General features: G+C 33.8%; 1 protein-coding gene and 1 pseudogene across 2 annotated transcripts; both read right to left on the bottom strand.

The window, feature by feature from the left end:
• Window positions 1-252,856: 252,856 nt before the first annotated feature.
• Window positions 252,857-921,779, bottom strand: UNC13C (unc-13 homolog C). 2 transcript variants are annotated; one of them, XM_031955232.1, is made up of 32 exons: window positions 918,499-921,779; window positions 764,863-764,885; window positions 764,183-764,244; window positions 679,179-679,257; window positions 677,718-677,723; window positions 675,786-675,857; window positions 662,451-662,670; window positions 634,894-635,121; window positions 630,582-630,723; window positions 594,002-594,171; window positions 588,434-588,549; window positions 586,109-586,272; window positions 561,560-561,716; window positions 553,344-553,412; window positions 552,083-552,172; window positions 546,839-546,967; window positions 479,397-479,530; window positions 449,763-449,848; window positions 393,263-393,389; window positions 392,561-392,657; window positions 390,983-391,126; window positions 382,192-382,269; window positions 372,407-372,484; window positions 345,925-346,013; window positions 338,222-338,371; window positions 330,160-330,283; window positions 328,141-328,197; window positions 317,183-317,263; window positions 306,451-306,598; window positions 258,642-258,734; window positions 255,898-256,057; window positions 252,857-253,363 (listed from the first exon to the last, which is right to left on the bottom strand). In XM_031955232.1, the coding sequence occupies exons 1-32, from the start codon at window positions 921,488-921,490 to the stop codon at window positions 253,078-253,080; spliced, it is 6,651 nt and encodes a 2,216-aa protein (XP_031811092.1). In that variant the 5' UTR covers window positions 921,491-921,779; the 3' UTR covers window positions 252,857-253,077. The 2 variants fall into 2 exon arrangements, with proteins under 2 accessions (XP_031811092.1, XP_031811094.1); XM_031955234.1 differs by lacking the exon at window positions 677,718-677,723.
• On the bottom strand, window positions 459,695-461,051 carry LOC111719942 (annotated as a pseudogene).
• Window positions 921,780-1,153,433: the final 231,654 nt, after the last annotated feature.

Raw genomic sequence — 1,153,433 nt, 5'->3', positions numbered from 1 at the left:
TCTTTCTTTCTTTCTTTCTTTCTTTCTTTCTTTCTTTCTTTCTTTCTTTCTTTCTTTCTTTTTCTTTTTTTAGGATTTCCTCAATATTTTAATTGTAGACATCGAAATGGAGTATTAGAAGAGTTGACAGAATTTTCTTCTTTTTTTTTATCGGGTTAAAATTTTTAGGTTTAATTTTTAAAATGCAATTGAGAAGATATTAGCAACTATCTACCCATATGACAGTACATTTTCATCTCTATACAATTTTTTTTATTATAGCTTTTTATTGACAGAACATATGCATGGGCAATTTTTCAACATTGTCCCTTGCCCTTCTGTTCCAACTTTTCCCTTCCCTCCCTCCACCCCCACCCCTGTCAGGCAGTTTCATACATGTTAAACATATTAAATTATATCTTAAATACAATATATGTGTACAGATCCATATAGTTATCTTGTTGCACGAGAAAAATCAGATTCAAAAGGTAAAAATAATCTGGGAAGAAAAACGAAAATGCAAGTAGAACACATTCAATTCCCCGTGTTCTTTCTCTGGGTGTAGCTGCTTCTGTCCATGATTGATCAATTGGAACTGAATTGGATCTTCTCATTGTCGAAGACATCCACTTCCATCAGAATACATCCCACATGCCCTCCAACATTCATCATTATCTTTTCCTGTCATCTTAGCCAATCTGACAGGTGTGTAGTGTATCTCAGAGTTGCCTTATTTTGCATTTCTCTGATCAATAGTGATTTGGAACACCCTTTCATATGAGTAGAAATAGTTTCAATTTCATCATCTGAAAATTGTCTGTTCTTATCCTTTGACCATTTATCAATTGAAGAATGCCTTGATTTCTTATAAATTAGAATCAATTCTCTATATATTTTGGAAATGAGGCCCTTATCAGAACCTTTAACTGTAAAAACGTTTCCCAGTTTATTACTTCCCTTCTAATCTTGTCTGCATTAGTTTTGCTTGTACAAAAGCTTTTTAATTTGATATAATCAAAATTTTCTATTTTGTGATCAATAATGATCTCTAGTTCTTCTTTGGTCACAAATTCCTTCCTCCCCCACAAATCTGAGGTAAACTATCCTCTATGTTCCTCTAATTTATTTATAATCTCATTCTTTATTCCTAAATCATGGACCCATTTTGATCTTATCTTGGTGTACAGTGTTAAGTGTGGGTCTATGCCTAGTTTCTGCCATTCTAATTTCCAGTTTTCCCAGCAGTTTTTGTCAAATAGTGAATTCTTTTCCCAAAAGTTGGTATCTTTGGGTTTGTCAAACACTAGATTGCTACAGTTATTGACTATTTTGTCCTGTGAACCTAAAGTATTCCACTGATCAACTAGTCCATTTCTTAACAAATACCAAATGGTTTTGGTGACTGCTGCTTTATAATATAATTTTAGATCAAGTACAGCTAGGCCACCTTCATTTGATTTGTTTTTCATTAATTCCTTTGAAATTCTTGATCTTTTGTCCTTCCAGATGAATTTTGTTATTTTTTTCTAAGTAATTAAAATAGTTTCTTGGGAGTCTGATTGATATAACACTAAATAAATAGGTTAGTTTAAGCAGTATTGTCATCTTTTTTCAGCCTATCCAAGAGCACTTAATATTTTTCCAATTGTTTAAATATGACTTTATTTGTGTGGAAAATGTTTTGTAGTTTTGCTCATATAGTTCCTGACTTTCCTTTGGCAGATAGATTCCCAAATATTTTATGCTATTGACAGTTATTTTAAATGGAATTTCTCTTTGTTTCTCTTGCTGTTGGATTTTGTTGTTGTGGATGCTGTTGTTGATGTATACAAATGCTGAGGATTTATGTGGATTTATTTTGTATCCTGCAACTTTGCTAAAGTTGTGGATTATTTCTAATAGCTTTTTAGTAGAATTTCTCACAGACCTTTTCTACTGAGCTTCTAAGTTGCCTTTGGCTGGAATATGTTCAACTTCAACATTATTTAAAGGAATTTGAGGCAATTTGGGGGAGAGGTTGGGCAAGTTCCTGCCTTTATTCGGACATCTTGGCTCTACCTCATCTATACAGCTAATAAAAAAATTATCAAGTATAGATCTTAAAACTTTACCCATGTTAAATTTCATCTTGTTAGCCTGGGCTTATTGTGATCTTTTTGGATCCTAATTTTATCATCCAAATATGAGAGATATCCATCCAAACTGTATCTAAATTTGATAACCATGTCGCCTAAGCTTGTATGCAAGGAAATGATAAAAAATATTGACTCTATGATAGACTATGAAAATTCTTTATTCAAGAGATACTAATCTTTAAGTTACTACTTGCTCAATCTAGTCCCTCAAAGAGTTCTAAGTCTGCTTAAATACACCTTTCCACAAATAGCAGTGAACATGCACCAATCTCATAATTTTTACCTTTTATGTTTACACTTCTGTGACACTAGAAAAGTCATTTAACTCCTGGGCTTCAGTTTCCTCATTTGTAAAAAGAGGAATTGGACTAGATGACTTTCTAACATTTTACTTAGGATGATCCATTCATTAATGGCTTCTGGGTTCTACCCAGCTCTAGAATTTTGATTCTATGATCTATTGTCCCCATGAGAATAAGAAACATGGCCAAATATGCAATTTTACATGTACTATGTTCTTGAAACTCCTTTAATTACTAGTTCAGAAATTTTTAAAAAATGAAGTTAGCTCATCATATATTCTTATCTATACTGGTTTACAAGACTAATCTCTTTCTTTTATGAGTATCAAGGCACCTCTCTCCTAGATGAAATTCCTTGAATTTAGAGGCAAACAGAGCTCAGGGATATAAGTATAGTTTAATTTGGGGTCATTACTCTTTTTTTTTTTTTTTCAAATTATGCCATTGTCTTATTGCACAAATGCTGACTCCCATTGTCTCCAGTGAAAGAATGATCTTTGGGTAGTGCTCTTTCTCTTTCTTCTGTTGTCACAAGAGCACAGGCAGGATATATCTGTAGGGCTAAATCCCTCTGGGCACACTCCTGGGAAGACACACAAACTAACAACAAAGTAATACAGCCAGGATTCTCAGACTTTTATAATCTATGACCAATGGCCTATGAGTTGTTCGGGATCAATAATCCTCCAAAAATTTCTATCAATGAATTCATTCAAAGTCCTTGATGCTTTAACAAGGAATCAGCACAAGATTATAACTCTAATATCAGGACATCTCTTGTACTGAAATTTATTGAGGTTGAATGCCTTCTGGAGCAAGGTTACATATACCTTATGAAGCCAGGTTTCATTTATTTGTCTGGAAATATGATACCCTCGATCCCTAAATCCCTGGTATCATGAAGAGTTCAGGTTTCTCTTTTGCTAAGTTCTATTTATTTTCTGTTTCCTCTACTTCAGCATTCTTGACAATTGCCTCTGCCAGTTGTATTTCTCATTATATAGTGTATGTGCTATTCTCATCTACTTTTTTGGTCTGTTTTTTGTTTGTTGATTTTTTAAACTAGCTGCTTCTGCCAGCTTGTGGGTCGGATTTTTTTTCCCTATCTACATGTGCCTGAGGGTATTTTTCCCCTTATTACCAGAATCAACTGCCAGAGACTTTTAGAGTCTTGTACAAAATGAGCACCTCTATTTTTGGAGCTTTTTAAGGAAAGTATATTAGTGGTTCCTCATTTGCCTATTGACAGGTGGCCAGACTGGATAATCTCCTAAGGGTCTTTTAAACTACATGATTTTATGAAATTTTGTTAACTTTTTTTATATCAAAATTTTAGGATGCTTTCAATATTGTAAAGGATGAGAGTCTAGAATTCTTTAATGGCAATTGATATGGACTAACCTTATTCTTTCACAGATATGAAGAACTCCTAAGGAAACTCCTTCCAGTGAATGCAAGTTGGCATTTTTTTTCTAATCCTAGAGAACTGCCTAGAGCACTCAGCACTTAAGTGACTCTCCCAAGATCATATGTTAGAGGTGGGACTTGAACCCAGTTCTTTCTGACTCTGAAGTTGAATCTCTATTACAACATTCTGAATAGTCATAATAAAGAGAGAGGGAAATTAAGGATGAGGCAAGAGGAAAATGGTCACATTACAGTGGTTTTGACATAATATTAAGCAATGTTTCTGTTTCTTTCCCTCATCACACACCCTTTACTTTCTCTTATCAAACATCTCACTAAAAATAAGATTGATCTGGGATAGGTTTTTGATGAAAAAACAACAACAACAACTGGTAATTGGGTATAAATAATAAGTATAATCCTACTTAGCTTTTTGTGTTTCAGGGGATGTTTATAAATTAATTTCTAAATCCAAATAAATTTCTAGTCGGTGAAATGTGTTGAAGATATATTTTTGGCAGGTCACTTTCTGATTCATCTAGCTTACTTCCAGCAGGACTTATATCTTCTTTTCTTATGTTTCCCCATTCTACCTCTCCTTTCCCCTTCTCTCAATGCATCCATCTTTCTTACATCTTCATTTTTTTTTCTTGAAATCATACCAACATAATTGTCCCACCCTCATGACTTCTATCTATGTAGTCGACTTCTAACTGCTCTAATAATGAAAAATTCTTATGATTTACATATATTATCTTCCCATATAGGAATATGAACAGCAACTTTATTGAATCTCTTATGAGTATTCTTTCATGTTTACCTTTTTATGCTTCTCTTGAGCCTTGTATATGAATATTCAAGTTTCTATTCAGCTTTGGACTACTCAGTAGGAATGATCAAAAGTCCACTATTTTATTAAATGTCATTTTTTTTTACCCTTGAAGCACTGTATTAAGTTTTGCTGGGTAGGTTGTTCTTGGTTGTTTTCCTAGCTCCTTTGACTTCTGGAATATCATTTTCAAAGTCATCTACTCCATTAAGATGGAAGCTGCTAGATTTTGTGTGATTCTAACTGGGGCTACATGATATTTGGATGATTTATTTATGTCTGTTTGAAGTATTTTCTCCTTGAAACGGAAGCTTTGTAATCTGGCTATACAATTCCTGGGAATTTCATTCAAAATCCCTTTCAGGAGGTTATTGGTAGATTCTTTCCATTTTTTAAAAATTCTCTGGATCTAAGGTATCAGGGTGGTCTTCCTTGTTAATTTCTTGAAATATGATGTCTAAGCTCCTTTTAAAAGTATGGCTTTTAGGGGAAATTAGGTGGTGCAGTGGAAAAAGCACCAGCCCCAAAGTCAGGAAGACGAGTTCAAATCTGACCTCAGACGCTTAACATTTCTTAGCTGTATGACCCTGGACAAGTCACTTAACCCCAATTGCCTCAGCAAAAACAAAAATAAAGAAAAAAGTATGGCTTTTATGTAGTCCTGTAATTCTTAAATTATTTCTTCTCAATCTATTTTTTCAGATCAATTGTTCTTCTGATGAGCTATTTCATATTTTCTGATATTATAAAATCATTTTTATGTTGCTTTATTGTTTCTTGATGTCTCATGTACCAAGCACTTAATTCTAATTTTTAAGCAATTAATCTCTTCAGTGAATTTTTGCACCTCCATTTTGATTTGACCTATTTAGATTTTAAGGAGTTGTTTTCATCAGTCAATTTTTATGCCTCTTTTTAAAAAAAGCAATTTTGTGTTTTAAAATTTTTTTAAATGTATTTTAATTACATGTAAAAAAACAATTTTAACTTTTAAAAAAAATTCTGAGTTCCAAATTCTATCCTTCCCTTTTCCATCATTGAAAAAGCAAAAAATTTGATAAAGGTTGTGCAAATTCAGCCACAGAAATCTTCTTTTGTTTATCAATCATGTTGTGAAAGAAAACATAGACAAAATAATTCTTAGAAAAATAAAGTGAAAAAGCTATGCTGTGATTTGCATTCAAATTCCCTCAGTTCTTTCTCTGTAGATCAAAAGCATTTTTCATCAATGGTCCTCCAGAATTGTCTTGGATTTTTTAATTTCTTAGAATAGCTAAGACATTTGCAATTTCTTATCATACAATATTGCCATCTCTATGCATACAGTTCTCTTGGCTCTGCTAATTTCATTTTGAATCAGTTCATTTAAGTCTTTCCAGGTTTTCCTGAAATCATCCTGCTCATAATTTCTTATAGCACAATAATATTCCATCACAATCATATACCACAACTTGTTCAACCATTTCCTAGTTAATGATCTTCTCAATTTCTACTTCTTTGCCATCCCAAAAAGAGCTGTTAATAATATTTTTATACATATAAGCCCCTTTCCTTTTCTAATTTTTTGGTCTACATACCTAGTAGCAGTATTGCTGGGTCAAAGAGTATGCATAGTTTTGTAGCCCTTTGGGCATAATTCCAAATAATTCTCTAGAATGATTGAATATTAGTGTTCCCATTTTCCCACAGACTTTCCAACATTTGGCATTTTCATTTTCTGTCATGTTAGCCAATCTTATTCTCTAATCAATAGTGATTTATACCATTTTTTCAAATGAATATTGATAGCTTTGATTTCTTTATCTGAAAACTACCCTGTTCATATCCTTTGGCTATTTATCATTTGGAGAATAACTCATATTCTTATATATTTAATTCAGTTCTCTATATATTTGAGATATAAGGCCTTTATCAGAGAAATTTTTTATAAAAATATTTCCTAAGGTTTTTGCTTTCCTTCTAATCTTGGCTGTATCAGTTTTGTCTGTTCAAAAATCATTTTAATTTAATGTAAAATCCATTTTACAGCACATAATGCTCTTTATGTCTTGTTCAGTAATCAATATTTCACTTTTCCAATAATATTATATCTAAATGAAGTACCCATTTTGGCCTTATCTTGGCATATGGTGTGAGCTGTTGATCTACACCTAGTTTCTGCCAAACCACTTTCCAGTTTTCCCAGAACTTTTTTGTCAAATAGAAAGTTCTTGTTTTAAAAGTTTAGATCTTTCCCCCCATTATTTTGATGTTGTTAAATTGTTTTTTTGATGTCCCATGCAGTCTTTAGCGGCTTTAGCTTCTTATTTTTAAGGAATTATTTTTTTTTCAGTATGTTTTTGTACCTTCTTTTCTACTTGGCCAATTCTACTTTTTAAGTAGTTTTCTTCAGTGAGTTTTTGTAATTATTGTCTATCTTTTTCCCTTTTACCAACTCTACTTTTAGAAGAGTTCTCTTAAGTGAGTTTTTGTGCCTCTCTTAACCATCTGACCTATTCTCTTTTTTAAAAAATTTCTTTCCTTGTGTTTCCTTTAGTAGGCTTTTAACTAATTTTTCTTCTTTTTGAAGAGATGATTAGTAGATTCTTTCAATTTCTGTTTTATCCTCTGATTGTTGGCTAATAGGACAATTTTCCTTAATAGTTTCTTGAAATTTGCTATCTAGGCTTGTTTTTTGATCATGGCTTTAAAGGAGTCCAACATTTCTTAAATTATGTCTCCTGAATCTATTATTATTTTCTTCAGTGAACTTTCATACCTCCTTTTTCAGTTGGCCAATTATGTTTTTAAGGAGTTATTTTTTCCTTCAGTGAATTTTCCCATATGACCAATTCTGCTTTTTAAAATAATTTTCCTCTTCATTAGATTTTTGTATCTTTCTTTTACATTTGGCCTATTCTGTTTTTAAGGTATTTTTACCTCTGTGCATGTCCTTTACCAAGTTATTTGTCCTTTTTTCAGGTTTTTCTTGTATCATTCTTTTTTCTCCTCCTCTTCTTCCTCCTCCTCCTCTTCCTCCTCTTCTTCCTCCTCCTCCTCCTCCTCTTCCTCTTCTTCCTCTTTCTCCTCCTCCTCCTCCTCCTCCTCCTCCTTCTCCTCCTCCTCCTCCATCTTCTTCTTTTCCCAGTATTCCTTTACCTCTCTTATTTGATTTTTAGAATCTTTTGTTAGCTCTTTAAGTTCTTTTGGGATCTGAGACCAATTCACACTTTTACTCAATGTAACAATTTTGATATTGTCTCCTCTTCTGAGTTTGTTTTTCCCTGTCACCATAGTAAACTTCTATGGTCAGTTTCTTTTATTGTTCTTGCTTGCTTCTTTTTCCAACCTGTTTCTTGAAATTTAATTTTATGTCCAAACTGGGCTCTGTTCCTGGAGTTTAGGAGGTACTGTTCCAAGCTTCTTCTTCTTTTTTTTTTTTTTTTTTTTTTTTTGTTGTTGTTCTGTTATTTTTAGAGCTGTAAATGTTCAGTTCTTTGAGTTGGTATGATGTAAGGAGAGGTGTGGTCACTGCTTTTTTTCCTGTGGTCTGTGAACAACAAGCACATTTTTCTGCCTAGAAACCATGACTAATGTCCCTGCTTCCTTGCAAATGGGAGCTCTGGTGTATTAGTGATTTTCTTTTTAAAAAATTTTTTGAAGTTATAACCTAGATCACTATGAGCTGCACCCATTTGCCAGATAACCATCTTCTGTGATCTTCTAAGAAGTTGTCTTATTGTCTTCTTATACTAGGCTGGGAGTTCCAGAAGTTGTTGCCATAAATTCAGTTGCCCCAAGACCTGCTCCTGTCTTGTCCCTTTCATCACCTGTGAGTGACTAATGACTGACTACTTTGCACAGTGGAACAGGATCTTAAATTTCTGACTTATGTGAGTGGTGAGACCTTGATACTGACTTGCACAAGAGTGGAGTGACTTGCTATTGGTTTGCATGGAGACTTGGGACTGCTGACTTCCCAGAAGGAGTATGTGCTGGATTGCACTCCCATCTTTTCCCTTGGAGACAGTCCTTTTTTGCTTACCTTCTAAATTGTCTTGAGCTGTATTATTTTTTCACTCAATCCTTTCTTTTCTTTTCTTTCTTTCTTTCTTTCTTCTTTCTTTTTTGGTTGTACTGCTCCAGAATTTGTTTTAAGGAATTATTTTAAAGTTGTTTGGAGGGTAATTTTATAGAAGTTAGTTGGGTCACTATATTTACCTTACCATCTTAATTATGCCCCATCAATTCTATTTAAAAATTAAAAAAAAATCTCTTACTTAAGCCATCTACACATAGAAAGAGGACAGTGGGAACTGATTGTGGACCACAAGATACTATTTTCACTTTTTTTGTTGTTTGCTTGCATTTTGTTTTCTTTTTTCTTTTTTTTTAAACTGATTTTTCTTGTGCAGCATTATATTTGTGGAAATATGTATAAAAGAATTGCACATGTTTAACATATATTGGATCACTTGCCATCTAGGGGAGAGGGGAGGGAAGAATTAGAACACAAGGTTTTGTAAGGGTGAACACTGAAAATTATCCATTTATATATTTTAAAAATAAAAAGCTTTAATTTAAAAAATAAAAATCTCTTATTTACTTATTTAATATTTTCCCTGGTTACATTAAAAAATACTTTTGAGTTCTAGATTCTCTCCCTTATCCCCACTCCCAACCCCCATTAAGAAACAACATGTGAAGTTATGCAAAAACATTTTCATAAGTCATGTTATAAAAGAAATCATAGATCTCCCATCCCAATAAAAAAAATAAAAAAATCCTAAAGAAAATTTAGGGGGGAGGGAAAAAGAAGAGGAAGGGAGGAATGAAAGAGGAAAAGAGATTGAGATTCATCCAGTATTTAGACGCAATCAGTTTCTTCTCTGAGTATACACAAGATTTTTCATCATATGTTCTTCAGAGTAGTTGTGGATCACTGTACTGCTCAGAATAGCAAAGCCATTTATAGCTGGTCATTCCAGAACATTTCTATTACTTTGTTTCTGGTACATGCTTGAATTTATGGAAGACTTTCCAGGTTTTTTTCCCCAAGAGCATTTTTCTTATCACTTCCCATAGAACAACAATATCCCATGACAATCATAGGCCACAATTTCTTTAGCCATTCCCCAACTGATGGGCATTTCCTCAATTTTTAATTCTTTGCCCTGAGAGCTGTTATAAACATTTTTGTACACATAGATCCTTTTCCTCCCTCTCTTCCTTTTAAACCTCTTTTAGTAATCATGCATAACAGTGCTATTGTTAGATCAAAAGATATGTATGAATTTATAGTTCTTTAGGCATATATCATATCTTTTGATGAATTATCAATTAGGACATACTATTATTTTTTGTAAGTTTGATTTAGTTCCCTCTGTGTTTGAGAAATAAGGCCTTATCAGAGAAACTTGCTTCATAATTCTTTTTTAACTACTATAGTTAACTGTATTTGCCCTCATTTATTCTATTTTCTCTCTCTTTTCACCTGGTCTATCCTCAAAAGTGATTTGCTATTGACCACTCCCTCCCCAATATGCCCTTTATTTTATCACCTTCCCTCCTTCCTGTATCCTATTCCCTTCCTGTTATTCTAAAAGGTGAGGTATATTTCTATAACCATACTGATTGTATGTACTGTTTCTTCTGAGCCAATTCTGATGAGAATGTGGTTTATTGATTCACCCTCTCCTGTCCCTCTTGCCTCCACTATAAAAGCTTTTTCTTCCCTCTTTTTATGATAGATAATCAAATGATTCAACTTTTTCCTTTCCTTTTATCCTAGTACATTTCTCTCTTATCTCTTAATTTCATCATTTTTAAAGATATTATCCCTTTATATAAACTCACACTTGTACCTTCTGTTTATATATAGTCCTTCAAACAACCATAATGAGAAGGTTCTAATAAGTTATAAGTATTCTTCCCCATATAGGAATAATAAAGAAATATATCTACATTCCTTAAGATATCACATTCCTTATTACCTCATTATATTTCCCCAGAGTTCTGTATTTGAAAGTCAGATTTTCCATTCAGTTTTGGTCTTTTCATCATGAATGTTTGAAAATACCCTATTTTATTGAATGTCCACCTTTTTCTCTGAAGGATTATATTCAGTTTTACTGGGCAAGTGATTTTTGGTTGTAATTCTAGCTCCATTACTTTCCAGAATATCATATTCCAAGCCTTCCAGTCCTTTAAAGTAGAAGCTGCTAAATCTTGTGCTATCCTGAATGTGGCTCCACTATACTTGTTTATTTCTGGATGCTTGAAATATTTTTCCTTGATCTGGGAGTTCTGGAATTTGGCTATAATATATATATATATATATTTTGGTTTTGTTTTGGGATCTCTTTCAGGAGGTGATTGGCACCTCCAATAGCAATTTTCAATTGCTATTTTACCTTCTGGTTCTAGAATATTGGGACAGTTTTCTTTGATAATTTCTTGAAAGATGAGGCTCAGATTCTTTTAAAAATCATAACTTTCCAGTAGACCAATAATTTTAAAATTCTCTCTTCTGGATCTATTTTCCAGGTCAGTTGTTTTTCCAATGAGATATTTTACTTTTTTAAATTTTTTTGTTTTGCTTTATTGTATCTTGATTTCTTATTAGCTTCCATTTGCTCAATTATAATTTTTAAGGAATTATTTTCCTCAGTGATCTTGTGTACTTCCTATCTCAATTGCTTTTTAAGGCATTCTTCTCATTAGCTTTTTGTATTTCCTTTTGCACCACTCAATTCTTTTTTTTTAATAGCCTTTTATTTACAGGTTATATGTATGGGTAACATTACAGTATTAACAATTGCCAAGCCTCTTGTTCCAATTTTTCACCTCTTACCCCCCACCCCCTCCCCCAGATGGCAGGATGACCAGTAGATGTTAAATATATTAAAATATAAATTAGATACACAATAAGTATACATGACCAAAACGTTATTTTGCTGTACAAAAAGAATCAGACTCTGAAATATTGTACAATTAGCTTGTGAAGGAAATCAAAAATGCAGGTGTGCATAAATATAGGGATTGGGAATTCAATGTAATGGTTTTTAGTCATCTCCCAGAGTTCTTTTTCTGGGCATAGCTAGTTCAGTTCATTACTGCTCCATTAGAAATGATTTGGTTGATCTCGTTGCTGAGGATGGCCTGATCCATCAGAACTGGTCATCATCTAGTATTGTTGTTGAAGTATATAATGATCTCCTGGTCCTGCTCATTTCACTCAGCATCAGTTCGTGTAAGTCTCTCCAGGCCTTTCTGAAATCATCCTGTTGGTCATTTCTTACAGAACAGTAATATTCCATAATTTTCATATACCACAATTTATTCAGCCATTCTCCAACTGATGGACATCCATTCAGTTTCCAGTTTCTAGCCACTACAAAAAGGGCTGCCACAAACATTCGTGCACATACAGGTCCCTTTCCCTTCTTTATAATCTCTTTGGGATATAATCCCAGTAGTAACACTGCTGGATCAAAGGGTATGCACAGTTTGATAACTTTTTGAGCATAGTTCCAAACTGCTCTCCAGAATGGTTGGATTCGTTCACAACTCCACCAACAATGCATCAATGTCCCAGTTTTCCCGCATCCCCTCCAACAATCATCATTATTTTTTCCTGTCATCTTAGCCAATCTGACAGGTGTGTAGTGGTATCTTAGAGTTGTCTTAATTTGCATTTCTGTGATTAATAATGACTTGGAGCATCTTTTCATATGACTAGAAATAGTTTCAATTTCTTCATCTGAGAATTGTCTGTTTATATCCTTTGACCATTTTTCAATTGGAGAATGGCTTGATTTTTTATAAATTAGAGTTAATTCTCTATATATTTTGGAAATGAGGCCTTTGACTGTAAAAATATTTTCCCAGTTTATTGCTTCCCTTCTAATCTTGTCTGCATTAGTTTTGTTTGTACAAAAACTTTTCAGTTTGGTAAAGTTGAAATTTTCTATTTTTGCACCACTCAATTCTTTTAAAAAATTTTCCTCTATCTCTCTTATTTGATTTTCAAAAATTCTTTTTGAGTTCTTCTATGGCCTGAGCCCAATTATTATTTTTCCTGAAAGCTTTGAATGTATCTTCATCATCTTCTGAGTGTGTGTTTTAATCTTCCTTGTCACTATAATAACTTTCTATGGTCAGAAACTTTTTCTGTTTTCTGATAATTTCCTAGCCTATTATTTGGCTTTTAACGCTTTGTTTAGTAGGACTCTGTCCCAAGCTTCACTGGTTTTGTGCAGCTGTTTTCAGAGATCCATCTAGGGACCTGATCACAAACATTCTTTTATGCATTGGAACTTTTCCCTGTTCCATCATAGCTGTAAGAGCTACTATGGTAAAGCAACAGAGTCCTGCTTTGCTGATGCTAGGGCCAAGGCCCCAACCTGGGCCAAGGCTACGCAGATGCAGTCTGCCCTGGAATTGTACCCTGGACTCCCACCCTTTGTCACAGACCCTCTTCACTGACATTCCAAGTCTGCCCTAGTATCTTAGCCTGAGAGATCCAGAAGCCACCAGTACCTCCATGATACTGTCTTGCTGATATAGGGACAGAGGCAGAGACTGCACTGGTGTGCCTGTATTGGGAGCATGCTAGACTCCCACCCTGCTGTCACAGATCTTTTCTGCTGAGCTTCTAAGTTGCCTTTGGCTGCAATATGTTCTACTCCATGTTTTGGAGTATTCTGATGCTCTAAAATTTGTTTAGAGATATTATTTAAAGGAATTTGGAATAGTTTGGGAGAGAGGTTGGGGGAGTTTCTGCCTTTACTTTGCCATCTTGGCTCCAATTCACTAATTCTATTTTAAGGTGTTACTTTCCCCATTTTTGTGCCTATTTTTACTAAGATTTAATAGTAATTTTCTTTCATTACTGTTATTTTTCTTCCTAATATTCTTTGTATTACACTTCTCTCTTCCTTTACTTCTAGGACTTTTTTAAAGAAAAAAATTTTTATTAAAGCTTTTTATTTTCAAAACATATGCATGGATAATTTTTCAACATTGATCTTTACAAAACCTTGTGTTCCAAATTTCCCCCCTTTTCCTCCCATGCCCTCCCCTAGATAGCAAATAATCCAATATATGTTAAACATGTGCAATTCTTCTATACATATTTCTACAATAATTGTTCTGCATAAGAAGAATCAGATCAAAAAGGAAAAAAATGAGAAAGAAAACAAAATCCCAGAAAACAACAACAAAAAAGGTGAAAATGCTATGTTGTGATCCACACTCAGGTCCCACAGGCCTCTCTCTGGGTACAGATTACTCTTCACTACAAGAACATTGGAACTGGTTGGTCCCCATTCACAAGGCTCTCTTGGAAGAATTCAAAAAGGATATTAAAGAGTTAGAAAAATGAGGAAAGGAAATGAGAACTTTGCAAGAGAGTTGGGAAAAGGAAAAAAAGAAAATATCTGAAGAAAACTCCTTAAAAATAAATTTGATGAATCAGCTCCAATGGAGCAGTAATGAACTGAACCAGCTACACCCCGCGAAAGAACTCTGGGAGATGACTAAGAACCATTACATTGAATTCCCAATCCCTATATTTTTGCCTGCCGGCATTTTGGATTTCCTACCCAGGCTAATTATACAATATTTCAGAGTCCGATTCTTTTTGTACAACAAAATAATGGTTTGGTCATGTATACTTATTTTGTATTTAATTCATACTTTAATATATTTAACATCTACTGGTCATCCTGCCATCTAGGGGAGGAGGTGGGGAGAAGGAAGGGAAAAATTGGAACACAAGGTTTGGCAATTGTCAATGATGTAAAATTATCCATGCATATAACTTGTAAATAAAAAGCTATTAAAAAAAATAAATTTGATGAATTGGAAAAAGCATATAACTCCTTTCAAAAGAGATATGAAAAAGAAACCAATTTGTTGAAAAGCAGAATTTGTGAAATGGAAAAAAATTCAATGAACAAAATACCTCATTTAAAAGTTCAATTGGCTAAATGCAAAAGGACATAAAAGAGCTAACTGAAGAAAATGAAATTTATTATACTCCAAATATTTGTGACTTCTGTCACTCAAAAACCAATTCAGAGGCATCATCTGGTATTGATCTCAAGGACACTAGGGAGGAGCTTAGATAAAGATGTGTCTACTTTCTGCCTTTTTGGCTCCATCCCTCTCTTCCAGAACTTGTTGTTGAGCTTGGATACAATTCACATTTTTTTTTTGAGGTACTTACACATACTTTCACATAGTTGTCTTTTGAGTGTGTGTCTTGATCTTTCCTTCCACTGTAGTAGCTTTTATATGGTCAAGTTCTTTTTCTGTTGTTTGCTCATTTTTCAATTTCTTGACTTTGAACTTTATGTAAAAACTGATATTTACTCAGACACGGGAGATACTGTCCTAAGCTTCAGTTTTTTTTTTTTTTTTGTTTTTGTTTTTGTTTTTTTTGTTTTTTTTTTTTGTGTATGTGTGATACTGTTTTCAGAGCTAGTTCTGGTGGAAGAATAGTCTTCAAGTTTTTCTGCCTTTAAGGTAGAGTGATTTGGAGAGTGGTCACTGCTTTTTTGATCTGTGCTTTAGTCTTTTCCCAGGAAGGACCCAAATTTGCTCCCCTGCAGCTAAAAACACTGGTCTTCTTCTTGGCCCTGGAACTGGAACCAGGTTCTCTGCTCTCCTGAAGCCATAAATATTAATGTTCTTCTTTGCCTTAGAACTGTGACCAGGCCTCTACTCCCTTGTGACTCACTAGATACATTCTTCTTCATCCTTGAGCTGTGACTCAGAACTGCTATAAGGCAATAGAGCTGTCAACTAGTGCCAACTAATCCAGTGCCAGAAAAAAGTCCCTTGGAATCTCTCTCTGACCATTTGTTCAGCTCTCTTGCCATCTCTCAGCTGAGAGCTGAGATAGCTGCTAGATGTTGCTAGATAAGCTGCTGCTGGTATGGCTGCTTCCAAGACACACAATTTATGTTATTGCCACCCTCTGGGCTACACCAAACCCTCTTCTTACGGACCTCTCTTGCTGACGTCTTAGGTTTTTTTAAGACTGAAAAACTGTCTCACTGACTTTTTGTTGGCTCTGAAACTCCAAACTTTTATTTGAGGAGTTATTTTGAAATGGGGTTTGGAGAATATTGTTGGCAGTTGTTCAGCTGGATTGCTGCTCATCTTCTGCCATATTGAATGTACTCCCATTCCCTATCTTTTCAAGTCCATAATATTGCTATTTTCTGGTTCTGAGGATATGGATCATAGGATAAAATGTTTTTGGAGCTTACAGAGTTGAATCTAATACAATGAAGCAATTACAGGATGATATATTATTGTGGTATATGGATCATCATGTATGAGCTGGATCTGTCAGGTACTCATAACAAAACTTCATGATTATTTTAAGAACATTGTATCTGTAGTTTCAACTCATTATTAGTAGGTGTCCCTCTTTTCTTCTTAAGCAGTGATAGAAACTAATCTCTCTGTGTCTCTTTACTTGGTGTGTTAAGTTGGAAATCTAAAGGATCATAGGATCATAAACAAAACTGGAAGAAACATTAGAAATCATCAAGTCCAATTTCCCTATTTTATATATTGTGGTAGAAACTTAAGCTCAGAAAGCTGAAGATCATAATTTGAGTATTAATAATATCAACAGCAACAATAATATTAATGATAACAATAATAATTAGCATTTTCATAGTGCTTTAAGGCTTATAAAGCACTTTATAAATATTATTTCATTTTATCCTCAGAAAAACCATGAAAGGGAGATACTATTATTATATTGATTTTAGAGATGAAGAAATTAGGGTGAACATTAAATTATTTGACCTAGGGCACATAGCTAGTAATTTCCTGAGGCTTGATTTGAATTCAGGTCTTTTTGACTACAGGCAGGTAGTCCATTCACTGTGCCATTTACATGCCTGAGTGGATAGTTTCTAGAAAAGATTTTCTGATTCCATATCTTATGATCACTCTGCTATTCTATGGTACAGAGTCACTGCAAGAAATTTTAGCAGGAGGAATAGATTCACTTGAATAAGACAGAGTGCAGATAGAAAGTCTCTTTCATCTTCGCATATAATTTCTCTGAAATTTATATATATTTCTTTATGATTAGGTCCCGGTAGCAAAGCCTATGTGAGTAGTCTTTCCTAACTTTCCCATTCCTTTCATTTCTTTCCCCATATGCTCAGGGAATATGAGTATATGGTATTCTTATGCATGTCATCAACTTATTTGATGCTGAACATCTCTGCATAGTCTTGAAACCTATTTCACAGGTTAATAGAATTTTAAGATTGGGAAGAGACCTTCAAAATTAATTAGGCCCATCTATTTTACATATTCAATATAAAAGATCAAAAAGATTTTCCTTACTGAAACTTGCTAAATATCTTTTCTACCTCTTCAGTTTCTTCTTTGGTATCTGTGATTTTCCTTATGTTCGTTTAGCTATTTTCTCCCTCTTATTGGCATCCTTCTGGGCTTTTTGAATCATACTATCTGCTATTTTTGCCTGCTTTTGCTGTTGGATTCCTGAAAATGGTCTTGTAATCAATATTTAGTAATGACCTCTAGTTTCTAATAGCTACCCTTTATCTTTTTAAAATGGCATCAATATCCTTTCCTCTTCACTGTGCTGGTAAATTCACCTTTTTCCCATAGTCCTTTGGAAAGGACACTAAAAGATTCACTGGAAAAAATTAAACATTGAGGTTCCAGAGCTCTCCTTATGCAGTGGAGATCTTCCTTATCTTTCTTACCAGGTGATATATTCTTAATTGCTCATTTCTTACTTCTTGGTTTGAGACATTGGTTCTAACTTAGACCATAAGAATATAGATCTAGAAAGGACCTCACTGGTCATCTCATTCAATCCCTTCATTTTATTAATGAAGAAACAGGTTTAGGGAAGTTAAAAAACAAACTTCCCAAGTCAGGAACTATATGAACAAAACTACAAAATGCTTTTCATACAAATAAAGCCAGATCTAAACAATTAGAAAAATATCAAGTGCTCTTGGATAGGTCAAACTAATGTAATAAAGATGATAATACTATCTAAACTAATTTATTTATTTAGTACAACCTCCCAAGAAACTATTTTACTGACCTAGAAAAAAACAACAAAATTCCTCTGGAAGAACAAAAGGTCAAGAATTTCAAGGGAATTAATTTTAAAAAAAGCAAATGCAGGTGGCCTAGCTGTACCTGATCTAAAATTATATTATAAAGCAGCAGTCATCAAAACCAGTTGGTACTGGCTAAGAAATACAGTAGTTGATCAATGGACAAAATAGTCAATGATTATAGTAATCTAGTGTTTGACAAACCCAAAGACCCCAGCTTTTGGGATAAGAAAATTCACTATTTGTGGCCAGAAATTGGAAACTGAGTGGATGCCCATCAATTGGAGAATGGCTGAATAAATTGTGGTATATGAATATTATGGAATATTATTGTTCAGTAAGAAATGACTAGCAGGAAGATTTCAGAAAGGCGTGGAGAGACTTACATGAACTGATACTGAGTGAAATGAGCAGGACCAGGAGATCATTATATACTTCAACAACAATACTATATGATGATCAATTCTGATGGACCTGGCCATCTTCAACAATGAGATGAACCAAATCAGTTCCAATAGAGCAGTAATGAATTAAACCACCTACACCCAGCGAAAGAACTCTGGGAGATGACTAAGAACCATTACATTGAATTCCCAATCCCTATATTTTTGCCCATTTGCATTTTTGATTTCCTTCACAGGCTAATTGTACAATATTTCAGAGTCCAATTCTTTTGTACAGCAAAATAACTGTTTGGTCATGTATACTTATATTGTATTTAATTTATACTTTAACATATTTAACATGTATTGATCAACCTGCCATCTGGGGGAGGGGATGGAGGAAAGGAGGGGAAAAATTGGAATAATGTTTGGCAATTGTCAATGTTGTAAAATTACCTATGCATATAACCCATACCCATGCATATTTGTAAATAAAAAGCTATAATAATAATAATAAAGAAAATTCACTATTTGACAAAAACTGTTGAGAAAATTGGAAACTAGTATGGTAGAAACTAGGCACTGACCACACAACACCATATACCAAGATAAGGTCAAAATGGGTTCATGATCTAGATGTAAAGAATGATATTATAAACAAAATTAGAAGAATATTTACCTCTCAGATTTGTGGAGGAAGAAGGAATTTGTGACCAAAGAAGAACTAGAGATCATTATTGATCACAAAAGAGATAATTTTGATTATATTAAGTTAAAAAGTTTTTGTACAAACAAAACTAATGCAGATAAGATTAGAAGGGAAGCAATAAATTGGGAAAACATTTTTACATTCAAAGGTTCTAATAAAGGCCTCATTTCTAAAATATATAGAGAATTGATTCAATTTTATAAGAAATCAAGTCATTCTCCAATTTATAAATGGTCAAAGGATATGAACAGAAAATTTTCAGATGAAGAAATTGAAATTATTTCTAGTCACATGAAAAGGTGCTCCAAATCACTATTGATCAGAGAAATGCAAATTAAGACAACTCTGAGATACCACCACATGTGAAGTACAGGCTAGCTCTCTGGGAGGGCCTTAGGATCACCTAGAGACGGGATAAATCAAAGTCCTTGGTCTTTAGCGGGAGAAGTGAAGGAGGCAGGCAAGCTGCCATGCGACTTGCCAAAGATGCATCCTGGATTCTGGAGTCTGGAGTCTCTAGCCTCTCTCCTCCTCGTCCTGCTGCCAAGTGACTCTGGCCCTTCTCTCTCTCTGCCCTCCGATCCTTGCCTACGATTACCTCACACCAAACATTCAGCAAGCCCCAATCATGAGGAGGGCCATCATCTAAATTTATACTTATAGAGCCATTATCTCACATAGAATAGGTAATTAGCCTTAAGTGCTCTGTGGTCTCAGATTCAAGTACATCTTTTCAGAATTTCAGCCCTCTACAACCACACACCTGTCAGATTGGCTAAGATGACAGGAAAAGATAATGACGAATGTTGGAGGGGATGTGGGAAAACTGGGACATTGATACACTGTTGCTGGAATTGTGAAAGGATCCAGTCATTCTGGAGAGCAATTTGGAACTATGCTCAAAAAATTATCAAACTGTGCATACCCTTTGATCCAGCAATGTTTCTACTGGGTTTATATCCCAAAGAGACCTTAAAGAAGGGAAAGGGACCTGTATGTGCACGAATGTTTGTGGCAGCCCTCTTTGTAGTGGCCAGAAACTGGAAACTGAGTGGATGCCCATCAATTGGAGAATGGCTGAAGAAGTTATTGTACATGAATGTTGTGGAATATTATTGTTCTGTAAGAAATGACCAACAGGATAATTTCAGAGGCCTGGAGAGACTTATATGAACTGATGCTGAGTGAAATGAGCAGAACCAGGAGATCATTATACCCAGCAACAAAAAGATTATACAATAATCAGTTCTGATGGATGTGGCTCTTTTCAACAATTGATGATGATTCAAACCAGTTCCCATTGTTCAGTGATGAAGAGAGCCATCTACACCCAGAGAGAGAACTATGGGAACTGAGTGTGGACCACAACATAGCATCTTCACACTTTCTGTTGATGTTTGCTTGCATTCTTTCACAGTTTTCTTTTCCTTCTTGATCCGATTTTTCTTGTACAACAAGATAACTGAATAACTATGTATACATATATTGGATTTAACATGTTATCTAGGGGAAAGGGTGGGGGAAGGAGGGGAAAAATTGGAACAGAAGGTTTTGCAAGGGTCAATGTTGAAAAATTACCCATGCATATATTTTGTAAATAAAAAGCTTTAATAAAATTTTAAAAAAAGAAAAAGAAAAATGATTAAAAAATAAAATAAAATTAAAATTAAAAAACCCACAAAACTTTCCCTAAGTCACAGAGATAATAAGAATCTGGAGAGAGATGTTTTATTTCTTGTCTTTACATCTGTCTTATGTTGTTTCTGAAACCATCCCATGAAAAATTCATTCATTTGCTGCTTTTTATTTCATGCCATTTTCATTTATATTATTCTTTATTAGCCAATCAGCCATCCTTTCTTCCTCTCTTTCCTTTCTTCTCTTCCTTTCCTCTCTTCTTTCCCCTTCTTCCTATCTTTCCTTCTTTTCCTCTTCCCTTCTTTTACTTCCTTCTTCCTGCTTTCCCTCTTTTCTTTCCTCCTTCCCTTCTTCCTTCCTTCCCTTATTTCTTTCTTTCCTTCCTTTCCTCCCTATCTCCCTCATTTTTCCTTTATCTCTCCCTCCTTTCCTCCATATCTCTCTCCTTTCTTTCCTTGCTCCCTTCATTTCTTCCTTACCTTCCTCCCTTATTTCCTTTCTTCCTTCCTTCCTCTCTCCTGCCTATATTATTTAAATTGTCTCTATTTTTTATTTATATTTTACTCCTTCATTCACCACATTTATTCTGTTTATGTGAGTCTTTTATTTTTTATTTAATGTTTTGTATTCCTGCTCATTATTAGTTACATCCACAGAGGAAAACAACTATTTTCCTCATTACAGCTTTTGGCTTTGTGCCATTTTTGAGGAAAACTTTCTTTATACCATTTTTTTTCACTTAGCCCATAATTTTCTAGCATTAAAAATGATAAACTGGGCTTCTCACCCAAAGATCTTAGCTGAATATTTTTAATGGGAATTTGCACATTCCCTTTATATCTCTGCCAAATTTTCTGGCTTTTCAGAACTTATGTCAGTTATTACCATGGCAGCATCAGTAAAGGTAGTATTGTTCATTTTGTATGTTACAATTTTCTTTCCTCGCAAATAAATCTGGGCAAGCCTCCTGGCAAACTTTCTCATTTCGGTGTGTATGTACTATACTGTTACCATGCCCATATTTGTTTTAAAAGCATTTTTCATTGAATAAAATCCCCATATCCCTTGATCCAGAGACCCTATTATACACCTAAAGAAGGGGGGAAAACTAGCTTTACCTATGTAGCTGAGACCTTAGATGATGTTGCTCCTTCCAAATTCTTCCCTAGGGGAAAGTAGTTCAGATTTCTGCACAGTCTGCTGGTCAGCTGCTGCTTCTAGTGTTCTTTTCAGCTTGAGTTCTCTTGTGGATTACATGATGCTTCCTTACCCGTTATTTCCTTAGCTATGTGAATCTATTATTACAGCTGGTTTCTCATCCTCTTCTCACCCCAGTTCTCCCCAGTGATCATGTCATGTCTTTCTCAGCAGATAGCAGTTACAGGTGAAGCTCAGGTGCCTTGCAGTAGCCTTGTGGATTGACCAAATAAGCATCATTATTCCAACTTTACCTTTGGGATTCTTCAGTTAATTAGGAGTGGAGCCAAGAAAGCTCTTTTTATTCTGAGTTCATTATTTCTACCAGATTATTACAAGTGATATAAGAGAGAGTAAAAAAAAAGTTCTTCATATATCACAGTTTCTGATTATACTATCATACCATAAAATGATAGAATCATAGTTTTAGGATTGGAAGGAACCATAAGGCATTATTAAATGCATCTCCCTCATGTTACTGCTAAGGAAATTGGGACTTTAAGAGATTGAGTGACTTATTTAAGGTCACACAGTCATGAGACTTGAACCAGGACTGTTCAGACTGCAAATTCTTTGCTTCAGTATAACATGTTGCCTCAACACCCTATTCTATCTGATTATGTTGGATGACTCTAGGTCCTTATTTGAACTGCTTCACAGACTGGGGGAATGAGGGAAGATCATTTGGCTAGTCACAGGAGTATTTCCAGTCACAATCATTCACAAGATCACAAAGATTTTGTGTGATCTTTGACAAGTCACTCTTTCTTCCCCAAACCCTCAGTTTCTTCATCTGTAAAATGAGGGAGTTAGACTAAATGATTCCAAAGATTTCTTATAGCTCTAAATTCTACGATCCTTTATGATTTGAAATTAAAATGATCTTAGCCTGGGCTCTACATAATTCACAGAAGTATACAACAAAGCAGGAAAATAATTCAAGTGTATTTTCTATTGCAATATGATTTTGGGGGTGCTTTCCTTTAACTTACTCCCCAAATGCCAGTACTTTTCCAAAGGACTTCTGGCACAAAACATGAATTGTTAAAGTATCTGCAAGTCATAAAAATGTCCTTGGAGATGACGTTTGACAAAAATCCATCAGCGTGGCAGGGAGATATTATATTTGTGAGGCATTTACCTGTCTGTGCTGGGTGGCCTTTGAGGCTGGAGACAGTGATGAAATGCAAAGTTTATGATTTGTATATTCAAATCACAGTTAGAATGGGAGAAGTTCTAAAATTTTGTCTTGGACAGTCTTCTGTGACATGGTGATTGACATATCTAGTTATAAGTAAGAACTTTTATAATTTTTCATTTTTGTGTTAAATAAGATCTCTGCCTTTTAGCATAGTCATGTTCAAATATCCCTGCCAGTCTTCTATATGGTTAGGTAAGTAAGATTTCCTAGAACAGAATCTGGGGAAATACAACTCATTCTAAACAAGACTGGGAACTCTGTGGCTTTATATAAATCCTTTCCTATGGTGGGTCTAGACATTGGGAAACTTGGGTTCTAGTAGCATTTCTAATGTTCATGAAGCCATATGATCTTGGGAAAATCCCTTAATATTTGGGTAATTGGGAATTTAGTATTTGTCTTAATTACTTGACATTGTTTTTAAGATCAAATGAGAAAATGGAGATAAAAAATATTTTGCAGAGTAAATAGCTCCATACAAGGCATGTTATTAGTTACTAGTATAATGCAAAACTGGCTAATTGGGGGCCTAATCCTCAGAGCTTTTACTCCCTGCTACCAATCCAGAAATGGACATGTGGTGAATCTGCTTCCAGAAATTCAGAGATATATAATAAAAGCGTTCTGTCCTCAGTGCAGAGCACGCATCAATGTTCTATGACCATTTCCTGTTTGTTTATTGCGTTGTGAAGTAAAGTTTTTAAATTGGTGGCTATGTAGAATAATCAATAGATTGTTGGTTTGGAGTCAGACCCAAGTTCAAATCCAACACTTCCTCTGTATATGACTGTGACAGTCACTTAGCTTCTGCTACATCAGTTTTCTCAACTGTAAAATGGAGATAATAAAATACCTACTTCTTAGGCGCCCATAGCAGAATTTGCCCTAAGCTGATACCCTGTGACTTGATTTGATTCACCCTTTTAACAGTGAATTGATACAGCTACTAAGGAAGCACCATGTCCTGAAAGCAGTGTTCATTATCCACTAGATATGTGGCTCAAATGTAAACTTGATGGGAAGAATTGTAAGAAACTTGCACTTCAAGTGTGAATTTATTCTCATCAGGAATAAAGTAGTAGAGGAGAGAGAATTCCCCGAGTTGAGGGGATACTTTAAGCTTGGTTCTTGCTGTATTTTTTTCAGGAAATATCTCTTTGTAAAAAGCTAATTATATTATCTAACAATGATATCAGAGATACCAACTGATCAAAACCATATTGTGGCATTAATTACTTATTAGATAATATTGAAGAGGAAAGTGATAGATTGATATTGAAGAATGTATCATATGGGATTTTGAGCCTGAAGTCCTAGAAATCCACTGTTTCTTACAGATACCTTGAGAACTTTGAGAAGGAGAAGTAGTTAGCCATGCTCTGAGATTCCAATCAACTAGTATGTATGCTGGGAGAAGACCAGAGATATGCCATGCTTATCCCAATTGCCTTTAATATTCTCCCCCTATTAATTGCTTGAATATGTAATAAACTCTCCCTGAAGGAAATTTATTATAATTTGTGGATGCATTATTTTTTTGGAATTCAATTTCTTGGTCTGTAGAAATACTGGATTTATATATTTTACCTAGAATATTTTAATCAAAGTGAGCAAAGTGAGCAAAAAACATGCCCTCCTCTGCTCCAGTATTACACACTTCAATCACTCAAACTATGGCTGCTGGCCAGATGCAGCAGCTGAGGACGATTATCCACCTCACCCAGGGCTAGGAAATTTCTTTATTTAAAGACCCACAAAACAAAGTTTTTGTTTTTACTATAGTCCGACTCTCCAACAGTCTGAGGGACAGTGACCTGGCCCCCTATTTAAAAAGTTTGAGGATCCCTGCATAATAGCCTGAGACTACATGGAGGAGCAGGGTCAAAATAGGGGGAAGGCAGTCAGTCAACATGGTTCAATGATGACTATACAGAATATGTCAAAGCCTTTGATTCTCCTGGGACAGTGGAAGTGGGCAGGACAGGCAATTGTGCATGGTGTAGCAAGAGCAGAGCTGTAGGAATTGTCTGGGCCACAGTTAATGTTTTCTTAGACACCAAAAGAAGATGAGACGTTTGTGATGGTGTCATAAGAATTCATATCATAAGAAGAGTCATGATACTTCAGAATGAGAAGGAACTTTGTAGAACTACTTTAACTTTTTCATTTAATGGATAAGGAAAAGTCATTGTTCACAAGGGAAGCAATATTTCTGGATTTGGAAAATACCTAGCAGTTTTATACCATGAATGTCACATACTATCTTAGAGAAAGGTTCATATTCATGTATCTCTACATGCACATACATGCACACGAACACATATGCAATGTATATTGTATATAATAACTTAGGTCACAAAATATATTAACTCATTGCAAAATAATTCTTATTCAATTTTTGTTCATTTCACTTTGCTTAAAATATACCAAATCCTCTTCAGGTGAATTTCAAAGCATAGTAAAATGTCTTGTATTGGTTGGAACTTGAAGATCACAGAATTACAGAAATTGAGAGTGGGAAAGGACTTCAGTGACCACCATGGAATGGGAATGGAATACTCATACATGTAGTAAGTGTTTATCCAGATTATTCTTGAAAACTTCAAAAGAAGATATTTTTCCATTATAGTGCCATTTAAAATGAAATTTTTGTCAAGAGAAATTGACCTGTACATTTATGTTTTGAGAATTGCTTTCTACTTAAAAAAAATTGTTAACATTTATGTCAGTAGTTGTAGGAATGCACCATAGCACTACTCTTTATAATCTTTTCAAAGTGGTAATGTCAACTTTTAACAGGTGGGATTCATTTTATTCTCTGGTATAGTTAATTTGAAAATGATACATAAACATGAGATAGAAGTCCCCAAACATGTTTTCTTTCTAGTTTAAAGTTAACAAGAAGTCAAATTTTAGGCAATTGAGCCAAATCATTTGCAGTTAGTTACAATTGGTCTGTTTAAGTTAGAAAACACAGTGAAATTAAATTCCTAGGTATATTCATCTTGTGCATAAGGCATTGATACTCTGACATGGATCATTTGGGAACTATATGCTTTGAAAAGAGATTCATCTCTTTGATAGCTCCAGAGGGCAAGATAATAATGCCTCTTTTAGAGATGCAGTCAGACTAAAATCTCCATTCTTATGTTTCTTGGGACAAGAAAACCTAGTTTTCTCAAAGTAATGTGCACCTGCATTAAGTTGCTCATAGCCCTTTGAGTTAGAAAATGAAGCTGATTGAATGTTCATGGTTACATTGCTGTGTTAAGGTGCCGGATTCGTAGGAAGGATTAAAAAAATAATTAAAATGATTTAAGTAAGATTAACTATGTTGTGAACTGTGTTGTGAATTTATACAGCTCTTCTGCCAAGAGACACGTCTGTCTGTCAAGGATTCCACATTATAGGTTGCCTGGGAAACTATTTTTAGGTGTTTGCCTGAAAAAGACATTTAAAACCCAATAAAAAGTTATGCCATTTACCTGATTATTGTTATATGTGTTCAGAGCAGTCTTAGGAAAAAGGGTTATGAAGATATAAACTTCAGTAATTCTGGTCATTCCCTCTCCTGACCATGCCCTCTTTTAAAAGAAAACTTTATAGGAAGTAAAAGCTTCATGTAATACTATTCTAAATATTTTAATTTACTAGTTTTGTGTGTGTGTGTTACTTTGATTCTTTTCTTTCTTCCTTCTCCTCCATCTTATTCGATATTTCTTCCTGATGTGTCATAAACACAGTAGAATGTAAACAGAATTCAAATTATTTTGTTTGTTTCAAAAAATATTTGGGAGGAAGAGAGGAGAAAAGAGTAGATAGAGATACTAATAGTGGAGAGAACAGAGAGTGGACAGTAGAGAAAAAAGATCAAGAGATAAAATTGAAAAGGTTGAGGAGAAATGGAGATGAGGGCAGGGGCAAAAAAGAACAGATCTGAGTTCCTGAAGTGGGAAGAAAACTTTTAAAAAAGAGGGAGAATTATTCTCATTGTGCCCGATTCCACTTTTCCAAAGCACCCTGCATAAAGGCATAAAGGCTGGCTGGGACAAACTTTATCCTCAGGCTGCTATATCCTGCCACTTTTACCATTTCAGAGTTTGGGGCCCTTATTCTGGCCAGGACTTGCATTTCTTTTCTGGGTTCATTTTTTTGGGGCCCTATCCCCTCTACTAACAGGGCTCTCCACCCTTCCTCCCCCTAGCCTTGCTGGGACTCTGGGATTTCAATTTCTATACCACAGCCATTTGTTCTCACTTTTTCTCCAAGTACCACCATGTAGATTTGCCCTCATCCCTCATTCCTCCTAACCTGCTATTGCTTTTAGACTTAGCTCCTTGATAGCAAAGGCTGTCTTTTGTATTTCTTTGTGTCTTCAGGGCTTATCACAGTGCCTGACACATAACAGGGATTAAAAAAATGCTTCTGACTGAATCATGATATCTTTATATCCTTCGAAGTCAGGCCATTATCTTCTAGGGAGCCCTGCTTTTCCTATCCCCTTCTTTAATCTTTTTAAAAAATTTCTTCTATTATTATATTTTTATTGTTATTATATATTTTGAATCTTCAGGATTGCTTACCTCTGATGTTTTTTTAAATTTTTAATAGCTTTTTATTTACAAGTTATATGCATGGGTAATTTTACAGCATTGACAATCGCCAAACCTTTTGTTCCAATTTTTCCCCTCCTTCCCCCCATCCCCTCCCCAGATGGCAGGTTGACCAATACATGTATGAAACAACTGTGGCAAGGCAACAGTATGAAACAACTGTGGCAAGGCACAGTTCTAATGAATTCGCAAGCTTCACTAAAGAGCACAGTCACTGGAACTGAGTAATTATTTATATATGGACTCTGCTGTGGTTAGACTACATCTGGAATATTGTTTTCAGGTATAAATATCACATTTTAGAACATTGATAAACTATGTATTTATGTAGAGAAAGGTAGTCAGATTGGTGAAAGGCTTAAATTCTTTCCATTTGAGATTGAATTGGGAAATGTTTTGTCCAGAGAAGAAAAGACTTAGGAATGTGAGTTGCATATGAGTATTTGAAAGGTTGTCACACAGAAAAAAGGTTAGATTAGTTTTTTGTTTTTTTTTTAACCATAGCAAAGGGTAGGAAGTGAAAGACAAAAGCTAAATATAAAACAAGGAAAAACTTCAAGATATAGTGTTGAACTTGAATGATGTGTTTGTTAGTTTTCCTGAAATTGTTTTTCTTAAAACAATAGCAGTATTATATATTCATATTCTATCTCTCTTTAGAGTGTAAATGTATTGAGAAAAGCAGATATAAAAGTTATTTTTATAAGTTTGTTTTCTCCAGATCACTTTCATTTAACAAAATCTTTTTTTTAATGAAAGCTCCAACAAAAGCAAATTCAGATAGGTGTTAATGAATACCTTTGTGAGATATATTTATAAATATTTATAGCAATTATTTTTGTGGTGGCAAAGAATTGGAAAGTGAAGGGGTGCTGGAATAGTTGAACAAATCTGTTGCAATGCTACTGTGCTGTAAAAAATGATAAGAGGATGCTTTCAGAGAAACCTAGGAAGATTTATAAGAATTGATGCAAAATGAAAAGGTCTAAATCAGAAGAATAATGTACAAAACAGCAACAGAATTATAAAGATAAACAAATAAAGAAAAATATAATAACTCTGAACAATACGTGATCCACCATTGTCCCAAAGACTTGTGATTAAAAAAATACTATGTACTCCAGAATATAGCTTATGTGGAAATGTATTTTGCATGATTTCACATGTATAATCTCAATGTATGGGGGAAGGTATGGAGAGAAGGAAAGAATTTTTCATTGAAAATAAAAATAAAATATAAAAAGGAAAATAATTTCAGGAGAATGGTAGGGATGAAAGTCTGATTGTATGTGACTGAAAAGAGTAGATAGTGAGAAAGTTGAAATGTTGTGTAGATAACTCTTAAAAGAAATTTAGTAATGCAATTAAAGAAAACAGTCAACAAGTATTTATTAAAGGTCTGCTTTAAGCCAGATGTGTTTCTAGGCATATTTTAAAAAAAACTGTAAAACAGTTCCTGCCTTTATGAAACTTATATGTCATTGAAGGAAACAGCATGTAGACACATAAGTAAAAAATGTGCAAAATCAATCTAAAGTGATTTTTAAAAATAATTTGTTTTATTTAACAAAAAACAGAATAAGAAAAATAGAACAGTAATACAAAAAAAAAAATGAAACAAAACAAAAGAGAACATTGTCATGTGTTTCGGGGAGGATTAAAAATATATACAACAACAAATTACCAGATCATTATATTCATGAGTGTCTATATTTTTTTTTTACTTTCTTGTAAATTATTCTTTTGTTCTTTGCTGCTCACTTCTTTTACTTTGTTCTTATTTTTTATTTTTTTTTCCTCCCACAGTCCCCCAAACAAGTTAGTAGTTAAGAAAGGATTTATTTTGTTTACATACATACATATATATGTATGTATGTAAACACCATCACACCAAGAATATGTATGTAAACAAAATAAATCCATATATATATATAGAGAGAGAGAGAGAGAGAGACATACATACACACTCACACACACCTCATGCCCCACCCCCATCTCTCTTATCCCTCCTCACTCATTGCTTTAATACAGCTCCTAAGTTGCCTTTTTTCTTTACCTCCCTCACTCATAGAACCTTCCCTTGTCTTCTTCCCATACCCTTTGTTTCCTGTTCTGCTTATCCCTTGCCCCTTATTTTTAAAATAGATTTTGGAGGGTGTTATACTTATATCATGTATATACATAATATATATGTAATGTTGCCTATTTAACCCATTTCTGATGCTATTAGATTCTCAGAAGTTCAAGCCCTCCTCCCTCCTCTAATACCTCTGTGTCTATTCTTCCTCTGCATCTCATTTGTAGAATTACTGAACTCTGCTCCAATCTTTCTTTTGAGCTACCCTATTGTTGACGACAATCTTAAACATATGGTATTCATTTATCATTTATAAAAAGCAAAAGTTGTCTTGTTGAGTATCTTGTAATTGATCTTTGGTATTGGCTCTTATATGTTAAATTTTCTATTAATTTCCACGTCGGTTGATGAAAGTCCGGAAAATCTGCTATTTCATTGAATGTTCATTTTTCCTCATTCAATATTATAGATAATTTTGCTGGATATATCTATATATACTACTTCTTTTGATTGATGATAGCTATTATTCCAGAATCTGTGCTCTTTTATTGTGGCTGCTGATAAATCCTGTATAATTCTAATTCTAATATTTGAATTGTTTTTTCTTGTTTCTTGCAAGATTTTCTCTTTAATCTTGGGGTTTCAAAAATTGGCAATAGTGTTCTTATATGTTTTTCACAAAGAATCTCGTTGAGATGGTGATTGATGGATTTTTTCTATTTTTATTTTCCCCTCCTGTTCTATCACTCTAGTACAATTTCCTTGGACTATTTCTTGGATTATTGTATCAAAGTTCTTTATTTTTTTTTTTTTTGGTCACAACTTTCAGACAGTCCATTATTCTTATCTTTTCTTGATCTGTTCTCCATATGCTTCACATTCTGTTCTATTTTTTCATTCTTTATAATCTGTTTTGTTATTCTTGGTCTCTCATAGGTTCACTGTCTTCCCCTTGCCCAATTCTAATTTTCAAAGAATTATTTTTATCTTTGAGATTCTGTATCTCCTTTTCTTGTTGGTTAACTTTTGTCATAATCTTCTTAGTTTTTCTTGGATGGTTTTATGTTTTTATTTTTTCCTCAAGTTCTCTCATTTGATTTTTAAACTTTTTTTGAGTTCTATAAATTCTTTCTGGGCAGGGAGCCATTTCATGTTACTCTTTGGGGTAGAAGCTTTTTTTACTTCAGTGTCCTCTTCTGAAGATGAATCTGGGTCTTCCCTGTTTCCATAGTATGTTCTTTCTCTTTGGTAGTTCATTTTTTTTTTTAACAAGAGGTATTTGTGTAAGTATTTGGTTAAGCATCTTTAATCGTGAGGTGGAGAGACAGTACTTCTAGACTCACCTCAGCTCTACCCTCTGATCAGGAATCCCAAACCAAGAGCTCCACTCTCCTGCAAGTGCCCACACCTGGCAGCATCTCTGCCCCAATCCTTTGCACTCATAGGTGTGCTGGTTCCCTCTCACCTAGCACCACATCTGCAGCACGGCTGGGACTGGTGTTCCTAATCGGCCGCAGTTCCCTCAGTCATCCTAACCTCAAACCCTGATTCCATAAACAGTCTAGGAGGTGAAAGTCTCTACCCAGGTTGCCCCAAGGCTCCCCACTTGGTGATTCTGAGGAACTAGCCCTGGGGTGTTTGCCCTTCACTTGGGCTAATGGGTCTTTCTTTGGATCTTCTCGGGTTGTATCAGAGGAAGTCTGTTCTACTCCAAGTCTTCTTGATTTTTCACCAGTCTATGTTTACCCTGAGGTGCAAATTTGTTCTATTTGTGGGGGAAATGTGGAGAGCTTGAAATTTACCAGCCTACTCTGCCATCTTCCCAGAATCCAAAGGGATTTTTTTGGAAAGAGGTACCAGCAGATGGGCTGAGGATCAGGAAAGATGTAAAACATTTGGAAAAAAAGAGAAGTGCTTGTGCAGAGATTTGAGGGGTAGGACAGTAGCAAAGAGAATGGAAGGGTCATAGGAAGGCTTTTCAAATAGTGAAGGTACATGTTTTTCATTGTGAATTGTTCTAAGAGAGAGGGAAACTCTTTTTCACCTTCTAGAAATCCCTGTGGTTGTCTGCTCTGATGCCCTCTACAAGACATATGCACCCAGTAAATATCTGATTATGATAGCTATTATTCAAAAGAATTGAATAGCAGATGCAAAAATGATATGGCTTTAGAACATTTTTCCTGGTCTAAATTATCTTGGGAAACTGTGATGTCAATGACAGAAAATCATAACCTTAGATCACCATGCTGAAGAATTATTATCCTTTGCTTAAAGGTATTCCAGTAGTGTGCAATCTTTCTATGAGACATTTTGAAATACATGAGGCACCAAGAGATTTAATTTAATGTATGGAATGTTTCAGCCTATTGAAAACTAATTTCTTACTCATTTGGGAACAGTCTGAATGATGGTTGGGTCATTAAATAGTTTTCAGTTCAAGATGAATTCTGTCCCTTTATGCAAATAGGGATAATAGAAATGTAACATAAGATGGATGTGAGACAAAAGGAACTTATTTTTGCTTCTAGTTTACAAATGAAGGAACATTACATTGCAATCATAATACAAATGGGTATCTTGAGTCCATTCAGTAGTGGGGTAGAACAAACACAATAGTTTTATAATATATGAAGACAGGAAGTCCTTTCATTTTAGAATTTGAAAGGTTTATGTTATTGGTTTATCATTCAAGTTTAAATGAAACAGATATTTTTAACATAGGATTTTGCCTCTTGTTTATCTTTTTCTATCAACCAACAGAGTTTCAGATTGTTGATACCAGATTGTAGACTAGTTAGGTGATATAGTGTGTAATATGCAGGGCTTCTTAAACTTTTCCCACTTCTGTGACCCCTTTTTGACTGAGAAATTTTTACATGATCCTGCGTTTATAAGTATATAAAGTAGGTATAAACTCAAGCATTTACTGATGATAAATCACAATTTCACAAATCCTACAATTCAGTTATGAGATCTCATATGGGACTGCAAATCCGCTGAGCTTGGAAGTAGAAAGACCTGAGTTGAAATAAAGTCACACACGTTTACTAGCTATATGAGCCTAAACAAGTCACTTAACTTCTATTTTTCTTTGTTTCCTTAATTATGAAAGGGGAATAACCTCACAAGGTTCTTGTGAGGATCAAATTAAACAATTGTGAAATTCTTAGCATGATGCCTGACACATAGTATGTGCTTAGTAAATATTCCTTCACCTCGTTTGTAGATCACTGTTTTTTTCATTATTGCATTTTGGAGTAATTTTGATAATTTTTATTATTAATGACAGTTATAAAGTTGTTAGAGTTGCCTGTCAAAAAGGTAATTTAAAAGTCTTTGTTCACAAATATATGATTTAAAAAATGATAACTTTGGGCTAAGAGTTTTTCAGTAGGAATAGACATCTAAAATGATTTATAGTAATAGCTATTGGATTATATAGATTTGCCTAAAGTCTTTTAAATTTAATCAAAAGGGATTTAAACTGAAAAGAACAGTCAAGAAAGAAAATTACCTATCTATCTCTATATCTATCAACCTGGGAAAATTTTTTTACAATGTAGACAGGAAATCCTCACTTTATTTTTACCTTAGTAACTTGCATACATGTTGCATACTATTGGCCCAATGTACATTACTTGGGAATTAATTTTATTTTTCTATCTCTACTGGTCAGCACAGTACCTTGTTATTATGTGCTTAATAAATGCCTGTTAAATTGAATTGACTGGGTCCTAATTAAGATGCAAGAAATTAAATAAATGAACTATGATGTCTATATAAACATGCACAATGTATGGTCAAAAAGCAGAGTGAATTAGAGATCCTAATACAAAGGCACAAATTTTACTTCATAGACAACATGGAGATTTGATGGAATGAGATTCATGACTAGAACATGAAAGGGTATATTTTATTCAAAAGGAACCAAATAGATACAGGGGGTGATATTAAGACTACATTCCCTGGAGGAAATCTAGGAACCATAGACAATATTGGGATGAAGATAAGTTGAGCAAGAGAGGGACAGATATGATATTGTCTTGTGAGTATACTCTAGAGTCCCAGGGGTCCTCAAACTTTTTAAAATAGGGAGCCAATTCACTGTCCCTCAGACTGTTGGAGGGCCAGACTATAGTAAAAACAAAAACTTTGTTTTGTGGGCCTTTAAATAAAGAAACTTCATAGCTCTGGGTGAGGGTGATAAATGTCCTCAGCTGCCGCATCTGACCTGTGGCCATAGTTTGAGGACCCCTGACTGCTAAGTGATACCAATAAGCTTACTATAGAAAAATGATATAGTTGTAATGGGAGGTCAGTTATCTGGTCATCTGCTAAAAATCTCTAGTTCCAAAAGTGGAGTAGATAGTGGGTTTTTTACTTGGCTTAATGACAATTCATCTTCCTCAAAAAAGTTTGAAGAAGCAAAGGAGGGAAATACTATTCTGGGATTGGTCCTCATCAGTATGGAGGGCATATTTGCTAATGAAAGAAATCTTTGAGGGTGGTGATCACTCAGAATTCAGGGCAAAAAAAAGAGAGGAAAGCCAGGAAAAAATCCTTGATTTTGAGTGAGCATATTTCAAAAATTCAGAGAATGAAAAGGTGAGAAACTGTAGTCTAAAGTTCTAGAGGGAAAAAGCCTCATAGAAGAATGAAAAACTGAATCTTTTAAAAATAGAGTTAGAAGCAATTTTAATAATGAAGAAAAAGGAGAAATTTTAAAGTGCCTGGTGTGAATGTAAAGAGAGGTTAATTTTTCCCAAAAAATGTATAAGTAAAGGAAGCAAAGATAACAGGGGGCCAATATAAAGATATGAAGTGATCCAGTAAAAGTCACTGTCACAGTCATATTCTGATAGAATATCAGTTACTTGATGGTAAGATCTATTTATTTCATTTTTATCTTTGACTTGCTAGCACATGGCTTAATGCCTGGAACCCATTACATTAATGCTTTTTTGACGGTTGAATTCATGGACTGTCTTTCCTCTTCTCTTTTCCTTTTGTCACCTCTCAGGGACTCAGAATTCTGCCAAAGCAACTATTACATCTGTCTTATGTTTACCATTATCACCAGCACTAAGTGCTATCATTGTGGGGACTGGGTCCAGAGACAGGAACCTCGATTACTCTGCCAGGTAGATAAGTTGGGTTCATCTATCTTCGGAGCCACCATAATCTTCAGTCACTTCCACACTCTCAGAGAATCAGGTTCAGTGTCCAGTACTATGAGTGCCCACATTACTGAGATCCTTACAGCACTCTGGCTCAGGGATATGGGCCTGGGGTCATTTATATAAATGCCTAATCTTTTAGGTTACCTGAACACTGAATAGATTCTTCCTTAAATGTGGGCAGGAGTCTGCATAGAAATGTATTCTAACTCACAGGACTCAATCATGTGTACTGATTCACAGTTTATTTCACCAAATGCATATGTTGATAGTTCACAGATCCATCAAGATCATGTTACGGCCCACTAAAATCCCATTTCCTCCCTCCTCCCAGGATTTTTGAATTAGTAATGAATCAGTAAATGAAAAAACTTTATTAAAAATTTACTGTGTGCCAAACATGGTAATAAAAACTGGGGAAACAAAGGTTTAAAGAGTACCTGCTCTCAAGAAGTTTACAATTTAATGGAGAAGATAACTTGTAAATGTAATGATGGGGAAAAGAGTCTGACTATTTAGGGGACAGTTCTCAGCCATCTAATCAACATTTTCAAAGTATTTACTGTTGCAAGACACTATGTTAAGCACAGGGAATACAAGGAAAGACAAAAACAGTCCTTGCTGTCAGACATCTCACATTCTAATATGTAAAACAACATATAGATAATTATATAAATATAGGATATGTAAAGCATAAATTGAAAGTATTCTTAGAGGGAAGCATTAGCAGTGGAGGCATGTATGGGAGAATAGACAGAAAAAGTCTCTTGGAAAAGGTGAAATTTGAACTGAGTTGTGAAGGAAGGTAGGAGGCAGAAACCAGGAGTGAGAGCATGCCAAGCATGAAGGGAAGCTACTAAAAAGGGAAAGGAAAGGCAATATTCTGGGCAAGAAATGGCAGGGAGCCTAGTATTGCTGGATTATACAGAATGAAAAGGGAAATAAAGCATAAGAAGATTGGATGGTAATTAAGTGTCAGGTTGTAAAAACCTTTAGAAGTCAGAGGATTTTGGTTTTAAAAGAGGCAAGTATTATTCCAACTTCTCTACTTTGAGCAGTAAGTTGATAGTATGATAAACGTACATTTAATACTCAAAAGGGTGTATGGGATGCAATGTCATCAGGAAAAAGCCTGGTCTCACTGGCTACCAGGAGACAGCTTGAGAAAGGAAGACATTTAGGGTGAAATCAAACTTGTAAACTATGAAGCAGCTATTGCAGAGAGCAGAGTGGAAGAGGTGGATAGATCTGGAAGGAATGACTAGGGGAGAATAGGAGGCAGAGTTAAGTGAAATGTGAATAAGGGAGTGGGCTTTTGGGGATGGGGATCTGGACAGTCTAAGTTTGTGAAGGGTGTTCTGCCTGATAGTAGCCAGTGTTGAACTTTGGGAAATCTACTTCTGGAAACCTGAGATGACATATTGCAGAAAGACATATAATTCTACTTTCAAGTATACCTAGGTATTCTGTGACTCTTTCCTGTCAGATTACTGCCAGATTACTGAAGAAAAGCACTTTTGGCTTATTTCGAAGCCCAAATTTACAGTGAATGTGAAAGATACAAATGAAGAAACTTGATATTTTTCTTTCTATCCCATTCCTGAGTCTGCTTCATGGCACATAGTAAATACAACGTTTGTTGACTAAGTGACTATGTCTGGTTCATGATGGTATGCTTACTTGGGTTCTGGATAATGGACAATGCTACTGTACTTTCCCAGTTACCAATGGAGTGAAGCGAATTTGTGTGCTTGCTCCCATGCTTTGTAGAATAATATTTTCAGCTATGTTATCAAAAGCCTTCAACAAAGATGAATATGGCATCAAAATTGACTACTTCACTTGTGGAAAATTATTTAACTTGAAAAGGCAACACAAGACAACACACCAAGGAGGGAAAATTGTGCATGATACATACATACATACATATATGTATATATATATATATATATATATATATATATATTGTAATTTTAATTTAGTTAATTGGTTAAATTTAATTTTAAATTTAACCAATTTATATATATTTGCAGATAATTGTTCACTCAATGCAACCACTGAAGCAGAGATGCAACAAAGAATAGATCATTTCTATGCTGCTTATGTTAATTTTAGCCTAACAGTTAACACAAAGATAACACAGGTTCTCTATCAGCCAGCACCATGCTATATACACATGGAACCATCAGATACAATGAATGGAGAAAATGACTGTGGAAAGACACAAACAATGATTACATAAAACAGGAAGGTGTGTATCGATTGTGCTGTGCACTTTTAGAAGGAGAGATTGGGTTAATAAGAGGCAGTATTGTACAAAGGAAAGAGTCCTGGATTTAGAGGTATTGGAGATCCAATCTTGTCTCTTCTATTACTTGTGTAATAAATTAAAGTGAGGGAATTGAACTCAATAGCCTCTAAAATCCTTCCCATCCCTAAAATAGTGAACTTGTAAAGATAACAGATGAATTGTAGTGTTCTCCTATCATTATAACAGTTTGCCTCTCAAAAATGCTTTGGGTGTTATATTTCATATGCATTTACATAATCTGCTGAATATGTCTTAAGACATAAGATAAATGATGTCAAAGAAATATAACCAGTTTTATTGCTTATGTTCCAATTTCCACTCAGTTGGATAATGAAATAGTCATGACAAAATTATATATATATATATATTATCAAATTTTGAATGAATAGGTGCACATGGAGGAGAGAAATGGAAATCTTTTTAGGAGGCCGAATAGTTTCTAGGTTGCTGGCCAAAGCTTGTATGTAATGCCATTAGAATGAGTGGTTAGATAACAGAAGTACTTTACACTTGTACAGCACTCTCTTGGCATTTAAGAATTTTTCCTTCCTCATTATCATTTGCTTCTACAATAACTTGCTGAGGAAGGCAAAGTAGGTATTGTTACCTGTACTTAATAAACCCATGTAGGGAACTTTCTTCAAGTTTATTATGAAATGGCTTTGGCCTAGTGGATTGGATCTGGAATGAGGAAGACCCGAGTTTAAATCTGGCCTCACATACTAGCTATGTGATACTGGGCAAGTCACTTAACCCATTTGCCTCCGTTTCCTCATCTGTAAGATGAGCTGGAGAAGGAAACAACAAACTACTTCAGCATCTTTGCAAAGAAAACCCTAAATGATGTCAAGAACAGTTGGACATGATTGAACTGACTAAACAATGTATATGAAATGTTTTGCAAACTTTGGAACTTTGTGTAAAAGCTATTTATTATCGCCTCCACTTTATAGAGATGCAAAAGACAGCCTCTGCATCACTTGCACTGGGGCATACAGTAAGAGATTGAACTGCAACTAGAGCAACGATCTCCTGGATTTCAGTCTGATGTTCTCTACAATATATCAGTCTGCCTCTAGAGTAGGAGTTCTTAATCTTTTTTTGTGTTAGAGGCCCTTTTGGCATTCTGGGGAAGTCTGTGGACCCCTTCTTAGAATATTGTTTTTAAATGCATAAAATGAAATATACAGAAAATCAATTAAATTGAATTTATATTCTGTAAAGATAAAAGCAAAAATTATTTGAACAAAAATATTATAAAAGAAAGTTATGTTATTTTTAAAAAATTCATGGACTTCAGGTTCAATACTTCTGCAAAGCACAAGTTCATGGAACTTGAGCTAGAAAATACCTCAGAGGCCAGCTTAGTCCAACCCTTTTATTTTACAGGTAAGAATATTGAAATTCAAGAGGGCATATAGGTAAATGCAAAAGGAAGGAGCCCACAACATTATTTAGTTTCTTGCCAGTCAGGATATTCTCCTCCTACTCTCCTTCAAGAATGGCTTCAATATGTTCTCAGTGACATTACTGAACAATAAATCATCTTGATCCTTAACCTTTCTGAAGTAACAATTGAAATGTACCATTTAAATTAGAGTTTGGAAATGGGAAATTGAAATTGTTCCCTTATACCATCTTCTTAATTTTGGAGAATGTTTCTTTCTTTGGTTTTGACTCAGTGCCTAAGCACAGTCATTGTGGAAATAGTTTTGAGAAAGGTTATGTGTGTATATATAATAGTAATAATAATAATTATTATTATTATTTAAAAACTAGGTCTCTCCATATTGCCTAGGGTGGAAGTAGAGTAGCCATTCCTAGGCCCAATCCTGCAACTGCTTGTTATGTGAGCTTTGATCTTCTTAATCTCTGTTTCCCATCTGGGTTTCTTTATCCCTTTCTTAGACAACTCAGTGGCCTCTGATCCCGAGAGGCTCATTGTACTGATGTTGGATTTATGCAGACATCCATTTTCCTTAGCTCACTATTAATTCAGAACTTCTGAGCTGAAGAGATCTACCAGTCTTAGCATTCCCAGTAGCAGAGATTATAGTTGTGTGACACTATACTTAGCTTAGTACAGTTTTCAAAATGAAACTGCAAAGGAGTTATGGGGCTCTCATTCTGCACAGATAACTTAAGAAGCTAAAGGAAAAACTATCCCATGAGATGATATGGATATTCCGGTTGTGCATAAGAGGATGGCTAAGGAAGCCTCACAAATAAGACCTTCATCAAAGAGAAGTATTCACCTGCCCTGTGCTCCCTATAACAAAGTGATATGGCTTTTATTTTTTGAAGTGCATTTTAAATGATTTTTTGTTTTTAATATCACCTATGCTTCATTTTCCTTTCCAGCTTTCATAATTCTCTTCCCGTTCATAACAAAGAATAAAAAAAATAGTTGGGGAAAAAGTTCAGGAAAATAATTCGACAAATAAAAAAATTCCATATATATAGTGTCCTAAATATGTAGTTTCCTATGTTTTCAAAGAAGAGAGAGGTTCTTTCTTATTTTTCTTTTCTTGAGACCAATCATAGTTGTTATACTTTCTCAATATTAGTTTTAAATATTTAGTTGTTTTTCCTATTTACATTGTTTATAGTCATTATTTGATATATTTTCTAGTTTAACTCAGTTTACTTTGCATCAGTTCATATATCTTTCAATACTGTGCATTTATCATATTCATCACTTTTTATAGTACAATAATGTTTATATTTAATCATGGTACTACTGTTTGTTCAAATACTCCAATACAATAAATCCAGTAAATATTTTAAGTGCCTACTATGTGCCAGACCTGATGCAAAACATTGAGGATAAGATTGATAAAAAGCAAAACAATTTCTGCCCTCAAAGTGCCTATAATCTAATGGGGAGCAGAGGATACAACACATAAACAGAGGCAAGAAACCTGGAATGGGAGGTGGATACCAATAGTTGTCTTGTTAAATGGAGCTGAAACCATACAGAACAACAGGTGCAAAATGGATTGAGTCCAGTTTCTGGCTCCTATAAAGAAGGGCTTGGGGACGACTTTGCCATTCTACTCTCCAGTCTTGCAATCAGAGGAAAGGAACAGGAGGCTAAGGGAGGTAATATCAAATCCAAGCTTGAGTGTTTAGTACAGTGATGAGATTAGAGGGGAGAAGCATCTTATTCTTTGGAGTTGTAGAGTGAGTCTGTAATCAATAGGCCTCGATTTTTATTTCCAGTTTTTTGCTATACTGTAAGATAAAAAAAATATTGGTATAAATATTTAGTGAATGTTGAACCTTTTCATTTTTGTCACTGACATTCTTTGGGTATATGTGGTAGCAATTTTAAAATGGAGTTCTTTCAATCTTTAGATCAAGAAAAAATTGCAGTTTAGTTGTGCTTGAGAGTAAGATAATTTACTTTCATGTTTCCTTTCTGGCTCTCCACCCAGAGTGATCTTTTAAATAAAAGGGAGGAGCTCAATGTAACAGTTGAAGAAAAACGGAGATGCTTCTTTCTGAACTTGTGTTTAGAACAGTTTCTAGTAAATATTAAAGAGTTCTTTGGATTGTTCTAAGGAACCTAAAATGGTGTCACTCATGTAGAAGATTTGTAGAGGAACCTGTTTTGGGGAGATAGGAAAGTTGGTGATTTGATGAATATTATGCATTGGTCTATTTGGAAACAGTCTTTTTCTAGGCAGACCTTTTAAATTGTCTAAGCAAAAAAAAATTTAAAAAAAAGAGAAAAAAAGAAAAAAATTTGCCTAAGCACAATCTAGGCCTTTTCCTATATTCATGTCTGAAGATGAAGGACTCTTTCATTTATAGAGGCTAAAGAAATTTTAGCTTCTACCCCTTTTTTTGGGCTCTGTGGTCCTGAGAAATCTGCCTAAAGTTTTGTTTTTTATTTATGTTGGCATAAGTTCTTTTCCATTCTTGAAGAAGGAAATAAAATTTTTGATTTGAGAGTCTAGGAATCCAGGCAAAGTTTTAAAGTCAGGTCAGCAATGAAGCCTTGGGCAAGAAATTGAGGGAATGATAGGCCAGCAGAGCTTTAGACCTGAATTTGTTGAACTTAATCATCCAAGCCCCAGACACCAAGGTGGTTTAGTTGTGATTACGTCTTCAGGTTTGGAAAAAGGGAATGTTTTTTTCTTGCTATATCCTTGAAGTAAATATTTGTAAAAGCTTATTAATCATTAAATGCTTAAATGGAACTGAGTCACTAATTATGAGACCGAAAATGGCAGAACACAATTGGTTGGGGTTTGAGCCAATGTCAGAGGTGAGAGATTTCAGAACCTCCTCAATATATTCCCTGGAATGGTAATGGTTGTGGTAAAATAGAACAGACATGGCCTTTAAAGAATGAGGTCAGAGTGAAGTCATTTTACATACACAAAAATTTTATATCCACTCTTTTAGTAGTAGCCTAGGATTGGAAATCAAGAAACTATCTTTCTGTTGAGGAATGGCTGTTATGAAAAATTATTGTACTGTAAGGAGGACTGAAATACTTTGTTCCAAAAGAAACTGGCAAAATCTCTAGAGACTGATATAGAGAGCAGACCGGAGAGAGCAATGTATATGACAATAGCATTGTAGAAAAAAGAACTTTGAAAGATTTCACAACTCTGGTCAATGGAATAATAAACCACTAGTTCAAAAGATGAAAGATGGAGCATGATATTTGTATTCTTATCATACATTTTTGCATATGACCAATCTGAAAATTTGTTTTGCTGGATTATGTATACTTGGGATGAGAATTTTATGGTTTTCCTTCTTTTTTTCTGCTTTTTTCTTCCCTTCTTCCCTTCCCTTTCCTTTTTTTTTAAAAAAGGGTTTAAATGGAAGGCATAGATGATAAAGACTTGCCAAAATAAATACACCAATTTATTTTCCCCCCAATACTTTATAAATCTGTAGTTATTCATTTCAGTTGTATTTTATTGTAGTTGTAGTTCATTCATTTCAATTGTATTCAACTCTTCATGACTCCATTTGGGGTCAAAGATCAACTGGAGTAGTTTTTCTGGCTCCTTTTACAGATGAGAAAACTGAGGCAAATAGAATAAACTTGCCTAAGGCCACACAACTTGTGTCTGAGGCCAGATTTGGACTTACAAAAATTAGTCTTTTCTCCAGGCCTATCATTCTAGTCATTGTGCTACCTAGCTGCTCCCATTATAAATTTCAAATTGGTATATGCAAATATGAATCATTAATAATTCATACCATGTTTAATTACCCGAAGTTGGGGCTATAATTCATCCTTGCCTTTCCCATTTAGTAATTTAACTAAGACAGGGTTGACATAGAATGATGACATAATCACAAGCTTAGGGCCAAAACTATTGCCTGGGTATCAAGGAAGGGACAAAAACTAACATATGAAGTAAAATGGCACAGAATTATTTTAAACTACTGCTGGCAGAGATATTCATGGGGTTTCAGTCTTGCAAGAGTATTTTTTTTTCTTAGCAATTTTGCAGCTTTCCTGTTTAAAAGGATTTGCCTAAGGCAGGGAACCGGTCCAGTATGTAGATCACTAGCAGCAATAGCGGTTAACAGGGAGAAGGTAGTATTCTGGAAGGAGGAACACCCTATCTGCCTGGGCACAGCTGCTGTTTCTGTTCCACAAGGCCTCTATCTCTCTGCTTGCAGTCTTTCTGCTCTAACATCCATGACAACTGACTCCCCTATTTGTCCTCCTGGAGTAGACAGAGTTTGTGCGGTATTCCTTGGAGTCCTATTGTCAATTGTTTATGCCGTTTTACTTCGGAGGTATGAGATAGTGGATGGAGGAGACTCCTACATACATGACTAGTGTGTGGAAAGTCAGAGGTGCCTTCTTATTCTTGCTTTACTGATACTAGTAAGAGATTTGGGCTCTTTTCCCCAATACAAAATGGTTCCAATCTGTAGTGATTTTTTTGAGTTTTTCTACATCTTTCTCTATTGTCAGCTAAGGTTTTTTGTTGATGTTATTATGCTTGCTTCCTTTTCTAATTTGCTATGGGCAAGAAGATCAGATAACCAAACGTGTCAAAACTATGTCTAAAATAAAGGGAAATATATTTTGAGTCTTTCTTTCCATATGGTTTAAAATATGAGTTTTAATGCATGAATTTTGTGATATTTACTTCAACTATTCAAAGATGTTTCTCTCATTTATTCTAGGACCCTGATTATGTTTAAAGATTGTTGAAGTTTCTGCATAATTCATCTAGAGATAAGTACGTTGACAGAAAAAATATGAAAACCTTATCAAAAATCTGTTATGCTCACTTAAAAAAGTAACACCTCTGCTCCTTGTTTACTTCAAATAAAATTTCAGTATAATTTAAAATGTCCATTCATTCTTGTCATATAGATCATTACCTTATGTTTAAAATCTCTATAAATGACACAGACATTTATACAAAGCAGCATGCAGATAGAGCAAATCAGGAAATGTGTTACATTAATTCTTTTTCACTGGTATAGAGATTCCTCATTAGGATCCCCCCCTCTGTCAGTGTAGAGCAATGTTTTTTTCTGAACTGTATAGTCTTGTATTGTTGTTTGAGGCACTTGAAAGAGAAATGCTTGAAATTTCATCTCTTGAATTTTGTTTTTACGTTAGTTGACTGTCCCATGCCTGGAAAGCTCTCTCTTCTCAGCCTTTTAGAATACACTGGCCTCCTTCAAGAATTAACTCAAATGCCACCTTTCTCAGTCCTACCAGCTGATTATGCCTTTGGGTTCTCTTCCATTTACTCTGCATGTATTATACTATGTGCCCATTTATAATTATATTGTTTCCTCCATTTGAATGTAAACATCCTGAAGGCAGGAACTATTTAAAAAAATTTTCTTTGTATCATGTTCACATTGCACAGTAAGTGATTAACAAATGGTTGATGATTAATTTAGAAATAGGGTTTAAACCTAGGTCTTCTAGACTCCAAGGCCTGGCCTCTCTGCACTGTATCATGTTACTTTATGTATTTGAGAGGTGGTAAACTCACTTTTGTGTTATGCCAATTTCCCTATTTATTGGCTTCTACTAAAAAAAAAAAATCAATTGCACCTTGTATGTCTATTGATTCTAAATAAATTTTTTCCTATGGGTGATGAATGACCTGAATGAAAATAGACAGCAGGTGAACACGATTTTTGCTTGTGACTTTTGGGGCATGTCAACTCAGAAAATTATTTTCTATCTGGGGTCACACATTTTAGTGTCTGTTACTGTTTTTTGTCGATAAGAATCAGATGGCATTAATAGGTGCTCTCTCCTTCCTGCTAATAGCATTTTTCATCCTTGGAGAGGAATAGGCTAGCAATGCACTCCAAATATGTGACAGCAAGGAAGCAGGCTGAGAGTGTATCTCCCCTTGATGTGGTGCTTCTAGGAAGCATTGTGCTACAGTGGGAGCTTTTTAAAAAAATTCCTTATAAGTTCTTGTTAGAAACTGTTGTAAAAATTCAAACTAAGGACAAAGCTTTGGCATGAATTGTCCGTGGGCAAGTAGCCTTCTTGTTCCACAAGATAATTGTCACATCTTGGCTATTCTGCATATAGTAATATAGGAATTATTTGCATGGCACGCTGACTAGAAGCTATATCTTGTGAGCTGGATGCTCAGAAACAGAGTTAGAGTTGGGAGGGACCTGAGACATTATCAAATTAAGTGCTCTCATTTTATCAGTGAGAAATTGGGACCTATGAAGGTTAAGTGATTTCTCCAGGGTTGCACAGTTTGTGACTGACACAGGTCTATTGGATTCCAAATCTGGCACTTTATTGACTGCATCATGAAAATTGTAAAAGCATTAATATGCTACACAGTGGGACATGACCCACCCATATTTTCCCTGGGAAAGTAAATAACAAATCTAATCAAAATTGCATTTTGATTCTTCAAGACCATGATGGAGTAGTGAGAGGAGGTGACAGAAAACCCTTCTTTTATAGAATTGGAAAATGTGGATACTCTGAGTGTTTTGTTCTTATTGATTATGTTGGGAGAACTATCCTAAGCACGATTCTTCTTACTCCTCCAAAACAAGTTAGGCTAGCTTCATTTAATTTTGCTTTGTTTTCTAAAAACAGTTCTGGGAATTTAATTGGCTTAGGAGACCACGATATGATTTCCTGATGTGTTGGCTACAAAATATCCTCCTTCAGTCTTTTGACTACAGACCCTGAGACTGACAAATACTGATACTGGAAATCTATGCTCAGTTGAATTAAAACTATATCACAGATGTACACATATATTGAATTTAACATATACTTTAACATATTTAACATGTATTGGTCTACCTGTCATCTGGGGGAGGGAGTGGGGGGAGGGAGGGGAAAAGTTCGAACAGAGGGTCAATGCTGAAAAATTACCCATGTATGTATTTTGTAAATAAAAAGCTTAAAAAAACTTATCATAGAGATGAATTAAGATTATGTCACAGAGCCAATTGTCTACTATGTTTCAGGCACTGTTATAAGCACTGGGAATACAAAAAAAAAGCAAAAAGACAGTCCATCTCCTCAAGGGTCTTACAAACTAATGGAAGAGACAAACAAATACATGTGAAACAAACTATAAACAGAATAAATAGGACACAATTAACAGCGGTAAGGCGCTAGAATTAAGAAGGGTTAGGGAAAGCTTCCAGTACAAGATGGTCTTTGAGCTCTGACTTAAAGGAAGCCAAGGAGCATGGTAGTCAGAGTTGAGGAGGGAGGGCATCCTAAGCATGGGGACGGCCAGAGAAAATAGCATCTTGTTCCATGGAACAGCCAGGAGCCTAGTATCACTGGACTGAAGAGAATGTCAGGGATACTGTATGAGACTGGTAGGAGGGGGCTAAGTTATGAAGGACCCTAAATGCCAAACAGAGCTAAACTGTAGGCAATAGGAGCCACTGGAGTTAAGGGTGTATTCAGGTTTGTAGTGGATGACGGGATTAACTCCCCCTTTGAGGAAAATAAATTTAGTAACTAAATAGAGGATGGATTGGATTGGGGAGAGAGTCGAGACCCATTGGTGGGCTATTGAAATAATGCAGACAAGGTGATGAGGGTCTGCACTACAGTGGTGGCAGTGTCAAAGAGAAGGGATGTCCTGGAGAGATGTTGCAAAGGTGAATTTGATAGACCTAAGCGACAGACTGGATATGGGGGTGGGACATATCCAAGATGACTCTTAGGTTGTGAGCCTGAGGGACTGAGAGAACAGTGTTGCCCTCCAGAGTAACAGGAAAAGTAGGATAAGGTGAAGGATTTAGGGGAAAAGATAATGAGCTCCATTTTTGGACATCTTGGGTTAAGATGTCTACTGGACACCCAGTTCAAAATATTTGAAAGGGAGTTAGAGATGTGAGATTGGAGGGTAGCAGACAGTTGGGATCAGACTGGATAAATTGGAGAATCATCAGCATAGACAGCAATTAAATTCACTGGAGCAGATGAGATCATCTGATGAAACAGTGTGGAGGGAGAAGAGGGCCAGGACAAAACCCTAAAGAGCACTTACAATTAAAGGGTGAGATCTGGAGTAAGGTCCAGCAAAGGAGACAGAAGGAATGGTCAAATAGGTAGGAGGTGAATAAGGAGAGAGTAATATCCCCATTGTGGTACTTAAAGAAAAGAGTATTAGGGAGGTAAAGTGGGGGGGGAGAAAAACCTGGAACACAAAGTCTTAAAAAGAGATTATTGAAAACTATTTTTACATATATTTGGAAAACAAATACTATTCAACATAAAATAAAAAACAAAAAAAAAAGAAAAGAGTGTCATGGAAGAGAGTGATCAAAAGTGTTAAAGGCTGAAGAGATGTCAAGGTGAATGAAGCCTGAGAAAAGGCCATTGAACTTGATAACTAAAGGATCATCAATAACTTTGGAGAGAACGGTTTTGGTGAAATGATAAAGTCAGAAGCTGGACTGTAACAAGCTAAGAAGAGAATGGGAAAAGGGCAAATGAACGCCTCCATTGCACACAGTCTTTTTGAGGAACTTAGCTTTAAAAAGCTGAAGAGATATAGAATAATAGAGGGAAGGGAAAGATGAAGTGAGGTTTTTTTTTCAGGATAGAGGAGCCATGAGCATGTTTGTAAGCAGTAGGGAACAAACCAGTAGAAAGGGAGAGATAGACAATAATAAAAGAATGGGAATGATAGAGCCTGGAGGAGGACAATCTATTGAGGCTATAGAGTAAATAATATTTAAATTATGCTTATGCCTAAAAATGTTTCTTTCTTCTTTTCTTTTTTGGCAATTGTGGTTAAGTGACTGGCCATTTAAATAAGTGATCACCTACTTAATTAGTATCTGCGGCATGATTTAAACTCAGATTCTCCTGACTCCAGGAGCAGTACTCTTATCTGCTGTACCCCTCAGCTGTTCCCTTGAGAATGTTTCTTCAGTCCACATGTGCCAAAATGTTTATGGCAGCCCTTTTTGTAGTGGCAAGAAACTAGAAACTGAATGGATGCCCATCAATTGGAGAATGGCTAAATAAATTCTGGTATATGAATATTATGGAATATTATTGCTCCTCTCTTCAACAATGAGATGATTGAAACCAGTTCCACTTGTTCAGTGATGAAGAGAGTCATCTACACCCAGAGAGAGAAACATGGGAACAGAGTATGGAACACAACAGCATTCTCACTCTCTGTCATTTGCTTGCATTTTGTTTTCTTTCTCAGTTTTTCTTTTTCTTCTTGATCTGATTTTTGTTGTGCAGCAAGATAACTGTATAAGTGTGTATGTTTGTGTGTATTGGATTTAGCATGCATTTTGATGTATTTAACATGTATTGGACCACCTGCCAGTTAGAGGAGGAGGTGGGGGGAAGGAGGGGAAAATTTGGAACAAAAGGTTGTACAAGGGTCAATATTGTAAAATTACCTATGCATATGTTTTGTAAATACAAAGCTTTAATAAAAAAGGAATATTTTTGCTCTATAAGAAACTATCAGCAGGATAATTTCAGAGAGGCCTAGAGACTTATATGAATTGATATTAAATGAAGTAAATAGAACCAGAAAATCATCATACACAAAAACAGCAAAATTAAATGATGATCAATTCTGATGGACGTAGCTCTTTTCAACAATGAATGATTCACATTTCCAATGGAGCAGTAATGAACTGAACCAGCTACGCCCAGAGAAAGAACTCTGGGAGATGACTAAAAACCATTACATTGAATTCCCAATCCCCATATTTATGCCCACCTGCATTTTGATTTCCTTCACAAGCTAATTGTACAATATTTCAGAGTCTGATTCTTTTATACAGCAAAATAATGTTTTGGTCATGTATACTTATTGTGTATCTAATTTATATTTTAATGTATTTAACATCTACTGGTCATCCTGCCATCTAGGAAGGTGGGGGTAAGAGGTGAAAATTGGAACAAGAGATTTGGCAATTGTTAACGCTGTAAGTTACCCATGCATATAATCTGTAAATAAAAGGCTATTAAATTAAAAAAAAAAAAAACAATGAACGATTCAAGTCAGTTTCAATGGTTTTGTGATGAAAAGAGCACCCACAGAGAGGGCTATGGATCACAACATAGCATTTTCACCTTTTTTGTTGTTGCTTGCTTTTGTTTTCTTTCTCATTTTTCCCTTTTGATCTAATTTTTCTTGTGCAGCATGATAATTGTGGAAATGTGTTTAGAAGAATTGCACGTATTTAACATATATTGGATTACTTGCTGTCTAGGTAGGACATGTGGGGAAAGCAGGGAAAACATTTGAAATGTTGAAGGTGAAATGTTGAAAACTATGCATATGTTTTGAAAATAAAAAGCTTTAATAAAAAAGAATGTTTCCTTAGATTTGTTTCTTTCCTATGTATAGGTGCCTGAGCAGCAGTACTGAAATGGATATTTCTGTGGGACCAAACTTGTACCTGAAATATATTGGGAATTAATTGGGCTTTCGATCAGGGCTGGTTGTATCTCAGTCCCTTCGATTACTATGGGACTTCTTAAAGAAGAAAACTGCTAGTAATAGGATGAGCTCAATTTCTGGCCTAACTCCTGGTTTGGCTTGTTAAAAATACATGAAGCTTGAGGGAATCATTTGTACAAGGCAGATCCGGGATGGAGGTAAAAATGCTTATTCAGCAATCCTACCAAATGCTTCATTTTAATCTTTTAAATCTAAGTTATTGGAGCTAAGGACTAAAAAAAGAGCACAAGCTACTCCCTCTCTCTGACTCCTGCTCTTGTCACTAAAGTCACTCTTTCCCACCTCCTACATTATGGTGTGACTCTAGTACTCTCACCTCCACCTGAGGGAGGCAGAGGTTTCTGTGAGCCTTCCTATGAAGAGTACTGATACTGAGGAGAGTTCTTGGGGTTCATGATAGTGACCACTCCAGCTATCTACTTTGTAAATCTTCTCACATCATAACACAAATGCTGACTCATTTTTGACTGGGGAATATTGACTACGTCCTTTTCTCCTCTCTTACTCTCACCACCCCATTGCAAGCCCTCATCTCCTCATTCCTAGACTATTATCATTACCTGCTAGTTGCTCCTTTGGTGGTAGGAACCTCTCACTCCCTCCATTCTCTACTCAGCCACCAAAGTAATTTTCTTGAAGCACATATATGATTGTTATCTTCTCTACTCAAGAAACTCTAGTAGCTCTCTATCAATCACTTCTACAATCAAACATAAAATCCTCTGTTTAGCATTCAAAGCCCTCATAATATATTCTCCTCATCTTTCCAGTCTTACATTTAATTCTCTCCCCTTCCCCACATACTCATTGATTCAGTTTTGTTGACCTCCTTATTGCTCCTTAAACAAGACATGCTTTCTCCTGACTACAGACATTTTCACTGTTCTCATTCATAGAATATTTTTCTTCCTCAGCTTCCTGATTTCTCCGAGTTTGTTCAAGTCCCAGACAAAATCTCACCATTTACAAGAAACCTTTCCCAATTCCTCTTAATTCTAGTGTCTTGCCTCTGTCTATATCCTATTTATACTATATATAACTTGTTTATACATAATTGTTTGCATCCCCCTTGACTAATTATCATTTTAGAATTACAGGGAACTGCCTTTTGCTTTTCTTTGTATCCCTACTGTTCTTTATTCCTACTATATCTTCGGTATTTAGCACAAAGCTTGGCACATAATATATGTTTAAGAATATATATATATATATATATATATATATTCAGTGACTGAATGTATTAATTTAATTTCTCTTCTCTACCTTTGTAGAGCCCCAAAATAATATTAAGCCATCTCTGGTTCATTGTGAACTCCCAAATTTGGAAATCCCAACAATTTGAAAGAGATTCTCTTCTTTTTTCTCTGTCCCTTCTAACCACTTCTCCCCTCCACCAAGAAACACACACACACTCTTAAGAAAAACTGATTTCTTTTGAGCATGCATGTATTCTCAAAGTAGTTGACTCCCTCTCTCCTTTACTCCCTTCCTCTCTTTCCATGATAAAAAGATTAACATGATTGAATCAGAACAAAGGGAAAGAGATAGTGTTTCACCTTTTTGTTCTCTGTTGTGATACTGGAGCCACCTGCCAGTGGCTGCTGGAGGTCTAACTCAGACCTATAGAATGGTTCTCTTCATGTGAGAGAATGATGATGGATGGATGGGATGATGATGATGATGATGATGATGATGATGATGATGATGATGATGATGATGATGATGATGATGATGATGATGATGATGATGATGATGATACAAGGAAACTGAGAGGTAGTTGCTGTTCTCTAATATCTTTCCTCTTCCTTCTTGCCTCCAATTTATTTCATTTCCAGTCTACAAGTAACACCTGCATCAGCAAAGGCTGCTTTGCAACTTCTTCAGATGTTATGATCCACAGCTGTGGAGGCTTTTGGAGAATTGACCTGCCCCTTCACTTAGGTATGGTCCTTAACAGTTCTCAGTACCAGAAATAGTCACTGCCTTTCTACTTTGGCTGAAGTAGCAATAGTTATAGTTGTTCCCAAGCACTTCGGCCTAGTTTCCTTGCAGAGGATATGAAGGCTGTGGCTTCACTATTAAAAAGATTTTTAGACTCAGGCTGTTTTGGGGACTAGTGACAGTCCTCCATATACACTATTACATCTTTAATAGATTTCTTCATTGCAATAGCACTGTCTCCTTCCAGGACTATAAGCATATCTCTATGCACTCTACCTATTTTGACTTTCTCCCTCCATCCAAGACATCTCATGTTCTCCTTCCCTCTTCATTAGAGAAAGGAGAGGTTGGGTTTTCATTCAATATTCTGGCTCTACAAGGTCAAGGAGATAAAATATTTGTGAATTCAGTTACATAGCTATCAATCTCCCAGAAAGAGTATACCGTAGTTATGTCACTCTTTTGTGAGTTATGTGTTCTTGTGGGTAATTTGTTAAGCATTTCTTAGGAATAAATTTAATAATAAATAACTTTATTGGTCTACATTGACATTGAATACCTTTCTACTTTCCCGATTTAGGGATACCTTAAATCTGAGCAAACTTAAGCTTTAAGTGATTTTTTTCTTAGGGTGGTATCATATTAGCATATAATTCAAGGGGAAATATAAAGATATGTGAATGTAAGTCTGCTGCAGCATATTAATATTAGTTATTTATTTCCAAGAAGTAGATTGAGAGTTATTGCCTGTATGGCTGGAAATGAAGGTGTTAATGGTAAAGTTTCTGTTTGCATTGGTTGAGGGATGGAAATGAGAAGGGAGGGTATGATTACATTGATGAAGTCATAGCTCCATTGAAATCTTAAAATTTAGATTCTGTAGTCAATTCCTATGAATATATATTAGAAATAAAAAGGACTAGCAGCAGAAACCTGAAGAATGCTACTTGGATATATTTTATCTATGTCATGGAACTAATGAACTCTCTTTGTATTAGTGAATTGGATTGATGATTTTCTACTGAAGGTTTGACCTACTTTTTAAAAATTGGCAAGTTGAAGAAGATTCCAGACAGATTTTATAACTATTTAACATAAATTAGCTGTGACAATGTCATTTTGTCATGTTACACACATACATCCATTAGCTGTGGATCCTCAAACATTTTGATTTCTATGATTTTAAAGTGATATTCCTCAATTTTCCAGGGCAGCCTTGTATTTCACTTTGCATTTCTGATGTATTTTCTAGAATCCATGCTTAAAAGAGGTCCTGATGCTTGATGGAAGCTAATTAACCATGGAACAAACTGTCCTTGCTTTTTTCCATGTCCCTATTCTCTTCCTAAAGAATGAAAGAAAAAAAAATCAATGGACACTAAATGAAGGAAGAAGTACTCAAGGAATAGTGTCAGGTTGGTCACAAGCACCACATGTCATGGAAGGTAGTTTAATCTTTTCATGGTTTACAAATTCCAAACCCTTACTCTTAATTGAGCTACATTTATACTATCTATTCTTTTCTCCTAACCATTTTCTCTCTTGCTGCTGCAGAATAATCACTGTTATCCATGTGAACCAAACCCCACACTTTTAGTAGCTTTAAAGCTTTAGTAGCTTTAGTGCTAAAATCTATCAAACACAATGGCAAATAGGGCTTGTATTAGTATTCTCTAGAGCAGTGGTCTACCATTTATGCAAAGATTTTTGTTGAAATTCAGCTAGGATATTTCTACCCATACTGAAATCAAGGAGTTGTTCTTGTAAACTAATTAGAAGGTATCACATTTTTGTATTTTTAACAAGTCGGTTGAAAACTCACTGAAATTTTTCATTTTCTAAAAGGTTACAAGATTATCTTTTCTAATTTTAAAGAATAAGATATAATTTATTTGTATTTAAAGAGATAGCATTTTATAGATGATATAAGTAATTCTTAGTATTAGATGTGTATTTATTTTTAAAATTTATAATGTTTAAGTACAAGACATTATTTTATCATAGCTTACTTTGTTTGTAAGTTAAAGTTGCACTGATGCCTTTTGTTTTTTAGATTATAATTATTTCCCAGTGCACATTCTTTCCTCCATGAATTCTCCCTCCTAACAAAGAAAACTAGGTTAGCAAAACCATATGACAAACCATTTCTGGCAATATGTGTAACACACTTTCCTACTAAGAGGAGGGAAGAGTATTTCCTCATCTGTTCTCTGCAACCAAGACTGATTGCTGTAATTAATTTTAATTCATCCACCTCTTTATGTCTTTTTTATTTGCATTATTTTGCACGATGTATGTTATTTTCCTGTTTTGCTTATCTTGATTGGCATCAGTTCACACAGGTTGTCCCATGTGTCTCTAAATCCCTCATATTCATCATCGTACTGCTCAATTCTATTAAATCCATATACTATAATTGTTCAGTTTTTCCCCAATCACAGTGTACTCTCTTTGATTTCAGAATTCTTGTTACTACAAAACATTTTGCTATAAATATTTTGATATTTCTAGGACTTTTCTTTCTGTCTTTGATCCCTTTGGATCATTTGCTTGGTTGTGATTTCATTAAGTACAAGACTATGAATAGTTTAATGATCTTTTAAAAATTGTTTTCCAAATTTCCAAAATGAATGGACCAGTTCATGGCTCTATCAAGAATATATTAGTTATATTGTCTGCCCCTCCAAAACTAAGTCTTTCAGCTTTGTTATTTTGTTATATATGAGGTAAAACTTTAAAGATGTTTCAGTATTCATTTCTTTAAGAGATTTGCAACTATTTTTAAATAATAAGGCTGTTGATAGTTTGATTTTTTCTGGGAAATTGCTCCTATACTTTAATCATTTGTCTTATTCTCATATATTTCAGTCAATAGTATGTGTATGTGTATATGTGTGTGTGTTTTGTATACATTTATGCCTTTGTCTATGTGTATAAATATATATATATATATATTATATAAAACAAATATGTATATGTCTGTGTGTTGTTTGTTTTTCCTTCATTTTTGAAGATTAATGACATCATGATTTGGGGGTCAGGGTACAGTGAGTTTGACTGTGGCTGTTCAGTCCAATATGAGTTGAGAAAACTTTACCACAGGTCAGACACAGTAGTCAGAACACTTGGATGGAGATATCTCTGGATATGCATTGCTACTTTGTGCTACTGTAATTCTGCTTTGCTTATGGAGAACAAGAATCTCTTTGATGTGGGCATGCTATGCTAGGTGATCCCATGATAACATTTCCCACATCTCATAATCAGCACTAAAGTGCTTCAGAAAGTCTTTGAGAGTGCCCTTGTACTTGCCCTGATCTTCATATGAATGCTTGCTTTCTGCAAGTTCCCTGTAAAATAGTATTAGGTAAGCAAGCCTTTGGCATTTGAGCTGTAGAGTTGCATTCCCTGCAGTAGAGTTTGAATTCTTGGCAGTTCAGCTGGAGAGAGGACCTCAGTGTCTAGTACTTTATCTTGCCAAGCAATCTTCAGAATCTTCTTAAGACATTTTAAGTGGAAGCAGCTCATTTAACTAGCAAGATGCTGATAAACTATCCAGGTTTCACAAGCACATAATAATTGTCAGCACAATGGCTCTGTAGACCTTCATTTTGGTCTAATGCAACCTATTTTTCTCTCCCACACTTTCTTTCAGAACTTTCCAACACTGGCAATATGCACATCAATCTCTTCATCAATGTGGACATCCCTGAAAAGTATACTGCCAAGATAACTGAACTAATCCGAAGTGTTCAAAATTTCTCTATTTACCTTGACCAACGGTTAGTGCAGTGCTTGACTGATGGAGAATCTTTGTTTTGTTAGTGTTAATTTTCAAGTCTAAATTAGCCTGAAACATAGAATTGATCCATACCCTATTGTATCTCAGGTTCAGAGGATTCATTGAATGCACAATTATCTGTTACCAAAAAGTTGTGTACCAGCTCTCCTTCCACTTTGCTCTTGGCTTCTTTAAGTTACATAAATTACCATCTGTGTCCATGTACATGAAGGTAGCTGACCTTCATGCCAATTTTGTCCTTGTTGAAAGCACCTGACGAAGTTGTGGAAAATCTCATGCTAAAAAGCATGGGAGAAAACTCATGGCCCTGTTCACTCCACTGATGACTGGGAACATGTGAGTGCATTGTCCGTCATTCAGATCCTGTGCAAGTATGACATTGTGAAACTGGTATACACACAAAAATATGATATGAGACATTTATTAGAGATATTTGTTGTACCCACTCAACTGGTATTTATTTTAACTGCATTGATTTTGTTTATGGAAAAGCTTTTAAATTTAATGTAATTGAAATGGCCTGCTTTATTTTTTAATGATTTATTTCCCCTTGTTTGGTTAAGAATTCTTCTCCTAAATATAGATCTGAAACATGATTCTCACATTTTCTCTTGTTTTTTTTTATATGCTGTTTTATATTTTGGCCACATCCTTTTGTACCTTTTTTGAACTATAGTGTATCAGATGACAATCCAAAGCTATTTTATATTAAAAAATTACATTATATTGATTATTTGTTTTTATTAAAATGAGAATGTCACAAGTCAAGTCCAAATAGAAGAGGAATGCAGTTAAGGATAAATTGTAACATTCAGAATGTAAATGTTAAGAGTTCAACGAAAGACATTTCGAGGAAGTTTTTCCTTTTGTTTTTCTTTCTTTCTTTAACCAATATACTATCTGGAGTATAGATCCTTAAGATATCTGATTCAGTCTCTTCCTTGAGTAAATTTGTGCCTACTGTAATCACTCATTAAGTCAAAAAGCATTTATTAAGCATTTACTGGGCCCAGGAATAGGAATAGGAATACCAGCAGAAAGACATTCTTTGTCTTCCAGAAAGTTACATTCTAGTAGAGGAGACAATACATAAAAGCAAGCCGAAAAAGGGAAGGGAAAGGAGAAGTTATTTGAGCCAGAGACATTACAGACAAAGTCCAGAGCATCAGGAATGGAGTCCTGGGAAGAATCAAGGTATGGCTGACTTAGGAATATCCCAGAGAAACTGAAAAAAGAGAACTTGATGGTATAGTTTTAAGATACAGAGATCTGGGAAAGTGTCCTTTGCAATATTGTTCCCCATAGAATTTATTTGATTTCACATTTAAATTTTATTTTGTTTAATTTATTTGATTTTTATTTTTTCAATAGTATTTTATTTTCCCAAATACATGTAAAGATAGTTTTCAACATTCATTTTTGTGAATGGTATTTTATTTTTAATTTATTGAATAAAACAAATATTTCCATAAAAGTACAATAAAAAGTTGATTGTACATTAAACTGCAAATTTACTATGCACCAAATATAGAACAAAAATGTCATGTAAATTCCTTTTTTCCTCCTCTCCCCCCACTTCACCCTAAAATGGCAACCATTAGACACAAATGGGCACATACATACATACACGTGTGTGTGTAGGTATGTGTATATGTAAACTAGTTTATATACGCTTGTATTTATCAGTTCTTTCTCTGGATGCAGTTAGAAACTTTCTTCACAAGTCCTTTATAGTTAACTTGAGTATTTATGATAGCCAAAATAATTTATTTGCTCAAAGTCATTCTTAAAACAATATTGTTATTACCATATACAATGTTCTCTTGGTTTTGCTCACTTCTGTATTGATTATTTCATGCACATTTTCCCATGTCTTTCCAAAATCATTGAACTCATCATTTCTTATAGCACAATATTTCATGACAATCAGATACTTCAACTTTTTTGGCCATTCCCCAATTGATGGACATCCCTGCAATTTCCAGTTCTTTGCCACCACAAAGAGAGCTGTTTTATATATACAGGAAGAGAACATATATATTCTTTCCCTTTTTCCTTAATCATTTTTGGAATAGACCAAATAGTGGTATGTTGGATCAAAGGGGATAGATGGTTTGATAACTCTTTGGGTATAATTCCAGATTATTCTCCAAAATGACTGGATCAGTTCACAATTCCACCAGCAATGAATTAGTATCCCAATTTTTCCACATCTTCTCCAACTTTTGTCATTGTCTTCTATCATTTTAGCCTGGTGGTATCAAATGATACTTCAAAATTATTTACATTTGCAATTTCTTCAATCAACAATGATTCTGAATATTTTGAATATTATTATAAATTGTTTTTATTTCTGCATTGGAAGACTGCCCATTCATATTTGTTGGCCACTTATCAATTGGTGAATGACTTTATTCTTATATATATTATAAGTGCTTCATTGTCTATAGAACCTCTTATCAAAATATAGTTACCCTGTTTATCTCTTTTTAAATAGTATCTAGTTTAGCCATAACTTTGAGATATGATTGGTACCATTACATTTTTTGCATCAGTTGAATTATACTAAATTCTATTCTAATCCTCCATTCTTACTCAGTTTATCTCTCATCTTAAAATGTGATTCTTGCAAATGACATATTGTTGGATTCTGATTTTTAATCTGTTATGCTCCATTTTCAATTTTTGAGTGAGTTTATCCTATTCATATCCAAAATTATAATTACTATTTGTGAATTTTTCTCTATCTCATTTTTACTCATTATATTTCTTTTCAACCTCTTTTTCCACCCTATCCCTGTTACCTTATTTTCTCCCCTTACCATCTAATTTCTTATTTTCTCTTCCACCCTGAAAGTTCCTTCCTTATCTATTTACACCATTCTCTTAATCTTAATCAATGCACTTTTCTAAAAGTCTCTTCCTCATCCTCTCTCTCAGTTTTCTTAATACTAAAGTTCATTTTCAGATATATATTGTTTCCTCTTCAGCTTAGATAAAGGTAAGGTTCCAATACTGCCAGCCTTCCTACCACCATCTGTTTTCTCTGTATTAGTTCTTCCTTTCACACTCCATATTTAAGAGATAATTTCTCCTTTTAACCTTTTTGTAATCAATTTTGTTTTTTATAATCACCTCATCACATACAACATAGCCTCGATCTTTCTTTCAAACTTGTGACTTTCAAACTTGGACTTGTGAAATCCTGATTGTTTCCCCACAGTACTTAAATTATTTTTTTTCTTGTTGCTTGTAATGTTTTCTTTTTAACCTGAAAATTTTGAAACTTGTCTATGACACTATTGTAAGTTTTTTGTCCCTATGATCTCTTTTATGTGGTGATTAGTGGATTCTTTCTATTTCTACTTTACCTTCTTGTTCTAGAACTTCAGGGCAGTTTACCTTAATAATTTCTTGAAATATTATATCTAGATGCCTTTTTTTTTTTGGTTTATAACTTTCAGCTAGTACAACAATTATTATATTGTCTCTCCTTGATTTATTCTCCAGATTAATTGTTTTTCATGAGACTTTTCAGATTCTCTTCTACTTTTTCTAGTTCTATTATATATTGGTATCTTATAATTTCAATCAATTCTACTTGTCCAGTTCCAGTTTTCAAAGAGTTATTTTCTTCTTTAAGATTTTATTTCTCTTTTTTCTAATTGGTTAACTTTTCATAATTTTATTGGATTACATTTTTCCTTAACTTTTCCTCATTTTCTCCTATTTAATCTTTGAGTTTCTATTAAAATTCTAAGTTTTTTTTTAGTCTTGTGACCAATTAATTCTTTAGTGTAGAAATAGCTTTTTTTCTTTTTTAACCTTATTTCTTATGAACCTAGATCTTCTTTTATATTAAAGTAGTTATCAATGGTCAGATTCTTTTTCCTTTTCTTACTCATTTTTATTTTTAATTTGTCTTATTTTATTTTTTTAACACATATTGTTGTTATTATCAACTTTTTAATCCTGATATTGCCTCAAGTTCTTCTTACTAATGTTTTCTGGATTCTGACCTGGAGTTGAACTTCAGGGATTTATCTCTTCCTCTCCTAAGCCCCAGCCACACTGTCCCAAAAATGTTTTTGCTCTTTGGAATACCATACTCACCAGCTTGTGCTAGCTCCTCCTTGCCTACTGCCACAGCTAGGGATCACATCTGGTCATTACCACTAGGTCTGGCTTTTGAAAGCAGCAGAGTATCTTTCAGTTTTTTCTTACTCAGCTTTACTGTTTTTTAGATGAAAGTTTGTGAGGTGGAATTCCTTGAGGCCATGAAAGATGTGAAAATTGAGATGAAATTTCTTGAGGTCTAGTCTGCTTCCTTCAGAGTCAACTATTTATTGATCTAGTGGAATAGTCCTGGAGGTGTTTATATCTCATTTGGACCAAACTTTAGCCTCTGGAGTTTTTTTGAGGTCTTCTCAAGATTTCATAAGAGGCCAACTGTTTTACCCCTTTATTTTTGCTGCTCTATCTTTATTTCTTGATGATTTCTGTTTGTTAAGGAAATTTGGAGAGCATGGAAATTTCTGACCCACTCTTCCTAGAATGCACACTCTCCTTGCAATATTAAAGGACAAGATAAGATTTCTTGTTAGAATAGGTGTTTGTATACTATATATAAATATATATATACATAATATGTCATAAGAAAAATTGAATTTTGTCTGTTTTTGAAAAGAAAAGTTTTTATTTGAATCTGAAATGTGAAGGCTGTGGGTGTTTAGTAGATAATAACAAGAGAAAATCACCAAGAAACTAGTCTTTGTTTTAGGGAATAGTAAAATTTTATCATCACAACATGATTTCCATCATAGGAACAGGAGCAATACAATTGTGGCTTAAGAATCAGTGACTGTGCTACTGTGCATGTTTTATAAGTCAATTCCCATTTTTAAAATCTAGATGAAGAAACACAGGAAAAACTGAGTTAGCTAATAGAATCAAAAGCAAAAAATAGGCTACTCAGATAGTGAAAGGCAGGAGGAGATTGGAAAGGTTAATACTCTCACATAGTAATTGTTATAATTTCTATCCTCACCCCATTCCTCACCTGTGAATTATTCTTTTTGCCTCTATAAAGGAGGATTAAAAGCATGTCACAAGATGATTGTTTGAAGGAACTGGCAATGTTTGTTTGTCTTGCAGAAAAGACTTATGGGTAGGGATTTATGAGAAGAGTCATCTTTCAGTCCTTGAAGATCTGTAATGTTGAAGAGGGATTTAATTGATCTTAATTTGTCACAGAAAGAATTCTTTATTAAAGGATAATAATTATAATGAAGTAGACCTTAGTTCAAAGAATTTTCTAGCAATTATGGTTCAATATTAAGTAGTGAGTCTCTCACCATCAGAAGTATGCAAAGAAAAGCTGGATAACTACTATTAAAAATAGTAGTTATTTTAGAATTGTAGTAGAATTAGAAGGGATTTTAAAGATCATCTAGTCCAACTCTCTCATTTTATAGATGAGGAAATTGAGACCCAGAGACAGAGAAGTTATTTGCCCAAAGTCACATAAGTGACAGAAATGGGGACAAAACTCAAGTCTTCTGATTCCAGATTCAATATTCTTTCCATGATACCACCAGACTTCCTTTGTGGAGGTAGATGATTTGTGTATGAGAAAGGAGATTGTAATAAATAAACTATAGCATCTATTTCCAACTATGATTCCATATTATTAATAATTTATGAAAGTTAATATTTTATCCTTGTTTCTCTTTTGGCCTTGAAAATTTCCTTCTGCCTGATATCCTCTTCAGAATTTTAGTTCACGTATGCTACTTATCCCTATCCTCCTTTTGCTCTTTTTTCCTTCTAGATACTATCAAGTATCTGATGACAATGTCACTTTTTTTCCTGCCTCTTTTGATCTTCATTCAAATATTTACCAATAAGCATATTCCACTTCCTAGTGGAATAGCTGAGATCAGGGATTATTTTGATCTTGTTTTTGTATCCTTAGCACCTATTATAGTATCTTGGAATATTAAAAAAAAAACATTGAACTGAATTTTTTGTTAATAATCATAATACTATAATACCTATAGCTAATATTTATATAGCTTAAAGTTTACAAAATATATTTGGTCATGCATGTAGATGTGTATTATATATGTAATATGTTTGGCCAAATAGATGGGCATATATGATATATTTTGTAAACTTTAAGGTGTTATATAAATATTAGCTATATTTACATGTGGTATTATTAGCTATATATTATATTTAGCTATTATAAATCAATACCATGCCTATATGCACACACATGTATTTATGTCTGTAAATGCTCATATTTGCATGTTTGTATGTGTATGCATTTCTTACAACAATACTGTTAGGTAGATACTGCCAGAAAAGAAAACTCAGATTAAAAGGTTAAGTGATTTACCCATAGAACTAGTAAGCTTCAGAGGTTGGACTCGAATCTAAGTGACATATGATTCTAAGAATGTTCCATAGTTTCCCTACTATACTATTATGGGTTAACACCTCCCCCCCAGTACAAGTAATAAGGATAGTATATAGAGCTATAATTTCATTGACACTGGAAACTTCTTGGTGAGAATTAAATTTTTTTGAGAATTGCCTCCCCTTCTCCATTCCAGTTTTTGTTATGTGCTCATTAAAATTTACTGCAATAAAAATTAGAACATATTAGCATTATTATGAAAATAGTTTTAACTTCTTTAGCCTCCAGATTTCTCCTACCACACTTTTTGAGAGCAGTTGTCTTGCCTTAATGCCTCTACCCATGGTATCAAAGAAATATAGTATGTACTTAGCTTTCAGATTCATGGGGCTAACAGAAGGCAAACTCCTTTCAGATTCTTGAATTAGCTCCGATTTTATCCTCAGAGAATTACACTGACCATTCGATAAGTCCCAAAGGAGACTTGAAATGTTAGTAACCTATAAATCTGACCCTGATAGCAAAAAAAGAATATGAGACTGCACCAGATTTCAAATGTGTTACCCTAACTACCTTTCTATTCCACCTTTTCCATTCTTATCATCAGCCCCCTAGCAGAGATGAATGGGAAATTGGTGTTGGGGGGAGGCAGGAGAGGCTCTTGGGGAAGAGGATTTTATGGAGAAAGAACTGGGGAGAAATTTGCATGAGTTAATAAAAGGTTCATATAGCAGTTAACTAGGTAGGCAGTAGAAATAAATTATGTTTTTATTTTATTGTACAAGTTTACCTAGGGCTGACCCTGTAAACCTGTCAGAGTAGGCATTTGCTGATAGCAGTATTGGAGAATATCAGGGCTAAATTGTCCATCGTCAGCCTTTTAAAAAAAACATCTGTAGCCTGAAATGGTACTCTCATCAGAAATGAAAAGTCTTATTTTCCTCTCTCCAATTTGTTCTGCAGCCTTGCAAATCTGTACAGGGCTTCCCTTTCAGGTAGGAACTGGACATTACAGGCAGACTGGACAACAGAATCAGATTCAAGAAAATACTGTTAAGGGAACTGTGAGTAATCCAGTTTGGCTAAAATATGTATAAGGAAGTAGTGAGAACATCTTGAAAACTAAAGAGTCTGAACTATTTGTAATAGATACACCATGATGTAATCTTCTGATGGATGAACTCTATTGTGACTTTTAATGGACTTCATACCCACCATCTCATTTAATTCTCACAATTGTGTGAAGAGATTACTACAAGCACTGGCAATTTTACAGGTTGAGAAAAGTTAAATAACTTGTATTTTGTGACCTTGGGATGAGAGAGGAACATAAGGGTTCATGCTTCTCCTCAGTCTTGGGTTCTTTCCATTACATCTCTGCTGTTTCTCAATTATTGTGTACCATGTTCATGGAAAAACAGTCAAATATATATGTATATCATTGTACTAGATGCTGCAAAGTATACAAATTTCAAGATAGTCTGTTTGTCTGTCTATCTATCTGGTTGAATCAAACCCTTCTGAAACAATGAGAGTTATCCAAAGATATGCTTTAATATATATTTAATATAGTATATAATAATAATAAAATGTAAAATACATATTTAACATAATGTAACATTTAAGGATTTAAATGAGAATTAGTTCTAGCAAGGAAATATGAAGAGAAATTCAAAAAATGAATTTAGAGAAGTAACAAAACAAGATGAAATGATACTTTGGAATGGACATCCTAGAGTAATGCAAGTTCCTTCAAGGTAGGAGTTGTTCTTGTTGGTTTTTTTCCCTTATCTTTATATCTTCGGAGTCTATCACAAAGACCTTCACCTAATAGGTACACCAAAAATATTTGCTGAGTTGAAATTCAAACTACATTATGCTTTAAAAAATGAGGTTAAGAAAAAATGAAAAAAATCCCAGCCATTATGAAGTATATAATTTGTCATATAATGGCAGTGGAAAGATTAAAGAACAGGGTTAACATCATTGAATTTAAGACCACAGACAATCCAGTAAGAGTAGAAAGCACAAAATAACTTCAGAGAAATTTGAAAACCATGAAATTGTAAGTGATAAATTAGAATACAATATCAGAATCACTGAGATTCTGTAAGCTGTAGAGAAAAAAAATAGAATTTGATTATTCTACTCAAAGAAACTACTTAAGAAAAATATTCTGGATTTGTCTAAAACAACTCACATACAAATACAAATATTCCCTAAAATAAGGATGATGAGGTATGTTGGCTTTAAATTTCAAAAGTTTAATTGCAAGGAAAAGATCTTTGAAGGTGCTAGAAAAAATATAGATGTATGTTACCAAAGCACTTCTTAGGATCACTGTGATTTTTCTTTTTATCACAACCAGTGATAAAGTTTACTTTAGCTGCTCAAGCTCCATTTCATAATAAAGTCATCATTTTTAGTACTAAAAATTTTTGTATTTATTTTTTATCAGGCAATTATAGTGAGAAAAAGGATGCAAAAAGTTAGTAGATTAACTATGTATTTTGACTCCTGAATGTTCACTGGTTAGTATGCGTCTTCTTCAAAAAGCAGTGACTGAAAAAAAAAATCAAAGCTTGAGATTATATAAAATGTAGCAGCAAAAACTAGAATTTGAGAGATATACTTTCCTTGTTTCATAGATTTTGGCACTTCACAGAATTTTGCAGCTCAATTCTGTTCTTATCTGTAAATCCCTTATTATAAAATTTTGTTTGAGCACCTTGTTTAGCTTGCCTATATTTCAGTTTCTTTTTATCACATAGTTTGTCCTGGATGGAGACAAGAATTTCCTTTCCCTATCACTTAGAGTTAACTGTGTGTTTTCATCATTTTTAGCTGAATGTTGATAAATGCTAACAAAACTATAGATCCTTTGGGATCAGCAAGAAGCTGATAGTTTTTCTTCTAGATCCATACTCTGTTCTAACTAATGTAGAAGTTATAGTAAAACATTTTAAAATAGTTAATATATGTCAAAGAATATTCTGTTATTCATTCATTTATTTGTTTATTTTGTATGTAGTCCCTTGAATTATTTGGGATATTTTAGTGACATAATCTGCATTTGCATTCTCTTCCTAAATTCATGACTATGACTAGCTGAGTCTCAAGTGGTGGGAAACTGCTGATCTAACTTTCCTCTAAGCAAATGTTCTGATTTTTTTTTTTTTTTTTTTTTTTTTTTAGGCAACTGGGGTTAAGTGACTTGCCCAGGGTCCCACAGCCAGGAAGTGTTGTGTCTCAGAACAAATTTGAACTCAGGTCCTCCTGACTTCAGGGCTGGTGCTCTATTCATTACACCAGCTAGTTGCCCCCAAATATTCTGTTTTATAAAGCCCCGACTATGGGGCATAGTGGAAAAAGTGCTGACTTTGAAAATTAGGACTGGATTCAAATTCTCTCTTAGTAATTCATCTGACTTAGTAAATCGCTCTTTGTCTTGGCTTCCTCATTTAGAATGAGGAGGTTGGACTAGGTAAACTTTGATATCCTTTTGGCTCTAAATCTAAATGCAGGGGTGGCAAGGTTGCACAGTAAATAGAGCATCGACTCTGGAATTAGGAGAATCTGAGTTCAAATGTGGTCTCAGACATTTGACATTTATTTGCTGTGTAACCCTGGGCAAGTCACTTAATCCTATTGCCACCAACCTTCCTCCTACCCCTCAAAAAAAGAAATAAATCTAAATGGCAAAGCCATGTTGCTTATATTTGGGAACACATATTTTCTCCATTTTAGTTCATAATGGATGAACTAGTATATTTTAAAGTTAGCCCAGGTATCCCTTGATAGTTGGAAAAAGTTGGCTCACCATCTATAGGAATTGTTCCATTCTTTAATTAAAACTGAAGCAAAGATAATAAATTCAGTTATTCCATTCAATTAGTCTCAGCTTTTGCTCTAATATAAGAGAAAGAGCATCATGGCTATTACCACAAATTTAAAAGTTCAAGGACAAAAATCACCTATTCACTATGAAATTCACATCAGTTTGCTAATTTAGGATCTTTAAAAATTCATAGTGTACCAGCATGTGGAAGAATTAGGTATCTTTTTTAAAAGGAGCTAGCCAAGTTATGACCCCATAATAATGTTATCCCATCTCTATTTCAAATATGAAGTTTCCATTTGGGAGGCTGTCTAAAAATAAATGATAGTTATCTTATTAACTTTAATTCCTATTTTAGGAACCTATGAGTTAATTGGTGTGGGAATTTCCTCCACCAATTCAGATTGTGAACCTTCCTCATTTCAGTAAGTGGCCATTCATGAGAAGGGCTGGAATTGAAAAAAATCCACGTAGTAACTAATCTTTTGGGGACCAGCCTCTCAGAACCTCAGAATTTCAAAGTTCTAGGGCACTTCAGTAGTCAGCTAGTTCAGTCTTTACCCCAAATCACAAAATAAGTAGCAGCAGCAACATCAGGCTGGGCTATCTCAAGATCCAGGCTTTTCACAGTGCTCTGCTACCTTGTGGTATCAGTTGCACTAGCACTACTCACCTGATGTTCTTGCTCCAACCCTTCCCCAGTCATCTTTGAGAAATTTCCCACTCCTATTTACAGGACAAGCAGGAAAGAATAAGTACGGTTCTGCCCTTGTAAGAATTCCTTTTGAAAATTGTGACCTTTATTTTCCATCCACCATCTATTATTATTCCTATTGTTAACAATTTCCCATCACCTGTTCTCCTTCTCCCTATATTAATTAATCCCTGGCCACATAAAACTCCCCAACCTGCACCTTTTATTTTCAGATCCTCCTCAATCCTATTCTACCCATGTTCCACTTCTACCTTGCTTATGTCTTCCAGTGTGCCCTCTGCAATTACTATTCTATAATGAACAGATTCTCCTTTACTCTCCAATCCCCTGTACTTTTTTCACACTTCTTTCTTCTGCTAGCCCTCACTGGGGCCTGACTCTCCTCTGACAACACTATAACTCTGGCCTTCTTTTTCTGTCATTAGTGATACTTTTACTTATACCATTTCTTCTTTAAGAGATGGTTGAATTATTCTTTCCCCTCCAATGCCATTTCTAGTATCCTCCTTTTCTTTACTGTTTAGGTTCCTTTGAAATTCATAGTATCAAAAATTTCTACTCAATCCATGCTATGGTACTGTTGTGCGCCAGTCTTAGATCATCCTTCCTTCCTTCTCGAGGAATTTAGAACCTACCTCCCAATTTTCACCTCTTTCTTTACTCCTGACTTTAATGTCTACATTGATTCTTTTTCAACCTTCCTACCTTCCTAATTCTTGATTCTTATAAATCTCATGGTCTTTTCTTTCATTCTACTTTAGCTATATGTTGTAATGGTAAAACATTAAATAGAGTTATAGAAGGAATTTTATAATACATCAAGTCCAACCCCCCCCCCCTATTTTACAGATGAGGAAACAGTGGCCAAAAGGTCAAGTATTTTGCACAAGGTCACACAGTTGCAAAATGTCTCAAGTAAGATTTCAGATCAGGTCTTCCTGACTCTAGTCTACCACTATATACCCCCAAGGATTCCACTTCTCTAACTAAACAAAACAACTGCCCCCCCCAAAAAACCCAAACCTATCATTTCATCATTTCTCTATCTATGACCTATCGCTCAATTGCTCATTTATTCTACTTCTCTAAATCCCATTCTTTTCTCTCCACCTTTATTCCCTCCATATATTTAATCAATTACCAAAACTGCCCATTTCTACTGCTACAGAATATCTTGTACCCAATTTCTTTTCTTTACTCACATATCTACTGTTTTAATTCAGGCTGTTATTTTGCCTTGACTAGATTATTTTGGCAGCTTCCAAAATGGTCTCCTTGCTCCAAATATTGACTTATTTAAGTCTATCTTCCACACAGCTACTGAAGTGCTTTCCATTAAATATAAATATGACCATATTGTTCCTTTTTTCAAAAAACTCTAGTGACTTCCTACTGCTTGCAGAATAAAAGTTAACTCAACTTTTAGAGATCTTCACAATCTAGGCCCAATCTATTTTCCCCTTCTTCATTGGATATTATTGCTCCTCCTGTACTCTGCAATCTATTCAAACTAGCCTCTCTTCCTAAACCGCAATGCTCATTTTCTCTCTCCTGGCTTTTGTATTGACTATCCCCTATAACTGAATGGGCAGTTCATTCAGTTAGAACTGCCTTCTCACCTTCCCTTCATAGAACATCTCTTATGTCAAACTACAACTCAAGTAGCATCTTATTTCTATATAAAATCTTTTAAAATTTCAACAATTGCAAGTTGTTCCTTCTTCCCAAATTATTTTTTATTTGTTTCCCCTATATACCTTCATTTTTATTTTCTTTATATTTGTTTTATATCTACTTATCTATGCCCTTGTTATTTTTCCTGTAGTTTATGAAGTTTATGAATTCCTTACAAGCAGAGATTATTTCCTTTAATGTATTTGTATCCCCAGTGTCTGACTCATACTAGGTGCTTAATAAATGTTTGTGACTATAATATTATAAATTCTTAAATATTGATTCAAATTTTACTTAAAAGACTCTAGCATTATATCACAAGTTACTCTTTCCACTTTTGAACAGTTCTGTTATGGTTGGGAAGTATTTGTTGATATTGTCTAAAATTGTCTCTACTTACTTTCTTCTGGGATAATCAGAATAAATAATAATAATTAATATTAATAATAATAAATAACCTTCATATAGTGCCTACTATGTGCCTGGTACTGTGTTAAGTACTTTACGAAGATCATCTCACTTGATCCTCACAACAACCCTAGAGGCAGGTGCTATTATTACCCTTATTTGACAGACGAAGATATTGATATTCAATGACTTGTCCATGATTACACAGCTAGGAAGTATCTGAGACCAGATTTAAATTCAGCTCTTCTTGATTTCAGGACAGGAACTCTATTTATTGTACCACTGACATTGTCCAGTGATAGTTTTTCAGATACTTGAAGAGAATTATCATGTCCATCTTAAGCTATCCCTTTCCAGACTAAGCATTCCCAGTTTCTTTAATAAATCCTCATAGGGCAAGAACTAAAGACTTTTTATCAGTATGGATACTTTCTCTGAACATTCTCTAGCTTACCATTGTCCTCCCTAATATTTGCTGCCCAGAGTTGGGAACTCAAGAGACAGACAGGATTTTTAACTGGCCCCACAATCATAACCTTTTCAACTTGGAAGGACTTGCTAGCTCTTGAGCTCTTTGAGCATAGTCTTTGAAAACACACGGTCTATTTCACGCCAAAAAAGTCATGTGATGAGGATTTTAGTGGATGTACAAACATCATTTTTAAAATTTCTGACTCATCTAATATTTGGTAACGGCTTTGAAGATAAATGGCACAGAGATTAGACAAATACCACAAGAGCTCAGTGAAGAGGATGTAGCCTTGTCTCTGTGTGTCAGTGTGTGAGCATCAAACAAAAGAATTTGCATAGAGATGGAAATTAAAATAGGAACTAGAGTCAAACCCAGATGCTCACCTGATATACAATATCTGGTTAGAAGGGCGAAGACAGACTAGTGACGGTTGCCCCGTCAGGGCTTCCTGATTCATCCTGGGAAAGGCAGCCAAATCCTCTAAGGAGCACAGTTAGAGGGGAAAGAACAACCCTGCCAAGATGTAAGAAAGAAAACCAGTCACCCATAGTAATAACACATCAATTTTTCTTTTCAATTTAACTTTCCTTCTTTTGTTCTTTCTCCCCTGCAACAAACAAATTCCCCAGATTGATTCTGCCTCCCTGGCTCGGACATTGACATTATTTTCATCTTATAAATTGTTTTTCCATTTCTTTTTTTTTTTCAAGTAGCTTTGACCCACCACTCAACAAAATGGTGTGGTTCGCTCAAAGTTCATTCATAAACAATTAATTCTTAATGCCATACGAGAAGATTTAATTATTTGAGTATATTAGTGTAACAACAACAAGAGGGTATGCTGTAGAGAAAAGATCAAAGGGAGTCAAAGAACCTCAACATTTTGGATACCATCTAGTCTAGAAGTTTTCTACTATGGTCCCTGAACTTGGTTTAAAAAAATAGCTTGAGTAATTGTCTCCTTTGCAATTCTATATATTTTTATGTTTTTAAAAACTTTTATTCTGGGAAATGAAGGCTACATCAGAATGCCAAAGGGGTCCATGAAATAAAAAATCAACTCATTAGTCTTCTTATAGCCAAAGAAACTAAAGTTCACAGAACTTAAGGGAATTACTCAAGTTCGTGTAGATAATTCATTGGCAAAGATATAACTAAAACCCAGATCTCTTAACTCACAGTCCAGTACTCTCTCCACAACATATTCCTTTGGCAATATAAATAACATATAAAATACTGGTTCTGTGACATAATCTCTCTACTAGTAAAATTTGAAGAGTAGGAAATTTTACCAACCATGCTTAACCATAAAGAGATGAAAATATGTATTTCTTTCGCTTCTTTGAAGAATAGTACATATCATATAAAGCCAGTTGGAATGTTGACTAGTTTTACTAAACTAGTTTTTTTTCTTTGTTACAGAGGGTTAATCTTTGAATAAGAGGGAAGGATATATTTGAAAATGAAGGTAATATAAGTTAGCAGTAATAAATATAAAATGTAAAAAGAAACAACGCTCCAACCCCCTCCCAACAAAAAACCCTCAAAAATTGAAAACCCAACCATGATACCAAATTATCATATCATATATTCCCAGCCAATTCATATATTGATTAATGTTGCTGAACTGTTTTGTTACAGAGGTTTAATCTTTGGAAAGGAGAAAAAAGATATATTTGAAAATGAGGATGATATAAATTAGCAATTATATAAAATGCAAATTCTCACCCCCCCAAAAAAATAAAACCACCAACAACAAAACAAGATCTTGAGGCAGGTCTTCAGTACATTGGAAGAGTTATGTGAAGATGTGTAAGAGTTACTCAGGATGTAAAGGCATAGACAAATGATAATTTAGAGGGAATATCCATTAGATTACTAAAAGACAGAAAAATCACTTTCTTAAATTTTTCTTCTTTCTGGCTCTTTTCTTTGGCTTGAAAAGATCCTTTGTTCCTTGTGGAAAGTTTTCTCCTCCTCTCCTTGTTCTCTATCTTCTACTTTTCCTTTTCTCCTCTTCCCATTATAATCTTTATTTTGTCATACTTGTCATTCTTGATTATATTCTTTTCATTGCCCTTTAGGCTATTTATAACATTGATAATTTTTAAACTTAGCAGATTAATTTAAAAAATTAGCAGAATTAGAGAATTAGCAATGAAATATTGATATTCAAATGATGGTAAGCTGTTTGGCATCATTGAAAGTTTTTGGAAATGTAATCTAGTTCCATGTCCTTTTAGACTCATTTTGGGTCCAGTTCTTTGTCTAAAAGAAAAAAAGATAGATTTGATATAAATGATATGTGTATTCATATACATACACACATCTGCATACACATATAGAGATGTGATTCTATCTATCTATCATCTATCTGTGTATATGTATGTCTATTAACTCAGAGTTTTCTAACCATCTTTATGCCATAATCTGACATGTGTGAATTATTATCCACTTCATTTTTCTGATATGGATGGTTAGTTTTGTGTTGTTCTGGGAATTCAGCTTGGAACTGAATGAACTTGAGGCTTTTCTGACTTTTTCACTGTATCTCTTGAGTTACCTGTTTTCTCAGATGCCTACCTCCCCTTTCACCCATTTCTGTTTTTCAGCTTCCTTTTGTGTATTATTTTCCCCCTATTAGAATGTATGCTCTTTGAAAAAAAGAATATCTTTCTTTCAACATATTTGTATCCCTAGTATGTACACAATGCCTTCCACATAGTGGGTGCTAATTAAATATTTGTTGGTTGATTTCAAGAATACTATTTAGAATTCAAATAAGATGGTCTCCAAAATGTGAGGCATGCAACCCAAAGAGTACACATGATAATTCATTGGAGGTTCAGGAAAAATTAGAATTTCTATTTATTTTTATTTTGTAACTAAAAATATTAAGCTTTGCTAATAGAAAATATACAAATTGACACTAGTATCCTTGCTGAGTTTACATATCAGATGGTGATTGTTTTATAGTATAGCAGATATTTTGAGGGAGGAATAGGAGTAGTTGACAGTAGCATCCTCACTTGTTTGTTCATAGTATTTCCTTATTTTCAAATACTGAAATGCACTGAACTCCCTCCCACCTTCACCTACTCAGAAAGAAAAGAAAGAAAATTCATGTGTAAATCCCTCTGGTTCTGAATTTTTTTCTTTGGGAGTTCATTTATGGTTTGTTCAATATTTTCTCCCTGATATTGGGTTATTTAAATTCTTTATTTCATATTCTGTTAATCTGGATATTTTCTATGTTTGTAAATTCATTTAAATTGCTGGTTTTATTTTTGTAGTGATATAATTTATTTTTCTTCATTTTTTATAATTCTAATTTAATCATTTTGTTAATTTAATAAATTTTCCTCTCTTTAATCAAGTCATCTAAAGATACATTTTAAATAAGCTTCTACTATAATTATTGTTGTTATTCTACTTTAATTTTGTTCATCTTTCCTTTGATTTTTAGTATATTTTTGTTGGTGTTTAACTAGCATTGTTAATTTTCTTGAGCTATACCCCCAAGTTACCAATTTATTTTTTCTTTTTTTAAATAAACATGTTTAACATTCATAAATTTCTTCTTTTTTATATTAATAGCTTTTTTATTTTTCAAAATACATACAAAGATAGTTTTCAATATTCATCCTTGCAGAACTTTGTGTTCCAAATTTTTCTTCCTCTGTCCTCCCCTCTCCCCTACCCTAAACAGCAAATAATCCAATATAGGTTGAACACAGGCACTTCTTCTAATCATATGTCCACATTTATCATGCTGCACAAGAAAAATCAGATCAAAGGGGGGAAAATGAGAAAGAAAAAACAAACAAGCAAATAACAACAAAAACAAAGGTGAAAATGCTATTTTGTGATCCATGTTGAATCCCCATGTTCCTCTCTCTGGATCCAGATGGCTCTCTCTAGTATTGGCAACCTCGCTATTGGAATTGGCTTGAATCACTACATTATTGAAAGAGCCACATCCATCCAGTAGAGCATCACATAATTTTCTTGTTGCAGTGTACAATGTTCTCTTGGTTTTAATCATTCCCCTTAGCATCAGTTCATGTAAATATTTCTAGGCCTTTCTGAAATCAACCTGCTGATCATTTCTCATAGAATAATAATATTCCATTACATTCATATACCATACTTTATTCAACCATTCCTCAACTGATAGGCATCTACTCAATTTCCAGTTCCTTGCCACTACAGAAATGGCTGCTACAAACATTTTTGCACATGTGGTTCCATTTTCCTTTTGTTTAATGATCTTTTTGGGATACAGACCCAGTAGAGACTCTGCTAAATCAAAGGGTATGCACAGTTTAGTTGCCCTTTGGACACAGTTCCAAATTACTCTCCAAATGATTGGATTAGTTCACAACTCCACCAGTACATTAGTATCCCAATTACAAATTTCTTCTTATGGAATGATTTGACAATATCTCAAAATATGTGATACAGTACCTTCTTTACTTTAATAAAATTATATGTTGTTTCTACTTGTTCTTTGATTCACCAGTTCTACAGGATTAAATTATTTAGTCACAAATTGTTTTTTAAAAAATATTTTAAAGTAGCTATGTATTTAAAATAACTTTTGTTGCTTTTTGGTCATTAAAAAATCTTTTGAACATTTCTGCTTTTCTGCATTCCCCCCACCATTCCCATTCCTTCCTCTAGCCCTGCTGAGTTGAAAGTATTTCTATATCAAACTCTCTGTATCTTCCTTCTTTTTACCAGTTTAGATAAAAGTGTAATTTGAGTGATACTTGTTTCCCCCACTGAGTCCATGTTCATATAGACATCAACTTTAAGTGCATGTTCCAGTTTTGTAAAGACACCATAAAGAGCTGAGAAATGTGTGTACTCTTTTCATTCCTGTTCAATGATCACTAGAGAGCTAAACTATCTAATTTAAAAAATTCTATTTGTTTTTAACTTTTTTTGGTTATATTTGTTTATAGTTGAAAAAGATGCATTGGATTTTGAAGTTCTATTGTTTTAAATATATTTTCTATTTCCTCTTGTAACTCATTTAGCTTTATATTTTATGTACTTAAATTACATTTGATGTATATTTATATATGTACATATATTTATTGAATATCATTATTTATGATATTTATGATATCTTTCAGCAAAATGTCGTTGTCCTGTTATCTAATTAAGTCTGTTTCCTGTTGTTTTATTTGAAATCATAGTGGCAACCCTTTGCCACTGAGCTAAAAGCTCATATGAGGCTTAAGTAATTTTCCACCAATCCATGATTTTAATTTTATGTAAATCTATATTTTTCAAATTTGTTTCTTATAAATAACATGTTGCTGAATTTTTTTTCTAATACATTCTTCTATTATCTTCTGTTTTATGGCTAAGGATACTATATTTATTTTTGATAACTGATTATATACTTCCCTCCATCCTCTCACTTATATTTCCCCCCTGTATTCCTTGCTTCCTTTGTATTTTAAGTTTTTAACTTTTCTTTTTTTCTTTTTAAACTTTTCTTCATGATACCCTGTGCATCCTTAGAGTTTGTTAATCCTTTCCTGACTTTTGACTTTTGACTAATCCTTTCCTGAAACTATCTTTCTTCTTTTCCCCTCTTTTCCTCTATTCCTATTCCTTATTGTATCTCTGCTGAGTTGAAAGTATTTCTATACCAAACTCTCTGTATCTTCCTTCTTTTTACCAGTTTAGATGAAAGTGAACTTTGAGTGATTCTTACTTCCTCCACTGCATCCATATTCATATAGACATAATGAAAGTTCCCCAGTCCTTCACCAATTTTCCCTTTCTTTTTTTAAACAATAAAACCATACATAGAATCATAGTCATATTTGACTACCTCTATGATCCCTGATGACATTGTATCATGAAGGAGTCCTTTATCCTGCCTTCTCTCAAATTAGAATATAAAGCGTATAATATCCTATCTGATTGTTCACTTGTATTTTGTTATTTGTTCTTCTCTCAGTTCCTGTTTTTGTATTTCAAAGTTTTTATTCAGCTCCAGTCTTTCTATAATAATATTTGGAAGTCCTTTATGTAATTGAAGAGCCACCTCCCCAACCCCATTTTATATGTTTATATTCAGTTTTGCTGGATGAGTTATTTTTTATTGTAGGATTGTAGGTCTTTATCTTTTGCCCTTTGGAATATTATATCCATGTCCCCCACTCCACTTAGCAGTGATAGCTGGGGAATCTTGTATGATTCTGATTATGAGCTTGTAGTATTTGGATTCTTTCTTTCTGTATTTTTCCTTTGAGCTGGAAGTGCTGGATTTTAGCAATGACAATTGTGAGCTTTTATTTTTGGGGTTTCCCCTAGAAGGTGAAAAGTGAGTTTTTCCTTCTATTTTCATTTTGCTTTCTAGTTCTAATATGTCTCAGTACTATTTCTTGAAATATATGTTTCTTGAAAAAAGTTTATAAATGTATTTTTTTGGTTATGGATTTCAGGTGGTCCAGTGATTCTTAAGTTATTTCTTCTTAATCTCTTTTCTAGGTTGGTCATTTTTGATTCAAGACACTTTATATTTTTTTCTGTTTTCCTTTAAACATATTGCTTTTGCCCCTCCCATTTTAACATTCCTTTTGTTTCCCTGAGTCATATACTTTTATTTAGTTGATTTTTATTTTTAGGGAGTTTATTATTAGGGTAAAATTTTGTACCTTTTTGTGGTCATTTTTTTCCCCAAGTTTCTCCACTATTCTAATTTCTTTTCATTTTTTTCTTCTGTTCCTCTCATTTTATTTATAAGATCATTTCTGACTCTTTTAAAAACTCTTGCATTATTTCATCTAGGAATTCTCATTGATTTTGTAGTCATTTTTTACTCTGGGATTTTGGCTGTATTTCTAAGTTATTCTTCATCACTGGCTTTGTATCTTAGGATTCCTGAAATCATAAAATCATAAAAGTTCTATAGAGCCTTCCCTTCTTCCTTCTCTCTTCCTTTCCCTCTTCCTCTCCCCCTCTTCTTCATTTTCTGCCTTTGTCCCTTTTTCTGTACCTATTATTTGGTTTATTCATTTTTGGTGCTAAGAGCTCTGTAATTTGGGAAAAAGAGAACATTTTACATTTATCTCACAATTGGATTTGTTTGCCCTTTCTCCTTGGATCACACTGTTAGTTAAGACCTTTTTCTTTTGCAGTCTACTGCAATTCCTTCCCCTTCACTACTTTTTTCCTCTGAGGGGTGCTACTACTAAAGAATTTTCCCTTCATATTGAAGCCCTTCATACATAAGTCAAAGTATCTGAATGTAGATCTTCCATTAAGCAAGAGAGGTGAGTTTTGTTGTAAATAGGCTATTGTATCAATTTGTGGGAGTGCTGAGCTGCACTGTTTCCTTCTACTCTACTGCCTTAGTCACTTTAATTTGACGTATTATAGTTTACTTAGCTACAGTTAACTGAACTTACATCTTATATTATCTGGTTTTAACTGAATCACTTTCTCATAACTGACAAGCAGTTTAGAAAGATTCCTGGAAAAATTGTGGGTTGAAGATAATAATGTAAGCACCAGTGAGCTATAAGGAAATGGTAAAGCTGATAATCCTCCTACTTCTAGAACAAACTCTGTCAGTTATCTTATGAGGTAAAAACTATGATGATCAAATTAAATCTGATGAATTGGCAAAAATAAAACTGCAAATTAATAAGAAGACAATTTACAATATCAAGTCCATCCATTATCTTTAATGAACCTAGTCATAAATATACATCATCGTGTAACTTGAGATATTAATTTATGATAATATGAAGCCATCAGAAAATCTTACCTAAGATTTTGTTACTAAACATGATGTGTGTCATTTATAAAAATTACCATGTATTAATACTTAAAACATTTGGAAATTTTTAAATGTATTAAACAATCTTCCCTATAAAAATTGAGTGGTTTTCAGATCTTTTGCTACAAATATAAACACTAAGGTCTGTAATAATCAGGGAAAAATTCATGGAATTTTTGGCTTAGAAAGATTATCTGAATAGAAGGGGGAAAGGGCATTTCAAGCAAGAGTAATAATATAAAAGATATTTGATTAGGAATTGCTATGCATTTTTGAGTTATTAAGAATATTATCTCAACTAGTATGCTATTGAATACAATATGTGAGGTGTTATGATATTTGAGATGTAAATCTAAAAAAATTCCTCAGTGAGCTTACATTCTAATATTAAAAAGGTATCTCATGTAGAGATTTGGCCTGGGAATAGTGATTTGGCCTGGGAAGTTACAAGGTTAGTAAGTAGAATCATAGGGCAATTGATTAACATGTCCTCTCTAGGAATCAAAATATTTATTAGTTTACTGTTATCAAATTTAGAGATATAGAGTAGTATGTAATGAAGATGTCTGGAGAGCAGCATGATGGGTATGGATCAATCGATACATGGGGAACTCTCATCTTTCAGAAGATTTTTCCCAGGATGGGAAAAGAATTGATTTATTGTCAGTATGGAGCAAACATAATGGTGGTGTGATGGCCAGAGAATATCATGGGAATTGGAGGAGTAAGCAATGAACCTGAGACAATATGCAGTACAACAAGGCTAGATGGTATTTGGTGCTCAAGGTCCCTAATCTGTTACACTGATGGAGATATTTTTGATGTTGTAAAGTCTTGGTACTTTAGCCTTGCCTCTGACACTCCTTAATCCATTTTAGCTACTTCTGGAAGGAAGGGACAGAATTTTCTTGGGATATTGAAACTGGAATTCATTTCTATACTCTCACATAAGTACCACAGTCAACACTAGGATTTTATTGCTTTTTTATTATTTATTTTAATTTTCAAGGAATAAATTTCTCCATCCTGTAAAATGAGAAGTCTTCTGTCTAGAGAAGATACATACTTACTAAGGTTTCTCACCTCTGCCTAGGGGAAATTGAGATTTTCTTGCAAATTAAGACTTCAGGTATCATAGTTGTAGAGAGGGAATACATATGGAAACCAAAGTGAGCAGAATATCTTTTAAATATGAAGCCTCAAATATAATATTTTTTAGAATATTACTCTGTTAAATATTTAAAATGTCTACAATATACTAGGCTCTTCATCAAATATTTCTGCATAGCATTTGGATTAAAAGTGGCATTTGCAATAGCATATTTTCAAAATCAATTAGGAACAAACACGATTAGGTGAGTTCTTGGATTGTTCAAATCTTTAGCTCCAGGCCATTGTACAGACTAGAAGGGAGCCTATGATAGGAATAGGTTCAGAAGAACTCAACAAGAGAGACAAGAACTAATTTGCTATGTAAACAAAGGCTTGTAGAGGAGAAAGATCTTCAGGTAGCTGGAAGAAGTAAAATGTCAATGATAAAAATGAGTGAAGATTGTTTAAAGAAATCTTTACAAAGTTCTTTTTTCCCTCAAAGTTTTACAAATGAATTTAGCCTACTTCTTAGTTCCAGTTTATATGCTCCGTGTGTGAAATGGGACTCAGTATTAGGATTAAATCAATAAAAATTAATTAATCACATATTATTAAAGAAAAGTCTTATATATAGGGTGTCCCAAATGTCTTAGTATATGTTTAAATTTTCATGGCTTATGTTAAGCTATTAAAACTAAAAACTGAATTAAGACTTTAGGAATGTCCTATATATAAGTGTATATATCAACATATAAAACCATATATAACTAAATATCCATAATAGCATTCTTTATGGTAGGAAAAAAACTGGTAACCAAATGAATGCTTATTTATTGAAGAATGAAATTATAATAGTTTGGTGTAATGGAATAGTAGTGTGTTCTAAGAAATGACATATGGGAGAAATTAAGATAAATGTATAGAATTTTATAATAAATGATACAGAACAAAGAAAGCAGAACTAAGAGAAAAATATACTTAGTGGCACAACAATGTAAATGAATACAACACCAAAAAGTTCATTGAACTTAGATTAATTACAAAAAACAATTTTGGTCCTACAAAATAAAGTAATATACATTTCTCTTTAGAAAGATGGAGAACTATGGGTATGAAATTTAACATTCACTGTCATTTTGGGATGCTTTGTTGATTTTGCTGAACTAACTTTGTTATAAGGCATTGTTGATTGTTGGGAAATATATTGGCAAATGTCTGTGATGTTTAGAACAAAATCCAAAATGGAATTTTTTAAAAAATAAAGAGGTTGAGTGAAGTAATCTTTAACGTCCTTTAAGCTATAAAATTCTGTAATTAGCTCAGTCTTTTCCCAGTTTGCTTTGCAAATGCATAGAAACCATTTATACATCATTGCCTTTTTTTTGGGGGGGGGTAAAGTTTGATTGCCTGTTAATAGCATGTTGATATCTTTAAATGAATGGAATTGCTCATGTGGCATAATTTTTGCTCTTGGAAATATGCACAGTTGCTGATTTCAGAGGACATCTGTTGTCAAACTAAGGACTTGTCTAGTTTATAAAATATAGATGGTGAAATATGTCTGTTGGATATAGACATGGAATATGTTTTGTGTGACCTCAAAAAAAGCAAAATAAAACAACCCAGTTAAGGTGTCAAGAGTATACAGGGAAAACTTTTTTATAGTTTTGGCTGGGCCTTTAAATCTGGAATGTTGTCAGAATAAAACTTTTAGAATGGATGCAAACAGTAAATATGAGATCAATTCACGATAGATTATGCAAAATATGTACACAGACATTAAAATAATGGGGAAATTAATTATATGTGCATAGTTTATAAATTGAAGCTTGAATTAACCTATATTAATGGTAGTCTGGTCCTGAAAAATCCTTGTAAAAGATTTCAATTAAAGCAGTTTTTATTATAATAGTAGTAGCTATGAAAGATTGTTTATGCAGCTAAGATCTTGCAATATAATTATTTAACTGATATGAAGAGTATCATCTTTTTTGCAATGCATCTCTTTGTTAGCTGGCATCAAGAATCCTTGACTTAAAGGTGTCCAATAATGATAGCAAAGAGGAAAATCTGCATATTTCTTTAGAGTAATAACAGTCCTCAGAGAACTAGACTATCAGCAGCATCCATCATCTATGCATTTTTTATGGACTCATTTGGGAAATGTCATGGTGTATCAGAGCTGAATAAATCAGAAATTCCTAGATTAAATCCAATCTTTAAATGTCATTGGAAGATGAAGGAATCATATTGAACCAATTCTCCATTAAAGATGAAAACAAAAGCATTGAAAACAGGCAGACAAAAGCACTTGGAAATAATTAAGTGAAAGAACTAGTGAATTTCTATAAGACACAGACTTGTACATGATGAGATCAACAGAAAAAAATGACACTTTCATGTAGTGATAGTAGACCTATGAGTTATTCTCAATCTATTAGATGCATCTGTAAAGTTAGATTCAGTCATTCATTCTTTGAACAAATATTCATTTTTAAAGGCCAAACAGTACCATGGCAGATGCAAGAACATAAGGCATGGTTCCTATTTTACATGAATTTGAATCCTTCTCTAGACTTTATTAAGAATCCTACAGAAGAAAGAGAAAAGAGAAAGACAATCATATTCTCATTAATTACCCATCAATTTTTCCTCTGGCTCCTCAAGCCAGAATGAAAGAAGACCAATAGAAGAAGAAATATATGCAGAGGAAAAGGAAATTGGGACACATTTCTTACTCGTTAAATTTGTGAAATAAAATAATCAATTTGACCTCAATTTATCTTTCTAATTCTCTCTCTTACTTTTCTTATAAATACAAGCCCTCCTCTTTTATTTTCTTTAAAAAACCATTACTCTCATTTCCCAATCTGCATCCCTTCCCCCTTTTAAAAACTTAGGTCCAACCCATGTTTTCAGCCTAATTTCCACACTCTACTGTCCCTCCAAGGTGGGCTTCTCTCTGTCCCTATTGCATGACACCCTATCTTCCATCTCTGTGCTTTTATACTGACTGTCCTTCATCCTTGCAATGTATTCTGTCCTGATTGCTGCTTCACTGAATCCTTTCTGATCTTTTTTAATTGTTACTCCTCCCTCCCACTTTTTTATTTAACTACTCTTTTCAACTACTTTTATTTAACTATTATGTATTCATTTGTAATTTACTCTTTCTTTACTTTGTACACACTTATATATGTATATGTTGCCTCCTTTGATAGAATGTAATCCCCTTGAGAGTAGGAATTGTTTTATTTTTGTCTTTGTTTATCTCCTGCAGTTAGTACAGTGTCTGACTCATTTCAAAGTACTGTTTTTGAAAAATGTTTGTTGATTTATGGGATAGTTTGGAACATTCTACTTTTCATTATCAGCTCTGCTTGGTTTCAATTCCAGGATAAACTGATCACTTCATCAATCACAATGTAGCTACCTCAGTCCTGGGATATTCTATACTTTCCCATCTTCCCCATTCTCCTCTCCCCTCTGAATAGAGGTATAGAGGATAGTGTCAAACTTTACCCAAAGCTTTCCTTTATAAAGGATAGAAATAGGATTGCTGATCATTCAATTTTCTACCAGAAATTCTGCTTGATTTTAACTCCATCGAATGAATTGGTTTTCTCATGGTAGTTTCTCTCCCTTTCAGCTTTCTTTTGTATGTTGTTTTCCCCAATTAGGTTGTAATCTGTGAGGACTAGAACTGTTTTTCTTGTTTGTATCCTTAGCATGATAAGGGCTTATATTTGTCCTTTGTTCTTGAAGAGGACCAAAATAACATTTTGTTAGTGTCAAGGTGCAGGGTGTCCAACAATGGTTGATCAGATTAGCTAGGAATGCACTACCATAAATCAGGCACAAATAGCTTATGCGAACATTTGGGATGCATGCTCCAAATCTGCGCATTTCCCAAGCATGTACCAACTTAGTCTGCTTTAATTTTGGCTTGTAACTTTTTCAGGTTGATTGACATACAGTACTGGTGAACTTCTCTGGGCAATCCAATTTTGACATACAGTTTTGAATAGTGTGGATAAGTTCATGTACCTTGGTAGCATGCTTTCTAGACATGTATATTTTGACAATGAGGATGACATATGCATTATAAAAACTAGCTCAGTGTTTGGGAGCTTCTGGAGGAAAGTCAGAGAAAAGTGGTATGAGACTGCTTATCACACTGAAGGTCTACAGGCCATTGTTGCTGACCTTATTGCTGCATGTCTATGAAATCTGGACAGTATACCAGTACGATGCCAGGAAGCTGAATCACTTCAATTTGAGTGGTCTTAGGAAGATTCTGAATATCACCTGACAGGATAAGGTACTAGACAATAAGATTCTTCCTCAAACTAAACTGTCAAATTATGCTGTAGGGAGCACAATTCCAATGTGCTCACCACACTGTTCAAATGCCAACATGTACTTAGTTAAAAGATTTTTTTTACAACAAACTATGGAAGGCAAGTGCTCACATGGTGGTCAAAAGATGTGATACAAGAATGCTATTCAGGTCTCTCTGAAAGACTTTGGAACTGATTTCATGACCTGGGAGACCCTGCCAAAGAATTGTCTAACGTTGTGTACCCACATCAAAGAATCATTATGCCCTATGAGAAAAGCAGAGTTAAAGTAGCTTGAAAGACATGCTCCCAAACATTGAGCTAGTTCTTACAACGCATATGTCAACCTCATTGTCAATGTCTATGTCCCTGGAAAATATACTACCAAGGTACACAAACTTATCCACAGTATTCAAAACTATGCCAAAATTTGGTTGCCTAGAAAAGTTCATCAACACAGTATGTCAATCCAGGCTGAAAACCAAAACTAAAGTAGACTGAGTTGGCACATGATTTTTTGGCTCAAAGATGCAGCCTCTGAAATTCAAAAAAAAAAGTATAGATCTTTTCTCTGCCACTTATGTCCATTTTGGCCTAATAATTAACACTAAGAAAACATAGGTACTTCACCAGCGAGCACTGCACTATCTGTATGTAGAGCCATCAGTTACAGCAAAAGGAGAAAGATAGGGTGGTGTCAAGTTAAATGCTGGACAAATAAATCTGAACTGGGAGAGCCACTGAAGATATCTGAATGGGATCTGGCAGTAACATGAAAATAGATTTGAGATTAGATGTGTTCAGAAACTATCAAAATACTCTAGGAAGCTGGCAATGAAATTCTATAAATGATTATGTGAGAGGGAATAGAAAGTTGAGAGTAGATGCTTAACATTTTTGCCAAAATGGAGTTGTCAAGAGTTGCTTATTGCTTCCACATGACAGGTGTGGGAGAACTTATATATAACACCATGCTTCTGAACATGAGAGATTGGGTGAAGGGTTATGTTTCTAATCAAGATAATGCATATGGAAATTGAAGGGAAAGATATTAGTTTTGGAAATGTTGTTTTTGAAGTCTTTGTGAGACATGTATAAATAAATATGTACTATAGAAAGTAGAGAAGTTAGGGTTGAAAATATCAATTTGAATTGAAACTATTTCTAGTCATATGAAAAGATGCTCCAAATCACAATTGATCAGAGAAATGCAAATTAAGACAACTCTGAGATACCACCACATACCTCTCAGATTAGCTAAGATGACTGGAAAAGATAATAATGAATGTTGAAGGAGATGTGGGAAAACTGGGATACTTATACATTGTTGGCAGAACAGATCCAGCCATTTTGGAGAGCAATTTGGAACTATGCTCAAAAAGTTATCAAACTATGCATACCCTTTGATCCAGGAGTGTTTCTACTGGGCTTATATCCCAAAAAGATCTTAAAGGAGGAAAAGGGACCCACATGTGCAAAAATGTTTGTGGCAGCTCTTTTTGTAGTGGCTAGAAACTGAAATGACCATCAGTTGGAAAATGGCTGAATAAGTTATGGTATTTGAATGTATTGGAATATTATTTTTCTATAGATACAACCAGCAGGATGATTTCAGAGAGGCCTGGAAAGACTTAAAGAAACTTATGCTAAGCAAAATGAGCAGAACCAGAAGATCATTATACACAGCAACAAGAAGATTATATGATGATCAATTCTGATGGACAGGGCTCTCTTCAGCAATGAGATGGTTCAAACCAGTTCCAATTGTTCAGTGATGAATAGAGCCATCTACACCCAGAGAGCGAACCGTGGGAACTGAATGTTATTCACAACATAGCATTTTCACTCTTTTTTTGTTGTTGCTTCTTCTTCTTCTTTTCTTTCTTCTTCATTCTTCTTCCTTCTTTTTTCTTCTTTCTTCTTTTTTACTTGTTTGATTTGATTTTTCTTGTGCAGCATATATTGAATTTAACATACATTTCTACCATGTTTAACATATGTTGGACTATTTGGCATCTAGAGTAGAGTATGAAAGAAAGGAGGGAAAATTGAAACACAAGGTTTTGCAAGAGCTAATGTTAAAGAATTGTATATGCGTATATATTGAAAAATAAAAATGTTTACCAAAAAATATCAATTTGAAATATATCTGCATGAGATGGGAATGACTGAATTTTCCAGCTGAGAATGTGGCAAGAGGTTGGAAGATTATCTTTGACTTTATTCTTAACAAAGAGCTGTGTCTTATGCTGATAATCCTCAAGACTAGGCCCTTTTTTAGAAAACTTTGATTTTTTTCCTGCCACCAAAAATATATATATATAGAATATATAGAATAAAAGGGATATCAATTCTCTAAGTGAAAGGTTCTTCCCTAAGCAGTAAGGATATGTGGAGATCAGCTCCATGCTATCTACACAACCACAGAGAATAAAGCTTATGTACCAAAAGCTATGTTCAAAGGAATTAAGAAATTGCTTGCATTTGATTGATATAAATCTTTCTGAGACTCTCTCATCATATTTCTAGAAGAAAAAAAATGGCACAATGGAAAAGAATTGGTTTTGGAGTAAAATATTTTGGGTTCAAATCCTGATTCTGCTACTCATTATCTATGTGACACAACTGAATAACAATAGAGGTGTATTAAAATAAAATTGACTGCCTTGGGAATTAGTGGTCCTTTGTCAAATATATCATAGAAGGAATTCTTGTTCAGATATGAGCTGACCTAGATGTTCTCTTAGGTCTTTTCCAACTCGTAAATTCTGTGAATTTGTGTACCATTGCAAAATAGTTAAGGGGTAAAGTGAAGTAGAGGGTCTCTCAGTTACATTAGAAATTTGGTTGGTTTAGGCAGTTAAATAAAGCAGCACAGAACTTTGGAAAGTGTACTGGATTTGAAATCAGAAAATCTGTCTTTTAACCTAATTTTGTCTTTACATAATGTGTGATGGGCAAGTTATCTAAACTCAATATTTCTCAGTTTCTTCATTTGTAAAGTGAGAAGGCTGATTTAGATATCTTTAAAAGATTTCTTTGAATGCTAAATTCTGTGAGTCTATATTCTTAGGTAAATTGTTATTTCCTCTCTTCCTTTTTTTGCTATCCCTAAGGTATGCTATTCAGTCTGAAGAGTCACTAAGTGACTCTTAGAGGCAATCAAAGGGTCAAGAGGATGGTTCTCTAGCAGGAGCTAAAATACAGTTAGAGGCTTATGAATATACTACTTGCATATAACAATCTCCAGGGATGTAGCTGGTTCACCCTCAAGATAAAGCTCTAGTCCATTTTTTCACATACTCCCTAAAGCAATAGGTCAATTTTCTTTGATTTTTTTTTTGAGTCCACACTGGCCTTGTTTTTTTTTATTTTAACCTGATGTTCCTGTTTAAAAATAATAAGGATGTACAATGATTTGCCCTGAATCTACATCCCTAAAGGAAGACTATGCTAATGAATACCATAAATATGCATCAAATGTTCAGGGAGGGAATGCAAAATTGTGCTTATTCCTTTAGACTGGAGATTTGTGCTTAAAATATCCAGATGTACATCTTATTTGGCTCAATGTGAATATATCTGAGAGTGAGATACAATGTGAAAAAGAAGTGACTTGAAGACTCAGGGCTGATCAGTCCAAATTGACTCAGAAAATGTCTTATCATAAGGCTTTAAAAGGATTCCTGCTATAAAACTAGCTCCATCCTAGCTCCAATATCTGGAGGTCTCATAAAATTAAACACATATTAGTTTTGCTAAATCAACCAACTACATCAGATTCTGTTTCCCTATACAACTAGGTTGTCTTTCCATACAGATTGTGGAGCATTTGCAATTGTTTTGGACAGAGACAATGGAGAATTTCAAGAAGTACTTGAAATATATATTGTGTGGTTTGGAAAAAATGGTAAGTAGATGCATGCAGATGCCCAAGTTGTTTGACTGGAAAGATAAGATGCAAGAAAGCCCAGGCTAAAAGTGAGCTGTTGGTTCAGAAAGTCAGGTAAATAGACAACCAGCTCAACATTGGGCTTCTTGATTTCAAGGATACTTTATAAATTTGGCCTTCCATAAGACCTTCTCATTACAAATTAAATTTATGAGGATTGCTTTGGAATAACAACCCTTCTGAGAAAGGGGGAGGGGAGGGGAGAAGAGAGGAGAGCCCTTTGTACTTTTGTACTGATAATCCTTCATGCCTTAAATGAACTTAGCTCTGTTTCATGAAATCCTTCCTTTTCTTTAAAATTCATTCCAGTGTAATGACCATTCTAATGCTGTTTCTCTATCCCATGTTAGTACCCTCTCTCCCTGACGACCCTGTGTTTTGCTGTATATTTATTTATTCTGTGTGTGTGTGTGTGTGTGTGTGTGTGTGTGTATTCTCTCTCCTGTTAGAATAGTAATTCTGAGAATAAGAACCATATCATTTTTATCTCTTTATCTCTAGTACCTACCATAAAACTTAGCATATCGTAGATGTTTAAAGGTGCTTGTTGATCAATATATTGATTGATTGATTATACTCTTGTTTAATACTGGGATAACAAGAAGACCATATGGATTGGTAGACACTAGTGCAACATTTTTTGGCTGATTACTTAGAAAAACACAAAGACCATATTCTTGGTTTTCTTTATAATATAATTTATTGATTTTAGAAATGTTTAGAAATATTTCCCACAGGCTTTTTTTTGCATTTTTTTTGTAATTAAAAAGTTTGAAAATTTTATTTTTCCCATTTTGTTTGTTTAAAAGTTCACGTTTTGGGGCAGCTAGGTGGTGCAGTGGATAGAGCACCAGTCCTGAAGTCAGAAGGACTTGAGTTCAAATTTGATCTCAGGGACTTAACATTAAGGTTATAGCTGTAGAGTTGAAAGGGACCCCAGAGACCACTGAATCCTATCACCTTATTTTTCAAATGAGCATACTAAGGAACAGTCTGTTAAAGATTTGGCACAGGTCTAAAGATAGTAATCATCAGCAACAGTGTTAATGAATGGAAGACAAAGCTACTCACTCAGTAATTTGATAAACTACTAACTTGTGAATGCTCTGTTTTAAATGAGTCATTGCTCTTGGTATGTCTCATAAGTAAAACAGTGAGTCATGTCCTAGGCTAACAATCTCTCTTAGTTCTACACAGACCAAGATTTATCAGGGTTCTGATTTATGTGATTGACATTGAGAATTATTTCTGTATTCTAGGTATCCTATGCTTTGATCAAGTTTGCAAGAAGTGCTCATGTCTAAGTCTTTTTTAGCATTTTCTGTATGAAGGGTGCAATATTTGAAAAATATTTTTATTGATACTTTCATTTCCTCCCTTCTCTTATTTTGTAAATCATTTGTTGAAACAAAGAAAGGAAAGAGGGAAAAAGTTCACCAAAAATATCCAAAGCATTAATTATATTTGATATTATACACAGTAAAGTATTCTATATCTACCACTGTGTTGAAGAGAGGGAGATAAGTTCCTTCAGCAGCAAGTGTGGTCATTGTGTTATGCACATTTCAGTTTCATTTTCTTGTATCCTTATAGTCATGGTATATATTGTTTTTCTGTTTCCACTACTCTTTTTAATCAGTTCATATGTCTTTTCTTGTTTAATTGTTTTTCAATGACTCTTTGTGAACTCATTTGGAGTTTTCTTGACAGATATACTAGAATAGTTTGCTATATTCTTCTCCTAACATTTTTACAAATGAAGAAACTGAGGCAATTACAGTTAAGTGACTTATCCAGAGTCCCACAGCTATTAAGTGTCTGAGGTCAGACTTGAACTCAGGAAGATGAGTCTTTTTGATGACAGATCCAGCAGTTTATGCATTATGGCACCCCCTAAGCTTCTCTAAATTCTTCATATTTGTCATTTCTTGCAGCATAGAAGTATTCCACTACTGCATTTATTTCTCCATTCTCCAATTGGTGGATACCTCCTTTGTTTCCTGCTCTTTGCTGTCAGAATAGGTGTTCTTCGGTATATTTTTGCTTTCTGTCCACTCATCTCATTTTTGGAGTATGACTATGTGGGAATCTCTCTGTCAAAGGATATAGATATCTCAGTTACTTTTATAGTTAAACTTACTTTCCAAAATGACTGAACTAATTCACAGTTCTACTAAAAATGTATCTGTTTGCCTGTTTTTCTATAGCTCTGTAATGTTTCACTTAAGTACACATGTCTTTTATGGATAAAAATTTATTGTGTGTTCAGTTCCTTGGGATCAGTTCCTTTGGGATCCTTTTTTTTAAACTTTATTATCACCAGAATTCATCTTGATTCCTTGCATCAAGAGGTGCTAAATAAATGCTATTTGGATGGAGTATGAGACATATAAGCTGGCTCCTATCACTAGAGAATTTAGCAAAGACAATGATCACTTTTTTTTAAATACAAAAGAGAAAAATCAGACCAGGGTTTGTGATGATAATGTCAATTCCTGGTTCTGTAAGGAAGAAATAAAGTGCTCAAGCCAAGATAATTTACCTTTTTCCTTTATTTGTTGGCATATCACCTATTTTTTTTTTTTTTGCTCTTTGGCAGACTTTTGTAAATGCAAGCATTATTTATTGATGAAGAAAAGACGATGCCATTAGAAACAAGAAGATAACATTTAAAAAGGCAATAAATAATGCAATCTAATGAACATATAATTTAGAATGATGAACATTGTTCTAGTGGTAAAAAAAAACAACACTGTTGATAAAATGGCTAGAAATAGGAATATGCTGACTAGATAATATCCCTCACTTGGCCGAGATGCTCTCACTTCCTAAATATCTTTAGGGCAAAGTGATCTTTTAAACAAAACAAAATTCACCTAATGAAAGTATTATTCTTATGGAAGGGATAGAAATGGGAAAATTGCACATTTGATCATTTTCCAGAAGTTTGGGTTATCCCATCTAATACTGTTTTGCATTAAAGTCATTAATAAATTATCACCAAATTCCCACAGAAATTATACAAGTACTATAATGTTGTTCAGCTTTTTGCACATTTATATAAGCTTTATGGTGTAGTTCTTCCCAATGTTTATATTTGGGGAGGGAAGAAGGTTCATTAATTCACATCAAGTGGGAAATATCTGTACACAATGGTTTCTACCTACTAAGCAGAGGTAGAAGAGAAAGAAATAATGATCAACATTTTCTTGTGCTAGCTAACGTGTATCACATAGTTTGACAAATGATTCAATGTTCCTCTATAGTTATATATTATATACCTGTAAAGCGTCCATATATGCTTATCAGGTTCCTACGTGCTATACATACATGCATGCAAATATATTCCCACATGTCATGCACACACATGGTTAACATGTTCCAGGTAGAGATTTATATGTATGTCATGTTTGCACATGTACATATACATATATACACATATACATGGGGCAGTGAATGGAGAGTTGGCCTTAGAGTCTGGAAGACTTAGGTATAAGTTTCATATTAATTGTGTAAACTTGGGCAAATCAAAAATGTCTTCAAAATGTCATTGGCAAGTCTCCAACACTCTTAAGTTGCTGAGAAGGTGTTGATCAACTTTGGAAGAGGGACTCTTCTTTCCTAGAATTCTGTGTATCAGTGAAATCACAGGTTTAGGTCCTAAACATATATGTATACTTAAATATGAATATATTACAAGTAACCTTTGTATGAATGACTCCCAGATTTATTAACTTGGCCAACACTAGCATATAAAACTATTTGCTTTTTTTATTTTTTTTTGCCCTGCAGTAAGAAAAATTCAACATGTCCAAAAATCAGACTTCATGTCTATTCCACAAATGTATGTCTCCTTAAGACTTCCCTATTTTCTTAATATTACAAACACCTCAAATCATCCAGACTTGAAATCTCAGGTTCATAGTTAATTTTTTTTTCTTTCTTCCTCTTCCATCCAATCTATTCTGACTTTTCAGTTTTCTCCCTTTCTATTTCCAATCCCCCAATTTAGTTCTGCTTTTTGCCTGAACTATTGCAGTAATCTCCTAATTTGTTATTATTCTCTCCCTTTCTAACCTTTTTTATAGATATTTTATTTTATATACAGTTGCCATATTAGTCTTCCTGAAGTATAACTATTCTCATATCATCCTCTTGCAAAAAACTTCCAATTAGTTCCTTCAATGCTTCCTGACTGATATATAAATTCATTTGCCTGACATTCAAAGGTCTCAAAGTTTTGACTCTAGACTACCTTCATAGAATCATTTCTAACTTTTCCTTTTTATATGTAATGGAAATCTGGCAAATGTTCAGATGTCTTGAGTTAGCTAAGATGGTATCACCCATGTGGAGAATGCCTAGGAGCAGATTCTGGGAGAATCATGAGGACAGACACTTGTGTATGTAGATATTTTCTGTTGACTTCTCATGTGGTTGGGAATAGCTTTTTTTCCCCCCATTGACTCAATTGTTGGAATTGTTGATGTTTTCAAAACATCCTAAAATCACACCTATTTACTTTGTTACATTAACATGGAGGGAATAATGTGACTCCCTTTTTCACTGCTCTCCTTAAAGAGGAATTGACTTAAATTGTGAATCTCGTCCCCTGTCCACCATACTGAAGTGATGTGTGTGTGTGGGATTATTATGCCACTGAAATAGACCAGGGGGTATATATGAATTCTCTCTTTTTTTCCTTCCTTCCTTCCTTCCTTCCTTCCTTCCTTCCTTCCTTCCTTCCTTCCTTCCTTCCTTCCTCTCTCTCTCTTTCTTTTTTCTTTTCTTTTTTCTTTCTTTCTTTCTTTCTTTCTTTCTTTCTTTCTTTCTTTCTTTCTTTCTTTCTTTCTTTCTTTCTTTCTTTCTTTCTTCTTTCCTTCTGTCTGTCTTTCTGTCTTTCTTTTCTCTTTCCCTCTCTTTCTTTCTTTCCTTATCATATATCTATATCTATCTATCTATCTATATATATATATGTATATGCATGCACACATATCTATATATATTCTTTTAAAGAGGCCAATCAATGTTAAATTATATAATAGAACTGAGATGATAGTCATTAGGGCCCAAAATAGAAAGGAAATAGCTGCCAGAAGAGATTAGAGATACCCCAAGTCTCTCAGAATTCCTTGCAATCCTGAGGGATGCCAAAGTAAGCACGGCTCTGAGACTATGGGGCAGAGCTTACATGTTGTATACAAGTTATGACCACAGGATCATGAAACTAGGAACCTTAGGGATCATTGAGCCCTGATTTCATGGATGAGAACATGAGACAGAGAGATCAAGTGACTAGCCTGGGGTTACATAACAAATAAGTTTGGAAGCAGGATCTGAATTTACGTTTACCTGATTCTGGGTCTACTATGCCATTCTGTCTCTTACTCTTGCCAAATTGACTACTCCATTTGTTCTCTAAATGTATCTTGTTTTCCTCTATTCCTTTGCTCATATGGTGCCATGAGCACCCTTTGTCCCTATCCCATTCTTACTTCTTTTTAAAGATTTGGATTAAACACTGAGCTCATTCTATGATTCATACAACTATAAGGAAGTTTTCTTCTTTCTAAAGTCCCAAATAGCATTTTATACCCTTGTTCTCAGTGAAATTTTATATTCTTCCTTTAGGGTGGGAATTGCTTCACTTTTCCCCTAGTATGAGGTCCTTAACAAAGGTTGGCTGGTTAGTAATAATCTTCCATATTAAGCTCTGTGTGGGCATGAACTATGTCTTCATTTTTAAAAATTCTCCATATTACCCAGCTTTGAGTACCATGGCTTTGGACCCAGAGCATCGAGGTTTAAATTTGACCTCTGCCACTCACTACTTGTGTGACTTAAGGTACTTCATCACTTGGGGGCTCAGTCTTCTTTTATAAAAAATAGTAGAATAGAACTACAAGATTACTAAAGTCTCTCCTATCTCTAAATCTGTGATCTTATGACTGACAGATAATCTCTACTAGACTATAAACTCTGCAGGGTAAGTTCTCCAAAGAGTAAAAGATTTGTAGCAGGTGACTCAAGTATAAACCCTACTTGTCATTTACTGTGTGACTTTGGGCTAATTATGGATCTCTCTGGTTCTCATTTTCCTCATATGTACAGTAGGGAATTGATTGGACTATGTAGCTTCTCAGATTCCTTTCAACTCTGGAAATTATTCTGAATCTATATCTCATAGACTTCTAAGTTATGTCTAATGGATGAATTAATGAACTATGATTTTAGTAAATATGAGTTGAAATTTAGAATCCATTTAAAAAAACTATTAAATATGATACCATAATAAACCCCAAATCAGTTACTGGAAAATATCTTCTCTAGACATTTTTAGAGTTCTCTGACAAAAATGTATTTTGCTCAGAAATCGTGTGAGTTTTTCAACTCCTGGTTCACATGTTAAACAAAGGTTCTATGGGCTTGCAACTTTATGAAAAATAAAAGGTGTTAACCAAATTTACATTTTGTTTCAGATTTTTATATTTTCAATATGATAATGCTAGATAATTCTAGAATATAAGGATGAAAAAGAGCTCATTCACTATTTAGACTTTCAAATTCCTGTACTGTTTCTTTAATCTATGAATTTTTGAAATGCCATACTGGACCAGCACAATATTTTAAGTGGCCCAGTATCCATCTCTGAATATAATGCTAAAGTTTAATTATCTGGGAAGACATGCTTGCTCTTTTGTAATATCAATCAGAGTAAATTAGGACTGTGCCCTCAAAAGTCTCTAGCTTTCTTTAATTATGTTATATATTCTTATTATTTATTAATTTGTGTGAACTCTTCTTGTACCTTCATAAATTTCAGACTCTACCACCTCTCATAGTAATGATTTCCATACATTTATTACCTGCTGTATGACTCAGTGCAATTTAATAAGTATCTATTATGTAAGGGCTTACCTTTTATGTAACTTAAAACTTTTTTTTCAAGCTTCAAGTGAGAGAGAGTCTGTTTTTACTGTATTCATATCCTTTGTGATTTTGTAAAATTGGATAATTTTCCCTTTCTTCCTTTTACATTTTAGCCTCAAACATTCCCAATAGTTTTAGTTTATTTTTGTGAAATAAAAGAAAAATAAGTGAAAATAAAAAAGTGAAAACACTTTATTTTTGACCCTTTTTGTCTTGTGTAGTAGAAAAAGTGTTGCTCTTATATTTAGGAGAATTAGGTTTCAATCTTGGCTCATAATCTTACTAATTATAACCTTTCTTTAATCTCAATTTCCTGGGCATAATATTAATGACTAATACTACTTACCTCAAAGGACTCTATGAAAAAAGAGTTTCCTAAACTTCAGGACTAATACAGTTTTATTTGAATTTCAGTGATTAGAAATATGCACAATATTCCAGACATAGACACTAAATATGTATATATGTGTGTGTTTTATATAAGGCAGCTAGGAGACATAAATAGATAAGAGTACTGGACCTGGAGACAGGAGGACCTGAGTTCAATTCAGTCTCAGATACATATTAGTTGTGTGAACCCTGGCAAGTCATTTGACCCTGATTGTCTCAAACAGCAATAGCAAAAAGCAAAACAAAGTGCTTTGAAAGCTTTAAAGCACAAAATAGTTGTTAGTTTATCTTCAGCAGTGAGAACTATTACCCTGTTGCTACAATAATCCAGGAAGGAAATGATGAAATCCCATACCAGAGTATTGTAGTGTGACAGGAGAGAAGGGAGCTTGTATGAAAGATGTTACAAAGGTAAAATCAAGAGGCTTTGGCAACAGATTAGATATGAATGGGTGAGAGAGTGTTTGTTCTGGACCTGATTATCAGAAAAAATATCAATAAATCTCAGGGCCTTGATATCATCTATTCAAAAGTTTGGAAGTAATGCAAGGATAAAATTTTAGAACCATTTACCCAAATGTTTAAACCTTTATTGTGCTAATTCTTCCTTGGGATTGCTTCCCCAATTGCTACTCATCTTGGTGAAAAATAAACACACAAAAAAATCAACAACTTTTATTAAGTACCTATTATATACCAGAGACTGGGCTAAATGCTGAAGATAAGCTAACAGTTATATTGTGCTTTAAAGTACTTTACAAGTATTTAATTTCATAGCTTGTGTCTGAGGCTGAATTTGAACTGGATTGGGGAGTACTACTGAGCTCTTTTTTATATATCACAGGAGAGATCAGTCAAGTACTTCTCTCCACTGCTACAGTTGTAAAAGTAATTGCTCAAGTCACTGATCGTTTTCTGAGTATTTTCCATATCTCTCCTGTGATGTATAAAATTTCCAAAGACACAGTTTTTGGGTAAATCATCATTTTATTAATTATGCTAGCAGATAATAAAAAGGGTCAGTGGTCTCCAATGCCAAAGACCCTTCATGGAACCCATTCCAACTCTTGAAAGACTGGGTGTTCTGAGGGTGGCAATCAACTCAGATTGGTTAATAATTAATAGAAGAATGAATAATATAATGAGAGATGGGTTTATTCTAATGAGGGGGTAGGGAATGTGACTTGGATACTCAATCTTGGACAAAGAGACTTATTTCTTATGCTGGCCCTACCAAGAGCAATAAAGGCAAAAAGGGACCTACCTTTCCTCAGACCTGGGTGAATGGAATACAGTGGGTTGGAATTCACCTTAGATTAAATTCTTTTTAAGATTCTCTAGTTGAACAGGGTACTGATTACATGATTTCATCTCATCATCTGCCCTGCCCTTCAGACAACTAAGCTTTGACATACTCTCCAAATGAGGAAGGGAAAAATCTGGGCTCTTCTCAATATCAACAATTGATTATAACTTCTAATGTTTGTTATTGTGGGTGGCTATGAGAGAAGTTTAACTCTTCATTCTATTAGAAAGCTCATGACTATTGAGATCTCTCACTGTGCTTCATATTAATCCTCTAAAGTGCCATTAATCAATTCTCAGATGAAGAAATTGAAATTATTTCTAGTCATATGAAAAGATGCTCCAAGTCATTATTAATCAGAGAAATGCAAATTAAGACAACTCTAAGATACCACTACACACCTGTCAGATTGGCTAAGATGACAGGAAAAAATAATGATGATTGTTGGAGGGGATGCGGGAAAACTGGGACATTGATGCATTGTTGGTGGAGTTGTGAACGAATCCAACCATTTTGGAGAGTAGTTTGGAATTATGCTCAAAAAGTTATCAAACTGTGCATACCCTTTGATCCAGCAGTGTTACTACTGGGATTATATCCCAAAGAGATTATAAAGAAGGGAAAGGGACCTGTATGTGCACGAATGTTTGTGGCAGCCCTTTTTGTAGTGGCTAGAAACTGGAAACTGAATGGATGTCCATCAGTTGGAGAATGGCTGAATAAATTGTGGTATATGAATATTATGGAATATTACTGTTCTGTAAGAAATGACCAACAGGATGATTTCAGAAAGGCCTGGAGAGACTTACACGAACTGATGCTGAGTGAAATGAGCAGGACCAGGAGATCATTATATACTTCAACAACAATACTATATGATGACCAGTTCTGATGGACCAGGCCATCCTCAGCAACGAGATCAACCAAATCATTTCTAATGGAGCAGTAATGAACTGAACTAGCTATGCCCAGAAAAAGAACTCTGGGAGATGACTAAAAACCATTACATTGAATTCCCAATCCCTATATTTATGCACACCTGCATTTTTGATTTCCTTCACAAGCCAATTGTACAATATTTCAGAGTCTGATTCTTTTTATACAGCAAAATAATGTTTTGGTCATGTATACTTATTGTGTATCTAATTTATATTTTAATGCATTTAACATCTACTGGTCATCCTGCCATCTAGGGGAGGGGGTGGGGGGTAAGAGGTGAAAAATTGGAACAAGAGATTTGGCAATTGTTAACGCTGTAAAGTTACCCATGCATATAACCTGTAAATAAAAGGCTATTAAATTTAAAAAAAGTGCCATTAATATATCAGTTATCAGTGATTCCACAAGGGTAGACTCTCTCTTTTTCAATAAAGGTTATAGTCTTCTTTAGCTGGTATTCCTTTTGAATTAAGAGAAAATGAATGGAAAAATAATCCTTTATTCATTCAAGTGTAATTCTGTAGTCATCAGGTTAGACTTGTGCATGATGAGGAAGATTGTAAAATGGCCTATAAATCTGCCCTTGGAAATGTAATCATTAAATGATTAGTTCTCATACCCCCAATTAAGTAGCAAAGCTCTCTAATAATGAGCTAAGGAGTTGGAAATCCTCACCCCAACATAGGAAAATTCCTTCTCTCCAATGTGGCTCTTAGATCTCCCTTATACCATCATTCTATGAACAAAGGGACATACATACAAAGGGCAATATTACCCATAGGTGTTTAGGGGAAAATATAATTAATTTAATCAAATTCAGTCCTTAATAGAATTTTTTAAAAAGGAACACAATTAGGAACAGGTACCAGTTATGTCCTGATGAAGTAAATGGAGTGGAGGAGGAGTAATAAGAATATTTCAATTTTTCTGAGTACTTTGGCTGTCAGAGTGAAGATTGGTATTAGGAACATATATTTAAAGCTAAGAGAGAGGATAAGTATAATACATTTTTATAAAAGAAGAATACTCTCTTAAAGAGATTAAGTGATTTCCCTGGAGTCACAGGGTCTGAGGCATAATCTGAATTCAGAGTTTCCAGAATACAAGCTCAGCCCTTTATCTACTATTCCATGTTGCCTTATAGAAAAAAGAAACTTTTAGAGGAACTATCTACTTCTAGAAGTAAATCATGTAGTACCTTGTAAATGGTGAGTTCCTATTAGAAATGACACTGGAAACATAGATGTAACTTAGCAATGGCTATAGAATAGCCAAGTTTAGCTGTCCTGAGAATGGGAGTTTTCATATACAATCTTATTGGGCACTTTGAGTTATCACATTTTTACATTCTATCTTCTTCTAAAATTATTTTTATGGGTTTCATTTCTTTTACTAGATTGTCAGCTCTATGAGGGTAGGGTCTTTGACTAATTCTTGGTAGTCTTATCTCATCAAACCCCCAGTTGCTGGCATTGTACTTTTTAATAATAATTATTGCTATAAAATATCTTTAAGTTCAATTAAATTTATTATCATTACTTTAAAAATGATAATTTTTATAGTTTAAGAAGTCATCATAAGATTCCAAAAAAACATCAGAGTAGAGTGATTCACTTTGGATGTGCTGCTTTTCATTTAACCTTTCTTATAAGCATCACAACCTTGATTTTCAATTTCACTAAATTTGAGAATAATTAAATCAAATAAAATGACAGTACCTACTAATTCTCTGGCCCTCAATCTGCTGCTATGGTCTTTAGTTTTAAAATGTTCATTTGGCAAGGTTTCATTAACTCATCATAGCTGAAAAAGTCAGTGATGTCTCCGTTTTGATCTCACTGAGGTCCTTAACTCAGTGTGCTCTTAGATATTAGTTATTCACTTTTCTATTTCCTAGTTTCCTCTGGAATATATCATATGCTTGTCTTAGATGGGGGACAGTGCTTTAAAGTTTACAAAGTATTTTACATATATTATCTCATTTACATCTCATCTACAAAAAGTCTGAGAATAGTATAATACAGAGTTAGGTAGACCTGGAGCTAGGAAAACCTGAATGTGAATTCAGCCTCAGACAAGTTATTATCTGAGTGATCCTTAAAATATCACTTAATTTTAGTAGTTTGCCTCAATTTTCTTATCTCTAAAATAAGAATAATAACAACATTAAGGTTATTGTGAAGATAAAATGAAACAATGTTTATAAAGCTCTGGAAGTGCTTTACATACTTTTTCTCACTGGACCCCACTGGGGGATAGTTCCTTCATTTTATAGATGACTTGCCCAGAGTCACAGTGCTAGTGGGTGTGAAAAATATGTCTTATTCCAAATCTAGTACTTTTCCCACCTACACTAGGATATCTTTCATTGTGATGAGGATACGAGGAGAAAAGAGATATGAAAACACTTTTAAATTGCTTTAAATGTGAGTTGGAGTTATTACCGGATAGCTACTTACTGTTTTTGAACATTAGATTCTGAATTTTAATTTAAAATGTCTAGCAATCTAAACAAAATGTAAGTTTCTCTGTATATGTATTTAAGGAAATCTGGTCTCTTTAAATAAGACTCTAAGGTATCATTCAGTTCATGATGACCATTGCAATTTAGGAAATATGTTCCTATGGGGAAAAAACCCTGGACAAAAATCCTAAAATTTACTTCAAAGAGCATTTTTTTTGTCTCTGTCTCTATGCAGCCTTTAGACATAGAATTCTCCTGTACAATTCCCACACTAGCATTTACTTAAATGAACCATCAGCTTCTGTTTTAAAAGCATAAATATATCAAATGCCAACACAAATTGAATCCTATTTTGTTGGAAAGGACTCTATAGGGGTCTTTGGAATGTCTTTGGTAGAAATGATTAGGAGTTTTTTGTAACTGCAAGCTATGCTAAAGGCAAGATGGCACCCAGTGGGGGAGCTTAAAATGCACATATGTGAGACATCCAAATATGTAAATAGAACACTGCCTTAATTTACTAAATATGTAGTGTGGAATTGTACTAAATAATATGTGCAAATTGAGGATCATCAATTTTTCAGAATCTGTTCTTTTTGGTAGGATCAGCAGGTGCCCTTTATTGTATTTCCATATGTGGCTGGTTTGAAGGAAAAACAGCTGCCTACCACTTGGCACCCCAGTTAATCATTTCTGCTACAAGAAGCAGCCATTTGGCAAAGATTGTAAAACCTTCGGTGGAAACATTATAAGTCAGGCCCTTCATCACTTCATCAGTTTCTCTGAATAATTTCTATACCAACTAGTTCATGTGATATAATATTATATATAGATAGATAGATAGATAGATAGATAGATAGATAGATACTATTTAATATATTCTTTTTTTAAAAAAAACCCTCTGGGGTTATTTATTCTCTAGAATAAATCTTTAAAAAATAAAAAAAGACCCAAAACAAAACCAAAAAATCAACCTCTGCATGACATTGGCATGAAGCTCTGGAACAAAGAATTGGTACACAATCACTGAAAAACTTAAAACTTAAAGCTTGGAAGCCTACATAGTGCTTTGGGTGAAAAAATATTTGATTTATAAAATGTCTGCATGATCCAAACTGGAAATCACAAATGTGGGTAATTTTTAGTGAAAAACATGGTTTCCAGAACTTTTTTGCTTTTGCTGAATATAAAATTTTTACACTACTAGTCAAGTAACAATAAACATTTTAATTGAGAAGCAGCATGGCATAGTGGAGAGGGCCCTGCAGTTGGAGTAAAAAAGGCCTGGATTCAAATTCTCCCAAAGGTTTTTTTTACTAACTTTGGGGTCCTGATCAAGTCTTTAAATTGTCTGTGTCTACTTTTAATTGACAAAATGATAGGGTTGAACTCTATGGCCTCTCCAATCCCGCCAAACTATAAAATTATGACTCTTTGAACTTAAGCACTTGCTGCTGCCAACTCACCACAGAAATGGAAACTCTCTATTTAACTACTAGAAATTAAATATATACTATGTTTAATCACTGTGCTAAAAAGAGGGAATACAAAAAAAATGACAAATAGCACAATTCCTACTTGTAAGAAAATTATGATTGATAGAAGGGAAAAAACCCTATATCAATATGACTGAAAAGTAGAGCTTGTTTGTCCTTTGTTCTCTAAGATGACCATGATCAGGGAGGTGAGGCTCTGAGGCAAGTGCATTGGACTGAAATGAGACGGGTCCGTATAAAGTCATCAGCTTCACTTTCTCCTCCGGAGCCATCTGCATCCAGTGGCTAGAGGTAAATCAGGACATCTGGAGATGACCCTGGATGCAGTGGGAAACCTTGGTCTTTTTAAGCTAATTTCTTTAATAGGTTTAAGTCTAAATGAGGCAATGTCCATTGAGGGAAAGGAAAGATTCAGACATATTGAAGCTATTATATGTCACAATAGCGCAAAGAGTTCCTAGTCTGGAATCGGGGAGACATGGGTTCAAATAGGGCCCTAGACACTAACTGTGTGACCCTAGACATGTTACTTAACCTCATTTGCTTAACTTTCCTCATCTGTAAAACGGGAATAATAAGAGCACCTACCTTCAAGGGTTGTTGTGGAGCTCAAATGAGATAATACATATCAAGTGCTTAGTACAGGGACTAGCATAGTAAGTGACAAATATTAGCTATTAATATATTGCTTTAAGAAAGATCAAGAAGGGAGTGATCATTTTGAATGGGGGGGGGAAGGATGGAGGAGGATAAGAGGAGACTTCATGGAGGAGGTGGCATCTGAGCTAGTTTTTGGAGAAAGAGATTTCTATAAGTCAAACGTACATTTTAGATATGAGAGATGACAATAGGGAACAATCAGAACTTTAAAAAAATAATAATAGCTTTTTATTTTTCAAAATAAATGCAAAGATAATTTTCAACATTCATCCTTGCAAAACCTTGTGCTTCAAATTTTTCTCCTTCCCTTCCCATTTTACCCCTCCCCTAAACAGCAATGGCTTAAACATGTGCAATTCTTCTATATATATTTCCACATTTATCATACTGCAGGAAAATCAGATCAAAAAGGAAAAAAAAACAAGCTAGCAAACAAGAACAGCAATAAAGGTGAAAATATTATGTTGTAATTCACATTCAGTCCGCATAATTCTCTTGATGCAAAAGGCTCTCTACATCTCAAGACTATTGGAACTACTGTTGAAAAGAGCCAAATCCATCAGAGTTGATCATCACATAATCTTGTTGTTGCCCTGTACAGTGATCTGGTTCTGCTCACTTCACTTAACATCAGTTCATGTAAGTCTCTCCAGATCATTTCTTACAGAACAATAATATTCCATGACATTCATATACAATAACTTATTCAGCCATTCTCCAATTAATGGGCTTACATTCAGCTTCCAGTTTCTGGCCACTACAAAAAGGGCTGCCACAAAAAAGTCCTTTTCCCTTTTTTAATGATCTTATTGGGTACAGACCCAGCAGAGACACTGCTGGATCAAAGGGTATACACACTGTGATACTCTTTGTGCCATTGAAGCGTTTTGAGGAGGACAGTAATATGGTCAGTCAGACCAGTGATTGGTAATCAGGTAGATTATTTTTATAGTTATACAAAGACTAGATTAATAGGGGGAAGAGACTGGAGACAAGAAGGCCTCTTAAGCTCTTAAGGCAGTCCAGATCTGAGGTGGTAAAGGACTGAACTGGACAGTGGCCTTGTGAATAGAGAAGGAATGACTATGGGGAGGGCAGGAATGTTGTGGAGGGATTATAGAATCTATATAATTTGGCAATACATTGGTTATTTGGCAAAGAGAGAAAGATATCAGTGATTCTTGAGATTTCAAACCTTGGAAACATCATTTGCTAAACTTTTCAATTAAAGAATTTAAAATATATTATGAAAATCAATAGTTCTCACTCCCCATCCCCCCCCATTTGCAAAGGATGAGTCAAGCAAGTAGTCATTTGTTAAATATCTACTATGTGCAAAGTAGGTCCTCTACTAGGCTACCAAGTGGAGCTAGAGAGCCAGGAAGACCTTAGCCTTCAACACTTTAGCTGTATGATTCTGGGCAAGTCACTTAATACTATTTACCTTAGTTCCTCATCTGTAAAATCGACTGGAGAAAGAAATGGCAAACTATTCCTGTATTTTTGCAAAGAAAATCCCAAAATGGGGTCATGAAAAGTCAAACATGATTGTAAAATAACAACAAAACCCTAATGTTGTTGTGGGGATCAAATAATATAAGAATATTAAGTATCTTTCAAATCTTAAAGTGCTTGTTATAATTGCTAGCTATTCTTTCAGGGAAGATAGCATAGATATTTCTAAATACAAAATAATACATATTTTGGAGGGCTGGCACTAGTGGTTGGGGGGGGGGGAATCATTTAATTCTATAAACATTTATAAAGTACCTGCTATATGCACAGTATTGTTTGAGAGATGTAGATGAATAAAAAACATTCTAAACTTAGATAATGAAAAACATACATTAGCAGGATTGATATGTCCCCCCCAGATGGTTCTCCTTCCTAGGAGAGGCATTTAATTTGTAAATGTTTAATCACAATTTAAGGTGTTAATTGGCATAGAAATAATTGCTTAATGAAAGATTATTTTTATGGCTTTGGAGACATTAAAAACAGAAATTAGGGAAAAGAAAAGAAAATTAATTGTGATGACTTGATAGATATGTGATCAAAACTTCATTCAGCATTTAAAAGTTCTTTTGCTTTTCTTGTTCAGATACCACTTGAGTCTTTTTAAAATTTTTTTTTTACCTTTTACTATTTGACTCTTGATACTTCTGAGATGGTGTAGACTATGTATCTTCAACAGAAGAGGGAGAATAGTTTTTTGGACTTTCCAGCACTGATCCTTTCTAAACCCATAACATGTAGCAACTTAAATCCGTATGACTATTTCATCTCATCTTTTTTTTCTCTTTTGAGAAATAAAGCCAGAATTTACATTCCTAAGAAAGAAGACATGATATAGGACAGGGCACCTTAATCTGCCCCCCCCATTTATTAAACAGCTGTTATATTCCCAACATTTATGAAAATAAAGGCAACATGTTGCAGTGCAGATCTGTCTTGGAATCAGAGAAATTGGATGCAAATCTCTCTTCTGACATGTTGTAGCTATGTGACCTTTTTGCTGAAGCAATGTGTTATGAACATAAATTGCAGAACACAACTCTCAATTTTGGTAGTGGGAACTTACTGCGAGTTTCTTACATCTGTGATATATCAGGTCAGTTTACCCAGCATCAGGTATCACACACATACACACACACACAAAAAAAAAAAACCACCCAGAATTATTAGAATTCAAAGAGAGGTACAAAACATTCACAAAGAGTTTGTTCTACTCCTCTGGGAGCTTACCTTGTTTTTCAGAAGAGAAAATACCCATTCAGAAAACTTAGAGAACTGATAGCAATCACAGCAGGATTTAGGGGATAGGAGAGACTTGCATCAATAAAAGGGTGGAAGGGAATATAGCTTAATCTGCTATCCCTGCTTCTCCAACATGAAATTAACCAAAATTCTGTTCTCTTCAACCTTGGAACATGGCACTTTAGGGATTATCTTTGGCTGCCTCTGCTCAGATCTGCCCACTCATTCTGACTGCTAAAGCAGGAGAGTCTAAAATCCTCTGAGCAGGAAGGAGGAAAGATGTAGTCCTATAACTAATTACTAAGTAGGTTAAAAAAAAAAACCCTGCATAAAAAGGACAGATGCACATAACAAATGGAGTTAGAAAATAGTAAGGAAAAGCCTTTGATGGAATTGATGCGGCCCTGAAGGGTTTGCAGTTATATCCTAGAAAGCAAATCCCTATTTTTCATAATTGAGAGAGCCTTGGAACTTATGGGTAAGGTTGCAGAATTGTATCTTTGGGAGAGACTAGGCCAGACCATTCTATATGAGACAGTAATAGGAGTCCTCCTTGCTAACATCGTTTCAGTTCAATACATAATTGCTGAATCTAACATGTGTAAAGCTACTGTGTTGGCACCTGGGGAGGAGACAAAAAAAAGATGAATTAATATATGATTCCTCCCCTGAAAGACCTTATAATACAGTGAGGGACATAAGATATATATATAATTATTATATTTGGACAGAATGTGATAAGTATTATAAAAAAGGTTCTTAGGGTTAGCTTTTACTTTCACATTTTATCTACAATCTGATTGTATCCAGTACATATCTTTTAATTTTTAAAAAAATTATGAATGTAATAAACACCAACACTGAACTGAGGATTTCTATATAACAGTTGAAACTGTATATATGGAACTACAAATCTCTGTTATATACAGTACACTTTTCTTTTTAAATATAATACATTCGTCACATAACTTCTAAAATTGTCCTCCTTGTCTGTGATTCCTTCTGGCTTTTTTTTTCTGTGTGTTAAAAAAAATTGCTGCAATGACCCTTTTTCTTTCTTTCTTTATTTTTTCCTTGGCAACCTTTACTTTACCACCCTTCTGTCTTCTAACTTTCTATCCTGAATTAAAAAAAAATCTTGATTACAAACATACATAGTCAAGCAAAACGAATTTCCACATCGACTTTATTTAAAAATGCATGTCCGTTCTACAACTTGAGTTCCTTTCTACCAGGGAATAAGAAACATGCTTCATCATTTGTCCTTTGGAATTATTGCTAATTATTGTATTGATCGCTTCAAAGTTATCTTATGGTGTTGTTTTTGTTGTATAGATTGTTGTTTTGAAGTGCTTACTGAACTGCAACATTTATCTTCCCACATTTCTTTGAAATCATTTTATCATTTCTTATAACACAATAACATTACATTTCATTTACATTCCATAGCTGGTTCAACCATGCCCCAGTTTAAGAATACTTATTTAGTTTTCAGTTCTTTGCTTAAACAAAAAGATCTGCTATAAATATTTTTGTACATATCACCATCTGTCATTCCATTGCATCTCAAATTTGTAATTATTATTCTTCCATTATCATTTCTGTTCCATGATTTACAGCCATGCAATATCACCAAGAAGACACTGGCATTAATTAGATGGCTTTTATAGCACTGGGTAGATTGGACTCATTAAAAACACCATGCAGTTTCCCAAATTCTATCTAGTCTGATATCTTCCTCTTACTAAATTCCAGGATCAGTTTGTTATATATCTCTACAAGCAAAGCAGCTTACCAAGACACACATATTGGTGTATTGATTTGTATCTGATGGGAAATCTCTTAGCATCAAGAAAAACAGGTTGGACAAAGTCAGTGCTGAACTGGTATAGTCTTCATACCGCCCCCCCGCCCCCCGACCCTGATTCTGTGTGCACTGGGCACGGTATACTTGAGTTCAGAATAGAAGAGTCAGGTAAAACTCTTGGTGGTTCAGTGGATAAAGCTGTGATAGGGAAACTTTATGCATCTCGTGCCTGCAACTGGATGACATCTAATGGGAGGACATCAAAAGCATCTGGGTGAAAGAGTTCCTTATGAAGGCAGTTTGACCCTTGATCCTGAATCATGAGGTAACATATAGTTTCAGCCTGAGGGCTGTGTACCTTCACCCCTTGGACTCATTTTCCCTTTCCTAAAACAGTGGTGTCCAACACTGTCTCAAGGCAATTTGGCAGAGAGGATAAGAGTTTGTGGCTGGAAATTAAGGGCACCAGGTGGTGTTCATCTACTCTCGGATCACAGGCTGGGGCAAGGGAGGTATCGACTGCTGATTCCTGTGGACAGAAAACTTCACAGTCATAGATTCTCTAGCAATTGTGCTTTCAGACTTTCTTCTTTCCTTTTCAAAGAAATTCAAAATCCTAATTCCCATACCATATACTTTTTCTCCTTAGTCAAGCATTTACTAAGAGGTAAGTGCTTTGTAGTTCACAGGCAACCCTGTACTTTTTTGCATTTTAACATGATTCCTTTACATTTCATACTTAGGGAAGGGTATGTTGGTACTATCTCATAATATAATGGTTTGTGAGATCTAATTATTAAATTTTCATTTCGAGCATCTGAACTTTAGACATCATTAAATGCTATTCATCATGGTGTGATTTATTATGTTGATTTGCAGAATTAAGAAAATGATGGAAAAATGTTGCTAAGTCAGATTAAACTTTAAAGGTGTGTCAAATATATATATATATATATTCCCCCCCCCAGGAGGCTTGCTAATAAACATTTACCAGAACACCTTTGACAATCAGGATCCAAAAAGATCTTGAAAACTAGAGGAATAGGATTTAAATTATAGATTATCATGGTTTACAAAGATTTAGCTGAAGCCACTCAAAGAACTATGAAGAGATGCTCAGTGAGTTAGGGTAAGGTGTAATACTTACAAATTATGTATGAGAAGGTATAGGATGGAAATAGACATAGGTGGGTTAGAAAAAGTGAAGGATAGCTGATTCATGAACCCAAGCTCTGATGATATCACATAATGCTAAGAAACACAGAAGAACCTAAGCATGTAGGATGGAGCTTAAACAAGAGTAACATAGGAATATGAAAATATATAGATGCTTGGTGATCTGTGGAAAGGGGCAGTACCCAAAACATATATATCATAGTTCTAGCTAGGTATGTAAGAATGCTTTAAATTATGATTCTAAATTATTAAGATATAAATTAAATATCTAACATAATTTTTTCTGAAGCATATGTCATGGTGCAGTGGATAGAGTGGTAGCCTCAGAATCAAGGACACCTGAATTCAAATCCTGCCTTAGATATGAATTGGCTGTGTGTCATTTAATTTGCCCAGCTCTGGGCAAATCATCATCTTAGGTATTTTTTGCTTTAGTTTTTTCAGTATATAAAGTGGGATAAAAGTAGCACCTACTTTGCAATGTTGTAGGGATTAAATGAAAACATATTAAAGTGTTTTACCAAATTTTGAAATATGGTATAAATGTCAGCTTTTAGGTATTGTATAAAACAAGACATATCTATATATGATATAGTTATGCATGGCAGCCTGGTATAGACAAATATTTATTCAGTATTACTGGAAAAATATTGAGATTAGCTGGAAAAGGTGTGAATTCTCAGTTGCTGATCCCTAGAGAAATGTGAGGGTTTCAAACTGGGGTGGGGGGGAGAGGCAAATTGTAGACATATTTGCTAATTTTTCTCTTCACTTTTCATTTAAAAACAGTTTCAGAGATTGGCAGAGGGATTGAGGAGTTGTAGGAGCATCCAGTATTTCTTCCAAGCACAGTTTAGGAATTACTTCCCACTTGAGAACTTTCCTAATCTCTTGATATTGATCTCCTGCCCACACTAATACCCATCCTTTTTTGGGGATGCTCTCTGTTTCTTGAAATTATTTTATATTATTTTTCTCTATATTTTGCATTTATGTATCAGTGTGTACGCATCCATACAGAAGAAAGCTTCTTGAAAGCAGGGACTATTTGCACTTCTCTGTCCTCAGGACCTAGTATAGTGTGCTTTATACATAGCAAGCTTTAAATCAATGTTTGTTGAATCAAATTAGGAGGAGATGAAAAAGCAGGTCTAACATTCACGACAACACCTTAGGGACATATAGTTCTTGGTTAATCCATTCCAATCACCTCTTGTGCTATTTAAGACTGTTGCCAAATTAAACCTCATTGATTACCCCCTTGAATTTAGATTTGCTTAGCATTTATTCATAGTTTGTATCACAGGGTTGGGAATCCGTTTCCTATTGAGGGCCACTAAATCACAAGGAAAATTTAATCAATAATGGACTAGGTAAAAGAAGCATTTTTTTTCCCCTATTTGTAAAAACATACATATTCAATTCATCTGATTTTAAAATTAACAATAAGAAACAATTCCAGTTCAATAAGTATAGTGAATATTTTCTAAATGATTTAGTTCTATATTATAGTCTATTAAAATGCTAGAGAAAGAGAAAGAATGAGAGAAATGGAGGGGTGAAGAGAGATAAAGAGGAAGAAATAAAACTTTTAATTTATGTGTTTAAATTGATGTGCTGCATTTAATTTAAATTTAATCTGTATGCTGTATTTCCCTGCTATACAGAACTAATACTACAATTAATAAAAATAGCTAACATTTATATGGTGCTTACTAGGTACATTTTACAATTATTATCTTGTTTGATCCCTATAACAACCTTAGGAGATATTATCCCCATTTTACTGATGAGTAAACTGAGGTAAACAGAGATTAAGTGCCTTATTCAGAGTTACACAGCTAATAAATATCAGGGGCCATATTTGAATTCACTTCTTCCTGATGCAGAGCTCTATCCACAGAATCATCTAGCTTCCCTTTATGCTACATAAGAGCAGTAAAGGGGCCAGAATAGTCCTCTGTATTTAAAAGATAATTGATCAAATGTGTATTGAATTTAATTGGAGTGAAAGGGAAGTGAAGTTGCCCTAAGTGGCACTGTGATAGGGATAGGGGTAGAATAGGGTAAGGAACTTGCTTGCCCTTGAGATAGGAATAGGTTTATGATGTTTGCTGGCATTTGAGATAGGAAGACCTAGGTTTATGATACATATTAGTAGTGTAATCCTGAACAAGAAGTTTTCTCCATGTTCTAGGCAACTCTTCAAGACTCTAAGTTACAGAAAAATTTCAGACACTGATAGAGTTTCCTAAACAAACAAGCATAGACCAAATCCCTATCATTTGCCCTCTAGAATATTGATCAGCACAGAATTTATTGGAAAAAAAAAGTTTTAGTGGTAGATTTTGATTCAAAAAAAAGCCCCAAATATGATTTACTGCTTTTGTTAGCAGTGGGTTCTCCATCACTAAAGGTCTTAAGATCACATGTCTAAAATGCCATGGAAAGAATATATATATATATATATATATATATATATATATATATATATATAATACCTACTGTGTGCAGAACACCATTCTGTGGGAATATACAATCTTTAGTTTAGACATAGTCCCTCAAAGAACTTACTGTTTAGTTAGGGAATGACAAATAGTGAAAAATAAAAAATCTAGTATTAAATAAATGCATTGCAGAATAAAATGCTATATCAAATCCAATGAAGTGGGTAAGGGAAGACTATATTGAATAAGTGGTAGTTGAGATGGAATTTAAAGGTTTTTGAGCTTTAAAGGATGAGAAAGGATTAGGCAAATAAGGAGGTGATGGATTGGGGTCTGGGGGGAGAGGCTATTCCAGGAAGAGACAATATCATGAGCAAAGGCAGAGAAACAGAATAATGCAGAACATATTTAGGAAATGAGAGTTGTATAGTTTGAATGAAGAGGAATATGTGATAAAGTTATAAAGATAGGGAGGTGATAACTAGTGTAGAGGACCTTATTCCCAAGCAATGGAGTTTAAACTTTACAAAATAATCCATAGGGAGCCACAGAATATTTTTGAGCAGAAAAATGACATCCTTTCTGAGAGTTTATGAGGAGAAAGAATGGAGATATGATGATTTGAAAGGTTATTCCAATGGTCCAGGTGGATAGTAAAGAAGGCCATGATCCTTAAGACTTCTCCCAAACATTTTTCATAGCTGCTTAACAGTTCTAATCCTTTATTCCTTAGTGTTCTCTTCTTAATGGTATATATAGAACAGCCTGTCTCGGTTGAAATTATTTTCTGAGTTTCAGCCTCACTGACCTGAGCATTAGCATCCCCAGGGCTAGTGAAATAACAGTGGTAACCTAGAGACAAGAGAAAAAACCAGAAGCAGTTTGAGATTTCCCACCCTCTTTATATTCCTTTATTTTAAAATATGTTCTCTAGTTGTTTCATATATATGTGTGTGTATATATATAATATATTTAATAAATTTAAATGGATAATTATGATTATATAAAATTTAAGATTTTTCCCCCATGAGATTTTAAAGAAGGAAATGTTTTCTAGGCTTTTTAGCATTCCCTACAGTGTGAGGTCCTATTCTGGGCAAAGACCAAGCACTTGTGATTGGATGACTGAACAAGGAGTCCTTATTTACCAAACACTGGAGTTTGGTTGTCTTGGGCATGAAGATGAAGGGGGATTTATTTGACTGAAATAGTCTTTTATAACAAGTAAGTTTCTGGGTTCTGATTCCATCACTTTCCTTTACTCATTCATCTTTCATTTGCTCTGAAATTGATATTCCTCAGTTTCCTGTGATCAGAGTTGAACAAATGCTGTGATGGAAGTTTCTTCCTTTTTTCCCCCAAAAATATTTAAATAATTGATTTATTAAATTTTCAGCACTGTGCAGACTTATAAGATTGAATTTATTTTTCTATATTTTATTTATATTTCTATGTGTACATGTTGTATCCTAGAAAGCAAACTTCTTGGGGTAACTAGATGGCACAAATGATAGAGCATTCGCTCTGGAGTCAGGAGGACCTGAGTTCAAATCCTGTTTCAGACACTTAATCCCATATATATTTTTTGGTGCACATCAAACCCTTAATAAATGCTTAATTTATTGATGGACTCCAGTTAAAAGTCCATATAATTTTATCTGTTATCCTTGCTATATGAACTGACTAGTATCTTTGCCATTAAGAAAAAGATCCTCCCATCAATTCTTATGGAAGTGGCTATCTTCAACAATGAGAAGATCTAAATCAGTTCCAATCGATCTGTAATGAACAGAACCAGCTATACCCAGTGAAAGAACACTGGGAAATGAGTGTGGACCACAACATAGCATTTCCACCCTTTCTGTTATTGTTTGCTTGCATTTTTGTTTTTCTTCTCAGGTTATTTTTACCTTTTTTCTAAATCTCATTTTTCTTGTGCCTCAAGATAACTGCAGAAATATGCATATATATGTATAGTATTTAATATATACTTTAACATTATTTAACATGTATGGGACTACCTGCCATCTAGGAGAAGGGCGTAAAGGGAAGGAGGGGAAAAATTGGAACAGAAATTTTTGCAAGGGTCAATGATGAAAAATTACCCATGCATATGTTTTGTATATAAAAAGCTATAATAATAAAAAAAGAAAAAGGTCTTTCCTAAACCAACCCCTTAATTTTTCCTTAAATTATATGGAAAGATTCTTTCCTTGTGATCTGAGTAACTCATATTTCCAACAAGAATGAGACAAGGTGACTCCTTATGGGCTACAGAATAATACAAAGAATTCACAGACTCTGAGTTTCTAGTTAGAACAATACACTAAACTATGAAATAGTTGTTCACTGGAATGACTTTCTAGGTTAAGCAGTATTATAAAAGGCACTTATTGAACATAGTAGCTCAGGAATAGAATGACCCATTTTGTTTCATATTCCTGCAGAAGGATTTGGGGAGTGGAAAAATAAATAAAGCACCTAGAATTATAGGGATTAAATATCTGCCATCAGATTTTCCACTTAATTACCCACTCTGAGTCCTTTGTTTTGGCAAGCTGGTATTATGAGATTCAGAGGTGCTGAATGTTTGTTTTCCATTCTAGGGGGGACATGATAATGGATAAAAAGTTAATTGCTAACAAATGATAGATTTTTATTTTCCATTTTAGTCATCACAAGAGATTTCTTAATTTGATCATACTTGTATTTTTATAATTTATCTCTCCTAAGATAAATCATTTTTTTTTCAATAATACACATTAGCATGTGGGTATTTGAAGAGAATCAAGGATTGGGGACCCCAAAATTTTCTTCCAAACTTATTTAGCCATTATTTTGATAAGCAACTAAAGAGTTTTTTTCCTTCTAATTCTCCAGAAATTTTCTGGTCTTAAAGATTCTTGAAGAGGATAGGGAAGTGACCAACTCCTTTGAACATCTATGGCAATGACAACTGGACTGTGACTGGACTTTAAGCTGCAAATGAACAGAGCAGGCCAGAAACAGAACCAAAGAGAAGTTTAATTTAGAAAGGAATGGGCTTACAAGCAAAGACACATAGGATGAGGCACTAGTGGTGGGGGAATCATGTTAGTGTGGGGAGATCTCACTATTTACACCAATGACTGTTGCCTTGGCAATGAGCATCAACGAGGCAAGCTTGATTCATAACAAGACTTCATGACCAGAAACAATTCTGGGATTTTGCTGTGGCTGAGATCATCCAAAAAAAGCAAGAGGAAAAGATTGTTGTCATATATGTCAAGCTCAGGACACAGTTTGTTTTCTGGACTCTGGCTCAGGATAACAGCATGTTTCCTAATATCTTGACAGCATATAGGACTTAGCACTTTTCAATTACTGCTTTATGTTATAATCATTTTTATGTGTCCATAAATTTGTGGCCAACTAGGTTGTAAATTTCTTAAGGACAGCAATTGTTAATTGCTTTCTCTAGTATCTTCATAGTTCTCAGGGTGAGGCACGAGGGCAGATGGGGCAGGTCTGGTTTAGATGCTCCCATCTAGTGGTTTTAGGAAGCAAGGGAGAAAATAATCAATAAGTCAATTCAATTCAAGAAACATTTATTAAACCTTTATATGTAAGACATCGTACCAGTTCTACAAATTCAAAGACAAAAGGAAAATTTGTCCAGGGCTTTGAAGAACTTATGTTCCATTTGGTGATAACAATGTGTGTGTTTAAGCAATCTATCTATTTATTTATATCTGTATATTTATCTAGCTATCTATATGTGTATATATATATATATACATGCAAAGCAACTTCATGAAAGCAAGAGAGTCATAACAACTGGGTGATGAGGAGGACCCCAAATTGCAGGTGGCATCCGGACTGTACTTTGAAGGATGTTAGGGATTCTAAGCCAGAAAGGAATATATTCCAGATATAGGCGACAACTTTGCTAAGACATGAAGGAGCTGCAATATTATAAAAGGGAACATGCATATATCACATTCTAATAATCTAAAAAGGGTGACAGCATTAGGAATGTGGAGGAAAAGGCAAACAGGAACAACTTGCAGCATAAGATTATTAAATAAAATGGCTCATTTAAGTTTTCCCCAACACCTCCTTTACGTCCCTTGATTCCAATTTGTCCTTCAAATTAATGTTCTATGTTGACATCAAGGTTTTGATCATGTTATTCCAATCCTGTTTTTAAAACCTCCTGTGGGTTCTCATTAACTATAGAATAAAGGCAATCAATCAATCAAAAAAACATTTAATTGGTGTCTGCTAATGGCCAGGCAACTGGGGTAATGAAAGACATACAAATATGAAGAATGAAACATTCCCTACACGCACTGAACTTACATTTCATTGAGGAGGATGCTTACATATATGGGTTTATAGAGAAGAAAAATATAAAGTGAATAAATACACACAAATACAAATCCAAGGCAGCTTGAGAGATAGACACCCAAAGTTATAGGAATCAGGAAAGACTTCATGTGGAAGTTTGTACTTGAGCTGCATCTTGAAAGAAGATAAGGACAATATGAGACAGAGGTGGGAAAGAAAAGTGTTCTGAGGACAGGGGATGATCATTGCAAAGTAAGAGAAATAGGCAATGGGGGGGTAATATCAGATCACAGAGTGCTGAAGGACTAATGCCCAATGAGTGCAAAGAGAGGTTGGAGCAAAGTTTTTAAGAAATGTAAAAGCTAAACTGAGAAATTTATATTTGATCCTAGAAACAATTGTTTCTCCTGATTCCCCAGAACCTCTTATTCTATATCAATTGCCTTTTTTCCTGGACGTCTTTGCTCTGCAGCCTCCTCCTCTCACTGAGTAATTTCTTCCTGCACTTTCCATTTGAGGAAAGAACCAGGGCAGCCACAGATCACTTCTTTTCTGGCTCTGCTTCAGACTCTGGGCTTTTTCCTTTTTTCTTTTCTTTCCTTCCTTCCTTTCCCTTCCTTCCTTTTCCTTCCTTCATTCCTTCTTTCCTTCCTTCCTTCCTTCCTTCTTTTCTTCTTTCCTTCTTTCTTATCATTTTATTACTCCCTACCACATGTTACCTTTAGCTTGCTTTTATGTGATGTCTTCTCCCATTAAAATATAAACTTCTCGAGGAGAGGAACAAAAATTTAATGGTGGAGCAAATCTGTGATTCCTTTGATATAGGGAACTTCTAATAAGGAAATTCCTCCCACCAAGGCAGAGCAGCAACTTACAGTTTAATAATTTGGAACTAAGTGATTAATTTCGGACACACAAGTATAGTCTCAGAGATGCATCTTAAACCCAGGTGTCCCTGATTGGCTCTGTCTTCTGCTTTGGGCTGCCTGCCATGTTCAGCACATGATCAAGAAATGAAAGGGAGGAAGAAAGATTCTTTCCTTCTCCATAAACGCACGTTTTGATCTCTATCTGGCCAGGGGACCCAGATATCTCTGGAGGAGAAAGTGAGGCAGGTGACCTTACACAACCTTCCCTCACTTAAATCCAATTCACACGTCATAGCATCCTCTTCCTGAAGAGCCCTGAGGTCCTTTTCCAGAATGGATAACAAACAACAACACTCAGGTGTATTTTAGGTAGATTAGCTAAAGAGAGGTGTTTGAAAGGAAATTGCAGCAATATGTTTCTCAAGATTTTTTTCTGCTCTGTCTTCTAGCCTCTGCTTCCTCTCCATTCTGCTCAGTTAATACCAATAAACATAAACAAGTATGGAATTAGAATGCCATTCATTTGCTATAAATCTATATCTGGGTTCTGATAGTATATCAATCAATCAATCAATATTTGTTAAGCACCTATTCCAGGCACTGTGCTGAGCTCTGGGATATGAAAAAGGGGTAAAATATAGTCTCTGCCCTTAAGGAGCTTATAAGATTAAAAGAATATAAATTATAGCTACACTAAACCTACATCTTAAAGAAGATTTAAAGAAAGCCCTTCTCTGGGCTATTTGATGACAGTAGCACAATCTCATTTGAATCCTTAGTGACTTTAGAATAAGTTGCTAGCCAGTGACAGGAAACTACATCTATATTATGGTTTTATTATATATTACCCTCTTAAGCAAAAAGGATTTTTTTAAAATGAGCACTCATTAATTTATTTACTAAGAATCCTTCATAGGGTTGTTGTGAAACTAAATAATAATAGCTAACCTTTGTATAGTGTTCACTACATATAGGGCCCTGTGCTGAGCACTTTTTTAAAAATAAAGCCTTTTATTTTCAAAACATGTGCATAGATAATTGTCAACATGTGTTCCAAATTGTATTCCAATTTTTTTTCCCTCCCTTCCTCCCACCTCCTCTCCTAGAGACAAGTAATTCAATATATGTTGAACATATACAATTTTTTACAATTTCCACATTTATCATATGGCACAAGAAAAATCAGATTAAAAAGGGAAAAAATGAGACATAAAACAAAATGCAAGCAAACAACAAAAAAGTGAAAATGTTATGTTGTGATCCACACTCAGTCCCCACAGTCCTCTCTCTGAGTCCAAATAGTTCTCTTTATCACAAGACCATGGGAACTGGTGTGAATTAACTTGCTATGGAAAAGAGTCATGTCCATCAGAACTGATCTTCGTGCTATAAAGAGCTGCTATAAACATTTTTGCACATGTGGGTCCTTTTCCCTTTTTTATGATCTCTTTAAGATAGATACCCAGTAGAAACACTGTTGTCAAAAGGTATGCACAATTTGGTAACCCTTTGGTCATAGTTCCATATTACTCTCTAGAATGATTGGATCAGTTCACAACTCCACTACAATGTATTAACATTCCAGTTTTTCCACACCCCTTCCAACATTCGTCATTATCTTTCCCTGTCATTTTAGCCAATCTGACAGGTGTGTAGTGGTATCTCAGAGTTGTCTTAATTTGCATTTCTCTGACCAACAGTGATTTAGAACATTTTTTCATATGAATAGAAATGGTTTTAGTTTCTTCATCCGAAAATTGTTCTGGCTTGTGTTCTTATAAATTTGAGTCAATTCTCTTATGTTTTAGAAATGAGGCCTTTATCAGAACACATGCATGTAAAATTTTTCCCAGTTTATTGCTTTCCTTTTAAATCTTGTCTACATTGGTTTTATTTGCACAGAAACTTTTAAACTTAATATAATCAAAATTTTCCGCATTCTATATTGTATTCAAGTTCATCTTTGAACACAAATTTCTTCCTTTTCCATAGATCTGAGAGGTAGACTATCCTTTGTTCTTCTTTAGTATCCCTCTTTATATCTAAATTATAAATCTACTTTGACCTTTTCTTGGTATAGGGTGACAAGTGTGGGTCAGTGCCTAGTTTCTGCCATACTAATTTCCAATTTTCCCAGCAATTCTATCAATTTTTTGTATTCTTATCCCAGAAGCTGAGGTCTTTGGGTTTATCAAATATTAGAGTACTATAGTCATTTTTTATTTTGTCCTATAAACCTAACCTATTTCATTGATTGATTAATTTTTAGCCAGTACCAAAGGATTTTAATGACCACTATTTTATAATATAGTTTTAGATCAGATACAGCTAGGCCATTTTCATTTACATTTTTTTCATTAATTCCTTTAACATCCTTGACCTTTTCTTTTTCCAGGTGAACTTAGTTATCATTTTTTTCTAGTTCTGTAAAATAATTTTTGGGAGTGTGATTGATATGACACTGAATAAGTAGATTAATTTAAGTAGAATTGTCATTTTTATTATATTAGCTTTGCTTACCCATGAACACTTTGATATTTTTCCATTTAATTACATCTGACTTCATTTGTGTGGAAAGTATTTTATAACTGTATTCACATAGTCCCTGACTTTGCCTTGGCAAGTAGATTCCCAAATATTTATATTATCTATAGTTATTTTAAATTTCTCTTTGTATCTTTTGCTGCTGGATTTTGTTAGTAACATATAGAAATGTTGATGATTTATGTGAATTTATTTTGTATCCTGCAACTTTGCTAAAGTTGTACATTATTTCTAATAGTTTTTTAATTGATTCTCTAGGATTCTCTAAGTGTACCATCATATCATCAGCAAAGAGTGATAATTTAGTTACCTCATTACTTATTCTAATTCCTTTAATTTCTTTTTCTTCTCTTATTTCCAAAGCTAACATTTCTAATGCAATATTGAATAGTAATGTAATAGTGGACAACCTTGTTTCATCTCTGATCTTATTGGGAATGGTTCTAGTTAGTCCCCATTACATATGATACTTAGATGGTTTTAAGTAATTGCTACTGATCATTTTAAGGAAAACTCCATCTATTCCTATATTCTTTAGTGTTTTTTTAAATAGGAATGGGTGTTGGATTTTTGTCAAATACTATTTCTACATCTATTGAGATAATCATATGATCTCTGTCAGTTTGGTTATTGATATAGTTAATTATGCTAATAGTTTTCCTAATATTGAACCAGCCTTGCATTCCTGGTTTAAATCCTATTTGGTCATGGTGTATTATCCCGGTGATAAAGGAGGAATATTTTAATGAGAAACATAGTGCTGAATTCTGGTACACACACAAATCATTTTAGTTGCCCCTCATCCACCAACCTACAAAGTTTCTTTAAATTTAAAATGGAGTATAACATTTCTGAAAGAAATTTTAAACCTATCCCAATTGTGACTTTTAAGAAGGTATTTCTGAAACAGCCTCACAAAAGATCCCAGATTGGATATGGGAGCAATAATAGATGCTATCCAATCCAAACTTCTCATTTTTTAGGTGAGGAATTGAGGCTCAGAGGTGAGTTCATACAGGTAATAAGTATGAGGTGATATTTGAACTTGGGCTCTCTGACTTCAGTCGGTGTTCTTTCCATTGTACTACACTGTCTCAGCCAAGAACAATTTTCCAGATATAGATACATTTTTCTTTCATAATGATTGAATGAAAAATAAAACCCTTGTCCTTTGGTTTTCCCCCCAGATATAAATGGTTCTCCTTACTGTGTAAGATACTTTACTATTTCATTAGTGAGGATATACTTCATCACCACAGAGTGAGTTTTCATTCTTTAGATATCTTTTCTGGGCCTCTGATGCTTCCCCCCCCCCCCATTACTAACACAAAGCACCTAGTGAACAATCATTTGGTTTAGAGGCTCTGCATCTTAGTTCAGACTGGAAATAATTGAGACTGGTCATCAAATAATACCCATGGAGTCAGTGGATCAAAAATGGGAAAATAACCTCAAGAGCGGTTGTTAATTAATTGTTAGTTAAAAATAACCATATTTCTCATGGACACTAATTTCTACTTAGGTCATCAAGATTGGCAAAGGCCTTTTGCTGATTGCTTCCTGGGGGAATTTCTTGAACTATGATTGTCATGTGATTTATAATCCCTCAGAACTGAAGCCTTGAGGAGAATTCCTATAAATCATAGTCTTTTAGGAATTCCTTTTCCTGCTAGTCTTGTGTATGAGTCATTTGTCTTCTCTTGTAGTTTTTGTTACAGGTTCTTGTGCTAGTTTTGTTTGTGATTTGTCTTTCTTCTCAAACAGGAACATGACATTAGGGAGATAATACCATGACATGCAAGTGAATTGGATTTAAGTGAGAGAGGGCTGGGCAAGGTCACCTGCCTTACTTTCTCCTCTAGAGCCATCTGGGTCTGGTGGCCAGATACAGGTCAAGATAACTGGAAATAGCCCCGAATACAGTGGGAGACCTTGGCCTTTTTAAGGTCTCAATTTTTCTGAGGCAACACTCTTTCAGTGATTAAGGATAGGTAAGAAATGAAGCAAATAATGGCCTCTCTTACCGAGTCCAAAAAAACTAGTCAGAGATGGAAAGATCCTCAAGGTTTTGTCCAAAACAGAATCAAGTGCTATTTACATTTACTCTGAGGCAATGGGATTCATAGACTAGATTTCTTAAGAGCATTTCTTAAACCCAAATCACTCCAGCTCTCATTGATTGGCCAAGGTCTTAGACCAAGTCCCACTTGGCATGTAGGTAGCTAGGAAAGGTAGAACTGCTTTGGTCAATAGTCCACAGGCTTGTGCACATCTGTGGGTAAGGGGAAGAACCAGAATGATTGGAGCCAGCTATGATTCCCTAAAGTGAGAGACAGTAATGAGAAAGTGTAAGTTCTGATAGTGGGGGTATTTCTGATACCAAAAGTCTTCTCTATTTCTATTCTTGAGATATATATATATATATATATATATATATATATATATATATATATTCAAATAGAAAAACAGGGTGAAAGAGGGAGGAAGAAAAGAGAGACAGGACAGAGAGAGAACAAGAGAGAGAGACAGAGAGAGACACACACACACAGAGACAGAGAAGAGAGACGGACAGAGACAAAGAGAAGAGACAGAGAGAAAGAGAGAGACAGAGAGAGAGAGATACAAGAGAGACAGAAACAGAGACAGAGAGAGACAGACAGAGAGACAGAGACAGAGACTGACAGAGACAGAGAGAGAAAAAGACAGAGAGACAGAGACAGAGACAGATACAGAGAGTGACAGAGAGAGAGAGACAGAGAGAGAGACTCACAAAGAGAGAGAGAGACACACACACACACAGAGAAAGAGAGGAGAGACAGAGACAGAGACAGAGAGACACAGAGAGAGAGACAGAGAGAAACACACAGAGAAGAGAAAGAGAAGAGAAGGAGCAGAGACAGAGAAAAGACAGAAAAAGAGAAGAAGAAGAGAGAAGCAAGAAACAGAGACAAAAGGGACAGAGAGAAACTGACAGAGACAGAGAGAAAAAGAAGAGAGACAGAACAGAACAATAAGAAGGACAGAGAAGACAGAAGACTCACAAAGAGAAAAAACACACAAAGAAAGAGAGAGAAAGACAGAGAAAAGAAACAGAGACAGAGACAGAACACAGAGAGAGATGCAAATAAGGTGATAAAGGATATTAAAGATATATTTGGATGATGTCATCACTTTTCCTGGGTTTGATCCTGCATCTAGGGAAAGAGGGGCAGACTTGCACTTTTGTGTTCTTTCTTCCTTATAATTTATAATCCTCTATTCCTAGCACCCAGGATTCAGACTAATGCAATTAGTGTTCTTTTACATACTTTATGGATAAAATCAATGATGGTGGGCTAACCATTATTTTCACAGGGAAGATGTGGTCAGTGTCCATACACATGACTGATAAGCAAACTTTTGAAATAATATCCATAAGTTGAAAACCCTATTGAAGGTTATGAAACTGCTATGTTATTTAAATTTATTATTAGTATTTACAAGTAATTGCTCCAGGATGAATATAAAAACTCCTAAGCAATTATAATCACTATGAATAATTATTGTAATGCTACATGGGTCCCAAGTGTCCTGAAAGAATTATTGTACTCAATAACAAACTATGAGAGTAATGAATGTCTTAAAGAATAGAACCTGTAGAATGTTGGGTCAAGATTAATCACTAGAATATAGGGATAAGGACTGAACCTATAATTTCTTTGATGTGGGGTATTCCTGGATGATAAACATCCTGTAGTAATATGGGTAGACACCTTTGTAGCCTATAATCTTAGGTTAAATGTCTTACTCTGAGCCACCTAGCCAATATGTATCGGAGTCGGCTTTTAAGTCAGCTCTCTATGTATGCTATGCTGTTTCTCTAGATAGTAATTATATAAAATTACCATATTTTAAAATTGTAAATGTTAGGCTATTAAATGTTTGATTTGGGAGAAAGCATTCTGGAGTTGCTCTGGTTGATGCTAAGGGGAGAGACTCTAGCAGCTACAATGTGGTTGCACCATTGCCATACTGACACATCAATATACAGGCAGAAGAAAGAGAAAAGAGAGATCTGCAGGAACTAATTGTAAATATCAAGCTATCCACCTTGCCTTAGAGAGGCTAAGCCACTATAAGTGTTAGTATATGCCTTACAAAGATTTTCTACTAGCCAGATTGAAGAAAAAGTCTAGTTCATGTTCATATAAATATAGTTGAATCATACGATAGCTATAGGGAAAAAAAAAAAGTAAAAACTCAAACTATAACCTAGTTCTGCCTGAAAGCATTTAACAAGATAAAATGCTTTCTACTCTGATCTTTAATGCTCTTAATTTTTTTTTTTCAGAAAAACTCATATTTATTTAGAGCTTTATTTTCTAGAAATAAATCATCTTTAGTGTTTGGAAGTACTTGGTCTCCTAAAAATCATTGAAGAAAAATCTGCTTTGAATTTTAACATGCTGTAAAGTGGTTCTTACAGTTTATAGAAGCTTTCCAGTGTATTTAAAATCCATCAAACACAACAATATTGTGGCATGTTAACCTGTAATTAGAGTAACTCCTCCTCATTGTAGCAGTGTGCTATACTTGAATTAGTCAAAGCATTTATGGAACATAGAGAATCTTGGAAATGATTCACTCTATATATGATTCCAAGTGACAACTCATACTATCCTGTTTTCATAGAGAAGTAAATTTGCAAATTTTTACTGAGTTTTTTCCCTAGATGGATCAATAAAAGAATGATAAGTCTGAGAAGAGAAAGGAACTGCTAACATCTTATTACATTGTGTTAGATGATATTTTCTCAATAACTTCCATAGATTAATGATAATGGATCACATTTAATAATTTTCCCTCATAATTACCCTTTGAATTAGATATTGCAAAGATTATTATCCCTATTTTATAGTCTAGGAAATAAGCTCAGGAGTTCAGAGGGACATCCACCGATTTCATTCACTCCTTTCCCTTGATTCTGAATCTATAGGGTTTGGATATTTTGTTGTTGTTGTTCTTAAGCTGTTTCCTCCTCTTTGTGACTCTATTTGGGATTTTCTTGGAAAAGATATTATAGCAGTTTGTCATTTCCTTCTCCAACTTATTTTAAGGATGAGCAAACTGAGGAAAAGCAGGGTTAAATGACTTGGCTAGGGTCACATTTGAATTCTTGAAGGTGGATCTCCCGGGCCAGTGTTACATCTGTTGTCCCACCTAGCTGCCCTTCTGATGTAGTGGGAGTCAGCAATTTTCTTCTGATGAAATGCAGGATACCAGGACTCGCCGTAGGTCCTGACACTGCCTTGGGAGCTCCTCTTAACTCTCTTGCCTCTGCCCCTTCTGTCCCCAATGTACCCTCACATACAAATACAATCCAAGGACCTCAGAACCTTGCCATCCTCCTTGCCACTGAATGGTTAAGCCTCTTGAATCTCTCCCTCTGCTCAGAAAGCTGACTGTTCCTTTAAGTATTGTTTCTCCCATCTAGATTCTCCTGTGAGAAAGGTATTATTTTGCCTTTCTATTTGTATCCCCTGCAGTATAACATAGCATAGCTCAGTTTTTATCAGTCAGGCCCTCCCCTTTGGGGTTTTCTTGGGAAAAGTTAATGGAATGGTTTGCCATTTCTTTCTTTCTTTTTTTTTTTTTTCTCATTTGATCTTTTTTTTTTTTTTTTTAATTTAATAGCCTTTTATTTACAGGATATATATATGGTAACTTTACAGCATTAACAATTGCCAAACCTCTTGTTCCAATTTTCACCTCTTACCCCCCACCCTCTCCCTAGATGGCAGGATGACCAGTAGATGTTAAATATATTAAAATATAAATTAGATACACAATAAGTATACATGACTAAACGTTATTTTGCTGTACAAAAGATCAGACTCTGAAATATTGTACAATTAGCTTGTGAAGGAAATCAAAAAAATGCAGGTGTGCATAAATATAGGGATTGGGAATTCAATGTAATGGTTTTTAGTCATCTCCTAGAGTTCTTTTTCTGGGCATAGCTGGTTCATTCATTACTTCCATTAAAATGATTTGGTTGATCTCAAGTTGCTGAGGATGGCCTGGTCCATCAGAACTGGTCATCATAGAGTATTGTTGTTGAAGTATATAATGATCTCCTGGTCCTGCTCTTCATTTCCTCAGCATCAGTTCGTAAGTCTCTCAGGCCTTTCTGAAATCATCCTGTTGGTCATTTCTTACAGAACAGTAATATTCCATAATATTCATATACCACAATTTATTCAGCCATTGTCCAACTGATGGACATCCATTCAGTTTCAGTTTTTAGTCACTACAAAAGGGTCTACTAACATTCTGTGCATACAGGTCCCTTTCCCTTCTTTATAATCTCTTTGGGATATAATCCTAGTAGTAACACTGCTGGATCGAGGGTATGCACAGTTTGATAATTTCTTGAGCATAGTTTCAAATTACTCTCAAATGGTTGGATTCGTGTCCAACTCACCAACAATGCATCAATGTCCCAGTTTTCGCATCCCTCAACAATCATCATTATTTTTCTGTCATCTTTAGCATCTGACGGGTGTGTAGTAGTATCTTAGAGTTGTCTTAATTTGATTTCTCTGATTAATAATGACTTGGAGCATCTTTTCATATGACTAGAAATAGTTTCAGTTTCTTCATCTGAGAATTGTCTGTTGTTCATATCCTTTGGACCATTTTTTCAATTGGAGAATGGCTCGATTTTTTTATAAATTAGAGTTAATTCTATATATTTTGGAAATGAGGGCCTTTATAGAACCTTTGACTGTAAAAATATTTTCCAGTTTATTGCTTCTCTAATCTTGTTCTGCATTAGTTTTGTTTGACAAAAAACTTTTCAGTTTGGTATAATCGAAATTTTCTATTTTGTGATGTAATGATTCTAGTTCTGCTTTGTCATAAAGACCTTCCCTTCCACAGGTCTGAGAGGTAAATATCTTGTGTTCCTCTAATTTTATTATCATTTCATTCTTTATGCCTTAGTTGAACCATTTTTTTTATCTTTGGTGTATGTTGAAGTAGGATTCAATGCTAGTTTCTGCATATTAGTTTATTTTTCCAGCAATTTTTATCAAATAGTAAGTTCTTATTCTAAAGTGGATTTTGGTTTATAAAGACTAGTGTTATTTGTTGACTGTTTTATCCTTGAACTAATTTTCATGATCAATAATTCGTTTTGCAATACAAATAGTTTTGGTAATGCTGTCTATAATATAATTTAGATCTGGTACAGCTAAGCACCTTCATTTGATTTTTTTTTTTCATTAATTTGAAATTCTTGACCTTTGTTTTCCATATGAAGTGTTGTTATTTTTCTAGGTCATTAAAATAGTTTTTGGGGAGTCTATTGGTATAGCGCTAAATAATGATTAGTTTAGGTAATATTGTCATCTTTATTATATTTGCTTGCCCTATCAAGAGCATTTAATTTTTCAATTGTTAGATCAGACTTAATTTGTGTGGAAAAGTGGTCTGTAATTTTGCTCATAAAGTTTCTGTATTTTCCTTGCAGATAGATTCTAAATATTTTATATTATCAGTAGTTACTTTAAATGGAATTTCTTTTCTAACTCTGACTGTTGGATTTTGTTAGTGATATATAAATGTTGATGACTTATGTGGGTTTATTTTATAAACAGCAACTTTAGTAAAGTTGTGGATTATTTCTGATAACTTTTGAGAATCTTGGGGTTTCTAATATATATCTATGTCATCGGCAAAGAGTGATAATTTGTTTCATTGTTGTATTCTTATTCTTTAATTCTTTCTCAGCTCTTATTGTATAGCTAGTGTTTCTAATCAATTTAAATAGTAACGGTGATATGGCAACTTTGTTTACCTCAGATCTTATTGGGAATGGTTGCAGTTTGTCTATATATATGATGCTTACTGATGGTTTTAAATAGATACTGCTGATTATTTTAAGGAAAGTCCATTTATTCTATACTCTCAAGTGTTTTTAATAGGAATGGATGTTGATTTTATCAAATGCTTTTCTCGCATCTATTGAGATGATCATGGTTTTGTTAATTTGGTTATAAATGGCAATTATATTGATAGTTTTCCTAATATTAGACAGCCTACATTCCTGGTATAAATCCTACTTGATCATAGTGTATTATTTTGGAGATGATTTTCTAGTAGTCTTTTGCTAATATCTTATTTAAGATTTTAGTATCAATATTCATTAGGAGATTGGTCTATAATTTTCTTCTCTGTTTTCAGCCTACCTGGTTTTAGGTATCAGTACCATGTCTGTGTATAGAGGAATTTGGTAGGACTCTTCATTCCCTATTTTATCAAATAATTTATATAGCATTGGGACAATTGTTCTTTAAATGTTTGGTAAAATTCACATGTAAATCCATCTGGTCCTGGGTTTTTTTCTTAGGAGTTGTTTAATTGCCTGTTCTATTTCTTTTCTGAAATGGGACTATTCAAATTTACTTCCTCCTCTGATTAGTCTGAAGTCTATATTTTGAGGTAGTCATCCATTTCCACTTGGTTATCAAATTTATTGGGCATAAAGTTGAGCAAAATAACTCCTTATTATTTCTCTAATTTCCTCTTCATTGGTGGAAAGTTCTCCCTTTTCATTTTTAAGACTACTAATTTCATTTTCCTCCCTCCTTTTTCTAATCAGATTTACCAAAGGCTTATCTATTTTATTGCCATTTCTTTCTATAGACCATTTTACAGATGAGCAAACTGGGGGTAATAGGGTCTAGTAACTTGACCAGAGGCATACAGCTAGTCTAGGAGGCCAGATTTGAACTTAGGAAGATAAACCTTCCTGACTCCAAGCTAGATATTCTATCTGCTCTACCACCAGTCACCTGCTTGGTTCACGATAAGTGCTTAATAAACTTTATTCATTCATTCAGAGGCATATTAGTTACCTAACATGACTCAGTAAGCATCTGATCCAAGACTCAGACACAGGCCTTCTGACTCCAAACTTTCCAGTGCAGCTTGCTAATTCTAGTGACTATCTGAGAGAATTTTTTTTTTTAATACCCCAGAAGTAACATGCCAGAATGAGCTGGTATAATTAAAATGAGGTTTACCAATTCTACTTCTTATGTTATGAATTATTGATATTTGAATTGCATTAGGGCAACTGTGTTAATTTCTCTCATATTTAAAGCTTGCCCTTGGGATAGAGCCAAGAGGTGGGTGGTGAGACTCTATTTGTCAGAGGTAATCCAATTTATAAAAAAGGTAATGCATTTAAGTGAATGTAATGTTTTGTTTATTTTTCTCTTCCAAGGCAGTTGTTATAATCATTAGGACCCGAGTGCTGTTTATTTTCTATTTTTTCTGTATAGTTTATAGATCTATTTGTCTTATTCCCAATCCCCGCTCTTGGCCTCTGTGGGGAGTGTCAAATGTTTTCCAACTATAGCCTCTGCAATGCAGACAAGTCTATTTGGAAGCCTTTCTATGTAAAGATATTTCTTTTCTATTTTAAAAAAAAAATCACTATTCTTTCTGAAGAACATTATGAACATATATGATGAACATTCTGAAGAAATTATTCTTTCTGGGGTCTGGAATATGAATTTAAGATGCTCTCTTGGTGATGCTTCCAGATAATACTCTCTTGGTATTCATCCTATAGCAATCTCCTTTTTTGGAATGCCATCCTGAGCTATCTTTGTCCATATTAACACATCCCTAGTCAGTGGAACTTCATAGACAGAAATAGCTATTTACTAAATTTCCCACTCCCAGAGAAATATATTCCTTTCTTTGTCTTTGTTTGCCCTTAAGGAAGTTCCCTCCTTCTCTTTCCTATTATTATTCTCATTCAATACCCCCTCTACCAGGCACTTATCCAGTAAATCTATTCTTCCTGTCCTTCTTATCCCAATCCTAATCCCACCCAGCACAAAATTTCTTGTAACTGTTCTGTATATTTTATCCACTAGGCTTCTTTTATTTTACGAGGTGACTAATGCCTAAACTAGATCATACACTAATAAAGGTTACCAGGAAAAATTTCTTTTAATCCAAAGTTCTTTGTCTCAAAATTGTGAGTAACCTTTGATTTAGCAAATACCACTACTGGCTCTGTATCCCAAAGATCAAAACAGAAAAGAACCCACACATGCAAAAATATTTGCAGAAGCTTTTTTGTGGTGTCAAGGAATTGGAAATTAAGGGATTGCCCACCAGTTGGGGACTGGCTGAATAATTTGTGGTGTATGAATGTAATGCAATACTATTGTTCTATAAGAAATAATGAGGAGATGTTTGTGGGCAGCCCTCTTTGTAGTGGCCAGAAAATGGAAACTGAGGGGATGCCCATCAGTTGGAGAATAGCTGAATAAATTGTGGTATATGAATATTATGGAATATTATTGTTCAGTAAGAAATGACCAACAGGATGATTTCAGAAAGGCCTGGAGAGACTTACATGAACTGATGCTGAGTGAAATGAGCAGAACCAGAAGATCATTATATCATTATATACTTCAACAACAATACTATATGATGATCAATTCTAATGGATGTGACTCTCTTCAACAATGAGATGAACCAAATCAGTTCCATTTGTTCAATAATGAATAGAACCAGCTACACTCAGTGAAAGAACTCTGGGAAATGACTATGAACCACTACATAGAATTCCCAATCCTTTTATTTTTGTCCACCTGCCTTTTTGATTTCCTTCACAGGTTAATTGTACACTATTTCAAAGTCTGATTCTTCTTGTGCAGCAAAATAACTGTTGGAACATGTATACATATATTGTATTTAACATATACTTTAACATATTTAACATGTATTAGTCTACCTGCCATTTGAGGGTGGGGGAAAGGAGGGAAAAAATTGGAACAAAAGGTTTTGCAATTGTCAATGCTAAAAAATTACCCATGCATAATCTTGTAAATAAAAAGCTATAATAATAATTAAAAAAAAGAAATAATGAGCAGGCTGATTTCAGAAGAGTTTGGAAAGACTTACATGAACTGATGCTTAGTGAATTGAACAGAATCAGGAGATCATTATACATACTAACAGTAAAATTGTGTGATGATCAACTGATAGACTTAGCTCTTCTCAGCAATACAGAGATCCCAGACTATTCCAATAATCTGGAATAGAAAATGCCATCTACATTTAGTTAAAGAACTAAGGAGACAAAATCTGGATCAAAGCATACTATTTTTTAAAAAGTCTTGTGGTTTTCTGTGAGTTTTTCCTTTTATTCTGATTTTTCTTTCATAACATGACTAATATATGTATTACCAATATCAGCTTGCTTGCTGTCTTGGGGATGGGGGAGGAAAGAAGGGTGGGAGAAAAAAATTTGTAACTCAAAATCTTATAAAAATGAATGTTGAAAACTATCTTTACATGTAATTGGACAAAAAAAATACTATAAAAAAGAAAATAAACTAAAATTCTAAATCTGTAACATCCCTTTTGTAAATGTAGTCCAAGGATTCTTAACATGGGGGTTGTGGACTTAAAAATATAGGGAATTCAAAAAATCTTTATACTGGGAGAAATGATTATTAATAACCAATATCTTGGGGATATTCAGAACTCTCCATTTCTTCCAAACTCTTGATTTTAAGTTGTTTTTGTTTGAAGAATTATTGATAATGATATTGAATAGATCTCATCCAAACTTATAAGACATGTAATCTAAGATGAGGAAACCTATAGTGTTCTAGTTTAGCTTGGGTGGAGACAGATCCTTTTGTCTAGATAGCCCAAGGCCGAGAGTGGTCTGAGCATAGAGATAGTTTCTCTGTCCAAGTGACTTAAAGTCATTCTCAGTCCTTCATTTAACAATTATTCTTTGAAGTGTGTAATAAATTGTAAGTCTGCCCCAGGATTGTCTAATTGGTTTTTGAGAGTGCCAAATGACCATCCTTTTTATTAATAATGCTCTGGCCTTATTAATAAAAGGACTAAATTATCCACAAATTATGTCTCTTGAAACTTTTTAATTATCACAGTGCAGTTTTAAGATTTAATAACTGAGTGAAGTGAGCAAGACCAGGAGAACACTGTTCACAGTAATAGCAAGATTATGTGATGATCGACTATGATAGACTTGGCTCTTCTCAGCAATGCAGTAATCCAAGACAATTCCAGTAGATTTGGGATGGAAAATTCCATCCATTTCCAGAGAGAGAACTATGGAGAATGAATGCAGATTGAAACACACCATTTACACCTTAAAATTTTTTTTTCTCATGGTTTTTTTCCTTTTGTTCTGATTTTTTTTTTCACAACATGACTAATATGGAAATTGTATAACTTATATCAGATTGCTTGCAATTTTCGGGATGGGGAGGGTAAGGGATGGAGGAAAAAAAATTTGGAACTCAAAATTTTACAATAATAAATGTTAAAAACTATCTTTGCATATAATTGAAAAAATAAAATACTATTGAGAAGGGGAAAGAAGATTTAATAGCTAAAAACTGCATTGAGATTTTGGGGATACCCTGATTTTTTGATGTGTATTTCTTCATATTTAGCTTCTTTTGTCACCCTTTATGCTTTAATTTATGCATTCAGAAACATTTTAAGGAGTAGGTTTATAAACTTCACCAGTCTGCCAAAGGGGTTTAAGGTTAAGAACCTTGATTTTAGTCCCACTTAACAAATTTTTTTTTTACTAAGTGCTTACTATCTACAGATCTTTGCATATAGCATTTGGGGCTACAAACAACAACAAAAACCCACCCATTCTTGATCTCAGAGTTCTTGTTCACTCTCTAAATTTTTTTTTTTTTTCTACTCTACCATACTTGTCAGATTCTACAGTTTGGGTGAACTCCTGTTCTATTTGTAGGGCCAAATTTGTTCTTTTCTTCACTTCTCATATAGCCTAGCTTTATGTCAAGAAAATCTATGCTGGAATCCTATGTACAATTTTTGGAAGAGGAATACTTTTGATTTCTGGCTGGAACTGGATCATGCCTACTTTAAATTATCCCAACATTGTTCTAGAATAGCACCAGTATCTCCCTTATGCCACAGGGACAAGTTGTTAAAATTGCATTTCTAGTTCTCTGAAACCATTTGTTAATTATAAATGTAGAAAAAGCAGAGAGAGTAGTTCGTGACTTGTTGCTAGAGGGAAGGTCAGTGAATATCATTAGCCTTTTCAGTTGATTATAACCAGCCCAGATTTTGTGATTGAATAAAGAAGTTAAAAGCAGCTTAATTACCATAGTTTCATTAGCTCCTTTTCTTTTTCTTTCTTGCTTTTTTTAAATTATAGCTTTTTATTGACAAAACATATGCATGGGTAATTTTTCAACATTGACCCTTGCAAAAACTTCTGTTCCAACTTTTCCCTTCCCTTCCTCCATTCCTTCCCCTAGATGGCAGGCAGTCCCATACATGTTAAATATTTTAAAGTATATAATAAATACAATATATATATATATATATATATATATATATATATATATATATATATATTTCTACAATTATCTTGCTGCACAAGAAAAATTGGATTTAGAAAGAAGGTAAAAATAACCTGAGAAGAAAAACAAAAATGCAAGTAAACAATAACAGAAAGAGTGCAAATGCTGTGTTGTGGTCCACACTCATTTCCCAGTGTTCTTTCACCATTAGCTCCTTTTCTTTCCAACAAAATAAATCTCTAGACATTCTCTCGCAGCCAGTAGGATATGGTAAACGCTGAAAAGTAAGATGGATTTCTGACCATAAGTCAAATAAGAATTGAATTAAGTGAGTCAGAAGAGAGAATAATTAAACAATGTATAAAAGCTGTAGCATAGGCATCTGCTATGAATGTGCCTTCAGACACAGCCTGGCTCAAGAAAGGTGGTGAAATGTCTATTTTGGAAGAGTTGTTGAAAAAGATATGGCTTTCTCCTTCAGCAGAGAGGCTCACTAACCACAGCATCTGTAGTGGAGGGATAACAAGAATGTTAAGTGGGCCTGAAAATCATTGGTAATCTTGATGTAATGTGATTTTGGGGTCCCCTGTCCTTGAGACTTCTGTTCTAAATAGTCCTTGAGAAACAGAGCACACTCAATCTATCTGAAGACCACCCTTAATTCATCTGGAGATTATCTCCTAGCCTTACTGTCTGGTCATAGGATTAACATATCTATGATGGAAAGCTGTATAAGTGTGTCTCCTTGCTTCAGCCTCTTTGCTGAATTCCCTTATAATTCGGTCGGTCTGCTTGGTAATGGTATCGCATTACTTTTAATAAAACTTTGCCCCTTGACTAGGAGATGGGTTCAAGCCTTCAAAATTTTTTGAGATTCCTTGTGACATCGGTCTGGGACTTCTGGAGTCCTCCCCTTCTCAATCTCAATATTCTGAAGATTGGTTAGCATAGAAAAATAATGTAGGATTAGCAGAGAGGGAGATGTCAGCACAGAACAACATGAGGACTAGAAAACAGTAGTACTATTGCAGTGTTAGGGGAGTAAATGTATTCTGCAAATTTCTTTTGTATTTGCCCAACCATACAGGTGGTTTGGCTGTTCATTAAATCTGGCTATATTGTGAGCCTTATATACATTTAGCCTTCCAAGTGAGTGTATATTTGTGAGAGAGGAAGCTGACAGTTTATGAGGAGATTAATTTATTGCTATTTCTATATTTTTGTTTTGAACTGACTGGTTACTAAAAGTAAACATATTAGTGAGACTTGTGAGCTATACTTTAGAGAATTTCCTCACCCACAAAAATCCTAAGGTAGTTTTTTTCTTATTTTTATAATTCCTGCTGAATATGGGTGGATATCTGATCATAGATATTAGGTATAACCAAAAGAAATCTAAAGCCTTATAGGTTAAATTGGCTTTTAGACAATTTGGAGCAAAGAGGTTAAACTTACCATCTATTATCTCCTTTTCCAGTAAAAGTCCTCTCCCTTTACTTTAGAACCCTTGCTTATCAGGATAAGTATGTCAGAAAGTTCATATTTTCCTCAGATCGGGTTCCTACCATCCCAGGATAAATTTCCCAGCCTGCAGTTTTCCAATTTGATCAGAGCAAGCAGACCTAATTGTAATAAAATTCAATGTTGCACTCAACATTCATTTATCGCAGGCCTATTAAAGTTTTATTTTAATAATGATAAATATAAAATCTTACACTTGGGTTAAAAAACCAATTTTAGTAGTATAATATGGAGGAAATGTGACTAAAAAGCAGTTTCTTTGAAAAAGATCTCAGAATTTTTAGTGGTTACAAATAAACTTTATGTAATTCAAAGTATACTGTGTGAACCAAGAAGATTAATATAATCTTATAGTGCGTTGAATAATAATAATGACCACAACTCAGAATGGTCATCATCTTTCTATGATGTGTCTTGATCAGACCACATCTGGAGATCTTGCTGCTACATATTAACAAAGAAGTTGACAAACTGGAGAATATATAGCTTCAGGCAACATTGATAATGAAAGGCCTCATTTTCATTCATAAAAGCATCATTTGAAAGATTTGAGGATGTTTAACCTGGAGAAGGGAATACTGAGAGCATAAGGGAGAAGGGGAATCATGGAACCTCTCTTCAAGTATTTGAAAGACTCTTATATGGGACTAGACTTGTTCTCCTTAGCCCTGGGTCCAGAATTAGGAGCAGTTGACGTAAGTGGCAAAGTGATAGATTTAGGTTTGGTAGAAGGAAAAATTAATAAGAGTAATCCCAAATTGAAATGGGCAACTCAATAGCGAAAGGAATCCTCCTCACTGGAAACCTTCTAGGAATAACTGGATGACTGCTTGCCAGAAATAAGAGTGAAAATGCTATGTTGGGATCCACACTCAGTTCTGAATAGGCCTGAGTCATCTCATTGTTGAAGATGGCCACTTCCATCAGAACTGATCATCATATAGTATTGTTGTCGAAGGATATAATGATCTCCTGGTTTTGCTCATTTCACTCAGCATCAGTTCATGTCACTCTCTCCAGATCTTTCTGAAATCATCCTGCTGGTCATTTCTTACAGAGCAATAATATTCTATAATATCCATATACCACAATTTACTCGGCCATTTTCCAACTGATGAGCATCCTACTCAGTTTTCAGTTTCTTGCACTGGCCATTCTTTTGTCTGGTCATAGGCTACCATGCTCTTTTCTTGGGGATACTTTGTCATAGATTGCTCCCTTTATACTGTTTGAAATAGGGATGTGCTGTCTGCCATGTAGGATAACTGTGGTTAGGCCAGAAATGAGGAGGAGTATAGGGTTCAGCTGTGAAGGTATAAAAGCTCACTGTCAGATTGTAGGAGCATGATTTAGAGCTACTATAGTAGCTATGTTTTTCATCAAAAATCTCCAAGCCTATCCCCAACCATAAACCTTGAAGCAAGATATACATGCTATTATTAGCTATATAAAGAGTTACTCATGGCCTGCTTTATAAAGTAGTCCCTCCATTGCCATAATTCACTTTTGTTTTAGGGAGATGATTGAAGCCCTTCTTCTTAATTAATTAACAGTATTTCTCCAAAATTAATCCAACCTACTTTCTTCTTCAATTCTGGGTTTAACTCACTATCCATTTAAAGAGTCTGTCCATATTGATGGGCCGGTTTTATAAGGGTATTTGCACCCCTCCACACACACAAACTTAGGCTGTATAGTTTGGTTAGTGGAAAGAACATTGGAATTGAAATCATGAGACTACTTCTAGGCTTGGTTCCCTCATGGTTTTGTTTTGAAAGCACTTTGAAGAAAGTTTGAGCCACAGAATTGAATCTTAAGGAACAGTGTGTTAGATCAAGGGGTGTGTGACAATTCCCACATTACCCCAAATTCTAAAGCCCAAGGGAGCTTTGGAGTTAGAGGATCTAGGATCTAATTGCTTCAGTTACTTACTTAATATATCACCTTAAGTACACCATTTAAATCTCGCTTGGCCTCTGTTTTTTATCTGAAAAATTAGGGATTTTGGCCGGATAATATGTAATATTCCTTCCAACTCAAAATCTGTGATTCTGTGACCCTAGCCTCAGAAATGTCAATTCTACAATATTGCTCTGCAAAAGTAATGATCTCAAAAATAGCCTTTGAAAACATCTCTGCAAAGGTGAGGTATTTCATTCGCTATTTTAAAATTTCATTGCTCTTGTTTATTGGTTGGATGTGGTACTTTAAAAATGTTTCCCTTTAAGTGACCCACATATGTAAAAATGTGGCAGCCCTTTTTGTAGTGGCAAGAGATTGGAAATTGAGTGACTGTCCATCAGTTAGAGAATGGTTGAATAAGTCGTGGTATATGAATGTTATGGAATATTATTGTTCTATAAGAAACAATCGGCAGGAGGATTTTAGAGAGGCCTGGAGAGATCTACATGAACTGATGCTGAGTGAAATGAGCAGAACCAGGAGATCATTATACATGGCAATACGAGATTATATGTCAATCAATTCTGATGGACCTCACTCTTTCCAACAATGGGATGATTCAGATCAGTTCCAATAATCTTGTGATAGAGAGAGCCGTCTATACCCAGAGAGAGGACTATGGCAACTGAGTGTAGACCACAACATAGCATTTTCATTCTTTCCGTTGTTTACTTGCATTTTGTTTTCTTTCTCATTTTTTCCCCTTCTTGATCTGATTTTTCTTGTGCAGCAAGATAACTGTATAAATATGTATCCATATATTGTATTTAATATATATTTTAATAGATTTAACATGATTGGATTAACTGCCATCTAGGGAAGGAGGGGAGGGAAAAGAGGGGAAAATTTGGAACACAAGGTTTTTGCAAGGGTCAGTGTTGAAAGTTTGCCCATGCATATATTTTGTAAATAAAAAGCTTTAATAAAAAAAAAAAAAAAGCAAAAAAAGAACCCATTTCCTTTAAAGAAAAAAAAAAAATTGGAACACAAGGTTTTGCAAGGTGAATGTTGAAAATTATCTATGCATCTCTTTTGAAAATAAACTGTTAATAAAAAATATATATTTTAAGATGCTAAGAAAAGTAATGTGTTAATTTCTTAAGCATGATGGTTAAAAAATAATAAGAAAAGTTCATTTGCTGACTGACCATTCAAAAAGTACCAGCTCAATGACTCAATATATAACACATGTTAATTTAGGTGAACAAAACAGAACTGTCTTGAAAATCTTTAAAATAAATACAATCAAAGAAAGAAGAATAAAAAATAAAGTTTCTCTTCACAAAACTACCCTTAGGGAATAAAGACATGGAATGATCAGACTAATTAAAATGTACCTAATGTTAAAAAAAAAGTAGCAGTGGTGGGCAGAACAATTTTAGCAAAGTTAAATAACAATGGGAATGAAAATGGTGAATATAAATCAGTTTTTAAAAAGGAGAGAATCTTCAAAGTAGTTTATCTCTTCATCCCAAATGATTGCATGTTAGACCAATTTGTTAGTAGTAGAAAGAAAGTAGGGTCTGGGAAGGGAAGAAGAGAGAAATAGAAAGAAAAAGGCTGAGGAGAGATGGATAGAAAGGAGTAATGTGTAAAAAAAAAGATTTTGGAGCCTTACTCTATTCTAATAAGTATGAATCAATTTGATAGAATCATATCAAAGTTCTATATGGAAGGCCCCATAGCTGTGAGATGTAGAGTCTAAGTTCATTTGCTTAACTATAAAAAGTTAACTAAAGGCCCTCCACCCTTGTTTTTCCTTTTCACACTGACCAAGCCAAGTGTGACATAGATCACAACTACATGGAAAGTCCCCCTAAATAATTTTGTACCTCCAGATGAATCCCTTGTCCAGTAGGAACATTGACCATTTTATGATCTCACCGACTGTGAAAAATTGTATCATTTCCTCTTGCCTGAATTAAGGAGAAGTCTGTTCTTCTTGGGTGGAGATATTTCTTACTTCGCCCAATTTGTGACCCTTTTGGTATATTATTTTGCTTATTTTAATGCTTATTCATCATATGTCAATCAATGGAATTATTCTGCATTTGGTATAGCTATAAAAATTGGATCCTGGAAGGAGGCATCTTATATTGTGAGGAAGAGCTGAGGTCCACTTCATTAGAGGGGACCATCGACCCTTTAATAAGGTACTATTGGCTTAGAGCTGTGTCTCAATCTCTTTTATTCTAGGTGGGATAGTAAGAAGTGAAAGGGGAAAAAAGTAATCAAGCAACCACAATCCCATAGTTTCTATAAATGAGATCTTTTAGTGCCTTGTTTTTCGGTCATTTTTCAGTTATATAAAATTCTGTTTGGGATTCTCCTAGCAAAGATACTGGAATGGTTTGCCATAAATGGGAAACCTGAGGCAAACACAGTTAAGTGTCTTCCCCAGGGTCATACAATCAGTAAATGTCTGAGGTGGGATTTCAACTCTCATTGTTCCTGATCCAGGCTCAGCACTGGAATCACTGTACCACCCAGTGCTTTGTCTCTAGTTTCTCTGAAGTGGAGTCCATACTCCTTAGATCTACTGAAAATAAATCTTCCTTCTGGTGCCATTTTCATTCTGTTATCCTTTTCAAAGTGTGTAGATGTCCAAATAAGCTTCAAATACCTGGTTCTCAAGCTTCTTTATCAATTGAATGCTCATTTATATTTGACCAATTTCACTTATTATTTCTCAGCATGGACTTTTGGCACCAGCTAGGCTGATCTTACCATTCTAACATTCCCAATTTGCTCATGCCATCCTCTGTGCCCTTTCCATTCTCTCTGACTGCCTATCCCATTCATCTTTATGAGGGATGCTGTAAGCCTTCCTGTCTCAAAATCTGTTACTTAAAAAACCCTCCCCTAGGAAGTCTACCTTCTTTACTTTCATTTTGTATTTCTTCATTCTGCTTACATCACAGAAATCTGTAGATCTCTACGCTGTTCTGAAAATATCCTTAATTTGTTTCCAGAATATGCGTTGTCCCTCCAGTTAGATTGCAAGTACATTAAGGGTTCTGTGCCATCTGCTTCTTTATGATGATAAAAAATCAGTGAGGCAATGGGGTATAGAAGAAATCCAAGTTCAAAAACCACTAAGTCAAATTAAGATCTCTCAGTAAACCAGGTAACTCTCTCCTAATGCAAGTTGAAGAAAAGGTAAAATTCTTCTCTAGAAATCCCACATTGATGAAATCGTAAAAAAAAAAAAAAAAAAAAAAAAAAAAAAAAATTGGCTTATCCTTTAACCCTAGATGTCCCATGGGGTTCTGTCTTGGGCCCTCTGTTCTTCTCCATCTAGCTACTTCATTTAATAATCTCATCAGCTCCCATGAATTTAATTACCCTTTTTATATAGCTAATCCTCAGATCCTACTCATCCTGCCCCAAACTCTGTTGCCTTTCAATTTTGCATCTTCAACTACTTTCAGACATTTCAAACTGAATGTCTAGAAATCTTAAACATCTTAAAAATGTGTCCAAAATGGAATTCCTTGTCTTTCCTCTAAGTCTTCCCCTGGTCCAAACCTGACCTATTACTGTACAGGGCAATCCCATGCTACCAGTCCTGCTGGCTCCCAACCTAGGACTTATGCCTCATTATGTTGGTGGTCTGTTGCCTCAAGTCTCTTTCATTCCAAGCCATCTTCCATTTATTTACTAAAGCGATTTTCCTAAAGGGCTTGCCCAACCATGTCATCTCCTTACTCAAACTCTGCTGGCTTCCTATTGGCCCCAGGAATAAGTATAAAATCCTCTGCTTGACATTAAAAGTCATTTATAACCTAATCTCCTAACTTTCCAGTCTTCTTCCATCTTACTCCCTCAACATAATAGCCAGCACAGCATCAGGGAGGATTCAAAATATATGACAATAAATTTCCAGTTCAAGAAAGAATATATAATAGTAGAAGAAATTATAATCATGAGTGTCTGTCTTTTCTTCCTTGTAGGATTATTCTTTTGTTCTCTGTTGCACATTTTTTTAAAACTTTATTCTTTTCCTCCCATTTCATTTCTCCCACTTCTCCCAAGCAGGCTATAAGTAAGCACAGATATATTTATACATACATATACATGTTTGCTCAACCTCCCCACATACACATACACACATATACAGACCCACATATCTATATACACATAAATAGAACAACATGCATGCATATCTACATATATTCAGACATATCTACATATATTCAGACATATATGACATATATATACACACATGCACACACATTTATCTGTATGTGAACATGTATCGAAAATAATATTAATATGGTTGACATATAGTGCATATTTCTCTCTTGATCAAATCTTTGTTTGACTTTGATCAATGATTACTAACCATACTTTTTTTCCCCTAATAAATTCTACTCCTGATCCTTGTAGTGACCCTTTCTTTTAATATAAAAACTCTGTAGTAAGATTTCCACTTTCCAGTGAAAGTTCCATTTTCCAGCTTCTCACAAATACTAATTGAGAATCTTACTTCTCTTTAAGCAAACTGTGATGCTTTATTTATACTAGAAATCTCCTTTTAGTGTAAATTGATAGCAAGACCATTCAGAAATTGCTAATACTGTAGTATGGGGAATATTGTGCACATGTATTTAATATAGGAATGGAAGGAAAAGCTCCTAAGAGAATAAATGTCTTAAACAGAGCTTGCTGTTTTGTGAGAGAATGCATAATATGAAGAAGATGTTCCAAGGACAAATAAAGTTTTCCAATGTGATGGAAAACTTGATTTTGTTTGTACTTTTCAATTGGGTTGGCTATGCTGCAGAAATGGAATTTTAGGAGTTATATCTGCCAAAATTTCTTTTTTTCCCCTGAGGTAATTGGGATTAGTTAAATGACTTGCCCAAGGTCACACAGCTAGAAGTATCTGAGGCCAGATTTGATCTCGTGTCCTCCTGACTTCAGGGTTGATGTTCTATCCACTGCACCACCTAGCTATACCTTACCTTCCAAGATTTCAAGAAATTCAATTGTGTAGCCTTAAATTTCTATAGTTTTAAATCATTATTGTTGATTGAGAAAATGTAGGATTGCATTTTCACTCCTAGAAATACTCTGACCATCTGGGTGAAAAAGTCTTTGCTCATACTGACCTCCCTTTAAGGAATGTCCTTTCTCATTTCTGATTATCCAGATCCTGTCAGTCCTCCAGGGTCACATGTTTAACAAAGCCTTTCCCTCCTTCTTCAGTTAGTTTGTATTACTTTTTCTTGACTTCCCATGACATAGTTGCTTTCAACAGTTGCCTATGTTATGCATTGTCTATTATACCAATTAATATTTATTAAACACCCACAATTTGACCTTGGTCTCTTTGCCTCAAATCTCTCCTTCCTCTAATTCATCTTGTACTCATTGACCAAAAATGATTTTCTTAATGTTCATGGTACCCATTATTCAAATCCAAAAGCTCCATAATACTTCCAGGATCAAGCAGAAAGTACTTTGACATTTAAAATCTTTTAAAAGTTGACTCTTACTTTTCTAGTTTCTGAAATATATAACTCCCTTTCAAGCATTCTATGAAACAGCTCCATACTGACCTACTGGCTGTTGCATCTCCCAATTGCATTTTTTTTCACTGGCTTTTTGAGGGTGGGGACTATGGTTTTGTCTTTCTTTGTCTCCTTAGTGCTTAGCACTATGCTTTGCACATAGTAGACATTTAATTAGTTGACTGACTGACCTTGAACATACCACGTAAAGACTTTGTACTTGAGGCAATCTAGGAAAATAAATATTCTTCATGAAAAAGTTAAACAAAAACTTTTTTTCTGATCCACAGATTTTGTAAAGCAATGTAATGAGAGAAACTGTATTAATATTCAGAAAGATTTATAATGCAGTTCATTTTTGCTTCCAATCTTGTTTAAGATGAAAGTAATTTTAATAACAGTATAAAATTCTGGGATGCTAAAAAATTAATATTTTCACAATCTAACATTATTAAACTAGATTAACCTTAAGTCTAGTGGGGAGATCATGTTGAGTTATTGGGCTAAACATTGGTAGAGGTGAGGGAATTATTTGTCATCCTCAACTTTTGTTCATGGACTTTGTCTTCTCACTGACTGAGGGGCTTTCTTTTCAGATTTTGAGTTTCAGAAATATTGAAAATGATTTTGAAAAATTAAAAGTTTTTACAAGATTTATTTTTCAGCAAACTCATAAGATATAAGCAGAGGTAGAAAAATGAAGAAAAATGAAGAGGAAAAAAAGTAGCTAAGGTTGAGTGGAATATTTCAAAAGTAATGAAAGCAGAGTGAATGTTGTTGTGTACCTACATGATGAAAAATCAGCAGCTGTCATCAGTCAAAAAAAAGTAATTAAAAAATTTTTTTTGGTGGTGGGGGTAGAATAAGTAGAAAGGAGAAGTACAATTAAATCAACCAAATCAATTATGTGGCATCTGAGACAGTGAACCAGAAGGTCAGTGTCCCTAGTGACTGGGTGATTATGGAGAAAATGGCTTCACCTCTTTTGGCTTCTACCCCCTCTTCTGAAAAAATGAGAGTGTTCAACTAGATGATCTCCATACCATTATGTTCAATGAATTAATAATTGGCCAATTTTCAGTCAATGTTTTGATATTATGTGTCTAGTCTTACTCTTTCATTTAGTAGTCTTAAATTTACTTATTTATTCTTTCATCCATAGACTACAGGGTAGGTAGCAAAAGTTTGATTCAAAAAGACCTTCATTGGCATAGGTGAGAATGATGGTATAAGTAGACACAATGAGTGAAAGATCCCATCCTTGAAGGCCAATCAAAACTCTGACCTGAAATTGCTCTGCTACTTTGGGAAGTCATTTTATTTCTTTGGGCCTCAGATACCATATCCACAAAATGGGGATAACACAGTGATCCTTTTCAGTTCTAACTGAGACATTTGGAGGTTAAGTAGGAGCTATGATAATATTTATTTATTTATTTATTTTTTGGAAAAATGTCACTTAAGAAAAGAGATTTTGAAGTTCCCCCTGTAGGACCAGCAGATACACAATTTCCTCCTTTACATGCTTTGTTGCCTAAAGGATTTTTTCTCCTGATGTGCCCTGAAAAGCTGGAAGGAAAATATCGGTTTGATTAATGTATTTAGAATGTTTTCTCCTCTTAGATAGCTACCTGTGGTGAGTAAGTGTAGGGAAAGTCGAGAGAGTTCTCTGAAGATTCCCTTCCAGAATACATGCAAATCAGTTATTCATGTATTGCAAAAGGAAGCTTATTACAGCTGTATTTTTAAAAATTTATTCTAGATCCACTGGAAATCAACAGATAAAGTAGCTGATTCAGAAATTGGACTGCCTCTGCTAACACCTGGGAGGTAGTAGGAAAATCTTTTCTGATAAGGTGTTCCTTTACACACCTCCTAGGATGAAGGGGGTGACAATTCCCTTACTGGAATGTGCTGACGTGATGCTGTTTTGCAAAGCCTTGCTTCTTATAGAATGTAGAACTCTAGCAACATCTCCAGTATTCCTATTAGGCTCATAATTTTGCAATGGAAATGATGACTTTATTGTTTCAAAGGACTGAAAGAGGCATCTCTCCAAGAAGCACTGGGCTAGAAAATGAAAACAACAAACATGCGAGTGACCTGCATCCAATTGGCAGGATTGTATGTTGGATTTGTAAAATGCTTGACTTTATCCCCATAGTGTTTCAATCCAGTTAAATTCCACACAATTCAATAAATATTTACAAAGTACTTTGTATAAGCTAGGTACTATGGTAGATGCTGAGGATATAGACTTAAAAAGGGAAAGGGACAGGGAGGTAGGAGTGCAAAAGAGTGTGCATTCTACTGGGCAGGATATAGCACATATACATTTAAGTAAATACAGAATAGAGACATGACCTGTAGCCCTAAATTATCTCAAATTTTGCATTGTAATTATGAAATAATAATTGACATTAATGTGGTACTTTAAAGTTTTTTTTTTAAATTTACAAAGCAAAATATAATACAATATAATGGGATCAATCTCTCCACTCAAATAGCACTCACCAGGGTCCAAAATCCTTTCATTTCCACATCCAATTTATTTTCTTTATACTGTATATGTATATGCCAAAAAACAATGCCAAAATAACATTCCTAAATCATATGTCTGACTATGCTTCCCTTATTAAAAAAAAAATCAGTTCCTCTATTCCTTCTTGGAAAAAAAAATATAACACGTAGCTTGACGATAGCCTGGCTTCCCACCATCTTTTCCAACGTCATTTCTTATGTGACCACATTGACTGGACAATGAATTATTCTTTGAATTTGACACTCATCTCTCAATTTCCATGCATTTTAAAAACTTATATAAATTCTGAGTGAATTGCATTTCCTCCTCCTCTTTGCCATTTACAATTCTAGTTTTGTTTTAAGGCTCAGCTTAATTATTCCCTCTGATCTAACCCAAATCCATGACATTTATATAGTAGTTTAAAGTTTACAAATAATACACATACACACACACACACACACACACACACACACTATTTATTTATTTTTTTGCAACAAACCTGTGAAGTAAGTAGGATAGTTCCATCTATAATCTGTTCCATTGAATTACCACTTATGTGATTATGGGTCGATCACTTAAGTTAACAAACCTCAGTTTTCTTACTATAAAATTGATGTTATATATAATAATATTTAAATTATTAGGTTATTGTGAGACTCCACTGAGAGAAAAATTTGTCATGTTGTATATGAAAAATCAGACCCAAAGGGAAAAACACCAAACAAACAAAGAAATAAACAAAAAGGTTAAAATATTATACTTCGATTCACATTCAGTATCCATAATTCTCTCTCTGGATGTGGATGGCATTTTCCATTCCAAGCCTATTGGAAATACCCTGAATTATTGCATTGTTGAGAAGATCCAAATCTGTCACTGTTGCCATTATCTTATTACTGTGTACAATGTTCTCTTGGTTTTGCTCTCTTCACTCAGAATCATTTCATGTAAGTCTTTCCAGGCTTTTCTGAAATATATACATGAAACCTCATCTGATGAGGAATGCCAGCCCTAGTAGTGCTGCTGAGACACAGTTCTGGGCAAGCAGGAACTAATACATTCCAAGTGAGTGCAGAAGCTGTTGGAAGTTACAGGAGAGTAGAGTGGTTGGTTTGGGGTTTCAGGTCAGAGGGGAGAACTGAAGTGAAGTCAGAGGCATCCTCCTCCTCCCCATTCCAGGACTAGAGGTGATTTCACTAATATGTTCTTATTTTTAAAAAAAATTAAGCAAACAATGGAGAAAGAACCTAATCATAGAAAGTTACCATGGGAATTGGGAAGACTCAGATTTATCTTGAGAGAAGGATACTGAAGTAAAAAAAGTCTCCCCTATGCCAAAGAATCATATTGGTGGTTACCTTTCTCAAAGAATTTATAGAAGAGCACAAAAAAAAAAAAAAAAAAAAAAAAAAAAAAAAAAAAAAAAAAAACCCTTTACAAATCAGAGGAGAGAGAATAAGGAAAAACTAAGACTAAATAAGAATGATCCAAGAAAAACAAGACGATTATGAAAAGAAAGTCAACCAAATAGAAAAGAAGATCCAGAATCTTAAAGCAAATAATGAGTCTTTGAAAATTAGAATTGAGTAAGGAGAAATCAGTGAAGTTTTGAGAGATCAAGAAATAAAAATAACAACAATAAACTATAAAGAATGAAAAATTAGAAGAGAATGTTAGACATCTCATAAGAAAAGCAACAAATCAGGAAAACAGATCAAAAAAAGAGAAAACATAAGAATAATTGGACTACCTGACCAGAAAAGGAACTTTGCACAATAATATGAGAAATAAAGACAATTGTCCTGAAGTGATGAACAAGAGAAAAAAGCAGAAACAGAAAAAAAATCCACCAATCACTATCTCAAAAAAATCCTACAAGGAATACAAATATAAACATCGTTGTTAAATTTCAAAATCGCCAGATCAAAGAGAAAATTTTATAAGCTACAACAATAATAACGATTCAGATAAGCTGGAGCTACAATTATACTTGCATAGGACTTGTCAGGATTTCACAGAAATTAAGGCCTATACACAAACACAGTGACTATGATCAGGAGTAGAATTTATTAAGAAAAAAAAAATGTAGTTCTGATAAAGGATTCATTTCCAAAATATATAGAGAATAAACTCTAATTTATAAGAAATCAAGCCATTCTCCAATTGATAAATGGTCAAAGGACATGAACAAACAATTTTCAGATGATGACATTGAAACTATTTCCACTCATATGAGAGAGTGTTACAAATCACTATTGATCAGAGAAATACAAATTAAGACAACTCTGAGATACCACTACACATGTCAGATTGGCTAAGATGACAGGAAAAAATAATGATGAATGTTGGAGGGGATGCAGGAAAACTGGGACACTGATGCATTGTTGGTGGAGTGGTGAATGGTACCATTCTGGAGAGCAATCTGGAATTATGCCCCAAAATTTATCAAACTGTGCATACCCTTTGGTCCAGCAGTGCTACTACTGGGCTTATACCCCAAAGAGATACTAAAGAAGGGAAAGGGACCTGTATGTGCCAAAATGTTTGTGGCAGCCCTGTTTGTAGTAGCCAGAAACTGGGAAATGAATGGATGCCCATCAATTGGAGAATGGTTGGGTAAATTGTGGTGTATGAATGTTATGGAATATTATTGTTCTGTAAGAAATGACCAGCAGGATGATTTCAGAGAGGCTTGGAGAAACTTACATGAACTGATGCTAAGTGAAATGAGCAGGACCAGGAGATCATTATATACCTCAACAACAATACTGTATGAGGATGTATTCTGATGGAAGTGGATTTCTTTGACAAAGAGAAGATCTAACTCAGTTTCAATTGATCAATGATGGACAGAAGCAGCTACACCCAGAGAAGGAACACTGGGAAATGAGTGTGAACTGTTTGCATTTTTGTTTTTATTCCCAGGTTATTTTTACCTTCTGAATCCAATTCTCCCTGTACAACAAGAGAACTGTTCAGTTCTGCGCATATATATTTTATCTAGGATACACTGTGACATATTTAACATGTATAAGAGCTGCCTGGCATCTAGGGGAAGGGGTGCAGGGAGGGAAGGGAAAAGTTGGAACAGAAGTGAGTGCAAGGGATAATGTAAAAAACTACCCTGGCATGGGTTCTGTCAATAAAAAGTTATAATAAAAAAAAATAAAAAAGAAAAGAATGTAGGGATAGTAATCACTGACCTCAGACAAATCAGACTTTAAAAAAAGATTCAATCAAGACATTTGGGGCCAGGATCACACAGGATCCTAAAATCTCTTTACTGGGTAAAATACTGGGCTGAATCTATGACACAGTATTACAAGAAATAATTAGAGACAATTGCCCTGATAACAAATCATAATTTTGTAACCCTCCACATTGAGTTATTTGACTTCACATGAGGTCACAACCCACTGTTAAGAACATTTCTTTTAATAGGTTAATTTTTAAGGAGTCACCAATACAGTATGATGGCCAAAAAAGCAAATGTGATCTTGAACTTCATGAAGGGAGTCATTTCTTCCAGAAATAAGGATGCTGGAGAGTCTCTACTTTGCCCAAATCAGGCTACATTTAGAGTATTGTGTTTGATTTTAGGTACGGCCTTTTAGGAATGTTACTGGTAAAATGAAGAAAGTCTAGAGGAGGACAAATAACATATTGAAGGAGGTGTAACATATTCTCACAGATGAGAAAACATAATAGCTGTTTTTAAGTGATTATACTAATAGCAATTCTAATTGATATAGTGTCTTAATACTTTAAGGGGGCCTTTTATGTATCCCTTTCATATCATAAGGTTAGGGATGTGGGACTCCCATGATCTGCAAAATCTGTGTAAAAGTGTTTGGCCTTTCCTTTGTACCTCAGGAAAAGTCTAAATTTCTTTTTCTTTTTCTTTTATGATATGATACCTTATTGTAAAATTTGGATTGATATTGTAAAATACTATTCATAATTTTTATGCATTTCTGAGTTTCTAAACATTTTCGGTGTTGCTTTTGTATGTTGTTTTCAGCTTTGGCAAAACTTTCCCCAAATTCTCATTTAATTTCTTATACCTAACCTTAATATATCCCTGAAAGCCACAATGAAGAATGAATTCATGTGGAAGAGATAACTATTTTATTTGACTTCACAAGAGATCATTTTAGGTTGGGTAATCTGTCATGGCTGGTGGGTGAGTAGAAATTCACTTAATCTAATATATTTAACTGGCCTTAGACCACCCTTTATATCCCATGGAGCCATTTACTCTGCTAAAGTGCAATGCATCCTTCCTACTTTTGTACAATCTCTTCACCCTCTACTTTGTACTCTACTCTGGAAGCAATAATCAGATCAATACTACCATTGCTATTTGAAGGATGTGGAACAGCTGAGTTCAAATTTAGTCTTATACACTTACTAAATGTATAATCCTGGGCAAGTCACTTAAATTCTGTTTGCCTTAGTTTCCTCAACTATAAAATGGTGATAATAATGTTCTTTATCATTAACATACTACAATTAACAATCAATGTTATTAACATAATAATAGTTATAATATCATTGCTTCCCAGTATTGTTGTGGGGATAAAATGACATAATATTTGTAAAAAATTCTTAGTCCGGTGCTTAGTAGTTTTTTTATAAATACTTATGCCCTTCCTTTCCCTTTCTTCTCCAATGATTCTATTACCATTCCTATACCATATAATGTTCTTCCATAGCCACAATATTCCTGTATCTATTTTTCTCTCCCTGTTAGAGTGTAAGTTCGTTCAGGACAGAAATTATTTCATATTTATATTTATATCCTTACTACCTGATACTGTGCTTAACAAGGTAATTGCTTAAATTTTCTTTTTTTCCCCTCATTTTACTCAAGAGGAATTTGAGGGTCAGAAGGGTTAAGTAACATTCTTAGGGTAATTCAGCTGGCAATTGTCAGAGATAGGATTTCAATCCAATTTTTCCTGACTTCATGTCTGCTACCTCACAAGGACTGTCATGGGGGAAATGGTATTTCATTGTTCTGTTTGGCCCCGATGAGCAGAACCAGAACAAATGGTAGATATCTTAAGGAAGCCATTTTAGGATTGGTGTCAGGGAAAAAGTTGCTGAGAGCAGAGATATCCAAAAACAGAAAGAACTAAGTGAATGTGGTAGGTTTTTTTGGATTCTTCAAGCAAGCCTGGTTGGGTATTTGTCAAACATATCACAGAGCTTCTTTTCATGTGGGTTACACAAGATGGCTGCTGTGATTCTCTGCTGGCTTTCGTATTTTGTGATTCTACATGCTGCATCTCTGTTCACTTCTTATACTCATTCTGATTAAACTGAGATATTACTTCTTTTCTTGGTACCTCAGCACATATCTGGAGGCTTCTAAACAGCCCAAGCCCTTCCTCAACCAAGTGCTTGGGCCTTTCCAGAATCTTTGCAACGGATTTATCCCATATTTGCATCTGCTGACTAAACTTTTTGGATGTTAAACTAAGTGAACCATGTAACCTGCAATTAATTTTTATTATGTTCCTTTCTCTTTTCTACAAAGCTCATCATTCTTTCAAGACTTAACTATATGACTGAAATTTATTTTAAAGGAATAGATTTTAAACTCATAAGCCATAATTAACAAGATTATTATTATTAATAAAAATCAAGCAATATGAATAATCTTTATTATTAATTAATATCAATAAATCATAATTATTGTTATTATTATTATATAGGGTGATTGTGGTATATTTTTGTTTTGTTTTATTTTTTATAGTCTAAAATATATTAACAAAACAACCATTTGCTATACACTTTTGTTGTTCAGTCGTTTCATTGTTTTCTGCCTTCTTGTAACCCTGTTTGGGGTTTTCTTAGCAAGGTGCTTAGTCTAGCACTTGCCACATAGTAAGCACCATATAAATGCTTGTAATTGTTGTTCAGTTGTTTTTCAGTCATATCTGACTTTTCCTGACCCTTTAGGGTTTTTTTGGAACAGATACTGTAGTGGTTTGCCATTTTCTTTTCCCACTCATTTTGCAGATGAGAAATGTGATAAATAGGGTTAAATGACTTGCCCAGATTCATATACCTAGTAAGTATCTGAGGCTGCTTTTGAAGTCAGGAAGATTTCCTGATTCCCTGTCCAGTACATTTAACTTCTCCTGTACCATAGACAGATAAGCATAATAAAGAATGTTGGCTATGTGTAAGAAGGTCATTTAGCCACTAATCCCTTCCTATTCTTAAACCTGAGAGAATCCTGCATGAATTAAATAAAATTTAATAAAATAGATTGTTATCTATGAAAAAGGGCTTTGATCTCTGTCCATTCACAAGAATCAGAAAAATGTGATCTTAACCTGGAGGCACTCTGGCTTTTGTTAAATGAGCATAATGGTCCATTAGATGAGGTTCTAGAGCTGGACAATATATCCTAGAGAATTCAAGACCAAAATGCATAGTTGGCTCAGAGAAAACCATATGTAGTTGAAAATGATATAAACTTTGGGTAGAAGGAACACACAAGAGGAGAACGATTTGAAATAATCTGACATTTTGGAAATGCAGATTTTACAGATCCAAATGGATCACAGATGGGATCTTATGGCCTAAAACTCTACAGGTAAATCAACCCAGGAAGAATGGGTTCTTCTCAAGAATGAAGTTCTCAAGATAGAATATAGAAAATTCTAATGAGAAGAAAATGTTAAGCCACTAAGAGATTAGCATGGACATTCAGGGATTTATTAAGCAATTAAGATTTCAAAAAATTTTATTTCTAACTTTTGTTATTCTATCACTATCATTTCTAGTTATATTTCTGTCCATTCCTTCCCTGCCTCTGGAGTCATCCCTGGAAACAAAAAATCGCTAAAGACCAAAAGCAATTCAGCAAAAAGAACCAATATAATAACCAAGTTTGACAGTATATGTAGTATTCTATATCCAGAGTGCATAACACATACATACTACATATAGGAATATATATAATTTGTTTATAATATTATATATATGATGTGTGTGAGACAGAGAAAAAAAAAGAATAAGAACAAGAGAAGAAGAAGAAAGAAGAAGAGAAAGGAGGGAAAGGAACAGGAGGATGAGGAGGAGAAAGAAGGAAAAAGAAGAATCTCATGAAAGAATGGGTAGAAGGAACTGGAGATATTTAGGCTGAAGATGAGAGAATAAGATTACTGTCTTCAAGTATTTGAAAGGCTTCTATATGGAAGAGGAATTAAATTTATCTTTGTCTAGTCAGGAACCTTTTGCCTCATCAATATCCTGGATGAAAGACCTAAGCCAATCACTTAATCTCTGAGTATTCTAGGAAATGCTCTAAATACTGTAAGAGAAGGTAATGATAAAAAAGAATTTTATCATCAGAAAATACATCCATTAATGAAATCATGAGTTCACTATCTGTCCCTATCCTACGATACTGTGATATGATATGACATGATGTGAGAGAGATATTTTGGTTTGATATAAATTAAAACCAAAGAAAACCAAACCATAAACAGAAAAAATTACAATTCTAATTCTCCCTCAGGAAGTAGTGAATAAAATCCTGGACTTGGGATCATGGAAAACTGTCTAATCTTAGACACTTAGTAGCTGTGTGCTCCTGGTTAAGTCATTAACTGCTTCAGTTTCCTCATCTGTAAAATGAGTATAATAAATAGTTTGCAACTTGTAATACTTCTTGAAATACTGAATTCCTTCAAGTCCTTATTAAAATTTCACATTCTACAGAAATTTTTCCCAAGTTCCCTTACCTCTAATACCGTCCCTCTGTTGATTATTTCTGATTTATCCTGCATATACCCATTTGTTCATAGTTATTTCCTTTTCGTCTTCTTAGATTATGAGCTCTTTGAAATCAGAAACTGCCTTTTTTTTTTCCTTTTTAACTTAAATACAAAATAGGAAAAGACCAAAAAAAAAAATTGTCATGTGTACAGCAGAATATAAGAAAGGATTCCAGATATAAAGCAATAAAGGTATATTTTTAAAAAGCTTATATAATAAATACTACATATTAGGCTTAGAGTTGTCTATCTTTTGTTTGCATCCTTGCAGATTTTCTTTTGCTCTCTGATTTCCACCTTTTATTTTATTTTTTCTCTCCTCTTCCCTCCTACCTCCTTCAAAGGCTGCAATTAAGTATATATATGTGTATATGTGTGATTATAGATATCTATGTATCTCCTGGTATATGGATGTAATGTATTTGTAGTGTATATATATATATGTGTGTGTGTGTGCAATACACATACACATATACAACATACCTCTATTTACATACGTACATATTAAATACATGTATATAGATACCAAAAATCATACACGTCTCTACATATAAACATTCATGTGCCTTTATATAAGGCCATACTATGCTTGTTTGTTCTGTTTCTCTAAAGATGGATAGCATCATCCTTCTTAGGTCCAACACTTTCATATTTTTCTAACTCTAATAACTCATCATTTCCTATTCCACAGCAATGTTGCAACCTTATATTGTCTAGTTATTTTATTTTAAATAGTCTAAAGAACTGTCTTTTACTTTGCTTTTTATTTACAGTGTTTAGTACATAGTTGGTGGCTAAAAAATGTTTCTTAACTGACCAATTGAAACTGATGAAAGCACAAAATGGTATATATGGATGAAACATTGAAGATCATCCAATCCTGTGTATTAGTTTTACACACGAAACCTAGAGTTTTGTTTATATTCAGAAAGCTAGCTAGCAAAGTAAAACTTAAATAACCTGACTTACTTAACATTTAGTAATTTAGAGGCTCGACATTTAACACTTAGAAAATAACACCGTTGGACATTACTTTAGTGACTAGGAATACAAAAAGAAATATGAAACAGTCCTACCCTTAGCTATGTTTGGTCTGGGGACATAATATGCATACATCTAGGTATTTGTAAGGTAAGTATTTAGAAAATAAATTAACTAAAGGTAATTTAATAAAATAAATTTTAATAAGATAAAATAAAGGCAATTTTATAGTTTAAAAAAGTAGTTAGAAATAGGGAGAAGCCAATAAAAGTGTCATATAGAAAATAGTATTTGAGCTGAGCTTTGACGGAATTCAGGGATTCTGAGAGCCTCCTTTGAAGTTGTGGTGGATCACTCTGAGGCTCAAAATTACTAAGTTTTTCACAATTGATTATCTTTATAATATTCCTTTTACCATCTAGATTGTTCTCCTGGTTCTGCTCACTTTTTGTATCAGTTGATAAAAAGATTCATATGAAATTCCCAGGGTTTTCTGAAATTTCATTATTTCTTACTATATGAAAGTATTCCATCATGTTCATATACTGTAACTGGTTCATCCACTTTCCAGTGGACAGGCATCCCCTTATTTTCCTATTCTTTGCCAATACACACACACATACACAGAACCTGCTGTAAATATCTTTGTACTTAGATTTTTTATGTCTAAAGCATGTACCAGTTTGAGTTTATTTTAATATTAAATTGATCTTAAAATAATAGATTACACCTAACTCACTTGGATGTATGGATATACTAGATATAAATCAATTCCTTTCTGACTATAGTTTGTGAACCCCTGAACATTATAGTGACTGATGACTTAGGGAGCAAGATATGTCTTGCCTCTTCATATCCAGTGTTTCCTTCCTTCTAGGAGAACGAGGACCTTGCACCTTTCTAACAAGGAAAGATGAGCTGAGTGGGTGTTTTTTTGATCTCTGTGTGTGTGTACGTGTGTGTGTGTGTGTGTGTGTGTGTTTGTAGAGCTCTCTGCTGTTGCTATTTTGCACAACAGAAGGGAGGTTTTAAGCTATCATGGATTTGAACTATGCCATAAATTATTCTTAGTAAGGAACATATGCTTCAGGGCTTCTGCAAATTCTATCATTTATTATTTTGAGTAAATCCAGGCAGCTTTTCAATGAGAGGAAGGCGAAACTAATATTCTGTGTGAATGGCCAAATGATAGAATGTAAGTAATCCAAATGAGGATATATAGTATCTTAACTAAAGGTACAGTTAATATATGCTAGAATAAGCAGAGTTGAGCATTTACATGCTGATAATTTCTGACTCAAATTAAAACAATGTGGATTCATTTTCTAATTTGTGCTGATTAGTGGGTTGCAGTGACTTGTTAAAAAAAAATGTCCACTATAGTCACATAAATTAAACTCAATCAATGGAAGCTTGTTGAAAATTAAAAATGTGTAGTTGGTATCAATTATGTTGGCATGGGGCTATAAGGTTTAATCAGAAAGACTCTAAAATCTCATTTGTAGAGTGCCTTTGGATTTATATCGTTTCCTTTACAACAAACATATGAGATAAATATTTTCCATAGCATAATGGATATGTGAACTCAATAAAATGGTTGCTCTCTCTTGTTGTTTAACCAAACATATTATGATTTATCCACACCTTTACATGTTGCAGGGGAAGCTAGCTAGGTGGTGCAACTGATAGAGCACTAGGGCTGAAGTCAGGAAGAGCTGAGTTCAAATCATCCTTACTGGCTGTGTGGCTCTGGGCAAATCAATGAACTCTGTCTCAGTTTATTCCTCTGTAAAATGAGCCAGAGAAGGAAATAACAAACTAATCTACTATCTTTGTCAAGAAAACCCCAAATGGGGGTCATGAAGATTGAACAAGCTGAAATGACTGAATAATACCATTCTTTTCTAAGTCTTCCTTTAATCCTCCTCAAATGATCCACCTAACATACTGGGGACATTGATCTGATCATTTGTCATGACATGAGTATATCAATGGAGTTTATAGATGGCCTATTGATTAATTCCATGCTTCTTGTTTGTGATCAGTCCATTTTCTTTTCTGTTCATAGATTTCTCTGTCTTGCCTCTGACATACAGGATCTACGTGATCTTGGACAAGTCACTTACCTCTTAGTACTTTAGGCCAAAAGTATCAGACCCTGCCTATGGCAGAACTAGATAAAATATAATTGAACAAAATAAATAAAGAACCCAATAAAATATAGAAAGCATTAGCATTTAGATAACATTTAAAACAAAATCAATATCCCTTGAAGCTTCTTATGTATGAATTAGTGACCTCATTTCTATTTGAGTTTGACACTATTTCTCTAGACAACCATTTAAGATTATAACTTGCTGAGAAGGGTACAATTTTCATTGAGACTGGGAATTTCTTTTTCTGGGAGGTCTCTATCCCCATAGCAATAAAGGCACAGGTTTATCCTCTGTCCTCTTCATATACCTTCTTGTTGAAAACATCTTACAGCCTATTTGTATCCACTATATACCTCTCTGTGGTCTTCAGCAATGAATAAGATCACCAGTTTAGAGTATAAAGTGAAAAGAATAAAGACAAAAGTAGGATCTTGGGGGACATCCATGCACAGAAAATTCATGATGAACCAGCAAAAAAAAAAAAGACTGAAAGGAAGAATAAGAAACATGATAACAAAAGAAGAGACAGTATTAAAAAGCAGGTGAAGGAGACTGAATCTTCCTCCAGCCTGATAGTGCTCAGGAAATTAAGCATTTATCAGCATTTAGCCAGAACTGTAAAGAATCAAGTTTCCCCAGATGACATTAGTGGGAAAAGCAAGGTCAAATGCATTAGGGCCAACATCATGGACCTGGATATTTCTTACCTGGTTGTGATGAGGTTATTATCCCTTTTCTGAGTATATACTGATGAAGTCCACATTGATTTACTTTTGTACTCCCAATACCTAATTGAAATGACTGGGCTGATAGCTGCTTCTAGACAATAGGTGGAAAGATGCCCAATTCTGAAAATATATTGGGAGAGTATCAGAATTAGATAAAGCATGGGTTATCCTTTTTTTAACAATAGCCTTCATGTGCATTTTAAATAAATTAAAAAGTGTATCTGAGCAACCTGCATGTGTTAGGTGGGTGTTTATTTTGACAAAGCTATTCCTTATCCAGGAGACATTGCTGAGACTTCTTGTGTGTTTGTCCTGTACCTGCCTCTTCCAGTGAATCCTAGACATGAATAAAGAAAAAAATTATCAGGGAGAGTAAAAGCAAGGGAATTCCTGTCTACTTCTTGGTTGGGTTCAGGCTAAGAAGTAACTGGCTGCTTCATCTTCTCCCCATGTCAGAAAGGGTGGTGATGGAGAAATGAGTTACATGGACAGCTCCAGGCAAGGTGCTTGTTAATTTCCTTCTGTCGCTCTGATGATTCTCTCCTAAAGAGAAAAGATATTCCTCCTTTTTACCCATTGATGACAGTAAGTTCAGAGGACCCTCAGTAAACTGAATGACAAAATACCCTCAAATATACATATATATATATATATATATATAATTTATACTATTAAATAGTTTTATATGAGTTATTTTGGCTCTCAATCCTTGAAAGCTTAGAAATTCCCCTGGTTCCTGAATTTGGAAGGCTGATTCCTAGTATACACTAATGTTAATAACAATGGACTGAGAGTCAAAAGATTTGACATCCAATTCTGACCCTACTATTTTCTAGCCATGTGACTTTGGCAAGTTTTAAGTTTCTTTGATTATCGCTTTCTTCATTATTTGTATGCTAGGGATAATTATACTTGTACTATCCTACCTTGTACTACTTGTATCCTATACTTGTACTACTCTACCACATAGGAGAGGTATCATATTTTCCTTTCATTTTTATCTTCCACAGAATAAATGGCAATTGAAAGAGTAAATGAATAAATAACATATATAAATACTTTTCTGACTATAAACTAAAATGCAATTATTATTAAAATATTACAGTGCAAAGCTTCTAATTAAGGCTAATTGTTTAAATATATAATTTATTAGCAATCAGTTCGGACACCTGCCATGTTCAAGGAACAGTGATAAATGTGGAAAAATACATAGTTTAGATGGAGAAATATATAGTGTAGATAAGATCTGGTGTCCTTATGGCGCTGGTAATCTAGTAGAGGACATGAACAAACACACATAATAGGCCCATCATTCCTGCCTTCCTGTCCTCCTTGAAGCTTGGTCACAGTCAACATTCCTGGTTCTAAGCAATTGGGAGGAAGCTTGGGAGGATCTGCTTCTGTATATATAAGCAATTATATAGGAATTACAAAGGAAAAATTTAAAGTACTTTTTAAATTGTCACAGTGTTGAAACTTTGCATATGGAACACAAATGCTTTGTGTTGTTTCTGAATGTGAGCAGTGGAATAGAAGCTCTTCAAAAAAGGGTGTGTGTGTGTGTGTGTGTGTGTGTGTGTGTGTGTTAGCAAAAAACTAGGCAAAAATAGATATCCATTTATCAGGGAATGGCTAAACACATTTTTTTCCCCTGGATTATTAATTGCTATGGCTTCAGCTTCTCTTTATTTTTATTTTTTAAATATAATACTATTTTTTTTCCCAAATACATGGTAAGAAAATTTTTAGCATCAATTTTTACAAGATTTTAAATTCCAAAGTTTTCTCTCTCCCTTCCTACCTCTCCTCTCCCTTTCCAAAGAAGGTAGGCAATTTGATCTAGTTATTACATATTGAATACATTGTTGTTCACTGATGTGTTGTATATGGGAACTTTTTTCTTTTTTTTTGGTTATAGTAAGTTTATTTATTTGTTTTATTAAAGCTTTTTATTTTTCAAAACATATGTGTGGACAATTCTTCAACATTAGTCCTTGCAAAACCGTGTGTTCCAACTTTCTCCTCCTTTCCCCATGCCCTCCCCTAGATGAGGAGTAGTCATATATTAAACATGGTAGAAATATATGTGAAATCCAATATATAAATACATATTTATACAATTATTGTGTTGCACAAGAAAAAAAGAGAAGCAAAATAAAATGCAAGCAAACCACAAGAAAAAGAGTGAAAATGCTATATTGTGTTCCACCCTCAGTTCCCACAGGCCTCTTTCTGGGTGTAAAGGCTCTCTTCATCACTGAACAATTGGAATTGGTTTGAATGGTCTCATTGTTGAAAAGAGCCACGGTTCATCAGAACTGATCATCACATAATCTTGCTGTTGCCATGTATAATGATCTCCTGGTTCTGCTCATTTCACTTGGCATCAGTTCCTGTAAGTCTCTCCAGGGCTTTCTGAAATTATCCTGTTGGTCATTTCTTACAGAACAATAATATTCCATAACATTCATATACCACAATTTATTCAGCCATTCTCCAATTGATGGACATCCATTCATTTTCCAGTTTCTGGCCACTACAAAAAGGGCTGCTACAAACATTTTTGCACATGTGGGTCCCTTTCCCGGCAGGCTAAATCCATTCAGTTTATCAGACTAGTCCCAAAAGGAATTATCAAGGGAAGGGGATTATACCATTGACTAGTGGTCAACCCTAAAAGGGATTTAGCACCCTAAAAGAGATAGTTACCAATAAGAAGGAGAAAAAACACCACCAGACAATGGTGGGGGAGAAGGAGAAGAAAGATACCATGAGACAGAATACTATGACGATCTAAAAAATGGATTTTAGCAAAGATGGAGTAAATTATGGGCAGATATATTGAAGAAATTTAACCTAGGGTGGAGGGAAGGTTGACATCATAATTTGGCTTTCTGATTAGAGTAAGGTGGGGTTTCCCTAGATGTCCACCTGGGGGTGGAATTGTAATGGAAACTCCACTTTAACAAAAGGCCTACTTAAGAACAAAAGGCTTACTTAAGGCTGAGAGGAGTCTATCAGAGGTCTTCCCAGCTTGCCTCTGGAAGTATTATAAATCTTTTCAATGATTTAGGCTTTCTTTGCAAAGGTCACCTAACCACCTAGGGTCTCATCAATTCTAATTGTATAATAATCCTTTTTTTCTTTCTTTTCTCTTATTTGTAGTATTCCATTTTTTTGTCATCCTCACAAGGTTTATCTTTTTTTTTTTCTTTTCCCCGTATCAGATCCCAATTGCCTCATTGAAACCTTATTTATGTTTACCTTATTTATGTTTCCTTTAGGAATTCTTCATTCTTTATAACATTTTAGGTCATGAAGAGGAATTCACTCTTCAGGTCTCTTTACTTTCTCCAGGAGAGAGAATACTTGGAAATCAGATAACAATGAGGTTATAACAGAAATACCAGCTCATTTGATATATTTCCTTCCTCTGAACAACTCCGCAACCACAGCCATACTTACTTCCCCTCAGTCTGGTTCCAATCTCATCTATTTTACCAGTTTGTCCCTTCCACTCAAATACCCTTATCAATCTACTTAATGTTATAATTGCTTTACTTATATTTTCTTACTTACTTTGCATCGTCTTGACAACAAACTTTAATCTTCTTGAATTTATCGCTTCAGAATATGCTCCCTAATTTTCCTTACTCTTCCATCCTCTAAATTGCTCTTGATTCTGATTCTTTTTCATCCCAGGAGAATTTGAAACAGTGTCTGAGCCTGGATATTGCTCTTCAAATTTTCCTCATTTTTTTCCTTGAAATTTTCCTCCCTAAATTCAGCCCATGAAACCTTTAGCCAGATAGATTTTTTTCCCCCAGTTCATCCATACAATTTTCTTCTCCTTTGATACCAATTCTTCTCTCTTTTCCTGTTCCTTTCCTCCCAACTTTATTCCACAAAAGCTGAGAATCAGAAGACTTACTGATTCCTGGGTTTGGTTATTACTACCTGTGTAGCCTTGGACAAATCACATAAATGCTTTGGACCTCGGTTTCTTCTGTAAAATAGGGGATTCCACACAAGATAACCTCTGAGACTACCTAAAATTCTACACCTAGCATCCTAGCTGAATTTTCTACAATGATTCCATTATTTCTTAAATAATCTTTCTCTTTAATTCTTACAATTTCTATTCTCAGTTATCATAATTTGCCTAGGAATCAGAAACTAAGTGCAAGAATTACACATTTTGGGGAGTTTGTCAGATTTCACATTTGGACACCAGTGCCTGGAATATTTTAAGTGCTTAATACATTCAAGATGTATACAGTGTTAATGGAAGGAAATCTTGAAGCATTAGCTTGAAGGGGCAGGGGCAAAATAAAGAAAGGCACAAAGACTTTATATTTTGTCATAAATATAACTAAAGCACAAACTGAGAACTACCAGAATTATTTTATGCAATGCAAAAAATTGGGATAAAATAAAATCCTACTTATAAAGCTTATTTCATGTTATTCTCCCTCCTGTATTCTATAGTCTAGCCAAATTGGTTTGTATGCTACTCTTTATATACAACTGTCTAGCAAGATTTTGTACTTGTGGCATAGAAGAATGTCCCCCATACCTGGGATGCTCTAGGTGGATTCCTTCACTTTGGAGAATTGCTTGCTTTCTTCAGAGCTTAGCTCAATGCTATATTTGGCTAAGTCACATAACTCTTAGTTTGCTTCAGTTTCCTCATCTATAAAATGATCTTGAGAAAGAAATGGCCAAATATTTCAATATCCTTGCCAAGAAAACTTCAAGTGGTCATGAAAAGTCAAACATGACTCATCAAGCAAATAATAACTATCTCCTAGATAAGGGCTTTATAAGTCCTCTCAGTTTTTAGTTTTTCCATCCTTTTCTACCTCACCCAAAATTACTTTATTTATATTTTATATTAATCATCTGTATGGATGATGAGCCTTATTATCCCAACAGCTCCCTAAGATTTTTGAAGGCAGAAATTATTTTGTTTTTGTGTCCTGAGACACTTAGTATCTTGCATACATTAGAATGAACCCACATTTGTTGAATTGAATTCATGACTAGTTAATTTGGATTGGGTAATGATTATGGTACCATCATAAAACATTTTTGCAGGAACAGAATAATGAATGAAGATTATAGGGAGAGATATAGAACTTAGGGTATTAAAAAACAGAAGAACAAAGAGAGACAGTTGATTTCTCTTTTTTGTTTTAAAGAGCATCTCTAGGTCCCCCAGAAGCCAGACTATTTCTTGAGTCACACTACCATGTTTAAGAAACATTTATAAAGAACAAGGCACTGTGAAAGCTCTTAGGAATGTAAAGAATCAGACCTGAAATCCAAACAGCTTACCTTCCCTGGGGGATTTTGGAGTCATTCCAATTTCATTTTTTAGAATTTAGTTGTGAGGGGGGCGGAGCCAAGATGGCGGAGAAGACACACGCGACTTTCTAAGCTCTTCTCTTACCCTCTTTATCAATATTATATCGAGCCTCAAAAATAGTCTTGACTGCTACAATTCGTAAAAATAAGAAGTAGAACAACTCACCGGCCGAAGAAAATCTGCAGTCTTGGCAAAAAAGGTTGGTTCCGGAGCCAGGGGGGATCAGGCGCAGACGGGAGAGAAATTAGGTTCCGAGGAGAGTCTCAAACCGAGGGTGAAAGCACAGATCTCAGCACAAGCGCGCAGCCCCAACCCGCAGTAAGGGCTTTTCCTTGGGGCAGTTGTGATCCTGCACAGCAGGAGGACACAGCCCGGGTTAGCCTCCAATCTGCACAGTGGGGAGCTCGGCTTGGGGCCATAGAGCTTTTCCAGGGCCGATTTGCATTGGGCAGAGACACTGGGGCAGAGTTCAGGGCGGTTTGCGGTCTGCGGTCTGTTGTCTGCGGTCAGCTGCTAATATTCACAGTCCCACAAGAGGCTCCGGCCTGGGGCAGTGACACTTTCACCCCTTAGTCTCTAGCCGAGGGCAATCGCTAACCCACTCAGCCCTACTAAGCCGTTTGATAGCTCGGCCACTGCTGAATCCACTTCCTTTTGGGGGAAGGGAAAACTCTCACCCAGAGCACTCCCATACCTCGGAGCCGGAAATCAGTATACATCTTTCCCTGCTCTGCAGAGGAAGCTGGTAACCCCCTTGCCTAGGAGACCTACCCTAAAGGCTTTAAAACATGAATAAAAAGATGAAAAGAACGATCGACAGCTTCTATGCAGAAAAAGAGCAGGTCAGCAAACCTGAAGAGACCTCAAACAGCAAAAATGCATCAGACTGTCCTCTTTTACATAATGCTCTCATAGAAGAGACCATTAAAAGTCTCAAAAGAGAGTTAGAAGATAAATGGGGAAAGGAAAGAGAAGCCTTACAAGAGAGCAACAACTTCCTGAAATACGAACTGGAAAGTTAAAAATTCCCAGGAAGTGCAAATTGGTGAATTGGAAAAATAAAAAATCACAGGAAAGTAAGAATTGTGAATTGGAAAAATAAAGAATTCACTAGAAAGTAGGATCCGTGAATTGAAAAGACAAAGAACACGTAAGAAAGTAGGATCGGTGAATTGGAAAAGAAAATAATTCACCAAAAAAAAAATTAGTGAAATGGAAAAAATTCCACAGACCAAAACAATACATTCAAAAACTCAATTGGACATATACAGAAAGAAGTAAAAAAAGCTAATGAAGAAAATAATTCTTTAAAAATTAGAACTGAACAAATTGAAACTAATGATGCATTGAGACAGCAAGAATCAGTCAAGCAAAACCAAAAAAATGACAAACTGGAAAAAACCATGAATTATCTACTTGCTAAAATGACAGACATGGAAAATAGATCTAGGAGAGATAATCTGAGGATTATTGGACTTTCCGAAAACTATGATGAAAAAAGAGCTCTAGATACTATTTTACAAGAAATCATCAAAGAGAACTGCCAGATGTAATAGAATCAGAAGGTAAAATAGGCATTGAAAGAATTCATCGAACACCTTCTGAAAGAAACCCTAAAATAAAAACCCAAGGAATATTGTGGCAAAATTTCAGAACTATCAGATTAAGGAAAAATTTACAAGCAGCCAAAAAAAACATTTAAATACCGAGGTGCACAATAAGGATCACCCAAGATCTGGCTGCCTCTACATTAAAGGAAAGAAGGGCCTGGAATATGATATTCCGAAAGGCACAAGAACTTGGGATGCAGCCAAGAATAAACTACCCAGCTAAGCTGAGCATTTTCTTCCAGGGAAGAAGATGGACATTTAATGAAACAAATGGAATTCATTTGTTTCAGAAGAAAAACCAGAACTAAACAAAAAATTTGATCTCCAAGAATAGAACTCAAGAGATGCAGAAAAGGTAAAAATAACTCTTGAGAATTGTATTTCTGTTGTGGATATACAAAAAATACATGTAAAATTTGATAGTACTGATATAACATAAAAAGGAAGTAGATATGGAAAAGGGATGATGGCAGAATAAGGTGGAAGGAGGGATAAAAAGAGGGAAACCACATCCCACAAAGAGGCTAAGAAACTTATCATATCTGAGGGAATTTAGAGAGGGGAGGAACATTGTGTGAATCTTACTCTCATCAGAGTTGGCTCAAAGGAAAAATAATTGACATTTGTTTTAGAGAAAATTCTCTCTCGCCTCCATTAAAAACGGGGAGAGGAAAAGGGAAAGAAAAGAGTAATAAGGGAAGGAAGGGGGAAAGACTCCAAAGGGGAGGAGGGATTATAAAGAGGATAAGTATCGTGATACAAGAGAGGGTACATAAGTTTAAAAGGGGAAAGAGGGTTGGGGAGGCAAGAATAAGTAAAGCACAATCTGGGTTATTAGGATGGCAGGAAATACAGATTTAGTAATTCTAACCGTAAATGTGAATGGGATGAACTCCCCATAAAGAGGAGGCAGATAGCAGACTGGATCAAAAGTCAGAACCCTACAATATGTTGTTTACAAGAAACACATTTAAAGCAGGGGATACATATAGAGTAAAGGTAAAAGGCTGGAGCAAAATCTATTATGCTTCAGGTGAAGTCAAAAAGCAGGGTAGCCATCCTTATCTCAGATCAAGCAAAAGTAAAAATTGATCTAATTAAAAGAGATAAGGAAGGAAACTACATCCTGCTAAAGGGTAGCATAAACAACGAAGCAATATCAATATTAAACATATATGCACCAAGTGGTATGGCACTCAGCTTCCTAAAGGAGAAGTTAAGAGAGTTGCAAGAAGAAATAGACAACAAAACTGTAATAGTAGGAGATCTCAACCTTGCACTCTCAGAATTAGACAAATCAAACCACAAAACAAATAAGAAAGAAATTAAAGAAGTAAACAGAATATTAGAAAAATTAGGTATGTTGGATCTTTGGAGAAAATTGAATGGAGATAGAAGGGAATATACTTTCTTCTCAGCAGTTCATGGAACCTATTCAAAAACTGACCATATATTAGGACATAAAGACCTCAAAATTAAATGCAAGAAAGCAGAAATAGTAAATGCTTTCTTTCAGATCATGATGCAATAAAACTACATTCAACAAAAAATTAGGGAAATAGACCAAAAAGTAATTGAAACTAAACAATCTCATCTTAAAGAATGATTGGGTGAAGCAGCAAATTATAGATACAATTAATAATTTCACTCAAGATAATGACAATGATGAGACATCATACCAAAATTTGTGGATGCAGCCAAAGCGCGTAATAAGAGGGAATTTTATATCCTTAGAGGCTTACTTGAATAAAAACAGAGAAAGAAAAGATTAATGAATTGGGCTTGCAACTAAAAAAAACTAAAAGACCAAATTAAAAACCCCCAATCAAATACTAAATTGGAAATTCTAAAATTAAAAGGAGAAATTAAAATATTGAAAGTAAAAAAATCTATTGAACTAATTAATAAAACTAAGAGTTGGTTCTATGAAAAAGCCAATAAAATAGATAAGCCTTTTGGTAAATCTGATTAGAAAAAGGAGGGAGGAAAATGAAATTAGTAGTCTTAAAATGAAAAGGAGAACTTTCCACCAAGGAAGAGGAAATTAGAGAAATAATAAGGAGTTATTTTGCTCAACTTTATGCCAATAAATTTGATAACCTAAGTGAAATGGATGACTACCTCCAAAAATATAGACTTCCAGACTAACAGAGAGGAAATAAATTGCTTGAATAGTCCCATTTCAGAAAAAGAAATAGAACAGGCAATTAAACAACTCCCTAAGAAAAAATCCCAGGACCAGATGGATTTACATGTGAATTTTACCAAACATTTAAAGAAACAATTGGCCCCAATGCTATATAAATTATTTGATAAAATAGGAAATGAAGGAGTCCTACCAAATTCCTTCTATGACACAGACATGGTACTGATACCTAAACCAGGTAGGCTGAAAACAGAGAAAGAAAATTATAGACCAATCTCCCTAATGAATATTGATGCTAAAATCTTAAACTAAGATATTAGCAAAGACTACAGAAAATCATCTCCAAGATAATACACTATGATCAAGTAGGATTTATACCAGGAATGCAGGGCTGGTTCAATATTAGAAAACTATCAATATAATTGGCCATGTTAATAGCCAATTAACAAAAACCATATGATCATCTCAATAGATGCAGAAAAAGCATTTGATAAAATCCAACATCCATTCCTATTAAAAACACTTGAGAGTATAGGAATAAATGGACTTTCCTTAAAATAATCAGCAGCATCTATTTAAATCCATCAGTAAGCATCATATGTAATGGAGACAAACGCAACGCATTCCAATAAGATCTGAGTGAAACAAGGCTGCCTCAACTATCACCGTTACTATTTAATATGTATTAGAAACACTAGCTATAGCAATAAAGAGCTGAGAAAGAGATTAAAGGAATAAGAATAGGCAATGAGGAAGCCAAATTATCACTCTTTGCCGATGACATGATGGTATACTTAGAGAACCCCAGAGATTCTGCTAAAAGTTATTAGAAATAATCCACAACTTTAGCAAAGTTGCTGGTTATAAAATAAACCCACATAAGTCATCAGCATTCTTATATATCACTAACAAAATCCAACAGTCAGAGTTACAAAGAGAAATTCCATTTAAAGTAACTACAATAATATAAAATATTTAGGAATCTATCTGCCAAGGAAAATCAGAAACTTTATGAGCAAAATTACAGACCACTTTTCACACAAATTAAGTCTGATCTAACCAATTGAAAATATTAAATGCTCTTGGATAGGGCGAGCAAATATAATAAAGATGACAATATACCTAAACTAATCTATTTATTTAGCGCTATACCAATCAGACTCCCAAAAACTATTTTAATGACCTAGAAAAATAACAACAAAGTTCATATGGAAAACAAAAGGTCAAGAATTTCAAGGGATAATGAAAAAAAATCAAATGATGGTGGCTTTAGCTGTACCAGATCTAAAATTAATTATAGAGCAGCAGTTACCAAAACTATTTGGTATTGGCTAAGGAATAGATTAGTTGGATCAGTGGAATAGAGTAGGTTCAAGGGATAAAACAGTCAACAAATATAGCAACCTAGTCTTTGACAAACCCAAAGATCCCAGCTTTGGGATAAGAACTTACTGTTTGATACAAAAATTGGGAAAATTGGAAACTAATATGGCAGAAACTAGGCATTGATCCATACTAACGCCATACACCAAGATAAGGTCAAATTGGTTCATGACCTAGGCATAAAGAATGAAATCATTAATAAATTAGAGGAACATAGGATAGTTTACATCTCAGACCTGTGGAAGGGGAAGGTCTTATGACCAAAGCAGAACTAGAGATCATTACTGATCACAAAATAGAAAATTTTGATTATACCAAACTGAAAAGTTTTGTACAAACAAAACTAATGCAGACAAGATTAGAAGGGAAGCAATAAACTGGGAAAATATTTTACAGTCAAAGGTTCTGATAAAGGCCTCATTTCCAAATATATAGAGAATTAACTCTAATTTATAAAAATCGCCATTCTCCAATTGAAAATGGTCAAAGGATATGAACAGACAATTCTCAGATGAAGAAATTGAAACTATTTCTAGTCATATGAAAAGATGCTCCAAGTCATTATTAATCAGAGAAATGCAAATTAAGACAACCTAAGATACTCACCTACACACCTGTCAGATTGGCTAAGATGACAGAAAAATAATGATGATTGTTGGAGGGGATGTGGGAAAACTGGGACATTGATTCATTGTTGGTGGAGTTGTGAACGAATCCAACCATTTTGGAGAGTAGTTTGGAACTATGCTCAAAAGTTATCAAACTGTAGCATACCCTTTGATCCAGCAGTGTTACTACTGGGATTATATCCCAAAGAGATTATAAAGAAGGAAAGGGACCTGTATGTGCACAAATGTTTGTGGCAGCCCTTTGTAGTGGCTGAAACTGGAAACTGAATGGATGTCCATCAGTTGGAGAATGGCTGAATAAATTGTGGTATATGAAAATTATGGAATATTACTGTTCTGTAAGAAATGACCAACAGGATGATTTCCAGAAAGGCCTGAGAGACTTACACGAACTGATGCTGAGTGAAATGAGCAGGACCAGGAGATCATTATATACTTCAACACAATACTAGATGATGACCAGTTCTGATGGATCAGGCCATCCTCAGCAACAAGATCAACCAAATCATTTCTAATGGAGCAGTAATGAACTGAACCAGCTATACCCAGAAAAGAACTCTGGGAGATGACTAAAACCATTACATTGAATTCCAGTCCCTATATTTATGCACACCTGCATTTTGATTTCCTTCACAAGCTAATTGTAACAACAATTCAGAGTCTGATTCTTTTGTACAGCAAAATAATGTTTTGGTCATGTATACTTATTATGTATCTAAGTTATATTTTAATATATTTAACATCTACTGGTCATCCTGCCATTTAGGGAGGGGTGGGGGGTAAGAGGTGAAAAATTGAACAAGAGGTTTGGCAATTGTTAATGCTGTAAAGTTACCCATGTATATATCCTGTAATACAGCACATAAATTAAAAAAAAAAAAAAAGAAATAAAATTCATTTGGTTAATTTAAGCCCAAAAAAAAAAAAAGAATTTAGTTGTAATTATTGTAGTGCTTTTCTCTTCTTTCTGGAAATTTCTTCTCCATTTTATTTTGTTTAGTCTGCCATATTTCTTCTTCATATTAAGAATTCTTTTTTGTTATTTTGATTATTCATTCTTCCTCCTCTTTCTCCTGTGCCATTTCTCACATGTAACAGTCTCCAAACTCCAAGCCTTTTTCACTGACTGTCCCCCATTCCTGGATTGTGTTCCTTCTTTATCTCTTTCTCCGACTTCCTTCAAGCCTCAACTCCAATCTTCTCTAAGGTTCCCCACTCTCCCTATTACTAGAGCCTTCCCTCTGAGGTTGTCTCCAATTTACCATGGCCAGATCTACTTGTTTTTATCTTGTCTCCTCCATAAGGACAAGGACCCTGTTCTTGCCTTTCTTTGTATTCCTAAAGCTTAGCATAGTATCTTAAACACATTTGTTGTTATTGTTGTTCAGTCTTAACTCTTTAGACCCCATTTGAGATTCTTTTGGTAAAGCTACTGGAGTGTTTTACTATTTCCTTCTCAAGCTCTTTTTCAGATGAGGAAACTGAGGCAAACAGAATTAAATGACTCACCCAGGGTCATACAGCTAGTAATTGAATTCACAAAGATGAGTCTTCCTGAATCCAGGCCCAACATTATTATATTTTATCCACTGTGCCACTTTATAACTACTCTTATGAGTGGTGAATTCAGTTGACCTACTCTAATGGAAGAAGGAAGTCCCTTCTCATTCATGGCTAAATTCCTTATAATCTTTCAGTGTATTAAGTAGAAGAAGGATTTTTCTAGCTTTTAGTTTCTTTTAAGGGAAGGTAATTAGCTGTTAATTGATAATATTAATGAATTTTCTAGCCTGTGAGATATTTTGGACTAGGAAGAAGCAGTGTTGATTGGGATTTTCAAGATGTCTAAGTGAAAAACTTGGGACTGCTGACTAGGAAGGTATGTGATGCCATACAATAGAGTAGATCTCACAGATATGATGATGTAGCTTAAAATTATTTGGAGGAATTTATTTTTTCCAGAGAAATTATATATCAGGGGGAAAAGTGAGAAAACTCAGAGTCTAAGGCAACTTCAAGACATCTACAGTCTGGTTATCTAGGAAGCAAGAATATAGATCATAGCACACAGTTGTTGTAATTGTGTTTTTTTTTTTTTCTTGTATAGAGCCCAGTTTCTTAAATTGTGTTTTGCAACCCATAGGGATCTTAGAAATAAATATAGAGATGATAAAATTATGATAGAGTTTGATTTATATACTTATATATTCAGGGTCATGTAAAAATTCCTTGGGCAAAAAGGGTCAAAAGTGGAAAAAGTTTAAGAAGTCCTGCTATAGATCACCTTATCAATTGGTTTCAAATTGTCAAAGTCAGATCAGGAATAAGGAGCTGGAAGAAGGATAGGAAATTGAACTCAACTAAGAAAAAAGCAAATTGATCTGTGGTTAAAGCGGAACATACCACAGATTAGTACGGATATTAGCTTGGCAAGTTTGCCTCTAAGTAGCAATGCTTTAGGGTTCTTGGAAGGGAAAATAGAATTCTTACAAGTTTGGGAGAATGAGGCATGTTATTCATGATTTCCTTTTGTTTGATAGTATGATCTGAGGCTAGGGAATAATTAGAATAAAACTAGGTTTATATAATGATTTCCTTCTGTTACATAGTATAATCTGAAGCCAAAGAATAATTAGAGTAAACCTAGGTTTATCTAAGGCTTTAATTAAGTTTATATAGTACTTCTTAATAGGGTACCTGGGATTGCTGTGTAAATGCATAGTCTCATTTGTCCCTGCACTTATTCTCTTGTCAACTCACCACCCAGTGTTCTAATTCTTGACTTTACAGATGTTGTTCTTTCTTTCCTATCCTTAGATATCACTCAAACTTCAACCTTCTGATCCCCTCTCTGTCATACCTACCATAATTTGCTTTGCCTTGTCTGAATTAAAGCACTATTGTTTGGGCAATTATCCTGCTGGGCATATCATTCATTCTTAGTTGATCCAGGATTTATTTTCAGAGTATTTCATTTTGGGATCCATTGCTACTTCATTCTCATCATCCTTTTTTGTGACTAGCTCTCCATTTGTATCCTTCTCACAAGTGTTTAGTATGATCCATTTATTAGTTTTGGAAATAAAAGTCCCTAGTTGTCTTCTCTTTCTTGTCTCTTTCTATATTAAAAATAGCAGATATTAAAATAACACATTCTAAATACTAATCTATGTATCTAAATCTTCATTCCCTTAAATAGTGTCCTTTTTTTCTATCTTGAGCTTGACTAGTCTTTCACTCAGGTTTTTTGTTATTGTTGTTTGTTTGTTTGTTTTTGTTTTGTTTGTTTGTTTTTGTTTTTCTTGCCCAGATTGATACGGTCACCAGAATAAGAGAGTCCATCTAATACTTAGTAAGAAAGTAAGTTATAATGGTTAGAATGCTGGAAAGATGAGGTGTGGAAGGGTAGAAATTTGTGATCTTGGAGGCATTATCTATAAAATGAGATTGGATATGAAATGGATATATTTTAAAGAAGCCCATGTTCTTTCCAGGTATCATATTTGAAGGACACTTCTCTTTTATTCCATACTTTTTTCTTTGGGTAATTCATTTATCAGTAATCAAGCATACCCTGGCAAATGCATTCTAGAATATATACCTAAAGCATCTTTTAGAGAAGAAAAACAATATGTGCATCAGTCATGTTGAAAGGGTAAGCTGAAGCTTTTAGCCAGTGAATGACAGTGTCTTGATAATGCTGAAAGGCATGGAAATTCATCATTTTATCATGTTAATGGGGCATTTAGGGCAAACCTTGCCAAGGAAACTAATTTGCCATTGCTCTTGGTGGTCAGATTGTGTGTGTTACCTCTGATGCTAATGTACTGTACACTAGTGTAGCAAAGTCACCAAAAGTCATGGAATCTGGATTACAATCTTTGCTGGTTCCATTGCAGTATCAGTTCTGAAAAGTTATAGATTCCTTGACTTATCTGCACCCATCCTTAGTCTACATGACTGTCTTCATAGTGGAGGAACCACTTTTCAGGAAGGTAACACATTTATTTCTCATCCTGAAGTTTCTTTTTCTATACCCAAGAACTTGGTAGTTTCCAAAAATTAGAGTCAAATTATATGAACCTTTAACACAGTGTCAGAAATAGGGCTGTAATTTATAGCAAAATTTTGAAAGACCTCCAAATTAGGAATCTCATTACTTCTACAGAGACCATTACTGCCTCCAGGCTAAACTGTCAAATGGAAATGGATAGAGGGAAACTACTGTACAGCTACTTCATCTATTCAATGGGATTGGGTGTGATATTTGCAAATAGTTTCCTGCCATGGTGTGATCCTATTAGGGCCCACATGAACCTCATTCTAAGTTATATATCCCATATTTGCCTGGGAGATATCCAGAGGTGCTACAAATAGTCATGTACTCTGGGAATGAAGGAACTTAATTTACAATTGGGAGTGTGGTACAGAAAGCTCTGGTCTGATCATAGGCAGGGAAACCCATAGAGAGGAGGTTCTTATGTTGAAGCCATAAGATCAGGTCTACCTAGACTATATATAGTTATGGATATGGAAATCCTTTTACATCCTCAATGAACACTAATTTGTACCCTTTACTATTAATAAACTACATAACAATCTACTAATTTACTATAAAATAAAGTTTCTTATGGCCCAGAAAATTCTCCCCATGTGACTATCATTTGCCTGAAACCAAATTGTATATACATGGGTTTATGAAACAGCATCAGAAGTAGTCAGTCCCCCTTAACATTGGTTGATAGGAAAATTATGGATTAAGGGAATTTCTGGATTTTAAATTATAGTTGTATAGGAAGAATATGGTTTTGAGTGCTAGATGTGGAAAGAAATGGATGAAATATATGTCTCAGTAGTAGTCAGGAATTTTCAGGATGAGTACTTGAAAGATTTTGGCTTCCTTCTCAAGGAAAGGGGTTAGGGAAAGGACCTTTAAAAGGGATAAAACTAAAAACTGAGTTTGGGGAGGATGGACACAGCAAAGGTTATAAACTGACTTCAGGGGCTCTACTTACATTTGGTTTGAGGAAAGGATCTATATTCCTGTTAATATTATATCTTCTTTGGGACTGGGGTATATTGTTAGAATATTCCAACTTTTGGTCAGTTTACAGTATGGTGTTCATGAAAGTGTGGAATTGACTAATTGGGCAAGTCCTTGAGAAATTGCAGTGATTTGACTAATTTTCCTTCTGATCTCCTTCAGAGTGGCCATAGGTGGCTCTGGCTGCTGTATCGTGGGAGAAAAGTCATGAACTTTTGTGGCAAAGCTTTATTTACTAGTTTTTAGTGTGTAATTCAATAGTCTGATTCTGTGCACCCCCAAAGTCAGATGAATAGCCTGTAGAGGGGGACCTGAATTCAAATTCATGGACAAATCAGAATGTGAGAACCATATAAATGGTAGCAAAATTATGTGTGTGGTTGATATGTGTATATATATATATATATATATATTTTCAGCAGACAAGTTCATATTTCTAGCATCAGAGGAAAACCTTGGAAGATGACCTGTGAAACAGCAGACTATAATATAAGCTTCTGGCATTACTGCTTCTATCTGATCAGATACTTAAAGGCATCTAATTAAGATATTCCATTTTATACTGCTTGCCTCCGGGAATCATATAGATCTCTAGGAAGTTACTGATAAGGGAGTTCACCAGACCAAATTCTACCTGGCTGGGAAGGTGCAGTGTATAATTCTGCTCTCCCAGGGGCAGACAGAGGTTACTATTACAAATGGAAATTGAGAAAGACCCTATATTCATCTCATGTTTACATACAAATTCTACAGATTTCTTGCTTCCCAGGACATCAAAGAGGGAATTTGAGTGGTGATGATGTATGCTGAATTTTCAGCCTGAGAGCCATATTTCTAGTCCTTCATGATTGAGCTCAATTATGCATTTCTAGAAGCAATAGAATAGCAAATAATTCTTGACATGCCAAGGAAAATGTCACTTTTTGAGGGAGGTTACTGTCATTTACAACTTACATATTTATGTTTTAAGATTAAAATCATAAGTAAAAGGCATCACAGTTCTATGGAAAGAATGTTAAAGTTTTGTGAATCTTGACCATAGATTGAGGATCAGGAGTCTAAGCTCTAGAGCAATATTGTCACAAGAAATCTTGGAAAATTAACTCCTCTGGGATTTATTTTATTCATGTTTAAAATGATGTGGTAAGACTGGTTGATCTCTAAGACCTTTTTCAGTTCTTAAATTCTGTGATTCTTTGATTCTATCTTCTAATAGTATATACAATATAGTAGATAACTTGGGATCAATAAGTCCCAAATGAATTCAAGCTTCTGAGCCTTTTTAAATTACAAGAGTCTGTACAGGTAAGTTCATACTATTTGGGTTCAGTGTAATATACCATAAGTATGGGCCCCCATCAACAACTTAAAAAAAAAAAAAACAATAAAAGAAAAGAACTTATTAAAAAAAAAAAAAGTTGCCTTAATATTATTAGATCACAAGGAAAAGTGCTTTGAGATTATTTGTACTACTTAGCTTTCTGCTTTAGCTTGTTACTGACAGTGGAGCTAGTAAGCTATTCAGATCACATACTGCTTATAGGCCAAATGGTGCAACAGTGAAGACTAATGAAGACAAATGGCACTAGATACGGCAGGATTTAATTTTCACTGAGCAGCCCTAGTGATGACAGCTGAAATGTGTGCATACCTAAAACTTATGTCTGACAGCAACTGATGAAATCCATGAAATGAGATTAGAATCAATGGACAAGAATGTGTTTATATCTGTGGGGATCTCCTGAAAGCAGGTGGCAGGCTTGATGCTAAGATCCATCAAGTTTTTGGTATAAATGTTTGACTAGGGCGAGAAATATACAAATGATTTTAACTTCATGCTGGAATTCTGAATTATAGAGAAGGATTTTGATTCTCCGTTTTTTTTTTTTTTAAACTGTCATTTGTGTCCAGATAAGAAAATTACCTAGTATTGCTTACATTCACTAATACTGAGAAAAAAAAAGTGGGGGGGGAGCATTGGTAAGAAAATTAGTTTAAAAAAAGGCAACAAATACCTAGAAACTTCTAAATTATAATTAAACCAATCTTTTTGTAGGATGTGGTAAGAGTAGGGAATCTGAATCTATGGTTTTACCCACATGGGGAGGTAAAGGGAGTAGCATTCCTGGTATGATAGACAATCTTGTAGCTTATACTCTTAGAGATTTTTCTAGGGCCACTGAGAGAGTTAGTGACTTTACCTGTCACAGGTAATGTATATCAGACCAGAACTTGAACCCATGTCCTTCCTTACTTGACATTTCCTCCCCTCTTTACCTATCTCACCCTGTCTCTCAGACTAATCTTGTGAGTCATTAATTAGATTGCTTTTCACTGTTAAATTGTGAAGGGTTCTTGAGGAAAAGCACTTTGTAAACTGGAAAGCATTCTGGTGTTTCAAAAAGCTTTAATTATTGTTAAATATGAAAATATTCATTTGTTAATTTATAAATGATTGATATTTATTAAGTAGTTTAATAACTATTAAAGCTTTAAAGCTAGTTTAAGATTTTTGGGGATTGCCTGTATACATTCCATTCAATCTAACAAGAGTTTATTCAGCATTTACTATAAATAAAATACTGTGCTAGGCATTAGCAAAGACAAATTTAAAATAGCTCGTGCTCTCAAGGAGTTTATATTCTATAGGACATAGTTCTCTTCATATAATAATAATAATTATTATTATTTTTCTAAGTGTAGCAGGTGGTAGCTTCGAATTTTGACAGAGCTCTCCATTGATCTTAAAGTCCTCACCTTTCTATAAGCTTATTCATTTTTTCCCTCTAGTGAATGACTTTTTCTCCCTTCTTTCTCCTCCTCCTTTCAAGAGACATGGATTTCCTTTCAAAAACAGTGCTACCTCCCCGCAATGCTGGGTATCTGCCTCAATACTAGTTAGCCTAGTTGCTTTGCTAGCCTTGCCTGATAATTCAGAAATCCTGATAAAAGTGTTCTTTTGTCCTGGGAAGTTGTTGAAAATGAAACAATAATTTTCTTTCTTTGCTCTGAGCCCTTGGACAGACATAACATTACGGTAAAATACCATAGCTTTAAATATATATTCATTTCATTTCCTTCCCTAGAGGTCCCAAATCACCCCTTTCTGCTGCACTGAAATCAAAGTTTAGATCCAGTTTAGCAATTAGGGTGCTTAGCAGCTTTATCACAATTATTAGCTTAAGAAACAAAACAAATATTTTTTACTAAGTATCTTTCTGGGTTCACAATCCAGTTTTCTTCTCTTTTACTCCACCAATATAGAGTCCTAGGGGTTGGGATGTCTGCTCTCTGATGCTACTGGTTTAGACCCCATGCCCAAGATGTTCCCTCTAATCCACTAGTGACTAGCCCCCCTTTCCATTTAATTAGTAAATATTATTTAGCTTTTGCAAAAGGCTGTTACTTCAAAGATCCGAAAAGAACAGAATTATAAGTGTCCCTCCCCAAATGTGTTGGGGGGATACTGTCCCTATACTGCCTAGATCTCTGGAGAATGGGGATTCAAACTAAAGGCAATTTCTATCCAGCAGTGGCCCCTCCAAATGCACAGATAAGTTTTCCTCTCATTGGGTTCCTAGTTATAGGCATAAAAGGTGGGCTAGCTCCAAAACTTGGGATGGACTTAACTCCAAGGACCCCTGGATTTGGGGTGTCTTGTTCTCTTCACCATTGGAACTGAAGGCTGTAGCCTCAAGATTAATCTCTGTATAAAATGAAAGAACAAAGTAAGGGAAATAACCGAAGCTGTTTTTAGGAGCCACATGTTGGTCACAGGTAAGACGACAGCCGAAAATGTCTCTTTCTCCTTAAAGAATTATATTTGCCAGTTACCATCCAGCAGGAAATTAGCTGAAAAGAAGTCAATTCAAAAGATGGCATTTACCCTTCTCTTTGTTAATGCATCCCCAGCCAAACATAAAGTCTATTCCTTACTATGTGACTAACACTCCCAAAACGGTTAAAAATATCCAGCTGTTCTTCAGGGTCTCTTTAAGTCCTTTTCATTGTATGTCATCATGACTTCCAAAAGTGGGTACTTCCCTCTTTCAGGTGGGGAATTGTATCAGTAATTCTCTGCTCATTCTCATAAAGACAAGGCTTGGTGACTGGTCCCCCATTAGATATAGAAAGAGAAGCATTGTTTTTATTTGTTTTTTTTTTTTTTTCAAGAATCATATTAAACTCTGCAGGGAAACACTACAATATTATGGAAAGAATGGAGCAAAGGAAAATGATTCATCATACTTTTGATTTTGTCAGCTGGTAGGTTTTAGCTGAATAAAATTCCACCTCATACTCTTTATGGCACAGGAGTCTGGGGCTGATGAACTCATGGCTACAGCTAGCTCTTCTCTTGCTTCTTTATAAACTTTCCTCTCTCTACCTCCCTTCTCGTGTCTAATGACTCTTATGGCTTTCTTCTTATTCCCACTAATTTTACCATGAAGCCAAAGGGTGAGTAAAAAGCAGAGTTGTCTGGATGTACAAAGGGTAGATATTGGGAAGTCTTTGCTTGAAATTAACAGGCATTCACTAGTATATTCAGCAATACCTTGGGTGTGACCAAGACAGAGCTACCAAGAAAAGTTTAGATCCTCCAAATCTGGATTCAGATGGACAAATTCAATCATTTCCACAAAATCATTCAATTTTAGAGCTGGAGATGAGAACAGAGCATAGTGTAGTCTCTTTAGAAAAATTAATCTTGCCTCTGCCAATGATTTTCAGTGAGACTAAGAAATTATTTAAAGTGTTTTAAGTCTCATTTTCTTTATCAAATTTGAAGAATAAAACTTGCCCTTTTTAACCTAATGGTGGTGCTACAAAGATGAAAATAACATTACTTATGAATAATACTATTTTTTTGGGAAGAAACATGGTAAGGGTGGATGGAAGATAGTAACATGGCAGAACAGGGAGACACTGGGAGTATGCTATGGCTTCAAATCATTTAGAGTTTGAGAGAGGAAACAAATCTTTGAGAGCAATAGTAGAAGAAGCAAAACAATGGGGATTTTCTTTTTGGAGAAAAGACATGGGGGAACATAGGAAGGTAGTAGCTGTTGATGATGGTGATGATAATAACTAGCCTTTATTTAGTCATTTAAGGTTTGCAAATTGCTGTAAGTTTTATTATTTGATAATCAGGATAACCCTATGACCTAGGTATAATTAACCCTGCTTATAGATCAGGAAACTGAAACTGAGACAGGCTAATTTGGGTCCACATGGGGAATTTTAAAAAGTGATTTGAGAAGAAAAAATGAACAATTAGAGTAGAATATAGAAAGGGAGGGAGAAATCAAGGATAGGAAGGAGGAAAAAGAAAGATAAGGTAGACATGGTTTTGTCTACTTTGCAATCTCTCAAGGATACAGAAGAATAATAATAGCAACAATAACATTAGCTATCATTTATATTGTGTTTTAAGGTTTACCAAGCACTTTACATATATTTTCCCATTTAATTCTCACAATACTCTTGTGAAGGTAAATACAATCATTATCTTTTTTTTTTTAATGGATAAGGAACATGAATGAGACTGAGAGATTGTGATTTGTATAGGGTTACATAGCTCATAAAATTCTTAGACAGGATTTAAATTTAGTCTTTTTCACCCCAATATTTCATCTGTTGAATCACCTAGATACTTAGAAAGGCAAAAAATTTGAAATAAGATAAAAATTGGAAAAAAAAAAAAAACAAAATCAAACACATCCCTGGAGCTTTTCTCAAAGGGAAAAAGAAGGCAGGAAGAACATTTCAAAGAAGGATTTTATCTTTTAAATGTGCTTTAGGAAGAATGAAAATTACTATCTAATAAAGTATTTTACGATGGGGATCTCATGTATTCATTAAATCAGGATGAATCCAGGGGATATATATGAAGAAATTCAAATCACAGAAAGGAAGAGTTAATGTAAACTCAGCAGAGAAACTGGATTTATTTCAGAGGCTGTTACCAGAAAAAAAAATTAAAAAGACCAGAACTGCTCTAAGCACTTCATGGTGATTTAGCTAAGCAACACATGGGGACATCAAAGCTTCTGTGATTTGTTAAAGACATATTGGAAAGCATTAGTAGATTCAGTAAAAAGCACTAGATGGGTTTGGAGCTTGTACTTTAGAATGTGTCTGTGTGGTAGAAATTGAGCTAGTGAAGAATGGGATTAACCACTTGACACATCCCTTTCACTTAGGGATGGAGGAGTTTTTTTAGCTGGCATAGGAGACACCAAAGATGTGACTCACTTGTGTAAGAGTAGAATGTTCAAGTAAAGAGCTCTAGCTGAAGGAAACAAAGACACAGTCAAAAAAATAAACTGCAAATAGTAAAAATGAAACAAAACCAACCAACCAACAAACAACAACAACAACAACAAAACAGGAAGAGGTGGGAGGAAGTGGTGGTGGATAGAGTTCCGAGGCTTGTAGAGCTAACTTCAAATTTAGCCTCAGGCACTTACTAGCTGTGTGACCCTGGGCAAGTCATTTAGCTTCTGCCTCAGTTTACTCATCTGTAAATTGTATGTGTGTATAAAAAAGAAGGATTGGGTGAGGGTGAGGGAGAGAGAGAGAAACTATATAACACTATCTTCATTTGAAAATCTGTGCTAGAAGAGAGGAAAACCCCATGGTCTGACATGTAATCTATATTTAGGGAAAATAGATTTCAGTGGAAACAGGTGAGGATAGTAAGAATTTGATGGCCTAAAATTCTTGAAGACAGTTCATTAGAAATGAGGGTTAGAGCATCAGCTTATACTGAATACCTTAGCAAGTTTCAAGTAGCAAATTACTTAAATATTAAAGGTCCTATCATTTTTAAAAAGTAAAAAATTTAAATAGTCACAGCTGTGATAGAGGAAAATTCTTAACCAGACAATGACTAGAGGTGAGTGTAAATGATAAAAAAAAAAGATAATTTTTATTAGTTAAACTTGACCTAAATAAATAAGATTAATGCTTTGAGAACATGGAGTAAAATAAGTCTAATTGAATGGAAAGTTCTTAGCTATGAAATCCTAAAGCTACAAAGAAATATTTCTCATGAGAATATAAAAATGAAAATTGTCTAAAGAGACTGATATGGATTCACACATATAGATTCACACTCATAAAACGATTTAGATTAATTTTTTTAAATTAAATTTTACTTTTGAAATTGGAAAAAAAATCTTCCTTTTCTTCTTCCTACTCTTCCCCCAAACTACTGAGAATGAAAGAAAAATAAAAATCCTCTAAGGAAGTGAATTTTGTCAGGAAACCATTCCAGCAAAACATATTTTTATGTTGGCCATATCCAAAAGAAAAAAAAAAAGCTTATATATATATATATATATATATATATATATATAGTAAACCATATAGTTATATGTGGTAAACCATAGAGGTATAGAGATGCATATATTCAGACCCATATACAGACACATGCACATCTATATATAAATTCTATATTCTGAGTCTTTCACCTTTTTATCAGGAGATAGGTTTCATCATTAGTCTTCTTGAATCCTGTTGGGTCATTACATTGATCACAGTTTGTAAGTCATTCAAAGTTGTTTTTATTTTAGTTCTGTCCACTCCATTCTGTATCACCTTATGCAAATTTCCCCAAGCTTCTCAGAAGCTGTCCTTTTCATAATTTATTATAGCATAGCATGTCTGGGGTGCTCAGAGAGGGCTAGAACTTTTGGGATGAAGGCTTGATAAGGCCTTTTTGGGGTTGCTCATCCACCTTTGATGTCCATCTGACTCCAAATTCTGACCTGTGACCCCGAGAAATTGTAGCACGTCCAGCAACCAAACCTTAGGCTGAGGGCAACTGCCAGTGAATTGGAGGGTGTCTACTCCAAGTGTGTGGACCTTTCCCCCCGGCAGAATTGGCACACAAAAATAATTTGTTCCAGTGGCCAGGAAGGAAGGTGCTGAAGTAGACCCTGTGCAATGCTTAAAGGCTGATCATTAAAGCTCCAAGATCACCCATTGCCCCATAGTCCATTGTCAGTTGCCTCAACTTTGGTTTTGCAACTGAACTTCCATGACAAGAGAGTAAGGCTAACAAATTTGGAGGACTCTATGTCACTTAAATCTAAATCATACACAAGATTTCACCCTGTGATGTTACTGGTCCTCTTCAGAAATGTATTCTATGAGCATACAGCACATTCATTTAGTGATCAGTCATTCCTCAGCTGATGGGTGTCCCTTCCATCTCAAAAAGAGTTATTTTTATGCATAATTAGTTTAGGATTAATCCTTACTTTAACTTTTCTTTTAATCCTCCATTATTCTTCTCCCATTTCCTTCTTTTTCCAATGAGGTTCAAGAATCAGCCATTCTTCCATCCCCTCACTCTTTTTTGTATAGATTTCTATTTGCACAGTCCAAATATGTGTAAAGATTCTCTATAACTTTCCTTTCCCTTCTGCTCTTTTTTCTTGTCTTGTTCCAGTTTCCTTTTTCATTCACCAAACTATAATAGAACCCTTCCTAGATATTTTGCTTAATTAGAATACTGCCATGACCCTTGTTGATAATAAGGTTTACAGGGATCACATGTATTAACAGGGATAACATGTATATATGCTGTAAGTTTTACTGATAGTAAGTGGTTTGTCTTTGATTAGTCTCTAGTCAGTTTTCATTTTAACCTTATTGTGTTTCTCTTAAGTCTAGTTTGGACTGCATGGTCCATACAATTCTGGTCTTTATCATCAGGAATGCTCAGATGTCCTCTGAAGGAGTCCTATCAAGTTCCTTTAATAACACAAATATGAAATATTTGTGTTATTAAACCAGGAATAGTCAAAACAGAGAAAGAAAATTATAGACCAATTCTTCTAATAAATATTAATACAAAACTTTTAAAATAAAATATTAGCAAAGATATCACAGTGATTTATCACCAGGATAATACACTATGACCAGGTGGGATTTGTACAAGAAAATCAGGACTGGTTCAATATTAGGAAAACTATCAGCATAATTGACCATATTAATAACTATGTATATGTACTTGGAACTGGTAGTTAAAACATCTACATGACTGAACTTTTCTCTTTTTATCAGACTATTTCATTGATTACTACCCTGTAAGTTATATTATATGTATGTATGTATGTATTTTTTATTTAAAATTTTATTTTAAAAATTTTATTACAGCTTTTTATTTACAAAACATATGCATGGGTAATTTTCCAACATTGATCCTTGCAAAACTTTCTGTTCCAAATTTTTTCCTCCTTCCCCCTCCCCCCTCCTTTATATGGCAGGTAGTCCAATACATGTTAAATATGTGAAAATATATGTTAAATCTAATATATGTATACATATTTATATAATTATCTTGCTGCACAAGAAAAATTGGATCAAGGAGAAAAAAAACCTGAGAAAAAACAAAATGCAAGAAAACATCAACAGAAAGAGTAAGAATGCTATGTTGTGGTCCATGCTCAGTTTCCACAGTCCTCTCTCTGGGTGTAGATGGTTCTCTTCATCACTGAATAACTGGAACTGGTTTGAGTCAGCTCACTGTTGAAGAGAGCCATGTCCATCAGAACTGATCATCGTATAGTCTTGTTGTTACTGTGTTTAATGATCTCCTGGTTCTGCTCATTTCATTTAGCATCAGTTCATGTCAGTCTCTCCAGGTCTCTCTGAAATCATCCTGTTGATCATTTCTTACAGAACAATAATATTCCATAAGTTATGTTATGTTTAAAAGCTTTGTAGGAACACATGTAAGAAGAGATATCAGGCTCTTTTCTGAGTTTGGACCACATATGCACACACAAAAAAACATGACACCTGATCTTAGCACTGAGCTTTGTTTTTCCATTAATTCATCTGCATGGGAGAACAGAAAAAAACTTAAAAGTTTAAACATCTGAAAACTCTCAATCTCAAAGCTCTTTGTTAGTAATTGGACAAATAACAATTATCATGCATTATAGCTTAAATTTCAGATATTGAAAACGGGGAGGTATTTGCATGCTCACCATAATAGGAATAGGAATTCAAAGAAGAACAAAATCAGGTAGCACTCTTTGTTCTAAAGTGTTTGGCATTTCAAGCTAAGTGTCTCTTTGCAGCTAGTTTGGATGCCTCAGCAGTCAAAATTCTTATGGAATAGACATATTCTTGTTAGTTCTCAGACAAGTATGTCTGCTTTTAACAAAAAAGCAAAAGCTAAAGCCTTTAGTTTTTAAATTAAAACAACATGGCAGGACATACTTTTCCCTAAGCAAAAAAATAGTAAAAGATTTTAGTTGAGAAGATGGAGACAGTGGAAACTCTTGCTATCCAGCATCTGGCAGAAACTCTGTGTCCAGCATGCAGCTGCTCAGGTAGTCCCTAGTAAAGACCACAAGGCCAGCAGGAAGCTTTGTGATGACTTCAGTAGAAGAAAAGAATTCTAAAGAACAAGAGACACCAAGATGGCAGAATAACTCGAATTCTCTCAATTTCCATTAAATACCACAAGAAACCAAGTCTCTGAACAGTGTCTATCAGAATGAAATTATTCTCCACCTCAGGATAGATTGGAAAAGCTTCAAGAAAGGTTAGTCTCACTGGGGTGAGAAGGTGTTCAGATCAGCTCAGATAGATTGTGGTGAGAGGTTCTTAATCATAAGCAAATCAGCAACTAAGATCCTCAGCCCTGGCTCAGCAGAGAAGCACAGCAGGGGGGCAACTTCCAGTCCCAGCTCAGAAAACAAACTCTTGGAAACCAATCAGTTTTCTAAACAGAGCACACAAAACTACCCTCTGCAAACACAAGGGACCCCTGTGTTCAAAGCTCAGAATGACCCCCTTTACTTCAGGAACAGAGCTTGACCTTAAAAGTAATAAAAAGAAGAAATATCCAAAGGAAAGAAAATGAGCAAGAAACAGAAAAGAACCTTGACCATATTGAGCTCCTATAGTGACAGGGCAGACCAAAACACCAACTCAGATGAGGACAGAATGTCCACAGAGGAAATCTCAAAAAGTGATATAAATTGGTCTTAAGCCCAAAGCAGTTTCTTAGAAGTGCTCATAAAAGACTTCAAAAGTCAAATAAGAGAGGTAGAAAAAAATGAGAAATAAAATGAGAGGTAATCATGAGAGAGTCAACAGCTTGGAAAATGAAAGAAAAAAAAATTATCTGAAGAAAACAACTCCTTAAAGAATAGAATTAACCAAATGGAAAAAAGTTATGCAAAAGCTAACTGAAGAAAATCACACATTAAAAACTAGAACAGGACAAATGGAAGCTAATGACTTTGTGAGACAGCAAGAATCAGTCAAACAAACTAAAAAGAATGAAAAAATGGAAGAAAATGTGAAATACCTCTTTGGAAAACAAACAGGCTACCTGGAAAGTAGTTCCAGAAAAAAAAAAAAAAGCCTGAATAGCATTTTACAAGAGATAATTATGGAAAATTGCCCCAATATTCTAGAAACAGAAGGGGAAATACTGATTGAAAGAATCCATTGATCACCTTTGGAAAGCGATCTCACAAGAAAAACTCCCAGGAACATTGTTGCAAAACTCCAAAACTGCAATCTTAAGGAAAGACTACTATAAGCTGCCAGACAAAAACAATTCAAATGTCAAGAAGCAACAGTCAGGATTACCCAGGATCTGGCAGCTTCTACAAAAAATGATCAGAGGTCTTGGAATACCATATTCTGGAAGGCAAAGGAACTGGGGTTATAATCAAGAATTAACCACCCAGAAAGATTCAGTACTATCTTTCAGGGGAGGTGATGAAGCTTTAATGAAGTAAGAGACTTTCAATCATTTCTATTGTAAAAACCAGATCTAAATAGAAAATTTAACCTACAAATACAGGACTCAAGAGAAGCATAGGAAGGTAACACAGGAAAAAAAAATTTATATATATATGTATATATATATATATATTATGCAAAGTTAAACTGTTTATATTCCTACATGGGAAAATGATATCTGTAACTTTTGAGAACTGCATCTGTTACTGAGACAGACAGAGGAAGGCATCACATAGACTGAGAGTGCGATGTGAATGGACTCTGATGTGATGATATCAAAGAAAAATACATTAAGGGATGGAAAGAGGTCTGTACTGGAAAAAAAGAGGAAAGGAAAGGGAAGATATAATGGAAAAATTAGTTCACACTGGGAGGCTCAAAAGACCTATTACAATCAAGGGAAAGAAGGGAGAGGGATGAGCATTGTCTAAAGCTTGATTCTCATCAGTTTTTGGCTCTAAGAGGGAATAACTTAATCATTCAGTTGGGTATAGAAATTTATCTAACCCTATAAAGAAGTAGGAGGAGAAAGAAGAAAGAAAAGAGAGGGACAGGATAGAAGCAAGGGCAGAAACACTAGATGAGAAAAGGTAAGAGAAGAGGGGAAGAGGTGATAGAAGATAAGATAATGGGTGGGTTAAAATTACTAAGAGAAAGGGGAGAGGTGATAGGAGATAAAGTAGTGGGTGAAGGGTAAAAATATTAGTAAGAGAAGGGGGAGGGGTGATAAAAGATAAGGATATAAGGAGTGGGCAATAAAAAACAAGACTGAAGACAGGGTGGAAAGAGAATAAAAGTAAATACAGGGGAGAAAATAGGATAGAGGGAAACACAGAACTGGTAATCATATCTGTGAATGTGAATGGGATGAATGCTCCCATATATCAGTAACAAATAGGCAAATAACATGCATTAAAAAAAGACAATTAAAACAAAAATTAATGCAAAAATGCATTAAAAACAGAATCCTACAATATGTGATTTAAAAGAAACACATTTGACAAAAAGCAACACAGAACAGAATTTATTATGCTTTAGTAGAAGTAAAAAAAAAAGCAAGGATAGCAATTCTGATCTCAGATAAAGCAAAAGTAAAAAATAGATCTTATTAATAGAGATAAGGAAGTACATCCTGATAAAGGGTATCTGAAGTAATGAAGTAGTAATGATACTAAATGCGTAAACACCAAGTGGTAGAGCAGACAAATTCCTAGAGAAGATTTTAAGTCAGTTACAGGAAGAAATAGACCACAAAACTATTCTAGTGGGGAACCTCAACCTTTCCCTCTCAGAATAAGACAAATCTAAGCACAAAATAAACAATAAAGAAACTATAGAGGTTAATAGGATCCTAGAAAACTTAGATATGATAAACCTCTGGAGAAAATTGGATAGGGATAGAAAGGAATACACCTTTTTCTCAGCAGTATATGACACACAAAAAAATGACCATATATTAAGCCATAAAAACCTTATAATGAAATGCAGAAAGGCAGAAATAGTGAATGCTTCCTTTTCAGACAACAATACAATAAAATTATATTCAATAAAGAGCCAGGAAAAGATAGGCTAAAAACCAATTAGAAATTAAATAATTTAATTCAAAAGAATGATTAGGTCAAACAACAAATCAAAGAAACAATCCATAATTCATTCAAGAGAATGACAATAATGAGACAACATACCAAAATCTATGGGATGCAGCCAAAGTAGTTCTTAGAAGAAGTTTTATATCTTTAAATAGCTACACAAGTAAAATACAGAAAGAAGAAATAAATGAATTAGACATGCAACTAAAACAAGCTAGAAAAAGAACAAATTGCCCCCCCAATTAAATACCAAATTAGAAATTCTGAAACTCAAAGGAGAGATTAACAAAATAGAAACTAAGAAAACTATTGAACTAATAAATAAAACTAAGAGTTGGCTTTATGAAAAAACCAGCAAAATAGATAAACCTTTGATTAATTTGATCAGAAAAAGGAAAGAAAAAAAAAACCAAATCACCAGAATCAAAAATGCAAAGGGTGAATGTACCATGAATGAAAAAGAAATTAAAGCAATAATTAGGAGCTATTTTGACCAACTCTAAGGCATCAAGTCTGACAATCTAATTGAAATGGATGAATATTTACAAAAAAATGTAAATTGTCCAGATTAACAGAAAAGGAAATAAGATACTTAAATTAGTCCCATTTCAGAAAAAGGAATTGAACAAGTTATTAATGAACTCCCAAAGAAGAAAATTTCCAGAGCCAGATGGATTCACAAGTGAATTCTATCAAACAGTTAAAGAAAAATTAATTACAGTACTATGTAAACTATTTGGAAAAATAGATAAAGAAGGAATACTGCCAAATTCCTTCTATGACACAAATATGGCACTGATACCTAAATCAGAAAGAGCCAAAACAGAGAAAAAAATTATAGATCCATCTCCTAAATGAATATTGATGCACACATTTTAAATAAAATATTAGAAAAGAAGTTACAGCAACTTATCAGCAGGATAACATACTATGGCCAACTGGGATTTATATCAGGAATGCTGGGGAGCTGGTTCAATATTAGGAAAACTATTACCATAATTGACCATATGAAAAACAAAACCAACAGAAATCATATGATAATCTCAATAAATGCAGAAAAAGCTTTTAACAAAATATAGCACCCATTTCTATTAAAAACACTAGAAAGTGTAGGAATAAAGGGAACTTTCCTTAAAATAATAAGCAGTATCTATCTAAAACTTCCAGCAAGCATTATTTGTAATGGAGAGAGGCTACACGCTTTCCCAGTAAAATTAGGGGTGAAACAAGTTGCTCACAAGTTCTACACTGGAGATTTATTTTAAGTGCCTTTCATTTCAAATGCAGCCTAAGCATACTTATTTTTAATATACTTCCATTGGAAAGTTTATGAAGTGTGAGCTAATTTGCTAAGTTTTGAACTTTTCAAGGAATATATATAGGCTCTGCTTCAATGACTTGATCATAAAAGTAGTTAAACTAAAACCAAATTTCAGTTTAGTGTAAAATAGTTAGGTATATAGTTTTCTATGACATTTCTCTATTGGGGATTCCATTTCAAACAACAAATAAACACAAAGGCACAGAATTAATCTGCAATGTGTATTTACAAACTCTGAAGTACCTCAGTAAGAACAGAGGAATTAAAAGGTAATTGAAATCTGTGAGACAGGAAACAATACTTAGAGTAGCAGTTCTACTTGTTTGTGTGTGTGTGTGTGTGTGTGTGTGTGTGTGTGTGCTTGTAGTGATGTGTTATATATATATCCTTTAGGAAAATCTGGAGGATATATTAGAATGAAGAAAAACTTGGGCTACCTTGAGGCAAGGAGACCAATTCAAACACAGCAACACTTCAGTAATTTCAGGCATTATGTGACAAAAAAGCTCAACTAGAGGGGTAGCTGTCTTAGTAGAGGAAAAAGGATTGATTTGAGAAGTGTTAAGAAGGTAGAAATTGGGGGAGCTAGGTGGTGCAGAAAACAAAGCATCAGCCCTGAAGTCAGGAGGACCTAAGTTCAAATCTGATCTCAGACACTTAAGACTTCCTGGCTGTGTGAGCCTAGGCAAGTCACTTAACCCCAATTGCCTTAGGGAAAAAAGGAAAGTAGAAATTACAATATTTAGCAACCAAATGTATATATGGAAAGAGTGAGAGTGAGTTAGCTGACTGGTAAGAACATCCATATTTTTGTGAGGTAGATAGTTTTATTATTCCCATTTTATAGATGAAGACTGAGATTTAGAAAGATAGTGATTTGTCCAAGATCCAACTGCTAAAAAGGCATTCAAGTCAGAATTTTAATCCAATTTATTTTCCATTGTTCTTCAGTTCTATCTGCCCCTTTGTGGCCTCAATTGGGCTTTTCTTAGCAAAGATACTGGGGTGGCTCGCCATTTTCTTTTCCAATTCATTTCATTCATTCTGAGGCAAACAAGGTGAAACGACTTGCATATGGTCACATAGCTAGTAAAGGACTGAGGCCAAATTTTTACTCAGGGAGCTGAATCTAACTCTAGGCCTGGCATCCTATCTATCGTATCACCTAGCTGCCCCATTTTATTATTACTATTAATTTTCTTTTTTCCTTCTCCTTCCATGTGTATAGATATTTCTCTCTCTTGCTCTTTCTCTCTCCTTTCCTCCCTCCTTCCCATCATACATACATATATATATATATATATGTATATATAGATAGATATTTCATCATCATTAGAGCATCAATGCTTACACATTCAATGTACATAAAATCATATGTGAATGTAATTATTTATCAAATAGATATTTTTATATGCATATGTGTATGTATAGTCATATTTATAATTTTGATTATCTTATTGCTTGAAGCCTTCTTTTTTAATCCTCCATTCCAAAGACCATGTGTTTTGCTGAATGTCTCATGGATGGACCCTGACTGTAATACACCTCAGCCATTTCTTCCTTGTCACTTTGAAAATACCCTCCCAGCTTCATCCCTTACCATTTTTTAGTTCTGAAACTATAATCTAATCTTTTCTCTAATTCCTACAGGGAAAGGATATGCCAGTCTACTCTACTCTAGTTGTCATTCACTATCCTTGGGATTTTCCATACCAGAACCTTTCTGGCTGTGTGTGTATGTGTATATACATATATACACATGATTATATATATATGAATATATGTATATTTATATATGGATAAATGAATATGTATATACTCCTAGCACACACCCACTCACTCACTCTCTCTCTCTCTCTCTCTCTCTCTCTATATATATATATATATATATATATATGTAAGTATATGTAAGTACATATGTATGTATGTATTATTGAGCTAGGAGGCAAAATGGGTAGAACAAATACTATGACTTGGAGTTAATCAAGAAAACTTGAATTCAAATTCTGACTTACTTTGACATTTATTAGTTCTGTGACTCTAGGCAAGTTAATTAACCTTTCTGGACCTCAATTTCCCGAATTGTAAAATGGAAATAATAATAGCACTTATCTCACAGAGTTGTTATGACGATAACATAGGTAAAGTGCTTACAGACCTAAAAATGGTTTATATATAAATGCTAGTTATTTATAATAATAAATAATGTTTATATAGAATTTTATCAATTACGAAATTCTACATACCCTTACTTTAGCCATCAGTGAAACTAACCTTTCTTTTGTTCAGCGGGATGTCTAATAATGCCGCATTAACTTCTTTGAGCAATTTGAAGGATTAGGAAACCTGCTGAGTCAGGCTGTCCTTCTACATTTTGAAGCAGACAGAAGAACCAGAGAATTTAGGACCTGGTGGAATTTATGGCTTATTAGGTTCCATAGTTCAATGAACAAGTGGTCAGAGTTAGAATACTTTAATGCTTTCTCTCTTCTAGTAGCCAGAACCTTAATTAGCTCTTTTGCACTGTGAGCATGTGGTGTGAAACTTGAATCAATTTTTAAAGAGAAATTTAGTTGAAAAGAAAGTAGAGATATTTGGCACAATTGTGGTTGCTGCTGGGTAAACTTTGGAGCAGTATGTAGTACAGAGTGGAGAAAGGCAAATTGGACTTGGAGCTAATAGAGAGAAGGAACATGTTCATGGCACAATTGCCAAATGCCTGGCCAGTGATCCAAGAGTAATGTTAGTTTTGGACTAAAGGGAAATGGAATGAAAACATTTATTAGAAGTAGGGGATAGATGAAATGAAGATTCCTTTGCTCCTCACATCTCCTGTTCTCGTCAGCCTATATAGCTACTATATAGCTGAGCCAGGCTTTAGAATAAAGGCTTAACTGTTTAAGATAAATATGTATATATAGATGCATATATATAGATGTGTATTCTATATATCTGTAATCTCTTTTGATCCTCTTATCAATCCTGTGAAGTAGGTGCCATTATTATCCTCATTTTGCATTTGGGGACACTGAAGCTCAGAAAGGTTAAGTCACTTGACTATTACAAACACTAGTGAGCATAAGCATAAATAGATTTTTCCTTAAAATCATAAGTAATATTTATCTAAAACCACTAAAGCATTATTTATAATAGAGTTAAGCTATAAAGCTACCCAGTAAAATTAGGAGTGAAGCAAGGATGGCCATAAATATCATTATTATTTAATATTTTGCCAGAAATGCTAGCTATCATAATGAAACAAGAAAAAGAAGTTGAAGTAATTAGAATAGATAATGAGGAAACAAATATTACTCTTTTCAGATGACATGATATACTTGGGAAACCCTAGTGAATCAACTAATAAATTAATTGAAATAATTAACAGCAAAGTTGCATGATATAAAATAAAGCCACATAAATCATTAGCATTTCTATATATTACCAAGAGTGCAGCACTAAGAGACAGAAAGAAAAATTCCATTTGAAATAATTATAAAATATTTGGGAGTTTATTTGCCAAGGCAAACTCAGGAACTATATGACCACAATCATAAAACACTTTTTACACTAATAAAGTCGGACTCAAAAGATTGAAAAAATATTGATTGCTAAATTGGTGGGCCAAACCAATATAATAAAAAATGACAGTACTTACCTGCTAATTTACTTATTTAGTGCTAGATCACTCAAATTATTAAAAACTAATTTTATACTGTTAGAAAAAATAACAAGATTCATCTGGAAGAATTAAAGATGAAGACTATCAAGGGAATTAATGAAAAAAAATGTGAAGGAAGGTAGTGTAGCAGCTATATATCTAAAAGTCATATATTATAAAGTCATAATCATTAATATAACCATGTACTAGTTAAGAGATATAGTGGTTGGTCATTGAAATAGATTGAATACGCAATACAAAAAAGGTAATGACCATATAAGATAGTTCCAACTTTTGGGACTTTTTTTTTTTTGACAAATTTGACAAAAATTTCTGGGAAAACTGGAAAGCAGTTCTGCAGAAACCAAGTGTAGACCAACATCTTACATTTTATACCAAGAAAACAGAACTGGCATATGATTTCGATATAAAGCAAATTAGAAGATCATGTAATTTTTCATCTGTCAGATTTATGGATAAGTAAAGAATTTTCATTCAAACAAGAAGTTTGGATAATTTTGTTTACATTAAACTGAAAAAGTTTTGTACAGACAAATTCAATAGAGCCAAGATCAAAAAGAAGGCAGAAACCTGGGGAAAATTTATAGCATTTCTCTGATAAATCCCTCATTCTCAAATACATAAAGAATGGAGTCAAATTTATTAGAATACAAGTCATTCCTCAAATGATAAGTCGTATAAAGATAAGAATAGGTAGTTTTTATATAAATAAATCAATGCTATCTATAAGTCATATGAAAAGTAGCTTCTAGAAAAATGCAAATTAAAACAATTCTGGGCACTATCTTACACCTCTCATATTGACTAATATGGTAGGGAAAATGGCAAATGTTCAAAAGGATGGAGGAAATAGGGACACTAATGTATTGTTGATGGAGTTGAGAATTAATCCAACCATTTTATAAAACAATTTTGAAATATGCCCAGAGGGCTACAAAACTGTGCATACACTTTGATCCAGCAATACCACTACTACCTCTACTAGAGATTTACAAAAAGGAAAAAAATGTCCATCTATTTGTACAAAAATATTTATAGCAGCTCTTTTTGTGAGGGCAAAGTTGGAAATTAAGGAGATGCCCATCAATTGAAGAATGGCTGAACAAGCTGTATTATATGCATGTAATGGAATACTATTGTGGTATAAGAAATGATAAGCAGGAATCTTTGAGAAAGATATGGAAAGTCTTATATGAACTGATGCTGGGTGTAGTGAGGAGAACCATGAGAACATTGTACACAACAATAATAATATAGTATAATGAATCACTGTGAATGATTTAGCTATTCTCAGTAATTCAAAGATTTGAGATAATTTCAAGGAACTTAAAATAAAAAAGTGATATCTACAAAGAATGAATTGATTAAATCTGAATGGCAGATCAAAGCACACTATTATTTATTTTATTTTATTTTTTTGTTTTACAACATGACTAATATGGAAATATGTTTGCATGATTATACATGTATTACCTATATCACATTGCTTATTGTTTTAGAGTATAGAGGGTGAAGAGAGGGATGAAAATAATCTGGAACTCACATTTTTAAAAAATTAACATTTAAAATTATTTTTATATGTAATTGGAAAAATATTAATAAAAAATCAAAGTATTATCTTGTAGTAATTTCTAAGTGTTTTTTTTCCCTCAGGTAAAGGTTACAAGCCAGAAAAAGAAGCTTTCTTTGTAAATGAATCTGAATAAGGGAGGATGCTGGGAAGATGAATTTCAGAAAATTTCACATTATCAAGATTTCCTCCATATAAAAAACAAATTGTACCTGAGAGCAAATGTAGAGCTATGGAGAAAAATAACACTTGGGGCAGAATAAGGGTCCTCCAAGGATCTGAGAAGATTCAAAGAAAGACACCAGGACACAGGATTAATCAGGTATAAAATGTAAGCACTTTCAGGCTAGCTCCATTGAAACAGCAAGGGAGGGCTAGGTTCAGAGGCAGCCTCAGCCCCAACCATAGGAACTTTCACCTCCCAGACTTGAGGCAGTCTTGGTCTGAGTCTCAGAAGATTGAGGGAACTAATCCTGCCCATCAGGAGCACCAGGCCCAAGAACAAGTACCTGTCAGGTGAGTGCAGAAGTACAGGAGCATGAGAGCTACTGGCTATGGGCATTATATAAGGGTAGAATTATTGGTTTGGGTTCCAGGCCAGAGGGGAGAACTGAAGTGAAGGCAGAGACACCATTTTCCCCTTCCCATCCCCAGTCCCAGGACTAGAAGTGATGATACTAATAAATTTTTTTTTAAAAAAAATGAACTGGCAAAAGAGAAAGAACCCAAGTATAGAAAATAACTAATGGAATAGGGAAAAGGGGTTCACCCTCAGAGGAAAATAGTGAGGCAAAAAGGGCCTCTGCTATTCCAAAGAGTAATGTTAAAGGGTAACATGCCCCAAAAGAATTTATAGAAGAACTCAAAAAAGACTTTAAAATAAAATGCAAGAGGTTGAGGAAAAACAACAATAGCAAAAAATATGAACACTCCAAGAAAAACAAAAAGATTATGAACAGAAAGTCAGCCAACTGGAAAAGGAGATCCAGAACCTTTAAGAAGAAAATGACTCTTTGAAAATTAAATTGGGTTAGGGGATTCCAATGAAGTTATGAGGTATTAACAAAAATAAAAGAAAATATAAGGAATGAAAAACTGGAAGAGAATGTAAGACATCTTGTAATAAAAACAAGAGATCTGGAGATCAAGAAGAGAAAACATAAGAATAATTTGACTATCTGAAATCTAAGATCATAAAAAGGACCTAAACATAATAATGCAATAAATAATCAAAGAAAATTGTCCTTAAGTAATAGAATAAAAGGAAAGTAGAATTAGAAAAAATCTACCATCCGAAAAAGATATCACAAGGAAAACATACTGGAACATCACCACTGAATTTCAAAACTCCCAGATCAAAGAAAAATATTACAAGCAACAACCACAAAAATTATTCAAATATTTTATAGCTACAGTTAGACTTGCACAGGATTTATAAGTAGCTACAAAAAAGTCTGCAGGTCCTGCAATACTACATATCTACAATCAAAATACTATGGTTGTGGCCCAAATATTATATCCTGCAAAATTAAATATAATATTGAATGAAAAAAGGACATTTAGTGTACTGTCAGATTTTCAGGATTTTATCTAAATCAAATCTGAACTGTATAGAAAATGTAACATAAAAGAGGCAACATTAAAGACTAATTTCAAAGGACTCAACAAAGATAAAATGTTTGTTCTATATGTGGAAATGTAAACCATCTCTCTGAGACTGACATTAGCAATTCAAAGTTCAAAAGAAAGACTGTGGTAGAGCTGCATATGTGATCCTAGAAAGTAAAATTATCTAGAAAAAAATAAAAATAGTAATTATTCTATGTACAAATGAAGTGCAAGAGCAAGCACTAGCACAGAGAAATTAGATGGGGAGGAGGGCTGATAATTTTGAAAACCTGCTCACATTGGGAATAGGTTAAAGAGGAAACAATACATACATACATACATACATACACACAGACACCAAGAGGGTTATAGCACCCTCCAAAATCTATAAAGAAATAAGGGGGGGGGGGGGAGAAGTAGGATAAAGTGGAATACAAAAGGGTGTTTAGATTAATGGGAATGGGATAAGATGTATAGATTAACAGGAATGGGATAAAGAGGGAAGCAAAGGATGAGGGAATAATATAAGGGAGGGATCCATTATGGGGAGATTAAATAATAATCAGGCAATTTAATAGTAGAAGTAAAACAGAAGAGTTAGCAGGGATAGGAAATAAAAGATAAGCACAAACACAATAACAGTGATCAGAAGTAGAATTTGGGGTAGTAATAATTTCAGACAAAATCAAACAAAAAAGATTCACTTAGAGAAATCTACATTCTATGTGAGAAATACTAATATTGTTTTAGATATATGTGTATGTATGTATATATGAATATACATATGTATATGTATGTATCTGATGTGTAATATACACTATTATATCTTTTCTTAATGATAGCCTGCTTAGGGGATGTAGGGGGAAGGAAAGGGGGGAAAAGGATAAAGTAAAAAATGCACAGCAAAGAACAAAAGAAAACCTACCAGGAAGTTGGTCAGTTATGAAAACAATGTCTTCTTTTTTATTACATATGCTTTCTTTTAAAAATAATAATAGCTTTTTATTTTTCAAATTTTTCTATTATATTCATATACCATAACTTATTCAGCCATTCCCCAGCTGAGGAACATCCACTCAATTTCCAGTCCCTTGCCACTACAAAAAGGGCTGCTACAAACATTTTTGCTCATATGGGTCCTTTTCCCTCTTTTATGATCTCTTTGGGATCAGTAGAGACAATGCTGGATGAAAAGTTATGTGCAGTTTTTTTTTATAATAGCTTTCTCTTTTCCTATTTTTTTAAATAATAGCTTTTTATTTTTAAAGTACATGCAAAGATAGTTTTCAGCATTTACTCTTGCAAAACCTTGTTCCAAATTTTTCTCCTTCCCTTCCCTTTAATCTCCCCCAGACAGCAAGTAATCCAATATATGTTAAACATATACCTATTTCCACATTTATCATCCTGCACAAGAAAAATCATATCAAAAAGGAAAAAAGAGAAAGAAAACAAAAAGAAACAGATTTTATTTTCAAAATATATGCAGATAGTTTTCAACATTCATTCTTGCAAAACCTTGTGTTCCAAAATTCTTCTCCTTCCCTTCATTTCACCTCCTCCCCTGACAGCAAGTAATCCAAACTATGTTAAGCATATGCAAATCTTCTATACAGATTTCCACAATTATTGTGCTGCACAAGAAAAATCAGATCAAAAAGGAAAAAAAATTAGAAAGAAAATAAAAAGCAAGCAAACAATGGAAAAGGTAAAAATATTACATTGTGATCCATATTTAGTCCCCACAGTCCTCTTTCTGGATGTAGATGGTTCTCTCCATCACAAATCTATTGGAATTGCTCTGAATCACCTCATTGTTGAAAAGTCATGTCCATCAGAATCTATCATCATGTAATTTTATTGTTCTTGTGTACAATGATCTCCTGGTTCTGCTCACTTCACTTAGCAATAGTTCATCTAAGTCTCTCCAGGATTCTCTGAAATCATCCTGTTGATCATTTCTTATAGAACAATAGTACACCATAACACACACAGTTGTATAGCTCCTTGGGAATAGTTCCAAATTGCTCTCCACAGTGGTTTGATCATTTTACAACTCCACCCACATGCATCTAAGTTTTAAATAAATACATACATACATTTAAAAAAAAGAATCCGAGTTCATCATGATTTGATAGCTTTTGACATGACTGGACAATAGCAGACAATGCTAGACATTGTTCTTAAACTGGGACAAAATCCTTTTCCTGAAATACATCTTTCTTGTTCAGTGGCTAAAACTTTTATCACTCTAAAGTAAATAGTAAATGGAAGCCATTCAGGACATGTGTTTCATTTGCATATGGGAGATTCGCATAGGATGGCTTCCATTTTATTAGAAAATATATAGTTTCTATCTGGAGAGTTAACATTAGAAAGCAGGGTAGCAGGTTGGCAGCAAGAAGCTCCTATGAGGACAAATTAAGAAGGATAATGGCAGAATGGTCATATATAGTTCCTTACTAAGCAAAATTAAGAAGTCAAAAATTGAGGCTGTCACACCTGAAATTCACAAAGATGAAATTACAGAATTAGTTACCTGTTGTATGTAGGTATTGAATTCTCAGGATAGTCACAAAGATAATGACTGGATCTATCCCCTGAGAGATGAAGCAGGGGAAGAAAAGGTTAATTTCTCCATCAAGCTATTAGAAACATCATTGTATATTCAGAAAATGATTTCATTGCAAGTTTCTGAAATATGTCTTTAGAGATATTCAGTGACTATACCTCAGTGGTCACACTAACTAAAGAAATAACCAGAAAATTCTAATAAATAGGCTGAAGATTTGAAGGAGAAAAAAAAAAAGACGTCACCAGATTTTATTTTTACTGACTGTCTGACAGCTCCTAGGAAACAGAGGTTGTATGTATTAAATGAAAATAAATGATTCCTGTTATCTTCATTGGTTTTGAGCCTCCAAATAACCAGAACTGAAAACATGGCAGAAAGGCACATTGGAAAACTTAAGATTAAGAATCATTTTTGTAATGACCTGAAACTACATCTGGGGTAATTTTACTTGTGTGTGGTTTAGAGTGGCACAGAGTGTCCTATTATAGGTTCTGTCATGGCAGAAAGGTACTATCTGGAAATGGTTGAGAGAGATAAAATATGGGTGTATGAGCTGCTGCTGCTGTTGCTGTGTGTGTTTCCCCAAAACAAACTGGTAATTTCACCTGGGTATAGGGCTTGTGATGCAATTTGGCACTTACCCTAAATCCTATTTTTAAGTATAGAGATTAAATGAGGCTAACTAGCGTCATACAGTCAACAGATGTGAGGCAGAACGTGGAACTATTTCATGTTGTCTCCTATCCACTGAGTCAGACTCTACTTCTCATAAACCAAATATATGTCATTTCAGAGGAGAAGAGAATCAACTAGTAACCAGGGTGATCAAGACTTAGGCAGAGCCCTAGGTGAAGGGAGAATGTATTTGGGGACATCTATGCAAAGGTACAGATGACAACTGGCATGTTTTTAATAGTTGATCAATTGGGGACATTTGATCTAAATAAAAATGACCCTGGGATCACCAGAATGAGTGCTGGGTAGCTGGAAGCCACTTTGAAGGTGACTTTTCACATCCTCCTTCATTTGGATTGTATAGGAAGCCAAGGAAAAGTTTAAATGCCTAGAGACGTGATAAATGATGGTTTCCTGATAGCCTGAAAAAGACGCTTGGATAGAGATTCAGCTTCTGATGCCATGGTAGCCTGCCATTCTCAGAAAATCAATCCAGAGAGACCCGATAATAAGCACCAGTGTCACGCTAAGGAGCTTCTTAAAGTAAATGTCACTTGGGATTTTATCTCAGACCTTTTTGTGAATCATTCAGGCCTAACATGACCCTCAAAAAGAAGTCAAGAGGAACAAATAAATGAAGTCAGAAAAGGGGGCAAGTGGAGAACCTTTGTCTTCTTTTTCTCTCTTAATAGAAATTAAGGAACCGTGGAACTGCCATATTTAGTGATGGAAAGAACATTGGCTTAATTGATCACTGGTGATTTCCATCACAAGGACAAGAGCTTGTTAGCATATTGACTCTAATTCTTATTCTATACAAAATGTGCAGTTACAGAAATGAAGTACTTTTTTAATCAGTGGAGTGAAGGCTGCAAACCCTTTGCAAGAAGTACCCCTTAAAGGAGGAACAAGGCCACAAAAATAAGTTCAATCTAATACATAAACATAAAATAAAGATTTTCTAGCTCCAGAATAAATAACATGTTAATGAGTTGGTATAAGACTAAAGGTATCACCTAATCTAAAGAGTAATTAATTATCATCATCATCATCTTGCAATCCAAATGGTAATCAAACTTGTTAGAGCATTTTCAATTCAATTCAATAAACATTTATCAAGCACTGATTGTCACTGTGCTATCAAATTAGCACTGTGCTAAGCACTGGGTATGTAAATAGGGAAAAAGAAAGGAGCCAGATCTTGAGTGAGAAGATCCTCTCTTAGTCTCAAGCTTTTGCTTTTTTGGTGACAGTGTTATCATTATAGAACTCCTAATGTGTCTAACAAAAAAATCAGAATTGGTTAGAGTGCCTCTGCAGTGGAGGTGGGGGTGGGGAGGTCACTGATCAGCCGACAATAGGGACTCACAGTATAGCCTTCTTCATCTTAGCTTTGTAGGATCTCAATTTTAAAAACTCATTTCAAGCACTTCCTTCTATTGATCCTTCCAAGTGCTACTACATTCCTTTCCCAAACTTTTTAAAGTTTATTTTGCAGTTTTTTCTTCATATACCTATATACAGAATATTTTTTTTCACATTACAAAATGACAGATATCTATTACTTTCTATGTAAACTGCTCTTTTATTTATAGGTAGGAATTCAACGTTAGGCAGAATTATATCTTATTTAGAATTAATAAAAAAGTGTCTTTCCTTCTGGGGCTGTTTTGTTTTATAACCTTTAAATGCACTTACTCCCCAGCTTCACACATAAACCCACTCTCAATTTGTAGTAAACCAGGCAGATGTGTCTTGCCAGATTTAATTTTGTTCTGTCTTTTCCCTCTTTTGCTCTTTTCCTGGCAAGAACATGACCTAGCAGTGATCTTTTCCGAAGTCATCATAGTCAAGAAAACCATCTCCCTGGTCAAATGTAAACTCTTTGAAGTCAGGGACTATTTTCACTTTCTTCTTTGTATCCCTGGTGCTTAGCTATTATCATTTATTCTTTTTTCATTTAAAAATACTATTTAAATTCAAGTATATGGGGTGTTCATCAGCTCAAATTAAAATCAGAGACATTGCTTTTAAACCTTCAACTTGACAAAATCCATAGAAAGCTTGCTACCTTTCAAATCCAAGCATTTTCAGTCAGTCAATAAACATTTATCGTATTTGTCTACTCTGTGCCAGGTCTTGTTGTAAGTGCTTCTGATGTAAAAAGAAGCAAAAATATGCTTTTTGCCCTCAAGGAAATGCTTATATTACTTCCACTCTTCATATCTACCTTCTGACTTCCTTAGCTTCCTAAAAGTCCTACCTTCTGCAAGAAGCCATTTCCAGTCTTCGTTAACCTTGGTGTCTTTCCACTCTCAAATTATTTCATACACATTTTCTTTGGACATAGTTGTTTGCATGTTACCTCTCCTATTAGACTGAACTCCTTAGGGTTCGGGACTATTCTTTTGCTTGTTGACTTCTTGCATTTCTTTGCATGCCTTATTCTTACTTGTAATAAGCAATTGGTATTGATAGATTGACAAGGATAGCTTCATGTCAAAGGTATATTTCATAGTTTCAATTTGCCTAGATAATTTCAGAGAAATATTGGATTAGTAGGATAAAAGTCATAATTCTAGAAGGGGATAGGGAGGGTTCTGGCAAGATAACAGAGTGGGTCAGAAAATTCCATATATTCCTCACAAATAAAATAAAATTGCCCCGAAGGCAAAAGATAGATCTGTGAAAATAAATAAGAGTTGGGGCATAATGGTGGTCCTCCAAATACAACCTAAGAAGATCCAAAGAAAGACTCCCGAAGGAGGGGTCTGAAACAGCAAATTAGAGAGCTTTGGGGGTAGGGGGATTGGGAGGAAGCCTCAGATCCAACCACTGGAGCTTTCACCTCCTAGACCACATGGGGAGTCAGCCCGAGGGGTCTGAGTCTCAGAAGACTGAGAGAACCTCTGATGATTATGTGGGCCAAGCCTAGCTGTGCTGCTGAGATGTGGCCCTGGGCCAGAAGGAACCAGCAGCTCTGTGAGACCAGAAGCAGTGGGGCAGGGTCTTTGTGGGCTGCTGGGGTTTACAGGAGGGTGGAGTTCTTGGTTCCAGGTCAGATGGGAGAGCTGAAATGAATCCAGACGTACCCTCTGCCTCCCCTTTCCCCTCACCTCCAATTCAGGACTAGAGGTGAATATACTAAAAAAAAAAAAACAAAAAAAAAACCTCATAAATTAAAAAAAAAAAAAAAGAATAGGCAAAGGAGAAAGAACCCAACCATAGAAAATTACTATGGGAATAGGGAAGACCCAGTTTCATCTTCAGAGGAGGGTCCTGAAGTTTAAAAAAAGCCTATCCTACCCAAAGAGTAATGTTAAATAGTTACTTGTCCAAAAAAGAATTTATAGAAGAACTCAAAAAAGCCTTTAAAATCAAATAAGAGAGACTGAGGGAAACCTAAAAATAAATAAGAACAATCCAAGAAAAACAAGATTATGAAAAGAAAGTCAATCATATAGAAAAGGAGATCCCTAATCTTAAAACAGAAACTGTCTTTGAAAATTAGAATTGAATGAGGAGAAGCCAGTGACGTTATAAGAGACCACAAAATAATTAAACAAAATATAACGAATGAAAAAATAGAATAAAATGTGAAACACCTTACAAAAAACAGCTCCAACAGATCTGGAGAAAAGACCAAGATGAGAAAACATAAGAATATTTGGACTATTTCATATCTGTGACTGAAAAAAGAATCTTGACACAATAATATAAGAAATGATTAAATAGAATTGTCCTGAATTGATAGAATAAGGGAGGAAAGTCAGAATAGAAAAATTCTCCACCAACCTTATCTTATAAAGATCTTATAAGGAAATCATACAGGAATATCATTGCTAGATTTTTAAACTCTCAGATCTAAGAAAAAATTTTCTAAACAACAACAATTCAGATATGCTGAAACTATAGACATATATATGTATCATATATGTAACATATATATGTATCAGTGGCTATAATAAAAGATCACAGGTTCTGTAATACTGTATATTTGACAATCAAAAGAACTAGGGTTGTGGACAAAAATATGTCCAAAAAAATTAAGTAGAATATTGAATGGGAAAAAGTGAACATATGAATATCAGATATTCTGAATTTTTTCTAAATTCAACCCAAACTTAATAGAAAATGAATATATAAAAATCAACATCAAACACTAATTTCAAAAGCCTCAAGAAGGACAAACTATTTATGTTTTATAAAGGAAATGTAAACTATCTCTCTGAGACTGATATTAGTAACTGGATAGTCCAAAAGAAAGATTGGGGTAAAGCTAAGTATAGTATGACCCTACAAAAGCAAAACTGTCTAGGAAAAGGTAAAAATAATAATGATGCTATATGAATGAGATGCAAGAGCAAGAACTGGCACAGAAGAATTAGATGGGAGAAGAGGGCTGGTAGTTCTGGAATTCTCACTTCAGGGATGGGTTAAAAAGAGAAAAAACATATTTACCATGAAGAGTATAGCACCCTTCAAAATCTATAAAGAGGAGAAAGAAATAGGATAAGATGGGGCATAGAAAGTTGTGTAGCTTAATGGGAGTGGGATAAAATGCATAGATTAATGGAAAAGGGACACAGGCAGGGTAAGAGTAAGGGAAGAAGATAAAGGAGGGATCATTGGTGGGTGGGGTGAGGAAGGTTAAGTAATAGCAAGATGGTCATGTTATACTGATTAGAACATGGGCCTTGAAATTAGGAGAGCTATGCTAAATTCTTTCTGAAACATTAATTATGAGATCATGGACAAATCAATTAATCTCTCAGCGTCTCAAGTACTTCACCTGTAAAATTTGAATGATAATATGTCTGCTTATTATATCATGGAGATGTTATAGGAAGTTTTAGCATACCATATAAGTGCTAGTTATATAGGAGTTATATAGTAATATATAGAAAACAATAACAACGTGAGGGGAAAGAAGATGTGGAGAGTGATACTTTTCCTAAGGGACAATTGAGTTTCTTTTGGTACTTTTATTTCATTTTCCTGCTCCATAGCTTTATGCCATATCTATCATAGTATTTTATGAAATTGCTCAGAGAAACCCTCAGAGTTCAGCTATGAAAATATATGAGAACATGATATCCCTAAGATCTTTATTTTTTTAAGACAATTTTATTTCTCTTCTAAGGCATTCTCTTCTTAAATGATTTTTATGGAATTTAGGCCCCTCAGAAAAGAATTAGAAAGAAAATTCAGTCTTTCAAAGGCGTCTGTGAAGTGTTACTCTTTATTTTGTAGTTTTTAGGTGAACAAGTAAGATGATGCTTATAGTATAATGAGAATTGTGTAAACTATAACATTTATCTAATATAATACATTTCTAACCTCTTGTTTCTTAATAGACTATTTTGAAGCCTGTTAGAATATTTTAAGATATAACTGAAAATATCTATGATCTGAAATTTTGTTTCCTCATACTGGATCCAGCCCCAAATCAAGTATAAGGTAATATAGCCAATTTGTATACACACACACATATATACACATACATATTCTTTATTAAAGTCATGACAGAATGACAAGGACTTAGGTAAGGCTTTAAAGATTGTTTGGAATAAATCTTTCACTTGACATATGAGGAAAAATAAGGTCTAGAATGTTTAAGTGACTTTTATTCTTTATTTTTTAAAATAAGATTTTGTTGTCTTTTTTTTTTAACATCACCATAACTTTCTTTCCTCCTTCTGCTCACCCTCCCAGAGAGCCATTTCATTTAACAAATCATATTTTTAAAAGGCAAAGAAAAAGAAAAAAGAAGAAAAAAAATCATTGAAAAAATCTCATGAAAGAGTGACTTGGGCATGATCTTTCATATTTTTCATTTTAATCCTGAGTGATCTCTATAATTTTGCTGCATTTATTTTTGATTTGTCTGTGTGTTTGTTCTTTCCATTTATATGGTTGTTGTCATTGAGTAATTTTTTTTTTTGGCTCTGCTTACTTCACACTGTTCAATAATATATATAGATCTTTCCATACTTATCTGTGTTCATCACATACATGATTCCTTATAGCAGAATAATATTGTTACATATATTTGTATGTAATAACTGTTACATATATACCAACCGAAATTTTTATAATCATTTTCCAATCAATATGCATCTACATTTTCTCAACTTTTTGTTGTTACAAAAAGATTACTATAAATACATTGATGTATGTGGGCATACTTTTCTTATTACTGGCTTCCTTCAAGTATAAACCCAGTAATGGAATCACTGAGTCAAATAGTATGTCTATTTTAGTAATTTTATTTGCATAATTTCAAATTTTTTTAAAAGAATGGTTGTACCTATTTACCTATCCATAAACAATGCATTAATGTGCCTTTCATCGTATAAGTCCTTCAATATTGACTTTTTTTTTCATTGTTAGTTTTCAGAGTGTGTGTGTCACAGACACACACACATCCTTTTATGATGTATTTTGTTTTATTTTATTTTTTACTGAGGCAATTGGGGTTAAGTGACTAGCCCAGGGTCATACAACTAGGAAATGTTAAGTGTTTGAGATCAGATTTGAACTCAGATCCTCCTGACTTCAGGGTGATGCTCTATCCACTGCCCCCACTTAGCTGTCCCATGTATTTTATTTTTACAACCATAATTTTTCCTAGTATCCCTTCCCTTCTCCTTCTTAGAGAACCATGTCATATGATGGATTTTTAAGACAAAAAAAAAAAGAGGGAAAAAATAAGAACAATTGATTAATATAACAATAAAGTCTGAAAATGTGTACAATACACTCTTAAGGACCTTTTATCTTTACAGAGGGGTGGGAATATCTCATATCTCATTTAAGCCATGTCTGTTCTGTACGATTTTGCAATCTTGACTTTTTGATTTTTTTGTGGTTGTTCTTTTCATTTACATTGTTTTAGTAATTGTGTATACATATACATATTCATGTGTACATACATATGCACATACATTTGTCTAGGTTAACTTATCACCATGTCAGTTTATGTAGGTCTTTTCCTGCTTTGAATTTATCACAATCATCATTTCTTACAGTACAGTAATATTCCATTAGACATAAATACTATAGTTTTGGGTTTTTTTTGCCACTCCACAGTCAGTAGGCTTCTACTTTGTTTCTAATTCTTTGCTATCACAAAGTGCTGCTCTAAGTATTTTTATTTATATGGAGACTTCATTTTTATCATTTTATCTTGGGGTATAAGCACAATAACAGAGCACAGGCATTTTAATCCCTTTATTTGCCTAATTCCAAACTTTTTCCAAAATGGTACTGATCCATAGCTCCACTAAGAATAAACTAGTGGACATATTTTCCACAACTTCACCAACATGTATTATTCCTATAGAAGTAAAACCTCAGAGTTATTTTGATTCACATTTCTCTTATTATTAGCTATTTGCAATATTCTTTCAAGTGATTGCTAATAGTTTTAAATTCTTGTTTTCGTAACTGTTTGTTTAAGTCACTTGGCCATTCAGATGATAGATTCTTTCTCATGGCAACTAACATTACAAATAAAATAATTTTAAACTTTGGGACCCACCTTTGAATGTAAATATGAGCTAAGGGAATAATTTGGAAGGTGCTACTACATATACATCAAGGACATCTTCAAGGGCATGAGTAGGGAGAAAAGAAGTATTTGAAAATAATATTTAACAGCAGACCAAATCTTTACCTTCTGAAACTGAAATATGAAGAAAAACAAGGTGCTATGGTAATTACTTGTTGGTTGTCAAAAAAACATTGATTTGTTAGAGGAAAACATTTCATCAAAATTATTCAAGATTCCTTGAAATATATAAAGAGATAGATAATCTTTTGATCATCTTTATCAAATGAGTCATAAAACTGAGATGTATATGCCACTCTCATGAGGGAGTTTGAGTTTAGAGTCCAAGCTGAAGCAAGGGATTTCCTGCAGATGAATAGGTTCCTCAGATGCTCCTATTGTTAATGACAATGTTTTAATTACATTAATTCCTGCAACACTGCAGAACTTCTTGGATGTGAGCAACAACTACTAAAAAGAGCATACATAAAGCATCTACATAGGAAGAATCAAGTAAATGAAAATTGCTTATTGTCCAGAATGGAGACATGCAGTTTGCTGGGAAACTTATAGAGCTAATCTATTATATATCTGTTTATTTCATTTATTCAGCACTTGAACAGACACTTAAATGAACAACAGATTGGACTCAGAATTAAACAGAAAGAGGAGAGTGAATAGAATCTCCTATGGAAAATTATAGTTTTCCTTTAATGACCCTAAACTTCTCCTTTAAACAAAGGACTATCCTTTTGAAAATATTTTTCAAGTTTTGTTTCATTACCAGAAGTGATAAAATACCAGTTTTCAAAAAAAATAAGTATTACTCACAAGGCAGTGGTATGCTTGAGTAATCTGTTACATTAATAATTAGGAACGATTCAAAGAAATCACAAAAAAATGTATAACTGAAAAAGAATATGGGCTGGTTGTAGGGTGAGAGCAAATAATACTGTTGAATTGCTCTACCAATATTCTTCTAATATCAGGAGAAAACTAGGAATGTTTCCAAAACTTTGGGTGGGTTTCTGGTGGTTGACCTGTAGGAAGATGGATAAAATTTACAGGACACAGCAAATCATGGGTGGGTTATCTGTATTAGTGGAGGGACTACAGGTTTATTTGAGTAATCACATTGGTATTCTCTCAAAAGGGTCGATTATACCCTCTTCACACCTTAACCTGTGAGATTCTTGGCCATGTTTTCGTTTTTCAGTTTTTTGCTTTTTGTTTTTCAATCATTTTTTCAGTCATGTTCAGTTCTTCATGACCCCATTTGAGATATTTGCCATATCTTGGCAAAGATACTAGAATGGGGTTTACCATGTTTTTCTCCAGGTCATTTTATAGGTGAGGAACTTTTACTCTTTGGTAGGCATCAGATCTATGTACCTCTAGGATGTACATTTGTTTGCGCTTTCTCTCTCTCTCTCTCTCTCTCTCTCTCTCTGTACACACACACACACACACACACACACACACACACACACACACACACTATTCTTTGCCTGCTGGTGATCTTTTAGATGTTTGATCTATGAGGGAAATTCAGAAGAGTTTATATTTGTGGATCAATCTTCATTTAAATTCTGTCAGTTTCTGAATAGAGAATCATCAGGATGAACTAACTGCAAGCAGAAAATAAATATGAGGCCAATCCTTTTCTTTCTTTCTTTTTTAATTAAAGCTTTTTATTTTCAAAACATAAGCATAGACAATTTTCAACTTTCATCCTTGCAAAACCTTGAGTTCCAAATTTTTTCCTTCCTTCCTCCCACCCCACTCCTAGACAGAAAGGCCAGTCCTTTTTTCATAGAGGAACAATTTCTTCTTCCAAAGTACAGTTCCATGCTGAGATGATGGAATTCACTCATTAGCTGAGTTATTAAATTTCAACAAATAATTAAGAGTCTACTTGCAAAATTAAACTAGGGTTGGTTTGGGAAAATGAATGTTAGATTAAAAAGATATCCTTTGGTGCAATGCATGGAGAGTTAAAACTTTAAAGGGCCATCATGGCCCAGGAACCTAAAACTTAACCATGTAAAAGCTCCTTCCTCTCCATCCTGATATGTGCCAGCGTCCACCCAGGGATGCATCCTTCTCAGCCCCACTTAACTGTCTCTTTTGTTTTGTTTCCTAGGTTTTGTTGCTAATCTCTGATCTACTGTTCCATTCCCTTCAGAGAAAACTATGTTTAGTGGGCAGCTTTCCTGAAGCACATCTGTTGTGAATAGTGTGGTGGCCTTTGAATCAGGGAGACTTCAATTCAAGTCTTCCCTCAGATAGCTACAAGCTGTATGACTCTGGGAAAGCTACTTAATCTCTCTTCAACCTCAGTTTCCTTATCAATCAAATGGGGATAATAATAGTACTTTCTCCCCAGAGTTGTTTTGAGGAGTTACCCTGGGAATTTCTGATATAGTATGGGTATGTGTTAGAGTTATATCTCCATGGCTAAAATAAAATAGAATATTCTCATTTGGAGAGAGATTGATTTTTTTTTCAAAAAAAGTTTATTTTTGCCTATGGTTGAGTTAGTATAGGGGGAGAAATAGATCTTTGCTATTTATTTATTTTAATTTTTTTCTTAAAGCTTTTTATTTACAAAGCATATGCATGGGTAATTTTACCCACATTAGCCCTTGCATAACCTTTTGTTGCAAATTTTCCCCTTCTTCCCCACACCCCTTCCCTACCTGGCAGGTAGTCCAATACATGTTAAATATCTTGAAATACATGTTAGATTCAATATGTATAATACATATTTATACAGTTATTTTGCTGTGTAAGAAAAATCAGATCAGGAAGGAAGAAAAAGAAAAACTGAGAACAAACCAAAATACCAGCAAATAACAGAGAGAGTGAGAATGCTATGTTGTGTTCCACACTCAGTTCCCATGTTTCTCTCTCTGGCTGCAGATGGCTCTCCTCGTCACTGAACAGGTGGAACTGGTTTGAATCATCTCATTGTTGAAGAGAACCACTTCCATCAGAACTGATCATCGTATAGTCTTGTTGTTGCCATGTATAATGATTTCCTGGTTCTGCTCATTTCACTTAGCATCAGTTCATGTAGGTCTTGGAGAGAGACTGATTAATTATTGACCAATCATTCTTGGCTATTAGGGTTACTGTCATTCCCACAATGACTTGCATTTAGGCAGAAATACTTGTGGTTGAATTTGCGTTCAATAGGAGCAATAACCTTCATACCCTTTGGGACAGAAGCCCTTGTATGTGCCATCCTAACCTTACAGTGTTATGCAAAAGCTAGTAATATTATCTACTTTTCTGGGTGCTGTGTTAATCACATGAGGCAAATGTATTTATTTGTACTTTGTGATAAAGATGGTTGAATAGAACAGGATTATTTCTATAACCAGGCTTTTTAGTTGTAGAAATAATCTCATAGGAAAAACATTCAAAGAAGAGTTCAATGTGAGATGAAGCTGACTCAGCCAGAATGTGAGATACAAACTTGATTTGAAATCTCTTTAGAGTGCAGAAGCTGAAAAGTCCTCCTTTGTCTTTACTGGGGAAGTATGTTGGTCCAGGACGTTAGCTGTGCATTTTAATTTGCAGTTTACTGGGTCACCAGACAGTTCTTTCACTTCTCATTAAAGCTAAATTACCATTGACTGGGGCTTTTTGCTTTGTACCCTGGGAATTTCTGATATAGTATTGTTATTCAAGTTGCTGTGAATAAAATCATACAACTGGAAAATGATTAGAATAATAAGTCCCCCAAATAGAAATAAAAACAGCAGAACTAGCCCTGATTAGATCAGTGACACAGCAGACTGAGAATTCCACTGCATGCAGGTATAGACTGTGATGTCAAAAAGGGCGAGAGGAACTTTTGAATACCTGCTTTATGAAAGTCAAAAGTATTAATAATGCTTTATGATAGATGATAGACAGACAATAGACAAAGTCTTTATTAAATATGTACTATAACCCAGGCTAGGAATACAAAGACATGTAAAAAGAAAGACAGTAAGTCTTTCAAGAAGTTGATACTCTATGGAAAAATGTGACCTATGAAAAAGAATTGAAAAGCAGATATAAAAAAAGTTGAAAATGTATGGGAATATCAGAGTGGAGCTGAAAGAAAAGTGAACTAAAGTTGACTCAGGTGGAGCAATTGGGGCAGAAGTGTATACAAGAACAAAAGAACAAAAGCTTAGTGCTTCCAAATTTCCAGTTGTAATGTTTCATAAGTTTCTTCATCCATGATAAATTGATTGACTTGTGGTTATGTAGTAGTTATGTTTCTATAGCTAAAATAAGATAGAATATTCTCACGGGAGAGAGACTGATTAACTAGTTCAATAACTCATTCCAGGTCATTAGGATGACTTTTTTGATTGTTGCTCTGCTGACATTCCCACAATGACTTGCATTTGGGCAGAAATACTGGTGGATGACTTAGAATTCAACAAGATCAATGTTCTTTACCTTTTGGAATAGAAGCCCTTGTATCTATCATCTTAACTCATAATACCTGACTTATTACTCATGACTAATGGCTTTCTTTGGAGACAGCTATTATTTTCGTGTTTGTGCTCCCCTGCCTTTCCCTGTAGGTTGTAATGTTCCTGATCCAGTGAATAACAAAAACAAATTTATGTTTTTATTCAATATTTTAACTAGATTCTGTCAGTAATAAGTAGAATGGATAGGAAGCAAGTGAAACCAGAGGCAGTTAGATCACTGAGAAGTCATTCAGTCAATAAATATTAAGTGGCTTACCACATGCCAGAAACCATGCTAGGAACTAGGAATACAGAGAAAATAAAAAAATGTACTATAACCCAGGCTAGGAATACAAAGACATGCAAAAAGAAAGACAGTAAGTCTTTCATTCTCAAAGGAGCTCACAATCTAATAGGGAAAGACAACATATAAAAGTAAGCTGAAATAAGGTGGGGAAGGAAGTTCACTGACAAAGGGAAAATCATGATGGTCTAGAATTATGCTAAGTGAAAAATGATAAAATGGCTGGTTTGAGCACCAATATTAAATAGAGTATCTGGGAGAAGTTCCCCCCAGCTACCTTCCATTTTCTCTAGTCAGAGGGAGGAGGGTTCCTAAAGTTAGGGAGTGCTGAAAATGTATGAGTTTCAGAACTGATAGGATCTTGCATGAGGACTAGATTTATGAGGGCATGATTAAGTCAAGAAAGTTTAAAGAAAACTTTAGTTTTCTAAGTCAAGAAAAGTTTAATTTGGTAGAAAAAAATGAAGTCTATGAAATCTGAAATCTATGTAGTCACCTGGGCAATGAATTGTGGAGAGTTTGATCTTAATAGGAGATAGAAAGGAAATGGTGACACTATGAAGAATAGACATATATTATTGTTGTATTGGATGTAAGGGATGAATAAAAGGTCAAGAAAACAATAAGCATTCTACCACACCAGGTAGATTCTATCAAAAGCCCCAGGCTGGCAAGCATAAATGGTTTGAGGTCTGTGTCTTTGGGAGAAGGACCCACATGGATGAGATCATAAATCTACTGGTAAATTGGGTTATTATCAAATGCTTCACCTTACAATATTTCCCAGAAGTACAGAATGTCAGATCCCTGCTGTCACAGCAATTGTATTGATAAACTAATCCAAAATTAGGATAATTCAGTTCCATTTAATAATCCATCAAGGACCTACTGTGTACAAGGTATTGTGCCAGATGATGGGGACAGAAAGAGAAAACTTTGACAAATTTCTGATCTTAGGGAACTTATGTTATATTGGGAAATATAATGCATAAAATAAGTAAATGTAAAAATTATGCAAAATGAGGCAAACAAATTTGAAAAGATGGAGAAAACAAACAACCAGGGCCATTGGGAAACACCTTGTTCTTTGTCCTTCTTTCTGGAAAAAAACCATGATATCAGGGAAGCGATATCCTGATATGCAAGTGAGTTGTAATTAAGTGAGGGAGAGCCATGCAAGATCACCTGCTTCACTTTCCCCTACAGAGTCATCTGGGTCCAGTGGCTAGATATAGATCAGGAACACTGGAGATGGCCTTGGATGCAGGGCCTTGAACTTTAAGCTAAGATCTTTAACAGTTTTCAGTTTGACTGAGGCTGCACCCATTGAGTTATCAAGGCTAGATAATAGTTGAGGCAAACTTTTTTGCCTGGTCAAAAAAAAGTCTAAATAAATAAATGAATAAATCTGGGATGGGAAGCAGTACTTGAACTGTGCCTTGGAGAAAACTAGGGATTCTTTTTGAGGAAAGGAAGGAGTGAATCAGAACTTAGAGGAGGTGTGGGAAATAGTAGGACAATTTAGGAGAGAATGAAAAGGAGTAACATGAAATAAGACTGCTAAAGTAGGTGGGAGCAAGATTAGACTAGTCATGAGAGTCTTATGATTTTGTATTCTATTCTAGAGGCATTAGGAAATCCCTAAAGACTTTTGAATAGGAGAGTGACTGGAGCCCTTCTAATTTATACAATATTCTTGTATTAAGCTCAGGGTTTATATTTTGTATTTTTCCTTCATGCTGATGTGGGTTTCCAGATTATATAAACATGTTAAGTCAATTGTCACTTTTTGTTCTTTTTAACTCAGAGATATTCAAAAATCCTTCTTGACTAGAGTGTTTCTACAACAAAATGCATTTCAAAAATCCATTTTGTTGTGGAAGCACTACTTTTAAATTATTTTTGAAATGACTGAATCACAATACTGAAGCTTGCTTAGGTATAATCTGACAGTATCAAGAACTTCTGGAGAGGAAAATATGTTTTAGCTCTTATAAATTTCTAACAGCAACTTCTGTTTGATTCTCCTGTGTGCCTTACAAAGAGCCAGAGAGTGTGTCCTACCCCAAAGAACCAGCATGCAAGCCTAACTCCATAGAAGATGACTCAATGCAGCAGAAAATGAATTCCCCTGATATGTCTGTGAAATAGAAATAGAAAACCCTTTAATGAGGAAATATTTGCTATGACTTAGGCCCATAACTTAGCAGTAGGTGACCAGGGATTTGATAAGGGATGCTAATATGAGAGAGTGGGGAGAGATGGGGATCAGTGATCTTCTTTCTAATGGTATCCACTGTCTTTTTGGTTTACTCTGGAGTCCTCTAAGACTAAATGCATAATTACTACTCTCAAAGACTTGTTGCTATTATGCCCTTCTCCTAAGCTCTTCTCTCCCTCTTCCTGTCCCTCTTTATTTCACTCCTTTTTCTTCTTCTCTCTCAAATATGTTCATTAAGAGTATCATGAGAACCCATGGTAGTGGCAAACATTTTTGTAAATTTACTTCTCTTTGCTTAATAGCAAACTTGATATTAATAATCAGATTGTCTTTAAAGCTATCTCTGCTGTTGTGTTATATCTATTAAGGAATCTTGCATGATCTTAAAATATTCATGGAAGGTGTGATAGTCGGATTGCCCCTTCTGCAACAAATGTACTGGATTTTATATGATGAACTACAGGATTTTTTCTTCCCATGAATTTGGAAAAGTCATAAATATATTGAGTTCATTTACAATGATAGAACATATTGCCAAAGGAGTGGAGAAAAGATTTAAATAGTGTGCTTAACCTGTTAAATTAAGTTTGCATTAAGGAAAGAGTTTGATCTGTTTCAAAGGAGGAAGAAGTTATTTAATATCCATTAAATATTTCGTGGAGCTCTCAGTGATGTACAAAGACTAATATAGAGGCAGCCACAGAATTGTTTAATAGAAAATAGAGGCAATGCTGTTTTCAAAAGCAAAAGGTTTCCCTGATCAGCTTAGAGTACTAACAAATTAGCCAGTGCAAAGAAGGCAGTGCCTTAATGAAGAGGACATCTGCATTAGCTCTTAGGATTCTCTTCCTTTCAAGATGACATATTAAGTTGTCTTTTCTCTGACAGGCAATAAAGGCATGTGAATTCCAACAGGAATAACCACAAAAATGCACTTCTATCTGCAAATGGAAATATAGCAAACTCCTTTTCTGACATTTATGTTTTGGAAACTGAACTATAAAAAACCAAGAGTCTATCATTTCATGAATTTTTATTTTCTATTACTTTAAATTTCCTAATAGGAGAAGGAAGCAATTTATGTAGTGAAGAAAACTTTAATTTGGTTTGATTCCTTAGTTTAAAAGTAGCTAGGTGGTTCAGTAGTCAGAGTATTAGACTTAGAGTCAGAAAAACATGAATTCAAAGACTATCTTAGACAATTACAAACTGTGTGAATATGAGTGAGGCAGGCAGCCTCTATCTGCCTTAGTTTCCCCATCTTATTCAGGTGGTGCAGAAAAGGGAACTCTAATTCTAGAATCAGGAAGACCTGAGTTCAGATGTCAAGTCAGATTTTTTAGACCCTTACAAGTTGTGAACTCAGGGCAAATCACTTAACCTCTCTCTGCCTCAGGCCTATATCTCAGGACCTATGTCTCAGGGTTGTTATGAGGATCAGATGAGATTAAACCTGTAAAGTCCTTTGCAAATATTAGAGCGATATATAAATGAGAGATATTAATATTATAATAGATTTTTTATCTCATCAATAAGGTCAATCTCTTCAATGTGCAGATTACAAGTAATCCACACTTTTTAATTCTATATCATTCTTACTCATGTCTTCCTTGTTTGTCCTTTGTTCTAAAAGTCCACCATGACATCAGGGAGGTGATACCATGATATACACGTGAATTTAATTCATTCATTCATTTATTAAAGCTTTTTATTTACAAAACATATGCTTGGGTAAATTTTCAACATTGGCTCTTTCAAAACCTTTTATTTCAACTTTTCCCCTTCTTATCCTCTCCCCTAGATGGCAGGTAGTCCAATACAAGTTAAATATGTTAAAGTATATGTTAAATCCAACATATGTATACATAATTATATAGTTATCTTGCTGCAAAAGAAAAATCAGATCTAGAAAGAAAAAAAAAAACCTGAGAAGGAAAACAAAATGCAAGCAAACATCAACAGAAAGAATGAGAATGCTATATTGTGTTCCACATAGTCCCTTCTCTGAGTGTAGATGACTCTCTTCATCACTGAACAATTGGAACTGGTCTGAATCATCTCATTGTTGAAGAGAACCACGTCCATCAGAACTGATCATTGTATAGTCTTCTTGTTGCCATGTATAACGATCTCCTGGTCCTGCTCATTTAGCTCACTTAGCATCAGTTCATATGTCTCTCCAGGCCTTTCTGAAATCCTCTTGCTGGTCATTTCTTATAAAACAATAATATTCCATAGCATCCATATACCATAATTTATTCAGCCATTCTCCAACTGACGAGCATCCACTCAGTTTCCAGTTTCTGGCCACTACAAAAAGGGCTGCCATGAACATTCGTGCACATACAGGTCCCTTTCCCTCCTTTAAGATCTCTTTGGGGTATAAGCCCAGTAGTAACATTGCTGGATCAAAGAGTGTGCATAGTTTGATAATTCTTTGAGCATAGTTCCAAATTTCTCTCTAGAATGGTTCTGTTCACAGTTCTACCAACAATGTATCAGTGTCCCAGTTTTCCCAAATACCCTCCAACATTTGTCATTATCTTTTCTTGTCATCTAAGCCAATCTGACAGGTGTGTAGTGGTATCTCAGAGTTGTCTTAATTTGCATTTCTCTGATTAATCATGATTTGGAGCACCTTTTCTTGTGACTAGAAATAGTTTCAATTTCTTCATCTGAAAATTGTTTATTCATATCCTTTGACCACTTAGCAATTGGAGAATGGCTTGAATTTTTATAAATTTGAGTTAAAGTGAATTGAATTTAAATGATTGAGGGCTGTGCAAGGTCACCTGCCTCACTTTCTCTTCCAGAGCCATCTGGGTCCACTGGCCAGATATAGATCAGGATGATTAGAGATGGTCCTAGATGAAAAAATCCTCAATAGAGAGTCAATATGATGTTCTAGAAGCCTTCCTTTAGGCTTTAACATTACATGGGAAGAAGCATAGGTAGGTAACTGTCAGTCCATTACCTTTCACTTTTGTTTCATGTTTGGCATGCCAGACCTAGCACTTCATAATTTGGTCCACTTTGCTGCCTTTGTCTAATCCAGACCTTAAAAGAACCTTTACTGTAATTTATAAGTGGACATCTATTCTGAGCCTGAAGATTCTCTAAGAATAAGTACTACCAGTTAAGAGCTCCATCCCATTCTCTTATACCCTCTAAGCCACTTCTTATATGTAATTTGTCTTAGGTACTATCCCTCATCTTATTTATGCTCACCCTATTTCTCTCCTTAGTCCTTTAGATGAACTGCAATTTTGTCCCTTTAGAGATTATAATATTGTTAGAATATTGGTCTTTTAAAAAGTGATCATTTCTTTTAGGAAAAAGTTTGTTGTCAATGAAAGTGCTACTTCATTTCTCAAAGGCAATTCAACCTGCTTTTTTCTTCTGACTGAGTTTGGGTCCAATTAATTTTCTTTTTGCTAAGCTAAATACAGTGATTCTCCATGACAGTGTAAACACTTCAATGAGCATATTTCTCTTTGTTTAATAGCTAGCTTGATATTAATAATCAAATAATTTTAAAGTTATCTCTGCTATGCTATAATAGCTTGATATTTTATTTCTGTTGTTGTTTTATAATAGTTAAGCAATCTTGCATGATATTGCATAATATGCATGGAATGTATTTGATTGGAAGACATTTTCAAGGCTGGATTTTGCTCCTAATCTTATAGATGTCTATGTTTGGAATCAACTACTTTATATACCAGTCAATTATGCAAGCTATTTGAGGGTAGGTTTTTTTTTTTTTTTGCCTTTCTTCCCATTCCCAGAGCTTAGCACAATTCCTGGCAAATCATACATGCTTAACAAAAGTTTATAATAAGATGATTTTCTTATAGCTTTTTAAATACCAACTGCCTTTTTTTTTTATCATTGCCCACTCTTTGGTTCTAAGGTGAAACCTCAGTTATTCTAATTTGCATCTCTTTTAATTATTAGTCATTGGAACAGTCTTTCAAATTAGTTTGTAATTTATTTAAATATAATTTATTTAAGTATTGCACATATCTGTGACTATTTAAATATTTAGAAATGTCTACTCATTCTTTAGATTTTAATTAATTTCCCATGTAAAATGGGTATCAGATTTTTATAGAAATACTGGATTTAAAGGTTACTTCAGACAAAATTTGGGGAATTTTACGATGTTTAAATTGTCTATTTTATACTTTAGGATTATTTATTCTTTGTGTGTGTGTGTGTGTGTGTGTGTGTGTGTGTGTATGTACATTCTTCTTTCAGCCTTCATTGTGAAAAATATTTCTTTTCATTTCTTTTATTAAATAAAAAAATTATCATTTAGGTTGAATCAATTTAGAACTTATATAGGCATGATATAATAAGTTATAAATTTGATCTCTTCTAGTTGCTTTTCTCATCTTTATTAAAATGCCATTTTCACTTTTTTTTTTTTTTTTAAATTGGGGTTAAGTGATTTGCCCAGGTTCACTCAATTAGGACGCTTTAAGTGTTTGAGATCAGACTTGAAGTCAGGTCCTCCTGACTTCAGGGCTGGTGCTCTATCCACAGTGCCACCTAGCTGTCCCCATTTTCACATCTTAATAAACTCTTTGGAGACTATAGTAATAGACTTTAAATGTGGTGACTTCATTTTTATTAATGAAGGAAGTACCTTGTAAAATAAAAATGATGATAGGTTTTTTTTATTGCCCTCTTTCCAATTTAAACTTAAATATTCTTGGGATATTTGGCTTAATTGGATCTGATTACAAGATTTTTTTTCAAACATTTTTTAAGTGCCTACAATGTTCCAGGTGCTATTAAAGAGATCAAGTATTTGATGGCTAAGATAATTTTGAAACTCTTCATGGTAACAATTAAATTATAACAACAGCTCATTTAAATGGTGAATATATTTTACTTACATGCAATAGCATTGAGTTTTTTTTTTTTCCTTATAATAGTACTGATTTCAGTCTTTACTATAAAAACCCACTGTCCATGAAGAGTAGATTCAAAAATAACTCGTCTCTATATATAGTCATTTTTTTCCTGTTTAGGTATATTTATTCATATTTTGTGATTGTGAATTCTGCAGGACTTTAGACTTTTAATGTAACAAAAGATAATAAACTTTAGAGTGCCAACAGAAAATATTATTTCCCCCCTACAGGACTTTCCTTTAAGTACTTTATTTTTCTTTGAAGATATCAATGTTGAGGCAACTGCCTCTTTGTTCATTGATATCTCTTTGTTCCCAACAGAGAATATTAAAAAAAAAACTTTTTATAAATCATTTTGCTGGCTAATCTGGACTTGGAAACAACAAATTCATAAAATTGTCAAATTGGAACTTAATAGTTATCTAATTCAGGATTTAGCAAACCTTCTAAGGAAAAAAAAACCCCAAAAACTCAAACAACTCTTTTAATATAACTTTTGAAGAGATATAAACCACACACACCTATGTATGTATGTATGTATGTATGTATAGATATCTCACTTGATGATAAAGACTTCATATCAAGCCCATTTGTACAATCCAGGGTTCATTTATACATTTTCATTATTTTAATGAATCTATACATAGTAACATAATATAATAGAAATATCAAATACTTATTGCTGAGTGAAAATTTTGCACTGTCATGCTTACAAAGCCTAGGATCTGTTTGAGATATCTAATTCACTTTTATAGTCTTCACTCATTAACAAATTAATACTTCAGATTAGCTAATGGCCATTTAGGGGAGAGGGCACCTAGGTGGCACAATGGATAGAGTGCTAGACTCTTATTTGTGAATTCAAATCTGGACCATACACTACTAATTATGTGACCTTGGACAAATCAATGAACCCTATTTGTTTCAGTTGCCTCACTTGTAACAAGAGCAGGAGAAGAAAATGGCAGAGCACTCCATTATCTCTGCCAAGAAAACCCAAAATGGCATCATAGAGAATTGGATACAGCTTAATAACAACAATAACAGTTTTGGGGAGAGCATGAGCCTTATAGGTGTAAGTCATGGGATAATAGCGATGAATAGAGAATGGAAAGAAAATACAGGTCATCAGAAAGATATGGATTAGAGATCTGCCCAATGACAACATTAAGGACAAATGATCCTGTTCTTTGAGAGGAACAAATAATAGGGGAGGAATGGGAAGATAAGAGTTCTTCTCTCTTTCAATGCTTCATATGAAAAGTGAAATATCCATTTTTTTTAAAAGTCAGGGGTGTTGACATATTGATGAGATGAGTCAGCATTTAGATACAGATTCACTTGATTCTTTTGGCTAAAATAAATATTCTTAATGCACTTTTTAGGACACTTGAGCTATTGATCACCAAAATTGAATCTAATTTACATCTTTGTTTCAGAGATGAAAAAAGAATAAGCTTATAGAGTTTAAGTTATGTAACCAATAATTAGAAGAACTAATATTAGAGCCCATGTCTTTTACTTCTAATCCAGTTGTCTATGATTATGCCTTTTAAAAAAGTTCCTCTCCAATATGGATCTATGCCCCCAAAACTATCAAACTGTGCATATCCTTTGATCTAGCAGTGTTTCTACCAGGCTTATATCTCAAAGAGATTATGAAAAATGGAAAAGGACCCACATGTGCAAAAATGTTTGTAAGCAGCCCTTTTTGTAGTGTCAAAGAATGATAACTGAATGGATATTCATCAATTGGAAAATGGCTGAATAAGTTTGGTATATAAATGTGTTGGAATATTATTGTTCTATTAAAAATGATCAGCAGGATGATTTCAGAAAAGTCTGGAGACACTTATATGAACTGATGCTATAGAACTAAGAGAACATTATATATAGCAACAGCAAGATTATACAATGATCAATTCTGATGGATGTAACTCTTTTCAACAATGAGTTGATTCGAATAAGTTTCAATGGACTTGTGAGGGAGAGAACTGTGTCCAGAGAGAGGACTGTGGGAACTGAATGTGGATTACAACATAATATTTTGACTTTTGTTGTTGTTTTTGTTTGCATTTTGTTTTCTTTCTCATTTTTTCCCTTTTTGATCTGACTTTTTCTTGCACAGAATGATAACTGTGGAAATATGTAATTGCGCATTTCTAACACATATTAGGTTACTTGTCTAGTGAAGGGGGGAAGGAAGGGAGAAAAAAATTTGGAACACAAGATTTTGCAGGGTGGAATGTTGAAAACTACCTATGCATATGTTATGAAAATAAAAGGTTTTATTAAGAAATTGCTCTCAAGGAATGTGAACAGAATAATCTGGCTGGCAATAAATAAGATTAGTGAGGAAGGCATCAAATTCTACATAGGTGTTCATTTCTTTAAAATTTTCTCTTTAATCATCTACTCTATTATTTGATCATATGTTTGTGTTTGTTATTAATTTTTTATTTTTAAAAGTCCAAAAAAATGAAATTTTAATATTTATCTTAAACTTTAATTAACAAGACTTTCTAAGTCACATCATGGGTCAAAGGTCATTTACAGTACCTCATTGCAATATATCCAGTTGAATAAAGGTTCCCTTCTGCCAAATGGTGCCTAAATGTGCTGAAAGTTGAATTTGTGATATATAAAATATCGGCACACTGCTATATGTATAGTATTGTTTAAAAAAATGGGGCATATGTCTTTTCATACTTTTGCAAAGGACCTTGGTCATTATATAATTTGAATCAGTTAATATCTGGAAATACTTATTCCTATGGTATTTTGTGACTGTTGAGGCTTTTGCCTTTATGTATTTGACTAAAAATCATATGTTTTGCAAACATATGACAAAATTAAGTTTTACCAAAATGCAATTTATATTTTCATTTCTAACATTTTCATTCGTTTTTCTTTCTTATTCTTCCTTTTTTTCTTTGAATTCCTGGTATTTCTTCCTTTCTTCCTTCTTGTCCATAAACATTTGTTAAGTACTAGGATGATCACTTTGATATTTGAGTAGAGATAGACAGGAGTGGGGAAAGACTTGACATGAGACCAACCAAGAGCCTTCTGCAATAATCCAGGCATGTTATGATGAGGATGTATGCTAGAGTGAAGGTAGAGTCAGAAGAGAGAATTATGTGGAAGGTGTTGTGATGGAAATCACAGCTCAACTTGGCAACCAATTGGATATGGGAGATGAGAGAGAATGAGAAATTGTGAACCTGAGTTACTGGAAGGATTGCGGCCCTTTGACTGTAATAGGGAAGTTTGTAAAAGGTGAAAGTGAAGAAGTCTGTTTTGGACCTATTGAATTAAAAATAAGTCTATGATATCCATTTTATGTTGCCTTCTGGAGAGGTGGAGATTTAAGGGTGGAGATTAAGAGAAATTAGAGAAAGATGAATAGATCTGACAAGTAACTTACATAGAGACCATTGTTGAATCCACAAGAGTTGATGAGCTCACCAAGAGAAAAAATGTAGAGAATGAAGAGAAAAGATGTCCTGGGACAGAGCCTTGGGAGATATTCACTCTTATTGGATATGATCTCTATTTTTAAAAAATACATCAAAGGAAATTGAAAAAAGAGTGCAAATGGGTAGGAGGAGAACTGGGAGATAGCCATCACAAAAATCTAGAGAGAAATGAGTATCAAGGATAGTGTCAAAGGCTGCAAAGAAATCAAGAAAGATGATTGAGAAAAGACCATTGGATTTGGCAATGAAGAAGAGGTCACGGGAAAATTTGGAGAGAGCAATTTCTGATGATGAAATATGGAGCCACGTTGAAGAGAGTTAAAAGAAAAGAGGGGGAAGAAAGAAAAAAGGAAACACCAATTATACAATCTATCTTCCTTAGACTTTAAGTATAACAGGCACTCATTTTTGACCAGCTCCATTTCCAAATCCTTCCCTCACTCCCCTTTAGGCTGCCTGGTATATGTCTCCTTTAAGCACATGAACCCTTTAAGTTTGAGTTCATTGTTTCAATTCACTACCCCTTGGAATCTTTAATGAAAGGAAAGTGTGTATCCCTAGTTTGTTGATGGGGAGAGGAGAATCAACAGTAATAAATAATAAACTATCCCTCTTTAATAAACATCAGTTTCTAAGCACTACTTAATTCTGACTAGATAATTGATAATCAATAGAGAATATACTGAATAGAGACTCATGCATGACAGTAAAAGGCACCTGCAGTCATTCAGGGTCACCTCTTAAGCCCTGAAGGGAAAATTAAAAAATCCCCACTCCACAGTCTTGGTCCATCAATGCAAGTGGGAGTTAGGGAAGTAGCCCCAGAGAAGGTATTTCAATACATAATATTTCATTTGGTTATACTAAGAGGCTACATCAGCAATGTACTGTATTACATTACAATACAGTAATTATTGTATGATTATATACAGTAATCACTAATTACTGTAATTACATTATAGTAAACATGTAATTTGTCCTAATGGCAAAATTGACACATGACATTGTTAACGATTTATCAATCACCAAGATCATCCATATCTAGCCAGATCAATATGCTGGTATACTGTTTTCTGGTCACTATAATGTCATGCCATGCTCTACCTTCTGTTTCTGCCTTGGATAGAAGCTGGACCTCAGCTTTTTTCTCTGGGGTGTTTGACTCCTGATAGATGAATATTTTCCAGTATAACCTGACCCAGATCCCAGCACACTTCTCTCCTGTCATCCTTATGACATTCTGACACATACATACATATATACTTTTCTCTCTTTCGCATTACCTTCATCCCTTCTTTTAAGTATGGTAATCCTATTGACACAGTCTTTTGTAGAAATTAAGTGTCAGTCAATTGCCTTTTGACTCCACTTAAAATGCCTGTCACTTCCCAGACCAACTTACCCCTTCATAGTCATTAATTCCCTATTAGAATGTCTCTTATGGACAAAGTTATTCTCTTATTTTTGGATCCCTAGTCTTTAGCACAGTACCAGTACATAATACATATCTAAATGTGTTTCAGTCATCCAATTACCCCATGAATAAGTTATAGGGATGACACCAGAAACTGATTCATAGCATCTGATATTCTTTCCACATCACCAAACGGACTCTATTCTGAACTAATTCCCATGCCAAATGATGCATTCATAGAGAAAATTTCAGTCTTCTTCACATATTCATTATTAACTCATTTAAAAGAACTTATTAAACACAAATTATTTAACAATAAGCATTCTTTTGTCTTAAAATATTCCTTCTGAGATTATAGCTTCTCTACATCAGGGAGGAAGATATTTTGTAGGACTTTAATATACACCTTCTCATGGAAATGGGAAGAATTGTGGACTATGCTAGAAAAAATTTGGAATTATTACTGAGGTCACTTTACTGTGCATACCCTTAAGGTCACTAAACTGTGCATACCCATCAACATACCAATACCACTAATGAGTTTATTAAAAACATAAGAAAAAGAACCAATATATACAAAAATATTTATAGTAACTTTTTATTAGAATAAAACTAAAGTAGGTATCCACTGACTGAGGAACAGCTGAACAAAATATGATATCTGAATGTAAGGGAGTATTGCATGACTGTTGGTTGAATGATGTCATTTGTTTCAGAGGACCAAAATGACATTATTATGGTGGGATCAAAGTATACTGTGTCTAACTGTGACTGTGTCTAATTGTGACTGTGTCCATAAGAGATGACAAAATGAATGGTTTCAGAGAACCTAAGAAAAATTTATATGAATTGATGCAGAATGTTATAAGCAGAAGTAGGATTTATATAACATGATTTCAGAGATAAATAAATGCCTTTTGAAAGACTTTAGAACTTTGGTTAATACAGTGACCAACTGTATTTCCAGAGGATGATGGCAAACTCCTGACAGAGGCATGATGGACTCAAGTTATGGGGGAATATATATATATATATATATATATATATATATATATATATATATAATTTTTTTCCAGACTTGATGATTTGGGAATCTATTTTGCTTGGTTATATATATTTGCTTTTTTAAAAAAAATAGATTTTAATTTTTAAAATAAATGCAAATTAGTTTTCAACATTCACCCTTGCAAAACTTTGTGTTCCAGATTTTTTTCCCTCCCTTTCCCCCATGCTTCTTTCCTAGACAGTAAATAGTCCAATATATGTTAAACATGTACAATTCTTCTAGATAGATTTCCACATTTATCATGATGCATAAAAAAATCAGATCATAAATGAAAAAAAATAAACAAACAACAAAAAGGTGAAAATACTATGTTGTGATCAACATTCAGTTCCACAGTCCTTTTTTCGAATGCAGATGGCTCGCTCCATCAAAAGCCTATTGGAATTGACCTGATTTACCTCATTGTTGAAAAGAGCCAAATCCATCAGAATTGATCATCACATAATCTTGTTGTGTACAATGTTCTCTTGATTCTGCTCACTTCACTTAGCATCAGTTCATGTAAGTCTCTTCAGTTTTTCTGAAATTATCCTGCTGGTCATTTTTTATAGAATAATAATATTCCATAACATTCATATACCACAATTTATTCAGCCATTCCCCAACTGATAGGCATCCACTCAGATCCAGTTCCTTGACACTACAAAAAGGGCTGCCACAAACAGTTTTGCATATGTGGGTCCTTTGCCCTTTTTTATAATCTCTTTGGGATACAGACACTATTGGACAAAGAGTATGCACAGTTTGATAGTCCTCAGTTCCAGATTGCTTTCCAGAATTGTTGGATCAATTCACAACTTCACCTACAATGCATTAGTGTCCCAATTTTTTCACATTCCCTCCAACATTAATCATTATCTTTTTCAGTGATCTTAGTCAGTCTGAGAGATGTGTAGTGGTACTTCAGAGTTGTCTTAATTTGCATTTCTCTAATCACTAGTGACTTAGAGCATTTTTTCATATTTCTAGAAATGGTTTTAATTTCTTTATCTGAAAATTGTCTCTTCATATCCTTTCATCATTTATCAATTGGAGATTTGTATTCTTGTAAATTTAAGTCAAAAGATTTTAGAAGTGAGTCTTTTATTAGAACCATTTGATGTTCTTTTTTTTTTTTTTTTTTTTTTTTTAATTTTTTTTATTTAATAGCCTTTTATTTACAGGATATATACATAGGTAACTTTACAGCATTAACAATTGCCAAACCTCTTGTTCAATTTTCACCTCTTACCCCCCACCCTCCCTAAATGTCAGGATGACCAGTAGATGTTAAAATATATTAAAATATAACTTAGATACCCAATAAGTATACATGACCAAAACGTTATTTTGCTTGTACAAAAGAATCAGACTCTGAATTATTGGACAATTACTTGTGAAAAATCAAAAATGCAGGATGATGCATAACTATAGGGATTGGAATTCAATGTAATGGTTTTAGTCATCTCCCAGAGTTCTTTTTCTGGGTATAGCTAGTTCAGTTCATTACTGCTCCATTAAAAATGATTTGGTTGATCTCGTTGCTGAGGATGGCCTGATCCATCAGAACTGGTCATCATTTGGTATTGTTGTAGAAGTATATAATGATCTCTTGGTCCTGCTCATTTCACTCAGCATCAGTTCATTGTAAGTCTCTCAGGCCTTTCTGAAATCATCCTGTTGGTCATTTCTTACAGAACAGTAATATTCCATAATTTTCATATACCACAATTTATTCAGCCATTCTCCAACTGATGGACATCCATTCAGTTTCAGTTTCTAGCCACTACAAAAGGGCTGCCACAAACATTCGTGCACATACAGGTCCCTTTCCCTTCTTTATAATCTCTTTGGGATATAATCCCAGTAGTAACACTGCTGGATCAAAGGGTATGCACAGTTTGATAACTTTTTGAGCACAGATCCAAACTACTCTCCAAAATGGTTGGATTCGTTCACAACTCCACCAACAATGAATCAATGTCCCAGTTTTCCCACATCCTCCAACAATCATCATTATTTTTTCCTGTCATCTTAGCCAATCTGACAGGTGTGTAGTAGGTATCTTAGAGTTGTCTTAATTTGCATTTCTCTGATTAATAATGACTTGGAGCATCTTTTCATATGACTAGAAATAGTTTCAATTTCTTCATCTGAGAATTGTCTGTTCATATCCTTTGACCATTTTTCAATTGGAGAATAAGCATTGATTTTTATAAATTAGAGTTAATTCTCTATATATTTTTGGAAATGGGGCCTTTATCAGAACCTTTGACTGTAAAATATTTTCCCAGTTTATTGCTTCCCTTCTAATCTTGTCTGCATTAGTTTTGTTTGTACAAAACTTTTCAGTTTGTATAATCGAAATTTTCTATTTGTGATCAGTAATGATCTCTAGTTCTGCTTGGTCATAAAGACCTTCCCTTCCACAGGTCTAGAGGTAAACTATCCTATGTTCCTCTAATTTATTAATAATTTCATTCTTTATGCCTAGGTCATGAACCCATTTTGACCTTATCTTGGTTGTCAGGTGTTAAGTATGGATCAATGCCTAGTTTCTGCCATATTAGTTTCCAATTTTCCCAGCAATTTTTATCAAACAGTAAGTTCTTATCCCAAAGCTGGGATCTTTGGGTTTATCAAAAGACTAGGTTGCTATATTTGTTGACTGTTTTATCCCATGCAGACCTAATCTATTCCACTGATCAACTAATCTATTCCTTAGCCAATACAAATAGTTTTTGTAACTGCATGCTCTATAATATAATTTTAGATCTGGTACAGCTAAGCCACCATCATTTGATTTTTTTCATTAATTCCCTTGAAATTCTTGACCTTTTGTTTTCCATATGAACTTTGTTGTTATTTTTCTAGGTCATTAAAAATAGTTTTTAGGAGTCTGATTGGTATAGCGACTAAATAAATAGATTAGTTTAGGTAATATTGTCATCTTTATTATATTTGCTCGCCCTATCCAAGAGCATTTAATACTTTTCAATTGGTTAGATCAGACTTAATTTGTGTGAAAAGTGGTCTGTAATTTTGCTCATAAAGTTTCTAATTTCCCTTGGCAGATAGATTCCTAAATATTTTATATTTATCAGTAGTTACTTTAAATGGAATTTCTCTTTGTAACTCTGACTGTTGGATTTTATTAGTGATATATAGAATGCTGATGACTTATGTGGGTTTATTTTATAACCAGCAACTTTGCTAAAGTTGTGGATTATTTCTAATAACTTTTAGCAGAATCTCTGGGGTTCTCTAAGTATACCATCATGTCATCGGCAAAAGTGATAATTTGGCTTCCTCATTACCTATTCTTATTCCTTTAATCTCTTTCTCAGCTCTTATTGCTATAGCTAGCGTTTCTAATACAATATTAAATAGTAACGGTGATAGTGGGCAACCTTGTTTCCTCAGATCTTATGGGAATGGTTGCAGTTTGTCTCCATTACATATGATACTTACTGATGGTTTTAAATAGATGCTGCTGATTATTTTAAGGAAAAGTCCATTTATTCCTATACTCTCAAGTGTTTTTAATAGGAATGGATGTTGGATTTTATCAAATGCTTTTTCTGCATCTATTGAGATGATCATATGGTTTTTTGAATTTGGTTATTAACATAGCCATTTATATTGATAGTTTTCCTAATATTGAACCAGCCCTGCATTCCTGGTATAAATCCTACTTGATCATAGTGTATTATCTTGGAGATGATTTTCTGTAGTCTTTTTGCTAATATCTTATTTAAGATTTTAGCATCAATATTCATTAGGGAGATTGGTCTATAATTTTCTTTCTCTGTTTTCAGCCTACCTGGTTTAGGGTATCAGTACCATGTCTGTCATAGAAGGAATTTGGTGGATCCTTCATTCCCTATTTTATCAAATAATTTATATAGCATTGAGGGCCAATCGTTCTTTAAATGTTTGGTAAAATTCACATGTAAATCCATCTGGTCCTGAGGTTTTTCTTAGGGAGTTGTTTAATTGCTCTGTTCTATTTCTTTTTCTGAAATGGGACTATTCAAGCAATTTACTTCTTCCTCTGTTAGTCTAGGAAGTCTGTATTTTTGGAGGTAGTCATCCATTTTCACTTAGGTTATCAAATTTATTGGCATAAAGTTGAGCAAAATAATTCACTTATTATTTCTCTAATTTCCTCTTCATTGGTGGAAAGTTCTCCTTTTCATTTTAAGACTACTAATTTCATTTTCCTCCTCCTTTTTCTAAATCAGATTTACCAAAGGCTTATCTATTTTATTGGCTTTTTCATAGAGACCAACTCTTAGTTTTATTAATTAGTTCAATAGTTTTTTTACTTTCAATATTTTAATTTCTCCTTTTAATTTTAAATTTCAATTTAGTATTTGATTGGGGTTTTAATTTGGTCTTTTTAGTTTTTAGTTGCAAGCCCAATTCATTATCTTTTCTTTCTCTGTTTTATTCAAGTAAGCCTCTAAGGATATATAATTCCCTCTTATTACCCTTTGGCTGCATCCCACAAATTTTGGTATGATGTCTCATCATTGTCATTATCTTAGAGTGAAATTATTAATTGTATCTATAATTTGCTACTTCACCTAATCATTTTTAAGATGAGATTGTTTAGTTTCCAATTACTTTTTGGTCTATTTCCCCTAACTTTTTGTTGAATGTGTTTTATTGCATCATGATCTGAAAAGAAAGCATTTACTATTTCTGCTTTCTTGCATTTAATTTTGAGGTCTTTATGTCCTAATATATGGTCAATTTTTGAACAGGTTCCATGAACTGCTGAGAAGAAAGTATATTCCCTTCTAACTCCATTCAATTTTCTCCAAAGATCCAATATACCTAAATTTTCTAATATTCTATTTACTTCTTTAATTTCTTTCTTATTTGTTTTCTGGTTTGATTTGTCTAATTCTGAGAGTGCAAGGTTGAGATCTCCTACTATTACAGTTTTGTTGTCTATTTCTTCTTGCAACTCTCTTAACTTCTCCTTTAGGAAGTTGAGTGCCATACCACTTGGTGCATATATGTTTAATATTGATATTGCTTCATTGTTTATGCTACCCTTTAGCAGGATGTAGTTTCCTTCCTTATCTCTTTTAATTAGATCAATTTTTACTTTTGCTTGATCTGAGATAAGGATGGCTACCCCTGCTTTTTTTGACTTCACCTGAAGCATAATAGATTTTGCTCCAGCCTTTTACTTTTACTCTATAGCCATCCCCTGCTTTAGATGTGTTTCTTGTAAACAACATATTGTAGGTTCTGACTTTGATCCAGTCTGCTATCTGCCTCCTCTTTATGGGGGAGTTCATCCCATTTACATTTACGGTTAGAATTACTAAATCTGTATTTCCTGCCATCCTAATAACCCCAGATTGTGCTTTACTTATTCTTCCCTCCCCCAACCCTCTTTCCCCCTTTTAAACTTATGTACCCCTCTTGTATCACGATACTTATCCTCTTTATAATCCCTCCCTCCCCCTTTGGTCTTTCCCCTTCCTTCCTTATTACTCTTTTTCTTTTTCCTTTTCCTCTCCCCGTTTTTAATGAGGGCGAGGAGAGAATTTTCTCTAAAACAAATGTCAATTATTTTTTCTTTGAGCCAACTCTGATGAGAGTAAGATTCACACAATGTTCCTCCCCCTCTCTAAATTCCCTCAGATATGATAAGTTTCCTTAGCCTCTTTGTGGGATGTGGTTTCCCTCTTTTATCCTCCTTCCCACCTTATTCTGCCATCATCCCTTTTCATATCTACTTCCCTTTTTATGTTATATCAGTACAATCAAATTATATATGTATTCTTTTGTATATCCACAACAGAAATACAATTCTCAAGAGTTATTTTTACCTTTTCTGCATCTCTTGAGTTCTATTCTTGGAGATCAAATTTTTGTTTAGTTCTGGTTTTCTTCAGAAACAAATGGAATTCATTTGTTTCATTAAATGTCCATCTTCTTCCCTGGAAGAAAATGTCCAGCTTAGCTGGGTAGTTTATTCTTGGCTGCATCCCAAGTTCTTGTGCCTTTCAGATATCATATTCAGGCCCTTCTTTCCTTTAATGTAGAGGCAGCCGGATCTTGGGTGATCCTTATTGTGGCACCTCCGGTATTTAAATGGTTTTTTTGGCTGCTTGTAAAATTTTTTCCTTAATCTTATAGTTCTGAAATTTTGCCACAATATTCCTTGGGGTTTTTATTTTAGGGGTTTCTTTCAGAAGGTGTTCGATGAATTCTTTCAATGCCTATTTTACCTTCTGATTCTATTACATCTGGGCAGTTCTCTTTGATGATTTCTTGTAAAATAGTATCTAGGCTCTTTTTTTCATCATAGTTTTCAGAAAGTCCAATAATCCTCAGATTATCTCTCCTAGATCTATTTTTCCAAGTCTGTTGTTTTTGTGAGTAGATAATTCGTGGTTTTCAGTTTGTCATTTTTTGTTTTGCTTGACTGTTCTTGCTGTCTCAATGAATCATTAGTTTCAATTTGTTCAGTTCTAATTTTTAAAGAATTATTTTCTTCAATAGCTTTTTTACTTCTTTCTGTATATGTCCAATTGAGTTTTTGAATGTATTGTTTTGGTCTGTGGAATTTTTTCCATTTCACTAATTTTTTTTTTAGTGATTATTTTCTTTTCAATTCACAGATCCTACTTTCTTGCGTGTTCTTTGTCTTTTCCAATTCACGGATCCTACTTTCTTGTGGTTCTTTGTCTTTTCAATTCACAAATCCTACTTTCTAAGTGAATTCTTTATTTTTCAATTCACATTCTTACTTTCCTGAGATTTTTTACTTTTTCCAATTCGTATTTCAGGGAAGTTGTTGCTCTCTTGTAAAGCTTCTCTTTCCTTTCCCCATTTATCTTCTAACTCTCTTTTGAGACTTTTAATGGTCTCTTCTATGAGAGCATTATGTAAAGGAGGATAGTCTGATGCATTTTTGCTGTTTGAGGGCTCTTCAGGTTTGCTGACCTGCTCTTTTTCTGCATAGAAGCTGTCGATTGTTCTTTTCATCTTTTTATTCATGTTTGAAAGCACTTTAGGGTGGGTCTCCTAGGCAAGGGGTTACAGCTTCCTCTGCAGAGCAGGGAGATGTAAACTGATTTCCGGCTCTGAGGGTATGGGGTGCTCTGGGTGAGAGTTTTCCCTTCCCCAACGAGGAAGTGGATTCAGCACTGGCCGAGCTATTAAACTGCTTAGTAGGGCTGGTGGATTATCGATTGCCCTCGGCTAGATCTAAGTGGTGAAAGTGTCACCGCTGGCAGGAGCCTCTTTTGGGACTGTGAGTATTAGCAGCTGACGCGGAATGCAGACCGCCACAAACTCTGCCTAGAGTCTCTGCCTGATGCAAATCGGCCCTGGAAAGCTCTATGGCCCCAAGCCGAGCTCCCCACTGCGCAGATTGGAGGCTAACCGGGCTGCGTCCTCCTGCTGTGCAGGATCACAACTGCCCAAGGAGAAGCCCTGTACTGCGGGTTGGGGCTGCGCGCTTGTGCTGAGATCTGTGCCTTCACCCTTGGTTTGAGACTCTCCTCGGAACCCTAATTTCTCTCCCGGTCTGCCCGATCTCCCCTGGCTGGAACCAACCTTTTTGGCGGACTCAGATTTTTCTTGACGGTGAGGTTGTTCTACTTCTTATCTTTACAGATTGTGCAGTCAAGACTATTTTGAGGCTCGATATAATATTGATAAAGAGGGTAAGAGAAGAGCTTAGAAAGTCGCGTGTGACTTCTCCGCCATCTTGGCTCCGCCCCCCCATTTGATGTTCTTTACAATTTTTTGCTTTCCTTCTAAATCTTGGCTGCATTGGTTTTCTTTGTTCAAAATCTTTTTAATTTAATATAATCAAAATTGTCCATTTTACATTTCATAATGTTCACTAGTCCCTCTTTGGCCATAAATTCCTTCCTTTTCCACAGATCTGAGAGGTAGAATATCCCTTGTTCTCATAATTTGCTTATAGTATCATTCTTTATATCTAAATCATGAACTCATTTCAACCCCGTCTTAGTATAGTGTTAGATGTTGATCAATGCCCAGTTTCTGCCATACTATTTCCAATTTCTCCAGCAAATTTTGTCATATAGTGAGTTCTTATCCCCAAATATGGGGTCTTTGGGTTTGTCAAACAATAGATTATTATAGTCATTGACTATTTTGCCCTGTGAACTTAACCTAATTCACTGATCAATTACTTTATTTCTTAGCCAGTACCAGATGGTTTTGATGACTGATGCTTTATAGTATAAGTTTAGGTCTTTTACAGGCCACCTTCATTTGCATTTTTTCACTAATTCCCTTGAAATTCTTCACCATTTGTTCTTTTAGATGCATTTTGTTATTAGTTTTTCTAGGTCTGTAAAGTAATTTCTTGGCAGGCTACGTCTATTTGTTACAAAGCACTTGTTTTTTTCTTATTTTTTCAATATGGAAGGAGGGTGGAAAAAGGAATACCTGACAGAGAGAGGGGGATAATAATAATAATATTTACCTAACAGGGTCATTGTGAGGTTAAGTTGAGATAATATTTGTAAGATGCTTAGCACAGTGCCTGGCACATAGCTGGTTCTATAAAAATGCTAAGTACCATCACCATTACCCTTGAAAATTAATTCTTTCAAAACATAAAATAAAATAATGAGGGTTTTGTAATATGTAAAGCTTTTTAAAATATAAAACCAGGGTAGCTAGGTGGTACCATGTGGAGAGCACCAGCCCTGAGATCATGAGAACCTGAGTTCAAATCTGGCTTCAAATACTTATTAGTTAAGAAAATCACTTAATTCCAACTTCTTGGATTTAGTCAAAAGACATAGATTCAAATCCTGTCTTTGCCATATATTACCTGTCTAACTTTGGGCAAGTCATTTGGACTTCTTATTTTTCATCTATAAATAAGGGGGTTAGATGAAGTAACACATAAGATCACTGTTCAAAATTTTGTGATCTTCAATGGGAAAGACGTTTTTCATGCTGCTGCCGTTGCTGCCACCATCACCACCACTATCTTCTTGTTGAGAGACAAAATGGCGTAAAAGATGGAGTGATGAACTTGAAGCCAGGGAGACCTGGGTTCAGATACCACCTCTGCCACTTACCAACCCCTATTAAGTCACTTAATCTCTTTTAGCCTCAGTTTTTCATCTGAAAAATGGAGTGGAAATTGTACTTAGTGGCTTCTAACATCCCTTTTACTTCTCATTCTATGATCCATAGACTAGCATTCTTTACTTCATGAATATTCTGGTTCTGTCCCAAACAGCCCACTAAGGTAATAGAGTTTTCAGTGTCTGAGCTGTGGCTAGAGCAGAACCTCTAATATGTCAGGGACTAAGAGCAGTAAAGGGGGCTCATATTCATAGCCTATTATAAATCTAATGATGGTCTCTTCGTGAATTCCTCCTAATGCTAGCAGGATACACACAAACCCATGAAAAGGAAAGTACATGGGGATCCCAAAACAGTACAATCTTACAACTTTGTCACTATATGTGATTTCCCAATACTAATCTCACATTCTCTCATACATCACTTATAAGCAGATGAGGGCTCATCTCAAAAGTACCAATAAGGACTACATTACCTCTCCTTGAATGAACATCCTGGTACCCACAGCCCAGAATTGCAGTATCAGAGCATATCTGAAATGCCTACTTCATTCTTACCACGATAGTTCTGCTGCACAGTCTTCCCTGTTGTGCTAATATTACTTTGGCATGAATAATTGTTTCTTTATACCAAGTGGTATAGATTTTCATCATTAGTTTTCCTGATTTCTTTTCCCATGCTAGGAACTTAGCTTGTCAAAGACACTAAATGTGACCTTAAACTTCTATTCTCATTCTTTTATTCCCTGTCTACATCAAGAACTTCACAGCTTCTTTACACTTAAGTTCCACAGCCAGACAGCTGATCTCGCCCAAAGCTTTCCCACTATCATCTGAAGTCTTCCCTTCTGGTTTTCTGTCAGCTTTTTGGTTCTCTGCTTCGGTGTGTCATGTCAGTACCCCCAAAGATACAATCATCTGTCAGGCTAATCCAGGATTGTGAGTGTCTGGATGTATGATCAATCTGAATCAAGGATTTAGGTGAACATACCAAAAGCCATATTATAAAACAAGGATAACAATACCTCCTACATTAATTCATATCTTTTTAGATATTATCTGAATTTGCTATTTGAAAAATAGTTTTCTTTATTGTAGTGTTTCTATAGTTCTTTGGTTACAGCAAGTAAGCTCACTGAGGAAAGGGACAATTTTTTTTCTTGTTGGTATCCTCAGTACCTGCAACAATGCTTTGAATTACTTGAATTTCATGAAAACTGGTTATAACTCAGTTTGTGAATCTTTTGGGTCCTATAATATTCTTTCTGCATAAGCAGGAAATATATTGTTACCCAAACACATGTTTAACTTTATTCACCAAGACATATCCAACCCTTCAAAGGAAATTGCTAGAAAATTATTTTTGGGTATAGATGACAGACATCTATCTTGTTTGGATCAGTCAGCTTTACGTCAGGCAGAATGTTTATAGCTTCTGGGTAAAAACTGGTTGGAAAGTCTAAATGAAACTATTTACTGATCTGGTTAGGAAAACTCAATTTGATTGACAAAGTAATACATCACTATGGAGTCAAGAGATAATTTTTCTTATGTCAGAGGCATCTTTCTTGTCAACTGGTTGACAGCAAGTGTATTTCTGCTTCAACAATAGAAAGTCAATCCAGAAGCAAGACATATTTTTTAAAAAAATCACCCAACATTTACTAGAGTTTATGAGATTGCTTTATGCCATTTTTAACAATGTTGAAAAAATCGTGGTCATATTTCTTCAGACTTGTCCTTTTGCAGGAATTATTGAAACACCTATGCTCACTAAGCTCATGGGCATGGTTAAAAACATTCTTCATTCAGGTGCCAATCTATGGATATCTGGCTTATCTGGTATCTTCTAGGAATAAGTCATTATGTTTCAATAGATTTTTCAGTTACTTACAGACTCTTCATGAGAGGAGCCTTTTAATTTTAGCCATTTAAAAATAATAATCTGTGAAAATTTTATTTCTTTTATTTTAAAATGTTTTATAGATAACTTTTATTTTTAAAATCTGATAGATCTGGAAGTTTTTATTTCCTTTTCTGTTTCAAGTCTTCTAGACTGCATATTTCCTTGTTGCAAAGAAAAACAAATAAGCAAAGACAATTGACACGGTGGCTTTGGTTAACAATAGAAAAAACAATCTTCTCTTATAATTCCCCAACTATATATCAGAATGAAAAAGGCATGTTTCATAATCTGTTCTCTAAGATTATTAATGCTTTGGAGTGCTATTTTTGTTTTGTTTCCATTTGGCCAATTCTAGTATTTCCTATTATTTTCCTTAACATTTATGCAACTCTTTTAAACAAGATATTAATTCTCTTTCCATGATTTTCCTGCATAGCTCTTATTTCTTTCTTTGATTTATTTTCTATTTGATTTTTTTAAAGACAGCTTTTAAAAGCCTGTTAGGAATTCTTGTTGGGCTTGTGTCCCATCTGCATTTTTTCCATTGAGGCTTCACTTGTAAATGTTTTCAAGTAATTCTTTTTCTCTCTTTGTGCCTTGAGTTTCTTGTAACATTGTAGTTTTTGGTGGTTAGGTTTTTGTCTTTTATTTGCTCATTTTCCCAGATAATTACTTGACTTTGGATTTTATGTTGTGTAGCACTCTGTTCACCCCAGAGGAATATCTGGCTTGAGCTTCTGCATTTTATATCTTTCTGCTGCTTTCACAGCTCAGTCTAGGGACCTGTAAGTTTTTAGTGTTTCCAAAGTGGTGTGATTTGGAGAGAGGTCTATTTAGTGACTTCTTTTTTGACGGTCTACAAATTCTTGTCTTGGATCTGCTGATTTGTATGTGGATGAGTTTCCATAGACTGTTTCTGGACTCAGTAGAAGTTAGCCTGCAGGAAGATTCTGCAGGTTCAGAGCAACTGAACTATATTGTCTCATCTTGGTTTTAATCACCTGCCCGGGTGATGCACTGAGTCCTCCCTCTGCTTTTGAACTCAAAGCCACATGGCTGTTTCTGGAACTTGTTCCTTACTTATTTCTTGCACAGGCAGAATTCATGCTCCCCCATGACCACAACCACTTCCTTCTGCCCTTGCATTGTGATCTGGAACCGGATAATGAACTGCCAAAAGGCAACCATTCCTGTGCTTTGGGAGGGGGAAATGTCTTACTATGACTTTTCATTGGCTTTCATGGTGAGAATTCATTTTGACATGTTTTCTGGGTTGCTGTGGAGGAGTAATGGTGGGAGAATGAGGCAAAAAGGCTGGATTTCCCTCCATTTTTACTTGGCCCATTAATGCATTTTGATTACTCAAAGTTTACCTTGTTTTTAGTGATTTTTTTAATTCACATTTTTATAGCTACTTTATATGTTGTTTCATCCATTTATATAAACTTCCCATGTGTCTGAATTCCTGATGATTTTCCATTATATTCATATGCCACAGTTTGTTCATCCATCAACAAAAAAACTTTCAGTTGCTTCTGTCATCAGGTCATCATCAGAAAGGAATTGCCTTTCATAATGGCATTCTTACTCGATCACTAGAACATAAGCTCTTGAGGACAGGAGCCATTTTTCATTTTCTTTTTGTGTCCCCAAGGCCAAGCAGAGACTTAAATATAACCAGAGGCAGAACTAGGGTAGGATAACTAAGGCCCAAGATTTAGAGTTCCAATTTTAGAGGACAATGAGAACACTTGAAATCCTTTAGCAGAATAGAAATGTCAGAGTTTAGCTTTGTGTTAGCAAGCATAATTAGTTAACAGAATAATTTACAAGGTTATTGGCTGTGGCGAGCTCCTTTCTTTGATCCTGCATCCTGAATTATCTTCAATCTCATCCTCTTGTCCTAAAGTTTGTTTCCCCAACCAGTGGGGAAATCCCCATTCTTTTCCTCCAACTGAGAGTTTAGTTTCTAGTTTGTTATATGTGTTTTAAGTGCAATAGTTTATAGTTAATAAATATGGTTGAATTGAATTAGATTTATGATGATGATAACATAATAAGAATAATACTTTTCTGGAATCATTAAAGAAAAATGATGACAGTTGGGATTTAATTTGAGAGGACATAAAGTCTTAGAAGGGTACTGGGACTGGGAGGAAAAACTATGAAAATGGGAAATCAAGGAGGGCCTTCCCTTTGAGGGGAGGCTTCTGAGCCCAATAGGGCTAATTCCTTTACTAAGATTTGGCTTTATGCAACACAATAATGAAGTTACTCAATGCTAAATATTTAAGAGTATTTGATATTCTGTGTCCCTGAACCATCCGAGGAGAAGATACAAAAAGCAGCAAGGCCACATATCCAAACACACATAAAACTCCATGTAGCCACCATCATAGTATATTTGGTCATAGAAAAAGGCTTAAACTCTTACTTGTGATGATCAATTCTGATGGACGGGGTCATGGACGGGGTCATCTTCAGCAATGAGATAAACTAAACCAATTCCAATGGAGCAGGAATGAACTGAACCAGCTACACCGAGCGAAAGAACTCTGGGAGATGACTATGAACCATTACATAGAATTCCCAATCCCTATATTTTTGTCCGCCTGGAATTTTTATTTCCTTCACAGGCTAATTGTACACTATTTAAGAATCTGATTCTTTTTGTACAGCAAAATAACTGTTTGGACATGTATACTTATTTTGTATTTAATTTATACTTTAACATATTTAACATGTATTGGTCAACCTGCCATCTGGGGGAGGGGGTGGGGACAAGGAGGGGAAAAATTGGAACAAAAGATTTGGCAATTGTCAATGTTATAAAATTACCCATGCATATAGCTTCTAAATAAAAATCTATAATAAAAAATTAAAAATAAAATAATTGTAAACAATTTTAAAAAATTGACTCATGATAAACGGAAAAAAAAAAGAAAAATTACCCCATGCATATGTTATGTCAATAAAAAGCTATAATAATAAAAAAAAAAAAAACCCTCTTACTTGTGTTTCTGTACTACTGCAGTGGTAGATTCAGAAGGATTTTTTGTTCCCTTTTATGTTCTGTGGCTGGCAGATGAAGGTACCTATGGCTACCCTCCTGGTAAAAAGAGGGAGATGTAGTAGAAATAGATTAAGTTCAGGGAATCAGCAAGAAACCATAGTCTACGACTGTGAACCCACACCTGGAAAGATAACAAGACTATTCAGGGAGCTACAAATACTTCAGAGTAAAAATAACAGGTCCCTGGAGGAAGGTTCAGGTACAGAAGCTCTTTAGTTAGGGCTATTTTCAGACAAAACCTGGTAAAAAGGCCTAAATAGGGATTGAAGTTCACTCTCTGCAGTAAATTAATGGCATTCTTTTCATCTGAAGGACTCTCACCCTTCCTCCGAATGTTTTTTCTCTCCCTTCTTTTTCCTCCTTCTATCATCTCCCTCCCACTCACTCCTGTTGATCAAACTTCAACAAGACTGGGCTAGGAATACTTTAAGACGCCTATTTCTAGCCTTGGGTTAGGTCAGTACATGCTTTATACTAGTTTAATCAAATAACTGTGGACCTTATTTAGTCATTTCAATTCTATCTGACTCTTTTGTGATCATTTTTGGGGTTTTCTTTGCAAAGATACAACAGTATTTTGCTACTTTTTTGTCTAACTTGTTTTTACAGTTGAAGGGAACAGGATTAAGTCACCTACCCAAGATCACACAGCTAATATATGTCTGAAGCTACATTTGAACTCAGAAAATAAGTCTTTCTGATTCTAAGCCTAACATCTTACCTACTGAGCCATCTAGCTACCCAATTGTGAACTTTATTCATTAGCTTCTGGATCCTTAAACTCCCTTTCCCCTTGTCTTCCTCCTATCCTAATTAAATACAAATTCAATCAAGGAATGGGAGGTTATCACATTATCCATATAGATTTTCCCAGTTTAGTTGGCCATGATCTGATTTTTTATTTTATTTTACTTTTTCTGGTTAATACATATATATATATATATATATATATATATATATATATATGTATATATATATATTTAAAAATACAAATGTGTTATGAATTATGTTGGGAGAGAAAAATTAGAACAAAAGGGCAAAACCATAAGAGAAAAAAAAAACAACTGAAAAAGTTTTTAAAAAAGTGAAACTATATATTGATTTATATTCAATCTCCATATTTTGCTCTCTGAAAGAAGATAGTGTTTTCCATCCAAAGTTTATTGGAATTGACTTGGATTATAGAACTGCTGAAAAGAACCAAGGATTTCAATTTACATCCTTACTGTTACTGTGTACGGCGTACCTGGTTCTTCTTGCTTCACTTAGCATAGGCCTTTCTAAAATCAACTTGTTTATCATGTTTTATAGAACAATAATATTCCATTACTTTTATATACCATTACTTATTCAGCCATTCCCCAATTGATGGGCATCTACTCATTTTCCAATTCTTTGCCCCCACAAAAAGAATCACTACAAACATTTTTACATATGTGGATCCTTTTCCCTCTATGATTTCCTTAGGATAAATACCTTTGGGATAAAGACTTATTCAGTGCCAGCCCAGAGAGCCTCACACAGAACCCCTAACTCAGAGCCCCATTGAGAATTAACTTGGGCCTAGAGACACACTCTTGCAACAAACAACCCTGGTGCAAGGTAATGTCCCTTTCAGCAGGCTATTTTCATACACCCTGGCCCCTCATCTGCTGAGTATTCCTTTGACCTTATTATATACCTAATTCTTGGAAGTAAATGCAGCATCCTCATTCACTATCGTGACCATCTGTCAGCCATCTTGGCTGCCCTCCAAAAAATCCCTTGAAAGCTCTTCTATACCTCAATTATTTTGCTAGACCTCGGCTGGACCTTCTCCTCTGAGTCTAGCCTGCTTCTTTTTGACATTAATAAATATATGTGACTATTAGAGAACCATTTGGAAGTCAGATCAGAAGGAAAGTAGGAGAGCCAGGAAAATGGACCTTATGATAAAGGTAGAACTTCACTTATTTTTAGCTTTGTTCATACGTTCAACTGCCCCTGTAATGCTGTATCACCTAGCATCTGGATGTCTTGAAATCTGGGACTTGGGGTGATATGTCTTTCTTTTGAGAACTGGAAGATCTGGTTCATTTTATCTATTGCTCCTGGTTACTTTACAGACTTGCGTTTCCAACCCAAAGGAGCCTTTCTTCTACCTCCCTCCCTACTACAAGCATCTTTGAATCCAAGGCCTAAAGACTATAATAAATAAAATCCCTTGTAAGAACCTAGTTATGATACCTGTGTCAGGTGGTATACTTCTATGAGTTTGGACTAAACAAAAAAGGGCTTCCTTGGATTTTATAATCAAATGTTCTAAATTCAGTCTGCCCCCCCCCCACCCTGCAAATTCTAGATTTTAATAGGACTTTATGAGGAAGATGAATTAATTCTTTATATCCCTGAAAAGACTTCAGTTAATAGATTTGTATAAGGATGCTTTTTTTAAAAAAAAGTTTGGCATAAGGTTACAATAATGTACCAAGTTTATATGTTATTTCTTTCTTAGTGACCAGTCCCTCCATTAGTTGCTTCTGGAGCCTCCTTTGGTAGCAGTCCCCAAATCCATCTTTGTATGGTCCTCCAAGCCTTGCCACAAAGCACATGAATCTACATGCAAATTACCCATTCCCCTGTGCATTCTAGCCTTTCTGGGAAGATATACTAATAAGGTTGGGTAGCTGGGTGGACTAGTGGAGAGAGCACCAGAACTGGAATCAGGAGGACCTGAGTTCAAAAATAGCCTTAGATCCTTCCTAACTGTGTGATCCTAGACAAGTCCCTTAAGCCAGTTTGCATCTCTCCTCATCTGAAAAAGGTACTGGAGAAGGAAATGGCAAACCACTCTAGTAGTTTTACCAAGAAAACCCCAAATGGGATCATGAAGAGTCAGATACGACTGACAACCACTGCCACAAATACAAATAGGTAACGACCTTACATTAAAACGAAAATGAACACTGAAATGAAAAACATTTTAAAGTATTTATGAAATGCCAAATATTGTGCTAAGCATTGGGCATTAAAAAAAATGGATTGGGTTTAATTTTTTCCACAATTCTGCAGCTCTTCAATCTGGATTTATTTTTTTAAAAAAAATCTCCCCATAAAAGTGTTTTAAATTTTGAAAACTGAAGTATATTGTCTGACTATTGCCCCAAAGTTTTTAGTTCTAGTAATGATTGAAAGGGCATGTTTGTACAAACCCATTTGCAGATTGTGAAGTTCGGGGCTCCTATATATTGCAAGAAGGAGGAGTAATGCTTTGTATACTTTTGACAAATAAGTGAATTTTCCAATCTTCAAAACAACTACCCAAAGCAAGCTAGTTCCTGAGAAAGGGAACCTTAAACTATTTAGTTAATGGACTACATTTAGTTACTGGCCAGTAATCATATACTACGAGAAAAACCTGTGATCTCACAGATATGGGTATTCTCTTTAAAAACCCAATTCGCAATTTATGACCCTGGTCATCTTGTGTGAATATAGTCTACATTCTCCTATAAATTCTCCATAGGGGTCATACTGTACTCTGTGGTGGGGATGGGGGGAGGGTTGGGAAATGGGGGGGCAGGATTAGGTTGGGCAGATTTTTTTGAAGTTATGAGGCTCTCTTTGTTGTCACCATTTTCTTTTCAATCATTCATTTTTCTGTTGACATCTTTTTTTTAATCACTTCTCTCGCCAAATTCTTCATTGACAATGTACAGTACAGGATAACATATGAATATATACTTCCTATATTTCCATTGCCCTTTAGCAATTCTCAACTTCAATTCTTCATAAACTGATATTATATGACACATAATTATAAAGAATCAATGGGAGAATATCAGTGTTTAAAAGATACATCTTGCTTTCAGGGGAATATATAAGGTTATTAAATAGCTGCATAATTTCCAAAAGCAATTCATTCTTTTCTTCTTCTTTTATTATTTATTTTTTTGTTCAGTTCTGGGTCAATGCCTCTGTCCATGCACAATGTCTAATCAAGAAATATTTACTGAGAGACTGTCCCCATGGGTTATTTTTCCTGACAGTATAGTTAGGCTGAACTCTTTTAAATAATTATGAACTTCATTTTGTAAACTCTTCAGCATTTCAGAGCCTAATGCAGTACTATGCAAACAGGAATATCTGCAGAAATTCCATAATTTTTAGTGAATTCCTCTCATTTGGACTTTTTGCTAGGCATTTACCATAATAGATAAAAAACTTCTATAGAGACCACACATATCTTTACATTTCTGTTGATATTAATCAACTCCAAAGTCACTGAATAAAGTTATTTCTTTTTTTTTTAATACCTTTTGAGGAATCTTGTATAATCACAAAGTATTCGTAAAAGACACCTTGTTGGAGAAAAGCCTTTATGATATCATTTGCTCAATTGAATAAAATTATTTTTTTAAATTATCAAACAACAATAAATAGACTGGGGGCTTGCATTTTCTATACCTTTCGGGAAATTGTGTATTAGTTAAGATACTGTCTACTGTGGAATATCATTTGTGCATGCCTGCTTGTTCCCTTTGCAACTTTCTTCAAGGATGTCCCCAATACATTATGATATGATTATTCTCATAAGGATTTTGTAGTGATAGGTCTATAAGTCTGTATTTATATTTTGTGTGTGTGTATTACAGGGCAGGTCTGTGACTATTGGAGAATACGGATGGTGGTGATTGCTTGTGGATATCTGTTTTTTCCAGGACCATTAGCTGAATTATTGATCATCAGATTGGCTTAGAAGGAAGCAATGGAATTCCTTTTCATAAGAATAGTACGTAAAAGGAAAGCTAGAGATACTGAAATAATTTCCTTTTTCTCTACTGATTTTGATATGGAGTGGATGTGGGATGGAGTTGAGTGCTCCTATTTGTAATAATAGCAAATAAAAGGAAAGCCAGAGATAGTGAAATAATTTCCCTTTGTTCCTGTGATTTTGATATGGATTGATTATAGATAAATAGGTATAGAACAACAAGAACTTCTCTACCAAGATCTTTTTCTTTCTATGATAGCAGCAACAATTGTCACAGAAGATGGTTCAGCTGAGGCTATTCACATTGCTCAGGTGTAATGCCATATACTTTTCTTTCATTTGTCTTTCATTTTTATTTGAACTAAATATATTTTAATTTTTAAAAAATTCTATTGGTCAATGTTTTTTTCCTGTTACCAAGTCATACTATTTTCCCAAGCATTTTTGTGTCTTTTCTTTTAGAAGCATTCCATTAATGCTTTCAAAATTATATCATTATATATCATAGACCTCTTTTATATCTCCACTATATCTTTTTGTTGCTTTATGATGTGGTATTGTTCATATTTTCTCATTATATTTCACTGTAATATTTTAAAAACAAATTTTGTATCATAAACTAGTATTTTCTTTGGATGACATCTGTGTGAGGAGAGCATATATTAACTGGCTGAAGCTATTTCTAATTGCTTTTATTCTCATTTTCTGAATGTTTTACATGAACTAAACTTCCTTAATAAGTCTTTCCTTTCATATACTTCCTGTTTTTCAGCATTAAGAATATTAAATTGGGTCAGGTAGGTATTATCTCAAATATACAACTTGATCTATTTTTTTAAAAAAAATTCTCATTTAGTATTAATTTACTTTAATAAGTTAATACTCTAACACATGCACAGATAACTAATTGAGAAATAATTCATCCATTGATAACCTGTCATGTTTTGCTATTCAAAAATGTATCTTATTTATTCCAGCAAGATCTAGTATTGGAGTAGTTGGGGTGGAGTTTTCTTTTAGCCATATTTAACAAATCTTTTCAATAGGCAAAATATTTCTATTTTTTTCTCCCCAAATAAGTTATTACTTGTTATTTCAATGTTGTATAAGCATTTTGGTAATGAAGTTAGTTTTATTCTGTCCTAGGGGAAAAATATAATCACATCCCTCCTTGGTTCCATTTCTGATTCTCCCAACTTTGTCCACTGTGTCTTTTCATTTCAGAAATTCACTCAACTTCTGGCCTTCAAGATCAGTTCCTCCCAGAACCTTGATTTTAAGTAACTCAGGCCAGAATCTTTGTTTCTCTCTATCCTCAACTAACTCTTCAGATTTTTTTCCACCATGTTAGTATCTTCTTCTGCCTCTATTTGCCCCCCCCCCCCCCTTTCAGCCTCTGTCTATGTTTTGTCTGCCATCATTAGACTGCTAGCTCCTTAAGGGACCAGAATTGTCTTTTTTTTTTTTTTTTTTTTTTTTTTTCTGCTTGTATTTGTATTCCCAGTGCTTAATAAAATGTCTGGCACAAGTTTTTTTTTTTTTTTTTTTTTTTTTAATTGAGTTGATCCTGAAAACTTTCCCTTGCTGGCAGCAATGGAATATTGAATAAGGCTGAAGTCTGAGAACCCCAAGATCAATTTTAGCTCTAAATTTATGATCCTATGGTTCATTTTTTAGGTGTATTGTAAGGATTCGTGTTCATGTTTAGGTTCAATCAAATGGTCCCTTGAAAGAAAAACATTTTGAATACTTTAGGTGCAGGGATTTTGTTCCATAAAGTTTGATGCCCTAAAGCAAATATTATTGCTTGCTGGCAGAGGCAAATATGCTTGTCCATTTCATTCCTGTTTAGTGGTTTTAAATTATAAATGTTTATAATGAAGTCTTACTCAGCAGAGTAAAGTAACAAACCAGCATCAGGCCCTTTGCTTTAAAAAAATAAGAAAGCCAGTGGAAAAAAGACAAACTGAAAGGTGGTTTGGGCTGACCAAATTTATGCGTAATTTCAGTTGTTTAAGTGGTAGAAAGAATCATTCTACTTACACTGATTTATACAACCCAGTGTTGCATTAAGTACTTAAAAAAATTCAGTTTGTTCTGTCTGGGAGAGTGGGAGGACCTAATACCATCTCAGCCTGGGCAGCATGACATACACTGGAAAGTTGCCTTTCCTACTTTGTCTCCACGCCCTTTCTCCATGTGCATGCTGTGCCCAGACATGACAGCATCATCCCGCTTTGCGGTGCTGGAGTTTACCCTCAGCTGGATATGGACTGTGCAGTGCTAAAAGTGGCAAGTGGATTGTGACAGCACAGGAGAAAGCTGGAACCCGGGCATGTGAGTGCTCACTTCCTGGGGCATATTTGCTGGTTCCATGACAGTCTGAAGGGAGGGACAGGCAGAGGAAACCAGGGTGCTTCATATACATCTTTACTTACAAATTTTATGCCTGAAATAAAACACTACTAAAACAAAACAAAACTTTTTTCCTCCTAGAAATTCAGGGAGCAAATTAAGGATTCTCTATTCTCCAAAGCTTACAAAATCTTCAAGTCTTAGAGACTAACAGACTTAATGGAGAATGGCTGTAAACAGTCCATAGTACATTGTTGTGGAGACTTGTTTGCAAGAACAATAAACCATCACAGAGATGTTTGACTGGCAAAAAACAAGGGATAATTGATGGAAAGTTCATGTACTCCAGGGGCAGCCACACAATGTCAAGAGAGAGAGAAAAGACCTTTCTCTTTCTGTCACAAAGAACATTGATAGGAAAATAAACAACCAACAGACTAGAGACTTAAACTTTAAACCTTTTTCTGTTATTATTATTTTTTTTTTTTGGCAGTCTGATAAAGCTTGTAGAACCTCTCTTAGAAAAAATGTTTTTAAATGAATAAAATAAAATACATAGGATTATAGCAGAAAACAAATTCTCTGATTTTTCGTCTATGTATATGAAGATACATATATGTATACATACAAACACAATTATAATTACCACTGAAAATAATTATATTGAAGTAGTTATTAGTATATATAAATAATTATATTGAAATAATTGTTAGCATATATAAATAATTCTATTGAAATACTTACCAGGACATACATATCTGTATATATGCATATATAATAAAACAGTTATATTGACAATTATCAGAATTTGTAAAATTATTAGTATATATTGATAATTATTAGCATTTTTTCCATTGTAATTCTATGTATTTTATATATATATATGCATATAAAAACATTATTCTAAGAAAAGATCCACAGACTATATATACACATACACACATGCAAATTCATGGACTCCTAACTAGGGACTTTTGAGCTAGAACAACCTTTGTAAACTATGAACTGTTCATCTTTCACTTGTGACCATATTCTTCTTTTCTCTCATTCCACAGTATTTGTTTCTTTATGTACTCACTTAACTTAATCTCAAAGCTGAATAAGACTTCAGAGGCTATCTAGTCCACCCTGGAATTAACAGGGAAGGGCCCATTATGTTCTGAATCAACCTATGCAATCTCAGTAATTGCAAGGTTGTTTAGTTTCTGTAAGAACTTTCCCCCTTCATCTCAAGCCTTAGTTGTTCTCTGCAAATTCCTATTATTTCCCCTAGTTCTATCCCCTGGGACCCAGAACAAATGGACTAATGCCTTTTCCTTGTATCAGCCTTTCAAATATTCAAGGACAGTCATTATGTAATCACAGACAAATTGGGACTCTGATCCAGGGAATCTACACACAAGGGGGTAAAACTAATATGAAAATGATGGTTGTTTTTATAATGTCTTTGTTATTGATTTTTGGGTTTCTTGCTTTTGCTTCTAAGCCTTCTCCTGTGTACGGGGGTCTAAGTCTTGTGGTTAGTGGGGGTCTGGGTTGTGCTATTGTTGTGAGTTTAAATAGTACATTTTTGGGGTTAATTGTGTTTTTGATCTACTTGGGGGGGATATTAGTAGTGTTGCCTTGCCATGGGGTTTTCTGGTGGCCCCCAGTGCAGCTGTCTTTCTCCCTCGGTCTGAGTTCATTCCCAGCTCCCCTGGGAATAATGTATACCCTGAGTGAATTTATACCAAGTGTAGTGACAGCTAATTCTGACTGCGCTATCATATGTCTAGGTTGTCTCTAAGTTAAACATCTTCAGTTTCTTCAACAGGAGCCATTAATAGGGTACAAGACACAGATGGGTGCTTAATAAATGCTTATTCTCTTTCCCCATCTTCTCTTTACCATCCTGGTCTTTAGACATCATCCAGATTTTGAATACTCCACCTAAAATAAGATTGTTAGTTGCACAGGCAGGAGAAGGATTGTGGTGACAGAAAACCTGTGGCCTTCTCTCCACAGGGGATTGGGGGTGAGGGGATTCTGGGAAACAAGAAAAGCAACAGCAGTTTGAAACTTGAAATAACTATAGGGAAGGTGAATCTTGGATTTGCCGATAGAAAAAAGGTAAAAGCCAAGCATTTCATCCATACCATACAAACCCCAAAGAATTTAAAATCGGTGTTTTAATGATATAATAGTGATAGTAACTGTTTGACTTGAAGGTTTTCTGTGAGCAGACTGAGGCAATGAAAGAGCACCTTTTCTACTTTGTGCAGAGAAGCCCAAGTTGTTATCACCTCAGAGATAAAGAAAAATCTTATATAGCACTGTTGTTATTCATCATTTTAGTGCTGAGATAAAGCAATGGCTCTATCACAGCCAAAGAATCTTTGTAGAATGGAGACAGATAAGGAAGCAAACTTTTCATTGAAATAAGAGCCATAACTGGGGCTTTTCCACAGAGCTCTCACTCTTACTAATTTTTGCGGGCCCCTTTCTCCTTTCTACTTCCATGGCAGTAATACTTTTCAACATCTTGCAGTATATTTCCTCTTCTTCACATAGTACATTGTAGATGAACTCCATCCCTCTTTATCTTCCTCTTATCTCAGGCCCAAAAGTTCCTAAGGCAAGTTGAAAGGCAAACATTTTCTCCCTAAGGAGATTGTAGAGTATAGTGGAAAGTTAATGCAGGACTTGAAGTCCAGAAAAAGTTCAGTGGGAATCATGTTTTTGGCATTTGCCAATTGTGTGACTGGCCAAGTCACTTAATGTCTCTGGTCTTTTGTAAAATGATGTTGCAGGAATACCTTAAAGGGTCATTTTGAAGATCATATTAAAGAATGTACCTACAGTGCTTTCCAAACATTAAAATGCTCTAAAATACTAGTTAGGAGCAGCTAAGTGGTGCAGTGGATAGACCACTAGGCTTCAAATCGGGAACTTTCATTTTTTATGAGTTCAAATCCATCTTCAGACACTTACTAGTTGAATGGCTCTGGGCAAGTCTCTTACCCTGTTTGTCTCAGTTTCCTCATTTATACAATAAGCTGGAAAAGGAAATGGCACAGTGACTTGCCAAAATTACACGGTTAGTATGGGGCAGAATTGGGATTTAAACCCAAGGTTTTCTAATTCTAAATCCTATGTTATTTTTAATTTTTAATTATTTAATTAATATGCCATTAATATTCATTTTAAAAATAATTCATATACAAGTTCCTTTGCATAGTTTACTATAGTTAATTTTAAGAATAATTTTATTTATAAAAATTTGATTTATACATAACTGCTAAGAACATAGCTATTGAAAAAATATGATGCACTGATAGGAAATAATCTCATATTTCAATTGTGGATCAAGTAGACTTATTTCTTGCCTTTGTGAATTTCTAAAATTTGTTATATTAAGTAGGACATATTTTCTGGTAGAATCTACATGGTAACTGTGAAGTCAGGTGCTTGTCAAGGTATAAACATCAGGTAAAGAAATATTATTCAAAATATTATATCATAATAGCAAAGATACAACTATACAATTATTTCTCCTGATAAAAATTGGAAAAAAAAGTTAAAATGCTTTTTTAAGTCCTAGAAAATGGCTACAAGTCCCCATATTTAGTGTACAGAAAAGTCCCAAGAAACTACATAACATAGCACTTAAAAATCATTTTGACTTGACACATCTGATACAAAATGATATAGCAGCTACAATAAATATCAAATATTTAATCAACATTGACTCGATACACATCTGTAGAATGTAGAAATAGTTGGCTGGAAAATGATGAAATTAAGGGGTAAGAGAGAAATGGACTGGGAGAAAGGGAAAGGTGAAAATGAAATGGTGCAAATTATCTGCCATTAAAAAAAACAAAACAAGAAAAAGCTTTTGTGGTGGAGGGAAAGAGGGGAAGAAGAGGATGAGTGAGTAAATCTTACTCTCATCAGAATTGACTCAAATAGGAAACAACATATATACTTAATAGGGGTATTGAAATCTATCTTACCCTGAAGGAAAAAAAGAGGATAATGGGATATAGGAAGGGGGAAGGATCATAAAAGAGAGGGCATATTGGGCAATGGAGTGGTCAGTAGCAAAATACTTTGGGGAGGGATAGGAAAAAGAAAAAAGGAAAAAAGAAAAAGAATAAATGGTGGGGAAATACAATTAGCAATAGTAATTGTAAAAAAAAATTTTTAAAGCAAGTTTCTCTGATGGAATATTATTGTTCTCTGGAAAATGATGCTCTTAGGAAAAAAAAAAAAAAACTTGGAAGTCCTCCATGAACAAAGTGAAATATACTATATAAGAAGAAGTAATAGTAATGTTCTGGAATAACCAGCTATAAATAACTTTGCATTCTCAGTAGTACAATCATCCAAATCATCCATTGTAGTGGTCTGAAATCCATACCTACTCTGAAGGACTTATGATGAAAAATCCCATCCATATTCAGAGAAGGAACTGATCAAGTCTGAATATAGATCAAAGCATTCCCTGTTTCTCTCTCTCTCTCTCTCTCTCTCTCTCTCTCTCTCTCTCTGTTTCTGTCTCTCTATGTCTCTTTCTCTCTCTTTCTCTGTCTCTCCCTCTTCCTCTCTCTCTTTACTTTTAACTTAATTTTTCTTAAGGGTCTTAATTTTCATTAGAATGAGAGATATATATTTTCTTTCACAACTTGACTTTTATGGCAATGTTTTGCATAACTTCACATGTAATTTCTTAATTGTGTGTAGAGATAAAGAAGAAAACCTAGAACTCAAAATCTTCAAAAGAAATATTAAAAAATTGTTTTGAATGTAAATGGGGAAAATGTTAAATAAAATTTTTAAAAAAAAAAGAAATAATTGATTGGGGAGGGAGGATAATGATTTGGACCCATTTAAAAAAAAAAAAAAATTATTCCAGAAAATTTGGACTGATGCCTTCATTTTCTCTTGATAAATTTCTTTGTAACCAACAGCTTTTTAAATCATTCCATTGATCTTTGCGCTTAGTTCATCATAGTAGGAGGTCAATAAATTATATTCCTGTTGCTGTTGATGATGATTCATGTTCTTTTTCCTCCTGAAACCCATTTTTTTTTTTAAAGGTAAAGGCTAACATTGAGTTGTGACAAAACATCTGTAGGCCTTAGGCAAGGTCTGAAAATTATGCTTTCTATACTCAATCTGCCTGAGGCTTTTTACCTTCATTTAAACATGTATTAATGGACTAAGGACAAAATACATATATATATATATGTATATGTATATATATATATATATATATATATATATATATATATGCTACAGAGAGCAGGTTTTACTGACATTAAAATTGTACATTTATATAAAAAAAGAAATATTCATCTTCCTTGTTGCATTCTTCTCTTTGTTCTTGTGTTTGTATACCTTGCCTATCCTTCCTCTCATTTCTATACTAACCCCAAATATTTCCATTTCCATTTTCTAACTCCCACATTGTCTTACTCCAATATATACCAATATATATATATATATATATATATATGTATATATATATATATATACACATATATAACAGCATATAAGCTATTCGTAATCTATATGCTGAATGGTAGTTTAAAAGAATGGAAAAAAAATTCTGTTTAAAGTCCCTAATTGTTACAACTAGCTGGGCTAATGTAAATACTCTTGTTTCTACAGCTTTAAGGAGATTATAATCAGTAAGATTACATTCTTACTTTACTTATCACCCTCTAAGAAGTGATTTCTTCTTCTTGTACTTATACTTCATGCCTCCTTAGGAAATAAAAGTAAAAAAAAAATTTCTTTAGCATAGCTTTAATTAGGGCATGTGAATGGGTCTGTGCTCTATGCTCCAAAATTTAGAAGTTACTGAAAACACTTATGATTTTTTAATAGAGCAAAAACAATTTGAGCTTAGTATTTAAGCTTTATTTGTTTCTTTCTCTTTCTTCCTTTTTCCTTCCTTTTATTGAGGAGGGAATTATAACTTAATTAATATAGTTCATTCTTATAAAGAAATTTCTTTTATAAAGGCAGATTGGCAACTGTGTCTCAATTTATTATATTAGAAGTCTGTCTAAGCTTACTGAGAGTTTAAGTGATTTTAGGATCATATTGTATATCTCAGAATCATTTCAATCACCTATCTCTTCATGACTCACTCATTGACTGTGTATTCACTATGGCCTCTTTAGTTAGAAAGAAGCACTCCTTACTATCAGTTGCATTCCAGTTGAATTTCCTTTCTAACTCTGTCTTTGTGTACCCCCAGTCTTCCCAATAGTTGAGTGTCCTTGCTGTATCTTGTTATCTCCATTTATGAGTTTTACCATTTCTCTAAAAAGAATTTATCTTAAAAATTTGAATTGAAGCTATATTTTGTGAAGATTGTCCTGACTGCCAAAGTGTTAGGCTCTTGCCTTGGACCTACTAGAAATGTCTTTGCAAAGTACATATATTTCTTGATAACATAATATGGAATGTAGTCAGGAGCAGAAAGATAAGAACACTTCTCAGTGGCTCTCCCAGTACTTATTTCTTTTTTAACATACTATCAGAGAGTATATTATCACACTTCATTGAGAAGCTTGGAGAAAAATCAACCAGCTCATCAGCACTATTTAAAAAAACAAGCTTAAAAACATTTTTCACTAGGAAATTGTGAAGATACGCATCTGACAATATTCTGCCTTTGTGCAGAACCTATCAATAAAATGGTTGTTGCTCAAAAAAAATAGGGAAATAATTATGTAAGGAAAGATGTAAATACCTATATTCTTTTTCCATTTAGATATTTCTTATCTTTACCTTCATCACTCAGATTTTTCCCCTTCTTAGCTCTGAGGACTGTGCTAACTATCCACTAATATCTCACACAAAAGAACTATTTTCCTCTTTAGAGAAAGATGGGCAATGCAATTTCTTTTCATGTGGAGATTTTTGTGTATTGAAAACTCAATATGAGTTAACAATGGGGAAGCCATCCCTCCAAGTTATATTATATTTAGCTGAATTAAAAAAAAAAAAAGTCTTGTGTCTTAAAAAGAACAAGGTAACTGTTTCATGGCATTTTGACCTGGTAGGAGTATTGTGTTCTTGAATGACCATCCACTAGAATGAGTCCAGAAAGGTCACCAGGATTCTGAGAACCTTAAGACTACAGTATATGGAGTTCAGTTAAAATAGCTGGGTATATTTAGCCTAGACAAGAAAAGACTAAATAGAAGTTGTGACAGATGCCTGTCTCTTCAAAAAATGCTTAAGTAAGACTTGCTTTACTTGGTTTTGAGGGCAAAACTAAGATCAATGGGTAGGACTTGTAGCTCCATGTAAAGAAAAAAAACTAACAGAAGTATCGAAAAAGTAATTTGAATTATCAAGGAAAGTCTGACAGATCGCTTTAGGGAATGTAGTGGAAGGAATTCTTAATAAGATATGTTTTAGACTAAGTGGATTTGAAAGGTTCTAGGACTCTGATAATCCTGATATGAAATTGAAGGTGGAAAAATTAGTTAAATTTATTTATTATCCATTTAATTATTAATCTCTTTTTCTTCCCAGTTCTTCTATCAATGAACTAATGAACTGACTCAGCTTGTTTTTGTATTTTGGAAACTCAGTCTGAAAAAAAATGTATTTAGGTTAATACTATTGTTATTTATATTGTATATCTTCTATATCAAGATTGTATTGTTTTATAGGTTATTATTGTTGTTCAGCTGAACAGTTGGGTTTGACCCTTCATAATCCTGTGGGCCATACTGTCCAAATGGGTTTCTCAGTACATATATTGGAGTGGTTTCCCATTTCCTTCTCTAGTGGATTAAGGATCACATAGCTAATAAGTGGTTAAGGCCACATTTGAACTCAATCCTAGTATTGAACTGTTGTTGTTGAAGCTGTCTAATGTAACATGATTTCTATATAATCCCCCCCCCCCCCAATGGATAAGTCCAATGAATTTGGTTGAACCTAAGGTCCATAATGGATTTCCACTTACATTATGTATTTGGATGACACACCATTGAGAAAAAATTTTTATGAATTCAAAAGTTACCTTGTTATGGTTAGTTGAATTATTTCATATATTCAAGATCATAGTGAAAGACGTTGCAGTAATTAGAATGAAAGAATCTTTGTGATAGACTGAGATGTGGAAATTATCTGGTACGGCCTGAGAGATATGTGGCTTGGCTCCAAAGACCATCAAAATATTCTTGCGCTTGAGGAACACTAAGGTTTTAGGATTAATGGTGTACCTTCAAAATTACTATCTGTATTTTTTGGTAGTCTGACACAGTTTATATTATCACAGTTAGTCATTATTATGGATTGTATCCCAAAAACCTATAATGAATGGATCTAGTTAAATTGAATGCAACAGGGCAAAAAATTAGCCATTAGGGAGCCAGCACCAACCTGGTAAAGTGGAAAGAATACTGGGTTTGAATTCCGTCAATTACCAGTTATGTAAAATTGAACAAGTCATTTAAGCCCTTTTAACTTCAGTCTTTTCAGCTATGCAATAGGAATAATGATTCTTGTATTATTATATTTATATTATTATATATAATACATTTTAAGTTAAAATGTAATATAATAATATATTGCATTAAATAATCCTGATGGGGTTGTTGTTAGGATCAAATGAAATGAGAACTGGCATTAGTGTAGCACTTTATGTTGCAAACATGTTAGTAATAGGTCATATTACACATTTCCTTCTCCTCTACCTTTTAGAATCCCTGATTTCCTTCAAAGTCCAAATGAGGGACCATTTTCTACAAGAAGCCTTTTCTGATTCTCCCCCCACCCCCAGTTTTTAGTCTTGTCTCTCTCCTTAAATTATTTTGCATTTTTCCATCTGTATAAACATTATGTCTCCCAGCAGAGTACCAACTTCTGGAGGACAGAGACTTTGATTCTCCATCTCTGTTTCTCATAGATTTTAGAGATATAAAGTGTTGCTTCCTCATTTTACATAAGACTTGATGAATAAGATTCTATCGAGTTCTAGCTATATGATAAATAATGATAAAGTAACAGAGTCCGTCAATCAATAAGCATTTATTAAGTGTCTACTGTGAACGAGGCACTGCAGATACAAAGAAAGGCAAAAGACATCTCTGCTCCTAAGGAGTTCACAGTCTAATAGGGAAGACAGCATGCAAACAACTGTATACACACATGCAATATACAAGAAAAATGGGAGATAAACAGTGGAGGGAAGGTCCTAGCTCCAAGGGGCAAGGGAAAGGCATCTTGCAGAAGAAAGGACTTAGCTGATCTTTGAAGGAAGAGAGGAGCCAGAGGTGAGGAAGGAGGTAATTCCAGGAATTCAGGAAATACATTGTCTGACAAACAGGATGGAGGCTGGGGATACCCTACAAGGTACCGCAAACTACAAGGAATAAAGTAAAAGAAAACTGGAAAGGAAAGGAAGGTGGGGCCACATTCTGAAAGGCTTTCAACACTAAACAGGATTCTATATTTGACCTGAGGTGATAGGGAACCATTGGAGAGTGTTAAATAGAGGTTGGACCTGACCATTAATTTGACAAATGAGTGAAGAATGAATCAGAGTGGGGAGAGACTGTATAGAACTTAATGATTTGAATAAGGGAGCAAAAGCAGTCAGGATTTGCATCTAGGCCCTCAGACTCCAGGCCCAGCATCCTTCCTCTCTGCCCCGTTGCCTCTAACACCAAACTGCAGTGACTTGTACTTAGAGGCACTTGACAAATGTTTGTTGAATTTTTACAATGTTTTAAGGTTGACCATGCCTGTCCATACAATGCTATGAAATAATAATTAAAATAGCTAGCATTTCTACAGTGCTTTAAGGTTTATAAAGTACTTTGCAAATGCCATTTCATTTGATCCTCACAATAACCTTGGGAGGTGGGTAGCCCTATGCTGTAGATGAAGAGGCAGCTAGTTGGCACAGTAGATAGAACACTGGGCTTGGGGTCAGGAAGACACATCTTCATGAGCTCAAATCTGGCCTCAGACACTTCCTAGCTGTATGGACCTGGGCAAGTCACTTAACCCTGTTTGCCTCACTTCCTCATGTATAAAATGAGTTGGAGAAGGAAATGATAAACCATTCTAATATCATTGCCAGGAAAAACTCCAAATTGGCTCACAGAACGTTATACAAGTCCTGAAAAACAACAACATATAGATGAAAAAGCCTTAGTTTGAAAGCAATGAATACAATTCAGGGTCATATAAGTAATAAGTGTCTAAGACAAGATTATGATAATAAGTGTCTAAGACAAGATTGTAACTGTGGTTTTTCCTCAACTGTAACATGGAGATAAGAGCAGCTCCTATTTTGCTGGGTTATTCTGAGAAGCAAATGAAATAATATTTATAAAGCACTTAGCACACTGCTCCATGCATAGGAGGCACTATATAATTTCATATTCCTTTCCTTTTCATCTTCCTCTTCCTGACTTTATTCTACATACTCTAGGCTTTGAGAGATGAGAAACAGGTTCAGAAAAGATGAAATGACTTGTCTATAGTTACAGTTATAGTCTCTAATGTTAGAGACAGAATTCAAACTTGAGTCCCTACCTGCTGTCAATTTACTTTTCTGTCTACTATCCCTTCCTTGCTTTTTCCTACTAATGACAATAACAAGAGATGGAATAATGATCATATAAGACCATGATTTCAAAGTGACAGAAAAGTCTTGAATTCTTCATCTTAATTTTGGTATCACAAATAACAATTAAGTTTTCTATAGTGCCTGGAGAGCAGGCTGTGGGATCAGTGAGACTTGACTGTGTGACTCAAGCCAAGTCAATAACCCTGCAATGCTCCTGTATAAACCTTTAAAAATCTAAGCTACAGAATTGATACAAGTCTGCCCTTGAACACTCCCCCTCCAAAAAAGAAAAAGAAAACAGAATTAAGCCTGATTTACTTTCCTTTCATGGCACATAAATATGTTTATATTTATGGATGTATTTCTAAGAAGTGTGCATCAAAGCTTTAGAAAATGAAGTATGTTTTAAACAACTCACATTTCTGTAACCTTTTTATTATTTACAAAACATTTTCCTGTGAGGTAGTCAGTACAAGTCTTACCTCTTAGAGATAAAGAATTGAGGCTCAGAGAGTCGAGGCATCTTAACTAATGTCTTCAAACAGCTAATAAAGACCAGAATTAGTTGTCTAACTCCAAATCTATAATCTATCCACAATATCATATTTCCTCTTAAATGTACCAAAGGATCTTGCCATAGGAAATCACAGAGCAAGTCCTTAACTATGATGAATTTATCCCATAATTTATTTAGCAATTTTCTCATTTTTGTATATCAGATTTCCTTAGTGGGGACATTCAATGAAGTGTAGATGCAAATATTCTGAGTGATGCAGCTGTTTAAAAATGATGTTGCTTATTGTTGTTAGTAATTTCTGTAACTACAATTCTGTAGAAAAATGTCCTCAAGTCATAACTTTTTTTTGAACTTCACAAATGTATTTCATTGGTACTTAGAGTCCAAAGAACCTGAGTTTTTCATTTCTAAACAAGGAAATGATATTTTACCAGTGAAAGAGGGAGGCAGAAAGTCCTATAAAAGACTATAAGTTTTCCACAAGTATTTATTAATGCAGGTACTAAAATATTGTTATGCCATGCATTGTAAGCAATCACTGATCTGGCAATTGCTTGACAAGATGCAACATTGAAGATGCTTTAAGAAAACAATCTAAGGCTTGTCAAGCCAATTTTATGCATAAAGACATTGTTTTCCAAAGAGGATACTGTGCCACAGAGGAACTCTTTCCCATTATTTTCTAAGTTATAATATCTTAATTATATAGAGCAACAGAAAAATTGTGAAAACTATCATTCCTATCACATTTGATCTAATTAATCAACAAAACCAGTCTGAGACAGATTTGGAGGACTAATAGTATTGAATCTATTATGTAGATATCCTACAACAAGTGATTCGTTCATTCACTGCATTTGGAAAATATCATTGTATTCCTGAGGGTAGACATTCGACTGGGAAAGTGGGACCATAGGAATATAGAAAATGAAAATGTTAAGATGTTTATATTAAAAAAATCAACTTGGTAAGACATTATGGATTAAATATCCTTCAGTCAAAAAATGATCAGATTGGCTTTTGAATAGAAAACATTTTCCAAGCACTTCTATTTTCTCTCTCTTTCAAGTTCAATATTATCCCTGGTACTTTGTAGGTATATAAGTAACATAAATTACAAAACTTAAAGCAGCTTTGTTAGACTTTATTTTACATTTTTTGACTAAATATAGGAAGACATTTTTTTTTTGCTTCAATGCAATACATAGTCATGTTGCATTCAGTACAAACTGCTTAATATTTTTTAAAGAAAAAAATAAAGGACTTAACTGATTATACAGCTAAGTATGTAAAGTGATTTTTTAACTGTCAGAAGGAAAACACTAACAGTATCATTACACATAATAGATGACTTTTAGAAACAAATTTGCTTTCCTACTTCTAAATCATTTATCTTAACTATGTCACTTTTTGAAAAAAAGAAAGAATTTTGGTAAAAGCATTATGCCACAAAACAAATACATTAACTTACCTTCTTGTACAAATGTGACATGACCTTGGCAGTTTTGAAGAACAAATGTGTTTTTTCAATATATCAAACTTTTTTTAAACAAACTAGTGAACATTGCTTTGTATAAGATCGTTTTAATAGCATTTCTTCACAGTGATAGTTCAGAAAGGTTGGAAAGTAGTAAGCATAAAATATTTCCCACCATTTCTATTTTCATTTGTATGCAAAAATCATCACATTACATCAGTAATTATAAAATTACAAACACTTTCTAGAAGTAACTGCATTTCTAGCTATGGTAGAAAAAGTTATTGGTCAGACATCTAAAATGATGGTGAAGTAACATAAAAAGAATATGACTGTGGAATACTTTCTAATGCGGAGATAAGCTTTTAACTTGCTAAAAGACATGTAACAGCAATGAACAAATTTAAAGTACAAATAATTTATGAATGAGTTGAGGAGATGGAAGTTTGGTCATGAAATGAAATCGACATTTGAAAAGATACTCTTAATAATGCATCTTTAATCTTCATTTTGGCACTTCATGGAACTAACTTTCCAAACCCCAATAGGCATCAAAAGTCATACAGATCTTGCACACACCAGAGTACTGATAAACACTGAAACATAGTTGATTATGCATTCCCATTGATTTGCACACACATGCACTAGTCAAACAACAATAGCTTATCTAGGTTCTTGAAGATGCTACCTTGCAATATTGGTTTCAGGCAATCTCTTCTGTGGATCTTGTATCAGATTTCAGTCTCACAAATTCTTTAGCCACATCATCATTGGTCCTTTGAGAAAGTATTCTAAGGATTGTCAAGCCAGTGTCATCCATAAAGATGTTTTTCAATAGCGGATACCATGCCCCAGAGCTCCCTTTCTCCACTATATTCTGGAGTTGAATCACTGTCATTCCTATAACTCGATCTTCCCGGGCAAAGCAATAATCTTTAACAGAAAGGTGAAGCTCGTAGGCCCCCGGGCGATTTTCATTACTCAGGATGCTGTGGGAATTAAAAATAGGAATTTTGATTAAGAATTTGATCAAGAATTTATTTATTCTTTACAACCCTCTGATCTCCTAACCACTCCTGAAATCTTGAAGATTTTATACATTGTTCAGATACATTCTTTGTACTTGAGTAATTGGAGAGCATTGGATTCAAAATTCTTATATTTTCATCCCTTAAAAATCTCTGAGCTTTTTTAATGTAGCTGTCTACTTACCTGGCTATCTATCAATCCATGCTATGAATGCTATTGATTTTCTAGACAAAATATAGCTTATAATAGATACCTGGAGACATTCAAGTAAACATTTTGTATTGCTTTCTTATTAATTTGCTCATTCTACATATAACTTTTTTAAAGATTAAAATCTTAAACATTTTTCAATGTGTTTATTTTGGTTAGTTCTAACTGTGGTTAGTGGGATTATGTGTGGCTTTAGTAGAAAGGACACTGAATTTGTTCTCAAAAGATCTGGGTTCAAATATTGACTTAGCTACTTACTATCTGTGTGACATTAGACCAATTTCCTAACTATTCTAGTGTGGTTTTGCCACCTACAACTTGAGAGGATTTGACTAATCTATTATTAAGGACCCTTCCTGCTCAAAATCCTTTATGTTCAATGTCACTCTATACTATTTTTTATTTTATCAAGATGGCTTCCTAAAATATGATATACTGTGTGACCCAAATGATGGGATTTTATTTAATGGTCTCTAAATCAGACTCTAAATCTCTGATATTCTGGTTTCTATCACATGCCTTGTTCATGAACCCACCATTTTTTGTTTTGTTCTATTATTTTAGTCACATTTGACTCTTTATGATTCTATGTGAGGTTTTCTAGGCAAAGATACCAATTTGCCATTTTTTTCTCCAGTTTATTTTATAAAGCAGAAAATTGAGGCAAACAGGGTTAAGTATTGTGCAGGTCACATAGACAGTAAGCATCTAAAATTGGATTTGAACCCATCTTCTTGATTCCAGGGCTGGAACTCTATCAGCTGTGCTACCTAGTTGCAAAAATCTACAATACTGTTCCCTTAGGCAATATACAAACTCCTCACTTTAGCATTTAAAAGCTTTGATAAAAATCCTCTTGCCATTCTCCCACTTCTTCTTGGGTGCTCTTCATTTTTGTCAACCCCAACATGTCTGTCTCTTTAGGTTTGGAGCAGGTTCTCTGCAATGATGCAAAGATCAGAACTGGCTGTATGGTGGTCAATGCCTGGAGACACACGGGATTGCTGCCCAACTCTGCTACCATATACCACAGTTCCTCATCTCCTCCCTTTCCCCTTTCCCCCTTGTCCAAGCCTTATTTAAAGAATCATATCTCTTTTGGTTTTCTCAGGGGGGATATCAAGGACTACTTTTAAGCATCTAAATTGAATACAAATTCTCTTCACCACAAGAGAGCTCATGCCAATTTTTTTCTATGGCAACAGTTAGACCTGCCAACTATGTAGCTGATGATGTCTTCTCCTAATAACTTGAGACAACTTGGCAGTGCAGAATAGAACACAATGAATAAGGCTGACTAGTGATATTCTAGGAACATTCCTTCCCCCATCCTTCTTTTGATTCAACTCAGATATTCTGGCCTCTTAATGAATACACTATATATGCCTCAGCAGTAAAAATTTCCACTTTGCTTTTCACTCCTGATTTTTTCTGACCAAACATTTTGCAGAGTCTAACTTTTCTTCCTGGAGGAAACTTTAACTAAAGTGAGGGTGCATTTTTTGAGATAGTCTAAAGTAACAGTAAAGGAAATAGTTACTTGACAAGAGACATAAAGCAAAATGGAGATTGAGAATTGTTAGAACCTTGAATCATCCTGTTCTATTGGGATAAAGAGGAAGGAAATCAAAGGCTATGTCATCTCCAAAAGAATTTTTCTTGATATGATAGTTTCACTTTATAGGAGCTTCTACATATATGCGTGCACACACACATACACACTTTAACTGGATTAAGATCTTCTTTTTCTGGGAAGTATGTCAGTCTGTGGGTTTACTGTCCTTGAGAAACCCATTGAAATGATATGCAATAGGAGAAAAAAGTTCAGAAGATGTGTTTATGTACCAGCTCCATCATGAGGTTAGGTAAAATCACTTAAACTCTATGAAACTAATTTTCTTAATTTATAAAATGGGGAGAAGGCTATTTGCATTATTTATCTCACAGAGAAGTCTCTGAAAAGTCAAATGAGATAATGATATATGTATAAATGTGTGTGTAACACTTTCTAATTGCAAAGTCTTCCATATGTATTATCAGCACAAAATCATTATTATGTGACTATATAAATTAAACCATAATAGCCATAATAATTGTTATTATGATATCCACTGTCATCTAAAAAGGAATAAGGACTTGAGAATATGAAACAAAGAACAGGTAAATTATGGGTTCTCAGCTTTGTTTTATTAACTAGTATCATTTCTATCTCTAATTGTTTGGCAGACTGAGTTGAACAATGATTGATAGACAATTAAATAAATGAGATTGAACTAATACTCACAACTGGAAAGTTTCGTTGTACTTGGGTGACCAGGTGTTGCTTTTGGTCTTGGTACCTTGTTTCCTTTTCTTGTCACCAAGGTTGGGTCCCAGTATAAAAACCTCCACAAAGGGGCGAAACATTGCTGTGGTTTGCCAGTGTAAGTCATTAATGGCGATGACTAAAACAGAAAAGAGGAGTAGTAAGCATTCATATGAAAATATGCAGAAAAGATATAATTTCCCCATGTCATTAACAAGCAATTCAATTCTAAGTGGTTGGTTCACTCATGCAGGTAAGGAAATATATCAGAAGGAAAACTGGATATCTTCCAGGAGGGTAATATTGCTATGGAGGATCCAACTTCAGTGTAACTATAAGAGACTTTGGCTGTAGTTAAAATGTTAAGAAGGATAATTTCTGAAGTTTTTTGACTCCTTATTGTGATATATAAATTAAGTTAGAATCAGTATTTATTTTTAATTAAAGTCAACAAATCTTTTCTTTAAAAAGGGGAAGATTTTTAGTTGGGAATATTAATATCTTGGTTGATTTCAATTAGAGTCAATAAAAATTTATAATCTATCCAGCGGTCCTCAAACTTTTTAAATAGGGGGCCAATTCACTGTCCCTCAGACTGTTGAGGGCCAGACTATAGTAAAAACAAAAACTTTGTTTTGTGGGCCTTTAAATAAAGAAACTTCATAGCCCTGGGTGAGGGAGATAATTGTCCTCAGCTGTTGCATCTGGCCCAGAGGATGTAGTTTGAGGACCCCTTTTGCTTGGATGCAGTACAAAGACAAAAACAAAGTAGTTTTTGTCCACAAGGAGCTTATAATCTATAAGTTAGCTGATACCTATATTTATAATATAAATGTGTAAATCAATACTGGAGGCAGCTAGGTGGTACAGTGGATAGAGTAATGGGCCTGGGAGTCAGAAGACTTATTTTCCTGAGCTCCTATCCAGCCTCAGATGCGTGCTGGCTCTGTGACCTTGTGCAAGTTATTCAACCCTATTCGCCTCAGTATCTTTAAATATAAATGGAGAATGAAATGGCAAATCACTTCAGCATCTTTGCCAAGAAAACTACAAATGGGTTTACAAAGAGTCAGATATGATTGAAAAATAAGTGAAAGAAAGAGGTCACTATTGAAAGGCAGACAGGATAAAGGGCTTGTAATGGGCTGAGGCTTGAGTTGATGCACTGAAGTCCCAAGCCTGTGAGGCTAAATAGTAATTGGACTATACTCTATTAATATACATGCTTGGATAAAGAATGGCCCCCGGCCACTCTCTGTGCAAGTCCTGATGTGTTGTATAGGAAATGACGATTTTGGTGGGTGGAGGCAGAGAGACAGGAAGAGAGGCTGGGAGAGATTGGGCCTGGGTTCTATGCTCATAGCTGCTGGTTGTGTGGCTGCTTATCTAGCTAGCTTCTTGACTCAGCTGCACACATTGCTATTGCCCATTCTCTTCCACCTCCAATCTTTCTTCACTGAGAATAAAGACTGACAATTTTCCCCTAACCTGAATTCTTGACTCCGGCTGATTTTAAAATACGCGGTCTTCACAAGGGCTGGCCTCAAAGAAGGCATAGCTTTAAGCCACACCTAATCCACAGAGGCAATATTTAGCTTCTTAGTACCTCAGCAAGACTATAGACCTACACTGATAGTATAAGTTTCCTCTTTAGGAGTTCCCTAAATCAATAAAATCCAAAGTTCCTCCACATTCCCCTTTTCTCATCAAGTAAAAAAAAAAAAAAAAAAAAAAACAGAAACAATACTATTACAAAACAAATCGCTGTCCCATTAAGTAATATGATGTTGTCCTTTAATGTTCATCTATCAAATAATTTTGGAGCCCAAATGAACATGAGTGAATATTCAGATCACATTCTCTCAGTGACAAAATCAATAAGTAATTCAGTAATTTTTTTTAAAAAAACCAAATGTTGGGAATCATAGAGATGAATTTAACAAATACTAGACTATACCAGTAGGCAAGACTATACTGACACCAATACTTTTTCAATTTTAGTTTTTAAATTATAGACTTAGAAACTTTCAATGAAATATTTAAATGAACAAAATGAAGGAATAATAAACCACAAACACAAAATCATTTATACTTTATTATATTAAGTTTAAAAAATTAAATTATTACATATCCCTTCTGACAATTTTTTCGTCTGTGCATAAATGAAAAAATTATTGCTCTCATCATTCTTAAAAATTCACAACATCTAGCATAGTAGTAGGATCTAAGGGATAGTCCATAAATATTTGATGACTGAAATCAACTCATAGACTCAATCTGAGGGAAAAAAGAGTGAAAAACATTTCCCTCATCTTAGAAGAAAAAAGAAGTTGGGAAACTATAGAGGCAAAATATTGCATATGCTGGTATGTTATATTGATGAGTTGATTAATAACTATTGGTTAATAGCTATTTTGGAGAGAATGTGGAAAACACTGTGTGGAGGAGGAAAAATCAGAAAAGTGTTGTGATGTAAAAACAAAAGTCATCAGAAAATCTCAAAAAAGGATAAAACATTGAGATTTTTTGTAAGTACTGAATTTTCCAAATTCTACTCAAAGGTTTAACTATCAAACAAACTGCTCAAAGGTATCTAAAAAGTTTCAAAGGCATCATGTTTTGAATATATATTCAAAGAAAAAAATTCCACTTTTTATTTATCAGTTGCTAACTAATGGTCTAATAAGAACCAGCAATTTGGGTTGTTCAAACTTCAGATTTACCTTTTACAATCACTTTATGCTCCCCAGTTCCTGGAATGGTGGAGATGTCCACATGAACTGATATCTGTCCTACTGAATCATTCCGGGAACGATCTGAAAATAATATAAAAATAAAATAATAATATGATTCAATCTGTATTCAGATGACACCACTTTGTCATGGGACATTTGGAATTATCTTGGATCACTGCATTGCTGAGAATAGTCAAGTCATTCACAGTTCTTCATCATTCTATATTGCTATTACTGTATACAATATTCTTCTGGTTCTGCTCACTACACTTTGCATCAGTTTCTATCAAATCTTCCCAGTTTTTTCCTGAAATTATCCTTTTTGCTATTTTTTGCAGCACAATAAGATTCCATCACAAGTAGTCCAACTACTTCAAATTCACTGTTCAAGGTCAGGCAAATAATTAGTAGCAGACCCAGGACTATAATCCAGATGTCTTGATTCCTGGTTTGGGACTAATATTACTGTTCTTGAAACTTAACTTGAAAAGTACATTATAGAGAATTTGACTATTTTAATATTATTGGGCACAGACAAAGTTTTTTCTCAACTTTTGTTTAGGTGGAAATCATCTGCTTTCATAAGGCCTAACAGGAGCTTTTCCTCATACTTTTCACATCTAAGATTCCAACTATTCTAGTTTCAAAACCTTTTTTCATATTAACCTGTAATAAAAGGTCTTTAATCTGCCTTTCTTCAGGCTTTGGGTCAGTATTACCACTATCCTTTGTCAAAATTAATTAAAACTTCTTCATAAAGAAACTTCCTCTACATTTTCTACTTAGTTGTATGGATGCTTAGAATATCCCCTTCTCCCCTCCCCCACCTTACTAAACTCATTTCTAAGGTCTAAACATATTTGGAAATATTTCCTCTAAAAATTTATCCTGGTGACTTAGAGTAATGGTTAACTTTTGATAATTTCCTGATATGGAAGTACTTCCTCATTTTCTCTTCCACAGTGCATTCAAAAATGGGATATCTGTACAATGGAATGTTTTCATCATATTTTCTGGTCAAATAAAGGTTAATCAGAAGATGTTTTTGATTGGAACCTTTGTTGCTTTTCTGGCCATCATTTAAATGAAGGGAATCTATTTATTTTGTATTTGAATATAAGGGAGTTTAAAAATGCAAGCTACAAATTAGGAAGATATCAGTATGTGCTTGGCTCCCTTACTTAAAGAGAAATGTTATTTATGTTATTTTTTTAAACAATTGAAAACTAAGGAAACAGATCTAGCATCTTGTTAACAAACATGATTTTCCTTATTTCTCCTCCCTCTCCTTTTTTTTGTTCAAATGGTTTTTCTCCATTTTTCATCTCGAGTATACTCAGGATGTATGTCTTCATAAGGATCTATAGGGTCAGACAGGAATAATCCATAATTATGTTTTCAACATTGGCTGAATACTTGACAGCAAACCCCTAGAGTAGAAGCATTTACTAGACTGCAAAATACATGTTTCTTTCTCCTACCATGCCAAGATGTGGAAATTCACTGCTCAGCTGAGTCAGAAGTAGCCCTTGAGAATAAGTTGCTCTTTATGTAAAGCTGAACAGTTCTCCCACAGAAAATAAGGGTTTTCTACAAAAGGGACAACATTTTTAATTTTATTCTTAATGCTATTCTTCTTGAGATTGGCCCTTAGAAGTACATATTCCATATGGTATCCAAATTCCATACTAGTTGCTCCATTACTGATATATTTGTTTGAAAGACATGGATGGCAGGAGGAATATTTAAATTTATTCCATCATGTAGATTGGGCTAGGTTTCCTGAAGTCCTATACTTCAAAGCTTATGTTAGTTTTTTTTCCTAAAAAAGATATAGAAACTATCCTTAAGATTTAATTGACCAAGCTGTCATGGCTTCCCAGTCCCTCCAGGACATAAAAGGGTCCCATAGAGAGCCGTGACCTTCAGAATTGGTAGATGTCCCTCGCTCTGAGGGTCCTTTATCCTGCTGACTATATATGCTTATGTATTTAGATAAAGAAGGTTGTAGCTACCTAAATTAATGTTGTATTTCTTGCTGAGTATCTCTTTCATTCTGTGACCAAAATTCCCTTGTTAGAAATTTCATCCTAATATCAAATCTCTACCACCAGAGCAAGTCAGATTAGTCTACCATAGCAGTTATAAAGCATTCAGTATCATGAATTAAAATTCAGACAAGAGGATTCAAATAATAAACATCTAAATAAGAAAAACTAAATTATTAAAACCACTTTTATAGTCATGGTGCCTACCTGCTTCTTTACAAAATCTCTTATCTGGTCCTATTCCTTTAGGCAATGCTTCTTGATTTAGGATAATGTGGGGTAGGGAGTGATGAAAATGTTAGACAGTGTTTATCAAAATTATAAAAAAAATCTTTTAAAAAAGTCTATATTCTCAGTGATCTGAGTTTTATGGTTGCAGAGCAGGTATTCCTAAAAAGGGGAGTTAAAGTGTCTATAAAATCTTATGAGGGTTTTTTCTTATTGGTTTATGACATCCTGGCCTTTACATCTATGGCATTTGTTCCTTGTAATGACAATGAATTTTCTATCATGGAATAAAAATCAAAATGGATTATACTATTTACCAACTGAAACAAAAATGCAAGAAGAACTAATCTGTCAATGAAAGTAAAAGGGTGAATAAAGGAATGAGAAAAATCTTTACTTTCTTCTGAGGATTAAACAAAACAAAATAAAAAATCTGAGATGGAATTATAAAAGAGAAAAAAAAAAACTGTGTTTTGTTCTTTCTTTTTAAGAGAATAAATGTTTTAAACCTGGGCTTATGTCAGTAGATACAGTATTTGGCTCCTATTCATTCTGTCCTGCCATTTAACATATCAAAACTATATAGTGCTATCTTACCAAATGGCAGCAAAGGGCTTGTATAGATGAGTTCTTTGTCTAGAATTTTAAAAATCCTTATTAGAAATTGTTTTATCTAGATAGAATGGGAATTCTTTCTTTTGGGTACAATAATACAAACACATCTTATAGAGACTGAAGGGATGGGAGACTAGTCTCCTTTATAGAAGATTTTTCTTGCCCCTTGTTAATAAGATTTTGTAATATCTTCATTTCCACAGGAATGGCTCCTTCTGGTCATCTTGCAGTGCCATACTCTCATCTAGACCACAGACTTTATGCATTAGATTATTAGTTCTTTGAGGCCAGGGATTTTTTTTTTGTATAATCAGCCTGACACTGAGGGTGCTTAATATTTATTGAGTAAATACCCCAGGAAACTTATTCCATTTAGTTTTGTGCCTGCGGTTGGCTTATCCTGTATTGTTCCAGTAAAGCCAATTGTACATAAAGTACTGAGTACCTGGCTCTACATCAGATCACTCTTTTAACTCCTATCTAGTTGTCTGGCTAATTATCTTCTTGTCATGGATGCCCATCAATTGGAGAATGGCTGAATAAATTGTGGTATATGAATATTATGGAATATTATTGTTCGGTAAGACATGACCAACAGGATGATTTCAGAAAGGCCTGGAGAGACTGACACAAACTGATGCTGAGTGAAACGAGCAGGGCCAGGAGATCATTATATACTTCAACAACGATACTATATGATGACCAGTTCTGATGGACCTGGCCATCCTCAGCAATGAGATCAACCAAATCATTTCCAATGGAGCAGTAATGAACTGAACCAGCTACGCCCAGAGAAAGAACTCTGGGTGATGACTAAAAACCATTACATTGAACTCCCAATCCCTATATTTATGCCCACCTGCATTTTTTATTTCCTTCACAAGCTAATTGTACAATATTTCAGAGTCTGATTCTTTTTGTACAGCAAAATAATGGTTTGGTCATGTATACTTATTGTGTATCTAATTTATATTTTAATATATTTAACATCTACTGGTCATCCTGCCATCTGGGGGAGGGGGTGGGGGGTAAGAGGTGAAAAATTGGAACAAGAGGTTTGGCAATTGTTAATGCTGTAAAGTTACCCATGCATATAACCTGTAAATAAAAGGCTATTAAATTAAAAAAAATACTATATGATGATCAATTCTGATGGACCTGGCCATCCTCAGCAATGAGATGAACCAAATCAGTTCTGGTGGAGCAGTAATGAAGTGAACCAGTTACTACCAGTGAAAGAACTCTGGGAGATGACTAAGAACCATTACATTGAATTCCCAATCCTCATATTTTTGCCCACCTGCATTTTTAATTTCCTTCACAGGCCAATTGTATAATATTTCAGAGTCCAATTCTTTTTGTACAGCAAAATAATGGTTTGGTCATGTATACTTATTGTGTATCTAATTTATATTTTAATATATTTAACATCTACTGGTCATCCTGCCATCTGGGGGAGGGGCTGGGGGGAAAGAGGGGGAAATTTGGAACAAGAGGCTTGGCAATTGTCAATGCTGTAAAGTTACCCATACATATAGACTGTAAATAAAAGGCTATTAAAAATTATTTTAAAAAATAATTATCTTCTTGTCGTGAGTTTTGCTACTTTTGCTTCATCTCCTTCTTCAGCCTTTTTCAATCCCTTTTTCTGGGAACTATGAGCTAGCTAATCCACACAAACTTTAACTAGATCTACTCAAAAATCAAGATAGCTTAGTGCTTGGGCAGGAGAGCCAAAACCGGGTAGATGAAGTTCACCAGGGCACGATCTCTAGAGTTTTGTCATGTAAAGTGGCCACAAACAGGACTAGATATCTATAACTCCATCTGGTACCTCTGTGCCAATCAAAACAGCCCTTCCTGGTCACCACACACACACAACCATGGGTATGCTTGTCTGTACACATCCTTTTCTGTTATACATGTCCTTGATGACTTTTCTACTCTTCTCTAAGGACAAGTCTTCATTGCTAACATGCTGTAGTTTTCTTCTGCTTACCATTTGACTTTGTACTGTCCTCTGGCAAAGAAAATTATATCTCAGTTTATACTTGATAAATATTTCCAAAGCCTCATGAAGTGCCCTGGGGAATACTGAATCATCGTTCATACTTTTCTTCTATAATATATTATTTTAACACTTTGATATAGTAAATACTAAAATTAGTAATTCTGGAAGAGCGCTGGACTTAACAGTTATCTCAAGGATTGATAGTGATGCCTGTGATAAAGGGGCTTCTGTTTCTTAAATGGGCCCTGATTAATTTCTTCCCAGGAATAAGGATGAGGAAGTTAGGCATAAAGAAGTTACCCTAGAGATGCTACTTTTATGCAGTTTTGCTATATAGCCCCAGGCTACTTTCTTTCTGCTTTTAAACAAAACAAAACAAAAAAAGCATTAATTCTTTCTCCCTTTCATCCCTTTCATGAAAAAAAAAATCCTTTTTGTAACAAATATGCAAACCTAAGCAAAAAAAAAAAGTCCAATATTAGCCATATTAAAAAAAAAAAAGTATGTTTTTTTTTTTTTTAAATTTTGAGTACATTACCTTGAATCCTTTTGCTATCTCAAGAGATAGGGTAACATGCATAATTCATTATTAGTCCTTGGGAATCATAACTGGTCATTGTGTTCATAAGTCTTTCAAAATTGTTTGTCTTTACAATATTGTTGTTATAAGTAAAGTATTTTTCTGTTTTTTCCCCTTCATTATGCATCCAGAGTACTTTTTACCTTCTTTTCTCAGAATGTAAACCATACTTGGCTCTACAAAGAACTCAACAAGATCCTCCAAATTAATTTAATATATACTTTGATATATAAAGACTTCAAAGGAAAGATGGGAGAACATGAGAATAGTGAGACATATATTGGAAAACATCAAATATAAGGAATGGTCATCAAAAACTTGTAGATGAAATAGAAGCCTTACACCTCTGTGTTATGAATATTCTGTGAAAAGAATTGGAAAGTATTAGATGTGGTGATCAACAAGTAAAATAACTGCAAGAAAAGAAATTGATGATATTTTAATAGATTTCATATAGAAACAAGGGAGGTAGCCATGTGATACAACTGATAGACTACTAGGCCTAGAATCAGGAAGGCTCCTCTTTCTGAGTTTACTTAAAAACAATTTAAATAGTATTTTCTTTTTCCAAATACATGTAAAAATAGCATTCAACATTTACCTTTGAAAAATGTTGTTTCAAATTTTTATCCCTCTTTTCTCCCCTCCCTCTTCTCTAGAAAGCAAGCATTGTGATATAAGTTAAACATGTGTAATTCTTCAAAACATATTTCAATATTCATCATGGTATGCAAGAAAAAAATCAGATAAAAAGGAGAAAAATAAGAGAAAGGAAAAAAAATGCCAAGCAAACAACAACAAAAAGATGAAAATGCTATGCTTTGATCTACATTCAGTCTCCATAGTTTTCTCTCTGGATGTGGATGGCTCTTTCCATCCCAAGCCTATTGGAATTGCCTTACTCTTTCTGAATTTAAATCTGGCCTCCAACACTAACTGTCTGTGTGATCCTGGGCAAATCTCTTAATCCTGTTTGCCTCAGTTTTCTCATCTGTGAAATGAACTAGAAAAGGAAATGGCAAAGCACTCCAGTATCTTTGCCAAGAAAACCTCAACTGGGGTCATAGTCAGAAACAACTGAGAAGTATCTGAACAACAACATAAACCAATGTCACATTCTTGGAAGTGGTTGTAGAGGAGTAAAGATAACAAAGAAAAGAACAAAGTTTACATAGAAGGGATATATGCTAGAAGCAACATAATACTAAGGGTATTGAGACATTGACCATTGATACAATCAAAAACAAATAGGTGCAGAATGTTCAATGGACTAGATTAGGAATTGCATTTCTAGGACAGTCAATAGACTTGAGCATTAGTATATATATTTGAGAACCAACAGTATAAACAATGTCAAAATCATTACCTTTTTCTGCTATTCCAGGATTGTTCATTAACCAAGAAACAGCACATTTGAGTTTATAAGAATTAGCAGATTGTAGAAAAGAATTAGTTAAAAAACCCAAACTCTACTTGTTTATGTGGCAAATTCTTTCCATATAGTTACAAACATCAGTTTAGTGACATATATCAATTATAAGCAGGACACATGTCCACCCTACAGAGCACAGATCATGACTAAATTGCTGAATACACTGAAAGAGGAAGTAATTGGACAATGTGTAAAAGTTGACAAGGAAATTGGTACCCTGAATGATGGATAGAACCATCATGTCCACAGTGATCCAATAATAGGTGCTTGCATGACAAGAGAAGATGTAAAAATTTCTTCCAAGAGAAACAATCAACACATGAGGAAGAGCAAACACAGCAGAATATTTTTATGTAATAGCTATAAAAAATCTTATGAACTAAAACCCTTCCCCAAATGTCTAATGTACAGCTTTGTTGTTGACAATGAGAGAAATGTTTCTAAGAGAAGCCCAAATTTTTTTTAAAGTTAATAACATATGGTTATAGTGCTCACTTAATGCCAAAGATGCCAAAAATAAAGACAAATAAAAAAACTACTTCTCTAACAACCACTTTGAAACAGATACTCTGAAGGAAGAAGGAATTAATGAATTACATCTTTCAAAAGACAAGTGAGAGTTATCCTGAGTGTAGGAAATAGGAAGGCTTTTGCAAATAATTTTCTATAATCACTTCCTCACAGTCAGACATTTGACCATGAAGATAACATAAGATTCTAAAGTATTTATTATGTGTGGAGACAAGGCACCCCCTAAAAGATCCTCCTGCAAAATATTTCCTGTTTGCACATGAAAAGCAGTGAAGTATAGTAGATAAAATGATCTCAAAGCCAGATAGACCTGGATTCAACTTTATCTATGACATATATTGGTTGTAGGACCCAGAGAATCTCTTAGCCTGAAGAGTGCATATTTCCAGTGCTCTAGGCAATTCTCTGAGAACAATTGTTGTTCAATTGCTTTTCAGTTGTGTCTGACTTAGTCAATTTGGAGTTTTCTTGGCAAAGATACTGGAATGGCTTGCCATTTCTTCTTCAATTCATTTTACATCTAAGGAACCTAGGCAAATAGGGTTAAATAACTTTACAGGGGTCATATAACTAGTAAGTGTCAAGCCAGATTTGAAATTAGGAAGATGAATCTTTCTGACTCCATGTCTGGTACTCTTATTTATTGCATCTATATAAAGTACAGTAGTAGAGGGAATTTCCTCACCCAGGAGTTCCTTATACCACTGAAATCACAATTCCTGTTCATAGCCCTAAAATCACACAAGATTCTATGAAAAGTATCAAAGAAATATCTTGGTTCAAAGATAATCTAAAATCATGGATAAAACAGGAAGATATGAGCTTCATATTGTGGGAGATTGCCTTAAATAACTTGCATTTAGAGGAGAGATTCTCTCTAGATGAAGTTCTCCAGAATCTCCTAGTCACAGATAACAACATGCTGACTGTATTGAACCCTGTGACATTAGTACATTAGTCATTTATCTTGGGCAGATATTTCAGTTGGCTAGTGAGGCCAACTGTATTGGAGAAATTATTTACTGCCATCAAAGCACATCTTTTCAATCTCAAAATTCTTCTGTTGATGATATATGGATTTGAATTATGGAACACCAGAATCTCAAAAGAATCATAGTGGAAAGATACATGGCATATATTGTAATGGATGACCTAATGCATGAGGAATAGAACAAAAGACCATTGAGGGTAATGTAAAAGGTGAACTGATCATGTAGTGAGAGTGAAGCAGTTGGGCAGACTGAGTGCTGCATTAGTATTCATGAAATATTAAAAGATCCAGAGGAAGACTTCCAGCACTAAAAATGCATTGTAGATGAGATTTTTCTTGAAATTCTTGATTTAAAATTTTTCAAAGTGAAAAGGCCTGGATGGGCCATAATATGTACTAGTGGAAGGAGATTCCATATCAGTGAAATCAGGATCCTACCTAATTACTGCAACAATTACAGTAATAATTTATAACATTTGTATATTCACAGAACTACTGTGTCTGTTTCTCTCTATATATATTGTTCGGTTCGATTTTAACAACAGTCTTATGAAACAGGTAATATTTGAGTCATTGCCATGTTACAAATAAGGAAGCAGGCAAAAGTGGTTAAATAATTGTACAAGGCCATAGAATGAATCTGAGACAGACCTGGAACTAGAATACAAATCTTCCAAGATGAAAGTCAAGATGCTGTCCATTTATCATAATATTATTAGCTCCTTTTGTAGTTATATCAATTATTCTTTGCTCTTTTTCATTTAAGAACTTTAAACTTTGAGAAATTATTGGGGATAAAAAAAAGCTAAATAGTCCAAAATTTAAAAATCTTCTATTCCAAGTCTAAAATAACTTGAAATAATGAGGGTCACTCCTTGACTTAATACATGAAATTGCTCAAATTGAACTGATTTAAACAATTTATATTTTAAATAACGAATTTATAATCAAAAGATAAGCAAAACTATTATTTTAATTTGATAAAATAATTTGTTATTTTCAGTATTGAGAAGTTTTCTTCCTAATGCAGTTGCTTACTTCAATGAATTGGTAAAAAAAAAAAAAAAAAAAAAAAAAGTAACTAGAAGTTTTAAAAATTGGAAGTCAAGGCAGCAACATAAGTATGAATTTCTCAGAAGATGTTTTTTCTGAAAGCTTCAGGAAAGTAATGTTTAAAAGGTCACTTTGGAAAATTTTATACTTATTTTTAATAGCTATTTGAGATTAGAAATTCATGTTATTGAACATTTTTATCAAAAAATTGGATCAAGATATAGAAGGTATACTTAGCTAATTTAAAGATGGTATCAGGAAGGGAGAGATAGCTAATAGTTTCATGGGCTAGAATTTTGGGCTGAATCTAATAAAAGAGTGTTTAATGAAGATAGTTTACCTGCCCTTCATGGAAAAAAAGGCATACACATACACACACACACACACACACACACACACACAAAACCCAGAAGTAGCAGGTATATATTGCATGTTTAGATTTAAGGGGAAAGAACCCTTTCCAATAAATAAAAATATGCTCAAATACCATAGGCTTCCTTAGGAGGTATGAAATATGTGGCTGGTATGTTCTCTATCCCTAAAAAGGCTTCCCAGAGAGGATGGCTTGTCAATTGTTAGTAATTTTGTAAAGGGAGTTCTAGGTTTGGTATCCATTGGATTAGACACACTTTAAGGTAGGTTTCTTACTGCTGAGATTTTGTGATTTTGATATTGAATTCATTTCTTTGTACCTCCATGTGCCTTTTTTATGATTTATAAAATAGGAATAATACTAGTCTTGCCTATTTCACAAAGCATTAGTACAACAGATGGTACACCAGATGGTACAATGTATGAGGGAGGACTTTGAAAAGAATTATAAAAATTTTGTGGCTATAAAATGTTAAGATTTGTATTTTATTAAAAATATGGCATTGCCCACAATCTTCATCACCACTGTGCATGCATGTATAAGTGAAAATTCATCTTTCAGTGACCATATACATTCTTCAATCAATTAATAAAATACCCCAATTTTCAATTTTATTAAAAGAAAAATTAATTTGGAAGAAGTAAAATTTAATTTAGAAAACTATAGCTACTTATCACCACTTTAAAAATGTTTACTATATAACTGCTTTAAATGAAAATTAAATATCTATATTTGATTAATGAGGAATATGTTTTAAGGTTTTATCCATCAATCAAGTACTTACTAAGGCACCCAGAAGAAAAAAATGATTAAATTAAATATTTGGTTTTAAATAGAATATACATAGAGGTATATATTTAGGACTCAAAATACCATATGTGTTTTTACTTTTAAAAAATAATTCAGGACCCATCAATAATACATCAATTGGGGGGAGGGTATAAAACATGAGCTATTGACTCTGAAAACTGGTAGCTGATGTACATGTGGGATAATGAAAAAAAAATATGAATCCTATGGGAGGTTACTATTTGATCTTAAGACATGTATTGATCCAGAGACATAACTAAATTTTTTTGCACCTAAAAAAAGCTCTATAAATCATGCCTCAGGCAATCAATATTAAATTCTCTCTCATTTGTGGGCAGAGTGGGAAGAAGAAGATGATTACTATCCTATGATGGAGAAATTGAGACAGTCTAGGATACTTAAGGGGATTGATCTGAAGAAAAATAGTATGCCATCTGATAGCTTTCAATTTCAGTTGATTATTTTGATAATTAGGCACTGAGGTCAGATCTTTCTTTATACTGCTAATGAGAGTATAATGGTAACTCTCTGGAATAAAAATAAGGTGCATTTGGATAGTGGCTGAAGGAGAGCTTGAACCCAATGCCCCATAAGCCTTCAAAGTATAATGTCAATATGTTAGAGCTGAGAGAGACTTTAAAGATGTTCTTTTCCAATTATTTCATTTTACTTGGGAAGAAAATGAAATCTCAGGAAAGACAAGGGACTTATCTAAAGTCATAGAGGAAACTTGAATCAACTCTTGCCAAAATGGGCTGAGCTAAGATGGAGATATATAGAACTTAAATCTTAGAGAATCATAGACTATTAGTCTATAGAAAAAATTCCACATTAATTACTTTGTCCAACATTGTCATTTTAGAGAGGAAGAAATAGGGGGCAAGAATTAGAAGCGCCAGATGTCTTGGTTCCTGGTTCATCTGTTTTTCAGTTAGTCAATTGAAATTTTTAAATTTGATTTTTTGAGAGATATTCTCAGAAATTTTCTCAGAATTGTCAACAAGTTCCTCCCTAATACTGACCCTGAGTTTCTTGACAAAATGAACAGCTGAGTAGAGAAATGGCTCTTTGGTCTTTTTTGAATATTTGTATCCCCATTTTTGTATATTTCAAGGAATGGGGCCTGGAAGGAACCAGAGTCTTGGACTTGCTCCATACTGCAACTGAGTATAGCCATTAGACACTTCAAAAGCCAGAGTCCTTATTTACCCTTTCCCAGACTTGGGTTAAGTTAAACCTTAGCCTAATAGACAAAGCCATTGCTAAAATTTTTAAATGATCAAAATATATTCCCCATATCTTTCCAACTTGTTACTAGGTTCTATTTTTCCCCTAACTTTCTTCTTGGAGGAATCAAATACTTATATGACATTTATATTCCTTACCTATTTTAGGTTTGATTAGATTGATAATCTCTTTTGAGTAACTCCATTGAAATTAAGTGGTGTGTTTTTTTTCACTATCACTAGATACGAATTCCATGAAAGTGTGTGTGTGTGTGTGTGTGTGTGTGTGTTTGGTGGTAGGTCCAACGATCCTATTTATCCCCCTGAATCTCCTAGATCTTGTCATATCTATGACTAAGAAGAGCTCAGATTGTGTTAAACAAACTATTGTTTAAGTAAGTTTTAATGAAACAATAACTTGTGGCAAGACTATCACCATATATATCAGGGATATGGAAACTTCTTTTAACCAGGGACCACTGATTGACAGAAAAATAAATCTAAGGCCATATACAAGTAAAAGGAAATTTATAACCAATTTGTTTTTGCTTGTTTCTTTAAGGAAAAAAATTAAAAAGTTAAATTCACTTAATTTTAAAATTTAAATATTAGGAATATCAATCTTAATAAAATGAATATATTTAGTAATGCAAAATTTATTTTAATGCACATAAAATTCATCACTTGCATCTAATAGTTAGGAAGAAGGAGAAGGAAGGGAAGAATAAGAGCTAGTGAGGAAATAAATGAAGGAAGTAGAAAAAATAAAGGGAGAAGGAAGAAAGAAACTTGCATCAGTCACTTCCCTTTCTAGGCTTCAATTTTCTTATCTGTAAATGATGGAATGATCTTTAAGGTTCATCCTAGGTCTACATCCTCTGAGCCAGAGAAAAGTAAAGTTATCAGGCTGTATTAAATGATAGGACAGTAGATAGAATATGGGTCCTGAAGTTAGGAAGGCTGCTTTTGATGAGTTCAAATCAAATAGACACTTACCAGCTGTATGACCCTGAACAATATACTTAATTTTGCTTTAGTTCCTCAACTATAAAATGAACTGGAGAAGGAAATGACCAATTACTCTTGTGTCTTTGTTGAGAAAACCCCAAATGGAGTCATTAAGTGTTGAAAAAGACTGAAAAACAACAACAATCAAATACTGACCATTTTCCTATAATTCTAGGTACTATCCATAGACCAAATGGACCCTTTCCAACTTATCTATAAGCCAAATAGTTAATATTTTTTTGCCAATCCTCTGAGCTTCTCCATCTGCCCTGACTTCAGGCATGATGATCATTGTTACTGCCATAATTTCTTATTCTATGACAAAACCACTTTTTAGTCTGGCAATTATCTGTCAATTTACCATTCCTTCATTTGGTTCTGCCTCAAAGTGCCAAGTTAAAGTAAATCAATAAGCTGAGAGGATTACAACTTGTTCCTTCCCAAAGGAACTATTTGATGATCATCTCTTTGAATTTGTTGATTTTGAAAGCAGAAAAGAGAAACAAGAGAAGTTGTAAGTACTTGGCAATATTTCCCCAAAAGAATGGAAAACACGTGCAGCAGAAAGAGAGCTGAACTTGCAGTTAGAAGACAAAAAGCAAAGTGATAACATGCATCTGATGCTTTTTTCTCGTTTGATGTTAGGCAAGTTACTTAACCTCAAGGAGCCTCAGTGTCCTCATTTACAAAATGAGGGGTTTATACTAGCTCCTTTCTAAGGTCCCTTCTAGCTTTGGAAGGATGACATTATCATATAATGAATATTGGGTTCTTAATACATTTAGTAGTGCAAAATTTTAATGCACATAAAATTCATCAGTTGAATTTAATAATCAGTTAGGAAAAGGGAGAAGAAAAGGAAGAATGAGAGCTAGTAAGGAAATAAATGAAGGAAGTAGGAAGAATAAAGGGAGAAGGAAGAAAGGAGGAAAGAGAATAAAGAGGAGTCAATTCCTACTTGGGTCAAATAAGCTCTGTCATTCCTGTTCTGCTAACTAGACTAATAACTCTAATGAGGATAATAGACTTGAGAACTATGCTAACCCACATTTCTGTGGGTAAAAGTCACATAGACAAGGAAAATCAGTGAGCTGAGAAACAAGGTGGATGATTAGATTTAACTAGGTAACTGGATTTCTACTTACAAAAATATTGTTGTTATTGGTGGTGATTCTTTGTTTTCAAAGAGACCAACAATCATAATGGAAATGATATTCACATCCAGAGAAAGAACTATGGTGTCTGAATGCGGATTAAAGCATACTATGTTCACTTTTTTGTAGTTTTTTTCCTTTCTTGTGGTTTTTCCATTTTGTTCTGATTTTTCTTTCATGACATGACTAATGAGAAAATATGTTTCATATAATTGCACATGTATAACCTTTATCAGATTGATTGCTTTCTTGGGTAATGGGAGGAAATGAGGGAGGGAAAATGGAAATCAAAATCTTATAAAAGTAAATGTTGATAACTAATAAATAAATTTAAAAATAAAATAAAGAAGACTAATGACATCAAGGGTGATGCATTGACTTGCTCATGAATTGGATTTAAGTGAGGCAGTGTTGCACAAAGTCATAAATCTCATTCTCTCTTTCAGAGTTCATAAAGTCCAGTGACAAGACAAAAGTCAAGATACACTGGATAATCTTAATATCTTTGATATTGACCAAATTCTAAGCACTCTACAGTGTCTGCTTTAGCAACCTTCACTGCCACTGGAACAAATTGTTCTTATCTGCCTATTTTGCTGGAGAAAAGTTTTCTTTTGTTTGGGGTAGATATCATTCTAACTCACTGACAGGTTTGAAGTCTGTGGAACTATTGGTATTTTGGGGAATCAACAATGTGCTTTATTGTCAAGTAGTAGAACCAGAGCAGATAGATTCACTATATCACTAGCAAAGGGGGAACTCACCAGAAATAAATCAATCTTGACTCAGAAGACTGTAGATAAACTAACAGCCCCATCAGTCAGGAATCTGCAACATTAGTTGGCCAATGATTAGCTAAATAAATAAAATAAGAAACCACATCAACAGAAAACTACCCCAAAAGAGGGCAAAGGACTATGGATCTTACTTTGAGAAAGTATGAAGGGCAAGGATGTCTGTAAAGACTTACTAAAAGTGTAGAATATTTGTGTTTTTGCCATTACCAAATAACATTTACATATGTGCAAAATGCTAATTGGCTGCTTTTCTAAAAAAGGGCAAAGACTTGAAAGAATGCTCCCCTATTCTGCAAAGCATCAGGAGAATGAAACATTCTTCAATAGAATGGAAGAACTTAGGAAAAAAAAAGTGAAGATGCTGAAGTCAGTCAACAAACATTTATTAAGCACTTATGTGCATGGTGATAAGTAGCAGTGTACAAAGGAATGAAAACTAATAAGCAAAAAAAGCTCCAAAATAAAAAATCAGTCCTTGCTTTTAAGGAGTTCAGAGTCATAGAAAAGACAGCATAAAAATAATTAGATACATACAAGATTTAGACAGGATAAATTAAAGATTGTCAACTGAAGAATCTTAAATCAGGAGGCTGGAGGATACAAAAGATTAATAGAGAAAGATGGGGAAAAGGATGTCTAAACTGTTGGAGCTACTGGGAGTAAGACATATGAATATTAGTGCTCATTTGATGAAAGGGGATATGGAATATATCAGGAGAAAGCTAATATTTAAGAATGATATCATTCTTCTAGAATGATTAAGAATCATAATACAGATCTAGAAGGATTGTCAAATAAGAAGATATCCAGCAATGTTCAAGGAAAAACAATTACAGAAGTGGTAAGATTATGGTCATGATAAAGCTATATGTTGATCCAACAAAACAATAGAGAACTTTGCTGTCTTCATGGGGCGTGTATCCAGGATGTGATAACTGCTGCCCCCATATTGTGTTAACCTTTGGGAACAAAGTTGGTGTGGTTTTTCATTACTTTTAGCTGGTAATAAGGGATTCAGAACAGGAAACTCTCAGGAAAAGAATAATTGACTAATCAAGTATGGCATGTAGTGCCATAGATAGAATGTTGGGCTGGAAATGAGGAAGACTCATCTTTGAGAATTCAAATTTGTTCTCAGACATTTACTGATCCTGGGCAAGTCATTTAACCCTGTTTTCTTTAATTCCCTCATCTGTAAAATAAACTGGCAAACTATTCCAATATCTTTGCCAAGAAAAATCCAAATTAGGTCATAAAGAGTTGAAAACTATTAAAACAATAACTGAAAAACAAATCTAAACATCTAACTTAAAATATAAACATGATGAACTCTTGAATATAAAAGCATGGAATATACCATATTGAGATCAGTAATGATTTATTAACCAAGAGTTTTTTTTTTAAACTGAGCAAGAAGGCTTTAAATTAAGGAGGGAGAAAAAAAGGGAAAAATTATTTACATAAATCTACAAAGAATATCATATATAACTGCAGAGAGAAAAAGAGAACTAGTAAAATCCATAGCAGACAACTTGTAAGAAGAGAAAAGGCAATGAAAAAATTATGGTATTAGATATTTACATACAAATGCATAACTATGTCTAACAAATAGGGTGAAGTATGTATCCTAAATGTTACAAGGAGGAAATTTTGACCTCATTGACCTTGAGATTTAGTTGGATGGGCTTCACAAAACAAATATGACTTTGGATTTATAAAGAACATAAAATATAAAAAGGAGTGCTAGAGCTACATTAAGATATTTAAAATATATAAAATTCAGAAACACAATAAAAGAAATAATTGAAAGAAGAGCAAAGGTGATATTATCATGAGAATATAGAACAAATCACTTGGATAAAAATAGGAAACATTATAAACCTCGAATGGATACATAGGATATAAGATGGGAGATTGTATATCTGGAAATCTGTTAGAACTTCATCTCTTCTAAAAGTAGATCTGCTTTATGGGAGTGGGTGATTTTTATTATTGATAATTTCAATTTTTAAAAGTTTGAGAAAATTACAAGAAGGAATGCTATTCTAGACTCAAATTTCCAAAGACCCACATAGAGGATGGATACTAGGGAAAATAACTGAAATTCCTAGGAGGTAGTTGCTATTAGTATCTCCATTTTTATAGCTATGAAAACTGAGGCAAACAGAAAGTTAAGTGGCTTCCCTGGTTCACACAGCTAGTAACTATCTGAGGCTGGATTTGTAGGCTACCTAACTGCTGCTACAATTCTGCAAAAATAATCACGAATGCTAAATTCTAAATGAACTAAAGGTACTATTTTTAAAAACCACTAATGACAACAAAAAAGAAAGAGAGTTATGAGAGGTGGGGAAAAAGAAGATTACAAAAGGGATAAGAGATATGGTTAGGGAAGACACAACAATAATATTTCGAAGAGAATGATCTTTGATCTGAGAAAAATAGAAAAAATGCTTAATAAGCATATAAAACAAGATAAATGGGGAATACAAAAAGAATATTTTATTTTTAATGAGTTCAGATATCAGATCCTGTCTAACTGTATTATAGGGTGCTGAAAGAACTTGATGGGCACTATCTGAGAAAACAGGTTGGTTAGGAAAAATACCACACACCTGGAAAAAAACCTAGCCTATTTTGAAAAAAAAAAAGGGAAGAATATGGTGCCTAAAATTATAGGCTACTGAGTTTGACTTCCATTTCTAGGCAAATTCTGTAAAACCATTATTAAAGGGATATTTTGTGAACATTTTCAGCAGTGATCATTGAAAGGCAGCATGACTTTATCAAGAAAAGGTCACTGCTAAATTAACCTCATTTCCTCTTTTGATGAAATAACTAGATTGATGGATCAGGGGAATGCTATTGCTGCAATATACTTATATTTGTCAGGCATTTAATAATATGAGCTACATATTAGTTGGATATAATTGGTTGAATGAATGTACTTAAAGAGTAGACACTATTGGATCACTCAGCTGGTGTGATTTCTTTAGTTGAATACTTTAAGGATCTACATTTTTTTTAAATCAATAAATTGGATGAAGTGGAGAAAGCATGCTTCTCAAATATTCAGGTGATATAAATTTTAGAGAGATAGTGAATATGTTGTTTGGTAATTATGACTCTAAAATATCCTGATTGTGTGGAACCATGGAACAGTTCCCAGAAGATGAGATCTGATGGGCTAAATCTAAACTTCAATACATAGGTTCATAAAATTAACTTCATAAATATAGATGAGGGAATGCATAGCTAGAAAATAGATCATAGAATAATATCTAGGGGTTTAATAGACTGAAAACTCCATATTAGTTATTGTTGTTAATTAGTCAATTAATATGGGCATCTGAGAAATTAATGACATCCTAGGCTGTACTGAGTAGTACAGTATTCAGAACAAGGGAGGAGATAGTTCTGTTGTACTGTGACCTGGGCAAACAACTGAAGCATTACATTCAGCCCCTAGAGCCACACTTTAGGAAGTCTAGCATATGCTAGATGATGACCCAAATGAAGAGAATATTTGAAACCATAGCACCTGAAAAATGAGAATGTTTGGCTTAGAAAAGAGTGTGAAAGTAGACAGAAATTGATGGCTGTATTCAAGTGAAGACTTATTTTGAAGAGGAACCTGAAGCCCAAATTCTTTTCCAAAGGTCAGAACAAAGTGAGAAATAAATTTGAATTTCAAACTCAAATCTGATTCAAAATCCAATGTCCTTTCTACTATACCATCCTGCCCTTTAAAAAAAATTTAATTTAGAGTTAAAGATTTGGGTGCTAATTTTAGTCCTGCCATTTTACTTGTGGGCAAGGCTTTTATGTCCCAAGGAGTACATTCTTAACCTGTAAAATGAATGAGTTGAGTTAAAGTCTATTAAATATATTGCAACAGAAAATGTGATTATTATATTGAGTAAGATCTGCATCATATTCCAGTGTCACATTTTATACAGCACATTCTCTTATTCTGCTTTTCTGATATCCAGATGCACTTCTATGATTTAATTTAACAAATAAATTTTACCTATCAAAATATAGAAGACAAAAGACCTTCATTTTTTCTAATCAACTTAAATCCAGTGAATTTGTATGGAGCTTAAGTGGCAATTCCTTCTACAGATAGCATTGGGATCCATACCTAATAATTGTGTCTCTACATGCTAAATTACAGACTGAAGACTGTGTTTTGAGGAGAACTTCACTCTTTGAAATCATCCAATGCTTGGTAAATTTCCTTATAATGCACTCAGTCATTCAGAAGAAAATTACTAACCCTTAAAGGGCTTACTCATATCTCTGTCCAAGGTCCTGAATAGTAGCTTACTGAGAAACAGTATATGTGTATGATCACATACACTCTGGCCAATCTTTGATTATTCTCTCTGTACTGCAGATGACTGCAAGGGGACCAGGAGGAACAATAGAATGCATTTATTTCTCCTTCACATTTTCCCCACTGATTATTTCTTGGTTGAAACAATAATTGAGTCCCTAACCAATGGAAAGCTTCTACCTAATTTTGGGTCTGCACTAATGGTACACAAAGGAAAAAAAGGATGAGAAAATGTCCATAATGTTTGGAGCACCATTTTTACATCTAGAAGCCATCTATCACTAGCAACAAAAAGAAATGAATTTATCCTGAGCGTGACAAAGTATTTTTTAAAAATCTTGTACAGATGTAAAGATTTACTATTAAAAGGGGTTAGAGGCAGCTAGGTAGTGCAGTGAATAGAGCGCCAGCACCAAGAGGACCTTAGTTCAAATCTGACCTCAGACACTTAACACTTCCTGGATGTGTGACCCTGTGTAAGTCACTTAACCCCAATTGCCTCAGCAGAAAAAAAAAAGAGGCAGGGTTAGCCTCATTTCACATTACTCACATCTATATACCCTACAACCTCATCAAATTGAGAGGCAGCATAGCATGGTGGCTAAAGAGTTGACTTCAAGTTCTGACTCTGACACGTTCTGGGTATCTAATCTTGGGCAAATCAGGAAACTTTTTTTTAGGGTTCTAGGAAACACTGTAAGACTATAAAGTTATAGTGAAAGTACTGAATACATTGGTCGAAGGAGGTTTTTGTTGTTGTTCTTTGTTGTTTTTGTTTGTTTTTACCTAGGAGTTCCCTGTATTAATCAAATTATATGTCTAGCCTTTATGTTTCCTATAGTACAGTCAAACTGGGCTTCTCACTTCTGCTCATGTAGCAGTCTCTATTTTCTTGTCTTTACTTTTCATTGGCTGTACCTTACCCATACTTAAAATGCTTTTCCTTCTCATTTCTTTTAAAATTCTTAGTTTCTTTGAAGGTTCCATTTAAATGCTACATGAAGCATCCAAAAAAACCCTGCTAAAGTCTCCTCAAAATTATTTTTATATATTTAATTTTATATACAGGTTGTCCCTCAAATTCTAGTTCTTGAATAGCTTAAAACTGTACTAGAGGGGCCGCTAGGTGATGCAGTAGACAGACCACCAGCCCTGAAGTCAGGAGGACTGAATTCAAATTTGATTTCAGACACTTAACACTTCCTAGCTGTGTGACCCTGGGCAAGTCACTTAGCCCTAATTGCCTCAGGGGAAAAAACAATCCTAGAACCATAGACCTTAAATCATTTGATTGTGACAAAAAAAATGGCCAATCAAATTAACATGGAAAAAAGACTAAGGAAAACATATTTGGAACTAAGGAAAATATATTTCATTGGAACTTTAACCTAGGAGGGATCATAGGATCATTTTGAGTTGGAAGGGACTTTAACAGATCATCAAATCTAACATGATTTTACAAAGAAGGATACTGGAGGCCAGAGTAGGACCCCAGGACTTCTCTATATAGGAATCAATTGTAAGATAAAAATGGAACCCATAAAAGTGCATTTTTCATTACCATGTATCAAGCTGATATTCCTTTTGACATTCCCTCAGGGATGTCTATATCTCTTTCCTTTGTGAAACTCTTATAGTAGCTTATTCTCATTATTTCTACTTCCTCCACCCACTCCTTCTTTAGTCCTAAAAATTTTCTAAATATATCTGCAGATTTCACAATTCACTCATTTGCTGGTTTTTGAAATGCATCTATTATACAAAGGTATTCTTCTTTCCTTTAATATGTAATAATCTGGCTTTTTTCTAGATGATTTTTCTATTTTCTAACACTATCTTTTTCAGGTATAAAATTGTTTTTTCTATGCCCTTCACACTTTTCATTTTTGTAGGACATATTGGCTCTATTTCATCTGTACATTTTGGAATATGATTTCCTTAGGAAATGCTCCATCAAATTACTTTGCTGTATCTTCCCACTCCCACTTAAAAAAGATGTCAAGGTAGTTAGTAAATCAACAACAAATTATCTGAGGTGGAAAATTAAATGAAACCAAATAGTATGACACTATATGATACCTACACAAATCAGAGTTAGAATGGGTCAAGTGTGTTCTATAGTCCACTCTAATTACACATTTTATACTAAAGCCAATGTTATAGGCAAATAGATAGGCTTTTTAAGGGAAACCTGGCTTCTGATTCATAAATAGAAGCACAAAATAATAAATAACTGAAAACTGTCCCAAAGGTTTATAGACTTTGCTAAACATTAAGTTTTCCATTGGCTTTAGAGAAAATAGTACAACTTTTGACTACACCCCATAAGAGGAAATGAATAAAATGAGGGAACTTCAGAGGTTATAAAGTTTTGAACTTGAATTCTGTCAACTTTTCTGTCTTGAATAAGTGGTTCTTTTTTTTTTTTTTTTTTTTTTCATTTAAGCTCATTTAAAGTACAGCAGGTATGATGTGTGCCCTCTTGAAGTATGGCAAGCATCGGCTTTCACGTGGAAAATCAGTTTTATTGACTAAACCTTTGATTCTTGTGCTTTTGAATCAATGCTATTTTGTCCTTCCCTCCCACCCCTGCTCCCAAATAACTGGTATATTGAATCCCATGCAAGAGTGTAAAATAATTTGCATACATAATACAATGAACTGCATTCAACTGATCAATTAATTACCTTAAAACAGTTATGGCTATTGTCATTTTAGAACAATTAGTATGCAGATATAGAGTATTTTAGAATATGCAAAGAATTATCACATTTATTATATTATCTGAAAAATTCTAATGGATGAAATGTGTCAGTATCACTAAGACAGCTTATCCCTTTTGATGTAGCAAACCCAGTCTTCAAAAGGGAAAGGTTAACTCTAACTATTAGAGTAGTGATTATCTCATTTGAATCACCACAACCATATTTGCTCTTTTTGGTAGCTATATAGTGAAAGTAATATGTATGCTATGTAGTATGTAGTAAAGCCTGTTTCTGATCTTGAGTGATTATATCTGGGTATAAGAGGGCCAGGAATATAACTCAATAGGCACCAGGGACAATGAATGATCTTTTCCTCTGCATTTGGCACTCACTATGTTTTCTTCTTCATCTACAGGAGAAAATAGACTTCCATTTTAAAAATTGGATCACCTTAAACTTCTAGGATTATTTGCCAATTTTTAGTTGAGTAACTATTATCTAGTTTAATGTTTGCTCTTCTGAGAATGAAAAAGGAAAATTTATGGAGTAATTATTGTAGTTAATGAGAGGTCTCTGAACTAACCAAAATCTTAATGCTAAAGAGCCAAAGATAGCTGAAAGGAGGCTACAAAGTTCTGTTCAGCATACTACCCATAGATTTATTTTCTAAAAAATTCCCTCTATTCCTATCACATGACTTCTTAAAAACCCTCATTGCCTATCACCCATAGAATGAAGTCTAAACCTGATATTGAGAGTCCTTCATAGTATCACCCCAACTTTATTTTCTACCCTCACCTTTCCCTATTGTCACCAATCAGAAAGGATTACTTATTGTTCCCCAAGTACATACCATTCAAATTCCTTCTTCTCTAATTTTAGTAGCAATAGTTCTACTACATGAAAAAAACTTTCTTTATGTATCCCAAGAACTTTTTAGTACTTGTTTTCTATTCCACTCATTTCTTTCACTTTGTATGTTGTCCTTTCTCTCCTGTTAGATTGCAAGCTTCTTGGGGCAGGGATGATGACTTATGTTTGAATTCTTTAGCAAATAGTGCTTTCTGTATAATAGTGTCTGGATAAAGATCTTTGAATTGATTAAAAAATTGACTCATTGGAGCCAAATCCCCATGTGATTTTCATTACTTTAAGCAGCCAATTATTCGGCTACTAGCTACCAAGGGTTTTTGAGTGCTCCCTTGGTTGGATTCTGTAAAGGTAATTCTATTAATGATAGAACTGTGACTTCAGAGGTGGAAAGGATCTTAGAGACCTCTACAATAATCCCTTTGTTTTCCATATGTAATACTGAGGCCTATAAAAGTAAAGCAATTGGAAATGTACCATAAAAGGAGTAAATATCAGCACCAGTATTTGAATTTGTCTGATACCAACAAATTCAGTGTTCTTTAGATGTACCAGTTACCACAAAGAGAGATGTCTAGCCAATGCCTATTTAGTACAAAAAGGAAAGTGAAACTGACTTCATATTTTTTGACATTCAACAAAAACTGCATGTAACATATACGACACTGAGTTCAACAAATTGCTCCAGCCTTTCTATTATTCATGGTACATGAGCCTTTTGTTAGATCCTCAACTTCCTTTTTTTTTTTTTTTTTAACCCTAATTGTGATCCTCTGGTACTAACTTAAACCTCTTATTTGGATCCTGCATTCTATTTTCAGTCCCTGTGATATCCATAAACTATTAAGGATATCTTTTGTCTTATCCTTGACTCTGCATGACTAACTCTGTATGATTAACATTTCTTGTCTAACTTGGAGCAGGGTTTTCTTTCTGTTTAAGAAACTTTAATCTAAACCATGAATACATAGATCCAGTTCCAATCAAATGGCTGGCCCTGTCTTTTACTGCTGGTTTGGATGAGGAAGAGGGTAGTATGTCCATTGGAGACTATCAGGAACAGATATGTACAAATACTGGTTCAACATACTCATGACCCCAAATCATCTCTGTTCATGCCCCTTTCTAAAGTTACATGCTGAAAGCTAACCTTAGGAATAAAACTGCTTGGGATTGTTTTTCTTCCTATCATTACCCAGACATAGAAAACTGTATTTGGAAGATTTACATAGCTTGATCTTCAATGTCTAGCAGCTATGAGTTCTAATAATTTGGCTTGATCCCAAATGAATTACCATTTAAGAAAAAAGCATAACTTGTAATCTTAAAGGGTAAACTATTAGGCCAGCTGTCAAAAGGCTCTTCTTATAGACTAATTTTGGGAAGCATCCAAAGATACTAAGGCAGTGTTATCTAGGTTTCGATCTATTCAATCTATTTTGTATTGACCTCACCAGAATTCTAATCTGTTGTTAATGAACAAAGAAGTGATTATAACTAAAGTAAGTCTAGCAAAACATCAGATTTTCTTTTCTTGACTCAGTCATTGGAAAAAACAAAACCATTTATATATTTCTCCAAGGCGCTCAGTTTATTAAAATTAAAAACAACCTTATAACTGGCTTTAATCTCAGATTGAAAATTTTATCAGTTCTAAACAAATCAACCAACCTTTGATCTGTCAGATATGTACCCTACCTAAAAAAGACTACAAAGTCCAAGGAAAAAGTGTGCTTTTCAATACACTAAAGCTTACTTAGTTTCAGTAAAAGAAACTGAACTTGTATCTAAAAATTAATTGTGACAATTAAGGGTAGCAATTTTTCACAGTAAAAACATCTTTCCATGACTGATACTTCTTTTTACCTGGATCTTATCTATAACATCCTCTTTACTTGTGTATATCTGAAGCCACTCAGGCGTTCTCATCCAATGCAATCTTTGTCTTCCCATAAATCATCCATAATTTTTTATTGTTCAGTCATGTCTGATTCTTTGTGACCCCACTGAGGTATTCTTTGTAAAAATTCTGGAGTGATTTGTCATTTCCTTCTCCAGCTTATTTTAAGATGAGGAAAACAAGGCAAACATGGTGATTTTCCCAAGATCACATAATTAGTAAAGGTCTCAAATTAGATTTGAACTCAAGATCTAGCAGTCTAAATACTGAGTTACCCAACTATCCCAAAATCATTCATAATGAATCAAAACAATATTCTGGAGATCTACTAGTTTTTTAAAAATATTTTGTGGATATAAGCATACTGTTCAAACCTCCCATCTTTCCACATACCTCTCTTACAATTTAAACATCTAGACTTTGTTTCTAGTCAAATAGATTCCAGATGATCTTTTTTAATACCTCAACTTATCATTGTTTGTAATGTGCTGCATGTACCTTGTGATTGACTTATTATCTATAATATTTATTTCTCTGAGCTCATAATGCCTTTGTCATTACACAAAATGCTTTAGTTTATGCTTCCAAGAAGGCTGTGTATAAGCTCCATAGTATAAAGACTTCACCTAGGACAAATTAGGATTGGAGAGATTTTCTTACAATATACCCAGTTTTTTTAAATTAAGGCATAGAAGGGGGTGAAGCCAAGATAGTGGAAAAGACACATGTTTTTTTCCGATCTCTTCCCACAATCTTCAGACTAAATCTAGCCTCTGAATTAGACTGGCAGAACCCACAAATATTGGGAATGTAACAAATTACCAGCAGAATATAATTTCAAAGATCTCCAGAAAAGATCTGTTTCAATCAGGCATAGAGGGAGGTGGGCCAAGAGCAAGCAGGCTGAGCACAGACACTCAGTGCAGGCAGCACACAGTTCTGAGTGGTGTGGAGAATCTATGAGGAGGAATCTATAGCAGTGTTGGCTACTCTGTCTTGGCTAAAAGCCAGTAGATCAGCAGAGAAGTTATAAAACATTCAATACAAACACAAAAGGAAAATAGTGAACCCCAAGACATCAGAATTTCATGGGACCTGGGCACTCCCACCCAGCACTGAAGTCAGTCAGCACTGACCCAGCACAGCTGCTGCCACTTTTAGAGGAAGCTTGGACAATCTTCCTTACCCTAAAAGCAGATCTTAACTTTTTTTAAAAAATGAGTAAAAAAGCAAAAAGAAGTTTGACCATGATAGTTTTTATGGTGCAAGAGATGAACAAATTTCAAATCCTGAGGAGACTAAAAGCAGATTGTCTCCAAATGAAGCTCCAAAGGGTGATATAAATTGCTTCCCATCACACAAGGTTTTCCTAGAAGAAATTTAAAAGGATCTTAAAAGAGAACTGGAAGAAAAATGGGGAAAGGAAATGAGCACTTTGCAAAAGGGTTTGGAAAAGGAAATGCAGAAATTATCTGAAGAAAATTCATTACAAAATAGACTTAGTGAAATGGAAAAAGCAAATAACTCCTTAAAAATATATTTGATAAAATGGAAAAAGAAAACACCTTCTTGAAAAACAGAATTTGTGAAATGGAAAAAAAAATCCATATAACAAAATAACATATAAAAATTCAATTGGTAAAGGCCTCATTTCCAAAATATATAAAGAATTAACTCTAATTTATAAAAAATCAAGCCATTCTCCAATTGAAAAATGGTCAAAGGATGTGAACAAACAATTCTCAGATGAAGAAATTGAAACTATTTCTAGTCATATGAAAAGATGCTCCAAGTCATTATTAATCAGAGAAATGCAAATTAAGACAACTCTAAGATACCACTACACACCTGTCAGATTGGCTAAGATGACAGGAAAAAATAATGATGATTGTTGGAGGGGATGTGGGAAAACTGGGACATTGATGCATTGTTGGTGGAGTTGTGAACGAATCCAACCATTCTGGAGAGTAGTTTGGAAGTATGCTCAAAAAGTTATCAAACTGTGCATACCCTTTGATCCAGTAGTGTTACTACTGGGCTTATATCCCAAAGAGATCATAAAGAAGGGAAAGGGACCTGTATGTGCACGAATGTTTGTGGCAGCCCTCTTTGTAGTGGCTAGAAACTGGAAACTGAGTGGATGCCCATTAGTTGGAGAATGGCTGAATAAATTGTGGTATATGAATATTATGGAATATTATTGTTCTGTGAGAAATGACCAACAGGATGATTTCAGAAAGGCCTGGAGAGACTTACACGAACTGATGCTGAGTGAAACAAGCAGGACCAGGACTTCAACAACAACAATACTTCAACAACAATACTATATGATGACCAGTTCTGATGGACCTGCCCATCCTCAGCAATGAGATCAACCAAATCATTTCCAATGGAGCAGTAATGAACTGAACCAGCTACACCCAGAGAAAGAACTCTGGGAGATGACTAAAAACCATTACATTGAATTCCCAATCCCTATATTTATACCCACCTGCATTTTTGATATCCTTCACAAGCTAATTGTACAATATTTCAGAGTCTGATTCTTGTACAGCAAAATAATGGTTTGGTCATGTATACTTATTGTGTATCTAATTTATATTTTAATATATTTAACATCTACTGGTCATTCTGCCATCTGGGGGAGGGGGTGGGGGGTAAGAGGTGAAAAATTGGAACAAGAGGTTTGGCAATTGTTAATGCTGTAAAGTTACCCATACATATAACCTGTAAATAAAAGGCTATAAAATAAAAAATAAAAAAAAAAGAACTTTACACACACACACACAAAAATTCAATTGGGCAAATACAAAAAGAACTAAAAAAAAGCAAATGAAGAAAGTAATTCACTAAAAATCAGAACTGAACTAATGGAAATGAATGACTCAATGAGACATCAAGAATCAGTCAAGCAAAACCAAAAATATTAAAAAAAAATAGAAGATTTTGTACAATACCTATTTGGAAAAACAACTGACCTGGAAAATAGATATAGGAGAGACAATTTAAGGATTATTGGACTTCCTGAAAACCATGATGAAAAGAGCCTAGATATTATTTTTCAGGAAATTATCAAAGAGAACTGCCCTGATGTCCTAGAATCAGAAGATAAAAATAGCCATTGAAGGAATTCACTGAACACCTCCTGAAAGAGACCCCAAAATTAAAAATCTAAACAATAGTGTGGTAAATTTCAGAACTTATTGGACTAAAGAAAAAATATTGTGAGCAGCCAGAAAGAAATAATTGAGATACCAAGGAGCCACAATAAGGATTACCCAGGACCTAGCAAAGGGTCCAGAATCTGATATTCTGAAAAGCAAAGGAACTTGTGAATGCAACCAGGAATAAATTACCCTATTACATTGAACATTTTCTTTCAGGGAAGAAGATAGACATTCAACAAAACAGGTGAATTCCATTTATTTCTGATGAAAAGACCTGAACTGAACAAAAAATCTGACCTCTAAATATAGAACTCAAGAGAAGCATAAAAAGGTAAAAAGAACATCATTCTATTGAGAACTGTACCTCTATTATGGATATACCTAGAGAGTGCATGTATAATTTGATTTTACTGTTATAATATAAAAAAGAAATTAGATGTGAAAAGGGAATTGCACCAGAAAAAAGGGAAAGTGGAGGTAAAATGAAGGAAATAATATCTCAGGAAGAGGCAAAGAAAAATCTATTATAATTGAAGGAAAGAAGGTGTTGGAATCTTTACAAAGTGTTAAGACATTGGAGTTAATTTAATCTTAGAAAGAATTATTGTGGGCCAGAACTTGAAACAAGATACTAAGTGGAACTGATTGAACAATGCTTGTGTTCACACCTTTAGAGAGCTCAAGTATCTAAGTACTCAATGGAGTTCACCCGAGAGTTCAGGGCTAGTATGAGAGCTGAATTCACACCTCCCTTAGGACCAGAGAGCACTCTGGGAGATAACCCAGAATCCCTCTCCCTCCAGAAGGCGGAGTTAACCTTTGGGAGATCATATAAATGAAGGAAGCTCTTGGAGCTAGGAGGAATTTCTCTGGAACATCAACAGGGCTCTGAGACAGAACACTCTGAAAGAAAAGACTACTCGCCTCAGACTGGAGTTTGAGAAGCCACGAGTCGGAGCTGGCTGGAGGCTGAAGAAAGCAGAGGCAGAAGCCAAGGACAAAGCTACAAGATTCTCTTGGAGCCAGGCAAAGAGATAGGCATCAACTAACCGGGTTATTTTGGAAGGAGAAATAAACGTTTGCATTTTACCAGCTAGCTGCGATTTTGGATTAATTATTGATTGTAACTGAGACTAAGGCTGCCCTCTCCAGGAAGACCCCAACAAGAAGGGAAGGAGATGAACATTGTGTGAATCTTATTCTCATCAGATTTGGCTCAAAGAGAGAATATTAGACATATTTGGTTTCACAGAGAAACTTTTCTCACTTTATAGGAAGGTGGGAGGGGAAAGAGGAAAAGAGAAGGGGTAGGCTAATAGAAAGGAAAACAGAAATAGTGGGGGGGGGAAGTATGAAAAAAGGGGGAGGGGGTCTAAAGGGGAGGTCTCTTTGAGGCAAGTGGTGTTCATATGTAAAATACTGGGGAGGAGGAAAAGAAGAAAAGGAAAGGGAAAAGTATAATTTGGGGCAAATAAGATGGCGGGAAATACAGAATTAGTAGTTTTAACTGTAAATGTGAATGGGGTGTACTCTCCCATAAAGCAGAAGTGGATGGCAGACTGGATTAAAAGTAAAAAACCTACAATATATTGGTTACAAGAAACACATTTAAAGCAGAGTGATATAGAGTAAAAGTAAAAGGCTGGAACACAATCTATTATGCTTCAAGTGAAGTTAAAAAAAAAAAAAAAAAAAAAAAAAAAAAAAAAAAAGCATTTGTAGCTATCCTGATTTCAGATAAAGCAAAAGCAAAAATAGATCTAATTAAAAGAGATAAGAAAGAAAACTATATCTTGCTAACAAGTACCATAGATAATGAAGCAATATTAGTATTAAACATATGTGTGCCAAGTGGTATAGCATCTAAATTCCTAAAGGGGAAGTTAAGAGAACTGTAAAAAGAAGTAACAAAACTATAATAGTGGGAGAGCTCAACCTTGCTCTCTCAGAACTAGATAAATCAAACCACAAATTAAATAAGAAAGAAGTTAAGGAGGTAAATAGATTACTAGAAAAGTTAAATATGATAGATCTTTGGAAAAAATTGAATGGAGACAGAAAGAAGTATACTTCCCAGCAGTTCATGGAACCTATACAAAAAATTGACCATATATTAGAACATAAAAACCTTGAAATCAAATGCAAAAAGGCAAAAATAGTAAATGCATTTTTTTCAGACCACAATGCAATAAAAATTACAATCAATAAAAGGCCAGGGGAAAATAGGCTAAAAAGTCACTGGAAACTAAATAATCTCATCCTAAAGAATGAATGGGTGAAACAGCAAATCACAGACAGAATTAATAATTTCATCCAAGAGAATGACAATAATGACACAACATATCAAAATTTGTGGGACGCAGTCAAAGCAGTAATAAGGGGAAATTTTATATCTGTAGATGTTACTTGCTTAAACTAGAGAAAGAAAAGATCAATGAATTTTAACTTGCAACTAAAAAAGCTAGAAAAAGAACAAATTAAAATCCCTCTAATCAAATACCAAACTTGAAATTCTACAAATAAAAGGAGAGATTAATAAAATTGAAAGTTAAAAAAAAAAAAAACCTAGTAAATTAAATAAAACTGAGTTGGTTTTACGAAAAAATCAACAAAATAGGTAAACCTTTAATTAATTTGATTACAAAAAGGAAAGAGGAAAATCAAATTGTTAGCCTCAAAAATAAAAAGGGAGAACTTTCCACCAATTAAGAGGAAATTAGAACCATAATTAGGAGTTATTTTGCCCAAATTTATCCCAATAAATTTGATAACATAAGTGAAATGGAAGAATATCTATAAAAATATAGATTGCCCAAGTTAACATAAGAGGAAATAACTTACTTAAATAGTCCCATTCTAGGAAAAAAAAATAGAACAAGCCATTAATCAATTCCCTAAGAAAAAAATCTCCAGGACTAGATGGATTTATATGCAAATTCTACAAAAAAATTTAAAGAACAATTAACTCCAATATGATGTAATCTATTTTAAAAATATAGGGAAAGAAAGACTCATACAAAATTCCTTTTATGACAGAGACGTGGTATTGATATCTAAACCAGGTAGGATAAAAACTAGAGAAAGAAAATTATAGATCAATTTACCTAAAGAATATAGATGCAAAAATCTTAAATAAAACATTAGCAAAGAGATTACAGAAAGTCATCCCCAGCCTAATACCCCATGACCAAATAGGATTTATACCAGGGATATAGGGCTGTTTCAATATTAGGAAACTATTAGCATAATTGACTATATCAGTTACCAAACTAACAAAAAAATCATGATTATCTCAATAGATGTAGAAAAAGCACTTGATAAAATCCAATATTTGTTGCTATTAAAAAGACTAGAGAGTATAGGAATACATGGGATTTTCCTTAAAATAATGAGTAGCACCTATTCAAAACCATCAGCAAGCATCATATCTAATGGGGATAAACTAGAACTATTCCCAATAAGATCAGGGATGAAACAAGTTTGCCCACTATCACCATTACTATTCAATATTGTATTAGAAATGCTAGCTTTGTCAGTAAGAGAAGAAAAAAAGAGATTAAAGGAATTAGAGTAGATAATGAGGAAACCAAATTATAACTCTCTGCAGATGATATGATGGTATATTTAGAGAACCCTAGAGAATCAACAAAAAAAATTATTAGAAATAGTCCACAACTTTAGCAAAGTTGCAGGATATAAAATAAATTCACATGAATCATCAGCATTTTTATACCTCACTAATAAAGTCCAATAGCAAGAGATACAAAGAGAAATTTCATTTAAAATAACTGTTGATAGTATGAAATATTTGGGAATATATCTGCCAAAGGAAAGTCAGGAACTTTTCGAGCAAAACTACAAAATACTTTCCACACAAATAAAATCAGATCAAAACAATTGGAAAAATATCATTCAAAGGTTCTAATAAAGGCCTCATTTCTAAAATATATAGAGAATTCACTCAAATTTATAAGAATTCAAGTCATTCTCCAATTGATAAATGGTCAAAGGATATGAACAGTCAATTTTCAGATGAAATTGAAAGTATTTCTAGTCATATTAAAAGATGCTTTAAATCACTATTGATCAGAGACATGCAAATTGAGATACCACTGCATACTTCTCAGACTGACTAAGATGACAGGACAAGATAATAAGAAATGTTGGAGGGGATGTGGGAAAACTTTAACACTAATACATTGTTGGTGGAACTGTGAACAGATCCAACCATTCTAGAGAGCAATTTGGAACTCTGCTTAAAAAGTTATCAAAGTGTGCATACCCTTTGATCCAGCAGTGCTTCTACTGGCTTTATATCCCAAAGAGATCTTAAAGGAGGGAAAGGGACCTACATGTGCAAAAATGTTTGTGGCAGCCCTCTTTGTAGTGGCAAGAAACTGGAAACTGAGTGGATGCCCATCAATTGGAGAATGGCTGAATATATTATGGCATCTAAATGCTATGGAATACTATTTTTCTGTAAGAAATGACAAGCAGGATGATTTCAGAAAGTCCTGGAGAAATTTACATGAACTGATGCTAAGTGAAATGAGCAGAACCAGGAGATCATTATTCACATCAATAACAAGACTATACAATGATCAATTCTGATGGACGTGGCTCTCTTCAACAATGAGATGATTCAAACCAGTTCCAACTGTTCAGTCATGAAAAGAGCTATCTATACTCAGAGAGAGAAAAGCATGGGAACTGAGTGTGATTCACAACATAGCATTCTTATTCTTTTTGTTGTTTGCTTGCATTTTATTTTGCTTCTCTCTTTTGTTACTGGTTTGATTTGATTTTTCTTGTGAGGCATGATAATTGTATGAATATGTATGCATATATTGGATTTCACATATATTTCTAACATCTTTAACATATATGGATTACTTGCCATCTAGGGGAGGGAATGGGAGAATGGAGGGGGAAAATTGGAACACAACGTTTTGTAAGGGCTAATATTGAAGAATTGTCCATTCATATGTTTTGAAAAATAAAAAGCTTTAATAAAGAAAAAAATTAAGGGATAAGAGTCATGACACTTCTACAAGGAATAACAAGTTGTATCTGTATTCAGATACAACTCAGGGAATTACGAATAAAGGACATATGAAGAAAGATACTATTTGCATTTGGAGAATGATACACATATAAGTGTGTGTGTGTGTGTGTGTGTGTGTACATACATTTGTATGTGTGGGATAAGGCATTGTGATAGCTTACATATTCAGATACAGCCAGGGAATTAAGAATAAAAACAAATACACAAGTTAGAAATAAAGGACAAATGAAAAGAGATGCTATGTGCATTCAGAAAACAACACACACACACACACGTGTGTGTGTGTGTGTGTGTGTGTGTATGTATATCTAATAGTAGCCATCTCTAGGGGAGAGAGGGAAAAAAGAAGTAAAAAAAACCAAATTTACATAAGAGCTTTGCTTTAGATTTGGGTGGAATAACAAGTTGCATATAGTAAATTTTCAGTTTCATGTGCAATCATCTTTCAATGTACTGTGTTATGGAATTGCTTGTTTTGTTCTGTGAATTGAAAATAAAATTTTAAAAATGAAAATAAAAGAATAAGTAAAGATCTTTTTTCAAACAAATTACTGTCTAACTTTCTGAAGTTCATTTTATTTTTTATCTCAAATCTAAGCCTGAACATAAGGAGGCAGCAGAGTGTTGTGGAAAGAGCAGAGTTTTCCTGCCTGCAGACCCTAATTCTTCCATTTGCTACCTGTGTGACCTTGGACTAATCACTTATCCTCTCTGAGGCTTTTTTACCCTAAGTTTCTTTGTGAAATGAAGAGAATAGACCGGGTTTTCTAAGGTACCTTTCAGCTCTACAGCTGATTCTATGATTGGTTTTACTTTACATTTAGCTCCATGCTGACTGTTTGACCCTGGAAGTTGCATAACATCCAAAGACTCTATGTAGCTCCCCGAGACTATATATTGCAAAAAAGACAATAATTTGAATTGGGAAAAGTTTCATCATTATATAGGAATTCATTTTATCAATAAAATCAAAGATATAATCATATCCCTTCAATTTTTCCTAATTTTATTTAGCCCAATGTAATCTGTCTTTTTGGATCCTGATTCTGATCCATTATGTTAAATCTCTTTGGTTTTATGACCTCTGAAAGTTTGATGAACATGAAATTTATGCTATTATTGTCACAGATAAAGTTCTTCAAAAGCATAGGGTTAAATATAGGTCTTGAAGCGTTTCCTTGGAGATCTATTTTCAAGGAGAAAGCAAACTGCAAATGACAGCTGACATTCAATCCAATCTTAATCTACCTAACTTTACTCTCATCCAGCTGAAGTCTCCATTTTTCTTTCTGTAATAACAGCCTGAAACATTTTGCCAAATGCTTTCCCCCCCAGATCTGGGTCAACTATATTCATATCATGTTCCTGATTTACCAATCTAGTTAACCTGTCAAAAAAGGAAATGTAGTTCTTCTGCTATGGCCTACTCTTGAAGAAATCGTGTTAATCCTTTTAGATCATCATATTCTTTTCTAGATGTTCACTAATGATATCTATGATAGTATATTTGAGAATTTTCCCAAGAATTAAAGGTAAGTTTATGGAACTATATGCATGTTTTCCACATTTATCTTTCCAATCAATCCAGTGTCACCAATCCTGTTCATCATGATTTTTTCATAATGACTTAACAATCAAATTTGTTATTCATTTGGAGGTGGAAAATTGAACACTTTAAGGTTACCTTAGTGCTCTGTTATTATCTTTCTACTTATCTTACATATCAACTCCTTATTGTTATTGTTCAGTTGCTTTCCAGTCATGTCTAAGTGTGACCATATTTGGGGTTTTCCTGACAAATATATTGGAATGGTTTGCCTTTCCTTCTCCAACTCATTTTTTTTTCTTTTTATAAAATAAGGAAACTGAAGTAAATAGGGTTAAATGACTTGCCTGACTAGTAAGTGTCTAAGGCCAGATTTTAATTCATGAGGATAAATCTTCTTGATTCTAAAGCTAGTACTCTATTCACTGACTACCTCAATGTCTTATTAATCTTCCCCCTCCTCAAATCCTATCTTTTCCAATCCAGTTATTTTAAGCTTATAATATTTGAGACTTGGAATAGAGAAATAGTTTCTTAATTAAGTTACAAGTTCTTCTACTCTAGGATTTTATGAGACATTATATGCCATACAGTGTGTTCAGTAATAATGAACACTTTTAAAATTTATAGAGTCGGGATTAGGCTTCTCTAAGTCCTTTGGGAATCAATTACAAAGCCAGGAGTAATTCTACTTACCTAGGGTTTCTTCCTGAAAATTCAGTCTCTAAGGAGTACTCCATCATGGTACTGAGTATAGAAAAATCCTTAGTCTATGAAGCAGTGATTTGTAGGTTTAGATCTGGAAGAGACCTTTGCAATCCTCTAGATCAAAGCTGTTGATCATGATCCCATATAGGGTCTTGTAACTGAATGTGGGAGGTCACAAATTTATGATTTATTATCAGTAAATGATTGGTGTACATACTTGTTTTATATACCTATTATAACTGGGGCTGTGCAAAAATTCCTTTGGTGAAAAGGCGTCATGAGTAGAAAAGGTTTAAGAAGCTCTGCTCTAAACCACCCCCTTCATTTTATAGATAAGTAAACAAAGTCTCAGGAAATTTTAGTAACTTCTGCAAGGTCACATAGGCAATAAGGATCATAAACTAGATTGAAGTCCAGGTCTTCCTATACTACAGCAAATGTCTCTATGCATTCTACTCCACTTAATGTTTTCCCATGGGCAGGTTGGGAAAAAGTACTTATTTCAGCTATAGGCGAAACATGATATGGAATATTGTTCTGTAAGAAATGACCAGCAGGATGAATACAGAGAGGCTTGGAGAGACTTAAATGAACTGATGCTGAGCGAAATGGGCAGAACCAGGAGATCATTATACATTTCAACAACAATACTGTATGAGGATATATTCTGATGGAAGTGGTATCTTTGACAATGAGAAGATTCAATTCAGTTCCAATTGATCAATGATGGACAGAATCAGCTATACCCAGAGAAAGAACACTAGGAATTGAATGGGGACTACTTGCATTTTTATTTTTCTTCCCAAGTTATTTTTACCTTCTGAATCCAATTTTTCTTGTGCAACAAGAAAACTGTACCAATCTGCACACATATATTGTATCTAAGATATACTTTAACATGTTTAACATGTATGAGACTGCCTGCTATCTAGGGGATGGGGTAGAAGGAAGGAAGCGAAAAGTTTGAACAGAAGTGAGTGCAAGGGACAATGTTGAAAAATTACCCGTGCATATGTTCTGTCAATAAAAAGCTACAATAAAAAAATAGAAGAAACATGAACAGAAAGGTGAATCAATAGTTAAGTTCTGCCCTCGCCTAAGTATCTTAAAGTATTATATTTTTTCATTGATGTATATTTTTAAGTAGATGACACTCTCCAAAAACAAGTTGAATAGTGTTAAGAGCACTTAATTTTCCCCACAGATGGTGCTAGACATTCAATCTTATGCTGGACATCATTTCATAAACTTAGAGGTAGAAGAAACCACAGAACTTTGAATCCAACTCCCTCATTTTATACATGAAAAAACTGAAAAATCTGAGGCCTCCAGAGATAAAGTGACCTTTCCAGAATCTTAGATGGAGTTTGAATCCCAGTATTCCTGACTTTTAGTTCAACATGCTAGCTACAATTCCACAGTGCTATTTGTCTCTTATAGGCAGCTAAGGAAATAGACGCTATTCAGAGACATGAAAAGCTATAACACTCTTTTGTTCAATGTTGGATTGTTCATCTTGAAAGTATCTGAACTCAGTAAATGGAAAATTTCCTGATGCCTGCCCTCCTTATTTCAGGATAAAAACATGTGCCCAGACAAATAGAGGCAATGCCCAGGAACCAAGGCAAAGTAAATAAGTAAGGCATTTCATCATGGCAAAGAATCCTTGATACCCATTCATCTGGAAATGTTTTGCTGAGCTAACAAGAGCACAATGACATATTTTCTGTGACTTGTGGCTTTTAAGTCTACCATAATGGGAGCAATAAAACCTATATCCAATTTACTGTCTTGGGTTGGGAGAAAGCTAGAATTTTGAACTAAAAAAAAAAAAAAAAAATCCCTGATGTTAAAAATTGTTTTTACACGTAATTGGGGAAAAAAATAAAATATTATTAAAATTAATCCTACCTTGATGAAAGGTTTGTTTACAAATCATTTTTGCTAATAGTCTAACTCATATCCCTTCTCTCAACCTGTTTCCTCATCTCTAAAATAAGGATGTGGGATAATAATCTTTAAGGTTTTCTCAGTTTGAAACCTAAACTTATGTACTTTTCCAGGTAATTTCTTCAATGCCTATTTCTTCTATATAGAATGTTGAAATTTTTTTTCTGTAAAAATTTTTCCTTGACATCATTAATTTTATATATATATGTGTGTGTGTGTGTGTGTGTATATATATATATATATATATATATATATATATATATATATATATATATAAATGAGCAAAGTCATTCTTTGACTTGAAAACAAATATACTACAGTAATATTCTTTGGCAATAACTAGTCATAAAAATGACCAGAGTATCTCATTTAGATAGTTAGGACATTTGAAATAAGTAACAACTTCAAACTGTTCCTAATAAAAAAGGAAAAGAAGAAATATAATAGGAGAAACACTTTAGCTCAACTTAATTCATGAAGTCATTAACTGTAAAAGCTGGTTTATGATTCTGTTGTAACTGAACATATCATTGATATATAATAGCCTCCTTTATGCCTATACCTATACAATTTAGGCTTCCTGCACCATAATCAAAGTTCTGTTAAGGAAACTGAATTAAGATGATTAATCATGCTGCACCTAAGTCCAAATTGTTTTATCCATTTCTTTACAAAAAAATCCATATTTACTAAGTTAATACTGTCAACAGTTTTTTTTATTTATAAACAAATTTTTTTTTTATTTCCCATGTAAAAAAAAGACAGACTTTTTTTTTTGTTTGGAGATGGCCAATGTAGGAATTTATTTTGCTTAATTATGCATATTTGTTTCTTTTCTTTTTAAAAATGTTTTATTTGAAAAAACAGAGTAAGAAAAAAGAAAAACAGAAAAGGAATACAAAACAAAATAAATGAAAACAAACAAACAAAAATATTATCATGTGCCCATCAGGACATCAGGGAGGATTATATATGATAAGAAATTACTAGATCAAGAAAGTATATATATTAGAAGAAATTATTTTCATGAATGTCCATATTTTCTTTATTTCCTTGTTAACTGTTCTTTAGTTCTTTGTGCAAACCTCATTTATTGTATTCCTTTTTCCTCCTTACCCAACCCTACCCCCAAGCAAACTGCAGTTAAGAAAAGATATATTTGTGTGTATGTAGTGTGTGTGTGTGTGTGTGTGTGTGTGTGTAAAAATTGATCTTTGATATTGGCTTTTTATATGTTAAATTTTCTGTTAAGTTTGGGTTTGGTTAACAGAAAATCTTTCATTGATGGTCTACTTTTTATTATTTAAATTTATAGATAATTTTTCTTGATATGATATTTTTGACCACAGGCCTAGTTCTTTTGATTGTCAGTAGATACGATTCCTGGACCTGTGGTTTATTGTAGTTGCTGATGGATCTTGTATAATTCTAATTGTAGCTCTAGCACTTAATTATTTTTCTTGTTTCTTGCAAAATTTTCTCTTTGATCTGGAGGTTCCAAAATTTGGCAATAATATTCCTGTGTGTTTTTCACAAAGGATCTCTTTGAGGTAGTGATAACTGTATTTTTTTCTATTTCTACTTTCCTCTAATGTTCTATCACTACAGGGCAATTTTCTTGGATTATTTCTTGCATTATTATGTCAAGATTCTCTTTCTGGTCACAATTTTCTGGTAGTGAATTTAAAAGAATTAATGAGAAAAGGAAGTTCTCACATATATAACATGTTTCTTATATATATAACATATTACACATGTCTATAAGAAATCTGTTATATATGTGAGAACTTCCTTTTCTAGTTAATTCTTTTTTAAAAGTCATCTTCTTGTTTTTCTTGGATGGTTTTCATTTTTATTTTTTCCCCAGTGTCTCTCATTTGATATTTAAATTCTTTTTTGAATTCTTCTATAAATTCTCTTCTTGGTGGGGAGCCATTTCATGTTACTCTTTGGTGTAAAAGTTTATTTTTTTGATTAAAGTGTCCTCTTATGAAGATGAATCCCAGTCTTCCCTATTCACGTGTTTCCATGATGGGGTCCTTTCTTCTTTGCAGGTTCATTTTTTTGTAAATGAGAGGTATTAGTGTAAGTATTTCAAATTGTGGGATGGAGGATGATGCCTCAAGCTTTCCTTGAGCTCTCGTCTGACCAGGAACCTCAAATCAAGAACTTCACTCTCCTGCAAGCACCCACAGCTAGCAGTATTGCTGCCCTATGAAAGCAATGGTGGTTGTGTGTATATGTGTATGTGTAATATATATGTAATATATATATGTATGTAACGTGATATAAGATATATGTATATATGTACATGTATAATATGTTATATATATATATATATATATAAGAAATATGTTATATATGTGAGAATAAAAATATAATATATTTTATAGGTTTTCAAAACAAGGAGCTAACATTTTGTAAGAAAGGCTATACTCTGGGAGTATAGCATTAAATACTGTGATTTTTTAAAAATGTTATTATTCTGGATTCTTGGATTGGATATTTATTTGTGTGCTGAAGTCAACCAGTTAACCCTTGTATATTATTCACTGTTCTCACATGACTATGAAAAGTATACCAACCTCCCATTTCTTTCCTACCCTTCAAAGGATGCTCTTCTCATTAATCCCTCAGTGGAGAACCCTTAGAGATTATATGGTTCATTCTGGTTTTAGGGTGGAATACCCAAAATTCTTAACTTAAGGATTTTGAGGGAGAAAGAAACCACCTACAATAATGGTCAAGTCACTTCATTTGGCTTCAGGAGAAATTGGGTTCAAATCCTGTGTTGGATAACTTGCTAAGTGGTGATCAGGGATATCATTTAACTTAAATATCTATCTCTTTTGCAGTTTCCTTATCCATAAAATGGAGAATGGATTGCCTCTCAAGTCTTTTCCAGTTCTAAATCTAATATATGAAAATCAGTTTAATTGAATTTCTACAATAGCTTTTTATTTTTCCTTTTTCATATATAAGCATTCTGTGATATTTTCTGCATCCTCCTTTAGGGAGGGTGAGAAGTTATCTCCAGTATTTTTTTTTTCCCCAGTTAACATGGTGTTTAACAATCATGTCCATGATCAACCAAGTTAAACTAATTAACTCTTAAGGAAGGGCAATGGAATTTAAGAAAAATGTTACCTTGACTTTCAAAGGATTGTTTTTCTAGTCTTTCATACTGCCCTTAAATACCTGGAACCAATTAAATGACCAACTGATCTTCTTAGTGCCTTTACTATGGTAGTATGCTCATATAAATACCCCTCATAAACAGTTGGAATATATCAAGACAACAATCAATTTACCCCAAGGTCACAGTATACAGAAGTCAGTCCTACTGTAATTACCCAACTCAGCAATATGAGAGTTTAGTGTTTATTAACCTGCCACGGCAGCAAATAATTTGCCATCAGAGTGGCCTGGATCTACTAAATCCTGAAATGTTAAGTTTTTTCACCAAGACACTGCAGGATTTGCTTAATTGGCCTCTGATTTCTCACTATTGAAGTTGCTTGTCTCTGGACTGAGGTTCCTGGTGGAAAAAACTGCAGAGCTTTATCTTCTTTCCTTAAGTAAGATAACAGGCAGTGTCTTCCATGTTCTTTTAAAAGCTCATTATTACATACGATGGGGAAATACCTGTGTGTATATTCATATATATGAAATAATAATATTAGAAAATTTCACAAATTAATAAGGATCTCATAAACGCTGAGCCCTATAGAAAAGCCCTGAGATCCCTTCACATATCCTCCCCTTTTTTATTTTCAGATTTTGTTTCTGCATCATGTCCACTGTAGCCTTCTTGCCTACTTTTGTCTACCAGGTCCTGTTTTGAAAATATTTTCTCTTGCCTTGTAGCAGGAAGAAGACTCCAAACATCACTACCTCTTCTTTTTACAAACTTTGCCTCACTTAGGTAGCATTATACTCAGAACACTGGAAAGCACTGATGAGTCAGCAAACAGAGAGTGAAACCCTTTTAGCTCTCGGTCAGAAAATAAGTGTAAATCCAAATCCAACCCACGTAAAATAAATTTACATCTTTTTGCAGAAGTGTCAGTCTGTATCCTCAACACTTCACAGTTCTGCCCAAATTAGGTTAAAATATTTCACAAAATAAATAAACATGCAACAGAACAGAGATGTCTGTACTGAATGGGACTGATTGGATGAAGTGTTTCTCAGGATTGTCACATGATCGCTGTTCCCAGAACTTTGGGACCTTGGGAGGTCATTTGCTCTCTGGAGCAAATTGAACTTTGAACCTGTGATACAGGCAGTTGTAGGAAGTGACATGACATTGTGGGAGGCAGCCACCATTAGCGATCATTGGGCAAGGATGATTACATCCTTTTGGTATCCAAAGAGAAAGTGCCAGTGTTTTGCTTTTAAACCCTGGACAAACCAGAAGCAGGTCAAGTACCAGGAGCACATGGCAGGAGCTGGGATGCCTCCCAGGGGTGTCTGGGCCTCTCCCTGCAGGGATTAAATACATGTTTTCTCTTCATACCTGATGATGTTTCTGATTAGTTAATTGGATTGGGAAGGAGGTCTTGCACCTGACCCTTCCCACACAGTACATTTGAAACTTAGCCAATGTAGAGCCTACAAGGAACCTTATGTATGCTTTAGTGGCTCTCATTTCTTTCTTTTAAAAAAATTTTTATTATAGCCTTTTATTTTCAAGATATATGTTTGGGTAATTTTTCAGCATTGACCCTTGCAAAACCTTCTGTTCCAACTTTTCCCCTCCTTCCCCCCATCCCCTCCCCCAGATGGCAGGTAGACCAATACATGTTAAATGTGTTAAAGTATATGTTAAATACAATATATGTATACATGTGCAAACAGTTATTTTGTTGCACATAAAAAAATCGGACTTAGAAATAAAGTAAAAATAACCTGAGAAGGAAATCAAAAATGCAAGTGGACAAAAACAGAGGGATTGGAAATGCTATGTAGAGGTTCACACTCATTTCCCATAGTTCTTTCGCTGGATGTAGCTGGTTCTATTCATTATTGAACAAATGAAAACGATTTGGTTCATCTCATTGTTGAAGAGGTATCTCTCATTTCCATGTGAAGGACACCATTGTCTTAAACAATGCCCAAGAGTAACAGTCTCAATATTAAGAATCCAGCTTATTGATGAGTCACGGTCTATTTCAACATAAAGATATTACTCCTTCAAACAATTTATATTTTCTGTTTCATTAAAAAAAAAAAATTCTTCAAGCAATTTTGGGCATTTTCCCATTTTTGAAAAGACTCTAAGTGGATAAAAACTCATTTGAATTCTGACTCATAAATTTCTAGTGAATTTTCATCCTTGGTAGTTCATGGTCCTGTTTGTCATCAGAAAGAAAAAACAAAGCAAAACCCAATTTCGTCTAGTGGGATAGAAAAGATGTAAAAGACACACAAATAAAGAGATGGAGAGAAAACAAATGAGAAATAAGAAGGACAGAACAGAAGATACAATTACAAACATTAACAATATATGATAATATGAAAGTCACTATGGATATACACTTATCTAGGAAATAATGGGACAGTGTGGCTTAATGGTGAGAGAGGAGGGTAGGGGAAGAGGAAGAAAAGAGAGATAGGGAGAAAGGAGGGCAAGGGGGAGGGAAAGAAAGAGAGGGGAAGAAAAGGAGGAGAGTTCTTATGATACATAGAATGCATGCTCCTCATTTAATCTGTCTGCACTCTCAGGTGCCAAGGTAATATTTTAAAAGTGTATGTCTTGTCACGTCCTTGCTCATGAAGCCCCAATGGTTACCTATATAAAATCCTCTTTTTGCCATTTAAAAGTCTTTAGTACCTGTACCCTTTCTAAATTTCCACTCTATACTTTCCTCATCTCCATGTCTCTATGATCCAGGTACATTGGCCCATTTGAAATTCCTCAAAAGTGATACTCCATCTGTTACCTCCAGGATTTTACATTGCCTGGCCTTGACACTTTCTCTATCCTATTCATCCTTACAATATTCTTCTTCCTACTTAGGTCTTTGATGTCATTCAAGACTATGATAAAAGTCCATCCTCTGCAGAAGGTCTTTCCCAGTCTTTTCAGTTTTACTGCCTCATTTTCTCAGATTACCTTCTAATGTATCCTATGTAGATCTATAGATCCATACTTATGATACCTCCCCAATTTGAATGTAATCTCCTTAAGGGCAAGGTCTGGCTTGCTTTGCTTGCATTTGTATCTCAGTATTTCCTTTGACCAAATTTAATGGATTTTCAAACTGTAAGAGAAAATGGGCTGAAGCAAAACTGAAAAACAATGGTGGGTGTGGAGGAGAGAGAAAGTAGCAGAAAAATAGAGAATAAACAGAAAGGAAATAAGGTGGTAGTAGAAGCGAACAAATCCCTCCATTTCCAAAGAGTTAAATATAACAATATCATTCACTTCTATATCACTTGGAGATTTACAAATTCCCTGCTAACAATAACTGTGTGACTTAATGGGGAATATTATCCCTATTTTATGCATGAGGAAAATGAAACTCAAAGAAATTAAATGATCTGTAGGAAGCCCAAAAACTCAGACAGAAAGCCCCTTGAACATTATTCCATTCCATAAGATAATATCTGAACAAAGTCAAAATAAATTGCAAGCAGTAATGTCTCCACAGAATATTGGCTGGAAATTAAACGAAAAATTAATGAGCAATAATGTCTGTATTTTGACTTCATGTTGACTTAAAAAAAATCATGGATTTTTCAAACAAGAAATGGAATCAGATTATAACCAAGTTGCAATTTCCTTCATTATTTCTGGTTCAATTTTAAAATATTATGTAAGAAATGTCATGGGGGGGCAGGGAGATAGGTTTGGGAAGCTAATAAGTGTGGGAGGTGAGGGAAGAATACAAAAAATTCACTCAGAATTTAGGTGTTTCTACTGTTTCTAGTAAGCATGGAGACACAAAACTTGTATTTTAGTCAACAATTTATGGTATGAAATGCATTAATTATGAATGAAATGAACTGTGAAGGCTATTTCACAAGTGTTCTAAAAAATGAGTGAAGGTTTGTAATGCCAAAGGTCACTTTTAATGGGGACCAGTTCCTCCATTTGTCCTATTTCGTATTCTGCCTTAAGGTTATGACCGGCCCCTCTTAATGGTTGAGATAAAGGTGTTATAGACATTCCTTAATGTCATTAGAATATAAGTAACCTCCATCTATGAGGCTATCCCCACCTAGGTCTCTGCATTATGTCATTGTTAATGTCATTTCATAAAAAGCTTGCTGTCCCAATACTAGGGGCTAGACTCATACTCTCAACTAGCCCTGGGATCCATTGGTCCCAGTATTTCTCTCCATTTAATAAACTATTGAATTGGTCTCTAATCTTTGTCTTGCTCAGTTTCTTTTGACATTACAGGTTGGCTCTACCCTAGGGCCAGGTTTCTTTCTCCAGAGATCATGTGGTTTACAAGGAGTGGGACCATAAAAGCCTTTTTTTGTGAGACTAAATTGGGGCCACCTCAGCATTGAAACTCCCATTTAAGGTAATTTAGTAATCGTAAAGATGTGATTGGATTAAAATTTTTTCTTCATTTATGACTTAGAATGTGAGGTCATTTGTCCTAACTAATCAGGGCAAAGATCCAGCCTATAGAGAGTGTTCGCCCAGCCCCCTATATAATTCTTGTTTGTTAACAGTGCTCCACCTCTCCTTGCCTAACTGGTTGTGGGGAGGGAGACTCCCTTTCTCAGGAGATCATAATAAAATTCTTTTCTGCTTTTATCTTGAGATATTTCCTTGATTTATTTGTGCTGGACATCTTATCCCAAACAATTGTTTTCCCACTAGTGAACTGTCTTAGATTCTGATAGTATAATTACCCAAAACAGTCAACCTAAAGATTAAAAGATTTAGGTAGATCAAACTCCCTAGATTTATCTAGACATTTTAAGTTGGGATTTTTTTTGCACATTTTCATACAAATTGCCAATTTATCAACTTTATAAATATGGGTATGACTTAAAATTTTAATCTCAAGTATCTAAATAGAAAAATACACCTTTCAATCTTTATATAGTATGAGAATTTTGTTTACATCAGAATTGTCAATAGTTCATTTAACTATAGCCATCTCTATAGCAAGCCTGTGTATTTTTGTGTGTGTGTATGTGTGTGTGTGTGCTCGCCACAATGCATTCCTAGAAACTGTTTCAGAAAGCAGAACACTAAGATACAGATGCTTCTTTGTTTCTTTCCCCTCCACAATTTAGCACTCCAAAATTGGTAAGGCAAAATGCTGATTTTATATAGGAGCAATAGGGAATGAAAGATTTAGTAGGTGAAAGTGACAACTCAGCAGAACAATTTCTAGAAGTGCTTTTTTAGTGATTTTCAGCATTGTCAGATGAGTAGATTGTAAAATCTTCATAGTGAGTCAACATTATATGTATTTAAATTTAATCCTATGCTTGCTGGTTTTCACTGCCACTACTTTAGTTACAATTTTAACATTTGCTTTAACCCTGCTTCCGCCTCAGGCATCCCAGCATTGTTTTAAAAAAATTAGAAAGTCTGTCTTCACTGGAAGTAATTAGAAGCCATTGGGATTAAAGAGAACTATCAAAGAAGATTAGATTTGGAAAAATTTAAATAAAAAATGAGCCTGATAGAGATCTCCAGAGTACCTAACCCATGAATGAAAATGGTTTCCCTGAAAAATACCATGATGAATAGACCCAATGTAATCCCTGGAATTCTGATTAGACAGGAGGGAATCTATTTTGCATTTCAACATGAAACAAAAGTACAAAATCTAAAAAGTGCACCTCAAGTATTTTTTTAAGTGTCAAAAATGAAACATGACAAAAATTGTTTGTAGAAATATCTCAAAAATCTCAAAGATGGGAATGTGGAAACAAGGAAGACCGAGAGAGGAGGAAGGGGCAGGGGAGAGGGAGAGGGAGAGAGGGAGAGAGAGAGAGAGAGAGAGAGAGAGAGAGAGAGAGAGAGAGAGAGGCAGACAGAGACAGACAGAGAGACAGAGAAAGAGAGAGACACAAAGACAGAACTAGAGCTAGAGATGGGGGGAGGAGATAGAGAAGGAGCATGATTGATTGCTTAATGGAAGATGAAACCTTTTAATGAACTTTCTAAAAATTTTATGGTTTTTTTAATTATGTGGATCTCTGTATGGAGGTTTCATAAATAAATTCTTTAAATGGAAAGAACATTGAATGTGGAATCACAAGACCTGAATTTGAATCCTAGTGTGACCTTGTCAGTTAACATCTAAGTTTCTTATATTTTTCATCTCTAATGTGAGAGATTTGAAATATATAATCTCTAAGAGGACATCCAGATCTAAACCTAGGATTCTGTGAACCTCTCATGGAAATAAATATGTGTACTGCTACCTTGCTGAGAAGTTATGTGACTGGCTGTCTCTAAGATAATTTATGATTGAACACCAGATATTAGGCTTTTGTTGAACAAGCCATTCCCCCCCCCCCCCTTTTTTTTTATCGGTCCTCTTTCTCTTGGTCTTTAAGACCACAGCAAGGAGACCAGATCTGTGTTGGGGACAATGCAAGCGGAAGATTTCTTCCCCCATCCAAAGCAGTTGCTTTGGGTTGCAGTAAAAGCACTTGGTGAGTTGCCCTGGGGTACCTGTATCCTTCCTGGTGACTTTTGTCTGTGTTCTCTTCTGAACAAAAGTCAGAAACTATAATTTCTGAGAAGGTACATTATCCCAGAAACTGGGCATTGATGATATTCCTACAGAAACACATCATAGAGATAAAAATATATTTAGTCCTAGAGAGTTACAGAGTTACAGAAAGGAGACCACAATTTGGGAACATTTTTTAGTTCATATCATGAAGAATTGAAGCATTATAGGAGAAGAGATGGAGGAGAAATGGATTTGTTAACCCTCTTTGCTGTTGCTATTCACAGGCCTCACTGAACTTTTTGCATTTTATGTATTTTCTGTGAGAATGAAAAAAAAAAAACAAAAAACTTCCTAAACTAGTACAGATACTTCAGCTTAGTTCCTGTGTAGCATTTGAGGTATACAATACCTTTTTACTTCCATTTGGGCAAACAGAGCTATAACACGAGCATAGTTAAAGGGTTTTTCCAAAAAAACCTGAAGTAGGAAAAATGAAACAAATGAACATGGTGTCCAAACAATGGAATTGGATCTAGTTTACATGAACCCAGAGACTCCAAGAGATCCTAGGTTCCATATATTAAAAACTATCCATGATTATTGGTTCCCCCTCCTGCCTCTAAGACAGAAGGATCAAAATAAGTAAAGCCTTAGAGTTTCTGAGAGTTCTTATTCTATACTGAAGAAATTTTTATTGGAAATAACACTCCAAGACTCATAGTTATATAATATTTAGCAAGGGAATTTTGGAATACTTTAAAGAAGTTTAAATTATGTTCAAAATGGTTTAGTGTTTCATACATCTTATTGCATTATAATTATCTCAAAAATATTGAGGCAAGAAAAAGAATCTATCTTTTCACAATCAGAACATCTTATTCTCTATGTAGAAAACAAAAAAGTTACTATAATAAAATATACATTAATTAGTATGATTTGCAACAGCAATTTCAAACAATGTAAAATAACAATAATTTACCATGCCTCCAAGTTGTATTTATTTCTAGCCTCTATAGATTACTTACTCTGAGAGGTCTGAGTGTCGATGAATTTCTTTATCAGGGAATCGGTCGTTTGGGTATAAAGACTCAGAGCATATCTAAGAGACTGAAGATCAGGGCTCTTCTCCAAAAAGTTCTTTTTCAGACCATTTCCTCCAGCGTGAAAGTATTGCTATTAACAAAAAAGAAGAAAGAAAATAAGCACAGACATATCCATAAAAAAATTATTATTTGAAAGAAAGATATTCATTCTTCTAATGTGAAATTAAATTAGACTAATAAAATACAGGTTACTAAATAGGATCATAGATGCACAGCTAGAAGGGACCCTTAGAGACCATCTATTCTGATTCTTCTATCCATAAGGAAACTGATGAAGCCCTTTGTAGTCTTGCAACTTGTTCATAGTTACATGGCTAGGAGTTTGTCAAATACATGTCTTTCACATTCATACATGGTGCCTTTTCCACTATAAAACTTACTGGTGATATTATAAAGCAAAGCTTCTTATACTTTGGGTTGTAACCCCATATGGGATTGCATAACTGAATGTGGGGGTCATGAAAAAATGACAACAGTAAAAGATATCAAATATTCCACTAAGATTTAATTCTTTATGTAAGAATAAATAAGCACATCTATCTCATTATCGTGCAATTTTTTTCTTCTTTAATAAGTGGTAAAATTATACATGTACCAAAGAATTGTTTTAAAAATAAATTGTTTTATGATTTATTATTAGTAAATGTTTTATTTGCATATTTATATACCCAGGTTTGTGTTAACATTTCTTAGCGGAAAAGCGGTCACCAGTGGAAAAAAGTTTAAGAAGTCCTGTTTCAGGCCTGTGATAGAATTCAGTTCAATTAACATAGATTAAGTGTAAATTATATACAAAACACTATGCTATGAACTGGTATTACAAAAGGAAAAATAAAATCATCTCTGCTATCATGGTTCTAATATTTTACTGATCAAAGATTATTTGATAGAAGAAACCTCACTTATTGATTCATTTAACTAATATTAATTGAGTGCCTACCCTATACAACTTAAAATCATTGCCACATAATTGAAACCTCTTAAAGCTTGAGAGGATCCTGGATTCCATACTATTTTATGATTCAGAGTTGAAATCTAATGTCTCTTTCTTCTCATCCTCACCTTTTAATATACAAATGATACAAGATGATCTAGGTGATCAGAGTATTTAAACAATAAGTCATTAAAATAAAATTAATCTGCTAACCACTTTCTGGTTTTGGAAAACTGCTCTAGACACTTCACAAAATTTGACTAAGAAAAGCTCAGGAAAAAAAAAAGCTTTATTTGTTTATTTCATTTAAGGCAAAATCTAATTAACAGCTTTTTCTCACTGCCTTCTTTGTGTTGGCATACATTTTAAAAAAGGTTTTTATTTTCAAAATGTTTGCATAGATAATGTTCAATATTCATCTTTGAAAAATCTTTTGTTCCAGTTTTTTTCTCCTTCCTTTCTCCCTTCCCCCTCCCTATATTAATCTATGTTAAATATGCTTAATTCTTCTATACATATTTCCACATTTATCATGCTGAACAAGAAAAACCAGAAAAGGAAAGAAAATGAGAAAGAAAACAAAAAGCAAACAAATAATAAAAAAGTGAAAATATTATGTGGTGATCCGCATTCAGTACACAGTCTTTTCAGCATTCAGAAGACTATTTCCATCCCATGTCTATTGGAATTGATATGAATCACCTAATTGTTGAAAAGATTGGCATACATATTTTGAAGAGGAATGGGTCTGTGGGACATAGGTTACACCCTCTGTAGACTGAGCTCATTACCTCTGAACTTGCCCTGGTTCTTCATGACTTAAGCCATTTCCTTACTCATTGAATCAACAATTCTCTATGTTCCCTGAATCTCTCTTTCTGTACTTTTTTGCATTCTCTAATGATTTAGTGCACTTACTTTTTCCAAGCTTGTTCATTCAGATCCTTCTTCATTTTTTTTTTTCTCAGCTAGTGGTTACTAGCTCTCTATTCATACTCCTGCATTCATTCCTAAGCTACTCTCTCGAACTTCATTGAATCAAACACTCACTCTAAAGACACTTTCTGAAACCTTTAAATAAGCCTCGTAAATTGAGGGCATCTGGGTGTATGCTTCAGCCTCAGGAATACAGTTGTTTCTCCTTTCCTTTTTTTCTATAGCATCCTCAATGTGAGATAATCATAAAGAAGATAACTCTTCCTTTACTTAGGACTGAGCAATTTCTAAAAAAAAGGTATATAAAATCCAGTTCCATGACTCTAGGTCATCAGTTGGAGTTCTCATAATTGACAATAGTGACCACAGGTGTTCTCTTCACCATTATCTCTAAAGAAAGGAAAATTATATCATAGACCAACAAGAAAATGTGTAAGTGCCTGGTAGCAGAGTTTTAGTGTCCTGTTATATCTGGCACAGGTTCACCCAAGAGGAAATGGAAGAACTTAAATGGCATTTTCAGGGATGCCATTGTTGCTCTCTCTGCCTAGCCCTTTGATGTATGATTTGTTTTAAGGTGATAATGGTATGAAAGTCTCCCCAGGGATATATACAACACATTGCAATACAAACAGACTCAGACAGTAAAATCTAACCTCCCTGATGCTGTACTTTATTGTTGTTCAGTCCCCATTTGAGGTCTTCTTGGAAAAAATACTGAAGTGGCTCCCCATTTCCTTCTCCAGCTCATTTTAAAGATGAGCAAATGAGGCAAACGAGATTAAGTGACTTTCCCCAGAATCATGCAGCTAGTAAGTATCTGAAACTGGATTTGAATTCACAAGTTGAATATTCCTGACTCCAGACACAGCACTCTATACATTTCGCTACCTAGATGCCAGAGGTAAATAGATGCCTCTTGGTAAAGTAGCCAAAAACAAAGGAAGATTTAAGAGATACTGTCTCTTAAAAACCATTACATTGAATTCCCAATCCCTATATTTATGCACACCTGCATTTTTGATTTCCTTCACAAGCCAATTGTACAATATTTCAGAGTCTGATTCTTTTTGTACAGCAAAATAACGTTTTGGTCATGTAAAAAAAAAAAAAGAGAGATACTGTCTCTCACTGACTAAGTAATTTCTGTACATAATTATTAATTTTTATATGTTGATGCTAATGATTAATTTTGTCCGAAAAAGAGAAATAAAGAAGGAGCTTTCCTCAACTTCTTTATGGAGAGAAGAGTACACTAAGCAAGAAATATTCCATATGATGCCAATAAGTGAGCATTTATTAAACTCTTATTATCTGTTGGATATTTTGTTAAATTCTGGGATTAGAAAGAAAAAGTGAAAGTTGTCTCCACCTTTGAGGAATTTACATTATAATCCAATTAAGGCCAGACATTTTTGTAGTGTTGATTAGCTTTTCTGAACTGTTTTTCTGCCTTTGTTTTCATTCTTTCTTATAAGGAATGCTCTCAAGGACAGAAAAGGTAGGAATATGTTAGGACATATAGGTAAACCAAAAGACATCAATAAAAATAATTTTAAAATATACATTGGCATTAATTTGGAAGACAGTATTTCTAAATAAATGCAGAGAAGCAAAAAATTTCTTTGTCGTCACACAGAAGAGTGAGCTTAGACTAGATCAATGGGAAAAAATTTGGAATGAACCTATTCTCTCCCTTTTTAAGGGGGAGTGGGCTGTCAGAAGGGCTCACAAGGGTGGACTGTATCCCCCTTCCTATGTTTAATGTCGTCAAATAGGTCATAATCCAGAGGAGGAACTCAGGGCACTCCAGAAGGAAGCATTCAATGCTAAAAGCTGCAATGCATCCACTTGGCAGTCAGGCTTCAGTCAATTCTTCTGGGGAGAAAATCTACATTCATTTAAACATGAGCCTTTCCCAGGCATAGAAGCATATACAGAACTAGGGAAAGAAGCTGCTGTAGGAGGGGAAGTTATAGTTCTCATTCAAAGGATACAAGTCAACTTTAAAATAAACAAATAAAAACAAAAATTCTGCTCTCACACTTGGAATTTCTTAGAAGAAATTCAGAGTACTTTTACTCTGGGTAAATCAGAATGATTTTCAGTCAATCAAATATTTCTCTAATGTCTACCATGAGTACAAAATTGTGCTAGGCCCTAGAGATTAGTGATAATTTTTTTCCCTTAAGGAGTCTAGTTAGAAATATGGAACTGATAGGAGATAATTAGAAAATAATGAAGACTTCACTATGAAGCAGGTGATGCAGGCAATAGAAACTCAGAGAAAGCAAGAGATAAGTGAAGACTGGGATAGGTCATGGGATGGGATTTATGGAGAATGGAAATCTTGAACTGTGTCCTGAATGCAAATGTCATCTTGTCCTTTAATTATATAACATAGATAACGGATGGGAAACTAGCTTGTGTAATGTACAGAGTACAGGGCCTGGAGTTATAAAGACTCATCTTCTTGAATTTCAAACCTAGCTTCACATATTTACTAGCTGTGTGGTTTTGGGCAGGTTATTTAACCCTGTTTGTCCCAGTTCCCTCCTCTGTGAAATGAACTGGAGAAGGAAATGGCAAACAACTTCAGCATCTTTGCAAAGAAAACCTCAAATAGGGTCATAAAAAATTGGGTACAATTACATATATAGAGAGAGAGCTTTACAGCAAGGTTAGTAAGTCACACTTTGGTAGGAACCTGGAATTGGTGGTGTTAATCATCATGAATATTATTATTAAATTTTCATTCATTTATTAATATCTTTCTCTAATTCTTAAGATTCTACTTTAAAACAACATATAGAAAATGGAGGGCAGAAAAGTCCCTAAGTGATAGAAGAATGCTACTAACCATAATAAACAAAATAATGATAATAATAGGCTAAAAATTAAGCAGGACATTGGTTTGTATTAGAATAAGACATAAGGCTTTCTCTTGAGTGTGAAATAGTACAATGCTTGTACTGTATTTAATCAGTGCTTGCTGATTCACCAGTAAACTGGTTTGGTCCTTTTCAGCAATCAAAACATTTGACTACTTTTCTTTAACACAATATTTTGAAGGCCCCCTTTTGACATCTTAATGAATAGGAGACTTGTAAGAACAGGAATGACTTCACTGTCTTAAGATAGAAACGAGAATGCAGTAGATGTTCAGAGGAAGAACAAATTGTAAGACATATGAACCAAATAAAATATGTTATAGTTACATAGACAAAAACCTAACACAATTCTAAAATATAGAAGCTCCATCTAAAATAAAGAGAGCCTCCTACTCCCCCAATTCTCTTATCTAGTCCAGACAGAAAATTCAAGCCATTGTCTTATCTCATTGATAGACTGTCAATAAGAAAGACAATTTTAATGACTGTGTTACAAAGTTGGGCAATAGTTATCTATAGATTTTCTCCCTGTAGTATGAAACAAAGAGCCCCATTGAATTATTTAGATGCTTTCTTTAACTGTGTGCATATTAAGAGAGAAGAAATCATCAAATGACATATGCCATTTTTGTCTAATTCAGATAGTCATCTGAGCTTCTTAGTTTGGCAACTCTTTTAGCGTTTTGATAAAAAAAAAAAAATCACCTTAAATAACTATACCAAGTCATTTAACCCTCAAGCCTCAGTTTCTTTATCTGTAAAATGAAGGTAATAATACCTATCTTACAGCTTGCTTGGCAGGTTTTAGTGTTATAATATATACAAAGTATTTTGCAAACTTAAAGTATTATAGAAATGTTCTTGGGCTATCTTCTCTACAACTTTAACAATAATTTTTCTGTATGGGAGAAAATTTTTATTGGGACATTGTCTGCCTCACCAAGGCAAAAAATAAAAACAAAAACAGGCAAGTTTGATTTCTCTCCCCATTCCCACAGTTTGACCTTTTAATAGTTTCCCCACTCTCTCCTTTCCCTTTGTAATGTGATGTAATGTAATGATCATTGTAATGTGATCATATCAATTGTCATGTCCTAGATAGGTTATGTCAATTTACTTTCCTGTGATTCCATTCAGTAGCCCAATAAATTTCTAGATCAAAGTGTTCCTTCCTGGGTACCATTCTCTCTTTAATGTTATTTGCATTTTGTAGAATGTAAGGGCAGGGACTGTCTTCATCTTTGTATTTGTATACAGAGTATTTGGCAAGTATTCAGTGCTCAATAAATGTTTTTTAATCATTATTTTTATTAATAGTAACATACTTGCTATAAATTTTCATATCACTGACAATTTAATTTCATGTAGCATACTTAGCATACTAAACTGAAAATGTTTTTTCACAAATTCTTTTTACTGAATTCTATACTTTTCTTAGTAAAGAGAACTCTTAACAATCTGCCAATGCAGATTGGTAAATGTTTTTGTGTTTGAGAGGCTCCGGGAGAATGAGAAACTAAATAACTGGTCCAATATCATAAACTAACATAAGTGGGATATTATTCTAGAAAGTGATTCCAAAGTCAGTCTGCCAAATCATACTACTTCTTCATGCTAAAGAGATGATCTGGTTTGGCTGGATCTTTTGCTAAGCTTTCAGCAAATTGTTTGTAATAAAATAATATTTCATAATCTTTTATAATCCATGTTAATATTTTAATAAAAGTTGATATTCTAAGCTAGTACTATCTTAGATTTTTACATTTTTCCACTTTTCTTTGAGATAAAATATTTGTTGATCAAAGGTAGTTTCTAAACTCTTCTAGTGCATTTATTCAAACAATTATTTTTAATCTGTTCAATTTTCTTAGGAAATGGTAATATTTATGTCCATGTCTAGTAGTGATTCTGGTGTCAAGGGAGTTGGGTTCATATTCCATTACTGCCACTCTTTGTATGACTCTTAGCAAATCATTCAACTTCCTTGGGTCTAAGTGATGTTATCTAGAATTAATTATCCTCTGAGGTCTCTTAGGATCTAGTTCTATAATTCTGTGAAATAATATTGCCCAACACTTCCTTTTTCTTTCACAGTATCATTCAGAACTCTTACATTTGTTTTTGCAGGAATAAATACTGCTGTGTTTGAAGGTAATTCATTTCTTGTTTATATACTTCCAAAAAAAACCAAATCTAAAAAAGGTTGGTCTAAAGTAATCTTTTAACCTTGTGTTTCTTTGTATTTGACCTTCTTTCCTCCCCAAATGAGGTAGCACATGCCTGTAATTCCTATTTACTGGGTGATGTTAAAGCTGGTAGATTGAACTATGAAGTTGTGATCTGCATGGCCTAAAGTCAATAATTAGGTGCCCTAAGTCCAGCACTTTTTTTGGGGGGGGAAGCTCTTGGAGCAAATATCCTCCATTGTCTAGTGGGTGGCCTAGGTCATAAATTAGAGAAGGTCAAAGCTTTCTTACTCTTTTGTGGTGGGGTCTGGCCTATGAGTTGTTGCTGTGCTTATAGCCACTGCAAGATAGGGAGGTCTAATCTCAAAAAATAAAAAAATAAAAATAAAATGCTTCCTCTATTCCAAAATAAGACTTTTAATTACTTATAAGGATAAAATTGTAATAGGGAATTTACATATTTTATCACATATTGCAACTGCTGCCCCATCACAAAGCTGTCACCTATAACTATGTTTTACAATGTATAACATGAAAGAGCAAAAATCAAACTTTTCAGTGTGCAAAGTACAAAACTGAAGCTACAAGCTGGCATCTTTGTGAACAAGTCTAATTGTTATGCAAGCTGATTCCTATTTTAATGCATATCATATGAATATCTCTTTCTACTAAATGAAAAAATTTCTATTAGCTGGCAAGTAGCCTGTAGGAACAGTGCTTTGCTGATCTGGTCATAAATCCTGCACAATAGATGCCTTCAGCAGTAGCAATAGACAAACTGGTGCACTGCAAAAATAGAGGGGAAAAAGGGAAAAAAAAAATCTTATTTTCAAATCGAAATCTTTCCCCAAAGTATACTTGTATATAGGTATGCATATATAAACAAGTACATCTCTATACTTACAAATTTTTGTGTTTATATATCTGTACATATGTATTGTATAAAAGAGGCAGCCTTAGAGTCAGGAACACTTGGATTCCAGTATTGCTTTGAACACTTACTGGCTCTGTGACCCTGGGCAAATCACAACTTTTTAAGCTTTTTATTTTCAAAACAAATACGCGGATAATTTTTCAACATTGACCCTTGCGTAGCCTTGTGTTACAGACATTCCCCTATTTCCACCCATTCCCTGAAATCACAACTTTTTAGGACTTTACACAACTCTCTAAGCCAGTGTTTCTTATCCTGGGATCTGTGAACTTAAAAAAATATATATCCCTAACTATATTTCAATTAATTGGATATTTTGTAACCATATTTAAAATTTTTTATTTTATGCATTTAAAACATGAGGAGTTCAGAGGCATAGACTTAACAATCTTACAAAGAGATTCCCCCCGCTTTAAAAAAAAAATCCCAGCTCTAAATTGCAGAAAAGGAGCTTATCTCCACTAATAGAGGATATTTCTTTCTAGAATTCTCTATAATAATGAAATGATAGATTTGGACTGCCTTCTGACCACATGACGCACATGTAAGCCTTTTTGTTTACTTTTAATAAAAATTTTAAATATTAAATTAATTTAATTAAATTATTTCCTCAGTTTTATTCTCAGAGAAAATAAAAGGTAAAATCAGATGAAAACAAGGTGATACCTGAGATTTAGTTTAAGACAAAAAACTTCCTTCACCAACTCCTATTTTGATACTTTATCCTGGCATGATAACCCAGGATTCTTGAAGAGTATAGCAATGAAATGTAAGCTCTTCTGGGTTCAATTATGATAAAAAGGGTCCCAAGTGTAACAACAGAATTTATTTACTACCTGCAGACCAATATAGTTAAGAATGCAGAAACATATCAATAGTTGGCCAGCAATGGTCAGTTGGTCATTGGTTGACAAAGTTTTTGGCTAGGGCGATGTATAAAATACAATTTTTAAAAACTTTCAGTCTAATAGGGTCCCCTTCTATTTCCACAGAGGCAGCCATGGAATGGAGGAAAAGGAAGGGCAGAAGCTGCCCAGAAAATTCTTCAAACACCTATAAGCCTTTTCTTGCCATAATTTTTAGCAGATCAAATGTGAAACATTTGTTTAACCAACAATGATTGGCAGATTATTTGAAGGAATATTTCCAGCATACTGTGTTAGCCTCTGTGGAGACTTATCAAGAAATCAGAGAAAGGAATTGTAAAGGATGAAAAAAAAGATGGATGGGTTGCAATTTGCATTAGAGAGTAAGCACCAATATAGATGAGATAACAGGTACACTGATATTTTGAAGTTAGAAAGAACAATTTCCAGGAAAACCATCTACTCATCCTAATGCCCCTAGTGGTGTATAGTAAAAGCACTATCAGTCTCCAGTCCCCCAGGCTCCCATCTTAAGTGTCATCCTTGACTCCTCCCACTCTCTCTTCCCCTTTCTATTCAATCTATTGCCAAGGTGTGTTGATTTTGCCTCCCTAAGCTCTCTCTCACATATGCCCCCTTCTCCCCTTAGACATTGCTGTCACTTTTTTGCTGGCCCTCATCACTTTACACCTAGACACTAGCACTGTCCTCCCTGTCTTAAGTCTTTCCCCACTTTAGTCTGTCCTCCACTCCACTGTCAAAGTGATTTTGTCACCTTCTGATTCAATAAAATCATTGACTCATCACTAACACCAAATACAAATTTTTCTGTTTGGAAGTCAAAGTCTTTTGTAACCTTCTTTCCCTTTCCAGTTTTCTCATACCTTTCAATCCCCTCCCCTATATATTCTGAGCTCCAGTAACACTGGCTTCCTTTTTATTCTTCATATAATATTCTAACTCCTGACTCTGTGTATTCTTTGGCTGTCGTCAGTCTCTAGAATTCTCTCCCTCTTCATACAGAGGTATTCTCTTTTCTGTGGCTACCTTCAAGACCCAGTTAAGATCTTGTCTTCTACTGAAAGCCTTCCCTCTGTTGATTAGCTCCCAATTTGTCCTGTATTCAGGGTGATTTATGCAATTGTCTTCCTTACTAGACTGTGAGTTCTTCAAGAACAGAGACTTTCTTTTGCTATTCTTTTTGTCACCAGTACTTAACACAGTTCCTGTCACACAGCTGTTATTGTTCACTTGTGTGTCCAACTCTTTGTGACTTCATTTGGAGTTTTCTTTGTTTGCCATTTCCTTTTCCCAGCTCGTTTTACAGATAAGGGAACTGAAGCCAATAGCTTAAGTGACTTGTCCAGGGTCACTTAGCTAATAAGTATCTGAGGCTAGATTTGAATTCAAGAAAATAATCGTCTGATTTTAGGTCTGCCCCTTTATCCTTTGTGCTATGTAACCATAGGTGCTGAATAAATGGTTAATTGATTTATCAACGTATGTTTAACTGAATCTCTTTACTAGATACAAAGAGAAAGAATATTTATGATACCAGTGCTTCAGTGCTTTAATTACATTTGGTATATTTTCTTATACTGATGGAGTGGATTGATAGTTTTGGAAACATTTCTAGCATCCCAGGATAAAAACAAAAAGTAAACCAAAATACTCAATTAGTCAGAATCTTTATTACTTGGAATATTTTGGTGTTGTACATGTTTTTATTCTCAATATGTAGACATGCAGTGACATGAAGATTGAAGTGTTAAGGGTGATGGGAGGTATGTGATGAGAAGTAGGGGGAGAATATTGTATTTTAATGAAATAATGCTATATAAATTCAATTAGCTTCTTAGAATGTAGCTATAGTCACAATATGTATGTAGGAAAATACAAAACTGTACCTTGATTGTGGCCAAGACTACTTCCATAACAGCACACTGTCTTAGGGTCAGACCCTTGGCTTCTTCTCGAATCATGTGATCCTGAAAAACAGATTAACATTTTGCAATGAAATAAGCAGTTTTATTCATTTGGAGAATATTTTCCCTTCTCTTCATGCATATAGTCAAACCCTAATTCAGAATTTCACTGACTCTCATCTAACTGGCTAATAACCTTTTAACCCCTCTTCCTCCTCAAGTCTCTCACATCCCAGACCAGTTATCTGCCAAGATAATTTTTAAACTTGGATCTGACCACATTGCCCACTTCCTCAGTGAGCTTGAATGATTTCCCTTTTTCTTCCAGAATCTTTGTTTAGTATTTAAGGCTTTTCATAATTTGACTCTTTTCTACCTTTCTAAATTCTACTTTTTTTTCCTCTTCAATACATTGCTAACCAGCTACACCAGTCTGTTTTCAGTTCCTACCACTTGCCATTCCATTTATCATCCCCATATCTTGTCAATAATTATTTCCCATGTGTAAATGTCCTGCTTTTTGATTTCCACTTCTTGGTTTCTCTGTCCTCCTTAACAATTCAGGTCAAAGCCTATCTTCTTCAGAAGGCCTTTCCTGGTAGTCTTAGCTTCTTGAGTCTTTCCCCTGTCAAATTATTTCTATCTAATCTGTATATATCTTGTAACTTATTTACAACTTTAATCATGTAATTAAAAATTAGCTTCTTGATAGTAGGGACTATCATACATGTTTGCATTTACACCTACAGAATTTACTACCATGCAGGGCATTACTACATATTTAGTAAATATTTGATGACTAATTTAACAACTTTATTTCAAAAAATGAATCTTGAAAGTTATGCATTTTATCCTCCTGGACTGTTAATTTCCTTATCTATAAAATGGGTATAATAACACCAACACTTTTTTTTTTCCAGAGGCAATTGGGATTAAGTGACTTGACCAGGGTAACACAGCTAGGAAGTGTTAAGTGTCTGAGACCAGTTTTTTGAACTCAGATCCTCCTGACTTCAGGGCTGGTACTCTAATCACTGCACCACCTAGCTGTCCCAACACCAGCATTTTTTACCTAGCTTATTGTAAGGATCAAGTATTTTAGGAACTGCAAACATAAATCACGGAAATTTATTTTTATCTTCATAAGAACTCAAGTGAAGATGATCCAAAAACTACTATAACCTAAAGTATTAAACCTTGTTGCCTGAGGTTCAGGGAGTAATTTGCCCATGCTTAAATAGTCATTAAGTATAATATATAAGATTTGAACATGTCTTCCTGTGTATAAGTGAAACTACTTGATTAATTAATTGCACACTAAAAAAAGATTATTATTATTATACTTCATTCATATGGGCAAATATTGATTGCAGAAAATATTCTATCATATATTATTTGCATAGATAATTATTATTTTTGAGTAGAAAAATAATTTCAAGATACAGATTTAGTCATACAAAACATTTCTTCTAAATATTTAGTTTTATTGTTACTTGTCATTTAATTTTAGTACAGAAATAAAAGGCTGAAATATTTTCTTAAAAGTTTGTCTAGCTAAATTGTCAGTGAAATTGAGTTGTAATATCATAGGATTTAGACCTAGAAGGTACCTAATGGACATCTAGTCTAAACTCTTCTTTTTATAGATGAGTTAGTGAAAACTCAAAGATATTAAAGTTCTCATTTTACAAACAAGGAAACAAACACAGGAACATTAAAGTCTTTTGGAAAGGAGTTAAGGAGCGGTTGCTTTTTGCCATCTGTCATAACTAATAATTTTGGCATATAAACAAAATTCCTCTTTATACTGTTTTCTGAATCCTTTAACATAATTAACTTTAATATAAATTCCTAAAGGGTTAGTCATGTGCTGGATCTACAATATGGAGATTAAAAAAAAAAGAAAAAAAAAAGAAAAGAGGAAATCTATATCTTTATTTCATCAGATCTCATAATAAGGAGAAACATTGTATTTAAAGCTTACTACTTTGTGTCTTATGAATAAGATACTAATGTTTCAGAATGACCATTTAATATCCATATTGTAAAAATATTTTAAATATATTTTGTTGACTCTGGTCTCAAATTTAAAGAAAAAGGATTGTTTTAAACAACCCTCCTAAAAGGGTAAGCAAATTATATGTCTATATCTATGTATCTATCTATCTATATAATATACAAGAATAATAATGAAAAATGCTTTAGTACTTTTATACTAAAATTCATAAGTAAATTAATTCCCCTGTGTCAAGATACAGTGGATAGAGAGTCAGTTTTGGAGTCAGGAAGACTTAACATACTAAGTAAACAACTCTCTATGACTCTAAATGATGGAGATTTCATTCATCTGCTTTGGTACAATTCTCTATATCAATTAGAGAAATCATAGATTCGGTCCTTATCTCTATCCCCTAATTCAAGTAGTTTTTTGAGTTGATCCCCCATTCTTCATCAAACTTAACTGAGTTTGGACTGTATTAGTTATGCATTTCCCATAAATTCTTATCAATAATTTATTTTAGTGTTGTTGACCAACACTTGTTTTAAAAAAATATTGAGTTTGTACATAGCAGAGTCAATAAGAAGCCTCTGAAGAAGAAGCTTAGAAGTGAATTATTGGTCTAATAAAAAACTGGCCCAAGAGGCTCATGTAGATTGTTACTGCTGCCCTTCATACCTCCAGGCTCCTGTAACTAAATTCATCTGCAAAAGAGATAAAGCAATATTTCTTAAGAAATCTGCTTAGGGGATATTATACAAAAAGACTATGTTAGTGTGAACAAAAAACAGCACTGAAAGTCAAAAATTTTTAGGTTAAATGCAACAACTGATCTTGGTTCTAGAGGACAGATAATGAAGTGTACTTTCATTTTCTCCAAGGAGAGAACATAGACTCCAGATGTGGAATGTGGCATAGGTTCTGATGATGACTTATGGGGATGACTTTCAGTTGGGGGAAGATCCTAGGAAATAATTCTATTGCAAAAAAAAAAAAAAAAAAAAAAAAAAAGCTTTTAAAAAGTGTTTTTTTTTTTTTTGAAAGATAGAAATTTTGCTTCATTAGCATGTATTTTAGTGCTGTAGTATTTATGGGATTAGATTAAAAATTCTTCCTCAATATTATGTCATCTCTTCTGAAGAATGATCATTTTTCCTTATTATTCTATGATAAATATATCAGACTCTTTAATATGTATTAAATGTAAAATTTTGCTTGCCTTTTTAGGAAAATTGATCAAAATGTGTGCCTTCATCTTTAGCTTGGCATTATTGAATTAAGAAAGCATATTGAAAATATTTTACTGTATGTATTTTAAATGGTTATTTTGAAACATGAATTACTATCTTATTATCTGTGAGATAAAGTGATACAATTTAAAAGCAAAAAAAAAATCACTCAGTTTTCTTCTAAGAGTTAGTTTTATTGACATCAAAGTATTTTAATTAAAGAATGAATCAGATAGAGCTTAATGCAAATTTTTAGATTTGTTTTTGGCTACAAAATTTGACATCATTGACTATCTCCCATTTCAGTTTCCTCTGTTGTACTGAATAAACATTTGTTAAATGTTTTCTAAGTGTTAGGCACTGTGTATCCTAATAAACCTTGGGAATATAAATTTAAATAAAGGAAAGTTCCTGTCCTCGAGGAATTTATATTCCAATAGAAGAAAACAATATACATAGTGGAGAAAGGTGGTAGTCCCCATTTACTGTACTCTACCATATTAATGCATAATTTACTGTAGACACATAGTCAGATTAAATCTGCACTAGTGCAGTTTAGAATTCCCAAACTCAAGAGGTATGCCAGCCTCAGTCTCCTTGCATTCTGAGATTACCAACACATACAATCAATCAAGTCTAGCTCTTTGGGTTTGCTTTTCCTTACAAATCTCACTGCTAACTATTCCATTGCAGCTTGTCATTATATCTCAATTAGATTATTATAATGTTCTCTTAACTCGTCTCTTTTTCTAGAGCTTTACCCCACCTACAATCCATCCTTCAGATGGCTGCCAGAATAACTTTCTTAATGTATAAATTTGATTATGTCACCCTCCTGATAAAATGCCCTTGTTCCCAAATGATGAGCAAATACCATATAAATTTGCTGTCAATGTCCTCAGGATTCTGGCTCCATTTGATTTTTTCAACCTTATTGAATGTTACTCTCCTTTTGGATAATCCACTGTTATCCAATTTTTTTTTTAGGACTTTCTGTCTTTATCCCTTGATGTACACTATTTGTTATTCCCAGTGCTTAGCAAAATAACTAATATATAGTAATACTTAATAATTCTGTATTGGCTGACTGATAATTTTCTTTTTTAGGAATAGTCTTTCCCACATCAGTTCTTGCTTCCTTTTTGAAGGCTTTCTTGAATGTCCTATCTATAAGATGTCTCTTTTCTCAAGTTCCCTCCCTCGCTTGATTTGGACTTCTTATGCATTTATATTTTAGTATATATATATATATATATATATATATATATACACATACATATATATATATATGTGATGTGTGCATACATATATTTGTTTCATCCTACATATTAGATTTATTCGTTCAGCCCATCAAGAAGTATTTACTAAGTCCTTATTATATTCCAGGCGCCACTGTGCATTGTGTTAAGTATATAAAGAATGAATAACTGACCACCAACAATAGCTATTTTTCAAGAGTTTGCTCCCTTTGTTGAGGGAGACACACACACACACACACACACACATATATATATATGTGTGTGTGTGTGTGTATGCATATATATATACATAATTATATGCAAAATAAATATTTACAGAATATAAATACAAGGGACTTAGTTGAGTCATTATTAAGGGGATTAGCAAACATTGAAGAAAAAGGGTGCATAAAGTGGCAGCATAATGAAATGAAAGAGAGGGATTTTATAAGGTAGAAGAAGATTGTCAGCTTTGTGAAAGATGTTCTATGTCTTATTTAATTCTTGTGTCTTCAGTGACTAGCATAGTACTTTTTATGTGATGTGAACTTCACAAATGCTTGTGAAATTGAGTAGCTCTAAAGGTGAGAGAATAGTTTTACAATTTAGAATGAATGACCTATGTTACATATTTTGTAGCATTTTCTTCCCCAAAGAAATGGAAGCAGGGAGCAAGTTATAGCTAGATGCACTGGTAATTGGAAATCGTGCAATGAAACAAATTCATCATTTGGTAATATTCATAAAAACACTATTATTGCCAATCATAGAACTATAGCTCTTACAAACACCTATTTGACATAAAATTTGACTAATAATATGTTAAAGACATAAAAATGAAACAAACAAAACAAACAAAAAAAAAGAATTTAACTAAGTTCCATAAAGAAAATAAAAAAAAAATAACAAAACCCAGCCATTAGATTTCCTGTGACTAGTACCTCTTACCCAACCTTGGAGAATTGCAAGAGTTTAGTTTGCAAATTAATCAAGGACAGGGACTCTGCCCTCTTTATGTCCATAATTCCTCAAAACCTTATGTAATGATTAGCCCTTGGGTCTTGCAACTGAATTATTCTCTAGATCCTTTTTTATATCTCAGAGAAGTTTCTCCTGCCAAAGAACACAGACATGATGAAACCTTTTCAGAAGCTAGTAAGAGTCCTTTAAATCCATAGAGACTGTCCAGCTGAAGTCAGATTGAACAGGTAAGACTGCTGTATTTAAAAAAAGTAGCAGAAAGCCTTCTTTTGTTAAACTACTTCTCTGGATAAAGAGGGATAAAGAGTAATGAATAAGATCCCTCAGGGATCTTAGGACTGGTCATATCTGCTATCTTCATAAACAACACAAAATGGACACATTGAAATATTTTTTTATGAATGATGCTAAACTCTTCAAGGCAGTAAAGAGATATATTAGTAGAGACAAATTGCTGTACAGGTCAAATCAACAAGAATTTATTAAGTGCCTGCTATGTGCCAGACCTTGCTAAATAATAGACTACAAATAGATTTTTAAAAATCCTTCTTCCAAGAAATACAACATTTAATGTTGGAGACAATATTATGTAAGAAGTTAAGAGGATAAACAAGAGGGCAAATGAATTTTATCCAAGGTACCAAGTACAAGTGTATTCAGGAAAAGCTAGATTGATCAGTCCTTCTCTCCCCATTTCCCTCTTCTTCATCCTCTCTCTTCCCTTCTCTTCCTCTCCATCCCTTCCTTCCTGCCTGCCTCCATTACCCTTCCTCTTTTCTTCTCTTTCCCTCTGTCCTTCCCTCTCTCTCCTTCTACCTGTCTCTGTCACCATCTCTTGAGTCTGCCCCTGTCTTTGTTTCTCTGTCTCTTGTCTCTCCTTCTCTCTGTCTGTCTCTGTTACCATCTCTGAGTCTGTCTCTAACTCTATCTCTCTCTGACTTTCTCTCTGTGTATGTATATGTGTATATGTAGAATGAAAAGCCCTATTGTTGATGAACCAGAAAAGGGCCTTGGGAATCACAACAGTTCACTTCCTGAAGACATTAGTCAAATGTGTAGCTGCCATTAAAAATACCATTAAAAAAAGTTAAAAATAAGATTGGGCACTCTTGTAATTGTGTGTACCAGGTTAATACTAAAGATGGTGGGTTATAAGTCAGAAGATATACTCTCATTAGTGGAGACTAATCAGGAGTCCCCTATGTTATACTAGCAAGATACATTTTTCTCAAGATACATTTTTCTCAAATATGAATTAAAATTAGATTTGAAAATTGAGTATATGCAGTTTTTACAAAAAGGTTGTGTGTGTGTGTGTGTGTGTGTGTAAGATGAAGCAGTGTTGTACAGCTTGTTATAGTGAAAAGAGAAAGTTCATATATTCATGGGAGTTAAATCTGGAAGAAACGTTGGAGATAATCTAGTCCAACTCCTTCATTTTAGAGATGAGGAAACAAGATCCATAGTTGTTAAATATATTGCCCAAGTTCACAAGATGGTAACAAGATTTGAAACTCAGGTTTTCTCAGAACTTTCTCAGAACACAACATTAGTTTCTACTTCCAGTTTTGTTGTTTACTATTTGTGTGAAGGTAGTTAACTAACCCCTTTTAACTCTAGGTTTTTTATCTGAAAATGAAGTAGTTGGGTTTGAGGACTGATAGCTCCTTCTAGGTCTAACATTTTCTAACTTTACAGTGTTGGTTCTCCCAAGTGGTGAATGTCAAACCAAGGAATTGAAAGGGAAGATGTTCTGAAATTGAAGATCAGGAATCCCAGGGAAGCAAAGGAGAAATATATAAAAGGAAATGGAGGTATTTTGTAAATACTAGCTTAGTAGTGGAAGTTATGGAAATATTCCCTAGTTTTTTTTTTTTTTTTTAAGAATGCTAAACAATTTAAAATGTTTAATTATCTTCTAACTAATTATTGATTCCAAAGTGATAAGATGTCTAACACCTCACTGGTGATCTATTTCATGTCCTGAAACAGTAATGATCTTGTGGAGACATAAGTTCCTTGTCCTCTTATGTACTAACACAGTGGAGGAAAAGTGACCTACTTCAAGAATCAGTAATTAATTCATCATTTCTCTAATAGAGATCATTTTGTCCCCTCTCTCCCCCCTACAGAAAAGAGTTCTAATGATACTTTAAAAAAAATATGGTTTATTATTTCTCAATTACTCTCCTCCCTCTTTTTAAATAAAGAAGTAGTTGAGGAAAATGAATTAACTCACTGGGCAAGTCTGATAATGTATGCCTTATTCTTCTACTCTAATCCTTCACTTTTTATCTAATAGAAAGAAATATGCTTCATCATTTTCTGATATATTAAAATATTCCTTGACATTCTTGTGGTTATTATGTTAATTATTCTTCTCCTTATTCTCTTCCTATTCTATCACCATGTATCTATTCTATATTTATTTATTTATTTTATTAAAGCTTTTTAGTTTTCAAAATATATGCATGGAAAATTCTTCCAGTTAGCTCTTGCAAAACCCTGTGTTCCAATTTCCCTTCCCCTTCTCCCACACTCTCCCCTAGATGAAAAGTAGTCCAATAATGTTAAACATGGTAGAAATATATGATAAATCCAATATATGCATACATATTTATACAATTATTATGCTACATAAGAAAAATCAAATCAAACCAGTAAAAAAAAAAAAAGGCAAAATTAAATGCAAGCAAGCAATAACAAAAGAGTAAAAATGCTATGTTGTAAACTACACTCAGTTCCCACAGTCCTCTCTCTGAATGTAGATGGCTCTCTTCATCAATAAACAATTGGAACTGGTCTGAATCTTCTCATTGTTGAAGAGAGGCATGTCCATCAGAATTGGTCATTGTGTAATCTTGTTGCTGTGTATAATGATCTTCTGGTTCTGCTCATTTCACTCAGTTCATGTAAGTCTCTCTAGGCCTCCCTGAAATCACCCTGCTGGTCATATCTTACAGAACAGTAATATTTCATAACATTCATATATCATAAGTTATTCAACCATTTTCCAACTGATGGACAGCCAATAAGTTTCCAGTTTCTTGCCGCTACAAAAAGGGCTGCCACAAACACTTTTGCACATGTGGGTCCCTTTCCCTTCTTTAATATCTCTTTGGGATATAAACCCAGAAGAAACACTGCTGGATCAAAGTTTGATAACTTTTTGAACATAGTTTCAAATTGTTCTTCAGAAAGGTTGGATCCATTCACAGTTCTACCAACAATGTATCAGTGTCCCACTTTTCCCACATCCCTTCCAACATTCATTATTATCTTTTCCTGTCATTCCTGTCATTGTGGCCAATCTGAGAGGTGTGTAGTAGTATCTCAGGGCTATCTTAATTTGCATTTCTCTGATAAATAGTGATTTAGAGCACCTTTTCATATACCTAGAATCTATATTTATTTTAAAAATATTTTCATATGCTCATATTTTATCCCACATTTAATTTTTGTCTTTATATATACAGCAACTAGCATGACACCTGAAACATAACCCTCCCACTACATATTTATTGATATTGAATACTTTACTTGATATCAGTTTACATAACTTTTTTTTTTTTAGATTTCACTACCAGGCCTATAATCTTTCCCTTTATCTTGTTTTGCAGCACACAGTATTTAGGGGCTTTAGTATTCCCAGGGACAATCACATTGGCAACATGACTTTGTAATATATCATTTTTCTCAGTTCCCAAAACCTCTTTGACTCCTCACCAGCCACACACTGACATAGTGTGGTTATATGGTAATTCTCAGTATGTCTTATAGTTATCGACTATCTAGACTCTGAAACATCATACTCCATCCACAAATTCTCCTAGTCTCTTCCTCATATTCAAGCTATTATTTTCCTTCATTGTGACCTTCATCCCTATTTTTCTAGTCCATATCTTCCATTCTGGTTTCATTTGCCTCCTTATAATGTCTTGGCATGTCTGCCAATTTAATGTTTCTCTAACTGTAGTAAAATCTCCAGAATAATTCATGTTATTGCCTTTGCCACTCCTAATCTTGGGATCTTCATTCTGGATCACAAAAGATATCTCATTTTGCCACTTCTAACCCAAAGCTGCTTAGAGAGGATTAGCTAAAAAAAATCATGAAATCCAACTGTTTTCAACAATTAATTGATGATGAATGACTTCAATTTTGCCTTTGCTGCTGTTTAACAATCCCAATCTATTTATTTTCTTTATCCTACACTGTGCATATTCTGTTTTTTCTCTTTTAGTTACCATATCTCTAAACCCTCTACATATCTATAGCAGAAGATTTAGCTACCTATTTTCCTGAGAAAAGAGAGGTACCTGCTATGAATTTCCACAGTTCTGTCCATTCTTCGAACTGTTTCAATACCCAATACCACCTTCTTTTCTTTTTTCTGGGTTATCTCATAGGGGGACATAGTTTTACCACTCATCAAGACAAATCCACTACTTCCCACTCTTGCTTCACGTTCTTTCCCCTCTAAGCAATGCTGAATACCACTTCCAGAATTATCTTTAAGACAAAAACAACATACTAATGTCTTTTGCCACATACAGCATGACATTTCTAAAGGTCGAAGAGTCTCCCCTCACTCTATTCCTTCAGATGAACTTAAAAGAAAGCAATCTGGCAAGAATACAAGATACCACGACTCATCTACTAATGTATACGTCATTTAGCTTTAATGATCTTTGACTTTGTCATCAGTAAAGTGTGTTTCATTTTCTTTTCTCCAGGAACATTTATTTTTCTCAGAGTATAGCTTCCTTTTAGTATTCTTTTAGTTTATATTTTTTAAGTCATTGTATATAGCACTTCACATTCTGTTTTTTTTAATTCTTCATTAGTTCATACAAATAAGAAATTATGTTTTTTAATGAATATCTCTTCTGCTCAAGGACTTCAGTGATTGCCTATAGACTATAGAGAGAAGTTCAAAATCTGCTATTAAAAGTCTTCTGAGGGGCAGCTAGGTGGAGCAGTAGACAGACCACCAGCCCTGAAGTCAGGAAGACCTGAGTTCAAATGTGGTCTTAGACACTTAACACTTCTTAGCTGTGTGATCCTGGGCAAGTCACTCAACCCCAATTGCCTCAGGGGGAAAAAAAGTCCTCTGAAATCTAGTATCACCTGAAATTCCTACCTTTATCACAGATCATTCTCCATTTATGCACTGTGACTTCTAAAATGTCTCTGTGCTTGAAATGTCTTCCTACACTGTCTTAGTATTTTGTGTTATTAATCTCAAACACAATTTTGTTATACATTGTTACATAATTATCATATAACATAGTATGCTATATTTTTCTTAAAAAGCCTTCCCAGACATTAATATCTTTGAGAATAAGGTTTAGGTCTTACCTAAATTTGTATCCCCATCTTCCTCATACTCTAGCATCTAGTACAAGGTTCTGCACATATAGGTACTTAATGGTTTTTTTTCTAAGTCCTGGTTATTTTAGAGGTAGTTAGATTTTCATTTAATGTTCTTACCTTTAATTTAGATAGCTGTCCAAGATCCTTAGCTGCACTGAAAATCATTTGGGGTCCCTGAAAAGAGAAGGAGAAAAGTTATGAAACTGCTCTTTTTAACACAGTAAAAATGTGGTCAGTGATAAGAGAACAATTATGCTCTGTCTGAATTGTTAAAAGTGCTAAAACTTTACAAGGTTATATCAAAATTAGTTATTAAGATAATTATTACAGAATGTTAAAATGGGAAAACTTCTGACTGACCAAGAATTGAGTTTGAATCCAGATTCTGGATTCAATGGATTCAGTTCTCATGGAGCTATGTGAAAAAAATACATGCCAATTACTGTTGGAGAAGAGATTTACTTGGATTTTTTAAAAAAGAGGAAATAAAGGTAGGAATATGTAGGTAAATGATGAACAAAAAAAATGTATGTGGTTGTTCTAAGTATAATATACATGAACATTTTCTTCATCACTTTCTTAAGTGACCAAGAGTCAGCAAATTGTGGGCAAGCTAATTTCCATAGCCTATTTTCATATTGAACTAAGAATAATTTTAATATTTTTAAAGAAAATCTTATCTCATAAAAGGCATAATTACCTCATGAAATAGGAAACTGAAGTGTTTTCACATTTATTTGTGGCTTAGAAAATAATATTTTTCAAATAATGTGAGATGCTTATCCTGAGAATTAACTAAGACCTTAGTTCAAATGCTGCTTGTTAAATGTATTAGTCATATGATCACGGGCAAACTCTTTTATCCTCTACAAATTTCAAGTTACTTTTCTATAAAATGAAAGTAATAACATTTGCAATAAGAACCTCACAGGGTTGTTGTGAGTTTTAAACTTAAGAATTTCTATATAACATTTTTGCAAATATTAAAACACTATGTAAGTGTTTTTCTTTTATTATTACACGTATTTCAAGTGCTAGGCACTGTGTTGGACCTTTATTAGCACCAAGCTACCAGTTGCCAAGTATGCAAACTATATTATACTAAAAGAATCTGATAATATTGGAATTTCCTGTTTTGCTTTTTCACATCAAGAAAGTTTGGGTTCGTGGGATTTATGATTTGTATTTGTGGTTACTTGCTCAGCCCAATCCCTATGACCAGTGTTTATAGTCAGGAGTAACTCTAGTCTCATACCTGTCCCTTGTGCATCTTTGTTGGCAATAGGTAACTCCTCCACACCTGCTTTTTGATATACTTTAAAATGAAAATATTACATTTCTCAAACTCATCATATAGGCCTGCACTATTAACCCAAGTGAAGACATTTCAGGACAATTTAATCATTCAGAAAAAGCCAAAGGCATAAGAAGAATAGAGTATACAAATCTCTTTTTCTGTCTCTGTCTCTGTCTCTGTCTCTCTCTCTCTGTGTCTCCCTTCCTCCTTCCCTCCTCCTCTCCAACCTTCCCTCCACTTTCTTTTTCTCTTTTTCCCTTGAATTTCTATTCTTTGAAGGGAAAGGTCTAGTGGGATATGTTTTTTATAACCAAATTTGTGTCCCTGTGCATGCTTAATGAATAATAGCCAATATCTTCATAATGCTCTAAGGTTTGCAAATCACTTTATATATGTTATTTATTTGAGCCTCATAAGTACTCTATGAAATGGATAGAACAGATATGATTATTACCTTCATTTCATAGATATCTGAGTCAGAAGCAAAATAAATTCTCTAAGTTCATATGGAAAACAATATGGGTCAAGACTTTGTAAAAAAAAATAATTTGATAGCATCACTCAGTTTATAGGGGGATCTAGTAACAGTGAATCTTTGGACAATATTCATATTAAAGAGATGTATATGCACATAGTTTCTCTCCAATTGGATATTAATTAAATCAGATCCCCAAGGAAAAGTGCCATTATTATTATCAGTGTTAGGAAAAAAATTCCCTGGATCAGTGTTTTCAGGAGGCTGGTTCATGAAGGTTTCTTCAAATTCCAAATTGTTCAATTAACCAAAACACTTAAAAGTTATGTTTGAAATATATATATTCCAGAGCTGAATTCCTTACTGTTTGATCTGTCAAAGGAGGAAGAACAATCTGCTTTTCTATTTTGTTGAGGACAAGCTTCCATAGTTCTTTCAAAACCCGCTTCAGCACTGTCTTTTCACAGATTTTCGCAGAGAGACTTAAACTGAAATAAAACCAAGACATTCATTTTGAAATTTCAAGTTAAGTACTTACATGTCTCTTTAAAATCAGGACGCATTTAGCCATCTGATTTCTCATGACTCATCAATGTCTTCATGATGTATGTGGGACTATAAATTTAAGGTTGGAAGAGATCTCAAAGTGTATCTAGTTCATTTCTTTTGATCTTTCAGATAAAAGACTGAGATTGGGGAATGACATGTCCAGAGTTGGACAGATAGTGACAGAGGAAGGAATGAAACCCAGATCCTCTGATCCTAGATTCAATGATCTTTCCACTTTTCTGCTTTCAAGCTCATACAGGTAATAATAATGTGGTAGGATGAAGCCTTGAACCTGGGTCCTCAGATTACAATTTCCACCCCATTTCCATTACACAGTACTTTTATGTAATGAAAAACATGTCTAACTAATCACATTGTGTGGGATTTTATATAATAAATATAAATTTAGTTTAGTTTAATATAATTTATTATATTTTAGTTTAATATAATTTTATTTTTTATAGTTTAGTTTAATATAAATTCATTTAGTATAATTTAGTTTAGTATAATATAAATTCATTATACATTTTTTCACCATTAATTACTTCAGTAATGGATAATCAGACTTCAAAAACCAAAGGAGAATCCTGTAATTTTCAAGTAGAAAGGGTTCCTAGTAGCCAGCTACTATAATTCATACCTGATAAGAATGTGCATTTTAACATCTGATAAGTGGTCATCTTGACTTTTGAAAGATATTTTCCCAGAGTGGAAACCTATCATCTCCCAAGGTACCCCATTTACTTCGCTCTTACTAGAATTTTGTTTCTTTGAAGTCAAGCATAAATTGACTTCTTCCCATCTTTTAACTATTGTTCTTGTTTGTGTCCACTGGGATAAGTTTAATCCATTTCCCACTTGAAAGATATCCCTTCAAATATTTGAACACAGATCTCCTGTCCATCTCAAACCTTTTCTACCTCAGGCTTAACCTGTATAGGTCTTTCAACTGATCTTCATACACCATAGACATAATATCAGTTATCATGATGGATATATATAAAGAGTGCACAAAACATTCATTTAAAACAAAATGTTTTTGATTATATTCTTTTCTAGTTGATCAAAAATTAATGCCTGAGATATATATGTAATGGTAGATTGGAACTGAGTGATAAAAAGAAGGATCTAGGATCTCTCAGCCCCATCTAGCTTATACTATTGAATAGTATGCATATGACTAAGCAATAACAGATGAAAGTTTCCATGACAAATAATTCCCAACATCATTCTCAATTGACAAGAATTAAATGACACATATCCATGACACAGTGGAAAACACTAAGTAATTTCTATTTTCATCACTAGCTGTCATTAAACCAGTACTGTTACTTAGGAATTTTTGCTCCTTGGAGATAAATTACAAGTGACTATCTCCAATGTATGGGAAAGCTATGTGTGGTCTCACTAGAGAAAGACAATAGATTATAATTCTTGATAGTTTAGATTAATTCACTATAACCTCTATTTATGAGGAGATCCACCTAAATATCAGTAAGAATATATTAAGCAGTTATAAGGGACCATGGTCCACGTCTAGCAGTAACAAAAAGAACAATAACAATTTACATCTATATAAAGCCATTCTTTTACAATGTCACGCTCTTCTACCTCACTGACATATGGAGGTGACTCTGAGTTTGTCGAGGCTGTGCCAGGGGACTGTAAACTTCAGCAGTATCTACTGAAAAAGCTTCAAATAAAATATTGGCAACAGACCATGCATACATTCTGAGAATCAGCTTAGCTAACCATGGCGAGCTCATTGCAACTGCTGATAAATTCTTTGGCCATGGTAGACCATGAAGAAATAACAAGAAGAATTAGAGAATGGTGCTCAATTCTGTTTACTCCCCTTTATGAAATGAACAATTTTTGTTGAGAGGAAAGAGATAGTTCTATCAAATACTACTGCTGAAAATTCAGCAGCCAGAGTTCAGAGGCAATTGGCCCAAAAGTATAAGAGAAGGGCCAAAGATCACTGGATCTTTGGGTCACTAGATACAATTTTCAAAGGAAGAATTACAAACTATAAAAAACCACATGAAAACATCAAGAAATATTAAAATAAATGCAAGTAAAAAAGTGCAAAGAGAGACAAATGACTCACAATAGACAAGTAGGGGACTACCTTCTAGGACAGAATAATGAATGCATTGTTAGATACAGCTATTATCTTGAATGATTTGGAATTTTTTTCCTGACTTCTTTTTGTTAAGAGATGGTTCTTTTTTTTGAGAAGAACTAAAATGACTGTGAAGTTTGTGATGTCTAATGACTATGATAAAGATCAATAATGCATTTTCCAAAAACAAAACAATTTTTAAATCCCTGATGAAACAATTAACATATATTTGATGCTGACTAGCCTACTCAGTGGATGGAGAAGTCTGGAGTAGAAGACCTGGGTTCAAATCTGGCCTTAGACAATTACCAACTGTGTGTCCCTGGGAAAGTCATATAACTCCATTTGCTTCAGTTTCTTTGTCTATAAAAAGAGAAGGAATTGACAAACCACTCCATTATCTTTGCCAAGAAAATCCTTTGAACATTAGTGATGTGCTAAGGCCCGTGGATCACAAATAATTCAAATTAAATCAATCTAATACCTTGATACTCAATGATTTCATTTTAAAGGGGAGTATAATGAGAAATATAGTAGAAAATAAAACTCAGGAATTCGAATTGAGAGAAACGAAAGATTAGAAACAACAGAGAAATCTTATGCTTATAGAATGTGAATGCTTTAAGAAAAAAATATTAAGATGCTAGATAGGGTGAGTGCAAAATAATAGAATTAAAACAAAATTGATTATTTTTTACACTCAGGAAAAACTTCATTATTTATGTGGAAAAATCCCTAATTCAGTTTCCTGTGTATAGAAAATGTATGGACAAAGTTAAGATTAAAAAGTAAGATGAACTGAGAATAAAAATGAGTGGAAAAAAGATATGATATGCAACATACCATAACAGTCTGTTAACCTCTCTAATAAGTGGGAAACAGGTAAAAGAACATGCATTATCACAAATTATAATCATTTCCTAAAGAAAATTAAATGATATAAAAACATGTGTCAGAATGAGACTAACAAAAATGGAAAGATTTTTTTCAGCCAGAAAATACTGAATCTCTTTGTCAAGCAAAGTATATGCTTAACACTTTTTTTTTTTTACAATAAAAATAACTTTATTTGTAAACTCTTATAGAGATAGATGTTGGAAGATTATAGGCATTATTATTTGAGAAAACAATGAGAATCAGTGAAAAATAAATTTAAGAAAAGCTTAAGAGCGATAACCAAAGAAGCATTTAGGAAGCTTTTGAAAATAAAGCTGAAAGATAGTAAACACATGAAAAAATGGAAAAGATCTGTGATAATTTTTTTAAGGCTTACTTGTAATGGGCTGAAGCTCGAGTTGATGCACTGAGGTCCCAAGCACATGAGGCTAAATAGTAATTGGGCCATACTCTATTAATATATATGCTTGGAGAAAGAATGGCCCCTGCCCACTCTTTGTGCAAGTCCTGATGTGTTATATAGAAAATGACAATTTTGGTGGGTGGAGGCAGAGGGGCATGAAGAGAGGTGGGAAGAAACTGCTGGCTGGCTTCTTGACACAACTGCACACATTGCTATTGCAATCCCCCCTTCACCTCCGATCCCCCTTCACCTCCAATCCTTCTTTACCTCTACTGAGAATAAAAATTGAAGATTTTCCCTTAACCTGAATTCTTGACTCTGGTTGATTTTAAAATACGTGGTCATCACACTTATTCTCCAAAATAAGACATACTTGAATGGACATCCCACCAACTCATCTTTCTGCCTCTCTCTCAAGTCAATTGAATAATAAACTTAAAGATGATTCTTTAATTAAAAAATCAAATAGAATTCTTGTGATGTACATGTATACATATGTGTGTTCACATGTATTTTCATGCACATATATGCATCCCATGTTATGTGCATGCATGTTTATACATGTATAAATATAGCTGTACATATATGTAGGCATGTATAAACATACCTATTCACATGCATATGTGTGAAATGCTTTTCACTAGATATTGCTATAATTCTTAATTTTTCTTATTTTTAATCCAGGATATAGACAATAAGAAACCACCTGTTCTTTTTATTTACTTAATTAATGCTGGAATTAATGTTCTCCTAGCAACTTATCATTAGCCTCTCACTTTGGTACTGATTATTAGTGAATTATTTCTGGTTCCCAGCAATGGTCATAGAACCTTTTGGTTTCTTCTAAAAATAACTTTTTTCGTTTCCTTTTGCCCTTGAGAAATTTTTTTAGGAGCATGGGATATGGGCAGCTACTGTTGAGGAAAATTACTTTTCTGTCTTCTTTTTCATTCTGTTTCTAAGATTTTCCTGGTTACTACTCAGTCTTTATACTCTTGTATCTGAATGACCAGAAAATCACTTCTTACCTTGTCTGGGGAATATAAAATCAGACATCTTTTTCTTTCTCCTCAGAGTGGTGATTTCATTACCATCTTTCTCTTTTAAAAAATTCTGCTTCTACCCATGAATTTTTAATAAATCATGTTAGATTAAACATGGTTATTTACAAGGTTACTAAACTGAAAATTTGGGAAATAACATTAGATTTATGGCCAAATATTTTATAAAGTATTGGTACATTGTATTTATACTTATAAAGTATTATTATATTATTAAATTAAAATATTTTTAGACAGTTATTTTGTAAACTATTTCCTGCTAGGTGGGGAGAAATGATGAAGAGAAATAGACTAGTGGAAAGAATGGTCAGGTTGATTCAGAACCAGTTGAATGGCTGGACCCAAAGAGTAGTCTTTAATGGTTTGATGTTACCTTTAAAGAAATATCCAGGGATTTTTGCTTGGCCATGTGCTATTCTATGCTTTAATCAATGATTTTGTTAAAGCAAAGATGACATGACAATTTCCAGATGTCACAAAGCTCAGCATTCTGGTTAATGCTTTGGCTGATAGAGTTAGTATTCAAAAAGCTCTTGATAGGCTAAATAATTGTTCTAAATTAAGATAAAATTTCAAATCATTTATGAAACAAAAAGTATTTATTAAGTACCTTTTATATGTGTGGCATGTGAATGAAACAGTTTTTGCCCTTTAAATTCTATTGCAACTGCAAACTCAAGGTGAACAAATAGGATGATGGGACAGCTAGAAAAGTTTAATGTTAATTTAAGCTGTAGTAGCAAAGTTTGTGGTGGTAGTGGTAATAACAACAAAAATAACTAGCATTTAGATAGCACTTTGAGGTTTATAGAGCACTTCACTGTTTGCTTGTTTTTTTTAATTTGATTTTCATAACCCTTATAACCCAGGGAGATCAGTACTATTATTATCCCCATTTTACAGAGGAGAAAAATGAGACAAACAGAGATCAAATGACTTCCTCAGAGTCACATCATTAAAGTCTGAGGTAGGACTTGAACTCAGTTCTTTCGGTCTCCAGCTTTAGTGTTTTATCCTCCATAAGTCCTAGTGGCCTCTAAAAGCACTCAGAAATGAGGTGATGATAATGTCACTGTACTCTGCCCCCCTAATCATATCTGGGACAATATGTTTGCAAGGGGACCCACTTTAGGAAAGTCCTTGATAGACTATGCAATGGAGCAAGAATGAAAATAGGAGTCATGCAGGACTTTAAATTCAGATCATATGATGATCTGTTGAAGGAAATGGAGAGGTTTAGCCTGGTTAAAAGAAGACTGGAGGGCATGATAATTATCCCAAGGATCTGAAGAACTGGTATAGGAAAGCAGTGTTCGATTGGTTCTATTTGACTCCAGAGAGCAGAAATAGGAGTAGATGGAATCTATAAATTCAGTTAAGAGGACCAAGGGAATCTATTTTTTTAAGAGATATCTCAGGGCAGACCAATGTGCCTCAAGACCTGCTGACTTCATCCACATTGTTCTGGGCCAAGCTTAGCTCAGATCAGTTCAGTAATTCCAGCTAAGGAGTGGAAAGCAATGAAACACTTGTGTATGCACTTATTGATTCAAATGTGTGTCGCTTCCCTCCTCGTTGTTCCCTAAGGTTCAGAAAGACATCCCACAGAACAGCAGGAATTCTGCTAACCCTCCACAGCATCCCTTTTCACAGCTTGAGCATTTTTATACCTCAGGCAACAAACAAGGAATACCAATGCAGTGGTTCAAACTCCAATCTCCTGGCCTTTGCTCTCTTAAAAGGAAAGCAGTCAATATAAAACAGAAACAGTGCTGATGACAGAGAGTCTTGAAGTAATGGATACATAACCATATGATTTGTCATATATAACAATAAAAAGAGTTTTTTTTAAGTATGGATTGGTCTCCAGCAGTTATCAAACTATTGTTTTCTTCATACTATTAAAATTATTAAGGATGTATCCAAAGAATTATTTATATGGGTTATATTTATAGATATTTGCTATATTAGAAATAAGAACTAATTTGGAATTTGCAGACCTTCTAAAAGAAAACCTAGGGTTCTCTGGGCTATACTTAAAAAATCACTGACTGAAAGGCCTGGAGAGACTTACACGAACTGATGCTGAGTGAAATGAGCAGGACCAGGAGATCATTATATACTTCAACAACAATACTAGATGATGACCAGTTCTGATGGATCAGGCCATCCTCAGCAACAAGATCAACCAAATCATTTCTAATGGAGCAGTAATGAACTGAACCAGCTATACCCAGAAAAAGAACTCTGGGAGATGACTAAAAACCATTACATTGAATTCCCAATCCCTATATTTATGCACACCTGCATTTTTGATTTCCTTCACAAGCTAATTGTACAATAATTCAGAGTCTGATTCTTTTTGTACAGCAAAATAATGTTTTGGTCATGTATACTTATTATGTATCTAAGTTATATTTTAATATATTTAACATCTACTGGTCATCCTGCCATTTAGGGGAGGGGGTGGGGGGGTAAGAGGTGAAAAATTGGAACAAGAGGTTTGGCAATTGTTAATGCTGTAAAGTTACCCATGTATATATCCTGTAAATAAAAGGCTATTAAATTAAAAAAAAAAAATAAAATAAAATAAAAAATCACTGACTGATTCTCCAAGATGGAGATGGCCAGGGATATCTGTTTCAACTCTGACTTATGTGATTGTGCATATAATTAAGTTTACTAATTAATAGTCAAGTCTAGCAGTGCCTTTAAAATTTTATCACATAGAAAAACATTATTTAAAAAAGCTGTTCTATTGGTATTTTCTAGTCCCATAATACATTCTCCTACTACCTCCATCCATTTTCAAAGAACATCTTCCATGCCTAAAATAAATTTCTCTCCACATCTCTGTCTTTTAAATCCCTGTACAACTTACAACAAACTCAGATGGTACCTCCTCAGTGAAGCTTTCTCTGGCTCATGTTTGTTAGAGCATTTTTGCCTAGAACTCTTTGTTCTTATCACATTCTATCTTGTAATTTAATTACGTGAGTATGAGTCTTAAATATCCTATTAGATTCCTTGAAAGCAGGCACTTTCCAATTAAATCTTCGTATCATCATTTCTCAATATAGTGTTGAAACCATAGGATGCATTTAATAAATCCCTGTTAAATTGTTGTTAAAATCAAACTAAATCCATAGCAACTAAACTCAGAATAACAAATTGGACAGAACAATGAAAAGAAAATTAACTTCATTCAATTCAATTCAAATACTTATTAAGCACTGAGTAAATGAAGGATATTGCATCTGGCATAAAGGTAGATAAAAAAGATTAAATTTGACACCTCTTTGCCTCAAGGACTTGACAGCCTGGTTTCATGATAAACAAAATCAAAATTAATTGATTCCCAGAGTAGTAGTTAAATACCTGAAGTACTTACGTTTTGTCCAAGAAGTCCATAAGAGGTCGTAGAACAATTTCTGCGTCCATAGCTGCATTGTTCTTGTTGGAGGTGGTATTTCCATTTCCTTTCATTTGATTCAATTCTAAACTCATTTGCTTCACGCATTCTTCAATTATGAGCTGGAAACTAAACATATATACAACATAACCCCCTACCCCGAAAAGGAATTTTGGAGAACAGTTTGACCATGTTCAACCTTCTATGTTGCAACTTAAATAGCTTTTTGGGGATTGAAGTTGGGGAAGGGGTCAGGTCAAGTTTCATAGTAAGGTGCTCCATAAACATGGAAATAGCAATTAATACTAAGTTTGTGAGTATACTCATGACTCCTGTGGGTTTCATTCCGACACAAATCTCTAATTGTTCATGTTCTCTTCCTGCTGAAATTACTTGTATTCTATCTCTTTGCATGTTTTATTCACCTAGAATTTAAGTTCCTTGAAAGGTGACATCATTTACTGTTCTTTTCCTTTTTATACCTAAGATACAACGCTTTGCACAAAATAGATGTTTAAATAAATGATTGATGGATGAATTAAAAGAATTGTTAAAATTCTTATTATGTGCAAAACACTGTGTTAAGCTCTAGGGATATTTTGGTATATATATTCTAAATTATTTGACAGAGCCAAGGACTTTAGTAGCAGATTTTTTCCCCCTTGAATCTAGAATCTGTGGTTATAGGTACATTGTTGAATGGCATTTGTATCACTGACTTTGGACAATGATTCTATAAATATTAATTGATCATTTGGCCTACCACCTCCTCTGCCTGATTCAGTTGTAAGACTTTCCTTTGCTTAAATTTTGTATAGTTAGCCTCTTTTTCTTTTTCAGGAATTGAAAAGCGTGATGAAGAGCTCATTTCAATCTAATGAAATAACACCAATGCAAGGATTCCATTTCTTTTTTTCATTCCCCAAATCCTTGAATACATTTTAGAGATGATTGTGAAATTACATATATTAGAAGAAGAAAGAAAGCTAAGAGTGGTGATGAGAAAAGAAAAAAAAATGCAAAATTTTCATACCAATAAAAGGATCCTGAGAAAAGAGGGAAATTCATACAATCAAAATAGGGAAGAAAGATAATATCCTTCCATTTCAGGCTCAGACTCTTTTTCCCACTACTCATTCTGGTTAATTATAATAACAAAAAGTAAATAATACTAATAGTTTCATTAGATTGCTATATTCAAGCAAGGTAATTATCACTCTAATGATTCTCTCAAATTATCATTATCATTAATATTTCAAAGCAATGAAATAATAGAAAGATAAATATGCCTTTTTCATTTTAGACTTTAAGCAGATCACAGGATTGAAATGGAGAGGAACTCAGAGATTATCATATACTTCTAAATCCCCTTTATTGTTCATACCTAAACAATGAATATCTTTAATGGTCTCTGAAGAAATAAATCTAAATAAAGGGTAACATTATATATATATATATATATATATATATACATATACATATATATGTATATATATATATATATATAGTCACATATATTTAATCAGTTGATTTACTGTTCAGTCTTTAAGGATAGCCCATAATGCCCCACCTTTTTATGGGTCATTATGAAAAGTATGAGGAAAGAGGGACATATTTTTGCTACCATAGAAGAGAAATACTCTTCTAACATTCCCTTTCCCTTGAAGAGTGATATTTTCACTTAGGAAAGTGAAAAGCCATTCTGCTGATGGAATCCCCTCAGGAACGACTGCTATAAGCTTTATCTTGGAATTAATAATACATTCCCCTATAATAGCCAAGATTCTAGGTATCATGAACAAAAATAATGAAAGCACAACTGAAAACATTCTACTATGGAATTAAATGATGGTGAATTCACACTTGTTATCTACCGTGTAGGTCTGCTTTCAAGGACTATTTCCCCCCCCCCATTTCTTCCTTCCAATCATTTTACAATTAAAGGAAATATTATTTTTTGCTCATTTGAAATAAGCAAATTCTACCAAGTAGTCATGGACTTTATGAGTTCCCAAGGACCCCAAAAATCTTACAAGAGTTCCTAAGTAAGGAAATGTATTTAATGGCTTTATTTATTCAGAATCATATCAGGTCAGCTTAATATGCCAAATATACATTTAGCAGAAACATAAAAGAAACACCCTTAGTAATGTAGATTGTTGCTTATCTAGCTTCCTAATATTTGGGTCTGAACTCTGAAGTGCATCCTGTGTCTGTCAATAAAGAATCTGGCCTTTTAATTGCCTGTCTTAAATATATCCTGAATTTCCTATAAAGATATAGCAATGTAGCAAATGACATAATTATTGAAACAAACTTTCGAACACAAAGCAAAATTGATCTTCCAGAAAATATATTTAATGTATTCAATGGATATAGCCAAATTGTCTAATTTGGATCCCCAACTAATAAAGTCTTTGGGGCTTTCATGATTCAAGTCACATAAATCTTGTCTATCTTGTTTGGTGTAGATAGAACCACAGTGATAGAAGCAAAACCATATGTCCAGTAGTAAAGTTTGCATGTCAACTTTGGTTAAAAATGGGTAGCAGATGGCTTGATTTTTTTTTTTTTTTCAGCATTATAAACCTAGATTCAGCATTACTCTAGTTAATCCCAAACAAATCACTAAAAATAAGAGGCATATTGGATCTGTCTTATAAAATCATCTTCCATTATCACATAATATTCATGTTGAAAGATTATAATTTTCATATTAAAAACCTTTTTTTTTTTGTCCAGATCTTTTTCAAAGTCCATTTAATATTTGAGGTTCTACAGCTTGAATTTTTTAAAATTAGAAAGCCAAACTCAGGGGGCCAGTCTGGGTATGTTTCCACAATCTGCAAAGAGACTTTGTCCCTTTATGTGTTTGGATAGATGATATAAATGAGTAGCAATTTATGTCCAGAAATAAATGGGAAGAAGGGAATACTTCTTAGATTGGATTTCTTTTAGGAATTATAAAACAGTTTTGATTGATTACAATATTCACTGACAAAGTGTTCTTTTTATTTGGGGGTTAAGTGGGGTTAAGCAATTGGGGTTAAGTGACTTGCCCAGGGTCACATAGCCAGGAAGTGTTAAGTATCTGAGATCAGATTTGAACTCGGGTCCTCCTGACTTCAAGGCTTGTGCTCTATCCACTGCACCATCTAGCTGCCCATGATCATCATTTGTTAGAGCACGTTGGTATTATTTTTTCTTTTTTCTCTTTAAAAAGGTCTCATTTATTTTTCCCTTCCCCCATCTTTATTTTTTATTTTAAAAAAGAGTAAGAAAAATAGAAAAGAAATACAAAACAAAATAAAGCAAAGCAAAAGAAAATATTGTCATGTACCCAGCAGAACACCAGAGAGGATTCCAAATATTTAACAGCAAATTACCAGATGAAGAAAGTATACATATATATATATATATATATATATATATGTAAAAGAAATTATATTCACTAATGACCACTTTTTTTCTTTACGGAAGGAATTGTAAATAGTTCTTTGGTCCTCTGCTGCTCATCTTATATACTTTATTCTTTTTTCTCCCTTTCATCCCCCCCTCTCCCAAGTCAGCTACCTTTAAGAAAAGATATATTTATGTAAAGATATATAGATACATACACATACTTACACTTATACCTACTCCACATATATACACATCTTTCCTATCCCTGCTGACTCTTTAAGTTCTCTTCCATAACTTGCCTTGCAATTATTCAACCTCCCCCCCAACTCAATGATCCCTCCTTTGTCTTCTTCCCTCACCCTTTTCTTCCCCTTATACCCTTATTTCTTTATAGATTTTTGGAAGATGCTATATCTTTCATGCTATATATGTAGTGTTATCTTTTTTGAATAATCATACCATCACATTTAATTCACAGTTCTTCTTTCTGACTATGAACACTCCATTTAACTGCCCTAATAATGAAAAAGGTTTTAGGAATTAAAAATATTATTTCCCTATATAGAATATAAATAGTTTAACCTTATCAAATCTCTTATGATTTTTCTTTCCTGTTTAACTTTTTAATGCTTCTTTTACATGTTGTATTTGAGGGTCAATTTTTTTTTAATTTAGTTCTGATATTTTGAACAAAAATGCTTGAAAATATCTTATTAATTCATCGTCTACTTCTATTTTTCCCCTTTCCCCTCTGAAGGCTTACTCAGTTTGCTGGATAGGTGATTTTTGGTTGTAATACTAATTCTTTTGCCCTCCAGAATATTGTATTCCAAAATCTCTGATCATCTAAAAATAGAACCTATTAAATCTTGCCTTATCCTGACTATTGCTTGATGATATTTGAGTTGTTTCTTTTTTTACTACTAGCAGTATTTCCTCCTTGATCTGGAATTTAATTATAATATTCCTGGAGTTTTCATTTTGGAATCTCTTTTTAGAGGTGATTGGTGGATTCTTTCAAGTTCTCTTTTATTCTCTGGTTCTAGAAAAATAGGTCAGTTTCCTTGATAGTTCTATGAAAGATACTTTCTAGGCTTTTCTCTTTTTTTGATCATGGCCTTCAGATAATCTAGTAATTTTTAAATTACCTGCCTTGGATCTATTTTTCAGGTGAGTTGTTTTTCCAGTGAGATATTTCACACCTTTTTCTATTTTCTTATTCTTTTAATTTTGTTTGATTATTTCTGAATTTCTCATAAAGTAATTAGCATTTGCCTAACTCTAACTTTTAAGGAAATAGATTCTTTCAGTGAGATTTTGTATCTCCTCTTCCATTTGGCCAATTCAACTTTTTAAGGATCTCTTCTCTTCAATAAATTTTGTATAACTTTTTTTCAATTATGCTTTTCAAGACATTCTTCTCTTCACTGGATTTTTATGCTTCTTTTCACATTTGGCCTAGTCTGTTTTTTAAAATGTTATTTTCTTCAATATTTTTTGTGCCTTCTTTTACCAAACTGTTGATACTTTTTTCATGATTTTCTAGCATCAGTCTCATTTTTCTTTCCAATATTTCCTCTATCTCTCTTATTTGATTTTAAAAATCATTTTTGGCTCTTTCATGGCCTGACATCAATTCATATTTGTCTTTGTAGCCTTGGATGCAGGAATTTTGATTTTCTTGTCTTTTAAGTGTATGTTTTGATCTTCCTTGTCACCATGGTAACTTTCTTTGTGCAGATTTTTTTTTCTGTTTTGTGCTCATTTTCTAGTTTATTTATTTATTTCTTTTTTTTTAAACTATAATAAATTGGGTCTCTGCTTCTGAAATGGAGGATGCATTTTTTTCAAGCTTCAGATTTATTTAAATACAGCTGTTTAAAGAAGTAATTCTGGGGACCTGTAAGCTTTTGGTTCTTCCAAAGTGGTATGATCTAGTAAGAAGTGTGGTTACTACTGTTCTGTATAGTTTGGGAGCAACCATAAGAACTCTTTTCAATGCTGAATTGAGGCCATGGTCCCTGGGTATAAGTTCTGCTGAAGACTGGTAAATAACAGTATGAGTGAAGATATGATGAAAAGACAGAGCCTGAGAAAGATTATTAATTTTTCCATTTTTTTCTATTTTGCTTCATACTTCTGTCTAGCAGCCAAAAAGCTTTTTGAAAAAAAAATTGTTAACCCATCTGACACACATATAATCACATCAAGTCAGATAAAGTATTATTGCGAACCGGTTTTATTTAAGATACTGTGTGTGGAGGCAAAAAGAAATTTAAGATACTTCTGACAGCCAAAAACTTAAAAGTTTGACAGGGAACTATACAGTTTGTTTAGATACAAGCAAAGGTTAAAGTTAATTATGGGAATATAAGAAGCAAGTTTTCTAATAAGTCAATTAATCTTTCCAAAGGGGCAGTTTTTTTTGTCTTTATCTTAGAGTGCCCTAGTCAGAGAAGGCTATCTTTGTTAACTTTCTGAAAGGCGAGTTTCTTTTGGAAATTATACTAGCTCTCAAATTCAGTCATAAGAATATGAAGTTCTGGGTGGAGTCTAATGGAGTTCAATTTGCATAACATATGTATTTATGACAAATATATACTATCCTGTGTCTTCTCTCCCCCACACTATTCCTTAGCATTTGCATCTCCTCCCAGGAGAATTATCATCTCTGTTCATCTAATTCTCAAATCTATAAAGCAGCCCGAATTCTCTTTCCTTTTGCTTCATCATATGTTGGATGTTTCTCTATCCAAGTGTTGTAGGACTACTTTTTTCTCAACATGCTCAAAACTGAATTTTACCCCCACCATCATTTCAAATTTCCTATTTCTTTTTTTGTGGGGGGGCAAGTGGGATTTGGAATCACAGTTTATTGGTTCCATTCTCTAATTTTGTTAGTTACTATCTGTATGACCCTTAGCAAGTTAAAGTACATTCTTTAAATCTTATTTTCTTCATCTTTAAAATGGGGGAAAAAAGGGACAAAGGAGGGTGTGAACTCTGCTCCCCATTTACCTTGACTTTTGTATAGGAATAAGGACAGGAACTGGATTCCTGATTTCATTAATATATACAGGGAACTCTTGGCTGGGATTACCTCTACCATCACTGGGCAACACTTCAATAACCTTTAGTCTGAACCTTGCTTAGAGCAGTGAAAACTTAAGTGATTTAGCTTGGGTCATAAAGCCAGTACATCTCAAGCAGTATATGAATCTAGCTTTACCTGCTTATAGAGTCAGTTCATAATTCCCTATATCACAATACCTTCTTATTGGTAGATATCTTGGTTTATATTTACAAGAGTACAGATTGTCTTGGGGCAGCTAGGTGGAACAGTGGATAGAGCACCAGCCTTGAAGTCAGGAGGACCTGAGTTCAAATCTGACCTCTTAACACTTCCTAGCTATGTGACCCTGGGCAAGTCATTTAACCATAATTGCCTCAGGGGGAAAAAAAAGTACATTTTGTCTATTTTTGCCCAATAGGATTTAAAATCCCCAAAAGGAGTCACTGTAATCTCTATACCTAACCCAGTGCCTGGCATATAAAAGGTATAATAGATCTCTTGAAATTCATTCATGGAACATGTTAAAAACACTTGCTCAAGGGTAAAATGCAAACATCTCAGCTTGGCATTTATGATCAGGGACAATCTGGATAGAACTTAGCTTTCTAGTTTTATTTCATATTATTCCTTTTCATATACTCTATCTTCCAGTATTAGCTATTTTCTAAACTTGATATATCAAGTCCTGACAATGTATTCTTTCCTTTGGTCCAATAACTTCTTGTATCTTGTTTTATTTAAATGTTACATATTATTCTGTCTCCTTCCAAACTAGAATGCAAGCCTACTGAAGACTGTGACCATAATTTTTCTTTTTCATTTTGTGTCCCTGCAATCTAGCATCTCAGAGCAAGATTTTGTGAAGGTCTTCCACACAGTAGGTACTTAATAAATCCCAGCTGAATGTTAAACCCTTGCCTGTTATGTGCTCAAATGCTAATTTCTAGTAATTTTGCTTTCTGTTTCTTAATTGTTAATCCAGAGTCGAGTATACATATAGCATTAATCTATGTAACCAGCATTAGTTATAATAAAAAGAATGCTAGATTTGGCATCAGAAAATATGGATTAATAAAATCCTGTCTCTTGCTTATTTCTAATGATGCCATAGATTAGGACCTTTGTTTCTCTGGGAATTAGTTTCCTCAACTGCTTCAAACCCATCACTATGAAAGTCACTATTGTAGTTTAGTGTTGTGTTCGTTACCTTTCACCGTAGGTTATGCTGAGCTCATCCAGGACCCCGTTGAGTTTTACCTGAAGTTCTTTGAGAACACTACTAGCTTCAGGATCTAGCTGCAAAGAGACCAGAAATAATGTTAATTGGGGCTTCAGGTTAACATGGTCACATGTGTTTTGCAAGCATTGTGATTATTATAAAATAACCTACATATAATATGACTCACACAGTTATTTTTGGAAAACAAATAAGGAAACACCACCCAGATAAGGAAAGAGTAAAACAAACCATAAGGGTCCTTATATATGAAAGAATGATTTTAAATCCATAACATGCAGAAAAACACAACAGACTTCTCAAGCTAAAGAGCAAAGCCTTTGCATGGTACTGCAATGAGATTCAAGACATGTAAGATAATATCTTGTAGATTATAGTAGGCTTATAAGCTAGAGAACTGAGAAAATGAAATACTAGATAAATGTGTGCTGATTCATAATATAATAGGATCCTCAACAATGAGAGTAATCAGGACTTCTAGGCACTAATGGGGATAAGCACCATTTTAAAAGGCTGATTCCATTTACAATTCAAATTCTCTGACTTTTAAAAAATTGCCTTTATTAATTGAAGATTAGTATGTCTCCTTTTTGAAGGTGTTTTCATATTTTTTCCATAAATGGAATCAAAAGTAAACAAACAAAAGGAACCAAGTTCTCCAATGTTTCTATAAATTGTGACACGATTGCCCTACACTGGGTTCCACTTTCTGAATGCCACTGGGCCACTCACAAGTGTATTCTTACCTACACCAAGTTCAGCAACTTGACCTCCCTTGGAAAAAAAAGCTCCTGGAGCTGATTCTGGCAGCACTTGTTTCTGCATAGAAAAGGAGCTCATAGCAGAGATCAGATTCTCTTTCAATAAGATAAGGAGAATTCTGCACAACATAGCAATGTTTTCTCTAATCACAATCTTTTTGGAGAGAAAAAAAAATCTATCTTGAAATGAAATGCATTTTTCCCCTTTCTCTTCAACTTTCAACATTCTGATCAAATAGGTGATATGATGTTACCATAAAATGACTTCATGAAAAGATTGTAATTTTTTAACCTTAATACATCTAGGAAAGCAGTAACATTACATGGATAGATGATAGATGCCCTGGAGATTGACTTCAATTGTTTAATTCTAAGGGTTAATAATTTGTTAATTGAGTAATAGGCAATCCAATCAAGCAATTTTGGGGGGTGGTACAATATAATGCTTATAAAAATAAATAGAAGCTATCTTAGAAAAATGAAATTTGGTTTTTGAATGATTTTTTCTTTATGGAAAATGAGTATTTTGAAAATACTTAAAACTTCATTTCATTCCTTTTGTTCCTGCCTATATTGTTAAAAATTCAAAACAACCAGTAATATATTTGTTAAAGTTGAATAATTTTAAAAAATGCTACTTTGAATTTGAGTTGGCATGTTTATATAAGGATAGAAGGATTTGTATACTTGGATAATTATTACATTAAAAGTAACTGTTTCTTTTTTTGGATAAATATTTAAATTTCTAGAACCTTGCAATTAGCACTTTATAATCTTGAAATCCTTAAGGTGTCCATAGGTTTTCACCCTTTGTTATCTTATTTGATCTTCAAAAATCCCAGTGAAAGAAGCAGGAAAGATATCAATAGCCCCATTTTACAAGAAATTGAAATCATTTGCTGAAGGTCACAAAACTAACTAGTGATGGATTCAGCTTTTGAACCTAAAATCATTTGATTCCTATATCAGTTTACTTTCTATTTCACAAAAGACACAAAGGAGGGGAAAGGAAGATGTAAGATTATAGAATTTTTGTCCTATCAGCTTTATATTAGTCTTAATGAACATCTTTCTTCATCCATTCTTCTCATGAAGAAAACTGAAAACTAAAATGAGAAAAATACTTTCCAAAGGTCAAAAACATACATTTTTCATAACATACTTTTTCCTCTTTGATAAAACTGGACTAAACTAAACTAAAGTTTGGATAAAACTTTTAATGTGGAGATATTTATTGCACTTGAATTAGACATTAGGAAAAGCTTTAGAAAAGATCATTAAAAATCAAAATGTACTGAAACATCAAGGGAATTCTTTTTAATCCTTTTCATTATGGTCTAAACTTTAAACTATTTTCTTAATGCTTTAATAGGATGTTTAGAAAAAAATACCTTCAGAGAACTTCTTAAATGTACTGAATGAGTCAAAATAAACTTTACCAAATACTTTGTAAATCTAGTGGTATGAAATTTTCACCTATGTGTTATTCATTTTTGGTATTTATTTGATATTCATAAAAGGACAATAAGTAATGTTTAGTTACAGTTGCATATGTGTGATTACAAACATATCTTAAGAACAGGCAAAATTATTTTAAGCACAGTTTAAGTAACCAAAATTAATTCTAACTTGCAAAAATGGGAGCACTTTAAAAATCATGACCATTTAATTATAATATAATAGTTGTGGATGATCATTTGTTATCTTTGTTAATGACATTAGATTTCAGAATGTTAGAGTTAAAAATCACCTACCTTAACCATTTCATTTTATAGGTGAGGAAGAGGAAAGTTAAAGTCCAAATGATTTACCCAGAGTCACCCAACTAATGTCTATCAGAATTAGAATTGGAATATAGCTCTCTTTACTTCCAATGATTTTCATTATAACCAATTTCTGTTTAAGTCCACATGTATTAAATGCCTTCTTGACTACTGCCATTTGAACTTTGCTTTCCACCTTCCTCTCCTTCTGTCCACTATACCCTTAACTTCTGACCAAAGAAATATAAATGTAGATGCATGAAACCTTGCAAGATACTTGAGCCATATGGGCTAATTTGCTTTCTTAAGGACCAAGTCTTAAACACAAATCACTCTGGCTCTCAATAGTAAGTTCTAGCTCAAGCCCCACCTGATCATTGTGTGGGACCTTATAGCACTGAATGGAAGTAAACAGTAAGTGGTTCTATTTTTGGTCAGAAACCCTGAGGCTCTTCTCCCAGACTGATTTTTTTTTGACTGGGGAGAAGCCATTCTTTGCTTTATTTTTTTTACCTCTCTATCATTAATCACCGAATGAGTGGTTGTCTCAATTAAACAGAGATTTGTTTAAAAGTTTAGCTTAAAAAGACCAACATTTCACATCCACGGAACGTCTTCAGTTGTCCTGATCTAGTTCTTGTCACAGGGCCCAGAGGGCTCTGGAGGAGAGTCAGGTTGGTGACTACGGTCAAGCCTTCCTCACTAATTCACCTGCAAATCATGGCATCACCTTCCTGATACCATGGTCCTCTTGGAGAACAAATGAGATGTGATAACACTTAAACCATAGCCAGTACTAAGAACAATGGTAATAAGAACAATAATAACATCAACAATAATAACAATAATAATGTTAAAAGCTGGTATTTATAAAATGATTTAAGGTAAGCAAAGTACTTTGTCTATGTTATCCCATGAGGCATGTGCTATTATTATTATTCTGATTTTACAGAGGAAGAAACTGATATTTGGAGAGGTCAAGTGACTTACCCATAATCACTGGGCAACAGGATTTGAAGTCAGACCTGCCTTTCTCCAAATCCAGTCTGTACACTTGCTCCACTTAGCTACCTCTAATCACAAATGTTGCAATACAATTTTGAGCTTTTTCAAAAAAGGCAGAAAATTTCACTGTATAGATTATTGTTAATAATAGCACATTTCAAGTATTATCTATTTAAATGTTTATAAAGCCAACTGATAGCAAATGCATTCTTGTACAAAATATTTAAAATATACCTTTAGCTGGTAAAATTTTAAGCAGTCTGGCATATCACAATCTACCTTGTGCTGAAGTTATTTGTGTAAAAGTCTATTTGTCACTCCTGGATTAGCAATCCCATGAAGGCAGACACTGCATCTTAGATTTCTTTGTATCTGTATTTCCTTTTCTCTTTGCACATAGTAGGCATATGGTAAGTATATATTAAGTAACTGGTATTAAAACATGACTACATCCTTTCTCTTTATTTAGACTGATTATAAAGTAAATTTTTTTTTTTAAACCATTAAGTTTGACCTCTTTAAATCTATTTGGTTTGGAAGATTAAGTTTAGTTTATGCATTTGACACTCTGGGGGAATAAAGGCGAAAAAAAGAAAAATGGGGGGAAGAGAGAAGAGAGTGACTTAAAAAGAATAATTTCAGTAATAAAATAAATAGAAATGCTGAGTCAACTCTGGTCTTCATAATACTTAAATCAGATTGCAACTGCATTCTGGACAACGTGTGGGAGTTTTAAGACCCAAGGGCAGCAAATTGAGTGTGATCCAATTGCTTAGATTAAACCATTGAGCAGGGCTAGGTAAGTTTTCTCACCACTAAAATTAAATCCACTAGTTGTGGCCAGATGTGCCACGTTAGTCTGAGGTAATCAGCACCATTCTGCACCATTTCTGTTCTTTTCCTAAAAGGGATTTGAGATGAATTCTTAAATAAAGCCTCTCACAAAGGCAGAGATATTTTGAACTGTTTACTGACAAAGAGCTTTTGTACTGGAGACATCTATTACTCAAATTTTTTCTGAGCAAAGTGTTTTTTTGAGAGGAAAGTTATAATCTAAATGGAAGTTTTCCTGAGCTATCACTATAATATGCTTCAGGTTTCTTTTTTTCTTTCAGTATTAATGAGAGGCTGCTATAAGAAATCATAGCAAGGAGTATTACTGTAGCTTGGCAAGGCACCAAATGTTAGAATGATCTTTGGATTCATACTGAACACTTTTTGCCTTTGCATTAAGAAAAGGCTTGTAAAGGACATAGGATTCCACGATCAAGATCTTGTCATGGCCAATCTCCTTCCTCTGGAACCTTAGGTAGTCTCTTTCATTTGAAAGCTGACTTCCTTCACCTAGTTGCCCTATTTTCACCTCTTAAATCTGGAAATCTTCCTCTTGTGTTATCTACTTACGATCCTACCTGCTAGATGAAGTTCCAGGCAACACTGTGTAGTCTTAGAACAGTGTGACTACTCTGTCTCCCAAACCAAGAGTCTCAAGTCATAGATTAAGAACTGGAAAGTCATGTAATTCAGCTCTCTCCTTTTGCAGACAAAGAAAATGATTTGGAGAGATTAAATGACTTATCCAGAGTCATGCAGGTCGTAAATGGTATGTAACTTTTCATTCAATAAACCTTTAATTGCCTACTATGAGCAAGGTATTATATTAAGGAGAAATACAAAGATAAATAAGGTATGTCCTTACTGTTAAAGAGCTTAAAATATAGCTTTTTAGCTATATTTTAAAAATATAGACAAGTACACAAATAAATATATTAACATTAGAATATAATACAAGTACGCAAGGAGGATAAGATGCTTTAAAGTCAGATGGGGGGAACCCATTATTTTCAACTATAGGAATCAGAGAAGTCTTCATGGAGGAAACAGCGTTGGAACTGGACCTTCTAGGGTAGATTGGATGCCAATTAGCATAGACTGGTGGGGCAGGGAGGAGGCGGGCATTCCAGGCAGAGGAGAACAGCATGAGCAAAGGTGCAGAGGTGAGAAAGCATGTGGAGTGTTAAGGGGACAGCTAGCAGTCTAATTTGGTAGTAGTGCAGAGTACATGAGGGGGAGTTGTGCTTGATAAAGTTAAAAAGCTGTCTAAACATACAGATCTTTGAATATCAGGTAAGGAAGGAACAATAAAGAACCTTTCTCTTTATCTCTACTTACCAGAAAATTTTTGAATATTGGAACAAGATAACTGAGGTCCAGAAAGAATAATCTAATGATATGTTGGTGGGGAATGTTTTAGGAGGCTAATGAAGTTGCCTAGGTCAGAGGTGAAGAATATCTGCGCTAGAGTGATGACAGTAAGAAAGGGACAGATATGAGAGGATATGAGGAGTCATAATAAACAAGGCTTGACAGTCAAGTGAATGTGTGTGATAAAGAAGATGAAACCTATGAAGAAAAAAGGATCAAAGATGACTCAGGTTAGATTAAGTCAAATATAACAGAGAAAAAGTAGTTAGATTGACAAGAAAATGGGGAAATAAGATGAAAAACTCAATAAAAACAAGACTAATGAATTCAGATTTAAATATGTTGAAGATGCTCATGAAACTCCTAGGTGGAGAAGTCCAGAAAGGAACTGAAATATGATCCTGAAGCCTGGGGCAGTGGCAGAAAGATTAAAATCACAGAAATGACTGAAATTACCAGGGGAGATGATATAGGGAAAGAAAAAGTCAAGGAAAGAACCTTGGTAGAATGCCATATTAAAACATGAAGCAGAGACAGTAAAAAAGATAAAAGGAGACTGATTAGAGAGGTAGAATTAAAAGCAGGAGTCTGATGTCACCAACATCAAAGAAAAACAGTATTAAGGAAGATGTGCAGGGGAAAAAATGGTATAAATGGTCTAATCAATGCATTTGATTATATTTGATTATAAATGTCAAGCTTTCAAATATTTGAAGCCAGAAATCATCTCTGTTCCAACATTCCCCACCCCATACCTCTTAAGACGAGCTCTTCTCCTTTATAGCCTGAACATCCCAAGTTCAAATGACATTCATCTGAGGCCCTTCATACTGGTTACATTCCGTAGACATTTTCCATCTTATTAATGTCCTAAGATATAGGACATAAAACTGAATAGATGAGATGTGGCAATAAAGTGGGGCTATCATATACATCATACTGTTAGTCTAGAACACTTAACATTTTGGGATATCCTGTTGCACTACCGTTTGTATTGCGTTTGCAGGCCAATAAAACCCCGGGTTTTTTTTTTTTTTTTTCAAAATTTCCATTTAGTAATACATAGTTTATTTTATGCCTCTGAAGTTGATTTTTTTTCAATCTAGAGAAGTATTTTGCCTCTATTCCCATTAAGATATATATTCTTATTAGATGCAACTCAATATTTTAGTCTGTCGGGATTTTTTTTTTTTTTTTTGAGGAAACAGGGTGCCGATTCAGTCATTCAATGGGTTAATTAGCTCTCCCAGATTTTTGTCTCTTACAAATGGATATGACATTGCTGTCTTTATTGAAATAACTGAAAACTATAATAAACAGCATTGGGCCTTCACTAAGACCTTCAAATATAGGTGAGAAGAGATAATGATTTGTCAAATATGCTGTAGAGGAAATTTATTTTCATATACAAATTGGACTACATAGTCACGGATGCTATGAAATCATTCTGTCCTTTCAGAATTTTATTCTTGAGAAATTTCTTTCATTCCTAATCCTTTGAGATCTGCTCTCCCAAATCATAAAATGAATGCTAGATTATGTCTCTTCTCTATCACAAATTCATAGGATAACAGAATCAGAGGTTTTGTGCTACAAAAGATCTTAGAGACCATTGGATTCAACTCTTCCCTTTTTTCACAGATCAGGATACTGAAGGAACAGAGCATACAGTGAAAAGTGTCTGAGGCAGGATTTGAACCTATAACTTCCTAATTTTGAGATTCTGTTTACCAAACTATACTCCCAAAGTTTCCCATCATTTCTACTTCAGCAACTGATTCCTCTTAGTTGCTGTGATCTAGAATAGATGCTCACCATATGGCTACTTCTCTTTTTGAAGGATTAAACCATTGTAAAGTTAAGTCAAGAAAATCTTAAATGCTCTGTTTTTGGAGGAGAGTGATATAGGAGTCGTTTTTTTTTTTTTTTCCATTCTCTTTTTTTGCAATTCAAAGCCTTTTTGATTATATATGCATTTTTATTAGAACTCAATCCCTCTACCCCCAACTCTTGCTAAGGGTTCATCATTCCTATATCCAATTCTATGAGCAGTCATTAAGTATTCTTTAGATTCTAGACACTCTGCTGCGTAGCAAGGATTCAAAGATGAGGAAAATAGTTCTTACCTTGAAGTAGCTTTCAGTTTATTAGGGAAATATATCATATGCATGATAAGTGTATGCATGATAATTTGAGGATGGAGAGAACATTGATAATTGTGGATATAAGAAATGAAGTCGTGCTCAAAGCACAGAAGACAGAAGAGATGAAGGGAGAGCAAAAAAGACAGGCAGGTGATGCTACAGAAAGGAGGGAGAAAATAAGCATTTTTCACCCTGAGGCAATTGGGGTTAAGTGACTTGTCTAGGCTCACATAGCCAGGAAGTATTAAGTGTCTGAGGCCACATTTGAACTCAGGTCCTCCTGACTTCAGGGCTGGTCCTTTATCCACTGCACCACCCAGCTGCCCCCAAATAAAATAAGCATTTATTATTCCTTCTATATTCCAATCCCCATGTTAAGTCTTTTACAAATATTATTTCATTAGATCCTCACAAGAACTCTGGGAAATTATGTTGCCATTATCATTCTCATTTTATATTTGAGAAAATTGAGACAAACTAAGATTGTGACCCAGCTGATATTTCCAAGACCAGATTTAAAATCAGATCTTATTTTTACCCACTGTAGGGCTATATTCTCTGCTCTCTAACTACATACCTCATAGAATACTGGATTCAGAACAATCTGAATTCAAACCCTGCCTTCCTTATGTGTCCAATGACAAATCACTTAGTTCTGTTATCTTATCTGTAAAATGGTAAGATTTTTAGAGGTATTGAGTTTCAGTGTTCACTTAACTCATAGGGTTGTTATAAGAGCAAATTAACTAACCCTTTGCAAACCTTAACACTCTATGCAAATGGTAGCTGTTATTATACTATTATGTAATAATAGTATATTATTATTCTACTAGAATAATAGGCAAGAAGAGCAATGTACAAATTTTGGGAAACAGATGGCTCTCTAATTTAACTGGAACAGATTGAAGAGAAATAATGTGAGATAAGGATGAAAAATAATGTAAAACCAGCTAGCACAGGGCCTCGATTAAATTCCAATTGGAAGAGTATTTTTTTTTTAATTTTAGATATAGCCCCAATTTATAAATGACCAAAAGATATGATCTATACCCAAAGGACTACAAATTTATGCATATCTTTTGACCTAAAAACACCACTACAAGGCATGAATACTAAGTTATTGAAAAATAAAGGAAAATGTCCTATATATACAAAAATATTCATGAAAAAAAAATGGAAATTGAGGAGATACTCATCAATTGGGGAATGGCTCAATAAACTGTGGTATGTGTTTGTGAAGGAATATTAGTATTTTATGGGAAATAATGACCAGGATGCTCTAAGGGAAAAAAAAAAAAAAAACATCTGGAAAGTCCTTAATAAACTAAAGGAAAATACAATGTACTATATAAAAAGTAATAGTAATTACCAATTCTGGCATAACTGCAAATGACTTTGCTATTCTCAGTAGTACAATCAGCTATGACTATTCTGAAAGACGTATGATAAAAACAATCTTATACATACCCAGAAAAGGAACTGATTGTGTCTGAATAAAGACTGAAGCATTCTCTCTTTTTGTCTCTCTATCTTTTTTTAAACTTAATTTTCTTGAGGGTTTTTAGTTTCATTAGGGCAGGAGATCTATTCTTTCTTTTACAACTTGATTTTTATGGAAGTCTTTTGTTTAACTTTACATGTGGTTTCTTAATTGAGGAGGGGAAAGGAGAGAATGTAGGAGTCAAAAATTTTAAAAACAAATGTAAAATGTTTTTTGATTTGAATGCAACTGGGGAAAATCTTAAAAAGTAAATCAAATAAAAAATAGATTCTAGATGTAATAAAGAGTCACTGAAGGCTTTTGAGGATAAGAATACCACCTCACTCTTTTCCCCCATGGTTAGCCCTTACTCTGCCTTGAAATTGTATTGTATTTTCTTACATATATTCATAACTGGTGTGCATCAAAGAGAGTGTTGGGTGCATTTAGAAAGAACTGAGTTCAGTTCTGGCTTCAGATACTTAGTAGTATGATGACATTGCATAAGTCACTTAATCTCTCTTTGCCTCAGTTTCCTCAAGTGTAAAGTAGGAATAATAATAGCACCTACCTCCCAGGGTTGTTGTGAGGATTAAATGAAATAATATTTGTAAAGTGTTTAGCACAGTCCCTGGCACATAGTAGGAGCCAAATAAATGTTTGATCTTTTCTTTTTCCCATATCTCCTTTCCCCTTAAAACCCTTCAGAAGAAAATCTATTTCAGAAAAAGGACTGTTTCACTATTTTCTTCATTTTTAAAGATTTCTCCTCTATACTTAAATGCACTCAACCTTGGTCTTTGTATTATTTTCTATCCCCATGGTGTTTTAAATCTAAGTATTTGATATGATACGATTCCATATCAATGTAGTCTATCTTAGAATATAAAGTAAAATAAATTAGAAAAATTGCAAAGCTGGAAGGTGCATTAGAGATGCTCTCTATGTGGAAGAATCCTGTTGAGATGTTATTCTAATTGCCTTAAGGAAAAACACCTAAGAATTTAATATAGCCACATAATCATCATTTTAGATAGCAGTCTATAGCATTTCTTTTCTTCCTTTGAGATTTTCATGAACTGCTGTCCTAGAGGCATCCATCATTTAAATTCATGTTCCTGACTCTGTGGTCTCAGAAATCTAAAAACAACAATATTTGCAGTTTCCACCCTGATTAAGGACAATCCATAGGAAAAAAAAAATTTAAGAAAGTTGTCATTTTCAGCTCTAAAGTTACTCATTGACTTCAAGATAAGGAATTCTGTCTAGGAAAGCAAAGAAAAGAAAGATTGACATATCTCTTTCAACAGACTTAGGCGAATACTTAAAGCTAGGAAAATTTGGACATTTGAAATCGACTTTTTAATGGAAACTAAATGAGGCAAACCTTTTAATCTTGTCAGCAACTTTTTTGTATAACTTTTATACTTTAAATTTTATTATTTTACATTATTAATATTACCATTTTTATTATTTTGACTTTTACTCCATACAAAAAGCATTCCTCAGTTTTTTCAGAATTAAAAAAACCCAAAAAAACAAAAACCTGTTTCTTTTATAACAGCATTAGGGCTTAAACTCACAGAATCTTAGAGCTAGTGGGAATCATAAAAATCATTTTGTGGAGTACCACAGTTAGGACTAACACCTGGTTCTTTTGATTCTCAATTCAATCAGTGAATTTTGTCAAGTGTTTAATGTGTGCAAGGCATTGTGATATTAGAAAAACAAAGACAAAAAAGAAAACACTTGCTCTAGAGGAACATACAGCATAGAACCTTTTCCATTGGATTGCCCTGTTTCTTTACATTAATAATCAGTGAAGAAAAGTTTAATCCTGTCATATTAAAAATAATATTTCTCAATCTTGATGTTTTAAATCAATGCATAATTGTAAGGCACTTTTTAATAAAGGTCACTTTTTCATGCTGAATTGTGGAAAGCATAATATGATGGTTCTTTTTTTTATTAAGAATAAAATTTAATTCTGATTACTTTACTGATTGAGGAAACTAAAAAAGTACACAAAATATATGTATATTTAAATATTTTCTATAGATAGAAAAATGTTTTCTGCAATGCAAAAAGTTAATATTTCTATAAATGCTACTAATGCAAAATTTTGTTCCTGTTTTATGTCTTCTGTGAGCTCATTGATAACTGTCTGCACATTCTTATTGCTACTGGTTTATTTACATCAACTTATTTAAAAAAAATAGACTGAAGCTTTATGTTCTTGCAGTGGCAATCTCACACAGGAATTGAGAATGTGCTCCTTAAAAATAAGAAAAAACTGTATCCTCTTATAAAATATTAATCTGAAAGATTTTCTTTTTATGAAGCCAATCAGTCTAGATAGGGATAGTGCCAAGTACAAAAATGAACTAGAGTTCAAAAAAGGAAATAGTGAAAAAATATTACAGGGTTATGCCTTGGTAAAAATGTCTCAAGACTTGCTGAATGAACAAATGTAGAAATATCTATTAAAAAAAAAAACCTCAATACAAACTATCCCTAGAAATCTTTGAGGAAATAAGATCCAACTGTATTTTGAATGACTTAGAGGAGTTTAATGAGTAGGTTTCACAAAGTCTTTTTACAGTCAACAAATTTTATATCTATATATGTATATGTATATATGTATATGTGTATATATATCACTTTTTTATTTGTATTAGTATTAGAATTTGGAATATGAATACAAAAGTGAAATAATTACTCATCTCAAGAAGTCTGCATTCAATTAAGGTCTACTTTAGCCTAGACAGTACAATTCAGTAGGTCAATCAGTAAACATTTATTGAGCAGCTATTATGTGCTATGCACTGTGATAATTACTAGGGTAGAAAGAGAGGCAAAAGACAATCCCTGGCTTTGAGAAGTTCATAGTCTAAGTACCAGTAAAGAGACCGATAAACCTTTAAACTTGTATAAATTTCAAGCATCGTCATGATGATTTTTGCGGTAGCATGATACGCCAAGTACCAAAGCTGTAAAGGCAGTAAAAACTAAGAGGAGGAACTAGAAGATATGATGTTTAAAAGGAAATCAGTTTAGTTTATTAAGAAGATTGAAATATTAAGAAACTTCTACTTCTGGGATTTAGAAACCTATGAAATCTTAAGCTTCACCAGTTCTAATGGCTAGAAAAAAAAAAAAACAACCAAAAAACAACATAACCATAGTATGTATGTGTGTGTATGTATATGTGCATGCAGGAATGTGATTGTGAGACAGAAAGACACTTCACTTTTCCTTTCTTGTAGAATTTCATTATAACCTTACATTCTAGGAATATTTTAGGGAATATAGTGTTGTATTTACCATACCTGTAGCTCTTCTGTAATCCATAAAATGTACTACATATGGATTAATTCCCCAGATAAAAATTGGTATTATCTATGTCTTTGGACAAGACTGATGCTTTTTTTCCTCTTCAAGTTGTGAGTCAAGTTCTGGGGCTTTTTCAGAATCTAACTATATCATCCTAAACTTGGAAATGAGATTATTCTGTTTCCTTTTATTTAAGAAAAAACATGGTTTTAATTCACCAGTACTACTATAACTTTATGGAAACAATAGGTCTATTTTTAGCCTAGTAAATGAAGGGTCTCCTCCTTTATCCCCTTGCCAGGATCTTGATGAAAGAATCTTGAGTAAGGTTTTGCTGTTCTTTGTTTAGTTGCTTTGTTTTTTTAAAGTGATATGAAAATGGGATAGGCAGGGGAAACAGAGATAGATTTCTTTCCATGTTGATGACTAAACCATACATAAAAAGATTGCAATTCTTAAAACTTCATAAATGTTAACTATTATTGCAGCACAACTCCCAAACAGTTGGAAAATTCATAACAAAGTATTTTTTATATAGGATAGCTTACCACCTCACCAAGAAAGGATAATTATGGATTAGCTGTGTGCAGGAAATAAGATATTAGTTTCTCAATTATTTTATGGTTTGAGAAGGTATAATCAGAGTGACCAGAATGGGAAATAAGTAATAGTGAAAAGAAACATCCTTCAGAGCTAGGAGAAACTTTAAAGATTATCTAAAAGAGAAGAAAAGCATTTATTAAGTAACTATTGTATGTCAGGTACCATTTTACAAGTATTATGTCATTTGATCCTCACAACTCTGGGAGAGTAGGTCTTTTATTACTCTGATCTAATAGTTGGGAAAACTCAGATACAGAGATTAATTGACTTGCCCAGGATCACATAACTAGTAAGTATCTGAAGCCACATTTGAACTCAGGTCTTCCTCACTCCAGTCACAGTATTTTATCCATGGAGTCATTTAGCAACTTTTAATTCCCTCATTTTTAATGTAGAAAGAGGTATCAAGAGTCTTGTTTACGGTCAGATAGATTGTAATTGACATAAGGTTAGAACTCAGGGTCTTTGACCCTACCATTCTCTTGTTGTAGATCTCAGTAGGGATGAATTATGTACAAATGGGACTGCTTTCCTTTCCTATCTCTGGAAGGTTTCTTTGATGTATGTACTTTCCTCATTAGGGACAGAATTAAACTAATTAAATTAAATTTAATTTTTAAATTACTTTTATTAATTATTATTATTTATTAATTATATTACATTTTAAATTAATAATTAAAGCTTGTTTTTGTCAGGAAATGAAATTAAAGAGCATCACCTGCCTGGTTCAACCCTTCCATTGTATGGGGATTATCTGATAGAACCAAAAACAGACCAAAAACTCTTGACATTTTCATTATTCTCCTTTAGTGAAATTACTGGCTAGGTTTAACTCAAGATGTTTAAACTGGCTAGTTTTTAATTACATCTATTCAAATATCTTAATGAATTCCCTCCCTCATTTCTATCCCCTCTAGATCCTATTTAATAAATGATTGTACTGTTGTCCATGACTCATTTCTGTTTTTCTTGGCAAAATACTGGAGGAATTTACCAGTTCCTTCTCCAGCTCTCTTTACAGATGAAGAAACTCAAGCAAACTCATGTATTTGAACTCTGGAAAATGAGTCTTTTTGACTTTAGGCCAGGCACTTGATCTATTGTACTACCTAGTTGCCCTAATAAATGGTTATAAAATAGAATAATTCTGAGTTTCTCCTAGGAACTTTTGGGATGACGTTTAGTGGGCAGGCACAGATATCCACAGAGAAGAGACATCAGGGCCGTTGGGGCTTAGGTGTGCCACCATAACAAGAGAGGACAGGAAGAGGCAGGCTGGGAAGAATAGGAGTTCTGGAATCAGCCATTCTTTATGATTGTCCTATGGTGCCAAAACAGCTGAAAAAGCAATCAGTCAAATAATGATATTATAGAGATAAGCATAAATCTGTTTAAAAAACAATTCAGTAAATGATGCTTAGTATTTAGAAAATGGGTTAAGAGAATCATAGGATCATAGAAATGAAGTTAGAAAAGCCCTCGTGAACCTCTTTGTCCAATCCCTTCATTTTACAGATGAGGGAAACCATGAAGCAGCTGTCCATTTAAGGTATCTGGCATCATAAGATATTTTTAGCTTGCTGTTCTTTGAGTCATCTTAAGCTGAGAGTGCTGACCATAGGACATTCTATAAGCTTTGAAGGGTCAGGTCAAGGCCAGGACCACTGGGCATTCTGAGCTCTACTTTCAACTGTAGATGAAAGGATATTATTACTCAGAAAAAAAGCAACCAGTCTTCTCCCACAGAGGAAAACAGTTTCAATAAATTATTTTTAGAGTTAAAATAGGAAAAACTGATAGATGGAACTGATCGTTATTTTATTATGAGTCAACAACACATTCTACACTAATTCAACTTTTATGAGCACATAATATTTATGTTAAGAAAAATGAAATGAGTAAGTAATATTAAATACTGAAAATTGAATTGAAAAACTTCCTGTCAGATTCCTGTCACTGTTAAAATGACTCTATACATTTAGCAATATGCAAAATAGAAATAATAAAAGCCAGAATTATTTTTAACATAACCTTGAGATTTGAAATGTATTTGTAAATCATCCTCCCTCTCCTCAATTTTGGACCAAGAACATTTTAAGGATCAGTGAACTTTTTGTTCAAAATGTGTGCTGTTTTAGTTTTAAACTTGTAGCTTAAGGTCTGTACATTGTGAAATGTATAATAACTTGAAGCATGCAAACTTGAAGTCATCCTTAAAAATGTCATTGATGTAGACTTTTATAAGATGGTTAAGTTGACACAAAAGCTAGTTCTTGAAAGGAGGTATAATTTAGTCAATGGAGAGGTAGACTTGGAGTTAGGAAGACTTTTGGGTTAATATCCTGCCACAGATGCTTACTAGCTATATGAACATGAACAAGCCACTTAATTTCTCTACACCTCAGATCCCTCATCTGTAAAACAAAGATAATAATAGAGTGTTGTTAGAATTAATAGATAAAATGTATATAAAGGATTTTGCATACATTAAAATGCTTCATTAATGTGAGCTATTATTAATTACATTTATGACATTTAATATTGTATAATATTCACATGCTGTTTATAAAATATAATTTAATGTTTTATTATTTACATTTTTAACATAAAAGAGACTTGGTTAAAAAAGAAACAATATTTGTAAAAATTTTGAGGTTTTATGAATTTTCAGAGGGTACAAATTAAATCAGAGTCTAAAGAACAAAGAAAACAAATCTGTTATAAGCATTTATTTGTTTTTACTAGTCTTGTGATTTCTTTGGGAATTCCTAAGAGGAAATCCTCTACCAATGCAAATGAACACCTGCTTGGCACCTTCTAATCTTAAAAGAGTTGCCTGGAGAACTGACAGGCTAAGTGGCAGAGTGTGTATGATGTTATAAGGTCATTCATTTGTAAATATGCCACATGCAGATATAAAAGGAAAAAAAAGTGAATGACTACCACTGAAGATTCATATGGGCAAAAATCGCTACAATCTCTTCTGAATGGCTTTCCCTAAGCCTTCCCCTTCCCTATTATAGTAGGGTATAATATGATCCTTCCAGTCTCTCATTCTCTCAACCAGTCACCCTTTCCTCCTCACTAGTCCACTCTGTTGCTGATCTCTATTGACTTATATGTTCTGTCCTTGTCACTAACTTTACACCTGAGCTATTGCAAAAGCCTGTTGATGAGGGTCGACCTGTCTCAGTTCTCTCCATGCTCCAATCCATCCTCCAGTCACCAAAGTAATTTTCTAAAACACAAGTTTAGTCACTTCCTCTAATGCTCTACTCACGGCTCCCTGTCACCTCTGTGATCAACTATGAAATCTTCTGTTTGATATTCAAAGCCCTTCATGACATGGCCCCCTCCTATCTTTTCAGTCTTCTTCCGTCTTACTCTTTACCACACTCTTTGATCCAGTGGCACTAGCCTCCTTGCTCTTCATTTCTCATCCAGACATTTTCTCTTTCTCACTTCCTCCATGACTTGAATGCTTTCTCTTCTTAGATTTGTCCACTGGCTTCTCCAATTTCCTTTAAATCTCAACTAAAATCCCATTTTCTATAGGAAGCTTTTCCCAATCCTCTTAATTCTAGTGCCTTTCCTCTGTTACTTATTTTCTATTTACATAACTTGTTTGTATACATTCATTGGCTTATCTCTCTTATTAGATCGTGAACTCATTGAGGGCAAAGGCTGTGTTCCATATGATAGTATTCTCATAATATACATATGTACTCATACAACCTAGAAAGTGGGTCTGGTAAAGAAAATATACAACTGAAAAACAACTGACAATAGCAACACACCATCCTGTGCAAGTCACTTAACTTCTCTGGTTCCTGCAGTTCTCCTCTGAGATTGACTCAATTCTATGATTCTATGATCACCAGGCTGAGAGCTCTGTGAATTCATATGAAAGGGTCTCAGGTGATTTTTTGTTTTAATAAAAATCATTTTTAGCATTTAGCATTATGTTAACTTTATATATACATATGACTATTTTCTAGGATTATAGATAACTGGGTGTCCATAATTTAGAGGGTGATAATTCAAATACATTATTGTGAGAGATAATAAACATATATTTGAATAAAGAAATAGAAGTTTGATATCTTTATCATTTCTGCATACCCGACCCATTTATAATTCTCATAAATCAAAAACTAAAATATTTATTCAGGAACTTTGTGAATAATATATCACAACTTTCTGAATATGAATTTAATTTTGGAGATTTTTTTCTTTTATAACAAAGATTAATTTATAATTCATGTAGACAGAATCCAATTCCTTCCCCACCCCCACCCCGAGTAATGGCAATATAGTTGATGAATTAAGAGAAACAAAATTAGTTGATTTTTGTTTGTTTGCCACTATTGTCACTGTTGTTGTTCAGTCATTTCAATTGGGTCTGACTCTTTGGACCCCATTTAGGTTTTTTGGAAAAACACTGGAATGGTTTGTCATTTCCTTCTCCAAATCATTTTATAGGTGAGGAAATTGAGGCAAATAGGATGAAGTGATTTGTCCAGGGTTACCTAAATAGCAAGCGTTTTTGGGACCAGTTTTCAATTCAGGAAGCTAAGTTTTTCTGACTCCAAGCCTGACACTTTGTCTACTGTACCACCTAATTGCCACAAAAACCCAATAAAGCTCCAAAATTTCTCCCCACAAATAACTATTATAACAATCAAAAGCCCCCTAAAAAACAAATAACAATTACGATGATAGAGTCTGAGGCTTGAGATTATAATGTATCTGTTCATTCATAGGGAGTTATATGATATGTGATTCACTCAGTGATAAATGAAAGACAAGTAAATAATAATATACTGAAGTTCTTTGCATATACTGTTGGATTCTAAAGGGGCAAGTGAAACTTTATAGGGCCTGAGGTGCAAATAATTGAACTTCCTATTTGTCAGCCATTGACTTTAATGTGTGTGTGTTCAAAGAAGACTTTCACTGGCCAACACTTCAACTAATTAAGTTTAGAAGGACTGTAGAATAATTTGCAATGTCACTGATTTGTAACTCCTTGATCCACCTTAGAATCACTGACTAATCCAGTAGGAATGGTGAATTATAATTATTACTTGCTATTCCAAGAGTAGAATCGACCCAAGAAGGTATTGTCAGGGTGATGGGTTAGTTATATCTCTGAACTTTTCATTATGCTTTATTTCATCATATTGCCACTCCAAAGACTTTAGTTAATGTGGGAAGGAAGTTTTCTAAAATCTTATTTGTTCTTTTTCTTTTGCAGTAATTAACACATCCATAGATGGGCACTTTCAGTTTAATGTATTATAACACAATTCCATTACATCTTCCATAAGAAAGGAAAAATAGAGTTGGAAACTAAATATTTCTGATAGAGCATTACCTATCATACAGCTTTATTCTAGACACAGTCATACATGAAATTTGGTTTGGGGAGGATTTAATCTCTCTATCCCCCAACTCCGAGCCCAGTTGATATAATTAGAGAAAGTGGTAATGAGGATTTAATAGGTTAAAATGAAGTACCACAATGTGTCTAACCCCTGTTATCTTTTTATGAAGTATACAGCAGAAAAGAGAGTTGACTGTGAAATCGAGAGAGATTTACCTATGGAAGATTCAAATTACTAAGAGGAATAGTCTGAGAGCCTTGATGAGTTATTCACCATGAAAGATAAGGCTCTGTGGAAGACACCAAGAGAAGAGAAAGGTCACTAGGGAACTAAGGATTAGAGGCACAAGTTACTTTGACTATATGTGTTTCTACATGTGTGTCTCATTCCCAGTTTGTATCCCCTTCACCCCCAGATACTTCTGTATATTGAGGAAGAGTCAGCTTCAGGTTAATGAAGGAAAGAAAGGGGAAAAGGGATGTAAATATTTTATAATGTCAATTCTGCAAATACTTTTGTTTTAGATCAATGGTGTCTACTGGATAACCACTAAGAATACAGGGGTTTATGAGTTACAGTTTGAGAATTAAGGACCATATAATACTCTTGAAGCTGGGATTCTTGAACCTCTTTCCCTCAGGGATATAGATGGCAAACCTATGCATATTGAGTTGAGAAAATGAAATAGAATGGCTATTACATATATAATTATGAGGTTTAAATATTTCTTACAGCTTTGAAATACAGTTATCAGAACATAAAACATTAAATAAGCATCACTAGATGATGGTCAAATTTGTCAAAACCAGTTGTAAAATCATGAGAATAATAATTTAATAATAATTTATACAAACTATTGCCTTTCTTTTTTTGTGTATATGGGAAACTACAGTATTATTATTCTATTTTCTTCAAATCTAAGGAAGACTGAAAAAATTTGAAAAGTAAAACAATGACTTATGCATATACTAAATTCTACTGAAGGAAATTGTGGGGAATTAAATTGGAAGAAGATGGATTTAGTTAAAAAGAATTGACTATATTAATAGAGTGGCAACAAGAAAATAAAGAAAAAGAATTCTATTTTGTGCTATTTTATATTTTAGCTAGCAAGAAATAGAGTGAATATTCACTATATTCACTATTCATTTTTTTAAATGTAGAACCATGTTTTTTCAATAAAAAAATCAAAACAACCAAAACCAAACCAATAACAAACTGATCTTGAAGTTAGCCCCACTTTCTTATTTGTATCTTCAGCACCTAGAACAGTGCCTGGCAGATAAAAGGCACTTAAGACTTGTTGATTGATTGAAGTTTTTTCTAATAATATGTGTGGTGGATTTCTGGATAAATTCCAGACCGGCTAGCATTAAAATGTGAAGGGCATTAATTTGACTCGAGACTACTTTTCCAGGCATATTATGTACTGTCCCCCTTTAGGCACTCTGTGTTCCAACTCGTTGTCCTACTTGCTGCTCCCATTACTTCAGGCACTTCTTGGGTCTCATCCTTTGCTTATGTCTAAAATATATTCCCTTCTCATTTCTGCTTTTTGAGAGTCTCTGCTTCTTTGAAAATTCACAGCTGCAAACCTTTTCTGATGTGCAAAACATTTGATTTGGATGATCCCTCCATCATTCTTCCTCCACGAATTTCACTGTATCATCTATATTAATGTTCTGTCTCTACCAAGAGAGCATAAGCTCCTTAAGGTTAGGGGTTGGTTGCTTTTCACTTTGTCTTCAATTTTTGTGTCCCTATAACCTAGTACAATTCTTTAAATGTTTAATGTGCAAAGGGGAATAGAATTGTTTGTATAATGAAAGTTACGTGACTTGTCTAAGATCATGCTATAAGTGTCAGAGATTTCTGACTTGAACTTGAAACTTTTTACACCAAGTGCATCTCTACACTGATCATGTTATCACTGTCTCTTACCAGCTGTATAGTTGGTATTCAACTCAAAAATTGTTGGGTGGCATTAGATATGTGTGGATACTGTTGTAGAGTTCTGTTTGGGGCTGCAGACAGAACACAGATATACAAGTGTGGCCAATGAATACACCTTCCCATAGATTCCCATTAAACAGAGCTCACTTACTGTCTGAGAATGATTTGTTATGAAGGGATTCAGAAAGGATTCTTTCCCTCTGTGTCATAGGTAGCCCAATGATTTGTGCATTTTAGAGTCATAAGGAAAGAATCAGAGAAGTTATGGTCATCATCACTACCATCATTGATTATCATTAATATCATTGACATTTGTGAAGCATTTTTTAAAAGTTTACAAAACACTATCACTCAAGCCTCACAATAATCTTATGTGGGTAGTGCTACAGTAAAGAAATAGCCCCATTTTACAGATGAAAAAACAGGCTCTGTGAGTTGACTGAGGCAGGATTTAAACTCAGATATTACCTGATTCATTGTCCACTCCACCAGTTACTTGGAAATTATTTCAATTCTTAAGGCTCACATAAATGTGAAAACTACCTTTAATGTATTTTTGGATAGAGGCTTTTTTTTTAAATTAAAACACTTCTTAGCTAATCTTTGACATAAGCTTTTCTTCTGGGATAAGGGGAGATTATATGAAACTTTAGATGAATTGAGAAGTGTTATGTGATGGCTTCATCTCATTTGGACTCTGATCCAATTTTCCTTTCAGCAAATAAATAATTTGCATACTCAACTCCTAATTGGGAAAAAAAAGAGGAAGTATTCTCATATGGTCCTCTTCCTATTTTAGCAAAAAAATAATTCAAGGAATAAAATCTTCCTGCTCTGCTTCTAAGATAGAATTTGAATATTCCCTTTACATAGGATAAATTGTGAAATGGAATTTCTAAAGCATTTAGCTGTTTTTTTTTTCTCCTTTCTCTCCTACTGCTCTCTAATCCACCCTATTTATTATTGTCAAGATTCTAACCAGAAACATAACTTAAGTATGAACCTCCCCAGATCTAACACTCATAGCAGGCCTTGACTGCCCATGAAATAAAAACTAATGTAGCATATGAAGACTTATACAATCTGACTCTACACAAACCATTTTTTCTAACTTTTATTTGTCACCATTTTTCTCCATGAACTCTCTGCTCTTTCCAAAATAATAATTCCCATCTATCCTCTCCCCTTCTCCAAAACAACATCAAAAACAAACCTACAAATATACCCTCACAATCTGTACATTCTAGTTAAACTCATATTCTCTTCATTTGCATACTATTTCTACTCTTCCATTCCCAGACATCTAAACATTAATATTATGGTCAGGTTCCATTTATAAAACCCTTGGTAGTTTATTTAACACTTAGCAATTTTTCTCTTATTTAAGGTCTTAAAGTATTTATTGTAACTTGGTACATATTATCCATTGTAAAATATCATTATTTCTTTTAATGAAAACTTTCCATGTTCTGAAATTTTCATTTATTTGGAGACCAAGACTGTGCTTTACATATCATTGCAATATGAGAGCCAGTGATGGACATTCCATATTGATTGCTATTGCTATTGCTATTGATGATGGGTCAGGGATGATGTTTGGGGTCAGGGAACAATGGAAATAGTAGGTTAAGATGTTTTCTTGCTCCATCTTCTCTTATCTCCAGGCCTCCTTTCCCTCCCACAATTTTCTAAACAAACATAAGGAACTTCTGTAAGAATTTAGACAAAACACTATCTTCGTTTATTTTGTTTGTTTATGTTAAAGTTTTTTTTTTATTTTCAAAACATATGAATGGATAGTTTTTCAGCATTGACCCTTGCAAAACCTTGTGTTTCAATTTTCCCTCCTTTCCCCCATCTACTTCCCTGGATGGCAAGTAATCCAATATACAAAACATATATTTAAAAAGATGACCCATAAAAATGAGATTGCCAGATATTTTAGCCCTGAAGAAATTATTTCAGAATTTTTTAAATTAAAGAAAAACATTAAATAAGTGAAAACTTCCTTATTCAAATAATGAAGATAGAGTATGTCTACTGACTATAGAAAGAACCATTCCTAAGCTATTACAAATTGGGTTTAATTGTGAGAAAGAACTGTAGGAATCAGAAGGTTTAACTATAAGGAGAAAGAGGGAGAAGCACTTATACTATCAGGTGGTGCTAAGTAACCACATTAGCTGATAAAAATATCCCTTTATACCCTCTTACATCCTCCTGCCCCTCCAGGATATTTACTATTCTTTTGCGTTATCTTCCTTATTTTTCTAAACAGTTATGAACCCTTTGAAGCTCATTTCTTAAATATTTCAACTATATAAATATAAGACTGTTGGGAAATAAGCGTGAACAGAAAATGAAGACACACAGTGCAACATGGCTTGGCTTTGTAATTCTTCAGGATGACCCTGCCAATCTGTCTTTATAATCTAAAGGAGTTAAAAATGTGAAAACATGCAAAACATAAATGGCTTTCTACAGAGGTAGTTTGCCTTTTTTCCTAGTGCATGATATATATTCTCATCTGCTGGGGTTGGAGAGGGAAGGGAAGCAGCAAGAGAGTTAAAAGGTTAAAAACATTTTTGAGTGGAGAAGAGACAGGAAAGTTAGGTTAAAATTGACAACTAAAAACATTTTCAGAGTTCAAAATTTTATTTATCTTTTGTTCCAATTAAATTCCATGGGGGAAATATGTGAGCAAAAATACACACAGATTTGAGTAAATCCATTTATTTTTCTTGTTTTCCTCTGCTCTTCTTAAAAGCTTCATTCCCTGATATGACCTCCTATCTTTCTCCTGTATCTCATGTAAGAAAGAAATGGAGGGGAAAAAGAAACACAATAGGAATAGAAAGAAAGAATAGGAAGAGAAAGAGCTAAAGAAAAATGGAAGACCTATATAAATGTGTGAAGGTAAGGGGAGAGGTGAGAAAGATTGAAGATAATTAAAATTATGCCTCTAATAAAGAAGCAGAGCACATACCCAATACATTAAATTTCTTTTAGAAGATTTTTTTAGGTAGAGGGTTCTTAAATTGTGTATCATCAGAGATGAGAAAGGTACAAAGAGAGGATGAAATACAAACATTGTTTATTTCATCATTTCTGTGATAAGAAATTGATTGTTTTACTTCAGCAGATATTGAAGCCTAAATTTTTAACAATTTGGAACAGATGTGACTAAAGAATATATTGAAGTGAATGCATCATTTTGGGTTAGTGAGTAGTCTACACTCCACTGCTTTCTATACTACAAAGGCTGGCCTATTAGAACGAATCTGGCCTTGGAATCAGATGACTCAACCTTGAGCTTTGGTTTTGATACTTATTGACTGTGTGACTTCATCCAAGTCACTTAACTTCTCATTTCCTCAGTGTCTTGATCTATAAATGAGGAAGATAATACCAGCGTTAATTAGCTCACATGGGTATCATGAGGAAGGTGTTTTATATATCTTAAATTTCATGTTAATGTTTATTAATTACCTCACAAAATAATTATTAGGGTAAAATGAAATAGAATGTGCAAAGAGTTTTAGAAACTCTGAATTTAAATTCAAAGAACCATTAGAAGGACAAAATAATAGACCTGAAAGAGGTCTGAGAGATCATCTAGTTCAATGTTAAATTTTCCAGAAGAGGCAATTAAAGATTAAAGATCAAATGATTTGTTCAATGAGATCATGGGCCAATAGAGTCAATGATTTTTGGAGAGAAAGTAAACTCTCTGAGGGCAGAGAGGAACTACTTTTTTTTTTTTCTTTTTATCCCTAGTGACAAGTATAGTGCCTAGTCCATAGTAAATACTTAAGAATAATTTTTAATTGACTAAAGCAATGAGTGCTAGAGTCCGGAAGAGTACTCAGGTATCCTGATACTGGAGCAGCTAGGTGGCACAACAGAGAGAGCACTGGGTTTGGAATCAGATTCACCTACCTGAGTTTAAATTGACCCTCAGATACTTACTAGCTCTGTGACCTTGGGCTAGCCACTTAATACTGCCTCAATTTCTCATTTGTAAACTGGGCTGGAGAAGGAAATGGAAAACGCATTCCAGTATCTTTGTCAAGAAAAATCCCAAATATGTTCATGAAGAATTCAACATGACTGAAATGACTGAACGACAATAAAATCCTGATGCTGTTATAGCATTTATTACTCTCTAACCCATGGCTTTTGATAAGTATAGTTTTAAAATTAAGGATTTCTCCTTGTCCCACATTTTATGGCTCTATGGAATATTTTTTATGCTGGAACTAAACTCTGAGGTTAACAAATAAGCAATAGCTTTGAGGAGGAAAGATGGCATTTAAAATATAGTTTAAGCCTAAAAATTCATGAAGGAGAGGATAGGATTTCCCACAAGAAATCAGAAATTTCTCCAAGACATTCCAAAATAATGAAGATATTTAAACTCTGCATGTAAAACAGATCACTACAATGAAAAGGGAAATCTTAAAGTTATGATCTTCAAGTGCTTGTGAATATCTAATTCATCAGGAGAATTCAAAGATGAGATTTATGTTCTCAAAGCTTGCAAAATGTTAACCCTTTTGGGAATGGAGCCTTATTTTATCCAAATTGAACAGACACCGCAGGAGAAATGTAGTTCATCAAAAGTCCATTTGTAAAGTTTTGCCCTACGACATGTAGGAATCAATGGCTTCTCATCTATGTGATCCTAATTATCAAATGCAGGTTTAAAACGAACCCAATGTCTAACATTTAGCCAGAGATTTCATGGAGGTAGGGGAAAAGGTGTTGAGATGAGAATAAACATAAGTGCCACTTGTGATCAAACAATATCCCATAAGAAGAGATGAGATCTCAGAAGAGTTTTATAGCCTCTTTAATTTATAAAAGATTAGCTGCCTATATTAGAGTTCAAATTCAGTTTTCATATATTTCATGTACTTGCTATTGCAAAAAATGATTTAATTTTGCTTTTGAGTGATGGTCACATAGCTGAAGCCCCTTCCTGGCAGTCAATGTAGTGGGAATAGAGTCATTTCTCCCATAGTTCTTTTTCTGTGCACAAACTCTTCCAACCCCCAGATGAACATTAGCCTTCCCATTTTTAAGCTGGAGAGGGTGATGCTGGTGAAAGGAAAGGGAAGGTATGCAGCTAGTTTTAAATGGTCTGCCTGAGCTACATGAGCATAAAACAAGAAGTAGGAAATGCAATGGTTTTTCATTTTTAGAAAAAAATGGTCAAGATGCTTACTATCACAAACCTCATAAGAGAATCTTTCTCCTTCTTTCTTCTGCTCACGGCATTGCAAGTCAAAAGTATTAGACAAAGACATGACAAATTACAGACAAAGCACAAGACACATTTTGGACAGAGTTTCAGACATAAACAAATCACATTGGACCATTAAAAACACACACACACACAACCACCACAAATTAGAATCCAATAACAACATTAATATAAGCTGGCACTACAGAGTACAACATTAAACATCTATAATAGGAAAAACTTTACAGATCATTAGCATGTTAGTATGTGTATGTGTGTATATATTCATATATACACTAGAAAGCTATATTTTTCCACAAGACCCTTGCTCCTGCTCCTGCACCTGGAACTACTTAAATTGATTTTCTATATAACTTTTATGAGTAATACTGAATTAATTTGTTTTAAAAAAAGCCTTCATTGTTGCTAGCATTTCATTTTCTTATAATTTTTTTCTGCTAAATTAACCGAACACTTATTTGATTATTATTATACTTTCCTTTGTAAAGACTTATATTGCTAATGATCTCTAAATAGAAAACAGCAGGGGTGGGGGTGGGGTGTATTACTGACCTCTTTCCCTCCCATGGATTCAAACATTTTTTCCAGCTGGACTCGTAATTGTTGAATGTTATTCATCAAAATACAGGGCTACAAAGAAGAAGAAAAAAGGAAGCAAGAAACCATTTATAAATTACATTACATTAGTATATTTAGTAATGACAGGCAAGTTACCTATCATTCAGTATCCAGCGAATTCAGCAAAATGAAAAATTACTTTCTAAAGAATCATATCATTCATCAATGTCTTTTCCCATAAATCTTTAGATAAAGTTTGTAGGAGAAACAACATAATACATAGATATGTTAGGACAATGAAAAACATTATGCTTGGATCCTTACATCTAGAGAAACTTGCTACTAAGATTTCTTGTATTTATTATATTAGAATATTCTTTACCTAAATATTAACTAACCAATAATATTCTGTTTATAGGAAACCAGCTAAAATAGAAATAAATGTAAGTAAAATCAACAATTACTTATTAATATATATGAGATTCTGCTTAGCACTGGAAGCTCCTGCCTCAAGAAGCTCACAGTCTAATGGAGGAAACAACATGCAAACAAATGATCTAGAGAAAATAAATTGCAGATAATTTCAGAGGGAGAGCACTAAGACTAAGAATTTAGATATTTTTTCACCCTAGAAGGTGAAATAGTCCTTTGGGACTATTTTTAGGACTTATGGACATGTATAATTCTGTATGTTGATTCATGTTATGAAAAATTGTTTACTTCAAAGCTTACAAGAATTATTGAATTTCTGGCACATGAACTAATGAATAATGGCTTCATTTTGGACTATTTCTAGGACTTATGGACATGTATAAATTCTCATGTTGATTCATGTTATTTGTGACATTACTACTAGCCTGTGTTATATTGCTATGTGCTCATGTAATTATGTGTAATGCCTCCCATATTGATGGATTTATGTGTACCTTATCACCTTGTTTCATACCTGTTTCAAGTGAGCCCCTTCAGAAACCCGCTAATCTGATTTGATTTTCTATTTCCTTTGGTGTTTTCATCTCAACTTTAACTGAGACTTGAAGGATGTTAAGGAAACCAGAAATGAGGAGGGAAGAGTATTCCAGGTCTGTGGGATAGCCAGTGAAAATGTAAAATATTGGTTCTAATACATCACTTATACCATCATCTGAATTTTTGAAACTTTTCATAAGAATTCACTGGCTACTGGATGGGCGTACATATTTAGGACTCTTTCATATACTGCTTCCCACCTATATCCTACTTTATTTCCCACTGCTCCTCTGTACTCATTCCCCATTTTAGTTAGACTAGTCTGTTTACTATCCCTCCAACTCACCATATGCAGTACTGCTTCTGTGCCACTGTTTTTTCCACCTAGAATAATCTTCCACCTATTTCCTTTTTTCTGAATTCTACCCATCCTTCAAGACTCTTGCTTTATGAAATATTCTTTCTTATTAGTGAGGCCCATACTATTTTCTTGTATTTTTTGTCCTTTGAATTTGATACTTCTCATATGCTACTTTATATTATGAACTGTCTTTTCTATGGTTATTTATGAACTCCCCAAACATGTTTTCAGTTTTGTTTATTTTAAAATAGGAACTATTTCTGATACTACTTTGTACTTATCAGAGAGCCTAATACAGTGCTTTGAAATTAGGAGGTTCATAAGAAATATAGATTAATTAATTAAAAATAGATTAATTTAAAAAATAATTAAAAATAGTAACATAAAATACATATACATGTGTAGGTGAGTAGATTGATAGTTATTTAGATAAAGAATTTATTAAGCATTATTATGTGCCAAGCCCTGTCCCTGGAGACACAAAGATAATTAAGAAATATAGTTCTTGCCCTTCAGGAGCTTATATTCTGATGAGTTGAGACAGCACATAAAGGGAAGTTGGAAAGAGGAGAGAGTTGGGTACACTGATAGCCAGAAAATGCTATTAGGTTAGGGGGCCTGGGAATGAGATAAAGCCCTTACCACCCCATTATAGCCAAAGTTGATTCCAGAGGCAAAGTCCAATTTACCAGCAGAGAAGAAATAGAGATGATCTGAGTGGAGATGGACTGTCATGGAGATGGCCAGGAAAACAAGCATTCGTGTTTGTCTGCATGCACACAAATATACACAAACACACATATACACAGAGGATCCTTTTTGGATCCTGAGATTTATCTTCTTTTTAGCTCAGAAAGAGACTGGATTTAATAGAGGTTTTTCAGGGTCACATAGCCAGAACCTCCACCAGAAGCAGGTTTTCTTGCTGTGATACTGAAAATAAGATCAGTCCAATCAACTGTTTTTTGTTTTTTTTTCCCTACACTTCTGAAAAGTATTGTTGCTCAACTGAAGCAAATAGGTGAGTGGATATTTTAAAATTATATATGAAAGATGGCCATATCTATCTAAATGAAGATAAATGCAAATCTGACATCTTTTTTTTACAATGCATTGCCTGGCCAGTAGTGGAGATGTAATACTTGTAATCCTATCTACCAGAAAGCCTGAGTCTGAGTTTTGAACTAAGTTGATTGTTTGTATTAAGTTTGACATTAATGTGGTGAATATTTGGTAAAGGGTAGAATGATCAGAGAAAGACATGACTTGGGAGTAGTCCCTATACTTTTAGCCTGAATGAGATGGAGAAGCCCAGGATTTAAAATCAAATATAAGATAAAATAGAATATTTAAAAAGAAAAATGTACTGCCTGACTTGGAAGCATTTGCATTTCATTTTTATTTAATTAAAGTAATAGTTCAGTCTAAGAGGAACTGAACTTAAATCCAACTTAACCTCAATCATGAAACAGCTTTTACTCCAATCCCTTTTATAAAATCAAATGAGAAAAATAGGAAAAGGAATATTAATCTAATTTAGAGGCCTCATATCAATGAATGGATTAAGCTAGAGAAATATCTAGAAAATTACTAATAAAGAAAATGATCTATCTTTGGAGCCTAGTTGTAATCCCATTTTGCTTTTTTTTTTTTAAATCCTTCTCTTTAATGATATCATAATGTGAATCATATCTAAATGATGAAATTTAGATTTTGGAATGTTTCTAGAATTTAGGAATAACCATGGGTTGGGCAAGAGGGAAAGGGCAATGGGAATATTGGGCCATATTTGGACTATCTTTACACTGCTACGGTTTTTTAATAGCTTTCTCCAAGAATCCCTGGATTCCTTCAAGCCTCCGTTTAAATCTTTCGTTTTTGCAAGAAGCCTTTCTTTGCTCCTTTTGTTATTATTTATTCCCTCTGAGATAAACTTCAGTGTATCCTGTCCATATCTTATATTTACATAATTGTTTGTATGTTGTCTCCCCCATTAGAAAGTGAGCTGTCCAAGGACAGGGACTGTTCTGACATTAGTACAATGTCTGATACAAAGTAGGTGCTTAATAAATACTTGTTGACCTGACTTGAAGCACATTAATAAAGATTAATCATTATGGATGCTTATTCCATTTGAATTGATTGACATTCTGCTGCTCAACTTTAGGATAGGGAATTTATCTTTAGATAAACATTGAATTTCCTGTAAGGTTGACTGACAACTGAATTGAACCTAAAAATAACATATTAAAGTTGAACCATCTTATTTTTATTAAAGAAGTTGGGGTACCCTATAGTCTTTATTAAAAATTGAAAATATTTTATGTAAATAATATTTTATTTTTTTAAATTACATGTAAAGATAGTTTTCAATATTTACTCTGTATAAGATTTTTTCTTTCTTCCCTCCTTCCCCTCTTCCTTCTCAAGATGGTAAGCAATTTGATAAAGGTTATACATGTGCAAACATGTTGAACATATTTCCATCTTTATTATATTATAAAAGAAGAAAAAGAACAAAAAGAAAAATCCATGGGGGGACCCCAAAAAAAATTTCAATAAAAAAGAAAGTGTTTTGATCTGCATTCAGAGTATCAGTTCTTTCTCTGGATGTGGTAGCTTATATTTTTGATCATTTTAGATCCGACTGAAATCTGTCACTTAGTTAATCAACAAGAATTTATTATGTGTCTACTCTCTGCCAGGTCAATTTACTTTTATCATCACACTGCTATTCCAAAGAGGATAATCAGTAATATTGAAATCAAAGAAGTAAACCTAAAGAAGGGAAATCCCTTTAGTTTGCTTACGTCAAACAGCTAGCTTACACAGCATCACAGAGCAAGAGGAAGTTTTGTGTTGGAGTTTTTGGCATATGTACTAGTCTAACCTTAATGTGTCTATATAGAGATGCCAGATACACTATTGCAATTAGATCTGAGTACATTAGAGGAGGAAAGGAAGATGGGCAGAAGGGGGAAATGGAAAGGGATGAAAGGTCATAACATCAGTTTGACCAATTAAGAATACTAGAAGTCAAATCATTCAACTTTCTCATGAATATGTGAAGATAATGACACTGAGACTCTACTAACTATGTATGTGGGATGAAATCTAAACAAAATTAGATTTCTTTTGCAGCTTATGAAATTAGTACTATTACACATAGCCTCAATTTCTATTTTGGTTTGGAATCTTTCAACTCTCTGATAAAATTAGAATAAGTATGTTCTGAGAGTTTATTTTGAAATTCAAATAAATTAGTAATTCTTTCCACTTGGTCTTTATATTTTTGGAATAAATGCATGTACATGCAAATTAAGGATGATATTTGCATAACACATATGTCACAGTGTTCTTTCTGAACATACAAAAGGTATTTAATTAGTCTTTATTGAATAAATGATATAAAAGGATAATAATATTTTCAAAATTGCTATAAGAAAAATGCTCTGTGACTTCAAAGTTCTATTTTTGTTAGTTACTACTATTATTATTTTTTTCTTCCTTCTTTCCTCCCTAAAATGGTAGGCAATTTAATAAAGGTTGTACGTGTGGAAAGATGTTGAACATATTTCCACTTTCATCATGTTATAAAAGAAGAAACAGAACAAAAGGAAAAATCCATGAGAGGAAAAAAAACCAAAAAAACTCAACAAGGAAGAAAGTGAAAATATATACTTTGATCTATATGCATTTATATAAAACTCATTGAATAAAATAATTTTGAAACCAGAGTATTCTGGTATCCTAATGTGGTATGTAGGTGACCCTGGGGTCTATGCCAATGAGTTGGGTAAGTGTGTGACTTTCTAGATCCTATGTAGTTAGAAAGGCTTTAAGCATGGGCCCATTGCTGATTTATACACATCTTTTGTCCATAAATCAATTCTGATAGGCTCTTTTCTAGGTTGGCTATACAGTAACAATTAGCCATTGCAAGGCTGATATTAATGTATGCAAAACCCTAAGATCTTTATTAATATACCCATGTTATATGATTTCAGATCCTTAAAATAGCAGAATAATAAAAATTATTAGTAATATTAAAATGTCTACTTTTAATTAAATAACATTGTATCACATACTAAAGGAGCCATTATAAATAAAGACTGCTATTGACTGTTGAAATTTCTAAAATTCCATGGATTCAATCAATCAATATACATTTATTAAGCACTTACTATGTGCCAGGCACTGTGTTAAGTGCTAAGCATACACAAAAAAAGGCAAAAAGCAGAATCTACTCAGGGAGACAAATGCCAACAAATATAATCAAAGCAAGTTATATAAAGGGTAAATTGGAACTAATTAACAGAGGGAAAGGATTAGAATTAGTAGGGGGAAAGTGATAACTGATACTTAGAAGAGTGGGAAAGTTTGGACCCAGAGACGAGATTTTGTGAAAATGAGGGAAAATGATAAAGAGGAAAGCAATGAATGATTCTATGAGCACTAAATTGTGCAATTCAGTATTAGGTATAAAATTGGGATTTTAGTAGGTACCAAAAGGAAGCCAGAAAGGTCAGTTGAAGGAGAAGGAGAGAATTCTAAGGTTTCTGAAATACAGAATGAATGAACTGAGGGATGGAGTATCTTATTTGTGGAATAGCCAGGCAGCCAAGGTCACTGGATTAAAAAGTATTTGGTATTGGGAGGTAACATATAGGAAAACTGGAAAGGTAGGATGATGCTGGGTTATGAAGATCTTTATTGCCATATACATTTTAGGGAAATGAATGGCTGGATGGATAAAAAAGAGCATTCTAAATCACCTGCTATGAACAACAGCACCAAGACCTAGTAATAAAAACAGCAAGTCCTTGAAATTAAAGAGGTCTCACTGTCATTGGAGAAGTCAATATGTTTAGGGAGGAAATCATCTCTAAGGTAAAGGGAAAGACTGTGAAATCCTAATGCTTCATTGGTATAGTAGCTGTCAAGGTCCCAAAGCCTGATGGTATATGACAGTGGCCAAATGGAGAGTGTAATGGCAGAATCTATGGTAGTGTCATTTGGACCTTAGGATACTGTAGCTGGGCAGATCCCAAGTCCTGGTATTCCATTTGTTACAGATGATTCCCTACCCATGTCAGGGGTCTAACTCACAATAGGTAGGAAGTTTAGAAAGAGTATCTGGTCTGATTTCTTTTAAAAAGAAAGTGATTCTTTTTGAAATTCCAAGAACCATTAAGATGGAGACATTTTTGTGAAGTATAATACTGAATTTTTAATTAAAAAAAAAAAGACTAGCATTTCTTCTTCTTTCCTGGAATTAAAAACTAATTCATGTAACAAGATACCTTTCCTTCTTCTATGCTTATGGGAAAATTTCTATTTCTATTGGTTCATTTTTAAGTGATTACTTTGGAACGTGTCCAAGTGCCAAGACTTCTGTCTATGTCTTTTGGTTTTGTAAGGATGATCTCATTTCAAATTCTGCTAGTTAGTTTATATAAGAAATGATAGGACCTTTCATTAATTCTTGAGGTTGTTTTGAATCTTACAGACATTTTCTCGGTCATAGTAAAAGGTTTCGTTCTACTAAAATTGTTCAGGGATAAAATCCTTTTCATTCTTTAAATACCATCAGTCTCATTCATAAAGACAGGATTGAATCATGTTTACTTGGACAATGAGATTTTGTGGTATTGAGAACTTTGAGCTATGTTTAATGTAAAAAGGAGAATATAGTTTTCTTTTGTTTTTGCTTTATGTCTCAAATATAAACTCCCTAGTTCTCAATCAACTCTCCATTGTACATGCAATTTATATCAGAATCACTTATGTCAAAGGGCTATATATAGTTTTTAATATACTTTTTCTATTTCCTCATTACCATAAAAAATCTTGATATGACTGTCATGAAATAGCTATATTTTTGTAAATTTTAAATAATATTTTTCATCATTTTAAATTGTTGTTGCTATTGTATATCATCAAAGGTCTCCCAATAGTCATTCCCCATACCAAATCTGCAGAGATTTGATGCTTACAGAGACCACTACCTCTGAAAGAGTGTTATGCTACTATGGATAATATCCTTTCTCAAAAGGGAAATCAGAGCTCTTGTAGGTGGAGGAAAGTGCTAACATACTTAGAAGAGTGGGAAGGGTTGGACAGAAAGATGAGATTTTGTGATAAATGAGGGGAAATGATAAAAAGGAAACCAATAAATGATGATGAACTGTAAAATCAGTGGCATATAGGAAATGATGGCAAGAAAATTCTTATTGAAAGGCAACATTTTTATCCTTTCTATCTCCCACAAGAATTGGCATTTCTAAAAATGAGACACACAACAGGAAAATCAGTCAAGGGAAAGATATACAACTAATAATGAACCAACTTTAGAGGAAAGAACTCAAACTAGCTTCAATTCCTTGAGGAATACAGAAACTAAAGAAGGAATAAATAAGTATGAGAGCAATGAATATAAGAATAAAATCTGCACTAGAAAGAAGAAAAAAGAAATAATAAAAGGATAGGAAAAAGAAATCCTTTTTTAAAAAGGTTCAGAAAAAAACCCAAAAAAAAAGTTGAAAGGAGAGAGAAGGGAGGATTTACTTGACTACTTTGAGGAAAAAAAGAAGGGAAGAATTAGATTGCTAGATAAAAGGAAGAAAAAATAACAAAAAATTAATCAAAACTGTCAAGCTAGGGAATAAGGTGACAAATGGGAAGAGGAAGTAACTTGAGGATGGGAAGAGAGCTGCTTTAAAGCAGATTTAACAAAAATAGCTGAAGAAACAAGTTATTATCTTTACAGAAACAGAGGGAAAACTTCACATTAAAAAAGAAACAAAAGGAAGAAAATTTAAACTTAATTCATAATTTTAAATATGTGTGTTTTAAATAATAACAGGTGACTTTGTTGTTTCTAAACAACAGCTATGATTTCACTGGGAACCTGATAAGGAAACTGCAATAACCAATGCAGATTGGGATCAGCTTTGCAATTCATGTTCTTAAAAGGTATCTTAGGGTCACTTAGAGATTGAGTGACTTGACCAGAATCACAGAGTCAGTAAAAATCCGTCAGGACTTGAATCCAATTCCTTCTGAAAGAAAGACTGATTTCTTCACTATTTTATATTTTCTCTCACCTTGAAATGTGGGAGAAACTGAACAAGATAGAGATTAGAGAGTCTTTAAGAGTTTATTAAATGGAGAGACATACTGGGATCAAATGCATCCATGGTTTGGTCCCAGGACTAAATAGGACTATCATCTCCAAGAATCCAGCAAACAATTGGAGTTCTCAATGACATATGTACAGGTGACTCAGATTCAGGGGCGGAGTCAGGGTGCAGGACTCTGACAGGGTGGGGTGAGCCTCTGGAGAGGGGATGACATAATGAGGGGAGGCTCCCCAGACATGGGGAGAGGCATCTTGATAAGACGGTATAGCCTGGGATGGGGAGAGGCATTCTGATATTCTAAAACATAAGATTTTTTATCCTTGTCAAATATCCTGATAAAGAGGGAGGGGAGGTTTTGCAGGACTGAGCTTTGAGCTGATTTTTATAAACTGAAGCAGAGAAACTGAGTCAGGACTGGGTCAGAATAATTATGGAAACTGAGTCAGGACAATAAAAGAGAACTGTGGCATAACAACCTGACACCTATGAAATATTTTATAGTTTGTAAAGAACTATGTATAAGCTTAAAATTGTAGTAAGATTTTTGAGAATATAGGTGAAAATGGGATTATCTACTAAATAATAAAAGTTGCTTATATTTCTTAATATATAATATATGCTACAGAATATGTATTAATATGTGATTCCATTTGTTTTTCTTAACAACCTTCTGAGATGAAGATATTAAAGTACTATTTCTCTTCTTACAGATGATGAAATAAACAAAAAAAAAAAAAAAAAAAAAAAAAAGAAAGAAATCAATTGGCTTATCCAGTATTATAGAGCCAATAAATGTTCAAGTTTGGATTTGCATCTAGGTGACTTCAGACCTCAAGTCTAATCTTCTTCCCAGTTCACCAATATGAATAACTGGAAACTAGTCTCAATCATCTTGTTTGATGACTGTAAAGAGGGCTGAAATTATCACTGTGTAATTCTGAACAAATCCCTTAAACTATCTGGATCTTTATTTTTACACTGTAAAATAGGCATAATAATTTCAGTCATATTTATCTCACAGGATTGATGAGAGAGTAAATGAAAGACTATATGTAAAGAACTTGGCAAATCTGAAAATGCTCTACAAATGTCAGCTGTTGTTGTTGTTATTAACACATTTCCCCCCTACATTCTTGGTTTTTATACTTCCAAGTGATATTTAGAGAAACAAATGATATTACTTTGAAAAGAGTAGGAAGATATGGAGAAAAGTAGAAAAATCCTAGTATATGCATTTTTGTTTGTTGAATTATTATTTTAAAAGAATAGCTGAAATGCTTTTGAAACATGTTGACATTTTTACTCACCACATTTTCTTTATCACAATATGAACTGAAATCATTGGAGACAATTGCAGCATACTGGAGTAGAACTTTACTGATAGTCTGAAAAAAAGAAGAAAGAATTTGTTTTATCTATATAACCGAATATCCAGCTTTATATATACATGTAGTCCAAAGAATTGCTATCTCAATGATATTTTCACCAAATCTTCTGGTTGGAGGGGACATTGAATTATTTTATCTATCCCACTGCTTAAGTAAGGGTTGTCATTGAAAAGAAAATGAAAGATGAGAACATACTTTGTTTTTTTTAAAGGGACCCCAGAGAAAGAGGTTTTGCAATCTTCCACAGTGCCCTGTTATTTCAAAGTAAAACAATTTCCTCTGTGAGAAAATCATTATGTCTAACCTAAATCCCTCCTGCCACAAGTATCTTAAGGATGCTTAATTTTATTGGTTCTCCGAGGAGATAGTGAACATCTGGCCATCATCCTTTATGCAAAGAACTCTTAATACTTGAGCCTTCTTTTGTTCAGACAGAGCATCAATTCTTTTTAGCCTTTCCAAATATCTTAGCAAATCTCTCAATTCTTTCCCATGATTCCATATATCAGATACTAACTGGGGCTAATGAATTTTAATTTGTGTTAAATCCTAAAGGTATGTATTTCCTGGAATTGTGTAAGAACCAATTTTGTTTAGCACTATGCTTATAGTTCCTGAAATTTTTCTGCCAAGAATTTCACTTCAATAATTTTGTAATAAGTTTTTTTCAATTTTTATACTAATGTTACCTTTCCTAAGATTTCAAATATTTTCTATATCATCAACATCCTAATTCTTAGATCTTTATTCCTTTACTCCTCACAAATAAGCAAAAGCCTTTGTTAGAAAAAGATAGAGATAGAAAGAGAAAGAGAGATAGAGTTATGATAGGCATTTATTTTCATCCACATTTGCTTCCTTGACTCAAAATCTACCATAGTAACAATACAAGGAATTGACAAAAATGGTAAAATGTAAACTGAAAGGAAAGGGCTAAGTTTATTATCTACTCACAAAGATAAATGTGACTATTAACATGGATTATAGATTTTTAAAGCCATACTGAGAACTCAGAATTGGTTATAAAAATGCAGGTAGAAAATATGCTTTGTGGAGAAATACAGAGTTTATAATAACATGCTAATTCAAGTAGAAACTTGATTTTGTAAAACATAAAATCTTATCAAGAATCAGTCTAATAAATCCAGGAAAACAGATGGCTAGGCTAATTATATCAAAAATCTCACAAATGCTATTGTTCAAACATCACTTTAAGCATAATGCTGAAAATTATTATAGGATTTACTTATGAAGTTAGTTCCCAAATCATTCTTTCATAATGAGAATAGAGGTTGTAGAAGTAATTTCATTATAATTCTCTCCACTGGGGGGGGAGGGGGGGGGGAAAGACAAACTACCCTGATTTTAAGAGCCTCTTGTAACTCAGTCATTAGCACTGAGTGAAGGTTAAAATTGATTAACACAAAAATCTTCAATGATAGAAAGCCTGTGGAAATGCAGAGTAAATGCCATCTTGATTACTCCACCTCACCTTTCTGAGATTATTTTTATTACTCCCCTTCACATATATTATCTTTTAGCCAAACTATTGATCCCCAGAACTCAGAATTCCTTCTTTTGCTTCTATTGATTCTTTGTGGGCTATTATCATTTTGGCAACAAACACATTACTCACCTCCATCTCTTAAAATCTCATCTATTTCTCTCAAAGCCCAATTTATATGCTACCTGTTATCATAATTATTTTATTTTCAGTTTCTCTCTCTCTCTCTCTCTCTCTCTCTCTCTCTCTCTCTCTCTCTCTCCTTTCCCATTTCCCCTCTCTTTTTTTCCCTCTCCTGTTTCTGTCTGTTTCCCTGTCTTTGTTTCTCTCATATCTTTCTACCCCCTCTTGAATTATCATGAATTTATTTAAATGTTTATTTGTTTCATCTCATCTCTTAGTGGAATGCAATTTTTTTGAAACCAGGAACCAATTTAAAATTTTGCCTTTGTTTCCTCTTTGTTTCACATACATCTTGTACATATCAAGCACTGAATAAATTCTTGTTAGATTGAATTATTAGAGAGGGAGTGAAAGCATTAGCATCCTTTCCCTAAGCCTCACTTTAGTTTTATCTCCAGATCTCTGCCTTCTGGTGATATCACAAATTAGACATCCCAATCCCTGAATAGTTTTTTTCCCAAAAGACCTGGAAAAGACCATTCTTTAACTTGTAAGTTATACCACTGATCTCCTTTCAAAATGCCTTCATTCACTTCAGTCTGCTCCTCACTCTACACTGTGTCTGCAATTCCACTGAGGCAGCTAAGGTGTAATAGTAAGTAATATTCTATATCCAATTACTATTGACTGTTAGCATGGGTAAATGGATTTACTTTTGTTGTTGTTGTTGTTTGTTAGTTGGTTTGTTTTTGCTGAGGCAATTGGGATCAAATGACTTGTCCAGAGTCACATAGCTAGGAAGTGGTAAGTATCTGAGGCCATATTCTTCATCCTCAGCCACAGTGACAGAAACAGAAGGCATGAACCAGGTCTGGCCTTGATATTTGCTATCTGTCCACTATGGGACATTGCCTCTATTATGATTTCTATTTTATACTGGAGAATTGAGGCAAATAGAGATTAAACAGGACTTGCTCAAAGTCACACAGCTACTAAGTATGGAAGGTCAGATTTGAACTCAGGTCTTCCTGATACCAGGCCCAGGACTCCATTCACTATGTCACCTACCTGCCTATGACATTAATAATTTTTTCTCAATAATATTTTATTTTTCCAAATACATGTAAAAAGAGCTTCCAACATTCATTTCTATAAGATTTTGTGTTGCAGATTTTTTCTTCTCCCTTACTACTCCCCTCTCCAGACACAAGCAACCAGATATAGATTACACATGTATTAATTCCATATTTGTCATGTTGTGTGAGAAAAATTAGACTAAAAAGAAAAAAAAACAAGAAAAAAAGCAAACAAACAAACAAAAGAGGTGAAAATACTATGCTTCAAATCACATTCAATCTTCCTAGTTTTATCTCTGGATGTGGTATTTTCTATCTCAAGTCTATTTGATTTGTCCTAGATCACCACTGAGAAAAGCTAAGTTTATCATAGTTGTCTATAACATTATTTATTAAGAGATGGAGAACATATATTATCTATCTTCCAACCATTGTGAAAACCTATGATTAAATTCTAGCTTTGCTGCTAATTACCTATCTTTATTACCATTAATCCCAGATATTAAATTCTTGTCCGGGACTAGATTCTTTATCTGCTAAGAGATTGGGAAAAGGAAAAGGCTTGAAAGGTTTGAAGAGGGATAAAAAAAGCTTTGGAAAAATCATAGTGATGAGTGAAAGAATGAGTCAACTCTGTTGTTCAGTTGTTTTGGTCACATCTGATTCTCTATGACCCCATTTGGGTTTTTCTTGGCAAAAATATTGGAGTGGCTTGTTATTTCCTTCTCCAGTGGATACATTTTTTTTGGGCAAAAAGGGTAAGTGACTTGCTCAGGAAGTGTGGGCTCACCAATGTGGGCTCATGTCTTCTAGATACCAGAACCAGTGTTCTATCTACTGAGGCTACCAGATGCCTTTGGTTCAATAAGGGAAGTATAATAAAATGATCATTTTCTACAGTTTTGAACAAGTTGAGAGAATGTAACATCATTTTATGATGAACCCGGCTAGCATGATTTTGTGATTTTTTTTTCCAGCTTTGTTCAGTAGCTCTTATGAGAGCAAAAGCAGGAGATAGGGAAAACAGAACCTTGAGGTTTGGCAATGAAATACTGTTAATAGCATAAAAGGGCAAAGGTCTTGAGAAGACAATGTGGAATTGAACTACATTCAAAGAAAGGAGAATGTAATCAGTAGGGGTGAGATGTATTAAAGAGAACTGAAGGGTCAAGAAATTAGAGGCTACAGTGAGGATGAAATACAGGAGTTGAGGTTTTAAGGGACAGGAATAGGTAGAATGACAAGAGATTTTTATCTTTTCAAGTAAAGGGGATTTCAAAGTTTATGAACATGGAAGTGGTGCATTTATAAATAATGGCAATATCAAGGGTAGGACTAACTGTGTTTAGCTGGGGTGGGGTAGAAGAGTAGATCATGTGAAATGAGTAAATTGAGAAAGTGGGAGCCTAGGAGAAGTATTAAATAATCTGATGAGTTCCCCTATTATGAGGGCAGGAGTTGAAGAGAGAAAGATTGTGAAACAGGCACTGAACTCAGTAAGGAAAAATGGGAAGTGTCCTGGAGTTTGGAATGCAGCCCTTACTGTAATTTTGATTGAGCTGTTGTGATGAACTGAATGAATCTCAAAAAAGAAGTTACTGAGTGAAGGTGGTGGAGGTAAATGTCAGTAGGGAGCATGTAATAGTGCAATATTCTCACCTTATCCAGTGATTTGGGATTAAGCTGGAGAAGAGTCGAAAGTACAAGTAGTGGTGGAAAGAATGGATAATAAGGCTGTTTCATCCCCAAAGAGCCAAATTTCATGAAAAGTAGAAGGCAGGAAAGGAAATGATTAACAGAAAAACAAATGTGCTACCTATGGAACAGGCATTCCAGAGAGCACAGGGGAAGAGCAAAATAGGCTCAGAGAGGGATTTTAGGATAATTGTTTTGAAGGAAGTTCAAAGTTTGAAGTTTGAAGCAAGCAGGCAATAGGGAACAAATAAAGTATAAAGAGAATGGGATTTTGAAACAAAGATCTAGGTTTAAATACTGATTCTGCATAAACCTTCTGGTGTACCCATAGGTAAATTATATCATCTTTCTGGACTTCAGCTTCCTCATGTAAAGATGAAGGGGCTAGGTGAGATGATACCAAATCTCTTCCATCTTTACTTGATCAACAAACATTTATAAAGTGCTTATTGTGTGCCACACAGTATAAGCACTAGAGACCTGAGGAAAATTCAATACATGATCTCTGTTCTTAAGCAGTTCACAATGTAACAGGACACCCACCAAATAATTACATACAATACATACATGATATACACAGTATGATGAAAAAATCAGAATAACACAAGTAACAGAGGGGGCTGGAAGAGTCTCCTGCAGAAGGTAGAATTTTAATTGATTCTTGAAGGTGGAGGTAGGCAAAGAGGAATAGAGAGAACAATCCAGCAATGGGGGAAAAAAACCATGAAAAGGCACAGACAGAATTTGAGTCAAGAGATAGAGTGCTAGGTAAGGAATAGCAAGAATGTCAGTGTGGCTGGAATGTAGAACATTTAAAAGGGAATAAATACTTGTACTAATATTACTTCTCCTTTTGGACTGAGATGTGGTATGCCCATTTTCTTGGTGTAGTTATTAAGCATATCCATATCCATATATATCCAGTATATATGGAAATGATCCCAAATAAAGGAATAGAAACTTTGTTTTGAGCAATATTATTTTTTGGAGACCTGAACAATAACACTAAGTAGAAAAACTTCATGCGCTACATAACCCATTACCATTTTCCTACATTGTAGTGGGGTTTAGGAACCATTATAATTATTTTTAAAATATGATCCCTACACACATATCTGACCATGCTATTCCTCTTTTCAGAAATCTTCTGTGGGTCCCAAGCTGTTTCTCACCTAAATTTTACATCCATAACTTTGCAGAGGAATAAACACAATAGGTACTTAAAAACATTTACTGAGCTGAATTTAGCACACAATATACATTATATAAAATGTACTATGTAATAATATTATATAACAAATCTAACATGTTCATCTATTGGAAGTATAAATCTATTCCAAGTGAAATACAAGAATATGGGACTAGCATGGGACATCTTTTGTTATATATCCCGTATGTACTTATTTGGAAGCAAGCTCTTAATAAAAGGTAAGATCTTATAGGGGACAGGCCATCTTACTTTTGTACCAGAATTTCCAGGGCTGGGCAAGTTCCTGGCAATAAATGTTGATGATTCAACTGACTTTCTGAACTTCAAATGTTAGAATGGGAAAGGCCCTAAAGAAGAAATCTTAGAAATTCTCTTATTTGGGACCTTGAGAAGCCAGATGACTTGCCCAAGGTGACCTAAGGGCTTAACAACAGAACCAGGCAAGAGTGCTGGTCCCCAAGTTCCAAGTAAGTGGTCTTCTTTCCCCTAAATCAGACAGATTCATATGTAACTGCTCCATTTCTTTCTCTTCCTGGCAGACAGTCTAAAACTAGCTCAGAAGGAGCCTTACTTTCAGGTTTTTTTTTTTTTTTTTTTGAATGGTTCTTTCCCCTAATGTTTAACTTGCAGAGAGAGAGTAGCAAAACATCTGTGTGTTACAAATCAGGAAACATCTGCTGCCTAGAAAATCCTATGATTTGGGGTTACTGCAGAAGAACAGAAAAGCATGCTTCTCATTTTATCTGCACAAATATGGAGGGACAAAGGGCTGCTTCTCAGATTAAAAAGTAGACTTGAGATGAAAACTCCCTGAAGATCTGGTGAGATTTCCAGCCATTGGTTATCTCAATGAACTACATTATGTCCCTGGAGTCAGGAAAAAGTCAATGAAACTTGGATTTCTAATACAGTCCATTCACTGTTAGTCCCCTACTATGTTTAATGACTCCTAAATAATAAAATACTTTTATGGTTAATAAAACCCTTTATTTCTGTGTCACTTAATTTCATAGCAGACCTATAAGTTAAGTAATATTGATAAGTAATAATAATAATCCCTGTTTAGAGATGAGAAGCCTGAGACTTGGAGAGATTTGACCAAGAACACATGGATGAACCAGAATGGGAACACCGCATCCAATGCTTTTTCCTTTATATGATACAATCACAAATTCAAGTTCCTCGATATATTTGTCAAGGTCTTCCATCATTTATACCCACTTTAGCTCTTCAAGGATAATATAATTGAAATATATAGAAAGATATAATAGAAATATCACTGGACAAGGAGGTAGGAAGGAATGTTCTGAATGATCTTGGACAATTTATTTCTCTGTATAAGCCTCAGTTTCCTCATCTGTCAAATGGGGATGATAATAATATCTGTTGTATTTATATCCTTGTTACAAAGATCAGAGAAGATAATGCCAGAATTTCTTTGTAATTCTTATTTATGTGTATACATAATATATATTGTATGGTATATATATAATACCATATGGTATATATGGTATTATACCATATATACCATATGACATATATTTTATATATATATATATATATATATATATATATATATATACACATGTGGATGTGGTTTTCTAAGTCAATATGCAGCCTCCAAGGATCCTTATGTACAGTTCAATGTTCCCTGTTTCTTTTTCAGTTTGACCCAACAACTTTGAAGGACCAAGTACATTTTTGCATTAATTGACATATCTGTTCCTTCTAGGATTAAAGTTCTATGCAAATATCAGGTACTATTGCTGTTTTTCTACACACTCAGCTCAAATGAGGTCAGTTCCATACATATCATAATCATTTCAATTTTTAATATATGTATTCATTCTGTTTCTGTCTTGAAATGCTTTTTCTCTTTTCTTTACCTGTCAAAGTAGATTGAATCCTTAAAGCTTAAGTCCCATCTGGGCAATGAAGGCTTTTCAAACTTTTATAGATGGCATGATCTTCTCTCTATTCTGTGCTTATATTCTTAACTAATTTAAACAGAATTATATCTGAATTTCCCCCTTCCATTTTTTTTGCATTTATTTTACTCCTCAATGAGTTATAAACTCTTTCAGGAGATTACAAATGTGTGTGTGTGCCCGCATTTACTTCCAACCATGAAGAGCAAAATGTGAGCTGGCTAGAAACTGTAAAGATCTAATCTCCTTGACTTTACAAATGAGAAAATTATAGGATGAACTCACTGGTTTTCTGTCTTACAGAAAATGTATGGAGGAATAAAAGGAATAGTGAATAGACTGGGGAGTTAAGACATTTGTGTTCAAATCATGATTCTATTACTAGTCATCTGTATGGGCTTATGAAAGACAAGTTTTATGATTTTAACAAAGCTAAGTCATTCTTTGCATAGTAGTACACTGTGATATTCTTTTTTTTTTTTTTTTTAATAACTTTTTATTGACAGAACCCATGCCAGGGTAATTTTTTTCAACATTATCCCTTGCACTCACTTCTGTTCTGATTTTTCCCCTCCCTCCTCCACCCCCTCCCCCAGATGGCAAGCAGTCCTATACATGTTAGTATCTTGGATACAATATATGTGTACAGAATCAAACAGTTCTCTTGTTGCTCAGGGAGAATTGGATTTAGAAGGTATAAATAACCCAGGAAGAAGAACAAAGATGCAAGCAGTTTACATTCATTTCCTAGTGTTCTTTCTTTGGGTGTAGCTGCTTCTGTCCATCCTTGATCAATTGAAACTAAGTTAGATCTTCTTTGTCGAAGAAATCCACTTCCATCAGAATACACATGATATTCTTAATAAACATGTGTTTCTTTTATATGGGAAGTTGCATCTCTGAAAAATATTGCTATTCACTATAATTTCTTTGTGAATGTGAACTTGAATAATTTGAAAATAATAAGTATATAACACAGAAATATGCTTCTGTGAAGCTGAGGGACAAAACAAAAAACCCTGAAGTTGTTGATACTATGTCACGTGAAAAAAAATTGAAATTTGACTATTGCCTCAGATACAACAGCACAACAGAATTATTTAGGAAATAGTCAAGAAAATGAGGAAATTTCAGACTCGGAAATAAAAAAAGAGATTGACCATTTTTAATCTACCTTTGCAAATCTTCTCATTAAATGGGATAATGCTTCAGGATTAGGGCACTCCAATTTCTTGATAATCTCGAAGCTTTGATTAAGCTGTGCAAAGACATCTACTACGGAGCAAGAGAAGAGGGCATGGTCTGAGGTCTGCTGGAACTGAAAAAGGAGAAAGCAGAAACCATTCCAATGAGCTGGCACATTTGAGACAGTGGATTCATTATTCATTAACTGCTGAATCTCATATCATCCAACTCTACCCCACAGTAATAAAATGCTTGCTTCAAAACAGTCAGTCCCTTACATTTGAATTTGCTTTGGATCCAATAAAACAGGAAAATTTTATACTATTTGAAATCTCTTTTTTTGCTGAATTGAGATCTTGGTTATATAACATTTCATTACTTCCTGGACAGAAGTTATGAAGAATAGTGTTAGAATATTTTAGAATATTCTTCAATGGTCACATAAAAGTCAGAGGTAGCTCATGCTCATGATATTTTCTCCAAATGTATTGGAAAGGTTACTTGTCCATATTTTGGGACCTCAGCCAAATTCTAAAAGATTTCAAGATTACCATAGGATTCTGGGATAAGTCGTTGGGAACCCAATGTTGTCTTGAGCTTCAGTGTTCAAGTTAATGATGATGGAAACTATGGTACCTTCTCCAATTTGTAGCCTAAGAGAATTGCCTGAGGCACTGAATGATTAAGGGACTTCCCCAAGATCACAAGCCAAGCCAGTATGTTTTAGAGGCAGAGCCTAAACAAAAGTTTTTCTGACTCTGAATAACTCTGTATTCACTATATTCCATTGCCTTTGTTATTTAATTTTAAAGTAATAGGAGTTGTTCAAACTCATCTATAATCACTTAATTTTAATTCTCCATTATTGCTAGAGGAATTTTCCTCCATGGGGCATCTCTGTAATAATTAAATAATAGTTCTGAAGGGGGAGGGAAATTGTGTTTCCTTTACTGAAACTGTGTTCCCTTTAAAATTATCACTCTGAAACTGTGTTCCCTTTTGATCTGTGATCCCTTTGGAGTCTCCCCCCAGATTAGTTATCTTTTAGGGATGCCAGACCCTTTGATTCAATTAGAAGTCATGGTCAAAAAGCACCTCTTTGAAGTGTTATTATTTCCAATTGGAGATTTGGGCCAGATACCGAGAAGCATCCAGGCCTGAGAACCTTGGCTTCCTTTTCAACCTGAAACCTGAGACTGAAAGATTTTTTTAAGGGCAGTTTCTGAACTCACTCTTTGCAGAAGGTCCAGAGCAGTTGCTAGGACCCTGCCTACTGAGAAGACATTTTCTTCTCAGTGTCAGCCTCCATTTCCCTAATAGAACTTTGCCACTAAAGAAGTTGGTCTCTTAGCACAGCTGGCTTCCTACCCAACAATAAACTTTCATTTTTGCCAATTAATATTTCAGGTTCATGAATTCTTTCATGAAAAGCCTCTGTGCTGACCAAAAGAGGATTTTAACAAATCTCTGACTGCTATTAATCTCATCACCACTAACCTCATTAGGTCTATTTAAAAAATTTTTTTCTTGACAATAACTATTTTGAAGACAGGAAATTAAAACTTACTCCATCTTTTTTGTCTCTTCCTAGAGCACCATGAAGGAATTCCATTGATACATCTTCATTTTCATCAAGCCACTGGATGACAAAAGGCTCAAACCATCTAAAAAAAAAAATCCCAAACCTTATCAACATTGTGGTTAATTTGCACAAAATTAAGTTTTAAGGTTTTCTTAAGGCTGCTTTTTAAAGTATGTTTTTTTTTTTAAATGAGCACACTCAAAATGAATCATATTGAAATAAGTATATATTTATCAAATAGCACTCTACCTCTTCTCTGCATTGGAAAGTTTTAATGGATTTTTAAAATATGCTATTTTTTCAATTACTGTGAAAAAGTTTGATTGTTTAAGTACTTTCTTATATGGCAAGTACAACCTGATAATATAAAGGATTTCATATATGCTCTCTCCAACTACAGAATAATATAAATTCTAGCTCTATAGGAATTTAATTCATATTGTTAACAATGCATTCAGTTCTTCCCATAAATCCGATCATCACATTTAAATTGAACACATTTAAATGAAAAAGACAAAGCAGAAACAACTATGAAAGACAATCAAATAATTGCTCATATCTGAATATCTAAAATCTCTCCAATCACAAGAAGACTATAAGAATGGAAAGTTAATGCTGGAGAACTCAAGTGAACTTAAAGTTTTGTGTACTGAGAATAAAATTTAGGAGTGAAAAATCACTACTTACAAAGAGTATTCAGGAACAGCATCCTTGAAGGCAGAGAGCTCTCGCACATATTCATTATAAAACCATTTTACTTTGAAATGCAAATTCATATAATCGGTACTCTTGCATAACCGTTGCTTTTCATGTTCTATAACAGATAAAATCAAACATTTAATAAAGTTTGGGTTGCAAATAATACTTCTATGTCACAATCTCTGTCTATCATTGCCTCCTTATCCAGAATTTGAAAAGAAACAAATTCATATACTTGATGTAAGGACAAGGTAAATTGTTAAAGTCAGAATCAAAGCATTTGCAAAATGCTGAAATGATCTGAAGGTAAAGCACAACTAACACTGATGTGCCATAACTCAACTACTCTAGTCTCTCAAAATATTGGCCATGAAAGGTGATAAGAATAAAAAAGAGCAATAACATCCTAAGCCTTTTATATGATCCCTGTCTTCCAGGTTTTTTTATTCCTTTTAGACTAGTACAAAGCACATTAGACAAGAGTTAAGTGTATAATAATGAATAAAACATGAACCAACTTAGAAACCATAATCACTGATAGAAATTTGAGATGTGAATAAGTATTTTCCATTTATCGAGTAAGTCATTAATACCTAAACAGTATGATAGTTTAAGAGAAATCTATCTAACTCTTAAGCCATACTATTTTTTTCTTTCATACTTGGATTAAGCCAAAAAATATTCTACAGCTATAGAATTTTCAAAATTATCTTTAATTCTAATTTCTACTATCTGAAATACTTTTTTTTAGATATCCCAAAATAATTCAGCTTAAAAAAGTGTACTCTAAAGTAATAATAATAATAAAAGATGTTGGAGAAATAGATAAAATAGGATGGGCTATCTCATGAACCTTTCATTACAAAAGGTATACTTCCCATGACCATAATGCTATACTGCTTTAGAAAGCACAAGCATAATTATCACTAAGAAATTCTGGGGTTCTCTTTTGAGAATTGTATATTTAGGAAATAGAAATGCTAAAATGTTTTCTTGAGCAAATGCAAAAAAAACAAACAAACCCCAAAACCTCAAACAATAGCCCCAAACCAATAACGATTCCAAAAACAAAACAAAACAAATCACAATCTACTTTTTTGTCATGTAGACATGTAAGAAGAATCTGAACTCATTGAGTTCAAGGAATGGCTAATTTTTTACTTTGTTTCCCCTAGCATCCTTTCTGACAAATAGTAGCTCCTTAAATACTTTCTGAATTGAATGGAATGTCTCCTTTGCAACTGCCTAAAAGCTTCTCTGCTTCCTTCAAGTCTCAGTTCAAATGCCAAAGACTGCTTATGGCGCAAAAGAAAGATTGTTGGGTGTACAGTCAGGAAGATCCAAATTTAAATCTAGCCCCAGCACTTGCCAATGAATAATAGTAATACAAACTAAAAATACTAATAAATAATAGTAATAATAGTAGCCCCTGACAGAATTGTTGTGAGGACCAAATGAAAAATATTTGTTAAAAAAAAAAAAAGTATTTAGCATAGTGCCTGGCACATAGTAGGAGGAATATAAATGTTTATTTCTCCCTCCTTTTGCTTTCTGGGTGCTACTCATTGCTAATACTTTCCCTTTTGAGATCACATCCTATTAAGTATGAAGAGTTTGCATGTACATGCTTGTTAGTATGCAATTCTCCTTATTATAAGGTGAGTCCTTTGAAGTTTGGATATTTTTCTATCTTTGTATTTCTGGTACCTATCCCAGTTCCTTTCACACAGTAAGTGCTTAATAAATGTTTATTGACTGACATAACTGAATGCTAGCCTTCTACTTCCCAGCTAAATTTTATGAGAATGAACTAAATTTCAGTGTTAAATAAGATCTATATATTATCAATTTAAATCTTTGTTTGAATGCTAAAATAAAGATTAATCCAAATCAATTTATAAAATCAAGTAATACAGAAGAGCAGAAGTATAAGATAGTAGAATTTGCCACCAAGGTCCATCCTAAAGCAAAAAGCAAAATGGTAGAATTATAGGTTGTTGATTTCTTTAGTATGTAGTTTACATTTTCAAAATTACATATAAAATAATTTTAACATTCATTTGTTTAAATTTTGAATTCTGAATTCTAAGTATGCCATAACATCCATGAAGAGTAAAATTTTGTTTCCTCATTAACTATTCTAATCCCATCAATTTCTTTTTCTTCTTTTATTGTTATAACTAGCATTTCTAGTACAAGATTAAATAATGATATCTTTGCTTCACCCCTGATCTTATTGGGAAGACTTCTAGCTTATATCCATTACAAATTGTTGATTTTTTAAAAATATTTTTTTCAATGTTTGCAGAAACCCTTTTCGTAGTGGCTAGAAACTGGAAATTGAATGGATGCCCATCAGTTGGAGAATGGATTGTGGTACATGAATGTTATGGAATATTATTTTTCTGTAAGAAATGACCAGCAGGATGATTTCAGAGAGGCTTGGAGAGACTTACACGAACTGATGCTAAGTGAAATGAGCAGGACCAGGAGATCATTATATACTTTAACAACAATACTATATAAGGATCAATTCTGATAGAAGTGGCTATCTTCAACAATGAGAGGATACAAATCAATTTCAATTGATCAGTAATGAACACAACCAGCTACATCTAGCAAAAGAACACTGGAAAATAAGTGTGGACCACAACATAGCATTTACACTCTTTCTGTTATTGTTTACTTGCATTTTTATTTTTCTTCTCAGGTTATTTTTACCTTCTTTTTAAATCAGATTTTTCTTGTGCAGCAAGATAACTGTATAAATATGTATACATATACTTTAACATATTTAACATGTATGGGACTACCTGCCATCTGGGGGGGTGGGGGATGGAGGGAAGGAGCAAAAAAGTTGGAACAGAAGTTTTTTGAAGGGTCAGTGTTGAAAAATTACCTATGCATATGTTTTGTCAATAAAAATCTATAATAAAAAAATTTTTTTCATTGAGGTCCTTCCTTCTGACCCCCTTCTCCTCTTAGGGCCACTTTAGCATACCCCAATAACGCACCTCAATTCCTAGTGTTAGCAACTTAATGTATCACACTTTTCTTTTCTTTTTTTTTTTTTTTTTTGTTTAATAACCTTTTATTTACAGGATATATACATGGGTAACTTTACAGCATTAACAATTGCCAAACCTCTTGTTCCAATTTTTCACCTCTTACCCCCCCACCCCCTCCCCTAGATGGCAGGATGACCAGTAGATGTTAAATATATTAAAATATAAATTAGATACACAATAAGTATACATGACCAAAACGTTATTTTGCTGTACAAAAAGAATCAGACTCTGAAATATTGTACAATTAGCTTGTGAAGGAAATCAAAAATGCAGGTGTGCATAAATATAGGGATTGGGAATTCAATGTAATGGTTTTAGTCATCTCCCAGAGTTCTTTTTCTGGGCATAGCTAGTTCAGTTCATTACTGCTCCATTAGAAATGATTTGGTTGTATCATACTTTTCAAGAACAGTTTATATCTTTGTCTTAGAAACATTTAAAAAACTAATGGAGGAACCTGAGGCATTATTTTGGGGGAGCTATTCTAGGAATCCTTTTAATCTTGCCCCTGATTATTCTAGTTTCTCTTATGAGAAACCTGGTGTAAGATAAACATAAACTCTATTTTGAAATAAGGCATGACAATTCCTAGCCCAGAACTCTGGCTTTTTTTCTAATTCCTATTTCTTGTTTCTGTTTGTTCTTAGTCATTGGTCCTTGAGAATGAAGTTACAAGAAAAAGAACAATAGTATAGTTCTTTATTCTACATTAGGGGAATTATGGAGACAGTGTCCCCATGATTTGGAAAATCCACATAAAATTTTTTGGCCTTTTCTTCCAGAGAAGAAGTCTGAATTATAATGATATTAAAAGATTTAAAAATGTCAATATATAAAACTAGACATATATTTTGTGTATTTCTCAGTTTCTAACCTTTTCCTGTGGCATCTGCTAATCTATGTATGTTGTCTGTGACTTCTTCAAAACTCTTTTCAAATTTCCATTTAATTTCTTATACTGACCCACAATATATCAAAACCATAAGGGACAAAATCACAATGTGGAAGGGATAACTATAGATCATAAAATATTAAGGTAGGGATTATTAAGCTTTTTGTGTTATTGACCTCTTTGGTAATATGATGAAGCATATGGAATCCATAATAATAGTAATGTTATAATTAAAAATGATAATAGTATTATATGATGCTTTAAGATTTGCAAAGTACTTTACAATTATTATTTCATCTTATCATCATAACAACCCTGGAAAGGTAAGTGCTATGATTATATTTATTTTACAGAAAAAGAAATTGTGACAGATAGAGGTTAAGAAACTTATCGGGGATCTTACATCTAATGTTTGTATTATATTTAAACAAAGATCTTTCTAAGTCCAACTGCAGTGTTATATCTGCTTAGATACTTAGTTCCCTTCTCATATTAATATTCTTAAATTAACAAAATACAACAAATACCAAGGATTACAAAAGCAATGAATTTTACTGAAATAGTTATTAAAGAACAACTTCACAAAGCCAGATTAAATGGTTAAGAACCCTCATTTTAGAAAGAGAAATAAAAAGGCTCTTGATGTTGTTGTCTAATTTTTTTTGAAGGATAAAAAGAAATGAGGCAGGGTGGAACAATTCCTTTTTTTTTTAAACTCATCTGGAAAACATTTCTTTCTCTAGACTAATCTAGACCAATTAGAGCACTCCTAAAAAGAAACCTCTTTTTGAAAAATAAGCAATCAGCTCTGCAAAGATTCTAGTAGTGCTTTTGTTAAATCAGATTACATTGAACAAACCCTGGATTTAACATAGAAAAACAATTCTACTGGGCTCTCCTTTCATGAATAGCCTCCTGGGAACCATTAAGAATTTGACTTTCCTTTTAGCTCTTATGCTTCGCAGAAACTACCAATTTCCATAAATTGTTATTAATAACAATTTCAGACACCACAGACTCCAATGGCAGCCCAAGAGACCAATTGTATCCACTTTCGCTTTTTGCTAATTCAACAAAGGATATTTGCAATGTTATCAGAGATTTCCAAAACTCCATAAACCATTATATTTACATTTTCTATTAACCTCAGTTAAACTTGTGGGGAAGTATCATTTGATCACTTTTTAAAAATTTATTGAAAATTTTGTCTTTCTGATATTCATAGGGAAAATACAAAATCTATCAATAAGCAAGTATGAGATTCAATGTTTAAGGTAGCCCAGTACCTTAAACTTTGGAGAAACAAAATTAAAAGTCCCTGTCCTCAAGGAACTTAGTTTCTGTCAAAGAAAACATGCTTATTTTAATAAGAGATCCCATTGCAGGATGCCTCTATTTTAGGATATCTGGGCACAATCAGGTCAATCCCTCTTACTCAATTATATTTAAAATACATATGAAATAAATGCAAGGTTATAGGAAGGTAGAGAGAGATGCCAATAGCTGAAGGGGGAATAGGAAAGGTTCTGTGTATCAAGTGTGAAAATACAAGTGTTATTTGTGCTGAGTCTGGAGGAAATTTAGGAATTCTAGGTGATGGACATGAATAGGGAGTGAATTACAGGAATGTAGAGGAGGCAACCAGCACAGAGACTCAGAGACTAACTAGAACAGACTTAAAGCAGTGATAAGAAGTGTGAAGAAAAGATACCCCTTAAAAGATACTACCTCGGTAGTTAGTCAATGTGAAAATTGGCTCACATGAAAATAAATGATAAAAATGGGAATTAAAATTCTCTGTCCTCTGGAAGCTTAGAAAAAAGGAATAATATGAGTATATCCTAAATAACAAGTCTGGAGACATGATCATCCTAGAATTATTATATGATTTCTTCCTAAAATAGTATTTGAAGTGACATAATAAAGGACAATGGGAAGATTTTTATTTATTTTTGGTAGCTTCAGCCTATCTTTCATGGTAAATCTCAAATTTCTTTTTAACTGATTTTCTTTGCACATAAAGATGGGTCACAGATATTCCTCTGAGAAATGAAAAAAGGAGTTGGTGGATAGATCTTATAAATAGGTAGGCTTAAAGACTACAAGAAACATTAGTTCATAGGACATTGCATTATCATGTATACAAAAATATTATCATGGAAATCATGAAAGTTTATGCATCAACATCAATCAGATGCTTAGGATGAAATGGAAGAGAAATGCTCTGAAGGCTTGATGAGATTTGACAAACATCTCTGTATATACTTTGACACTTGGTAACTCCTTACAGAGATGGAAAAAATAATGAAGGGAAAAATACATGAGGAAAACTGGTTCAAGAAAAAGAAATGAGAGCAGATAAATATTTTTAGATTACACAGAAAATGTCTACATAACAAACAGTTTCTTTAAAAAAAAAGCAAGAATTGGTTGATACTAGATATGGAATCATTAAATAATATCACAAAGAATGAAATTAGTTGCATTTTAGAAGATGAAAAAAGACTTTACTAATGACATAGGAATTATCCCTGAATTGTAATATCATAGATATAAACATAAAAGATGCCTTAGAGGCGATTTATTTATTCCCAAACCTTTATTTTAAAAATAAAGTACAAGCCACAAGACTGAAGAGTCAAGACTGATAGTCAGACTATAATGATAGTTATGATCAAAATGTATAATAAATAATTAAAGGAATGACACTGAGTAAAAAATATGACATAGCAAGATATTTGATTTTGAGTTACTTTAATATTATTAAAATAAAAATAATAACTAGAGACCATTATTGATAACAAAATAGAAAATTTTGATTACCTCAAATTAAAAAGCTTCTGTACAAACAAAACTAATGTAAACAAGATTAGAAGGGAAGCAATAAACTGGGAAAACATCTTCACAGTTAAAGGTTCTGATAAAGGCCTCATTTCCAAAATATATAGAGAACTGACTCTAATTTATTAGAAACCAAGCCATTCTCCAATTGATAAATGGTCAAAGGATATGAACAGACAATTTTCAGATGATGAAATTGAAATTATTACCACTCATATGAAAGAGTGTTCCAAATCATTATTAATCAGAGAAATGCAAATTAAGACAATTCTGAGATACCACTACACACCTGCCAGATTGGCTAAGATGACAGGAAAAAATAATGATGATTGTTGGAGGGGATGCGGGAAAACTGGGACACTGATACATTGTTGGTGGAGTTGTGAACGAATCCAAGCATTCTGGAGAGCAATCTGGAATTATGCCCAAAAAGTTATCAAACTGTGCATACCCTTTGATCCAGCAGTGTTTCTCCTGGGCTTATACCCCAAGGAGATACTAAAGAAGGGAAAGGGACCAGTATATGCCAAAATGTTTGTGGCAGCCTTGTTTGCAGTGGCTAGAAGCTGGAAAATGAATGGATGCCCATCATTTGGAGAATGGTTGGGTAAATTGTGGTATATGAATGTTATGGAATATTATTGTTCTGTAAGAAATGACCAACAGGATGAATACAGAGAGGTTTAGAGAGAATTACATGAACTGATGCTAAGTGAAATGAGCAGAACCAAGAGATCATTATATACGTCAACAATGATACTGTATGAAGATGTAATCTGATGGAAGTGGATTTCTTCGACAAAGAGACCTAATTCAGTTTCAATTGATCAATGATGGACAGAAGCAGCTACACCCAAAGAAAAAACACTGGGAAATGAATGTAAACTGTTTGCATTTTTGTTTTTCTTCCCGGGTTATTTTTACCTTCTGAATCCAATTTTCCCTGTGCAACAAGAAAACTGTTTGGATCTGCACACATACATTGTATCTAGGATATACTAGGACATATTCAACATATATAGGACTGCTTGCCATCTAGGGGAGGGGGTGGAGGATGGGAGGGAAAAATCAGAACAGAAGTGAGTGCAAGGTATAATGTTGTAAAAAAAATTACTCTGGCAATTCTGTCAATAAAAAGTTACTATAATAATAAAAAAATAAAAATAATAAATACAAAATGGAAGGGACATTGATGCTATAATGATTTTTATCCAGAAGTTATTAGAAATTATAATAATATAAATGAATACAATTAACATTAATTTTCACAAGGAGACAAAATAGCCCAGAAAGTACCTTGCCTAACATCTTTAGTTTCTGTATGGTGTGACAAGATGTGCAACACCACTTCCTCCAAAGACTTGAAGATAAATAGCACACAAAAAGCAAAGAAGGAAGGGAAGGGAATAAGAATTTGTAGAGTACCTATTATATGACAGGCACTATCTAAATCATTTATAAATAGTTAACTAACTTGATCCTCACAACAACTCTTTAAGAAAAGTGTTGTTATTTTTCTAACTTTACAGTTTTGGAAACTGAGGAAGAGGTTGAGTGATATGCTTAGGATCACATTGTAAGTAAATACTTGAGATTAGACTTGAATTCAGGTCTTCCTGACTCTAGATCCATCACTCTATCCACTTTGTTGCCTAGTTGCCCATAATGAAAAATCACATGGTGGATGATCATAAGCCTACAACACAGAGTGAACAAGGAATTCTGAAGAAGATCAGGAGTAAAATTTTCCATTAAGGAATTGAATGAAAGAAAGTAAAGAGGGACTAATCATGTGGAAAGATCAAGTGATAATAAATGCATAGGCAGAGCATCCCATTAGTATCTTTGGGCTGTTGGGAAAACACATTCCTTAGGACCTAAGGAACTCTCTTTCATCTATTTTTTTGGGACCACTACTTTGATAGCATATGGATCTTTTTACTTCTTTCATGATTTTCAAGTTGTATTTTTTTATTGTTGATGTTTTCAGATAAGTGATACCTGATAAATAAGGTATTAATTGTACTAACATCCACATACTTTCGCCCACGTATCTCTTATTACTCCCGAAGAATGGTACCACATATTGCACAGTAAATTCTAAAACAAGTTTAATAAAATAAGTTCGTTAGCTCTCTTCATTGATATTTTAAATAAATCTTTACTACTTTACAATAAAATGAACAAAATTCAAAAATCAGATTCCAAAACACTACTAATTGCCTTTATTTCTATTCATTATTTTTCACTCAGTGATAGACTAAGTTGACAAAATTGAATCTATCTTATCCAAAGTGAATGATTCCTCTGAATTTACTTAGCCATCAATCCTCCTTCTTATTTAATTATGACAACTAAGTTCCTTTTATCTCATTAACTTAAAAAAAAAAACCTTTAATTAGTTCCCCAAACTGCAGTATAATAATTTTGTGCAAAATTTAATCTCCTGAATTTCAATGAGCAGTATGAATATTTTACCACTAGAATAAAAATGCTTCATTAAAATTATGAAAGGAAGAAAGCCTAATGCTGCAGAAGAATGAGAATATTTTACTGTAGGTGGGTGTTTTTTCTAGTATTCATTTGGAAATGCATATTCCTCCTCTAAAATTTAAGTTCACTCACATTAAACAGATTTCTTTAATATAAAACAGAAATTTAAAAATTGTAGATTGTATGAATATTGAGAAGAGTAATGTCAACTGCTCCTTTCCAGCATAAAAAGACAAGTTTGCTTCCACTTCTTCAGCCTCAATGTCCTATTTTCAGAATACAAAATCATTTTATTGCAATATATTTTTATTCATGTAGTACTTATTTTCCAGTAGTTGATAAACACAAAACTTAGCTTTGGTACTATATTAAGTATTCCACTATGGGTTCATAATAATTTGCTCCATCGTGGGATGGATATGAAATGTTCTAATTGTGCTGAATATTTGTAACACTCATCCTTATACGTGGGAAATAAGATTATTAGGAAGAACTATGTTGGATATTACTCAGTAGTGGTCAGTAAGTGTTCGTATGTATGTGAATACCCTACTAAGTTAAAATACTTCCTGCCAACTGGGTACTCCATTGGTGTATTTAATGAGATACTGGGCTATAAAGCTGAAGATCATAGATTTGGTTTTTACTCAGGAAAAGTCCATCCTTTACTAGTCCAATATTCAACTTATTTGGAAAGATTAAATGTTGAGAGGAAAGAATAATATGAATAAACAGTGCATTGAATTTAAAAGAATGAATTTGAGTCAGACAAGATGGATTCAGACTTCAGATCTGCTATTCACTATATGTCCTTATACAAATTAGTTTCATTCTCTGAACCTTGGTCTCCCACCTCTATAAAATGAGGAGGTTGGACTAGAAAATGTTAAAGGTTTCTTCTAGGTCTAAAATTTCTATGGTTCTAACTAGCATTTAAAAAGAAACACAAGAAAGTAAGCTACTAAAAGTCAGAGACTACTTAATTTTTGTCTTCTTAATCTCATTATCTAATATAAAGCCTTATATATAATTGGTGTTTTAAAAAGTTAGTGGAATCAAATTTGTTCAATAAGATAAATTCATACATATGTATCTGTGTATCTATCTATCTATCTATATATATATCACAACACAAACAGTTTAATATTTAGGACACATACATATAGATGCACAAATAAATACTATGTTTACACACAGTATTTATAAATTTCTTGGATTTTGCCTTGTAGGCAGCTTCTTGTTTATGAAGAAGATGGAGAATTGTTGTCTATTTTCTATTTAGAAAAATCTTCATGAAAGTGGGATTGTTAAAACAGATGTTTTAAAGAGAAGGATGGCTTTTGGAAATCTAGAAGGGGAAAAACATTATTAACTTAAAGAATAGACCTAACTCTACTGGGCTTATACCCCAAAGAGATACTAAAAAAGGGAAAGGGACCTGTATGTGCCAAAATGTTTGTGGCAGCCCTGTTTGTAGTGGCCAGAAGCTGGAAAATGAATGGATGCCCATCAATTGGAGAATGGTTGAGTAAATTGTGGTATATGAATGTTATGGAATATTATTGTTCTGTAAGAAATGACCAACAGGATGAATACAGAGAGGATTGGCGAGACTTGCATGAACTGATGCTGAGAGAAATGAGCAGAACCAGGAAATCATTATATACCTCAACAGCGATACTGTATGAGGATGTATTCTGATGGAAGTGGATTTCTTCAACAAAGACAAGATCCAACTGAGTTTCAATTGATCAAGGATGGACAGAAGCAGCTACACCCAAAGAAGGAACACTAGGAAATGAATGTAAACTGCTTGCATTTTTGTTCTTCTTCCCAGGTTATTTATACCTTCTAAATCCAATTCTCCTTGAGCAACAAGAAAACTGTTCAGTTCTGCACACATATATTATATCCAAGATCCACTGCAATCTATTTAACATGTATAGGACTGCTTGCCATCTTTGGGGAGAGGGCGGAGGGAGGGAGGGGAAAAACCGGAACAGAAGTGAGTGCAAGGGATAATGTTATAAAAAACTACCTTGGCATAGGTTCTGTCAATAAAAAGTTATTTAAAAAAAAAAAAGAATAGACCTAAGTGGAATTATGTTTAGAAGAATTGCAACTAAAAAAAAGAACAAACCTAAGAAGGGATAAAGTTAGGACTCAATAAAAATAAAAAAGTAATGGGAATAGATACATGATTGGAAAAAGGGTACAGTATTTTTTGTTCTTGCTTAGTGAGGTCTTTTGTTGATTCAAAGGGATTTTATTTATGTTGCCTGTCAGGAGTGATTATAATACCTGCAATAATCTCCCTATGGAGTATATAGGAATCAACCATATTCAATAAAGAGCTTGATTTTAGGCTGGCTCTATTTTACTCTATTTGGTGATCCTGTTTATTCTGAGCATTGAATTTGGAGAAAGAAAACAAGAATTACAAATTTAGAGCCAGAAAAGACCAAAAGAAATCACTTAGTTCAACCCACACAAAAAGGAACCCCTGTTATAATATACCTACAAGCACATATCTCGATTCCTTTTGAAGATCTCCAAGGAGGAGTGTGGGATCCTACCATCTTTTGAGGCAGTTCACTCCACTTTTGGAGAGCACTAATTGTTAGGAAGCTTTACTTGAATATAATCCCAGTGCCCCCCTCACCCTTTAATTTTTTTAAAAAAATTTCCAGTTATTACTCCTGTTATTGTCTTTTAGAACTGACACCTCTAATTCTTTCTCTACAAAACATCCCTTTTATTACTTGTACATAGTTATCATGTACCTCACCCTAAAATTTTCTTTTCTCTAATTTAAAAGGTCCATTTCTTTAAACAGATATTAATAGAATACCATCAAGGCCATTTATCACTTAGAACAGAGTCTAGCTGATCCATGCTCTCCTTAAACTGTGCAGGCCAGAAATAAAAATAAGAATTCAAATGAGCTTCTATAGAAGGATAACATGGTAGGACTGTTATCTCCCTATTACTTGAACTGAACCACTCTAAGTTATTGTTTTAATAGTTTGCTTTCAGCATGAAGAACCCTCAGATCCAAAACACTTGACAAAGTAAATATAAAATGCCTTAAATAAAGCCAAATATTGATGATTTTTTCAGATTATCCATCACCTTGGATCATTATTACTTTCTACTAGTGACAGATGAGTGAGAAATCACTAAGTATGTAATAAACTATGACTCAAATCTAGTTGCATCTGAAATAGAGATACTCCATGCTTTGGTGACTAATCCTAGAATGTGTCTGGACTTTATGGCTAGCAGAAATGTTTGTACAATGAAGTAATGTACCTACTTTCCAAAGTTTCAAAGCACTCTGTAAAAGCCAATTATTATTTCATTTCCAAACAAAACTGCATGGAAAACAAACAATGAGGAGGAAAGCACAATCAACTGTATTTTAAAAACTCAACGCTAAATAACTAAGCAATTGGTAATTATTATTACTATTTCTGGATTTTTTTCCTTTAGTAAAGCTGAAAAAAGATGCTCTTATTTAAAAAACACAGAGCTTGTTGGTCATTTTTTTGTTCTTGAAGAGCACTATGACATCAGGGAAGTGATGTCATTACATGCAAGTTATTAGATTTAAGTGAAGGAGGGCTGTGCAAAGTCACCTGCTTCACTTTCCCTTCCAGAGACATCTGGGTTCAGTGGCTAGATACAGATCAAGACACAAAGCAAAATAAAACATACAACCAAATAGGGATTTTAGACTGAAATACTGATTTTCTTTTTACCCATTTTTGTCATTTGAATGATAAACTTTCTCATTTTTCATTCCTTTATTCAATAAGTATTATCATTCCTTGAGGGCAGAGAATGTTTCTTTTTTGACTTTGATTGAGTTCCCAGAACTCAGCATGATGTCTTGCACACACAACAGACATTTGATATATGCTTGTTGAATTAAATTGAATTCCTTATAATTTTCATCAACAATAACAATGTAAAAACAATTAAGTGCACATTATATATAGTATAAGATATGATTCCTTCTATACAAGACCCTGGAATCAAGTTAGAGAGACAAGATATATACATAAAAAGTAAACAGTTATAGTCTGCAACATATGATAAATGGTAAATCAGAGCTGTGGATAATAAGTAACTATTATTTATATCATAGAAATTCAGAGGTGAGATTGTAATGTTTTCCCTAAAATATAATCATTCTCTGGGAGCAGGTTTCTTGGGGGGCTTCTGGAGGCAGCCTTAGTTTCAGTTCAGATCAATAATCACCTCAAATGGAGCCAGGAGTTAAAAATCCAAATCCTTTATTGTCTCCTTCAAAATAGCCCAGGTAGTTTTCTTATAAGCCTATCTCTCTCCTTGGTTCCTGCCGCTAGTCTTTTGCCTCTGCCAACTTCAGCCTCTCTTCCCTCCAAATCTAAAGCTTCCAGTCCACACAAAGGTGGAATATGGAATTAATCTATTTTGCCTCCGAGAGTGGGCTCCTCCTCTCATGGGCTCCTCCTCTAGTGGACTTGTCCTTCTGACTTACGAATCTCCTGGACTTGTGAATCTCACACTGAATCCTGGCTCTGAATCTCCAGGAGTGCCTATCAATTCTAGTGACTTAACACCTTGTTTTAAGTTCTGGCTCATATAATGATAGCTGTGAGCACCAAGAAAACACAAACAAGGTGGGGCTTTAAGCAAGATGCTCTATAAGCACCTAGAAAGCCTGGATTTCCATCTTGACTAGATCTGGGAGATATGGGCTATTCTTTATAGTATATTCATGTTTGGGAGAAGGTTAAAGAGTACAGTGTGGAGAAGAGTAGCTTTGGGTAAGCAGAGAAATAAGAGATCCTTTGTAGTTAGGGAGAATAAAATGCTTGCTGGGGGGTACTAAATGTTAGGATGTAGATCTATAAGTTAGAAAGTGGGGAGTACTAAAAATAACAATATACTTCATAATTATGCTTTGGGCTTGTTAGGTGTGTCTCACAACTTTGGGCAGAACAAGTGGATAATAAATGTTAAATTCATTCTAATATAGATTACCACTGTTATATATGAAATCTGAGTATATAGAGCAAATAGCTCTGTACACCTTGTTCTTTTGATTAATATTCAAATAATTAAATTACACATACTATTAATACTTTCTAGCATTTTAAAGTTGAAAGTTTACTTCTTAACAAAAATTTTGCAAGATAGAAAAGCAGTTTTCTAAAAATATCTATTAAGTATGAAGAATGCATCTTAAGACCAAGAATATCAGCAAAGGAAATGCCTCTGATTATATAAACTTCAAGCAAAAGAAAGATAATTCCTGCTTCCAAGGAACATACATTCCAATGTTTTATGGGGGAATGTAACTTAAAAGAGTGAAGGTGGAGGGAAAGAACACAATCAATTACAGACAGTAAAAGATATCTGGAAAATCAGTTGTGTGGCCCAGAGAAGAACAAAGGAGTGAACACAAATATTCTGGGGAACCTTCCTTAAAATGGAACATCAATTGAAGATGGATGTGATCCTAACTTTCTGAACTTCTTTTTTCACCATACTCCAGCAGCCCTGAAAGCTATTTTTACCAATGCAGTCAATCACTTATCTATTTTCCTCCCTTCCTCACTCCTTCCCCCCTTTCCTTTCTTTCCTTCCTCCCTCTCCTTCCTTCCCTCCCTCCCTCCTTTTCCTTTGTGAGGCAATGTGGGTAAATTATTTGCCTAGGGACACACAGCTACTAAGTGTTAAGTATCTAAAGTTGGATTTTAACTCAGGTCCTCCTGTCTACAGGTCAGGGCTCTATTCACTGTACATCTAGCTGCCCTTATCTTTCTTTTCTTGGAAGATCCCTCCACTTTATAGCCCCTTCTTCCAAGAAATTGTGTCCTATTGGAACTTTCATTTTAAGGAAGGATCCCCAAGCCAGTCAGTCACTTTAATTCTTTCATTCCTGTGACTCACTAGTGATAATCCAGATTTCTTTTGACACAATGTGTCCTTTCTCCACAATGCTGTTTTCATCTTTCTTTTATATGTTGTCTTCTCCCGTAGAACATTATAAGTTCCATGAGAACAGAGATTGTCTTTCTTTTGCTTCTTTTTGTATCCCTAGATTTAGTCCAATTCCTAACATATAGTCAACATTTAAGAAATACTTGTAGACCATAACAAAAGAATGACTCAAGAAAAATAAAGAGGCTAGAAGAATTACAACCAAGAAGAGAAAAAGCAAAATTTGACTAAAATTAAACACAAAACTGAATTTTGATGCCCCGTTCTTAGTAATGAAATGTTTCCTCTGGTTTCATTTCTCTAATAATTTTTATAAAGTGTGGATTATATGCTGCAGTGGATTTGCAATTAGCTAGACAAAACTTTCCCTGGAGTTTAATAGTACTTCATCTAGATTCTTTTGTATTATCAAAACTTCTTGCAACATGTAACTTCAATAAGATGATAGAGTACCTAGAAAGTCTAACTCCAGTTCTCATACAATGAAAGAATCCTTCTGAAATCTGATCTCAACTTTCTGTATCTGAAAACAAGAATTAAATAAACCAATTCTTTCACACGGTTGGTATCTCTCAGCCTTTGCCAATTGTTTGGAAAGATAATTTCTAATAGAAGAGTACACAATCTTGACTTTATTGCAAGGGATATATGGTTAACTAATTAATTCATAATGGTGTCATAGTTTCCAAAGGCCTATAATTAATTGTTAAAATTTTAAATTAAAATTTAAAAATTGTTCAAAATTAAAAAAAAATAAAGAGGAGAGTCCCTGTGAAAATTTAGCTTTCAACAAGTTAAAAAGGGGGTTTTATTACTCTGCTGTGAAAAAATGATAAATGTGAATATGGAGAAACATTAAACAATTTAGTTGAACTAATACAAAGCAAAATAAATAGAATAAGGAAAACAATCTACACAATGACCATAAATAAGGTAAGTAAAAACAACCACAAAACCATTGCTAATAAATGTTGTGAAACTGTAAGAACAAACCTGACTCCAAAAAGAAGAAATATACCAAGATGTCTTCCCCCATGACTCTTTTGCAGAGGTGTGTGGGTATAAACCTGGTGTCTTATGTCAACATTTTTTTTGATGTATTGATAAGCTTTTATTAATTTTTTTGTTTTTCTTTGACCTTCTTTTGAATAAAAAATTATTCTCTGTGTGTGAAAACTGATAGAAAAAGTTTAGACAATAGAAAACAAAAGATTAATAAGACTCTTAAAAAATGTTTTAGAGTTCTCAGATATTAATGAATGCACATCAACAAAACAAAATGCCAATTGTTATTCACAAGATACAGAATCCTGTGTTTATATAAATCAAATAACAAAATATTTATTAAAATTTAAACAACATTTTATAAATAAAGAGATTTAAGGCCTTAAAAGAAAAAAAGAAAAATATTTTCTTTAAAATTAAAATTTTTTAGAAAATAAAAGGCAGAGAAATGTGAAAGGATATATACAAAGAAATCTTTACATTTAAGGTGAGATTATTAAAAATCAGAACCTGGGATAGGTTTTGATATAATGTTTATGTGGATTAATTATTTATCAAGTCATGCTCTATAGTTAGTGGAAAATCCATTACTACAGGTGTCTCCAGAGATTTATCCCTTTAAATTGTAGTTTTGTTTTTATTTTTATTTTGTTCTTTTGCTTCTCTTAACCAAGCTTCTTTACTTCTCTTGGAGAGCTCACTATTCTTAGCAACTCTGACACTCATTTTGATGACACTTCTAAAATCCTAGTCTCCATTTCTTCACTTTTTCAAATCCACTTGCCTCAGTCTATTTCTTATCTTATTATCCAGCTTGGATTCTTGCCATAGGCCAATCCAGTAAAACAATCAATAGTGTATAGAATCTGCTTGAACTACCACTTGATTCTAATTTGCAGATTGATCCCTGGCTCTGGGTAACCCCCAACTGTCCTTGTTCATCCTTGCTGTTCCCAGGCTAAAGATGCTGAAGAATTAAATACTACTGATTATATGCAGTGTAAATACAAGTTTTCTAACTTCAACTGAGCACACTTGCTTAATACTTCTCTGAACCATTTTTTGTTGCTTCTCAAATTCCCAAGAGACAACACCCAGCCTTTACCAGGCTTCTTTAGCCACATATCCAATTTCCTCGTCCTCTTTCTGAAAATATAATCATGCATCCTTTTTTTTTTTTTTTTTAACTATTGTTGCTGTTGCTGACCTTAAGGAATTGTTGTTTAATGAACTTTCTTTATCAATGCAGATTAGCAACTGTTTTCTAATTTACATTCTTGGAAAATCGATTGGGGATTTATAGTTCCATGAGCAATCATCTTTTTTCCTACTCTCCTGTGTTATAAAATGCTTATTTTATTTCTTAAATTAAAAACAAAAATAAATTTTAAAAATGATTAATAGAATTCTATTAATTACTTTGAAGTTCAAAAGGGAAGAATTCTGACAAGTGGAGAGAGCACCTGGAAGGCACATCAGTATTCACAGTGACTTGAATAATCTTAAAATCCCTCCCAATGGCCTGAGAGCACCAGCAGAAAAAAAAAACTACAATTGGTTTTAACCAGGGTCAGAGATTTAGAAGAGACTTTGCTTAGTGGATACTTAATATTTATTGAGTGAATTGATTATTGTATGATGGAACCATTATTCTAAATTTGAACTATGATCATGTTACACTTTTTCTCTTCATCACTACCCAAATCCAATTATTACCTGAGTTCTACAATTCTGCCTCTAAAACCCATCATCTTCTTTTCATCCCATCTGCCACTGTTCTAGATTATTACTTCTTGCTGAATTACTGAAATTAGTCAACTATTCTTCTTACCTCCAGGCTTCCTGTTTTTTTTTATCATATGAACCATTGCTAAAAAAAAAAAAAAAAGAAGCTTTGTGACCACTACCTAATATAACATAATCTTCATATATCTAATGCCACCTAAAAACATTTATTGGCTTTGTATTGGCTACCCAAGCAAATATAAACACATTACCTTAGTATTAAAATACCCTCAACTTCTATTTTGTTTCTTAACTTTCACTAATCTCTATATTAAAATAGATATTATGTTATTCCACTGGTCAACAAACTTTAGTGGCTCACCATTAGTTCTAGGAAAGAATAAAAAAAAGTCTTCTATATAAAGCCTTCCTAAACTTGATCTATCTTACTTTTGCAACCTTACTATACTACTATATGGTCCAGCCAAATCAGACTTCTTGTTTTTCTCTAGTGACACATTATTCAATTTCTTGTCTTAATGCTTTTGTACAGATTATCCCCTATTCCTAGAATATACTACCCTTCTCATCTCCATCTCCCCCCATTTATTCAAAAAAACTCAGTTAACAGTTTATCTTCCTTTCTTGTCCTCTCTGATGCTAGGTCCTCCTCCTTCTCATAAACAAACAAATAACTATAGTGTGTTTCTTTTGTATGTGTTTAAATGTGTACATGCTGTTTTTCCTGATAGAATGAATTTTTCTCCAGGATAAGAATTGTTTTGTTTTGTTTTTTCCTTTGTATTTCCAGTGCTTAATCTAGTGCCTAACACAGTAAACATTAATTGATGGAGTCATATTTTCTAACAAAAACGGATTATTTGCTGTTTCTCATCATATCCTGAACTTTCTTAGATGCTGTCCATCTTTGATCATGTAATTCTCTTTTTGGAATATCCTAACTACAATTCCTCTCCATTTTCATCTAACAAAATTCAACAAATCTTAGATCGTGCATGAAATCTTTCTTATGATTCTAAATAGATGTGAACCTTCATCTTTTGAACTTTAACAGCACTGTGTTTGTATCTCTCCCATGATACTTTATCATATTATGTCTTTTAGTAGTGATATTTTTGTACAATTCAAAGTAATTAAAATGTTTATCATTACAGTTACTGGAACAGAGTGATTTAAGATTTGCAAAGAATTTTAAATCTATCTATCTTATTTGATCCTCAAAGAAAAGCATGTGAAGCAATTGCTATAGTTATTAATATCACAATTTCAGATAAGGACATTAAGGTCAAGAGACATAATGACATCCATGCTTCCAAAGTAAATATCTGGAGTAGGATGATACAGTAAAAGATTTAGACCTGGAAAGGATATTCGAGGTCAATTTAATCCAATGCACTTACTGTACAGATGAGGAAACTGAGGCTCATAAAGTTTAAGTGGTTTGCACAAGATAATATATTTGGAAAGTTATAAAATAAGATTATAACTTACATCTTCAAAAATAGAGTATATATAAACAATGGCTTTTCCCTACTCAGATGTCACTAACAAATGAGATCTTTTTCATTTTTCCTCACATGAGTTTAAGATATAGTCAAACTGCCTCATTTGGATCTGGTGTCTTGGATAAGGTATAATTTCTTTATTTGGGATGAATCAAATAATCTTAACTGAATCTAAATAGAGCATGTATATATGCTTGTGTGTGTGTGTGTGTGTGTGTGTGTGTGTATAAACTTGGATGGAAGAATATCACATTTTTATTTTTACCAACCTCTAACTGAAATCTAATTTTTTCTTTTTTGGCTGAGGCATTTGGGGTTAAGTGACTTGCCCAGGGCCACACAGCTAGGAAGTGTTAAGTGTCTGAGACCAGATTTGAACTCAGATCCTACTGAATTCAGGGCTGGTGCTGAAATCTAACATGTTTATTTCATTTGTGAATGTAAACAAAACCCTTTCAAGGGATCCATAGGCTTTATCAGACTTCAAAGTGTGTTAGTGACAAAAATGCTTAAACTCTTTTGGTAGGGAAATAAGATGGCCAAATATCAGGGAGTAGTACCACTGAATTCTCTTCTATAACTCCCCCTAGATCTATAGAACACATCAAATCTAGTTCTGATTGAAAAATCTAAGATTAAAAAAAAAATCTAAGATGAAACTATAATGAATCATTTTCTGTAGCATTTCTGTATCAGCATAAGAAGACAGACATAATTTGTATTCGCTGCGGACAAGAGCCCTCCAGTTCAGGTACTGAACTGAGACTATGTATAAGAGAAGGAAGATGTTTTAGAATCATACAGAAGGGCCTGATTTTATGCAAGAAGCAGAGCAGATGCCAAATGGCAGCTCTTTTGCTCATCCCCAAGTTCTGGGTAACAGAATGGACTGAAAAACAAACCTTACCTAGGAGTGACAGGTTGAGAAGTGGTAATGAATCCCAAGCTACTTACAAACCAAAGATTAATCTAAGAAAATAGTTAATAATTGTGGCTCCATCACCTCTTTGGAACACAGCTTCAGTTTTAGTCTTCATTTCAGCCTGAAATAGCAAGGATCCAATTCCAAACCCAAGAGACACTTGTACTGCTTTGACTCTGAATTTAAAAGCTTTTAAGCTAGCTGGTAATGGCTGAGTCTGGCAGCAGTCTACTAGAATTCTAACCAGGTAGAAGTACATATCTTGCTCAGACCCAAATTCAGGTCAGTAACTTGCCGAGCTGATCATTTGGTCCCTTATTTTATCTTGAATCAGAACATTTAAGGGAAATGAAATATTGCAAGTCTGCAGGCCAAGATACCCCTGAAATACTTGAATAATATAACACACAATATCATAAGAAAGAAGGAATAGAACCCAAGAGAACACAAGTTTACATAGACATTTCCTCAGAAAAGTGTAAAGTTTGGCTATGATACAAAGTCTGAAGACTATTAGACTGGAAAAATGAGCAAAGAAGTCAAAAGAACATCATGTTAAAGAACTGGTATAGTGATAGGGACAATCAAGACAAAAATACAGAAGAAATGACTTCAAAACACCGACAAGGGAAAGTCACAAATAAAAACACTGCTTAGATACAAGTAAAACAAGAACTTATTTGAAAACATAAAAGAAGTTTTAAAAATTACAATACAATATATTTTAATCGATGAAATGAAAGTGCAAAAGCAAAAAATGGAGGTAGAACAAGAAATTAAAGCTGGGAAGAAAGTGCAGTAAAATCTGGAAGCTGCTTGAGCTCTCCCAGTTTCCCTCAAAAAGCACATGAAACTGTTCCTGGGAACAGAAGCTAACAGAATGAAACCACTATCCAGCTCAAGACAGAATGAAAAATCTTCAAGAAAGGTCAGTCTCACTGGGGTGAAAAGGTTGTTCAGCCAAGCTCAGATAGACTCTGGGAAAGCAGATGATGAGTCTTAACCATGGCAAATCAGCAACTAAACCCTCAATCCCGGCTCAGTACAAGAGCAAATTAGTGGGCAGCTTCCAGACTCAGCTCAGAAGGCAAACTCTGGGAAACCAGGCTGTTTCCTAAATATGGCAGGCAAAGCTACTCCCTCAAACACAAGAGGACTTTGTGCTCAACGCCAAGGTTCATAGTTGCACAGGAATCTTGGGAAAATATCAACTTTATTCCAAGAGCAGAGTTCCACCTTAAAAGTAAAAAAAGAGGAGATACTAAAAAAAAAAAAAAAAAAAAAAAAAAAAAAAAAAAAAAAAAAAAAAAAAAAAAAAAAAAAAAAGTAAATGAGAAAAAACAGAAAAGGAAAGAAAATGAGCAAGAAACACAAAAGAACCATGACCATAGAAAGCTACTATAATGACAGGGCAGACCAAAACACAAACACAGATGGGGACAGAATGTTCACAAAAGAAATCTCAAAGAGTGAGATAAATTGGTCTCAAGCCCAAACCAGCTTCTTGTAAATGCTCACAAAAGACTTCAAAAGGCAAATAAGAGATGTAGGGGAAAAAATGAGAAAAGAAATGAAAGGTATGCAGGAGAGAGTCAACAGTTTGGAAAAGGAAGAAAAAATTGTCTGAAGAAAACAATTACTTAAATAATAGAAAACATCAAATGAAAAAAGAGATACAAAAGCTAACTGAAAAAAGTTACACATTAAAAAGTTACACATGGCAAATGGAAGTGATAACTTTGTGAATCAGCAAGAATCAGTCGAACTAAAAAAAATGAAAAAATGGAAGAAAATGTGAAATACATCATTGGCAATATAGCCAACCTAGAAAATAGATGCAGAAGAAACAATATAAAAATAATTGCCCTTTCTGAAGGCCATGACCAAAAAAAAAGAGTCTGGACAGCATTCTACAGAGATCATTAAGGAAAACTTCCCCAGTATTCTAGAAACAGAGAGGGCAATACATCATTGAAAGAATTAATCGATAATCTCTGGAAAGAGATAACACAAGGAAAACCCCAAGGAACACTGTTGCAAAAAAACTATAATCTCAAGATAAAAATACTGCAAGTTGCCATACATACTTCAAATATCAAGGAGCAATAGTCAGGGTTACTCAGGATCTGGCAGCTTCTATAATAAAGGATCAGAAGGCCTGGAATAGCATATTTGGAAAGGCAAATGATCTGGGGTTACAACAAAGAATTAACTACCCTGCAAGATTCAGCATCATCTTTCAGGGGAAAAGATGGAACTTTAATGAAGTAAGAGTTTTTCAATTATTTCTATTTAAAAAACCAGAATTAAACAGAAAATTTAATCTACAAACACAGGACTCTAGAGAACCATAGAAGAATAAATGGGAAAAGTATATATTTAAAGGTTTAAATGTTTACATCCTTACATGGGGAAAACAATATCTGTAAATCTTGAGAACTTTATCTGACACCAGGGCAGACAAAAGGGGATATCACATGGACAGAGGGTGTGGCTGTGAATGGATTCTGATGTGATGACTTTAAAGAAAAAGACATAAGGAAAGGGAAGTTATAATGGGACAATTAGTTCACACAAAGAAACTCAAAAGACCTATTACAAATCTAGAGAAAAAGGGAGGGGGATGAGCATTGTCTGAAAGGAAGTCAACAATTTTGGCTCTGAGGGAATTACTTAATCATTCAGTTGGGTATAGAAATTTATTTAATCCTATAAAGAAGTAGAAGGAGAAAGAAGAAAAGAAAAGGGAGGAACAGGATAGAAGTAAGGGAAGAATCCCTAAGAAAAAAGACAAGAGAAGGGTTGATAAAAGATAAGGCAGTAGGTGAAGTGGGTTAAAAAAACACTACTAAAAGGGAGGGGGAGGGGTGATAGGAGATAAGGTAGTGGGTGGGGTGAGTTAAAAAACACATGACTAAGGACATGTTTCTGGAAAAACAGAACATAAGTATATACAGGGGAGAAAATAGGATGGAGAGGACAGAACTGGTAATCATAAGTGTTAATGTGAATGGGATGAATTTTCCCATAAAATGGAAGCAAATAGCAGAGTGGATTAAAAAACAGAATCCTACCATATGTTGTTTACAAGAAACATATTTGGCATAGAGAGACATACAGAGTAATGACAAAAGTGTGGAACAAAATTTATTATGCTTCAGCTGAAGTAAAAAAAAAAAAAAAAAAAACGGGTAGCAATTCTGATCTCAGATAAAGCAAAAGTAAAAAGAAAATCTTATTAAAAGAGATAAGGAGGGAAAGTACATCTCAATAATGGGTATAATAAATAATGAAGTGATAGAGCAAGGAAATTACTAGAGAAGATTTTAAGCCATTTAATGAGAAGAAATAGCAAAACTGTTCTCCTGGGGGACCTCAACCTTCCCATCTCAGAATACAACAAATCTAACCACAAAATAAACAAGAAAGAAAATAGGGAGATTAATAGCACCCTAGCAAACCTAGACATGATAGACCCCTGGAGAAAATTTAATACAGACAGAAAGGAATACATCTTTTTCTCAGCAGTACATGACACCTAAAGAAAATCTGACCATATATTAGGGCATAAAAACCTCACAATCAAATACAAAAAGGCAGAAATAGTAAACACTTTCTTTTCAGACCACAATGAAATAAAAATTATATTCAATAAAGAGCCAGGGAAAGGTAAAAACCAATTGGAAATTAAATAATCTAATTCTAAAGAATGAGTGGATCAAACAAATCGTAGAAACAATCCACAATTTCATCCAAGAAATTGACAATAATGAGATAACATACCAAAACCTAAGGAATGAAGCCATAGCAGTTCTTAGGAGAAATATTGTATCTCTGAATAGAGACATAAATAAAATAGAGAAAGAGGAGATTAGTGAATTAGGCATGCAACTAAAAAAGCTAGAAAAAGAACAAATTAAAATCCCCCAATAAAAAACCAAATTAGAAATTTTGAAACTCAAAGGATAGTAATAAAATAGAGATGAAGAAAACTATTGAATTAATAACAAAATTAAGAGTTGGTTTATAAAAAAACTAACAAAATGAAAAAACGTGGGTTAATTTGATCAGAAAAAGGAAAGAAAAAAACAAATCACCAGCATCAAAAATGAAAGGGGTGAACTCATTACGAATGAAAAAGAAATTAAAACATTAATTAGGAGCTATTTTGCCCAACTCTATGGGAGCAAGTTTGACAATCTAACTGAAATGAATGAATATTTTCAAAAATATAAATTTCCCAGCTTAATCAAAGAGGAAATAAGATACTTAAATAGTTCCATTTTAGAAAAAGAAATTGAACAAGTCATTAATGAACTCCTTAAGAAAAAATCTCCAGGGCCAGATAGATTCATAAGTGAATTCTACCAAACATTTAAAGACCAATTAATCTCAATACTGTATAAACTATTTGCAAAAATTGGGAAATCCCTAGGCTATAAAACAAAACAATACAAGCCCTGTTTATTGAGGTTTTGTTGATGAGTGGTCAATTCCTTTCCCTTTTTTTCCAAGTGGACAGCTAGAACACAAAAATTTTTTGTTTCTTTCTTGTACAATTTAATTCTTCACACTGGTGAAGTGGTTTGTCCCTTCCCTGAAATCCTTGACTTCACTGAGACTGGTATTGAGTTATCAGGTTCACCTAGCCATTCCTTCAAAAAGTCAGACTGCAAATCTGCCGACACTGGGGGAAAAAATTCATGGTAAATATAAAATCCTCTTTTTGTTCTACACACTAAAACTCTATTGCTTTGGAAACACTTTTACTAAGAAGAGTCAACAAATTAATTTTTGTTTTCATATATCTCTTCCAGTCATCCACTGAGGAGCTTTAAATGAGTAATTAAGTGGCCAAAGAATGAGTAGCAATATCCATGAAGACAAAGAGAAGTTCCAAATTCCAAGCTTTTTACTCACAATCTTTTTAGCCTTAATTTTGAAACTCTATAACATTGTAGCATCATGAAGTAAAGGATAGTGGTCTGGTTTTAAAGTCATAAAAGTCCTCAGATCAATTCATTCCTCTAAAAAATATTAATTTTGTGACCATGAATAAAGGTCTTAACCTATCATTCTTTAAAACTAGAAGTTACAGAGCAATTGTTAATCCTTATAAATACAGAAGCTTTTGACACCAGGAATTGGCAACAAATAAATAACCAATCTGAGAAAGGGGAGGAAGAAAGCAAAGTTAAAGCAACAAAATTCAACCAACCAAACAAGCAAAAAGCAAAAGTTTGTCTTCAAAGACTGACCCTATTGAGCCCATCCTTTATCTCTGGAGAGCTACTTCACATTTCCTAAAATCTTCCAGTAACTCAGTTCTATATTTAAAAAAAATATAAAAAAATAAAATAAAATAAAATAAAAGCACTGAGGAGCCACGCGAATACTAGAAATAGAAACTGAATTTCTAGAATAATCAAGTTGTCTGCAGACACATTCAAACAAGGAAAGGACTATAATGTGAGCAATTCAATCAATTACATAGCTATGCAAGCCCAGACACACATTTTGTGATGAAACTGCCAAATGCTATGAGAATTACAAGTTTCATAAATTTGGGAGCATCTGTTGTGTGAGTTTCTGTGCAGCTTTTGTAATAGATACAACAACAATATTTAGATGCTACTGAATATTTATGTTAAGCTTGCCAGCTGGAATATGTTTCGTGACTAAAATATCATGGACATAATCAAATGGCTAAAGATGCATATTTTGCATCTTCTATGTCTGGACATCTGGATACCTGCCAACCTAAGAATAGTGGAAACTAAATGTTATTGTCCAGTGTAAGCCAAGTTTTCAAGAGAAAAGTATTTTTATAATTGTAAAAACATTCTGGCTGTCCAATATTAACATTATAAAGAATGTAAAAACTTGGTGAGCTCCTGTAAAACATATAGGACATTGCTGTATACTGAACAACTCAATATATCTACATTAGGGAATGAGCAATCAGAGGGGAACAGTGTTATACCTTCTGTAAACACTAAGCCTTAAAGATACCTGAGATGGACTTTATTTCTTTTATTAATGAAAAAAAAAACTGTTTTAGGAATTCAATGCTTTCATTATTTGTTTAAACAATGGCAGCAATGATATAATTTTGTGCCTTGAAATTAGAAAGTCTGATCTTCAACTTATATTACTAATATATTATACCAGTATGAGTATAGCCAATTATTTAACTTAGCAGTGCTTCCAATCAAGCTCTTTAAGATTAAATTGAAATGAAGTTTGATCAACATCAGTGGAGGGAGTTTTAAACCCTAGGAATTATACATACTTAGAAACTCATCAGTTTAGACCCTCTACCTCATTCTTAACTCTCCAAAAGGAGAGCAATTTTTATATAAATATGTTTTTTTAAAGTTTTTTTGGCTTTAATCATTTTATTAATTTTGAGTAATATGTGCTTATTTAAAAAATCAATTTTATGTTAACTTCAATCACAAACCTTTGTGCCAAAAAGTCTTTTCTAAGGATTTTATAGAATCTTATATTGAGTAGTCCATGGTATTAAAAATGTCATAGGAAGTTAATTTTCTGAGGAATAAATTAAGAGAATATAAAGCTAACAATAATTAAAAAAAATTAAAGTGGCAACTGATTTGCTTTAAATTGCAAATATAATAATTGTTCTCATTTTAAGCAGATTTGTTTCATAGTATTTAAATCTCACAGAATTGAACCTGTAGGACATATGTGCATTTAGTAGAAAGCTCTTGAAATCTTTTTTTTTCAAATACAAATAATACTGAGCAGTAAAATGGAAAAGAATTGTGTTGGAGAATGCAACAGGAATCCAGGACTTCAGAAGTTCCAAATGTCTTGCAGAAGTTTCTTTTAAAGAGGTTTTACTACATGATTTGCAATTGCTGAAATTTCCCAGGAAAATACATATGGGTTAACTTGGATTATTATCTAGACAAAATCTGTTAAAACCCACATACCAACTGTTCACAGTGCTCTATTAGCAATTACATTCCATTTGGTTGCCAAATTCCAGATCCTCTCAGTAGAATGAATGAATGAATGAATGAAGGCTTTCCATTGCCCAGCAGGGAAGTTTGTTATTCATCAGGATGATTCTATTTGTTGAAAACTACTGAGATAGTATTTACTTCAGTTCTCAATCTCAAGGGTCATTCTACCATGTAAATGGAAAGAAAATGTGATTTAATTCCCATGCAAACAGCTTTATTAAATAAACACTGACTTAAGGAAGAGAACAAAATTTAAACTAAGGGATAGGAAATCTATTTTGACATTCTACTTAACTTACTTGTACTGTAATTTCTACTAATATCACTTGACAGCGATTTACTTCACAGAATTTTGATAAATTAAATGCATTAATAAGAAAAACCAATTAGTAAATTAATTGTGCTTAAATCCAGATATGAAAAGAAAAATACTTAATGTAAAATATCACATATGATTGCTTTCTTCAAGGAGAGAGAGAGGAGGAATGGAGGAAAATAAATTAGAGTGCAAAATTTAAAAAAAATGAATATTAATAATTTTACAAGTAATTGAGAAAAATAAATTAATATTGAAAAGATCATCTTTGATTAAGACATTACAAAAATAGGCAGGCTTTTATTTATTATATTCTATCATTTTTTAGTCAAAAACCTGTCTATAGACAAAGTGGCAAAGTCCAGTAGAGAACTAATCTTATTGCCAGGATGATATCAAGTCCCAACCCTAACACAAATTGGTTTTCTGACAAACTCTGTGACATCATCACAATTTTTTCGAACTCTCAAGAAACTCTCTCAGATGATAAATTGCCAAGAAGGTACAAAATCATGATTCCTCTTATTGCTAATACCTTTCATCTCAGATTATCTCTAATTTATTTTTTTATTCAGATGTACCTTACTCTTTGTGACCCCATTTGGGGTTTTCTTGGCAGATATATTGGAGTCATTTGCCATTTCCTTCTCCAACTCATTTTTAAGATGAGCAATAGAGGAAAATAGGATTAAATGATTTGCCCAGGGTCATTCAGCTAGTGTCTGAGACTCTAAGCCTGACATTCAATCCACTGTACCACCCAACTACCCTCTTTTATATATACTGTATCCTATACATAGTGGTGTGCATGTTATCCCCTCCATTGCACACTGAGCAACTTGAGGACAGAGATAGAGGAGAAAAGTGAGATTGCTTTTCTTTGGATCCTCTTCATTTATCCTAGTTAGTAGATGTTTATCAAATGTCTACTAAACACCTAACAATGAATGGAAGTTCTTCCCTGGAAGTTCCCTTCATCAATGAAATCTCAGATCTGGTAAAACAATACTAACAACAACCACTATAATAATAATAATAGCAGTAACAACAACAGTGATAACAGTGACAATTGAAAAGTGTACAGAATGGAAAATTCATTGTTTACTCACTATAAAAAGTTTTTCATTCTTGAGAGGAAAATGACTTAGTAGCTCCTTTCTAGTAATTTTCCACATGTCAGTTATACAAAATACCTTAAAAGATGTATTAGAGATTATTTTGTCCAAAAAAGCAGTTGATTAATATCATGAGGAAATATGTGGAAAAAAAGGTAACTCTAAGTTATAAACTATGAGAGATTAAAAGGTAGCTTATCAAAAGTAGCCAATCAATATCAGCTAACAGGTGATGCTTCATACTTACAATTTTCATATTTTCCAGTGACAGAAGATACTCTTTTTCATTTCTCCACCAGACTCCTCCCCAAGATCAAGCCTGATTATTATGATTACATAGTGTAAAGTTTTATTTCTTGTATTCTTTTTATTTGCATTGTAATTGTATATTTGGTTTCCTTAATTCTGCTTACTTCACTTTGTATCATTTCATAGAGATCCTCCTGTGAATCTCTTAACTTCATTTTCATTTTACACTATAATGCAATAATATTCCATTTTATTCAGATAACTTTTCTTGGTCATTACTCATTCAAGAAACATCAACTTTGCAGTTTTTTGCTAAAACAAAACAAAAAATGTTGCTCTGCAATAAGGTAATTTTAATGCATTGTTATTAGTTGCCATATCCTTCTTCTTCATATAACTAATTAAATAGCTATTGTGTATTTTTATTTGACCCATAAAAAAAGCATTGTGTCTGCTATTTGATTCATAATAATTTGAAAACATCAGTATAAAAATATGGATAGAAAGTATTTAAGCTATGTTGTATAATATAGTGGCATTCAAAGAATACTGGATTTGGAGAGTGGAATGCTCAGTGTTCTGATTTGCTAGTGCTATTGAATTGTAACCTTTTTTTTGTGTGTGTATATATGTGCACATACAGTTTTTTAAAAATCTGAGATATATATATGAATTTGTTATATATAAAACATAAAAATACACATATTTAACATAACATATCTATTTACATATATGCATAAATATGTGTACACATATATATTTATATATAATATACACACAAATAGGAATAATATTCTTTCAGTAGGCACCTTATAGTATTGTTAAGAGAAAAGAATTAGAGATTTATAAACCTGAAGACCTGTAACTGAAGACTTTGTAAACCTGAAAATCTGTAAACCTGGAACTACAATGTTTGCTAAATGATACATTATTATCTAAGGTATCAGAGAATTTAGCACTTTCATTTTGTAAAACATCAAAATATTCTGCAAAAGATAAATACTTGAAACTTTAAACTCATATTTGAAAAGTTGACTGAATCAAGAAAGGTATCACTGAATAAAAACTACTTAGAAAATCTAAAAGTTATGTTAACTCTTGAAAAATTTCTAGTAGTCTAGGTAATAAACTCATAAAATTTCTAGATGAAAAGAACTTTAAACCTAATACTTTTCATTTGACAAATGAGAAACTGAAGCCCCCAAAGAAATTACAGAGGAAATCAACAGAATGAGACTTTGATCTCAAGGCTTGAGACTTTTACAGTCTTTGTATTAGAACATTTTGATATTCAAGTACCCTGCTTAATATGCAGAAGGAGAAATACAGTAACAATTAGTATTCTAGACTGCTATAGGAAGTCAATTTAGATTTAATTAGAAGCTCATACAAACATTTCATTTTAGTAATATTTTGGTTTTCTCATTCTTGGAACATTCTGTCAAAGCTGTTAATAAGTAACACTTGCCTAAAGTGGAATTTTACTACCATATCCTCCCGTCCCCTTTCCCTCTCCCTCTTTCTCCCCCTCTCTCTCCCTCTCCCTCGCTTATATTATTCTGTAGATGGAATGCCCCAAAAGTGAAATTCTTAAGAAAAAGAAATGTAAAAAGAGCTAGATTATTAACTCAAAAACTTCAAGTGAATTAAACCATTATAAATCTGTATACACAATGACCCTTAACATTTTGTAGTCTTTTGCAAATTCCTACTCTTATTAATACTGATAATACCACCTCATCCCCACCCTGGTGTAATGGTGTGGAAGAGAGGATAGCAATATTTGAAAAATGGAAACTGCTCAAGTTATTGTATATAATTGGATAGGAAACTTGTCTAGTTATTCTATCAACATATATATTATGCACATGAGTTAGAGATAGATAATAATGCCCAGAATTCCCAGAGAAGTCTCAAAAATGAGAATAGTACACATTTAGGAAATAGCAGTGTTTTTGATGCTGTCAAGTTAGATTCTGTTGAAAAAATATTATTTATTCCTTTTAATATTGGTATTGTCCCAGTAATACTACATAGCTACAATAATATAACAGTAAAACATCTCAGAAGAATTAAGTTGCAAATGTGTCACGGAGCAATGGTAAGAAGGATCTAAGATATAAGCAACCAGTGACATATTATGAAAAATAGCTTGCCTATACTAAAGGGAACTAAATAAAAGAATTAGTTCATTCAAAATGGGAATGAGAAAAAAATAGATGAACTGCTTAAATGAGTGTTTATACCCAAAATATTCAAAATATCACAGGAAAACTTCAAGGACATTGTATAGCTTTTCTCTAATGGATTTCTACAAAGACCTGAATGAGAATCTTGGAAGAGAATGAATGGGCTGCATCAAAGGAAAGAGTATACACAATTCCGGAATTATAGATAATTCAAAGATTCAAGATACCATTCACTACATTTTCTTTTTGGCAAATTATAGTCTAATATATTTGTTAGTTAATCAAATGGACCTTTCAAATGAAGGAAGAATCCTTTCCACATTGGGCCTAGCCTTAATAACTTATTATGAAATTGTAAATTAGGCTCAAATTTAAAGACTATCTGAGGATAAAATTCTGATTCTTATGAGACATAGCTTTAAAAATCAGATGAATTTTGAGACTGTCTCATTTTAATATCAAAGTTTTGCTTAATTAAAAGTCTATCCTTTTTCTTTTTCTTTTTTTCTTTTTAATTTATTTAATAGCCTTTTATTTACAGGTTATATACATGGATAACTTTATAGCGTTAACAATTGCCAAACCTCTTGTTCCAATTTTTCACCTCTTACCTCCCACCCCCTCCCCTAGATGGCAGGATGACCAGTAGATGTTAAATACATTAAAATGTAAATTAGATACACAATAAGTATACATGACCAAAACATTATTTTGCTGTATAAAAAGAATCAGACTCTGAAATATTGTACAATTAGCTTGTGAAGGAAATAAAAAATGCATGTGGGCATAAATATAGGGATTGGGAATTCAATGTAATGGTTTTTAGTTATCTCCCAAAGTTCTTTCTCTGGGCATAGTTGGTTCAGTTCATTACTGCTCCATTGGAAATGATTTGGTTGATCTCGTTGCTGAGGATGGCCAGGTCCATCAGAACTGGTCATCATATAGTATTGTTGTTGAAGTATATAATGATCTCCTGGTCCTGCTCATTTCACTCAGCATCAGTTCGTGTAAGTCTCTCCAGGCCTTTCTGAAATCATCCTGTTGGTCATTTCTTACAGAACAGTAATATTCCATAATATTCATATACCACAATTTATTCAGCCATTCTCCAATTGATGGACATCCATTCAGTTTCCAGTTTCTAGCCACTACAAAAAGGGCTGCCACAAACATTCGTGCACATACAGGTCCCTTTCCCTTCTTTATGATCTCTTTGGGATATAAGCCCAGTATAAGCTGGATCAAAGGGTATGCACAGTTTGATAACTTTTTGAGCATAGTTCCAAACTACTCTCCAAAATGTTTGGATTCGTTCACAACTCCACCAACAATGCATCAGTATCCCAGTTTTCCCACATCCCCTCCAACAACCTTTTTTTTTTCTTCATCTTGAATCACAGGTGTGTAGTGGTATCTTAGAGTTGTTTTAATTTGCATTTCTCTGATTAATAATGACTTGGAGCATCTTTTCATATAAGTCTATCCTTTTTCTATCACTACCTTAGTTTTTACTAAAATGAAGCTTTGGGGGACTGGAGAAGGTAGATCTTAGACTTGTGATTTCATTAGTATGGGAAATTGTTATTGTGGAAACCTCTTCTATCAAAGCAGGTTAGTAAGCACTACAAAATGTATATAAAGTCTTACAGAACTACCTGCAAGATGAAGAAGTTAAGTGATTTAGAATACAAACACCTTTAGGAAAGAATTGTTTTTCTGTTTGTATTTGTATTCCTGGCACTTAGCATAGTGATTAGTATATATTTGATAAATATTTGAAGGTCAACTAGGTTGATACAACCTAGTTAAAGGCAAGACTTGAATTCTAGTCTTTTTGAATTCAGTGTCTACTCAAACTAAACCTGATTTTCCCAGCTTTAGTGATTTCCTTTCATTCACTCTCTGATATGATCAAACTTTCCTTATAGTTCATCATTCATAATATTCCATTTGCTACTTTCATAACTTTTGTTGGGTGGCACTTCATACTAGAATGCACTCCCTACTGACGTCTCTTAAAATCCAAGCTTTCAACAAAATTAGACTCAAACATCTTCTACATGAAGTTTTGTCATATCCTCCCAGCTACAACTACAATACCTTCAACAAATTATGTGTTTCTATTCATATATAATTAGAGACAATTGGGAGGCTCAGTGAACAGAGTACTATAGTTAGGAATACCTCAGTTCAAATGTGACCTAAGATACTTAGGCAATCCGACACTTAAATTTTGTTTGCCTACTGGAGACAAAAATGGAGAACCACTTCTTCCCAAAGCCAATCTATGCCAAGAGAACCCCATGGACAGTGTTGGCAAGCTGTGGTACACACCGTCATAAAGAACTGGACATTACTGAACAACAAACTATGTATGCTTTCTCTCTTGATGGAATGTAAGCTTCTTGCGTTCAGTAAACACTTTTTAAAAGCAGTAAACCTTAGGAAATAGGAAATATCTTAATGATTCAAGTGATCTTAATTATTACTGTTAATAAAAGCTAAAGTAATCATTTTGAAAAAAACAAACTATGTACATTTCAGTATCACCATCTTTCTGCTATAGTGATAAGCACATTACAACATTGAATGTCAACTAAATAATTTAATAAGTTCTTAGCACTTTTAAGTTTTGCAAAGTGTTTTATATGAATTAGAGGCAGTTGGTAGCTCAGTGAATAGTGTCCTGGACAGCCTCCCAAAAAAGACAGACTCAGTCTCAGATATTTCCTTGCTGTGTAACCAAGTCATGTGACCCCTGATTGACTAACAAAATGGGCCCAGTGTAGCTGAAAATCACAAATTACTCCAGTGTCTTTGCCTAAAAAATCCCCAGTAGGGATATGAACAGTTGGACACAACTGAAAACAAAACAAAACAAAACAAACAAACAAACAAACAAACAAAACCCAATCAGCAACACCACATATATTATCCCATTAGCCTCACAGGAACCCTGCGAGAGAGTTGATATTATTATCTTCATTTAAACGTTAAGAAAACAGAGCCTGAGAGAGTGATTGGTTTGCTTAGAGTCATATCTAGTATGTAATATAGTATAAATATACTATTAACACAATAAATTTCTAAGGCTATAGATTTAAATGCAGGTCTGCCTAAGTCCAAGATCAACATTCCACCTATATTTCCTATACTACTATATCCTAGTTATTTACACATACACACACACACACACACACAATCTTAGGAGGTACTACTATACTTCCCAGCTTCTTTTAGATCACACATCCATTTATTATTATTATTTTTAAATAATATGTTTATTTTTCCCCAATTTTAAGTAAAAACAAATTTTAACATTTAAAAATTTCAGTTCCAAATTTTTTCCCTTCTTTCCCTCCCTCCTCTCTGAGATGGTAAGGGATATGTTATACATGTGTAATCATGCAAAATATATTTTCTTATTAGTGCTAGTAGTTTATTTTTTTTAGATTTTTAAAGATTTTTTATTTTTAAAGATTGAAATATTTTTGAATTAGAAATAGTCCTGAGGAAGAGTAAGGTAAGAGTAAGCACAGAGACTGAAAAGCACAGGTTTGTGCTGTGTGTAGCCTGCTTCAAAGAGACAGAAGAGTCACATGGGCAATAAAACTACCTTTGCAGAGACAAGACCTGTAATGAGGTTTTGTAGCACTGGAGGCCACCTCAGCTACATTAAAGGAACTGTTATATTTATACTTCTCTTCAGGTCAACCAGTGACAGTTTCATAACAATGTCAGCTACTTTGCTTGAGAGTGTGAGTTTGGGTCATCAAAAATAAGTGGGTGACACGGTAATTGTATATTTTCTTTGATGTGGTTATTTCTCCCTGAGAATGTTACACTACTAAAGTCTCCATATTTTAATTATCCTTCACTGAGCTAGATAATAAGGTGAGTTAGCTGGATTGTCAAAAGTTAAGATAAATAATAGCAGAACAAATATTCCCAAAGGCCTATTTTCTTTTCTGCTTCTTAGAAGCCAAATATTTTCATCAGCATGTTTCTAAATGAATTAAACACACAATTTATACTCTGTGTACTCTATAAGTAGGACTGAGGAGTTTTAACCTAATTAGGGTAAAAAAAGAAAAGCCAAAAATTATGGAAAGATAATTCTTACAACTATAAAGTATTTTTTAAAATTTCTCCTATTCAGGGCATTTGGATTAACAGAAAAGCTTTCATTTTAAAAAGTTTAGATGAGGTGAAGGAAAAAAATACCTCAAATTTTAGTTGGACATACAAAGTGAGAAGCAGAGCAGGCCTCTATTATTACTTTACCTACACATTTATTTGGTTATTAAAGCCCCAGGATTTTAGTAAAAGTAGGCTGAGTTCATGATCAACACTTTCCTTTTTCCTCTCCATAGGATATAGAATCCTATACAATAATCTTTTTTCCTTTCCTTGCTACAAGTTGACTCCAAAGGTTCTGAATCATCCAAGATATGCACAAATAAGAACTATTTTTATTATATGGAGAGATAAATTACTGTAGTCTTAATGCCACAAAATTTTAGAGGTTGATGGAGGTGGGAGAGAGAGAAAATAATGACTTTTAATTGAAAAAAAATTAAAAACAATCATCTAATCTTACACTACATTTTATAAATGAATAAATTGTGTGGGAGTAGTAGCTGAAAGGGAGAAAGCAGTGAAGCATATTTATCCCATAATCACATAGATTTGTTAGCCCAGGTATGGCAGAAGGGCCAGTGCTGGCTAACTAAATCTTATCTTCCTCCTGCTTTCTATATCTTCAACTTCCACTGTTGCTGAGTCAAAGAAATGACAGGAGGGGGGTGGGGTGCTTAAGGGAAAAGGTTTAACAAAAATAAATAAAGAGGTGAAGTACTCTCTTTACAGAAGAAGAAAAACAAATCTAATGAAAAGCACTACAGACAAATGGGGAGAAATATAAACTTAATTCTCAGAACAATAAATATGAATGAATTAATTAAACCAACAAAATGAAAAAGAGTAACACACTGGATAAAGAAACAAAGCCCCATAACTGGTTGCTTACAAACAAGAACAGCTAAAATATAGTCATATCCAGAATAAAAATGAGAGATAGGAACAAAATTTACTATGAATTGAATAACTAAAAAACAAAGAAGAAGCTGTAATAAAGTTATTAGACAAAGTAAAATTGACAATTTTACAATATAAAAAGAATTTTAAAAAAAAGTAAACAATGTCATATTGAAAGGGACCATAGAGAACAAACCAATATAGATACTAAATATACATTCTCAATACTTTTGCACTTAAATTCATAAAGTAAAAAATTGAATTAAAAAGATAAAAAATAGCAATAGTATCAGGAAATATAAACAAAGATAAGCAAAAGGAAAAATATATTATCAAACAAATTGCAGAAAAAGTAAACTAGTGATTATTGATGAAAAATATTAAACCACTTATTAAGAAACTTTGCATGTCAGCAGAGGCTAAAAAGGCATCAGAAAGATTATATGCTAAAATCAGATTAGATTTATACCAAGAATGCATGACTAATCTATTATCAGTTATACTATTGATAAAATCAAGAAAAAACATATCATTATGTCTCAATGGATGCAGAAAAAGCTTGACAAAATATAACACTTCTATTTTTAAAAAAAAGGTAATATAAGAATAAATGGACATTTTCCTACAATGATAAATAATGTGTACATAAAACCAAGAGCTATCATTACATGGAATGGAGACTAAAATCCTTTCCCCTAAAATCAGAAGTAACACATGGATGTCTATATTAACCATGACTGTTTTACATAATAATAGAAATGCTGGCTTACAGTAATAAGACAAGAAAAAGACATTGATGTAATAAGAATAGCTTTTTAGCTATTCATAAGAAGAAAAGAATTATCTCTATTTTTGCAGGTAATATGATAGTACACATAACTCTAAGTAAAGTTACTTCAAACAATAACTTCAGCAAACTTATAGGATATAAAATAAACCCACGCAAATGATCAGTTTTTCTATGTATTATGAATTTAATCTGGTAGGAAAAAGTAGAAAAAAATTAAAATACTACAGAATATGCAAAATACTTCTTAATCTACCTACCAAGATACATATAAGAACTATATATATACAGCTCAAAATAGAGGAGAACTATTTATGTAAGAGCAACAGTAAAATTTGAAAGCGGTAAGAACTATTATCAATAAAATGACAAAACAGATTACAGAAGTCTGATATTGAAACATATTATCCAACTGCAGACAAAAATAATAGCTTTAGAGGGCAGAATAAGCCATATTTGTTATTTTTTTTGTGTGCAGACTATGTGATAATTTGTTTTTGCTTTACTACGTAGATTTTTTATAAGAACTTTTATTTGATTTTTTTTTCTTTTTTCAATGAAGTGTGAATGAGAATAAAAATCTAAGACATTTTTGGGACTACACAGATATGGAATGCTAAATTCACTTGATAAATAATAACAACTTGATAAAACGACAAAATTCATTTGGAAAAACAAAAGGTTTTTACAACTCAAAATATATTATAAGGCAGCAATCATAAAGAAAAGTTATAAAGATAGCTAGGAGGCACATTCAGGAAAATGTGAGTCCACATACTTGAATGAGGAAAAATGTATCCAATTTCTCAGTAATGGATTTAATATCCAAACTACATAGATTACTAAATATATATGCATATATTTGTGCACATGAATATATATTTATGTTTGTATATTTATAATGTTTATGGAAATAGACATACATTAAAATGACTTTAGGTATATATTATGTTTATATAGGTTTTATATATATATATATATATATATATATATATATATATATATATATGTCATTCTCTATTTTCCAAATAAAGAATCATAGGAAATGAACAGAGAAGAAATGCAAACTGTTAACAACTTTGGCAAGAAGAAATGCTTCAAATCATTCACAAGAAGAGCAGATAATCAAAACAACATCAAAACTCCCCAAGTGACAAAGATGAACAAAGCTGGGAGCACTCAATCTTGGGAGCAGTTGTAGAAAGTCAGGCACATTAAGTGTATTATTGGTGGAGCTTTGAGTCAGTAATACCATTTTGAAAAACAATTTGGAGTTCTGCAAAGTTACTAAAATGTTCATATCCTTAACTCAGAGTTTTCATTACTAGACATATACCCCAGGGGTCACTGATAAAATGTGTGTGTATGCACATGTGCATGTATGTATATCTACATTTATATATGTAAATATATGTATATATATCCATCAAGAATACACTAAACATACCATAATATAGCAGCATCTTTTTGATAGCAAATAATTGGAAATAAAATAAATATTCATAGATTCAGAAATGGCCAAACAAGTTGCAATACATGAACTTAATGGAATATTACTGCACTATTAGAAATATAATGAATACAGCAAAAAGTATGGAACAAAGCAAATGATCTTCTATAGAGCAAAATAAGCAAAGTCAAAAAAACAACATTGCCAACACAATGCAAATGAAACAATTAAAACTAAATGCTGCATAATTACAAAGAACACACATGGCTCCAAGAAAATCTCTATGAGAATACATTCTCACCATTTCCTTTTGCAGAAATTGGAAGTCATGGGTATGGTATATAGCACATGTGTTTTTATAAATTTTATATATATTGATCAACTTTGTTGACTTTTTAAATCTGAATGGGAATCAGAATTCCAAGAGACAGAAGTGAAATCAATTACAAAGTTAGAGACTGAGAAAAAGATTGTTATGTAAGACCAGCAAATAACTGAAGCATAGAATACATGAGCTGGAGTATATGAATTAAGTCTAACAATAGATTGGAATCAAATTGCCAAAAACTTTAAAAACCAAAAGGAAACCTATATTTTAGAAGAAGTAGGGAGACACTGTAATTTCTCAAATAGAGGAATATCAATTGTGTTTTAGGAATATTAATTTGACAATTTTGTGGAAGATAAATTTAAGAGCACAGAACATATCTATATACATATAGATAGATAGATAGATAGATAGATGGATGTCATTCTCTATTTTCCAAATAAAGGATCATAGGAAATGAACAGAGAAGAAATGCAAACTGTTAATAACTCTGGCAAGAAGAAATGCTCCAAATCATTCACAAGCATTGCTTTTGTAACAATTAAGGCATGGTGAAGAGGACAGAGCTTGAATGAGTAGAGAAAAGGGGAAAGATAACAGATTTTGTGAATGTAGTATCAATAAATCTTGTTAACACTGTGTATGGATCAGAAAGGAGAATGAATAATGAAAAGTGAAGAATTACCCCAAATTGACAAACCTAGATGGATGATGGATTCCAAAGATGGTGATGTTCTTAGCATTCTAGTTAGGAAGAAAGATGGGTTAAAAGGAAACAGAATAAGTTTCATTTTGGAGATGCTGAATTGAATACAGAAAGGTTAAAGATCTTTTCCCTGCTTCAATCATAGTTTGTTAGTGAGGAAACAAAGGAGTCCAGATTTTTGACTACCTCTCTTATATTACTCTACATAAATCAAAGAACCATAATCAACTGATTCTAATCAATTGGTTAATGTCCAAGGCTTATTTAATTGATTATAAGACTATAACCATTAACAAAAGTGAAAAGTCATTACTTTCCCTCATTTTCCCAATTATTTACTGCTCCATCAAAAGTTAGTTTTTATGGTTCAGTTTTTATTTAGTTGTGTTTATCCTTGCATGCCTATTAGATTATAAACTCTTTGTGGGTATAAACGATTTTAAAAATTATTATAAACTCATTAAAGCATTCCAGATCTTGGCAGAGGCAATGGCTTCACATATCATGCATCTTATTGTCTAAATTGCTTTTTACTTCTATGCTACAAATGTCTGTTGTAGAGACTTTTGCCTATCTTCATATAGCACTTTAAAATGTGCAAACATGTTTTCTATGACATTAATGATGAATTAATTATGAAGGAAATAAAGATCCTGTCACCTCTAAGATATATTCATGATATAAATTTAAGAGGAAAACTTGCCTCGATCATTTAATAATCATGGTAAATCATGGATGAACAGTGCAGGCTTATTTTTAGAGGTATACAGACATTTTGTGGACATTGGAACATATTTGGAATACATTTTCAGAAGGAAAATGCATCTTTCAATAGGACACTTACAGAAATGACTTTGTGTGCAATAATCAAGTGTTGGGTGAATTTTTCATCAAGATCCACTCATGTGTGAATGTATGGCAAAGAGAATTATTTTCAGAATAAGCAAAAGTTTCCTAGAAATGGTTTTGTCAAAATCCCCAGTTACATCAGCCTATTAACATTTAACAAGCAGCACGTCAGAAAAGAGATATTTTTCTGTTGATGTCAAATGTTTTTGAATCTGGATGGAATCCGGATGGATTTTTTTCTATATTAACAAATCATTTTATTCAAGACTAACAAACACAGAACAAAATGCCAGATCACTAAAGATAAGTAAATGTCAAGATGTAGAAAATATATTAGATAGTTTTAAAATTCTAAAATTCTTCATTTCTTTCATAAATTCTGGCTTCCATGGGAGACTCATTTTGCCAATTCATCTTGACAGATAGTGTAAAATTTAAAAAAATTGTTAAATTCGATCTTCTTTACAGAGAAAGACATACTTTTTTCAAGGAGATCTCAGATCTATGATGGACACAAAATTCTATTCAGACTTTCTCAATCTTGCTCTAGTATGATGAAATTTATTCCAAAGAGGGAAAACATGGCAGTACATTGTACCAACTTTTACTGCTTAGGCAAAAACTCCAGTTCTCATGCAATGTATACATTGTGTGTATATATATATAGATATATCTATCTATCTATCTATAGATAGATAGATATAGTTGTTACTAGTAATATAGCTGCCAATTGGACTGTCACATTTTAGGAAAATTATCTGTCTTCTGGAGGAGACCAATTAAGATGAAGAAAATTTTGACATCATTCAAATAAGGATTAGTTGGGGAAAAAACTGAATACATTAAAGAAGAGAAAATCTAAGGCATATGACATAATTGTCCAATATTTTGAAAGAATGTCATGAGGAACAGATTATACTGATAACTCTTAAGATCGCAGATCAATGAGTGGGAGGTATGGGAGATAGGGGAGAAGTCAATTGAGTTACTCTCTCCTTTCCTAGTGCTGTATTTATTAAATCAAAGAAGCTGTAGAAAGCTTTGCTAGGTGAATTGAAACAAAAAATCTTGACCATAAAATTCAGTCAAACAAAATTTTGCTCTTCTCCCTGTAATTTATATTCTTTCTCCTGATGATAAGTCTAACTGAATTGTTGTCCATACATGAGCAGTGACTTTTACTTGACTAATTCTGCTTTGCTAACAGAAAATATATCTTAAGATAAATGCAAATCACATCATCCCTGAGATTTCATCTTATATCCTGCCAATCGGGTTTTTAAAATAATGGAAAATAGTGACAATCATAATTGGAGGGGTTGTAGAATGATAAACACATTAATACCATGTTGGTGGAACTGTGAAATAATACAATCATTTTGGAGAGAAATTTGGAATTATATAAAATGATTAAAATGCCCATATTCTCTGAATTAGAGACTCTATTTCTGGGTTTATACCTCAATGAAGCCAATGATAAAAAAAATCTCCATATTCACCAAATATTTATAGGAGTGCTTTTAGTATTAGCTAAGAATTGGAAATAAAGTAAGTATTCATGAACTGAGGAATGGCTAAACAAATTGTGGTACCTGAATGTAATGGAATATTACTATGTTATGAGAGAAGATTAATCCAGAGCAAAGTAAGCAGAGTCAAAAAATGATAACTACAATAATGTAAATGCAACAAAATTACAAAGATACAAGACTGAAATGAAGAAATGAGACGTTACCCACCCAACTCACTCTTTTCATATATGTGAGAGGTCCACAGGCGTTAAACATTGTAAAAAATTTCTAATTTTTAAAATACATTGATTATTTGTACTGATTCTTTACCTCTCTAAAAATATCTTGGGAGATAGCTCTTTGGCAGGGGTTCAAGGAAAGGATGTTTCTAGGTAACATAAGATACTAATAAGAAATTTTACAAAGAGAAAAAAATAATGTATATTAAAACAAATTAATTACATAAATCTTTTAAGCAATTTCTTCTACATAATACACATGAAAAATTATGCCTATTTGATCATTAGAATAGTTACAGGAAATTTAAATTGAATACATACAGCATATTATGAGGGTAAATTCTGGCTTTTCTTCAAACATTTCTAAGCAACTGAAAAAGCCATTATCCAATAATCCATCATATTAAAAATCACCTTAGAATTAAATGAAGACAGTCTTCAAAATGCCTAAATTCTCAGACTAAGGGTTTCTACTTCTATGCAAGCAAGTTAATAATTTTTTTTTAAAAAGTCTTCATATAGATTAAGATATTCATAGAACTTTTACAATGACAAAGATATGTAAAGGAAAAAGATAATCAGAATAGCTAATCAAGTTGTGTAAAATGAATATAATAGAATTCATAAACACAGCTTTTGTTGCACTGAAGTAGGAATTGAATTAATATTGTCTCAATGTTTAAGGCAATGTTAAAAAAAAATGTCTCAATCTTATCCAGGAAGTTTCAGGAAAAGGCCCAATTATATCTATCTTGTGCTCCAATACATGTTCTTTCAAAGCTGGCATTTAGATTACGAGACAGGAAACCTAATATCTCATGTTAGCTTTTAAAAATTGAAATGTGAAATGACAAATATCATGAGTGTGGAGAAGCATATTACAATTTACATGAGTTGATGAGAATTAAGTAAGCAGATTCAAGAAAACAATATACAATGACTGCAAGAAGGTGAATGAACAAGAATAGCAGATACAGAACAAATTAAAATGAATGTCATGAAATTTAAAAAACCAGGATTAGCCCCATATAGGAGTTATGAGAATACATTTTCAGAGTTGTTTGAAGAGATGAGGTGGGGAATGGAACATCTGATATATTGTCAGAATTTTTAGTACATATTAGTTGGTTATGTTATTATTTTATCTTTTAAAAAAATACATATTATATCATATATGGGATGGCTTGCTGGGAGGAAAAATTGGGAGATATGTAAAAAGAAATTTGAGAAATATAAAAATAAAGATATCCATAAAATTATCTTTTTTTAAAAGGTTCTAATCTAAAAAATCTAGTAATTAATTTTAATGAACACAATATCAAAAAGAATGTCATATAAATTTTGCCAATAAATTAAGCATGGCACTATATTGACAAAATCAGCAACGTAATTTTTATAATCCAAATGCAAAGTAAGTCGTTTAATAGCACATTTTTTGTCTTGAATAACATTAGGCTTACATAACAACCAGAATCTTAAAAACAGCATTAATTTCTTCATATTAGGCTCTACTTAGAATAATAAATAAGAATTCAAAGCACAATGTGAAAATCTGAAGAACATAATTTCCAATAACAGGGATTTGGCTACAAGGTGAAAAAAATGAATAGCAACTTGATAAATCTGTGTACAGGTATTTTAGTTTCTAAAACTGCAGGTCTAATTTATTATAAAATGGAGAAAAATAATCAATTTCACTTCAAAGGGGACCCATAATTTTAAGACCATTTTAAATATAGGCATTTCTTATTATTTTATGTGTTTGAAAAGAGCCATACAATTTCTTAGTGAAGTCAATAATTTATTACTTTTCATTGCCTTCTACCTTTTCTACTCCTGGCTTATGTTGTAAGGTTTAGAACTCCAAGGGACCTTAGTATCAATAAAATCCACTTTATAGATTAGACAGGGAACTCAGACTCTGAGAAATTCAATAATTAACCCAGAGTCACAAAATTATCAGAAATGGGATTTGAACTCATGTTTCTGTCTCCAAGCAGAAAGCTCTATGCACTACACCAAAGATGTCAAATACTTCTGTGCAAGCTGCATTCAGTTTACCCACAACCAGATTAAAATGTAATTGGAAATCATTCGACAAAACAAACAAACAACAACAACAAAAAAAAAACAATGGAACACAGATAATAACTATATATGGTTTTCTGAGTCATCGTGCACAGAGATCTTTATGGTTTCATGGACCTTGTTTTTATTTGAGTTTGATATCACTTCTCTACCTTATTGCTGGTTAGTCCAATTTAATTTTTTAACTTTTTATGCCCATGGACATTATTATTATTTTTTTAAACTTTTATCTTATTTATTTCCCTTTCTTTGGGACTTGGCTTTTATAGATTATGCTTATTCATCCTGATGTCATTTCCCCCTTGTATTTGTTTTACCTTCTTTATTTCCTATTGTTTTATATGTCCAAAAAGACACAATATATACATATGATATATGTTAATACATATTATGTATATAACATAACAATATATTATATATAATATATATACATATAATAAAGCATATATATAATGTATGCTTTTCTATATGTTTCCTCTAAAAAAAGAGATAATTTCCATAAAAATTATCCAGTCATGTAACTTCTAAGAGTTCAAAATTATAATGTAAGATACTTCTTTGTGTATCTGGTGCTACATTAGAAAGGATAGGGAAAGTCACAAAGCCAAACAAACTGACTCATTGGGTCCTGGATGAGGCTAGAATTTCAGAAAGCTCTACTGACACTTCTAAATCACCATTAAGGTTTCATTTGACTGTTTCTTCATTTATAAAGATTTCTAGATCTGTAGGGTCATTACAAGAAAGTAAAGTGCTGGAACTCATCTGCTTGGCAGTCAGATCAGAATGATTAGCACTTGCAAATCTCTGCTTATCAGAATTTTTTTGATGTACATCAAAGACAGAAGTATAGATTTAGAGCTGGAAATAACCTTAAAAGGTTACATGTGCGATGTCCAAGCTATAGCTGGAAAGGTCAAGATTGTGATGCTTCTTATGCATAAACACAGCTTTTGTTGCACTGAAGTAGGAATTGAATTAATATTGTCTCAATGTTTAAGGCAATGTTAAAAAAAAATGTCTCAATCTTATCCAGGAAGTTTCAGGAAAAGGCCCAATTATATCTATCTTGTGCTCCAATACATGTTCTTTCAAAGCTGGCATTTAGATTACGAGACAGGAAACCTAATATCTCATGTTAGCTTTTAAAAATTGAACATCTAACTTCAACAACAATACTATATGATGACCAGTTCTGATGGACCTGGCCATCCTCAGCAATGAGATCAACCAAATCATTTCCAATGGAGCAGTAATGAACTGAACCAGCTACACTCAGAGAAAGAACTCTGGGAGATGACTAAAAACCATTACATTGAATTCCCAATCCCTATATTTATGCCCACCTGCATTTTTGATTTCCTTCACAAGCTAATTGTACAATATTTCAGAGTCTGATTCTTTTTGTACAGCAAAATAACGTTTTGGTCATGTATACTTATTGTGTATCTAATTTATATTTTAATGTATTTAACATCTACTGGTCATCCTGCCATCTAGGGGAGAGGGTGGGGGGTAAGAGGTGAAAAATTGTAACAAGAGGTTTGGCAATTGTTAACGCTGTAAAGTTACCCATGCATATAACCTGTAAATAAAAGGCTATTAAATAAAAAAAACATTGAACATCTATATTATATGTAATATTTTACATAATTAGAAAAAAAACTGTCAAAAAATCCTATACGTATCCCTCAAATGTTTCACATATTATAAGGGTAGAAACATTGATCAAGTAATAAGTAGATTTAATTTCTAGTCCCAATTTAGTCCATAACTATTATGGGGCTGGGCAATTCGGTTTAGTTTAATAATGATAGCTAACATTTATATAAAGCTTATTCTGTGCCAGCTAAATACTTTGTGAATATGATCTCATTGGATCCTCATAAGAATGCTGAGAAGTAGATATTATTATCCCCATTTTACAGATGAGGAAACCGAAGCAAACAAAAGGATTTGTTGAGGATGCATGAGCGAGGAAGTCTCCAAAGCCAAATTTAAATTTAGAACTTCCTGACTTCGGGCCTAGTACTGCACCCACTGTGCCACCAGCTGTCTCTAGTTAGTAAAATTTGAGTAATGGAAGATATCTTCTGAGTTCTAGTTTTATTAATCTAAGAATCACAGAATAAGACAATTACCAAATTTAAGATTTGGAAGGTATCTTGATGGCCATCTTCCCAGACTTCGCAAACTGGTCCAAGAACTAAATCTGGCAAATCTAGAAAATTCTGATTTTTCATGGGAGTGTTTTTTACATTTTAAAATTAAATAGAGATAAATTTACAAAGGTACCCAAAACATCCTTAGATCACCAGCCACACAGATTATGAGGAAAGGTTGGCAGGCTGTGGTTTGATCGCCACTGATACACTCCAACTTAAAGCACATTATTCTATTATTATGTAATAGAATCAGTATAATACTTTTATGTTTTACTCAGTATTAAGGAATATATAAATTACAAGAGGCAGAGTGGAATAAGAAATATTCTTTCATTCAAATTCTACATTCAAACTTTCTCTCGGGCATTTAGTTGGGTAGCCATAAGCAAGTCACTCAATCTCTGGTATCCCCTTAAATTACAGAGAGATAGATAGGTGGTATAGTAAATAGAGAGCTGGGTCTGGAGTTTAAATCCAGTCTCAGATCCTTGCCAGCTATGTGACCCTGGGCAAGTCACTTAACTACTTTCTGATTCAGTTTTCTTATCTGTGAAATGGGGATAGTAATAACACTTACCTCTCAGACTCATTATGAGGATCACATGAAATAATATTGGTAAAATGTTCAGAAAAATGTCTGATACACATTGGAGACTTAATGTTTATTTTCTTCCTTCCTTAAGACTATAAAGTCATTCCCCAATTGATAAATGGTGAAACGTTATGAATAGACAATCTTCAAATGAAGAAATTAAAACCATTTCTAGTCATATGAAAAAAAATGCTCTAAATCACTATTGATCAGAGAAATGCAAATTAAGTAACTCTGAGGTAACACTAAACAGCTCTCAGATTGGCTAAGATGACAGGAAATGTGTCAGGGGGTGTGAGAAAATTGGGACACTAATACATTATTGGTGGAATTGTGAATTCATCCAACTATTCTGGAGAGCAATTTGGACTAATGCCCAAAACACTATCAAATTGTACATTCCCTTTGAGCCAGCAGCGTCATTACTGGACCTGTATTCCAAAGAAATCATAAAAAAGGGAAAAGGATTCACATGTGCAAAAATGTTTGTAGTACATCTTTTTGTAGGGCAAAGAATTGGAAACTGAGTAGATGCCTATTAGTTGGAGAATGGCTGAATAAGTTATGGTATATGATGAAATATTATTATATATAATATATATAATGAAATATTATTGTTCTATAAGGAACTATCAGGATGATTTCAGAAAGGCCTGAGAGATTTGCATTAAATGATGCTAAGTGAAGTGAGTAAAATACAATAACAACAAGATTATGTGATCAATTCTTATGGATATAGCTCTTTTCAACAGTGAGATGATTCAGGCCTATTTTAATAGACTAGTGATGGAGAGAGCCATTTACCCCCAGAGAGAGGACTGTGAGGACTGAATGTGGATTACAACATAGTACTTTCACCCTTTTTGTTGTTTGCTTGATTTTTGTTTTCTTTTTGATTTGATTTTTCTTGTACAACATAATAATTGTGGAAATATGTATAGAAGAATTGCACATGTTTAACATATATTGGATTTCTTGCTGTATAGGGAGGAGGGTTGGGGAAAGGAAGAGAGAAAAAAAGGTTTTGCAAGGGTGAATACTGAAAAACTATATTTGCATATATTTAAAAAATAAAAACTCTAAAGAATATATAAAATTATAATATATAAACAATATAAATATAATAAATAATGTATATATAAAGAATTATATAACATATAATATATAAAGAAATGAATTATAATATGAAAACAGTAATTTGTGTTGTTGGAGGAAGGTCACACTGATAAAATGTCTTTAACATACTGGCACATCTGAAAGTAAATTGATTTTCTGACAATCATTCTAAGTGAAAAAGAACATTTTTCTTGAGGATTATAAAAGTGGTATTCTTTTTTTAAAAAGCACGTAAACATAAAGATTTGATTTATTCACTGAACATTGTTAGGTGATGTCCCGACTCAGAATCAGGATCTGAATTTGAATTCTATCTCAGATACTTATAGCTATGTAATCATTATATAAATATAGCTGTAATTGTTTTTTATTATTATAACTAAAATTTAAAGGGCTTTAGATTTATAAAGTGCTTTAAATATATTATTTCATTTGCTTCCTTCCAATTCTAGATCTATGATCCTACTATTCTTAACTTTAGTATTATGGGGTAATTGCTGTAGTTATTATTTTTCCCATTTTAAACAAGTAAATTAAACTGAGGTTCAGTTACTTCTCTATAGTCACATTTAAGATGAGATTCAAAAATGGATTTTTCTGATTCCAGATCCTATGGGTCTACCTACTAGACCACTAGTGAGCCACAGGACTATTTATGGATGGAAATTGGTTACCGTGACATAAAGTTTCAAATGATCAAATACACAAATGCATGAAAAGTTTTATGACTTTTCTTAAAATACTGTGTTCATAAAATTGTAGCCTTTGACAGTTTCCTGACCACAGCTTTACTACTCCTTGGCAAGTCTTCTCTAGATCAAATGTCAGCAATCATTAATAGATGAGACAATTTATCCGAAGCTTTTTTCCTTCTTTCTCTTGCATTCCTTTAACCACCCAAAACAAATTTTACGCTTAAGCAATAAGAACATTTTCTTTGATTCCATCCAAACAAATTAATCTCCCCAGTGGCCAAACTGATTACTGTTGATCATGATAAGAAGATGGAAGATAAATGTTAAATGTGGAACCAATTAGAGTCTTACATTTTCTGAAAATAAGTTAGCACATACAGGTGGAGTGAAATGCTAATAATTATCTCATTTCTTGTCAGTTATATATATATATATCTCTATATATATATTTCCTGTAATGACTGTTGAATTTATATCTCAGAGTAATAGATTATATTTTAATGCCCTAGGCCTGTGTATTTTGAGTTACTGCTTTCTACTGTTAGCTTGACTTTATTATTATTCAATGTGTTGACTTAGATCCTTTAATAACAAGACTGACTATACAGGGAAAATTATATAATCACAACTGAGGGCTTTATAGGTCAGCAATCTCAAACACTACTACAATATAGTCAATTAATTTTAACAATATACTTTGGGGCATTCAGGGAAACTAAAGTACAAAACCATTGTTATATAGAAGGACATAGAATCTGCCAAAACTAAGTAATGTTGGTAGACATCATTTATTTTTAAGCATTTTTTATTTTTTTTTTTAGAACTAAATTTTACTATTAACTGATAATAATTTTTTCCTATCAGTTTATCTATCCACCTTGAGAAAAAAAGAAGGGAAAAAACTCCTATGTAACAAAGTTGTATAGTCTGTCAAAACAAATAGCATTGATTATGTCCAAAACTCTATGGCTCATTCTATTTCTTGAGCCCATCACATTGTTTTGCTAAGAGAAGCTTCATCACTTCTCTGGAATTGTGGATGGTCACTGCATTGGTTAGAATTGTTAAAAATTTCAAAGCTATTTGTCTTAATTAAGTTGTTTATTATTATTATGTAAATTATTTTCCTAATTCTGGACTTTTCATTCTGCATCAATTCATATAAGTCTTCCCAGCATTCTCTGCAACTATATTTCACCATTTCCTATAGGGCCTTAAATTCCATTAAGTTTGTATAACATTATTTATTCTGCTCGTCCTCTATAATTACCCATTACTCTATTCAATTATAATAGCCAGAATTACCTTCTCCTTTACACCCTCATATTTATGAGGGGACAAGAAATTTCAGAAAAAATAATTGGAGTAGAGGCACTAAAGACTTGGGGGATGTATTTAAAATTTTGATCATTATTTATTGTTTTTTGGGGAAGATGAGAATTACTAATGAATCAAAAAGACAAATGAACTAACTACATGGTGATGTGATTTTGGTCATTGATACAAAGAGAAATGTAAGTAATGAAACAAGAACTCTTGACATTGACTAGAAAACTGAAGAAGCTACACAGAGACAGTATAAGGCACATGTGCCTCCAGACAATAGATTCCTAATCTTGTCCTTGCTATCAACAACCAACACCCTTTGATCCCTTTTGGCTACATGTTTCTTTTCTTTTCTTTTTTTTCTTTTATTATTTTATTTTTTAAAAGCTATGTGTTTCTTTTTTTCTTTTTTCTTTTATTATTTTATTTTTAGAGGCTACATGCTTCTTTTTTTCTTTTATTTTTTAAAGGCTACGAGGCTAAGTGTTTCTTGACCTCAGATTGCTCTCACTTTATTTCTAAACTTTACCTGGATGATATTATACCTGGCACTATGATGAAATGGAGGGAAGGAATATTAAATGAGGATACTAATTGAGGCCCCAAAGGAGACTAGATCAGAGGATTTCAATAGTACATCTGTGGGTATAGGTGAGCTAATTTTTTCCCTTATACATCACAGATTTTTAGTGGCTAGATTATCTCCATCTATATTAAACCTAGAAGGATGCTGACAGAGAGAAGCTGTATCAGGCTTAAGAAAGAAAAGTAAAGTATTCATTTAATAAATTCAAATCAATATATTGTGGAGAGTGGTTTGAAATTCATGGAACAATGACCAATTCTGGGGAAAAAAATCTTTAGAAAAATGAATAATGTTGTGGCAGGGTGCCAGCGGAACCTGAGGCTAGTAGGTCCCTTGATTCCAGAAATTCTGAGGCATTATAGGACTAAAGTTAATCAGATGTCCACACTAAGTTAGCATCAATATGGTTGGGTAAAGATGGAATGCTTAAGAAGACAATGAGGTTAGGTTGAAAAATAAAGATCGGGTTAAAGCTTTCATGTAGATCAGTATTGGGATCAGGAATGAGAACAGCCATTGAACTTTCAGTTTGAGGGAGATAGGGATATCTAGTATATAAAAATATTAATAAGAAGAGAAAATGATATAAGTGGGATATAGATTTGTAATACAATAGTAACTTAAGTTTCCAAAGTGGTTTAAAGGACTCATAACCTTATAAAGCTAAGCACTATAGAATGAAAGATTGAATAGATTTTTAAGAGATTCTGTAGCATAAGCTCCTAATTATACAAATGAACAAATTGAAGACAGAGAAATAATATGACTTATTCAAGTTTACACAGGTAGGAAACAGTTATCAGGCAGTCAATAATTATGTATTAAGCTCTATTTCTGGTCACGGTGTGAAAAGCTGGGGATGTAAAGATAGACAAAAACAAGTTTCCTATTACTCCTGTTTTTCTTTTCTTTTATTAAGTTGGAACATTTTGAATTTATTTTAAATTCTATAAACCTGACACTAATGTATCCCATGAAGCACTGTTTTATTACTGTTATTAATTTGTTTGATGTTGCTGTTTTTGATTTGCATTATATTATGCTGAATGTGATATATTCTGTACAAACAAGATATAAAGCTGAAAGATTTGGACATATTTCATCAATAGTTTAATAGGCACAAACCAGTAACAAACTGATCTCTGGTTAACATTGATTTAGGGAGTAATGTAGCTAGTCAGCTATATAATATCCCTAGAGAGTGTTGGATACTCTGTAATAATGTAAACACAAGAACTTTTTGTTTATAATAGAACCGTTGCTGCTACAATTGCTTCTTGCTATTTGCTTGGGATCTTATAGTGATTTTGGTTTCAAATTATTTATCAATTGCATGAGAGGTAGACTAATATTATAAGATCAAATTCATGTTAGAAATCTCTATTTGCTTGCCATCTGGGGGAGAGGGTGGAGGGAGGGAAGGGAAAAATCGGAACAGAAGTGAGTGCAAGGGATAATGTTGTAAAAAATTACCCTGGCATGGGTTCTGTCAATAAAAAGTTATTAAAAAAAAGAAATCTCTATTGATGTTCTGGGCATACTATTGTTTTAACTACTTATCAATGGGAGGAAGGGGTAGAGAACTGATGGAAGATAGCTTTTTGGAGTTCTTAAATAAGATATAATGAAGCCATCCCTTTGTTGGAAAGGACAAGTCATTTTGTATGAATTGGCTACTTAAATTACAACTTTTTTCATGATCTAGGGTCCAGGAAATTAAACAAGAAAGGTCTTTAATCTTAGTCCCTATAAAATGAGAGGTTCTATCAGTTGACTTCAAGGATTCCTTCTAGCTCTTCTAGCTTCTTAGATCCAGCAAAATCATCACAAGATTATCCTCTTTCCCTTCCCCCAGACAAAGTTCTGGCTGTTAAAAAAGAATTGCAACAATTATATATTACTTTTTATTTGAACTTGGATTTCATTGTTATATGAGAATCCCAGGTGAGGAACTGCTTTCTACTAATTTTGGTTTGTTTTGGTATCTTGTCTCAATACATTTTTTAGAAACTTTCTTAGGATTCTGAAATGTCATGTTACTTTGCCAAGATAAAAAATTCAGCATATGTTAGTGGTGAGACTTGAACTCAAGTTTTTGTAGCTAGAACTACTTTCTACTTACTACAGGATGTTGTTACTCTTTTATTTATATAACCATTTAATTTTTATTTGTGGAGATAAAGTACAGCTTGGACTAGAGCATATGGCATGAAAAAAGATATTAATATATCTTGAACAATTTTCTCTTTTCTTCCTTCCTCTTCCCTTTCTTTTCTCTTACCCTGTACATTGTTGTTTAGGTAACTTACTTCTCTTCTAAACACAAGAACAGGGAATGATTCCTAGGGAGAAACCCAAGTCAAAGACCCATACACACATCTGTTATTGCTTCATTTGCTTTGCAATGTTCTGACCAGTCAGGGGTCCGGTTCTATTAGCAAATGTTTGACCAAATAAAAAGTCAAAAGATCTTAAAGTGAAGACTCATAAACAGATAACAGATTCCAATTTGTATCCTCAACAAATGAATCTCAGGAAAAACCAAAGTAGAGAATGAGAAGTGAGAATCAGGGAGTATTAAAAACAAAAACAAAATCCAAACTAAAGCGAATAAATTAAGAATTGTTGCCACCGGTCATGGACATGGTATTATACACATTAGAATTCAACTATCCAGGGGTATCTAGTTGGATAGAGTGTTGCCTCTGAAGTCAGGAGCACCTGAGTTCAAATACAGTCTCAGACACTTAATACTTCATAGCTGTGTGACCCTGGGTAAGTCACTTAACTAGTTCTATATTTATTATTGGAACTAAAACATTTGGATTGAGAAACCAGATATCTCAATGAAGGTTAAGAACAAATTTTAAATCAAGAAGTGGAAAATGTAAAAGTAGATGCCATGATCAGAGAAAAATTTTAGAACTCAAGTTCTCTGAAATGGCCTAGTTTTAATTAACAAAGAGGTATTTGTTGTGTTTTCTTGGTACTAAAATAGAGATAGAGAGCTGAGAAATTGAGAAGTCCAGAGAGCTTTGAAAACAAGGTTTTGCAAAGGTTATTCATATGAATATTGAAGTTAACAAAAATGATATCATGTATTTCAAAGGAAAACTGTAAGTTAGATGTTCATATTTTTGAGAAAGAAGGGTTTCCTTGAAGTGGATGATAAAGACCTAGAAAAGATGGTATATATAATTTGAACTTTTGTTGAACTTTTTGAGGAAGAGGGATAGGTGAAAGAAGGTAAGATATTTAAGGCCTGGAAGAGATTGTGTATATCAAGGAAGATCTCAGTCCTTCCCTAATAACCCTGTATATTTAGCAACATGAGAGTATGATCAACTACTATCAGAGATAAAAGATAGGAAATTCAATGTCCTTGGGGAAAAGCTTTAAAGTCTTTTAATGTGAAAGAGGAAACTGTGTACCAATAAAAGACTGGGGACAAAAGGAAATTAATTTAAATAGAACCTGGATTCCAAAAGGCACAGCAGAAGCGGTAGAATTAGGCAGGATAGGACTGAGTTGTTTAGGTATGAGGAAGCAAGGGTAAGAGGTCCTCAACTTGACTAGTCTTTCTGCAGATCCTTGGAACTAGGGATTTATTTGCAAGTGAATAATATCATATTCAATTTTGTTATAGCATGGTCTATGACAACTACTATTACCACAACCACCAAAACATTCAAGCACAAAGGAGTAGCAAAAGTTTCTTTGCAAAACAAACCCAGATCTATTGGAGATGAGCCTTATTGTTTCATGTGAAAGGTCCAGACATGCATTATTTAGTGCCAAAAATCCTTGTCTGCCCATTAATGTTGCTATTTTAAATTGAGGTTGTGTATGTATGTATATGTGTATGGATATATGGATGTGTTTGAATATAATTAATTTCACAGGGGAAGTCAAAGAATAAGAAGAGAGATTCAAGAATGATGGGGGAATTGAAATAAGTCACAGAAATTACAGATGATATGAAGTATATTAATTATTGTTAATACATTTTTATGTTTATCCTTTAAAAGTAAAGGGAAACATTAAATGGTTTGAGGAGGTGAGTGACATGAATGTGTCTGTGCATTATTGTTAGGATCATTGTCTACTAGTCATTAAAATTTGATATTTTGAAGATTAGAAGCCTGTTATAAAGTCTTATCAATTAAAGCATCTTATAAATCTAGTTATATATTGCATAGGTTTATACATATATAATTATTTAATATATAATTACATTTTTATATATGTACGTTATCATTTTTAATTGTTAGTATACCTCTGTAAGGGCTATCTCAATTGACTTGCTATTTTTTTTTATTAACACTGTAGTTAGCACTTTTGTCCTCAATACTTCTTATTTAGACTAATGTAATAATTTCTTATTTAATGCCCCTGTGTTCAATTTCGCTCCCTTTTCCCCCTTAATACACGGACATATTCATGTCACTTGCCTGTTCAAATAGAGCCAACAACTGAAGGCCTTGATTTAGATGAGATGACTAGGGAGAGTGAATAGAAAGATGAAGAAGAGAAGAGGAATAGAAGAAAACAGGAATGGAGGAGCAGAAAGGAGAAAAAGAAAGAAGAGGGTCAAAGGTAAAACCTTTAAGCACTCTTAAATTTAGAGATGAAAGAAGAACGAAAACACAGTGAAATTTTGTGTTATCTGTTGTGTCTTAACAGTGAATTAGTTTGATGTGTGTATGTTTGTGTATGGGGGGATCAGGGCACTATGTGAAATGTTACATACATATCAAAAAAATTTTCAATGCATACATTGACTTTGCTGATCCTCCTAACATGTTCTTTTTTCCATTAAAATGTTACAAAAATGGTCTGGCATGGATGGAAATAGAATGAATAAGAGGACCTAGACAATGTCAAAATCATAAATGAAATCTCTTTTAAGTAAATATACTAGACTTGCTGCATGCTGAATCATTTTGTCCTATTGAGGCACCTTCCTATCTAAAGCTTTATAGCTTTCCATGGGCAGGTACTTAATCTGCCTTGTTTTAAATACCTTTTCTAGATCCATTACGATAGATTCCTAGCTCTATGGTCAGAGTCATAGGTAGCAATTTCTCTCTTGAGTAAATGCCAGGGAATGTGGGGACATAAAGAAAAGGGCTCAACTGGAGTAGAGCAGCCAAGGACAAGAAACAAAAACTGAGAAATCATTAGATTTTTAAATTTTTGAATGCTGGAGATTGATTAAGTGGTCAGTGTTGTCAGTGTGGGAGTATGGCAGGCTGGGGAAGAAGCACCCTCCCTACTGTACCCAGACTAAGGAAACGCCCCTGTCATTCTGCCCTTGTCAGGTTTTTCCCCAAATCATCCTCTTTCCTGGTAGCCACCAACCAAATAATATAGTAGGAGCTGAAAAAAACACGTGTCAAAAATGAATGGTTTGGCAGGACTAGGACACAATTCTCCTGAAGAGACACTCATCTAAATCCTGCAGCAGGAATGGTCTGAGTAAAAACACGAGAGTTTCCTCAGTGATCCTAAATCTCTGAGGTTGCATTCTCCTCCAACATACATCCTTTAACACAAATTCCTTCCTAACTTCATTAGAAGCTGGAATAAAATGGAAATACCAACAATGTATATTTTTGCATATTTCAACTCTTGCTATTTCATACCAAAGGTAATACCAATAAATAGATCTGACTTTCATTACCTTCCAGGGCATACTTAATATCCTGCGCAAAGAGGGTCCACATGATCTCAGCACTGACTTTTCCCATGTTTAGTTCTTGAGGGAACCTGTAACCAAAAACAGTTTTCTAGATTAACAGATGAGAAATATCATTAAAGGTAAAATACCAACAATGTACCTATAATTTTTTTTATAACAACATCAATGATCATTTCAGGGGTACTTCACAGAATATACAAATTGTAAACTAATGCTAAGGCCACTAGTCATGGTATCTGAGAAATTGGTTTTCAATTTTTTTCTCTGATTTTTATTTCCTGTATTATTTCAAACAAGTCACTTAACTTTCTTAGGCCTCATCTGTTAAATGAGAGGTTTGGATGAGATGGTCCTTGACATTCAATTCAGATCTAGATCGATGATACTTAATAACCTCCACTTTCTATAACCTTAGGGAATTAATAATAAAATATAGTAAATAAAATAATAAATTATTTTAAAATAATTTATTTAAACCTTAAATACAAAATAGAAAAATGCCATGTGCATAGCAGAGCATAAAATAAGAATTCAAAATATAAAACAATAAATTTTCATTTCAGTAAAACCTATTTAATAAATACGACACATTGTGTTCAGAACTATCTTTTCTTTGTTTCCTTGTAGGCTTTTTTTTGTTCTCTATTGTATACTTTTTACTTTATTTTTTTTTCTTCTCCCACCCCTCTGGAACACTACAATTAAGAACAGATATATGTATACACATACAGACACACACAAATATATGCACATACATATATACATATGCATAAATATATATGTAATTATATACATATCTATGTATATATATCCATATACAATTATCCAAGACTGTATTAGGCTTGTTTGTCCACTGTTCTCTGAAGGTTTAGGATAATATTTGCTTTCATAACTCCAAGTCTTTCCATATTTTTCTAAATCCACCAACTCTAAAATAATAAAATATTCAAGGTAACTTATCCTGACAACCTTATTAATCACCTAAGCTCTTGAGCTCTCCAGATTGTACATATTCCTTGTCACTGCTTCCTTCTTTCCCTTGTCCTAGCGCCATGAATGTAACTGAATCAACAATACTCAGGGAAAAAAGGAGAAATAAACTCATGAATTTATACTTCACTGAATGTATAAAATTTTTACTTTAAATTACTATATTTTAAAGTAAAAATTTTATACATATAAGAAGGGAATACTATGAGAGTCCACTCATCTATTAATTCTTTTTTACAACACAAATTGGAATTGGCACGTTAAAAGATCTTTACTCTTCTTGGCTCCCCCACTCCCCAATTAGGAATAGTAAATGAATTCCTAACTTCCAATCTTCATATTTCACCCTTTTTATGAACTTGAATTTTTATTATATATCTTCTCCATGCAACAATCTGTTTTCCATGTCTCTACCTTTGTATGGAACAGATCTCCCTTTTAGCTTTATCTCTTACAATCCCTTCAAGCTAGTAGCCAAAAATTACCATACATCTATGTATGTGTGTATGTATGTATAAATCTATGTATAAAATAAATATTGAAGTTCAAGGCATTTAAGACAGATATATGCATATGTAAACAAACTCACTGATTACATATAATTCCTTGTTATAAAAGTTGATTCTCTGGGAGGGGAAAAGAGAGATGAAAACAGGAAATTTTAAATAATATTAAAAAAAAGCAATGAAACATTTCAAAAAGTAATATTCAAAAATACTTTGACAAAAAAGATTCCTATATATGCAATTTGCTATTTTTTAAAAATTCAGAAATAGATTTTGCTTTCCTTATCCTCAATATTCTTCCCACATTATGAATATAGCCTGTGATGAAAATGGGAATGGATCCCATGCCTCTTGACCTTCCCTTCCAATATTCTGTCTGCTAGGCCGCATTTCCTCTCTATGCATTTTTTTATAAGGCAGTGAATCAAAAAATGTTCCTAAGCATTAAGCATGTCTCCACAGCAAATCTGTTATTGCACAGGTCTATTGGTATTTCTTTAAAAGATTTACAATTTGGATGATTGGTTTTTTAAATTATATTCAATATTCATTTTTATACTGGATGAATTCTGAATCTTAATAATAACTATTTGTAGAATATTCACTCTTACACATAAAACAGTATTTTAAAATCAATGTGTTATTCTGAGCTCTTAGATTAAATTTTATCTCTATATAATGCATTAGAAAGAATGAGTTCTATTCCTTGTTATACTTACTTTATTAAGATTCTGACCTTTAGGCTATAATAGAGAGGACTCATAACTTCAATTTCTGATAGTTGTATAAGCTTTCTATAATATTGTTTCTTTCTTTTTCTTCCATCTTTTTTTTGTAACATATGGACTATTAAGGAAAAACTCAAGGATTACATTTTCTAGAGTAATTTAGTCAAAAATATTTTTGAGCTTTAAATATAATGAAAGAACTCATAAAGGTTTGGTAAAAAAGAATTCCAAAATAAAGTTTGAGCTGTCAAATCTTATCTACTTACTAGCTGCCTGGATCAATGATGCAAGTACGAGTAAGGGAATGTGACCTTGTATATCACAGTTACTGTAAACAGCAAAACAATTCCATTTCATCAGAAAACTCATTTGTGATCCTGGACATTTTCTTAGCACTAAGCCTCCTTTGTTCTGTCTTTATATAATATTTGTATAGCCCAGGGTATGGTGCAGTAGAACATCTACTATTTTCCTGTGATGGGTCTTGTAAGTAAGTTCCTCAAAATAAATCCTATTTCTTATCATACTGGCATGGACCCTTTTTTTTCCATCAATATTTTCATATCTTCTCATTATAGTTTAAGTATCCCTTTAGATACTGTTCCGTGACAATAGGATCAAATGGGATAATATAGATAAAGTACTTTGCAAACCTTAAAGTATGATATAAAGCTTGCTATTATAAGAATCATTATTAAGTTGCTAGAAGCAGACCAAAACTAACATAACGGGGCTTATTTTTTACTGTAAAATTGGTAGACATAATAATGCATATCACAGAGAATACTATTACTAGGAACAAATTTTGCTACATGTATTGACATCATATCAATTTTTTGGGAAATGCCATGCTAGAACAGTTCATTTGTAAGTATCTTTAATCAATTGTTTATTGGTAACAGCTATATATATATATATATATATATATATATATAGTATATATATATATATATATAATATATATCATATATGTATATAACAATATTATTATAATTATGTATATTATAATATAATAAAATTTCATATTTATATTGCTCTTTATGGCTGGCAAAAGGCTTTACATATGTTATCTCATGTAGTCTCCACAACAACCATACAAGATAAATATCATTATTATTCCCATTTTATAGATAAGAAAATTGAGATTGAAGACATTTGAGTGACTGGCCCAGGGCCACAGAGTTTTAAATCTATGACCTTACCATTGGCTGATTTGAATACCTAGGGATACCCACATGGAAAACAACTCCTGTTTCTTCATCTTCTGACTATTGTAAACTCTATAGCAGTTGTAACAGAGAAGAATTTTCCAATCAGTGGAAGAGAATGAATGACAATGTAATCAGTACTGGAAAAGGTATCTAGGGAGATTGTGTATAAAAATCTTAGCTTCCCAAAATGAGACAGTATTTTAGCCCACCCTCCCTTTTTTAATCACCTCTATACCTAATAAAATACTGAAGAGAGAATATATGCTCAATAACTTGAAAGCTAACTTAGCAATGTAGAAAGTGTCTTACTTTGGGAATCAAAGTATATTATATGATTATATGACCATGCAACAATCATTTAACTTCACTGAGTCTCAGCTTCCTTACCTGTGAAATGGGCATAGTAATGTTTGTATTCTCTCACTTACTAGGTCACTGTGAGGTAACAAATCTTTCTATAAATGCAAGCTATTTTAGCTACATATTTAATATATGATTTAAACACAAAAGTAAAAACACAATTTCATTCACAGTTTACATTCTTTTGAGTACATGTAAAAGAAAAGGTTGATTTATAAATTTTCCTGCCCTATTTATTTTGATAAAAGATTTCTTTTAGCCAAATGGTTGAAACAACATTGATATTTGTGAATATTTTTTTCATTCAGAATTAAGGAAAAATAAAAGCAGCACCAATGAAATTTATTTGTTTATTTATTTATTTTTTTGCTGATGGCTCTTGAAAGGAAGCAAAGAAGTATTTATTAAGCAAAAAATATGCACCAGGCACTGTATTTTACACTTTTAAAATGTCATCTCAGTTGATCATCAACTCTGTGAGATTGTCCTGTTATTATCCCATTCTTATACTTGAGGAAACTGAGGTAGTCTTAAGTGATTTGTCCAAGGTCACACAGCTAATAAGTATCTGAGGCCAGATTTGAATTTTGGTGTTTCTGACTCTATATACTGAGTCTCTTACCAATTAGATTTTTTTTTAGTTTGTTTTCTTTTTACCTGGTCTGTGGATAATATGATTCATGGAACATTTTACTCCTACCTCTTTTCCTTAAAGTACAATCAGAGAAAAAATTATTTTTACATATCGCTTTAAGTGAATAATAAAAAATCAGTTCATTATAAAAGTACAATATTTTTAATTATTTGAATGGATATCTGGGAGGGGGGGCAAATCTTCCCCTAAATAAATACCTTCCTCGGATTTTGTCTCTTATACTGATTCACAGCATTCAAATGAAAGAATAAAAAGTCCCAGATCCCTAGGGCAAAACTGTCTTGGTCTAAAACATTTGAAATAGACATCATGATGTTTTGGAGTGATGGCCATTGTTTTTATTAAAAGAGATACCTGTCAAACTTGGATTAATTATTGGTTAACTATTAGGTTTACCAATAATTAATCCAAGTTTGGCAAATATATTTTGTTTAATTGTATCCATTTTTTTTTTTGGGTTGCTTGCTAACGTTGAACCTCATTTAAGCATAAAATTCTCTAGGTTTCAAGTTGGTACTGTATGACCAAATCTGGATTCAGGAGACAGAGTTATATTTTTATTTTCCCTTCCCAGAATAGCACTTCTGGGCTTTCCTTATCCTGATAAAGCAACACAGTTTATCTGCACATTTGCTGGATGATTACTTGAGATCCAGAGATATATTAAATCAATGATATAAATCAATCAGAATTGGTGATAACCTTTCCCAAATTGAAATATTTCCTATGCATTTCCTCCACTTTAGGCTCTTGGCAATTACTTTCTAATTGTAATTGAAAATTTAAAGGGCCTGGAAAAACTATTAAATATGATTACTGTCAATTCTACTACTTTAAAACTTCAGACAAAGCCCAAACTGGTTTCCTTTTGTGCTCTCTATGATAAATTGGTTTGGGATTTGTAACATAAGTTAATTATACTATATTGCAGAAACCATATTTAATATATTTAGAAAAACAAACTGATTTCAAGCACCTTTAAGTCCTACAAAATTATGACCTTACCATTAGCTGACTTGAATATCTAGAGATACCCATGTGGAAAACAGCTCTTGTCTTTACATCTTTTTGCCTGTAAGCCCTGGGTCTGGTGTCATCTTGAGTGAATATCTGGGAATGACATACAGTGATAACAAGGTGACCTAACTTTTTAACAGGTATTCTAAGACTGATTAGTTTTTTAAAAAACTTACTCATTAAAAATTCATTTCTGTATTCTAAGAATTCATTCCTAGATTGCTTCTCAGAAGTCCTGTTTTTTGGATTTCTAATTTTCTGAACTACTATCAGGGAAAATTCCTTTGTCCTATAACTTATTTCTATGTTTTCATAACTATTAAATTCAGTTCTAATTTCTCATAAGAATACTCTATTTTGATTTATCTTCTATTATTTTCATATTCATTGGAATCTTAATTTTATGATAAATAATTTCTCATGTGTTACTAGCAATTTCTTCAATTCCTCTCTCTTCCTCCCAGGAGCAATTAAAATCTGGTTATTTCTATACAAAAGAAGCATCTCTTTCTCTTACACCTATCTTCCTAGACTCGGGGTAAGGTGCAATAGCCAACATATTTCTTGTTCTTTCCCATTTACATACCATTGTTCAGCTATTATCAATAAATAACTACTTATTTTATTTAGGTCACTGGACAATATAACTTTTTTTTCTATTTTTGGCATAACCATCTATCGCCTTTCATGACATTTTCCTTCCTTCTTCAATGATGCTCAGTAATTTAACATGCATGCTGATGATGTTTCTGAAATTTTGTCCTCACTGGAAATTGAGTGGATGCCCATTAGTTGAGGAATGGCTGAATAAAATATGGTATATGAATGTAATAGAATATCATTTTTCTAAAAGAAATGATGAACAGGCTGATTTCAAAAAAAGCCTGGAAAGACTTACATGAACTGATGCTGAATGAAGTAACAGAATTAAGAGAATATTGTAAACAGTAGCAACAAGATCATGTGATGATCAACTATGATGGACTTGGCTCTTATCCCCACTATGGGATTATTCCCACAATGGGAAAATAAAATACTATTTTATTTAATAATACTAGATTTAAATTCATTATGCTACATGGAGATCTAAGGGGTAATTCTGTTGAGTGATGGCTGAAATGGAGTGGAAATTGAGGTAGTGTTTAAAAAAAGATTTAGAGCCTATGAGAATATGATTTCTTTTTTTAAATTTTCAATACTATTTCCAAATACATGTAAAATATAGTTTTCAACATTTATTTTTGTAAAACTTTGTGTTCCAAATAATTCCTTCCTTATCTGCCCCCTTTTCAAGATAGCAATCAATCTGATATAGCTTAAATATGTACAATTCTTTTAAATGTATTTCCATTTTTATCATGTTATGTAATGAGAAATCTGACCAAAAAGGAAAAAGCTATGAGAAAGGAAAAAAAAAAAAAAAAACAAATAAATAAACCAAAATAAAAGTGAAAACACTATTTTGATCCACATTCAGTTTCCATGTTCTCTCTCTGCGTGTGGATGGCATTTTTCATTATGTATTGGAATTACCTTGAAATACTGTGACAAAGCTCCCTGCCCCACTGTGACCTCAAGCTCTGGTGTGCTAGTGCTTTTCCTCACACTGGGAATGCACCCAAGGCTGTAACCCAGATCTTAATATAGGCAAAATAACAAAGTCTTATATTAATGCTAGCAAAAAGACCATGGTAAACTCTTCCTGACAAATTTTCTGACTTTCTTATTGTTTGTGGGCTCTAAGTTCTGAAAGCAGCTGTTAACACTGCTGGGCTATTACCTGGAATAGCCTAAACTGAACTGTGCTGCATTCTTACACAGGTGTGACAGATCTTTCCTGTTGAACTTCTAAGTTGTCTTTGGTTGGAAAATTATTTTACCCCATGCTTTTTTGGGTTCTGTTCCTCCAGGAATTTTTTTGACATTATTTCAAGTTATCCAGAGGTGTTCAGAGGGAAATTTCAAGGCAGTCACTGTTATATTTCTGCCATCTTGGTTCCTCTTCCCGAGCATTCATTAAAATTATTTTTGAGTTCCAAATTTTCTCCTTCCATTATAAATTCCATTCTTATTCACTCCCCTATTATATTCAATATGATATCTAAGAAACAAATATTCTAATAATATTTTTTTAAAAAACTGACCCTCTAAGAAAAATGTGCATGTGGAATATTTTTTACATTTAATCTGCATTACTAACATTTTCTTCATCACTTTCTTAAGTTTACATGATTAACAAAACAATAAATCAGTCTTGATTATTAACCTTTGCTGATTTCTGAGGTGTAAATGCTTACACTGAAAATTTAACAATTGTTCTAACCAGTTCCATCTCATCTCTGTTTCAAACTTTCTTTTTCTCCTCATTCTCCCTAATGCATTTCTGTCTATCCCCTTTAAGCATATGATCTTGTCTCCTATTTTTTAATCGAGAAAGTTTTTTATTGTACAAAATCATTTTATCTTTCCATTTAAACATTATCACACAATCCTATTCTTAATTACAAATGTTCATCAAAAACAAAGCAAAAATAAAAATTTATAACCTTAATTACTCAAATGGTTTTTCATTGAAAGGGAAAAAAGAAGAAATGCTTTTCTTATAGATTTTTCATAAATGTCATATTTTTTCTTTGAAAAGGAGTAAAAGAAAGGCAAAATACCTAAAACAAAGTCATAAAAAGGAACTTTACAGTAAAGAAAACAAAGACCAGCCAGTTTCATTATAGTATCTCCCAGAGACAGAGCTTCTTCCCTCTTTCCTTGGATCCCTCATTCCTCCTACTGTCCCGTCTGGGAACAAAAATGGCATTTTCAGAAACAGAGTTAAATATAGTATTGCTAGTGAAACAAACATCTAGACCAGAATTGGATACTTCATCCTCCCTGTGTCCCTGCTCTTTTTCCACAAGTTTTATTTCTCAATCCTAGGCTGTAAGTGATAAATAGGAAAGAGGAACAAACATCCAGATTCTGGGGAAACATAAACCAAACTACACTTATATTATTGTTATTGAATCTTCCCTCCCACCCCCACATGCTATGAATATCATCCTTAAGTTTTATGTGACTTCATAAGACAGCCTAAATAAAAGGTGAGGTAGGTGTAGAATTTCAGAGATAATACCCTCTCCATGTTTCTGTGCACCATTTTAGTCCTATGAGAATATCTTCCCCAAAGAGAATCAAGTCTCTCAATGGCAGAATGGATTTACTTTTCTATTCTGTCAGGAGCCATCTCAGCCAATCTTCTCTTTCCCCAAACAGGGAACTTTGTAGTCCCACAGGCACCAAACATGATGTTGGCTGGAGTACAATTACTCTTTCCTTTACTAAGAACTTATTCCATGATTGGTAAATGTTGATTATCCAGGGCAGGGGAAACTATGTCTGGGTCAAAGTATGCAAAAAGTTATCTATTGTCTCTTCAAGGAAGTGGTAGAAAAGAAGAAGAAAAGTTGGTAGCATATATACCACAGGACTGTCTATATGGGCACAGATGGAGGGGCTTAAAGGGGATATTAAGAGGACTGCACAAGGAGTCAGAAAAGAATGTAATATAATAGAAACAGAAAGGAGTCATTCTTATACAGCTCTATCTCTAGTATGCTCACTGCTCTCTCCACACACTCCCTCCAGTGCTGGAAAACAAATCCAAAAACTAAATCAAGTTAGTGATGGCTAAATCCCATTTATATTATAAAAACCGATGCCAGTTTCAGCTTGGGCACTAGCAGATGGTGATGGGTTAGTGATATGGGGTTAGTCCACCCTTCACTCAAACCTGCAATCTTTCCAGTTCATAAAGCCATATAGGGAATAATTAGTTTCCTAGGAGTTTTCTTTTCAGAGTGTTGGTGACTCAGACATGCACATGTTTCCCAACTGGTTGCTCATGTCACCTCATTGTCCTTTTCCCTGAAGGATGTGCTGACATGGGAAGTCTAAGTTGCCTCTCAATGGAACAGTTTCATTCCCAGGCAATTCAGGGCAGGATCAAAGGGGAAGAGGAGCCAATTCCAAGAGCTTAAAAAACTCAGACTTCATGACTAGGACACCACGGAAGCTGCTTCTTACAGCCCCAATGAAAAAGGGGAAGGGAACAATGTGAACTCCAACCTCCTTTGCTAGGAGAAACTCAGGCTCTGACAAACTCAGGAATAAGAAAAAATCAGACAGATTCTGGCAGCATTGCTTCTGGGAGTCCCAGGGGTGGAGAACAGGGTTTGTTTGAAACCAGTCACCATTTCTATCCAGTCAGGGAGCACCCAGGAGGACTGCTCATCAGTTTTCCACAATCTAACATCACCTTTCCCAATACATGCCCTGAGTTAGCCTAAGCTCTCAGAGAAAGCCTGACACTACAGCAGCACTTAAAGCAAATTATTTCAAAGTCTGCAAATAAAAGGAAACATAGAGCCAACGTGAATTGGTCTAGAGTTAAGTCTTAGGACCATGAATCCATGTGAAGAACAAGGATTAGCAGGCCTTCAGCCGTGGTAGCCATGAAGCTCCCCTGGATCATACTCACAGTCAGTATCATTTTTGTTGCATTCTGAACTTCACCCAGAAAGAAGGAGATTTTCCCCATTACCTGGAAGTAACTGCTGCAGTCTTCATATAAGCTCCAGGCTCCAAATGCTAAGATCACCAGCACCCAATCCTTCGACAGTTGCTGATTTCCTGAGATAGTGTTTCTGTAAATTTGCCACTGGCCACAATCACCTGGGTCAGTTCAGTGATCATGTTCAGTTGACATGTCTACACAGAATTTTTCAGGGAGGATTCCCTGAAGCATGCCATTGGAACCCAGAACAAAGTCTTTAGCTGCTTTGGGATTTCACACACAGGCAAAAGTGATATCACAGGTGGAGATCATTTCAGCAGAGATTCTTCTCAGCCAGGTCCCCTCTTTTTCTGCTTTCCAGTTCCATACATTAACTGTATGATTTGTGTTAATAAGTTGGATACAATACCATTTCCCATGAGGTGAAAGCCCCCAAATCCTACCTTTTTGTTTGTGGGAATATTCCTGCCACTTGCTGCTATGGAAAGGAGATTATATATATATATATATCCAGTTTTCTCTTCATATACTTTTATTTATTTTTTTATTATTGCCAGATAATAGATAGTTTATCCATTTGGCTGGGCAGAAAGTGATAGAAATGTGGGTCCTCATCTTTTCTAGGCTTGCTTATACTTAGTTGCCCTTTAAACTTAGTCATTGTTTCTGTCCCCATTTCTTTCACCGTACAGGATTCTGGAATTGTGAGGTCCTCTCATCCTTTGGGTGAAGATGTTTTCTGGGATTCTGCACCTGGATCCTTTTATAGATGCGATTTGAAGACTATTTCCACTGAGGCTGAAGATATTCTCTTCTTTCCTTCTCCCTTCCTTATCTTCAGATAGACCAAGTTTGTGTTTTTCATCTCCTGAATTCTGCTTATTTCTTTCTTTCTTTTTTGATTTTTCTCTTTCTTTCTTAATTAAAATTATGCTGGTTTTCCCTTACAGCAGAATAATGAGATGACTGATTGCTTGCTTTTGGCGTTTTGGCTTCTTTGCAGAAACTTTTACCCTTGTTAATCTTAATCATTTCCTCTTTATGGGGCTATATACCTTAAATGCTCAACCTTGATTCAACCATAATCTTCTGTTCCAAAAAACTTCATAAAGAAGCATTTCTTTCTATGAGATTTCTTCAAATATTTGGCTGGATTTGCAATCTTTCCTGGTCATGGAGGATACCCAGTCATAGATCAAATATGTGAGTCAGATTCATGGTACCATCTTACCAACTTAACTACCCACAGTGCACCTTCTATAGTTTTTCAAAAGACTGATGCTGCCTGATTTAGGCTCCTTTAAATTACTTCCTTTGAAACATTTATGTCTTAATCCATTCCCTCCTTATTGTCTCCTGTCTTAGAGGAAGAAGTAGCTGTTCTGGTGAGCATTTTCTCATAATTTCCTTCATAAATTTTCCATAATTTCTTATGTGCCCTTGCATATCCTGCTGTCTCCCATATTTTCAAAACCATATTTTGTTCATTTTTTTCTTACATTTTCAAACTATTTCTACAATATAATACTTCATGAATATGTTCCCTCTAAAAATTTCAAAGCTCATCACTTTAGTTTAGTCCCATATCATTGTTCTGGCAATCACAACAACTTTCCAACAATTCTCCCCTCTTTCCAACCAATCTTCACAATTGTCAGAACAATCTTCTTAATGCTTATCCCTGATTATTTAGCACAAAGACCGACACACAAAAGGTGCTTAATAAGTCTTTATTGACTTACCAACTGTTTGCCATTCTATTACTTCCATGATTCTTCTTAAAATACAGAGCAAAATCCAAACTTCTGCATACCTTTCAAGCACAATTTTCTATGTCAAACTTTTCATGATCCCTTTAACTGCTCCTTCCCTCCCTCTTAAATTATTTTGCATTAAACAACTTTGCATTTATTTATATTTTGTTTCATTTGCATGTGCATGCTAATACAAGTAAAAGAAAACAAATATAATATTGTCGTTAGCAGTCATTTCCATCATGTCTGACTCTTTGTGACCCTTTTTGGGGTTTCTTGTTAAAGGTACTGAAGTGGTTTGCCCTTTCCTTCTCTGGTTCATTTTACGTATGAAGAAATTGAGAAAAACAGAGATAATTGTCTTACCCAATGTCACAGAGCTACTAAGTATCTGAATCTAGATTTGAAATCAAGTTTTTCTGACTCCAGGAGTTGTGGCTTATTCACTACACTGCCTATCACATATATCCACAAATATACATTCCTTCACATACATATGTGTGTATGTATGTATGTTTATGCTCATGCATGTGATTGGTGTATATATACATGAATGTGTGTGAATAAATATATAATTGTGTATATATAAGCATATATACATTCATAGTTCTTTACGTTTTAAAGATTTTAAAATTTCTCTCTGGGGCCAAAACTTTTTTTTTTTCAACTTCAGTAGCTCAATCTCTTTCAAGGCTGGGAAAGACTATAACACTCTGTGTCCTTAACTTGTCTCTATATGTCTTTTCCGCTTGCATAACAGCCCTTTCACAGATAGGTTTATAGGTAGGCATAATGTGATTTCAAGATTTACAGGAAAGCTTTTACTATACATGTTTTTTTTTTTTTCCTACTAGATTACAAGCTTCTTGAATACAATTTATCTTGTCCTATTGGCCTTTGCCATGTGTTGAAGTACATACATTATAGAGTATAATGGAAAAAAAAAACTCATTCTGAGCTCAGATCTTTGGGTTCATATTCTATTTCTGATGTATATATGAGGATTACATCATTACAGTGGTGTTCATCTTGGGAAAGTTATTTAATCTAACTGAATCTGTTTCCTCAACTGATAAAAAAGGAAAGAGAGAGAGAGAAGGTTGGACTCCATAGCATCTGAAAGTAGGAAAATTTTTTTTCCCTGGCTATAGAGCTATGATCTCCCTACTGACCAGAATAACAATCTACATACACTAAGTAAATAATGGATGAATGAGCAAATTGAATTGAATTCTATGTTCAGAACTCACTAGAGCAGATAATCAAGAAAAATTTACTTGATTTTTTTTTTTACCCAAGAATCTATGGTATATCTTTGGAAGTCAGAACAAAATAAAATATTCGACAAATAAAATATATTATTTCTTTAGAAACATTTGATAATTCACATTTTTTACCAATTTAGTTCTGCCTTTGACATAATATACCTGTGTTATCTTAAGCAAATCACTTGACCTCTTGGTGCTCTAGACCATAGCTTCTTAAACTTTTCCATTTGTGACCCCATTTCTCCAAAGAAATATTTATGTGAACCTGGGTATACAAACCCAACATTTAGTGATAATTAATCATAATTTTGGTACCTCCACATTCAGTTAGAAGATTCCCATATAGGGCTGAGATACACAGCTCATGAAGCTGGGCTCTAGACAATGCTTAGCCTATAAGTTACACAAGACTGTGCCAGACCTGCTTTGGTAAAGCAGAACCTTCCCATGAAAAGGAAATCAGAAGCCCATTCCCTATGCTTTGCCATTAACTTAGGTCCTTCCCCAAATTAGTATGAATTAGTGAGTCTTAATTGTATAGAACTAAATTCAGTCATATAAAGAAGTAATTCTCTCTCACCAAATGATGGCTCCTCTCCTATCCATTGCTTAAAGAAGGCTTAATGAAATAACTGATTTATTCTAGCATTATGAGCATATTTGTACTTATTAACATATAGCAATTAAGAAAACACATTAATGTGTTACACATTAAATCCCTTGAGTAACAACCTAAGAATTCAATTTATTATTACACATATCTCTTGGTGAAATAAAGAAAACAATCTTACCCTGCTGAATGTGATAATACTGATTCATGAGTCACAATAGAGAAAATTAAACTTCATTAAATGTAAAATATTATTTTTGTATGCAAAGTTTGCCTTTGAAGAAAATAATGTTCATTATTATAATTCCACAAGCAGTGGTTGTACATTACTGTGTGTCAGTTACACAATTAGAGCTGCATTTTTATTGCTAAAATTCAAGAGAGATTACTAGCTCTTTCACACTTTAAGAATTTCAGCTTCTGTTAATTCATTCTGATCTTAAAGCTTGACATACATTATTATAATTACCTATAATTTTCTCAAAGGAAGGAAAGCGGGCAAAAAGTAACTGTTAGCAAAACTTTCTAGCAAATTATAGAAAGACTAGGACTAAGTTTTAAAACAATGATAAAAAGAAAAATAAAAAAGATTTAATGTAACTGAATTTTTTTTAACATTATGAGTAGTATTAATAATAAGATTCCATATACATGTCAATGTATACATCTCATTTTATCTTCACAACAATGAGAGTTATTTTATTTCACACTTGCTACTCTGATTTCAGCTCATATCGCATTCCCAGGACAAATTCCTCATTTTTAATCTCACCTCCATGCTATTAACTCAAGTCTTGATGGACACCAACTCCCTCAGCCTCCTCAGGTCTCAGTTTTACTCCACTTTGTATCTGCTGCTCGATCTGGTTTTAATACACAGAACACAGATGCTCCCTTGCTCTCCCCCCCATCCCCCACTTTAAGCATTTATGTCTTTTTTTGTATATAAAATTTAAGTTCCTAGAGTGAAAGATTGTCTTTCCTTTTATCAAATGTATCTCTGGCACTTAGTGTAGAGCTTGGCACATAGTAAGTGCTTAATAAATATTTAGTAAATTGAATTTTTAGGTAGTATTATTACACCTATTTTACAGTTGAAAAAACTAAGGCACACAATGTTAAATAACTTGTCAAGGTTCATATCATAGCTTCCTTTTTTTTTTTTTTTTGGTCCAGTTCTTCAGCCACTATGCTACTTACATGTCTATCCGTGAACTCATCTAATTAAACAGCACATGTTGAATACTTTTCTTTAAAAATTACACCTCAATTTTAGATTTTGAGTTTATATAAAGGAGTCAGAATCAACACACAAATAATTTTCTTTTTTTCCTGCCTTTATATCCAAAAATCATTGGCCTATGGTCAACTTTAACATTTAATAAAATGGAGATAGTAAGATCAAGATGAAGCTGGAGTAATATAATAGTCATTGTCCATGTGAAAATAATCAAAAAAGATTCGTAACATTAGAAAAGAAACTTACTTCAATATCAAGCCTATGACTGAGAAATAAGCTCAGGGTATTTTCTATGTTACACATAAGTGACTTTTCCAGTGTTATAAAAATAATAAATGGAAGAGGCCAATTTGAATGCAGATCTCTTGACTCAGAACTTAGTACTCTATCTAACTTAGTAGGCTAAATTAAGAAACAGGAAGCAGGATGGAGGTCTTAAAATAAATTAATATGTGCTCTAATTTTCTCTTTCATACCTTTTAGATTTCAACAATCTTCAAGGGAATTTTGCAAATTTTAGTCACTGTTAATATTAGTTCATTAATATAAACAGGGGTCCTCAAACTTTTTAAATAGGGGACCAGTTCACTGTCCCTCAGACTGTTGGAGGGCCGGACTATAGTAAAAGTATAACTACTTTGTTATAGTAAAAACAAAAACTTTGTTTTATGGGCCTTTAAATAAAGAAACTTCATAGCTCTGGGTAAGGGGGATAATCGTCCTCAGCTGCCACATCTGGCCCGCGGGCCGTAGATTGAGGACCCCTGGTAGGAAATGGGGGCAGCTTGTTGGATTAGTGGGAATGAAGAGGTAAATGTAGAAAGATATGATATAAACTAATGATTTCAAGAAATTGTTTCCAAAACTCATGTAGGTCATTCAGATATGAGTCAAAGTCCCAAAGAGCATTGTTTCATTCCAGTATTTAAAACAATGAAAGTTGTTGTTATTGAGGAACCATTAAAACCTAAGGGTCACATTTTCCACACCCCTACAGACTAATATGCTATACCAATATTAAGTATAAAAATGCACATTTTAGATAGAGCATGATAGAGATAGTCAACATCAAAAAAGAAATAACCGTGATTATAAACAACTGGCTTGGTCTAATTTAGCATTAAAATGTCAAAAATAAAATAGAGTTGGAAAGGACTATAGATGTCATCTAGTCCCTCTTTTCTCCCTCAATTTATAGAAAGCCCTCTAATAGGATAAGTGATTTGCCTTAGTTTCAAATGTAGTAAGATAGCATAACTGAAATTTGAATCCTGGTGCCATGTTTCCTTCTAGCCTTTATTTTAATATTTTCATTATATACAAGCTCTACATAAATTCAAAGAATTGTTCTAAACCTCATTGGGAGTGTGTGTATATGTATGTATGTATATACATTTATTATCATCCACATTTTCCCATTTTTATAGATGAGGGAAACTAAGGTTTTGTTAATGAGAGTCAGAGGAAGGTCTTCAATGCAGGTTTTCTACATATGAGGCCCAGTACTATTTTTCATAAGGAGCTTTCAGACCCATTAAAAACAACAATTTGCAAGATATAAAATAAACTCCCAGAAATCATTACCATTTCTATATACTACCAATAAAGCCCAGCAGGAACAGATAGAAAGAAAAATTTCATTTAAGATAATTGTAGATAATATAAAATGCTTGGGAGCTTACCTGCCAAGACAAACCCAAGGACAATGTGAACACAATTATAAAACATTGTTCACACAAATAAAGATAAATCTAAACAATAAATATTAAAGAGAATTAAGAAATATTAATTGCTTGTGGCTGAGGATGAGCCATTATAACAAAATAACAATTCTACCTAAGAAATTTACTAATTCAGTAATCAAAATTACCAAATCAAATTATCAAATAATTATTTTATAGAACCAGAAAAATAATAACAAAATTCATTTGAAAAAAAAGGTCAAAGTACAGGACTGCTTGCCATCTAGGGGAGGGGTGGAGGGAGGGAGGGGAAAAATCAGAACAGAAGTGAGTGCAAGGGATAATGTTGTAAAAAAATTACCCAGGCATGGGTTCTGTCAATAAAAAGTTATTATAATAAATAAAAATAAATAAATTTAAAAAAAGGTCAAGGATATTAAAGGAATCCAGGGGAAAAACATGAAAGAAGGAGGGTGGTCTAGCAGTTTCAGGTTTCAAACTATTGATTAAAGTAATGATCATTAAAACAATCTAGGATTGGCTGAGAAACAGAGTGGTGAATCAGAGGAATATATTAACTATACAATATATAGTACTAAATCTAATGCTTGATAAACCTAAAAATCTGAGTTTTTGGCAGATTTGGCAGAAACTTGACAAACACCTCATACCATATGCCAAGATAAAGTGAAAATAGAACAATGATTTAGACATAAAAGGTAAAATCATGAGCAAATGAGAGAATCATAGAAGAGCACACCTATCATATCTATAGATAAAATAAGATTTTGTGACCAAATGAGATTGAAAGTATCAGGGAAAATAAAATGGAAAATCTAGCCAAATTTATAAAAATAAGACCCATTCTGTAATTGATAAATAGTCAAAGGAACTGAACAGGCAGTTTTCAGAAGAATATATCAAAGCTATCAATATTGATAAAATGCTCCAATTTTTATTGGTTAGAGAAATGCAAATTAAAACAACCCTATATTACGACAGATACCCATAAATTGGCTAACAGGACAGAAAAGGAAAATGACAAATGTTGGAAGGGACATGGAAAAACTGGGACACTAATGCTTGGTGGAATTGTGAACTGGCCTAATCTTTCTGAAGAACAATTTGGAACTACCCCCTAAGAACAATAAAACTTTGACACAGCAATATCACTACTAGACCTATTTACATAAAAATATTTATAGCAGGAGCAGCTAGATGGTGAAGTGGATAGAACACCAGCCCTGAAGTCAGGAGAACCTGAGTTCAAATCTGGCCTCAGACACTTAACATTTCCTAGCAGTGTGACCCTGGGCAAGTCACTTAATCCCAATTGCCTCAGTATATATATATATATATATATATATATATATATATATATATACACACACACACACACACACACACATATACATGTATGTATACATACATACATATAGATGTATATATATATATATGTTTGTATGTATATATCAGTTCTTTTTGTGGAGATAAAGAATTGGAAATTTAGGGGATATCTATCAATTAGGGAATGACTGAACAAGTTGTGGTATACAAGTATATGATGGAATACTATTGTGATATAAGAAATGACAAGATTAATGATTTCAGAAAAGCTGATGCAGAGTGAAATGAGTAGAATTAGAACACTGTACATAGCAACTGCTCTGATAAAGACAATAATTCAAGATAGTTCCAAAGGGCCAATGACAAAAATGCTATCTATTTCCTAAGGGAACTGATGAACTATGAATGCACATTGAACATACTTTTTTTTTTACTTCCTTTATTTTTCTTGCATGTGTTTATGTGCGTGTATGTATGTGTTTCTTCTGTAACATGATTAAAGTAGGAAAATGTTTTACCTGACTTCACACATAAAATCAATATCATATTGCTTGCCTTTTCAAGGTGTAAGAGAGAGGAAAGAGAATATAGGACTCAAAATTTTAAAAAATTAATGTTAATTTTTCCCTAAGTAATTGGGAAATATTTAATGAAAGGAAATACATTGATATAGAGCAACAACAATTCAGTTACAGGCAGAGAAAAAGAGGAATTCTATGAATTTATGTCTGAATTTGTGATCTAAGAAAGATTGTCATAGTCATGCTGTGGAACTTCTTGCCACAAAAATGCCTCTGAATAAGAATATAAGGACTTATTTCAATAATTCTCTCAGGTGTGCAAAAACTGTATCGGTTGACAATATGCCATTCACAAATATTGGATTGAAAAGCCTCATCAAATTTAAGGCACATTTGGAAGGAACATTAGGTAACAGAAAAAAAGAATAGACTTGGAGTGAGAGAATACAAGCAGGTGGTACTTCTATCACTCACTACCATCATGATGACTATTATTATTATTACTAGAAGCTGCCATTTAAATAGCAATCAATATAAAGTTTGCAATGTACTTTACAAATATTATTCCATTTGATCATCATAACAACCCTGGGAGGTGGATAATAGTAATAATGTTAATAATAACAATAATGATAAATTTATAGAGTGCTTTACAGATATATCATTTAATCCTCACAACAACTCTGGGAGGGAAGTATTATCATAATATTTATTTTGATTTTTATTGTTAACATTATAACAGCAGCTAGTATTTATGGAACACTTTAAGGTAGTGAAGTCCTTTGCAAATATTATTGCACTTGTTCCTTGCAACTATCTTGGGGATTGACATTTATTATTAACCCTCATTTTACAGATAAAGAAACTGAGAAGACAGAAGTTAAATGATTTATTCAGAGTCATACAGCTAGTAAACATCTGAGTCAGAATTTGCTTTTTGTTTTTCCTGATTTCAAGTCCAGTTCTTTATCTCCTGAATGACCTAGCTGTTCCTAAAAAAAATCACTAGCTTCATGATCGCTGCTGAATCCCTTCTTCTATATGAAGCTCGGTTTCTTCACAAAAGAAATGAGCACAATTACATACAAATCACTAACATTTAATATGGTTATGAATTTTAAATAGGACAGTGAATGCAAAATGCTTTATGGTAGAAAACCAGTAAATTAATAGATATTTATTAAGTACCTAATATGTCCCAGGCAATTGGGGTTAAGTGACCTGCCCAATGTCACCCAGTTAGGAAGTGTTAAGTGTCTGAGTCCATATTTGAATTCGGGTCCTCCTAACTTCAGGTGCTCTACCCACTGCACCACTTAGCTGCCTCTCTCAATACTTTTCAATCAACAATTGTGTGATTATATAGATTTAACTAATTTTTAAAAAATAAAGTTAGATTCTAAATGGAAGAACTTAAAAATGGTTGTGCAGAGCAATGGAGCATTTAAAAGCATTTGCTATAGCTTTCTTGAATTGTAAATTAATTTGCTTTTGAATGTTATAATTGTCAGAATTAGTATAGAATCCTAGAATTTGGAGCTTCATCATTTTCCAGGTAGAAAGGCAAAATCCCATGTTTAAATTATTTTTCCCAATCCTGTCCAGTGTTCTTTCCATCATATTTCCCGTAAACTAGAATTAGTCCATTTTTCCCCTTCAATCAAGAAATAGTTTCAAAAATTTGAAAGCAACAGAAGAAATTTGAAAATGTCAGAAGTTTTCAGAAAATGGGTAAATACATGAATCATTACACTTGGATGGATACCTGATGTTATCTCATCTATCACTGCAAGCTGAAACCCTCATCCCAAGGTTCTTAATCATCTATACCTTTTCATAAAAATCTTCATAGATAATCTTCCCAAAGGAAAGTTTTAATATCTTGATATTTTAGGACACCAGAGACACTATTCATATTGATGTTCATTTTTTTTACAGGACTAGCAAAGGTGCTAGGGTGAATGTATAACAAGACACATCCTTGATTATTGTTTTTTATAGCATTTCTCAAGTATAAAACAATTTCCTAGGTCCTTCTTTCCAGAGTTTTTTTTTTTTTTTACTTAATTATAATAATTTTCACATCTTGGCCAAGTAATTCTTATTTTATTTAGATTGTACTATCTCTCCACTGCCCAAATAACAAAGCTTTTCTGTACTTGCACATTTTCCAGGAGCAGTATAATCTAATTTAAGGTTCTTAATGATTTAATTAACAAATGTAAACATTAACATGCAATTAAAGTATGTAAAATATTTCAAATGCCTCAGATCCTGATGAAATCATGGTTCTTTCTCAATATCACCCTTTCCCCCACCCAATTTCAAAGTAATTTTTGAAGTTTTCTTCTTCGAGTTCAGATCAATTGGGTTGCTGGTTAAAAGTTCTCCCTATTGTCCTTTTACTTCTGGCTTCCATGCTGCTTTGCTTTCAAAGATGGCAGCTGTCTATATAATGTTATTGTTATGTGTTAAGGTATTTAAAACAGCTTGTTTTTCCTTAACTAGGTTAAAAAAATCCTTTCAATGAAAAAAAAATACAAAGAAAGGTGGCCTTACCTGTATCAGACCTAAAAATATATTATAAAGTAATGGTTATCAAAACCATTTGATACTGGCTAAGAAACAGAATAGTGGATCGGTGTAATCTAGTGTTTGATAAACTCAAAGACTCCAGTTTCTGGGATAAAATTCACTATTTGATAAAAATTTCTGGCAAAGAGTATGGCAGAAAATAGACATTGATCAACATCTAACAATTTTATGACAAGAGAAGGTTGAAATTGGTTCATAATTTAGACATAAAGAGTGCTATTGTAAGCAATTAAGAGGGAGAAGGGATGGTCTACCTCTCATATCTATGGAGAAGGAAGGAATTTAAGGCCAAAAAGAATGAGAGAACATTAGGAAATGCAAAACAGAAAAAATTGATAATATTAAATTAAAAAGGTTTTACACAAACAAAACCAACACAGCCAAGATTAGAAGGGAAGCATAAAGTTGATAAAAATTTTGCAGCCAGTATTAAGGCCTCATTTCTAAAATACAGAGAAAATTAACTTAAAATTATAAGAATACAAGCCATTCCCCAATTGATGGTTAAAGGACAGGAATAGACAATTTTCAGATGAAGAAATTAAAGCTCTTTCTAGTCATATAAAAAGTGCTCTAATTCACTATTGGTTAGAGAAATGAAAATTAAGACAATTTTGAGGTAATACTTTACATCTCTCAGATTGGCTAAGAAATTGGAAAAGATAATGATTAACATTGGAAGGGATGTGGGAAAACCAGGACACTAATATATTGTTGGTGGATTTGTGAAATGATCCAACCATTGTGGAGAACAATTTGGAACTACATCCACATCTAAAACCAACAGCAAGCATTATTTGTAATGGAAAGAAACTGGACACATTCCCAATAAGATCAGGGGTGAAACAAGGATGCCCATTAGCACCACTATTTTTCAATATTGTATTAGAAATGTTGGCTTTAGCAATAAGAAAAGAAAAAGAAAGAAAAGAAATTGGAATAGACAATGAGAAAATAAAACTATCACTTTTTGCAGATGATATGATGATATACTTAAAGAATCCTAGAAAATCATTAAAAAATCTTCTGTAAACAATTCACAGCTTTAGCAAAATTGCAGGATATAAAATAAACTCATACAAATCATTGGGATTTCTATATATTACTGACAAAGTCAGCCCATCAGTAAGAAATAGAAAGAGAAATTCCATTTAAAATTACTATAGACAAAATACTTGGGCGTCTACCCAAGACAAACCCAAGAACTATACATAATTAGAAAATGCTTTTCACTCAAATAATATCAGATCTAAATACAATTGCTCAAAGATAAGTTGAGCTAATATAATAAAAACGACAATTCTGCCTAAATTGGTCTACTTGTTCAGTATCATATCAAATTTCCAAAAGTTATTTTTTAGAACTAGAAAAAATAATAACAAAATTCATCTGGAAGAACAAAAGGTCAAGGATATCAAGGGAAGTAATGAAAAAAAAAATACAAAGAACGGTTGCTTAGCAGTACCAAACCTTAAGCTATATTTTAAAATAGCAGTCATCAAAACCATTTGATACAGGTTAAGAAATAGAGTGGTGAACCAATAGAATATATTAGATATATAGGACACAATAATCAAGCTTATAGTAAACTAGTATTTGATAATCTCTCCCCCCCCCCCCCAAACTCCAGCTTCTGAAATAAGAACTATTTCATAAAATTTCTGGGAAAACTGGAAAACAATATGTCAAAAAAAACCAGCATAGATTTATATCTCACACTCCCTACCAAAATAAGGTCAAAATGATACATGATTTGGGCACAAGGGGCATACCATAAAAAAACTAGGAGAACAAGAGATAATTTACCTATAAGATTTTTGGAGAAGGGAGGAATTTATGACCAAAGAAGAAATAGAGAATATTATGAAAGGCAAAATGGACTTTGATTACATTAAATTAAAAAGGTTTTGCACAAAAAAAAACAACGCAAATAAGATTAAAAAGGAAGTATAAAGCTGACAAAAAAAAATCTTTACAGCTAGTGTTTCTGTTAAAGATCTCATTTCTAAAATATATAAAGAACTGTGTCAAATTTATAAGAATACAAGTCATTCCCCAATTGATAAATGGTCAAAGGTTATAAATAGACAATTTTCAGATGAAGAAATTAAAGCCATCAATAGTTATATGGAAAAATGCTCTAAATCACTATTGATTAAAGAAATGCAGATTAAAAGAACTTTGAAGTACCACCTCATACCTCCCAGATTGGTTAAGGTGACAGGTAAAGTTGATGATGAATGTTGGAGGGAATATGGGAAAAATGGAACATTAATTCATTTTTTGGTGGAAATGATCCAGCTATTCTGAAGGACAATTTGGACTTATGTTCAAAGGGCTATTAAACTGTCCAGACCTAGCAGTGCCATTACTGGGTTTGTATCCTAAGGAAATCATAGAGAAGGGAAAAGGACCCACATGAGCAAACATGTTTGTAGCAGTTTTTTTTGTAGTAGCAATAAATTAGAAAAAAGTAGATTCCCATCAATCAGGGAATGGCTGAACAAGTTGTAGTATATGAAGGAAATGGAATATTATTATTCTATAAAAATGATGAATAAGATGACCTTAAAAAGGCCTGGAAAGATTTACATGAACTGATGCTGAGTGAAACAAGCAGAACCAGGAATACACTGTAAACAAAAACAGCAAGAATGTACAATGATCAGTTATGAAAGACTTAGTTCTCCTCAGTGGTTCAATGATCCAAAGCAAACCCAATAGGCTTTGGACAGAAAATGCCATCTGCATCCAGAAAAAGAACTAAGGAGACTCAATGCAAATCAACACATTATGTTCATTTCTTTTTTCTGTTTTTTTCCTCTCTCCTATAGTTTTCTTCTTTTGCTCTGATTTTTCTCTCCCAACATGATTCATAAAGCAATGTATGTTAAAAATAAACAAATTTACTAGAAAATAAAATTTTAAAAATCTATATCCAGAGGCTATAAAACAGTACATATTCTTTAATGCAGCAGTATCTCTAGTAGACCTATATTCTAAAGATGGGAAAGCACCCACATGTGCAAAAAAAAATGTGCTGTTTGTAGCAGCCCTTTGTTGCAATAGCAAGGAGCTGGAAATTGAGTGGATGCCCCTTAGTTGGGGAATGGCTGAATTATTTATGGCATATGAATGTTATGGTATATTATTATTCTTTAAGAAATGATTGGGGGGGGGAGCTAGATGGTGCAATGATTAGAGAAGCAATTTTGAAGTCAGGAGGACCTTAGTTCAGATTCTCAATAGAATATAGGTTCTTTGTGGGCAGAAAAAATTTGTATTTTGGTCTTCATATCCCCAATACCTAGGATCTCATTTTTTATTGCTGTTAAATCCTTAGACAACTATGTCTGACTCTTCGTGGCCTCATTTGGGGTTTCCTAGGCAAAGATACTGGAATGATTTAATATTTACTTTTTCAGCTTATTTCATAGATAAGGAAACTAAAACAAACAGACTTGAGTGAATTGTAGTGACTGAGGGGAGATTTGAATTCATGAAGATGAAGCTTTTTGACTCAGCAAGTGCTCAGTAAAGGAATGTTGTATTGGACTGAATTAATGTGTTTGGCGAAAATCTTATTCATAAATAATATAAGTTCTACCTAAACCAGATTAAATAATCACAAACGCCATATGGTACTTGATTCATAAAAGTTTGAATTCAAGAGGTTTTGGAGACTCAATTGCACATCACCAAGATGTTGCCCAGCAATATAATGTTATTTAAACATTAAAGTAATTCTGAAAAGGGATAAAGGAATGATGTTCCATGTTGGTGGAGAAAACAAGGAAGTCACACATTTTAAAGAATATTTTGTTCAGATTTTAAGCAACAACTGACCTGTCCTGGAGCCCAATGACCTGTTATTTTGGTTGGGTATAAAATGTAAGTAATTGCTTATACCAAGCAACAGTGAGAGAGGCAAGAGGCTTTTTGTTTGTTTGATCAAACTTTGATTTCACAATATCAGAGATCTCTCAGGAGAGAAGATTCATCTACTAATAAGGATCAGAAATTTTTCTGTAACTTAATAGTCTTAAAAATGTTTTTTGTTAAGTGATGTGCCCAGTCAATATGGACTAGACATCTCAGAGTTAGAATAAAGTTCTACATCTATTATCTCTCTCTGCTCATTCTGCTCACTTCTCTCTCCCTCCCCATCTCTCCTTTCCAACTTTTTCCATCTCTCATTCCCAGTTTCAATCTCAATCTCTCTCTCTCTCTCTCTCTCTCTCTCTCTCTCTCTCTCTCTCTCCCACACACACTTTTTTTCACGAAACAAATAAGTTATAAATAATGTATTTTAAAACAATTTTGAGGTTCCATCTCACACTATGAGACTAGCAAATGAATAATGTTGGAGAGATTCCATTATCATGGAAAAATAGATACATAGAGTAAAAATGATTGATAAAAGTTAGTAAGAGTCAAAGAACCATAGATTTCTCCCTAAAAAGAGATACAAAGGGACTTTCCAAAGGTAACTAGCAACTGAAAGAACTGGTCTTGTAATTCTAAATCCAATCTTTTTTCTGCTTCATTATACATGTTTTATATGGATTGCATAAAAGGGACTAGGATGTTTAATTTGGATAAAGGAGGACTAAGTGGAGGACATAAAGGGTAATAAAAGAACAAAGATTAAATTTGTCCTTCCAATTTATAAAAACAATCTCTCCCCTACAGGACTTTTTTTTCTTTTCAAGGATCGTGGGAGAGAGTCACAATATGTATATATACATTTAAGTAAATATTATGTTATTTTAGGGGAAAGAAAAAGAGAATGTGTCAGAGAGAGACAGACAGAGACAGAGAGAGAGAGAGAGAGAGAGAGAGTGAGAGAGAGAGGGAGGTCTATTTAAGGCAAAGACTTTGTGTAGGACATTATTCTTAAGCTAAGCCATGGAGGAAAATCTTTGCAAAGGCACAGAGATAGATAAATGGAATATCATGTATGAAGGAAGACAAAGAAGGCTGCTTTGACTAGAATAGAAGATATGAGGTGAAGTAACATGAAATGTTTGAAATACAGGCTGGATACATACTGTTAAGGGCTCTAAATGCCAAATAGAAATGATTGTTTATCCTAGAAGTAGTAGAGAGTCACAGGAACTTCTTGAGCCAAAAGATGACAGAGTTAGATTTGTGTTTAAGGGATAATCAAATCATAGCTATGTTGAGGATTGAATGAAGAGGTAAAAAACCAATTAGAAGATTGCTGGAGGAGAGATGAGAAGGTACTAACAGGAGGTAAGGTCATATGTGTGAATGAAAGGATGCAAAGGGTATGTCTGGAAGAGAGGATTTAGTAGGAAACAACCTCTGACCAGGAAATTTATCATCCCTAAATTTTAAGCCATGGTGCAGAAGAATCTTCTTTGCTTCAATTCTGTCAAATTTTCCCTTTTGAATCTTTTGCCTTCAAAGGAGAACAATTTGGAAAACTCAGCCTATGGTCCTAGAATCTTACTTCTTTTAATATTTTTTTCAAGGAAACTTGGTTCCATGACACTAAATATCATTAAGAGGTCAAGGAAGATGAAAGCAGAAAAAGATTATTGGAGTTACTAAGAAGGAAATGGAAGTAAGGAAGGGAATAAGCATTTATATGGTACCTAATATGTGCTAGGCACTATGCTAAGTGTTTTAAAAATATCATCTCACTACAACTCCAACGTGGGTGCTATTATTATTATTATTATTATCATTATCCCCATTTTACAAGTTAGATGACTGAGACCATGAAAAGTTAAGTAATTTTACGACAGTCATGGAGCTACTAAATGTCTTAGATCACATCTGAACTCAGGCTTTCCTGATTCTAAGCCCAGTATCTACTGAGTCACTTAGTGGAGAGGAAAGTGACAGTTTCCTTACATTATCAATAAATGTTTATTAACTGAAAGGTCAAAACAAACTGCTTTGGATTCTAAGATACAATTTTTCATTTGTCTTCTCTACTTGCTGGGCAATAAAATGTGTCCCTTCATATGGCAGGAGGGAAATATTTCTTAATTATCACCCCTGTTGCAGTGATAGAATTGTATTTAACTTGTTATCTATTTTTATTACTAATAGCACTATTTCAAAATATGTTGATACCAAATGGTTTTAAAGGCTCTAGCTGCCTGCTGTCTTGGAGGGAATAATTCACATATATGGTCATGAAATTACAGTAGTAACTGGGCTAGAGCAAATGACTCTCTCTTTTGTCCTTATTTCCTCAATCCCTAGCACCCAGAGAGGTAGTTTATGGGGCTATAGAATTGTTTCTGTTTTTACTGTTAGCAATCACATTAGTCCAGACACTAGAAATCTCTTAATTTCAAAGACTACGGAGATTAATAACAAAAGAAAAATTAGTGCTATAAATTTCTATGAAATCTTATAAAACAAACAACCAAAAGAAACTAGATGATGGTTGTCTCTGGAGAGGCTAACAGAGCCAGATAACACCTGTCTTCAGGAAGATTTCTTTCTTCTTTTTAAATAGCATTTTATTTTTCCAAATACATGCAAAAATGGTTTTCAACTCACATTTGCAAAAACTTGCTTTGTATTATTTTCCCTCTCTCTATCCATTCCCCTTTTCCTAGACAGTAAACAATTCAATATAGGTTAAACATGTGCAATTTAGGGTTGGGCTATGTATCAGCATAAACTAAAGTCCAGACTTTCAGTAAAGACATAAAGCCCCAGGATTGGACCAAAGGAAGAATTATTCAATTATTTTTAGGATTCATTTCACTGGACTATAGGTATCAAAAAGCCATGACATTTCTTTCAATATCTTTTTTTTTCCCACTTCATGTCTCATTTAGTAGCAGAGATTAAAGCAAACTGAAATGTAAATATGACAATCTTCCCATCCCAGTTTCAGTAACCACACTCGTTGTACATTACTGCCCCTAATAAGCAAAATCTTGAGCACAACTCCAAAGTGAGCTTGCTGATTTAAAGATTCAATTAACACTTAAAACACAACATGGTTCATAAGCATGTACTGTTAACTGAGAAACTGGCTATTTCTGGGTATTAAGGTGAATAAAAAAGGGTTGGGATGAAAGTTAATATCCTACCATTTTACAATAAAACATTTTACTAGTTCTACATAGTGGAAAAAATTAAATGACTCATCTTTCTGATTTCAAATCTGGCTTCAGATACTTATTAGCTGTGTAACCTCAGGCAAATCACTTAACCCTGTTTAACTCAATTTCCTCATCTGTTAAATGACCTGGAGAAGAAATGGCAAAACCACTCCAGTATCTTTGCCAAAAAAAACCCCAAATGATGCCACAAAGAGTTGGACACAATTAAAATGGCTGAATAACCACAGTTTTATTTGATTTCTAAAACTCAATAAGTATAAAGGTATAATCAATTATTTTGGGAAATAATCCCCTATACCTAAATTCTAATAGAAATGAAAAATCATTATCTTAATTAAAAATAACTCTTAATTTAACACTTGTGTTATATGCAAAAACACTATGCTATATTTTAGAGGCCTTTTTTCCTCTGCCTTTTCTCCTTCAACATCTTCCTCTTTCTTTTCTTTTTTGGATTGGCTAATGATTTCATTGATATAAGGAACTCCCTATGAAGAAAGTCTCTCTGTCAATGGAAAGCAATAATTACTCTTCAATTTACAGCATGAGAAAGTGCCTGGGAACATTGAGAGCCTAAGTAACTTGTCCAAAGTAAAAAAAAAAAATCCAGAAATGTCTGATAGTTCTTGAAAGCAGTTCTCAATTTTATACCAAATCCTTTAAGCAGTTCCTTCCCTAAACCTCAGTTTCCATATTCATAAAACAAGGATAATTACACTTGTACTGCTTATTTTACAAAATGATTTTGACTTAAAGTGATATAGAAATCTCACATCTCCATTTAATCATTATTCACCACGTGCAAAGTATAGTACCATGGAAGATACAAAGATGGATAACACATTATCTTTATTCTCAGTGAGTGCATAATTCGGTAAAAATCTTACAATAATAATTCAGGACCATTTTGTCTATATTTACATGACAAATTGATGGTTTTTGCATGGAGGTGTGGTTTTTAGTGAAGGAATATGTAATTGAAAATGTTTTTAAGAATTAATATTTTCAACTCTTTTAAGGTGAGATTTTCAGACACAAACATCCTTAATTATTGTCAAGTTCCTTCTCTATTTTATTTTTAATATTCTTTCTAGTTCTGCACAGATAGAAAATGGCAAGGACATGCAGAAAGAATGAAAAACAGATTATTAAAAAGAGATAGTCAGAAAAGCTTTGCTTGACTATCCAGCCCAGTTCAATGAACATGTTTTAACTATGCCAAGTACTCACTAGATCCAGAGTCAAACATCTTAAGTTAGTTGATTTTGTTTTAATGCTAATTCAAGTAGTGAAAACATATAGAAAGACTTTAAATTTCATTTGTCAATAATTTTAAAATGTTCAAACTGTAACATCTGCTTGTGGTAATATTTATGAACGCTTATTTTCTTTGGTAGATGCACTTTGATGGAACTAACTCCATCAATTTCCAAAGCAGACTACTTACTGATTCAGGACAGGTGTGTATGCAGTTTTATCTTCATCAATAATTGTGACCATCAAAGTGATGAGCTGGGGCCAAAAATCCAAATTCTTGACGGTTGGACCCTGATCTTCCCGAGGAATGTCTTGTTTCTTACTCTGTTTAAAGGATCACACAACATATAAAAAAGTCAAGTTGAATCATTTTAGTTCCAATTTAATGCACAATGGGAGGGGAAGTGAAAAAATTATTTGTGATTATTTAAATAAATGAAGCTAAATAAAAATGTCCTTTTTAAGTTGAATAACAATTTGCAGATTGATAGTGACGTGGACCTATTAGAAAAAAAATCTTGTTGATCTGAAAGTGACCCAGTAGAGATACTAGTCCCAGGATATAGAAATTTAGAAAATACAAACATCTAATAGTCCTACTCCTTTAGCATAGTAACTAATGTCCATCTCTAATTCAATTTGTCTTAAGTACTTCTTTTCTTGCTTTCACATCACAAATTATAGTTTAAGGGTTCATATGTTGTTACTTATGATAAATGTCAAAATTGCTATTTACAGCTTTGCACTGATAAGTGTAATTTATTATTTGATGACCTTTATTAGGAGAGACTATTTCTTTCAGAATGTCTTTAGTCAATGTCTTTATGAGAACTTCAATTGGGGAACCACAGAATAAGAAGACTGAATTTCACTGCCTCTTATTTTCCAAGACCTTAAAATATTAAGGTGTAAGAGTTTATGGATGTTCAAGTAATTAACTCTTTGGTTAAATCTGTGCAATTTAGAAAACCACATGTACAGGCACGATTTTCTCTGAATGACCAAGAACTCATCATATGAGATGCCTTCTTCCTGAATCCCTTCCTCTGATCTCCATAAGACCTTTATAGACATGACTCTGAATCTTTTACTCTATCAGAACTTCTCGAACTAATTCTCCATTAGAGGTCTAAGAGTGTGCTGGGATGATACTGATTCTAAATATTCATACTCAGCATAAAGTAGTCCTTCAAAACATGCACCACTACTCACAAACGATTCTTATTTGATATTTTATACTTCTTTCAAACACATAGAAGCAAAACAATGGATTTTTCATTCAGTAAATATTCTTCACGTAATACCATTAGGGCATTTATTGATCTTTTAAAAATTAGGTCAATCAGACAAGGAAGACTTTCTGCTAAAAATGTATGAGGATTTAAACTATTTAATCAGAGAATTCTAGTTAACTGTCAAATTAATGACAGACTGGTGGTCTCGGGTGGTCGCATAACTGTGGCTATATACTTAAAGCACTACTCTCAAGTCACACCAGTTGATCTTTATTAAAGTCTACCTATGAGACATGAAAATTGTATCTAGGTATCCTAACTTATTTTTTGAGCTATTCTTCCTTGAAATTGAATCACTAATATTTTAAACAGGTCTTCATTAAATTTGATCACAATTAATTAATTGCATTTTCTATTACCTTCAATTAACATCTTCTCTTTCCTGAGAGCTCAGGAAAGTAAAGAACCCTGGGAATTTTAACAAGGCATAGATAAAATTAGTTCTGATGGTTTCAGGAGACAATAATAGAGTACTCTCATTAATCACATCCCATGTATGCAGTTTTACAAAAAAAAAAAGGCACTGGTTGTAAATATCGTGGTTAAATGAAAGGAAATTACAATAGATAGTATGACTAATATCACAGCCAAACTATAATCCAGAAAATAGAAGGCTTTAAAGAAGAGAGTGTCAAAAATATATAAATATATGTCAATGCAAAAGTCTGAGAGTTGTTACAGATTACATAACCATTAGTCTTACATGATCAATGACATGAATATTGATCAATGACATGATATTTTTGGTGCCCTGTGGTACTTAGGGTTCTGAATGTTTTTTAATCAGCATTAACTGAAAGGTATGTTTATTAGTTAGAATTGTTTACACATCTAGAGCAATGATTCTGATGAATCATGTTTCTAATCAGAAACTTTCCTGAACATATATAATAACATCATGTATAAGATTAGAGATGGTGGTGGAATTCATTTAAGTTTATAGGAAACTCTGGGCTCTGGAGAGGGACAATTTCCCATAGAGTGTTTATTCCGAGAGTAAAAAAAATCCTTGGAGTTTTTAATCTTGTGGGAATAGGGGGTATTCACTATTGACTGTATAAGAAGTGTTTTCATTTCACTGCCTTAAAAATGATATATCGATGTATTCTTCAAAAGTGTTGCTCAAGGCTTTTCTGATGCCCCATCAAAGCATGGAAATGATGTTGGGTTCTGTAAGGCTATACAATTGGAGTAATAGCTTTGCCAGATCCTACAAAACAGGGAGTGTTTCTTTTTAAAGACCAGTCTCAATAATTTTGGAGAAATTTATCAAAAGAAGCTTGATCAATGGATAATTAAATGTTTTGGCCATAAAAACTTATGAAACTATCTACTAAAGTGGTCAGAGTCTGATTTGTATTAGTGGAGGGATTGCCCAGACAGATCTGGAACTGACATCTTTCTGGTAGAATGATGAATGCCCAATTAGGACATTTTCTCAGCCATTTCTTAGTATATTTGATTGTTACATCTTACAGGGCTCACTTTTGCAGCATGCTATCTGGGATATCCCAAATATGGGAACTATGGGAAAGACAAACTCCAGTCCCCATCATAGTAAATCTGGACCTGGCCTTGTCCTATTTGTCCCCTACCCTGCTTTGCCACTATGCCCTCTGGAATTCTACTCTATTTTTAACAAAATCTTTTTTCAATTAAGATCTTTTGTCTTTTTCCTTGCCACTCCCCCACACATTCATTATATTTTCTAGTTAGTTCTCATTGTAACCTGGGTTTCTCGTGAAAATATAAATCCCTTGACATCAACTGCACCAGGCTGTCTTATCTTCTGATATCCTAGAACACAGTACCAGGAAGAGAAGTTTATGTACTCCTTGTTCCCTATCTCTACTTTCACATATTTCCAATGCCACCAGTACTCAGAGAGTAATCAGACATGTAATTGCTACCTTTTATCAATATCTGAGTCATTCTTTTTCTTCCTCAATAAGCTTTTATGGTCATCTTCTTCATCCCTATCCCAATTTCCCTTGAACACTTTGTTCTTCTAGTTCCTAGTTCCTCCTCAACTTCCATGAATGCTATCTCCAATCTACCTCAATCACACAAGAGTGAGCATACCTAGACACTTCCATCAACCAGGAAATGATGGAAACCAGGAGGATGTCAGTTGCAAGATGGTCAAAAAGATAGTAACTTGGCAAAGCTCATAAGGCAGTTTCTAAAGAATTTGGTCAATAAGGAAGGAAATTATTGGAAAACATTTTGTATGGAAAGTATAAAAGAACCTGAATTCACCACCAAACTTTGCTAATTACTTCTCATGTGAACCTTGGCAAGACCCTAAAACTTTGTGAATCCTTGTTTTCTCATGTAAGAAATTAATATATTAGATGAATTGCCTTCACAGATTGTTTCCAATTCTAAATCTATGCTCCTTGGTCCTATGAACTAAGGATTCTGTATGGTTAGAACAGAGTAGGGCTTAGCATACAATAGCACAAAGGAAATAACACTGACATTGAAATGTAAATATAAGAATCCATTAAGTAAATGGTTACACAGTAAGAGATAAAAGGGGGTATTAATGAAAGATTTTTTTTTTTTTTTTTTTTTTTTTGCTGTACAAAAAGAATCAGACTCTGAAATATTGTACAATTAGCTTGTGAACGAAATCAAAAATGCAGGTGGGCAAAAATATAGGGATTGGGAATTCATTGTAATGTTTTTTTTGTCATCTCCCAGAGTTCTTTCTCTGGGTGTAGCTGGTTCAGTTCATTACTGCTCAATTGGAAATGATTTGGTTGATCTCATTGCTGAGGATGGCCAGGTCCATCAGAACTGGTCATCATCTAGTATTGTTGTTGAAGTATATAATGATCTCTTGGCCCTGCTCATTTTACTCAGCATCAGTTTGTGTAAGTCTCTCCAGGCCTTTCTGAAATCATCCTGTTGGTCATTTCTAACAGAACAATAATATTCCATAATATTCATATAACACAATTTATTCAGCCATTCTCCAACTGATGGGTATCCACTCAATTTCCAGTTTGTAGCCACTACAAAGAGGGCTGCCACAAACATTCGTGGACATACAGGTCCCTTTCCCTTCTTTATGATCTCTTTGGGATATAAGCCCAGTAGTAACACTGCTGGATCAAAGGGTATGCAGTTTGATAACTTTTTGAGCATAGTTTCAAATTGCTCTCCAGAATGGTTGGATGTATTCACAGTTCCACCAACAATGTCTTAGTGTCCCTGTTTTCCCACATCCCCTCCAACATTCCGCTTTACCTTTCCCTGTCATTCTAGCCAATCTGACAGGTGTGTAGTGGTATCTCAGAGTTGTCTTAATTTGTATTTCTCTAATTAATAATGACTTGGAGCATCTTTTCATATGGTTAGAAATAGTTTCAATTTCTTCATCTGAGAATTGTCTGTGGCTTGATTTTTTATAAATTAGAGTCAATTCTCTATATATTTTGGAATAAATTAGAGTCAATTCTCTATATATTTTGGAAATGAGGCCTTTATCAGAACCTTTGACTGTAAAAATGTTTTCCCAGTTTATTGCTTCCCTTCTAAACTTGTCTGCATTAGTTTTGTTTGTACAAAAACTTTTCAGTTTGATATAGTCGAAATTTTCTATTTTGTGATCAGTAATGATCTCTAGTTCTTCTTGGGTCATAAATTCCTTCCCCTTCCACAGGTCTGAGAGGTAAACTATCTTATGTTCCTCTAATTTATTTATAATCTCATTCTTTATGCCTAGGTCATGAACCCATTTTGACCTTATCTTGGTGTACGGTGTTAAGTGTGGATCAATGCCTAGTTTCTGCCATATTAGTTTCCAATTTTCCCAGAAATTTTTGTCAAACATTAAGTTCTTATCCCAAAAGCTGGGGTCTTTGGGTTTGTCAAACACTAGGTTGCTATAGTTGTTGACTGTTTTGTGCCTTGAACCTAACCTATTCTACTGATCAACTAATCTGTTCTTTAGCCAATACCAAATGGTTTTGGTAACTGCTGCTCTATAATATAATTTTAGATCTGGTACAGCTAAGCCACCTTCATTTGATTTTTTTTTTTCATTAATTCCCTTGAAATTCTTGACCTTTTGTTTTTCCATATGAATTTTGTTGTTATTTCTAGGTTAATGAAAGATTTTTTTAAAAAATACACAGAACAAAAGACTATCAGAAGAGGATTCAGACAAGTAATTCAGTGTTAGTTGTGTTCAGTTTATTACAGATTTAAATGAAACTGCAGTACAAAAGAGGTGTCAAACTTGTGGCCTGTAGCAACATTACCAAGTGTGACCTGAACTAGATTAAAATGGGAAACATTTAACAAGATAAACAAAAATACAATAGAACACAATAATGATATGACATTTCTACCAATATATGATCAGGAGGGATCCTTCCATATTCTTGTGGTGACACCATTTCTTTTAATTAACAGATTCAGTTTCTTATAAAACCCTTTAAGTTCTTTGACATGAAAATGTTCATGTTTTTTGATGTCTGTTGATGAATATTTTTAAGTTCACATTAAGATGAACAAATCATATACAAAGTTATCTAATTAATAATATCAAGACCTCTCTGATTAAATCAGGTACAATGGCTCCTTACTTTGGGTTAACCAAATTCATAATTATTTACATGTTGCTATTGACAGTAAGGATTGCCTACTTGGTATGGTATTTTATAGTTATATAGTGTTTTTATATGTCTCCTTGTTTTCACTAAAATCTCAATGGTAAAATAAATACCTAATATTTCTGAGATAAGAAGAACTAATGCCTCCCATCAAATTTGTAGATAGTAATAGTAAGGAGACTCAAAATGCATAGAAATGTGAGAAGGTGATAAAATGTCCACTTATCCAGCCCTTAGCATTGCCTAGGACATTACAGATACTTAGTAACTGCGCATTTATTTCACTTCTTACTTTATGCAGCAATATGTTCTATTCTTCTTGCCTACTATCATGCATCTGGTCCTTTTTTCCCCCACCTGTAATACTTCCTTCTGACCAGAGCCACCGTATATTCCCCAATTCCCAGGTGAGTTCATTCACTTAGCTTTGGAACTTGACACTGGCACTGAGTTATGATGATTGGTGAGTGTAAATTTATCTAAACTATTCTTTCTAGCCAAGTCCAGACCATACTTCAGATCCCCTCTAATAACAACTATCTATCTACTTTGAACATCTTTCCATGTTTCTAATTTTTTTTGTGATTTTTGAAGTAGCAATCAAATTAATACAACTATTGTTTTTGGAAAGTTTATGGGAAGTGATTGCTTTGTGATTCCACTCATCATTCTTATCACTGTCCAGACCAAAACTACCTTCCCTGGTCATAGCTTTTCCTCTATGTGCTATCTCCTCCACATTAGAACATAATCTTCTTAATGTCAGGTACTGCCTCACTTTCATATTTGTGCCTAGCATAAAGCCTGGCACATAATTGGTGTTTAACATATTATTTAGTATTTGTCCACTCATTCATTCTCCCCTTTTATTCGGGAATCAAGGTCAAAAGTGAAATGCTTTGGTGGTGTTCAGAAATATGCTTTTCTCCTCTCTCTCCCTCATAATATTAATTCCTGTTGGGATCTAAAGCTTGGGGTTTAATTATCCAGAATCAGGAGGTGTTTTCTCTTTCCTCTACCCAAGTATATTGTGTGAGAAATGTATTTTTCCCTGAATGTTCTTTTTCCAAGATAACTTATTGGGGCAATTTATATCTAATTTTCCTTCTTGACATTAATGAACTCTGACCATTAATTTGCCTTTTTGTTATGTTGGATAACTAATCTTTGTTGGTGTTGTTACTTTTAGTTTTACTGATGTACTGAACATACATTTACAAATCACTCCTACTTCATTAGAGGTCTCTTGTAAAAAAGCAAAACAGTTAATTATAATTAATAGTACAATGACTTCATCTAAAAGCATATGTATCATTTTACACTTATTTTTTCTTCAATTAACAGAAATCTATTTCCCTCCTTCCCATCCCTCAGCCCTGACTGCTTGTGTTATTATTATTTTTTTCATTCATGCACTTATCTATAACTGTCACTATATTCCATAACATGTTGTGTTATTATTGCCTGATCACCCTTCACCCTCATTCCCATTTCCCTCAGGTCAACAATACATTTGCACCTATTTCTTGTCACCACACCTTAAATTGATAGTAAGTACAGAGAGATCACATTTTAGATTATAACCTAAGTGTTTCTTCTATGTAATTAATACCAAAGCGAACTGTGCTATTTACAGCCACAAATTCAAACTTACTGGTTTTTAAAAATGTAAGGGAAAATGTTATAGATTTAAATCATGTTGTGCATCTGTTGCCCTTGCTCTCACTGATCTGAGAACCGTGAGAGGTATCTATGAACGGTTTCAATGTAGCTATTCCAGATGCAAGGATTTCCTTGGTAATTTGTATGGTTTCATTAACACCTTATTGTCTCAAGTGTTAACCCTATAGAGAAATCCAAAGAGCAGTTATAAATGCCCACAGAGAGGAGACTTGTTAAGATGACAGCAGCTGCCATCAGCTTTGGGCAACCATCATATTCTGACCATTGGATTGCAGCAGAAAACAAAAGTGAATGAAGAAGGAAACAATATGGACTTCAGCTTTCCTCAGTTCTCCAACTGTCTTAATGAGCCAATGCTATAATTTGGTTAGGAGAAAAGAGTTTCAACAAAAAATAACGGAAAATTTTGTTGGGATATAAAGACCTTCTTGATGATATTCCTGGGTAGAAAAAGTATCACTGTAACAGAGTCCATGCAAGGTTTGAGGCATAGAGTCTTGATTATGAATTTTATTTCTGATAATAATTATCAAAATTTTGAATCTCTATTTCACTCCCCATGAACACTGTTGTGAAGCTCTTTTCCAATCAGACCATCTACATCACTTTCACCTAAAGTTTTCTCAGAAAATGAGAAAGAAAAATAAAGTAACCCATCCAGACATTCCTCTTTTCCTTAAATCACCTTAACATCAATTCTATTTCCCCCTCCCCTACTTTTTTATTTTTCTCTTTATTTACCTACTTAAGCTTGTACATTCAATTATATCACTTTTCATCTCCTCAAATTATCTCTCTCCTTTACTTAATTTTCAACCTCTCTCATTCATTGACTTCTTCCCTGTTGCCTACAAACATAGCCAGATCTCCTCCCATCCTAAAACAAATAAACAAAATAAAACTGTTGGGCTCTATCATCCTCTCATGTTATTATAATACATCTTTCTTTCCTGTTACAGCAAGTTTTCAAGAAAAACAAAACCCAACTCTATCTCATGCTTGCTTCACAACTCCTTGAAACATGGTTTCTTTCCCCACCACTCAAAAAAAAGTGCTCTCTCCAAAGTCACCAGTGATCTTTCTATGGCTAAATATAATAACCTTTTCCTAGTGTTCATCCTTATGTTTTTGGCAGCATTTAATGCTGTTGATCACTCTCTCCAGGATAATCTCCTCTCCCAGAGTATTCTGCCATGGTTTTATTTCTATGAGAGTAATCCTCAGTTATCTTTACAGGATCAACTTATCTCTATGTCTGATTTAGTCAGAGGTTCTGTCCTAGAAACTTCTCTCTTCTTGCACATTCTCTTTGTGATCTTGTCAACTCTTATATTTACACATAATCTTTGACAGATTGATCCTAAATCCTAAATCAATCAACTCTATCTATCTATCCATCCATCCACCCTGTATTACCAATTTCTGCTGCATATTTTCACTAGAATGTCCAATAATTTAATATGTCAAAAATTCAATTCTATCCCCCCAGCCTCCAAGAGTCTTTCTTTCTCTTAACATCCATATTTCTGTCCAGCAAAGCTCCATTTATCTAGTCACTGAGGCAGACAATCTACTAATCATTCTCATCTCTTTATTCTTTCACTCTAACTGGATGATAAGGATTGTCCGTTTCACTTCCCCAATATTTTTTGCAGATATTTTCTTTTTACCACTCATACTACAGTCCTACCAGCTAAGGCCTTTATGACCTTTCACTTGTAATTGGAAGAGTCTTCTAATTCATGTCTCTCTTATGCAGTCTTTTGCCTCTAATACATCTTCCACATGGTTATCAAATTTATATTCCTAAAATCCATGTCCGATCATTTGATTTACTTTGCTCAAAAGACTTCAAGAGTTTTCTGTCTGTATCTAGAAAAAAAAAAAAAAACTGCCAACTTCTCCATTTGGTGATTAAGGTTCTTTACAATCTGGCTCCAATATATCTTTCTAGGCTGAATGCACATTACTGCCCCTTAGCATCCTATCTTCTAACTAAATTGACCTCTTGATATCTTACAAACAACATTCCATCTCTGGTCTTTATGCCTTTTCACAGCTTTTCACTGTTTGTGCTTATTAGAACTCCTACACATTGCCAAGTATGAGTTGAGTTCAAATACTAGCTCCTTCAAGATGTTTTTCCTGATTTCTCCATTTTCTAATGTAGTCTCTTCACCCCCATTCTAATTATTTTGTGTGTGTGTGTATGTATATATATATATATATATATATATATATATATATGTATGTAAACATACATATATATATTTATGTATTCTTCATTGATCTGTGGACATGTTGATTCGCCCTTTTCCCAAAATTTCAGGAAAATGTAAGGTCATTGAGAGCAATCTATTGACAAATATTTATTAAGTCCCTGTGTGCCATGCACCAAAGCTTTAGGGATACAAAGAATGAAATGGTTACTATCCTTAAAATGTTTACATTCTGATGAAGGAGAAAATAAATACATATATAAATATATACTTAACAAATATGAGTAGAACAAATCCAAATAAATGTAATATATTTAAATAAAAGGGAGTTACAGAGGCAGGGAAATAGCAGATGTAGAGATCAAGAAAGGCTTCAAGAACAAGGTAACATCTAAGCTGAATCTTGAAAGAAAAAAAAAGTTCTGTAAGGTTGAGGTGAGGAGGGATTTCATTTCATAGATGGGAAATAGCTATTGCAAATGATATTAATCAATCAATATTCTATTAAGTGTCTCCTTTGTGCCAGGCACTGTGCTAAACTCGGGAGATACAGAGACAAAAAACAATACTTGATCTCAAGGAGTTTACAATCTAATATAATAATCTTATGTTCTTATGGGAAACATGGAAAGAAGGAAGCCAGTGCTTAAGGGCATTAAGAACAAGTTCAAAAGACCAGATTCAGAATAGTCACTAATGTGTCAAAGCTATCTTGGAAGCATGTAGTAGAATGCTCAAGAGATTTGTCTGCCCATGATTCTGAATATTTCACCATTTTTTCCAATCATTCAGATTGAACCATAGCTGGCATATATGTTGAGGAGAAAACAGCACAAAGATTGGAAGGACAGAGAACACGCTGGTGGGCAGAATCAGAATTTAAAAAGATAGAAAAGAACAAAAGAACAAATTAGTAAGAGCATATAGTCAAGGACAAAGAAGGTCATAGGAAGGTACTTGGGAAGCCCTCGAACAAACTTTGTTCCATTTCTTTCCTAATTTTAAGTTTAGTTGCTTAACTTTTCTCAGTAGCCTTATAAATAAAAGGGTAGTAATAATAGTACCTATCTCCTGAGGATCAAATGATAGTATATATGTAAAGTATTTTGCAAACCTGAAAGCACTACATGCTATCCATTACCATGGTTAATAATAAAGAAATTAAAGCTAAATGACTGAAAACTAAGGGAAAAAATTCCACATTTCACAATTAAGGAGCAAACCTGTGACGTGAACTCAGATTTCTGGGTTTTAAGAATAATGTTGAAACTATAGCATTTTACCGATCTCTTTGATTATCTAAGAAGGTTTCTACAGAAACTCTTATTTAATAAGAAAAACAAATAAGTTTCTCTGCAGAAGCTGTTCCTATAACAAAGCATTGACTTGCCATTATTTCATGTAAATACTGCCTGCTCATTAAGCAAGACAATTGTTTTTCCCCCCTTCTGGGTGCCAACAGCATATATTTACTGGCTATATTAATCTCCACTCAAAATTCAAGAAGGGCCTATATTTCAGCCTTATACCTAACTTCTTGAAATTAACATGTTTTTCCTGAAGTTTAACTATAAAAGTGAGTATTCTGATTTGTTATAATTTAAAAAAAACCACAAACCTTATAAGGTAGTAATGTAAGAACCTTCTTGACACTGTCATTAGATTAAATAGACTAGGTCTAGTAATGGATTTTATGCTAATTAATAGATACCAGAATGTTACGGAATTCCTAAGTGCATAAATACACTGTTTTCTGCCAAGTGAAAAGAAAGAATTGTGAGAACATTGTTCTTAAATCAAAATAATGCCTAAAAACTTTTTTTAAAGGTTATTTGGTTAGAAACAGAGGAAATTTTCTTATAGTATAATATGATGAATTAACAGTTAAGGAGAAAATCTCAGTATGCTGAACAATTTTGGGTTTTTCAGACAAGGATTATATAAACCTTGTTAAATGCTCAATTTGCTTACAGGATTTCCCCTCCCCTCCATTTACTGGCCCATCCTCATTTGCATGAACTTAAAAGTACACAAAAATGAAAATATGCTTATTTGCATGTAGATCTCATCCCAATTCAGAAAATCATTTACAGTCATTCAAACTATTAAAACCAAGACTTTTAGGACAAATGAAGCAAAATAAGTACAATGTTGCCCAAGTTATATGCACTTCTCATGCCTCTGTATACTATTTGAATCACTAAACCAATATTCTAAAAGTAGCATCTGATGAAATGTTCATTGTTTTATTGATTCTGGTGATCACGAGTCAGAAGCAAATGTAACACTTTCTTTGTTAATTAATTTATTTTTGAAAATGTATATTTCAAAATGTGTTGATACAAGTTTATTTGAAGTGATAATGTTTCTATGGATTGAGAAAGTATAATTATCTACCTACAAATGTAAATATATCAGCTTTAAAGATTGATATGTACCAACTTACCCTGTATCATAGGCATACACACACACACACACACACACATACACACACACACACACACATTTACCAGTTCATACATTAGAGACTATCTAGTCCAACTCTCTTATTTTACTGATGAAAAAACTGAGCTCGCACATACCAAAATGACTTGCTTAAGAAAACATGGGAAACGCGTAAACTGTTCTTGATTTTAACACTGCTCCTCTGACTCCAAATCCCAGGTCCTTTCCACAGTAGTATCCTAGACCAATAAACAGTGATTCTACTCTATGCTTTGCATATGTGAACACATAAAAATGAAAAAGAAAATTGCTTTGCAATGAAGCACTGTGTTAAATTCAGTTTGATACATTTTTAGAGGCTTTGAGAGACTGAAGTGTACCTATAGGCATGAAGAAATGAATGAAGCAATCAATTAATTAAACAAAAGGCTTTTGTTAATGCTTTCTGCATTAACAAAGCAATCTGCTAGGTGCTGGGGATATGCAAATAATGTTGTCCACCCCTCTCTCCCCAAAACACAGAGAGCTTGCATTCTAAGAGGAAAAGTTAATATATTGAAGGAGAAGCATGAACAGGAAGTGGTTGTTCTGTTTGTTTGTTTGTTTGTTTGTTTTAGTTTAATTCTTTTTCCTCTAAGGATTAAGAGTATTCTGATAACCATGACACAAAGAATGATTAAATGAACTGTGACTATTCCACTTAGAGAATAAAAGAACAAGAGGAGGCTTTATAATTATCTTCAGCTGTGTGAAGGTTTATTCTATAAAAAAGAGGGAATAAACTGTTGTTTTAGAAAGCAAACTAGAATAAGCAAGTTTGAAGGACTCTACTTTCATTTAAACATAGGAAAAGACTTTAAAGATTGGAGCTAAGGGTAGGTCCTCAATGATTAATGAGAAGTCAGATACCATTAGTAGATATATTGAAACAGTCTTCTTGATATCAATCACAGATGAAGTAGAACAGATTTGATAAAAAATGGGGGTTTACAAATGATGATCTCTAAGTGTTAAAGCCTTATAATAATTAATATTATTATTAATAAACCAGAGCCAACCCCTTCTTCCTTGCAATTAGGATTGGGAAAATTAAGGTTAGAAGAGAACCCAGGAAAACCTTGAAGCTCTGACTCCCCTTTACATATCATTGTGTCATAATTGCTCAGGTGCCTTATCTCTATCCTAGCTAGAATGATTCCCCCTCCTTTTGAATATTGCCCCACACCTCCCTCTCTGCTGTCCTAGACCTTCTTATCTTGACCCCTATCCTGTCAGGTTTAAGTTATGATCTTTTCCTGGAATTATGGCTTGTCCATCCTCCTAGTGACCTTGCCCCCCTTATCAGCTTTTATTCCCCTTAAAGATGACAACAGCTGTAAAATATTAGGATAAAATTGTATACTCAGGTTATGTATTCCGTTTGCAAACCTTCTATAAGCTCTGGGCCTCTGTTTATCTGCACTAAGTGCTTTGGACTGTAGTCCCATTCAGTCAGCTAGTATATTAACAATCTCCACATTGAAAATTAAAATCAATCTCTATTCGCCTCAGTTTCTCTGGTCCTTTTATCATTCAATGCCTGTACCTAAGTTTGTTGAAAAGTGCTAAGAAAAGATGAAGTCATTGCTTCCTATGTCAAAGGAATTTAGTATGCAAAGGAGATAGGACATCTTTCATAATAAGCAATTATCATTGCAAAAGGATCAAAGTTAGTGAGACAAGCTATGAATATAGCCTTGTTTTAAAAAGCAAAGCTCTCCTAGCTAAGTCATACTTAGGAATACCACTACGCTGATTTTCCCTGCCCTCCCTCATTTTCCATCTCTAATGGTCTCTGTCTAATTTTTCTGTGCCCCTGATCCACTTTCAGTTCTGTGGCTTCTAGCATCCTATCCTTTTTTTTTTTTTTTTTTTTTTTACCTTGTCTATCCCAGGGCACATTAAATAAATATCTGATTAAGATAAATAATTTTTAAATTGAATTTTTTGTTCTTTCTTTGATATACAAATTCTTTCCTTTCTCTACCTCCACTACATCTCCTCTTTAACTCTAGTACTTTACTTGTCTCTATTATAGGGACTCATTAGTCATGAGAAATAACTAACATGTTTTTATTTTTAAAACTTATTATGATCTCTTTAAATGTATTCATTCATTGAGTCCTTACGCTATGCAAGGCAGTGGAATCAAATACAAAAATAGCTCCAACTCTCAAGGAATTTAGATTCTACTGGGGATAAAACAAAACATAAGTTTAAGTATTTTTCAGTATTTTCTTTATGATGAAGCATGGGATTTTCATTCTTCTTCATATAACTTAACTAATTAAAATAGTAATCTTGGTAGTTAAGACAAAAAAGTAGTATAGAAAATTATATTTACATCTGGGGACCAAAATACAAATACAGAACAGGCTAACATTTAAGTCCCTTCCCTCACCCCAAAGTAAAAACCAAAGCCCCCAAGAATCCAGATACCACAAACATCAAGGATCACAAGGGACCACTTTGGTGGTGTGCACGTAGTGTAACACAGAACAAATGAAACTATATGCACGAAGGATCAGAAAAGCTGAGATGCTTGATGTTGTTTTTCAACATTAGCACAGCAAGCAGTTTATACCTTTTCTCTCTCCCTATTCCCCTCTTCCCCCAGGTATCTTTTCCTTACTCAAACACCCAAGAGAGGCAGAATGGGATAGATGAGGGATCCAACATACAATAGAGTGAATCCTCTCTATCCAAAAGTCATTGATAAAAGAACTTTCCACAACTGACATCATAAAAAAGTATCAGTGGTAAAAACTCCAAATATACAATCACAAAAAGACTAAAGATGGCAAAAACCGAGTGACCTATTGTCACCATGGTGTTATCTTTAAAAGACTGTGCCTGACAAACAAGGGAGATAAGAAAGGAGCTGTGGAGGAGAAACAGTATGTGTCAATAAGTGAATTTTAAAACATAACTCTTCTAAGAAATTTAAGATGAATTGTTTCTAATAGCAAAGTAGATTGTTAAGTTCTCCATGATTTATAGTTAAAAACTTGCTTAGGGCACTGAAGGTTTAAATGATTTTCAGGATATATATATGTGTGTGTGTATCACACACATAAACACACATGTTTATATATGTATATATGCATGTGTATGTATGTATATATGTATGTGTATATAATGCAAGTTAACTTGGAAGTGAGGGAAGTATTGATAATTCTATGAACAACTTCACTTAGGAAATACAACTTGAACTGAGCCACTGAGCCTTGAAGGAAGCTAGGGATTCCAAGAGAGGATAACAAAAAGAGAGAATATGTAACAGACAGAACAACGGAAGAAGATAAAATGGAATGACATCCCTGAATCCACAAATATTCCAATTTAGCTAGAATATAATGTACACTAGCATGGATGGGCATTGATAAGAAGTCAATCTGGAAAATAAGTTGAATTCAGATTGTGAAAATCAAAACAGAGTTTTTAATGTCCTGTTCACAAGACTGTTCCAATTGGAGTTTCACGAGCAAAGAATTTGGTCAGAATTAGGCTTTACAAGAATGGGAAATTGAGGAAATGTCCATCTATTGGAGAATGGCTGAACAAATAGTGGCATGTGATTATGATGTTATGCTATTGTGCTATAAGAAATGATAAGTAGAATGCTCTCAGAAAAACCTGGAAAGATTTCCATGAGCCAATGAAAAATGGAATGTCCAGTGTACAAATAACAGCAACATCATGAGATGATTAGCTATGAATGACTCAGTTATTCTCAGCAGTACAATGATCCAAGACAACTCTGCAAAACTTATGATTAAAAAAAAAATGTTATCCAAGCCCAGAGAAAGAACTGATAGTGTCTGAATGCAGAATGAAGAACACATTTTTTTACTTTCTTTATTTTTATTGAGTTTTTTGGTCTATTTTCTTTCACATGACCATTACGAAAATGTTTTGTCTGACTACACATGGATAAACTATATTGAATTATTTGCCTTCTTGTGGGTGGAGGGATGAAGAGAGAGGAAGGGAGAGTATCTTTAAAAATGAATGCTAAAATTGTTTTTACATGTAACTGGGGGGAAAATACAAAACATATTTTAAAAATAAATTTTTTACATATTATCGCTGTGGATAAATTAGAGAGAATTGGGATAGGGAGACTGATTGTGAAACTTTTGCAATAGTTCAACATTGGAGAAATTCTCCAATTGTAGAATCACAGGTACTCTAATGGATTATTGGTGGAGGTGTAAATTTATTTAACCATTCTAGAATACATTTTGGAATAAAGTGAAAAAGTGACTAAAATATCCATATCCTTTGACCCAGAGCGAGCTTCTATTTCTACTCTAAGAAATACCACATAAATACCATATTATATACAGTAGAAACTTTTTGTAGTACTTAGAAGGGTGTATGAAAGTCTTGTATTTGATTGACTTAAATAGTGATGACAATGTATGAAAGTCTTGTATTTGATTTAAGTAGTGATGACAGCTAAACATTAGTGATACCTAATCATGCCAAAATATCTAGATTCCTTTAAATGCTTTAAATCATGTATCATTTTAAAATACAATCATTAGTGACTGGTAAATGCTTATATAGTTTGTTTAGTTGGTGTAATAGCTATATTACAAATTGAAATGCATAATTAGTAACATAACTAGTAATAATCTATACCTGTTTCAAGTTTACAAAGCATTTTATATGCATTCTCTCATTTAAGACTCATAACAAATTAATAAGGTAGATACTATCTGCTTTTTATAGATTAGGAAACTGGGTCTCATGGAACTTAAGTAACTTGCACACCATACAGCTAGAAAATATCAGAAGCAAGTTTTGGAGAAAAGTTTTACAGATTCCAAGGTCAGTATTTCATAGATTATACCAAATTGCCTCCCCAGTAATTAGACAGAAAAGTATATCATTTTCTTTCATTTTGGTTAACTATACCAATAAGAAATCTAAATGTTCCAGCTAAGAAAAAAATCGAGATACCATTTTGCTACTGTGCTTTATCTAATAATATGTAGGAATAAAATATTTCCCCAGTGCTATTCTTATAAACTTAAACATCACAAGATATCAAGAATTCTCCTTGAATCCTCCTCTGTGAGAACCCCCCCTTCCCAAGAAACCAAGATAAACAGCTTCATTCTGTAATTTAGGTGGGGCTAGTTGTAAAAAAAAAATGAGCAAAAATCCAGTACAGAATTATAACATAAAGAAATAGAGGCTGAGAGGATGAAATCTTGCCTCCCTGTCATCACAAGTGAATATCAATTCTATTAGACTATTTCTCAAATTCAAATAGCCCTCCATCTATCTATCTCAAATAGCACAAACACAAATGTGTGTAATTGTACACAATAGTTCCTACTTCCTAGAATCCACTCTGTCCAGGGTTCTGCTTCTTACAATTCTGTTTCCTTCAAAACTCCCAAGTGCCACCATCTACATGAAACTTGGCCTGATTTTTTTTTTCTTATGACTGATGACAGCTCTCCGTCCCCAATTACCTTGCATTTCTTTGTATATACATATTTATATTTACATACAATTGTCTTCTTTAAAAGCATGAAAACTTATAAAGGGCAGGCAAGCATTATTCCTTTTTTCTTTTCTTTTGTTTTTTTGCTTTGTAATCTCAATGGCCCTGGAATATAATCAATACTAAATAAATAGCCTAGCCACTCAGCTACTTTTCACAGTGGTTAGAGGATTGGATCTGGAGGCAGATTGTGATTTCAAATTCAACTTTACCAGATGTGTGACCTTGGGTTGAATTACTTGATCTGTGTCTGCCTCAGTTTCTTCAACTTTAAAATGAAAATAATAATAGCTGTACTTCTCAAAATTCTCAAAATAAGATATTATCTGTAAAGTATTTTGCAAAGGTTAAGACTATAAAAATGTTAGTTATTATCATTAGATATGATTTTGATTAATTGATCTCATCTTTAAAATAGGGATGATAAGCCTATTATTTACTTCTTAGAATTTTTGTGTGAAAATCACTTTATAAACATTTAACTTCTATGTAAGTGTGAGCTACTGTTATAACAAATTAAAATATATTGTACATTTGCATTATTCATGGTCTATCACTGTGGGATTGATTTACTAACCTATTGAATGAATGCATAATTTGTATTTCACTTAGAAATTCTGAAATTTCCTCCAAAGTTCTAGCTTAGACATAATAATGGGAAAAGAAAGAGAACAGATAGTATTCATACTTGTACTTCAGTACAAATGATCTAAAAACCTTCATGGTCTCAAATATTCTTTACTATTAAATCACCTGAATGATTCCTTATAAGTAAAGAGACTGACTCATCTGCAAGTCATTTCTCTCTTTGTATCTCTTCCCTACATCAAAAAACAAAGAAATGACTAGAGAACAGTAAACAAGAGGAAAGTAGTGAAGCAAGGCACAGAAATAATCCACAGTCATTTTTCAGTCACGTATGACACTTTGTGACCCCATTTTGGGTTTTCTTGGCAAAGATCCTGGAATGATTTGCCCTTTCCTTCTCAAGCTCATTTTCATAGTCCTGGTAGGGGGAGAACACTGAGTATTGGATTAGAAAAAAGGATTCGTAGGGTAATTATGCACTGCATTTACATGGCATGCAGATAATATTCTCTGATTTAATAAATCTGGAGGTTTTAAGAACTGGGAATTAATGTTTAAAAGACTTCTCCCTATATAGCTTACTTCTGCCAAGCAGGTAGTAATTCATCTTATTCTAAAAGATCTTCAGAGCAAGAAATTCAATACTGTCAGAAATATTCAAGTAAATAAATAGCAAAGACCAAAAACTAGACAGTTCCACTGTTCCTTATGATCTTTGAAGAAAAGATAACTATATACAGCATTAGTATTCTAAACTGGGGATCAACCTCTGCTTTGCAGATGCTTGTATTTCCAATTCTCCCTGTCCTTATTTATTATTCCTGGTTCTACTATTCCTTCCTGGAAATATGTAGATTCATTATCTTTCCATCTAAACCTTCACCTCCCTTCTTCTTAATTTCCCCTTACCTCCCAGCTCCTTGGGCTTGAACCCAGCTCCTCACTTTCTTACCTGCCTCCAGATCCAATTTGTTGCCAAGCATTGTCACTTTTAGGCTTCCTGACATCTTTGAATGAGCTCCTTTTCTACTCTGACATTGCCAACACCCTAATTCAGTCCCTCGTCCCCGTCCCCTCAAGCCTGGAATATTGCAATAATCTGCTGTTGGTTTTCCTCCTTCACATTTTTCCCCATTCCAATCTATCCTTAACTCAATGCCAAAGGTATCTTCCTATAGCAGCATGTCATCCCTCACTCTTTCCACACAAAACTTGCCTCTGCTCTCATACACACACACACACACACACACACACACACACACACACACACCCCTTTGTGATCCTCCTTGTTGTTTCTTGAACAACAGGGACACTGATAGATTGTTGGTGGAATTGTGAATACATCCAGCCATTCTGGAGAGTGATTTGGAACTATGCTCAAAAAGTTATCACACTGTGCATACCCTTTGATCCAGCAGTGTTACTACTGGGCTTATACCCCAAAGAGATCATAAAGAAGGGAAAGGGACCTGTATGTGCAAGAAGCCCTCTTTGTAGTGGCTAGAAAATGGAAATTTAGTGGATGCCCATCAATTGGAGAATGGCTGAATAAATTATGGTATATGAATATTATGGAATATTATTGTTCTGTAAGAAACAACCAACAGGATGAATACAGAGAGGCTTGGAAAGACTTACATGAACTGATGCTGAGTGAAATGAGCAGGACCCTGAGATCATTATATACTTCAACAACAATACTGTATAATGATCAGTACTGATGGACATGGCTCTTTCCAGCAATGAGATGAACCAAATCAGTTCCAATAGAGCAGTAATGCACTAAACCAGCTACACCCAGAGAAAGAACTCTGGGAGATGACTATGAACCATTACATAGAATTCCCAATCCTTCTATTTTTGTCCACCTGCATTTTTAATTTCCTTCACAGGCTAATTGTACACTATTTCAAAGTCTAATTCTTTTTGTACAGCAAAATAACGGTTTGGTCATGTATATTAATATTGATTTTAATTTATACTTTAACATATTTAACATGTATTGGTCAACCTGCCATCTGGGGGAGAGGGTGGGGGGAAGGAGGGGAAAAATTGGAACAAAAGGTTTGGCAATTGTCAATGCTGTAAAATTACCCATGCATATAACTTGTAAATAAAAAGCTATAATTTAAAAAAAAAAAAGAAAGCATTTCCCCAACTCCCTTAATTCTAATATTGAATCTGGCTATGGTGATTACAAAGAGTTACTTGCAGGGTATCTGTTCTCTTAGACTCTGAGATTCTTGGAAGCAGGGCATATTTTCTGCCTTTCTTTGTATCCCAGTACTTAGAACATTCCCTGGCCCATGCTTGTTTGTTCAGCTGTAATTCATTATTATCTCACTCTTTATGACTTCATTGGGGTATTCTTAGCAATGATACTAGAGTGTTTTGCCATTTTCTTCTGCAGCTCATTTTACAGATGAGGAAACTGAGGTAAACAGGGTTAAATGCTTTGTCCAGGTCACCCAGATACCTAAGTGCCTGAGGCCAGATTTGAACTCAGAATATTCAGACTGTCTTCCTGACTCCAGGCCCAGCTCTCCATCCACTGAATGACCTACCTGCTCAGTTTCCCTAGATTGGGCTGAATCCAGATGCAGAAATGATTCCAACAAGGAAAAAAAAATAGATTGTGAAATTGTTTTGTTTTAGTTTTTTGCAGATTTCTAAGACTGTTATAGTTGCTGGCAGGCCTCATTCCAGGAAGTTTGCAGAGTTCCCGATTCTCTTCTATTCAGGGAGCTTTCTTTCTTTCTTTCTTTTTTTTTTTTTTAGTATTGCAATTATATATTTTCTTTATTAAAACTTTTTATTTATACAACATATGCATGGATAATTTTTCAACACTGACCTTTGCAAAACCTTGTGTTTCAAATTTCCTCCCTTACCCTACCCCCTCCCATATATGATAGGTAATCCAATACATGTTAAATATGTTAAAATATATGTTAAATCCAATTTATGTATATATATTTATACAGTTACCTTGCTGCACAAGAAAAATTGAATCAAGAAGGGGAAAAAACTATGAAAGAAAATAAAATGCAATCAAACAACAACAGAAAGAATTAAAATGTTATGTTATGGTCCACACTCAGTTCCCACAGTCCTCTGTCTGGGTATAGATGGCTCCCTTCATCATAATTTTATAGGAACTGATCTGAATCATCATCTCATTGTTGGAAAGAGCCACATCCATCAGAATTGATCATCGTATAATTTTGTTGTTGCTGTGTATAATGATCTCCTGGCTCTGCTCATTTCACTCAGCATCAGTTCATGCAAGTCTCCCAGGCCTCTGAAATCATCCATTTCTTATAGAACAATAACATTCATATACTATAATTTATTCAACCATTCTCCAACTGATGGGCATCCACTCAGGTTCCAGTTTCTTGCCACTACAAAAATAGCTGCCACAAACACTTTTGCACATGTGGGGTCCTTTCTCTTCTTTAATATCTCTTTGGGATAGAAGTCCAGTAGAAACACTGCTGTATCAAAGGGTATGCACAATTTGATATCTTTTTGAGCATAGTTCCAGATTGCTCTCCAGAATGGCTGGATGTATTCACAATTCTACCAACAATGCATCAGTGTCCCAGTTTTCCCACATCCCCTTCAACATTCATCATTATCTTTTCCTGTCATCTTAGCCAATCTGAGAGACATGTAGTAGTATCTGCCTCAGTTTCCTCATCTGCAAAATGAAGGTAATAATATCACCTCCCTCCCATGATTATTGTGAGGATAAAATAATGCCAACTTTAAAGTGCTATATGAATGCTGTTCATTATTTTTTTATTATTATTATTAGCTTTGAGGCCAGCTCTTTATTATTACACCATAGCATCACTCAAAGATCAGATGATAACAATGAAATAAAGTACATACTACTATTAAATAAAAAGCCCTTTTTTATATGAAACAATACATATTAAGACTATGTAAAAAAAGTGAACAAAAATCCAGTGTAGTATTATAGCATAAAGAACTAGAGGCTGTAGTGATATCTCAGAGTTGTCTTAAGTTGTCTTAATTTGCATTTAGAGTACCTTTTCCTATGACTAGAAATGATTTTAACTTCTTCATCTGAAATTTGTTCATAAACTGACCATTTATCAATCAGAAATGGCTTGAATTCTTATAAATTGGAATAAATTTCCTATATATTTTAAAATGAGGTCTTTATCAGAACCCTTAAATGTAAAAATGTTTTCCCAATTTATTGCTTTTAGGGAGGCAAAATTTCCCAAAATGATGATCAAGGGAACTTTCATTCCTAGATCATTCTGAAATTGACAAAGGACTTTCCTCTCTAGCCTATGATGTACACAAAACTCTCTGTTTCTTTGTGATACCCAAAAGGATTTGAAATATGAGGCAATTAGATGGGAGCTCCTTCCTTTCCTTCTCAACATGGAAAACCCCTTTACATCACACCTTCAACCATTTTCTCTTCTTTTGCTACAGTCTTGGGAGATGATGTGACTCTTTTCCCTGTAACAGCAAGCACCTTACTTGTCCTGGTGAACTCATGCTTTCTCATCTCCCTTCGGGGATCATTCTTTTTCTTTCCTTCATCTTTTTTGTTGTTGTTTAGGACTTTCATTTCTGCTGAACTAAATGGGACTCCATTTGGTGTTTTCTTGGCAGGGATTCTGGAATATTTTACCATTTCCTTCTCCAGCTCATTTTACAAATGAGAAAATTGAGGCACAGGATTAAGTGGTTTGTCCAGGATCACAAAGCTAGTAAGTGTCTGAGATCAGCTTTAAACTCAGAAGGATGAGTCTCCTGATTTCAAACCCAGTACTGTATTTGCTGTGCCACCAATCTTCCCATCCTTCAAGTTAGTCCCTCTTTAACCATTGTTTATCTTCTTATAAGTTTATACAATTCTCTTTTGCCATGAAAAACCTTCATTTGATTCTGTCAAATGAAGGCAGCACACTCTGGGAGAAAGACTACTTGATCTTAAGTTAGAAGATGCAAGTTCAAATGTTGCTTCTTCTATGTATTGCCAATGATCCTGTTGAGCTACAATCTCTAATGTCTTTTACTTTTTATAACAGAAGTAAAATGGGTTATACACAAAAATTGCCTACATGTCCTTAGCTTTTACTCAGAATATAATGCTCTCACAATCTGACTTCTGATCCTAACAAGAGACTCCATCTTTCTCTCCAAAGTTGTCAAGTATAACCCTATACCCAAACCCACTAGTAGAAGATTCTCTCCTTAATGAGGGAGACTGATACTTTCTGCTTGCATCAGGAGCAGTGCAGAGCTTGGCCATATTGAGAAAGGTCCAGTCTCTTCAGTTTCCTTACAGTTCAAGAGTAAAAAATATTCTTCTAGCTTTCCTCAGGTCACCAAGTCTTTTCTCACTTTGGGTACTTTTGACTTCTGGCTTTGAGAAAAAAAATGGAATTTACAAATTCCCTCTCAGGTTGCTGAAGGAAAAATTTTAGGAAGAAGCTGACATGAGAAGAGCTGATAGTCTCCATCATGTCTGTATCTCCAGCTTGCAAGCTCTGCTAGAGATTTCAGGGGAACTTCTACTTGGATGAGATACAGGATCTTCTCTCTTGGGTGAGCTGAGTTACCTTGTTCCCACTGTGAGAATGCTTTTACTCTGTATAGTCTGGTATATATTCTTCTATATATGCCTTTTTCTAATTTTTATTTGCATACTGATTTGAATAAATGAGTTTTCTTTGATAACTATTCTGAGAGCATTGTGAAATAGTATTTGGAGGGAAAGGGATTTAGAGTTTAGGGTTCCTTCTTCTTTCCAGCTCTCCAGTGTTGAAATAATGACAAAAAAGTTAATTTAAAACTGAAATCCACATCTCCAAAACTAAATATTATTTAAGGGATCATATGCCCTCTTTGAGTGAGTAAAGCAGTGGCTTCTGACCCATGCCCTCCGGCTTCCTTTTCTGGCATGGATTTAAAATTTCTCTGGAGAAGAGAGAAGAGGCTAGAAATATGTCTATTCTGCCTCCCTCTGAGGAATATAAAAACACTCCCATGTCACAATGTGGATGAAGCTCTCAAAATATATGGCTTCACTACACACTTCTCTTAACTGCTCAAAGTAATGCCTTTGTCTTAGTCCTCATTCCACTTTGATCTTGCTGCTATGATGGATACTGCTAACAAGCCCATTTCTCTTTATTGTCTAAGAATATTGTTTTTAGTACCAGTCTAAGAATTCAATGAGATGGCACCATGGATAGAAAATGGCCTGAATCCAGGAGAGTTTACTCACTGGATAAATCATTTAATCTCTGTCTGCCTCAGTTTCCTCAATGGTAAAATGGAAATAATAATAGCAATTTACTTCAGGGTTATTATAAGAATCAAATGAGGTATTTTTAAGCCCTTAGCACAATGCTTGGAACATCATAGATACTTAATAAATATTTGTGTACTTCTTGTCTGAGTCTTTGCTTTGCTTCAACACTATCTTCTGCTCAGTAAATATAGATATATCCTAAGGTACTACATTGGGTTCTATTTCTCTCTGTGGTGATCTTCATGGGCTCTTTTTGTTGTTGTTGTTGTTTTTTTTTTTTCAGTGATATCCAACTACTTACAGCCCTACTTGGAGCTTTCTTAGCAAAGATACTAGAACAGTTTTGCTATTACCTTTTCCAGCTCACTTTATTGATAAGGAAACTAAGGCTTATGACTTTCCCAGGGTCACAGAGCAAGTTAAGTGTCTGTGGCTAAAATTAAAATTAGGAGGATGAGTCTTCCTGACTCCAGGCCCAGTACTCTATCTTCATCAGGTGACAAGGGCTCAATGAATATTTCTATGAAGATATGTGTTTATTTCTATGTATATACACCCAGATCTAATCTCTCTCTTGAACTCACACCCCACATTGTCAACTGCTGTCTGCTAGACATAGACATCTTGATGTTTCATTGAATTCTCATTTTTTTAAAGTAGATCTCATTATACTTTTCCCCAACTCAGGCTTCCTCCCTTCTTTCCTGTCTCTAGATAAGGAACAAGGGATTGAAGAGATAAATGTGATTATTATCACCTAGTTTTACAACCTTGGAATCATCTAATTATTTCTTATTCCCTCACCACCCTTTTCTTCTAACTTTATACCTGTCCATGTCCATTCACTTCTCAAGGTTTGTCAATTCTACCTCCACAACATCTTTCACTTATCTTTTCTTCTCATACAACCACTATCCTAGTTTAGGCCTGCATCACTGTTCACCTATTCTACTACAAGAGATTCATACTTGGCCTCCAAGCATTCAGCATCTCCCTTCAAGAATTCTTCTTCTAAGTGATATTCCTAAAATACGGATCCAAATATCTCATCCCTGCTTCAGCAACTCCTTCTTGCCTCTGGGATAAAATATGAAATGCTCTGGCATTTTTAACCCTTCTCAGTAGCTTTTCAGTCTTATTTCATATCGCTCCACTTCACACATCACATATTCTGGTTAATGGAGATTACCAGAGATTCTCCACACTTGACATTCCTTCTACAGTCTCAGTTTCTTGCGTGAGGGTCTCTGTTCTACCTGAAATTCATTCTCTCCTCTCACTTCCACCTGTATAATGCACAGCTTCCTTCAAGATTCAGCTCAAGTAGTCAGTCGCCTCTTTCATGAAGCTCTTCCTGTTCCCTATAGAATTCCCCCCCCCCCCACCCCGGAAACTATTTTGTATTAAACTTTCTATATACTTTGTTTTTATTTCTATGTTTACTTATTGTAGTCCCCTTGAAAAAAAAGCTCCTTATTAACTGGGATTAATATTTTTTCTTTGATTCTCTAGTACTTATAAAAAACAGTGCCTTGTACACAATATGATGATGATGATGATGGTGATGATGAATAGTCATTATTTATATAGCACTGAAAGATGATTTAAATTTGTTATTTCTTTTAATCTTTACAACAGGTTTTTAGGGTTGGTGCTGCTAGAGCAAGGTTTCAGTAAGTATAAAGAATGAATTCTTTGAGGTGTCATATGTTCTCAAATCCATACCATTAAAAGTTTTAATTATAGAAAACAATAATTTGCTCTAGTACATCAGAATTGTGCTGTGTGAATTTGAAAAATACTGGTTCTTCAGTGGCAGCCAAATGGCTCAGGGAATAGCATGGTAGGACTGGTATATGGACAATACTTTCTAACTGTGTGATCCTGTACAAGTCACTAACCTCGTTTTTCTTAATCCCCTGGAGAAGAAAATATGGCAAAGCAAACCAGCATCTTTGCCAAGAAAACACCATTGACAGCATTAACATTTTATGGTCCATGGAGTCACAAAGAGGTAGACATGACTGAATAACTAAACAACAAGCATTTCAGTAGATTCATTATTCACATTATTTGGGATATAGTTATCCTAAATCTTTATTTTTAGAGCTGAGGAACTTGATCTGATATTAACTCACTTGTCCAGGGCATATAGCTATTGAATTCAGGACTTTCTGTCTTCAAGTCTAGTATTCTAACGCCCTGTGCCAGTTAGTTAGCAATTAATAATAATTAATAAATTATTTATAAATAGATATTTATAAGTAATAAAAATGTATTCTTCTTTTGAAAATATCTAATTGAATTGGGAGTTTTTTTTTTTTTTTTTTTTTTTTTTTTTTTTTTTTTTTTTTGGAAACAGGGCCAAAATTCTAATCTATGTAGACCTTAAGAAGACTTTTGATTAGGTCTTTTTTGTGTTTTAATGTAAGTAAGGGAATTGGACATCACTGCCATAATGTATTACATATCTAATGAAATAATATTGTTCATTTTTTGTTATTCAGTTTTGTCTGCCTCATCATGATACCATGGATAATGGCACATAAGGTCTCTTCTTAACTGTCTCTTGAAGTCTGCCCAAACTCATGTTCATTTGACGCCATTTATCCATCTTATCCTTAGGTGTCCCCTTTTCCTTTTGCTTTTAATCTTTCCCAGAATTAGAGTCTTTTCTAATAAGTCCCACCTCCTCATTATGTGGCCAAAGTATTTGAGCTTCAGCTTCAAAATAGCCTGAATTAATTTTAAGTATTAACTGATTTGATCTCTTTGCTATCCCAGAAATTTTCAAATATTTTCTCAAGCACCAAAATTGGAAAGCTTGATGATGAAGAGTTGTTTTTCCTAGATTCCAACTCTCACAGCTAAATATTGCTATTAAAAAAAAACCATAGCTTTGGCTGTACAGATCTTTGTCAGCAATGTGATGTCTCTGCTTTTTTAGCATGCTGTCTGGATTTGCCATGGCTTTCTTTCCAAGGAGATTTTTTTTTAATTTCATGGCTGCAGTGATCTTTGAGCCCCAAGAATATAAAATCTGTCTTTTCTATTTCTTTATTAAACTCTATTTTTCAGGAAGTGATGGGACCAATTGCCAATATCTTATTTTTATTGTGGTTAAGTATAAAACCAGTCTTCATGCTTTCCTTTTTCATCCTCATTTAGAGATTTCTTAATTTTTTTTTTACTTTTTTCCAACAGAGTGGTATCATCTGTATATATGACTATTGACATTTCTCTGGGCAACCTGAATCCCAGGTTTTGATTCATCTAGCCTGATAGTTTGTCTGATGTACAAATAGGATGACACTATAAAGCCTTGTCATCCTCCTTTTCCAATTTTAAAGTAGTAAGTTCCTCATTTGGTTCTAATTGTTGCTTCTTGATCAGAATTTAGTTTTTTCAGTAGTCAAGCATGGTGCTCAGCTACTACCTTCTCTTTGAGAATATGCCCCATTTTGTTGTGATCCATACAGGAAAAAAAAAGTAACATACCTTTATTCAAAATTTTGTTTGAATGGAAATTGAGAGTTGAATAAGTAAACTTTGTAGATAGGTAAGAGGTAGCCATTTTGTCCACAAAAAGAAAAATGAAGAAAAATACCTTCTGTCAAGTGTTTTAAATGAAATAGCTATGATAGGTAGGCACACTGTTTCAGTGAGGGTCGTGTTAATTTCCAAGATGATATATTATAAAAACATCAGGAAAAAAGCCTTCTGTTCATGTAGAAACATTTTTTCCTTCAGTAAATAGTGCTTTCTTCAATTTCAACCAATTCAGAGACATTCATTTAACCTAAATTTTCAAATAAATTGAGAGGTGCTATTTATGAGAGCAGAATGTAAAATGACATTGTATATGGACGGATATATTAAAAATTAGTTAACTAGAGAGCTTTACATATCAGCACAAAGCAGTGTGTGTGTGTGTGTGTGTGTGTGTGTGTGTATGTGTGTGTGTGTGTATGTGTGTGTGTATGTATGTGTGTGTGTATGTATGTGTGTGTGTGTGTGTGTGGTGTTGTGAATAGGATTAAGGAGAAATGGGAAGTACCTACCTGATAAATTATTTTCAAAACAGGCAGACTTTCCAATTTAAGGAACTTGTTTAGGATTGTAAAAATGTGAATCTCAGGCAAAATAGATGGTAGGATCAAATTTACACTGGAAAACCACAAGAGAAATCTGAGTGGGCTAAGCATAACTCTGACCTTTCCACTTCTCTCTTCATTCATCTTGTCATGTTATAGAATAAAATCCCTTCTACAATCCAGAGAATGACTAGCCAAAGTGATATTATACAAATGAATGATCAACAATTACTTCTAAATCATTTTATTTTATTTTATTTTATGGAGTCTTTTTATTTTAATCTTTAAATAATAAACTTATTTATTTAATATTTCCTCCCATTACATTCAATTCTTTTTACATTTGTTTTTAAGATTTTTGAGATTTAGGTTCTCTCCTTTATCTCCAACTACAATTAAGAAACCGCATATGAAGTTATGTAAAACATTTCCATAAAAATTAAGTTGTGAAAAAAACCTAATGAAAATAAAAAAAAAACCCTCAAGAAAAATTAAGTTAAAAAGAAAGAAAGATATGTTTAGAAAGAGAAATAGAGAATGCTTCAACCAGTATTGAGACATAATCAGTTCTTTCTCTGGGTATGGATAGAATTTTTCATCCTAAGTCTTTCAAAGTATTGCTGGTTGATTATACTACTAAGAGTAGCAAAGTCAATCACAGCTGGTCATCCTGGAACATTGCTATGACTTTGTATGTTCCACTTTGTTCACTTTGAGGACGTTCCAGGTTTTATTTCCCTGAAAGCATCCTGCTCATCATTTCTCAGAGAACAATAATATTTCAACACAAACATATACCACAGCTTATTGAGTCATTCCCCAACTGATAAGTATCCCTTCAATTTCTAATATAAGAAGAGAGCTGCTATGAATATTTTTGTGCATAAAAGTCATTTTTCTTTTATTATTCCAATAAAATAGTTCTTGTTATTGTTCCAAATCTCTTTTGCATTCGTGTCTAGTATTGGTATTATTAGGTCAGAAGAAATAAATGAATTTGCAATCCTTTGGAAATAGATCATATCTTTTGATCATTTATCAATTGGGGCATGGCTCTCTTTTCTTTTTTATAAATTCGACTCAGTTCCCTCTATGATTGAAAAATGAGGCCTTCTCAGAAAAAATTGCTCTAAAAATTTTTTACAATTACTATCGCTAATTGTATTCCCCCCATTTATTCTGTCTCCTTTCACTTTATCTCTTCTTAAAAGTGTTTTACTATTAACCACTCCCTCCCCCAAAATGCCATATCTTTTATCACCCTCACCCCCTTCCCATATCCCATTTCCCTCCTATTTTGCTGTCAATAGGATAGATTTCTAAACTCCTATTGAATATGTATGTTATTTACTATTTGAGCCAATTCTGATCAGAATAAAGTTCACTCATTCACCCTCTTATTCCCCTCTTACCCTCCACTGTAAAAGCTTTTTCTTGCCTCTTTTTTATGGCAGATAATTTGCACAATTCCCCTTTCCCCTTTCCCTTTCTTCCAGTATATTCCTTTCTCACCCCTAACTTTCATAATTTTTTTAAAAGATATTTTCCCTTCATATTCAATTCACATTTGTGCCCTCTGTCTATATATATTCCTAACTGCCACAATAATAAGAATGAATTACAAATATCATTCTCCCAAGTCGGGATGTAAATAGATAAACCTTATTAAGTTCCTTATGATATCACTTTCCTGATTACCTACTTATGCTTCCCCGGAGTCCCGGATTTCAAAATCAGATTTTCCATTTAATTCTTCTCTTTTCATCACAAATGTTTAAAAATCTTCTGTTTCACTACCTTTTACATTGAGGTCAATTATACTCAGTTTTGTTGGGTAACTAACTCTTCTTTATAATCCTAGCTCCATTGCACTCAGGAATATCATTCTAAATCCTCTAGTCCTTTGAGACAGAAACTGCTAAATCTTGTGTTATCCTAACTCTGTCTCTACTATTCTTGAATTGTTATTATCTGGATGCTTGCAATATTTTCTCCTTCATCTGGGAGTTCTGGAAGTTGGCTATAATATTATTGGGAATTTTTATTTTAGGATCTCTTTCAGGAGGATTCTTTCCATTTCTATTTTACCCTCTGGTTCTAGAATATCAAAACAGGTTTCCTTGATAATTTCTTGAAAGATGATGTCCAAAGTCTTTTTTTGATCATGACTTTCAGGAAAATCAATACATTTTAAATTATTTCTCCTGGACTTATTTTTCAAGGCCAGTTGTTTTTCCAATGAGATACTTCACTCTTCCCCCTCTCCCCCCATTTAATTCTTTTTTCTTTTTGGTTTTGCTTTATTGTATCTTGATTTCTCATAAAATCATTAGCTTCCATTTGCTCGATTCTATTTTTTTAAGGAATTACTTTCCTCAATGAGCTCTTGTACCTTCTTTGCCAATTGGTTAATTTTGTTTTTTAAAGCATTCTTCTCCTCGTTAGTTTTCTATATTTCCTTTTGTACCTTTATCAATTCTTTTCCTAATTTTTCCTCTATCTTACTTGATTTTCAAGGTCACTTTTGAGTTTTTCCATGGCCCAAATCCAATTGTTATTTTTCTTAGAGGCTTTGGATTAGGAGCTTTGACTTTAGTTATCTTCTGAGTATGTTTTCATTTTCCTTCTCACCATAATAATTTTCAATGGTCAAACAGTTTTTTTGTTTTCTGCTCATTTTCGTAGGCTATTACTCAGCTTTTAACTCTTTGTTAAAGTAGGGCTCTGTTTCCAGGGTGCAAGGTACAGGGCACAGGGTCCCATGCTTCAGAGGTTTTGTACAGTTGTTTTCAGATATCCTTCCAATGCTTGACCACAAGCAGTCTTTTCTTCCCTGAGCTATTAGGTGTGTCTCAGCCCCACTGTGGCTGACTGGGGCTGTGCTGGTACTGTACACCAGACTCTCATCCCCTTGCCACAGACCTTCTGAGTTCTCCCTAGAGTTCCCAGGCTGAGAGGTCCAGAAGCCTCCAGCACTGCCTCTGATTCAGAGGTTCCATCAAAATGATGCTGTGGTCCGGGCCAGGGCTGAATCAGACAGGGGCCAGGCTGTGCTGGGATTGTGCACTGGGCTCTGCCAATTGATCTACAGACCTTTTCTCATGACTTTTCAGGTCCTCTTTAGTGTCTCTGGTCTGAGAGATTTGGAAGCCACCAGTATTGCAACTGATTCAGAAGTTTGCCCAGAGCTGGGGCTGGGGCTGTGTCCGGTGTTTCAGATCTTTTTCTAATGAGCTTTTAACTGGAAAATGTTTTACTTCATCTTTTGGGGTCATCTGATGCTCTAAAATTTAATAGTCATTATTTGAAAGAATTTGGAACAAGTTCCTGCCTTTACTCCACCATCTTGGTTCCACCTTTTCTGTATCATTTTAAAACCAACAAATGCATTTAAAGAATAAGTAGGACCTCTGTAATGATAACAGGCATGTTGGATCTTAAATCCTTTCAGCATTAATATTTCAGGCTGCTAGAAGCATGAGGAATGACCTTATTCTCATTTTTATGCTGTACTTTAAGTGGTTCACTGAGTATTGCTGACCTTACTATTTATATGAAAATATGGAACCAATTTTCTCCCACTATTAGCTTATTCAAAATTTAAATTGCTTTACTGAGTGTGGAAAATTATTTAGTTTTTTTTTAAATAAACTAGACTTAGAGCCATATAAACTAAAATCTTATTCTCTTCAAACTAGCCATTGTCTGATAGAATGATGCCCAGAAACTTATCAGTTAGAAACAACTGATTTCAATTTAATTTGAAGGTGAAGATGATACCACTAAAAGATGATAGGAAGAAAATCAAAATATAAATATGGTTTTAGGAATGATGAGCTAGAGCTAGCATCAGTGCTAATGCACTGATCTCTGAATATTGTGTTTGCAGGGACCTGTGGCCAAGAGATATTAAATGTTGGCTCAATTTGCATTCATTTTTCATGTTTGTGTTTGACCAGTGTTTGATGGTCACAGAAATGATGAAATTTAAGTTTGATTGTGTAATTTATTTATCACCCCACCTATTTTAACATGAAGAACACTTAATTTTTTAAAGGCCAATTCAAATGTTTTGCTTGAATAGTGATATTTTTCTTATCCAACTTGTATTGACTAGAAATGCAACTAGAAGTCATTTTTTAAAATTATGGGTTGACAAGAAAATGGCTCCTATCTGAAAATTTAAAACCTAAAACCTACTGTTGTTCCAATAGAGTTGAATAGGCCATCTACCACATGTATTATAGGAAGGCAGAAAGAGCACTAGATTTAATGTAAAAATGATTAGAAATCTTCTCTCTTCTATATTCTCTATGTGACTTTGGAGAAGTCACTTAAAGCCCACTCTCTGGGCTTCAGTTTTTCCTCATCTGTAAGATGTCACAGGATTGGGCTAAAAGATTTATAAACTCCCTTCCAATTTGAAATCTATAATCTTGTGATCATTTATACCATGCATTTTATAAGAAGATAAAATATACTATTCTTTGTTCCACTGAAACTTATCTTTCACAAGAACTTTCCAATTTTAATTGATAGAATCACTGTCCTTTAAATGTATCCTATTTCAAAACCTAGAGGCATCTCTAATTCCCTAATCTCATCACCCTGTTCCCCTATTTTGAATTCCTTTTCATTACTTTCATCTTTTAAAATTGAAAAAAATGGCAGCTAGATGGAATAGTGGATAGTGCGAGGCCTGGAATCCAGAAGATTCCTCTTCCTGAGTTCAAATCTGGTATCAGACACTTAATAGCTGTTGAACCTCTCCAAATCATTTAACTGTTTGCCTCAGTTTCCTCATCTGTAAAATATGTTGGAGAAGGAAGTGAATGGCAAAATACTCTAGTACTTTTGCCAAGAAAACTCAAAATAGAGTCACAAAGAGTCAGACAACTGAAATAATTGAAGAATAACATCTCTCCTTTTCATTTGCCTTTGAATTGCTATTGAAGCAATATTCCTAATGGACAGATGTGATGCTGACATTCCCCTGATTAACAATATTTAGGAATTCCCCACTGTCTGTGTGACAATATACAACTTCAGAAGCTTGGCAAAGATTCTCTACCATCTGCTTCTACCAGTATTCCTGGCTTTATTTTTCACTCCCCATTGTATTCTCCATGTTATAGCCAAAGGGATTAATTCTTTGAAGATCTCATTCTATCCTCTCCCACCTCTATTTGTCCATGCTACCTTCTAAATGAAGGGACTGTGTGGATTTTCACAAGTATATCATACCATCTACTATTATCCTTAAATTTAGACACATATTAGTTTCTTCCTGAAAATTCACCTTTCCTATACGAAAATTACTGGTGTTCACAACTATGGAAAGCATATATTTATATCAGGAAGAGCTTCATCACTGCAATTTCCCAAATATTGATGTAACAGTGGGATTCAGCACCCAAAGGTTGTGACTTTTCTAGTCTGCTACATAGGCAGAGGTTGCTTGTCTCTGTCTGCTCTATCATCCACTTCCTATGAATCCAACATGACATTTGGATTAGAATTCCTATTTCGAAATAACTCTAACTTTGAAATTGTTTCTAAAGAATCACACTTCTGTCTAGGGCTTCCTTCATTATTTTAATGGCTTTATACACCCCTCTTTCCCTACATTCATTGCTCATTATTTCACTTCTATACTCTACTGATACACATTCCATCTTCTCCTTGTTCTACTTCACTTACTAAATAACTGTTACACACTCTATAAACATACCCAGGGGCCATATCTCAATACCGCTTCAAACTACTCTCTTTTATTAACATCAGGAGACCTTTTCTAATCCAGGGGATTGCAGAAAACTGTGCAAAACATTATTTTTCCCCACAGAGCTGTCTGGCATCCCCAGAGTTCTCAATCTTAATACCATCCCTAAATAAAGCATCCTTCTATCTCTATACCTTTATAATGCTTCTCTTTCAAAAAAAATCAGCCTAGGTGCCATCTTCTGTATTCTTCAATGCTCTTCTCTTCAGCTAGACTTGATCTCTTCTTCCCAATATTTCATGATTCTGACTTCACTTAAGTATTTACCACTTTCAAATTTGTAGTAGGGTTACTTTTACCCATGTTTTATTCCCCTAATCACAAGTTCCTCAAGGGAAGAAACTATGCAAAGTATTTATTTATTTTTGTACTACAATAAAGAGTTCATTGAATGTTGATTAGATATAATTGATTTTTTTTCAGTTTGCTGAACACGTAACTGTTTTTTTCAAATTTAACTGTTTGACTTATTTATGAACATATTATCAAGTTCAGAAAAATACCAAACTAGAATTATTTATAGTTTACTTTTGGTGCTTTAAATCTTACCTTTCTATGCTTTTCTTAGGCATCTGTTGAATCTTATTGATTTTTCTTAAGATACTTAATCTCTAAAATTGTTTTTACATGTAATTTGGAAAAAATAAAATGTTAAATTGAAAAAAAAATATGCTTAGTATCTTTATTTCCTCACCAGCATCTTAATTACCAAATTCAAAATAAAATGAAAAAGACTGACTGGTTATTGTGTTACCTCTTGACTGGCTTTTTCCATTTAAAGGGACACAATTTTAATGCACTATATGTAATCCCTCTTTGGCGGTTTTCTGTTATCCTCTTGAGGGAAGCAGTTGGATATAAGACTCTAGAATGTCCCTAGACATCACTTTAGGCAGGGGGCTCTGTGAAACCTTATTGTGAATTGGGTCATTTAAGAAATTACTGCATTTCCAGTGAAGTGGATGTTCTGGTAGCTACTGATAAGTTCTACTGTGCCAGACTTTGAGAGCAATCCTGGCAACAGGAAGTTTACATTATAAGAACCAACTTAGCTAAGTATATAAGGGATCATTATCAGTACACTATTCATTAGGGGATGAATTCTTTGGCCTGAACAGTACATAAAATAAGGAAAATCAAGAGGGCAAAACAGCAAACAAAATACACTAAATTTTAAGACTATTTACAAGCACCACTTGCTATTTTAAACAAGGGGCAGATAAATGGCCCAGTGAATTCATCACTGAACTTGGAATCAGGAAAACTCAGTTTACTAGTTTGTAACCCTGGGCAAGTCACTTAATTTTGTTTGCCTTAGTCCCTAACCTGTAAAATGATCTGGAGAAGGATGTGGCAAATAATTCCAGTAGCTTTGCCAAGAAAACCTCCAAAACTGAGTCAGAAAAAGTAGGATGTGGCTGAAATGATTGAACAATGATAGTAACACTAAACATGAGATAGTTTGTTCAATGGCTGGGTAAAAGCAGCTTAAAGAACTGCATTGTACCAATTCTGACATTCTGAGTATAAATTAAACCAGAAAGATATGAGTTTGTAACTATATAGAAGCTATAAGGTAGCCCATAGGTTCTTTTTGGAGAAGTAAGTAAAGTTGGTTTGTTGTGTAATGTGCCCAAAGGCAATGGAAATTATCTTACATTGCAGTGCTTACAGTAATTTTTTAGAAATACATTTAAAATATTTATTATTTATGTACCTACATCTATTGTAGAGGATACAGAGGTAAACAAATTCCACAAAGAACTTAGTAAGAGAATTAAAATTATATTGATATATACTTTGATATCTATTAACCTTAAAGCAATGATAGTAATATGCTGGGACTTTGAGAAATATTTTGATCAGCATGGAATAACAATATGGTATGAAAGAAATTAAAGATTTAAGTATTATAATATTAATAATGTTATATATATATATATAAACATGATAATAATAAATGAATAAATAAGGCCCGGTTTCAGATATAGTGGAACTCATTATTGGTCATGAGGACCTCCAGATGTTCATGTTCATGTATGGAATGATGGTTCCATTATACTCGAGATTTGCAACTATGCAAAAAGTTTGTCATGCATAACACATTCATGCACACACATGCATATGTATTTATGTGTGTATATGTAAATATACATATACATGTGTCTGTGTGAAAAACCAAGTATAGAATAATACTTAATGTCCTGATTATGATATAGAGTAGAATGGGAAACATAAGGCTTGTCTATCAAGATATATATTAAATAGACAATGAATTGGGTTCATGATTACAAGTTGAAAATGAGTTGGATTGCCACTGGGAAACTGACATGCTTTTTTAGTGATACCAATCTTCGAACAAATAATGAATTATCTTTTTATTTATTTATTTAATATTTTCTCTGTTACATTCAAAACAGAAAAAAAAATATTTGTTTCTAAAAGTTTTGAGTTCTAGGCTCACTCCCTTATTTCCACCCACAATTAAGAAACCACTTGTGAAGTTATGCAAAGCATTTCTATAAAAGTTAAATTGTAAAAAATAAATAAAACCTTAAACCTCCCACCCTAATGAAAATAAAATCTCTCAAGAAAAATAAATTTTAAAAAGAGAGAGAAAAAGATAATGCTTCAGTCTGTATTCATACATAATCACTTCTTTCTTTGGTATAGATAGGATTTTTTTATCATAAGTCCCAGAGTAATCATAGTTGAATGTACTATTAAAAATAGGAAAGTCAAAGAGACCTAATTCAGTTTCAGTTGATCAATGATGGACAGAAGCAACTACACCCAAAGAAAGAACACTGGGAAATGAATGTAAACTGTTTGCATTTTGGTTTTTCTTCTTGGGTTATTTTTACCTTCTGTATCCAATTCTCCCTGTGTAACAAGAAAACTGTTTGCTTCTGCACACATATATTGTACCTAGGATATACTGCGACATATTCAACATATATAGGACTGCTTGCCATCTAGGGGAGAGGGTGGAGGGAGGGAGGGGAAAAATCGGAACAGAAGTGAGTGCAAGGGATAATGTTGTAAAAAAATTACCCTGGCATGGGTTCTGTCAATAAAAAGTTATTATAATAAAAAACAAACAAACAAACAAACAAAAAACCAGAGTCATCTTAATTTGAAATGTCCCAAAAGCAGCTAGAGATCTGGGACTTGAGTAGAGCTCACCTGAGTCATCTACTTATATTACAATTTTACCAAATAAAGGTAGTTTTAAACTGGGGAAAAAATAGGAAAGTCATTCACAGCTAGTCATCCCAGAAAATGCTATTACTTTATATGCAGTATATTTCACTTTGTTCTTCATCTTCTGAGAACATTCTGCTCATCATTTCCCAGAGAACAATAAATAATATTCCATCACAAACACATACCACAGTTTATCAAGCCATTCCCAAATTGATAAGCATTCCCTCAATTTCATTTTTTGTCCTGAGAAGAGAGCTGCTCTGAATATTTTTATTCACATAAATAATTTTCTTTCTGAGTGTGTTTTGATTTTCTTTGTCACCATAATAGCTTTTAATGATCAGAAACTTTTGTTGTTGTCTGCTCGTTTCCCTAGTCTATTACTCTGTTTTTAACTCTTTAATAAAGTAGGGCTCTGTTTCCAGGGTGCAGGGGCCAATGTCTCAAATTCCAGGGGTTTTTTATTTAAAGGAATTTGGAGCAGTTTGGGGGAGAAAGTCTGTAACATATAACAAATATGGACAAGTAAGCCAACCTAGCTGAAACAGAAGTCACCCTGCTGGGAGTTGCATGAGTTAGGTAAGTCAAATTATCACATGACTACCATTTCTCAATTCTGATGGAGTCCATTAGTACTCTGAATCTAAGAGCTTTGGCAATAACGGTATCCTGCAAACTACCAGATTTGTTTTTAAGTTTGTTCCTACTTTAATCTCTAAAGTAAATACTCTCTTGTAAAAAAGGAAGTGATATTGTAGCTAAATTTAACTGGGATATTAGTCAATGTGTCTTTAAAACTGGGTGATCCCATAGGTATGGATTCTAGAAAATGGCCTACTCCCACTTCCCCAACTCTCTAAGGCAGTGAGTTCAAACTCACATAGAAATGGATCCCTGTGGGCTGCAAATTGACTTAGAATATCAGAAATTAACATTATCTATAGTTTGTTATAATTGTATTCATTTTGTCAAACATTTCTCAATTACATTGTAATCTGATTAGGATACACTTGAAAGTTGTTCAGGTCTCCTAGGGGCCATAAACCAAAAGTTTGACATCTCTACTGTAAAGAAACTGGAGAATGCCGGAGAAAGAGGGAATGCAATAGATATTATCCTCAGACAGGAGGCTAGAGCATACATATATTACATTACATACATATATACATTACAAACAAATCTACTTTTAACAAAGAAAAAATGACCTGCCAATTTTATCTGGTGAGAACTGCAAACAAAAAATACAACTTCAGCCAATTTCTAGTGAACCTGTCAATGTTTTGTAAAGTAAAAGGATCTAGCAGAAAGTGAAATAAGTATCATTCCAGTATTCATTCAAAACTGGAGGTACTCCATCTTGGGATGTGAATAGTTAATTAAGCCACTTCATTGTGTTGCCTATTTACTAGAAATTTGGAGGACAAATTAACTTTGAGGAGATCGTTTGTAATTCAGTAATAAAAGAGCAAGTAGATTGAATATTGTAGTAAATTTATCTGTTGAGAATATATTTGAGCCATATGGAACAAAAATAAAATAAATGGCCAGCCAATATCAGATACATAATTTCATTATCATGAACAACTCCAAAGTTAAAAAAATAATCAGTAGTGTAAAATATAATTTAAAAATAAGAGAATGCCAAGATTATGTAAAAAGAGGTGGTGGTAAGGCCTGACTATTGAAATTTCACCAATTTCCTGTTTCTAAAAATAAGATAGACAAACCTTTATCATAATAACAGCTTGTTGCAAAACATTTATTTCTATCTAGCTGCAGTATCCATAGAATTTTACTAATTCCATTCTACTTCCACTCCATCAGACACAAATTATTTTCCCATTTATATATTTTCAAGAATACATAGATAATACCTCCCTTCCCACTTATATATTCTCAAAGATACATAGCTAATACTCAATTTTTATTATGTCATTTTAAATTGAATAACATATTATCTAATATTCAAGACTACTCAAAAAAATGCTTGTATAAGCAGAAAGGAAATAACAGCACATGCATTTCAGAGTTTCTGTCTAGAAGCTTATAAGCTATGTCCAGAAGCAACATTGTAACATAGTAAGAGTACCAGTCTGTTTGCCTCAGTTTCATTATCTGTAAAATGGGGATACTAATTACATCTAACCTTATCAGGGTTTTTTCCTGAGAATCAAATGAGACAATATTTATAAAATGCTTAGCACAGTGCCTTGCACATAGTAAGAGTTATATAAGTGTTAAAGCAAACAAACAAACAAAAATCAAAACAAAACAAAACCTTTGGAGTTATAAATGTCCTTGATTCAAATTCTAGCTCTGGCTTTTACTGATTATATGAGAATGCATAAGTCACAACCTCTCATTACTTTATTCGTTTTTAAAAGTGTGGAGGGGGGGAAGAAAATATTGACAGTACATCCTCAGAAGGTCATCTCAAAGATCAAATAAGGTAGTATAAGATGACCCCAAATTATCCCAAAATTCTTATTGTAATTTTAAGTTTCAATAGCTTAATGTTTTAGTTTAAGCTTTCATTAAATTTAAATTGCACTAAAACGTTTGGAACACCCTCTTTCTATAAAGCACTCTATGAATGCTAGTTATTTATTATCCTTTGCTTCTCCTAGTTCTTCTTTTACCAATCTGACAAGTTTCTCAGACTACTTTTCTGAATTAATATGCATAGAGTCCCTCATAATCATGAGTATACTCCATGGTTTTATTTAGCTTTTTTTTTTTTTTTTTTTGCCTCAGCCTTTCTCTTGGTGACCAGATAATTTCATGATTTTAACTATTATTTCTATTACACTGATGTACCAATCTATATTATAATAGTAATGATAATAATAATAATAACATCAATAACAGCATTTGTATAACCCTTTAAGGTTTTCAAAATACTTTACAAATAACTCATTAACAACTTAGAGAGGTAGATGCTTTTACTATCTTTGTTCTACAGATGAGGAAATGGAGGCAAACAGATTAAATGGCCTATCCAGAGCCACACAGTTAGGAAGTATTTGAGGATGTATTGTGAACTCTATGAACTATGTAACTTCCCTGCTTCTCATTTTTTATTCCTCATATATCCAACCCCAATCTCTTCCTAATATCCATTTCTACATCACCAATAGCATAATGGAGATTTCAAATTGAATACCCTGTCTGTCTGTGTGTCTCTCATATTCAATGTGTCTAAAGTAGCACTCTTTTATCTTTCTCCAAAACCTATCCCTCTTCTAGGCATCTATGTTATGAATGAGGAAATCCTATCCTATTAATCTCCCAGGTTTGCAAACTTATAGCTTATCTCAATTTTTTACTCTCTTCACCCCACATATCTAATCAGTTAGCAGGTTTTAGTTTCTAACTCTACATCTCTCACATTTGTCTCCTTTCTATTTACATGACAATAAATATCGTTCAGACACATTACCTTTTACCAGGATTAGTACTTTACTCTCCTGCTCGATTGATATCCATTTTAAGTCATTCTTCTCTATAAGTTATCCTCGATGATACTGCAAAAAAAATTTTTTTCCTCTAGCAGAGGTCTTAAATATCACTCCTCTGCTTAACAAACTTCACCAATTCATTAAGATATAAATAAAATTCTTCTACCATGCCTCTCGTGTTTGCTTTTTGAAGTCTTTCACTGTCTAGTTCCAAGCTGCCTTTCCAGTTAGGTTCTTATTCCCCTTCATATACTATGCTGTTTTTAAAGCCAAACTGACTAGCTTGCTGTTCCTTATTCAATATCTGATCTCCCATCTCTGTACACTTGCATAGGTTTTTGCCTATGCTTGTAAAGTGTTCCTGGTTCATCGCCATCTCTTAGAATCTCTAGATTCCTTTAAATTCTCAAGTTAGTTCTTCTGCATTAGGCTTCTCCAGTGTTTACCATGTAACTAGGAGTCATATTGGAATTCAGCTATTAACCCAAATATATTTTGTAAGTGTACATGTCTGTATAAGCACATATATGTTACCTGTGCCATTAGAACATAAGCCCATTGAGAAATTGTTCTTTTTCTTTACTACTTTTGTATTTCCATTACTCAGCGTGGTACCTGACACTTAATGCTTATTGATTAATTAGCTTTTATAATATATTAGTAGCTCACATTTATTTTGCATTTTCAGTTTTTATACAGTACTTAATCTATATTATCTCCCAAACTGATTTCATAGAATTAATTCTCATAATGATGTAGGTGGTTATAAACAACCCTCAAATGTTATGGTTATGAGTCAGGAAAAAATACTAAATCATGATTGATTAGAGAAATGCAAATTAAAACAACTAAGATACTACTCCACACCTCTCAGATTGGCTAAGAAGACAGGAAAAGATAATGATAAATGCTGGGGATATGGGAAAACTGGGACCCTAACACATTGTTGGTGGAGTTTTGAAATGATCCAACCATTCTATAGAAAATTTTGAACTATGTCCAAAGGACTATCAAACTGTGCATACGCTTTAATCCAGCAGTCTTACTGCTGGGTCTGTATCCCAAAGAAATCAAAAAAGAGCAAAAAGGACCCACATGTGCCAAAATGTTTGTAGCAGCTTTTTTGTGGTAGCAAGAAACTGAAAATTGAATGCATGTCCATCAATCAGGGAATGGCTGAATAAATTATGATATATGAATATAATGGAGCATTATTGTTTTATAAGAAATGATGAGCATGATGATTTCAAAAAAGCCTGGACAGATCTACACGAACTGATGCTGAAAGAAGTGAACAGAACCAAGAGAACATTGTACACAGCAACAACAAGATTACATGATCCACTGCAATGGACTTGGCTCTTTTCAACAATTCCATGATTCGTGGCCATTCCATTAGACTTGGGATGGAAAAATGCCATCTACATGCATAGAGAGAACTATGAAAACTGAATGTGGATCAGAGCATACTATTTTCACCTTTGTTGTTTGTTTGTTTTTTCTTGTGTTTTTTCTCCTTTTGGTCCGATTTTTCTTGCACAACATGAAAAATATAGAAATATGTTTAAAAGGATTCTACATATGTGACCTATATCAGATTCCTTGCTGTATTTGGGGAGAGACAAAAAGGAGAAAAAAATTGGAAAACAAAGCCTCACAAAAATGAATTTTGACAATTGTCATGTATTTAGAAAAATAAAATACTATTAAGAAAATAAGTGTTACGTCTGTGCCTCTGTTGTTACATGAGAAAATCCAAAGAGATTTAGTGAATGGAAAGCATAAGTAGAACAAAGAAAAAACCATGTGAGCATAATTCAGGCTTCATCATCTTTACTTTTTTTCCTGACAGGTGAAACTATTAATCTTCCCAGACATCAAGCAGAATATGATGATGCTTTAAGGAGGTAGTCAGCTAATCATCTGTTGTCCATTTTTGGATATGGAAGTCGCTAAATTTAAGCAACCTCTTTAATGTAAAAAGTAACAGTCTCTTTGTTGTGAAAGGTACAACACATCATCAATAATGTTGCTCTGGGCGAAGAGATCTCCAGCTCATATTGGCAAGGATACCAGATTCACAGTGAACTATTCTTGTCCTGCTAATCTCTCACGCAAAGTAACCTCCACCATCTGCTTTCTCTGCTCACAGGCAGCTAAGCATTACAAAGATATTCATAAAAACAAACAATTGTAGTGGATTGAGACCCACACTCCTTGTACTCAGCTAATCCCACAATGATGCTCAATTTTACTGTTCTCTAATTCCCATCCCAGCTCTGTTTTTGACTCATAGGATTCTTTTTCTAAGCTTGAGGTGCATTCTCTTAGCACCTGGGATCTTCTTATCCTGGATCATCTTTTCACTTTTCCAGTCCCTTTTTCTTTTCAGTGATTTCTTCCCAAAGTACCCAGATTGGCTCAGATTCTGAGAAAGTTTCACTACCACTGACCATCTTCCTTCCTGCTTTTTAAATTTTGTTTTGCTTATCTTTCCTTCCTCCATTAGAATGTAGGCACTTTGAAGGCAGGTGCTATATCATTGTTTAGCATAGTGTCCGGAATACAAAAGTGTTTTAATAAATATTTATTGCCTTTTCTTTCTTTATGGAATTCCTGTGACATTTCTCTTTACATCTGCTCTAAACCTCTCTTCAGACCTCCAAGTCTTAGATCTACTTTCATCACTCTTAGCTCTTATTTAATACACTTTATTGAGGAAGATGACATATTTCACAAGTCCCTTCAATTCCTCTCTTTTTAACTCAAAACTTTGCATTATTTGTCACCCATAAGTAAATACATATTTATTAACTATCTTCTATATGTCAGGTTCTTTATTAGATTCTAGGGATATAACTACAATCAACAAAACAGTTTCAACACTCAAGGAATTTAGATTTGCCATCCTCTTCCTTTCCTCCTAGCTCAGATACGTCTCTGTTACTCCCTCCCTCCCTCCCTCCTTCCATGTCTCTCTCCCTCTCTGTCTCTGTGTGTGTATGTGTGTGTGTGTGTGTGTGTGTGTGTGTGTGTGTGTGTATAGAGTATGTAAAAAAACTCAAATCTTTTGTTTTAAGTTTGATGAGGGGAATCCCAAAACTCTTTCTCTTTCTCTCTCTCTGACTTTGGGAATGAGCCATCAGGTAAAGCATTTAAAGCTCCTTGAAGGAGAAAATCTCCTTGAACCCTGCCACTGTAAAGACCCCCACCAGAGGACAAGCAGCTTCATTCTGTTTAATGGATGGGGCTAGCTGAGTCTGGAGTTGGAGATACCAATCCCATTGTATTGGAGAAACACCCATTCAATTTTAAGATTGTCTCAATTCTAGCTCAAGCTAAAATCCATCTTGTAGATAGAACCAACTTGGAACTCCACCCACTAGCCCAGCTCCCATGGAGCAGGCCTTGGCTTATAGCCAAAGGCTTTTATTATAAAAGAGCCAATCTTAAATTCTCTCCTTGCAGAGGTCCTAACATGCCATGCTATGCCAAGAAAATCTCTGCCCACTGGATGATATTCTCTTCCGGTACTACCCTCTCTTTATCCTCACCTATTTCTCTAACGAGACTTTATGCCTCTCTGTCAGGATTTTTCTGCCAATAATAAACTTCTTTTTTTAGTCTAACTTTTTGGGTTAGTAAATTCCTTTAAGAAGAATCTCTGCACTACCAGAAGGGAGTCCCCAAAACTCCCTACCCTTGTGCCAAATCCCAAGGGGGTACAATGGAGCCAAATCTATCTATTTGGTTCCCTGAACCGTAAATTTGCCACTAGACCTTATCATTTAACTCCTTGACCACCAGGAACCCTAATCTCATTTTGGTTCCCTAAATCTAATCTCATCATCTAGTTTCCAGAACCCCAAAACCTAAATCTCATCAAGTTGATAAGTCTATATTTAATTCTCAGAATTTGTTTCTTTGCATTAATATGTGTTAAGTTTATGAGGAAGAGGAGAAGGAATAGACATTTAATAAGCATTCACTGTGTGCCATTCATTGAGTTAAGTGCTTCACAAATATTCTCTCACAGGAAATATGTCCCTTACCCATTTCAGGAATAAGGGAAACACAATACATTTAGGGAATACAACATGGATCTGAGAAATTTGATTTAAGAAATTTTGTTTACACAATAACTTTTGCATTTAATTCCCTTCTTCCTCTTTACTTGCCACAATTTTTGTTTAGGCCCTCATTACCCTTGCCTAGACTTCTGCATATTTTCCCCTCTAACCTGAATCTTCTTATACTTCAAATTCTTCCTATACATTAAGTTAGATGAATCATTTTTAACACACACTTCAGATAATTACATTCATGTGTTCAAAAGTATGCAGTGACTCCTCTTCATTTATAGAATAAAATTTAAAAGTCTTAATCTGGTATAAAAATCCTCCATGAGCAGGTTCAAAGTTACCTTTTAAATTTTTAACTTCTTAATTGAAAAAAAATATTTTTCCCAGATGGTTCTTCAGAAGGAAAAAAAGAAAGGAAGATAGAGGGGAAATAAAGAAGCAAGAAAGAGAGGAAGGAAGGAAAAGAGGGAGGAAGGAAAGAGAGGAAGGAAAGGGAGGAAGGAAGAATGAAAGGAAGGAAGGAAGGAACGGACGGAAGGAGGAAGGAAGGAAGGAAGGAAGGGAGTAAGGAAAGAATAAAGGAAAGGAAATAAGAAAGGAAGCAAGAGAGGGAGGAAGGAAAGAAAGGAAGGAAAGGGAAGAAGGAAGAAAAGAAGGAGAAAGGGAGAGAAAGAAGGATGGAGGGAGGAAAAGAAGAGGGGAGAAAGGAGAAAGGGAAGGAAGAATAATGGGAGAGAGAAAGGAAGAAACTAATCATTTTTAACACTTATGTACCAGGTACTTTGCTAAGCATCTTTTTACACATATTATCTCATTTGATCATCACAACAACACTGTAAATTAGGTTCTATTACTCCAATTTTACAGTTAAAGGAAACTGAAGCAAACAGGGGTTAAGGGATTTGACCAATGTTCCAGGTTCCCTCCTGCCCAATTCAAGAGTTAAATTGGGGAGATATTGGCGCAATTTGTTTTTTTTTTTTTTTCATGGGATAGATATGGTAGAGATCTGAAGCACCAAAAATGCAGACAGAGTAGCTACATTTGAACTTCAATTTAATCTCTGAATGCAAGGCACTTTATTTCCTCTAAAGTTTTATTAAATAGTATTCTATTGAAAAACTGAAAGTAGCCTGAGCTAGTAAAGAAAATTTTGAAATAATTTATTTTATATTACCTTATGATCAAAGGAAGATGAGAGAAAATATGTTAAATTATGACTCATGGTGTCTAACACTGCAATACTGAGTAAACATCAGACCCAAACCCAAGTATATGTCCTGCTGCAAGAAATTGTGGGAGGAGAGACATAGAAGAGATATTATATAACAAGATCAAGAAAAGGAAAATTTCCATATGGACTTGATGAGACTTGTGTTGCTCTCTGAAAATGATTCTTATTTTGTCTTATGGTAAAAACAGAAACAAAAAATAGATAAGTTACAGTGTATATATTTTCTAATATATATCAATTATTTGTCAATCTCTACAATGACCCAAAAGAAAGTACTGAGCATCCTATCCTCTTTCACCTATTGTTGCACCAGACAGAACACCTGCCCTAACCTTGAATATAACCTGCTTTTTATAACTTCAGAGTCTTTATTATTTTAGAGTCTACATTGTCCAGTATTACTAAGATTCACCACTTTCTCTTTCACTTGACTATCTCTATCTGTTGAAATCTGAACTATGTCCATTTTATGGCTGCATCTCCATAAAGTCTTGCCAATCTGTGTGGCAAGAAGTTGTATATCCTTCCTGTAGATGCTTGTGGCCCTTTGCTTCTGTCTTATACAGTAACATTCCAATTCAAATCATGTATACCTATCTTATCTCTCTTACTGGTCATTAATCTTCAGAGAAAAGACTAATTGCTGTCAATTAGTTTTGTACATTTCTTAATGGCTAGAGTTGTTTCTTGGGTATTGTAAATGTTCTATATATGTTTATTCAACAAATTCTAGTTGAAAACTAAAGCCATCAGAATAATGGTCCTTTTTCAACCTGTAAGAATGACTTTTGGAAAGCTCTTACAATAGAACATATTTAGACTTTCCCAATGATATTGTCCTCAAAATTCACATTACTTTCTATTGCCTCTTCTCAACCAAAAAAGTCAAGTTGTCATTTATAATAGTTGTTGATTTCTGAGTTATACATATTCACACTGAAAATGTAATAGGTATCAGAGATGTTACAAACTGACTCCAGCACATCTCTTAAAAAAGTTAAATCCAATAGTCCTACTCATGTGATAAAGAATGGTAGATAGATTAGATAGCTGGTCTTGGAATAGCAAAAATAATCATTTATAATAATGTTTAGGTGTTTTTTTTTTTTTTTGTTTTTCAGGCATTTTTCAACATTTCTAACTTTTTATTAACTCCTGTGGGGTTTTCTTGGCAAAGACATTGAAGTGGTTTATCATCTACTTCTCTAGCTCATTTTACAGATGAAGAAACATGGCTAAGTGACTTACCCAGAGTCATACAGCTAGTAAATGCCTGAAGACAGATTTGAACTCAGGTCTTCTGACTCCAGGTTTCGTGCTTTATTTATTGTGCCACATGGCTGTCTTGATTTCTTACTATTTAAATTGTACTTATAGCTTTGTGTCCTGGAGAACACTGAATGGGCATTAAAATATATATGGTAATATTATCTACAAGAGTAAACACCACTATACAACTCAGTGTATGACTCTTCCAATTTGTGATTCATGCAGCTTGTGATTAGTACCTATGGAATGGTCCAGCTATCTAATTATACTGTGTCATGACAAAGGCTAAATGAATGAATTTTGATGAATTTTCTTTTATAGGAATGCTTGGGTAGGGGTAAAGTTTGGTAATGCTTATTATGAAGTTTATAACAATTATACATTATGTTAGAATGGAAATAGCAACATAACATGACACAGTGAATAGAGGGCCACTTTCAAAATCAAGTAAATGTCAAGAAGACCTGGCTTCAAATTCTATCTCTGAAAGATACTAGTAGGCAAGTCACTTAATGTCTCAGTTCCACAACTTTAACACAGTATGTTACTAAAGAGTAATTTATCTGCATCAGTTAAGAGAGTCTGAGCCAAGAATACTCTACACCAAAGAAATTAGAATTTTGGTTCAGAGAGGAAAAAAGAAAGGAAATAATTCCTTAAATTTATTTGGAAATATAATAGGAATTGTTCATTAACTCTTACATTGAAATGTTGTATGTTTAAAATTTTAAATTCTACCTCCCCCAAAATATATGAAATTTGTTGTATTATAGAAGAAAACACCATTTGAACCAAACATTTGATTTGATGGACATATTTATTCTCAAGTTATTATATTTTATAAAAAAAAAGATTACATTTCTCCTTTTGTTAAAAACATGATAAAATCAATTTCAATTCTGTAGACTTTACAAAGAGAAAATGGTGTGTGGGAGTGGGGATGAAAGTAAGGGAAGGCAATTTTCAAAGTACTCCATGCTACAAGATAATATTAATAACATGGTACTTGTTATGATTATTTTATAGAGGTCAGTTATCTACAACATCAGCATCAGTGGACTCTGGAGACTTCAAAAAGGCACATAAGAAGACAGCATTAATTTTATTTTTGTTAAAAGACCATATTGAGATTTATTTGGTTTAAATCAGTGATAAATTCATTTTGACATAAGTAAAAAATACCCACTGTGCTCATTTGTTATATCTTCCAACACTGCTATATCTTCAGTATTCTGAACTTTTGTGGGATAAATAAATGTATGAGCATAAAGTCAAAGTATGTCTCATTATTCATTTATGGACATAAAAAATACTAGGACAGATCTAGTTGTTATACAATCCTTACATTTTCTGAGACTCAGGACACTTTCTGACAGTATATGGGTTAAAACTTATCTTATTATAGAGAGTTTTTACACCAAGGAAATCAGATCCTTGACTTATTGATGCAACATTAACTTTTTTTTGCTGGTTTTTGTTTTTGTTTTTGTTTGGCAAGGCCATCTGGATTAGGTTACTTGCCAAGGGTCAAGTGTCAAGTATATGAAGCTAATTTTAACTCAGTTTCTCCCGACTGCAAGATTAGGGTTCTATCTATTGCTCCACTTAGTTGCCTCTGAATCTTTACCTCACAAGAACAAAAGCAGGTGAATGACCATTCTTGGTCAAATTTATTCTATCATAGTCTTTCCAGGAAGCTTGTTACAAGGAAAGATAAAATTATCTTTCTTAGCATAAACCGCAAGTTAGTGATGCAACCTCAAACAACTATGCAAGTTTTCCTTAATAATGCATTATGAATTAAACTCTCATCCCTAAAGTCATTCAAATCTTTCAAAAATATATTTTCAACTAATACTTGAGAAAATACTTTCTAAACATTTATTAAACTCTTTGACAAGGTAGCGTTTCCTTTTATCTATCTTCAATTTACCCTTCTCAAGTATAAAGGATATTTTGCAGTTATAATCATTTGAGATGAGTTGATTGGATTTATGCCTAGCAATTCATGCTGTAAAGAATATTGAAATGTGTTTGATTTTTTTAAAAGAAACACTGTATTTAAATTTAACTGCAGGGGGGAAATTAGCATCTGGGGCCTCTAAAACAAACAAACAAACAAACATGCAACTAAATTGCATTAACCTTCAGCTGAAAAGAGCAACCTTGAATGATAGAATTAGGAACAACTGGAGAAAAGGCAGCGCAATTGCATGCTTCACCCTCAAAAAATTGTTGCAAGCTCCAAGGGCTTAAAGTGAATGCTAATGCAAATGAGATGATAGCATTTGGAAGATGGAAGAATTGTTTGGCTGGAGAGACGGCCAACTGTGAGAAAATGAGATTACTGAGCGAACAGCCAACTAGTACCAATTATTTACTTAACTCCTTGCCCAGAACAATTAAGTATAGATTGCAAGAATCTATAAGATAAGCAGAATAACCAATGAAAATTCCCTGGGCAGTCCCTAAATGGGAAAAAGATATAAGCCAGTATCTGAAAAGTTCGGTTGAGGAATAAAAATGTTCATGTGTGCTTAAATGTATTATTATTTAATTTTAGCACTTGTTCTGTGGAGGAACAGAGACTTTTAGACATTTTTAAATCAAGAAAGGATCAAAACAAATTAATATAATGGAAATATTACATTTTTGATAAGTGGAAAGCAAACTTAACTGTGTTATTTAAATATTCACCCACATATTTTTCTCTTAAAAATTAAACATATACTCATAATGAAACACTTAGGTTTTGATGTGTTAATAATTTTTTTTATGAATATGCCACCACTACAATAATAATTTTGACATGTTTTCTTGCAACTTTTCAGTGCTTTTATTTTATTTTTCAAATCCTGTCACTTCTTTGTGTCTGACTTTTCTTTCCATTAACCCAGTTCTTTTTTCCTCTTAAAAAACATGTGAAGTGATCTTTCCCTCCTGTGAACTCTTCTAGAATTTTAATTATTTACACATTTTTCTTAGTAATATGGTAAGTATTGCTTTATAATTTACTTGCAACTATTTCCTTGAATATTTTGTGTAAATTTTCATAAAATCATGCAGATTATTAAATCTCTGAATTCTAAGAAAACAATTTTTAGCTTTTTGGGTATTCCTCTGAGTTCCCAGAACAATGTCTTGTACATAATATCAAGATCTTTTATTGATGCATGCTGTCCAGATAGATGATTCAGTTAGATGGGCTACACATTAAGTTAGTCCATTGCTTAAACAGGTACTGAAGATAGATGATGAAGTAAATAGGAGGAGAAGATTAGGCTGGATCTAAGAAACTGCACAATATTCTTACTGGTTCCAAGCTCCTCTCCGGAATGAAAGCCCATCTTTTAAAAGCTAATCTTTTTTTTTTTTTAGTTTCAAGAGGCACTCTACCACAATGGATAGATAGCCAGGAATACTGCTGTTCAAATCCTCTTTGACACATTCAGTCTATGGAAACATGAGCAAGTCATCAATTAACTTTTTGCTTCAGGCAACTCTAAAGACCTTAAGTTGCTGAACAATTGCTGATTTGAATTGATAGAAAGATGTTTTTTTTCTCAGTGAAGTTTCCCTATATCAGTAAAATCACAAGTTCAGTCCCTATCCTTATCCTTATTTCCCTTTAATTAATAAGACATTAATGTCTTATGTCTGAATCATGGAACTATGATGTCAGACAAACGAAGTCAGTTAGTAAATAACCATCTATTGAAGTTTTACTATGTTGCAGAAACTGTTACAAATTCTAGAGATGCAAAGAAAGGTAAAAAGACAGTCCCTGCTTTTAGATAGTTAATAATCTATCAGGGGATCCAATAATTATGAAATATTTGAATTGGAAAATTAATTAGTTGTACAGAAAATGGATGGTAATATCAGAAAGAAAGTACCGACAATGATTGAGAAAAGTGGAAAGCAAAATTAGAGGTGACATGGTCGGTTTAAATTGACTGAAGAATAGTATTAAGGATAACATGCACATATGTGAAGTGTACTCTAATAAAAAGACACACCTGACCAAAGAAGGACGTTGTCTATCTTTGTATAAAATGGGAATATCATGCTACTTTCAAAATAGTGAAAGAACCCAAGGAAAGTTTCCCTTATATTTGGAAATTCTCTATGAGGAATATATAGAAATGAAAAAGATTGAGAAATCACAGATGTCTGTGATATACAACAGTAGGTGGGGATACTTGCATTGATTAGTTTGGGGTTCCTTCAAAGTAAGTAGCAAAACCTTTGTAATCTGAAGTCAATAACCTCAACTTCCTTGACCATTTTAACTAACCTAGTCTGGATACTGTCTTGATGGATGGTTTTTAAGTGTTGCCATTGTTAGAGCCACATATATTAAAAACAAACAAACAAACAAACAACCCAAAACAATGCTTTGTTCAAGGATAAGATTCTTAGGTTTTGTTTCCATTTTTTTTTCCTGATAATGCTTAATATTTTATTATCCTTTTCATCCTTCTTGACCTCTTTGTAACATTTGCCATTACTAAGTTTTCCTTATTCCTAGATATTCTCCTCTGGAAGTATTAGTAGCCTGTCTGGCTGCTCCTCAATATCCTCTGGATATTCCTCTAGGTCACATCCACTAACTGTGGACATCCTCCTAGATTTTGTTTTGGACCTTTTCATTCTCTTTTTATTCTCTGGCACTTGTGATCCCATTATCTTCCATATGTTTAATGATCATTTCTGTATCTATCATTCTTTCTTTCTATCTATCTATCTATTATTATTCCCAACCCCAATTCCAGTAATTCTTTATCTCCAACTGCTTTTTGGACATTTACAGCTGGATGCATTTAAAACCAACTTGTTCAAAATAGAGCTCATGCTCATTTCCTCTAAATCAACCCATCCTCCAAACTACTTTATTTCTGTCAAGAGCAGCATCATACTTCCATTCACTTATGTTAGCCTGGATTATGGTAACTGACCCTTAAACTGGAGTCCTGGTTTCTTTTTCTTTTCAAATCTATTATCCACATAATTATCAAGAGAGATTTCTTAAAGCACAAATCTAATTATATCACTCTTCTTCCTGGGCAGATAAACGATTCATTTAGAGAGCTGGACTTGTAATCAATAAGACCTAATTTCAATCCTGCCTTAAATACTTATTAGCTGTATGATCTTGAGCAAGTTACTTCACTGCCATCTGCATCAGTTTCCTCAACTGTTAAAACAGTAATAATAATAGCACCTACTCTCACTTCCCGAGTATCGTGAGGTTAAAATAAGATAATATTTGTAAAGAATTTTGCACAATGTCTGGTACATGACAGGAGGCATTAATAAATGTTCTCTTCCACTAATGAAATCATATTATTCCTAGAATAACATTATTTTTTTTTCTATTTACAACTCTTCATAATCTTGATCTTTCCTAACTTCATCTTTTTACACATTAGTGCCCTCGACATTCTCTATAATTCAACTGAACTGGCCTTAACATCCTCCCACACAACTCTTTAAGGCATGGCTTAACATTATATTTTCTCCATGCTGTAATGTTTTTCTTTCTCATTTTTGCTTTTTAGAATCCCTGATTTCCTTCATGACTCATGACTTTGAAGTTATTTGAAGTCAATGAAGTTTATGAAGGAGATCTTTCCTACTCTCCCAAACTGACAGTGCTTTCTAAGTTAAGGCTCTACTTGTTCAGTGTGTACATTTACGTACATGCATCCTTCATTAGGACCAAGCTCCTTAAGAACAAAGATTGCTCTTTTTTTCTATTTTACATCATATTTTTCAAAATTACATATTAAAACAATTTTCATACTTAAAAAGTTTTCAGTTCTAAATTCTATCCCTTTCTCCCAATCCTCTCTCTTTCCTGTGATGATAAGCAACCTGATATAGATTATACATGTTCAATCATGTAAAAAACAATTCCTTATTAGTCAAAGAGAGGAGAGAGAGAAGGAGAAACAGACAGAGACAGAAAGACAGACAGAACAGTATGCTTGTTTTAGGCTGTATTCAGACAATACCTGTTCTTTCTCTGGGAGTATATAATATCATCATGAGTCCTTTAGGGTTGTCTTGGATCACTGTATTGCTAAGAATAGTTAAATCCTTCACAATTCTTTACAATCTTGGTGTTACTCTGTACAACATTCTCCCGGTTCTACCCACTTTACTTGTATCAGATCATGTAAGTCTTTCCAGGTTTTTTGAAATCATCCTCCTGGTAATTTTTTATGGTACAATAATATTCTATCACAAACCTATGCCATAACTGTTCATCCATTCCTTATTTAATGTGAATGCTCTTAATTTCACATTCTTAATCACCACAAAAAGCTGCTATAAATATTTTTGTACAAATAAGTCCCCCCACACACACACACACACAACTTTTTAAAATCTCTTTGGGCTATAGTATTGCTGAAGCAAATGGTATTGGCAGTTTTTTTTTTTTTCCTTTTTCTTTATATCACCAGAAATAACACATTGCCCAATGCACAATAAGTACTTAACAGTTATGTATTGACTGATTGGCACTGAGTTAGTCCATTGGACTGATATCTCTGAGATATAGTCTACAGTGATTTTTATTGTTCTTTTCTGAGTCAGAACTTAAGTGGCTCATTACTATAGAAAGACTGGTTTTTAACATATGAAGACTTGCCTTGTTTTTCTCTGTGATATTGGGATAAATCTTTCAGTTTCTCTGGGTCTCACTTTTTGTCATCTGTAAAATGGATTTGGATTGGATGATAATGATGATGAATGTCCTTCCAGCTCCAAATCTGATTCAGTGATGGCTTAAAGTCTATGAGCCTATTATTTCATCTGCATAGGAAATTTTTTCAATCATTGCTACCACAATACTTCCACAACTTATTACTTAGTTTCAAGAGTTGCCTTAGCCCAAGGGTGCATCATCCTATGGCTTGCCTGGAGATAAGTCTATTGGAAAGCAGCCATCCAAGCCTATATTTGAATTCTTTCCATATAAGTAGGAGCTGTCAATGTTTATTCTTGAAGGCATAACTTTCAAAAACTCTAGTCACTTCCATGCTGCATTGAAACATGAGAGTAACAGTTTCAATTGATCAATGATGGACAGAAGCAGCTACACCCAAAGAAAGAACACTGGGAAATGAATGTAAACTGTTTGCCTTTTCATTTTTCTTCCCAGGTTATTTTTACCTTCTAAATCCAATTCTCCCTGTGTAACAAGAGAACTGTTTGGTTCTGCACACATATATTGTATCTAGGATATACTGTGACATATTCAACATATACAGGACTGCTTGCCATCTAGGCAAGGGGGTGGAGGGAGAAAGGGGAAAAATCGGAACAGAAGTGAGTGCAAGGGATAATGTTGTAAAAAAAAAAATTACCCTGGCATGGGTTCTGTCAATAAAAAGTTATTATAATTATAAAAAAAAGAATAAAAATGAAAGTTTGAGGAAAAAAAAAAACATTTCTCCAATTCCACTTTGGCTCCTCTTGACTCATCACAGTTTGATATCCACTCTTCCCTAGTTAGAGTACTCATTGCCTGCATGAGCACTTTTCGTGAATGTAGGGGCTCAAGAGTATACTCTACTCTCTCTCCAAAGGTCTCAATCCCTCAAGATCCCCCAGTGAGAATCTAAGTGTTATTATTCAAATTATGCAAAGCTGTATCTCTTAGCCTGTAGGAAAAATAACAGAAGTGTTACACTACAAGGTAGGAAAGGATTTATAATCTGTGGGATACATATTTTACTTGTATCAGTTATTTCCTGTCTTCTAGGGAAAAAAGCCAGTATCAAAGAGCATAAGTTAATGTTCTTTGCTAAGTATTTTTCTTAGTGTCAACAGCATATGGCACGAATTCATTGTTGTGCTGTATTTGCTAAATGTTTTCATTTATAAAAATGTTCCTTGTACAATAAATGAACTAAGGTACAAATTAAAAATATAAATATTTAATTAAAACACATAAAAACAAGATACTAGGAATTTAAATGCACATTTAAAATACCAGTCATTCTTTTACTATATTCTTTTTTTCCCCTTCAATTTTAAGACTGTCTCTTTTCTAGTAGGAATTCCCATTTTTGTTTTATAGCACTTTTTTTATAACACTTTTTATACTATTGATAGTTTTCAACATAAAATTCAAACTCGCCTATTCTTCTAATCTCTCTTACATACCACTTTCAAATTAATTGCCCTAAAATATAGATCTGTACATATCACACCATTATTTAGAAACATTCACTAGTTCCTTATTATCTGAACTTAGCCTAAACTCCTTAGCTTTGCACTGATATGCTATGATAATGCTATGACTATGACGTATATTTTCAATCTTCTCTTTTTATTCTCCTGTGCATGTAGTCTATACTAAAGACAAATTTGATACATTACCTTTTGAAGGATACTTTTCCCCTCCTCATGTCTACTCATTCTGCTAAGCTAGATAATGTGCTTTTATTTTTCTATCTATGCCCATGAAAATCTTACCTATTTCACAAGACATAAAACAAATAGCATTTTTTCCCATGACAAAATGATTCCTCTATCTTCACTATACCTAAAAATGTTGTTTTACTTTTTAGCATACTTAGGAGCAGGCTAATGAATAAAGAGATGGCTTCTAATCCAGGAGAACTGGGATTCAAGACCTACCTCTGACTCATACTGGCCATATGATTCTAAAAAAATCACAACTTCTCAAGGCTAAAACTCTAAGTTTTAAGTTACAGACTACATATTTATTTGCAGGGATAAGAGGAGTCTCCTCATAACAGAGTTCTCTGTAGCACTGAGATCATAGGTCTAACTCCACTTTAATGAGATCTTCAATATCTTTCACACTTAGTAATCCATTTTTCATTAATTATTTCTTTGATGCCATAATATGTTATAACAACAGTCCTAGGTTATCCAAAATTATGACAAGAGAGTACATATATTAACAGTCTAAAAGGCTGAAAAGATTTTGATTATTGTCTGGGAAAGACAATCATTTGAGAATACGTATAGCTGTTTATAGAAACTATTAAAATAATTGCACACATTGCAGGTAATATTAAAAGGGAACCATTTAACTAATGGGGGAAAAAACCTTTGCCACAAGTTTCTCTGATAAAAATCTCATTTTAAACTATATAAGAAAATTATTTAAATATACAAGATTAAGACCCATCTAGTAATTGAAAAATGGACAAAGGGGAAAAATTCAAATTATCTATAGCCATATTAAAAAAGTTCCCTATCATTAAAAAATAAAAATAAATTAATACAACTGAGGTTTTCTCACATTCATCATCTTGGCAAAGTTGACAACAAGGGGCTATTGATAAATGTTTGTGGACCTAGAGTTAAAAAGAAAGATTGATATACTTTTGATAGAACTGTGAATTGGCATGCCCCATCTAAAAAACACTTTGGAATTGTAAATAAAGAATTCCTAAACTGTCCATACTCTTTGATTTATCAATACCATTACCAAGCCTATACTTAAAGTGATTAAAGAAAGGTAAAAGGTGTCATATATACAACAATATTTGTAGGAACTCTTTTTGTAGTAACAAAAAATGGGAATAAGATGGGAAATGATATGGAAAATGACTGAACCAATTATGGATTATAATTATATATTATTGTGGCATAAGAAACTCAGAAAAACCTTGGAAGACTTGAAGTGAAAAGATTTGTAATGTAACAATATTGTAAAAACAAATAATTTTGAAAGACTCAAGAACTCAGATCAAGTTGATTCCAGAGGACAGATAAAGAATGCTACCCCTTCTGACAGAGAGATGATGGACTAAATAAGTAGAAGAAATCCAGGTTTTGGACATAGTCAATATGGGCATTTGTTTTGCTTGACAGCATATTTGTTGCATATTTTTTTCTTCACCCCCTCCCCCTCTCAGTGGAGTAGAAGTAAAAAGGAGAAAAACAAATGCCTGATAATTGAAAAAAGTCAATTAAATATGAAAATCATTATAATTAAGTTTGAAAAGCTTCATCATCAGAAATTTTAATTTCAGGAAACTACTTTTCTTTTAATTAATTGTATCATATGTCATTAGACTGTTGATTTAAGGCTGGAAGGGACATAGGAGGTCATCTAATATACTTTTAGCTTACAGATGAGGAAACTGAGGCTCAGAGAGTAAGGAATTATCCCAAGGAATTAATTAAGATCTTTAAAGAGATGAAAAGGTTAAGTTTTTGTGAGTGGATGACATAGCCTCACTCTTGAAATCACAGATCTTCTGATTCATTAAAGTAAATTTGGAATAACAACTGAGATGACTGGGATGGTGAATTAATATAGGAAGCATAAAAAAAATTTCCATGCTCAAAATAGCTAATATTTATTTATTGTTTTAAGGTTTACAAAATGCTTTAAATATTGTCTCATTTTTATCCTCAAATAGCCCTGTGAAGTAGATGTTATTATTTTCATTTTTATAAATAAAGAAATTAAGGAAGGTAGAAACTATTTAGCCTTGACTAAGAGACATATATATAGTTCAGGGCTTCTTAAACTTTTTCCAATTGAGACCCCTTTTTATTTGAGTAAATTTTACATGATCCAGGATGTATAAAATTGTTGTGCAAATCAAATAGTTGCTGATAATAAAATCATAATTCATGACTCCCACATTCAGTTAAGAGACCACATATGGAGTCATGAACCACAGTTTAAGAAACTGGGATGTAGTTGATAAATACCTGAGGCAGGATTTGAACTTCCTTATTCTAAGTTCCATATTTTATCCACTGAGCCTCCAGCTACCTGCAATGAAGGCCTTGTTGAGACTATTCATGAATTTCTAGTCTACCTAGCATGATTTTGTCCAACTCTGTGAAAAGAGAAGCTTGACTAGTGTAGGAATGAGGCACTTGAGGAAACTGAGGGATTAAAGGTCACAATGTGGACAAAGAGCCCAGTTTTATAAGGGAAAGCTTTTCAATGAAAACTTTATATATTTTTAATGAAAACTTTATAAATGTAATTGTCCTTTTGTTGTGAGATTTTGGCATATGACAAAATTCTTTTACTTATACATTAATTTATTGTATTTAATATACCTTACAAATTAGCATGAGCATTATTGCATTTAATAACTTTTAAAACTTCAAAACAAAATAGTAGAAAAAAATATGAATATACAAGAATCAGTCTGTTTTTTGAGTATCATGCTGCAAAGCTTTTTCTTGTTGTTGTTATTTGTTGTTGTTGTCTGCTTGTTAATTTTATTGCTGGGCTACCTGATATCATAACTGCAAAGCATCAAAGAAGCATACAGAGAAATGTGTGTCACAAAACTGATTTCATGTCAATGTACTCCCTTTTATTATCATACTAATGTTGCACATAAATAAAATTTAAATGATACTTTTACTTTAAAAATCTTAATATGAAAAATGAAACATGACATATAGAAAATGTATTTTTGTTTTTAAAGTATATATCTGCAGTGAATAGAGTACTGGCCCTGGAGTCAGGAGGATCTGAATTCAAATATGACCTAAAACTTTGTACTAGCTATATGACCCTGGGCAAGACACTTAACTACAATTGCTTTGCAAAAAAAGCAAATATTTGTATAGATACTATTATCCCATTAGATTGGCTTGAAGGCAAGGACTACTTATCTTTGTAGCTCTCAGTATCATGTATCATTCTTTTCCTGTAACAGATGGTTAGAAAATAATATATAAGGGATTGTTCAATTGCCAGAGCTATGGGGACTCCTATCAAATCATTTTTATAGCTAATTCTATTGTTTGTTTTTATTATTAATTTACTATTTCCTGGCAATGACAACCTACTATTTAATATTAGTGAAAAAGCAATAAGTAGCTTTTGTTGCTTCTATAGAAATGCTAGCCCTGAGGTTCAAATTCAACCTGAGATCACTGGTGTCATTAATGTCATAATTTTAGCTATGACTATTTTCTGAATCAACAGATTATATATCTAGAACTTAAGATAACATTTACATTCACCTTAGCCACTTTCCTAAAGTATCATAGCTCCAGAGATAGAAAAGACCCCAAAGGATACTTAGTTAAAACCATTTATATTTTTATATGAGGAAACTGAGACCCAACAAGGTAAAATGACTTGCCCATCATCATACAGACAGCAAACATCAGAAGCAGGATTTAAATCTGGGTGCTCTAAGTCCAGAAGCAATGTTTTTTCCACTGTACCACATTGCCTCCCTAGACATGTTGATTACATTTGAATTTGTGAATACTGTGGATTGTGTAGCTTGACAAAATATGAGAATGATTTAACTAAGGTTTCACAAAGAGAAAGTGTCAAATGAGAGTCTTCTTTTATTCTTCCATCCATGCTTGGCTGATTTATTACCTAAAGAACTTACTTGAAACATCATTCTTGCTTTAAGAATTCCTCAATGCCTCAAGTCTTTTCAACCATGATGGAAATGTAACCAATGCAAGATTTGTTCAGGGACATCTAAGCCTTTGGTGGGGGGTGGGAGGAATGAAGTGTTACACACATCTTAATTAAAAATAGTTAAAATGCCAAAAGGGAAAAAATAAAATGAATCCATTCTTTTTAGCCTGTCATCTTTTGTGAACAAAAGAAATCACTGAGGACTTGGAAGAGCATGAAACTAGAACGAAAAAAGAAGGCTCTTCCCTGGGAAAAGCATGATGTACAAAATTAAAATTAAATTAAATAACTTAAATGGATTTTCAGAAATCAGAATAATTTCACCATTATTTGTTTTGTCTTCTTTAGAATGAAAAGTGCAATGGTTATCAAAATCTTTTTTATATGTTATCTCATTTGGTCCTTTGAATTGCTTAATTAGTAAATAATAGGTCAGGTCTTCTCATACTTACTACAAATCTCCATAAAGGCCCCTGGTCCAAGACAACAGTATGGGGTAACCATTTCATTGGCTCAGGCAAGAAATAATTACAATTTTGCCTTTATTCCTTCCATCAACTAATGCCAGAGACTGACAATAGAATTTAGTAATAAAGATTGTTCCAAAACAATTCAACAACTTTGAGATTCTAACTTCATAAAACAGACTGAATAGTTGGTTCCAAATTGATGTCAATCACAATGTATTTCATCCCTGAAGGTTGCATTTGATTTCTTTAAAATATGTTTATGGGTTTATAGTTTTTGAAACAGAACTTCAATAGCTTTTCTAAGGGGGCTAAATTTTCAAAATACTTTTCTTAGCTTCTATATTCTTTATTCTGGAAAAGGAAATAACAAACATCTTTCCCAAGAAAATCCCAAATAGGGTCACAAAGAATCAAATGTAACAAATATTCTTTACTTTTTCAATATGTGCTCTTGATATATATGAATTTTTATATATACATGTGTATAAATCTGTATTATGTATATACATATGAATAAGGCTGTGTATGTAGAGATATATATACATGTATGTAAATATATACATGTGAGTGCGTATATATGTATACACAGATTTATTATTTCACCTGGATGGATATTTTTTGAGGATCCACAAATGCAAATAGCTCTTACGTATACATTATCTATATCTGTATCTCAGAAGAACATGGTCCATCTTAGAGATTCAATAGACAATATCACTTGACCCATACTTAAAGATCTTGATTAGAGTTTGTAATACACGGGCAGGATATTGCTGTGCTATGATGAAGCAAGAATCAGAATAGAACTTTATTGGAGAATACGGATATTTATAGATTGGTGGAGTTTTTTTGTGTGCTTTTTAAAATAAACTGTGGTTGCATTCATACAAAGAACACTTCTTTATTAGTGCTCTGCTATTTATAGTCTGAAACAAAATTTCACAGCAGTGAGAAACTATTTACTGTAGTCAGTGGCAAGTATTAGACACAGCCCTTGAATCCAGACCTTTTAGACTCTGAAGCTATCAACCACAGCAGGCCGCAAAGTATCATGTTGATGTCAAATATGTATATTTATATGAGGAGGTATATAGTTCTAGACATAGATCCTTATATAGATGGTCCCATTTTCTGATAACACTATGCTGACTGAATCAAGCTTTGAACGTTACCAAAAACTCTTAGAAAACAGGTTTCATAATGTCAAAATATCATAATGTATCTAAGTTTACAAAATCCTATGAGCATATTTCTAACAAGCTATTTTGACAATGTGACTCCAACCTATCTTTCCAGATTAACAAATAATCAATAAATATTGATTACAGCAGTTGCTTAGTGGTCTTTGGAATATTTAATAGTTTTAATAAATCTATAACATAGGTAGAACTATTTATGTTTTGAAGAATAGGTTTCTGGAGCTAACAATTCAAAGAAGAAAGGAAATTTTAAATACCATTTAAGTGAAATCTCAGTTTACAAATGAGGAAATATATTTGGAAGTCTTATTGTTGTTTTATTATTGTCAGTCATTTCAGACTTTTCTGACTATTCATGATGTCTTCATAACATCTTCTTGGCAAAGATATTGAAGATGTTTGTCATTTCCTTTCCCATCTCTTTTTACAGATAGGGAAATGGATGCAAAGAGGATTAAGTGGCTTGCTCAGTATTACAGAGCTAGTAAGTACCTGAAGCCATATTTGAACTCATGAAAATGATATAATGCGCCACCCATTTGCCCTGATTTGGAGATTAATGACTTGAAGTCATATTGATGAGTAGCAGAGTTGGCATTTGAAAGTTGCATTGTTGAGTCAAATCTGCTAAGATATAATTTAATAGTGATAGATATATAACCACTCTATTCACAGTGCTATCTGGTCTTCAACGTGCATTCAAAAGATCAACTTTAAAGGAAGAGACTGGAGGAACAGAGTCAGGCAGTAGTTTATTTCTAAGATCATAGGAATTCTCCTGCTTGCAATCTCAAAATGAGAATGTAGTATATTATGGCAGCAAGAAAGTTGATTCAATATTAGATTGTGATTGTTATATAAATAAATATAAATATTAATAATTACATTGTTGCTGCTATTTTATTATTATTTTTTACTTTTTATTTATTTTTAGAGTTAGATCATAAAATCTATTCATGATAAACCAGTATATAAGGCATCCTCTTTAAAATGTCCCTTCTTCCCTATCCTTTTATCCTTGAGGCATAAGTATATGTACTCTATATTTGTTTGGGTATACAGTTTATTGTTATAGTTCAGTTGTGTGACTCTTTGTGACATCATTTGGGTTTTTTTTGGCATACTGAAATGGTTTGCCATTTTCTTCTCCAGCTCATTTTACATATGAGGAAACTGAGGCAAACAGAGTAAAGTGACTTGTCAGTCACTTGCCAGATCTGAACTCAGGAAGATGAGTCTTCCTGATTTCAGGTACCTAGCTACTCCACAAGTACCATACACATACTTATTACCTTGCAGGTAATATTTACTAACTTGAATATTTTCTTTTTTCCATCTTTTGTAAATCATAACAAAGAATGTTTGCTTTATCTAACTTTTAACCATTATACTGTGTAAAGATTTCAGTCTTAGAAAATAAAGAGAGAAATATGTGTCTTCTGATTTCATAGTTTTAGTCCTGTTGCTAGGAAACTTATTTCCCACTGTATTCACCTGTCAGTCATGCTACCTTACAAAAGCATACTATGTATTTAGGGAACAAATTTTCAAAACAGCCAATTAAATAAATTCTAAAGTGTTTTGATTTAATTTGTGGGTGGGTTTTTATGTGTTAAAAAATTCCAAGTTGGTGAAAAATTAGGCTCAGTTATATGAGTTTCAACTTTTAAAGGGTATAACTGTGTATAAAAGTGTTTGTAGATAGGTAAGGTGTATCTATCTGCCTAAAATAGAACTCTTTAGTCTAAGAATGAGTATAGAGCTTAAAATTTATAAATGTATTTAATAAAAAATTATTTTTAAGGGCAAAAAAGGTTTTTCCCATCTGTATTAAGGTTCTCTTCAGAAGGACATTATTATATTTATATAATATGAAATGACAATCAAAATTGTTTTGAAGACTCAGTCACATGATTTTCTATCTCCAAAGTATCAAACAACTAGTTTGACTTGACAAAGCTGTTAATATGGTCCTGAATGGGTATTCTTTAAGCACTCTGTCACCAAAAAACAAAACAAAAAATAATACACTATCACCACAACCAAACAACAATAAAATTCATCTTTCTTATTTAGCCAATTTCTCTAGTATTAGTAGATAGCACCAAAAAGACATATTGGATAAGATTAAGGTAGGTGGTAGTGTTTTTATGTTGTTTCTACCTATTGTCTTGATATGTTTCCTACTGAAAAAAATAAAGAAAAACAGAAAGGAAAAAGTTGTTTGTGTTTTCTTAAGCCACATGTATGACAGTCAATGAGTCAGAGACAATTAACATTTACATTTGTGAGCTGTGTGTAGAATCTCTTCTGTACACACATCCTAGGAATCAAACAAATTATTCCCCAAAACACTGGAAGATCCTATTTTCTTTTAGTTATTTCAGAAAGGCAGGAAGATAAGCTGTTAGAGCCCCCAGAAGACTACTTCTTTCTTTGTCTTCACACTTTACAATCTGAAGCCACTCAGGTTATGGGCAAGTAAAAGTTTCACATCTTTGAAACTAATTCTGAAACATTATTGCTTCAATTACCCACTTCTTCTATAATTTCAACAGGTGAGCTAGGGAAGCAGGGACCAAAATAAATCAGAAGTCTTCATCAGTCCTGAATAAAACATATATATGTATATATATATATATGTATGTATACACATGTTTATATGTGAGTGTGTATGTGTGCACTCTACCTCAGCTACCTAAAAGTATAATCTTACCTCAGATCTGATCCCATCCATGACTTTGAATTCTAAAATTCTCCTCTCTAATCATAAGATCACAGAACATCAATTTGGGGTTACAAAGGACTTTGGAGGTAATTTAATTCACTCATTTCCTTATTTTACAGATGAGGATACTGAGTTCTACAGATATTAAGTTACGCAATCTTCCATTCTTCCTTTATCCTACTGTTATTCTTCTCTTGAATCCATACTTTATCCTCTCCACAAACTCGGTATTTCTTTCCTTTATTGTTTCCCAAAACTTAGCAGTTTTGTTCTGATATCTTTCAGCCTTGGATTCTTTCCCTATTTGATCTATTACTGTTCATACATTATCAACTCTCAACTTTGGATGCACATAATATCTAGCTTCTTCTCAACTGAAGATATACAAATTCCTGATATTTAATAATGCCATTATTCTCACAGACTAATATTTTTATTCTTCCTTGGTTTTAAAAATACATATAATGTTTAAATTTTCTTTTTTCTTTTGAATTTAATAATCTTTTTAAAACATAATCTTTTTAATCTTTTTAAATATTTTTAAAATATAAAGAACAAAGACTAAAAAAGCTAAAAACTTCTGTTATACAATTTTAAGATGTAAACTATACATACATGCAGTATATGTGTGTACATATATATATATTTTATAACTAATTTTAAAAAGTAGAGTACTAACTAGTTGGGTCATGCTTCACTACAACAGCTATTTCTAAACTTGTTTTTTTTTCCTCCTTAAGTCCCCTTCTCGTCCTTTCTTTTATCATCAGAGGATCACATTTCCCTACCTTACTAACAAAGGTAATCAGTCACAAACCTTCTTTCATCCTCATTACGTGATAAATCACGTAATGAATGGATTTCTGAACATCTATCACCATCCATTCTATCCTACTTTGTTTTTTGTCTCCAGAGAAAAGACACAGCTTGAGGAAAAATGTATACACTGTAATATTCATTAATACAGGGAATGTCTACACCCATTCCATGGATTTAATGAAGTTTTAGTATACAGTCTGCTATAATGTTATCTTACCTTGACAACTAGTTCCTCCCTATTATTAGTTTCCATCTATTCATGAGCTTTATCCCAAAAAACAAATAAATTACCTGAATGACAGTCAGTCAGAATCTTTTAGTTAGTTAGGCATGGACAAAAGAAAGAAAGGCTACACAATAGCAGGGATAACTCAAAAACATAAGTTTTGCAAGATATGAGCAATTTGTCTATGAGTGACTGGCTCAATAAGCAACCAATAGTGACTCTCTCTTGTGTGAAATATGGAATACAGCTAGAAGTGTGCTCCTTGCTAACCCTTACCCAGGGACATTCAGCTAACCATATATAGATCTGTCATACAATGGTCTAAAGTTATGACCTGTCTTTGTTTCCCATATCTCTGGGAAAGTTAGTTCAGAGGGTAACTATATAGAGCTGGGATGCTTATTTTACTCCATTTACCCTTGGGATTCCATACTTATGTCTGGTAATCCTTTGTCAGAGTCTTTAGTGTGAACCCCTATGTATCCCTCTGAGCAAATACCTTAGGCATAAACATAAGGAAGATATGTTTTGACCAAGTGTTCTTGACAGAACAGAGAATAAAATGGATGCAGGTGAGATGTGAACCTAAGTGTTTCATTAGTGAATTATTAGAGGACTGATCCACACTGGTCATATTTCAAAGGTTAGTGTTTGCTGATGAGAATTGGCCTTTGATTAAACTTATGGACTTTGCTTGAGAATGTGACCTTGAAGCTTCCTGTCAAAAATCTAAAAACATTTAGGAGGCACCTACTAAAAGGTAGGTTCTGGTAATAAAATTACAAAACAAAACAAAATCTGTACTCTCCAAGATCTTAGATTGTTGAAGTCCAAATCATAGAAAAAGAACATACTCTTAAGATTATCTCTTGTCAAAGAACATTATTTTTAATATCACCATTATCTCACTGGAGAAAAAAAAAATGGAAATAATACACCATAGTTTGGAAATTCAGGTATATGTACCCTGATTCAGATGGAGACATAACTTTTCAAAAGTGCCTAAGAAATAGGTGATTATTGTATCTAACAATTCTGGAATTCTTACTGGTTGGCTTGAAGCAACTCTATTAAATTTAGAAAATTTCCAATGAAACAAACTGAAAAAAGATCCCTTGATAACAGGAACTATTTGTTATCCAATAATTGATCAATTAGCAAACAATTTATTGATGTAATTCTAAATTCTCCCTTATTCTCTACTATTGTATATTTCTGAATGAACCTCTGAAAAAGGAGAATAATGGAATATAGTTATCTCCAGTAACCTTATAGACTTGTGGGACTTGCAGTGATCAAATGAATTTGAATTATCTATAGAAATAGATAAATTGTTGTAATTATATGTAATACTACTAATGAAAATACATTTTGGTTCTAAATTGTAGGAACTTTTTAAATTAAAAGTGTATTTTCACTTTGTCTCTAACCCTGATGACCTTTCACTTTGAAAATGCTTTCACTCTTTTGGTCTCATCTTGACTGATTAGTTCCACTTTAGATTCTCCATTTGAAGACTTATTCATGCTACTTATGCTCATTTCTCACTTAGCTCAGCCTGCAACTCTTTCATTGTTTTTTACTTTTTCTGTCTTCCCATCTCCTGTCCTCTTTTTTATTCTCTGATCTTGGCCCATATTAACACTTTGTTTTTATCTAATATAATCTTCACCACCAAGTATACAGAAAAACAAACTCTGATTAACACTAATCCTTAATTTACTTTCTCTTGTTTTAATCTAAGAAGTAGTTTGATTAACCTTCCAAAGAGGGGAGATTTCATTTCCCTCTAATATTTTTCCTTCCATATGAATAAAATGATCTAATTCTATGATCTTGGATTGATATAAAATTATGATTATGTTTTACTTTCCTTTTAAATCCAAGGAAGCAGACAAATCACAAATAACATAAGTTTGCTTCTTACCGGATCTATAAGCTGTGTGTAGAGTTCATGGCAGTTGTCAAAAATATACTTATATGTGGAGTCTAAACAAGCTCTGACACAGTCCTTTACAACAGTGCTGGCCCTTGGTGGACTTTGGAGTTCTAAAACCTGAAAAAGAGAAGATTTTCATTAATTGAAAATATAGCAATATGAAGAATAATAACCAATAACCATCCATCATTTATTAATACTCAAAAAAGTGTACCTATATTGTCATGGGTATAATCTTAGCTGCCTGGGACCCATTCCTTGAGTGACTTGCCCATATTAACACCTAACTACTATGTTCCAGAAGTGGCTTTTAAACCTAAGTCTTTATGATTCTGAGACTAGCTCTCTAGCTATCTTAACATGTTGCCTTTATATTTAGATATACATATATATTAGCAAAATATGCAATCTGCACTTATTTATAATGTATATCACATATTTACAATAATAAAATTCTTTTTTAAAAAATTTATCTAAATAACTTTTAGATACTTAGATGGATCAATGGTCTTCCTGATGTGATATCCTTTCCAGAGATGCAGATCATGAGCCATCCATACCTACCTATCATCTTGTCCCTGTCTCCCAGAAAACCCTGCATAGAGAATCCATTCAATACACTGGTAATCTTTTCTATGTCTACATTTCCCTGGTACCAATTTCTGTTTTTCCATAGGTCATTTATGGCTTTCAGTATGTGATCATCTCATCTTTTTTTTTTTTTTTTCCTTTCTGGTTTTCTCTCTCTCTGATGACATTTTTTACAATGACTATTTCTCCAGCACTTCATCTTGCCAAATATATGCAATTCCATTACCTTTGGATAATGATGTTTGGTTATAAAAGAAATGATTATTAATAAACAATGACTGGGATGATTCAGAGTTCTCCCTTTATTCTAATATCATTATTTTAAAAAATAAAAAGTTCATTTTCTTAAAGAATATTATTGATAATGAAATTCAGTTAACTTATCTGATACAACTCAACCCTAAGAGGAATCTGTACTTTAAGGTAAATTTAATTCAAACAAGCTTTTGTCAAGTTAGATCAAGACTAGTCTTATTATAGATATAGTTTTTCTGTCCAAGAGTGATACACAATCCCTCTTAGCTCCTCATTTTAATGTAGCTCCTCTCTTATTGGCTTAAAATTCCTCTTCCAAAAAAATGTAAGCTCTGACTCCAATACCATCATTGTCTCTGGTCTTAAAAGATAGCCAGATGACCATCATTTTATTAATAAGATGAGTGTCTTATTAATAAAATGATTAAATTATCCAGAAACTATCTCTCTATATAAGACACAAAATATGGCATTCTCTAAAGAAATGGAATTAATAAAAAAGGCAGTGGGGAGGGGTATGTGGGATTATGTGTATCTACATGTATTTATTTTTGTGTACATGTATACATATACATATATTATTTAATATGATCATAATGCTTAACTAACATTTATTAATCAATCTTGAATTTGAGAAGTTTGAATAAAAAAGGAATCTCAAGTAATTTTTAAATATGAAGTTTTCTTTGGGAATTTATTGCAGGGTAGTTTTTTTTAACCTATGATAGTAACATTATAATAAATATATCTAATGGTTTCCTCAAATCATCTCTGTTAAAATGACTATTAGGGACGTCTATTTCCTAAATGCTTTCCATCTTTTAGATCCTAAAGCTGTTTAAGTTAGTTATCAATTGTAGTTTTGACATTTATAATCTAGAAGAGTTTTTTTTAAACCTCATTTATTTATTCATTTTAAAAATTAATTTATTTTTAATATACATTATTTTATGAATCATGTTCAGAGAAAAAAATCAGAACAAAAGGGAAAAAACATGGGAGAGAAAAAATATATGTGATGACTTACAATCTATTTCCACAGTTCTTTTTCTATACGCAGATGACATTTTTCTAACCAAAGCCGATTGGGATGGCCTTGGATCACTGAAGTACTAAGAAGAACCAAATCTTTCATAGTTGATCACTGCACATTCTTGTTCTTATTGTGGATAATATATTCCTGGCTCTGCCTGTTTCACTCAGCATCAGTTCATGTAAATTTTTCGAGGACCTTTTAAAATTAATTTGTTCATCATTTTTACAGAACAATAATATTCCATTACCTTCACATACTACAAATTATTCAGCCATTGCACAATTAATGGGCATCTACTCATTTTCTAATTCCTTGCCACCTCAAAAAGAGTTGCTACAAACATGTTAACACATGTGGGTCATTTTTCCTCATTTATGATTTCCTTGGGATACAGGCCCAGTAATGGACTGCTAGTTCAAAACATATGCACAGTTTTATAGCCCTTTGAGCATAGTTCCAAATTACTCTCCAGAATGGCTGGATCATTTTATAACTCCACCAACAATGTATTAGTGTTTCAGTTTTCCCACATCCCTTGAAACATTTATCAGTGTTTTTCTGTCATTGGTATGTTGTCTCATTATTGTCATTCTCTTGGATGAAGTTATTATTTCTGTGATTTGTCATTTTACCCACTCACTATTTAGAATTAGACTAAAAACCAATTGGAAATTAATTAAATCTATCCTTCCATGGCCATATAATGAATACAATTTTTTCCTTGAGATTGTAGTTCTGGAGTTTTGCAACAATGTTTCTGGGAGTTTTCCTTGTGGGATCTTTTTCTGAAGATGATTGATGGATTCTTTCAATGACTATTTCCCCCTCTATGTCTAGAATATCATGGCAGTGTTCTTTGATGATCTCTTGAAGAATGCTATCCAAGCTCTTTTTTTTTTGGTCATGGCTTTCAAGTAGACCGACGATTTTTAAATCGTCTTTCCTGAATCTTTTTTCCAGGTCAGCTGCTTTTCTAATGAGTTATTTTCAATTTTCTGCCATTTTTTAATTATTTGACTGATTCTTAATATCTCATAGAGTCATTAGCTTCCATTTGCCCCAGTCTATTTTTTAATTTGTGATTTTCTTCAGTTATCTTTTGTATCTCTTTTTCTATTTGAGTAATTCTACTTTTGAAGGTGTTGTTTTCTTCAGTGGGTTGTTTTTTTTTTTTTTTTTTTTTTTTTTCACTTGGCCAAATATATTTTTAAAGAATTGCCTTTTTTCCAAGCTATTGATTCCTCTTGCATACCTCTCATTTCTTTTCTTATTTTTTATTCTACCTTTCTTATTTGCCTTTTAAAGTCTTTCATGAGCATTTCCAAGAATCCTCTTGGAAATGAGGGTTGAGACCAATTCATATCACTCTTTGAGATTTTCTCTGTGGCCATTTTGTCCTCTTCTGAGTTAGTGTTTTGGTTTGTTCTCTGACTATAGTAGTTTTTATGGGTCAAGATTCTTTTCTGTTTCTTGCTCATTTTCTTTCCTTTTCTTTTGGTATTTCCTCTTTTTTTAATTTTTAATGTCAAGTTCTGCTCCTGAGGTAAAGCACTGTTCCAAGCTTCCTGTGCATCTCTGAGCCTTGGCTTTGAGCACAGGGGTCCCTTGTGTTTGAAAGGAGTAGCTTGGCCTGTTCTTTCTAGGAAACAGCCTGTTTTCCCAGAATTTGACTTCTGAGCTAGGACTGAAGGCTGCCCCACTGATCTGATCCTCTACTGAGCCAGAACCAAATGTCTCAGTTGCTGATTTGTTGTGATTTAGACCCTCTCATTGGCTTTCCCAGATTCTGTCTGAGCTGGGCTGAACACTCTTTTCATCCCAGTGAGACTGACATTTCTTGAAGTGTTTCCAATCTGTCTTGGACTGGAGAATGGTTTCATTCCATCAGACTTTGTCTAGAGGCTTGGTTTTTGAGGGAAACTGAGAGAGGTGGAGCAGCTTCCTAGCTTCTCCACCATCTTGGCTCTACTCCCATAACTTCACCTAAAAGAGTTTTTACTCAACTTTTAAGAACCTTGTAATATTTTTGTTCCTTGGTAATTTATCATTTTTTCTAGTAAACATAAGATCTTAATAAACAGAAAGAGAAAAAACTTTTACAGTATCTTCCAGAGTAAGCAGTAGAATTTGTATGATATTGATCAAAAGCCAACATTTTAAAAAATATATTCTTGAAAATCTGTGATCATTTTAAAAAATTCTTTTTAGCCTGGAAAGATTTACATAAACTGTGATTAACTGAAGTGAGTAGAACCAAGAGAACATTGTACACAGCACAATTATGTGATGATCAATTGTGATACACTTGGATCTTTTCAAGAATGACGTGATTCAAGGCAATTCCAATAGACTTATGATGGAAAGTGCCATTCTCATCCAAAGAGATAACTGTGGAGTCTGAATGCAGATCATAAACTAGTATTTTTACTTTTTTTTCTTTTTGTTTGTTGGATTGTTTTTTGTTTCTTATTTTTTCCCTTTTGATCTTATTTTTCTTGCACAGCATGATTAATGTGGAAATATGTTTAGAAGAACTGCACATGTTTAAATTATATTGGATTACTTGCTAAAGAAGGGGGGAAGTGGGGAGGGAGGGAGAAAAATTTGGAACACAAGGCTTTGCAAGGGTAGATGTTGAAAACTATCTTAACTTTGCATGCATTTTGAAAAAAAATGATATTATTTAAAAAAAGATTCTTTAGTGGTATTGCATGACTTGTGCCATCACCAAAATCATCACCATGTCAAGTAATTACTGGCAAGGTAGAGTAAGATAAGGAGGCAAGACCCAAAAAGGGAAACATCAGAGCACATCAATAACAAAAGTACTGTCAGATAGAAAGCAAATCTTCTGGGTAAGGAGATTGCATTATTTCATTTGTATACATTGAAGCCAGACTTTGCAGTGGTTAGTGTGACAAATGCTGAGGAACATGGTCTAAATATTGAAGAACATGGTTGAAATTGAAGGAGTTTCGTTCTATCTCTGGGTGATGAGTTAATGATGCCCTTTGAGTCCAACAAATTTAAGGAAAGAATTGCAATTCAACTTTAAATTCTTGGTCAGAAGATTCACATCTGCTTAGATTTTTCAAAAAGCTTTGTTCAAGATGGACTTAATTTAAAACTAAGTCAGGCTGAATATATCAGAAGGCTATAAGGGATCAGGGCATTTACTTCCTCAAATCAAATTTTATTAGAAAATTCATCAAGTTAAGGCAGAAGCTGGCACCTAATCACTGAGGCCAAATTGTGTGGGATCAGAAATAGACAGTAAAACATGACTTTTCCTGAAAGAATAAATGTGTTTTATTTCTCACCAAGACAATGACAGAAATAAAATGAGATACCTTCATTCGAAAAAAGGTGATGCTTGTTAGTAGGTCAACAGTTGATTTCAGATCTTGAAGTCTCTCTGAATTGCTAGCAGGAAAGTTGTCCTAGTTAATTAGAGAAAAGGAGAAACATATAGGTAAAGTTATCAGCATCAAACCCTAAGGAAAGAGAAACTGTTTCTTTTTTAAAAGGAAGTATAAATTTGGAATAATTTTTTTTTAAAAAAGACATTGAACTATTAAGATTAAAAAGTTTATTGATGAAATATTTTGGTTTTTATGTGCCACTTAAATTTAAGGAGAAAAGCACTTCAAAAGGATTTATTGTTATCATGGTCCTCTCAATAAAGAGAAATGGAAATGGAATCAAAAGACTTTGAGTTCAAGTTTTGATTTTGCCACTTTCTGTCTGTGTGACCTTAGAAAAGTCACATAATTTCCCTGGGTCACATTTTTCTTATCTGTAAAATGAAAGAATTAGATAAGATGAGCTTTATAATTTCTTCTAGCTCTAAATCTTTGTTTCTATGATTTAAAAAGTGGGGTTATTCCCTTTACAAATGTAAATTGTAATTCTCCAAAATTCTTAGTGATCATGAGTCAACTATGGCCAATGATGTTGGAAAAAAAATTCCATCCTCCTGCATCCACTCTATACTCAGAGGTTTTATATTTCACTATAAATCATATCAAATATCACAAAGAAACAACCAAAGCATGAAACAACATAAATCAGAAATAATAGGTTATACTTATAATAATTCAGAGAAGGAGGTTATTAATAATCTTTACTTATAATTTTCTCAACCCTCATAGATTTTAAAAAAAATAAAAACATTGAGAAATGCCAAACGTGCTGAGTAAATCTTTTGGGAAATATTTTTTTCAATGTGCAATATATTTTACATTTAGGGGTCTACTTCCAGGAGTAAGACAAGGGATTCATTTAGAATTATTTCTTTTGAGGCACAATGTCCAGAATGGCACTGTAGGTTTTACAAGCCTTAGAGCACTGGGCTTGGAGTTAGAAATAATCAGCCTCAGACACTATTAGTTGTGTGATACTGGGCAAGTCATTTGAATTCTATTTATGAGAAAGAGAGAGAGAGAGAGAGAGAGAGAGAGAGAGAGAGAGAGAGAGGGGAAAAAAACACAAATTTCTCAAATTAAAATGAGGGTTAAGATTCTATTCAACAAATGATTGCTCTGTAATATGATAAACAGCCATTTCAACCAATTTTATATTTTCCTCTTAGGAAGATATTTATGAACATACCCTGTACTTTGACAAATCAATCCTCAAAGAGTTGTGCAATTGATCCAGTAGTTTAATGAACTTTTCTCTCTGTATAAAACAAAAAGAAAAAAAAAAAAAAAGAAGAACACACATTCATTGGAAGTTGAATGGATAATTTTTTTTTTAAATTGCATCACAGGTAAAAGTACCATTTAAAATGCCCAACATAAAGCATGGATTTCCTGCCTTCCTCTTGGGATCTGTTTGCAAGGCATGTTGTTTTCAATTTATAGTCATACAAGCATTGCTAGGAGATGATAGGAAGTGTATCAGAAATTGCAAAATGTGTTTTGTTGATCTTCGTTTCTGCCTGCTGCCATACTTCACCATTCCCCTAATGCTGTACAAATGCTCCTGGCCCCATCCAGGAGTTTTCAGATTAGCATTAGTAAGCACCAACAGTCTCCTTTCTTCTCCTCCTCTTCTGTTCTTTATCTCGATAACCAGCTCATAGTGAGGTAAACAAGTATAATCTCCATGGGAAGGGGAAAACATGAAAATATTTTTTAAAAAAACACAAAGGGTTTGAGCCATGTGAAAAATGAGAATTTCATTTCTAATTAAAATACAGAGGTTTGTCCTAATACTCTTATGAATTCACATTTCTTTCTTTCAAACACACAGAAGCATATTTGAATGTTACTTAAACTCTAACCTCAGAATCCCCAAAGGGGAAAAAGACAGATTTTTCTAACTCTCTGCCTTTTCCGCTAATCGGACTTATTTTCCAGTATGAGCTTTCTCATTGGAGAGAAAGCTATTCCCTAACTATAAACTGAGCACTCTAAGACCACCAAGAGTTATTTCACAAATTAAATCTCTTTGGTTCACACGCTACCACCCTCCTGAGCACCTTGCTTATTATGAGAGACTGACTCAGGCTCCACGGATCATTTGAGTCTGATTATGTATTATTTGTTTCAAGTATTTATTAACTCCCTATTATGGCTTGTGCCAGGAACTAAGGATGAAAAGATGCAAAACAGAAATTCTTGCCATCAAAAAACTTGAATTCTATCAAGAAAGACAGTACAATGTATACAAGGCAATGTGCTAATAGTAGATATGTTGGTTAGTTGTTGTCCTTCATTCTGGAAGAGGAGCAAAATGACATCACTACATGGGGATCAAAGTCCAGGGTGTTTGACTGTGGCTGATCAGAACAAGATGAGTTTTGGAAGGCTCTACCACAGATTGGGCACAAATAGTTCATATGAACACTTAGAGTGGAGATGTCTCTATATTTGCCAAAATTTCTTTTGAACTACTGAAATTCTGCATTACTCACAGAGCAGAGTACCTTCTTTTATGTGAGCTTGTCATGCTGGGCAGTCCTGTGTCAGTAAATAAGACTTGTTCTGACAGAGTTTATATCCCATAAATCAAAATACACTTACCCACAGTGACTACTGATAACCCCAGCTAACAACCAATTCAGAGTAAATAAAGGGCTTTCTGGATGGAGTATGATGAATGACATTATGCTTTATAATAGGCTCTTCATCAGTTGACTGAATTTGTGTTCAATGAAGTTGCCCTAGTAGAAGTCTAAGAAAGCTACATGGATTATTCTGTCTATCCAGTATTGAGCAAAAGGTTATTCTAGAGTGATTATCAAAGTGGGAAATTGTTCCATCACTATAGAATCCATTGGTTCTTATACAGAAGGACACCAGTTTGAGAATTCACCACAACTTTACTGTCACCAATGGTTGATAATCACTGAGAGAATGTCAAGATTGTGTCAAAATAAACAAATCAAAAACCTTACCATAAGTCTCTTTTGAACCTCTTTCCCCCCTTTTAAAAATGTTCTAGGTTGCTTTTGGAATCTGTCAAAATATCTAGTTAGGACTTTAAGCAAGTCATTTCATCTTTTTTGGCTTCTGGATCTTCAGTTATTAAATGAAAAGGACCATGACAGATGGACTTTAAGGTCTCTTCAATCTATGATCCCGTGATAGCAAAGTGATTCAGTGCTCTATTTGTCCAGCTCTTCAGAATATTATATATTAGCACAATTGTACTTTTAATAAACATATCACTAGAAAGAAACCAAAACTTTTTTTTTAATGTACTAAAATTTAAACAGCAACTTCTGTTTCTGTCATTTACCATGTCAAAAATATGCTTTGTTGTAACTATAGTAATGGCAAACCTCTTGGGTTAATTCCATTCCAAAATCTCAAACAATTCTCTAAAACAGTAACATTTGCCTATATGAGTGTTCACATTTTAATCTCCAAGGATTTTATTTTATATGTTTGTCATCATTCTTCCTCTTCCAAAATCCTACTGTGGCTGTATCTATATTGAGTAGGATCCTACATCTATACACTTAACTGTGTATATAGTAAATAAGAAATTTCCTCCATGTAAAAGAATAGTACTAGCAGCATATAACAACCATATCCTAAGCTGAAATATAAATATTAAATAAAAACAAAGAAAAATATATAAAGCTACCAAAAAGCAAACAAATAATTCAAGTTCACAGGACCTCAGAAATATTCCACTTTTAACAAGACTAGATTAAATAATCTCTAAGATCCCCTCCTAGCTGTACTGTTTTTAAGATTCCACAAACATAAAATAGAAGTTATAAATATTTTGAAAAACATTGTTACTTGTCAGTCTTCTTGTATTTTTTGTAATTACTACATATATATATATAGTTTAATCCAATCTGCATTCATATTGAAAAGGTACTATTTCCTTTTTGACTTTGTATACCCAGTGCCTAATAGATTGCCTAGGGCATATTAGTAGGTATTTAGTAAATGCCTGTTAAATAAATGTATGAATAAGTAGAAGAATGTCATCAGCAAAATAGATTTATGAAATGGATAATAATTATCCTCTACTCTTCAATTAAGTGTCCTTATCCCCGGGTGGCTGTTGCATGACCTCAAAAGTTGTATGACTGACCCAATAAGAGAATACCAACATGGATCAAATCCTACTCTGTCTCTTCAATAATTAATCGTGAGGAATTCAATAATTAATTGCATCTAATACAACCATACCATTTCCATCCATTATCTCTTAACAGATTCTCCCTTTCCTTCAATGCTGTGAAAATGTCCAGCCTCCTCTTTTCTTTCTAGTCAGTCCTTCAGAGCAATTATAAACTAACTTCTACATGGCACTTACCATCATAACATCTCTTCATCTACTACTGAAAAAACCCTCTCTATTTCCTGCATAACCACCTTTCTTTTTCCCACCTTCACTTTACCACCTGACTGTACCCCTTGAGTGTATATTCTGTCTTCTAGGGCAGTCACAGGTAAGCAAGTTTTCAGACTCCACCTATCACACTTTTTTTTCTTTTCTAGTAAATTTATTTATTTTTAATACATATTGCTTTAGGTTTCTCCCCTCCCAAATCCATCTTCCACTTGGATGCCAAATTTATATTCTCAAAACAGAGATCTAAGTCACACCCAAACTTAAAAATCATCAGAGTTCCCCATTGCCTTTAAGATAAAATACTAAATTTTCAACCTGACATTCTATGACTTTTGCAATCTTGCTTCCATCTACCTTTTATTTCATATAATCCTCATTCTAGTTATATCGACTAGCTAATTGTTTTCCTGTGTGACCTTCCATCATCTGCTTTTATTCCTTTGCACAAGAAGCCTATCACTCCTCTTCTAAAAACATTCCCTCCTTAACCCAACTTTTAGAAATTCCTTATGTCTATCAAGGAACAGATCGGGTACCAGCTACTCCCAAGGCCTTTCCCCTCTCCCTCAGTCATTCATGCTCCTGAAATTACTTCATTGTCTTTTTACTGTGAGCCAAAGGGAACATCACAATGTGACTGATAAAATGCTGGGGTTTGAATCTGGAAGCTTGCCTCCCCCTCTTGGTAGCTGTGGGGCTGAGAAGCAGCCACATAAACACTTTGTGTTTCAGGCATCTCCTTAGGACTATGTGGAGAAAGTCTCCCATGCTCAGGAAACCATATGGGGTCTAGCTATTTCCTAGCAAATGGAGCCAAAAGCCCTTTCAGATTTGTGCCAGTGAGAGAACGTGTATGGGGACATTCTTCTTGCTTAGTTAAGCCAATGACTGGGGACTCGGGTGATGAGGTGGTCTGGTCTCAAATTATCCAGACAGCTTCAAAAATCACACGACAAAGGACTGAGACAGACTGGAAAGCCCCTCCCCTTTTTACTTATATTTCCCCAGTAGGAGGAATGTAGTGCTATTATTACTCCCATTTTACAGATAAAGAAACTATAACATACAGAGGTAAGTGACTTGCCCAGGAATCACCATCACGTTAAGGCTGAATTTGAATTTATGTTTTCAAATATCCAAGTCTAGTACTCTATCTATGCTATCTAGGTGCTTCAAACTCCAAACAAATTCTCTCTTGCCTTAGATTACTTGAAGAAAGTTTCCTCCTATTTTAAAATAAAATTTCTATGCTTCTCCCTCTTTTCATTTAGTGGTAAGGATCTACACGCAGTGGTCCTCAAACTTTTGTTTTCAATATGTTTATCCTATTAAAAATGATTGAGGATCTGTCCAAAGAGTTTTTGTTTATGTGATTTATAGTTATAAATATTGATCACATTAAAAATAAAAACTAATTATGAATTTGTAGACTCTTCCCAGGATGCTCTGGACCAGACTTTGAGAACCACTGATTACTACACATAATCAGATATGCCCAATATGTACATTAATTTTGCTAAACCTTTTGAAAAATGCTGTGAGAAGAGATGGCATCTATGTAGAAGAGTTTAAAGGAATAAATTTAGAAATGAATATGATGTAAAAAGGCATCCATAAAATTAGATAACATTTCAAAAATAAAATCCATTTTCTTCAGCAAAAGGAAAGCAAAATAGTTAGTCAGGATTTAAAATTTTTAAATGAATGGAGCTCAAAGCATTGAGGTAGTTCTGTCTCCTGCTCTGTTTGCTATTTCCTATTACAGAGAATTTTTTTTTTTTTTTTTTTTTTTTTTTTTTTTTGGTAATTACATTGCAGATGAAGCACTGGGCTCTGTTGAAATCCATTCTGCATTCTCTTTCAGGTAAGCATGAATGAAGGGACTTCCTTATAAGTAGGTTTCACGGTTGATGATACCATTAACAGACTTTCTCCCAAAAGGGAGAAAAGCCAAGTGTTCCACAAGGTTAAGCTTTTCCTTATAGCTTAGCCAGGAACAATATTAGAGACAGAATGAGCATAAAACATAGCCTGCTTTGTGTGACAGGTAAAATCCCTTGATGATACTATTCCAAAAGTGAGGTTTGTATAACAAAGCTCAGCTGGGTTCCAATGCATGACCATCAATAACTATTCTGTTGATATGGCTACAGCCAATTCTCTAGTCCTTGGCCAAGCAAGAATCAATCCATATAACTAAACTCCTGGCCCATGGCTATTTATGTGGTATGACCCATATTTCGGAAGAACATTAACCTGAGCTTAAAGAAGAATGAAAATGCTTTACTTACATTTTAAAGAATTTTAGTTTTAAAAAATTTTCATTCCTATTATTTTATTTGATCTGTATGATAAAAATATAGGTTCCCATTTGGCAGACAGGGTAACTGAGGCACAGAGGAATTAATTGATTCACTTAAGTCATATAGTTCATTAGTAAAAACAAACAGACCTAAATCCCAGCTCTATGTTCTCTTCCCTTGATTTATAGGATTTCTGTCCTACTGTGAAAGACCATTTAAACTTTTCTCCCCTTTATACTTTGTGCCCTTCTCTCTTTCCAGACATCTTCACCAGAAAAATGGAAACAAAACACCTTTCCCAAAACCATATAAACTACCTGATTGCATATATCAAAACATACATTAAGAAGAGAAAAAGCCCTCAGGCTACTTCATATCCCTACTTCTTTTGGCCTCCTTGATTCAGATTTTACTTTCTCATTCACTATATTTCATATTTATAGACTGAAAATAGGATTTTTAACCAGGTATAGGATAGACCTCCTTCAACCACACAGTTCTTAACACAATGTGGCCATAAAGCATACATTTAAACAATTTACTATTTATTAAAAGTATATGCTAGTGTCTCTCCAAAAAGGTCATTTCTAACAACCATTTAAACTAGCTGTATAGCCATACTTTTCTTATCTATTGCACTGGAGATTGACCTTTTCTTTATTAAATTGTATGATAATAAAGCAAAGTTTCAAAGCTACACTGTGTTTTCACTTGATAATGAATTATCCCATCATTCATTTAAAAAATACAACAAAACAAAACATACAAGGACACAATTTGCATAATTAAGTACACTAATAATTCAACACATAAAGGTTATTTTAATTGGATATTGGATGTTCAAAAATAGAAAACAGTTCCTTATGAATTTGGTATTGGTATAGGCTTGGCAAAAAAAAAAGGGGGGAATTTAATTAATTATACAGATAATTTAAGCTACATGCACATTTTTTTTCACTAACCAAATAAACCTATTTGAGTGGGAATGATACAGATAACTCCAATTCTATCTTCACTTCACTTTCCAGGCTTTAATAAAGTCTTGAATTATCTATATTCCTAAAGTGAGATATTATAAATCAAAATTCAATATCCTTACCAAGTTCAGTAAACATTCATGAATTCAGTCCTGGTTGACTATTTAATAACTGGAATTATAATTGACCTTTTAGACATTTGGAAATAGAAGGAAAATGTTACTTAAGTTTTTCTTTGTGCATTCCTCCCCTTAAACTCCATTTCATGCCCTACCAAAACTGTTATTTTCAACTTTTGTTGAGGACTTTATTCATGGCCATGAAGGAACTGGCATACTTTCTAGTGTGGTCTAGAAGAGAGACTGTGATTAAATTGGAGTTAAATTGACCTGGACTCAAATATTGCCTCTGATGCACGCTAACAAGTCCTTTAATTCTCAGGCCAAGAAGCTGCAGTTCTGTGGACCAGTGTACAGAGATTTTTCTGTTTGATGAAGTCAAAGATCCAGACATTGCTAATAATGATGATGATGATGATGATGATGGATAATGACTCAAATTCTCTTTTCAAACTGAAAAGTGCTCTTGTAGTTCAGTTCTTTTATATTCATGTCTGACTCTTCATAACCCCATGTGGCGTTTTCTTGGCAAAGATACTGGAATGGTTTTCCATTTCCTTCTCCAGCTCATTTTTTGGATGAGGAAACTGAGGCAAACATGCTTATGTGACTTGTTTAGGGCCACACAGCCAAGAAGTGTCTGAGGTTAAGATTTGAACTCAAGATGAGTCTTCCTGACTCCAACTCCCTCACTCCATCTGCTGTGACACTTAGCTGCCTCCAAATTCTGTTTAATTCTCTTTAAATTAATCTGGTAAATTAAGGAAAAAAGCTTTTGACTCTGTGTTAATAAGGAAAGACTCAACTAGGTGCAAAATTGGGAGGAGGGAAGTCTAGGTTATCCAAATATACTAATAACTGCCATAAGGGCCATAATTATGGTAATATGGTAGTAAGGATTAGTAAGCAACTACATATTTCACTTATAAAATTAGAACACAAAGAAAATACCTTTTCTACTACTGAATCAAAGAACATTCTGCAGATTTAGATTTAATCAAATTTGGATTCTTCTCTGATTGATCAATAATTGTCCCTATAAGTGCATCTTACTAAAAATATTCAAATAAGTATTAAAGCTTTAGCACTATATGCTAAATAGAAACAGGGATGAGGATTCTATAAAAATATTCTGAAAACAACCTAAATCCAAGGCCCTGGGAACAGGACCAGGATTAGACTTCCCTAAAAACTTGCAAAGATGAATTAGTTTTCCCTAAAAGGCAACAAAGCTATCCCTATATCTGACTGGATCCGGTGACCTAAGGGCATAAAAATTCCCACTCACATAGAGTTAGGACTCTTATAACTTGAGGGATATCTTAAGACCCCATAAATCACCAAACCCTCCTTTTCTGATCAGATGCATTTCTATATGGAGGTGGAGGGAAACCACCATAAGCTAAGGCTTTGTTGCATACCCTTGGTGTTTTAGGGTGGAGTAAATCTCCTTTTGATAACTGTTCAATGACTCACAACTTACCACTGATAAGTACTGTAGTCAAACTTATCTGTAACAGCCCTACAGACTAAAGAATATAAACAACTATGGGAAAATCAACACAAAAAAACCAGTCATTGTAACATACTAAAAACATACTTACACCAAAGTTGGTAGCAGCAAACCGATCTGAGGCAGATACCTGCACATTAGTTGAGACTGTTGGATGGGCATAAAAAGCATTTATGTTTGCCAGGAGGGTACTCATCACTGCTGGGACACCAGGACACATGTACTTGGAAGACAGACATGAAAAGTGCCTGTAATACAAAGGAATTAAAAGTTCTTAATACATGTCATGTTCATTTAACAAAGGTGAAACAGTGGAAAATATTTTTTTTTCAAATATATAGCATGCACATACAAAAAGAAAATATAGAACTACTACTTTAAAGAATTTGTTTATCAAATTTGACCTTTTCAAGTTCTCTTGTCTCAAGTGCAAGATAACTAATTAGGGCCTTGCTCTGATTCTTTGAATCAATTTGGTGGAGAGGATAGAATTAACTATTCAAAAGCCAACTTTGTTGACCTTAAGAAACTGTCAAAAAGATTGAGGTCTTTTCTTTAACTTCAAATCCCAGAATGCCATCCTTTCAATAGTCTCTTCCCATATACTTATACTGATGTTTTAAATATTTATCATAGTCAAACTTTAGGGATATGGACTAAACCTCTGATTTCTTTTGATATAAGGAATGCCCAACTGAGCAAATTCTATTTACCAATACAGGCCAGTACCCCTTTGATAATTTATAGTCTTAGAGAATTGCCAAGAGCACTGAAAAATTAAGTAAGTAACTTGTATAGGATTATATAGCCTATATGTATGAAAACCAAGATGTGAACCATCCTGAGTAAAATGACCACTCCTCACAAAGTCTTTTTGTGCTCTTCATTTGGTAAATATACAGGTGAGTCTGAGTTCTCAAAGGCTATGTTTAATAAATAGATTCAGTGTCTTTTTTTTATTCCTACTGAAGATCAGGTATACATAGGGAGATGATTATTAAATAACTTAGTATACAGGTAATTTCATGTTTACTATCCTTCTTTGTATTCTATTCCTCTAATACTCCCTTGAAAAAAACTTCTATTCTATTAGAAATGCGTGATTCCTGAGGAATTTACAGCCTTTGGTCTTCATTTCTTGAACCCAATACATATTTTCCAACACATTTTCCAAGAAATTCCCTTGTGCCCACTTTAATACTAGTCATCAGTTGTCAAGTGCAGATTGACATAATTTGGAGGTTTTCATCAAGGTCTCAATAGATGTGATTTTCTTGTCCTTTGCAACTAACATTGGCACATAAAATGTCATTATTTTTATCTATCTATTTACATATAGATAGATAGATATCTCTCTACATATGTGTATATATATATATATATACATATGTGTACATATACTATGTATGTGTATATGTATGTGTGTATACACACACACACACACACACACACACACACACACACATTTGCTATGCAGATCATGACCTAGGCAAGCCAAAATCCAATGAAATGATTCTTTTTGTTACCATTAGATCCTGGGAAAACATTATGCTAACAAGTTTATTCACCTACATGAACTTCAAATCATTTTCCCATTTTGCAGCAATTTCTTTTTTTATTTGTTTCATTTATGGTAAAATATTAAAATGAATCTGAGTCAGCAGAGTCAAATTGTTTGTCAGCACATTGCATCTGGGGCCTGTCTTGACTTATGTCTAGCCAGTAAATTCAGATGACTCTGGAGATGGGAATTAATTTGATAACTTTGCACAGCCCTGCCTCACTTAAATCCAATTTATTTGCAAGTTTAGACATCATACTCCTGATATCATTGGTCTTCTTCAAGAATGGAGAAACAACAAAAAACAAATAAAATCCAAATCAACACATAATCCCTGGTCTCAGGGAGCTTCAGTCTAATGAAACAAATAACACAAAAACAGGTTTGCTAAAACAAAATATACACAAGATAAATTGGGGATAATCTCATTAACAGTGAACTAAGATTAAAGAAGATTGAGAAAAGGCTCCTTATAGAAAGTGGGATTTTAGAAGGGGATTTGAAGAAAATCAGGAAAGAGAAGTCAGAGGTGAGTAGGAAGAAATTTTTAGGGATGAAAGAGAGCCAATCAAAATATCCAGAATTGGTAAGTGGACTGTTATGTGTGAGGAGCCAAAGACCAGTATAATTGGAATTCATTGGAAGAGTTATATTAATATTTGTTGACAGTTTAGAAACTATGACATTCTTAGTACTCTCTTTCCACTTATTTACCAATCTGCTTTTGTTAATACAGAACAGAAAACATAAAACTTGTGTCATTTTCTTTCTGTATCCATTTTAATGTACCTCCCTTCATATGATATGGTGCTGCAGTAGTATGATGATAGGAAAGGGAAGTACAAAATTAGAAGATTGAGGAAAGTATGATTAATGGCACATGGTTACTAATTTGGGATTACACATTTTAGGAATAGCTGCAAGTACCATTATAGTGCATAAGGAAATTGTTCTTAGAGGCAAGAAGGTAGTACAAGGGATGGTGCAGTAGATCTTAATCAAGAATATAAGAGTTCAAATCCTGTCTCAAACATTTAAAAGGTGTATGACCCAGGGCAAATCAACCAACATCTTTTTGTCTCAGTTTCCTTATCTCTAAAAGAGCAATGAAAAAGAATAAGCATTTATGAAATATTTTATATATGTTTCAGGCATAAATATACCAAATTCCAGCTCATTTGATCCTCATAACCACCTTAGAAATCATTATTCTTTTATGAGCCCCATTTTACATTGGGGAAAAAAACTGTGGGGGAAGAGGGAGGGGAGATAGCACATTCTTCCCAGGGTTTTTGTAAAGATCATATGAAGTAATATCTGTAAAGCACTTTGCAAACAATAAAATATTAGACAAATACACTTATTACTGTTATTTTTATTATTTCTGTCTCTATTTTCTTTATGATAGGTATACTTATCTATCCATAAATCTTTCCATCAGTGCCAATTTCTCTACAAATACAATAACACAATTCCCAGGTCCAAGTTCTAACTATTAGATGCTTGTCCAGCATAATAGGTAAGCATATTATTTGAGTGGGGGGAACATCGATTTCATATATGAAATTGATAAGCGTTTGTTGATTTGGAAAGTGGACTTTATGTGTGCATTTAATAAGGATAATTTAAAGATGAATGACCAATTTTCAACCTGCCCTAGCAGAGGAATTTTCTAAATGGGGCTTTCCTATGTGGATGAAATCATGGGTCCAACAGTTTTCCTGATTGGAGGAGGGAAAATGTATTCGGATTACATTTTTTTTCCTACTATATCAAATCACTAGATCATCAAATATCATTATTTTGAACAATATCTCTCTTGGGCCATCTCTCAATTTGCATTTTCATTAACTGTTGTATTCCATAAGGTGGCTGCTATTGTTAGGTTCTAGGGTAATTATGGGTTGTTGCTCCTACTACTGTAGCTCTAAAGCCCTCAAGCAGTTAACTTTCATTAACAATCAGTAAATATATTCAATTAGCTTTTGACAATGGTATTTACCAAGATGGCAGAAATAAAAACAATTCCTCTCAATAACCTGGGGGCACACTCTCTAACAAATACATAAATACATAGCTTAACTTTAGAATAAATATTGGTAAAAGCACAACGGTAGGAATCATTTTCCTGCTACTGGAATTTCTTTTCTTCTTTGCAGACTCCTCACATAGCACTGTTTTCATATATTGATTCAGAGGCTGAGAGATTCTCTCAATCAATCTTCATCTACTCAGCCCCATTCTTCATCTTCCTTTTGTGACCTGTCTCTATCCATTATATTTAAACCCTTTGAGGGCAGATACTAGCTTTCTTTTTCTTTTTTTGTATTTAGGTGCCCAGTACAGTACCTACCCAAAATAGGCTTGTAATAAGTATTATTGAATTGAATCAAAATATATTTTTGCATGTGCTATTAACTGCCTTTACTCCTTTAACTGGCTTAAAGGCCAACTGATTAAGTATATATACATTTGTAGTGAATTTGTGGAGAATTATTTAACACTTCCCCAATACCTTGTGATAATATTCATAGCTCTGTGGCTCTATTGCTTCAGTTTGAAAGAAAAGGTGGAATTCCTTTCTTAATATATTCTCTTCTGAAATATTTTTATAAAAACTTCCTTTTGTAATTTTCATCAAGGATTTTATTGAAACATTTATAGACCAATCATATCAAGTTTTATTTTTATTTTGGCTCTCAAAAGTTAATCATATGAACTAGCAGTTGCTATATAGAGGTCTTTCTGGCTTTTTTGTCATTAAAGGCAACATCTATCATATTTTAAATTCTTTTGGAATCTTCACTTTTTCAAAGTATCTTGACACTTGACATTTATATTAAACTGGCTTAGCGTGATAATTAAAACTGGGTAATATCAGTGATACTTTTCATGATTTACTTTTAATGATCACAGTCACTATCTTGGAGTTTTCTATTTGTATATTAAAAACAGTCATGTCTGTCAGGATTTGTGCTGATGAATGTGGGTTTATCTATGAAATATTATCCAAAATATTCCATAAACTAGGGATTGTTTCTTTCACATTTTTAACCTGGAAATATATTATGTCTTCCCCCACCCCTTTTATAAATTTGTTTCCGACTTAAATAGCTCAGTTTTTTAAGGGTTGGTGCTAATGAAATCAATATATTTGGTACAAAAATTGTTCTCATGATTCCCTGAAACTACTCAGTAAGACTATTTTGTAAATAGAAAACAGATAGATGATCAAATGACTGAATAAATGAGAAAATAAGCAAATCACCATAGTAGAAAATTCAACATATAAATATCTTAATTAATCCATAATCTCTGCTATACATAATACATAATTCTTTTTTTCTAAACATATTTTCACCTTTATCATGCTGCACAAGACAAATAGGATCAAAAGGGAAAAATGAGAAAGAAAAAACAAGCAAGCAAACAATAACAACAAAAGGGTGAAAATGATGGGGGTGAATTCTGAAACTGTATCCCCTTTAATCTGTAAAACAAGGGAGATTCAGAGTCTCAAGTCCTCCTCTGGGAAAGCATATCTTCCCAGACAAGTTAAGTGGCTTCATTCAATTATAGATCTTGGTCAAATCATCTTCCATTAATCTTTTGGGGGTGGCCTAGATCCCCTTCAGGAAATTCCCAAGACTCTGGGGGAAAAGCCTTCAAAATGATTTTATTCAGTTGGAGATCTGAGCCTGATATTCCTATTGAGTGGTTTCAAACTCCAAGACAAGTACTCCCTTTTCAACTGGAAATCTAGGCCTGGGGGCACTGACAACATTGAAGGAATCCCATTCAATGGAAACCCTACCCCCAGACTGCCGATAAAAGACAACTGGCAACCCCAAATCTTTGCAGAAGTCCAAAGCAGAATTATGCTTTGCCAAGGGACCTCTCTTCTTGGCACAGCTGCTTGCCAGGACTCCTGCCCGCTGTGAAGAGACCCTCTTCTCAATGATAACCTTTGTTATTTCTCTGCCAGGACCTTGCCACTAAGTCTGTCTTCCTAGCAAAACTGGCTTCTCAGTGCCAATAAAAATCCCTTCTGTCATTCAGACTTTTCAGGTTCTCGAATTCTTTCACATTGGACCTATACACCCAATCAGTGAGGATTCCCCACCTCAATTCTCACACTTCTCCCCTATCACTAGACCCACATCAAAAACACTGTTTAGTTATCCATACTCAGTCCCCATAGTGCTTGTTCTGGATGCAGATGGCTGCATCCATCACAAGTCTATAATGTATTTTTCTTAAGCATATCCCTTACACTGACATTAAGTTTGAGAGCAGTTCCTCTATGGCATCTATGGCAATCAAGTGTTGCACCTCAATTGGTCGAGTCAACAGAAGAATCTCAGGAGAGAAGGTGTTCCCCAAAGAGGAAGATTCCTACACAAGAAGCTTGCTTGTTTTTTTGTTTGTTTGTTTCTTTTCTAAGCATTTTGTTCACAACCAGGATTTGATTAGATGAACATGAGACTTCTGAATAAATAGGGAAGATTACCTGTGTACTTTTAGTTTTATGCTTAAAATTTCTTTCAGAACCTCAAATAGCATCATTTTCAGGCATCAAAAATCCAAAGAGTTCATTCTAATACTACTTGCAAAGAAATTGATTCTATTTGAGCTATAACAAAAGACTCCAACATTGAAAACATATTGATAATAGTAAAAAGGTAAATATGAAAGGAAAGATAGAAATTTCCAGAACATACTCTGATTCTACTATTTGCTTGGTGAAATTCATTATAGTGATCCTTCCACATCAAATTTCCATATGTTGTGAATTCTTGAGCTGACAATAAAATTTGTATATTTACTCAAAGTCCTAAAAGATGTCCCTATAGCTTCTGAAGATTATTGTCTCATCTAAATTCAATTACTCAAATTTAATTTTTGAACTTCAGGAACAGTAAACTTAGAAAAGTACTATCCCACAAATTCATTCTGTCCATAATGTTTCAATATAATAGTAGGCATAATAACAATAATAGTAATAATATCTTTTATATAACAATTTAAGGTTTATAAGGCACTCTACCTTTATTCTCTGATTTGATCCTCAGAGTAACTCGTTTTACAGATAAGGAAACTGAGTCTTAGATCAGTTAAATGACTTTGCCCAGGGTTACAAAGTTGAGTTAATGTCCAAGACCACAATTTTAATGCAGGTATTCCTGATTCTAAGTGAAACCTTTTATCTACTAAGACAATCCACTGCCTTTATAGATCAAAAGACCTATCGATAATTAGTGGTCTATATCTAAAATCTGAATGATGGACATTAGGTGGGAAGCATAACTTGGGCTTGGGCTTGCAAAAGGGAACTGAGAAAATTTCAGCAGAGGAGAAAGGGAAGAGATAAGGGGAAAATTAATTTGGGGGCCAGGATTTGTATCAGACCAAATTCCACCATGAAAACAAAAATGGAGAGGTTTCCCTCATCCAGATTAGCATGAAACTTCCATTATATTTGGCTCCTGCTGCTACTTAAAGAGTTTTTCTCAATCATTCTGGGGAACTTTGGGTACATTTTGATAATAATACTATTAAAACCATGAGGGTTTTGCTGCCTTCTATGCAGGATTCTGAGATGGTGCTTGTTTGCAACTCAGTGAAAGGGAGACACAGGGACGCTAGTTTCCTCTTCTCCTGAGATTTTTGGCATAATGTGACTCTAGTCTGGGAAATTCGTAGAATTGTATTCCTTGTTATTTACCTTATATTATTTATATATTGGAAGGGGGGTTAGGTGATACAATGGATAGAGAGCTGGGCTGGAGTAAGGATGGCCTGAGTTCAAATTCAAACTCAAACACTTGCTAGCTATGTGATCCTGGGCAAATTATCTAACCCTGTTTGTTGCAGTTTCCTCATCTATAAAATGAACTAGGGAAAGAAATGGCAAACTGCTCCAGTATTTTTGCCAAGAAAATCTCAAGTGGTGTCATGAAAAATCAAACAGAACTGAAAAAATGACTGAACACAGAAAATATTGAGGCTATATATGCATGTATATATCTATGTTTATGTGTGTTTTTATGTAGGGATATGTGTACAGATAAATGACCTATATATGCATATAGTATATATATATGTAAAAGATAAAGATATATATATCTATATATCTATATAGTATCGCTTTTCATCATTATAATGTCATATAACAAAGTAAATGTCTTGATCATAAGAAACAAATTCAGAGAGATTGATGGGATAGAGTCTTCATGAGTATCATTTTGAGCAGATTGTACCAGAACTAGAGTCTAAAAATATGGAAGTAACAAGAGTACTACAAAAATGCGTTAAATTGTTTATTTAGAAAATAAATAATGATTTGAGATTTTATACATACACACACACACACACACACACACACACACACTATACATTGTGGTATAATGGTAAGAAAACTGGCTTTAGAGTTTGAAGATCTGAATTCAGATCCCACTTATGAGGCAAGTGGGTTCTACAAAGGATAGAGTGTTAGGCTTGGAACCAGAAAAAACTGAGTTGTTATCCTGCCTCAGATAGCAGTATTTATCTAGTCACAGGCAAGTGACAATTTCTTTCAGGACCAGTTTTCTCATCGCTAAAAATGGGGACAATAATAGTAATTTCTTCCAGGGTTGTTTTATCAAAAGAGACACTATGTGTAAAGAATTTTGTGAACCTTAAAGTACTAGATAAAGATGATAATGATGAGGATTGTTATTGCTGTAAAAGTCACTTAATCTTCCTAAGTATCAGTTTCCTCATTCATAAAATGGGGGTGGGAGGTTGTATCAGATGTCCTTTGATAGTTCTTTCAATTATATATATATATATATATATATACCCCCAAATCTTTTGAGATTGAAAGGAGTGCCAAAGGAAATATATTGGGGTTCAATCCATTGACTGATTTTTGAATAAATATGCTCTATTATTTAATTTTACGATGAAAAGATTCTAGAAAATAATGTTTTGTTTTGTTTTGTTTTTGTATCCTACATCAATTCTTAAGGATTCAGTACAAAGCTTAAATTTCTCCTTTGACTTATATTTGGTAGAGTGAGAATCTATAAGTTGATTCAGGAAAACTTATGAATTGAACATAGAATAAAATGAATTATTGGCTATAAAATAATTATTTGTCATTAAGTTTAATATGTAACATAGAATTTCCCCTTATCACAAATAAAATATGAAAGCATGGAAAGCATAGCAAGAAAAAAATATAAATGCATTTCAATCTTTTTCTTTTCTTTTGTTTTTTAAAATGGTAATTTTAATGCCATAAGCAATATCTTACCATGAAATGTATGGTTTATTAACTACTATGCCTTTAGCTTATGGCTTTTTCATATTTTCATATTAAAACCAAAGTATCATAAGCAGATGATTATTTACTGCTAACACATCCAGAATACTTACTTAGCTGCTTTTAGTGTGATAGTTTATCATGCCATCCAATTATTCTGTGAACATTTAGTAGGCATACACAGTAGTTAATGTGGTAATGTACTTTATGGTTTTTGAGTGCTAATGGTAACTTACATAGAATCAAGTTTTTCATGATTAGCATTTGAATTTCTAGAGAATTAGATTAGATTTTTGACAAATTCTTTTGGGAAAACTGAATGAAATATTTCATTTTTCATTTAAAATTCAACTAATATTATTTCTATGTTATATTTTACCTTAAGAACAAAAGAGAAGTCCTAAATAAGGCATGAAACAAACAATGTTAGCAGCCATTACCAGGATTAATCTAAATGAAAAGTCTAAGTAATTTAACCAAAATACTGACTTTCAAGTCAGCAAAGAAGGAATTTTGTCTAGAGTAGGGGAATGAAACTTTACTTCAAAGCTCCAAAATTTAAAGGGTTCTGATCTCATTTTCTTCAGTAAGTAAAAATAACTGAACTTTATACATATTGATAAAAAAATAATTCATTAGAATGTAAAATTAGGAGATGGTACATTTCTTCACTTTTCCTTTGACCCCTCTGGTAACACACTTGTTAAACTTTTTCCAGAACTTGTGACTCTCCCAGCATCTCATAGTCTCTTTATTTGTCCCTGAAGGCAGTGTCCAAGGTCCCTCTTCGCCATCAATACTAAGTTCTGCCGTCTTTCATGAGGTTTTCCCCTTAGACTGATTTCCCTAGATTCCAGAAATTTTTATTTAGGGCTCTCATAATTCATAACAAAGAACATTTTGTGATGAATCAGTTGTATACCGTTCCCAAAGTCTTAGTATCATTTTAAGGTTCATTCAGTAGCTTAAAATGGCACTAACACTTTTGAATATAACCTAATGGCTGAAGGGGAATGCTAAAAACAATATGTAAATAACAAGTGTCATTGCTTCCTCAAAGTTCTTTCATTTTTAGAAGCCTGGAAAAAGTTAAAACAGTGCCCAGGTACAGACTAATGGCCCCACTCTAGAACTTGCCAGATAAAATGGTGAGTTCACTTTTCTTGACATCCCAACATGTAAATTAAGGAACTGATCTGGGAATTAGAGGTGGCAACTGCAGAGGTAAGAGAATGTCAGATGACTGAAGAGACAGAGTTTATCAAGATGATTTTCCAACAGCCAGGTTTTCACTAGTAAGAATAGGAGGATTAGATGGAAGAAAATTTGAGCTTACTGTCAGGAAAAATAACAACAATTCTACATATTTTCATATTAGAGTTTTAACCTGAGTTTTATAATGAAACAAGTATAGAAGTTCTAAATTGTGAGGTCAAGCTTGAGGAAAATTTGGAATCTCTTAACTCAGATTCACCAAAGATAATTTAGCTTGGGGGAAGATAAGGGTAAGACCTATGCTGTGTACCAAGACAAGGCATTATATCCTATGATTGAAGAGTAAGTGATGAAGTGAAGTAATTGATTCCTTAGAATCCCAGGAAATTTAAAAATCTCTGTCCTTTCCCTTACAAGACATGACTAAAAAGCAATGCACTACATTATTAAAAACGCTTTGGCTTCAGTTTTACAATAAAATTAGTCTTGTGTCAAAACAAACAAACAAACTACCAGTTTCATCAAGGTTATAACAAAGATGATTTTAAAATTGTTATTAATGAAAGGGTTTAGGTGGCATATTTGCTGCTGAGTAAAACAGTGACAATTGCTACTTTAAAAAAATTAATGTCATTAAGAAATACAAATATTAAAGCTGATGATAGTCATTCTAGTAATAATAAAGAGGAAATTCTTCCTGAAGAGATGAGAAAGGGACTGCTGGAATAAAAAGCAACTTAAGATCACCTAGTGAATACTGATGTGGGACCACAGGGAATGCCAGTGAGATATTCATTCCATAAGGTTCAAGGGAGGAGATGAATAACAGTGGTTGGGAATTCCCTGCTGACATTCCTGCATTAGAGATTTGCCCATTTGACTCTATAAGGATCTGCTGCCTTCTTTGGGTTTGTGCCCAGGATATGCCAACAATTGTCCTGAGACCATTACCTACTTCTGGTAATTCATGTGGAGTCAAATGATATTGCCAGAAGGGATATGTCCATCAATAAGCAACTTTTAAGACAGCTAAAAGGTGCCAGGAACTGTGCTGAGTACTAGGAATACAAAGAAAGGTAAAAAAAAAAAAAAATAGTCTCTTTTCTTGAGGAACTCAGAAAATAATTGCTGAGAATTATTTAGTTCTGGGGCAAAAAAAAAGTAAAAATGAAAGGATTTAAGGGCACAGAACCTTTCGTCATTTCTATTGATCAAAAGCAAGGTTGTTTTTTTATGAGAAAGAGAAAGCTGGGAAATAATTTGTAAAAATGATAGTATCTTAAAAATAGAATTTAGATTTCTTACTCAGTGATAAAATGCAAGAATGATGGATTCTTGACCAAGGATAGTGTCCCTAACAAAGAAAGGTAAACACATTTGCTATGAGTCTTGAAAAGGCAATCGAAAGGCATTTAAACTGAAAAAAGAAGGGGGATTGAGAAAACTGCTTTTGTAAATCCATCAAGCTAAAGAAAATAGAGATTGTAAGAAAAAGAATAACAGCACAGAAGACCAGAAATTCTAAGGTGATAAATCAAAGAAAGGAACTAGCAATGGATCAAAATATCCTATGTTTATATGCAATGTAAGGCATGCATGTAAGACATATTGGTAATGAGCCAGCAGAAAGAGAAGCCCTACTGCAAGGAGATAAATTTGATTTCATCTATGTTACTAAAGCTTGACAGATTCTTAAGGCTTGGAATATTGTTCTGGAATATCTACGTTTTATTTAAAAGGGACAGGATAGCAAAAAGAGGAATCAGAGTAAGACTACATCAAGGAGATATATATTCAAATGAGAAAATCAAATTAATGAGACAGGGAAAGGATTTGAATGAAAATCAACTGAGGCAGAAGGAAAAAGGTACTATTGTTAACAGAGCTTACTCTAGGTAAGAGACTTGATGGAGATTTCAATTGTCATAATGTCTTATGGGATTTCTCTGCCAATCATACTATCTAGAAAAGGAATTATAATAGAGTGAGCATGGGTTCCTCAAGAATAGTTTGTGCTAGTTTGTTAGTTCAGTTTCTTTTTGCAAAGATTTCCTAGACTTACAGATCAAGGAAACACCACAGGTTTAATTTACAAAGTATTAGGTAAAATCCCAAATGCTATTCTTGAGGAAAAGTTGCAAAGATATATTCTAGACATATCTTTGGAATTGGTTGAATGACATTTCCCAAAGACCTGTGATTGACTCTATGTCATTTAACATTTTTATCATGACTTGGACAAATCATAGATGAAACACTTATCAAATTTGTAGGTATCACAAAACTAGAAGGGAGTGAGTCTCAGGATCACGAATCTAAGATGTGATTGACATGATCAGACAGTTTTTTGTCTAAAATTAATTTGATAGTCAGATACTTATGATCTGTGTGATCCTGGGCAGATCATTTAACCAATACCATTTGTCTGTTTTCTCAATTGTAAAATGTGCTAGAGAAGGAATGGGAAACAATTCCAGTATCTTTGCCAAGAAAATATCAAATAAGGGCATGAAGGGTTGGAAATGACTGAAACAACCTAATAATAAAAGAATCTAGAGCTAAAAGTACAATAAAGGTTCGATTTGAGTCAATGCTGTAATATGGCAGACAGATCTAATATCTATACACGTGGAGCATTGGAATCAGTATTGAAAAACATATTCCAGGAACTATATTGATAAAATGGATAATGTGATTAAGAATGTGAAAAATTTTAAAAGCTGAAGGAAGTTGTGATGTTTGACTTGAAAAGAAAATTTTAAGAGGTATAAATGAGCTATATACAAATATAAGAGGGGATGCCATGTGGAAAGGAATATTTTTGAGGGGGCCAAGAGGATAGAACTACCAATACTGTGTAGAGGTCTTAGAGAGGGAAACTTGAGCTTGATGGAATGAAACATTTTTCTTTTTTTTCTTTCTTTTGTTTGCCGAAGCAATTGGGGTAAATTGACTTGCCCAGAGTCACAAATCTAGGAAGTGTTAAGTATCTGAAGCTGAACTTGAGCTCAGGTCCTCCTAACTTCAGGGTTGGTGCTGTCCCCATTGTGCCATCCAGCTCCCCAAGAAAGAAAAATATCTAACAATAAGAGATATAAAAACTCAAAGGGCATATCTTTGGATGAACTTGGTTCTTCCTTATTTGGATTATTAAAACAAAAGCTGCGTTATCACCTAGATAGTACCACTAGGTAGGTTGCAGGGGGTATTCTAGTTCAGGCACACATTATAATATAAAACCTCAAATATCTCTCCTAGTTCTAGGATTTTCTGTGAATCTTGGAAAGCAGTCCAAAAATACTGACTTTTGCAAATTTTTTGCAAATCAGAAAGCACACATAACTTCTTATTTCCTAGTGATTAATAGCTAGTAGAATTGAAAACCCCAGTAGTGAAGAATTTCAAACCTTATCCATTGCTTATCTTACATGTGAGACAAATAAAAACCAGAAAGATGAAATAATTTGCCCATGATCAAACAACTACTTTGTACCAGAACTGGAAATGGTGCCCAACTCAATCGTTTTTTTTCCCTTAGATTATACTCTCTCTCTCTCTCCAATTATAATTGAGTTTACAAGATTTCCCACATGAGGCTGTCACCAATTGTATAATGAGTCAGAGATTGGCTTTTGCTTCAGAAGGTAATGAGAAGTAAATATTTGGGAAAATGAGCATAATAAGACAGAAGCATTGAATAGAAATCAATGAGTCTCAGGTCTGTCTTAGAAGAAACTCTAGAGGAAAGCTTGTGTAGATGAAAGGAAAAATTATCTGCAATGATTAGCAATAGAAACACTTTGAATATTTATACCATTTTTTACGAAGAGCATAGAACATTCCATTTGTAATATTGCATCCATCCTAGACACTTGAGAGATTCTGTAGAATTCCCAGACCCTTTCTCTTTGTTCAGCAAACTTTGTGACTACTTACTGAACCAAGCAAGGCCAGTTTGCAAAATGATGGGAAGGTTTAACTTCTTGTTTGAGACAAAGGGAGGTATCATGGAAAATATCAGGATGAATAGGCAATATGAGCCACAGAGGCAATGAAGGAGATTTATACTTCCCCCATTAGTCTTTTTTGTGATATGCCATAATGAATGTCTTTTGCACAATCAGCTAGGAAGTATTACCTTTGACAGATGAACCTGCCTTACATTTTCCAAAAAAAAAAAATTAGTTTGATTCAGTTTACTCATCCTCAAGAATGTAATATAATTGTTAAAAGTGAAGTTAAGTAAAGTGAACAGATAGTTTTGTTTTTCACTATTTTTGCTCATTTTTTTTTTTTTAGAGATAAGGTCATACCCTAAAAGAGACATAATTAAGAATTTTCAAACTCAGAGAAGGTGTCAAGAACCATATCTAGGACAAGAGATTTTTAAAAATTGCTGAAGGTGGGTCAGGGCAGGGGAGGAGCTCATCATCTGGTACATTTCTATGTTAAAAATGCATTTTTGCCAACTTGGTGGTAAACTATCATGGGTCTCTGCCGCTACAGTGTTGTTATTACTTTCTCAATTCACCAGGTTAGGCCAAAGTTCTGGTCAGCCTGTCCCTATTTGTAGCTAATAGTTATAATTGTGTAGCTAATACACAAAAAACATACACACACACACACACACACACACACACACACAATCAAGTTTTAGGAAGAAACTTCAGCTTTTCTTTATCTTAACTAAGAATACTTTAACACCAAATAAGGAATTACCTGGAATTGACTCTTGATGATTTTAAACAATTTTGTCTAGTCCTCTGTCTCTGATAAAGGCAACAGAAAATACCATTGGTGTATAGTTGCATGTGACAAACTTTTTTTTTTTACAAGGACACATTTTATTTCAGATCTTCTGGTTTGCCCTTTTCATATCACAGAAAGCTTTAGGGGTCCCCAAAACTCTATAATACCTGAACTAACAACATAAAGCAACATAATAACATATTTACAATAAATGACACTTCTCTTAGCAAAAAAGGATAGTCTTCTTATGCTTTCCTAAGTTAGAAAATAGCTTTTTCAGATTAATGATTATAATTGCTGTGTGGGAATTAATCTTACTAGATTTTACTTTCTAGTCTTTGATCCATCACTTATCTAAATAGAGAAATCACACACTCTTTTCTCTGTTGTTATGACTGTTTCAGAATTAAGAAGATATTTTTCACACAATGAATAAAACTAAAAAAAAATTAGGACCTCCAAAATAATGTCTTGTGGAAAAAGGTCAGTCCATTTACTGTAAACCTGAGGAATCCTAGGGAACTGGGAAATATGATTTAAGTGTTCAGATTATTTACTAGCAAAATAGATTGTTTTTATTTTTCATTGTGACAAACACAGAGAAAGGAAATCTAATAATTTACCTTCAGAATTTTTCTTCTAATAAATATTATCCTATTTTTTTCTTTCTGGCCTCAATTCCTTAAAAATCATGAAAATATGATAGTTATATGTTTGTAATGGGACACAATTGAGGCTTTAATAAAGGTTTTAATAATAATAAAGATCATGGCTACTACATAATGGTAACAAAAAAGTTAGAAGAATAATCAAAGAAAAGATATTTTGTTCCCCACATCATATTTCAAAGACTTATGAGGGTTAACCTTGGAGTTATATTCTGCAAATAAACAGTTTTTTGACAAAGTCCAAGTAATCTATTTCTATCCATGTTCTCCTGGGGGTGACCTTTGTATTGATGCATAGTCACATAGCCACAGGCTTGGCATCTACCTTAAATATGAATTAATTTTATAAATATCAGTAACCTACGTCGGATATATTTTATCTGGGTCTAATTTTTTTTAAGACTTGGCATTCTCTATCTTATCTAGCCTGGAAGTACATCCATTCATAGGCCCATTCCCATTGTTGATTGTCATGGAAGATGTGACTTGCTTTATTTCTGACCTGGGTTTCTTTACTTTCTAGCCCTATCTTTGCCAAAAAGAAAGCTTCAAAATGGCATGAGAAAATTTATTCAATTAACTTTTCAATCATTTTTGAATTTATAAAAATCCATAGCATTGTGAAAACTGTAGTAGATTTATAATTAGAAAACCTAGATTTAAATCCACATTCTTACCTATGTGACTTTAGGCAAATCACTAATCCCCTTGAGTTCTCAGTTTTCTCATTTATTATATGAGGGTGTTTGGAACTGACATCTCCTAAAATGTTTCACTTTCCAAATCTATGATTCTATAATTCATTCATGTATACTGATTAACACTTATTCCAATGATACACTGGGAATTATGCTTATACTGCATCTTCAAAACTGCTTTGTGTTAATATATTATCAAAGGCATCTCAATAATATACATTTCAACATCTAATAAAAAATATCTAAAACAGGGGTGTCAAATACATGAACTATGCAGCATATGGGGTAAATAATGTCATTGGTATTAAATTAAAAAAATAATTAGAAAATATTAAACAAAAGTCGATATGGAATTAATCGGGATCCGTATTTATAGTTTAAAGGCCTTCTCCATTCATTTCTATTTGAGTCTGATACTTTTGCTCTAAAATATTAAGTGAAATGCAATAAACATTTATTAACCCTCTACTATGTCCAAATTCCTGTGATAGGTATTAAAGACAAAGTAAAAAAAAACAAAATCAAAAACAATTCCTATCTTTAAGGAGCTTATATTCTAGAAGAAGGATCAGAAAAAGACTTATGTAGTGGCAACTGTGATGTACTGTAGGGTATTACGGATTCTAAGAGATTGAGATGATAATGGACTACAAACTGTGGAAGAGAGTCTAGACAAGGGAATAGAGACAAGATATAGAATGTCATTCCCAGGAAATAATTCCAAAGTCATTTTATTAGAACAAAGATCATATGAAGAGCATTTTTTTCAATATATCAAAAACTCTATAACTATCAACAAGCAGAAGACTGAATTCTAAAATTCTAACGATCTTGCCAATATACTCTAAAGTTTTAAAGAAGAGTTTCATATTGTGTACTGAAAATCACAATGGACTAAGCTGAAGAATTAGAAAATTAACAAAAGACAAACAAACAAACAAAAACCCTCATATTACCTGGTAAATAAACCTCCTGGCCCCCATGTAATAAACAAAAAATGTATCTATATGAGTGATTCCAGATTTCCTATTTATATTAGGACAATGAGGTGTGAAGAATAAGAATAACTAACTTTTTATATCTTAATTTTTAAATTGGCAAATAGAATCCATTTCAGATCCACAGAAGAGGGGAAAAAATCCTTATTTAAGTCATTTGATTTATTATGGTCCATTAATATGGCCAGATTTTTTAGCTGGGGAGAGAAAGAGTATGGACCTCTGATTTTATTAGTAAAGATAACTTCTCAGTAAGGAAATTTTCTCCAAAAATACAAAAATATTCTAAAGCTTATCATCTATCTTTTCTCACCATTTATCCAGGGTGTTCTAAGAAATCTTGATGTAGTTTTAAATTTAAAATTTCATGGACATTTTTTGGGGAATATTATATCACTTTATGATATACAAATAATGTTGTAATTTATTTTATGTGCTCCAAATCTTGAGCAATAGGTGCTATTTTAAATCTTCATTTCACAGTTGAGGAAACTGAAACAAATCAGATATTACACAGGGTGTTTCAAGGATTAAACAGCTAGTAAGCTGTCTGAGGCTTGATTTGAACTCATATCTTTGTGACTCCATATTGAGAAATCTAACCACTAGACCACCGAAAGCAATGAGGAGGGAAGAAACTTGTCCAGAATCATAAAACTAGAAGTGGAACTTGAATGCAGGACTTCTTCCCATTTCAACCACTAAAGAGGTTTCAGAAAAGCATACTAAATGGCCATTTTAACAACAAATTTTTAAATTAAACTTGGATTGGGTTTTATTTAGCTGACTCATGACACTTCTATGCACTCAATTTACAAATGTATGCTGACATATTGCTCTTACTATATATAATTTCTCTATCTGTCTGTCTCTTATACTTTCTCACTCAGGAGCAGTAGCTTGCCATAGGGGAACACTTTTAGTCAGAAAGATTCAGTTTCAAACCCTGCCTTTGACATATATGACCCTGGATTAGTCAGAGCCTTCTCAATGCCCCAAGCAATGCGTGGGTAAGGGCCTTTGAACATCCTCAGATCCTATGAGGGGCCTTTGGACTATATCCAGATTGCTTACAAGGGGAAAGAAAGTGGGATTAACCTCTTTGATTGGATGGCTTACTTAATTGCTAGCTTTGTCTTTAAAATTGCTGAAAGATTCTACCTTCTGGGCTCTAAGAAATAAGACTGAAGGTGTATATTTCTATTCTGTGTTGTTTTTCCTCAATTTCAACTGTTAGCAGGAATAGTCCTCAACAGAACCCTAGAATTGGAAATGTGAGCCATGAAAACCTTGGAGACAGTATTCTAGGAAGGGTGATGCAGTCAGTCAGACTGAAAGGGAAGCCTAGAGATGCCAGGATATCCAAGACTTGAGTCTGAGAGAGATTTTGGACTTGGAACTTGGACAAGACTCTATAGAAATTGAGCTAATAATTTATGGGAGATGGGAGAAGGATTATGTCTCTCACAGATAGTGGAGTAAGTTTACATATTTATGATTATATCTTTCGTTGTTTTGTGATGTTCCGCTTAGAATACTGATAATTTAAAACATGGCTTTAGGGCTCGAGGGAGAAACTTCATTAAAAGCAGTGTACAATTTTCTAAATGCAATCTAGCCTGTTCTCTTCTCTTCCTTTTTTGGGTCAAGTGAATTTTCCTTCTGCAGTGTATGTCCAGGATACATCTTCTGATGGGATTGAATGTCCCAGTATGGACCATATGTATCCTTCATAAATTTAGTTTTCCTATGTGGGTTGTTAGGACTCTAAAATATCTTATGCTTGATACAGTTATTACAATGTGACATGAAAACAGAAACATCTAGTTTCATTCCTAGATATTCATCCCTAGATATTCTGGAAACATTTTGGACTCTGTATTTTATGTCCTCCATAACAGGGGCAAGCACTTTTGACAAATGCACATCTCTATGACAACAAGAAGCAGCAGCAGCACAATGGGATCTAGTATTCTCTACAATTATAGTCAACTGTATAACTATTGGTTAGTACTTGACCTTCATTCTTAAAGAGGACCAAAATGATATCATTATGTAGAAGTCAAGGAATAGTGTGTCTGACCAATATAAGTTTGAAAGACTCTGCCACAGGTTAGACACAAATGATCCATATGAACTTTTGGAGTAGAGAGTTTCTAACTTTGCACATCTTATTCTCTCCCTCTGCCCCCATCCCAGCTACCGTAATTCTGCTTTGCTCATAGAGCCCAGAGCTTTCTTTGATCAGGCACAGCATGCTGGAGATTCTGTCCAAGTCTCACAATCTATTCTTCAGAGACTTTGAAAGCATCATTGTATTACTTATTCTGACCTCCACGTGAGTGTTTGCCTTGTATCAGTTTTCTGTAAAATTGTCTTTTAGGTAAACATACGTTTGGCATTCAAACAACATGGCCAGCCTATTGGAGTTGTGCTTTCTCTACTAGAATTTGAATGCCTGGTAGTCCAACTTGAGAAAGTGTCTCAGTGTCCAATATCTATCTTACCAGGTGATTTTCAGAATCCTTCTACTACAAGTCAAATGGATGCATTCTACCATCACGGTGATGGTTTCAGAGGGCAGGACAAAATCTCTGTAGATCTTCAGTTTGATAGGCAGCCTCTTTTTTTTTTTTTAACCACACTTTCTTTCAGAGCCTCCCACTGAGCTAGCATATACATACTCATGCTTACGGCATACATGCATGCATCATCAATGCACACATCAAGCTTACCATTTATGTACACATCTTTGGAAAACACTGTCACAGCAAATGAACTTAACCTAAGCATTCAAAGGCTCTCCTTTTGCTGTAACCACGGGCTCCACATATGGATGGTGTGATGTTGGCTAGTGGAGAACCTCTGTTTTCCTGGTATTAATTTTCAGGTCATAAGCAGTAGAGATACTTTGTTGCATCCTAGTCTCAGAAGCTACATAGAGTGCACAATCCTCAGCAAAGATCTTTTGCTATATTCAGTGAGAATTAAAATACATTGATTTAATTTGGAGAGTCTTGTCAAGTTATTTGTAGAAATTTAATTATTAAATTTTTAAATTATTAAATATTAAAACAGATTTTAGAGCACAAACTAATTACCTATACAGCAATCTTTTTGCTTATGCTTAATAAGAGCACTACACTGAAATATGATCACATATCACATGAAACGAGATTTCTTGTTGTTTCTAAAACCACAGGAAAAGCAAAATGTCAACTAGTCCATATGTCTCTCCAAGGAGAAACTACAAGCCATTTACCTAAATATTTTTATTTTCTCTTTTCATCTATAGCAAAAATTTCAAGAGTACTAATTTACTTCCTCAAGTGGCATTTCTACCTATCTGTTACTAGACAAAAAAAATCACCTTGATAGTACCAGATCTGTTATCTATAAACAATGGATAAAGTATGTGAATCTAAGCATCCTATTCTAACATCACTAAAGAATTAGGAGTAATCTGGACATAATGTAGATTATTCTGTATCTTTCTTTGTTTAATGGGTTACCAAGGTTAAAGAATACATCACTAATTCCTAGACTAATAGTGAGAAAACTCTTTTGTATTCATTTAGCTGGAATAGTTCTTAGAAAGATATATTCTGTCAAGATCTAGAATAATGCTCAAAACCTTTCCAATATGGTAGCACCTGCTGTGGACTCAGCCATTAAGAACCCATAGTTACCTCCACACAGGAATAAAGCATGAGGGTATGGCTTTCATATTACATTCATTGTTCATTATTGTTCAAATATGATTCAAAAATTTAAAAAGGTATACCTTCTATTTTTAACCTGATAATCTATTGGCCAAATCTATCACTCTTAATCACGGTGAAGATAAAGTGATGAACTATAAGTAGCCTTCTGCTCATATTAGCATCTTTCTTCTCACGGTTATGAAAATATAGAAATAAAGAAACAGTTTAAGAAGAGAAGTGTCAGCAAGTTAGCATTAACTCCTGTATAGTCTGTAGCTGCGAATTTTCTGGTTAACAGATATTACCTTGGCATTTTTGCATATGAACTTGCCTCTCCCCTAGGTTGCTATCTCTATGAGGGTAAGAACTATGCATTTTTTCAAAATTCTGCCTGTCTGAGAACACCCAGCTCTGTACTTTTTACCCTACGGACATCAGTTAAGTGTTCCCCGCTGCTTGTAGGCAGAAATAGAAAGACAGGAGAGAATGTGATAAAAATACTGTACAAAACTGAAAGCTATGTCTCCTCCTTTCAACTTAACTTTTTGTTTTATTCTCTGTAAACAGGGCTGTTTTTAAGCTTCTTTGTGACTAGTAAGAATAGAAATAAAAACAATACTGCCAAGGTGATTTTAAAAAAACTGTTTAGCCAAAGTTATCCCTGAGATCCTTTTCTGAATCTGTTTTGTTTTGTTTTGTTTTTAGCTATATCAGTGGGAAGATGTTTACTTTACTCTAAACCATTAGTTATTCTTTTACTTTAATTGCATCCAAGTTCTACCATTTGTTTTATGCAGAGCTACAATAATTGACATAGTGAAAGGCAGAATTCAAGAGCTCAGTACATTACCATTAGCATATCTCATGAACTAGAAAAATATACCCAGAATTTAACAATAACAGGAAACACCTAACCATATACCAAGTTATTCTAAATTAAAAGTGATAGGTAAAGCGCTGAGGACAGTATGAAAGCCGATATTTCAGTCATGGAAGGGAAATGTACAGCAAAAATCTAGGGGTAAGAACAAATTGAATAATAGATGGTAGCAAAAATCTGAGAAAAACATGAATGTTCTTTGATTGCAAAATGGTTGAATATATTGAGATGATATAACAAAATTTGAGAAATGGAAGAGATTTCACCATTTTATTTAAACCACAAACAAAAGGAATCTCCACTATAAAAAAATTCTAATGAATGATTATCCATCTTCAGTTTGAAGATGATGTAACAAGTGAAACCAGCTACCTCAAGAGACTTCTTTTGGGGTAAATTTCATTTATTTGGGAAATTTTCAACTTCCTAAATTTTAAGCTCCTTGTTAATTTCTACCCATGGTTCTGGGTTTGATCCTTTGTAGGAAAAGACAACTAGCCTTTGAAAGTCTTTCAAATACTAAAGTTATAGATTAAAGACTTGATAATGGAGAAGTTAGGTCACACAAACATTAAACCACTGAGCACTCCTCTTTGAGTCTGTTCATAAATGACTAATTCTGAATCCATCTAACTAGATAGCAATTTAATCCACATTTCTCTATCTTCTCCAAAAGAAATAAATTTATCAAAAGCTTTGCTAAAAAACCAGGTTGACTATATTCATAAGGTTGTCTTCACATATGTGAGTTTATCAATTCTTTTTAAAAAAAGAAATTAGGTTAGTTGGCATAATCTTCTTTATGAGTGTATTCCAGCACTTTGTAATCACTTTTCTATCTATTCACAAAATATTTCTTTAATGATTCATTCTAAACTTTTCCCAGGAATCAAAGTCCAGTTCAATTACTTATAGTTTGCTGAATTACTGTGCTTTACTTTTTTGAAAATCATAACAATATTTGACTTCTCCAATCTTGTGGTACCTCTTTTATTTTTGCATGATTTTTCAAATGCCACTGATAATAGTTCAAAAATCACAGCCAGACAGAAGCCAAAGATATAGGCTTTCTAATCCAGGGATCTTGAATTCATCAAGGTATTTAGACTTTTTCTTACTATTTTCTTTCATATCTTTGATATTAACTCCCGATTAGTCCATTTGTTTAGTCACTGTTCCAGTGTAAAGATCACTGTTTTACAGTATATATCTCAGTATATTTTTTCATTGTCCTTTGATTCCCTCACCAATCTCAGTTTTTTGAGTATTAGCATTCCCAGCATTATTTTTGTAGGACTATACTAAACTATTGAGGCAGCTGGATTGTTGGATAGAGCACTGGGGCTGGAGTCAGGAAACAAGAGTTCAAATCTAGCCTTAGACACTCACTAGCTGTGTGTCCCTGGGCAAATCATTTAAGCTCTGTTTTTACTACTTCCCTGGAGTGACCTGATTCTAAAATTTCTCATCCATTTTCTCTTTATAATAAGGTGGCCTATAATATAATTAAATGTCAACATTATTCCTGTTTCTCCCTCTTTTGACTTTTACCCAAATTTTCACCTATCATGTTTCTTCTGTTTCCTAGATTTTCTCATATGAATATATCTTCTTAATTTACAGTGTTAACTCATACCACCATTTAACCCAACAGCTTTATTTGGAATAATGTATATCCAAATATGGATACAAAAATTATAAAATATTCAATGTATAAAGTACATAAGTATGAGATTAATTATTATTAATATCATGGAACTTTATTACATAACAAAAGAGATTTAAGAAACACAGGAAGGCTTGATGAAGAGATATAGAATGAAGAAAACAGAAACAGGAAAATAATCAACATAATGCCTACATTATTTAAAGGAAAATAAGCCTAAAAGAGAGATGAACTCACGTGAAATGTAATGACTAATCCCAATTCAAAGGAATAGATATAGGAAATGTCCCCCTTCTGTTTATAAAACAGGGAATGTGTGAAGGTTTATAGCTTTGGGACATCGTAAGTGCTACTAGTATCAGTCATTACCAAGTGTACTGATTTTTACTATTTTATCCTTTTTTTTCTTAAAAAAATCTTATGGCAAAAAGCATAGGTAAATTTTATCATTATTAATATTAGTTATTATTATTATTATTATTTTGCTGAGGCAATTGGGATTAAGTAACTTGGCTAGGGTCACACAGCTAAGAAATGTTAAGGGTTTGAGGTCAGATTTGAACTCAGGCTCTCCTGACTGTAGGACTGGTACTCTATCCACTGCACCATCTAGCTACCCTCTAAAATTTAAAATTTGTTTTTTTTTTAATGGCAGCTATATGAATTCTGGGAATCTTCAAGGTTTTGATGCCAATGACTTAAAGCTGGACTAACTGTGCAGCCCTATGGAACCTCCCAGCATTCAGATAGAGGAATCAGTCATCAGAGGAATATTACATTTTGAAATTAAAACATACTTTCAGATTAAAACAGTGTTTTACAAAGATTTCTGCAATTTCAAAACCTTAAAAATAAGCTGAAGTAACAATAACTAAGCCATCAAATATAAACTACCAGTGATAATTTAAAGATATTCTATTATAGCTTCAAAAAAGGCAAAAAGGTCTCCATTCTGTAACAATGGGAACCACAAGGAAGGGTGGAAGAAATGAAGAATGAGAACTAGCTAGATGAGACTACCAGACTCTGTATCTCTATTTTTTTTTTTTTCAAATTGTGGTTGGTATGACATTATCAACTCAGATCAGAATTTCATTAGAAAAGGGGCAAAAGAGATGCAAAACTTTTCTCTCTTTCTTTTAGATTCTGACAGTTTAAAAAAAAAAGACCCCAAAGAACATGCTATACTCACGTCATTGCTTGATAAATAGACTCAATTCCATAACGCATTGCAAATTCATCTACGATTTCTTGGGACGCATCATCAAAGAAAACCTTCCAAGCTTCATCTCCTTTGACTTCTGGGATTTTCACTCCACCATTAAATTTAACTTCAGTCAAGTAATGGAACAGGTTCTAAAGATAAGAGGGTTTTGAATTGTTCAGGGATTCCTCAATGGAGGACAGAGCTGTTTAAATATAACTCACAGTGAAATCCACTCATATTATCTTTGCTTCTAAAAATTTCTTACAAAGTGCCTGGCTTCTAAGTCTCCTGGGGAAATAGCAGCAAGAATATAGCACATTCTTTATCCACCCATTCCTTTCCCTCAGAACCATTCCTGCTTTCAATTCTAACCCTCTACATGGACCTACTTAAATGGTTATTAAAAAACAATTTTGATTTCTTCCCTGGAAGAAAAACATCTCCAGAAGCATAAGAAAGCTACTACAGGTAAAATTGGCTATTTCTGAGAAATACTAACAAAGTATACACTTCTGCATTGTTAAGTATAAGCTGATTCACTGGTCTGGCTTTTTTTGGGCTCCTGGTCAATTCCTGAGCCTAGGGAATAATTTGGCCTTTATGACTATACTGATGCAGAATATAGTTATGTAAATACTACACAGTGGGGGCAAAATAGTTCAGGCAAGATTAAAATTATATATCCTAGACTTTTACTAATCACTTAGTCAAGGACTCCACTATATTCCAGAACACTCAAGGATTGTAATGTAAACTCAGTCTCAGTCAGAGACCACGATCTAATATTACATCCTCTTCTGGTTCTGGGACCAGCATGAAGGAATAGGAAATAAAATCTATATAAGTAGTTCCAGTTAGTCTGCATCTTCTCTTCCTATATTTTGGTTCCAGAATTTACTTTTTTCTTATGCAAGTAAAAGACCTTTGGGAGAATTTAAAAAATGATTCATTCTGGAACAGAAGGCACCATGGTTTAGATATGCTCCAATATATTAAAAACTGGTTTATTCCATCTATAGTTTTGCCCCTACTGCAAAATGAAGAGAAGTTCCAGTATATATAAATGGACCTCCTTTGAGATACTAAGAGAGCTGGTAAATGTCTCTCAAATGTGGTAGTAATGCCCCAATTGAGAAAAAAAAAAAGCTTGGAGTAAATGTAAAATCACAGTGCCTGGTACACAGAAAATGATTAATCAATGTTTAGTAATGGGCTTAAACTTTATATTTGTGAATCATTTCAGACTTTCAGAGAGAATGAAAAAAAGCACATTAAAGGCAGCTTTTCCAACAATTAAGGTTCCAGGTGAAAGGCACGAAGCGACTATTAAGTTGTGAAATCAAACCCTAAAAATTTATGAATATTTTATTATTCTTGTTCTATACAGGTCTCACAATAGACTTCTGAAATGGATCCAAACTATAAATTTTGTGCTTCAAGGTCTTTCATCAACTGGCTCCTCTTGCATCTAACATCAGTTATACCACGTATTTTTTTTCTTCAAAATACTATTAAAGATTCATCAATTCCATGAAGGCTTCCAAATATGTAAATATGTTTTATTATTTTTCACTTTAATAATTAGTTTCATGAGAAATTGCATGATGAATAGAGGACCATTTGTCAAGAATACTTGGTTCTATCTCTGTTACTGACCTGTGTCCCTATGAGTAAATTGCTAGTGTTTTAGGTGTTCCTAGTGTCCTAGGCAAGTCTTCAATATCATAAATGACAGAAGAGTTGCTGATCTGTATTGGTAGAAGGAATTTCCATATTAGCAGTACTATACAATAAATGAATTTAAGTCTTTCTTACAATCCTTTTCTTTCCATAAAAAATTAAAAATATTGATCCATTAAAAGTTGTCTCTTGTATTAGTTAAATTTCCCTTACACTGCAAGAGTCATTCATTCATACATCTAGTATTTATTGAGAACCTTATTGTTGGCAATCACCATAGTAGGCACAAATGATAGAGAGAAAAAAGACCAACACTCTTGCCATCAATGGGGCTATATTATGTTGGTAAAAACAATTCATATGTAAGTAAATAAAAAAGTAATTTGAAAAATTTAGGAATACTTAGGCCTTGGTTGGCCACCAAAAGACTCCAGGAGAAGGTGGTACTTATAAGCTTTATTAGGATAAAGCAAATTCTTTATATGTAGTGCCCAACAGCATTACCTACCACCATATTCTATACAACAGTGTGGATGCTTAATAAATACAGTTGTCGGAAGGTTCACATATGATATTTAATTGAGTTAGGTTTATCAAAACTTGATTATTATAATTATTTGATTTACTTACCTCATGCAAACATGTGTACTGTATATGATATGGTGCAACCTTCTCCTCCCCTTTTATTTCAACATTGATTTTCAACCTAATGGCACCAGATACAGCTGATTTATCTGTCCGTTTCTCTGATGAAAGGAAAAGAAATTGGTTAGTCATTTTCAACAGTACCATAATTCTATGTCACAAGAGCTCATAAGCTCAAAGCAAGCAGCAGATATTAAAAGTGAATATTTCTAACTCCATCAGACATGTTCATTGACTAATCATTAATCATATAAGTCAAATTTTAAGATGAAATTCCTGTTTCTATGTATTGTAGTAGGATGATGTCTAAGGTCCCTTTCAATCTCTAAAGGCTTCTAAAAATTATATATTTTGTTGTTACATCACTTCACTTTCATTTTCAAATATATACTTTCCCTTTCTCTAGCCAGAGAGCCATATCTTATAACAAAAAATTAAAAAGAGAAAAGAAGAAAAAAGGCTCAAAAATCCTAATCAACATATCATAGTACCTATAGAACTTCATACTCATAATCTCCCAGCAAACAAAAGACTCTTACTCAGTTCAGGTCAATCTCTAAATTCCCTACTTATCATGCAGAGTAAGATGGGCCAACAGGTAATGGATTTATTTTGTATTCACAGTATTCTCCACACTGGGATGTGGAGAAGTTCTCATATGGGTTCTTTACTGGTGAAATCATACATGCTTTAACCAATGAAGTAATGCTATCATTAATACATCTTAACCTAAGTTGCTTCTTTTTTTAAGCAATATAGGCACTTCCACAGACATATGTATATTTATCATGTTTAGGATTCCTGACAAATGTGATAACTTGGATAGTAAGGAAGTCATCCATACTATTGGGGCCAATGAAAGTAAAATTATTGATGTTTATGGACAAAATAGAAGTTTCATTTTGCTCTAAATCTTCAACACATGAAATGAATAACTGGGACTTCTCTCTCTTCTCGGCCTCTCTGTCTCTGTCTTTCTTTGTCTCTATCTGTCTCTCTCCTTGGCCACTGTTTCCAGGTGATTGGAAGATAGGACTCATTTAAACATAAACGTTTAGAATTTAAGTTAAAAAGACAGAGGGGAGATCAATAAAAAAAGAGAATGAATGATAGACATAATTAATAATCATCCCCCAATAACTGAACTTTTACAGCATCTTTGTCAGGTTTCAGAATTTTATTCAAATATACAGACTAGATTTGCAAAGAAGACAACTAGGTTAAAATTGTGGAATTCTGCAATACTCAATTCAATCAAATAATTGGTTAATTACAATCACAAATTTAAAAATGAAAGGAAGCTATTAGTCATCCACATTAAACCCAGAGAGGTTAAAATAATTTGCTAGATGTCATGTAACTAGTAGTTTGGTAGAAGAGCCTGAAATAGGGATTCTCAGATTATAGATTCAGCATGCCTTCTTCTATATCATAATATCTCCAAAAAGCCTTGGTTTTTAAATAAAAATTAATTGAAGTTGCCACATATTGTGTGCTCACTGGCTCTCTCTCTCTCTCTCTCTCTCTCTTTCTCTCTCTCTCTCTCTCTCTCTCTCTCTCTCTCACACACACACACACACACACACACACACAATGGCAAAGAGTCAATGGTGGATTGACTTCATTGACTTTCTCCATCTTGGCCTAGACCTATTTCCTCCCATATATCCCAATTAGAGGAAATTATGAATTCCCTGAAGTAATTGTGCACATTAGAATTCATAGTATTTGAAGTTATAATTATGTAAAAATGTGGTAACTGATTCCAGCAATAAAACCATGCAGTGAAAATTTAAATAACACGATCAGTTTAGGTGGAGTTGTTATTGGTACTAACTGGGAAGACTAGTTTTCAAAAAGAATAGTTTTTTAATACATTAAAATATTTCTTTGTCATGAGAAGTAATGAAGAGAGAACTGGCCTACAAGTCAAATCCTATCTTCTTAAATACTAATTGAGTAACCCTAAGCAATTTACTTAACCTCTACATGTCCTAGATAATTCTCTAAGACTATAAGTAACCAAGAAGACTCTGAAATCTACACTTGGAGGGAGTCCCCAACCATCTATCTTGAGATTCTGCTTAATTCTTACTACCTATTTTTATTACTCTGAACTTTAAAAAACGAAATTACATTTCACTGACACTTCCCTTTAGGTGTGTCAATAGCTTGAAAGATCTCAATTGCTAAAAAGAAAGCCTTTTGTTTTATTTTACTCTTTCTCCAGCCTGGATCTGAAGTGTCTTCTGGGAATTTTGAAGCAAAAAACAAATCAAACGATTTGAGATATATTAGTCACTAGATTCTCCTCTCAGAGCCTCAGAGCTGTTTTCACAGTTCTTTGATTTCAATCATCATTATTCCAGTCTTCTTTCTATCCATCTCATCTTCCATCTTTTATAGAAGTAAATTCTATCTTTAAAGGACTGTTTTAAAATTTTCTGTTTGTTTTTGTTTGTTAGTGTGTTTTTAGGACTTCTATTAAGTATATTGGCATGGGTGCTGAATTAAAAGGAAAAAAGAATACAGATTAAGGATAAAGTATTTGTGTGAATGCAGTGTTCCAAGGGATTTTATCTATTGTAATAAGAATAAATAATAGCAGTCACATTTTTGATGATAACTAGCATTTATAGCACTTTAAGGTTTTCAAAGCACTTTACAAATATTGTTATACATAACCCTGTTAAGTACTAGGAGTAAATTGAGGTAGGGGATTAGAGAGCCACACAGCTAGTAAATGTCATAGTATGGATTGGAACTCAGGTCTTCCAGTATTCAGCACTCTATTCACTGTGCCATTTAGTCAGATATTCTTCTTTTTAAAGAGGTCACTCTTAAAAACAAAAAACAAACAAAAAAAAGGTGAAAGTGTGTTAGTGGGGAAATAAAAGTATTCTCTTTAGTGAAACTTTGTATTTTCCAGTTACAGAAAAGAACTCTAACTATGAGAATCTGGTGTTAAAAGCATTCAAAAAATTCTACATATCGTAGCTTGTTCTATATATGGGTAATTTATCAAAATAACAATTGAGGAAGTTCCCATTTTAAATCACTGCCAAATTAGAATGCAGTTAATTACAAACAGTTCTGTTACATAGTGAAATATTTTAACAGTTTAACCTCAATGATTCAGATTTCAGTAATTTCAGATAATTGGACATTGCTTGAGCTGAAATTTATTCTTGTTTGGCAAACTGGCCTTCAAAGTACAGAGAAAATGAGTAGTATTAATAAAAAAAAGATTAGGGGATAAAAAGCATTCTATTACTGGAAAAAGGACAGGGAAAACAGCAACAACAACAATAACTTGTCAAATATCACAGGCACATTGAAAATATTTACACACAAAAAAATATTTTTAAATAGTTTTTAAAAAGTATTCTTTAAACTAGGTATACTGAAGACTTTTCCTAGGTAATTTAACTCAAACCTAATCTGAGCTTGAAAACTTATAAAATCACCTTCTTTCTTGTGTAGACTCATTCATTACAATGTTTTCCCTTTAAATTTGTCAAATATGAAATTATTGTCAATATAAAATTTTTCAAGGAGAAAAAAGCATTCTTTCATTTGTTGCAACTGTATTTATAGACTAATAAGTATACCTTAGGAGATTTTTATTTCTTATTGGATAATGATTCACTGAGGACTGAGAGTGATATAAGTAAAATAAACCAATGCTTTGGCTAAATAAAAGTTTCTGAGATCATTTCTTTATATATATATATATTCTGAGATCATTTCTTTAAAAGGAACTCTGGTGAATGAGATGTCTTAAAATTGTTCTGTGGCACAATAAACTTTTTTGCATAGAAATCACCTCTTAATTTTGTCAGTGGTCAAAGGCAAAGTTATCTACAACTACCTCCCAAGTACATAATTTAGATTTTTGTTTTTTTTTAATTTCTGCTTACCAGGTAACCATGTTTTATTTTAGGGATGAGGGTAGGGTAGACCTGTATTGCTAGTATAAAAAGAGGTCTCTCTAAGGAACACCCTCTACCAATGTAAATAGGAATAGAGAGCCTGACATCATGAATAGGAAACTGATCTAAAATTTAGGAAGACTTATATAAATCCTGCCTCTAAACATATTGGCTTAGTGGTTCTAGGCAAGTCACTTGACCTGTCAGTCAGGTCTCTAAGATTATAAACTACAGAGAAACTAAAAATGCTATTAATAATAAATAATAACATCAACTAACACCATCATCAGAAGTAACATTTGTGTAGGGATTTAAGGTTTCAAAATTCTAGAGTTAATCTCATTTTATCTTTATGATAATTTTGGGAAGTATATGTTGTTATCCCTATTTCACAAATGAGAAAACTTGCCTATAGTCACAGCTAATAAGTTTAATCTTGAATTCAGGTCTTTCTGACTCCAGCTCAATCACTCTATCGATTTGGACCACTTAAATTTTTGTGAGGTATTTAACATAAATTATCTCATTCAAGTCTAACAACAACCCTAACAAGTAAATACTATAGTTATTTTTGTCTTCATTTAACTGATAAGGACACATGGATGTTAACTGACTTGCCCATGACCACAAAGCTCTTAAAAGTCAGTGGCAAGATTTATGCCCAATCACTCTGGATTCAAATACAGCATGCTACCTTACATAAGTCCTTCCCTCTCAAATGTCTTCATGACTAGTTAAGATTAGAACTTGAAATATAATTAAACCTTTTCATGATACCCAAAATATGGTTACCATCAAACATAAAAAATGTATTTCTTGATATGTATGTAAAAATAAGAATACAAAATATATTTTTAAAAATTGTTGCTAAGTCCCATTTAGGAAACCACAATCAAATAAGTTATAAACTACAAAAATATATTTGTTGGATATTTGTTTTTCTTGAAATTGGCATACATCTTTGCCAATGCATTTTACTTTTTGAAGGTATTTTTTAAATGATATAATTATTTAAAATTTGCCGAGATACAATTTGTCATAGTGAATAGATCTAGCAGATGAGTTTCTGACATATACTATCATCTTCTATAGGAAGGCCTTCCTGAAATAGTTACTAAATTTTGAATGTACTTATTCCCTTACTAGAATGTTTTATCCCCTACTAAAATCTTACCCTCTTGAGGACAGGTATTATTTTGCCTTTCTTTGTATTGTTGTTTAGCATGGTTTTTGTCACTTAGAAAGTACTTATGTGTGTTTGTTTATTGATACTTAGGAGTATGATGAAAGGCAAATCATTTAACCTCTCATGGCTTCAGAAAGGTATCTAATTCTATAAACTATATATAACATAAATGGAATAGGAAGTTCCTTACATTAATTAAATCACAGATCCTAGAACAATAGGAATTTTTTATTACATATATGTAAGTCTCCACTTCCTCTGAACGTGCATGGTGAGGAAGTAACCATCTTTATTTTTCAGTTAAATTACATTGCTTCATCCCCAAATTTAGACTACAGCTCAAAATCTAAGAGCAATTGACATAGTTGTACACCTATGGAAATTCTGGTCCACGACTCAAATTAGGATTCCCTATGTAATTATAAAGATACTTACCTAGGTTGTACCAGACATCCATTTCTCCACTCAGTGTTCGCACTTCAACAATTGTTTGTCCCAAGAAATCATCTGATTCTTTTTTGAAATGCTGCTTGACTCTGGATTTAATATCATCATCTTCATCCCATACTCTGACTTTGATTCGGTCGGTAGAGTTATGGCATTCACTGAAAATAAATATATGTTAGCAATAAATCTTTATAGTCTTAAAAGGAGTCTGGGAGCAAAATTTATTTTACATTCATATGATTCTTGAGAAAATAGTGAATAACATAATCTATGTCTATGATGTTTTGGATGTTAGGGAATATAAAGATATACAGCCAATCATGACCATACATTCTAGGCTTTAAATACTTAAAGCTGCAGAAGACTTTTGGGACACCTTGTATTGGTAGTATTATTGTCATATAGCCAAACGGAGCTTTTGATTTAGTGTTGCATTTTCTAACTAAACCCATAATATATTCCCTTAGATTGTGGAACCCTACGTAATCAAATAGAATTAAGAAACCTCCCCATAATTAGCAAGGTGGCAAAGTGGATAAATTGCTGTACATGGTTTTAGGAAGATGTGTTTTTGGATCCTGCCTCAGACATTCACTGGTTGTAGAACCCTGGGCAAGTCAATTAAATCTCTTCTTCCTCACTATTCTTATCTGTCAGATGGCTATAATAGTAGCATCTACCTCATAGAGACACTGTGAGGATAAAATGAGAAAATGTATAAATTATATATATGTGTGTGTGTGTAGTGTGTCTATATACACAAATATACACATGAACATACAAACACGTGTATGTATATAAGAGAGAAAGAGAGAAAGAAAGAGAGGGAGGGAGGGAGAAAGGAAGAGAGAAAAATGTAAAAAAATACATTGTGTACTAAGGAGACTGAATGTAAATCCAACACATGCAATGTTCATTTCTCTCCCATGTTTTTTCCCCTTTTTGATCTGATTTTTCTCTCCCAACATAATTCATAAATCAATGTATGTTAAAAACTGTAGAGAGCCAGAACTCTGGGGAACTATACTTGAAAGTATACTTGAAACGAGGTGTTAGCTCAGAGGAATTGATGAGACAATGGTTGTCTAGCTTACATATATAGTTAGTACTTAGCATGGTGATGGAAGGGTTCTCTAAGTTCGCACAATGGGATAATGATGTAATTGTAATAGAGTATATAAGGACCAACAAGGACTGGAAGAGGGACATTCTATCTCCCACCATCATGGTAGCTCTCCTGCCTCCTGCATTCCTCCACTAAGACTAAGGTCCATCTGAAGGTTGCCTAAAAAGCTAGCCCAGCCCTAGGCAAAGGAGCAGACTGTGAAGGAGATAATAAAGACTTTGTACTTTATTTCTGACTATTCTTGTGGTGATTATTCTGCTGAAACCAAGGCCCATTCAGAGGGCCTCCAGAAAGTTAACCAGAACATTACAAAAAATAAAAACTAAAAAAGAAAAAATTAAAATCAAAAAATACTTTGCAAACCCTAAAGTGCTATATGGTTAATTATTATGATTATCATTATTGATATATTTTAGCTTATGACTTTTTTTAATTCATAGAGATACGTTATATAATCAGCCATCCAAGGCCACACCTGATTCCTGCCTCTTTAGGACCTAGAAATGACTGTATGTTTGAAAATTTCTCTAGAAGATCCTAAAAAGTTTAAGTGAGCCATGGCACCAGATTATATTTCAGTCAGCCAAAAAACATTTATGAAGCATTTGCTATGTCCTAGGAATTGTACCATGTGCCATGGATAAAATGGAAGACAAAAACAGTTCACAACCTCAAGGAACTAACATGAAATAGAGAATCCATCTTGTAAATAACTAAGTACATACAAATATATCTGTCTGTCTATCTATCAATATATCTATCTAGTTGCAGTAGAGAAGAATGAGAGAGAGAAAGATAGAGAAGGTATAGAAAGGTGGTATAATATCTGTCATCTTAGTACCAGACTACATTTGAAGAGTCTCATTACCAGGAAGTTGGGCACCAAGAAATGAATTTTGACCATGGCTGTAACAACATGGAATAGAAGAAAAATACTAAATTTTCAGTCAGTGAGCCCAAAGTCAAATGCAGGTTTTCTTTATTACTGAGATGGAGCAGGAGTGATCCTCTGTGGAGATGTACACATACATATGTAATATCTATTATGTATAACATATAAAGAAACATGCATACATGTGTATCTATCTATGTTTATATATATATACACACTCATATATATGACCCTCTACATGATACAGCCAGAAGGGAGGTTTCCTAGCTCAGTGGGGGATGTGTTAGTCCAACAGAAAAAATTCCCTTGATCATTTCTTTGAATGCCATTATTTTACATCCGAATCTCAATTTCCTCATCCATAAAATGAGGACATTTTATTAAATAAGCAGTTAGGGGGCACACTGGATTCAGCACTAGACTAAGTTCAAATCTGGTCTCAGACACTTACTATCTGTGTGATCCTGATAAATTCCTCATCTGTAAAGTGAGTTGGAGAAGGTAACGGCAAACTATTCCACTCTCTCCACCAAAAAAAAAAAAAAAAAAAAACCTCAAATGGGGTCATGGAGAGTTGGACACATGTAAGTGCAATGCTTAACCACTAGCTCTCTAGAGAAAAAAATTATATATGCTAAAATTTAATCTGTTTTACTGATTTTTTTTCATTGCTTTCAATCAAAAAAATCAATAAATGAATCTTTGATTTGTAGTTTTTATTTTCTAGATATAAATGTTCACCTTGATAATTTAGGAATCAGCTCAAAAGCCAGTTTAAGCTGGCTCCAGCATATTCCTGCCTCTATCATTCCTCCCAGTTCTAAAAATCTAAGAATCTATTAATTTTTAGAGGTTATCTACCAAAGTATAGGGGTTTGCAATGGCTGTCTTCAGAGAGAATAGATGAACCTATGAAATTGCAGACCACTAAAATAATAAAGTAATGATAAGTTCACTGTTCACCCTGAATAAAACTAGCCTCATAGTTATAATTCTACCACTGTTATAAAACATCTGGAAAACACAGAAGAAAATAAAATTGAAAGTTGAAAAAAAAAGTTTTTCTAAGGTGAATTTTTCAAAGTATTCTTTCCAAAACAACATATTACAAAATGGATGGAATAAGTTCAGACATCAGAATTTTTCAGATGCCACCATCTCTTATCAACAGACATTGCCTTTATTTCTGTCCAGGTGAAAAGAAACCTTTTGGTCTGGTTCACAGAACACAATTAGCAGAAAGGAAGTTTTATCAGCTGGTTCCCAAGGCAGCAACCTTACAGTCCTTTAGTAACGAAGCAAGAATATTTATTGGAGAGTTAACAGTGTGCTATATAAGAATCCAAAGGATAAAAATTAAAGAAAAAAAATGCACAATAATCAGAAGTAGGATAAACAACTGCAAAAACTGTGGTCTATTACAGTGGAAGTTGTCTTTGTTGATTACATAAAATTCTCCATTTTTTTGTGACAATGGAAAAAACAAATTTGTTGAATAAATGCTATTCACTCCCTTAATTTTATGCATAAATTTAGGATTTTAAACAATTTATTCTCACTGGCCAAGGTGCGTCTTGTCCTGCTACCAGAAGACTGAGGCTGGTGGGAACTCTAAAATGCAGTGGGCTAAGTAGACTATGGCAATTGGATGTACCCAATAAGTACAACATCAATAAGGTGATCCATAAAATCAAGAGACTACCAGGTTTTCTAAGGAGTGATGAACTAATGCAGTCTGGGTAAATACACGTGAATAATCCTTTCTCTTTTAGCCTGAATGAGACAAGAAATGAGAGACAGACAGACAGACAAAGAGAGACAGACAGACAGACAGAGAGACAAAGGGGGAGGGAGGGAAGGAGAGAGAAGCAGAGGAAGAGAGAGGGAGAGGCAGAAAAAGAGAAGGGATAAGAGGGGAGAGGGGGGAGAGAAGGAAGAAGGGAGAAAGAAAGTGAGATGAGAGAGGGAAAGGAGGAGAAAGGGAGGGACAAAAAGAGAGATAGGGAAGGAGGGAGTATAGTACACACACTTTAATAAGAGTATGTGTAAGTGTATATTTATCTGTGTGTAACACACACATATACACACACAAACTATTGTTTTTTGTTTTTATAATCAATGAGATCAGCTCTATAGTTGATTCTATTCAAACATACATACACATTAACCAAACTACCAAATTGATTTTCCAAGATTTGGGGATTTTCTGTTATATAACATGACCTTATTTTCTCTTCAATTCCAGTACAAGTGCATACAGTTTAACCCAGCTTAAGATGAATGACTCTACATAAAGAATGTTCTGAGATTTTATCAAAGTTACTGCCCCCTCACATTGAAGTACTGGAGCTGTAACAAATCATATTATGAAGCTTGAACAAAGCTGACGGAAAGGCTTAGAAACTAGAAACTTCTCCTGTAATCTTGGGGTACATTTTGTAAGTCTTTACCACCTACTTGTTCCTCAACTCCTTGCAATATGGCTTCTGTCCTCAACATTCTATTGAAAAAGCTATTGGAGGAAAGCTTCTGACATGACAATATTTTCATTTTCAATTATCTAGCCCCTTTACCAAACCCACAATAGTAAAAAAATCACCTAGTATCATAGAACAATGTCAATTAAAAGATAAGAAAGAAATCACAAGGAAATGTAGTCTCTGGTCACAATTCTTCTGAATCAACTTCCAGGTCCTGCCTCCCTTGGGCTCCATTTTACAGCCTTTTTCATGTATTTAAAATAGAGAAAATGTTAGCCAAATGCCCATTAACACTCTGAAAATCAGTGACTCTAGTTAACTTGAAGTTTGAGACCAGCAGTGATTAATGGTGGGTAGATTTGGGGAATCATAAGGAAGGGAAAATGTACACTCTCTCTCTTACATACATACCTGCATACACACATGTATACATGACATATATATATATGTATAGATGTGTATACCCACATGTGAATATACACTCACCTAAACATATTTATATATGAGTGCATGTACAAGATAAAAGTATGTATATTTGTATATATATTTATGTTATCATACTACAGGAACTTCCAGCCTAAATCATAGAGGACTACCAGAAGGAAAGAAAATTTTAGAATATGATTGTGATCACTGACACTTCTCATTTATTTTCCCAAACACAAACTTTGGTTTGGTACTTGGTCAATTAAAGAAATATGGACTATAATTTTTGTAGGTATTCACTTTGGAATGACTAAAATTTTGAAACCAGATCTGAAAAAAACACTTTGAAATGGAGAGATGTGGTTTCCCCCTTTTGTTCTGATTTTTTTTCCCACAAAATAACTAATATGGAAATATATTTTAAATGATTGTGCATGTATAACCTTTATCAGATTGTTTGCTATATTGGGGAAGGGGAGGGAAAAGAGGAAGGGAGAAAAAATGTGGAACCCAAAATCTTACAAAAATTGATGTTGAAAACTACCTTTTGCAAGTGGAAATGCAATGGGAAAAATAAAACACTACTTAATTTAAAAAACAATTGGAGAGACACGGCATTGCTATTTTCTATGTATTTGTAATTAAGAGCAATTAGTTTCCCATTTTCTGTTTTGAAGACATGTGGTATTGACATATTTCAAGACACTGGGTGGTTAGGACTGAACAGTGACTCTTTGGGTAAGTGGGAAAGGAAGGCTCTAGTAGTGATCTGAAGCATTGATATAAACCCATAGACAACATCATCTCTGTTTCTGTAGCCAAAGCAACAAGGCCCTTCCTTCATTTGCCTTAAACTTCATTCTTCCCTCTTGAGATTTTTTTCTCCTAATTAGCAGCTTCACTTCCAATTCTCCTGTATTATGACATTAGACTAAGGTGAGTCTTGATATATGTTTCACTTGTATAAAATGTTATAAGGATGATACACCTCAAACTGATTTCATCTTACAGAAGAAAGCTCTTTGGGTTGGAGATAGAACTTATGAAATTGTTAATTCTGAATCATCTTCCTTCCCTCATTTCTCTATGGCCCTGGTAGCATACAGTTATACACAATATGGACATACACAATGGATGAGAAAAGAAAAAAAGACAGGTAGGGAACTTATTCAGAAGTCACCAAGGTACAGTAAAGAGAATGATCCCCAAATTTTGGTGTTACTGTATATGAACCTGATGTGTGACTCTGAATTACTTGGACAAGTCTATTATTTTTGTAATCTCCAAGAAAATTTCTGGGAGGTTAGATGTCTACAGGAAACATGATATATGACCTAACAAAACACCATCAAAAACCAGGGTGAAACTGCCAAGCAGGCTGTGCATTAAAAGCATGATGCAGAACAAACTGAATCTGTCAAGAAAGCAGAACTGGAATTTTCCTCATATGGAAATAGGATCTCCTGAAGAAGGATGGCTGGTATTTGCCAAGAGCTACATTGGTTTAGAGAAGAAATCTATACTATTAAAAGACAAAATGTGCTGAGAGCTTGACCTGTTCAGGACTCTTAAGGAGATAAACAGGTCTTTGGAGAATAAGATGGGGGAGAGATATCTCTTCATTGTCTAAGAGCTCTGTTCTGAACAGTATTTTATTTTCTTTAACCTGTTAATAAAATGCTTCTGTGATAATAAAGACTTGTGTATTTACAAGGAGACATCATTAATTTGTGGTGCTATCGAATAACTTCCCAAAAACTTCTAGTGGAATCTATAAGACAGTTTAAAAAATGCCCACTATTTGTGCCCAGGCTCTTAATTTCTCATCAGATCCTACATTCTCAATATGACATTTGTTCTCAGTTGTTGATTAGATTCTTCATAACCTTATTTTATGTTGTCTTTGACAATGATACTAGAGTCATTTGCCATTTCCTTCTCCAGCTCAGTTTAAAGATGAGAAAACTGAGGAAACAGAGTTAAGTGACTTGTCCAGCGTTACATAGGTTACTGAGGCTAGATTCAAACTCACAAAGATAAGTCTTTCTGACTCCAGGATCAGTACACTATTTATGACAGCACACTATGAGCACATTTTCCTAGCTGTCATATACTTACTCTCTGTGTTTCTGTGTATGTGTGTGTAACTTGCTATTAATTTTAAAAATTAATTAATTTATTTTAATACATATTGTTTTGTGAATCATGTTGGGAGAGAAAAATCAGAACAAAAGGGAAAAAACATAAGAGAAGGAAAAAAATAGAAAAAAAAAAAAGAAGTTATAACACAGCATGCATTGATTTACATTCAATCTCCATAGTTCTTTTTCTGGATGCTGATGGCATTTTCTGCCCAAAGTCTATTAGGATTGCTTTGTATCACTGAACTACTGAGAAAAACCAAGTCTTTCATAGTTGATCATCACATATTCTTGCTGTTATTGTGTACAATACATTCCTGATTCTGCTTGTTTCACTCAGCATCAGTCCATGTAAATCTTTCCAGGCCTAAAATCAGCTTGTTCAACATTTTTATAGAGCAATATTTTATTACCTTCTAATGCCATATCTGATTCATTCATTCACATCCTTATTCTTAAAAGGTTAGATTTATATTAATATAACCCCAAGAAGCAGAAGTTTTACATATACAACGGGCTTCTTCATTTTGGATGAAATTACAGGCTAGTAGTCTGTCAATCAGTCATCAAGCATTTATTCAGTGCTTGCTCACCATGAACTGGACCCTGCAACAAGCCCTGGAAATGGAAATCAGCTAGTACCTAATATGTTTGAATAGGAAAATATTCTTGTTAGGAAGACAAAAGCATTATGCTGTAATCTCCAAGAAAATTTCTGGGAGGTTAGATGTCTACAGGAAACATGATATATGACCTAACAAAACACCATCAAAAACTAGGGCGAAACTGCCAAGCAGTGGTCAGTTATCAGGCTGTGCATTAAAAGCATGATACAGAAAAATGATTTTTAAATTACAAATGAGTTGCTAATCTTCACTAATAGAGGGAATTTCCCCACTGGGAGTACTCTATACCATTAACTCACAATCTAAATGTATCTCTCCCATAAAGCCTTTAATATTTAGTTCACTAAATAAGTAATTAAACTATAAGTTAATTAAATAATATGTCTGATTAAAGAGATTATATCGACAGGTGAATATGAGAAGGATTTGTATAGCTATAGTCAGAATTTGTCTGCTGTTAATGTGTGTGTTCATTTTATTAAAGTAGTCTAAAAGAAACTACTAAGAATTAGGTCATGTGAGATAGATTTGATAGTTATAGTCAGAATTTGTCTGCCCTTAATGTGTATGTTCATTTTATTAAAGTAGTCTAAAAGAAACTACTAAGAATTAGGTCATATCATCTTTGTTCCTCTAATGCTGAAAAAAATCATGTCCTTTGTTACATATCTCCTCTGGAGCATTCTCTATAATATCTAACAATCTGATACAATTTTGTCTTCAACAAATAGCATTTTTTCTATAATAAAATCTTTTGTCATGTAAAACTATAAGATCATTTTTTGAAGCAGGTAGGATTAGATTTATTCCTTTCTTTTATTCTTCCAAAAGCAATTATATTGTCTCTTAAGTAATTCAACTATTGATACTGATGTATGCACATACATCTATCCCTCAGTAAATGGAAAAGATGAGACACTACCTGGAAAATATCAGCATGAATTCAACAGTTTGGCCCATTTCCCTACACAAAATCAGATTAAGGGGGCAATGAACTGGGAAACTGCTGGAAGCTACTGATTATCAATGGTTTTAACAGAATTCTCTTTTGGGCTCTAACTAGCTTCTCTATTTATCCAAATCCTTTCTTTAACTTCAGAGAAGCAACATATTATAATGGAGATAGTAGTGAATTTCACTTCCAGAAGATCTGTGTTCATAGTCTGCATCAGATGCTTAATTATGTCACTAAAATTCTCTCCAACTCAGCTCCCCTAGCAGTAAACCAACATTAAACCAAATCTACTGCATTGGTTGTCATGAGTTTCAAATGAGATAATGTATGTAAAACACTTAAAAATATCAATGAGCCATAAAAATGTCACTCTTGGGCACATAATGGACCAAACTTATCATTTTAGATAGTAGGGTATATTTGACTTTTATTTTACTATTTCCTTTACCCCCAAAATCCTGAGATAAAAGACAAACATTATTTAACTGAATGGGACTTTGAATCCAGTTCTTTTGTAGCCAGTTCTCTACCATGCCACGCTGCCTCTCGCGATGAAGCAATCATGGTAATTTTGTAATGAGAAAGTAGCATGGCAAAGCAGATTGATGACTTGGTCTTAGAGACAAGAAACCCCAGTTTAATTCTTAACTTTGATTCGTGCATACTGTTTGTAGGACCATGATGATTCATTTAAGCTCTCAGTGTCACTAACAATGCTTTATAAAGGACTAAGTTATAAATGAACTATTTATCTCATTTGAGAGAATTTCTACAGAGGAATTCCCTACATAAAAGGCCTGGATGAAAAAAAAATATAGGAAACAGTAAAAATATGAAAAATAGCAAAGTATATATACTAGAGTGAAATTTGAGATTTCATACCAGAAACTGTGTCCTTGGAAGCTCTAGCTAAGAAAAAGGGTATTACATATCTGATGGTCCTTTTAAATTCAGCAACTTAAAGGAAAATTCCTAATGTCTAACACAAGGTTAGTATTATGATAGGTAAACAGATCTACTATTTCATACATGAGTGCTCCCTACAATGATGTAGATTGCAACCAATTAATTCCTGTCTACCTGAGGTCATCCATGTCTTTTGCATAAACCATGGACAACCAAAGTGTTAAATAAATAGACAGATCAAAAGACAGATAAATAAAAAATAGCAAAACAATAGATTTTTCTAGCAGCCAGGTGTTACAATGGACAGAGTGCTATTCTTGGAACCAGGAAAACTTGTGTTCAAATTCTGCCACAAACATTTACTAGCCATGTGACCCTGGGCAAGTCATTTAACTTTGTGCAATCTTAATTTCTTCATCTATAAAATGAGAACAAGCATAGTACCTATGTCACAGAGTTATTGGGAAGGTCACATGAGATAATATGTACAAAGTGCTTTACGAACAACAAATTCTAAATGATACCTATATTATTAGTAATGGCATAATCATATAAATTTTAACAACTATTTTGTTTTTTAAGAGTCCTAGAAAGGTTTACGACTGTATTTTCTTGGTAAACCTTATAAATTTCTTATTAAGCGTCAGTTTGTATTTATGGATCTATTAAAAAGATAATTTATATGCCTTATCACTTCTCTAAATGCCAATTTCTGCACAGCACCTGTCATTCTGGTTGGTTCACCTATTGTAACTCAGATTCAAGTAAGAAAATGTTGAATTCAAATTGAGTTTTCTTTCTTTATGTTTAAATGAAACCCTTTTAGCCAATGAAACAAAACATACAAAACTCTTTATGTTGCCTTTCTTGGGTAGATTTTTAAATCCCATCAAATTGTATCAATGCAGAATCAAAAAGGAAAAATCTTATATGGACTTCAAAATTGTAATGACTCTTATTAGGTAGTTACTTTTCTGGATAAAGTGCTCTTCCTCACAATTCTGGTGTGTACATCCTCAATCATGTATCCTGTCTCTTTCTAAAACAAATATCTAGGATGAGGCTCACAAATCATATCTGAGGCAAAGGGAAGAGAGACTTTGGAAAGCTGTCTAGGAACTCAATACTCAAATCCCCAAGGCAACTGAAAGAGAGGCTACTTCTTAATTATTACAACTAATTATTCTTGATAACTATTACACAATTGTTTCTACTTTCTAAAGAAGTACAAATGCTGCTAAACCTGCTAAACCAAGAACAAACTGTCAGTATACACTAGCAATAATTCAACTTTTCACTTAAGACCTTGATCTTAGGGATTTGATCTACTACATTATTCTAAGTATATAATGGTTTTTCCAGGATCTGGAAAAAGCTCGATTATTAGAAGAACAGTATAAAATGGCACAGATACTCTGTAGAAATCATAAGAACCCCCATTTATGTTGCAGTACAGAGCCAAGATAAATCAAATTAATGTTGTTCTCCAATCCTCCAAGAACTCTTATCCATAAGTCTATAATGCCCACTCCTCTCCCCACCTCCCCACAACTTCTTACTTTTGTAGTTTCCCTAAGGTGTACTAAAACTTACTTTACAAAAATACTGTGAAGCAATTTTATTGCAAATATTATCCCATTTTACATATGGGAAAACTTAATCTTATACAACTAGATTTGATCATGATTCAAACAAAGGCTTCCAGATTCCAAGTACAGAATCTCTGGCTTCAATTCTCTCTTCTGTAAAATGAGGAAGTTGGTCTAGATGAATTCTGAGTTCTAACTAAGATCACCTACCTCACAGCGTTGTTGTAAGAATAAAATGAGATAATATACTGACACACAGTATTTTGCAAACTTTAACATGCTACACAAATGCTAGGTAGGTCATCTTTACAGTCCTTTCTTCTTTCTAACATTCCACATTGCTTTTCTCCTCTATATACCATCTCATCTTCCTAATCTCCACAAGGGCTTTTCCTTCATCCCCTTCTTTTACATTATTTTACTTCAACTTGACATAATCTTTCTCTTCCCTCCTCCTTTCATATTCTATGTTTTGATCTCACATCAATGTTCAAAACTCCTACTACAATGACAAACCCCAAACTAAATACAAATTTCCCACACCCTTCACCATTATCCCTTAAGCTATAGCCTAACTTTCCCCTAGATGTAAATTTCCATTGTCCTACAGAGTAATCTTGACCTACTTCCCTCTACTTCATAACACAAATTTCATACCCAACTACTCTAAACCCAATTCTCATGGTTTGATCCTCTTCCTTACTCGCAAAGAACTTTAATCTCTGCCCATAGACTTTCTCTGAATTCTTCCTATATCCAAACCCAAATATTCCAAACTCCTTCTTATCCTTTAATTACTACACTCCCCTCTTCTCTTCCTCATCTATCCTCATCCTTTTAAAACTACTTCTCTCCTCATTCTAGCATTCTATATCTTCCTTCTGCCCTAAATCACATACCTTGAATTCAAAACTCATTTCCTTTCCCCAAGCTCTAACATTTACTCCTCTACTCCCATTTTTACTTTTAATTTTATCCATTTTCTATCTTCTCCTCTATTTTTCCTCACACTCCACCCCTTCCCTAGTGACTAGTTTCCCAACATCCACAATCCTATATGTGCTGTTTCTCCTTATCTCTGCCTGCTGGTTTCCTTCACGTTGCAATTAAATCTCACCTTCCATAAGAGAACTTTCCTGATTCCTCTTTATTTTGCTTCCCTCATTCTTCATTATTTCAAAAATTATTCCCCTTTATATAGCTTTTTTAAAAAGACTTGGTTGTTTGCATGTAGTCTCTTCTATCAGACTTTGAGATCCTTGAGAATAAGGGCTATCATTTGCCTTTTTCTGTTTCCCAGTATTTACATAATAACTAGCACATGATAGGCACTTAATACATTGATATAATTAATAATACACTTAATACATTGACTGACTGATTATGCAAATCCTATTCATCATACCCAGAATCCCCATCCCTCAATTTTTAAATCCCTTTTTTGTTCCTTAATACCTACAGATTTCTCCTTTGTCTTGATACCTGTATTTCCAATCCCAATATCCCAGCCCTCTCAGTTCAGTCCTTTATTTCCCAAATCCCTAAATACATATCCCTGCAAATCAAAAGGTAACAGCAACCCAATAGAAATGCCGTTGAAACCTTAAAAATAAGATCACAGACTGACTTTTAGAGTGACTTAGCTTGTTTTTTCATTGACTTTCATTGATTTCATTTTTCATTGATTTTCATTCTCATCATGGAAACTGGCTAAGAAGATGGAAATGAGTCACCTTTAAAAGAGTATCTGAATATTTAACTTATTCATGGCACAAATCATTTTTATTATTTTTATAAAAAAAGAGGCAGCTAGATGGCATAGTGGATAGAATACCAGCCCTAAATACAGGAAGATCTGAGTTCAAAGCCGACCTAAGATACTTTAACACTTCGTAGTTGTGTGACACTAGATAAGTCACTTAACCCCGATTGCCTTAATAAAAGCAAACAAACAAACAAAAAAAAAAAAGAAAAACATTTTTAGAACACAACCTCCTTTACACTATGTCTTCCTGTTACTGCCACACAATCTAAAACAAGTCTAATTCAAAAATCTCAGAGACAGAATGAACACAGGCTCTCATAAATTTAAGGACATCATACTCCTTTCTTCTACCTTATAGCTAAGGTAATCTATTTATTTCTTTTCATTATCATAACTAAAACCAGACTAAGAAAACAATGACTCATTTTATTTGATCTTAACAACTCCCAATCTTTAATTTTTTTGTGTGTTATGTCCTGTCATCTAGGCATGGAATTCTCAACAAACTCCCTCTTTTAAAATAGATTAGACCTACCCTGTGCTTTGTGGTCTTAAATATTTGCCCATCGTCAAGCAGGCACTATGTCTTGGGAGAAAATCTTCCTTGGATCTTGATTCAGTAGAATCAGTGGAAATTTACCACACTGCCTCTCCAGACATGGGGATGTCTGTTAGCTTTATTAAACACACACACACACACACACACACACACACACACATACACAAAGAGTTCCTAGTTGCAATAGATGTCCTTTGATCTTAGCTAAGGGAAGGAAGTTATTCGTAGAGGAAATTATCACTATAGCCTCATTGAAAGGAAACATCCGGAGTCAAGACAGCATCAGAATTTTATATAGCAATTCAATTCTCATATTACAGCTTAATTCCTCGAACTCTGACCTACCAAATGGAAGTACTGTGAGAGAGTCAACTTTTACATTTCCTGTTATTGATTAATTATGAAGTAAGTAGTCTATTTCCATTAGAATATTGGCATACAACTCATTATTGAGTCAAAAATGCTGAACTTATTTGTTTTAAATTTGATTCCAAAACACAGGAAGATGTTAGGTTAGAGTCCTGGATACAAATTCAGTTGCATTCAATGACACCCTGTATATACAGGATAGCTGGGGATTCAAACAGCCCCAACAATTTACTTTTAATTAGGTTTTCTTTGTGGAACTGGGCTGAACTACTTAGAAATAACCCTGTATTAGAAAGAGAGAAGACACGATGAATAAATGAATAGAAATAGGCATTGAATTCCATGATTAGGATCATTTTCTGACAAAGACCACTAGCATTAAAATTACTGCCTAAATGATATCTCAAAGCTTTACTGTAGCTTGTACCAGTCTGGTATAGATGCACAGGATGGAACATTTTGAAGGGCCACATAATCTATTCTTTACCCCTATATTCTTTCTTCTCTACCTGCTCCCCAAACCGTATCCCATTAGACTATAAAGAAATAGTATGTCTTAATGTAAAAACAAAACAAACAAATTTAGAAAAAAAAACACACACAGGATGGGTAGCCACTTCAAATTCTACCTCTAAAGCTGATTACCTGTGTGACTTTGGGCAAATAATCATTCTAATTCCCAACTTTCAGTTTCATTATCTGGAAAATAAAGAGTTTGGACAATACAGGCTCTGAGATATTATCTAGCTCCAGATTTACAATATAATTTCCTAGTGTCATAGACTATTCCATTAGTAATTAAATTCTCTCTCTCTCTCTCTCTCTCTCTCTCTCTCTCTCTCTCTCTCTCTGTCTCTCTCTCTATCCCTATCCCTCCCTCCTTCCCTCCCCGCTCCCCCCCCTCACACACACACACACACACACACACACACACAAAACCCTCTTTAATAATCACAATCGAATTTTCTTTGCCTGACATTCAGGTGCCTCCATTAGTTAGGTTCAGCCTATCTTTTATTTTTTCTTTTTTTAAAAATAAATTTGTATTGATTATTTCTTTTATTTCCTATCACCTTTCATCCTACTCCCTGCCCATCTTTAATCTACTGTTGGTGCTCTCCTTTCCTGTTGTTTGCCCATAACAAACTAAGTCAATCTAAACCAGTCTCATTTCCTAAGTAGACCTGTCTGGCAATGGTTGAACCTCTCTTCATGATTTTGCTTTTTTATTCTTTCTACTTCATCATATTCCTTCTTTCTCTTGAGCCTTGCATGGTTCTCAATTTGTTCCACTCACAAGGCAATTCACAGTGAATTATTTGAATATGTATCCTATTTTCTCTACTAAAAATGAGATCTTTGAAAATATGGACTATGATATATAGATGTAGAGATACATGCACACATGTATATATACATATATATTGATAAATGTACATACATAAATTTGTCCATATATGCATATGAATACATATAATATTTTATATATTATTATATTATATTATATAACTATATATAATTATAACTAATGGTTGAATAGTCATTTTGGCAAGACTTAGACTAAATTGAGAATCTAACTTTCTATTTCTTCAGAGATTAAGAACAAGAAATGGAGGCTGGATTTATTTTTAGCAAGAATTTTAAAAATTTCCAGAGAGAGGAATGGAGAAGAGAGAAGGAAAAAAAAACAGAGAAAGTTATAGAATCAGAAAGACATAACAAAGACAGTTGGAGAGGAAGCAATATGGACTTCAATGGCTGAGCCAAAATAATTGATGGCACAGAGTAATGGGCCAAAAGAGATTAGCCTGAGTAGTAATCAAGGAGGGCCATCAGAGGCATCTTGGGATGGTCAGGTTGGATTGCTCCTATTATGTTTACTCTTCAAGAACTAATGGGAATTTCAATGAAAGGTCTATTCTCTTTTCCCAAAAATCCTTCCTAGTGGCTCTCCATTAATAGGCACAGTTAGGTATTCTACTAACTTCTTTATTTGGATACTTCTGCTAACCTAAATTTTGCCTCTACTATAAAGAGGCCAAAGATTAGCTAAAGATAAAAATATTTTCAAATTAAAGCAGAAAAATCAAACCTCTGCCTAAATGTTAGGGATGTTCTTGTCTCGGGGCACTGAGTAATTGTGAATATACTCCTCTAAATTTGTTGTTTAATATAAACTCCATAATGCTGCAGAAGAGGGAATCACATGAACCTCAGTGGACATTATATTGTTCCTAGGCCAAAAAAAAAAAAAAAGAAAGAAAAAGAGAAAAGAAAAGAAAATCAAGAAAAAAAGAAATATCCAAATTAATCGTAGGAGGGTATGGAAAACTATATCTTTAGTGGCAGAGAGGCTAGCCACTTCATCCATTTGATTCATACTAGCATAGTGTTTATTCCGAGTGAGATGTCAATGAACAACTATTAAACTCATAATTTTCTAATATTAAAAATTTGAGAGCCTGAGTTTTCATAAAGTAGGACTAGAGTTTTCATTTTTCTGCTTAAAAAAAAAAAGAAATCTCTGTGATGAAATAATTTCAGCTTTCTTAGAAATTTTGCAGATATAAAACCATTTTTTTCTGTATTTAATTAAATCGTTACACCTGTATATGTTAATGTTAAAGAAAGGTTAGGAGAGAGAAAAGGGCAAACAGAATGCTTAGAAGAATTGATGCAGCAGAATAATTGAAAGAAGTCTAAAATGAATAACTGAATAGAGATAATGGGGCAGGAAGAGAAAATGAACAATTATAAAAAAAATTGGAAACAGATAAACTGTTTAATAATGAGCCAAAACTTAAAAACTGAAAGGTGAATTGTGGGCTTATTCTTAAGACAGCACAGTATAGGAGAAATTGGATATTAATGAGTGAAGAGAATCAAGTAATGAAAGAAAGAGTGTGGGGGAGGAAGGGCACTGAAATTTTAGCCAAGTTCTGAGTAAGTTGGCAAACCTGAGAAATAATGAATGGAAATAGGAGTACAGGAAGTCAGCCTGGGCCAAAGAGCAATGCAGTACAATTCCACAGTTATAAAAAATCTACCCTAGGCAGATACTGTGGTGCGATAGAACAGGTTAGATAAGAAATGGTCCTTGTTTTCATGCAAATTAGTCTGGTAGAGACTCCCTAAACACAACATCATAAGAGAGGCAGAGGACTGGTCCTAAGGTTGTGGCCTAGGTCTTTGTAAGATAACAGTTGTAGGGGGGATGAAAGTCAACAGAAACTGAGGTTTTGTCGTGATATGCATTAATGGGTGACAAAGAAAAAGCCTGTCTCCAAAGTATAAAGGTATCCCATGGAGTGTACTATAAACAGAATTCAGGTGAAAAATAAGAGGGCTATAAAAATAGTTTCTACAAAGGAACAGTTGGTTTTCTTTCTCTCTCTCTCTGTCTCTGTCTCTTTCTCTCTGTCTCTCTCTCTCTCCCTGTCTCTCTCTCTGTCTCTCTCTGTGTGTGTCTCTCTCTCTGACCTCCCTCCCTCCCTCTCTCTCCCTCCCCCGCCCCCCCTCTCTCTCTGTCCCTCTGTCTCTCTCTCTCTCTCTGTGTCTTTCCTTCTCCCTCTCCTTTTCAATTTTGCTTCCTCTCTTCTTCTCTCTCTCTTGTTTCCCTCTTCCCAAATGTAGCAATTGGCTAATAGAGAGAAAATAAAATCCGTATATGCATATGAAAATATATTGCCTAACCCACTGACCTTTTGATTTTTAAAAATTACCTCCCAAAGTTGTTTAAATTGCTATGTATAAAATACTTTGAAAATACTATTAAAGTACTTTGTAAATGCTAGCTATTATTATCTTAATCTAAAATATGCAAATTTTTAAAAATTTCTGATAATCATATAATTGATTTCTTTTGTAGTACCATACATCTTATTTTATGTATTTAAAAGCATTTTTATGACAAGGGGTTCATAGGTTTGAACAATCTGTCAAAGGGGCTCATGACAAAATAAAAAACTAAGAACTCTTCTATCATCCCAATGGATCTCTCTTTCATCTGAGAGATTGTACTCATCTTGTGATTTAAAAATATATTTTTGAGAATTTCTATGTGTAGTAATTCTGGAGAAGGAAATGGCAAATCACTCCATTATCTTCAAGATAACTTCAAAGTGGATCATGAAGAATCAGACATGATTGAAAAATGACTGAACCAAAAAAAAAACATAATAATTAGAAAAAAAGTTAATTTGAAGCATTAAAATTTTTATTTTTGACAGTCTCACAGTGTTGAATGTCCCTGTCATGAAGAAATCATCAAAAGCTACTAATTCTCTCCTATACAGCCTACAAGTCAAAGTCTTCTTAGTTAGAGGGAGAAGGTCATAAGAAGATATTCAAAGTACTTTTTCATTTTTTTTTTTAGCATTCCTGCAATAGCTTGTAAATTTTAAAATATAAGCTTGTTTATTTTGCCATAACCCAATGATTATTTTTGTGTTTAAAATGACTTTGCTTTTTTATAACACAATTTAGGCTGATTATTAAAATGGGAAATTGAATGAAAAAATGCTAATATCTAATTTGGAGTAATATGGAATTAACCACTATTCCAGATAAACTCAATTTATGCATTTATAAGGCAATTTATATCTAAAAAATAAAGTAGATGGAAAAACAAACAGAGAAACAAAGAAACAAAAAAAACATGAGATACTATCTCAGCCCAAGGATTCTAGAGATTCTTCCAAAGTCAGAGGGAGGGACTCTTCCCACAAATTTCTTTAACATCATACTTGGCAAAAAAGCTACAATACCTGTTACATATTGGGAAGATGGACACATCTCATACCACTCCTGGTCAAAGGGAGAAGCACTGGTATTGAACAAGGCATAAGACATGGCCCGTAGCTCAAAGTGTTTTACCTCAGTTCTGAAATGTACCATTTCCCTGGATAATCTTTATGAAACAGCTCAGGAACTTTTGAATGAACAAGGTTCCCCTAAACTGAACCAACAATTCCTGACTTGTTTCCCAATCAGCACTGTTAGAGACCATCTCTGACTTGTCCGTATAAGCAATTAATCTCTGCTGACCTAACTACCTGTGCTTTTGGAGTTTTTACTCCATTGGTAATGTCAGGAAACTGAATCACTTCTATATGAATTGTCTTGGGAAGATTCTGAAGATCACCTGGAAGCATAAGACACCAGACACCGAGGTCATTTGCAGAACTAACCTGCCAAGCATTCACACTCTACGGCAGAGAGCACAACTCCGCTGGGCTGGCCACATTATTCGAATGCCAAATGTGTGCTTGCCAAAAAATGATTTTATGGAGAACTCCCATAGGGCAAGCGCTCAGAAGGTGGTCAGAAAAAGCGATACAAGGACATTCTCAAGGTCCCTCCTAAGAACTTTAGAACTGATTCATGATGTGAGAGACCCTGGCACAGGACCACCTAGCATGCAGACCCTCATCAGAGAAGGTCCTGTGCTCTAGGAGCAGAGCAGGAGTGAATTAACCTAAAAGAAATATGAGATGTGCAGTTAGAGAATCTACCCTACATGATCATAGGGATTATTTGTGTCTGACTTATGGCAGAGCATCCCAAGCTCATATTGATCTGATCAGCCACGGTTGGCCAAACTGTAACTCAATTCTAATAGTGATGCCATTTTGGTCCTCTTCAAGAAGGAACAACAACAACCAACCAATTCATTGAGCCCTTCCCTGGACCCCTAGACAGGAAACTGATCTTTGGTCCCTTTTTCCTTCTTATCTGATTTCCTGTATCATCCTCAGGACTGAATCTCCTGGTATAATTTGGCCAGTCCCCATGACCCATCCAGTTCGCTGGCCAGTATTCAATTCCACACACTTCTGCATAAATACTTCCAGTGCTGCAGACTTAACTACCTCCTGTGGTACTTCATTCAGTTTAACTAATTAAAAAAATAATTTATTATTTGAAACTAACTCTGCCATCCTATAACTTTCACTCTTTAGTCCAAATTCTCCTTTTTGGAAACATACAAAACAAATCTAGAGGCAGTTATATGGCTCAGTGGATAGCACACCAGCTCTGAATTCAGGAGGACCTGAGTTTGAATCTAGCCTCAGGCACTTTTCTATGTGTGTCTAAGCAAGTCACTTAACCCTGATTGGGGCAAAAAAAAAAAAAAAAAAAAAAAAAAGTCTAATTCCTCTTTCACACATAATGTCTTCAGTTTTTTGAAGATAACAATTATATCCTTTTTTCTTTTATTTTCTTTTTGCAGGGTCATCATCTCTAGTCTTTTCAAATGTTCCTTATAAAATATTGATTAGAGATCCCTTGCCATCTTCTCCTCTGGTTGTATTCCATTTTGTCAATATCCATTCTAAAATATGGATATGACATCCCTCACATGCTACAATGCCCTCATTCTAGTATGACTTGTCATGGAAGGATGATTATTTTAAAAGGCTTGCTGCATTTTTCTGTTTTTTCTCCTTTGAGTATAAGTTTTTTGCATCCTTCGTCTATCATATGCTAAAACTATATTACCTTTTGGTTTTGGAAGCCATATCATACTTGCAGTTCATTAAAACCCCCAAACTATATCACAGGAACTGCTCACTAGTCAAGTGTCCTTGTTCCTGTATTCATGTTAGTGACCTTTCAAACCAAGTGCAGGATTTTGCCTTTTATCCAATTAAAATCTATCTTGTTAGATTAGACCTGTATTTATAGCCTGTGGGAATTTTTTCTATCCCAATCCTGACATTCACTGCATTTCCCATTCTCTTTCAGCTTTGGCCCCATTTAATAAATATTAAATTTATGCCTTTTTCTAAATTTTTAAAAAATCTATTGAACAGAATAGGGCTAGGAAAAGAGCCTTGGGCCATCTTCATAGTTTTATTGAGTTTTATTGAATTTCACATAATAATATTAATAAAACTAAGAAGAACAGAAATAATAATAAATTGGGACAATATATATGTTTGTGCATATATAGATGTACACACAAACATATATATACACATGTAAAGATATATCTATTTACATATATATATTCACAGTTTTACACACACACACATACACACACACAATTTATAGAGAAACTGGACCTGCTATGAATCATTTATGATATCATGTCATCTCACAAATGGACTGGTCCATTCCTTCCTAACTGACCTCAATCTTCTTTTCAAATATTCTTTGAAGCCAGTCATTTAGGAAGGTGTGAACTTATCTTACCATATTATCTTCCAGTCAAAATGTCTCTATCACTCCAGGTTCATAGAGTTAGAAGTGGAAGAGGCCTTAGCAAACATATATTCCAGGAATTCTCAAAAGGTGATTCAAGAACCCAGGGAGGTCTCAAATTCTAGCAGATTCTTGGATTGTCCTTCACAATCTGTCTAAAGTACGGTCATACCCATTATTCTAGATAAGTATAAAGATAAAAATTATTTTGAAAATAATACTAAGACATTTCAATTATAATACAATAAGTTATCAATAGACATAAATTGTATAAAGCAAAGCTCCTTGGAATATCCCCAACAATTTTTAAGAGTGTACAGAGGTGCTAAAACCAGAAATCTGCTAATCTATTGATCAAATACATCACCTTAATTTTACATATTTTTGGTCTTGTATATACATATTCGACAAGTTAAGCATCTATGGATAAAAATGTAAAGAGTAATTACAATTACTTTGTAATTTTGCTGACATGTTTTCTGACCTGATTAGTTTGACTGCATTATTTGAAAATATCAGTTTTGCCATTTTAAAATCCTTTTGAGGTATGATAAGGTTATGCATTATGGCAGGTAAGTGGCAAAGTGGATAGTGCACTGGGACTGAAGTCAGGAAGTCCGGAGTTCTCATTTGATCTCAATTTCCTCATCCATAAAATGAGCTGGAAAAGAAATGGCAAACCACTGCCAAGAAAACTCCAAATGTGGTCACAGAGTCGGACATAATAATCACAAAGAATATGCATTGCTCTTGCATAGACTTTCTCCAGTACTGTTTTTATGGAGTGTTGTAATTTTTTGCTTTTTTCTCAGTGAGTAACAAGAGAAAGTCAGTAAGTGAAGCCCAGAGATAAGTCCCTGGCCCAGTGTCTCAAAGAAATTAAGTGGCAGAGTGGGGATTTAAACCTAGCCATCTTACTCTAAATCAAATTCCTTACCATTGTTAACAAACTGCTTCTAAAAACTAACTAATGCTTTTATTATCCAAAGGCTATCAAATGTTTTTTATGAAATCCACTGAATTTCCTTTTTTAAAATTTTCTGATACAATTGAGATTAAGTGACTTGCCCAGGGTCACAAGCCAGGAAGTATTAAGTGTCTGAGGAAAATTTGAACTCAGGTCCTTCTGATTTCAGGGCTGGTGCTCTATCTACTGTGCTACCTAGCTGCCCTCCTACTGAATTTTCTTAAGTGTTATTCTAGGAACTCTGAAGGAAAAGAAAATGTGGTCATTTTTACATGATTTGTTTTTAACAAACCCTGCTGGTTTCTAGTCTTTACCACTTTCCCTAATAAATCCACTATCTGAAAAAATCTAATCTACTTTTTTATGGGGATCAATAAGTATAATATATATTAGCCTGGAATTTATGGCATCTGCATTTGGAATTTTTATTAGCTTTAGCTTATTCTAAAACTTATTCTTTCTGATATGTGTGATACCATTCTTGCTCATCCCTGCAGTCTTTGGTATGCTACTTGCTTAAGCATCTCTGATTCCATTTTTTGTATGTATCATTTTAAAATGGATTAGAAAATTCTCTGTGAAATAACATTTTATATTATTTTCCTGATGTTTTTTCTTTTCTTTATCTGGTTCATTTGGAATTATGACATCAGAACTTTATTTCTGTCCCTCTTGACCATCTGTCCTCTTTGAACATTAAGCCAGGTGATAACAATATCTTTCATCATATTTTATTAAAAGCTACTTTAAAAAAGTATAAGATACATAGCCGATTATGTCTAGTACTCGCCTTCTTGACTACAATGAATTCTAAGAGGACAGGATCATTTCCTCTCTAAGCTCCAATCTTTCACTTCCATTAACTGGTCCCTCCAGATTAAGAATTTTTCACTTCAGTTTTCTGAGAAAAGGTAATAATTTTTCATTAAGAATTAGTCAGACTTTGCTTTTTTTTGTTTTTTAAACTTCTTTTGCAAATAATATTTCATTATAAAATCATAATTAAAGTTATGAGATTCAAAGTGTATGCTATCAAGCCTATATTCAGGTTAAGTTGTCTATACAACACAGATTTAGACCTGGAAGGAAAAGCCCAACTCACTTATTTTGAAGATGAGGAAACTGAGACCTAGAGAAGTACGCCAACTTGTCCCAACTTGCAAGGCAGTGCACATGGCTTGCCAGAAAGCATTCCAAATATTTATGCTTTAAACATCACAGCATATTTTGAATGAAACACCTTCTCCCTCCTCAGACTGGAACCTGGAACTTCAGCTCCTCCTGACTTAGAACCTGTGTTCCTAACTCACCATGTCTTTAGGCACTCACATTCCCATCACACTGCCCTCTGATCACCTTCCAACCACTGTCAATTTTATCCTCTCCCATTTCCAGCCCAACATTAACTCATTCCTACTAGCATTCTAACAAAGGGACAAAAAGCAACTGCACTTCTTAAAATATTGCACCAGGAATGAAGCAAGGATGTATAAAAGTAACCTTTGGGACTTCTTAGAAGAGAGTGTCATGAAGAGAGCTATAGGAACTGAGGAAGTAGTGGTCGGGCTTTTCAAGAGCAAAACAAGAATAATTTAATTGTTAAGAAGTACATGTGACTAATATGGAAATATGTTTTGCATGACTGCACACATAAAACTCATCAAATTGCTTGTCTTCTCAAGGTGGGAAGAGATAAAAGAAAAGAATTTGAAACTCAATTTTTTTAATGTTTACGTTTTTACATGTAATTGGGAAAAATAAAATATTGAATGAATAAAAGAAAATGAAAAATTTTTAGAAGTACAATAAACATCATGGATTGGTGGGATATAAAATTAACTGTTGGCAGCACAATTTTAGGGGCAGTTAGGTGGTATAGTAATAGTGTGCCAGGCCTAGTCAAAAATATTCCTTTTTCTAAGTTCGAATCAGGCTTCAGACACCTACTAGCTGTGTGACGCTGGGCAAATTTCTTAACTCTGTTTGCCTCGGTTACCTCATCTGTAAAATGAGTTGGAGAAGGAAATGGCAAACTATTCTAATATCTTTGCCAAGAAAACCCCAAATGGAGTCATGAAGTGTTGGACATGACTGAAAACAACTGAACAATAACCAAAATTACTTTGAGGTAAAGAATATATTTATGAGGTATAAATGGAAAATTTATTCAATATAACAAACATCCTTAATATAACTTTTAGAGTGATATTCCTAAGATTTGGATCTAAAAATTTCACCTTCCCTTTTAAAAAAAATCTTCAATAGCTTCCAATTGATTATAGGAGAGAAGAAGTGAGGGGATGGGATGGGAGAGATTGAGAAGCAGAGAGAGAGAGACAGAGACAGAGAGAAAGACAGACAGACAGACAGAGACAGAGAAACAGAAAATCTGTAAAGCCTTAGATAATTTCTTGGGGAATTGGGAAGATCATTTACTTTTTCATAGTCAGAGACATGGATTGACAGGTCTTTCTGTCATCAATGTTGGCCCTCTTAGGATTCAGGGATAAATTAGATTCATTATCAGCATCAGCCAGTCAATATGCCATGTTTTTACTCTCTTCAGATGGGAATTTACAATCTTCCATAGTGATTCCCTACTCTCCCCCTCTCCCCAAGGCAATTAGGGTTAAGTGACATGCCAGAGTCATACAGCTAGTACTATCTGAGGTCAGATTTGAATTCAGGATGGGTTCTCTATGCGTTATGCCATCCAGCCGCCCACTACTTCCTAATTTTTAGGTCTTATTTCATATTATTCCCATTAACATGATCTCTGTTGCAATCAAACATGCACCTCTTCTCCATAGACAATATTTTATCTTCTATTACTTTTGCTCGTGTTCCCACAGTGTTTAATACTGTTGTTATTTTTATTGTAATAATTTAGTTTGTCTTTTCATTTTTCTATGTAAGCTGCACAAAGCCAGGAATAGCTTCTTTTCTAAATCACATGATCATATTCTACACATAGCACTATCCTTTCCCTAGCAGACTACTTGATAAATGGCTGTTAAATAGGCAAATGAATGAATCACCAGATAGTTTTATTGAATAGAGACTGCATTAATGAAGGCCTAATAAAGAATGTTCATCCTCTGATTTCAGAAAGGCCTGGAGAGACTTACACGAACTGATGCTAAGTGAAATGAGCAGGACCAGGAGATCATTATATACTTCAACAACAATACTAGATGATGACCAGTCCTGATGGATCAGGCCATCCTCAGCAACGAGATCAACCAAATCATTTCTAATGGAGCAGTAATGAACTGAACTAGCTATACCCAGAAAAAGAACTCTGGGAGATGACTAAAAACCACTACATTGAATTCCCAGTCCCTATATTTATGCACACCTGCATCTTTGATTTCCTTCACAAGCTAATTGTACAATAATTCAGAGTCTGATTCTTTTTGTACAGCAAAATAATGTTGTGGTCATGTATACTTATTGTGTATCTAAGTTATATTTTAATATATTTAACATCTACTGGTCATCCTGCCATTTAGGGAGGGTGGGGGTAGGAAGAGGTGAAAAATTGAACAAGAGGTTTGGCAATTGTTAATGCTGTAAAGTTACCCATGTATATATATCCTGTAAATTAAAGGCTATTAAATAAAAAAAAAAAAAAAAAAAAAAAAAAAAAGAATGTTCATCCTCAATTTTTGTGAGGGTTCTATAACCATAACTATAATTTGGTATAGGTCTACATGGTGAGATGTGAGCCTAGAACCTAGATCTCCTATTTTGCCATTATACTATATTGCTTCTTAGATGATCAACTTTTAATCCCCATTTATTTCTCAGGGAAGAAATGACCAATGAATTGGCTGATATTCCGTAAGGTATATTTTGGGTGCATGTGTAACTCATTAATCTTATTTACTACATTCAAGGGCAATCCTTGAAATCCTTGCTTCACATGGTAAATTATTTCAATAATCATTTTCAAGCTTTCCAGACTACTCAAGTGTGATTAATACAATCTGTTGTCACTGCTGACATACATGGTGCAATTCTGTATGACAAATGACTTGATGATACTAATGGGATCATTATGAGTTGGCTCAGATGACTAAAAATATTTCACTTTGTACATGGTATTTATATATTTCATGACAAAGGAAAAGGGAGGAGGGAATAAGCATTTATTAAATATCTGCTATGTGCTAAGTATGGTGCTAAATCTTTAAAATTTTTCTTTCTTTGATATCCCCAGTGATCTAGGAAGATAGATGCTGTTATTAACCTCATTTTACAATTGAGAAAACTAAGGGAGATATAGATTAAGTGACTTTCCCAGACTCATACAGATAACAATCTGTATGTTAAGTGACTGGATATGGATTTGAACTCAGATCTTATTGACTTTGTGCCCAGAGCTCCATTCGCTCTACCACAAAGTTCCATGCTCCCTATTATAGGGTTTAGGGATAGATTAGATTGTACATATTATAAGTATAGGGAGCTTCTAAGGTGAGAAAAATTCCATAGGTCAGGATCTTTTCTGCAATTTATATCCTTAGAGATTATCTGGAATACTGAGAGTAGAAGTGGCTTGTCAAGTCCACACACCTTATCCTAGTTTGAGTCAATCAATCTCTCTCTGTATTATATTTGGCCTTCTCTAAATCTAGGATTTAACTAGTTTAAATCATTGATTTTCTATTCACTGTCATTTTAATCTTAGTCTTAAATTCATTGTGAAGTATTTTGATAAGCACTCTGCAATGGAGTTTAACATATGCTGAATTCATTTTTTGCCCCATAGATTGGATTGAGATAAAAACCATAAGCAGGGGTCCTCAAACTTTTTAAATAGGGGGCCAGGTCACTGTCCCTCAGACTGTTGGAGGGCCAGACTATAGTAAAAACAAAAACTTTGTTTTGTGGGCCTTTAAATAAAGAAACTTCATAGCCCTGGGTGAGGGGGATAATCATCCTCAGCTGCCACATCTGGCCCACAGGCCGTAATTTGAGGACCCCTGCCATAAGAAGTTGATCCTTGGCAGCATACTCATGCGGATGGAGAATATTTCACCTTTACATATAAGGCCACAGGCCCAACGCATTTACACTGTACTCACAGAAGGTCAAAGCTATTATAGAGATAAAACTGGTACATGCTTCAAATGGATAACAAGCATTTATCACTAGAGTTTCAGTGAATTTGCAAAACCTCTCTCCATGCCCAAAATGAACCCTCTCTTCTTAGCTCTCAGAATCTCAGATTATAGCTCGAAATGCTAACTAGCTTCTCTCTGAAGCCTTCCCTGATTCCTACCTACCCAGTCCTGAGCTGTTATTGTGCATACTCTTCTTTTTTCTAAATCACCTTGAATTTACTTCTCTCATAATATGCTCTATGACAATGTAAACTTACAATCTAAGCCTTTTAACTCCTGAACTTGAGCACCAAGATGAGTCTCCCTGGAACACATAAGCAAACAATGAATTCCCTTTCCTCTTAAAAAAAAAAAAGCAATTTATATCCAGATTATCCAATTTCAATACTAGCTAAATTTGAAAAAAAGTTATAATTAGTCATGACATGATGTACTTTTCAATTCTGTATGGGGATCAAGGATAAAACAAAAAAAAATGCTTTATGTTTAGATGAAACATGATATTGTTCAAAACACCTTTGCATGATATTTTATTATTTCTTCACAGGATATTTTTAGAAAAGACAAAGAAACATTATTCATATTTACAATTATTCTCTAATTTAGCATAAAACATAGCCCTTTAAATTCATACAATACTATCTCTGGTCTTATTGAACAAAACAAATTCAAATAATTTTTCTTGTTTTCTCTCCCTAGCTCCTTTTCTAAGCACTATGAGATAAGCAGGGCAAATGTTGTTTTTACAGATAAGGAAATTGAGACCCCCAAGATATTAAGGGACTTGATTAAGAAAACAAAAATAATAGCATTGGAGGAGAATAGAAATCAAGGTTCAATTTCTATGCTAGAGTCCATCCCACAAGGCTATATAGGACTCTATATTTGCAAGGACCGAGGGAGGAAAACAGAGAATAGACTACAGTAACAATAGAGATTGTATATTGAAATTATAGATGGTCCTTGGAATTCTGAATAGCCAACATGGCTCCATCAAGCTCCATTGCCCAACTCTCTCATTTTCTGGCTGTGATAACTGAACTGATTAAAATTTCCCATCCTATCAAGACTACAAAATTATCATTATCCATTTCAAAGAACAACACAGATGCTGATCTTTTCTGTCTAAATAAACAAATGCATAATTCCTTGTATCTTTAGCAGCAAATTAAGGAACATCTCATAAGCATTTGAAACACTTGGAAGGGATTCTCCAGAATGATGGCAAATCTGATGAATATATAACAGATTATTTATATATTCTTACATTGTAACTAAATTTGATTGGAAATGAATTATGTACCATAGAATCGGAGTTGGCCTCCATGATTTAGTAATTATATATAGAGAGAACCCAGGACATGAGATAATATATGAAGAAATCACATCACTTTTCTTTACTCATGCCATTAAATATTTTACCTAATCTATGAAAAGGGTATTGGTATGTCATCTACAGTAGGTGAGATTTTAACTCAAACTTTAAATGTAGAATCCAAAAACTATTTAAATGACCCTTCTATCTGATTAGTTTTATGATTCACATTGATATGCATACAAATAAAGCTTTTTCAAAGGCAAAAGTTACAAAGGCAGAAGAAGGTCACAGTCTTTTCAAAGACCATGTTTCACATTATCACAAACATTCTTATTTACTTTTATTCTGGTCCAGTCATAACAGTATTTCAATAGTAATTCACTTATGCAGTCCCTCTGTATCATGTGAAATTTCAGACATGATAAAATATTATTGCTGTATTTAATTCAAAATTTTCTATGGATGATAGTAGATAAGAGGTGAGGAGAGGTCAATTTTGTCTTGCTTATGGCAACCTGGAAGCCCAAGAACACACCTAATAACCTAGGACAGGACTTCAAGATTAGTGGTTGTTTTAGGACTTACTTGAACACCAAGATAAGTCTCCCTGGAACACATAAGCAAACAATGAATTCCCTTTTTTCTTTAAGAAAAAGCAATTTATACCCAGATTATCTGATTTCAGTACTAACTAAATATGAAAAACAAAACATAATTAGTCATGACACGTTGTACTTTTCAATTCTGTACTGTGATCAAAGATAAAAAAAGCAATGCTTTTGCATTGTTGCCAGAAATAAATATGTTTGAAATACATGAAATATATATATATATATATATATATATATATATAAATAACTCAACATGATTTAATTTTCTCTGGTTAAAGAAGAATCGGCTTAGAATGAGAGGGAAACATAATATTCTATATCATTTTATAAGCATAATGAACATTTGCAGTTAAAAGATCAGTTCTGAAACTAATTTAAATTTTTGTGATCATGACAAAGTCCTAGAATTCACAAAAAGATATAACAAAAATTAAATGAGTTAGCAGACATTAATGGAATCTCTTGGAATTATTCTAGGCAGACAAAGATGCAAACATGCAAAGGATATGTGACTTTAATTTAGAGCTGAAATCCTGACATTAAGAACTCACTGTGTCAACTTCAGATTGACTCTGACTTAACAATAAATCCTAAACAGTTAAATGCACAGGGTGACTAGATGAGTTTTTGCCCACAGTGATAAGAGTTAGGGGTGTGATCTTGAAATCAGGTTTTCTGGATTTAACTTCACTATTCTCCATGTATTCTCTCCAACCATATCATATTGCTAGAGGAATCAGTGAAATAAGTCTCTCTCAAACTATTCTTATATCTCAGAGACATTGATCACAGTAAAAATATAAAATGAAAATAAAACTTAAAAAATAAATGTATGATTTTAATAACTCTCTAGATGATTTGCATAAGGAAAACCAACTAAAACATTAATATTTTAAACAAGAGATTTTTTTCTGGCATCTCTATTTTATCTTCTGGATTCTACATGGCTGACAGGGTACCATTGATTTAAAGTGGAATTCCTGCTGCTTCAGGAAACACACACATATATAAAGGAAGCATAAATATAAAGAATGCCACTGAAATGTGCAAAAAATGGGTATAATATCAATATAACTTGGAATGCTTTATTAAAAATAAAACTAAATAGAGTGTTATCCATATGGACTAAGATGTGCAAATATAATTTATTCATATTTTAAATTTTTATTTCAGTGAAATACATCTGGAATATGGAGGTGGGATTAAGGATTGAAACCAAGATTTTGCACTAAGTAGAAACTCTTTTATTTACTAACTCTGATGCTTTGGCAACTTATTTATTTTTATTTCCTATTTAATTCAAAGGAGTGATATAATAGTCTTTCAAATCAACAGAGAATTAATCTAGTAAATTCCAATATTGCTTCACCTGTGCCTTTTCCATACCTAGCTTAGTTCAGAGCTATGTTCTATAGCCTAGAGGAAGCATATGAAATAAGAGGGAGCTTGGCAGGAAAACTGGAGAAAGAAACCATTCTCCCAGATATCAGGCATCAGAAAAAAATACCCTCATTCTGTCTAATTGTAGCTCTTATATAGCCTAATTCCACTTGGTGAAGCTGGATTCAGTCTTAACTGTAGGAGTTAGAATAAACAGGCTGGAAGATCATTCATATTAGATTTCCACAGAATACCATATATGCTAAATTTTATCTCAATAAGACAAAAATAAGACAAATGTTCATTATGCCTCTATATATGCAAACGGAGTCTATTTTAGACTATACTACTTCTATCTAGGTTCATATTTCCAAAAGGAAGCTTCGAGGCATTAGAGAATGAAGTGCCATTTTTCCCCTGGGTGTTTAGTACTTATCATCATATGGAATACAGGCAAAGTTCTGCGAGTCACAAAGAACTGTTAATACAGCCAAGAGTCGACAATATTTACTTGATATTTAAGTTAAAGAAAAAAAAAGCCACCAGGAGACAATACCTACTCTAAAACTACTCACAACCCAATAGAAGTTAACAAGAGAAACAAACAAAATATCAGAAATGTATAGAAAAAACATTATGGCCAAATACACAATAGAGAATCATGAAAGAAAAATATGTTTAGGGAATGGAGCCAAGATGATGGAGTAAAGACAGGAACTCTTTCAACCTCTCCCCCAAACTGCTCCAAATTCTTTTAAATAATAACTCTAAACAAATTTTAAAGCATCAGAACATCCAAACAGATAGAATAGAACATTTTCCAGCCAAAAAACAACTTAGAAAATCAGTAGAAAAGGTTTATGACAACAGAGTGTGGGAGTCCAGTGTACAGTTCTGGGGCAGTATAGTCCCTGGCTCAGCCCTGCATCTAGAGTCGGCAAAGCAGGACCTCTGAATCAGAGACAATACTGGTGACTTCAAGACCTCTTAGTACAGAGTCACCAAAAAGGATCTGGAAGGTCCGCATAAAAAGTCTTAGAGTGGGGCAATTCCAGGGGAGAAAGGAATGCTTGTGGTCAGGTCTCCAGAAGGATCATTGAATACAGCTTCACAAAATCCCTGAAGCAATGGCATGTGCACCCTCCACATTGGAAACTGAGCCCTACTTTAACAAAAACTAAAAAGTCAAGTAATAAAATAGAAAAATGAGCAGTCAACAAAAAAGGTTCTGACCTTAGAAAGTTACCGTGGTGACAAGAAAGATCAAAATGCATATACAGAAGATAACAAAGACAAAGATCCTATATCCAAAGCCTCCAAGATAAATAAGAATTGCTCTCAGCTATGGGAGAACTCAAAAAGAATTATGAAAATTAAGTAAAAGAGATAAGGAAAAAATCGGAAAAGAATTGAGAGAATGTAAAAGGAAATGCAAACAGCTAATGAGAAGAAGAATGTATTAAAAAACAAAATTGGCCAAATGGGAAAGTAGATATAAGAGCTCATAGAAGAAAATATATTCTTAAAAAAAAAAAAAAAACAGAATTCAGCAAATAGAAACTAATGACTTTATGAGAAATCAAGATACAATAAAGCAAAGCCAAAAAAAAAAAAAAAAAAAGAAGAAGAAGAAAGAAAGAAAAAAGAAAAAAAACATAGAAAAATATGAAATGTCTCACTGGAAAAACAACTGGCCTGGAAAATAGATCCAGGAGAGATAATTTTAAAATTATTGTTCTACTTTAAAGTCATGAACAAATAAAAGAGCCTGGACATCATCTTTCAAGAAATTATCAAGGAAAACTGCCTTGATATTCTAGAACCAGAGGTTAAAACAGAAATTGAAAGAATTTATCAATCCCTCTTGAAGAGACCCCAAAATGAAAGCTTCCGGGAATGTTATAGCCAAATTCTGGAACTCCCAAATCAAAGAAAAAATATTGCAAGGATACAGAAAGAAATAATTCAAGTATAGTGGAACCACAGTCAGGATTGAACCACAAGATTTAGCAGCTTCTACATTAAAGAACCAGAGAGTTTGGGAATATGATATTCCAAAGAGCAGTGGAGCTAAGATTGCAATCAAGAATCACCTACCCAGCAAAACAGTATAATCATTCAGGAGAAAAATGTAGATATTCAAGGAAATAGAGGATTTTCAAGCATTTCTGATGAAAAGACCAAATGGAAATTTTGATTTTCAAATACAGGACTCGGGAGAAGCATAAAAAGGTAATCAAGAAAGTGATAGCACAAAGACTTAATTAGGTTTATCTGGTTTACATTCCTTCTTGGGAAGATGATACTTGTAACTCATTAGAACTTTCTCATTATTATGGCAGTTTGAAGGAGTATATATAGACAGAGGGCACAAGTGTTGAGTTGAATGTAAAGAGATAATAACTTAAAATGATGAAATGAAAAGGTGAGGGAAGAATGTACTGGGAGAAAGAGAAAGGGACAAGTGGAATGGTATAAATTTTCTGCCATAAAAGAGGCAAGAAAAAGCTTTTTCAGTGAAGGGGAAATGGGGAAGAAGAAGGGGAATGAATGAACCTTACTCTTGTCAGAATTGGCTCACAGAGGAAATAACATATATATATACTTAATATGGATATAGAAATCTATTTTATCCTGCTGAATAATAGGAGGGGAATACAATGGTTGAAAGGGAAGAATCATAAAAGAGAGGGCATTTTAAGGGAGGGAGTGGGCAATAGCAAAAGTCTTTGCAGGACAGAGAGGGTAAAAGGAGAAAGAATAGAATAAATGGAGGGAAATACTGTTAGTAATAGTAATTATAAAAAGGATTTTGAAGCAAGTTTCTCTGATGAGGTGTTATTTTTCAAACATAGAGGGAATTGAGTCAAATTTATATTTAAAAAATAAGAGCTATGCCTCAAATGGTAAATGATCAAAAGATATAATCTATGTCAAAGGGTTATAAATTCATGCATATCTTTTGACCTAACAATAACAGTGCTAGGCATGAATAACAAAAGAGATTTTTTTTTAAAGAAAAAGAATCTATATATACAATAATATTTGTAGCAGATTTCTTAGAGCAAAACATTGGAAACTGAGAGGTGCCCATCAATTGAGGAATGGCTGAATAAAGTTTGGTATGTGATTGTCATGGAATATAATGACAAGCAGGATGCTCTCAGAATAAAACCTGAAAAGTTGTTCATGAACTCAAGCAAAATGAAATGTGCTATATACAAAGTAATAGCAATGTTTTGGGATGAGCAGCTATAAATGACTTTGCTACTCTCAGCAGTATAATGATCTACGACCATTCTGAAAGACTTATGATAAAAATATTCTTTCCATACCCAAAGAAGAAACTGATTTTATCTGAACACTTTTTGTCTTTCTCTTTGTCTCTGTCTCTCTGTCTCTGTCTGTCTGTCTCTGTGTCTTTCTGTCTCTCTCTTTTAACTTTATTTTTGAGAGATTTTTTATTAGGAGGGAAGATCTATATTTTTTTTTTCGCAACATGACTTTTATGAAGATATTTGGCATAACTTCATGTGGTTTCCTAATGGGGTTTGGGGGTGGGGATAAGACAGCATATCTAGAACTCAAAGTTTTAAAAATAAATATAAAAAAATGTTTTAAATGTACCTGGAAAATATTAAATAAATAGATGCCCAAGGAAAGGAAACAGAAAAATACATGAAGCATCTATGAAAGCAAAAGTATAGTTGAAATAACTATAATGGTAGCTAACAATAACTTAAGCTTAATGAATAGTTAAGAGTAATTTATGGGGATGAATAGTTGGGGTAGAACACATTGGCACAAGAAGGAAAAAGTTAGATATATGCAGGAGATAGAAAACAGGTCATTTTAGCTTATATGAAGGTTATGAGCTATATGCAATGAGGCTAGAAAAGGGAGTAACAATTTTTGGAGAGTCTTAAATTTATGATGAAAATTTCCCTTTTTTTGCTCTCCCTAATATGTTACTGATATTTATTTTATATTCTGTTGAATGAAGCAACAGAGTAAAAAACTCTTGAGAAAAATTATTATTGTCTATAGGAACATTACAGTATGAGTTAAATTTAAGAAAGAATTCCCTTAAAAAAGGCTGCTATAAATTTAATAGGTTATAGAGCAGCTAAACAGTCTCTTCTCAGAGTGTGGTGCAGACGTGATTCAGGCTAATGTAAAGTATATGCTCCCTAAGGTACTTTTTATTCTTAAGACTCTTTAGGCACAAATACTTCTCCATCCACTACTTTTAGGTAAAGGGCATATAATAACATACTTCTAAAATGGGAGAGAGAGAAGGAAAGCAAGAAAAAGTTAGTGAAGGAGAGTGAGGGGGAGAAAGAAAAATAAAGAATAAAAAGACAGAGGGAAGGGAACAGAAGAGGAAGGAAAACAGTGAATTCCTCTTATGATTTAAACTGAATCACAAATTTTCACTTTTACCAGATAAATCCAATTTATTTGATTTTCTCACCTTTCTGTACTTCTCTGTCAGTAGAGCCCAAGATTGTTTCCCATAAACATATTCTACTGCTATTTTTTAAGCTGTCTCTAATTCTGTGGTTTTTAAGAACGGATAATGGTTCAAAGATGAGTGCAAAGATTGTAGCTTTTAAAAAGCAATATCAGTTGCTGTCGGACATATTGCAGAGGATATTGGGGGAAGGAAGCCAAGAATTTCAAGGAACATTAGAGCCCAAAATGAAATAGGATCAGTCATATCAAAACACAAAGTGAAAACATCAAAAACTGACAAACTATTGCAAAAAAAAAAAAAAGCCCAATTAAACTTAATAAAGCAAGTAAAATCATTCAGAGCACTCCAGGAATTGGGTCATATATTTCTTGAAGTGTGAAAAACTGTGACTCAGAGGTTAAAAAAAAAAAAAAAAACTAATCATTTCTATGAAGAAGAAAAAAAAGTTTGTCATGGGGTAAAGCAATATAAGGACTGGAGTACTAAAAAATTGATATAAATCACTTTTTAAATTCAAACCATTGTCAAAATTAGAAGTCTTTAATATCTGCAAATTTTATCAAATTATTAAACATTCACTCTTAGAAACATTTGGGAGATTTTTTTTTTTTAATTTCCTTTAGTTGTAGAAGTCTTGGATGATGAACCCTGATGAATATACTGATGTAGCTCCCATTTCTGGATCAGAATGACTCTGGCATCTTCCTGGAAGGAAGAAGGGGAGGTACTTGCACTAGGTGATACCAGAACTTTCTGAGTCTCAGATAACTATTAGATACTGTAGCATAACAGTGCAACATGCCACAAAAAGGTAAGGGATCTTAGCTAAGGGCTGAAGAAAAACATTTTATCCTAGAAGCTCTGAGAGGCTATATTGGAAAGGGCTGAAACTCTTAAAGAGTGTGCTTGAATCAGACAACTGAGCACTTAAAGCTAATTACCTATTGGACAATGATTCTATTGGCATATGTTTGGAAAAATGGCCCTTCTCACTGTTCCGAGTTGGCTTGATGTTTGGTGTATACAGATAATTGTAGTTAAGGATTAAGGGGTGGGGTGAGAGAGGCCAGAGAACTTCACTTTGCAGCAGGAGGAGGAGAAGAGAGGTTGGTGGCAAGCTTGTGGCAGTTTGTTTAACTCCTTTACTTCTCCTCCTAAAGACCAAGAACTTTTGCTTATCCTGACTCCGGCTGATTCTGAGGCCTCTAGGGAGTTAGTCCGAACTTTACACTATACTGAAGACTAGATTTAGAAATATGGACAGTTCACAAATATGCAAAACAACCAATGTAATAAATTTGTGGTTTCATGATGGAGAATTCAATATTTGTCAATATTTTGTGAATCTAATGCCATGATTGTGAGAAAAGGAGGAAATAATATATTTTAGTAAGTTGTTTTTTAAGGCTGATTACATATCAGTTTGTTCAACTATTTTATTTTACTCTAGTTGACTTACATATTTTGAAGGGTTATCCAAATTTTGCTTATCATGACTAACAATTTTATACCAGGAGAATAACAAAATCAGTTCTTATTACTAATTTATAGAGTACTTTCTAAAGAAAAAAATGAAATTTGTTGGTCTCATGTATTTGCCTTATTTATTCCCTCAAAAATCACTTTGTTGCATACTGTATACTCACAAATAAAATTTTTCATCCCAGACTGGATTTAAGTTTCCAAAAATAGTTTTAGTTCTTCTCTTGTTCTTTCCAACTTGAACTGTAACATATGGATCACTTGATCCTGTTTTGTCCTTAGCCTGTAAGCCTTGGGCAGAAACCACTGAAATAAAACCAAAATGAATGATTTTTACTGTTAAGAAATTCATGTAAATATGACAACCCACATTTTCCCAAAGGTTGGCAGAAGAGAGAAGTGTAAATACAGGGAGGCTGGTAAAGTAAGTATTTAATTAGACTTAGTTACCCCATTGTACTCATTTGTTTTATTTCTGCGTAATGCTGCTTACCCTGGAACACAGTATTGTTACCTCAGTCCAAAGGATGTCCCACTGGTTCTTCAAACTCAACAAGTTCCATAAACACATTTCTCTTTTTGGTTTTACTATTTTTTAATCAATGTCCCCATTATTTACTTAGTCTCCTGTGTTGGAAAAACAATGTTTTTGACTGTTCTCTATCCCTTACTTCTCATATCCAAATCCTCCCTTTCTCACTTTCACCATCATAGTACAAGCTTTTATGACCTCCTGAATATGCTATTATCACAAACTCCTAATTGGTCTTTTACGCTTTCTTTCCATTCCAGTTTTTCCTTTCCACACTTCTCAAAATGATCTTGTTCAAGTATAGATCTAATCATATCACTCCTCAACTATTCACTGATACCCAGTCTCCATAACCCAAATTCAAACTCCTTTGCCAGTCCTACAAAACCTAATGTCATCAGTAGTATCCATATTTATCTCATATTCCCTTGCATGTATTATATGGTAGAGTTATGTGATGTCATGTGTGTCTCCTACACACATCTTATGCTTTTCTTCTTCCAAAATTAGCTCATGCTATTCTCTATGTCCACAGTCAAGTACTGGAAAGAACATTGGATTTAAGATAGAATTAGATTGAAATCCTATTTCTGCTACTTATCATTTCAATGACTTAATGCAAATCACTTTAAGATCTAAGGCCTCATTTTCTTCCCCTATAGAATGAAAGAATTATACTAGGTCATCTCTAAAGTCCCATTCAAATTTAAATTCTATGACTTCTAAGCTCTCTCTCCTCCTCTTTAACTATTAAATTACTATCTACCTTTAAAGATTAATTCAAATTGCTTTTCTTCCATGAAACTTTCAATGATATCACATTTTCCCCTGCTCCCAATTTATATCAGTAATGATATTTTGATACTTGGATCTTACATTTAGTTTTCATCTATCTCCCAAACTTTTCAGATAATATCTTGAATTCTAAGTTATCTATGCAAGTCGCGTTCACTTAATAATAAGCTATAAAATTTAATATTTATATCTCCAGTGCCTGATCTGTACATAGTTTTTTTTTTAATATTTCAAAATGGAGTTTAATTAATGTACATAATATAATCTTTGGAAAACAAATGGTAATGAATGAAATATTATTTAGGATTATGTCACTATTTTTGGTCATTGCATCTGAAGATGTATTCAAGCTGTGCCATATTTACAAAATGATGGATTTAACCCAGGATAGAGGCCATGAAGTCCTGACCCTTTTTTTCTTCCACCTTTTCCTTTTCTTTTCTTTTACTAATGTAAAAAAGAGGGTCTGAAATTTAAAATATAGATAGATATAGATATTCTTTTTCTTTTTCAAAAATATTACCAATGCTGTCATTTCTCAGTGACCACTCTACAACACCGCCCAAAAATTGTCTTAAGTACAGTTAAACAAAACAATGTTTTCAATCATGTTTAGTCATGTCCAATTCTTCATGAGCCCATCTGAGATACTGGGGTGGTTTGCTATTTCCTTTTAGAGTTCATTTTACACATGAGGAAAGTGAGCCAATTAGGATTGTAATTTGTTCAGGATCACATAGCTAGTAAGTGTCTGAGGGCAGATTTGAACTCAGGAAGATGAATTTTCCTGACTCCAGGCCCCCTCCCCAAAATCAAGACATTATTTATATCTGAAATTGTATGCTTCATTCTAGATCTAGAAAATGCCAGCTTTCTGTTAAGAGGGAGGGAATACACTTCACTAATCAGTATTCTAAGGTACTCTAGTAAGGACACTGATTAAAATTCCAGAAAAATTAAAGGCCTGAATCTTTCCTTTGTACCACACAGGCTGTTCTCATTTTTTGCCCCAGAAGATAATTTTAAAATGAGTAGTAGATATTAGCAAGTTATAATACATAACAAATGTTGAATTGTTTTTCAGTTGTGCCTAATTCTATGTGTCCCCATTTGGGGTTATTTTGGCAAAGATAGCAGTTTGTCATTTCCTTCTGCAGCTCATTTTATAAATAAGAAAACTGAGGCAAACAGGGTTAAGTGGCTTGCCCAAAGTCACACATCTAATGCCTAAGACTAGAGTTAAACTTAAAAAGAAAATGATGCTTCCTGATTCAAAACCCTGTGCTGCTCCTTCACAATAAATAAATAAATAAATGTAAAGAACTAGCACAAAAGATATCAAAAATAGATGACCAGTATACATGCTTCATTTGCAAACTTCTATCAGGAAAACTCAAAAAAGTGCTTCCCCATCACACTGAGTGGATTCCTTGAACAAATCTTTGGGACAACATGGACAAGAGTGGTTACAAAATGATCAGGAATGAACCATTCTCTTATTGCAAGGAAAATGACTGATGAGATCATAGATCCATTTAAATGTTTATTGATAATATAGTGAATTAAAGTGTATTTGTTGGTGGATAATGCACTCAGTTAAAGAATCTCTGTTCAACCTCCCACTCTATATTTACCTATGTGACATTCAGCAAGTAATTTGATTTCTCTAGGCCAATTTTGTTATATGTAAAATAAGGGAGCCGAATGTCACTAAGATCTTTCTAGTCCTAACTTTTATAATTCTCCTATACTTATGAATTAAATGATTCTACTGTCTGATCAAAATGACCAGGTAAGAACAAAATCTTCAAATTATTTTTCACTATGTAAAGTCAACACAAGAACCTTGAGTCGAGTTTTCAAAATTCAAAAGTAGTTGTTCTTAGTGACATAGGAAAGTGGAGAAGATTCTAAATATTAGACTCAAGAAAAAAATAGACTATCTTGAACTTCAATGCTTAGGTGCTAAATGCAGGTGATTTTTTTTTATAAAGAAACCCACTGAAAACATCAGTTATTATCGCAATTTAGCAATGGCACACAACAAAAGTGGCATTTTGGTGCCCCAAATTGACATTTAAACATTTGAGTTTAATCCTTTAGAGACACTAGTAGTCCATAATTTCATACCTTAGAACACCAATAAATATATTAATATGACAAAGTTGGGCCTTTCTACCCTGAAAGAAGGTTAGGGATATTAATGGAAATTTGCAAACTCCCAAAGTCAGTCTAATCTCTCCTCTTCCTGTTTAAAAAAAAAAAAAAAAAGGAAATAGCCTCAAGTATGAAACAAAAAATTATCTTTAGGCTAAAAGGAATGACTTTCTTTTCTTTACATGTGGTTTGTGTTATAATTTGATGACAAATAGAAAACTTCTGTTTGATGTAGTGTGATAGCAATGCATATTTTAGATTTAATTTTAAAACTTTTGCATTTCTGAATCACAAAATGTTAGAAGTCATTATTCCCTATAAAACCCTCCCTCTCCTACCTTTCCTATTATGATAGAGAACAACACCAATCCTTTAAGTACTTCAGTCACATTCCTCAATATCTCTTACCCCACATATCCCATCTGTTGCCAAGACCTGTCAATTTTACCTTTGAAGCAGCTCTCCAGTATGCTTCCTTCTCTCCTCCACATTGCTTGCCCCTCTAGTGCACTGAAGAACTTGTAAATGTCCTTTCTCTAACACAGTACCCTGAAGTAATCACAATACTCCAGGTATTCTCTGACTAAGAGATAGCATGGTGGCAAAATTTCTCCCTTGTCTGGATTTTATTATTATTGTCATTTTTATTGTTATTAACTATTTGCTGTACTTTTTCCTACCAAAATTTATTTGTTTTTTGCTGTAATTCCCAATGTTTTGGATAAAAATCTTATTATGAAATAACCATAATGATAAAAACTAATATTTATATAACTTTATACAGCTTTCAAAGTATATTATATACATATATATATATAAAATCTTATTTGAATCACACAAGCTAAGAAATGTTTTATTATCTGTTTTACAGATGAGAAAAATTGAGTCTGACAGAAGTTGTCACACATCTATTGAGTTTTTGAAACGTGATTTAACTCCAGCCTTCCCAAATTGAAATTCAAAATGAGATCTATTTTATTTGATCTTCTCACCTGTAATGGTTATTTTTGCTGACCATTTAGATGTCCCATCCAATACACTTTGTTTGGCAGCCTTTGTATATTGTACAAAGTCTTCTTTGGAAACTTGGAACATTTCCTGAATTACTTCAAACACTTCTGGTCTATTTCTCTCTCTTATCTTCATCCGTTCTTTCATGGCTGTAATTATTGTTTGAGTCTTATCTTCAGCACCATGCTTAGAACTCTTCTCTGCAGCTCCTAAGATAAACCATTAAGCATTATCAGTATACTTATTTTTTTTTAATTGTTGCACATCTATTTTGCATCTGTTGCTTTGCCTGGCTTCAACTCCATCAAATATAATACCTTTGAATAAGGTACCTCCAGGAGTCCCATAGCCATACTTTCTGGTTCTTTGTGTATATTATATTATATTATATCTGGTTCTATAAATTGCTTGAGGGGAGGGTCTCTCTCTGTGTCTCTGCCTCTCTGTCTCTGTCTCGTCTGTCTGTCTGTCTCTCTCTCTCTTTCTTTTCTCTGTCTCTTTATTAATTTTATCCCTTTTAGTAGAGGGCCTGGCACATAGAAAACACTCAACAAATTTTTGGGGGGTTGGATTGATGGTTGAAATAAACATAGATGGATAAATAATATCATCCTATTATGAAAAGGCATAAAGAATATTATTACAATGTCAATGATAGCATTTGAAAGATGTTATAAGCTCCTCAATGTTTATTTCATAACATTTTCTTTACTTCCATTGGTCATCTGTCTTTGATATATTAGAGGGAAGAAAGGGGATAAGAATCTATATAGTATCTATTATGTATATATCTCCTTTGTTCCTCACAACAACCTGTGAGACTGGTAAAGTTATTATTCCCATTTTGCAATTGAGGCAACCAGAAGCTAAATAACTTACCCAGGTCACATAAGCTAGTAAGTCTCTGGCACTGAACTGGAATTTATTCAGCATTATCCACTGCATAACCTACCTGCCTTGAAGCCATATGTATTTTTCTACCACCACAATGCCTGCATCTAGTCACATAATGACTACATAAAATTATGATGCTGCTATAGCCAACACAATCAAAGACAATAAAGATGCAGTCATTCATCTGCACATCTCCATTTCTCCTACTAGCAGGAAATCATGAAGAGAAAAAAAGAACAAGTTCACTCAGTTATAACTATTTCCCAATTACGTCTTTATGTTTGCTGGACATACTAACTACACACTAACAATGAGGATAGCATTAAAAAGTCAAATACAGATTTATTTTTTGATCTCTTAAAATAATTCAATTTTATCTCCTAAAATAATACAATTTAAAATTTTCATTTTTGATAGATACAGTATTTATCTCCTATAGTTTGTAAATTAAAAAAAAATAAAATTACTAAATGATTAGAACTGTTCAAAAATGATGAATATTGTAATTATATGAAGAAATGATTACCTGTTATTTATCTTGACCTAAACACTTAACCTTTTGATATTTTACACTGATATTTAAAAAGCAAAAGAAAGTTTAAAATTGAAGCATCCTGTTGAAACTAATTTGAAAGAGCAAGCTAAATGCCCACATTTTTGATGTGCACAACAGATGCACAATCACAACTTGTGCATACTAAAATATTAAGCATATTTGTAGCAAGTTAACAATATAATGCATACATTTATATGGTATAATCATCTTAAACTGGTTTTAAATTGCTGTAATTACATAGTTAATGATCTTTAGGAAAGTGGTAAAGTGAAAGATTCTGGTCAAATCTAGTTCTATTTCCAAAACAATGAGAAATTCACTAAATGTAGTAAAAGAACAAACATTTTAAGGTAAAAGAACCTCATCAGATTGAAACAACAACAATAACAAGCTATGTTGTTTGTATGTATGTATGTACCATTAAAATAACTTGACTAAGGAATGAGGATAGAAGAAGAGAAAATAATTTAAAATTTAACTAATTCCTAGAAGAATATAATGCAAAAAAATTACAACAATTTTCTCAGTATTTTGGACTCAAGAAGCATAAAAGAAAAATATCCAAAATTACTGGAATCAGAAATCTACATATATGGTCTAAAATCTGTTAATCCAAACCAGAGGGAAAAACCACATACAATACACCTCATAATCAAACTTCCAAAGTTCAGTAAAGCAAGCATAACAATCTATTTCAGAAAAATAAAAGAATGTAGAAGCATAGTTAAAAGAAATAGACAAAGAAGTTAAATCATATTTAATGAACAAATACTATATTTATCTACATATAGTTCATGTTGGTATAGATATATTCATGTATAAATATGTATATACACATGCTAGATATATGTACACATAAATGTGTATATACACACACATATAGATAGAAATAGACACACATACATTAAATGGCAAAAAGTACTTAAAGTTAAAACTAATTAAATTACAGGAAACTCAAGACAGTAAGACAATATTTGTGGAAGATATTAATGGGTTTTTCAGATTTAGACAAATATTATAAAAGATAATTGGGAAAGAAGCTAAGGATCTGAATAAAATATTCAAAAATAGATATTAAATCTATTTGATGGTTACCAAATAAGAAATTAATATTATGCTGTTTTTTTAGTATGGTACAACACAAAATGGCCTAAAATATTAGAACATGAAGAATTCATAAATGAAAAGTGGTATTCATTTAAATATATCTTTTACAAACAATAAATGAATTAAAAACTATCATAATGGAAATGAGAACAAATGACTCAGACAATAATAATGAAAAGATCAAAAGATAATCTAAAGAAATAAATAATTGTAATAAAAAGTGAAAATGAGACACCATGCTAATTTGGGGAGGTGGTGATAAAGAAGTGTTTAGGGAAATTCTGTGTCTCCCAAGTTCTATTAAAGAAAAAAGAAAAGGGGACAGCGTGATTGTGCAATAGACAGATACATATATCTTGGAATTATGAAGACTCATCTTCCTAAATTCAAATCTAGTCTCATATACTTACTAGCTATGTGACCCTGGGCAAATCACTTAATCCTGCTGGCCTCAGTTTCCTAATCTGTAAAAATGAACCGGATAAAGAAATGGCAAACTACTCTAGGATCTAACACCAAATGGGATTATGGAGAGTCTACATAACTGAAGTGACTCACCACCACCATTACCACCATCATAGTTTGCAAGAATTTTCAAGCAATGGATACTATGATGGAAGTTGGGAGTTAAGGAGAATATATACTCAAAGACCTAAACGTGATACTTTCAAAGATTGTAAACAAAAAAAAAAAGTTCTACAATTCACTTTGAAGGACTTTACAAACATAAATCAAGTGACATGAAGCTAGTGGATGAAACTAGGACTCAGTCAGACTGATGACAAGTAGAATCACTTGCATTATCTGTTTCCTATCCTGAAATGTAAGTCCCTCCCTGTTTCCCTATTGACTGAGTCCTACATAGATTATAAACTATCCAGAGTACCTAATCTCCCTAGATGAGTGTGAATCTCATCCTAGATCACATCATTCCATTTTCCTTTGGTGGTCACCTTATTTGGATTTGTTCAGTCCTTTCCCTGACTCTTTATTGGCTGAATACTTCCAAAGATTACAGTTTATGTGCAGAGTCTAATTGCTCTATGCAAGTCTTCACCCCTAATTACATCATTACTTGCTCTCATTTGAGTATAAATCCTTAATTACATCTTCTCTTCAACTTTTTAAGTCTCTACCTTTGATTACATTTCCCCCTCCATTAGTTTTTGTTTTCCTTGTTCCCCAATAGCTTCTATTTCTTAGATTTCAATTTCATTTTTCTGATTTGTTTCATAACTTTGTAGAAACTAAACCCTCATCAATTTTTATAATTTAAACAACAAAACTTAAGCTTTAAATGTTTTCAGACTTTCTGCTTATGATTTTTTTTAAATTTTTGGATGATTAAAGTTTATTTCAGTTACCCAAAATCATCAAACACAACCTTAATTTTTGTCTTCATTTTTTTTGAGGAAAAGTGTGCTGATGATGCAGCTGAGATGCCAAGATATGTGCAATCTCTGAAGGTGTTCTCCCTCCCCACCAAATGGGGACCTGAACCACAGAACTCTAATGAGACAATTAGGTTTTCTCCCATTCCCGTAGGAGCCTTTTCTTCCAGAAATTTTACTCTTCTCACACTAGAAGAGCATTCCATTCCTACAAATCCTTTTTTTGATTGATGTGATCCTTTCAGAATTTCTCTTCTAAGAAAAGTTCCCACACCAGTCATGTTTACTCATTCATTTCTCTGTTACCTGCTCTTGACCCTTCTGACTTACTTTTACCATATAACAACAATCTTCTCACTTAGAAGTTTACCCCTCTTCTTTTGTTTTCTCAACCTGGAGAATCACTTCATGTCTGTGACCACTTGCTCTCGTCAACTCCTCTCAGAATTTGCTTTTTAAGGAAAGTGCCTAAATTAGCTATGTCTACTACTTAAATTCTCTTTAGGCTCCACTCCTAACACTTGGCTTTTTTCTCTACTGTGCTCAGATGTAAGTAAACTTCTCCATCCCCACCTACTTTTTAGTTTCTTTGTATATGTTATCTTCTTTTTAAAAATATAAACTTTTTCAGAGAAGGGACTGTCTTTGTTTTTGGTTATATTTTCCGAATTTGACATGGTGTCTGGCATGTAGTAAGCACTTAAACATTTAAGAATTAATCAGCATTGCAAATGAAAGTTGCCTAGCTGTACCAGACCTGACACTATATTTTAGAACAGAACAGCAATTATCAAAACCATTTAGTACTGGCTAAGAAATAGAGTAGTCCATTAGTGAAATAGGTTAGGTTCAGAAGACATGATAACCAGTAACTATAGTGTGCTAGTGTTTGATAAACCCAAATATTCCAGCTTCTGGGATTAAAAACTCAGTATTTGACAAAAATTTCTGGGAAAATTAGAAAACAATAAAGCAGAAACTAGGCATTGACCAAAACTTAACACCCTATGTTGAAATGAGTTCATGATTTAGACGTAAAAAGTGATACTATAAACAAGTTAGGAGGACAAGGAATACTCTCTCGGATTTGGAGAAGAAAAGAATTTATGGTTAAAGAAGAACTAGAGAACATTACAAAATACAAAATGTAAAATTTTGACTATATTAAATTTAAAAGCTTTTGTACAGACAAAACCAATGAAGCCAAAATTATAAGGAAAGCAAAAAATCTGGGGAAAAAATTTTATATCCAAGGGTTCTGATAAAGGCCTCATCTCTAAAATGTAAAGAGAACTGAATCAAATTTATAAGAATACAATCCATTCTTCATTTGATAAATGGTTAAGGGATTTGATAATGGTGAACTGATAATTTTCAGATGAAGAAATTAAAACCATCTATAGTTATGTGAAAAAAAAATCATTACTGATCAAAGAAATACAAACGGTGTGATCAAAGAAATACAAACGGTGTCACTACATCCCTCTCAGGATGTTAGAGGGAATGTGGGAAAACTGGGATATTAACACATTGTTGGTGGAGTTGTGAACTGATTTAATCAGTAATTTGGAGCTATGCCCAAAGAGCTATCAAACTGTGTATACCCTTTGATCCTGCAGTATCTACACTGAGACTGTATCCCAAAGAAATCATAAAAAAAGGAAAAGGACCCACATGTGCAAAAATGTTTGTAGCAGCCTTTTATGTAGTGGCAAGGAACTGGAAACTGAGTGGATGCCCATCAGATGGAAAATGGCTGGCTGAATAAGTTATGGAATATGAATGTTATGGAATATTACTGTTCTATAAATGATCCGCAGGATTATTTCAGAAAGGAGAGAGAACAGGAGAGTCTTGTATGAACTAATGTTAAATGAAGTGAGAAGAACCAAGAGAACATTGTACAGAGCCACAGCAAGATTATATGATAATCAACTCTGATGGATATGATTCTTTTCAACAATGGTGATTCAGGCCAATTTCTATACACTTGTGATGAAGAAATCCATCTGCATACAGAAAGAGGACTATGAGAGCTGATTGAGGATTACAACATAGTATTTTCATCTTTTTGTTGTTATTTGCTTGCTTTTCTTTCTTTTTTCTTTGATCTAATATTTCTTGTGCAACATAAGTGTGGAAATGTCTATAGAAGAATTACACATGTTTAGCATAGATTACTTGCTATCTAAGAAAGGGGTTGTTTTGCAAGGGTTAATATTGAAAACAATCTTTGCATGTATTTTGAAAATAAAAAGCTGTTGTTTTAAAAAAAAAGAATTAATCAGTAAGCATCTTATAGTTTTCAGGTATTATGATACTCTGTGGGGCTACAAATGCAAAATGAAAGCCTACATTGTATCCAGCAAATCAGCATTTACCACTTGTATACATATAAGAATATACAAATAAGTGATAAAGAAAAAGGGCATCTCTTCAGCAGAGACTGGAGTAAAGAAATATGAATGGAAAATGTTCTCAAGAGATTTTGTAATGTAAAGTGGAGGGGATGCTCAGAAAACTGCATTTGTTTTTTCCAGTAAATTTGCCAATCAAGACATCATCTTCCTGTTGTCATTGATTCTCTTTGAGAACAAGAGGCTAAGTTTCAATTGAAAGGTTGATAAGGGGATGGTGATGGAGCCTTGAGGACAATAGCAAAGATTTAGACTATGTAAAGAGTAGGCTGAAAATAGTTTTGGATAAGAAAGGGGATTTCCTTCCTCCAGTGAAGTCATAGTTGGAATATGACAGCATAAATTTGTACTAGCAATGACTTAACAAAAAAAAATTATTTCCACAGAGAAGGCAAGGAATTTGAGAATGAAGGACAGTGCAATATTAAGCTAGTTAATCACAGGATAAAAACTGGGAAGGCAAGTCAGTGAAATCACAGCTCAGATGATGGCCTGGAAGAATAATAAAAAATGGAGAAACTGGAGGTCATAGGAGAAGTGAAGCATATGGAGAGATAAAATGAAAGGAGATTGGGTTCAGGTAAGACAATTTTCACAGTTCATCATGGAATTGGAATATTTGTGGGTGACAGCTCAAAGGATGATCTTTTGTTATATACATTCTTATGTATAACTGATACAAACTGAAAGAATGGATTGAAGAGAATGAAGACTTTTGAGGCTTTTATTATTGGACTTGGATAAAAAGAAGGCTGTGGGATTTTACTGAAGACCTGTTATTAGGAAAGAAAAAGCAACAATGCAGAAAATCAATGCATACAAATTGATTCTGTGAATTATAAATATACATGAAAGTTTAAGAAATCACAATTTTAAATATACACAATTAAGATCTTATCCAGTAGAAATACACAGCTTACCGATTTCATTACTGCATTAGGATTCCAGTTCCTGAAGATAATTATATCCTAAAAATGCCATAAGTAGAATATGAGGGGAGGTATTTTATGAAGTTCAGTAGAAAGCCGGAAGGAATCAATCATTTATTTTCTTTGTTTTAGTCATGAAAGGGAATCATGAAAGACCACTGATAAATCACAGTTAGACTACAATTGTGTATCTAAATATATTAAGATGTTTATATAGAGGGGAGAAAGTTAAATGAATAATCATTTCTAGTAAAGAGTTTTGTGAAATTTTAAACATTTTCCTTAAATAAGGGTAAATCTTTGAGCTATAAGGAACATGTATAAGAGCTCCATTTTACATTATGTTAGGCTAAGACTTTCCATTAAACCATCCTAGTTATTTAATTAATTAATGGATTCAAAGACTTGGACCATTGACATAGCTTCTTGGTCACCTAAATATAAAAAAGCCAGAAAAACCAATGAAGAAGAAATTAAAGCAATAATTGGGAGCTATTTTGCCCAACTGTATGCCAATAAATCTCATAATCTAAGTGAAAGGGATGAATACTTACAAAAATATAGATTGCCCAAATTAATAGATGAGGAAAGAAATAAATTACTTAAATAATCCCATTTTAGAAAAAGAAATTTAACAAACCATTAATGAACTTCCTAAGAAAAAAATCTTCAGGGCCAAATGGATTTACAAAAAAATTCTACCAAATGTTTAAAGAATAATTAATTACAGTACCATATAAGCTATTTGAAAAAATAGGGAAGGAGTCCTACCAAATTCTTTTTTGTGAAAGAGACATGGTGCTGATACCTAAGTCAGCAAAGGCCAAAACAGAGAAAGAAAATTATAGACCCATTTCTCTAATGGATATTTATACATAGAAAGGACCTCACATACATAATGGTCAAAAATAGAATTTGAATCCAAGGTTTCTTGACTTCTAGGCCAGTTCCCTATTCATTACCCTATGCTGTTTTTCTAAAACAATACTATTTGAAATTATTATAAATCTGGCTCTTAGCTTCAGAGTTGTACCTTTCAAGAATAAGAGGTCATATACATGACTAGAAAGCAGAACTTGGCCCATATGCAGCAAATATTAAAAATGAGAGCACAAGAGCCTGAAATCAGACTGATATTTAGAATGATTAAGAAGAGATGTATTTTAAAAAAACACTTTTAGAAAAGCATTTACAGGAAGGGGAAGGAGGACAGTGCAGCAGGAGGAAAGTGTAGACATGCTCTAATTGAAAAATAATTTTAAAGCCTTTATCCTTACAATTATTCCAACTCTCCTAAAACTTTTAAAAATATCTCCTGGAACATAGTAGGTACTGAATAAATCTACATTAAGTTAATAATTGAAAATGTGAAAATTTAAACATCTAAAGGAACTGCAGGGGAACCTTGTTTTGGAGACTTATTTACATTTCAGTTTGCCAGATGATAGAAAGCAACAATGCCCTACATATATGGTGAATCTCAGATCATCATATCATTCACATGATATTTTTTTTCCTATTTAGGGCACAATGTTTTCAAGCCTCTTTTTGCTTTTTTTTTTTTTTTTTCATTTCTTGTGAAAGGCTGTAGGTGGGTGAATACTTGGTGTTTTCTCCCCTTTCCTTTAATTGCCTCACATACAAATGATCTCATCTACTCCGCCTTTAACTTGTCTTCAAATTCTTCCAAGGAACAGAACTGCAACTCCCTCACTCCCAAAGTCATGCTCTCCTTCCACCTCCTCCTCTCAAAATCAAAGCCAAAAAGCCCCCACATGTTTTCTTGAAAACAATAGAAGGCTCCAGTTTTATCACAAGGGTGACTATATATTTAAAATAGGCATAAAATAGACATTATGATCCTGAGTGATATATGGCACTATTTGATCCTGTTAAATGCAAAAGAAAATACTTGGCTAGTTAGTGACCCTTTAAGAAACCAGACCAAACAAATTTAATATTAACAAACATCTCACTTCAGAGAAAAAAAAAACAGAACAAAAAACATCTTTCCTTTCCAATCACCAACTATATTGCTGTTAAACCATTTTATTACTGTATCATAACATGTCAATAACTTTAAGCTATTTGGAAAATAATTTAAACATAAAGAAGTACAAAATTTCAAAGGTATTTTCAATATGGTTAGCCAAAGTAATAAATCTATCTCAAGAACTTATCACATTTCTGAAAATCATGAGTTTTTAATCTGGAGTCCATGAACTTTTAAAAGCATTTTGATATAATTGGTTTCTTTGATAATTCTATGTATGTGATACATTCAAAACCATTTTTCTGATAAGGATTCCCCAACAAAAAAGTCAAAAATATTGGTTGCTCTAATGTTCTAATGTTTTTAGATTTCCCTGATGTGGACATTACTCTTGCTAATGAGTTACAATTCACCTGTGCTGGTCCATCTTGGGTTATTTTTGCCTATGCCTCCTATTTAAATTTTTCCATACCACTTAATATTTTGGGGACTTCCCCTGCTTTCTCACAAAAATAAAAGTATACTGATGGATTTCACACATTATTCATCAATTATTCTTACTCATGAAGTCAAGAAGACACAGGTATTAATCCTGCCTAATGGGATCCTGAGAAAATCACTTAATCTCTTTCAGTATGTTTCCTCATCTGTAAAATGAGAATAATAGCATCTGACTCACAGTTAATATCAAATGAGGAAATGTATATAAATTTTACTTTGCAAAACAAATGCTAAATAAATGCTAATTGTCACCAAGATCATCATTATCATCCTCAACTGCACCATTGTCATCAACAGCATCATCATTTTCATCATTATCATCGCTGGTGTTATCTTCAAACCTGAGATTTCTGATATAATAATCTAGATATTTGGTAATCACTTTGTAATTTTTGCATTCCTAAAATTGGAAAATATTGTAGGAACATAGAAACATAGACTTGGAGCTGAAAGTGACCTTAGCAGAATCTATCTAGTTTAACTGAATCATTTTTCAGATTAGAAAACTGAGGCTCAACTAAGATGGGTGACTTCTCTCAAGTCATATAGTTGTTAAGTAGCAGAGCTTGGAATGATGGCTATTTTTAAAAAGAGAACACTTTCCAATAAAGCAAAGTTATGAAAAATTATGGGAACTATGGAAAGAAATTATGAATATATTCCTGTAGATTAAAGTAAGGCATCCTGTTTATTAGGTTGTTTTCCACCCAATAAAAGCAAGTAAATAGAGGGAATTAGAATATAGTATTCATGTGGAATCCAGGTTAAGTAGGTCTCACAAGGTTCACAAATTGGGAGGTAACTTTTGAACAGTTGTTATGGGAACCATGGGTACTGAGTAACCAGAGGGAAATGAAGATTAAAAAAAGGAAAGTAGGAGGGCACTAAAAATAACTACATAATAAAATAATAATAATAATAATAATATAGTAATATCTGAAAGAGATTATGTTATTTACTTAAGCTCACACAGTAAATGTCCTAGACGTGATTCACACTCATGTCTTTCCAACCCAAATTCCAGCATCATATTTACTTAATCCATAACTGAACAGGAATCTTGAAAAGAGGCCCTAAGAAAAGGTCATCTAGCTTTCATTTAAGGACTTTTAGTGATATAGAACCCATTGCTCTCCATAGCTCAATAGTTTAGGCAGTTTACTCCATGTGGCCCTATCAACATTCTTTACCGTACTAGATGAATAATTCTCTAAAAAATACTCCTGAATTCAAGGCCTGCCTCTATTGAATAGCTATAAAATGAGGGAAATAATAGCCTACTTCACAGGATTGCTGTGAAACTCAAATAAGGTAGTACCTGAAAAGTATTTTCTAAATCTTGTGTTATCTATTATTTGTTATTATTATTATTACTACTACTATCATTATTAGCAAAACCATAACTGTGTAAAATCATATAATTTCTGGGTCTAACTTTACTTATCTGTAAATTACAGTAATATGTACTTGGTCTACTTACTTAACAGGGTTACTGACAGATCCAATGAGAATATATATGTGAAAGAGCTTTAGAAATTGTAAATCTTGTGCCAAATATAGGTATTTTTAAAACATGATTTCTCTGAAAACCAATAGACAAACAATATTCAATTTAAGGTACACTCTTCACCATTTCCTTAGATAAATTGGCCATCATTATCACAATTTTTTGTCCATTTTTAAAAACATTGAAAGTGGCAATATTTTATTCTGGCAAATGCTATGCACACTGAGTTGAACTGAAATTGTTTCTGAAAGGTTAATAAAGCAAACAATGGAAGCAAAACTCTGAACTAGTAATTCATTGAAACAATAACTATAAAAGAGAATATTAATAATAAAGTAAGGTGACATGTCTTACAGGAATTTCTTTTGCAAGCATGACAATATGACAGTGCCTTTATCTCACAGAGATAATAGAGACTCTTTAACATTACCACAGCATATCAATCAGATAATGACTGCAATGAATGAAAAGTTTTTATTAAGGACTTATGCTATGTGCTACACATTTTTCTGAGCTCTGGGAAGAGGGGAAGTCACTGCTTCTCTTTTGAGGGACAGAATGTTAAATTTAGTTCTCATAAGAAAATGGTCATGATGAAATTTCCTATATATATGAAAGAAGACTTGAATCTGCTTCAATACAATATCTAGCCTTGTTATGTAGGGCAATGAGACTTTAAGTGAAATAACCAAGATCAGATTGCTAATCTGTGCTCAATGATTCAGGCAGCCTCTGCAACCAGCATTTTAATGGTAGATAACGTAAAATGGTGTGTGTGTGTGTGTGTGTGTGTGTGTGTGTGTGTCTGTGCATCATTACTGTTATTAGTCCTCCCTTATGAAAGAGGAACATGACATCAGGAAGGTGATGCCATACAAGTGAATTGGATTTAAATGAGGGATGTGCAAAGTCAGCAGCCTCACTTTCTTTTCTAGAGCTAGTGGAGCATGGGTGTACAGAAGTACTAAACCCCAAAATATATTGGGCTTTGGGGCCATGGTCGCAAGGTGTCTCAAAACAATTTGTTGGCTTAGACCACCTCCAAATAAGAGACAAAGATTTTATTATGCTGCTGATAGCAGGCTAATTTTTAAAAGGAAGTTTTAGCAATTACCAAGAAGAAAGACACCAAAAGATAGGCAAAGTTCCTAGAGAACTTGCTACCATAAGGCAGGCAATTCCTATGAATCCACAATGCCATAAGACAGACTAAATTTCTAAAGAAGGTTAGCAAAGAAGTGAGGTATCAGTAGGTTCTTTTATAGGAGAAAGATAACCTCAATAGTTCATCTTCTAATTGAATATAATAACTATGGGGTCATGATAATTTTGTCAATGCAAGGAATTTGATAAAGATTTCAACCAAAGCCCATTGTGACAAAGGCCCACTTAAAGACAACAAAACTTTCAACTTTCAACTTTCAACTTTCAACTGTTTACGGTATAATCAAAAAAAGACCCTGGATGCATTGGGATACCTTGTCCTTTTTAAGGTAAGGTCTTTAACAGATCTCAATTTGACAGAGGCAGTGCTCAGTCACTGATTCAGACTACTTAAGCAATAAAACAGAAAGGACTCTTTTTGTCTAGTCCAAAAAAGTCCATTTGGGAGGGGAAGACCCTCAGGATTTCTGGCTAAAACAGAAACAAGTGCTATTTAAATTTATTCTAAACCAATTAGGGTCAAAACAATGACCAAATTGAGCTTTGCCTGGGTCAATCAATAGAAGCCCTAGTGATTTGGTTTTAAGGAATGATCTTAACCCATAAACCCTAAGACATGTGAAGTTTCAGCAATCAAAATTAATTTTCTAAAATGTGGGCAAAGCACCCACAAATAAGGTTATGATAACCTATGTGGACAGGGGGAGAGAAAGGAAGAAAAGAAGAAAAAAGAAAATTTGAATTCTGTTGCTCAACTAGCCATTTGCTGGATCCCCAGTGGGACAGCTCCTATTCCTATTCAGAGAGGTTGTTTGTCCTTCCTTCTCAAAAAGGATAATGACATTAGGGAGATGACTCATGATATACAAGTGAACTTGATTTAAGTGAGGGAGGACTGTTCAAAGCCTTGGTCATATGGGTTCATTGGCAGGATATGACTCAACATGGCTCTGGATACAGTAAGAGACTTTGGTCTTTTTAAACTAAGGTCTTTCTCAGGTATCAATTTCACTGAGGTAATGCCAATCAGTGATTAAGACTAGGAAAGAAATGAGGTAGAGAAATGATGTCACTTATGTAGAGATATGATTAATATGATTATACTGTATATATACATGTAGAATTGCAGCTCAGGGAAGGGAGTTAGAATCTCAAAAGTACAAAAACAGTACAACTGAAGAGCAGTCAGCTGCAAGAGCTTTTCAATTCTACAAAAGAAATGTTGGTTTGATTACAATTTTCACTGGAAACAGCCAGAAGGGGGATGTCAGAGTATGAAATTGTTGGGTGAAAAAGAGGGTTCCTGGTGCAAGGAAGTGAACTGAGCAGCTTTAAGTCTTGTCCATCAGGAGGAATGATCAACCAAGGACATCCACCAAATGAAATTGACATCCCTTTAAGCTGGAGTCCATTCTCTTGTTCCAGAAAAGCAATTTTATTTGTTATAAAACAATAAAGAATTCTTGAATGCATACTAAGTGCTGAGCCCTGGAGCAGATATAAGGTTATAGATAAATACAGATCTTATACTCAAGAAATTAACACTCAAGCAGAGGGAAAATAAAACTATCAGAAAATTATAAAACAACATTATGTTATAAATGTGCTAAGGAACAGCAAAATAATGTTATGGGAAGTTAAATGGGATAGATAATGAATGGGGTGGGGGAGGCAGGAGGATAGGATGCAAGAAGATTTTACCGATAACATGGTATATTTTTGCATTTCACACTTTGAGCCAGTTCACCCAATTTGCCCTACCTGAGATGGAGAGGCAAAACCAGGATGGATTCACTAGGATCTTTGCCCAAGAATGTTTCCTATAGAAGGTTGGGATTTGAGTTGGTACTTAGAGGAATTCATGAAGGTCTGTAGTCACAGTAGAGGAGAAAAAACATTTTAGGCAAGGGGAAAAGTCAGAGAAAGTACTCAGAGCCAAGAGACAGAGTGTATTGTTCAAGGAAAAGTCAAGAGAACAGAATCACTGGAGTAAGGCATGAAAAAAGTGGAAAGATAGGAGGGAGCTAGAATATGAAGAATTTAAATGCAAAACAGAGAATCAGATGCCACATTTCCAACGGGAACAGAATTGCAATTTAAAGTTTTGCTGAAATGCCTTATTATTTTCATCTCCTGTCAAACAGACTATTCTTTCCAACTTACTCAAAACTCACCTTCTCTGTAATAGGTAAAACTTGGTTATTCAGAATGAGACATAGGAAACACTGCATGGACAATCAGCAGACCTGAGTTGGAATCTAAACTTTGGTGCTTACTTATGCAATCCAAGTCACTTCATTTGCCTAGCTTATAGTTTTCTCACCTACAACGGGAAACTTCAAGAAATGAAGTAACTCAATTAAGGCAATATAGGTAGTAAGCATGGGGGGGGGGTGTCTAGGCATTAATCCCCTTTTTCTCCCATACCATGTTGACTAATTAGACATTAATCCTCTTAAAAGAGGTGAGTTTAAGTAAAGCTTGGAAGGAGGAGAATGAGGCTACAGAACAAAAAAAGAGGGTAATACATTTCAGCAGAATGGCAAATAGGAATTTTCTGGTCTCCTAGACAAATTCTTCTAAAGTGAGGAGTTGGACTAGATGATCTGTGAAATATCTTTCAGCCTTTGATCTATGATCATCTACTTCCAGTTCCTCCAATTATCTTTCCCCATCCACCATTCTTCTTCTCTTCTATTTTCCCAACACTTCAGTGTGCATCCTTACGAATATAGATAGATATATGTGGCTTCATAAATTTCTTTTGAGTTTATCTCTATCTCTTTCTATGACGTTCTTATGTTCTTGTAAAACTACACATTAGAGGCCAAGGTTCCTTTTCTTGCTCATTCTAAACTGTTTGTACATTGCTTCACTGTAAAAATCTTCATTGTAAAAATTGATAGCCAATAAGTGCTTGATTGATGGATTTAAAGTGATGCTGATGCAACATATGGATAACTGGGGAAATAAAATTAAATTGAATCTAATTTCTGATTTATGAAAAAATAGCACATAAAAGCAGATTTCACTAATTCAATTAATTTCTAGATGATTATAAGATTTAAGTGCATGAAATAATAATATATGCTAAAGATTATGTCACATTATCTAACACAGTCCAGTTCATAAGAACATTATATATTATGAGATATAAGATTATATTTTATAAGATATATATATATATATAATAAAATATATGGTAAGTACATTGATCTTTGAGTATTTGGAATGTACAATCAAGGAGACTTTGGAATCTTCTTGAGCAAAATTTAAGAAAAATGTAGACCACTCAGACAACACAAAGATGCCAGTATGTCATAGAGAAGTGAGCACAGGCACTGACATTAGAAAACCTGAGTTCAAATTCTTTGTAGGACAATTATTACTTACATGACCTAGGCAAATCATTTAACTTTTTCAAGCCTCAGTTTCCCCATCTGTAAAGTGAAAATTTTATCTAGATAAAAAAAATTATCTAGTTGGACTAGATAATATCTGTGGGAGTTTCTAGTTATGGATATAAGATCCAGTAATTGATATATTCTTTCCTCATATAATTTTTCCTTCCTTATTTGAGGAAGAAAATCAAGAGAAAATTCTCTCTGTTCCATCAAATACACAATTTTCTCTCTTGAAATAATTAGCTATTCTTGAAATCTTTAAGAACATGTCTATAGCTGAAGATATAATAATTTAAAGAATACAGTAATGATTTCCCCATTTTTTGTTTTTTTTAACTATTCTACCATGGAATAAGTTTCTTATATTAATAACATAGATTTTAATATGTAGGGATAGGAACTAGATGTGATTTTATTTGTAGTCCTGAAGATTTTATCTATATATATATATATATATATATATATATATACACACACACATACATATATATACTCTACTGATACATATATCAATCTACGACTCACTAGATGAATTCAGGTAGTTTCTTGAGGCAACTAAGTACATACATTGCTAGGTCTAGAGTCAGAAAGACATGAATTTGAATTTGATCTCAGACACTTGATTGTTTCTGCTTCTGGGCAAGTCACTAAATCTCTGTTACATTTCCCTTAGGGATTGTAATAGCACCTGTCTCATTGGATTCCTGAAAGAAACAAATGAAGTAATATTTGCTAAGCACATAGCACAGCAATATAGCACACAGTATGCACTATATAAATATTCATGGCCTCTCTCCACTGCTCTCACTTCATCCTGTGGTTCAGAGACATAAAATAACTTGTCTAGTGACCACAGATAATAAGTGTCAAAGGCAGAATTTGAAAAGAGATCTTAATAACTCTGACTTTACTATTCATTCTTCTCATGGTCATCCCCACTCTATCTCATTAATGCTGACAAATATATAATATGCTATCATATAAATCATTTCCCATATTGGTTACCCACCCCCACACACACACAACACCCCCACCACCACTACTAGATTTCAATTGGAACCAGAGGAAGTTTATACCAATATCATTTGTATTGGCTTACAGATTTATATTTTTTGATTTAATTTATCAATATAGATATCAAAGAAAGATTATTTGTCTTCTCCAAAAGGTCCTTGTTATAATGCATATATTATCTAGGAAATGAAGGATGGACTCTGAGGACTTCAATACTCTTCTCCAATTAACATAACACATGGCTACAGTAAGCTCATTTTATTAGCTAAGTGAAACCTTCAGAGGCAGACAAAGAAGGGAGCTAATATAACAGTGAAAAAAGACTGGAAGAGAATAGGGAAGAGAATATCACCTAAGGAAAAGACAGTCAAACTTGCTAGCCCACTAGAAGTTTTCGTAGTGGGAGGTAGTAGGAGTTATGTAATGGAGGGTTTATAGATAAAAGTTCTAGGCTTAAGCTCTACTTCTCTAGTTGTCTATGAGGGAAATGATTCATTATCCAGAATAGGGAATTCTACCCACACTAGCACAAGAGCCAACAAAGCAGTAGAGATTTTATACCTACATATATACATATATATATATATAAAAATAATACATACATACACACATACACATATGTAAAATTGTATAGGTGTATACATATAATTTTTATTTATTTCTGAAAGCTATATTTTAAAATCAGAGAAAACTAGTGCTCTAGAGGAGGATGATCTAGGTAAGCAAAAGTTCTTGAAATTAGATCATAAAAGAATGGATAAAAGAATTAGGGGTATTCAACATAGAGAAAGAATAAGAAGAAATATAAGTACCATCAAAAATATGAAAAATTTCCAAGTAAAAGAGATGATAGACTTGTTATATGTTGTTTTATAGGTGAAAACTAGGACTAGTAAGTTAAAAAAAGAGAAAAGAAAATTTTGACTTAATATAAGAGCTATTAATTAAACCTGTCTAATTGTAGAACTATTTCATGAGCTGTCAGGTTCCTTGCTCCTGAAAATGTTAAAACATTAGCCAGATGATTATCTCGGCAAGTAAGTATCAGAGGAGGGATACATTGAAAAAACTAGATTAGGTACTTTTTCCAACTTTCATTTACTCATCCTCACTCTAGCTCATTAATGGTGATATATTCACAGTATCTCTTCATAGAAGTTTTTTATATTTATTCCTTGAATGAAACAAGGTATGAGAATTCCTGAAAAGATATATGTCAGGAGAATCAAATTTCAATTACTTTTATCCTGAACTGGTGCATCACAATGGGTAAATTATAATTTGTTAGTGAATAGAGATGAAAATCTTCTAGATTAATGAAGGTAGACCAGTTTATAGATGTTCAACTAATTTATCCTTACATTCATTTTAGATTGAGTATAAAAACAAAAACAAAAATGAAAAATGGGGAAAAGAAGATTTGGGCAGATATAATATTATTTTCCTAGGACAAAGGCTAGGGAACAAAATACCTTACAACATCCCTTTCAAAAATCCCCCAAATCCTCTGCCATTCTTTATTCTCACAGTAATTTGGTTACAATTCTACAGAAAAGTGTATATAAAATGAAATTATGCATATGTAAATTAAAGAGAAATAAAATATCATTTAGTATAACCTTCTGGAAAACCATCCTTATCCAATAAGACCTTCCACTTATTTCTTTTTTCTATTTTTTCTGAGAACTGGCTCATATCTTTCATGGCTTCCTTCAGCTGAGGAAAGGAAAGACAGATGTTTAAGAGAAATTGCTGTTATTTTTGTTCAGTCATTTCAGTAATGTTTAACTCTTCATCCTTTTTCAGGTTTTCTTGGCAAAGATAATGAAATAGTTTGTTATTTCCTCCTCCAACTTAATTTACAGATGAAGAAATGAGGTAAACAGGATTAGGTGACTTGCCACATAGCTAGTAAGTGTCTGCGTCTGAATTTGAACTCAGGTGGTCCTCACTTCAGGCCCAGTACTCTGTCTACTTCTACTTCCTAGTTGCTCGAACAACAACATTATTTCTGAAAACAGTAACCTGCAAAAACATTTTTATCCAGTAGCATTCTGGAAAGGAAGAAGGCTCCATCCCACTTATTTCTTTTCTCCTACTTTAGAACCTCCATACCATCCTATATCTCTTGTATGGCTTTTTCCAACTAGGGAAAACAAGTGTTAGAGAAGACTTTTATATTTTGAGAAGATAAGAGGTTCTATGACAGAAGCATTCAGGCATTTCTGAAAGGGAAGTTACTTTATTTCTACTTTCTCATGCTTCTACAAACATTTAATAATCATAGTATTCTTTACTATTACATAAGGAATGAAAAGGATACAAAATCAGATTTTTCAAAAAATATTTAAAGCATCTTTTCAAAAACAAGGACAAAAATTATTTCTTCCTACTTTCTAATTTTTTCCTTTTATTAATATCGCATTTAGAAATAGAAAATGTGTTTAATTGAGATAAAGATTCTTATTCAGAACAAAACATTCTCTAGGAAAGAACTTCTCCTGGTTCTTAGGCAGACCCAGGTTACAGAGGTGAATCTTACATTATGGAATGAGATCTATAATTCTCACCAAGCTCTTCCTAAGTCCTTATCCATCTCTGAAACAGTTAAATATATACACTAATACTGCTTAACTGACAGATTATAGGGATGAGAGCCACACTGTCATTTTCATTCATCTTCCCTTTTCAATCCTACTATTTTCTCTGAACGGCAATTACCAAACACAAAAGAAGGCTTTGAATTGAAATTGAGAACTCAGACCACTTCCAGCTGAGATACGCTGCCTCCCTGTTGCCTGTAAACAGGTGTAGGGAGGATGCCAGATGATGTCTGAAGTGCCCTCTAGTTCTTATTGTCTCTATTTTATTCTCCTCTACAGAGAGAACACTGTGAGAATGTTATCTTAAGTAGTGACACCAGGTTATGCCCTAGAATGTGATTTATTTATTTGTTCATTTATCTTACTCTCCACTTCCCTTGAAGCTTTTTGAATATAGGAGCCATATCTTACATATTTGAACCCTCTTAACAACCAGGACTATTAGCCTTGAATATAGTAGGTGTTTAATACAACTTACCTGGATGAATTCATTCATGTATGCATATATCTATCCTAAAGTCAGGCTCCAAAAACAGGATGAAATATAAAGACCACTTTACTGATTCTATAATTCTGACCTCCAGTTCAAGAAAATGTCTTCTTGAATACTGGTTTCTTTTATTCAAATATTCTTTTCTATTTTTCTCAAACATTCTAGAGGCAGCTAGGGGCACAGTGGATAGAGTGCTGGGTCTAGAGTCAGCGAAACCCAAGTTCAAATCTGGCCCCAGACACTTACTGGCTGTGTAATCCCAGGCAAGTCATTTAATCTCTCTTTGCCTCAGTCCCCTCATCATGCAAAATGAAGATAATAATAGCACCTGTCTCTCAGGGTTGTTGTGTTACAAATGAGATCATGATTGTATAGTACTTAGCACTCACTATTCCTGGCACAGAGTATATAAATATTAGCTAGTATTATTTTCTTTTTCATTTGTATTGTATTGTATTCATTTGTATTGTATAATGAAGATGGCCATTTGGCATAGGTGCATAAAGTGGCAATATAGTATAGGGGAAGAAGATAACTACATTAAAAGTTTGAGCCCTAGCTCTACCAAGTGACATCAGCAAAATCATCTCACCGCTAAGAGCCTCAAGTTTGTCATCTGGAAAATGGGAATATTCTGCCTCATGTGTTTGTTGTTTGGAAAGTGTGTCTTTGAATCCCAGCATGCTATTTATACGACAGATTTTATTTCAGTACCAGTTGTTGGGATGGACGTGCGATTTCATAAGTGTAAAGATGTCCTAGAATGGAATTTCTAGTGATGCAAATTGACCACTCACCTGCAACAAAGACTTAGAGTTGTCTGGGGTTCTGGGGGAAGGGGATTCAATCACTTGCCCACTTTTGCATAGATGTGATGTGTCAAAGGAAAGATTTGAAATTAAGTCTAAGACTTGGTTCTTCTCAGTGGTCCAGTGATCCAAAGCAATCCCAATAGACTTTGGACAGAAAATGCCATCTGCATCCAGAAAAAGAACTAAGAAGACTGAATGTAAATCAATTCATGCTGTGTTCACCTTTTCTATTTTTTTATCTCTCCCATGTTTTTCCCTTTTGCTCTGATTTTTCTCTCCCAGTATGATTTATAAAGTATTGTATTAAAAATAAATAAATTTACAATTCTAGGGAAAAAGAGAAAATAAGTTTTTCTAACTCAATTGCAGGTCTTCTATTGTCATGACAGGTCTTCTATATCAAGGGGCTTCTCATTATTCAAATTCTTTTTGCTGTAGTAGTTGTTGTTTTGGCTATTATTGTTGTTGCTATTTTTAATAGTTTTATAACTTTTAAACAATATTTTATATAGTTTTTAGCTTAATAGTTAATAGATTAGTAGCAATATTATTGGATTTAGATGAGGAGATATATGTATATGTATTAGAGGATATATTAGGTGAAAGTTATGATTATACCATGTGCATTTGTACTTGTGAAACTCTTCTTCCTGCAGGGGCCCACGCTCTATATTTTTCCTTGTTAGTCTGAACTCTACCTTTACTTAAAGGTTCAACTTAAGCCTGCTTTGTGTCCTTTGGGAAGCCTACCATGATCCCAGGAAATGATTGCTCCCTCCTCTAAATTCCAATAGCATTTATTGTATCTATCATTTATTTTGAAATCATGAAATTATCTCCTCTGCTGTTTTTATATTTTAAAAAGTGTCGACACCCCATATGCTCGAATAAATAGCATGACCCTTGATAGGGACTCAATAAATGACAGAATCTCTGAAAAGGAAGTCATCTGTTGTCATGTGAAGCCATCTCCTTCCATGAAGAACTCTAGAGCTACAAGCTATTCAGCTGAAGGGACTTTAGAGGACAGGAGAAGCCATATATGATAGGATATAAAAATGCATAAGTACTCATATGCAAAATCCATATGGCAAAAAGGACAATTTTTTGGCTAACAAAATACCAATATTTGTCTCATAATAATTAATTACAACCTTAACCTTGGCTCTAATGTACCATCTTTTTAGACACAACTGTGATTCCTGGTTTTTGAGCCCATTTCTATTAGAGATACAATATTCTACTTCTGGTCTTTTTAACTCTATAACTTGCTAATTTCATTCATAAGAGAATTTATTTAGCATTGAAAAAAACCTTAGATATCATCTACTTGCTCATTACAGGTGAAGATACAGTACAGAGGAGAATTTGGACCCAGATCCTTTTCATTGGGCTTAAATTCTCATCTCAACTTATACAAGTGGTACAATGGATAAAGTGTTGGCCCTCAAATTAGGAAGACTCACATCTTAAACTCAACACATTTTAAACTCAACTGAACTCATTAACTTTTCCTCCAAACCATATCTTCTTCCTAACTTTCCTATTACTGTTTAGAATACACCATTTTACCAGTCACCCAGACTAGATACCTATGTATCACTCTTTATTCCTCACTCTCATACCCATGGTCATTCTGTTGCCAAGGACTTTTGAGTTTACTTTTATAATATTTCTTAAATGCTCTTTCTTCTCTCTTCTGATACTGCCTCACCTTCAAGTTTCCTTCAAGTCTTAGCTAGAACTTTCCCTCAGAAAGACTTCCTCCATCTCCCTTAATCCTCATGCCCTTCCTCTGCTGATTATTTCTAATTTAGCTTGTTTATAACTTATTTGAATAAATTTGATTGCATGTTTTCTCCAAGTTAGATTTTAAATTCCTTGAGGGAAAAGGTCATCTCTTACCTTTCTTTTTATTCTCAGTACTTAGTCCAACACATATCAAATGTTTGATAAATGTTTAACTCATTAAAATTAAGGAGATATTTTTTGAAGTTTGCATTCTGCTATAGAAATGGTTTATGGAAACCTGCCTTTTCCCTTAACTATTTTATCTTAGAAAACCTATTTACATGAGCAGAACTTTCTAGTAAAGATTTTTATGTAGGTGAGAAGTAGACATATGAATTCACAATTTCTGGTATATTTTTCATTGTATTAGAGGTAAGGCTTTTGATAATATCATCTGTGATATTGTTTATTTGTTTCCTTCTTTGAAATAAGTTGAAAATTGACTCATAAGTTCTTTTAAAAATGTTTATCTCCAGAACATATTTTTTAATATGGATTCAATTAGATCTAACTACTTTTACAGACTATACTTGATCATTAACTCCATATTGTCAGACAGAAAATTAGGTTCTAAGGTGATAGGATCTATATATGGGGGTTCCATTGTCACTAGAAAGATTAAATTTCTGTAGCTGTTGTGGCTGATCTGTTTTGCTTCTTATCTATTCATTACTCTTTCAGTTTCAGTTATATGCATCCTTGGGAAGAAATGGCTGAATTGAGTTTCATAAGAAAATTTCTTCAGTTGAGTTTTTCTTATTAAATGCTTTTTTTTTTACTTTTCATTGAGATGAAACTATTTATAGAATACATATGGAAAATTAAGAAAAAATACACACGTATACATATATGTATGTGTGATTTGCAATTTCCTTATCCTGATTATTTTAAAGATGTAGAAACTGAGACAAACAGGGTTAAGGAACTTGCCCTGTGTAACACAGCTATTATTTGAGGCAAGATTTGAAATCAGATCTTGACTTCAGACCCAGTACTTTTTTTCACTGCACTACCTAGAAGCTCACTACATATATATATATATATATATATATACACACACACACACACACATATGCTTATACCCATGTATACATGCAAATAAAATCATTCATTTCCCTCATGCATATCTTTGATCTCTCTGTGTCCTCTCACACATTTATAAGATCTTTACACACATATATGTGTACACATACACACACACACACACATATATATACATAAATGTAATAAAGATATTATTTTATTCTTTTTCATTCTTGTCATTTCCTATAAGTGGTACAGAGGATTTATTATATCTACTTAATGGATGAGAAAACTCAAGCTGGTGAGGGCAGTGGCTTACCAAGGAATGAGCTACAACAGAACAGTGGCAAAGCTAGAACTGAGACTTTCAGCACAGTCTTCATATAGCATGCTTTCTCTTTTATTCTTGAGTTTCATATATATAATTTAAACAGAAAATATCACCATCCTCAAATTTTTTAAATTGATTCCTCTTTTCTTTTAAAGAATCAAAGAATTTATTAAACCGATATAAAGTATTGCCCATTTACAAACAGTAAATATTGGGATGACATGCAGAGGTTTTTGCAGTGCGTTATCTATTCTATATGAAAGAACAAAAGGCGAGTGAGCTAATTTTTATGTGCAATCTTGACAATCTTTCTCTAGTCTTTTATTATAGGCTGCAAATATATTTCTTCCTCTTTCATTGACTTCACCTCACTCTACCATTCTAACTGAAATTGTTCTTAGAACTACTATCTATAATTAATCATTTTTATAAAATAGATCAGATTTTAATGCATCTTTGTTCCTTCAAATACATTGGTTGAATAACATTGATTATAAAGAGACTTTGTTTCCTCTTTAAGTTGGCACTCCAAATGGCAGATTTTTTGAAAGAATAGCACTACTCCTTTAGCCGAAAATATATTCATATGTATTCATTATCATTAACATATCTTCTGAGTGGTCATGCAGAGAGAATTCTGATCAGATAATAAGGTTGTGGAATGTATATGGCTGAGATTATGACAGGCTCTGACTATATCTCTTAGTTCATCTTCCCTTGGACATTTTCCTATATTTTCCACAAAGGAATATGCTTAATTCACCCAATCCCTGTATCGGACATTCCATATAATCAGAAATGGAACAGGTGCTGAGCAAATGGATCAAAGAAAGATGATTAGTGAGTATTTAAACAGAGAGTCTTGGTAATAGTTTTGTTAGTGTTTTAAATTAATAAAATCTTTTTGCTTTGCCTACGGGCAATTGAGCACCTCATCAGAAAATTAAAACAATAACAACTACAACCACAACCCAAACACCTTTCATAATGCAGTATTGTGGTGATTCTGCAGCTGGACAAAGGTTAACTAAGGGAAAGTGCTGCATGAATGCTCTAAATAATCTGTTAGAAAAGGCCACAGCAGGTATTCATGCAGTACCAGAAGAGCTGGCTCTGGCAGGATGTAGCTTAGCTGCCAGGTGAGATTCTGTGGAAAAATGATTCTTTGTCCTCAACCTGGGAAACTCAGGCAATAATTTATGCAGCTACAATTCCACAGGAATAACTTGGCTACTAATAATGGATTATAGATGCCCCCGACCTATCTACTTCCTCACAGGACTATTGGGTTAAGAGGACCTCAAGGAGGATAATATAATTTTGGAGGAGAAAAAGTATAAAATAAAAGTGCAAAATATTCAGATATCTCCCTCAGTACCAGTTTCAGTGACAGCACATGGCTGAACAATTGCTTTTGGGGTCATTCTGTTTTAAGATGCCTACTTCAATGAACTGAAACCCAAATCCTTTATAACTCCTCTTCATGTTATGGCTGCCCTTTTCTGCTATGAAATCCAGATCATAAGACAGAATGATCACTATGGTTTAGGTGCTCAGGAGAGATGGAAAATGATCCCTCGAATTAGCTTTTTAGGACAAAATCAGTTGGTGATGGAATGATTCTGGAATACAAGAGAAAGAGAACCAGGTACAGAGCCCCTTGAAGGCTGAGTCACCAAGTAGAGAGAGAAAGGTTCCTGCTATAGAGGCATCTTAAAGAAGAGAAAGTGGTACAAGTCCAGGCTTAGGCCCAGGTAATAAATTTGATTGTGAGCCCAGCTTTTGGGATACACTATTTGACAAAAACTGCTGGGAAAATTGGAAACTTAGTATAGCAGAAACTAGGCACTGATCCACACTTAACACCATATATCAAGATAAGGTCAAAATGGATTCATAATCTAGACATAAAGAATAATATTATAAGCAAATTAGAAGCACATAGGACAGTTTACCTCTCAGATCTATGGAAGAGAAAGTAATTTGTGACCAAAGAAGAACTAGAGAATATTACTGATCATAAAATAGATAATTTTGATTACATTAGGTTAAAAAATTTTTGTACAAACAAAACTAATGCAGGCAAGATTAGAAGGGAAGCAATAAACTAGGAAAACATTTTTACATTCAAAGATTCTGATAAAGGCCTCATTTCTAAAATATGTAGAGAACTGGCTCAAATTTATAAGAATTCAAGCCATTCTCCAACTGATAAATGGTCAAAGGATATGAACAATTTCCAGAAGAAGAAATTTAAACTATTTCTAGTCATATAAAAAGGTGCTTCGAATCAATATTAATCAGAGAAATACAAATTAAGACAATGCTGAGATACCACTACGTACCTCCCAGATTGGCTAAAATGACAGAAAAAGATAATGATGAATGTTGGAGGGGATGTGAGAAAACTGGGACACTGATACATTGTTGGCGGAACTGTGAATGGATCCAACCATTCTGGAGAGTAATTTGGAACCATGATCAAAAAATTATCAAACTGTGCATACTCTTTGACCCAGCAGTGTTTCTACTGGGCTTATATCTCAGAGAGATTTTAAAGAAAGGAAAAAGACCCACATGTGCAAAAATGTTTATGGCAGCCCTCTTTGTAGTGGCTAGAAACTGGAAACTGAGTGGATGCCCATCAATTGGAGGATGGCTGAATAAATTATGGTATCTGAATGTTATGGAATGTTATTGTTCTGTAAGAAATGACCATCAGGATGATTTCAGAAAGGCTTGGAGAGACTTACATGAACTAATGATGAGTGAAATGAGCAGGACCAAGAGATCATTATATACGACAACAACAAGATTATGCAATGATCAATTCTGAAGGATGTGGCTCTCTCCAGCAATGAAATGATTCAAACTAGTTCTGATTGTTCAGTGATGAAGAGAGTCATCTATACCCAGAGAGAGGATTGTGGGAGCTGAATATGATTGACAACATAGCATTTTCACTCTTTCTATTGTTGTTTGCTTATATTTTGTTTTCTTTCTCAGTTTTTTTTCCTTTTTGATCCGATTTTTCTTGTGAAGCAAGATGTAAAAATGTATACATATATTGGATTTAACATGTTTTAACATATTTAATGTGTTTTGAACTACCTGCCATCTAAGGGAGGGGATGGGGAAAGAGGGGAAAGTTTGGAACAGAAGGTTTTTGCAATGGTTAATGTTGAAAAATGGATGTTTTGTAAATAAAAATCTTTAATAAAATTTTTAAAAATAAAATAGATTGTGCCTACTGAAGAAACACAAGGGTATTAAAATCATTATTCTTACTGTTCCTTCATTCTTAAAGGGGACCACAACATCAGGAAAGTGATGCTAAGACAAGCAAATGAATTGGAGTTAAATAAGGGAGTGCTATGTGAGGTCACCTGTTTGGAATAGACACTGTAATCTCAATCTAATTATTTGGCTCTTCCATGGGAATTACAACATAAAACCAATTGATCACCTAATGAACAGTGCCAAATTTCCACTCAATCACTATTTAACTGGCCAATCTAAATAAGTCATAAGAATTGTCAGGATTTTACCTAAAAAGCATACAGGCAACATATTGTTTGAACACATAGGAGACTTGACTGAATACTCACTCTGCAAACAGTCAGCATTTAGAAGATCCTGACACTTTTCATGACATTTGACACCACACTCCATACACTTCATGCCTTGTCTCGCTATTCCCCAAAGAAGACCTTCACATTCATAGCAGTAGGTTGGGGTGGTAGCTGTCCAAACCTCAAAATTGTGAGGGGTGGTGGATGACATCGGATAGATCAATGCTTGTAGAGTCTTTTTGAAGACATGCATTTTCTGTTAAGTGGGAGGAAAACAAACAAACAAAAAAGATTAGTCTTTTGGGGAAATTTTGCAAAATGATGTTGCCCAGAGTCCTCAAATAAAGCATTGCAGCAAACCAATTACTTCAGAACTGTTGCTCTGAAAGAGCTCATACTTATACATGAGTCTCACACATAGTGATGGCAAGAAGATGAATGCATACTCCCTTATTCTAGGTATATTTGCCAGGGGCCCAACTCAGCTATCATTTGAAAATGCATTTTTATAATTATTTCTATACATGGCCAAAACTGTGAAATGGGATAAATTTGTCTTTGAGGCCAAACCTTCCACTTTTCATATCAATATTTCACTCTCTCTAGGTATTCCAAGGACCTTCATTATACTATCTGGAAAAGTCCCATTATAAAACCTACCCAGAACTATATTCATGATTATGAATGTATCTGTCTTCTCACCTATCAAAATTTATCAATGGATTTTTAGAAAGTGCTCTCAACAAGTCTTTTAGAAAAACTCTGATATACTCAGTCACAAAAGTAAATAACTGCTAAGGCTTATTCGATCATTCCAACCATCATTATCAGCATTCTACTGAGAATATTCTTTAATAATTTAAAGGAACTGATGTGTGATGGTAGAATTTTATTATCAGAAAAATGATAATGAGAAAGAAAAGTATTTTTGAAGAGGATGCCCTGGTGCTTCTCAAATCCTACTGTGCAGATGACATGCTGGAATCAAACTCAAATCTGTCCTAAGTCACCTTTGAGGGAAATTTTACATAATCATCTAAAACTTATTATGGAATCATAATTAGGGAATATATACATCTAACAGTTGCTTTACTGATGCAGAAAGCTAATAGGGAAAGTAATATTCCAGTGGCCTAAGAATGATATTTATTTTTTCAGAACTTTTTTTTCTATACTTTTCCATTACTTTCAGATCTCTCTTCCCATCCAGTGAGCCATCTTTTATTACAAAGAAAAATGGAGAAGGGAAAAATCAGTACAGTAAAATTAATCAACAATGTCAACAAAGTTGAATGATATAGACAATGTTGTACATACATAGTCCTCCACCTCTACAAAGATTCTCCTATGTCTTCTTCAGAAACAAGCTTGATCATTAGAGTTACACAGTACTCTGTTTTGGGATTTTTTGTTGCTGTTATTGTTTATTTTCTTTTATAATTTTTGTGGTTGCCCATCTATTCCTGGTTCTGCTCACTATACTCTCGGTATCAATTCAAGTAAATCTTTTCAAGCATCATCATGTCCTCCCTATTTATTATTTCATATTGAATTGAAATAATAGGCTATTTGCATATTATAATCAGACTATTTCCACCTTAATGGGCACCAACATTTTTCAGTTCATTTTTATAATTAAAAGGTGCTATGAATTAATTTGTTGTATTAGCACCTTCCCCTCCTACACCCCCTATTTTTATTCCTTTGGCAGTACATAGGTATGAAATTTCTAAAATAACCAAGTTTAAATGATTATACCAACTTAATTTCTCTAAGATAATGGTAGTTAGAAATGTTTTTATGTTCATTGTACCAACGCAGATTATGTTCTTTTTTGATGCAGTAAGGTAATCTTTTTATCATACAAACTTCAGCTTTGTACACAGAGTTGTAATTTTCTTATCCTAGTCTTCCATATACTACTCCAATAAAATGCAAATGCCTTGAGAATGGGAATTAGACCTTTATCTTTATATCCCTATAACAATAGCAAATATTTAATAAATGCTTAAAGAATTAAATTGCACCCTTAAATATAACATTTCAAAGGAGTAATAATCTCATTGATGTGGTCATTCCCTCTAATAGATGGAATAGATGTTTGGGGAATTATACTCTTCAATCCATTTTTTCACACAGTTTCTAAAGTGAGATTCCTTAAATATGGCCTAACTATGTCATGCCTCCTGTGTGAAAAATGCTAGGATTCCCTATTGTCTCTAAGATAAAATACTGATTCTGAATTTTAAGTATTTAAAAGCCTTTAAAATCTGGCATTTGCTTCTCTTTCAGGATTCTTACATATTCCTAACATTTCATCCTATTCAAAATCTTTTCTATGTCTTACTACAAATTTTCAAAAACGAAATGATAAAAATTAAATTCTATTTTTCCTACCAAACTGTAAATTTCCTAAGAATTCATGTTTGTTTTCCTAATCTTTCTCTGAATCTCTAGCTCAGCACCACTTACTGCCTATGGTTATTTCTAATTGGTTGTCCCACAAGCATCTCAAAATCAACATGTCAAAAACAGATCTTGTCATCTTTCCCCATAAGTTAATCACTTTTCCCACATTTTTCTATTTGAGGGCAACATTATTCTTCCACTTAGAGGCTCAGAGTTACTTGACTTTTCCTCATGCTCTTACCCTAGTTCAGACCCCAAATCAGCTTTGGACAAATAGGTGGAGCAGCAGATAAAGTACCATGTTTTGAATCAGGAAGAATTATCTTCCTGAGTTCAAATCTGGCTTCAGATACTTATTAGTAATGTGGCTCTGGGCAAACTTCAGTTTCCTTATGTGGGGGGGGAGGGGGGACGTAGTTGGCACAGTGAATAGAACAGTGGATTTTGTCAGGAAGACCTGAGTTCAAATATAGCCTCAGAACTTTACTAACTGGTGGCAAATCACTTAACCCTGTTTGCCTCAGTTTCCTCATCTGTAAAATGAGCTAAAGAAGGAAATAGAAAATCCCTCCACTATCCTTTCCACGGAACCCCCAAAAGGGATTGCAAAGAATTGGACAAAAGTGAAACACAACTGAGAAGTCAACTTTAGATGGTGTTGCCTATCATTTGGTCTCCTTATCTAAAAATCTCTCCTCCCTTCAATCTGTTATTCACACTTTTGCTACTGTGGGACTCCTAAAGTACTGCCTAGCCATGTCATGCTTTGTGTAAGAAATGCTAGTGATTCCTTATTATCTGCAAAACAAAATATAAACTTTCCTATTAAGCATCTAAAGCCATTCACAATCTGGCTTTGCCTTCCCTTTCAAGCTTCTTCCAACTAGTCCTCTTCATGCACTCTATGGTCTGGACAACTGGTCTACTTACTTTTTTTTTCTTTCTTTCTTTCTTTTTTAACATGCAACATTCCATCTTCTGTATCTTTACCTTTATTTATGCTATCCTCTCTATCTGAAATGTGTTGCCTCCTTGCCTTTTCCCCTTAGAATATTTTAACTTTCTTCAATAGTACCTCCCAAGTAAGATTTTTTTTGATCCTTCTAGCAACCAGAGCTTCCCTAATGAAATTATTTTGCATTTACATCATTAGGCACATTTCCTCCCTATAGAATGTAAGCATTTTGAAGGAAGACAATATTTTACATTTGTCTTTGTATAACTAGCATCTAACACAGTGCCCAGATCAATGTTATTTTTAATAGATGCTTGTGGATTGGTTTCTCAGTTTCTAATAAAGTTCTATTTATAATGTAGACACAATATTTTTAATGCATATATCATGCCCAGCTACTCAATTGATTGAGATGATCTTGAAAGGGAAAATCTCAGCTATAAAAATTGTCATCAATCTTTCCATTTAGACATTATGCCATAGGCCTTCATTCAGATAGTCTCCAACAAAATTTCTATTATGTTGATACCTTTTTGGAATTTAGTTATTGTGCTCTAAAAAGGAAAAATGGAATCAAGTTCTGGCCTGAACAGTCTAGAAGAAAATCATTGCGAAAACTTGTAAAGCAAACAAACAAACAAGCCACCATAGTTATCTTAATGTATATTACTATAGCAGCCCAGAGACTACAGAGCAGAGCCAGTTGCAAAACCCAGGGAAGGAAAAGATACACACAGAATCTCATTAGTCCAATTATCTAAAGAAAAACACTAAATAAAGAGATGTTTTTGGTTAGCCAAAGAGTCTTGCATCTTCTTTATAAGATTAAGTAATCCATATTCTTTTGCATGCTTTAGAGATGAATTTTTAAAAGGTAATAGGTATTTAGTTTTACATGAAAGCAACTAATTTTGGATAGACTGCTCATTTAATAACAACAGCAAATGTTATATCATTACAGATGCTGGAGCAAAAGAATAAAAGATAATTATAAAAAAAGACTAAGGTATTACTGTTGACTTGTATTTTCTTTTGCTTAAGCACATTCTGTCTAAGAAAGTCAAGTTAACTTTTAAAAGGAACATAGAAAATCTACTAGGTAATACACTGAAAATAACTGAAAACAACTCAATCTAACTAGTTCCTTAGAAGAAAAGAAAAAGTGGGAGAAGAATCCCTATTGCCCAGGCTATGATAAATATCTGACAGGTGATTTCAGATTTGTCATGTGTATTGATGTATGATGTATACATGCATATAAATGAAATGCATATATACATGTGTGTGCATATACATAATTATATGTATAAACCTGTCTCTCTGTGTATACACACATATATGTTACATATAATAACCACATATATATCTGCATGGAAAAGTTATGGAGGCATATGGGCATTTATCTTTTCTAGAAAAATGGAATGGGATAGTGGATAAGCTGCTAAATTTGGAATTATTACCAAACTTACCTGACCATAAGAAAATAACATCTTTGTAATAATACTTGTCATATCTACACAGATATATGTAAGTATGTGTATATATATATATATATATGTAGACAACATACATCACAGACATATGTGCATATATTTATTAAACACTGTATTTCAAACATATGATAAACTAGGTATAGAATTGAATAGGAGTAGAAATCAAGTTGGATTACATTTGGGAAGTTTTACAATGCTTTTATCAATACCGACACAAGGCAATGTCAATGAGACCATTGTCATTCGAATGAGTTTATATTAACAATCTCTACCAGATTATCAAAGAGATGAAGAATGAAAATGAGCAAAACTATGGCATGGACTAAAAAGGGTGTCTCTAAAGTTTAGTGCCAAGTTAAGCTTAAATAGATTAATAGAATAAGTTGGTTTAATAAATTGAAATGTCACTGAACTTTTAATGCACTCTGAGTATTGGATAGATGCTCCAAAAAGAAAATAAATTTTACACAGGCTTGAACAGGAGGAAGATACCAAGTTGTATTTCCCTTGGGAAATGAGCTACAGTTCCAAAATCCTGACCTACTTCCTATGGTTAAAAGTCCATTAAAAAAAATTCCAATGGTGCTATATGTCTATGAATCATAGGATTCAAATTAGAGGAAACTCAAATGCTGTCATAAAGACAAATGTGTGTAAATTGGAGGCAGCATAATACTACTGGTGATTTACAAATGACAAATGTCAAATAAAATATCCTTTATCACTTATCTCCCCAGAAAAAGATAACCAGTGATATAATAATTAAAAAAAAACAGATGGATATTTCAAATGGCTTATTGGTTTTCAATTCTTAAAAAGTTCATAATACATTCTACAGTGTGTTTTGTAGTTCATTTATATAGGTGGATAGATGATGCAGTAGATAGAGCACTTACTCTGGATTCAGGAAGACTGGAGTTCAAATTCATCCTCAGACATTTACTCTAACTGTATAGTGCTAGAAAAGTCACTTAGAAAAAGTCTGCCTTAGTTTGCTCCACTGTAAAATGACTGTAATAAAAGCAACTTTCTCCAAGTATAATTATTGGGATCAAATGATAAAATATTTGTAAAGTGCCAAGGCTTAATTTTTTTTTCTTCCCTCTGCCAAAGAATTTATGGGGAAAAAACAAAACAAACAAACAAAACCATGAAAAAAAATTATAAAATGGGATGAGAAAATGTGAATCAGTTGGTATAACAAAAACTGGCATTTATGTAATATTATCAATCAAGCAAAGTACTTTAAACTTTGCTTCTTTTGTGCTTCAAAAGATCTCTCTGAGATTAATGCTATAAACACTATTATCCTCATTGTACAGATGAGGAACTTGAGGCATAAAAGGTTGATTCACAATTAGCCAGAGTATGAGATCACATTTGAACTCTGCGCTTCCTAACTAAACCCTTTACTCTCTCTGCTATACCATACTACCTTTCTAGCAAGGGGTCTCTTAGAGATCCTTTTATATGAGATCCACACAAAGTATACAAGTATCAATAAGCACTTTGTAATCATGAACAGTTTTATGCAAATTAAACACCCGCCTAATTTACTAGAATTGTCTCCCAATGGCTTGGCTATTTTGCCATTATTTAGAATATTTAAATGAATGTCCTGTGAAACTCTAAAGAGAATCTCAAAAAAAGTTTTGAGAAATGACAGTGTTATTGAAATAAATTTATAACCTAAGATGATGACTATAAAGGAAATGATGTTTTATACTGATATTTTTTGGTTATATTCATTTTAAATGTAAACAACTAATTTAGATTCATATGGTAATTGTTGAAATAGAAGCTCAAAAACCTAAGAGTAATGACAGGCTATTGGTTTCTAAAGACAGAAATGGTCCACGAGGATTTATAGGCACAAGTTGTAAGGAATGGCAGAATGTTTTAAACATTTTTATACCAACTCACCAATGGACCAGCCTTTTTATTGGGAAAGTGAACATTATCTCAAATGATGCAGATCTTAATTCAGCAATCCTTGCTTTTCTAATATGATTCTCAACTATGAATTTTTAAAAATTTTCCACAAGGGATCTACTAATGACCTAGGAGTCTTTTTCTATGTTGTCTTCATATGGAATAGAAAGGACTATAATTGTGTACCAATTGTTCTCAGCTCTTGATAAGCAAGTTTCCATCTTTTCATCTAGTTATATGTTTCAATTATTATTTCAATTTAACACAACACTTTATTAAAAAAGGTACTGTTTATATAGCACTGAGCACTGGAGAAAGACCAAATCTGGTCTCTGACAGATGATTGTTACCTGTGTGATTCCAAGCAAATCCCTAAACTTCTACATTGTTCTATCAACTTTCTAAGATTCTCCTGAGTTATAAATAAGCTGTATCTGTATAAATAGTTCATGTATCACATATAGAGTTTCCTGTTATTTAGAAAACGATTACATAATTTATCTATTTTTTTTTCTGCTTAACAATCAAATCAAATTTATTTTACAACCAGCCCCTTTACATGAAATGTGCCCTTCCTCCTAAAATATAACTAAAATCAGTTCTATCTATGTCACAGATATTCTCTTAAACAATAATTGGATCAAGGTAAGTAATATCCTTATTTTTGCTTCCACTCTAGAAACAAATATATATTGTGGTATTTAACAATGAGAAAACCTCCTCCAAATGCTTCATTCCAGAACCAATAATTAACAAAAATATTAACCAGTACTCAGAAATTGCAGAAAAAAAGAAAAAAAATTGACCATAAATATAGCATTAAAATAAGTCTAAGAATTAAATAGTAATAGGTGCCTTTTAAAAGTGCTTTAACATTTGCCAAATCTTTTAGTTATTTGGTCCTCATAAAAGTATGAATTAGGTTCTACAGTGCTGAATCTAGAGTCAGAAAGACCTGAAATTTAAGTCTACCCTCAGATCCTGGATAAGTCACTTTACCCATTTGCTCATTTCCTCATCAATAAAATGGAGATAATAATACAATCTTTCTTTTAGGATTGTTATTAAGATTAAATGAGATATTTGTATGTGCTTAGCTTGACACACAGTAAGCATTATATAAATGTTAGCTATTTTTCTTATTATTAACTAACAGTAGTTCAATTTTATGTTGTAATGGAGTTGGACAGTGAGGTGGTACAGTAGATAGAGCACTGAGCTTGAAATCAGGAAAACTCATCATCATGTGTTCAAATTCAATCCTGGGAAAGGCATTTAACCTTCTTTGCTTCAGTTTCCTCATATGTAAAATGAACTGGAGAAGGAAATGGCAAACTAACCCAGTTCTTTTCCCAAATGGTGTCACAAAGTTGGACAGGACTGAAAGGACTGAACCACAAAAACAATAGTGGCAGCAGCAGCAGCAGCTGCAGCAGTAGTAGTAGTAGTAGTAGTAGTAGTAATAGTAGTAGCATTTTATGGATGAAGAATATGAGGTTCAGAGTGGTTAAATGACTTATGCCAGAATTGCAAAGTTTTCATGTGTCCAAACTGGAATTTAAGCCTAAATCATCCTAACTCCAAGTACAGGAATTTATGTACTTTATATATCACCCTATCTATACAATAAAGAGCACAAATCAGTAAGGATTTTTTTTACCAAGGGTAATGATGTGCTCTTTTATATCATATCGGAATTAAAATTCAATATTCCAAATGTTAAGCGTTGTAATTGATATTGTTACAGTCTTTGGAATTAAATCCCCTTCCCTACAACTTAGTTAGTAGTGACTTAACGAACAGAGCCTCCCTTATGAGTTATGCCTATAGTGGTGTATTGTAGAATATTGGGCTTGTAGTTAGGGGACCTAAATTCATATTCTTGCTCTAATACTTACTAGCTATGTATTAGGACATATAAACCATTCAAATTCTCTTAGCAGGTTTCTTCACTGAGAAAAGAGCAATAAAATTAGATTATAGTAAGGAGAGAACATTATAAATTTATCATCATTATTATTAATTTTTTACTATACACAAATTTACTTGACTATTTCTTTTCCTAAGTTCCCAGTAATGAGTTTCTAAGACTTTGAGTTAAACCAGCTAGTCCATTCTAGAACTTTGGTTTAATAATTTAGTTGTTGTTGTTGTTGTTGTTTTTTTTTTCCCCCAGAGCCTGGTTTTATTACTGCAGGGCTGGTTGGAGAATGGGGGAAAATCAGGCAGGGAGAGGGAAAGAAATACTCTTAAATGATTTCATGACCTACAGTTCAGGTCAGAACCATAAATGCTCTTGGCCAAAGGCTGTACAAGACTTATAGAGTAAAGTCTATGTTCAATGTGACCTTTAAATTAAGCTATAAAGATCAAAATAGGCTAAAAAAAAAGAGTGAATTTCAAAGTGTCAAAATAGGTAATATTTCAGGGTTGGTTTCATGAAAGAAACCATTAAGTCAACACATCACTGTTGATTTAAGGGCAATGTCTAAAATACTTTTAGCTATAATTTCTGAAGTAGCTATCACAAAAGTTATATCCCTGTCCGTGTTAGATTAAAAACTAATACATTCCTAGCACCATTCTAGAGTGTCTATAAGCCAATATTGCTCAAAAATAATGTGGGGGTACAAGATTTAGAAATCAGAATGAAAAGTAAGATAGATGATCCTCTAATTCAAAATCTTACAAATACAACAACATAGGACTAGAAGTATCTGGTGATCTTCATTGTTCAATCAACTAATCAACAATAATTTATTAATTAGCTATTATAGACCAGGCACTGATATCTACTTTCAGTCATGATCAGAAACATGATTTGGAAATGGATTTCCTAAAAGTCTGACATGCCCCCAAATACTTCACTGTGGTGGAATTTTCCCCCTTCAAATTAAAACTTTCAAGGAATATGTCCATATTCAATGCTTAGAAATTGTTCTCTGTTATATTTTGGAGTTTATGCCATTGGAGCAAATTGCATTGATTTTAAATGATATAAATTCAGTTGTGGGGGGCAGCTAAGTGACGCAGTGGATAGAGCACCAGCCCTGAAGTCAGAAGGACCTGAGTTCAAATTTGACCTCAGACACTTAACCCTTTCTAGCTGTGTGACCCTGGGCAAGTTGCTTAACCCCAATTACCTCCACAAATAAAATAAAATAAAATAAAATAAATTGTTTATTTCCAGTGCCTGGGAATATATATATATATATATATATATATACACACAGTTATCCCTTTCACATCACCAGGGTTAGGAGCAAGGTGCTCCCATAATCTGGAAAATCAGTATAAAATTTTTGTCTTAGAGAAGTCTGAATTATTATTGCATTAAAAGTCAAAGTATGTTTATGCATTTCTGAATTTCTAAACTTTTTCTGTGTCATCTGCTGACCTCGGTATATTGTGAAATTGTGAGGGGGAAAGTCATGATGTGAAAGAAATAACTGTGCATGTACACACACACACACATACACATGTATAGAACATAAACCAAAAAAGGCTTCCAGAGATCTATACCTAAATTCAAGTGTAGAGGGTATAGATCGACTCAGAAGGGTAGGAAGTGATCCTCTTTCCTTTTCTCCAAGGACACAGTATAGGAAATAAAATCTATTTAACCAGATGCATGATTGTGAAGCAATAGATGGATTGATGAGAGATAGATAGATAGATAGATAGATGATGGATGGATGATATAGGATGATATAGTCTTTCATACTAGCTAAGCAAAAATAAAACCATCCTTCTATATATTATCTTATCATTAAAATTTAGCCCAGAATACCTTTGGAGAATAAAATCCATTTACTTCTCCCAAATTTAAATTAACTTTTTTCACTTATAAAAGGGAGGAATTGGTGGAAGAAAGCACTTGTTCTTATTTTATTCATTCCTGGCACAATTTTAATGAAGAAGATGACTCTAAAATATGACCTGTCATTTTGGATCAATCACTGAAATGTTCAACTTCCTTCAAAGGCATAATTTGTTTTTGCTATACGTTGCTTTTATGAAAACAGAAAATCAAACATTTGCTATTTTTCTACCTAGTCAGCCCTTTATCTTTAAAATAAAAGCAATTACTTTCAGCTAGCTCCTTTCATCCTGAGGATGCCACCAAAGAGTTCCAACATTGGAGAAGTGATTTTTTTTCTTATTTTACATTTATTGTAGATTTTCATGTAACAACTGAATGTGGCAGCTTGTCAAGTTTGACACTGAAATAAGACTGTTCTACAGAAGTCACATTTCACTTATATTGCCTGAAATGAAGATCAGATTTGATAATGTAGAGTGCTTCTTTATATTCTTTAAAGTGCTATATAAATGATTACCTCTAATAATAATTATCCTGTGTACTAAGATGTTATTAAATAATAATATAACTTTAAAAATTATCATTATTATTAGTAAGCAAATAAAGGATTAAATTTGTTGTTAGAAAGACCTGATTTCTGTCTCCTATAGCCTCACAACTCAGAAAACTTTCTTAAACCATTTTATAGAAAAGGTTCTTATCTTCCATAATAGTGGGATTCTTTAATCTAGGATTCCCTGCACAAGTGAAATGAGAAATCTAGATCCACATTTCTGAAACTCTTCCTTCCCCAATGGTTATAACTACTAAAAGGGATAAAAGTATCTATCTCTGTGTCCAATAAGAGAAATAGACAGGAAGACAGACCAGAAAAATGGAGAAAAAGACAATGAAACATACAAAGAGACAGATACAGATACAAAGAAGGAGAGTTGGGAAAGCTGCAGGCCTTGAGGTTGCATAGGATGCAATACAGGTTATTTGAAAAGTAAGTTTTCAATTTTACACAGCAATAACAAGATTATACAATGATCAGTTCTGATGGACGTAGCTCTTTTCAGCAGCAAGGTGATTCAAGCCAAGTCTAATGGTCTTATTATGGAGAGAGCCCAGAGAGAGGATTCTGGAGATTAAGCTTGGATCACTACATTGTATTTTCACCTTTTCTATTGTTGTTTGCTTGCATTTTGTTTTCTTTCTCAATTTTTTGTCTGATTTTTTCTTGTGCAGCATGATAATTGTGGAAATATGTGTAGAAGGGTTGCACATAATGTTTTTTTTCTCTTTTGTTAATTTTGTTTATTTTCCTTTTTAATGAAGTTTTTATTTTAAAAAAAACATATGCAAGTATGATTTTTCAACATTGATCCTTGAAAACTTTTGTGTTCCAATTTTCTCCCTTCCCCCCAACTCCCTCCCCTAGATGGCAAGTAATCCAATATATGTTAAACATGGTAAAACATATATATTAAATCCAACATAGGCATATATATTTATACAATTAACTTGCTGAACAAGAAAAATCTGATCAAAAAGGGAAAAAAAAGAGAAATAAAATAAAATTCAAGCAAATCACAACAAAAAGAGTGAGAATGCTATGTTGTGATCCACCCTCAGTTCTCACAGTCCTCTCTCTGGGTGTACATGGCTCTCTTTCACAAGATCACTGGAATTGTCCTGAATCACCTCACTGCTGAAAAGTCATGTTCATCAGAATTGATCATCGCATAATCTTGCTGTTACTGTGTACAATGATCTCCTGGTTCTGTTCACTTCACTTAGCATCAGTTCATGTAAGTCTCTCTCCAGGCCTCTCTGAAATCATCCTGCTGATCATTTCTTATAGAACAATAATATTCCATAACATTCATATACCATAACTTATTCAGCCATTCTCCAACTGCTGGCCATCCACTGAGTTTCCAATTCCTTGCCACTACACAAAGTGCTGCTACAAACATTTTTGCACATGTGGGTCCCTTTCTCTCCTTTATTATCTCTCTAGGATACAGGTCAAATGAAACCCTGCTGGATCAAAGGGTATGCTCAGTTTGATAGCCCATTGGGCAGAGATCCAAATTACTCTCCAGAATGATTGGATCCATTCACCTGTTTAATATATATTGGATCACTTGCCATCTAGGTAAGGGGGTGGGCAGAAGGAAGGGGAAAAAACTGGAACACAAGGTTTTGGAAGGGTGAATGTTGAAAATTATCTATGCATATGTTTTGGAAATAAAAAGCTTTAATATAAAAAAGAAAAGCAAATGTTCATCTGTGACTGTGAAAAGAGAGAGAGAAGTGCTCAGATTGAGTGTTGCAGCTAGCTTGTAATTATCCAAAACGATATCTTGATCTGAAAAGATGCAGACTGTTACCAGTTACACTCCATGCTGAGGACTTTATGTGGGAAGGGCTTATCATAACTGGTCAGAAATTATCTTTATAGCCTATAGTTCATGCAGGGACAGTACCTGAAAATTACTACACTAGAAAGTTGAAGGAATAATAAGACACGGGGACAGATTTTCTCTTTATTCTCTTAGCAATTTATCTGTATCTTTTGCATATTGTATGTTGCATATAATTTATCTCACAGAAGAATGCCCCAGTACAGTGTCATTTGATTTTCATCTCAGTTACACCTCAGTGAACATCATCAAAACTTAAGGAGATAAACTTTCAGTAGGATTGTCATATTTCTTCCCCATTACTAAGTCCTTGGATAACAGTTCATTTTTCCATTAGATAACACTTACCAATTCTTCATTGTTCAGAGATGTCCTAATAACCATGGCCAGGGAGATTCCAGATTTTCGGGCAGCTAATGTCTAAGACAAAAATCAGAAAACAATTACTAATACATAGTTAGAAGTACAAATTACAATATGAACAATAAAATGTTAACAGCTCCTGATTTTAATAGGAAGACACTAACAAGTAACATCTTCATTCTTATTTATTTATTTTTATATGGTCTTTACATGACCTTTACTTATACTTTAGGAATTTAGAATGATAGGATATTCAAGATAAATGGGAGAATCTATTTGTTCAATTGTTTCATTCATTTCTGACTCTTCATGACCCCCTTTGGAGTTTATTGGAAAAGATATAAAAATGATTTCTCATTTCCTTCTCCAGCTCATTTCATAGATGAAATAACTAAGCCAAACAGGGTTGTGACTTGCTATCTCTCTAGGATACAGGTCCAGTGAAACCCTTCTGGATCAAAGGGTATGATCAGTTTGATAGCCCCTTGGGCAGAGATCTAAATTGCTCTCCAGAATGACTAGATACATTCATCTGTTTAACATATATTGGATCACTTGCCATCAAGGCAAGGGGGTAGGCAGAAGGAAGGGGAAAAAAATTAAATGTCTGAGATCAGATTTGAACTTGGAAGAAGAGTCTTCCTGATTCCAAGCCCATTTTATCCACTGTGCCACTTCATTGTTCCAATTTAGACCATTCCCTAAAAGTCTCCAGATAATAGCACTGAGGTTCATTGTATTAAAGAAGAACTACTCAAAAGACCTGAATTCTAGGTCTCTTACTATCAGTGTGACCTGGAACAAAAACCACTTTTACGAGGCTGATTTTTTTCCCTGTAAAACAGAGATGAAAGTCCCTGTCTTGCTTAACACCAAGGATTGAAGATCAAATGACATAATAAAATTGAAATTAATTGGAAGAATACGTTGTTCTATGTAATGACATAGTATATGGCACAGAATATGTAAGTCAGATGCTATTAACTGGTTTGTCCAAGTTGATACCAAAGTATTTTCTTAGAGTCCCTTAAGTAAGCATAATCAATTCATTAGGTAAAACTTGCTTATTATTTGAACTTGTTGCAAACTAAGTTGATGCTAATAGATGATAGATCTGGAGCACTGATTTGGGACTTAATTTTTTTAAAAAGTCTTAACCTCACTAGAATTTTTTTAAGATGCAACCTGAAAAATGCTTTGCCATTTTCTCAAAAATAGCTTAGATTAATAAGGGAGAAGTCAAGGTAGGTTGTCACAATACCAGGATTGTGTGTTTCCTTTTTAATTTGCCATTATGAGGATATAGCTCAATTGATCTGGTCAAGATTTGGGCTATATGAGATATGAAAAGTTTTTCTAATAACTAAGAAAGTGACAATTACACAAGACATTTAAAGCAGTCTTCAATTAGACACAGGAACTTCAGGAGAATCACAAGTCAAATATAACTCTACTGCAAATACAATATCCATTTGGAGTTCCATGGTTTGTATTTCATTTTCTAAAGGAGAACTTTTCCCTGAGTTAAAACATAGCAAGCTTATCTTCAAAGTTTTTTCAATAGCCTGATTTACTAGCCCTAGAGATTATGAATCTTCCCAACATTTTAGGGATTGTTTTATTTGTCCTTTGTTACAAAACTATATTGTTGATCAGTCATTCTTCAGCTGTATCTGACTTTTTTTTTGACCCCATTTGGATTTTTCCTTGGCAAAAGGACTGTAGCAATTTGTCATTTCCTTCTCCTTTTCAAAAATTATAGTCTATCCATTTTTATGTTGTTTGTGAATGAGGCGTTATATTCTTCATTTAGCTATGTTTTATATTACAATTCAGTTTCACCTGCTCATAAATTGAATACAACATATCCTCAGAAACTCAACAAATATTAACTGAATGAATTAAAAAAGTACTTACCATGGCCTGAAAAATTCCAGCAGTGAGAAGAAACAGATTATAAGTAATTAGCTATTTAAAAGTAGGAAGAGGTATAATGATGTTAAATAAACACAAAACATTCTTAAAATTTTACATTGGATTAGGAATGTGAGATAATCATTTTGATGTACACACAACCATCTCTTTTATAATATAAACATTTCAAATCATTTTTTACCTTATAACTATGGTGATAACATTTGAATAGATTATCATTAACAAACAAAAATCATTGATAATAATGGCAATTTTTTTTTGCATGAACAGAAATAAATGGTATATTTTAAGTAATACTTAGGAAATATTAAAGAATACTAATTGAAAATATTTTTCAGGCATGAAAATAATTTCCAAAAAAATTATAACTTATTAAATTAAATTTTATTTCATTTTAGATTTCAAATATTCTGGAAAGAAGAAACTATATAGATAATCTTAAATAGTGTATTTCTAATGAAATCTGAAACACATTATATTCTAGTTTTTAAGGTGATTTACTTCTTTAGTTATATGCTCTTAATATTTAATCACTTTCTAAAGATGGTATGGGAAGTTCAATAAAGACTAGAAAGAACATGGGGTAAGGGGAAGGAAAGAGAGAAGAAGGGAGAGAAAAGGAAAAGAAAGATATAAGAAGGAAGGTATATATTCAAAAGCTAAGTTAGTAAATGATTCATTTTACTATACTTTCCTTGCATATGTTCTTAGTTTTAACTGGCATTTTTTAGATTCCTATCCTGTTTACTTTTACCACTACTCAGATCTCATTCTTGGCTGTAGGGGATTGCTAATCACTGTGAAGCTCTGTAATGTGCATGGCCTAATGAGCATTTTAATGACTAAAGTATCACAGGAATTTTCACTGGCAATTAATATTCTTCAGTGAAAGACGATTTGTTGTTAATTTTGTCTAGACCAGATCTCACCAAAAGAGTAAGAATTCTCATGTGCCCTACTTGAATTGATTTCTTTACCTCAATTACTACTACCTAGTTCCATAGTAATATATGAATGCTGAGTGTATTGAAAACTTGAACAAGTCTTTAAATCTTACATAATAAACTTATGGAAATCTTTCCCACTTAAATTAAACAATTCAATTTTAAAAGAACTAAATACAGCTTTTCACTTTAGTTCATATGACACTCTGCTGGTTGCTTTCTTAACTGTAGGGTGATTTTGCCTCAATTCATAATTTAAAGTTGCATCAATAGCAGGCATAAAGTTGCATTATTACCACATTTAAAAATGTAAAATGCAATACTTTCACTGAGAAGGAAGAAAACACAAATGTTATATTTTGACTTGGATGAATCCAACATTTTAAAGATATTTTAATCCATGCAACAGTTGTAAGCTAAAAAGTTAATCTAAAAGGCAATTTAAAAATGAAATAAGAAACAATTCAAGCTATCAGATAATTATCCAGAAGTTACTTACCACATCTCTAACAATGGGCAAGGTTTTTTTCCTCCGGAGATCAGGCATGCTGTCAATACCATAGAGTCCCCTCCCAACTCTGAAAAAAAAAATATTTTAACTGATGAAACAACGCTCCATTAGAATGACCATTTTAGTATTTGTGATAAAAAATGTCCCACAGTAAAAATATTTTTAAAAAAAACCTGAAGGTATTCTCATAAAATCTATTGGGCAAATTTCTAGGATATTTCTAGGATACCACTGCAGATATTAGAATAAAAATCCTCTCCTCTTCCTTTCCAACTTCCTCAAATTACTCAAATGATCTCTGAAGTAATCCAACACACTGGGATTATATCATCGGATTGAATTGGATTGAATTACTCTTTATGGGACAAAAATCATACTTGGCAGAATACACATTGTTGGTTTTGAAATATTAAGGAAGCCAAAGTGAATAATGCTTTTCATCTAGTCCTAAAATGAGAGAAGTATAGGAAGATAATGAATAGTTTAGAAATCACTTCTCTACCCCCTGCTATTCTACCAATGCTAAAACTTTAAAAATTTTATTTTAATAAGACACATTTGTTCTTTATTTTAAAAAAAAAGATGAAATGCATATGGCATAATGATGGACCCCAAAGTTATTATGATCAAGGCTTAAATCTATTTTTGTCACATCAAAATTATGACCATAGGAATTTTGCTTCACCCCTCTTGAATCCCAATAACTCTCCAAGAAGTTAAGTCATAGAATCGTTACTATATATTTGCATCAGTGGGCAGAGTTTCTATATCCAGGACTTTTCCATATCCATGAAATCACAGGTCTGAATAAAATAAGATGGATATAATTTGCCTGAGTTTTTTTTCCTTTATACTAATTTATAAGCAGCACACAAAGAAGGTAGTTAAATTCCATGAAGTCTGCTCAATATAGGCACTATGTGAGGGCAGGCACTATAAAACTTGAACTGTTTAGTTTCTATACATAATAACAATAAAATGACATGTAATTTTCCAGTTTGTTATAAGGTAAATGATTAAAAGAAAGAAGAGTGCTTAGAATATAGTGTATGTGTGTATAAGTATATCTTTCTGTCTGTATATATGTTATATATTTATACATATATCTATACTTATATATACAAATGTATATACAGATACACATGTGTGTGTGTATAAACATATATATTTGTTGACTTTGCCCAAGCAACAACAGAGAACTTATTCACTTCCAGTAAAGAGATTATTTCAAAGCCAATCAATTGAGAAATTAGAGGCAGGGGTGGGTAATGAAATTTAAAATCAAAAAAAGGAGTTAATAATGAGGTAGAAATAAGATAAGAAAAAATAAGTGAGAAGGTGGATGGAGAAAATCAGAGGTAGAAGAGAGACAAGAGTAAAGGACAAAACAAGGTTGGAATTCTAATTGCCCTTTTAGCAAAAAAAAAAAAAAAAAAAAAGTCTATGATTTATTATTTTAAAAAAAGATTACAAGAGATCTCTGAAGCATCAGCCAAGGTCCATTCTTTCTCCTCAATCAAACTAGATAAACATTTACTTATACTCTAATAAATTTATATATAATAAATATATATATATTTCCTAAATATGAAAAGATAATAAATATAATATAATAAATATCTAAAAGATATTTGCCTCCTGCAATGAGGCCATTACTACCATTGTAACTATATCTGGTGACCAGTCAGACTCCAGAATGCCCTTCACCTACTATAAGCAAGAAGTGAGAAGAATATGATCAGGTTACAACATATAGAATTTAGTATGAGAAGAGAAGTTAGGAAAACTTATGGAAGATGGAGGTTTTGAAGAGAAACAAGGCTGAGCCAAAGAATTCTTCTCCATAAAGGGGTTTATTTGTTTCACAATGCCTGAGTAGTTTATATCAGAAACAAAAAGACTTGACATAGGTAAGGTTCTAGACTGACTATGTCTAAGAGCAGAATTAACCAGTATAACCAGAAATACAGATAAGCTCTCCCGTTTGAAGAACTTAAAAATAATTCCTCACATAAAATTTTGTAGCAGCAAAGGCAGAAAAAGAAGAAAAGGAAGGAAGGAAGGAAGGAAGGAAGGAAGGAAGGAAGGAAGGAAGGAAAGAAGGAAGGAAGGAAGGAGGGAGGGAAGGAAGGAAGGAGGGAAGGAAGGAAGGAAGGAAGGAAGGAAGGAAGGAAGGAAGGAAGGAAGGAAGGAAGGAAGGAAGGAAGGAAAAGACATGATGTTGAGACATTTTGTTTTTAACTTAAGATGACTTAGGAGATAGGTGAATCTGGGTGGATGCCAGCCCAGAGTACATGTGGGTTTTAACAGTGAAAGCAGCAGCTTTAGCACCTCTCAGCTCAGCGAAGAAAAAAAAAAAGAGATAGAAAACTGATTCTGAATCTGAATCCAGAATCTGAAAACTGAACTGAATCCAGAAAGAGATTACATGAGATCCTTAGCTAGTACTGGATACAGCTAGTGCTAATTGCAATTCTACTGCCCATACATAGTTCCAGAGCAGAAAGGAATGCTTGTGGTCCATCACCCATAAGTAATGGACCTGGCCACAATTCCAGAGCCAAGAAGAGTGCTAGGTAAGTGAAGGAGCAAGGGATTGGTGACAACTCCTAGGCCTGAGAAAATTCTGGTACTTGTATGTGCAGTAGACTAGGGACTTTTTCTGGCTAAAAACCAAAGGGCAGAGCAGGAAAACAGGAACCACACTTATTGTTGGATCACATCACCTTGAAAGCATTGAAAACTTGCAGACTTCCAGAACTAGTTTTGAAAATAATAGTATGAAAAAGCCTGAATTTGGGGACAGTACTTCCCACCCCTATGTAAGCAGAATCAAACTTTAACATAAAGTTCAAAGTCAAGAAATCAGCTGGAAAAAACAAGCAAACAATACCAAAAAAACCCCACAACTTGACCATATAAAAAGCTACCATAATTGCAGGGAAGACCAAGACACAATCTCAAAGAAGACAATTATTTAAAAATACCTACAACAAAAGCCTCAAAGAGATCAACTAAATCATTTCCAATAGAGCAGTAATGAACTGAACCAGCTATGCCCAGAAAAAGAACTCTGGGAGATGACTAAAAACCATTACATTGAATTCCCAATCCCTATATTTATGCACACCTGCATTTTTGATTTCCTTCACAAGCTAATTGTACAATATTTCAGAGTCTGATTCTTTTTGTACAGCAAAATAACGTTTTGGTCATGTATACTTATTGTGTATCTAATTTATATTTTAATATATTTAACATCTACTGATCATCCTGCCATCTAGGGGAGGGGGTGGGGGGGTAAGAGGTGAAAAATTGGAACAAGAGGTTTGGCAATTGTTAATGCTGTAAAGTTACCCATGCATATATCCTGTAAATAAAAGGCTATTAAAAATAAAATAAAATAAGCCTCAAAAAAAAATGCTAATTCAACCCAAGCCCAACAAAAACTTCTAGAAGAGATGCATGGTAGAGGGAATATTGTGAAAAGAAATGAAAATGATGCAAAAAATGAAAAGAAAATTAACAGCTCGGGGAATGTGGGACCTAACTGTACTAAAGAAAATCATACTTTTAAAAATATAAGTGAGCTAAGAAAAAGAGCCCTAATGGTAAAAGAAGTACAAGAATTTATTGATGAAATGAATTTCATCAAAAGTAGAATTAGCCAAATGGAAACAAGGTACATTCCTTAAAATGTAGAATTGGGCAAGTTAAAATTAATGCGTCTAGACATAAAAGACAATAAAAAACAAAAAATAAAAGAAATGTAAAATAACCTTATCAGAAAAACAACTGGCCCAAAAAACAGAGTAAGGGTAGGTAATTTAATAATCATTGAATACCTGAAATACAAAATCAATAAAGTAATCTTGACATTGTATTACTAGGAATTATAAAGAAATTATAAAGGAAAGCTTCTCCAATATCTTAGCTGCAAAGGATGAAATAAAATTTGAAACAATCTATCAATTATCTCCTTAGATTCTAAAATAAAAACTTCCAAGAATATTATAGTCAAATTCTAGAGTTCTTATGTCAGGGAGAAAATACTGCAAGTAGTCAGAAAGAAATAATTGAAATATCATAGAGACACAAACAGAATTGCACAAAATTTAGAGGATTCCATGTTAAAGGAGCAGAAGGCTTAGAATTTGATATTCCAAAAGGCATAAGAGTTAGGTATAACCAAGGTCAGCATACCCAGTAAAACTGATTATAATCCTTCATGAAGAAACTGATACAATAAAATAGAGGACTTTTAACCATTCTTGAGGTAAAGACCAAAGTTTAACAAACAAAAAAAATATATTTAAAATCATCTTCAAAGAACCATAAAGAGATAAACATTAAAGAGTATTCATAAGGGATTCAGTACAGCTAAACTATTTACACTACCATATAAGAAGACAATACATGTACTCCCCAAGAACTTTATTATTATTATGGCAATGAGAAGACTAAATAGATATTAATTATGAATGTAAGTGGATCATGTTGGGATGATCCACAAAAAAAAATGAGGGGGTGAGAAAGAGGGTTGAATTGTGGAAAAAGGGAAGGTAGAAGTAGAGTGGGGAGATTTTCTCACTTAAATTAGGTATGCAAAAAAAGTTTTGTTTTTTTTTATATTGGAGTAGGAAATAGGAGTGGTAGACAATGTTTGAATCTCACTGTCATCTGTATTGATTCAAAGAAGTAAGAATAAATATACACACTTGGATTATAGAAATCTATTTTACCCATTAGGGAACTAGGAGAGAATCAGGATAAAGGATGTGTGTGTGAGAGAGAGATGATAATAGGAAAATTGGATTAAGAAAGGCAGTAGTCAAAAGCAAAACAGACTTTTGGGAAATAAAATAAAAAGAGAAAACACAAGAAACAGGAGAAAATACGGTAATGGGAAATACATCATTAGTAATCATAACTGTGAACACAAATGGGATAAACTCACACATAAAAAGAAAGTAGATAACAAAATGACTAAGAAACCAGAATCCAACATTACATTGTTTTCAAGAGACACACCTGAAACACATTCACACATCCATATCCACACCCAAATGCACACACACAGAGATTTAAAAGAAAGGGCTGGAATAGAATCTATTATGCTTCTGCTAAAATAAAAATCACGATCTCAGACAAAGCAAAAGCAAAACTAGATCTAATTAAAAGATCTAGGTAAACTACATTTCTCTTTTTTTTTTTATCTTTTTAAAACATATGCATAGATAGTTTTCAACATTCACCCTTGCAAAACCTTGTGTTTTTCTTCCTCCTTTCCCCCATCCCTTACCTAAATGGCAAGTAATCCAATAAATGTATGAAATATGAAATTCTTCAATATATATTTCCACAATTATCATGCAAAAAGAAAAATCATATGAAAAAGAAAAAAATGAGAAAGAACATAAAATGGAAGCAAACCACAACAAAAAAAGTTAAAATACTATGTTGTGATCCACACTCAGTTCCCACAGTCCTCTCTCTAGGTAGAGATGATTCTGTCCATCATAAGATCATTGGAACTGGCCTGAATCACTTCACTGTTGAGAAGAACCATGTCCATCAGAATTGATCATGACATAACATTGTTGTTTTCTTGGTTCTATTCATTTCACTTGTCATCAGTTCATGTTAAGTCTTTCTGAAATCATCATGCCGAATTGTTTCTTATGGAACAATAATATTCCATAGCATTCATATATCATAATTTATTCAGCCATTCTCCAATTGATGGGCATTCACTCAGTTCCTTGCCACTACAAAAAAAGGCTGTTACAAACATTTTTGCACATGTGGGTCCTTTTCCCTTTTTTATGATATTTTTGGATACAGGCCCAATAGAGACACTGATGAATCAAAGGATATGCATGCAAACTACATTTTTCTAAAAGGTACCATAGACCATGAAATAATATTTTTAAAAATTACAGGAAGTCTGATAAAAGCTTATGTATTTCTGAAATATGTAAGAAAAGGAGCCAAACTTACAAAAATAAAGCACTCTTCAATTGTTAAATGGTCAAAGAATAAGAACAAAATTTTTTTCAGAAAAAGAATTCAAGCTATAGTCACATTTTTAAAATTCTGTAAATCATGACTGATTAGAGAAATACAAATTAAAACTATTTTGATGTACCCCTTCATGCTTATTAAAAGTAACAAATATTGGGGGTGATAAGGTAAAATAGGTACATTAATAAATTTTCAGTGAAGTTATGAATGGGTCCAACTAATCCTGAAAATTATTTGGAACTCTGTCCAAAGGCTATAAAACTGTGCTTTTCCTTCTACCAAGTAACATAATTATTAGGGCTGTACCCTAAAGAGATAAAAGAAAAATGAAAAGGACTTATATGTATAAAATATTTATAACATCTCTTTTTGTGATGGCAATGAATTGGAATGTAAGGAGATGATCATCACTTGGGGAATGGCTGAACAAGTTTTGGTATGATTTTGTAATGAAATACTATTGTGCTATAAGAAATGATGAATTCGTTGGTTTCAGAAAAAAAAAAACATAGAAAAACCTATATGGACTCATGCAAAGTGAAGTAAGATTAATTGGGAGCTTTTTTCCCCTTTTAAACAGTATTTACTCCCCCCCCCCCCATTACATGTCAAAATAATTTTTACATTCATTTTATAAGATTATGAATTCCAGATTCTTCTCCCTCATTCCACTCTCCTCTTCCTAAAATGGAAGACAGTTTATACAGCTTATACATGTGCTTTTATCTAAAACATATTTCCATATTAGTCACAGTTATGAAAAAAGAAACAGATCAAAAGCAAAATATACACACATATACACACAATAAAGTAACTGAAACAACTATGCTTTGATTTGTATTCAGAGTTCATCAATTCTTTATGTGGATGTGAATAACAATTTATTTTGTGAATCCTTTGTAATTTTTTGTATCATTGTGTTGCTGAGAAGAGCTGAGTCATTCATCATTGATCATCACATAATGTTACTGATACTATGTACAATGTATTTTTTGTTACTGTTCATTTCACTTGGCATCAGTTTGTATAAATCCTTCCAGGTTTTTCTGAAATCTTCCCGTTCATCATTTTATATTGCCCAATAGTATTCTACTACATTTATATACTTTATCTTATTGTTGGGTATCACCTCAATTTCCAATATTTTGTTGTCATAAAAAATGGCTATGAATATTTTTGCACATACAGGTTCTTTCTCCCTTTTTCTGATCCCTTTGGGATACAGATCAGTAATGGTATCCCTAGATCAAAGGGCATGTACAATTCAGTTGTCCTTTGGTCAAAATTCCAAATTGCTATCCAAAATGGTTGGATCAATACACAATTCTCCCAAGATTGCATTAATGTCCTATGTTTTCCTATATCTTCCCCAATGTTTATCATTTTCTCTTTTTTGTCATATTAGCTAATATGAGAGGAGTGGGGTAGTATCTCAGAGTTACTTTAATTTGCATTTTTCTAACCAAAAGGGAGTTAGAGCACTTCTTCATATGCCTATAGATAGCTTTAATTTCCTCTTCTGAAAACTTCCTGTTCCTGTCCTTTGTCTATTTATCAACTGGGGAATGGCTTATATCCTTATCAATTCAGCTCCATCCTCTAAATATTTGCGAAACAAAATCTTTATCAGAAACACGTGCTGTAAAGATTGTTTCTCTGGTTTCTTTCAAATCAAGGTTGCTTTGGTTTTGTTTGTGCAAAACCTTTTTAAATTTAATATAATCAAAATGATCTATTTTACATTTTGTAATATTATCTCTTATTTGATCACATACCTGTATCTCTTAATTTTTCCATTAAGAATTTGGATGCTACACCATTGGTATGCATATATTTAATATTGTTATTACTTCAATATCTATGATAACTTTTCAGCAAGATGAAGTTTCCTTCCTTATTTATTTTAATTAGGCCTATTTTTACTTTTAGTTTGACTAAGATAAGGATTGCTACCCCTGTTTTTTTTTTTAACTTTTTTTAACTTCAACTGAATCATAATAGATTTTACTCTAGTCCCTTACCTTTATTCTGTGTGTCTCTCTTTGTTTCAAGTATATTTCTTGTCAACAATATATTATAGGATTCTGATTTTTGCTCTACCCCACTATATGCTTCCGTTTTGTGGAAGAGTTCATTCCATTCACTTTTACAACGATGATTCCTAACTGTCAGTTTCCTCCATTGTATTTTTCCTCCCATATCTCCTCTCTTTCCTTTCACTCTATCTCTCCTCAACAGTATTTTGCTTTTGTCTACTGCCTCACCTATTCTTTCTCTCTTCTGTCACTCCCTCTGGTGTTTACTTAATCTTATCCCCCTTCTACTTCCCTGTTGGGTAAGATAGATTTCTATTTTCAACTTGCTATGTATATTGTTATGCCTCAGTGTCCCTAAGTTTTTCTGCTTTAATTTCCCTAAATTGTTCTGCTTCAATTTTCCTGAATTGTTCTGCCTCAGTCTCCCTGATGGCAACTCCCCCTTCCTGGCTATTAGGAATGAGATAATTAGGCCTAGGAGCCCTGACCACTAGCATTCCAAAGAGTCATTAAATGCAGATGGCTTATCTCAAGCTATGTGGGCATATCTCCTATCTCAGACACCCTGGCTCCTAGTCCTTCCAACTTGGCAGAATTTATGATCTTTCCTTACCTCCAACCTGTCAGAATTGAACTGAAGTTCCTGATCACCAGTGCTCTATCCCTACCTTGCCTTTGTTTCCCTAATTGCTGAAGCCCTATAAGAATCCCTGGAATCCCTCACTTGCTGCTGGATACATTGAGATAAGAGTCTAATCCAGACAGCTGGGGTCAACATGGATCCTGTTTTGCTCCCCATCTAATCTCTCCCTCTCACAAAATATGAAAACCTCTAATCTCTATCTTGCCTCAGTTTCTTTGCATTACAATACCCATTCCTGTTTGAGCCAATATTGATGAGAGTAAGGTTCAAGTGATGTTCATCCCCCATCCTCTTATGTTTCCCTCCACTATTATAGGGTTTTTGTACCTCTTCATGTGAATTTTTTTCTCTTCTTGTGAAATCATTTACCCCATTCTACTTTTTCCTTTCTCCTAGTGTACTTCTGTTTCTCATCCCCTAATTATTTTTAATTCATTCCCTCAAATTTATCTTATACATGTATACTTGTAGAGGGCCACAGACAGTGGGGGAACTCTGGGTAAGATATAAGACCCTTCAGCCCAGAGGGAACCTGCTGATAATGTCTGGTTTGGCTCCCCATATTCCCTAAAGGCTCTCAGTCTTCCTGAGAAGTCGGGGGCTGTGACAACCTGTGTTGTAGTTGAAGCAGAGTGATACCAAGTGGCAGAGACATCTACATACAATAGCAACTTGTTTATGTGGTCCTGCATGTGAAATATATAGTTAGTACATGCCCAGTGTTGCTTTGGTTATATAAAGGTATTAGAATATATAAGGGTGAGAGAAGTTGAAATAAAGGGACTCCATGTTTGACCATCCACGTGAATTTTGCCTCCTCACTCCTCCACTAAGACCAAGGACTTGGGCTGGTCCAGAGATCCTCCAGAGAACTAGTCTGGACATTATATTTTGGCACCCCAGCATGAGGGCTCTAGAAAGCACACAACATTTGGCACCTAAATGTGGGGCCCTAGGTCATGCCCTACACATAGCAGCTCGACTGTGTGATTGGCCGAGTTTGGCAGAGGAGTCCCTGTGACCTGGGAATAGAGTATATATAAAAATAAGCAAGCAGGAAGATTCAGTAAGGGCTAAACTAGTCACTTTCACTTTTTCAGACAAAATAAGGCAAATTCTAACAAAATAGCATCTCTCCCAAGGGAAGTATGAAGCATGCTTAGTGAGATTAGTAGAGAAGCAAGGTTTGTTGGTAACTCAGAAGCAGATCTCTGAGTTCTCAGATGCTAGTCTCCTTGGCTCTCTAAGGAAGAGACTTTGGAGCCAGAGATGTGAAAGCTAGTGGGAGAACATATAGTACATGGGAAGGAGGTAAGGAAGTCTTTTTTTAGTATTTTGTTTATTTATATTGTTTATTACTGTTCTAGGAGGTTTGAGAGGCATGGAAAGTTGGGCTGGAAGAGAGATAAGGACTGTCCTGGGAGGTTTGAGGGGCATGAAGCTTCTCTATTTCTCAGCCCACCTTCACTTCCCCTTAAACCCAGGCATGTGCCCTTAGGGTATCTTCCACCTCCTGATTCTCCTCCCTCAACTCCACCTTCATGAGTGCTGAGGAGAAGGGGCAGGAAGGGTGGTGACACCATCAGGCCTTCCAGCACAGTTTTGTCCTCCTTTGTCTTGAGGCAAGGCAAAAGAAAAGAGACTTTTACTGCAATTAGGATTACTTTTGAGCACTTTGGTTTTTTAGGCAGGGTTGCTGTTGTAAGGGCCAGCCATTACACTTATGCTCATCCAATGGAAAATTGAAACATCAGTGTGGATGGAAAAGTGGCCCTTAACCAGTGAAAAAAATCAGGCTTTATTAGATATGATACAGGATCAACTTGGCCAAGGAAACCTACAACCTTTTCTAAGTCCTTGGCATTCCCTTGCATTTGCTATTTAAAAAAAAAAAAAAGAAAGAAATCTGGAAAACAGAGAATGTTGGCTGATTTAAGAAAAGTAAATGAACAGATGGAAGCAATGGGAGCTCTTCAGTCTGGACTTCCATGTCCTACTCAATTGCCTAGGGAATGACCTCTTTGGATTATAGACATTAAGGATTGTTTCTACTCTATCCCTCTGGATAAGGAGGATAAGAAAAGGCTTGCCTTTTCAGTGCCCAGTGTTGACTTAGCTGAGCCTTATAAAAGATTTGAATGGCTAGTTCTGCCACAGAGAATGAAAAATAGCCCTACTACGTGTCAAATGTATATGGCTGCTGCTCTTACTCCAGTAAGAAAGGCATTTCAAAAAATGATGTTGTTACATTACATGGATGATATCTTGGGATGTGCACCTGAGGAGCAAATGTTAGAAGCATGTCTAAGAAAAGACCATAGAAACACTAAGGAACTACCAATTATATATAGGCCCAGAAAAAATTCAAAGGAATGCTCCTTTTCAATATTTAGGATATGAAGTATATCCTAAAGTACTTAGGATACAAAAACTTTCTGTAAGAATAGAGAAGTTGAACACCTTAAATGACTTTGAGAAATAAATACAAGATATCCAATGAATATGTCCAGGGTTAGGCTTAACTATTTATTAATTAAAACCATTGTATGACATTTTAAAGGGAGACACTGCTTTAGACTCACCCTGCTGGCTTACAAAAGAAGCCCAAGAGGCTCTGAGAGAGGTTGAACTGACTTTATCCAATGTGGTTGAAAGAGTCACTCAAAAACCCTTGGAAATATTAGTTTTTGCTACAAAAGAGGCACCCACATCAGTCCTTCATCAAGGAGACAGTGTGATTGAGAGGGTCACCTTCCAAGCACAGTCAGATCAAAGCCTTACTCTTTACCCAGTGCTTGTGGCTACAATCGTATTAAAAGCTAATAAGCAAGTAATACATTTAACTGTGATAAAACCTGACAAGATATACACCTTTTTATACCAATGCACAAATTAATTTATGCTATGAAACCAGCCCAGAGTGGCAAATTTTATTGGCCACAGCTCCAAATTTTACACACAGCCCAGAGTGACAAATTTTATTGCCTACAGCTCCAAATTTTACACACAGGTCCACTTTAAAGATAACCTGGCTAATTATATAATTGGCTATGGATTTTTGAAGAAAAGGTTTCTAAGGTTCCTCTTAAAGGACCAACCATCTTTACAGATGCATCCAAATATAATATTTATGCTGCATATTCTGCAGATTTAGCTATAAAAAGAGTGGTCAGAACTCCTTTCAGTCCACTCAACACAATGAGTTAGCTCTTACTTATTACTCAGGAGATGTAAATATAATATCTGATTCAGTTTATTCAGTAGATGCAGTACAAAGAATTGCTACGACCCAAATAAAATTTGTAGCCTCTAACATACATTGGTTTTTTAAGGAACGTCAGGAACAAGTAAGAAAACATCCAGTTAAGTAATATATCTTGCATATCTACTCTCATACAGCACTTCTAGGAACTATTTTTTATGGAAATTCAAAGACCGATCACTTTCTCACCATGTTAGCCAATACTCCTTTATTTTAAGCAGCCCAAGAATCTCATTCTAAATATCAGGCTGCTCAAGCTTTATGTCTGCAATTTGGGATAACAAAAGAGGAAGTTAGGAGAATAGTAAAAGCTGGTACAGCTTGCCTTCCTTTCCAAGCTCCTAAACTGCTTTCAGGGAAGAACCCTCATGGTTTGAGACCCAATGAAATCTGGCAAATGGATGTGAACCATTATAAATCTTTTGGTCGCCTGTCTTTTATCCACATTGTGATAGACACCTTTTCAGGATTCACTTTTGCTATACCAGCAGCAAAAGAGACATCCTGAGTGGTCACTGAGTTCCTTATTCAAGCATTTGCAATTATGGGTGTGTCACAAGCAATAAAAACAGCCAATGGTCGTGCATATACACTTTTGTGCACAGTATAAGATTTTACACACCATTGGCATACCTTTTAATCCTCAAGGACAGGCAATAGTAGAGAGGAGAAACAGAGACATTAAGATGCTCCTCCAAAAATAAAAGAAAGGGGGAGCCACAGGTAATCCTAGAGAACTTCTAAATCTAGCCCTTTATACTATTAACTTCTTGATTTTTGACGAAGATGCACTGGCTCTGGCAGACAGGTTTTATAACCCACCCGAAGGTGCAGTGTCCAGTGCAAGCAGCTCCGCTATCTTTAGATAATCGCCAGGTGATGTGGAAAGACCCAGAAAGTGGTGATTGGAAGGGACCAGATAGGTTAACCTCTTGGGGGAGAGGGTTTGCTTGTATCTCTACAGATGGAGAAGGAATCAGATGGATGCCAATGAGCCGTATTCACCTTGTCCATCAGAGAGAGACAGAAAAAAAGAAGACCCTAAAAATGAAGGAGAAAACCCAAGAAACATCCAGTGGTTCCATCTCTAACTGCATCTGCCACTGAAAGAGCATGGGAATTAGCCCTATGTATATGGCGAATGACTCATGAACATCAAAAATAATTGTTAATGAGACTAATGCAAGACTTCTAAACCTACAGGAATCATTGGATTCCCTGAGACATGAAGTGATGGACAATAGATTGGCTTTGTACTATCTCTTGGCTGCTGAAGGAAGTGTTTTGGGGTTGTGAATTGATAGTTATTTTCTACACCTTCCTTCTGGGACTCATGGAAGTCTTTTATAGTATCTTGTTTATTCATATTGTTTATTATATTACTACTTGCTTGTGTGATATTACTACTTGCCTGTGTGATATTACTACTTGCCTGTGTGATACCTCCAATGTTGATGAATTTAACTATTGATATATACCTGCTTCAATTAAAACAAAAGAAAAAGAGAGATGTAGAGAGCTCCAGATAGTGGGGAAACTCTGGGTAAGGTATAAGACCCTTCAGCCCAAAGAGAAACTGCTAATAATGCTCTTGGTCTTCCTGACAAGTCAGGGGGCTGTGACAACCTGTGTTGTAGTTGAAACAGAATGATACCAAGAGGCAGAGACACCTACACACAATAGCAAGTTGTTTATGTGGTCCTACATATGTAGTATATAGCTAGTGCATGTGCAGTGCTACTTTGATTATATATGAGTATTAGAGTATATAAGGGTGAAGGAATTTGGAATAAATGGACTCCATGTCTGACCATCCACATGAGTCTTGCTTCCTCACTCCTGCACTAAGCCCAAGGACTTGGGCTGGTCCTGAGATCTTCCAGAGAGCGTCTTGATGATATATTTTGGTACCCCAACTTGGGGGCTCTAGAAAGCACATAACATATACTATCTCTATGTAAATTTCTTCTAGCTGTACTATAAGTAGTACAATTTTTAAGAAGTACAAAAATCTTTCCATGTAGGGTTGAATACCTTATGTTTTCTTTTCTCTTTTTTAATCTTTTTCGGCTTCTCTTGGATCTTGATATTGGAGATCAAATTATTTGGGCAAGATCTTCTTTTGAAAACTTGAAATATTTCTATTTTGTCAAATGATCAATTTTTGCCTTAATGTATAATGTTTAATTTTGGGGAGTGATTCTTGCTTAAAGTTCTAATTCTTTTGCCTTCCAGTATACCATGTTCCATGACTTCTAATCCTTTAATGTTGTAGCTGTGCACTGTGTAATTCTGATTGTCCTCCCTAATTTTTGAATTATTTCTTTTTGGCTTCTTGTGATTTCTTTTCTCTTGATCTGACAGTTTTGAAATTTGGCTATCATGTTCCTTTAGATTTTTCTTTTTCTTTTCTTTTCTTTTTTTTTTTTTTTTTTTGAAGTGATCATCTTTCAATGCATATTTTGCCTCTGGTTCAAGTATATCAGGGCAGTTCCCCATGATGAGTTCTTTAAAGATACAAGATCCTCTTTTTAATTATGGCTTTTGGATAGTCTGATGATTCTGACATTGTCTCTATTTACAAAATCTAATTATAAGATCAGCTGTTTTTTCAATGAGGTATTTTACATTTTTCTGTTTTTTACTTGCTTGAATTTTTTGATTCTTGACATGTCATAGTCATTAGCCTTCACTTGCAGAATTCTAACTTTTAACGTACTGTTTTTCTAAGTTAGTTTTTCTACTTTCTTTTCCATTTGGTCAAAATTACTTTTTACATAGTTATTTTCTTTAGGAGATTTTTGTTTCTTTTCCAGATCAATTCTACTTTTTTTTTAAAGTGGATATTTTTTTCTCTAAAATGTTGAGTCTCCCCTCCCCCCCCAATTCTCTTGCAGCACTCTCATTTCTTTCCCTGAGTTTTATTCTACCTCTCTTATATGCTCCTTTTTGAGTTCTTCCATAAGTTCTTTCTGAGCTTGAGATCATTTCCCATTTTTCTTTGGTTTTTGCCCATAGGTGTTTTAACATTGTTGTCTTATCATCCTTTTCTGATTTTTTTGTCTTGATCTTCCCTGGCATTATATTAATTTTCCTGATGTTCTGAGTCCTTTTTTAGCTCTTTTTTGCTCATCTGGCAGCTTACTAGGAGTTGAGGGTTCTAGTCTTCATGTCTGGTGTGTGTTGAGGCCAATAAGAGTGGAATATTTCTGCATTTCTGTGGCACTTCACTGAAACACATGGGGATCTGGTCAGTGGTGACTGTCTATATGCCTTGGGCTATGCTGAATTATGTGGGGGGTGTTTTCCTGTTTCCCCACACTTGGGCTCAGGATCTTTTGCTAGTTTGCTGAGATGGAGCTTGCTGTTGGCTTGCTGGAATGCTTCCAATCCTAAACTGTGTTTCTCTTTCACAGAGAGACAAATCTTTTTTGCACATCTTTCCAAGTTTCTTGGGATAAACGACTGTTTCATACTTTTTGATCGTTCTGTTGTTTCAGAATTTGTTTGGGGAATACTATTTTACGGTGTATTTTTTAAAATTAAAGCTTTTTATTTTCAAAATATATGTGTGGATAATTTTGACATTCACTCCTACAATATCCTCTGCTCTAAATTTTCCCTTCCCTTCACACGCCCTTTCCCCACAGTTGGCAAGTGATCCAATATATGTTGAACATGTGCAATTTCTCTATACATATTTCCACAAATATCAAGCTACTCCAGAAAAATCAGATCAGAAAGGAAAAAAAATGAGAAAGAAAACAAAATGCAAGCAAATAACAACAAAAGGTGTGAAAATACTATGTTATGGTCCAAATACAGTTCCCTCTGTCCTCTCTTCGGGTACAGATGACTAGTTTTATCACAAGACCATTGGAAGTAGTCTGAAGCACTTCACTGTTGACAAGAGCTATGTCCATCAGATCATAATCTTGCTCTTGCCATATATAATGATCTCCTAGTTCTGCTCATTTCACTAAGCATCAATTCATATAAGTCTCTTCAGGCCTCTCTGAAATCAACTTGCTGATCATTTCTTATAAAACAATAATAGCATTCTCCAACTGATGGGCATCCATTCAGTTTCCAGTTTTTTGCCACTACTAAAAGGGCTGCCAAAAACATTTTTATACACATGGGTCCCTTTCTTTCCTTTATGATCTCTTTAGTATATATGCCCAATAAAAACACAGCAGGATCAAAGGGTATGCAGTTTGATAGCCCTTTAGGCATAGTTCTAAATTGCTCTCCAGAATGGTTGAATCAGTTCACAAGTCCACCAACAATGTATTAGTGTTCAGTTTTCCCACATTGCCTCCAACATTTGTCATTATTATTTTCTGTCATTTTAGACAATCTGAGAGGTGTGTAGTGGTACCTTAGAGTTGTCTTAATTTGCATTTCTCTGATCAATAGTAATTTAGGACACGTTCATATGCTTAGAAATGGTTTTAATTTCTTCATCTGAAAGTTGCCTGTTTATATCTTTTGACCATTTCTCAAATGGAGAATGGATTGAATTCTCATAATTTGAGTAAATTCTCTACATATTTTAGAAATGAGGAATTTATCTGAATCCTTAAATGTAAATTTTTCTCCAGTTTATTGCTTCCCTTCTAATTTTGTCTGCATTGGTTTTGTTTATACAAAACTGTTTTAACTGAATATAATCAAAATTATCCACTTTGCATTCAATAAGGTACTCCAGTTCTTCGCTGGCCACAAATTCCTTTCTTTTCCAAAGATCTGAGAGGTAAATTATCCTTTGTTCTTCACCTGTATCATTGAATGTCCATCTTCTTCCCTGAAAGATAATTCTCAATTTAACTGGATAGTTGATTCTTGGCTGCAATCCAAGTTCCTTTGTCTTTCAGAATATCAGATTCCAGGCCCTTTAATAGTTAAATGTGGGAACTATAGGTCCTGGGTAATCCTAATTGTGGCCTTTCGATATATGAAGTGTTTTTTTTTTTTTTTCCTTGATCCAATCATTCTGAAATTTAGCTAAAACATTCCTTGGTATTTTCATTTTGGGGTCTCTTTCAGGAGATGATTGGTGAATTCTTTCAATTTCTATCTTATCATCTGGTTCTGGAATATCAAGGCAGTTTTCCTTGATGATTTCCTGAAAGATGATGTTTAGTCTCTTTTTTTCATCATAGTTTTCAGGAAGTTCAAAAATCCTTAGACTGTCACTTCTAGAGCTATTTTCCAGGTCAACTGTTTTTCCAATAAAATATTTTACATTTTCTATTTTTTCATATTTTTTGGTTTTGTTTGACTAAGTCTTGATGTCTCATTGAGTCATTCATTTCCATTTGTTCAGTTCTAATTTTTAGTGAAAATTGTTTTCTTCAGTTACCTTTTTGAGCTCCTTTTCTTTTGACCAATTGGATTTTAAGTGAGTTATTTTGTTCAATGTTTTTTTTTTTCCCATTTCACTAATTCTGCTTTTCAAGGAGTTGTTTTCTTTTTCTATTTTGTTATATCTATTTTATAAGGAGTTGTTTGCTTTTTTCATTTCATTAAGTCTATTTTTATGAGTTTTTTTCAGATAATTTTTGTGTTTCCTTTTTCAAAATCTCTTGGAAAATTCTCATTTCCTTTCCCCATTTTTCTTCTAACTCTCTTTTAAGAACTTTTTGAATTCTTTCAAGAGAGACTTTTGTAAGGGACCAATTCATATCATTCTTTGGGGATTCATCTGGAGATGATTTGCTTTTAGTATCCTCAGGGTCTGAAATCTGTTCTTTTCTTTCTCTATAAAAAACGATCTCTGGTTAGAGTTCTTTTTGTTATTTTGCTCATTTAAAAAAAAAAAAAAAAAAAAAAAGGTTGAGTCTGCTTTACAGCAAAAAAGAGATTATCCAAGCTTCCTCTACAGATGACACTGGCTTCTTTGGGTTGGTGCTAACTTCTGGTGATGGGGGTGAGGAGGGGGATGGCCAGATCACACATTATTCTGGGATTCAGGGGCTATTTGCTTTTTGTATCTGTGTTGCCTGTCTTACTGCTAATCTGCTGATCCACTGGCTTGCAAGCAGGACAGAGTAGCCAATACTGCTGTATATTTCTCTCATTATATTCCCTGATGTACAGGATGCCACATGACCCAGGGTCTACACTGGGCCTGCACTCAGCCCTTCCTCTATACCCCATTGAAACAGACTTTTTCTGAAATTCTTCCAAAGTATCTTCTGCTGGAAATTTATTACATTCCAAATATTTGTGGGTTCTGTCACTTAAAAACCACTTCAGAGGCTTGATTTGGTGTTGACCTGAGGGACATCTGAAGAGCTCAGATAAAGATGTGTCTCCTCTTTGCAATCTTGACTCCTCCCCCTGTTTTATGTTTTTTTTTTAAGAGGTGAATATGGGAGTTAGTGATTTATGCTTCCATTATCTTGACTATAAGCTCTAAAAGATTATTGTGCACAGTAGCAACAATGGTGTAATGATGATCAATTGTGAAAGATTTGGGAACTTTGATCAATATAATGATCCAAGACAATTCTGAAGGACTCATAATGGAAAGATGCGATTCACTTCCCAAAAGAAAAGTGGAAAAACTCCAAGTGTAAACTGAAGTATAATTTTCTTGTTTTGTTTTTGTTTTTGCTTATTTATGATATGGTTAAGATGGAAATGTGTTTTTCATGCTTTTGCACATATAATTGGTATCATTTTGTTTATCTCAGTGGATAAAGAAGGAGTGGGAGAAAGGAAGGAAGATAATCTGGAACTCCAAATTTTAAAAGAAAAAACTGTTAACAATTAATAATTTTTTTTTCAAAAATATCTAGTCTGACCAGTAATCTTGGTCAGATTTAATAAATCAAACCAAACTTTGACCTCTGATTACCTTAAGCTAAAATGATCCTTAATTTAAGTATTGAAAATAATGCCCAAATGTGCCTAGAAACACAACATTCATTATTTGTGCTATATGATAAAGAATTTATAAGATTTGCTAAAGTGATAACTTCTAATACATCCAAGAGATTAATGTTTTAAAAATTCATAGTTAAAAATATTGAAAAGGGAATCATTATCCAGTAGAAAAAAGTAGATAGTAGTTTGTCTAAAAAAAAAAAAAAAACTTACATTCATTTTTATGCCAGACACTAAAAATAAACTCATTGGTTGGTGCTATAAATATTCAATAAAGCCATTTATTATGGAAAAAAGTAATACTATATTCAGTTCAATCATAAAAGTAGAAAATATATCCATTGAACAAGTGGAAGAAATTACTGGAAATAGAATATATTTGTTGGAGTATATGGGGGAATTTTGCATGCCAAAATCCATTGATTCAGAAAGAAAAGGGGAAAAAGGATTGGAGAAATTTTTTACAATAAATTTATAAATAACTCATATTCTTAGGATCATGGATTTCAGAGCTAGAAGAAACTATCTATAAAGATAATTAAAAGAAAGGATTTTTAAGGAACAAGTAATTTTCAGAGGAAAAAATACAAGTTGTTAGCAACCATTAAAAATGTTATTCATAGAAAAACTTGTACACAACACAAGCAAAAATATAAATTCTAAATGGGAAAAAACTAAATAAAATTGGGCTTTAGCAAGAAAACATTCTATTACAATTGACGGCCACTATGTCCTGATACAAGTTTCTTGGAGAGAGAACTAGAAATATGCATGAATAAGTTTCAAAATTGATCCTTCCTTTTAATGCAACAATCTTACTTCTGCAACTGTATAGTAAATTTATTATTAAATAAGAAAAAATGTCCTTCTTTCATAAAAATATTATGTACATACAATGTCTTAGTTGAGCCAATAATTTCTTGCTTTTCATTATTTCCATGCCCAGTGTTGTATTTACTACATCAAGCTACCTTGTTTTTCTCTAAGTTGACATGTGAAGATGCAAAGAACATCTGCTTAATAAATGTTTATTCACTTTAACATCTATGTTAATGACCATTTTGAAATTATGTCTTCATGGGCCCTAACTCTCTTTTTTTAAAATTTCACCTCAATTTCTGCTCCATTTCAGTCATCCATCACCAGGATTACTCCTTAGACCTTTCCATAGCATAATAATTTTTTTTTAATTTTTAAAAAATACTACTTTATTTTTTCCCAGTTACTGTCAAGAAAGCTTTAAGCATTCATTTTATATTGTTAATTTTATTTCCCCCAATTATATATAAAAAATAAGTCTAACATACATTTTAATGAGTTCCAAGTTCTCTCCATTCCTTTCCCTCTCTGAAAAGACTAGCAATTTGATATTGGTTATTTATGTGTAGTCATGCTAAATATTTTTTCTTCTTAATCATGTTGTGAAAGAAAACAGACCAAAAAAACGTTCACGAAAAATGAAGAAAATTTAAAAAGTATGCTTCAATCGTATTCACTTCTTTGTCTGGAGATGGATAGCATTTTTTATCATAAGTCCTTCAGAGTTTTCTTGGAAAAAGGTATTATTGGAAATAGCTAAATCATTCATACTAATATTGTTATATTATTGTTGTTATCATATTGTTATTACTTTGTTATATTATTATGATATTGTTGTTACTTTGTACACAGTATATTTCACTTTGCATCAGTTCATGGAAATCTTTCCAGTTTTTATTTTTTAGAGCATCCTGCTCACCATTTCTTCTTCATCGGTAGTATTCTATTTCATTCTGCTTCATCAATAGTATTCCATCATAATTACATACTACAATGTGTTTCTCCATTCCCTAATTGAAGAGCATCTCCTCAATTTCCAATTCTTTGTCACCAAAAAAAGAGGTGCTATAAATATTTTTGTATATCTATGTCCTTTTTCTTTTTGTTTTGTACCTCTTTGGGACTACAGACTTAGTAATGGAATTGCTAGGTCAAAGGGTATGCATAATTTTGTAGTCCTCTAGACATAGTTCCAAATTGCTCTACAGAATGGTAGGATCAGTTCACAAGTCCACCAATAATACATTAATGCCTCATTTCCCCATACCCCATGTTTCCCCTTTCTGTCCTATTAGTCGATTAATAAGTATGAGGTAGTACCTCAGAATTGTTTTAATTTGTATTTCTTTAATCAATAGTGAGAACATTTTTTTTTCTTTTGGCTACAAATAATTTTGATTACCTCATCTGAAACCTGTTCATATCTTTTGATCATTTATTAACTGGGCTACGCCTCTTTTATATATTTGACTCAGTTACCAGAGAAACTTGCTTCAAATTTTTTTCAGCTACTATTGTTAATTATATTTCCTTTCATTTTATCCCCCATTTATTTTATTTTCTCTTTTTTTATGCTATCCCTCCTCAAAAGTGTTTTCTTCTGACCTTCCTCCTCAAATCAGCCTTCCTTTCTATCATCCCCTCCTCATATCCCCTTCCCATCTTACTTTCTTATAATACAAGAAAGATTTCTATACACAATTGAGTGTATATATTATTTTCTCTTGGAGTCAATTCTGATAAGAATAAGGTTTGCTCACTCCCCTCTCTTCTTCTCAGGTGTAAAAGTCTTTTCTTACCTCTTTATATGAGATAATTTACCCAATTTGACCTCTCCCTTTCACCCAGTACATTCCTCTCTTCCTACTTAATTTTATTATTTTAGATATCATCTCTTCATATTAAACTCACACATGTGCTCTCTGTGTATATATATATATATATATATATATATATATATATATGTATCCTTCTCACAGTCCTATTAATGCGAAAATTATATAGTTAAAAGTGTCACCTTTACAAGTAGAAAGGTAAATAGTTTAACTTTATTAAGTGTTATAATTTGCCTTTCCTGTTTTTTTTATACTTCTCTTAATTTGGTTTTCAAATACAAAACTTATCTATTCAGCTCTGGTCTTTTCATCAAGAATGCTTGATGACATTATTTAAAGGTGTTTGGGGAAGGGCTCTGCTGAGGTGTTGCTCCACCCACCCTTGTCATTTCTTATAGTAAAGCAGTATAAATGTTTTTTGACCAATTATTTAGTGTTCCAGCTAAACTGGACTACATTCTGTTCCTCAGACTTCTATCTTATCACTTTCCTGTCTTTACATGTGCTGGCCTCCCTCTAATCAGAACCTTAATTCTAAACCTCACCATGTCTTTAACCTCACCCTAACCCAATCAATGACAGAATGATCTTATGGCATCTCTTGAATGTGCTCCCTTTTCAATCACTCAGGGTTTGTTAAACAATTGCCACATTCCAGGAACAGTGCTAAGTATTAGGAATTAGAAAATGCAATATTCTTTTCCCTCAAAGAGTTTTCATTATAAAAGTAATTAAAACAACATGAAAATAAATAGGAAAACACTATATACTGAATAGATGTAGGGCAACCTTAAAAGAGAAAAAGAAATAGCTTCCCTCCATGCATGACTACCACCTTTGTTCAGGCCCTTATCAACTTTCTCCTGAACTGTTACAAAAGTCCCCTAAGGGGACTTCCTGCCTCAAATCTTCCCCCATAATAATCTATCATCCAGAGAGCAGTCAAAGTGATATTCATAAAGTCCAGGTCATAAATCTAATCAAAGAGTTTGGTGCTTCTCTGTTCTTTCTAGAATCCAATATTAACTCTTCTGCTTGACATTCAAAGACCTTTAGACTCTGGCTTTAGCTCAACTTTCAAGGCTTATTATGGCTTAATCTTTTCTTCATTTTAAAATCCTGGCACACCGATTTATTTGTTCTTCCTTATAGATAATATCCCATCACATTTCATGCCTTTGCATGTCTGGAAATAAGACAGACATGTCTGTCCTTTCCCCTTCTTTCTTTCCCCTTTCTCTCCTTTCCCCTTCATCTTAAGGAATTCCTAGCTTCTTTTAAAGCTCATCTCAAGAGTCATCTTCTACATGATGCTGTTCCTTACCACCCACCAGTAAAATGCTAATCCACATCTGAAATTGTATAATGCATATGCAGCATAACATAGCTATTAAGTGTCTGAGGTTGATTTTTAACTGAGGGCTCTCTGCCTCCAAGCCCAGAATCCCATCTACTGCACCACTTTTCAGCAAAAGATAAAGAAAGGAAAAATTCCAGCTTCAAGAGATCTGGGTCCAAATCCTATTTATATTTATTACCAATATGACTTTGATCAAATTATTTAATCACTATGTGCCTCAGTTTCTTCATCTGTAAAATAAAGACAATGATCAACATGGACCTTGAGGTATATTCTAGCCCTAGCTCTAAAATCCTAGAAATACAACTATAATATATATTACATGATAAGTGCATTAGATAATTCAGAAAAGGAGTAGAACGTAAGCCTCCTAAGTATATGGAATACACACACACACATACATTTTGGTTTTTTCATCTCTAGGATAAGAATCTGTTTTGGTCATATAGTTGGCCCTAAATAAAAGTTTGTTGAGTTGAAATAAATTGAATTAAATAAAATTGAAAGTGGTGCCTGAGGGGGGAAAATTTATTGCCACAAAAAAGGACTTCTAGGAGAAGTTAAATTTGAGATGGGCTTTACTATATGATTAGGAATTCAACAAGTAAAAAGGGAGAGGGTAAGTATTTGATATATAAGGGAAAATGTTATAAGGATGTTGAAAAGTCTTACTATTTATACTGCAGCTAATACTAAATTATTGCCAAGAAGTATATGATTTCTGGGAATTGCCTTGAAGTTTTTATATACTAAGGATTTTGTGTCCTTTCAAAATGATTTAAACAAATAGTTGGGAAATTATTTTGGTTCTTGCTGCCTCGTGAATAAATCATTCACAAAGATGAATATGAAAGGTTTTCCTTTTTGGTTGTTTCCAAGAAAAAATATAAGGCCTGCCATTTCTTATAATCTGTCACTGTTATAGTGTTTAGCTGTTTAGCAAGTCTGACCATACTAGTAATGCTTACAGAAGAGATGCCCTAAGCCACCTGGGTATTTAATTGTAGGTATGTGACTATCATCTTTAGGGTAAGTTGGTAGGATCACACACACAGTAAACAATAAACCATTATTTTATTATACTTGAATAACTCATTTAAGAAGCGGCAACCAGTCTCTTTCTATTCCAATCCAACTCTTACCACATTGACAAAGGAATATACTTTTTACTAAAGAGGTTCTGAGTCTAATTCTATAATTTCCTAAAACACCAAGTTATTCTTATTACACTCTTAATCAGAAGTTTTCAGTAGTTTTCTATTACTTAAAGAATAAAATTTGAATTCCTTTACTTGGAATTCAAGGTCTTCCACCATGTGGATCCTATGTCCCTTTCTAAACTCTTAACTCAACAATCCAGATGCTATAGTTTAATTGATATTTACCAGGCTGTTAGACTGCATTTGCCTAAGCCATTTATTCTGTCTTTTTCTCCTGAATCATCTTTGTCCTTTGATATCTTATATATGCATGCAAATTCATCCAAAAATGATAGTGCAGGCATGGGAATCTGTTTTCCTGATCACCTCAGCTGGAAGAGAGCTCATCTATATCTGAAGATTTACTAGCTATAATACTAATACAATACTAATTTATGCTATCTAGGTGATGTAGGAGATAAGAGTTAAAGCCTAGTTTCTAGATGGAATGAGTTCAAATTTGGCCCTAGATAACTTATTAGCTTTGTGACCCTCAGCAAGTCATTGAATCTCTGCCTACTTCAATTCCTCAACTGTAAAATACAGATAATAATGGTCTTTAGTTCAAAGAGTTATTGTGACTATCAAATAAAATATTTGTAAAGTGCTTAGCCTACTGCCTGACATGTAGTAGATACTATATCAATGCTAGTTCTTATATTAACTGTAGACATTTCTCAACATACAAGGGTTATCTCTTTATTAGATTATAAATCATGGACAGAAGGTATCATAACTTATTTACCTATATTTTTCCAATGGAACTTTATATATAATTGGTACTCATATGTTTTACTCCACCACCCTCCCCCCCCAAAAAAAAAACCCTCTACATTGAGAGCAGGAGGAAATTGGGGGTATTGTTTTGATACTAAACTGTTCATCAAAATAAAATTATGAAAACTACATGTTAGGAAACTTTCTGACTTTTTCTAGAACAAAGTTGGTGCCTTGGCCTTGGCTTGGTGTAATCAATCAATCATAAAATTTGAATGCTAGAATATATCTGAAAATTCATCTAGTTCTTACACAGACATTTTGACTCTCAGTGCTTATGCTCCTTGTCTGTGATGGCCAAGTGAGGCGTAGATGTAGATAGCATTTGTGGGAAAGTTTCAGAACTTGAATTTCATACTAGGTATCTCATTCAACCTGATTCTGCAGATAATTCCCCCATCTATATATATCCAGCCCTTATCTCTCTCCTGAACTTCAGTTCCTCATTACCACAATTAGTTGTTTGGAACGGGAAGGCACAGAATTTCTTCTCAAATTCTACTAGGATCATTTCATCTTCTTAACCTTCTCAACAGCATCCTTCCCTCATCCCACCCAAACTCCTAGCTGGATGCTCCTCATGGGAAGGAAATCAGTTTATCAACTCAACTCTAATACTCATGACACTCCTGCCTTCCAGTGGTTCTTGGCCCAGGAACACCTAGCTACCCTCAATGGGACAGACTTGATCACTCATACCCCAATGATGAACAATCATCATCTTTCTGAAAAGATGGCAGCAATTTGCCCTTTTACTATTCCTAAAGGACCAAGAGACTTTCCTCTATTCCCTACAAGTGCTTGTACTCATTGCCATCTACCATGAAGATACATCTTGATGATCTATCCACCATACTGCTGGAAATTTAAGAACATTAGGCCTTTCTTTCACCTTATAACTCAACCTTCCTATAAGTGTTCTCTCTATTAGAGCCCCATGAGAGCAGAAATAGTTTTGTTTATTTATTTTGTCAGTACTTAGTAGAGTGCACTTGATTTATAAGCATTTCAATGTCAACATGGCCACCCCTAATCTTAAACTGACACTTCCCCTCATAAATGCCCTATTTCTATCTAGGGCATCATTATCATCATTTTTGCCCTATCTAGGGCAAACAGACACATTGTTTCACAAACTGAGTCATCTTCAACTTATCAATCTCTCTTATTCTACATAATCAATTAATTATCAAGGCATATTAAATCTGCCTATATTATCATCCCTCATGCCCACCTCTGCTTCTCACTGTTAATACAGTAGACATCCTAGTTCACTGTTCTCATTAACTATTGCCTGGGTTCTACTGCAATAGTCTCCTAATTGGTCTCCAAAACTCAGTTCTTTTCCTTCTCCCATACTCTGTATATTGCTCAAATTATTTTCTTAAAGCCCAAATATGATCATACCATTATCCTGTTCAATAAGCTCCAGTAATTCCTAATTGAATTTAAAATAAAATAAAATAAGTTTTTTTGACATTTAAAGTTTTTCACAATTTGACTTCAACATCATTTCCCTTTTCATACTCTATGGTTCGGTCATAATGATTTACTTGTTATTCCCATACATGACATTTTATCTCCTAACATTATGTCTTTGTACAAACTTTCTAATGTATCTTATGCTCACTTCCTTCTTATCTTTGTGTCTTGGACTGAGTTTAATTGATCAGTTCTGATTAACACTAACAGGTCACAGGAAAATCAGAACCTAAGTTACAGTGTTCTTATCTATAAAATGGAGATAATAAACATTATCAATAACATGACTTAAAAACATTTATACTATATATTTTATTGAGTTTTGGGGATAAGAGTTGTAAACTTCAGGCTTGAAACTTTCAAGCCATATAAATATCAGTTGAAATGGACATTAAAAGCCAGGAAAGGATTTTAGCAGAAAAGGAAAGAAAGTAGAGAGATGATTACTCCTGGAGTAGACAACAGCATAAAAAAAGGCATAATGACATAAGATAACAGTATATGTTTAAGGGAATGAAAATCATTCAATTTGAGCTCTAGCACAGATGCATAGAGGGGAAGAATCAGATTGTGAAAGGATTTTTAAGAGACATGAGTTTAAATTATACTGCTAAACAATAGGGAGCCACTGAATGGTTCAACTACATCTATACATATGTCAGGATGATTGAAGAAGGGAATAGAGTAGAGGAAAGGAAAGGCCTGTTTTAGGACAGTAATTAGTAAATAAAGTAAGGATAGCCAGAATTAAAATAGCATAGTACTATTCTTTCCAATGATTTCTGATGACTTTATAATTCCTAGTAAAACTTCAATTAAAATGGGTTATGAAATTTTGAACACATAACAGTCTCAGTGAAGAAAGTCATTAAAAATCATCTTTCTGCTATTCTGAGTATTTACCCTGCCAACATTAATTAATATGTCAATATTTTAAATTTTTCTTCAAACACCTATCAAGTATTGTTAACATTTCAACCTGGATTCAGACATTTTGTAGATTTTTATGTTTTCTATGAGGCTGTTATAATAGCTAAAGGTTAAAGAGAAAAAAAGACATTAAAAATTTACTCCTTCAATTGAGGCGGGGAAAGAATTCCAATTAGCATTTCAGTGGCTATGCTTTTCTGACAAAGAAAATAAAATTGACTAATCCTGTTCAGGTACTGATTTTATTCCAAGTGTGATTAAGGGAAAGAAAAAAAAAAGACTTCTTTAAAACTTTTCTCAAGAGTATTAGTTTCAACTCAAATTAACAAACATTAAAGACAAAAGGCAAGCTGTGTTCTAGGCACTGAAGATCATAGTAAAACTGAAAGAAAAAAAAAAAGAGCTTCAAAGAGTCTATAGGCAGATGTAAAGGAAAACTCATACATCTTAAATAAAATAATACAACTTCCAAATGAATTTACTATACTTTTGATTAAAGAAAAAAAATCTACCTTCTAATTAATTAATACACATGAATTCTTTCCCTATCAAGTAGAGTGGCAAACAAATTTTTGGTCTTTTCCTCATAAGATACATCCTGAGAAATAACATTGCTTAGTAGATAAACCATTGATCATTCAAGTCAGGAAACTGGAGTTCAAAGTCTCCCTCTTGACATTTCTGTGATGATCATGGGCAAGTCATCAAAACTTTCTAGATATTAAGAAATTAGGGGTATAAGGTACTTTGCATTTGTCCTAGGAGAACAATGGTAAATAAGAAACAAAAGCTTTATATTAAAAAAAAAAAAAAAAAAAAAAAAAGACGCTAAAGTCATCTCTTTAAAAATGTATAACTCAGATTCTAACATCAGAAATTCCTTGAGATTATATACTATGTCTTATCTTGTTAATACGACAAAAAAAGCCTTTGAGTCTACTTCTATGAGATAAACAATTTTAGTTTGATTGTTAACATTTTAAAATTGGAAGTTAAATGAAAAATAAAAACTTAGATGAGGCTTAGATGAGGCAGGATTCTTTTTTGCATCATGAACCCCATTAGAAATTTGGTAGCAAAGGCTATGAATGCCTCATAATATTTTTAAATGCATAGAATACATAGGATTATAAGGGAAGAGAACTATAATGGCATATAGTTACTGATTTTTTTTTAACGTCCAAGCATCACAAATTAAGAAATCCTGACATAGATTAAATTAGAGACTTTATAATCTTAATCACAGATATTACTCAAATTTCTTAGATATATATTAAGATACTTTCCTGGTCTGAAACTCCCCCTCAAATTATATGCAATATAATAAAAAGGTAACTCTAATAGTTTAACCCTAAAGACAACTGGGAGTGTTTTTGTTTTCTTCTTCAACATATCTCAAATACCAGGAAATTCTCTAAGACTTTAAACTGCAAATGAGTTGCCAATCTATATGCATTCTTCACTGTTAGTTCCATAAAACTGTGAAATAACAGAATGAATCTAAAAAGAAAAGAGAGAGAGAGAGAGAGAGAGAGAGACAGACAGACAGACAGACAGACACCTTGGCTAGGTACGAATTACAGTAAGCTGCAAATGTCTACATTATTTTTGTTTGGCATTAAAGCTCATTTCCATATTATTTCCCTCTGGACATGGAATTCAGTTTCCATTTGAAGTAGTCTCAAATCACAAACTCATTCAGCTAATGGAAGGTTAACTTTTAAAAATGTTTTACTTAGATATTATTTGGACAAACAGAATCCAATATTCAACTGCAGGCAAAACATATTTCTGAAAGCTGAATGCTTAAATTTATTTTAATTAAATATATAAATTAATTATATAGAAGCTGACAGCGCATTTAATGTCCCTGTACCTTTAGTTTCCCTTCTTCCTTTCAAACCACCAATATCAAGCTGCTTAAGGATGACATGTTTACCTGGTTCCCAGCATTTGCTTGCTAGAATGCATTTTCTCCTCCCCTCCATTTCTCAGGCTACTTAGATTTTCAAGACTCAGTTCAGATGTCACCATATCCATTAAGCCTTCCTTTATCCTCCCATTTAATTATCTATCTTTCCTCAAATGAGAAGCACTGGGTAATGCTGAATTTGGATTCCAGAAGATTTGAGCTTAAATATGCCTCTAAGACTTATAATATCTGTGAGATCTCTGGAAAGTCATTTCATTTATTTTCAACAATTTTCTCATCTGTAAAATGGGGGAAATAATTGCATCTAACTCACTGTAGTATTGTAAAGATCAAATGAAACTTGGTAAATGTTTTGCACTATATAAATGCTAAATATCATTTTGAAAAAACACTATCCATCACCACAAATATAGAATGCAAACTCCTTGAAAGCAGGGATGTTTCATTCTTATTTTCTTCATCACTCCCTTTACAGTGATTTGCATAAGGTAGACACTTAATGCCCTTCAGTATTTTGGGGCAGCTATTTAACTTAGTAGATAACACATTGAGCCTGGAGTCAGGAAAACCTGAATTCAAATGCAGTTCAGACACTTACTATTTGTATGACCCTAGACAAGTCACTTCACTCTGTTTGCCTCACTTATCTCCTCTGTAAAATGATCTACAGAAGGAAATGAAAAACCATTCCAGGATCTTTGCTAGAAAACCCCACAAAGGTGATGAGGAGTCAGACATGACTAAAAAATGAAATATGCACAAGACACAATGCAAATGTGGAATTGAATTGAAACTATTTTTGAACTCTATAACTTGAGGATACAAATTTTCTAAAGTTCTCATAACCTGGCATATAAAGTGATATTTCCTTTCATTTATCATAAAACTATTTTTTTTCAAACTTTGAGAATTATATGTTACATGAACAACTATAGTTGTTCAATAAATCAACATTGACTTTATACCATACATGACATAAGATTCAATCATATTCTCTTTTTGCTTATATCCATTTTATAAAGTCCTCAAATAGAAGCACTGTTATCTCTTTGATTTGGAAATAGATGCAAGAAGTTTGATTATGTAAATCAAGCACTAAGCCCTATTGCCAAATTGGGTGCACTCCTCAATTTTTATTTAAAAAACACACTCCTTCATTTAAAAAAAATGAATAAAAATAATTAAATGAATAAACAAAACACAGTTCTGAATTTAGTGACCCAAACAACAGGTTGGAAAGCCAGGATTATATTGCTTTTGTTCAGTTCTAGATTCCAGCTCTTGTTCACACTTCAATCCTGATGCATCATATGTAATGAGTACTTAGGTTAAATCAGTATGGAAATTATGCTCATTTCATTGCAGTTGGTAGGCCATGGATTGACACTCCTTACTCTTCCTCTTGATTTCTCTCTTGCTGCTTACTGTTTGCTGCCCAAATATCTTTGTTTGTTCACAGGTGACAATTGGGGTTAAGTGACTTTCCCAGCCAGGAAGTGTTACTGGTCTGAAGCCATATTTGAACTCAGGTCCTCCTGACTCAAAAGGCCAGAGCTGCCCTTACTGCCCAAATATCTTAGATAGTGAGCCAAAATGAAGGATCTATAAATCATAGTTATAGAAACTTGAGTAATATATCTGTATGAAGGCGCTTCTCCATAAATGAAGAAGAAAGCAGGGAGGATGGACGTAGAAGAGGGAGGTTTCTATTTCAATAGCAATCATTCTTATTTTTCAGTTAGCCACCATTGTTTCATCTCAATTCAGCAAAACAAATTATTAAGTGACTACCATAAGCCAGACACCAGACATAGAAAGATCAAAATAATTCCTTCTCAAAAAGAGTTAACATTTTACTGGGTGGAAAAATATGTGCAAAATAAATGCTATACACACACATAGTATAATCTAGTTATCTACAAGTTTTATATATAATATATACATATATAAAACACAGTCATATACTTATATAATTTTATTTAATGTTTATAAAATTTATATATATATATGCACACATGTGAATAAATACATACATATATACATATCCTTTTTTCCCCAAGATCAACAACTTGAATTATCTCAGTTAGATCAACAACTGGGATTATTCAAGAAATGCATCCTAGATTTTTGTTAGTATAAAACAGGTCAAATTAATTTATGAGCAGAACTCAGTTCTTTCCCTCTGAACTAGCAAAATTTCCAGTTAGCTGATAGTGGCTGAGCCCAGTAGAAGTTTATTGTTGCTGACACCGAAACTAAGGTCAATAATTTGCAGAACTCAGACCAGGAAGGAAACAATGAGGCTCTGATCCAACTCATTACACTTCTGAATCATTGAATGTTTGCAGGGCTGAAGTCTAAGCTGTCCCCGAATGCAGAAGAATACAACACTCAGTACCCTAAGAAAGTATCAACAGGACCATATCCCAAACTTTCACTCTAGAATTGCTCAGATATCTAATTATCAAATTTAAGAAGCACTAATATCAAGTCTTAAGTCAGGAAGTGGGCTGAAAGAATGAGAAGAGAAACAAACATGATAATATGTGCATAAATTCAATTTGAATTCTGGGAAGAAATGAGACAAAAAGTTTAAGACGGTTTTTTTTTTAATACATTAATGAAATGAGATCACTAGAAAAAATGAGATATGGAAAAATTTACATGGAGAAATTTTTCTTTTTTTAATTTTAATTTTTTTTTTTTTTTTTTTTGCTTAATGAACCATGTTGGGAGAGAAAAATTGGACAAAAGGGAAAAACCATGGGAGAGATAAATTAACAGAAAAAAGAAGTGAACATAGCATGTGTTGATTTATATTTAATCTCCTTAGTTCTTTTTCTGAATGCAGAAGGCATTTGCTGTCCAAAGTCTATTGGGATTGCTTTAGATCACTGAACCATTAAGAAGCACCAAATCTTTAATACTTGATCATTGTACATTCTTGCTGTTATTATGTACAATGTAGTCCTGGTTCTGCTTGTTTTGGTCAACATCAGTTCATGTAATTCTTTCCAGACCTTTCTAAAATTAGCTTGTTCATCATTTTTTATAGAACAATATTATTCCATTATGTTCATATACCATGACTTGTTCTGCCATTCCCCAACTGATGGGCATCTATTCATTTTTCAAATCTTTGTTACCACAAAAAGCTGCTACAAACATTTTTGCACATGTTGGTCTTTTTCCTTCCTTTATGATTTCCTTGGGATACAGACCCAGTAATGGCATTGCTTGGTCAAAGGGTATGTACAGTTTTATAGTCCTTTGGGCATAGTTCCAGATTGCTTTCCAGAATGATTGTACATAGAGAATTAATAATTTCACATAAAAGATGTAAAACTATACCCAAATAAAATTAGCATAGACCAAATGAAAGCTAACAACTCTATGAGAAAGCAAGAAATATTTAAATAAAGTCAAAAGTAGAAGAAAATCTCAAGTATCTAATAGGAAAAGTAGTTGACTTGGAAAACAGATCAAGGAGAAAGAAAGTTAAAAATCATTAGATTATCTGAAAGTCACCACTAAAAACAAGAGCCTACACATTTTATTTTAAGAGTTCCTTTCTGTTAGAACCAGGGGCAAAATAGAAAGAATCAACTGGTTATTTCTTCAAAGAAATCCTTAAATGAAAACTCCTTTTAATATTACAGCCAAAATCCAGAACTTCCAGGTCAATGAAAAAATATTTTTCAAAGGTGCTCTACAATATTCCAGACAACAAAGAAAGTAGGCTTATAGGCAAAAATAATGTTTGCAAAAAACTAAATATAATTCTGTAAGGAAAATATAAGCCCATAATGAAATGGGAATTTCAAACCATGGTGATCAAAAGAGCAGAACTGTATAAAATCTTTAAAGTTCAAATATAGGAATTAAGAGAAACATAAAAAGATAAATACAAATAAACAATCAGAAGGGATTAAACCAGATCTTAAACTGCTTATATTCAAATGTGAGGGGATGATGCACATTCCCTCTGTACTCTTCTACCATTAAAGTTCATAAAGTCTAATTAGACAAAGTCTGGAAATGGTTCTGTTAGGGCTAGATCTTAAGAGAAATATGAAAAGAGTAGAAAAGAAAGGAAGATTGGGAGAAGTATTTCATGTAATAGGGTAAGAAGGAAGAAGAAGCTGACACTTGAACCTCATCTCCTCTGACTAGTAAAATACAGGGAAAATATACTCACAGAGTTGGGTGCAATCCAATCTAAGAAACATGTATTAAGTACCTATGTCATGGCAGAAACTGTGCTAAGCCCTGGAAATACCATTAAAAAAAAGGTATCTGCCCACAACAAGGTTACAATCTAAAAGTAGAAAAAAAAAAAAAATACACAGACAAGAGACATTAAACAGAGGTGGGGAAAAAGGACAGGACATAAGGTAGTACCCAGCGTGGAGGCATCTTGTTTTATATGGGGGATGAAACCTAGCAAAACAGTAGAAGTAAATTGAAGTGAGCCTCTAAAGTCTGACTTCAGCCCCCAAGGGCTTCTGAAGGAATTGGAGATTTCACCCGCCAGCACTCCTTTTTCCAGAGAAGAGGAGCCTGAAATGGTGTTCATAGAAGCTTGGTAAAGAGATTAAAGGTAAAGAGCTTAACCTGGGAACTATCTTGTTTGATTGAGTTAAAACTAAAGAGAGGAGCAGAATCAGAGCAAGGTGAGTCCAAACATATTTCACTTAATAGAGAAATAGAAGGTAAGAGGAAGAAAGGAAAAAGAAGATTAGAGGGAGAGGAGATTCAGTTGTAAGCAAAATAAACTGTAAGGATGTACAAAAATATTTATAGCTTTTATTTTGAGGTGGTAAAAAACAGGATTCTGAAGGTATAGCCATCAATTCAGAAGCTGCTGAACAAATTATATGATAGAAGACTACTGTTATTGTAAGAAATATGAAAGAAATGTTTTCAAGAAACCTGGAATGACTTACATGAAGTAGAGTAAAGTGAATAGAACTAGGTAAACAAATCATTCAAGGATAACAATAATGACAAAGAACTTTGAAAGACTTAGGAAGTCTGTTCAGCAGAATGAGCAACCATGACTCCAGAGGATTACGATCAGCAAACATAGAGAACTGAAGAACTCAGAACAGAATGTATGCAATGTTATATAAATATAATTTATATACTTTTATATGTGCATATAACATTTATATATTTATAAAACTTATATGAATATCATATAAATTTTATATACATACAGAAAATATACTTTTAGATATAGCCAATGTCAAAATTTGTTTTATAACTGTGAGATCTAATACAACTATCTTTATTCCCAAACTTTTTTCTTTTGAAGAGGGAAGGAAGAAGAGAGTATAATTTGGTTGAGTGGTCTCACTGAAGTAGGATTCTCCTTCCCATGAAAACTTCTTCCTCCAATGCCTATCAACCACTTGTCCATAACTTAATAATGTTGGACAGGTACCTGAGTAGTGAGATATTTTATGACTTATTTATGCTCACAAAGTTACTATTAATCAGAAACAGGACCTGATTCCATTCCAAGTCTCTCTCACTCTATCCATTATGTCAAGCTAATTCTCTTATGCTTAAATTTGCATAATACTTAGAGTAGATTTTAAATCCCAAAGCACAAACAATGCAGGGAAAGCAAACCACAAAATGATATTTTTTAAATATTTATTTTAAATAGGAGGAGAATATATTGTTAAGTTTGGGCTTAGTGAATCCAAGGTGCTAGCAGATCTCCTTTCTTTTCCCTGGGCTTGGGGCTTGATGGAGGATATTCAAAAGAAACTATGGGAAGACTGCAGGTCATTCATTATTAAGCAGTTTAGTACATTGCTTCTCTTTCTGTTTTTACTGTGTGAGCACTTTGCATCCTAGAATAAATCAGGAGTTAAGCAGGAAATTCAATGTTATTTTTGCCTAGTGAGAATGACTTGCATTTTCAGGTACAGTTAGTAAAATTGAAGCAAAGCTTAAGGAAGACACACACACAACTAATTATAGGTATTTAAACAGAGACAAATCCTTCCAAGTTTAGCTTAATGTGTAATCAACTCTGTCAGTACACTGTCTGACTCTTATACTACCAACACTTTTAAAACACAGCATGGTGGGATTTTTTTGTGTTTTTTTCCCCCTGTTAAGGAGAACTAATTAAAGTGCCATTATAGTCACAAGACTGAGTAAACATATGACATGAATTCCATGGAATTTTCTTTTTATCATTTTCACAGGAGTTCCCTAATTCCAGCTCAGGATCTGAAATGTTATTTCTGATTCTCACCCAGATCTATCAGAGATGTGACAGCTGAGTTAAAAAGATAAAAGTTTGGATCCTACTTGCAAAAACTATTGGACAGATGATCAATGCAATTCAAAGAAGCTCTCAGGGTCACAGGCAACTCTCTAACACTAAATGAGCTGCTTATTTGCAGAGATAGATGGAGTTTGTAGACAGGGCATTCATTCATTAGACCAATGGAAGGAAATGAAGTAACTCTCCATTTTCTATGAGCAGCTCTGGTTTCTACTAGAGGTTACATCAGCCTCTCCCTAGATAAGCTTATGATGTAAAATCTCAACCCCATGGTGAGTAACTAAGTTTTTAATACTCAGCACCTTCCAGACTCTCTCAGTTACCTCCTCCCATTGACTACGGGGCTGGATAATAGACCAATATGCTCATTTATACAAGATTTAGAAATTTATCAGAAACTCTCCATTTTCCAGCAGCAGCTCTTAAGTTGCTTTCCACTTCACAGAACATGCATCACACTCAATAATTTCTCATGCCTTTCCCCCAGTTTCTGCCTACCTTTCCAATTTCTTTTGTTTGCCAACTTTCTCCCATTAGATTGTAAATTCTCTGAGAGCAGGATCTGTCTTTCCCAACTCCTTATTTGTACTTAATATAGTGGCCTTCACTTAGTCAATACTTAACAAATGTTTATTAAATTGAAATCTCAGATCTGGAACAATCTTAACAAAAATCATAATCTTCCCTGGGACAAGTCTATTTCCAGAACTAAAGAAAATAATCTATTCTACTGATCTAAAATATTATTCCTCTATTTTCTGTAAGTTCACAGGTCTCACAGTCTAACCAAATTTAATGAATTTCCAATATTGTGCCAGTAATAATATCTAAGTCACTCACATAATCAGAAAGTGAACACCAAAGGGGAATGCATTCTATTATTCCCTCTCCTGGGTTCAATTACCACCTGTAAAATACATTCTATCTACAAAATGCGGAAAACTACCAGTTCAAGATAAGTATGTTCTTTGTAGTAAGTATGAGCCCCTAGTAATTCTCTTAATTTTAAACCATTTGTGATCAACTGCAGTGTCAACAAATTTTGAAAGAGGGAAAACAGCAATATAAATGTGTGGTTTGTTCAGTTGAGTTGTACAAAAAGTAACACCCAACATGAATCCAGTAAAAGATGCTTTTTGAGATTGCACAGGCTTTTAAACTTTGCAAAGAAAACTAAGGTATGAAGCAATAGACATTGCTCACTTTTAGGCAAAGACTTGTTTAATTCTACTAAGTTCATATTAGAAGTAATTTCAGCAACCTTTCAAAACAGGGTTAATACTGAAGTTGATTTTGAATGATTTTAGAGAGTTCTTTGAATTTACACAAGTCATCTGGTCAATTGCAAATTCCATGCCTATCTGTAAAGAGGTAGATTTCTGGATATTGATACCAACAAAAAATAAGGTATAGCAAGAAGGAATAGAGACTGACTAATTTCACTGGTTTGGAGAACTAACATATAAGAGAACTCCTATCAATAAAGATTGAAGCCTTCTTTACAACATACAATTTTAGGAAATTGTCTAGAGCACTGGGCCAATGACTAAATCCAAATCTCCCTGGCTTCAAAATTGACCAACTGCTACCCACCACAATGCATTTCTCCCACAAACAAAAATGACAGAAAAACTTACCTATTCTTTTTGTATTTTATTTTTAGGACCATGTTTATATAGCATTCTTTATGTAATATAAGAAAATAGATATTTCTTTATCAACTCAAATATAATTGGATGAATAATGAACTGTTAGATTTCTTTTATATTCTCCTCACTCCAAAATTCCCCATCTTGAGGAGTTATGACCCAACATTGGTGACCATCACAGGGTACATTTTTCATTTGGAATATCACAACTTCTTTATTTTCTTCGAATGCCTCTGGGCACAATTCATTCTAGGCCCTGGTCATTTTTCATCCAAAAAGAATTTTAACTTCCCTTTTGGAGATCCTTGCCACCGGCACCACATTTTTCAAATTAAGTTTTTTATAGTCCTAAAGCTAGAAGTTGTTTGTGTTCAAAATTTACTATATAGAACTTAGGGCAGTGTCATAATGAACTGGCTAACAAACTCCATCTGATATTGAACTTGTCTAATTCCTTCATTTTTACAGAAGAGGAAACTGAGTCTAAAAGAGGTTAAATGACATATTCAAAGTCAGAAAAGTAATAAGATTTTAGCATTAAAAGCCTCATGGGAATGTTACTGACTAAGTGAAATGAAAATACTTTGGTTCTAAGATAAAAACTAAAATAAAAGTGGCAGGAGAATAGTGGGCCTTAGTTGATTATGGAATAAAAGTAGCAGTTTAAGATAAATAAAAAGTTCCTCCTTCCTTTTCTTCCCCATCAAGGAAAGAACCTCATCTAGGTATATTCCACCAGGGTTACCTTGGCTTTAAAAAAAAAAATCTGATCTTTTTCTCTCCTTAACCAAAGAAAAGGGTTTAAAACTAAATACATTCACAGGACAGGATAACTTCAGTGTCTCTTATAAAGGAAAAATCATGGGTCAAAGTCAGGTCAAAGGAAATGGAGAATCTGGATTCAAAACAGTCTTCTGTGCCAAAGAAAAGATCCTTCACTAGATTTGTCATGTTAAGTGTGAGGGAGAGTTAATATAAGCAAAAAAAAAAAAAAAAAAAAAAAAAAAGAATAAAAAATTACAAAATACAAGACTTTTGTGTTGTTAGGATGATCAAGATACTAAGTTGGATGAAGAAAATAAATGAAAACAACAATCAACAGCTTAACAAAAGTGTTACAAAATTTTGCCTTAGTAGCAAACTCCTTAAAAATCAGAATGAATAAAATAGAAATCAATCACTCTAAGATATAGCAGTTCTTAAAACAAAATTTAAAAAATGAGAAAATAGGAAAAAAATGACATCTCATATATTAACAACAAACAAAAAACTGACTGGCAAAACAGATTAAGGAGAGTTAATTTAAGAATAATAGGGTTATTTGAAACATATGAGCAACAAAAAGAACCTGGAAACTTTCAAGAAATAATCAGATATTTCCTACCTAGAACAAGGGGACAATGTGAAAATAAAGAATTCACCAATCGAATCATGAATGAAAATAAATAGGAATGCTCCCTCGCTATCAGTTACAGAAATGCAAATTAAAATAACTGAAATCCCATTTCAAACCCATTAGACTGCCAAAGATGACCAAAAATGACCACACATACACATACATGCCTATGTAGCATATAGACATACATACACATATGTCATTCATATCTATGTATATAGCAAGGGGCCATAGGAAAGCAGAAATAAGGATTCATTCTTGGTGGTTTTGTGAATAGGTACAAACATTCTATAAAGTAGTCTGGAATTATATAATAAAAGTAACTGAACTGTATATGCCATTTGATCCAGCTAAACTACTGTCAGGTCTATGCCCAAAAGAGATCAAAGGAAGAGATAAAAGGCCCTTTGTATACAAAATTGTTGATAGTAGTTCTTTTATCATTGCCCCCCCCAAAAAAAAATAATGAAAAGAAAAGGAGTGCTCATTAATTGAGGATTGGAAGGGAAAGTTGTGATATATGATGTGATAGAATATAATCATACCTCAAGAAATTAGGAAGAAACTTTCAGAAGACCTAATAAAAGAAAGAAAACAGAAAAAAGAAAGAAAAGGTTTTTAACCTTTTTGTCTGTCATGGACCCTGTTGGCAATTTGGTGAAAGCTCTGAACTACTTTTAAAATAGTGTTTTTAAGTGCAGAAAATATGATACATAGTATTATAAAGGAAATAATTATATTGGAATCTTTTTTTATTTAAAAAAAAAATCACTCCTGGATGAGAATTTGCCAAACTTCAGAAAAGTAACAAGAACCTTAAAGAAAGCATGCATGAAATATAAGTAAAAAATTAAAGCAAAGTTAAAAGACAACAAATTGGAAAAATATTCATACACAAACACAAAGAACTGATATAGAAGTTTATAATCATAACAAGGAATTTATGTGATAATTTTATTATTTAAAAGTAATAGCAAGTTTACATAATAGATTTGCAGTTTCATGAACAATTATATCTTTTATTATACTATTTCATGGAAATGCTTGTTTTATTCCATAAATTAAAAATAAAATGAATAAATGTGAAAAAATCACCAACATAGGAAGTAGTAAACAAGTAGTTGAATTATTGATATCCAATTTGCAAACTATAATAAAAGTTTTCATCCAGGGGAATCTCCAGTGGTCTTGATCTGTATCTAGCCACTGGATCCAAATGGCTCTAAAGGGGAAATTGAGGCAAGTGACCTTGCACAGCCTGAGTCACTTAAATTCAATTCACTCAAATGTCATGGCATCCCCTCCTTGATGTCATGGTCCTCTTCAAGAATGAAGGACAAAAAACAAACACCTTGTATATCACATCCAGACCTGCAATAAACTGCTACTGTGTAATAACCGTTTGTTATTGGCCAGACACCTACATGGCAGCTGACTGTTTTAGAAGCTCTATAACAGAAATATCTCGTCCTTCTCAATATCACAAGCAGCAAATTTGGTAACCTTCTGAGGAAAGCTTTCTGTTATCATGAGAATCCAATCAGACTTCCACTAAAAGGATTGTACTTTTGGTACCTGATGGCCCAAGGACTGTCCATAAGAATAAGCCATCCATATATGCACTAATGAGAAAAAATAAAATTCAATGATGTTTTTCTTCATTTCCTCAGCTATGCTTGTACATATAGCCCAGATATCATTCTGTTATCTTTAAGCAGAACTATCACATTTGTTCAGATATTGAGTAAATAGCAATTAAATATGGTAAGGAAATTATAGACTGCCTATTCCAAATTTTTTTTCAGATACAGAAAATGAAATCCAGAGAAAGAAAACTTTTTGGTCTAGGTAAACAGGTAGCAGAATGAGGATTCAAACCCAGATCCAGAGACTAAACTCTATGTTCTTTTCATATACCATTGCCTCCAAATGCTAGGCAATAAAGATACACTAGTTTTCAAGAATGAAAATTAGTGATAGTCTTCCATAAAGCCATACATTCATTAGGTTATAGTCTTCTAAATTTATAATATATTATCAATGTATCTCACCAACCCTCAAAGTCCATTTATTTATAAGTGCTAATATATATTTCTCTTAATTAAAAAAAAATACTGACATCCTTGAAAAGCATTATAAAATAAAATGTAAATATCACATTTTAAAATATAATTTTAGAAAATACCAGAATATTAGGACCAGGGTACAAAGTACAGATTGCTTAAATACACAGATGACTGGGAGAGACAGCACAGAGATAGCCCACCCAAAAATCCAATCCACAAGGATATATTAATGTAAAGGCGCTTTTTGACACAGAGACAAAGAATGAAATAATCTCTATTTACAACTAGTTTACATTCTAAGATTTATTACTTTTATATAAAGTACCTTATTCTGTATCTTTCCTGTAAATTCATTCCCTTCCTCTTTATTTTTAAGTCTATTCATCATCATTATTCATCTTCAGTAATCATACTAAGAAAGGCACATTTTACTCTATAGGGACTTCAGGACCCTGTGAGACATAATTCCTTCAATTACTTTTATTTAGGATAAGAATTACTGCCCAGAGATAACACCTTGGTTATTATTTTGTTTTGGTAGGATCTTGTATTTTCCCCACTTTGCCTATGACCATGATCTGGAAGTTACAGACTTAATGGGAGCCCATAATCTTCCAGACTTCTGACATTCATGACATGTTTATGGTGAAGTAATTTCCAAAGGAAGGTGAAAGGGAAGAAGGGAATGTAAAAGAAATAGAGAGGGAGGGACAGAGGGGGAAAAAAAAGAGAGGGATAGATAGGGAGAGGGGGAAACGGCATTGGTGGGGGGCAGAGGAAAGGGAAGGGAGATCCCTTTGCCTGTAGTTTTGTTTTATCATTTCCCAGATTACAATGGAGTAACTACGTGGAGAGTTAACTCCTTCGACTTGCTCTATGTGGTCTCTATTTTACTGTCATCATAAGGTTCTCATTCTTTTATTACTTCTATTTACAAGCCTTAAAACTATCTTTAGTGTATTATTGGTGAGTCTAGACAGGCCCATATACTGTTAGTGCCTTGCTTTCTGTGGTCTTGCCTCTGCCACACTCTGGCTCACACCTGTACATACTTTACTACCAGATCCCAAAAGTTGTTGTTATTCCAATAATCTATGAATTCAATTCTTTAGAATCAATAATCATTAAAAATTCCTTTAGAATCAAGATTCTTGATTTCTTCTCCATTAACCACTATCCCTTTCCTTATCAAATAAAACCACTTAATATGCTTATCTCCTTCAGGAATGGTGTTCAGTTAAAGCTACTTTATCATGGAAGGATTAAGCTCAAGATAATTCAAATAGCATTTTTAAAATCACACAAAAAACCTGTTCCATTATTCAATGGAACTTGTTTTCACTTAAATGAGTATTTAAGCTGATTTATAAGGGGGAATTATGAAGCTCCTGCAAAAATTGGAGAAACAAATATTTTAGTGACTGAATATGGTGAAGAGAGTTAGACTTTAATAAAATGTAAAAGACCTAAAAGGGAAATGAATGTGCTGAAAGATGCCTTTTTTGAGTTATTCAGTGCCAGATGCTTATGGAAGTTTTACTCAATATTTTGTACTTGTCTTGGAATAAGAAAAGCGTTTCTGACCTGTATAAAGCCAAATATCCTATGGCTGCCCAACAAACATTTTTTATTAGATATAAAAATTAGTATATTCTAGTTAACATAAGCAGATTTAAATGGATTAATCCTTTAAGAAGTCAAGTCTTTGTTTTGCTTTGGTTTAGGCAGAACTCCTGGTAGGAACTCAATTTGTTATGAATTAAGTGTAATTAGAAGGGGATAATAAAAAATGAGGTTGATGATGGTAGTGTTGTTTAATGGGTTTAAAAATTAAGGAAGGTAAATCTGCATATGAACTGATAGGAAGCCAGCACACATTCTGAGCATGACAAAGATGCTTTTGATGAAAGGTTATTCATTAGTTCTTTGCTAGACATTATAATGAAGAAAAAGAAGTGGCAATAGATAGAACTAGAGGTTGTTTAGTAACACAAAAATGAGAAGTGCTTTGTGCCAAGCAAATGATATGGAAATAATCAAGAAGGTCAAAAAGAGTTAGCACTGACTAGGCAGAGAGTAGGCCCTCAATAAACACAAGTGAAATTGAATTATTAAGCCAAACTGAACTAAGAAAATAGAATCAAAAGGATTTAGTAGAGTAGATGAAGCAAAGACAAAAGAATTTAATTAAAATTTAAATTTAAAATAAAATAAAAAGAATTTAAAAGCATTAGGTTTAGTTACTTCCAATGACAATAAAAGAAGTGGATCTGACAGAGACATAATAAAAGGAAATCTATTTTAGAGAATTTGAGATAGAGAGAGAGAAGAGAAGGGTTATCTTTTAAGTGATGGAAATTTAATAAACAGGGATACTGTACTATTTTTTTTAATGTCAATGATATACCTGATATCTAAATCTTGTGACAGGGCTTATCCTGTCAAAATGACAAGGTGCAATTTCTAAAGAGAATCAGATTATTCATACACTACAAAACAAGCAAAGACAAAGAAAAATCACAAACACAAAAAATGAAGAAAAAAATTAAAAACCAAGCTAAATAAAGAGTAAAGAAAATTTTTTTTTTAAATACTGTGGAAGGAAAACAAAGAAGGTTCCCATTAATTAGGGAATGGTAAAACAAACTGTAGGAGGTATTTAGGTGGGTCAGTGGATAGTGGACTGGACATGGAGTCAGAAAGACACAAATTCAAATTTAACCTCAGATAGTAGGCATGTCATCCTGAGCAAGTCACTTATTGTCAGTTTACTTTAATCCACTAGAGAAGGAAATAACAAGAAATTCTAGTAGCATTATGAAGAAAACCTCATGGATGTTATGGACTGAGCAGCTGAACAAAAAGTAAACTATAGTATATGAACGTGATAGAATATTTCTAGACCAAAAGACATGATGTATGTGGAGGATTCAGAGAAGAATAGAAAGACTTGTATAAATCCATGAGGAGTGAAGTACAACAGAAATAGTAAAATAATATACATAATAAGAGCAGTATAAATGGAAAGAACAAAAATAGAAAACTGAATGATATTAAGTGAGCAAATCTAGGGGCATGTGGAGAGGGAGGGAGAGAGAAAGAAAGAGAGAGAGAGAGAAGGGGGAGGAGAGGAAGAAAGGGGGGGAGAGAGAGAGAGAGAGAGAGAAGGGGGGGAAGGGAAGGAGGGAGGGAGGAAGAGAAAGAGGAAGACACAGAGAAACACAGAAAGACAAAAACAAAGGAGAGATAGAGGCACAAAGACAGATGGAGACAGACAGACACACACAGAGAGAAATAGAGACACAGAGTCATGAATGTTTCTCTTTTCCTACTTTGCAGAGTTGAGGGATTATGTACTTAGAAGGTTACAAACAATATGATACATTGTTTAATCTTATGGAGCTGCCTTTTCTTGCTTGCTTGCTTTTCTTTTTTTTTTTCTGTTATGAAAAATAACTTGTAGAATCATGGAGAGAAATATTTGGAAATGAAGATAATATATAAAAAAGATGTCAATAAAAAAATTCTTTATAATACCACAGAAGAATTGAAACTGAAAGCAAGAAAAACAAATTGGAAAAGAAATAACCACAAATAACCACATTTACAGTTGGATAAAGGTCATATTTTAAAAATTGAGTGAGAAACGATACTAATAAGAAAAATCATGGCACCAAGTAAAAGTAGAGGTTATAAAAAGTTTAATAAAAGGAGAAACTAAACTTAGGACACAAAGATATCCAGAAAATAATTGAAGGAAACAAAAGTAATTGACTTCTAAGAAATATTTCACTATAATATAAAACAAATTTATTGACAATTCTAATAAACTTAAAAGACAAGCTCAGGGGGAAAAAAACTATTTAAAGAATTTGAAAACAAAGATTCCAGTGATAAATTTGAACGAGAGGTCAAGATGTGTTCACTTCTTATTATTATTGCTGTTGTTTTATCATTTTTCACTTATATCCAATGCTTCATGATCCCATGTGTATTGTTCTTGGAAAAAGTTACTGGAGTGGTTTTCTATTTCTTTTTTCAATGGGTTAGGCAAACCTAGATTTAATAAATTTCACAAGGTCACACACCTAAGTGAATATCTGCAGCCACATTTGAACTTGTGTTCCTAATTCTAAGTCCAGGATTCTGGCCACCTAAATGCCCCCATATTTATTCCTGAGTTAATGATATTCTTACAATGTGAAAAATCACAAGAATCTGAATGGTATATTCTAAGAAATTATTAGAGAAAATGTCACTAATTAACAAAAAACAAATGAAAATGGAATAATTCTGCAGGATATGAAATGAGGACCATAGTTTCAGATCCCTTCAAAATGTTATAAATTTCAACATTATAATAAGAAAAAACTGAAAACTGTTAAATATAGTGTTTCAGGAATGTGAATCATTGTAATTCCTCAAGAAAGACAAGGACATGAAAATATGAATATTACATAATTAAAAAGCATAGCCATAAAAGCAGAATAATATACCCAACAAAATTTAGTTTGTTGCATGAGAGATATTTAAACATTTGCTGATACTCAGTGTTCAATAAACCACAGACCATAAATTATTAGAGGAATAATCTCTATTTTGACAAAAACTGTTGGAAAATTGAAAAGTAGCCTGTCAGGAATTAACTTTAAACCAATCCCTTACATCATATATACCACGTATACCACAATGAGCTTAAAATGTGTAAGCCACAGAAATAAAAAAAAATCATAACATAAAAAAATGATAAAGGACACCAATCATGTATCTTTATAGTTATAGTTAAGCAAAGAGTTCTTAACCAAATATCCTGTATAAGCAATTACAAACAATAACACTGGTAATTATAATTACTTAAAGTTGAAAAGCTTTCATATGAACAAAGTTGATGTAACAAAGACTATAAAGAGTTATTGATTAGGGGAAAAATTCATTTGATATTTTTGCAAAGGATTGGATAATCAAAATATGTAGATAATTTAGATAGAGTTTAAAAAATCTTAGAGTAGTTTTGAGTTGTAATTGCTTTAATGCTTTTAATTTCAATTGTTTTAAACTCCAGTAAGACTTTTGTTATATTTTCTATTATAACCTAAAACTACTCCTTATTAGATAAGAGGCTAAAAGATATGAAGTAAGATTTCTCAAAATAAGAAAATAAATTATTAACAAGTTAATAAAAGATTACTTTGCACAAAAGGAAAGAAACTTCAATAATCAGAAAAATGAATATGAAAAAAGCAACGATTAAGTAAGTGATTGTGTACAAATGAGTGACAGATTTACAAAGAGAAAGGAGAGAGAGTTTCCAGATGCAAAGAGTTTACATTTTATAGGAGGGAAGGAGAACATGTATAAAAGCTTTGAGTTGCAAGTCAGGTATAAAGGTTCCATAACTTTCTACATATCATTTCTACTGATACAGCCATGTCATTTTAGACAGTAACATTTAATGGTCCCAAGAACTTGAGTGGGAAGAACTTTCTTCAGTGGATCTTTTGCAGAAATTATTGCCACAGTGCATCTTCAAAATGCCTGCTTCTTAGATGACGGTTTCAAGAGATTGGTTAGAAAGAAGGCCAAGGGGTCCTGCTCTCAGACCTCTTGAGCTTACCCAATATAATGTAAACTAAAACAATGCTAAGGTTTCACCTCATACTGAGCAAATGAGTAAAGATAACAAAAAATAGCAATAGTCAATATTAAATGGCTATCAAAAGAGAGGCACACTAATGAACTCTCAGTGGAGCCAATGTGGAACCATTTGGAAAGTAGATTTATAATTATGCTTTTTTTTAAAAGTGATTAAAATGTTCAAACACATTGATTCAATGATCCTACTGCTAGGAATGTGCCTCCAACAAGATCAAAAGATAAACTATTCATAACACCATTTTTGTAGTGGTAAATAATAGGAAATAATAATTGGGAAATGAAAAAAGGCAAACTGGAACATAAAAATAAAATAAATATAAAATACATTTAAATATAAATTAAAAAAAAGAACATAGGACGACATGGATTAATACACAAAGGAATATGCAGAACCTGTAAAGTGAGATATAATCGCTTGAATAAATGGAAACAACAACAGCAAAACCTTAATGTTTGGCACTGGAGAAGATATGACAAAATTTGTCTCTCTTCCCTCCCTTCAGAGGTGGGATGATAGAGTTGTGAAATACTGCACAAATATATTATCAGATTCCACTAATATTTTGGTTAGTCATGCTGAGTTTCTCTAGTTTCCTTTCTTCTTTCTCTATTCTCTCCTGCTCTTCTCTCATCTCTTTCTCTTCTCTTTCTTAACGGGGAATGGTTTTTCCTCTTAGAAATATGACCAAAATATCATATTTTAATACCTTTAATCCAGCAATAGAACTTTTGGCCTATATTTCAAAGTAATCAGAGAAACATGGAATAAGATCTATATGTACAAAAATATTGATAATAGCTGTTTTTGTAATAGCAAAAGACTGGAAACTGAGAAAAATACTTCTCAATTGGGGAATGACAATAAATTATGACATACAAATCTGATGCAGTACTATTCTATTATAAGAAATTATGAAAGCGATGAGTCAGTGAAACCTAGGAAGATTTGTTTGACTGTAATGAGAACACAGAGAACAATTTATATAATAATAAAACTGTAAAAATAACCAACTCCAATCAATTCAGTGCTCAACCATGATTACAAAGAACAAAAAATTAAGCATGCTATCTAGCCCTCAACAAAAAGGTGATAGACTTAGGAGGCAGACTGATACATATATTTTTCAGACATATCCAACTTAGGGATTTGTTTTACTCTATTCTGCAAAAAGAATAGATATACCTGGTTAAAAGTGTTTTTTTATTTTGTTTTCCCCCCTCTAATAATAAGGGGAGAGAGACAAAATCAAATTTAGCTAATAGAAAAGGAAAAAAATCACTAGAAAAAAACAAAACAAGGAATGTCTCACTGAGTAGAATGAGAAAATGATGTATTCAGAAATCAAGCTGATATTTAAAAAACAACAAAAAAATTCCAAAAATTTAAAAAGAAAAGTCGAGAAATCTACATATTTTGTCTTTAAACAAGTCATTTATTTACTGAATGTGAAGGGTGAAGTAGAAGCAAAAGCAAAAGTTGAGGATAATTCTGAAATAAGGAATCATTATTTAAATAGAAATGTTTATAATGAATAGGTGATAGTGGAAAGGGAAGAATCTGACAATTTCAGTAAGAAATAAAAATGATAGCTATTATTCCTCTTCTAGTGTACAGGAAGACATAAGTAAAGACATCTAAAATAATAGAAGAGTGATAACTTTTTAACAATGTTAACACTACATGTAAATGTATGAAACTATTTACTAAAAGAGAATAGTTGTTAAGAGTAACTTTAAATGTAGAATTCATTATTTAAAAAAAAATAGAAAATATATTCGATTCCAAAATGGATTCAAAATGAAAGAATGGTCTGAAATTTACCGTGAAGCTGCCAAATTATTAAAGTAAAAGTGGTCCTTATAGCTTCCTATAACATAAAATTTAGACCAGAAAGGATTCAAAGAGAGAGAAAGTTATGAGAAATAGCCTAAGGAAAGACATGGAGAAAGGAGATGGAGTATTTATGTAAGGCATAGCTAAAAAAAAAACAAAAACTAATTTGGTTGAATCATGAAGGACACAATGTATAGTAATTAAAATGGGAAAGTAAAGAGTTATGAATGCTCAGTGTGGAGAAATTCTTTGAAAAAAATACACTATGCTATGTTACTGTAAGAGTCTGAAGAAACATCAGGAATAAAGGTATTATTGTATTGATTTTATGGATAAACAAGTGTGGACTCCTGGGCAATATTAGGGAAGCAGTCTACTCTTTTAGTAGCCTACAAAATTAGAGTCCAAAAGAACTTATCAGTTCTGTCTAGTGGACACCTTTGACAGTCAGGTGAAGGCTATGAAACCCTTTTCAGAATAATATTTTTAATGCACAGAATTATACAGGAACAATTGCACTGAAATATAGTGATCAAAACAGCCGTCTTACAGATCCCGGCTTAGAATCCCTGGATTAAAATTTGGACATAGCTGGTATGTAGTATAGAAACTGGCAGTTTAGCAATTATATTGCTATTGAGCCTGACTCTGTAAGGACTGAAGAAGCAACTTCCCTTCTTCCTTTTGTTTTAGAACATAAGGTAGTCATGACCTCCCTGACTTCTCAAGGAGGTGAGAACCCTCAAAAAGGAGGTGATCATGTCATCCCTGATGTCTCAGGAAGGGAGATGAAAACACCAAAGGAAAATGAGAAATCAAATCAGATTAGTAGGTTTCTGAAGGGTCTCATTTGAAACAGGTATACATAATATCAACATGGGAGGTAATACACATAATTACATAAATTACACAAGCACATACTAACACAGGCTGTTGTTACTATGATGTGATAAATAACATGAATCAACATGAGAAATTATACATGTCCATAAGTCCTAGAAATACTCCAAAAGGAATCTATTGTCCATTACTTCATGTGTTGATGGAATCCAATGATTCCTTCAGATTTTGAAGTCCTGCAACAGTCTTATCATATCTCAGGGAATCAAATGATTCCTACTGGTTTGGAAGTTCTGCAACAGTCTTATCAATAATTTTTCATTTTAGGGAATCCAATGATTCCTGCTGGTTTTGAAATTCTGTAACAGTTTTATCAACAATTTTTTATCTCAGGGAATCCAATGATTCCTGTGGGTTTTGAAGTTCTGTAACAGTCTTAGCAACAATTTTTCATTTAAGGAAATCCAATGATTCTTGTGAGTTTTGAAGTTCTCTTTCAGTGTCAGATGTTTCTAAGGTCTTCTCCTTTGTTTTGAGGTTTTTCTCTTTTTCTGTCTCTCCGATGGACAAGATGAATATGGCTCATTGGCACACATCTGATTCCCTCTCCATCTGTGGAGATACAAGCAAACTCTCTCCTCCAAGCAGTTAACTTATCTGGTCTCTTCCATTCAGCACTTTCTAGATCTCTCCACATCACCTGTTGATTACATTGGAGCTGCTTGCACTGGACACTGCCCTTCTGTTGGGTTAAAAAGCCTGTATTCTTCCCAATTGTAATCCCTTTCTGCTATCTGATTGCTTTTTGGCTGATTGATCATGTAATCCCTTTCTGCCATCTGATTGATCATGTAATCCCTTTCTGTCATCTGATTGATTTTTGGCTGATTGGTCTTGTAATCCTTTTTTTCTGTCAGATTGCTTCTCTGCCGATTGATCATATCAGAGTCCTGAACTTCTAAAGACTCTGGGTGTAACCTCAGCTGCCATCATTCCCCACTTGTTTTTTTGTTTCAGACTCTGGATCTGGGCTCCACCTCTCATTTCCCTGAGTCAATCTATAGTCTGAGGCCCAATGGAAGCCTTGGTTGCATTGTGGACATAGGGTTTTAGGTCTTTTCTCACCCTGTCTTCTCACTCTATCTCTATATCTACACTGGGCTTTCAGATGCCTTAGTTTTCCACATTGAAAGCATTGACAAGTTTCTCTGGAAGTCTCTTGCCACCCTGCCTTCCCATGTTCATCATAGTTTGGGTAAAATAAGCATTTGTGCCCACTGTGGCACAGCAACTTATGATCTCCGCTAAAGGAGCATCTTTGTGTAGTCCCAGAATAATTCTTCTACAAACCTCATTAGCATTTTCCTTAACCAGTTGTATTATCATAATTCTTGTAGCTGAATATTCTCCAATGATTCTTGTGACAGTTGTCGTCAGATGTCACACAAAGTCAGCAAAAGATTTATTGGGACCTTGCTCTATTTTCATGAAGCCTTCTCCTCCATCTTTTCCTGGAAGGGTGTCCCATGCTTTAAAAGCAACAACATTAATTTGCTTATATGCTATCAAAGGGTAATTAATCTGTGCTAAAGTATCTGCATACTGACCTTTACCTTCTAGTTGGTCAAAGGTGATTTGTATGTTAACTCCAAATTGCTTATTATGTTGGGCTTGTATCCTGCATAGTTCACTATACTCCAAAAGCCACAACAGGTTTTGTCCAAGTTTTAAACATGCCCTTGCTATGAATTTCCAATCACTAGGAGTTAAAATTTCATAAGTCAAATTCTGTAATACCATCTTAACATAAGACAATGTAGCCCCATAAAGAGTGCAACCCTTTTTCAAATCCTTAATGTTTTCCAGATCAAAAGGAGTGTATCTTCTCCTTTGTTGACCTGAAGAGTCAAGCTCTTCAATAACAGGGTATATATTTATTTTAAAATCAGACCTATCCTATCCTTTTTTAGCTTTAACCAGTGCCTTTTGTAATCTTGTCATAGGCTACTTCATAGGTGGTGCTGATTGTGTCACTCCCTCTCCCCCTCCTCCTTCTCCCTCCACCCATGAAGGGTTAATTGAAGGGTGAGGGTCAGGAGATAGGGAATGCCCTAATGGCTCCTGCTGTGAAACACAACACTCCTTAATTTCATCAGAATTGTACTTAAGCTCCATTCTTATCTGATTCTTCATCCTTTTCACCTAGTTTGTCTGTATTCTCCCTCTCCTGCTCTTTCTTCCTTTTTCCTTATTCTATAACTTACATAATTTCTTAAAGCCAGTTGTATTGTTATATGTATAAAATGTTTCTTTAGAAATTGAGTCAAGTCATTGTAATGTTCACATAGTTGCTCTCCTACTAATTTCCACTCCTCTGGATCAAATTCTTTTTCCTTAGAGAACCAAGGAGATGTGTATTTTAATATTTCAAAGAATTCAATGATCTGCATCCAAGTTACAATCAAACCTTGGTTTTTTATAAGTTTAACCAAGCTTTTGACACATTTTCCTTGATTTGGAAAAGGCTGTTTTCTAAATATCTGTCCCATTTCAGCTGAAGCACTAGTTTATCCCTTTATAAAGTTTCCTTGTCTTTTTTGTACTCGCCCTAATTTCTGGGTCACAGAGACTTTTTTCACTGAACTCAGGATTGTGTTAGCCCCACATTCAGATGCCAAAATGTAATTTTCTCTGGTCGGCTTTCTGGTGGTCTCAGGAAGTCTTGGGAGCAGCTTTTGTTTCAGTTTAGTAATCACCATGAGAACAGCCAGGTGTTAAAAGTCCAAATCCTTTATGATCTCTTTCAAAGTCTTGTCTCCTTTCCTGGGGCCTGGTTACCTTTCTTAGAGGCCTTCCGAAGTCTTGGATTCAGTGGAGAAAATGTAGGAGGAGAGCCTGCCACCAGTGGCCTGACTGAAGAGCAAATAATTGTCCTTGGTTCTGAGAGATTAAGCTCGCGCCTGAATTCTCTGGCCTCTGAATCTCTGAATGTGAGGGCTTTCTGGGTCCCAGTTTATATGCTCTACACTGATTATAAACCAATCATTATATCACTAGGAAACCATTATTTGTTATAAGATTAACACAATCATACTGAACTTAGAGAACTAATTAAATATCATACTAAATTAGATAACCATTATTTCATCAATTTCACTTAGTACCTTATTTCAAGTTCAGAGTTCTGGCCCATAACAGCAACTGTGGTTACAAACATGTCCACAGGTCATCAGTTCCTTCCTATGTAGATGTTAGAATGATGAGAATTTTCAATTTACAAAAGATTCCAGTGTTGACAGAACTTGACACTATTATGAAACAAAAAGACTTAAGTTGGCAAAAATCAATTAACACATATTTGTTAAGTACTTATTATATTACAGAAACTGTGCTAGGTTCTAGGGACACAATCTTAAATGAATAAGCCCATGAAGCTTATACTTTGTGACAGGCAACATTGTATAGTTTTTGTTTTGTTTTTGTTTTGTTTTTTACAAAAGTATATATGGGATATGTATTTACAAAATAAATACAGGATACTTTTTTTTTAAAGGAAGGTCTCATTGAGGTGGAGCTATGCTTTGGGGAAAAACACTAATGATTCTAAAGGCAAAAATAAGAGAGGGCATGTTTTAAATACAGGGGACCCTTGGTGCATTGGACAAAGACAAATAATAGAATGCTATGTGTGCACAATGAAGAGGTAATTTTGACTGGGCTGTGAAATGTTTGAAAAATGGTAATGATTAACAAATCTAGAAAGATAAGTTGAAAATAGGGCCTGAAGGACTTTAAATGGAAAATAAAGAAGTTTGTAGTTGATCCTAGAGGGAATAGATATCCATCAGAATTTATTGAGCATGGTTCAGTCAAACAAACAGATTGCAAGAAAAACTAATGAATCCAGAATATGCAAATGGGAGAACAGACATGAAATTATCTTAACAATAATATTATATTAAAAACCATGCACATTACATATAACAGAGAAACACTGAAAGCATTCATATAAAAGTACATGTAAATAGGAAGGGAAAAGGTAAGAATTTATATAGCACACTACAAGCTAAGCACTTTACAAATACCATCTTATTTAATCTTCATAACAACCCTGTGGTATAGATACTATTATCACCCCCACTGTCAGAAAAGGAAACTGAGGCAAACAGACTGACTTTCTAGACTGCCATAACTGGTAAATGTCTGAGATGAAAGTTGAACTCATCTTTCTTACTCCAAAGCCATCTCTCTAAGACAATACCATCTAGCTGCACAAACTTATCCACTCCTTTCATTCCTATTTCATGTTTTATAAATTTCAGCATTTGAAATAAAACATGAAAAAAAGAAAAACATATAAACACAAACAATGATTTAGTTAAAACATCTTTATTATCAGGTAGAATGGTCATATATTTAGAAAACAAAAACAAAAAAATGAAGTAATAATATCCTTAGGAAAATAGCAAGATATGAAATCCATGAAAATAATTATCTGCATTTCTTTAAGCCACCATTAAGATCAAGGAAAATACCATTTATAGTAATGAAAAATATACTGTACATTTGGATATTAACTTATTGAGACCCACAAGAAAACAACTTCAAAATGAATTTGTCAGAAATCAAGGAATGATTAATTGAATTGAAGCAAATCTCTGGTTCAAAGTTAAGAAAAATAGTAAAACATATTAATACCCCCAAACCAATTTATGGATTAAATGCAACATTTATCAAAACACTAATGCATTTTAGAAAGTTTGATAAAGTCATAACAAAATTCATATGGAAATAGGTGAGAGTTTTTCTTTTAAATCTACCAAAAAACCTAGCAATAGGAAATCTGTCCTGTTTTCAAGAAATAAAGTAAAAATGAGAAAAAAAAAAACCTTTTTAATGTTGTGTGTGTGTGTGTGTGTGTGTGTGTACACACACATATATACATATTAGCTTGAATAGATGTCATATAAGTTAGGTCTAATGAAAGTTTCTACTTTCAATATTTCCACTTGAGAGAAGAGTCTCATTCAATCTAAGGACAAAGTTAGAGAGACAGGAGAAAGATGGATGAAAAGAGAATATTGAGATATCCAGTATAGGTAGAATTTTAACTAAATAATGGATTAGTAGTATAAGCAGCCTTGAAAGTTAAGCTGAAGACAAACTCCCAAATATCTGAAGCAATAAAGCAAAGTTTATTCAGTAAGCATTAGTGTAAGTTCCAGGTTAGCTCCCTGGAGACCTCAGGATCAGCCAGAGTCAGGATAAGCAAAAGTCCTTGGTCTTTAGGAAGAAAAATGAAGGAGATGGATAAAACTGCCACAAGCTCTCCACCAACCTCCCTTCTCCTGGACCTGCAAAGTGTGTCTGCCTTGTCTCACTTCACCCTCTAATCCCTCCTAAAATTATCTGTGTACAACAAAAGATGGAGCCAGCATGGAATAGTGAGAAGGGCCATTTTTCCAAACATATGCAAATAGAGTTATTGTCCAATAGGTAATTAACCTTAAGTGCTCCATTGACTGATTCAAGTACACCTTTTAAGAGTTTCAGTCCTTTATACATTTGGGAATAAGCAAAGTTTTTTGTTTTTGTTTTTGGTACAGGAATGTCATCATAAGACCAATAAATGAAGAAGATGATTTATAAAGTAATGTAAAGATGATGAAAGGATAGGCTAGAGTCAACAAGACCAATTAATATATTTCTATAATACTCTAAACAAGAGATATGTATGACTAAGGGAGGTTGCAAAGGAAGTTAACATAAAATAGCCAATATCAGAAACACTTACTAGGTATGGGAATCTGGTTAAGTAATTTTACTCAGTTTATTTCAGTTTCTTTATCTGTAAAATGAGCTGGAGAAATGACTATCCCTCCAGTATTTTTGTCAAGAAAACTCCAAATGAGGTCACTAATATCTGGACATGACTAAAGTGACTAAACAAGCCAAAGAGAGATACAAAGAAAATTGAATCAAACAGGATTGCAATTAATTGAATCAATCTCTCTCTCTTTCTCTCTCTCTCTCACTCATTCACACACACACACACACACACACACACACATATATATATATATACAAACACATATACACACATATACCCACATACATACACATATGTATACAATATATCTATGTATATATGTATCTTTGTATTTGTGTGTCCATATATGTATGTATGTATGTATTTGTCTATCTGTACATAAGTATGTATGAAGTGCAAGTACTCTTTGTACCAAGTATAGTATTAGGTGGCAGGAGTAAGAATTTCACTACTTTGAAATAGTTTATACTCTAATGGATGAATAAGGAATAAAATGATATAATTGGTCTTCTTTGAGAATGAAGAAGAACAACAACAATAACCAGCTTCTATTACATGGGAACAAAGAAGATCATGGAAAGAATGAATAGTCCAGTTTCACTGAAGTAAAAGCTATGCATAGGAGAAACATGAGAAATGACATATAAACACTGAAGAAAGAGTAAAATTTTGGAGGGAAATAAAAGTTCAGTTTTGGACATGTTATCTGGTAGGACATCCAAGTATCTATATAAAATTGGAGCTCACTTGATTGATTAAAGAAGCAAAATGCTTTTATAAAAATACTATGTACTCAAAATGACTTCAGGTTTACATTTTGTATTAAATCTTTTTTTTTTATGTATTCATGTGGACTGCTATAGCCAATATTGATTTACCATGATAAATATTCTGTTTAGCTATAATATTTTTCTAATTATCTTGTTCCTATTTGCCTGATCTACATAAGTGTCTCAATTATTCCTGTCACTTTGTCTCTGTTTATAACAGAGTAACAGATATCCTAACTTATAAACTCTTAAAATTTTTCTGATATCTGCTGCTTAGGTGGTTGACCACTTAGGATAGTCATTCCCTATCAAGATTTTTTCAAACTACTAATACAATGTTTCTTTAATTACAATACCATATGACTTTTGAAGAAACAAAATTCAAAAGAAGATATGAAAGTGCAGATTGAACATTCGTTATCATCAAACACAATTTTCCATTTTGCCTCCAGAGAATACTCATTTCCTAAGGAAAGAGTATAGAAAACTTCCCTTAGATCTCACACTTGATCTGGACTCCTCATTTTAGCATATTATTTTTCCACCCTTATTTCCCATTATTCTTCCAATGTACCCCGTTTTACTCTTGCAATCTCTGACTACTCCCTCTTTTTAATTTTCCTCTCTTCATTCTATTTCTTCTTCCTCTCCACCATCTTGTTTTATTGATATCTTTTTCATCCTTTAAGACATAGCTTAAATAATACCTCCCTTCTCCTTATGAAGCCTCATCTGATATTCTCAACCTTATAAGCATCATGTCTCAGTCCTATGAATCTTCTTTCCATCACGACAGTTTTTTACATATTTATGTTATTCATCATATTCTACTTAATTATCTGTATTTTTATCTTATCTTTCCTTCTTTAGACATTACAAAATATTTGCGACTTTTCCCACACCATACCAGTCTTTATGAGTTGACATCATCTAAGTTGAAGTATAGTAGTTGATGTAATACATAACTCTGGTCTGGTCCTCAGACTCAGACAAAACATACAATCTATTACTTTACTTTATGAATCTGTCTGCTTAAATATATATGACAATGTTGTCCTTGATTGACAAATAATTATTTGCTATTTTTATAATGTGTGTGTGTGTGTGTGTGTGTGTGTGTGTGTGTAGGATATCAATATTACTCTCCTTTCCCCCAGATCCAGCCTGAAAAGGCATGAGTGAAAGTCATATGATTAAGTTGAGGAAACTTTCATTAACAAGATCACATCTCCTCAATTGTAAGTTTATTTGTTCTTTAGAAATGGGTGACTCTACCTGTCCTCAGCTACATCTCCAGAGTTAATAACTATTACATATATCACAGAACTTAGAGAGCAAAAGATTCAATTTTGTCTCTAAGCCTCAAGGGCAACTGATCAGCAGACCATAAATATCCTAACAACTTGAAGGTATTTTTGTTTGTTTGTTTGTTTAAAACACATGATCCTATTAGCTCAGTAGCCTATGAGGAGGCTAAAAGGAAAATAGAAATAGGATTTCTGCTCTGCTTTTGGATCTGACTCCATGCTAGACTATTTACAGTATGTCACTCTTCTATGTGACCAGATCTTCTCTTCATCTCACTATTTCTCAGATTAATGGCTGGACCAAGTCATATTAATTTTCTTTTATTCCTCCATTTCATTCAGTTCTCCATATTGTAATCATTCTCTTCACTTTTTGTCCCCTTCAGACATCATGTTTAGGATTTGGAATCCAATAGAGCAGTAGAAAGACAGCAAATTTGTAATAGACTCTTGTCCTATTGGCAGAGAATGTTTATATACATATATTTAGGGAGCTATTGACAAAATTTACAATTTGAAGTGATATAAATAATTTGATTGATTTACATGAAAATTTCCTTGAAAAACCATGTGCTCATTAAATAGCTTTTGTTTTGAGTAAACATATATATTTATTGAATGAGATTCAACCCACTATGGCAGTGCTTAGGATTTCTAGAGTGACTGATATGGGAAGAAATCTCTGCCTGGCTCAATTTTCACAGGGCTCAATGCCTTTCCAACTTGACTATATTTCATCACTTAACTACATGGTCTGAAATTAGCTCACTTTTGTACCCTAATTAACTCATTTGTAAAGAAGGAATAGTAATATTTATACAATATACCTCCAAGAATCATTGCCAGGAAGATGCCAGGCAGAAACTTTAAGGAGATAAGGAGATAATAGAGCTATAACTATTGGTAGGAATTTCCAGAGCCTGGGTGCAAATAGTGTAACCTTTGAGAATCTAGTGCCATTCTACTCAATGTCAAGTTATCAGAGTTAATAGATTGCAGAGTTTCTAAAGGCTAGAGGCACTGAATTATTCATCTCTGTATCTCCCTCAAAATTGAGCACAATGCTTTCTTGTATATAGTAGGTGCTCATTAAAGTCTAAACTGAGTTTCAAGAATGAGTAACAGTGATATGGAAAATAAACCTGTCACAAGTAAAAGACAAACCACTAGTCTGAAATAGCCAAAAGAAAACCTCTGTCATTTCTGAGTTGCAACAGCTAAGGGTTTGGAGTAATGTAAATGCTACCATTGGAGGTAATTGTGGGGTGATGGAAGATTTTTCCAGTTATAATCATTTCTAAGACAACAAATAGTCTACTCTTTGGCATTTGATTTGACTATAATTTCATGCAGACATTTTCCTACTGCCATTTTACTGGACAGAACATTATAGCTCCTTCTAAAATATATACATATTAACTGTTGCCAGAGGGTTGAAATTAACATAATGAAAGAGTAAGTGAGCTACTGTTGCTTGCCTGTCACCCAAGCAAAAGCAACCTCTGGAAACAGGGAAAATATAACTTTTTCTTTTTCTAAAGTGAATTATGTTTTATATTATTTTACTTCTGGTAATAAGCTAAAAAACTTTTCCTAACAAATATGACATGGAAATTCTGTTTCATATTTTCTTAACAAAAACAAATTAACATCTGCTTTCATAGAAACATTACTGCCCATTTGCAGTTCATTAAGTCAGTAATCAGCACAAGGCTAATTATTTATTACATTTCCCCACACAGTGAACAAATTTTGGTTTTGCTCTCTTTGAAATATAGTCAGTTTGGGTCTTCTTGGCACAGTTGGTATTTACTCCTATATCATGGTGAATTTTTAAAAACAGTTTTTTTATTTATATATTTATTTATTTATAAACCTACTAAAAGGTTTCCTATTATTAATACTACTGTACAGCCAGTCTTTTAGAAGACAGATCGGAATATCCATCTTTGTGCAATGCTTTGAGGGGAATAACTGGATAGATCACTTGTCTCAAAACATGAAGAGGCAGCAAGGTATATTGAAAAAAAAAAACAAAACCCTGCATTTTGCATCAGAACAATGGATTCTTACCTATGCTATGATACTTTTTTAAGACCTTGGGCAAATGACATCCTCTTTGGCCCAAAGCCCTGAGAATAAGGAGCAAAAAGATTTCTGGATTTCATGAATCACTAATCATAAATCAGATGTTAAGGACTATTTTTTTTTTACCTAAATATGTTATAAGAAATATGGATTTTAAGAAATGGACTTTTTGATATCTTCTGCCTATTAGGCCCATATTATATGAATCAATGTTGTTGAGTCATTTTCCAGCTGTGTTTGAAATTTTGTGCCCTTACTGAGGATATTCTTGGCAAAGATAATGGAATAGTTTGCCATTTTCTTCTACAGCTCATTTTGCAGATGAGGAACTGAAGCACACAAGGTTAAATGACTTGCTCATGGTTGCACAACTTGTAAGTATCTGAGGTCAAAAATAAACTCAGGCAGATTAGTCTTCTTGACTCCAGGCTCAGTATTCTATCCACTGGTTCAACTAGCTACTTATGAATTAATCAATAGCATTCATTAAATTCCTATCATCTTGAGATCACAGTGTTATATCTTGTATTTTTTAAGGACTGTAGATGGTAAATTCCTTAGTGTCAAGTAGATAACTATTTGATGGGGGAAATTAAATGGTTACAAAAGAAAATACATATAATCATATCTAGAGGGCTGGAACTCTGAAAAGGTATACTTGAATCAAGGACAGCATGGTGCTTATAGTTAAACACTTCCTCAGTGTGAGATAATGGTTCTTTATGTGGTGATGTAATGATTCTCCTAACAGGTGGTGTATGCTCAGTGTGCTGTAGTGATGTAACTGTACTGAGGTATTTAAGGGAGTCTCAGACACAGAAGACTCTCTCAGCCACAGCTCTCAGCCACTGCCACGGAGAAAACTTCAGGCTCCAGACTCCAGATTCTAAACTTTATCTTTGACCAGCCAGGAAGCTCTCCTGCTTCCTTCACTTCTCCACCTATAAAGATCAAGGACTCGGGCTGATCTCAAAGTCTTCCAGAGAGCTAGCCCAGACATACAATCATAGATGACAAAAGTATAAACAATTAAGAAATCATGGACAGAACTCATATGTATCCATAGATTGGTCTATACTGGTCCCCACAGAAAGCATGGTGCTTAATCTCCATTTTGAAAGTGTGCATCTTAAAGGTAATGTCAAAAAAACATATGTTTGATGCCTGAAGAGCCACAAACACAGTTAAAAGTTTTAAAAACCATATTCATTTATTCAACAATTATTATTCTCCTACTATGAGCCAGGGAATTAAAAAAAACCCAAGAAACAATATTTGCCCTCAAGAAGCTTACATTATAATGGAGGTCAATAATACATACACACAAATAAGAACAACAATCATACAAAAGAAGTTCAAAAGAATCTCTGAAATGTTGACATTAGTAGCAATTGGGTACTACCATGAGAAGTTAAAGTGATACCCATAAAAGAAATAGTGAAAACCCACTTAAAACATTTTAGGGAAAATATAAATTTATTTTTGGATATTATAAATTTAGAGTACTATTGATACCTCCAGGTAGAAAAATAACAAATTGTAATAATAGCTAATCTTTATATATCTTCTATGTTTAAGACACTATAGTAAGTATTATATAAATTATCTCATTTAATCCTAACAACAAAATCCTGGGAGATAGGTGCTATTATTATTCATGTTTTACACATGAAGAAACTGAATCAGAGATTGAGAATTGTCAGGGATTACATATCTAGTAAAAGTCCAAGACTGGATCTGATACCCTTTGGAAATTGGGTACCTAGAGCTTGGGACAGAGACCAGGGCTAAAGAGAGATTTGGATATGGAAACTGTGCTTGAAACATGGAAAGGAAGATGAAAAGGAAGGAGTAGTGGAGAAAAAAAGGAGTGAAGGTTCACACTGCTATTAAGTATCTGAGGCTGGTTTTAAACTCAGGTCTTTTTGCCCCCAGCCTCAACACTTCATTCTCTGTATCAGGACTTTTTAAACTTTTTCCACTTGTGACCCTTTTCACCCAAGAAATATTATGTTAACCCAAGTATACAGGTATATAAAACAGATATACAAATCAAATAGTTACTAAAAAATCTTAATATCATGACCCCCACATTCAATTACCAGACCCCACATGGGGTTTAAGAAATTGGGCTCTATGCCACCTAGCTGCTTAATAGAACACTGAATTTACTATCAGGATATTATTGGTGACCTTTTTGAAAAAGATTTTAGTAGGGAAAGAAGAGAAGCCAAAACGCAAATGAAGAATAAATAGTAAGGATAGGAAAGAAGCTGATATAGAAAATTTTCCCCAGGAAATATGGTTATGAAGAGGAGAGATTTAGGATGTTGCCTAGATAGGCTAGAAGTACACTGGAAAGAATTGTTTTTGGAGAATTAGGATAATCCAAATATGCTTATAGGAAGACAGAAGAAGCCTGTTTGTTCATATGTGGGATGCTACTGATTAAGACAGAAGGATTGGAGATATCTGAGGGAAGACTAATAAATACAAGGAGAAGGGTCCTAGAGTTGATGAAAATGATAGAAAGATTAGCTAGATGGAAGAAATAGGGATACTCTACCCTATGAGAGAAGATGAAAGGGGAAAAAACACAGGAAATGTATGTGGGAGGGAATGGGAAGGCATTTTCCTTCTTCATAAGCACCTAGCTTCATAATATTTAATACTGCCTCCACAGCTTTTTAGATGATAGAGGACTTACACATAGGTCAATGGCAAGACCTTGATTAAACTTGCCCAGTCAGGTACAATATTCAAAATAATATACTCCCAAAGTTAGTCAAGAGAGTAGGAAATGCAACCCAAGAAATTGGTCCACAAGATCTACTAGAAAATGAACAATGACTATCAGTAAATTGTGTTCACAGACTGACATGAGTACACTAACTTTTAATATTATGTTATTTATAACAGGATCAGCTGGATGGTACATTAGATAGAATACCAGGCCTGGAGTCAGGAAGACTCATTTTCTTGGGTTCAAATATACCAATTAGGCACTTACTATCCATGTGACCCTCGTAAAATATTTAACTCTTTTGTCTCAGCTTTCTCATCTTTAAAATGAGCTGAAGATGAAAATGGCAAATCACTCTAGTATCTTTGCCAAGAAAACCTGAATGATTGACAGGATACATATACGTACACTGAATATGTGTAATTATATGGATTCATTAAATATCCTTAAAAGTAAAAATTTTGATATCAAAGGCAATTTTTATTAGTGATCTCTAAGCTAGTAATATTTTATGACCCAATGATAGAACTAACAAACTGACATTCATAAAAATCAGCTTGTGGTATTACTGAATCAGGATGAGATGAAATCAGAAGAAATTTATGTCTTGGCAAAAGGTACTGAACCTCTATGGGCCTGAAGTTATACTATCTATATGAGAAGAAATTTTGAATATCTAATGTAGTAAACATTAGCTATTAAAGTCAAATTGTTGCAGGAACTAGCACTACCAGCCTTCATTCCCTATCTATAGTTAAATTGAAGTCTTTGTCATTTTCCTTAAAGAGATTTAATAATTTTCTCATGCTTACACAAGTGTCAGAGGCAAAATATGAACCCAGTTCTTTTTTACCCCATTAGATATGCTATCCACTGTGTCACACAGCATTATTTTTTTGTAAATAATAGAAATTATTCTGGAAATATGAAAAATTAACATCATCCACAGGGCTTCTTTGACCTAACTCCCAAGTTATGTGGCCAATCTGTACTGAGTCCACACATAATGAAATGATAACATGAGCAATTTGCCTTTAGAAAAATGGTACCCATGTAGCATAAAATTAAGGGAGAGATTTGTTTTTAATAATTCTGAAATATAAGACTATCATAGAAAAAATGTTTTGAGCATTAATATATGTGATTGATGAGTATAAACTCATGATTTAGAGCATAGTTATTCTGTTTCTGGAGAAATAATTTTTCAACTGTCAAACAATTTCTAGGATATGTTTTATTAGTTCAGTTTACTTTCAGAAAATGCTTTAAACAATAGACTATGGTAAATGGACTAATACATCATAATAGAGAAACACTGACAATGTCAGCATAAGAAACTGCCATTTGCTCTTTTCTTATTAGTGCCTGTTCCCCAAGAAAGAAAACAAATCCAAAGCTAAAATAAATTGGACTAAATGTTGTGTATGAAGGGAATACATAGTGTGTGTGTCCTGATGGCTTCAGAAAAGGAAGTTCAGATATCATCAATGATCATCCTAAGCAAAACATTTTAAAAGTTTTTTTAAGATAACAAATAGCCTTTTTAGGCATACTTCTATAGAATATTATTAATATATTTATGTAGGGAATTTCTTATATCCCATCACTTCTAAAATTAATTTGGTCACTTATTTATTGAAGTTCCTAAAATTCACTAGCTCTCAGTTGGTAAACATCTTTGCATTGATTTTATTTTAACTGCATCTAGTGATTTTCTGAACTTCAATACTAATTTAATATGCATCTCAATTCAATTCAATAAAATTTCCATTTTCTTCTTATATGGAAAATTCAGGTATATACATATAACTATATGAAATGCATGAAAATAGCAGCTAACCTTGGGCAGAATTGATGGGGGGTGATTAGGGGAGGACTAGCAGAGATGAATGAATAGACTTGTAATTTCTTTATATAGAAGAGTCCCAGGGTAGAATCTTAAAACAAACAAAAAAAAAATGCAGATCCATATTTCCCTGGTAACTTAGAATCTTAGAGAACCACCCAGAGCAATAAAAGATTAGATGAGTTAGCTATGGATAAATAGTCAGCATTAACCTAGGTTCAAATTAACCCAGATTTTTCTATCCCTACGACTCTATTTAAACCATGCTACACCATTCGTATAGTCACCAAGCACAAAAAAGGCATAAACATGTTTTTCAGGATAAATGATTATGGACTCAAATACTGTAAATAAAACCGGAAAAGACCCTAGAGATTAGGGAACAATCAGGTCCAACTCTCATCTGAAGATGAGATCTAAGGTCATACAGTTATTTAGCAGCACAGCTGAAACGAGACTCAGAATTTTAGTACTGAAGCATGTCCTTCTCTAGGATAGCTATGTGTCACAGTAGATAGAGCACTAGGTCTGGAGTCAGTAAGAACTGAGTTCAAATCTGGCTTCAGACACTTAATAGCTGTTTGGCCCTGAGACAATTCACTTAATCTTATTTGTCTCAGTTTCTTTCTCTGTAAAATGAATTAGAGCCAGAAATGGCAAACCACTTTGATATCTTTGCCAAAAAAAAAAAAAAACAAACCCCAACTAGGGTCACAAAGAGTTGGATGTGACTAAACAACAAATAGCATTTCCATTTTAAAGATAAGAAAACTGAATCCCAGAGAATTAAAATTAGTTGCAAGATGATGTCACCATGCTAATTAATGGTACTGCAACCTACTTGAACAATCAGAACCACTTAAGCTTATTCAACAACTGGATTTTTCCCTTGTAAGAGGAGCCCAATATGCAGACTGCAGAGACATGGACATTGATTCATGGACATGAAAAATACTTAGAATCCTGGGGGATTTAGAGGCATCAATGGAACATAAAAAATGGGGCTGTTTCTTCTCCATAGACTGCTGACAATGGTCTCATTTTGGGACCTGAAAATTATTATGTTATATAATATTATAAGCATATAATATTATATATTATAGAATACTGGTATACAAAATTCTTTCCACTAAATAGTAAATTGTTCACATAATTTAAGCTTAAAATGAAGCAAACAATGGAATTTTCTTAATATAGAAATATTGACTAACTTACTCTGGAACCCTAATGTAATGTTTTGGTTAAAACACACACACACACACACACACACACACACACACACATCCATCTAACTGGATTGTATGAGGTGGTGATATTTTTACTTTGTCAAATTGTGGATAAGGAAAGCCAGATGTATTTTTAAAAATCAAAATAACATTATTTCCTTATGACAAGATAGAGAAGTATATTTGATCAAAAGATGAAACCACATCATAAGTATTATAGCATATGGGAAAATGTGAAAAAATATTGAATTTGTATCCAAGAGATGTAGGTTCAAAGTTTAGGGGTCCCATGAGTATGGTCAAGTCTTTCACTTTCCTACTATCAATTTCTCCATTTGTTAAATAGAAATAATAGTAGTTGTACAATCTTCAATATTTAGTCTTATAGTAATGGAAAGTGATATGAATGGTTCTATGGAAAGAAAAGTGGATTTAATATAAGAAAAGTCCAATTCAAATACTAGCTATTCAGCAAGGAATTCAATTTTTCTGAGTTTCAGTTTCCTCTTTTGTAAAAAGAGGAGAGCAGACCAGAGATATTCTCAAATGTCTTTTCTAGATCTGAACCTGGGATTTCAAGATCCATTACAGAAATATGGAATTATTAATGTACATACTTAAAGAGCCAATTAGAATTCAAAAATCTATGAATTACAGTAGGGAATCATTTTTCTTGGAATAAAATTAGACCATAAATGTACTGTATTAATTCAGTTAGAGCATGGAGAAGCAGTAACTACTCTTTTCTTCGATTGTTGCTGTCTCTTAAAACTGTCAGTGTCCTATAACCATTTGCAGCAGCCTTCAAATCTAATTGAATAGAACTTCAATATAAATAGTTTATGAAATGGATTACCCCAAAAACATAACTACATACTGTAAAGACTGTTATATTGTTAATCTACAAAGTAAGGCTCTCCATAGCCCCCAACACAAATAATTTAATACTACTGTATTCTTACCATCATTCTTTCTCCACCTTCTCCCAGTTACTGTGTTTAAAAGTTATTAGTCTGATTTGCTTTGGCATATGCAAAGTAAGTCAGCGAAAACCTTTTCCATTATGTTCTGCAACTGAAATCAAGCATTGAACATTTAACTAGCACCTACTATGTGCATGGGATTGGTGCTAGGAATACAAAGACAAAAATTAATCATGTTCTCTCAAGAAACAAATTTTATCAAGAGGAAGAAGTTTGAGCATCATGCATTTTGAGCTTGAATTATTTCAGAAGTTCTTATCCAGAACATATAAATTCAATCACTTAATAAACTGAAGAATTTATTATAGATATAACAAACTCAAAAAAAAATCCTAAATGTGTGTGCATGTGAGAATATGTGGGTGTGATTATGTATAAATCATGAAAAATCATCCCTAGGTAAAGATCATTTTTCATATTCTGTATCTGTGTCTGTCTATGACTGATGAGGCCAGCTTGGGACTGAGAGATCTTGCCATCATGGAAATTCATTTTTACACCTAGAAGATAAATTCTGATTCAATTTCCTATTTTTTTGGTTACCTATACTTTATTTTAGCAATATATGCATTCAAATAATTTATTGTGGATATCTTATTTTACTATATGCCTCCTGAGCAAATGGTGGTAAAACAATATCTCATGTCATCATTTTAAAAGCATTTTTAAAATTGCTCTATAAAATGTCCCTAATTTGGGAGGAGAAAAAAGAGGCAAAAGAATTAGAAGTTTGCTGCTTTCCAGTCATTTTTCTATACTTAGTTCTTAGTTCTCTATACTTAGTATAGTTTCTATACTTAGAAAAATATTCATTTGAGGAGTAGGGAAAGAGCTTCAGAATGGACATCTTGACTACATGGTATGTCTATAATTTAGTCATTTGATACTGCTTCAATATTTTATGATATGCAGTCGAATTTGTGTGTATACGTGTGCCTGCATGTGTTTCTTTCACCAACTACAATCATTCTATGACTTAAAATGCAATCCCTTCTATACCATAACGAGGTGCAAGGGAAGATCTAAATAAGGACATTTTTTATAATAATTTCTCTATAAAAACGTTTGCTTTGTCAGAGCACAGAGGTGAATGTCTTCTCAAATGTTATGTCAGGGGCAGCTAAGTAGCGCAGTGGATAGAGCAACAGCCCTGAAGTCAGGAGGAGCTGAATTCAAATGTGACCTCAGACACTTAACACTTCCCAGCTGTGTGATCCTGGGCAAGTCACTTAACCCCACTTGCCTCAGGGAAAAAAAATGTTAATCTAATAGCATTCAGTATCTGGTAGGTTTTATTCAGCTGGAAGAGCTTCAGATAGATGTCCTCTGATAGAGTCTCTCTTTTTGATAAAGGACAATTAGAACTCAGTATAATCACTCAAAGAAGTTCCACAAGGTTTTATGTGCACATATATGGATATGTATGCCCATATTTGTGTGTATATGTTCATTGTAATATCTGTGTACTATACATATATGTGTGTATATACATATGTATATTTTAGTTCTAGGAACCCAAGAAACAAAAATACAAAACAGTATTCTAGGCCCATCCTGTTTCCTTCTTCATCCACCATGGTGACGGCTCAATAGTGAAAAATAAGATAGAGGGGACCAAAAAATCATCAAGAGTTTAGATTATCTGCCAATGTGGATTCAACTGTTGGCACATTTAGTGGTTGATATCCAGAAGCACTGATCCAGGGCCACATTGATGATCCCATTAAAAAGAATGCTAGAAATATAATAGCCTTATCAATAAAAGTCTCTGATGCAATAAAAGTCGAAAGAGAAGAGGAAAAGAATGTTTATTAAGCTCCTACTCAGTGCCAAGGCCTGTGCTAACTGCTTTACAAATATTCCATTTAGTCCTCAGAAAAACCCTGAGAGGTAACCCCTAGGCATTATCTATCCCCAGTAAGACAGAAGTTGGATGACTTTCTGTATGTCACACAACTAGGAAATATCTGAGACTAGATTTGAATTCATATTCCTGACTCCAAGCCTATAGTTATTGCATCAAAAGACATAAAGAAGTTGCAACTAAAAGATGTGGCAGCTTGTATGAGATATAACTCAAAAAGCCAGGAAAGATGGTTTCAGTTGAGTTTCCAAAAAGAATAGATTTTAGGTTATGCAGTGGATAGAACACCAATCCTGGAGTCAGGAAATCTAAGTTTAAATCTTGTCTCAGACATTAGATGTATGACCCTATGCAAATCATTCAAGCCTGATTGCTGCTAAAAAACAAACAAACAAACAAACCAAAAAAAAAAAAAAAGAAACCCAAAACCCAAAAAATTTTAAAAAGGATATTGCCATGGGTTATTAATTGTCTTATCTTGCAATGCTCACAATTACCACGTAGAAGCAAGAGGTACAGTAAATGGGATGTATTTACTTGGGATGTAAAGTGGGGAAAAAACAAACAAACAAACAAACATCTATTCTCAAGGAGTTCACAGCATAATGAAAGAGAAAACATACCTATCCTGGAGATGTAAGGATATTAGAAAACCATTAAAGATAGTAAGAACAAGGATAATGAGTGCTACCATCTCACACAAAAGCAAAATGAAATACAGGATAAAGGGAAATCATTATGCACTATGCAAAATAAAATTTCAGGAATCACCTAATTCCAAAAAATTTAAATGATCATCAAAAATAATGGTTACTGAGAAGCCAAAAACTAACTCTGTTCTTTATTTTTTAAGGGAAAAAACTGAGAATATTCAAAGAACATATTGGTTATCATAGTAAAAAAACTATCAAGTGGGAGCTGCCTGACTTTTGACATCATTTACATTTTTATGGTCACACAATGGAATGAAAGATATTAAAAAAAAACATAAAATTCTGATGTGTTTGCCATCTCTTGATTTTTCTAAAATAATCTGACTTGGAAGAACAAAATGCATAGTTGAAGGCACCCTCCTTACAAGGAGTCCTTCATGATATGTTTAAATCATAATTTACACAGTGATAGATAATGAAGGAAGATATAAAACAAAAAGATATATGTTCACTTCAGGTGCTTGTCAATACTACATACATATATGCATCTATATAAGTGTATATATTATACAAGTATCTTGTACAAATTATAGGATAACCTATCAATTGCACATTACTCTAAGCACAATATTTGCTGATATCATTATAATCTATTGCATCAAGTCACAAAACACCACCAAACAGTGAAATCAACAAAAGTACCGTGGAGATTGATCTAATACTAGAAAAATAGATTGCATGAAAAATACAGAATACATAGACAAAAACTTTGAGTAGGAGCTCCTTCAAGTACCTTTGATGGATGTTGTAAATGTATAATGAACTGAGTCCTGAATAGCATAGTAAGAAATTAGGCTAGATAATGCCTGAAAAAATATTCAGTACTTTCAATGATTCCAAATTATTTGATGAAGCAAAAGTTCATTTGTTTAATACGAATGTTTTCCTCTCCTAATAATGATTTTGAATCATTAATTACCAAAATCTTGAAAGAACCAAAATTGTAAGTTATTCAAAGGTCCAGGGAAAGATTCATTGAAAGCGGTTTATCAATAGCTTCCATGTGAACCATGGTATAAAAAGGTACAATTGAAAGCATATATGAGGGGGATAAATTGATGGATTATTTAGTAAGAATAATAAGAAGAGAAAGATAGCATGTAGTACTATATTTGTACTCCAAGATATTAAAATAATGAAGGATCTCTGCTGTGGCTGGGAGTATTCCCTATAGAGAATTTGTGTAATGTATTCTACTGCATAATAATTGCCCAGGATAAGAAGGTAGAGGAGGTTTTCAATTAACATTGGTAAAATTATGCACTGTTAAAAACCAAGGAAATTTTGACATTTTAAAGGAAGGTAATAATTATTGTCAGTCAAAAGACAACATTGATAATAAAACTTCTATGCTCCCTCTTGTTTTTTTTTTAAAAAGTTTATAACACCTTAACATATTTCTTGTATTTTGATAGTTCCTCTCTTTTTTCCAAATAGCAATGTAGAAATTATACCTTTATGATAAATTATGACTTTAATTTTAAATCTAATATGAAAGCAAAAATTAAAACCATATCACACATGTGCATTTAAGGAAATATTAAATTTCTATATCAATGTCAGTCTTTCATGAAGGAATTATAGGTTCAGAAAATATTATACAATATTCTTTGAGGTCCTATCATGGATCCGAATTGTTAGATTTATTGTTTATGCCTTAGGAACTTTTTGATAAAGTGTTTTTGTCTTTCAGTTATTGTGTTAATCCTTTTTCTGTACATGGAATATTCAGGAATAGTGTAGTAAACAGTCCCACAAGTTTCTAAGTTAGAAAGTCTAAACTAGTATTGTAGAAAATATTAAAAAAAAAAAAAAAAAAAAAGGATACTAAGTCAGGTTTGAGAAATTCCCAGTCTGAAGCCTGTAAGATTCTACGTATTACAAATAAGATTAATACTCTATAGGTAAATTCCCAGAAGTAATATGATTAGAAAACACATTTTCATTCATTCACAAAACAGTGAATAACTTCTCCAAGTAAAGAATTTTGGCAGGCCCATGTGAAAGGTAGAACAATGAGTGAAATATGGCCTTCAGGGAACTTATAGTCTAAACGGAGAGAGATGACATTAGTAGAAGTAACTAGAAGTATTATGGGAATTCTGAGAAACAAATGATTATTTCTGGCTATAATATGGGGATGGTAGTCGGAGAAAATTGCATAAAGAAAAAGATAATTGAACTATACCTGGAGGAATAGATAGGATTAAAGTAATTAGACATAGTAGAAAAGGATTGCCCAAATATCATTGCTAAGATTAATTTCCCTGTACCTTAAATTGACCTGTAATTTCATTAATGTGGATACTCCTGACAATGGTGCAGATCAGAGACCACATATGCATATCCTCATACATATCCTTCCATAAATTCTCCACATATGGTTCACTAGATGTACTGGGAGGCTTCCAGTAGGGCTTACAGCATTTTGTCAGTAATTTTCACTCTAAGGGACCTCTCATTTTTTTTTTCTAGTCATAAATAGTTCTTCAATAGGTTTTGTCATTGATAACATGTTATCGTATAATTGCACTTAGCATATAATATTCCCTTGCCTCCTTGGATGATTTAACTTTTAGACCTTTAATGAATGTGGTATTTCATGACTCACTTATATGATATTGGAAAAAGAATGCTGACAATAATATAGGGTTTAGTTTAAGGAAAAGTTAGGGATTGTTGAATATAGTGAGCAGTTTCCAAAATGCAACAGGTATCCTATTTCTCCTGTTCAATTCTTGGGTTAAATTCTTTGGTCATCTGCACTACCTAAGATGTCTTTGAACTGTTCAACCCACTGTGTACTATAGTCTAGATGATAAATATTCCTTATACATATGCTTTTCATCTGTGAACTGTTAGGTCAAATTCAAGTGTTTGTGAATCTCATTTAAAGAGGCTATATCATGTTCTGGAACCATTGAAATCACTACAAACTCACATCTACAAAATAGGACCATCTAGTGGTTCTCTCCATTTACAAGAAATCCCCTTCAATTTAGATTTTAGTCTAAAACAAATCCATCGTGAGAATAGCAAATATATTTAAGCAGCAAAAATTTCCTTATTTTATATCTAGCAATAGAATCCAATTATTGAATAAATATATCTCTATTTCACATTGAGAACATCATATGATTTTAACATTTGTATGGGACATTGTATGCTAAAGAGCAAATTATAAAGCTGCATTTTGCTCTGCTGAATCAAATTCTTTTTTAAAAAATATTCAAACTTTTTGGATTTCCTATTTTCTAAATTTTCCAGTCTGCTATATTGCTCTTAAGATGAGTCTGCTGTAGAAAGTCACTTGTGAAAGTTTGTCTATTCTTTTGTCAAAATTTTTATAGGAGTTCTGAATATGTTTTTAAATTATGTCATGAAGATTTTGTCAAGATGAGAAAGTAGGCATATCAATCTAGAAATACTAATGTTCTCTGATTGTCTTTTCTCAGTAGCAATGACTGGTTTTGTCCAGTTGTTTAGAATAGAATCATCCATCAACTCTCTCAGAAAAATGCTTTTGCTTCTGGAATTTACATTCACTGTTCATATTTGATCTAGTCCAGATGCTCTTTTTATTTTTAAATACCATTTGCTCTTCACAACAGGGACTATGATAGTAGAGTCTAAGTGCAGATGGCTTTTTTGTCACTGATGAAGAAAATAGTTATGGAAATGTTGACAAATATTTTCCCTTTTTCATATGTTTTCCTCCATCTAATATTATCTTTAAATTCTCTATGAAAATTCTGACTTAAGTCTCTTAGCAAATTTTTTGCAAAGTTGTTTTCCTTCTACAAATTTTTGCTGTTTTATGAATCAATGTTGTTTATAATCTTCCACATGCCCCCTCCATAAGATTTTACAAATGGAATTTTATTCTAAATTAGAGCGCTCTTGGCTGACATCTTTTTTTGAAAGGAGATCTAGTGTTTGTTGAAGTTATTTTTAAGCCTTGTTGGCCTTTTCATTGTAACAGCAGCTTTACATCAGTTGACATGCTATAGGCAATAGTGATTGTACTACTTTGTTGTTTTGTCATTTCTTACTTATCATAAAAATCTTGTTCAAATAAATATGGCTGGAGTAATTTTAATTTCAGGCCATATCTTATAGTATTTATCTTTTCTTTCAATTTGATCAATTTTTTTTACCTTTAACCAATCAAGTATTTTGAGTGCACAAAGCTGATCTAGAAAGAATTGCCACATAATAGCCTATTTTGTCTACTCAGATATAGTCATTCATTCTTTGGAATATTCTTTGGTGCTTATCTATTTCTGTGGCACTATTTTTAGACAATGTATAGATGTGTGTCTAAGTAGTCAAAACATATCTAACATATCTAAGACTTTTGTTTGTTGATTTTAAGCCATATTTCCCCAGTATATGTTGAGGGGGACTTATTAAATTCTTTGTAGAATTTCTCTGCCTCTTCATTTTCCATAACTAATGTTGGTACATATACTTCAATTATTTTACATGTTGATTGTCTTACAATGATTAGGGGTATGGCAATTTATTATAAGACCTCATAAATTGCAGTTCCCATGGTCCATTTCATACTGTCTGCACCATGGTTTCTATAACTTTTCTAGATGATAGATTTACTTTTTAGAATTTCAAACAATAAACATTATCTTTGAATGCAACTTAATTGGCTTTGCTTGTTAGAACATACATATATAGATATACATGTTTATATATAGTCATTAATAATTAATACCTTTCTTCCCTGATTAGATTAATAGTATGTTGAAAGTTTATTCTTTCTTTCTAGGTGCAAGAGGAAATATCATAAGCACTCCATAAAGTCTTTGACTCTTACCTGGAAGCCCATTATCACACAGCTATTTTCCTAGTACTGGCCAAGCAGTTCAAAAGAAGAACTTCTTAAGAAGATTTAAGCCTGTATCCTATAGATTTCTTAAGAATAAGATTATCTTCATTGTGAAAAAGCTCAAATTCTATACATAGGACCAATACTCTATAGATTCAGCACTATATTAGGTAACCCTTCCCACACATACCCTATTTGAACAATGATTACTTCAAAAGTAACTGTCCAAATGAACTAAATGACTTCATAGCAGCAGAATGTCAGAGATTAACTCTTTCACACACTCCTAATTATGTAACCTTGAGTAAATAGGAAAACATTTTACCTTCATTTTCTTTAATCCTTTCAACCAATTATTCTGCCCAAATATCCCAAAACATTGATTTGGAAGCAGAAAAAATAGAAGGCGCTTGCTCTCTACCAATCCTCATTCTGAAATCCCTAAAAAGAAGAGAGCATTTATAATACAAATCAAAGAGAGAACTATTCATCTAAAATAAGATGAAAAACTTATTGGAAATGCCTCACCCTTTCTAATCTGAATTTATGTTTTTATATCCCATAATATTGGGACAGACTGAAACATAAATGCTTTAATAAATTTCCTTTGTATGTAAAAGATTTGTATGTAGGTTTTCTTTTTGTTTACTTTCTCCAGTACAATTTGTTGGATTACCACATAATCAGTTATTATGCTGCCAAATATAGGAACTAACATAGAGAGTGAATAGTACCACTTCAAGGTGAGATAACCAAATGTTCCATGAAGTGATGCTTCTTATTGCCTTTGAGCCACTCAGTGGAACTTAGTCCTTTATTTGCCTCTTCAAGAGGAAATTATCAGCCATCCTTCCATTTAGCAATAACTTTCTTGTACCTTATTGTTTCAGTTAAAGGGAGGAAAATGACAAAATTGATAATGCAGTTATTTTAGTAGCCTGATAATTCAATGCTTTTTGGGACAAAGATTTCACATTTAAAAAAACCAAACAGTAATTAAATTTATAGATCACCTGAAAATCATGTGATTCTTTGTTCCTTCTGAGACTATTTTTTCTACTACTCTAGCATCATTTCTGCAGTTGTGGATCAAGCCTGTATGGTGTTTTGGTGTTGCAGTGAATTTGACTGTTTGACATGTCCAAAGAATTAATCACAAAGTAGGAAGTTTTTTGGTCCTAAGCTTCTATCAACTAACTGCTTTTGTATGTCTTCAAAGACCAATACATACCTCAAGTGAGCCTCCCTCAAAATGCATGGAAATAAGTACTACAGATATGACTAACCCTGTTTTACAGATTCAGAAAATGAGAAACAATGAAGTTAATTGAGTGCCCACATGCCACTATAAGTAATATCAGAGGTGGATCTGAATCCATGTCTTTCTGACTTCAAATAACTCTATTTGGATAGTTCTATTAACTATTTGCTTTTAGGAAAGCAGATAAAGTCTGTGGTTGAACCTATGCTTAATACCTTTCCAAAACTTTCCAAAAGTAGAAGCTGCCTAAATTTATGGCATTGCCCTTGAAAAAGTAAGGATGAGCACTACACCGTGGAAATAGGACTTTCATGAAGGCTAGCTTCTATCATTCTTAGGAAATGATGATAAACACAATTAAAATTTTGGGTATGTGATCAGCAAAATAAGACCATTACAAAAAAGCCACAGATCAAAAAAATAAAATATTTCAAGAAATGGCAAAAGGAAATATAAGACTAAAATCTAAAAGTAGTAGCAACCAATGTCTCTAAAAGTCTACTGAATTGTTGGAATAAAATGTCTTCTCCAAATAAATGAATTTCTGTTCAGTGTCATCTAAAGAAAATGGAAAATACTTTATAGGTACAGGAGTTACATTTTCCCCATAAAACTACCCATAAGTCTCAAAACAGTGAGTTTATAGTCTAGTGGTTAATATTGCTGCAGTCAGGCATTCTGGTGGGAACCAGTGAGTAAATGCTATAATCAAAGCTAGTGAGTACATCCCACTCACAAAAGGGAATGCACAAAAGGGAAATGGTAACATTTCAATCAAAATGAAGTCTTCTACATTTCCCTAAGGTGGGTCAAACTCCATGACTATAGAATTACTTTTATATCTAGAAGAATTAATTCTTAAAGATTAGTTTTCCCTTATTCATTCACAAAAACTGGATGTCCAGACCTCTCCCCAATGGATAGTTTAAAATAAAACCTTAAAGTCTTGTTACCTTAAAATCAATATTCATAATCAGATATTAGGGTTCATTAATATTGCAGAAATCCCAATTGTTCAACAGACTTCCCAGTGTTAAACAGTACTATATAATTCATGGCTCTTTGCCTTGTGTTTTAGACCTAATTATACTCATGGTCGCACTAACATTACTGCCAGAGATTGGTTGATTTGGAGAAGCAAAGTAAATTAGAAGCAAGGCTAAAGCCAACTTAAACTTCAATAAGGAGACAACTTGATCATGGCCACATTTACATAACAACAAGCTACTTTGCCGTAATATCATTAATGAATAATCTGTGAATTCAATCTCCGAATTTATAATGTCAGGGAAACCAACTGTAATGTTAGTCATGTTGATCTTATTACTTCAAACATTAGGAGCACGGACCTAGAGGCCCTAATAACACCATTTCATTTAATGTCATATTTTAATGTTAATTGTGTAACAATTTGTGGTCTTTAAAGACTAATACATATCTCAGGTGAGCCTCCCCCAAGATGCATGAAATAAGTACTACAAATATGATTAGCCTTGTTTTACAGATTCAGAAAATGAGAAACAGTGAAGTTAATTGAATGCCCACGTGCCACCATAAGTAGTGTCAGAGGTGCATCTGAATCCATGTCTTTCTGACTCCAAATTTAATACTCTATCTATGTCATGGTGCTTCATGTTTTCCTAGGACTAATTAGTTGTATTAGTCAGAATGTACTTCTATTTTATGTTTTACATAAATTTTAGTATCTTTTTGATCCTTTTGATATAATCAACTATAATGTCTTTGCTACATTTTAACTTTATTCTTGATACTTTATAGACCCTTATGTGCTTAAGAAGATAGCTTATAAAGATGACAGGAAATTTTAAATGTTACATTCAAGAAGAAAGATTATAACTCCTTTCCCCATCAAATACACACTTAGCTTTATGCCATATGATCATTGTATTGTCACACAGCAAGAGAGAACTTGCATAATTTTCTTTAACCCTTTCTTCTTCATAACCAAAAACATATAATGCTACTAAATATGAAAGCAATTACATTACTTTCCCACTGGAACTTAAGCCAAGTGCAGTTTATTATAAACACAATATAAATGCTTATTAACTGATTTATGAAAAGATTTGCTGGAAAATGCAAATCCAGTATCAGCAAATTTTCAAGGATAATCTAATTTTATGAAGAAGACTAAGGAGGACAGAAAGAAAGAAAGAAATATGATAGTTACTTCAAGGTAGAAATTTCAGATAATTCAGTTCCCTCTTATTTAATTAAAACAAAGCATACTTTAATGACTTTGTATGGACAGTCCCTAGAATCTATTATAAAGAAAAAAATAACATTCAAATACAGTTGTAGATTAAAGAAACAAATTAAATTTAATGAAGCTGAAGTTCAAGTAAAAGAGCTAACCCAGAAAGCAGTAAACTTGTGTTCAAGACATATGGCTAACATCATATAATATTGGGAAAGTAATTTCCTTTCTCTAGGATTCAATATACCCTGTTCAACAAGATATAGTTGAACTCCACTTAGTTGTATAAAATAAGCTGTGTCTTCTAGATTAATTATGAATTATATCATATGAATATTCTTTTAAAGCTTTTCTTGGCAAAAAAGGCACCATGAACAATTGCCTAGAAAATGCTTTGCTGCAGTTTTATGAAATCAGCATTTCAAAAACCACCTTAAGATTAAAGAATGACCTAAAAGATTTCTGACTACTAAAAAATCATATACATATGCATACACATACAAGCCCACAAGATTAAATGAGATATTTGTAAAATGCTTAGCACTATACCTGAAATAGTAATACAAACTTGTTCATTTCCTTCCCCTCATATGTAAAAGGAGGAGTTTGCTTTATTTTGTTGAATCATTTCATTCATTTCTGGCTCTTTGTCATTCCAGGTAGTATTTTCTTGGCAAAGATACTGGAGCAGTTTGCCATTTCCTTCTCCAGTTCATTTTTCAAATGAAGAAACTCAGATAAACAGGATAAAGTGATTTTCCCAGGGTCACACAGCTAGGAAACATCTTAGGTTCAATTCGAACTCAGGTTTTCCTGACTCCTCACCTGCACTCTATACATTCGGCCACCAACCTGCCCAACATATTATCTTTATATGTTTCCTTTTAGCTCTACCTATGAATATATAAAAAATATTTTCATTGGATTATATTAATGAGGTTTATTTAATTTTAGACTTTCCCTTATGCTTAATTTCATTGGTAATTAATCAGATAACATCTTTGTAAATACTTTCAAAGCATATTAGAACACAATATGGTTCTAGAACATATAGAATACATATCTATATGTGTTCTATACATATAGAACACAAAACAATCAAATAGAAAAATTAAGATATCAAAGAAGCAAACAGGCAGCTAGATAACTCTAGTAGACTGTCTCAGGTTCCCTGGAGTCAGGAAGATTGATCTTCAAAAGTTCAAATCTAGCCTCAGTTTCTCATGTATAAAAGGAGCTGCACAAACAAATGGCAAACCACTTATGTAACTTCCCCTGCAAAAAACAAAATGGGGTCACAAAGAGTCAAACACAATTGAAAAATAATTAACAACAAAAAAGCAAACACTCAAATGTGCCTATAATTTCTGCAACCCATAATACCTGTTTACCTTATAGTTATTGTCTATGTCTTTCCATGAGTAAAACACAGGAAATACACCCATAAAATAAGAAACTGAATAGAAAATAAACAATTATACTTTATATTCTTTCCACAAACACCAGAAAGTATTTGGGGAAAATTCTTAATGAAATAAATAGCTAGGAAATCTCCAATACAGCTCATCTCAAATGAAAAATGATGTCAATAGAAGAGAAAAAATGCTTGATGATAAAATAATAAAAAAATAATATTGTACTTATTAATAAAATAATAATAATAAATCAAAAGGACTTTTGTCTGGGTGGAAAAAAATAATATATATTCCACAAAGAGGGAAAATATATAAAACACAAAAGAGGATGAAGGTTAGATTTTAAGAAGATAGAAATCATAACAATATTTTTGCTTGTTTAATATTTTATTTTTTCCAATTACATGGAAAAATAATTTAAGATTTATTTTTTAAATATTTCATTTCCAAGTTCTTCCTTTCCCTCTCTTCTCTCTACTTGAGAAAGCAAGCAATTGATATGGGTTATATATGTGCAGTCATGCAAAACATATTTCCCTATTTGTCATATTGTGGAAAAAAATACCCCCACAAAAACAAAACAAAACAAAAAATGAGAGAAAAGTTAACCTTCAATCTGCATTAAAACTCCATCAGTTCATTCAGGTCAAATCCAATAGACCTGTGATAGAGCCATCTGCATTCAAAAAGATGACTATAGGGACTGAATGTGATCATAATAAAGCATTTTAAATTTTTTTGTTGTTGTTTCCTTTTTTTCTCTCATTTTTTCCTTTTTGATTTTTTTTGTGCATCATGATAAGTGTAGAAATATGTTTAAAAGAAATGTACATATTTAACTCATACTAGTTTGCTTGCTGTATAGGGTAGGGGAGTGGGGAGAAGGGAGGCAGAAAAATTTGGAACACGAAGTTTTGCAAGGGTTAATGCTGAAAATTATCTTTAAATGTATTTTGAAAATAAAAAAGCTATTATTTTAAAAAGATTCCATCAGTTCTTCTCTGGAAATGGATAGTATTTTACTTATACACAGTAAGTCTTTTGGAATTGTCCTGGATAATTGTATTGGTACGAATAGCTAAATCATTCACAGTAGATCATCATATAATACTGCTTTTTCTGTGCATCATCTTCTAGTTTTACTCATTTCACAGTATCCATGTAAGTCTTTCAGGTTTTTCTGAGAACATCCTGCTCATCATTTTTAATGTACAATACTATTCCATCACAATTATATACCAGAACTTGTTCAGCCATTTCCCCCAGTTGATGAGTGTCCCCTCAATTTCTAATTCTTTGCCACCAGTAAAAAGTGTTTGTACATATATTTATGTATAATACCACTGTCACCACCATTGCTGTCCTTGTCACTGCCATCATCATTGTCATCTTCTCCTCCTTTTTATCTCTTTCGGTACTGACTTAGTAATGGTATTGCTGAATTTAAGAATATGCATGATTTTATAGCCCTCTGGACAGAGTCCCAAATTGTGTTCCACAATGTCTGAATTAGTTCACAACTCCACTAACTTCCTTATTTTCCTACTATCAAACCTCTATCATATCTCACTTATGTGTGGTAATTTACTCTATCCTGTATTTCCCTTTTTCCTTTTCCTAGTGCTTTCTCAATCCTTAATTTAAAAAATCAAATAGGAAAGGTAAAGGAAAAATTAGGAAATTAAATGATAGTGATGAAAGGAAATCATGAAAAATTTGTCAATAGTTTAGTTCCATCATATTCAACTCATATCTATATCCATACTTTCTATCTCTGTATAATCCTTTTAACTGCCCTAAACATGATAAAGTTTTTTAGGAGTTACAAGTGTCATTTTCCCATGTAGGAATATAAACAGCATAATATTATTACATCTTATTATTTCTTTCTTGTTTATCTTTTTATGCTTCTCTTGAATTTTGTAAGGCATGCTGGAAAGCATTTAACTTATTAAATGGCCCTACTTGGTCAGTGAGAGAGACTTGCAAAGACATTACATCTAATTTGCTATTTCAACAAGCCAAATGCTCTCAAGCATGTGAGAGAAGTGGAGCATACTTTCATCCTTAAAAACCACATCCCTAGGATAACCTCTAACTAGAACCAAGGTCTTCCACAACCATCTCACCACTCCTACCTCAAAGTCTATGCTAAGTCATTCTAAAAATTCAGGGATAGTGAATGAATTTTCCAACTAGAACTTACCAATATTTTTCATAAATAATATGATTTCCCAAACTAAAAAAAAAATAGGCAAATTTTGTCCAAACCAGAACTTAACAAAATGACAATAGAACTCTATTCTGGACTTGAACTTACAATCAAATACCTTTTTGCCTATTGTGACATAATAACTTTAAAGTTAATTAAGACTTCCAGATCTTTTCACTTAAACTACTGCCTAGATATACCTCTCCAATATAATAATCTTATAATTATAATTGTGTTTATGTGTGTGTGTGTGTGTTTTAACAACAGTGTAGGACTTTTATATTTGTCCCTTTGATATTTCACATTATGAGATCTGGCTCATTATTTCGGCTTACTGAGATCATATTAGATCCTAACTTTGAAACTCAACTAAATATCTATTCTTCCTGGATTTCTCAAATTAAAAAAAAAGACAAATATCTTCACAAGTAAATGACAAAATGTTGAAGATGTTCAATATCAGTGGGAATGAGTGTGAATCATAACATAAAATTCTCACTCTTTTTATTATTGTTTGTTTGCATATCATTTTCTTATTCATTTTCTTTCCTTTTTGATCTGATCTTTCTTGTGCAGCAAGATAATTATACAAATATGTTTACATATATTGGATTTAACATATATTTTAATATTAATAACATATATTGGATTATTTGCCATTTAAGGGAGAAGGTGGGAAGAAGGAGGGGGAAATTTGGAACACAAGACTATGAAAGGATCAATATTGAAAAATTATCCATGCATATGTTTTGAAAATAAAAAGATTTAATAATAAAAAAAATAAAATGTTAAACAGAACATAATAAAAAACTGAGTTCAGAGACATTTCACTGACAACAAACCAACTTTGGTCTATTAATTAACATTACGTGAATCCTGTCTAAATTAGTTCTGAAATACCTTAATTATTATAGTACCTGGTTAGTATAGTACCATTTTATCAATAAGGATATCAGTAAAAGCTGTCAAAAGCCTTTTTTGAAATCACAGCATACTTTGCCTATGGCATAGTCCTCCATCAAATAACCCTGTCACAAATGAGGTTAGCGACTTGTTCTTGTAAAACTAATGGAGGTCTTAGGGTTTGTGGCTTCCTTTTATGGTATTCACTAGAATTTTTCCAAAAACACATGCCAAGTTTACATGCTTATACTTTAGAGCATCTTTCCCTCTTTCTCACTGTTAAGTTCTTCCTAGAACCTTCATTTTATGGAAACATCAAGGCTGGAATTTCTTCATTCTCCTCCCGGGCCTGTTGCTGACTTTGTATGAACTTAAAAACCATTCCTCAGAACCAGATACCTTAGGACTCCATTTTTTTTTAATACTGTCTGTCACACACATCAACTCCTAAGATCCTTGAGGGCAGGAATTTTTTTTTCTTTTTACTTATATTTGTATCCCAGAGCTTAGCTCGATGCCCAGCACATTGTAAATATTAAACAAATGCTGGCTTCATTCCTCCTATCTTTCCCTTTGAAAACCAAAGCATTTTTTCCTCGTTTCCAGTTGGGTAGTACTTTGGGGTTTTTTTCCTAATTTTTCAGAACCAGGGACAGCAGTTCAACACTTATTGACCAGTTCTTTTACTACTATTGGATATAATTCCTTTGGGATAATTTAGGAATCTTTTGTCATATCTTTATATCTCTTGAGTTTCAACTTCTCATTTTATTCAATTCATTCTATAATTAAATTCTAGTATAGTCAAAGGCTACTGTTTTGAGAGCAGAACTAAAAATAGGGAAATCTTCCACCAACAACCTTAATATAGCTCAGAGAAGATAAGCACAGTCTCCCCAGTGGGGAACTGACCACAAATGCCTAGGACAAGAAAAAAATTTCTAAATACATATAAACACAAGAGTTCCTTTTTAATATAACAGCTGACAGTGAAAGTTCTCCCCCTCACCCCACATATATACATACACAACACCAAATTCAACACATCCAGAATTTCATAGATAAGGATATTCACCTCTAACAACAAAGATCACAACCAATCCATGCTTTATCATATTTTGCTCATGTTCATGTTTTCCCTTTTCTTCCACAGAATGTTATTTAATATACTAAGTACATTCTTGTAGGTTTCTTGATATTAAATAGGTGCCAATGGATTATGTGAACTGTTGTCCCTTGCTTTTGCAACATAACTGACTTTTTCTCTTTGGGAGATGTACAACTCTATTTCTTGAGAGACTAGGATTCTTTGCTTCTCTGCCATATAATATCATTAGAAAAATATCAGCAACAAAAATATGGATCTTTGTTTCTGAAGTGCCAAAATTCAAGTAAAACAAAATCCACTAAGCACAGCCAAAATTCAATTTCCTGAGGAGCAAACTAATTCAGTCACAAGGTCTACAACTAGAAAGAATATTAGATATCATTTAGTCCAATCTGCTCAGTTTATAGAGAGAAGTAGCTAAGGAAAAGTAGATTTAGGTGGTAACACTGAATTTCATGTTTCACAAATTTTGATGCCTAAGAGAAACCAAATTTCAATTTTTAACACTAATTTTTTTCTGGCAATATTATATATATAAGTCATAAAATCCCAGTATCTGAAAAATAATAGTTGTATGTCACCAAAAGAGCAATGGCGAGATGTGCAGTGGGTGTAAATTGGTTGTAGCATACCACCAAAGAAGCACATAATGCTTGATATAACCAAAGAGACATAAAACTAGAAAAGTATAGAGTACAAGCCTCATACATTTAATAGGTGTTTGACCATGGAGAAATTATGTAAATTCAGTCTGCCTCAGTTTCCTCTACTGTAAGTTGGAGATAATAATAGATCCTACCCACTAGGGTTAGTTTGAGGGTCAAATTAGATCATATTTGTCAAGTTCTTAGCAGGTAATTAAATGCTCATTCCTTTTCTCCTTATCTCCCTCCCATGTAATGAGAGTAAACAGGGCAAGTTTGTATTTTACATATGTCACAAGAGAGGAAACTGAAGAAGTCATTTGACACCCCTGCTTCTCCGTGTACTATAGTAGTTAGCAGCACAACTGAGATTTTAGCTAAACTCCTAGTTCACTACTCTTTCAAGCACATTACCCAGCCCAGGGCAATATATGTATGACACATCCGTTTTTATTAGAATCACTTTGGGAAATGGTGCCTGACTTTTTGTTAATCCGTTGATGAATAAAACAAGAAAAGAGATCTTTTCAACTTGATCTTAAGAGAGTTTATTTCATATTCTGAAGTCTAGAACTAGTATATAACCTCAGGGTTTAGCTGAAATGGCCGTTGGATCAAAGAACTTTCTGAAATCATCATTTTTTTTTTTTTTTGGAGTTGGAAGCACAATCCTAATCAAAGATTGCCAATTCTTTCCACTTTAGAGCAGAAGTAGCATGGTGTACAAATGCAGCACTTCCAAAAGGGCCACCTTCCCCCACAGCCATCTGGTCATGCTTGACATTATTTTTTCAACATTTTAATTACTATCCATAGGTCAAGAAGAGATGGCTCAGTAAGATCTCCACATCAATAAATAATTGAACAAGATCCCTAGTTCTTTAACAGTTGAACATAAAATATATTTTGTAAATAGCAGGAAGCTTGAAATAATCAATGCTATTTAGAATCTTGCATGCAAATATTGAACTTTGGAATAAACCAAGTCTCCCCTTCTCATTCTGTGTTTTCCTGAATGACAATGATTATGGAATAAAGGATCTGTGAAGGCAAAGATGGGACAACTCCATCTACCAAAGTGGATTTATATCTCTAATATAGCTAGCAATTATACCTCATATATATGTATATATATATATGTGTGATTAAAAAATTTTGACTTATACACTGAATGAATCAAAAAGCATTTGTCAGGCCCTTTTAAATATTGGACATTGTAAAACTTAATAGATAAGAATTAAAAAGTTGTCTGAGGCTCAGAAACGTTAATGACAGGTGATTATAGAACTAGGAGCAGAGATAGGACACGGAAGAAAATATATCCAACACAACACCCCATCAGTCTCTCAATATTTGTGGGGAGTCAAGTCAAATGTCTGATTTCATTCCTGTAGGAAATTCCTTATGATCACGACTTCCACTGACAAAAAACTGGCAAATGATCTAGAATTTCTAGTTTGAGAGAATTTCCCAGGAGTACAGAGTTCAGTGCCTTTGTCCATGGTCACAAAGCTAGTACAAACCAAAAACAAGATTTGAACTCAAGTCTTTATGATTCTGTAGCTTGCTCCCCTTCTATAGATCACATATATCATACTTTTCCTTTAGACATAAGCTTCTTAAACTATATTTGGAACCCCATCTGAAGTCTTGTAACTAAATGTGAGGGTTGTGAAATTATGATTTTTTAAATCACTAAATGTTTGATTTGTATACTTTTTATATATACTATATATATATATATATATATATATATATATATATATACTTTATATATACTTTTTATATATACTTACATACCTGGGTCTCATAAAAATTTATCTGGCAAAAAGGGGTAGCAAGTGGAAAAAATTTATGAAATTCTGTTATATATAGCATGTATCTAAGAAGATAAAAGATAATTTTACTAATCATTCTGTCATACTACTTCACTATCTGCATTTTAGTTTACTTCTCAAGAAAATCAAAAATCTTCCAACTTTGCATACAAAACTCATTGTCTTAGTAATTCTACAAGGAATAGACAAAGAATTAGAGACATAAGAAAGGATAAGAAAGGCAGTGAAATTACACTTACCCAAATGCTTGGAGCGCACTGAATTGGGAAGCATCCAGACCACTTCCACTTACTATTCGAGCCTTAAATGAAGAATAAGAAAAGCATATTTAGCATTTTATAAGTACAATATCTATGTATTGGGGACACAGGTCAACTGCACTATACATGTAACACCTAGGATGACAAATGCTAGGCAGGGTCAGCTGCAAGTCAAAACTACTGCAGTTTTTGTGTGATTGAATGGCTTTTTGTTTACATACATACATACATATATATATATATATATATATTATATTATATTATATTTGTTTTGGAGTTTGGGGACAAATAGCTGTTAAGATTTTAAAAAGCAGCTTGTCTTCCCCAGTACTAGTTCTGTCACAAATTTTCAACTATGTAGTGAAGATTGTTGTTCAGGAAGGGCATGATTAGTCAGACATAAAAACAGATTTTGTATTTGACTGTAGCAGACCCCTACGTAGGCAGATATGAAATAAAGGCAGCACAGCTGTGAGAGGCTAACATCTTAATAAATGCAACATATTGGAGAGACACTCAAAGGACAACCAAATGATGGAAAGCTGAGAAACATGCAGATACCACAACTAAAACAAAGGAACCAAAAACAGGTCAAATATATCACAAACAAACATGGACAATAGACAAGATTCCCTTAGGGAAAAAAAATGATTTGAAACCTTTTCATCCACAGAACTGCTATCTGAAAGAGAATCAGGAAAAGAAGGGATAAATGTTAGATGAAAGAATTTCCAAGAAAAAAATCTAAATATATCCATATATAAATGAACAAATTATTATAATGTTACAATATTTAAAAATAATAAAGTAAAAATTACTATACAATATCCCAGGGAACATGAATGTATCATGCTTCTAGTATAAGTATGACAGATAGTTTAAGAATCTGAAAGGATGCCAAATGTTTGCAAAGCTTTTGCCACATTGGGGAATTAAAATCATCTATCCATTTTTGGGATCTCTAGAAGTGTCATAAAATTCATACCAGACTTTAAAATTAGGGACTAAAGATTTAAATCCAGAAAAAATTATCAAATGTAAACTAGCTCAACCCTTTACCAAGGGATGTTAGTTCCAGTCTCAGCCCTATCACTAAGTGTTTGATTTTTGGGAAACTGAGGTCCAGAGGAAGAAATGGCTTGACCAATATTAGACCAGTATTTACACTGAGGTTTTCTTATTCTAAGAAGCAATATTATCAATTCTCCATAGTTAATTTAACCATCATCACAAGTTATATTTTCAAGATATGGGTATCTCCTACAAGCTGAATTTTTAGATCATGTTTGATTCTACCATGATCAAAACCACAGTCTACTCATCTATTTTCGCCACCAGCATCTGTACTATTGTTTTTAAAATTGATTATATTTATTCATGCTAATAATAAAATTAGAACTTTTACCTTTACCTGTTTTTTGGTTTCTTTGTTTTAGTTGTGATATGTGCATGTTTCTCAGTTATCAAGTGAAAAGGGTAAGATGGGAAGAGAAGAATAATTCTAGTTAGTTCTTTCTGTTTTTAGCTTGACCCTTGTGGTAAAATAAATAAGTAAATGTCTCAATCCATTATCTTTACTCATTAAACATATGCTATAACAACCATACTTTGGTCTGTTTTTGATTATTTTACATGACAAAGTCATTATATTAATATCAGTTTCATGAGACAGTACAGGTATATGAAGATTCAGCAGACAATATATTTAGGTATTAATTGTAACTAGATTTAGGATACTACAGTTCAATGAAAAAAGTGTTCTTCTAAGAATTCAAGTTCTAGTCCTACCTCGTCTTTTGGCAGTCATTTAATTTTGGAGATAATCATTTTTGGAGATAGTCATTTAATCTTTGTGAGTCTTGCTTTCCTTATCAGTAAAATGAAAAAATTACATTAAAGTAGATGATTTATATAAAGTTCCTTCATGTTTGAATTTTTATGACAATAAATTTATTATAAAAAATAAATAAATCTTCCTCATTACCTTATGTTTTTGTGAATTATGGTTTGCTATGAAACAAAGTTTAGTTTAGTACCGTGTTCTGGTAGCTCCTATTTGAATTAAGTAGTGTATAGTTACATAACACTGAAACTTCAGTCTATCTCATTGGGTTATTTTCTCTCCCCCATTCTTCTGGGCTTCTGATACCTCTGTAAGTAAATTTTCTTGGATGGGCCCCAGACATATATAGACCACATAGTGGGGTTTTTTTTTGACATAAATAATTAGCATCAGAACTAAGATCCAGTGCACAAATTTTATGAGCGTGATAGAATGCTCCAAAAAGTTTTGTGTTTAGAAATAGATATATATTTTATTCCTTCATGCAAGAAAATAGCTGATAAATGATTTACTGTGTGAATAGTCTATACTCTTCCATCACCTTGCAAATATATTGGGAGATAGCATGGGGAAATAGTCATTAAATGTTCATTATAGAGGACCATTTTTACTGATCAATTAGCATCTCACAAAATAATGAAAAAGACAATGCTATTTAATATCTACAATCCTGAGCCTCAGAGTCATCTACAAAAGACTAGGTGACCAGATCATGATAAGAATTAACATGTATTTGGGCTTTACTATCTAAAAAGAACTTTCCTAATAGAAGAATGATTATCCCTATTTTACAGATAAGAAAAGAAAAGTTCATAGGTGAAACAACTTGCCCATTGCCATTGTTCAATCATTTCATTCTTGTATGACCCTTTGAAACTCCATTTGGGGTTTTCTTGGCAAAAATACTGGAATGGTTTGTCATTTCCTTCTCCAGCTCATTTCACAGAAAAGGAGGAAGCTGAGATAAGCAAGGCTAAATGATTTGCTCAGGATTACACAGTGAGAAATTGAACTAAAGAACCTCGAACTAAGGACGTTGAGTCTTCCTTGCTCCAGGAATAACTTTCTATAACTATTGTATCATCTAGCTGCCCTGACTTGATCATTTTTACATGGCAAATAAATAAGTACCAGGTCCTAGACTATAGATTAGAACCCCCATCTCTTGACTTGAGTTCCAGTGTTTTTCTTTTTCTTTTTAAAATTTATTATATGCATTTTTGAGATAAGTGGTATTTTTTCCATTAAAACACATTTTCTTCCTAGAGGATTTTTGAAGTTTCTTTTGCCTCTAATGTGGCATGTTTTTTATGTTTCATATTCATTATATTTTCATTATACATAGCAATTTTATTCTCTAATTATTTCCACACAAAACAAATATGATTTCATATCTATATTGCCTATGTATTTTAAGAATGCTTACCTCTTTTCCTGGGGGGGGGGGGGGAAGAACATCACAACCCTTTTTTTACTCCAGTAGGTTATTTCTATTTCATTAATCATGTTTGTGTATGATACTGGCAAGAGGCAGTATTTCACAGTCATAGCTCCATCTGGCTTTCCTAATGGCACCTCAAATTCAATACACCCAAAACCAAAAATAAAATCACCTTTCCTCTTTACCTGTTTTTCTCTTCATTTCAAAGACTGTCAGTTCTCTGGTATTTTCTCCATTTCCTATGTATTCTTGTATGTAACCTTGTATGTATTCTTTCACTTCTCTTCTCCCTTAATTCTTCTATCAAAACAGAAAGTCCTGTGGATTCTACTTACCTAAAATCTGTTACATCCATCTCCTCCTCTATTTCTACTGCTACTATGTTCATTATCATCTACTTGATTATTCAATACCTTTTTTAAAAAATTGTATTAACCTCCATTCTCTCTCTTTGCTCTAAAACATTCTTTATGTTCCCTTCATACTAAAATTCACTACTTCTAATATTCTGGTCATGTCACTCCTCTGTTCAAAAATCTTCAGTAATTTCCTACTCTTTATCAAGTAAATTTCATACACTTTCTCTGGGATTTAAGGTCCTCTATAACTAGATTCCATGCTATCTTTCCAGCCTCATTTAATTTTATGCACATGATGTCTTCTCTTTTCTTCCTCTCCCCATAATTTTGTTCACGTTGTTTCTTCCTTTTACTAATGGAATTCCCATCCTTTTTTAAATTAAATTTTTATTTTTTTTTAATTTATGGAATAAGAAAGCATTTTCATAACATAGCAGAATTTTAGAAAGATGATAGCATATGAAACTGTAAATCATTACATACACTTTGTTATTCCTTTTAAATATATAAAAAAATCATGTAAATTTCTATTCTTTAAATTTCATTTTAAACACATCTCTGCCATGAAGCTTCCCCTGCTGCAAATTGTGCATAATAATTTTCCATTCAGACTTTACTTAGTAGTTTTGTAACTCTCCAGAGAATCCATTACATGTTATGAAATATTTTATCTGTGTGTATTAATGCACTCTCAAATTTTAAACTTCATGTGGGAAATATTTAATAAACCTACAAGTTTCTAAGGAATAAATTCTAGATTGCTCTTTCAATCAAGGATACTCCTAAATCTTATATAATCAAAGGCTTTTGAAGTTGATGGGATGACTTCACCATTATGAACTTGGGAAAATATTACTGTTTTGTATTAATCACTTGCAAGTACTTTGTGTTGTTTAACATAATTTATATCAAAAATTTCATTTCACTTGTTGTCAAAGAACATTCTTAGGAGCTAGAGGAAGTTCAGAGAAGAATGTTTAATATAATTTAAAAGGATGAAGGAGCTCCTGGGGGAACAAATTATTTTTTAAAAAATAGTGTGACTCAGTAATCAGAAAAGATGAAGGTTCTGTGGAGATATAGTTGAAGCCTAAGGTATTGAGAAGTATATATAATTAGAATGGTCCTAGACCCATTTAATAAATTCTGACATGGTTAAACTATAAGTCGCACCTTAAAGCTTAAAGATGGACAATTCAGTGTGATAAGAAATATATGAAACTACAAGTCAGTAAGTATTGGTTTTATGATGAAAAAGCAACATCTACATTACTTTGGTACACCATGATAGTAATAAACAAGAAATGTAAGAGATAGTAAATATTGAAGTCATAACTATATTAATGCTAGTTTGAATAAATTCTTAGATTACAGTTTCATGATATATTAAGAAGTCACATTTGGCATTATTTCTATGACATTATAGAGAGTGTCAGCCTTATCTAGGAGTGTTTAACTTGAAGAAGAGAAGATTTGGTAGCTATCTTTGAATAGCAGGAGGATTACCAGTGGAATTACATTTGTTTTGCTTGTCCCCAAAGAGAAAAATTAGTGTCATTGAGTAGAAGATAAAAAGATTTAAATTTAGATTTGACATCATAAAAGACGGAGGCAGGCCTATAGAACATCAGGCCTGCAATTAGAAAGGCCTGAGTTCAAATCCAATTTCATACATTTACTAAGTCTATGACACTGGGCAAATCATTTAACGAGGTTTACTTCAGTTTCTTCATCTGTAAAAGGAACTAGAGAAGGAAATGGCAAATCATTTCAGTATCTGCCAAGAAAAAATCTTCATTGCCATAGCAATGAAGAGTTGGACACAACTGAAATGACTGAGTATGAGAAAAGACTTTCTAGCAATAAAAGCACTACAGGATTGAATGGATTGTCTTCAGAAGAAAGGAATCTCTCACTCCATTGGTCTTCCAGCAAAGGTTCTAAGAAAGGTTAGATATTGTTAGAGGAAATTCTTTTTCAGTTTTGGGTCAGATTAAATGCTGCTGAAGTCCCTTTCAGTTTTGAAATCCTGTGATTTTTAGAAGTATATATCCCCTGGAAACATTGTCATGCAAATCTTTCTCATTTCATAAATGAGAAACTCAGAGAGATTGCCCAAGATCTTATCTCTCTAAGAAAAAACAAAGCTTAGATGCAAAACTTCTTACTCTTAACTCCTTGGAAGATATCTGTTCCTAGGTTTTTATGTCACTAAGGAGAGTAGAAGTTGACTTATAGTGCTGTAGGAACACTGTGACCATTGCTAGCCCCCGCCATCATTTTTCAAAGGACAGAAGTAGCTTCAGATACAGAAGACAGTCATTAGTCTACAGAATCTGCTGTGGCTGAAAATACAGACTCATTAAGGACCACTCATTAAATGCTCATTGTGACCTGATGCTGAGGCAATAGCAACATAACAGCAGACATGAGAAATGTCTTGTCATTTCCACTAATAGTTTGCCTTTCTAACAGGGATGGATTCTAATAGAACAAAATAGATGTAAAATTGCGGCCCTATGTGAGCATGAACTAGCATGAGCATGTTGCCCCCTTGCTTTAACAACCCTAACTCTATCTCTCTCCCTCTTCTTATATGATGATCTTTGCAAGCCTAGAGGAGGGTAGACTCTCATGCTCTGTCAAGTACTGCATTGTCTTTATCACTGAAATTCCCTGGATACACCCTGCCTTGGCATGCATCAAAATGCCATTTAAATATCCCAGTACAACCACTATTATTCCGTTCCTGAATCCTTAGTCCAAGCAGTATAATATAACTACTGAGTTTGGAGACTATGGTCCACAATGTGCCTCATCTACTTAGTTAAGTGGATTTTTCCACAAAGAATCCACAAAGAAATTTCAAGTACTTGACAGTTTGTCTAGAGCTATAGTCATAGTTCTCCTTACACCAGCACAAAGAAATTCCTGATTAGGAATTTTGCTTAGACTCTTTCTCACCCTAGTACTTTTCATTATATTTCAGAATTTTCTATTACCTAAAATACCTCAGTTATCACATAAACTGTCCTCTATATTTCTGTATTTTTATTGTCATTTAAACTCTCTGTCCCTCAGTTTCTTTACATGCAAGATAAAAGGTCTGGATTCAATTGCCTCTACTGTCCTTTTCAGGTATAAATCTATCATTCTATGGACAAGCCAGCACTACCTTGACAGAAATTATTACCATTATTCATAATAACAATTAGCATTTATATAGTGTACTGATATTTATAATAGAGAAAAAAACAGACAGAAAGGCGATTTCATGTTATCTTGACATCTTTTATCTATATTCTTATAGCTGCCTGAATACTGATCTAAGACAATAAAATTTTGGTGGTCATGGACCATTTTGGCAGTCTGGTGGTGATTATGATTTATAATCAATGCTTTTAGGTGCATAAAATAAAAAGTACAACAATTATAATAATTTCAAGATAAATTTAGCTACAGGTAAGGAATGCTTATAGTCAAAGGTATTTTTAGAAAATCTTGATAACTGTATTTCATTGGCATCTTTCCTGGTACTGAGAAGCACAATGGATAGAATACTACACCTGGAATCAGGAAGATGCATAATTCTGAGTTCAAATCTGGCCTCAGATACTTCATACTTGTATAATCTTGGGCAAATCACTTGACCCTATTTGCTTCAGTTCCTCATCTGGAGTACATAGTAATAAAGGAAGATAAAATAAATAGGAGAAGAAAATGGCAAATCACTTTAATATATTTGCCAAGAAAACCACAAAAGGATTCACAAAGAGAAAGATATAGCTGAAAATGATTGAATGAAGAGCTCCTACTTAAAGCTCATCCTTAAGTAAGTCTTAATTTAGTGTTTCAAGACTCCATATTCTCATTTTTTCCAACTTTTGTAATAAAAAAGGAAGGAGTATAGAGGGACTGTTTTGAGCTAAGGTTCTGTGCTGTTTTGTACTCTGCAGAAATTGAAGCAAATCAATATGATAAGTAAGTTATATAGTGATGTTTCTTTAAACCATGAATGTGAACCCATTTAATATTTATAACTCCTGCAAAAAGCACTAATAGCTAGGTTTACTTCCCAGAGTTATAGAGTAATGTAGTCTCTGAAGTTAAAGAATAATGTGCTATAAGAACCTACATATACTAAATACTCAACTGAGTTGATACCAACCCAGTAGCTATATTCAGAGGTTAATTCAACACTTTGATCAGCTTTTTTCTAGGGAACCACTTAAAAAGAGGGGACAATCATACTATACTCAAGAGCAGACAAGGAAAAAAATCTCAAATCATGTTTAAATTCAATTCTCAGCTCTGTTTAAGTAAGCCTTGAGGAAAAAAAGAAATAATGATTGTTCACTTAAAATGTTCATTTAAACATTTGGCTACAACAAAGCATTCATTGTTTGGATATTAAGATAATGATAAGTTTCCTAATGAGTAGAAGCCTCAAATGATCATTTCAAAATTAACTCTATAATCTGTTGTTTGCTATGTCTTGAACTGTTAAAGATACCCATAAAATGATGGGTAGAGTTCCAGTAGAATCATTCTTGCTGTATCAGAAAAGCTGTCAAGATTGTTATCTATTGTCATCACAGACTTGCCTGTAGCAGCAATCTGATACCCTGCTCTACCAGAAAGGTGTCAAATACAAGCACAGCTTCCAAGATGCCTGGTGTGAGTAGGGAACATGGACAGACCTGTCTGCTCTGGTGCCTTCTTTCCTCCAGATCAAGGAGCTACCAGGGAAAACAAAAAAGACATGCCTCTAATAAAGGAAAATTCCTAAGAAACAGAGATAATGGCATTTGTGCCTCATTTTATTATTTATATGATCTTAGGAAAGCTATCTAAACTCCCTAGGCCTCATTTTAGTTATCTTTGAAGTAACACTGTTGGACTAAATGATTTTTTTGAATTATCCACTCATGAGACTTACCGAAGTCTGATTATCAATCTGTATACAACTACATCTGGCTAAAGGTAAAAGCTTGGAGGCAGCCTGATAATATACCAGCAATACTTACAACTGTGGGGAGCAGAACTAAAAAAGACCTTTTGATTCTTCAATCAAAAGGAGTTATTAAATGCTGGTTATTATAAGATTCTTTTAAAAAAGAAAAATACCCCTACTCACAAAAAATTTACTTTCTACTGGGTACACATGTACCCAGTGTATACATGTGCACAAATAGGGGTCTAGAGAGTGTTTCACAATCCCCAGATCTCCACGTAGTTTTAAACTTAAGCTATTAAAGCTTGAAACTCATGAAGATTTTTAGAATAATCTGTTTAGAAAAGTGGAATAACAATAAAAGAGAACAATAAACTAGACTAACTCTTGAAGGAAAATCTGATTAAGCTAAATCTTGAAAGAAACCAGGGATTCCAGGAGGTAAGAAGAACAGCATTTCAAGCAGAGAAACACTCAAAATAAAGACAAAAATATGGAATATGAGGTATCGGGCAAAAGAAAAAGCAAGTAGAAGGAGGAAAAAACAAGAATATTGGAAAGTTAGAGACCAGGTATAGGAAGACTTTAAATTCAAAACAGAAGAGTTTCTGTTTGATCATACAGGTAATGTTGTTGTACAATCATTTTAGTTATGTCCAACTTTCTGTGACACCATTTTGAATTTCCTTGGTAAAGATACTCGAGTGATTTGCTGTTTCCTTCTCCAGCTCATTTTTGTATGAGGAAACTGATGTAAACAAGGTTAAGTGATTTGCTCTGAATAACACTGCTAGTATCTGAGACCAGATTTGAACTTGTTTTCCTAACTGGAGGCCTGCTACTCGACCCTCTGAAACACATAGCTGTCCTTTTCAGGGGTCCGCAAACTTTTTAAATAGGGGGCCAGTTCACTGTCCCTCAGACTGTTGGAGGACCGGACTATAGTAAAAACAAAAACTTTGTTTTGTGGGCCTTTAAATAAAGAAACTTCATAGCCCTGGGTGAGGAGGATAAACGTCCTCAGCTGCCAGATCTGGCCGCGAGCCGTAGTTTGAGGACCCCTGGATAAGAGAGAGCTACCTTTGCATTTGACAAATTCAGAACTAGCTACTTCATTTTACAGAAAGGTAAACTGAAATCCAAAGTGTATATAGAGTCAAGATCATAAAAACAGTAAAATCAGAATTCAAATCTGGGTTCTCCAAGTCTTTTCACACTGCTTAAATATTAATTTGATGAACTATTAAAATTGGATGCTGGTAATAGCAGTATAATCAAGTTCCCCTCTTGCTGGCCTGACTGTTTCCTATAACTACATTGTTAGTATAATTATGATTCATATTTATAAAACCCTGTAAGGTGCAGAGCATTTCTATCCCAGTAATCATGTGAAGTGGGTAGTACAAATATTGTTAGTTGCACTTTATAGGAGAAGAAATTGAGTTTCTGAGAGATTAAGTTGTCCAGGCTCACCCAGTTACAAAATGTGATCTGACACAATTCACATACAGGAATCATGACTCCAAGTCCAACACTATTTATCATGGCATTTCTTATTGGTTTTAGCTCTCAGATCTTTCACGGAATTCTTCTAGATACCAGAACTAATTTTACTTTCTGACATTAGATATCAAATCCAGAGAACATATTGACACTGTTCAGCAATTAGAAGTATAAGGATAAGGGCCACACCTATGATTTCTTTGGTATTAGAATCTCCTAGATGAGGAAATTCCTTCTATTAGAGGCAACTTAAAGTGGTAAAGGTACAGAAATGTTAAGTGACTTTACAAGGGTCACACAGCCAGTGTCAGAGAGAAAATTTGAACACATGTCTTCTTGGCTTCAAGACTTCTCTACTGATAATGCTATTCTTCTCACAATAGAATTATATCTCTAGTTCTTCTATGGCCTCTGGTAGTGGACACTTGATTTATTTTTATTTTAAAAACCTTTAAGTTTGGAATGGTCTAGTAATTTTCTATTTTTAAGGTAGTTGTCTTCAGTATGATCCTCCCAAGAAAGAAATGCAATCATTCTTCTCTCCCTAGTTAGAAAGTTTTTCTTTATCTCAAATCATCCACTCTAAATGCAGATATCAGCAAGTCAGAGTAAGGGCAATAAATTATTTTAACATGTGATTCCATTAGGCAATAAGAAGATTCTGCCATATAATTGCATCTCAATCTAGGTTCATTTTCTTCACATGTCCAAAAATAGCATGGACTAATGAAAATACTCAAATCTATTTGAAACAATTCCCACAACAGAAGAAGAATAAGCAGCAGCTAACCAAGATCTCAAAATATCTTCTATAGATATTTTAGGTTTAAAATACTCCTTTTTTAGATGAAAGAATACCAAAACAATAGGCCTATCTGATCTGCCTTTGAATGAATTTTAGTCTCAAGAAGTTTATATTCTGCTTAGGTAACAGGTTTTCCCTTTCACAAAACATTATGACATTTTAATTTTTTCCTATATTATTAGTTCTCCCTCCCTTATAGTCCTACTGTTTTTAATATTCTATCATTACATGGAAGTGACTTTAGGTTCTCAGAATTCAAGTTTTAATAAATCCTAGCAAGTCAATTAAGTCGAAAAGACCTCAGATACAGAATTGATGATAGTGACTGAGAACTAGTCTACCTTTTTAAGGAATAATCAATAAAAAGTTAGTGAAAACATAATTTTCCCCTGGAAAAAAAACACATCAAATTAAAATTATCATTTGAGATAAAGATTTCTTAGTTTAGAGAAATTTTTACTCACTGACAGAAGATACAAAGATACCCATGAAATGACTGATCCTTGTCATACAGAAATATACAAAAGTACATGGCAAAGATGGGGCTCATCACTACAAGGATGACCCTTAGGACACAGATCTTTTCAGACTGTTCATAAAAATTATCTAATAAGATATAAAAGAATTACCTGGAAACTAATAGAGATAGTACCATCACCAATGGAATCATAGTACTATATCTTTAATTTACCTCCTCTAAGAGGTGGAGCCAAGATGACATGATAAAGGCAGAAACTGGCCCAACCTCTCCCCCAAACAACTCCAAATTCCTTTAAATAATGACTTTAAACAAATTTTAGAGCATCAGAATACCCCCAAAGGGAGAGTGGAACATTTTCCAGTGGATAACAACTTAAAAGCTCAGCAAAAAGTAGGTGACATCAGGGTGAGAGCCCAGCAGGCAGTCCCAGTGCAGGCTGCACTAGTGAAGCCTCAGCCCCAGTCCTAGTCCAGCGGGCCGCAGGCCAACAAAGCATGGCTGGATTTAGGATGTCTGAATCAATGGCAGCCCTGGTGGCTTCCAGACCTCTCAGTCCAAAGACATTTAGAGAACTTAGAAAGTCAACAGAAAAGGCCTGGGGCAACAGGCAGCTCCAAAACAGCCCAGGACCTAGCACCAACAAAGCTGGAGTCTGTCACTATAGCTACAGTGGGGTGGGAACACTCCTAACAGCTCCAGGGCAGAAAAGAGGGCTTGTGGTCAGGTCCCTAGGAGGATCTCTGAAACAGCTGCACAAAATCTCTGAAGCTGGGGACAGGGCACGCTCCACCCTGGAAGCAGAGCCATACTTGAAAGAGATAAAAACCAAGTAATAAGCAAGGAAAATGAACAGACAACAACAACAACAAAGTTTCTGACAAAAGAAAGTTACTGTGGTGACAAGGAAGATCAAAACACATACTCAGAGGAGAATGACAAAATCAAAGCTGCTATATCCAAAGCCTCAAGAAAAATAAGAATTGGTCCCAGTCTATGGAAGAGCTCAAAAGGGATTTTGAATATCAAGTAAGAAAAATACAGGAAAAATTAGGAAAAGAATTGAGAGTGGTACAAAAAAAATACAAAAAGCTAATCAAAAGAAGACCTTAAAAATCAAAATTGGCCAAGTGGGGAAGGAAATACAAAAGCTCACTCAGGAAAATAATTCCTTAAAGTTAGAATTGAGCAAGTGGAGGCTAATGACTTTATGAGAAATCAAGATGCAATATTAAGCAAATCTAAAAAAATATTTAAAAATTTAAAAATGTGAAGTATCTCATTGGTAAAACAACTTACCTTCAAAATAGATCCAGGAGAGATAATTTAAAAATTATTGGTCGGTCTGGACGTCATGATCAAAAAAGAACTTGGACATCATCTTTCAAGCAATTATCAAGGAAAATTGTTTTGATATTCCAAAACCAGAGGATAAAATAGAAATGGAAATAATTCACCAACCATCTACTGAAAAGGACCCCAAAATAAAAAAACTCTCAGGAATAGTTTAGCCAAATTTCAGAACTCTCAGAACAAGGAGAAAATATTGCAAGCATGCAGAAAGAAACAATTTAAATATAGTGGAACCATAGTCAGGATAACACAAGATTTAACAGCTTCTATGGTAAAGGACTGGAGGGTTTAGAATGTGATATTCTGGAAAGCAATGGATTTGGGTTTGCAACTACGAATTACCTACCCAGCAAAACTGCGTATGATCCTTCAGGTGAAACGGTGGTCATTCAATGAAATAGAAGATTTTCAAACATTTGTGATGAAAAGACCAGAGCTGAATGAAAAATCTAATTTTGAAATACTGAACTTTAGAGAAGCATAAGGAGACAATTAGGAAAGTGATATCATAAGGAACTTAATAAGGTTTAATATTCTTCCTTGGGAGAATTATGCTTGTAACTCATTTGAACTTTCTCAATATTATGGCATTTAGAAGGAGTATATATAGATAGAGGGCACACAGGCATGAGTCGAATATGAAGAGATAATATCTTTTTTAAAAAATGATGAAATTAAGGTGTGAGAGAGGAATGTACTGGAAGGAAGGTAAAGGGAAAGTGTAATGGTGTAAATTATCTGCCATAAAAAAGAGGCAAGAAAAAGCTTTTATACTGGAGAAAGGAAGAGCACAAGAATGTGAGAAAGTGAACTTTACTCTCATCAGAATTGGTTCAAAGAGGAAATAATATATATACTCAACAGGGATGTAGAACTCTATCTTACTTTGAAGGAAAATAGGAGAGGAATGATTTGTAGGGAGGGCAATAAATAAAAGTCATATTGGGGGAGAGAGTGACCAGTAGCAAAACACTTTTGAGGACAGATAGGGTGAAGGGAAAGAGAAAATAGAATAGATGGGGAGAAATAGTTATCAATAGTAATTATAAAAATAACTTTGAAGCAAGTTTCTCTGATAAGACCTTATTTCTCAAATATAAAGGAAACTGAGTCAAATTTATAAATGATAAGAGATAAGGGCTATGCCCCAGTTGATAAATGATCAAAAAGATATGATCTATGTCCAATGGAATATAAATTTATGCATATTTTTGATCTAACAATACCACTGCTATCCATAATCCCAAAAGAGATTTTTTAAAACAGAAAAAGGGCTTATATATACAAAATGTTTATGGCAGCTCTCTTAAGGCAAAAAGAAATTGAAGGGATGCCTGTCAATTGGGGAATGACTGAATAAATTGTGGTATGTGATTATGATGAATGTCACTGTTCTATGAGAAATGATGAACAGGATGCTCTCAGAAAAAACTTGGAAAATGCTTCATTAATTCAAGCAAAGTGAAATGTATTGTATACAAAGCAATGTTCTGGTGTGATCAGCTGTAAATGACTTTGCTATCTATTCTCAGCTGTATAATCATCCACAACTACTCTAAAGGACTTTTGATGAAAAATCCTATCCATATCTAGAGAAGGAACTGATTGTGTCTGAATACAGATTTAAATATTCTTTCTCTCTGCCTCTGTCTCTCTTTTTGTTTTTTATTTTATTTTTTTAAATATTTTTAGGGGGAATCTATGTTTTTTTTACAACATGACTTTTATGAAAATGTCTACATAACTTCACATGTGGTTTCTTGATGGGGGCAAGGGGTGGGGATGAAGTAAAGAATCTGGAATTCAAAAGTTTTACAAACAAATGTAAAAAAATGTTTTGAATACAACTGTAGAAAAATTAAACAAACAAGAAAATAAATAAATACATTTACCTTCCCTCATTATATATTTCAACTTTAATCTGTTCCAAAATCAACAAGTTTCTCTACAGGTTCTTTAAGGAATTTTTCTTTTCATTTTGTTTTGTCTGATCTTTGTCTACTGGTAATTATTTTTTTTACCTAATTCTGGGACCAAAAAAACAAAAACAAAAACAAAAATCTTAACAGTTCACCTTCCCTATTTCAGACAGAAATTGACATACCATGCTAAAATAATGGGAATGCATCCAATTTTTTAAAAAATTAGAAAATTAGATTCTACCACTTTTCATTGTTTTTCAATGTACTGATCCTCTTTTTACCTTCTGATTTTCTATTGATAAATTTTATGAATTATAAAACATCATCTGAAACCACCCCTGATCTTCCCTGTGAAAAATACAGCCAGCTGGGACTCAAGATCATTTCTCCATGTTTATGACATACATCACCAATCTGGACCTCTCTGAAAATATTTGACACTTAACTATCCCCCTCCTAGGGGGTCCTCCTGGGTAGTCACTTCTTTCTACGTTTTAATGATTTTCCCATATTAACTATTCCTTCTCAGTCTTTTTTGTTGAATCATCCACATATTCCACCACCCCCCAATTGTAGGTGTACATAGGCATAAAATGAATGAATGTGGATGCTGTATCTTGTGGTTGCTTTAAAAATCATGTTCTTCAAGCTATTTGAAAGTTGGACAAAATACCAACCTAGTTCAGCATTTAGCGTTGCAATAATAGACCAACCTAGGAATGGAAGAACCCCAAACCTGCCTTTGAAAGGAAATTACACAATGAGAAGCTAGTCTTATGAACTTTAAAAGGTCAGAAGATTTTAAATTTTCATTTGCATTTGCAACAGTAGCCCTGAATAGCTGTGGCCACATGTATTGGGACCTAGAGACAAACTAAGGAAAGGCAGTTTTAAAGGCATCATTCCTCAAAGACCTGCAGAAAACAACACACTCCAAAGAGGAACATTGTTAGGACTCCACAAAGGGAGAAAAAAATAAACTAATGCTTTTTGGAAGTTCTTAACTATTCACCATAAAGGATCATTAAGTTTGAAGCCTTTTTCCCCTAGATTCCTCTATACTTGTGGGAACAAATACTAGATTTGAGGGAGAATCAGATTTATACCAAGTGTTCTTATTTTGTTTCATAAACATCTCTAATTAAAAGCTATTTAAGCCTGGCTGGTTGATAACTAATGCAGACCATGGCAGATGAAACTTCATAAACTCTAGCAATGAAATCACAGCCCCTCAAGTTAACTCTGAGAATCCTGAAAAGAACAATCACTCATCCTTTGAGTGATCCAGTCAGGCTAAGAGAAGTTGAGAATTTAGCTCAGAAGCACTGCTACAACTCTATTTATTTATATCTACATGTTGTTTCTCTGGATAAAATGTAAACTCCTGAAGGAAGAAGTTTGTTTATTTGTTGTCTATGTATCCCCAGGACCTTGCTATGTTCTTAACATATAATAAGCTCTTTGGAATTGATTGTTGATTGATTGAAGAATGCATTAAACCACTGAATCAAATATTTTTAGTAGGTGGCACAGTGGATAAAGTGTTGGGCCTAGAGTCAGAAAGTCCTAAATTTAAATGCTTCTCAGATGCTTATTACCTGTTTGACTGGCAAAGTCATTTAAATCTGTTTTTTCTCAGTTTCCTCATCTGTAAAATAGTGATAATAACAGTGCCCAGGAATGTTTTGAAGATCAAATAAGATAATCTTTACAAAGCACATAGCACAATACCTAGGACATAGTTAAGTGCTACATAAATGCTAGCTATAATCTTCATCATCCTCTAGTTTTATGTAAGGACAAACTGAATCATAGGACTGATAATAACTTACTTGACAAAAGTAAAAAAGACAGTGTACTTGGGTGTACTGACTCCTAATTAATTGTCCCATGATAATTCTCCAAAAAAAAAAAAAAGCATGGGAAACATATTTACTCAATTGGGATTATTTGTTCACATGAAGTAGAAATTTATGGACTTTTCTGCTACCTTTTTTAGAACTGGGAGAGAGGCCTAACTATTTTTCAGTTGATAACTGGAACATTAATAACTCATATATAAAAAGCATTTGAAGGTTTACAAAGGACTTTGTTTCACAATTTCTGAGGCATTAATATTTCAAAAATGAGGAAGCTGGGTCTGAGAAAAGTAAAAAAGATTTTTCCATGATCAAACAATTAGCCTGTGTCAGGGATGGGATTTGAATTAGTGCTTCTTTTCTCCAGATCTATTTTTCTTTCACTAAACTCTTTTCTCCATAAATTACTATCAACAGTTTTTATGATTCTAAGCACAGCTTCAGGAGCACAAGCAAGTGCCTAAGACAGTAAGTAACCACTTGCCTAGAAGATATAGAATGAAGGAGAAACATTTGCATCTACAAAAATAAATAAAATGAACTGAAATATGTAATTTGATGTTACAATAATACTAGAGTAGAGGAAACAAACACCCCAGTAAATTAATTACAATTTTTGAAACATAAATGAGGGCTGCAAATAGACCTTTTAAAAAAATAAAAGAAATGATAGAACTAAATGTAGAACCTCAAACAATCCAGATATTCCTAATTTGTTGCTTTATATGCCCCTTACACACACACACACACACACACACACACACACATTCAATTGTATGCTGTCACAGAAACTGTCCAGTACATCAACGGTAATTAAATAAACAGAAAACAGACCAGCAAGCTTGTTCAGAGGATCTGCTGTAATTAAATTAGGAGGGACCTTAGGGCCCCTGAGTGATTTTCTGACAGCAGATGAAAAGCTATTGTCAAAGGAGTTGATCTCCTTTTTTCTTGACGCTTCTTTCCTTTTTTTCTATGCTTGAAGTTTATTTTCTTGGCAATGCAAAGATTTTTTTTTTACATTTTGGAAATTAATTATTCTTTCCAAGAAGACTCAAGTGACTCTACCTGTGATGTTGATTCAAAAATCTCCATCAAACATATCTTACCATTCTAGTATTTTTTGTGGGGCCTGGCAAATTTCTATTCTTTAAGAGATTTATTTGTCTTGACTATAACACATTTGTATTAGTTCAATATAGAAGTACTATTTCCTTTGTTTTTTCCTCACTTTTATTTATTTATTTTTAAAGATTTGTTTTTAATATACATTGCTTTATGAATCATGTTGGCAGACAAAAATCAGAACAAAAGTGAAAAACCAAGGGAGAAGGAAAAAAATAGAAAAAAGAAGTGAACATAGCATGTGTTGATTTACATTTAATTTCCACAGTTCTTTTTCTGGATGCAGATGGCATTTTCTATCCATAGGAAATTAAGATTGCCTTGGATCATTGAACCACTAAGAAGAACCAAATCTTTCATTGTTGATCATCACACATTCTTGCTCTTATTGTGTACAATATAGTCCTGATTCTGCTGTTTTTATTCAGCAACAATTCGTGTAAATCTTTTCAGGCCTTTCTAACATCAGCTTGTTCACCATTTTTTGTAGAACAATAATATTCCATTACCTTCATATGCCACAACTTATTTAGCTATTCCCCAATTGATGGTCATCTACTCATTTTCTAATCCTTTACTATGACAAAAAGAGCACCTATAAACATTTTTCCACATTTGGGTCCTTTTCCTTCCTCTATGATTTCCTTGGGATACAGACCCAGTAGTGACACTGCTGGGCCAATAGGTATACACAATTTTATTCCTTTTGGGCATAGTTCCAAATTGCTTTTCAGAATGATTGAATCATTTCACATATCCACCAATAATACATTAGTGTCCTAGTTTTCCCACATTCCCTCCAACAATTTATCATTATTTTTCCTTTCATCTTGGCCAATCTGAGAAGTGTGAGATGGTAACTCAGAGTTGTTCTAATTTGCATTTCTCTAATCAATAGTGATTTAGAGAATTTTTTTCATATACCCATAGATGGCTTTGATTTTCTCATATGAAAATTGTTCATATCCTTTGACCCTTTATCATTGAGGAGGGAATTATATTCTTATAAATTTAATATAGTTCTTTATATATTTTACAAATTAGACTTTTATCAGAAACACTGGTTATAAAATTTTTTTTCACAGCTTTGCATTTCTCTTTTAATCCTGTTTCTATTAGTTTTATTTGTGCACATTTTTTAAATTTATATATTCAATAATGTCCATTTTGCCTTTCATAATGTTCTCTGGGCCTTTTTTGGTCATAAATTCCTCCCTTCTCCAAAGATCTGATAGGTAAATTATCCCTTGCTCTCCTAATTTGCTTATGATATTTCTTTTTATACGGAAATCATGTACCCATTTTGACTTCATTTTGATATGGAGTGTGAGATATAGATCTATGCCAAGTTTCTTATATATTATTTCCAGTTTTCCCAGTAATTTTTGTCAAATATTGAGTTCTTATTCCAGAAGCTGGAGTTTGAGGCTCTATCAAGTATTAGATTGCTATAGGCCTTGCTTATTGTGTTGTATATATTTAATCTATTCCACTGATCAACTAGTCTATTTCTTAGACTTTTCTTTATTTCTAAATGGTTTTAATGACTGCTGCTTTATAATATAGTTTTAGGTATGGTATTGATAAGCCACCATTTTTGTATTTTTTTCATTAATTCCCTTGATATTGTTGAACTATTGTTTTTCCAAATGAATTCTGTCATATTTTCTAGTTCTATAAAATAATTTTTTGGCAGTTCAATTGCTATGGCACTGAGCAATTAGACCAATTTAGGCCAAATTTTCATTTTTGTTATATTAGGTCAGCCTACCCATGAACAATTGATATTTTTCCAGTTTTTTAGATCTGACTTTATTTGTGTGAGAAGTGTTTTTTGAAATTGTGTTCATATAATTCCTGGGTTGGTCTTGGCAGATAGACACCACAATATTTTCTTGTGTCTACAGTAATTTTAAATTGAATTTCTCTTTTTATATCTTGTTGATAGGCCAGTACTATATAGAAATACTGATGATTTCTATAGGTTTTTTTTTTTTTTTGGATAATTTCCTAGGATTCTTTAAGCATATTTTCACATCATCTGCAAAGTGATAGTTTTATTTCCTCATTGCCTAATTCCCTTAGAATTTCTTTCCTTTCATTCTTTTTCTTTTCTTATTGCTAAAGCCAACATTTTAGCACAATGTTGAATAGTGGTGATAATGGACATCCTTGTTTCACACCTGATCTTATGGGAACATGTCAAGCCTTTCTCCATAATGCTTCTATTCATTTTATGTAGATATTGCTTATTATTTTAAGTTAAGTTCCTTTTATCTTTATGCTCTCTAGTGTTTTTAATAGGAATGGGTGCTGTATTTTGTCAAAAGCTTTTTCTGTGTCATTATCATATATTTCTGTTGATTTTGTTATTGATATAGTTGATTATGATAATAGTTTTACTGATATTGAATGACCCTGCATACCTGGTACAAATCCTACTTGGCCATAGGGTACTATCCTGTTGATAAATTGCTGTAATCTCTTTGCAAATATTTTATTTAAAATTTCTGCATCAATATTCATTAGGGAGATTGGTCTGTGATTTTCTTGCTCTTTTTTGTTCTTCCAGATGTACGTATCAGTACCATATTTGTGTCATAGAAGAATGTGGCAGGACACCTTCTTTACCTATTTTTCCAAATACTTTACATAGTTTCTAGCAACATTACTATTCAATATTGTATTAAAATGTTAGCTTTAGCAATATGAGAAGAAAAAGAAATGAAAGGAATTAGAGTAGGTAATGATCAAATTATCACTCTTTGCAGATGATATGATGGTATACTTAAAGAATCCCAGAAAATCAACTAAAAAACTGCAAGTAAGAATTCACAACTTTAGCAAAGTTGCAGGATACAAAATAAATCCACATAAATCATCAGCATTTCTACATGTTACCAACAAATTCCTGGACCAAAAAATGCAAAGAGAAATTCTATTTAAAATATAGATAATAAATGTAGATAATACAAAATATTTGGGAGTCTAATTGCTAAGGCAAAGTCAAGACTATAAGAACATAATTACAAATCACTTTTCATATAAATAAAGTCAGATGTTATCAACTGGAAGAATATCAAGTGCTCAAGGGTAGGCCATGCTAATATAATAAAAATGACAATTCTACCTAAGTTAATCTACTTAATCAATGCCATAACAATCAAAATGCCAAGAAATTATTTTACAGAGCTAGCAAAAATAATAAAGTTCTACTAGAAAAACAAAAGGTCAAGAATTTCAAGGAAATTCATGAAACAAAATGCAAGTGAAGGTGGTTCAGCTGTACCAGACCTAAAACTATATTATAAAACAGCAGTCATCAAAACCATTTGCTACTTGTTAAGAATCAGAGTAGCTGATCAGTGAAATAGGTTAGGTTCACTAGAAGCAATAGTAATTTAGTGATTGATAAACCCAAAGACCTTACCTTCTGGGATAAGAACTCACTATCTGAAAAAAAATGCTGGGAAATTGGGAAAGTAGTATGGCAGAAACTGGGCATTGCCCTACACTTAACACTTTATACCAAGATAAAGTCAAAATGAGTTCATGATTTAAACATAAAGAGTATTAGTATAAGCAAATTAGAAAAAAACAAAGTTTAGTCTATGTCACAGATCTGTGGGAATGGAAGGAATTTGTGGCCAATGAAGAACTAGAGTACATTATGAAATGCACAATAGATAATTTTTATTATATGAAGTTAAAAAGTTTTTGCACAAACAAAACCAATGCAGACAAGATAAGAAATGAAGTAGAAAACTGGGTAAGAAATTTATATCCAAGGTTTCTGATAAAGGTTTCATTTTTTAAAAAATAGAGACTTGACTCAAATTTATAAGAATACAAGCCATTTTCCATTTGATAAATGATCAAAGGATATGGATAGGCAATTTTCAGATGAAGAAATTAAAACCATTTCTGGTCATAAGAAAAAATGCTCTAACTCACTACTGATCAGAGAAATGCAAATTAAGACAACTCTGAGATATCACTACATACTTCCCAGATTGGCTATGATTGACAGGAAACGATAATAATTAATGTTGGAAGGGATGTGGAAAAACTGGGACATTAATACATGTTAGTAGAATTGTGAACTGATCCAACCATTCTGGAAAGCATTATGGAACTACAGCCAAAGAGCTATCAAACTGTTTATATCCTTTGATCTAGAAGTTTTTCTACTGGGCATATATCTTAAAGAGAACCTAACAAAGAGAAAAGGACCCACATGTGCATGTGCAAAAATGTTTGTAGCAAACCTTTTTGTAGTGGCAAGAAACCGGAAACTGAGTGGATGTCCATAAGATGGAGAATGGCTGAATAAGTTATGGTATATTAATGTTATGGAAACTTATTTTTTTCTATAAGAAGTGATCAGGGTTGGATTTCAGAAAGTCCTGAGGAGACATACATGAACTGATGCTGAGTGGAATAGAGCCAATAGAACTTAGTGCATAGTGACAACAGGAATTTGTGATCATCAATGGGGTGATTGAGGCTAGTTCCAGTGGACTTATGACAGAGAGAGCCATCTGCATCCAGAAAGAGGACTGTGGGGATTAAGTGTGCATCACAACATAGTATTTTCACCTTAAAATAAAGTAAAATTTCCCCTAATAACTGTTTTGGCTATGTCCCATAGGTTTTGGTATTATTTAATTTCCAATTGGTTTTTAGCCTATCTTTTCCTGGCCCTTTATTTTTTATTGCATCATGGTCTGAAAAGAAATCATTTACTATTTCTGCTTTTCTGCATTTGATAATGAAGTTTTAATGCCCTAATACATGGTCAGTTTTTGGTAAGTGCCATGTACTACCAAGAAAAAAGGTGTATTCCTTTCTATCTCTATTCAGTTTTCTAGAATTGTATTAACCTCTCCAGTTTCTTTTTTGTTTATTTTGTGTTAGATTTGTCTGATTCTGAGAGAAGAAAGTTGAAGTCTCCCATTAATACAGTTTTGTAACATAATTTATATTTCCTCATAACTGGCTTAATATATTTATGAATTTATGTGCTCAACCACTTGGTGCATATACATTTAGTGTCCTTGCTACTTTATTTTTTTTATGTTACCTTTTATCACAATGTACTTTCCTTCCTTATCCCTCTTAATTAGATCTATTTTTGATTTTTTCTTTATCTGAGACCAGAATTTCTACTCCTGCTTTTTTTTTTTAAATTTAGGTGAGGCATAATAAATTATTTTCCAGCCTTTTGCCTTTACTCTGTATGTGTCCCTCTGTGTGAAATGTTTCTTGAAAACATCATATGGTAGGATTCTTTTTTTAATCCACTGCTATTCCCTTCTGTTTTATGAAGAATCCATCCTATTCATATTCACAGTTATGATTATCAGTTCTGTATTTCTCTCCATCTTATTTGTTCCCCTGTATATATTTTTATTTGGTCTTTCCATCCTCTTTTCCTTAATAGTGTTTTTTTTAAAACCATCCCACCCACTACCTTATTTTCTATCATCCACTCCTCCATGCTTTTCTTACCTTTTTTTCCTAGTGTTTCTGCCCTTCTTTCCCTCCATTTTCTTTCCTCTTTCTTCTCCTATTTCTTTATAGGATTAGATAAATTTATATACCCAACTGAATGATTAAGTTATTCCCTCTTTGAACCAAAACTGATGAAATCAAGCTTCAGACAAGACTCATCCCTCTCCCTTCTTTCTCTCAATTATAATAGATCTTTTGGGTCTCTTCATGTGACTTAATTGTCCCATCATACCTCCCCTTTCTCTTTCTACCAGCGTAGTCCTTTTTCCACTCCTTAAAGTCTTTTTCTTTGATATCATCACATAGGAGTTCATTTACAATCATATAATCTGTCCAAGTGATGACCCCCTCTGTCTGTCACAGTAAAGACACAATTCTCAAGACTTATAGATAACATTTTCCCATCTGAGGATGTAAACAGTTTAATCTTTAAATAATATTATATTTGTCCCCAATTTACCTTTCTATGCTCGTCTTGAGTCTTTTTTCAATAGAAATGATTGAAAGTCCCTTATTTCATTGAAGATCCATCTTCTCTCCTGAAAGATGATGCTGAGTTTTGCTGGATAGTTAATTCGTGGTTGTAACCCCAGAATATGGGGTTTTTTCCTTCCAGAATATGATATTCCAGATCTTTGTATTCTTTATTGTAGAAGCTGCCAGATCCTGGGCAATCCTGACTGTTGCCCCTTAATATTTGAATTGTTTTTGTCTAGCAGCTTGCGATATTTTTTTCTTGAGATTATAGTTCTGGAGTTTTGAAACAATGTTCTTTGGGCTTTTCTTTGTGGGATCTCTTTCCAAAGGGGTTCAACAGATATTATAAATGTGTATTTCCCACTCTGTTTCTAGAGTATTGGGGCAATTTTCATTAATGATGTTTTAAAGAATGCTATCCAGGCTCTTTTTTCAGTCATGGCCAATTCAAGTAGGCCAATAATTTTTAAATTGTCTCTTCTTGATCTATTTTCCAGGTCAGCTATTATTCCAAAGAGGTATTTCACATTTTGTTCCTTTTCTTCATTCTTTTTAGTTTGTTTGATTCTTCTTGTCTCACAGAGTCATTCGCTCCAATTTGCCCTGTTCTAGTTTTTAATGTGTGATTTCTTCAGGTAACATTTGCATCTCTTTTTCCATTTGGTTAATTCTACTTTTTAAGAAGTTATTTTCTTCAAACAAATTTTTTCCTTCCTTTTCCAAGCTACCTCTCTCAGGCATACCTCTCATTTTTTCTCATTTTATTCTACCTCTTTTGTTTTCCTTTTAAAGTCTTTTATGAGCACTTCCAAGAAGGTTCTTTTGGCTTGTGACCAATTCATATCACCCTTTGAGATTTCCTCTTTGAGATCTGGACATTTTGTCTTCATTAGAGTTGGCATTTTGATTTTCCCTGCCACCATAATGGCTTTCTATGGTCAAGGTTATTTTCTGTTTCTTATTCACTTTCTTTCCTTTTCTTTTGGTATTTCCTCTTTTTTACTTTTATGGTTGTGCTTTGCCGCTGAGGTAAAAAGGACACTGTCCTAAGCTTCCTGTGCAGCTCTGAGCCTTGGCTTTGAGCACAGGGACCCATGGGTTTACCCAGGGTAGCTTTATGTGCTCTTTTCAGGAAACAGCTTGGTTTTTCAGAATTTTACTTCTGAGCTGGGACTGGGGACTGCCCTGCTGGTTTGCTCTGCTACTGAGCCAGGACCTAGATCTAAATTGCTAATCTGTTGTGATTAAAACCCTCACAATGGCTTTCTCAGTCCTTGACTGAGCTGGGCTGAATATCTCTTCTACCCCAATGAGACTGACTTTTCTTGACATTTTTCCAATCTATCTTGAGCTGTAGAGTGATTTTATCCCATCAAACTCTGTTCAGAGGCTTAGTTTTATGTCATTTTGGGGGGAAACTGGAAGAGCTGGAACAGTTTTTTGTCTTCACTTTGCCATCTTTTACTATTTCTTTTGGATATGATGGAGATTCTATTTTTTTAGAATCATTAGAATAACAGACCTGGAAGGGACTTTAGAAAGTTCTCTTTTTCCATTCCCCTGTTTTATAGAAGCTCAAGAGGCGACTATATAGCAAAGCAAATGGAGCACTGAGCCTGGAGTCAGAAAATCACTTAACCTTATTTCACTTTCATCCACTGGAGAAGGAAATAGTAAATAACTCAAGTATCTTTGCCAAGAATAACCTGTGGACAATATTGGTTTTCTAAGATTTATAGTGTCTCAAAGAGTCAAACAAAACTGAATGACTAAGGAAGAATAAACTAAGGCTCAGAGAGGTTTACTTCTCAAACTGTCCTCCCCTTTTATAGCCTCTCCCTCTTTTTTGTCCTTTTCCCTTTTATTTTCATTCTCTCATCTATTAGCCTCCCCCTTTCCTTTTGCCTTTTCCCTCCTACTTCCCTATAGGGTGACTCAAGTTTCTCTATCAGACTAAATATATCTGATATTCTCTCTTTGAGCCAAATTTGATGAGATTTAAGTTCATACAATGTTCACCCCCCCCCCCACCTTCTTTCCCTCAACTCTATTAGGACTTTTTTGTATCCATATGATATAATTTACCCCATTTAACCTCACCTTTCTCCTTCTTGTAGTACAATCCCTTTTCTACCCCTAGTTTCTTTTCTATATCATCACAGTAAAGTCAAATTATATCTACACTCTCTATACCGCTAACAAAGATATAATTCTCAAAAGTTAAACATATCATCTTCCCATATATAGATGCAAACATTTTAAGCTTTAAAAACATAGTTTTGTTTTCCCTTCCCTTTTTATACTTCTGTTGAGTTCTGTATTTGAAAATCAATTTTTCTGTTCAGCTCGGGTCTTTTCATCAAAAATAAATGAAAATTCCTTATTCCATTGAATGTCCATCTTTTCCCCTGAAAGATAATGCTTAGTTTTGCTGGATAATTGATTCTTGGCTCCAGTCCAAGTGACTTTGCCCTCCAGAATATATTCCAGGCCCTTCAATCCTTTAAACTGGAAGCTGCTAGATCATGGGTAATTTTGATTATGCTCTTTGATATGCAAATTCTTTCTTTCTGGCTACTTGTAGTATTTTCTCCTTGATCTGATAATTCTGTAATTTAGCTACAATGTTCCTTGGAGTTTCCATTTTGAAGCCTTTTAGGAGGTGATTGTTGAATTCTTTAAATGGCTATTTTACTTTATACTTTTAGGATATCAGGGCAGTTTTCCTGAATGATATCCTGGAAGATGTAGCTAGGTTTTTCTGTTTTCATCATGTTTTCTGGAAGTTCAATAATTCTTAGATTGTCTCTCCTGATCTGTTTTCCATGTCAGTTGTTTTTCCAATGAGGTATTTCACATTTTCTTCTATTTTTTCATTTTTTGGTTTTGTTTCACTGATTCTTCATTTCTCATTGAGTCATTCATTTCCATTTGTCCAATTCTAATTTTTAGTGAATTATTTTCTTCAATTAGCTTTTTTGTCTTCTTTTGCATTTAGTCAATTGAACTTTTAACCGAATTGTTTTGTTCAATGGATGTTTTCCATTTCAAAAATTGTTTTTCAAGGAGATGTTTCCTTTTTTCATTTCACCAACTATTTTTAAAAAGTGATTTTCTCCAATTTCTATGTTTCCTTTTCCAGAGCTCTCATTTTCTTTCTCTGTTTTTTTCTCTCTTTTAAGATACTTTTTGAATTCTTCCAAGAGGGCCTTTTGAGATGGAGAACAACTTATATCAATCTTTGAGGCTTCATCTGGAACCATTTTACCTTTATTGTCCTCAGTATTTTGGGTCTGTTCTTCTCTCTCTCCATAAAAGTTATCTATAGTCAGAGTTCTTTTTGATTTTTTGCTCATTTTCAAAGGTTGAGTCTGCCCTCATGGCAAAAACCCTAAGAGACAACAATAGCTTTATGCTGCTCTGGGACCAGTGCGTCTAGTTTCCTTACTCTGCTAAGTAGACATGGCCAAGTTCTGCTTGTTGTTCTGGGGTTCAGGGGCTCACTATTTGAGGTACTGTTGGAAGTCTCACTGCTAGTCTGCTGGTCCACTATCTTCTGAACTACTATGGAGTAGCAAATACTATTGTAATTTGGCTAAGAGCCTCCCAGTAGATTCTCCTTGACAGTGGATGCTGTTCTGTCCTATGTCTTCCTACACTACATTGCATCTCCCCTGGGCTGCAACACCCCTTGTTCAATTGAGATAGACTTTCCTGAAGTTTTTTCAAAATATTTTCCGCTGGAAACTTGTTACTCACCAAATATTTGTGGGTTGTCACTCTAAAACCCAATCAGAGGCTTGATCTGGTGTTGATCTGAGGGAAGCCAGGAAGGGATCAGACAAAAACGTATCTTCTCTCTGCCTTCTTGGCTTCACCACCAAGAGGTTTGTATAAAACCAAATTAGGAATCCAAGTCCCCTGACTCCCAGTCAAATGATATTTACACTATATCACGTCTTTTTATAGTGGCAAGGAATTGGAAACTGAGTGGATGTTCTTCAGTTGGAGAATGGCTGAATAAGTTTTGGCATATGAATGTTATGGAATATTATTTTTATAAGCAACGATCAGCATGATGATTTCAGAAAAGCCTAGAGAGACTTACATGAACTGATACTAAGTGAAGTTAGTAGAACCAAGAGAACACTGCACACAGCAACAACAATATTATGTGATGATCAACTCTAATGGATGTGGCTCTTTTTCACAATGATATGATTCAGGCCAATTTCAATAAAATGTGATCGAGAGAGCTATCTGCATCCAAAAAAAGGACTGTGGGGACTGAATGTGGATCACAACATAGTATTCTCTACTTTTTTGTTTTTGTTTGCTTGCTTTGCTTTTCTTTCTCATTTTTCCCTTTTTGATTTGATTTTTCTTGTGCAGCATGATAAATGTGGAAAGAGGTAAAGAAAAATTGAACATCTATAAGAAATGACCAGCAGGATGAATACAGAGAGGCTTGGAGAGACTTACATGAACTGATACTAAGTGAAATGAGCAGAACCAGGAGATCATTATATATTTCAACAACGATACTGTATGAGGATGTACTCTGATGGAAGTGGATATTTTCAACATAGAGAAGATTTAACTCAGCTCCAATTGATCAATGATGGACAGAAGCGGCTACACCCAGAGAAGGAACACTGGGAAATGAGTATAAACTGTTGACATTTTTGTTTTTCTTCCCAAGTTATTTTTACCTTCTGAATCCAATTCTCCCTGTGCAACAAGAGAACTGTTTGGTTCTGCACACATATATTGTATCTAAGGTATACTATAACATATTTAACATGTATAAGACTGCTTGTAATCTAGGGGAGGGGGTGGAAGGAAGGAAGGGAAAAGTCGAAACAGAAGTGAGTGCAAGGGATAATGTAAAAAAAAATTACCTAGGCATATGTTCTGTCAATAAAAAGTTATAATAAAAAATTTTTAATAAAAATAAATAAATGAAATTTTAAAAAAGAAAAAACAAGAAGAATTGAACATGTTTAACATATATTCGATCACCTACTGTCTAGGGAAGGGGATGAGGAGAAGAGAGGGAGAAATATTTGGAACACAAGATTTTGCAAAGGTAAATGTTGAAAACTATATTTGCGTATATTTGGAGAAAAAAGCTATAATTTAAAAAAAGAAACATTTGTGATCATCTCCAACATAGGATTATAGATTTAGATCTAGAATGGATTTTAACCCAGTCATCCTGACTTCAATTCTTACACTTGATCCACTAAGTGCTGCCTTCATTGATAGATGTAGTTTACTCTCTTCATTTTACTATGATCTAGAATGGTCAAATGTTCACTATCCAAATTTTCTGCATCAATGTCACCCAATTAAATTAAGATCACATGATTTGATAATGTTCATATAGTTAGTAAGTTGCAGTCAGAATTCAAATCTAGACCTTTTGACTTCAAATCCAAGGCTCCTTTTTAATTGTACCATACCTGGTACCACACCATTCCTTTTTCCCCAATGAGAGTGCTTATTTAAATGGTCTCTATAATAAACATTTTCATTTTTCAGTGATATATTTTTCCTTGAATCTTTCATCCTTAAGTCAACCACTGACTTGGTAGGCATTAAGCAATTTGCCAATGTAATTCAGGAGGCCTAAGTTAGAACACATTTATACAATTATTTCTCTAATAACAATGAAACCACCAAAGCAAACCAAATGATACAACATTTCCTATCCAATAGTCTTCTTTATATAAAATACAAAGAAAAAAGAAACTAGAAGGCATGTTTGGCAATGGACCTGCATTAATCCAGAAAAGTTTAGCTCTTTCATTCTTCTGTCTTTATGCTTCAGTTTCTCCCTTGGATAATCTTTTTCTCTTATTAATTCATCAGCTAGTTGTTAAACATTTCACTACTATGTTCAATTGTGCCTAGTGTTTTTTATGCAGACATATAACAAAGAATCCTTACCCTAAATAAGTCTGTCATCTCACTGACACAATGGAAATGATATACATTAAATAATATGATAGTAGTGAAAGCAGCACTATGATTTAGTGCCAAAATGAGTGGTACTGGTATTGAATCATACATTGCTTTCACTACTATTAAATTATTTCATGGGTGAAATTTCTCAGACTAAACTGCCTCATATTCCAACCCTTCTGCAGAGAGCACCACTTCATTGGATTTGAATGCCAAATGTACACTTGCCAAAAAGACTTTTATGGAGAACTCACACTGGATAAGCAATATCACTCAATGCATTCTGAGCTCCTATTGGTCTCATCAGCCACAGTCAGATACACTGTAACTTGACTCTAATATAGTAATGTCATTTTCGTACTTTCTGAGAACAAAAGGACAATAATTACAATGATTCAGTGCCAAAATGAGTGATATTGCTAATATGAGCCATAAATATTCAGAAAAGGAAGAGAATAATGAAAGCTAAAAGGGGCAAGGAAATATTCTATATTAGATAATCTAAAAAAATATGACTCTTAGCACCTTCTTCCCTACTTTCCACCACTCTAGAGAAGAAAAAGAAAGAGAAAAATAGATGATGATGTGAGAATAATGGCAATGATGATAACAACAATAATAATGTGAATCAGCATAGTACAGTGGCTTAATGAGCTGCCTTCAAGTCAAAATGGCCTGGGTTCAAATCTTGTCCCTCACAAATACTTGCCCCTCACATATACTCCAGGCAGGAGTAATTTAACTTCTCAGTGCTTCCAGGCAACTTTCTAACTTACGGAACCAATGCCAATCTGTAGAGTGATTTTCCTATAATAATGAGGGCCAATCAAAAAGACACAAATTATGGTTAATCTAGGCCTACTAATGAACTCATTGAAGGCAGGTGTACCTTCTATCATATCCATATTTATCTTGAGGTTCAGTTTACTGCTTTTGACTGAAGAAGCATGGACTCGAAATAGCAATGGTATGGTCGATAGAAACTTGGTTTAGTTTCTTCATGCACAGAAACATGATAGGAAGAGCTCAAGGAACAGATAGGCTAATGTCTGAAATATAAATTATGTGAAGGGCAGCAAAGTAAAGTAAAAAAGGAAACATAATTTGAAGCCAAATTGGGGGATAAGGTGTAGTCCTTGAAAGCCAGGCTAAAGAATATTTTGGACTCTGAGTCTTATCCAGGATATCCCTAGAATGCGATCAAAGATCCATCATTAAAAGAATAAGAAGATGAGTAACATCCTGCCATTAGTCTGATAACAAACTTTGGGTTTTTCTTTAACACACCAATACCTTCCTCTATTCCCTAATGTTAGATACCATTAGGAAAGTTTCCTCTACATTACATTCCCATATAATCTCCTGAATTTGTCATTCAACTTTCAAAAGGCAGGTTCTATTCTTTGTGTCAGTGACTATGCATAAAACTCTGCCTATCCTTTCTCATTTGAGGTTTGATATAGTGAATAATCCAAGATGAACAGAAATGGTTAGATTCTGGGTGACGGATTTAATTATTCCTCCCCAAACCTACCCCTCTTCCAAACCTTTCTATGACTTGGAAAAAACTGCTGTTATTCCAGTCACCCAGGGTCTACAAGCATTCTGTTAGCATTGCCTGCAATTGTAGAGAATTCTCGGAATTTTATTTTGGGGACCATAATGTAGCATAAATATTATGTAATTAGAAAAATTATTTTATGCATATTTCATAGAATCCTAGATCCTCAGAATTGGAAAGTCCTTAAGTAGTTGATGACTTCAACCTTTACAAGAAACATTGTATCTTTTGTAATATCCACTAGTATTCATCTTGTCTTTGATCCATACCCTCCAGCAATGGAAAATTCACTACATTCTGAATCAGCCTATTTTTTCTGTTTTTGGATTACAAGAATTGTTATATAATTCTTCATATTGATTTAATGTCTGCCTACTTTTAGCTTCTACTGATTAGTCTAATTTCTGCCATCTACAAAACACTGGTAGGAAAAATCCCTTCAATATTTTAAGACTATGGTAATATTTCTGTTATTGTCTCTTCTATGGTCTAAGCACCAAGTTCTATCAATGTCTTCACATATTATTTTTAATTATCTCACTCTCCTAATCTTTCTTTACCAATATTCCTTCTAAAATTGTGGCATATAGAACTGCACATTGTAATTCAGATATAATCATATTAGTACCCAATGTAGCAGGACAATTGCCTCCTTCACCTTGGATGCCATATTTGAGTGATACAGTTTATGATTACGTTATTTTTTTTTAACTTTCATTTCATGCCACCAACTGATATAAAGCTTATCATTTTTATAACTTATTTCTATTTCCTCCCCTGTGCTTTGGCAGTTGTTTCCTTCAAGGTAAATGCTAATCTTTAAAATTTGGGGGATAGAATTTATTTTGCTATATTTGATCCTTCATTCCGTCCTGTCAAGCTCTTTTCTAGATCTTGACTTAGTTACCCAACATATTAACTATTCATTCAAGCTCACTGCCATTTGGTGATTTTTAAAGTTTTGTTCTTCTTTCAGATAACTTAAAAAATAGGGAAATGGGAAAGCCCTACCACACACCAAAACTGCCATCTTTTCAGATTGAGATTTATTCAGTGGAAAGAATGCTAAATTTGAAGTTCTGTTCCTATTGACATTACTTATAGCTATGTGACTTTGAATAAGTTAAATAATCTCTCTAGACCTCAGTTTTCTTATCTATGAAATGGTGGAAAGGGAACTAAACTTTTAAGTTTCCTTCTTTCTTTATATCTATAATCCTATGTTTCCAGTCACTTTGAATTTAAGCATCCAACCAGCTAAGATTCTTCCTAATTCCCACTATAACTAGTGAAAATGAAAGTTAGATAGTGATATACCTTGCTGAAATCCAGGTTTATAATTTCTATAGTATTTCCTTGATTGTTAAATTTATGGTGGGTTTTTTTTGATATGCAAAACTTAACTTCTAATGGGGAAAATTCATATATGACAGTTATACTTCACATGATGGCAAGTTATGGGTATTCAGACAATTCTACAAACAATGACTAATTGATACACCCCAGATCAGAGTAAGGTATATTCTATTACCTTTGTGGCTCCAGACTCCAAGTTTTGCTTTTTAAAAATGAAGGGAGTATCTTTTACCCAGGTTGTGATCGAGTATTTTCTTCATAGAACCAATGTATCCCATTGAATAGGGTCAGGAGATTTGGTTCTAGAGATAAGCTCCATCATTGTGTGGGCACTAAACATTTCTCCATGTCTTCTACCACTGCATCTTTAATTTCTGCAGGGTTATTAGCTAGTGCCATGCTACCATTTTCAAAAAGAGAAAGTACTCAAGGCCATTTGAGTGCCAGAAATCACTGAGGTTTGAACAAATTTGATCGAAGTTTGGAAGATATACATTGACAGAACTTAGCAATCCTTGACCACAAGAACTATACTGTCACTGATATTACTATATCTTTCTTATTTATTATACAGGTTTCTTATTACAGGTTTTAGCAACATTTTTCTGCATATAGTGGTCTCCAAAAGGCAAATTTAATTATGTCTTTTAATGAAGACATTAATGTATTTAAGTATAACTCTGAGAAATGAATATCATGACCTATTATAATAGAAAATTATGTCTATCTGTGCTATGGAGTTCTTGCATCATTATGAAGATCTAAGCTATAAATAGATGAAAGAAGCATAAGTAATAAAAAAATGGTAATTTTGACTAATGAATTAAAAGCCAGTCTGAATTTATAGACTATTTAAAAAATAAATGTCATTCTATTATTTTGAACCCACACAATATTTAACAGTTACCTAGTATTTTATATAAATAGACATACATGATTCATAAATCATTAAGCCTAAGACCTACAGATCCTTTAATAGATTAGAAAACTGATTCTCAGAGGTATAGTAACTTCCTCAAATTCATAAACTTACACTCCAGAGAAGATGAGAACTCATTTCTTTTGACTCCCAATCCAGCTTTGTTTCCAAGACACTTTACTGTTTACTCAATCCAAACGTAATGGGATTATTCAATTAAACACTAAAGCTAGTACAAAATTAATTTCCATTATTAAAAGCATTGAATTTAGTAGGTTAAAGCCATTCAGTACAAAAGGAGATATATTTTCTCTTTTTTTATAAAAATCTAGAGAAAGCAATGTCTGCGCTATATGACAAGTTGCTTTAAACGCTTGTTGTTGCTTGGAATAGGTTTTCCCCTTCAGACTATATAAAACCAATCCATTCTTCAGTATCTAAATAAGTTCTTACTTCCTCTTTGACACTTCCCTTGATTTCTGCAGCCTTAAATAACTTTCATGTTATTCTGAACTTAAAGCCTGCATTTATAATTTGTATGAAAACATTTTTTTTCTTTTCCATGCTTATATTTTAAATAAGAATGACACTTTATTAAAGCAATAAAAGCTAATAAAGTAGTACCAATCATACTGTATAACCTTCATGTTACTCTGAACTTAAAGCCTTAAGTTTGTATCAAACCATTTTGTAAAATTTTCTGTGCTTATATTTTAAATAAAAATATGACACTTTATTAAAGCAATAAAAGCTAATAAATACTAATCATAGTGTATAATTATAAAATCAAAGATTGGCTAAATAGTAGTCTCTTCAAGGCTGTTACAGTAACAACTCATTTCCATCTAAGTTTGTAAGAGTTTCATAATATACTTTCTTTATAATAACTTTGTAACATAATTAGTAAAATTATTTTCTTCACTATATAATTAGGAAAGTGGGAATTAGAAAGATTAAGTGATTCATACAACTTGTGTCAGGGCCAGAATTAGAATCCAGAATCTACCTCCTTTTCCTTATTCTTTCAGTACAGCACTTCTAGATACTATGAGATTAAATCAAATCCATTCCCTCTTTCAAGAGGAAAGCAGATAAACGGATGAATAAATGGGATTTTTCCCTTACTGCTGTAAAAAAGAAAATATCAGAAGAAGAGGGCCAGTCACCATTTCTTTGCTACCTTATAGAGCTGGGGACCATGAAATACATCCCAAGAGTAATTTCTTCTAGTCTGGCAAAAGCATTTGTTTTCATAAAGACTTGTAGGGGAAGGAGAATGAAGGAAAAAAGGCCCTGAGATTCTAAGCCAAACCCAAATTTTAGGACAATGATGTCCCAGAAGATAAAGATTGCTGGTTGTTGCTGTGGGTATAAGAACTGGAGAACAGGATTTGAGTGCTCCACTTTGCACATTATGGGTTTGAGTGTACACACACACACACACACACACACATACACACACACACATATACACACACACACATCTACTTATGAGTAGAGTTTTATTTTAGTGGGAGAGGAGTAATAAAATGAAAGCAGTGATTGGGTACCCCACTATATAGCATTCAGATGTAGAATAATACCATGAGACAGCTAGATGATGCAATGGTAACAGCAATGGTCTTGGAATTAGGAAGAATCTTATTTGTGAGTTTCAATCTACTTTCAGACACTTAAATAACTGTGTGACCAGGGGCAAATGTCTTAATCCCTCTGCCTCAGTTTGCTCAACTGAGGAAATGGCAAACCACTTTAATATTTATGCCAAAAAAAAAAACAAACAAATATGGAATCACAGTGAGTCAGGCATGACTGAAATGAACAATGAACATATAATATTTTATATGTGCAGGTATGTGTGTAGGTGCATATTACATGTATAACATATATGTGCTTCCTCTTTGGATATGGAAATTCCCAGATTTCATCATTTTAGGCAAATCCAAGCATAGATACTTTTTCCACTAATGCAAATCAGCAATATATCTTATTATCTGAGGATGTTGCTTTCAAGTACTGAAATATTAAGTGAAAATGACTTGCAAAAGTTCACAGAATCTAGATTCAGAGGCCCTTGGTTCAAGTCAGTGTCTTATAATTATCAGCTATGTGGCCTTGATCAGGTCAGTTAACTTCTCTGGGTCTCAATTTGTTGAACTGAAAAAGGAAGCGTTGGACAAATTGGTCTTTGTGATTTTTTTCCAGCCCTAACTCTGAGAATCTTTTTAAGTTGAATGTGTGTCAGAGACTACTTGAACCACAGGTCTTGTTGACTCCAAGACCTTCTATCTGTTATGCTATACCACCTCCTGACTGTGAACATGTACAAATTTTCTACACTTGGCACATTAAAAATAGCAGAATCATATTTCTTTTGACCTTGATTTTTCCATTTTACTTTCATGTAATATCCATTCTTCTTCCCTTCTACATTAATTCCTTCATATGCTACATTTACTTTCATGTAAATGTGTGTGCTTACTCAAGACCTCTGTTTACCTACTCACATCTCATGAATAAAACACAAAATAAGAAATAGCCATATTCAGTATATATACTTTTTTTTAAAGATTCAAAAGCCAGACCCTAGGATTTGCAGATGAGATTGGGAAATCTTCAGTACCTCTTTAGAGACTAATATTTCATTTTTTTATTCTATTTCTTCTCTGAAAGAGATTTTTCCAATAAAAAAACATGGGCTTAGTATAAAACTAGGATCTGATGAGCTGGAGGTCAATATTTCCTAAACTCCATCTATCACTTAGGCAAAAAGCAAAACCTTGCTAGGCAGAACCATTTTCATAACTCAATCCCCATATATTTCTTGCTATTTGATTCCCTGACTTCTATATATCTTCCTTTCTTTCTCAACATAACCTTTCAGAATAATAATAGACCTTTTCATGATACCATAGTAGTAAGTAGCAGAAATGAGTTTGAACTCCATTCCTGTTAATTCAAATCCAGCAATCCATCCATCAACACTACCTATAGTATCCTAGAAATCCAAAAGAAGAGTGAAACATTTGTCCCAGACTTCAAATTTCTTATAATCCATTTGGGGAGAAAAAATGGAATTGAATTGATTTAAGGTGAAATGAGGGTAGTCTTGAGGGGCTGCAGGGTATGAATGGTATTGTAAAGGAAGAACACAAAATAAGGCTGAATAAATGTGACTTCTTTTCAGAAAAGTGGAAAAACTGTCCTGATCCAGGGATGCTAGAGATAATTTGGTTAGGACTAAGGCAGGGATGCTTAATATAGGGTTAAAAAAAAAAAAGACTGTTAAAAGTGAATGGAGAAAATTATATCTTCACTTTCACTAAGCTCTCTTTTAAATTTTCTTTAATTATGAATGGGACCCAAGACATTATTCTGAGAAAGATTCCCTAGGCTTTACCAGATTGCCAAAGGAAGTTCATGATACATTAAAAAAAATGTAAAGAACCTCTCATCCAGGATGGCCAAATAATGGAGGGCAAAGCACAGGATTTTTGATTCAATGGTAGGCAATATGAAGCCAATATATGATTGTAAGCAGATAGCAATATTTCTCTCCTCCAGTGCTTACAAGTTATACTATTCATTCATCACAGGTTTTAGAGTCCCTTACTAGGAAGAAAGGTGGCCAGAGGCCAGAGGATCATGGGAATTCTCCTGGAGTGCTAAATGACTAGTCATTCCATAGGTGATAGATAATGGGCTCCTATTTTGATCAAATAAACTCTTTGCCAAGTTAAGGTCACCAAAATACCACAATCATTTTTTTTGAAACCAACCGATTGTCAAGCTGTTCACAAGCTTCTCCCAAAAGAATCATTTGAGTCCATGAAACCCACAAGGCAAAATTGGAAATCTTAGAGGCTACAAAAAAAGAAGAAACAGAAATGATGATCTTGGCTTCCTGTCTGAGACCTATAGGGCAATTATAGCCACAAATAGTAAACTTCAACTCTTACAATCTCCTTGCTGACCTACTTTAAGAGTGAACTGCAGAATGGAAGTTTCCCTATAGGAATTCTTTGGCATTTGATGAATGTAGAGATCAGCATTAAGAGATCATAGTTTGCAAATTACCCAAAAAGAAAATAGCCAGCACTGAATTTCCTGGGTCAAAATGTTTTTTTTTCTAATAGTGTTTTGAAATGTGCTTGTGGAAAAGGTTTTATAGTATACATCATATCCCTGCTGAGATATGAATTGAAAAGCTGTAATTCAACATAGCTTATTATTTGTTCAGCCTAACAGTGTACATCTTTTTTCTTTTTATTCCATTGTAAACAAAGCAAGCAAATTTAAAATTAACACCATGGCACTTCTGTTCCTTAATTCAGAAAATAAAATGGAAAAGAGGAAGGCATGAACAGAACGAAGGACTTGGGTAATGCAGACAAAGTACACAACAACCTAGAGAAAGAGAAGCAAAAACCAAGACAATGACTCTATTTCCTCATCAACTTATATAGTAAGCAAATTCTGCAGTGAACTCTACTATGCTTCTAAAATAACTTATTAATAATAATCATATTGCTTCTTACCATCCTTGGGTACCTATTTATATTTTTGTAAATTTGTGTAAATATAAATAAAGAAGATAAAACAATATTTTCTTTGAGTTACATGAATTCAAGTATGATGAAGGAATATAAAGCAGGAACATCAGGTTGGAATTTTAGTGATGCATGTGTATAGTACTTATGCACATAGCTACAATATATAAAGATCAAAATCCCTGTACTTCAAGTCCTCAACACATACATATATGCATATACTCACATGTATGTGCACAACACGATATTATAGACATTCCAAGTAAAAAAAGATCCAAAATCACTTAAAAGTTCAACCTAATTATTCATGTGAGGTATTTAAATATTTTATTTTATTATTTTTATTAAAGCTTTTTATTTTATATATGCAGAGCATATGCATGAGTAATTTTTGTAACATTGACCCTTGTATAATCTTTTGTTTCAAATTTTTCTCTCCTTCCCCCCACTTCCTCCTCTAGCAGGCAGGTAGTCCAATACATGTTAAATATGTTTAAAACATGTTAGATCCAATATATGTATACATATTTATATAGTTATCTTGTTGCACAAGAAAAATCAGATCAAGAATGAAGAAAAAGAAAAACTGATAAAGAAAGCAAAATGTAAGCAAATAACAGAGTTAATGAGAATGCTATATTGTGTTCTACACTCTGTTCCCATGGTTCTTTCTCTGGGTGTATATGGCTCTCTTCATCATTGCAAAAGTGAAACTTGTTTGAATCATCTCAATGTTGAAGAGAGCCATATCCATTAGAATTGATTGTCTTGTTGCTGTGTATAATGATCTCCTGGTTCTGCTCATTTCATTTAGCATCATAAAGACTTCATGTAAGTCTCTCTAAGCCTCTCTGACATCATCTTGCTGGTCATTTCTTATAGAACAATAGTATTCCATAACATTCATATACCATAATTAATTCAGCCATTCTCCAATTGATGGGCATCCACTAAGTTTCCAGTTTCTTACATTACAAAGAGGGATGCCACAAACATCTTTGCACATATGGGTCCCTTTCCCTCCTTTAAGATCTCTTTGGGATATAATCCCAGTAGAAACACTGCTGGATCAAAGAGTATACACAGTTTAATAACATTTTGAGTTCCAAACTGCTTTCCAGAATGCCTAGATCCGATCATAGTTTCACTAACAATGTATCAGTGACCCAGTTTTCCCACATCCTCTTCAACATTCATCATTATCTTTTCCTGTCATTTTAGTCAATCTGACAGTTGTATAGTGGTAACTCAGAGTTATCTTAACTTTAATTTCTCTGATCAGTAGTGATTTGGAGTACCTCTTCATGTGGCTACAAATAGTTTCAATTTCTTCATCTGAAAATTTTCTGTTCATATCTTTTAAGCATTTACCAATTGGAGAACTTGAACTATTATAAATCTGAGTCACTTCTCTATACATTTTAGAAATGAGACCTTTATCAAAACCTTTCCATGTAAAAATGTTTTCCCACTTTATTGCTTCCCTTCTAATCTTGTCTGCATTGATTTTGTTTGCACAAAACTTTTTAACAATATAATCAAAATTATCTATTTTATGATCAATAATTATCTCTAGTTCTTCTTTGGTCACAAATTCCTTTCTCCTCCACAAATCTGAGAGGTAAAGTATCCTATGTTCTTCTAATTTGTTTATAATATCATTCTTTATGTCTAAATCATGAACCCATTTTGACCTTATCTTGTTATACAGTGTTAGGTGTAGGTCTATACCTACTTTCTGCCATACTAGTTTCCAATTTTCTCAGAAGTTTTTGTCAAATAGTGAATTCTTATCCCAAAAGATGGGGCCTTTGGGTTTGTCAAATATTAGATTGTTATAGTCATTGACTGTTTTGTTCTATGAGCCTAACCTATTCCACTGATCAACTAGTCTATTTCTCAACCAATACCAAATGCTTTTGATAACCGCTGCTTTATAATATAGTTTTAGATATGGTACAGCTAGGCCACTTCATTTGCTTTTCTATTCATTAATTCCTTTGAAATTCTTGACCTTTTATTCTTCCAGAAGAATTTTGTTACTTTTTCTAAGTCAGTAAAGTAGTTTCTTGGGAGCTTGATTGGTATAGCACTAAATAAAAAGATTAGTTTAGGGAGTAGTGTCATTTTTATCATATTTGCATGACCTATCCATGAGCACTTGGTATTTTTCCAGTTGCTTAGATCTGACTTTATTTGTGTAGAAAGTGTTTTATAGTTTTGCTTATGTGTTTCTTGACTTTCCATTGCAAATAACTGTTGATAATATAAAATATTTGGGAATCTATTTTAAAATGGAATTTCTCTTTGTATCTCTTGCTGTTGGATTTTGTTAATGATATATAAGAATGCTGATGATTTATGTGGATTTATTTTCTATCCTGCAACTTTGCTAAAGTTGTGGATTATTTCTAATAGCTTTTTAGTTGATTCTCTGGGGTTCTCTAAGTATACCATCATATTATCTGCAAAGAGTGATAATTTGGTTTCCTCATTACCTAGTCTAAATCCTTTAATCTCTTTTTCTTCTCTTATTGCCTAGGCTAGCATTTCTAATACAATATTGAATAGCAATGGTGATAGCCAAGGGCAACCTTATGTCACCCTGGATCTTATTGGGAATAGTTCCATTTTATTCCCATTACATATGATGCTTGCTGATGGTTTGAAATAGATGCTACTGACTATTTTTAAGGGAAAGTCCATTTATTCCTATACTCTTTATGTTAATTTTTTTTTTTATTTTTATTTAATAGTCTTTTATTTACAGGATATATACATGGGCAACTTCACAGCACTAACAATTGCCAAACCTCTTGTTCCAATTTTTCACCTCTTGCCCCCCCCACCCCCTCCCCTAGATGGCAGGATGACCAGTAGATGTTAAATATATTAAAATATAAATTAGATACACAATAAGTATACATGACCAAAACGTTATTTTGCTGTACAAAAAGAATCAGACTCTGAAATATTGTACAATTAGCTTGTGAAGGAAATCAAAAATGCAGGTGTGCATAAATATAGGGATTGGGAATTCAATGTAATGGGTTTTAGTCATCTCCCAAAGTTCTTTTTCTGGGCATAGCTAGTTCAGTTCATTACTGTTCCATTAGAAATGATTTGGTTGATCTTGTTGCTGAGGATGGCCTGGTCCATCAGAACTGGTCATCATATTGTACTGTTGTTGAAGTATATAATGATCTCCTGGTCCTGCTCATTTCACTCAGCATCAGTTCGTGTAAGTCTCTCCAGGCCTTTCTGAAATTATCCTGACCTGTTGGTCATTTCTTACAGAACAGTAATATTCCATAATATTCATATACCACAATTTATTCAGCCATTCTCCAACTGATGGACATCCATTCAGTTTCCAGTTTTTAGCCACTACAAAAAGGGCTGCCACAAACATTCGTGCACATACAGGTCCCTTTCCCTTCTTTACAATCTCTTTGGGATATAATCCCAGTAGTAACACTGCTGGATCAAAGGGTATGCACAGTTTGATAACTTTTTGATATGCTAATATTTTAATTAAATTTTTTGCATCAATATTCATTAGGGAGATTGGTCTATAATTTTCTTTCTCTGTTTTTGCCCTACCTGGTTGAGGTATCAGTGTCATGTCTGTGTCATAAAAGGAATTCGGTAGGAGTCCTTCATTCCCTATTTTTTCAACAGTTTATATAGTATTGGAGTTAATTGTTCTTTAAATGTTTGGGAGAATTCACATGTAAATCCATCTGGGCTTGAGGATTCTTTTCTTAGAAAGTTTATTAATAGCTTGTTCTATTTCTTTTTCTAAAATAGGACTATTTAAGTAATTTGTTTCCTCTTCTGTTAATCTGGGCAATCTATATTTTTATAGGTATTCCTCCATTTTACGGTTGTCAAATTTATTGGCGTAAAGTTGGGCAAAGCAACTCCTGATAATTGCTCTAGTTTTCTTTTCTGATGGATAGTTCTCCTTTTTTTTGAGACTAACAATTTGATTTTCCTCTTTCCTTTTTTTCTAATCAAATTATCTAATTTTTGTTGGGCTTTTTGTTGTTTGTTTGTTTTTCATAAAACCAACCCTTAGTTTTTTTTCAATAGGTTTTTTTATTTTTCAATTTTATTGACCTCTCCTTTTATTTATAGAATTTCAAGTTTTGTATTTAATTGGGGGGAGGGGGTTAATTTGTTTTTTTTTTAGCTTTTTTAGTTCCAAGATCAATTTGTTGATCTTCTCTTTGCCAATTTTATGCAAGTAAGCATCTAAAGATATAAAATTTCCCCTTATTACCACTGTGTCTGCATCCCACAAATTTTGGTATGTTGTCTCATTATTGTCATTCTCTTGGCTGAAATTATTCATTGTGTATATGATTTGTTGTTTCACCCATTCATTCTTTAGGATGAAATTATTTAGTTTGCAATTTCTTTTTGGTCTATTTTCCCCTGGTCCTTTATTGAATGTAATTTCTATTGTATCATGATCTGAAAAAATGCATTTACTATTTCTGCCTTTCTGCATTTGATTTTGAAGTCTCTATGTCCTGATATATGGTCACTTTTTGTATAGGTTCCATGAACTACCAGAAGAAAGTGTACTCCTGTAATGGGCTGAGGTTTGAGCTGATTGGTCATATTGGGGTATTGGCCGTCTAGGCACTCTCTGGGTGCACCATTGGCTGCCATCATGCCCCAAGTGTTTTTTGCCTGGGGCCCTGGGGCTGGGCCCCTCATCCATTCCCTGAACCTGTCTACATTCTGAGGCCCAATGGAAGCCTCTGTTGCATTTTGGACATGGGATACTGGGTCTTGTTCTCCCACCCTGCTTTCTCACTCTGCCTCTATACCAACATTAAGCTTTCAGATGCCCTACTTTACCACACTGAAAGCATTGCCGTGTCTCTCTAGAAGTCCCTTAAATATTCAGAGCATCTTTCTTTCCCATTCCACCTAGAATTGATGAAACTCATTAAAGGTTATTTTGTTCTCAGTAAAGGACTCTTAATTGGTGGTTCAATAGAATATACAATTTAGCCAGCATCAGGGAGGTAGAGGGTGTGAATGGGTGTGTGTGTGTCTGTCCTGGGGAAACTTAAGATTCAAGGGGTATTAGTAGGGAGGCTGGTTAAATAATGTCCAGCCAAGGCAGTAGTTGTTTATACACACAGAGAACCAGGAGGAATGAGGAGTAACACATAAATCATAACAGCAACAATATTCATGAACAATTTAAGACACATTTGACCCTGGAGGAAGACAATGACTTTAGATATATATTGTTACTATCTAAATTAAATGTGAATTATGAATGGACCTTCACCTAACCCAAGTTTCCTCCAGTGGACTGATGCCAACATATTTACAAGGAAGCCATGACCATTTCTTCACTTGAATAAGGACACAGGGGCAAAACGTCACCCTCCACTAAAAAACTAAAACTCGTAGTCCATAATCTACCTCCATACCAATTTCTAGTGCCTTATGATATTATCCCTTAAATCCTGTTCTAAAATGGGATGTGGGGTGGGGAAACCAAAGACACCCAAAACCTAAGAAAATCCCAAAGAACAAAAACAAGGAAAATTTTGCCTTTCTGTACTGAGAAACAATTGACATTATTTTCCCACCTCAAGGGAGGGAAAAATAGAAGCTATAAAGTGAAATGAGTTCCATCTGGTGAAAGGGGGAGTTTTTCAGAGAAATTTAGAAAACCCATCTTTCTCCAGAGGTAGAACCCTCCAACCGCATTCAACTTCACTGCCTATGATGTCAATAATATTGCAGTTTCAAGTAACATTATATGTTTAACGGAAAAAAAAAAGGAAAAAGGAAAAAATACCCAAAGGAAAACAGTGGCTTCTGCAGGCATCCACAACACTGCCTGTCTTCTTTCCAAGTCTATATCGTTTTCATGGAGTACAGAAATCGCTATAGGTCATGTGAGAAACCTCCACTACCATTTCACATGCCCTTCCACTCCATCTCTCCTTATTTCTTCCATCCTTGCTGCATAAAGTCCTCCAAAATACTTTTTACTTCTCCCCAGTCTTTTGTTTAAATTTATACCCCTCTCCCAAAATGCACGCCACACAAGAGGCACCCACAGCAGTCCTTCATCAAGGACACAGTGTGATAGAGTGGGTGAACCTCCCAGCACAACCAGATCAAAGCCTTACACCCTACCCAGTGCTTGTGGCTAGAATTTTATTAAAGAGCCACTAAGCGAGCATACAATTATCTGGGACAAGACCTGATAAGATATACACCTTTTATACCAATACACAAATTAATGTGTGTTGTGGGAGACCATCAGAGTGGCAAATTTTATTAGCCATGGCTCCAAATTTTACATGGGTCTCCATTAAAGATAACTAGACTATTACATAATTGGAGATGGACTCTTGAAGAAAAAGTTTTCTAAAGTTCCTCTTCAAGGACCAACAATCTTCACGGATGCATCCAAACATAATATTTGTGCTGTGTACTCTCATGATCTAACTATAAAGAGAGTAGTCAGAACTCCTTTTCAGATCCACTCAGCAGAATGAGTTATGCTGTGATCATTCTAGCTCTTACTTATATCCAGGAGACATAAATATAATATCTGATTCAGCCTATTCAGTAGGTGTGGTACAAAAGAATTGCCACAGCCAAATAAAATTTGCAGCCTCTAATATATATCAGCTCTTTAAGAAACTTCAAGAACAAGTGAAGAAAACATCCAGGTAAGATCTATATATTACATGTCCATTCTCATAGTGGACTTCAGGTCCCATATTTGATAGCAATTCAAAGGCAGATAGCCTTCTAACTATGTTAGTCAATACCCCTTTGTTCCAAGAAGCTCAGACATCTCATTCTAAATATCATCAGAGCTGCTCGAGCTTTACGTTTACAATTTGGAATAACAAAGAGGAAGCTAGGAGCATAGTAAAATCCTGTACGGCTTGCCTTCCTTTCCACGCTCCTACACTGCCTCAGGGAAGAACCCTCGTGGTTTGAGACCCAACGAAATCTAGCAAATGGATGTGACCATTATAAATCTTTGGTCGTCTGTCTTTCATCCATATTGTGGTAGACACCTTTTCAGGATTCACTTTTGCAATGCAGCAGCAAAGAGACAGCCGTAGGTCATGAATTCCTCTATACAACATTTGCCATTATAGGGTGTGCCTGTAACAATAAAAACAGACAATGGTCCTGCTTATACTTCGAAACATTTTGCACACTTTTGTGCACAGTATAAGATTTTACACACCACAGGCATACCTTTTAATCCTCAAGGACAGAGCAATAGTGGAGGGAGAAACAGAGATATTAAGACACTCCAAAAACAAAAGAAAGGGAGCCACAGGTAACCCTAGAGAACTTCTAAATCTAGCTCTTTATATTATTAACTTCTTGATTTTGACAAAGATGCACTGGCTCCGGCTGACAGGTTTTATAACCCACCGGAAGGTCAGTGTCCAGTGCAGCTTAGCTCCACTATCTTTAGAAAATCGTCAGGTGATGTGGAGAGACCAGAAAGTGGTGAATGGAAAGGACCAGATAGGCTAACTGCTTTGGGAGAGGGTTTGCTTGTATCTCTACAGGTGGAGAAGGAATCAGATGGGTGCCAACGAGCCGTATTCCCTTGTCCATCGCAGAGAGACGGACCCGGCAGACCTTTAAGAAACAAAGGAGAAGACCAAGAAATATCGGGTGGTGCTGTTGCTGATTGTGCTCACCATTGAAAGAGCGTGGCAGTTATGGCGTTTGACTCATGGACATCAAAGATTGTCGGACTTCAAAACCCTCAGGAATCATTGGATTCTCTGAGCCATAGGACTCGAAAACCCTCAGGAATCATTGGATTCTCTGAGCCATAGGACTCGAAAACTCTCAGGAATCATTGGATTCTCTGAGAAATGATAAGACTGTTACAACACTTCAAAATCTGCTGGAATCATTGGATTCCCTAACACATAAAAAGACTTTTCAGGACTTCAAAAACTCAGGGGATCATTGGATTCCTGACATGTGAAACAATGGACAATAGATTGGTTTGGACTATCTCTTGGCTGCTGAAGAAGGTGTATGTGTGACTGTTGTTTACATACCCACCTTCTAGGACTTCTGGTGATCTTTTCCAACACCATGTTGATTTATATTGTTTGCTATTCGCTACTTGTGTGTACAATTCATGTTTGTTACACCACATCAGGCCTGCACTGACTGGGGAGGGTCATCCGTAATAACCCTCTGCGTTATTGCTATGTGCTTGTGTAATACCTCCCATGCTGATGGGTTTGTGCATAATAAGACCCTTCAGCCCAGAAACCCCTAGCAACCCCATTTCCCTTTGGTGCTTTTCATCTCCCTTCCTGAGATGTCAGGTAGGGCGTGATCATCTCCTTTTAGTGCTTTCACCGCCTTTTCTGAGAAGTCAGGAGGCTGTGATCACCTCCTTTTCGGTGCTTTCACCTCCTTCCCTGAGAGAGTTAGGGAGGCTGTGATCACCTCCCTTGGGGGCTCTGACCTCCCTGAGGAGTCAGGGATGGCATGACCACCGGTGTTCTAAAATAAAAGAAGGGAAATGTAATGGGCTGAGGTTTGAGCTGATGCACTGAGGTCCCAAGTACATGAGGCTAGATAGTAATTGGGCTATACTCTATTAATATACATGATTGGATAAAGAATGGTCCTGCCCACTCTCTGTGCAAGTCCTGATGTGTTGTATAGGAAATGACGATTTTGGTGGGTGGAGGCAGAGAGAGAGGGAGGAAGACAAGTGGGGAGAGATTGGGCTGGGTTCGAGACTCCAAGCTGCTGGTTGTGTGACTGCTGGTCGAGCTAGCTTCTTGACTCAGCTGCACACATTGCTATCACCAATTCTCTTCCACCTCCGATCCTTCTTCACTGAGAATAAAGACTGACGATTTTCCCCTAACCTGAATTCCTGACTCCTGTTGATTTAAAAATACACGATCTTCACATACTCCTTTCTGTCTCCATTCAATTTTCTCCAAAGATCTATCATATGCAGCTTTTCTAGTATTCTCTTTACCTCTTTAACTTCCTTCTTATTTATTTTGTGGTTTGATTTATCTAGTTCTGAGAGAGCAAGGTTGAAATCTCTCACTATTATAGTTTTGTTGTCTACTTCCTCCTGCAACTCTCTTAACTTCTCTCTTAGGATTTAGATGCTACACCATGTTGGAAAATACAGGAGAGCTGCTGAAATACATGGGAGCCACTTGACAGTGGATCCAATCCAGAATGGATCTCCTCTTGTGAGAGGATGATACAAGGAGATAAAGAGGCAGTTGGTGTTCTCAAACCTCTCTGACTGAAAGCCCATTGTGTTGTCTGACCTCTCTTCTCTTCCCTCTGCCTCAAATTTATCTCATTCCCAGTCCACAACACCTGTGTCAGCAAAGGCATCCCTGCAGCTCCTTCAGATGCTATGATCCATAGCTGTGGGGGTTCTTGGAGAATTGACCTGTCCCTTAACACTACCACTTGGTGGATATATGTTTAATATTGATATTACTCCATCATCTATTGTATTCTTTAACAAGATATAGTTTCCTTCCTTATCTCTTTTAATTAGATCAATTTTTGCTTTTGCTTGATCTGAGATCAGGATGGCTACCCCTGCTTTTTTTTTTTTTTTTTTTTTTTTTTTTTTTTACTTCACCTGAAGCATAATAGATAATAATAGATTCCGCTCTAGCCTTTTACCTTTACTCTGTATGTACCACTCTGCTTTAAATGTGTTTCTTGTAAACAACATACTGTAGGATTCTGGCTTTTAATCCAGTCTGCTATCTGCTTACATTTTATGGGAGAGTTCACCCCATTCACATTTACAGTTAAAACTACTAATTCTGTATTTCCTGCCATCTTATAAACCCAAATAAAATTTTTATCTTTCCTTTTCTCCTTTCCCTTCTCCCCAGTATTTTACTTATGAGCACTACTTGCCTCAAGCAGTCCTCCCCCTTTAGATACCCTCCCTCTTGCTTATACCTTTTCCCTACTATTTCTCTTTCCCCTTCTATTTAGCTTATCTCTTCCTTTTTGCCCTTTTCCCTCCCACTTTTCTATAAGATAAGAGATGTTTCTCGGTGAAACCAAATATATCTAATATCTTTTTGGGGGTCAAATCTGATGACAATAAGATATTCATCACTCTCTCTTCTTTCTCTCAATTATAATAGGTTTTCTTTGCCTCTTCCTGAGATGTAATTTCTTTCATTTTACCTCCACTTTCCCTTTTTTTCTGCTACAATCCCCTTTCCACCTCTAGTTTCTTTTTTAATATTGTAATAGTAAAATCAGATTATATATGTACTCTCAATGTATACCCATAACAGAAATATAGTTCTCAAGAATTTTTTTTCTTTTTGCCTTTTTTATGCTTCTCTTGAGTTCTATATTTGGTTGTCAATTTTTTTGTTTAGCTCTGGTCTTTTCATCAAAAATATATGGAATTCACCAGTTTCATTGAATGTCCATCTTCTTCCCTGAAAGAAAATTCTCAGTTTAGCAGGGTAATTTATTTTTGGCTGCATTCCAAGTTCCTTTTGCCTTTCAGATATTAGATTCCCGGACCTTTGATCCTTTAAAGTGGAAGCTGCTAGATCCTTAGTAATCCTTATTGTGGCTCCTTGGTATTTGAATTGTTTCTTTCTGACTGCCTGTGATATTTTTTCCTTGGTCCGATAATTCTGAAATTTAGTCATGATATTCCTTGGTGTTTTAATTTTGGGGTCTCTTTCAGGAGACATTCGCTGAATTCTTTCAATGGTCATTTTACCTTCTGATTCAGAGATATCTGGGTGGTTCTCTTGATGATTTCCTGAAAATTAGTGTTTAGATTCTTTTTTTCATCATGTATTTCAGGGAATCTAATAATCCTTAGATTGTCTCTCCTAGATTTATTTTCCAGGTTGGTTGTTTTCCCAATTAGGTATTTTACATTTATTTTATTTTATTTTATTTTTTCTTTCTTTCTTTCTTTCTTTCTTTCTTTTTTTTTTTTTTGGTTTTGTTTGACTGATTCTTGTTGTCTCATTGAGTCATACATTTCCATTTGTTCAGTTATGAATTTTAGTGAATTATTTTCTTCATTTAATTTTTTTTAACTTCTTTTTGTATTTGTCCAATTGAATTTTTAAATGAGTTGTTTTGTTCTGTGGAATTTTTTCCCACTTCACAAATTCTGTCTTTTAAGGAGTTATTTTCTTTTTCTGCTTCACAAATTGTGTTTTTCTGGGAGTTGCTTTCTTTTTCCATTTTATCAAATCTATCTTTCAAATCCTCTTGCAAATTTTCCATTTCCTTTCCCCATTTTTCTTCTAGGTCTCTTTTAAGACCCATTTTGATGGGACCAGGTTATATCACCTTTTGGGTCTTCTTCTGGAGATAATCTGCCTTTAATCTCTTCAGGGATTGAAATCTGTTCTTCTCTTTCCCCATAGAAGCTGTCTATCATCAGAGTTAGATGATTTTTTTTAAGTCAAGATCTGCCTTTAGGGTGGGAGAGATTTTCCAAGCAACTGCATGGCCAGATTCCGTGAGATTCTGGCTTTGGAATTCACTATTTATGTTTTGTGTTTCTGTTGTATCTTTTATAACTTCTCTGCTGATCTACTGGCTTGCAACCAGGGCAGAGTATCCAACACTGCTGTAGATTCTTGTAGATTCTTTAGGGGTAGAAATGAAGGGGATGGAAGCAGGATCACCACAACCTCCTTCTTCCTTGTCCATTGCCAAAATGAGCCTGGCTCATCTTTTTCCACCCCCTAGTCCCTCTGTATACACCAATTATCAAGCCAGCACAGAATAGTGGGAAAGGCCATTCCCCAAGCACATGCCCAAAGAGCATTGTCCAATCAGTAGTTAGCCTCAAGTGCTTGAACTGACCTCAGTGCAATGACTCAAGAGTTTCAGCCCTCTACACTGCTGTTTCTGAGCTGAGGCAGTTTGCCCCTTTTAAGAAAATCAAGCATTTCACTTCCTTCCTCTCCCCTCAATTATGGGAGCTTATTATACTGGCGATGGTCTTAAAGATGACACCTCATTGACTTTAACCTCTTTATGTAGCTCAGAACTTCCAAACTGAAGTGATCCATCAGTCTCAGTTTATTGTGAATTTGTGAGTAAACCACAATAACGATTTTGTGACTCAATTCTGGTTTAGCTCAGTTCTTATTGTATTCAATTATGGATCTCAGCCCAATTTCTGTTTTGTGAAAAAAATTTATTCAATGGGAATTGTGAAAAAATTTATTACATTGGAAGCCCCAGGAAGATGTGTCATCTATACCCTTACCTAGGACCTAGGTTATGCTGACCACAAACCCAATCCAGTTTGAAAAGTGATACAAAGAGCTTTCTCATAATTATGCATCTTTAGAAACTCTTATATTTTATCTGAAAACTGGTCCTGTACTGCTTACTCAGTTGCTGTTTAGATTTCCTTTCATAGAATATAAATATTTGGGAAGAACAAGACACCTCTTGTTCCAATTTCAGGGAATTACACCTGCTCACCCCCTCCATCCCAACTCTCAAAACTCACTCATCTCCCTCCCAACTTAGCCTCTAATCGTTCTTCAAATGAGAAATAAGATTACCTAATCTTTTATCCTGATTGATGACCTGTTCATTGCTTGTCTGTAATGCATAAAAGTCTGTTCCCTTGTGTATTCAAGGTCCAGAGCCAAACTGAGGAGGCTAGATCCTGAATTCTCATAAAATTGACATACATTGTTCAATACAGTGATATACCCAAAAGCTCAAGCTTGTTTCCTCAGTTATTTCAGATTTCACCCATCACCATACGTTAGATCTACCAGCTTAAAGAGCAGAAAGATATTTCTATATTGTTATAAAATCTTAGATTTAAAAACTGACATCCTGAGCTCAACTCTATCTTCTTATTTTACAGATGAAGAAACTGAGCCCAGAGAATTAAAACTTACACAAGTTACTATGTGTCAGAGATCAGAAGCAAGTCCATGCCTCTTCTTGTCTCTGAAACATTTTTCTTCAGATATCTAAGAGTTGAAAATATAGATGCTAAGGTGTTACTTTCATTGGGATAATAATTTTGAATTACTATAGGTAGATGGAATTTACACAGTTCTTGAATAAATCCAGGGATTTTGTTTTAATTGTTTCATCATTTCTTCTCACTATCTAAAATTGAAAGACATCCTTGTAACCTTGGGGGCAATGACTGATTAAACTCAAAGCATAAGAGATGGACTGGGAAATATTATTTTTTTCCATTTTAAGATTATCTAGCTAATGGAGATACCCCCTATAATTTGTTATCAAGGTCCTGGTACACCTACTGAGAACACTTTAAAAAGGTAATCCTGAGCCCACTGGAGAGAAAAGTGTTAAAGGAATCTATTGTCCCCATCATCAAGATGGCTCTACAAATCATGTCTAGAGGAATTTTTCCCTAATCATTAAAATTCAGTGAGTTCCCAGACTGCAAGTACATCTAATAGTAAAAGTGCTCTCCACTTCCAGCTCTCTTCCTTAACTTACAATTTAACTTAGACCCTTGGTCCTGAATTTGAATAAATTTGTCCAGGATGTTCCTCAAAGTCTAACAAGTATCAGTAAAAGCTCAAGAAAATAAGACCACAATGATCTTGCAGTGTTATCTCTATTCCCTTCCCTAATTTTATACATTTTACATAGATAGAAATTGGAATTCCATAAAGATGAAAAGAAGAACCCAGGCACCCGACTGATGTCTCCAAAGCTTACATTCCCTATAAAGGTCAGCTTCTCAAAAGATTTCTCCCATTTTAATGTCACAGTACAAGCTGTTTCACCCACATGTGATATGTCAGTCCATCACAAAGTAATTATTAAGCACCTATAATGTACCAAGAGCTATGCTGAGTCCTGGTGTTACAAAGAAGGGCAAAGGATAAATCCCAGGAATAGACTATCTCAATGCCAACTTCTAAGAATCCTTAGCTTCCATCAAAATTTATCTCTTACATCATTTCCTTCAGGAAATCAATTCTACTCTTCCCACCTTTGAGGGTCTCCTTGAACCTCATCAAAATACCAAGTATTTATCTTATATTCACTTGGTTTGTGTATGTATATAAAAATTTACACACATACACCTATATGCATAACCAAAAAACACAGTATCACCCAGTCAACCAACATTTATTAAGTATCCACTATGTGCTAGACAATTAAGCAAAGCAATGAGTACACAAAAGTCAAAAACCAGCCCTCAGGGAACTTACAGTCTCCAATGCAAACAACATTGTAGAAACAAAATGTATACATAATAAATTGGAGATGATCAGCAGAAAGAAGACGCATTAAGGAGATTTGGGAAAGGCTACATGTGCAAAGCAAATGTTGTATGGATTTGAAGGAAACTAAAACAACACGAGGATGGTGAGAATTTTGTACATGGAGGAGCAAGTAAAAATGAAGTATCTAGAAATGAGGAGGTCCTGTTCAAGAGGGTCATTATCACTGGGCTACAGAATTTAGGACAATAAGGTATAAATGTATTAGAAAAGTAAAAGGGAACAGTTTAATAAGAGGATTATATGCAAAACAGGATTTAACAGTTGCTCTCGAAAGTGATAGAGAACAGTTTGCTGGCTAGAGCAAAACAGAATGAAGAATGAAAAAAGATCATAAAATCTAGCAAGTCAGAGATAATTGGTAATCTTAGAGAAAAACATTGATCTTTCCCTCAGGAAGATCAATTGGACAGTCCAGAATGACTGGAACAGGAAAAGACTTGGGACAAAGAGACCAGCCACATTAGTCTGGACATGGGGCACCAAGGGCCTGTCCTAGGGTGGTGTCTGTCTTAGAGAAGAGTAGAGGGCTATATGAGAGATGTGACAGGTAGAATCAAGGGAATTTGGTGACAAGTTGGATAGATAGATACCAGAGAAAAATACTGAGAATAACACCCCAGATGCAAAGCAGGACAACTAGTAGGATGGCAATTTCCTTAAAAGCAACAGGAAATATTTAGAGCACAAAAACAGTTTTGTCATTTTTTAAACTCTGGGCCAAGGATAGTGCCTAGAGGCTTAATGACTGGCCACATTTAAAATGTTAGAGCCTAGCTGAAGAGTGCTAGCTCCAAAATCTATATAAAAAGTCTGTACACTTCAATAATTTCAGTTATTCCAAAGTACCCACTAATGCTATGACTCAGAAATCTCTCTCCAACTTGTGAAATGAAGCTGGTGGCAACTTTAAGAGGTTAAAGATCAAGATAGCAGAAATAATGCTACATTAGAAGTTTCTGGTTTTAGGATTGATTTTAGCTCTGTGATGACCTCAAGGAAGCCACTTATTGTCTTTGGAACTCAGTTTTCTTATTCATAAAATTAGAGAGTTTGATTCGACCTGGGAGAACTAGCTAAAGCTTTAAATCTATGACTGATCCAATCATGCATTTTTTTTTAAACAACTGCATAACTAACAGGTGTTCTTGGAGAAACATTCACTGGTATAATGCAATGTACACATAGTGAATGAGTGGGAATTTAATTTTAGTTTTCTGAAGACCTTATGCAGACCTTGAAGAATACTGTATGGAAAATTGATTTTGTTCCATTTGTTCAATAATGAAGAGAATCAGCTACACCCTGAGAAAGAACCATGGGAAATGAATATGAACCACAACATAGCATTTCCACTCCCTCTGTTTTTGTCCACTTGCATTTTTGATTTCCTTCTCAGGTTATTTTTAACCTTATTTCTAAGTCTGATTTTTCTTATGCAGTGAAATAATTGTATGGATATGTATATATAGATATTGCATTTAATATATACTTTAACATATTTAACATGTCTATCTGCCATTTAGGGGAAGGGGTGAGGGGAAGGAGGGGAAAAGTTGGAACAGAAGGTTTTGCAAGGGTCAATGCTGAAAAATTGCCTATGCATATATCTTGTAAATAAAAAGTTATAATAAAAAAGGAAAATTGATTTTAAAAAATCATGATTAAAAAATTCATGAGCAAGAATTGCTTATCAATTCAACTAAAATTTCTCTCTTTAGAATTTTCAATTATATATAACTTGCCAGATTCTATGGCCTTTTAGGCTTCTTTCTATTTTATTTTTCTACAATTCTGGGATCTCTCTTGCAGCACCTCCCCTCCCCAGTTCTCTCAGGCATAATGAGTGTACTATTGCTTTCTCTTTATTCTCCAATTTATATGGATGCTCCTCCCTTTCTTTACTAGATCACCATCCTCCTCTGTCACACTTAGTATAGAAATCCCCAAAGTCTCTGCCCTAAGTCCTCCTCCTTTTTCTCTCACTATCTCTTTAGATGATCTCATTATTTTCTATAGATACACGTGTGGCTTCTATGTAGATGACTGTCAAAATTATATTTCTAACAATAATGTTTCCTGAAATCAGCTCCCCCATTACCAATGGGATACTAGATATCTTTACCTGAATGTATCTTCATTTAGTGGCTAGAACTTAAGGCCAGTACACAATAATTCATTTCCTTCCTCCATGCTTCAATCCCCATAGTTCTTATACCTTTAAAATCCCTGGGATCTTTTTCTTGTGCTTTGCTTTTGGGGAGAAGATTTGTAAATAGCTTGATTTTTTCCAATTACCTGTAAAGATAGCTTCCAATATTAATTTTAATTATATTTTCATTTTTTGTTCTTTCACTCCCTTCCATTCACCCTCCCCAAGATAATAAGCAATCTGATATAGATTATACATGTGCAATCACATAAACACATTTCTATATTAGTTCTGCTATGAAAGGAAAAAAAACAGAAAAAAATGAAAAGTCACAAATAACAACAACAAAAAGCGAAAAAAACATGCTTTGATCTACATTTAGGCTCCATAGTTCTTTCTCTGATTGTGGATAGCATTCTCCAGCATGAGTCTTTTGGAATTGTCTTGGATCACTGTATTCTTGAGAAGAGCTAAGTCAATCACAGTTGATTATTGCACAATGTTGCTATTACTACCCACAATGTTCTCTAAGTTCTGCACACTTCACTAAGCAACAATTCATGTAAGTCTTTCCAGATTTTCCTGAAATCTGCCTGCTAATCATTTCTTATAGCACAATAGTATTGCATTATCTTTATAAACCACAATTTGTTCAGCTATTGCCCCAATTGATGGGCATTCCCTCAATTTTCAATTCTTTGACATCACAAAAATAGCTTCTATAAATATAAATACAAATAGGTCCTTTTCCATTTTCTATGATCTCATTGGGATACCAACCCAGTAGTGATCTTACTGAATCAAAGAGAATGTGCAGTTTTTATTCCAATTTTGCAACTGAGGAAAATGAGGCAAACAGAAACAAAATGACTTGTCTAGAGTCACACAGCATCAAAGTAACTGAGGTATCAAAGATAATGAGATATTTTCTGACTGTTTTGTGTTTTTCAGACTCAACACAACTAGAAAAAAGAAGTATATCAAAAAAACATTGAATAAGAACTGAACTATATGGAATCAAGAAAGCCCAAGGTTTAGATTGTTTCTCCAAGACATTCATTATTCTTTGCCCTAACACAGTACAATCCAGAGGTTTTAAAAAGTATCCATTCTTATTGATCAAACCTCTTTTTAGCATAGAGTGAGCAATATGTGTGGAAAAAGTTTCAATTATTTTGAAATTTATTTGATATAATTAGTAATAATATTCAAATAATATATTCAAATTAAATTCAAACATTTGAATATTTGAATATTCGCTGAATATTTGAATATCAATATTCAAATAATTGAATAATAATTTCAAATAATTAGTAATAATTTATAATTAATAATTTTCAAAATTTCAATTTACAAGGGCTTCAAAAAAACTATGGGAGAATAAATATGTCAACCAACTATTTCGTCTCTATCATATCAAACAGTTGTTTTCAACATTATTAATTTTATTATTAATTTTACTTATATTATTTAATTTTAATACAAAAAAATCTCACAAAATAGTTGTTATCTCTAAGTTTCTTATATATAAAAGCAAAACTTGTGTTTGTCATATAAACCCTTGGACATCCATGCTCATTTATAAAATGATGGTCTCTAGTGTCCTTTTTAATTCTAAATATATGATCCTATGACATAGCCTTGGGGAAAAAACAGTGAAACATTCATTTGCTTTATTTAAAAAAACAGAAATAAAATATTTTTCTTTCATATTTTTATTAGTGTGTAAGCAAAGCTTTAGAGAAGAATAACAGTGCATAAAGACAAGAAGAGGAAGGATTGAAACAGAGACTAATTCAGAGAAGTATAGGGGAAGTCAGAAAAGGGCACTAAGATTCTGGATACTAATCAGGAGGGAGGAGTAGACAGCTGGCTAAAAGGGCAATTTAAATTGAGATGGCAAAGGACTCCTTTCTGTTTATGCCTTTCCATTCTGGATAGGAAAGGGAAATTATTGCCACATCATTAACTGAAACTTGATTTGCCTTTGTAGACACTATTTTCAGAAAACCTTTCTGATAGCTGCAACTAATCTTGCCCTCATACAACCCCAAATGCAGCACCCCCCACCTTGCCCCTCAAATGCCCAAGAGGAAAGGTCATTTATATGCAGCCCCCCACTGCTACTTTCAGATCCTTTATTTGCCACTGTAAATTTTTCTATGTTCATTCCATATGTCCAGTTTTCAAATCCTTTGTGCTATCCTGTGAAAACAATAAAGTCACACTCCCACTTTCTTGCTGTATCTTTTTTCTAGGTCAATTGTTTTTCCACCGAAATTTTTCACGTTCTTTGATTTTTTCATTCTTTTGATTTTGTCTCAATGTTTCCTGATGTATCAAATTCACTAGCTTCTCCTTGCCCAATTCTATAAAGAATTATTTTTTTCAATGAGCTTTTGTATCACCTCTTACATTTCGCTAAAAGAGTTCGTCTCTTCAATGAATTTTTATAATCTATTTTTCCATTTGGCCAATTTTGCTTTTCAAAATACTATTCTCTTTATTGGATTTTTGTGCCTTTTTAAAACCATTTAACCTATTTTGTTTTTGAAGGTGTTATTTTTGTCAGTATTTTTGGTGCCTCATTAATAAAGCTGTTGACTCTTTTGTCATGATTTTCTTCAACCATTCTCATTTCTCTTCCCAATTTTTCCTCTACTTCATTTACTTGATTTTTAAAATCCTTTTTTGACCTTTTCCATGGTCTTACACCAATTAATATTTTTCTTGGAGGCTTTGGATAAAAGAATTATGAGTTTGTTGTCTTCTGAGTGTGTGTTTTGATGTTCTTTGTCACCATAGTAATTTTCTATGGCCAAAATTTCTTTTTATTATTTGCTCATTTTACAGACTATTTCTTGACTTTTAAGTCTATGATAAAATGGGGCTATGCTTCCCAAGTGGAGGAGGTACTGTCCCAAACTTCAGAGTTTTTGTGCATCAGAATTAAATCTGAAAACCTGTTAAATGTTAATTCTTCTAGGTAGTGTGAGCTAGAGAGAGCTGTTTTATTTTTCTGTGCTATGTGCTGGTTTGTGAGGCACAAGCACTCTATTTCAAACCTAGACCTTTGACCAGGGTGCATGGCAAGCTTTGATGAGCTAGTATTGCTCCTGCTCACACTGGGACTAAAATTGAGGATTGCAATTCACATCCTAGTACAGGAAGGGCAACAGAGTCCTGCCCCTGCTGCCAACAAAGGGACCCCTCTGAATCTCCTTCATTGTCATTGTCTGATCCCCTTACCATTACCATCTGTGGGCAGTCACCAATCATTTTTGCTGGGGAAGGGTGGATGCTGGTGCAGATGGTGCTGCACTGCATTCCTCTCCCATTCTGGTTCAACAGACATTTTTTGCCAATCTTCTCAGTTGAATTAGGCAGGAAAATTGTTTCACTCCATCTTTTTGTGGGGTCTGCCTCTCTAGAATTTATGTTTATGTTTACAGTCATTATTTAAGGTATCTGGAGGCTTTGAGGAGAGAATTCAGGTAAATCCCTATCATTATTTTGACACCTTGGCTCTGCCTTTTCCCTTCTTATCCCACTACTTTGTTCAAGTATTTAAGCATCTAGTTCACAGTATTCCAATTCAGCTCCTACCAACATCCTTGCTGCTTTCAACATTCATAATGAAGATGCATATAAATCACCAGTTCTCCTTTCCATCAAATTTTTCAATTAACACAATACTCATTTCAATTCTATTTCAACAATACATGAGGAGGAAGATAGGGAAAGGAGGGCAGAGGAAGAAGATATTATATGTGAAAATATTCCAATCTCTCAGCAACCAAGCATACAAAGAGAAATTCCATTTAAAATAAATGTAGGCAAAATAAAATATTTGGCTGTCTACCTGCCAAGATAGACTCAGGAACTATATAAAAACAATTACAAAACACTTCTCACACAAATAACATCAGATCTAAACAATTGGAAAAATGTCAACTGTTCATGGTGGGCCAAGGTAATATAATAAAAATGTCAATGATACCTAAACTGCTCTACTTGTTCAGTCCCATAGCAATTAAACTGCCAAAAATATTTTATAGAACTAGAAAAATGATAACAAAATTCATCTGGAAGAATAAAAGGTCGAGAATTCCAAGGAATTAATGAAAAAATACAAAGAATCATGGTTTACCAAGACTAGACCTAAAATTATATTATAAAGCAGCACTCATTAAAACCATTTAGGACTGGCTAAGAAAAAGAATAGTGAATCACTGGAATAAGTTAGATACACACAATACAATAATCAATGCCTAAAGTAATCTAATATTTGATAAACCTCCAAATTCCAACTTCTTGAATAAGAACTCATTATTTGACAAAAAATGCTGGGAAAACTGGAAAATAATGTCAAAAACTTGGCATAGATCTACATATCACACTCCCTACCAAAAAAAGGTCAAAATGGGTACATTTAGGCATAAATGGTGATACCACAAACAAATTAGGAGAATAAGGAAGAATTTACTTATCATATGGACTTTATGATGAAGGACTTTATGATGAAAAAGGTGCATATAAATTATGCATTATAAAATAACATTAAGAAAAGCAAAATGGACAAATTTAATTACATTAAATTAAAAAGGTTCTGCACAAAGAAAACCAATATAAAAAAGATTAAAAGAGAAGTACAAAACTGAGGGAAAATTTTTATAGCCAATATTTCTGATAAAGGTCTCATTTCTAAAATATATAAAGAACTGTGTCAAATTTATAAGATATTTCAAGTCATTCCCCAATTGATAAATGGCCAAAGAATATGAACAGACAATTTTCAGATGACAAAATTAAAACCATCTATGGCCATGTGAAAAAATGCTCTAAATCACTCTTGATTAGGGACATGAACATTAAAACAATTCTGAGGTAACACCTCACACTTCTCAGATTGGCTAGGATGACAGAAAAGGATAATGATAAATGTTGGAGAAGATGTGAGAAAACTGGAATACTAATGGATTGTTAGCACAGTTGTGAACTGATCCAACCAAAAGCAATTTGGAACTATGCCCAAAGGGCTATCAAATTGTGCATATCTTTTGATCCAACAATGTTTCTACTGGGCCTGTATCCTAAGGAAATCATAAAGGAAGGAAAAGGACCCACATGTGCAAAAATGTTTGTAGCAGCCCTTTCTGTGGTAGCAAAGAATTGAAAACTGAGTAGTTGCCCATCAATTGTGGAATGTCTAAATAAGCTGTGGTATATGAAAGGTAATGTTCTACATTGTTCTACCAAAAAATGATGAAAAAGCTAATTTTAATAAGACCTGAAAAGATTTACACAAAATGATGCTGAGTGAAACAAGCAGAACCAGGAATACAGTGTACACAATAAAAGCAAGAATGTGTAATGATCAACTATGGTTCAATTTGGTTCGTCTCAGTGGTTCAGCAACCCAAGGCAATCTCAATATCCTTTGGATAGAAAATGCCATCTGCATGCAGAAAAAGAACTATGGAGATTGACTGTAAATCAATACATGCTATGTTCACTTCTTTTTTTTGTTTGTTTGTTTTTTCCTCCCATGGTTTTTCACTTTTATTCTGATTTTTCTCTCCCAACATAATTCATAAATTAATGCATATTAAAAATAAATGAATAAATAAACAAATACTCCAATCCTAAGATTATTTCCTGTTTCCTTCTCTGATAACAATTACCAATCTGTCCACCATTTCTTCCTGTCTTTTCTCTTCATTCTATTATTTACCTTCATCTCAGCCTTCAGTCTCCATTCTTCAATCCCTTTCTTTTGTTCTACTCTCAAAACTAATTTGCCTTCACTTTATCTTTACAGTATTGACTCTATAATTAGCTATGTTGACAAGAAATTCTCCTTTGCCCTTGAATCCTTTATCCTTTGTCCTTTCCCTATTTTTTTCCTCTTAAGCCTTTCCTCTGCAGCCCTTTCCCATATGTCTCCTTTGCCTATCCCTGACAACAGCTATTCTAAATCTTCCTCCTCTCTTGAAATTTACAACTCGAAATCCATACTCCTTTCTGATAACATATATATGACTTTACTTCCTATTTGACTGAAAAGTTCAAAATCAATGTCTTCAAATTCTCACTCTTTTTGTTGAACTTCAAAGAATGAATGAGCTCACTGTCCATTTTGAAACGATCCTCCCACTTATGCTATTTGATCCTCTTTCCATCTTTCTGCTCTGGGAATTCCCCCCCTTCTTTGCAGTCTCTCTACACTTGCTTCTTTCTCACTGTCTAAAAACACAGTCATATACTCTACCCTAAAATCACTCACATATCTCAATGTATTGTGGATCTCATTGATTTAGGAGTTTACTACAGTGATGCAAATTGAAACCTATCTCTGATAACTCTCCTGTGTGATTATGATATATGTTTTTCCCCCAATGTACTATAAGCCTTACTCCTACAATGTTAGGGTCTAATTTTATTGGTTCCCTTGTCTGTGACTGTGAAAATTTTTTCTTGTTACAACTTTTCTTAGTTTTCTTCTCACTTTCATCAATAAATATCCTTGGGATAATTTCATATAGTGGGATCTCTTGCCAAGGTTTCATTAGTTAGCTTTACACCCTCTAATGTCTTTCTCTATTATATGAAATAATATTGTTCATAATCATCATTATTCAAGAAATTTTACAAATGAGATTACATTCTAAACCATTGTTGCCTTTGGCTATCTCTTGCCTCTTGGCAAATAAGTGAAAACATTCCTCTGTTCTTTTGTGGCAAGTGATTTACATTAGCTAAATTTTGGGATAAAAATAATATAATTGGTGTTAATGTCATTTTTGAGGTCCATTTCTCAGCTTATTACATACTTAAACAATTCAAGATTGAACTGTTTCAATTCTACATCCTATCTTTTTCTCATTATTATTGTCTCCTGACTTTTTAATAATTCTCATCCTTATCCTCACATGTCAGTGGTCCGATTCTCCATATACAGCTAGTTCAGACATACCTAATATATTAAAAGAATATTTTCCTGTTTACTATTTTGGAGCTAATGTCATAGATTATCAAAGGAAGCATTGCCACAGTTCCCCCATAGCACCTCCAAACAAATCTTAAAAAACTCACTAAACTGAGCTATGGTTAGAAATCTAAGAAAAATCACAGTGAGACTTCTTTCAAGACCAGATTAATATAAGGGGATAGAGCAAGGTCTTTGGACACTAGGAACAGGGTATAAGCTAGGAACATTCTTGCAGCATCTTTCAGAAAATCATAGAAAGTCATGATCTTGTCCTAAAATAAGAAGATATTTTAAATCCATTTCAAAGTGGTCTATATTTATGAAGGATATAGAAATAAATGCCAAATGGCAGCTTTGTTGTTTACTACACATGTCTGAGTCACCATTCATGGGCAATTTAAAGACCTGTACCCAGGGGACCCTATGGTGTGGGTTCAGCAAAGAGAAAGTTCAGAAACAACAGCAGCTTTGTAGTATGGAGCCCAAATCTCAGTAACTACCCTCAGCCTTGTCTCAAGTTGATTGAATAACCAAGGAAGGACTACTAGCCTAAAGAGAAAACTATAATTCTATTGCTCTAAATGAGTAAAACTTTCCAGCTGGCTGATAGTTACTGCAACCAGTAGCAGTCTACTTGAATTCTAAACAGGTTAAGCCAACAGGCATGTTGTTCATAACAAAAAACAATGTAAGGAATTTTGCAGAGCTCAGATTAGAACAAGTGATCAGACTTTGACAAGATCACACAAATTTGAGAGCACCAAAAACTTTCAGCTGCCCAGTCCAATTTGTTTCTTACATTATAGAATAATGACATTTAACAACCCAAGAAAACAACAGAATGACAAACATTTTAAAGATTTCCCTCTAAAAAGTGTGCAGACCCTAGACCTAAAAAAGTACAAAGGCATGAAAAAGACTGTCAGAACAAGAAAAGAAGTAAAAAAAATTTAAAAAAAGAAGAAGAAAGAAGAAGAAAGAAGAAAGAAGAAAGAAGAAAGAAGAAGAAAGAAGAAGGAAGAAGGAAGAAGAAGAAGAAACAGAACCATACCATAGAAACTATGATGCAGCAAGGACACTCAAGACAAAAACCCAGAAAGTGAATCCAAAATATCTACAAAGAAAGATTCAAGGAAAAATATAATTTGGGCAGAAATTCAACCAGACTTGCTGAAAAAAAAAAAAAAAAGATGAAGTGAAAAAATTTTAAGAGTTAAAAATATTTTTTTAAAAATAAATGACATGCAAGCCATAGGGGGAAAAAGTGGAAAGGAAACAAGAGCTATGGAAGCAAGAATTGGAACTAGAATTATGAAGTTGGCCTACATTTACCCAATCAAAATTAGAATGGAAAAAAAAATGGAAACTGACGACTCCACAAGACAGTTATATTAAAATATCCAAAAGGCTGAAAAAATGGGGGGGGGGGGAATGTAATGCATAATGCATCTCACAGCAAAAACAAATAACCTGTAAAACAGTTATAATTTAATAATGGGATGACCTTATACAGCCATGGTATAAAAAATGAGCTTCAACATTATATTTCAAGAAATACCAAAAGAACTATAAACAATTGTAATAAAACAACTGTAAATAAAAGAGGACAAAGTGAAAATAGAAAGAATCTACACCTGAAAGAAACTTACAAATGCAAACTCCCTGAAACACTTTAACTGAAATTTTCAACATGCAGGTCATGAAAAATAAATTAAGTGACCAAAAAGAAAGAATTCAAATATGGAAACACCATAATAAAGATCTCACATAGTTAGCAGCCACAACTATTAAAAAATATATACAGATTAGAATATGACTTTTCAGAAAACAAAAAAATAGACCTACCACCCAGCAAAACTTGACTAATAAAATGGATTATAATGCTAGAAGATTAAAAAAAGACTTTTTATTGAAACAGAGGTCTTGCAAACACCAAATCTGAAGAGAAACTTTGAAGTACAAACAGGAGTCAAAAAAAATTTAAGCAAATAATCACAAAAAACTAAACATGGATAAAACAGTTTACATTCTAAAATGGAAAGGTGATATATATGTCTTTCTGAATCACATGATACCTATAATTAGGTATCCTAGAGAAGATCTAATTAAATAGAGGGCCTGGAAGTTATTTCATGCTAATAGTTGGTGTATTTTTATGATCATGAAAGAAGAATCAAAAAGAAAATCAAGAGGAATACACTGAGGAGAAAGATTGAGGGAGGGTGGGAAAAATTATCTTACATAATTAGGGTATGTAAGATTTTATATTAATAAGAAGAAAAGATGATGGAGCACATAACATTTGAACAAATTCTTAACTAGTCAAAGGAAGTAAAAATATATACAAAGTTATGGTAGAATACATGAAAGAATATGTACATAGCTACAATAGAACACTTATTCAACAGAAAAAAAATAATGGGGAAAAGAGAGGGAGGAGATAAGAGGGAATTTGATTAAAGGAGGGATTAGTCCTAAGCAAAGCAAATAAGGATATACAAAAAATGGCTTTTTTTGTGATGGGAAAAAAAAATTGGAAACTGAAGGTATACTTATCAATTGGTGAATGGCTGAAAATTTATAATTTATCAATGTGATATCATATATTGTGCTATAAAATATAGAGATTAGAATCATATCAGAGAAACCTGGAAAGATAAGTATGAATTGCCAGAGTGACAATTCACAGACTGAAGTGAGTAGAAAACATACAATAATCTACACAATACCAACAATAGTGCAAAGACAAGCAATTTTAAAGCAGTAATGTAACCAAAATTTCACAAGATTTATGATGAAAATATGGTACCCATGTTTCAGAAAGTTGTTAGGCTCAGAGTTCAGATTGAGGCATATTTGTTTTTTGACATGGACAACATGGGAATTTTACTTGACTATGCATATCTGCTACAGAGGTTTTTTTTCTATTTTTCTCAGCTGATGAGTGAAGATACAAAGGAGGGAGAAAACACATATTTTGGTTGATGAAAATAAGTATAATTGAAAAATACAAAATTTATTTTAACTGGAGCCTTCTATTTCAAGCACCTACAAATTATTTTCTCTAAAAGGTGTTCATTACATAAAGGTATAAAGATTCTTTGTGCCTAAAAAAATTTAGCCTTTTTCAATCAATTTTCCTCAGCTTAGTTTTCTCATATTTTTCTAATTTCCAAATTGCCAAGATTCATAGCTTTTTAATCAGTTGTCTTTCATCCTTACTATATGAATCTGACATAGATAACCTTATCTTCCTTACCTAAGACTTTTATCTTCTGGTTTGTCTCTATCCACTTTACTACCTCTTTACCTTCTCTTTTGTCAGTGATAGCCAAATTTATGTGCATATCTCATGGGCCTCTTCTCTTTCTGTATCTTACTGTCTCTCTTCTGTCTGTCTGTCTCTGGGGTGTGTGTGTGTGTGTGTGTGTGTATTCTCTTTTTTTGTAACCTCATTCACTTTCATGATTTCAATACTTGTCATTATTTTAATGACCCCTAAAGCTATATATCAGGTCCCAATCTCAGGCCTGAGTTTCAGTCTTGCATTCTCAATGACTTGATTAACATCTCCCTGTAGAAGTGTTGTGGTCACTACAAATTCAACACATCCAAAATTAACCTCATTATCATTTTCCTTTCTCTCAAGGTTCAGTTTCTGGGATGTTAACCCCCATTCCTTCTTCCTACAGTCATTCAAATTCTAAATTTCAGAATGCAATTTTGCTTCACCCATTCTCATACCCACTGTCCAAGCAATAATTTATCCTGTTTGGTCACTTGTGTCCTAAAACTTCTCACATTTGTACCATCTCCTTCCCTCACATTTTCTTCCACTCTTGACTATCACTCTCATACAGACTATTTTAATATGGCCTCAACTGGTCTTCCTGTTTCTAGTTTCTCCTTTCACAAATATGACTTTCATATAGATGCCAAGAGAGATTTATGACCAAGATAGACTTCTTACAGTCAAAAAAATTTAGAAATACTTGATTGTATGTTGGATGAAATACAAACTCTGTAGATATAAAGTTCTCTATAATCTTATTCTCTGTTGCCTTTCCAGTTTTAATGAATATCATTTGTCCCTGCTCCTACCCATACTCTATACTTGATCATTTTTTAATTTGTACTTTTCATTCTCCTTTCTACATGAAACCATGAAAAGCGTCACTTGTAATTCAAATTTGCTCTCTCTCTCCTCATTTGTGACAACTGAGATTCTTTTCTTCAAGATCTAACTCAAGTTTTTCCTGTTCTATGAAAACTTCTCTCTCTCCAAACTTTACACTAAAATGACCTCTCCTTCCTTAAATTCTCCTTAATTTTTTGAGTGATTCTCACTTTTGCCTATATCACATTAATTATTCCTTTGATCTTACTTATTTCTGTACTTTCTCTTAATTGACTAGAAATTTCTCCCCAAGGGAAAGGACTTTTTTCATGTTTTTTTTTTTTTTTTTCTGTTTAATAAGCAAATCTTAGGTACAATATTTATTGAATGCAATTGAATCATTTGTGCTATAAACAATGTCAACTTTTCTTTGTAAAATTCATTGTGACCTCATTTGTGCCACAAGTCACAGTCAATAAATGAATATATTCAAAAATCAGTTTTCAATAAAGAAATTTCAGAATCCATTCAAAAATTTTTTTCAGGTAATTTCCCTGGGCAGTAAAATTCCAAAAGTTACAGAACAAAAATCTATTGAATAATCTATTTCATGTTTTGTTCATTTGGTATTATTTACTCAGGTCTTATTTTTAATCCTTTAACCAACTTAGTCTGATAATTTATAAAGCCTATTAATATGGCTATGACAATACTTGTTTGAGAAATTCACACATTGAAAATTAAATGCCTAATATATCAAATTGCACAACACATTTGGAACTGAGCAGCAAACATATAAACATTTGTTTTCTCTGTCCAATTAATGTTTATCATTCTAGCATTTAACATAGATGAAATGTATGACCAGATCATTCCTTCAACATATTTTAATAAAATATTGATTTAGTTCTATAGAAGTATTTTTGAAGTTTTGGAAAATTATTAAGAAAATGAATATGAATACAGCCATAAAAGGAAAAGCTGCCCAGTTATGAAAATACTGAAACTTGATAGGCAAATGTGAGAACAATAAGAAAAACCACAAAAACACAGGCTGGATAGAAAAAGATTAAGTTCTGTGCAGAGAAAATATTGGGGGAAGATGAAATGAGAGTGATTCAAGAAAATTACAAAAAGAAAATTAGCAGCTGGATAAAAGAGGCCTAAAAATTCCTGAAGAAAATAACACCTTAAAAACCAGAATTGGACTAATGCTAAAAAAAAGCACTGTAGAGAATTCACAGTAGAGAAGAACTCCTTAAAAAGCAAAAGTTAGCCAAATGGAAAAGGAAATACAAAATCTCAAAAAAGAGAAAATAATTATTTTAAAATTAATATTGGACAGATGGATACTAAAATAACAAAAGAAAGTCAAAAAATGAAAAATAGAAGAAAACTTGAAATATGTCTTTGGAAAAATAATTGACATAGAAAATATATTTAGGATGGATAGTTTAATTACTAGCGGACTACATGAAAGCCATGGTCACAGAAATAGCCTAGACATATTTCAAGAAATTATCAAGGAAAAGTAACTTGTTGCTTAGATCCAGAGAAAAAAATAGAAATTGAAAGAATCCACTGATCACTTCCTGAAAGAGATCCCAAAATGAAAACTCCCAAAAAGAACGTTCTGGAATTGCTAGATGAAAGAGAAAATATTCCTAGCAGTCTGAAGGAAATAATTCAAATAATTAGGATCACACAAGATTTGATGGTTTCCATACTAAAGAAGGAGAGAGCTTGGAATATGATACTCCAAAAGGCAAAGGAGTTAGTAATACAACCAAAAATCTTCTATCTAGCAAAACTAAAAGGAATCCTTCAAGGCAAAATGAATATTTAATGAAATAGAAGACTTTCAAATATTCCTGATAAAAAGACTGGAGCTGAAAGGAAAATTTATATTCCAAACAGAAGAATCAAAGGAAGCATAAAAAAGTAAACATGAGTGATCATAAGAGATATAATAAAGTTAAATTGCTTATATGAGAAGATGATACATATAACTCATGAGAATTTTATCATTATTAGGGCAGTTAAAAGAAGTTTATGTAAAGAGAGGACATGAGTTTGAATTGATTATATTGGAATGATCTCTAATAAATAAAAAAAATGAAGGTCTAAGAAAGAGAGAGGAATGTTTTAGAAGAGGAGAAGAGAGAAAATGGGGAAACTTTTCTCACATAGAAGAGGTGCACAAGAAAAAGCTGTTATAATGAAGGGGAAAATGGGTGTGAGGTGATGGGAAATTCTTGAATCTCACTCTTATCAGAATTGGTTAAACTTGAGAAGAATGAGTACTTAAAAAAAAAAAAAACAGGATAGGAGGGGGACAAGAGGAAGGATAGGGAGGTGATAACATGGAAGAAGAAGGGAAGATTAAACAAGTCATTGTTTGGAAGTAAAAATGGAAAACTGGGGGGAAGGAGAAAGAGGAGAGGCAAAGAGAGACAGACAGAGAGAGAGAGACAGAGTGACAGAAAAATACAGAGCGAAAGAGATGGAAAGAGAGAAAGAACGGAATGGAGGGAAATACACAATGATCATAACTGAATGTGAATGAGATGAGCTTACTTATAAAAGAGAGGCAGATGTCAGAATGAATTAGAAACAAGAATCCAACAAAATGTTGTTGACAAGAGATGCATTTGAAATAAAAAGATACATACAGATAAAAGGAATGGAACAGAATTTAATATGCTTCAATTGAAGTAAAAAAGGCAGAGGTGGCAATCGTGATTTCAGACAAAGCAAAAGGCAGAAATAGATATAATTAAAAGAGTTAATTAGGGAAACTACTCTAAAAATTAACAGAGATTAAAGTAATATAAAAATGTTATAATACATTTTTCTAACAAAAGGCTCATTTCTCAAATATATAGTGAGTATAAAATTGAATTGAATTGTAAAAAAAAAAAAAAAAAAAAAACTGTGACTCTGGGAGAGTCACCTTATCCTATCTACCTTAGTTTCTCATATATAAAAGGAGTTGGAGAAGGAAATGGCAAATCATTTAAGCATCTTTGACAAGAAAATCCCCAATAAGGTTATGAGGAGTTGGACACACACACACACACACACACACACACACACGATTGAATAATAATTGTTGGAATTCTTGAAAACAAGACATGGTACTAGAATTCTATCTAGTTAAAAAGCCTAAATGTATCCATTTCAGATGACATTCTTTCTGGGAAGGCAAAACAGATGTCCCAAACTCAAAGCAGGATAGGTATAGTGGAGATAAAACATCCATGAAGAGGTAAAATTGCCTATTAAATCATATTAAGGAAAGTAAAATTCCCTTTGGAGCAAACTAATCACTTTTAATAAGGTGTCATGGCCCTGGAAACTTAACAGCCTTTCTGACATTACAGAGCATCTTTCTATCCATGAGTTTCATTCAACACTGAACTCAATCAGCTATCTTATTCTAACCAAGTCCAATTAAAAAAAAAAAAACATATTTCTTTCCATTGAAATTTACCATGTATAAGAATAATAAGTGAGGACTGCAATTTGAGAAAAACATAGAAACTTTGAGCATGAGACCAAAAGCAACTAAAATAAAGATGTCTTTGCAAGGTAAAACATAATTTTCATCTTTGACAATCAATTTAGGGAGAAGTCATGAAACTCCCTAAGAATCCTATACTATGGGGTAGCAAGATGGCATAATGGATAGAGCAGCAGCCCTGAAAATAGGAGGACCTGAATTCAAATCCAGCTTCAAAAACTTAACGTGTCCTAGCTGTGTGACCATGGATAAGTAACTCGACCCCATAGCCTCAAAAAAAAAAAAAAAAAAGAACCCTACACTAAGAATAGTCATGAATAGTCATTCTTTTCAAATGCATCTGATGGCCAAACCCAGAATATTCTACCATTCTGAATACTCGGGAAAGCATAGAACAGTGACCACAAAGATCTGCAGTGCACCTACAAAGTACCTAATAAAGTCAGACTTTGTTTAGCTTTGATCCAATTCTGATGGGATCTTCTTTCAAAGTTTCTCTTCACTGTCACCGGTTTGTCCTTAATCTTTAGGCTTAAATCTTTAAGTCACCCCCTATTGAAGGTGGACCATTCACAAGGACCATTTCACAAGATTTCTTTGAATATTAACTCAGGTGGTGCATAGGACCTCCAAAACAATATGTCTAAAATTCAAAAAATGTCCTTGATATATGGAATCTAGCTGGCAAATGATTCCTGCATCTATCAAGAGCAAAGCAAATTTTCCAATGTGGCTCTACAGAGATGCACTGTGACCCATGAGTAATCAACACTGAACTTGCAGATGTAAAAATAGTGTTCCTCATCACAACTAGACTGTGATAGCCCTTTGGGATCAGAGAACAAAATCTTACTTTGAATGACTGCTCATTCTCCTACATTTTTGTTTGTTTGTTTTGGAGGATTCTGTAGGGGTTCTGTTGTTGGTTTTTTTTTTTGTGAAAAATCATATAGCATTGTTTTACTCTGATGTCTTTGTACTTCTCTCTCTTGACACTAGAGATGAATCGAGCTTAATTTTAATGTGTAAAGAGTACCAAATAGTTGTTTACTTCCAGGAGAACTGTCTAGCTATGTCTTTAAGTTGGAAATTAACTGAACTATATAGAGCAATAACAAAGACCTTTACTAAAAATAAATTTTGATTTGAAAAAAAGAAATTAATAGATCAAGATTATGAATATTTTCTACCCTGGTACATTAGCCATTACCTGCCCAGTAGGCACTTTAACAAATACTTATTGAATTGTATTGCTCAGTTGTAGACATTACTGGGAAAACAATCACTAAGCATCTATTAAATATCTAATATGGATCAGACAATACTAAATGCTGTAGATATAAAGATAAAAATGAAATAATCTCTCTAAAAAGACTGAATTCTATTAGAAGAGACAAAATAAAGTTATATAAATATATTCAAAGCATATTCAGTAATTAAGTGAATTGATTATCCCATCAATTTGAAAGAATCATCTAAGGGCAAAAATTGTAATACATGCCTACTTATTAATTTCAAAAGACTCTTGTCTATAACCTTCCATAAGTTTGTCATCAGTGTTATGGAGGCCTTTTCACTTTAGGAGAAGTGACCATTAGAACAAAATTTCTTAAACTATAGATTATGTAACTGAATGTGGGGATTACAACATTATAATTTATAGCTATAAATGTTTCATTCGTATACCTATTTCATATACCTCTATACCAAGGGTCACATACAAATTTCTCAGGCAAAAAGGAATTACAAGTGGAAAAAGTTTAAGTTCTGCATTAGAACATGCTGTCTACCCACCTGTTAATCATCCATCTTTCAGTAACCATTCATCTCATTCTTTCTATTACAGTTTCTTAATGTATCTTTTCCTCTGTGTGTGTATACATATATATGTGTGTGTATGCATATGTATATAGGGGTACATATGTATTATTCCATTCTATGCATAAAAATGTATGCATATGTTTATGTACAAATACATGTGAACATACATCTGGACCAGTCCTGTGATTTCATTGGTTTGAGAAATTTTCAGTGAAGAGAGCCTTCAATTAATGCAGGTAAACACCTCTTCTATACCTTATTTGATCAATCAACTTTTATTAAATACTACTATGGACCAGGCACTGTGATGTCTTAAAAAATTACCTAAGACATTGTGATTTAAAGACAAAAATGAAAGAGTCTCTCTAAGAAAAACGAATTCTATTAGAAGAGATAGCATATAGTTTTTCAAATCTATAACATAAATTATAATTATTTTCCTAGGTCTTTTATGCTGCATCCCACCCTGAATGCAGAAAATCTTGATTTAAAAAAAGAGTCAGATATGGAATCTCCAGTTCACTGACTTCAGAGCCAATGATATTTGAAGAACAAGATGTATATTCTTAAAATGAATAGATCAACATGGAGAACACAAATATAACTCAGTAATGATCTATTAAATTCTTATATGAACAAAGATGTTGAGTTTCACAATAAAGGAAGACGCTTCAGGATCTGGGATTTTGTGAAGAGGCTATATAAGAGACTTAATGTACTCCAACTGTACCACGCATTTTTCATTTGAGGTGAAGATGCTCACAGCCTACATGTGCACATCCAGTTTCTAACTGTAAACCCAATCTCTTACATATGTACAACTACTTCAACATATTTATAATTAATTTTGGAAAACACGATCTTTTAGAAACAAACTCACATGAGTCATAATTAACATCACTGAGTTGAGCTTCTGAAAACTTTGAATTTTTTGGAACTATCATTTGGAAACTTTCATTTTTCCCAAAAGGAACACTTTAAGTGTTATCAAAATATATCTTATCCAGCCTCTTCCTACTAGGTATATGGTAACTATGATAGTTGGGTCCCTTATCATACCTCTAGCCTGGAATTACTGCAGTAATTTCCATTTGATTTCTCTGCTCCATGTCTCTCCTCTCTCTTTTCTATACTCCATCCAGCTAATAAAGTGATATTCCTAGTGCAGAGGTCTTGCCATGTCACATCTCCCTAACCAACCACTATACTCAATAAAATCCTCAGTTTGGAAACAAAAATCCTTCACAATTTTGCCCCAAATCATCTTTCCAGATCCATTCTCTACTTGCACTAGAATTCAGCTAAACTAGTCTTTGTACCCACTGCCCTCCATCTCCTGACTCTAGAGCTTTTCTGTCTCACATGCTGTCTTAGGTGTTTGAATTGCATTTCATCCTCATATTTCTATCTTTTAGGATCTCTTGCATCCATTTCTATATGAAACTCTTTTTCATTCTCCTCAACTTTCTGTACCAAATTACAATGAATTTAGTTTGTATGTACTTCATATATAATTAGGGATGTGCATATTAACTCTCTCATTAGAATGCAATCCCTTTGAAAACTATTTTACTTTTTTCTTTGTATCCCTAAAGCTTAGCACATATTAGTCATATCATGTATGTTTGGTAATTGATCAAATTTTCAGATGTCAAAAATGAGGAGAGAAAGCAAAAATACTTGTTAACAAAAAGGAAGATTCAAAATGATCCCAACTGACTAGAATGGGGAACTGGAACTAGTAAGATCAAATTTAATGGAATAAATGTGGAATTTTACCTATAGGTGTTAGCATATTATAAAGGAAACCTAATTGGTAGACTAGGGTGTGGAAAAACATAGGCTAAGGGGATTCAATTTGTCATAGAATCATAACTCTTTAAATAGAAGGAAAATTGGAGGTTATCTTATCCAGACTCCTCATTTTATAAAGTCTCAGAGAGATGAAATAATTTGTCACACAGATAGTGACAAAGCCAAAAATCTGAAGTTGTTTCTATTGGCTCCAAATTTATCATACTCCAGCCATCTTCCCCACAGCCTTACAAAGGCTGTTCCTCCCTGAAGAAATTTCCACCTTAGGGCCCTGCTGCCTTGATTGATTGGATTGCCCCTCCCAAATAGCAAAGGCAAGAATCCCATGGATACCAAAATCTTATTCTACACTCCCGTCTAATCATATTCCTATTGTTACCTAGGTCACAGCTCTTGACATCCAGCTCTTAACTCTTAGTCATCTTCAAGCTGAATCTGACATTGCACACCTCAACTAAGTGACCTATAGAACATGACCATCAATTTTCTCTGCATTTTCTTAAAAGGTAAGAAGATTATTTGAGAGCCTTAGTCAGCAAATTTGAATGCCCAAAGGACAATGCTCATCTTCTGCATTGTCTAGGGCAGTTTCCTTCTTGCATTCTGTTAGGACAAAAGGGTACATCCTCAGAATAATATTTCCAGCTTAGAACCCTAAAAGTCTTAAAGCAAAAATCCCTCTTTTCAAGATAGAATCATCATGCCTTCTTGAGACCTTATGGTATCATATTATGGCCATAATGTGGCCCTTTATATTAGCATCATCTAATCATCTTGAGGCTTCATTAATTTCTCAAGTAAGTCCCTTCAGGGCCTAATAATATAAATAGTTAAGAAGAAATATACTATTTGCTCAAGTAGCAATGATTACAAGAATTGGTATGTTTGCAAAAATGCTTCTAAGATCTCAAACTGCAGTTTCAGGGTCTTATATCTCTTATTCCCTCCTTAACGAAAAAATGGACTCAGTGATTTCTAAAGTTCCTTTCAGCTATAAGATTCTAATTTCACCATTCAGTAGTTTGAACCATGGGAAGAAATTATCATGGTTGAGACGAAAAATGAGATATTTTTATAGCTTGAACACTTCTATCCATTTATAAGTTTCTTGAGATCAAAGACAATACTTTTCATTACTTGGTGCCTGGGGCCTGATATATATATATATATATATATATATATATATATATATATATGTGATGTTATGATTATAATGCTTGCTCTGATTTTACCACTTAGTTCTATATGCAACAGGAAGCCTAAAAACTGATATTTAAGAAACTATGCCCCCAAACAAAATTATGCATATCCTTTAATCTAGCAGTGTCACTACTGGGTCTGGATCCCAAATAGAGCATAAAAGAGGGGAAAAATCCACATGTGCAAAAATGTTTGAAAGTAGTTCTTTTTATAAGGTAAGGAATGGAAAATTGAGTGGATGCCATCTATTGGGGAATGGCTGAAAGACTTACATGAACTGATGCTAAGTGAAGTTAGTGGAACCAGATGAACATTATACACAATAACAGTAAGATTATGTAATGATCAACCTATGATAGACTTATCTCTTCACAGCAACACACTGATCCAAGACAATTGCAGTATACTTGGGATTGAAAATGCCATCCACACCCAGAGAGAGACTTATGGAGACTGAATATGGATCAAAGCATACTATTTTCACTTTTTTTGGTATGTTGCTTTTTTTCTCATGGTTCTTCACTTTTGTTCTGACTTTTCTTTCACAAATATGGAAATATGTTTAAAATGACTGTACGTGTATATAAAGCACATCAGATTTTTTGTGTTTTGGGGGGATATGAAAGGAGGGGAAATTTTGGAATTCAAAAGCTTACAAAATGAATGTTGAAAACTATCTTCACATGTAATTGGAAAAATAAAATGCTACTGAAATTTTTTTTAATGGGCAGAAAAAGATGGAAGGAAGAAAACTCTTAAGTTGTGTAATCTATGACAAAGTTGACAAAAAAGGAAAATTATATATGCTGATGGGGCTGTGAGAAAAGAGATAACTAATGCAATGTTGATGAAACTGTGGAAGGCAATTTAGAATTATGCCCCCAAAGTTTTTAAACTGTGAATATATTATTTGATCTAGCAATATCCCTACTACGTCTGTATCCCAAATTTAAGCTATAATTTGTTTCCTTGAAAGGAAAAATGAAATAAAGGCACTGAGTGTAAGTTAAAGACATCTTATAAAAATATACAAGATTCTTACAAATGATTGGATGTAAAAGAAAGACATTTCTGCTCAGTAGAGCTATGACTCAATAGAGAGTGGATCATGGTTGGGAAAGGAATGTGGTGTAATCCAGAATGTTCAAACAAGCTAGATAATCATCTCTTAGGGTCTTTTGTAGAAGGGATATTTGATTTAAATGAAATGTTGAACTAGAAGTTTCTAACGTAACTCTCAATTCAGAGTCTAAGATTTAATGAAAAATTAAATTGATGGCTTGTTTCAAAACAACCCACAATCATAGAAAATATCCTGAAATGTAAATTATTATCCCAACGGAATATAAGGGCCTTAAGGACAGTGCTATGAGATAAGAATTCAGCCTACTGTTCTGTTTCCATTTCAAGCACTGCATTTCTTGCCAAAAGAGAAGAGGTAAGCGAAACTTTTTTGATACAGATATGATTAAATTAGGATGATTAGAAATAGAAATAATGCTATTATTTATTCAAAAGCACTGAAAGAAAAGTAATAATATGTACATATTAGGGCTTAATGGTAACAAAAAGAATAAATGTATCTTGTGAATATATATTGTTCTGTTATCACTTTAAAAAGTAAACTTGGATTCTCTTGTCTTGGTGAGGGGATTATTATAGCACTCTAATCACTCCAAAGGCTCTTTAATTTTCCATTTATTTAGCGTTATAATAGAAAAAAGATCACCTCAGAGCCTATGGCACCTCAGAATTTTTTTAAAAAATGTTTAGTTCTCATGTTCATATAATTTTACTTATAAGCTATTTGGTCTCTCACATTACATGACAATTCTTAAGGAATCTAAAAGATCATTAACTTTTCTAAAACTATTATTGACTGTGCCAAGCTTGTCACATCCTCCTTTTTTCCTATGTAATAAAGTTTTTAAAATGTATCTTTTCATATGAAATGGAAAAGGGGTAATAACTTGGATAGAAATGATCCAGCAATTCTTAAAAGTTATTTGCCAATAAATTCAGACATTTAAAAGATAAATTTATAAGTGACCTTTGAAGCCTTGGAAAATTACAGTTGAGGCAGACAGAGGTTAAATGACCTACCCAAGGTCACAGAGGTTGGAAGAGTGTGAAGCTGTCTTTAACACTAGACTTAGCATTCTAGTTACTGTACCACCTGGTTGCTCAGTGGCATAGCTATATATACTAAACTAGAACTGAATTTTAGAAGAGAGGCAACAGAAATTTATTAAGTACTTATTATGGGTCATTCACTCTGAGGATACTAATCAAGCAAATAACCAAGAAAAATAAAACAAATTTTTAAAAAAATTCCTTACCATCAAAGTCATTATGTCCAAAGAGTAAGACAAAAATACCAAAGAGAGTTCAAAATAGTGGAGATAGAAAGTACTTATTTAATGAAAAAATGTAGTCTGTAAAGTCAGAAGCACAATCCAGAGGGGAATGAAAATTGATGTCCTAGTCCTCACCAAAATAGATGCACTGGAAAGACCCCACCAGTGGGAGAAGGAGCCCTTTACCATTTATAAAGTGAAACATAAAGTCTGTTCCTTTTCATAGCATTTGCCCATTTGAAAAGATTAATGCATTTTTCTTGATTCTATCTCTACGTGTTTTCGTGTTCACCCCCTTCAAAGATGTCATCATTCCCTTCCATATTCACTAAAACTATTAATGGAAGAATCACTCACTATCTTGGACCCTTGAATCATCTTTAATTCTCATATTCAATCAATTCTTAAGAGTTGCCAATGAGGGGGCAAGATGGTGAAAAGTAAACATGTCTTTATCTCATCTCCTGGTGTCCCTCAGATCAACACCAGAACAAGCCTCTGAACTGCTTTGAAGTAAGAGAACCCACAAATATTTGGAGTGTAAAAAACTTCTAGCAAAAGATACTTAGAAAGAACTTCAGAAAATATCTCTTTCAATTGGGTAAGGGGGAGGCTACCAACATAAAATGCAGGCACAAAACAGGGAGCCAGGGCATCGAGTTATCCACGCACTGGGGAATCTAGTGGGAGACTTCTAGGTTACTCTGTCCTGATTACAACCCAGTGGATCAGAAGATTTGCTGTGAAATATCCAAAGCAAATACAAAAGAAAATAGTGATCTTCTAAACCCCACAAAAACACGGGACCTGGCCATGGCTACCCAGCATTGCAAGTCAGTCAAAAGTACTGGTCCCAGGACAATCTAAAGTGGCTACCACCCCTTTACCCTAAGAACAGACCTCAACCTTTTAAAAAATGAGCAAAAAAATCAAAAAGAACTCTGACCATAGATAACTATGGAGAAAGAGAAGAACAGACCTCAAAACCTGAGGATCCTAAAGGAAAATCATCTCCAGATGAAACCCCGAGTGATGATATGATCTTAATTTCACAAGCTCTCTACAGAGAATTCAAAAATGATCTTAAAATAGAATTAGAAGAAAAATGGAGAAGGAAGTGAAAACTTTGCAAGAGAGTTTAGAAAAGGAAAAACATATTTTTCTGAAGAAAACTCCTTAAAATAGATTTAATGAAATGAAAAAGGCATATAACTCCTTACGAAGTGAATATGAAAAAGAAACCAATTTGTTGAAAAACAAAATTTGTGAAATGTAAAAAAATTGCAATGAAAAAAGCACCTCATTTATAAGTTCAATTGGCCAAATATAAAAGGACATAAAAAAGCTAACTGAAGAAAATAATTCACTAAAAATTAGAATTGAACAAATGGAATTGAATGACTCAAGAAATTCAAGAATCAATCAAACAAAACCCAAAAAAATTGAAAAAAGAAAATAGAAGAAAATGTAAAAATAACTCACTGGAAAAACAACTGACCTAGAAAATAGATCTAGGACAGACAATCTAAGAATTATTGAACTTTTTGAAAACGGTAATGAAAAGAAGAGCCTAGATATCATCTTTCAGGAAATCATCAAGGAAAACTGCACTGAGATCCTAGAACCAGAGATTAAAATACCCATTGAAATAATTCAATGATCACCTCCTGAAAGAGACCTCAAAAAAGAAAACTGCAAGGAACATTGTAGCTAAATTTCATAATTATCATATCAATAATAAAATATTGCAGGCAGCCAGAAGAAACAATTCAAATATCAAGGAGCCACAATCAGGATTACCTAGGCCCTAGCAGCTTTCACTTCAAAGAATCAAAAGGCATGGATCTGATAATCTGAAAGGCAAACGAACTTGGATTGCAGCCAAGAATCAATTACCCAGAAAAAATTGAGCATTATGTTTCAGAGAAAAAGATGGACATTCAATGAAACAGGTGAATTTCATTGATTTCTGGTGAAAATACCAGAGCTGAGTAGAAAATGTGATCTTCAAACACATAACTCAAGAAAAGCATAAAAAGGTAAAAACAAAAGAAATAGCTTTCTTTTAGAAGTTAAAAAGCTTATATCCCTATGTGGGAAGATGATATGTTTAACAATAGAGATCTGTATCTCTGTTATGGGTATACTTAGAGGATGCAGGTATAATTTGATTTTATTGTGATGACATTAAAAAGAAACTAGAAGAAGAAAGGTGATTCCACTGGAAGAAGAGGAAAATGGAGTTAAAATGAGGTAAATTGCATCTCATGAAGAGGCAAAAATAAAAAAGATCTATTATAATTGAGGGAAAGAAGGCAAGGAGATAAGAATTGTGTGAATCTTACTCTTATCAGACCTGGCTCAAAGAAATAATATCAGACACATTTAGCTTCACAGTGAAGCTTGCTTGTCTCATCACCCTATAGGGAAGTAGGAGGAGAAAGTGGAAAGGAAACTGGGAGGCTAATGGAAGAGAGAACAGAAGTAGAAGGGAAAACATATAAGAAAGGGGGAGGGGCTGGAAAAGGAGAAGGCTTTTTGAGGGAGGGGTCAAAATCCTGGGGAGGAGGGAAATAGGGAAAAGAAAAGGAAAACTATAACTAGGGGAAAACAAGATGGCAAAAATACAAAGTTAGTAATTTAAATTGTGAATGAGATGAACCCTTCCATCAAATGGAAGCAGCACACTGGAATAAAAACCAGAATCCTACAATCTATTATGCTTCAGCTGAAGTATTTAAAAAAAAAAAAAAAAAAAAAAAAAAAAAAAAAAAGCAGGGGTAGCATTCCTGATTTCAGATCAAGCAAAAGCAAAAATATATCCAATTAAAAGAGATAAGGAATCAAACCACATCCTACAAAAAATTAACATAGATAATGAAATAATATCAATACTAAACATATATGGACCAAGTGGTACAGCATTCAAATTCCCAGAGTAGTTAAGAGAGTTGTAAGAAGAATTAGACAGCAAAACTATACTAGTGGGAGATCTCAACCTTGCTCTCTCAGAAATAAATAAATCAAACCATAAATAAATAAGAAAGATGTTTAGGATATAAATAGAATTCTAGACAAGTTAGGTATGATAATCCTTAGGGAAAAACTGGAGACAGAAAGGAATATACTTTTTTTCTTGCCAGTACATGGAACCTATACAAAAATTAGCATTATATTAGGGCATAAAAGCTCAAAATCAAATGCAGAAAGGCAGAAGTAGTAAATGCATTTTTAGATCATGATACAGTAAAAGTTATATGAAATAAAATGCCAGGGGGAAATAGACAAAAATTAATTGGAAATCAAATAATCCAATACTAAAGAATAAGTGGGTAAAACAACAAATTATAGAAACAATCGATAATTTCATCCAATAGAATGACAATAATGAGACAACATACCAAAATTTGTGGGATGCAGCCAAAGCAGTTATTACAGGAAATTTTATAAGTGGAATTTTATAATTGGAAATTACTCTTGGAGAACTTAGGCACTGATCCACACCTGACACTGTATATCAAGATAAGATTGAAATGGGTTCATGACTTAGACATAAAGAGTGATATTATAAGCAAATCAGAAGAACAAAGCATCGTTTACCTTTAGATCTATGTAGAAGGAAGGAATTTGTGGCCAAAGAAGAGCTGGAGTACATTATTGAACGCAAATTAGTTCATTTTTATTATATTAAGTTTTAAAAAAAAGTCTTTGTACAAACGAAACCAATACAGACAAGATTAGAAGCAAAACAATAAACTGGGAAAAAAATTTTACACTCAAGGGTTCTGATAAAGGCTGCATTTCTAAAATATATAGAGAATTAACACATAATTATAAAAATTAAATTCATTCTCCAATTGATAAATGGTCAAAAGATATGAACAATTTTCAGATGAAGAAATTGAAAACATTTCTAATCATATGAAAGAAAAGGTGATCTAAATCACTATTGATCAGAGAAATGCAAATTAAGACAATTCTGAGATACCACTACCCACCTCTCAGATTGGCTAAGATGACAGGAAAAGATAAGAATGAATGTTGGAGGGGATGTGGAAAAACTGGACACTAATATATTGCTGGTGGAATTGTGCATGAATCCAACCATTCTGGAGAGCAGTTTGGAACTATACCCAAAGAGTTATAAAATTGTGCATACCCCCTTGATCCAGCAGTGTTTCTACTGGGCTTATGTTCTAAAGATCTCTTAAAGGAGGGAAAGGGACCCACATGTACAAAAATTTTTGTGGCAGCCCCTTTTTGTAATGGCAAGAAACTAGAAACTGAGTGGATGCCCATCAATTGGAGAAGGGCTGAATAAATTATGGTATATGAATATCATGGAATATGAATATTCTATAAGAAATGATCAGCAGGATGATTTTGGAGAGACTTGGAGAGACATGAACTGATAGTAAGTGAAGTGAGCAAAACAAGGAGATCAGTGTACATACCAACAACAAGATTATAAGATGATCAATTCTGATGGACATGGCTCCTTTCAATAATGAGATAATTGAGGTCATTTCCAATGATCTTGCAATGAAGAGAGCCATCTATACCCAGAGAGAGGATTGTGGGAACTGAGTGTGGATCACAACATTTTTACTCTTTTTGTTGTTCTTTGCTTGTATTTTGTTTTCCTTCTCATTTTTTTCCTTTTTGGTCTGATTTTTCTTGTGCTGCATGAAAATTCTATAAATATGTAGACATATATTGGATTTAACATATATTGGAATACTTACCATCCCTGGGATGGGATGGAGGTAAGGAGAGGTGAATTTGCAAGACAAATTTTTGCAAAGGTTAATGTTGAACAATTATCCATGCATATGTTTTGAAAATAAAAAGCTTTAATTTATAAAACAGTTGCCAACAAAATCTGTCTTATTTTATGTATTTCCTCTCTATGGCCCTGTCATCATTTCAGCCCACGTCACATGAGAACCATCTCAATAGATTCCACTACTTCAACAATCATCTCCTTCATTTGAACATGATATTCATATACTAAAAACTCATTTGTAGGTCTTGATTGCCTATCGTGCAAAGATCAAGTTCATTTGTCTGATGTTCAAAGCTCCCTAAAATCTGGCACATATTTATCCATTCACTTTTCCTCATTCTATTTTCCCACATATCCTTTAGCTACACAACAATATCACTATCACCTAAGCCTCTAGAATTGAAAAGAACTTAACAGAAGCTATAGCACCCATTAGTACCAGAACAATTTTCCTCTTTCCAACTGATTATCAAGCTTCCTTGACAACTTAAGCCAGAGTTTCCCACTTGTCAGGCAGACCAGTGTACTTTTCTATAATCAAATTGCCTAAATCAGTTTCTCCACAGCTTTCCTCTGCACTTCTTGTTCAAACCTCCAGTCTTGTGGTACAAATCTTAATCCATCTTTTACATGGCAATCATTTAAAGTCTTTTTTTTCTTTTTTATTAATTATTATTTTATTTATTTTTGCATGGATAATTTTTCAACACTGACCTTTGTATAGCCTTGTGTTCCAAATTTTCCCTTCCTTCCGCCACCCTCCCCAAATAGCAAACAATCCAATATATGTTATACATGTTAAAATATATTATACATGTTAAAATATATGTTAAATCCAATATACGTAAACATATTTATACTTATCTTGCTGCATAAGAAAAAACAGATCAAAATGAAAGAAATGAGTAAGAAAACAAAATGCAAGCAAACAACAACAAAATGAGTAAGAATGTTATATTCTGATCCACACTCAATTCCCACTGTCCTCTCCATTCAACTGATGGGCATCCATTCAGTTTACTGTTTCTTGCCACAACAAAAAGGATTGTCACAAAAATTTTTGCACATGTGGGCCCCTTCCCCTCCTTTAAGATCTCTTTGGGATAGAGGCCCAGTGGAAACACTGCTGGATCAAGGGATATGTACAGTTTGATAATTTTTTGAGCATAGTTCCAAATCACTCTCCAGAATGACTGGATTCTATTCCATAGAAACATCAAATAGGAACAGGCTAGCTGGATGTGACTGGAGCCTAAACAGGAACTACTCCTGGACTATTTGTCAAATGGGGGTTTGAGTCAGGGAAGACTGAGTGAATCTGGGCTGATAGGGAATGCCAGGCCTAATTATGCTCCTGAGACACAGCCCTGGGCCAGAAAGAACCAGCACCAATGAGTGCAGAAGCAGTGGGGCAGGAGCAATGCTGGCTGTGGGCACTTGCTGGAGGGCGGAACTTTTGGTTTGGGGTTGCTGGCCAGAGTAGAAACCTGAAGGTGGTTACACTAATACTCTTATTTAAAAAAAAAATGAACTGACAAGGAAGAAAAGACCATAGAAAAGAAAGATATTATGAGAACAGGGAAAATGGGAATTCATCTTCAGAGGAGGACAATTAAAAAAAAAAAAAAAAAAAAAAAAAAAAACTTCTGCCCCAAAACAACATGAAATAGCTCCCTGCCCAGAGAGAAACTATAGAACTCAAAAAAAATTTTTTTCAAAAAAAATAAATAAATAAATAAAAATCATCCAAGAAAAACAAGAAGATTGTGAAAAAAGTTAACCGATTAGAAAAGGAGGTACACAAAGCCTCAAAGATGAAAATAACTCTTTGAAAGGGAAAGGGATCTATATGTGTACGAATGTTTGTGGCAGCCCTCTTTATAGTGGCCAGAAACTGGAAACTGAGTGGATGCCCATCAATTGGAGAATGGCTGAATAAATTGTGGTATATGAATATTATGGAATATTATTGTTCCATAAGAAATGACCAACAGGATGATTTCAGAAAGGACTGGAGAGACTTACACGAACTGATGCTGAGTGAAACAAGCAGGGCCAGGAGATCCTTATATACTTCAACAACAATACCATATGATGACCAATTCTGATGGACTTGGCCATCTTCAGCAATGAGATGAACCAAATCAGTTCCAGTGGAGCAGTAATGAACTGAACCAGCTACACCCAGCAAAAGAACTCTGGGAGATGACTAAGAACCATTGAATTGAATTCTCAATCCCTATATTTTTGCCTGCATGCATTTTGGATTTCCTTCACAGGCTAATTGTACAATATTTCAGAGTCCGATTCTTTTTGTACAGCAAAATAACAGTTTGGTCATGTATATTTATTGTGTATCTAATTTATATTCTAATATATTTAACATCTACTGGTCATCCTGCCATCTATCTAGGGGAGGGGGTCGGGCGAAGGAGGGGAAAAATTGGAACAAAAGGTTTGGCAATTATCAATGTTGTAAAATTACCCATACATATAACTTGTAAATAAAAAGGTATGAAATTAAAAAAAAATAATTCTTTGAAAATTAAAATGGGGCAAGGGAAAACCAGTGAAATTATGAGAGACCAAGAAATAACAAAACAGATTATAAAGAATGAGAAACTAGAATATGAAACATCTTATAAGAAAAATGACAGCTCTAGAGAACAAATCAAGAAGAGAAAACAGGAATAATTGGACTATCAATAAGTTGTGAACAAAAATAGAACCTTGATACAATGATGCAAGAAATAATTCAAGAAAACTGTCCTGGAGTGATAGAACATGAAGGGAAAGTAGAAATAGAAAAAATCTACCAAACACCACCACCTCAAAGAGATTCTTTTTTGGAAAACACAGAGGAATATTATTGACAAATTTTGAAACCCAGATCAAAGATAAAATTTTGCAAGAAACAAGATTTTAAAAATCTCAAATACATTGGAGCTACATTTAGAATTGTACAAAACGTAGCAGCTACAATAAAAGACCATAGGTCCTGGAATCATATCTACCAACAATCAAAAGAACTAAGTCCAAAGTCAAAAATATCATATCCAGCAAAAATATCTATAATTTTGAATGAGAAAAAATGGACATTCAATGAACTTATAGATTTTCAGGACTTTCTATAAATCAAACCCAAACTTAAAAGAAAATTTAACATGTAAAAGTTAATATCAAAGATCAATTTGCAGGAACTCAACATGAACAAACTGTTTAAATGTGGACAAATTGTTTTATTTTTCTTTTACATGGGAAATGTATACTATATGTTTAAGATTCACATCAACAATAGGGTAGCTCAAAAGAAAAATTGGTAAAAATAATAATCATGTTATACAAATGAGGTGCAGAGGAAGAATAGACACAGAGGCATTGGAGGAGGGAGAACACCTCATACTTCTGAAAACCTACTCACATCAGGAATGGATTCAACTTTTGTACCATGAAGGATATAGTAACCTCCAAAATCTAAAAAGAAATAAGGGGAAAAGAAGGACTGGTGAGGAAACAAAGGGTAAAGGAAGAAGATAAGGGAGTGATCCTTAGGTGGAAGGAGGTTAATTAATATCAAGGCAAGTTATGGAGTAGAATTTAATTAAAGAGTCAGCAGGGATAGAAAAGATGTGTTTTATGTGTGGGTGTGGGTGAGTGGGTGTATAGATGTATATATCTATGTATGTATACATAAATATATCTTTACTTAACTATAGCTTGCTTTAGGGTAGTGGGGAGGATAAACAAGGGAAAAAAATAAAGTAAATAAGGTACGCAGCAGAGAACCAAAGAAATTTACAAGGAAGTAAACAAAAATGGACATTCATGAATATAATTTCTTCTACTAATACACACACACACACACACACACAACACACATATACACACACATATATACTTTCTTGATCTGATTATTTGTTGCTATATATTTTGAATATTCCCTGATGGTCTCCCAGGCAAATGACAACGTTCTCTTTTGTTTTGCTTTATTTTGTTTTGTATTTCTTTTCTGTTTTTCTTTTCTTCTTACTCTTTCAAATAATTGAAATGGAAAATAGAAAAATGGAAATAGAAAAATGGAAAAAAATAGAAATGGTAATGGAAAATAAAAAAATACATTGAAAAAACCAACTTCTTAAAAAACAAATTTGGAAAAATGAAAAAATATACACTGAAGAAAACAACTTGTTAAAAATCAATTTGGCAAAATGGAAAAAGAAAATAATTTCTTAAAAAATAGAATTGGCAGGATACTGAATGTAAATCAACACATACTATGTTCAGGTTTTTTTTCTTTTTCTTTTTTTTAATCTAGTGGTTCTTCTTTTTTGTTCTGATTTTTCTCTCCAACATGATTCATAAAGAAATGTGTATTAAAAATTAATGTACATGTATAATAAAGAAAAAATTTAAAGAGAATAAAAATAGAATTGGCAAAATTTTAAAAAATACACTAAACAAAACTTCTTTAAAAGTACAATCAGTCAAATGGAAAAAGGAGGTTAAAAAGCTAACTAAAGAAAATAAATAATTCACTAAAAATTAGAATTGGACAAATGGAAGTGAATGACTCAAGAATCAACAATTAGTCAAACAAAACCAAAAAATTAAATAAAAAAACAGAAAAAATGTAAAGTAACTTAGGGAAGGGGCGAAACTGACCTGGAAAATAGATTTAGGAAAGACAACCTAAGGATTTTTGGTCTACCTGGAAAACATAATGGGGGGGAAAAAAGAGCCTTGGAAAGCATCTTTCAAGAAATTATCAAAGAAAACTTCTGTGATGTCCTAGAACTAGAGAATAAAATACTCATTGAACAAATCCACCAATCATCTCTTGAAAAAATGCCCAAAATGAAAACTCATAATTGCCAAGAAATTACTTTATAGATCTAGAAAAATAATAACAAAATTCATGTGGAAGAAAAAAAGGTGAAGAATTTCAAGAGAATTAATGGGAAAATAATGCAAAGGAAAGTGGTTTAGCTGTACCAGACTTATTATAAAGCAGTGGTCATCAAAACCATTTAGTACTGGCTAAGAAATAGAATAATGGATCAATGAAATAGGTTAATTTCACAAGACACAATAGTCGATGATTATACTAATCTAGTATGATAAGCCTAAAGACTCCAGCTTTTGGGATAAGAACTCACTATTTGACCAAAAAAAAAAAATTGCTCAAAAACTGGAAAATAGTATGACAAAAAATAAACATTGACCAATATCTAACACCCTATACATAAAGGGTGATAGTATAAGCAAATTAAAGAGCAACAGATAGTCTACCTCTCAGATCTGTGGAGAAAGGAGAACCAGAGAATATTATGAAGTGCAAAATATATAATTTTGATTACATGAAATTAAAAAGGCAGTCAAGATTAGAAGGAAAGCAGAAAGCTAGGGAACAATTTTTGCAGCCAGTATTTCTGATAAAGACCTCATTTGTCAAATACATGGAGAACTGACTCAGATTTATGAGAATACAAGCCATTCTTCAATGGATAAATGGTTAAAAGAATATGAAGACAATTTTCAAACAAATAAATTAAAGCCATTTCTAGTCATATGAAATAATGCTCTGAATAACTATTATTAGAGATGCAAATTAAGACAATTATAAGGTACCACTTCACACCTCTCAAATCGACTAAGATAAGAGGAAAAGATAATGATAAATGTAGGAGGGGGCGTGGGAAAACTGGGACACTGATGCATTGCTGGTGGAGGTGTGAATGGATCCAACCATTCTGGAGAGCAATTTGAAACTATGCCCAAAGGTCTAACAAAGTGTGCATATGCTTTGATTCAGCAGTATCTCTACTGGGTCTGCATCCCAAAGAGGTCCTAAAAGAGGGAGAAGTATCCATATGTACAAAAATGTTTGTAACAGCCCTTTTTGTAGTGGCAAGGAACTGGAAATTGAATGAATTCCCTTCAGTTAGGGAATGGCTGAATAAGTTATAATATATGAATGTAATGGAATATTATTATTTGGTAAGAAATAATAAGCAAAATGATTTCAGAAAGACTTAACATAAATTGATAATGAATAAAGTGAGCAGAAGCAAGCAAACATTGCATACAGTAACAGCAAGATGATATGATGATCAACTTGATGGATTTTGCTTTTTTCAACAATGAGGTGATTCAAGGTAATTACAATAGACTTGTGATTGAAAGTGCCATCCACTTACAGAGAGTGACCTATGGAGACTCAATATGGATCAAGGCAGGGTATTTTCACCATTTTTATTATTGTTATTTGCTTGTTGGTTTTTCTCCCTTTCTTGCATTTTTCCCCCTTTTGATCAGATGTTTTTGTGCAGCATGGCAAATATGGAAATATGTTTGGGAGAATTGCACGTGTTGGCCCATATTAGATTACTTGCTATTTTGGGGAAGGAAGAGGGTGGAGAAGAGGGAGAAAATTTTGGAATGCAGGGTTTTGAAGGGATGGATGTTGAAAGCTATATTTTCATGTATTTGGAAAAATAAAATACTATTAAAAAAAGAAAGACAGCAAATACTATGGTACCCTCCATTTCTACTAACCATTGAATGAAAGAGATATTTTGTATATAGAAGTTCATGTGAAAATGACTTGAAGATTTTAATAGAAGGCAGACTCAATGAATCAACAGTGTGACTTGGCAGCAGGGTCCTATGATCTTCTCAATCAGACTTATAATTTAATAGGTATAGGTGATTAACAGGAAGGAAACTTCCTTAACTCATGCAAATTACCATCATTTCTTTCATTTTTAGTCTCAAAGAGTTACTTGGGACCCTAGAAATATAAAATGTCTTGCCAAGGGTTGCAAAGCAAGAATGTCTTAGAGGTGAGACCTTAACCTGGGGCTTCCTGACTCTAAGGCCAGCATCACTTTGGAATATGCCTGTCTAAAATGATCTTGAATTTCATTAACAAACTACAGTGTTCAGAACCAAGGAAGTTATTGTCCTACCACTCCCTGCTCTGGTCAAAATCTGGAGTAGTGTGTTTAGTTCTGCATATCACATTTTAAATACATTGGTAAACTGGAGCGCAATCAGAGGACAGAAATCAGGGTAATGAGGGAAATAGGAATCATACCAAAAAGGAATAATAAGTTGTTGAAATTGTGGCTATTAATCTAATTTATTAACCAATGGCCTATCTATCGTACTAGTTTCTTCCTAAAACCAGCTCCTAAATTTATTGGCTCAATATTGTTTATTCAATTTTCAATTTTATTAATATCACCTTGATTTTCAAGATTTCCAGGTACGTTCTGGTGAGCCAGGCTCTTTTTTTTCTCTAAGTAGCTTAGACTACTCAATACTTTAAACATGAAACTGCACTTTTAGCATGCAAAATTTAACATTATCCTCCTCTCTAACAGTATTTTAAATACATAGTTTCTAGATGCTAATTTTACTTCTTCATCAAGACTTGAATTCTTGTTTTAATCCACTAAACATAAGTGGTTACAGTTTTATTGGTTCTGTAATATCTAATTAAATACAATAACAATAATCATATGCCAAATAAATAAGAAATTTGACTAAATGAGTCTATGTGGTTTACCTTTACTTTGCTATTTTGTCACATCAACATCCTGCTGTTGTTGTTATTGTCTGAATAGTTCAGCTCCACCAGGTTTGTGTGCATAGCATTGATGTTCTTTAGAAATAGAATCTGAATTGACAGGGATCTCTGAAATCACATAATTTTGAGATGGAACCTCAACATCCTTGAAGGTAGTCATTGAATTTCTCCTCTGGAAGACTTCTTAGGATAGGAAGCTCATTTACTTCCAAAAATAACATATTCTTTAACAAAGCATATCTAACTTTTTAAGGATATTCAATTACTTTTTTAAAAAAACTGGTCTTTGTTTTCATTGGTATTAGGAGATGTTTATGAAGAATTGCCTTTACCAATACACACTGTCCACCACCCCTGTTTTTTTTCAACTCCTGGTCTTAGAAACTTGCCTGGGGGATTGAGAATTTGTCATTCAGTCAATAAACATGTATTAAAGGCATGCTACTTGCTAGGCACTATGTTAAGCACTAGAGATACAAAGAAAGAGAACCATTGTCCTTGCCGTTCTAATGGGACATGTAAATAGCCAAGTACATAAATCATATAGAGAGAGAACCTCAGAGGTTGTGGGAGGAGATATGGTATCTAGTAGAAATATATTTTGAAGGAAGCCAAGATAGCTGAAAAACATAGGTGAGAAGGAAAAAAAAAGTGTAATTAAAAAAAAAAAAAAAAAAAAAAAACAGGATTCAACAGTCTAGTATTCCTGAACAGTACTTCTAACAGTTAGTGTTATATAACAAGGTCAAACAGGTACAAATAGTGGTGTGGGAATAAGAGTTTCTCTCTAGTTACACTGCTAACAATTTTACTCATCTCTTCGGGAGCTACAAAACTTTCTGTTGTCTGGTAACTGTTTGCCAGAATGTGAACATTTTAAAAATAATTTATTCTCCTGTTTTTGACTTAAAGATAAATACTGCCTAAATAGCTATTTAAAAGGAAATACAGATTAATGCAATGAACTGCTGACTTTGATCTGCACACTTTATAACTCATTAGTAATTTGAAGTAATCCCTGTGAAGGCTTTCTGGCATGACAGTGAATATTTAAGAGGCAGCTTATATGAATAAATCAAAGTAAAATGTCCCAGAACTTCTAAGAACTCTTATGCTAGAGTTCCTCCTGTTGAGTCAACATTGAAAATTCACATGGCCAAATTAGGGAATTTCTTTACCTTGATAAATTTCATTTTAAGCTATTCCAGTGTTATCTAAATTTTGTGTCTCCCTCAGCCTTAATTTATGTTTATAGATTTGAATCATTCCTCAAAATTGAAGAAGAAAATAGGGGGACTTTGTCGGGGGGAGCAGTTTGGGATTACTGAAGCATTATGCCATTTCTTCTGTAAATGAGTCAGTATAGTCTCCATTTATTGAATTTTGGACTCGGATCTTTGCCCATCCCCACTTCCTATCCAAGAGATCTGAAACAATGAACTAATTAAATGGGTTTTTCCATTTCACTGACTGTTGTCATAATGTGTACAAAATGAATTCTTTATTTGCTTTTCTATATGGACTACTGGTCCAATTTCTTTAAGGAGAGAGATGGTTCTCCCAATGATATACAAAAATATTTGGAGGTAATAATTGGAAGAGAGCATAGAACTGTTCTGATCAGCTCTAAAGGGAAGAATCAGAATCATGAAAAATTAGTGCAAGAATAAGGAAAGGCAAACATAAGGAAAGACTTTCTAAAAAAACAAATTTTACAAAAGTAGAACAGCCTGGCTAAACATTTTTAATAACAAAGATTTCATTGGTATATGGATTAAACTAGATGGCCACTGAAGGTCCAATCCAAATCTCAAATTCTTTGATTCTGAGCCTACTGTGACAGCACATTGTATTTCCTAAATAGTTTTGAACAGAAGGTCTGTTGGAGAAGCTTTTAAGATTTCTACTAAGGCCTATTCAAGTACATAATGAACTAGATAATTTTTGAGATACTTTTCCACTCTGAGATGCTGTGATTTTGGAATTATTACACCTTTGTCTAATTCCATGTAATCTGTAGGAAAGCCTATCAAGGATTGTTTAATAAGTTCAATACTCAATAGGCATAACTACTGTGACGCTTAGTAAAATGTTTTCTTATAGCTCAATGTACTGAATATCCACATTTCCCATGAGAAATAAGGATAATGTTGCTTTTCTTGTTAAGTATTCCTAGGTTCTTTAAATTCCATTTTCTTCTTTCTACTACAAAATAGATCATCCTTTATGTGTCACCTCAGTATAAAAGCAGACAAGTATCATTCTTTGAAATAAAAAGAGAAAGAAGAGCAAAGAGAGACCATGAGTACTATCCAAAAATCAAAAACCATGGAAGTTTTTCTAAAAAACAAACTTTTCAATCTACTTTGGCCATATGTCCAATTTTCCTTTTTACATGCCCTGTTTAGTCCATTTAAGTGAAAAATGGGTGTGAAACATAGCAACTTCAATAATGGAGACACTTTCCAGGCATGTCTAATTGCAGGTTCATTTTGTCCTGAAGTTGCCTTTGTCTCAAATTTTACCTACAGATAAATGAGGGAGAAAAACCCTTAGAGTCAGAAATAAATGCCAATTTTCTGGGAGGAGATCCAGAAGGCTGTTTTTTGTTTGTTTATTTTTAATCATGAGCAGACCTGAGACAATCTACCCATGAAAACCTGATTTAAAACAAAAAAAAATTAAAATGCTCAGAAGATTCTTTCCCCCTGTATCATCTTTATGGAAGTGGGAAAGCAGTAAAAACACAGTGCAAGGCAGCACCAGTCAACCAGCCAATTGTCTGTAAATTTCCTTTCATGATAGAAAAAGATTGTGAAACAGATAATACAATTCAAGTTGATTCTCAAATACTAACACTGACAATTATTGATGTTAATTGACTTTTCGGGTTTGCTGGAATGAATAATTATTGCTGTTTTGGCCAGAAACTCTGTGGGTCTTCCCCTCTTAGATTGATTCCTTTTTATGACTAGGGAGAAAAAAAGGCCATTCTTTGCCTCATTTATTTCTTACCTATCCTTAATCATTGAATGGGCAGTTGCTTCAGTCAAACTGAGACCTATTAAAGATCTTAGCTTAAAAAAAGATCAAGGTCTCCCAATGAATTCAGTATGTTTTTCAGTTGTCCTGATCTATATCATGGTACAGATAGTCCTGGAGAAAAAAGTCAGGCTGATCATCTTGCAGAACCCTCCCTCACTCAAAGTCAATTCACTTGCATGACATAGCATAACCTCTCTGATGTCATAGTCATCTTTGAAAAGGAAGAACAAAAACAACAATATTGTATACAGTATTGCACCTGAAGTCAATAAGACTCATCTTCCTGAGTTCAAAACTGGCCTCAGGTACTTACTAGCTATGTGACCCTGGACAAGTCACTGAACCCTGTTTGACTCAACATCCTCATCTGTAAAATGATTTGGAAAAGGAAATGGCAAACCACTTCAGAATCTCTGCAAAGAAAACCTCAAATGGGGTTGTGAAGAGTCAGAAATTACTTCTTAAACAACATTATGAGTTAATTAGAAGATATTATCTATCAGATTTATGGACAGTAGATTTATGAATAAATGAAACAGAGATTATTATTAAAATGCAAACTGCTCCACTATCTTTGCAAGAAAACCTCAAATCAGGTCGCAAGGAGTTGGCCATGACCAAACAGTTGAAAGGTGAGATCACAGGAAAACCATAAAAACAAAAAAAGAATAATCAAAATATATTTTAAAAATTTAAAACACTTGTGTTGTTGTAAAAAAAATTCTAAATAAAAGTATTAACTAGGAGACAGTAACAATGTATCACACAAATACCCCAATGTAATCAGGTGGGATTTATACCACCTAGACAGGGCTGGTTCAATATAAAAAAAACTATTAACAGATTTGATTATATTCATAACAAAAAAAAAGAAAAATCATATGATTGCATTAATAGATGCAGACAAAGTTTTTGACTTAATAAAACTCATTCCTATTTAAAAATAACGCTTGAAAGCATAGGTATAAATGGATATTTCCTTTAGATGATAAGAAGGCTCTACAGCAAGCATCTTTAACCGAAATAAGCTTAAAACCTTCCCAAAAAGATTAGGAGTAAAACAAGGATGCTAATTATCACCAATAGTATTCAATATTGTATTAGAAATGCAAGTAATAGCAATAAAAGAAGAAAGAGAACATTAGGGAATATGAATAAAACTATCTGTTTTTGCAGATGATAAAGTGCCATACTTGGAGAATCCTAGAGAATCAACTAAAAATTTAATGGAAGCAATTAATAACTAAAAATTTAATGGAAGCAATTAATAATTTTAGAAAATACCAGGATATAAAACAAATCCAAGTAAATAATCAGCATTTTTATATATTACCAACAAAATTTTAGAAGAAGAGGTAGTAAAAGATATTTCATTTAAAATAAACATCAACAATATAAAATTCCCAGGAGTATCCTTGCCAAGACAAATCCAAGAACTATATGAAATAGTACTGTGAACCTAAAATATAAACTGGAGCCTCTAAATTTTATATAAGGACTCCTACAAATTATGTATTGACTTAGAAAATCAGATATAATCATTATCTATGTTCCACTGTACTTTTATTAATTTTGGTAAATATTTCCAATTACATTTAAATCTGGCTCACACTAGGAAATATTTTGAACTATAACACTAACCCTACTTTAAAGATGCAAAGTATTATGTGATTTCATTTCAGCCTTACAATAATTTTGCTATAAATATTATTATTTCCCTTTTGTAAATGAGGAAATTGTGGCTCACAAAAGCAGTTTTAAAAGTTCCTTTAAATAAGAGATTGATTCTGTTGTCAATTTTGCCTCTGTGTGAACAATCTCATCTTCCTGAAGGTAAAGCAATTATCTAGAAGTTAATGCTGCTTCCAAGAATATTCAATCAAGATTGAAAAAAGTATTCTGTCATCAAACTGGATGAATCAGGAAGGCAGTGGAAAAATTATTGACTAAGAACATTCATATCAGCAAAAAACATGAATGTAAACAGCTATCAAAGGAAGTAGGTTCAGTACCTTTTCATCTGCAAAACAAGGTACAAATCAGTCAAAATGCAAAGCAAAGCCCAATTCTCCCTTCTGCTAGGACAGACTTGATCTTTTGTACAGAACTTTAGATATAATAATGTCCGCACAATGCCTTTCCTGTAAGAAAAATACTACTCAGCTTTCTGGGTCATGAATTAGAGAAGAAACTTTCCTTACTTCTTCATTAAGATACAGTATTATACAGTAGAACAAAAAAAAAGTCATTAAAGCCATCAAACCTATGTTAAATTAACTTGGCTTTGCTACATGCTAACTTATTTTAGTTATGCTTACTATTTGCTGGGCAATAAAATGGTGGTGATAGAGTAGAATACATGACATTTGAAGTCCCTCAAGCTCCAAATTTCTATGAGCTCTCAAATATGAATTAGGGTACACAAGTGTAGATAGGAATAGCAAATAATATAAGTCAGAGAATTGTCATTGGGGAAGCACAAAGGACAACAATGAGTCCTAACCATCCATGGTCAATGAAGGACAGAAATAGCCATGGCCAAAAGCATTTAGGATTTCAATGATTCTAAAAGCATACAAAATATCCACCTTTTACCCAAAAGTCAATAGTTTTGGTTACTCTCATGTGTAATGAAATGGACTGTCCTGTTTTGCCACAGCAATGTTTTTTTAAGACTATCTGAATAGTGAAAATTCAACCATTCTCAAATGTTACTTAAAATACTGAGAATTTAAGCTCAACTATGAAAGCTTTGGAAAGCCTGAGTTTACATTTATTTGAGAAATTATTGTTGGGGGAACCATCAGTCTTTAAAAGGGGAAACAAAAATTGCCTCAGGAATAAATCAATTCATATTCTATTCTCACAAGCAAGCAGCTGACTAACATAAACCTGAAACTAAGCACCATTTCTTTGATAATTCAGTTCAATTCAATAATCATTCATTCAGCAATTACTACCTACAAAGCACTGTGCTAGATGATAAGGACCTAGATAACCAAAAACAATGGCTGCCTTCAAGAGCCTTACATTCTACTAAGAGAATGAATAAATGTTGTAATGATTTGAAAACTAGAGCACTTACAACTGAGAGATTAGGGAAAGTTTCATAGTTAAATGGGGTGAAAATCCTCCAAATCCATTTGGGGTCCTTATGGAAGAAAATCCCAAACCACTATTAAAAGAGAAATAAAATATAATACAATATGCAAAGATATAGTAAAGCAAATGTTCTCATCCACTATTGTGACCACTATTTGTTGTCCATGGATCAAAGATATCTGAAGCCTTGTTTAAATGGTTACTTCAACCTTGCTGTTATCTTAAATGGACTTTTTAACAATTGTTGAAGTTGTTGATCACTTCCCCTTTTCTCTTACCATTAAATAAGGAATCTTTTCCCCATTATGACACCATATCCTGCCAGATATATGGCAAATATTTCCACAGAAACCCTCTTTTTTTCTTTTGAATGATTACATCTTTCTCTATTCCCCAACTTGTGCAAAATACCTTATTTATCTTTCTTAAGTAGTGTATCAGGAGGTGGAGAGAAGGGAAGGAAGGAGAGGGTTGGTGGGGAAAGGAAGGAAAAGAGGAGGAAAGGAAATAAGTATTTATTAACTGCCTACTTAGAGTTAGACACTGAACTAAGAAATTTAACACTGTTATCTCATTTGATTTTCTCAACAACTCCAACTGTTAGATGCTATTATTACTGCATTTTGCAGCCGAGAAAACAGGTAGACAGAGGCTGACTAAAAATTTATAAAACCGAAATCTGTATCCTAAAAAGCTCTATCAGCAAGCATTCTTCCATTATATATTAAGAGAGTTATTAGCTTTGGCATATGAGCCACAGTCATCTGATCCTCACAGGCAAGTACAATGCTAACAGGTCTCATTCCTCTCAGACAAGAGAATTCTCCAAGATGAAATCTAATATAAGTTAAAAAGAAAAAAGAAAAAGAAAAGGAAAAGGAAAAAAAGAAAAAATACCTAACTCTACTTAATGAGTCAAGTCACTGGGGCAGAGAAACTATTGAAAAAAAAATGTGGATTCATTCCTAAGATATTGTCAGCAATCTTAGAAAAACTGTGGCCAAGGAAAGAGGGGCGACAACAATTGAAATAGACAAATGTCACAGTTTCCAGAAAAGTGAAGTGAGTAGAGTCTGAAAAATATCGACTAATAAGCTAAACTTAGATTACTGGCAAATTTCTAAAATATCTCATTTATTTTTAGCTCTAAGATCAGTTTTTATCCAGCTACATATTGACCCTATGACATCAGGTAATTTACTTAACCTGTTGGTATTCTAGACAATTCTTTAAGACCAATTTGTGGGAAAAGTTTCGATTTGTATTAGTAAAGAGAGATTTTTCATTTAGGAGTAAAATTAATTGATCTCTCTTCAGAAATAGTTAATGAACATCACAGAAAGGAAAAAGATTACAAAGGAGCATGACTCCATCAAGAACAAGACATTACAGACCAATTTATTTTTGTTTTGGAAATGAGAGATTATTATTATTCAACTGGTAGATCAAAAAAGTATTAAAAGCAGGATTTACCTAAATTTAAGCAAGACAGGTTATAAAATATTATATTACTCTCCTGGGCTTGCCCAGGGCAGATATGGGCAGATATGGGCTACATCAACAGTAGAGTTAGATGGATTTAGTTCTTAATGAATTTCCAGTTAGATGTTCCTAGGGGTTTATCCTTTACCTTAAACTACTCAAGATTTTTATAAGTAAAAGAATAGAAAATAAGCATTTCCAATTTTCTTATAACCCATACATATTACCAAGGAACACATGAATTACCAAGTCAGGACCAAAAGACAAAAGAATGTGCCTCCTTAAGAGATGAGAACTTCGGTTTTATTAAAGCTCTTTAGTGAGAGCCAGATAACTATTTATAGAGAGGATCTTTATTCAAGTATTATTTAGACAAGATTTTCTCTAAAGTTTCTGTGACTCATTGAAACAATATTATCATTGTTTAATCTAGGCCTCTAGAATTAAGACTAGACAGGCATAATGATTCTCTAGTAGTATTAGTGCTTCAGAACTCTAATAATAAGCCAAATATAGATTTGACTAACACTCAATAGAAAAGAATTATATCAGTGCTGTATTAATGTCACAAGCTACTTTCTCCAAGTTTATCAGATAGTCACTTTCCTATCTCATTGAATAAGGGGAAGTGGAAAGTTAATGAAAAATGCACTTATGCTTTTTTCCATCGGCTTTTATTGTAAGGTTAATAAGAGTTGGAATAAAAACAAGGTCAAAACCATAACTTGCAGAGAGTGGAAAGATGAACCCCAGGCGGCTGAAATTTAGAAGATGCCAAAATCCTAGACCATGCTTTCTACTATCTTGCAGCTTCATCCCAATGAGTTCTTCTCCACCCAGTCCGATCATCAACAGAGTAGTGAATGCAGCTTCCCATTTCCTCTAAAAGCAAATATCTCAATAGTTTCCACCATTGTGATATAGCCTAGAACATTTGAAGTATCCTGAACCATGTTCTGTAATTATGGGAGGTGTTAGTCATTTCAATTTCCCCTTTCATCATCCCCTCCCTTAGCTAGGCAGGAAACTTTCTGGTTATTCATTTAAATCCCAAACCAAAGCAAAGCTATAAACTACAATTTGGGTCAAGTTACCAAATTGGGATCCCAAACGTAGAGATCCAAATCTAGGTTTAAGTAGCTACAATAAAAAAAAGATGAGAATATGAACATAGCAGACAAGCTGTTAAAGAATAGTCAGGACCTTCAGAGATGAGACACAGTAGAATAGGATAACAAAAATATGCTTCAGGCTCAAAGATAGAGTTGGAGGAGATCTTCCAATCAGAAGTTTAGTACCTGAGAAATTTAAATACTTGGCAACCACTAAACCATGGCTGAGACATTAACCTTTGTATTTTTAGCCTACCTGCTTTTCCATAGAATCCTGGCAGTCTCCACTTGTGATTCAGTTTGTAGATTAATGCTTGGAGGAAGACACTACAAATTTCACAAGGGACACAGATAATATTAGAAGAAAATTCCACTATGACTATGAATTTGGAAAGAGTCTAAGAAAATGGTAGTTTATTCTCATAATCTAAATATTATCCAGCTGTAATAATTCTACACATTCTGTGTATGCCTATATACTCTTGCCAATTGCTTATGCCTACATCTAATTTTGAAGTGAAAACAAAACTTGTTTTTTCCTATTCATAATAATTTCCCCCGACATCTCAGCAAATACTAACCTAGAACATCAGAAGCCTTTCTTCACTTACCCAGTCATCACATCAGCTCAGGCCTTCATAATTTCTTGCTTAAGTACAGCAAAAGCCTCTTAATTGGACTCTCAATTTCTAGTCTTTCCTCCTTCAAATCATTCTTCCCAAAGCTTCCAAAATAATATTTCTAAGCACAAATCTGACTGCACGATCCTCCTGCTCAAGAAACTTCATTGGTTCTCTATTACCTCTAGGATAAAATATAAATTCTTCAATTTCTTACTTAGAAAACCTCATACCTCAGTCCCAAAATACATTACAAACTTGCCTAAGTACTGTTTTTTTTACACAAGTCACTGTATTCCCTTGAGTCCATGCTTTTTCCACTGGTTACCCCACCAGAATTGAATTCCTTCCTCTCCTCCATCTCTTAAATCCCTATCTTCTTTCAAAATTCATCTTAATAGGCAATGAGGAAACCAAATTATCACTCTTTGCCGACGATATGATGGTATACTTAGAGAACCCCAGAGATTCTACTAAAAAGTTATTAGAAATAATCCACAACTTTAGCAAAGTTGCTGGTTATAAAATAAACCCGCATAAGTCATCAGCATTCTTATATATATCACTAACAAAATCTAACAGTCAGAGTTACAAAGAGAAATTCCATTTAAAGTAACTACTGATAATATAAAATATTTAGGAATCTATCTGCCAAGGGAAAATCAGAAACTTTATGAGCAAAATTACAGACCACTTTTCACACAAATTAAGTCTGATCTAACCAATTGGAAAAATATTAAATGCTCTTGGATAGGGCGAGCAAATATAATAAAGATGACAATATTACCTAAACTAATCTATTTATTTAGCGCTATACCAATCAGACTCCCAAAAAACTATTTTAATGACCTAGAAAAAATAACAACAAAGTTCATATGGAAAAACAAAAGGTCAAGAATTTCAAGGGAATTAATGAAAAAAAAATCAAATGATGGTGGCTTAGCTGTACCAGATCTAAAATTATATTATAGAGCAGCAGTTACCAAAACTATTTGGTATTGGCTAAGGAATAGATTAGTTGATCAGTGGAATAGGTTAGGTTCAAGGGACAAAACAGTCAACAACTATAGCAACCTAGTCTTTGATGAACCCAAAGATAAGGGATAAGAACTTACTGTTTGATAAAAATTGCTGGGAAAATTGGAAACTAATATGGCAGAAACTAGGCATTGATCCATACTTAACGCCGTACACCAAGATAAGGTCAAAATGGGTTCATGACCTAGGCATAAAGAATGAAATTATTAATAAATTAGAGGAACATAGGATAGTTTACCTCTCAGACCTGTGGAAGGGGAAGGTCTTTATGACCAAAGCAGAACTAGAGATCATTACTGATCACAAAATAGAAAATTTCGATTATACCAAACTGAAAAGTTTTTGTACAAACAAAACTAATGCAGACAAGATTAGAAGGGACACAATAAACTGGGAAAATATTTTTACAGTCAAAGGTTCTGATAAAGGCCTCATTTCCAAAATATATAGAGAATTAACTCTAATTTATAAAAAATCAAGCCATTCTCCAATTGAAAAATGGTCAAAGGATATGAACAGACAATTCTCAGATGAAGAAATTGAAGCTATTTCTAGTCATATGAAAAGATGCTCCAAGTCATTATTAATCAGAGAAATGAAAATTAAGATACCACTACACACCTGTCAGATTGGCTAAGATGACAGGAAAAAATAATGATGATTGTTGAAAGGGATGTGGGAAAACTGAGACATCGATGCATTGTTGGTGGAGTTGTGAATGAAACCAACCATTCTGGAGAGTAGTTTGTTTGGAACTATGCTCAAAAAGTTATCAAACTGTGCATACCCTTTGATCCAGCAGTGTTACTACTGGGCTTATATCCCAAAGAGATCATAAAGAAGGGAAAGGGACCTGTATGTGCACGAATGTTTGTGGCAGCCCTTTTTGTAGTGGCTAGAAACTGGAAACTGAATGGATGTCCATCAGTTGGAGAATGGCTGAATAAATTGTGGTATATGAATATTATGGAATATTACTGTTCTGTAAGAAATGACCAACAGGATGATTTCAGAAAGGCCTGGAGAGACTTACACGAACTGATGCTGAGTGAAATGAGCAGGACCAGGAGATCATTATATACTTCAACAACAATACTATATGATGACCAGTTCTGATGGACCTGGCCATCCTCAGCAACGAGATCACAAATCATTTCCAATGGAGCAGTAATGAACTGAACCAGCTACGCCCAGAGAAAGAACTCTGGGAGATGACTAAAAACCATTACATTGAATTCCCAATCCCTATATTTATGCCCACCTGCATTTTTGATTTCCTTCACAAGCTAATTGTACAATATTTCAGAGTCTGATTCTTTTTGTACAGCAAAATAACGGTTTGGTCATGTATACTTATTGTGTATCTAATTTATATTTTAATATATTTAACATCTACTGGTCATCCTGCCATCTGGGGGAGGGGGGAGGGGGTAAGAGGTGAAAAATTGGAACAAGAGGTTTGGCAATTGTTAATGCTGTAAAGTTACCCATACATATAACCTGTAAATAACAGGCTATTAAATAAAAAACAAAAACAAAAGCAAAAACAAAAACAAAATTCATCTTAAGCACCATGAAACTTTTACTGATCTTCCTAAAAGGTTAGTGTCTCTCCCTCAATTATGTGGTATTTAATTTGTATATATGTATATTTTTATCTCCCCAAAAAGAATCTAAATGCCTTGAGGGCAAATATTTTTGATTACATATATATAGAAATATATCCCCTACTGTAATATCTAGCAATAATATGTAATTAATGAACACATGAATAAAAATGTTGAAGAAAAGAACCATGTATTTGTTTTTCTTTTTATTCGAAGCTAATAGGACACTGCTTGGCAAATACTATGCATTTCATAAATGTTTCTTTACTGACCAATTGTCCAGAATCTCTAGCTTCCTTTTAACCTTTCCTAAGACCCCTACTTGTTAAAAGCCTCTTTCTTCTCTTTGGAATTTTCATATGTGTATTTTTATGTTTATGTTTTGTATCTCCCAACTAGATTATAAATTTCTTAAGGGCATATATACAGTTTTTTTTTTTCCCATTTTGTCTCTGTATCTTCAGCTCCTAGCATAATTCCTTGAAAACACAAGGCATACAGACTCTGGACAAGTCACTTCACCCCAAATGCCACACACGAACACACACACACACACACACACACACACACACAAAGACAGTTAATGAATATTTTTATTAGACTGAATTAATAAGATCCTTTGAAGAAGCATGAACTGTATTTAATAACAACCTGTTCACAGATGTGAAATCAAAGATGTATTGTTCTATTCATGAATCTAACTATTTATATTAAGCTTTATATCTGCAATCATAATAGATTTGTAAGGGAGAGCAAAGACTTATGAAAATGTGTAAGGGAAAGAAAGACAAGAAAAAATGACAAGAGAAAAAGGAATTAAGAAATTAGATCCCAGATTTTTGGCAACAAATGTTGCAAAAATATAACCAAATAATATGAAAAAAATGGGATATCTAAAAGGGGGAAAAAGATGGACAGGAATTATAAGAGTAAATACAATATTTAGAAGAATTTCATCTAATTCTTCCATGTAAACTTTTGTTACTGGCTAGCAACTTCTTTTGGGAAATCTAGTACACTGCAATGTTTTACTGCTTTCACCTGCATATTGAATGAAAGAGTGTAGACTCAATAAAGATTTGTTCTTCCCTGATAGTAACAACATTTAGCTGTGTAGCAGCATCTGTGAATGGCATAAACAGTATGACTTCAAGAAATGCAAAAATGCACCCAAACTGTTTACTTTTGAAGACAGATCTCTCTGATCAATTACAAAGCTTTTCTTAATGGAGAAAGATATGTGTAGCCTTCTTTAAAGTCGCCTAGCTTTAAGCAATCAATTTGCATACTATTTTCTGTTTTCTAATGTGTTTCCTGTCTATTTTATTCACTCAACTGTTTCCTTATCTGTTAAATGAGTGGATTGGATTCCATGGTCTCCAAGTCTGCTTCCTATCCTACTATCTTATTCTGACTTTATTCCTTGATCTTTATGATTGCTTAATAAGGTGAGTAGGACATTTATTATCCTTTCTTCACAATTGCAGAATCTGAGTTTAAGTGACTTGCATATTGATAATTGATTATAACATAAATATAGCAAGCCCGATAGTAAATTAAAAGAATAAGTCCTTCCTGGGTTTGAAATTTGAAGTCCTAACCTTTGGAGACTCATCTAACTGATGAATACCCCAGACAATATGTCAGACTTATTTGTGATGTGACCCAGAGAGATATCAATTCATGACTTTCTCTGTATGTGTCAAATGGGAATAATAATACCTACAGATCTTATCTCATAAGATTATCAAAATACTCAAATGAAAAATAATGTATGTAAAATGTTTTGAAAACCTGTACTAGTCATGTAGAGCTCAACTATTATTTTTAATGTTATTTACTAAAGGCACATTGACATTGGTAGAAGTTCTCATACTGAAAGTTCCTCATGCTGTTGGAATCACAGATTCTTTATATATCAAAACTATCGAATAATTATTATTAAAAGTAATACACCTTTGATAAAACTTCTAGATGTAACACTAACCTGAATCCTGGATTCTATAAAGTATCTTCTGTTAGCTGTGCAGAAGACACAAATTTTCATTTATTTTATTCTGAACTTAAGAAATAAAATAAGGATTTCCATTATATGATAGAATAAGGAAAAAGATGATTGTACATGAAACTGTAAATCTATCATGTATGATTTGCTATTTATTTTAAATATATAATAATTAACATTTTCCCCCCAATTGTTGGGGGAAATTCCCCCAATTTGACAGTTGTCACTAGTCTCTTTAATTCTATTTCTTTATGGCATAGATTTAATCTTTATAGGTTTTGTTTAATAGAGTAAATTGATACAAACATATTCTAGAAAGGCATACCTGAGTCATTAACTTTTCTAGAAAATGGAAGAATTTTCCAGTCTTAATAATAGGTAATGTAAGACAATTAGTTGAGTAACCAATTTCCAGCAGCTCCCCAAATTTACAGTAACTCCGTTGGAAGGAAATATTGAATATTTCCATTTGCATTTTGTCTAGACATAGTTACAGAATTAAATTCCCCAAGTTAGATCAGCTTAAAGTGGCAAATAAATCTCTGTCATATCCACAACAATAGTACTTACTTTTTAATTTTGTAGCAGCACATGTCAAGAACAAGAACATAGGCATAAGAAGTAGGATTTCAAGGAATTTATTTCCTCAATCACTAAAGAATGATTAAAAAGTTGGATGAACATAACTATATTGTATGTATCAGATGACAAAAAGAAATGTGGAAATTGCTATGTATAAGAACTAATATAAACTGATTAAGAGTTAAATTCCAATGAGAAACCTTTCCATTTAAAATACTATTCAAATTATCTTCACATTTTAGCAAAACAACTAATTAAAAAGTTGAATGTTTAAATATTTTCCATCATATTGGCTAAAAGAAAATTATTTAGACTGAATTCCCCAAGTGGTTTTATTTAATTTGATCAAACAAACTTATCTTTGTATCAAATAGAGTATAGATTTGCAATATACATTGCATTAAATTGAGCTGTGCAATATTATAATATATTGATCTGTACAAAATGGCTTATTCAGGTCAAAGCTTATGCAGTTGATCCACCAATCTACTGATGTGGTTATTGCCAGATCTTATGCAAGAGACAAACTATATATGCTTTTTTATTTTGGTCAATTCTTGTCCATATGCTCCCATAATCACTTAATAAGCTAGTAAAATGATACCTTCCTATTTTTAAAATATTTTATGGGTGGTAGTGGAACATGTAACAATCCATCTTTTTTTTTTATTAATTCATTTATTTCACAAGAGTTTGTTAAATGCCTACTGTGTTCAAGGTACTGTGTTAGATACTGGGGGTAAAGAGAAAAAAAAAGTGAAAGAATCCCTATTCTTGGATATGTTGATGTCTCTTAGATGGAAACATGGACAGAGACAAACATATATAAAGCCATTTGTGAAGGAGAAGCTAAACTGGAAGGAAGGCAGGTATTATAAAAAGTGACGTTGAGGAGGAAGGCATGCTGTGCAATAAATTTCTCTAGTATATGTTTAATCTATAAAATTTAAAGTTAATTGCTTCAAATTAATGAGTATAGTTGAAAAAATAATTCAAGGATATGAATAGACATTTTAGTGGAATAAATGAAAAAATACTTCAAACCACTAATAACTAGGAAAATACATATTAAAACATCTTAACCACATCCACTTGACAAAGTTCACTGAAATAGGACTAATATTTCCCAGCATTTTCTTGACATAGCTTCTCCCCACCTTTACCAACCCACAGCCACATAGATTAGGACCATGCCCTTCCTCTTACTCACCCTTAACAGGAATTTTAGCTTCCCGTTAAGGAGACAAAGATGTTCCCCCAGGAATTAAATGGTTCCATTTTCTTTGATATGGTCACCTAAAAACATAAAAAGTGCCATCCTGTTATATCTTATATGTGTCTTCCTTTCTCAAATAGATTATGAGTTTCTTGACAGGAACTCATTGCCTTTCATTGTATCTTCAGAGCTTAGTACAAGGCCTGGTACATTGTAGGCACATTGTTTACTGACTGATCACATGCAGTGAAGGTTTCTTTGACTTGTATTTTTGAAGCCCACACAAGACAACAAATCCTTCACAGTATCCTGTCATTATACTGGATACATTTCCACATGATTGGGGTGTATGTCTTGATATCCAAGAAAAATCAGCAAAAGAAAAATGTGTAAGGAGAAAAAAAAGAAAAGGGCCCAATAGAGAGGTTCAAGGAATACTCTGATCAGAGTATTACTATTATCAGAAGATGATAATACAATGAAGCAGATTGAAAAGTAATCAAAAGGGAAGGAATAAAACTGAGAAAATGAAAATAATGTTACAAAAGTCCAGAGAAGAAAGAAAATATGAGAGGAAAGGTTAGATAAGATGATTAAGTTACCAAGAGATGAGAGAAAATGAGAACTGAGAAAAGGAAGATATATTCGGTAAGTGTAGAATTCTAAAAGAATTACTCAATGGGATCAATTCCCTCTCAACAATGTGGCTGAAACAACAAGCACCCAGAGAAAGACAGAAGGCAGAATGTACTGGGCAGATTAGACCACCATAACCATTTTGATACCAATCTCAATTCACATCCCAACAGAAACATCTTGAGACACTGAACCCAAGGAATAGCAATGCCTTCATCATAGTGCCTTAAACCATCATCCTGGGAAACAAACTTGTGGAGATACAGCCTTGCAACTGCTCTTGCAAGTACAATAGCTGCAGCTACTGAAGACCCAGAAAATAAAGTCTTTGAAAGACTAGAAAAGAAAAAAAAAGACCGTGGCATTTCAAATAAATGGTTCAACATCAAAAACTGATATGATATTATCAGAAAAAAAATCAGTTGCTAGTGGAGTAGAGCCAAAATGATAGAGAAAAGCCAACTCTCCCCCCCCCAAACTCCTCAGTTTAATACCATAAATAATATAACATCATAAATTTAAGTAATACCATTAAATGGTTCCTGGAACAGCAGAACAAACAAGCAAACAAACAAACAAACAAACAAAAAACAAGGTGAGATAATTTTCAGGCCAAGACAACTTAGAACTTCAACAGACCAGCACAGACCCAGACCCAGCAAACCAGGAGTCCTGGGATCTACTGAATTATTATCATGAATAGTAGCAGCTACTTCCAGACCTCTCCACCCATAGACAGTAAAGAAGTCAAATAGCCAATAAGAAAGAATTTACCGGGGCTATTTGCTAGCACTGAGGTAGGACTCTGTTGCTTTGTCCATATTCAGATACAGGTCCCAGGTTTAGTTGGCTCACCAGGGTGAGGAAGAACAGTGACACACAAGAGCTTGGAACCTCAGTGGAGCAAAAGCCATTGTCATAGTTTAGGGCAGAAAAGAGTGCTGGTGGTCACAAACAGAGCAGAACACACACCAGGAACATGGTAAACACACCTCTCCTTAGATCATACCACCTTGGAAAAACTTAAACCTTACAGGTTCCTAGAAATATCTCTAAAAACATCTTCACAAAAACCTCTGAAGTTCAGGACACTGAGCCCTCCACCCTGGTTAATAAAGAGTTAAAAGTCAAGAAAGAGACTAGGAAAATGAACAATTAAAAAATGTGACCATAAAAAATTACTATGGTAACAAGAAATATCAAAACATATACACATATAGAAAGATAATAAAGTTAAAGCTCGTACATCCAAAGTCTCCAAATATAAATTGCTCTAAGGCCATGGAAGAACTCAAAAAGGATTTTGAAAATCGGGTAAGAAAGGTAGAGAAAAAATTGGAAAGAGAAACTAGATACAAGAAATCTTTTTTAAAAGGCAACAACTTGGTAAAGTAGATACAAAAAATACTAAAGAAAAATAATATCTTAAAATATATACTAGGATAACTGGTGAAAGAAGTACAAAAAGCCAATAAGGAAAAGAATGCAGAAATGACCAACATGGAAAAAAAGGCACAAAAATTCACTGAAGAACAACCCCACAAAGTAGTTAATCAAAAGAAAAAGAAGGTACAAAAGCTCACTGAAGAAAATAATTCCTTAAAAATTAGAATTGAGCAAATGGAAGCCAGTGACTATAAGAGAAATGAAGAAAGCTGTACTAAAACTAAAACTGTATTATAAGGTAGTGGTTATCAAAACAATTTGATACTGGACAAGAAATAGAGTGGTGGATCAGAGAAATAGTTTAGGTACTCAAGATATAATAATCAATGACTATAGGGATCTAGTGTTTGATAACTGGAGCACAAAGATTCCAGCTTCTTGGATAAGAACTCACAATTTGACAAAATTGCTAGAAAAATTGGAAAACAGTATGGAAGAAAATAGGCACTTAACAACATCTAATATTCTATACCAAGATAATGACTTCATGATTTAGACATAAAGGATGATAATATAAGCAAATTAGAAGAGCAAGGGATAGTTTATTTATCAGATCTTTGGAGAAGGGGAGAACTTATGATCAAACAGGAACAAAAGAACATTATGAAATGCAAAATGGATAATTTTGATTACACTAAATTAAAAATTTTTTGCACAAACAAAACCAATGGAAACAAGATTAGAAGGGAAGCAGAAATCTGGCTGGGAAACACAGCCAGTGTTTCTGATAAAGGCCTCATTTCTCAAATATATAGGGAAGTGAGTCAAATTCATAAGAATACAAGTCATTTCTCAGTTGATAAATGGTCAGAGTTATGAAAAATTTTCAGAGATCAAGATTAAAGCCATTTATGGTCATGTGAAAAAATGCTCTAAATCACTATTGATTAGAGAAATTCACATTAAAACAACTCTGAAGTAAGAACTCATTATTTGACAAAATTGCCAGGAAAATTGGAAATTAGTATGGCAGAAACTAGGCATTGACCCACCCTTAACACTATATATATATATAGCAAAATACGGTTCAAAATGGGACATAAAAATGATATTATAAGCAAATTATATGAAAGGATAGTCTACCTCTCATATCTGTGGAGAAGGAAGGAATTTTTGGCCAAAGAAATACTAGAATACATTATGGAATGCAAAATGGATAATTTTGATTAGAATAAGTTTAAAAAGTTTTTGTACAAACAAAACCAGAAATTAGAAGGGGAACAATAAATAGGGGAAAATTGTACATCCAATGGTTCTGATAAAGATTTCATTTCTAAAATATATAGAGAATTGACTCCAATTTATAAGGATTCAAGCCATTTTCCAACTGATAGTCAAAGGATATGAACAAACAATTTTCAGATTAAAAAATTAAAACCATTTCTAGTCATATTAAAAAATGCTCTAAATCACTATTGATCAGAAAAATGCAAATTAAGAAACCTCTGAAGTATCACTACACACCTCTCAGATTGTTTAAGATTACAAGAAAAGATAAAGATAAATGTTTGAGGAGATGTAGGAAAACTGGGACACTAATGCATTATTGGTGAAGTTGTGAATTGATCCAACCGTTTGTGCTATCGAACTGTACATATCCTTTGATCCAACAGTGTCTCCACTGGGTCTGTATCCCCAAGAGATCATAAAAAAGAGAAAGGAACTCATATGTATGAAAATATTTATAGCAACCCTTCTTGTGGTGGCAAAGAATTGGAAAATGAGTATATGCCCCAAAATTGGGGAATGACTAAATAAATTATGGTACATGAAAAGAATAGAATATTATTGTTGTATAAGAAAGAATAAGCAGGCTAATTTCAGAAAAGCCTGGAAAGATTTACATAAACTGATGCTTAATGAAATAAGCACAACAAGGAGAACATTATACTTAGTAACAGCAAGATTATGTGATGATTAACCATGATTTTAGCTCTTCATAAAAATACATTGATCTAAGATAATTCCAGTAGCTTTGGGATATATGGGGACAGAATGTAGATGTAACATACTATTTTCACATCTTTTTTACTTGCTTTATCTTTTTTGTGTTTTTTTCCCTTTTGTTCTGATTTTTCTTTTACAACATAACTAACACAGAATTATGTTTAAAACAATCGTATGTATATAACCTATATCAGACTGCTTGCAGTCTTGGGGAGAAAGAAGGGAAGGGAGAAAAAATATTGAAAATCAAAATTTTATAAAAATGAATGCTGAAAACTTTTTACATGTAATTGGAAAAATAAAATCATATTTTAAAACAAAAACTCAAGAAGCAATAAAAACAAAACCAAAATAAGGAAAAATAGAAGACAATGGGAAATATCTCATTTGAAAAACTGATCTGGAAAATATATTAAGGAGAGATAATTTTAAAATTATTGAGCTACCTAAAAGCCATTATCAAAAAAGATTGTGAATGTCATTTTCTTTTTTTTAAATAATTATAACTTTTTATTGACACAACCCCTTCCAGGGTAATTTTTTACAACATTATTCCTTACACTCACTTCTGCTCTGATTTTTACCCTCCCTCCCTCCACCCCCTCCTTCAGATGGCAATCAGTCCTATACATGTTAAATGTCACAGTATTTGGGGAGAAGAGGGGGAGGAGGAGAGGGAGAGAACTGTATGTAAAATATATGTAGATCCAGAACTAAATAATGGGGAGGAAGACAGAAAAGAATAGACTGCATTTTGAAAATATTACTTTCTCTTGATTTTTTTTTTCCTTTCTGGCCCATTAGCCAATCTAATATGTATTAGGTAGTATTTCATAACTGTTTTAATCTGCATTTCTCCAAACAGTGAGTTAGAATATTTTTTTCATATGACTATAAATAATTCGATTACTGTATGTGAAAATTTTCATTTCTTTTGATCATTTATCATTTGGGAAATGGCTCTTATTTTTTTTTTCAATTTGACTTAGTTTTTATCTACTTGAGAAATAAGGCTTTCATCAGAGAAACTTGCTTCAAAATTCTTTTAAAATAACTATTTTTAAACTATGTCCCCCTTAGTTTATTCTATTCTCTCTCTCTTTTCACCCTGTCCCTCCTCAAAAGCATTTTGCTTCTGACCAACTCCCCAAAATGCTTTTCCTTTAATCACCCTTCCCCCTTCTCATATCTTTTTCACTCCTACTTTCCTGCAGAGTGAGATAGATTCTAAACCCATATTATTGAGTGTGTATGCTATTTCATCTTTGAATTAATTTTGATGAGAATAAGATTCATTTAGTTCCTCTCATCCCCTTTATCCCTTCAACTGTAAAAGCTTTTTCTTGCCTTGTTTATGGAAGATAATTTATGCCATTCCATTTTTCCCTTTCCCTTTCCCTCAGTACATTCCTCTCTCACTTTCAAAGAAAAATTTTAGAGAATGAATGATCTTAAAAACAATATAGAGATATGTAATGGGCATGAAGAAGATCCAGGATATTACTAGTGATGACTTGTATCCAAGTATCTTTGAAGGGATAGCAACTAGATCAAGTCTATAAAACCAAAAATAGCCATAGTCTGGTTATGTTAACTACATGGACATAGACACCCATAAGACTGACCTAATTAGTTGTGCAACTGCTCATTTATCTTTCAGAAAACAAGCATCAATTATAGAATAGCTCATCCAGTTTAGTGATAGGGTTAAGATGAAAAACAAAATTTCTTAATCAAAACCTTATTCTCATTCTCTTTTATGCAACAAAAACACAACCAAAACAGGAAAAAACTGTATTTGGAAATGTTGGTATAGGGTAAGGATAGAGGAAGGAATAAAGTAAATGATTGATAAAGAAAATGGCTTAATAGATTCAATCAAGACTGAAACCAAGTTGGTAATATTGCAATAATGATAATATCATTAATACTGTTTTCCCAGAAATATAAACTGCTCACTAATCATGCTTCCCCATCTTGTACTTGTTAAAGTTAATTTTTTGAACCCTCACATAAAACTTCACTTTTTTTTCTATCAAGCTTCATCTTATTAGATTCAACCGGATTGTCATATTTTTTACATCCTGACTTTGCTATTCAATAGTTTAGCTATCCTTCCCACCTTTGTATCATATGAAATTTGATAAACTATATCATGTATGCATTCCTCAAAATAATTGATAAAATTGTTAAACAAATCTTGAATAAGAGCAGAAGTGTAGGATAAACCATTTGCCATTCTTACGAATCTCAACCATTATTGATGAATATTAAACATAACAATATCAGACCCAATAATAATATTTTAAGTTAAAATTTATATAGGATTTAATGTTTGCAAAAATTTTTAAATGTGCTTTCCCATTTGATATTGACAACAATCCGAGAGTTATGTATTACTATTATGCTCATTTACAAGTGAGGAAATTAAAGCTGAGAAGTGTTAAATAATTCACTCAAGTTAATATAGCTAGTAGGTATCTTAATCTGGATTTTAATTCAGATCTTCTTGATTCCAAGTCCAACTCTCTATCCATTATATCAACTAGTTTCTTGTATGATTCTTTCAGTTCAATGTATGATCCAACCAATTCACAAATCTTCTGTCATCTAGATAAATTGTGCCAAATGCCTTTCTATAATCTAGGCAATGTATGTCTGCAGCATTCCCCTGGTCTATCTAACCAATATAGTAGCCCTGTCAAACAAGGAAAGAAAAAAAGGAAATAAAATTAGTCTGACATGACATGTTCTTCCTAAAATAATGAATCAAATGTTTGCATCGATTTATTTCTTTTTTCCCCTTTCTACCTGTCCATACTAGTACTAGAAAAAATGTATCAGAAAATATACAGTTTGGGAAGTAGGCTCTTTTACATGCAAAACAGGATGACTTATTACATGATTCTGATCCTCTGAGAAAATTTACACAGCCTTACAATATTATAAGCTTAAATAAATTCCCTATCAGTAGAGCTCTCTAAGCAAAAGGTAGGTGATCTCTAGTTTAGATATTGTTAGAAGGGATTCCCATCTACCTATTCATTCACCCCTATGACTATGGTATTCTATAATATTTAGCAGTTAATATTCATGTTGAATTTTACAAACAGATATTTTGGTAAAGTTTGCATCTGAATGTCCATGTTTGTTTAATCAGTTTTAGCCTCTGGAACACAGGTCAAAGGAAATAGAGTTTGACAGTGAGGGGAACAGCAAAAATATCAAAGTACTTGACCAAAAAATTAAAAGAAATGAAAATGGTAGATTTCATGGATTTTGTCAAAATTGAAGTGTAACACTCGGCATGATGAATATTATTTTCTTCAATTTCAAAATATTTTTGAGTTGTCATACAGTCCATATCACCTTTGATTTCCTAGCATATTATGCTCACTTCAGTTTTGCCTGTCATTTCCTTCAGGGCAGTATCTGTCACTATCTGCATCTCCTATTCTATTCCATCTTCATATAACTATACCACCAATGAAACTGGACTTCTATACTTGATTTTTTCTGACAAAAATTTCAGCCTCCTATCTTTGTACTTCTTTTCATACTGTTCTTGCCCTACACCTATGGAGTGTCCTTCTCCTAAGATCTACCCCTCTATTTCCTATCCAGCTTTCAAAATTCATCTCTGGTTCTATCTTCATCTTAAAGAATTCTCTGAATCCTTTTATCATGAAAATGATTTCTCCCATCTCTGAACTTACATGCTGTGTGTACTTTTCATAATATACTTCCACATTCTATTTTGTATTATAATTACTTGAGAGCTCACCTATTAGTAGTAATATTTAGAACTACAGAGACCATGATTTATTCTTGCACAAATGCTTTGTTATTCTCAACACAATATCTGATACATAGCAGATTCTCAAAAAAAAAAAAAAAAATGTGCTAAATTTAATTGACCCTTCCTCTACTAATTTCTTTTTTGTAACAAAGTAAGTAAATGAATTCTCTAATTCAAAAATTTCTGTCACAGTATTCACAACCCAGTTTCTGACCAAAAGTTTAAGTCAATTATGCTATTCAAAGTAATCAAGTAAAGGCACTTGATTAATATTAGTTGCAACTCTATTTTTGGTTTCTTTCTCATTGGATTTCCTACTCAAATCCACTAGCTTTTTTTCCCAAAAAGAATAAATAAATAAACAAATGAATGAATGAATAAATGAATAGCTTAATGGCTCAATTAATTAATTAATTAATTAACTAAATAGATAGATAGCTAAATAGATGCATAAATATGTATCTTCCTTGGTTGATTCTCTGCCCTTATTAAATTCAACTCCCCAAAACTGGGACACTGATACATTGTTTGTGGAATTGTGAACAAATCCAACCATTCTGGAGAGCAATTTGGAGTTATGCTCAAAAAGTTATCAAACTATGCATACCCTTTGATCTGGCAGTGTTATTACCAGGATTATATTCCAAAGAGATCTTAAAGAATGGAAAGGGACCCATATGTGAAAAAATGTTTGTGGCGGCCCTCTTTGTAGTGGCTAGAAACTGGAAACTGAGTGGATGCCCATCAATTGGAGAATGGCTGAATAAATTATGGTATATGAATGTTATGGAATATTATTGTTCAGTAAGAAATGACCAACAGGATATTTCAGAAAGGCCTGGAGAGACTTACATGAACTGACGCTAAGGGAAATGAGTAGAACCAGGAAATCATTATACACGGCAACAAGACTAAACGATGATCAATTCTGATGGATGTGGTTCTTTTCAATGAGGTGATCCAAATTAGTTCCAATTGTTCAGTGATGAAGAGAATCAGCTACACCCATAGAGAGAACTATGGGAAATGAGTGTGGACCACAACATAGCATTTCCACTCTGTTATTGTCAGCTTGCATTTTTGTTTTCCTTCTTATGTTATTTTTACCTTCTTTCTAAATCTGATTTTTCTTGTGCAGCAAGATAACTGTATAAATATGTATATATATATATATATGTTTAAATATATGTATACATATATATATATATATATATATAGAGAGAGAGAGAGAGAGAGAGAGAGAGAGAGAGAGAGAGAGTATTTAACATATACTTTAACCTATTTAACATGTATTGGACTACCTGCCATCTCGGGGGGGGGGGGGGGAAGAGAAGGAGGGGAAAAGTTGGAACAGAAGGTTTTACAAGGGTCAATTGAAAAATTACCAATGCATATATTTTGTAAATAAGAAGTTATAATAAAAAAAATTAAATTCCCCAACCTTCAATCAGGAGAGGCAGGCCCTAGCTTCCAATTCTGCTTAGAAAAGAAAAAGATCATGTATCATGAAATCCTCATTTCCTTATTAGACATACCTCAAAATCTCTTTAGTTTTATCCATTCTCTCCACTTTATTCTCATGTCTAGCAAAGAGATACCTTTTTATTACCTCTGTGACAAGGTCACCTTCTTCTACTATATAACTGTAGGATTCCATAACCTCCCTTCTATTGTTGCTACTTCTTCCATTTCAATCTCATTTACTGGCTCTTTGTCTATTATTTGCAAACAAGTTTTTATCTATACTTCAAAATCCTCTACTTAATCTTGTTATTCCCTATAGTTGTATGATCCATTTTCTCTCCTGCCTTTCAAAGTCCTAGAAAAAATAATTTGTACTAACTGCCTTCATTTCTTCAGCATCCACTCTCAACTTCTTGAAACAGGATAAATGAGGTCACTGCTCTACTGAAACTGCTGTATTCAAGTTATTAACCAACTATAAAATTCAATGAATATTTCTCATATTCTTGACCTCTCTTCAGCTTTTTACATGTTGAGCACTCCCTTCTCCTGAATACTCTCGTTTGGCTCTACCCTTGACATTGGTTTTCCACTTACTGATCCAATCTATCTTTCTTATTCTCCTTTACTAAGTAATCATCTATGTCCTGTCACCTTACCAGTATCCTAGGCACTCTTCTCTCACTATAGTCCTACCTTTGATGATCTCATTTGTTTCCATGGTTTACTTAGAAACTCAGCTCAGGTAACATCCTTCTACGTGAAGCCTTCCCTGACCTTCTTGTGAATCCACAAGGAAATCACATTGTATTTATTTAGCATCTACTTTGTATATACACACACAAATGTACATGATAAAAAATTACTGAGGAAAAAGTACTACCTCATTTTTAACATTGTATTCTCAGTGCTAGTACAGCGCTTGACATAAAATAGACTTTTGATAAATGCTTCTTTATTAATCATTTTAGGTATTAGATCTATATAGATAACACCCAAATTTTTTGACATCCACAATTTTTTCCCTGATCCTTTTTCCATATCATTAACTAAAAGTCATCTTTTGGAAAAATAAAAAAAAATTACTTATGATAAGAGTATCACTATTCTTCCAGTTAGCGAGACTGAGAACTTCAGAGCCATCCTTAATTATTCCCTATCCCTAGGTCCATAAAGTTAGTTCTCAAATATTATCATTTCTAACCTCATAGCATCTTTTGAATCCATTTCCTTCTCTCCACTCATATAGTCACTATCTTAGGTCAAATCCTCATCACATCTTATCAAGAAAACCTCTTAGGTGATATTCTTGCTTCCAGTCTGTCTTCCTCTCCTCCCTCTTGCACATAGCAAATTATTTTTTCCAAGGCACAAATCTGACTGTTAATGTCTTGTTCAAAAAGCTTCAAGGTTTATTTACTGACTGTAACATAAAACTTGACTCCCACTTACCTTTTCATGATTATTTCAAATCTTTTTTCTTCTCACACAGTAGGTTCCATCCAGACCTGATGACTAGCTGTTTCTAAACCCAAACCCCATTCTCCAATTCTATTACCTCTATGTCAGTAGACAATATTGCACATTGTCTTGTCTAAAGTCAAGTCTACATGGCATAGGGAAATTAGTACTGAGACATTTAATCCATCCCGTTACCAGAGACTGCCTTAATCATGGCAGATATCAGAAGTGCCATTACCTAGTCCCTGCCAAGTAGCACAGCTGTACAGATGAGTTGTGACCAATTAAATCAGTCTCAATCCTGCCAAACTTGACAGTAGTTCTTGAGACCTGAGCAACTTTAGGGAAGTAGCTTCCACTTAGTTCATAAAAAGCATGAAGAATAACTTCATTGTTCAGTTATTCAGCTCAGATGCCTTGGAGACTATGACCAACGTCTCCTTCCTGTATCTAAAATGAACAAATCTCCCATCTATCCTTGCAGCTGACATGGCATGAAACACAGTGCGTTCAGCAGGGAGCTGCACTGAAATGTGTTTAAATGAATGAATCTGCAAAGTACTTGGCATGGCAAAAAGTGGAGTGATGGTATGCCTAAATGATCACACAGTATGAAGTGTATTATATGCTCTTTCACAAAGGATTAAATCTGTATCTACTGAAGTACTAAACATGAAAATTGGCAGGTGCTGTGCTTACAATATCTTCTATATAAACATAATATGATACCTTTTGTGTACATTAGTTTATTTCATCCTCACAATAAGCCAAGCCAATCCAACCAGCATTTATTAATTATTATGACACATGCATTCAGTTGTGACTGACTCTTCATGACCCAATTTGGGGTTTTCTTGGCAAAGCTACTTGAGTGATTTACCATTTCCTTTTCCAGCTCATTTTACAGATAAGGAAAAACAGTTAAATGACTTGCCCGAGGTCACACAGTGTTTGAGGACAAATTTGAATTCAGGTCTTCCTGACTCTATGCCCATGACTGCAACCACTGTACCACCTAACTTCCCAGTCTCACTTTACAGATGAGAAAATTGAGAACCACAGAGATTAAGTCACATAATAGATAGGGTATTGAATATGAACTCAGAGGACTGGGGTTTAAATCACATTTAAAATCTCACTTGCTTATTAGCAATCTGACCAATGCTAATTCCCTTATGGGGACCTCAGTTTCCCTAAGGAGGAAATTGGGAGGTCAGATTGGAAAGCCTCAAAGATCCCTTACAGTTCTAAATTCATGGTGTCAAAGGACATGATGAAGGCCACAGATATAGTAAGTGACCAGAATCAGGATTGGAACTTTTATTTTCTAATGCATTGCAGAGTAGTTTCAATCCTGATACAATAATAGAGCTACCATCCAAAGAAGGTTTTGAATATTGTATACATAATTCTCATTCTCCAAAATACTTTCCCTACAGATGAAAGTCTCACATTTGCACTTCTTTTTTAAGAATCCCAGAATTTCAGAGTCTGAAGGAATCTCAGGGGTCAAGAAGTCAAACCCATTATAGAACAAAAATCTCTCTACATCATTCTTAAAACATTGTCCCTTGTTCTTTGCTTGAAAACCTTCAGTTACAAGGCAGCTGTTACCTCTGAAAGCATCTTATTCCATTCTGGAGTACAGCTAATTGTTGGGGAGGAGAACTTTTCCATTTTGTTTATACATTTGTTCCTAGTTTTATTCTCTAGGGTCAAGCAGAACCAAAATAATGTCTCTTCTATGGGAAAGCCCTTCAAACAGAACTCATATAGCATAACCTGGAGATCCCATAGCATTCTGATTGCATCCTCTGGATATTTTTATAGATTTTTTATTCCCTGCTTAAAATGTGGATCCTAGAATAGAACATGTACTCTGATAGTGGCCTGACCAAGACAAATTATCATAGTATCTTTGCCTAGGCCAGCACACTCTGTCTCTTTCAACATAGTCTAAGTTTGTATTAGTTTTCTTGGCCAAATCACACTACAGTTTTATAGTGAGTTTATGGTTTACTAAATTCCTAATAATTTTTTCAGTTTAATTATAATCTGACTATTCCTACTCCATCATCTACTTATAATTTTTTTAAAGGCTTAAAACTTTATTTTGTTGATCCAAGTATAAAGTTTCTAGGGTTTGAGCTAATGTTCAAACCTCTCAAGACCTTTTTGAATATGGATGCAGGTATATTAGCTATCTCTCCCAGCTAGTTTTAGGTCATTTTTCAAATTTGAGGCATTTCAAGTACATCTTTTTCCAAGTTTTTGATAAAAATATAAAATAGTATCATTGACACCTGGGTCACTCCCCTGGAAATCTCCTTCCAAGATAAAATCAAAACATTAATAACTTCTCTTTGGCTCAGGACATTCAACCAACTCTGAATCCATTTCACTGTGCTATCATCCAGCCAATACCATTCCATCTTTCCCACAAGAATACTATGATCTTGCCTTTTCTTGACTCTTCTCTGATGGTCTCTTTTTAAAACATATAGCTACTATTTTTGATCTGTAAGAAGAATAGCTTAAATCCCCTACTTTCCTCTGCTTCACATAAGTTGAAGGAAGGCCTACTTCAGCATGTTACTGCAGTTCAAAGTTGGCACTTCCCACAGGTCAATTCAAGAGCACTAATTCCTTTCTCTCTCTTAGGTAGTTCAGAAAGGCCAGACAGTCAGATTGTCAAAGTGAGAAGTATAAATATGAAGAATTCACTATGGAGAGATTTTTAAAATTAAGTTTAAACTCCTGTAAGTTTTCTGTTTTTCTTTGGCAAATTTTAATTTGTTTTGAAAAAAAATACAATCAGCTTCTGCTGCAAGTTATCTCAGACAGAAACACAGGAGATTTTTTTTGTCTGAGTTATCATTCTCAGTCTGTTAGAAATTTCAAACTGGTTATCCAATAGGAAATTCAAAAATGAACACACACAAAACAGAGCACATTATTTTTCTTGTCAAACTGATAGTTCCCTGTTTCTTCCCATCCTTTCAGGCTCCAAGATTGCCAACCTGGGAGTAAACCTCAACTACTCATTCCCTTTCACCCCAAATATCCAATTCATTGCCAAGCCCATGACATCACTTGTATCTAACTCCTTTCCTACACTCTCAGTTAATACCAGCCCAAGCACTCATTATTCAGACCTAGACTATTTTAATAAATTCTCTTTTCTCCTGTCCATTCTCCATGGAGCTCTCTGAATGACCAATTGATCTTCCTAAAGCACATGGCTAAATATATCATTCTTCTATACTCAAACTCCGTTTACTCCATATAAATCTAGGTCAAATACAAACTTTTTAAAAGCCATTTAAAATCTTTCACAACCTGACATCAATTTACTTTTCCATTCTTTTTCATTCTAACATTATTTCCTTTTACCTGTTCTACAGTACAGGTAATTTGATTGTCTTTCTTGTCCTTCATATGTTCTTTCTCTATGCCCATATAGGTAAAATGACTCCTACTTTGCTGTAAAATTTTGAATTTCATTTTTGACTTTTGAAGGTCCTAGTTTAAATCAAAGTTTAACCAAAGTGCCATGTTCTTCATAAGACTTTACTAAATCATCCTCCCCAACTCTATGTCCCCCAGAGATAGATTTGTTTTAGATAGATAGACATAGATACAGACATAAATATAGAGATTTCATATCTGATCATATATATGGACATTTTCTTCCACAGAACTTAAGTGCTTGGTGGACCAAAGATGGTAGAGAGTACACACATTTCTATATCAGCTCCTTCTAGTATCCCTTAGATCAACACCAGATTAAGCCTCTAAACTAGTTTTGGAGTAACAGAACCCACAAATATATGGAGTACAATGAATTTCCAGAAGAATATACTTTGGAAGAACTTTAGAAAAGATCTGTGTCAATAGGACATGGGGAGAGGCTGCCAAGACCAGACTGGAGCACAGGAAGACTGAGTCAGGGAGCCAGGGCATCGCAGCATCTGTGTGCCAGGGAATCTAGGCTATTCTGTCCTGGTTAAAAAACAATGGTTCAATAGATTTTCAGTGATATACACAAAGCAAATAAAAAAGACAAATAGTGAGTCTTTGAACCTCAGAAAAAAACCTGGCTACACCTACCCAACATCAAATATCAATCAGCATCACATGCACAAGGGCAAACTAATGTGGCTGTTGCCCTTTTGTCTTAAGAGCAGATCTCAACCTTTAAAAAAGTGAGCAAAAAAAGCAAAAGGAACTCTGACCATAGATAGCTTTTATGGAGAAAAAGAACAGACCTCAAACCCTGAGGATTCTAAAGACAAATCATATCCAGATAAAGTCCCAAAGGGTGATATGAATTGGTCCTCATTTCACAAGGCTCTCTTAGAATAATTCAAAAAGAATTTTAAAAGAGAGAAGAAAAATGAGGAAAGGAAATGAGCTCTTTGCATGAGGGTTTGGAAAAGGAAAAAGAAATTATCTGAAGAAAACACCTTAAAAATAGATTTGATGAAATAGAAAAATCATATAACTCCTTATACGATGAACATGAAAAAGAAAAATTCCTTGAAAAACAGAATCTGTGAAATGGAAAAATGCAACAAACAAATCACCTCATTTAAAAACTCAATTGGCCAAATGCAAAAGGAAATTTTAAAAAGCTGACTGAAGGAAATAATATACTAAAAATTAGAATTGAGCAAATGGAAGTGAATGGCTCAATGAGACTTCAAGAATCAATCAAACAAAACCAAAAAAGTGAAAAAAAAACAAAAGAAAATGTAAAATACCTCACTGGAAAAAGAACTGACTTGGAAACTAGGTCTACATAGAGAGCTACAGACAGTGGGGGGACTCACAATGAGATATAGGGCTCTTCAGTCCAGAGGGAACCTGCTGACCATGTCTTGTTCAGCTCTCATCTCCCCTTGGGGCATTTTACCCTTTCTGAGAAGTCAGGGGGGGCTTGACAACCTGTGTTCTACTTGAAACAGAGATACTTGCAGTAAAAGAGGCACTTACATATTAATAGCACAGTGCTTATAATTAACACATACTCAGTGTGCTGTAGTAATGTAATTGTACTAAGGTATGTAGGGCTGAGAGAACTTGTAATAAAGGGACTCCATGTTTGACCATCCATGTGGGTCCCTGACTCATCACTCCTCCACTAAGACCAAGTACTATCACTATCACCATGATGATTCATTATTGCATTAGAAATGTTAGCTTTTGCAATAAGAAAAGAAAAAGAGATTAAATAAATTAAAGTAATGAGGAAAACAAATCATCACTCTTTGCAGATGATATGATGGTATACTTAGAGAACCCAAGAGAATCAACTAAAAAAATCAACTAGAAACAACTCACAACTTTAGCAAAGTTGCAGGATACAAAATACATCCACAGAAATCATCAGTATTTCTACCAACAAAGTCTAGCAGCAAGTAATACAAAGAGAAATTCCATTCAAAATAACTGTCAATAGTATAAAATAATTGAGAATCTATCTGCCAAGGGAAATTCAGGAACTATATGAATACAACATACAAATAAAGTCAGATCTAATCATTTGGAAAAATATCAAGTGCTCATGGGTAGGCTGAATGAATATAAGAAAAACTACAATGCTACCTAAATTAATCTACTTATTTTAGTGCCATACCAATCAAACTCCCAAGAAATTATTTTATAGATTAGAAAATAATAAAACAAAGATCATCTGGAAGAACAAAAGAATTTCAAGGGAATTCATAAAAAAAATTGCCAATGAAGGTGGCCTAGCTATGCCAGACCTAAAACTATATTATAAAGCAGCAGTCATAAAAACCATTTGAGACTGGCTAATAAATAGAATAGTTGATCAGTGAAATAGGTTAGCTTCACAGAACAAAATAGTCAATAACTTTAGCAATCTAGTTTTTGACAAACCCAAAGACTAACTCTTGGGATAAGAACTCACTATTTGACAAAAACTGCTGGGAAAGTTGGAAAACAGTATTACAGAAACTAGCCATTGCCCCATCTAACATCATATGCCAAGATGAGGTCAAAATGGGTTCATGATTTATATATAAAGAATGATATTATAAGCAAATTTGAAGAACATAGGATAGTTTACCAGGAGATCATTGTACACAGCAATATCATATGATGATTGATTCTGATGGACGTGACTCCTTTCAACAAAGAGATGACTGATGCCAGTTCCAATGACCTTGTGATGAAGAGAGCCATCTACTCCCAGAGAGAGGACTGTGGGAACTGAGTGTGGATCACAACATAGCATTTTCACTCTTTTTGTTGTTATTTGCTTACATTTTGTTTTCTTTCTCATTTTTTTTCCTTTTTGATCTATCTTGTGTAGCAAGGTAATTGTATTTAGATTTTTATATATATATTGGATTTAACATATATTTTAACATGTTTAACATATATTAGATCATTTGCCATCTAAGGGAAGGGATAGGGGAAAGGAGGGAAAATTTTTAGAATACAAGGTTTTGTAATGATCAATGTTGAAAAATTATCCATGCATGTTTTGAAAATAAAAAAGCTTTCCAGCCATTCTGGAGAGTATTTTGGAACTATACTTAAAAAGTTATCAAACTGTGCATACCCTTTGATCCAGCAGTGTTTCTACTGGGCTTATATCCCATAGTGATCTTAAAGAAGGGAAAGGAACCCACATGTGCAAAAATGATTGTGGCAGCTCTTTTCATAGTGGCTAGAAACTGGAAATTAAATGGATGACCATCAATTAGAGAATGGCTGAGTAAATTATGGTATAAGAATGTTATGGAATATTATTGTCCTGTAAGAAATGACCAACAGGATGAATATAGAGAGGTTTGGAGAGATTTACATGAACTGATGCTGAGTGAAATGAGCAGAATCATTATACACTTCAATAACAATACTATATGAGCATCAATTCTGATGGAAGTGGCTACTTTTGGTAATGAAAGGATCCAATTCGATTCCAATTGATTAGTGATGAACAGAATCAGCCACACCCAGTGAAAGAACACTGGGAAATGAGTGTGGACCACAATATAGCATTTACACTTTTTCTGTTGTTGTTTGCTTGCATTTTTGTTTTTCTTCCCAAGTTATTTTTACCTTTCTAAATCCAATTTTTCTTGTGCAACAAGAGAACTACATAAATATCTACACATATATTGTATTTAAGATATACTTTAATATGTTTAACATGTATGAGGACTGCCTGCCATCTAAGGGAGAGGGTTGGGGAGGTAAGGCGGGGAAAATTGGAACAGAAGTGTTTGCAAGGGTCAATGTTGAAAAATTACCCATGCATAGGTTCTATCAATACAAAGCTATAATAATAATTTTAAAAAGAAAAGAAACAGCTTTAATTTTTAAAAAAAAATGAAGAATTCACTCCCTTCCCTGGGCTAGTTTACTTCATTTCAACCTATACCCTACTCTGGGGAGATCTCTGGGATTTCTGGGAGATGAAGAGTATAGCCACATGCTACTACAACTAACCCTCAGAATACTAAGAATAGCTAAGCATGGTAGAAGTACCTTTCTACTACTTACTTCTCTAGATCTTCCACTGCCACCCCATTTACATTGACCAGTTACTATTGCTACTTAACCATGCAACATTTAGTACATGAGAAGGAAGGAAGGAAGGAAGGAAGGAATGAAGGAAGGAAGGAAGGAAGGAAGGAAGGAAGGAAGGAAGGAAGGAAGGAAAAGGAAGAGAGGGAGGGAGGAAGAGAGGGAGGGAGGAAGAGAAGGAGGGAAGGAGGGAAGGAGGGAGGGAGGGAGGAAGGGAGAATTTAAAATTCAATTTAATTTAAAGTTGAGAGAGAAAAGGGAGAATTTAAAAGAGGCAATTGGGGTTAAGTGACTTGCCCAGGATCACACAGCCAGGAAATGTTAAGTGTTTAAGACCAGATTTGAACTCAGGTCTTCCTTACCTATCCACTGTGCTATCTAGCTGCCCCTATAAATCTCTACAAATAGTATTTTGGAATGCTTCAATTCTGATCCTCTTAGAATTCTCTCTTCTCAAGCACTTTTTATCTAAGGAGCTCCTTTCTCCCCGCCTTTATTTTAAAGAATAATTAATGTTTTTTAAAACTTCTTTTTCTTTATACTTTACACAAAATATCATTTTCCCACCTTTATAACCTATCAAATATCTCCATGAGGAAGATACAATATTATATTTATATTTACTGGAGATATATCTATATTCAAGAGGGTCAGATCTCTGAGGCTAAGCAAGTGGTTCTAAACTACCTTCCAAATATTTCCATCAACCAACAAGCATTTATTAATTTCTTTCTTTGAGTCAGGTACTGGTGCTAGGCACTGTGAATACATATGCAAAGAATTAAACAATTCTTACTTCCCATGAGGGGAACTAAGTAATGCAGTAGATAGATTACTGAGCCTGAGTCATAAAAACCTGAATTCATATCTGGTCTCACAATTACTAGCTGTGTGACCCTGGACAAGTCACTTCTTTCTGTTTGTCTCAGTTTCCTCATCTGTATAATGAGCTGGAGAAAGAAATGGCAAACCATTCCATTATCTTTGCCAAAACACAAACAAACAAAAACCCCAAAATGATCACAACAAGTCAGATGCAACTGAACAACAACTTGCTATAAATTTATATTCCCATGGTAAAGAAAGGGCATATATCAAATACAAATACACAGTGAATAAAAAAATTAAGTAATTAAATATAGGATGATTAGCCTCTGATCTAGAGATACTACTCCTAGTTACACCAAAGACACTGATAAGAAAATCTCCATATACACCAAAATATATGGTACTGTGGTTTGTGGTATTAAAGAACTGGAAACAAAGTTGATGTCCATTGATCGGGGAATGATAAAACAATTGTGATACCTGAATATAATGAAATAATATTATCATATAAGAAATTGTGAACATAATAAATACAGAGAAGCCTTGAAAATTTTAAATGAACTGATACAATGTGAACTAAGTAAAGTCAATCAAAAAACAGTCAGTAAATATTTATTGGGGACCTTAAAGGAAAAGGTATGAGGTCACCAACAGTCTTAAGGAGCAGAGGTATAGCTCCTAGGCTCGCACAGTGACAACAATTCTCTAGAGTTTTACAATAATTTCAACCTTCTCTGGTTCAGGTTACATACATACACACACATACACACACACACACACACACACACACACACATACACACGAGACATAAAGAAAATGAGATGTACTTTAAGATTCTTCACTAGTAAGGATACCATACTTCAGTTCAGTTTCTTCTTAATTTCTTTTCCATCTAAAAACATGCTGCATTATTTGTGGGAGTTTACTGAGTCTGTTTTAGAACCAAGAAAGGAAAGGGGATTTTGCAAAAGCTGAAATTAGCTTATTTTGGGAACTTTTCCAATTTTGTTTGTTTCGTATTATATTCTCATCACTTTCCATCTAAAATTGCAGCAATTGTTAAACTGCCAATATTCCCCATCATCTCCAACATTTTACAATCTCTATGAGACAGATATATCACAAGCCTTCATTTGTAAATGAGTTTAAGAATCATCATAAGTACCAAAAATGAATCAATCTTTCATAATCAATTCAAAACTGATTCAGGCTACAAAGGATTTTTGATGGTCATATCATCCAACTCCCTCATTTTACCTATTGAATTCAGGTTCAAAACGCAGGTTTGTCTCCTGTCATGCTTCCTCTAAGATGCTTAAAGTAATAAAGAGGTATTGCAATATAATGGAAAAAGCCACCCAAAGAAAATTAAAAACAAATAAACAAAAGACTTCACTGCTCTGCACCTGAATTTCTTCATCTGCAATCAGAGAAGGGTGAATTTGAGGATTTTAAAATCCCATTTTGGCTTATGGATTGAATTTTTAATAAATTCTACTTGAAAAGGTTTAAAATATAGTAATCCATACTTGATAGCATGTTGTTAAAATGTTGTTATTCAGACCAGAAATTGGAAACTATATGAGGCATGTAAGCAAGCAATTATTTAATCTAAAACTTATTTGTGGGAAAGTCAATCTGTTATTTGGACAAATACAAAAGATATTTGCTGATTATGAGATAGTAGGCAAGATATGTAATCCCTCAATTTTCTAAATAAATTCTCTAAGAATACAAGCTGCAGAGAATTTGGCAAACCACATGGGTAGGAATCTTTTAATCTTGAAGTTCCTAATGCCAATGAAATCAAAGAGTCAACTTTGACTTCATCTTTAATCTAGATATGTTCATCATTTTTACCGGGACATTCCAGTCAAAGAAATCAGAAGAGCAGTTTTGTTGGCAGAAGCAAATTGCAAACTACAGAAATGAAGAGTCATGCCCAGTTGATGGAATAGAAGGCAGTCTGGTACAACAGAAGACACAAAGGATCTGGGATAAAATCGTGCCTCCTATCCATGTGTGAGTTCAGACAAATCATTAAAGATCTGGAAGCCTTAAATTCCACAATTATAAAATAAGAAAGTTGTAAAGGTTGATTTCTGAGGTCCTTCATAGCTCTAGTTCTATGATTCCATTATTTTCCTTGCCTATCCATTCACTGCTTTTAAATTTTCTCATGATACGCAAAGCATTGGAAATTTTAAATCCTAAATTATTTCTGACTATGCTGTCAACTTACTGGAGGAACAGTGGCACCACTAATTATTGTCTGAGGGACAAAGAAGAATATTAATTTAGATTCAGAAAGAAATACAAAACAGCCGCAATCTTCCAATATTTAATATTAAAATTATTTGGGGGTTTTTCAGATGTCAATCTCAATACAAATGCATAGAAACAGATTGGATGCTTTGCATCTCATTTCTCTAAGTTAAGTGATGATTTAAAACTAATTAATCTTTTTACTAATTGTCTTTAAAATTTCACTTAAGGGAACAACTATTTTTCTGGCAGGCTCCATTTATTGTACTAAATTGTGTGTTTCTGCCAATGGCTATGAGAATCAATGATTTAAAAATGAAATCAAGTCAATGTGTCTTGGAGTTCTGCTGTTGCACAGGTAAAGGTACAGTCATAGCAAAAGCTCTACAGATTGCATTTATCACATGGTAGGACAGGCTAAATAAACATCTCCCTAAGAGTCTATTTGCATTTCAAGTCATGTAGTCATTTCAGAACCAGTTTTAAAGAAAATGTTCTTTGGAAAGTTGGCTTGTAGGGCTGTCCAAGTTATCACTCATGTTTATTCAGCTCTACAATCAGAGAGAATCTCTTCTTATCAAACCCACTTGATTCATCTTGACATAAAAAAGATTGTCTTTTAAATGCCTTTCCTATAATCTGGTTTTCTTCATATATCATTTACCCTAGAAGTGAAAAATGGCAAATGGTACAAAATTACCAATATATTCAAATCAAGATTCTAAATTATTGAATTCATGACTCAAAAAATTGTTTAGCATAATGTCATTATTTGACAGTGCACCTTGGGTTCAATTTTTTTCTTCTTCTAGGTCAAGCTCCAAATTGCCCCTCAGATCTCAAAGCAAAAACTTCAATCTTCTATCCTTTTTAATGATACACATATATATTTTATGAGCAACAAGCTATGAAGATTGATACATGAGCAGAGTTGTGCTCAAGTAAGAATTACAATGACAAAATTTATTTTATGCATATTTTACACAATTATATAATAAGCACTTCATGCAGTTATAGTGGGTATTACTTTATAAACAGACAAATCTACTGTAATAGTTTTTCTCTTCATATTTTACTAGTTATCCAAAAATGTGTAAATAGAATCCAATACATGCTAGTTCCTTCTATATCATGTATAATTTAGCTTTCATTGTAGATATAACATGTTCACACACTGTACACAATCCTGGAAACAACTCCACAGGAGTTAGAACTTCCTTAACTACACTAACATCTAGCCTCAAGTGCATGCATATATTCACACAGGTTCTAGTGTTCCCTTGTGCCTTTCCCAATCTACTTAATTGATGGATTATTAAGAAAGTCTAAAGGATCCAAAATCTCGACTATCAGTCCTCCAATATCACTGATTCAGTTTCATTATTAATGAATAATAAGAATTAATCATTCAGGGTAACAAGAATTGACCCTCTATACTTACCTAGTACTTCCTTCATAATGTTTTCATGATAATCTTTCTAATAAACAAGTCTAATCATTTCAATCAAAAGCCCTCAATAATGCCCCTTGGCCTATAAGATAAAGTATAAATTCTCTAAATTTATATTTAAAGCCCACCACAATCTGAATGAAACCTTATTTTCCAGTCTTATTGTCAGAGATATAAGTTGATAATACAGAGACTGTCTACCATTGAGATCATATGCAAATATTCTTTAACAGTTTCCTGTTTTCTTGTCTACTTTCTTGGTGAATAAAAGGCTTTTATTTGTTGCTGAACTAGAACTGAGTTGAATATAATGCAAAGGAACAAATTCCATTCTATATCCTGGTGGAAATGGAGAGATGAGATGCTGTATTCCTCCAGGATGGGGAAAGAAGCTTTGGATCCTTCCTTTCACTCTTCCCAAAGTGCTATGTATATTATGAATACATGTCAATCCTGTTCCTTTGCTTCTTTGCTCTTTCTGAAGTTAGGCAGATAACTATTGAAGGTAAAACATATTAGGCTGCATGTGCATTTCAAAATGTTGGAAAAGTCATCAAACACTACAGAGTTTTTCTACACCTGAACCTTGTAAGAATGCAGCCCCCAAGAACAAGCTGTAAGAAACATTCAGGCATATAAACAAAAGTCATCTAGAAGAACAAAAAGTCAAGCCTATCAAGGAAATCACTGAAAAATGCCCCCAAAAGTGGTCTAGCCATATGAAATTCTGAAAAAATAAAATGGTGATTATCACAACAATCTAGTACCAACTAAGAAATACTGCTGTATCAGTAGAATAGATTAGATACAGATTACATTATAGTAAATAACCATAGTAATCTAGTATATGACAAACGCAGAGATCCAAGCTTTTGGAACAAAAATTCATTATTTGAGAAAATTTGCTGAGAAAACTAGAAAACAGCATAATTAAAACTATATTTAGCCTAACGTCTCTTAGTCTATATCAAGATAAGGTCAAAATGGGTAAATGATTTACACAGAGCATATTACAAAATATAAGGTAGAAAATTTTGATTATATAAATTTTTTTTTCAATTACACAAACAAAACTAATGCAACCAAAACTATAAGGAAAGCAGAAAACTAGGGGGATGGGAGGGGGAAATTTTGCAACAAGTATTTATGATAAGATCCTTATTTTCAAATATATAGAGAACTGAGTCATTTATAACATTATAAGTCATTCCTCAATTGGTAAATGATCAAAGGATATAAATATTTAGATTTCAGAAAAATATGAAGTTATCTATAATCATATGAAAAAAATTCTCTAAATCACTACTGATCAGAGAAATTCAAATTAAAACAACTCTGAGGAACTACCTTACACCAAACAGTAGCTAATATGACAAAAAGAAAAAAGTTAGTTGTTGGAGGGGATACAAGAAAATTGGGACACTAATGTATTATTGGTGGACTTATAAACTGATCCAATCAGTCTAGAGAGGAATTTGGAACTATGCTCACAGAGTTATAAAACTGTGAGTAGTACCCTTTGATCTAGCAATATCATTGTTAGGTCTATAGTCCAAAGACATTCAAAAGGGAGAAAGGCATTCAAAAGGAGGCAGGACCAAAAGAGGAAGATCAATTTGTGCAAAAATATTTATAGCAGCAATTTTTGTGGTGGCTAAGATTTGAAAATTGAGGAGATAACCATCAATTGGGGAATGGCTAAACAAACTATAGTATATGGTTGCAATGAAATATTATTGTGCTATAAGAAATAACAAGTAAAATGACTTCATAAAAACTTGGAAATTCTAACATTAAACAATGCATAGTGAAGTAGTGAAGTGAACTGAACCAGAATAATGTTGTACACAATAAGAGCAATATTGTCTGTTAAAGAATTGTCAACAATTTAGCTATTCTCAGTAATATGATTCAAGACATCCCAAAGGACTAATGATGATACAAACTCCACTACCATTCAAGCTACTCCTAAATTTTGAGTGAAAGTTTTAGTCAGCTAAGCTCCCCCCAACAGTCCAGCAGGTTTTCCTTTACTCCAATTTCAGGAGGCTTATAATAAGTTAACTTGCAATTCCCTCAAACTCCAAAAGGAATGGCCAGAAATTCTGTTCTTATCATGCTGCTATTTGTATATATAGTCATATGAAACACAATTAAAAGGTATTTTTCTACTGCACAGTGAAAGTGATAGATCACTTGCATGGACTCTGAAATGGAGACAGGAACCCTTTATTACCTATCATAATGCTCTTTTTAAAGCAGGTGCCCTAAACACCTGTGGTTTTACCAGGAGATAGAATGTATTCCACAGGCTCCTAGGACTAGGACTGTGCTGTAATTGAAGTGTAGGAGCTAAAAGATTCAAGAAAACCTGAATTTAAATCCTTACTCAAATATTTTATGTGAGTAAGTTACTTAATCTCTACCTACCTCAAATTTACTCACCTATAAAATGGGGACAATACTTCCCAGAGTTGTGAAGATAAAATGAGATGATTTTTGTAAAGCATGTTACAAACCTTAAAGCACTACGAAAATACTAGTTATTATTAACTAGAGGCAGGAGTATTACCATAAAGGAGGGTTTTTTTTGAGATAGCAATAATATTTATTTTTAGATGGTTTGATAGGAGAAGAAAGAAATGGAGATATAAAAGGATTTGGGAAGAAAGAGAAAAGGAACAGAGGTTGTAGAAAAAGAAAAGAAGTGGCTGAGGAGGTGGGAAGTATGAAGGAACAGAGAAGGTAGAGCCCAAATAAGTGGGACCATGTCTAATCAAATTGAGATGTCACTGGAAGAAGTAATACTTGGGCTCTAAAACTCACTCTTGCTTTTAGAATCTACAGTCAATAAAAACCCTAGCTTATCTTTTAATTCCAATGGAAATGGGGAATGTTTAGATGGCCAGTCTCTTATCAATCCCTTCATTCCCATTTCATGCATTCTCCAAAAAAAAAAAAAAAAAAAGGAAAAGGAAAATATGCACATACAAAACTGGACTCAATCTCTCAGTCCACAAAATGTAGGCAGGGCGGTAAAGTGGAATGTCCATTGGATTTAGGATGAGAAAACGTGCATTTGTACTCTAGGTCTGCTCCCTATACAAGCCTGGGCAAGTCTTTTAACTCAATTTCATCTTAACAAGAGGAAGAGGGAAGAGGGAATACATTGTCTCTAAGATAATTTTCAATTCTAAAAGCTATAATCCCTATGATTTTCCTCTCTGCCTTACTGAGTCCTTGTAAGGTTTAAATTAAATGAGATGATATATATGCAAATACTTTATAAGCCATATATTATTATAGAAATATAAGATATTGTTAGTTAAAGAAGTCAGCAGGATAGAAAACACAGTATTTGGTTCTTTCTAATTTCTCTTGAAGGTAAGGGAAGATCAATGAAATAAAAAGTCCAGGGAATATCACACAACACTGACTGCCTTATTGGTCATTTCACTGGCATTAAGGGTTCTCTGAGACCTTGCAGTCAATTCCAAGTATGTAGGTGTTATCTGTGTGATCTTGGGCTAATCAATTAACTTCTTTGGACCTCTGTTACCACCTCTGTAAAACAAGCAGTTTAGATTAGATAGCATTCCTGCCTGAAATCTAGGTCTCCTCTTAAAATAAAAAAGTTTATAGTACAGGCAATTTTCACTCTATATCTCTGCATTTTTGCTGCATGGTTTATGAGAGACTCTCGAATAAAACTTCCTATTAAGACATTGGGGTGGTAATCTTGAAACCATCATGTCAGTATCTCTCTAAGGAAGACTGTAAGCTTTTAGAGCATATTTATGGAAAAATGCTGACAATAATATTTTTGAAAGTTGGTAATAGCTATGTCCCCCAAATAGTATTTTGTCTACCATTAGCTTGTTTTTTCTCCCTTACAACTTCGCCCCAAATAATATGTTTCCCTGATCTCTAACATCCAAATCAGCTAACTCTAGGTAGACCATCCAGAATCAAAGTAAGACTCTCAGAAACTTTTGAGCACATCTGTGCACTGGAACAGCCACTTCCTATTGAATGGACCTGTTTCTCTGTGTTTCACAACATAATTTTGCCCTTATATAATATCAGAGCCCATGTCAGTACACAACCAAGTTGTATATTGGGTTCCCTTTTCTTTCTCCCCCATTGTGTGCAACAAAGCTTTGCCTTTCACTGATTCCCATTGTTTTACGTTATTTTCAGCACCCAAACTCAATAAAGGATTGTTTTTCCCAACATTTCTGCCTAACTTACAGGCATTTCCTTAGACATTAACCAAGAAATTAACCTAAAGACAGCCACACCTACACTGAGGGAGCGAACCCAATTGTTGAAAGCTGGGGTCAATAGGGAAACTCCGCCTCCTCCCAGGAGACTTTCCCTTATACCAGAGGACTACCTTTCTTCATTTCGATCTCTATTCACTCATGAAAATGTTTGTTACATTATTCTAGCACAGAAAGATTTTACAGCAATTGTTTTCATTAAAAGGTATTATCCATGGAGATAGGACTTTGCCTTTCACAAGGCAAAGAATGTTATTTCCAGAACTCATTTCATTTAAAAGCAGAGAATACCCTATAGTCATATTTTGATTTGGGGATATATTTAGCTCTCACTTAAACCATGTAATGGAAAGGATATTAAAGAAGGAAGGTGTTTGGTACAATAAAAACACTGACTCAGGATTCAAATTCTATTTTTGATTACTGGTACACACATGACCTTCTTTGGTCTCAGATTGCTCATCTTAAAATTACTCTAGATGACCTCTTACTTTCAGTTGAGTATCTCTTGTTCAACAATTATTGGTCAAGGACCATCTATCCATTCCTTTCCCCAAGGTTCTCTGGACTTACTAGATGTCCTCACTGTTTTGGATAACTCCTAATGATGAAACCTAAGGACCATTTGACCTTTCCATCTTGCCTGAAAAAAAAATACCATTCCTATAAGAATTGCCTCCCTTCTAATGTACACTCCTTGAGGGGGAAAAAAGTCTTAATTTTCTGTTTATATCCCCACACCTTGGGATAGAACTTGGCAAATATTTTTGTTATTGTTCAGTGTTTTTTAGTCCCATTCAACTCTGTAACCACCTTTGGGGTTTTCTTGGCAAAAATACTAGAGTGATTAACCATTTCCTTCTCCAGTGTATTTTATAGATGAGGAAATTAAGGCAAACAACATTAAGTAAGTTGCCCAGGGTCACACAGTTGGTAATTGTTTGAGACCAGAGACTCATCTTCCTGATTCTAGATCCAGTGCTCTAACTACTGTGCCACCTAGCTCCATTGACAAATACTATGAGTTGAATAAATGCTTTTCTTTGCCATTCCATTCTGACATTCCTTTCAGTTCTTCATGTATCATTCTAACAAAAATTGTAACCTGTCACTGTAAAATATGAGAATCACATTATCCTTATTCCTATTGTTCAAAGCAGCAAATGTTGTCTTCTACTGATACCAAAGTGGGCTATAATATTGCTTATCGTATTTACACTAAATAAATTATGTTGCTTTACAACAAATTATTTAGGGTTTGATCAGAAAAACCCCTTAGCAATGACTCCTCTAGAAGGAGAAAATACTACACTTTGAAAAGAGTGTAAAACTGGGAAAGAATGCTCTAGGTTTGTGGAATGAATGTTTCTTTGCTACTGTTCCTGCTATTAACATTTTAGTAACTGCTTTTGTTTTAAGCTCTTGGTGTTAACTAACTGAAACATGAAGGTAAGTCCACTGATGGTAACTCAAGAGTGAGTATCCATAGATTGCCTTGAATGTAGGATAACTATTCCCCTGTAATAAAACCTATGAGTGTGGGGATAGGGAAATATTGTAGTACCAGAGAATTTACAATAATTAGCTAAGTCTGGTCTAAAGGATAAGAAATAAACCCAGAATTTGGAAGAGTTGAAATCCTAACTCTTATAAAATATGTGACCTTGAATAAGATATTGAATTTTTTTGTTCCCCAGTTTATCTATCTATGAAATGGAAATACCAATATGTCTCATACTCTTCAATGACTTATTTTTTTAAATAAAAACAATTTATTGTGTAATCATTTAAAAAATTGATAGATAAAATGTTATCCCAATTGTTTGCCATTGATCAAGTGCAATAAAATCTTATAACCACTTTATCACAGTAATTTTCGTTCTACCTTGTTTTACCTGAATTAAGACATTTTTGGACAAAGATTATTTGGAATAGATGCTTTTTGTCTAAATAGCCCAATGCACTTAAGGGTTACTGGTAATCCTTAATTGGTATGTATAAAACATTAATTAGCAACAACCAGAGGCACCTAAATTCTGATGCTAAGCAAAGGCTTTTAGTTTGAGCCATTAACAGATCTTCAACTAGATCTTTTCTAGTAGTAGACCTTTGTTTAAAAAAGCACCATAAACCTAGTAGGCCACCCCCCCAAAAAAAAAAAAAACACTTGTCAAACTGTTCAACCTAGGGACATACCACTGTCTTTTCCTCAGCTGGACAAAAGTATCTGCACTAGCAGAGACTTCTCACTTCTTGAATGACTTCTTAAGAAAGAAAGAAAGAGGACTAAATTATCTTTCAGCTGTGAAATCAGTTACTATACGTGCTATATTACAATGAAATTCTTTTTTTACAAACCCTACCAACAAATATCCCAAATATTTACATATCCAAATGATTATTTTTCTTTCAATAAAGCCTAATTAGCTAATCCAATAATCACATGCTAATTCATATTCCTATAAGGATCCTTTTTGGGGAATCCAACAGAATCTGTTCTTTTGAATATCAACAAAAATAGGAAATCAGCCTTGAAGATGAATTACATTTTTTTCAAAATAGTCAAAATTGATTTAGAATAAAAACAAGGCACATAAGATAGATTATTAAGTTATATATAAGTAGTTTCTGATAAGACTTCCAAATAAATATTTCCCCATACTTATTAACAAGGAATCATTTAAAAGATATCTCACATTATATTACATATACTTGTCATATAGATTCTATAGCCATAATATAACAACTTATTCCTATCTCCCCTGAGAGTTAGACTTCTTTGCTTAGCATGTGATCTTCCTGAAGTAAACCTGACCACATCACTTTTCTACTTGGAAAACTCCAGTGGTTCCTTCTTGCCTCTGGAACATACAAAATAGTCACCACCTTTAATCTAACTCAAGTCTACATTGTCTCCTTCTTCACAAGCTTCATGCTACAGCTATATTCACCTATTTGTCACTCTTCAAATTCAATCTTTAACCTTCTATGCCCTGTATTTAGAACACACTTATTTCTCACTTCTACCTCTTAATCAAATCAATCACCAAGTTCAGCATCAACCATGAACCAAACAATATAAGACTCATGCATTTATTTTTTTTTCTAGGCTCTGCTCATGTATTACTTCCATCGTGAAGTCTTTTCTATCCTCATAGTTGTTAGTGCTTTCTCTTTGCTTGTTCAATTACATATATACATATATGTATATATATATATATATATATATATCTTTATATTTTGTATTTGTACATTTTTCCATTACTCCAAGGAAAATGCATGCTCCTTGAAAAGGAACTACTTATTTTGTATTAATATCCTTAACACCTAGGATTGTATTCCCCCTAGGTAGAGCTTAAATGCTTGTTGGATTGGATATATGTTCCATAAGGGAGAAAAAGACATTTAAAATGTTTTATATAAATTTTGTCTTCAACATTCTACAAGATTAAAACTGTCTTCACCAGAGGATGTCACTAATAACAAATGGGACAGACTGGGCACCTATATATTATGTTTCATCACAATTTAACACAGGAATGTTGACATGATCACTCTTGTGCACCCATACTAATTATGTTGCTTAACGAGAACTTTCTGATACACATGTGAAGAAAACTATTCTAACAACTTTTACAAAAGTGGTTAAATTAAGATGAAAAAAATTATTTTTCTTAAAAATGAATAACTACAATGAGTAAGAGGCATCAAAAGACTTAAATGAACTGATGCAGTGAATTAAATAGATTTAGACAAAATGACTACAATAGTGGAAATGGAAAACATAGCTACAATTTTTTTTCAAAAGGAAATTTGCAGACTCAAAAAGAACAAGCATAACCCCCAGAAAAGGACATGAGAAGATACTTAGATTCTATTTCAGTTAAACCAGAAAAGAATGGGGAGAGGGGTAGGAGTGGTGGTTTATATGAATTTTATTAAAATGCTTGCAGGGCTGGTTCTGTGCAGATTCTGGTTCAGTGTAAGAAAAGTCTACTTATGATTAGGCTGGTGTGAAGTGGAATGGCTACTTAGATAAGTCGTAAGTTCTTTGTAATTAGAGATCTCCCCCAACCCTAAGACATGGTTACCATTAGACACGTATGTATGTGTGTGTGTGTGTGTGTGTGTGTGTGTGCATGAATGTAAAATCAGTCCACACATACTTCTATTTATTAATTTTTTCTCTAGATGCAAATAATGCCTTTCTTCATATGTCCTTTGTAATTAATTTGGGAATTCATAATAGTCAAAATGACTATCACTCAAAGTCACTCTTAAAACAATATTGCTGTTTCTATACACAATGTTCTGCTCAGCTAAGGAGATAGACTATTCTATAAGCAGTAAAAAGGGAAAGGTATTTGAACAGAGAAGTAATATAAAAATAATATGCTTTAGGAACATTCTAATCTTCTTCAAACGTGCTCATTTTCTTTTACTAAGATGCCTGTTTCTTTACTGAGACAATTCTTCAACATCTCTTATAGTTAGTCATTTAAATGAATGGACTAAATCTCTGACCTTTTCATCAGTCCAGTGCGTAATGGAATGATAATTCCTTTGTAATTACAGAAATTTTCATTATTACATCAAGTGCCTTGCTCTCAAATTTGTTTAACTATGCACAAAATTTGATAGCAATTTTTTGGTCTTCAATAATGTTCACTCATTTTCATGCTCACAGGAAAAATATGATCTGATATTGACCCTAATTTCTAAAAATGACTGTCTAGCTGACCTTGAAGTATCTGCTACCATAAATTGAAATGTCACAACACATTCTTGGTTTGATTATTAGCACCTTCACCACCACCATCCTTGCTCTCTTATGTTAAAATGTCACACAATATATTAATTCATATTTGCTTTATATATGGCTTAAAATTCTTCAGAAGAAAAAAATGTGAATTAAGAATACCATATTTGACCTGAATTTCCTAAAATCATTTTGTCTTCTTGTTATTAGCATTACAGATATTTATATATGTATTTCTATACATAGTGCACACCCCCACATATATATGCATATATACATATGCATACATTGTGTGCTTACATACACATACATACAAGTACATGTATAAACATATTTATGAAAATTCAAACATAATTCAATTGCTTTAAATCCATATATATGAAAGTACAAACTTTAAAGAGACATAATTATTCTAATACTTTATAGTTTGAAATAATTCAAGATAATTTAGTCCACATAAGTAAAATGAGGAACTAGTCACTTCATTGTGGCTTGCCTAAACTTACTCAATTAGTGACAGAGCTGAGACTAGAACATTTAATGAATTCTAGAGTTAGTATATTCAATTATACAGTAGGGATTTTTTTTTCATTTGCAAGAAAAGATTTACCATAGGATTGCCATCGTGAGCACCTGGGACTTTTAACATATATTTTTTCACATAAAAAAGAGTATAAACATCCCATTATAGGAACATATAATTTTACTTCTAAAGATGAATTTCTGTCTTTTGTTTTATAATTCTCTCAAGTTTTTAAATAATATAATCTCTTTTCCCTGGAGAAAAGAATAGTCTGCTTCTATTTGCTCTTACGTTTAAAAAAAGATTGTTTTTAGAATGACTTTTACCTTTAGAATACCAAAAATATTAGTCTTAAACAATTGTCTTTTATTAAATGTAATGTTTGTCATTTCTTTATACCTTCAAGTCCATAAGTCTAAAATTTCCAAGGCTACTATTTCTTCCTAAATATTATCCCTAAATTTTGAATAAAATGCTACCATTGATGAAGCCAGTGTTATACAGACTATTCTCCTTCTCTAAACAAATAAATTTCTTTCACTTATAGTTACTTAAGTCAAAGACAATGTAATATGGTTTTCTACCAAGTAATGACTTTTCCCATTAAACAGAATTCATTTAAAATTTAAAAGTACATATGATCACTCTTATTTCTAAGATATCACTCTCAATTACAATTTAAGAGATATTATTGACCTGGACTTAATAATCTTCAATTATTATTAAACACTTAATGTAATACCAATTCTTTCTATAGCCATAAGTAAAATCCATCTTCTATAACCATCCTGAACATTTCTATGTGACTGTTATTCCCTATAAGAATCCTTCTAATCAAGTAGAAGAATAACTATTTATGATAAAGAATGAGAACTTCCCACATCTTCTGATACTTTTGTCCTTACTTGTTGATGTTCGAAGTCTATATATGATTAGGCTATGATTTCAATTACAATTACAGAGTTTGATCCTTAATAGCTACAGGTTATATTTTATTTCTTACTACATTTTTTCAGCTATTCTTTAGCTAGCTAAAAGTAATTCCTCATATAATATTTACCTTCTCTTCAAAAGTATAACTTCTTTTTCAACACTGTTTAGCAGAAAAACTGAAGAACAAAGTTAAATATATCTTTTTAAAACTTGAGCTTATATTGTCAGATTAATTTACATGAAAGTGGTTATTTTGTCAGCAATCTCAAACAAGTTACTACTCATTTTAAGAGCTCATACCCATTTTTTTAAAGAATGCAATACTTTCTGGACTCAGAGGTCTTTTTTTGCTAAAAATGAGAGTTTAGAGCTGTTTCAGTTGCGTCCTTGTTAACCCAAAATATATAGTAATTTTCCTATGGCAATTTTGACATAAATCTGTATAATTTCTCTAAGAATAGAGTTTAGGCTACTTTAGGATCAAAGAATATTAAAAGTTGAAAGCAAACTTAAGCGTCTAATCCAACTTCCACTTACAACTAAACCAAAATATTCTGGAATCTGAAGCTGTTAAGTTTAAGAGATCCCCATTATTACACATGATAATTTTAAATTAAATATGATAATTTAAAAGGATATTTTAAATGAATAGTGAAAATAAATCATAAAATTTTGTATTTCATATGGATAAGGACATGGTGTAGATTGTAATTAAAAGTCATATAAAACAAATTTTTGCAATGATCCTATTTGCATAGATAACACCTATAAATGAGAATACTTCATGGATTTCAAATAGCCCACATAAAATCTCTTCATGTATAACCAAACCAAAACAATTGTACACTCCAGTATTTTCCAAATAGAATTAATACAGCTCATTCTTTTTTTGCATTGTTTATAATGCATGACATTTAAAATATTTTTGTCATTTTTAAAACATTTCAATAGTATTTTATTTTTCCAATTACATATATAGATAGAGTTCAACATTTATTTTTGTAAGATTTTGAGTTTCAATTATTTTTTCACCCCCTTTCTCTTACCTCCCTCCCCTACCATGACAAGTTAAAAATCATTTTAAATATATATTAGTCATATTATGAAAGAAAAATCAGAGCAAAAGGAAAAAAAAAACATGAAAAGAAAAAAGTCAACAACAACAACAAAGGAGAAACTAGAAAGCTTCTACCCACATGAAGTTTCTATAGTTCTTTCTCTGAATGTGGATGAAATTTTCTATTTCCAAGTTTATTGGAAATGTCTTAGAACACTGTATTGCTGAGAAGAGGAAAACAGCGATCACTGGCATTAATAGCTAATCTTAAGAAAGATTGGGGCAGAGTTAAGGTAAAAATTGTAATCATGTTATTCAAATGAGGTGCGGAAGAAGATCAACATAGAGGCATTAGAGGGAGCAGGAGGACTCATAGTTCTGAAAAATCTAATCATGTAGGAAATGGGTTCAATAGGCAACACTACATATATACCATGAAGAGTATAGCACCCTCCAAAATCTATAAAGAAATAAGGGTGAGGAGGAAGATGGACAGATGGGGAAGTAAAAGTTTAGGGAAGAAAAAGGAAGAATCCAGGAGTGGGAGAAGGTTAAATAATAGCAAGGAAAGTTAAGGAGCAGAATTAAAGCAAAGAGTTAACAGGGATAGGAAAGATATGAGAGTATGTGAGATGGGTGGGGAGGAACAGGGTGTGTGTGTGTGTGTGTGTGTGTGTGTGTGTGTGTGTGTATCCACATAGGTATATATAATATATCTTTTCTTAACTATAACCTGGTTAGAGGCAATGGGGAGGATGAAAAGGGAACAAAAGAATAAAGTAAAAAAGTACTCAGCAGAGAACAAAAAAAAACAATTTACAAGGAAGTAAAGATGGATACTCATGAATCTAATTTCTTCTACTAATCTATACATTTTTCTTGAACTGGTAATTTGTTATGTATTTTGAATCCTCCTTGAGGTTCTGCTGGGCACATGATAAGGTTCTCTTTTTTTTTATTTTGTATGCCTTGTCTGTTTTTCTTTTTTTTATTATTATTCTGCATTTAATAAAAATTTTTTTTAATTTAAAAATTGCCTTGCTGTTGGATAATTTGTTACCCTGAGCCTCCTAAAGAGCTACAATCCTTTTTTACACTTCTAAAAAATCCACTGAATTTTATTGTGGACTTAATATAGTCCCTAGTGGCTAAAGTATGTTTTTACATTTTGTAGTTAATTATGTAAAATTTGAAATTTAGGGAGTTTTATTTTTATTTCTTGGCCCCAAATTGTATTTTATATTGTGTGTGCAAAAATCTGGCACTGCCCCCACATTACTGGAGTCCCATCCACAGCATACCAAAAATAACGATAGCTAGCATTTAGTATTTTAAGCTTTGCAAAGTGTTTCAATATGTTGTGTTACTTGACCCTCACAACAATCATGTAAGGTGGGTGCTATTATTATACCAAATTTCTATGTAAGGAAACTAAAGCTGAAAAAAGTTAAGTAGTTTTCCCAGGATCATATAGCTGATAAGTAATTAGTATTCCTCAATTCGAATTCAGTGTTAACATTTAATGTTACCTAGCTAACTAAAGAAGGCCATAAAGCCTTTTGTTTGAATACTTCTGGTGGCAAAGAACCCAGAACCAAAGGCCACCAGTTCTGTTGTTAAGTCTCAATTCTTAGAAAATTCTTCCTTATAGTTAAACAAAATCTACTTCCCTCTATCTTCTAACCAATTCTAGTTGCCCTTTCTGGCATAAAATAGTACTTCACTCACTATTTCTAATGAAACCCCTCAAATAATTAAAAATTATAATCATTATTTCTAGTCTTATCTTTTAGAAGTAGTTATAGTAGGATGGATTCAGAATTTGAGGATTCTGAATTTAAAGTCTGCTTCTTTTAAGTATTTAGTGAATTTGGTTAAATGATGGAACCATTATGGGTCTCAATATATACTTTGGAACATTAGGGGTTTTTGGAAAATTTAAGCATATGATGATCTTTAGGATCCATCCCAGCTGTAATTCCTATCATTCAAAATGCCATCATTTCCTTCAATTATTCTTTATGTTATAAGTTGTCAGATTCAATACCCTATTTTGGTTTCTTAGTCTCTAAAAAATGACAGCATTGGACTAAATCATTCCTAAAATAAATGCAAACTTGAATAGTCTAAGATTCTCATTTGCCAAAGATAAAAGATGAAGACTTGAAAGACATGAGTTATCTTTAAAATTCCAGGTGATAAAAAGCTGTGTATTATGTATATAGCTTCAATTCAGTAAGTCACCAAAAAGAAGCACTTATTGAGTGTTTATTGTTTGTCCAGCTCTCTGGTAAAAGCTGTGGGAAATACAAAAGTGTCAAAAGCACAATAACTATACTCAAGAGTATATAATCCATACATATAACTTGTAAATAAAAGGCTATTTTTTTAAAAGAGTATATAGCACTCTTTGTAAGACAAAACTTAATCCACATTAAAGAAATCAGAGCATTTAAATGCAATCTTGTGTGATGCTGACCTTAAGTCCTATAGTAATTTAAGAAAAAGTGGCAAAACAGTGGCACTAGATTGGGAAAGATAACAAAAGATAAATGTTAAGTATTGGAGGGGTTGAGGGAAGTTAGACATATACAAATACTACATGTGAAAATCCGGATTGAACCTTTGATAAAGTAATTTCACTTCTGAGCATACAGGACTCCTTATGGAGATGAAAGTTGGAAAGGCCCCATGTATATAGGAAAAATATTTATAGGAAAAATATTTTAGTAGTAAAAACTGGGAAGGAAATTCAGTACCCAAACACAATAAGAAAATCTCATAAAAATGTTTTATCCAAAAATTAATTACTGATAAATGTGAATAAGGAAACTCCTATAGGTCACATGTATTCAAATCCACACAAGGATTCATTATTTTCACAAATCAGGGTCTAATTCTAATTAAAAATGGGATCAACCTACCTTGTACCCACGATTGATAAAATCATGTCATCTTTTAAAGGAAATATCTAGTCAATTTTTTAAATGAAGTACATTGTTGTTTATAAAATGTTTTTCATGTAATCTCATTTCATTCTCACTATCCTGTAAGGTAAGTGATACCATTATCCTCATTATACAGATGAGAAATTGAGATTCAAAGAAATCTTGAACTGAAGTCTTCTTTAATCCCAAATCCACTGATCTGCCCAATACGTCACCTACATATGGTCTTATTAATAATGGTGATGATAGCTAACATTTGTATAGCACTTTATTGGTTTTTAAAACACTTTACAAATGTTATTTGATTTTTGTTTTCAAAACATTTCTTGGAGGTAGATGCTATTATTATCCTCATTTTACAGATGAGAAAATTGAAGAAGAGGTTATTTGCTCAAGATCACACATCTAGTAAATGCGTGAGGCAAGATTTTAATTCAGATTCTCCCAGCTACAAGTTTAGCTTATCAATTAGCTTTATCAATTGTGCCACACAAGGTAGAGTACCTTGCTAGTCAAAGAACTATGAATTATTTTATAGACCAAGAAACAAGAGTGGTAAAATGCATCTGGAGAAAGAAAAGGTCCAGAGTCTCAAAGGAAGTCTTTTTTTAAAAGTAAATAAAGGGTTTTAGTATTAACAAATAGATGGTCAGTGAAATAGACCAGACAAGTTCAATCCAGAGTCAATAACTTTGTTGTGTCTTCAAATAATACAAAAACACCAACTACCAATGTAAGAATTCCCTATTCAGCAAAATTTTCCAGTAAATTAAGTAGACTGTCTGGCAGAAATTCAGTTTAGATGAACATCTTATGCCATATTCAACAATAAATTTCAAAATGATATGACCTAAATAGAAAAGATTTTATCGTAATAAAATTAGAAGAGAGTGAAAGAAGATAACTTTGCATATTTATGTATGGGGGGAGGGAAGTTCTTAAATAACAGATTATATGATAGAATATAAAATGTAGAATTTCATGTAGAAAATATAAAAGGTTTTGCATGAACAAAATCAATGTGATTGAAATTAAAACAGTTAACTTGGGCAGAAGGGGAAGCTTTGTACTTCTGTTTGGTGTTCATCAACCTCCACTTACCTATTTCAAGACATTCTTCAAACCTCCTTTTCATGTATCATTTAACCAAATCACATGGTATCTGCTTGTGGTCTAAGAAACATAGAACAATGCTTTTTTTCCCCTCATGAATATGTAAAGATTCGGATTGATAACTGGGAAATTTAGGGGGGAAAAGAGAATATTGGAAACTTCTCTAGAAATTAAAGATAGATAAAACTGTACCTGATAGAATTCCAGGACTATAATCCAGCATAAATCCAAGTATAGAACTGGGGAAGATACCTCTTTACTTAAAGACTATATAAAAAGGGGATGGCCAGGAAGACAGACTTCAGATTCTGAGTTTAACCAGGGAGACAGAATTTAGATTCTATGAGATAAAGAAAAACCTAATCTTATATGGGAGCAAATCACGCTTGGAAAACAATATCCAAACAAGCAATTTTTACATAGCACTTTGTTTATTTACTCTGAGTGTAGCTGAACTTTTATCAGTTTTGTCTACTTGTATGTAGTACATAACTTGAACAATTTTCATACTAATAATAAAGAATATTTTGCGTGCACAAGAAAATTTACCTCTTTAGTTTAAACACTTATCTATAATACTACAGCCACAGTTCCCCACAAAAAAAGTTTCAAAGACTTTTGAACATCATAATAGAAGTGATACCTGGAGTGGAGCCAAGATGATGGAGTAAAGTCAGGAAACTGTTCCAGCTCTCCCAGTTTCCCTTGAAAACCACATGAAACCAAGCCTCTGAACAGAGTTTGACAGGATGAAACTACTATTCAGCTCTAGATAGATTGGAAAAACTTCAAAAAGGTCAGTCTCACTGGGATTAAAAGGGTGTTATGCCCAGCTAAAACAGACTCTGGGAATGCCTATGAGAGCATCTTAATCACAGCAAAAGAGCAATAAGTCACTCAGTCCTGGATCAGTAGAGGAACAAACCAGTAGGGCAGCTTCCAGTCACAGCTCAGAAGAGCTGTGGGAAACCGGGCTCTTACCTGAAAAGAGCAGGCAAAAGCTACATTCTGCAAACATAAAGGGTCCCAGCACTCAAAATCAAGGCTCAGAGCTTCACAAGAAACTTGGGACAGCTCCCCCTTTACCCCAGGGGAATACCTTAATCAATCAATTGGATATAGAAATTGATCTAAACCTAAAAAAGAAATAGGAGGAGAAAGAGGAAGGGACAGGATAGAAGGGAGGGCAGAGATCCTAGGGAGAAAGGTAAGAGAAGAAGGGAAGAGTGATAGAAGATAAGGTAGTAGGTGGAGTGGGTTAAAAAATGCTACAAAGAGAAGGGAAAGGAATGATGAGACATAATGCAGTGGAGCAGGGTGGACAGAAAAAAAAATTACTCAGGACAAAGTGGAAAGAGAACAAAAGTACATACAGGAGAGAAAAATAGGATGGAGGAAAATACAGAGCTGATAATTATAACTGTGAATGTGAATGGGATGAACTCTCCCATAAAACTGAAGCAAATAGCAGAGTGGATTAAAAACAGAATCCTAAAATATGTTATTTACAAGAAAAACATTTGGCACAGAGAGACACATATAAAATAATGGTAAAAGGCTGAAATACAATTTATTATGTTTCAGTTGAATTTTAAAAAGTAAGAATAGCAAGTCAGATCTCAGATAAAGCAAAAGTATCACCTCATACCTTTCAAATTGGCTAAAGTGAAAGGAAAAGATAATTATAAATATTGGAGAGGTATGGGAAAACTGGGCACTAATTCGTTGTTGGTAGAGTTTGAAATGATCCAACCATTCTGGAGAGCAATCTAGAATTATGTCCAAAGGGCTATACATACCCTTTAACCCAGCAGGACCATTCCCAAGGAAATCATAAAGGAGGGAAAAGGACCCAGATGTGTAAAAATGTTTGCAGCAGTTCTTTTTGTGGTAGCAAAGAACTGGAAAATGAGTAGATGATCATCACTTGGGAAACAACTCAACAAGTTGTGGTATATGAAGGTAAAGGGATATTATTGTTCTATAAAAATGATGAACAAGCTGATTTTAGAAAGGCCTGGAAAGATTTACATGAACTGACTAAGAGAAACAAGCAGAATATGTTACACATTACACACAATTACAGCAGGAATGTGTGATGATCAACTATGAAAGGCTTGGTTCTTCTCTAGTGGTTAATTAATCTAAAGTAATCTCAATAGACTTTGTACAGAAAATGCCATCTGCATCCAGAAAAAAAGAACTTAGGAGACTGAATATAAATCAACATATGCTATGTTCACTTCTTTTTTCTTTGTTTTTAATCTCTCCTATGGTTTTTCCCTTTGGCTCTCTCTCCCAACATTATGAACAAAGCAATGTGTATTTAAAAAAAAAAAAAAAGAAAGAAAGAAAAAAGTGACAGCCAAGGAAGGTCGACAGTTTGTCACATTTCTATGATATAAACATTCTGTCTAGCCACTGTGCAACCAATATCTTACAACAAATATCATCTGGAGCATTTTTGAAACTCCCGGGCAAGCTACTATTCCTTGGTGAAGAAGGGAGGAATCTGGAAGGAAAGGATTTTCTTCTTGGATATCAGAAATATGCAAAAAAAATCATATAAATTAAAGAAGAAATTGGGAAACTCTATACCTGAGAGGACAGCAAGGGATATAATCCAGCTTGGATGAAATATAGGATAAGGATAGTGAAAAGAGAACTCCTTTATTTCTTCACACCCAACTATTTATTTCATGACAAAACAGACCTGGGGTGAAGCTGATCTTCAAGATCATTATAATCAACTTCTTTGGGCATTCATTTCCTCATCTATAAAATGAGCTTTAGATAATTTGTCTAAAGTCACACAAGTGATTTACCACAAAGCTTATGTAAGAATCCAGATATTACCCTCCTAAACTCAAAAGAAGAAATGTAAACTTTTTAAATGTAGTTCTCTTGGGACTATTAAGCAATAGACCCAAGAATTCACTGCATCAAGTAGACATCTCTATGGTATAATTCCTAGACTCCTTGATTACTCAAAAGCTCAGTTAGGATTTTATCTGTACAAAAAAAAGCTATCTATGCTTTCCCCTCTAATATTACTTTCTATATACTCTGAATATATTGTTGTACATATATTTATTTGGGAATGTTAGCCTCTCCTCTTCCCATTAGAATGTGAGGACAGGGACTATTTTTGTTGTTGATTTTTCCTTGTATTCCCAGTAATAAGGACAGTGCCTTGACAGATGACATGAGTTTAATAAATTTTCTTCATTAATTAGCACTCTCATTCAGCAATGGAATTGCTTTATAAAAAATTATATTTTTATAATACGTTCATGTTATTTCCTGTACAAGAGAATGTAAACTACTAGATCTGGGAAATGGATCAACTTAAAACTAGTGATGATAATGTAATTATAATGCAATGCAAACTAGTCATTCTAACAGAAACTTAAAATCTTTAAAGAAAATGCCTAGCTTAATTGGGTGGGGGTGGGGGGAGACTAAATTATTAGCAATAGAAATTCTGACTTATAGAGATTACCATTTCAGAGGCTATATGAACAGGGACTAGAAATAGAGCTCTGAGTAAAAGATGGGATACATTCTTCTGCTAAAATGCATGTGAAAAAAAATTAAACTCTAACTTGAGGCATATCAAAATCAGACTTCAAATTCATCATCCTTCAAGCAACTGTACTACTCCATTTATCAGCATTTAAGAGGTCCCTGGCTAGACCAAGGTTTAAATCTGGAAAAATTAAGAACAATTTTTTACTTCAAAACCTTGAGGTGTCTAGAAAACTTGAAGTTTTTCGATCATTTACAATTCCTTTTGACATTAGTTTAGTGGCAATAAACAGTGACAGGCAGTGTTCTGAATTTTTAATAATTTGTTTCATATCAAAACAGGAACAAAATGTCATTGGTGTAAAACTAGTGAAAATTTGGTGGCCAAAAGCAATGAAGAGGAAGGAAGAGTAACTTATTTGTTATATGACATCAATTAAAAATCCATTGTCATGATTTCAGAAAATCCTGTACAATTTTGAAAAGAGTATGGTGTATTAATCATCATAAAACAATTATAGTTCCAAGTACCCTGCGAAACAAACCAGTCACTGACTGTGGTACAAAGGTAAGAGCAGACTTTTAGGCAAAGTTGGTAGTCTGATTTAGATAATGATCCTGGATTGTCCCTTCCATTGTTCTACTAATTAATTAAATTCCCATCATGGGAATAAGACAATAAAGGTCTTTGTAAAAATGCAATATTTCCTCTGAAAAGTAAATTAAGGCATTGTCAGTCACCAATACTTTAGCATCAACTAATTTATCTTCTTTCACAGAGAAGAAAACAATATTGATTAAGCACCTACTGTGTGCTAAATACTATTAAAATATTATCTCATTTAATACTCATAACAACTGGGAGGTAGATACTATTATTATGCTCATTTAAAGTTGGAAAAACTGAGGCAAATAGGGGATATAAATGACTTGACTGGAATTATACAGGAAATTTCTGAGGTCATATTTGAACTCAGATCTTCCTCACTACAGACTTAGTACTATCTTCATTCTACCACTCAGTGCCTCACAAATAGGAGAACCCTAGGATAATTTAGTATTGAACAAGTTTTGTTGGGTAGACTGGATAACCATGAGCAGTATGAAATCCCTAGGCATTTGAGGCTACAAAGAGGGTAGGGTAGAGCAACATAGAGTGGAAACGAAAGGGAATGTTGGTAGGAAGAAATTCCAAAATAAACAATTAGCTCAGAATTTTGCCTGAGTCTGATAAGAGTATCCACACATTGGATATGCTCCATGCAAATTGTTGAAGTAGGTAACCTCCACTGTACTTTCTTAACTGTAATATTCTATGGAATAGCTATAAATTATGAGGAAAAGGGTAATCTAATTTACAACCTTGAACCTTGAGGGAAATCAGGCTCCCTTCATGCACAGAAGAGCAATCCTGGCTTTATCTCATATCCCTTAAGGAGCCAATCAGGTCCTAATATGGGGTAAACAACTAGAGAACAAAGAAACAGACAAGTTACGTTTCTAGGATCTTTTTCAGTTATCGAATCTTTGATAAATAAATTATTTAGAATGATAACACTATGTAGCACTCAAATAGCCTATCACATAGTTTAAGATCCACTTTTACCTTAGTTTAACAAAAATAGTTGAAAACAAAGAAGTACCTCATTTCTAATATTCTACAATTCCACAAAAATCTATCAGGAAACACTTAATCATATGGTTTCACAGTAAGATTCTCAGGGTTCAATTTGGCCTGGGAATGAATAAAATACATCATAACTGTCTAACTGTTGCCAGAGTAAGAAAATCTGTTGACCTCAAGCCCATGCCTAGGGAGCAGATGTCCATGCCACAAAATCCATCATGGCACTTGGCAATTTGTTGGGCTTTCTCAGTGGAGAGAAAGAGTAGGGATCAGATCTGGAGACTGACTCACTATCATTCCTTAGCCAGTTTTTCTCACAAAGAGTCAAGACTGTGTTGCCAATATGTTGGCTAAAATGGGGCATGTTCTTTTGAAAATTAGGCTATTTCAGTCTCTTAAGCTATCAATCTGATACTCTTTATCAATATGAGAATAGCTTACAGATATGTAATAATTTCCTTTAGAATAAGTGATTAATCTGCAGGATTTAGACTCCAAATATTAAAGGTAGTCCAATTCTTTATGTCCAGAGTGTACAAAGGAGTTACTCAGCCTAAGAATTGGTTTTTCCTTCTTAAAATTATGAAAAGATTAAGGTTCTTTACAGCTGATTATGTTTATGTTTTTCATAAATTTTTTCTAGAGGGATACAGAAGAAAGGATCCAATAGGCATATGGAAGCACACAAAATATAGTTTCTTTAAAAATGTAATTCTAAATAATTTGTTATTAATAAGATTAGGTATGATCATTTTATTTTTGTCTATTTTGATATTGTTTTTTATAAATGGCTGCTGAAATTTTTTCTCACTTAAAAATAACTTTTTTGAGAGAAAAGAGACAGTTTCTTCTTGAAACACATTTTGCCACAATGAATGTCTTTTAAAAGTCAAGAATATAAAATTCATGGCTCTAGCCCTTTCTATCATCTTGCTTTATATTTTGTGCAATGCCAACTAACTTTCAATCATGGCACCAAGATAAGATGCTTCTCTATTTGTCTTAGCATCAAGGACTAAGCATCTAGAAAACGTAAAAACTGAAAAAATATATTCAATTGTTGTACAAGGTAATATAAGAACTAATAACTGAAAATTAAGCACAAGAACAGACACTTAAGAAAATAAGATAAACATCTGGGCTAACATAAAATAGATTTCAGAAACCATACATTTCCATAATAAGTCCCAAAGAAGAAAGCCAAAACATAACAAAAGCTTCTAAAATGTTGTAGAAATGGATTTGGAAAACATTGCTTATTTTAAGTATAAAAAATGTCTGCTAGCTTGAGCTCTGAAAAACTATTCATCTGAGAAGAAGGACATGAAGCACAATTCATTTTGAAGGTATGGAGCTGCCTGGAGCACATCATTGGACAGAGATAAGTGTTTAACCTAAAGATGTCTTATTTAAGGTTTTGTAAGTAAGGTAAGAATCAAGGGATTCACCATTCAGGAGAGATAACTACACACCTAGCTTTATGGATTCTAGGAAGACTTTAGGAAATAGTAGTCCCATGGGAATCCATAGCAACTGCTGGAAAAGGAATCTGTATCATACAAAGTCATGATAGCAATTAATAGAGACTTTAGGATCACAGGACCATAACTTTAATAAAAATTAACTTTAATGTAGGAATTTAAAGTTTGTGAAGCACTCTACAAATATTATTTGAGCTACAACAATCCTGGGAGAGTGGTGCTATTATTATGCCATTTTTACAGATGAAGAACATGAGGAAGATACTTTAATGTGTAATGACTTGCCTAAGATCAGTTAACAGGTATTTGAGACAATTGAACTCAGATCTTCCTTTCTCTAGGTCTCTATTCATTATGTCATCTAAACACCAGTTGAGAGGTAAATGGGACCCAAGAAGCCATGTAATTAAATCCCCTAGTTTTACATAAGGAGAAACTATATCCAAAAAGTGAAACTGATTTGTTCACTCTAAACAACCAGACTAAGAAAATTATGGTGGAGTACCTGTTTCCATGACTTTAAAATAAGTATATTTAAGGAGGTAAAGGAAAAAAGTGAGAGATTCTGAAAGCCTTATGCCCAAGGGTTGAAATCTCTGAAGATCAAATAAAGAAGGGTTTTGCTCATTTAAGTAGACAAGAAGCAAGAATGGCACTTCTTTGGGTCAATGGTAAGTCATTATAAGTTTCTTACAGGCAGGAATCCCAGGAGAAATGGTATCTTATGGGAAATGGAGGTGGGGAGAGAAACTACAAGAAGACTGTCTCTAATTAACCTAAGACTTCGATACACAATGATGCAAGATGGGAAAGCCAACTCTAAGAAGAATGAGGCTCAATAATAATCAATTTGGCAAATTGAATACACAAATCCATAGACTAAGAATTTAAAATCTAATCTAGGATTCAACCTTTGACTGATTCTCCTGCCTCTGGAGATATGATGTGCAAGACAGCAAAGGAAAAGAAATGGAGAATAACACAGTTACTTGTTATTGTCTTAAATATTGTTTTAAAGCATACTTAGGAAGGTTGGGAATGCCAAAATCAAATACGAGGAATGCATAAGGAACACAAGCCAATAAAGTAAGGGGCTACTTATAAAATAAAGAAGGTAGTCAGAGAATTAGATATAGGATACCCTCTCAGAATCTTAGGTGGAGTAAGAGCTAGAGTAAATGGGACATCCTCTGCCAAACCAATAAAAGTCCAATCGTCTTTGTTTTGTTTTGTTTCATTTTTTAAACAAGATTTCTCTCTTGCTTTAGCAGGATTTAGCTGAAGAGAGAAAAAAGAGTTTATAACTAAGGACTCATGTTGATTCATGCTGGTGGAGGGGTTTGAGGGAAAAATCTTGGGAAATTTCCAGATAATTGTTAACCAAACTTGCAATCTGTGGGGAAAGCACTTTGGGCTCTGTTACTATTAATCTTACCATTTTAGATACACATGACACAATAATCAATGACTATAGTAATCTAGTATTTGATAAGTCTCCAAACTCCAGTTTCTGGGATAAGAATTCACTATTTCACAAAAATTTCTGGGAAAACTGGAAAGTGATATTAGAAATTCAGCATATACCTATGTCTCATACCCCATATCAAAATAAGGTCAAAATCGATATATGATTTTGGCTTAAAGGATAATATACCATGAACAAATTAGGAGAAAAAGGAATAATTTATCTATCAGATCTTTGGAGAAGGGAAGAATTTATGGCCAAAAAAGAACTAGAGAACATTATGAAATGCAAAATGGTCAACTTTGATTACATTAAATTGAAAAGGTTTTTCATGAATAAAATCAACACAAACAAAATTAAAAGAGAAGTACAAAACTAGGAAATTTTTTTACAGCAAGTGTTTCTTATAAAGGCCTAATTTCTAAAATATATAAAGAACTATGTCAAATTTATAAGAATATAAGACATTCTCCAATTAACAAATGGTCAAAAGATATGAATAGACAATTTTGAGATGATGAAATTAAAGCTATCTATAGTCAAAAGAAAAAATGTTCCAAATCACTATTTATTAGAGAAATACAAATTAAAACAATTCTGAGGTACCACCTCACACCTCTCAGATTGGCTAAAATAATGAAAAGTGTTGGAGAGGGTATGGGAAAACCGGGACACTAATGCATCACTACTGGGTCTGTATCCCAAAGAAATCATAAAGGAGGGAAAAGGACCCACATGTCCAAAAAAAAAAGTTTATGGCAGCTCTTTTTTGTGGGGCAAAGAATTGAAAATGAATAGATGCCCAATCAATAGGGGAATGGCTGAATAAGTTATGGTATATGAAAGTAATGTAATACTATTATTCTATTTAAAAAATGATAAACAAGCTGATTTTAGAATGTCCCAAAAAGATTTACATGAACTATTAGTGAGCAAAACAAGCAGGACCAGGATACATAGTAACAGCAAGATTGTGTTATAATCAACTATGAAAGACTTAGTTCCTCTCAATGTTTCACTGATTCAAGACAATCCCTATAAAATGTGAATAAAAAGCTCCATTTGCATCCAGAACTATGAAGATTGAATGTAAATCAACACATGCTATATTCACTTTTTTCCTGTTTTTTCCTCCTGTTGCATCTTCTGATTTTTCTCTCCCAACATAATTCAGAAAGAAATATCTATTAAAAATCCATATACATTTTAAAAAATAAAACAAGCATCTTTGCTTAAAAAAGCAATTGTTAATCTTACTATGACAGAGTAACACAATTTTCCTGATATGGATTTTTGAGCTTCCCTGGCATTTATATTTAGAGATGTTACTAGGGTCGTTACAGATGCAGAGAGCTAGCCATTGTAATTTCTGCCTTGATTATTTCTTCCTGATATTTTGAATTTTTCTCAGTAAAGTTTATCTGGATATATCTATATGTATCTATCTATATAGATATATATATACCTATGTACCTATTAGGTGTGTGTACTTATTAGCTTTAAGGAGCAAAGTAAAAAAAAGTAAATAGCTTCTCTAGTTCCTTCCAGATAAAATTAGGTTAAAAGTTCAGAGCAAATTTGGGTATAGTAAGAAACTAATCTTTCTGGATAAAAGAGTTGGCAATTGGATAAAAGAGTAAGTTTAGGAGATGATGTGCAATACCACAGATCTTAGCAGAAAATAAGGGTAAGGAGAGGAATAACAAATGGACTATTACTGGGAATTGCCAGGGGAGAAAATACTTCCTGCAGCACCTTCTCTGCAAGTCCTACAGATAGCTACAATGCAGAAAAAGGTTAAATGACATGACCATAATCACAAAGCCAGTTTGTATCAGGGATGGGACTTGTACCTGGATCTTCTTAGCGTCAAGAACCAATTTGCTAGCCACTGCACCATATTGCCTTTACACAGCTTAAATTACTTCTTTTCTGTTGTCAGATTTATCAACTTTAGCCACTCTAGTTTATATATATATATATATCATCCAGAGCAACCTGACACCTTTCAACCACATTAGAGACTGAATGGAATCAGTCGTGAAACAAACACATCAAAGTGCTCAGTGATCTGCCTGAACCTACCAGAAAAAAATGAAAACCTGTGGTTCCAGTAAAAAAAAAAAAGACTTTTTTGACAGCTATAATAACATAATAATTATATCAATTACCTTCCAATCACTTGCCAATATAATTTTAAATACATACAGTTAAATATCTTCATTGATTATTAGAGATGATAATAATGACTAATAAATGCTCCTTAGTTAATAGCAGAAAGAGTAACATTGCTTCATTTAAAAAAACCATCATAGGTAGTAGCCTCACCAAAAAAAAAAAAAATGCTGGGAAACTTGTCACTAAGGTAAATCATTGAGATAAATAGTAGGAGACTATAAAGATCAAGATGAATTGAGGTTAAATTATATGAAAGGTCAAAATTCAAAAAGTTACATCATTAAAAATATTTTTGTGTTAGTATGATTTGACAGTTCCCAGCAAAAAAAAAAAAAGGAAACAAAATCAAATTGCCTCCTTAAACCATCTACTTAAAGACATCCTTACAGAAGCCAAGGCCATGAACTATTCCAGAAGTCTGAACACTCCTTTAGGCTTAACATAGTATCTGGATTATAGCAGGTACTACAGAAGTGCTTACTCCTTTCCCTTCCCTTCCTTCACCAATGTGGCACCTAACTATATGTACTACTCTTGCAATGTGCTGAGAATTTCCTGCTCTTTGGGAAATTTTTCTCCTACATTCCAAGTCTAACTTGCCTTCAAGTAGACTATTGATTAGGCATCCATCAGTCCCTCCCTTTTTTCTAGCTTGAGTACAATGCAGTTGAGGAATATACTTTCAGAGATTGGTTATGGAGCAAGGGAATGATATCTAAAATTTTATTCCTTCTTTATGCCTGGGGACATAAACAACATTTTCCCACAATACAAAGAAGGAAGCTGCAAACTGATTTTAACTTGGCAAGCTATATTTAAATTGTTATGTTTTTGACTTTTTAAGCTTAATTTTTTAGACTTCAATTTTAGTCTCCCTCATCATCCCCCCTTTAGAGAGGATAGGATAAGTAAAATGTAATCCCACCTAAATGAAGCAGATCTATACAACAAAGGTAAATTATTCCTCCCCAAAGGAAGCAATATAATTATGACAAAACACCATTTTGCATTATAGGAATACTGGATTAATAATGTAGCATTTAAATTTGAGTACCTCCAGCTAGAATCTTTTCCTCCAGCTCTGCCATCTGCTTCCTGTATGCCCTTAAGGCAGCTTCTTTAAAGGAGGGACGAATCCTCTTGGGTTTTGGTGTTTCTGGAGGTTTTTCCGGAACATTCTGGTTTTCATCTTCCCTTACTTCCATTTCAATTATTGTTTCATTTAAAGGTTCCAATCCCTCTTCATTCATCAGGTCATCCACCTGCCCATCATACCCTTCATCCTGTGGTGTTTCATAAGGTGTTTCATATGAAGGATGTTCGTACTCCTGGACATTATCATCCATTTCAGGAATGCTAGTTCTATTTTCTAGTTTAGCAAGAACTTGCTCCATCACTTCTACATAATCTGTTTCATGTTCAGCTCCAGGTTCACTATAGTCTTCCTCATCCTCTGCTTTGTAATAATATGGTTCAGTGTAGACATCCGAATCAAGGGTGGTACTTGACTCATTTGCAGTAGACTGAGATAAAGTTCTAAATCGCCCCATTAAGGAAGACCCACTGTCCTCATATCCACTTAGGCTTTGAGTGCTTTTGTTCCACACAACCTCCAAAGCCGATTTAGCTCGCTGAAGGGTGGACCCAAACTTTGGAAAGCTGAATGTCTTATCAGAAAGGTCTATGCTCAATCTGCTATGCCACGATTTGGGGGCAGCATCCTCTGACGCATCACTCGGTAACTCACTCTGACTCCGATACAGCATTGGCAGTTGATTTTGATTTTGATAAGGTTCATTAGAATTGGCTTCCTGATAAGTATCATATGGGCCAACCCACTGACCTTGTATTTCATTATCCAATCCTGGGCATGGGGAAGAATTGTCATCTAAGGTAAAATCATAGCTCTCGGAGTCATCTGGAAGGTCACTGTGGCACTTTCCTAGGTCATCCAGATCTTTGTTGTCACCATCCAGCTGAGGGTCTGACAGGCTGTTGGTGTCATAATCAAAGCCTTCCTGTGTTGATGAATCAAGACCCAAATCTGCTCCTTGTTCAGACTGATTCCATTCTTTCCATGGTGAGAGATCATCACGTAAAGAAAGCTGGGAATCACTATAATTGCTTCTGTCTCCCGATATACACACTACTCCATTACTGACACCACTGTCCACTGTTTCGGTGTTTTCTATTTCACTGGGACCTTGATCATTTTGAATACTTCTGTTAAAATTCTGGTCCTGGGAGCTGCTATACCAGTTGGATGTGCCATCCTGTCTTCTTTGCCAAAGTTCTCTATCTGAAGAAGATAAGAGAGAACTTCCATTTGTTCTGGTAAAAAATGGAGTCTCTGAAAAATCCTCTGAATAAGATTGACAAAGTTTGGAAAAATCAGATTCAGAACGGCTCAGTTTGGGTGTGAGAAAGTCACTTTGGGAATGCCAGAGGGGACCCATGTCAGCATAATAGACTTTGGATTCCTTCTCCAAGTTTTCAGATTTGGGAAACTGAGCAGCTTGTTCATCATAGTCTGATTTATTTGAAAATTTGCTGCTGCTGGCAGTTTTATTCCTACTTTTAGCATTATGAGATTTTGCATTTGACTTTGGGCCACTTGCTTTGGTTTGAAAGTCTGACTTGGAAAGCACAGCATAGCTGTTTTTATTAAGATCAGCATCCAGATCTTTATCACTATCATCTGGTGACTGCCAACTGCTCCTTTTGATTTTAGGCTCAAGAGTAGAGAGCTTCATGTCCATACTCTCATAGGTTTGGGAGGTTGGCATTCCTCTGTCTTTTCTTTCTCTGATGTCATGAGTTAGAATATCTGTTGATACTCCAATGCCTGTTCCTTTAAGTTTATAAGATTTTTTCAAAATGAAATCCCTCTGTTGAGGTGTTTCAAAGTACACAAGGATGGGGCGAGGCTTCGCATTTGGACAATCCCTCTGTTGCCCTATTCTCTGAGCAAATTCAATTTTTATAGTATTGGGTGCATCTAAAAAACCCATTTTATCTATGAGAATCCGGTATACGACATTTTCCACATATTCAAATCTTTCTTCAGGGACATTTAAAAATCTCAAACTTGCTTTGCTCCCAGTATGACTTATTTGCTTAATATAATCATGGATGTCTCTGGTTTCCCTTCGAGACTGGACAAAGCCAGTACGTAGTTGTTCTATCTCACTTTGGACAACCTCCACGCTGCTAGAGATCTCATCAATAGAGTGTTTGAGAGCATTGACGTGGCCTCTTAATTCGGAAAGTTCTGTTTCAATCTGGCTTATTCCCTGAAGTTCCTTGAATATCATTTCCATAACATCATGGGTTTGGCTAATGCAGCCTGATGAACTGAACCCAGGTTCGAGAGTGTTTGTTTTCTGGGGACGGGAAGTTCTATCTAACGATTTGCTTCGGAGTCCCCAGGTTTTTTTCATTGCGCTCAACTCTGAATCAGAGGAAACGAATTCTTGGCTCTTTTTCCATTTCCTCAGTTTGCGTAAAGCTCCTAGTTTCAGGTTATGCAACGTGCGCTCCCCGTCGGAGCTTCCCTCCGAGGGAGCCAGGCTACTCAAGCTCTTTCTATTGCGTCTTACAGGCATTGTGTGTGAGGAGTGCTCCTTGATTTCCGTGCTGTCCTTGATCTCACTTAATGATTCAGAGTAGGAGCTCTCAATAGATGATAGCTCTTGAACCAGATCTTCATTACTAGTGTTTGTCACAAGAATACTCTTTTGCAGTCCGTTAGCAATCGCGACACGATAACTGAATGTGGGAGAGAGGGAATAATCCCTGTTGACTTCGTCTTCTTCTCTGGACAAGTTGCGAGCAGATGAACACTTAGCAATTTTTTTAACAGTGCTTTTCAAAGTGCTAGAAAATTTAGGGGGTTTGGTCTGGCTAGACAGAGGACCGTCTTGCTCTTTTTTGCTAGGACAATTTTGTTTCTTTTTTGTAGTGTTTCCCAGTTTCTTTGTAAACATTCCTTTACAAAGCTTATGGAGATAGGGTAAGATCAGGCTCTTAAAAAAGTCAGACACCATGGAGGGTAATCCACATGTCCCTTCCTATTTGAAAAAACGGAATGATATGCCCAGATAAAATGTTGAAACTCCAGCCTAAGCATTACTGTATTTTATCAATCACTTGAAGATAGTTGAGATGTTGAATGCTACAGCTTTCTTGTCCTTGGATGAAGAAGGCCAAAGCTCCATTCACGGAAGATAAGCAATTGCGATGGGAAAGCCACATCATTCTTTCTCTTCTTTTCGTGGCTTGATGTAGTGTCTAAAAGGGAAGGAATTTTATTAAAGTGAATATTAAAATCAAAATTTATTCATCCTACTCTCAATATTTAGGACCCCCAGAATCAAAATTAAGCTTAAATCATATTAAGGTTTTTCTTAATCTGTAGTTTGACAGCTCTTTCTATTCCTATATGAATTTGCTCATATTTTGTATTTATACATTTATATTCCTATTGTTTACTCCCTAGTAGTATAAGCTCATCGAGGACATTTCTAGCCTTTACATTCCCATTACCTTACACAATGTCTGGCACATGATAGGCACTGAAAAAATACTGAGTACTATGCCAAATGTCACTGCTAATAAATATCAACAGAATACTAATAAATAGAAATAACTGGATCCAAGTGATGTGCAAATTACTACATATAATCTAATATAATCTTGTCATTTTATCTTTGCTATTCTTTGTAACTGGACTTACTAACATTGACTGTCTCAGATTTTCTTTCCCTACCAACATTTTTACATCTGAGTCAACATACTTATTAAACATCTTACATCATGTATAGTTGTTATTTCACTAAGTATCAAATTTATATTACGGTCCTGGTCTCAAGGAGCTTATATTCTATTAAACACAGGTAATACAGAATTGTAAGATCATTCTTCTATTATTTTTAATCATTGGCTGTTCCAGGTTCTGGTGATCTCTTTTCTTAAATAACTTGAATAATAATAATAGGTTTGCATTAACTAAATACATCATTAAAAGGCAGTATAATGTTGTAGAGAAGTTACTAAAGTTGAAGTCTAGAAAATCTGAGTTCAAATACCATAGTAGATACTTATTGGAAGTGCAAACTCAGGCAAGTAAATTAACTTGTCTAAGCCTTTCTCCTCAATTGTAAAATGAAGCAATAAAATCAAATGACCCTTTCCAGTTTTAACTAAGAATCCTATTTTTAAATGATCAAGTTGGTTTTAGATTTCTTTTTTCCTTATATATTAAATCAAGTGGATTTGAGGAAAAGCTGCAGACCTCAGAACTTGGATAGTTTATCAGAGCTTAATCTGACCTCAGCAGTTTTCCCTTGCTTGGGAAAAATTCAAAATTTTCATGAAAAAAAATGATAATGTTTGGAAGAGGAACATATAGAATCCAAGAGGAAGAGGATGCAGATTCAGAATAGTTTGCTTAGGATAGGAGACAGGTAATCAAAATAGTGTGGGATAATGATTAAGAAGAGGAAATAAGGTTTATGCACCCAGTGAGGTCAAGGTTTGGAAGACAGGAATTATCAGAACAAGATAGAAAAGCAATATGTTGCATTGGCTGAGGGGTGGGGAGGGAACGCTCAGAAGTCATGACAAAAAACACTGTTCTCTCCCATTCACACTTAATCCCACTCCACCTATACATTTTAACTTGACCTATTAGCTGATGTACTTAAAGGCAAAGAAGTTATGAAGCAGAACTCCCCTGACTTGACCCTTTAGCCATTGGTCAAAATTAAGGAATTAAACAGAGATAAACACAATTGATAAGAATCCCTGACTAGCTGACAGATGCTTTTTATTTAATAGAAAGAGTATCTAAAAGCAAGGGAATATAAAGAAATACAAACAATAGGAAAAGGTCATCAAAGAGAAAGTGGTTGTTACTGTTCAATCATGTCCAATTTAATTCATTAATTAAATGAATGTGATATTTCTAAAAAGGCAACAATAAAAAAAAATCACAAAATACTTAAATAATCATGCACTTAGATTAAAATCTTTCTCTGATACTTACTAAGTGTATGACCTTGGGCAAGACATAATATCTCCAAGCTTCAGTTTCCTCAATTTTAAACAATGGGCAATTTAGATAACTAGCACAATAATATTTATTCTAACCTACAAGGTGGGCTGAAATAACTTTTTGTGTATGGGGGGTGTGTGGGTGTGGGCGGGTGTAAAGCAATCTATAAATGGAATGCCAAGGTGAATGTGCCCATCCATACAAAGTGTGGGAACCGAACTGTTATGGAATTTCAAATGTCCAATCTAGTCTAACATGAAAATTTAAACCTTCATTTTCACACCTTAATCCTGAATGATTTGAAAATGCAAAGATATTTTAGGTGCCATGGCCATCTAGGACTAAGTATATATGTCAGTCCTTGAACTATGTAATCTCATTATGTTGATACAGAAACAAAAATCAAAAGTCATTAAGCCAAACACTTCCTTTTGTGGATGAAGATCCTAAAGTTCATAGACTTTGTGACTAGCCTACAATCACACAACATAAAGTTGAAATATAAATCTAGATCAGAACAATATCTTAAGCAAAAATCTCATCCAAATTTTTTCATTCTACAAATGAGGGAACTAAGGCCCAGAGAAACTACATAGCCTGCTCAACATCATAAAAGTAAAGGCTGAAGCTCAAGACTCAAGCTTAGCTCCTACAATCCCAAATTTACTGCTCCTTTCACTCCTCCAATCTGACTAAAGTTAAACTAGGTCCATGATTGTTATCCCTGAACCCTGTTTTGGAAAATAGAAGAAGAAACTCCCAAACTCTGTTATTATTGGAGTATGTGCTTGATTTGATAAATTAATCCCTCATTTTCCTTTTCTAATCCCTCATTTTCTTAAATAATATATTTTAGCACAAATTTTGATTGGAAGACATTAAGAATACATAAGAAAAATACATATTTAAGTGTTCTGAAAACTGTAAAGTGTCATATAAATTTGAATTATTGCATCTATGGCTGTGGGGTAGGAAGCCTGTCTATAGACTGAACATCCTTGGAAATGTGCCAATCTAGTTTAATTGGAACTAAGATTTCTGAAAGCACAAACTGAAAGCTAAGTCCCTTACTAATAACAATAATAGCTCTCCCATGTAAATCATTTTAATATTTGCAAGGTACATTACAAATATTATCTCATTGGAGCCTCATAACAATTCTGAGAAGTAAGTGATATTATTATCCTCACTTTACAAATAATGAAACTGAGGCAGAGTCTAAGTGACTTGCTCTAAAACACAGCTATTGTCCATCTGAGGCTGATTTTGAATTCAGATCTCCTAACCTCAAACTCAGCTTTCTAACCACTGACGCTGTCTGGATAGCTGGACAGAAAATCATAAAGTTTTAGTCAATCACCTTTCTGTTGAACATATCATCAGACACAGATCCCCCTCATTTCAAGCAATTTGAGGACAAGGAAACTGAAGTTAGTTTGATTGCTAAGGACAACACTAAAGATGTTAAAAGCTCTATTTTTAGTAAAAGGTAGATTTTTAAAAGGGCGAAAAATTGTAATAATGGAGGGTGGAAAAAATGCAAAATGACTTTAAAAACCTACTTTACTTTCATTTTCCTACCAAGGGAAAGGATTTTTGGTTTCAAGATAGTAAAATAAATAAATAAATGGCTGAAACCCTATACAGGTAAAGATATGATAAAAAGAGGATTCAGTTATCTTCAATGAATATAAGCTCCTTGAGGGCACAGATATTCATTTGTAATTATATTTTCAACATTTAGCATAGCACCTGGCACAAAGTAGGTCTCTAAAACCTTGTGAATTTGAATGAGTTCGAGTCACAAGGCCCCAACAAGCTTCATCCCAGAGTGCTGAAAGATCTGGCAATGATGGTCCTGAAATAGGGATCACTGAAAAAATAATCAATGATCAAAGATCATTGAAAAAAATCTTTGAAAGAGATACGTGTTTTTTTTTTCCCTTTTGTTTTGATCGTTCTTGCATAACATGAAAAATATGGAAATATATTTAAAAGGATTGCATGTTTAACCTATATCAGATTACTTGCTGTCTTGGGGAGGGAGGAAATAAAGAAAGGAGTTAGGGAGAAAAAATTGGAACACAAAGTCTTACAAAAATGAATGCTAAAAATTATCTTTGCATATATTTGGAAAAATAAAATACTATTGGGAAAAATGTATGAGGGTTTAATCATAAAAAAAAAAGAAAGAATGAGGTGTATTGTAGATCTGGAGAAGGACAAATGGTTTCCCAACTTTAAGAAATAGGAAAAAGTATGGAATCTTCCATGTTTCCCAATTATAGTTCCCTGGTAAAATTCTAGATTCTATCATTAAATGCTTGCAAAAGACTCAGAAAGTTCACTAAGAGCCAGCATGAATAGGACAAAATTATCCCATACTAGCTTTAAACTTACTACTTTTTCAACAACATGAAGAAAATTAAAGATCAGGGAAATGTATCATGTTGGCACACTGAGCCCATTATTGCTGGTGATTGAGATATGCAGGACATAAATTTTTTTTGTCTTAAGAAAGGCCAACTGACTTCATTGAAACATTTAACAAAATCTTTCATTATAGGTTTTTGGAAAAGACAGAGAGAGTGCAGTACAGTTAGGTAGAGTTGGAATTGGTTAAAAGATGTAGAATCAACTAATAGTAAGGTGATGTTCTTTTCAAGATATATATATATATATATATATATATATATATATATATATATATAATTATAATTATAAATATATCCCACTACTAACTTTTCTTCTGTCCATAGATTTCCTTCAGTTAAATAAAATTAACCAAAAAAAAAAATATAATGAAACCTTATAGCCTTGGAACTTGGCATTGCTGCTAATTACAACTAGAATGACTATTGACAGAGGTAAAAAGCCCAGTGCTCCTATATCTCCATTTACTCACTTTACTAGTACTTTGAGAGACTTGGCTCAATGGCAAAAATTCCATGATAGAGGGAAGCTGTCAAAAATAAGCAACTATAAAGAGTCTTATTGGTGATGCATTGGAAAGAATCCTAGATCTGGAATTAGAAGTAGTGACCTTGATAAGATCATGTGGTTAGTCAATCAATAAGTACTTTGAACACCTACTATGTACTAGGTACCATGCCAAGTGATAAAGGAAAAAAGGCAAAAGAGAGTCTACCTCAAGGAGTACATGGTCTAATAGAGGAGACAACATGAAAACAACTATATATAAACAAGATCATTTTATCATATATTTATATATACACATATATGTTTGTGTGTATGTGTATATATATATATATATATACATCTACTATGTATAAATATCTAGGCATAAGATACAGAAATATCTATAGCCTTTCTGTGTGTATATATATATATATATATATATATATATGTATTACCTATCTAGTCCATATATCCATATCCATATCCAAACACATATGTATATTATATATATGAATATACATATACATTCATATACACATACACATATATTGTTTCTACCTGTGTGCATATTTGTCTATTCTCTATATCTTAGTTTGTCTCTACATATTACCACAAGGTTAAACTTGATGATGGACTAAGATCCTCCCAATCCTACATTTATAATTCTATTAAAGAGACAATACATAGGGCACTAAGCTCAGAATCAAAAATACTTTAATTCAACTCTGGCCTCAAAAACTAGCAAGGGTGATTTTAGTCAAATCATTTCAGCCTCAGTTTCTGCATTTGTAAAATGCAGATAATGTAAAATGAAGATAATAATAGCACTTGCCTCCAATGATGATTGTGAGGATCATCTGAAATACTGTTTATAAAACACAGTAAAATGTCTGGTCCATAATAGGGACTGTGTCAATGCTAGTTATTATTATTATTATTATTAGAGTGAATGCAGAGTTGACTTTGGAGCCAAAACACCAGAGTTCTGGATTTAAGTCCCACACTGACACAAAATGGCTTTATGATCCTAAAGTTCCTAGTACTAGTGAGTACTTTCTTATTCTTATACCAGATTCTTCTATCAATAAAATCATAGCTCCAGTTTCTGTCTTATAAATATGTATGTATGTATGTATAAAAGTAGGGGCAATTATATATAATGTATTATTTTATATTGTATATATGTTATAAAGTAAATAAATATGAATATCAAATTCTATGCCCTCCATCTGCTCGATATCCTTCCAAAATATATATAAAATGTATATCCTGCAGTTTGATCTTTACCAAAAAGTATTAACCCAATCAACTTAGTACCCTCCCCTTTAAAAAATCAGGTAACAAAAAAAAAGTACAGAAGTATAATAGAACATAAACTACTCAAAGGCAGAAACTATGTTTTACCTTTTATCTTCAGTTTGGCAAAACGATTGACATGTAGTCACTTAATATATTCCATATGAATTCTATCCTTATCTTACTGTATCTTATTCATTCTCTTAGTCTTCCTAAAACTATGCAGCAAATTGATATCTTTGGGTCAGCAGGCAATAAGGTTTAAGACAAACACAAGACTTAAATTACCAGAATAACTTCCATTTAGTCACCTATACATTTGGAGCTACCAGCTTAGTGAATTCAACATTGCTGCTACATGAGGCAAAAGTATTCTTTTTTAAAAGAAACATTAGCCGATTTTGAATATAGAAGAATCATTTAATGCTGTATGTTGCCAACATTGTTAGTGAGCATCCTATTAAAATAAAAGAGCTAATGAACCTTCAAATTATAATTTACTCCTGCTTTATAATTAGGATTTGGTTTAATGAATTTAACAAATTATTATTTACATTGCTTAGCATACATAAAGTTACTGTCAAGACTGATGAGGGAAGAGGTAGAAGGGTTGGCTGGAAACTTCAGGTGAAAAAAGATACCACATGAGCCAGTTGGGTAGACAGTGTTTTTCTCTTGGTGAATTTCCCTTCCAGTCCTAGTGTCTTTTGTTCTTTGCCCCTTAGCCAGTTTTCTCCTATTAACTTGACTTTGCTCTTCTGTGTTCCTGACTTTGGGCAATCTGATTCTCATCTCCTGTTCCCTACCTTTCTTCCAGTCTGTGGTATCTGCCTCACTTCAAAGCAGTGTGGCAATCTAACTCTAATCCTGACTGCTGTGCTGCTTAATCCTGTGGTTGGATGTTCTTTCCCTTCGATTATCAACTATAAATAGCTCCACCAAAGGGATTTATCAGAAAAGCCTCCTCATCACATTACACTGATATTTATAAAAATCTGATGATTATGAGAATGTGCTTTGAAAGAAACTAAGAACTATTCAACATATAAAGCATTGCAGTTATCTAAATATTTGGAAGATATTTTATTTTAAAACACAAAAAGCACTAAATTTGGAGACAGAGGACCTGGATTTTAAATTTATATGTGAGAAATATTTCTGGGCAACTATCACTCTATTCTCTCCCTGCTCTTTTTTTTAAATTCCCATTCTAGAAAAATATCAGTCTGAAATTTGCCACCTAGCTTTTGACTAGGTGAGGACTCCTGATTGACACTCTCTTGGTTTTCTTCTTCATATAGTAAGAGTTTGTTACCACTAGTTTGCCTGTTTATCTTTTTATTGTTGACTACCAACTAACATGTTTGTTGACTGAACCTTCCATCAAAACATTAAACTCAGAAAAAAAACACTGCCATAAGAAACTTCAAAGTGCTCTTTATGTGCATGAATCCTCTCTACAGCATCTCTGAAAAGTGGTCATTTAGCTTCCAGTTGAAGGTCAGCAGTAACAATGAACTCACTACTCCCAAAAGTAGTCCATTCCATCTTGGGGTTGCTTTAATTGTTAGGAAATAATCTCTTACCACAAACCTATATCTGTCTTCGAATTTCCAACCGTTCTACTATATTTTTTCTCTCTGGAATCAAACAAAACCAGTCTAACCCCCCCACACACACACACACATACACACACCACACACACACACACACACACACACACACACTAGCCCTTCAAGAACTTGATGATAATAATTATATTTCACCTCTGCTTTCCTTTCTCTGGGTCACATATACCTAAGTTCCTCAACTGATCCTTATATGACATAGTTTTATGTCCCCTTTGACATTATGGTTACAATTTTCTGGGCCCTCATAGTTTGTTGAACTGCTTCTTAGCATGTGGTGCCCAAAACTAAAAATAATACTTTTGATGTATCCTGACAAGAGTTTTAAAACAAGAGTTACTAAGAGAACTTAGTAAGAATAAAAGTTCCTTACTCTTGAATACTGGGAAATGAATGTGGACTACTTGCATTTTTGTTTTTCTTCCCAGGTTATTTTTACCTTCTGAATCTGATTTTTCTTGTGCAACAAGAAAACTGTACAGATCTGCACACATATATTATATCTAAGATATACTTTAACATATTTAACATGTATAAGACTGCCTGCCATCTAGGGGAGAAGGTGAAGGGAGGGAAGGGAAAAGCTAGAACAGAAGTGAGTGCACAGGACAATGTTGAAAAATTACCCATTAATATGTTCTGTCAATTAAAAGCTATAATAAAAAAAAAAAAAAGTTCCTCACTCTGAACATTTCAATTAATGCAAATTTGTTTTAGAGTTGTTTTGGTTAGGGTTTTTTATCTTTTTGGACAACCATATCACCATCCTTTCTGATTGTATCCTCTCATATCTTAGGCATAATACTGGTGCTTGTGTAAAATCAGAATATTCCTTATTATTTCTATGTTCTTCCATCATTCTTTGCCTTTGCAGTTCACTCTGTTAAAACTCATCACCCTTTGTCTACTGGCATGTCCCCTTTCTCAAGAAGTTCAGAGCCTGGCTCATAATACCCTTCTCTACCATATTTATGCTAGGAAAGTTCAACATATATAATGATATTCTCTCAAATATTCAAATCTTCAGTTCCTCAGCCTATTCAATTCCTACGACCTAATTCTCCACTTCATCACAACTACACACAGGGAGTATCAGAACTTTGACATGTTATCACTCAATCATTTCACTGTCATGATCAAGAACTCTGAAACTTCTTGTCTTTGTCTGTCTGTCTCTCTCTTCTACCTATATACATCTTCATCTCCCTTATGCCCATCCAATATCTTTTCCCTCCATATATTCCTAGGCCATCATCTCTTTTGTAAATTTGCTTTCCTTTCTTCTCAATTCTTTGTCAAATCATTTCTTCACTTTCCTCATTTTTGACAAACTTTCTGCCCATTCTATGGTGGTTCACAGCCTGTCAAATCTATGTTACTTCCATCTCTTGCATTCCTAAAGAAGCTAGAGAAAGTGACAATTTGGTCCATGATGCCTTAATGCTGCAAAGCAATTTTATCCCACTCTGCATAGAAGCTGTTACTAGGATTCTCTTCTCTTTGCAAACTTTTCCCAACCCTAAAATCTGAGGAGTTAATTTCATACTTTACTGTATAAGGAGGCAATTCATTATAATCTGATTTTCTACTCTTCTCTGTGTTTTACAAGCCCTTGACATCAGTAACAAGTCTTTCATCCTATATTCTCTGTTGCTGAGATACTCATTTTCCTTTGCAAAGCCAACCCTTGATCCTATCCCTCTTTCTTTCCCCCCAGTAAAATGCCATCATGATAACCCCCCTTTCCCATTTATATTTAATTTCTATTTTTGGCATTTTTCCTTGCTGTTTGCAAATATAACAGTCTCCTCCATTCTTAAGAATGCTCTCTAGCTCTTAACCATCTCTTCAAGTTGTGATCCTCTCCCTGTTTTCATAGTTAAAATCCTAGAAAATTCATCCAGGATATATACATTAAATACCCATGTACTAAATAGTATGCTAGATCCTGAGGATGATAAAAGGTTTAAAACTTAGCCTTATAGAGGGCAGCATAGTATAATACCTGGAATTATAAGACATGTATATGAGCCCTGGTTCAATCATATAAGAACTATGTGATGAGGGAAAAGTTAACTCCTTTGGCAAGTGAGCACAGTAGGAATGGCACTAGATATTTAATCAAGAGCTTTCACTCACATCAACACTACCAGGGGGAAGCCCTAGCAAGTTGCTTAGCTTCTTTCAGTTTCCATTTTTTTATCTATAGCCTAGAAATTTTATTGCCTGCACTACTTAGCTCATAAAATAGTTGTGAAAAAAGTATTGCATGAGTCTTAAACTGCTCTGTCAAAGTTATCTATTATTGTTATCTCCAAATATTTCAACTTATGAGCTTTATGTTATTGAGATTTTTGATTCTATTCATAAAAGAATCTAAAAACCACTAATTATTCTTTTCTGTTACATAATAATGTTGAATCCAAAGGAATAGGGACTATAAAACTCTACCATTGTTACTTAGTATAGATGTTCCTACAGGTTGATGTCACTCCAATCTTATATCTTTGGGTCCAGTTATTCAACCACTTATGGATTAATTGAACCATGCTTTCACCTAGCCCATGTCTTCACCTTTTGTTCAAAAAACTGTCAAATGATTTATTGAAATCTAAGTACACTGTGGACATAAACATGGTATCTAACACATAAAATAAATGCTTAATAAATATTTGTTGAAATTGCCCTGATGTGGCAGTTTACTACCTCCCTACTAACTGAATTTATCTAAGGCTGGATTCTTTTCCCACTCCCCAACAACTCCTTTTTTCATACTCCATCAAAGTTTAAAAATGAGGTTTTTTTACATAAAGGATGGATAGTACAAGTATTATTCTCCCCATTTTCAACAGAAGAAACTGCCCAGAGTTTGTGACTTGCCAGAGGCCACAAAGATAATCAATGTCAAAACCTGGAAAGAACCACAATTTTTATCCTGAAACCAAGAATTCTTTTTCATGTTCTTTGAGGGTAAGAAGTCTCCATTTTTAGGTACACAATTGGAACTGAAAAAGAAGATAAACTCTGATCTTATAAAAATACTCCTCCCCAAAAAAGGAATTCCTTGTATGATGTTAAGCTCTTTATGTGATAAAAGTCAGACTTAGAAGAGAGTTTAGAGGTCATCTACCATAATCTTCTCATTTACAGAAGAGGAGACTGAGACTCAAAGAGGTTAAATGATTTGCCTCAGTCACACAGGTAGTAATTATCAGAGCCAGTTTCTCTGACTCAAAAATCTGACATTCTTTTCACCTACATACAAAGGATCCAATAGCCAAAAGAACAGTTGAATATACTAACCATAAAAAGGTGATTACATATAGAGCTTAGCATACAAAGGGAAAACACTGAAATACTTATTTTTGGGAGGAATTTCCTAAATAATTATTTTGAGGGATGAAAGCATATGAAATTAGACAATAGATTAACACAAGTGAGCATTGGCTATACTGCTTTCTTCACTAAATTATTTGGAGCTTCAGAATAGTATTGGGGTCTTTCAATTTTATTATTTTTTTCTAAAATGAATTCATTTATATATGAGGCATTCATGTGCTATATAACTCAACCTATCCATTTGTTAGTTATCATTCAATTACATGTTTTCAATAAAATCAGAGTTAACACATTCTAAGCATGGTCTAGCTGTAATTTATAGAGGCATATGATTTACATGTTTAAAGAAGTACATGCAATGATAAAGAATAACAAATACTGAACTTAATCCTTTATGTCAAAAGCATTTTTGCTTCAGCTTAGGTAGTCTAAGATAATGATAATTTTTTATGAATTTTCATTTTAAAATGACCAGTGATGACATTTAAAGTAATTTGGAAAACAATCCTAATTTTACTTAAAATATTCATGTATACACACAGAGACACACAATTTGAGATTCAGTCTCTTGAATCATCTATCATTGACTTCTGTCCAAGATTTAGATTTAAATTATTACCCATTATGAGAAAAATATTATACTAAATCCAATGTTTTCATTCTAAAATTGAGTGGAGTAGTGAGATAATTAGGTGAGTGCATGAATTCTGATTCTTTGTCATCCTTTTAAATATCCATTAAACCTTAGGAGTTTCACCTACATTTACTAAAGAATAAGGACACGGCCAAAATTACATAGCAATCATTGGCAATATTACTAGATTCCAGAGCCCCTCATTTTCTGCCAACACAATAATGTATTATATTCTTGAGAATGCTTTATACAATATAAACTATGAAAGAATTATGAAGAGGATATTGTTGGTGGACTATCAGTATTGCTGAGCTATGATGCTTTCTAAGTGTATTAAGCAGCAAAAGCTCTTTTCATGCAGCCATGAGTTAGGCAGAAAACAAATCATTTTCAGAAGGAAATAGGTGACTAATTGCATCCTGATCCTTTATTGGTCTTTACTCCATTACAGAGTTCTTTATGAATATTAGATTTAATTCCTTAGGCATTCATTGCATCCAAATGTTTCTGATTCACAAACTAGTGTTATTGGAAAAGTATGCTTTTATATTCCTAAAATTTTTCATAATTTTTAAAATATAAAATTTTAAATGAATTTACTCACATCTATGTATCTACCATGCTTATGTACATACTATTAATTTTCATTTAAAATAAATCTAAATAACTCAGTTTTTTTTACAATGTAAAGGAAATGAAAAAATACAAAGTAATTTTCCAGATGATTAAAAGGTGGTGTTAAAGTTTAAGATTCCCTTCCCTTGTCCAATTTCAGTTTCAAGAGTTAAATAATTTTGATTTACTGAAAGAAAAGTTCAGGGAACCATGTTGCTGAAAATTTCACTTCAGCTCCAATTTCATGCCTATGGTTTATATGAAATTCCCATGTTAAAAATCAGTTCTTTTTCACATAAGACAGGCTAAGAGAGAAAAGATACATATAACATCAAGCTTATAGCTTCCTTCATCTAGGTATTTTCTAATTTACGTTCAAGTACTCCCTAATAAAATGTCTTTATACTATTAAATATAAATGTAAAATAAATTATTAAATAAACTATATATTCCAACTGTTTGGACATGTATATTTATATTGTATTTAATTTATATTTTAACATATTTAACATGTATTGGTCAACCTGCCATCTGGGGGAGGGGATGGGGGGAAGAAAGGGAAAAATTGGAACAAAAGGTTTGGCAATTGTAAATGCTGAAAAATTACCCATGCATATAACTTATAAATAAAAAGCTACAATAAAAAATAAACTATATATTCCAACAGATAAATGCTGTATGTATCAAGACATAATAAGCAAATCATACATTATTTTTCCTGTTTAATAATTATGGTCAACTCACAATTTTTTGTTCTCCCTCAGTTAACTTGCAAACAATTCTTTTCCCAGCATTTAAAGAAGAGACTTCTCCTTTCCTACTTTTCCCATATTATTTCCCAGAATTATTATTAATCCTGACCCTAGATGAGTTGTTGAATCGTTCTTTATAGTGTACACATGAGGACTATAATGAACTTTTTCTAAAACATGAGAGCAAGTATAACTGCTTTTTGGATTATCAAACAATCTGAAGCAAATATTATAGTTGTGGATTCAAGGATTAAATGGAAACTTTATATTTGGACATGTTAAATTTGAAGCTGCCAGTGAGACATTCAAGTGGAGACATTCAGAAGGCAGTTGGAAAGAAAAGTCTTATTGTTCTGGTGATGGGTTGCATATGGAAATACATACCTGGAGTCATCTTCACAGAGGTAACTGAACCCATAGACTTGTGTCAGAAAGACACAGAGAAAGAAAGGCAGATAGGTAGTGAGATGGAGAATTAGACATAAAGAGGGAGAGCCTTGAGAAATACTTATATGTAAGAGATTGAAAGATGAGGAATCAGCAAAATAGAGTAAGAATAGACAAAATGCATCAAAATGCATTTTCATAGAAACTAAAGAACAAGAGCATATCTAGTGTCTAGAAAGACACTTCTAGAACTAAATACCAGAGACATCAAGAAGAATCAGGGAATAAGAGAGGTCATTGGATTTAACAATAAGAAGTAATTAGTTACCTTGAGAGCATTTCAGTAAAATGCTGAACATGGAAGTTAGGTTGCAAAGAAAGCAAATATAAACAATTCTTTCTGGGATTTTTGGTTAATATAGAGGAGAGAAAAGATTGAGTGTAATTTGAAAAACTATCAGGATCAAGTTAAGGTTGGTTTATGAAAAGGAAAACGAGAGCATTTGTTTAAGCTCGAAAAGGAGCATACAGAAAGAAGGAGTTGGTCTTTTACAAGATCAAAGAAAAGACTGAAGGAATAAAAACATGGAGAAGAAAAGAGAGAATGGGATACATAGAAAGTATTGTCACTTCAGCAAAGGGATATGTCACCACATCTTCAGAAAAGAAGAGAAATGCGTTAATAAGCAATGACAATTTAGTTAAAGGAGTTAACAATGGATGATTTCCAACTTTTCAATAAAACAAGAATCAAAATCTTTTGCTGAGGGACAAAAGAAACACAATTAGCCACCAGAAGAGAGAAATGTTTTAGAATATTTGCGAACAATATGAAAAAGAGTTCAAAAGAGGTGGATAAAAGGATGGCCATGGAACAGTGAGGGGCTGGTTGAAGTTAGTATAAATTTGTATGGGACCCAATAGGAATCATTTCATGATCATTCAATCTATATTTGAAAGCTCAAGAATAGAAATCTAATTCAATACAGTAAACTTTTTAAAGAAATTACTGTATAATAAATGTAAATGAGGTATGATGAAATGGAGACAAAATGAAAAACAAAAATTCTGCCCTTGAAGAATTTAAATTCTACCAAAGGAGTTAAGGGATCTGATTCAGTCACCTCCCATCACCCCCAGTCCCCAACCACTCAAAGACTCACCAGTCATAACTTCAAATGAAAAACTCAGCAGAACCAGCAGCAATCCCCAAGCATTCTCAGGGACCAAACCCCACAAAATTAATAGCCTGATACAGAGAGACCCTCACAAATCTCATCCACCACAACTCAGGACTCTTTGGAGGGTACAAGATCTGATCATCATAATTCCAGGAGTCTGAATGACTTCTATTGAATGTGGTCACTTAGGATACCTTCCAGAAATACCTTGGGGGGGGGGGGTAGGGAAATATTCCCAGGATTCTCAGTCATAGTCCATGCATCCTCCTGATCTTAATGGTAGGAAAAAAAAATCAGAGAAAGGATAAATTGCAAATGGAAGCTAGATGAGGACAGAGCAGAAGGCTGGGCTTCTAAAGATCTAATATTGAGTACTTAAAGGGAAGGACACCAAGAAAAAGAGCACCTAACAAGAAGGTAGGGAAGACAATGAAACCAACTTCTGTTTTTGTTTTTTGCTTTTCTTCCAAATTTGTCCAGAGATGATCTTACTTGCTTTCTCCATTCTTTTCCCAGAGGACACTTTATGAGTTCTTCTCTGATCATATGGACTAAGGGGTACAGAAAAATGATTTAAGGAATATTCTAGATTCCTTCAAACCATTGAGAAGCCATGTGAAGATTTCTAGATTTAGAATCTGAGCCATACTCTGACTCTGCTACTTAACACCTATCTGGTAATAACTGGGCAAATCATTTAACTGACCAGTTCTCAATTTCTACATCTGCAAAATGTGAAATTGGACTAGAACATCTCTACAAAATCTTTGAGCTTTCAATGCCTGATCCTTGTTACCTCCATGTCTGTTCAATCATTTCAGGCATTTCTGCCTTCTTGACTCCATTGTTTTCTAAGCAAAGTTACTGAAGTAGTTTGTCATTTCCTTCTCTAGTTCATTTTATAGATGAGCAACTGAGTTAAAAGATTTGCCCAGGGTCACGCAAATGATAAGTGTCAAGATCCAGATTTGAACTCATGAAGATGATTCTTCCTGATTCCAAGCGCAGTATTTTATCTACTTTCTTACCTACTACCCCAATGTTGAATGATTAGCATTCATAATATCTTTACTAGATGAAAAAAAGTACTCATCTTAAAAGTCCAACACAACATAAAATAATAACAATTTTTTTTTTCTGATATATGGACCACAATATGGGAAAATTTACACTTAGAGTTTTAGATCTGGAAGAGACTTTGCATATCTTATAGCAAGTCAATAAATAAGCATTCATTAAGTACTTACTACATATGAGGTACCATGTTAGATTTTGTGAGTAAGCTTCCATCTTTTCACAAATGAGGAAATGAATATCCTAAGATGTTCATTAATTTATCCAAAGTCAAAGAGTAGAAAATGACAGTCTCAAAATGAATTTCCAGATCTCAGTTCTTCTAAATTCTACTCAGTTTCCTTCCACCATACTGTCTCATTCACACAACATATAAATGTGACCTCCCAAATAATTTAATCCTGGATAGCTGTTTGTTTTTTGTTATTACATAGGAAAATCAGTGATGCATTTGAAATCCAACTTACTTTACATACAACTTGGAAGGAACATAGATTTTGAAAACTGAGGCATGAAAATTCCAATCCTTCCCTCCCTTTCAAACCACTAAGGAACTCTCTTGTAGATTAATGTTGACCAGGTTTCTGACCACGTTGAAGAATCAAATGAATTATATTCCTCAAAGTACCAAGTAAAACAGAAACCCATTCATGTGTGATAAAGTAACAACCAACCTACTAATTTAATAGTAACTGAGGGCGTATCCAACTGCAATTTTCTTTTAAGGTCACTGCCTTGGTGCCTCCAAGGAATCATTTGGGTAGATTAATTTTTTTCTATTTTTAGACCTGAATTTTCTACAGGGCAATCACTTCATGCATAAAGCAAGAAAGATTGCCTAGGTCTTTAACAATTAAATAGTAGTTATTAATCAGATTTTGTTGACAGCTTCCTAACTTTGTAATTGGAGTCTTATAACCTTGCCTTTATTGACAAATGGAGGCAGACTCATTGGAATTCATGAGTTTATGTGTGATTACAATTTTGGGGATGTGATATTCTAAATCTAAGTCTAAATCCCTAAAACTGATGTGTTGGCTAAGAATCAACACACATTTATTTTAATGTCTTCATATTACACTTTCTACATATTGGAGTAGTACTTGTAATCTAATATAATCTATGCCTTAACCATTCTTAAATATAAATTTAGGCTTCATTTTTTAAACTGTCCTTTGGGAGTTTGGATTAAGTCTCAATAATTTTTTAACTTTTTCTTTTTGCTGACTGTTCTCTGATCCTGTTTTTCATCTCAAAAATGAGGATGAAGAATCCTTAAAGTATTGCATAAATATGAGTTATTCCCCATATTTCTAATCCTTGGGAGAAAGATATCTAATAAGAATCTGGTTTTAATTCCCTTGAATTGAATTAAGTTTGAGGGTTCATCTATCTTTGAGAGAAATGAACAAAAATATATAATGCCCTTTTACTGCTCTGACCTGGAGACAATAGTAAATTAGATTTAAACAATCTTTAAATTAAAAAAAAATCTAAAGATTACAAAGCACAGTTCTCATCAGAGCTGTAAGAAGAGGAAGTAGATGGCACATGTATTATTATACTGTTTATAGAGAAGGAAAAGGAAATCTAGAAGTTAATAGTAATCTACATTTTACAGACTATTTTAAGATTTACAAAAGACTTTCCTTTCATATTACTGTGTCTCTAGTTTCAGAGCTAAAAACTGGGCCCAGAATGTTGGGTGAACCCTCTGTTATGGAAGACTTTTACCAGAATTTAGGTTAAGAGTTGCACAAAATAATAAATAGAGACCTCCAGCAAAATCACAGATTTAGATCTGAAGGGACCTTAAAAAGATCACTGAATCAAACTCTCTCATGTCACAGATGAGGAATAAGCACAGAAAAATTCAGTATTTGAGGTAGGTTTATTCCCATGTCTTCCCAACTGCAAATTGAGGGACTTTTCCATAAATTTATAATGACTTTATACTGTTAGGAGCAGCCACACTAATGAGATCACAGGTTATAGTGAAGTATCAGAGTATAGGCCCAAATTAAAGATGAGAAAACTGAGGCTCAAATGTTCAGGAGCTTATCCAGAGAATCAACAAACTGGGTTTTGAAGCTCAGTTGTCTAAGATCATGCTCCGCTATATGCTTTGTTCCCTCTCTAGTTGCGTAAAGTAAGGATTGAGACTTTTAAAAATGTGATTTAACCCTACAATACTTTATAGTAACGTACTTATTTCAGATGCATCTGAAGGATTTTTGAGTGGAACTACTGACTCGCCATAAAACAAGGTAAAAAAGCCATGACTTACTTATTCTTGCCATTGTATATCTACACTAGATTTTACTAATTAAAAATACTGTCTCTGCTCCATGCAGCCTGCCTTTTGTCATGGGAGGAACTCATCTCTTGGAAAGCTTTTGATGACTAACCTCTCCCAACTCCAATGACTCCCATACTCTGGGTCTCTTCAGCACATACCTACATGCTCACTATAAGACCAAGGGACATGGCAGCACAGGTGACAGAGAATTAGACCTGGCATCAAGAGTTCAGACTGTGTTTTTGAAACCCATTTTGAGATGTTATTGACTTCATTTTTCTTCAAAAATTGTTAGGGACTCTGTAATTAACCCAGAAGTAATCCTCTAGACTGAAAATATTTTCTAGCTAGACTAATTAAAACAGAGGCATCAGCACAGATGGCAGGAGATCTACCTCTTAATCAGAAATGAATGGGCATACCACCTACATCAACAAAGCAAAAAGAGAAAATGTAAATATAGTTTGTTGGAGGGAAAGAGACACTGTCTGCATTCCGGATTATGTAAGAAAAATTTAAATCCCAGTATGATTTTCCCTTGCCACTTAAAATACTCCTGGTCTTCCCTTAATGCTTCCCGCTTGCATATACTAAAAACCTTATAAACATAACTTTTTCAGTGGAATTGTTTAAATATCATGCCCTCTATTTGTGAAAATAGCTCCTGATCTAACTGTCCAAATGCATGTGTTGAACCATAAAACCGCAAACTGGACAATCTCCCACCTGCATGCCTTTGCATAATCTGGGTAACCTGTTCCTTCAATGTTCTTCCTCCTTACTTCTGTCTCTGAAAACTAATTGTGTCTTTCAAAAACTCATCTCAAATGTCACATGTTATATAAGGTATCCTCCCAAAATTTATTTTGTAATGATACTTGATTTATTTACATACATTCTATTCCTCCTTAAAAGTAAAATCTTCAAAAAGAAGGATATTTTTCATTTTCTCCTAGTATCTCCAGCACCTAGCAAAGTTCCTAATGCCCAATAGATGCTTAATCAATAAATTCTTTATTTATTAAAATTATTTTTTCCTTCAGACTCAATTCTGGTGGTTCCTCCTTTAGGAAGACATTCCTGATTTACCCTAAATATTTGTGCATTTTCTCTCCAAATTATCTTGAATTTTCTTATGTTTACATATATATATATATATATGTATATATATATATACATATATATATATATATATATATATATAAATTCCTTGAAGACAAGGACTATTTTTATCAGTCTTTCCCTCCTTAACAACTAAAATACTGCCTTGTTCATAATGTTGTTGTTCTTCATTTGTTCAGCTACATCCAACTTGTCATGACCCCATATGGGGTTTTCTTGCCAAAGATATTGGAATGGTTTGCCATTTCTATCTCCAATGGAGAGATGGAGGTTGTGACAAACATATTAAGTGACTTTCCTAGAGACACACATCTAGTATGTATCTGAGATTACATTTGAACTCAGGTCTTCCTGATTCCAGTGAGCCTAGCGTTCTATCCACTGATCCACCTAGCTACCTCCCTTGCTCATTAAAAAAAAAATGTTTATCAATTGCTGAATTGAAGATTTTTGCTGCTATAGCCATTTCTTCTTCATGTTCAAATCATCCACTTTCTATCAGTCATATTTATTAAATTCCTACTAGGTATCATACACTGTATTAAACATTGCAGATGACAAGACTAAGAAAAACTATTTGCAAGGAACTTACAGTCAAATGGAAGAGAAGAATTTACTCATTTTTAAGCCTATTTAGAATAAATATAAATAGATATAATTAACTATTAACAACATAGCTAAATACAATGTATTTGAGGGGAAAACAATGGTATTTAGAGTGGATCTGTAGAAGATGATACATGAGCTGCATCTTGAAGAAAGGCATTCTATGAAATGGAGGTAAAGAAGGAATGCATTATAGATGCAAGACATTTCCAGGGTGAAGACATAGATGAGAGACAGAATATCCTATGTGTGAAAAACAGAGAAAAGTCAGTTTAGATGAATTGCAGAATAGAGGAAGAAATATCTCCAACGAAACGGGAGATATAAAATTGTGAATGGCTTTAAAAGTTCAATAGAGGTTAGTTTTTATGTCAGAAGCAAAATGTATTGATTGAAAATAAATGATCTAGTCAAGAAAATCACTTTGGCAGGAGTGAGTTAGAAGAACTGCAGTGGAGAGAGACTTGAGGCAAGGTTGCAAGTTAGGATGTTATTGCAATAATCCAAGCAGGAGGTAGTGAGGGCCTGGACTAAGAGGGTAACTGGAAAAATAGAGAACATGGTAGAGGTTTCGATAGTAGATATATCATGGAGACAGTAGCATCATACAAGAAGGATGTTTGCAATCAAGGTACACTGTGGTGCTGGGACCAAATCCAATGTGGGTGAAGGAAGCTAACTGTTTCGTATGGCACACAAACACTTAGATGTTCATAATGTTCTTTCCATTCCAGAATAAAATATGCCTGATTTGGGAATTGTCACACTTCATTATCCAGAATAATTGACAACACATATTTTTTGCACATTTAACTTATTTTGAGATGCAGCGTGGCCTTGGAGAGAGAATCAGCCTTGGAACCAGGAATTTTGGGGTTTGACTCCTTTACGTGACCCATAGTGATGTGTATGAGACTCTGGGAATATCATTTAACCCCTTACCTTCTGGATACCTAAGACAAGCTGCAGAAAAGATGCCAGACTACACTGATAAAGGGAGTTTCTTCATCTGCAAGTTCCATATGCCAATGAAAGCATATGTCAAGTCCCTAGCTCAAAACAATTTATATAATAAGCTTCTGTTAAATGAATGATTTGGAGGAGATGGAGTACTCTGGCTAATAGTATCAGTGGTTCTGTGAGCAGTTTTAGAGTAAAGAAATCATTTGGGACCCTCCTTGCACAACAGCAGGAGAAATGCTTGCCTGCAGATGGGAGAGTGGCAGCCCCACCCAAGTGAGAACATAGGGCAAATTGCTTCCTGGCACAAAGACATCCAGAGAATGAAGAATTCAATGCAGACTATGTTTACTGAGGTAACGAAAAGGGATTAAAGATGGGAGAATGGAGCATGATAGAAGGGGAAAGCAGAGGCGAGGAGATGTGGGACATGGGGAGGAACATGCTTCTCAACTAAACTCAGGAAGTCTGAGCTTGGCCAGAAACTCAGCTTTAGGAGTCAGGGCAATCCTCATCTTTGTGTGTTTGAAGGGAACAAGGTTCCCTGTGTGTTTATTCAGGCTGTGGGTAGAAGAACTGAGCCTGATACAAGATAGGGTCTTGTCAGTTCACACGGGAATAATTAGTGACTCAATGAATTCAGAATATGGCAGAAAGAATATGGCTTCCTCTCAGCGTAATAGATAGTTATGAAAAGCTGCGTATTCCATTGGGAAATAAAATATCCAATGAATTTAGGGTTTCCCTATAAACTTACTTGGTTTACCAATTTTTAAAGTCTTAGAATAACTGAGCAACCATTTCTTCTACACCTGCTATGTACCAGCCACTGTGTGAGGCACTTGGGTTTCAAAAGACAGCAATGGAACAGTCCCTGGCATCAGCTTACATTCTAATAGTGAAACATTATGTGGATATGGGACAAAATATAAAACACAATTATTCCCTCCACATTGCAGGGTTAGCCCCCACCATCTAGAAAATCAGTGTAAAATTTGTTAGCTTTCTTTAGTATCAGAGAAGGAATCAGAATTATTACAGTATTGAAAGATAAATTATGTTGACATTATAAACTACTATATATATATATATTATGTATTTCTGGATTTCTAAACCTTTTCTGTGTCATCTTCTGGCTTTTGCGTGTCATGTGAGGCTTCTACAAAACTCTCAAAAATTCCCATTAAATTTCTTATGGTGATCTGTAACATGTCAAAACTATGATAGGGAAAATCACAATGTGGAAGGAATAACTGAATATAAAATATAATTTTGCAATAGAGGGGAGGAAGCTGCAGAATGAGAAGGAGGGTTGTTTTTAAAATAAGTCCAACCCTCTTTGAGGATCAAGGGGGAGGTTGAGGGAAAAGTATTTATGACTTCTACTATATGCTGGACACTGTGCTAAACATTTTACAAATATCATCTCATGTGATCTTCATTACAAAGCTAAAAGGCATTATTGTTCATTTTTTCTTATTTGGGGTTTTCTTGGCAAAGATATTAAAATAATTTGTCATTTCTTTCTCAGTTCATTTTTATTGATAAGGAAACTGAGGTTAGCAGAGTTAAATTCCCAGGTTCACACAGCTAGTACATGTCTGAGATCAGATTTCAACTGAAAAAGATGAATATTCCTGATTTCAGATCCAGCTCTCTCTCCATCATAGCACCAAGTTACCCAATATAGAGATGAGGAAACTGAAATAGACAGTGATTAAGTAACTTGCTTAAGATCCTACACAGATAGTAAGTGTCTGATGTATTTGAATTTTAGACTTCTTGAATTCAGGTCTAGAGTTCTGTAATTTTGCCACTTAGATGCCTGGTTTAATAATTGATGTAAAGTGCTTTATTACTAAGGTTTTCTAAGTGTTTTTACTTCTAGAGGGAAAGAGGCAGCACAGAGTAATTTGTAGAGAACCAGTTTAAGAAAGAGGAAATGTTTTCAAGTCTTACCTTAACTCTCTTAGCTTTTCATTATAATTCTAAGCCTTAAGTTAAAAAAAAAAAAAAAAAGATGCTGATCTTCCTTTTATTTTTTTCATTGAGAATATATCCTCATTGGGTATTCCTTTTTCCAAAGAAATCCCATATTCTGACTAAAAAAAACCCTACAAGGAAACAGTAAAAGATAACTACAATGGTGAGACTAACATCCCATCTGATCTCTCCTTACAGCTAAGTATTCCTTTTATTGCCAATTTCATAGCAAAGGGCCTAAAATTTCACCCTCCCTCCCTCTCTCCCTCTCTCTCCTTTTCCGTTTCCCTCTCCCTCTCCCTCCGTCTCACTTTCTCTCTCTCTCTCTCTCTCTCTCTCTCTCTCTCTCTCTCTCTCTCCCTCTTCCCTACACCAATTTCTCAAACAGCTAACACCAGTGAAATTTCCAGGAATGCCGCAGATACTGATGCCCAACACACTGAATGTTCACAAAAGCCACCTTCAGTCTCAGAGCACAAGCTCTCCACCAAAAATTACTAGCCTTATTTCAGTCTCTTGAAAAGAAGCAAAAGCCAACTTTTTCCTAGAATATGTTTTAAATGTTTTTCCATGCATTGCAATCTTAGCACTTTATGGATGGAAGGGATCTTGGAGATAATCTAGTACAACACCCTCATTTTATAGTTGAGAAAACAAGCCAAAATAAGTCAATTGGCTAGTTAGTTGGCAAAGTCAGGGCTGTAAGCAAAGCATTCTAACTCCTGGTTCTCTTTTCTTTGCACCAAATCATGCTCTTCCATTTCTTAAGAGTTTATTTCTATGAAGTTTAAGGGAAATTTTCCTTATTTTTTTCATACTTGTTTAGCTACAGTCATTGTACACAAATTAAAGGATCATTTTTTAAAGACACTAAGCATTTATTAAGTACTTCCTCTGGCAAAAATGATTATTAGAATAGTTTCATGTAAAGAACATAAAGACAGCTGAAGCAGACATTGTGGAATGCTTTGAACTTGGTCAGACATCAAAGATACCAAGGTTATCCACTGTATCCTGGGCCATTGCCTGACTTGTCCTACCCCTGAAATTCCATGACTCATGAAGAAAGAGGGTGATGACTTTGCGCAATTCTACCTCACTTCAATCCAATTTATGAAATCATCTGTGATTTGAAAACAAAGGACAGGGTGGGCAAAACTAAGATGGCAAGAAATAGAGTTGCTCAAGCTTTCCCCAGTTTCCTTTGGAAGTAACATTAAAGTAAATCTCTATAAGAATCCTGGAGTGACAGAATCCACAAGAAAAGAGTGGTGGGGGGGGAAGGGGGAAAAGGGGAAAATGAAACAATTTTCTAGCCCAAGATAACAACTGACCTGGAAAATACAATCAGGAGAAATAATTTAAAATCATTTGACTACCTGAAATGTATGATCAAAAAAAAAAAAAAAAAAGAAAATGTCAAGGAAAACTACTCTGATATCTTACTAGTCATTGAAAGAATCCACCAATCACCTGCCGAGACAGATTGCAAGATGAAAACTCCCAGGAACATTACAGCCAAATTACAAAACTACAAGGTCAGGGAGAAAATAATGCAAGTAGTCAGAAAGAAACAATTCAAATATTAAGAAGCCACAGTCAGGATTGCACTGGCTTTATCAATTTCTACATTAAAGAATCAGAGGGCTTGGAATATAATACTCCAAAAAGCAAAGAATGCCCATTATTACAAACATTATTCAATATTATACTAGAAATGTTAGCTGTAGCAATAAGAGGAGAAAAAGAAATTGAAGAAATTAAAAATAAACAATGAGACAATGAAACTGTCACTCTTTCCAGATGATACAATGGAATACTTAGAAAATCCTCAATAATCAACTAAAATACTTAAATAATGAACAGCTTTAACAAACTCATACGAATCATCAGCACTTTGCTATATTATCAACAAAGAAGAGAGAGAAAATTTCCATTTAAAAATAACTGTAGACACTATAAAATGTTTAGGAATCCCAGTTGCCAAACAAACTCAAAAACACTTTTCACGCACACAAAGTCAGAGCTAAACAACTAGAAAAAATATAAATTGCTCATGAATAGGTTGAGCCTATTTAATAAATAATAAAAATGACAATTTTATCTAAATTAATTTATTTATTCAGTGCCATATCAATTAAACTCCAAAAGATTATTTTATAGAACTAGAAAAAATATTAAAATTCATCTTGAAAACAAAAAAATCAAGAACATGAAGGTAATTAATGAAAGAAAAAAATACAAATAAAGGTGACCTACCTCTATAAGATCCAAAATTATATTACAAAGCAGCAATCATCAAAACTATTTGGTACTGCTAAGAAATAGAGTTGTGGATCAGTGGAATAGATTGGGTTTACAAGACACAGTAGTCAGTTATTGCAGTAAGGTCTGTTTGATGAATCCAAAACCTTTAGCTTCTGGGATAAGAACTCACTATTTGACAAAACCTCCTGGGGAAAAAAAAGGAAAATGGTATGGCAGAAACTAGGAATAGATAAACATCTCAAATAGATAAAAAGAGAAGATCAAGATGGTTACATGATTTAGATATAAAGGGTGATAACAGAAGCAAATTAGAAGAGCAAGAAATAGAAGAGTTCAATGGAGAAGAGAAGAATGTATGACCAAACAAGAAAGAATGAACATTATGAAATGCAAATTAGAAAATTTGGATTACATTAGATTAAAGAAGGTTTTGCAAAAATAAAAACAGTGCAACCAAGATTAGAAGAAAAACAGAAAGGTGGGAAACATTTTTTTCCAGCAAGTGTTTCTGTTTAAGTCTCATTTTTCATATATATAGAGAAAAATGAGTTGAATTTATTGGAATATAAGTCCTTCCTCAATTAATAATAGTCAAAGGATATTAATGGGCAGTTTTCAGATGAAATTAAAGTCATTTATGGTCATATAAAAATGGTCTAAATCACTATTGGTTAGAGAAATGCAAATGAAAACAACTCTGTATAGTCCCTCACACCTATCAAATTGGCTAATATGACAGAAAAGGAAAATGATAAACTTTGGAGAAGATGTGGGAAAATTGGGACATTACCACATCATTGGTGAAGTTGAGAACTGACCGAATCATTCCAGAGAACAATTTAGAATTATGTCCAATAAAACTGTGCATTCCCTAAAATTTCACATTCCCATTGACCAGTCAATACCACTACTAGATCTTTATCCCCAAAAAAGAAAAAAGAACATACATGTACAAAAGTACATGTTACAAAAGTAACAGCTCTTTTTATGGGAGCAAAAAATTGAAAATTGAAGGAATGTCCATCAATTGGAGGAATGGCTGACAAACTGTAGTATATGAATGTAATAGAATACTATTGTGCTATAAGAAATGATGAGCAGGTAGATTTCAGGAAAATTTGGCAAAAACTTACATGAACTGATGCTGAATGTAATGAGCAAAAACAAGAGAATACTCTTGATTTACTCGTTTTGGCAGTTCCTACTGTTAGGAAGTCTTTCTTTATATCACCCCTAAATTAGCCTCATTACAAAATCTAGGAAGGTCTGAGTTCTGTCTTCCATGGCAGTGTACTCATCTTTTATTTTTCATTTCTCTAGGATTCAATAATGTTGATTACCCATTCCTTGACTTCTAAAACACAATGAAATGGGTTACTGTCATCTCTATCCTTTCCTAGGTAACTCAGTAAATTGAGTACCGATGCAGGAATCAAGGAGGCCTAGGTTCAAATCCAATCCCTGACCCTTACTGGCTTTGTGACTCTGAGTAAGTCATTTAACTTAACAGCATGTCTCAGCTTCCTCAATTATAAGATGAAGATAATAAAAATTTTTTAAATTAAAAAAAATTAGCTCCCAGCATTGTTGTGGGGATCACATGGGAAAATATTTATGAAGTGCTTAGTATAGTGCCTAGCATATAGTAGGTGTTTCATAAATTCTTTGTTCCCTTCATATCTATTTCCAAAAGATTTCTCATTTTCCCCCTTCTTTCTCTTTCTTCTCTTCCCTACTAATTTTATTCATTACTATAGCTCCAACTGAATTCTTTAAGGATGATCTATAACTTGGCTCTTTTCAATAATGAGGTGAATTTAAGGCAATTCCAACATATATGTGATGGAAAGCCATCTGCATCTAGAAAGAGAACTATGGGAATTGAATGTGGATCAAAGAATAGTATTTTCACCTTTTTATTGTTGCTTGTTTGCTTGGATTTTTTTTCTCTCATGTTTTCTCCCCTTTTGATTAGATTTTTCTTGTGCAGCATGACAAATATGGAAATATGTTTAGAAGATTGCCCATATTTAACCTATCCTGGATTGCTTACTGTCTAGGGGAGGGAAGAGTGAGGAAGAGAGGGAGAAAAATTTGGAACCCAATGTTTTACAAAGGTGAATATTAAAATCTATCTTTGCATGTCTTTAAATAAATGAAAAGTTATTAAAGCTAAAATTAAAAACAACTCTATATCTCTGATTGTAAAGTCTTTCCTGAATTTAAGATCTATACCTGCAACTTCCAACTGACATCTCTATCTTCATATCTCACCAGCACATCAAGTGCAACATATCCCCAAATGACCTTTACTTTCCCACATAACCTTAATTTCTTTCTATCTTCACCATTTCTGTCAGCAAATTACCATCCCCCATGATTGAAGATGATGTGAAAGTCAAAGAGATAACATCAAAGTTTTAATCTACTACCACTGCCCTTGTTACCTCCCAGAGTATTCTAATTGCCTCCAAAAAGACTTTCTGCTGTCATTCTCTGCCTTCTCAATCAGTCCTTCACAGAGATACAATCCTAACCTTATACATATAAGCTTTCATTTAGCTGCTCAGAACTTTTCAATACTTTAAATGTTACCCAGTAGAGTTCACTTACCTTAGTTAGAATTCAAAGCTTTTAATAATCTGATATTATTTTAACTTTTTATATTGCCTTATAGCACTTTCCTTCATGAACTTTATATCTGAAACAAGCTCTATCACTAATTCTGTGTTTATCATAAATTCACAACACTCCTTATAATTGAACATCCTTTGTTTGCTGCTTATGGAATTCCTTCTTACCCTTGAAAATCCACCTCAAAGGATGACTCACAAAAATTTTCCATAAATTCTATCACTTTCTCTCCTCATCACCATAGTCAACAATAACTGGTTAATTCTTTTACATACACTTATGTGTATTTCTGCATTAGTTTTCTGAGTATATGCTATAGCTTCCATTAGGCCACAATTGACTTCAGTGCACTCAGGCAGACAAGATCTATGGTTTTAAGTTTTGTATGTCTTCCATGTTAAGAATAATATGGTAGACATGTGGTAGACATTTAATGAATTAATGTTCGTTTGATTCAGCAAATGCCCTCTGGTTAATAAAAGAAATAATGAAGGAGATAAGAAACCCATTTTAATAGTTTTATTATATCCATTGCTATTCACAAAACAGAGAATACAAGTTTAACTATATTTCTTAACATAATAATTGATAAATCAATCCTAAAGTCAAACCTGAAGGAATGCAAGAAGGTGATATGAAGATCCACAAGGTATTTAGGAAGAAAGGATAGCCAACACAGGGCTTCCCTGATGGGCTCACAGCTTGACTTGTATCAGTATTCAAAGGGGGAGTCATTGAAGATCTTTGAGCTGATGAGTAACATAATATAATCAGTACTTTGAAGAGATTAATCCAGCAATTGTATACAAGATGAATTGAAAAGAGGAGAAATTAGAGACTGAATTGAAAATTGTTTCAATAGTTTAGAAAGGAGACTAAATTGATTAAAGGTCTTAAAGGTGGTAGAAATGATTATAAATTAAAAGAGCAATAAAAGGTATCTCAAAAGAAAAACTGACAGAATTTAGCAATCAGGTGGATTTAGGGCAAGATTAAATGAGGTGTCAATCTTCAATCAGATTTTAAATTTGAGAAGCAGAGAATGATGGAGCCATTAGAAGGTAAATCAGTTTGGGGAAATAACACAAGAAGTTCAGTCTCAAATATGTTGTTAGAGTTACTGGAAAGATATCTACTTACAAATGTCATCAAAAATACTGATAGAGTTAAAGGCAGATATATTGGAGTAGGGATAATGCTTGAAGCCATTTAAGAAGATGTATATCTCTAAGGGAGACAGTCTAGAGAAAAAGCTGCAAAAGTAAATCTTGAGGACTGTCTACATGTAAGATGCAAGAGAAAAAAGAAGAGCTACTAAAGGAGACAGAAACCTAAAGTTATTTTTCATTAACCTCCTTACCATTTTGTATTATTGTGTCAGGGACAGATAAAAATTAATTGTTCAACCAAATTTACTGACTTTGTCAAAATTGGAACTGTCTTGATTATTTTTTGAAATGTACAAATGGCCTTGGATTTTTTTTTCAGTCAGCAGGTCATAAAAACAAAACAAAAAAGTTACCTCTTGTGGCAGAAGTTTGAGAGGCTCTGTCTTTTTTTCTCCTAGAGATGCAAAAAATTATATTAAAATTCCTGCCCAAGAAAGCTTATTTTATGTGTTTCTTATCCCCTTTTATTTGACTATGCACTAGGAGGCAGATAGAGAACTGTGCATGGAAACAGGAAGATTCATCTTTATGAGTTTAAAACTGGTCTCGACACTTATTACTGTTTAATCCTGGACAAGTCATTTAACCCTGTTTGCCTCAGTTGTTTATCTATAAAATGAATAAGAAGAAAATGTCAAATTCTCATATCTCTACCAAGAAAATTCCAAAATGGATCACCAAGAGTTGGATGTGACAAACAACTAATCACTGAGGTAGGTACTGACTGAGTCTGCGTCCTATCACAGAACAGAGTCTTTCTTTTAATAGACATTTTAGCAGAAACTTTAATCAAGATAAATTTCATTTGGAATGAATTTTATATAATCTGACACATCCAAATTTTTGAAGAAAAAAATAGCTAAAAAGATCATATCATACTTTAGTTAAATCTTTCAACTAGTAATTAAGAGGTTAGGCTCCATGCTTGACCCACTCTGTTTTGGCTATATATCTATTTGAGAGAGAAAAAAAAATGAAGTTTTTTGCCTTTATAATGTAGAGTATTGTTTGACCTCTTATGAGACATTTAGCCATTTAAGTAACTCTCCTTTAACATAAAAGAGAAATAATAATCACAGTCACAAAATAGAAGGCTATTTTAAGTAAAAATCTTAAATAGAAATTACCAAAGTAAATTTTTAGTTTCTTATTTGACAGTAAGAATATGTAGAAACTTAGCACATTGTACTTTTGTCTCTGAAATGTGGTGATAGCCAATGGATGCTGAAAAGGGAGGTTAGAGAAGGCATAAGTCAAGGTAGAGATGCAAAAGTCTGAGAGGGGGGAAAAGAAATAAACTATGAGATAAAGTATTTAATAATAATATTTTACTTTCATTTCCAAAAATAGAGAAGTTTATAATGATTTGTGTAAATAATAAAATGTTTGATGCACAATGATTATGTATCATCTCCTGGCCCTTAACTTCCAGAAATTATTTCCATGAACAGATATTTTATCTAAAAATGTCATCTATAGTATGTGATATAATTCTCACACCCTGAGAAGAGTACTAATAGAAGCAAATTTCATTTCTGCCTCTAGGGGGCATTACTTTTTTTTTTCCCAAAGAAAAGGCTTCCTTTGATTAGGAGCTTTTTGTTGACTTTTGATGTAAAAATAGGTAAAAAAAAAAAAAATCTCCTTATTTTTTAATTAATCTTTAAAGCACAAAATAGAGTGGATATGCACTCAGCAATATTTATGCATTCCCATACATATTAAACATTTGATTCAAGTTGTTGGATTTCAAGGAAAATTGGAAATCAAATTGTCCTTATTCTTGACCTTGTTCAAGGTCCTCCTGACCTTGAAATGCAAGAAGAAGTTTATCCAAACTTCTTGTCATCAAAATTTAAATGAGCTTGTTGTTATACTTTATATTCTGAACTAAATTTTAAAAGTGTAATATAACATTAATTTTATAAGCAAATGAAGTTATACACAATCCATCTGAATATTCTTAAAATGACAGGGACTTTGGATTTGCCAAGAGTACTTTCTGCTTTTACAGAGCTGAATATATTTTGTTTTTCTAAAAGAAAAATTTAAATTTAAAAACAGGAAAAATTTGCAATCTTCTTCCTAATTTCAAAATTGCTGGAAATAGTACACCTCCAGTAATGGGGTGGGATGAGAAGGGAAGTAGGGGAAATTGATAGCAGTAATACCACATAGCAGATGGATAAGAATGGGAGGCCTGGAAAAGACAAAGAAGAAGAGGTATGAGAGAGGACCTTAAATTATAACTGGCTATGCTATATGTAGGGACAGCTAGATGGTTCAGGATTAGAGTGCTGGGCTTAGAGTCAGGAAAATTTCAGTTCAAATCCAAACTCACTTAGTCTGTAAGCAAGTCACACTGGTTTGCCTCAGTTTCCTCAACAGGAAAACAAAGATGCACCTGTATCCCAAGATTGTTGTGAAGATCAAATAATATGTGGCTTGCAAAGCATTTAGCATAGTACATGGTACTATATAAATGATAACTATTATCATCAGCATTACTATTATAAACAATTATGATTAGTGTAAAAATACTTTGTGAGGTATTTGAAGGACAGATTTCAAGTTTTAAGACTTTTGCTGGGTTTAATATACCTACCTCAGCTATTTGGTTAAGGGCAAGGCCCTTACTTCTCACTTCTCAGGCCCCACTTACATTATCTGCAAAATACAGATAGACTTACCCTATGCAACCTCAAAGAATCTTTTAGAGGAAGCATTTAGCAAGACTTAAAACACTATACATATGTGAGTTACCATTAAAGAGTATAATTCTTTCCTTTAATCTGGGAGGATGCTAATGTGTTTTGCCTTCCATCTGTCCCCTCTGCCCTGGCCAAGGTACTTAGTATGTGAGCTGAGAGTTCTCAAAGTCACTATGTATTAAATATTTACTTCTATTTGGGGAAATACACTAGCAGCAACATGCTCAACATAATTAGTTTCCTCATATTTTAAGACCAACACAATTGGAAACAATTTGTACTTCAACAGATATGTGAGCATTCCTTCCAACCATGAAGTTCATAAAACTCATCCTTGTCAATGTCTTCCCATAAACCCTCTCAATAGGGTGGGGATATTTTATATTGACACTGAATAAATAGAAGTCCTTTTACCTAAGATAGTAAGCAATTCAGCTTGCAAAAATCATTCTTATGCTCATCATTTACATTTTTCTTTAAAAAGGCAGAATGGAATGAGTCACCAATGATTCTCATCAAGACCTAAGGATAGGAGTAGATATAATAAAATTACAGAGACAGACAGACAGACTTCTATCTCCATTATGTTTTTCTATCAGTTGGAATGCATTGCTTTTTTTTGTTTGAAAGAACAGAAAGACAAAGAAACACCACTATCAATTTTCAGTCTTTTTGGACTGGTTTAATTGGGGGGATAGGAAAAAGAGAAATACAAAACACAAACAATCCTTGTCTCACAGGGGTAAAGTTCATTTCTTATACTACACATTCTGTAGCAACACATATTTTTCTTTTCTCCTTGACCCCCAAATATACTGAATAAAAACTCCTTTCCCCATTTTGCTGAACAACCTAACTTTTTATGTGTACTTTCCCAAGGAGTCAAGTTTTTCCTGAGCTGAATACTCAATTCTTGTCATTAGAACGATTTTGAAAAGCTCTGACTTCATAATTGTGTCATACAATCCATTTTAGTGTTCAGAAACTCTGGTGTTTGGTAAATATCAAGATCTTTTCCTTTTTCCCAAGTGGGGAAATAATTTGTTTTACATAAGCAGCAATAAATATTTCAAAAGGTTCCATCATTTTTATTTAGTTTTGGGGGAAGGTAGATCTAAGCTGATTTTCCATTCATGGAAAACTGTGACTAAGAGTAATTGAACTCAGTAATTCAGTTTCTTGAGCTTTGTAATTAACTCTTGGTTCTCCTAGGTCTTGGTTAACAACATGAGCATTCTTTCCTTGACAGATCTATATACTCTTGAAGAAATGATAAAATTGAGCAAACTTTTCCATATTTTCATTCTCTCCCATCCCATCCTCAAATTTGTATGTCAACAACTAAATGCTAGAAAGATTTTATGAGATTGATCAATAGATTCTTTTTATGTCAATCACAGGATTTCTGCAACCAATTTGACAGGTTAAAAAATCCTAGATTCGAACCCCCACACCAAATTTATTATTAAATCAAAATCGATATTTGAAATTCTTAGCATCTCAACACTTTTTTTTAAAGAAAACTCACTTCGACATGCAATTTGTTACCTACTTCCATTTTTTTCTTTTAAAAAAAAGTAAGAAAACATAACTTTAAGCTTTGTCATCTGACCTTAGAAACTAAGGGTAGAATACTAGTATTCTTGCTATATGTTTTCGCAATGTGTAGGTGATGCAGCCACAGAAGTTAATTGTTACTCCTACAGATAGAACGCGGACTTTGCTTGTTTTGGTTTTGGTTCAGGATTGTTATTTTTTTTTTAATGAATGATATCTTGCATATCTTGATTTAGTTGTGAAATACATTCAAAAATGCACTTGAAGCAGATTGCTTCCTGAAAGCAAAGCTGCAGAGTGTTCATCTTGGACAATTAATCAAAACCTAGAAATGCAGAACCAGCTGCAAAAGCTTCATTTCTTACTGATGCTTTTGTGAACTAGAAAAACAGTGGGGTGACGTGACCCAACCCAAAGACATTTGCTTTGCTTATCCAGTCTTAATAGTCCATTAACTTTGATTTTCTGCTTTCCTCTAATTTTTTAAAGTGTCCCACAGTTAAAAGGTGGCTCAGTATTGCCCAAAAACCCTCTACCCCTACGACAAGGAAAACAACAACAATAACAACTACTCCTGATTCCTATGCAGCTATTCAATGGAAAGTTGGGGGGAAAGGAAACAATGTTAAGCTCTATGAGTGAGGAACCTTTGAAATGAAGCTTGATTCACAAAGTATGCACACCAATCACAGTAACTGACTGAATAAATAGCGTTTGGAAGGGAAGGATCTGCAAATTCAAGCCTTACAGAAGGAAGCATATCAAAGTACAAATAAAAAAACACAAACGCAAGCAAAGGAGGCAAAGGAGATCGGAGGAGAAGAGTACATACCTGAGAGATTCTTCCATTAAAAAAAAAAAAAAAAAAAAAGATATACACCAGAAGAGAGTATTCTCCTCTCTCCTTTGCAAGGAAATCACTCACAACCCTGCTCTTGTTTCTCCTTGTCTTTACTTAGCGACAAATGGCTAGTACTAGGCAAGAAGCTTGCTCCCCAGTGATTCGCCTCAAGTGCAATCAGGCATGCTGTTAGTCTGCAAGGGTATCTGGTCTTGTCGATTCAATGGAGCTTGGAGGCAGCATCCAATTCAATTCCACAACTTAGCCTCTGGCCCCAAACTGCCTTTGGCTCCTATTGCGGGCTCCCACTGGCAGCTCCTTTCTCCTCCCTCGCTCCAGGAGGGCAAGATGGGGAGCCCATTGGTGCTTCTGCTCGGGAGGAAACACCGCCACTCCGCCACATCAACAACTGAGGAGCAGAAGGCTCTCGGTGCGCTGTGGGCTGGGAACTTCACACATCACTGTTCCCCCGCCACTGCTTCTGAATGCAGCACTGACTGCATTCGCCCTAACCCTCCTCTGGAAGCGAACGGCGCGGAGGCTGCTGCTCACTGCTACTGCTGCTGCACAGACTCGGGGAGAGGGACTGAGAAAAAAAAAAAAAAAGTCCTTGCTCCTTGTGTGGTTATCACAAGTGATGCAGGTACCAAGCTTTGGCAAGTATTATCCTGGATCACCATACAGACAACTTGGTGGGGGCGAGAGAGTGCACAGCTTCCCAACTGCGGAGGGAGGGAAGATGTGTTGCTAGGGCCACCGGTAACCTAACCTTTCTGTCCCATAACTCCGGTGCTGTCACTGGTCTCTCCCGGTTTCTACTTAGTCACATAGCAGTTAGTCATTTCTGGAACGGGGCTGGTGGATAAGTTAATGTTTGCCGTTCTGAATTTAGGAGGGGAGGGAAAGTACAATGCATTTAAGAGATACATTTTCCAATTAGCCCCCAAGAAGCAGCTAATAGGGCTGAGGGTCTGGGAAAGGGGGTGCTGTAATCCCACCCCAAGATATCTGGCTATTACATATTCTAAAGGACCCTTTTCATCATCTTTTCCAGATTACTAAGTTTAAAAATCATCAAAGGAAATGTGAAAATGAATAGGAAATATTAATTTGAAGGTTGGAATCTGGGCCAAAACATAGGAAAACCATGGTTTCCTCCTCACAACAAAGAAAAAAAAAAGTTCTCACATGGTACTAGCATTGTTCCCCCTCCCAATTTGCTCCCAAAAAAAAATCTGGCTGAGAAAACTAATCCATCTTTCCCACTCACAATAACAAAACACTTTACCCAGCCCTCTTCCTCATCCAGCGGAAGCAAAAATAGCGTATTAGATTTTTATAATACAGCTTTAAAATCTCTCTGGTACACATTTAAAAGCCCGATATAGTCTAAAGGGGGGGGGGGGGAGGAAGAGTACTATATTTCTCAGGGGTGAGAACTTAATATTTTTCTTTTTGTCAGTGTGTGGGAAATCTAAGGATTTACATTACAGAAATCTAGCAAAATATCAAATGATGGCTAATATATAGAAAGATAAATTATCTCTCCTTCCAGTATTAAAATAAACACCAGCCCACCTATTTTACAAAAATCATTAGCCTACTTAATAGAATTACTTGTGTATTTCCCTTGAAAACAGAAATTACCCCAAGCTTATTCATTATGTGAACAAACCTGAGTTTTGGTTAATAGTTAACTTTGATACAATTCATAATAATTTATAAGTAATTCATATTGTACAAACTATGTCAAAATAACTATATCTATATATAGATTTATGTACATTAAGCCTTGAAAGTTAAGAAACAAATTTCCTCAATTGAGATCGATTTATGAGCCAGGTAGCCACAAATGAGTCCTACCCAATCTTGTTCTCAGCAGCAGCAGCTACACCCTACAGTAGCAAAGCCTTCCCTGGCCTGCTGCTTAAGCAACTGCTAATGGGCTAAAGCAGCTGCTCATGGCCTAAGAAGCAGCAACAGGGGGTCAGAACTTGAACTGGGGTGATCTCCACCTTTAGCAGCCACTTAAGCAGAATGCTAGGGGAAGCTCTGCTGCCCCTTGGCTGTGGCTGCCAGGAGCAGCAACACAGTCACAAAAGCAGGAGGACAATGCACCTACTTAGACTTATGTTGTGATTATCAATACCATCCTCAATTTTTGTTTAAAAAAAAACATGGTCAACTTCCATATAACCAGACTGATTTCTACCTTATGGTAAACAGGGTGTCCCAAAATCTTTGGGCTGCTTTTATTCTATTAACTGGTAGCTAGATGGAATAGTGGATAATGTACCAGGACTGCAGTTGGGAAGATTCAACTCCCTAAATTCAAATCTGATCTCACATACTTACTAAGTATGGGACTGTGCACAACTCACTTACCTTTTTTCCCTCAGTTTCCTCATCTTAAAGTGGTTTGGAGAAGCAAATAGCAAATTTTTCAGTATTTTTGCAAAGAAAACCCCAAAACCCCAAATGAGGTCACAAACTGTCAAGGCTGCCCTAAAAAAATAAAAATAAAAGCAAAAATTATAGAAGCTTGTTATCTAATAGTTTTAAATAACTTCATTTAATATATTATAAATGTGAATAAATTTAATAGTCATTTAAACTACTGAAGTTTAAGAGTCCATTAAGATTTTTGGAATATCCAATACGAAGCAGAGCCCATTCACTAAGCCCATTACTGTAGAAAGAATGCTCACTTTAGAGTTAAGGGGCATGACTTAAATCCCACCTCTGAGTCATACTACCTTATTGACCTGGGGTCAGTCATTTGTACATACTAGGCCTCCACTTTCTAATTTTTTAAATAAGGGTTTGGACTAATTATATGATACATACTATTGTATGTATAAAATCACAAAAGTAGAGAAATGGCAGGTGTGTTATCTGGCCAAAACATAGTTCTAGGTATCAAATAAAACTCTGACCCAAGTACTCATGGATCTCATGAATGTATCATTGTGTTTATTCCCTATGTTAACGCAGATCACAACCTTCATGCCATTTCATTGTGTAAGGTTTTTGATCCATACATTTATATAACCTTCATTAAAATAATAATCAGTTGCTTCATTATATCATGGAAGTAACTGAATTCTTGAAGACCGTTCCAAAAGAGAATAAACTCTACAGATTCTAGATAAAAACTATTGAGGTTTCAAGTACAATCCTTGTGAAGAATGTTCTGTATATGTTGTCCAAGCATCAATCTAGGTAAATTCAGGGGGCTCATCACCAGATGTGAGAAGTAATAAATTTTTCAGCCATAGCAACTCCTGGAGACTAAGTTATCTGTAATTAATGTTGTCATCTGCATAGGAATTAGGGATGGGGAGTTACTATGCCTACAAAATTACTTATCTTCAAATTTTTGGAGAAATTTTTATGCATCTCCTTCATAGATACATTCTTGTAGATATCTTAATATATCTAGAATAAAAATCTTTCTACTAGATCTTCAATCAACATTTTTATTTGACTTATTTTCAACTTTCTTTTGATCCAGAATTGTAATTTAATCAGTTTAGATAACCCTTGTTTTGGAAACTCCTCACATTTGGAAATTCACAATTCACATATAGTTTTAGATCAATTCTTTATCTTTTTTAAAAAATGTTTTTGTATTCTGGACCTCTCTGGTAGTTGGTTAAGTCCTTCTCAGAATAATGTTTTTAAATGCATAAAAGATATGTAGAATTAGAAATGAAACAAAAGATTTTTTAAAAATAAATATATTTTTTCTATGGATGTTTACACATCAAATGAAATCAATTCAGGGATTATTTAGGGGTCCATTGACCTTTAGATTTACCTGGGACAGGGAGAGATTAAGTGACTTATCTGTGGTCAAGCTAGTATATTAGAAAATGGACCTACATTCAAGTCTTCTGTGCTCCAAGGCTCTCTTCCTGCACCATGCTACCTCTCTCTATTAATTTGCTTCATGTAACCTATAATGGAAATGCAAAGTAAGTCAACAAAGGTAACAAGATCCTTTCATAAGCAGACCCTATGACTTACACATGATTAGAAGATTAAAAATCTGAAAACTAGGAAGGTATAATAATTAAGTTCCAATTCATATGTTCCTGAATAAAAGTAAGTTGTTGCAATGAAAGACAGTGTAACACAAAGAACTGCCAAAAAAATTAATTTTTACAAATTGGAAAATGAAAACAAAGAGGCCTAGAAAGCCAATTCCTCAAAAGCAATTTCTATGTTTTAATAAAAGCACTTTTTGATTTTACTAATCAAACTTCTCATGATAACCATAAAATATGTCACCATAAAAATTATTCACTTCTCAAATAGCTATTGAAACCTTCGATGACAAAGTCTTACAAAAATGAATGTTGTAAACTTTCTTTACATGTATTTGGAAAAATAAAATATTATTGATAAAATTTTGAAAAGAGAGCACCTAGGGCAGCCTTTCATTCCCCATGGGGGGGGAAATGACTACTATATTGCTGTATGTATATTACTCTCAAGATGGATAAGCAAAATCTTAAATCTTAACAGCATTACTTGGCAAACAAAACAAAATCTTAGTTCTTAGAGTTGCCTTTTTAAGAACTAGAAATCTATTAATTCAAATAATTTCTCTTGGTTAAAAAACTATTTTTGCTCCATAAAATTTCTATATAAAAATAAATCAAAAAAAAAAAGAAAAAAAACTGTTAGTGCTGAATAACATCTGATTGCTCAGAAAACATGTCACTCACTAGAAAGAAGACATTTTGACTACTTACCTACAGAATCATTAAAATTCCCTAAGGAAGTTGGTTATGTTGGGGAGAATTTATCTGATGAAATTCTGTTTTAAACAATATAGTTACACACAGCCATAAGTAAAGTATTTAAAATAATTGTAAATTTGTATGAACAGCTAATACCCTTGAGTTTTGTCCAGCTATTTCATAACTTTATAATGGTGTATTTTGAAAAAAAAACTTTTCAAAATCTGATTCATTTTATTTGTTATCATGCATCTGAAAATCAAGAATATCTGTTTACTTCCAATTCATGGCATAACACTGAATACAAACTAGCTGCTTAATAATTACTTATTAATTAAATGATTGACAAGGGTAAATTCTGACATATTCTGACACTATATCTGGACTATTAATGCCAGTATTGTACCACCTCATTTTCATACAATCCAATGCCTACTAATCTTTATCTTCAGCCAGATTCCTTTCCTTGCTGGATTTTCTTCTTTTTGAAATTGTGTATATGCTATCTGTTAATATTTTAAATCAACTCAAGAGAATGCAACATCCTTGAAGGTAGGATTTTTTTTTTATTTATCCACTTTTAGATTAGAATGGATGTGTTCTGGCCCAATTATAGTTTGGATAAAAGAATACCAAGGTTTCTCAGGGATGTCATTTTATTAGTTGATGAGTTGGGACTAGTCCAAAGAATACTATGTCAAAGTGATCTTCCCAGCAGAATTCAACAACTAATTTTAAGAAATATAAGTTCAGAAAAAGTGAATATATCAAACTTTTGCAAGTTTGAATCTCATTTTGAAGGATTTCAGGTCCTATTAGCTGCATATTTTCTATGAAAAATGTAAGAGAGGAATGACATACCAAGATAATTGAGATAAAAATTATGATTTCACCTAATATAGCCAGCTATTTGTCTAGCTCTGTGTAAACAGATACCCAAGGGGGACAAATGTCAGGGAATAAATCATATGGTACAGCTTGGAAAAGCTTGTGTGATGCATTTCTATAATAAATATTACCTTTAAGCTGGTTTCAAAGCAAAGGCCTGTGATAAAATTGTAGGTCAACATTTTTACTGTTACATGTGAGTTTTTCAAAGACAGAAAATTAGAATCATCCAATCTAATTTCATCTCTGACTCATCAACTTTATCAACCAAATAGTTGAAGTGCAATGTAATCAATGTAATGTAGAAAAATGATTATACCTAAAATCAGAAGACACCTATATTCAAATACTGAGTGCCTTTGACATTTACTAACTTGATGTCTCTGAAATTGTTTCCTTATTGTAAAAATGAGGATAATACCTGTAGTCCCTGTCTCATGGGTTTTTTGTGAGACTCAAATCAAATCATGAACATAACACATTATGTATCAATCCCATACCACCCTTTCATTTTCCTTCAAAGGGTCATAATTTAAAATTACCCTGATATATAAAGCTATTTCTCATGTAAGACATTTTAGCAACAAGTTTTGATTTACATAAACATAAATTTATCATGTATATGATCAAGTACCTGGAGCATATGGTCAGAGAGTTTGCAAGACAGACCAAAATCATTGACTCAGTCCCTTTTTGAAACATTTAGCTTTCATGAGAACACAGAACAAATACCTTCATTTTTTGGCTAGTTATTTCATAAACCTTTTTCACCTTTTTTTTTTTTACCATGGTCATTCTATAGGAGCATAGGGATGAATAAAAGTAAATCTATTACTGCAACTTGAGAAACTCAAAAATACATATGCCATCATCTTAATGAATTCTGTAATATCTTCACTTGTAGGATTTAGTCCTGAGTGTGTATCATTCCTCAGACACTAATGGTGTGGTCTATGGCAGGTCATTTAATTTCTTTCATTCTCAGCTTTTGATACTAATAAAATGGAGCTAACAGCACTCATATCAAAGGGCTGATGTGAGGATTAAATTAATTAACACATGTAAAGTGTTTTATAACTCTTAACTCTATGTGCAGGACATCCCAAATATCTTAGTATAATTTTATGCTATCAAAGCCTAAAACTGCATTTATAGGGGCTTGTCATATAAAGGCTAGCTATTATGATTTTGAAGATGTTAAAGTCAATATGTTGCCATAATTATGAATGCTCACCAAAAGAGCAATTTTTTTAAAAGATTATCTTTTTCAATAAGAAAACATGATTAAAATCAGTGAAGTGAGAGGTCACCAAGATATACTTGGTGAACAGCATGATTCTTTTATACCTCTTCAGTGATTTCATTAATGTAGGTCTTTAGTACAACAGGTATATAAAATATTTATGTGAAAGGCACTTGGAATACAAAGATTAAACAAAGTGTCCTCAAGGAAATTCTGTTCTGCAGAGAGATATCTTCTAACCCCTTCCTTGCCTTTTTATGCTATCTTCATGGCTGTTGTCCCTAAAGAGTTCATCATCTCTTGGTGAAGCTACTTGTGAGCTTCTATGAATTCAACTAGGGAGACCTCAGATAAGACATACAGATAATCATCAAGCCATCATTGGTGATACATGTGCACAGTGTTACTACATGGACCATTGAATTCTGTTTCCCATCTCATTTTCTTTTATTACATTTACATTCAGCATTACAATTAACCTAAATAGGAAATTTAAACTTTGATATAATTTTTGAAGGGTCCTAATTGTTGTGGGGGTGGAAACAATCAAGTCCACTCAATTCCTTTGACAAAATGATTAAAAAATTATAAAAATACGATGTAAAGTTATTCCTACAGTATTATCCTTTTGCATATTAACTTGTCTGTTTGCTTATGAAAGGATTAGGAAACCAGGTTGAAGATTGACAGACAATGGATTTAGCTGTAAATCTTCTTTGAGAGAAAAAATCTAAAATTTGGAGGAGTCAACTTTGCCATCGTTTGTGCTAGAGGATAATAGCAAATAGAGGTAGCTGTTAAAGAACTTTGTTCCTCAGAGTTTGCTCTTCACCTTTTCCCTTTCCCTTCTGGGGAGTATAAAACAAGAGTGAATAGGGTTTCTCCCTTTTCCTCACTCCCACTAACAATAGCATCTTATAAGGGAAGCATATGACAATATCCATCTTTGGAGTCAAGACAAGTGACAGAAATTGAGAGTCTGATACATGGAGTTAAGATCATACATAAGTGTCTATCTGTGTCTGCCTCTGTCTCTCTCTCTCTCTCAAATCAAGATTAAGTTACTTTCCCAGGGTCACACAACTTGTTAATGTCTGAGGTCAAATTTGAACTTAAGTCCTCCTAAGTCCAGGGACAATGCTCTATTTCATGCACTACCTACCTGTGTCTGTCACATCTCTTTTTGAAAGCATTTAGCAATATCCTAGTCTGAGCCATCATTTGAGCTAAAATCTAGAACTAGTGCTGACTATAGCTAAGCTATGAAAAAACATTTTACCAAAAAATAGAAGACTAAGGTCAAGGGGAACAGTGAAACAATATCAATGGCTGTGCACCTTTTAACCATGAGAGACATGACCTGCATAACTTGACATGTACCTTAGACACGTGCTCCATATATGCTCCATATCTGCTTGGGAACTTTCATCTACTACTCTTCCCATTGATACTGAGGGAATCTGTGGGAGAACTTAACTCAAGTTTGTTGGGGAACCTAAACACACTAATGGGAGCTCATGTCATAGTTGCAGGGTTGTAAACCCACAGAATACATTGAACTAGGGGTAATCATTCCTCAGAGAATCTAATCTGTAAGTGTAAATTGGGGGTAAATTGGTTTTTTTGTTTGTTTGTTTAGAGGAGGTATTACCTAAAATCACAATGAAAGTACAGCATTTGGAGAAATGTCAATGAACACTATTGAATGCCCTCATTCTTTTGTTGCATGTTATAAACTATGAAAATATTAAAATATCCAAATAACGATTTTTGTAATATCTTCTAATTGTATATCTCACTTGATGTTTTACTACCAGAAATTTCTATCACTAATCTTCCCTCAGTAAGCACAAGATTACCATTTGGATAATTTGTTCAGATTTGCAAACATAGGCTTCAAATTTTGCTTAGCAAAGATATTTTCTCTCTTTAATTTTTACATTGATTTAATAGGATATTTATTTACCCTACTCCTTGCCGAAGTAGGCTGTGCCACAGAGTTAACTCGATCATAAATAGAGCCCCTTTCTAAATCAAATAAACAGTATTGATGAAGAAAGGACTAAAATAAAAAGATTTTGACTATTTTTTATCATCATGGAATCCTGTGGTAATCGGGTGAAGTCTAAGAATCCCTTAAAAAAGAGTTCAGAAACCCTAGATTAAGAACCCCTGCCTAACACCACATATTTATATTCAGGTAAGATGTACAGCAACAAATGATTCTTAGGATTTCCTTACTTTAAAATGCTGGGAATGTTTTTCTTCCTTTCCTATCTATGGAAGTTAAGAATAGTAATGTAACTAGGTCTGTCTCTCAAAGAGATGAAAGAAAGAGCAAAAGGACCCTTATGTAAAAAATACATATATTTATAGCAGCTCTTTTTGTGGAAGCAAAGAATTGAAAATCAAGGGGAAGGCTTTCAACTGGGGAATGACTGACCAAGTTGTGATATATGATATATGATTGTGATGAAATTACAAAGGGAATGGTTTTAGAAAAACAAATGGCAAAATACTCCACTATCTTTGCCAAGGAAAGCCCAAATGGGGTCACAAAGAGTTGAGCACAAGAGAAAAGTGACTCAACAATAAAGAGAAGAGATCACTGAACACAGTTAAAACACTGATCAATTGTGAAAGACTTAGTTACTCTGGTCAAGATGATGTCCAAGACAATTCTGAAAGATTCATGATGAATAATGCTTCATATATCCAGAGACAGAACTGATGAATTCTGAGTGCAAATCGAAATAATTTTTTTTCATTTTCCTTATTTCCCTTACTTTTTTTGAAATATGGATAATGTGGAAATATATTTTCATGATTTAATAATGTATAATTGATATCATATTGCTTTCATTCTCCAATTGGTAAACGGTCAAAGGATATGAACAGATAATTTTCAGATAAAGAAATTAAAGCCATTTCTAGTCATGAAAAAAAAATGCTCCAAATCACTATTGTTTGGAAAAATGCAAATTAAGATAACTCTAAGATACCATTTCACTCCTTTCAGATTGGCTAAGATGATAGGAAAAGACAATGATAAATATTGGAGGGGATATGGGAAAAGTGGGACATATACATTGTTGGTGGAATTATGAACTGATCCAATCATTCTGGAGAGCAATTTGAAACTATACCAAAGGGAATGTGAATACCCTGTGATTCAGCAGTGTCTCTATTGAGCCTGTATCACAGAGAGATCATAAGAAAGGGAAAGGAACCTACCAGTGCAAAAACATTTATAGCAGCCCTTTTGTAGTGGCAAAGAACTGGACATTGAGTGGATGACCATCAATTGGGGAATGGCTGAATAAGTTATTGTATATGAATGATGGAATATTATCATTCTATAAGAAACAACCAGCAAGATGATTTCAGAAAGGCCTGGAGAGACTTATATGAACTGATGCTAAGTCAAGTGAGTAGAACTAAGAAAACATAAGCAACAACAGGATTATGTGATGATCAACTGTGATGGACTTGGCTCTTTTCAACAATGAGGTAATTCAGGCCAATTCCAAAAGATATGCGATCGAGAGAGCCATCTGCATCCAGAAAGAGGACTATGGGGACTAAATGTGGATCAAAGAATAGTATTTTCACCATTTTGTTGTTGTTCTTGCTTACTTGCTTGCTTTCTCATTTTTCCCTTTTGATTTTTCTTGTGCAGCATGATAAATGTGGAAATATATTTAGAAGAATTGCACATGTTTAGACTATATTGGATTACTTGCTGTCTAGGGAAAGGAAGAGGTAGGGAATGAGGGAGAAAAATTTGAACACAAAGTTTTGAAAGGGTGAATGTTGAAAACTATCTTTACATATATTTTGCAAAGTAAAAAGCTATTATAAAAAAGAACAAGATATATTGCTTCCCTTCTCAATGGATGGGAAGGGGGCTGAACTGAGAAAAAAAAATTTGGAACTCAAAAACAATTTTTTGAAAGAATGCTCTAATTTTAAAAAGAAGAATAGTAAAGTGCAATGGACACTTGTTAAGAGTAAGAGGTTTGCTACCAACTAGCTCTGTGACCCTGTAAAAGTCATTTATCTCTCTTGGTCTTAAATTCTTTACCAATAAATTAAGCTATTTAGACTAGGTGATCTCTGTAAAGTTTCTTTCCAATAAAACATTTTACCTTTAATTTTGAGATGTCATAACTCAAGTTTCATTCATGAGGCCAGTATTTTTAAAAGCTGTTTCTTACTGAATTGCTGACTTGGAAAAACAGTAAAATGACCTATATGGAATTTCTATCAGCAGCAGATAGAAAGATAACAACATCTCTGGAGTGAGTAGACCTGTAAAGATGCTGTCACTTGGCTAGAACACCTGCCAGGACTTCCAGTCCTGAGAAGAGAGGTAATTACCTACTTAGTATTAATGTAGGGCCCTAGGCAGTTGGGAAGCTGCTGATTTTTTTTCCAAATGAGCCCACCACTACTCTGCAGAGAGAACAGTCTGTGTATGAACATATTTGGAATTACTGACATAAGGGAAATACTAGCTTTCTTCTCTTATGTATTTGTGTTTTCTGTGATTTGGCAGACACTACTGGACATACAAGGCTACACCTTCTGTCTTTGTTATACTGAGAAAAAGAGTTTCAGAACTGCCCCTGGTGTCTTTAGTGCTTTGGAAGAAATGAGAACAGGGAAGACTAGTGTTTGCATTCATAGAGATTCTTGACTTTGGGGGTATATTTCAGCCCTCTTTGTTATTGTGAGAAGGGATCTACAAACTTCACCAGAATGACCATTTTTAAATAACTGAAGGAAATATGAAATGCCAATAGTGAAAATAAACATTTTTTCCCCAATCCAAGTCCCTTAAAATCTATTCTCAGACCCATTGAAGGTCCTTGGACTCCAGAGTTAGAACACTGGCACCATTTATTGTTGCAGAGCAAAGTATGCTAAGGGAACAACTTACACTTCCAATACTGGAAGTCAGAAGCGATTAATGCGGTCCTAAGTCTTGCTATCAGAGGACTGACAGTGAAGGAGACCTCCCCTTCCTTGCAAGAAAAGTGGTAAACTATAGTACATGAGGATGCCCATTTTGTTTTTTTTGTTTTTGTTTTTGTTTTTTATTTATTTATTTAATAGCCTTTTATTTACAGGTTATATGGATGGGTAACTTTATAGCATTAATAATTGCCAAACCTCTTGTTCCAATTTTTCACCTCTTACGCCCCCACCCCCTCCCCCAGATGGCAGGATGACCAGTAGATGTTAAATATATTAAAATATAAATTAGATACACAATAAGTATACATGACCAAACCGTTATTTTGCTGTACAAAAAGAATCAGACTCTGAAATATTGTACAATTAGCTTGTGAAGGAAATCAAAAATGCAGGTGGGCATAAATATAGGGATTGGGAAATTCAATGTAATGGTTTTTAGTCATCACCCAGAGTTCTTTCTCTGGGCGTAGCTGGTTCAGTTCATTACTGCTCCATTGGAAATGATTTGGTTGATCTCCTTGCTGAGGATGGCCAGGTCCATCAGAACTGGTCATCATATAGTATTGTTGTTGAAGTATATAATGATCTCCTGGTCCTGCTCATTTCACTCAGCATCAGTTCGTGTAAGTCTCTCCAGGCCTTTCTGAAATCATCCTGTTGGTCATTTCTTACAGAACAATAATATTCCATAATATTCATATACCACAATTTATTCAGCCATTCTCCAAATGATGGGAGGATGCCCATTTTGCCATAAAATGCCAGTGTGTCATTTTGTAAAATAAATGAAGTTGTTTTTGTGCCTCTCCTATCTCCTTTCTGGGGGCGTCTGCTTTCTACCTTAAGCTTTCACCTTCTCCCACTGATCAGGATGCTCTTGCTGTCCCAGGAGAGTAAAGACTCTTATGATCTGAACTGACAAATTTCTTGTTGTGAATCAATGTAATGTTACAAGCGGGAGGAAAAAAGAAAGCAACAGAATAAATCTGACTTATTTAGGGAATTTAAGGCAGACATTGGGACACTTGGAGAGTTCATTTGGTTTAGTTGGATGAATCTTTCAGGCAAGCCTTCTTGAGCTGCTCTGTTAAGACTTAGGGGACTATTTCTATTTTTCATCTTCATTTTTTGGAAGCAAGGAGCAAAGTCTTGTAGATTTCATCAGTTGGGAACTCCTGGTCTGGAACTCCCTCCACTAATACAAATTAACAACTCATTTGCAATGTACAATTCCAGAGTTTCATGAGGCTTTAAGCAACTTATTGGGTCACATACTCAGAACATGTCAGGGATTACTCTTGAATCCACGTCTCCCTTACTCCAAGGACTGCCCTCTGTACTTTATGCTATGATTGACAAATTTATGATACTCTACATTGCAAGGACCTGAATTACTTAAAGAGGAGACTGAATGAAATGTGCTCTGGAGGTGGGAGATGGGGGATATAGAGACAAATACCAGGGCACATCCTGAAACACAATTACACAGGGAAAGGGGGAGACGTGGTTAAGTGCAATTCTCAGACCAGATACAAATAGATCTATGCTCAGTTACAGTTGGTGTTTTGTACAATAATGTTTCAGTAATAAAGAAATCTGCCAGCTGCGAATGTGTAGTAAAGTCTACCTTCCAGTTCAACATTTCCAGGAACATAATGCAGTAATAATTGATACAATAATTACAGTCTCTGGTGAGACAGTTTAAAAGCCCCACCTCCTTTCCTTCCCTTAGCTACACTGGAGTTCTGCCTGGAAGACTAGAAAGAAGATTCTTCTCTTTCACTGAACTTAGAGATAGTCTGATTTTTCTTTTTCTAGATCAGGTACAATTGGCAGCAACAACAACAATAAAAGACAAAAATAAGGTTCTTAATCTGTAAGGCAGCATTATAGCTGAAAAAAGTTCATTAGAAATACATACTTTTTTCATAAGAATCTAGACTCACACCTTCAGGTTCTCTCATCTAACATTATTTTACAAAAAAACTGAATTCAAAACAGGAGTATTTTGCCCAAGATCTTATAAATAATAATTGACACAGTCAATTTGAACCCATAGTCTTTGCTGTAATTACAGAATTCTCTCCACTGCACTATACTTGGTATACAAGGAATGAGTGACAGAGTGATTAATTATTATTATTGCTTTTATATAATACTTAAGATCTTAAAAGTGCTTAATTTCTAATGTGATACAAATATTAACAGTGTGACATATGACTTTTTTCCTAATATTACAGGCAGGTTAAGTACCCAGATCAAAGCAACTTACACCTCTCTTTACTCTGAGGGGCCAAGAATGTTTTTCTTACTTAATAGCTCATAAGCCTCAACCTGTATGCTTCTCCCCCATGATTATAGGTTAATATCAATCAGTCAGTTAGACTTGATTAGTTTTCAGAACTAAAGTTTATTTTGATGATATAATTGGCACAAAACATCTCCCCCAAATCTATATCACATTAACCCACCAATATAAATAAAGTCTATGGAAAAGTGAACTCAGGTTTAAAGATGATGTGCAGAAAAGGGGATGACTCATATTTCCTGTAAGTCATTTTGTTGAAGTCTTCAATATGTCCCTCTAAGATACCACAGAGTTTCTCTGCTGGGCTCACTATGGAGCCCTGAATATGTACTTCCTCATTACATGCAGGCTGTCCTCACTCCAAATGCAGGAACTTCTGATTACTGATTCAGGAACATTTCTACTGGGAAGTTGCTGAAAAAGCCCAACTGATTGTAGTGCTCAGAAGTTTTCAAGTCTTCCCCTGCTCAAGGTGGAAAAGCAGAAGGAGAGCAAGACTGAAGTTGATACCAGAGTTCTTTCCTCCCTTCACAGATGATTTCTTCTCAGGGTTTTTGCCCTTCTTCTCCCTCCACTGTTGGTTAAACTAAAAATTCTATATTTCATTCATGACCCATAACAGATGGACAGATTTCCTGAAACCATTTGAACATGCTTCCTGTATAATGTATTTCTGGTTTATCTAATAACTTTTAAAGACACTTTAATTGATCAAGTATCTTTTCTGTTCTTAGTATGATTCTAAAGATGTGTTCTCAACTGGGCAAGGCATCAAAGCATATGTAGCACCTAGACACTTCAGAGCAGAGGAGAGTGCCTAGGCTGCCACTCCCTACCACACTAATTGAGCTATTAAATTGGAAGAGACATCAGTGGCTATACAGACCAAGCTATATCTGACCAAAAAATTCCTCTGTAATTTCTTCCCAAGCAGTCATCAATCATGACTTGGAGATCTTCAGAAAGAGGGAATATCTACATTCCATTACATTGGGCAGCCCATTCTACTTATGGATATCCACTTTTTTGCAGTGCATTTTCTTCAATGAAATCAAAAGTTACCTTTCTTAAACTTCTATCCATCTCTCCCAATTCTGCTTTCAAGACTATTTTAAAGACAAAGAAACTGAGACAAATGTTGATTAACTTGCCCACCCATTCTGATGTGGAGTTTGCAGGAAGGACTAGCATCTCTGTTAAATGGGGCCCTTTTTATAGATTCTCATCCACTTTTGATGTCAACCTGGCATTCAACTTTCATCTGTGGCTCCCAGAAGCTGGAGCATGAGTAATAGCCACACCTGGGTAAACTCAGCATATAGACTAAATCAGGATGAGGGTAACCATGGGGCTCCAAACATACTGGTGAGTTAGGGGGGTGCCTAACTCAAGCATGTGACACTTCCTCCGGAAGAGAAGAACAATTTGTTCTAACATGAAAGTAGCTGAAGCAGGTGCTGTGCAATGCTTAAACCTTAGTCAGACATTAAAGATGCCAAAGTCATCCACTGCATTCCAGGCCATCATTAATCATTCCGATTTTTGTCTTGCCGTGGCTTCAATGACTCTGGAAGAGAGAATGAGGCTGATGACTTTGTGCAACTCTACCTCACTTAAATCCAATTCACATACAAGTAAGATATCATCCCATGATATTATTGGTCCTCTTCAAAAACAAAGGAAAACCACTACCAATCTGATAGCCATTTGGCTATTCTATTCCTGCTCCCTTGAACTCAAGCCTTCTAATTCCAAGAACTGTCACTGTTATTTATTCCAAAAATATTTAATTTCTTCTCTATTTTAGTTGACTCTATGTTGTTGATTAAATAAAGTTCAGGAGAGGTGGTATGGTATTTTCCCTTAGAGTCAAGGTAGATCTGTGTTCCAAGTCTGTTTCTGATACTTACTTTGTCCTATGACCTTAGATAAGTCAATTAACTTCTCAGTACCCCCAAATAAACATATAAGCCTAAACACAGCAGTTATCAATCTGCATTGGTTAGAATAAATCCCTGAATGGAAAAATCTCTTCTTCCTTTGGAATCACAGATATGGGTGTGTAAGAGTGTGTGTGAGTGTGTGTGTATTATAGATGTATGTCATATATGCATACATATTTATATGTACACATGTACCTCACAGATATCTCAGTACATACATGTGCCTGTGTATCTATACACATATATATATATACACATATAAATTCTATAAATTTGAACTAAAATTTTAACAGTTATAGTCTTTGTCAACAGCTTAAAAATAAAATAAAATACGTAATTTCATGTGTGATCATCTTTTTTCTATTCTTCTGTTAATGTTTCTTTTATTTCTTAAGTTCAGATCAAATAAATATATTTAAACTAATAAAATAAAATACTATTTTAATAACAGTCAAAAGTTATACTAGGCATTCCAAAAGCCTTATTGTGGTTTTCAAATTGCCATAAGACTTTTGGAATACCCTTACAACTTTTTATTGTTTTTGTTTATTTTACATTTTACAACTTTACAACTGTTAATATGATTTATGTACATTATCTGATTTTATCCTTATGAAAACCCTGTGAAACAATACTACCTGTGTAATTATCTCTATTTTATCAATGTCTATGGCCACACAACTGGTATTAGAATCAGTATTCAAACCCAGTCATCGATAGATTCGTGGTTCAGAACTCCTTCCACTATATTGCATCCCGTTTCATTTTTGCAATGTGAGGAGTCAACTACTGAAATACAAGAAGTTCTGTTTTAGAGAAGATCATTCAAGGGGCATCTAGATGGTACAATGGATAAAGCACTGGCCCTGGAATCAGAATGACCTGAGTTTAAATCCAGCCTCTGACAACACTTCTAGCTGTGTGATCCTGAGCAAGTTACTTAACTCCAACTACCTCACTAAATAAATATTGTCTCCTACAAAAAATGTTTCATCTGTGGGAAAAGTGCAGGAAATAGGGTGTAACTGGAAGCATAATTGGTACCTTCTGATTGGAAGGGGGTGAGTTAAAGGGAAGAAGAAGAAAATGATAAGTAACTCTGTTGTGAGGATTGTAGCTAAGGTATAAACAACCCAAAGGAGATATGGATTTAAATATACTCTCACAGGCTAGCTATATGATCAGAGGCATTCTTAACCCCAATTTTTTCATAGGTAAAGTGGGATCAATACCTATTGCACTTCCCACATAGGGATATTGCAAAAGTCAAATGTGTAAATGCATATAAAGAGTTTTTCAAACTTTGCTGTGTTAAGATATCAATTATTCTTATTAATATAACAGTAATAATATAATGAATTTGTGCTGTTTATTATTAGCTTTTAACATTTTTAACGTGATGGAAAGCATGGTATTTTTTGTCCTTAGTTTTCTAAGGGGATCAATGACATCATAAGTAATAACTTGCACATGTATTGATTTAAGTGAGACAGAGCTGCATAAAATCTTTTGCTTCATTCACTCACACCATGTCTGGGAATTCAGGGGATTACCTTGCTATCTACTATGTCTGATCGAATTCTAAGTGGACCTTCATCAGATGCCTTCATGGCCACTGGAACAAATTATTTTCACCTCTCATTCTACTAGAGGAAGTCTTCACATGTTTGGGGTAGACATTTCCTTAACTCACCAACAGGTTTGAGACATATTCATTACCCTCAAACCTGGCTTAACTCATCTGCTGGTTGGCTGGGGTGTAAATTCTGCACATATAATAGTTTCTTAGAGCCAAAGGTGAAAGCTGAGTGAATCGGGTGGCCCCCAAATGTGAATAAGCAGTCCTAAAAAAGGCTCAGCAAATCTTCACACCAAAAGTGCTTGAACACCTTATACATCTGGAAAACAGTATAGTAGAAAGGACACAAATTTTGCAGTCAAAATAGGATTTGTTCGACTACTAACCACTTATGTAAAAATAGGCAAGTCATCTAAACTCTTCAATGCTGCTTCTTCACATGTAACATCAGAGTTATTTTTTTTTATTTAATAGCCTTTTATTTACAGGATATATGCATGGGTAACTTTACAGCATTAACAATTGCCAAACCTCTTGTTCCAATTTTTCACCTCTTACCCCCCACCCCCTCCCCCAGATGGCAGGATGACCAAGATGTTAAGTACATTAAAATATAAATTAGATACACAATAAGTAGACATGACCAAAACGTTATTTTGCTGTACAAAAAGAATCAGACTCTGAAATATTGTACAATTAGCTTGTGAAGGAAATAAAAAATGCAGGTGGGCATAAATATAGGGATTGGGAGTTCAATGTAATGGTTTTTAGTCATCTCCCAGAGTTCTTTCTCTGGGCATAGCTGGTTCAGTTCATTACTGCTCCATTGGAAATGATTTGGTTGATCTCGTTGCTGAGGATGGCCAGGTCCATCAGAACTGGTCATCATATAGTATTGTTGTTAAAGTATATAATGATCTCCTGGTCCTGCTCATTTCACTCAGCATCAGTTCGTGTAAGTCTCTCCAGGCCTTTCTGAAATATCAGAGTTATTACTGAATTATCTCTAAGGTTCTTTTTTAGTTCTATATCCCAGAACCTCCCAAGAAACTTATTTGTTATCTTACCCTGAAGAAGGGATCACTTCAGCACTATGAACCTGGAATTTCCTCAACTGTAATACAGAGATAATTTATGTGTCAGAACTGAAATGACATCAAATGAGATAATATATGGAAAAAGTTTATACATGTAAAATCCCTATATAAATGTCAACTAGTATCATAAGTTGATCTACTTCAAATATTTAAGAAGTACCCATATGCTATGTATAAAACACCACTCTTACACATAGTAAATTCTTCATAAATGCTTGTTGTATTGAATTGTCAGAATGTAGTACTTTAGAATTTTATCACTGTTATATAGAAAATAGTTCTCTGGCATTGGTTCTTCAAGAGTGTGCCATCATTTGGGGCCAAGGAGGAAGATCATAGTATGGAACTTATGCTTGCAATGCACGAATTTGTGCAAGAATCCTCCAGGCCATGAGTAACTGTGCCATGACCCTCACCCCTCTCAAAAAAAAAAAAAAAAAGATTGAGAACATTTGGGCTCATTAAATACATGTCAGCTGTAGTTTTGTATGTTCAAGCTTTTTTGTTTTGCTTAGGGGAAAGGTGAGAAGAATTTAAAAGGAAATATACAGCACTTTTCACTGCCCAAGAGAATAGGAAAGATAGAGAGCAGCAATGAGAACCTTTGGCAATTAAGGAGTGTTATGAGAACACAGGCCTGGACAATCAGGTACAGCAAAAATAAATAAATAAATAGATAAATAGACAAATATAGACAAATAGACAAACAGATAGATAGATAGATAAAAAAGGGCCTGGGGGAGGAAGCAAGAAAGTGCTAAAGGAAAATTGAATCCTTCCCAATTCTGCTGAGGTCCAGATTCTACAGTGACTTATATTTCCTCACTAGGTACTATATTATAGTTCATTCAAAATTTGATTCCCTCTTTTTGATTATTTCTCTTTTTAGTCTCTTTGACTGTTCTCTGAGTCCCTGTGACTTTTTCCTCTGTGGTCTTATCCTCTAATCAGGAATCTAAAGGCTGATTAAAGCCCATGGACCCTAAAGCAGTGTCTACCATCATTATATTCTTGGAAACTTAAGTTTTCAACCAATGTGAATAGGAGGTCTACAAAGACCATTTCAACACACACAGTCACAAAATTTTATACAATCACAAAATCCTTGGGGGAGAGAGAGGTTCTATTATTAGCCCCATTTTATAGATGGGGAAACAGGCAAAAAGTGACTGGCCCAGAGTAATATAGCTAGTAAATCTGAAGTCAAATTGAAACTCAAGTTTCCCTGACTTTAAACCCAGAGCTCTACTTGCCATTGACTTGGAATCAGGGGAACTTGGATCCAAATTCCACAATTTATGCCTGCAATATACCCTGGGCAAATACTTTAACTTTGTTCAGAAACCATTTCCTCATCCCTAAAAATGAGGATAATCATAGCTTCTTCCTCACCAAGTTATCATCTGGATTAAGTAAGGTAAACATTTAGAAAGCACTTTTCATAATTTTAAATATTAAGAAAAAATCTTAACTATCAATCACTCATAACTTTCATAGGAATCACTCTCTTCAATTATCTGGACAAGCAAGACAAATGTATCGATTTCTCATCCATTTTAGGATGATTCCTATCATGTAAAGGGATAAGGAAACTTAAGGGGCTCAAGGAAGGAAATACTTTTTTTATCCCAACTCACTGTGAGGTAGCTCTTCACCTGACTATCAGTGATAGTATTAATGAGATGCCAATTGGTATTCTCCATCATTCAGCTCTCATAGGGAGTTGGTCAATATCCTCAAGTCCTATCTGCTCTATAAATTTTAGTGTCTTGAGCCCAAGACCACATCTGCTGGCATCCCTGATATTGTTCTCTTCAAACTAAGTCCTCTTAATGTCCTGGTTTTATTAACTGCTCCCTCCCCCAAAGGCGTTTATTGTTGTCCCCCAGGTTCTCTTCTCCACAAAGAGTTTATGGATTCTCTCCCTGATACTCCACTAAAAGCAAAGCAACAGCAAAGCCCTTGCTGAGCTTTCTCTAATGGTAACTGTGGAATGAGTTACACAGGTCTTTCAGGGACTAGTTCTTTTAAGAACTTAATCAGCGCCCTGTGGAGTTGCCTAGGGAAACAAGTCTATGTAATACCACTTAGTGTCATAATCTCATCAACTCTCTCTAAATTCCTTTTTTTGTGTGCACTGAGGCAGGACTCAGATCTATTCAGTTTCCCTTGGCTCCAGGTATCTTCCCAGGGAGTTGCAGTATAAGCTGTCTCCTTCCTGGCAATGTTTAAATACAGCTGAAAGGAACCTTGGTGACAACTCGAAATTCAGACCTAGATCACAAAACACAAAAATACAAATTAAATATCAGGACCAGACCCAGATATCCCATAATACTTCAAGGTAAACATGCAAACTAACAATCTTTTATTAGAGAGAATTGAAATTAGATGTCAGAACAGGGTACTTGATTTAGCTATCCCAGCTTTGTATTGTAAATGAACTTCACCCTACCTTCCTTCTTACCACACTATGTTATTTGAATGCCAAATGTTTGTTTGCCTAAAAGATTATTTTACCAAGAACTCATACAAAACAAGCACTCACATGGAGTATGAAGAAGCCAGACAGGAACATTTTCAAGGTCTCTTTCAAGATAGCATGACATAGGAGATACTAGCAAAAGACTGCCTATCATCGTTGTGCCCATATCAAAAAAAGTATCGTGTTCTCTGAAGGAAGCAGAATTTCAGCAGTACAAAAGAAACATAAGATGCACAAATTTAGAGACATCTCCACTCCAAATGTTCACATAGACATTTGTGCCTGACTTGTGGTAGAATTTTCCAAGATCCTACTGATTTGACCAGCCAGTTAAACACACAGTACCTTGACCCCTACATTTTGGTCTTCTTTGAGAATAAAAGACAATAATCAACTAACTGTACTACCTGGAGCAAAGGTTTTTGAATGTGTTTCATTGAACCCTTTTGGTAGTTTGATGAAGCCTTGAACCCCTTCTCAAAAATTTGTTTAAATATATATATGTATATATATATATATATACATATATATATTTAAATAAATTATATATATATATAAACATTATAGAGGAAGTCAATTATGTTGAACTACAATTTTCTAAATGATTTTTTAAAAATTCACACACCCAGGGGAAAACCTCTAATACAACTTAACAGTTCAGCTACAAACTTCTGTTCTCATTAAGTGATCAGAATTATGGCATATCAGAATGCGAAGAGTGTCTGGGGTCACGTAACCCAAACATACCTGAAGAAACAGTCTTCTACAACATATCCAGTCAGTAGTCACCTATCCTTCCCCTGAATATGTCCACATATAGAAAAGCCCACTGTGTTTCTTGGAAGACCATTCCACTTACAACAATACTGATTATTAAAGATTTTCTTATGTTGGGTTTAACTATGTTGTTCCATAATTTCTATCCATTGCTCCCACTTCTTTTCCATGAAGCCAAACAAAACAAGTCTCATCCTTCTTCCCTTAATAGTGGTTGAAATATTTGGAATACAGCTATCATGTTCTAAAAAAATTCATTCATTCATAGGTCATGATCTCAAGTTCATGCTAGTCATCCCTTCTAAAGTCTTGAAATTTTGTCAATGTCCTTCTTGAAATATATTATCCAAGATCTAATATAATACTCCAGGTAGAGTCTGATAATGAAAAGTACAATGGGATCATCATCTCCCTAGTTCTGGATATTATGCCTCTTGTCAAGATCACATTAAGTTTTAAAGCTGCCATATCACACTATGGATTTGCCCTGACCTTATTGTCTGCTAAAAAAAAATTTAGGTCTTTTTTGTTGTTATTAAATTTAGCTCAATTTTATCTAACTAGGCTTCACTTGAGAACTTTTCCCCTCAAAAAACTGCATGGCATTCAAGAGCCACTGTGGTATAATGGTTAGGGAGCTAGCCTTGGAACCAAGACAACCTAGGTACAAGCCCTCCCTCTTAGTCAATAAACAAGCATTTATTAAGCATCTACTAACATTTACTAATCACCTGTACTAAGGAGTAGCATTAAAGAAAGACAAAAGAGAGTTCTTGCTCTCAAGGAACTCATAGTCCAACAGGAGAGACAACATGCAAACAATTACCTACAAGAACACCCAGTGTTCTAAATCTGTAACTTTATGAATCTATAAATTGCAGAGAAGGAAGCATTCTTAGATGTAACTTGCTGAAATGTAAGTTCCCTATTCAAATAAAATCACAGATAAAGTCTCTATCTCTAGTTAAAATTACTCAATATAAATATTAGATATACAAACAAAATTCAAGCAATTGGTTAGGATTTAACTTAAAGTTCAGATTGCAGAAATTGTGCAGAGTTGTATTGGTAAGGGGGGCTTTTCATGGAAATCACAGGTTCAATTATTATTTCAAAGCCCACATTTATTTTTATTCAGGACAACATTCTAGTCCATAGGTTAATTCAGCCCTTTTGAACTTGATTTTATTTAATAGATATGTTTCAATACAATTGATTTTCTTTCTAATCCTATGTATCTTATGAATCTATAAATGGTAATCTAAGAATGAATTGATAAACTAGACTGCCAACAGGTCCATTACACAATAAAAATTAACAATTATTGTTTTAGTCTGTCTATCCACTATGTTTTAGTTTGACATGCAATATATTAGCTACCCCCTTTCAATGCTTTGGCAGCTACAAAATAAATCCATTCCAATAGAAGAGTATTTATATACAGGAAATGTCCTTTTACAAAAATAGAAACATCCCAATAGAAGAGTATTTACATATTGGAAATGTCTGCAAAATAGATCCAATCCAATAGAAGAGTATTTGTTTAGTGAAAATGTCTTTCTGAAGTAACCCGGCTTTCCTCTTAACTCACTTGTTTGCCTTGGTCTGTACCTGAAATTATCTGGTATAAATTTCACTGGAATAAAACTATATTCACTTACAATCTTATGTAGCTAGGTTGCTTTAAATCTTTTTAATGATAAAGATCATCTTAAACTTTTATCTGTGTTGTTTTCTGTGGAAGACTGACCATTTTAGGTAAACTCAGACAAACTGATCCGACAGTTCATGCCTAGAGGCAGAGGGTATTAAGGAAACAGTTTAATTTCAATTATTCTGGAGTTAGAAGTCTATCTCACATAGAATGTTGTTCTCCCAATATAAATTACTTCTTGGAGGTTCCTGTGGGAAGAACTGAGTGTGGTCCTTGAATGCACAGATAATTCATGTTCTTTCCAGAAAAGGAGGGCAAAGCCTGCTCTATACTGTCCTTAGGCCTCCTCAGCAAAGAGAGCTTGGAATTAAAAGCAAAGAAAACTCCAGATATTTTTGGTTTGCTCTCTATATAATACCTTAGATGAATTGGGATATCTTGGGACATTAAGTGGCAAATCTGGGATGTGAACATACATTCATTTGTTCCAAATTTAGCACAATCATATGCTAAATACATGCCAAAGGGAGATTGGGACATTAAAACATAACAAAAAAACAGGACATGAAACTTCTAAACGAAGTTTTGTTTTTGTTTTTTTTTTTTCCTTCTGTGTGACTGCTTTGTCTTGTCCAGAGGATCCACAATGAAGGGGAAAACAAAGCCAAACATGGGTGTGTTTTATATAGAAATCTCAGTTCTGATAGGATCTTACGTTGGAGGAGCCTATAATTTTGTAGAAGTGTTTAAATTGAGAAACATCCATGTTATCTATTTTCAACAAGGACTTTGTGCCTGACAAAAGCTGCTTGCTACAATGGGAAGATTTCTTTTCCTAGAACAGGATTCCACTAAGAATGGGGGGAAGGGGAGAGAATTAGCAAACAGAGAGGGGAGAAAAAGTCTGAAGGTTCAGGAATCATATTAATGTGTACATATGTTTGATTGTAGCTGCCAATGTAACTCTAAATTCTTCTCTTTCTTCTCCTCAGTGACTCAGATTGTTGCCAGAGACTCAGATGCTAAAGAATTACACCTTTTTCTTATTACTTGTCAAATTATTCATACTCTACCAAAGGTTGGGTATAGATAAAATTCAATTCCTAAAAATACCTTTTAAGGATTGGGGGAAGGGATTAAGGGTGGGGAAAACATTTCATACATATTTTTATTTTGGGGGAAAACTGAATAAAAGGCAAGGTCATTCTTTATCGAAAGAGGTTCCTTCCTGCTTCAGGCAGCTATAGATTATTTCATTTAGATCTGTAGAGTTCTTACACAGGAGAGATGCTTAAATGTTGTTTTCTGGATATTAGGATTTCTGTCTTTAATGTGAAATGAATGTATACTTCCTGAATGCTGAGGGTGATTGGATTAACAAAAACAACAAAAAAGTGAGTTTTATTTTTTAAAAAAATTAATCTAGTTATGTGAATTTTTCCTCATTTTTTCCATTCAGTTCATCTTGATTTTATATGAAATGCAACACCTTAACCAAATAACCAAGAAGTCCAGGAAATTTTGTAATCACTAAACACTTTGATTCCATTAATACTCCCTCAACCTCTCCCAGGAAAAAAAAAACTTAGAATAAAGAAGATTACCATTGATTAGGGAATAGCTAAACAAATTATGACAAGTGAATATAAGAATATTATAGGCATAAAGAACTGAATGTAATTAGTTCCGAGGAGCATGGGAAGGAGTATAAATTGATGCAGAATGAAACAGAGTCGGGAAAGTAATAAATCTACCCAATGACAATGTAAATGGCTAGAACAAAGAAAAAATTCCAGGTAATTATCATCCCTAGGGCTTGATTTGGGAGAAGAGATGGAAAAAAAAAGTGTACCTCTTTCCCCTGTTAGTAAAAATAGAAAACCACATCTTGTGTTGGAGACACACATCTAAACCCAAAGAGAGGACTGTGGAAACCGAGTATGGATCACACATAGTATTCTCACTTTGTTATTTTTTATTTGCATTTTGTTTTCTTTCTCATTTTTTTTCCTTTTTCATCTGATTTTTCTTTTGCAGCATGACAGTTGTGGAAATATGTATAGAAGAATTGCACATGTTGAACATGTATTAGATTTCTTGCCATCTAGGGGAAAGGATGAGGAAGAAAGGGAAAAAAATTGGAACATAAGATTTTGCAAATGTGAATGTTGAAAATTACCTATGCATATGTTTTGAAAATAAAAAGCTTTAATTTAAAAAAAAAAAAAAAGTAGAGAACCATAGGCATGGGATTTGCATACCCTGTTGGTCAAAGTTGATATGTTACTTAGTTTTGCTGAATTATACTCCCTCCCTACCCCCACCATACCTTTTTTTTTCCCTTTTATAATAAGAATTGGCTAACAGAGTAAAAGACAGTAGAGGGTTGTATTCAAAAATCAAAGTGATAAATAAAAATATATCAATATAAATTAGCAAAAATAGTTCACAAATAAATTAAAAATAAAAACACCAATGATAATGGTACTTGTCCTCAAAACAATAGTAACAAAATCCTTCCTACACCAAGAGCATTTTAGTTTTCTATTCTATTTCAGCAGTACAGGGAATTCCCACTATGGACATTTCCTCCACTTACCCAGAATACAATCTTTCTCTGAATTTCTAGAAGAGTCCTCAGAAATTGACAGAGGAACATAAACTATATGAAACTTAATATATTGAATTCTGAACAAGTGCAAAATTTGGATTTGAATTCAAATTTTCCTAATGTCAAGAGGCAGAATGGATTATGAAAAGAAGGTAAGCTCCAGAATCACTAAGATCCAAGTTCAACTTTTACCTCAGATATGCATGTGTAAGTAAGATATCTGTGTGATCATGAGCAAGTCAATTAACATCTCAGTGTTTAAGGCAACTGTAGCATTATAGTAGGAGAAGTAGAAAGGACTTCAGTCTACTGAGATTTACTACCTCATTTTACAGATGAGGAAACTTATGCTAAGTAAAGTGACTGGCTCAAGGTCACACAGGTCTTCACGAATAGTGGAAATGCAAAGGAATGCAAAGAGTTGAGCCTGCTTTGGTACACATGTATATTTTGGCATTCCTGGGCTTAATTCTTTCATTTTCACCATAAACATGCTATCCCTCCAGCCTCCATTAACAGTGATCTTTGAACAGCATTTGATATGAATTTAGTAATGTTTTTGGTTATCTGACAACTATTTCAATTCCATAAATGGCCATAAAACTAAAGGCATGTATCCTCCAATGCTGTATATCCTACATCTTTTGTTTGCCATGGCAGACAATCATAGAGTGACTCTTTAGGGCTGCAGGAGGTAGGTTGTTTTTTTTTTTTTTTTCCTTGCAATAGGAGCACACAGTTTTCCTCCTTAAACTGCATCATCTGTCCACAAATTCCAAGACACTCTGAAAGAACAATAGGACAATATTCTATACTTCAGAAACAGTTACATTGAATACTTCTAAATGCTTAGAAAATCAATTTTTCCCTGACTTCTCTCCTCAAAGAAATATGCCTGAAAGATGGAATAAAAGAGGGAAAAAAATCCCTGTCTTGTCACAATAGTTTAATTATAAATTTTATCTCTAGAAATACAATTGTCCAGCTTGTTTTATTCCCATTGGTGTGTGGTACCTTAATGTCCCCAGAAAACTTCTTTATCTTAAGTTTGTGGGTTTTGAACTTCTTCCCCAATGTAAATTCTATAATTTCTGTAGAACAAGAATCCAGGAACATTTTGAAAAAAAAAAATTAGTAGCTTAAAGTAATTGGATTCTTTTCTAATATTGTGTATTTTATTTTGTTCATTAAGGACATTTTGAGAAGGAGTCCATCAGAAATACTCTTAAGGGAGTCCATAGGCTTCACTAAGCTGATAAATGATCTAGGACCTTAAAAAAAAGTTAGGGTCCTATAATGAAAAGTTCATTATAGTTCAAGCACAAGATTGATTAGGAGACCTCCTAAATAACTGTATGTATTGAGAAATCATTTAGTTGCTTCAGTTTCTTTCTCCTTGACTTTTCCATCCCAAATCCCTCAGTGTCTCCTCAGATTTTAGCAATATTTAAGGAAAGCAGTTTCAGGACGAAAGCCCCTGCAAATGGCAGGGCAACATTATCTTTTGAAATGTGTGAGATATTTTTCAAATAAACAGAATGAACTTTTTAATCTAACAGAGGACAACGGCTCTGGTAGCTGATGCACTCCCCCTGCTGGCTGACAGTTGGTGCTTCGGAGGGCGGTCCTGCAGATTTCAGGAAAACTTTAGCAGTGATGAAAATGCAACTATTTCTTCAGTCAGGTTATAATGAAAGCAACAAAATAAATAAATAAACAGATAAATAAATAAAAATACAGTAAAGATAAGCTGTATCTTGACCTAGAGAATGTCATTTGAGGAAAATCAAGCAAAGAGATGGAAGACAGAAGCCATTTGCCAAAGCAGGGAAAGTTACCAACAGTTGATTTGTATGTAGAAAGAATGACATCAGGCCCAAAGGGGGAAGAGGGTAGCTGCCCTTGAGGATCCTAATCTCTTCCCTTAAGGTGAGCCTGGTATCAAGTAGAGCAGAGGTGTCTATAGGATTTGACTTGATGACTATAAAAAATTAAACAGTGAAGGGATACAAACCTTGCTTTAGAGGAATCAGGTTTAATTTAATTTATTACTCACTTTCCCTTAGCAGAAATTCAATAATGCAGCATTCTTTCTGCATCCACATGGCAGATAAATGCTGCAACGTGGAGATGAAAAACTCAGCATTATAGAGATGTTACCACTCTCTCACTTAAGAGGGTAGATGTTATAGCAGAGTTTGCTGTAAAACTACTTGCTAAGTGAGTCCATTTTCCATTGACTTGTTTATGAAAATTAGAGAAGGGTTCTGTCAGAAATATTCTCGGAAAACTAGAAGTGGAAGATTTGATTTGAAGACCTCTAAAGTCTGTTCCAGTTCTAAATCCATGATCTTACATGTTGTATTAGCCAGATGTTAGAGCTCAGCCATCCCTTATAATAGGAGAACCTAATATTTTGCCGATGAAAATACCAAATCAGTCAATGAACATTTTTGAAATGCCAAGCACGGAGTATACAAAATTAGAAAAAAAGAGTCACTGCCCTCAGAGAGTTTGCAATTTAATTAGGGATAGACTGGGTATGTACAAGATGGCAGCAAATTCTACTCCTCCTTTCCAGTCTCAAATTTTCAAAGTTTCTGTAGAGGAAAATGAATAATTAAGAAGTATGTATGTATAACTCATTAAGTTAGAAATAATTCTAATTCAAGTACTGAGTATACTAGATGCCCTTTCAAGTCTCTTCCAATGCAGAGATTCTGTGATTTTATAAGTTCCTGAGATTTGGTCATTTAATGACCAAAGTGAAAATAAACAAAACAAACAAAAAAACAAGGGAAGGGAGAGAAGGAATAGAGGAGAAAGAGGCATTTTCCTGATGTCTATGTATTCTTCCTTGCTAAAAACTTCCCTTTCATCAAGACTTTCAGATTTCTAAATTCTGTGAATATCCTGAAGCCCATGCATATTGAAAATAAAATGTTCCCCATATTTCTATATTGAGAAAACTAAGTATCTAGTCATGAATATGTTCACCTTTTATACACATGCAAAAAACAGAAAAGAATCTGCAATTTCCTCAGTTTATCTGAATTCCCTCTACCTATGCAAATGTCACATCATCTATGGCTTTCTAGATAAATCCTTGGGATGTGGATGAAGCACTAAGTTACATTAAATAGTTCATAAATGAAGCCAAATCTTCCAAAGTCTAGTACTCAAACTGTTCATCTGTCTCTCTTGACATACCTAGAATCGCATTATTATCTTATAATGACTTAGTCATAGGCACAGTAGTCAAAATCCCCACTAGTGAAATCATATACACATACACACGCAACCACAATAACATTCTCTAAGAGCAGAAAATCATTCTGGGAAAAATTTAACCAGTACTTAGGAGGCACTTCTGGGTCAGGAACTAGGAATAGGGAGATGAAAAATTATAAGGTTCCCATATTCAAAGGGCATTTGAGTTTATTAGAAAGATTGCTGGAGTTGAGTTGCCAGGAAAGGGTCTCATGAATGAGAAATATTTGAGCACAAAAAGCTCAAGAGATTTCCTGGTATCACTGAACAAGTGGTTAGGGCTCAGGCAAGATGAAGAGAATATACGATTTCTTAAACGCACTATGCTCAGTTCTTTGGATTGTCCCCAAAAAGTCTTTACTGACTGTCAGAGTAAAGCCTTAGGGATAAAGGAAGAATGGATAGTAGAAACTACAAAGAAAATGTTGTCAAATTCAAACAGAAATAAATAGAGGCCACTAAACCATATGAGTATTCCTGTAAGCCATGTATTGACTTTAAAAAGCACATGTAAGCATTATCTCTTTTCTGTTGTATTTTTTTTTGTTATTAAATATTTCCCAACTAAACTTTAATCTAATTCTGGTGCATTCAGGAGCACTATGGTGTTTGGCACCTCAGCATTAAGAAAATTATGAATTCCAAAAGGAATTGCTTATATAGAAGAAATAGTACTGGATCTAGAGTCAGAATATATTGTTTTGAATCATGTTGCTGATTCCTAGTACCCAAATTTTTCTTAAACTTGTAATTTAACTCTGTTGGGCCTTTGTTCCCTTATTTCTTAAAAAAAAAAAAAAAAGGGGGGGGGGACACTAGTGACTTTTGAGCTCCATTTCAGAAATACATATTTCTGCTTGACTAGTAAATTTTGCTTATATACAAACCTATGAAGAGATAAAAAGAAAAGTTAAGCTAATGTACTTGATTCACAGAAAACCCATAAAACTCTCAGAAGAAATTATGGTATAGTTTAAAGGGAAAAGCAAAACAACAACAACCTATCTACCCTAGAATATATGTTTCTATATTTTATATATGTATGCATGTTTATATATTTGTATACTATGTATCATATAGTTGCATAAAATATATATTATACGTAATTATACATGTAACCATACTGTGTAATACATATTATATATGTAATGCATAAAATAAAGTTAATATAATATATGTATGACCATTTACACATGTATATATATATATATATATATATATATATATACATACATATATTAGAGGTCAAAATTGGATTTTTTGGCCAAATAACATGGCACAAATGCTTTGAGGAATTTGATTGTGCAGTGTTAACCTGAATGATTCATGACGTAGAATTCTCACTTAGGGACCTAAATTGGCTACCTTCCATAGAACAAATGAACTAGGTGATTTTTACCTTTATGTTGTATCAACACTGCCAGAAAAAAAAAAAGAGAAAGAAAGAAAGAAAAAGATGAGTCATAGTACACAGAATTCTACACCAAATAATAATGATTCAGTTCTTGTTAAGGTCTTCCTTTCCATTCACTATCTCCCCCAGCAAAGAAAATTTCTCATTACATAATAATTTAATGAGTCAAGTGAATTTCAAATTATTTAAGTACTGAAGCACTAAAATAAGTCACTATACAAAATTTATGCTATTTCCCCATCTTAACTCATAGAAGATGGGAATTTGTACTTTATTTAATATGTATTTCTTATTTATACATGTGACCAAAAATGAGACAGATGTTTAACTTTATGAACTCTTTAAGACTTCGAAACTGAACGTATATTGGAGAACAGAGTTCTGTTTTTTTCTCTCCTCCCCCAAAAAAGTACTTTCTTATATATTCTTCTTCTAACTATCCTTATTCTCCTAAGTATTTCTGTTGACAAGATTCAGGTTTTTATTCTCCAGTGAATATGCATAGAAGTTCACCATGAAACCTCAGTTGGTTAATACTGTAAATAATGAGGCCCCATGCATGAAGATATCCACAATCCTGTCTGAAAAGTCAGTTGCGAGTTCCCAGGAGCTACTTTCAGTCTGGAGGCAAGAGAGTCCTTAAAGCTTTCTATCATTTAGGATAGTGTGTATGCCAAGTGAACAGCAATTAATCCTGACAACCACCACCAAAAAAAAAAAAAAAAAAAAACAAAAAACATGTATTATCTGACACTTAGAAGGTTCTGGTTGGAATCCTAAAGACACAAAAACTTAAGAGTCTATTTTGATCATATGATTAACAACAAATTAAAGTTTTTTGGGGGGCTCTTTTAAAATATGATGGACACTTATTTGCAGGGGCACCAGACCACTTTGACAAATCTCAACAAGTATTCCTTTAGGCTTAATAGAAGATGACTTCTGGTGGAGGCAGCCTGACATATTGACATAGGGAGCAGAAGGCCTGATGCTCAGGCCTTGGTAGCCATGTACCATGGTACAATGGAAAAGACACTGGCTCGAGAATCGAAGGACCCAAAAATCAAATTTCTGCCTCTATTGCTTCTAAAGCAAGTCACAATTTCCCTAGAGCTCATTTTCCTTATTTATAAAATAAAGGGTTTAAACTATATAATGTCCCAAGTCCCAAACTGTTCTAGCTCTATGATGCTTTGATAAGGAAATTTTGGCATAACCATTAAACTCTCTGTATGAAAGGGCAGCTAGGTGGCAGGGTGGAAGTCAGGAGGACCTGAGTTCAAATCCGCCCTCAGATACTTAACACTTCTTGGCTGAGTGACCCTGGGCAAGTCACTTAATCCCAATCGCCTCAGCCAAAACCAAAATGAAACAAAAAAATCTGTGTGGTACTTCTTCGGACCTCACTTTTTTCATATATAACATAGAAGGGGAGTTGTGTCATTAATATCTTCCAGCAGTAGATCTGTTCCTAGAAGACTAAATGAGTTCCATTTCTGATTAAAGAAAACATTGGCATAACAAGCTGGTGGCACTGGGGAATGGCAATAGAAATTAGAAGAAATATTCCACCAAGGAATAAAAGAGGAATGTGTGTTGAAATTAAGTGGAGTAACAGAAATGAGCCAGCGTCCATATTGGATGTCAGCATTCTTTGTTTGTTTGAATTAAAGGCACTGTAGCAAACAAAAGAGTTGATATGCATCTAGAATTGTTTGAAGATTATACTCATTCCAAATCCACAACTGATCCAAGGATCACAAACCTGGGGTTTGTGAACTTATTTTGATTATGTTAACAATGGTATTTGATATAACTTACTTATTTTATACACTTGGAAAAAACAATTCTGAGAAAGCATCCATAAGTTTCACTAGACTGTCTGAGAATCCACAATCTCAAAAAGTTCAACAAGAACACCTTGCTTAAAGACCCAGGTTGAAGTAGATCCCACTCTCTCTGGAACCACCCTATTGTCTTTTGCAGATAATTTTGATAAACATTTTGAAATTTCCCTTTCATTAAATCTAAAATTGCATCTTTATAACTTCCAATTAACACACCTACTTCTGCCTCCTGAGACATAGCAGAATGAATTTAAGGCACCCTCTAGATCACAACCACTTATATATGCACACTTAAAAATAGTCATCATGACCTATTCTCTGTCTTTCTCAATCCTCCAAAGTGTCTTATTCCTAAGGCTAAACATTTTATAATCAGTCTTCATTTGGCCTGATCTTGAAATGTGAGTGGGAGCATAGAATAGCAAAATAACCTTAGATTTAGAACCAGAGGACCGAAATCCAAATTCTCACTGCTACACATTGGTCAAGTAGTGTAAATTTGAACCAGTTTCTTCAGTCTGAAGCAAGGAATTTGAACTAAATAGCCTCTAAGGTCCCCTCCAACTCCGTATGATATATTTTTTTCAATGTCCTAGTTGTCTTCCTATTTACATTCTTCAGCTTTTCTAGGTCCTTCTTAAAATGTTGAATCTATCATTGACCATAATTCCCTAAAAGTGGTATGACTATCAACTTCATTAGATGCCATGCCTCTAACCAATATAATATAGCATTAGATTTTTAGCTGCCATGTTATATTGTTGACCAAAATTGTGCTTATAAGACCATTAAAACACTCAAATCTTTTTAAACTAAATTGTCTAATCATATCGTCCTTACCTTGAACTTATGATAATGATTTTTCTGAACATAACTATAAAACTTTAATTATATTCCTATCACATTTTATTTTATTAAACTCTCCTAAAAACATTCCAGCCTGCCAAATTTTTTAAATCCTGAATGACAACAAAGGCATTTGTTGTCCTTTGCAGTTTTGGCATTTGCAAAATATGGTAATCCTCTAATTGTCACTGGTATGTGTTAAATAGCAGGTACGGAGATCCATTGAAACATTAATGATTTGGCTTTTGGTCTGAACATTAGGTAGTTCCAAAGCTACCTAACAACACCAAATTATAGCCCAGTAGTATTAAAAAAAAAAAAAAAAATTTGTTTGTGTGCCATACCAAAAAAAAAGAAACAAACAACGACAACAACAACAACAACAAATACCAGGTAATTGAAATCTAGGCAAGCTGTATCTAGAGCATTCTCCTGACCCATCAGCTTTGTAATTTTGTCAAAAAAGGAAAAGAGGTTATTCTGACATGACTTGTCCACCATCCCAAATCCTCTTTGTATTTTGGCCTCTTCAGTAGCCCTCCCTGCCTGAAAGATATTGCCCATCTACACAACAGATCCCTTAAGCTTCCAAAATAAACAAACGAGTGAAAATGGAAGCAAAAGTCAGTTTTCTTAGGCTCTACCAGAATAGTTTTCATTATCCCTGCAGTGATTATTCACTTGATAAGATTAGTACTCACAACAAGTATAAAAAGGTGAGACACTAGTGAAAGAGAACAATGGACTGAAAGTTGAAATATGTAGATTCGAGTCCAAACTGTCATTTATCAGTTTTGTGACTCTGCATAATTTATATGACCTCTGGTCTTTAGTTGGATTTGTTTTTATTTGATTATGCATAATTAAAAAAAAAAGTTTTGTTTCTCTTTTTTTTTTCCCTCCTCCATCCTACATACAGGAAGGATATGGGAAGAAGAAAAATAAAATACATTCTTGTTTTTAAATGATAATGAAAAAGTGGGAAAAAAAAGCTTTAGAAAGTATTATATAAATACATTATTTTTAAAAATTCCATTTTAAAACATCTAGCCTGCGTTTGGAACTGAACCAATAGGTAATTAACTTTAAATATTGTCAAATAATCATGACTAACAATTGATGAAACTTCACATTGTAAGAAAAAGATTCACAGATTTTATTGTCCTCTTCCCATTATTCCCTTTATTCCCATTATCTTTAATTTTCTTAGATTTTGATCCATTTTGTACCATCTAAGATGGGGCTCTTGGATACTTATAGAAATAATTATTGATTCAAACTGTATCACACTGCCTATTTCTGAATCTGGTTAAGTTCACACCCAATCCCAGAGATAGTAGGTCATTTTGGAATAGTCTAAATTGATCTTCAGTGTAGAAAATCCCAGTTGGATTCAAGAGTCCATTGCAAGGAAAACACAGCATTATAAGTTGCTCTTTAAAGCCTGATTGTTCTCTAGGACAATTTGGTCCAAAAATGAGTTTGATTTAAACTATATATATATATATATATATATATCCTTTTCTCCTATACTCCAAGCTCAAAAAGATTTTTATATTATCTTTATAATAGAATTCAATTCCTATCCAAAGTTGCAAATTAATATTGTACTTCCTAGAAAATATTATCAAAACTTCCAAACTCCATTTTTGCTTCTTTTACCACCATTCTCTCATATACTTTCTCTTCCCCTTCCCAAGTTTCAGAGGTTGCTAACTAAAAGCTTAAGTCTACAAAGCAACATGCCATAATAATTATGTAACCGAGAAATAGATTTGATTAATACTCAACTCTTTATTAATGAATCTTCTTGAATGATACTCAAAATTCATTCTGGAGTTAATTGAGCATGAAATCTTAGAATATGATATACCTACATATATGTGTACACACACACACACACACACAGGAGAGAAAGATCCCTTTGTAATGAAGACTAGAGAACTCAACTATAAAGGTAACAAATTTAGGCAGCCCTAAGCTCAACATTCACAACTCATGTTGTGTTAGTTTCAATATAGAGCTTCCCTTGTACTCCAAAAATGTTCTGGAGAAAAAAGAAGAAAAACTTCTCAAATTACAAATGACAAATTGAACAAACTTATTGATTCCCAATTCAGTATTTCATAATTGATTACCTTTAAGTACCTAAAGACTGGTATTTTAGAGCTACAACTAAGAAAGTGCAGCCCAAAGGACTGAAATTTAGATAGTTGTGACAGTACTTATAACAAATAGAAAGAATGAAATTTAGCACTTGATTAGTACCTAGAGGCAAGGAAACAAGATGCTGCATAACTTGTCCAGACTTAAGTGACTCCATCTTGAAATCAGCCTTTACTTCCATATAAAATGAAGTCATATAAAATCCTGTTTTTACTGTTTATGTTTCAACTCTTTTCAAGTCTCCATGTTATTCTAGCCATAGAAGAAAATGGAGTTATCGTGCTTACCTCTCCTTGAAACTAGCAACAGATTAATGTGCTTCTGTACTTCACCTTCACAATTAACAGAAGAGCTAGATGGACTGCTCTCCATTCTTCCATGCTTCCCAGATTGGTGGAAAATTTTTTGTAGTCAGGCCAATAAATGAAAGCTGTCCATCAATGAATTTCTCAATTCTGCTATTTATAATATATTTTTAAAATTGATTTGTACCCTGAATTTGTTTACTGTGACACTTTTGCCACAACATTAGCAAGATTTAAAATAGGAAGCTAGAAAATAGCTGGCTTCTTCCCTATGCATAGAGATATTACCAAAAAAGCAAGGACCTCCTGGTCCCACCTCTCTCCTGGTCCCACCTCTCTCCATCCTTGTTCAGCATTTCTCATGTCTCTCTCTCTCTTCCAAGTGACAGAATTGCTTGTTCTTTCTTTGCTGATCTTTCAAGCTAGTCTGAACAGTGTGGGACATAATGTCAAAGGGGAAAGTACTTTGAGTACCAAATAAACAAAGCAAAAGCTTCTAAAAATGATTGTTTTCATCTCTGTAAATAACTAAATGCTCAGTGTTGTCTATTCATGGTAAAAAATATTTCCTATGTCCTATGTAAATAAGTTTATTCTGATAATACCACTCTTTTAATAACACACTAAATATTGCTACAAAGGCCCAATTCCTGTTGGGTCACAGTTGCAGAAGCACAGGCTTTTTGTGTCTTATGTAAAAGACCTACCTGTTTAAGCAAAGTGCACATATATTTATATGCCCATATGGGCTCATAATGGGCTCTGACAAACATTTAATGGTACTCAAAGAATAGGCATTGTCTAACTTATAAATAACTAACTTTAAAATGACTCACAGAAATAAAAAAGCTGCTGTTCATACCATATCCAGTCATGGTATGGTTATAAGAGGTTATAAGAGACAACTTAAAGTCTTTTGAAGAAACTCTGGGTTTAAAGATGAAAGAAGGAAAAAGTTATGAGAATCAGAAATGTCCTAATGTAGCAGACTTTGAAGAAAAGCTGGACTACAACCATATCAAAAATAAATAAAATAGCTTCCCTCTCTTACCCTGTACTTCCTGTATTCTTTTCCCAATCAACTTTAATAATCCTTGAAATTCTATCATTTATAGCTTCATTTGAGGCAATAAGAGGGACTTTTAAAAATGCAACCCTTCTGGAAAGAGAAAAACTGTTAGTCATTCACTCATGAATTAATTTAATTAAATTGCTTTAAAAACTAGCTCAAATCAGAGGTACTGACATAGAAGAAGAGGTTTGATGGAGATAAAGAAAAAAACTCTTATACCTAGATATTTGCTTTTAATTGGTGTAGAAGGAACATAACCAGCAGGGTATTGATGTATCATCCAAATGGTTCAGAGGTGGCTTAAAAGAATTCAAGGAAATTCTCTTGTAGTCACAAATCTTTATTGGTGCCAAAAAAAAGCAGGCTTGACTCAGAGGAGAAGGTCCAGCTGAGGTCTAGCAAAATAGATGAGGGGCAACAGAGATTTTAAGGGGAGAATTTTGGAGGATAGCCAAACTGACTGACAGATGGTCTGGAAAGTGAATGAGGATGGAGATCCTTGTTTGCTTTTAAGAGTGATGTTTGTAATAAGGCCACAAACAAGGAATCAGGTATATGAAAATATCCTGCTGACAAGAATATTTCCTTGCACCCTAGGACCCCTGGTTAACTCACAAAGGGGCTCTGAGTTAGGAGCCCATGAGTGGGGTCTCTGGGGTCCATGAGTATCACCATAAAAATACTCTTGGGTGAAATTAATAAACTTGATTACTATGTTGCTTTGATCACTGCTTCCTCCTAAAATTCCTCTCTCCCCTTGGCCTAAGAGGCTCTTCTCTATTGGGTGCCTGAGCTGATCTTTCCTTCTCTTACTCCTTTACTAGATAATTATTCTTCTGTCATCCTCAAGCATTTGTACTTCCAAGACTTGGTACTGATATCTTTTCTGTTTTTAAGCTCATTCTCCTAGTGATCCTATCCATTCATTTGGGTTCAATGTAAAATATGTACTTAGTTGACTCCCAAACCTACATTTTTAAATATTTGTCCTGAACATTTATCCTACATTTCCAAATATACTAGATATCTCCACTTATATATCATATCATCATCTCAAAGTCAGCATCTATGGAAAAAAACCTCATGTTTTTCCCAAACCCTATCTCTACTTCAAAGTTTTCCTATTTCTTTTTAAGGCCCTACCACCTTCCTATAGATACAGAATTCATGACCTCATAGCTACCTTTGATTTTTTTTTTCATCCTTGCTATCCAATTATTTAATTATCAAATGCACACACACATATGGAGGCAGAGACAGACAGAGAAACAGAGAGAAATAAAGAGAGAAAAAGAAACACACAGAGACAGACAGACAAAGAGACAGACAGACATGGAGACTGCCAACAGGATTTATGCTAAGTCCTGTAAATCTAGACTCTAACATCTTTTATATCTGCCTACTCTTTTGGTAAAGATTTCTATGACCACCTCATCTCTTATCCCCTCAATTAAAATAGCCACCTAAATATAAAAAGACTCTAATGTCAACCCTTTTTGCAGAGGTATAGGACTTTTGGAGCAGAAACTTCATATGTACAAATTTTTTTGATGTGAGAACAAGTTTTGCTAAGTTTTATTTTTTCTCTTCTTTTCTGTTGCAAAAGATAGCATTCCAAATGCAAAGGTTGAGGGATATATTTGTAAATGAAAGCAACACCAAAATAATAGATTGCAATACATTTTTAAATAAAAAAAGATTGCCTGAACATTTTAAATGCTTTTAAATGTTTTTTTCCTGCTAATTTTAGCCTTTTTCAGTGGCCAGCAAAATAATCTTCTCATGGTATATGTCTGACCTCTGATCAAAAACTTTCAGTGTCTCCATATTATCTTTAGGATAAGATGCAAATTACTTAGTCTAACATTTGAAACCCTAAACAAGTTGTTTCTATCCAAGTTTTTCAATCTGATTTCCCCTTACTCTTTCAAGTTATCCATTTTGGTACAGTAGAAAGAAGGCTTAATGTATTTGGACTCACAAGATCCAGGTTCATATCACAATTTTGTCACCTACTACTTATGACAGGCAAATTGCTTTAACCTATTTGACCCTCAAGTGTCCTAATATTTAAAGTGTGGAGCTTGGATTTACTGCCCTCTAAGGTTCCTCTCAGATGTAAATCTCTGGTCCTATATATTTTACATTCTGGTGAAACTGAATTATCTGAAATTCGCATGCCAATTTTTTTTCTCTGTTCATTGGTAAAGGACATTCCCCAAAACTCCCCTCCTAGATACTACTAGTAACTTCTCATTCCTGCTTCTCTAATCTTCCAAATACTGGCTTAGGAGCTAGTTCTTCTGTGAAACACTCACTGATGCCCGTTATTATTTTTCCCCTTTCAACATCACTCTCATCTTTATCTCTTTCATTCCCTACCACACATACTTTAGCGAGCTTTTACATATATAAACATATTGTATACATGTCGTATCTCCAGTAGGATGTACAGAAATTTTCATTTTTTGCCTTTTATTTCCAAGAATTAGCATAATCTCTCAGATATAGGAAGAGGTTAAGAAATGTGTTGAAATTACATAAAATTATTTCACCAATATTTGGAACTGGTTTCAACAATATTTTCCAAAACCTATCCCCTAATTTTTTATTTTTTGTTGTTAAAAATGTAAAAAAAAAATGAGAAATATGAGTTGATGTAAAAAAAAAATTAAAGAAAAGAAATCCTCCCAGGGTTTATATCCCAAAGAGATCTTAAAGGAGGGAAAGGGACCCACATGTGCAAAAATGTTTGTGGCAGCCTTTTTTATAGTAGCAAGAAACTGAATGGATGTCCATCAATTGGAGAATGGCTAAATAAGTTATGATATATGAATGTTATGAAATGTTATTGTTTTGTAAGAAACAACATGATGATTTCAGAGAGGTCTGGAGACACTTAAATGAACTGATGCCAAGTGAAGTGAGTAGAACAAGAGATTATTGTATACGGCAACAAGAAGACTATATGATGATCAATTCTGATGGATGTGGCTCTCTTCAACATTGAGATGATTCATATCATTTCCAATTGTTCAGTGATGAAGAAAGCTATATATACTCAGAGAGAGGACTATGAGAACTGAGTGTGGACCACAACATAGTATCTTCACTTTTTCTGTTGATGTTTGCTTGCATTTTGTTTTCTTTCTCAGATTTTTTTTCCTTCTTTACCCAATTTTTCTTGTGTAGCAAGATAGCTATATAAATATGTGTGTATATATGTTAGATTTAACATGTATTTTAACATATTTAAAATGTATTAGACTACTTGCCATCTAGGGGAGGGGGTGGGGAAAAGAAGGGAAAATTTGGAATAGAAAGTTTTGCAGGGTCAATGCTAAAAAAATTATCCATGCATATGTTTTGTAAATAAAAAGCTTTAATAATTTTGTAAAAAAAAAAAATAATAATAAATAAAAAAGAAGAAATTCTCCCAGGGTTACCCAGATCAAAAAAACAAGCAAAGAGTAAAACAAGAAATTTAAACTATTTTCTTGATAATTTAGGCTAATATTGGTTTTTACCTGAAAACCACTGACAATTAAATAATAAAAGGTAAGGGAAGTTTAATCATTTGGGGAAATGATTCAGTATTTAAATTCATTTTGTCCCAAATTGTCTATATATTGCAAGGGGAAAAATACACTTGAAGTAAGAGTAAGAAGCAGAAATCATTTCCTGCCTATTTTCTGTCCCAGATCCAGGTGTATCTACTATGTTACATATTCTAATTTATGTTACATAATCTAATCTAAAAATTAGATATATTATACACAATATATATACAATATATAGATATATTATACAATTATATTTATCTACATAAAGAAATTTGGCTTGGAATATATTTAACAAGAAGAAAAAGGGTATCTGTCCAGTTATTTTTATCTTTCATTAATAAAACCAAGTATTTTTAAAAAATGAAATTCTGAAAACATACAATCTACCCACTGACATCCACTTCAGGTGAGGGAAGTTTCAGACTTTGTTCATTATAATGAAATATACCTTTTGTTCAGAAGCCAATTTGTTACACTAGCCTGTGATTCATGTAGAAATTGTCCTTCAAATTTCAAACAATGAGAAATACCTGATCTCAAATAATAAACCAAACACTAAAAAGAAATCCTATACAACTTTGTATCATCTTAAGAACCTTATAATTCCATAACACGATGGGTAAATCAAAAGTTAATGGTTAAGGAGGTTATCATTTATATAAAAATAACCTCAAATAGACACACAAGACAAGATACAAGCATTTATTAAATACCTACTCTGAACCCAGCACTTGTGATACAAAAAGAGGGAGGAAAAAAAAGGTTCTGTTCTTAAGGAATTTACAATATTATAAAGGAAATAACACACAATTACATGCAAATAAGTCAGGAGAGTCATAAAATACGAGTAAGAAAAAATATGGCAAGATCTATTTCTATGTTTTACATTCAATGGAAATTAGATTCAGACATTATCAGTCAATAAATCAGCAAAAATCTATTGTGCTTCTACTATCTCTGTAAGGCTCCAAGTTGCAAAGAAATTACTGACTTGCACTGGTAGAAAAAAGTTTCCTTTCCTGGGTTTTTCTGGTATCAATGAAATCACAAGTACATTCCATGTCCCAGTGTATCAAGGTCCTGCTCGGTGCTAGATACAAAGATATGGACATATAAGTGGATGCCAACAGGGTAAGATTTTTTTAAAAGGCACTTTGAATGCTTACCTTACTTTGATTTCAAAACTAAACCTACTCCTTGTTACTATTTACTTTTTATAAAGGGGAATGATCTTATACAAGGATAGTGAGTATAGATTTAGTTCTGCAGTGATCAAGCTCCCTGGTATTGTGCAACTTTTATTTTTTTTTTTAGAATCAAATTCTACAGTCGGCCAGGGGTCCTCAAACTTTTTAAATAGGGGGCCAGTTCACTGTCCCACAGACTGTTGGAGGGCCGGACTATAGTAAAAACAAAAACTTTGTTTTGTGGGCCTTTAAATAAAGAAACTTCATAGCCCTGGGTGAGGGGGATAAACGTCCTCAGCTGCTGCATCTGGCCGGAGCAGTAGTTTGAGGACCCCTGTCAGGACCATCAAAGGACAAGGGTTTTAAGATCTCCGATTGTCAGGACTCCTCAACATCGGACAGATACAAGTCAAAGAGAAAAGGCAAGCACTTTGAAAATGCTTCCAAGGAAATAGCTGATACTAATTTTTTGACTCAATATATTGTGACTACCCATCCCCCTGCCACCTATTGATTCTTAAGAACGATGCAGGCCAGTGCATGATAGTTTCCTCAGGAATATATAACATATTAGAAGACAAACACCACTCACAATAAAGGATATCTAGATATCCAGAATCACACTGCTTTGCCACCAAGAAGTTTCATCCATCTTTCTTTACTTCCCACTTTTAAATTTTATTTTTCCAGTCAAGATATAAGAATCAGCAATCACCACCTCTTCAACGAGGAAGCTCCTGTTTTTATAAGTTCCTGCAGGTGTGGCTGATGTCCTTGTAAGGATTATTGGCAGCAGCTGCTATCTTTTTTTCTCCTATAAATCAATAATTCTGCCTTCCTGAGTGTAGTGACAAGAAACCTGTTAATCACGATTGCCTGTTTTAACATTCTCTGTATGAGGTTACTGGATTTTATTATCCTGAAAATTGAAATGTCAACTAAGCTTTAGATATTTCATCCCTAAAAGTTGAATTAAACATGTATTGATCTGAATTCCACTACATAGTAAAGAAAATGATGATGATGATGATGATAACTACCATTTGTATAAAGCTTTAAAGTTTCAAAAGAATTTTAAAATATCTCATTTGAACCCTGGGAAGTAAATACTATTATTCCCATTTTACACATGGGGAAACTACAGCAGAGGGAACATGGGCAGCTAAGTAGAACAGTGGCTAGCATGCCTTCTTATTAGTAATACTAGTACTAGCTCTTTGCATTTGTATGATGCTTTGTAAAGCACCTTAAATACATTTGATCCTCACTAGTTGGGAAATTATTATTAATCTTACAAAGAAACTGATGCTCAGAGGTATAAAATGACTTGTCCATGGTCACATATTAACAAGTAATAAATATCTAGGAGAGGATTTAAGTCCAAGTCTCCTGATGCCCTCATGAAATGGCATCAGATCAACACATCATAAAGACAGTTAGGTGATATGATGGACAGAGTGCTGGGCCTAAACTCAATTAAACACTAATTGAAGTCCAGCCTTAGGCTCTTATGAGCTATGAGACCATGAGCAAATTGCCTAATCTTGTTGCCTCAGTTTCCTCATCTATAAAATGAGCTGGAGAAGGAAATGGCAAACCAATCCAGTATTTTGCCAATAAAAACCCAAATAGGATCATGAAAAGTTAGACATGTCTGAACAAGAAAAACAACTTCCTACTTCTAGGTCCAATGCTTTATCTACTATACTACCTGGAATAAATACAGCACCTTCAGGCTACCTCTCAAGATGCTGCTGACTTCTTCTAGAATATTTCCTTAGCTTGGAAGCAAAGAGCAAAGAGGGGATGGAAAATCAGTGATTTTGTGATTTGGTTTATATAAGATTTTTATTATGTTAATATTCAATACCATGTGAGCTACTTATTCTGCTGATCAATCACAGTTCCATAAAAAGGCAATGAAGGCCTTCTTGCTTTCAATATCCTCCCAGTCTAACAAGGTATAGACCTGATTCTATCCTGCCACCATTATTTGATTCTAGATCATCAATCAAACTTTTACGGAACTTTGTTCTTTTTACTCTTGTCAGGTTCTTCAGTGAGGCTGAAATCTTACTAATAGAGAAACATCTATTGGCTGAAAGTATCTCTTAAGGTTAATTCCTATGATGACTTCAGAAATGACATTAATTTGCTTTGACTTTTTAGTATCTTCCTTCAGGAAATCACCTTGAGCATTAAACAGCAGATGCCTGTTGGCAACCTTGATTTCAGTTTACTTGACATATGTTAGGACTACTCTTTTTAAGACACATTAAGTCTATTTCTCTAGCATTACAAATGTGTCTACTTTACATTACATCAATGAAAATCCTTCACATAAGATGAAAATGTGACTTTAGATTATTTTGCTAGGTTAACTGAAGAAAAGTGAAATTCTGAACCTTTATTTCAAAACCCATGTATAACATCAAAAATCTAAACCATATTTAGAAAGAATCCTAAATTAGCCTCATGAAGCTTGTTTATGACTTATAATCCTCCTAAAATTTCTTGCTCCATTTTTCTGGCTCTCCTATTTGTACTTGCCATGTTCTTTCCTATTTTATACTTAATATAAATGTCTTATTCCCATTTTGAATATAAGCTCTGAGGCATGGACTAACAACCTTTAATTCCTGCTCCTGGGGAAGCTAAGGCTGGTAGGTTGCTTGAGCTTGGAAGTTATGAGCTTTAGAAGATCTAAAATTAAATATTAAACCTGGACATATAGGGTGAGACATCAGGCTTTTTAAGGAGGGGCATATCAGTCCACATTAGAAATAGAACAGGCCAAAGCTTCTATGCCAGTCAGTGGTAGTATCAGGCCTGTGGGTGGCCACTACTTGTTCAGGCTGGGCTGAATAAAAATGATGATCAAGTATGAAAAAAAGGTAAGCTGGTACAAATTGTACTTTTGCCATTTATTTTGATGTCCCCATCACCTAAAATATATTGTGTTTAATAATTTTTATTTAAATTCAATCAAAGCCAATTGCTATGAGGTATTAAGAATGAAATTCTTATTCAGTCCTTCTTTATATCTGGTAAATTACTTACCAAGTATAAAATTTTAAATATATTTTTAAAATTTTTATTTTCTCCAGTTACATGTAAACACATTTTGAATTATATTTGTACATTCATTTTTACATATTGCTATATATATCATGTTGAGAGAAAAATCAGAACAAAGGTGAAAAATCTATGAAAAAAAAGTGAAAATAATATGTATTGATCTATATTCAGTCTCAATAAGTCTCTCTCTAGATGTAAGTGGCATTTTCCATCCAAAGTTTATTGGGAATGATTTGGATCACTGAACCACTGAGAAGAACCAATCTATCACAGTTGATCATCACATAATCCTGCTGTTGTTGTGTACAATGTTTTCCTGGTTCTTCTTGTTTCATTCAGCATTAGTTCATATAAATATTTCCAGACCTTTCTAAAATAAGCTTGTCATCATTTTTATAGAACAATAATATTCCATTACTATTTATGCCATAACTTATTCATCCATTCCCAAATTGATAGACATCTACTCATTTTCTAATTCTTCGTCACCACAAAAAGAACTGCAACAAACATTTTTGCACATGTGGGTTATTTTCTTTTCTTTATGATTTCTTTGGAATACATTGCTGGGTCAAAGGGTATGAAGAGTTTTATAGCCCTTTGGCATAATTCCATATTGCTCTTCAGAATGTTTAAATCAATTTACAACTTCATAAACAATGCATTAGTGTTCCACTTTTCCCATATCCCCAACATTTATCACTGTCTTTTCTTGTCATCTTAGCCAATTTGATAGATGAGAGATGGTACCTCATTAATTTTCATTTCTCCAATCAATAGCAACTTAGAGTATTTTTCATATGACTATAGATGATTATCATTTCTCCATTTTAAAATTGTTCATTTTTATTGACCATTTGTCAATAAGAGAATAAGTTGCATTCTTATAAATTTGACTCACTTTATCAGATACACTAGCTATAAAATTTTTCCAGCTTTCTGCTTATCTTCTAATCTTGGCTAAACTGGCTTTGTTTGTACAAAAACTTTTTAAAATTTAATGTAATCAAAATAATCCATTTTTCATTTGAAAATGTTCTCTAGTTCTTTTTTGGCCATAATTTCCTCTCTTTTCCAAAGATCTGATAGGCAAACTATCCTTTGCTCTCCTAATTTGCTTATATATCATCCTTTATACCTAATCATGTATTCATTTTGACCTTACTTTTGTATGGAGAAAGAATAAAGTTTTAAACAATTTTTAAATCTTTGGTTTCCTGGAAAGAACTACAAGAATGAATGGTGAGTGAAGTGAACAGAATCAGGAAAAGATTGTACATAGTAACAGCAACATTCTGTTAGATCAGATCTGTTAGAACAGAATTATCTGTTAGATAATTCAAAAAAACATGCTGGAAAATGCTATCCACATCCAGAGAATGAACTATGGTTTTCTTTCCCATCATATTTCCCTTTTGTTCTGATTCTTTTTTTTACAATATAACTAATATGGAAACATGTTTATAACCTATATCAGATTGGTTGGCATCTTGGGGAGGGGCAAGTAGAGAGAGGGAGTAAGAAAAAATGGAAATAAAAGTCTCATAAAAATTATATTTACATGTAATTGGAATAAATAAAACATTACTAAATGGTGGGAAATATTCTAGCACTTACAAAAAGCAAACAAAAAATAAAAAAGTCTCTGGTTCTTCAGTATTGAGAACTATTATGAACACTCTTTCCCTTGATATATACATAAATACATACATACATGTGTGCATACATAGCATTGGTTGAAAGAGGGCAGGATGTTTAAATTGAGGAAAAGAAAACTTAAGGCACAACATGATCTATCTGGAACTATTTGAAGGATTGAGGGCAGAACTAAGAATAATAAATAAAAATAGAAAGACCTATTATCAAAGAAGAACAAATCTAGAACTGGAAAGGATTTTAGAGGCCATACACTATCATGCTCCTCTTTTGCAAATGAAGAAACTAAGACTTACTTACTTACCCAGGTCAAATTACTTGAAATTGTTACAAAAGCCTAAGGTTAATATTGCCAGGATAAAAATTGGTTTAATTATCTAAGACAAAGGATGGTGTATCTTAGTAGTATCTGAGATAATATTTCTATATTTAAAAATATATTATCATGTTATCTCAGGGATGCACGATGGAGAGGAAAAACAGGATTGTCAATTAAGGTTGCCAGACAGTTAAGTAGGAAATTATTTTCACTTTCCTGTGTGTGTGTGTGTGTGTGTGTGTGTGTATTCCTTTTGGTATGTTTCTTCTTTTATAACATGATTCATTTGGAAGTATCTTTTATGTGACTGCACATATATAACCTATATTAAATTACTTACCATTTTAGGAATAGGAGAAGGAAAAAGATGGAGGGAGGGAGGAAATTTGGGATTCAGAATCTTATAAAAATGAATATTAAAAGTTGTCTTTATATATAATTTGAAAAAAATAAAATACTATTAAAAACAAAAGCAAAAAAAATGTTATAGTATCTAGAGGATGAACTGAAGAGGAAACTGAAGGATCAACAAATGCTATTATTACTAGTTCAAAAAAAAAAATCCCTTTTCCTTCTGGCCCACCTAAACTCAGGATCAATGCAATACTGTTTTAATATATGCCAGGGATATTGTAATGAAAGAAAACACCACTATTGGTGGGATTCCTGGACACTGCTGTGCCCAAGTATTTAGCTGTTCACAATTGTAATTTCATTAGTTGATGTGGTGTATTTTTTTTTGGTGGGGTAGGATTTTGACAGGAATTTTGCTTGTTTGTACTGTCCATTTCTGTTTCATTGTAATTATTTTTGTTGGGTATAAGACAAAACTGGTCTGCTTTAGTTGCTTATTAATATTATATTGAATTACATCATTATGGTATTATATTATATGATGTTTATGTATTACAGAATTATTATATTATATTGTTGCATTACAGTAAAGTATGCTTTCAAACTACTGCTTAATAAATATGTAGGGTAATCCATGAACTTGTACGAAATACTTCCAAACCAGAGCTGACAACTTGACTCTCCACTGAAAATAATATGGCAAGTTGAGAAGCAACTTCTTCTCAAGAAGTAGTCAATAAAAGGACTGGATTGAGGTATATAGACAATACATGTATCACCTCAAGATGTTTAGGAATTCTCCCATTATTTCATCACCTATCTTGGATTGCAATTCTCTAATTTAAATGCTGCCACAGACATGTATTAGCTGTGTGACCCTATGCAAGTTATTTAACTTTAATCAGCCCCAGTTTTGACATGTTAAGTGGGGATAATAAGTTTCCTACCTTCCACAGATGTGAGGATAAAATATTATGTGTAATGACCTTTGAAAACCTGAAAAATAAAATACAAATACTGGCTATTGTAATGATTATTGGCCCCAAAAGCCCAAATGCTATTTTTCTCATTTCTGATAATTCTTTATACTCTTACCGTATTTGATAAAATGTGGTGGAATTACAATGAAGAGATAATATTATAATGTCCAGAGGATTAAACTGATTCAGGTAACCTGAGAAGAGGTTGTTTCAAGCAAAGAGTTCTTCAGTAGTATTTGTAGTAATCTTACAGGCTTTTGAAAAAAAAAGATTAATACTGTAATAAAACTCACATCATTACATGATAGAAGTTCTTAGCATCACTATACATGTATCATCTCAAGGTATCTAGGAATTCTCCCACTATTTCAGTTCTGGTTGCAGTTCTCTTCTAATCTGTTCCAACCTTTTTTTTTGTCTAAATATCAATCTCCTTAATAAAGGACATTGAAAAATGAAAATTTTAAGGAATTTTTTTTCTTTTTCTCCTAATATTTGATACAATTTTTTCCTTTTTTGGGATTCTAATTTTTTTTTCATTTTTTTATATTTCTAATGCATTTCTTCCAGACAGTGGAACTAAACTGTTTTGTCCTTCTAATGTTACAAGAGCAATCTAGTGGCTGCTAGGGATCTAATTCTGATCAATAGATCCTTCGTGTGAGAGGATGATAACAATATTAGGAGACTGTGAAGCATTTGTATTCTCTAATCTCTCCTCTTCCCTCTTGCCTCCGATTTATTCCATTCCCATAAGCAACATCTGTGACACTAAAGGCTGATTTCCAATTCCTTCACGTGTGTTATGATTCACAGCTGTGGAAGCTTTTGGAGAACAAACCCTCCCATTAACCTTTTTAACCCTTTACAGGCTTTCTGGATTTCACACTTACATGTGTGTGGTCCTTAACGGTTTAACTTCCCTGCCACATAACTAAAGTAACTTTTTTCACTGTCCTACCTTTCATCTTCCGGATATTAAAAAAAATCTACCTTAATCATGAGTCCTTTGTGTATTAATGCCAGTCTCCTTAGACAAATCCCTCTTTTCCTCTTCGTTAGAATTATTTTTCTTTGAGTCTTTAAATGTTCATTCTTCATTTCAATCCCTCTTGAAATGACTTCATCCTAACAATATATTTTTAGAAACTTTTGAAACCTATGCTCGTCAAATACATAGTATATATCAGGCTACTCCTGTTTTTTTTTTTTATTTTCTCCTCTATCAAAAATTCTTCTTCAAAGTTTTCATCATTTCTGCCTATTGGCATCCATAATTAGTGGGTCATAATACTGACATGTATTTGGTTTCACAGAGTAGACAGCAATAGAATAAGTTTAATTAAGCCTTAAGAGGAGAGTTTGGAGGGAAAGGATTATGACTTGGAAATAACAGTTCTACATGGGATTCACCAGTCAGGATCACTAATGGTGACACCAAAATTATAAATAATAGAGTATGATAAGCTCAAGTTTCATCTATCTCAGTTTTTTCTCCAAAATGATCCTTGCTTTCAGACTTTCCAGATCTATAATTTGTGGTCCTGGATTTAAAATTTACATTTTTTGCTAGTGATAATTCAGTTCATGATCTTTGATCATGTTCTTTTTCAAAAAAATTCTACTAGATAATAATAGTGTTTACAACACAAGTTTCTGAAAAGACATTTCATTGTGTGCTTTAGGAAAAAAGAAACAATCCTTCCATAAACAACCCATGGTTTTGGAAATTTGTTTTTTATTGTAAACAAATTCTTCCATCTGTAACTTGAGATAGATCTGATCCTAGTGCAAAGAGAGAATCATTAGAAAGATTAAACAATCTCCTCCTTCAATCATCTCATATGGCATGGCCTTACTTCTTATCAAAATTAGCATTTCTTTTTGTTCAAATGATTCTTTTCTATCCTATCTTCTTTCTAGGTTTTTGAGGAACCAATCCCTCCTGGTTTTTCTTCTACCTAACTGAATACTCCTTTGTCTCTGCTCAGTCTTCTTCTTGCTCACACATTCTTATTACAGATGTCCTTCAGACTTCTGTCTTCTCCCTTTGTAATGTCACTTGAAAATCTCAGCTTCCATGGATTTAATTACCATCTCTAGCTGATGATTCTCAAATGTACCTTTCCTACCCCAATCTCTCTGCTGTTCTTCAACCTCACATTTCAAACTGCTTTTCAAACATTTTGAACTCGGTATGTCCAAAACAGAACCCAATATCTTTCCCTCTGAATTCTCTCCTCCCCACACATCTTCCCTATTACTGTAAAGAACCCATTCCCTCAGTCCCTCAAGTTAACAATATAAGAAACATTGTGGGTTCCTTTTTCTTTGTTATTCCCCATACTCAAGCTATTGTCAAGGCCTATTTATTTCACCTTTTCAACATTGTCTCTTCTGATGTTGCTACCATTAATGTCCAGATTATTGCAATATTCTGCTAGTGAGTCTGCTGGCCTCAAATTTCTCCCCACTGCAATTCATTCTTTATTCAGCTACTTAAAGGGCTTTTACTAAAACACAGATCTCAACATGTCACCCACCCCCTACCTAAATAAATTCCAGTGGACTTTTGGGGATGGAGCCAAGATGGCAGAGTGGTGAGAAAGCTGTTCAAGCTCTCCCAGTTTCCTTGTAAAACCACATGAAACCAAGTTTCTGAACAGAGTCTGATTGAATGAAATCACTCTCCAGCCTCAAATAAACTGAAAAAACTTCAAGAAACATTAGTCTCATTGGAATGAAAAGGGTATTCAGTCCAGCTCGGATAGATTGTGGGAAAACGGGTGAGAGGGTCTTAATCAAATCACCAACTAAGACCTTCAGTCTTGGCTCAGTGGAGAAGCAAATCAGTGGGACAGTTCCTAGTCCTAGCTCAGAAGGCAAACTTTGGGAAACCAGGGTGTTTGCTGAAAAGAGAAGGCAAAGGAACCCCCTGCAAACACAAACCCCCTGCTCCTATGCTCCAAGCCAAGACTCAGAACTGCACAAGAAGGTTGGGACAGTGCCCCCTTTATCCCAGGAGCAAAGCTTGACTTTAAAAGTAAAAAGAAAAATACAAAAAGGAAAGAAAATGAGCAAGAAACAGGAGAAAAAAACCCTGACCATAGAAAGCTATTATGGTGACAGGACAGACCAAAACACAGACTCAGATGAGGACAGAATGTCCACAGAAGAAATCTCAAAGAGAGATATGAATTGGTATCAAGCCCAAAGAGGCTTCTTGAAAGTGATCATAAAAGACTTTAAAAGGCAAAAAATAAAGGCAGAAGAATAAATGAGAAAGGAAATCAGAGGTATGCATGAGAGAGTCGACAGCTTGAAAAAGGAAATAAAAAATTGTCTGAAGAAAATAACAACAAAAACAGTAGAATTAACTAAATGGGAAAAAAAGATCTAAAAGCTGTAAGAGGTAACCTTAGGTTAGGTATAGAAATTTATTTAACCCTATAAAGAATTAGGAGAACAAAGGAAAAGAAAAAGGAAGGACCAGATAGAAGAGAGGGCAGAAACACACAGACAAAAGATAAGAGTAGGGGGAAAGAGTTGGTAGAAGACAAAATAGTGGGTAGAGTAGGTTAAAAAAAAAACACTACTAAGAAAGGGGAAGAATGATAGAAGTTAAGGTAGTGGGTGGATGGGTAAAGAAAACATTATTGGAAACAGGTTGGAAAGAGAAAAAAAAGTATATATAAGGGAGAAAATAGTATGGAGGGAAATTCAGAGCTGGTAATCATAACTATGAATGTTAATGGGATGTACTCTTCCATAAAACAGAAGCAAATAATAGAGTGGACTAAAAAACAGAATCCTACAATATGGTGTTTACAAGAAACACATTTGAAACAGAAAGATAGATACAGAGTAATGGTAAAAGGCTGGCACAGAATTTACTATGCTTCAGCTGAAGTTAAAAAAAAAAAAAAAAAAAGCAGGGGTAGCAATGCTGATCTCACAAAAAGCCAAAGTAAAATATATATCTTATTAAAAGAAACAAGGAGAGACAGTAGATCTTGATAAAGGGTACCATAAATAATGAAGTGTTAATGATACTAAGTATGTATGCACCAAATGGTAGAGCAGGCAAATTACTAGAGAGGATTTTAAGCCACTTACAAGAAAAAAATAGCAAAACTGTTCTAGTAAGGGACATCCTCCTTTCCCTTTCAGAATCTGACAAATCTAACCACAAAATAAACAAGAAAGTAATTAGGGAGGTTAATAGGATCCTAGAAACTCTAGATATGATAGACCTCTGGAGAAAATTGAATAGGGACAGAATGAAATTTTTTTTTGGCAGTACATGGCACTTGCACAAAAATTGACAATATATTAGGGCATTAAAAACTCATAATCAAATACAATGCAGAAATAGTAAATGTTTCCTTTTTAGACCACAATGCAATAAAAAATATATTCAATAAAGGATCAGGAAAAGATAGACTAACAACCAATTGGAAATTAAATAATCTGATTCTAAAGAATGAGTATGTCAAATAACAAATCACAGAAACAATCCATAATTTCATTCAAGAGAATGACAAAAATGAGACAACATACCAAAAGTTATAGAATATAGCCAAAGCAGTTCTTAGGGGAAATTTTATCTCTCTAAATAGCTACATGACTAAAAAAGAGAAAGAGAAGATCAATGAATTAGGCATGCAACTAAAAAAGCTAGAATAAAAAGAAATTAAAAATCCCCAATTAAACACCAAGTTGGAGATTCTGAAATTCAAGGGAAAGATAAATAAAACAGAAACTGAGAAAACTATGAATTAATAAAACTAAAAATTGATTTTTATGAAAAAACCAACAAAATAAATAAAACTTTGCTTTATTTGCTCATAAAAAGGAAAGAAAGAAACCAAATTACCAGCATCAAAAATGAAAAGAGTAAACTTAGCACCAATGAAAAAGAAGTTAAAGCAATAATTAGGAGATATTTTACCCAACTATATGATACCAAGTCTGACAATCTAATTGAAATGGATGAATATTTACAAAAATATAAATTGCCCAGGTTAACAGAAGAGGAAATAAATTACTCAAACAGTCCCATTTTAGAAGAGGAAATTTAACAAGTCATTAATGAAATCCCTAAGAAAAAATCTCCAGGGCCAGATGGATTCACAAGTGAATTCTATCAAACATTCAAAGAACAATTAATTCTAATATTAAGTAAACTATTTGGAAAAATAAAAAAAGGAGTACTGCCAAATTCTATGACACAAATATAACACTGATAGCTGAACCAGGAAGATACAAAACAGAGAAAGAAAATTACAGACCAATCTCCCTAAGGAATATTGATACAAAATTTTAAAATAAAATATTATCAAAGATATTACAGCAACTTAACAATAGGATAACACACTATAACCAAGTGGGACTTATACCAAAAATGCAAGGTTGGTTCAATATCAAGAAAACTATTACCATAATCAACCATATCAATAAGAGAACCAACAGAAATCATATGATAATCTCCATAGATGTAAAAAAAGCTTTTAACAAAATACAGCACCCATTCCTATTAAAAACAGTAGAGACCATAGGGATAAAGGGAGTTTTCCTTAACATAATAATCTATATCTATCTAAAACCTATAGCAAACATTATTTGTAATGGAGATAAGCTGGATTCATTCTCTGTAAGATCAGAGATGAAACAAGGATGCCCATTATCACTACTACTATTTAGCATTGTACTAGAAATGATAGCTTTAGCAATAAGAGAAAAAAAAAATGAAAGGAATTAAAATAGGCAATAAGAAAATAAAACTACCATTCTTTGCAGATGATATGATGATATACTTAGAAATTTCTAGAAAATCATCTAAAAACCTACTGGAAACAATTCACAGCTTTAGCAAAGTTGCAAGATAAAAAAAAAACCCACACAAATCATCAGCATTTCTATATATTACTAACAACTACCATCACCAAGAGATAAAGTGATTCCTTTTAAATAACTGTAAACAAAATAAAATACTTGGGGGTCTCCCTGCCAAGACAAACCCAAGAACTATATGAACATAATTACAAAACGCTTCTCAAACAAATAAAGTCAGATCTAAACAATTGGAAAAATATCAATTGTTCATGGCTAGGCAGAACTAATATAATAAAAATGACAATTCTGCCTAAATTGATCTACTTGTTCAGTGCCATACCAATCAAACAGCCAAAGCATTATTTTTTAAAACTAGAAAAAATAATAACAAAATTCATCTGGAAGAACAAAAGGTCAAGAATATCAAGTGAATTAATGAAAAAAATACAAAGGATGATAGTTTAGCAGTACCAAACCTAAAATTATATTATAAAGCAGCAGTCATCAAAACCATTTGGTACTGACTAAGAAATAGAAATCTAGTATTTGATAAACCACCAAACTCCAGTTTCTGGAAAAGAACTCACTATTTGACAAAAATTGCTGGGAACGATGGAATATAATATGTTAAAAACTCAGCATAGACCTTCATCTTACATGCCATGCCAAAATAAGGTCCAAATGGATACATGATTTGAACATATAGGATGATACCATAAATAAATTAGGAAAGCAAGGGATAATTTACTCATCAGATCTTTGGAGAAGGGAAGAATTTACGACCGAACAGCTAGAGAACATTGTGAAAGGCAAACTGGACAACTTTTTGATTTGAATAAAAAGTGTTTGCACAAACAAAACCAACAGAGACAAGATTAAAAGAGAAGTACAAAGCTGGAGAAAAATCTTTACAGCCAGTATTTCTGATAAAGATCTCATTTCTAAAATATATAAAGAACTGTGTCAAATTTATAAGACCACAAGTCATTCCCCAATTGATAAATGGTCAAAGGATATGAATAGACAATTTTCAGATGATGAAATTAAAGTCACCTATAGTTATATAAAAAAATGTTCTAAATCACTATTGATTAGAGAAATACAGATTAAAACAACTCTGAGATACCACCTCACATCTTTCAAATTGGCTAAGATGACAGGAAAAGATAATGATAAATGTTGAAGGAATTTAGGAAAACTGGGACCTTAATGCATTGTTGATAAAGATGTGAAATGATCCAACACTTTGGAGAGCAGTCTGGAACTATGTCCAAAGGGTTATAACACTGTGCATTCCTAGCAGTGCCACTACTGGGTCTATATCCCACGCAAAACATAAAATAGGGAAAAGGACCCACATGGGTAAAAATGTATGTAGCAGCTCTTTTTGGGATAGCAAAGAATTGGACAATGAGTAGATTCTTATCAATTAGGGAATGGCTGAATAAGTTGCGGCATACGAAGCTAATGGACCATTATTATTCTATAAAAATGATTAACAAGCTGATTTTAGAAAGATCTGGAGAGATTTACATGAATTGATGCTGAGCAAAACAAGCAGACTAGGAATATGCTGTATACAATAACAGCAAGAATGTGCAATGCGCAACTATAAAAGACTTGGTTCTTCTGTGGTTCAGTGATTCAAAGCAATCTCAATCAACTTTAGACAGAAAATGCTACCTGCATGCAGAAAAAGAACTAAGGAGAATGAATATAAATCAATACATGCTGTATTCACTTATTTTTTCTGTTTTTTTTTATCTCTCCTATGAATATTCCCTTTTGCTCTGATTTTTCTCTTCCAACATGATTCATAAAGCAATATGCGTTTCAAAATAAATAAATAAAGATAAATTACAGTGACTTCCTGTTGTCTCTAGGAATAATTTTTTTAAATCCTCTGTTATTTAAAACCTTTCACAACTTCCTACCTTGCTAATTTTCTTATATCATAGTCTCCAACATGTACTTTCAATTCAGTGACACTGGCCCCCTGCTATTCAACTAATAAGACATTTCATCTTTAGGTTCTGGGCATGTTCTTTGTCTATTCTCCAATATTGGAATGCTCTCCTTTCTCTGTTTGACTACAGATCTCCCTTGCTTTCTCTTCATCCCAATTCAAATCCCACCTTTCATAGGAATCCTTCCTCAACACTTCTTCATTCCAGTGTCTTCCCTCTTTAATTTATTTTCTATTTATCAACCTATATTGGTGGTTCTCACACTTTTGTTCTCCTTATTTTTATAATATTAAAAATCATCGAGGATCTCTCCAAGAAGTTTTTGTTTGTGTAGGTTTTATTTATAGATATTTCCATATTAGAAACAAAAACTTTGAAAGGATTCCAGAGACCCCTTAGGATTCTCTGGAGAGCACTTTGAGAACTACTGGTTTACATTCCTTATTTTGGACATATTTGTTTGCATGTTTCTCTTACATTAGATTGTAAGGTCCTTGAGAATGGGGATTCCCTTTAGTCTTATTCCAAGTGCTTAGCCCAAAATCTGACACACAGTAGGTACTTTAAAAATATAAATTGATTAATCTTCTTTAAACATCCCCATTTCATCATTTTCAATACTATGCCATAAAAGTCTTGTATCACTTCAGTTTCTTGATTTACATTAGATTTTCAAGCTTATGTGCCAATATACATCTTCTATTTTAGTAAAGTTTATCTTCCCAATCAAGTATTTTTAGTACCTACTATGTGCTAAGAATGCCACAGTTGGGTGGAAGGAGGGAGAGAGCATCCAGGAAGCACTATTCTCCACTCCTCCCATGCAATGTTATCCCACCTCCCAGAGCAGGTGGAACTGAGACCCAGAAGCACAGGCGGCAGCAGAAGCTGTGATGAAGGAGGAGCACCAACAAAGAGTGGTCTGCATGGACTGCACCCATTACCCTCCTGGCCCAGAGAGTAGTCTGCTAGGTCATAGCTACAAAACTTTGGCCTGAAGATGCTATACTTGATCAGCATCTGAAAGAGAATAAATTTTGCTTTCTGATAATGCTTCTTCTCTTGCTGTTCAGGCCTTTTTGCAAATGTGCTAGCTCTCCATCAAAGTGCTTTATAGAGTAATTGCTGAATATATATCTCCATCTGATAAAGTACTTTTTATTCTTATGGGAAAGCAAGTGGTACCAGAACTTGGTCCAATTAGTATAATTCATAAAAGCCAAGTGCCATTTTCTTAGCAATGGATTGGATGAAATCCAAAAAGCAGAAATGAAAACCTACATGGAATTAGTGAATAATATGCTATTGACAGCACAGTTGTATCTTCAGTGTTGTGAGGAAGTTACAGTGAGGGATTTCACTCACTCTCAATATGGATTCCTTATCCTTGGTCTCTGAACTTCATCTTGACTTATCAAAAACAATAGGAAGTCTAATGTAAGAAGCGTGGGATTGAGATTGGAAGAGATAAGAAGACTCTGGATAAGGTCTTAGAAGATGAAGACTAGTATTGTCAAACTCTTTCTCAAAGCAGTCAAATGAACTTGATGCCCTGGTCTTTGGCCATTTCTTGACAATCCTTACAATCCAGTTGACCAGTGATAAACGCTAAAAAGGTGAAAAAGTATAGCAACTCTCTTGCTTTTTGTAGAACAATGGAACAGAAATACTTCCAAGAAAATTGGAAAGGATGCAATAGCCTTCAGGTTGGCTTGGAGAAACTTGTTGAATTAGTTACTTCAAGGAAAAGTCTAATTCTTAAATTAGGCTCAATTTCATGATTGTAATAGTATCAAAATTTTTTTAATAAACATAAAGTTTTAGAAACCTCCAGTTCTGTAACTGACACTCTCTCTCTCTCTCTCTCTCTCTCTCTCTCTCTCTCTCTCTCTCTCTCTCTCTCTCTCTCCCTCTACTAAACAATTCTGAAGTAGTCTACTATATTCTAGATTATGTATGTTAGTTTATCTGAAATGGATTCAGAAGATGGAGTAATAAGCAATGAATTGCTGTAACCTTCCCATTTTCAACTCCAGGCAGCCATAAAATAGAACCCCAAGGCAGGTGCTGAAGTAACAGAACCATCACAGAGATAGATTGAAACAATCTCCTAGCCCACAAAACTTGGAGGATTGCCAGGAGGGGTCCACTTCATTTGAATAAGTGGGGAAGAGGAGCGAGGCACAGTCCAAGAGAGGAAGTTCCCCAGCAATTAAGCTCCACCTTAGCAAACCAGCAGAAGATCCTGATTTCCAGTGTGGTAGAGCGGGCAGACATCAACACTAGGATCTCCCACGTGCCTTAATAAAACCAGGAGAGCCAGCAGATTCCAACTTTGGGAATCACCAGGTGTTCTAGTGTAGCCCCACCCAAACAAGCATCCCCCAGTATCTAATTACCATGTGCTTCATTGTGGCCCCAGGAAAACACAGAAATACCCTCCCTTGCTTTAGCACAGTTCTGATACCGCCACTAGGACACCAGCTGAATCCCTAGCAAAGTTCCTGACCAAACTTCCTGAGCCTCCAGCAGCATCATCTACACTCTAGTGATCCTCCTCAGCCAGCACCAGGCCCAACGGTCCCTTGTGGCTCTCTGGGAAACATCAATGTAGCAACAGGTAGACAGTCAGGACTTATAGGCACTAGCACAAGAACCTGAGACAGTATTCCTTCCATCTAGGGAGCATAGCTCAAACTTTAAAAAAGATAAAAAAAATGTATACCCATAAAAACAAAGCTTTAACAGTGATAAAGTTTTCTCCTTACTCCCTTCCCTTGCTCCATCCCCAGCTTTATGAATGTAAATTGAAAAAAGTTCTTTAAGTTCTTCCTTGAGGGAAAAACAGAAGATGAGACACCAAAAGTGATCTTGCTAGTTAGATATTAAAATGGGCCTTGGAGGGGGAAATGATCCTTTTAGGATTCACACTTAGAAAATTTGCCTGTTTATATAAGATGTTTAGATCATATACTAGTTTAATATTTTAAAAAAGTAATTCTTATCTGAAATCCGTCACATGAAAAGAGATACTTCAGAAATCAGTTAAAGTACATTTGAGAAAGGGATAACTCTACTTTGTGACATGAGAAGACCATAGATTTTGAGCTAGCAGGGACCTCAAATTTTGTTAAGAATTTTTCTTTTCCCTTTTGGTCTGATTTTCTTGCACAACATGACAAATATGGAAATATGTTTAAAAGAATTCCACATATTAAAATGTTTGTAGCAACCCTTTTTGTAGTGGTGAGAAATTGAGTAATGTCCCTCAGTTGGGGAATGGCTGAATAAGTTATAGTATATGAATGCAATGAAATATTACCGTTCTGTAAGAATTGATGAACAGGCAGATTTCAGAAAAGCCTGGAAAAACTTACATGAAGTGATGCTAAATGAAGTGAACAGAACCAAAAGAACATTGTACACAATTACAAGATTATCTGATGATCAATTGGGATGGACTTGGCTCTTGTCAACAATACTGTGTTTCAATACAATTCCAATAGACTTGTGATACAAAGTATCATCCACATCCAGAGAGAGACCTTCAGAGACTGAATGTGGATCAAAGCACAGTATTTTCACCTTTTTGTCATTGTTTTCTTCTTGTTTATTTTTTTTCTTGTGTTTTTCCCCTTTTGATCTTTATTTTTTTGTACAGCATGATGTATAAGAAAATGTGTTTAGAAGAATTATACGTGTTTAACCTATATTAGATTGCTTGCTAGCTGTCTTGGGGTGGGGGGAGAAAATTTTAGAACACAAGATTTTACAAAGGTGAATATTGAAAACTATCTTTGCAGGTATTTGGAAAAATAAAATACTATTAAAAAAAAGAATTGCACATATTTAACTGGTATCAGTTTGCATGCATGCTGTCCTGGGAAGGTAAGGAAAAGAGGAGGAAAAAATTTGGAACACAAAGTTTTCCAAAATTGAATGTTGAAAACTATATTTGCATGTATTTGAAAAATAAAATACTATTGAAATTTGAAAAGAATTAATGATTTTCCTCCTTAAAATTACTAATTACCAAAGTAGTAGTGTGATTATAAAAGACCATTGAGTATATGCAATCTAAAGAATAATCAGGAAAGTGGTTGAAAGCTTTTGTGTGGTCTTTTATATTTTTCTATTTTAAGTTTTTGCTTTATGTTTTAGTTTTGTTTCCATGCTAAATAAACAAAATACTGGAATGGACTAGGTGGCAACAGTTTTCTTTCTCCCAGTAGAAAACATTGTTCTTATTAATTGGAAATTTTATCACATAAATATTTTCAGAAAGTACTATTTTTACTATGTTCTCTAGGTACCTACTGTGGGTACCTTTTTGCTTTATTTTCACTTCCCCTCAGTCTCCTGAAAATCACATGCTTTGAAATCTTTATTTAGTCTCTAATACCATTTTGTTTAGTCTTTTAAGCCTTCTTTATTTTTAAAAGTTTCTAATCCTCAGTTACTTTGATTTATGCTGACTTTTCTTATCCGTTAAGGATTTTTAGAAATTTCACCATGTTATTAATTTGATAATCAATCTTCTGTATATTGTAGTTTTGATATTTTTCTGATTCATTCAATAATGGAATCTAAGATTTTTATGTTTTTTGGATGAAAAAGCACCAATATTAGCACAAGATACATTTTTATCATTATCATTACAATTTATTCTCTTCTTTTCCTTAAAATAAAGAGAGATAATGACTGTTTATTCTAAGCTGATATTTATGCCCTTAAATAAGGCCAGTCTTATTATCTATGGATCACTTTAGATCTTGTTGCTGTCCTCTGACAAGATGAATCAGCATCAAGGTAAATGAATTAGAAAATGGATACCTTGACTTTCCATTATGGTGATTCAGTTTCTTGCCTTTACCTTTTAAATTGAAGCATTTAAAGCCAAGTCACAGTACCTAAAAATTATCACTGAAAAGTCAATGCTGCTTGTTCTCATTCTGCTTGCTGACAACAAAAGCTAGATGTGTTTTTGGTTGATTTTTTTTTTATTTTCCCTGACAAATGTTTAAGATTACTCTAAAAGTAGCATACTGACCTATTTTGTGGATTTTTCTTAGGCCATCTAGTAGAAATAAAGAAAACCAAATTATTAGTTAATATTTGTTTACATACCCTAAATTTGGGGAAAATAGTTGGGAATTTTCTATATCAGATTCATTTATGACTTTTGTTTCTGGTACTGTTGATTGACTGATGGATTAATGATATATTTCTTAGCATGGTAAGCACCTCCTATTTGTTGAAAAATAGTTATCAAGGGGCAGGTAGGTGGTGCAGTGGATAACAGCTCTGAAGTCAGGAGAACTTGAGTTCAAATTTGGCTTCAGACATTTAACACTTCCTAGCTGTGTGATCCTGGGCAAGTCACTTAACCCCAATTGTCTCCAAGGGGAAAAAAGAAAAATAATTAACAAGTGGACAGATTATTTGAATTCTTCAGGTTTATTCAAAACTATAAGAAAAGTGGAATGCTTACATTTTAAAATATTTGTACTTGCATAGAATTTTTAAAGTAATAGGTCAGTGCATAGTCAATTGTTTTGTGTTTTGGCTTTTCTAATTTTTTATATCTATATTAAAATGGCTTACAAATTATCATACAAATTCTCAAATAAAAGGAAATATTTAATAATATTAAGGATAATGTAAATAATACAGCCATCCTGTGATGACCGCACTAACACTCCAGACACCCCAGAATCAGCCAGAATCAGGATAAGCAAAAGTCCTTAGTCTTTATTCTTAGTCTTTAGATGCAGGATTGAATAGGATGAAAGCAGAATCTCCGTGACCGCCTTCTCCCTCATCTACCACAAAGAGTGACTCTGGGTTGTCTTACTCCACCCCCTAGTCTCTCCTACAATCCTCTGTATACACCAATCATAGAGCCATCACAGGATAGTGGGAAGGACCGTTTTCCAAGCATATGCCCATAGAGTATTGTCCAATCAGTAATTAGCCCTAAGTGCTTGAATCAATGCAACGACTTAAGAGTTTCAGCCCTCTGCACCATTCTGTTTAAATTTCTGAGTCGACTGGATTATTTTTTATGTAGACTTTGTGTTAAAATTACATTTGGATGGAAACTATTTCTAGTCATATGAAAAGAGGCTCCAAATCATTATTGATCCGAGAAATGCAAATTAAGAATTCTGAGATACCATTACATACTTCTCAGATTGGCTAAAATGACAGGAAAAGATAATGATGAATTGGAGGGGATGTGGGAAAACTGGCACACTGATATATTGTTGGTGGAACTGTGAATGCATCCAGCCATTCTGGAGTGCAATCTGGAATTATGCCCAAAAAGTTATCAACTGTACATACCCTTTGATCCAACTGTGTTACCACTGGGCTTATATCCCAAAGAGATCTTAAAGAAGGGAAAGGGACATGTATGTGCCAAAATGTTTGTGGCAGCCCTTTTTGTAGTGGCTAGAAGCTGGAAATTGAATGGATACCCATCAGTTGGAAAATGGCTTAATAAATTGTGGTATATGAATGTCATGGAATATTATTGTTTGTAAGAAATGACCAACAGGATGAATACAAAGAGACTTGGAGAGACTTACATGAACTGATAGTGGGTGAAATGAGCAGAACCAGGAGATCATTATACACTTCAACAACAATACTATATTATGATCAATTCTAATGGACAGGACTCTCTTCAATGAGATAAACCAAATCAATTCCATTTGTTCAAAAATGAAGAGAACCAGCCACACCCAGCGAAACATTTTTGTCCGCTTGAATTTTTGATTTCCTTCTCAGTCTATTTTTACCTTATTTCTAAGTCTGATTTTTCTCTTAAGCAGCAAAATAACTGTATGGACATGTATACATATATTGTGTTTAACATATACTTTAACATATTTAACATGTATTGGTCTACTTGCCATCTAGGGGAGGGGGTAAGGGGTCAGAGGGAAAAAGTTGGAACAGAAGGTTTTGTAAGGGTCAGTGCTGAAAAATTACCCATGCATATATTGTAAATAAAAAACTATAATAAAAAAATAAAAATAAAATTATATTTGGCCCAATATACTTTTGTTCTGGAGCCCTGATTATATAATACTTCCCTGTCCTATTAAAGATGGTAGTTAGAGCTGTAATATAATTGAATGAAAATCTTTATTCCTTTTAGTCTAGGGTATCTTGTCTTTGTGTAATCTAATTTATTTTCCTTTTGAATGTTTTTTTTTTCCCTATTTGATTTAAGTGGCTATTGTGATAAAGAAAATCAAAAAGTCTGTTCTGTTAGTATAATCTTCCAAAGACCTGGGTTATTTGAAATAACAAAATTTAATTATGCATTTCTATGTCTATAAAATATAGATAATTTTGTATTATTTGCCAAGAGATTTTTTTCTGGATGGGGGAGAGATTGTGTTTTTTGCTTTGTTTTGTTTTGTTTTGTTTTTTAAAGAAAGATATTTGGAAATTGCCATGACTTCCTTGGAGAGAACTGATATCCTTAAAAGTCATTTTAGTAGGGACAAGAGCAAAAGTCTTTTCTGAAAATAGTTATATCTGTTACCTAGATCTCTATCATAATTATCAAAAGCGCAAATATCAATAATTAAAAATAATTAAATAGTTAATATTAAGTAATAATTAAAGTAATTCAAAAATAACAAAATAATTAATGTTATTAATTGGTGATTAATAAAGATAATAAAAATCAAAATATCAGAGCTTTTAAAAAACTGAAATGAGCAAATGATATTGCTACATACCTGCTTTTTATTTGAGCATTACCTACCATTTTTACCAGATAAAAATAAATGATTAATCCAAGACAATTCCAATAAACTTTGTAGAGAAAATATCATCTGCACACAGAAAGTGAACAAGATTGAATGTAAATCAACACATATTATGTTCTCTTCTTTCTGCTTTTTTTTCCTATTGTAGTTTTTCCCTTTTGTTCTGAATTTTCTGCGCAACCTGATTCATAAAGAAATGTGTATTTTAAAAGTTAATATGCATGTAAAAAATAAAATAAAATATATTTGTGAGGGAAAATAAATGAAGAATCAAATACTTTTAAATTGTCCCTAAAAAAAAAAAGATAGTCTTTCCAATTTCTATGTTTTCACTCACCTGTTTCCCTTCATTTATAATGCTTTATTTACTTATAATCCCTTCTTTCCTCCAAATATTTAAAAACTAATCATCTTTCAGGAGCACAGCTCAAGTTCCATTTTTCCATGAAGCCTCCCCTAAATACTCCATCACATACTTGCTCCCTTTTCTAAGCTCTAATTACATTATCAGTAATATGCAATTTATTCTTTAATTAAAATCATACAGATATTCAACATTGAGAGACAACATAACTGTGGATAAAAGGATAGCTTTGGAGTCAGGAAGGTCTGGGTTCAAATCCTACATTACTTATTTGATCCAGAGTAGCCTAGTCAATGTCTCAGTATCTCTGGAAGCTCCCAAAGAATTATCTATCATACCATAGACAAGTTGTAATGTAATAGAATTCCCACATGGGATACGCAAGTTAATAAAAATCACAAATCCTTTCTGTGTTTACACATTATTAAGCGGAAAAGAGCTAATAATAGGTGACTGTCAATGTCTCTAACATATTTTATCTATTTTTCAATAGGTTGACCTAAATGAGAAACCATACTCTCTGAATGTCTCCTGCCAGTACTATATTTTAGTTCCAGATTTTCAGGAGTCTTCAATGCAGTACTCTATATTCTCTTTGTCTAACCATGAGCCAATATCACATATTCTCTTTCCTACATAGGAGGCAGAGAATAGCTAGCCACATGTGCATAGAAGAGGCATTCAATAAATACTTGGTGGCTTCTTGAAAGGATAAGAGAGTGGAGTTGTCTACAAATCAAAGTGGTCCACTCTTACCTTTGCCCTCTATTTTCATGGATTGTAGAGGGGAAATGAGTGGAATTAATGGAATTCAAGAAAGGTGAGGGCAAAATAAATGAATAAAGAACATTTTTAGAATTTTTGAAAACTCAATTACCAAGAGAATTACCCAATAGCTAACCTTAAGTTAATTACTAGAAACAAAGTACTTTAGAGAAAACAAACAAGAAAAGTCTCAATAGCAGTTTTGCCTTTCTCTAAAAATACTAGAGGAATAAATAGGAGAAAAGGTATTTCTCTCTAGAAGTAGAGAGAAAGTAGTAGAGAGAAAAAGTGAGTGGAGGGAGAGGGGAAAAAAGATCAAAAATTCAACTTCCCTATTCATCTTTTTGTTTGTATTCTAAGAATGTGACATTTTGACTTTCCATCACTTTCTGGGAACATGAAGGAAAAGTATTATTTCTTTTCCCTATGACTTTCAGGAGTTTCTTTGCCATGGAGTTTCTTGGTGCTTGAAACTATCAATAGGCAACTTTTTGGAAGTGTCTAATAGCAGGGTATTGAGCCAAGAGTATACTGAGCATTTTTTTAAGAATTGTTGTCTCTTGGCAGATCCATCTTCTTCCCCCGTTTGCCTTTCTGTCACTCAGGGCAATGATGCCAAATACATCAGTGGAAACATGACTATAGTGATTTTAAATGCCAAGCAAATGAGAGGCCAGCCTGGACATGAAATTCTAAATCATAGTAGTAGATCTTAGAAAGATTTTCAAAAAGCATGGAGGGAAAAGTTTTCTATTTAACTTAATAAAGCATTCAGTTTTGCTGAAGTGAATTTTTAATGATAGTTAAGGGTTTTTCTACTAAACTACTTAGATATTCAAGAAATTCAATTTTGGCAACATTCTAATTGGGTCACAACTATATACATTTAAGAGATTCTTGATTTTTGGCATTTGGGGCACCTCTAGAACTGATCTTTACCTGTAAAACAAGAGGCAGCTGATAGGTAATAGATGTATTAGATAGTAAATGGAATAGATAGCTGACTGAAATTGGGAAAACCATTCAAGTTTTCCTATGATACCAATGGTTATATGACTCTGGGTATGTCTTTTCTCTGCCTCCAGATAACTCTCTGTACTGCAAACTGAATAAAAGGTTCTAACCATCACTGGTAAAGGTAGTTTCCTCACTGGAAATTCTTTTATCAATGAAATCAAAAGTTCTGTTTTTAAAAAAAACAAACAAAAAACATTTAATCTATGCTTGTTATTCATGTTATTTCTATGTGGATATAATTTTACAACCAAAAGCACTAAGGACTTTTAACTCATTAAGGGAACAAATGGTCAAGAATTTCTCTAAATATTCTGAAAACAAAAGTTCAGGGTAGCAAACTGTAAAATCATCACTAAGGGAAATTATACTGAATCTTTAGCTGAAACAATAAGTACATGGAAAAAATAATATAACACTTCAACCTGAATGTCTATTTTTACACGTGACAAGTACAGAAAGATGTTTTGTTTTGCATTTAATTTGAGAAATACTATAGAGAAGTAGGTGGTGTAATGGGAAGGGAAAAGAACAGAGACTCAAGAGACATTTGTTCTAGTCTCAGCTCCCTCCCTCACTAGTTATGCAGCCATGTGGTCTGTCCCTGAACACTCTAGCTTGGCACTGATTCTTTTATATCCACAGGGGTTTGTTTGTCTCAAGAGGCATCTTTTGGACAAAAATTTGAGATTTCTCCATGACTCTCCTTTACTCTACTTTTTACCCTAACCTTCCATACCCTAATCTACACGGAGGGTATATTTAGAGTTCAATTTGAGAATTCTTTAAGCAACCTGAAAACAGTAACATGCCCTCTTTTATCCCCCCACAATGCTCAGAGCTCAATAAATATTTATTATATATCTAAATGAATGTACCAATAATAGTAGATAGCTCACATCTCTACACTACTTTAAAGTTATAAAGTAACTTCATAATCATCTTTTTTTATTGTATCTTCTCATCTCTGAATATATCCTTTCTTCTGCTCTATTTGGTGAGTCATCCCTTTAGCATTATGATTAATGTTAATAAGAATAGTTATCATTTACTTAGACTTTAAGGACTTCTAATTCTATCTAAATCTCTTTTAGCCTAGCTGCCAATAATAAGTAATAATAATAATAGCATTTATACAGCATTTTAAAGTTTGCAAAGCACTTTGTATGTTACCCCCATCTGATCTTCACAACAATCCTGAGAGAAGGTGATGCAACTGATAAAAGTGCCAACCAGGGGTTAGGAAGGCCTGGGGCAAATCTGGCCTCAGACACTAACTCTGACCGTGAACAAATCCCTTTCTGTTTCAATTTCATCATTTGCAAAATGAGATGAAGAAAGAAATGGACAATCACTCTGATATCTTTGCCAAGAAAATACGAAATGGAGCCATGAAGAATCAGACATGACTGAAATGACTGAATAACTGCAAGTGCTAGTACTTTTCCTTATTGACAGTCTCTAATTTATCTTATATATGGTTTGTGTAAAGTTAGTTGCACTCATGTTGTCTCCTTCATTAGATTGTGAACTCCTTGAGAATAGAAACTCCCTTTTGTCTTTCTTTGAATCCCCAGTGCTTATAATGCAATGTCTAGCAATTAGTTGTCATTTAATAAATTTATTGACTTGATAAATATTTATTTTTTGACTGCTGTAATTATTCTTATTTTACAAATGAGGAAATTGAGGCTAGAAAAACTAAAGGGACTTGCTCAGAGACATAAAGTTTGTAAGCTTATTTATTCCTCAACAACAAAAATAAAAAGAAAGGGGGAATAGTTGAGCAAGATGGAAATTAAATTTGAAAATATACATAACTTTCAATACCCATAATTCCCCATCTCTAGAAAGAAGAGATTTTTTTTTCTTATCTTTGCAGCTACGTTTAGGCATCATAAAATCTAACATTAGGGGTTTGGTTTTATTCTTCTAATAACTACATTTTCTTAATAAAAAACTTTGTGCTTTGGCCAAAATGCTTAGAGTAACTTGTACTGACCCAAGACTTGCTTTTTGTTTACTTCTAGTCCTTGCTTATTCATCTCTTACACATAATCATCTGGTTTCACTCCTGAATTAGACAGAAAATCAATTCTGTTGGCAAAACTAAGACTTAAGATAACTTTTTGTCCAGTGGTTATGCTAGGATTGGGTTCTACCCAGAGAATCCATCATCGTGTGGGCTGATTATAATGGCGTCTCAGGAACACATAGCATATAACTCTTCACAAGGAAAAATCTATAACAAACTACCTATTTATCTGTGTTTTAAAAAAAAAATAAAGGATGCCCCTCACTGCAAAATTACCCTCTGCCCTTATGACTGGACCACTCATAGGTATGAGCTAAGACCTCATGTAATAACAGCCAACCTTGAGAGTTGGTCATATATCTACAAATGGACTTTAACCACCCTGGAGTATTTATGGTATTTATATCTGACAAACTATGCTTAGATCATAAAGTAGAAGAAAGAATGCAACCAGATTAACTGGTAGTGCTGATAAAAAGCTTGCTTTTGCATGAATTGAAAGACATTGAAAAACTAACAGGCAGAGGAAACAAGAAATAAATAAAGTAAGGATATAGGAAAAGGAAATTTTAACATTTAACATCCAGAAGAAATATAAATACTAAGAACCAATTAAAAGGACTTAATAAGATTTAATTGTTTATTTCTTATACATGAAAATATTATCAGCTCCTTTTACTTGGGTAGTTTGAAAGAAAGGTTTGATGGGGCAGCTAGGTGGCTCAGTGGATAGAGCCCCAGCCTTGAAGTCAGGAGGACCTGAGTTCAAATCTGACCTCAGACACTTAACACTTCCTAGCTGTATAACTCTGGACAAGTCACTTATAACCCCAATTGCCTCAGGGGGGAAAAAAGGCTATTTAAAAAAAGAAAGAAAGAAAGGCTTGGGCTGAGCTGAATATGATGAACATTATATGTATCCAGAAGAGTATAAAAGTCTTTCAAATTCAGAAATAAGAGGGCAAGGGAATAGGGGGAGCAGGGAGGATAAGGAGAAATTCTTAAAGGGTTGCAGGAATAGGAATATGATGAGAATATGGTGAGAAGGATAGTGGGGGAAATTTGAAAGGATGTAAACATTCAACAAGTAATTACATCTTAGACTATGACTGGGATAAATTCACCCATAAACAGATAGTAGATTTAAAAATTTTAATTCAACAATGTGTTGCTTTCAGGAAATGTAATAAAAATGAAAAATACACTCAAACAAGAGAAAGATCAGGAACAGAATTTATGTTTAAAAAAAGCAGGAGTAATAATCATGATCTCAAAGTTAAAGCTAAAATAGATTTAATCAAGAGAGAAAAAACTGGAAAAGTATACTATATCAGCCATATTAATCAATATTATTTTAGACTAAAATGAAATAAAATTTAAATTAATTTAAAAAGTAAAATGTCTATTTCCAATTACATAACTATGTGAATCTTTTTTTTTCAGTGAAAACATATCTCAACAGTTGAATACAAAAATAGTAGAAGAATCCAACTCTTTTATTAAGTTAGACATTAGATTTGCAAAAATAGGCAAGACTATAACATTCTTCTCACTAATCGTTTTTGCTTTGAAAAATGTTTTCATGAAGTATTAATGCACTTTATGACTAAAATATTTTGAGCTTAATTATTTTGTGAATATAATATCCCATGAAACAATATATGTATGAAGAATATATTTTTCAAAACAAAAACAATTAGTAAGAAAAGTCTTAATCTTGACAACTAGAGGGTTTGTTGTTATTTTAGCAGAATTTGTATATAAATATTTTGAAATTTTATCATTTTTAATTTCTAATATGGTAAATATTGGTCTAAATGAACCATATAATCAAAAGCTCTTTGGGGTTCTTAATTTTTAAGAGTATAAAGGGACTTCAATAATGTTTAAGAGTATAAAGAAGACCTGAGACCAATAAGAAATTGCTGGTCTAGATAAAAATGTATGCAAAAATAACACTTTCAAAGATTGTTGTTGTTTTGTTTTTTTATTGAAGATGCCATCCTATAGCATAGAATCGAATGTTCTTGTAGTGAAAAAAGTGCCTAAGTAGAAAAACAGTGTGCTGATCTCAAAATGAAAAATACACATGGCAACACAACATGTAAAAGAATGATCCCAGGAAAATAAAGAGAAATTAAGACAATATTGCTCTCTCAGGGATTCTGCATTATATAGCAGGGTTCACAAAAGGCCACTGATTAGCTTATTTGTAAATGCTGAGTCATATAAAGCTGAAAAAAAAAAGTATTATATGAGGTATCTGTCTAAATTAGAGCTTCTATATTCTATGAATGCTTTTTTAATGAAAAAATAATGGAAAAGATATTACTTCTCTAAGAAACTGGTTATTGAAAATATTTTTAAATTATATATATATATATATATATATATATATATATATATACACATATGCATAGGTATACAGAAATTATTCTATCAAGATTTATACAGACCCATTCTTTAAAACTGGCAAATAACTGAAGTAATTGATATTTACTTTTGTTACTAGGTATTTTAAAGTATTGATCAATTTTATTTTTAGAAGAGAAGATATGACAGTCTAAACTCTAGACATGGCATCTGAAAGCCAAATATAGAATCACGGGGTGGGGGGGTGAGGGGAAGAAGTCAGCAAATCACAAATTTTCAGGAAAATACTGAGGCTTTGTCAGTGAATTCATTTTTGACCACATTGTATTCTGATCAGTTTTTGAAAGCTGATAAATGTGATTTATTTTCCTTGTTGCTTGTCAACCACCATCGTGACAGGTATTAGTAATGATTAAGTCAAGTCTCCACTGAATTTAAAAAGAATAAAAATAGCTTGAATTAGTGGCATGCTAATACTGCAAATTATAAAATTTGAGCTGACTAAGTTTAAAACCAAATCATCCCAGAGGAGAGGTTTTTAAACTAAGGTCCATGAATCTAAAACATGTGTGTATGTCTGTGTATTTGTGAAGAGAGACAGAGACAGAGAGACAGAGAGATTTTTAATATAATTAGTTTATGCATTCTGCAAGACTCCATTGCCTTCCCCAGATTGCCAAAGGACTCTATGACCAAAAAAAAAAAAAAAAAAAAAAAAAAGTTAAGAGCTCCAATCCAGGAACTCTTAAGGATGTCACATGTTCACTGGTTGCTAATTAAAAACAAACCAAAAAAAAAAAAAAAACCCTCAAGCTATTATGTGTGCAATTTATTTTCTGACCTATTCTGCCATCCTTTTCTCTCTTCAATAATAAATCATTGGAAAAAATCCTTAAATTTACCTCTTCATTCCATTGCCAGACAATGTAGACACTAAGACATAGTCTTGAGATATTTTTGCTGTTTTCCTAACTCGCAGTTAACAAGTTTAAAAAATGTAAAAAAAAAAAAAAAAAAAAAAAAAGAAATTTCATGAGAAATTTGATTCATTGTAAGTATGTTTTGATCTTTTTATACCATAACTTGTATTCTTTTGTCTCTATTCTCTGAGAGCGAAACCTGCTACATCTGTCCCTTAGAGTTCTGGATTACCTAGTATTTCTTTTCTATGTTCTCAGTTTGAGCTACTTTGTCTGTTCCCCCCCACTTTTAGGAAGGAATGTTTAGTACCCCAGTTCCATTTAATTACCTGATGTCAGATTAATTTTTACAAAGGGATATTTTTTCGAATATAAAGCATAAAAAAATGTTCCCTGATCTTAACCCCTCAGAGATATACTATCATATACCTCCTAGGCAAGTGGAAGGGAATAAGCATTTATTAAATATCTGCCATGTGCCAGGCATTATGCTAAGTGCTTTAAAATTATTATCTTATTCCATCATCACAACAACCTTGGGAGATGGGTACTTTACAATTCCTATTTTACATTTGAGGAAATTGAGGCAAATATAGGTTGTGACTTATCCAGAATCACAGAGCTAGTAAGTGTCTAAAGCCAAATTTAAACTCAGGTCTTCCTGATTTTAGACGCAAAGTTTTATCTAATAGAACTACCTAGTTGCCATTAGTTCTTGGGAGGACAATCAAAATTTAATTTAATTTCTATATAGCATCAAAACCACCAATTCATATCCAAATGCAGCATGGTTTCCATATGGGCCCAAGTATCATCCACTTTTGAGCTAGGATCCAAATGGTCTTTCCCAAAGTTTGCTCCTTGTTCCACCAAGCATTGATGCTGTTCCGGCAGTAAGACTGACCTCCAGAAACCAGAATATAGAGAAGAACCCTTTGGACCTTTCAGACTCATAAGATCATGAGCTTCATTCCCTTCTTCATTCTTTCACCTCTCCCAAAAGAAGTAGCTGATGCTGACACACCGTTTTGAATGCCTCCCAAGCCAACCAAAGAATCTCCTCTTTACTTGACCCAAACCAGTTTCAGAATGTAAGAGGTCTACAAATCCTACAATCTCTCCCAGGCATTATTATTCCACATCAACATATTCTCCTGGAAGGACCTTGAAATCTTTTATCATAATGTTTCTCTCGATCTTTCACTCTGGGGCATTAGTTCCACAGGTAAATAAATATAACCCCAGTCTCTTCTACTTTTTGTTCCCAAGATCTATGGGACTATTCTCAGTGAAGCCACTGGCTGGGGCTTCATTTGTAGTCTTTAGTGGAGGGGGCCACCTTTTTTTCATTGGATTGTTTTACCCATTTCACCAATTCTATTTTTTAAGAAGTGGTTTCCTACTGAGTGGATTCCCATCAATTGGAGAATGGCTGAATAAATTGCGATATATGAATGCTATGGAACACTATTGTTCTGTAAGAAATGACCAGCAGGATAAATACAGAGAGGCCTGGGGAGACTTACATGAACTGATACTGAGTGAAATAAGCAGGACCAGAAGATCATTGTATACTTCAACAACAATACTATATGATGATTAATTCTGATGGATGTGACCATCTTCAACAGATGAACCAAATCAGTTCCAATAGAGCAGTAATGAATTGAGCCAGCTATACCCAGCGAAAGAACTTTGGGAGATGACTATGAACCACTACATAGAATTCCCAATCCCTCTATTTTTGTCTGCCTGCATTTTTGATTTCCTTCACAGGCTAATTGTACATGATTTCAGTCCGATTCTTTTTGTACAGCAAAATAACTGTATAGACATGTATACATATATTGTATTTAACTTATACTTTATATATATATATGTGTGTGTATGTGTGTGTATATATATATATACATATATGTATATAACTTATATATAACATGTATTGGTCAACCTGCCATCTGGGGGAAGGGGTGGGGGAAGGAGGGGAAAAGTTGGAACAAAAGGTTTTGCAAATGTCAATGCTGGAAAATATAACTTATATATAACATGTATTGGTCAACCTGCCATCTGGGGGAAGGGGTGGGGGGAAGGAGGGGAAAAGTTGGAACAAAAGGTTTTGCAAATGTCAATGCTGGAAAATTACCCATGCATATATCTTGTAAATAAAAAGGCATTAAAAAAAAAAAAAAAGAAGTGGTTCAGTATATGTATGTGGATATATATGGGGGAAAGATATATATATAATTTCCATTTCACCAAATGCATTTTTAAGGAGTTTCTTTTTCAGTTAATTTCTGTTTTCTTTTCCAAACACTCTTGCTAAGCTCTCATTTCCTTTCCCCATTTTTCTTCTAACCCTTTTTTAAGATCCTTTTTGAATTCTTCTAAGAGAGCCTTTTGAGTTGGAGACCAGTCCATATCCCTCATTGAGGTTTTATTGGGAGGTATTTTGCCTTTAATATCCTCAGGGTGTGAGTTCTGTTTTTCCCTGTCTCCATAATAGCTCTCAATAGTCAGAGATCCTTTTGCTTTTTTGCTCATTTTTAAAGGTTGAAGTCTGCTCGTAGGACACAGAAGACATTGTCCTGAATTTCATCTATAGGGATTCAGGGGTTTTATGCTACCCTGGGGCTGGTGCTGCCAATATCCTTCCTTTCCAGATGGGCATGGCCAAGTCCTGCCTGTTATGCTGAGGTTCAGAGTCTGACTCTGCCTTCTCAAGTTGTATTGGAGGTATAGAGGGCCAGAACTCTGGAGAAGTATACTTGAAAATGTTAACTCAGTGGAATTGATGAGATAATGGTTCTCTAGTTCACATATATTCAGCATTCTGTAATGATGTAATCATAATAGGATATTTAAATTGATATGTTAGCAACTTGATGGGAGAAAGGGATTATATGATCAGTCAGCAGAGAAGCAGTCTGATGGGAGAAAGGGATTACAATTGGGGAGAATAGAGTTGTATGCAGCTGGGACTACTGAGATACTCCCTGGAGAGGTGAAATCTGACCCAGTCTCAGTCTGACCCAGTCTCCTCCAGCAGTCTGACAGTCTGACAGTCTGACAGTTTCAACCAGTCTCCCCCGGAGTCTGACTTTGTCCCCAGTTTAAATACCCTATTATAATTACATCATTACAATATACTAAATATGTATGAACTAGAGAACCATTATCTCATCAATTTCACTGAGTTAACACCTTGTTTCAAGTATACTTCTCCATGCAGCTCATACAGCTAATCTGCTGATCCACTGGCCTTCTGAACCAGACCAGAGTAGACAATGCTGCTGTATTTTGGCTAAGAACCTACCATTACATTCCCAGCACAAGGTCTCTCTGCCTGAGCCTCCCTGTGTTGTGCCTTCTCCTGCCCAATTGAGACAGACCTTTTCTGAAGTCCTGAAAATGTTGTTACACTTCAAATATTTGTAAGTTCTGTTGCTCCAAAATCTGTTTGGAGGCTTGATCTAGTGTTGATTCTGAGGGAAGCTGGGAAGAACTCAGGCAAAGTATTGTCTATTCTCTTCCATCTTAGCTCTACCTGATCCACCTCGTTTTCTACAAGAGAAGATGGCTCTTTATTCTTTCAACTATCCCAAAAGAGAACTAACTCTCTCTCTCTCTCTCTCTCTCTCTCTCTCTCTCTCTCTCTCTCTCGCACACAAGCTCTCGCTCTTGCTCTCTACCCCACCCCCAATTTATATCACAGTGGCTAAGCTTTTATTTTTTAGTATGGAAGGGAAATCTTTTTACAAGCATTGGAAAAAAGAAATGCTTCACTTGCTTTCTTTCCACAAGGAGAATGGTCTGTTAACTTTCACAGTCTTAGACCCTTATAGACAAAGCAGCCAGCTAATTAGAACCCAAAAATATTTAGTTTATTTTTTAACTTATTTCTTCTTGCTTGGATAACCTAAGTACATGTACAAGATCTCTGTCTGATTTATGGTTAGAAAGTCCTCTCTACCTCTTATCAGTCATGATTGTCAATCTATACCCCTTTTCAGACTGTTTCTTGTGAATATATTCTAATAAACTACAAAGTTCTATGAGGGTCTGAGGCCTCATAGCATCCCTCAGTCATGAAGATTTGCAGTGTAAATAAACGAGTTGTAAGGTAAGAATAAAAGAAGCCAATTCGAGCTTCTGCAGAGTTTATACTCACAACCTCATCACTTTGGTTCTAAATTCCTGCCTTTCTCATGCAAATACAACTAGCAATACAACTTCTAGGCTTTGAGTTTCTATACATACATATTTCTGAAATAATGAGGAATTTCTTCTTCATTCTCTATGAACAAACTTTCTCTCAGTGAGAAGAGTGTCTAAGCTGATAAAGAGATGCCTACAGTCTTATTGCATTAATAAAGCAGAAATCATGAAAAATTTACCACTACCACAGAAAATGGTACATACACACTAAAAGACACTGATTATAACAGTAAAGAAGATGGTTTTGTGTAGGTTGAAAAATTCAGGCTTCTTTTTAGCACTATATAAATGTCATCTATAATTAATTCTGTAGAAAAACAGTCATGCTAAAATGTCCATGAGGTCATGTATTTCACAAATGCTCCATTCAACATTTTTGAGGAGAGATAAATGAAGAAAAAAAGTTTATGGACAATGGATTTTTCTCAATAAAGTAAAATTGAGAACTACTGCCATCAGTTCTTCAAGGATTTCTGACTTTTTTCAGTCTTATTACACCTTCTAACAGCACAGACAACTCCTCCATGCCTAAGAAGGCTGCTTCATGATTTTTAGCTCTTGTTGAGAAAAATTCATCAGCTGAAGATAAATATTTTATAACATTCCAGGGATCTGCCTTTCCTAAATTATCTGGACTGTTTTTTTTTTTCCAGAATGCAGACATACATGTTATTGGGCCCATAACTGGTTGAAGTTTGGTAAGACATTCCATTATTTAATTAACTCCTCTGTTACAGTCTTCAAGAATCAGTATCACCTTTCTACCACAATGAGGAATTGGTTAGGGCAAGTCCCGAACAAAAATTTAAATTAAGATTATGTGTGTATGTGTGTACATATGGATATATATGCTTTGCATATATACATAGCCATGCATATGTAATGTATTTATATTTATGGATTATATATGTACATATCTATATGTATAGATGCAGAGAATAAAAAAAATAGCTGGTGATTTTAGGAAGGCCTGAAAAGATTTACACAAACTGATGCTGAGCAAAACAATCAGACCCAGGAATACATTGTACACAATAACAGCAAGAATGTACAATGATCAACTACGAAAGACTTGGTTCTTCTCAGTGGATCAGTGATCCAAGACAATCCCAACAGACTTTGGAAAGAAAATGGCATCTGCATCCAGAAAAAGAACTGAGACTGAATGTAATATGAGCACATACTATACTCACTTCTGGTTAGGGAGGGAGGGCACTAGCAATTGGAAAGTCAGGAAAATTTTCAAGTAGAAATTTGGGTTAGACTTTTATCTTGAAGAAAAAGGATTCCAAGTGACACAGATAAGGAAGGAGTGAATTCCAGGCATGAATGATGTCAAGTGCAGAGACTTGAAATGTCATACATGAGAAACAGAGGGCCAATTTGGCTGGATAACAGAGTGTGGAAAGTAACTTGAGGCCAGGTTTGTGAAAAGCTTAAAAGCTAAACAAAAGAGGTTATATTTGCTCTTAGAGATGATAGAGAACCACTGAGTCACAGAAGTGACGATGGTTCATTCTGGGCTTGAGGAAATCACATATATATATATATATATATATATATATATATATATATATATACACACACACCTGATTCATTTATCTCTCATCTTAAAAATGCTCATTGATGGGATTATTAAATTGTTTGATTGATCAGTCAAACACGACTATAAGACCACATATTTGCCTAGTAATATCACTTTTTTAACTACCTTCCAAGCTGAGACAACTGAATGATGGACAGAATGCTGGACCTGACCATCAGGAAAACCCAAGTTCAAATTCAGTCTCATACATACTAGGTGTGAAAATCTGAGTAAGTCACTTTGTTACTGTCTACCTCAGTTTCCTTACTCACAAAATGGGAATAAGGAGCACTTATCACCAAGGTTGTTGCGAAGATTTGTATTTGTAAAGTATCTGTCATCATCATTGTTATTGTCACTACCTTCAACTTAGGCACCACACAACCTCGAACTTTAATCAACACAAATATAACTGACCTTGTTAAATGTGACTCATTTCTAAGTTCTTTTTTGAATTCTTTTTGTAACCCTGAATATGTAGATATGTCAAGGGGCTCCTGGTTAGTGATTGATCACTAGAGTTAGGAAGTCTCTCCCCAATCCAATCCATCCTCCATTCTTTCCTGCTCAATAAATCCCAGTGGCTTTCCATTACCTCCAGCATCAAATATGAACTTTTATTTGATTTTTAAAGCTTTTTCAAATCTATTCCCTTTGTATCTTTTCAGTGTTTTTATACTTTACTCCCCTGCCATATTCCATGATCTGGTAATAAGGACCTTATACAGACCACCTGCCTTTTCACTGACTATCCCCTAAGCCTGGAAAGTTCTTCCTCCGCATCTCCACTTCCTAGCTTCCCTAGCTTCATTTAAGACTCAGTTCATTATAGAGCTAGAAAAAATAATAACAAAGTTAATCTGGAAGAACAAAAAGTTAAGAGTTTCAAGGGAATTAATGAAAAATGCAAATGAAGGTGGCCTAGCTGTACCAGACCTAAAACCACATTATAAAGCAGTGGTCGTCAGAACCATTTGGTACTGGCTAAGAAATAGAGTAGTTGATCAGTGGAATAGGTTAGATTCATAAGACACAATAATCACATTGACAAACCCAAAGACCCTAGCTTCTGGGATAAGAACTAATCATTTTTGACAAAATTTTTGACAATAATATTTGAAAAAAATTGCTGGGGAGATTGGAAATTAGTATGGCAGAAAGTAGGCATTCACCCACACCTTACACCAAGATAAGGTCAAAATGAGTTCATGATTTAGACATAGTGATATAATAAGCAAATTAGAACAAAGAATAGTCTACCTTTCACATCTGTGGATGACAGAATTTGTTACCACATCCACAGATGTGAGATTGTAGAGAGCTGAAACTCTTGAGTCCATGCACTGAGGTCAAGACAGCCAAGCACTTAGGGCTAATTACTGATTGGACAATACTCTATAAGCATATGCTTGGAAAATGGCCCTTCCCACTATCCTGTGCTGATTCGAAAATTGGTGTATACAGAGGATTGTAGGAGGGACTAGGGGGTGAGTAAGATTGACCAGAGACATTTTGGCGGTAGAGGAGGGAGAAGGAAGGTCTGGAGATTCTGCTTCCATCCTGTTTACTTCTACCCCTAAAGACCAAGAATAAAGACTAAGGACTTTTGCTTATCCTGACTCTGGCTGATTCTAAAATATCCAGGGTGCTAACACGATCATCACATGAGATGACAGAATTTGTGACTAAAGAAATACTAGAGTACATTATGGAATGCAAAATGGATAATTTTGATTATTTCAAGTTTAAAAAAAGTTTTTGTACAAATAAAACCAATGCAGACAGGATTAGAAGGAAAGCAATAAAGTAGGGGAAAAAACTTTACATACATCCCACAATAAAGACCTCATTTCTTTTTTTTTTTTTTTTTTTTTTTTTTTTTTCTTTCTTTTTTTTTTTTTTAATTTAATAGCCTTTTATTTACAGGATATATACATGGGTAACTTTACAGCATTAACAATTGCCAAACCTCTTGTTCCAATTTTTCACCTCTTACCCCCCACCCCTCCCTAAATGGCAGGATGACCAGTAGATGTTAAATATATTAAAATATAACTTAGATACATAATAAGTATACATGACCAAAACATTATTTTGCTGTACAAAAAGAATCAGACTCTGAATTATTGTACAATTAGCTTGTGAAGGAAATCAAAAATGCAGGTGTGCATAAATATAGGGATTGGGAATTCAATGTAATGGTTTTAGTCATCCCCAGAGTTCTTTTTCTGGGTATAGCTGGTTCAGTTCATTACTGCTCCATTAGAAATGATTTGGTTGATCTTGTTGCTGAGGATGGCCTGATCCATCAGAACTGGTCATCATCTAGTATTGTTGTTGAAGTATATAATGATCTCCTGGTCCTGCTCATTTCACTCAGCATCAGTTCGTGTAAGTCTCTCCAGGCCTAATAAAGACCTCATTTCAAAAATGTATAGAGCACTGACTCAAATTTATAAGAATTCAAGCCATTCTCCAATTTAAAAATGGTAAAAGGATATGAACGGATAATTTTCAATAAATGACTATTGATCAGACAGCTCTGAAGTACTACTACATACCTCTCAGATTGACTAAGATGACAGGAAAAGATAATGCTAAATGTTAGAGAGGATGTGGGAAAACTGGGACATAAATACATTAATATTCTTTTGGTAGAGTTGTGAACTGATACAACCATTCTGGAGAGCAATTTAAAACTATGTTGAAATGACTATGAAACGGGGCATAGTCTTTGATCCAGCAGTGTCTCTACTGGACATGTATCCCCAAGATATCATAAATAAGGGGAAAAGACCTATATATGCAAAAAATGTTTGTGGCATCCCTTTTTGTAGTGGCAAGAAACTGGACACTGAATGGATGCCTATCAGTTGAAAAATGGCTGAATAAGTTATGGCATATGAATGTTATGGAATATTATTGTTCTGTAAGAAACAATCAGTAGGATGATTTCAGAGAGATCTGGAGAGATTTACATGAACTGGTGCTAATTAAGTAAGTAGAACCAGGAGAACATTGTACACGGCAACAGCAAGATTATACAACAATTAATTCTGATGGATGTGACTCTTTTCAACAGCAAAGTGTTTCAAGCTAATTCCAATGGTCTTGTGATGAAAATAGCCATCTGCACCCAAAGAGAGGGCTTTGGGGACTGTGTGAATCACAATATAGTATTTTAACTTTTTTATTGTTGTTTACTTGCATTTTTTTTCTTTCCTTTTTTTTTCTTTTTGATCTGATTTTTCTTGTGCAGCATATAATTGTGGAAATATGTATTAGAAGAATTGCATATGTTTAACATATATATATTGGACTACTTGATGTCTAGGGGAGGGGATAAGTGGAAGTGAGGGAAAAAAGTTGGAACATAAGATTTGTAAGTGAATGTTGAAAATTATGTATATGTTTTGAAAATAAAAAGAAGTCTTAATAAAAAATAAAAAAGAGATATTAAACAATATTTTCCAAAGATGAAAACTTACAGCTTATATCTGGAAAAATAAAGTGTTATCAAAAATTTTTAAAAGACTCAGTTCAATCCCTACTTTTACAGAAGGCCTTTCCCTGTCTCTTCTCTGGTACCCTTAACCCCCAGCGTCTTTCTTTTGAGTTTAGGTACCAATTGCATTGCCTGTATTATATATTATGTTAATCTGCATATTTCCCCATCCCACCACCCCTATCCCAATTAGAATGTAAACTCCTTGAGGGCAGGAAATATATTTTTGCTTTTTTGTAACCTCAGAGCTTATCACAATGTCTGGAACATTGTTGTAGGTGCTGTTCATTTATTTAGTTGTATCCAGCTTTTCATAACCCCTGGGACAGTAACTCATTAGACCCTTCTATCTTTCTTTATCTCTGAAAGTCTACCCAAGCTCATGTTTATTGTTTCCATGACACTATCTATCTATCTCATCTTCTGCCTGCCCTTTTTTTTCTTTTCCTTCAATCTTTCCCAACATTAGGGTTTTTTTTTTCCTAATGAATTCATTCTTCCCATGATGTGATCAATACATTTAAGTGTCAGCTTCTTATTTGACCCTCCAGTGAGTAGCCTGAATTAATTTCCTTAAGTATTGACTGATTTACTCTCCTTGCTGCCCAAGGGATTCTCAAAAATCTTCTCTATTGCCACAATTTGAAAGTGTTGATTCTGCAGCTAAATTTTTATAATCCAGTTCTTATAGCCATACATTAATATTGGAAAGACCATAGCTTTGACTAGAAAGACCCTTGTCAAAGTGATGCCTCTGTTTTTTTATTGGCTGGTTAACTATAACCTCAGTTGTCTTATCTGTGACATGAAGACATTGAATTTGATGATCTCAAAGGTCCCTTCTAGCTCCTACATTTATTTACTATGCTATATATTAGGTTCTAAAGTTCTCTCCAAATTCATCTACTTGTTTCCAGAGAATCATCTTCTGTGACTAAGTCCAGAGAATTTACTGAGGCGTAGGATCAAATCTGTGATACTTTGACCCAGACAATCTTTTTACTTTGAAAGCCATATTATACAATGAGAAGACAGAATAAAAACAACAAGCCACTTGGAAAAATACATGTTTTTTGATAAGACATGAACATGAAAGATCTAAGGGACATGAGAATTAAAAGGCAATTTTTTTGGTACTAGCAAAGATTAGGCTGAGATTCAAGTCACTGGTAAATAACAGTGTGGCACTTACATTTTCACAGGGGATTGTTTCTCCTGGCACCACAAATTAAATGAGGCAGACTCTGCTTTATAGCCTATAATTTTACTTAGTAAACTATGTCTGGAAATTCAACAAATGGGCCAACCCTGCCCTCTCCAACTGGGGAACTGAAGAAAGGCACTACAACCATGCTTTGAGGATAAAAACACAAAGATACTTGCCTTGTTTTATCCCAAAGCTTGAAAACTTTATTTACCCTCATCCCTGGTCAGTCAACAAGCATTTATTAAGAGTTGACTATGGACCAGGCCTGATGTTAAGTCCTGGGAATATATAGAAAAAAAGAAAACAGTCCCTACCTGCTCCTTTCAGGTTTAAGACTAAGGCTAATTACTCCAAGAAAAAAAAAAAAACAGATATAATCCCTTCCTTCTCCTTTGGGAGGGAGAGGCAGTGTTGCCAAACATACAGCCTTAGGGAATTAAAGTCTTACCAGGCCCCAAACAAAACAGTGTCTTACCTTTGGCTCCTCTCCACAGACTGTTTTGTTTTCCTATTAACCCCATCCTTTCTACATTCCTAGCCTTTTTTCTTCCCCTTCAGATGTTAGAGCTTCTCCCTTCAAAAATGACCTTGTATTTCTTCTTTAGTACAGGTATATATTGTGTCCTCAAGTAGAATATAATCTCTTTGAGGGCAGAGACTGATTCATTTTTGCTGTGTATCCCCATCACATCTGACCCCTGGTAGACAATCAGTATTGGTGGATAGATTGATGACATAGGACAGGAAGACATGGAAATTGCATTAGGAATGCAACTAAACTGTGAGAGGCTTTAACTGGAAATGGGAATCTAACCAAATAGCTGTAAAATTTTCAAGATTCTTAATTGAGAAAACAGTGATTGCAAGGATCTCTCTTGAAAGAGAGGGGGAAAGCAGATCTCTTTCTCTGTCTCTGTTTATTTTTATCTTCTTTTAAGATTCAACTCAAAGTATAACTTCTATAATTCCAGTTTTCCCAAATGATATTGTCTCCCCCTTTTCATATGATTCTTATCTACTTTGTACATATCTAGTTATTTACATGTTTTCTTTTCCATTAGAAGCTAAGCTTCAAATATGGTCTCAGACACTAGCTGTGTAACCCCTGGCAAGTCACTTAATCCTGTTTACCTCGATTTCTTCATCTGTAAATAAGCTGGAGAAGGAAATAGTGAAGCACTTCAATACCTTTGCCAAGAAAACCTCAAATGGGGTTACAAAGAGTCAGACAGGACTGAAAAATACTTAACAAACAACAACCAAAAATACCAGTAAATGCTTACTGGTTCACAAATTGATATTATACAATAGCTTCGCTCTAATTAATTGGATACTGACCTCTTCCAAAATTCAGCAGAAGTTATTTAACATTTAGCACAGGACAGATATGTCACTGAATATCCTACTTTTTTAATAATTATTTCTATCAGATTTTCAGTTAGAGATAATAATAAATAATAATAAGAGACCCTTAATGCATTGTTCATTAATCATAGCTCACAAAGTATCACAGATTCAGAACTGAGAATTATCAAATTCTTAGAAGTCATCTAATCCAACTTTCTTGTTTTACAGATGAGAAAAAAAAGATGAGATCTACAAAGGTGGATTACCAAGGAGATGAGCACCTGATTAGCTTCAAATTCAGGTCCTTTGCTTCTACCTTCAGTACTATCTTCACTATGCCACAATATATGAATATGTGTAATGCACCTTCTATAAGTACACATAAGGAACATTTACTGATAGATATCTCTCAATGGAAAGTGAAAGGCATTAATCACAAAAATCCAAAATAGCCTATGGTATAAGTTGTTCCAACTATGGCTTAGGCTTTCTTGAGGGCTACTCAATGGGCATATTCCTTTCAATTATGCAGATTAAAATCCATCTATGTCCTTTAAAAAATCCTTCACAGGAATTCTGCCCCAAATGCTGGAGACTTCACTATAATTCTACTGACATTGTGTGTGTGGCTACCCGCAGACTGCATAGCCTGTCTATCACTTGTCCCTTGCCCTTATGTCCATCTGGATGAGGATGGCAACAATGGAAATAAACTCAAATAGAAACAGAAGCCACTAAATTACATATAAGGACTCCTATTAACCCATACTGACTTAGTTTATAAATGTAATATTATCCATGTTTTGTTATATTTTTTATTTATTTTTGCTTTTTAATTTATTTTTTATTTTTATTTATTTTAATAAATATTGACTGATTACAGTTTAATCAGACTGCACTTGGGAATAGTGTGGGCTGTATATTTGATATCTTTATTTTACACCACTTCTCTTACATGATTAATAATAATGTATCATAGTCAGCTCCCACCTACCTCAGGAATTTCCATTTCCTTTTGGGTGATCCTCAGCTTTGATTCTTTGGATGTTAACTCCATTCTATGACTTACAGCCCTACAGCATCAACAAAAGAATATTGTTTAAATGGATAGACATTTGTTTATTGGGGATCAGAAAGGATATATTTTCCTTGAGAGATTCCTAAGCTAAGGCCATCTTTGGTGTCACATCAAGCTATGATGTGGAAAATGACTTTTAAGATTTTAACTTTTATACATAAGGCATCCCTAAGATATATATTAAATAAAAATTACGTTAAGCCAAAGCTAAAAATAAACTTTTAAAAAGGCAGCAACTCAAATCCAAACACCTTTTGGTAAAAATAAAGTTAAGGATCTTTGAATGAATTTTTCATGGGATCCTAAGATTTGAATCTGAACGAAATTAAGAAATCATCTAACCCACCTCCCTCATTTTTCAGATGAGGAAACTCTGTTTTATAGAAAAGTTAAGTAACTTATGCAATATCACTCTGTTCTTGTGAATTCAAAGGTAGTTCTTTCCTCCACTCCACATATCACCTATATATATATATGTTATATATCATACTTTTAATGACAATAATCATAATATTTGTCATGTGTTTTATTATTTTCCTTATGAATATGCCCTAGAATTCTTTTTCTTGTCAATAAACCCTAAAAAACAAAACACTTGTGACTAGAGTGTGTGGTAGAAAGAGTAGAAAGATTGGGTGCCACTACCAGGCACTAAGATGGAAGGAAATAAAGGATTTTGGTATGGTAAAAGGAAAGTTCATCAGAGATACAGTGCAACAGAACATGAGCTAGAAAGACAAGCAGATTTTTTGTCACCAAGAAGAAACTGGGCCTCAATATCTTGAACTAAGTGTTAAAGATCAGTGAAAGAATAGAAAAGAAAGGAAGGACACTAGGCAAAGGGCAATGGTGCTCTGGATATGTTCCCAGAAGGCGCTAAATGCACAGAAAACTGCAATCATCAAATCCCAAAGCCATGGGGAATCATTCTTCACAATGTCAAAGAAAGGATGAGAAGGCCGCTAGAATAGCATGAAAGTGGTTTTCTATCAGGACAGTTAATCATAGAAGTCACAGGAACTGGACGAGGAATCCAGAATGCATTTCAATGGTCATATTTTTTTTTCCTGCTGTAGTCAATAAATAGAATGTCTTGTATGAATTAATGAGAATATAGAAAGGACATATTAACCATTTAGAGAAAGTATTCGTGTTTCAGGTAAGGATTATACTAGAGTCTCAGCAAGCTTGAGGTTCTGTGATTCTGGATTTCTTATCTGATTGGGGAAAAAATGTTTGAAATTCTTCAAACTCATGTTCTGCTACTTCCAAGTCCAGCTACAATGTTTTAGCTGACCCTAATGTAAGGGAAAATAATCTAGAATGCCTTGGTTTTTTTTTCTGAATGTCATTAAAGTGCTGAGGCTCAGAATTGTGAATTGGAAAATTGACTCTGCTGATAGGTGAACTAGAACAGAATATCATTTCTGATACAGACTAGGTGAACATAGGCAACCCACTTCTTTAGCTCTTTGGCCCTTAGTTTTCTTATCTAGAAAATAAGAGTAGGACTGGATAATTTTTAAGATTTTTCTAGAGATAACATTCCATGATTCAAAATACAAGAACATATTCAAAGTGCTTTGAAAATTTTAAAGCATTTAAAAAATATGAGATATCAATATCATCCAATTCCTCACTCATAAATAATTCTGTGTCCCCCAAAACAATGCAAATTCCACTCACTATTACCTACTGACTCCATTATAAAGGAAGGCCATGTGTAACTTAGTAGAGTCCTGGGAATAATTTGTCCAAAGCACTTGATGACATTCACAAACTGATGCTGATGATAATTACTAGCATTTATATTATACTCTAAAGTTTGCAAAGCAATTTGCATATATTATCTCATTTAATCCAACTATCCTGAGAGGTGGGTGTCATTATTGTCATCCCCACTTTACATATGAGGAAACTGGAACACCAAGCCATTAAGTCACTTATCTATGCTCTCACATAGCCAGCAAGCATATGAGGCAGGTTTTGAACTCATGTTCTCCTTTCTCAATATCCTCTTCTCTCCCTACCGTGCCACCTAGAATCTACAGCAAAGATGTTATTAGATTGGTGTGTTTTAGGAGGAAAAGATTTTTCTTTTTAATATCTGGCTTCCTTTCATACACAATATGCAGAAATGCATAAGTTCACTGAAACAAAAATATTTGTATTAATTTTTCTAAACACAAAATTAGCTATCATAAAAATTTTTTTTGCCTTGCCATAAAGCTACAATTAACATATTCCTCACTTAAGAGATTCCAGGCTACAAATATAATAGTGTTATGCTCCCCTTCACATAAACAAAGAAACCTACAATGTATTTTTCTTAGAAAGGAAAAGAGAAAAGTTTTTTTTTTTTTCTGGCCCCCACATGAAAATGTTTACTCTATGCAGGGTCAACAGCTGTGTTTGGGACCTTTCCTCTAAAATTATGCATCTGATTTCTTTGATCCTTGGGGGTACAACTCACAAACTGGTGTAAAGAGTACTACGACTGTCAGCAACTATTATCAGAAATAGTTCTGCTATGTCAATAGCAGATACCTGCCAGGTGTACTGTACTTATTAGTGGCTATCTAGATTGGCAAGACCTGCCTAAATTCACCAGATTATTTGCATAATTATCAATGGCACAATGGTTAAAGCATGATAAAAAAAAGTTAGTTTTTTTTTAATCTTAAACATAATCACCCCTATTTTAGAAGGCACTGGGCCATGCCATGTTCTTCATGCATGGATGCTTTCCAGCTATTTTTGCCATTCTCTGACTGATCATTAATAAGCATTGCTAGCAAGTATCTGAGGGGTAAGACCTTTGTGAATAAATGATTTTTGTCTACCTAAAAAAAGATTGAAATGTATCTAATGAAAAAATAAGGCTTTGTAGCTTCTGAATCTGAATCCTGCATCAGATATTTAGTTATGTGACTTAATTGCTGTCAGCCTTAATTTCCGTGTCTCTAAAAGGGGAATAATACTAACATATCTCAGGGTCATTTTAAGTAAAAAAAAAAAAAAAAAAAAAAAAGATAAAATTTGTAAAGCAAACCTCCTTGTGTTATATAAATATTAGTTGCATAGTTAGATGGCATAGTAAATTTAGTGCTGGGACTGGAGTCAACAAGATTTCTCGTTCTGAGTTTAAATTTGGCCTCAGACACATATTAGCTGTGTGACCCTGAGCAAGTCACTTAACCCTGTTTGTCTCAATTTCCTCATCTATAAAGTGAGTTAGAAAAGGAAATGGCAAGCCATTTTAATATCTTTGCAGGCCCCCCAAAAAAAATCCCATATGGATTCACAAAGATTTGGATATGACCAAAATGACTGAATAACAACAAAAACAAACAATTGTCTCAGTCCAAAGGTATACTACTCAACTTCTTAACTAATACCAATTTGATGCCCAGAGGTACACAACCATTCTCCAAAATTTCCAGGGTTTCTCTGAAGGCCCTTGACACTCCCCTAAATCCCCTTAACCTTTTTTTATCTTTTATGGTATAGGTTCTGATCCAATATAGTGGGGAGGACTTAGAGGAGGCAATAGTGATGACAGTATAAACTCAATTAAATATATCAAAATTTTCCCTGAGGCAATTGGGGTTAAATGACTTGCCCAGGGTCTCACAGCTAGGAAGCATTAAATGTCTGAGATCAGATTTGAACAAAGGTTCTCCTGACTTCAGGGATGGTACTCTATCCACTGCACTACCTAGCTGCTCCATAAAACCCAATATTTTTTATATGTGTATAAGAGTACTGAAGTAGGTACTAGGAGAAATTACTACTTTAGATAAAGAAAAATTCCAGCTTAGCTTAAAATAGGATAATTATAGCTATAATAATACTGAATATACATAGAAAAGTAGTTTATCATAAAGCCTTCTTGGACTCCGAGGAAGTTGTCCCCTTCCAATATGGTGACCAAGAGGAGAACTGGACATTAAATTTGGAAAGCTAGAAAAAACCTGATCACAACCCCCATCCCATGGAAATTCATAATACAATCTGTAGCTCCAAATTCTCCAAGCAGAAATATAAGAACTGAAGGAGAAAAAAATAACACTTTAAGTACTTCACCCACTTTTTTTCATCTATAAAATGTGACTAATACGTGTTTTACCTCTCTTGCAGGTCATTGTAAAAATAATATTAGTAGTTGGGATGTATATAGTATTTAACAAAGGCCTATAAAATGCCTTATACTACAATGTCTTTTTTAATTCTCCAAACAACTTTATTTAACAATTCATCAAGATCCAAATATCCCCATTTTATAGAAAAAGAAACTAGATCTCATAGATATGAAATGGCTTGACCTTGGGCACATTGCAAGAAGTGGAATTTAAATCCATTCCTCTGACAAGTGCCAGGTCCCATTCCTCCTTCTACCACATCACACTGGTGATGAATAAATGAGTTAATGTATGTGAATACATTTTGTAAAGAAGAAAACATCCCATCACTTAAGTTATTGCTATTATTATTGTTATTGCTTCCTTGATGTATTTCTTAGAATCATTGAAATTCTCACACTTAAAAAGAGTTACTATAGTATATCCTGTATTCTGAAATCAAAGCTATATATAGTTTGCCTTTATGGTACTTTTCCATACCTCTAAATCTATGGTCACTATTCATGAAGTTCCAAAGCAAAAACATCAAGACACAGCTTCAGAGAACATGAGTAACATCTGCCAGTATCCCAGTCTTTCTAAAGAAAAGACCTCAAACCACCTACTAACATCCCAGCCAAATACCTTTGCTCATATATTTATATGCTATTGGGCAACACCAGTAGCAAGGGAAGATAGAAGCTCTTCTCCAACATATGCTTTCAGGAAGAAGCAATATAGGTGCATAAACCCCCTTCTGCTTTTTTTGTTTGAGTTAGAAATCAGCCAATTATAGTTATATACCCCCCAGAAGGCTTAGAGTCACCAAGCAATAGGAAAGTAAGCAGAAGCAGCTTGGTCTTGATTGTTAAAGGCTAGGCAATGTATAATATTAGTAGCAGGAGATAAGACAGGACATTGATATTCCTCATTGGTTCCAGAGTCCTAAAAAGTAGAGTCTAAAGAAAGTAGTCAAGGGCTGGAATTACCAAAGATTGAAAGATATCCTTCTGGGTAGAGGAGAATCTAACAGAGGGCACCTATGAAAAGATAGTATTGGGGTTTTTTATGGTTTTCTTTTTCTTTTCATTTCTGTCTACCAAAAAAAGCAATTCTCCCATTTAGAAAGTGGAATGACAGGAGATTGAGAGAAAGGAGAACAAGAGTAAGGGAAAAATCGTTGTTGACTCTAGAAGAAATATGATGTAGTATGGATTACCTTTACATCACATTACACAAGTGAAAACCAAATGACATTATTTATGTAAATGTATCTCGTAAAGAATAAAATACTATACAAATCTGAGTAATCATCATCATTAATTTCCTAATTTTTTTTTAGTCAGTGGGATTTTCATGTTTAAAAAGCATCTCCATAGTATGTCCCTCATTTTGAATCTCAATCAGAGATATCTATGATGTCCATTTTCATGTTAATCTAAATATAACTAGACTATACTATCCAATCAAGACAGGAATCATCATTTCAGATGCCATTTCATGCTCCCTTTTTAAAACCTCAAAATGAGTCTGCTTATTTCTGTCTCTTTATTTTCCTTTTGTTTTCTATCTTTCCTAAAATACTGATAACTCCTGAAAAAAGTTTAAAATCATTTGATTGGCAAAAACACATTAATATTTACATCTCCAAGAGAGAGGAAAACATATAGAATTCAGAAGTATAGAAAAGGAAGATGCCAGGAGTCAAGACTAAAGCAACAAAGTGAATGGAAATGGGTTGGCCAATCAATAACAGTTATTTGGTTCCTGTAGTGCTACAGCGTTCAGTGCTACATCTACTGAAAATCTGCAAAAGACATAGTCTCTGCCATCAAAGAATTTACAGTTGTGGAGGCAAAATGAGATGAGCACATAAATATAAGTAATAGTACTGTATACAACTAAATACTAAGATATACATATAAAAGGGTACTAACCTGAGAGGAAGGCAGAATGAAGAATGGGGGTGCTACCGGAGTGATTTACCAGGATTGGAGTCACATGATGTTAAACTGAAGAAGAATAAAGCATCACTTATATGGGTGATGGGTTCTTGTATGGTGCACTTGTAGATAGCACATACTTTGTTGATAATTCTTCCACTGCACATCTCAACCTCTCCCCTTTAGAAGGTCTGAGCTCTTTACATAGTTTCCACTATCTGCAGGAGTCTATTTGCAAATGTATGTATGAACTGAATGACCAGATGCACCAGACTGATCCTACCTTCCAATTTTATATAAATTAGTCACATCTGGATGCCATCCACCCACCCTCAAATATCACTCACCATGAAAATATCTGTTTTTAAGCAGCACAGAATTATTATCTAAAAATAGTAGTCAATGAAGCTTAGTGAAAGACAATTCTAGAGTCAACAAAATATACCTGGGTTTGAAATCTACCTCTAGCATTTACTAGCTCTTACCTCTCTGAGTCTCTATTTTCTTATCTACAAAATGGAGATAAAATCCGTGCCATCTACTTTACTGGAGTGTTGTGAGGCTCAAACGCAATAGGAGATGTAAAGTGCTTTGTAAATCACAAACTGCTACATAAATGTCAGCTGTTATCAAGTAATTTGCAGTCTAATATGGGGAAATGAGAATCCTTTTATTCAAGGGATAAAAGACATACAAAATAATATGATTCATTTTAACATTATTAACCATTTATTATTGGCATTGAAGACAAAAAGTTAAATATAACACATTCCCTGCTCTTGAGTTTACAAATTAATACTGTGCAAGATAACATACATGATGCAGAATTATTAATGGAAGGAAATGTGCAAACAAATGGAAATCTGAGAAAGGGAGGAGGAAGAGACATCTAATAGACATATAAGACTGAAATTCCAGGGGAATTTTGAGGCCGGAGATATAGATTTGCCCAGAGATAATTGAAGCCATGGGAATGGATGAGCTTGTCAAGGGAAAGAATACAGAAAGAATCTAGAGGAAAGGCAAGGACAAACATAGAGTGGGGGGGGGGATACCTACATTCACAGGATGGGAGAAGAGAATGACTCAAGAATAGTCAGAATAGAAAACTAAATAAACTCAGTGTTAAGGAATCCAGGGAAGATGAGGGCCTCAAAATAGGAAGTGATGAACAATGTCAAAAGCTGCAGGGAAGTCTGTCAGTCAATAAACATTTATTATGCATCTATTATGTCACATATTGTGCAAAGGGCTGAGGATACAAAGAAGGGCAAAAGATAATTACTGCTTCCAAGAAGTTGTCATTCAAGAAGAATATTCTTCAAGGATCAGTCTCCATCAAAAAGCCTCTATGATCACACAATTCATAGGAGTTAAAATGCAAAGGATCTGTGAAGTTATTAATGAAGTATAAGCTCCTTAAGGAGAGAGCTTTTCAATTTGTCTTTGTCTCCCTTTCTCCTAGGACAGTGACATGCACGTAAGATGCATTTGATTTTTTAAAAAGTTTGTTGAGTTTTTGAGTTGTTGGACCAAATAAATCAAATCGAGTTGGGACTCTCATTTTATATGAGGAAAATTAAGTCATGACAACTTTTGGAATACTTACTGTGTATGTCATGTACTTCTTTTCTGTCCTATGACATTTTTTCTATTGCTGCTTCAATAGATTTGATTATAGTAATATAGTTTTTGTACCCTTCTTCTCTAGCTTCCCAACTAGAAGCTCCTTGAAAACAGGATTAATGATCTAAAGTTTTCTGCATCCCCACTTAAATAGCCAGCACAATATACAGCACATAATAGGGACTTTGTAAACATTTGTTGATGTTTATGTGATTTAATATCTTCAGCTGTATTTCAGACAGTGTGAACTTAATTAAAGAGGGAATTATTTTTTCTTGAGAGAGCAAATCCTGAAATTCTCCTGATGGCAGGTGACAGATGTGTTTTTGATTGATTTCAGCTGGTACCACCTTCAACTGACATTCACTTAATGTAGAGAGATGTTCTGAAGTCTCTTTGTTAGCAGTGGGATGCACACTCTATTATGTCTTCTATGTAATGAGATGGCCTCTTGAGGTCTGGGCTGGCCAAAAGCCTTGTGCTATTCGCATCGTCTTCCCATTTTTCAAACAGGCCTCTAAAGTTCTTCAATCAGGATGCTCTGCTAGTGTTCTTTTGTCTGTGGTAGTTTTATTTGATGACTGGATGATGGTTGAAGAAAGATGTTTAGAAATCCAAACATGACATTGAGTCTTCTTGCCTTTTTTCCCAACAGAACCAAGATGTGGTTTGCAGATGTTATCCCAGCAGGCTATTTTCCTGAGGTACCGGTCACTCCCATCAGTACACACACTGCAGGCTCCCGATGCTGCAGTCATCTGATGCTGCAATCTCCTGTTGCTGCACTATTGAGCTCTTATTATCACCTTGCCTACTGAATTCTTCTGTTCCAACCGCAAGGTACCATGGAAGTTCCATTCACCACAGCTTTCCTGACCACATGAGTTGTCTCCATCATCCCTTGATCCATTTTAGCTTATATCATCAATGATTCAATTCACAGAATCACAATTTTTAAAATTATTATAGCTTTTTATTTACAAGATATATGCATGGGTAATTTTTCAGCATTGACAATTGCAAAACCTTTTGTTCCAACATTTCCCCTCCTTTCCCTTACCCTCTCCCCAATTTGGCAGGTTGACATGTTAAATATGTTAAAGGATAAGTTAAATACAATATATGTATACATGTCTTAACAGTTATTTTGCAATATAAAAATAATCAGACTCCGAAATAGTGTACAATTAGCCTGTGAAGGAAATCAAAAATGCAGGCAGGCAAAAATAGAGGGATTGGGAATTCATGTAATGGTTCATAGTCATCTCCCTGAGTTCTTTCGCTGGGTGTGGCTGGTTCATTCATTACTGCTCTACTGAAACTGATTTGGTTCATCTCATCACTGAAGAGGGCCACGTCCATCAGAATTAATCATTATATAGTAAGTATTATTGTTGAAGTATATAATGATCTCCTGGCCCTGCTGGTTTCACTCAGCATCAGTTCATGTAAGTCTCTCCAGGACTCTCTGTATTCATCCTGCTGGTCATTTCTTACAGAACAATAATATTCCATAATATTCATATACCGCAATTTATTCAGCCATTCTCCAATTGATAGGCATCCATTCCATTTCCAGTTTTTGGCCACTACAAAGAGGGCTGCCACAAACATTTTGGCACATACAGTCCCTTTCCCTTCTTTAAGATCTCTTTGGGGTATAAGCCCAGTAGTAATACTGCTGGGTCAAAGGGTATGCACAGTTTGATAACTTTTTGAGCATAGTTCCAAATTGCTCTCCAGAATGGCTGGATGTATTCATAACAGAATTACAAAATTTGTGTTGGCTTGGGGAATAGACTTCAAACACCACTTAGTCCAGTCCTCATCTGAAGCATAAACCCTTTTATATCCTCCCTAAAAAAGTAAAATGAATCAACTTGACAAATTTAAAGAGCTGAACTTGGAATCATGGAACCAGTTTTTGAATTCTTGCTCTGTCATTTACCATCTGTGTGAAGTTGGGTGTCATTTTCTCTCTTGCACTCATTTCACCATCGGCAAAATGAAGGGGCCGAGACAGATAACTTTTGAGGTTCCTTCCAGTTCTCCATCTATAATGTTCTGATTCTATAGTATTGTGCATTAGATGCACAACACACATACAGAGAGAGAGAGAGAGAGAGAGAGAGAGAGAGAGAGAGAGAGAGAGAGAAAGATAGCATAGTTGATAGAATCAGCCTAAGAGTAAGAAAGATCTAGATTCAAGTCCTGCTTACAAATGGCATGACCATGAACAGGTCACTTGACCACTCAGTGCCCTTGGCAATAAGAATATTAGCTATAAGCAATTTAGAAATTGCTGTCACTGGAGGGAGTTTCAATGCCAGGAGGTCCCCAAACATCAAAAATCACAAGTGAAGTAATGTTCAATGTTCAGGGCACACAAAGAGAAAATAATTCATCTACCATTCTTTTGGAGCTCACAATTTAATTAAGGAGAATAAATTCACACATAAGACACAAGGGAGAATTAGATTAGTGCACAGGAGAGAGGCAAAGTGTCAAAAAAAACTTAAAATAGGAGAGATTATTTTCACTCAAGAAAAGTCCTGGATAGACCCCAAACCTGAATTTTCTCAAAATGGAAGATAGGTTGAAAAGTCCAGCAAAGAACGAAGAAATGGCAAAGAATGAAGGAAGAGCGAGACGAGGGCATGACTGATAATATATGTTGGGTATGTTATGAAAAAGCTGAAAGTGAAAATAAGAACCAGCACCCAAAGATTGGGTATTTTTACTTCATTTTTTGGTCAATGGAGAAGTCACTGAAGAGATAGGAGGAGAGATATGACTTTTATTAGAAAGTTGTACTACTCAGGGACCAGTGTCAAGATTACATGGTCAGAGATTGATGAGGAAGTCTAAAGACCAGTTTGAAAGTTGCTACAATAGTTTAGAGGAATTGCTGACCAGAATGGAGAGGAAATGGATTTTTCCTGTTACAATTAATAACTAGAAAGAGAGGGGGGGAAAGGAAAGGTCAAAGATGATCCTAAATTAATGACCCTGAGTGACTGATAACAAGGAAATGTCATCAAAGGAAACAAGGAATTTATGGAAAAGGGAAATGTGGGAAGAATGTTGATGATGTCAGTATGGAGCATTTTAAGTATGACTTGCTAGGAGAGTTGAAAATTAGGGATGGATATACTTTTATAAAGTCAAAAGATCTGAACAATCTGGAGTGAAGTCAGATGAGAAGTAAGCATGAATGTCCTGGACAGGAACACACCAATTGGAAGGAGAGGAAGAAGAAGAAGAGGGATTTCCAAAGTAGTGAGGATGCTGTGGCAGTTGGAAAAGTCTGGTTGGACTAGATGGCTTTCTGGGTCTTTTTTAAAACTGAAATTCTGGAATATTATGTCATCTGTGACTGACCTGCCATGACAGAGTCCTGCCACCAATTCTGAAATTACCCCTGACCTCTTGCTGCTGCTGCTTTTTCCAGTACTCATCTCTTGTAATCACCACAACCAATATTTTCTTTCACCAAAACGGTTACGGTCCTTATTACTACTATCCAAGTCAGAATAACGACTGTAATAACAGCTAAGTTGCCAAAGTGCTTTACATATATTATTTCATCTGAACTTCACAATATCTTGTGAGGCATGTGCTAATATTATTCCCATTTTATTGATGAGAAAAAGAGTAAAAAAAATGAAGAAATTTGCCTAGGGTAACATAGCTCGTAAGTGTCTGAGACCGAAGGTGAATTTATATCTTCTGGACTCCAAATCCCACACCCTCTCCATAGAGCCATCATCAGCTATTCCTGGGGCTTCTGTAAGTGCTGGTTGCTAGCCATCCTGCCCTGTTGGAAGGCAGAATTGAAGGTGACCAGCATGCCTGGGCTGCAATATGTACTGAGGCAAACTTTCCTTCTATTCATAGTTCCTGTTAGCATGGTAACTGAGGGGAACTCAGCAGGCCTACAAAAGCAAGAGGAATATTGAAGTACATCATAGTAATGGATCTGCCATTCCACACTCAAGCAGTGTGGAACAACACTTAGCTTGAAGAATTAAGAAAAGGAGATAGCAATTATTGTTGGGAGATAATTACACTGGCCACACTCCTGCTTTGAGTAGAACTGGTTTAGCACTAAAGAGTATAAACCCAAGGCATCCTTCATTTATAGGTAAGGGTATCACTGCAGCTGCACAAGTTTTCCCTTTCCTGTTATGAGTGCACAGTCACTGAGCTAATCCAGAGATAAAACATGACATGGAAATGTAAAGTGAATTGTGGTGCCTCTATATCTCTCTACGTCAGACCACTCATATGCTACTTAAGTACCTGTAATCTGAGTTTTCTTATCATTTCTTTAAGGTTATTCTTGAAAGCCCCATTTTTAAAAATTTTCTTTGTCTGACTTGACTTTCTCTCCATTGTGGCTTCCTGAAACTTTGTTCTTTTCACATTTCTCTAGCTTTCTGATTACTTCTGTACATATGATGTTACTAGCATATCTTGACTCTTTCTTTGCAATCCTTACTAGAACAGTAGCTCAGTTCTCTAATGATTAGATTTTTTTGTTATTGCTCTCTCTGAAATTTCTCAATATTCAATTTCTAATTCTCTTCCTTGAGCCATAATTAATTGCTTCTATATTTAGATGGACCTTCCTCTTTTATTATTTAGTGGATTCTAATATCACATTTGGGTTATCTGTCAGATATCTTTATGTGATTCTCTCTATGACCCTCCTCTCTTTTCAGTCATAGATTAAGCCATTAAAAAAAAAAACAACAAATTATCATTGGTAACATGTTACAATTGACCAACACTTCCATAATGTCTTTCCATTGTTTTTTGGGTCACCTTGTTATGCCTCAATTTCCCTGACTCAGTTTCTCTGAATTGTTTTGCCTCAGTTTCCCTGAATTATTCTCCCTCAGTCTATCTGGTGGCAATCCCCCTTCCTGGCCATTAGGACTGAGATAATTAGGGCTGGAAGCCCTGACCAACCTTCCAAAGAGTCATAAAACTCCAGATGGCTTATCTCAAATACCTAGATAGCCCTCCCCCCATTTCCTGGTCCAGACATCCTGTCTCTAGCTTCTTCACTTATTAGAATTTATGATCCTTGCTCCTTACCCCCAACCTGACAGAACTGAATTTAGGGCCTTTCCTGGAGTTCCTGCTCACCAGTGCTCTGCCCGCCCCTTGCCTTTGTTTTCCTGATCTCTGGAGACATATAAGAGTCTCTGGAATCCCTTGCTCATTGTTGGATGCTTTGAGACAAGAATCCCATCCACCGGCGGAGGATTAGACATGGATCCTGTTTGTCCATAGATCCTGTTTAGCTGCCGGTCCAGACTCTCAACTAACAAAATATTTAAAACCTCTAACCTCTATCTTGCCTCAGTTTCTCCAGCATTACAACCTGTAATTCTGAATCTTTTAAGATAATGAAATTCCATTATTTGTAGCTTTCTAGACTCCCAGGAGAATATTGATCTTACAAAAGCATGCCTTGCTAACAAGAATCTATATGATATAACTGAAAGGGCTATATAGTTCCCCAAATATTTGTACTCCACTCTCATTATTCCTATTTAACTTGAGTTGAGGCTCAAATTAGTGTCTGTCTGCACTCTTTAAGATATGAATAGTAATGAATTTTCAATGGAGAATTTATTTAAGTCGATGGTATAAACTGATCAAGCTGATCGAGCATTCTTTATCCACTTGTATTTTTCCTCCTCAACCAATCAATTCTAGGTGACCATGAATCTCACTGAAGAGGCCCAGGGGTCAATGTAATTAGCACAATCTCATTCACAAGCAGGAAAGTCCAGAAAACGTTACCACCTAGAAAGCACTCTTCATTTGAATGCCCTCCATGACAGGCACTGGCTTACACCTTTACTAGACATCTCACACTGTTTTATGCCCCAGTTCCTACTGATCTCAATGAGAGATTGATAGAAGAGATTTGATGGACAAAAAGTGCATATGATGTTACTGCACATATAAAAAGTCCCTATACCTTGTGTAATGATCAACTCTGATGGACATGGCTCTTTTCAAAACAGGGTGATTTAGGCCAACTCCAATAGACTTGTAATGTAGAGAGCCAACTGCATCCAGAAAGAGGATTGTGGGGACTAAATGTGGATCAAAATATGTATTTTCACCTCTTTTTGTAGTTCGCTTACTTTATTTCTTTCTCATTTCTTTTCCTTTATGATCTGAATTTCCATAATAAACATGGAAATATATTTAGAAGAATTGCACATGTTTAACATATATTGGGTTACTTACTGTCTAGGGGAAGAGGAAGAGGAAAGAGAGGAAGAAAAATTTGGAACATAAAGTTTTGCTAGGGTAAATATTAAAAACTATGTTTGCATGTATTTTGAAAATAAAAAGCTAATATTTAAAAAAAATTTTTGAGTGCCTATATCAATGAGTCAATGAGACCACAAATCCTTTAGATTTTGAAATATATTTAATACTTAAATCTTTTAATACTTTAGTCCTTTTACCTTCAGGGTACTGAAAAGTCAAAATAAAAAAAGAAAAATATGATTTTTCATTCTCTTAATTGTTTTATCAAACTAATCATTTAATTTTTTGCTAATGTTTCAAAATTAAATAGATCTTATTTCTTCCAGTTACCTTTTAGACCCTTTCTGCAATAAAACAAAAAAAAATAGTTATCTCTGAGAGATTATTTACTTTCTCAAAAAAATTGATAACCACCTAGAATTGACCAAGACATGGGAAAATCGTTGGTCAGAAATCAGCTAGTTATACATAATGAATGATAGAACATAATTTTGTCTTAATTGATCTATTGTCATGTTATTGGAAGGGAAAAGGGAAATGAACATTTATTAAATACCTGCTATATGTCAGGCATCGTACTAAGTACTTTACAGATATTATCTCAATTTGAACCTCCAACAATTCTGTGAAGTAGGTGCTTTTGTTATCTTCACCTTAAAGTTGAAGAAACTGAGGCAAAGGGAGGCTAAAAAACTTTTCTAGGCTCATATAACTTTAGTCTGAAGTCATATCTGACCTTAAGCCTTTCTGATTCTATAGCCATTATGCTTCCTAACTGCTTCAACAAGGCTAAAATTGTCACTAAGAAGTTAGGCCCTCCCTCATTTCAGCTAAGATCTTCATCTAATTCCCAACTTCTTTTCACCCTTCTTCCATGATGTTCAATGCATTACATATTCTCATAAAACACAAGGAAAGAGATTATTTGTGGACAAATAGTTATTGAACAACTGGACTTGAGTATAAAATAGGTAAATAGGGATTATATTTTGTTTTTTTTTTTCCTTTTGTCAGAAAAATTGGAAATCTGGCTTAGTTCTGGTGTCTAGCCATTCTTCCATCATGTTAAAAGTGTGAAGGAGAGAAAACAGCTTAGAATTCACTGATTGGCAGACAATTTTAAAAGATGTATGAGATTATTCATTTTCCTTTTTATTTCCACCGTGTCAATTTCAGCTGCAATCTAGGAGTTATTCATTGGTTCCAAACCTATCTTTTATCAAATTTTCTTGATTCTTATCTGATTCTTCTATCTATCTGATTCTTCCTTCATATCATCCTTTTTGAAACATCATCATGCTCCTGCCCTATGATATATATGGGTTCTAACAATCCCATACATTTTGACTTGAGTCCCCTTTATTTACTTTCTTTCTTTCTCAGGATTATCAGAAATTCCCATGAATCCAATTATCTTCTCTATGCAGATAACTCTCAAGTCACTACACCAAGCATAGAAGTTTCTTTTCCTTGAAATCCATTCCTATAAGATCAGATAATTTTAAGACACTATTTTTGACATCTGAGATTTGCAAAGACTATCCCTCATATTTGCAATGACTTCTTGGAATATCTAGTTTCCTTTAAAACATAGCACAGGTACCATTTTCTGCATGAGGCTCTTGTTGCCATCCTATGCACACAATGAGTTATTGTTTCTCTGTACTACTTGGGATTATTTTGGGAACTTTTGATATTCCATTTTCCTCGTACTTATTATATCTCCCCTGTAGGATATTAAGACCTTGAGGAGGAATGTTTCATTTTTCTCTTTCTATCCCAATCACCTAGAACAGTGCCTTACTAATAAGACTGTAGTTTAATAAATCATAAGTTGCTAGAGCTAGAAAGAAACATCTAGATAAATCTCCTTATTTGTAAAATGAGAAAAACAATGCCCAAGCCATCACTTGTTCAACATTATACATGTAGTTAAAAGTTTCAGACATAGGATTTAATAAATAAATGCTTATGGAATTTGTTGTTGAATTGAGATCATTCTATAAACTAGGCACCTGAAATATATTTGAGTGTCACACTCTACATGACTAGACTCTTTGTTCCCTACTGCCATTTTCACATTAAAAAGACTACTCATTGTTCTAGGCTGAATACAACCCATTTGGAATGCTTTTATTATTCATTTGAAAGAATTTTTTTATTTCTAATTAATATTAACTCCTTATTATTAGGGAGATTTAGGGTTTTCCCTTCTTATTTCCTTATTTTCTAGGATTCTCCACAATCTTATTCAGCCTCCACCCAAGGCAGAAAACTAAATAAATTTGGTGGATTCTGGCCCATTGTGTTTAAGCCAGACAAGTCTCCATAATCTTTGATACAAAGGAATGGAAGGGATGCCGACCAAATAAGATGTAGATGCCATTAAAATAAGGCATATGTATTAATATATTATGTATATATCTATTTAAAGAGCAAAAGGAAAATATTTCAGAAGATAGACCACATATATGCAAAGTATGGAAATCTTTCCATTTATATGTATATCTATCTCTCTCTGTCATGTATATATATATATTTGGTCATGCTTGATAATTTAATTAATTATTTAGATAAAGGCAAGAGAAAGTATCATCCTCTCTCACCTCTAGGGGTCCCCATGCAGAGATTGTTATAAAGAGAAGTATTGAAATAGATAACTTTTAACGTAACTTCTGTAGTGTTCTTCTTGGTTCGGTTTTCTTGGGGTCTCTGGACCAGCCTTCGTTTCAGCCAGGTAATCACCAGACGAGTAGCCAGAGGTTAAAGTTCAAATCCTTTATTATCTCCTTGCCTGGGGCCCGGGCCAGTTTTCTTGAGGTCCTCCTAAATGTGTCTTGGTTTCTGTGGGGGAGGCAGGAGGACCACCACGGTCTCTGTCTTCCCTAGTTCTGATTCTGGCTGAGTTTGTCCCAGCATATATGGTCTCTTATCATAGGTGTGAATCTTGTGGTACTATATTAAGTACTAAGTACATGTACTGAACTAGAAAACTTATTAAGCACAATGCTAAACAACCATTGTCTTTATCAGTGCCACTGAGTTAGCACCTTGTAAAAATCTTTGTTTCAAATTCAGAGTTCTGGCCCATAACAACTTCTGATCCTGAGATTCTATGAAACTGAAGGTCAGTTAATGTTAGATGTTTTGGCCAGAGACAGTCAAATAGTAAATAGGCAGAATTAAGATTTTTATCCTTTATTTTAAGTCCTGGTTCAGTCATCACTCCACAATAATGCAAGTGCTTCCATATATATGTTCATTGTTAACCCCAAGCATAGACATTTTATCCCTCAGAAATGAGTTTATGAGCCTGTAATTTAGAACTGACTTTTAAGATATATCCTATAATCACTAAAAAAAAATCTGTCACCTAAACTAGACATGCATCAAAATGAATTCATAATCAAATTATTCTCATCCAACAAACCAATCTTTGGGTTAAATTTCCTAGGAGTATTATAATTTATGAAAGAAAAACTGAATTTTAAAAACTAATATTAATACTAAAAATCCAGTTCACCTATTAGTACCCATTCAAAGATAGAGAAATTCATTTACTTCCTCATCATTTGGTTGAGTATTTATCTTTTCAAAGGTTTATACTTCTTAGAGGCAGTGATTAAAGATCATATATTTATTCTTACTGAAAGTTGATTTTCTATCCAAAGTCTATTGGAATTGTTTTGGATCATTCAATCACTGAGAAGAACCAAGTGTTTCATAGTTGATCAATGCACATTCTTGTGTTCCTGGTTCTGCCTGTTTAACTCAGCAGCAGTTCATGCAAATTTTTCCAGGCCTTTCTACAGCTTGTTCATTTTTTTATACAATAGTAATACTCCATTATCTTCATATACCTCAACATGTTCAGCCATTCCTCAATTGATGGGTATCTACTCAGTTTCCAGTTCTTTGCTAACACAAAAAGAGCTGCTACAAACACTTTTGCACATGTGGGTCTTTTTCTCTCCTTTAAGATTTTCTTGGAATATAGACCCAACAAAGGCAATGTTGAGTCAACAGGTATGCGCAGTTTGGGTATAGTTGCAAATTGCTTTCCAGAAGGGCAGCTAGGTCATCCAGTGGATAGAGCACCAGCCCTGAAGTCAGGAAGATCTGAATTCAAATCTGACCTCAGACACTTAACACTTCCTAGCTGTGTGACCCTGGGCAAGTCACTTAACCCCAATTACCTCAGGAAAAAAATTGCTTTCCAAAATAGTTGGATCATTTCACAATTCACCAACAATGCATCAGTGTCCCAGTTTTCCTACATACTCTTCAATATTTAACAATATCTTTTCCTGACATCTTAGCCAATCTGAAAGGTGTGAGGTGGTACGTCAGAGTTGTTTCAATTTCAATTGCCTTTCTATAATCAATAGTGATTGAGAGCATTTTTCATATGACTACAGATGGCTTTAATTTGAAATTTTCATCTGAAAATTGTCTGTTCATATCTTTTGACCATTTATCAATTGAGGGATAATTTGTATTCTTATAAATTTGACACCATTTTTATATATTTTAGAAATAAGACCTTTATCAGAAACACTGGCTATAAAGATTTTTCCCTGTTTTGTACTTCCCTTTTAATCTTGTTTCTGTTGGTTTTATTTGTACAATATAGTTTTTAATTTATTGTAATCAAAGTTGTTTACTTTGCCTTTCTTAATTTTCTCTAGTTCTTCTTTGGTCATAAATTCCTCCCTTTTCCAAATATCTGATAGGTAAATTATTCCTTGCTTTCCTAGTTTGTTTATGATATCACCCATTATGCCCAAATCATGTTCCCATTTGAACCTTTTCTGGTATGGGTTGTGAGATGAAGATCTATGCCAAGTTTCTAACATATTATTTTCCAGATTTCCCAAGAATTTTTGTCAAACAATGAGTTCTTATTTCAGAAGCTAAAGTTTGGGGGTTTACCAAATACTACGTTGCTATAGGCCTTGATTATTGTGTCATATATCTAATCTGTTCCATTGATGCATCACTCTGTTTCTTAGCTAGTACCAAATGGTTTTGATGACTGCTGCTTTATGATATAGTTTCAGGTTTGATGCTGCTAAACTATCATTCTTTGTCATTTTTTTTCCATTAATTCCCTTGATATCCTTGACCATCTTTGTTCTTCCAGATGAATTTTGTTATTATTTTTTCTAGTTCTATAAGTTAATTTTTTGGAAATTTGATTGGTATGGCACTGAAAAATAAATCAATTTAAATGGAATTATCATTTCTATTAACTTGGTCTACCCATGAGCATTTGATATTTTTCCAATTGTTTAGAATTGACTTTGTGTGAGAAGTGTTTTGTAATTGTGTTCATATAATTCTTGGGATTGTCTTGGCAGGTAGATCCCCAAATATTTTATTTTGTCTACAGTAATTTTAAATGTAATTTCTCTTCCTATAGCTTGCTGATGGACCTTGTCAGTAATATATAGAAATGCTGATAATTTGTGTGGATTTATTTTATAACCTGCTACTTTGCTAAAGTTGTTAATTGTTTCCAATAAGTTTGGAGATGATTTTCCTAGGATTCTCTAAGTATATCATCATACCATCTGCAAAGAGTGACAATATATTTTTAAAGCATTTTTAAGCACCTACTATGGCAGGGAACCATGCTAAGCACTTTACAAATAATGTCTTATTTAACCCTCACAACAATCCTAAATTATAGGTGCTATTAATATCTCGATTTTATAGTCAAGGAAATGAAGCAGATTGAGATTAAATGACTGGTCCAGACTCACACAACTAATTAAGTATCTGAGGTTAGATTTGAACTCAAGTTTTTCTGACTTCCAATCCAGAACTCTATCCACTGTGTTGCTTTAGGAGGAAGAATATTGACAACAATTTTATCAGATGGGAAAGTGTGAGTGGTTTGTGATCAACATAACGAAATATTCATATCAGTAAGATTATAAAACCATTAACATATAGAATATATGGACCTAAAGCGATCAAAAACACCTCAGTGGCTATATCCATATCTATATACTCCTATATATGTACATGTATATACATATTCCAACATTCTTTTGCTACATATAAGAAAACTTAAACCAAGATGATTTGTTTAAATTTGTCTAAATTATCAAAGATAGGATTTTAACCCAAATCCTCTGAGTTCAAAGCCAGTGCTCTTCTTATTTTGTGAAAGGAAGAACCCTGAACCTAAAAATAAAAGGGATCTTTTAAATGGTCTAGACTGTAGTCCACAGACTACTGAGGATCCTCGAGAGCTTTTCTGGGAGCCCAGGAAAACCAAGAGATTAATATTACTAAATATAATATAAATGTTAAGGAGTAGTATAAGAAATGATCAGCAGGATGATTTCAGAAAGGTTTGGAGAAACTTATCTATTATTCCTTTTCCAACCATATATCTGTGTAAGGTTGAACTTTCTTCATTTACTTCAGTCAAAATAACATGTAGCCAAAGACTGAATTTCAAAACCAAAATCTAGAATTCTAGTTATTTTTTTAGCCAATACATAAAAGAGAGTTACAAAAATATGTAAAATGCCACTCTTCTCACTAATTGTTTTTGGTTCTGGAAAATAGAGTAATTTTTTCATTTAAAATTATTTCTATTAACATAGTGGGTTTACTATATTATTTTTAATAAATTAATCATAATTATGAAATTTTATCATTTTTAATTGCCATCATGTTCAATATCAATAGATGTGATTCACATAAGCAAAAATTCTTTGTGCTTCCCAATAATTTTAAGAACATAAAGTCATCCTGAGACGAAATAGTTTGGTAATTTGCAAATCTTAACCAATTTCCTCTTTTTGCAGAAACTGCATGCTGGAGAAGTTACTTAATTTGCCCATGGGGTCACAAGAAAATAACAGAACGGATTCAAAACTAAATCCTCTGAAAATAAAATCTGCATGTCAGGCATCCTCCTTGTTAATGGGATTGTTTTAGGGAAAATACAATTTTTTAAAGATGCTATTAGGCATTCATTAGCTTGTCAGAGACTTTCAGTCTTTCAGGGATAGGTTTAGCACATGAGATCACTTTTTTATAAAATTTTTTTATTTTCAAAACACATACAAATCTTTATGTTCCAATTTTTTTTCTCTCTTTCTTCCCCTCACTTCTTCCTCTAGACAGCAGGCAATCCAATGTATGCTGAATATGTGCAATTCTTCTATACATATTTCTGCAATTATCACAATGTACATGGCTCTCCATCACTAGACCATTGGAACTGGTCTGAATCACTGTTAAAAAGAGCCACATCCGTCAGAATTGATCATCATATAATCTTGTTGCTGTGTATAATGTTCTCTTGGTTCTATTCACTTCACTTAGCATCAGTTCATGTAAGTTTCTCTAAACCTTTCTGAAATCATCCTGCTGATCATTTCCTATAGAACAATAATACTCCATAATATTTATATGCCATAACTTATTCAGCCATTCTCCAACTGATGGGCATCCACTTAGTTTCTAGTTCCCTGCCACTACAAAAAAAGAATAAAGTTACTTTTACACACACACACAATACAGAGCGAGAGAGAAATATTCAGTGACTATACTCAAAACATTAATAATAATGTATTTCAATCATCTAATTGTATTTAAAAAACATCTTTTAAAAAACATACTAATTAAATGCACAAAACAATTTTTTCTATTCAGCTTTTATTATTTGTTGAGAATATGTACATGCTCAGTTCTGTATCAATAACTATTAATAATAAAAGTACATGACACATTTCCTTCTCTCAAAGAACTGACAATTTTATTGGGGAAATAAATATAAGACAGTGATTAGAATATGATATAGTTAAAGGTCAAAGTGATTGGTACAGAGGAAGAACTTTGGTATTGTTCAGTTCTTTTCAGTTGCATCCAACTCTGAGTGTCTAACCTTGGATACTTAACTAGCTGTGTGAGTCTGGACCAGTCACTTAATTTGGATCTGCTTCAGTTTCCTTGACTATGAAATGGAGATATTGGCAAAGATACTAAGGTAGTTTGCCACTTTCCTTTTCCAGCTTATTTTACAGATGAAGAAAATAAAGAAAATAGTTAGGTGACTTATCTAAGGTCATATAACTAGTAAGTGTCTGGGGTCAGATTTGAACTTAAAAAGATGAGTCTTTCTCATTCCCTGGCCCAGCACTTTGTGCACTGTCACCCGCTAGCTGCCCAAAAGGAAAAACTAATTCAATATAACTGAAATAGGAATCGTTTCCTTATAGAAAGTGGAACATGACTTGTATCTAATAAAATAAATAGAATTTGAGACAAATAGAAAGAAAAGAGACTATTCCACATACAAATGGAGAAATATCACATATAAAAGCAGAGGTTTATAGATTAATTTGGATTGTTGGAGGCTTGGAAAAATCAGTTTGGCTAGTCTCATTTGTACTGACAAGTTGTGGGAGATGAGATCAGAAAGGCAGAGTGTGGCCAGAAAACACCTTTTCACAGAGATTATATTGACTTTGTTGCTCTTGCCTCATCAAGTACTCTCAGTTATTTCTCCACCTCTCTGATTGGAGGACTAGATGGCAGAGCAAAACAAAAACAAAAAAACAAAACAAAAAACTTCCAAAGCTTCAGTTTTAAGGGAATTCTGAAGTCCAGCTAACTTCATTTCTTATCAGCTACACTCTTTGCATCTGACTCTACCGGCATCATGCTTCACATTGGTACCTTTCCTGTCTTTCCCTTCCTCCTCCCCAACACATTTCAGCTTCCTTTTGTGTGTTGTCTTCACCCATTGGATTGTGAACCCCTGGGAAGATAACGATTGTTTTTCTTTTCTAATTTATATCCCCATCCAGAATTGTGCTGGTACTTAGTAGATACTTTAAAAATTTCTATTTTATTGTGTTGTGTTGTAAATTAAGGAGAATTTAGAAGGCTGCCAGAGAGAAAAGTCTGGACTTACTTCAATTGCTCAAAGGAAACATAACTTTCAATAGTGTCTATTTACAGCAAGTTTCTTAAAACGATGTTTTAAGAATGTTGCAGGCAATGAGCATTTATTAAGTGTTTACTGTGTTCCAGAAATTGTGCTAAGCACAAAAAGTCCCTGCCCTCAAAGAACTTACATTTTAATACAGGAAGAACATAAAAATTAATTTAAAAGGGATATGGAGAGGAAGAGAAGTCTCAGAGTTGAAAGCATGAATGGGGGTAAGAAGGGGATGAGGCAGGGAAGGCTTAGGCCCCTTTTGGGGGAACTACAAAAAAAGTCCCCTGGGAAAAAGGGGCTGCCATCCTATTTGAATGTTACAGCCTTTATCATCTTGCTTCAGAGCCTTTCTATGATGCTGGGTTCTTAAAAGTTATAACAATGGAGCAAAAGCCTTAGTAGACCCTATCAAGCTGAAAAGACTTCATGTGTCTGTCTGATCATGGACTGTATGTTTGTTTGGCTTCAAAGTCATGAAGTGTTTGGTCCCAATGAAGTTTGAAAGAGGAACTATCTGCCTCAGTGGGAAGATTATATTCACTTTTTAAAAACAGACATCTTCTTTAGAGGCTGTGTGTATAGTGGAAAGAGCACTGACTTTTGAAGTTAAAGACTTGGATCCCATCTTTGATGCTCAATACTAATATGAACTGGGAAAAATTAATTAATTTGCCTGAAGTTTGGTTTACTTACCTCCAAATAAAAAGCATCAGTGGAGTGGGGTCAGCTCTATTTCTCTAATCCTATTGAAGTAATCTTTCAGCAGCATATGGGATAGATTAGAATAGGGATCCATGGAAATATTTCAGAGGGTCCATGACATAAAATGGAGGAAAATGATCTTTATTTGCATTATTAGTTTCCTTTGTAATACAATGTATTTTACTTTCTGTGCTTAAAAACATTTGTGTTTATGTATATTAAAGGACCCATAAGTATCACCAGACTGCCACAGAGATTTATGATACAAGAAAGGTTAACAAATCCTGGATTAAAGGGAGCCTACAACTATAAAGGTGTAACAATCAAATTGTGAGAGGACTGGGGATCCTGAACTCAATCATAGAGGAAATTGAGAAGAAATAATAGATTCAAAGACAACGGAAGAGAAAAATGAACAAGACTTGGCAGCTTTTGTCCTTCATTTTGGAAGAGGATTAATGATATCAAGGGATAATGTCTTGACTTTTTCATGAACTGGCTTTAAGTGACACAGAGTTTCACAAAATCATCAGCCTCACTCTGTCTTTCAGAGTCATTAAAGTCCAGTGACCAGACAAAAGTCAAAATGACTGACAATTTGGCTTGAGATGCGATGGGTGGACATGGTGTCTTTAATATCTGATCAAGCATTAAGTGCTTCACAGTGTTTGCTTCAGCCACCTTCCTGGCCAGTGAAACAAATCATTTTCATCTATCCATTCTGCCAGGAAAATTCACATGGTTGGAACAGATACCCCTTTACTTCACTGACCAGTTTGAGACCTATTAGTTATCCTCAGTCTGGTTTAGCCCATCTGTCAAGACAGTGTTAATGGGATATGGCTCACTAATATTCAATAAAGCGGTTAGAAGGCACAGTAAATAGAACCCTGGGCTTGAATCAGGAAGACTCATCCTTATGAATTTAAGTCCAGCCTTAGACACTTACTAACTGTGTAACCCTGGGCAAGTCACTTAACCCTGTTTGCATTAATTCACTCATGTGTAAAATGAGCAGGAGAAAGAAATTACAAACTACTCTAATATCTTTGCCAAAAAAAACTTCAAATGGGGTCTCTAAAAGTCTTATGGGACTGAAGTATCACAATAATAACAATAATATTCAATATCAAACTCAAGAGGGAGAACCTGGGAAGAAGCCAAACAAGAACTTCTTTGTAGTATTTTGAGGAAATTATGTTCAGAAAAATTTGGAAATAAGTGACATCAATAGTAATGATGTATTTTGAAAACCAGGGTTATAAAAAGATGTCAAGAAAAAGACAAACAATTCTAAATTGCTAAGTTTAAAAATTGGTAAAAGAACATTAAAAGAAAAAGCTTTAATAGGAAAACCTAAAACACTCTTCTTTTGCTCAGTCAATCCAAATAGATTTTCTTGAGAAAGAATACTAATCAAGACCAAGGAGTAGGAATAGATGGTAAAAGAGATTTAGCATTATTTTCTCAAGACACCACACAAAGTCCATCTTTCATTAGCAAGTCAGCAGCCAATCAATCTTGTAACTGAACTATTGACAGAAATGATTGCAAAGCTGTCTTCTGTAGGGGCCACAACAAATTAAGGTGTAGATTTAGGATTGTTTTTAAAAGAGGAAAATTCATTGGTTTTGAAAGAAATAAGTATAGGAACTGGGCTTGTGATTTTAGAAGTACTCCCAGGTGAAGAAATTCCTACCTGTGTACGTTGGCATTTTCTATGTAACTCATAGTCTTAGAGAGTTGCCAAATTTGCGGCCTCCTGGTATAAGCTGTCCATAAAACTTCCAGCTCCAAATAAGGGACAAACCAGATTAAAATGTAATAGGGAAATGTCTAATGAAATAAGTTTTAAAATTCAATAAAACATTGATAATGTCAATTTTACATCAATAGAGGTTGAAGGAAAATATTTCTGCTTGAGTCTGACACCATTGATATAGGACTAAGAAATTAATCAACTTTCCTAGTGTCATACAGATTATTATGTTAAGACAGGCAGAACCTGAAATTGGAGCCTTCCATAATATGAGTTCAGATGGCTATCTGCTATGCCATGCTATCTCTCAAAAACAGAGAAGCAAATCTAATGCAAAAGTTGGAACATTACAATGACTAATTTTAAAACATCTGAGTTTTAAAATAGATTAAATTAGTGTTTATTAAGAATCTTTATATTGAAGCAACTAAAACAAAGCATGCAGATGCAAAGACTTCAGGAATAATAAAGACACAGGGCAAGAGTTATCATTACCATCTAAAGCATACCCAACAGACATTACAAAAAGTCTGGACATAAGAATCAAAGACAAGATATTAAAAGATTCAAGACACAGATCTATATAGTAGCAGAATATGCATATCACAATGTTTCATAATAAACATATTGTACAATGAATCAGGAGATGGAAAAGGTCAGATGAGTTACAGGATCTATAAGGTAGCAGAATAAGCATACCACAGTGTTTCGTGATACAACAATGAAAAACGAGACTCAGGGATAAAGGAGGTAATAGAAGCTCTGAGAATCATTGAAAGTTTCTTTTGGGGTTCTGCATTCAAGGCACAAGAGAAATTTTGTTCAGAGATATGTGAAATGATAAAAGTAAAAAAGAAGAAGGGCTCTCACTTCCCAAGATATTTGCTTTAATGGGAATGAGAAAGAAAAAAAGTAAATTTTTTGACAAAAGGAAAACTATGAATGTTTTATTTTTCTATTTAACTTATAGAGAAACTTTTATTTTTAGCTCAAAGTCATTACCACCCATTCATTCCACAAACATTGATTAAGTAACTATAGCATAGGATATACTGTTAGGTAGGGGAGATAAAGAAAACATGTCCCTGGGAGTTTATAGTCTAGCATGAAGAAAAGACAGAGGGGGAAAAAAGGTAGATGAATGTCAAAAGAGAATGAAGATTGGGTTTCTGAGATTTTCTTGCAGCAGAATTTCAAAAATGAAGGGAAGTTGATGCTATATACTCCAACTATACCTGACTAAGCTCCTATTCCTACTTTCTAGAATCAAGAAAAATAAGTTTCATTCTTTTTTCACATTTCAGTCCACCAAAGTTGACAACTATCATGTTTCCCACCAAGTCTTTTCTAGGCTAAAAACCATTAGCTTTCAAAAATAATAATAAATTTTATGTATTTATTTTGTTTTTTAGTAATTTACATTCAGGAAATATAACCTACCTCAGAAATGAACCTATCCTTATAGTGAAGAAAAAGAGTTAAACAAACACCAGAGAGTGACTATATCTTTTAAAGTATATGATGACTTCATGGTAGATCAACAAAGATGAAATAGGAATAAGTGGTATATCCAGGTTCTCCCCCCAAATCACTCCAACAAAGACTTAGGAAGAATTTCAGATCAAGTCCTGATCAGAAATTCTAAGGAAAAATCAAAGTAACTGTAATTGGGTTCTGAGTGAAGAAAATGAAACAAAACAAATTGCACCAAATCTAGCACACCATTATATGTCTTTCACCACATTATTCTTTGTAAGGAGGGACCAGGAAGCAAATAGAGAAGATGATATAGGAAAACAGTATGGAAGGAAGTAGATAATTAATTATTATAACTTTAAATATAATGGGATTAACTGACATAAAATGAAAGACAAAAGAATAGCTTAGTAATAAGAATTTAACAGTATATTGTTTAAAATAAATATTAACAAAGTTAAAATAAAAGGCTAGAGAAAAATATATTAAACTTTAGCTGGTGTAAAAAAATACATGTATAGCAACCATGATGTCAGAAGGCAAAAGAAAAAAAAGATGATTTTAAAAATATTCAAGGAAACTATATTATGCAGAAAGGTAACATAGAAAATGAAAGAATATCAGCTTTTAACAAAATGCATCAAACGATATAGTATTTAATATTTAAAAGGAAAGCAAAATAAGTTATGGTGAGAATTGATATTAAATAATGGTGGGAGATCTCAATATGCCCTTTTCAGAATTAGGCAAAACAACAACTATCTATGAAAGACATTACCAATCAGAATAAAACTTTTAAAATGTCAGTCATAATAAGCATTTTGGTGATTACTAAATAGGAATAAAATACAGCTCAATACTTAGCTCAATACAAGATTAAATCTTGTATTGAGGCACAAATTGTATTGCCCTCATGAAGGCAGAAAAACCTATTACTACTGTGCATAAAAATATTAAAGACATCCTTTTCTGGTCAGATAGATAGTAAGTATTAGAGATAGTATCAAAGACCCTTGACTCTTTTCATTTTACTAAAGGATTAGAAAGCTGGTCTCAGAACTAGGAGGACATAATTTCAAGTCCCCCTCTCACATATTTAGCCAATGTTGTCCTGAGCAAGTCATATCATCATCATCATTATCACCATCATCACTAACATTTATATGAAGCTTACTATGAGGCAAGTACTGTTAAATACTTGACAGTTCTTATCTCATTTGATCCTCACAACAACAATAAGAGGAAGGTATTATTAAGGAAACCATGGCACAGAGAAGTTAACTGACTCAAAGTGACTGGGATAAATACTTACAATGGTTAAGGAAGAGAAGGCAGAACTATTCATTTTATTTTGTTTCTGTTATCTTCTGGCTAAGAAGGATAGAATAATTAATTTTAGAAGTTTGGCAGTTCCCTCACTTGTAAGATGAAAAGCTTAGACAAGATATCTCTCAGTTTCCATCAAGCTCTAATTTTTTTATTTCCTTCTACCACTCACCATCCAGGCTCTTTTTCTAGCTCCTTAATATTTTGGCATATACACACTGACATCACACAAAAAAGAACTGTGTGATTTCCTATCCCTAACATTTTTTCCCTAAGCAACATTTTTAAGCATCAGCTTAGGCAATTAGAAGTCCTAATGGATAGAATGCTGGACTAAGACTGAGGAAAACCTAAATTTAAAATACTACTTGAGACACTGATTAGCTGTTTGTCTTTGTGCAAAAGAATTAACCTCAGCTTTTTTATCTATAAACTTAGGGGCTTGGCTATGATGACCTTCAAAGCCCCCTCTAACTCCCAATCTCCAAGTTTATGATTATTATTTGCTTAATACATATTGATTAGTTGATATTTTAAAGTATTAGGAGATCCAGGTTCCAATTAACTTAGTTACCATTCTACTTTTTAAAAAATCCTCCCAAAATAAAGGACAAAATTCCAATACTAATCAACTAATTAAATACCTTGCCATTCTGTAGAGTTTTTAGGACTGGAACCCTTTCTTAAAGCATAACATCAGGTGTGAGAGCCTGGTGTTCAAAACCTTAGCATATTTAGGCCACTATTAACAATATCCAAAAAAAAAAAAAAAAAAGACAAGCCAGCTAGAAGAGCCCAATGAGGGCTTTTTCAGAACCTAGAAAAAATCCTTTAATGCTTAGTGAAACAGGATAGGGTTAATGAGTAGTTTTGAGCTACTCCCATGTAAAAGTAGAAACCCTCTGACACTTCATGGAGCAACTCCTGATCTGTATGTCACGAAAAAATACCCAAGAGTCTCACTAAATACCAGATGAAGTTTCCTATATACATCCCAGGCACTAACATTCCTTATTGGATGGAGCTGTCTCTTTGCCTTTATCCATATGTATGTTTTGTATATATATATATGTGTTGTATATAATACATATACATATATATATTATATGTGTTGGTAATCTATATCATCTATTATATACATATGTTGTTATATTAATATAATCTAATTAATGTCATTATTAATTTACAATTAATATATTATATATAATCTTCAACTTATCTGACTAGCATAATACCTTGCCCCATGGTGTTTAGCTCTTAATTCTTTGTGACTCAGAACCCAGATAACACCACTAAAAGCTAGCATAAAAAGACTACCCAACTTAATAGAAAGAGGGATTGAAGAACTGAATGAACATATGGGGAACTTTATCATTACTGAAGTGGTATCTCTTATTACAGATAGTAGGCAAGATCTGAATCTTATAAACACATTGTGGATTGGACAACGGAATCTGAACCTCATCATCCAGTTTTTTTTTTTAATTTCCATCTTGCACATACAGAAGTGGAGGTATTTTAGAGATCTCTGATGGGATGAAGATTCTAGCACCAGCATCTTCCTTACTCTCAGCTACATCCACAGAAGATAGAAAGGGGTACAGATGGTGAGTGGGAGGTTGGAGGAACAGACTGTCTCCAAATCCCCTGCAGTGCTGGGAGAACCTCTACTAATAAATACTAATATGCTGATATGTTTAAAAGTACCTCAATTTACTGCTAAAAATATTTAAATAGGAAAAGTTTCATGAGAAAACAGGAAAGCAAAGTTGATGTGAGTAGCTAACCTTCATTGGAATCTATACAGGCAATTCTCCTATATTTTAATGTCCTCATATTTCCATTCACTCCAGTCACCTTCGAAATGAACTATTACAATTGTATTTCCTGTCTCTAGTCTCTTGTCTCCAAAGTGCCCTCCTAAATGGCAATGACAAATTGATGGTCCTAAAATTGCAGCTCTGACCATGTTATTTCTGCATTTGAAAACATTCAATGACTCCATATTGCCTCTAAGATAAATTGCAAAATGCTAAGCCTGGCACTTAAAACTTCTACAATCTGACTCCTACCTTCCTTGCCAGTTTTATTCAATATTCTTCTCTTTCACAGATTCTCCATTCCAGACAAACTAGCCTTTTAGCTGTTTCCTGTACATAATATTAATTCCTCACCATTTTTCAAAGCAAAATTCAGGCACTTACAAGAAAGGAGTCTTTTCTGAACTTTTAAGTTGCCTGTGATGACTACTTCTTAAAATCACTTTGTTTTTGAACTGGACTTATGACTTCACTAGTGTGGAAAATTCCCCTTTTGGAAACATTTCTGCCTTAAAGCTAAAACTTTCCATGTGTGTTATTGTCTCCTCCCTTAGAATATTAGGTCTTTGTGAACAGAGACTGACTGTCTTTTATATTTGTTTTCTTAATGGTTAGTAAGTGCTTAATAAATGGTAAGTGCTTAATAAATGCTTCATTCATTAATTGTCCTCACCAAAGCAGATAAAGAATAGTTTTCTGCAATGTGTAGTTGTAGAGATCTACTTTAGAACACTAATAGACCAGGTTGCACAGTTACCAAATTTCAGAACTGGATGATGGGGTCAAGACCTAAATCTAGGTCTTCCTAACTGAGGCAGATTCTAGGAGATTGTAAGAACTGGGCCATGTTCTCTCCTTCAATTCACTTGGTACTGTTCCCAATCTTCCCATCTTTAGTGCCATCTAGTTCCTGAAATTACTTTGTGTCCCTGTGCTTCTCACTTGCCTGGGTAAATGTGCCATCCCCCATAGAATACCAATCCCTTGATAGGAAATAAAACAAAAACAAAAAAGTTCATTTTAGTGCTTTGTTTATGTTGTGGTTGTTGAGTTGTGCCTGATTCTTTGTGACCCAATTGGGGTTTTTGTGTCAAAGATGCTGGAATGGTTGGTCATTCCTTTTCCCAGTTCATTTTGCAGATGAGAAAACTGAGGCAAACAGGGTTAAGTGACTTGTCCAGGGTCATGCAACTAATTAGTGGATAAGATCAGATTTTAACCCAACTTTCCAAGCCTTATGCTTTATCCACTGTGCTACCTTGTTCTACCTTGTGCTATTCATCTTGGTCATAGTTAGCTTAACTGAGTGCTTGTTGAATTTAATTGAATGAATTTAAAGAAGTATCAGAAAGATGGTCTCTGACCATTGCAGAAGGAAGCACTGATGATGTGTTTGATTGATAGGCCTTTCCATGCAGTGACACAGCTGTGCAGTGATTACAGAACCAACCCCCACAGTGCTCAACACAACCAGGCAAGCTGGCAAAGCAGAGAATGGAAGGAGGAGGGGGAGCAATGAGCCCAGCATATCCTCATCCTTTCCCAAGGGATTTGTTCACCAGCTGCAGATCTTGAGCAGCAGAGAAATATCAACAGAAAATGGCAATGTTGCTCATATTTGTCTTCTAAATATTAGGATGCTCAAAAAGTAGATAAGATATTTAAAGTCATAATAGGACCTATTGTCAAAAAAATCACTTCAACGGCATCAGGTGAGCCTTCTTCTTAACAAGTCAAACAGAGCATGTTGGGATCTTTGCTCTGGGGTTTCTGCAACTCACAAAAACAAATTTAGCTTTCTTGTCAAATTACTGTTCTACATTTGTAATAACAAAAGAAGCTTGTCATAAAAATCTCATCTCATAAAAATCTTGACTCCACTTGCATAAAATAGCCATGGCTTCTGCACACATCTACCATTTTTGTCACAAAAACATCGAATGCTCCACAGGTTTTTAAAAGAGTGTCTGAAATGTAACATATATAGCATCTGGTGCTCTCGTTTTGGATAACAAAAATGAGCTTAATTGTTGGATCAGAGGCATCTGATTATCTTCTGGGGGCTCAAGCTCCCATCTAGATTTGCTGCAAATACATCTAGAGAACAATCCTCAGAACAAGAACATGTGAGATGAAGTCTTGCATTTGACATTATAGGCAATGAGACCCTGAGCACCTTATAGGTATTCTAGGGAGGAGTACCTGTAGAGAAAGTGCTGATTTTCAGTTATAGAAGGTATTCCCTTCTCTAGAAGTTCCCTATAGCAATAAAATCACATATCTCAAACCTATCTGTTGCTTCTTCAGCTTCTTCAGCACCCTGCAGTTTCTCTGTTTGCAAATTCTCTGACATAAAATACCAAAGAAGAAGGGATCACTATAATGGCGACAAAGGAATAAGGATATTAACAATCAAACCTGTTTAATCTCAAATGTCCAAGACCTTAGCTATAATTCTTCATTACCTTTTTCTCCATTTTCATTCCTTCCTTTTCTGATCCACTCAATTACTAGTTTTCTATTCTTAAAATGTTGCATTTATTATGAAGAAGGGATCAGAAAGACATGGAAAATACCTTTCCATTTCCCTTAATCCTAAAACACAGTTGTATTAGCAGTTTTTGTATCTGAGCTAGTTCTTAGGCTTAGCTCAATCTATTTAATTTTTGGTCATTGTGACATAAACAAAAAAAATCAATGTCAGGGCAGCTAAGTGATACAGTGGATAGAGCACCAGCCCTGAAGTCAGGAGGACCTGAATTCAAATTTGGCCTTGGATGCTTAACATTTCCTGGATGCGTGACCTTGGGCAAGTCGCTTAACTCCAACTGCCTCAGCAAAAAAAAATTAATGTCACAGGAAAATTATTGTTGTTCATATTTCATTTTTGAAGAGGACCAATGATAAAAAATATTGGGGTAAAATAGTAAATGATGGGTGAAATCTTAACTTGTGTGTGAATTGGATTTAAATGAGGCAGAGTTGCCTTGTTCTCTCTTCCAGAGGAGTCACTGCAGTCCAGTGGCAAGAAAAAAGTCAAGATGCTTGGCGATGGATGGGGATGTTGTGAATGACCTTGATGTCTGCTGGGGATACTGTGAATGACTTTGATGTCTGTGACCAGGCTCCACGTGATCCACAGCACCCACTTCAGGCATCTTCTTAGCTGTTGGAACAAATTGTCCTCATCCACCCACTCCACCATAAGTGCTAGTCCTCCCTGAACATATATATATGTGTGTATATATATATATATATATATATATATATATATACATTATATACATAACATATATATATATATATATTTTGGATTTCATAGTATACATATATACTATGAAATCCAAAATGAATTAAAGAGTCTGTTATACACCTATACATTCTATATAGAATGATGATTAAAGTCTCTCAATATATTTTCTATTTAAATAATAAAAATATTAGAGGAAAGGGAGTTTTTTGTTGTTGTTTCAAGATATCTGGAGTATGGATAAAATATGACAATTGACTAATGTCCATTAAATGTCTAGGTCAATTGTGTCCACATCAATAGTTAAGTTAGCAACCCAGTATTTTATTTATTGTATTGTCCTGACTGAGATACACAAAAAGGAATCTTAAATACCCTCCCTCCCCTAGGCTCCCCTATTTAGTCTTGCATACAATGTAAACACAGTACTGGAACAGTGCATCACTTTTCTGGTTTCAGAATGTTTTGGTACATGACCAGGCACAACGTTTAAAGGGGCCAACGCTTAAATAAACAAAACATTTGGATGGAACAAAAGTGCTAACATGAGTGCAATTTAGTTTGTTGATCTTTTATGGATACTAGCAGAACAGAAACATTAAACCAAAATCATTGCTGATAATGAATAAAAATAACTGAAGATGTCTCCTTTCTTTAGAGTACATGAGGATCTAGAATTATGAAAATAAATAGTATTTTATAGGATTGTTCAAAACAAATTTTCAGAATAGAACGGCTTTAAACTTCATGCCAGATACCACTTTATCTATGAAGCTTTTTCCTGAGTTTTCCCAATTATTACTATTCTCTCACTCTTGATATTACTTTATATTTTTGTTGTTTAGTCATATCTGATTCTATGGACAGATGTCCAGGGGATTTTCTTTGCAAAGATACTGGATTAGTTTGCTATTTCCTTCTTGAGTGGTAAACAGTTGTTTAAGATCATACAACTAAGACCTTTCTGAGACTGGATTTGAACTCTCTCTTCCTGACTCCAAGACTAGTGCTCTATCTACTGCACCATCTAGCTTTACTTTGCACACACAAATGCACACACAGTTAGTAAAATGAAAGTTCTTTGAGGGCAAAAGAGTGGTCTATTTATTGTGGTAGTGGTTGTTTTATCTTTTTGTATCCCAGGATTTTACAAATACTGAAATATATGAAAAATCTGTGATTTCAACAGTTTAGAGAACTCCTGGGGTGAGAATTTCCTTCACTAATGAAAATCACCACCCTCCTGTGCCTTCGCTTACAAATCCTATGGAGCTGCCAGAGTTAAACAGATGTTGAGTTTCCCGATGTCACAAATCTGCTAAATACCTCGGGTGAAGTTTAAACTCATGACCCCTATGCCAACAACTATCCACTATGATATGCTGCCACCTATTTAATAGTAGCTCAGTGTATATTTGTTTAATTGAATTTGTTGGATTGGATAGAGAGTTTTTAATGCCTTATAACATGACCAGTAGGTGATAGTACTCAGTGCATGACTTTATATAGCCATTTAATGATATACTGTTGGTGAAGTACTGAGGAAAAGGTAGGTGTGAAAAATGTATCGAATGTATTTATACAACTCTTGTGTCATAGCTTTTGAATGGTGTAACATGAAAAGCATTTGCTACTGTCCTATTCATCCCCATCACTAGCACTAAGTGATCCTTAATGCTAATGCTCTAGGACCAATACATTCTGCCTGTCTATTCAATATTAAGCATCTGAGAATTTTTCAAATGAAGGCTCACTAATTTTCTAAGAATTCAGCGATTATGGTAAAAGAAAAAAAACAGTCATTACTGATTATATCCTTCCTAAACCTCTAATTTAGACTTACTCTTTCTTCATTACCAGATTCATAAATAGGAAATCTTACTCATAGCAATGAGCAACCACCTTTATGGAGGACCAATGAACAATTTAAAATAAGTAAGAAAGTAACTAGGGTGAGTAGTTTATGCATCAGCCTGACATCTATCACAGTGATTAGTCAATGGATAAAATACACAGACCACTCAGAACATATTTACAAAATTATGCTCTACTAATGGAAAAGCCATCTGACCCAGATATCAGTGGAATTCTGATTGAAAGATGGATTAAACAGTCATTGCATTTATGGAAGCTCAGATCTGTGTTTAATTCACACAGTAATAGATTACAATATTTTGGCTTGTTTCTATATGTAGACAACCTCTAATACAAATCACATAAAAGCACATTTGGAAGCAGTTTATATTGGTAATGGTCTTAATCATCTACTTCACTTTGCTTGGGGTAACCTCTCATTACTCTCCTCTCAATTTCTCGAATGTAGTTATGTGTCCCTTAGACACACAGCTCTTCCCTTAGAAGAGAGTTTTTGCTTCACTGATCTATGCTCAACTCCATTGGAAAAAGTCAAATTTTATCTTTGATGCCCAAGCATCCTCCCCACATGTCCATTTTTACCTTTTACATCCCAGGAGTCTATTTCCTTGGATACCATGGTATTATTCACAACACTATCCCAGCTTGATTTGTCATGATTCCTTTGCCTCCCTACCCCTAAAAAAATTTACTAAGCCTGTTCACAGATATTCCCTTATAAAGAAATACCAACAGCAATAGGGAGCTGTGACCAAGTGAAACTTAAATAAGGTCAGGGAGAGAATGAGTGGGAAGATAAAACTCAAATATTAGGACACAAAGGAGATGGAGTCACGCTTTATAGGAGTTCACATTTATTTGAAGTCCCAGGATCTTGGTTTCTTGCTTGATTCTAAATTATACTTTCTTGTTTTGTCTTTTAAATCTCAATGTTCCTTCACTGTCTATGTAAATTTCTCAAATTTAATCTTGTCTCTTGCAGCATGTGGAAGAATGAGCAGATTTAGAGTCAGGAGACCTGACATTGGACAATTCAATGTCTCCGAGCTCCAATTTCTTCATTTATAAAATACATGGAGGACCTAGGTGACATTCAATTTCTCTTTCCCCTTTAAGTATATGATCTAAATTGAATATTTAGATCTTATTATAACATCATTAGATAATTAAATCTTTAATGTTTTCTTCTAACACTAAAGTTGGCTAAAGATAATGAAAAATGTTGGAGGCCATGTGGGGAAACTGGGACACTAATACATTGTTGGTGGAGTTGTGAATAGGTTCAGCCATTCTGGAGAGTAATTTGGAACTATGCCCAAAGGGCTGTAAAACTTCATATCCTTTGATCCAGCAATGTTTCTGCTGGGTTTGCATCTCAAAGAGATCATAAAGGAAGGAAATGATTCCTTTATCAAAGCAAATATTTGTGGCAACAAGAAACCAGGAACTGAATGGCTATCCATAAGTTGTAATGGAATAAGTTGTATAAGAAATGATAAGCAGGATGATTTCAGAGAGGCCTGGAGAGACTTACATGAACTGAAACTAAGTGAAGTGAGTAGAATCAGGAGAACATTGTACACAGCAATGGCAAGATTATATGATAAAAAATTCTGATGGATGTGGTTCTTCAACAGCAAGGTGATTCAGACCAATTCCAATGGTCTTATGATGAAGAGAGACATTTGCACTCAAAGAGAGAATTGTGGGGACTAAATGTAGATCACAACATAGCATTTTCACTTTTTTGTTGTAGTTTGTTGCATTTTGTTTTCTTTCTCATTTTTTCTTTTTTATCTGATTTTTCCTGCGCAGCATGATAATTGTGGAAATATCTATAGAAGAATTGAATGTTTAACATATTGGATTACTTGCTGTCTAGGAAACGGGGAGGAGTGAGGGAAGGGATAAAATCTGGAATGCAAGGTTTTGCAAGAGTGAATGTTGAACTATCTATGCATATGTTTTGAAAATTAAAAAGCTTTAATAATAATAAAATAAAATAAAATTTGGCTAAGTTAAATTTGTTGATTCATCCTCAAAGTAACATCTTTCTAAAGTGGAGTAGTTCTTGGAATGTTGTCATTCTTCCTGAAAAATGGCTTTGTATGCTGTTTGTATTTATGTTCCATTATTCATGGAAAAATATTCCCAAAGCATCTTTTATATTTTGCTGCCACAGGAGAATTTTCCTATTCTGTGTCACTTTCTCATTAGGCCACAAAGTCATAGCTGACAGTTAGGAAATGTATCTAAGACATTAGGACAATTTGATTGTTTCATTTTGTATTTCTTGCTTCCCTGTTTTCTAATTTATCTTCCAAGTATTCTAAGATCTCTCTCTCACAGCCAGCAGTTCTCCTTTCATTTACCTTCTTAAAACTTTGTTCTTTGTGTGCTCCATTTTGATTCTACATCCTATTTAATGGGATATAGTTGTGTTAGGTACCAGAGTGAATCAGTCATCTCTGATCTCCATTTTTTTTTTTATTTAATAGCCTTTTATTTGCAGGTTATATGCATGGGTAACTTTACAGCATTAACAACTGCCAAACCTCTTGTTCCAATTTTTCACCTCTTACCCCCCACCCCCTCCCCTAGATGGCAGGATGACCAGTAGATGTTAAATACATTAAAATATAAATTAGATACACAATAAGTATACATGACCAAACTGTTATTTTGCTGTACAAAAAGAATCAGACTCTGAAATATTGTACAATTAGCTTGTGAAGGAAATCAAAAATGCAGGTGTGCATAAATATAGGGATTGGGAATTCAATGTAATGGTTTTTAGTCATCTCCCAGAGTTCTTTCTCTGGGTGTAGCTGGTTCAGTTCATTACTGCTCCATTGGAAATGATTTGGTTGATCTCGTTGCTGAGGATGGCCTGGTCCATCAGAACTGGTCATCATATAGTATTGTTGTTGAAGTATATAATGATCTCCTGGTCCTGTTCATTTCACTCAGCATCAGTTCGTGTAAGTCTCTCCAGGCCTTTCTGAAATCATCCTGTTGGTCATTTCTTACAGAACAGTAATATTCCATAATTTTCATATACCACAATTTATTCAGCCATTCTCCAACTGATGGACATCCATTCAGTTTCCAGTTTCTAGCCACTACAAAAAGGGCTGCCACAAACATTCGTGCACATACAGGTCCCTTTCCCTTCTTTATAATCTCTTTGGGATATAATCCCAGTAGTAACACTGCTGGATCAAAGGGTATGCACAGTTTGATAACTTTTTGAGCATAGTTCCAAACTACTCTCCAAAATGGTTGGATTCGTTCACAACTCCACCAACAATGCATCAATGTCCCAGTTTTCCCACATCCCCTCCAACAATCATCATTATTTTTTCCTGTCATCTTAGCCAATCTGACAGGTGTGTAGTGGTATCTTAGAGTTGTCTTAATTTGCATTTCTCTGATTAATAATGACTTGGAGCATCTTTTCATATGACTAGAAATAGTTTCAATTTCTTCATCTGAGAATTGTCTGTTCATATCCTTTGACCATTTTTCAATTGGAGAATGGCTTGATTTTTTATAAATTAGAGTTAATTCTCTATATATTTTGGAAATGAGGCCTTTATCAGAACCTTTGACTGTAAAAATATTTTCCCAGTTTATTGCTTCCCTTCTAATCTTGTCTGCATTAGTTTTGTTTGTACAAAAACTTTTCAGTTTGGTATAATCGAAATTTTCTATTTTGTGATCAGTAATGATCTCTAGTTCTGCTTTGGTCATAAAGACCTTCCCCTTCCACAGGTCTGAGAGGTAAACTATCCTATGTTCCTCTAATTTATTAATAATTTCATTCTTTATGCCTAGGTCATGAACCCATTTTGACCTTATCTTGGTGTACGGTGTTAAGTATGGATCAATGCCTAGTTTCTGCCATATGAGTTTCCAATTTTCCCAGCAATTTTTATCAAACAGTAAGTTCTTATCCCAAAAGCTGGGGTCTTTGGGTTTGTCAAAGAGTAGGTTGCTATATTTGTTGACTGTTTTATCCCTTGAACCTAACCTATTCCACTGATCAACTAATCTATTCCTTAGCCAATACCAAATGGTTTTGGTAACTGCTGCTCTATAATATGATTTTAGATCTGGTACAGCTAAGCCACCTTCATTTGATTTTTTTTTCATTAAAATTCCCTTGAAATTCTTGACCTTTTGTTTTTCCATATGAATTTTGATGTTATTTTTTCTAGGTCATTAAAATAGTTTTTTGGGAGTCTGATTGGTATAGCGCTAAATAAATAGATTAGTTTAGGTAATATTGTCATCTTTATTATATTTGCTCTCCCTATCCAAGAGCATTTAATATTTTTCCAATTGGTTAGATCTGATCTCCATTTTCATAAAAGGTGTGTTATCTCTAAATACAAACCTTTATCTTTTTGGAAACTGACCTCAAGCATCTTTAATATTAATTATTTCTTCTAGACTTGCCAGAAGAGAGTGATTTTCTATAATACCTTTTCTTTAAAGTGAGAAAGATCTGTGTAGAATAACAAATAAAGGATTGGTCTTAAGAGTCAGGAAGTCGCACCTCTGACATGCTATGTCCCTAATGACATGTATGACTATGTCCCTAATGACATGTATGACCCTAATCAAGTTATTTAACCTATTATCCTCTCTCTACCTACTTTGGAACACCCTAAATTTAATGGAAAATAATGACCAACATTATTTGAAGGGAGGATTTTTTCACTGGGAGGTCTCTATGTAGATGAAATCAGATACCTGTGCCAAACCAAAAAAGAAAAAAAAAAAATATATATATATATATATATATGTGTGTGTGTGTGTGTGTGTGTATGTACATTTATATCTTATATTTTTAAAATTAAGATTATACAAACACTATAGAAACAGATCTAACTTTATATAAAACCATATTCTAAAAATATGCATATAATTTTAGTTTTCATAAATTTGAAGAAAATAAGAATCAAATTCTAATTCATCTTTTATATAAATTTGGATTATTATACATTGGATTTACCAAGGTAAATTATAACCCTATGAAATACTTCTTAAATAATTATGTTTTTCTCCTCAAATCAGATGTTATATGATATAGACCCTAGGATATAAAGGCATCTTTGAGTTTTAACACATATTATTAATTGTAGTATAATACAAGAATGGATGGTATAATACTGTAGTATATTGTAGTTATAATAATACATTGTAAAACATAATAAATTGTAGTAGAATTGTAGTATAATACACAAGACAGCACAGAGGATAGAGTGCCAGGCCTACAATCAAAAAGTTTTGAGTTCAAATCTGTCCTTAGTTAGCTATGTGATTCTGGGAAAGTCACTAACCCTGTTTTCCTCATTTTCCTCATCTGTACAATGAGCTGGAGAATGAAATCCCAAAACACTTTAGCATCTTTGCTATAAACACTCCGAATGGGGTCACAGAAAGTCAAACACGACAAAAAAACAATTGAATGACAACAAACAACAAATAACAGAAGTATATTGAATTTAGAATATGAGACCATGAATCTAATACTCAACTCTCTCAGTGACTAGAAAAGTGACTGTGGACAAATCATTTTAAACTCTCCAAATTTTAGTTTCCTCATGTATAAATGGGGACAATTAATGATCTTCATATGGCCTTTTCTCACAGAGCGGTTATAAGAAAAATGCCTTATAAATCTTAAAGCTGTTATATAAATGTGAGTTATTTAATTTTATTTTATTAAAAACATTAACAAAAAAGTAGAATTAAATTTAAAATGCAAATGACACTTAAACAAATGAAATAGTTTAAGAAAAATGGTTTAACTCTGGTATTGACCTTTCATGATCCCAAGGCTTTGGGAAATATCAAGTTGAAAATGTATTTCTTTTCAAGTTTTTTTTAGAACACTTCTCAACCATTCCTTTGCACACATCAGGATTTGCTTTGTTTTGCACTTACCTGTTTACAGTCATATTTACTTTAATAGGCGATAAGCCCTTGAGGACAGGAAAGATTTTTTTTTGTCTTTGTATCTTCAGAAACATAGAATCTTGTAAGTAATAGTTGTTTTAAAAATTACTAAATATTTTATTTTGTTTCATTTTTGTTTTTAAATTATCAATTCTTATCCAAGCTCTCTTCATGTTGCCATTGATGTTAAAAATTTGACAAATTTCATCATTACCTTGGTAGCTTACATACTAATAAAAACTGGCTCAATGAGTTTAATAAAGTTAAAATTATTTGGGATAATGGAAAAACATCATATGATTTAGAGTTGGTAGGAACCTTAGATGTCATTTAATTCAAAATCAGTTCCCTCAATTGGCTGATAAGAAAAGTGAATCTCATTTGACTTCCCCACATCAAATAGGCTCCACGTAGTAAAGCTAGAATCAGTTGAATTCAACTGAAAAAGAGAACTCTCACCCTAGTGCACCAGCATCTAAGTGAATTCCTCCTCTCAGTGATTCTCCACCATGCCTTTTCCATGCCTCCTGATCCTTTTCCCTACTCCTAGTACCTGTGTTCTCCTATATCAGTTATATGATACTTGAGTAGAAACAGAGATCACTAATACATATGTAAAAACCAAAATTGGTTTTAAATTGAATGTTACCTTTTTATCATATTTTATTTTATCTTATTAAATATTTCCAAGTTATATTTTAATCTAGTTCCCACAATATTTGGGGTTTTTGCTTGCCACATGAATCTTCTGGTACCCCTACATGATACCTCTGTCCTACATCATTCCCTCACCGCCATTATCTTGGGACCACATGGGCAGGAGGTACACTCTGGGGAACAGTCTACCTTATTTCCAGAGCCACTGTATTTAACTAAAGAGTTTTCAGCCTAGCTTTCACATGAATTCATCCCAGGTATCTTAATTCTAGTTATCTTGATGGGGTGCAAAATCAGCCCCTTTGATTACAGATATGATATCCATTCTACTCTACCATGCAAATTATTCTTTCTTTGTTTCAGATTCTATTCAGTTCTAGGATTTTCTTCTCTCTGATTTTTGTTGTCCAATTATCTAGTATATTCAGAGAAACCCTCTATCTCAGCACCCCTTCCTCTTTTATTATTCATTATCATTTAAATTAAGTCATTGCTTTCCTGAAATAAAGCTTTCTGTTCCCTAAGTGGAGTGGGAGGTAGATGTGATGGAGGAAGAAAAAGAACAAACTCCTGAAATTGATTGCACAAAAGATCTGTCAAAATACCTTAAGGAAAAAAGATTATCTTTTGACTACTTCTTTTGTGATACCTTTTTTTAAAACAAAAGAATGATTAAAAGTAGCTCTTTTTTAGAAAGGAGAAAGAGTAAAAAAAGATTCCAATTTAATCCCATTAAAAAAAAAAAACACTTAATCTAAATATATCTTAGGTTATTGACAAAATAGATTTATAGCTGGAATTATCCCCTGGGCTCATTTTAAGTAATGGTGTTCAACCTAAAACCTTTGTTCCACTGTTGCAAAAATGCTGACTCATAGTTACCTTCAAAGGTACTGCATTAGGCGAATAAAGAAGCTCAACGTGCCTGGAATAATATAATGCCACTTCTTTTTTGATGACAGATTTAACAAAAAAAAAAAAAAATGTGTCACCACAAATTAATTCACTGACAAAGTGATTATCCTCAAAGATAATAACTAAAGGGGGAGAAAACTGTCTAGAAAAGACTATGGTACAAAAATTAAAAGTATTTATAAATTTTTTAAAAGAAAAGACACTGATGATCAAGAAAACAATGAGCTGGTCATGTGGCAAAAAGCAAAAACAACCAACAGATTGTCCATTTGCTCCATGTTTTATCTTCAAAATGACAAGAGAGCTAGAATATCTTCAGTATGGCAGGTGGTTTCTGTTGTGAACATAAGGGATGATATGGGCAAGAATCATACAAGATGAAGAGACAGATGAATTATAATCTGCATCATTGTAGAGAACATCTGCACTGATAAGCTCATAGGTCTATGTTGAATATCTATTAGTATAGTTTGTTCTGTGTTTGCAATAATTAGTTGCTCAGTTCTTTGGTGTAGCAGGATATTGGACTTGAAATTAGGAAAAATTTATTTTCAAATACTATCTCTAATATGTACTAAATATAAAAAGCTGGACAAATTACTTAGCCTCTCTGAGCCTGTCTCCTTGTCTGTGAAATGAGGGGATTAAATTCAACATCTTAGGTCCCTTTCAGCTTAAAATTTTTGATTCAATGAATATTTATAAAATTGATATCCAATGGGAGGTGACAAGAAAGAAAAATTCAAGTGTTTGTTAAAGGTCATGTCCTGTGCCAGGCATTGTGCTAATATTATTCTCAATAATATAACACATAATCTTGATGAATGTTATCTCATTTGATTCTCATAACAACTTTGAAAGATAATCTTAATTTATAATTGAAAAAAATTGAGACAGACAAAGGTGCTAAGTGCCTAAGATCAAATTTGAAATTAAGTTTTTCTGATTCTAGGCTTGGCTAATCTATGTCATTGTTGGACTATTTAGCTGCCCTTAGCTACCAATGGCTTTCTCTGAAATCGAGTTTGACTAATTCAACCCTAGTATCCAACATACATACATGCTAAAGGTTGCCTGGCCTGGAGACTTCACATCCCCACCTCCTGACCCAACATCTATTTTTAGGTTGTGATACAGTTAGAGTTAACTTTGCTGACTCCTAGCCCCTCATTCCTCATTTGTTTTTAGCAATTCAAAAGATTGTTCATTTCAGTCAATCACCATACATTTTTGTTTCATCTCATAGTGAGAGGGTGATCTCCATACAGTTCCACATTGGCTTTTTACCTAAAAACTTAAGTTTGCCCACCTCCTTTCTGTCCTGCCCAATTGTAACAGATCCTTTCTGAAATTCTTCCAAAATTCTTCTGCTGGAAATTTGTTACACTCCAAATATTTGTTCTGTCATTCCAAAACCCATTCAAAGGCTTGATAGTGAGCCTCTGCCCCCCAGAATAATGAGGGACTTGGCCCAACATGAAAAGGTAGTCAGCAGCACTAGCCTCAGAGAAGTCTGTTGCCTGTAGAGGAAGCTTGGGACAATATCCCTTTTACTCTAAGAGCAAACCTTTTTTTTTTTTTTTTTTTTTTTTTTTTTTTGCTAAACCTTAAACCCTTAATAATGAGCAAAAAGCAAAAAAAAAAAAAAACTCTGACCATAAATAGCTTTTATGGAGACAGAGAAGAACAGACCCTAAACTCTGATGACACAAAAGGCAAATCACCTCTAAATGAAGCACTAAAGGGTGATATGACTTGGTCTTCATCTCACAAGGATCTTCTGGAAGAATTCAAAAAGTAACTTAAAAGAGAGTTAGCAGAAAAATGGGAAAAGGAAATGAGAATTTTGCAGTAGAGTTTGAAAAAGGAAACAAAAATTATCTGAAGAAAACTTCTTTAAAATAGCTTTACCAAAATGGAAAAAAGCATATAACTCCTTACAAAATAGATTTGACAAATTGGAAAAAGAAACTAACTTGTTGAAAAACAGAATTTATGAAATGAAAAAAAAAAACAATGTTTTAAAAATCCAATTGGCCAAATGCAAAAGGAGATTAAAAAAAAAAGCTAACTGAAAAAATAATTCACTAAAAATTAGAATTGAACAAATGGAAGCAAATGACTCAATGAGACATCAAGAATAAGACAAACAAAACAAAAAAAATAGAAGAAAATGTAAAATATCTCACTGGAAAAAAAAAAAAGAGTTGAAAAATAGATCCAAGAGAGACAATCTAACAATTATTGGACTATCAGAAAAACATTTTGAAAAAAGATTCTAGACAATATCTTCCAGGAAATCATCTAGGAAAACTTCCCTGATGTCCTAAAACCAGAAATTTAATTTGAAATTAAATTTCAAATAGCCATTGAAAGAATTTACTGATCACCTCCTGAAAGAGACCCCAAAATGAAAACTTCGAGGAAATCACAGTTAAATTTCAGAATTATCAGATCAAGGGGAAAATATTGCAAGTATGCAGAAAAATAATAATTCAAATAACAAGGAGCAACAATCAGGATTACCCAGGATCTAGAAGCTTCTACTTTAAAGGATCAAATGGCCTGGAATCTGATATTCTGGAGGGCAAAGGAACTTGAATTGTAGCCAAGAACCAACTATCCTGCAAAATTAAACATTATCTTTCAGGGAAAAAAATGGATATTCAATGAAATAGGTGAATATCATTTATTTCTGAAGAAATGACCAGTGCTGAACAGAAAATTTGATCTTCAAAAACAGAACTCAAGGGAAGTATCAAAAGGTAAAAAGGAAAGAAAAAAACAACTGTTTCTTTTAAAAGTTAAAAAGTTTATATCCCTATATGTGAAGATGATATGTTTAACTCTTGAGAACTGTATCTCTATTATGTGTATACTTTGATGGTGTAGATATAATTTAATTTTATTGTGATGATATAAAAAAGAAATTAGAGGTGGAAAGGAAATTATAGTGGAAAAAGAAGAAAATGGAGGTAAAATGGGAGTAAATTATATCCCATGAGGAGGCAAAAAAAGATTTATTACAATTGAGGGAAAAAAGGGAAGGGGATAAGCATTTTGTGAACCTTACTGTCATGTGATTTCCCTCAAACAGAAAATATCAGATTCAGCTTCAGAGAAATTTGTCTCACTCTTATAGTGAAATAGAAGAGGAAAGGGGAAGGGAAAGAAGAAGACTAATAGAAGGGAGAACAGAAATAGGCAGGGAAAGAGATAAGAAAGGGGAAAGGCTGTTTGAGAGAGATGATGGTCAGAATCAAAACACTGGGAGGAGGGAAAGGAGGAAAGGAAAGAGAAAAGTGTAACTTGAAGAAAATAAGATGGCAGGAAATAAATAGTAAGTAATTTTAACTGCGAATGTGAATGGGATGAATTCTCCCATAAAACAGAAGCAGATAAGAGACTGGATTAAAAGCCAGAATCCTACAATATATTGTTTACCAAAAAAAAAAAAAAAAAAAAACCATTTAAAGCAGAATAATACATACAGAGTAAATGTAAAAGGCTGGAGCAGAATCCATTATACTGCAGCTAAAGTAAAAAAAAATAAAAAAAAAAAAATTAAAAGCAGAGGTAGTAATCCTGATCTCAGATCAAGTAAAAGCAAAAACAGATCTAATTAAATGAAATAAAGGAGAAAACTATCTTTTAATAAAAGGTACAATAGATAAATAATATCAATACTAAACATATATGCACCAAGTGGTTTAGCATCCAGATTCCTAGAAAAGAAATTAAGAGACCTGCAAGAAGAATTAGACAACAAAACTATACTAGTGAGGGATCTCAACCTTGCTCTCTCAGAACTAGATAGATCAAACCATAAAACAAATAAAACAGAAGTAAAGGTGGTAAATAGAATTTTAGAAAAGTTAGGGATGATAGACCTTTGGAGAAAATTGAAAGGAGACAGAAAGGAATATACTTTTTTCTCAGCAGTACATGGAACCTACACAAAAATTAACCATATATTAAAATATAAAAACCTCAAAATCAAATGCAGAAAGACAGAAAAATAAAATGTATCTTTTTCAGATCATGATGCAATAAAAATTACATGTAATAAAGGGCCAGGGAAAAATAGACCAAAAATTAATTGAAAACTAAATAATCTACTCCTAAAGAATGATTATGTGAAATAACAAATCATAAATACAATTGCTAATGTCATAAGAAAATGACAATATTGAGACATACCAATTAGAGACATATAATATGAGAAATACCAAATTTTATGAGATAAGTTAAAGTATTTCTTAGGGGAAGTTTTATATCTCTAGATGTTTACTTGCATAAAATAGAAAAGAGAAGATAAATGAATTGGGCATGAAACTAAAAAAGCTAGAAAAGGAACAAATTAACCCCTCCCAATTAAATACTAGATTTGAAATTCTAAAAATAAAAGGGGAGATTAATAGAATTGAAAGTTTAAAAAAAACTATTAAATTAATAAATAAAACTAAGAGTTGGTTTTATGAAAAAAATCAACAAAATAGATAAACCTTTAGTTAATTTGATTAGAAAAAGGAAAGAAAATCAAATTGTTAATATCAAAAATGAAAAGGATGAACTTCCTACCAATGAAAATGAAATTAGAGCAATAATTAAAAGCTATTTTGCCCAACTATATGACAATGAATCTGGTAATCTAAGTGGAAATCGATAATATTTACAAAAGTATGGATTGCTCAGATTAACAGAGGAGGAAATAAATTATTTAAATAGTCCCATTTTAGAAAAAAGACAATGAACAAGCTATTAACTCCCTAAGAAAAAAATCCACAGGGCCAGATAGATTTGCATGTGAACTCTACCAAACATTTAAAAAATAGTTAATTCTAATACTATACAAACTATTTGGAAAAATAGGGAAAGGAGTCCTACCAAATCCCTTTGATGACACAGATAGGGTGTTGATACCTAAGCCAGGTATGGTCAAAATGGAGAAAGAAAGTTATAGACCAATTTCCCTATTGATTATTGATGGAAAAAATCTTAAAATATTAGCAAAGAGATTACAACAAGTTATCCTCAAAATAATACACCATGACCAAGTAGGACTTATATCAGGAATGCAGGGCTGATTCAATATTAGGAAAATCATTAGTATAATTGACTATATCAGTAAACAAACTAACAAAAATCATATGATCATCCCAATAGATGCAGAAAAAGCATTGACAAAAATCAAACACCCATTCCTATTAAAAACACTCAAGAGTATAGGAATAAATGGAGTTTTCCCTAAAATGATCAGTAATTAAAACCATCAGCAAGTATCATATATAATGGGGACAAACTAGAACAATTCCCAATAAGATCAGGAATAAAACAAGGTTGTCCATTATCATCATTATTATTCAATAAATGTTAGCTTTAGCAATAGGAGAAGAAAAAAGAAATTAATGGAATCAGAGTAGGCAATGAGGAAACCAAATTATCACTCTTTGGAGATGATATGATAGTATACATAGAGAATCCTAGAGAATCAACTAAAAAAAATACTAGAAACAATTCACAACTTTAGCAAAGTTGTAGTATGTAAAATAAATCCAAATAATTAATCAGCATTTTTATATGTTACCAACAAAATTCCAGCAGCAAGAGATACAAAGAAAAATTCCATTTAAAATACTTGTAGATAATATAAAATATTTGGGAGTCTACCTTCCAAGGCAAAGTCAGGAACTATATGAATACAATTACAAAACACTTTCCACACAAATAAAGTCAGAGCTAATCAATTTAAAGAATATCAAGTGCTGATGGGTAAGCAAAGTTAATATAATAAAAATGACAATTCTACCAAAATTAATCTACTTATTAAGTGCCATACCAATCAAACTCCCAAGTGATTATTAAATAAAGCTTGAAAAAATAATAACAAAGTTCATCTGGAGGAACAAAAGGTCAAGAATTTCAAGGGAATTAATAAAAGTGCAAATGAAGGTAGCCTAGCTGTACCATACCTAAAACTATACTACAAAATAATGGTCATCAAAACCATTTGGCATTGGCTAAAAAACAGAATAGTCAATCAGTGGGATAGATTAGGTTCACAAGACACAATAATCAATGATTATAGTAATCTAGTGTTTAATAAACCCAAACACCCTAGCTTCTAAATTATGAACTCACTATTTGACAAAATTTTCTGGGAAAATTAGAAATTAGTATGGCAGAAACTAGACATTGACCCATACCTAACATCCTATACCAAGATAACGTCAAAATGGGTTCATGATTTAGGCATAGTTACATTATAAGCAAATTAGAAGAACAAAGAATAGCCTATCTCTCACATCTGTGGAAAAGGAAGAAATTTGTGGCCAAATAAATACTAGAGTACATTATGGAATGGAAAATGGATAATTTTGATTATAATAAGTTTTTTAAAGTTTTGAACAAACAAAACCAATGCAAACAAGATTAGGAGGGAAACAATAAACTGGAAAAAAAGGTACAGAACATGGCTTCTGATAAAGGCCTCATTTCTAAAATATATAATTGACTCAAATTTATAAGAATTCAAGCCATTCTCCAACTGATAAATGGTCAAAGGATATTAACAGTTTTCAGATGAAGAAATTAAAACCATTCCTAGTCATATGAAAAGGTACTCTAATCACTACTGATCAGAGAAATGCAAATTTAGACAACCATGAGATACTATTACACACCTCTCAGATTGGCTAAGATGACAGGAGAAGATAATGATGAATGTTGGAGGGGATGTGGGAAAACTAGAACACTGATACATTGTTGGTGGAGTTGTGAACTGATCCAACCATTCTGGAGAGCAATTTGGAATTATACCTAAAGGGCTACAGAATTCTGCATTCCCTTTGATCCAGCAGTGTCTCTACTGGGATCATAAAAAATGGGAAAAGAATCCACACATGCAAAAATGTTAGTAGCAGCTTTTTGTGTAGTGGCAACAAACTAAAAACTGAGTGGATGCTTATTAGCTGGAGAATTGCTGAATAAGTTATGGTAATATGTTATGTAATATGATTTTTCTATAAGAAATGATCAGCAGGATGATTTCAGAGAAATCTGGAGAGATTTACATGAACTGGTGCTAAGTGAAATAAGTAGAACTAGAAGAACATTGTACATGCAACAGCAAGATTATACAACAATTAATTCTAATTGGATGTGATTCTTTTCAACAGCAAAGAGTTTCAGGTTAATTCTAATGGTCTTGTGATAAAGAGAGCCATCTGCATCCAGAGAGAGGGTGATGGGGACTATGTGTGGATCACAATATAGTAGTTTAACTTTTTTGTTGTTGTTGTTTACTTGCATTTTGTTTTCTTTTCTTATTTTTTTTCCTTTTTTGATCTGATTTTTCTTGGGCAGCAAGATTATTGTAGAAATATATATAGAAGAACTGCACATGTTTAACAATATTAGATTACTTGCTGTCTAGGGGAGGGGGTAAGTGAAAGCGAGGAAAAAAGTTGGAACACAAGGTTTTGTAAGGGTGAATGTTGAAAATTATCTATGCATATGTTTGGAAAATAAAAAGCTTTAATAAAAAAAGAAAAAATGAAAAAGCAGTAATGGAAGTTTAGGTCATATGCTTGAAAATCTGAAAAGGAAAAGATGCTTAAATTTTATCTTAAAAAAAGAAAGTTCATTTGAAGCAAAATATCTTAGAACAAAAGCAATCAAAAACACGCTCCTATGACAGCATTCCCTCCATATTATAAATTTGCAGTACACATAAATCTATGGTCTTCTCTTATATTCTCTTATTGATTAATTAATTAATGGAGTAATTAATATTAATTACTCCAATTATCATACCAAATCAATCTCAGCTCTTGCTTTATGAACAACTTTTGGTCAAGCCATTTAAATTCCATGAACCTCAGTTTCCTCATCTGTAAAACTGAGGTTAATCAGTCAATAGCAATTGACTAAGTTTATACTATAACCAGAAACTGTCCTTTGTTCTGCTGATCCAAATATAAAGAATGAAAACAATCCTTGCTCTCAAGAATAAAAATACACAAGAAACCTTCTAGGGTTGATTGAAGAAAACACTCTTTAAAATAGAGGTTTTTAACCTGACATGCATGATCTTGAGTATATATATGTGTAGTTGTAAACTATTTCAACATAATTGATATTCTTTGCAATCATATATTTTTTATTCTGAGAAATGCTCCTTAGGTTTCACCAGAGTGCCAATGGGGTCCACAATGCAAAAAAGAAAAAAAAAATGTTAAGAATCCTTAACATTTCAAGTGCTATGAGTAGGTCACTGTTATTGTTATTGTTATCAGTTATTCCATCTTTTTTGATTGTATTCATATAGAAATGATTCAAGGACAGGTCATTATCATGTTAATATTCTATATTTTATTTTAAATGTTCTAATGTTTATTTGGGCTTTTATAATGGGATTAAAACATTAGGATGTAAGTTCATCTTTTGTAGAGACAATTCTTCTAGGAATCTCCAGTACTAGACAAGACAAGAAAGAATGACACACTTATTCTGTCTTCCCCATGATCTAAATTTCTTCTTCTGAAGTCTTTTAATTTTGAAATTTTTTTCTTTAATTTCATGTAGTTTGGAATTTGAGTATTGGTATGATGAAACCATTTAAAAATTTTAAATGTTGTGAATCAGTCTTGGCCCTTTTAGATGTGGTAACAACACTAACACACCGAAAATAATTTAATAATGATCCAAAAGAAAATATAATTAAACATGAAATTGATTAGTTCCAACTCTAAGACTTCTGGAAATTTCACAACAAAAATTAAACATTTAATGGGTGCTCACAATAAGCAGTGCCCTGTGCTATACACTATGTTAGGATTCAAAAATATGTCACAGTCTCTAAGCTGATATACCACTTATCTAAAATTTTTATATAATAAAATTTTTAACTAGTAATTTTATTAATAGTGTTAAACTCTGTTGTTTTTGTGTTTAATGACTGAGTTCCTTTCAGTATCCTCTAAATGTGATGCCTTAAGATGAAGTGCTGATCACTCCTTCATAGAAAGTTTTGCTTCTTTTTGATGATAGTCTTAAAGATAGAAAAAATTATGCAATTGTGCTAACGGGTCCAAAACAAATTTATGTAACATAAATTTCCCTGGGGCTTCCCTTGCTGTAAGGCAATCCTTTTTATACCTCTCTAATTAACTCAGTGCCCCATTCACCAAACTGGCTTTTCCAAATTTTAAGACTTCTCAAAACTCTTTTGGTTCATTACATAGAATTCCCAATCCCTCTATTTTTGTCCACCTGCATTTTTTATTTCCTTCACAGGCTAATTGTACACTATTTCAGAGTCCGATTCTTTTTGTATAGCAAAATAACTGTTTGGACATGTATATTTATTTTGTATTTAATTTATACTTTTTTTATTTAACATGTATTGGTCAACCTGCCAGGGGTGGGGTTGGAAGGAGGGGAAAAATTGGAACAAAAGGTTTGGCAATTGTCAATGCTATAAAATTACCCATGCATATAACTTGTAAATAAAAAGCTATAATAAAAAAAAATTAAAAAATAAAAAAAGGAAAAAACCTCTTTTGGTTCCCCTATCCCTACCTTCTTGACTAAGAATTTTGCCTCATATTTTACTGAAAATTTTCAGGCCATTATTAAGAGTTCCCTTTTCTCTCTTCTTCTTTATCCCAAGTCACTCAAACGTCTTTTGCCACTATGTTTGCTTTGTAAATGTTTCCTTTATTCTTCTTCTCCTCCACTTTTCTGCAATCTTTGGCACTCTTGATCACTCTCTCCTCTTTGATACTCTCTTCTCTCGAGATGTTTATAACATCATCCCTCTCTCTTGTTTTTTTCTATATATCCGATCATTCTTTAGCGGTCTCTGTTGCTAGATTCTCTTCCAGTTCACATCCTTTAAATATGTATCTTGGCTTCTCTTCCCTTCTCCCTCTATACTACTTCACTTGATGATGCCATCAGCTTTTCAAATTTAATTATTATCTGTATTTTTATGATTTCCAGATCTACCTGACCTGACTTAACCTCTTTACTGTCCTCCAATCCCACATCTTCAACTACTTTTCAGACACCTAGCATCAGATGTCCATTATACATCTTAAATTTAATATGTCCCAAACTAAACGCATTCATTCCTCCTAAGTCCTTCATCTTCCCTGTTACTATAGAGTTATGCTTCTTAAACTTTTCCCACTTACAATCCTTTTCTCCTGGGATATTTTTACATATAGATATATATGGTCTATCAAATATACCATATATATAAGTATATATAAATATAACTATATAAATAGATATAAAGGTATATAAATCAAACACTAGGAATAATAAATCACATTTTGTGACCTCCCCACATTCAGTTACAAGACACCATATGGGATCACAAACCAAAGCTTAAGAAGCTGGGCTATAAAGGACCATGTCATCCTCCTAGGCCCTCAGTCTCTAAATCTAGGTGTTACCTTCTCCTTACTACCTCTCACAGCTGCCCTTTCCATATCTAATTTATTACCAAGGCATGTTGAAATCACCTTTTTACTATCTCTTGAAGATATCCTCTTCTTTTTCTGACAGTACAAATAACTCTAATCCATCTTCCTCCATTCAGTCATTGAACTAAGTTTCCTAAAGTGCAGGTTAGCTCCCTACTTCATAAATTTCAGTGGTTCCCTATCATCTTCAAGATCAAAATCAAAATGCTCCTTGTGACAAAGTACTTCCTATCCCTTCCTACCTTTCCAGCTTTTTTATATCTTACACCCCTCCCACATGTTCTTCAGTCCAGTTCCACTGAATTACACTAAATTCCTTAACCAAGACCCTGCATCTCCCTACACTGGACAATTTTATTGTTGTCTTTAATGATTTCCTTCTTTTTGGTTTCTCTGGAGAGTCAAGTACCAGTTAAAATCCCACCTCCTGAAGGAAGCCTGTCTCAATCACTCCTAATGAGGGAGCCTTCTCTCTTTTGAATGTTGTCTTCCCCATTCATTTGTGACCTTCTCCAGGAAAGGGTCATTTTTATAGCATATTGCATAGAACATAATGGGCCCTTAATATGTTTACTATTTGATTAATTTGATTTACTTGATGTAAGAACAAAAATTCTTTGTTATACCTGTTTTGTATTCAAAAATGCAAGACTTTGAGATAGCAGAAAGAATACTGTATATGGAATCAGAGGACATCAGTTCAAATTCCAACTCCAACACTTGTTATTACTTCTGTGATCATGAACAATTCATTTAATTCACCTGAGTCTCACTGTTCTTGTCTGAGACAGAAAGATTTTGGATTTAATGACTTCCATCCATTATGTCTGTAATCCATGATCCTATGATATATTGATATATGTAAAAATTTTAAGTAATTGTTATTTTGTAATTATATGTTAACAAGATACCAAATATTAGAAATATCAAGGCAGCATTGTATAAATGATGAATGAATTGGTAGAGATACTAAGTGCTTCTTTGGTTCAGTGAACAGGAAGATCAGCCTGGACTTTATATAATAGTGGAGGAAAGTCTGAAAGAGGAAAAAAAACTTGAACTGGGTCTTGAAAAAATGAGTAGAATGCAGATTGTCCGAAGAAGGTTATTTTAGGTTGGGGAAAAATTTAAACAAAGGCATGGAGCCAGAAATGTGCATAGTGTTATTAAAAAAACAGTCACTAAATATTTATTATAGCAAACAGTTTGTATAAGAGCAGTTTTAAAGTTAGAATATGAGGTTGGGTTAGAAGTTGGGGCATGGATTATGAAGTATCTTATATGTTAGCTTAGGAAATATGAATTACTCCCATTCCATAACTGGGAATCTTTCAATATTTTTGAAAAAGGGAATTATATAATAAAAGCATTGTGCTTCTGTAAGCAGTGCTTAAGGACTGAGCAAAAGAAGGATTCAAGGAAGTTGGTCAAGATATTATTACAATGACTTCAGGCAGAAAATTTTGAGGTAGTTTGGAGTGGGCTAACATTAGTGAGAGTGAGAAGGAAAAAAGAAGAGATGAAATGAGATAAACTGTGAAAAAGAGAAGAGAAATTGTGATTGCTTGGATGTGGGGTGTTAGGAAAAGAAAAAAAATATATAAAAAGTATTTAATTGGAACCCAGAAGAACAGGATTCTAATCCTGCCATGGCCATTTCTCCCAACCAGTCCCGACTGCTCCCCCCTCCAAAAAAACTCCAACAACCTAATTTCCTTTTTGACTTCTTTATTTGGGTAAGGTAGCAGCATTTTCTGACAAATCATCCAGATCTGAATAAGTCAGTCAAGAAATTCAGAACTAAAAAGATCATGGGTTCATAAAATTTAGAGCTGGAATGGAGGTTAGCAATCTCAAGCTCATAAGACTTAGAGCTAAAAAGGTCTTTAAAAATCTTGTAATCACAACTTCTCATTTCACAGATGAGGAAATTGATGTCTTCCAAGTACAGAGCCATAAGTTGTTAGAGCCATCAAAGTCCTCAGAGATCAAGCTTGTCCAATGTTCTCATTTGCATATGAGAAAAATGAGGCCCAAATAGAGCAATTTGATCAACTTCATTTAACTAGTTCACATAACTAGTTAATTCAAAGCTATTGACCTATGTATTTAAAAATTTATTGCTTATCTTGTATTTTATTATGTATTCCTCAGGACTGAGATTATAAAAGTTCACCTGCCTTTCAAAGAATTATTTCTGATTATATTGTTATTGGTCATTGTGCATATTATTCTCCTGATTCTGCTCAATTCATGTTGTACCAGTTCGTGGAACTAGTTCTACTTTAAAAGATATGAAAATGAAATTTTGGTAGAGAAATAAGTTGGTTAAAGCAACCTTGTCAGTATTGTACTGAGGGATGAAGGAAGCACTCAAAATAAGGATGAGAGAAGGGACACAAAATTCCATAGAACCACAGAACATCAGCATTGGAAGACATCTCGGAGGCCATTTAATCTAGCACTTCTAAAATGTCCTCAGCAAGTAATAATCCAGTCTTCTTGGAGGCCATTTAATCTAGTACTTCTAAAATGTCCTCAGCAAGTAATAATCCAGTCTTCTTGGAGGCCATTTAATCTAGCACTTCTAAAATGTCCTCAGCAAGTAATAATCCAGTCTTCAAATAAAAACTTTTAGTAAGGATAAACCCACTCTATACTGAAGAAGTCCCTTTGATATTTAAAGTACAGAACTAATTCTCAAAATGTTTTCCTCATGTCTAGTCTAGGGAATTTTCACAATTCCCTTCCATGTACCCAAGTTCTCTCTTTTGAACCAAGAAAAAGAAATCTAATTTTTTGTCTATACAAAAGCTCTTAAAATATTTGAAGGCAGCTTTGTGCCCCCTAAGGCTTTTTCTTTCTTTTCTTCTAGGCCAATTATTCCAGTCATTTCATTTTATCTTTATATGTCATGATATTGATGTCCTATATCATCTTGATCGCTACTGTTGAAATATAACTCAAATTTATCAATGTATTTCCTATTGCTTAGCACCTAAAACAGACAACAATGCTACAAATGTGTAGTGCTATTGAACAGCATAAGTTAATGTGGATTTTGCTAGAGAGGCCAACAGAATTTTCAGTCTTTTCCAAGTTTTGGAATTCACTAATTGGACTTATAGGATATTTTTGCTGCATCAACTACAAACTTGGTATTAAGACTACTTGGACTTGGAAGGAAAGAAAGAAAAAGCATTTATTAAGTATTTATTTTGTGCTTGCATTGTGCCAAGTATTGGGTATTACAAATACAAACAAAAAGACAGCCTGTGCCCTAAGGAGGCTTACCTTCTACTGAGGAAAGCTGGCATAAAAAGATAGCTGAAAATGGAGGGGAGAGAAGTCGGGAGCAGGAGAAGAAAATACCCTCAAGAGAGTATGGTTTTGAAGTTCAGAAATCAGGAAGGGAATGGGAGATACCTGGGATGGGGGAGGGAGAGGGGAGGAAGAAGAAGACTGTTAAGTTTCTCCACAAAATGAAGACTCCAGAAGAAACTCATCAGTGGGAGAAAGGAATGGAACTTGCAGAGGAATATTCCAATTTTTAAAAGATATAGGGACAGTTGGGTGTTCCATGTTTAAAAGGTCCCAGGAATTGAGAGAAGTTTTGGGATGAGTCCAAGAACAGACAAGAGAGAAAAAGGGCTAAGAAGTTGGGTCATTCACTATCCATGGGCAGAGGAGAAAAGAGGGAAGAATTATTGATGCACAGAAAGTGGGTGAGTGAATGAAAAACAAAACATTTTTCAAGGTTTCCAAGATTTAGACAACAAATATAGACTACATAAAATAGATGGAGACATCATATAATAGAGATATTGAAGGAATAAAAGAGATAATATTGAAAATATTTTGGAGGAAAGATATTATATAAATACAATGAAATGTCTGAAAATGGAAAACAATTATATCATGGTATGTGGACTAAAATCCAATTGTTCATAAGGAAATTTCCTTGGATTCACTCCATTCCTACACAGAACATAACAGAACACAATGAGCAGTTCCTGCCAGAGAAATGTTAATGAGTTGCTTCTGTTCCTAAAGTACCATTCAAACAAAACAAAACCATGAATATTTATAAAAATCAATTAACACTTGCTATCAAGCAGTTCGGGAAATAGATGACTATAGACGCCCTTAGGAACATGAAGCAAAACAGATATTGGGCAATTGGGAAAAAAATTGCATATGTATACATTTCAAAATACCACTACAACAAAGAATGACCCAACTTTGTGATCAACTTGAATTTAACACAGGTCTTAATATTTAGCTCTATTATCTAAAGCCTAAAGCTAAAAACACCAAAGGTATTAGCATAGAAGGGAAGATGTCCAAAGAAGTTGCCTAATAGTAAATTGATGTCTTAATAGCCTGTTATCTCTATTCCTCCAGCTCCACTCTCTAGCTTCTATCTTTCTCCTTCCTTTTCCTCCCCACAACCCAAACATCTACTAGACATGGAGCTGTGTGGAGAGCTAACTGTCCTTCCCTCCCATTGCTACTGGCTTTTATATTCTTATTTCCATCTTTGTCCTGGTCTACCTTCCATCTTTAGCACCTGGCTTGCCTCAGTAAGGCTTTCTCAAAAATGAGCTGGACTCCAGCAGTTTCCTCTGTGTGAACTCCACCTCTAGCATCAAACCCACCCAGAAGAGTATCCAAGACTGTCTTAAGAAAAATCATCCCAGAAATATTTTCATAATCCATCCCCAAGATCAAAATACCATCATGTCCCATGTGATCAGGCCTTGAGGGATAATTTTGAATCATTTAATTAATAATCACTTGTCTAGATCCATTTCTTAATGTTCAGTATACTCTCACCTCCTTTCATTCTCTGAACCCAGTAGTGCTAAATCTCTAACTGCTAAAGAAAAAAATTTGTTTTTTCCACCGGCCCTGAAGTCAGGAAGACCTGAGTTCAAATGTGACCTCAGACACTTAACACTTTCTAGATGTGTGACCCTGGGCAAGCCACTTAACCCCAATTGCCTCAGCAAAAAAGAAAGAAAGAAAAGAGAAAAGAAGAAAAGAAAAAAATTGTTTTTTCTTTCTTCTGTTTTTTCCCTTTTGTTCTTATTTTTATTTCACAAAATGACTAATATAGAAATATGATTAAAACTATTTGTATATGCATAATCTATATCAGATTGCTTTCTTGGGATGAGGGAGAGGGGAAGGGAATAAGGGAGACAAGAATTTGGGACTCAGAATCTTACAAAAATGAATGTTAAAAACTGTCTTTACATGTAATTGGAAAAATAAAATTCTTTTGAATTTTTAAAAATACTATTTTGTAGAGAACTCACAAAGGTGGAATGCTCACATGGTGACCAGGATATTCTCAAGGTCTTTTTTAAGAATTTTGGAATTGATTACATGACATGGAAGACACTGGCGCAGGACTGCCCAACATGGTGTGCCCTCCATGGAGAAAGTGCTATGTTTATTAGCAAAATAGAGTTGAAGCTCAAAAGAAATGAAGTGTGTGAAAGAAAGAAAGAAAGAAAAAAAGAAAGAAAGAAAGAAAGAAAGAATTGCAATATATGCAAATTTAGAGACTCCTCCCCAAATGTTCTGTGTCCAATCTGTAGTAGAGCATTCCAATCTCATATTGCTCAGTCAAAGTCAAACACACCGTCATTTGACTTTAATTTGACTCTAACATAGTGATAGTGAGAACAAAGGACAACCAACCAATTCTATATCTACTTAGTCCTTTAGCTGTATCCTTTGGAATGACTGCCCCATAATTAATAAACTAGATTCCATCTTAAACCTTTTCCTTTTGGACCCCTTCTATGTTCTGGCACTCACTGAGACTTGATATTCTCACAATGACATTGCTTCATTGGCTGTTCTTGCCAACTGCATTTTCTCTGAAACTACTGGTGGGACATTGACTTTCTACTCTCCATTGACACGACTCTCCTTCTGCTTTCTCTTCTTTTTGATATTCACATTAGATAAATTCATCATCCAATTAAAGCCAAGTGAATATGATTTATCTTGCTCCTTTTTCAAAGAATTCAATGCTGGCATTAATGTATTTCCACCTTCATTCTTGCCCTCATACCAGGAAATTTCAACAAATATAGTGATGTTCTCTCAAATCCTTTTAACTTCTCAGTTCTTCAATCTCAATCCCTCAACAGACTCTTCTTTTACTCCACCTCAGTTACACTCAGAGATGGTCCTGCCCTCAATTTCACCCTTACCCTGCTATAATGCTTAATTTCTATTGTGATAAACTTAAAATATATGCAAAGATTATCAATCATATTAGATCAGTGATATCAGATTATTCAGAGTTTACTTGATTGAGAAAGGAATACTATCAATCAATCTTTCTCTTATGTGGCTTGTCATAACAAAAAAGTTTCTTTACCTTTACCTAAATTTGTGATCTGCAGACCCTTTACAACTGCACTGATCATAATCTTCTCCATGCTTAACTAGGGTGGGCCTTAGTAAGTAATTATAGTGTACTGTCAGGTTCATACTTAAAGAGTTTTAGTATGAGAGAATCTGCCAAAATTTGCCCATGAATATTCAATGCCCATTTCTTTCTTCAATTTGTCATGTAGTTTTGCTTGACTCCCTCCTTTGCACCATTTTCACCTTAGATCATACTTATTTCTATACCGGTATCTCCTTCTTCCACTACATCCCCAGCTGTGATTTGTTCATTGAAAAGTCTTCTCATTGAAAACTCATTGTCAATTCTAAGAGTAAATCTTAAGCTAAAAAGTGCAATTTAGTCTAAATCTATCATTTTACAGATAAGGAAACTGAGGCCAGGAGAGCTCATTGATTTGTCAGAGGGCACCCAAGCAGAAATGGTCAGCAGTGTGATTTAAACTCAACTCCTCTGATACTGTTTTTTTTTTTTTAAACCAATTCACAAGTGTCTTGCAGGTAATAGACACTCGATAAATAGGTATTATTCTTTTGTCAACCTGTATTGTATTTTATCAGCCTGACCTTTTCAGTTTTGTAAGATCTGTCAGAGTTTGGCCTAGTTGTACTTTCTACTCATTAGGCTTGGTTCTTCCCTTTGGGACCAAAAAGAAGAAATCTAATTCATCTTCCATATGTCAGTTCTTCAGATGTTTCACAGCTGTCTTTTGAAACTGTCATCTCTAATAGAATTTTCCTTGTACTGAAATTATGTGTGTATTTCTTTTAACCCTAAGTTTGTGGATGGTAGGGACCATAATTTTTTCTTAATTACATTCTTTCACAGCACCAGGATGAATGGCTTCAGGCTCAAATGAGCTATGTGATCCTGGGCAAGTTTGTTAACTTCCCTCTATCTCCATTCCCTCATTTATAAAATAGAATAATGATTTCAAATGGCAAGGGCTTACTAAATATTTGTTGAATGAATTAATCATTTTAGCCCTAAGTTGTCTGGTTTGATTCATTGTAGGAAATGCTGTTGTCCTTTAGGTTTCTTAGGGATATAATTGATATTCATATCCTATTTATTCAATTTCATTTTGGAATAAAGTAAGGCACAAATAGGTCATTGAACTAGTAACAAAAAGAAGTTTACTTAGCCCTTTTATATCAAATATGTGCAATTAGAATACTATAGCACTTAGTTCTCAAAATCATCTGAAAATTAATTTCTTCAAAAGAGCAGGATACGGTGACTTTCTTCTTATTATACATACAAGCAGAGATGGTCCTTCAGCCTTGCCTACCTCAAGGCTAATCTAGAACAAGGCTATGTTCCCTTTTCCTGCTATTGAACTAGCCCTGCATTGTTGGCATAAATCCCATTTGGTCATAGTGTATTATCCTGCCGATAAGTGGCTGTAATCTCTTTGCAAATATTTTATTTAAAATTTTTGCATCAATATTCATTATGGAGATTGATCTGTAATTTTCTTTCTCTGTTTTAACTCTTCCTGATTTAGATATCAGTACCATATTTGAGTCAGAGAGAATTTGGCAGGACTTCGTGGAAAAACTATTTTTCCAAGTAGTTTACATAGTATTGAAATCAATTGTTCTTTAAATGTTTGGTAAAATTCATTTGTAAATCCATTTGGCTCTGGAGATTTTTTCTTAGGGAGTTCATTGATGGCTTGTTAAATTTCTTTTTCTAAAATTGAACAACTTAAGTAATTTATTTCCCAGTCTGTTAATGTGGGCAATTTATATTTTTATAAATATTCATCCATTTTGGTTAAATTGTCAGATTTGCTGCCATATACTTGGGCAAAATACCTCCTAATGTTTGCTTTAATTTCTTTTTTATTTGTGGTAAGTTCACCCTTTTCATTTTTGATGTTGATAATTTGGTTTTTTCTTTCCTTTTTCTAAGCAAATTAAACAAAGATTTATCTATTTTGTTGATTTTTTCATAAAATCAACTCTCAGTTTTACTAATTAGTTCAATAGTTTTATTAGTTTCAATTTCTAATTCAGTTTCAGAATTTCTAATGGTATTTAATTGGGAGTTCATTTTATTTGTTCATTTTCTAGCTTTTTTAGTTGCATGACAATTCATTGATCTCCTCTTTCTCTACTTTATTCATGTAACTATTTAGAGATATAAAATTTCCCCTAAGAACTCCTTTGGCAGCATCCAATAGGTTTTGCTATGTTGTCTTATTTTCATTTTCTTGGATAAAATTATCAGTTGTTTCTGTGATTTGTTGTTTGATCAAGTCACTATTTAAAATTAGATTATTTGATTTTCAATTGATTTTTAGTCTTTCTTTTCCTGGTCATTTAATGAATATAATTTTTATTGTGTCATAGTCTGAAAAGGAAATTTACTATTTCTATCTTTCTACATTTGATTGTAAGGTTTTTATGCCCTAATACATGTACATGGTCAATTTTTGTGTAGATGCTGTGTATTTCTTTCTGTCCCTATTCAGTTATCTCTAGAAACCTATCATATCTAGGTTTTCAAGGATTCTATTAATCTCTGTAGTTTCTTTCTTGTGTATTTTGCATATCTCTCATTTCTCACTTTTTTCTTCTGTCTCTCTTATTTGCCTTTTAAAAACTTTTGTGAGCACTTCCAAGAAGCCTCTTTGGAGTTGAGATCAATTCATATCACTCTCTGAGATTTCCTCCATGGCCATTTTGTCCTCATCTGAGTTGGTGTTTTGGTCTTCCCTGTCACCATAGTAGTTTTCTATAGTGGAGGTTCTTTTCTGTTTCTTGCTCATTTTCTTTCCTTTTCTTTATATATATATATATATATATATATATATATATTTTTTTTTTTTTTTTTTTTTTTTTTTTTTTTTTTTTTTTTTTTTTTTTTTACTTTTATGTGCGTGCTCTGCTCCTGCAGCAAAGAGGGTGCTGTCCCAAATTTCCCATGCAGCTCCGAGCTTTGGCTTTGAGCACAGAGGCCCCTCATGTTTGCAGGGAGTAGTTTTACCTGCTCTTTCTAGGAAACAGCCTGGTTTCCTAGAATTTACCTTCTGAGCTGGTACTGGAGCTTGTCCCACTGGGCTACTCCTATTCTGAATCAGGACTACGGGTCTCAGTTGCTGATATGCTGTGATTAAGACTCTCTTACTGGCTTTCCCAGACTCAGTTGGAGGTGAGCTGAACACCCTTTTTACTCCAGTGAGACTGATCCTTCTTAAAGTTTTTCTTTTTTTTTAATTTTTTTTTAAGTTTTTCCACTCTATCTTGAACTGGACAATGGTTTCATTCCATTCCATCATACTCTTTTCAAAGGCTTAGTTTCGTGTGATCTTTGAGGGAAACTGAGAGAGGTCAAGCAGCTTCCTGGCTTTACTCCATCATTTTGGCTCCACCCTGCAAAGTCTTATTCCCTTTTCCCAACCCAAACTAGAGAATTCCCTGATAGAAACTGGTTCTATCACAACTTGACTCCAATTTTATAATCTTTTAGGATTGGGCTACTCATCAAAGTTTGTCTTTATTATCTCCAGATTCTTCTCTGTTCCTCCCTATCTTTTCTTCTAGATACCCTGAAAGCCCATGCTATTACTCCCCCCAACTATTAAGACGTAGTCCCCATTCATAAAGTCATTCTGAAATATAAATGGCTAATTGGTAAAGGTTACAACTTTTAATACAATTTGTGTGTCATTAGAAATCAAATTCTTAAGCTAAGAGAATGAAACTCTAAAAAGGAAATTCTGGGTTCTGCAAGCATGTAGGAGGATTTACTCTCCACTCCACCCCCCTGGACATAGAACTTTTCCAGATGCACCTTGACATTACACATGAAATAATTTACCATAAGTGGGACCCTGGTCCTAAGTTCCCTACTCCATGGCTTTCTTATTAAATTTTCTCTGTGACAGGAGAAATTTCCATTTAGTTAGAGAATATAGCTCTTAAAACCTTAATCAAATCACATTAAAAATCATCTAGCCCATTACTCTTTTTATAGAATTTATAGAATGAGAATACATTTCAGAATCATAGAACCTGGGAATTGGAAGGCATCTCTAAGGACCAATCCAATTCATTCTTGAAAAATAATTACTACAATTTATTAACAAGTAGTCCCCCATTATTTCCTCAAAGACTTAATGAGGGAAAACCCACTACCTACTGGGGTATTCCATTACACAGTTGTATATTGCACCTAATTCTCTCCTCTCCTATATAAGGTTACTCCTTCCTTTAATACCCCTAAAATTCTTGAAGGGAACTCTCATGCCTACTCTAATCCCCACCTCTCATGTCTTTCTTTCTCTAGGATAAACATTCTAGCTATTTCAACAGATCATAATATACCATGATCTTTAGTCTCCTTACCATTTTTATTGTCTTTCTTTGGATGGTCTTCTGATGATCGATATTATTTCTTTAAAATGTGACTTCCATGAATACATCCAACCATTCTGGAGAGCAATTTGGAACTATGCTCAAAAAGTTATCAAACAGTGCATACCCTTTGATCCAGCAGTGTTACTACTGGGCTTATATCCCAAAGAGATCATAAAGAAGGGAAAGGGACCTGTATGTGAACGAATGTTTGTGGCAGCCCTCTTTGTAGTGGCTAGAAACTGGAAACTGAGTGGATGCCCATCAGTTGGAGAATGGCTGAATAAATTGTGGTATATGAATATTATGGAATATTATTGTTCTGTTAGAAATGACCAACAGGATGATTTCAGAAAGGCCTGGAGAGACTTACACGAACTGATGCTGAGTGAAACAAGCAGGGCCAAGAGATCATTATATACTTCAACAAAAATACTATATGATGACCCGTTCTGATGGACCTGGCCATCCTCAGCAACGAGATAAACCAAATCATTTCCAATGGAGCAGTAATGAACTGAACCAGCTATATCCAGGGAAAGAACTCTGGGAGGTGACTAAAAACCATTACATTGAATTCCCAATCCCTATATTTTTGCCCATCTGCATTTTTGATTTCCTTCACAAGCTAATTGTACAATATTTCAGAGTCTGATTCTTTTTGTACAGCAAAATAATAGTTTGGTCATGTATACTTATTGTGTATCTAATTTATATTTTAATATATTTAACATCTACTGGTCAGCCATCTGGGGGAGGAGGGAGGGGATAAGAGGTGAAAAATTGGAACAAGAGGTTTGGCAATTGTTAATGCTGTAAAGTTACCCATACATATAACCTGTAAATAAAAGGCTATTAAATTTAAAAAAATAAAAATAAATGTGACTTCCAGAAATGAAGATAATATTTTAGAGGTAATCTTTCAAACAGAGCATTAAAATACACCAAGACTATTTCATCTTTAATCCTAATCATTCTGATTATTTTAATGCAGCTGTCCTTTGCATTAGCATTTTTTTTTTTTTTTTTTTTTTGGTGGGGAGAGGGGCAGTGCTGTCATGAAATCCCAAGATTTTTTTTTTCCAGATTACTCTTAGGTTCCTATTATCTGCAAATTTTGCAACCATGAAATCTATGTTTTGGGCTAAGTCTTTAATTTTAAAAGGTTGAATAGAATATTTCACAGATAGTTCTTTGGGAATTACAAAACCCCATATTTACAGCAAACTATCAATGATGATTTTTGTCAGATAACATCATTCAAATGAATTGTTACTAAATATCCAGTTAATAAGTGATAATTCCAGGACTAGAAATCTATACTATAGATTTCTATTATTTTTTTTAATATGATGTTCATTTTATATTGGGTTGTAGCTGGATAGTAGCATGCAACTTTACACAAGGAAGATTTGAGTTCAAATCTGCTTCAAGCTCATAAGAGTTGCATGATACTAAGCAAGTCACTTAATATCTGTCTGCCTCAGTTCCCTCATCTAAAAAATGGGGTTAATTTAACACACATTAAATCAGATTGTTGAGATGATAAAACATAATATCATATGTAAAGCACTTTGCAAACCTCAAAGTATTACATAAATGCTTGTTACTGTTATTGTTGTTATAGGTTTATGTTTATTACTCTGCCTTCAGTTTCTTTAAACACCCTTTCTTTCTCTTTATTTTTAGCTCCCATTTGTGGTAAGGCAATAGAATAGATAGGAAAAGCTTGTCAATCAGTTTTTAAAACTTTACCTTTGAATTTGGTAACTTTTGCCCACATAAATTCAGGACTTTTAGATAACAAACAGAAATTGTATAATATATTTGTTGACATTTTTCCATTTGTTTGTAATCCTACAAATTCCAAGCCAATCTTTCTCAAATGAAAAAGATGTTCTAAAGTTTTAAATATACTTGGAGTTATGTCAGACAGGAGGAATAATAAAGTTCAGGAGTAAAATTCACATGTTCTACTCTCTCTCTCTCTCACACACACACACGCTAGCTAAAGCTTAAATCCCCTATAATCTTCCTTTGAAAAAAAAAAAAGCCACTGTGTTATATAAAGTTTCTAAAGACAGCTATGATTGAGGGAAGTGAATAGAAGGGAAAGGAAAGGCTGTGAAGAAAAGAAGGAAGAAAGTGATTTTGGAATAGAAAAGTGATTTTTGGAGGTAAGTAGATGGGGGAGGGGAACCAAAAAGAAAGAATTGCAAGCTAGGTTTGTGTTGAACAGAAGAGAGAAAAAACTGAAGAAGACATTGGAAAGATGGCAAGAATGTTATTTTGAAATTGCTAGGTGGTATTGTGGATAAGACTCCAGACCTATGAAGTTCTGGGGGTGAAACCAAGATGGCAGAGTTAAGCCAGGAAACTGCTTGAGCTTTCCCAGTTTCCCTTGAAAACACACATGAAACCAAGTTTCTGAACAGAATCTGATGGAATTAAACCACTCTACAGCTCAAGATAGATTGGAAGGACTTCAAGAAAGTCATTTTCACTGGGGTAAAAGGAATGTTCAGCCCAGCTGAAATGGTGTCCAGAAAAGCTAGTGAAAATATCTTAATTACAGCAGATTAGCAACTGAGATCTTTGATCCTAGCTTAGTATCAGAGCAGACCAGTAGGGTAGCCTCCAGTCCCAGCACAGAAGACAAATTCCCAGCCCATAAAGTAAGTTGCCTGAAGAGAGCAATTAGGGCCCTGCTGTGAGCAAGATATCAAACACAAGGGGCCCCTGCTCAAAGCCAAGCCTCAGACCTACACAAGAAGCTTTGGACAGCAACTCCTATATCCCAAGAGCAGAGAGCATCTTAAAAGTCACAAAATAAAAGAAAAAAAGAAATGAGCAAGAAATAGAAAATAATCTTAACCATAGAAAGCTACTATGGTGTCAGGAAAGACCAAAACATCAACATTAACTCATAAGAAGAAGACAAAATGCATATATGGGAAATCTCAAAGAGTTATATGAATTATAACTCAAAGCTCAAAGAGGCTTCTTGAAGCACTCTTGAAGTATTTTAAAAAGCAAATAAGAGAAGTGGATTGGGGGGGGGGGGGGGGAAAGAGAGGTATGCAAGAGAAAGTCAAGAGCTTGGAAAAGGAAGACAAAAAATGGCTGAAGAAAACAATTCCCTAAAAAACATAATTGGCCAAATGCAAAAAAATCCACTGATTAAAACACCTTGAAAAGCAGCGTTAAATAGGGCAGTTAGGTGGTATAGTGGATAGAGCACCAGTCCTGAAGTCAGGAGGATAAGTTCAAATCTGATCTCAGACACTTAACATTTCCTAGCTGTGTGACCCTGGGCAAGTCACTTAACCCCAATTGCCTCAGGAAAGAAAGAAAGAAAGAAAGAAAGAAAGAAAGAAAGAAAGAAAGAAAGAAAGAAAGAAAGAAAGAAAGAAAGAAAGAAAGAAAGAAAAGTAGCATTAATCAAATGGAAAAAGAGATACAAAAGCTAACTGAAGAAATTCATACAATAAAAACTAAAACTAGGCAAATGGAATCTAATGACTCTATGAGACATTAAGAATCAGTCAATATATCAAACTGTGCATACCCTTTGATCCAGCAGTGTTACTACTGGGCTTATATCCCAAATTGATCATAAAGAAAGGAAAGGGACCTGTATGTGCACGAATGTTAGAGGCAGCCCTCTTTGTAGTGGCTAGAAATTGGAAACTGAGTGGATGCCCATCAGTTGGAGAATGGCTGAATAAATTGTGGTATATTAATATTATAGAATATTATTGTTCTGTAAGAAATGACCAACAGGATGATTTCAGAAAGGCCTGGAGAGACTTACATGAACTGATGCTGAGTGAAACGAGCAGGACCAGGAGATCATTATATACTTCAACAACAATACTATATGATGACCAATTCTGATGGACCTGGCCATCCTCAGCAAGGAGATCAACCAAATCATTTCCAATGGAGCAGTAATGAACTGAACCAGCTACGCTCAGAGAAAGAACTCTGGGAGGTGACTAAAAACCATTACATTGAACTCCCAATCCCTATATCTTTGCCCACCTGCATTTTTGATTTCCTTCACAAGCTAATTGTACAATATTTCAGAGTCTGATTCTTTTTGTACAGCAAAATAACAGTTTGGTCTTGTATACTTATGGTGTATCTAATTTATATTTTAATAACATCTACTGGTCATCCTGCCATCTGGGGGAGGGGGGGTAAGAGGTGAAAAATTGGAACAAGAGGTTTGGCAATTGTTAATGCTGTAAAGTTACCCACACATATAACCTGTAAATAAAAGGCTATTAAATAAAAAAAAAAAAAAAAGAATCAGTCAATAAAACTAAAAAGAATGAAGAAATCAAAGAAAATGTAAAATACCTCACTGGAAAAATAGTCAACCTGAAAAATAAATGCAGGAGAGAGAATTTCAAAAATATTGTTCTACTGAATACCACAAGAAAAAAATAGAACCTGGATAGGTTTCTTCAAGAAAATGGCAAAGAAAATTGATCTTATACAGTAAGGCCAGGTGGCAAAATATTCATTGAAAGAATCCATTGATCCCTTCTGGAAAGAGATCCCACAAGGAGAACCCCAAGTAGCATTGTTGCAAAACTCCAGAACTATAATATGAAGGAAAAAATACTTCAAGCTGCCAGGAAAAAACAAACAAACAACAAACAACCAATAAAAAAAAAAACCCCAACAACAATTTAAGTATCAAGGAGCCACAGTCAGGATTACCCAGGACCTGACAGCTTCTACAATAAAGGATCAGAGAGCCTGAAATATCTTAGTCCAGGAAGGTAAGTGACATGGGATTACAACCAGGAATCAATTACCCAGAGTGACTGAGCATCATCTTTCAGAGGAGGAGATGGATTTTAAATGAAGTAAGGGACTTTCATTCATTTCTATTGAAAAGCACAGAATTAAACATAAAATTTAATCTTCATACACAGGGCTTAAAGGAAGCATAGGTAAAGAGAAAAAATTCCATACTACTTAAAGTTAAAGTGTTTACATCCCTAGTTGGGAAAATGATACTTTCAACTCTTGAGAATTGTATCTTTTATTAGGGCAGTTAGAGGGGACATACCTAGATAGAAGATGTGGGTATAAATATAATTATATTTTAAAAGTCACCAAGGGTTGGGGAAAGGATTATATTAGGAGAAGAGAAAGGGGGAAAAGGTGGGCATCACATGGATGGAAGGTATGGTTGTCAATGAACTATGATGTGATACTATCAAAGAAAAAGACCTTAAGAGGAGGGAATAGGTCTGTCCTGGAAGAAAATGAAGAGAGAGGTATAATGGGACAAATTAGAACACATGAAGAGGCACAAAAGACCTATTATAATAGAGGGAAAGAAAGGGGGGAATGAGCATTGTTTGAAGCTTAATATCATCAGTTTGGGCTCAAAGAGAGAATAACATATTTAGTCTGTTGGGTATAGAAATTTATCTTACCTTACAAGAAAGTAGGAGGAGAAGGGGGAAAGAAAAGGGAGGGGCTGAATAGAAAGGAAGACAGAAGCATTAGGTGAAAAAGGTAAGAGAAAAAAGAAGAGATGACAGAAGGGCAGGTTAAGGCGTGGGTTGGATCAGAAACAAAACACTTAATAAGAGAGAGGGAAAGAGTGGAAATAGAGAACAAAAATTTATGCAGTGGAAAAATAGGACGAACTGAAATACAGAGTTGGTAATCATACGTGTGAATGTGAATGGGATGAACTCTCCCATAAAACAGAAGTGGATAGAAGAGCAGATTTAATGCCAGAATCCTATATGTTGTTTACAAGAAACACATTTGAAACAGAGATACATATAGAGAAAAAGTAAAAGGCTTGGAGAAGTGAAGGAACTTAATTACAAGCACCCTGCTGTTCTAGATTCAGTACACCCTTTCAGAGTTCGGCCAGCTACAGCTAATACCTAAACTAGAAAGAGCCAAAATAGAGAAAGAAAATTATTGAACAATCTCCCTAACGAATATCGCTGCAAAACTTTTAAATAAAATATTACCAAAAAGATGACAGTAACTTATCAACAAGATAGTTCACTACAAATAAGTGGAATTCATACCAGAAATGCAGGACTGGTTCAATATCAGGAAAACTATTGCCATAATTGACCATATCAATAACAAAAATAACAGAAATCAGATGATAATTTCAATAGAGGCAGAAAAAGCTTTTGACAAAATATAGCACCCATTTCTGTTAAAAACATGAGAACACAGGAATAAATGGAATTTTCCCTGTAATGATAAATAGCATCTATTTAAAATCATTAGCAATCATTATTCATAATTAGGATAAGCTAGATGCATTTCCAGAAAGATCAGGGGTGAAACAAGGATGCACATTATCACCACTATTATTCAATATTGTAATAGAAAGTTGGTTTCAGTCATAAAAAAAAAAAAGAAAAAAGATCAGAGAATTATCTAAAAATCATCTTAAAACAACAAATTTAGCAATGTTGCAAGATATGAAATAAACCCACACAAATCATCAGTGTTTCTGTATATTACTAATGAAGCCCGGCAGTAAGAGATAGAAGAGAATAGAAAGAGAATTTAAACTCCATTCAAAATAACCGTAGACTAAGTAAAATATTTAGGTGTCTACCTGCCAAGACATACCCAGGAACTGTATGAATATAATTATAAAACACTTTTCACACAAATAAAACAGATCTAAGCAATTGGAAAAATATCAGTTTCTTATGGATAGGCCAAGCTAATATAATAAAAATGACAATTCCATCTAAATTAGTCTACTTGTTTAGTGCTATACCTGTCAAATTGCCAAAAAAAATTTTTATAGAACTAGGAAAAAAAATTCATCTGAAATAACAAAGATTATGAGAATTATCAGATTGGCTAAAATAACAGGAAAAGTTAATGATAAATCTTGGAGGGGATGTGGGAAAACTAATGTAGATACATTTTTTTATCCAGTAGTGCAACTACTGGGATTGTATCCAAAAGAAATCATAAAGGAGGCAAAAGTACCCACATAGCAAAGATGTTTGTAGCAGCTCTTTGTGTTGTGGCAAATAATTGGAAAATGAGTATATGACCATCAATTGAGGAATGGCTGAATAAGTTGTGGTATATAAAAATAATAGAATATTATTTTTCTATATAAATGATGAAAAGGCTGATTTTACAAAGGCCTAGAAAATTTACATGAACTGATACTGAGTGAAGCAGGTAGAACCAGGCAAACATTGTACACAGCAACAGCTAGTTCTTGGCAGTTCAGTGATCCAAGGCAATCCCAATAAACATCATCTGCATCCAGAAAAACAACTATGGAGATTGAATGTAAATCAACACATGCTATATTTACTTTTATGTCTTGGGTTTTTTTTTTTCTCTCATGATTTTTTTCTTTTTCTTCTGATTTTTCTCTCCCAACATTATTCATAGGAAATTTTTTTTAAAAAAAAGAATGTACAGATATAACCAAAATAAGATTATGTTTTTTCATGTCACTGGGGAACAAACAAACACACAAAAACACTCCAGACCAGGAGTTAGGGAAACCTGAGTTCAAAATGGCCTAGGTAATCTTGGACAAGTCATGTAATATCTGTTTGCCTCAGTTTCCTCAACCATAAAATGAGGATAATAATAGCACTTATTCCTCAGGGTTTTTGTGAGAATCAAATGTAATACTATTATAAAGCCCTTAACATAGTACCTGGCACTGAGTAGATGCTTATATAAATGTTAGCTATTGCTGTTGTTATTATCATTCTTGTTCTTGACTGATTAGATAGGCCTTCATTAAGTTTATCTTTAGGACAGTCTTAGGCAAGATGAGAAAAACATGCAAGTAATACACAATCTTTGCCCCCTAGAAACTTATATTCTATTGGGGTAAGCAATATAGAAAAAACAAAAGTAAATGAAAAATGTATTTATTCACAGCAATTAGGAAGAAAGAGAGAATTAACAATAGAAGGGATTAGGAAAGGCCTAGAATAAGAGATGACCCAAGAACTGAACTTTGAAGGAAGTGAAGAATTTTAGGAGGCCATAGTAGGCTGGGAATTCTTACCCTTGAAATTCTAATCCTTTTTTAAAACCCAATTGATATGCAATATTCATGGGATGATATAAAGAGCATTGAATTTAGAGCCAGACAACTTGGATTGAAATTCTGTTTTTATCATTTTTTATCTCCATGATTTTAGAAAACTTACTTTCTCATTTGGATCTCAGTTTCCTCAGTTGTAAAATAGATTAAACTAATCAAAGATATTGTGAGAAATAACTCCACTGGACTTGGGAGAGGTGAAGTTATAAATCCATTTGATTACACAATTGCAGAAGCAGGTGTCCTATGAGCACACTTGAAGTGCAAAAGCAAGTCTTTTGCTCCCTATCCTGAAACACAAATCCCTCCCTGGTTTCCCTTTTGACTGAGTACAAAAGAGGTTAAGCATAATCCTTAGGGTCCAGTCCCTCTTCTTCTCCCATGAGTCTCCACCTCTGATTCACCCATAGGTGTGAGTCCTTAATTACATCTTCCCTTCCCTTTATAAGTGTCAGATTACATTTTACAGTTGTGTTTCTTCTTCTAAGTCCCTACTTTGATTACATTTTTCCTCCATTACTTTTTGTTTTCTTGTTCCACATTAGCCTCTATTTCCTAGGTTTCAATTTCATTTTTCTGTTTTGTTTCATAAATCTGCGGAAACTAAACCCTTATCCAATTCTCACAGTATAAAAGTGCTACATGCATGCCACAATATTCACTTGTACATCTTGAACCAAATTAAAATGTAACTGGGAAATTAACAAAATAAAAATCTAATAAAATATAGATGTTAACCTGTGTTTTTCTAAGTTAGTATACAGTCTAAAGGAGCTCTGGACTAGATTGACTACTAAGGTCACTATTCTTCTCTGGTTCCAACCAAGGCTCTGTCTTAGGACTTCTCTTCTTTCTCTAAATTCTCTCTTTCAATGACCTCATGAGCTCTTATGAGTCCAATGATCAACTCTACATATATGACTCCAAAATCTATATTTCTAGCTCCTACTTTTCTCTTAAGTCTCAAAATGTCCCATAAGCATATAAAGCTCAGCATCTTTTGCTCCTCTATCTTGTTTTGCTCAGTTTTTTTTTTTTTTCTTTTGAGATTACCACTATGATTCTACTCATCTAGGGTCACAACTTAAAAATCAGCCTTGCCTTCTCAGTCTCCTTCAATCTCAACATCAAATACTTGCCAAGTTTTATTTATTTCTTCTATCTGTCTATTACCAGCCACCTCTCTAACTTAGGACTTAAGTACCTTTTACCTGGACTATAACAATAGTTTCCTGATGATCTCCCTACTTCCTATCTCTTCACTTTCTAATCCAGCCTAATCAAGTCTTGCAAAGTCAAGTCTTTGACTAAAGTCAAAGAAAAATATTAATGGAACTACAGATGGAGCATAGACCCTGTGACTTCTTTGTAATAGGAGACTTTAAGGAAATTTTGTTAATTTGGGGTGGAATCTTTCCTGCAATTTTGAGCTTTATAAGAATTGTCTAGAACACTGAAAGACCCTGTAAGTGGCCCAGAATTATACAATCATTTGTCAAAGATAGATCTTCATTTGTTCCTTTTCTAGCATTTTTAGTTGCAAGCCCAATTCGTTGACCTTCTCTTTCTCTATTTTATGCAAGTAGGCCTCTAGAGATATGAAATTTCCCCTTATTACCACTTTGGCTGCATCCCACACATTTTGGTATGATGTCTCATTATTGTCGTTTTCTTGAGTGAAGTTATTAATTATGTCTATGATTTGCTGTTTCACCAAATCATTCTTTAGTATGAGATTATTTAGTTTCCAATTATTTTTTGGTCTACTTTCCCCTGGCTTTTTGTTGAATGTAATTTTTATTGCATCGTGGTCTGAAAAGGATGCATTTACTATTTCTAAAGGCAGATCTTCATGACTTCAAATCAGTTCCCTATCTCTGGGCCATATCATCTTTCTTAATGCAAGGAAATAAATGACTTTAGTAAAGTAGCAGAAAAAGGTAAAAAAGTCATCTGCATTGGTATATATTGTCTCGTTTGAAATAATAATACTAAATATAATCAATATCTCATCTTTTTTCATGTCATAAGAGAGATCTATTCATGGACTACTTCAAGATGATTGGTGGAAATGAAGTTAAAAATTAAGCCAAAGGAAAGTTTTCACCTTCTAATGGCTAGATCAAGCAAATAGAGCAGAATTAAGAAAATATTCTCCATACTTATGTACATGTTTATCATGGTTCTAATATCAATAACATTTAAAGGAATTTAGGCCATAAAATTCATATGGAAAAATAAACAGGCAAGAACATAAAGAACTAGATATAAAATATCTATAAGGATCTTAGTTACAAAAAAGAAAGCCAGTCAAGGAGAAGTAAGCTGGCAACACCAAATATAAAAATATACTGTAAAGCAATAATTATCAAAACTGGTATTGAAAAATAAAAGTAAAATAAATCAAAGGTACAGAAAAGAAAATCTAGAAATAGGACCCACTGAATATAAAAGTTGAATGTTTGATAAACTCATATTTAAAACTTTTGGGAAATAAAAAGTACTATTCAATAAAAATTGCTAGGAAAACTAGTTATATGTGGACCCCTCTGAATAAAAATGGGTTTCTCTGTATACTTCCTTCTATACATCACAATAACCTCTGAGTCAGTTATAAAAACAATATAAAAAAACAAATCAAAAACTGCAAGACAAGGTGATAATATATTAATTTTTACTATGAAAAGAGGAGGGAGTTGTTTTACCAAAGAATTTGAAGAAATCATTGGTGGTAAATTGATAGATTTAATTATATGAAAGATAAAAGGATTTGGTTCTTCTCCTACAATAAATATCTGACTGATAGCTCCTTTTTCATTTCCTTTGCTGGCTCATCATTCATATTTTTCTGGCTAACTGCAGGTGTAATACAAGAGTATGCTGGGCCTTTGTCTCTTCATATGTTTTCAATGACCTCAAACAGCTCCCATGTGTTTATCACTGATATGTAGATGCCTCCCAGATTTTCATCTTTTTTCTTCTTCTCTCTCTGGAATATCTCTAAATGCCTTTTGGTCATTTTGTCCTTGGTGTCCCATAGGCATCTCAAACTCAATGTTTCCTAAAGAGAATTAATTATCTCTCCCTTCAAACATACCTTCTATAACTTCCCTATATCTATTATGGATACCACCCTCTTTCCAATCATCTCTCTATAAATTGAGTCAGTTGAAATTACTCACTCTCTGTTGCATCACATATCCATTCTGTTGTCATCATTGATTCTATTTCCACTTGTTTTACCTAGCCCCTTCCCTTCACTCATTTAGCTACTACCCTAATTTAGACCCTCATCACATTACACCTGGACTCTTGCAACAACTTTCTAATTATTCTCTTCACCTGAAATCTCTCCATTCTCTAATTCATCTCCACACAATAGTCAAAATGATATTACTACATCTCAGGTCTGACTAAAACACTTACATAAAGGGACTCCCTTTCACTTCCAAGATAAAATAGATATTCCTCCAAAGTCCCTTAAGGCCCTCCCCAATTTGGCTTCTTCCTGTCTTTCCATATTTATTATGCATTATTCCCTTTCATGCAATTCCATGATCCACTCAATCTGGCTTTCTTGCTGTTCCACACTTCTAACATTCCATCCTTCATTTCCATGCCTTTGAACATACTTGCCTCCCTGCTAGATTATATTCTTTCCCCATCTCAACCTCTTAAAATCCACTATCTTCATCCAAAATTCAACTGAACCTGCAGATTGTGAGTTCTTTTTTCATCCCCTCAATTTCTAGTGTCTTCTGTTACCCTAAATTACCTTTTATATAGATTGTATATACTTATACAAAGGAAGCAATACAAAAAAAAAGAGTCTCCAGCAGCAAGTCTTTAATTCAAATTTCATCTCTGGCATATAATTATTAGTTGTATGATGCCTAGAAAGATGTCCGCGGGCAATACCCTATGAGGGTAGAACTGTGGTGTAAAATTCAAATAAAAACTGGAGCCATTAAGTTATCCATAAAGCTCCTTGCTGGCTGCATATTTACCTAGAAAACCACATATTATTCTATTCAATTATTCACATTCAATTCCATTGAATTTTCAATTATTTTATAACTTTCCCAATTACATTTTAATTTGGAACAGCCTAATATAGTCCAAAGATTGCTGTGTGACACTTCTGCTGCGAAATATAAAAAACACAGAGAAAATGTGGACCTTTATTGATTAAAAGGTTAATTAACTTCATCACCTTTTTCTACCAGTGAAATCAGAATTTCAGTTCCTATGCTGTATGCATATATATACATGTTGTTTTTTTCCAAATAAAATATTAATTCCTTGAGGGTAGGGCCTGTTTAATTTTTATATCTGTGTCTTCAGTTCCTGCCTGGTTCATAATAGACTTATTGATTGCTTAAAAGATTTGTTGGACCTTGTTATAAACTATCAAATTGACAAATGAATTAAACCAGAAAAGAAGTGATCATCCCACAGCTAGAAAAATCAAGTTTCAGATATTTTGATACACTGAAAAATCTAAACTATGGAAGGAAATTTATCAGCAGAAAAAATTGAGGTTTTTTTTTTTAAAGAATTGTATAAGAATTCAGTAAGGGTACAACATCTTTTCAGGAATGTATTTATAGAAGATCTGAGGATTCTTGGTTAAGACAAACTTAATATGAAACAATCTAATAACGTAATTATTTTAGAAGATAGCAAAAATGAAAGCTACATAAATAAAGGCATAAAGTCCAAAGCCCAGTAAATAATGTCTACTCTACTCTACAATAGTCAGCTTACCTTATCCAATACTAAATGCTATATTTTGAGGAATGTTAACAATTTGGTGTGCCTCCAAAAGAGGGTGGGTGACAGAATGACGAATAGTAGGGAAATTGTGCCCAATGTAGATTGTGTTTAGTTTTGAGATTTTTAAAAATAGGAGAGATGTGATATGTTAATCTATTTCTTAGAAAAATGGAATATTTGAGAAAGGATTCTTGGATCATATTCAGTCCTAATCCCTCATTTTACAATTATAATGTAACAAAGAAACGACCTAGAATAGTAAATACATGGGTGGCCTTAGAACAAGGTAGGCTTGAGTGTAAGTCTCACCCCTGAAATACACTGGTTCTATGACATTGAGCAAAACACTTCTCAGAGATATGGTTGACTCAGTAAAACTACAAAGTACAGAAGAGGCAACAATCTATGTTGGTAGAGAATTTTCTAAATGCCTATGAAATAAAAGGACCAATTTTATCCTTTGTTAACAAAGAGATTTATAATAGATTTTTTTTCCATTCTATTCTAGAGGGTAGAAACAGATTATAATATTTATTAAGAAACAAACCAGAAGGAAGTAATGCAATATGATAAGTTAAATACTAGCTCTACAATCAAGAACTGGATTTGGTTTTCAGCACCCCACCTTACTTTCCAAATGGTCTTAGTAAGATCACTTAATCGTTCTGGACTACAGTTTATCATCTGTAAAAATAGGGGTTTAAAAGTAATAAAAATAAATCTTGATCTTGTTTATTATTGAAAAATGTATGAAAATTTACTGAACAGAATTCAAAACAATTCACCATTTGAAATACAATTCAAAATATAAATAATGCAATAGGGATGTAAAATCTCCAACATTTTGCCTGCTATTTTTCTTATTCTTGGAAAGAAGTGATGACTTAATGTTTAATATATTTGTGAGGGGCAAAATTGGTGGGAAAGCTTTGGAGATGAGAGACTGTCTTCATTCTTGCTTCAAAAGAGACATTTTACTGCGATTTTCACTTTCTTTTTTTCTCCTTTTATTCAAATCATACAAAAATTATTAATATGGAAATATTTTACTTAATTTCATATGAATAATCTATGTCTGATTGCTTACTATCTCAAGAAGGAGGAGAGGGAATGAGGGATAGAATTTGGAACTCAAAATTTTAAATAAAAATTTTTAAAAATGGGGCAATGCAAGAAAAGACATACAATTCCACGTTTATTTCTTTTTTTAAAAAAAAGCCATTTACCATTGTCCTCTTGTCCTCCAAACAAATAATATATTCCCAAGAGAGAAGTGAGCAAGATTCAAGATATATTTATTCATGTTCTTCCATGCCACATATAGACAATCCATGAAAATATACACATCTTATATAATTCAGAACTTTGCACATTATCTGGCACATGGTGGGCACCTAACAAACATTTGTTCTTTTGTTGAATATTTATTGATCTTATATAAACAATATACATACCTTACAGAAATTAAAAATCAAAATGGAATCCTGGAGAAAGAGTGTATATATCTTTGTAGATACATGGAGAAAACTGAATTGAGACAATGGGGAGTACTTTTTTTGTAGGTTCAAAAGCAACAAAACCACTAGTTTCCCTAATCGTTATTCTTTAAAGGGTAAGAGTAACTCAAACTCAAACTCGAACACATACTCAATTCTATTTCATTTTTAATTACATTAAAGACCATTGTATAGATTTAAGTAGTATGTAAACCCATTCATTCAAGGAAATAACATAAATCAAAGAAGTCCACACCACAAAATATGTAAAAGTGAAAGACCCCTTTAGAGAGTGAGCAGAGGTCTTGTTCATGACATAGGTTTCATCATGGGCATAATTCCCTGAAATCTCTAAAGAAGCAAGCTACTTAGGGGCATATTGAAAAGCCAGCTTCCTCTTACATTATGTGCCAGGGAATGTTTTTCTTTCTCCTTTCAAAAATAGATACAACATATACATTTTTGCTAAGAAAAAAAGTATAGGTATAAAAGAAATTTGCCTATGTATAATTATAAAATATTGATTTGAAACCGAAAATTAGTATTCTGTGTAATGGAAAAACAATTTTTGTGTGTGAAAAACTTGGGATAGAACTCATGTTTCTATTCTCATAATTACTATTTTCATAGTTTAAGAAATGTCAGTTATAACAATAAGACAAAAAACTAAATAAAGAATCATTAAGAAAAAACTATCTTTGTTGACATGTTGATTTATTTAGAAAACCCAAAAATTTCAGTTTTTTAAATTCTGAGGTTTTTTTAGACATACAATATAGTATGATAAATATACAAAAATATTTGGCATTTCTATATATCACTAAGCAAAGGAAAATACAGTACTAGAAAGAGAAATATAATATAATGACAAACTTTGGTTATTAAAATATTAAGACATGCATAAAAAATTTATAGATAATTAAAAATAATATTTATAGAAATAATGGAAGGATTAAAGAATATTCAATATTCACAAATAGACTAGCTAAAATAGTAAATTGGCCAAGCTACTTAATCTAAAGATTTAATACAAAAGTAATTAAAATGACAATGAGATACTTCACATAATTATGTTATATAATAATCACATTTCTGAAGAACAATAGGTCAAAAAATAAAAGGAAACAAAAAAATAGATGTGGGATTTGGTCAGCTAAATATTAAATTTTATTAAGCTGTGAATCTGCAAAGTACTTTGTAGTGAATAAACAAAATTATTTTTTTCAAATGGACCAACAGGAATAGCTAGGTGGTACAGAGGACAGAGCACCAGCCCTGAAGTCAGAGGACCTGAGTTCAAATCTGCCTCAGACACTTAACACTTCCTACTTGTGTGATCCTGGGCAAGTAATTTAATCCCAATTGCCTCAGCAAAAAAAAATTTTTAAATGGACCAACAGCATTGGATAATTCATATCTTTAACAAAATGTATATATTTTCATGCTTGATAATTTTTAAAAGTTTAACAATAAATTTCCACTTAAAACAGGAGACATGAATAAATTTACTTTTTTTTTTTTTAATAGCCTTTTATTTACAGGATATATACATGGGTAACTTTACAGCATTAACAATTGCCAAACCTCTTGTTCCAATTTTTCACCTCTTACCCCCCCACCCCCTCCCCTAGATGACAGGATGACCAGTAGATGTTAAATATATTAAAATATAAATTAGATACACAGTAAGTATACATGACCAAAACGTTATTTTGCTGTACAAAAAGGATCAGACTCTGAAATATTGTACAATTAGGAAATCAAAAATGCAGGTGTGCATAAATATAGGGATTGGAAATTCAATGTAATGGTTTTTAGTCATCTCCCAGAGTTCTTTTTCTGGGCATAGCTAGTTCAGTTCATTACTGCTCCATTAGAAATGATTTGGTTGATCTCGTTGCTGAGGATGGCCTGGTCCATCAGAACTGGTCATCATATATTATTGTTGTTGAAGTATATAATGATCTCCTGGTCCTGCTCATTTCACTCAGCATCAGTTCGTGTAAGTCTCTCCAGGCCTTTCTGAAATTATCCTGTTGGTCATTTCTTACAGAACAGTAATATTCCATAATATCATGAATAAATTTACAAAGCATACTCCCTGAAAACAATTAAATATAATAAAACTAAAAAGTAATTACAAGTGATAGTAAATGGAACTTTTTACTTAAAGGCATAAAGATTGGGACTTAATCTTAAAAAGTTATACTGTTGTATTTTCCATTGTGTTTAAGCTGAATTCTGTTTTGGTTTGATGTTGTCTTTTTAAATTAAGGTTTTATTTTTAACAGAAATCTGTTTCCTTTCCTTCCTACTCAATACTCCATTTAAAAACAAATAAAAACAGCTCCATCAACAAATATGCATAGTCAAGCAAAATGCGTGTTCTCAATGTCATTGCTCAAAACATATTTCATTCTATACCCTAAATCATCATCTCTTGAGAAAGAGGTAGATAACATGTTAAATTCTTGGTACCATAGAATTATTGATTGTTATTCTACTGTTCATAGTGCTTAGAGCTTTCAAAGTTAATTGTCTTTGCATTATTGTCTTTAAATTGTTCTGTAAGTTCTGTTCATTTCATTCTTCATCTGTTTATACAAGTTTTCAAATTGTAAATTTTTATATCATTGTTCTGATTCTGCTCACTTCATTCTGTATCAGTTCATATAATTCCTCCTCATTTCTTTGAATGTAAAATTAGAGCCAAATCTGCTTTAATTAAAAAAATTTGTGTGCCATTGGACAAATGACTCAAAATATCTATATTTCATTTTCTCTATTTGTAATTTAAGGAGTTGGATTAAATTCAGCTGAAATCAACAATCATTTCTTATATCCAATTATCTACTAAGTGCAAGATGTTTTTCTACACACTGAGACATAAAAATGAAATAAATGGAATTCCTGTCATCTAGGATTTTATAGAACAATATAACTAGATGATTTCTTCAAACCCTTTTCACTTCAAAATTCCAATTTTAAGAAAAAAGTTATGAATATCAAGATATCTTTATAAATGTTTTTTGTAGTTCAACTTCCCACTTCCAAAAAAACCGGAAGAGAGCACAATATTTCACATATGTAGCACCCCTTCACCTCTCCATTTTTTAAAAATTAGAAACATTTTTCCTCACTCCCACCCTTTTCTTTCTACACTGGTAGAAAGAAAAAAAACCAATATATATCTTGTAATAAACATGAATCAGTCAAGCAAAACAAATTAAAAGTCTGTCTAATAAACATGTTTGTATTATATATACATTTGAATATGTATGTGTATTTATATATAATGTATATACATAATATATATGTGAATTTATAGATATAAGTATAGATATTAATATAGATATATAGTGGATGTTGCCTACAACAAAGATAAAATAAAAGGAAACTAAAAAGGCTCAGTTATAATGACGAGTTTTGATCCCAGAATAACAAATGTTAAAACATACTTTCTTCTTTTGGTAGAAAGTTAGGACTTTGCAAGTGCTAGCTGTCAAATACAACATCAGAGAAGGTTGATTACTTTTGTATACATTTCTTTATAGTAAGGGAGGATTGTGTTTTTAAGAATAGGCATTGAAAAGGGGGTCTGATATGTACATATGATAGAAGTATGAAACACAAAAGGCATCCATAAAACTTTGTAAAAAATATATAACTGATGGTTTATAATAGTAAGTAGTTTTCATCTTGTTTTTGTTCATTTGAACAGTACTGTTTGCTAAGGTTTGTCAAGTATACACTAAAAAAATTTGTAAAAAGTATACTTTCTTATTGACAATTTAAATTATAGATAATGCAAATGAGCAATTTGTCTTTAGCTATAATAGACCCAACAAAAGCAAAGTAAAATGTATGCTCCAAAAATAACTTGTAGACTATAAAAATGTAATTACATACCAATAATATTTTTAATGTTTAGGAAGCATGGTAAACCCTAATGAATATGAACTCTCTAAAAGAGAGAAATGTATGTATTTTATAATAAGACTCAATTGCAAAATATTTGGAAAGAAAAGTAGCCATTTCAAGTGATATATATATATATATTCTATCAAAAAATATAGATTCTAATAATTAAAATGAGGTAAATTAATGAAAGATTATAATTCAGAATAGACCTACGTCTATTTCATAATATATTGCACACATAAAAATATTGTTACATAAAATAAATTTAGTGCTAGGATCCAGAAATTAAAGACACTGGGGAGAATTCTGGGAAAATGGTGAAGTAAGATGAATTTCAAGTTCTCCAGATTTCCAGAACAAATAGAACAAATTTGCACCTCAGGGAGAATAGAGATTGGTAAAAAAAAAATCAAGAAGACTTGGGACAGAATAAGGATTCTCCTAATACAACCAGAGAAGATCAAAAGGAAGACCACAGGGCTGGGGATTAACATGTGTGAAATACAAACTCCTCTGGGCTAGAATTGCATTAACACCAAGTGGGGAGGCCTGGGGTGAGCAAAATGGGCCTGGAGCCTCAACAGGAACCACAGAAACTTTCATCTCCTGGACAGCATGTGGAGTGGGAATCTGGGAAGATTGAGTGAACTTCAGCTGATTAGGAACACTAGGCCCAGCTGTGCCATTTCCATTGGAAAAAAAGGATACTAAACCTCTATTCGAGAAAGAAACCTTGAAAAGATTCAGAGGAAGAAATATATTTTCTATCCTTTTATTCCATAAGAAATTTTGAATTATTAGAATGTGAGAATGAATAACATGATTTCAGGAGTAGCCTGCATATAAGAAGTACTAAAGGGAGTGAATGTATTTTAACCACATAAGTGATACATATTCAGAGTTAATAAAATGATTGTCATGTTCCACACATTTTTATTAATCAAACGATAAATATTATTAAGCACTTACTATTTGCCAGGCACTGTGCTAAGTGCTGGACATCAATAGCATATTCTTTTCATATTGTTTATATCTGTTTTGATTTTTATTGCATCATTCATACTCAATTAACCACAAAAAGGGACATATGGGAATGTTACCATCAGCATAGACAGTCAAAACTCTTGAGCAACTTGAAATAATATTTAATATTTAACCCGAAAAGTATCTGTGATATCATCAGTGTAAATACTGCCTCCAACAATATCAACTATAGTCTATCCTTATTTGTCCATTCTTTGAGATTTTTGTCCATGCTTTTCTATTAGCCTAACACAAAGGAGTTTTACCCCAAGTGCTGGAGACCTTCCTCTCTTTTTTTGACATCATGAGAATTGCTTCATCTTTTTTTTTTCCCTTCAGTAATACATTTATTTCATGATATACTTTATATAACTTTTCCATAATCCCCCCACAACATTTTTTTTCAATGTTTCAACCTGTTCATACAAGACAGGGACTTTTCAATTGCCACTTGAATGACCTTTAATTTTAATCTTTCAGTGCTTGTGGCATTCCATGACTCATAACTATACAATGCATTGAAAAAATATTGATATTTTTTAAAATCAACTTTTATTGCAATGATCTTTGTAATTCCACAAAGGCATCTGGCCCATTAAATTTTGGCCCCAGATCATTGATCATTTGCAGTCTAACGAAAAAACAAGAATATACTTTGTCCAATCAAAGTCATTATCTGTTGTTTGTTTTTCATCCTCAATTTTCTATTTTTGCTTTTTATCATAATTAAATTGGCTAAAAAATTGAAAATACTCATTTTTGCATAGGATCTATACCTCTACATATACCCCTATATTTTGGGATCACATGGAGCAATTTCAATCTCAGGGGCTTCTCCAAAGTCTCACTCTTAACTCATTTCTCATTGCCTAAAGTTGATCCAGGATAATCTCACAATGCAATTCCTAATTAGATTTCCAACGATTAAAAAAATAGGTCTTCAGATCCTACACAAGTACGTAATAATATAAATATTGGGAACCCCAAAGAAAATGCAAGATTCACAAGTGTCCATAAATAAATATAAAAAACTATTAAAGAACTCCCAATAATCTGTTAAATAAACAAAATCATCTTCTTCCCTATCCAGTGGGTCCCCCTTTTCAATAAGATCCCCTAAATCCAGGATCATCTTATTCTTTCACCTTCCCTTACATGAGAATTGAATTTTGGGTTGCCAGGAAAGCAATCTCCCTTTTCTTCACATCCAGTAATACCTACAGAGTCTTTCCAACTCCCATCTCTAATTTATTGTGTCACCTGAAGTAAGGACTCCCCTCAAAAGAGAAATACACTTTGGAATGTCAGGCCTAACCCTAACATTCCAGTAAGTTGTCATTTTTATTCTTCAGAGATACACAGAAATTCTGGACTTCCCAGAAGGAGGAAATACCTGGGATTGCTAAATAAACAACCTTTTTGGGAAGCTAAGTGATGCAGGGGATAGAACACCAGCTCTGAAGTTAGGAGGATCTGAGTTCAAATCTGGTCTCAGACACTTAAATCTTTCTAGCTGTGTGAACTTGGGCAAGTCACTTAACACCAATTGCCTCAGCAAAAAAAAATAATAATAATTAATTTAAAAAAAAAAAAAGAAACAACCTTTTCTCTTTCCACTGAAGTAATATTTTCTGAATAAATTACTATATGGAGGATCAAAGGACCTGCAAAATGTGGATCTGTAAGCCTCTTTATTGTGACTTTTGAGGAGTCTTGTTAATGAAGAAGATAGTACTTCAGCTGCGTCTTAAAGGATGTGATGGATTCAGATTCAGTAGTGAAGAGTGAGTATAGTTCAGGCATGAAATATATTTAATAAAATGGCATGTGAGAGGGCCAGGAAGAAGGCCTTTTTGGCTGAACTGTTAAGTACTGGAAGGAATGTAAAGTTAGGTTAGGATTGGGTTAAAAGGATTTAAAGTCTAATTAAAGAGTTTATATTTTGTCCCAAAAGTAATAGGGAACTACTTGGTTTATTCAATAGGGGAGTAACACATAGATAAACATTTAAGGAAAATTACTATGGTAGCTATGTGGAGAATGAATTTGAATGGAGGTAAATTCATAGTAGAAAAACTAATTAGAAGGCCTTTGACATAGCATGAAGAGAGATGATCAAGATCTTGAACTAAGAAAATGTTTATGTGATATTAGAGATGAATGGAGAGAAAGAGGAAGATTTGGCAACTGAATGGATATGTAGAAACAAGGAGCCTAAAATAATTCTGAGGTTAAAAATATGGGAAATTTTTAAAATTAAGAAAGGGAAGAAAAAGGGGGCGGGGGTAAAATGAAATTTACTTGATAATTTTGTTATATATTCAAAAGAAAGAGCAAGTTGTACATAATAGTTTTTCAGCTTTAGGTGTAATCATCTGTTTTTTTATTATACTGTGTTATGAAAATACTTATTTTATTTTTTCTATAGTTTGGATGAGGAAGGCAGGAGATATAGGATGAAAACTTTAGGGAATGGTAGGGGCCAGTGAAGGCTCTTTAGTGGTGTGAGAAACTTGGCCATATTTGAAGACAGTAGGGAAAAAAATCAGGACACAGAAATAAGTTTAATGAGAAGAATGAGCGAGAGTTCTTCATGGAGAAGAATTGAGGGGATGAGATCAAGTACATATTTAGAGAGATTGACCTTGACAACAAAATTGATCATTTTGTAATTGAAAATTGAAGGGAAAAAAGAGAAACAAGAGACAATATTTTGAAATGAAGAGAAAAAGAGCCGTACTATTCTCTGTTCAGGTGTATCCAATTTTAATTATTTTCATTTAGTTTTTTTTTTTTTTTTCAAAATAGACTAAAAGCTACCTAGTCAACAGAATCAGCTATTCAGTGATCTACATTTGTGGTTAAGATTCTAATTTGATATGATGTTTTTCATTATTCTATCAAGCTATGGCTCAAATTAATTTTTGATATTATTACTAGAACTCAACTTCATTATCATCAAAATTATAATAAGAATATTGCTATTCTTTGCTTCCTAAAATTTGTGACTTTCCTATTCTTTGAACTCAGTGCACATGAATGATTTTTCTAAATGCATTTCTATTTTATTTATTGAGTTTGTGTCACCACTTAATGGTCTATAGCAACATAAAATAGAAACAGAACTCTAAAGAGTAGAAACTATCCAATAACAACAATAATAATAACTGACATTCATATTGTACTTTAAGTTCTACAAAGGATTTTACAAATATGACTGGATTTTCCTATGGATTTTCCTCATCTACTAAAAGTATGTTTTTTCCATTGAATCCAAAGGTTAATGTTGATGATGATTTAAAGAGAATGACTGGTGACAAAATGACTGAGAATTATCTGCCCCCTCCACCTTATCCCACTGTCCAGCATCTGCTCCTCCCTGAAAACCCAAGATTGTAGTCACAGGGAACAGGAGGTCATTTGAGAGGACAGGGCAATGATGAAACTGTACAGGAGTTCATTAGATTAGATACCTATTTCTTATTTCAATTTGTCCTTGAGGTTTGGAATAGAAGTTTCTTCTCTATATGCAAGAAATGGAGGCACAAAGTGAAGCAAGTAACACATGATATATATAAAAGGTTGACAAGGAGTGGCAATTTTTCCAAATAGGGTTGGAAACTCTGTAGCTATGAATTGGCTTGTTTTCTATAATCCTAAGTAATTCTTTTATTTCATAAGTGTATATCAGTATTGACCCTGGGATCAAGAAGAAATACATAGAGCTCAATGTGAGAGAAGAAAACTAATCTAAGATTTTGAAAATGAAGAGCCATTTATGGGATACCCAAGCCTTTCGGAAATTTCATATACACTCATCAGTAAGGAAGGAAGTATTATTATACTTAATAAGCTTATTGGACTTATCAAATTGATAGACAAATTATATTTTATATTCCATTGAAAGTAAATTGATCTTTAATAATAAAATAAGTTTTTCTTTTCTCAGACTTACAGAAATGGAGGGATATGAGTAGAGTGTAGATTACGATCACTACTGGAGTATCTCTGTCACTTGAGATACCTTCAAGTGGTGTTCTCAAATTCCTGTCAGATGTTAATCTTCAGGATTAAGGAATGAGAAATTGAATTTTATGGGAATTTTTTAAGAATTTCCAAAATCTACATTGTTCCATATTTTATATAATATTTGATTTACATATTTTAAACTAATTAGTGACTACAATAGTAAATAATGAACCATTTTTTCTGTGATAGGACTATGCTAAAAGTTTCAAAGTTTATAAAAGATATGTGTATTTTTATTATGAATCAATATATTGTGGCAGTTATTTAAATTTTCTCACAATGAATTAACTGATTTTTTTATATTTTAAAAAATACTTCCCTTATTTTTCACACTCTTTACTCATTATATATTTGTATGATATTTAATAAATAAGGATTTTAAGTTTAGTAGTATTTACAAAGAACTGTAAACTATACTAAATATTAAACACTGGAAAATTCCATCAAATAGAATCACATGACAAAATTGTGAATTCAGGAACTTATTTAATTTCCAAAACTTATTATTTCAAAGAACATTACTCATAGAATATTTATAAAGTATAACATATAGGATTGCTGTGAGGATTCAATAAAATAATATTTGTAAAACATTTAGCATAGTATTCAATACACAATAGGCACTTATTTTCTTCCTTTACTCCTTCCTTCCTTCCTTCTTTCCTAATTTCTTTCCTCCATTCATTCCTTTCTTCCTTTTTTCCTTTTTCCCTTCCACCCTCCCTTCTTTTTTTGCCTTTCTTTGCATACAAACTAATTAATTTTTATTATTTACAAGAGTTTAGACAGTATCACAAACATATATCTATACATTTAAAACTGACAATAGTTGCAACTACATTCAACTGATTATATCATGATCATTTCTTTCTTCAGTGTTCCTGTCCTAGTTCCCAGAAATATCAACTCAGTGTCATACTTGTCATTTATTTTGATTTGATGTCAATTAATTATTTTGAGCCATATTATTAATTTTAATTCTTGCAAAATTATTATGATACTTTTCTCCAATCCTTCAACTGCTCTTTCTTGGTATTTGAAAAATCAAAAATTATCTGAGAAACTCCAGGAAGGAATTCCTGAGTAGAAATATTGCCCTCAAGTGTATACATAGCTTATACCAATGTCTAATATAACATCTCATTTGATTCTTGTAAACAACAACAACAAAAGTTTTTGTTGTTGTTTTGGCCATTTTTCAGTCATGTCTGACTCTTTAGTTCCTTTTGGGTTTTTCTAGAGTTTTCTTTCCTAGCTCATTTTAGAGTGAGGAAACTGAGGCAAACCAGATAAAGTGACTTGCCCAGAGATAGGCAACTAGTAAGTGTCTAAGATCAAATTTGAATATAAGTCTTATTGACTCCACTAATTCTATGCACTATGCCAGCTCAACCCTGTGAGGTAGGTACTCTTTACTAAAACCAAGAGAGAACTAACTTGGCCAAGATTCCAAAGTCTCCCTCATTTCAGGTACAGGACTCTATCCATTTCACCACACCATCTCCTATTTCCCAGGTTTTTGGAAAGTTTTCAATCTGAACAGGTTAATGTTTTCAGAGTTACTTGGGGCAGCTAGGTGGACTAGTAGATAAAATGCAACTCCTAAAGTTAGGAAGACTCATTTCCTGAGTTCAAATCAAGTATCTTTGTCGAAAAAAACAAAAAACAAAACCAAAAACACATGTCATGTGTCATGAAGAGTCCAACACAACTGAACAATAACAAAAAAATAGCTGATTTACAGATGACTTTAAAACTGTCATAAAAATATTGATGGCATTTAAATGGCATATATATATATAAGTCCTTTATTTAGAAACAATCACTCAAAAGGCAAATTGATTAAGTAAATTTGAAATTCCTGGAAGTGTTTTATTTGAGGAGAAAATAAATATAGGTCTGATTCTTTCAAATAAGTTCTCTTCCCTTTCATTTTATTTTGAATTTTTTTCTTCTTTATCATAGGCTGTCATCCTATTTATCCCTTCTTCACAATTTAAGTATCCCTCAAGTAAAAACAAACCCAAAAAAAACACAATAATTCAGTGACTGGGGTAGATTAACAGAAAAAAAGGTGAAAGGTAACAAGAATCTTGTAGTTTTAGACCATTTTAAAAAGCATATGTTAACTGTCATTACTATAAATATGAGATAATTTGTACAACCAGCAAATCAATGCACAATTGTAGATGCTCAAACATATGCATGCTGACATTGTCATGCTAAATAAAATTTAGAAGTTGTTACTAATTGAAAGAAAGGTTCTTATAGTGCTTAACAGAATTTGTTTCATCATGTGCCCTAGGATAACAGAAGTTAAAAGTTAAAATCCAATGATATACTTAATCTTCTCATCTTACATATATAAAATGAGCATAGACAGATGAACCAAGAGAAAGAGAATTGCAGCCATGCCTGTTTCAGTTAATTAGTGATATTTTGTGAAAAACTTGGTAAGACTTTCTGAATCAAGTCAGCGTAGTCACACACACACAAATGTTTTCTAACTTTGATGGCAATCAGGATATATGAGGGAATCACAAACAAAAATTGTAAAATATAGTTGACTATTAGTAAATGAGAAAATTAAGACAGATTCATCAGGAAAATCATGCATATAGTTCAGGAATATTTTCTTCAAGAAGGTGGTCATGAAATAACTGTATAATCATACCAGTGACAACAATATTCCTTCCAAATGAAAATAATACTATAAAGGTTGATTCATTTTAGACTCAGCTATTTACAGTCTTTTAATAGCTACAACAAAGTAAAATTCAATCCAGGTTAACTGCCTTTTTCCCATCTCTCATAGTCTCACTGAGACAAGAACATCCCTAAAGGCATCCCTAATTTGTTGCAGTTGTTATTAGTCATTCTCCAAGAAGTCCTTATCTTGAGAAAAGCATTGTCTCCATGCTGGTCCAGATTAGATCTGTGTCCTGCATGTAATAGTTCCTAGGTTAATGAAGAGAAGTAGGCTTCTTTCCCAGGGCTCTAGGGAGATGGAATGTATACATAAACCAAATCATTTTTCTATTTCTAATTATCAGAATATGAACTCTAAGGAAAAAAAAAAAAACAGCATCATCCCAAGCAAGAGCTTGCTGACTTAATAGTTATATTATTGAGGGAAAATCATCCCCAAAAACGTATGGGGGGTTTCCAAGTCACAGGTGTGGGGAAAGAATTCACAAGCCCAGTGTCCAAGTTAAGGGGCAAAAGATTTAGTATGCTAACAACAGGAGCTAATTTCCAGAAGGGATTAGCAAAAGAGTAAGAAAGGACACCTTTATCAGGTTTTCTGTCATTGATATGCTACCTCTATGGCTCAGAGGTAGGACAGAAGGAGTAGTTTCTGGAATTTTGTTATCACTGACCAACAAATTATCTGACAGTCAGCAATGAACTGAGGAGCGGTCTATCTATTCACTATTATCTCAGGAGTTTTATTTATGGGATTATCCTGAAGCCAGGAGACTTTAGAATCAGACAGATTGTGAGAACAATAGTATTCTTAGATTGGGTGTGGGAGTTCCCAGCGCCAGACTCCAAAGCCAGAGGACTTAGAATCACTGATTTATTGTTAGAACAGAAGCCCCCTAAGATCAGGGAACCTCAAAATCATTGCTATTTCCCCTAGAAGCTATATTACATCAATATGACTTTGAGCAATTTCTATTTGCCTGAATATCCTCAGCTATAAATGGGGGTAATAATTATACTGACTAGAATAGTTCTGGGGATCAAATGAGATAATATTTATAAAATGCTTGGCATAGTACTGGTTCATAGTAGGTGCTATATAAGTGCTAATTGTTGTTATTATTGTTATTTAAGTCCCTGGCCTGATTATTCCTCTGAGAAGAACTTAATAAAATATCTCTAAGTGGCAGTGACTATACCAAAACTGAATGGAAGTGGTGAATGACTATCTTATTTTAGGAAGAGATAGGAATAGAAAATGGGGGATATTCGTTCTCTGCAGATACAAACTTAACATAAGAACAAAGCTTATACACTACTTTTCCATCAGAAGTAATATGAAATTTGTATAGGAATGGGCTTTTTCAAGATAGAGGCAAATAGGTCATAATTAGACTTTGGGTAACAGTTCTCCCATATCTTTCTCTGCTTTCTGAAAAAGGAATAAGAAATAATTGAAGCACTGCCTCTTTCTCAGCACTATCTATAGAATACTCTTCACATTTTGCCCTTGGCCTTGTTTTTAATCTTTATAAAGAACAAATTATCTGGGATTTATGCCTTCCATTTGACTGGGCTATCTATAGAATTCTTCTGCTACAATATCAACATTTAGAACAAGAACAAGTCTATAGTATTCAGTTTTACTACATAAATAATTATTTTAAATATTATTTGAAATTGTATTAAGGAAGTAATTTAAATATCCGAAATTTTGACCAAAAAATTCTATTAGTTAGAATTAAAAGGTCAATTAAAACTAACCAAAAAACCCTATACATATCAAATTTTTTTGTATTTGATTTGATTTGATTTGATACAAATCAAATATTTATAGCAACTTTTTTTTTTACAGTAGAAAAATCTGGAAACAAAGTGATTGTCCATTAGGGCACCACAATCAATTGAATTTTATTCTGCTACAAAATATCATATGAATGGTATGCGTACAGAGAAGCATTTGAAGAACTGATGCAAAGTGAAATAGGCAGAACCTGGAAAAGAAAACATACAATGAATAAAACAAGCATCTGAAAATAATAACAATAAAATAATAAAAACTGAACCCTGGGAAATTTTAATAATCAAGCTTGGTTTCAATGAATACATTTAAGAACTTATCACCTCCTGATGGGGGTGTGATCCCTTTAAGATTCCTTTCTTTCTGATTCCTGACCCATCCTAGTTAATTTAATTACCTTTTGATTCACAAATCGTGATCCCTTTGAATTCCAATAGAAGATGCACCTGAGCCAACCTGGGACTATACCCACAGGTCCCTCTAGCTAAATCTCCCATTATAAAAGGGGCCAAGTTGGAACCCCTTCTTTTCAGAGGTTCCAAACATGCTAACCATGTCAGGACCCTCTGTCCACTGGACCCTCTGTCCCATGCCCTTCTTATCTCTACCTTCACCTATTTCCTTACTTCCAAACTCCATAATAAACCTTTTTCATCAATTTGGCTTTTCAGACAGATAAATGTTCTTATTGGGAACTCGTGCTGCTACTAGACTTCATTTAACACCGTATCCTTCTGCCAAATTCAAAGGAGTTGCAGGGGAACTCTATATAACTCCCTGTACCAAAATCTACCACTAGACTGCAACTAAACCCTGATTTCATTTAGGTACCCCATATCTATCCCTCATCACTCCTAATGGAGCTATTGTGTTGAACAAAAAGCTTCAGACTTCTAAAATGAATCAATTAACTTTGATGGACATTTTTCTTTTTTGTTTGTATTCTCACTCATAGAGAATGACTTTCTTGGAAGGGGAAGGAGAGGGATATATTGGAAAGTATAAGTAATGTAAGAACAAAAGATTAATGAACTTAAAGTCAATACTTAAAAGCCTGTTTATTTTCTCTCAACTACTCTGGCTGCAAATTGAATAGAGCTAATATAATAAAAGGTGATGGTTTTGGTATGATTGCTTACTTCATTCATCCTGGTTTCTCATAGATAATATTGCCTGAGAAGGAAATTAACAAAATTTCCTACAAATTTCTGCTATTTAATATCAGAAATATATATTTTTAAATTAAAAAGCTTCAGCTTCCCTTCAGCTGCCCCAGAACATACACAAACAGCCATACATTCAAAAGGGAAGATGGACCAAAAAAGCACAAAATTTACAAAGGTAACCCTTATAAAAGCTACCTTGCAAGTAAGTCTAATTACTACTGGCCTTAGGATTGGTATTTCTTCCCAATTTGTGAATAGAGTAGATAAACTAGAGATTCGCATAGGTAGGTGAATTATTACAGTACATAAGGATGGAATGGGGTGTGTGTGACAAAACAGAACAGATGAAGAGGAAAAAGGTGGCAGAATACTGCTCTTAATTTGGTGCACCCCTCAGTCCTGCTACCACACCCCACCTCACTTCCTCTTCCTATTCCCTTCTCCTCCCCACATATATGCAAAGGAATAGTAACAGAACTAAGAAAACAGCAGGGATGCTATCTGGTGTTCTCCCCATCACATCCATACTTCTTGAGAGATTTCCTAGGTGAAAGCTAAAGCAATTAGCAGTAATGAGGTGTGAAAAAGTAGCAAAGCCAGAGAAAACCTCAAGGCTAGTCAGCCTTAGAAGGGGCACAAACAGTGATGGACAATAGCAGTAATTCAATACTGATGATCAATAAGCTGTAGAACTCAAAAGAGAGGAACTACCCCACTCCTACCATTCCTCAATTGTACCTCAAAATCATATTAGCATATCAACCTTACCTTTGTTCACTTTCCCATAAAGTTACTCCCTGATTCTGGCCCTTAGCTAGATTCCCTTGGAACTTTAAGAGGCTTCTATTAGCATCACAATTATCTTCTCAATGGGAGCCAGAGGCAAGATGGAGGAGAGGAGACACATTTTTATTTGACCTCTTCCTGATATCCCTCAGCTCAACACCAGATCAAGTCTCTAAACTTGTTTTAGAATTACAGAGCCCACAAATATTTGCAGTATAACAAATTTCCAGCAGAAAATATTTTGGAAGAACTTCAGAAAAAGTCAGTTTCAATTGTGCATGGAGAGAGGGGTCAAGTGTAGACAAGCAAAGGGGCCCAGGCTGATATGGCATGACCATGAGCTAGGGAATATAACCAGAGGAATCTACAGTAATGTTGGCTACTCTGTCCTGGTTGCAAACCAGCAGATCAGCAGATTAGCTGCAAGATATCCAATATAAATACAAAAAGAAAATAGTGAGTCCCTGAACCCCAGAATTACACAGGAACTGACCACACCCACCCAGCACAGGTAGTTACACAGCACCAACTCAATACAGCCACTGTTGCCTGTACAGCAATCTTGAACAATCAACTCTTTGCCCTAAAAGCAGATTTCAACCCTTAAAAAATGAACAAAAAAGCAAAAAGAACTCTGGCCATAGGTAATTTTTATGGAAAAAGAGAACAAATTTCAACCCCTGAGGACACTAAAAGTAGATCATCTCCTGATGAAGCCCCAAAAGGTGATATGAATTGGTCCCCATCTCACATGGCTCTCTTGGAAGAATTCAAAAAGGATCTTAAAAGAGAGTTAGAAGAAAAATGGGTGAAGGAAATAAGAACTTTGCAAGAGCATTTGGAAAGAGTTTGGGGTTTTTGCGGGGGCAGTTACAGAAATTATCTGAAGAAAACTCCTTAAAAAATAGACTTATTGAAATGGGAAAAGTAAATAACTTCTTACAAAATAAACTTGACAAAATATAAAAAGCATATAATTCCTTACAAAATAGATTCCTTGAAAATCAGGATTTGTGAAATGGAAAAAACAATCCACTGAACAAAGCAACTCATTTAAAAATTCAATTGGGCAAATACAAAAAGACCTAAAAAAGGTAACTGACGCAAACAATTCATTAAAAATTAGAACTGAATAGAAATGAATGATTCAAAAAGAAATCAAGAATCAATTAAACAAAACCAAAAAAAAAAAAGAATGAAGAAATAGAAGAAAATGCAAAATACCTCATTGGAAAAACAAGTGACCTGAAAAATATATCTGGGGGAGACAATCTAAGGATTGTTGGAGTTTCTGAAAACCATGATTAAAAAAAAAGAGAGAGAGCCTAGACATTCATCTTTCAGGAAATCATCTAGGGTCTTAATGTCCTAGAACCAGAAGATAAATTATCTATTGAAAGAAGTCACCAATCACCTCCTGAGACTCCCAGAATGAAAACTCCAAGGAATATCATAGCTAAATTTCAGAATTATTGGATCAAGGAAAAATTAATGCAAGTAGCTAGAAAGAAACAATTCAAATATCAGGGAGCCACAATCAGGATTACCCAAGATCTAGCAGTTCCCACCTTAAAGGGTTGAAAGACCTGGAATCTAATATTCCAAAAGGCAAAGGAATGTGGATTGCAGCCAAGAACAAACTATCCAGCTAAACTGAGCATTATTTTTTTAGGAAAGAAGATGGACATTCAATAATAAAAGTGGATTCCATTTATTTCTGATGAAAAGACCAGAGTTGAACCAAAAAATGTGATCTCCAAATACAGAACATAAAAAGGTAAAAAGGAAAGAACTCTTCAGATCTTTATCTCTTTTATCTGTTGTGTTTATCTGTTATGGGTATATTTAGAGAGTGCAGGTATAATTGAATTTTATTGTGATTATATAAAAAAGAAACTAGAGGTTAAAAGGGGGATTGTATTGGGAAAAGAGAAAAATGGAAGCAAAATGAGGGAAATTACATCTCATGAAGAAATAAAGATCTATTATAATTGAGGGAAAAAAGAGAGAGGCATTAACATTGTGTGAATCTTACTCTCATTAGATTTGGCTCAGAGAGAATATCAGACATATTTAGCTTCCCCCAAAAAACTTGTCTCACCCTATAGAGAAGTGGGAGGAGAAAAAAGAAAGGAAAGGGGAAGGTTAATAGAAGGGAAAACAGAAACAGTAGGGGAAAGGTATAAGAAAGGAGGAGGATCTCTATAGGGAGAGGACTGTTTGAGGGAGCTGGTAGTCAGAAGCAAAATACTGGGGAAAGGAAAGAGAAAAGCATAACTTGGGGTAAAGAAGATGGTGGGAAATACAGAATTAGTCATTTTAATTGTGAAGGTGAATGGAATGAATTCTCCCATAAAATGGAAATGGATAACTTCTGAATCAAAAGCCAGAATACTACAATATGTTGTTTACAATAAACACATTTAAAGCAGAGGGATACATACAGAGTAAATGTAAAAGGCTGGAGCAGAATCTATTATGCTTCAGGTGAAGTAAAAAGAAAGCAGAGGTAGAGATCCTGATCTCAGATCAAATAAAAGAAAAAAAATAGATCTAATTAAAAGAGATAAGGAAGGAAACTATATCTTGCTAAAGAGGACCATAGATAATGAAGTAATATCAGTACTAAACATATATGCACCAAGTGGTTTAGCATCTAAATTCCTAGAGAAGAAGAAGAGAGCTGGAAGAAGAAATAGACAACAAAACTATACTAGTGAAGGATCTCAAACTTGCTCTCTCGGAACTAGACAAATTGAAACACAAAATAAATAAGAAAAAAGTTAAGGAGAGAGGACAGTGGGAACTGAATGTGGAGCTCAGCATAGTATTTTCACTCTTTTTGTTGTTGTTTGCTTGCATTTTGCATTCTTCTCATTTTCTTCCCTTTAGGATCTGATTTTTTTTTTTTAATGCAGCATGATATTTGTGGAAATATGTGTAGAGGAATTGCACATGTTTAACATATATTGTATCACTTGTCAACTGAGGGAGAGAAAAAAATCAGAACACAGGGTTTTGTAAGGATGAATGTCAAAAATTATCCATGTATATATTTTAAAAATAAAACGTTACAATTAAAAAAAAAAAAAACCTGTCTCCTTGATTCTGACTTTGCTAGATATCCCAGGAATTAGCCAGCTGTTAACCAACAGCATAATTTCTTTTTATTTTTTCCTCTTTGCTAAATTCCTTTGGAACTTTAGCCTGCTGTCAAGCACTGTAATAAATCTTTACCCCTTAACTTAGAGACTGAATGAGTGAATTCTTTCACCAAACCCAGGACACCAACCATGGAGGTTCTAATTTTGTTGGGGTGTCTTTCTCTTCAACAGTAGGGTGGTATAGACTATTTTTATTGTTGAGTGCTCATTCAAGTGGCCAGAATTCTATAGGATAAAGCTCATAAAATCATAAATTCATAGCTAGAAGAAAATTTAGAGAATATTTACAGATGAGGAAACTGAGGACTAGACAAGTCACAATTTGTCTGAGGCATCACAAATTGTAATTGACAGAGGCAGAATTTGACCCTGGATCCTCTGAGCAAAAAAATAATATTTTACCCATTTTGTCACACTCTAAAACTCTATTCCCAGTAGATGTCAACAGCATATCCATCAGAGTCAGTATTTCTTTTCCCAAAACAGAATGTTTCTCTCCTAACTGCTCTTTTCTCTTCTAATAAAGATATTTAGAATAATCTCCTTGATCTAGAACTAAGGAACTTCCTACAGAGTTTTGTCATAAACATATAATGTTTGTCATAAAGAAGCTTGTTTTCTGGCTCAACACAATAGGTCTTATACTTTGTGCTGATGTAACAGTCCCTTGTTGACATTTATGGACTTGAACTGATGGTGATAATTTCAGCTGACATGTAAATATAACTCTGAAAAAGGAGATGAACAATCAGAGGCTCCTGACCCAGGGATTAGAGATTGGACATTGAGTCAAGAAGTATTGCTTTCTCAATGATCTCTTCAAAAGGAGAAAATTAAAAACTGTCTCTGTCTTTCTTTGTGTCTATTTGTTTATCTGTCTGTCTTCCTCATTCTTTCATTCAAGGCAACCTCTTTGTTTGAATCCAGCTAACAGCAATTCTCCCTTGAATTTCTGTTCAAGGATGGAGAGGAAGGAATTTACTTCCCTATCCTTCTTTTTCCCTTTCCAGCCATAGCTACAAGCACGTGGCAGAAACTATATATACTTTCACTGATGAGACTGAGACTGGATCTCAAGACTCTGGCTGACTCTTTTTGTGTTTCTTTCCCTGAACAGAGATGATTGACTAACAATCCTGAGAGATGAACATTTCCAGCATCAGTCAACAAACATTTTTTCAAAGCACTTACTCCATGCCAGGTAATGAGTTAAGGATATAATTACAAGTTGTGTGGGGTTCAGTATCGACCACAAAAACAGAGACTCTCAGAGTAAAAAGAAGCAAAAAGGGATTTATTATGATCTCACACCAAAAAAAAGCATCTCCCAAGGTGTCAGTAAAAGGAGTACAAAGTAAAACCTGCAAAATGCCAGATTAAATAACCTGAACAGAAGGCCCAACCCACCTGTCTTGACTTTATCTCCCCTTGTTTGAGGGAGTCTGGGGTTTACATTCTAATCGTGGAAATCTATCCCAGAAATAAAAGAACAAATTGCCTTTAAAAGAGGTACTTAAGTGCTAATTAAGAGGTGGTAGGAAACATGAGGGGCCAACACCTGCAATTTTTTTAGTTTAGCTCTATCTGTTATTATGGGCTTAAGCCACAATTAAGGTATAGTTTAAGGCTTTATTTCCATGACAGTGTCTTCACTGTTAATTCTACACAAAGCTTTCAAATAGCCTACATTCTAATGGGGAAGTAAATAAGGAGGAGAAAAGTATGGCTGCTAAATCCAGAGAAAGTGTGATGGCTAATCTGAAATTTTCCTCGAAATGGATATTCTGGGAAGAATTACCATTGGGAGAAGGGGTTAGCAGGAGCAGAGTCAATCTTATCAATTATTCCATGGGTTCAGGAAGTTAGGAAGTCCTAGGTGCTAATTGGGAGTGAGAAGTTCTTTGTGAAAAAGTACCCTTCTTAGAGGAAAAGGTGTCTACTGTCACAAGGATGAGCCATATATGCTTGTCTGGTCCTAAAATATGGACCTTCAGTTTGGTGCAGATATTACAATCCAAAATGAACAACAAATGTCTAGTCAATAGATCCATGACTTTCTAAGGAGCACAATAGTAGTTGTGGGTTGCTATTTCATATGTTTAATATTGGTTAATTCATGCTTTGTTTTTGTCTTTCATGTATTACTTTTCAAGTAGAAGAAATAAATAACTATACTAAATCTGATATTTGCAATTTTGTGCACTGAGCAATTTTTCTAGAAAGAATTCTGTTAAACCTTTTTTGAGAAGAAATCCTAGATAAAAGTTATAGCTAAACTTGATTTTAAACTTTAAATTTTAAACCCTATTTCCTCAAAGTTCTACTCTGGCATGGGAGCACATTATTCAGATAGTATGAGAAAGCCTATTGCCCTTTCTTTAAGTTCAAGCTTCCTTAGCATTCATTCCAAACTACCACAGTTTCAGAACAAGCTTTTCCTTATGAAAGAGACAATCTTTTCTTTTTCTTCCTCTTCTTTTCTTTACTTTTTAACTTTTTTTCTTTTCTTCTCTTTTCTTTTAGAAGACCTCAGCCCTTCCTAGTGATGTAATATGATTTTGATTCCCCTGATTTTAGGGTGGCTTCTGTTGTGGCAATATAATTCCAAAGTCCTCCGGCTTTGCCCCCACCCTCCCAACCTAGGAATGCTATTGTTCTGACAATCTGCCAGATTCTGGAGATCACTCTTTAATTCACTGCTGACTGATAATCTGGTCAGTAATAATCTGATCAATGAGAACCAAATTCCTTCCTACCTATGATCCATAGAATTAGCATATCAATGGTAGAAGCTATATAAATGTCTCTCCTTGCTTCTGTTTCTCAGCTGAATTCCCTTACAATTCAGCCCACTTGTAATGGCGACACTTAAAAGAAAGCTTTGCCCTTGGCCAAGGTGGGCTCAAACCTGCAAATGCTTTTGAGACACCTCAGAACACTGGTCTATGACCCCACACTTTTGGGGTTGCCCTTTCCAACCTCAACATTAGCATCTATTTGGGAGCCATGTATATAGTAGCCTCCTTATTCAGTACTGCTGGAAATACAACTATAGACTGAGCTATCTATCTCTCTATCTACAAGGTTCTATTCAATTCAATGCTACCAGTATATAGTAAACAGACACACCCACATTCAGAGTGTAAATTTCTGTGCTTGATGCTAGAGATACAAAAACAATGAGGAAACCTCTGCATTAAAGGACAGCACCAATACAGTTGATATAAAAGTTAAAGATAAAGACTATTTTTGATTATTAACTGGATTAAAAATAGAAAAGAGAGTTTCAGAATTATTCTAAAGGCATTACACATTCTTCTTCTTCTTACCACACTATTAAGTTCGAGCCAATGTGGCTTGCTTTTTGTTCCTCATAGGCAATATTCCTACAACAATATGCCTCTGAACAGACTGTTCCCCAGGCCTGGAATCAAGTCTTTCTTTCTCACCTCTTAGGATTTCTAGTTTCCTTCAAATATCAGCTTGATGTGGAACAGGAAGTGTAATCAGTCATTTTAATTCATCCATTGTCACACACTGAGCTAGGATTGTGTTGTTTGTATGTCTAAAAAGCATTCTCTACTTTTTCCTGTCTATAGGTGCCCTCAACTAGGTCTATTTCCTGGCCCTTTCCTAAATTCTCCCCAACTTTTCCCTAATTCTTCTCTTACTCTCTAGATCCTCGCCTTAACTTCCCTCTCCTTCATCCCTCCAATTTTAAAAATCCACATCACTTAGAAAATGTTGCTAAATCATATATGATTGTCATTTTTAGTTTAGCCTATGAGTCATTTCATGTAATAAAGGGCATCATTTATGTCTGTGATAAATGTCTGTCTTGTGAGTTCTTCACTTATTGAACCACTCTCCCAAAATTACTCTTTCAAGCTCAATGTCATATCCTTAAGGAAGAGCATTCCTATTCCTTTCCCTTACCTTCCTCACCCCTCTTCATCCATAGTTATTAGTGCCCTTTCTCTAGAAATGTATGTATTTTAAATTTAATTTTAAATACATATGCTGTGTTCCCCTCTTTCCAGTAGAATCTAACATCTTTGAGTGTGGAGACAATTTTATTTTTGTCTTTTCATTCCCAATGCCTAGCACAATACCTAAAATATAGTAGAAACTTGTAATGGGCTGAGGTTTGAGCTGATGCACTGAGGTCCCAAGTACATGAGGCTAGATAGTAATTGGGCTATACTCTATTAATATACATGATTGGATAAAGAATGGTCCCTGCCCACTCTCCGTGCAAGTCCTGATGTGTTGTATAGGAAATGATGATTTTGGTGGGTGGAGGCAGAGAGAGAGAGAGAGGAAGAGAAGCTGGGGGAGATGGGACTGGGTTCGAGACTCCGAGCTGCTGGTTGTGTGGCTGCTGGTCGAGCTAGCTTCTTGACTCAGCTGCACACATTGCTATCGCCGATTCTCTTCCACCTCCGATCCTTTTTCACTGAGAATAAAGACTGACGATTTTCCCCTAACCTGAATTCCTGTCTCGTGCTGATCTTAAAATACACGATCTTCACAGAAACTTAAATACATATTGAATTGAACTGAGTTTAATTGAATGTGAACAGTGTTATAGATAAGTTATATTTAGTAATTCCTTTTTTAAAAATTTTAAAAATCAAATTTACAAATATTACTCTCTGAGAGTAGTTTATGTTAATTTTTTAGAGTAAAAAAGTTTATTTCACTAAAGAGTTTCTTTTTGATGTTAGTGTAATCTCTGAAGTTCTCAACTGTTGCTCATGTTGATACTCTTCTCATAGGCATTAAAACAAAACCATGTCCCAAGTATTTTAACCGACAGCTTCTTGCTCTGATTACTTGCTTCTGATTTAATGCATCCAGGCACCTTAAACATTTGGGAACCTTCCCAAAACTGTTAAGGAATTCTGACTACCCAAGCCCTGCAGAAGTTAATAGGTAAAGAGCAGCAAAGCCCTAGTGTCATCACATTACCATGACAACACTGGCATTGAACAGAGAGGATGCAAATTGGATCTTGAAAATTAATAAGCTGCGGTGAATAATCTTACATACTAACTCTGACAAGTGGTGCATAGTTATATGAGGCCTCCAACAAGCTTTTTAACATTCCTACATAAATAATGAGATCTTGAATCTATTTTAAGGAAACAATTCAGTTTAGCTAGGGACCCTGGGCCTGGTAACACAGGGATTCCTTGACCTGGATACATTAGTCTGAAGGAAAGATTGTCTCTCTCATTAGGCACAGGAATTGTAAAACTGCTTTCTAGGACTTTTTTGTACTTGTAGGTACTCTAGAGGCAACCAAATGACAGAGTGGATAGAGCAATGGGCCTGGAATCAGAAGTCTAGAGTTCAAACTAGCTTTGGATCATTATTAATTATGTGATTCCAAGCAAGCCACTTAACCTGTTTGCCTCAGTTTGTTCAATTATAAAAGAGGGTAATGATATCATCTCTCCCAACATTGCTATAAGGACCAAATGAGATATTTGTATTAACATATAGTGAATACTTAATAAACTTTTGCTTCTTTCCTCCATTATTTTTAATAGTATTTTATAGTATATTTTAATAGTATTTTCCCAAATATATGTAAAGAAAATTTTCAGTATTCATTTTTGTAAAATTGTGTTCTAAATTTTTCTCTCTCTCCTTTTCTTTTCTCTCCTCCAAAAGACAGTAAGCAATATGATATAGGTTAAATATGTGCAATCTATCTTTTTAAACATATTTGCCATGTTGTACAAGAAAAATCAAACCAAAAGGAAAAGAAAAAAAAAAGAGAGAGAGAGAGAGAAACAAACAAACAAAAAGGTGAAAATATAATGTTTTGATCTACATTCAGTCTCCATAGTTTTGTCTCTGGATACAATTGGCATTTTCCACTCCAAGTCTATTTCTCCATTGTTTCTTGATGAATTCACTGCTCACTGCCTATGTTCTACTACTTGGTAGCTATCCCCAATTTGAATCTTGAGATTTAGGGAAAAAAAATAGGTTAATTTTGGGGGATTTGTCAATTTGTTTTATTTTGGTTTATCACTTTATATCTCTTGGGAACATCCACAATTGATTCATGGCTCAAAATACATAAATGGGAGCGGGGGGGGGGGGAAGAGAAAGAGGGGGGAAACCTCTGTATGTGTACGAATGTTTGTGGCAGCCCTTTTTGTAGTGGCCAGAAATTGGAAACTGAGTGATTGTCCATTAATTGGAGAATGGCTGAATAAATTGTGGTATATGAATATTATGGAATATTATTGTTCTGTAAGAAATGACCAGCAGGATAATTGCAGAAAGGCCTGGAGAGACTTACACAAACTGATGCTGAGTGAAACGAGCAGGGCCAGGAGATCATTATATACTTCAACAACAACAATATTATATGATGACCAATTCTGATGGACCTGGCCATCCTTAGCAATGAGATCAACCAAATCAGTTCCAGTGGAGCAGTAATGAACTGAACCAGCTACGCCCAGCGAAAGAACTCTGGGAGATGACTAAGAACCATTACATTGAATTCCCAATCCCTATATTTTTGCCCACCTGCATTTTTGATTTCATTCACAGGCTAATTGTACAATATTTCAGAGTCTGATTCTTTTTGTACAGCAAAATAATGGTTTGGTCATGTATACTTACTGTGTATCTAATTTATATTTTAATATATTTAACATCTACTGGTCATCCTGCCATCTGGGGGAGGGGGTAGGGGGAAGGAGGGGAAAAATTGGAACAAGAGGTTTGGCAATTATCAATGCTGTAAAGTTACCCATACATATAACTTGTAAATAAAAGGCTATTAAAAAAGAAAGAAAGAAACCATTGGTTATAAAACTGGATTTATTTATCCCTTCCAAACAAAATATACATGAATCCCAAAGGTCCATGAATAGACAGTACTAAATCTCTTTTCTTCTTAAGCGATCTTCATCTTCCCAGGGATCTCTATAAATAGAAAATAAAAGTTGTCTATGATGAAATTCATTTCCCATCTACTCATATGCTGTTTTTGAGGGCTTCTAATTAGATAGATCCTTCTTCATAGAGGAAATCACTTTTGGTCAATTGAACTTTGATAGCTATAAAATTCACATAATTCTAATTATCAATGAAAGATAAAGTCCAGGTTTTCTCCTTATCTTGTCTCTGTACCTTGATATTTCTCTAGTTTGCCTATGGCTGTTTCTTGGTACAGGAATTCTTCATTACCTACTATTTCAGATAGTTCCCAGGAGGGGTCCTATGGATGTGTAGGATGCTCCCTCTAGGGAACTAAATGTATCTGTTTGTTTACTCCCCCTTTTCTGTCTCTCTATTCAAAGTAGGTGGTATCTAGGTGAAGAACCTCCTAAACAGGTAAACAAGAAGACCAGAATTCCAATCTTGACTCAGGTACTCATTAGCTCTGTGACCCTGGGCAAGTAACAACCCCTGTGAACCTCAGATTTATTTTTTAATTTATGAGATGAGGATAACAATAACACCTATTTCCCAAGATTTTTGAGAAATTTAAATAATGCAACATGTAAAGTATGCTACAAATGCTAAAGTGCCATATCATCATCATCATCATCATCATCTTCATGTTGGAGTTATGCCATCTTTTAAAAAAGTCAGATCACAAGACTATGGCTCTAATATATGAATTTGTCATGAATTACTAATTATTTTCAATGTTATATCAAAGAATCAAGACAACTCATACATACTATTTCAAATAATTAACTTCATTAAGGGGATTTTATAGCTTGTTGATATCATGAATGCCAGAACAAAGGGATAATGCCAAAGGAACAACAAGTTCCCAAGACAATGCCTGGGCAGACTTACAATGTAATTATGAGTTACTTGGATAGAGACTCATAATATAGTAGGATTTTGAGCTAGAGATGCCAGGATTGTGAGGCAAGAGGCATTAAGAGAGAGCATATGGCATTGTTTGGAGAATTAAATAAAAAAGAGAAATTCAAAAACCAGCCCTGTGCAAAATTATGAAGTAAGCGAAGTATGTCCCTGAGATCCTCCAGAATCCACCATTTTTGATACCCTTTTTTCTTAGCATCTTTAATTTACCTCCTAGATAGTCAATTTATCAAAGCTGACTCTGTGTTTCCACAGACTGAGTTTCTCATACAACTTTCTAGCTTCCCAGAGCCTCATACAAATGTATCTACCTCTTGCATTCTAGATCTATCTTTCCTTCCTACATTTTCACAAAATGTATCTAATATGTGCTTCAGCCAGCAACAACTTTTGTCGTGAGATAGGTTATACCTCTGGAGAACATCTGATCAATTAATTCATAGTATGCTATTAATAGCTGCTGCTAGCTATTACTCCTTCAAGTTGATACTCTTCCTTGAAATATCTGCATTGTAATGGGGTGAGTTGGGAGGGGGTGGGGAACGATTTCTCTAATAAAACAAAGGAATTAAGTTATAAGTATAGAGAAATCTTTTATGTAAATATAGTCTAGTCTTCTAACTTTAAATAGTGATATTAACACTATACAAAAGCATTTGACATTTTTTCAAATTCTCAGATCACAGATTAGTCAGCTAATTAATCACATATCTGTATAAAGATTTTCAAGATATAAACAGAAACATCTAAAAGTCTAAAAAAAGTGGTATTTTATCCCATTTTTAAAATTCAGGGTTTTTTAATTAATTAGGCTTAGGTGAATTTTAGTTTCTTTGATGAATTAGACTAACGTTCTTTATGACTGAAAATTTAATTTACCTTAAAATTTAACTAAAATTCCTTAATTTTATATTATAATAAAATATGCTACTCATACCTCAGATGTGACACTGTTAGTTATATATCCCAGGTAAGATCATGCCCCCTGCCTTGTTCAAAAAGTTGTATTGGTTTCCTAATGCCCTTAGAATAAAAGATACTCAAATTTGATATCACAGCCCCTTCACAATCTGCCTCCAGTCTTATTTTTTAAGTCTAATTACATATTACCTTCATGTATTCCAGAATACAGCCAAACAGCCCTCCTACCTATTTCCTGTATACAACATTCTATTTTCCATTATTGTGCATTTCTGTATGCTAACAACAAAACCATTAGGAAGAAATAAAATAAGAAATGTTATTTTAAAAAACTGCAGACAATATAAAATATTAAATGTCTATTTGCCAAGACAAAGCCAAAAACTATGTGAACACGATTTCAGAACACTCTTCATACAAATAAAAACAGATCTAAGCAACTGGAAAAATATTAACTGCTCATGGTAGGCAAATCCAATATAATAAAATACAATTTATCTAATTTAATTTACCTATTTGGTGCCATACCAATCCAAATACCAAAAAAAAAAAAAGTTATACAACTAAAAAGCTAATAAAATTCATCTCAAAGAATAAAAGGTTAAGAATATCAAAAGAATCAATATCAAAAAAATGTAAAAAAAAAGATAATAACTCTTTCAAACTGTATTATAAAGCAATTTGTCTCAGTTTTCTCACTTATAAAATGAGCTGGAAAAGAAAAGGGCAACCGAATTCAGCACCTTTAACAAGAAAACCCCAAATGGGGACATGGAGAATCAGACATGACTAAGCAACAACAATTATAAAAACAATCTGGTACTGGCTAAGAAATGGAATGGTGGCTCAAAATAAAATATTAAATGCACAATAGATAGTTGTAAATTATCATAGTTATCTTATGTTTGATAAAGCCAAAGATCCAAGATTTGTGGGATAATAACTCACCATTTGACAAAAATTTCTGGGAAAATTGAAAAGCAGTTTGTATACCAAGATAAGATCAAAATGGAAAAATGATTTAAACACAAAGACTAATATCATAAGAAAATTAGGAAAAAAATGTGATTGCCCAATCTATTCATATAGGAATAGTTTATGAATGCACAAATGATAGGATCATAAGAAGTAAGATGGATAATTTTGATTACTTGAAACTAAAAAAGTTTTTGCACAAACAAAACTAATGAAGCCAAATTAGAAGGAAAGAGGAAAGTAGGGAAAGGGGGGGGGGGTGAATTTACAAAAAGTTTCTCTGATAAAGGCTACATTTATCAAATATGTAGGGAACTGAGTCAAATTTATTTTTAAAATATGTCATTTCCCATTGATAAATTGTAATGCAAATGAAATAATAATGCTCTGTCTCATTATCTTCTCTTATTTAAGAGAAATGCAAATTAAAACAACTCTAATATGGCATTCATATCTTTCAGATTGGTTAACATGACAAAAAAAAAAAGAAAATGACAAATGCTGGAAGGGAAAATCAAAAATTGGATTATACATGCATTGTTAATGGAATTATGCCCAAAGTGCATACATTTTGACCCTGAGATTTCAGAGTCACATTTCAGGACCACTACTAGGTATGAATTTCAAAGAGATCAAATAAAAGAGAAAAGGACTTATTTTTTTAAAAAAAAATATTTATAGAAGCTCTTTTTGTGGTGCCAAAGAATTGGAAATTGAGGGGATGCCCGTCATTTGGGGAATGGATAAACAAATTATTATATATGGCTATGATAGACTACTGTTCTGTGAGAAATGAGAAGCAAGGTGGTTTCAGAAAAAAACTTGGGAAGACATGATCTGATGAAAAATGAAGTGATCAGAACTGTAACAGCAATATTATAAAATTGGTCCACTGCATTTGATCATGACAAGGATCTAAGAAAATTCCAAATGACACTTGTTGAAAAATGCTAACCATTTCAAAAGAGATAACTAAATGAAGCATCCTTTATGAAGTCTTTCTTCATGTGTGTTTTCTTTTGAAACATGACTAATATTAAAATGTATAACTGATATATTTCTTGTATTCTCAAGGGATAGAATAGGGACAGGATAAAGGGAAAAAATTGGGAATATAAAACTTTTAAGTGAATATTAACTTTTACCACATAATTGGGAAATAATAAAAATAAATAGAAACATCTTTAAAAAAAGAAAACTCCTAGATTAAATCAGATTTTAAGAGGTAGAATTATAATAATATCTAGCATTTATATTATTCTTTAAGGGAAGTAAGGAAGAAGATAGAAAGAAAGGGAGGGGGAGAAAGATGGAGGGAGGAAAGAAAAAAGGAGGGAAGGAAGGAAGGAATAAAGAAAGGAACAATTTATAATATTGCTAGTTTCCATGACAAGACTCCTCAGTTCTACAAAAGAGTAAAAGCTTCATATTATCTTTTTTTTTCCAAACATTAAAGAATAGTCCTCAGCTTTTGGACACTTTGCTTACAGTTTTTTTTTAATTCATTAATCAACATATCTGAAGCTCTAAGTAGAAATAATGATAAATAGAATTTATATTGTGCTTTAGGTTTTGTAAAGTACTTTACAAAATTATCTCATTTCAGCCTCACAACAATCTTGGAGAATAGATGTTTTTACAGAAAAGGAAACTGAATAAGACAGAGTTAAGTTAGAAGGCATTTAAGGCTCACAGTGGATTGAACAATGGACTTGGAGTCAGATTCAGCCTCAGACACTCAGATATATGACTGCTCAAGTCACTGTTTGCTTCAGTTTGATCATCTGTAAAGTTAGGATAATAACATTTACCTCACAGGTAAAATGAGATATTTATAAAGTGCTTTGCAAACTTTAAAGGGCTACATAAATATTACTGATGATGACATAACTTTCCCAGGGTCACACAATTAGCAAGTATCTGAGACAGAATTTAAAGTCACTCCTGACTTCAGGGTCAGAGCTCTATCCCCTGCATCATTTAGGATGATGATACCTAGGATGGTGATACTTTCCTTCCAATTCTTTCTCTTAGAAATGCTATCATATCTTGTTTAATTAAAAATTTGTGGGAACAGATCATAAATTTAAAGTCTAATTGCTTCTATTGTTTTCTGATTTTTAAATTTAGAAATCAAAATTTGCAGAAAGGAATTTGAAATTTTAGCAGCTGGTCCATGTTGTTATTGCAAAGTATGACAGAAACAGAATAAGAAAAGAGACTGGATACTGAGAAAATAGATTAACGAGCATTTGGATCATCTTGGACTGACTAGAATCTATTTCATAGATATGCATCTTTCAAAATTCATTTTTATTAATTCATTCAGGGTTGATGACCTGGCTCTGGAGGAACCTAACTGGCAAATTCACAAAAGAATGGTTGATAACCCTGCATGGCATCTTATTCATTTATATGACAGAAAAATGTCAACTGCCAAGTGAAGCGGAATGCTAGTGTCAGTTGGTCAGTACATTGTCTTCAAAGGAAGAAACCAAATTACAATCAGAATGTTGGTTGGCTAAATATACACAGAATCAGAATAAATGATGATCTTAAGAAATAATGTCATCTTCTGATAGCTTGAAATATCTCCCTCAACACTCTAAAATATAGCTGAGGAACTAGTTACAAAAGAGGATCAGGATATGCTGTGCTCTGGATGATAATGCATAAAGTGATAAATTATTTACTGGATATCTCCTTTTTCTAAACTTCATGCAGACCACTACCCTTTGACTTGCATTTGCCATTAACATGTCATGGAATGCAAGATTTCAATTCATTTGATATTAATTAAATTGAGATTGGTTTCTCTCCAGGGAGATATTGAAAGATACTCCAATCTCATTAGCAAAACATTTACAAACACTCTCAAGGAGGCTTATTTCTACATATCAGTCAAGCAACAAATATTTATTAAATGCCTATTCAGTTCTCAGATTGTATTAGGCACCAGGGATATAAGCACAAAGAATTAAATAAGCCACATACTCAAAGAATTTCTATTCTATTAAGGAAAGACAAATGTATGTGTATGTGTGTGTGTGTGTGTGTATACACACACACAATTATAAACAGCTCAAGTTTAACATGAATAAATACAAATACATGGCCATTAATTAAATACAAAGATAGTTTTAGAGGGACAGCACTGATAGTTGGGGAACAAGAAAAGGTCTCACACACACAAAAGTTGATTTTCTCTAAAAAGAAGAGAGGGACTCTGAGATAGCCAAAAGGAAGGTTTTGTTCTAGTCACATGGTTCATTATATCCTTTTTGAAAAACAAATTCAAGTTATGTTAAATTTTAAAAGGTTTCATGTTCTGACTTTATCCCCAAATTTTGTCCCTGGACTGAGATTTTCATTCCACATAGTCACTGATACAAAAGACAATTTAAAGCCCTTTTGTTGTACTTCAAAGAATTATGCAAAGAAAGATGGGAATTATGGGAGACTGGATATTCTGTCAAATTCAGTCATGTTTGCAAGCATTATTTAATTGATTTCCCGCCTTTTTTTCTTAATCTTTGTTTGGTAGCATGTCTTTGGGGGAATGGAGAAGGGTATGTTTGAACACAAAGGGGACGTAAAAACAAAAGCTATAAATAAAAACTAAGAAAAAAAGATAAGAAAGGAAACATACAAAGATTTATTAGTGAAGTAGTAATGCAGTTTTATTACTATTACACACAAACACACACACACACACACACACACATACACACACACACAAGACTCCATATTGGTTCCTGAACGCTTTCTTAAATTTTGAAAGGGAAACAGGTTCCCAAAGCACTGACTTATGCCCTTGACTGCAGGGCAAATTTTTATTCCCTGCCAAAACCGGAAGAGGGCTTTCTTCAGAAAGTTTACCATTAGCTAATCACCAATTCGAAAGTTAGAATTATAGGCCACAAGTTGTTGTGAACAAGGAAGTTTGGACAAGCAGAAAATCATACTTTGTCATTGAAGCGTTTTATTTGAAAGTGATCTAATTTCATAGAAACAAAATATTGGGTTGGTTTTTATAGGTCATAGGTTTGGATTTTGGTTTTAGAGGAGTGTTTTATTTTGTTATTATTGGGAGTTTTTGGGGGGTTGTTTTGTTATTGTTTTCTTTTATGGCCTGGATGTGTGATTTATCCTACAAATGTTCAGTGCAGCTCTCCAATTGCTCTGAAGTATATTATAGTCTTAGAAATTTATCTGAAAATACCAAAAGGTTAAATGATTTGCCATGGATCATATAGCCAGTAAGTTTCAGAGGCTGATTGTGAAGCCCTTTCATTTGAATCTAAGGCTAGCTAATCTTAGGCCATGCTGTCTGAAATGTTGTCTTGTTAAAATATCATTGTATGTAGCCCTGGTCATTCTCCCCTCAGCCAATGAGTGCTATATTGACCTTGTACATTGAAGGGAATAGGAAAAAGAGGGCACTGAGGAAGTTAGTCGTCTGAGGAAATTGTTGTGATTGTTGAAGAGCTATTGCATTTTTATCACAGCAGGAAGCTTAATTTTGTTCTGGAAGATAATTAGAATCATGAAATTTCGGTTATATTTAAGAAGCCTCTACTTCTCTCTCAGTCAGTGTATTTTTGAATTATCTGTTTTACATAGGAAAACAGGACATTTTATGTAAAAGGTATTGAGTCCATCATCTCTAAGTAGATGTAGAATAATAGCTACCAAAAATTATCTTTGCCTTCAATCTATTTATATATTATCTATATATTCTCTATTTATATATTTATGTAGATATGCTGCACCTTCAACTTTTCAAAATATTTTCAAATTTTTTTTATCTTTGTAGATGTTTTTAATTCAACAAATTCAAAATTTTACCAAATGACTATATGCCATGGCACATATTATGATAGGAGATTAATATACCCAAAGAGATTTATGATCTTATTTGGATGGTCTCATAGCATTGCAAATGGCAATCAATCCTTGTGTGTTCTCATTTTTTACAATTCTTGTCCATTTACTTCGACAAATTTGTCATAGTGTCCTCCTAATGTTCTGAGAGTCTCCCAAATTTTCTCCTTATAATAACTAGCATTTACATAACATTTAAATTTTATAAAGTGCTTTACAAATATCTTACCTGATTCTTGCAGTAGTAATAGGAAACATATAAATTATTATATTCATTTTATAGATATGGAAATTAAGGAAGATAAAGGGTCACATAGCTAGAACCAGAGGCCAGATTGCCACCTATATCTTTCATATTCCAGGATCCCCATTCTATCCATTGAATCACCAATCTTACTCTATGTCTTGAAGATACCAATGGAGTTTTAGGAGCCAGTCTTTTTCCATGTGACAAGAACATCTTTACTGATAATTTTTTTATTATAATTAAAGCTGTTTATTTTCAAAACATATGCATAATTTTCAACATTCACCTTTGCAAAACTTTGTTTTAATTTTGTTCATTTTATTAATTTTGTTTAATTTTTTTCCTTCCCTTCCCCTCCCCTAGATGGTAAGTAATCCAATATGTTAAATTTGTGCTATTCTTCTATAGATATTTCCACAATTATCATGCTGCACAAGAAAAATCAGGTCAAAAGGGGGAAAAAAATGAGAAAGAAAACAAAATGCAAGCAAACAATAAAAAAGTGAAAGAAAAATGTGATCTACACTAGTCCCCATAATCCTCTTTCTGGATGCAGATGACTCTCTTCATCACAAGACCAATGAAACTGGCCTGAATCACCTTGCTGTTGAAGAGAGCCATGTCTATCAGAATTGATCATCATTGGTGTTGCCATGTATAATGTTCTCCTGGTTCTACTTAATTCACTTAGCAACAGTTCAAGTAAGTCTTTCCAGGTCTCTCTGAAATCATCTTGCTGATAATTTCTTATAGAACAATAATATTCCATAACATCCATATACCATAACTTATTCAGCCATTTTCCAATTGTTGGGCATCCACTAATTTTTCAGTTTCTTGCCACTACAAAGGACTGCTACAAACATTTTTGCACACATAGGTCCTTTTCCCTTTTTTATGATCTCTTTGGGATATAGCATGGGTCATTTCTTTGATGTTATACTTTCAACTGGTCTTTTTTCAAAGTCTCATATCATTTGGGAGCTTCTCCATTGTCTTCTGAATGCTAAATTCTTACGTTTTCATAAATTGTAGAATTCCACATCTCAGCAGCAAGGTGGAGTTGATAGAGTCTAATAGATAGAGTAGATAGAGACTAAAACTCAGAAAGATCCGAGTTATAAAGTTGATCTTAGATATTTACTAGTCTATGTGATCTAGGGAAATAAGTCTGTTTGCCTCAGTTTCCTCAATTATAAACTGTGAATAATAAAATTACTCACTTTATACAATTCTTGAAGGGACCAAATGAGCTTGCATTTGTAAAACATCAACAATAAAAATAACAAAATTTCGCAGCACAATTCTTGTCACATAGTAGACACCATATAAATGCTTAATCTCTTCCTCCTTTGGCCATCCTAAAGTTATTGAAAAACACTAGAAAAATAGTGATTTTTTAAAGATGTACCTTTGTTTCTGTTAGAAGTCTGATGTCATTAAAGAAACTTTGAAATTTCTTAAAGGTGCTGGGAAGGACACTGGACTTGGATCCAGGAAGATGTGGGTGAAACCATGCCTCAGACCTTGTTAAACTCCCTTTGTAAAATGAAAGCAATGGACTTGATGGTCCCTAGGATGCTTTAATTTTATTAGTTGACAACATTGAGGTTCAAAGAGGTTATTTGCCCACTATCACACAACTTTTAAAGGATTTTAGTAGAGATCCTGTTGACTCTGATTGTGCAATCCCAAATTTACATTGCTGGAATTTGAACCTAAATTCTCTGAT

This window comes from Sarcophilus harrisii, chromosome 2 (assembly GCF_902635505.1).
Source record: "Sarcophilus harrisii chromosome 2, mSarHar1.11, whole genome shotgun sequence".
Taxonomy (NCBI): domain Eukaryota; kingdom Metazoa; phylum Chordata; class Mammalia; order Dasyuromorphia; family Dasyuridae; genus Sarcophilus; species Sarcophilus harrisii.
Note: the sequence above shows the minus strand (reverse complement) of the source record. Positions and strands in the feature narration are given on the sequence as shown.

Excerpts from the sequence above, each read along its gene's own strand:
- UNC13C (XM_031955232.1), bottom strand. The coding sequence starts at position 921,490 with ATGGTGTCTGACTTTTTTAAGAGCCTGATCTTACCCTATCTCCATAAG. Across the intron at positions 764,886-918,498 it reads GGAAAAGATTCTAGCTGGAG|ATAGCAGTTCTGTGGATGAA; the intron begins GTACTCAAATTT and ends ATTCTCTTTCAG. Across the intron at positions 382,270-390,982 it reads TAATGAGAAGATTTGCAAAG|ACTATCAGTAAAGTTCTACT; the intron begins GTAGATTAAAAA and ends TCTTTTTTTCAG.